Source organism: Coturnix japonica, chromosome 1 (genome assembly GCF_054131305.1).
Source record: "Coturnix japonica strain WE chromosome 1, WE-NBRP24, whole genome shotgun sequence".
In the NCBI taxonomy this organism is placed as follows: domain Eukaryota; kingdom Metazoa; phylum Chordata; class Aves; order Galliformes; family Phasianidae; genus Coturnix; species Coturnix japonica.
Genome location: NC_140663.1, coordinates 74,304,764 through 75,456,915, shown reverse-complemented (window position 1 = coordinate 75,456,915; position 1,152,152 = coordinate 74,304,764). Strand labels below are relative to the sequence as shown.

Genomic DNA, 1,152,152 nt, shown 5'->3' with positions numbered 1-1,152,152 from the left:
ATCAGCAGGGAATTATTATTTCACTTGGAGAAACTGGATCCAAGGGAAAAAAAGAAAAGTTAAGTGGTATTGCCATGGCTATGCTATGAATCATAGATTCACAGAGTCGTAGAATCACAGAATGGTTGGGTTGGAAGGGACCTCAAAACCCATCTGGCTCCAATCCTGTGCTGTGGGCAGGGCTGCCCCCTCCAGCAGCTCACACTGCCCAGGGCCCCATCCAACCTGGCCTTGAGCGCCTCCAGGGATGTGGAAAATCAGCAGACAAACAAATGAGGATCCGAATCTCTTAATGGGCAATTGACCTCGAGTAACTCGCAGTCAACTCAAAGTTAAGCATCCTGTCTGAAGCAGCTATGTAGGCTCTCCCCGTTGTTGGTGGAGAGACAGGAACCTCCAAAATGCCCTTCTGCCCAGCCCCCTTTGGCCCTAAATGAGGAGGGAGCCTATAGAACACCATGAGGTAAGGCAGCGAGCTGGAGGATGGCTAAAATTAAGTAAAACGAATCTGCTTTTGATCTAAAGCTCTATTACAACATTCGACTCCCCCAAATGCATTTTTATTATCACATTTATTATTAGGCAATATATGCCAAAATTGTAGTGACCGAAAAGGGATAAGCCTACTGACTAACAGAGACAGGTAAACTCCCTAGATTCGTGGAGTTGTACCCTGAGGCTGGCTGTATATTCATGATTCATGTGCAGGCTTTATAATATTAACCAGCCTGGTGACTGGTGAATTCGATTAGTTTTGTTCACTGTTAGCTGCTACACGTTTCTGTATTTCGCTTAGAAACAGCCCGTTTTCATATAGATATATAAATACAGCAAAACTTAGCCTCGCTATGTATTTGTTTCTCTGGAATCCATGACCATATTCACCTTATTGAAGGGTATGTAAGGTTAGGAAAGCAGAAAGTGCTCCAGGAGGCTTTATTTCTAATTGTGGGTCTCTATATAATTCGTTCTGGCTGTACATGTGCCAAACGACCAATGATCACTCACTGCCTCAGTATTTCCAACTGTAAAATGAACCCGACTGTAGTTCCGTGGGCAAATGGCACCATAAACATATGGAGTGCTTTGTTTTCCAATCTCAGAGTTGTATGATGGGGAATGCTATGGGAAAAAGAAGTAGATACTTTATCAAGTGTGGTCTGTATCAAAGCCAGTTGGTGAAAATCACAAGACACTGATATTCAGGTTAAATAATATGAACAGTCTCTGAATTCCAATTTTAGACTTACTCCAAAGTGAGGATGTTTTAGTACTCCTTTACTTTAGTACTCCGGAGTTCTTACCATAAGCTGACATTCCCTCTTTGGTCCTACTCACTTTAGAGATTAAAATCTAAAGAGAGATCCCAAATTTACCAAGTTCTTATAAAATTCAGACTTTAGCCTTTCATATTTAACAGACATTCAGGTTGAAGTACATCTACTAATGTGGAACCACTTGTGTTTGAACAGTGCTCAGATTTGTCTTTGATTCAAACCTAAAACCTTGAATTTGGGAGGCATCTACATCCTTCCTTCCTGCAACTTACTAGAAATTCCATAAACATATCTAAGCAGGATCACAGGTTACATTTCCTCACATTCTGAGGAACTCTGAACCTCAGTAAGAACCCCAGAACTGAGTTTGATATGGAGACTCTTAGAACCAGACCAAAACTGAAGCCTGAAACAAACCCTTCTGAAGTTGTGTGGGTTTAGGTGCACATCAAACATCAAGATTGTTTGAAAGCAAGTACAAAGCATATTCCAGCATAAGCTAGTTTTGGCCCTCATTGAGAAATAAGTGCAGTTAGTGTTAAGTTTTATATTATCTAAAATATCTATGTGATCTCAGTGATAAACCCCTCAAGTTGTGATCTGCACAACTGGTTCCTCGCCCATGTGCCTGTCTGAATCAATAGAAACCATCCACAGTCTGATTTTCGTTGCTTTATAAACCATTTAGTCCACCTAAGCAATCAAGAGTGGAGCATGTGAACAGAGATTCCCGATGCAAGAATGTCTGTGCAATTATTTGCCCATTTGTTTGATTCAAAGGGCCAGATTTGGAGAGAGCCTGCTCACTATCACCTCGTTTCCATGACTCCTCTCAAGTATATGAGTAGGTTAGTGCCAGTGCACTTGGTTCACCCGCAGGAAGAGGAAAGAGTAAGTAGCCAGCCTGCATTTGGCCATGCACAGCACATGGAGTGTGCTTAAGAACATGCCTGTCATACCACATGGACAGCAGAGGTCGGGTTGTGCTCTCATCATACCTCAGGCCACCTGAAGCACTGGTCTACGTGAAAGATAACACTTGCTTTTCTTTCTCTGTAAGCTTGTCTTCTCAGCTCAGAGCCCTAAGAACATGCTGATCTTCAAGAGCAAGTGGGAAACAGGGAAAGTTATACTGTCCCCCAGACCTGATAGGGCTGTGCAAGTCTTTGTTGCACATGACAAGATTCTGTATGACAGACTGAGAGGGAAGGAATGTGCTTCAGTGCCAAATAACATGCTCTGTAGTGCCCTGTTCTCTCCTCTTTTTTTTATGTTCCCAGGCTCACCAGCTTGGTGAGTTCAGACAGATCTTGTAGGCAACCACAACTAGAAAAGGCGTCGTATAACCACACCTGAGGCTGTGATCTGCTTCATTTGAAAGAATTCGGCCTTTCAGCAGCTTCATAAACGCTGGTTTTCAGGTTCTCCAGACATTTAGGCAAGCCTGACTCAATGAACTTGTTAGGTATCCTGCTCATCCTTGTGATGGGCTAACACACTATTTTTGATGTATTTTGCATATCTACCCTGTCACAGTTTCATCACCATCTCCAGGGACTCTGCTTTACTAGAATACCAAGAACTGTTCTTATAAACCTGCTTGTTGCTTCCAGCTGATCCAGAAAGAGTAGATCAGAATCACAGTTTGAGGTTCTTGATTATCTTACAGATATTATAGACAGTATAGATAGGTTTTTTGACTGATCCTAGGTGAAAACTTCTAACTCCACGTATTGCAACAACCTAAATGGCTCTGAGGCTTAAAGAAAGGATACCATAGTGGTGTTAAAAACTCCAGACTAATTTCTGTTGCGGCAATTTGCCAGATAGTATGAGCAAGACCTTGAAACACTCATACCAACATATCTGAACTTGATTGCCTCCATGTAGCCCCCTTCAGAACGCATTCAGATCCTCCAGAATCCCCAGCTATGCACACGATCACGTTGCCAGTCCAGCAGGAATGGTGATTTAGTTTTCTCTATTCATGTTCTGCCGGTGTCCTTACAACTTTGTTCAAATGTAACGAGAAAGATGCCAATTAAAAAAGCACAAGAGCCCTGCGGCTTGGCAGGCTGATTCAAATTAGGTACCTGTATGAAGTGATTAAAATAGGTTTTCTAAATCTGAAGATAACAGGAGGACAGCGTGTTTGATTTACATCAGCAGGGGTCAACAAAAATGTAGAAGAACCATGCGGATGCTCTTTACCCCTGCACATTTACTGGTGAAGACGCTGAAGACAGAAGGAGAGGAATACTGCGCTCTCCTGGAGTTTTTCAATACTCAAAGAATCTCAACTGTTTCCCCAGCTCAGCAGTCATTCCTTACTGCCAGAACTCCAAATAAGCAATATTTTCCTTTAATTTAGCAGCTTTGATCCATGATTCTGCAGTCCTTTTGCACATACCTATTAACAAATCAAACCTCACAATTCCCTTTGGTAAAAAGCTACTGCTATTCTCATTTCCCAGACAGTAAAAACTAAATGGAAAGAGTTAACCATTCTGCTGAAAACCAGAGTGAGACTGGGATGGCAGACTTTCCTGGTCAGTTCAGGCTATGTTGCCTTTATAGATCAGGCTCTCAGACAGCCCAATTGATTGGCAAGGCTGGGGCACATTTGCTGAACAAGAACTGGCTTTTCTATTGTTTTTGTTTTGTTTTGTTTTGTTTTGTTTTGTTTTGTTTTGTTTTGTTTTGTTTGCAATCCAGGAATGTGGTGAATAATAGATCAGATGCAAAGCTGATACGTCTCCAACTATTTCAATGGCTTTGTGGAAATCTGCCTCCAAGTCACGCTGTACCATAAATGCCCACTTTCTTTTATGATGACACTATCAGCATGTTGGCAAAGGAACAGTGACTGTGCCTTTATAGCACTTAGGCCACCTTGCACAAAAGCTGCAAAATGATGTTTAGCCTGCACAGTCATCCCACGTCAGATACAACAGTACTGCATTACTCCAGTACTGCGTGAGGTAAATATAACTGCTACATCAGTGAGCTGAGGCAGTGTAAGAAAGTCTGTCCAGACACACACAATTCCTTGTTTTTTGTACTACAGGGACTAAGAATCCTAATAAAACAGAGTCCAGAAGATCAATATCAGACCACAATACCATTCTGCAATAAAAAGAACAAAAATACATCGCAGTCATCAGACTCTCACACAGTCTGTCTCCATCTCTCCACACAAGTTCGTGCACATATTCGAGATGTCACATGTGAACTTCGTATTTTGAACGTATGGATTATGTTGTAATTATTCAATATACAACAACCTGTAGCTAAGCATGCAGCCTCCGATCCATCTGTGTTTGCCCTCTCCATTTACAGCGTGCTGGGATATCACCTTTATTTGCATCAGCAGGCAATCTGTGACCAATTTAGCTGTTGAGCTCATGTGTAAGGCCTTCATCCAAGCCATGGTGTTACAATGGAATCGGATCCTGTTACATACCCTACTGCATTGTATGGTACACCCTCTATTATATAACTATATGCTTTGCAAAGGTTATCTATAATTTAATTATAAAGTATTGTATTGCAACTCAGTATTCAAAGAACTAGAAATTTAAGGTTTCACTTCAGGAAATCCTTTAGAAGCTGATCAGCAAATGCTAAAAAGTAGTTTTATCATCAGAAGAACAGTATGGTGACAAACAAGTCAGGAAGCACATCCATCACTCTCTTCCACCACATAACTACGATGACCATCAAAGATTTCTATTTTTGTCCCAGAAATTCAGGGAGCATGAAGGAGGATACAATTGCTGGCATAATGATCGTAGATAGCTCTGATATGGACCACAGTGAAAATGCTGAAGCTGTAGGTTGCCAGCAGTTCATTTTTACCCTCTTTAAATAACCTGAAAAGAAATACTTCTGTGATTCTAGTGATTGTCATATCAGGTCAGGTGCATTGATTTTATTGTTGATTAAGATCTGATCTAGATGGAGAAAAAAAGTAAAAAGTGTTACCAGCTACATTTTGGAAGCAACTTTGACCATCTGAGTGAGTGAATTGGTGTATGCACACAAGCCTATGGGCATGAGTCCTTTCTACTTGGAAAATATTCAGCAATACTAAATGCCATTATTCACCTACTACTTCACCATGAAATCCCTTCATAGGATGTAGGATTACTTTCTTCAAATAGGGGCACAGTGTGAAAACTCCTATATGAGATCTTTGTCCATGTATACCAGGCAAGGGGAAATCAACGCATTTGCCAAACAGACCAGAACTCAAAGTTACTGAAAAGTCATGACTCTCGGGGCCATGTGGTTGGTATGACCCTTGTAAGCAGCTCAACACAAAATTAACCCTAGGGCCCAAATTCAGATGGTCCAAATTCCTGCTAAGTCCCTATGCTTAGAGTTTCTGGACATATTCCCTTAAAATCTCATAGCCAAGTAACAGGAAATGTCAGACAGAGGAACTTGAGGGGTGTTGAGGGCAACAGGTTGACCTGGACAGTGTATAGAAGAGCTTCATTCTCTTTCGTTTCTCCCTGGGCAAAGTAATACTGCAAGAGAGCAGGGGGAAAAAGAAAGTGCGAATGAGTAAAACATCAAGCAAAGATTTGTCCTTTTTAGTCTGCAAAACCCACTCTAAGGAAAAAAGAAAAAAAGACCTAAATGGTGACATGGTGACCTCCACATCAAATGCAGGGGAAACACTAGTGAGGATGCAAACGTTATACTAGCACTAATAACATTAAAACTAAGCGTACAAATTTCCCTTTCACACAACTGATCCATCAGTAAATCACCTCAGCAGGGTTATTTTTGCATGCAAATGGGCAGGATTTCCTATTCCTAATCTTTTAGTCCAAGATATTCTTGAAGAATTGAAGAATTAAAAAAAACAAATAGATGTACTAGATGGAATAGGGAAAAGGAATGTCCCAGTCTGAATATTATTTTATATTACATAAGGTAAATTTGCTTAGAAAATCTAGACAAGACTGGTTCCAATTAGACCAATCAGTTTTGGCCTGAAGAAGAATATTCTGGGGTAATGTGAACACAGTTTGCTCAGCTGCTTTAAAGGATGTTTTTGGGGGTACATTTTTATTTTTAATATTAGTTGAAATTTATTTTGGAAGGAAAAAAAAAGAAAGTGTTTATTATTTAAAGCCAGAAAAATTAAAAGCAAAATGTTGTATTAACTCAAAATTAAGCCACGGGTCTTATTTATGCAAGAACAGTGATAAGAGCCTTTCTTTCAAACAAATCTATCAAAAATTGGAAGATCTGGTGAGGTTAGTACTGATGTCACCCGGTAAACCTGACAGAAATAAGACTGAGTATCCTATAGATAAACAGCTCTTTTATTTTACCTGTATTTGAACAAAACAGTCTTTCATTACAGAACTAGAACACACTGAACAAGGTGACATAATATTTTCAAAATGACATAATGGAAATGAAGAGCACCGACTTCAACGCTCTTCTTCAGTCAGGTTTTGTGAAGAGCTTGAGTCAGATACTATTTTATGGTCAAATGGCTCCTTTCCTGTAACGTTCCTTGCAATTATTAGTAAGAACTGTAATATTTAGTACTGCTACCAGGATGGTCTATGATCATATAATGAGATCCCCATTGTAATATCTGTGCAATTGCGCATAATTAAGTTTGCCAGGGGAACTTTAATTTCCTGATTTTTTAGTAAATAAAAAATCATTGTTAATATTCCACTAATCAGTACTAACTAACATTTAATTTATTTTGTTTCAAAATCAGAGGTCACACTGTCAAAGCATTTGCTAGCACGTAACAAACTAAAAAAAAATAATAATAGTAATAATAAATGAACAGAAGTTGGAATAAAGTTAACTCTGTATTAAGTGATATTTTGCTGTCCCCACTGTTCCTTTTGGTGAGTTGTCCAGAAGCCAACAAAAAATGAGTAAAAATCAGGATATAAACCTGGCTTTTAAAGAAACCCTTTTGTGGCCCTCAAATGAATCAACATTTGTTTTTACCATATCATGATAACATAGCAGATATCAGAATTATAAATATTGCTACACCTTAAAGCTTTCTGTTTCAGAAACAAAGGTATTACCACAACAGTGAAATGAAAGTGCCAGTCATGTTCAGTGGACCATTTGCAGTCCAAGCACCAGGCAAGAGAGAAACATCATGTCTGAATAAAAATCCAACAAAAATATCAAGCTATCCATCATCCACCCAATTAAATAAGAAAAGCTGAACTTCAGTTTGGAATTCCTGGGGATTCATGTAGTAAAGCTGTAACACACCATAAAATTTCACTGGGGGCTATCAGATATGGGTTTATGGGATGGGCAGACAGCTGGAAGTGTCTTGCCAATGGCTACCTGGTGCAACACACCATCAGTATGAGAGCTGGATCTTGCTGCTCTGGCATCATATCCAGCTCGTGCACACATCTAGTGCTAGTAATCAATCAGTTAGAAAACTGCTCTGAGAAAGGTAGGGTTAGAATGCATGGAGCATCACTCTGTCAAGCTGCTATTTTGGTCTATTCAGGGCTTGAAGTTTTGAAGAGCAACAAAGTCTTCATAATAGGATTACGTCTTTTCTTGCTTATTTCTTGGAAAAAATGGTTAAAAAAAAATAAATAAAATAAACAAATATTTTTACCATTTATATGTTTTTCAGTAGTCTTCAAAGTCAACACAACTTCAAGCCTCCAAGACTTCATGTATTAAGAAGCTGGCTGCAAATAACCGAGTGTCAGCTCACATCTAGTGCAATCTTTAATTAGAAGCTCACAGCCAGGGAGGCTACGAGCTTTTTACCTCCTAAATTAAAGTTGTAATTTTGGAGCACAGGAAGTAAACCACTAGGGAAAAAGCAATGGTCTTCCATACTGCCATAAATCAGCTCAGTCAGATCTCTGCCTCAAAATATGAAGGACACAAATTTACATCATTTTCTGAAGAAGCTGCACCATAACAATGCTGGTGTGTTTTGGATGTTAGGTACTTAATGATGAGGGAAGTTCTTAGGGATCGCTTCAAAGGCTACTCCTCTGAGAACAGAAAAGTTATGTGAAAGGCAAATAAAATGACAAAGTTTACTTACAGACTTTCAGTACTATCCACCTGTCTCAAAGCTCAAGATTATCTGTTGTCATTCACTGCAAGAGATCCCTTTCTGGGGAGCAAGAATATTTGCTTCACAATAGCTCAAAGGTGCTCAAATTCTTTCCATTCATTTTAATGGAAAATAGATGTCCAAATTCCCAAAGACAGACCTTTTACCACTGGGCCCAAAGAAACTGATTACATGAAAATATATTCTCATCACAGGAGAAGATGGGGAAAAAAAATTCCAATTAACACTGATGGAATTGATCGAAGACTGAAAGCCATCAAGGAGCAGACAGGCAAAATGGGGAATAAAGTCAGGGAAAAGTGCATAGAGTTACCTCATTCCCCTCAAGGAGTGTAAAAAAACCACACAAAAAAACCCCAAAAAACCTCCATACCTGAGTAAAAGATGATAGTTTCAATTTGTTTTCTAGCAGCTGACTGCAGGGTAGATTAAGAGTAGGATGCATGTTGAAAATTGTAGCAAATACAGACTCTAAAAGTTGGGAATAAAATATTGTAACTTGATTTAGTCCAATGTGATCATACGTTGTCAGGAGCACTTCCACATTTTAGGAGCAGGAATGAGCACCCTTAACTTCATGGTTTTGTGTTTCTACTGTCCTCATAGGGGAGGTGCTCCATCCCCATGATCATCTTTGTGGCCCTCCTCTGGACTTGCTCCAGTGGCTTCATGTCTTTCCTGTGTTGCAGGCTCCAGAACTGGATGCAGTACTGCAAGTGGGGTCTCACGTGAGCAGAACAGGGGGGCAGAATCACCTCCCTTGACCTGCTGGTCACACTTCTCTTGATGCAGCCCAGGACATGGTTGGCCTTCCAGGCTGCAAGCACACATCGCCAGCTCATGTTGAGTCTTTCATCAGCTGACATCCCCAAATCCTTCTTCTCAGGGATGCTCCGCTCCCAGCCCAGGTGCAGGACCCTGCACTTGGCCTTGCTGAACTCCATGAGGTTGGCATGGGCCCACCTGTCGAACCTGTCCAGTCCCTCTGGATAGCATCCCTTCCCTCTAGTGTGTCAGCTGCAGCGCTCAGTTTGGTGTTGTCTGCAAACCTGCTGAGGGTGCACTCAATCCCACTCTCCATGTTGCCTACAAAGATGTTAAATAACACTGATTCCAGCATCAATCCCTGAGAAACCCTGCTCGTCACCGCTTTCCACTTGGACACTGAGCTGCTGACTGCAACTCTCTGAGTGTGAGGTTGTGTGGTCTCCCTCTTTGAAGATATTCAAGCCTCAGCTGGACACCTACCTGTGTGACCTACTGTAGGGTTCCTGCTTTAACAAGGGGTTGGAGTAGATGATCTCTTGAGGTCCCTTCCAACCCATGCAGTTCTGTAACTGCACTTCTGTGTCTAAAATCATGCAGAGAGGGTAACATTGGCACTTTGCAGCCACCAGAGTTTGAAAAAACAGAAACAAAACAAAACAAATAAAAAAATCCAGCACCACCAACAATAAGCTATAGAGAACTACTGAATATGCCAATGGCAAATATGGACAAAAGCAGCAAAACCAGTATTTAAACTGGTAAATGAGAATATCTTTTCAGCAGCTGAAAGTATCCAAGGAACACCAGCTTCTAGAGAGATGCTCCCTACACCTTCTCAACTTTAAACACCAAAATAAAACTCACACAGGCATGATTGATGAGATAGAATCCCAACAGGCAAATCCACAGATGGTTTAAAGAGCAGAAACACATCTGACCCAAGATAACAGGTCTGCATCTAATTTTTCAATAGCACAAACCGTAAAGGAGCACTGAGAATACAGACAACACAGTGACAGCAGAACACTCCTCAAGCACTACACAATGGTCCCAAAGGAAATGTTATTACATTTTGCTGCTGCTGCTTATATCGAGTTTGGCCAAGAGCCTATGAGTCATGATACCTATATGTACAATGTCAGGCGCAGGAACAATCTGGCCGCATTTTTCTATTAGCGCTGTCTATTTAGGATCTGTCACTTAGAAATGCTGCCATGAAAACAAAACAGAATAGAATCGTGATACCTGAAACACTAGGGTCTAATTTCAATCTGAAAATTAAAAAAAAAATTAAACATTCTAAAACTTAATAGGGGGGTGACAAGAGTACAATGACCCTCGTCAAAGACAGAAAAAAGCATATACTTCTGCCTACCTACTTACATGGGGAAACACAATGCTATCAGGGGCTGATGAGAGAGATGCTGCTAGTTGATGGAATCATTTGTCATCAGATGCTAAAAAGAAAGTAGTAAATGGGTCAGGTTTTGAACATGATCTCAAGATATTTTTAGGATCTAAAAGCTGCCATTAAGTCATCAGAGTATTCTGTAACAAGGTTCCAAGGAAAGCCAGCTACCTCACCCAGATTTTCACTGCTAACTATTAAATCTAGAGAGCTGGTTTCTTGTTCTACTAATATTAAAAATATTAATGCAGTTATATCTTAATATTGTAGATAGCCGTGTTAAAAACTGGAACTTAATCCCCAATGCACATAAGAAAATTCATTTATTTGACTTCTCTTAAAGTTGCAGAAAGCAACAGGAAATAAGCAAGTTCATGTACAAAAGTGATACAAAACCTGGTGTAATTCTTAAGCAGATACTCTAGCCATCGTCAAAAACTGTTAAAGAAGTTGAGATGAATTCACATCCATCTCAAAAAGTGCAATTTGTTTCTGCCGACTCTTCAAAGTGAGATGTTCCTCTAAGTGAAACTACTGAAGCAGAACTCTGATGAGTTTGATGATCCTGAAAGTGAGATGTTTTTAGTGCTGTCATTATCATACAAAGCCGCAATGACGATTCAAATTGGTGTTCCAAACCTCCTAGATGCTCTTCAACATTAGACACCTTTGTGCCTTGAAGACCCCAAAATGAGCTTACTAGTTGATTATTCTATAAAGAAAAGCTCTACTTAGCAAGACAGATGCAATCTTCTTTATTTTTTCTTAATGATATTGCCTTCAAAGGAACACAAAAGGAGCAATTGATAGCAATGATTGAAACATTTATTTTAGAGAATTGTAAATTCAACTGTCCACTATAAGGATCACCAAGTGAAGAAACAGAGGCAGAAGACAAGAAAAACTAACAGCACTGAACTGTGCAGGAGAAATAGGTGAACATGGTAAGTGACATCTTGATGGCCGCTAGCATGCAGATGATGAAATGTGTGCTTGTGTGCTGCTCTTTATTCTATATATTCTGTATATATAGAATGTATATAATGAAAACCACAGCATCAGTACAATATTAGTGAAGATACTATCCAAGAACAAAAATGAAATACTTGAGCACAATGTCTTTACTTCTTAGACAACAAGAAACAAAGTTAAAACAAGGATATTTAAACCAATATCTTCTGTTTCTGCTACGTGGCTGCTCAGTGCTGTACTTCAACAAAAAAAAAGTAATAAAATCAGCAAGCAAACCTTCCCAAAATTGTACCATAGAGCCTATGGATAATCACCAGCAGTCCAGCTAACATGAGTGGAAAAGGCAGATGAATGTTCCCAGTGACGCTCGGTGCTGCTCTCAGGAACACACGCCTCTACATCTGCATCAACAAGTAGGCTGAAATTTGCACTGAGAACAAGAAGGACTTTGATCCAAAATAAATAAATAAATAAATAAAATAGCACAGATTTTACACAGGGAGAAACTTTACAGAGAGGTACTGAATTTACAAAAGCAGTTGAAGGAGGTTTCAGAGGGACCTGACAGATTACAGGCTGATGACACTACCGTTACATCCTCGGCGGAGACACCGTTTGATCTAATTAACAACAAAGAACTAGAACCACTGAAGAACAAAATTAAAAAATTATTCAAAGACACTTGGAAGCTTTCCATTTCCCAGCCATCAGGACTGAGTCCAAACACAGACAGATGGGATTAAGCCCAGAATAGGATGTATAGGTTGGGACGGAAATGGAGCGTATTCCAAATAGTTCAGATTTTTTCAGATTAAAAACTGAAGATCCATCTTTTTGCCCTAAATCTACAGTTAGAAAACGGATTTGATTGAACAGAATTAATTTAATCATGTAGGTGGGAAGATACAGATGTAATGTTAGGACAGACGAGATGGTTGACTTAGAAATGCTGGATTTTAGAACAGATGCATTGCTGTCCAGCCAACTCAGCATCACTTTTTACACATTTTCAATTTATGCATATCACTGTGATTGAAGCTGTGTAACAGCATAGGTGCTAAAATCAAAGAATCTGGTGTAGTGCACTGATATGCTGAGCTAGTTATAAACCTGACAGACCTAACATTTTCAAACTACGAAGACCAGGAGAATGTTCTTAAGCTTTAATTACAGAACCACTCCCTTTATATTTCACATAACATGTTTTTGTTTGTGTTTAAGGAATAAATATGCCCACAAATAAATCACATCGCATGTGCAGTGTTTCAGTGAATAAAATACCACATTTGAGCGTTTTCTTCAAGAGGCGTTTGCAGAAATGGCTGAAAAAGTCCCGCTGAGGACAAAAATCGTCTCTGACACGTTGGCTGCTGTTTCCACATACAAATTTTCTCTCCACACCCAATAGAGAACACATACCTCAGCTGAACAATTGCGAGCATATGTTAGCTATGCCAGTATCCTGTGGAAAGTAACAAAGGACTTTATTTTTAACAGAGAGAAGTGAATAACTAAGAAAGTTCGTACTTCGCAATTTCGAGTCAGATTTGGGATTTCTGTATTTCCCTCTTTGGGAAGTTGTATGATTACCAATCTTATAATTAAAAAAGTAAAAGTTAATGAGGAAACATGTTAACATCAGATGATTTGTGTGCCTATTAACATTACAAGTGTATTGGGAAAAAAAAAAAAAAAAAAGAAAAAAAGAAGAAGAAAAAAAAAAGAGGGGGAAAAGGAAAAACCCATTGTGTAATCCCGTTCTGATGAAATGCTGGACAATTTTGAGACTGATAAAATGAGTCATTGCCAACTGACTCAGCATGACAACAGGAGTTCATTGTTGCATTGGGCTGAAGGAAGCAAGCATCCAGTTGGTTTAAACTGGATTCCTTCTTTCACTAAAATATGTTATTTCCACCATCTACCTTTCTCTTTCCCATATCTTCCATCAGCCCCTCTAGTGCCTCCGCTATACACCACGTTTATGTGGTGCTACTCAGCTAGCACCACATTACAGCAAACATTAAGCCCCCGGATGCAGCATGTTATAAAATTAACTTAAAAGGCTGGAATACAACTCAATTTTTAAGTCCCAGTATATTTATATTTCACATATGGTTTTTGCTAGGCTAGTCACAGGGGGGACTATAAAGCATCTCAACATGTGAATTTACTCTTGTAAACTCCACTATGTCCTTAGCTGCACTCCCTGTCCTCAGGCACGGGGATGTCGTACCACAAGCACTAATCCTGCTATACGTGCTGTCTGTTCCATCCACATCTCTGCTCCCTGCCTGTAGGTCTGGCAGCAGCAGGGTTGCTGAATTCAGCTCAGAAATGGGAATTCCGATTTCTCTCAGTAGTCTTCTGCAGATTGCCTTCTGTCACTTGCTGCAGCTTCACAAAACAAGGACAGCTCAGCAACACCAAGGAGTTGCCCAAGCCTGGGCAACAGCTGCATAAAATATACTACTCCCATCCTTGAGCTCTCTGAGGACTGAAGCCATATGGAAGTTTTCCTGGATAAGGGGCATTTATACTGTTAGCACACAAGAGTGACCAAGAGGAAGGTTCACCTGTTGCATAACACTGTATAGTACGCTGTGATGTTACAAAACCTGCTTTGTGGCCTTTTTCTTTGATACACTCAAATCTCAGTTTCGTCATTCAATATTTTCTGCTTTTTCCCTAAAGGTGCTTCTGAAGCTTGCCAGAAAGACAAAAATCCCATTTTTCCATAGGAGATTATAAGAATCTGAAAAATGTACCGATACCAACTGCAGTTTATAAGAAAATCCTGTAAATAAAGTTGATTTATTTTTCAGAAGAAACAAGCACTGAGGAAAGCCCATTCTTCTTTGGGCAGCTAAAACATCCTCATCCAAAGCATAATTTTGGCTAAAGCAACTGCGCCACATCAGAAATCACCATGCCGGGATAAAGGAATCCCTCATAATAGAAAGACAACAAATCGGAGTTATATTTGTGATAATTTGCCAGATGATTTTGACTAAGTCAGTCTGCATCTCTGAATCTGAGTGCAAAAGGCTACTGGTGCCTCCCTATTTCAGAAGGGTGTCTTAAAGCTTAATTAATTGATGTTCATAAAGAACTCACATTCTCAGATGAGAGGCATCAGAGAACACCAAAGTATTATTAATCTCAGGTGCCAAAAAATTATCCCCTCTCTTGCATGAAACAGCTCTGAAATATTTGTAATTTGTATGGCAGCAATATCCTCAGTTCAACTTGCAAACGATGAGAGTTATTCAAATAAAATAAATGTCTGGTCATCAGAGTAAACAAAGACATCGTTTCACGAGGCCAATCTAAATTGTAGAGATAATCAATATGAGGATAGCAGTGCCCACAATGAAACCTGTATTAATTATGAAAAGAGTTTATGAAAGAAATTAATCATTATTATGGAGTTCGCTGTAGGAATTTAATAGCATGAGCCAATTCTACATGACTCTTATGATGCTTGAGGTCAAATATGCTGAGTTTGAAATAAACTTTAATCTGCTCTGAACTAACTTTGTATAAAAAAAGAAAGCTTCTCATAAATTCCACAGTGCTGCCCAAAATAACAAATGTGCTCTACCCCGTAAGTGCGTGTGGTCTGATATGCCATCTTGAAAATAGATTCAAATGTCCCACACCCCTCCTCTTCTCTTCTTTTTTAAATTGGTGCTATAGAAAAATTATATAGAGAGACTACAAGAGAAAATTAAATATGGGAGATAACCAAGATATTTTTGAAATTATTTTGTATTTTGTTTGAAGTAACCATCCTTCCAAAATAAGCACAGTTATGTTTATGGAAATAAAGAAACAAATTATAATAATTTTAGGTAGCGTACCGCAGTCAAATAAATACTCTTTTCTAATCAAACAAACTAGGAGGAAACTTAACTCATAGTAATCAAAACAAAAACTCAGGAGACTTTTTGTTCCAAAATCAGAGTCGTTCTTGAGAGCTAAAGATTAATATCCATTGGGCAACCTGAGTATTAATCAATTAATGCTTTTTGTTAGATCCTAAGATCTCTGGGGAGAGGATATGACTGGAATTGTTGAAAATGCTCAGTGTTGGCTTAATTTCATCTCCAGTCAAGTCAAGTCCCCGTTGTCTTCAAAGGGAGAAGCGCTAGACTGATGCTGAGAGCTTTTGAAAATCCTGTCCTTTGTTATTTATTTGCTTTTGTGAAGTACTTCATAAAACAAATAAAAGCAGGAAGGCATAAGCAATGAGCCTGTTCCATCATACCTTTAAGGTCCACAAATGGCCCGTGGTACACGGTCAGAAGTGGATAGAGAATTCTAGCAGGGGTATTTTGGGGGGTACTTTTGAGTATCTTTGTGATGGGAGGAAAGGTGAGTTATGATGCAGCCAGGTCAGAAAGGCTCGCTAACCCCAACAGGGGCGCAGGAATGCACAGCAGAAACCATACTTTGCTCTTGTTCTCATAAAAATGGGACGGTCCATTTTGGAGACTACTAATAACAAACATGAAGGTTACAATACCGTCAGCAGCAGTTAGGTGTTCAAAAGGAAGAATGATCCCTTAAAATACTACAAGAACAGTCAAATTAAAATAGTCCAAAGGAGCTCAGTGGGAATATTTCTCTTAGCTTCCTTTGTTGGTGCTGTAGGGTTTCTCTGTAGTTGTACAACTCTGCTCACTCACTCTTGGCAACTGCAGACTTCCTTACATCTGATCTCATCACACACAGATGGCTCCTGCTTGTAAAATATTATTTGGGGACGTGTTGGAGTGGCCTGAACATGGGTCACTCCAGCAGCGTAATCTGACTCTTTAACAGTTTCCCTGGACGGGGATAACCTTGAGTTCTACCATTGTTTTCCAAACTGTAAAACAAGTAGAGCATCTATCTCCACATGAAGCAATGAGAACGTGTGAGCTAATATACATACAACTCCCTTAAAAAAATAGAGAAGTGTTATTGCTGTTCAGGGAGAGTAAGATAGGGTCATGTGGGCTTCAGTTTTATTCTCTTCTCTGAAACAAACACCAACACAGATATAAATAGTGCCTGCAGAAAAGCAAGGGGCAAACTTCTGCTTTCTTGCTTTCTTACTTTTTTTTAAAGTACCTTTCTCATGTAAAGTCTGCTAAGAAGTGTTTGGAATAGTTTAGTAATTAAAAACTTCTTCAGTTCTAATAATGTTAACATTTACCAAAGTAGATTTTTTTTTTTGGTGGTGTCATAAATTCACTGTATTTACCCACCAGTTCTGGTTTTCATAATAAGACTGTGGTTTTTATTTTGATCATGGGTTAGTTTACTGCCACAGCACATCATTTTCCTTTTCTTTCAGAGGTTCTGAGGAAAAGTAATTCTTTACAGACACTGTTCAGATGGTATTTTTCAATTAAAAACATTTAAAACAGAAAAGAGGGGTTGTCTGGTGGAGGCTTGAAGATCAGAGTTCAGTGCTTGGCTCTACAATGGACTCCCTGGGGAAATTTTCAAAGGCACAAATGGCAGGTTGGCACATCACTCCCATACTTGCTTTAGTGGGAGTTAGTTGCCTCTGAAAACTGCTCTTTCCTTTCCCTGGATTATCCTGATCAAGTCATGAAACCTTTCTGTGCCTCAGTCTGCAATCACTTTGGTGGGAATTGTATTTTGTTCCTCTCAACTTTTGCTCAACTTGCCCTCTTAACTGTAAGCTTCCCAAGACAGCAATTCCATTTTATAGTATGTAAAACACCTGCAACAGTGATAGAGCCCTAATCTCGTCCGGGACTCCTTGTTCTATTACAGTGCAAACACACAAAGAGTGTTAATACTAACCTGGGAATCTGGATGGTAAAAATTAAAATAGTTTTCTCAAAGCTCAGGTTTTTGTGTTTTCTACAAGTACCACATTGGTAAAAATCACCAGATGAACAAGCAAAGATATTGACATCCACAGAGCAGGTGCAGGACATGCAAATGTGTCTCACCTGGCACCACGAACATGGTCCATTGGCTGAACTGTGGCATGTATTTGTGCCACAGAAGTATATGCGCTGAGCCACCGTGGTATCAAAACCAGTTCTGACTCACGTGTCCTGTGGATCAAGACTGGGCAGCACAATTTGTAATTTCAACCTGCAAAAGTAAAAATCTCAAAAATCCAACATGTGCAACCATTTAGAAGATAAGAATGACAATATAGTGAATAAATGTGCATGATGAGTAAATTCAAGGCAAAAAAAGATCCAAAAAGTAGAGTGCTCCACAGAATAATGTAAATAAAAAGGAGGATTGTTTTATCAGCTCTACTGAACTTAAGTGCAACGAGACTATGAGTAAAGATGAAAAATAATTAGCATCCAAAGTATACTCCTTAATTACCTACCATCCTCCTAGGAAGTACCAAATGCTACAAACGTCATGAGGACAGGGCTCAGTATGCTCTAGAACACAGCCGCTGACTGATGACATCTTTCAGACACTACTAGCAGTTAAACTGGGCTTTGTACCGTAGTCCCACTGTATGAATAATTCTCTAAACCATTCTCTACAACCACGGCCATAACCAAGAATCTCAGTTTTGTGGGCAAGTTTTTTTTCCTCAGCCCCATTAAAGTGAGCAGCATGGCAGAAGGAATTATTTCGATATAATGCAAGCATAATATGCATAAGACTTACATGTACCTTTATGTGCTAAGCACATCCTCTTTCTTTGGCCATTATTCAGTTTGTATTGTCCATGCACTCAGCCCAGTATGTGATACAAGACAGAATTCCTACAGTAGATGTAAATAATTCAAGAAAATTTGCAACTCCTCAGGGAGATTTACTCACAGATCACCTGTTCACAGAGCTTAAAGAGATGTCAGGAAAGTTCCAAGGTTATCACAGACCAGCGATAGAAGACAGCAAACCAGAACATCGGTATTATTTCTGCACAGAACTGAAACTTGTTTTGATTTATTTGTTGACTTACTTATTTTATAAATTAACAAGCTTCAAAGGGATTGGTTTAAATTTGCCAGAGAATGTTGTCAGATTGCTTCATGAACCGATGCTGCTGCAGTTGGATCCAGAAAGAATGACGCACCTCAGTCTGACATGGCTCTGATGATAACAGATAAGTAAACCACAGGATTGGCAAATAAAGGGGTCAAAACAAAATCATATATTAAAAACAAAAAGAGAAAAAAGAGAGAGAAAAAAAAAAAAAGAAAAAGAAGTCTGCTAAAGCAAGTTACACCAACAGAAATTGCAGTGTAATGAGCAAAAGAAACCCGTATAACCCCCTTTCCTACTACTGATGGGATGTCTGTGTTTCACATGACGTCACTGCAAATGGATTCTGCACAGAGGGAGAAAGATACAAGCACACAGACCTTCAGCAACAGCAGCCCACACAGAATACCACCACTTGCCAGTTGGGAAGCCTTAACTTATTGGCTGTGTGCCTCTATTTCTATTCTGCTGGTCCGTTTTAACCACATCAGTCACACCTTGAGAAAGGTTTACAGCCATGGGTGACAGAACTCCAGCCTGCCCCGTTTGTGACAGTCTTTCTATTTTGCTTCCAAGGGCAAAGTATACTGAGGACACTATGTGTCCAAAGGCCAACAGGCCGTCACATTCTTTACACAGTGTACCACATAGATCTAGGACACAGAAATGGTTATTTAAGACCTTAAAGGGGACATTTATGCCCAGTACATTTCCAAAATAAGGATGGCAAGTTGCTGAAATGACTTATTTAAAACTTTTTCTCAAGTACAGAGTGATAGAATTAGAGTAAAATCGTCTAGAAGGGGTTGGAAACACTTTCTCATGAAGCCTTAAACATCACTTCTAGTGACATTAGCTTGAGCTACATGTCCCATCGGAGAGCAAGTGTCAGCAAAGTAAATGCATTAGTTAAAGCTTAATAGTAGTTTGGTGTTCAATATCCTGAAATATTTAATATGTTTTTTTCCCAAAGTAAACTGTTATTCAGTTTTAATGAAGACATTAACCTGCTTGATTTGTAAGCTCCTGTGGGAAGTCAGTCTAAAACGCTGTCACAAGAGGCAGGCAGAAGTAACAAGAGCTATGACAGGAAATCAAGCACATTTTAAATGTTAAAAAAGCAGCCAGAAAATGAGTCTCAATATGCTCTTGTTTTCCTTTAGTTTTGTTTATTTTTTTGGTAATATGATTTCTGCCCTTTAAAATATGCCAATTAAGGCTGGTTATAACGTAGTCTGCACGTAACTGTGGGTATTGACAGCTACGTGAGTTTTCACCAGCTAGTTTGTAAACAGGGAGTGGTGGAGCACAGACGCAAAGAAAAAAACAAGTAAGTTTGGGTCAGCATCTGAACTTCTAAAGGCTTCTCAGTTTCCAGCTTTGCAGAACAACAGCTTTAAACTGGAACCCACTGCTACATTTCAGTCACAGTTTGAGTGTTCTGGACTGACTGAGGATACGGTCTGCATTTCCTTAGAACAGCCGGCCCTGAGCGTTGCCAGCTTGAAATGATAGTGATATAACAAGATGAGCAAAAACGTTGAGACCCCAAGCAATTAAGGTGGGTGTGTACTTTCCTGAAATGCATCTTGGTGGTTTGACAAGGGAGACGAGCTGGCTGCTTCGTTTCACAGGAGCTGCGTTTAGTTCATGCTGTCAAGCGTAGATTCTGACACTTAACAGTATTAATATTGCTATTTCTATTGATATAATTAGCACTTCTATAAATAATAGCTAAAGCTGCCATAGCTAAGTATATGACTGCAATCAGCACCATCAGGCCCTTCTCCGTCACACACCCTCCAGGAGACAGAAGCTGATTGCTCTCAACAAGACAGCAGCCTCCGCCGCGGCTGTTGATTCTTGTGGCCCACCTCGCGGCAGCCTCAACCACGCACAAAACTCTCCCAAACAACCGTTTGGGATGTGTGAGACTAAAGTTTCTCCCTAGTCTTGCACCTGCCAATGTCTCAATGCTATAAATAGGGGCTCTTCTTTTCAGCCACATGATACAAAAACCTCGCATCGAGTTCAGCGGCTGTTATTCACGTACTACAATGGGGGAGAAGTCCTATGAGTGTTTTGGAGAGAAGCCGGACCCACAAAAAGTACTATGTATAAGTAGAACGATCCAGATTTCTGATTGCAGTTTGTCACTGAAAAATAAATGCAAACTTTGAAGTTCCTAAGCTTTCGCCCTCTGTTACACCAGAGGTTGGTGAGGGATTAAGTCGTTTGTGTAACCAGCATTGGGTGCGAGACAAGCAAGCTTTTAAATCCTGCTGCTGCTTCCAGTAACACCACTTTGTAGCTGTGACGCTGGAAAACTTAAAATGGTGAGGAGGATATTGCAGCTCCAAAGAAGCTTTGAACTCCTGCACAGCGAAGACAGCTCACTCTGTATGAGGCCAAAGCACTCAGCACTATGTCCTGCAGCAATATCAGTGCCAAAATCATTCCTGTATAATTCCACTGATGTCACTTCAGTTATTTCAAAGAGGAAATTCATGTCTAAGCCACGTTCTGTTTTCTGATGCAAACCCAGAATAACAACGCTGAAGTTTATGAAGTTACTAACACTGGCATTTACCGTCAAACCAAATAGCCAACGGAATAATTGGCACCTAGTATCCCAAATTATTACTTGTGATATTATATATAACCATAACAACATCATTTCAGAGTTCTCTGAGCGTATACCTTCACAACTATTTGCGGTGACAGCGCATGAATATTATTCCTGTTACACAGATGGGAAACAAAGAGCAATTTTCTCTAAAGCCAAATATGCTATTTGTGGCAGAGCAGAGAGCTCCGGGGTCCCACGTCTTAAGCCAGAAACCAAAATCAGTAACAAAGTACTCAGTCTCCAGTATTTTTCTTCCATGAAAATATAAGAAGCAACAATTGAGTTCAATTCCATATTTTACTTAAAGAAAAAAAAGGAAAATTTGAGGGAATAATTTTTTATTCCAATAAACAGCAAAAGAATCAAACTCAGAACTTTCCTTCATGGTAACATTTGATTACAGATGTTTACATGTTCTTATTTCTTGGACCACCTTTTGCAAGTATCTGTAACAATCGGAGCGGCATCTGGTATTCAGTGCTGTCGATAGCAACAGAACAACCTACATCCTGAACTCATTGTGGAGAGTTCTACTCAGGCCACAAGGTGTGAGACTTCACAAAGCAACTCCGAGCTTCCAAATTCACCCTCCGGTTGTGAAATCCTGTCAACAACAGCAATTCTTTTTTGCTTCACGATCACGCCATGATTCCTTGCAGTATTTGCTGCTCATCAAAATTAAAGAAATTGATTTTGTTTTGTTTGTGTTGCTCTGAAATCAAAGAGCAAGGGTCAGCATGACTATGGAAGGGTAAACACCCAAAGTGTACTAAAAGCTGTCAGTTTGAGGCACTGTATTGTTTATGTCTTGTTCTTAATACCATAATGGCTCACGCAGGCTTTCTGCAATAGCCTGATGCTTCAGACAGGCTGCTAAGTTCACTTGGGCTACTGTACATACAATGACATATGAATATTGCTTATTTAACATCAATATGGTACTTTAAACAAATAAAACAATTATTTTTCTCCGTAGCGTATTCCATATTAGTAATTCCGGTTGCTCTGGAATCTTAATGAGTTCAGCGTCCTGAGTTCTGCCCTCACTTGGCTACTGGACAGTCTTTTCCTTCGCAGTATGTGTGTAATCACTTAGGAACAGTTTGTAAATCTAAAATCCCACCTCACTCGAAGGGATTTACAGCCTCACATGACAAAGTATAGCGAACAATACCAAGGTCCTGTGAAAAATAAGCAAAAAAGAACAAATTTATTTTCTAATACTGAGATGGAAATCGTAAGTCTTAAGGGCCACCTGGAATCTGACCAAAGTTACCCAGCGAGGATCAAATCCTATTTGTCTTAGTCAGGCAGCCCTGCTGAAATCAAATCAGCCTACAGCACAGCTCAGAGTACTGGGGGGCTATGGTTTAACCTCTGAGGCATGTCATAAATCCCGCACCATAAAATAGGTGCTACGGATTAATTTCTAATCCCAAATTATAACCTCCTGTCAAAGAACTGAAAACCCAATTCTCCTCAAAGATTGAAAAAACAAGGGTAGAACTATGCCGAGATCTTTTAACACTTCACTATTAAAATACCGAGCAAAAACTGTTTCAGGATACCAAAATTAATGCAGTGACAATTAAACCAGACTGTTCCAAGTAACTGAACAAATCGTACACAATGACACAGCATCTCTTTAAAAAAAAATAAAGATTAAAATATATATATTACAAATTGCCTGCACATGTAGTCACTAATTTACCCGATAAATTAATTCCACAAGTGGCTCCCCCGGTCATCAGTTTGAATTATCAAGTTTCTGCTGTATTTCCAAAACAACGCCAGGCATGCATGTGCGTAGGAGGGATGGGACAATGAAGCCAATAGGTGCAGCTGTGGCCTGGGAGGCAGAGGGTCTGTAACAGCACTGTCACTTTGCTCTTTGACACAGTCATTTCGCTGCTGTTTAACTCAGGGTCTTTCTAGAATATAATATTTGAGCCATTAAGTCACCCCTTTAAACATTTGGACGGTGAAGATGAGCCCTCGTGTGCTTTATGAAGTCTTCTTTTCCACTCGCAAAGAGAAACAAAGGGAGGGAATCTGGATTTGTTTCCTCTGTATCTTCCCCATGTGTAAATCAGAAGGAGAGAAAAAAAAAAAGTCAAGCTTGACAAAGCATATTTATGCAAGTACAGCTGGAAGACTGCCTCTGCAAATTCAGAATACTGGATGAACTGGCAGGTTCTATGTACATATGGTACAACTGCTGCAAAGGATCTGCTCTGCTCTCTAGTTTAGGTGAAGTGCTGGAAACTCCCTGATTTTTAAGCAAGGGAATCAGGAACCCATTCCTAACACTACGATGTAGCAGAAGCATCCACGAAACCAAGGGCCAGAAGGATTCTTTGTGTGTGAACACAAGCTCAGTTCTCCTTTAAAGCCATAACCTGTTGTATTTAAGACTTGCACACCTTTAACAAGCGACTACTCACAGAATCTACACACCGTCAAAAACTCTTCCTCAGCTAGAAATAAGGAACTTTTATTTTTTTCCTTAAAAAAAAAAAAAACCAAAAAAACCACCTACAGATTAAATGATGAGATTTCAAATAATGCTAAAATCTTCTGTAATGTTCTTCCTGCATTACAAATGGACTATTAAATCAGTGAAGTGCCAATCAAATGCTTTTGTACTTTGAAAGAAAGGTTTAAATAACAAAAGCAGTTTTTTCGGGGCCTCTCTCTCTCCCTCGGTAGTCAGTGTCACCTATGCGCTAATTACAACATATTTACTCTCTTTTCTAGTAAGATCGCAATTGAATAGATTTTTCAGAGCATGATTTTTAACAAGAGTTGCAATCACAGTCTCGTGGATTCTGGCTCTCATTAATCCAGCTCGTGGAAGAAGAAGAAAAAAAAAAAAAAAACACAACACAACGTTGAGCAGTAAACTTTAAGATATATGACAAGATCGAATAATACCAGCTCTGGATTCAGCTCCCGGCTTTAAAATCAACTCCCTGCACGACCTCGGGTGAACCATTAATTAAACCAGGGCCAATTCCTCTGTGGACTAAACACAATGGAGCCAGGCAGTTCGTATGAGCCAAAAGATTTGGCCTCAAGTTTCCAGAAGTTTTGATTTGATTGGCCAAATACTGGGATTTTCATCCCATGAAATAAATAAAACATGCTGTGTCGTGTTTCAGGATACAGAGTAAAGCTCTCATATCCTTTGTGGAATAAAGACTGTAAGCAGTGCCTTTATAGGAGTGGAAGGGGAGGTCCGGGCCAGGCGCTTGTCAGCGTTGTTTTACTGTTTTTACTGAGTTTTACTCACACTTCCATCCCAAGTACCGTCCGCTGGAGGGGCTACCATCAGCCTGAAGTACCCATCCACCCTAACAGTGACTCACAGAATCACAGAATGACCCGGGTTGGAAGGGACCTCAAGGATCATGTAGCTCCAACCCCCCTGCCTGGCAGGGCCACCAAACATACACATTTACTAGATCAGGTTGCCCAGGGCCCCGTCCAACCTGGTCTTGAACACCTCCAAGGTCGGGACTCGGGCTGAGTTGAAGCAACCCTAAGAGCTCACAGCTCTCACTTCAACACAACCGAAGCGAGAAATAAAAGACTCAGCAAGATACGAAAGCAGGGAGGCTACACAAACATCCCAGGCACGGGTCGAGCAACGAGCCGTCCCGTTGCTCTCCTCACAGCCCAGAACCCCACAGCCGCCTCTGGGTGCGGCCCCCACCCCCGGTAGGCGGACGCAGTCCCGGTTCCGCCCCTAACCCCCCGCTGACCCCGGCAGCGCGGTACCTCTCTCATCTCCTCCCTGCCCCTAACGCACCGCCTCGCCACTTTCACAGGCGGCCGCCGCGCCGATCTCCTCATTGGCTCCCGGCCCTCCCGTTGCCCTGCCCCTATTGGCTTCAAGCCCCGCCACTCATGGCTGAGTCACGCCCCCTCCGCACGACTCACGGCGAATTTCCTATAGGCGAAGCGGCGCTCGCCGGCCCGCTATGCGGCATTTCTATTGGGGCTCGCAGCTGTCAGTCAAAGATGGTCACTCCCGCCTTCTCTCGCCCAGCTCTTCGATTGGTTAAATAGAGACGTCACTCTCTCCCGACAGCCGGCTGCCTATTGGCCACAGCAAGCGGCTCCGCCCCCTTTAGCAGGTTAGGTTGTGCTTCCCCCCCCCCTTCTACGCATTTCTATTTCCCGCTTTATTTATTTATTTCCCTCATCAACTTAAATGACCCCGGAGGGGGCGGGGAACAAGGCGGGGCCTTCGCTCTCCTCAGCCAATAGGTGAGCACAGAGCTAGTCAGGCCGCACTCTCACCCCTCGTCGTACCACAGCGGCCCGTGCCAGGCGGGGGGTTATGGTTCCCTATGGGGGGATATGGGGCTACAATGGCCGTAGTGCGGCCTATAGCCCTGAGGCGATGGCGAGACGAGGGAGGGTTTGTGGGTGCCGCTCGCTGTCCTGGGCTTAGGGCCCAGTGCGGGTGTGGGAGGAAGGGCCACATAATTGTTTCCTTCCTCGAGTGACACGCAGGAACTGAGCGGGTGAACTCATCCCTTTCACACGGCGTTTTGCGTTTTCCCAACCTCCCACAACAACACAAGTCGTATCACAACTGGTTTATGCTTGAGCCACCACATGTGGATGGATGGAGCTCCCCTGCACGTGTGCTCCTTCACAGAATCACAGCATGACCCGGGTTGGAAGGGACCTCAAGGATCATGTAGTTCCAACCCCCCTGCCTGGCATGGCCACCAAACATACACCTTTACTAGATCAGGTTGCCCAGGGCCCTGTCCAACCTGGCCTTGAACACCTCCAAGGACGGGGCATCCACAACCTCCCTGGGCAGCCTGTTCCAGGGCCTAACCACTCTCCTAGTGAAGAACTTCCCCCTAACATCCAACCTAAATCTTCCCTCTTTTAGCTTAAAAGCATTTCCCCGTGTCCTGCTATTGTCAGCCCTTTCCAAGAGTTTACTCCCCTCTTGGGAGTAAGTTCCCTTCAGGTATTGAAAGGCTGCAATGAGGTCACCCCGCAACCTTCTCTTCTCCAGGCTGAACAAACCCAACTCCCTCAGCCTGTCCTCATAGGGGAGGTGCTCCAGCCCCCTGATCATCTTCGTGGCCCTCCTCTGGACCCTTTCCAAAATCTCCATGTCTTTCTTGTACTGAGGGCTCCACACCTGGAAACTCCTTCATCTCTGGTGTCAAAGCTGACAGCCAGTGTTGTCCTGAAAGTTGTTTTTATTTTGAAGGTTCGCTTGTTTTAAACGTGACAGGCATAATTAGTAAGCAAACTATACGTGTTAAAAGAAGGTAAGGAGCTCCATCAGGCTTTACCGAAGCACTTGGATTTTAAACGCAAGCATAATTGCTGTGACTATATAACTACTTAATGTAAGCAGGCGTCGAGGTTCTTTGCTGAATCAAAGCATTCATTTTCTTTCCATATTTTTTTCCTGTGGCCTGTTCTGCATTTTTAAACTGAGGGAAGTGTGGAGTAAAACTCTCAGAAAGAAAAAAAAAAGTAATTTCTCTAGGGCATACTCTGTTTGATAATGTCATACCTGGAACTTCATCTGGGCTGTCAAAACAATGGCGTATGACAGAAAAACTGAGCACGCTTCATATACATAAATCTTTCACAGTCTGTAACTAAGTATTGAGAATGAGCTGAAGGCTCCCCTAGCTGAATTATTTTATTAAATGAGAAATTATATGACCATTAGAGCAGATACCTCCCAGCTAGTAACTTAAGCAAGTACAGGGGACAATATACAGACATATAATTAAAGGGCACTCTACAGATGGATTGGGGATTCTAAGGAGATGTAGAGGAAGAGATTCCTCTTGGACAGCACTCGTTGTCCATCTGAGATCTCGAGGATGTGTTTCTGACAGCTATATTAGATGCCCAGCAAGATACTGTTGATTTGCTGACACGACTGTGGAGAATGTTTCCAGCAGTGATGTGAGGCTGCTTCTATTTAATGCTGTCGTTAATGGTAATTTTAAAACTTTCATTGAGCAGTCGTGCTTGAAAATATTACAAACCTCACAGAGGACTTGATTAGAATACAAGCCAATAGCATTAAGTGGAGGAAGCAATGCAGCCATTCATTTCTATGAAATACAAGGCTAAGAATGGTATAGAAACAAATCAGCTACAGGAACAGCTGAGGAATCTCCTCCTGAAAGAGGAATAACTACAGAGGCAGGAAGTACTCCCAGGAAGGATCCAAGAAATGAGGCTAGATCACAAGTGAAATGCAGATCCAAGGTGAAACGGGCACATCTCATCCAAGGGTGTACAAACAGGAGTGTCAGGAAGAGAGTTCTATACTCAATGTCAAGGAGTATTCTCAGTTGGAATACTCTGTTCAGCTTCAAACACGGCATTTAGAAGAGGTTCTGAAGCTTAAAGACCAAAAGGTTTGAAGTGAAAGTGGTAAGAGTCTTGGAAAACATGACCTATGGAAAAAAAAAAAAAACGGCAAAGGAACTGAATTTGGTCAGCTTAGAAAAGGGAAGGAAGAGATGGACATTACAAAGTTTTTGCATTAAACAAAATTACTGAAGAAGACACCTCAGAAAAACCTTTAAGAGTTGAACCCTGTAACAACATTCTTGGCGGCCACAGAGTCCCCAGGACTGAATGGTTTTAAAGATCCATAATGTCTGGGCCAGCCACCTTTGAGACGGTTGTCCAAAGTGAAGGGAGGAGGGTCTTGAGTGGCACACTACTTTGGCTGGGACTGGCTGGGAACTGCAACACTAGGAGAACGTAACCCAAAATTCTTACCTTTCAGGAGCAGCAGACAACACCTTCTTTAGCTAGAGACAAGACTCCACCATACAACTCAATGGGAGCATATTGCTGCTCCAAGAAGCAGCGTTTTCCATCTTCTGCTTAGCTTTTTTGGCAGGTTTTATATCTAATCGTAGGTAGTAAATAGTCAGGGCTAATCTTCTGAGAGGCTACCAGGCAATAGCTGTCAGATACTATCAGTTAGGGCTCCTGCAAGGTCTTTCAGGTCTCTTCTAATGCTATGTTGTTATGAGCAAGTGTTTGAGCAGTGGGCATTTTATACCTTCACACCTTTAGCTTACCTTTGGGCTAAAGCCCTATGGAATAGGCTCCTATCAAGCCAACAGTTGCAAGCAAATGCCTCAATTTCAGGAGTCATTTCAAAGAAATCTTAATAAGTTGTCTAGTGACATGGTAGAAAGATTTGTAAGGTTGTAATCTTGTAAACAACAAAGTTAGAACGGGCTACATTTTTTGCAGTAACTATCCATGTGAATGTCAAATTGTACATCATTGCTTGCTGAGTTCCAGTTTAAGGGCCTGAATTTCTTACCTTCATTGGCAGGAATGAAGAAATAATCCCTCATCAAGCAGAACTCACAGTAAAAGCATGAAAAGCTTATTTCATTACATTCTTACAATATGACTTCATTTTTGAGCATTTTGTGACAATCTGGCCTAATATTGCGCTGATTCAGACAATAGCGCCGTGCTATTGTACTTTAATGACTGGAAATGTAATTTGCTTCCTGTTTAATATTTAAGCCAGCAATAATACCAAAAAGGCTTATTGCTCCTAAGAAAAGATGAAAGGGGCATAACTCTTAAGGTTTTTCTGTGTTCAAAATTTGACCTACTTTAAAAACACTAGAAACTCATGGGAATGGTCTTCAGAATTAAAAATACCAATATGAGATTGTTGCCTGGGAATTTTAAGATACATCACTTCCAGCTCATTGAAAAAGCAAAATTTCCCTCCCAAGGGAAATCCAGATGATTCAAAATTAATTTTTGTCCTGAAATACTGAATTAGTTGGGTTGGTGGTTTTTTTTTTTTCTTTTTTCTTTCTTTTTTTCTTTTCACTTTTATTTTCTCTGAAGAAAGTTGGGCTTGATGGTTGGCCTGAAATCTTCCAGTAATCTGTGTCTGTTCCATCTGCCTCTATCAGCCCTTATATTGTCAGTACTCTGGGAGATTTCTCTGCTGTCTTTGGAGAAACCAACTCAATGTCTAGCCCTCATTGTCTATAAACTCTTCAGTGTTGAAGGAAGGGAGATTTTGGTTTAATGTATGAAGAAAGACTTCTCAGAAAGGCTAATCTATGGAGGACAATAACACACTCATGCATGATCTGAACCACTACAACAGAGGCAGACACAGCGGCTCAGATGATACAGAATCAGAAACAAAACAACTTGATGGATACTAAAGTGGCTAAAACCTCACATGAGGTTCACCTGTAACCTGTGCTACCTCTTCATCCATATGGGCCCATCGCTTTTTCATTCGATACTGCTGCCCATCCCACTACAGTGTTGGATGATACAGCACACACAGCGTGCACAGCTCTGCCAGGCCTCTCCTCTTCCTCTGATCTTTGCCTCCTCCATCAGACCCTTCACCTGGAGGGCCATGTTCCTCCTTGTTGGCCAATATATTTGGGCTGTCACCATTGTAGGGCTCAGCAAGTTAAATCCAATACCAGCAGAGAAGGGAAACCTGTGAGATCTGGGGCTTCATGAGACACCTTAGGAACAGAGCCATTTCTAGCTTGAGGTCAGGGTAGATCATAAGTAAGACACAAAGCAAAGGCGATAGAGTTGGGTAGGAGCATCTTTTATCCTTATCATTTTTTCAACCATCCACTCAGAATGGATATTGGTAAAGTTTATATTCAATATATATATATATATATATATCACAAGGAATTCTGCACAAATATCTGTGTCGTCAGGCCTGACCAATGTCAGGTATCATTGGAAGGAAGATGGAAAGAATACAGATACTTCTGGATGTTTTGTTTCACTTGGTTTTATAAACAAGAGGGTGGCATCTCTTTTTAAACCGTGACATTTTGACAAACAATGATGCTTTGTGTTATCCTTTAATAAGAAGAAATGTGAGCAGAATTGTTTCAGGCAATCTGAAAAGCAGCTTGGGAGGGAAGACTGCTGTGTACTATTCCCAGATCAGTCATTTACTTGCTCCATATATTTGGATAAGATACTTAGTCCTTATCTACATGCCAAGGTTGTACTGCTTTAACTGTACCAGTTCAGTAAAGCCGTGCAAACTAGTATTAACACAACTATATTGGTATTAAAGTACTTTTATCAGAATAATACATTCATGTTGGGCAAAGGGAATAATCTTGCCTGTATAATGTACCTTTGTACCATTATAACTGCTGGCACAGTGGGCAATGGACTGTTATAACACCAAGATAAAATGATTTCAGCCCTCACAAAAATACTTATGGATAGTGCTAGTATTGTGCATAAACCACCTCTGGTGTCTCAGCTTCCCCAGATGTAAAAGACTTGTCGTTCATACCTTGCAGGGCTGTTGAGCCTTAATTCATGTCAGTAACAGGGCTTCACAAAGCCTGTGTGAAAGGTGCCAAGCTTCTTTTTAGCTACTCACTTTTTTCTTTTTTTCTTTTTCAGTTTCTAAAAAGTGTTTGCAAAGGTAGCTGTGCCTCAGAACATGCAATGGCAGAGGAGTTTAGCTGGGTTTGCTTCCTTTTTATGTAAGCTTTCACACTGCATTTGACTCAGACTTACCTGACAGCTATTTCATGATATATGTGACTGTCTAGCCATCCTTGTTTTGTTCATATATTAATGTGAAATCCACTCTTCTCTTTCTCTGGGCTTCGGGGACTGACTTTTGTCCCTATTGCTGTTAGTTTCAAAAGCAAAGGTTAAACCAAGGGAGGCAAAAATCTTGTTCAAGGTACAATAGGGATGTTTTCTATGTTGCATATTACCTAAAATCTGAGACGGGGGAAAAAAAGTCAAGAGGCTGCCACCTGTTGGGAGAAAGGAGGGAGGACATGAGAGCCTCAAGCCCTGGCAGCACCTGACTGAGGTTGAGCAATGTTAGGCTAATTGTTGGTGTAAATGACATCAGCACTTGGCCTACGATCAGTAGCTTCTCTCCGAATAATTTAGTAAGTACAAATATTAAAAATACTTGTAGTTAGACATTAACCAGATGAAATGTTTAGACAGCAATAGTAAAATGCATTTGATCAAACTTTATGGACTGAAACTCAAACAGAGTTTTGTTTAGTAATAATAATGGAGATGCTGATGCAATTCTTAGTTAACCAAGAGGGAAAATTCAGAAGCAGTCTTTTGAAACTGAAGAAGTAATTTCAAGGGCAACTTTGAGTTTATTCACAAAAGATTTCCTAATCCACAAGTTGATTCCAATTGTTCCTTTCCCACAAGCATTCATTCTCAGTGCCAAGTCCACTTATGTTTTCCCCAGGTTCGCTGCCCATTGTGAAGCCGTGGAGCAGGATGCTTTGCAGCAGGCTTCCTATTGCATCTTGCAGCCCAGACAGGAGTTCAGCTGCTCAGCTCTGCATTGATTCAGTCATGTAGTACAGTGAGACTCAGAGCCAACATTAATGAAGAAAGCCTGGATCTACAAAGGCTCCGAAAGATGCCTACGCAGAATAGGACACGCAGGACTGGGATCCTCTATATTGTCACACTATAAAGGCTTATGCATATTTGTTTTCCAAATATCCAAGTAGAATATAATCCATATCACATAAAAATCCTTCACCTATTTTCTTCCAAAAGGTATAGTGTTTAAGACTTTCTACCCTTCAGGTGATACCCTGCATCCAGGGAGTCTGTTAAGCTGGAGGAAAAGCAAGACCTTAGAGAGGCCCACTGTGTTTCAAGTGTTGGAGCCTTCCCACCAGGCCTGCTTTCCAAGTTACCTCCAACAGCATGGAGCTCCAGTCTGAAAGAGCTTTGTTGGTGTTCAGGGAGTGAATCACATCTGGCTTGAATTTAGCATTTGCTGTTTGTTTGCACTCCAAAGGCTGTTTAATTTATGCAGCCTACATGTGTAAGTGTATGTGTGTATGTATTAAGTAAGACAGCTGGTTGTATGCAGGCAAGGCTGACTGTCGTGCCTGAGGCAAGACGCCCATGTTGCATTATTGCCCTTTACAATTCTCTGACCTCTGCTTGATATACTTTTCCATAACCCTAGGCAGTGAGCTATGTGTGTGGGAGCTATCTCTGTGTTACTGTCTGTTAAATGAGGCCTTCCTTATGGAATACAGCTTCTGAACATCACCACTAGACAAATACCACCAAGCAAGGTGGCCAGCATCTATCTTATCTAGTCCACCACAGGCAGGGTGGGTATTTCCTGATCCAGGGGAAGCTGGCCTGCGATGGGAATAAAAAACTGCTCCGTTAGAAAAGAAGTACTGACACTGGCAAGACATGAAAGCCAAAAATCCTAAAAGCATAAACGGTATACATCACAAGAAGCAATAACTAGAATAGCAGCACACAAATGTGACCTGTAGACCTTCTGAGACGAACAGCTGGGAACCAAGGCAAGTATAGTCCAGCGCAGAAGTGAAATTGTGCTGTATCCAGGCATAGTAAAGCTATGTAGTACAGATATTGCAGCTAGCCCTTTCAGTTGCTTTCTTTATGACTAAATGTGAACAATTACAGCACACCAGGGGAGTCATAGCTGCATTTCTGACCCTGTAGTATTTTTTCTGTCCTGTAGGAATGGAAGCGTCTTCTATACACAGAGAAAAATTGATAGTTTTCAGTGGATTTTATACTGTAGGGCAGACAATATGTGTAGAACAGTGATTTTTTCTTTTCCTTGTCCTCCGTATTCAATATGTGACAGTGCTCTCAGCGTATTTATACACAGATACTGCTGTTTTTCAAACAAATATCAGTGGTTGCAACACACACCATGAACTGAAACTCAAAGCTGTACTAGATTGAAGATGAGAGGCCCTTAGCACAAAATAAATGTGAAATAGAGGGACCATGGTATTGCCTGATTCTCTGGGAATACTATTCATCATTTTGCCATGAAACTGTGTTTCAGAATGCAAGTCCTTGGGGTTACTAAGGAAGCACTAAAGTATTACTTGAACATACCTGATGTGGTATTGTCTGACTGTCTCTGTGGCCTCTGAGGCTTTATCTTAGAGGAATTACAAATATTCAGTTCCTCTCCAGGGGACATTAACTTTGGAACACAATGGTAGGCATTAAATTACAAAGCATACAATCTTTTCACTGCTAATCAACTCCTACTCATACTAGAAGACTTGCTTGTTTCTCACACTTTCCCCAGTCCCACAGATCCCTGTTGGCTACTACTCAACCTTCCAGTTTGGATACATGAAACCTTCTAAGAGGTGTCAGGGCAAAAGCGTTTGGCATTCTGAAAATTTAAAGTTAAAAGATTAAACAAAAATTGATTATAAAAACATAATATGTGACCTTTTCAGTAACAGTGTGCCTTAAAAATGACAGTCGAGCTAATCAATGCCTAGTCTGCTGCACCACAAAGGTAAAAATCCAAGAGTTTTTCTAAAGAGACTGTGTGATAAATGTTAGCCTTCATACTGCTTCCCAGTATAAGCTTGTCTGCTTTCTCTGAACAGCAAACAGCACCTGCTGCTTATAGTGACAATGCAGAAGTGACAGCTCTCAGCCTCTGCTCACTCCCTTGTGATCACATTAGGACATAACCTACAGGGTTGTAGGGCCACCATGTTGCCTGCTTACTGGATGATGTCAGCCCCAATCACCTATGTATCGTGCCTCTAGGGCACTGAATCATTTCCTTTTTTGTGCCCTTTCTGGGGGGGGGGGAGGATCTGAAATAAATGCTTTCACCTTTCATAGCCTCTGGCTAGCAGTATCTGGCATGAGAACCCATCATATTGAGCAAGCTGTGCTGGAACTTCACATTTTAATCAGAAGCGCTTAGAAATTATGGTGCTGCCATCCCATCTAGTGGAGGGTTCAGATTAATTCATCAGCTGCTTGTTGCTAAGTAAGCACATAGTTCTACGGTGACTGCAGGAGCACAGCTACTGGCCCTGTCAGGATGTAAGCAATCTGCACAGCTTGCTCATGCATTGACCTGACCTGGTGCAGGATGAATTGAGTGCACTTCTTGACACGAAAATAAAGGCTGAAAGTTTACACTGATGATAGCTGTATCAGAAGATGACAGTCAGGAAGACAATGTAACGCTCAGTTTAGGAGAGATCAAAGAAAGCCAGCTATGCAGCAGTGCTTCATTACCCATCAGTATGGGGAAGTGAGGAATCTATTACTTGGCTGACATTGTTTTAGGCTCTTCCCTTGCCCCACACAAATACTGCTGTTTGGAACACAGGTTCCTATCAGCTCAAAAGAGCCACACCCTTTTCCTTGGCTATGTAAAAACTGGCTGAAGACATTTGCACTAGGAAGGAACAACCAGCTACCCTGGCTGCAGGCAACAGCTTCGCTGCTCCAGGGCAGGAATGTGAGAAACAGCTGCAGTCTCTGAGCTGCTGCCAGCAATTAAAACTAATTAGCTATTTGGAGGCTAGCATAAACACTCTGCAATTCCCTTTGAATCCTCCTACAACCTCTGTAAGGGTCATGATCCATCAGAGAAGAACTTTCAGCTACTTCACAGGCAGGACGAGAGGGAGAGATCACTCCTTCCTATGCAGAAGAGGCTGCAGAGACAAAGCCCATTAGGTTAGCCTTCATTGAAAGAAGAAATCGTTTGCTATCAGGCTAATTGTCACGTTTGACAAATTATTACAAATCTGGCATCAGAAGAATCAGCCATATCTGTATCTGTACAGATTGTTTTGCCTTATACTGAGGAAAAGGGAGGGATTTCTAACAGGTATGATATAATAAGCCTGCATAGCTCCTTGTTGAGGAGCCACACTGCAGAGCTTCGTGCAGTTGCTATGTAGTACCCCCAGGTAGGATTTTCCCACCCTGCATCTCAGCATGTGCTAGGATGAGAGAAAGTTAGTCCTGAACAGGTAGAGGGCTGCAGAGAGTTTCTACTTCATTATTCATTTGAAAAGCAGATTTCAGCTAAAGGATTGTTCAAGAAAATGAACTAGAAGTAGCATCTCTTCCATTCATGGGAGTTAGATTACCAGTAAGTTAAAACAGTGTTTCCTTACACAACATAAAAACATGCTTTCTCCCATCCATCAGTGCCTTCAGCCTTTGTATGTGCAGCACCAAACCGCGTTATTTTCAGCAGTACAAAAATGCTCTATTCAAGTGCACTAGATGGCAGTGTTCCTTCTGATTCATTACCGAACCACTGCTCCACCATCATCACCACACTCAGAAAACAAGGCCTTAACAAGTGTTGGCACTGCCAGTTTCAGGGTATTCAACCAAAATCTGGATTTCCAACCCTTGTGACATTCTCAGAAAATCATATCCTTCATCCTTTCCTCCTTTCTTCTGTCACTTCTTGGAAAGCCGTGCTCACCACCAGTTGTCCACAATTGCTTCTTGCTGTCAAGCCCTCAGAGTTAGTGCTGAATCTAAAGGTTAGTTGTGTTTCGGCAGCACAGAACTCATATTTTGCTTGACTTTCTCCAGCAGCTCCCTCAGTGCAAGCTTTGATCTATTGCATTCATCTTTGGGTGTCTTTGGAACAGAAGGGGCTTCAGAAGGCGCTTCCTTGATGTATGAAGATGAATTTGAAAATTTGAAGAAAAAATTGGCTTTCCAGTATGAAGCCAAGGGTATTTTTTACTCTGAAATGCTGGGGTGCTCAGAATCCTCACACCTCGCCTAAGGCAAAACTGCATCAAACTGGACATTGGGAAACATGGAGAGTAGAACCATTACTATGGAAATGTCTTGTGTTTTAGATTGCTCCGTCCACTCACAGAGGGTTCCTGACACATTCATTAGCATTGTTCACATCTAGTGAGAAATTTAATTTTAGCCAGCTGTAGCCACTACACAGCTCTGCCCCCTTTGGTCCCCAAAGGGAAGCTTCAAGCCATTCCACAGCTGTGCTTTTAGGAGAGGAATTAGCTCCAGGGGGAACTGCACTCTTCAGCTGATCTTGAAGAAATGAGGGCTGAGAGCAGCCCAGAATAGGAAACAGGAAAATCAAAGCAGTGTTTGCTGCCTTGTTTGGCTGTAACTCCTCATGAGGCAGGAAAGTTGTAGAAGGTAATAATTTAGGAGATAGCAATGTTAAACAGATCCCAAGTGGCTGAATGACAGAAGTCCTGCCACCTTAAGCCCTGCTGGAAAATAGATGGTATAGTCACTTCCCTGGTAATAAATTGTTGAGAGCCCCCAACAACACGCTCACATGCATGGCAGAGCAGTGTCTGCTGCTCAGTGCAACATCTGCGCTCAGCCCCTTCTTGCCTTCATTAGGGGAAGGCATATGAAAAACTCAGCCCTCAAACTGAACAGTTTGTACAGAGCACAAGCACATCCAGTGCACCTGAACTGAATCCCAGCCCCAGTGTCCACCCTATAGGAAGAGAGCAGCTGGTACAGCTTTCAACCCTGGCTCTGGGACCACATTTCGGCCCAGGTATTCCTGGCGAAGGGGAGGATATGGACTCTTTCTCCCACCCCAAGAATCCAACCTTAGGGTTCCTGTTTAAATGCTTTTCCACTGACCACTTTGGTGACCTGCCCAAACCGTAACACTTCAAACCATAACACTGGGAACCTGATGCTGTGCCCCAGGCTTTCTGCCAAAGGTTACAGTCTAATTTTGGTCTCCAAACACACCAGCTCCTGGGGGGTAGTTTTTGGTGGCAAACCTTGCTTATCTCCAAAGCCAAGAGAGGGCAGCATCCTCCCTCAGCTGAGAAGGTAGAGGAGGAGGGAGCTGCCTGGCCATGTCTCTTTCTAGGAAAAGGCGAGCTTTATCAGATGGCATTTTAGAACAAACATTCGTTTCAGGACTTTGTGCGTCTGTTTATAGAGATACCAACCATTTTATACCTTGGAGTTGCTAGGGACAGTTTATCACACGCCTATAAATAAAATCCAAGCCCACCCTCAATGTGCCACTTGCAGTTGCCCGTGCCCAGCTTTGTCCCAATGAAAAGGTACAGCAGTCTTCTGGCAGGGAACATCCTTGCCCAGGTGGGACACAGCAGCAATGGTGACTGCATCCCTTTTGGGCCAGGAATAATACATTTATCTTTACACTATGAGGTGGCGGTGGAGGGGGAGGCGCTGCAAAAGTAGTAGCTAGGTGCTCTACATTTGTTACTGTCTTACATTCATACATAAATAATGCTTATACTGAGACATCAGAAAGCAGCCAGTGACTGGAAATAGAGGACTCCAGCATTTAGCAGTGGCTTGCATGCCAAATAGGGGCCTCTGGTTTCCAGAGCTACATCTCCTTCAAACAGTCCTCTACAAGAACCACTGAGGCGCATGCCCATGGATACCCACGCTGTACTTCTGGCAGCCTTCAGGCACCGAGCTTCTGATGAGCTCAGTGGAAGCATGGTGCTGCTGAAAAAATCCTGCTGTTTGGCCTTTGTTGCTGCAAGGGAGAAAATATTCAAAAGCTTTTGTCTGCTCAGGATCCACCTGCAACAAGCAAGAATGCAAGAGGAAATACAAAGAGCTATTGCTGCACCACTCCTGTAAGCAAAGAGAATGACTGACTGCAGAGGGTTCCCCATCCAGGGAGCTAGCACTCATTTGTAGGCTCGAAGAGAAAAAAAAAAACAAGCCCATGCTAGCAGAGATGTGCCACCAGCATTTTGCTTCAGAGCTGTACTTCAGAACTGCTGTGGTATGCTTATTACTGTCCTAATTAATGAGCTTGAAAGACTGGGAGTCACAAGGTTCATATGTAAAACAGATGGTAGACAGGACATCAATAACGCTTTTAGATCATGCTGGAAAAAAAGCAGAAGCTTCTGCATGAAATAATTTTAGAACAGTGTTTGATTTACAGTCCTAATACAGCACACTGCTTACACTGTTGCAAACATTTAAGAATGAGTTTCTCACTGAGGTTGAATTTAACTACAGCAGTAGATGAGGGTGGCTTGCTGAGAACCTTACAGCACTGAGCAAGGAAAGCAGGCATTACTGCCAGCCCCTCTACCAACCTGACAACAAAACGTTTCACCCTGAGGTTGAATTTAACTACAGCAGTAGATGAGGGTGGCTTGCTGAGAACCTTACAGCACTGAGCAAGGAAAGCAGGCATTACTGCCAGCCCCTCTACCAACCTGACAACAAACCGTTTCACCCTGCCCTTCTGCCAGCCTTATTCAAAAAGGGGAATGCCTTCTCTTCATAGTGTAGTGTAGTGTTTGAGATACTTTTAAGCTGCACGTGCTTAATTTTGCTCTATCTGCCAGGATGGCAGAAGATTGTTAGAGGCTGATATCCTTCAAATTTTGAGGACTGCAAGTGCTTTTACCAGCTTCACTAGAAGAACTTCAAAGAAAAGCAAAGCTGAGCTGATGTTCAGTGTTGCACTTGAACACTGTGTAGTTCACTAAGTCATTCTCTGACTCAGTCCAGTCCTTCCCTAAGCCACAGGGAGGAACATCAGCCCTGGTGATATACAGTGAAAGACAACTAAATTTGTATTAATCAGATAAAAGCTGACCAATTCCTCTGTCTAAATATACTTGAGGACAGAGCATAGTTGATAAACAGAAAATGGACAGAACTCCTACCTTCATACCCATGAGAGTCAAACCTTGACAGCTGTATGGATCCAAAGAGCAGTGAAAATACATTATGGAAAGGCGTAAGTCCTAGCCACTAGGCTGTGTGCCACAAGGCCAAATGCCAGTTTGTACTCTGGCTTCTCACTCAGCCTAGAATGGAGGTGAGCCCTGATGGCGGCTGCAGCTCCTCATGGGGAGCAGGGTGGCAGAGCTGAGTTCTGCTCTGTGTGACAGCGACAGGGCCCGAGGGAACGGCATGGAGCTGTGCCAGGGGAGGGGCAGCTGGGGGTCAGGGACAGGGGCTGCACCTCATGATGGTGGGCATGGAATGGGCTGCACAGGGCTGTGGGCACAGCACCAAGTGCCAGAGTTCAGGAAGCAACTGAACAATACTCTCAGGGTCTGAATTTCGGGTGGTGCTGCATGGAGGCAGGAGCTGGAGTCCGTGATTTTTGTGAGTCCCTTCCAGCTCAGGATATTCTGTGATTATATGTTGGCTCATGTGATCTAATCTCCCCTACAGCCAGACACTCCTGCCAGAACACAAGCATTACAGTAGGAGCATGTGCCACGCTTCCACTTTCATTTGGTATAACAATCTTGGCTGTCAGCTTCACTATCACTGTGGCGTTGGTTGCTGGGTTTAAGGATGAAGAAAAAAAGGTCAGCTATCTAGGACAGAGATCTTTACAGTCACTGTACAGCAAACCTGTCAATGAGCTGGAAGCCAAGAAGTGAAAGTTCAGCAAAAGCTTGGCTTGATCTGTTGACCAGACTGATTGATGAAGCAGCCAGAAACATTCAGAGCTTGGTGTCATGTGAAGCTGGATCTGAGCAGAGTGCTTTTCAAGCAATCTGTGCCTGCCAGGGCTGCAGAGGATGCTAGATGGGCCCTGTTCTCCTGGCAGGGAGGGAGAAGACCCCGTATGTAGCTGTTTGCCTTTACCTAAAGCCCTAATCCTGACTGGATTTAGCAGAAAGGTGGAAGAAATACCACACCCAGTCATTAACTTTTGTACTGACTGTGGCAATGGCCAAAGCAGAGATCATCTGATATGCTTGTCTCCAGTGAAGCACTGACAGTGGTGTGAGGATTTGCAGCTCTCAGACCTATTTCAGTGGGAAGTAAAGATGTAAAGTCTGCTGAAAGTCAATGGGATTGGTGGTTTTCCTGTATTTCTTAAAAGTACTAAAGGGACTTGGTTCATTCAAGCCAAAGGAAAGCACATTAATATCCTATAAGCTTTTTGCAGAACACGGAAGAGCTGTAATACACTTGCAATGCAGGGAGGCAGGACTAGGCAGATCCAGTCATAGGCTGGGAATTAGAAGTCTACAGGCCTAAAAATGCAGCTCAGTACTCCTGCTCTCTCGTCATGGCTCCCCAGTGTCTTCACTTCCTTCCAGAGCTCCAGACGTGACTTTAGCCCCATTCCCCAAAACAGAGATTTTCATAGTGCAGCTTATACAAAGTAATAGGCAAAAATATAAACTCCCTCCAAAGACAAATCCACCCCACTGCCTTTTCCAAAGAAGGGATAAGGAATTAGAACAACATCTGCATCTCTACATGAGTGACACCTGAGCTTGAACATTACAGATTTCCATGTTTAATTTTGACCTGTGTGCTTGATTGGAGTACCTTTATTTTGTACAAGCCTCAGCTTGACATAAAGTGATATGCTGTCTTCGTAAGTACCCTTCAAGCCTGAATCCTCCTGTGTCACGGACAATTACTGTGACCATATGGGTAATCCTTTATGGAGAATCTCCTTTGGCTACACTGAAGGAGAAGAACAATTGCTTGAATTATTTGTATAGATAGCCACACACCTGGGTGCTGCTGAGCATTAATGGTATTGCATGTGTAGAATAGGTCAACTATGGGGCCATCTGGGATCCAGATATGCGCAGTTTACATGTCTTTTAGAATCTGTGTCTCTCTCTCACTCCAAGGCATCTTTTTTGTTTTCTGACTGACACAAACCAGCCCATTCCTTAAGCCAACACACCTGCAGTAGCTGTATATTCTGTGTAGAGGTAGGAGGAAGCTGCTCACAGAAGGCAACCAGCACAGAGTATCACTGCTGCTGTCCCCTTAAAGGCAAACCCCACCCTCCAAGCAATAAGTCCCAGAAAAGCAGATAGATTTGACTGCATGTAATGAGCATGCAGGCATGGGAGTGGTCTTGCTCACCCCAATGCTTCTCAGTTGCTGGAGTCTGGGCAGTTGCCTACTGACCCATGTTCAATGGGCTGGTTTCTGTAGATCTCATTCTGAGCCCTTTACCATTCCTCGGGTGCAGCAAGAGGAGCCTAAGCATAGCCTTGTGTCTGGGCTGACCCCTAAGGACCCTAGCAGTTGAGCACTGCAGCACCCAGATCCCCACTGCCTCTTGCTCAGCACAGCAGGGAGCCACAGTCTGGTGATTAAATGCAGGCTTGGGCACTGGTTTCCACTGCCAATTCCAATATTGACATCTTGTGTTATTAACTGATACTCACAGACAAAAAGGACATCGATGGTTTACCACTTAAGCGCACTTAACTCTTAAAAGAGAAGGTTATTTTCTCAATGAGTGCTCCTGGCATTTAACATTATCAGTGCACTGCAGTCTCCTATTTAGTAGCAATTCCTTACACACTGCTTTCTCTTTGCTTCATCTTTCATTGTAATTATACAAGCTTGCATTAAAAATAGGGTATCTGTTTTTATGGAGGTTCAACAATTGCAAGCAGGAACACTCCTGCTATTCTTCAGTAGATGTTTTTAGTGAATAATTACTGTTTATACAGTGGCATCTCTCACAATCCCCACCCCCAAATTTTCTATGGACTTCTACAGGAAGCCATGTTGCTCACCTTACAGCACAGATTACTTCCGAAGCAGAATACACTTAATTAACAGTGCCTGAGACTATAAATCTTCAGGCAGAAGCTGACAAATAACTTGATATCCAGTTGAAGTGGAACAGAAAATGCAGCTAGACATCGGATTTCATAGTGCCAGTGCTTCGTGTGAGTGCTACAGGAATCGCAGTGACTATAAATGGTCAGAAACTCCATTTTAGGTTTCATGCAAGAGATGGCACTGTTAGCACCAGCAATTAATTTAGAACCAGGAGGGGGTGTATGTAGGAGGGCACGGATGTATTTTTAAAGGTAGATTATAAGCATTAATATTAGACGAGGTATTTTTGTTTCCATTTTGATTAAGAGAAATTTTATTAATTTAACTGAGGAAAAACTCACACACTTCATTAAGAGCAGATTGATATTTCACTAGGACACAGGAAACAGAAAATAGGCTCCGCTAGGAAAAGAAACTCAGAAATCTAATGCCAAGTAAACCAAATACATTTCCTGTTTAACCCCAAATTGATATTTCTCTCCCTCCTTCCCTCAGTCAAAAACCCTGAGCATACACCTGTACCTGCACCAGCATCAGAAGCAGGAAAACCTGAAAAGTTTAAATCTGCTAGTCAAGTATTGCATGAATTTTTGCTCGCTACATACCACAGGTAATAGTCAAACATTTTCAGCTATAAAATATTTTAGAATCACAGAAGAACTTGGGTTGGAGGGGATCTTACAGCTCTCTCAGTTCCAGTCCCCTGCCATGGGCAAAGTTGCCTCCCACCAGCTCAGGCTGCCCAGGGCCCAACCCAACCTGGCCTCGAGTACCTCCAGAGGTGTGGCATCCACAGCCTCTCTGAACAGCCTGTTAAATCCTAAAGTAGAGTTAATAAACTCATCAGAACAAGCAATATTCACAAGGTAAACTTCCATACCTTAACTCACTATTCAATTCCCACAGGTGCCTTTTTCCAACCTTACATTAACTTTAGTTGTACAACCTGCAGTGGTCCTACCAGCACCAAGCCTCTACTGCCCAGGTCATAAACCCAAAAGCAGGGAGCTTTTCAATGCTTCTTTTAAACCTTGGCTCTGGACTGGGATTACAAATGAGTCAATATTCAACTGTTGTGTCCTGACCTGGTAGGTGTGCCTAAATCCCACAGAGCTAATGCAAGGTGGCTGAACTAGGCAATGCCACTGCTCTTAGAAGGCAAATGTACCCAGTTATTTAAGATATTTATGATATATATAAGCATGTGGCTTACCTTCGCAGCTAGAGGAGTGAGCAGAAGCTACTCCAGGATTTGCTTTTCTGTATTTAATAAATGCCTTCTGTCCCCCTACTTAGTTTTGGTACTGAAGCCCTCCTTCCACATCACCCTAACAGCGTGTTTCCAGCCATGCCTCATGCCAGCATGAGCATCCATGCAGATGTGCATCCAGCTTTTGTATTTGCTTGGGCTGACTTCCAGGTCCATCTTACCTTGTGCTCCATGAACACTCATGACAACAAGGGGAAAGATGAAGGTAGAAGGGAATAAGGGTACCCCTTTTCTCAGCAACCTGTTTTTAGAGCAACTAAAGCCACTTACAGTGTTTTTGCATTGCCTCTTCTGAAAGGCTTCTGGTGCAGGGGCAGAATGCACCTTTTTGCAGAGGCTCTAAATGTTCTCAGCATCTAGCTCAGTTTTGTAAAACAAATTGGTCTTGAAGTCTCAGTGTAAACGTGTCCTGAGCAATGAATGTACTTACTGTGCAAAGAAGAGGATAATTTGTAAGTGAGAGAAATACAAGCTGATCTCACTGACCAATTAAGTTACTGGAAAGTGGCCATCTGTGTTAGGAAGCCAGAAAAGCATGATAAGAAATGTAGTATGTGATGTCCATCTAAATCATTTATTTTTTTTTAATCATGGAAAAAGAGTTTGAGGTTTCCTACCATCACTGCACCAGCAGTTATATTCAGCTGTTGAAGTCCAAATTCACTCAGCTTTGACTTAAAGCTTGCAATGTACACGTTCACAAAGGTAGCCATCAGATACTGACAGTCATGGGATGTTGGGCAGTTTCCTGGAGTAGGAAGTCCTATGACTAAAATATTATGGGATGGCACCTAATGGTGAGAGGTCCTTTTCTCCTGCCTTTCAGAAAAATACCATACAACTGACATAAAAACACCCCCCAGTAGGTTGGTGTTCTGTGATTCTGTGGTTCTCTGAAACAAAGGTGAGCTGTGCACAGGTGTTACGGTAGAAATTTGTCCTGTCTCCTGCTATAGACCCTGATGTGGAAATAATAAAGAGGAAAAGGTCTCAGAGATAATTCTTGGCAATAACATGGCAAAACAATTAGCAACACAGTGCTGTTTGTGGTAATTTATATGTATAGAGGGTACCCTTTTCTGGGAAGGCTGATGCTGATGGTGTGCTGGCCACCCTGCTAGCCTGAGGGTTTACATTTGTCCAGATACCATTTTGGAGTGATTAAGGCAAGCTTGTCCCCACAAAATACTGCATAGCTGTGCTGGATGAATTCATATTTCTGAGTGCAAGGTAATTGGGAGTCTGTTCAGGTACTGAAGGGTAGAGCTCTGCACTCAGCTTCTGAATAGAGGGAAGCTAAACTGCTGATTTGGCTGAAAAGTATTGTGGGAAGATGGTGCTGCATCCCTACCACAGAGACCCTATATATAATATATATATAATACGTTAATCAAAAAACATAACATACAAACTTGTTTGCTCAGTGAGTTAATGAAGCTAAGGTGTGAAGCAGCCAGTAACATCAAGGGTCAGGTGTGTCTGGCTGCTTTTAAAAAGGTAATCTGAATTAGGAGGTGCTCATTTACAGTTGGGCATGTGAGGATGGCATTACTCTAGATAAAGCCTCAAACTCTGGCATCTGTAGAAGAAGCTTTAGATAGATTATATCCCTGAGGGGGCTCAGTGTTCACCTCAGGCAGAGGCTGAGCAAAGAAGCTGTCTGCTGTTTGATGGATTCTCCTGTGCTCGTTTTGATGGAGTACTCCAGTGTTGTTCACTGCACTAAAAGGATCTGTAGGAATGCCCCAGCATCCTGTTGTATTGCCTCTCTTCAAGGCTTTTGGAATTAGGAAGACATCAAAATCCAGGCAGAATTACTTGTGATGGTTCTCCAGATAGATAAGGTGAGGGTAGGAACGATAGGATGTTGTGTTGAGAGACATGGTTTAGTGGGAGCTATTGGTAATAGGTGAATGGTTGGACTGGATGATCTTTTAGGTCTTTTCCAACCTTGGTGATTGTACAATTCTGAATTGAGATGCTAGATCTCCAGCATTTTCCACTGACATACAAACTCTTACCTCACTAAAGAACAGAGCTACGGTCTTTCCACTTCCATGTGGTGAAGTCAGAACACTGTGCTTTTCACATCAAAGAAATATTCTTTGCATGGTACTTTGCTTCTTCAGCAGAGAATTTCACGAGAGGATTGGAGAACTGGAAACAACAAGGGCTTGATGTTGTGGCTTATTAAAAAAAAATAATAAAAGTAAAAAAAAAATAAATAAATAAAAGAAGGTTGGCTGGAGAACATAATGTTTATCCCTGGAAAGCTCCATCATATTCTGCTTCTGCAGCACAGGACCCAGATGGGACTGAGACAACAATATTCTTCCATTGCTTCTGGTACATGTCATTAATTTAACACAAGAGATGCTGTTGATAGGCACCAGTTTCTCAGTCTTCCAGTGTCATTAGCAATGTGGAATCTGCCATGGAGTCTGCTCCTATGCCTCCTATACTCTCTCATAGTTTTATGTCTTTCTTACACTGTAGTGCTCAAAAATGCACAAGTGCTCGAGGTGAGGCCGCACCAGAGCAGAGCGAACATTATGAAGCAACACTGGATCAGGCTGCACAGATCATGGATTTTGTACAGCAGAGAAACTTGTTCCTCCATGTTGGCTATTTTGCTGCTGCCTTTGAGGAGCTGAGCCATCAGTGTATTCTAAAAACAGAAGTCAGTCACATTTAAGGGCAGTAAAAGAAAAAATCTGGGACCCTTTCCCTGCAGGAATGATTTGAGCCCATGGCTGAAAGATGAAAAGGTCAGAACACTTGTTCTCTCTCTTTTTTTTTTCTTTCTTTTTTTTTTTTTTTTTGATGTAGAAGCAGATGACAAACCTGGTAAGAAATATATATTTATTTCCACTGCTGGATAAAGGACCTCCCCTGCTTTCCAAAGCTAAACCTGCAGCACCTGGAGCTGCTCCTGAGACACCGACTGCCACAGCCCATGTCATACAGTGTGCCGACACCAACGCAGTCACAGCAGCAGCCTTCCTGGGTCTGTTTGCCAGACCCCATTGCTCACACTGCCTCACGTCCACCTCCCAGAGCCATTCAAATGGATTGCTGTCACTCAGTGTGGATACCGGCTCTGCTAACGTTTGTTTCATGCATGCTAATGAGAGGACCAGTAAGAACAGATTTACATCTGGCTCAGCCCAGCGGTAACACGCATGAAAACGCTGACACAAATGCTGAGTAAAAGGGATTTGGAAATCAACATCCCCTACTGTTACCAGCTACAGTGTAATCCTTTTCCAGGCCTGTTGGGAAATGTCCTCAGAGCAGCTCTGACATTAGTGCAGCTGCTTCTCTCTTCAGCATTTCAAGCTTGCTTTTGGATTTTTAACGGAGGCAAAAAGAAATGGCAGGGAGCAAGCATGTGTGAGAGAGAGAGAGAGAGATTATCCCCATTCCCTAAACTTAGTTTTGGAGATAATATTGTTTATACTTTTGAGAATTAAATGGGCACCCGAGGAGGATAAAGGTGTCTGGATTGAAGTACCTCGCTTCTAGGCAGTGCATTTTTCTTACTGAGCACTAAATACCTCCCCAATTAACCTTTTGTCTCACTCAGCACATACTCTCTTGCAGCCACAACTCTGCGCTCTTTCAGCAAAGGAAAAGACAATGTGCACAAATGCAGCTGGGAGGATGTTAGGATATGTGACTGTGGCTTCTAATTCCCACCATACATGGGGAAAACCATACTGATTCCCCTTTGGTGTTTACCTGCTGCGCCTAGCACAAGATATGGTTCCATCTTCCCCCTTGAACAAAGAACTTATTTATACTTGGAAATGTCAGTACTGGCCCTCAGCCAAAGAAGTGAGTGAGATATGAAGAAGACTGAAAGAATATGCAAAAGCCCAAGTCCAGGGCAGTTCTTTGTCCTGGACAGTTCAACTTGTGTCTTGACCAGGATGAATCACAGAATCATGTAGAATCATAGAATGGCCTGGGACCACAAAGAACCACAATGGTCATCTAGTTTCAACCACTCTGCTGCAGGCAGGGTCGCCAACCAGCAGACCAGGCTGCCCAGAGCCACATCCAGCCTGGCCTTGAATGCCTCCAGGGATGGGGCATCCACAGCCTCCCTGGGCAACCTGTTCCAGTGCGTCACCACCCTCTATGTGGAAAACTTCCTCCTAATATCTAACCTAAACCTCCCCTGAAACATGGAGGCTGGGATCTTTAATATCTTTGGAAGAATGCCATCCTAATAACCCATTCCTACTGTAAAGTTTGTTGGAGGATCCTTTAAAATGTAATCCTTTTGCATTTGTCTTTGCTAAAAATACAACTTGAAGTGGACTGTAAATGTATAAATCTTACCTGACTTCAGCCACGTAAAGAGCCATCTGGGCTTTCCTGAGAATTAACAGAGAGAGATGGACGATCCCATCCTGACTAATTCAGTCCATTTCTCCTAGGAAAGGATGAATTACTCTCATGAGATGCTTTCTTTATCTCTGTGTCTTTGGCAGGTACACCTAGGGGACAGTTAAGATCTGTCTTGCTTCCAGGCTGTAAACCTTCCAGGCAGGAAAGGATTGAATGGTGTGAGAAGCACCATACCTCTGTTACAGGGACAGCCAACAGGAGCCCTGATGCTCAAAAGAGCTGAGTCCACCTACAGGGCACTTTCATTCCTTCGCCTTGTTGAAAATCTCACTGTCTGCATGCAGTAAATATGTTTTGGACACTGAAAAGAAAGCGTTAGGTAATAACTCTTAGCAGATTACTCAAAATTTATAAGTGGTTATAAATAATGGATGACTGCACTTCAGCTTTTAAAGCTAGCTGTGTACTCTGAAATTTAAAGGTTCCATTCACCAAGAGTGTTTATTTAGTTTCAGAGAACTGCACTCATTGTTTTTTTTCTTTAGCTTAACAGATAACCTATTAAAAACTGAATGAATATTTTAGGAGCTGTAACAGCCCTACAGTAAATAGCAGCCTTACTCTGTAACGTTGCACCCAATTTTTTTTGTAGTTGTCTGTCACTGTGTGACATTGCTGATCGATCCTGCCTCTCACCGACATGAGGATAAGGAGGCATTTGTGTCCGTAGAGATGGACATCCAATCACACATGATTCAGATGACCTTGGAAGTGTCACCTTAAAAAAACAAATAAATTACTCATTGCCTATCACAGAGAATCTGGAGCCCCTCTGGAGATGCTGACTGCTGGCATTTCAGTGAGAATTGAGGGCACTCTGAATTAGTTAATACTTTATAGAATTTACCTTGTGGGTCCTGATAGAAAGCCTGTTAAAGTCAATGGAAGGACTAAGCATCTTCAGTGGGCTCTTGATCAGTTTGCATACATACCTGGCAAAGAAACCATGACAAAGAAATGTCTTTAGGTTACTCCTAATTCTGACAGCCTTGTGTGTGATGATTTCTCTACATGCAGTTGAAAACAAGGCCTGTAAAGGAATTGCCCATCCTAACCATGTCCCTTGACTGAGAGGCCTTTTTCTGCCCGTCTTAAGTATCACACTTCATGTTAGTATTAACTTCCACCTGGTGCTTTTGTGCCAGTCACCGTGCTTGGAGATGTGATAGGATTTGGAGCTGACTTGTGGTGCAAGCTGAGCCCATGTTGTCTCTTCCTGGGATCAAGAAGCATTAATACTATCCAGGTTGTGCTTACTGCGCTGCAGCCATAAATCAACACCCACACATACAGGGGAAGAATGAGGCTGTGTTTATATATATTGTTAGCATGTTTTGAAATAAATATTGATTCACTCCACTAAGTTGATAATTAGGAATTAGCTTATTTTCTGGTGTAGCCTTTTTTTACTCTTTTTCTTCCCTGTGGATTTTTTGTTTGTTTGTTTTCTTTTAAAGGAACTTTCAGTGCTTTCTAATTTTCAGAAGAATTACTTAAGTAAAAATGAATTAATGAAGGTATCCCTAACTAGCTCTAATTTTCGTTTCCCGTCTGGCTTGCTTTGCACAATAAAGGGAATGTGGAAGTTGCAAAGAAATTTGCCAAACCTGTAAATAAAGCTATTATATAATTGTCTCCTGTCTGTCTCCATCTGTGTCCTTAAAGGGAGAGATCCGCATGGCTTACATAACCCTCTCCTGTTTCCCTTTTGCCTCGAATATCAGGACTAATTCCATTCCCTGTGTTTGGAACCAGCTTCCTTCTCACTTGTCCACCTTGTTCTGTGGCCAGAAGGGGAGCTCTGCTGCCCATAGAGTGATGATTGATCACCCCTGGATCAGGCTCTGACCACCAAACCTGAGATCTCTGTTCCATACCTCTTGTATTTTTAGCCTGAACCCATAAAGACCATTGTAAGTAAATACCTGGCACTGCTGAGAGTGTTAGCAACGTAACACAGCACTGTTATTGCAAGTCCTGAGAAAGGATGCCCTGAGTAACCAGAGTACTGACCCCGTCAGTGTTCATTGAGGCGTTCAGTGAAAAGGTCACCGTCACCAAATACATCCTTCATGTTGACCTGTGCTTCTTGGGACTGATGCTAAAATGCACAGAAGCAATGGTATGGTTGGACACAGTTCTTATGGACAGTAGTATCCTTAGAGTAAAGATAAAAATGACCCTGGGTGCTGAGAGCCCGGGACATCACACACTGACTTTATTCAGGGCAATTATCATGTGTCACGATTTTCCTCCAGATCTTTTTTTTTGACATTAAGCTGCTTCTCTTCATTCTGTTAAGGAAGAAAGGAGCAGAGAAAGGAAACGCCTTGGCCTGGAGGATTTTACACTAACAGCTTATTGAGTGTCTTAACTCCAAACGTGGGTGTCTGTGACCACCAGAAGGGCTCTGCAGCATCCCCAAGGATCATTACTAGGGAGCTATGCAGAGTGTGGGAAGCTGCTGCATCCTCCAGGCTCTGCTTCTCTCTCCTTTATTGCTCCAAAGAGAAGTCAACAGCCTAAAGAGAATACATCTGCAGGATATTACAAGCCACTCACACAGGCTCCAATAGAGGCGGTGTATTGTAGTAAAATGATTCTTTATGGTCTCAAGGGTATTAAAAAAATCTACCAGTGAGAGTATTTTGACAAATACCTCATTAAAAACCCCAGAATCTCACACTGCACCAGTTTATGTAAATCCCAAGGACAAAGGAATATTTAACTTTTCACGTACCATAAATAAACCTGTTAAACTAATACATCTCCAAGGAATAATAAAATAGGCAAATACAGTAAATACGTTAGTTCTGCTCCACTTTTATGTGAGGGGTGCTTTCCTTTGTCTGTTAGACAGGCATTTCTTTCTGGAGGGAAAGAAAAGGGGGGGGAAATTGCTATTGATGAAAGGTGGCAGCCTGTTTGAATCTCAGGAAGCAGAGTAATGGCATTCAATTGGAGGAGTGGCCAGCGCACAGAGAATACACAGGAGATAATGGAAAAATCAAAGGGAAAGGAGGGAAGCCTAGTGGCTGAAAAGGAGCATGAGGTAGATGCTGAGTGCAGCTCCTGGAATGAGATTTGTGGTTGTTTAGAGGAATCTACAAAGACAGCGCATGGTGCCTCTGTACTCAGTTAAAAGGGGAGAGGACTTCAGGCTTACGGATTTAAAATGGTCTCTCTCCATTTCTGATTATAGCCTCCTCCAACATAAAAGGAGGGTTTGAGACTTGAGTCACAAATGAGAAGATGTAGGAACACAGAGCTTTTTGATCCTGACCTGCTTTATGTAAATAAGAAAGGAAGGTACTTGGGTGGCCTTCTTGGCTGATGGCAGACAGCAAGAGTCTGCCCACTTCAACCACATTTGGGTCAGAATGTTTCCAGTTCTGGCTGTGTTGGATCAGGCCTGACCTCCAGCATGCAGCCAGGGTCTCTACAGAGATCAAGGATATGAGGAGCAGTGAGACAGAAGACCTTCCCCTCTGGTAGCATTTAACTTCACAATTGAATTTCTCTACTCTGAGCTCCGTGAGTAAATATAAATCAGTTGGGAGTTATGCTGAAGCCTTTGGAAAAGACTGACGGGTGCTAGTTTCCATGTTGAATGGCTGTAAAGAAACTGAGTGTGAATTGTGTGAGCATGGATGCAAACCGAAGCTTTTCCATCTTGTTCTGAAGTATAAGCTCAGGACACACCAAGAAACCTGCTCTTTCCCCTGCCAGCATAAATCCGTGAGTCCCTAAAGCGTCACTGCAATGACATGGCATTGCCATCACTGTGCCTCCATAGGAACACAAATAAGCTGTCCCTGAATATGAGAAGGGTACTTTCGCTCCCAGAAGCACACCTGAAGAAGGACCAGCATGCCTTCAGGATCTAGTTCAGAAAGTCTTACAAAACATCTGCTCTGCTCACAACTGTAATGTAAATGCTTACAACAAACTTACGGCCTCTCCTAGGACCAAAAAATCTCACCTAAATGTTCCATGGAAGATGACAGGAGGGACATTAATATCCTACATTGTTGATACAGTGGGGTATTCGTCTTACAAAAGAACCACTCAGAAAACAAACAAAACAGTGAAGCACAAAACAAGCCACTCTCCCTTCAGCCTCTTGGAAGTACCAAGTGGCACCCAAGTGGTTTATCACAGACTGGCTTTCCTACCTGCAGGGATTCTTCTATTGAGCTGAAGATTTCTTTCCATACCTTTCCAGGTCCTGGTTTCTCCCATGGAGCTGTAACTAAAGTTACTACAAATAGAAGCATGTGCTTTTCGATGATACGGATGCTTATCTTCTTCCTTGCCAGCAAAGTGAAGCTTTTCTTTTTCTTTTTTAAGCAGTACTGGGTCAGAGCAATGTTTTTACTACCCCAGTACACAGCCTTTGCTGTTGGCCAAAAGTGGATACCTAGAAAAGCCTGTCAGAATAAAGCACGTAGAGGAAGCACTTCCTCTGAGTATATGTACAGTTTTCTTTCCAACACAGGGAATTCCTGAACCAGGATTCGTTTTGGTACCTTGGAATTTTTTTACCCACCACCCCTCTGAATCTAAGTTCACAGCAATGCCTTGTGACAGTGACCTCTGCTGTTCAACTGAGCATTGAAAGAAAAGATATCTCCTTTGTCTGCTTTGAACCAACTGCTTACTAGCTTCATTCGGTGCTCAAGGTTCTCCTTTCTGAAGGCATAAGCAAGTGTGTTGCCCAACATCTTCAGGGCACTATGATTCTACGATCTTTAGGCTGAAGATTCCCCAGTCACTTGGTCACCGTTTTTATGTGGGTTTTTCTGTATATCCCTGATATACAGATCCCAACATTTTCAGCCATTTTAGGCTGCCGGTCTCTGGAGTAAAACTTCCAGAAGAAATGTCTACTAATGAATCAGTTTTGAAAGGGAAGGGCCATATGTACACATTAGATGCAATGTGCTCTCTTACTTTTGTCTCGTGAATCCTACTGGAAGAATCATGTGAGTGCAGCTGCTGGCTGACAGGAGTAGCAGCCTGCAAATGGAGATAGATGGCGAGATAGAAAGGTTAGCAGGCACTAAAGATGATACTGAAAAACAGTGGATTTGCTGGGGGAAAAGCTCTGTGTCTTCAGACAACATAAATACTCTATTAGCCCTATAGCACCAAAGTGAGGGAGTTACTCAGCAGAAAGCACTTAGCTTTCTAATTAAACACTTTCTTTTTTTTCCGAATACAATCAGAACCCTTATTTTTCATCCAGCTGGAAATATATTATTCATCCATGACAAATCTAAGAACACTCAATATTTCTCTCTCTGCTTTCTGTACCAGTTCTTTCATTCCTGCTCAGGTCATCAAAGAAGGAGCAAGTGAAGTCCTGCTACCTGCTGGAGCCGCAGGGATGCTAGCTGGAGATGTTGATCCGAAGAAGACATGGTACAGAATGAGGAATCACCTGTCAGAGGCCAGGCTCCATCTTCAGTGAGCTGGAGCATTAGGTTTCTCGGAGATATTGATCGGCGTAAGTGCACATCACTGAAGGATTTTGTGTTGGCATTTAAATGTTAATTAATTGCATTTTATTAGAAGTTTAGAGGATCTGCAAGTATGGGCCCAGCAGGTGAATAGTAAGGCTTGGCAGTATCAGATGAGGGACCATCTCGCCACTGGACAGTGCAGCTTTAGTGCCATAGCAAATCAGGATGGCATCTTGTTGAGCTCAGTATAACAGAAACAAGAGGGTGGGAGATACACGGGTGGTGCACATTCCACCACACAGCAATCTGAGCAGGAATCCACGCTTGCACTGATAGTCTCTGTGGTTGGAAGCCAGGACTACAAAGGTTTATTTTCCTGGCTGTCATGTTCTGTCTCTGCAGTCACAAGCAAATAACTCACTGAAAGGTGGTGCATGACTGCTTCTGCATCATGTTTTGAGGCAGCCAGGCACATGGGGCTATAAGACTACCTACTAACTGCGATCAGTACCCAACTGCAGGGATCAGGCATGTTTCATGGTCTTTGTTTCCCCTGCTGATCACTGTCAGAGTGAAAGATGAAGCAGAAACTGATGGATCAAAGGAACAAAATAGAGGAAAGAAGGCTGTGGTAGGTAGGTGATAGCTTGGACAAATTAATAGGAGGAAGAAGGTAAGGCATTCAGGAGAGGCAGGCAAGAAGGCAGAGTATAAATCCAGAGGCTCAGTGAGGGACTAGTGAACCACAGAAGAGCTCTAGAGTTAATATAAATAGGCCTTTTGTTGTGACTTCCATTGACACCTGGAACAATGAGTAGATGAGCCAGATAAAAAACTCTGGAAGGAAGCATGTATATCCCTTGTATATAAATGCAAAAGCCCTTTTGGAAACCTGTGCTGAACTCTTTTTGTTATTTTATGTGTCCTATAAGAGAAAAGGGAAATTATCACTGGGGAAAGCCAAGGCACTATTTCGGTATCACATTTCCCAAAGAAAATGAGAGTGAAATGTAACTGTGGATGTAGTTTTACTGCCTTATGCAAGCAGCCAGACATATGCTCATGATTATTTTAATTGTAAAAGGGTGGCTTTTTCTCTCATGTTAAGGAGAAAGGAAATTCTTTTTCCTCTGGATTGTTTGCAAGTCTGGGTTCATGTCAGTTTAAGTCCACACCATTTAGGTCATACATGCTGTGACAGGCAGCTGGTTTGCCCACCTCTGTCCCTTATTGCTGGTGTGACAACTATGGCTGAAGAGGATGCTCATATTCCCTTTTCCAGGGGTTCTAGCTGCCACAGTGAAAGGCTCATGTCTGGATTCTCCTGGTGATCAACCTTAAGCTTGCAACTGTCAGAGCACAGTACAGGAATCACGTCTGAAGGAAAACATCCTCATAGGTAGGGAAAGCATCACGCCTTCATTTGTCATGTTCCTCAGATAATTCTAGCTGTCTGCTGAAGAGGTATGTGCTGGATAAGTACAGTATCTATGCACATAGAGAACTTCCTTCTGACAGTTCATAGTCAGACTATGTTTCCTGCCTTTGAAAAGTCTGCAGAGAGCACTGGATAGATACTACCCTGATGTGTATTTCTGGTGTACCTATTGAAGATGGAAAATAAATCACAGGATAATAAGTGAATAATACCTCCTCAGTCACATTCAGCTTTTCCTGTGCACTCTTTCAGTAGGCATGGAGACCCGTAACACTCAGTTTCCTGAGCTTTGGATCAGTCTGTAGCCTTGCTCTGAGCCATAAAGGAGGTCAGCATCAGCTAGTATTATTGACTGTCCCCAAAGTATACGGGCTTGCCCAAATCTGAAACTCTCAGAGAAGCTCTGAGATGTGAAACTTTGCAGAACTGATTGTAAAAGCCTGCACAAACTTCCTAAAATGTAAATTAAAACAATGGTTGCTGTTGCTGTGATGAGGTCCTGTTTTTTTATCCATTGGTGTTTTCAGAGCTCGGAAACTAACATAGAAAGCATTAGAGAATGCTGCTATGATTGTTTATACACAGGTGAGAATATATGTGTTAGCTAAATACAGGAGATATACATGGAGTAAGGCCAGATGCAGATGAAATGACTCAAGCCTTTGCATCTGAAAAGTCAATAGTCTGAGGACCTCATGAGAACCAGTAAATGTTTTGCCAGCGGTTCTCACAAAGACCAGCTCTCTGACAAAGAAAAGACTCAGTGAACTATCATGAAATGGAGTTCCCAGTAGTCTGAAGCCTTCAGAAACTTGCAATGCCATCAAGGCATTATCAACATGTCACAGGTGTAGGGCTAGATTTCAAGAGTCCCTGCTTAGTTATGGGCTTGTTCTCCATCACAGCATTTGCCTGTACATTTGAATCCTGCGCACCAAAGAACAGATGTCAGTAATGCAGGGATCTAACACAGAACAGCTTGGATGACATCAGAGTGACTGTGTGCTTCTGATGGGAAATGGTAGTATCAGGGCTGAGCAGGTGTGAGTCATCCCCCAGGAGAGAAAGGGAGAAAAAAAAGAGATAGGGAGGGGAGGAGGAAAGCAAGAAACAGATTAGCTCATACAGAGATATTCCCATTGCCTGGCTTCCCTCCTTTTGTGCGCTCATCTCTCCCCTCACCACACGCATACATAAGCATGGAGATTTGACTCAATTCCAAAGCCGTGTCCAGCAGATCATTTGCTGCTTTGTTTTCTTCCCTTCCCATCTCTGCCCCAAATTCAAGATCATTTAATATGTGGCTAGGTAAAATCTGAACAGTTCTTCAATACGCATTTACTTTCTGCTGTGCATTAGTTCAGTTCAATACTTCCCGTGGCAGGGGCTCAAATAAAAGTGGAGTGGGGACCTAGGCAGAGTTGGTTGCAGAATGATTGCTGTATTTCTTGTGGGATCAGCTTTCACCATATCCCCAGTGTGCTCCAAGCGCTTGGCTGTAATGACTTAAATACAAAGGGTCATGATCAGGGCAGGAGGTGCTCTGAGATTGTTAGCTGGGCAAAACAGATGAGCAGTATGTGAGGTGAATGGGTGGGAGGGAGAATTATCATTGTATGGGGAAGGATGCTGCAATGTGGTACCAATCTGAATAGTGCTGCAAATGTTGCTAACCACCATTAAACTCATCATTAAGAGCTGCATGTGCTACATATGAAAGCACAATCCCATTCTCCAGCCCCACAAATTGTTCAGACTGTAATATCAATATTTAGGACTGTGGAGCAAATAATCTCTCCAGAGATGGAATGGTAATCAAAATATTTGTTAGATAAGAAGTTAAAACAGCAGAAGAGCTCTTGGGAGGAGCAGATTGTAATAAACAAGACAGCCTCAGATCCCTACAAAGAGTCTCTGCTCTATCATATGACCTCACCCCAGTGTAGTGTGCCAAATTCTGTCAGATTGTTACCAAATACAGAATCAGTGATCTTAAACTGCATTTAGAGACGATGACTGTGCACCTACAGTAACAATGGAGAAAAAAAAAGTAGGGCGACACTTCCTCATTCAAGTCCCAAAAGACAAGAGGAGGGTATTTCTGCTAATGATGAGAAGAGGCAAAGATATTCTGCTAAAAGGCAAGAATGGAAAAGTGCCTAGCAAGGAAAGAAAGGGGGCACTGCAGAATAACCAGCAACGGAGAGTATTGTGTGAAACTCAAAACATATTGGAAAGCATTAGCCAGGGCAGGTGCTTTTGCCTGCATATAACTATAACAAAGCCCAAAGGCTTTTCTCCTGCTACATCTTGACAAGATTTTTTCTCATCTGTAATGTTAGGTTTTATATTTGGATGTGGGGTTTTGTGTCTGTATGTCATGAAGCAGGAGGTATTAAGTCAAATGAGAATGTCTGGTGAAATGTGATCATTTTCCCCAGTCCTGAGAGAAACTTTTTGTTGTTTTCTGTTTGGTTTTTGTGGTTTTTCTTTTTTTCCTGCAAGCCCTGAATGCATTCCATTCGCATCATCTGAAGTGATGGGGAAAAGTAATTAAGACAGAAATAAAGAGAACCAAACCACTGAGAAAGTTTTGGAACGCCGAAGTTCTAGTGTTCAATAGCAGAATGAGATGACTCATATCTGTAAGCATTCTAAAGCCCTCCTGCATGTTGACACAACTCCACTATCCTGCTGTTCTAAGTCTGTGTTCCAGTTGTCAGAGAAAATGAAAGGACAATAGCTATTGTTTTGCTGCAGATGTATGTTGTGACTGATTCATAGTTTCCCTTTTGGGGAGGAACACATGTTGGTCTTATGAGTTTTCTTGCATTTGCAGCATACGTATATAATTCTCATCTATCGGAAGATAGGAAGCCAGCATTAATGAGTGGTGGATCTAAGCTGTTGTAGATGTAGTATGAGTGTCTCAAGGTATAAGTTAGGCAAGGTTTTTGGGTCGGAAAATCTCTCATAGTGAATGAACTGACACATATTTTGAGGGGAAAAAAAAAACAAAAAAACACAACACAACAGAAGAGCCTTTGGGAATCCAAGACCTTCTTCAGGCTGAATGCTTTCCAGCAGAACCTGAAAAAACAACTGTGTCGCCAAATGGAAATTCTGTTTTTAAAGCAAGTTTACATTTGTTGTGAAAAAAAATAGAGCTTTTGTGTTTTTTGTGTTTAACTTGATCCCCATTATTTCAAACCCAGCATGGCATCTGTCTGTCTGTCTGTCTGTCTGTCTTCTAACTGATATTTCTGTAGAGAGAAAAATCCTTGCTATTTGAACTCCAGTCTGGCATAACACTGGAGAAATTGTGCTCTCTCTCTCTCTCTTATTTACATAAATACATCTTTTATTAACTGTCAGTATAGGAACAATTTATCTTGTAAGATATAAGCAGCTAATAAGTAAACAAGTTGGATGCTTTACTGGCATAAGTCATCAGAATTCCATGATTTCAGGGGGGTCTCCATTGGTTTACATCATCCTGAGGTCGAATCCAGAGACATGGGCAGGAACACAGGACAAATCCTGGCTGATTCTCCATTATATTCTCCTCAGATATTGCTAATTTGAGTGACAGAGTAGAAAGCAAGGGGGAGTGAGACCATGTACAGAGATAGAGCATGTGAGGATAAGTATATAGGAGATCTTTTTCATTAAGCCATTAAAAAACATGGATACGAATGAAAGATGGAAATCTGGGGGTGAAAGACAAATGGCCATAAACACTGCTCCTTGGATTTCCTCTCTTATTGTTCATCTCTGTTTGCTAGAGTGGCAGCCACATGGTTGCCATTCAATAATTCAAGATCCAGTTTGCATGCATGGCTGATCCTGCTTGTCACGTCTCACCTGATCACAAGCTCATCTCTCTATAAATGAAGCAAGGTTTGAAAGGAATTGCAGCATCTCTTACCAGACTGGCTGATGTATTTGGCAAGGTGGGGAAAGAGAACAAGAAAGAGCACTTGTGTGCAAGAAAACTTTATCTTTTTTTTTTTTTTTCCTAACCATATCAATTGGTTTGACTAAAGATAATACTTCTCCCAACAGCTTGTCTTGCTGTTTTCCTTAGACTACCACAGTTATCTTTTCTGTTACTGCAGTGACTCTGTACCAGGCTTGTAGGGATAGATCTGCATTCCTGCTAAGTACACACCTTCACTGACACCTCTGTGCCATTTTATGTACCTTCTATGAATAGTTTATTTAAGTGAATGTACAAAATTTGTTAATGTTAGAGTAAAGATACTGGTTTGTCACTTCAGGATGAGAACCACACATTTACCCATGCATAAACAAAAATTTTAGCATAAGAACAGTTTAGAAACACACATCAGAAACAAAATAAATTGAACACAACAGTAAAATGACTCAGTCTGAGTCTCAAGTATGCTTTCTAGTGTAATGTAAGGGAGAAAACAGCCCTGACAGACATTGTTCTTGGCATTCTGAAGCAGGAGAGCTCACAATGGAATGCTCAGAAGTTGCACCCCTTTTAACCCATGACAAGAAAGTTTTGCTTAAAAAATATCATGTTTTGCTTCTTCATACTTTACTCTGTGAATGAAAGTTTCAGAGTTTTTACCTTCAGCTAAGTCAGGTAATAACGAATTCAATAATAAGCCAAACTTTGTTGATGTTACTACAGATTTAGTATAGTATTGAACATAGTATGATTGGACTTGATGGTCTTAGAGGCCTTTTCCAACCTAAATGGTTCCATGATTCTATAACACATGTAGAAGCTTCTGAATAGTGATGCAATGTGCAATATCACCCATATATGTGTATAGTACTATGGATCTTTCAGGGGATATAACCTCATGTAGACAGCGGAGAGTGCCATATAGAAAACACAGGAAAAAAGACAAAACCAAGTTGAAAGATATCTCATGTTTGTCCCCTTCATCTTTTCTCAGCGGCACGTGAAAGAAATCTTTCCCCTTCTCCAAGCAGTGTTTTGCAGTCATAAGCATTCACAGAATGGGAGACTGTCCCCACATCCATCCATCCTGAGAGTTTTAATCTAATAACGCATTTTAAAATAACAAGGTTTGAGTTCATTTCACTTTCCTTTAGGGTGTAATTGCTTTGTGTTTCCAAGCTTTCATCTACAACCAGGAAGGACAGAGACTTTTTTTAAGGTAAAGCTGCAAGTCTCCTTTAATCTCTTAGTTCAGGTAGCGTGAGGCAGCAGAGAACTGTGATTTTTGGAGTCTTGGCTCCCCACTTCTTGCTCTACCCGCCATGCTGATGCTCAGTAGAAGTTAAGGTGTCAGTTACAATTTCTCTATCTGTACCATTGCCATCTCTGAGAAATCTCCTTTAAGGCTTGATATAATTTATTCTTTTTCTCCAGTCCCACCTTCTATAGTGTACAAAACACTTATGCGTCCATTTAGTCTGGTTTGCTACCCTGTCTTGCCTAGGGTTATATTTCTGACTCGGTGCTTTCTGTTTTGATTGAGGTGGCATCTTGGTGGGTCTCATCTTCTTCTTGGTTCAAAGAACAATTCATTATTTGTTTGTGTCCAGGGAATGAACGTCTTTGTATGATATGTTGGGGGGTAAACATCCCTCCCGGCTGATTGATAGTCTTATTAAAAACTGCAGTAGGTGCAATAATCCCCTATAGCTTCACAAGGATAAGACCCCTTTCTCTTTTCCCCTCAGATTGGCTCTAGGGCTTGCTGAGGACATGGCTTATGCTCTATCCAATCTTGCAGCATTACTTAATTAGCCTTTATTAAAATCTGTTAACACCGTTCAACTGTTGGACACATTTTTATTACAGAAGATGTCCAAAGTGTATGGTTTATCTGCAAAAATAAAATGCAAATTCATTCAGTCCAAAACAGAATGAATATTTGCAAATTTGAGTTTGGTAATCTTTTGCAACATTTGTACTGTTGGTATTATTTTATAACTAAGTTATGCAAAGGCTTTGAGCTCTCAGTTGTCATCCACAATATCCAGAAAGATGAAGAAAGAGCAGGGCTGACAACCACTTAGCCAGGCACTATATCAGGTTGCCCAGGGCCCCATAAAACCTGGCATTGGGGTCCCAAACACATATAGACGTGTCCTATTTAATACAAGTGTGAACATTCTTGCTAACAATGTGTTCAGCTGTTGTGTTTTCCTGACCCAAAGCATGTGAAAATCAACATGGATTTTTCCTTTTTTGATCAGGGTTTGTTGCTGCAATCTTGATCCTTCCTACAAAATGATTTATTTTTTCTTTTTCTTTTGTGCTGCTGCAATCAATATAATAAATTAGATTGTAATCCCCTCGTGGGTAAGGACTTGTCTTTTTTATATACCTGTGCATTGTTGATCTCGTAGTACATATGCGTGTTTGCACATTCTCACCCCTGCCTCTAACACATCAAGATTTAGGAATGAAATGAGAACAGAAGCAGACAATAATTTCCTAATTATTAGCATGTGGATAAGCCCCTTTAATTAAAAAAATCATATACCCTAAAAAACAAGAAAGTTCCTCTGTCAGACGGCAATCTTATAATGGCTTTGTGTTTGTGCAATTAGGACCAAATCCTGTAGCCAACAGTGGCCCTTAATGGGATTAATTCTTCATTTGTGGGGTGATGGGCTAGATGATCTAAGAGGCCTTTCGCGTCTTGCGCTCCTCCAATCTCTCTCAGGGTAAATGAAGCATAATGGAAAAGACAGCTGTTTTAGAATAAACTGCATTAAGTGTCCACATATAATTCCTAATGCGGGTTAAAAAATAAATAAATAAAAGCAGCAACCAACCCTCTCTGCTGCACGTGTGCCTTTCTTACAGAGCAGGTCTCTCCTGTGCTGCAGATACCATATGAACACGTCAATACCCTGCAGGTTTCTGGGGGGTATGTATCTCTGCATTTCCCGCGATCCTCTGGGAAAACTCTGCAGTGAGCTCTAATCAAATTGAACCGCTGTCAAGACTTCCTGTGAAGCTTCGAGGAAACGTTTCTGAATATTAGAGGCATAGGAGAGAAGAGTAAAGGCTGGGGGAGGGAGGCAAGACGTTCTTAGAGCTTAAGTGGATTACATAGCTCCATAACCCAGTTATGGGTCCGTGGACCCGAGTGAGCTGTTTTTCCCCCTCCTCTGGCTGTCTGCCTGTCAGATCACTCCCATGACAGGCAGGCGTTGTCAGCCCCCCCTCCCAGTCCACCTCCCAGTCCACCCCCCAGCTGCCTCGCTCAGCATTTCTTCTCTCCCAGTGTTTGCATCTCCTGGCTACTCCTCTCAACCCTTCTGGCATCTCAGGGTCCTTCCTGCATAGCTACCTGTGATGCTGAGGTCTCCTGCTCTGCAAGGGCTGGTGGCACGTCCTTGATCTCTGCCATGCAGGTCCCAGGTAGCACACAAAGAAATCAGGCTGCCTGTGTCTGCAAGATTATCCGTGATTTGTCTCTCTCCTACTTTAAATAGTTAAGAGAGATGGTTTAAAAATAAATGGGCACTGAGCTCTTTCGAGGGTGAAAAGGGGGCACAACTAATAGGCATGTCCAGATTCATTCATATTTCCATGCTTTACAGAAAAGTTGGGTGAGCACAAGTTAAACACCAGCCTGGCCGCTCAGTCCCAGCCCTGAAATTTCCCCTCAAGACCGAGGTGTGAGTCTGACATCTGCTGGGGACTGCACCCACTGCTGCAGAAAAAGCCTGGCTGGCCTTTCCCAAAGCTCCTCAGCCCTCAGGGAGAATAGAGCAGCTCAGAGGACGGAGCAAGGATGCACCCCTGGGTTTTGGCTTTGCTGGCAGCTGGTTACTGGAGACTTGCCTGGATCTCTGCCACAGACTCACCTTGTCATGGAAGAAATGGAGTCATGGCTTGGTGCCCATTGTCCGTGCCTTTCTGCACCTTTTCTGTTACCCCTTCCATCCCTGCTGCAGCCATATCCCTGGATGGGACTTTCATTTGTTCTGGCTGGAAAAGCACTTTTTCAGGGCTGACCATGAATAACAGAAGCAATGCACAGTAGCTCCAGAAGCAGTAGGAAGTAGAGGTGCCCATTGGTCTGATTAAATAAGACCTGATACCTTCAAATGGTGCGAAAGGGTGCCGTACGTGTTAGGGTGGGTTGCAAAAAGGTGAGGGCTGTGTTCATTCTTGGGGCTTCATGCCCCCGTGGTGACAGCCAAGGTCATAATCAATTGGATGTATTTCAAAAGGCTGATTCTAAGCAATGTGCAAGCAATATGGTAACGTGGAAGTTAGTTGATAGCTGAGTTATCAACAACGTCTTCAGGCTTTCTGCCAATGCCTAAATAACTGGAAAGTGTTACTTTCTCCTCAAACTAAACCTGGCCTTTGTGCTGCTTAGTCACCGATTGTATTTATTGCTGGCAGAAAAGAGCAAATAAATAAAACATATATTTGGAAACCCTGAGGAGAAGAAAGAAGCTTGCTGATCTGATGGTTTTAGCAGGGATCTTGTGACAGTGGGTCTTTTCCCCATGCTGATTGAGACTCTAGAGGAACATGACAAGTCAGGAATCTCAGGGGCATTATTAATATTTTTAGAGTGTGTTTTTTGAGCTTTTGGCATGGAAGAATACTAAGAGCCTGATGCCAGTTTAACCTAATGATTCAGAAGCCATAAAGCAAATAATAATAAGCCAGCACATCTATTTTTAATCTCGTGCTTTTAGCCACTGTCATGATTTTGATGAGACCTGACATGATTTTCCAGCATTTTAGGACTAGTAGTAAAGCTTTTTTACACTAATTTTAATGGAAAATCCTTTTAAAATCCTCCAGCTCATTTGCCTTAGTCAATACTTAACAAGAACTCAGCCACAGCAGCAAAAAACAACAGCTAGGACATTTTCCTTGCCTCTCCCATTCTCTTTCACATAGGAAAAAAAATCCTGAGACACAAGGGTTGTAATTCATCCCGTTCCCAGGTCTATGTTAGCTGAACAGATGCATAGGAATCTCTTTGCAGCAGAATTCTGGAGCTGCTGGCAACCTCTGATTACAGACAGGAGCATCCCTCTGCCAGAGGGGATTTCTGCAGGGTTGAGCATGGACCAAAGAGTACAGACCTGAAGCTGAAGTAACAGGACCAGCCTGGACTTGTGCTATTTTGTGACCTTGTCAAGTTGTCCTGGGATGGAAGTGGGGAAAGAGGTTTCAGAGAGCCCTTGTGTATCTTCCTTCTGTCCCTACATGGGTAAATGAAATCACTTTTTGAATGGCTGCATCCATGGAAGAGTGGGAGAGCGCCAGTTGATCCCTGTGGTATTTCATCTTGTCAGGAGCTGAGTGAGGTAAACATTTGAGGGGAGAAACATCTGAAAGCAGGAAAGCTGAGCTGCCACTCCTGCTGCCCCTAGACACTCACATTGCAGTCCAGCTCCAAATGCAGGCCTGGGGACAAGACAGTATCTTTTACTACTCTTAAACCCAACCCAACTTTTTGCAGGGTGTCAGAAGGTCCTGAAGCCTTTTTTTTTTTTCCTTAGTTTTTGAGGTAGAGATTTTTGTTTGGGCTGGTTTAAATGAGAACTGAAACACATATCCAGCAAGAACCAGCTCTGTAGCCAGAGGTGTGCACACCGGTTATTTTTCTCATTATTTCCAGTAAAAACAGTGGGTAATTTTGACCTTGCCTTATTTGATCCATGACACTGACGGAACGCACAGATAAATGGTGTGGAAGATAGAAGTCCCCTGGCACCTTGTCTGCTTCTTCCTAAAGCCTGTCCTGAAGAAAAAGTCAGCTGCAGTCTTTCTAGGACTGTAAAGACCTGCTTCCTATCCATTTAGTAACAATTGTGATTGCGTGTAACCACACATCCATTTTCAAAGCCCCAAGTGGGAAGGGAGTCTTCCTGCTTGCAGGTGAGTGAGTGTTACTGGTCTTTCCCATCAGCCCTCTGATCTGCAGCGGATATGGCTTTGTTACTGCCCTGTTAATTTAGTTACCACGGTATAAAAATATTTCAAAAGATTGGCTCGTTCAAATTGCAGTAGCTCCAGGCAAGTGGGCTGCCAGCAGGGAGCTGCATTACAGCTCAGCTTGAAAGAGCTCAGAGGTAAAGGCTGGTTCAGTGGTGACCAACAGGGAGCAACAAGCACCTCGTGCTGCCTCATGGCTGCTTCAGCCATTGCTAGACAATGAAAAGGGCTTTTCCAGCAGAACGTGTTTGTGTGGGCCAGTTAGGTTTGTGTGAGCCACAAAAAGAAGTGACACCAGGGGCACAAGGGTCCCAAAACCTCATCCTGCAATAGGTACATGCCTCCTGCTCAGCAGCATGCCCTGGGCTGTGCCTGTCCCAGTGGCTTGGGATGCAGTGAGAGGTGGCTTCCCTTTATTAGGGACTGATCAACATCTGGCTCTGGCATGTCGGAAATGGTATCTCCTTCCCTGGGAGGTAGCAGTGGCTGGAGGATGCAGGGTTTCCTTCAGCAGGATAGAATCATAGAGTGGCTTGTGTTGGAAGTGACTCACCCAGTTCCAATTCCCTGCCATGTGCAGGGCTGCCACCCACCAGATCAGGATGCCCAGGATCCCATCCAACCTGCTTTTGAGCACCTCCAGGAATGGGGCATCCACAGCTTCTCTGGGCAGCATGTGCTACTGCCTCACCACTCTAAATGGATGTGGTAATAGGTGCCAGATTGAACATGGGTTGCAGGGATGTGCAGGTACTTCTATGAGTTGACTAAGCTGGTGTGAGACCCTGTGCAACATGCAGCCCTTGTCAAGCAAATCTGTGCCTCATCTACCCTTCAAATACCAGCATATTTTCTAGCAACCTCTCTCTGGTGTCCATTGGCCTTTATGGGTAATTTGTATGGAGGTTACTGAGCAGGAAAGGCAAGTAAGCCGAAGTCCTAGCACCCAGAGCTACCTAATGCCTTGCATGGGACACTGAGATTCCCATGTGTTTTCTGTAGGAGCTGTGTTGCCAGTGTCACAGACAGTTCTACAGCAGGATAGTAGTGAGAGTCCCTTTGAACACTATAGGAAAGAGAACCACAATGTAGACATGTTGGGGATGCTTTCCTCCCTCCCCTGCAGGCTGAAGGCTTTGCTTCTTGCACCTAACTCCCCACAGGCAAACATGGAGATGCTAAAAGCTTTGCACACACATTTCTAGAGAGCCTTTATCTTGTTGCCTGCGTGAGCCTGAACCAGCAGCCAGCACACCGTGCAAAAGGCAGAGCTGTGCTCTGCATGCACACGTGCGTCTGACTACATGAATACAGGCACATTCAGAGGACGTTTGGTCCAGCGAGCAGATGTGCCTGTATTCTGATGGGTGCAGGACCCAAGGCACTGACAGCGCTGACACTGTGACCACAAAAGCACAGAGAAAGAAAGGAACAATTTCAGGCTCGGCAGAGAGTGCACGCCTAATGCGCATATTGGTAACAGCACCGTGCCGGCGTCTCGGTGCGCTCTTCCTGTTGCTCATTTGCTGGCAAGTGTGAAATGCAAATCCCTCGGGGGCTGCTGTCTCCACTCAATATTCACAGGAGCATGAAGGCTCCCGCGTGGAGGGGAGGGCGAGAGCCGGCAGACAACGAGGAGCTTTGTCTCCTCCTTTGTCTGGAGTTCACAGGTTAAAAAAATCTGCTCTTTTCGGAGGCTTCCGAGGGCGATTCGGGGTTGTGGCACCGAGGCTGCGGCTCCATCCAGCCTGGCAGACGTGGGCTCTGGGTCACGGGGACCGGGGACCCCTCAAGGAGTCACCTGGAGCAGGTCTGTCCCATAAGGGTGGGTGCCCAGCCCTGCCCCTGTGATGGTTGCAACCCAAAGCCGACAGCATTCTGGAAATGGCAAGTGAGACACTTGTTGCCATGGTGATCCCTAATAGTTCTGACTCAGATGTAGCGTTGCTGTGGCAACTGCATCCGAAGCCCTCGGGAGGCAGCGCTGCCGCTATTTTTCTCTCGGAGCAGAAAAGGGCTCCGAGAGCCCCGTTTCGCTCCCTCCCCGCTGCAGTGCGGTGACGAAGGCTGTCTCGCTGTTCCCCCATCGACCGAGGATCCTGATCTTTCACCAAAGAGTCCTCTATTCCGCGGGGCAAAACCATTCTCGCCAGCCTCGCTGCGGGCGCACCGTCTGCACCGTAGGGCGTTCCCAACCCCTGCCTTTCAGTGCAAGAAATGTATTGATCGGTATTTATTTTCTCACTAGTAACATTGCTTCCTACGTAGGAACCGGCTCCTTCCATCCCATAGCCGGTTCCAGTTGGGGTGTGTGTGTGTGTGTGTGTGTGTGTGTGGTTTTAGGAGGAGGTTTTCGTGGACGTGAAAGGGGAGACAAAGGGAGCGGTGAGCAGAGGATGGGTGTGCCCGCAAGAAAAGGAGAGCTCTGTGCGCAGGGAGAGCGTCTGTGGCCATTGGGAACCGCCAGGAGAGGAGAAGAGGAGCAGGGTGTGGGTGTGCCGTGGGGGTGTGCAGGAGCAGGGATGCTCGGCGGCTGGCGCCAGCGTTTTTTCGTTGCCCGCATGGATACGGGGAGAGCAGGTTCACGTCATGTAGGTATGCGTGAGTGCACCCAGCCCGCTCCCCTGTCATCTTCGGTTAGTACAAAGAGAGCCGCTGGTACACGTAATGCCTGAAAGGCACCTGAGTCCCCACGGAGCTGACAAGCCTGAGCGTTAAGTTTGCTGTTCTAAATCGTGCTATTACAAAGATTTCAGCAGTACTGAATAAGCCAGACAAAACCATTTCACAATCTCCTCCTCAGGTAGAGGCGGATAGGAAAGAGAGAGCGTGTGAATTCTTCACGTGGGCATCCTTGGACAGACATCAGCCAAAGCCAAAGAGACCAGGGCATGGTTACCCAGGTCGGTGCTTTTCCTGAGCCAAACCCCTGACTGCTCAGTCAGGCAGGAGGAGACACCAAAAGGATGTAAAAAGCTGCCCTGACCTCCCAGTGAGGTTCATAAACTTTCTCTGGGGTTTTCTGAGCTTGCCAGAGAATCACATCAGCCTGTCTTCTGCCTGGCCACCGTCTTGCACTGGTAGCGCACAGGGAGATGCACTAGAGCTGATTTCAGACAAACTGGGGTGACTGGAGGGATGATTCATCAAGATGGGAAATAATTTCAGTGCTGGGTGTGTGTTGATGTGGCTGATGGGAGCAATGTAAAAGTGACAGGTGCAAAAGAATAAAGGATGGCAATGAAGAAATTAGCTGCATTTTGTGAAGGAAAAGGGCTGAGAATGACTCCCAAGTGTCAGACTCAGATGATGAGAGCAGAAAATGCTTAACAGCAAAGGTAAGTAATGCAAATAGAGGAGAGGATTTCAGGGTGGGATGCCATTCTTGTGAAGTATTGGGGTTCAAAGACGGGAGAATAAGATCATAGAATAGCAAAAGCTCTTTTGGAGTTCCTGGAATGGGGCCATGTGTGTGCATGAAGATTTTCTGCAGGTTAGGCTGGGAAAAAAAAAAGAGCAGAATGAAGGTCTGAGCTGTGAGAGCTCCAGCAGAGAAAAGCTGTCAGAAAGGAATGAACAGCAGCACCTGGGGTGGCAGCAAGGCTTCAGGGAGAAGACAACAGCGAGTCAGGAAATATCCTCAGTAAGATTTCTGGATGAGAGAAAATCTGAAGAGAGGAAATCCAGATGGAGGGGCTTGAAGAGTGAGTCTGAGGCTCTCAGTTTAATAGCTGCTTGCTCAAAGAGTTCAGGGAGGTATGGAGGTAGGAAAGTAATTGAAGACATGGTCAGAAGAAAGTTTTAAACATGTACAATGACATGCTTGGTATGCAGGGAGAAATTCGTCCCTAGTGTACGCCTAATGAAATCAGTAGCTTTGACTTTAGCTCTATCTGTTAATTCCATACGACAGAGGAAGAATGAAGGGAATTGTTTGTTCTTAGCAAAGCAGTGCTAACAATCATTTTTTAGTTCCTTTTTACCCACCAAAAACAATAACCCCAAATAATAAAAAGGTATATTTTTCCCTTCCTTCTCTCTGTACTCCTCCTGCTTCCTTAGAGGAAACCTTTCCCTGCCCATCATCAGAGTGATGCTTGTGGCAAGCTGTAGCTGCCCTTGCACTGGACTTTGGACCTTGGACCTCTGTCACGTATGATGGGCAAACTTCTGCCCTGCCTCAGCGCATGTACTTGCTGCAGAGCTGGGGCCCTGTGTGGTAACTTGCCTTTATCTCTCAACCACCTCTACTGTCCAAATGAGGGCTGGACATGTTCTTCACCCACCCTGTGAAACCACAGCTCCCTCCTTCCCTGTGCCACATGTGCAGCATTTTTATTCAACAAGAATTACCATTAAGTAGCTGCTTATGGAAAAAAAAAGAATGTATATGTATATATATATATTTTTTTTCTTTAACAATTACACTTAGGAGCTCCAGCAGCTACCAGCTGCATCATGATTATTTCAAAGACAAAATCATGCATCTCCAGTGAGAGGTCCTTGGAGTTGGCTGGGAAAGAGGGAAGAAGAGACTTGAAATACTGCAGCTGTCTTACCTGTTGTTTCTTACCCAGAAAAGAAATGTTGTGGTACTGCTGCACAGGTTTGGCTTGACCCAAGCTGCAGGCCTTCAAGTGTTTGAATCCATTAGACAGGAAAAATGGCCCACGTCATTTGGGGCATAGGATGAAAGAGTGCATGTGTGCTGTGGTTTTGTAAGGTGGGAGGTAGGTTTTACAGCAGGGAAGAAGGGAGCAAGGTGTGCAAAGGAATAGAGAGGATGATTTTGTGGCCTGAATGCTACCCAGGGTCTTGGGACAGCATCTGCCTGCTCTTGATGAAAATGGTGTGATGTGTTGTTGTATTTCACTTTTAACAGAATCCTTTTCTTTGCTATAAATCACCCTGTGGAGCAAACAAAAATAAAGCACAACTAAGCAGTCAGAAAGTTTGATACCTCCCAACATAGAGTTGGGCTTCCTTGCTTTGAGGAATTTCACTGTAGTAAGAGGTCAAAGCACAAGAGCCGTGAAGGTTTTGTTATTTTCTTCTTCCCGTGCTTCTTAAGCAGAGATGCCCATGAGATTAGTATTTACCTTGATTTAATGTCTCATCAGAAGCATGACATCCTCAGTAGCCCTGCTGCGGTACTACTAAATGAAGCATGCTCCGCTTCCTCAGCTGGGAGTTAAACCTCTACCCTCAGAGACCTGAGAGGTGGGGAAGAAGGATGGGGAGAAAGTGATAGATATTGACCCACCTAGCATGTACACTAAATTAAATAACCAGGCTTTATTTTTTAACCTATTTAAAACAGTTACCGTTCCCTGCACAATTGATGTTTGTATTTGTGGAGGTTACCAAGGTGGCAGCTGCCACAGCGTGAGCTTCCCCTGCTTTCTACGTTTCCCCTGAAGAACATGCTGCGGGTGACCTTCACAAGTAAGGACAGCTGCTGTCTTAAGGAAAGAGAGAGAGAGAAAAGCATTTTCTCTGCCACTTAATTGAATCCAGGCCTTCCCTTCGAGGTGTGCTGGGAAAGCGTTATTTTCCTCTAGCAGCAGGGAAGCGGTTGCTGACGGGGGAACCGAGCAGGTGAAACCCTCTAAAGTCCCTTTAGTAAAGATGTCAGAGTGAATTTGAAGTGTATCCACTCTTAAACAAAAACTGACCAGAGTGTATGGAAATGCTCTACTGATTTTAGTGCCGTCTTACACTAACCAGCAATATGACTCAGTGACTATAGAGTTTGATGACCAGTTTTTCAGTGTACCCTCTATTTTTCTCTTTCCTGCTCTCCTCAGCACATCTGCCCCATACTGAGTCCCTAAGAAATACCACTCATTATAAAAACTCTCCTTTGATGGCCTGTTGTGACAACTCTTTGAACTTCTGTGCTGGGAGAGCACAATGCGTAGGACAGAATTACAGGCAGTTAAATTGCTTCATTAAGGGAATATTATTAGGTCCTATTTGGTCTTTTCCTATCAAGCACCTTTGAGTACTTCATCCAATGCAGTTTTATGTTACAGAATATCCCCCCATCTCCCACGAGACTTTTGCTTTGCTCTTTTCCTCTTTGTATTTTCTCATAAGGGCTGCATTCTGCCACAGCGTGGAGATGATACAGCATCATAGCTATCATTTTGCCATGGGGTACTCAAGTAAGGCTGCCAAGGGAAGTCTGTTAAGAGTCCTTCACTCCCAGTACAGTCATATACTTCCTGCACCAGAACTTCAGGCATTCAGAAAACACATTTGCCCTTGCAGCTGAAATTGTGGGTTGTTCATAGTGTTGTTTTTTTTTAAGTCCCCTGAGGCATTTAGTTTGCTTTAGCACTGCACCTCCAGCTAGGAGTCACAGGATCCATAATTCCACTCCTTTGTCCTTTGCCACAGGGGCATGACCCACTGAGATATTACAGGCTGTACCTTACCTGTCCCAACTACTGCCCTTTTCTGTTCTATGGAATCCCAGCTATGTAGGCTTATCGCATGCCAACAAATGACAAAGATTCTGAAATTTTGTCTTGCTTACCATTCATCTGTGCTTATGATTCAGAATTGCCTCTTCCTGCCCTCCTCAGACTCTTACCTTTTCCTTGGGCCTTACTTGTGCCTTTGTGCTGCTGGCAGTACCCTGCACACACCCGCTGCTTCATCCACTGGCACATCCTCTGTTATTTCCTACGTTTTAATGTCACCTTACACTTACTGTGTAGCAGTTTACCCTGGACCAGGAATCTGTGTGTGCTTCTGACCATCTTCTAATTAGGAAGACCGAGGTTTACAACCTCTTGCATTCCCTGCAGTGTTTCCTGCAGTATTGCTTATCATCACTCTGCCAGTGCCAGGATGGCCTGCCTGCATCAAGGGGCTACTGGCTGTGCTTGTGGGAAAGGCACCTCAGCTGCTGGTGCTGGGGTGGGAGATGGGGTTATTTATCACACGAGGTGTTACTATGGAATTTTCACTTTACCCAGCATCATGTTTCTCACACCACAATGAAGCTGTGCTGCCTAGATTCAGCTCTGCTGTGGCCATACAGCCTGGAAGCCATGTTCGACCTCTGGTCAGTTCAAAGATCATGCTTTTGTGAAGCATGCTGAAACACAATAGTAACCTGAGGCAGGGATAAGAATCAGATCCTCAGCTGGGGTAAATTGCTTCAGCTTCAGCAGAGTCAGTAAAGCAAATCCATTTTCTTCCAGCTGAGATTCAGGGAGCATGGATTAATTTTGTTGTCTGGAGTCAGACTTGATTACAAATCCAGGCATAATAAAGGACATGGCTTGGCTCGCCCTGTTGTTTGCAAGGTCTTGAGCTCCTCCCTTGTTTAATGCGGCCTGGTGGCTTCTATCCCCTGCTGTCCTGCAGTGTGGGAGAGCAGCCCGCTGCCCCTGCACAAAGGGGACACAACACGAGGGGAAAGAACTTTGTGTTCCAGTACTGAAACGCAAGACATTCAACCTGAATCCACAGAGACCCTCTGATGGATGTGATAGGGAAGCCATGACAAGCCTGCTGACATGCAAACAGCATTTTACTCCAGCAGGATCTTACAAAATAAATAAATACATAAAACACCTGTGACAAAAGCTAAATGAGCTGGCTTGAACAGGGCATAAATGTCCAGAACTTGAGAGCTGCTTTCTGATGTGAGCTGTGAAGAAGCCCTGTCGTTCTCTGTGAAACTGAGTGTGACACAGCCTGGCAGCTGGGCCTACAGTGCTCCAAGCTCTGCTCTGCTCAGAATGGTTGGGGCTGGTCTCTGCAGCCTGCAGCTCAGGATTCACTGCAGGCCAGAGGATGAAGGGTAGGAGTGTGAACCAGCACAGCTTTCTTTTAGACAGATTCAAGTAACAGGGGTTGGGGTTTTCCTTGGGAAATTGGAATTTTCCTTGTCAGTCTTAACACAAAAGCATGTCACTTGAACTGGGTGGTGGTCACATCACGCTTTGGTGGTAGGCTGCGTGATCTAGAGGAAAGCCAAGCCATTGACCCCATGAAGGAGGAATGCAAAGCATTCAATGCCCTGAGATGTATAACAACTATCTCCAGCAGCAGCCCATGCCACCGGGGCTCGCCTTGTTTGGAGGATTCTAGCCTGGTGTCTCAGCCATGCATTTTGGGAGTGAGAACAATTTGGGTTCAAAGTCCTCATGCAGAGTGTTGAAATAATCTCCCTGCTGACAACCAACAGCTTCTGTCTTCTCGTTACTCTCACTTCACATCAGCTTGAATTTGCCCATCATTTTGCCATCCCAGAAACTACGGCTCATGGGGCACAAATGATTCAGCAGAAACTGACAAAAGAATTCACCTGTCTCTTTGCTGTCATACTTGCTCTACTCAGCCCCTGATGGATCAGTAGCAAATTATTTCTCTCTGTGACAAGCTTAGACGTAACACAAAAGTTGGTATCTGCTTTAGGAATCCTGAGGTAACTTTCTAAAGGTTTCCCTTATTCCATCAAAGTCAGAAGAGGGCTGCTTGATGATCTCACTGGGCTAAAGATCAATCTCCCTCACTCCCAAGTTATCCCCATAATCTCTTCTATGAACTTTCTATCAGTCAGGCCAAAGATACAGTAGAGTGGTCTTTCTTTTCATATATGTGTAATCTTTACATTTTCTTCTTTGAAAAAAAGGAATGATAGGTCCTTGAAAAAATAATCCAGACCTGACTGCTCCATGGACCTTTCCCTTGCTGTCCACTTCCTTCTATCCAGTCTGGCTTCAAATGCAGAAATCTGTGGGCCTTCCATCACTTTCTGTGAAAACTATTCTACTGCCTGATAAAGCCCATTCTATGCCAGGTTACACTGAAATGATATTTTCATTAATTTCATGTTAGTGCATTTTCTCATGACCATCTGTTTCTTGTCCTTTAATACTCTAAGCCATCACATTGTTTGTGTTTCCATCTTTGACACTTGTTTAAGCCCTATAATATTTCCCTGAAATTATTACTTGATTAAATTATAGAGGATGACTTTTTCTGTTGTTTTTCTCTATGTAACCTCTTGATCATATTTGTTGTCTTTCTATGAATTTCCCTTGGAATCTTTCTCTGGTTTTCAATATCCAAAATACATTGAAATGTTCAGAATCTGGCCCAGTGTTCTAGTTGTGCCAGAATGTTGTTCAAAGAAATGATCATTTCTCCAGTTCAAGACATAAGTCTATACGGTCTGCCTGTTTTCCTACTTGACTGCTGTACCTTGTCATCTTCTAATCTTAAAGTATGAGCTATTTGTCCCATCTAATAAGTCTCTAATAAGACTTGAAGGTGCCTGCACATATTCTATTAATGCTGAACTGTCACAAAAAATAAACAAATAAATAAATAAATAAGGGCAGACATCATATCAAGCTATAAAAAAGAGTCATGTAACATTGGAGACCATATTCTGCCCTGTGCAGGTAAAGCCTTGCTGAAGAACTGCATCCAGTTTTGCATGCTGCATGAAAAGAAATATTTGGCTGTTTGGTTCGGACAGCAGAGAAACACAACCTGTCAGGGAAGACTGAAAGATCTGTGGTTGTTTGGACTAGAAAAAACTATGCTAGAGGGAAGGTATAGGAAAAAGTAAGTCTTTAAATATATAAGAAATTTCTACTAGAAGAAATGAAATAAACTATTCTTTTCCACCGAGGATAAAACAAGGAGTATTGACCTTATATTGCTATAATGGAGTCCTAGACTAAATGCTTGAGTAAGTTTTTAAGCTAAAGAAAAGGTATATGAGGTCAGGAATAGATGGCCTAGGGAGACTGTGGGAATTGCCAGCACTGGAGGTATTTCAGGACAGGTAAAACACTCATATGTTTATACAAATAGTGATCCTGCTCCAGAGCAGAAGATGGACTCAATGAGTATTTTCTGTGGTTCTGAGGGCAGAAAATGAATACAGAACTCTGACCTTTTCAAACTGCTCCCTTCTTTGAAGTAGGCTCTGTGTATGTATTTGTGTTCCTGTGTGTACATGAGTGCGTGAGGATACTGCTAGTGCTTGTGTGTTAGGAGATGGCAGATATCACCCAGAGAATATTATTTTCTTCTCTTTTCCAACAAACAATTGCCTTATACTGACTTTATTTTAACCTTAGGTTAACTGGAGAGACATGATAAAGAAGGAGCTAAGCTCCACAGACTGAGGTTTAAATTACTTGCTCAGAGGATCTGATCACAGCTCTTTCCTTCAGCACCCCTCAAATTCAGTTTAAGATTATCCCAGAACAGTAGATACTGGATACCTGTTGGGCTGATCTGTGAATAGAGATGGACAGAGGTGGTCACCGCTCAGCCCTCAGCTCAGCTTACTTGTCCTCAGAGCTGAATGAAGCATTTCCATCATCCCTCTTGTTTTTAAGATGCATCATGCAGGATGCGTCTTGCTCACCCTGTCTTTTCTGATCTAGTTTAGGGAAGGGGAACCTACTGAGAGCAAAAAAGATATCATCATTTGCTCAAGAAATCCCAGCTGTAGTCTTCTGGATTTGTCAGAACATTACAGATGTTCCAGATATACATGTAATATTTGGTCCTTGAAGAAAAAGCACTTTCCAAGTACGTCATTGCAGTCCCTGCAGTACATAGGGTCCTGGTTAGACAGACCTTTGGTGTAACCCAGCACAGCTGACCTTGAGTTCTTATGTCAGCCTGACCTGTAATTAGTGCATCAGAAATGCTGGCACAACTTGATGCTTTGGGTAGAAGTCAACAATGTTATGTTTAGCTGAGTGGAAACTTCATTTGGGGTTTCTAGAGACTGCAAATGTATGCTCTCTATATAAAATCTCATGTGTAAAGTGTGTTAAAATTCTCATCCACAGCTCAACTAGTCTTTAATGATTTTTATCTTTTCACTTATTACAGGCGACAGTTTATAAAAGAGATCTTCAAATTGTATTGCAAATCTAATTTTGGGCAACAGTAGGGAAAAATTTAATTCATAGCAGTAAATTCAGGATCAAGCAACAAGCATATTCCTCCTTTTTGAGGCTGCCAGCTGTACGTGTAGCAGCAAGTGACTCACTGTGAGCCATTTTTCACTGTGTATTGTTTCCTCCCTCAGCTGATGGTGTTGTTGAAGACCTTTGCAATCACTAGTGACAACTAGGTGTGAATAGAACTGTCAGAAGACTTGGATTGTGCCTGACCCTATTCTGAAGTGTGATCAGACAATATCCAGCCAAAACAAAACATTGTCTGTATCTATAGGGCAGTTTAATCTCTTGAACTCTAAAAAGAGCCTTAAGAGGCTGCATAAAAATCACAACTTCTTGTAAAATTTGAGCCTGATGCTTAAAAATTGACTCTTCATTGGCATATGACCAATACTCCATAGAAGCTGATGCTCTGCTTCAAGTCACAGGGATGCAGAAAGCTGGTAAGCTTGTGTGCATAGAAGGAGTGTCTTCAGACTGGGCTTTGCCTTCTTTAGGATAGAGCTTTTCATCTGTATCTGTTTCTCAAGCTAACAAAGAGGGCTGCATGTGTGCTTCTGATTATTGCACCAGATCTGGGATCTGTCAGGGTGCTGGACATTTCTACAGTGATCTTCTGTAGCAGCCAACAAGCATATATGTGTTGTTCTCTAAACCCTTGTTCTCCCTGAATACCAACATTTTGCACTTCTGCTTGCTATTCTTCCACAGCTGCATATAGATATAACCTTTGGGCAGTATTTTGGAGCATCTGTGTTTTTGTTTACTTTCTCTCATCACTAAATATGAGCATTTTTTCCAGCTTTCTGCAGGGAAGATTGCATTTCCCAAAGGATTTCTCAGACCTGCATGTATCCCTATCAAACTTGGACAGGTGTTTGAATCCACCAAATCCAAACTGTCGTAAACAAAGCTTGGACCTGGGCTCTGCTTTTCTGTTGTTTTTCAGTACAAGCTTCTTTTAAAGAGCAGGAAAATAAAGCCTGATAAGAGATAAGCAGAAATGTCTGATTCACAGCCTATTTGCAGAGTATTTTCAGAGAGTATTCCGTTACTCTCTCATGCTTTATTGTAACACCACAGGAATTGGGCTGCTTTCATAGGCACCTGATTATATTCTGCCAGTACTCACGTTCCCCATGAGTGAGTCTGATCTTCTGGACTGATAAGAAATGAGAGCTACAAACAGTGAGAGAGGGTGGAGAAGAAGCTTCCTTCAAATCTGAAGTCTAAGCAGCGACCTCATACTAGTATATAGAGATTTTGTTTTGTCCCTGATTTCCTGCTGCATCCTCCTAAACTCTATGAATTGATACTTTTCATGGTCATGGTAATGTTTGCTGCAGGACATTAAAGGAGATAAATGGAAGGAGAAATGTGCAATTGGTAAATTATCGGGGTTTTCAGCTAAGGAAGAAAGGAGCTGGACTGACACAGTGGAAAGGCTGGATGTGGCTTTGGGCAACCTGGTCTGGTGGTTGGCAACCCTGCCTGCAGCAGGGGAGTTGAAACTAGATGACCATTGTGGTCCTTTTCAATCCAGGCCATTCTATGATTCCATGATTCTATGAAACGAAGGAGGCAATAATGAAGAGGACAGTCTGAAAGTCATGGATATGCTTTTACCCATACCAAAGCAAGGTTGTTTATTTGGCAAAATAAATGGGATAAGTGACTCCACATACAACATGGAGAAAGAAAGTTCACACAGGCGTCACTCCAGAGTGGCTGATGCTTTCTGCAAGTTCACATGTAGCTTATTCTGAGCTAACTTCTCTGTGGCCTGGTATTCACCGATTCCTGTGGCTGTCCAGTATGGTTGATTAGAAACATGTGGAAAAGGTACAGAAACGTAAAAAACCTAAACACAGCGTGTTTACAAGCTCTAAAGCTTGCTCCGAAGACAGGGGGGCAGGGAGTTAAATAGGGACAGTACAGAGTGAATCACAGAATCACAGAATATCCTGAGTTGAAATGGACTCAGTATGAAGACAAGTCCAACTCCTGGTTCCACACAGGACCATCCAAAAATCAGACCAAAGAATCAGACCATTGCAACCACTGTTGTCTTGGAAACTCAATGAGAAAAATTAGCATACAGAAGGATTTCATTTTTCAGAGGTGACATGCATGCATGCACACATACACAAGATATATATGTATATGCATACATATATATTCATGATCCTCTGCTGCTTTGCTGATGACTTTCTTGCCCAAAGTCAGTCAGTGTAAGTATTAATGTGTGTCTAATATTAAAAGTGAGAATAAGGATGAGAAACTTTCTGTTTAATTTAATCAGAATGAGTCTTGACTCAGCAATTCAAAGGAACAGCTATTACATACGTGTACGAATTAAACACAGAGATAACAGTTTAGCTTTCTGTTCCTCCTCAGAGAAGAAAAGGAAGGAGACTATCGTGGATTACAGAAATGGAGAGATGTGGGCATTGTTTAAAGGCTACCTCATGTGGCACACTGAAGCAGCCAGGTAGACCCACTTTTCCTCAGGTAGCTGCAATCACAGGATGATGGACCTTAATGATGGAGAATGCCTGTAACCTGGCCAGTGAAGGCGTTTTCCCTCTGCAAGAGACTGAACAAAAGAAGGAACCTACAGAAGCCACTAGATCAATCTTCCAGCACTTTGGGAGTACAGACTTCTTTACCAACAGGGACAAACTTCTTGTTGCCCGAGGCTGGGGCTGGTGACAACATGTCTGCATACCTGTGCACATAGAGTGAGGCACACCAGTTGAACTGAAAGGAGATCAAGCTCAGATACCCCCTGACATCCTCCTGCATGGCTGAAATGAGGTGATATGAAGAAGAAGCACTGACAGTCTTGGCCCCTCAGCTCAGGTTTATGAGCTCCTGGGACAGCCTGACAGAGACAGACACCGGCACTGCAAGGAGAAAGACATATTGTCCAGGTGATAAAAGACTACCATCTTGTTTGCTTCCATGACTTACTGTATGGATAAAAGAAATCATGCTAGCCTCTCCCTTCTGAGGAAAAATGTACGACCATTTTGTCTACCCTCACCACAGTCTTGAGGAAATAGATTCACAGTTTCCCTTTAGGAGCATACATGCTACTGCCATGAGTAACACAGTCCTTGTGGTCAAGCCTCCTTTAGCACCTCCTACTAAGAGATGTATATGGAGGCTGTCCTGCTGTTAATTTAGAACAGCAGCAGGCTCTCCCTAAACCACTGCTGATATCTTTCTGACAGTCTCCTTATCTTGGGAGAAAGGCACTGATAAAAGACACATTAAAGCAGTCTGTCATCAAACAGAACTATCTTGCCACTGTAAGTCAAAGACACTGATTTACTTGTGATCGTTTATGAAGGAGCATCAGCTGCCACAGGCATGACCTCAATAAGGAGCATCTGTAATAACACTGGGGGCATGGTTAGTTCCCTTCAAGAGGATGCCTAAATGTGTGTTCTGAGTCTTGTGTGGGGGAAAGCAAGGTGATATTGCCTTAAGGGCATCCCTGCAGTTAGGTAGCAGGATTCCCTCTCCAAACCACTGTTCCTTTGCCCTGGCTGCTGTCTCTTGGACAGCTTAAGGAATGGCACTCCAAACAGCCAACAACATATTGTCAACGCATGAGTAAATCAAGCAACAAATTTCTTAATATACCTAACACTGCACTTGGGCTATGCTGTCTTATGGTAAAACTGAGACAGAGCCACTGGCCTTGTAGTTCTAAGCTGGTTTTTGCTGATGAGGATCTGGCCAGTGCCTTGGGCCTGGGTCATGTTAGCAGGTAGATTTTGTCAGCTCAACCCTGGGAAGAGGGATCTGCAGAGCAGAGGCAGAGGAAACCTCCAAGAGAAACTCAGAGGAAAGCAGAGATTGGGATTTACACATGATTTCTGCTCTGTGATGGGGTTATTAAGTTTCCAGGGATGCCTTCCCTTGGGATTGATAGGGTCCACGATAAGGTGGGTCATATTGCTTTCCTATCAGCAGGCAAAGTGCTCAGCCCAAATGCTTTTGCATATGTCAATTCGCTTTCCTGAGAATTGCTTCTCATTTGGTTTCTTTTCTGGGTGCATGAGGGGAAGGAGGGACTCCCACTTTAGCTGAAAAGAAAATCCCAACTCTTTACAGCTTCACGGCATGCCCTGGGGACAGCAGCTGGTTGGAGTTCCTGGAAACCTGCTCTGCATCCATCTTTACATGTGATGTTTAAAGCCTGTATATTCCAGGTGTGACCTTTCTGCAGGTGACAGAAGAACATTTCCTTCGTAAATCAGATTTTGTTCATTATCCAGCCTGCATATTTCAGGAGTTCAGGAATGGATCTTTGTGCTTTTAGAAACAAAGGGCTAAGCTTTCTCTCATATATGCTTTTTCTTTTCTTTTTTTTTTTTTTTTTTTTTTTTTTTTTTTTGTATCTTTGTAGTCCCAACCATTTTACATCAAGAGCTACTCATAAAGACTATAAAATGAATCCTCACAGGAGATGGGGGATCAACAGTTTAGTAATGGGTTAGACAGCCTTTTCATGCGGAGTTTGCCAATATGAGTCCAACCCACACCCAGCAGGGACTGCAAATTTCTATCAAGGGCTGACTGGCTGTCAGCTGATAGGAAACGAACCTAGTCCCAGTCCATTTCCTACTCGATCAGTGAACGTCAGAAATACCACCACTGCTGGAAACTGTCTCCTTTTTTTCACTGGCAAGCCTGGCAGAAAGGATAGAAATTGAATGAGCTTCAAGCCACTATTTCTTCTCTGGGGAAAATATCTGAAATGTATTAACATTGGGAGCTGTAGGAAAAAAAGCTTACTCAAGCATTGCTAGCATTAAACCTGCTCTGCATAGAGGCTTGTTGCTGTTACTTTGATACTTTTCAGCAGCTTCATATTTAGCATAAGCATAAAGAGATACTCAGGAAGGAAGAGTTATAAGTGGTGTTTGGATTGCAATGGCATAAAGTGAATAGACTTAGGCAGCCTTAACAGGTGAGTGAGCTTTGACACAGGAGCTGGAAGATGTCCCAAATGCAACAGTTTTGCATTCTGAAGCTGTGCCAAGGAGAGGTAGAACTGCTCAGATGTCACAGCCAACCCTCCTCTTTTCAACCACACTGATTTCAACAAAAAATTGCCAGCTTGCTAAAAGCCAAAGTTTCTCACTAGTTCTGATTAAACGTGGGCTACTAAGGATTTTTCCAGATAAATAACAGAATTCTTACTCAGTTTGATTTTCTCTCTTATGCCCTAAATGGAGACCACTAACCAAAACCCTTCTGGTGCTGGGCAAAACTTCACATTGGAGGAATGCACACAAGAAACTGCAGTCAAAAAGGAGGAAAGATCACAATGATCATGCTGCTAGTCTGCTCCTCCTCTGGCACAAAGGCAGCTTGCTTCACTTTTCATACCTACATGATTGCAATGACCCTAGGAAACACAAGCTCGTATTTCACCTACATTTTCTCACTACATCCCAATCTGCAGGAACAGATCTGGAAGGTCTCCCCAAACATCCTTTCATCATTGCTTTAAATTCTAGTTTAGGATCTCTTCAAGACAAGACAGAACAAAACTTAGCTCTGTGCAAGAACAGAGCATGTATTCATGTCTGCTCATGCATGATTGTATGAAAGGGAATGCATAACACATGCCACGGGGATGCTGCTCTGGATAATATGAGCAGAAGAGGCTTTCACTTGTGATTCTGGTAACTGCTTGTGTCTTTTTTCCCAATGATTTCTCACTGGATTCATCAGTCTGACAAGTGGAAGTGACAAGAAAGGTGATAGCTGGATTCATTTGTCACCAGTTTCAGACTGCATTTATTAGCATGATGCTTCAGACTGCTGAAGCTTTGCTGCTGCATCTGTCCTGCAGCTAGAGGAGCTGAGGCACACCTTCTTCTCTGCAGAACCAGAACCAGAATCTCCTGTTGCCTTGTTCACTGTGCTAACTGTTCAAATGCTGCTTACTCACTGATCTTGCATCCACGTATCCTGCTTTCGTTGCTGCTTTCACATTCTTGTTGATCAGAGCTCTCCCTTTAGCTATGCCTTTCAAGTCTTAGAAGCTGCGATGAATATGTATCAACATTTCAAAGCCAGAGATCCTGTGGTGGTGAAACAGAAAGGGGACGGGAGAGACAGACACACAGGCAATCTAATTCATTTTTAAATGTCTGTAATTCATCCAAGAGCATTATCAGTAATTACTAGAAGAAGGCAGTAACTCACATCATGAAAAATCAGTGCTTCTGCAAAAAAGCTGGCAGCAGGCCTTACACATATCTTGCACACCCAAACCCTTTCTTGAGCATGCTAATCATCTGGGGGGTGGGGGAGAGGAGACCTTGCTGTCTGTTCAATGCTCCGGTGGCCTCGCCAGGGAACCCTGCTGTTCTGTCAGCTCTGTGCCTACGTCAGGCACTTTGTAGCCTCCTGCAGTCAAACTAGGTGGATGAATGCTAGATATCATCCCTGACTGGAGATATGGGTTTTCAGAGGAGCTCGGGGAGAGATGGACGCACTATTCTCCTAAGCCTCCCTTGAAAGATCAAGCCTTGATGCTCACTGTATGCCCTCTTGGCGTTGCACCGCTGCTTCCTCTCAAATGCAATCATAGCTTTTCTATGCTTATGACAGGGCAGTGAGCAATTCTGGTAATGTTACATCATTTTCAAGACCATTCCTTTTAAAGCTATTTGTAGAGGTAGCAGAAGCAGTGTGAAGGTCTATAAATGGGTCCATTTTGCAGTCCCCACTATCTATTTCCCAACGATAGACCAGAACACCCACCACAGACAGAATCAAGGAAGAGAAGACAGACTGGGCTCTCAGAGAAGGGGAGCTGCTTGTGCTAAACTTTTGGTTCATTTGCAGTCACTCGTAGCTGCCCCGTTCAAGGACTCAGTGGTACTGGAGCAGTGGCATTCAGGTCTGTCCCCATCTCTCAAAGAATCATTGAATCACAGAATCACCAAGGTTGTGAAATAGCTCGAAAATCATCTATTCCAACTGTCTATTCACTGCTGATATTTCTCCATTAAATCATGTCCCTTAGTGCCACATCTCCACAGTCTGAACACCTCCACGGACAGTGACTCAACCACCTCCCTGGGCAACCTGTTCCAGCACCTGACCACTCTTTTGGAGAAGAAACTTTTCCTTATATCCAATCTGAATGTGTTTACATCATTCCAATGCTGTCAAATACATGACAGAAATGTTTGTTTTCTCATTTATTTTTTTTTTTCTTCTGTAGCAAATCATATACAGCAAAAAAGAATTTTATTAAAACTACAGTCAAGTACTTCAAAGAATGGCATAATTAAGGTTACCTGGGATACAGATTTTAGAAGGTTCAGGAGTTTCCAAGTGAAGAATATCATGTTTCTCACCTGTCCCATTGCTACTTCCCTCAGTTCTATTTTCATGGGATGCCAAAACTTCATTCAAACACAGAGGCCTGGCAGGAATGGGGATGGGGTGTGAAGATCTCTGCATTAGTTAGTGAAGGATGAACGACCCTTGTTTCCCCCACACTACCATTACCCACATGAAGCACCTCCAACACTGGGGCAAAATCTCACTGCAACACAGACAGTCACAGCATTTGAGTTACCCCCAGTATATCCCCTCTGTGTTGGGCCACAAGCAAAGAACATTTGGCAGGTTCAGGCAATACAACGGCAGCTGCTGACTCTGTGGCATGTCTCATGAAAGTGCCAAACACCTGTACTCTCCGGTTGGCATCCAGTTAATTAACAGATAAAATTCAAAAGATTAGCTGTCTGCCTGAAAAACTACACATTTTTAAGTCCTGCAGGTGCATCCGGCACTTTTAACTGGGAAGAAGCCATCTGGGCTGGTTGTCTCCGGGCCACAGGTAGGGTGGAAGTCTCTCTGGTCTGAAGCCACCTGCCCCAATGGCAAGGGTAGCCCGTGGTCCACAGATGGATGAGCTTAGAGAAGCTGGTGTTCTTTTGTAGAGATTCTGCTGCTGAAGTCTTTGTTTGAAACCTGCCCGTGTGTTAGAAAACAGACTTCCTATATACTTGGCATGACCTCATGCTTACATACCTGCCTCAGAGGCTTGATAAACACATTTATTTAATCACAGAAATCAAATGTTTTTTAGTGGTGCTTTACTGTTTCTGGTATGATGTCTGCTGCTCTGTGCTGCAGAGGGGCCATTTTGCACTGGCCTGAGACTCAGGAATTCATAGGTACACAGTCTTTGTCTTAAGCCTCAGGGCACCTGTTCCCTTTCAAAACAAGACATTTTTCTTACTGACAAAGTGACCTTATAGTAAATGCACCCATATACTTCAGATAAAAACATTCTTCAGTCAGAAAATGGGAGTTTACCACAGAGGGGGTTTTCAGCAGGAAAACACCTCGTTTTCTCTCAAAAAAAAGCAGAAGTGGCTGGGTCGATTCCAACCTTACTCCACCTCCAACTTCCCTTTGTTCTGTGTTTCCCCCTGCACAGGAGCAGCAACTCATGTGAAACACAAGTGTCCATCCACCTTTTAGCTCCTTCCTCCCCACAACCATTCTCACACTGTGTGCTGTGCTCTCTTTGCACCTCAGGAGATAAAAACATGCCATTACCCTTGGAGCACTGAATTGGGATGTATTCTGGGTCTGAGTTTTTTTGTTTGTTTCCCCCCCCCCCCCCCATTTAATCCAGGTCTAGTTTAGTACTTGAGCACTCCATCTGTTCATGTTGCTGCCTGATGTTTGCTGAGAGCACCTGGCCCTGCGATGGCATCACTGCACTGGGTAACAGCAAGTGACAACACACTGATAGCAGGTCTGTCCCCTTGGACAGGGAACTGAAAGCACCGTGTCCTTTGACCAGTCTCTTGAATAGACTAGACTTGAAGCTTTAGGCAGCAAATGGAAACCCAGAATTTACTATTTCAGTCCTAAAGCTGTGACTTAAATGCCATAACAAAGACAGTGAAATTCTGTGTGAAATTCTATGTTGGGGCTGTGCCTGCTTCCTCTGCTTTGTGACTGTCGCGAGTAATGACTGGTGCTATAGATTAGCTAGTAAATGAAAACCCAACTGGTATGTCATGATACTGTCATTCCTATATCCATTCCACTCAGCAGTATATTGTAATATTGTCTGCATAATCAGTGGGTGTTGTTGCTGGTTTTTTTTTTCCTTAAGCATATGATGGACAAGCAACTTGTCCACGTTTAAACCACTTCCATTGTTTCTATTCATCTATCTGGGATAAATTATATGGGGGAAGATGTGTAGGAGATGAAATTGTCCTCCATTTTTATCTGTGTGGTTTTTTTGTTGTTTCTTTTTAACTGACAAAGGAGAGACAACAGATGAGGGACGTGTTGACAGAGGTGGGTGGAAAACATAAATAGCCAGTATCACCAGAAGCAAGTCCTAAGAACCAGCTGACTGTTTTGGGGCTGGGACAGTCTGTGAGATAAGATAGTGGTGTTCTTGTCCTCTTCAATCTTTCTATCTAGCCTTACCATCTCTCAGTTATTTTTATGGGTTTCTTAAAAACAAAAACAAAGAAAGATCCTATTTCACAGGGATTAGAGTTTCCATGGAGAGCTGTGGTAGGTTGCGGCTTGGCTGTAATGACAGCCCAAACCTGTTTCCATCAGCCCTGAGACACTCATGGAAGCACCAACACACACACAGAGAAACACATACATGCACATGCTGACGCTACATCTTTAACAGAGTTCTAAATGGTAATTTTGTGTGGGGAAGTGCCAGATAATAGCTCTGGAAATGGAAGTCAGTTGATCACAGATCACATATAAGAGTTGAGGTGATATGAACCAGAAGTCCCTTGGTGACCTTGTCAAGTCTGCCTGTGATGTCCTGGCCTCCACAGCCTGATTATTTCTTGGCCTCTTCAGAAAAATGACCAACAAGGCCTTTGAGTACTAACAGAGCCACCGTTATTTTCTGATGTAGAGGCTGACCACTGAAAGTAGAGAAACTGCTGGTTCTTTCTCTGGCCTTGTTCTCCAAGTCCTCTGGCCAAAATGAGCCTGGACTGGAAAGACCAGCAGCTAAAAAAAATCACAAGGATTTTAGAGAGTCCAACTGCCTGGTCAAACAGCTTGCTTCTGATTTTACGCATTAAGTGGGCTTAGTCTTGCAGCAGCACAGTCTGACCTCATTGCCTGTGCAGGAGAGTGATGCAGAAAGGTGTTCGGTGCCTGCAGGCAGGCACTCTGCACAGGTCAGCAGCTAACTTCTGCTGCAAGAGTGGTCTCTGTTCACATGAGAAAGGCACTCAAGTGAGAGGAAGGTCTCACAGTGTGATTTAGCCTGCTCTGTAGCTCCAGCAAGCTGTAAGGCTAAGAGAAATAGTCTGATAATGTTTGGACATTGATTTCTGGCTTATGCTGTCTCCAGAGCAATTAAATTAGGCTGTCAGGGAAGGGAGGGAGCGGTGTGGGAAGCAGAAAAATGGTGCTTGCTATTTGAGTCTGGACCATGAGGATTGGGTAGAGCCTTTTTCACATACATTGTCTGTGTGGTTTGGATGCAACGTGCAGGAGATCTGCAGGGACAGACTGGCTGGGGGGCTTAATGTGAGGGGGTGCAGCCCCCACCATATGAGGGACAGGTGGCCAAACACAGAGATATTGTGGGTGGATGGAAGAAAACCATGGTTTTACCCAGTCTAAGTTGAACCAGAGATTTGTGAACCAAGTGACTGAACCCATACAGAACAGACCAGTGATTAAACTGGGCTGTGCTACATTGCGCTGTGCCATTCTATTCTGTTCATTTCCTTCTCTTCTCCACATAGGATGTTCACAGCATTACCATTACTGAACTTATGTATTTTAGAAGATATGCTTATTATTCCCACAGCACCTGTAGACTGTAGTTCTCCTGCTGTGCTGGCTTTCTTTTTGCTGGTGTACCTCACTGCTGGTAGTAGACGATGGGGACTCTGACTGAAGGGAGAAAAGCCAGCTTGAGGCTTCTCTTAAAGCACTGAGCATGTATCAGGAGGAATTATTTGCAGCATAATGGTGGCACACAACTCTTGAACTGCAGGCTAGGAGCGTGTGCTGGGCAGCTGGAACAGCAGGAGAATTAATACTTGATCTGCTTCTGTTAAAGGCAAACAGGATTTTAGTCATTGCCTTCAGATGGATCAGAATTGGAACCCAAGAGCAGAGTCAGCTTAGCAGTTTGCTGTTTGCCTACTGATCTCATGCCAGTTTCGTCTGCGCTGGTGCAGGGAAGTGCAGGAGCCCGGTCAGAGGCAGGGGGGAATAATTAGCAGTGCTTATTAAAAGCTCTGACGATTATTCATTGCTGCTGCCATTGGCCACCCTGTTTTACAGCGAGAGCTCTGAACTAGGAGGCAGGGGGAGGGGGAAGGGAAAGCAAATGGGGTCCTTCTTCACCCTGGTGGTCTAGCGGCCATCTCTTTTCCAGAAGACGGATGTTGCGCGCTGAGTACCTCTCCAGAGAGCTAATGGCCGACATGGCATTATTACCAGCTCGCGATGAGTTCCATTTTTTTTTTTTATGATAGTAATTTGTTACATCGGTTTGCCACACGCCCGCTGCTTCCTTGTTAATCCAATAATCTATATGAGAAAAGCAATTTGACATTCCTCCTTCCCATCTGCCACCCATCACCCAATCTATATCTTAACTATCAGTGATTTATTAATGGTGTCTGCATTAAGCACATCTCCGCTTCGTTGGTGCCTGTGTTCCCTCCCTCCTAGAGATGCTCTCTGGATACATTTAGACAGCAGAGTCAGCATGGGGATGAAAAGCAACAAGAAAAGCGCCCGAGACAGGGAATTTGAGACTCTTTGGTTAAATAAGACTCCCTGGCAAGGGAGTCCAATGGCCCAAAGCCCCCTAACATGAGACGCAAGTCAAGACTTGATGCACTAGAAAATCCAGGGTCCCTTTGCCAGCATCACCTTGCATCCAGCGAGGATCACTGGACAATGGCTGCTGATCATCCCCTTTCAGTGGGCTCAGTCCAGCAGATGTCAGATAATGCTTCAACAAGGTGAAACAAACACATTCACAAGCTGCAGAAATAATGGAATACGGTCTCCAGTAGCTTGGGTTCCCTGAAGTCTGAAAAGGGCAAGTTTGTTAGCTTTTCTTGTCAGCGGCAGAATGAACAGCACATCTTTTACGCGAGCACATATTTTCATGACACTTATAAGAATACTGTATCTCCAGTGCTCATATCCTTCAGCAAGGTTGGCTTGAGATTGGTTGATGAGCTCAAAAGGTATTGGAGGTGAAGGGCATTTGAGAGGCTAACGTACACGCACATGGACACACATGCTCCTGTGCAATCACAAAGGCCTTGTTTCCTTAGAAACCAAGCTAAAATCTACTGGCAATATTTCAGCCTGCTTGCCAGTATCAGTAAGGAGCTCAGGGAGCACTTGAGTCCTGCAAAATGAAATTCTCTTTTGCTTTCTAAGGAGTTCTGTGCTTGAAATTAGATTTGGAAAGAGCTGGTTCTTGCACAGCTTGAAGCTTGTACCGTTCCACATACGTGGGTCGCAGGGCTGGCATTCCCGGTCATTCGCCTTTCATTCTCAAAATTCATGTGCATGTGCAGACTGAGCGTTGCAAACAGGTTTCATTGATTCAATTATTCCCCATACAGCAATTGCTCACACATTTACCATACAGCTCCGCATCTTGCTGTATTTCCTTGTATGCAAAAAGAATGCTTAATGGCTTTTAATTTAACTCCTATAGGAAGAACAAAAAGAACATTCAAGTTCACATTGAAGTTCAGCATGTACATCTTTCCTGTCATACCAGTGGAGATTTAGAGATGTGGAGTGCACACATCAGATTGTGAGTATTACATAATTTAACACGACCAGATTTTGTCATGTAAAAATCTCTACTCTCTAGAAAGTTCATACTGTAGATTGGATACAACGGAGGTGTGGGCAGCATGGCAGAAGACATCTTCATTTCACTTTTGATAGCATCAATTCTCAAAGGGACTTCATTTATTCAGAATAGCATAGCAGGACCTTTTCTCTAATTGGTATTATTTTTAAATTCCAGGGGAAAAAAAAAAATCATTAAAGAACAAAGTGCCATAAGGAGAGCCAGATTCCTGGGGAACAATGGCAGTGTGGAGACAAAGCATTTATAAGCAAAACTGAAATGGAGTTCATTTGCAGCCTGACGGAAAGTGATGTAGTGAATGAACTGACAATATCCACCTGCTCCAGATGTGGAGAGGCAGAGGACGACCGATGCTGGGACACCCAGTTGCCTTCTGAGGTACCTGGCACAAGCGGGATGGCTCATACCCAGACTGCATTCTGTAGATAGAAGGATAAATGGAGAAACAAATAGATTCATGTGAGTCTGTACTGTCTAAATACAGTGTCTGTAGTGTCAGAGCAGTTCCCAGTTAGCCTTGTTGCCATATTGCAGAGTTGCTTTTTCAGAGTTTTTGCCCCTTGGTTGCTAATAAGCTGTATTTGAAATGGTGCTCTTACTATTCACCTCCTCAACCACCTCTAGTGCCTCAGGATGCTCGTCTTAATATTGCTGAAGCCTCCCAAGGTGAACATTTTTGCTTTTCCCTTCTCTTAAGGCTGAGATTTTCATTGGAGTTTTAGGAAAGGATTTAACCCACATTTATCTAATGCCGGTATCATTTGGACTAATAACTGTTTTATGCAAAATGAAAAATCTTGTCATAAACAAACTGGGAAGAGTTTCTCTTTAGGATATGAGTGGTCTGGTTACAGGTTTTTCTTCTTTCTCTGTCTTTTTTTTCTTTTTTAATGCATTTTCATTGGTACCCATGTAGTGTGAAGAGTCCTTGCTGAAGTTTTGGGTTTTAGTGTGTCACTGTGCAATACTGTATTGAATGTGAGAAGTGCTGTCCCTGGTTCAGAGAGCTTTGCACTTAGTTAACTCTTAACGGAACAAAGCCAAATGCTTTTGGTAAATATACTGTCTCTAAGTGATCTTGAAATCAGTCACAACCATACAATAATTATAACCAAATCTGCTGAATAGATAAACAGTTATTTCCTCCTCTCATTCCTCCCTGCCTAATATTCCTCAAGTAAAGGCTGATGTGGAAGGGCCTGTATTAACCAAGCTGTGTTCCATTCATTCACTCATGCTGATGGAGAGACAGACTCTATCCCTGCCTCTGTCTCACTGGCTTGAAACTATATTTCAACCTGAGATTTTGTGAAGTAAATCTCTTTTATACCCTCCTACTGGAGCTGCTCCACTTTCCTTATAACATATTTAAATCCTTCTCCTGCTGGATTTATAAGGAGATTGGCTACATGTATTGCATGTGTAGTACAGAGCAGAGCAACACGAAGACTGACCTCAAATTGCATAAGAAAGTTCTGTGGCAGAGGACGTAGACCTAAAATGGGAAAACCCAAGTATTCCAGTCTCCAGAGATGGCAAATGCTGCCCCTCTGTGCTTTGTGTGTCTTAGCACTGTGCTACTGAATAAAGCAATGTCTGCCTGCAGTCATTCACTGCAAAGCTTACTGAAAATGGAATTTTTTTTCATTATAAAAAATAAAAAAGAGAGAGTGAGTTTGTTTATTTGTTTGTTCACTGATTTGGCAAAGAAATTCCCCTAAGCATCTGAATTCTGGCTCAGATCACAACTACTACAATGTTTTGTCTTTTCCTTTTTCATGTTCATCTGTCATACAGCAACAATAGTTCTCCGCATAGTCCTGCTGGAAGCAGCTCAGGGCAGCAAATGGTGGATGAGGGAGGGTGAGTCTGCATAGGAGAACTGTGCAGGCTTGGGGTGTGCACGGCACAAAGGTGTCACTGCAACTGGAGAGCAGGGCTAAGCCACATGGAAGCGAAGTGTATGAGCAAATCCATTCCTCTCCCTCCTCCTCCCCACAGTCATTGTTTGTAGTCTCTGCTGCACTCCCTTCTGGAAACAGAAATATTTTGAGAACTGCATGATGCCAGCTTCTCCAGCTGACTTCCTCCTTATGAGAAGAACAAAACCCCAGGAAAAAATAAAATAAAATAAAATGCAGGAATAATTCTGGAGAGCATTTTAATAAAGAGTCCCATAGACAAAGATGGGAGGCACGTCTTTAGTGTATGATCCTGCAAAAATGTGAGAAGAATCTGTGTATTTGCTCCGGGCATTCCCTTAGGCTGCCGTGCCTTAATGGCATAATGATAAAGAAAACTAATGCAAGAAAAAGAGTACAGAATATGGAGCGCAGGGAGGGAACTCAGGCTCAAGATGGATCTTCATTTCATGTATTCCCCTCCTACTCCAGATAACACCAATTAGCTTGATTGGTAACTCTTACAAACTGGGGCTTTTGATGTGTCTCATGACCCGGGGTTAGCCTGGATTTTCCCTCTCCCAGCACAGCTCTCCAGCAAATATTCTGAATAAATGATTTTAACCTCATGCTCTACATCCACAGTCCTATGTTAGGAAAAAAACTAAGAAGTCAGCATTTTGCACTGAAAAGCTGCCTGGTGCTGAGTATTTCATGAATTGCAGAGGGGCCAGATGATGGATTATTTGCCCCAGCTCCTTTGTGTAGAAGAGCTCACCTGACAGTAGTGTACGAAGAAAGACTTTGTTAATGGCTGCAGAAAACACAAGAGAAAGCTGAGAATATTTTGCCGGGAGAGGAGGGGGGACGATAGGAAGAAGGCTGAGGTATTTGTAACTTCGTAGATCTATGTAGTTATCTTTCCAGATGTTTAATCATTTTCTCCTTGTAATCTGCTTGTGTTGTTTTTTATTTTATTCTGCTTTGTTTTCTTTTTTTTCTTTTTTTCTCCTAAGGAATGTTAAATATGTATAAAATTCTTACAATCAAATGTGAAATAGCAATGCTGGATAATGCTTTGACAACAGCCAAGCTGCCCTAAGCTGACATTACTCCATAAAATGGCTGAAACTTTTTTTCTGTGGAAGATTCAGGGGAAGAAGTGCGCTGAGCTTGATGAACTTTTTGAGCAGGTGAGTAGATTGTGAGTAGATTGCCAGGCTGACGAATATGAGGCAATTCCAATGCCTCTCATGGCCCTGAAATTCTAGGTGGGGTTCAAGGGAGCTAAATCATTCCCTCTGTAAGAGCAGAGCAAGCTGAGACTACCTCATGAGGCTGTACAAGTCTATGGGACTGGACAATATGCACCCTAGTGTCCTGAAGGAATTGGCTGATGTGGTTGTCAAGCCACTCCATCATATTTGAAAAGTTGTGGCTATCAGACTGTCATGGTTTTATGATTTGTTGTTATCAGTATTCCACATCATAACATCACAGGCTGAGGGAGTTGGGTTTGTTCAGCCTGGAGAAGAGAAGGTTGCGGGGTGACCTCATTGCAGCCTTTCAGTACCTGAAGGGAACTTACACCCAGGAGGGGAGTAAACTCTTCGAAAGGGCTGACAATAGCAGGACACGGGGAAATGGTTTTAAGTTAAAAGAGGGAAGATTTAGGTTGGATGTTAGGGGGAAGTTCTTCACTAGGAGAGTGGTTAGGCCCTAGAACAGGCTGCCCAGGGAGGTTGTGGATGCCCCATCCTTGGAGGTGTTCAAGACCAGGTTGGATGGGGCCCTGGGCAACCTGATCTAGTAAAGGTGTATGTTTGGTGGCCCTGCCAGGCAGGGGGGTTGGAACTACATGATCCTTGAGGTCCCTTCCAACCCGGGTAATTCTGTGATTCTGTGATCACACAGTGCACTGGGAGTTAAGGAGTTAATGCTCCAGTTCTGTGTATTGTTGGTATTTCCAGCTGCCTGGTTTTCAGAAGAGAAGAAGAACTACATATCCCAGAAGACTTTCACTGCTTTGTTTCCATTTTCCATTTAGAGGGAAAGATAAAACTGCTTGTGAGTCATGAGATGCCCCCCCCTTCTTTTACTGCTTGTCACTGTGGTCTGTGCTCCCTAGCCATCTCACCTTCAACATTAGAGTAAGGCCTTTGGTTTTGGACGCTCTCTCATCTTATTTGATTTATTAGCTTCAATTGAAATTAGATTACATTATATTGTGTTATCTTGCATTCCGGTATCATATTTAGTAAATTAGTTTTCTCCCTTATCTCGTTGCTGCTGTTTTGTTCTTAGGACCATTTCCCTACCTCCTCCTTTCTACTCTCTTGGAGCAGGGGTCTATGGGTCCCTCTGCCCCATCCGTCATGGAACTGGGCCAAGACAGCCCTGAAACCATTGACAGAGACTAAGTCCTCAGTAACTGAGAAAAGGGAAACAACACTCTCATTTTCAAGAAGGGGAGAAACAAAGATGTGGGAAACTATGGCCGGTGAGCTTCACTTCTGTGCCAGGAAAGGTCATAGAACAGACCAGCCTAAATGAGATGTTAAGGCACATGTGAGTTGATTTGAGACTACCATCACAGCTCAACCAAGGGTAGATCATTTCTGACCAATCTGGTGGCCTTCTATGATGGAATGATGGTTTTGGTGGACTAAGCAATGGCAGCTGATGTCATCTGCTTGGACTGGTGCACGATCTTTGGCAGGGTCCTGCAACACATCCTTATCTCTAAGTTGGAGAGGTATGGATTCGAAGGCTGGGCTATTCATTGGATAAAGCTTGGTTATCTGGTCACAGCCAGAGGGTTGTCAATGGCTCTGTGTCCAGGTAGAGGCTGGTCAAGAATGGTATCCTCCAGAGGTCCATCAAGGGACCAGTGACCTTCAACGTCTTTATCAATGACATAGACAGTGAGATCAAGTGTACCCTCAGCATGTTTACCCATGACACTAAGTTGTAGCTGATTAATTCAGTGGACACAATAAAAGGATGGACGTGATTGTCCCCCTCTACTCTGCCCTTGAGAGGCACCATCTGGACTACTGCATCCAGGCCTGGGGCCTCCAGTACAGGAGGGATGTGGAGCACTTGGAGCGGGTCCAGAGGAAGACCATGAAGATGGTCAAAGGGCTGAAGCTGCACTCCTATGAAGAAAGGTTGAGGAAGCGAAACTTGTTCAGCCTAGAGAAGAGGAGGCTCTGGGGAGATCTTATTGCGGTCTTCCTGTACTTGAGGGGATCTTATAAGCAGGAGGGGAGCAACTTTGGTCCCCCATTGGGTTAGATGTTAGGTAGAAGTTCTTAGAAAGTGGTAAGGCACTGGGGCAGGCTCCTCCCCTGGAGGTATTCAAGACAATGTTGGACGGAGCCCTGGGCAGTCTGATCTGGTGGGTGGCAACCCTTCCCATAGCAAGTGGGTTGGAACTGGTTGGTTCTTTAGGTCTCTTCCAATCCAAGCCATTCTATGGTTCTATGATTCTTATGATAATTGTATAATTCATCTTTCCCTCATACTTTATTAAAAAATAAATAAATAAAAGAAATTGAAAACACTTGAAAAGATATTTTTCCTATTTGTATTGAAAATGGTTTGTCTTTGATGAAAGCTTGTTTTTTTTTCTTTTTTTTGTTTAAAAAAAAAATCCTAGTAATTCATATTTTAGTAAAAATGTTTCCAGAGGAAAAAAAAAGAGGTTCTGACTAGCTACACTTACTGAGTTTTTTTAAATTAAAATCTCTTTCTCCTTGCATTCCTGCTGCTTATTTGACAGCCTCTGCTTGTCTTTCCTGTACTCATTCGTCATCATTTCACAATCTCTCTTTGTACTCTACACTTCCTACTTTTAATTGGAATTTTCTTCTTTCCAATTCCTTCACCCTTTCTGTTTCAGACCTCTTGGGTGATAATACTAATAATATCCACGCTGAAGCTGAACTTCAGACCTATGGTAGAGCTGAGTTGTTTTGAGATAGCTAAAAAATGTTAGGAAAAAATAGATAGACATGAGACATAGTAGAATATTTTTTCCCAATTTGTACAAGCAGAAGAGAGATGCATTAGCTTCAGCTAAAATAGAATTCATATTTCTCTTCTAGAGCAAAAATAAAGGCTAAGATTTGTTATACAGGAGAATATATCTATTTTTACTTACTGATATATGTATGTTTATAATGAACACTTTGCATTCCAATCCTTTCCTTGCCCAAAAAGGTATCAGCCAAACAACTGGTAAGATGATTGAATCCGAAAAGAATGGAGGTGGAAATAGACCTCTAGAGGTTTCTACCCCCGCCTTCTAATCAAAGTAGGGCCAGTCAGATCAGGCTGCTCAGGACTCCATCTGACTCCACGGAGATATTCACAACTCCAGGTAAGTTGCAGATATCTCCATGGATGGATATTACCCTGCTCCTCTTTGTCTGCCTGCTTTGATCTACTGTGAAAGGCAGAAGGCAGCTTAGTTTGCAAACATGGTTTGAACAGGACTGAAGTTGCACTGGTTGAATTGCTGGCACCTGAATTGCTGTGTCACGTTTATGCTCTCTCCATCCATCAGCTTGAAGCAAACTGGAGAAGCAGTTCGAATTTTGATCTCTCTTTATTGCATAAGTATCTTTCAGTGAAACACACTCAGTCTGCTCAAGTGATCACATGCAACTGCCTCCAGGAAGAGGAGAAGAAGAAATACTTTGATTGAACCTGTCAAAGAAAGACTGGAAAGCTGCACTATAACAGACTCATACAACTAGAAAGTAGCAAAAGACAAGGGAGGAATAATGGGAAAAAAGATCTTGACCAAGAAGAATGGCAGCACACAGGAAATTGGGATGCTGCTGGCAGCATACAACCGTGGCTTCCTTGCCTTGTGAGTGCAAGCCCTTGAGCTGCTTCCCTTTCAGGTGGCCACATTCATGGTCAGTCTCTCATATCATGCACTGAAACTCATCCAGCACTCTGTGGCAGCAGAGGCTCTCAGGATGGACGTGCTGCTGCCCAAGAAGCAGCATGTTTGGTAGTGTCAGAGAGAAGCCAGTGAAACCAGAAGTCTCACATTACAAGTAGATCCCAACACCTGTGGGCACCTACAGCAACTTTCACCAAACCAAGGGCATATGGAACGCAGGAAACTTTAAGATCAAGACCCAGCTAAAACAGCTTTACCATATAGAAATCTGTGGCTTCTTCTTTACCTCCATGTGAAATAATTTCAGCTTTTATGAAATAAAAAAGAATAATAAAATGGCCTTCTCAAATTTCAGCAATTGAGAAAAGATTTAACAGTCTGGTCATCTTCTTTTGTGATATAGTTTATATCTACTCTTTAAATCGGGAGTAATAACCAAGTTATGTATTTTGAAAATGTTGAGGTCTAGAAGTGCATGAAATGTTCAAAATGAAACCTGAAATGGACTGAAATTTGACTGGTTGCAACTGTCAGTGCGAGCTTAAATCATAGGCAGGGCTCATTAGGAAATTCTTCTAACCTTTTTGACTGAACCCAAGGCTGATTTTCTGTCTGATCCGTACAGAACATCCTTTTTCATTCCTCCTTCCCCCCCTTTTTTTTTCAACACTAGATGAAATCTCACTGATTATGACCAGAAGCTCCTAAGTTTGTTCAAACCCAAAGTTCAAAGCAAGTTCAAAGTATGGGAAGCATGTACCCATGAAAATGAGAATATCTGAGTTTTGAATCTGTAAGATCAGAGCAGCTGGAATTTGTACTTTGCTGAGGCAGCCTGAGTCAGAGTGCTCTGAAAAGATGAAAGTTAAATCCCGATGAATGGAGAAGAATGGAGAGGTTCTGGCTTTGGCCTTGATCCTAGGCCAAGATGGCTTGCTTTCTGATATGATTTGCAATACATATGAACCCTACTCACTAAATATTTGGATGCAGACTGCTGTGAAATACATTAGAAGTGGGTAAATCAGCGCATAGGAGAAAGATGAGAAAAACGCATTTCTTTCTTGGATGTTGAGTAGAAAAATGATTTAGTAGAGATCAAACTCCATAAGATGACTAGTTTAGTCTGGAGGTGCCATTTTAGTGGAAGCTAAGCAGTGCTGTCTGTAATCTGGTTTATAAAGCTGCCAGCCTCACCCTAGGGAGTGGTGAAGAAATCAAGAAATTGCCTTGCTAAGCTCTGAAGATAAAGGCAGAAAACATGCGTTATCCTTACTAGGGAGAGTAGGTAAAGAACTGTTTTAGACTGCTGCCATTTGGAGGTATTATAAAAACAAGCAGATAGATAAAGACTGGTCTTAAATTTACTTTTCCCCTTTTCTGTAAACTGTTTGAGTTTATACCTGCTCTAGCATGAAGATTTTACCACAGAATTGCAATATTTACTACAGAATTGCATTCTGCAGCTTGCTCTCTCATGCTAAACTTCAGTTTTAAGCTGCACACTTAGTTCTTCTGTACTCTTCTTGAACAGGCCAGTACTGGAAGATGGAGCTGGGGCATAGCGGCACTGATATGTCTGCTTCTTGTGGCCATCATTTTATCCTGAGAAAGATTTATGGGAAAGAGATGCATTCAGTGCTGCCTAAAGATATCCAGTGCTGGACAGCAGAGAATTCTGTCAGAAGCAAATAAAAATACAACATGAGAGAAATAAAGAATGAGAAAGAAAAGAACCTGCGGAAGATTGAGTTCTGAAGGCTGGAAAGACCCACTTGTATCAACAGCAGACAAGGAGACACGTCCAGCAACCTCCTGCCTGATCCAGGAATGTGTAGATGAACAAAAGTGTTTGATTTTAAAATTCCATATCAACCAGGTGAGTACTTGCTCAGTGCTGACAGTCCCCAGCTCTGTCTCTATCCTCAAAACTTTGGGACAGGACTGCACTACAAGGTAATGCATTGTACTGATTGATTTAGGTAACATTAACTCCCTGTGCATAGCATAGTTTGAATTTGAGCAAGAATGAAAAACTGAGACTTCAAGGAAACAAATTTTCTTACTAATAATTCTGTACATTTTAGTGGTTAAACCAAGGGATTTTCTCCACGACCTTTTCAGGTCCTCTTCTGTCTGCGTACTAAATTGCTCTCATCACTGTGCTGTAATTCATGCAAGCTGCTCAGCTCTTAGGCAGTGCTGCCTACTACAATACCTCACCCTCTCCAGGGATTAGAGGCAAGGGGTTAAGCCAAAGTGGTCTCCTAGCACACTTCAGTACATATTTCTGGGCTGGTCTCAGTAGCCTCATGCAACTCAGGAAAAAATTAATCTGTCTTATGTGCTTTGGTGTAACACACTGTCCCTGTCCTTTGCTGTAACTTGGAAAGTCATGAATGTTTGGAAGGAGGTAAAACAGGGATGTGGACACAAGAGTAGAAAGGTTGCTTCCAGTACCTTCAGCAAAGGTTTTCTTACCGTAAGATGCTGCTCACCCTGGTTTGAGTCACATCAGTGCCTGCCAAATGCTATGGGTGTCAGCCATCCAGCACTTGCTTATTCTTCTGGTCCTGCTGGTAATTCAATCAGAGAGGTGCTCTCTTCTGCCCCTGGGGCAAAGCGTTCACTCTGGAGTGAAGAAGAATAATGTTGTCCCTTCTCTTGCTTGCATCCTGCCTCCATTTCCCTCCTGCTGCTTCTGAACCCTCTGACCCTTTCAAAGGCAGCTCAGCAGCCTGCTCCACCTTTTATTGAATTGAATTGCAAATCTGGGGAGGCCGCAGTGGGAGCAAGCCATCCATTTCAATTCTCTGTCCCTGTTGTCCCTCCCATGAGACCAGGGCAGACCCTGAGGAAATGCAGTCCACCTTTGTTGATCGAGTCCCCTGATGAGATTAACTTCTTGTTTAGTAAGAAGTCAGTCATTTGATCCCAGCTGTGTTTGGTCCAGTCAAAGCTCAGTCATAAGACAGAGCAAAATTTCTGTAGCTCTGCATACCCTAGGAGACTCATGGGCAGTGTCTTACCCTTTCAGCAGCATTAATGGAGTATCAGGCTTGCAAAACTTGACTCACTATTTCTGCTGCTCATTAGGAAAAATGAGGCAATAACAGGGCTGCCAGCTCAGAAGTGACAACCTACGTTCCTATTGTAGTGACAAGATCAATTCTGAAATGAGCACCCTTCAACAAATAGGCTTCCTGATGAGGAACCATGGAAGATGGATGACCAACAGGAGGAGCACCTTGACCTACAGCACATGCCGCAGGGAATTACAGCCCCCTGATCCTGAGGAAACTCATGCAGACCTCAGTTGCAGGGACTGTGTCCTTACTTAGAGTGACTAATTCTCCCACTAACTGCTGGAGGTGAGGGGTCAGAGGGAGAGGTCAGAGTTGGTCACAGATCAGTGAAGAGCATACAAATCAAAACTAAACCCTTGGCCTTTCATCATCTTGGTTTGTGTTAACACTTGGATCTATCTTTTTTTAGCTCCAGCCTTGTTTGCCCCTTGGAGCAATCTGCTTCCTCCTGAGCACCTGCAGAAAAGCAGCTCAGAAGATGGCAGCCATACTTACAGAATATACACCTGACACCCCTATGGTGACCCTGTAATGACAGGGTTTCACTGCCTCTCAGCCTTTCTCTGCAGAGTTGTGTTTGTTTTTCTTTCAGCAATGGCAGAAAATAAGCCTGCAATCCTGTTTCAAAATTAGGAATATATTTTTTTTTGATGTTCGGAAGGTCTTTATCTCTGTGAAGCACAACACTTCTGATCTTGGGTTCTTTTGTGCCACTCCTCCAGCCCGTGTGATGCCTGTTCCATTTTGCAGAAATGTCTTAAAAATGAGCTTTGTTTCCAAAATGGAGAACCAAAAGGAGCCTTCTGGCAATTTCTTGAGAGAGTGCTTTCATCTCCAGGTGACCAGTGGGACCGGCACATCCTGATGGCATGGGACTGCCAGGTAAATGCAGAGCCAGGCCCTGAACCTGCTCTTCCATCTTAGTAGCTGCAGTCATGGCATACTCTAACTGGAAGCTGCAAGGAGGGAATATGCTGCCTTGCTTTGCTTTTCTTGTTAGCTCTTCTGAAGAGTTGGCAGCTCTCCCTTCCTTCTAGGTTTGTTTGATTTGGTATTTCACTGGTGCTGTGTGGGCGTTTTCCAGTCTCTTGGGCTTAAATATCTGGCCCTGGGGGACAAAATTGTCAGCGCACTGCTCATTCTGAGACTCTGATGGGGAGCAGAAGTTGAAGGTTTTGCCTTAGCAGGGGAATGTGTTCTAGCTGTGGAGAAGATAATTGGTTGCAAAAAACATATGGTATATCTCTGTGTGAGAAAGGCACATACAACTCAGCCTCATCAACAGAATGTCCACAGAGCATATTGCTGTACGGGATATTTTTTCCTTGTTATGCCTCTCCCTGTACCTACTATTAGAAGGTATTACCTTTACCATTTAGATGGTCCCAGGTCTGGTGAGAAATGGTAAGGTCAGCATTCCCACAAGGCGCCCATGTCTCAGCAGGCCCACTCTTTTTTCCTCTTGACAACAGCCAGCAAATCTCAGCAGGCTTCCTTGAAGTACAGGGGGAATTTGTAGTCAGTATGTCATTACTTAGAGTATTACCCACTTTTGTTGTGGGAATAACCACTTCTAGCTGAGCTTCAAGAAAACCAGACTGTCCCAAGAAAAGGTGGCCTCGTGCCCAGGAACTTGGTGGTTTCCATGGTGATAGCTTAAGATGGGCTGTCTGGGGCCAAATCAGATCCCAGCAAGCTCTGAAGGTATCTGGGGCATTGGTGCCTGCTACAATCTGTGAGCATCACCACTGAAGTTTCCCAGTGCTTTAGCTTAGCTGTAAAATAGCCGTGAATTCTACAGCTTGCTGGGGCTTTGCATTCAAAAGGTGCTGCAGTGCTGATGGACCTGGACAGCATTGTTGGAAAAAAAACAACCAAACAGTGGTGAAATCATGCTGAAGGCAGTGCTTTCCCTAGGATAGAGTTGATTCTGCCTTTAGTGGCTGGTCATGACTGGCAGCATGGGGATGTGAGAGGAGTTTGGGGGATTACTTGGTCCCATATGCTTTGGTACAGGGACTGGAAATTTAATCCTTTTTGCTTCTTGTAGATTTTTGCATGAGATTAGAAGGAAACTGGAGATAAACACATCAGGTTGGGAATGTCAGTCTGTTTTTCTTAGACACTTCTCTGCTTGGACATCTCCAAATAGAAGTAGCTCCAATAATGGACAGCCAGGAGCAGTAACAGTACAAACTGCTTATTTTGAGGTATTTTAGCATGCTGGATGAAAGCCACCTTCTTCTCTGGTTGTGGATTGTTGAGACTAGTGATGATCTGCATAGGGAGAAGACTATCTTTTCAGAAGAAATCTGGCTCCATTTTGACTTCTTATTCACTAACTAAGTGGAATTTCATTCTGTATAGCTTCACACAGAAGAAGGTAACGAGACTGTTGCAGCCTCTGGCATGAGTCTTACTCACATCTTTAATGAAAGCATGAGGCTTGCAATCCTCTTCCTAGGCAGCCTGCTTTGGTTGTTGTCCAGAAAGCAACTCCAAATGATGTATTAGCAGCTTGGACTATTTTTGAACAACAACAGGCTTTTTTATTAATGATTTATGTGCCTAAAAATTTCCCTGTCATTTTTCCCCTCAGAATGGCACTTCTTTTATTAGCTTCCTGTTGAGCAGATTATGTTTTGATTTGGGGAGAGATGATAGTTATTCCTTGATGAGAGGAGAGACAGGAATTATTGGGAACACACAGTGTTTCTTACCATCAGACGGCTGCATGTGGCTGAGCTGATGCTGGATGACATTTTCACTCCAGTGTAACACAGCACACGTTGCATGCTGATGCCCTGCTGGGTAATAGGAACCTAAAAACTGACATCTCAGAGCTGGGCAGTAACAGCGCCTTGCTCATCTGTATGTTTCCAGTGTGTCCATTTCTAAGTGCTGAGGAAAAACTACATGGAAGAGAGGAAATAAATAATGACCAGTCTTTTCTAAACAAACCTTCCCAGCTCTCAACCATTAGCAAGTAAGGAAATTCAAATATCACAGACAGACTTTAATGTTCCATCATCACTAGTGGTGAAACTGCATATTCCCTGTCTGAATCCATTTCTGTTCCTGGTCTGTACAACTTCTTATACCAGGAAGATACATGTTTATTTAAGAACTATTTTAAAGAGCTATTTCTATCTAAACCTGACAATTCTGGTGATTCTTTATTGGGTGAAACAATGACTAATTGTTCTTTAAGTAAGTGCCTCTTATTGGTAGGATTGTTGATAGTCGTGTTTGTTTATCTATAATGACTTCAACCATAAGCAACTGTTCAGCCTTTTAGTTAACACTATGTTATTTTCATAGACTTGTTGACGGTTCCAGTCTAATGGGGTCAGTATTTGGCTGCAAACTCACTCATCAGCAAAGCAAATAGTATGGAAGCCTCCAGCTCTAGAGATTATAATTGAAAGGATCTTCACATGCCTGTTGCTTTCAATGTATTTCTGCACTCGTCTTTTCCATTTGTTTTCCTTCTTGCGAGAGAGCTGGAGGCTGTTTCATTTCCCTTAAGAGCCAAGCACCCCTGCCAGACATCACGGCTCATGATGCACTGCAGCACGCAGCTGCAGCGATGATAGAATCCTGATTGACCTTGGTGGGTCTTGTGGAAGGCACTCTCCACCTGAAGACCCCAGCACACAGTGTGAAATAGGAGCACAAGTCACTTCATGCCGTGATTCTTACAAGTCACCATGATGGCACTGCAAACTCAACATTTTGTTACTGTCAACCAGACCATTTTTATTCTGGGATGAAGTAGCTTGATTTGCAGTAATCGATAAGGAAAACTCAACTCGCTTCACTGAACGTTTTGATTAAATTATTTTCTGTTTTTCTCTTTTCACAGAGATTTTCTCTCAAAATGCCTGATAGCAATTTTCCAGCATTGCTGGGCGGAATCTCTAAGTAGGTACTTCCACCTTCCCATAGCAATTTCTCATATATTGCCTAAAAACTTTTGGGCAACTCCAGTTGTACTGGCTTTTCTCGCTCCCTTTGCCCCTTTGTTTCCTCGTCTGCCACAGCTGAAAGAGAAATACAGGCTAACAGTTTCCAAAACAGCCAAGTCCCCTGAGCCTAAGCCTCATTCAAGGCCGGGTGCGATTAGTGCCAGCTTTACGCGCAGCTGAAGCAGGCAGTTGCCTAGGGCAGCAGGCTTCTGGTGGCAGCAAACAGTCACCATCCCTCTGCTGCTTTTCTGTCTCAGAGCCAAGGGAAAGGAGGCTGCCTGCCCACAGGCCAAGGGGTGAGAGCCAGGGGCTGTGCCTGAGTGTGTGATGTCTCTCTGGAAGCAGAACTCCCTGCCCATCATGCGGCCAAGCCCTGAGGATGGCTGCTACCCTTTGCTTGCCCTCCCCAGGCAGCAAGTGCCCATCCTTGCTGCCTATCACAAGGTGGCAAAATTGAATTTCACATATGCTGGTGCTGGATGTTCAGCCATGTAAGGTCTGCTTTCCTTGTACAAATAAGATTTATGCTCTTAAGTCGCACATATACCTGTGGAAACATTACTGTAGAACACATTAGTCCTACCACTGAATTTCCCATAACGACACAGTATAGTTTGACTGGTTGTGAGGTGTGGCTTGTTCCTGGTACCTCCAGAGAAATTGTATGTGTGGCTGATGGGAAGAATAAATGTTTCACAATGTGCATTTGTATACAGGTATGATTTTGTTCAAGAAGGTGCTTACTTATTCACATCTGATGAGGATTTACATCAAAGATTTAAAACATACATGATGCTTTAGTATAGTATTGGGACTATAATATACTATGGTAAATAGTTCCAGATATATCAGGAAAAGCCTACCTGTAGCAGAGTTCTGCTTAGTTCAGAGAACAGAGGTGCAATGACTCTGTCTCATGTGTTGCCCAATAAGGAGCAGCTCTAATTGCAAAAATAAAGCATGACATGCCAGATGAAGAGGGGCCCTGTCTGATGCAACTCTACAGCTCGTTTGGTGCATTTCTTGGGCTGGACATCATAAATGATGTGATCATTTATTGTGTATCGTAAGTGATGCTCGTGCTTGAGACAGCTACGGTCTTCCCTGGATGAATACAAATAGAGATTCTGGTCCAAAGGACATATGAGGTGTGTATTTCCACACAGAGCATTATAATATGCATTATTATTATTATTCGTAGCACCACTGTGTGATGGGCACTGGCTGCATGTGTGTTGGTTGCATGGTGCATTCAGCAGCAGCACAAAAGATGCCCTCACAAATATATACTTTGCTGGTGGGGGACTATGAATGTGCCTGTGGTGAGCAGAGCATGCATGGAGAGAGGCATGGGACAGGACTTGTTTGTTCTGCTTTGTGGAGTGGGCCATCCATTGCGTGCATGCAGGCTGTGTGAGTGTAGACACGGTGCCTGTAAAGCACTAATCTGGGCAGTAAGTGGATTACACGCTCAGTGTCATTTGGGTGGCATGCATTGTGCGGCGCATCAGACCCCAGCAAAAGACAACAGCAAGTCAAATGGAAATGCTGTCACTGTGAAGCAGCACAAGGCGAGTTGTATCACTGCTCCATCTCTTCTCACCTCCCCTCACAGCTCTTCTCTTTTCATTTTTTCAGGGCAGGGAGATCTCCACTCTATTTGCCAAGTGACCTCCCCATCCCCTGCATGCTGCACTGGCGAGAAACTAGCACAGATGAGAAAACACAGAAGATACCCGCTGGAGCCAATCTGGGGAGTTCTGTAACAGGAGTGAGCAGCGAGGTGTCTGAGCATGGCTGAGTGTCTCTAAGGGATGCGGATGCAGGATGGTTTCAGGGCCTGGCGCCAGTGCTGCAGTGGGGAATTGTGAGCACTTTAATTAGGAGCTGGCTTCAGCATTTCCCCAGGGCAGTGGGAGTGGGGGAGACAGGAAGCCCCTGGAGAGGAGGGGAATGTTGAAGCAAGGAGCAAAGAGCACAAACTGGAATAGATTTTCTAATGGATGTATTCCTGTTACCCTGTATCCCTGTTACATCTGTGGATACTCTGCACTGGGAGATCTTCTGGAAGTCCACCAAGAAAAATAGGAGAGGTTGTAATTAATGAAAGAAAAGATGGTGGGGAAAGATTTTTCTCGTTCCAAATATTAAGAGTTTCCAAGTCCATAGATCAGCGTGTGCTTAAAGCATGATTGCCTTTAGGCTATGAAGTCTACGTACTGATTACCTCACTCATCTTCATTCACAGTGCACTGTCTGAAAAATTGCTCCAGGGCCACCCTGAGTCAGTACTCAGACCAAGGTGGAAAACAGAGCATGGGAGGAGCCAGTGCATTATCAGAGATTGCAGTGAGAGCTTTGGAGTAAAGACTAGGACTACTTTTTCTGATGAAAGAACTGGCCATAGGCTTGCAGGATACAAAAATAGGTATGGGCAGGAGAAATTGGATTGTGTTGGTGATCAGGTGAAGAATCATGACTGAGATGTAACTAGACTTTTCCCTGAAGCCAAATCTTGTATTTTTATTGCTAGACATAACTTGCATAGAAATGGCTGTTCCCTGGACCCTAGCCAATGTATTAAGGGTTAATGCATTCTGTAGAGGCAATAAATATTGCTTGTATGACAGATGAGTGGGCCGGAAATGTTTGCTGAGGAGAAGCTGCTGTCAGCATCATGCCTTTTATTAGCCTATACATTCCTTCCTTCCCTCTAATGAAATGCCCATTGACATTTATGGTCTTGTCACCTGGTGAGAAAGCCATTGTCACCTCAAAACCGCCACTTCTCTCATCACAGTGGGTCTGATTCTTTCACTTCAAAGTCATAATCTTTTTAAATGAACAAACCTTCCCCGGATGGATTTTCTTGCCCTTTGAGCAGGCAAACATCACTGAACAGAGCTCAAGCCAGCAGTGAAGTGGGCTTGTACAGCATTTCAGCACGGCTTTTGAAGAACTGTACCTGCGCTCTTCTAGGGACTCCAAAGGAGCCTGTGTTCACAGAAAGCAGCCATTTCGTTCATTTAAGTGCTGTAGACTACTGCAAAGGATCCCAAGTCTCCCTGCTCTCTACTTGCTTACTTTTGCTCTCTCTTAGCACTGCATTTTGGTCACTCTTTCCTCTTGCACTTGAACCTGCTGGCTGTTTTTGTGAGGACTGCAGGTCTTGACAACAAGCTTTGTACACTGGGCAGGCAGATGAGCGACCATCTCAGCAGCTAGCAAGGAAAGGATGAAGATGTGATATCACCCCTTACTACACATCAGAAACTACACTAGAAAGAGCTCTTGAAGTCATCCCAGATACAGAACAAGCTTCTTAGTCACAGGATGCTAGATCACAGATGGGAAGCGAACTGTACTTCAGTGGTTGTAGTGTTTCTGGACCCGTTTGCTTTATTCCTAGGTAATAACTATTCTACATTGAAGGTACATGGTGCTGTATTTACTGACGCATTCATTTGTGGAGGGTCTTGGTCAGATATACACTTGTGGCATCTTAAAGGTAAAATCAACACACATCTCCCATCACTGAAGACATAAGTAATCAGTAATTAGTCTTCACTCTGCTGTCTTTATTGTCTTTCATTTCCTTTTAGTTTGTTTGTGTTTCTTTTTGGGGTTGGATTTGTTTGTTTCATTATTTTTATGATTTTGCTTTTTCTTTCAGTTTTTTTTCAATATTGCTAACCCCCTCAGTGTAACAAGTCGCCTACTTCCACAACTGGGAGGATGAGATCACAGAAATCCTCTCATAGTCTGATCTCAGAAGAGATGCCAGGTTGCTGTAGGGAGTCTTTGAATGAAGGAAAACGCTCGGTGCAATCTCTTCTTGCATGTGCAACACTATCATTTTTTTTTCTCATCTCTGAGGGAAGATGCTTGATTTTTAGGTCCAAGTGTGCTACCCAGGCAGCTGTTCTCCACTTCCTCAGAAGAGACATGGTAGGCTGAAAGGAAGGTGGTTCTGGTCTTTGGGTTGCCAACTGGACCTTTCTGGTATCATGTTTACATCTGGACAAAGTATGACTAACTTCTACACATTCTCTTCTGACAATTTACTTCAGAGTGTAAAGATGAACAGGAAGGACCCCGCCTATGAAGAAAGGTTGAAGAAGTTGGGTTTGTTCAGCCTGGAGAAGAGAAGGCTCTGGGGAGATCTCATTGTGGCTTTCCTGTGCTTGACAGGATCTTATAAGCCGGGGGGAGACCAACTTTTTACACTCTCTATAGTTACACGACAAAGAGGAATGACTTCAAACTAAAAGAGAGGAAATTTGCATTGGATGTTAGGTAGACGTTCTTTACTCAGAGAGTGGTAAGCCACTGGCACAGGCTGGAAACATTCAAGACTAGGCTGGATGGGACTCTGGGTAGCCTGATGTGAGTGGCAACCCTGCCCATGGCAAGGGGCTTGGAACTGGATGATCTTTAAGATCCCTTCCAAACCAAGACATTCTATGATTATACAATTCAAAGACACCTCCTAGGTCTGGGGTTGCACAGGTCTCCTTTCTTTGCCTAGGATCGGAAATAAAAATAAATCTTTACTCCTCCATATCACTCCTTGAAGCAAAAGTGACAAGTTTCTTATGAATTCAAATGCATGATATGCAAGAATGACAGCTGCATCATATTGTTTCAGTTAATAATGTACACATACTACACTTACGAAAACGCAGCCTTTTATTGATTTAATCTTCTGGCAGATCAGCATTTATGTTGTGGCTAAAACTGTCTGCCAGAAAGGACTGTTCCTCATCTCTGTCTTGTGTCTGGTTTCAACAGGAACGTATTCACTTACATCTTCCTTAGGCTAGTAAGGAGCAGAATCATTTAATCATTTTCTTTCCAGTAATTCAGGCCTTTTCCCCTCTCTGAACTTTTGTGTGGTAACAGCTGAACCATGGGTCATCATTATTTTTCTTTCAGTCTTTGCTAGGTACAATACTGGCTGTGTACCCTTTGACCACACCTTCTTTTTCTCTTCTTTCTCCCTCTTGTTATTCCATAACTAACTTTCTGGTCTAGACATGAAGTCTTAGGAGACACGTATTGTGGTTCATTTACCCCCAGAAAACTTTTTCTTCCAACTCTTTCAATAAATACAAGTAAGTAAGTAAAAACAAAATCTGTAAATAGTGGTTTCAAAATAATGCAGTCAGGTTGTTTTCTTTTTCAGCAGGGTCAACAGCAGCAGAAATTTTGAAGACAGTATATGCAAAACAGGTTACCATACAACTATCCTTGACGGTCTGTTCCACGGCTCTTTGAAGCATAAAGCATTCTGCTAATCCACCTGGCGCTGGGTGACAAGCAAGAAAGGCATCGCTGGGTTTAAAGAATTGTTTGAAGCTTCTCAGAAGGTAAGAGGCAACTGCTGCCAGAGACAACAGTTTAAACCTCTTCTCTATTGAAGGCATAATTTCTACTGAATTTTGATTAGCAAAAACTTACCCAGAATGTTCAGGCTGCTGTAAGCAAACAAACCTTCCTCCCTAGAATCTCTCCATACAAAGCTTTCTTTTTGGATAGGATCTCTACAGTCAAACAGTAAAGACAGTGTTTTACATCTGCAGGAATAAATAATTCTTTCACAAATGTTATATTTTTAGGGACAGAAGGGATTAATACGCTATCTAATCTGACACATGGCAGAGACATTTATCCACCTGTTTCAGTAATGAGTCCAGTAACTTTTGGAGTTAGTTAAAATGTAAAGCATCTGATCTTGATTTGAGGACTCAAGAATTTGCCAAATTCCTTACATCATTTTAGAACTTTGGTCTTTTATTTGGAGACTTCCACTGTTCAAACAAGCAAACAAACAACCAAAACAGATCTCTCTTCTTCTGTGAATGTCTGTGTCTAGCTTCCCACTGTGTGTTCATTCAATTCATGTCTGAATTTTCTCTCCCATACTAAAGACCTATTGCACACTGGGAAATTTTCCTAAGGTATTTATAAATGGTAAACTGGACAACCCTTGGTTTCCTCTTCAATATGGAGAACAAATTAAGTTTTTTATATACTACTCTCTCCGCCTTTGAGATGAGCAAGCTGCTTCTTTTTACATTCTCTTCTTAGCTTGGTGTTTACACTACGGGCGTGTACAGAAACAACCACGCTGCACAAAAGCTTTGTGCTTTGCTGATGCCATGTCTGGTGTCCATCTCTTCCCCATGTGGGACTCATTCACCCATCCTACATGTAAGATGTGCTCTTCAGAGTTGTTTTGGCTTGTATTTACAGCCTTTTCTTTGAAGGGAATTCCTTTTCATAACCAGGCCCAGTTGCCACTGTATGTTTGTATCCCTTATGTGAATAATCTACAACTTTTACCAAGAGAAGGTTCTATATAACAGAAGGTTCAGGAATGTTTGTTTTTTTCAGCTATAAATTTGAAGAGATTTTATCTTTCTCTGGTCAAAAACTTCGAAAACAGTTGTTGTCTCTGTTTGAAAGGAAGGAGCATAGATAAGCAATCTCTGAAAAACCATAAGCACATAAAGTTAAACTTAAGTTTCCAAAGACTAAGAAACAAATTAGGCATTTGGGCTTTGTTTGGTGTGAAATTCTGTGGAGGATAAGAAGGTCCTTATTTTGTTCAGACTTATTAATCCATCCAAAAATACTGCCCTCATCTAATTCACTGGAAAAGGACATTCCTGCATTGGCCTTCCTTTATATTGTGATTGAGACTACCTGAGGCAGACCTTGAATTCTGGCCCATTTAGAGGACCTTTACATACCATCATCTATCCAAGCATCGGAAACGCCTTCTGAGGCATGCCCTCTTTGCAAGTTCCATTGTGCAATTCTCAGTCTTCCCAGAGGAATTCCTGCATGCGTTTTTCTTCATTTTTACCATTAAATGATGCTCTTTGTGATCCCCTGTGGAGCTGTGAAGCTTAGGGTAAGTACCTGCTAGAGAAATACAGGCATCCCTGGAGCAAAGGACATTGGGAAGAGGGCCAAGCAACTCAGATGCGATGCATTTATTACTATGGGGCTGTAGGAAAAGCACTCTTTTCCTTTACCCATCCCAATTTTCTTTTTCATTAGCCTCCTGACGCTAACCTCTGAATAACTTCTAAAGTAAACAGCCCATAAATACTGCACGAGTCTCCAATACTAAAAGCTGATAAAGTTTATAGCACTTATAAAATAAATAGAAGGAAATGCTTTTCGGTTTCCTATTTATAGGTCTCAGGAGGAATCTCAGGTATGATTTATCACTTCAATTTTAACTGTATTAGTCTCCCCCTATCACATACACACAACTCTTCTCCTTGGTCATTCTTTTTTTTTCTCACACACAGCTGCTTCCTCTTTTCCCTGTGGACGTGCTCACACCCACACAGCCATTTGCCCTCTACATCCTTTGCTAACAGGCAGGAGACTGTGTGCTCTTTTACAGAGTGTTGAGTGCCATCAGTTTTCACCAGAGTCAGCAGGCATTGAGGGTTCTCAGCATTTCACAAGGGGCTCTCAGCAACACGCAATGCAAAGGAAAAACTACTTTGTGCAAATAAATGTGGCACGAGGCCAGAGAAGGATTGAAAAAGAGGGAGGCAACATTCGGGATGTGGGTGGTTCATTAAAGCACAGAGAGTGTAGCTAACATAGGGTATGTTGCTTTTTAGGGTATTCCTATACACTTTCCAAGTGTTAATGTTTCTAAATACGCAGCATTCATTCTCAGCTGCTAATGCACTACACTTCCAACAGATAAATGGACTATGGATAATAACATCCTCCTTCTTGGGGCAGATGAACATAATTCATTCTATTCTATAGAAGGGGAGGCATACTTAGGGTTACATACCGTGCGTCTAAATAACTTTATTTTGTTCCAAAGGTGCACTTCTGAAGTGAGTCTGCTGGTTGTCTCCCATTTATTTTATTTTCCATTTTAAATGGAAAATCGTGTTTCAGAAATGTATTTACTAATGAGCATTCAACCCATGGAATCAGAATCCATCGCAACCAACATAAACCCTCCAAAATGTGTGCAGCATAGACATGAAATCCTCAATACTGGCTGTTTTGCTTTAGAGCTCCATTCCTACTATGTTGAAATATTTGCAATGTGGCAAACCACGCAACCACTTTTGACACCACTGCATCTTAAGTGCATTTTCTTGTCTGTGTTCTCTATTAAGAACACACAGAGAAAACTGGTTGGGCTGGAAAGAGGATTCTGCAGATACAGATTTTTTCTCCCCATGTGTCAAGAAGTGCCAGTTATATTTGGATCTTGTAAGGCCCTTCCTACAACTTCTTCATAAATCCCCTGGTATCAGTCTGTCTGCACGAGAAAGGCAGCAGAGACAACTTTGCTCTCAGTGAATCATGCTTAAATGTTTGGGGTTCAGTGCTGAGGCTATGCCTTGCTGATCTTCCCTCTTGTGAAATATTACCTTGTCAGCACTGCTGCTCTCTGGGGCCTGTTCTCTTCCTTTTCCAGCCCCCACTACTCTGGCTAGGGCAATGCTGTTCTTGATACATGAACTCTCCTCTCAACTACATCTGATCAAACCACCACTGTTCTGTTAGTTAGGCTCACAGGTAGCATGAATAAACCTTTAATCATTCACTGCTTTATACTCCAATGACTGTGCTGTTGTTTCCTATCCATAGCAACTACAGCTGCACTTTTCTATCTGCTCAGGCCAAAGGCAATTAGTCAATTAATAACAACTCAGTTCCTTCACTCAAACTCTGTGGTCCCAAGGAACCACTTCTGGACATGAAACATCCTCTTCTGGTTTCACTTGTCTTTTATGCTATGTAATAAATTTGACTAGCTGTAGAATATTGGTGTTTGTTTGTTACTTTCAGGAAATAATGAAGACAACTCGAACTCCAGATGACTTCACTTCCATCATTTATTGCTTGTTATCTTGAGACTATGAAGCATGAGGTTTGCTGCAGCTGAGTTTAAGCATCTAAAAAACAGGTATCTGGTATAAGCATGAATTCAGAGTCCCCCTCTAATCAGCAGGGAAACACAGGTGGCTATGAATGATTCTCCTTCTGTCTGTCAGAGAGAACTTTCAGCATTAGATGGAAGTCTAGGGTAGGAAGCTTGTCTACCCAGTGTGTCTTGTATCGTTAATGAAGCAGGGGGGCTCCTTCAGAGGGAAGATTCAAAGCATACGTTATTGCTTGGGATGTAGGAGGAGGCTGGAGAAAGCACCTAGAAAGCTGGTCTGCAGCCACAGGTCTGGCCTGCAGCTAGCTTTACGTGCAGATGTTTCTCTGACTAAAAGATCCCCCTGAGCATTAGCACATTGGTGTCTTTTGGTTGCAGTCCAGCATGTGGTGCATGAGTTATTCAGGATTTTCATGGCAACAAGGAATTCCTGAGTACGGCAGCTGCTGGGTGGTCCTTCTCTCCCAACCCTGCTGACTTGTTCTCACCCTGCCTTTTGTAAGGCCTTTCCACAGTGCATTTCTCCTACATCAGCAAAGAGGTTAATGAAAAAGTCACCTAATACAGTCTGCTGAGGATAACAACAGTCTGGCAGATACTGCAAGGCCAAGTGGCAAATAAATATAGGATCAAAGTAGAAGATGTACATGCTTGCCGAGGGAAATGAACAGGGCCTGGAGATGGTTGGGTGAAGCAGCCTGACAGGCAGCCATCAAAAGCCAGGTGGATTTATTAGCCTGCCAAGAAGCGACAGGAGGAGGGAGATGAAGTGAAAGCAGTATGTTAAATTTAAATGTCAGTCAGAAACATGAGCTATGGAGCACTGTGAATAGCCTCTAAAGACCAAACCCGATGTGCCAAAGTGCCTTCATTTCCAGTGGTCAGTCCCCCTGCCTGTCACTGAGCAGTGAGAACAAAACGCACTTTCCAAGTTCAGAAAATGACACGGTTCCTATCCAGCCATTTTATTCTGTGAATCCTTAGTGGTGACTCATGGGCTTCCTGGTAACCACATCTCTGTCCATGAAGAACTACAGACACTACAGAGGAGCCCAGCCAAGGCCAGGACTCCTTTGGTGATGCAGAGGAGCTTGCTAAAGATTAAAGCAAACAGAATTTCCTTTCCTGACAAGTTGGGAACAAGAGACCAGGCACTAACTGCTTATGGAGCTCCATGCTCTATTCAGCAGTGAGCCTCTTCACTGAGGCTGCCAATGAAAGTGAATGCAGCCAGCTCCCAAAGAGCTGTGGTATTGGTGGTGTGGGCACCTGTCCAGTAGGAAGTGCTCTGAAACCTCCAACTCATTTCACTGGTTCCGCCAAAGACCAACAAAACACTAACAATATTCAATCACTGCTAACCGAGGCTGATTTTGGACCAGATACTTGAAGTGAAATACTACCTATTGGATGAGCAGCCCCTGCCGTAAGTCAGTTACACACTGTAGTATTTGAAGCCAATAAAGCAGAGCTTTTTATTATAAGCTATGGCTTTCTTTGGAAGTTATCACAACCACAGTTGAGTTTGGAAACTTTGCACATAGCTTACTTTATTTTCTTCAATGACTTTATAAATATATATCTTGTTACCAACCCTTTTATTCACATGATGTTATTATTATTTTTTTTTTTTTAATTGCTGAGAATACTTTGTTTCCTTCTGTTTCTGTTTGGCAATGAACTACATAATGTTGTTCTTTATTTAGATGCAGTTGTTCACTATACAGACAGTACTGCCCACAGCTAGAACTCTCTCTAATTCAAACACCATCACTTACCACACTCCAACCCACACAATAGGCAGTTGTGGTCACAAGGACCTTGAAGCGTCTTTGTGAGTACTTAATGCTGGTGCTTGAATCATGTTTTGGACCCATGCAGAGATCCATACCAACACTAACAGTGTTTGGTCACTTTGCTGGACAGTCAGATGTCACAGGATGCAAACGTGAGCCACATCTCTTACAGGTGAGCTGCAGGCCAGCAGTGATTTGTAGTGCTTTAGCAGTAAGAAGCTTAAAGCAGAGCGAGCTTCATGTGAAGATGACCTGCCGCCGGGTTCAGCTGGCTTTGAAAAGCTCCTTTTAGATGAACAAAGCAGATCTTGACTCGAGCTTAGGTAGCTCTGGATGGTGAATAGTTGTATAGACCTGATGCTTCACAGTCAGATCATCTGTCGGCTCCCAGGAAGAAGAAATCTCCAAGAAGAAGGGAAAATTTGGAGCACAAAGAGAGAAAAAAGAAGCTGATGTTTTGTTTTTATCAGAATTTATAAAATGAAGTGCTCCCACAGTGTAAGTGCCTCGGTGGAAAAGAATAATGATCTGTAAGTGTAAAGGAAAGGTGAAAATAACACTTTCTCTTTTAATTAAAAGAGGAAAGTGAAGGAAGAAGGGGTGATAATTAAATTAAGTACAACATATAACGTGAAAGCACACTAAATCAAAAGGAAGAAACACTACCTGCCCCTTTTCAGGTATATTAAAACTCAGGGCAGCTGCAAGGGGCAGGGATTTGTTGCTTTGTGGCAGGGTGAGAAGGAATTCCCACCCCACCCTCTACTTCTCTCCAGAACTCCCTGCTCCCCTCCCCCTTCCATCCGCCAGACTCTGGCCTGCCATCCTTCAGCCGCTGCTCGCCTCTCATCCCACACTGTCTTTTGGACTTTAAGCAGTTCCCTAGCAACAGCTGTTTCAGCGGAGAGGAAGAGCAGTGGACATGTTGCAGGCACGGCAATGGGCAGGGTTTGGCCTTGGCTGCTGGGGAAGTGTCCCCAGGACAGGGTGATGTCTGTCCCCAGGACAGGGTGCGACACATCATCACTGCATCAGCCCGGGGTTATGACCTGAGACAGCATAGCACTTAACACACTTGCCCTATTCTTCTGGGTTAACACAATGTTGCTTGTTCTGCTTTATTGAAAACGTCTACTTGTGCTGGGCTTTGCCCAACCAAGAGCATCTCAGATGCCATCAAAGTGAAGATCCTATGGGAGAGTCACGTAGTCAGACACGACAAGGGGCTCCTCAGTCATGTGGGTCAAAATAAGAGCTCTGATTTTTATGGGTTCCATGGGATATTGGTGCCCTCCCATCCCAACCCATCTGCCAGCAGGAGCACAACAGGCAAATGCATGCTTGCAGCTCGACAGCAGCACTTCATCATAGCACGTGTGAGCTGCAGCCCATTGTGGGCTGTGCAGAGACAGCTGCAGATCCAGGCATGCTTCCCTTCCATCAGCTTTGCTTTGGCAGAGGAGAGGGTGAGCAGCTGAGGGCAGCAGCACCACTGTGCTTCAAGTTACCAGAGCTCAATGGACAGCATGCTCACCCTCACACCGTTATCGGTGCTGTTGTTACCTTCATTATATTCCCCTTTTAATTTGCCCCAAAGAAACCAAACCTAATATGTCCTTTGCTTCTTTCTATAGCAGCCATTCTCTCACTGCCCATTGACTTCTCCCATCCGAGACTCCCCAACTCCAAGACCTCCCCATTCTTAACTTAGACTATAGTGCTTCTGAAATACAAAACAAACCTTCCTAAAGTACAGAGGGTGATTTGGGAGCCCAATTGAAATCAACTTTTAACATAATTTGATCTCAAAGTGCTGCAGTTAAAAATACGATGCATCCTTTTAAGCCATTTGGTGGGGCTTTTGAAAATTAGACACAAACTCAACACTGCAATATTGAGTTAGTCCAGAACAGACTAGTGTGCCAGTTACATTTGTAAAGTGGGCACACACCCGTAGAAATTCACAAAGACAAGAGATTAAAGCATGTGACAAGACTTGCAATATTGTCATCCCAGTTTAAAATAAAGACAAGGTTTCCTCTACTATCAAATAAAACAAGTGAACAGTGCTTTTCTTATTGGATGCTCCCTGATTTTTATGATCCAAGGTTTATCCTTGCTGTTCATTTCCAAGTCTTTTAACTCCCACATTGAATAAGGATGCAGAATTGTCATGTGTGGTGGAAATTACATGTCTGTGCTGTGAATATGACCTCAATCTCAGTCTTGTCCCTTTTCACTGTGCTGGTTTGTCAGTGCTTTGCTCATCCCGGCATGGACCAGGACTTGTCAGCCCTGCCAGCTGGTGCACCTTCTGCGTGCAACACATCAGTTCCCCACTGCTTCACCCCACCTCCTGCCACCTGGCACAGCTGCTGCATCTCCCTCCTTGCCTGCTCAGCACTCCCAGCACTCTCCCCTCTGCACCCTGCCTGTCTGCAAGCCAGCTGTGCCCAGGGCTCAGGTCCCACTGTAGGCTCTCCCACAGGAGAAGTGGCAGCTGCTATGGGGAATCTGGCTGCCAAGGGCATCTCACACTCACATATGCCCCCATGTTTGCTGTGGGAACAGACCTTTCCCTGTCAATTGCCACGTCACTTGACATATTAAACTGATTGAAGACCCCTCAAAGTTAAACGGTACTATTAAGTTGAAGACTTAATACTACCATTTGAAGGATAGCTAGGTGCCTGGGCTCCCTTATCTGTATGCTGCCTTTACAGTGCTCTCCATAGACAGCAATCACCATTTGCACTTGCATCTCATTCACCTTCCACCACCATTGGCCCTGTGCTTAGATCCCCATGGCAGCAGTCTCTGTTACAGGAACTACTGTGCTCAGTAGGATGGGACGAATGATAAATAGGATGGAGAAACTATGCGCAAGTAGAAGGATGCTCAGGTAGAGAGAGGTGTTTGTGGGATGTTTGGATGGGAAATGGAACAAATTGGAAATGGAGCCCATGTGCTCCAGGGAGTAAATGGCACCAGGAGGAGAGGTAGTGAGTGAACTGGAGAAGGAGATGAGACAAAACCCCATTGCCTGCTTGTGGTCTCTCATAGATTTCAAAATCCCACTGCCACCCTCTCTTGCTCACACTCCTCCTGAAATCTATTGTCCTTTCCATCATGCTGATGCTACCCACAGTACTAACGATCCTTCCCCTGCTCCCCCTCTTTTCAGCTTTTGGGATCTCCTTCCTTCTCCTTCTGCACTGTTGCAGACCTTACCATTCTCACCCTAAAACATACTGACAGCAGGAGAATGGTCAGAGGATGAAAACCCAGGCTGACAGGGCTGCGACCTGATGCCCCGGAATTTACCTCCCAGGCAGCCTCACACCAACCTCACAAGAGCTGTGTCTGCTCTCACACCTCTGTGAGCTGCAAATACCACTCCACCAACTGCATCTTCTGCTGAGAGATCTCTATGGGGATGAAAACATGCTCAATTCCTTTTCTTTTTTTCTTTTCTTTTTTTATCACTCCCAAATCTCTGCATTTTCTCTTCTACTCCCTTCTTCATTCATTTCTTTTCCATTTCCTACTTTTGGCAATATTCAGTTTTCACCCAAGCGTGTCACTTCATCAGTTACTTGGGCTTGGCAGCAAGCTAGTTAATTCTGACTGTCTAAGGGCCCTCATTAGACTTAATCTGAGATTAATGGCTGAGTGGAGGAGTTTGCACTTCTCAGGCATTGTTTTAAGCTATCCATTGTCTCATGCAGAGCCCGTTGCCTTAGTTATATCAGCTTGTATTCAATGGATTCTCTCCCAAAGCAAAGACTTTGTTTTTTTCCAAAGGAATTCTTACATACTGCAGAACTTAAATATGCCATTTGGGCCACATAAACGTATGTTGGCCAGATGTTTAATATGCCTGTTTCAATGTGTTTTGCTGACAATAAAAGAATAATGAATATTCCTGTAGGACAATTTGATGTAGATTAGGATACGATAAATGTATTTTGGCATCTGAGTATGTAAAAGCAGCAGAAACAAAAAATGAATGAAATGTGTATTCTTTTCTTATTTTTTTCCTCTGTAAACTTGCTATTTTATCCACAGCTCTGACTATAGCACATATTATGAGTTGACCAGCAATATACTGTAAAAACAAGATAAGCAAACACCCCAACCCCATCACAGTAACTGTCACATAAATAATCTCAATTCATCTCAAATAATGGATCTTTGGAATTTGCCCTTCCAGGCTATAGTCAGTGGCTATTAGTTGCATTTCAGCAAGGCCAAACTTGGTCAAGTACTAATCTGGAGTGCATGCATGTTCTACCCATAAATACGATGAACATTCAGAAATACTGAGACTAGAGGGGAACAGATTCTTCTGTAATTTATCTGTTTCAAAATACTATAGAAGTTATTGGTTTTGTGTTGTTATAACTGAAAAGCAGCATTAGGCCTAAGATTTACGGAAGCATTTTAGTACAGAGATAAGAGATTAAAACACACACACAGTTTGTGCATTTGGTAAACTGCTATAAATCCCCAGCAGTGCCACCAAAGAAGACCTTCTAGTCTACAATAAGATATATTCTTTTTGAATTTGGTACTAGAAACATTTATTCCTTGCTCAGCTCAACCATATGAATAAGGATCTCAAAACGACTAGATCAGTTCCAACACAAATGCGTTGGTATGCAGCGTATCGTATGTCATATGGAGTACTTCAAGTTATATGCTCAAACATACTGAGAAGATGGAGTATGAAATCCTGGTTCTACTAAAATCGTGGTGTAGTCATGCCACTGTTTCAGCAGTTTGTTACCTGAAAGGCTTGAGCTATATCAGTCCTGGCATCGTCTGGAAAGGATGGACTACAAGAGGAAACCAGTGGGAGAACATTGACATTTTTGAAACATACCTTTCCTGTTACAAGGTATCATGGTGTACATTAAACACCCAGTCTCCCTTATGGCACTAAGATCTCACAGCGGGCAAAATAAAGGGTAAACAGGGATGAAGATTGAAGTGTCATCTCTGCAATGATATATAGAGATCTGATGTCACTAAAAGCTGATGTCACTTGAAGACTTGGAAAAAGCCTGTTTTCCAGAGCTGGGATTTCCCTGCCAAGTGTATAAAAACAAAAGACTCTAGTCTCAGCCTGTGCTATGTAAGAATATATCATAACCTCTATAGCAAAAGAAACCATTCAGGATAGCCTGGAAAACTGCCCCCAGTAGTGGCCAATGGGATGCCCCAGTAAGTGTACTACGCAGGACCTGCATGTAACATCCCTTCTGTTGTATATTCCCTCTCTCAGCATCCAGAAAGTTTTGGCTTTGTATAATCCAGCAGAAGAGCTACATCGGTCAGCTTCAGATGTCTGTTTCTTCCAGGATGGTATCTGATTACTTCGGAAACTCATAAGAACTTCCAGCATCCATAAGATTCTGAGGAAAGGTACTCCAGAGCTTAAATGTGCATTATGTAAAGGAGCTGTTTCTTCTCTCCATTTTGAACATGCCACCCACCTGCCTTGAACATGAGCTGTGCTGTGATTCCAACACAGCTTTTCTGGCCTCTTCTCCAAGCTTAGGTGCAGGAAACCATATTTTTTGCAGACTCGGCGGTATTATTTAGCACACATTTGTGTGCATGATGTGTGTTGGAGGTGGTGCTATTTTCATACCACTTCTCCTGAGTTTTCAGTGACTGAAAGGCTTCTGGTCTTCCAGTTCATCCTTTGATTGCATCTGGCTTTCTGCTTTTCAGGATGGATGGACACGATACCAAGTATTCCTGGCATAAGGAGTGTTCTGACTATAAGAAAAGCATCCAAAGAGAGCCTGCTGTGATTTTCTTCCTTCCTCTGATTCACAGTCATGTTTCATTTTGTAAGCTAAAGCCCTGAAGTGACACAGGAGGTTATTCAGGGCCAATCCATGGCAATGCAGCTGAGTAGAAAGTATGGTTTCCAGTCTCACTGTCAGCTGTGCATGCTAAACACATGACTGTCTCACCAGCATGAAGAAGTCATGTGGCTCCATCAGCCTTTTCACTGTAAAGAGAATGGAATAGATCATGCAAGCTGTGTGCAAAAACTGCACAGTACAGCCTCCTTCTCTCCACTGTACTGCTCTGCCGTGAGTGTAAAGTGACACTAAACACCTCTATCACCATGTTAGGACTCCTGTGATTTCTGATAAAGGCTCTTGGTATTTAAAAATGACTCCTTGCATGTTTCTCCAGGCTCAACACACTGAGGCTCAGTACTGCTTATTGCAGAAGTGCAAGTGCAAGCTCAGGTCTGCTGACACTGCTGCAGTGCCTAATGAGATGAACACACTGGGTTGGGCTCTCCAACATCCATGTGTGCTGCCTGATTCAGCACAGGCAGTGACCGTGGCAAAGTATCTGATAGTAGAAATAACAGCAACAATGAGGCATCAAAATTGGGGTTAAACACTTCTGTTTGGTGTGTTGGGTTTTGTGGTGTTGGTGTGTTGTTTTTTTTTTTTACTATTATTTTCTTTGCCCTCCTTTCAAACCTTCTCTATTCCTCACAGAGGTAAATTATCCCTCTTTGCCCCATGAAAACCCTGCTCCATGCAATGGAGATGCATCCCATGACCTATAGGATGCTTTACAGGGACCCTAAGCCAGTCATCCCTATTTACAGCAACACAAGGTGGGGACAGTCAACAAAGGGGGAAAGAACATGGTGGAAAGAAGAGCTGGTAAAGGATGTAGGGTTTTCTCCATTCCCAAATGTTTAGGAAAATATATAAACGCTGAACTGACAGGGGTGTTCTTCAAGTTTCAAATATAAAATGCAAGATTGCTGCACTGAGAGTGAGTGAACGAAAGAGGGTTGTATATTTAATGGCTGAAATACTGCCAGTCTCTCTCCCCCGTCTCGAAATATGTTCATGATGCCGAGACATAAAGTTCAGTGTTTCATTCCATCTCAATAGGGATTTTATGACTAAAGTGCCCAGAATAAGAAAAGACCAATTTGTAGTTTTATTGATCAGGCTAAAGGTCAGGGGCAGATGTGTAGGTCATGGCGCTTCCTCTGAGCAGACATAGGACTGAGCACCAACCTTCTGAAGGCTGAGGAACGAGGCGGGGAAGGGGGGACTTACAGTGATGAAACGTGACAGCTGAGATGTCAATCATGACCAAATTGGACAAGCTCAGAGATAGGAGGTCTCACAACAACCATAACTTTGCTCCAGTGCTTGCACGTTCTGGCAGAGGCACTTGTACTACATGTTTGCTCAGGCTGTCATGTGGTGTATGGGCAAACGCCAAGAAACAATTTAATATAATAAAATTATAATTCATGCTGTCAAAGTTTATGAGATCAAGTTTCCCAGTCCTAGCTGAACCACAAAAAGCATATACTGCCACTACAGGCATTTTGGCTTAAACAGCAGGGATTTCTGCTGCTTGGAGATAGCACGGAAGGTATTTGTCATCAAGGCCCACTCTGGGTTGGCTGCAACAGTAGAATAACACAGAAGTACATTGATTCATTGTCAGGAATTTACAGTTTAAACTTAAAATGTCATGAAATGAAATGGTTTCCACAGCAATGTCAGTTTTTCTCCCATACATATATTAATTTTGTCCTCATTTGCCCCTGTGAATCACCAATGAAAGCAAAATTTGTCTCTGTAGTGTATTCTGTTCCGGGTGTCACTGTGTTACTTTTGAAGTGCAAACCCGTTTTGTGACTGAGATGGAGTAAAAAAGAGATAATCCAATACAATTTTAATTAAAAATGGGCGTATGTTAACTTTTCTTCCTGCTGATTTTGAATGTTGAGAAGGAGCTGCTTGTGTAAAGGTGGTGGGACCCATCCACCTTCTGCCCTTATTTTGCTTCTGCCCAGAGAGCTGTCCCAAAGCCCTGAAGCCAATGTGACCTTCATCCTTCTGGCTGACCTCCTTCCTGTGAGAAGACCCTTGTTAAGCAACCTGCGGCCTTCTCTGCCTCTTAACCCAATTTCCATCTCCTTGCTAACCCCACACAGTTTAGCAGTAGGAGGCTTTCATACTTTCCCAGTATTTAAGGTACATACAGGCCAGGTAAACACTGATATACGTGGCTTAATTTAGGCATTGTACTTATTGATTTTACTTCTTCAGATTTAGTCCATACAAAGCAAAATCAGAGGTTTGTTTTGTGCTAATTTTAATCTTTGGGTACAAAGTATGGAGGATTCCTAAGTCATAAGTGACGGACTAACACGGCTATTTGAAGAGGTGAAACTTCATCCTAAACTTCCCTTCCCTGCAGTAGGCTGAAGGCAAACTAAGCCTGAAAACAGGCAAGGTTCCAAGTCCCTGAAGGAGATATTTCATTCTTTTAAGTACAAACACTTGGGATAAATCCCACCACACAGACTGTCAGATGGTTTGATTAATATCTCATCATTTCACTACATTTATAATGAAGAAAACAATGCCGGTTACAAATGTGGGCATTTCTTGGTAGCCGATCCTGGATAGTGGTAGGGAAGGCAGACAACAAGGTGTACTGGTACCCCTTTGAACCCTGTTTTCTCAGATTCTGGAATTAATGGAGAGGCAGTTAGAGGCCCTGAGAAGCACAAGTTTAGTTATGGTATATGTTACATACCAAGTCTTTCAAGGGACTGAGATAATCTAGCATAAACACTAGGGTGTACTTACAAAAACTGCATGCTGAAATGGAGAACAGGTTTACTTTCATTTACCCATTTAATTGGCTGATTTTTTTCTCTGCATGTCCCCTCCTCATCCTAATGGCTTCTGAGGGCCAAGCAGAATCTGATTTTATTCTCCCCCAAATCTACTTCCTCTTCTATTTTTTCATGCTGTACTTTGTTCCTCTATTTGTTGATCGGCTGCAGAATGAACTTCATGGTGGATTCTAGCAGTACTGGTATATGAGGCCTGTTGTCTGGAAGCAATGTGCTGCTTAGCTAGTAACATAGCTGCTACACAGCTGGGTGGCTTCCAGATGGCTGTTGCACTTGAGTCAACCAGAGCTTCTTCTGGCTAAAGCAGTTTCACTGTTGTGGTCAGCTGGGAGAGTCATAAAACACAGATGCCTTGCTGAAGAGCTCATTCTAAAGGAAGAGATACAACAGTTGTGATTAGACAAAATAGACTGAGGTTTAGATGCGAATCTAAACCTCAGTAGCAATTTTTATGACCAACAGACTTGAAGACTTCAGTGAAACTCCCAGCACTCACCTCCCTGTGATCTGTATCTTTCCTCTGAATCATGATGCTAGAGAACTGGCCTAACATCACATAACAAGGAGTGAATAGCTTAGGCTCTGTGTGTATTTAAATTAAAGCCATAATACTCCATTAGTGTGCACTTCTATCACCTTCATTACTTATATATTTAAGCATCGGATAAATGGGTTGCTGTAGTAGGGAAGAAGGGTCATATTTATTTAGTGTAATATGAAAATATGGGAGGAGCAGAAAATAGCTGCTAGCAACTACACCTAGCATTTTACAGCTGAGGTGGTTTGCATCTAACACTCAGGCACATTAAATCACATCAGATCTCATAATTTACAAAGAGCAGTGTCAAGGAGATATTCCTTGGGTGAAGCCAAGCATCACCTGCAGTGTCTGCAATGTGTCATATTGAGGAGTGAACTCTCTGTGTTGAGGCATGAGAGGACAACAGCAAAAAAAGGAGATTCTGAGCTGCTGTCAGTGCTGGAGAAAGGTAAAAGGCAGAGATCATCATAGGAAACACACAGGGAGGGAAAGCTGGAGGACAGGCAGCCACCACCAGTTTGATTTAGAAGAACTGAGACAATAGGGCTGCCTCACATACACAGGCAAAATCGTAGTCTCAGCCAGATTGTACAGGTAAGAGGAAACGCTCCTTTTGATCTCTGGCATATAATTGCTAGCTGGGCACACTGTGAAATATTGCAGTGAAATTGGGCAGAAAGATTTCAGCAGCCACGTAATTAGGGACATGACTGAGAGCAGGGTGAGATCCAGTAGAGCTTCTTAGGGAAGAATATGTGTTTAGGGCTAGATCAAAATAGGATTATGGATAAATCCAAAATTAGGAACATACTCTGACCTTCCAGTTGCTGTGAATCTCTCAGAGCTGGAGATGATGTTTTGCTAGCCAGGAAGGTGTATCTGGGAGAAAGGTGGGAAAAAGGTGCACTCAGACAACAAAGCTGAATTTCCTATTTTATTTCAACCCACTTTCAGGACATAATTTGAGATACATTTGCACCACTAGGCTAATTCTGTAGGAATCTACTGGAGGACCTGCCAATTTGCTACAGGATCTGCTGTGCATTTTGTGAGGACTTCCAGAGCCACTTCCCATTTCTGCTGCATGGCACAACTCTTGCTTTGGAAGCTTTGATCAGATTTGTCTGTGTGGGAGCACATGGGAACTCTATGAAGGGAACTAAGGTTGGGAGCGGGCTGCTGACAACTTTTGCAATGAAGAAAGTGTGCTACAAGGTCCTCCCTTGAAGAAGGCCACAAAAATGATCCAAGGGATAGAACACCTCTCCATTGAGGGCAGGCTGAGAGAGTTGGGGCTGTTCAGCTTAGAGAAGGCTCCAGGGAGACAAGGGTAGCCTTTCAGTATCTAAAGTATCTAAATCTATTGTTGTGTTGATGAATATGATTTAGCTGGGAAGTATTGGTAATGGTTGGACTAGATGATCTTCTAGGTCTTTTCCAACCTTGATAATTCTGTGATTCTGTAAAGAAGAGCAATAATAAAAAAAGGAGATAGACTCTTTAGCAGGGCCCATGATGATAGACCAAGGGGAAATGGTTTCAAACTAAAAGAGGGCAGATTTAGCCTGGATCTGAGGAAAACGTTCTTCTGAAGCACTGGGCACAGGATGCACAGAGAGATGGTGGATGTGGGCATCCATGGAGACATTAAAAATCAGGTTGAATCATCCACATTCACTGCAGGGAGTTGGACTAAATCACCTTCCAGGGTCCCTTCCCCACAAGAGACACACCTAAGCCTCTGCTTTCAGGGCTTGAAGTGGGGTAGCCACGCAAGCATAGGCTGCAGTGTGATGCCACATCCAGTGCCACCAAGGCCACCTGCTCAGGCAGTGGGACTATACCGGGCAGAAAATGGCCGCCCTGCGGGCAGGTCGCAGCCGCTGCGGCCATCGCTTCTTTCCACCACTTTCTCTGTCGGCGCCGCGGCGGCCGGGCCTCAGCCGGCAGCTGATCGGGGCCTGTTACCATGGCGATTGCGGCGGGGGAAGGGGAGTCGTCTGCGGAGAAGCGAGGGAGAATGGGGGCGGGGAGAGATGGCGGAGGGATGGCGGCGCAGGGGTGGAGGCGGCTGAGAGGAGGAGGAGGAGGGCCCGCGGGGCAGGTGCCGGCCCGAGGGGTCTGTGTCGGCTTTGAGCACTCTGCGGCCACACGGTCTCGCTCTCCTTTGTCAGTGTGACTCAGTGTGGGGCTCAGATTGATGTGGCTGCCCTCGCCCATCCTCCCTCACAATCGCAGGTCTCGGGGTGGGGTACAGAGGAGCTGGCCGGCATCCCTATTCCAGCACAGCATCCTGTGGAGGAGGATGGAGAGGGAATGCCACTGTGCTCGCTGTCACAGAGCTCTGGCCTGGTGGCTTGTTAAATATGGCTCGGCAACTGCATCCTCCAAGGAGCTGTCATGCGGCAGGCTTGGTAAAGACACCAGCCATTCTCCTTATCAAATATTTAGGAGGTCAACCCAGCTGCTTCCTATGGTGGCAGCCCCACGGTGCCGCAGGGTTCACCAGGTCATCTCAGATATGTGGGGTTCAGGAAGGTGCTTGGCAAACATGAGATGCTGAGATGCTGTGGAGCTGCAGTTGGGATTCACAGGCAAAATGGGCTGCCTGTGTCAGTACGCCAGCTTCATCTTCAGACCAGAGTTAGTTCCAGAGTTCAGAACAGTTGTTACCGTATAGAAAAGCGTTTATCACCATGGTGACCGAGCAATGCAGCATCTTCCTGAGAAATGAAAGCGCCAGGCCCTGGGATCTGCAGTGTGTGGCCAGTGGGTTAAATGCAGCTGTCTTTACCTTTTGAAGCCAAGGATCACAATTTGTGTGAGAAATCTATGTATGTCCATGAAATGAACGAGTTGAAAGCAGACAAGTGGCTACCCATTAGCTATACATAAACAAGATGAACACCACAAGTGCACACTGGTGTTCTCTGCAGGCAGTGTCTTCCAAAAAGAGTCTTGTAAAATTTAAGGCAGCAGCAGGGAGCTCTAGCTGTAGTGTAGACTCACTATTGACCAGTTCTTGTGCAAGGGTGCTGAACTGGGAGGAAAGAAAATCAAACCAAGCAAAAAACACCCAACTCTCTGGATTCTGTTTTATCCAGGTTTCCCAAGAGTCATGTGAAGCTTGGCTGATTTTCAATGAAGTAGCGGAAGATTCCTGAAGCATTCTGAGGGGAATTTGTTGAAGATGTGAGGGGTTTTGAGTCCGAGAACTGCTTGCACTACAAAAGATATTGCCCATGAAGGAGATGAAAATATCACTCATGAATGGGCTACACAAGGCATGTTCATATAGGCAGATCACTGCTGTACCACAGGTACTTTGTCGTGCACCAGATGAGCTGGTATATCTGTATTTACCCACAGAGAGATATGAGCCGTGGAAATAAATTAGCCATATTAACATAGCACGGCATTGGAGTTAATCAACCTTGTTCCTGAGTAGAATTCACCGGGGTTCCAATCTGTGCACAGGTGGTTGTATTTATGCCAGTTCTAGAGTTATACAGGGCAGAACTATCCATGTCCAACTCAAGGCACATACAAATCAGGCAGTAGCTGCATGAGGTAATGAAATACCTCTGACATTAGTGTCTACTTTGTCAGAGTAATGGAAAGCCAGGCTGGCAGCATCACACAGAGAAGGGCCAAGATGCGTAAAACAGCATTTATGAGGGCTGAGGCTACTGGCATCTCATAACCTTCTTTCCCTTCCAAGTCCATTTTCTTTGTTTCCTCTTCTTGCACAGGACTAGTCCCTCAAATTCTTACTTCACAACTGAACTTTATGTACACTCTTTAGAATTCACCAACCACAGCTGGCACTCCACCTTTATGCATTCTGATGTAGTCACATCTTTTGAGACCCTCAACTCAGGTTTGCTTGTCATAGTTAATCCTGCAGATATTCTGCTTCCTGTCAACCCTGTTCCCTTCCCAAGGCACTACGGGAATGGCAGCAGCAGCTGAATTACCTGGCTGCTTTTCAGAAGAACATATCCCAGAGCAAAGTAAGGCGGTGGGCTCAGCCACTCAGTGTAATTAAACAGAAGCATCATATTTGTGTAGCTTGTGCTGTGGCAACCACAGCAGTTATTCTCATTCAGCTGAATGGTTTAGATGGCAGACCTGTGGTATTTCATAAAAGATCCTCTGCAAGCAGCGCCTTAAGCCGTTTCATTGAATGAAATACATTCGTGGAGCAAAAAGTGATGGGGTGGGCTGGGGGTGGAGGCAAAAGAAAAAACATGCTGGATAGAACCACACCATTTCTGGCTGTGGTTCAAAAGTAGCTTTTGGAACAGGATCTGATATACTATTAGGGTGAAAAAGGCTTTTAATACATAGTGCTTTGGCACCCAGATAGCATCTCTGATTTTCTCTTTCTCCCTCGAGAGGCAGCGTATTGTCTTCCCTCTGCTTAAAGGGAGAGGGGGCTATTTGCATAGACAGGTCACTGTTTCTGTTGCAGGTGTAAAGAAAAGACTGGCTAATTCATGCACACAGGCAGGAGTATATAGCACTGTTCTGTCAGCCATTACAGGAACCTGCAGCAAGACCTACTGGAGCGAAGCAGCTCTGAGCAGTTTACACAGCACTTTGGAGCAAACCTCTGTGTCAAGGTTAACTGATAGAGTGATGCTGGTAAAAAAGAGCCCATCAGGAAGTAAGGGAAAAGCAGAATTAAAAGACAGGGGGTCTGACTTCTTGGCTGCTCTACATCGCTCTTTATTCTCCTGGAGCAATGGTTGGGAGAGAAAGGGCGTGGTCACAGTATCGTGGTGTCCCAGCTATTCTGGGCTCTAATACACTCAACATGCAACCAGTGGTGATATCGCCAAGGGAGAGTAGCCAGCACAATGTGGGACATGCAAAAGGGACTGAGCGATCTCTTGCTATCTCTTATGGGCTCTACCTGTTACACTGAGAACGCCAGGACCCATGTCATGATCTGCTGAAAGAAGCAGCAGAATTAGAGAGCCTAGAGTTTGAGCTTCTGAAGTTCAGAGTTGGATACTGCTACCAAAGAGCACACAAGAGATTTAGAAATCACTCCCTGCTAGTGCAGGAGAACAATAGTGCTTTTCATCTCATGTCCATGTCATTACTGCTAGATTTTGGTTGGTTTTGTTGTTGGTTGTGGGGTGGTTTTTTTTTAGCTTAGGAAACAGATGTGCAGAAAGTGAGTGGAGTTGTCCAAGACTGCCCAGTAAACTGGTGGTAAAACAGATAGGAAACCTGATGCCTCCCACTGCCAAATGGAATTCACTTGTCACACACAAGGTAATGAAACATAAGGCTGCTGTCTTCCTCTCAGCCTTTCTGAGGTAAAGCAAAAAGCTCTCTCTCTGAGGATACTGAGGTCTCCTGTGCCAGGATAGCAGATGCCTGCGCTGTGTGGGTCCCATGTCCTAGGAGAATCACTGTCCAGACAGCATGTCTCACTCTGCAACTGATCTGAAGTATTTGTTCCTCACGTGGGATGGCAAATGGTGGGGAGATAACTAGATCGTTCTCCCTTTTAGGTCTTTTCCTGGGACTTGGTACGTAGGTTCCAGATGGTACCAAGCCCCTGCTGCTGAGATCTGCACAGAAAACTGCTTCTTCCTCAGCCTATTTCACAACAGATTTGGCTCTCTGTTGGTCGGTTGCTATTTGTACAAATTAAGCTGCACTGCCAAGAACGTTTGCAAACAGTGAATAGAAAAGTGGGATGCACAAGGCAAGTCAAAATAGGTCTCAAATCTGGCGAAATGCCTGCAGGTGCTTATAACATTTGACTTCCTGCATCCCATGTATTACACACCCACACGCTCATTCATCCATCTTTCTCTTGCCCTCACACCCACACACGCTCACCCTTCACAGGTTCATTCACCTTCTCTTCTCTCTTCCCTGCTTTTGCTTCCAGTTATTCCCACACCTACATCTACCTCTGACACTCTTTGTTCCCTGTATACAAACACACACCCATTAATGAATGCCTGAGTGCAGTGTCTGTGGGTGGAATATATACATTCATACAGCAGACTATGCTGTAATCTTACACCTATGCTGTGAAAAATCCTTTGGGATTAGTGAGCTGAGAGCTCTGATTACTCTCACTTTTACGTAAAATACCACTGATCCAGTTTATGGGCTGATGCTTTCTGTCTTCCCCTGCTATCATTCTTCATGGACACCTCCGTTTCTCCTCATCTTCCTCTCCACTCTTTCTCCCTCTGCTTTTCCCTTCCCACACTACTCTCCAAGACCACATGGGTTCAGAGAGCTTACCCATCCCCATCCTTCCTCATGACCTAATGCTAGCCCTGATTATCTCACAGGAGCAGTGAGAAGGGGTGAGCAATGAGCCAGCCATTCAGTGGTAGGACATGGTGCAGGAAATCCTGCGAGCTATGGTGAGATCAGAGACAGAGTCGGTAAACGGTGGGGCAGACTGCCCTGCCATCCGAGCAGCGCTGAGTCCGCCTGGCATCGAGCCTGCCTCTAATGGAATGTGACCCACCGTTGGGAATGAGCTCATCTGTAATCCACTTAATTGAGTTTTATGAGCAGGGCTCTCACATCAGGGAGCCAGTCTGCCTTCCTCTGAAGACTTGCCCTCCTTTGGTTGCCGCTTGGGAAGGGAAGGGGGGTGCAGATGTAGGTAGTGCTCTATTCAGCTATCATTTGCCTGCTTTTTTACTTTCTCCCTACCCTGAGGTTACAGGGAGCTGGACATACATGCTTTTCAAGAGGTCCATTGCCTCATGGTCTCACATTGTTTGCTTTTGCTGCAAATAGTGAAGATCAAACATCCAGGTGAATACTAGTGATGCTGTCTAGACTCACAGCTGTTTGGTCTCTGTGACAGTATTGGATACTCAGAGAAGAGGTATTGCTGTGCTTTATGGATCTCATGTACACATGTACTCAGCCCTGCTGCAGCCTCACCTCAAGTACTGTGTTCAGTTTTGGGCACCTCAATACAGAAAGGACATTGAGGTGCTGAAGCAGGTCCAAAGAAGGGCAACAAGGCTTGTGAAGGGCTTGGAGGATCTGCCTTACAAGGGGCAACTGAAGGAACTGGGGCTGTTCAGTCTGGGGAAGAGGAAGCTGCGGGGAGACCTTACTGCTCTCTTCCAGTGCCTGAAAGGTGATTGCAGCAAGAGTGGGGTGGTCTTTTCTCTCTGATGACAGGAAGAAAGGAAATGGCCTTAAGCTGTGCCAGAAGAGGTTTAGGCTGGATTTTATGAAGAACTTCTTTACAGAAAGGGTTGTTAAGCACTGGAATAGGCTCCCCATGGAGGTGGTTGAGTCACCATCCCTGGATGTGTTTAAAAGCCGTTCGGATGTGGTGCTCAGGGATGTGATTTAGTGCAGGGTTGTTAAAGTTAGGGTAGTATGGTCAGGTTGTGGCTGGACTTGATGATCTTTAAGGTCTTTTCAACCTGAGCAATTCTATGATTCTATGAACTGTCTTACCAGGGAATCCAAGTGGGATAGGGAAAGAGCCATTCTATTCTCACTTCTGCCTTTGGTCTGCAGTTGTCAAGTGGTAGAGCTGTCATCATCCCATAAGAGCCTTTGTTTACACTGTAGTGTCTTACCATCTTTAGCATCTGCCTTATCGCTTGTTTGTTTTCTTTGAGTTGGTCACATAAGGGCTAGCAAACAGAGAGACCTGTCTGTTGACTGCCAAGGTGACAAATGCAGCCATTTCTCTTATTGAAACAAAAGGGGAGAAGAAAGAGAGAGCGAGTAAGAGCCTTCTCCTCAAGGGAGCATTGTTTTCCTTGGGAAGGGACAGTAGAGACCCTCTGGCATGTGTCATTTAGGAAGTATTTCCTTCAGTGCTGGCATAAAGGTCTATCCCTGAGACAAACACTGGATGAAACTCCTGCTGCTTTTCCATCACTTCTGTTCTACCTTGTAGGGAAGTAACTTTGGCATGGCTTCAGATCTAATGTTACACTCACATTACAGAGCAGTAGCTCAGCAGTTGAAGGAATCCACAGCTTTAAGGAAAGGCTATGACATATGGAAAGTGTGCTGGTGCATTAACAGAAAGACTGTAACAGACCTATACCCAGAACAGCAGTGTCAACCACTGTGCATTACATGATACTTCAGCTGTTTCTCAAAATCCCCAGCCACTAGAATCGTGGAATTAAATAATAAAGGATTTCATTTTTGTAAATATGAGCTTCTGGTTTTCACAGTTACAAACAACACTAAAAGAACGAACCACGTGAGGACTCAAAACCCAGTAAGGAAATTAAAAGAATGCAGGTTATATATATGCATACATACATGCATACATATATATTTACATATATGTGTTTTGCATTGCTTGATTTTGAAGCCAATCTCAAAAGGAGATGCAGTGACTTTCCACTGATGTCCTGATGCTCAGGCACTGTAATGACTTCAGGATGGTTCATTGCAGCTGTGCCACAGCTGGAGCACAGGTTTTCTTCCCTTCTGCTTTCTGAAGTTAAGCACTTCTTAAATCAGCTATTGCTGATTTGTCTTGTGGATATACATCTAGAATGTGCATCCAGCTAGGTCAACAATTCCCTTGTCTTTCTTTTCATTTCATATTCTTGCTACATGAGCACTGTAGGAATGTAGGGTTGTTCCATAGCCAGTTGTTCCTTTGCCTCTCCCTTCTGTCCCAGCTCCCATGTACACATACCTTTAAGCAAGGGTTTTAGTAATGACTCCACTACTCTTCTAGTAGCAACAGAAGAGACAAAATCTGTCAGAAGTCATCGCCAAAAGACTGGTAGGCAGTTGGACAAACTTAGACACAGATTGCCTTAGGGTGAACAAAGAGACTTTTTTCTTCTCATAGCACTTACTGTAAAATCTGAAAACAGTCATCCCAGCATTATATGAAGTCCCCAAATGGCCGTGCAATCTGGATAGGGGTAACACTCTTCCAGTGAGTCGATGCTGGAAATATCTTCTCCCAACTTAAACGCATTCTTTTGCCATGTCCTGTTACTGCAAAAGTCCCGACATCATGTTTGATACTATTTTATCCCTTGAGTAGTAGTTAGCTTCAAAAAATGGCAGGAGACCCTCAATATTGCCTTCGGCTCTCTCTATTTATGGAATCTGCGCACAACATATGGTACATGGAGAAAGGAAGAGCTGTTAAAAGGATGAAAGCTGTTCCACTAGATGTGGTTGTTAGGAGCCATTGGAGTATGTCGTTGATGAGAGCAAAATATTTTAGGATATTTGTACTTGATGGCATAAATGTTTTTTTTTAGAGAAGTTTTGTAGAAATTATTCTTTGAAAGAGCAAACTGTCCAAGAAATTGCTTCTGTTGTATCTCAGAGCACTGGCAGTGTCAAAGTTTCTGCAAAGATCTACGCAGTGTTTCGCTCCACTGCTGCTCCAAACCCAGGAGAACCCTGTGTGTCTCAAAGCTCTTTTCCTCCCCATCCATAGATTTTGGCCTCATAAATGATACTGACACTCTCTACATTATTTGCCTCCAGTTCTGATGTTCAGTTAGCAATGGGGGCTATCTTGTTTATCCATGGCCAGAAATCTTAAAGTAACCAAGTCAGAAATAATTACTGTTCTTTCTTCTTCCTTCCCCCATTAAGTCTCTTCCTTCCATGGCAACTGCCCAGATTTGTTGGTGGGACTGATTTAAATGCAGGAGACAGATTGGATTGCTGACACGGGCTGTGCTGTGGAGCTATTTACTACATCAGCCATGGAAGGTCATGCATCTCGCCACTCTCCTTAATAAAAACCCAGCTTGGCTCTTCAGCCTAGCTCCATCCATTGAGCTCTTCACACACATCTATAAAACACCCACTCACATGTGTGCTTGTAAACAAGCAAACAAATCATGGCACCTAAAAACTAATTGAACAATTCCTCCTACAGCCTTGGAAGAGAAAAAGGAAAGGAGGATGTTGGTTGCTTCTATTTCAGAAATACTGAAGTGCTGCTGAACTACTATTGTGACAGAAGGATAGATAACCAGGTTGATTGGTCAGAAAAGAAGAGAGAAAGTATGGAGCATAGAGAGACAGAGAGGGAGAAGCTTTGTCACATGGCTTTCTGTCAGATTGATTAGTGGCTTTTTCCTGTATACCAGTGCAATGGCCTCTGTGGGTCAATCTCATTAGAGATAAAAGTGAAAGAACTGCAGGAATCTGCATTGAGATCTACCTAGAAAGTTTGACAGTGAGGCCTCTCTTCTCAGACTTGGAGGAACAGCAAGGTCAGGATGCAACTGAGAGGAATGTGGCAGTGACAGCAGCTCCTCTGACCAAGTGACCTGTGGCAAATTCTGATCATCTATGCACGAAAATGGTTTGTTCCTAGTGATAAACCAGTGGCCAAGACACCAAAGGAGATGCTAAGCAGACAGCTTTCCAGGTGAGCTGACTAGCCTATAAGTGACTTTCCCCTGCAGGTCCTCTGAGACTTACCACTGTGAAGGTGATTCTGAGAAATAAATCTCTCTCACGATCAGCGTGTGGAGTTTTAAGGTCAGTGGCAGAGCAGCAGAAACCATGTCTAAATAACACTCAAAATAACAAGGATCCCCAGTGTCAGGATATTTGATGTTGTCAGGGAGAAGGAGGAAAGTCTGGAGCTGCTGAGAACAGCAGAGCTAGTCTCTTGGTTTGTTTCGTGGGGAATATTTTCTATGCAGCAGATTTCCAGGTGGCTCTCAGGTATCTCAAGAAAGGGTACAGGGCAGCAGAGGACACAGTTCACATGCCATGTTACACTTCTATTTGCTCTGTGCAACAGCTAGCTTTCTCGCTGTAGTAAGGGGCTTAGTGATGCTGCCCTTCAGGTGCTGAGCAAGCTTGGGTCTTGCTTATGAAGTGCACTCTTATCTTCTCATGCACTGCAGCATGCCAGTGCTATAAGCTCTTACAGACAGGATCGTGGACACTTGGCATCTATTTCAGAGGGCATGACTGTGTGGTGTGTGTGGGAAGTTTGCAGCGCATCTGCTCCTGCTCTGTCAATTCTGTGGACAGAAAGAGGCTGACATTAACGCTCACTGCATGGATTTTGCAAGCTCTGCGGTGATGTGTGCTTCCTGCAGTAGATTAGAGTCAATTTCTGTCTTGTCAAAAGTGGTTAGACATAGTCCAGTTTTGTCATATGCTTGGGTTTAGATATTTGTGGGTTAGCTGAATGCTGGGCTGGTGCTGTTAGAAAACCACTACTTTAGACTTTCCATAGGACTACAGGCTAACAAAGGCCAGACAACTGCCCGGCATGGGTGTTTCACATGCACTGTTTAGTGCTGCTAACAACATACATATACTATTCACAGGTCTCACTGCCAGGGGCTGGTGATACCACATTCCCATCTCACCTGAGTACAGTTCTTCAAGCTCTGGGCTTTCACACCTTTAAAATAGGATCCAGTGTCTCCTGTTATTTGCCTACACCCATCCACTCCAGTTGCCTGTGATCGCAGTTGGTTCTGGCTCAGCAGTCTTCCTGTTGGGAGCCGTATAGTTCTGCACTGATAACAGGTTCTCAAAGTGAGATATTGTTAGTTTGAACAGTATCACAAACTATGGAAGGAAAACCTCTCCTCTAGTCTCTACTGGTAATGTGACAAATGTTCTTGCTCATCCAAGCACTCAGTGGAGCCTGTCTTCTATGTGTTTCAGCTCCACAAAGGTATTACCTTTCCTATATCTCCAAGGAGGTGTTTTTTAATCAGCTGATCCTTCTGGTCCAAATTTTTGGCCAAAATCCCCCATGTGGCCTATAAGTAGCATTTTCCCAGGGGTTTTATCAAGTTACTGCATGTTAGTGACCAAGAGTGCTTATATAAAGCTAAGACAATACCTTTGAAGCTGGTTTCCTGATTTTTTTTTTATATATTATCTTTTCCTCTTCGGTTTTCCTTTATGACTTTCCTGATGGAGGTAATAGAATTACTGCCAGCCCAGTATCGCCCTGCAAATCTTCCTCTTTTGCTAGTCTTTAGCATCACTGCTGAACTCCAGATCCTTCGCAGTGTTTTCGTTTTGGTATTTGTTTTTGTCGTAGCATAATTTAGTGACTGGAAGTCAGAATGAGGATATGAAACTCACTTTTGCTGAGTTCCCCCAAACCTACCATCCCCATCTTCGAATCACTAACATACAGGAGAACTGCTTGGTGTTGCATCCCCTAATTCTTACTGTTACACTGTCTCCACTGTGTAAAGAAGCTCACAAAGGCAGACATTCATCTAATATTCCCATTAGAACAACCCTGCTAATATAAGTGATTTAAGCGTAGACTTTTGTTGTAGAAATAATAGCTTAAGTGGAGGTGGAACATCCTCTATACATCTTCCTTTTTTTTTTCTTTTTTTTTTCCCTTTTGATATCTAGGGCCTACAGTGTGTGATATGTCACAGGGAATATTGATGTAACTGCACATTGTAATTTGCTTGCAGCAAGTGTCATTCAGTGTATCAATGAAGTATGTGACGGTGGTAGGAACATGGAAATAATATGTTTTTATGATCTAGCAGAATTTTATTCTCTCTTTTTTTTTTTATCAAGTTGTTTGAGTTTCATTTGTTGGTGGAATAATATCATCACAAGAAACACTGCAGAACCAATAGTGCATCCAAAGTGAAAGTGTTTCTTAAAACATCTTCTCCTTTGTGAAAGAAAGTCTTGCCAGAAAAGGCTTCTCTGTGTGAGCACATAGGCAGTTGTATGTTCAAGGACTCCCTTCCATCCACATCCTCCCACCTCTGCAAGCATTTGAGTAGTTGTAAGTGATGGAGTCTACAAATGAAAATATCTGGTGGAAAGTGTTTATGTGATTCTGGAAATAATGTAGATACTGTAGTTGAATCTGAGAGTGATTGCACTATCTGTGTATGTTTGTGTGTCTGTGTGTATGAAGGAAAGTGAGCGTGAGAGAGATTACATTGTGTTAGGGAAAGGAACAACAGTACCTACTAGAGAGAGATGAGATAAAATCTTGTTTTCAGAGCCTCTGTGTTTCAAAGACTTCATTGTGCACATGTATGTACCTGTGCCTTTGCTAAAAAAGACTTATTTATTTGTATTTAGGAGGTGAGATTACTCTGGATACATGCATTTTGTGAATGCAGTATATTATAGCATGCACACGTCTACATGTGCATACAAAAGATGCATTTGTTGCAATGCAACAAATTGCAATGCATTTGTTAAAGACAGGAAAGGACGTGTGTCCTAGAAGAAAAACGGCATGTGTCTATTACACAGTATGAAAATGTGTAAGCATAAAATAATGCGGCTTGTATGTATGCATACAAGTTCTTATGCATTTTAGATAATTTTAAATTTCTATTTCAATTTCTTTTTTTTAATGATAGAAACCTCTGTAGTGGTTTAGAAACATTCCATGCTCTGGCCTTTTTTTCCCCACTTTTTCCACCCAAAGGCTTTTAATAGTTGCTATTAAAATGCTTGCTGAAGATTCAAAATGATACCTAGAGAAATGCGACTTATAAAATTCCCTCCTTAGAAGAGCCAGTTGGAGTAAGCGTGAGGTTCATTGATAAACAACACTTAGAGAGAACAGAAAAATCACAAATTATCACACCTTGTATTTTGTCCTAAGCAGATTTTAATGACACTTTGTTGGATATTTTATGACAAATCCATTCTAAACAGCAAGTTACCAGAAAAACACTCTCCCCTCCAGGAGACATGAACATGTCAGCAGTGATTCAGGAGCTAGAAGTTGGGAAATAAGTACACATTTGTTTTTTTAAAGAATGCATTTCATCCGTTCTCGTTTTGTTTTTTCACAAGTAGTTTGTTCATCTTAATTACCCGCTACAAGCTCCTTATTTATTTATTTGTTTGTTTTTAATTCAGAAAATAATCACCTGAACGGTGTTTTTATCTTCGTTGGGAAAAATTAATGTTTTGGCTATGTTAGAGTAAAAGTATGACTGAGCCATGTGATGGAGAAATAAGAAATCCTTTTCATCTGTGAAGAGAGAAAAAAAGACTTCTACTGTCTTCTCCCTGACTCAGACCTCCCCTGCATCTTGACAGCAATGCCCCTGCTTCCCTATTTCTTGCACGTATTTAGCTCTAAGCACCAGAAACTCCTTGTCATTCCAGCTTTAGTGGGATGAGAGGGCTGCTTTGGATCTACTCATGCTGTGTTTTGTCTTTGTGGATAAGGGCTGAGTCTACAGGGCAACCCAACATTGGGGCAGAAAAAGTGGAGACAACATTCTATGGCCTTCACTTTAGTTATTCTACCTCTCATCACCTTATGCAAGAAAAAGGTTGAAGTGGCCACTGACAACTGCTTAAAGTGTTGTAATCTGATCTTGGCTTCATCATTTCTAAGAATTGTAGAGTAGGATCATAGAACATTCTTAGTTGGAAGGGACACTCAAGGATCACCAAGTCCAACTCCCAGCTTCACACAGGAACACCCAAAATTCAAAACCTTTTTCTAAGAGTGGTGTTCAAATGCTCCTTGAACTCCAGCACTTGGGGCCATGCCCACTGCCCTGGGCAGCCCATTCCATGCCTACCGCCCTTTGGTGCAGATCCTGTCCCTCACCCCCAGCTGCCCCTCCCCTGATGCAGCTCTATGCCATTGAGTTGGGCTCTGTCACATTCACACAGAGCAGAGCTCGGTGTTGCCCTTCCACTCCCCTTTGAGGAGCTATAGGCCACCATGAGACCTCCCGTCCATCTTCTCCAGGCTGAACAATCCAAATTGTCTCAGCTGCTGATGTTACTGTATACATTAAAATACTTAATGCAGTGAGCAGTGGAGGACTTACTTCTGCTAATCTGAACATAGCATCTGCATGTAGGCTGGTGTTCTCCACAACAGTGATTCATTGGCCCATCTCTTCCATGTCATGGCAACTTTGGGAGAAGCTGCTGGACTCCAAGACTATCAATCACTACACAGGTTTGGAGAGGGGTGCTTGACATCCCTCTTCATGCCTGCTTCTAGCAAGGGGAAGGCAATCTGCCTTAGTAGAGGGCTTATCAGTCCTTCAAAAGTATATGCAAGGGGCAGGTAGAAGTCTGTGGGTGGCATGAAGGGGTATTTTGATATGGCCAGACTGCTGCTTCTCTACATGGCATTGAGTCCAAATCTTACAGATGGGACTCTATTAGTATTAGCTGCCATAAATAACGAATTCCTTGGATATCCAGCTTTGAAAAACTCCTTTAGTTTTAATGGGGATCTCCCAGTTGCCATTCTGTAGGTATTTCAATGCAATAATTAACTTCTGTCTGTAAGTTTGCCTTTTTGGCCTCCAGCCATCTCACTTCAGGCAGCAAATTTGATGACAGTTTTGAGGCGTGAAGAAGGGTGAGACTGCAAGCGGTGAGGTATTGAAGAACTTGAATACAGAGTTCTTTTCATCTATTTCAGCATTAACACAAATGCAAGCAATACTGCTAGCCATGGAGGATAACCATTAAACATCTGTGCCACTTTGTGCTACCGTATGATGAAACCTTTTCTATGTCCCACGCTGAAGTAAGATGATAGGCACACATTTACTCAGTTAATCTTCCCCACGCTCATCCCCCAAGACAGCTAATTGTGGACCATGTAAGTTTCAGTGCTACTGAAATCTGGCTCCGTTACTCTTTGGCAGCACATCTACATGTTGTCTTGATGGTCGTGTCTTTCTGCAGTAACACCCAACAAGTCTTCCTCTTTGTACACACTTATGTGCTTTGCAGTAAACGTAGCTGCTGCTCCTCTTGTGTGCTCCTGTGTTCAAGAGTACTATTAGCTTTCAGCACCTTTTTATCTTTCTCACCTTATTTGTTACTCTTCTGTACAGCCTGAGCTCCTATAGTCAGGCAGGTGAGTGAAAGCGCTGGTTGTCATTTAAAAAAGGATGCCAATTGGGTTGTGGTTCTTGAGAAAGCCTTTAAATGTAGTGTTAGAGCATATTAAAAAAGAGAAATAGAAAGAAGGGAAGAAGGAAAGAGAAAGGAAGGAAGGAAGGGAGGGAGGGAAGGAGGGAGGGAGGGAGGGAGGGAGGGAGGGAGGGAGGGAGGGAGGGAGGGAGGGAGGGAGGGAGGGAGGGAGGGAGGGAGGGAGGGAGGGAGGGAGGGAGGGAGGGAGGGAGGAAGGAAGGAAGGAAGGAAGGAAGGAAGGAAGGAAGGAAGGAAGGAAGGAAGGAAGGAAGGAAGGAAGGAAGGAAGGAAGGAAGGAAGGAAGGAAGGAAGGAAGGAAGGAAGGAAGGAAGGAAGGAAGGAAGGAAGGAAGGAAGGAAGGAAGGAAGGAAGGAAGGAAGGAAGGAAGGAAGGAAGGAAGGAAGGAAGGAAGGAAGGAAGGAAGGAAGGAAGGAAGGAAGGAAGGAAGGAAGGAAGGAAGGAAGGAAGGAAGGAAGGAAGGAAGGGAGGAGGGAGGGAGGGAGGGAGGGAGGGAGGGAGGGAGGGAGGGAGGGAGGGAGGGAGGGAGGGAGGGAGGGAGGGAGGGAGGGAGGGAGGGAGGGAGGGAGGGAGGGAGGGAGGGGAGGGAGGGAGGGAGGGAGGGAGGGAGGGAGGGAGGGAGGGAGGGAGGGAGGGAAGGAAGGAAGGAAGGAAGGAAGGAAGGAAGGAAGGAAGGAAGGAAGGAAGGAAGGAAGGAAGGAAGGAAGGAAGGAAGGAAGGAAGGAAGGAAGGAAGGAAGGAAGGAAGGAAGGAAGGAAGGAAGGAAGGAAGGAAGGAAGGAAGGAAGGAAGGAAGGAAGGAAGGAAGGAAGGAAGGAAGGAAGGAAGGAAGGAAGGAAGGAAGGAAGGAAGGAAGGAAGGAAGGAAGGAAGGAAGGAAGGAAGGAAGGAAGGAAGGAAGAAGAAGAAAGAAAGAAAGAAAGAAAGAAAGAAAGAAAGAAAGAAAGAAAGAAAGAAAGAAAGAAAGAAAGAAAGAAAGAAAGAAAGAAAGAAAGAAAGACTTTTCCATGTTTAATTGCTTGATTTCTCAGTTAACTTACTGATTTTTGGAGGAGTACAAAACTGAGGTTCTTGACTGTTAAGTCTGGATTTAGACATGCCTTTTCAGCTGCATACATACAAATACAGATGCATTTGGGTAATAGAGATGCATGTGTACACCCTCTCCTGCCAACTGCATACATCCTCTTCTCACATAAACCTTTGCTCCCATTCTGCCTTTCTTCCACATTTCCCTTCCTGCAGCTTCTGTCCACCACCTTTCCCTGAGTTCTGGAATCTCCACTGTTGCTTGTACTGAGTAACCTTCTCCCCCGCTCTCCCTCCCTCATCTCCTCCTTCACTCCAGGAAAGCTCTTTTTGATTCTCTTTTCACTGATGTCTGGCATTCGTACCTCTGTAGACAGAGAATGGCAGGAAGACAGTGACGTGCGCAGGCAGAATAACCAGAGAATAAAAAGGAGTTGGTTGAGAATCTGTAATTAGAAGCCCAATTTCCATTTCCTTCTCAGGCACTTTAAAAATCCCTTTCAGAGGTTTCTTCACTGTCTCAAAATTGAATGTCATTGAGATTTTTTTTTTTCCTTTTTTTTTTTTTTTTTTTTTTTTTTTGCATCCTCTTGTTTCCTTGGCAACAAGTTGGTGATGCAGGAGCTAGAAATGTGCTGTGTCTCCGTGGAGATGTTGGCGTGGGTGTGCCATGGTGACATCCACGATGGACTCACAGCTCTACCAGTCCTACCCCACCCTTTGTAATAAGCACAGTAGGCCCAACATCTGAGGTGATGCTTTTATTTTTAGCTTGATAGCTGCTAATCTGCTCTTTTTTTCATTGCATATATGCCACGACAATGGGTCGTAAGATCCAGATACCTCATTAGTTACATCAGCAAAAAATTGTCTGACTTGAGGGGCTTTTAGGTTCAAATCTTCAGGTTTTAATTCAGCAACTCTGAAACTTACAGTAAACCATACTCCTGTGTTGAAGAGGCACTTGTTTACAATGACTTAAGTCATTCCCCTTCACTTTGAGAAGAAAGAGTTACCAGTGTTAATGAACAGGATGTGGATCAGGGTTCCTAAGTTTCATCGTATTCTAAACTGAGTAGTTTCTCTCTTTATTACCTCAAAAGCTGCTCATTTGGAATTCGAAGAAGCTGCTATTTGCCCTTGACCTGGGGCATGAGAGATTCCAAGGCACCTTACCTGTGTGCTCCCATAAGATGTAACGTTCTCTTCCAAAGAGTCTGTTATTCAGATTACTCAGCCTTTGTTTGGATCTGCCTAACAGCAGGCAGGTAGCCTATGGAACTGTTCAGAAAACAATAGCAAACTGTAAAGATATATAGATTAGACCCCTCCAAACACCTCTCTTTTTTTTCTCCTACACACTCAGTATCTTTACAGTATTTGTTTTCACTGTGCATACAGCCTGTTCAGCTGTTGCTCTGTATTCTGCATTCACCAGTGTCTTGGCTATAAGCCAAGACCCAAACTCTCCTTTAGGGTAGCTCTTGATACACACAGTGGCAGAATAAGGGCTGGCCACAGTCTCATCAGATACTCAAAGGTTCTACAGCTATTTTTTTGTTTCCTAGGAGGCTTTATGACATCACACAGAAACTCTGATGTCAACAAGGAACCCTCTGGGTAGGCTTTTGAGAAGTTGCTAAGGATCTTCTTACTGCCAAATGACTGTAACTTCATCCCAATGGGATTTGCAATAGAGCTCATCCATGCAGCAGTAAAGCCAAGTATCAAATTCTTCTTGCCAGAAAGACCAATTAAAGGATTAAATGTGAAAAGCTGAAACCTACAACATCCATGGTGACAGGGTTTTCTTTTCTTTTTTAGACTGTAATCATCTTTGTAGCATATTGTTCTGGGATCAGCACCTTTGGGGATACATTAGTACGGCGATTGACGGAAAGAAGCTGAAGAGGGAAACCAAAGTGAACCCAGCCAAGGCAAGATAAGCTTCTCTCGCAGCCATGCTGGCAGATTTCTTTTGCCTTCTTTACGACACTCCTTCAGCAGTTGAGGCACAGACTGAGATTATTCAGCTCCAAAATGGTAAGGTGCTTGTTTAAAAGGTGTTTTATTATGTGAAGCGGGAGGAAACACAAGGAACAATCAGACACCAGAGGCATGTTAAGATGTGTCATTGACACATTATGTCAATGAACAGGAGTAAATTCAGGCTCTGTTTTAGGGACGTTATGTTCCAAAGCAAGCACATAAATCTGACTCAAATGCCTTACTTATTGAATCTGAACCCAGAGTTTATTCCTGACTGTTACTGAAATACAGGTCCAACTTTTCTTTTTATTTGGACTTGTATTAAAACATGAAAAAAGCTGACACATCTACCTAACTGCTGCAGTTTGTTTGGCATTGTACCTGATGCTGTTTAATAGATGCCTCTTGCTGCAAGGAACTAGGACCCTATAGGTATGATAGGATGCAGAACATCATTCAAGAACTTTGGTTGGGAAAAAAGCTGTATGCTCACTGGAAGTAGTAGCATAGCAGTATCCTAGCTTAAAAAGCATTATGTAATGAACATAAAAGTTGGTATTAACAGTAAAGACAGGAGCAACTAAGGAACCTAGGGAACTAGGGAGAGTTGGACTTGATGTTTTCTTGAGGTCCCTTCCAATCCATGCAATGCTGTGATTCGGTGACATTAGAGGGAATGTATCTAAAATCATGTGTCTAAACTAAACAGAGGAAGATGTGGGGTGAGACAGGGGGAGCATCCTCAACAACTACGGCATAACTGTGGGATTATTATTTTTTTTTTCAGTTACATCCTTTTAACAAAGTATTTAATCTCTGCAGATAGTTTTAATCTAAACAGTGCCATGTTTTTTGTGTGTGTATGTGTGGGTTTTTTTTTCCTCAGTCTACAAATCTTTACTGATTTTGTAGGAAGACTCAAAATTCTCCCTAAAAAAACCACAACCGCTTCTTTCTGCTGATCCTTCTAATCTCAGATGATGTCCAGAACTGTGGTAACTTATCTGGAGTATTGCATTACAAGGAACATCTTGCTGGCTGAAGTTCCTCCCCATTTTGTACAGACAGATCAGCTTACCTCATGCACAAGAGCAATAGTTTTCTCCATTATACTTGAAAAGTGAGTACAACATAAACTAAAGTTCAGATTCTTCTAGCTCCTTCCTTTGCTGACTGCCTTTTGCATTTGTTAGCACCCTTTTGTGGAATGTGCCATACACACAGAATACACAAGAGTTCTCACCCTATCTTTTGCCCCCAGGAGATTAGACTGGCACACACGAAGTACATGATTGCTTTTGACTTCACTTCCCTGCCTGTCCTTCTTCCTGACTGAGATTCAGCAGCTTCTGCAATACAACAAGTTCCTGTCAGCTGTTAGGGCACTAAAATAAACCTTTATCTTGTCTTCACAGCCCTGAGTGACGGGGCTGGCAATAGGTGAACCACAGCCAGGCAGCCATTTCTGCCATATGCTCTTTCAACCTCACTGCATGCTAACACAGCAATCTGTAGCCTGGCAAATCTGCTGTTTTTCCTTGCAAGACCTCCAAAAGGCAGCAACTCTGGTTCCTATCATTTCCTATGGCAGTATCTTGTTATGCTGGGTTATAACATTTCTTTTGCCTTCTTTTTCCAATATTCAGCACGAGTCAGAGCCAGAATGCTAGTCCAATGCTAGAGAATGAAAATCCTGCTAATTCTCTTAAATTAGAATTGGCTGCAAAAATGGCCTTGGGGCACACATCGTAAATTGAGTTGAAACCATGCAGTCAGAGGGGGAAAAAATTGTCTTTCTTTAGGGAGAGAAGACATTACATATTCACACTTCAAGCAAGCATATCATTGGCAACTAATCCTTCTTATACCACAATGCTAATTTCAAAATAGCATTTATATGGCACGGTTTGCTTGGGAGGGCATGGATGAATCAGTTAGTTGCCCTTTATAATAAGCCCTACACAACTGCTTCCTGTGTTGCTCTTTTCTACAGCCTTGACTTCTAATCATCGCTGTGCCACTTGCTTCTTATTCAAAGGGCAACTGTTGAATAACCATGCAGCAAAGTTACAGAGCAGGGGCAATAAATAAGGAGAAGCACAAACACACGATACAGTTCAAACTACTACTTTTGTATGGTCTTGATACAAGGACACGTGGATTCTGCTGAATGTCAGTGCTGATGCTTGATGAGGAATGATAAGCCTATAATTTACTTGCATGGCTGTGCAACTTCTTCCTGCTGAATGGGAGAGCCTAGAAAATCGTTGTTATTCCTAATATTGCTGCAGCTCAAAACGGTCCTTTGCACCACAGGCATCACAAACGCCATTGGTTAAATGAACCATACAACACAACATTTGCTTTAATATTGCTGCCCAGTAACAGTTGAGAAGTCCAGAAATTGCAGAAGAAATATGTTTTCAGCCAGCTGATGTAGAAATGGCTTCTGACGAGTCTGAAATGCTGTAGTGATTTGGAAACCTACCAATGGAGCAAATTATATGAAAAATGCACTACATTAGCAAAGACACGTACCCAAAATGCTGGCATTCTACATTGTCAGAATGAAAGGAGGTGGTTTTGCTTTACCTGGAGCTTTACTTAAGTTTGTTAGCTTGTTACCTTTCAAAGAACTGAAGCATTGGTGAAAGAACCAAAACTGGAAGAAATGCAAAGGGCAGTTGAGCACCGGGGTCAGAATAAAGCAACAGATTCTGTTAGGCTCCAGACTGGGTGATGGAGAACAGAAAGATGTGTTCTCAAAGTCAAGGATGAGATCGATAGGTTGTATTCAATGGGATGTTGCAAAGAAATTTTATAAAAAATGAGAGTGAGTGGTTCTGCATCCACATTTGGAAAAGGCAGGCAAACTAATGTTTATCAAAGCTTTTTTGTCAGTCTGCAGAATCCTACCTTTGATCCTTCTATGGATTTAATCCCTTGGAAGAAAGAATAAGTATTTGAGAAGTAATTCACAGCAGATCCAGCAAATCAAAAGAAATTGAAAAGACATGAGATAATGACTAGCACAATCGCATAGATTTTACAAAAATACATGATTGCACTGGATGTAAATAAAGAGTTTAAAAACCTCAATAAAGTTATTAAGGTAGAACAATTTTGGATTTTGTGGTTCAAAAAGTGGTGACTACAGAGTAGAATCTGTTCCACTTAGTGACACTGCAGGAGAGGGCAGAAAGGTTTACCATCTCTTATGGTTTTTAATAATATATTTGCAAAAACTGCTGTGAAATTCTCAGAATTAGGTGAAATTACATGTCCCGCACTAATTTCTTTGATATGTAGATGACTTTAATGTTGTGAGACAGGCAGGAAGTCTCATACAATCTGTTGCATGAGTTAAAGGAAGTGACAGGAAAGATAGGATTTGAAATCAGTTGTAAGATCAACACAGATAAAACAAATGCTTCCTAAATTTTTTACATGTTGAGGAATAGAGTTGTAGTCCAGTGCTGAGTATGTCTTACGTTTTCAAAGTACAAAATCATCCTCTAGTTTTCTGGGGGGAAGAGAGACCAGTGTGCTTACATGAATAGGTGTAGATTTCCCTTAGATTTCCTGGGAAATAGCAAGACAAATTTCAGGTCAGTGAGGTTGAACTGTGTGTGAGGAAGGCCTAATAGGAGACTGCAGGAGTTTGACGAGATGGTAAAAAGGTAGATTCAGCACAGTCCTAATATTTTTAGTAGTCAAAGTATGATGAAGATTAAATGAGACAGTAGCTAAACAACCCTTGGGAGACCATTTGATTTCTTGGATGAATAAACATAGAAGGTGGCAGTACTTGCCAAAGGTCTAAGAATTAATAACCTTTGCTGGCTTTCAGGCAACAGTGCTAAATGAGCAATGTCTTTCAGCAACTTCCCTTTCTCTATTGGGTTCAGCCTTGGTTTATTAATTCCCTGTCGTTGAAGGAAGGTTGGAAGACCTAGAGGGCATCACAGTGCCTCAAACCGTTTCTCAGTATCTGCTGGAGTTTAATACAAGACTGAAAATGACCATGCTGCACTCTGTTCAGTGTTAGTGGCTAACAGCTAAGCTGGAGTGTGTTGTTTAATGGAGATTACCTGACAATGTAGCATATTTTCCTCTTTTTTTCTTGGTGTTGCCTGTGGTGTTTCATTTTCTCTGATCATTTCTTTTTTTAGCCTTTATCTTTAAGAAGGGGTTAGTAACAATTAAAGTTTCTGACTGAACTCAGGATTGTTTTTGAATGGAAGGCCATTCAAGTCTTATCTTTATGCTGTCACTAAGTTTGAGAAAGCAGGACATATAAAGTTGGCTTTTTCAATGTTACACTCATTTCCAGTTTAGAAAGTACCAAGGAAGCAGCATGCAAAAAGCTATGCTGAGAAAACACAGATTCCTGACTTGTAGAGAACTCTAAAATTGAGGAAGCTCAGAATTACAGTTCCTGAAGCAGCTGACATTGTATTCCCTTGTATCTTTCCTTAACAATAGAACCTTTCAATATATGATCATATGATACAGATAAGATTTTCAAACTCTCTGTCATTTACTACAGAACATTGTTCATACCTGGGCTTAGCTTTCATAACAAACAGAGAATGAACCTTTTCCTCCTCTCTGCTGAATAAATTAGGGTAGAATTACCTCTCATACTTTACAGCACACAGTAATAAAATAAAATTTAACTTTTCCCTGCTGAGATGAACACACATGAGAAGATCATCAGGATCAGCACACCTGTCTTCTCTGATGTAGGTGGTAGATGAATTCTTTTCTCCTCCTTTCTCCCTCAAGCTGAAGGAGACCTTTCCACCTCCATTGAGTACTGCATTTTCTGTGCTATTTTGTTCCATAAAAATCCCTGTTCACTTGGATGCAGGTCCTTGTCATCTCACTTGCTCCTTCTCATTGCCTTTTTCAGGCTAGTATTTCCCACCCTCTGGCCTCAGCCCATGTCTCATTGTGTCTCACCTACTGGATAGAGAGGACTGGCAGCTGTGGATGGCAACTACTCCAGGAAGTTGGGAAAGCCTGGGTGAACTGTGAACACACATTGTAGGGAAAAGAATAGGATGAAGCAGGAATGAAGCAGGACTAAGTCCTCTAGTGTGTCACAGCACTAGGCACATGCTATGCCACTAATGTTGTATAACACAGTTCTGTCAAGTAGTGAGGAGGACTGTATGGCAGCCTGGGAGATTAAGCTGCCTCACCCTAGAATGCTTCTCTTTCTCCTTGCCACCAGAATCACTTGTGGAAGGAGCTAATCCCCCGGATTTACACAGTAAGAAAATTCACTGTTATGCTTGGAGCTGCTTCTAAATCTTCAGTAAGACAGGCTCCAGAAACATGGCTCTGTGTCCAGTGGAGCTGAGCTAAACCAGGGCCTTTCCCTGCAACACAGTTTCCATCCACAGGGCAGCAGGTTTGGATTCCTGCCTGCACAGTCCTGGACTCTTAATAAAATTCCATCTGTGTTTCCTGCCCTCCGGGGTGAATTCCTTTGGCTAACAGTGGGATCCTGGAAAGCAAACAATAATTGCTATACCAGGGCACTACTGTGCCCTGTCAGTGTAAGATAAATCTTTTTTAATGCACACACATGCCAAGGCAGAGCTCTGATGCCATTGGAATGAGGTGATGAGGAAGCTGAGCTGTGGAATTCTTAACTGGGAATTTCCGTTCTCTAATACTGATGATTTTATAGACCAAACTGAGCACTTTTATCCTATAAGAGTGTCACAATCCACTGAGCACAGTGTCACAATTCCTACGTGCAATTCATATAGGTCTGATGCTGGATTTCATAAAAATCACTTGGTGGCTTCAAGCAGGACTCTACTTTTTGGGAACTCTTAACACATCAGGATATGATAAGGCCCAACTACACACCAGTTGGCTGACCAAGCCCTGCACTCAGCATTTTGGATAAGGGACTCTTCTAAATTAATTGAATGCAGTGAGGTTTGTGCTGTGGAGCTCACTGCAAGGGAACAAACCCTCTGCATGTGCCATGCCTGCTGGACAAATTGAGGGATATGGACTTTCCTCTTTCTATATCTTGTGTTCAACCTGAATGAAGTCAAGACGAAGAGAGCTGCTTTTTAGGGTCTTAAGGTGGATGTTAAAAATGCTTCAGCCTTTATTTCCAAAAGAGCTGCAGTGATTCTACCCATGTGGATGTTTACAGTCTTCCTGGCTATTTAATTCCTGATAGATTTCTCCTGTTTTACTATCTCCTTGTCTAACTCTGGATAGGTGAAAATATCAGTTCAGTCCAGCACCTCACACTACAAACGCTCTTTTAAAAACCCTCTCTGTGGTTTGTGGAGCCTGCTGCTATGATCCTGGTCAATACATGGCCTGGTCATCACATGTCTGTGACTGAAGCATGGCCACAGTCATTCACTAAAATATTCTTAATCCTAAAGGTCTGAAAGTTAAGTAAAATCTGATCTATTGGATGCAGCTCCCACATGCAGCACTGCAGCGTTAAGGGAATGGCAGTGTATCAATGAAGAAGTCAAGAAGGGAGTGAAACAGCACTGGGATAGAATCCTCTACTTTGCTTGCACTATGAAGTTAGAGCAGGACTCACATCTCAGTGCATGCCTCTGTCTCAGTCCCATCACACCCAGAAGCAGGGAGCATTGTGGATATCCCTTGCATGACACTGTAAGGTGACCAGCCTGGATGCTGTCAGCAACTTAGCCATGACATTACAGGATTGGGCTATAACAGATACAGAGAAGGCTGAGGTACTCAACGAGTTCTTTGCCTCAGTTTTTACTGGAAGCCAGGATTCTCACATCCCTGAACCCCACATCCCTGAACCTGAATGTCTAGGTGGGAACTGGGGGAGCAAACTCCCTCACACTGTAAAGCACATGAGAGATGAACAGGGGATATGAGACACCCAGCATGGCTTCATCAAAGGAAGGTCATGACTTAGAGTCTGGTACAGTCTGGTAGCCTTCTATGATGGAGTGACAGCATCACTGGACAAAGAGAAGGCAACTGATGCCATCTACCTGGATTTCTGCAAGGCCTTTGACATGGTCCCCCACCACATCCTTTTATCTATATTAGAGAGAGATGAATTTGAAGGATGGATGATTCAGTGGGTAAGGAATTGGTTGGAAGGTTGCAGCCAGAGGGTTGCGATCTATGTTGCTCTATGTTCAGGTGGAGACTGGTTATGAGCGGTATCCTCCAGGGGTCTATCTTGGGGCTGGTACTCTTTAACATCTTAATAAATGACACAGACGATGGGATTGAGCTCATTTTTAAGTTTGCTGATGACAGCAAGCTAAGTGGTGTGGTTGATATAGCAGAAGGAAGGGATGCCATCCAGAGGGACGTTAATAAACACACAAAAGATGGGCTCTTGTAAACCTATTGAGGTTCAGCAAAGCAAAGTGCAAGGTTTTGCACTTGGGTTGAGGTGATCCCAAATATGTATACAAACTCGGAGAAGAATTTGTTGAGAGTAGCCCTGCTGAGAAGGACATAGAGGCTATTGTTGATAAAAAATGTAACATAGATCAGCATTATGTACTTGCAGCCCAGAATGCCAGTGTCATCCTGGGTTCAAATCAGAAGAGAGGTGGCCAGCAGGGTGAGGGAGGTGGTTATTCTCCCTCTACTCTGCCCTCATGAGCTCCCAGCTGGAATACTGCATCCAAGTCTGGGGCTCTGAACAGAGGAAAGATGTGGAGCTTTTGGAGAGGGTCCAGAGCAGGACCATGAAGGTAATCCAAGGGCTGGAGCACTTCCTTTACGAAGATAGGCTGAAGGAACTGGGCTTCTTCATCCTGAAAAAGTGAAGGCTGCGAGGAGACCTCATTGCAGCCTTCCAGTATTTCAAGAGAGTTTATAACCACGAGGGAAATCAAATTTTTACGCAGGTAGATAGTGATAGGGCAAGGGAGAATGGTTTTAAACTAAAGAAGGGAAGATTTAGATTCATTTGCTGAGTCTGTGGTACAGCAGAAGGGACTGCTGTGTGGACCCAACAGGAAGACTGAAAGGTCCCTGGAGAAGAAATGGCCTCCTGTATCATCCTGCCACATATTTGGTTTGGCTTGTAAAGTATCATGTTCTCCTATGGCAGACTGTAACTACAGAGAGAATAATAGAGGATAGGCTGACTGCTCTCCATGACGACATTTTACTTGTTGACAGATAAACAGATGAGATTTCATTTTATTGAAGAGTTATGATATTCAACATTAAGCTGTTCTGGTATTTAACTATTGTGTTTGCATTTATTATTAGGTTTTTTTATGATTCTCAAGCTCAGCAATAATTAATAATGACCTGGCAGTTGTGAGGACCATTCTTTGTGCACGTTAAAATCTTTCTACTCTTGGTTCCATCCAGATATTGAATAAGCCACACAAGTTACAGAAAACACGTTTTTTTTCTCTAATAATAAAAAAAGGACATTTTTGAGGCCATTTCATATTATGTTTCCAATTGTAAAGTGTTTTCAGTACTGTGAACCAGCTGTGCAGGTATGGGAAGAAAAGTGGAATTCACTGGGAATAAATGCAGAACACCTGTGAGTTGGCAGCAGTTACTAACGTCACCTACATTCACAGTTGCAGAGGATGAGCTACCAAGCAGTTGTTAAAGACAATGAATGAAACAGAGCATTCCTGGACTGGCATTTTTGGAAGCATTCCAGATCAGGGTTTTAAAGCCATTTATTTCAACTTGATGAACACGGACAGTCTTGTCAAAATAAAATAGGCTCTCCTTTTTTAACTTTTAAACTCAGGATTAACTGGAACCTAAGGTAGCATAAGTAATCCTTATACTGGAAACCACACTCCCCCAGGGAGATTCCTGAATGTATCTAAATCAGGCTAAAAAAGGAGTTTGCTGGTAGTGTTACGCTATACTATTTTGTGTCAATAGACTTCAGATGACTGAAAGTGAGGCCAAGTGAGACCAGAGTCGGATAGCTCCTGAGGACACTAAAAATGCAAATGGGCCAACAGAGGGATTTTCAGGAATGCCTATTCAAATGAGGATCCTAAAAAATCTTTGTAAAATTGGCTTTTTTCCCTTCAGCATGAAATTTGGCTAACAAAAGGCAAGGCTACCACTATATGTGGAACATATGAATAAAGAGAAAATCCAATCTATCTCGCAATGAAAGCAAGTCGTTCACTTCAGTTCTGTTTATACTGAAGCTTTAAATATCCTTGGTAACAGGACTTTCACAGTGCTTCTCTTGAAAAGACGCCTCTTCAGCTTAGCTTGCTTACCACTAGGCTGGCTCCTATGGGCAAATTGTCTTTCTTTAACTTGCTTTTATTTAACTTCATCTGGCCAGGGGATCAGCCTGATGATAGTCGCAGAAACTGGTTCAAACCAGGTGATTCTTTAAACCAAAACGGAAGATGATCTGTTACTATAGCACCTACATTTGCAGCTGAAGATCGTTCTTTGAGCCAGTATGGACCATCCGCTATTGGGGTAACTTCAGGCACTGATCAACCTTGCAAGAAAAGTCAACAGGGAAACAGCACTGGTTTGTATTTCTCAGTTCCCTTCACCCTATGTTGCAACAACCACCGATATGTGCCATTACTTTGAAATTATCTGGAGTCTTTTAAACTGAAAACATGGCTTTGAATTAAAGAATTAATAATTATTTTACATTAACCAAGCCTTCCTTCACAGAGGAGGGACGTGAAGCACACACCGAACAGTAGGCTATATATCACTCCCAATGATTCCTTTCCCTTCTTGAGGCTTACAGCTTTTGAAAATACCACGCTTCTCCACCTCCTCAGGTGTCACTTAGTCGAATCTCACAGATGAAGCATTTAAATTCTATACCCATTGTTCACACCTTCCAGCCATCCCTCTTTCCCAGTTCCCTGTTCATGTTGTTCTCTGGAACTGCTCTTCTTTTTACTTATGTAGGCTCAAAAGCCAAGGTCAAAAGAGCCTTCCAGGGCATGTCTGCACTGCATAGTGCAGTGTTATCCAGAAACTCTGAAGTAGTGGGGAATGAGACAGCATTGGCAGTACAGTGGAAAGACAAAAGTGTCATTTGCATGAAAGCATCCTATCTTGACTTAGTGATGCTGAGAAATGGAGATTCACCTCTCCTTCTTTTCTTGAGTTTTGATTCTGATATTTAATGATACCTTGGCTAAAGTGTGTGTATTTAACTTCATACTCAGATTCCTCATTCTCTTCAGCTTCTCTTTAAGTGCTGTAGACTCACCCTTCTTTTTCCTTCTATATGGCAATCAGATAACTTGCCCTACAAGTTGAAGTGATGACATAGCCAAAATGGCTGTTGCTAACACAGAGAGCAGAGCTCAGCACTGCCCCTCCGTCACCATGATACTTCCCCTTAGCCTCCTCACATACAATTATCAAACACATAATCATCAAACGTATCATTGTCAAAATCACGCAACTGGGTAAAGAATGTAAGGCACCACTTTTAAAAGTACTTTAGGGGTCCTGATTTTTAAAGGTGTCCGGAACTAAAATAGCTGGTAACTCAGGTTTCAGTATCTGGCTCTTCTACATGAGAAGATTAAATTAGAGGGAACTCAAATGGGACTCTACAGTGGGCTGGCTGACCACCACTAACTCCACATGCACAGCAAAGCCATTAAAAACTTTTGACTTCGTGACAGAAGTGGTTTGCAGTGGGCGAGTGTTGAGTGCCCATGGGGCTGGATGTGAAGCAAAGATCTGTCTTTGGCTCTGGCTTCAGGGAGTGAGCAGCAACCCCAGATGAATACAGGACATTGGATTCACTTTCACTGGCTGTACTCACGCAGTCATTCAGCTGCCAGCCTGCTCCATGTCTGAGTGGGTGTCTGGGAAAAGTGGGGGCCAGGCAGGCTTTCCTCACCAGGGCTCCCTACAGCAGGGAGGTTCCCTAAAAAGGCCTTTTCAGTGGGAAGAACATGAGCTTCTAAAACACTTCTGAAGTGTGATTCATCTGACCTAGTTTAGGCTCCTGCTATAGGATGATCTGAAACACATCCTACAAGTTCCCATTCCTCTTCATTGTCTCCAAAGTGAGTCCAGGGTTATATTCTCAGAGACGTGCATGCTTGAACTGGATGAGTTCTATAGTCCAAGGGCATGTGTTGTGTGGGGTAGCAAATAGATCTGAACTCATGACATGTTAATTTTGTTGTGAAGATGAGCCGCAGCAACACCTGAAGCTGGGGCAGAGGATCACATGCCCCATAGGCATATTCCAAAATGCCATAGCCTTGCTTCTCTTTGCCTAGTTTCTCATTGCCATGATTTGCCAGCAATGGTTTATGCCACCAACATCCTTTCCTCTGATCTGATGCCAGTTGTTTTCTGCAGATCCACTTTTCACTTGTCTTCTTTTATGATTTCATGGTTTGCCTTCTTTCCCTCTGCACACGTCTTCTGAAGATGAATCTAATTTTTGCTATTTAATCCTTTGGTCTACTTTGCTGTCAGCTGGTGCTCACAACTCTTCCCAGTTTAGTATCTTCTCTGCATCTCATTACTGTGCCATTTTTTCCCTATTCTAGACCATAAATCCAGGAGTAATATTTATACCTGTTTAACTCTAAAAGGCACTTCCCTTAAACTACACACAGATGTAGCTAGATAGATTCTCTTTGTAATGCTGTTTACTTTGCTTAAAAAAATATGGGGTGCTGGGAATTGCAATGATGTCATAGCAACTGAATATGATTATGCAGGAGTCTGCGCTGAGGGGTATTCCAGAAACTGTATCTATGTCTGTATTTATTTGTGTGTGTGTGAATGCTTGCATTCATAATCTATTTAGTTATATTTACACTTACTAATAACCCAGGCCTTTCTTTCTTCTCTTTTGTGAGCAGTTTCACGTTGCAGTAAATTAGGAGTAACTCGATGGCGTAGCTGAGAAGTTGATGTAGTGACATTAGTACTATGAAAGAGAACAGCATTGCACTGCGCCTCCAAGACACAGTAAATAAAATAAGATAAATTTGAATTTTGGTAGATGAAATCCTGAAAATCCAGCAGTCTTTTTATATTTTTTCACATGCTCAACATTCTCCCGCTTTGCTTTAAACATTGTCTGGAATATTTTTTCACAATGACAGATATAGCCACCCTGCTCATATATATCCCTAGAAAACACCGTGCTAAAACTTTCAAGACGTGTGCTTGGAGGTGTGTGTGTGCATTAATGCTCACTCCAACTCGCTTATTGCCATCATCTCCCATGCATGCAGACCCATACATTTTTGCCCCCACACGTGCATAGGGATGGTTGTGTGTGAATGTGCACATCATCTCCCTTACCACAGTTTACAGAAATTTGCTGGCTGCGATCAATGGATATAGAAATCACTTAGGCGGGGAAATTAACATAGAACTATAAGAGAAGGGAGACGGATGTCTTCTGTAGTGCTATTTAAACAAAAAATAATAATAAATCTGTTGCAGGGGTATCATTTTCCGTGCCTACGCAAAGTCTACAGGATGGTCATAAGGGACAAGAGAGAAAGCTGTCCCGTTGTGTGCAGCAGGACATTGCCACGGGGGGTTATGCCTACACGTATGGAGATGGCAGCGTGTGCATGTATGTTTGCGGGTGTGCAGGGGAGGGGGAGGGGGGCTTCTAACAGCCATTTTAACATATTTTCCGACTCCCGTTTAGCTGACAGCTCCCACCTACGGCACGTCACCTGTGCATGAAGCACACTGCATGTGGCAGCAAGAACCCCGCTCCCTCGTCTCCCCTCCGTGCCCACCCAGTGCTCCTCCACGTATAAATCCCACTCCCGACCGCGGCCGGGGGCTCGGGTGGGAGCGGGGCTGGGGGCTCCCGCCGCGTCCCCTCTCCCCAGTAGTCTCTGTACAGTGGAAAAGGCGTCGGGTAATTGGGTCCAGATTGGAGATGTTAATTATTCATGAGGCTGGCCAAGGGACCTGGGGCGGGGGGGGGGTTGCGGGGCTGGGCGTGGGGTGGGCCGGGGAGGGGACGAGTCGGGGAGAGCCGGGGAACAATTCTGGGCAGGGTATAGGGAGAGGCGGCGGGTGCATGTGCGACGAGCGGTGGCTGTGGACCTTCCAGTCACTGCTCGCTGCCCTGGTGTGTGTGCGTGTGTGCGTGTGTGCGTGTGCGAGAGAGGAGAGAGAGGGAGGGAGGGAGGGAGGGAGCGGAGAGGGTGGGGGGGAGAGATAAGAGAGAGAAGAGGAAAAGGAGAGAGGAGAAGGAAGGAAGAAGAAGGAAGGAAGGGGACAATACGATCATGCTGTGCTGTATGAGAAGAACAAAACAGGTAGAACTGCAGATTTTTATATTTCTTTTCTGCTAAGAAATCTCCCAGGCTCTTGGTCGCCCGTGGGGTGTGTGTCTGCCCGCATGTGTGAGGGGCTTGGGTAGGGGCTGGGGCAAGGGGGAGGACATTTCAGCTGCTTTCAGCAGATGTCTCTTTTGCAATTCTTTAGCATCTTGCGACTGAAGGCTCTTTTCACACCCTTCAGCGTGACTGCTTTGCTTTTCCGGGGCTGCTGATGTGGGGAGGGGGGTGGCCTGTGTCCACATTTGGGGAGCTACCAGCGTCTCCCCGCTACTATTAGTATTATTATTTTTTGCTTTAATTGTGATCTGATGCATTGCCTGCGATTTTCTCTCGGTGGTTCTGAGGGTGTGGATGTGGGGTGGGGGGGTGTGTGGGGGGGGAGTCTGGCAGGAAGCGTGATGAGATCTGGCTCTACCTTGGAGATAAAGGAAGCGATTCTTCATCATATGCCAAGAAAAGAAAGGATGCCCGGTGAGCCTTGATCCCTGGTCAGAGTGCTTTCTATTGCTCCTGGCTCTGATGAATGGGAGATGCTTTACGGGCATGTGCTGTGAGGTGGCTCGGAGGACAGGTGCATTCATTTATTAATTTTTTTGTCTTACAACAATCCGAGCAGGAATTAACTTGAAGCTTTTTTTTTTTTTTTTTTTTTCTTCCCCCTCCAACCTTTGGTATAATTAAAAGTGTAATTAATTAATAACAAAAGCATTGGCCAGGAGTGGGGAGAGGCACCCTCTTTGCCGTATCCTTCATAGTACAACCAGTTAGACAACTGTGCACCAGCTGGTGAGGAGACAGAGGACCACGCCTCTGCCGGCTCCGAACTCGGGTGGCATGAGAGAGGCTCATGGTGTGAACCTGTTGGAAACCAGTTCATTCTCTTCACTGGTTCCACCTGGCTTTTCCTATCAGGAAATCAGGGTTGATAAGGAAATTCAGGTAGCGGCTGGTTGTCAGCGATGAAATTTTTGTATCTAAAATGATATTTTTGAATGAACAACAACAGCAAAGATATATAATTCATTCCCACCTTCCCCCTTCTTAATTTGTATGAAAACCCAAACCTGCGCCTTGTTAAAAGAGCCTATTTTCATGGAGCTGCTTGGACTTTCTTGGGAGTATCTTGGATTTATTCATGTAAAACTTGGAGGCGAGAGCTGCCCCCAGATACCTTTATGAGGCATCTGGGGAGCTTCCCCTAATTACAGGTTCAGAGGTAGTGACAAAGAGCTTGGATCCTTGTTCTGAGAGCAGAGCTCAACTCAGCCCTGGGTGTGGAACCACAGTGGTTACTTTATATATGCATACATTGACATATCCCTTACAGTATAGCACTGCAGCGCTCTCGAGCCATAGCTTAGCACACTGATGCAAGAAGCTCCTATGCTACAGAATAGTGCAGTGCTTAAAAAAAATAATAATGCAGGGAAAGGTGTATTTCTGAATGGATATACGCGTGTTATCAGATGAAGGAGTGATTTTGTAGAATAGTGGGGAGGGGCAGGCGAGCAGGGTGGAAAGGGATCCTGCGTCATCTTGTGTTTTTCCCCATGCAGGTTTCAAATGCTCTGCAATTAATGATACATTTGCTAAAATCTGGAGGGAGGTGGCGATGGCTGGGGGGAGAGGGGAACACGCTGCAACCAGCCAGCAGAGCACATTCAGCTGGCAGATATGGGGTGAAAAGAGCAGAGGAGGAAAAGGCAGGCAGACAGAGAGGCAGAGTGCAGAAGTGTATGGCAAATTTTAAGATAAAGTAAGTAGAACTGGGGTCCTCTGGAGTCAGAAAAGAAAAGCTGTTGGAGAATAATTTTGCCTACACTTTCACAGGTTGAGCATTTGACACTCCTGATTCAAATTGCAACGTGCCTGTTCTTTACATCTGTGTGCATCCACTCCTATCACTTTGTGTTCTAACATATTAAGAAATGCATGGTATGCAGGTATCTGGATCACACGCGGTCCTCTCCCCCTGCTCTGTACATTAATCCACCGCATGGTACACACCCCTTTGCGCGTGCATGTGCAGCACACATCCATGCTCTCTGATCGCTCGCAACCATACTACACATATATGCACCAGCACACACTCTCATTTGCACATGCTTTCTCATCGTTATGCAGCCATATATCTTGAATGTGCCTGCCTGTGCATATTCCATGGATGTTTCTGGGCTTGGAGCCCGGCTCCTATCCCTGTACCTGAATACACACCGAAATTGCCGAACTGGCAATATAGCAATGCGGTCAGTGATGCTGGTGATACATTAGAGACATATTTAATTTGGAGAAGAAAAAGATCACACTTTTCAGCTTGTGCTTTTCCTCTGTCCCCACCCAGATCTTTCACGGAAGGACAAAAAAGGAATGATTTGATCAGGACAGATCAGAGCTTCCATCCCAAAATAAGGACAGCTCACCTCATATTATTTTTGGGGGGAAGCCCCTGGTGTCCCGCCTTTCTGGCAGCAGAAGAGCAAAACGTTGAAATTACAGGCTTGTGTGTGGAAGGAATCTCTTCACATTTACATCTAGGTGCGCCTGTATGCGTCTGTTCTCCCACCCATCAAAGACAAATGCGTTCACACACTTGCAGTTTGCAGATGATTCTTTCTTGTGGGTGCAATGCCAACGTGAGGAGTGAGGTATCTGACTGCACGCCCATGAGGGATGTAGATAGCTCGGTGCTGTCATTTCTGCCCGCAGCCAATTGCACCTCTGAATCCGCACCCGCAAAGTATTCAGCTAAAAAGAGGCATAACGTAAGGGCTGTGTCTGAAAAATTGAATGTAACCTTCTGGCAAGAGATGCGGTCAGTAATTTGCAGGGCTGGGTAGTGAGATAGGTGTCTAGAAATGCGAGTGTTGTATGCACCACATACTGGAACAGATGGGCGTGATGGGGGTATGTGCTCAGTATTGGATTGCATGAGTGATTAAACAATAACCCGCAAGCAGGTTTCCCACTTGTGGGTGAGATGAGTCTCATTCATCACCAGCCATATCCGACGGCTTCCCTCCCTCTCCGTCCTCCGCTCCGCACCCAGTGCTGGCGAGCAGCGGCTGCAAAGGTTTAAACCTGCCACACCCATCGAATCAAAGGAGGGAGGGGGAGAGGCAGTCTGCATTTCTTTCCCCTTCCACACGAGCAGCATGAATAAACAGGGTTGTATCTCTGAAGAAGCCGCTTAATGCAATCAGAGAAAGCATTAGGGAGTGTTTTAGCAATTACAGCCAGCCAGCGAGGTGTCTTGTTATTCCAGGAACTGCAGAGGTGTGTGCAGGAAGGAGGAAATGGAGAAAAAGAGAGAGAGGAAGATGCACGAGGAGTTAAGGGTGTGTGGCCTCAGGATATTAAAATGTCTCAGATCTCATTTAGAATAACTTGATTATGTCGCACGATGCGGATGCTTCCGAATTTGTGAGGCATGGTCATGCCTTTAAACACCGAGATGGAGGGAGGAAGAGGAAGGGACAGGAAAAGGAAAGAAAAGGGGCCATCCACACCCCTCCTCTCTCCACTCACCAGCATGGTGTAAATCACCTCCAGCCATTGATTTCAGAGCAGGGGTATCTGCACCCTGGGAGAGTCAAGCCGCTGCCCCGCCTTTCTATGAGGCTCAGAGCCGTTTCTGTATTGCTTCCAGTAAACAATTGCTGCCTGGAAGTTTAATTACTTCAGGTCCTTACTATTTCTTTCCCTGGGACAATACCACTGGGATTTCTCCTGAGAAGTGTGTCTCCAGAGAAACACCCTTCCCATCACCCCGTCCTCCTCCTCTGCCATTGCTGACAATTAGAGACATTGATTTCTCCTCGATCACGTAACGTAAAAGTTCTTAATGGTACAGACAAGCCCCTCCCTTCCTCAGCAAATAATTGCATGCAGAGTTGCCAGAGAGAGAAGGACAGCCATAACACTTAATAGGAGAGATGCCAGTCTGTTGATTGAGATTGCTTTTTGCTACTTGCTCCTGAGTTGGAATCCCCAGCTTCATGCAGCCAGGCAGCACCTCTGGTGCCTACAGGCTGTGACCTGGCACACTTGAGTCTTCTCCAGCATAAGGCTCAGTATGAGAGGGAGCTCTCCTGCTGTTGTATGGCTCTCGCTGATGTGAAGATGAAAGTGCACAGAGATTCCTCCTGAAGTCTGCTCTCATTTCAGGCCAGCTGTCATGGACTCTGTGATCTAGGAGCTGCCCTACAGAGGCATTGCATTTCTCACTCCCTGTTTCCCAGAGACAGCATGGAGGGAGAATGCCCCACTGTGACACCTGCCATACTGCAAAGCTTTCTTGTGCTACTGGGAAGGTGAACTTGGTCCTTTATGCACACCAAGGCTGATAGACTTGCGTGATGTAAATCAGGGATGTGTACATCTGCTTGTATTCACTGTCCTATCACCTAGGCACACGGGCAACTTGTTGGCTTTGTGTGCAGAGAATGTGGGGCATATGTGGGATCAGCCTGGTCTGTACAAAGCAAGAACATACATGCTGAGTTGTTACCAGCAGCCATAACCCAAGGACTACCTTGGCTTTTGGGTGAGGTAGTATGAAGCAAAAGCTTGCTTTTACACCAAGTATGTATAAGCTGAGTTCTCTCGTACTCCCAGAGGTGCATTAGTGCTGGTGGTACATTACTAACTGCCATTTGCTCAGTCCATGTGTTGCTGGCCCTTGTATCTTTTCCTTTGTATAACTCCCCTCTTGTCTCTTGCTGTTCCACTGTCTCAGGCTTCCTCCCTACACAGGGAGGACTTTATCTGGATCTGAGAATGAATGAAAGCTTTGGTGACAGGCCCAAGCTAGAGCCACCTGAGGATGGGAAACCATTTGATGGCAGCCCTCTGTGCTGATGCCCTTTGGAAGTCACTGTGCATTTCATTTCCCATTTGCCTTCAGGCTGGCAAGTCTCAGGGAGGTTATTAGGCAGCAGTCCACATCTGGCTGCATCTGAGTTATGAAGAACCAATTTCCAACTGTAAGGCAACAACCACAGCCCATTAGCTCCATCCAGGGTAATACTGGGCTGGTGAGAGGAGGTTGGCCATCTAGAAGGGTGCCGAGTGAAAAATGAATGGGCCTGGCTAGTGGAAATACCAGAATAGCAGGGCAGGTATCCTGGGAGCAGGTACTTAAGTCCGAAGTCAGAGTCTAAAGTCCATTCACAGACATTTCATCTTTAATTCGAAGATCCTCCTGAGCATGCTGGGAGGCAACATGTAACCTCAGAGTTCTGATGGCCTCATGTGGAGAAGGTGTTTATATATCCTTAGGGCTCTCTCTATCACTTGCTGAGTGTGTGTGTAAAACTCCATGGCTTTTCATGGTCGCAAGCACCACAAGCCAGTATTTAGTATACAGGAATGTGTTTGGGGAGAACTGATTTCTGTTCCTAACAGCACTATTAACCTGTTTTCTGACTTGATGGTGGCATAGTTTTTCTGGCTATCACGGCTTTCTCTGCAAGATGCTGCTTTAAAATGCAATCTAAATAATTAGCGTGTAGGAGAAAAAAAAAGCAGATTCAGATGCCTTCAGGTGAAAGGTGATTTAAACAGGTAAAACATCTCAGCCCATGCTGGGATTTTCATTAGCCACTTGTGTTCCTCTAACACAAAGCATTGAATTTCTCCCCAGACTCATTTCTAACCATGAAGAACCAGAGCTTGAGAGTAGGGCTACAACTTAACCTTCCCCTTACCTTTCACCAGTATGCTAATCTCCTACCATCACAATGCACCACCCAGCACAGCTTACTGAATGTATGTGGGGTGGAAATACTGATGTAAATATTGATTTGTTTTCCATTTAAAAAAAGGAATTCGTGCTTTTGGAGTCATGTTGATCCTGCTGAGTCCTCCTGTTATTTGTTTTGTCTCTTCTGTTCTTCTCCTTGCCTCCTTCCTGCTCCCTTGACCATGCAGACCTCCTGCTGCTACTTCTCTTCTCCAGCTGGGTACCTACCCAGTCTGTGCTTAGTCTGTGCTTCTTGGGGACTCCTGCTGGCAGCAGCATCCTCTACAGCCATCAGGGGACTTTTCACTCTCCTGGCTCTAGTATGGGAAACTGCTGAGAGAAAATACAAGGGTTCTTCTTTTGTGTTTCCAATTGGCTTTTGTAGCATCCCTAGGTCTCCTCCACCTGGATAGGTGTTGCAGTTGAAGAAGATGGATGCCTATAGGCAGAGACAGCAGAGTGGTTCATTCTCACCTATTTCATTGTCATCAGCATAGGTGAAAAACTGCCCAACCCCAGCAAGAAGATGGGGAAAAGTATGGCTGCCATAGAAGCAGTGCATACAGTACAAGCTAGTATGACAGTTCTTGCTTTCCTGATGGTTCATGCTTCCACTTGGCCCGTCCCTCAGCTTCTAATGACACTCTTAGGTGTCAAGGTATGTTCTAGCTGTCTTGTTAATCAAGAGAGGGTGTCCAGAGATTGCTTTCCTCCCACCAGGGCTGATTGGCTTTGATTCCTCGAAAAAGAAGCCAGGATGTACTTATCTTCTTTCAAATTATAACCAATAAATGTCAGTCTCATTCATTACTCATCTTACTTCTGAAGTTTCTTGAATTAATTCCAGCTATAATCATGGTATATATTTATAGAAAACCGGGACATCTCATAATATTTAAACATTTTCTATGTAGGAGACATGTATCTCTGAAGGCTGGTAATTAGTAAAGCTAATAGACTCTGAAGGAATCTTACTCACTTGGTTTGAATGTCCCTAAAATTTAAGCAGTGGGAGGAGTGTGTTTGGATCTGGACCCGACTCCAGAGTTGGTTTTATTCCTCTCATCTCATGATTTCCTAGGAGTGAAACTGTAGTCCCAGGTACTCCTGTTTTTCATCCTTTGGGATAGTTTCTGATAATTGATGATGATTAGAATGATTTCGTTTCAATGACTCTTATAATTAAGACCTGTCAATTGGCGCCCAGTTCATCACAATATCAAATAGAATCTATTTATTTTATCAGTAGTATCCAATGACCTTATAAATGTGTAATGTTAAGTACTCAAGGGTGGGAATATTGGGGCAGTATGGTACCATGCATTTCTCTTTTGTTTACCCACAGCTTTAGGAATAAGTTCTTCAGTGGTGGACTTAACAAGTATTTAATTTAAATTATCTGTGTTTTGAAAGGCAGAACTAAGGAAACAAGTGTGACTTGCCAGTTTGCTGAAGTAAAACTTGCAGGTATTTAGTTTCATATAAAAATGGGGTCCACTGCTCCAGATGCCTGGAGAGCATCACCTGCTCCACTTGAGCAAGGCTGTACTAGAACTTTGAGGAAATGGAACAAAAGAGAACTGATGTAAAGGGGCTTAACAAGCTGGCCCAAAGGTTTGCGCTCAGTAGGGACACTTCCGTAGACTAGAGGGCTACACTGAAATTGCATTTTATGTTCCTAAGAACCAGAAACATCTTAGTGTTACAATTTCCTTCTTAACTTGTTTCATTGTAGTAGTCAGATTGGCAGCTTGCAAAGGTCTGGACAGCTCAGGCTGAGTCAGAACCTGTCAGAAGGAGACTCTGCCTGATCAAGGATGAAGTACAGTATTTTTAACCCTTCCTGCTCTTTGCATTTCCAGTGGAAGACCCAGGGGAAGCCCTATGAAGAGTTTTGAGGACAGACATCCACAACAGCAAATTGACGTCTAATGTTGGCAGGACCTTTAAAAATGCAGTAAAAAGCATGACAAGAATGCAACCAATCCCACCTGAAGCTCAGGATCTGCTAAAGGGCCTTTCCTATGTTTCTAAAGCCCTGCCAGAAATACAGGCTAGAAGAGATTTCATCTGGAGGGAAGGAAGAATGGAGTAAGGAAGAAAGATACCCCCTCAAAGTAACAGAATTGAAGCTAACCAAAACTCCCATGAAGTAAATAGAATTTAGTTCATTTGCAGAGCAAAGTTAGAAAAGTTGATATGAATCAATATCCTCTTATGGGGTAAAACTAGACATGCAGCAAAAAGAACCTTCCATGATCATGCCAGTGTATATGGCTCTGGAAGCTAAAAGAATTGACAAATTAGTAAAAAATGAGCCCAAAGGGCTCATAGGATTAGCAGATCTTCCTCTAAAGTTCATTTATTTCTGTTGTATGATCTTTGTCCAAAGGAGTCCAAAATGTATCACTGCTTTGGCAGGGGGGTTGAACTCGATGATCTCTGGAGATGAGATCCCTTCCAGCCCCTATGATTCTGTAATTTACCACTATTCCAAAGTCACAGATCAGTGATTTATACTGTTCTAAGTACAGCTACCTTCTTAGAAGTGTCTATCTGACATTGTAGAACTTTAGATCTTCCTTCCTTTCCAACTGTGGAGGTAACTCAAGGTAATTATACATATGCCTGTAGATCTCCCTAAACATTGAAAGATTTCTTACTGGAATCCCTAAATAATCTTAGTTTTTATAAATGTTAATCAGCTCAGTACCTACTTAACAGCTAAGCTACCTTGGGATCAACAAACCAAGTATTCTTCCTGTTGCTTTCCCTGCACAGCCAAAATGGTAAGTTTGCCAGATCAAGCGTTTGCAGTGTGCATCCAGGAGGAAGAGAATGTACTACATTAATGTAATCCAGCAACACCTTGGTTGAAGTGGTCACCCAGAAAAGTGATGGATATATCATTACTCCCAGAGTAGCTCTGAAAACCCATTTCCAAGGAGAATGTGCTATTCGACCATACATTATGCAGGGACCCATTTATCCCAGTGTTTTTTGGATGCAATGATCATTTGTTGCATGGAAGAATCAAATATTTGGGCCAGAGGAAAGAAGTGTAAGAATGACATCATAACTCTCTACCTTGGTGTTTATGATATTCATGGAGGGGTGGAAAGAGCTTCAGTTAAAACTTTACATTGTGTTTGTCAAAGTATTTAGAGCTTATTTTGCATGTCTTCAGTAGCATGGTCAGCTGCTAGTAGATGGCTAAAATGACGTGCAGCTGAAGGAAGAAAGTCAAGATGTAGGAAAGGGTAAGAACAAATCAGATTGTACTGATGTAATATGGTTGATTCAAACCATCCTGAACTGTTTATGAAGCTGGTGGAAGCAATCTGTGAAGCACTGAGTGCTTTGAAAACTCATGAGGGCTGGGTGAAGTGTCTGAGCTGTAAAAGAACAAGGAGGAGATAAGAAATTACAGACTACTCAGTCTAACTTCATTCCTGGAAAAAAAATGTGGAAATAATCAAATAAAGAAGGTGATTAGGAACCAGCATAGATCTGTCAAGAATAGATCATGTCAAACTAATTTAGCTTTCTTCTATAACAAGCCTTGTGGATACAGAGGAAGTAGTTGTCATGTCTTGTCATTTTTAAGGATTTTGACATTAGCTCACAAGCTTTTATCATAAGTGAAGCAAAGGAGCATGGTCCAAAGGAAAACATTACAACGGAGATGCATAAGTGATATAGATAATCCTACTCAATGAGTAACTTTTGCTGATTCCCTATTGAAATAGAAGACTGTACTGTAACAGATTGCCACAGCTTGAGCTGTGGTCTGTTAGTGCTTAATGTTTTCATTAAGTACATTGTACTTTGTATTTTAATTTCAACCTGGATGACTGGCTAAAATAAGATTTTGTTTTTAAAATACAGATAGTGTGAACCAGGTATATGTTGGTGAAATTTACTGGAATTCAAGGCAATCTTGCCAAACCAAGGACCTGGCTTGGGAAGCATCAGAATGAATCCAAGGTGCTCTGCATGAGCAGGATTAAAAAATTGCACCCAGCCATCTATGTGGGCCAACACAACAACCAGATATCCTTCAGGAAGGGAGACGGCATCTCTAGATGACCACATCTAGAAGTTCATCTTACCAGGTTGTGCAAATGGGAGTAGAGGCTGTCAGATGCATCCAATAAGCCAACATCTCTGATAAGGACTTGTAAGACTCAGCTGAAATGCTATTCTTCACTGCGCTCTAAGAAAGTCTCGTCCAGTGAGAGAGGTTGCAAACTGGGACAGTGAGAATTACTGGAAGTCAAAGAAAATGTAATCTGTGAGGAAAGATTGAAATAATTAGTTTGTTTTTAACTTAAAAGGAGTAAGATGGAGAAGACTTCTGATGCCTTCAAATGCCTAGGAAACAAGTGCAATAAAATGAGAATAATCTCTTCTTCACATCCAGAGTGGATAAAACAGGGAATAGAGGTCTTTAATGGGCTATGAGAGTGATTCAGACCAGGTTTTAGGAAGAGTTTTCTCACCAATAAGATACTGATGCAGTGGGGTAAATTGTCTGAGAAAGCTATGGCTCTTGAGGTACAGCTGAACCATGAGATGGACTAAATGGTCTCAATTGGTCTCCCAGGGGGATTTTCTGTGATTAGTATCAAATACTCACTGAAGCAAGAAATGGACCAAATCTGCCCCTTTGCAGAAGAGTGCTCAGCCAGTGGACTGTAAAGCTAGATTTATTCCTCTGCTGTCTCTGGACTCAAGCTAATTTAATTTTTCCATGAAAAAAAAAAAAAGCCTAATATATTAAACAGGAAAAGCTAAAAGTACCTTTCTATAAACAGTCTTCTAGAAAGAATAAGACTTGAGACCCTTTGAGGTAGAGAACTGGGGGATATCTTCCATAATTTAGGTACTGTAATTTGAGCACTGAGATAACTACATAAAAGCCTATAAATTGCAAGCTGTCAGAGAGGACTATAGTTATGTCCCTTTTTGAGCAGAGATTCAGGGATTGGAGTCCAAAACAGATGATGCTTCACTGATAACTGGAGAGAGATGCCAAAATCCAGACAGTTCATATGTCACTCTGTCTTCTGCTTTTAGCATGAGCATGTAGAAAACATTCATTTGTTGTATTGTGATAATGAGGTGTCTAGTTCTGCACGTATTTTCTGGTGGACTTAAAGCTATGATTTCTGCAAGTCATCTCATCTTCTTCCTAGACTGAACTCCAACATCTGTCTTCTGAACTTGGTCATCTGCTGCAACTCCAGACTGATATTTCCTTTTCATCAGCCTCAGGAGAGGATTAGTAGGGATTTATCAGCTAGTGACTTCTTCTACATGTCTGACATGAATTATCTCAGAGCATTTATATGGCAGCCACTCAGGAATTCCCAACTGGAGTGCTGCACCCTTACTAGCACTCACCTTTTGTGCTTAGTCCCCTCTGCTCCCATTATGAAGTATCCAAGAAGTTTCTGGGAGTACTAAATAAAACATGCTGAGACATGGTATTGAAGGGATTTCACTTTATTTGGATATATTCTTCTATGGCACAAGAAATACTACTGCATGAGACTGTAGAATAAATAAAGTGGACCTGTTGTATCTTCTACTATCATGTGCTGAGATCATACAACCCTCAGCAAGATATCCTTTTCTTAGGTTCTTCCAAAGCCATTATAGCTTCAAATGATGGATCTTCCTATTTCCTTTCTTTATCATTTGCATTTTTAAAATAGGAAATTAAACACTTCTTAAAGCAAATGTTGAGTTTTCAAAGCCAGACACTTTGAATGTAAATAATTAAAGAGTTGCCATTCCTTCCTTCTCTAATTTGCCCTCTCATATACAGGCAAAATGGTTTGGTCCTTAATTACATGGTCAAATAGTGTGTTGAATTTTTTTGTTTTTGCTTGCTTTCTTAATTTTTTAAATAGAATCCTAGTCTCATTCAGTGCACAAAATGAGACATACTTAGGGACTGAATGAGTTTTGCTATGAACAAAGGTGTTTTCTGTAGTCTCCTCTTTCATTTATTGCCAGTGGTGAAGGTTGTGTATTGAATTGGGCAGAGGGCTGTTTGAAAGCAGAAGAATGGTCTCATGTTATGGCAATTGAATACTGCTCCTGAATCTTTCCTGCCTCCTGCTACAGGTTTCTGTGTCATACTGAAAATGCCTTTAAATGAGATTTCCAGGGGTGGCTGCTAATTGGTGTGTTCTCGTTTCTGGTTTCTTCATCTGAGACACCTGGGCTTTGAGTGGCAGAAGTGCAGAGCTGGTATTGTGTGGAGTCCTGCTCCCAGTGTGCACACAGAGCTGGGGAAATGCTAATCCGAGGTGTCTCAAATTAGGGATCCAAAAATCAGTGGATGCTGCAGACTTTTTCACCTTACCCTCTTTGTGTCTGATTTCAGTGTCTGTAAAGTAGAGATAACAGCCCCACCCACCTCCCTGATGAGAACATCAGTTAAGGCTCATGGAGCACTGAGATACTGTGGCAAAACAGTAACCTAGAAAAGGCTGTGAGGTAATTAGTAATTCTGTATTCAGTCCTGGCTTTGAACGATGTGTGGCAAATAAGGCACTTTGCCATGCCTGAAATTAGGATAAAGGGAAATACTGAATAGCTACCCACTCAGTGAGCTTTGCCTATCCTTTATAGTAGCTGGGGGTGGGAAGGACTTGCAGAAAAAAAATAAATGACATGATAAAAATTATCACAGGGCATACGCAAAAGGAAGTAAAAGCCAAGTTTCAGAGTAAGTCTCCATTTTACATTTTCTACATCAGCTTTTACCATGTGCCCATAGAGATGATTGTAGGACAGGCTTTTTATGTAATACATGAGTCACACTACTTTGTACTTGGGCCTGTGAACAAGGGGTTGTAAAATTATTGGACAAAAATGGGCCAAATATCTTGTCATTGAAATTAGTACTACTGTTTTCTGTGGTATCGTCCTAGATCCCTAAGAGCTCAAGCGTGGACCATCTTGTTATTATTCCCTTTGTGAGTGAGAAAACAGAGGCACAGAAGAAAGTGGAGTCATCAGCCAAAGTCATTCTGCCTGTTTTCTCCTCTGTATGCCATCAATAGCATTTAAACTAGTATTTACATTCCTTCCATGAACTAATATAGAAATAATGGGAAACATACTTTCCTTCTCCTCTTCCCTTCCCTTGAACCTGGAAGATGTGGCTTAAGTAATGTAAATCATTTGTTTGCTTTGTTTGCTGGTCATTTTATGTGTGTGCCTGTGGGAATGGGGCATGCATCTGTATGTAGGACTCTGGGAGGATATCCTGAGGAAGAGTTAGGTTTGACAAGTGAGAAATCATCTCACTAGGTCTATGGCATTCCATGTCCTATGTCCCAGCCTTGATGCTTCTCTCATGAAGTTTAGATCCTTGTTCTACCAGGGCACAAAACAACCTAACAAGCTCAGGGAACAGTTTTGTCTTAACAGGGGCTGAAATGGAAATAGAGAAATCCCAACACAGAAATTCAAGTCTTTGAATGAAAGCAATTCTCCTGCACTTCATGCATGGAAGAAGACTTGTGCCTCTGTTTGTTCTCTTGAGATGTGTCAACATGGCACAACACTGTAAACTTGACAGATCTAACTACTAGTTATGAAGCCTGTGCCTTATGAGGGCACCCTGTCTCCTGTTTTGAGTACCTTCTGGTGAGATTGCCCATCATGGCATCTTAAGAGAGTGCTCCTCTAATTAGTCCTCTGAATGTCAGGATTTTTGCAGACTCGTTGGCCAAGGCTGAGTAATCTAGCGAGACACTTCATGGATATGGCTATAAGAGAAGGTTTTGATGTGAAGTCTGGAGGCAGGATCCCCCTCCTCAGCCAGTTAGGAGTGGAAGATGAGAAGAAAAAGGCCTTGCTGTAAAGTGAATTTGGAAAAACTAGATGTGTGCTTGCCAGAGGTAATGAAAATGCAGGTCTTGTGTTAGCACTTATGAGGCAGTGGGCATTTTGTACTCTCAGATCAGATGGGATTTCATCCTGGAGCAACCCCGGCTCCTTTTTTGGTCACCAAAGCATATCCACTGCCACAGCACAGAAACGCTCTACAACTGAATGAGCCTTCCCACACTGAGGTTATCCTTCCTGCCTTGCCAAGTACTGTAATTGGTCCCAATGACAGGTCAGGCTTTTTCTCTTTTTCTTTTGTGGTTCTGACCTGGTCCTGCAGAAGGGAAAATATGTTTCTCATTGCTCTGCCTCCTCATATCCAGCCCCCTCCAACTTCACCTTTCACATACGATTCATTGCACCTCAGCTTCACACAGCATGGTAGCATCAATGCTGATATGTTCAACCTGTAATATTTCAACTTCTCTTTTGGATACTTGCCTCTAAGCTTTCCCTGCTGTCAGGTGCAGCAAACAACAGAGTATGCTGAGTACCTCTTTGGAGTACAGAGTGACTCTGCTGTTTGGGAATCTATTTGTGAGAACTCTGAGCAGTGCAGAAATGCCCGGAGAAATGAATCACAATTGGAGATGGGCACCGTTTCTAAAAAACACAATTTTCAAGTGCTGTGGTGTGAACAGGAGGTCAGTTTGCTGCCAGTGGCAGTGAAATAGCACTCAGTTATACAGAGCAGAGGAAAATGCTGAGCAGGATTTCTGCCATTCCATTGTTCCGCTTTTATCAGCATCCTGTGCTCTTGCCCTGCAGCACCTTTGCTGTTCCAGTTCTGATACTGCAGGATAGCCGCTGAGTTGCTGGAAAGTAGGCAAGGATGTAACTGATCCCTTGAACAAAGTAATTCTGTGTTCAGTAGCTTTTTGTACATATTAAATGATGAAATCTTCAGGGGGCTTTTCCCTGATGCAGTAATTGTGCATTCATTAAATTGTCAGATAAGACTTACTTTCCATTAATTTTTATTTTGCTTAGAAAAATGTTTTGTTTTCCACTGATAATTCTGCCTTTCCTAATCCAACGATGTCCAACCTCTGGCTTCTAAGCCACAGACAGATACTGAGGAACTGATGTGTGACTCCTGCAATGGAGATAAGTAAGATTACTGACAGCACACTTTGCCAGTCTTAGGGCTACTTTTCAATAGGCATTCCCATATAGGAGGTCTTATAGAATCACAGAATGGCCTGGGCTGAAAAGAACCACAATGATCATATAGTTTCAACCCCCCTGCTATGTGCAGGTTTGCCAGCCACCAGACCAGGCTGCCCAGAGCCACATCCAGCCTGGCCTTGAATGTCTCCAGGGATGGGGCATCCACAGCCTCCTTGGGCAACCTGTTCCAGTGCGTCACCAACCTCTGAGTCAAAAACTTCCTCCTAAGCTACTTGTTGAAAATCCCTCACCCCATTCATGGTACCTGCTATGGTTTTAGCACCTCTTGAACATAGAATAATTGAATAACAGAATTATAGAACACCTTGAATTGGAAGTGACATAGAAGATCATTGAGCTCCTGCTGTGGGCAGGGCTGCAACCCACCAGCTCAGGCTGCCCATGGCCCCATCCAACCTGTCCTTGAGTACTTTCAGGGATGGGGCACCCACAGCTCTTCCAGGTGACTTTTTCCAGTGACTCACCACCCACTGGTAAAGAATTTCTTCCAATATCTAATCTGAATCTCTCATCTTTTAGTGTAAAGCCATTCACCCTTGTCCTATCACTATCAGGTCATGTAGAAAGTTGTTCCCGCTCTTGCTTATAAGCTTACCTCAAATACTGGAAGGCTGAAGTCATGTTTCACTAGTACCTTCAATCCTCTGAACTGATCGAGCCTAGAACTTTTGAAAACGTCAGCAGGTGTTTTTGTAGGCCAGGAGGTTTGAACTTCCATGATGCAGTACACTGCATTTTAGAAGGTGAAATCAGGGTAGAAATGGAATTTTCCAGCATTATTAGGAGTGGAAATATATTTAGATTTTAGATGCAATGTGAGCTAGTGTACATATGAAAAAGACCACAGAGAAACTGTATTAAAAGACTGTTAGTAAGGCAGCTAAGTTAAGTACTCAAAAGTTAGCCAGTACTGGAAGTGCCGTTGACTGTGCAAACTCAGTACGGTCTCCTCTTGTGTACATACTGTAACACGCATCTAATAGCAGTAGTACATCTTATTTCTCTATACAGGGATTCCTGCCACATTCAGGTAACAGAATGGACAGCACTCACTTAATGAGCAGTTATTCAATATTTTGTTCACTCATAGTAAGTCAGCGTGCGACCCCACAGCTGTATTCAATAAATTCTCTTCAGATTCTGCTCTGGAATCAGAAATACTAATTTTCTCTTGGACTGCCTTGTGATTCTGAGAACTTCCCTGACATTACTTAGTTAACCTTTGCAACACTTATGTGGCATAACTGAATATTTTATTCTGTTTTTGCAGATGGACAACTGAGGCACAAAGAGAGAGTTTGGTCAACAGGACTCCCTAATTTCAAGTGCCAGTTGTGAGAAAAGACGTGTCTTTTACTACTGGCTTTTATTTACTGTTGCACATATCTGAAAACATTCCCTTTTGATCTCAGCTGCAGCTCTGAGTGCTCAGCACTGCTCTGAATCAGACTCAAAGCATCTAAAGCCAGCTAATTAGAGGTGAGGGACATGCAACTAGGAGTTGCCCTGTGAAAATCCTGAGCCAGGCCAACCGATGGCTTCTGCAAAGGTAGAGCAGTCCTGTAGGAGTTTGACGGCTGTCCTAATCTGTTCTTTAGCAAGCTTGTGCCTCCTGCATTTCCACTTTCCACCTTCTGACTGCAAAAAACAGAACCAAGACTTTCCTGTAATCCCTTTATACCCCTGAGTTTCCTGAGCTTCAAATATCCAGAATTCTCTCACAAGCGCTAAGTCTTCTTTAAGCTCCTTTGTTTTACTTTGCAGTCTTTCAGCAGATATTTACTGTGCTGCTTTCCAACAGTAGCAAGGTGGTATTGGGTAATTTACAGAACTGTCCTGACAAATTAGATTTATATAGGCAGGAGCCTAGGAGGTTTTTCAGATAGCCTTGGGGCTTAATTCTCACTGGTTTTAGCAGGATTAAGGCAAGGAGGCATTTGTGAATAGCCTGTCACTGGTTCCTTAAGACCTGACCCTTTAATTCTTCACTGAATCAAGTTTATACTGACCTACTAGATCTAGAGCATATAAATGCACAATAAATGTCAGCAATTTATTAATGTCTGTAAAGTGCAATCTGGAAAATGAGCCTCTTGATGAGGAGAGAGGAGGATGTATTGTATTTTCTTGAGGCTTTGAAGTAAAAGTGTCTGCAACCAAAGCAAGAAACAGGTGGAAACTGTTGTCCTTTGCATTATGCTGAAATCAAAATGAAAAGTATCTGAAAGCCCCAATAGGTTCTTCACATCTACACTGAATGCTGTTAGGTATTACTAGTGATCAGTCAGATAGTGAAACCCTGAGTTAGAGACTAGTTTGGAAGAGTACAGAAAGCATTCATGCCTTTGGAACTCATGGTTTCTTGAAGGGCTCAAAAAGCCCTTGTGGAATTTGATCTGTTTGGAAATATTTTTTGTCTGTGCTTCATTTCTTGTTTTATTTCAGCAGGATTTAGTGAATAGGTTATGCAAACTGACTTCAGATAGTAGATTGCTCCCATATCATTGATGTACTCCTCTATTTATATATATGTATGTGTTTGTGACACACAGTTTGCGGTACTCCTGTGATAGTTTCCTCTTTCTGACTGAAGAGGAGGAAAATAAAAGGTTCAAATGAACAAAAACCAAACAGCAACCCACAAATAACAAAAAAACGCAGATTCCAAGGCTAAAATACAGGCACTGTGATCATTTACTGTAATAGAATATGTGGGATTTGTAACTATTTTCATGGCTAAGCCAACAGTTCATCTGAAAAGTGGAAAATAATTGCTGATGTAACCTCCACTTAACATAGACCTTAATCATTGCATACCATAATCTTTGCTTCATTTGAGCAGACCTACAATTTGCCTAACTCCAGTTGCATGTCTTGTGAAGGTCTATACGTTGTTACTGTTGATGAATCAACAAACTGGACTGGCAAGAATTAGCTTTGTCCTGTGATTTCCCAAAGGAGCAAAAATTAGGTCTGCAAAAAAAAAGTGGCTCTGTATTTTAGATGGTGCAGTAAGAAATCAAGCTGGTCCCTACAGTATCTCAATTCTCTTTCCTCCTTAAATCATTGTGCTGCTTGTCCACTTTCTTGTATTCAGCACACTCCCATTGTCTTGACTTCTGTTGCTTCTTTGCTTCCTTTCCCAGCACCACAAGGGAGATATATCCCAAGGATGTAGAAATAATAACCATCGTCATCGTCATAAATCCTCCTGCATTTGGCTCTTCTCACAGCAGGCACCTCTCCCTTCATCTGGAGCTCACTGTTAGTATAATAGGAGCCCAGATGAAAACTCTGAGAAACTCTGAAACGTGGCTGGCTTCCTTCCACTCCGTCTTATTTGTCCTAGCCAGCTTCAGCTATCCAACCTCTTGACATCCTCAGAAAACTCCTAAATGTGCTGAATGGCATTTGGGAGAGGCTGACAGGAAACGGAGCAGTCAGACTTAGGACTGCGTTGAACAGTCTGCATGGATTGCTGTCTATCTATAGGATACTCAGCCATTCCTAAGTTCCCCTAAATTCTTTTTTTTTTTTTTTTTTTTTTCCCTGAAGTGCTGAGCTATTTTCATCACCATCTATGTTAGTGGCTGCAGCTTTTCTTACTGCCTTTGGGAGTGTGATCCACACACTGATGTATTTTTAGCTACTTGGCTAATTATTATTTTCGTGAGCGTAGTGTTTCATTATTCATTAAAGCTGGGGTGATGTTTCAGTCATTTCTCAGCAGAAATAGTGTGAATTCAGTAAGTAAGTAAAGCAGGATCTCTGAGTCAGGGTTAAGACTGTTAGGAAGAATGGTCTGGTAAGAAAGAGTGGTATGAGAGGTGAGAGCTATTGATTTACAAAGGAAAGTTACTAAGAGAGCAGAAACAAGCTGTTCTCAATGTGAACAAGAAGCAAGGGGCTGACTGAAACTTTGGGAGGGAACTCTTTACCAAAGGAAAAAAAGCTGTCAGAGAAACCCAGAAAATCATCTTTTGGAAAGTGAATGAATACTGGTAAGAAGTGCTGCTCTTACAGAGCTGGTTAAGTATGAATAAAATCGGTCCTGCTGCAGTGCACAGAGAGGGCTGAGAGGACCCCGGAGAGCATCTAACTGGCCTTCAGGGCTTTCTAACAATTTGTTCTTCATTCTGTGACAAAGCTGGGCACTCTGTATGTGCTGGCTCTTCCTGGAAGATGGAATATAGCTCACTTTCCTGATGTTAGACAGTCTGCGCGGGCATGCCAGTGCTTTCAGTCTGTCTTTGCACTGGCCCACAAAAGAAGAAGCCTCACAGGTTCTGCTCATGTTGAAGACTCACTTCTCGTATCACATCCACAGCAGAACACAAAGATGTAGGAGGAGCTTTGTGCACTCTGCCTGTCCAGCCATCGCCTCATTCTTTCCAAGGACCTTCTTGTCCATTAGCAGTCTTCCAGGCAGGCTGTCGAGTAAAACCCTTCAGAGGGAGGGCTCCAGTGGTGTCTGGATGACAGTATGCCTGTGCATTGGGCTGCATCACCAGATGCAGAGTGACTGCACACCTGGAGACAACACATTGCAACACACATTTGTGTTGAGACTACTGCCATGCTTCCTGAGTGAAGAATGGGGGGAAAAAAAGCAAACAGAAGACATTAGGACCAAGATATTTAAAGCCATTTGAAGACAGAAGAGTTCATCTACAGAAGGAAGCTTAGGGGAAGCTCTGAGAGACTTTTTACATGTGTCTGTGGCATATCCTTATGATCTAAACACTTAGGCTTTTTTTCCCAACGTCTATTCAACATGTTCCTTTTGGCTGGAGGTCTTTACAACATTAACTCAACAGTGTCCACAAAGAGTCTATCTCAGCATGTACTGCAGGCTTGCCTCCCCCTCCTCCTTTTTCAATAGAGTTGTGTACAGTAGAGGAGCAAAGTAGGAAACAAAATGGCTTGAAGCCACATGTGCATTTCCCATAGCTCAGTGCCAGTCTCTAGAATAAGTGATTAAGCCCTGAGGCTGCTCAATGTCACGTTTTCTGCCTCTGGCCCCAAAGGAAAGTTCCCATCAAAGCCCTCTCTGTGCTCTGGTGACAACCCTGCCTGAAGGACAGGAGAGGGGTAAGGACAGCATTAAGCCGTGGGCACTCTGCCACCAGGAGTGACAACTGCAATCAGGGGTTTGATTCTTCAGCTTTATGCACCCTACAAAGCATTAAAGTAACACAAACGGTGCATGGTCTCAGTCAGTCAAGCCCAAGTACTCAAGTGAAAGAAGCTGTGTCATACAGGTCCCCTCTGGAGGCCTTTTCAGGTTCTGACAGACTCTCATCCCTCCTTTCAGAATGTTCTTATCCTACGCTGACAGAAGGGAATAGATAAGAGCAAAGCTTAAATATTTCACAATGCTACAGCACCATGCATTTGAGACTCTAACAGCACTACAAATGCTAACTCAATTAGGATCAGAGTCCTTTTGGAACATAGCAGTGTCATCTTTCCCAAGCAGTTTGGAGTAGCAGACCACAAAGGTCTTGTAAATATTATCTCAGATGAAAATTACATTGAAGGCAATGGAATCAAACCCCACTTTAGCCACCCAACATTGCATTTGGCTTTGAAATTACAGTAAGATCTCAGTGCAACTGTTAATGAGCTGTATAAACTTTGGGCTGGGAGGAATGGAGAGATAAGGTCCAGGTCTTCTCACTTTTCTGCGTCCGCAATATCTAAGAGCTTCTAGTGGGCCCAAGGACCCATTCTCCTCTATGATATTTCAAGAGTAAGTTTTCTTCTTTCCATCTTCACTTCAACTAAGATGAGGGTAAATAGGAAGGCGATACAGATCTCCCTCCTTTCTCTGTTTGTACCTTAAACACTTGAAAGAAATGAAAAGGAAAAAAAAGTAGGCCAAGAATAATTTCACAGGCTTCCTTTAAGGTCTTTGGTATCCAAGATGTGCTGTTGGTTGGAAAAATGCAGATCCGTAAGAGGTGGCCATGTCTTATCCATTACTTGTAGTGAGTCCATGTATGTACTATAGCAAGAGCCCTATTTGCTGCCTCTCAGAAAGTCTGTGGAGCAACTATGAGCACCAGTGGGAATACTGAAGTAAAGGAGGGTGGAGAGAAAGGCCAGGGCAAGCCAGAAACAACAACAAAAAATTATCTGTATGCATGAAGGAAATCCTAAATGACCATGAAGAGCTACAACACAAATCAATAAATGGAGGTGCCATGAAAATCAGAGCCAGCACTCAACACTGCCATCCAGCTGCAATGCTGACTGTGTTCTTAGAGGAGCTAGGGCTGGTGTTAGCAGGGTCAGGGAACACTGTAGAGCAGTAAGCTGAACCAGCAGAGCTAATCCTGGCTGGTTAGGAGAGTCAGGGCCACCAAGAGCCATTGAACCCTTCAGAACTTGAAGCTGAGAAAACATGCTGCCTCTGGAAGGAGATGGAGTCTGTATCAGTAGATTGCAGCCTTTGTATGAATTCCTCCTCTTTGGGGATACAAGGTCACAACACACACACTGTTCAGCTGTGCAGGGAGGCAGTAGCATTGGTCTGTCTGGAACAGAAGCTGAAAAAATTATGAGACACTTTGGAATTATCTGTTTTAGAACATTTTTCAGGTTAAGTAGGAGACTTGCAAGTCTTGGGCTTTGCTGAAAGTGGCTCTGATGATTAAAGAGGCTGTTCTCTGCTCCCTGGGGAGCAGGAAGTTGTTGGCTGAAGGTGGTCCCATGGCTTAGGCTCACTTTTGGGAGTTTAGAAAAGCAAAAGACAAAGGTATGACTGGGAGGATAATGAAAGTTAAGCAGGGCAATATTGACTATCCTTGCCAGATCCTGATCAAGAATCTTGGTGTGACTTCTTTGGGTCTGCCAGTAATTTCAGTGGGATGCAGCATCCCTGTGCCACACACCATGGCTGTGGGCACAGGAAGCAGGTGTAGACTATCACCCTATCAGTAGCTGAAGCTGAGGAGGAGAGAGACCTTTCCTTCTTTGGACAGAGCCTTGCTATAAAGCAGTGGGGGTTGTAGTGTCTTATAGAAGCATCATTTTGTAGAGCAGTTTAATGTAGAGCAGTGTGGGGAAGGCAAGGGAGGCTACTGCATAGCCAAAGAGTTTTCCTCACTGAAGCCTTGGTTGATGTGAGCATGATCATGAGGTGAGCATGGCTGATGGGGTGGTCTGCTCTGAATAAAGTGGCTTGTTTCTGGCAAGTTTTTACTTCTCCTCCTCCTTTCCTTTTCTCCTCCCAGTTTAATTCTTTTGTTCTTCCCAGTCCTCCATTCTCATTTCCTTTTTTCTCTCCCTCAAGCTCTGACATCTCACTGCTCTAGCCCTCTCTCTTACCAGGTCAGCCCTTTGAAGAGCCCCATGTTTTCACTGTGGGTCCCATCTCCACAACTTCCCTGTTCAACCAGACAGTTGCAAGGCCTGGGGCTGTTCTGGGAGAGGAGCTCACTGCTGTGTTGGTGGAGCCCTCCCTCTTCAGATTCCCAAGTCACTGGGAATTAATATGCTCTTTGCTTTCCCTAATTGCTTAAGATGTTTGTTTGACTTTAACAAACCTGTGGATGCTTTCTCAGAAGGTAATTGCCCCCATTTTCAATAATGCAAATTAAAATAATAATAGTAAAAATAATAAATACAACCCCATGCTTGTCATCAAACAGGGAGGGAGCTACTTGATGATCCACTCTCTCTCTTCACAAGGTTGAGTAATTAGGTTTAAGACCTATTGTTATAGGTACCAGAAGAAGTCTAAGGCTAACAAGCAGGCTAAAAGGAATGTTAGGGATTTGATGGTCTTGGGGCTTGAGCCTTTCACTGTCATTCTGATGGTTACAAAAACCCTGGGCAAACCAGCAGGGAGCACCATTGTGTGTGAAGCTGGTGACAGGGCCTCATCCTAGTTGTTCATGCTTTGAGGGTGCCAGCACAAAGTGCTTCATAATTCCTTGGTGCAATCTAGTAAAGGTCAAGTGAACTCCAGAGACCAGCAGTGGAAGGACTTGAGGTATCTGTGCTGACATTTTGCTTGTGTTGGGGAGAAGCAGGGACACTTCACTTCATCAGAGCTGGGTGCAGACATGTTCCCCTAGAGGGGATGAGTAAGAGCTGCAGGACACAAACTATTGCTTCATGTGAAGGTTTTACTTTAAAAGGTTTTGGTTCCTTGACTTGAACACCTGTTGGCTGGCTCCTTCTGAAACAACGCAGCTATTTCCTTCCAAAAAGAAGACTAGGCACAGCTGGTAGCACAGCATATGCTAGGAACCTAGAGCAAGAGCATAGATGCTGATAATGGCAAGCACTCAAAACCTTCTACACGGTCCACACAGACCTTGGGTTCTCAGGTGGCTTGCATGCTCAAGTCCTCAGGGTAAACATTCATCCTTGATATTACACTGTAAAAGCATTATTTTAGTGGTGGACTGTAACCCAGTCCTCTTGCGTTTGGGCATTTAGAGATGAAAGATGAGCGAATGCATCCTGTGCTCTGTGGCCACAGCAGCAGACCAAAGGAAAGTGTATTAATTGAGAAAGGCACACTGAAAATACTTACATGGGTCTAGTTTAGGCTATTTTCTACCTCTCAGTCACAATACCCAAGTGTATAACATCCATCTACTGCCTACCATCATAAGCCTGCTCCATTTCAGGTATCATAAAATAGAAGGGAAATTTCACATGTGTGAGAGGATCTCGTAGGGAAAATAATGGAAACCAAATAATTGCTGAAGTATTAAAGCTAGAGAGCTGATGCCCTGCTGGTTAAACACTGGGGAACCATCTTGCATAGCCTCTGGAGACACAAACTAACCTTTTCTCTTCCAGGGGTGTTTTGTCACCATCAACATTGCCAGCCTGGGAATAGAAGAAACTCTCTTTGTTTCCTTCCTTGCAGACAGGTTGTGCTAAGAGGTGCCATCCTCTATCCAGGTGTCTTCACACTATTTAACTGGGTTAAGAAGAAAAAAAAAGCTGTTTGCAGTGCTAAATTGCTTCCTCACTTCACAAGATGTGAAAGTCTCTCTTTTACATGTCCACGTTTCACTCCTTCTGGGGAGACATCTGGTCCTTTTATTTTTTTTAATGCACTCTGCTCCTTAAATGCTGTATCCGAGACAAATCAGGTCATGCAAAGCCAGGCCCATGAAAGCTTTGAGGTGACTCAATGCTGTGAAATCAGTGAGAGTCAGGTGCCTAAATCTCTTTGTGAGTCTATGTCCAACTAGCTTTGAATGATGTCAGTTGAATATATGTTGTATAGTAGTTAAGACTGGAACGTCATGGTTTGATGTGTATCTTCCTCAGAGGACTGGTGAAGAAAGGCTGAGGGATCTGGACTGATTCAGCTTGGAGAAGACTGGAGAGACATCATTGCAGCCTTCCAGTATTTAAAGAGAACTTAAACAAAAGGGAGATTGACTTTTACACAGGCAAATAGTGCTAAGGCAAGGATGAATGGTTTTAAACTAAAAGAGGGCAGATTACTTCAGATGTCAGGGAGCATTTTTTTTCACTCAGAGGATGGCGAGGTGCTGAAAAAGGCTGCGTGGAAAAGGTTGTGGATGTCTGATCCCTGCAGGTGTTCAAGGCCAGGTTGAATGGGGGCTTGGGCAGCCTGAGCTGGTGGGTGGAACTCCTGCCCACAGGAGGGGCTTGGAGCTGGATGGGCTTTGAGGTCCCTTCCAACCCAAGCCATTCTGTAATTCACCCCACAAACACCATCGATGATTAGCTGATTCAGCACTATTTCACTCCGTCAACAGAAGGAAAGATTTCCACACATATCTTAATGCAGGTGTCATGAAAATGGAATTACTTAGGGTCCATATATCTTTTCACTGAGTACAAGGTTTTTTTTTTTCTTTTAGTTTGTTTGGTTTTTTAAGGTGAGAGTAACATGTTTCCCCTTTCCATTCAGATGGTGCTGGAGCTTAAAACAGAGCCTTCTTCATTATTTGATGTGTTTTGATGCCTCTGTAAGCGCTGGAAGGTAGAAAGGTAGTCAGAGATAAGAAATCTTGGGGTCTTGGGTCAATGAAATTTCCATATTCTTACTACCTACAAACTAACCTCAGCCCTATCTATGTCCTGAGCATTCATTTCTCATCTACTACTCTGAGCTATTTGACAGTGAGGAAAGTCTCACTTGCAAGAACTGTCTGCCTGGGAAGGAATGTCCTAGAAAGCTGGAGGTGTGGCAGACAAGCAGATTGAGATGGTGAGAGGATCATCCTTCCAGGATTGGAAAGATGATGTGGGCTGTACAGATAGAGACATAAATCCTACCAGTACATTTCATGAAGGCAAAGCTTTGCACATTGGCTTCAGAGGGTATGTGGGGATGGTCTAAATGAAGGATGTGTTTGTCTCTGTATGTTCCTTATGATGCTCGTATGTGAACCAGCCTTAGTATTTTCAAGTTCCATGTATGCTTACAATATTATGAATATTTCAATATTAAGTGTTAGTATGAGTTTATGCATAAATTTATAGATGAAGAGGGTGTGTGACTGAATAATAATATATGAAAACTCTCCTTACCAGACCTGCTTTTGTTGTTTTTTTTTTGTCTAGGGGCTCTTGATTCTGTACAAACACTAATAATAATTGTCACTTTTATACCAGAAGCCACAATATTACGACCAAGATGTCATACATGCATGGTGGATAGATAAGACAGACAGATTTCTTGTTTTCCACTGCAGTGCTTCTGAATACATCCTGGCAAGGCTGACTCACCCTTTTACCTTTCGAAGGAAGACAAATTGCTTTCCAGGAGCTTCATTGTGTACAGGTTATTTCTGAGCAGCTTCCTTAATTAAACCTTATCTGTTGTGTGCGTAATCTACAGAAGAAGAGCCCTCATCTTTTTTGTGTGTGGGAACAGAAGTTTACCTCCAAACAATCTGCTTCTCACCCAACCCCTTGTTACACAACATGACATACATACTAGATGGATACCGTGTCCTACCCCAGAAGTAGCTTCAGGCCAGTAACCTCAAAATAAGTCATTTCAAATGCTTAGGATGCTGCAGTGGGGAGAAACTGAATACAAGTGGAATTCGTGAGGGCCACTAAGAGCCATCTGAATTCACACAGTCCAACTATTAGAACACTGTTTTAATCCATGACCTTAAAGCCCATCTCTGACCCAGCCTCATGTTCCTTATCTTTTATATATGAATTGTTGTTGCAAGTGCCCTGTTGGAAATACATTCTGCAATTGTGAACCTTGCAGTCTGCCAGGGACTCAAACTGATGTCATCCCAACTGGGATAAGGGGACAGTGAAGTCATTGGAATAGCAATGAGGCTTTTAGCTCTGTAATATGGTAGTCAAAGGTGCAAGGTTTCAGTCTGATATCCCAGAAGAGGAAAAGCACTCTCCTGCTCCAGGTAAGGAGTGACTGGCCAGTGATCAAGGTATGCAGCAAGGCCACATTTCATCACAGCTGTCCTAGTGACAAGAGATCTCTCTCTTCAGTTCAAGCGATAGTTGTCATCTTCTGTCCAAGGACTGAAATTTTGTCATGTTCATTAGTGGTCTGATAGGAATCAGACATATTATACTGGATCTTTAGGATCTTGTAGTCATTTTTCCAGTTTCCCAATCATGCTGCTGTTTGAAACTGATCAGAGACCTTTGTGAGGGGCAAACCTACGGCATGTGTTACTTGGTTCTAGAAAGGAATGCCTATGTCCATGTACCTGTGTCTATGTACTGCTCTGGCTTCAATATAGCACAAATATATTCAAGTTCTCCTTAAACCAACTTGTCTACACATTAGTAGTAATATTGCTACAGCAACACAGGGCTTAGTGCAAACTGCAAAGCTTGCCTAAAGAACAGGGTAGGTGAACCTGTGCAGAACTCTGCTCAACTCGTCTGGGTCACAGTGAAACATTAGCTGTGTTGGTGCATTCAGACCCATCCTCAACCCTGCATAGCTGTGTGGAGCAGCTCTTTTCCACGATGATTTGGGACTGCTGGCTCCTTAGCCACCATAGCCACTGAAGTTCACCCCTGTTTACCTGGGGAACAATCCTGCTTGGACATCAGGGCAGGGGGCCTTGTCCTCTTTGGTGACTCCAGAAGGATATGATGGGTAGCATTTCTTGCCTTCTGGTGGCCAAGTGTTGGGCTTGCTGGCACTGCTTTGTTCACGTGTTCATGCCCATCTGTCTCACATCAGTGTTTTCATTCTGCATGGGAGTAATCCTTTACAGTCTGTTTCTCAGTGACTGCTGCCTGTGACCAGTCCACTGTAACCCTCTGCATTCGCACCATGTTTTCAGCACCATGTGTTGATACAGCAGCGTCTCCTCCCTTACTCCAGCTGCGGTCTTTTTGGGTGTATTTATGGACTTCTGGTTCTTTCCCCAGGTAGCATCTCTCAGTTGCAGTGGTCTGTGGAGTGGTTTCTTCTTCCCTTGCAGAAACAAACACTTGCTATCTTTCTCAGCCAGCTCATTTTCTTTCTTTTGTGACCTGAGCCAGTGTTGGAAACTGGGTGCAGACAGTAAAAGTGCTTCTGAGTAGCTCTTTTGAATACTTCCCAATGGGAATATTAATAGAACGGTGTCCTGTCATCAGTATGCAGCTGAACTGTTACTTGCCCAAGAGCTGCTAAAGTTATTGGGGTGAAGCATGGTATGACCTGTAAATTCAGAGGGATTTTACAAACCAAGCATTATCTGTCTGCAGCAGACCAGCATGAAGTATGGGCTCTGTTTTGGTCCCATTTAAGTCTTTAATGCATGGCTTAAGTCTAAAAAACAGGAGGAATGCTTGTTCTTTGTTGTAAAGCCGTATTCTACACAACGGTCAGAGAAATAATCATAATCTGCTGAAATTGGAAAGGCTGATATCTATCTGCCCATTATTTCTACAATGAAACCAAGAGTGGAGAGCAGAGAAAGAGGGCTCGGAGTGCTTGCAGGCAGGCCATTTGTGAGAAGGATGTGCGTGTTTGTGTGACAGCATGCATCTATGGCAGGGCGAGTGGTGATAATGGTCTCTGCAGGCAAATCTGAGCCAAAAAGCTATAAAGCACGAAACACTTGCTGTGGTTAGAATCACATATGTGTGTGTGATTTCATTAAAAAGGAATAAGGATTTGAAGGCAAAAGAGGATCTGGAAAGACTGTGGAACACCCCTTTGGGAGAGTATTTTGAAAATGACTGGGGGTAAAAAACTGGAAAGTTTCAAAATGGATGGGAAAATTAATCATGGCAATAGTGACAGCCCAGCTAGTGCAAGCCTTTCCACACAGGCAAATTGCTCTGCATATGGCTAGCAGAGATGATGGGGTGATTTAAATTCCTTTTACCAATCACCCGTGTCTGCCCAGCTGTAGGATGAAATCAGAGCCACTGGCCTCAAAACCATACCAAACGGAATGGCTGCTTCCAAGCTCATCACCTGTTAGCAGGAGGGGAAGGTGGGACTTTCCCAATTGAATAAGAGCCTGGGCTGCACCTGGAGTAGTCTTAACTTACCTAATCATAGAATCATAGAATTGCAATAGATTGGAAAAGACCTTAAAGATCATCAGGTCCAACTGCAACTTAACCATACGACCCTGTTTTCTTCTCTGTCCTCCTTCCTTCTTCTTCTAAGGTTGAAAAAAATGAGGACGGGGACCAAAAGATTGAGCAAGATGGCATCAAACCAGAAGATAAAGCTCATAAGGCAGCCACCAAAATCCAGGCCAGCTTCCGTGGACACATAACAAGGAAAAAGCTCAAGGGAGAGAAGAAGGCAGATGCCCCCGCATCCGAGTCTGAGGCCGCCGACAAGAAGGACGAAGGCCCTGCTGGTGGAGCTGCCGAGAACAAAGAGAGTGAGGCTTCCGCTGCCACAGAGGCCAGCGCCGCCGACAGTGCCCAGGTGGATGAGGGCAGCAAAGACAGCAGCGCTCCAGCAGAGGAGAAAAAAGGGGATGGAGCCGCTGACACAGGCTCAGAGCAGCCAGCCCCACAGGCTGCCACTCCTGCCGCCTCCTCAGAGGAAAAACCCGCTGCCGCTGCTGAGACGGAAAGTGCCACTAAAGCTTCCACTGATAACTCGCCATCCTTGAAGGCTGACGAAGCCCAAGACAAAGAGGAGCCTAAACAAGCCGACGTGCCTGCTGCTGACACCACTGCCACCACCACCCCTGCCGCAGAGGATGCTACTGCCAAGGCAACAGCGCAACCCCAAATGGAGACAGTGGAGAGCAGCCAAACCGAAGAGAAGACAGGTGAGTGAGCGCCTCGGTAGGGAGTGGGCCTCTCCAGAAATGGGTATCTGCCATGTTCTCCTGCAAATGCCTCTGAGACCCCTGACCTAGCCTTGCTGGTGGGATGGTGAAGAAGGAGCAGAATCTTTTTTCCATCTGCCTAAGAATGGCTGAGATATTGGTACAACCTCATCCTATTATCAGCATCATTAATAGTTTTAATTCACACAAGTAGTACTTCTAGTCTCTTTGCTTGGAGTAGCCTGCTACAGCCATGCATATCAATTGCATGAAGCTTTCAGACATATCTCAGCTAGGTTATACCCACATGATAATAGGATTAGGTAGGAAAGGGAAGATTAAAGGCCCTGACAGCTCAGTGAATGAGGACTAGAGAGAGCTAAATGCAAACAGTCGGTCCAGGAGGTGTTTTCCAGTTCTTTTTCCTAACCAAGCTGCAGGTCTGTTTAACTGGTTCCCCTGGGAAGAAGTAAAAAGTTTGGAGAGGCAAAAGTGAGCATTTTTTACAGTAGCATATTGTTTGCAAACCGTAAAGAAGAGCTGTTACTGAATTACGATACTGAGATAGGTAGAAAACACATCAAATACCTCTTCTTTACCTTCTAAAAATTATCGAAGAAAAACAAATAAAAGAAACAGTACAACAGAGGCAGGCACCACATGAAACTTGATCAAAAGGTGGTGCAAAGCATAACTGGCCTCCACATTCATGACATACTCAGTTGTAGAATGCACTCTGTGATCAATAGCTTGTTGAGGAAAAAAATGTAGTGTATCACCTTGATTTTCGTAAACAGCCTTATGTAAATAGATAGAGAGCTTCTCCATCCAGACTTGCACTCATTGATGTTTTTTCTTCATTTCATTTGTGTGAATGACTTCTCTTCCAAAATGAGAATTCCAATTCTACATTTAGGCTTCCAAGCTTCATAGTTAACTCAGGGCCTCGGGTGACTGCACCCACTCAGCACAGTGGAAAGATAAGGAAGTACTTATCCAAAAGAACAGATAAGTACTCAGAGAAGAGCTTCTGCAAAATAATTCTGAATTAATGTGCGGAACTGCTTTGAGGAGTGTGACTCTAAGCTGAAAGTACACAACAGCAAAGGGATGCTTGTTTTACCTCCTTTTATTTAAGCATTTCTAGAGATAAACCTTGAATTTGCATTCACCATGTTGTCTCTTTGTGGTCTCTGTCCCTTCTGTCTTTTGCTTTATATGATGACAATATGAGTGGCAAAATAAATGGTATATGATTTGAGAAATCTAATTTGGTATGTTGCATGCTGCACTTGCATTGTATTTACACATGAGCAAAGGTATAAACATCACTGGTAAAAACAGAATAGAGTAAATCAGTGTTTTGGAGTCCTGTGTACACAGAATAATGAGTGCAAATTAACTCTTGGTTAAGATTTGGAGTGCCTTATTCTTAAACAAGAATTTATTCTGCTTTGAATTAACATCCTATTTTTGTTCAGTATAATATTCTGTAATGGATAGAGATAGGCAATTAATAGCATTAAGATATTTCACTTGCTTAATTTTACCTGTTTTCAATGATCAGTAATCAAATAATGTTTTTTTTTTCTAGTCAGTATTCTGAGTCATTTGCAGACATCTTCCCTATGGTCTTCTTGCTCTTAACATCATTTGGAATGGGAACATTACAATTTAATACACATTTGCACATGATACTGCTGCTTATGTAAATAACTAGCCAACAGAGTAAGTTATGAAATCTACAATCAAATATGTATTTAAAAATGAGCTTTTGGTGATTATTTGATTGTTCAAGGCCAGTATGTGCATCTATCCAGACTCACTTAATATGCATGCAGTAATACTCAAGCTTATAAATGTTTGCTGAAAGCAAACATGGAAGGTGTGTGGCCATGGTTAAACTGATATTCTCTTTAAAATGTTAATGAATATAGATTTTTTTTTTTTCTTTTCTAAATTCCTATTAAAGGATGGTATCAGCCTTCTAGTCACAAAGTCAAACAGCTGTGTATATGCCCCCAGAGCAATGCAAGAAGGGAATGAAAAAAAACCACCAGATTAAATAGGCCTTCTTGTCTGTCTCTTTGAGGGTGCTGGGTTGTGTTCTGCAATATGCTCTATAGCACAATGTTCAGAATAGTGAGAAGCAGCTCTCTCTTCAAAGCATCTTCCCCAGAAGAGCATCAGAACAGTATCAAAGATCCCGCAGACAGAAAATATTTCCTGTTAGGATGTCTAAATTCTCTTTTGTTTATATTCATTCTATTATTCCCTCTCATCTCTTTAAACCTCTCCGTTTCCCTCTCTTGGTACTTACACCTTTCATAGTCTTCACCACGCGTACTGTGTCTTGATCTTTCTCCCAGTCTTCACCCAGTAAACAAATCATTCACTGGTTGTTGCTGGCATGGCTGAACTAGTTGATTGTTTTTGAAAGAGGGAGGGCTACCAAACATCTGCCACTCCGATACTCCGCCAGCCTGGGGACAGACCCTGTTTCAGCTTCATCAGTTCCCTTCTCCCAGAAGTTGTCCCCTTGGCTTTCAAAGGTCATCTCTTATCGTTTCTGTGATTGAAGACTGGCACAGTAGTAGAATGCAGTGTCAGGCTGCCAAAAATAAATCAAATTGGCTCCTCGCCAGTGTCATTGGTTGGCTGGTTGCCATAGCATGTTTGGCTGCTACTACCGTGAGGCGTGCCGACCACGCTACTTTTGTGCAGTCATGTTCATCTGCCTTGAATTTTACTACAGGCTGTAGATACAGGCTATATTGTGTCATCTGTGGGTATGTTCCATGGACAAACACAAGAGACAGTCAAGGAGATTTTTTTTGTCTTCATTAGAAGGCAGGACAAAGAGAGGAAAAGGTTAATTAATGGATGAAGAGAACGGCATGATTTTTAAATGCTTAATATTTAATGTTTCTGGAGTGGGAGGGAGGCTGGGTGATTCTTCATACAATCCTCTAATTCCCCTGACAGACCTCAACCCTCTTTGTTATTCAGTTCCACACACTCGACCTGTATCTATTGATAGTGGCTTAGGAAATTACTTCAACCAACTGTCCTCCATCTAGTATTAGTTGTTTTCATATCGCAGGCAGTTTCTAAGCAATCCTCAGTGAATCATCTCTGAGAAAAGTAGATAGATTCCAGTCTGAGGAAACCATGAAATGAGTCAGTGGGCTTTGTTCAGTGGCTATGGAGGCTGATGTAAGGAAGACATCTTTCTGTTCTCTTTATGACTGGTGGATGACTTGCATGTCAGAAAGCTGTTCTCTTATTTGAGCTTCTTTGCCAAGGCTTGTTTATGTTGACCTTCTTGTTATGATCCAACTTTTGCCCCTTTGGTGTTGGAATTATGCTTAGAGAGATTGCTTTAAATGACAATCTACTCAACGGGTCAAAATTCAAAAGTGACTGGAAGGAATTTATACCTTACATACGGATGGAGAGGTGAGACATTAAATCTAAGTTGCACTAACTTAGATGTGGAGAGTGTTCATCAGAGTCATTGGAAAGAATCTACATTAACACAGCTTTGAAGCGAGATCAGCATCCAGCAACAGCAAATTATAGAAGAAGGGATGCTGCGAACCTTATGAGAAGAGGTGAATGTCACACAATGTTAGATTCTCTTTGTAATTCACCAGGTTTTCAAGGCTTGTCTCCAAACTTGGCTAGCTCTCACTTCAAAAGCACTCTCAAGTTGTCAGGTAAGGATACAACAAAGCCCAGAAATGTGAAAGAGTAAATTGTGCCTGAGGAAACAAATTGGTCTTCTTTTGTTGAGAAATGAAGAATGCTTTCTCCTGTTTGATGAAATAACTTTACAATGGAGGAGTTTCACAGCTGAAATGAAAAATCGGCCAGATGTCAATTGTCTTGCATGCATGCAAGCCCACAGTTCCCCCTGGGGCCCTGTACCCTGCAAACAAGGAACACAGGGAGGCACCATCTTCACTTCTTTAGAGGCAGTAAGTCCCTATGGATCCTTTTTCACAGTTTATAGCTGAATAAGTTCTTTGTTTTTAGCTCAATCAGTGTATTGATTGAAGGACAATACTTGCTGCATCTAGAGAGCACTGGCTCTATAAAGGTTTGGAAGGGAAGACTGTCCATTGTCACATAGGAGCTAGAGAGTACAGCCTGTGCTATGGAAGAAGATTGCAGTTGTATTACTGGAATTTTAGTCCCGGCTTGTGGGTAGCTGGCAGGAGACAGAACAACCTCACTGACATTCCTGTTTCACTGGAGCTTATCTCTGCTGCTACACCTGGCAGCTGAGGAAAGCAATGCAAATGCAGTAGTCCTCCGGTGAGTGCCCCAGAGGGAACTACTCGAAGCAAGCGTACCAGCATTTTCCTGTCTGTAGTATCACTCAAGCAAAAAAGTAAGAATGTAAATGCTATTTAGGTTACCTGCAACATGCTCCAGGGTGACAAAGTATGTGCCTAGTCCTCAGCTGCTCTGAAAATTTTTATCTTTGCATTGTGTCTAGATGGATATGTGGATTGCATAACAGTTCTGTGAGGAGCAGAGTTTTCCAGACAATAGGAAATTTATAGCTGTAATAGATGCAGATTTCCCCTTCTGTTGCAGAGTGGAATATTGCCTCTGGTCCCATGTATGTGTCACATTTGCCATTTTTAAATGGGACGCTGCTTGCCCAGTATACGTGTAGGCAGTGCTGATGGTAAAGCAAGACCTGACTGCTTTTAATGAAATTCTAGGTGGCATTGAGCTTATTTACTGATAACACCATGAGGAATGACTGTGGAAATTGCCTTCCAAGGAAAGCAGATTAATTTAGGTTTAGTCCAAGGAGGCCTCAGTTAGAACGAGTGGTTAACTGGTTTATTTTGTGAAGGGTGAAAATTAGAGGAAAGACAACACCTTTTAATGCTGAGAACCACAGGTGTTGCAGGATCAGATGAGCTACTCCTTACTGATTGTGGCATGCTGGATGGATTTCCTCTCCATGGGGAGGTTGTAAACAACAGTCTCACTGTGAGGTTTGCTGAGAGCATTACACTCTTACAGACCTCTATAGGAAAGTGTTCTTGCAAGCAGTACATGCAGATGGAGTTGAAGGCAATACATATTGTTGTAGTTGTATGTGCTTGTATTGTGTGGTGGTCTCTCACACTAACACGGGTCTCTACAGCCAATGCCCATGGTTAAACTTTGCCTAGGTCATGCTTTCAATCACAGTCTCCTTGTTAGATTGTCTTCTGCAGTGACCTGCTACAAACCATCCTCAGAAAATGCTCCAAAATCCCCACATGGGAGGAAGCCTCTCTGCCATAAATTATAACTTATTTTTTAGCTTAGGAAGTTTCAAATAGCAGACTCTTGGACAGAGCAGACAGACAATGAAATTTAAATGGCAGCTGTTTGCTGTAGCTCCCAGCTGTGCTCTGCAGCACCACCAGTGTCATCTCTTTACACTGGGATCAAGTAGGCTGAACTTTGCAGACAGATGTAAGTTTGCAGAGTATCAGCTGGGATTTACAGCTCCGAGGAGCGTCACTCTAGATGTAGCTGTACTGACTCAGTGGTATAGATGACTGCAGAAAGAAATGGGACTGGGAAGGTTCAGCCGGTCAGAGGGATCAGATTAGTTAAACATTCCTTGAGTGCTGCATAATAGGTGCATTAATACTGGATTACCAAGTGGCAGTTCAGTGATCGCTTCCCATCTCTGCAGCAGCCCCATGGAGTCTAGCAGGGTGAAGCTGTAGGATAACTGCAGAGGGACATAAGGGCTGCCTAGACAAGTTGGACCTAACATTCATTTTCTGTACTTCTCTAGCTGTGGCCAGCACCAAATGCTGCTGTAGGCAGATGTGGCATAAACTGCCTGTGTACAGATAGGATCCATTCCTGTCCTCTGCCACATAGAATTTGATTTAACAGCTAAAGCATGATGTATTGTCTCTTTCAATACTAATTATAACTAGGGCTTTCTGTGGCGTATATATATAAATACATAATATCTGATTAACTAAGTGTCAACAGCTTTCCCAACTCCAAACAACTGTACCATGTCTGGAAAGAGTACCAATGAATTGGACATCATTGTCTGAAATATTTTTCTTTACTTGTGTTCATCACAGAGAGAACAAAAACTTCTGATAGCCCTACATTATTCTGTTGTTTATGGTATACAGTGTATTCTATATGCATATGCACAGATGGCACAGTACTACAGACCATGCTATTTCACTCTTTCCTGACAAAAACACAATCCATGTTTTCAACTGTTTTTTGTATGAAAGAATTCCCAGGCTTTGTTGTTTTCTGTGAACTCTTCTTAAATATACAAATGTTCTTTGTGAAACAGGGTGACAAACACTATATACATTAGTCCAGAAAAGGCTGTACTTGTTATGTATTTCCAGAAAGGCAGTATTTTTCCTGTGTTACTCTTCATTCCAGCTCTTCTACACACTAACATCTTTGTTTTTTGAATACAGCCACTCAGTGATCATGGGTGACAACAATGATACGCAGGTCCATTTTACACTTGAAAGATGTCCTTTTTGTAAAAGCACAGCACAAATATATCCAGCCACATAGTTATCTGTGAGTCTGGGCAGTGGCAGAGAGAACCAAAGAAATGGAAATAGAGGCCTGCGAGTCAGTGGTTGACATGAAGACAGCTACTAGAGTTGGCTTTGCGGGTAGGTTCCACCTTCTGTTCTGAACTTCCAGTAGACCATCAGAAACCCCAGTTCATGCAAGTTCAGTTTGAGCACATCTCTAAGCAGAGTGTATTTCTCAAGGCTACATCAATGCTGCAGGCAGACATAAAGGAGAACTTACTTCCTCATTCCCTCAGCTTTCCTCTCTGTCGGCATTGAACGTTTTTCAGGCAGAAAATAGAGGAGATGGTTAATGATAATGTATTGGAAAAAATTAAGTAATAGAGAGTGCTGCTAGTTTTTTTTTTTCTGAAGGGGAATTTGATTTTGCAGGCTAGTAGAACTGTGGTTTTCTTCCCAACTAGATGATCTCTTTGCATACCCTGTAAAAAGAACCCTGGCTTTGTCATCTCCAGCCATGAATATGTGGTCTGTGGAAATGCTGCTTCCTCCTTTCTGTGGCCTTTGTAATGTAACTGTCAGCATGCAACACTGGCCAAGGGCTTAAAATCTTGGCTGATGTCCTGACAGCCTGGTGCCCATGCAGGTCACTGGCCCTTTGCTGGGCTGCAGAGTATTCAGGGAAAGAACTAAAGACCTGGACAAGGACAAGGGATGCAAAGGAAAATGTTATTATCCTAATGATAGGAACAGTGAGACTCAAGGCTTCATGTAAATAAGCCTTAGATAGGGGTCATAAGGTCCCAATTAGCCAGTGTTCAAATGACCACACGCTTTCCAGCTGTACCTTCAGGCAATAGCAAATGAGTCTTCTTTTCATTACGAAAGAAAACAGACACTATTCAATCTCTTCATTTTCTTCCGGCAAGACACAGTTATTGGGAATGCTATTAATAATGACTGGACATTACCTGTAACCTACAGGGCTTAATGAAGAAGAATATTTCTCTAACGTTTGGAAGAGCATCCCAATCCCTGTGTTAAAGTTGTGCAGTGCTGCAGAACCATAACTGACAATGCATTTCGCGTACAAAGAAAGGGATAGGAGGGCAGGAGTGAGAGCAGTGGCCAGTGTGCAGTAGCATTCCCCAGTGCTGCTGACTTTGGCAGAACTGTCTTAGCAGCTGTGAAAAAATGTTTAAAAGACCTTAGTAGATATCTGATGGAAGAGATGGAAAACAGGATAAAAGTCATTAGAACTGAGGCGGTGCGAAGTACTTTTAGAATGGCCTTTGTGGTTCTGAAGGGATTTGAGCACCTGTTGATTTGGAAATAATGCAAACCTCTAAGAAGGAGGAGGAAGGTTTGAATGCAGGCTTGTGTGGATGAAGTCCATAACTGCTTAGTATTTAGAATTTTAATACTTTATCCCCACATTCAGTCTGGCTTTGGGCATAAAACATATTCTAGCCCTGACAATCCATGTTGCCTATCCCAAAATTTCTCTTCAAGCTCCTGTTCTTCCTCCCTCCTTGCCTCCATCCTTTACAGCCTGTTTGGAAGCAACGCTCACCAATGGCAGCTGCAGCTAAAGGGCTGAAATATAAACCTCGAACCTGCCAGTTCTTTGTTTGGAGACCTAACAGCATGGCCAAACACAGGGACTAAACTTCACCTCCTGTCCGTAACACAGCCTCTCCTAACACACCTACAGCCCAGCAGCAAGACACTGGGGAGAAACATACAGCACTTGCACTTTACAGCGCCAGTGCTGTGAGTGAATGGCTAGATTTGGTCTCAAGAGATACTAACCCAGTACTGTTCACTACACTCAATAAAGACACACAGAATGAGAAATAAAATGTTTCTTTCTGCCTCAGGCTAGAAACCTTCACGACTTAAACCAAATGACTGAGAAAGATGGATGAAGTCACTGATTTCTACCTGAGGCAACAACGAGAAAATTCCAGTCATTCCTGAATGATGTAGCATAGTTCTAGTCCTCATTTCTTGCAAAACAAGTACACATGTTTCTGACAAACAGAGGACTTGAGCCTTACTGCAGTTCAGACTGTCTGCACACAGAGCTTTTGAGTCCTGCCAGGCTCTAATTTTATCTGTGAAACTTGTTTTCATTAAAAATCCCTTTAATTTCAACATCTTCTTCAATAACATAGATGATGGCATCAAGTGCACCTTCAGCAGGTTTGCAGATGACACCAAGCTGGGCAGTGCAGTCAACACAGTAGGGACCTCAACAGGCTGGAGAAGTGGGCACCTCTGCTGTGAAGAAAGGTTGAGGGAGCTGGACTTGATCAGCCTGGAGAAGAGAAAGCTCCAGGGAAACCTCACTGCGGTCTTCCAAAATTTGGAGTGTATAAACAGGAGGAGGGACTGCTGTTTATAAGGATGGATAGTGATAGGACAAGGGGGAATGGTTTTAAACTGAGATGGGAGGTTTAGGTTAGATATGAGGAGGAAGTTTTTCACACAGAGGGTGGTGACGCACTGAAACAGGTTGCCCAAGGAGGCTGTGGATGCCCCATCCCTGCAGGCATTCAAGGCCAGGCTGGATGTGGCTCTGGGCAGCCTGGTCTGGTGGTTGGTGACCCTGCACGTAGCAGGGGGTTGGAACTGGATGATCATTGTGGTCCTTTTTAACCCAGGCTAACCTATGATTCTATGAATTTGTCAAAATGAAACATAACATACCGGAATCAGGAACTGTGGGATTTCTGGATAAAAGTAGTAAGAGAAACCTTTGTCTGCCTTTATAATAACCGAGTGAAGATCAGGTACTCCCTGAAGTGACAGAAGACATTGTGTGTCTGTGCTCACATTAGGAAAATGAAATGCAGTAAGCTTAGCAAGGAAGACATTGGGCTGTTGGCTGTGCTGGATGTTTCCCTTGATGCCTCTTGCTGTGGTTGTTCCATTTCATATGAATTATTTATTATTTATTGGGACCAAGATGTGGAGCTTGATCTCCCCCCTTCCAGATGAATGTCCTCACTACCAGACTACAGAATCAATCTTCTTCTCTGGCCTAATGAATATTTAATGACTTATGGAAGTGGAACAGCTCCGGTAGGAGAGGAAGAGTGAGAGAGACGTGTTCATCCACATGGATATCCCACAACACCACTCTGTGACCAGCATGCAGGACCTGAGCCAAGAACCTTTGCAGGGAAAAACATCAGCCAAAGGACCAAGGGAGACAACATGAGCACAAAGCAGTGGGGTGCCATTTTCTCTGCTTCAGTGCAATTTCTGAGTGGCTCAGGCCTGGTCAAGTTTATGCCTCAGATAAGAGTACATGAACCATACAAACAAGCTTCAACTTTGCCAGTAACAACCAAGGTGAACCTGCTGCTCCACCATTCTGGGTGATGTAACCTGGCTGTGCCCATGCAAGGTGTCATATGTAGCATTTGCAGCCACACTGCTCAAAGAGACCAAAATTCATTACTTTCCTAATTGAACTGTTACTGTGAAAAGCCAATTAAACTGAAATGGCTATCATGAGGCAGCCACTTTGATGCACTTGGTGCAGGGCTCACATTGGAGGACAGAAAGTCCTTCCTGTGAGAGGGGCTCTCCCTCTCCTTTGTGGGAAAAGATTGCTTTGCTGTGTTTTTTGTTGTTGTTGTTTTTGCATTTGTTTTTTTCTTTAAAGCTGCCATATTTAGACTAAAACTGGAATTAGTAATGCTAGCTGCTGCCCCTTTCACAGCAAGAGATTTCTTAGGGAAGAAGAGGCAAATATGCTGCCTGTACTTCTGCTGTAAGATAAGCTGGTTTCTTTCACATCACAACCCTAAGACATTGTCATAGGCACCCAAGGGAAGAGGTCGCCAACTATGGGAGGATCAGGCTTTTGCAGGGTTATATTGATTGGGATCCTACTGGTCAGCATATGGGAAATATTAACATTTTTGATGCAAAGAGCTCATGTTGGTGACGTTGCAAGTGCTGGGGGCAGTTATCAACAAAATGGCCGTGGAAGGCCTGACAACAAGTATTTAATTCATTTTAGCATCAAATCTGCAGAGCCTTGAAACAAAGTAATGATCTCAAAATGAAATTTCCCTTTTGCTTCAGCAGAAAATTGGAGGATGGCAAAGGGAAGAAAAAGAGACATTTTATTTCCTCTCCTTGATTGTAATTCCCTGCCTTCAGCTAGATCGATATCATTTCTGCTGGAGATGGAGGCTGCTTCTGGTTTCCATGGCAATCTGAGTTGTTGGAGGCTTGCAGGCTCCATGAATCCCCAATTTATCAGCCTTCCAGGATTTAATAATGGAGACTAGCAGTCAGACAGCTTATGAATGGCACATGTCTTTTGGGCTGGGGGAAGGGAGGCGGGAGCGTGGCTTGTAGTAAAGGCTGCAGCAATTTGTTTTCCTGTCAGTGACAGCTGAAAGGGGAGGAGAACAAGGGGAGGAGCAGCACATTAATTCTGGATGCACCAAAGGAATTTCTAGACCTTTTTGCTGCAATTACAGAACATTTCCTCTTCTGGCCTCTTTTCCCTTGCCAATATTACCAGAGCAGGGGAGGAGAGCAACCTCAAAGCCTGTCCCATGTGACAAGGTGGGTGGGAGCTGAAGACTGAGACCCAAAGGCTCCAGCACTGCATGTTTTCTTCCTCTCTCAAACCCTCTTTATTTCAGGATCAGCAGTGCATGAATGCCAGCAGGCTGCCACTGTTTTGGGTTCTTTTTTTCCCCCCACTGATCCTACCACAATTGCCAGGCTGATCAGCAGAGCTGTCACTCTCTGTGCATCTGCCAGGACTCTCCAAATGTGCACCTCCATCTCCAAAGTGCTGTAAGCTTCATTCCCTGAATTAATTATTTTTTCTGGGATTGTCCTGGTTGTACAGGAATCACTAGCAATCACTTCAGTCAGGCTACTTAGAGCTCACTTGCCCATGATCAGCTCTGAGTATTTCCATTCCCTCTTATCTTTCGTCTGATTTCTCCTCTATGATCTCACAGGGCAACAACAGTAGAGAGGCTAAAGAATAAATGGATGCATCTTGTGAAGACCTTGGTACTCTTTCCCTTCCCATTCCCTGTTTCCGAACCATTCTCCAGCATTTTATCCAACTTAGGAGGAAAAGATGGGTGACACAAAAGAGTACTCATGTATGATGAGATGGGGACATCTTGCTTTTCAATGCATATGCTGAGAGCAGCTGCCAAGTGTTACATTCCACAGCTGGAAGCCAGTAAAAACCTCTGTATTCAAGCTGTTTAAATCACAAGGTATTTAATTGATTTTAAAGAGTTGCCATTATGGTGTGCAGGACCTTTGTGAAATCTACTGGAGTAGCAAATGTGAAAAGCAAAGAACAACTGCTGTGTTATTTCTTCTCAGGTATTCCTATTTCAGATAGGTAAAAGCTGTTCTTCTGCCAACATAGCAAGCTGCAAGCAATCCAGGATACTCCTGGGTTCTGTTAAAGATAATGTTCTGGTCCAGGTATTGGACAGACAAGCCAGAAGTAAAACATAACTGGACTTGGTGCTCACCAGTGCAGTAGATATCATTAAAGATGTTAAGATTGGAAGCAGTCTGCGCTGTAGTGACCACAGCGTGGTCAAGTGTGTGATCTTGAGTGCTGTGGGCCTGGCAAAGAGCAGAGTCAGGAGTGAAATTCTGGCTGTTTCAGGAGTCACTGGATGAGAACTCCTGGGAAGCTGTCCTTAGGAACAAAGGAGTGAAACAGAGCTGGCAGCTCTTTAAGGACACCTTTCTGAGAGCACAAGAGCTCTCCATCCCTCAGCATAAGACATCAAGCAAAGGAGGCAGAAAACTGGCATGACTGATCAAGGACCTCCTGACCAAACTGAGGGAAAAGACAGAAATGTACATGCACTGGAAGCAAGGATGGGTGGCCAGGAAAGAATACAGGGATGCCATTCAGACATGCCGAGATGGGATCAGGAAGGCTGATGTGCAAATGGAATCAAACGTGGCAAGATGTGAAAAGTAATAGGAAAGGGTCCTTTAGACACATCTCCTCCCCTTCAACTACTGTGCTGCTCTTGGGCTGCATTTGCTGTAGCTGTGATAGCAGCTGAGAGGAACTATGACTGAAAAACCTAACCACTTTGGTAGGCTGTAGGCTCCTTTCCATTGTAGCTGACTGCAACGGCCCAGTCATAGGTGGGAAAACTGGACCAAAAATGCTGTGTGTGGCAGCAACCACACACCTGCCAGCAGCTGGCATATCATTTGTCTCAGCCTTCAGCTTTGGCTGCCTCCGTGTGTGGGAAGGAAACAGCAGCAGAAGAAAGGACGGCCGCTCCTTTCCCAGTTCTCCAGGAAGCAGAAGTATTTGCAAACGTAGCTATAACAGGGTTAACACCTCCCATTCACAGAGAGCATCTCCCTTTTTCTCTCCCCACCCTCATGCTGCACCACTCCCATCTCTCTGGAGACCCTGCAGCTTCTGCCCATCCGCCCAAGTTGAGCATTTCCATGGCAACCCGGCAGCTGGTGTCTAGACACTGAGAGAGATGCTGGGCCATGGAGCTGCAGGCCTTTTGCAGCCCCTCCCTGAGCCCATCGCCCACTCCTCCCTTCCCACCTCCTGCACACACAGATGCCGATGCAGGGTGGGATTTTGGTGCTGCTGGGGAAAAAATGGAGGGAGGGGAAATCCCTAAGCCAGGAGCTGGGCAGCCTGACAAAGTGCAAAGGCGGCTGGGATGACAGATCTGGGGCTGGCTGTTCTTTGAGGATTGAGCTGGAGCAGAAGGCTGCCCAAGCTGGACCCACAGTCATCAGCTGTGGTACTGGCAGAAGTGGGTTTTCCTCTCTTTGCTGGTACAACTGGGGTTGGCATACATGGGGCTGAAACAGAGGTAATGTGGTACAGGAGTGGGAGGCCAAAAATGCCATGTGTTGTGGCCATAGTCACCTTTTTGTTCTAACATTCACCCCCTCACCAGCATGCCATATGCCTCCTTTACCAGCAGGATCTATGAACACAACACTTACTACTCCCATTTCCCTGCTGCTTTGCCTACTGCTTTGCCTGCTCCTTGGGTCTGCCTATAAGTGAACAAGGGATTCCCTAAGGTTCTGGGAAAAATCTCTCAACCCATCTCCCTGGAGCAGGAACAGTCACTCCTCCGAGTTCCCCTTCTCTTTGCTTCCCAGCATAAATCTGTCAATCTACAGAAGCAGTGAGCGGGCAGGGCGTAGGATTTTAGCACTGTGTATGGTGCATAGCAGGGCTGACTGCAATGGGCTAACTTGGATCAGGAAGGGAGCTGTATAAGCAACAGCTCTGAACCCAAGCTGCATCTTATTTCAGTAATTTCAGACCTACCATAGTCTGCCTGGAAGCAGCTTCTGGCTGGCAAGAAGGACAGATGGATTGGGACAGATGAATCAAGCTGTGAAGCCTGGATCCAAATCTGGACCCAAATGTCATTAAAACTAGGAGATGCGTAGGTCACAGATTTCAAGGTATTCCTTACCTTCCAAAAAATGCCTCTCTCAGGGGTAAACAAGGGCTGCTTATCACGGGGCAGCAAAACCCAGATTAATATTTGGAAGCGAAGAGGAGACCAGACAAGGTGCAGGCTTTCACTCCCATTTCTGGCCAAGCTGTGTCTGGCAGAGGGCAGAGAGAAAAAGGAGTGAGTATGGCAAATGGACCCGCACTGTGGCCAATGCTTGAGAAAGAGCAGCTGTTGAGGAGGGATGGGCAATCCATTACCACGCAGACATGTTCAAGCCACACAATCAATATCAGCAATAATTATGCAAACAGTGGGAAAGCAGCAGAAGCAAAATTCCTGCATCTGTAGTAGAGTCCCACAGTGTTTATGCAATTTCTTTCATTTTGGCATCAGCTGCAGTAATTTGAAGATCTACAATGGAGCAGAAAGGAAAAGGGAAACAAAACCCAAGCCACCAGGCACAAAAGAAATGATCAGCAGAGAGGTTACTGCTACTCTGGTCATAAACTGATGTCTGCTCTGATTTAATTAATCTTGGCAACTCAGATGGGAGCTGGGCAGGTCCCAAGAGACAGTATTTTACCCGGAAATCTACTCAACCTAATTTCACTAATGTAGGGCAGTGGGGAGACTTGGAGAGGAGCCTGCATGCTCAGCCATTAGAGTGCAGCACAGGCAAAGGCAGCTGGAGGTGCCACCATCCAGCCATGCTGTTGCCTGCATGCCTGCTGCGGCTCCACAGCAGCCAGAGCTGCATATGTTCAAGACGTTTGCTCACCAACAGAGTCCATGGATATGATTCTCCAGGAAATAAATAGAGTGCTGAGGGGCAGAAGCTCCCTAAGACCCTATTAAAGCAAGGACCTGTAGTTTATTTCTGTATCATTTCTCTCCCACGGACAAAGCACTTAAAATTCCCTGTCAGGTACCAGTTTGAGCTCTAGGTAAGAGGCAACTGTCAAGACAGAGCCCTTAAGCTGGAAAGCAAGCACACTTCAGCCCCTCCCACCAAGTAGCACTATCCCTTAAGCACTTGCATGGTCATAACCTGAGGTTTATCCAAGACTATCCAAAAGATTTCTGCACACACTGACATTCGCTGACACTGCCTGAACATTTCTGAAGTCCGAACAATGGATGTGAGCACAGTGAGGCAGTGGATGGTGTGTTTCAGCAGTGGCAAAATCAGCATTGGAGCACCTCTATTGGTGCAGATCTTGATGAGTGTGGCGTGCAGGCTCATGTCAAACAACCAACATCTGCCTCTGATGTCATGGGCCAACGTAATAAAATGTGAGCCATTACTTTTGAAACAGCCCCCATAGGTTTGGTTAATAGCCTTAAAAACAGCTTGTTTATCTCCACTGACTGGAAAGGGGGAGCAGGGTGAGAAGACCAGATGATGATGTCTGTGCATATTGATGAATAGCGATGATTAGGGTCCTTATCCTCTCTATCCTCTCTTACTTCTAAATTCCTATTCTGTGATGTCTCCCAGTGCATCCTTCTTTTGCCCTGTTCTAGGTCCATCTTAAGGGATAAGTCAGTGCCTCTTGCTTGTTCTCTCCATTCAGGGTGGGCACGGGCACTCTGATCTTGCAGGTTGAGGCCTCACAATGCTTGTATGTCCAGAAGGGGCAGCTTTAGACAGATGGAAATTTGACCACTTGAGATGACGTGCTGTTGTACCTCAAGCAAGGTGCAGAACATTTTACCTCAATGCCCTGAATTCTCACCTGCTTTTTTTGTTACCTTTTCCACCTAGTTCAACAAAGTGCAAAGTGAATGTGAAATGTCAAGGTTGTACAGGTCTGGCTGCATAACTGTACCTGTCCACTACAAGCCAACAGGTGCAGCAGCCCAGAGTTCAAGGCAGTGGGAAATCAAGCCTGGTATCTGGTAAGAAGCAGTGGAAGAGAGTTTCTCTCTGATCTATGAGATCCCCCAGGATAAGTCTCTAATAATATCCCCAGGGACACCTAGCAGACTTTACTGGGACGCTGAAAACTAGGTTGGAGAAAACCCCCGAGAACATACTACAGAAATAGCCTGCATCAAACAAACTGGTGAAGGATGAGTCAGGCAAAACTGTCTCATCTCTCCTTGTGAATCATAAACTGCTATTAACTGGCCCTGATGTCAGTAGGTCTGTGCTGCAATGATCCCATTGCTCCGGGAGAACCCTCTTCTTTTCACTGCTGTGATTTAGCAGTGCCACAGCTTGAACTTCATTTTTTATGCTGAGTTGTTTATCCTTTGTGATGTTACCTCTTGCTGAAGCTCATTACTGAATAATAACACCAGGTTGCTTCTTTTCCCTTGTCTTGAAGATCAATGGAATTGTGCTAAAGCTGCTAGGAAGTGAGGCATAGCTTAGCGGCAGCAGGGTGCACGTGTGAGTATGGTATTTCCCCTCATTGATTCAAAACCATATAAAATTAAAAGGAGAATGGCTAGATGAATTTGGCTCAATATTTGGCTCTTATTTATATTTGGGCCATTAATGAAAGGTTAAAAGTGACTCAAGGTTGTGCTCAGCATATGTTTGGGTTTTTTTTTTTTCTGATTCCTTTCTGTTCAAGACTTGAATATGTAGTGAAGTGACTTCATAGCCTTTCTGCTGCTCCCTGACCTCAGAGTCAGTCCAGGCTATTTCAGCATGACATAAATAAATGCTATGTCTGCCTACTGCCAACTGCCCCCAGAGAAGAACACGGGGGTCAGCAGGGCTCCTGTGCAGCCAAGAAATACATCTGCCAGCCAAGGTCCTCTAGGTGCCACAGATACTCCCTGAAAATCAGTTTTGCTTATGTAGTGAGCCATCAGGGACAGTATCATGAGCTATCTCACATCATTCCCCCATTTTGAATGCAACCAGAATTCCTGCTCATGTCACTAGAACAGTTGGCAAAAGCTTACTACTATAGGATCCTACTTCTGTAGAAGAAGGACCCCAGTTTTAACTGCAGTGGGGGAATCTGTGCAACTTAATGGTTTGTATGGCTTGGCCAAGGCTCTCAGTACAGTACTCTCTCCTGGAAAGCATGAACTCAGGATCTCCTAGTGACCATCCCTGTGCTTGTTGCATTATGTGCCCATCTGTTATGCTGCCTTGAGAAGGCTGTGGGCACTTATAGCTGAAATCTATGTGCATTTTCAGTAAGAAAGTGCAAACATATTTAAAACATGAAATGTTGTGGCTGGGACTTGTGTTCCTTAAGCTGAGTTGCCCATCCTTTGCTGATCTTCCATTTATCTTGCATTTATGTATGGGAAAGCAGAGCTTTTGTCTTACTGGGATCTAGACTAGCAAAGCTGCTGGCTAATGATATTCTTTTGGCCCACACTGAGTTTTAGATGGCCATGAATGCTCTCAGCTCCATAATTCAACATGTGCCCTGCTATGAATGCCTTGGAGAAAAGTAGGATTAAAGGGATTCCCTGCCCTCTATGGGGAGTGTGATTGAATCATTCAGAAATATTAACCAAACTAAGGCAAGACAGTCTGCTTTGCAATCCTGTCCGTTTTTACATCCCATTTTTATCAGTAGTCTATTTTGTCTTCAGTTCATGTTTGTAGCTGTACCATATATAGAAAGGTCTTTAAGAAGCACTCTGTTTTGCTGCTCGGTATCAGGGAAAAGCAAGTGCTTAGAAGCTTTTGCTGGAAGTCAGGATCTCAGGCCATGGTACTGAGTGATGGGGATGTTCTCAAAGAATTTTTCTTACTAGAAAATCAATGTCTGAAGTTCATTAAGACAAAAGGTGTTTTAAGTTCCAAAAGCAGAGAGGTTGATGAAGTTGATTCAGAGTGGGATGTTACACCTTAAAAGTGATGCACGTGGAAGTGGTGCATAGAAAGGCATATAAAAGAGAGGCTAAGGAGCTGAGGGAGAGAGGGGTATGAGAGCTGCTGCACCTGCTGCCAGTGCTGGAAGCAAATACAAGTCTGCCATCTGATGGCATCGAATGGACCAGGCAAAAATGCATAATCAGTCTCAGTCAGGAGTGGTTCACATCCCATATAGTATTCTGACTAGTGATAAACATGGATGTGAGGATTCTTACCTTCACAAACTAAACCATGTCAAGTGAACATCTATAACGTTAGGCTGACAGTGTGGGTAGTAGTGTGGTTTTTGAATATTCCAATTAGCTTTGCTCCAGACAGCTCTCAGACACATCCTTTCTTGTTCTGGAGAGCAAGGATTTAGCCATATGGACATGAGTTGAGTGGTGCCAGGTAGCTCCAGGGCAAAAGAGCAAACCCTGGTCCATTTTATTTGTTAATGTAACACAACACGATACTCCATCACAGAAGCCAGGAAGTGGTTTGTTCAAGGGGATCCCTGAGTCCAACAAAAGTACATTGATGATGTAGAGGTATATCAAGCACCAGCACTGCAGTATGTGACATATCACTTCTGTGCCTCATCCTGCACCACCCAACCATTTGGCACTTATTTTCTCCACTGTTTATCCTAAACCTGGAGTGATACTCCTTGCTTGATCTTTCCACAGTGTTAGTACATATATTTGGGTGGATTGAGGAATAGTTAGCATAGAATGGAAAGAACTGGAGATAGAACAGACCAACAACTGCAGTGCACTAAGACCCTTTGCATTATCCTGCAGCCCTCTGCTGAACCACACTGCCTTGTTCCTCCTTACTGCCTCTGTCTTCCCCTCAATGCTATTTCCCTGTTGTTATTGTGGTATTGCAGACCCAGCCTCCATTCGCTTCTTTCTGCCAGGCACTCTGCCTTTGACAGAAGAGCCCAGAAAACTGGAGAGGACAGCCTCCTGTCCAAAGGCTCCCATTCATTGTTTCTGTTTGGTGTATGAATTACAGGTTACAACTTTTTTTTTTTCCCCTCTTTCAAGCTTCTGAGAAGTTCAGTAGCAGTAATTAGAGCTGAGAAATTCAATGGTGATTGGTACAGCCAGCGGGTGTGATAAAAGGGTAATTCAGACACTGGATCGAGCTGGTTTCACCCTACAAGCCAAGAGCTTCATCAGTGCGTGTGGCGAAATGAATGAGAGCTGGCTGACACATCAGCAGGAGGCTGGGCTTAGAGCTCTAGGCCGCTCCTCCCAGTTGCACCTGGTTTCTGGTAGGGATGGAGATTCCATGTGAGAGCCATGCACTCATCTGCTAGGCTGAACCTGGGCATCTTCTTCCCATGCCACAGAAATGCCAGAAACCTTGAGGCCTGAGTCTCCTTTGGGAGAGAGAAGCCAAAAGCCATGCAGTTTTGTTGTGCGATGGCTATGTGCATGCGCAGGATGCTCTAGATTGTGGCTGACTAACACTGAACCATCTCTTTCCCCACTAGATGCTGTAGAAGAAACCAAACCTACTGAAAGTGCCCAGCAGGAAGAGGTGAAAGAAGAAGAGAGCAAGGCGGACCAAGAAAATGCCTGAACATTAAGAAATGACTCCCCGTTACCCCTCCCTCCCTCCCCCTATCCTCTATCCTTCCTTCCTTCCCACCCCAATCTTGATCTCCCCCCCTTCCTGCTCACGTCTGTGAGCCTGTCCGTCCCCCTCCCATTCCCACTTAAACCCTTTTTCTCTCTGTGTGGCAAACATTTAAAGAAAAAAAAAAAAAAAGAAAAAAAGAAAAAAAAAAAGCAGGAAAAATCCCAGTCAAACAGTGTGGCTTAAACATTTCTTTGTTTCTTGGTGTTGTTATGGCGAGTTTTTTGGTAATGATGATCCAATCATTTTGGGAAAATTCTTGCACTGTATCAGAGTTCTTTGACCTGGCGCGTGCGTGTGTCTGTCTGCCCACCGCGAGCGCTCTCTCTCTCTCTCTCCTCTCTCTCTTCTCCAAGTGTGTGTGTGTGCAATGTTCCGTTCATCCGAGGAGTCCAGACTTACCGAGTGAGTTAAAACAAAAGCAAAGCAGGAAAAGAGAAAAAGAATAGTAATCCTTTTCTTCCTTTTTCAATGTGATGGAATGAACGAAAGAAAAAAAAGCAAGCTTAACAAAACAAATGAACAAACAATAGTACTAAATCCCGTTTTCTTTTCAGAACTAGAACAACAACAACAACAAAAAATGTGCCAATTAGCATAATGCTTGGCTCCAGGCTCCTTTTTCAAACTGAACAATAATTATAATAAATGAGAATAATGATCATTAACATCGCCGTGTCGCATTTCTATGCTGCTGTATGTCCTGCTGGCCTCTGCATGCAGACCGCTCCTTGGTGGCCTGCTTGCTTCGTGGCCCCACTCTGCTCTTCAGCCACTACTCTACCATTGGTCAGAGGCTGAGCACTCTCCTTGGCATCACTCAGGGGATTTTCTAGGGAAGCAGGCTTTGATTTTGAGATGCCATTAGCAATGAGTGAGGCATTAGCTTAAGAAAAGAAGGAAAATTGATCTTGGGAAAGATCAAAAGAAGTGTGCCTCCAGGAGTCCTCTGAGTCCTGTTTTAGGGGAACACGGTGGGTGACCTCAGAGGAGTGATCCCAGGCAGCCACATGGGTGCCGTCTGAGGGACCAGCTTTGGTCCACACTGAAGCTCTGAGCCCTGCCAAGGAATGCACTGAAGGCCAGGAAGGGCCAGGTGCCCCCCCTGGTGCTTTCCTCACTGGGATGGAAATTAAGTTGTTGTTGACTGATGTGGCATTGTTCTCCAAAGATATTCTGTTTGGCAAAATGTATCGGGACAGTGCAATAAGTGCATAGGCACGTGGTCAGGGTGAGGTCTGGTGGTGTCAGAGCCAGCCAACAGCACTTGGAGGAATTTTTGTCCCTTGCTGCCTGGCAAAACCTAGGTTTAATCACCCAGCCTGGGCTTCAGCTGACTTAGCCACCTTCTGCAGCCTGCTCTAAGCACAGCTGATGCTGGGCTTTTCAGCTGAGCACCGTTGCATGTACCTCCTGCCCGCTGCCTACAGGAGGCGGGATTGTCCCCAGCCCAGTGCCCACCAGACCTGGCCTTTCATGGTGAAGGATGGGCAGCCTAAGGCCAAATGGCTGCTGGGATTGCCAAAAAATGCTGTTGGCAGGACAAGGATTAAAGTGGCCTAGAAGCAGTAGCACCAAAAAATGGGTCTGCTGACAGCCCCAAAGTCTGGCTAATTCCTGCTTCCTTTGTTCTGCTCCATCTCTTTGTTGGAAACAGGGAGAAAAGATGAACTGTGTCTCCTCAGAGTGAATCCCTTTGAACTGCTGACTGGATGCGCCATCAAAATGTGTAGGGATTCATTTCCATACGCTTCCTGGCCTTGTGTGGAAATAAGAGAGAGAGAGAGTGGGAGGACTGAAAAAAGAGAGGGAAAGAGAGAGTGGGAGAGAGATTGGACAGAGATTTTTTAAAACAGGGATTAGAGAGAGGAAGGGAAAAAAAAAGACTTTAGAGTGGATAGATGGATGATAGGGAGAGAGAGGGGAGTATAGCTAGAGTAAGAAAGGTTAGAGTGAAAAAGGTGAGAGAGAGACAGGAAGAAATTAGGTAACATGGAGCAATAGGTGATTGATAGCGATAGTGAAATGTAGCTAGCTGAAGTAGATTAGACAGACTCAATAGGTAGAAAGATGGGCTGACTGACAGATAGGTATTGTGTCATACTTCATAAACGATATATATGCTAATATTCCCATGTCATGATGGGTAGTAAACCCTGAGACACCTTCCAGCCTGACCTCAACTCAGCAAATGTAGCGCGGACATCAAGCACTGCTTGGACCGTATGCCAGGTCTCACAAGCCTGCGGATGGGGTATGGGAGGGAGAGCGCTCTGATGGGCACGGGGCACACCAGGAGAGGGGCAGAGTATGCTTGCTGTTCATAGCACGCTGTGTGCCCAGCCAGGATGCTGCGGACGCTCTGTGACTCTAGCACCGCATGGAGAGGAGCGAGGTTCAGCTCTCAGGAGTGCGGGAGAGATGTTCAGGAGGAGGCAGGAAGGAGAAAGCATGGCTTTTATTTGACCTCATCTCCTGTCATGACCATTCGGAAGGGTTTACTTAAGGGTTGCGTGTCTGCAAAGACCTCTTGGTATCCCTGCTCTTCTGACTTCAGACCCCAAACCTTCCATCTTCCCTCCATTTTATTATTACTATTTTTCACTTTATCAGGAAAAGAAAACAACCTCTTATGTCTTCCTGGACATAGACCTTCCTCCCTCCTTGATAAACAGAAACATTTTCTCTCCCTCGGGGATGTTTTACCTTTGCATTTTGCATGTTGCTTCCCCTTTGGCTGATGGCTGGGGCATTGCGTGTGTTTTGCCACCGTTTGTAAGAACATACTTTGCCATGTTGCTTAGAGAACAAAGGGTTGGGTTTTGTGTTTTCTTTTCCCCCCCATGAAGAGAATGGGGTATGTGGTTACCAACTGCAAACCTAAAAAAAATTTGAATACTAATTCCTCTCCCTTGGTTCCAGTTTAAAATTTACTGGCTGTAACCAAGCACCCCCCAATCCTTCTTATTGTACCGTGTCCTGATCCTGCCAGAGAGTCAGGGCAAAGGGAGCGTGAGAGAGAGCGCAACAGACAAACCCTGCCTTGAGCACGAGGTGGTTTCATGTGCAGTACACAAGATTTGTATAGGAAGTTGGGCTGTCTGCAGGGTACAGGAAGAGAGAGCAGAGAAAAGCATTTGGATTTCCTTGCGTTGCCTCTTCAGCCAGATTTTAACGGTTGAAAGGAAGCAGTTCAAAGGATGTAGCACAGGATGGAAACTGGAAGGAAAACAGGGGTATTTGGGGAATGAATTTTCTAGCAGGGTATCAAGTGAGCTGAGAGCAGCACAAAAGGCAGGAGGTCACAGAAATGAAGAGGGGAGCGGGGAGTATCCAGCAGAGTAGCTGGAGCTTTTCTACTGCTTCTACTGCAGCAACAGATGTGTATCTGTTCCTCTTTCCCTGAAGAGTACATATCCTGCTTGAAGGTGCCTGTGGTTGTTGCTTTGTATATGGAAAGGGAAGGGGATGACAAGGTGACTCCTACAGGGAAGATGGTGCCTGGCCTCATGCACAGAGATGAGTCCAGGAGGGACTTCTTGTGCCTCTGTAGTGAGATGTAATAGTGATCCATACCTGTACTGAATGTTCCTAACAGCTGTAGGCCGGCTCTTGACATTTCACCTCATCTAGATTAAGCCTTGGAAAACCATAAAAAATCCAAAGCTAACAGCCCCCCTGCCCCCCTTCAGTGCAATGAACCATTTGCTTGAATTTGGTCTGCTTTTCAATGCTTGTGGCATCCACGGACTTGATGCACTGATAGAATGTAAAAAATCCACAACACCTGGAAGCATTGCATCAGCCAAGAAGATCCTCTGTGAGCCACTCTCCAAAGGGAGGGAAGTGCATCCTGCTGGGACCCCTCCAGACCCTGTGTTTTCCAGCACCAAACCCTAACACAGCCCCAGGAGAGGCCTTAGCTGGAAGGAAATCGTCTACAGTGACTACATGAGCACTATCTCTAGGGGAGCGTGTTGCTGTAGATGAAAGAAATGACCATAATTTAGGAAGAAAGGAAGGAAGAAAAGCATAAAATGAGGTAGTTTGGTGGTTTTTTTCGGTGCTCTCTGAATGGCACATTGTAGCGCATGAGGCTTTTCGTACCAAAGGTCTGGTGTTTGTCATAGGTGTCTTTGGAGGAAGCACTGAGGCTGTGGTTTGCAGAGGTGGAGGGAAGGCTCTTGTGAACCGTCTTGGCCAAGAGTCCGTTTGGTGACCACCTGAGCTCAATGACTTGGGGTGGCGGTGGCAGGGTCCTCTTCCAGGCCTGTGCTAGATTCCCCACTTTTCCGCATTGCCACATTAGCACTTTCACTGGATATTTAGAGCACCTCAGGACTGGTTCTCCTCTCGCTCACACTGGGGTAACTCAGGAGTCGCTCCACTGGAAGCAGTGGTGTTAATCTGGTGTGAAAATAATGCAAGAGGAGGATTCAACTCCTCGGGGGGAGTTTTCCAGGTCCCCGAGGGGGAAAAACAAATATCAATGGGAGTTACATGTCTAACTGCCACTTGTGCCTGTGAAAGTCTGCCCCTTACCTACCCATATGTATATAGGGTATCATTTTCAGAATAACCCAAGTGACATGGGTGTTTGAGAGTGTATGTTTCACTGGCTTTCAAATAAACTTAATGCTCCTAAGGCCCAGATTCTGAAGGACGTCCAAGCTTCTATCTACAGCACATGTCAGGGCTAAAATTCTAGAGTCGTTTTGGAAAAAAAAGGAGCTAAAGATCCCCAAGTCATTTAGGTGGCCCTGAAAACACTACCCTCTATCCATTGTTCAGGGTGTTGATCTCAGGTCATGTGCGAGCCTGCATTCTTACCTACGATGCTTTATTACCACATTCCTCTGTTGAGCAATACTCGGAAGAAAAGGTGAAGGCTGAGATTTGCAGAACTGGATAGTGACCGAGTGGTTTACAACTGGGGCACAAACTATAGGTCCTCAATGTATTCTGAGCATCAAGATTGATGTATTACACACCCATAACCACTGGTCACTTCAAAAAATCCCAGCCCGAGATCCTGACTGCTCTCATAAAGGAAAATCCTAGGATAGCCGTTCATCCAATAGCTTGGTTTTTCTGCTCATGCCTGTTCCCAATGAACAAAACACATCCCTATGCATCACCTAAGCCCTATTTTGAGGAGTTACACTGGCATACAGCTGAAGTAACACAGTGGTAAATCAGGGCCCGAAGAAGAAGGCTACAGCCTAGAGAGTGTAAAGAACTGTGACGTGTCTGGAAGCTAATAAGAGCAGAACTTGACGAATAGAGCGGCCCATTTCCGATGCTCTTGTGTGAGGATCTGGAAAGAGTCTCTCACTCATTGTACTTGTGCATTATGAATGTGTCCATCTGCAGAGATCTAATGTACACATATGTCCTGAATATTGTCCTAAGGTTGCAAGCTTCAAAACTGAGCAGAAAACATTCCCGAGAAGTGAGAATAATACAGATGTCTGTATTTGAAAAATTGGTTCCAATAAAGTCTCTCACTTATAGATACGTGCTCTGGTGTGCAGTTATTTGCTCCTGGAATAGCAGTTTCTCCCTCTTGTAGATTCTCAGTGCTCGTCTGACAAATCTCATTCCATTTTCCCTCGCCCTTCCCAGTTAAGTCCTGTTACAGTGGAAAGAAATACTTTCTACTTATTCTCTCTGGCCAAAAAAATTATGTTAAAATGAAAGGGTGAAGTAAAAGGCCTGCTATGGTTTTACTGTTGATAAAGGTAGAAGACATAGTACCAAAGCAAGATGTGGTCTTCCCATGCAGAAGTACCAGATATTTATATAATAAGAAACACATCTAACCACAGATTCTCTTGACCCAGGATAGATTTGTGGCCAACTGGGTGCTCCCCAAGATGTGGCCGTGTGCTTTCAGCACCGCGGATCTGTATCATGTCTGCAGCAAAGTGCTGGGCCTGGGATGTTCTGGGTAGAGGAATTTGCTGGCGTGTGCGAGTGGTGATGTGACTCACCATTAAGGAAGGCACCCAGCATGTTTAAGGAAAAGCAAGTATCATATTTTTTAGATGATCAAACAATCTGTTGGTTGTTTTTATTTTATTTTGTTATTTGATGGTGTTTTCTATGCAACTATACCTAAAGGTACCAAATCCCCCATAGGAATTGAAGCTTCGGTAACCCACTGGGAAATACCAGGAGCTTTTCAGATAAGAATACATATTTCAGCACCTTAGGAATCCCACCAAGTTCTTTCCTTTAGCATCAGTTTTGTGCCAAGTGCAATAAAATATGAACAGAACAGTGATTCCTGAAGCTGTGCAAGGCTGCTGCCTTTAATACTGTGCTGTATATGTCAGCAGCTAAAGAGCAGAGCTGAAATCAGACATTTTTTATCTCATCTGTTCATCCCAGGAAGCTTTGCAAGCACAATTAAGAAACCGTTTGCATCTCCTCTCTGAAATACAGCAGCTGGCTTAGCAAGGGCCCAGGAAAATTCCTGATGGGGCTCCAAGGAGCTGCCTGGGAAACAGAGCAGACCTCAGCATCTCACATGGGCTCTGGACAATGTGCCAATTTGCAAATGAAAATGACACAATTAGATGTCTGTGTTCTTGCATGTAATCATCAGTTGCCCCATGGCTTCTCCAAAAAAGGCGTGGACTCCAGCTTGTGTGCAAACAAATATTTAGCATTCAAAATCAAGTGGTTTCAATTAGCCACAGAGCTGGATTGCAGGGCTCAGCCTTGGCAGACTGGATTTGCTTTGGTGGGATGAAGCGCTGGAAAGGGCAGGTGAAGGCCTCCCTCCAAGTGAATGGCTCCCTGGGGGTGGCAGGGCTGCCTTGCGCTCTGCAGGGCAGTGTGGGGGCAGGAGACTGAACAGTTAGCCCTTGGCACATGTGTCCGCAGAGACTCTCAGCTGCATATCAGTCCTCACCAAAGCCTTTCCAACCAGGCACACAAAGCTCCTTGGGCATCCTTTCCAGTGTCACGCTCTTGCCACTATGTGGTGGAATTGATATTCTGCCCGAACTGTACAAAATGAGGCTCACCTTGGATGTGGATCCCCATCGCCTCCCTGTCCAGGTGCACAGCCTCCTCTGGGAGGTTTTTTTATGCACATGATCTGTATCAGCAGCCTCCCCGTGACTGCTGTGAGGTGTGGGCAGATGGATGTGTTTCTGGTTCCCATGGCATTGCCCACACTTATCCCACACCTTGCTGGGAGATGTCCTCTCCTTGGAGAAAGCACACCCAGAGCTTCAGAAGCATCTCAGAGCAGAAGATGAGTTGTTTTTCACTCTCATTTCTAAGTCTGCTTTCTTTTGTGTTGCAGGCAGCACCAAGCACCACACGACAGACATTTACTGTCTCCTGATCAGTTACACTTTGCCCTGTTTTACTGTCATATACAAGGCTGGCATCCAGACTGACAGAAGCTGCTGCCCTCTGAAGAAGAGCAGGAAATGCCAGACAAAGGAAATTGCGCACTTCTGTACCTCAGATCACTTTTGTTTATCAAAAATGAAATTATTTTTTCTGTTCATAGGACTGTTTTTGTTCATTAAAGAGGAAATAATTTTAATTCCGCTTGGCACAGAGTGGTGAGCATGAATAATAGAAAGTCAAGGCAGTGAAAGCCTGGTTCTCTCCAAGGAGTAGCACTGAATCTGCAGTGCAGTGACAGGGTTTGCAGAGGTGGCAGCTTGTACCAGACAAGCTGCAGTAGCTGCAGAAACAGGCGCGTTTCAGAGTGCTTTAGTCTATAAATGAACCAGCCTACAACCCAAATTACAAGCTGAGTACAGGTAGAAAGGCACTGCTTCGAGCTTAATTTAATTATGATAATTGATGAAACAAGTTATGAGTAAAATGTAATTAGGCTTTTGGGAACCATGGGTAGATGCTAAGCCAGGAGAGAGATAAGAGTCATTATCTTTTGAGGGAGAGAGGAGGGGTGGTTCAGGCCATTGCTGTTTGGGTAGCAGAGGGAGGTTGTCTGGGCTGAGATACAAACTGCTGCTGAAGTCTCTACTGAGTTTATGATTCTCTTCTTTTTTTCCTCTTGAGATGGTCATCTTCTGAAGGATTTGGTGGCCATCCTTAGGCCAAAAAGTGCTAAGTGCAATCATGGCCTGAGAGGGTGCTGGGGTCTAACAGGACAGACACTAGTGGTTTGGGATGTGGAAAGCTACTCCTCCTGGAAGCCATGGAGCAGCAACGGGACTGAGAATGGGTCAGGTTGGGGTTCCTCTGGGGACCATCATCTGGTCACCAGTGCCAGCTCAATGCTAGATGGTAAAAAGTAGTCTTAAATGACCCTGTAGGCTCACTATGCCCTAGGATAAACCCACTGACCACAGAGATACAGCTGCTATGTATTATGCCTGAGGAGGAGGATGAGTGAGGCAAAGGCAGGTAGGGAAAGATGGTGGGGCATGTGGCATGATGCTGTGCATGGCAGGGTGGTGGTGGTGGCCTGGAGACAGGAGCTCTCTCTCTCACCATCTCCAGCCACTGCTGGGCAAACCCACACTCCCCACCCGCCTTCCCTTTTCCAGCTGAGATCCCATTAATAAGGCTTTCCAGCTTGTCACTTCCACACTGAATCCTTTGAAAGCTGTGCTCCTTTGGGCCCATTGGAGGGGGGAACTGTCTCTGCTGAAACATATGGGGCTGTCAGGCTGCGTCTGGCTGTTGCTTTGCAAGCTGCCTCCATGCTCACAGTTTGCTGACTGCAAGAGAAACTGCCCAAAGCCCGTGGTAATGGGGATGGGGCTGAGGGGAGGTGACAAGGTGACAGGGAGAGAGAGTGGGCTGCTGGAGGAGAACACAAGGTTCAAAGCCAGCCAAAAGGAAGTGAAAGGGCAGCTGGAACCAAACCAGTATGACAGAGGGAAGGGCGGCAGGGCAGAGGATGGTCAGGTAATGATCATTGGGTAGGTACCTTGGACTAGGCTGCAGCAGCATTAGATACAATGGATGGTGGCATTATTCAGGCCTGTCTGGGGAAGGAGGAGATGACAGTAGTGCTGGATGGATGTGTGGACAGCAAGGTGTGGGATACGGGGTGAAAACTATATGATCACATCAGCCTGGAAACTACTGGGTGCATTCCTGACATTGCCTGGATGCCGCTGAAATCTCTCATTAACCAGTGCATCCTCCCCCGCTCCATTTGCAAAGACTGAAGAGGATTTAATGGAGTCCCTTGACTTTTCCCTCTGAAATATTCATGGGTTTTAGCAGTCCATTTCATGCTCACCTCCTCCTCCATTAGAGAGCATCGAAGAGGGACTGAGTAAAAAGTAGGCTGCCATGGAGCCAGGGAGGCAGAGGAAAGGACTTGAACCTCTGACCAAAGCTGCTCCTGTCTCTTTTGCTGGGCCCTCAAAATGAGCCCAGGGCAGCATGCGCAGGAAGGTGATTAATACAGCAGGAAAGGAAGGAAACCAATTAGGCAGAGCACTCCCCGGAGCTGCTGCCCCGACCCTGTCACAGACGTACAGCCCATGTCTGTCTCCCTGCCTGTCTTCCTCATCTGCGAGGCCAGGAGCTCTACAGGAATTGCACAGGCTGATGGAAAATGCCTGGAGGCAATTAGCTCCCTCCTTGCCTCAGCACTGAGGCTGTGCTGGGATACAGGGAAAGCCCAGAGCTTCAGGGAGAGAGTGCAGAAGTGTTCTGGATTTCAGATGCTCGGTTCCAGACACAGCAAAGGTCCTGCTGGAAAGAAAGGGTGTGATAAACAGTGCCACTGCACTCTGCTGGAGGAAATGCCTCAGAAGATCAGGGCCAGGTGGGGTCTGTGCATCCAGCCCTTGCACAGAGCAAGAGCAGTCAGACTTCATGGCACAACCTGCCATGATATCAATTAGATCCTTTGCAGGTGTTCTCACTTCCTCTTTCTTGTCTTCTCCCTCTCTGGTTCGATGTTTCCCAAATGAAAATCACAGAATCGATACTCAACCACTGGGCTCCCAATTCTGTCTGGCAGTTAAAAACCAACACAGCTGCAGTCCCACCAGCACCTATTTACCTCACTTTCAAAGCTCTCTTCAGGCTGCTTCCCCTTCTCTCCCTCCCCATCACACACGTGCATATGCCCCGGGAATCAGCTGTTTGTGTAAGTGCTTGCAGGATGTTCCACATCTTCCTGAAGTGATAATCAGCGTGCCCAGAATCAGCTTAATTACTAGGTATTCATCACACGCCCACAGGCTCTGCCACAGAGCCCTGCGAAGCAGCATTGCTATGAATGAGTCTGCATGTTTTTACCCTACTGCAAAACGAGGCTCCCAACCACGCACCCGAGAGGGAGGGGAGTCCGGTTGTGTGTTGCAGAATCCACCTGTACCTTCTCAGGTGATTTCACTGAGATACCAAGGACAGGTAGAAGAAGGATTCAGGCTTCCTTTCATTGCTCTGTTGGCCTGACAGGGTCTGGATGCTTCATGCAACAGTGGCCATCTTCATTTTCTTCCTGGTGGCGCTGCACTAGCAAAACTCGCTTGACAATCCTATTGTAATATTGCACAGACTGGAAGAATTTGAGACTATTCACAGAAAACTAAAAGAGGGAAGAATTAGATTAGATTTCAGGGGAGATTTTTTTCACTGAAATGGTGGTAAGGTGCTGGAACAGGATGCCCAGAGAGGCTGTGGATGCCCCATCTCTGAAAGCATTCAAGGTCAGGATAGGGCCCTGTGTAGCCTGAACCTAGCGGGTGGCAGCCATGCTCACAGCAGGGGTTTGGAAGTGGATAATCTTAGATGTCCCTTCCAATTGAAGCCATTCTATGACTCTATGATTAAGACCATTCTTCTCTGGATGTTGGATTTCCCAGGGAGCCTGGGGACTGCAGAGCCCAGAATCAGGAACCCCTTTTGCCCTACCATCACAGGGCAGAAAGTCCCCTTTCATTTAAAACACAAACTCAGGTCTTAGATGTGCCCCAAACTACCAAAATAACATTGTGGTCTGAAGCCAGGAGGAAGCCAAGAAACACAACCTCACATCTTGCCCACGACACACGTAAGATGTGACTTATCCTCTCTGTTCTTACAGGAAAATTGCAGTGAGCTCATCCCTCAGGAGCTCGTACAGATCAGATCAATAATTTCTCTGCTCCAGAGTATTTATTCTGCGGGGGTGAGGACGGGAATAAAACATCCCTTTAAGCTTTGTTAAAAATACACACCACAAAGACAAGCTGCCTTCTGGGGGTAAAAGTGTCTCCTGGGATGATCTCTGGAGAATGCCCCTGCTGATAAAGCACTCAGTGGGGAAAAGGCCCCTGGGGAGCATCTCTGCAGAGAGCACTTTACTAAGGGTGGTGCCCCAGGGGAGCATCCACAGACCTTTACAGCTCACTCAGCTCCTTATCCATAGTCTCTCTGTGCCCGTTGCACATGGGGTTGATGGGCAAACCAGCACCCTCTCTGGTTACCCTTTTATTATTATCTGAATTTAACATGTGAATGGGCAATGGGGGGCTCCTCCCCTCACTGTGCTGGGGAAAAAGGGGTTGGGGCAGCAGCCCGCAGGGTGCTGCAGTGTTTAGAGAGAGGGCAGCCAGACAGCCATGCACAGATGGAAGGAGCTCTGTGCTGTGCAGACACACCAGCTCTGCCTTTTTCTGCTGCTGAGACTGCTGAAGGGGAAAATAAGATTTGCCTTTTGTTCGGCAAGCCTCGTGGCAAGCTCAGCTCTGCAGCTGGTTGAAAGGAAGCACCTGCTCCTGGCTCATGTGCTCAGCCATGAGAGACCCCAAAAGCTACCCCTTCTGTACAGCCTGCATGATCTGACACCTGTGCTGTGGTAAAGGTGCTGCATCCCTGCCACTGGGATCTCATTCTCCTTGGCAGCTCTCAGTGCTGCCCCACTTGTCATGGAGAAAGCCACATGTCAAGTGATGCATTGGGATCCATCCTTTTCTAGGCTGGACTGAAAACCCATTGTGCATGCATGTACTTTCTTGACTGACTGCAGAAACCCTACAGATACCCTATGCTCTTGTCCTGCTTTCATGCCGCCTGGGAACATCACTGCACACCATGATCACATGCAATTGAAGGAGGGGAACGCTGCTGTCAAAAATTCCCCTCACCAGTTATTTCATATGGACACCCCTCTTCATGAACACTTATTAATCTGTGTTTCTTCTTCCATTTTCTGGACTACCAGCAGGCAGACTGAGCAGAGATGCAATGAAAAGAAGGAACACACAAAAGGAGGGCTGGTTAGGAAAGGCTGAGTGCTGGGGAGGGAAACTCATTTTGCGTTTCCACCTGAGCAGGTCCTAGTGACCCATCACAAGTGCGTGACATGCCTGGTTTTGCAGAAACCGCGGCATGTGGTCTCACTGGAGGGCTGCAGCCTCTCCCCCCTTGTGCCTGGATAGAACTAAGCACATCCTTTGTTCTCTGGCTCTGCCCCTGCTCCCTGAGCAAGCTGCAGTTCTTCTCCCAGCACACCACGTGTGGGGTGCGACCTTCTCTGCCCACTCCTGCGTGAAAATGTGTCCCCTTTTACTGGAAAAGTGCTTCATCCTTTGCTGGTATTTCCTTAGCACCTCTGCACTGTCAAATCCCAAGGGGATCATTATACCCTGGTCTTCCACTGGCATAACAGATGCATCATCCCAGCAGTGTGTCCAGCCTGATGTGTGCCCCTTCTTCCACTCCCACCCTTGCAGACCCTGCCATGCCAACCCACCCACTGCTAAGCTGCTAAGGGAAAAGGTTTCTGTCTTCATTAATAATCCATGAGGGCCAAATGGCTCATGCTTGCTCAACAAAACCAAGCACTAGAAGCAGAAATGGGAGAGAGAAACGCTAAGCCAGCAAGGCTCTTGTGGCTATTAACTGTCGATTGCCAGCAAAGGCAGAGAGGTGCATCAGCTAATGGGAATGCAAAAGAGTAAGAGTAAAGGATGATGGAGTCGAGCACCCATCAGACAAATCCTATGCAGCCAGGCATCCCTAAATTACCACCTAGGCCTAACTGCTATGCCTTGATCCTCTGTCACCACCCTGCAGGTACAGGTTCCACAGGATGGAGTATGAGCCCCTTCCCCATAAGGCATACTTTTTCCCATCCTTCACAAGGATCCCTCCTGTAGGACATGGGGCTAAAATCACCCCTGTGCCATAGAGAGGGAGCAGAAATACATGTGCTTTAGACATGGACAAGAATTACACACAGAATCACAGAATTACCCGGGTTGGAAGGGACCTCAAGGATCATGTAGTTCCAACCCCCCTGCCTGGCAGGGCCACCAAACATACACCTTTACTAGATCAGGTTGCCCAGGGCCCCGTCCAACCTGCCTTGAACACCTCCAAGGACGGGGCATCCACAACCTCACTGGGCAGCCTGTTCCAGGACCTAACCACTCTTCTAGTGTCTTCATTGAGACAAACTGCCTGGCTGGCCAAGGACAAGCCTATTTCCACTGGCATATAGTCAAACACTAGCATACACAGCCTCTGTCCTTGCATCCCATGCAAAACATCCCATGCCCTGTTATTAGGACATGCCAGATTGTCAGATGGCTTTATGAAGAACAGCATATCCAATTTCGAACACTGGAGATGGGATGACTTCCTACTCCCCTTCGCCTTCCTTGCAGACAGGAAAGGTTTGTTACAGATATGAACTGAAAAAGGAGGGAGGGAAGGACAGCACCAAAGCAGATTCACTCTCCTGCTCTGAATAAATGTTTCCTCAGCTCCAGCAATTATCTAAGAGAAAGAGCACCAGAGGATGGGGAGGAAGCATTCCAAGGGTGCAGCCCACGAGAGTGGGAGAATGAGAAAGCACTGAATTCCTTGGGAGATAAAGTTTTATTGCCACAGAGTTAATCTCCTGAGCTTTTAATTACAATTTTGTCTCATTCGCTGCCTCTTTAAATGAGTCCCCATTTGTCTGTCTGGCGTTAATTTTCCCCCTCATCACAGCCATCATTAGAGGCACAAAGCTCCTGCATTGCCTTTGTTCCCCTGCCTTCAGATGTCCTCCTGGCAGATGTGGCACCTTTGGGGTGCCCCAGCTGGGGAAAGAAGAGCTGCCTTAGAGCAGCTGCAAAATTTCCACAAGCACTACAGCCTCTTTGTGGAGCAAACCCTTCCCAGCAGCACAAACCATCCCACCTCTTCTCTACAGAGCTGGAGGAGACCCCCAGCTGCACTAAGAGAGGCCATCTTGGGAGTATCCACAGGGCAGAGGGTGAGTGTCCTCAGTGATGGATGTCCTCTGGATATTTTGGTGTCCACGCTGTCCATACCTTTACTCCATGGATGGATGTTGTGCTGAAGGTGTGCAGGGCTCTGTGGTGGAAGGAAGACTTCAGGCTGAGTCAAGAAGTGGTCATGGAAAGACATGGTGAGCTCAGACCTTCTCTGACAAGAAAAACAACCAGCGCACAAACACTGGCAAGGGGACCATCTTGACTCTGTTCTGTGCAAACCAGAAAATCAGCAGCCAGAAGGCACTGTGTAGAGCTGTTTTTCTCCATCATGTTTCCAAGATTGGACAGATACCCCACCAGCCATGTTTGGGCAGTGCTAGCAGCACAGACAACAGAGTAATAGTGAGGTGTGAGGTGCTCTTTGGAAGTAAAGCATTCCTTTCCTGGGTACCCCAACTCACTGCAACTCAGAGATGAGCTTTTGGGCTGCCTGGGTATGGACTTTTTGGTAAGCTGAGATATTTGCAGCTTGATTCGTAACCCAGCCTGGGATGTCACATTTGGAGAAACTTCATGTAAAAAGCTCTGTTTCATGTCCAAAGCACCAAAATATGGTGTCTCTGAATCAAATGCACTGCCTTGGGACCCCAGCAGCTGATGGGCACGTGAGACAAGTCCTGTCAACCTTAATAGTGCCAACTGGTGCACAGTTGTGGTAAATTTTGTGTTTCATCCACTGCAAAGTATCTCCTTGTATCCAGTCCTTTTGCCCATTCTGGCAATGAGTGCTTTGGACAGCAAAATCATACAATCATAGAACCAAGGCTGGAAAAAACCTCTAAGATCATCCAGTCCAACCATCCACCTACCACCAATATTTCCCACTGAACCATGTCCCTCAGGACAACAGCTAAATGTTTCTTTAACGCCTCCATGCTCAGTGATGCCACCACCTTCCTGCGCAGCCATTCCAGCACCTGATCGTTCTCTCAGAGAAAAAATATTTCCTAACATCCAACCTGAACATTTCTACTTTTGGCAAGACATTTTTAGGGACATACCTTTCATTGTGCATCCCACCTCTGATGATTTGATTGCCTGTGAATCCATTTCCAATTGCAATTCAGCTGTGTTTGAACTCAGTCCTCCAGCAAGAAAGGCTGAAGAACACCTCATCCCCTTTATTACTTTTATGGATGGTTGGTTTTTTGGGATTTTTTTTGAGTTATGGTAAGTGCCAAGTGTTTGGATCCTCATTTGCTGGTATGTCTGCATCACTGCTAATAATTTCCTACATACCTTTTCCAGTAGAGAATGGGGTACATATAATAACTGCTGTAACAGATACCGGCAGCTCTTTGTGGTACTAAATGCAGCAATTAATGCTAATGAGCCTACTCTTCGCAAGTAATACTATTGGTGTTATGCTCACGCCTCACCAAATGCAAAGCTTCAGTTTGTTAAGCAGATGCCAGTGTTAACAGCCAAATTCTCTTCCCATGGATAAGTTAGTGTTAGTTAAATGTACCATTAAAAATAACCATTTTAAATGTTAATGAAAACAGAGGTTGTGTGTGTCAGGGTTTTGCTACCTTACCTTCAGTCTGAGCTTCAGTGCGCATGGACCAGGACCTCAGCTCTGCCAAGACCCTGTCCAGCAGGGAAGCCACCACCAGATAGACATGGAGAAGAGGCAAGACAGGGTACGCAAGGAAGGGAGGGGAAACGAAGGAACATCACCTCCTTTTCACGTTTATTTCATTTTTGTATTTTTTTGTATTTTTTTTTGTATTTTTTTTTTTTAAGATCACAGAAGAGCAGAGCATTCATACATGTAAAGAAACAGAAACAAGATAACAGAAGTTAAATACATTGAGAAAAGAAAAAATAAAAAGCTTTTTTTTGTTGTTGTTGTTCGTTTGTTTTCATCACTGGGTTTGGCTCATTCCTTGGTTGGGTGGTTTCATTTCTGATCGGTTCCATTACACACACACTTGCGCTTTTAGAGTTGCCTTTCACAGAGCTAGTTCCAAAAACAAACCAATGGCAAAAAATAAAATGGCCCTTTTCTCATTTTGTTAAAGAGAAGTTCAGCTCATGTCTACAGTGCTGGGGAAAAATATATATAAAGATATAGATATATATATATATTTATATGTATATAACACTGTTAATGAGGAGAGTTCTAACCACCCCGCCGTGCAGCAAGAAGGGACTGGCCTTTGTTCACAAGGTCTAGAGGATGAAACTTGGCTCCAGCTGGGAGAGCTGAAAGGTTTGTGGGTGACGGTGACCCTGCAAGGCAGGCATTTGCCCTCTTCCCCCCTCCTCCCTGTCCCTGCACACGTGTGTGCTCCCACATGTGCACAGGAAGGTCACCATGTGCCAGGCAGATGGAGCCATCACCAGGAGTATGCACATGTTGGGCTGTGTGTGGTGGAGGACAGCAGAGGACACATGGTGTGTGTGTGTGCCTGTGCGTGATGAACTGGAGAGCAGTCCTGGCTGGGAGGTGCTGTGCTCACCTAGTGACTCCCAGGCGGCCCTGATCCCTGCATCCATCCATGGACTACACAGAGATATCTTTGTGGGGATGGGGTGGAGAAGGGAAGGGAAGGGAAGGGAAGGGAAGGGAAGGGAAGGGAAGGGAAGGGAAGGGAAGGGAAGGGAAGGGAAGGGAAGGGAAGGGAAGGGAAGGGAAGGGAAGGGAAGGGAAGGGAAGGAAGAAGGTCCTGCCCTACCTGGGAACTGTACCTGGGGTACGGTCCTGTGACCTGACATGCATTGCCCCTTCCTCTCCGTTGCCTGTGTGCCTCTGTAGGGCTTACCAAGGCAGGCTGAGGCACTGCAGCATAGAAGTGACATGAGTCTGCAATAAAGGAAGGACTCTTCACTTGCCACCCTCTGGGCTAACCTGGAGAGATGCTCGTTTTTCCCAAGCCCTGTTTTGGCTGATCTCATTGCCACCACGTCTCCCTACGTTGCAGAGACACAGAGGGCCTCACATACATATCCTCCCCAAGCTGACTTCTGCTTTCCCACAGGTAAATATCTTAGGCTGGCCTGATGGGAGCCAAGCAGAAACTCTGGGGGATGCAGGAGCTACCTGAGCACCATTCTAGCAAATTGCAAGAAGGAAAAGAGGCTTTAATGGTGGGACACAGCTCTTTGTAGCAGGAGTCATGCAGTTTAAAATAAAATATCTTCTGGGCATCCCACTGGAAATGAAGCCACTCTATGACCAGTGCTGAGAGGCAGTCTACTCACTGGTGTGCCTGGGAGCTCTGTGCGTGGGTGATGGGCAGCACTCATCCTTATCCATTCCCACTGCTATCACACCTTGGAAATTACCATCCAGTTTCACCTCTGCTTCCTTGCCTGACATTCTGCCCTTTCCATGGGACAGTTTGCTTCTAGCATCCCTAGCTCAAGCAGTTCTGGAGCCAGAGAAGTGGTGAGATCATGCAGCAGGAGTAGAGAGAGGGGGAGAGCTTCTCACCCGCTACCACCTCCTCCACAGGACTGTCACTGTTGCTACATAATGTCAAGCACCAGGATGGTGTGGGTGACCAGTCAGTGTGCTTGGATCAGAGGTGTGGGAGGAGAAGAGTTGCTATCCTTGCCCATGATCTCCATCATTAGGAGAGGAAGAAGATGTAGCGCAAGATGGAGCTGAACAATGGCAGGCTGAGGAGGACTCAAATGCAGCTCCTCTGGCTTCCCAAATCCTCTTCCCAAAATGCTCTTGAATCCTCAGAACTTGCTGTTGCTTCCCCAAGAACCCTTCCAGATGTGCAGCTCCCATTCAGATGACGGCATGACTAATTTGATCTGTTCTGGGGGCTTGGGCGTTGCAAATGAGGTTGCTCAGCAAGGTAGTTGGGGGCACAGCCAGGATGCACCCGGAGCTAAGGATCACTGGTGGGATTCAGGCTTTCTTTGACCAAGAGGGGAGCAGGCAGCAGTACATGAGGTCTGCCTAAGCAGCGACAGTCAGTGGCGTAAGAAAGTTGTGCAGACAAAGACCAACTCTCAACACAATGCATGTCACCAATGAAATCTTCATGAATGGCACGTTAACATGCACTCAGTGCTAGCATGAGGCGACACAACATCACTGGTGAAGAGAAGAAGGGAGGGGAGGTGGGGGGGTGCATCACTGAGCAACATACCCGCCAGCTGCGGGGCTGGAAATGAACAAAAATGAGCACAAGTGCCATGGTTCAGGTGTCAGCCGCAGAGTCCCATACTGCCTGCTTCACCTGCCACCCACCAGACATGCCAAGCAATGCTGTCGTAGGGCTGGGTTAGCACTCCCACTGCCCAGCTCCTTCCAGAAAGACTTGCCTCTACCCTCCACTTGGCCATCCAAAAGGGTTTGAAATCTGCTAGCAAGTACGGGGCCATATATTAAATCTAAGTCTTTGTTCCTCTGCTTGGACATTACCAGACATTTCATGTAACTCTTGGAATATTTACAAACCGGTAGAAGAAATACCTTTCTTTTTTTTTTAATTTTTTTTTTTTTTCCATTTTGTTCGCTTCCTTTTATAACACTAAATGTTAAATCTCCATCGATCAAACACAATGACACTGACAAGCTCAAAGAACTGGTGTCCCATTCCAAACCCCCCCTCTCCAGTCCTGATGCAGACAAGAGGCAGTGGGAGGCAAAGAGCGCAACTACCTGCAGGGGATGGGGAGGCAGGAAAATGAATGAGGAGAAAAGAGAGCTCCAGAGGAAAGGGCCTGAGATACGGCCAGAGGGCAAGGAAGGGAGAGCAGCTGAACTTGTGTTTCCCGTGTTCATCTGAGCTCTTGTCTTGGCAGATGCTCTGAGTAATTCCTGCTAGATCTCAGGGGGAGTGGGGTGCCTGCAGCACCCATGGGGCACACCTGGGGTAGATCTGCTGTAAGCCTACCTCACAGCCACTCAACCAGCACATGGATCTGTGCACACCCTGCAGCAAAGACCAGAAGCCAGCATTGAGGTTGTGGCCACTGTCTACAGTGAAGAAGCAGATGGCTTCAGGAATTGGGTGTTCTGCTTTTTGTAATATATCTGTCTTTAAAACAAAAGCCTCTATGCTTTCTTCAAAAATATATGAAGCCCCTCAAAACTCTTCAAAACACCCAAAGCCATGGAGACATAGCACACAAGCACCACCCCAACAGGGCTCTGACCTGTGCAGGACAAGATAAAGGACAGACCTCACAACGACCAACATGCTGACATGGAAGAGAACCCTCAACCTAAACAACAAGGACTTAACCCAGACCCGAGGGGCAGCCTGGTGACAGCAGATCCAGGGGGAGCCAGACATGTTGACCATGTGAAGTTTCCCCAGCCCCAGATTTGGGAGCAGCATCAGACATCAGCATCAGCATCAGAGTGTAGCCTACTTTTTCACTGTACCACTTGAAACCCCTTCTAGCTATGCCCAGAATTTTGGACCTGTTTTTATTCTTAAATTCACAGGTCCTAGACGTTTTCTGACCCAGTTTGTTTTGCACGTTTAAGCTGCAAAGTGAGCTTCATCCGGGCAGGGGTGTAAAACACAGTAAGACAACAATAGAAGGGGGTACTGGCTCTATTTAGGAATGACCACACTGTGGGGTTCACACCCACATGAGCTGCTCTGCCAGTACGTGAAGGATGAAAGCCAGACGGGTGTGGGTGGGAGGGAAAAGAAGGTGAAGAAAGGATGCAAAATGGCTCCTGCTGGAGGTGGCCAGGCACTCCGGAGAGGGGCCACCATGGGGCCCTGAGCTACACCTGCTCCTCTTTCCTCAGCCCTCTTCTCAGCCTGAGAGATCTCTCAGCATGTGGTCTCACACTGACAAGGCAGGACATTATCTACAGTGGGATGGGCATATGTACACGTGGACTGTTCCTTCGGCATGCTTAGGGAGAGAAGAAGAAAGAGAGAAAGAGAAGACAGAGCACACACACACGCATGCACGCACGCACGCAGGCACACGCTGGAGAAAGACACTTGGTCAAACAGAGGGGGAGAGGGAGAGAATCAAAAACGCAAATAAAAGAGCAAGCTGGTCTGGAGGGACACAGCTTTCCTTCAGGACAAAGCAGGATGTTGCATGAGGGAGGGTGAAGGACAGAAGGCATTTAGCGAAGTGCACGGGAGCATGGGATGATGCAAAGAGAGGAAGGGGTTCTTCATAGGACACCAGTGCGCAGAGAGCTTCGATAACTTGCTCTGTTCATTATTATTATTTTTTTTTTCCTTTTTTTTTTCCTTTTTTTTTTTTCCCCTTTTTTTTCTTTTTATTTCCCAAAAGTATGAAGTGCCTGAGCATCGGCTCACAAAAATGACCAAGGGCATCCAAAAAGTTAAGTGGCTTATAGACACCGAAGCAAAGACCTCTTTCCGCGAAAGAAAGAAAGAGGAGGGAGGGAGGAAGGCAGGTGAGGAGTATGTAAAACAGCAAGGAGGAGAGAAAAGAAAAGGGATCTTCAATTCAATTGGCTCAGCGGGTGTCGTTGGTGTGGCTGCAGCGCAGCATCCTCTGGCTCCATGGGCCCTGCGGGTGCCCCATTTGCCTCTTGCCTTGTGAGGTCAGTGCTGTGACGGCCGGCAGTTGGATATCAGGTAAGTGGTGCTGAGTGGTCCTGCTGTGGTTTTTCCTCTCCCCCCTCTTTGCTCCTGAACAGGCAGAAGTTGTTGTGATAGAAACGGTCCTCTCGCTTCTTCTCTCTCCCCCTCTTTTTTCTCTCTCCTCTCTCTTCGCTCTGTCTCCTGTATAATGCGTTTTGTTTTGTGTGTTGTCGTCGTCGTTGTTGTCGTGTTGGTTGTTTTTTTTTTTTTAATTATTATTATTATTATTATTATTTTTAATTTTGATTTGTATTAACACTTGCTGAGTAGGCAGAGCAGGGATGCTGCCAACAGCCACAGTGGGACGGCCAAGCTCACGGAGCCATTGTCTACTCTCCCCGTGCCGGGTCCTGCAGGGTGAGAGAAGAGAAAAAGAGGACAACGTCACACTTGGCTTGAGGACACGGGGCTCCAGCATGGCACAACTCCCAACACTCTCTCCCTGTGTGACACCCAGCCTTGCAGGAACGGGGTTTGGGGTGAGTGGAAGGCTTTAACCCAAGGCCACCAGCACCACTTGAACCATGGCATCCCCTGTTGTGTCCCCATCCTTGCAGTGGCCCTTGGGTGTAATTGTGCATACTGGTAAGTACTGGTGTTCAAAGCCAGACTGGATGGGGCCCTGGGCAGCCTGATACAGTGGGAGGTGTCCCAGCCCATAGCAGGGGCCTGGAATGGGATGGACATTAAGATCCCTTTCACCTCAATCATTCTATGCTTTTATCATCTTTCTATGATTCTTTGGCAGCAAAATACCACCTCTGCAGGCTGATGCATTATACTGGTCCAGTCAGTCAATCCCCCAGCCCAAGGACTTCCCCATTACCATTCCTTACTCAGGGTGGAGGAGGGCATGGCACCAATGGGGTAAAACCAGGATTTTTTGGCAAGGGTAGAGAACAAATCTTTGTGTGCGCACAAAGATGGGTTTGCCAGAAGGGGCAGGGAAGAGAGCTCTGCTGCAGCAACAAATGACACAGGCTTGCTCCAGGAATATTAAGTGCAAACGCTCCTGACATCTCATCTATCCGCTCCTTGACGGGTTTCCTTTTCTGGATGACTTAAAAGGCAGTGATGCTGTTTTAATTTCACCCTGCAATGACAACCCTCAGCAGCCTCTTCTTTATAGCGAGGCAGCGCTGTGTGTATGGCTGTGGTTTCACAAAGGCGTGCTCATCATCATTTGTGTGTGCATGTATGTGTGTGTACATGTATGCACTGTGTTTTACACAGTAAGATTCCGAAGTGCAGAGGTGGATCTGACTCTATGTAAGGACTGATCCTGCTGTGGAGGAAGATATCTTTACTGGCAGGAAGAGCTGTTTCTAATGGAGGGCTGCAAAATAAATACACAAATAAATAAATATGCAGTTGCTCCATCTCAGCTCCATCTTCAGTCTGATGAAACCTCTATGCTGCAGCACAGGTAGCAGCTGAGGTCTGTCTGATGACAACTGGGTAGCCCCTCCACAAGGGGGGTTACCCAGAGCCCATAAATTCTGTGGCATTTGCAATTGTTGCTTTTCTTTCTAAGGTAGCCTTTCACATTCTAGATCAGCTGTGCCCCAGCTCGGTTCTTTTATCACTAGGTTGGAATGTGTTGGATTATGTGGAAAATTTGTGTTCTATCTATGGCTTCTTTTTTCAGGTATTCCCTGTTCATGTGCAGCTTTTTCTCACAACCTACAACACTATTTTTCCCCCTTGTTTAGATGATAGGATCTTATTTATCCCCTGAACTCAGGAATGAGCTCAGCTGCTGCACTTACCTGACCCTGTGTGTCAGAGACTGCATCTTTCTTGGTCAAATAACTTGGGAGGAATGACTTTCTGGGGCTGTTTGAACCACCTTTTGGCAGTGAATAAGTCACAAAACGTGACCCACCAAATAACCAACAACTTACCAGGCAAGGCATGCTGTCCACAAACTGCCTTTCGCCATCGCATTTTCACTACGTGGCTAAAATACTATTTTTCTATCTGAAACACCATTTGTAACACACACATCAGCAGCCACCAGCCCCCTCCTCACCACTGTTCTGTAGGGTGCACGTAGGACTGGAGTGTATCTATGGAGGCACCTGGCACGGCAGAGACAGTGTTTGACCTCACATGAATATTGCTGCATGGCTCTGGAGACTGTGTGTGTTGGTATGGCATGGTAGGGTAGATTAAGGTGGAGTAGGGTATAGTACAGTGTGGTATGAGACAGATACTCTTCCACAGTACGCTGGTATAAGGGAAGACATGCAAGGCATAGTGTGATGACAGTCTCAGCAGCTTCTGCTCCCTGAGCTTCACTAAGTTTGTGGGTACCTGATGAGCCAAAGATCCCATCTGCATGGCTGGCAATGATGCGTGCTGCATATCTGCACGTCCTTGTGTTCCTCTGCTGAGCTCTCTGTGCCACCGCAGCACCTGTGGCTGCACCTGATCCCTGACCTAACCGCAGCACCAGCCAGGTGCGATGCATTTCCCACCGCAGGCACTGTGAAAAATGCGGGCCGGCTCCAGCCCAACCACCAAACAAAACCTCCCGATCCCTGGGGGCTGATGCACGGGTACGAGTTGCCGCAAGCCGAGATTCAGCGCGGTCTCCGTCGCCCCCTGGTGCTCCCAGCACGTCCGAGCATCCTGTGCCCAGCGCCTGGCATGGGACAACCGCACCCACCGGGCAAAGGGGCTACAGAGGAGCTACGGTGCTTTCCTGCCACATCCCGGTAAGCCAGAGCTCCGGGAGTCTGCCTGGCAGCCTAATTCCTGGGCTGATAGCAGTGGGCATGGCCGTGCAATAACACTCAAGGGGGTTCCTTCCATCGTAACCAGGGAAATTGGGTTTGTGAGAATTATAATACTCTTATCTGGCAGTATTTCATAAGTGTGACCCTAAGGCTCCCCATAACCTGAATGATCAGCCACATTCAATAGGTCTGGAAGGAATAGAGGGTAAAACCGCTGCATTTCCCTTCTGTGTTTGCAGACAGTGATGTGTGCAGCACGGCAGACTGCTGCCATGGAATGACCATGTCCAGCCACAGCCATCTGCACCATGCCAGGGCATGAGGCAGCCTCATCAGCCCTGTGTGCACCCACTGCCATTTTGGCTGCCTGACCCTTGCCACAGCAGAGTCTCACTTGCTTATTGCCCAGTAGGCACTAACATGGCAGCTGAACGTTTCCATGTTCTGTAATCTGCTTCTTCCATGACTTTGCCCAGCCATTTATCATAGCACCATAGCACAGCTTGGGTTGGAATGGACCTCAAAGCCTACCCAATCCCAACCCTATGCCATGGGCAGGGCTGCCACCCACTAGCTCAGGCTGCCCAAAGTCCCATCCAACCTGGCCTTGAGCGCCTCCAGGGATGGGGCACTTCTAGGCCCTTTGAAGACCTCTGCATCCTCCCTCAGTTTCTAGGCTCTGCAGTGGCAGTTGGCTGCCAGGAGCAATATCATGGTTCTGCATTACACTGGGTGTCACCTTTTACTGTGACTTCAGAGTGCTGGCACTAAGAGAAAGGCTGGCGTGCCGCACGGTGCACACACTGCACGCAACCTAAAACTTCACCCCTCTTTCTTGCAGCCTCCCCAGCACACCGCAGGAGGGCCAGGCCAAACAAAGTGCTTGAGGTGGGAAGGACTGGTTTGCATCTTAGGAAAAGCCGCTCTAGGGCCGGCGCAGAGGCTGCGCCCTGAGCAATGTGCGCTTCTTCCCACCAGGTGGCAGCCGAAGGAAGAGAAAAAGACAAAGGGAAAACAAGCGATAAAGTAACTACGAAGAAAACACCATCGAAGGGCTCACCCGAGCCCCAGGGAAGTCCCTTTGCAATGGGCTGGCAGCTCAGCCCAGCCTGTGGGTGCTGGAGAAGGGACACTACAATGCCAGGGACTCTGCAGTGGGTGCCACCGCCTGTGTTGGATGCAGAGTTGGCCAGGCTGGTTAGCCAGCCAGAGGCCGTGCTCCCTTGTTTCCAGCCCAGCTGGCAGCCAGCCCCTAAGTCAGCATCATTCCATCCACTGGCTGATGATCATCCTTCCCTGCTATATGCCACCTGCAATGGAATAGCTCTGGTTGGCATTAATACCCCTACCTCATGTAGGTAATGCCCACTTCTGTACCCTCGCTGCCTCTTGCAAGACTGGCAGCACCTCTGGTGGCACTGTATAAGGAGATGTACACAGCTGCAGCTGTGGAGGAGGATGAGCCATCCCACATAACCCTTGCTGAACGGACTGCCCCAGACCTGCAAGCAAAGCCATGAGCCTCCTCGGCTGCACAGAAACACTCCTCCAGGGGCTGTGAGCATCACCACCACCAGAAATGCAGACTATGACTTTCAGATTTCCCAGCACAGACTTTAAAAAGGGATTTTTGAGATGCAAGCAGGGAACAGGCACGTTCTCGGTCCAAATAGAGAGGGTCAAAATCACGCAGCTGCCTCCATGTTTCACACTCACATTCACCAGCCTGGAATTCCCCACTGGCTCCCAGGTCCCATCACCTGAACAAAACCAAAATGGAAACAGGAAAAGAAACAGCTGGTACCCACTTTTTATCTTATTTACATTAGCAAGACTCCTGGGCTTGGTATGTTTGTAGTGCTCATAAGGAAGAGCACACAGACAAGTTCCAAAGGGTGTCGGAGAGCCATAGGATTGTTCCTGGCTTTGGTTGCCCCTGGGATCTTCTCAAAGAACATGAGTTAAAATGCTGTGCAAGATGCCAAGCAGACCCCGTGAGTTTCTGACTGAAGGTGAGGCCAAAAGAAGGCATGGGACAGTCTAGAAGGACTTCTCTGTGATGGGAAAGAAGGAATGATGGTAAAGCAAGTGGAGCCATGAGCTGTTTTTCAAGCTGTTCTCCATCCTGAGAGGCTCTGTTGCTGCTGAAAAGTTAACTCTATTTATAGCAAAGGCTGGAGAGTGGCTTCGTGAGCAAATAAGAGGACCAAAAATGAGGGAGGAATGAAAAATGCACTAAGGGAGAAGGTGAAGGGAAAGTGGATGGGCACCATAGTGGCACCAGGAGGGGACGTAGGTTTTACACTTGCCAGCTCCTCTGCAGGAACTCATTTTTCTACTCTGTTGATTCTTGCCAGGGCTTCAGAAGATGAAATCTTTATTATCATGAAGGCTTAAAAGGGAGGAATACTGTTAATTCCATTTTCAAGGTCATACTTTGAAAGTTATTAATTTCTTTCTTCCAAGGCTTTGCACTCTACTCTGAGGCTTTAGGGATTAGCAGCTTCTACTTACTTGGCTTCATTTGGGGCTTTCTTCTTCCCGGTTTTCTGCCTGTCCCCCTCTACTTTGAGAAGAAGACATGCTTATTCACTCTCTGCTCTTAATGTTGAAACTATTTTGCTCATTACCTGCTTTACCCCTTTCTCTCTACCAGTTAATATCTGTGGGGTTCTGTTCCTGTAATTAAGATTTGACTCTAACTGCACTGGCAATAGGCTCTCTCTTCTAGGGGCAGAAGTACCACTCTGTAAACGATAGAGGATGCCCTGCAGCGGCTCTCCAGTATGATTAAGGAAATGTCTCTGGTGTCTATCAATCTTAGCACACTGTTTAATGTATGTCAGAATTTGCTCATGGTTTTTTAAGCACCGAACAGTTCTTTCCCCATGTTTTGGAGCTCATTCATGGTGCACTAAGTACTCATCTATCATATCTCATGTCATAGTGAAGATTCATTCGGTAATGCAGCTCACCCATCCTTCTCTGAGGTCTGAAGTTGTATTTCTCAGTGTCGTTCTGAGCAGGCTGTGGTTTTCAAGAGATGGCTGCTTACACCACTTATCCTAGAGCTGGCTCACAGTAATACTGGTCTGATTCACTGAGGACTTCCATCCTACAAGCAGAAAGCCTAAAAAATGTGTAGTGTAGCCTTCTGGGGGGATCATCTAAACCTGTTTGGCTTTGTGCCTTAACCCAAGTGCTTGAGATATGAGCAAAGATTTTCCTGCTCACATCTCAAGCACTTGTGTTAAGGCACAGCAGACCAGCAGCGATGATGGTTTGGCTTCTCATTAGGGAACAAAGAGCATAGCTACCCTCAACAAGAGCACACACAGGCTTGCTAATGGGAAGCTCTGGAACCTCTTGAAAAATTAATATTTTCATCAGATTTCTGTGTGTGTGTTTACTCACTTCATCCTTGCTACCGTTTGCAGCAAGCTTAGCTGGGCACTTGGCGTGGGAAAGATTGGAGTGGTTGTGAACAGAAATGAAAAGGGAGGGGACACGCTGAGGGGTACCAGGATGAGAGACTGGAGCAGAAAGAGAACCAGGTTGGGCTGGAGAGTGACCAGCGCGTGAGATATCCAGCTGTAACACTATCTCAGCTGTGCCACTGTCTCTGCCCCTCTTAACCCTCTCCTCCAGTGCCTGCAGCGTGGTGCCCCTGACCTGCCCTTGAGATCTTCTGAAGGCCTTTCTCAGTGTTCATCGAACATGAGAACTCTCAGAGTCATGAATGTTAAGGCAGGCCCATAGGCTGGGGTACACCTCTAAGCATGGGAGACATCTAAGTAAATATTTCTTCATGCTGTTTGTAGTTTGCATCAAAGTAAGAATGCGTGTCTGTGTACAATCATGGTGTGTGACTCCTGGTCACCTCAACATCCTCACAGTGCAAGCAGGGCTTTAAAGCATGGGTAATGCTGGAGAAGAAAGTGGGATGCACCACCAAGCATGAGACACTTGTCATTTGAGCGAGTTCAGGAATACACTGGCCCACCAGCAAGCATGCGCTTCTGTAACACCTACCGTGGAGGCAGCCTGGCTGGGTTTCACTGCAGCTGTGCTGGTCACAGCCCATCCTTCTCCATGGCCTGACCCTTTGCTCCTGCCCATGCATCCACATTGCAGAGGGACATGCAGGTGATGCTGGGGAAGGGCCGATGCATTCCTCTTTTGCTTGCCCTGCTGCTAGGCTTCTCCCTTCTTCTGGGATGCTCTGCTGACAGACCTGCTCGCCCATGGCAGGGCAGGCCTACCAGGAGAACTCTGCTTTTTCTGCAAGCCTGATTTCTTTGGAATATTTTCTTTTCTACCCTGCACACCCCCTCCCCCCAAATCCCACACCTCCCTTCCCCCGGTTGTTTTTGTTTTTAGAGAGAGCGCTTAGACAGCTGTATTAATCATGCAAGCCCAGCCATGTGTAATGTACTTTATCAACAGCAGAGCAGACACTGAATGGCAACTGGATCGCAAGCGGGCCCGGTGCAGTGCCTGAGCTGAGAAGATAAACCTGCCGCTTCCCAAACCGACTTACCGTCATGGGTTAGTGAATGGAGAGACTGTTCACTTGGGACAACAACCAGAGGGGAGGCCAATTTGTTAGGCAAATTCTTGAGTGGTTATAGAGGAAATGGAAGTGAGGGAGAGAGGAGGATGATGAGGGTGGGAGTTACTCTTTGGCCATATTCTAATGGGGGTGGGAGGAATTTTTGTGTGTGCTGGAGGATTTGATCAAGACAACAATGGCTGTTCTTCCTCCTTCTTGCTGCCCTCCACGCTTTGGTCCCAGTCTGCTTGGCCGGCATCTCACCAAGAGGGAGACAGAGCAGGGATTTAGGTACACTATCTGTGCAGTGGGTAGAAGTCGGTCTCATCATCCCTGCAGAGGAACGTCCAGCTGGTACCTTCAGAAACTCATCTAACACACAGATGGTATCAGGTTATGAGTGTCCTCCAGGCAGGGGACATCTGCCTCAGGAGGGTTATGGCCTGCCTTTGCTCTGTTCTGCAGAGTAATCTGTCCATGCTACGGCTCTGATGCTATCAATGTCCCTGCTGGACAACTGATATTCCATGGCACTTTTTTTTTCTTTTCTTTTCTTTTTTTTTTTTTCTGTGGGTTTGTTTCTAATCTCTCCAGTGCAGTTGTGTGATTTCTTCCCCCACTGATTTCACCCAGCCTCCACTCTCCCTCTTGCATTTTGAGCTCTGACCTCTGCTTTGCAGGGCTGTTCTGCATGCATGCAAAGCCATACCTGTGGCTAAGCAGACCTTGAAATGTCTTCGCTGTCCCAGTGTAGGGCCCAGCCCTGAGGAATATTGTTCTGGGACTTGCAGTCTCTGTTCCTACCCTCTGCTTTCACTTTCCCTCACATGCTGGATTCTCCACAGCATTACTACCAGGGAGGGTTATGCAAATATATGCAATCCTGGGCTCATTGTGGAATAAATCAATCTAAATTAAAATTAATGAACAAAAAGTGCAGAAACAGATCAAGCAATAAAGCTACTTCTCTCTCTCCCCCCCATGTCTCTTTCTTCTTTACAAGAGCTGGGCTTTTTTTCTTTGCACTTTTTGGGCAGAAGAAGACTGCTGTTGGTTTTTTAAACAATCTCAGCAATCAGAAACTGCCTGTTGCTCTCCAGAAATACCCACCAAGCAACATTAGTATCGGTGGTAACAGAAATAGTTCTCAGTATTTCTCTTTTCTCTAAGATGTTTGGGTTTGTTTTTCTTCCACCTACATTCCTACGAGCACTTTTGGAAGACACCGTAACCACCTTTGACTTTGATATTATTTTAACCATATGGTCCAAATAAGACACACTGCCACTGCTTGGATGATACCTATGAAATAGCAAAAAACCCAATGTGATGGCCTTCAGCTTTTGCCCTGTCTTGTTTTTCCTGTTCCCTTGGCATGAAGCCCCAGCAGGCTTGGCATCCACTACAGTACTTGCAGACCTGGCAAGCATGGATGTTGACCTTTAGCAATGAGAGAAGCTTGGCTTGCATGATCCACCCTGCAGAGCTGCCCCCTTCTGCAATGGAGAATGGGCTTTTGGGAAAATCTGGCTGGGTACCACCAGCAGAAAGCAAGGTGAGCCCTGAGTTGTGCTGGCTATCCAAGATTGTGGGAATTATCAGGTGCCAGTTCTTTCCTATGTTTGGGCCCTACAACTATTAGTTTTACTTGCTGGTAATTTCTGTGTCAGGATGATGATGATAGCACAAGATTGGCTATTATGGTCTTTGTTTATACTGTGTTTTTCCCAGCTCTACAGACTAATATGGTTCAGAGACTGTCAAGGCTTGGGTTTTCAATGACCATTTCTTGGAAACGAGAGAGCAAGTTCTCACTTCAATGAATAAGACTCGAGACAGATGGGTTCTTTAACCAGCCACACTGTACTGGGAGGACTGGTTTCTCTGGACTCTTCTCATATCACTGCCTAGTTAGCAAACCCCCCTGTAAATAACGTGTTAACTCTTTACAGTCTGTAATCTCTGATATATTCCCCCACGCTTCACTCCTTAGCTTTAAAATATTCAGATGTTTATCCTTTTGCCCAAAGAAAGACACAGCTCATGTGAGAGCTGCCTGCTTAGCAGGACTGGCAGGGCCAGGCACTGGAGGAAGCAAAATGGAAGCAGCAATGGGTGGAGGAGACCACTGCAACAGATGAACTCTCTTCTCCACAGCTTTGCCATGGAGGAAGAAGAGGACTGAGAGATCTTTATATAGATGCTCTCTGTTTCTCACTCTGGTCATCAGACCCAAATGAACATCTCTTTTCTCCATTCTCCCATCTTCCACCCACCCAATGAAGGCATTAGTGACAGCACAAGCTACACAGGCTACAGCTAAATGGAGACTAGCTACAAGCTACAGTCATAAGGGGTCATTCTCCAATCAGTGCACGTTTTGGCAGAAACACAGGACTGCTCATTCTCTGTTTTTCTCCCCCCTCCACCAATTGCTAACGCTGTTGCTGTAAATGTTTTGTTGTTCTCTTGATGATCATGACTGGACTTGTGTCAGATCAGGGCCCAAGATGGGATGCTTGTCTCTGGGCAGTACAGTATTGCCCCACAGATCTCCCATGGTTCAAGCTAATCCTGCTGAGAAAGTTCCTGGTTATTCTGTGGTCAGTCTTCATCATGAATCTCCTGACAGGAAGAATCATAGGTTTTGAAGCCTGTCAGTCTGAATAAGCCATGGTGAGGATGAGTCTCAGTGCTAATCACAGGGGAGTGAGTCAATGTACAAAGGGCTGAGGGCAAGGGACAATGGAGGATGGAGACGGAGCTAACATCGTAACAGTGATAGACTCTTCTGAGGTTCAGCAGTCCCACTTGCCCTGTCCTTGTCAAGTACGACGAGGAATGAGAAAATTCTCCCTTTTCCAAAGAAAATCCCTTTTGAAAACAACTTGAGGATGCACTAAGGTCCCATCACAAAGTGAAGTTACAGTGAGGACAGGAGAATATGATTAGATAACACGCCCTACCAGACTTTTCAGGGCATTCTGAGTGCCCTGCTGCAAAACCAGGAAAGCTGGATTATTTTCCAGGGACAAGTGAGTTGAGAGCTGAATCAGCTGGGCTGATTTCCCAGCTTTCCCAGATAATGCCTGATCAAATTCAAGTTCAAAGTGTTTAGCTGAATGGGCTTCTTCTCCATCTCTAGCCAGCCTGAAAGCAAGATGTTTCCACAGCAGCTAGCTAATGATAGCAACGCTTACAATGAGCACAGTGCTCTTCATCTGCAAACACCTTCCTTTTAAATTAATGCTCAAAGCCCTGCAGGGCAGGGAAGTGTTACTGAGGCTTAAGAGAAATGGAAATTAAGGGAGAAGAAGGAGGAGGCTGTGATTTTGGTCACCGAGAGAAGGCTTGTTTGAGAGCTGAGGACAGCATCTCAGAACACAAACTCACCGTGAGAAAAGGTCTAAAAAGGCAATTTTACACCTAAGGTTTCTTTGAAGGTGAAAAGCAAAGTAAAAGCAAATGTTGAGATAAGTACCAGTATCTGTGCTGAATGCTCACATTACAGAAGCTGGTACGAGCTTTCAGAAACCAAATGAGTATTTAAATTCTACTTTCTTCCTGTGCAAAATCCTCTTAGTGTGTCCAGGGTCACTGGAGATATTGCAGCATTTGCCATCACAAACTCCTGAAGACTCCTCACAGAAGTGATGTCACACTGGGGTGTCCTTCAAGATGGTCTCAGGGAACAGGGAGCAGCGAGAGGATGAAATGACAACTTCAGTGGTAGAGGGGGAAGTATGTTAAAGGACAGACTAAAGCTCTGCAGGGTGGTGTTGGCAGCTTGATTAGGAGGGGCATTTGGTATGGAAATCTGGTTGGAAATCACTTGCAGTTTTTGCTTTATCATTTACCTTAATGGACCACTAATTCAAACCCAGCAGTAAACAGGGCTGGCTATGAAAAGAATTAACAGTGCCTGTCTGTGGAATTTAAGGACATATAATAAAAATAAGCATAAAAAGAAAGAGCCCAGGGTTTTCCATCAGACAAAAATATTTGTAATCGAAAGTTCTGCTTAAAAAAGAAGACACAAAATTGGAAAACTCCTCAAATCCTTACATCCCTAACAGCCTCAGCAACTTTAATTTCATATCCAAGCACACGTTTCATTTGCAATACATATGATAATGGTGTTTAATTGGATTTATTTTGCCACGCTACATTCCCAACGGCTCACTTTAGTCCTTTCTTCAGCTCCTTGAATGTTATTTACAAATCACTCTCTGGGATTTCATTTTAATGGCAGCTTGATTTCTTTTTTTTTCTTTTTCCCCTCCTTTTTTAGGTACTTTTCTTTAATTGTGTTCGTGGATTTGCCTTTTAAATAGGCAATTGTGACTACATCCTGAGCCTGAATAAGTTGCCAAGAGCAGAGCTTGATTTGAAAACACGGAGTTGTTAAATGGAGCTGATGTAACACCCAGCACTTATTGTTCTTTCCATGGGAGTACCTGCAGGTGCTTTACTTGGGCAGGTGCCCTTTTACAACACAACATGGGTTCATAATAACACTCTACCTCCAAGCTCTACATAGACATTAACTATTGAGGCCTCAGAGCATCCCATGAGCTGAGTGTATCTCCATATGGCAGTGAAACAAAGATACGGAGGAGCTCTAGGCCAAAATGTTAACATGAATAAGGGGACCGGCTGCCTTACTGTTGATTTAGTTTCAAGCACCTGGAAACAGCCTGATTTCTGAAAGTGACGAGTTTTTGTGCTTTTTCCCTACCTCAGGATCAAATCCAAACCTCAAACCTCATGTGCACTCAGAAAGCCTGGGCCCTGCTGCTTGTACCTGAGGGAGGCTTGGGAAGCATGCGGCAAGGGCAGGAAGAATATTCGGGCTCTGATTTGCCTTCATACCTTTTCCTATTGCAATAAACTAGTCCATAACACTTTACTTTAGTATATGCTTTTACCTTGCTCTTCCTTTCACGCTGTCTGCCACAAATGCAGAGCTATGGGACAGATTTAGGGGTGCATGATGGAGGAATGAGAAAAGAAAGGTGTTTCACTGGGAATAGTGTGCACAACTAGAGTGAAAAAATCTCCTGGCAGCAATTAATTTATAGCTTCTCATTTATCCCCTCCACAATCGCTGCAAAATGTTAGGTCTTATGCTTTTAATCCAAATCAGGATACGTGTGGAAAGAGTATATATGAAGGAGTCAGTCTATAGAAAAACTGATCTCCTGTGAAGACCATCCAGACCTGGATGAGGACATTGTGTCATGGATCAAAGCTTGGGAAAAGGCTGTTGCTTTGTAGCTGATTGGTTTCCTGAAATGGGAGAAGGGATAGGGAAGGATGAGGGAGGAGAGCAGAAGAGAACAAACGGCATGTGGAAGAGGGGGGAAAGCCCTTGCTGTTCTGCACAGTTTTGCCCATCCCCAGCTCTTTGCATTTATCAGGATGATGGAGAATGACCCGGCTAGAGAGCTACTTTGACATAAAACATATACTGACCTGGAAAAGGATTGGGGAGTGTGGGTAAAACTCGTTCTAAGGGGGGAAAAAAAACAATAAGCAACATGCAGGAGAAAAGCCACTTTTCACACCAAGCAAGCAGCAGATACAAACCTGATGGAGTTGTCCATCCCCAAATTAGATGAGCTAGAGTAGGTTTCATATATGGAGCATTTTTATAGCAACACACCTAGTACACATCAACATTCCCTGTGACTGGGAGTCAGAGAGAAGTCATTTGAGAAACTAAAGAAATACAATGTATACAGCAATAGGGATTAAGCACCTGCAGTGAGGTTAATTGGAATGAATGGGCCACATCTCCCCTCTGACTTTCAAGACCACTCATGTCATTGTGTTACAGTACCTCTTATCAACACCTCTGGCTGGAAGCTAGCCTTTGGCAGCCAAGGTGAGTTGTAGAGGTCCTCCATGGGTAGTTATTGCCTCCACAGAACATTCCCCACAACGAGTTTCTTGCCAGTGAGAGGTTCCTTAAGGATGTGAGCATTGGAATTGTCAGCCTGGTGAATCTGAACAGTGTTCTGTTTCTTCTGGGCATTTGTCTTTCTAAAGGAAGAGAGCTTTTGCAGATTCACCGATCTCTAGCAGCAAGCTGAGCCTGCTGTTTCAGTTATAGGGTTTTTACACTGTGTCCTTGTTCTACATCACAGCAAGCCTCTGGTATACATCACTGCTGGCTTCACGCTTTGCTTCCTCCATGCCAGGATCTCAAAAGAATTGCACAGACACTGAGGGAAATCGGCAGTCAGAGACCTCGCTCTGTGGCTAGGAGGAGTGTTAATTCCATTTTACAGGTAGAGCGGGTGATGCAGAGAGCAAGGAAGCAGTCTGCCCAAGGTCAAAAGCTGATCTGTTGGCAGAGTCAGGAGCAGAACCATGAATAAAAGCCCACCAGACCTGACTCTACTCTGACTCTATTCTGGCTCCACACTGGGTCTCCATTCATCAACTACAGAGCTTGCTAGATGCCTTGCGCTGACTGAGACGCGCTCCTACTCAAGGGCTGACTAAGAGGTAGACATTTAGCTGCAGAAATATGTCACTATGCAAAAGCTAATAGGCCTGAGGCAATGAGTTGTCTCTTGGTGTATCTGTGAGGGTGTTGCTAAGATCACTGCTGATGTACATACAGCTTGGCAGGATACAGCGGTAGTCCACTGTTGCTCTCTGATCACCCCAGCTCTTCAGAAGCCAGTGCTCTCTACATAGCACTCATGGTGCAAGGAGCTGGCTTCTGACTTGCTGGAGCCCATGGAGACCTGTGACACTGCAGATCTCCTGCCTTCACGGTGGTAATGGAGCCATTGGAGTCCACAGCGGGGACAGGGGAGATTGTCTCTTGTGTAGATAATACACAGCTAGCCTAGATCTCTGTGTTTATGTAGCACCAGGGGACTATTGTTCTGTGAAAGCAGGCTGTTGTGCTGACATGACTTCCTTGTTATTTAGTTTGGTTAAATAACTCAACTCCCCTTTACCTTCTTCCCGCACAGCAGGCTGCAGGCTGCACAGCATAAGCAGTTAAAGCAAAGCACTACGGCCTCATTATCACGCTGCTTTCTATTCAAGGACTCTCCCTCTGTTCCCCTCGCCTGCTGCGTGCAGCCTTTATTGCTCCACCCTGGCTCATTAGCAGTGTCTCAGCCTCGCTCCATCTGGCTGTCACCCTCACCACTTTCTTTCCTCTCCCGAGTCTCCCTGTTACTGACAGCCCGTGGGAAAACACGGGGGTTGCGCTGAAAGCCTCAGACTTTACTCTAAACCATAGCAAACACCACCACAGGCAGATGCTCAGGCACAAGGCAGAGTATTATGAGTAGTATGAGGGGGTGCCCACCAGCTAGCACTTGTGCTGGGGTGCTAACAGGCAATGGCAGGTGAGAGGCAAGCGCCACCTCTTCTGAGGAAACTACCTCTTGCTGGGATTAAAACTGCTGGACCGAACCGATAACTGTACCTGAAGCGCTTTGAGAGGAGGTGGTGGGATGCTGCCTGCATCTAATTGGCATGGGCCCTGCCAGGTGCTGCTTCACCTCCGCTTTCCTCACTTGCTGAAGGGCACTGAGGATGCAGCAGGGCTCCTGCTGAGGTGGCAGTCTCCCATAATTGAGACAATTTAGGCAGCAGGACTGTACTGAGGTGTGCAGTAGAGCGCTGTTGTCTCCTCCTTTATCCTCAGGGATAAGCTGGCTCTGCGGGAGGCAGAAGTCAACTGGTCTGGAAGGACTTTCATTGTTTTTCTGTGCCTTGCGTGATTGCTGCAGCTGCTTCTGTGTGCCTGTGGATGTGTTTGCTTGCATGTATCCGTACATGTAAGCCTAAGTATGCATATGCTTGTATGGCAGATGTGCATCTGACATACACTTTTATATACAATTATATATATATATATATATGCACATATTTGTATTTCTGTGCAGCATGAGCTAATATATAAATTGTGGCTTTTACACCTTAAGTTTTTCATAGCACTCTGTTGGCTAATGGAATATGAAGGAAACAAGTTCCCTCTCTCTTCATATACTTGGGGGAAAAGCTTTTCCCTTTAGCTGTGCTGCTGCTTCTCACCTCTGTTGTTCTGTGAGGCAGCCTGGCTTGACCTCTGTCAGGTCACCCTCACACTGAGGAATGCTACTGCACGTTTCCTTGGTCTCATGGCATTGTGTGCTAGGAGTTACCAGCCCTGTTCCCAGGCTCTGTAGAGCTGAACCCACTTCCAGGCTTACCAATGCTACACAACACGTTGCTGCCTCCCAGATCCTTTTGTCCACAGATATGGGCATGTCCCTCCCTCCTGCATGGGCTCTGGTGCTCCTTGAACCTTTCTCCCAACTAACTCAGCTCCCTGCAACAAAAGAAAACATCTGGGAGCGTTTAGAGGGGTGGGTGGTAAAGCTCCCTTATGTTTTCACTACTTGAGCTGCCTTGGTGTGTGGCCCACTGGTACCAGAGTCTGGGAAGTGACAAAAGCATGGGGCATAGAGCAGGGGGAGCAAGGAGCAGGGAGGAGGGGATGGCAGCAAGCTGTCATATTTACTGTATCATCAGACAGTACATATGTGTGCTGTCTGCAAACATATTACAGATTGCTGTTGGAGACAGGACCCCGGGTAACCTTTGGGCTGACCCAGTATTGCCATCTGTGTGTTGCTGTAAGCTCAGTCTCCAGGAGCGAGGAGTATAAATCTCTCCACCTACAGCAGGCATTCGTGGCTGCTACATCCTTTATGGAAGATCACTAGCTAGCTATTCATACAGCTCTAGGAAGCTGCTTTTGTAATTTAATGCATCTTCTATGGCATTGACATCTAAGGCACTTGGTCTCTCTGAGAGTTTTTCAATGCAGGCTGAGACTTCCTGGAATGGAAGACACCCATTTTTCTCTGTTGCTGAACTGTTCTTTCACATCATTCTGCTAGCTTCCCATCTGCCCTCCACCTCAGACAAAGCTTCTAGTACCTCATTACTAGCTTTCTCCTTGTTACTTCACTGCTAGCTGCCGTTTTTTGTTGTTGTTGTGTGGGGGTTTTCTTAACGGTGGGCCACTGAGGAAGAATCACTGTTTCTGCCTCCCTGGTGGGATGTTGCCCTGCAGTGTTTGATCTGTATATAAAAAAAACCATAAAATCCAGGATTCTGTGGAAGAAGAACACTCTGAGTATTTGAGTATCTCTTCCTGGACTTTTTAACGTTAAGAATACCAAGAGGAATTTAATGTTTTTCTCTCTTTTTCTCTCTTGCACAATAACTAGAAGGAGAATGGAGAGTTCCTGAAACAATATTACACAATTTTCACAATGGTTTTCTCCCTCCACAACACTGAATGCTGAAGAAAATGGGGAATAAACTAAGCAACAAAAACAAAATAGTTGGAAACAGTCTGAGGAAAATCATCCCATCTTTCTCACCTCCTGCACCTCCATTCTTCTGGCGCTTGTGAAGTTGCTACTTCACAAGTTCTCAAGTATTTCACAGTACAAATAGCACTTGAATTTCTACTGTAAAAATGATGAACAAAATCCAGCAACTTGATAGAAGGAAAGTTACCTCGACACACATCAGAAGGAGGCCAAAATAGCACCCTCACTTTTTATTTCCTCGCTAAAGTCATCTCTAACAGTTACCACCTTTCCTCTCGTATAGACACTGGCAACTTTGCAAGATCTCCCCACTTTCCTTACAGGTTCTGCCACTGAATTCATGACCACGGGTAAACCACTTCTTCACTCTGTTTCTTAGTTTCCCTACTGCAAAACAGTGCTAATAACACTCACCGATTTCGGAATAACTTTGCGATGTTAAAATATTCATTGCTAGCAAATCCTTTGAGATCCTTTGAGGTGAAGCTCTCCAGTCAAGCAAAATGCTTTTCTAGCAAAACCAACCTCCATCTACTATCACATGCCCGTACATACATTATTGAATTTCATCTTATATTTTGTTTCAGTGATGTATTCAGCTCATCTGTGTAACAGGAACCAATAGAGAGGGCCAAATTTAGAATTCAGCCACAAATAATGGATTCTAAACTTAGCATTATATTAATATCAGCAAGAACGAATCTCGAGTATCTGAAAACTGTGTTCCAGATTGCTGCCTGAGAATTTCATTTGAATCTCATGACAGTAACAAGATGAGGGTAAAAAGACTTTCAAAATAGAAATTTGCTTTGTTTCCCTGACCAAATGCAGCAGGAAATCAAATATATGTGATTTTATGATAAATCTATTCTTCGCGGAAAGAATTCCACAGAATGCACTCAAATTTTGCAAGAATTACAACTGCAGTGTAATAAACCCAGAGGTGGTAAACAAGGAATGACAATGGTTTTATACTTCTGCATTACCTCTGCTAAAAAAACCAAACCAAAGCAGAACACTTATTTTTTTTCCTGATACTTTGATTAATCTGACCACACACAGCAGAAACTACACTAGGCTGCCTGTCATACTAAGACAGATTTGCATAGTTTATTTTCTTTCTGTTTAGAAGGTCATGCAGGTCATGGCCTGAGCATTTTAATTCAGTTTGAGATCAGCAGAAGAATACAACCCTACGTCGCTTCTGGGTCTCTGGTCCATTTGTGTGAGTGGGTCATTCTGCTGCAGTCTATTTCTGGTGGCAATAGAAATGTGCAGTGAAAGCTGAGTCCAAGTTTTGTGCCTGGAATACAGAACTGGGTTTTGAATACACCACAATGAATACACCCATGTGTGTATGGGTGGGAGGAGAGGAACGGGGGCTTAATATAGGGCCAGGACAGAACCAGCTGCAAAATGTGGAGCTAGCAGGTAATTCTGTTCTGCAGCCTGGCATGGCCCCAGCTTCCTTCTTCTTAAGTTTACTACAAAAACTCAGTAATTGAAAGGTAGCAGAATGAGATCCCAGAAAGTTGTTTCATATCTCACCTGCTGATTATCTTTTCCCCCATGTTCCCCAAGGTATGCCCCCTTAAATCATTCTGCCTTAAATCATTGTATCCTACTTCCTTCCTTCCCATTTTCTCCTGCTTTCAAATTCATTTCTCTTTTTCTTGACTCTCTCTTGTTCTCCTCAGGCTCAGTGGCTAGTTCTCTCCACCTCTCTGAATTACTTGTCATTTCTCAGCTGTCACAGCCCCTCCGAGCCTTGGCCTTTTCTCTGCTTATTAAAAGGGCTTTCACTCTGAGGGAGTTTTCAGTTCCTGTCTTAAAACAAACACATTTTGATTATTTTAACAAAATCTGACTTTGGCAAAGAAAGTCAATCAAAGAGCTTGACCGTAACCTTTTAATTTGGCTGCGTTTGTGTTTCACTCTGAGTATGGACATGTATGTGTCTGAAGCAGTCAGTTCCTGGCTAGAGGTTTGTCAAGGTTGGCAAGTGGTGTTTTATGGACAAGTGACCCTGTGTGCTTTCAATGTAGCCTGGTTCTTTAAGAGAGTGACCTGGACCTCCCCTCACCCTCTTCTATACTTACTGTAAAGGTATAGGCTGGCATTTGTGACTCCCAGCTTGTTGGCAGCCACACAGGTGTAGTTCCCGTAGTGCTCCTCAGTGACGTTGGCCACCATCAGCAGAGACTGGCTCCCTGTGCTCTTTATCTCCAGACCGTTGGCACTGTTTATCCTGGGAAGATAGGAGAAGAGGAGCACAGTGCAATGGCCGTTGAGTACTGGGGAGGAAGCTAACACCCTTCAGACCAGCTGGCAGGTGAGGATGGAGGCAGGCAGAGAGAAGACGTGAGAAGAAAGAAGCCAGAGAAGGCACTGATAGGAAGCAGGAGGAGGGAATGAAAGGAAAAAGAGTGTAGCAGAGAGGAGTGACACTGGTAAAGCAGCGGAGAAGAAAGAAAAGCTGAAGGAAAGGGAGGAAGCCTTTATTCAGCACTAGCTTACACTGGGAAATGAATTTACTACGGCCAACTGAGGGCTAGTTCATACTTGGAGCAAACATTTTTAGTGAAACACACCAATTAATACATTTTTATATGAGCATTTACAAAAGCCGAGCCATCCCTGAGCCTGCAGACGTGGGTCAGCCAAAAAACTACAATAATAACACTACCTTCTAAATGCAATGTAAAATGTTCAGGTATAAGGAATAGATCCTTTTTCTCCTTTTCTCCCCACGTGCAAACCTTGGTGGCTCAAGTCTCCGAGATGGAGGCATCTTATACCTGCCCTGAAAGGAGACAGCTAGATTGGAGTTACCTACTTGGAGGCCAACACTATTTTTTTTATCTGTATCACGATCTATTTAACACATGAGCACTGGAAGGAAGGAAGCACTACTAATGTCTTAATTGTGAATTGCTCCATTACTGACTTAAAGGCAGGACCTTAGCACTTCCTTCAGCATCTTTGGTTTAGAGAAGGATTGCCTTTTCCAGTCCCAACCACACTGCCTCTGTCTGGGCTGATGGGACGATCTTGACATGGCTCACAGAGAGCAATTTGCTTGAGGAGAAGAACTGAGGATGACAGCTGATTGTCTAAGGATGCCCTACTGAGTGGACTGAAATGGAGAGCGAAAGGAAAAGGAGAGCTAATGGTCTTACCTGGTGTCATCCCTGTACCACTCAAAATCAGGCGTGGGCACTGCTGATGCCTCGCAGCGGAGTAAGGCTTGTCGTCCTGTGGCCGCCTCATTGCTCTTGGACTCTGTGATGGTGGGAGGGTCTGCAGGAAGGAAACAGTGGGTAAATCACAACTTTCATTTAGACGGAAAAAAAGTACAACTGCTTCAGGAACTGGCTTCCTTATACAAACCATTGGGGCTGATGGAGGACTACAGCAGCTGTATGCTGGGGCACATCCAGCCCCTGCTCCTCTGAAAATTATCTGCTCTTTGAACTCCTCTAATAACTATGCCAGCATTACTCCTTAGCATGCTTCTCTTCAGTGGCAGTGAATAAAGCTCTGTCATAATTGCACAGGCATATGCAGGTAAAGTTGAGGTTAATGATAGACTCCTGCAATTCATGAATATTTACCTGTGGATCTCCAGTTCACATGGCCTTATCAGAAAGAAGATGATGAGAGAAAGAATTTATCAATGGTAAAGAAGAAAAGCAGAAGCAAAGGAAAGAAAGCAGGAATTCAGCACTAGCATAAAAATTAATTTCCATATAACCTTTGCATTTAATATCAAAACTATAATAAGGAAAGGTTGGTCTCTTCTCCCAGGTAACTAGCTATAGGACAAGAGGTTATCACCTTAAGTTGGGCCAGGGGAGGTTCTGATTGGATTTCAGGAAGAATTTCTTCTCCAAAAGAGTGGTGAGGCACTTGAAATAGCTGCCCAAGGAGGTGGTGGAGTCACCATCCCTGGTGTTCATGAAACATGTAGATATGGCACTTAGGGACATGCTTAGTGGGCGATAGTTGGACTGGATGATCTTAGGGGTCTTTTCCAGCCTCAGTGATTCTGTGTTTCTTCAAACCGTGTAGATGTGGCACTAAGGGACACAGTTAGTGGGCATGGTGTTGATGGGGTTGATGGTTGGACTTGATGGACTTCTAAGTCTTTTCCAACCTCACTGATTCTGTGATCAGTGTGCTCTGCTGGGGATGGGTCTCGGTGCTGGCTGAAGTACCAGGCAGGGTACCAGCAGCTTCACTCTCAGCCCTGTGTTCAAAAGGACAAACTTGACGAATGAAAAGGCAGGATAATTTCCACCTGGCTGCTGAGAGGGAGTAGGCACCCTGTCCGCCATCACCATTGCTCACAGACTCTGAGCCAGATGCCGTGCTGAGGCTCAGGCCACCACAAAACATCCTGCCTGTGCACAGAACACAGTGCTGCTTGTGTCCGTCCTGGCACAAGAAGGCCAAAAAACATAATCAAAATGGATCGTGCCTGTCAAATATAAAAAGATAGTGCTGTCTGGAAAACGTACTGAGAGAAGTTTGTTGTGAGCGCATTAGCCAGCTCAATGTGATCCTTTTCCTGACCTTAATCGGGATTTTATGCAGGGCTTTAGGGATATTGCAGTGCGCCCTCTAACATCATAAATATTAATGAGTGTACAGAAATAGGATCCTGCATTCAAAGGCTGTGGGTTCACGTAAATATTTTAATTTGGGAAGGAGGAGGGGTAATAAAAGGATAGCGAAGGTGATTTTTTAAGCCTCTTTCTCCAATTTTTGGCTCAAGCCGTGTACCCTGCTGTCTGCTGGGAGAAAAGCCTTTTCCACTTCAATGAACCCAGTGCATACGATGAGTCATGCGATGAACAGAACCTTTTTGTGGGCCCAGAAAATGCAGTCGCTCCGTGTTTGGTCTACGCTGCTGGGGGAGCCAGGAATGGGCTCCCTTTGCTGCTCTCCCTACTTACTTCCCCAGGCCTCAGTTTCCCATCTGCAGTGTGCCAGGGCCATTACTCAAGAAGCCTGAAGGTGGTGGTGTGAGACCGAAGCAGAGAGATTCTGCTTGCTCCTGCAGTCAACCTGCCCGCTTCTCAGCCTCAGAGATGAGGTGATAAGGGATGGTCAGGAAGCTCCTCACTTGGAGAAGGTCCCATTTTTCAATCTTACTGTGATTTCCATTGCTTCTACTGCATGTGTAGTTTAAGAAAGCAACATAAGGAAAGAAGTATGCAAATATCTGGATTTCATCCCCCAAACAGGACCCATTTTTGTTTTTTTTCCTGTGCATCTCATGACTTCTTTGAATCTATCCCTGTGCTTGGCAATAAAAGGTATGTCCTGCAGGAAAATAATATTTGCTTACATTACACATTAGGCCACGTAATAATACTGCAATACAGCATCAGATCTTATTTACATATACCATGACAGTAAAAGGATCTCGCTCTAGCACAGAAACTGATTTGAAACAAAGTCAAAATTGTACATAGACTTTATCCAACCATGCTAAATACAGCACTGAAATTATGTTTCATAGAAATATCTGATAACACTAATTGCTTCCAGTGGAATACCTCGGGTTTATAAGCTCAGTTGTTTTTGACCAATAAACACACAAACAAACAAAAGAACAAACCCACAAACAACAAAGCAAACCACACATTTCATGTAGAAAACAAAAAACTTTAGTTCATGAAATCTGCTACTGCAGTTTCACACTAGTGGTTAAGCCTACCCATGAAGCAGCTTTTACTAAACTCCCACCATCCAGTTTTCATAGAATCACAGAATGATTGGAAAAGACCCTTAAGATCATCTAGTTCCAACCTCTCTGCTATAGGCAGGAACACCTAATTATCCCTGAAGTGGTCTGGATTGCAAAGATGCTGCAGGGACCACAAAAGCAATGCCTGGAAAGGAAGAAACAGAGCAGGCAGGGGGGTATATTCCTGTTAAATAACTTGTGCCAAACATGAGCCATACACATACAAGGCGATAGGAATGAAGGTGGTCTGACATATTATGTGTGACTGCAAGAAGAGCATACCTGCAGGGTGAGGTGGACTACCCTCTGTGTGTGCATGGGCAAAGTGGTCTGTGCCCTGCTCAGCAGAGTATTACCCGGCAAGGATTCATGGGAGCTGGAGTGGGGATGTAAGCCACACGGCACTGCCTCTGAGTGTTCTGAGATGGATAGCAGGCCCCTTTTGCCAAATGCTTTCCTGTATTCTTTTTTCCTCTCCTTTTCCTATATATTTTGATATTTAAGGAACAAACTCCACCCTATGGTAAGCATCTTATAGCTCCCCCCCATTTCAGATCCTTTAACATGGCCCCGGGGGGTGTCTCCATTTACCCCACAGCCACCTTTGCCTGTGGACAAGGATCTGCTCCCCGGTGAGGTACTCACAGTTCACAGTGACCCGGACTTGCTTGACATCTGCTGAAGCGACCTCATTGGCAGCTTTGCACTCATACTTGCCCGACTGCTCTCGCGTGATCCCCAGAATCTCCAGGTACTCCTCCTCACCTTCAAACTCCCTTCCTGCAGAACAGAAAAATACAGGTGATGGCTCTCCGGTAGGCATACAGACTGGGGAAGCCTTTTGCTTAATTGCTATGGAGGAACAATCACAACAGCGATTCTGCAAATAAACAACAGCCACTGAGGGAGCTATTTCGAGGTTATTTCAGACGCCGTATCAGCAAGATATTTGCATTTCATTTAGTTATTGAAAACTCAGGTTCAGGAAATTGGGAAGGAAGCACAAGTGGTAGCACAGCGTTGCACAGGCTGCCCAATAGACACAATCTCCATCATGTGAGGCTGGAGTGAGTTCTGTGCTATAAATGAGAGAAGTCAGCCCACTGATGTGCCTGACCAGGGTGGCTGGCTCCCCAGATATGCTGGTGCACTGTCAGCAGCCCTTTCATCACTGCCAAACTGGGAAAAATTTCTTTTTGCCTCTCAGAGCAGCTGCCACCCTGAAGAGACATCGATCAGACCATGCTACATACAGTTAAACACATCCAAACCGAGAAATAAAGTGTCATTTGATCCGCAGAGCCCAATAATCATTACAAATCCCCCATCTACTGTACATGAAATGACATGTTTAAGCTGTGCTGCCTCGCTAGGACAGCTCTGAAAGCTGAGACTTGAGAATCAGGACAGATTTCCCCTCCTACCTCCCGAGAAAACATCAGCACAACAAGGGCTCCCTTTCAGGTTTCTAGGAGAGCAGTCAGTTTTTCCAGTGCAAATCTGTCCAGGAGATGATTTCTGCTCAAAGGGTGCTGAGCACTTCTGAAATTGTGCCCACTTCCCATCAGCACTAGTTTGGTGGAGCTCAGCCAGGGCCGAAAGGACGGGACTGCTCTTCAGCTCTGCAGCACTGAGTTAAGCCCCACTCCGGAGCTCAAGTCCCCTGTAACCACCTGAAACAAATCCTACCGCACTGGCACTCGGCTGCTGCAGTGTATGAGCCCGGGTAGGCTGGGTGCACCGCACACACAATGAGATTTGACTTCTGCACCAGAGACAGGAACTCGAGCAACTTCAGAACCTGCTCAGAAATCTGTCTATCACACAATTATTTTTGCCCTTTTCTTTTTTTCAGTCAATTTTCAGAACCATTCTAGGTGAAAACCGTTCCCTGTCATGGAGACGCAGCACACGGACCTATTAAGCCCATGCAAAGACAAGCTTTGTCCATTCTTTCAGTGATCCCTTCTCCAGCTCCTACCAGATGTTCAGATGAGTGCATACCTCACTGGTACATCTCAAATTTCCAACTGCTCTGATAAAGGTTTTCTCATCCCCTAGCAGTCAGCTGAGATGCCTTACAATGACAGAATCATAGAATCACCAAGGTTGGAAAAAGACCTCCAAGATCATCCAATATTTCCCCACCAAAACATGTCTTTTAGTACAGCATCTAAACCTGCGTGTCTTTCTGCATGGCAGCATGTATTTTACAAGGCGATCCATCGGCAAAGCCCTGGCAGTGCTCTGGGACACTGCTTCAATCTTGTGCTGGTGCTTATGGACAACCAGGGCTGAATTCCTGGAGAAGGAGGTAGGGCAGGATTTGCATAGGTATTTTTCAGTGGGGTAACTCATGAATACGCCTGGGTATATTAACTCCTGTAGGAGCAGTGCTAGGTCAGACCTGGTATGGGAAGGAGCTTCTGCATCCATCAAACCCATTCCCACACTTCAGCACGACACAAGGGTTGTTTCCTGGTGATGGCCATGCCCTGCTCTCCACTGACAAGCTCCCCAGTCTCTCTAGACAGTCTGTTCCCATGCTTCCCTGTCCTCACTGCTGGAACCGTTTCCCTGCAGCCTGACCGAGTCTTCCTTGCTGCAATTTAAGGCTATTATTTTTGTCTTTGCCACTACAGACAAAAAGAACAAATAAATCATTCCCTCCTTCTCTGCAATAGCCTTTTATCAACTTTAAATCACTTCTGTTCCTCCTTTGGTTGTCACTGGCTTTTTTTTTTTTGGCTGAATAGTGCCACGTCTTTCAACCTTTCTCTATAGGTGGGGTTTTGTAGACCTTGATCATTCCTGCTCTTTCCGTTTAGATCTCTCTGACAAGCTCGCATATTCCTGGAAGTGCAACACCCTAAACTGTACACAGCATTTCAGATATGAAGCACTACCACAGCTGGACACAGGCAGAGGATTGCAACACTTCTGCACTGTGGTGCTGTTTTCGCAGCCAGTACATCTCCTGTGTTTTTGCCATAGCATGAATCATTTAGGGTTGGGAGGCTGGGATCTCCTCTAATTCCCACATCATCTTCTAACACACCACTGCCTGCTAATAATGCTCTTTGAAAATGCCACCCTCAGTCCGAGCTGACAACCACCACTCCACTCCTCACACAGGCAGCACTCCCAGTTGGTAGGTCAGCCAGTTGACTGGAAAGTTAATTGGACATCCAGGAAAGACTTACAGGGAAAAGGTTAAAACATAATTTGCCTTTGCTTTGCAAATCATTTGCTTTGCAGTCCTGCTTTGTGTATATACAGGGTTCATTCCAATTGGGACTTACTTCTCCTGCAATTTGCCCTTGTCACAAGACTGTCACTGTAATGAAAAAAGGGTTGAGGGTGACTTACCAGCTCTAATGGAGTGGCACCCTCATTAGGGGTGCTGCTAAGTCTGTCTATCAGAGCACTGCATCATAGGGGCTCCAGAAAGTATCCTAAGAAGTACACAATTTCCTAAGTGAAGATATTTTTCAGCTCCTCTCTGATGTATACACATGCACTTAAAACCATGTGCTGTGTCCAGCAGAAGGCCTTCCAGCAGCAATGGACAGTCCTTCCCAGCAGGTGATGCGCATGAGGAGCTGCTGCTTCACCCAGTGGCTATCTACCAGCATGTGTGAAAGGGAGGCTTCTGTGTTAAAAGGAAGCTGAAGATACCACCAAGCCTATTTAGCTCCTCATTCCTCTGCCCCAGGATGCAGATATGAGCAAACCACTGAAGGGGAAGTTTCTGTGACAGGCTCTCTGAAACAGTGGTGGTGGTATCACTGTTCTTGTCCCTGCAGCAGTGATCTGTTTCAACCCTGGGAATCAGCATTTTCCTGTAACACCTTGGTTAATCCCACTTGCAGGGAGGACCCCTTTGCTTGCAGCCCTGTCCCCCTAGAGTACATTAACCATTCCTAACAAAGAGCATTTATATAAAATTGAGGTGTCATAGTACGCACCAGAGAGAGAAAAAAGATATATCACGGTGTGTTAGAAAAATGTCAGGTTGTGATACCTTGCACAGAGCTGTAGAGATGTTTTCACTAATTCACCTTGGCAGCCAGATTAGGTGAGTCATATTAACTCTAACCTCCAAGGCAAAGCGAGGCGGGGGGAACAGAAACACAGCTCCACACACGGAGCAAATTTACAAATGTTTCGGCGCTGAAGCCAGCTTTGGCAGGGAGCTGATGGTTGTCACTATGCAGTTTATCAAAGCGGGGAGGGAGAAGGTTGGGGCAGTGCTCTCTGGTGCGTACAACAAAGAACATACTCTGTTAGGTGAAGAGCAGGGCTGCCAGCTCCTGGCAAGAGAGCTGCTCCATTCCCCACTAACAGAAAACGTTTGCCTTAAGTGCGCTACCAAGGGCCACAATCCTGGCCTCACTGCCAAAACCATCCTTGCTCACAAGGATGTCCCCAGGCTGTGTTGTCTTTTTTGGGGCAAATCCTTTGCAGTGAGGGGCCTTCCGTGTGTCCTCTCTGCCTACCTGCCTCAGCCACATTTCATATCCCCTGGGTTCATAAATTACATCACGAACCCTAACAGCAAACCATCCCTGCAGTGCCAGCCTGCTGGCAAGAAGCATCCTTCTCCCTAGTCCATGGATGTGCCCTCATAGAAGCCCCCACAGAAGCCCCTCTGCATATTATCCCCCGTTGACATGCACACCTGCCTATGCTCTCATCCATGCACCCAAATCCTGCTGTGCAAACAGAAACACAGACTTGGACCTTCCCCATGTGTTTACGGACATTCTAGAAATGGGTGCATTTGCAGAGGTGGCAGCCATGATGTGTGCCGTCCTCTCTTCTTTGTGCCTCCAACACCAAGCTACTCCTTGTGCAGAAATTTCCTCAGTGCATCTCCTTTTATTTATTCCATTGTGTTCTTCTATTAAGCTCAAGCTCCCTGAAAGTATCTGTTTGCATTTGGTATGTGCAAAAAGAGATCAGATGCTCTGCCTCTGTGTACTTCTTCCAAGACTCTTTGAGGTTTGAAGAGGGGAAAGCAGAAGGGGCTGTGTGTTCTGGCTGGGCTATCCTCTGTCTAAAACAAGATGCAAGTGGATGAAAAAGGAGTGCAAATCAATAAATGCCATTTGAAGCAGTGTGTTTTGTGTGCAGCGACTTCCAATGCTGAAGTTTTTATTCCCTCTGCACTGTCCATTTGCTGTTAAAGGTCTTGCCCTCTTAACTTTCCTTCTTCCCTCTGCAACTTATATTCCCTAGAAATAGACTTCTAAAAGACAAAAAATAGCCAAAGGAGACTTAGACATCATTTTCTTGTTTCACATCTAGCTGGGATTTTGTTTTAATTCAAAACTTTGAAGTTTTTTGTTGATCAGCCTCCGTCTCCTTGCCCATCACAGATTCCAATGAGCCTGGCAATTTTTCTGTCCCTTAGCTGAAGAAGCTTGTTTTTAGCAAAGAGATCAGGGGAGAGCAGCAGATGGTAGATGAGCAAAGGGACTGCCGGTGCTACAACGCTACGGCAAGGAGGGAAGGTAGAAAAATGAGCATGGCACAGGATAAGGAGAAAAATAGATGGAGGAAATGAAAGATAATAGAGAGGGAACAAAGAGAGGGACAGAAGCTCAAGCTGGTAGAGGGAAATGGAAACAAAGTGAGATTCTTCAGGGACTGAGAAAAAGAGAAAATGGTGGCCAGATACAGACACAGAGAAATGCATTGAGCCAAAGAATGAGATAGAAAGGCAGGAAGAGAGATGGTGGCAAACAGAGATGCACAGTGCAGAGAGGCACAGGCTGCCATGGAGTCACCACTGCCAGAGGGACAGGAAGAGAGGGGTCAGATGTAATAAGGCAATAATTACTTTGTTCAGGGAGCAAGGCACAGCAGGGTATTTATTGTTCAGGCTGGCCTCATGCCTCCCATGCCCTTAGGTCTCCAGCTATTGCACATAAACCAAAAATCTAGTGCAGAGCCAGTAAGGGCTCTGGCCGAGCTCTGGTTCCATGGATGCGAATGAGTCAAATCAGGAGGAAATACCCTGGCATGACTTTTCCTGGCGCTCATGGGACCTTGCTCATCGGTGATCCCATTTTCTCCTTATGTGCAGAGCTGATTGCTGCACCTTTCCAGCCACAGATCGTGTCCCAATAGCTCAGAAAGCCTGCAGGCCACATGGGAACCCTCCTCCAAACCCTATGTGCCTAGTGTGCAAGTACAACAGCTCTGGATGAAAGCAGCCTCTGTCTCCAAATCCCCCCTTTTCATAAATGACCACTAATGGTTGTCTCACGCACACACCACTGGGTGTGGGCACAGAGCAGGTGTGCAAAAGACCACTATGACTTAACAACCTAATACATGTTTTCTATTAAAAACTCACATGCGGACACAAGAAAGGGAACCTCTCTCTGAAATACCCAACTCTGGTTTTGTTGAATCAGAAAAAGTTATTTCATTCAGTCTCAACTTGAGATGTCCATCTCTTTTCTTCATCATCTTCTTTTTTTTTTCCCCCTCTTTCCACACACCATTACTTACTGAATTGGACCCAAATTTGCTAACACTTTTTTAATGAACACAAACAGCTTTTTTTTTTTTTTTTTTAATAGCTGAACTGCTCTTGCACAAAACTTGGCCATGATGCCAATGTATAAAGTAAATTATCAGCCGCAAGGTAAATTAAGTCATCTAATATCACAGCTACAGTACTATGCTCCCTAAATGTTGCACGCTGCGATGTGAGTTATGTAAGGACAGTGCTAAAAAACATCAAGTCCTAATCCCACTGCCAAGAAAATGACATGCAAACATGAACAAACCAATAGTTGCATCGTTCCCGCATCCCCAAAATTGGAGGTTGCTTTACAATGTGAGGCAGACATCATAATCAACTAGAGGAATCCCTGCAATGGCACCAGATGCTTGAGTAAAACTATGCTTTAGAAGGGAAAGGTAGAGAACTCCTCGGGGCTGATGAGACTGAGCTAGAGTAGCTAATAAAAAGCTGGTTGAAAGCAGGAGATCCAACATGGAATGCCAGTGCCAGCCCAGCGGCCCAAGCTTAGGAGTTACATGATGTGCAGTTATGGGTGGTAGCACAGCTGGGGTTTGTTGCCCACTGTGTTAAGCACAGGAAGGCAATTTAAGCTGAGACCTGCTGTATGGGACTGGGGTTTTCTGCATGTCATAGAGACTAATGAAAGGTAACTAAAGTACAAGAGAAAGCAGCCAGCCATTACTGTTTCCAGTGGCTGGGTCACCTGGCTTCCTCTCTCATTTGGCCTCTTCTACTCCTTCCCCTACAAGTTCTCCCATCTTGGACAAAGCACTCATGCTATTGTTAAGCAGTTTGAAGACAAATTTGACAAGTCCTTCCCTATGGACCCAAAGCCAAAGAAAAGATAACAGCAAGAAGTTCACTCCGGGGCATTTTCCATAAAGCACAGCTGGACCAGATTGCTTCTGTCCTGCCAGCAGAGAGCGGGGATGGACTGCAATGACCCTACTTTAATTCTATAAACCCTTATGTCAGGCCCAGTACTTTGGGAAACCTCATGTGATGGTGCTCGGTGGTACTGGTTGTGCCAGTCTGCCAGTGTAAGAACTACAGGGCTGGTCTGTGCTTGGTGGCATCTTTAAATATCCTTCTTATGTTCTTTACAAGAGTCCTGTGTCCCACGTAGAGCAAGACATGCTCAATATACTATTGTGCAAGAATCAAGTGGCGTGCTTTCGTTGGCATCCACAAAAATGTTTCCCTGTTTTTAAAAGCAAGTTTGTTGTCTTCTGTGTTATAACCACTTGCACTTTTTGAGATGAAGGGGTAAGAATGAACCCAGAACTTCAATGTAGCTTAAAAATTATAAGAAATATAAAAAATAAAAATAATTATAATATCTTTATAAAAATAAAGATTCAATTTGGCTCACAGAATTCCACACTTTTATGTTCCAAACATGCAAAAGGCCTAAGAAATCACAGACCGCCCCAGATCTACTTGAAACAGGAAATAACATTAACTTAGAAGCTTACACGTTGCTGTTGTTCTTTTTCTGCAAGCCAGAGTGAATCATTTCACTGCCAGATCACACAGCCCCTGCATCTCCTGCTTTTGCAAGATCACAATTCCTGTAGCTCATCACTGTTCTCAGTGAGGCTATTCTGAACACTGAGATCACAACTAAAACGTAAAGACCAGGGATTTCCGTATCAGCCTGGATCTTTCCACTGATCTTTTACACAGCTATAGTTTTCAACTGTTAGAAATGGGGTCAAAGAGTTAAGCCACCCCTCAGCAAGATTTACCCTTTCAAAAATATGTCAGTGTGTTGTGACGCCTGGCGCCAATATTTGTATTGGTGGATTAGCTCCTTTGAAAAATCATTTTGTTTGCTTTCCTGTTGGCCACTCTCCCTGCTGCAATGTTTCTCAATTAGGTGCAGAACAGAGACTGCCTGACACCATCCCCGTAACTGTCATTCATGAAAGGAGCAAGAGGAATATTCTCCAGGGGACATGAGGGATTGGGAGCTGAGGCTGGGTGGCTGCTCTTAAGACAGAGTGTGCACAAAGCACTGCTGGGTATCTAAACAAGGATCGCAGAGGTTTCTAGCAGGGTGGGGTGTGCTGCTAAGATAACTGCCTGGGCTCGCACACTGCAGGAACTTCTGAGCAGTTAGGCTGGCTCCTGTGATATTATCATCTGAGTTATCTATCTGCTGTTGATTCATAGTGATAGTGGTTCAGATAAATGACTGCCTCAGCACAGGGTATGTAATTCCTGTGCTATTAAACACGCCCTTGCTTTCCAAAGAATAGAGAGTCTCTCTCTGAAACTAGCAAGGCTGACTGCAAAGGAGGAGGAAGGCATTTGCTCATCTTGCAGCTTATACAATTGCACAGGGGAGATAAGCACCGAGGAAATGCAGGCCCTGATTTTGAGATCTTCAGCTCCAAGATTCTGCTCTTGCAGTTTCAAGTGTAGCTGCTGGTCATCAGCTCTCCTGCAAATCACGGCTGCAAGTTAGATCCTCTCCCACCACGAAAATAGGAGATCAGAAAGGGAGAAAGCAGATGATGTGTAGAAGAAACAGTTTCAAACCACCTTCCCATTTCTTCCATGTTACTTTGTAAGACTACAAGAAAGTCTGAGAAAAGAAGCCAAAAAGATATTTCATTGCCTTTGTCCCAGTTCCCAATGCTCTTTCTTTCCATGGCACTGACAGAAAACTTCAACAACTGTACTGGATACAGGGTACAGAAGGCAGATCAAAAACACTGACTGAGAGAACACAAAACCTTCATTTAATGTGCCAGACTCATTGGTTCCTTTCCGCAACCTTCCTGAAGAAGCAGGGGTTTCATCAGCATGAGAGTTTTACCATAGCTGAAAGAGCAGTTGTTCTAATTAAACCAACACAGAGCAGGCCACCTTAATCACTGGCATGATTTCATCTTCATCGAAGAGAGAAGGCAAGAAGAATCACACTTGATAGGTGAGATGGAAGAAGGGAAAATGTGCTGGTTCCTCAATTTAGAGCACTAAGGGATCTCTCATCTCTGTAAAGATTAATGTAAACCTCTGATGACATGTTTTATTAAATGGTTATATAATAATTAATGCTTGAAAGCAAGGTTTCCAAAAGCTTCTAAATGCTTTAACAGGACAAGACTCAGTGGCTTTTAATGGCATTTGTGCTTGCAAGTCATTCAGGTGCACTGGAAAATGTCACCTTTGCTCCCCTATTCAAATCAGCACCTCATTTACTCCATCAGCATGACCTTGCGAGGCTACGTGGAAGCAACCAGGGACAGGGGTGAAAACCCTAAGACCTCCTGGGAGAGGGCCCATGTCCCCTCAACCTTGGGCAGAGGGAGGAGGGATTGGCAGCACACAGCCTGAGTGAGAAATCCATCAGCTGCTGAGCAAGTACCCAGACACCAAGGACACCTGAGGAAATAACTGCACGATAATTCCCTTCCCGACTTCCAAAGCCTGCAATGGGGAGGCCCATCTGTCCCTGAGATGAGGCACGGCGGCAGGCTAGGTAGAAACGCTGCTGGCAAGCTGGGAGGCCAGTGGGCCAAAGCTTAATAGGAAAACAGCAGTGATTTGTCTCCACCACTATTTATGTTTCAAGCACATGACAGGCTGTCAGTGGAAGTGAGTGCTGCTAAATTTACTGTTCCTAGGATCTTGGCCACAGTTGCATACTTGACAAGTCACTTCATTCGAAGGGCTAGGTGCTGGGCCAGACCTTCATCCCCCACGCTCCTCTTCAGCAAGAGCCACAGTCATCTGCATTTATGAATATCCTTCCCCTCAAGGTCTATATCAGCAGGGTGTGAGCTTAGAGAAGCTCACACCTACATATTCCCCACATATTCATTTTTAACCCTGATGTGTGCTAGCCTAGTCCTGGGTCAGATAAGTGAAGGCATTTTGGAGAGAACAAACACAGCACTGAGCTCAGTAACAGGGCTGGAAACAAGGAGAAGGTGAGCACACATGTGGGTGCATGCATGTGGGAAGTATGCATGGAAGCTGGAACTGAAAACATGACAGAGCACTGACATGATGAGGTGTGCAAGGGATGGCTGGCAGGCAGAGAGAACAAACACAAGGGATGCCTGCAATCTTGCCTGGGATCAACAGAGCTCCCTCAGCTTCCTCTATTCTGGAGGAGTATACAGAGCACCATTTGCCTTCACTGTCCTAAGGGCTGCACCGTGTCTGCCTCTACACAGCTGCATGCTCGCCCAAGAAAAGGCACCATTTTGGCAGATGAGACCAGAGATTGGCTCCGTTTCTACATGGGAACTTTTCAGGGTTGATCCTTCTTGCCTAGGCTGCAGTCCACGTGTGGCCCATCTCATGTCAGTGAGGCTATTTCCAGAGCTTCTCACAAAACCTGCGTTCAGCCCACAGGATCAAAACTGAGCACTGCCCTTCCACGCCCCTCAGACATTTGTTCCAGCCCCTGCTGCAGCAACAGAATGGCACTGAGAGGTGGGAAAGGTGGGAAGCTGTTCTGTGCTACTGCTGTGCTCAGATGAGTTCTGGACCCAGGTAGACACCACCCCTGCATATGGTATGGCCTCCTAGCAGCACAAAGGTCTGTCATGCTTCCTTCTAGCTTCTTTTCACCTCACAGTACTGCAAACACCTTGTTGAAGAGCACTGATCTTAAACATTTGGAAGCTGTTCTCTGCTTTACAAAGCCGTGCAGCTCTGTCTCCCTGTCTGCCTGCAGATATCAAGACTCGGTTGTCAGGGATATGGTGACATGAAAGACAGCCAAAGTGGAGTGGGCACATCCCACAGAACTGCCCCAACCTCTCCTTTCCTTGTTTCCATGCACAGTGGAGCTCTGCCTTTTTCCTTGCACACTCTTGATCTCATGCACAAGATCCTTTCAGTTTGTTCTCTCAGGTGCACTCAGCGGATCATACACGTGCATGCACACAAACACACACCCCTACTCAGAGTGCTGTGCAAAAGCAGGATGCATCCTCTTGTTTTCTGTCACATGCATGCACGCTGATTGCGGCTCTCCACCAGCCCCTTAGGAATCTGCTCCGCTCGCTTTTCCAGTGGGCCAGAGGCCCTTGTTCTGCAATTGTGCCACATAGTTTATATGATTAAATGTAGCATCTGTAGCTACATTAGCTGGGCTAATAGTGACAAGTGCTATCAATCCTCATACTTGAGCGAATAAACTGATCACTGGCTGGGGACAGAAATCTCCTCTTGTCGCTCATCAGCACAATGCAAAAGCTGTATGCTTCATGTGGGTTTCTGCACTGCCTACGCACAAACCGAGGCTGCAAATGGGCCACTTCTCCCTCCTGGCAGACTACAGTGCTTTAACACTGGCTTGCATCAACACAGGCATATCGACTAGCAATGCAGAACGTGGATTTTGGTCACCTCTCCTTTACAGCAGCCCCCTCTTCTCTCTATCAGCATTGCCACTGAAAGCATCTGCAGTTGTCAATACCTTGTCCTCACCTGCTGATCTGTGGAGGCCAGTCACACACGGACAAAGATTGTCTCTTTGGAAACCTGGTCTGAAATATGGACCGAGGGAAACAAGTGGAGTTCATGAGTTCAAAACTGACAAATAGTGCTGGTTATCTTCAGCTCTTTCTTTGGTTCACTGCTTTCCAAGCAATGTAACAGATGCTTTTATAAGTCGCTCAGCCAAGGCTGCTCTAAATTTTACAGGGCGGGGGGGAACACGACAATCATGCCCTCCCACCTGGCCTCCAAGGACCAGGAATTCATCCACAGTAATCATCCATGCCCCATGGACTGAGGTCCTCTGAGACTTTTACTAGATAAGAACCCCTCTCAATAATCCAGACACCCAATCTAATTCCTTTTTTATCACATCTCCAATAACAATACTCCATCTGAGCACTCTGTGTAGGTGAGGACTCAATGGAAGGAAAAAAAAAAAAAAAGAAAGAAAAAAACCCAAACTCCTATAACTTCTGACCAGAAGGAATTAAAATAATAATAATAAAAATGGTTCTTAAACCTCCTTTCCCCAAGCACTTATTTTCTTATTTCTCAGCTGCTCTGTAAACTGCTGTCCTTGTATTTCTAGGTCCAGCATTCCAAGTGGGATGCTGGGTTTGATTAAAACAACTTCCCGGCTTATAGGTTATGTCAATATCCTAGTGGGATTTTATGCAGTCTGCAATTTCAGAACAGTTGAAGGAGGAGAAGAATGTTAACTACATTAAAATGGTAGATTCGTGTGTAGACTATATTTTCTTTTTTTTTCTGCTGCATTAGGTGCAGAAGGTCCTAAGATGATTTCTAGGCAGTTTGTGCTTACATATACGTGGGGATGAATAGAGCAGGAAGGAGAGGGATGAAGAGATGAAGGAAGGAGAATGGAGAACTGAGGAAGAACTAAGTAAGGCAACAAAGCACAAATCAGACATACAAAAAAAGCATAAAGAAGATAGTTTGTGAGAAAGAAGTCTGAAGGAAAATTATACAAAGGAAAATAGATCAGGAAATGAGACAAAGAACATGAGATACAGGTTAAAGGTTGATTAAAAATGGAGGGGATGAACAGGGTTAGTCTAAGCAACGTGTATTGCCACAGGAAAGCAGTGAGGAAAGTAGTCAGTGTTGGGAATACAACACGCGAGCGCTTGCTGAACTCTGAACCTTTCAGATGTATTTGAGTTATATTGATCTGTGGTAAACAGTTTCACTGCTCACACGCAACTCAAAGTTGCTAGCAGGGTTGCAGAGAGTCTCAGCCACTTACATGGTATATACACATGCATGGAACATACAAGTCAGAAGATAGATAATACGTCTCTATGACCTTTTATAGTGAAGCCTAGGGACAGTGTGAGAAAGCTTTTTTCTCTTCATTCTCAGTTTACTTCATTGCTTCAAAGGCAGATAAAGCACACTGTTAACTAACTACCCTCCCATTTCTAGGCAAATATGTGCTACCTGCTCAAACATGGACAAGTCCTCTAGAAGGTCTCAGCTAGTAAAACACTTCATATTATGAGACAGTCTGTGATTAATAGATCAAGAAGACAAGGAAGAAGCTATGGTCCCAGCCTACAAACAATCCCAGCACTGCAGGAGATCCAGAAGGCAATCTCCAGCACTTTCTACACAGCCCTGGAAGGGCAGGTCAGTGGATCAATGTCTGGATGGAGATCAGTGATGAGTGACGTCCCTCAGGGGTCACCTTCATCAATGACATTGACAGGGGGATCAAGTACACCATCAACAAGTTTGACAAAAACACCAGACTGTGAGATGCAGTTGACACACCCAAGGATGTCATTCAGGGAGACTTAAACAGGCTCAAGCAGTGGGCTCTGGAGAAACGCATGAAAATCAACAAAGCCAAATGCAAGGCCTTGTACCTGGGTCACAGGAACCACTACTATCAGTACAAGGATGAAGGGATGAAGCAAAGCTCTGCTGAAAAAGACCTGGGGTACTGGTGGTCAGCAAGCTGGACATAAGCCAGCAATGTGCCCTCAGCCCAGAAAGCCAACTGTATGCTGGGCTGTACACTCAGCAGGTCGAGGGAGGTGATTCTGCCCCTCTACTCTGTGCTGGTAAGGCCTCACCTGGAGTACTGCATCCAGATGTGGAGTCCTCAGTACAGGAGAGACATGGAGCTGCCAGAGCGCATTCAGAGAAGGGCCACAAAGATGATCCAAAGGATGGAACACCTCCCCTTTTGTGACAGAACAAGGGGGAACGGTTTCACACTAGAAGAGGGGAGATTTAGATTGAATATAAGTAAAAAGTTTTTGATGGTAACAGTAGTGAGGCACTGGGAACTGGTTGTGCAGAGAGGTGGTAGATACCGTGTGTATGGAGACATTGAAAGTCAGGCTGGATGAGGCTCTAAGCAACCTGATCTAGCTGTTTATGTCCCTGTTCACTGCAGGGGAGTTGACTAGATCATCTTTAAAGGTCCTTTTCAACTTAAATGCTTCCATGGTTTTTGATGCTAACTTGCATCTTGCCAAAGAGCATCTGCCATATGCAGTGGGATGGCTGCAGACTGCTGTGAGGTGGTCTTCACTCACATGCAAGGAAATCCTGGTTCTTCTTTTCCCTGTTCTTTTTCCATCTAAATTTATGTGCAGGATGTCATGATAGAAAGCTGGTGGAATGAGAGAATGAGATACCTGTTCAGGTATTTCTTAAGCCAGAAGCCTTCCCAAGCACTTGCCAAACAGAAATTAGTGGAAGGTATACATTTAACCTTCTCGATTTGAACCTCCTCTGGACATCTGTCCATGCTACTTCTGCTGGCATGCTATGTCAACTAGTGAATCACTTGCTTAATGATTCAGGGATGTGAAAACCTTAACTTGGAGTAGACAATGAATTGTGGTAGGAAGGTATGTCTCCCTATCTGCGTTTCTGTTCATTCATTCATCCACAACACTGGAAGATTTTTGCACTAGCCCAAGGGCAAGCTGTGCTCTTTTCAATTTAGAAAATAAAGAGTAAACATTTAAGTGTTCACAGAGAGACAGAGATGGGCTGATGCTGGCAGAGACCATTCAGCACTGCTTAAGACTCAGGAGGAGGGAGATGGCCTTATCTCTCTTTTGAGGTGGGAATCCTTCTCCCCACCTGCTCTGTGGTGCATATCATCAGGAAGACATGCCTTAAGAGCTGGGGTGGGAACAAAGGATGTAGGGATGCTGACCTACAGCCCCTTCCCTACTGTCTGCATGGCAGCTGTGAAGGTGCTAACAACCCATTCAACCTCTTCACTGAAGACAAGGTGATAGATAGAATCCTAGCTTAGGCAGGGGCCTTTCTATGGAAAGATGCGGCAGAATTTCCTACTGAGTTTTCTCAGGAGAAATGCAGTCCAAGTTAGATTCAGACTAATAGCCTAACACTTGTTCCTCTCTAAAAGCAGAAAATGCCCAAGGCGTTTTCTTGTGCTTGTGCAAAGACACTGATCACAAAACCTGTGTACAGCACCACATTCTGGGTCCCTTCTGCAGGAGAAAATCATTAAGCAAAATCACACATGTACGCCCAGCAAAAAAAAAAAAAAAAGAAGAGATGAAAAAATCCTGTGTGCAGAGGGAACAGTCACAGCTGGTTCAGTTTATGAGACAAGAAATTGTATTTCAAAGAGAATACAGGAGTTCTCCCCTTTGAGAAACTTATTAACCAGAATTCGCAATAAATCTTCCTCTGTTTATATGCCCCTAAACTGAAGGGCCCTGCTAGAGATTACACTGAATTCTGCAGGGCACTGCCCTGCCAAGAAAAGCTCACAAGCCTCAGAGCTTGCCATCACAGAGATCTTCATCACCCTTCCTGCTTTTGACCCATCACCCGACTGCTTCCACTTTCCCTCATCTTCAGCTCACGTACCAATTTTTGCCTTATCACTTCCCTGTCTTACCCTCTCTTTCTCCTCCTTCTCTTCAACTATTATTATTCTTCATATCTTCCTACTCTTTTCTCCTTCCACTCATATTTCTGTCTAAAAGAACAAAACCCGGCCATAACTCATCTGAGCTACTCCAATGACAAAAATATTCATAGAGAAATAGCAAATGGGAGAAGTGTTCTTGTATTTGCAGCTTTGTTTTGCTTTTACAGTTGACTATTACATCGCAAACATGTGAAAATTGTTCCAAGAGAGACAATTGCATCTCCCATTACACAAGTGGAAAATATTTGGTTGTTCTACTTCAAAGCTGTATGGAATTAAAACAGGAAAGGGAAAAACAAAACAGAATGAAGGATCCCCTACAACTAATGGGGTTAAAGAGAAATCACTGGGAGCTGTTGACAGCAAAGAGTGCCATGTGTGAAGAAGCGTGTCTGCTGGAAATTTCCTTGAAGATGACCTACTGAAGAGGTGTTTGGTTTGAACCAATTAGAGTCTGCATTTACTTATACTTAAGGACCCTGGTGGAAAGCTCAAGTCATACAAAAATATCTTTTGCACATATCAACTTCAGTCCTTAAGGCATTTATCAAGAAGGCAAGCAAACAATAGGAGATGTAATGATGAGTAAATAAAGAGTAAACAACAGAAAGAGAAGGTCAACTCAGCAATCTTGTGCATACTTGCTCTTAAAAATTGAAAATGTTATGTGGAACATAACATACATTCATGTTTTACACGCATTTTTTAACAAGGAACCAAGTGACTTAAGGAGGCGGCAGGTTATCCCACAAAAGGAAAATAATAAATCAAGAAGCTTATATAAATAAAGGACACCGTTGTCTTTTTAAGCCTCTTTCATTGTTTGAGGAAAGACATGGCCTGGGTGGATCACTGCTCCTTTTCTGACAAGGCTTTTCTTACATACATCCTCTGTGCCCTGCTGCTTTCTACTTCTAACAGTGCCTCAACTCACACTTTTCTATACGTAGTATTTGTGTGGTCAATTTTATATAATGCAATTTGTATGCAGCAGCCTGGAAACAAAAGTATAACAAGCATTGCGAAGCTGATATTCTCCTCATTAAAAAGAGAAAAATCTTCCTTCACCACATATGACCTAGTATCTGTATCTCCCTTCTGGACAATATATATTGTGCTGTACATACAATGGAAGCAATAAATAAGCCATTATGTAAAGCAAGAAGAGGCTTTCTAATAGGGCAGTGAGCGTTCGGCATGCAGGCATTGATTTAAGCATCAGTCAAACAGGTAATGATTAAAAGATGAGAAAATGCCTGGTCTTACCCGAGAGCCCAATCAAGATATTACAAAAAACCTTCCACAGTTTTTGCACAGTAACTCTATGCCTAACTCGCACTGAAGAGAACTTGAGGCACTGGAGTGGGAAGTGTTTGACCCTGCTGCCTTCACATCCCTCTGCTCTGAAGACTGAAGCCTTCAGCTGCCAGTATTTCAGTCTTGTACATGTACAAGAGTCATGTTATAAATTAAGCACGAGCTTGGACTTGTACAGCAAGCAATGGTCAGTGCTCACACCAGCAGAGGGAGGATCTAGTCTAGGATGAACACAGCACTGAATGCGGCATCCATTTACAACTAGAAAAGCAGGGGGTTTTTTAGTTTCCATTGCATGTTCCCACCTCCATGCTGCTTGAGGAAGCCTCCCTCTCATTCTTCACATGCACATAAACCTCAATACAGCCAACCTGCTACCCAGTGTCGCGGAAGGTTATGATGAATGACTCAGGGTTTTCAACTACAGGTCAAACAAAAACAAATTGGAAAAAAATACAGCATACTGCTGACAGCCTTCAGAGTGAGCATTGCATGAGCCTGACGTGGAAGTAACTGAGCATCTTAACTGAGTTACACTATGCTTCTTCTCTTCCAATTCACCTGCTTTTAACCAGCTGACTGCAATCCCTGACAACACCGTGGACCTGGACTCAGCTCTGCACAGCTCTTCCTGTCCATCTCATACTAGCAACCAGCCTTTCTCTTCCAGTTTCTACAGTATGAATATCTCTGCAGGAAAAAGCCATCTTCTTCAGTCTCCAATTTAATACTCTGGCATGGCATCAATATCCCGCTTCTATCTCTTCTCTTTAATTAAGTTCTACCCTTTCCTTTTATACCCCTTCTCTTTAACTCATTCAAATCTTCCTCTTCTCCCTGCCCTGCTTCAACCTTCCTGGTGGGTTTTTATTTTCTTTCTCTTTCCTTCCCTCCTGGAAAGCTGCCAGTGATACAGCAGAAGGGAGCACACCGAGAAAGGTTAGGCAAACACAGCATTATTACCAGAATCAGCAACATATTGCTCATTAAACATTTAAAATCAACAGTTGCTGGCTTGATCTGCCAATACGGTGAGAAACGCCAGTTTTAGCTCAAGGTGCCTCTTGTTTCCAAAATGGCTTTATTTATGATGTGGGAGCTGGTGGCTGTGAGAACAAAACATCACCTCCAGCGGCCAACAACACCCAAGCTACAGGCGGCACCACGGGAAGTTCCCCAGCGAGCACCAATCGCTTCTGCTTCCCCATCGCCCCCGCCGCTTTCCAGAAACAAATGGATGTGTAAGAGAACAGAAATGTGTTTGCGGGAGATAAATTATTTATCTGAAATTTACTGTTGTGAAGTCAGCGTAATTCTCAAATCCGCAGACATATTTTATGCACTGATAGGACGTTTCAAACAGGGGCACTTGGACTTGTTTTTTCCCCCTCCTCCTGCAAGTATTAACACAATAATGCCTCACCTGGAAAAGAAAAGAGCTGGCGCTGAAGCTGGGAAGGCAAGAGGGTAATACGCATGTAATTTAGTATCATGGCCCAGTAAAATTCTGTTTCTTGATAAACAAGACAGTACAAAACTCTTTCCCCATCCCTTCCAATTTCTGTGATGTTCATCCTTAATTTTTTCTCCCTTGCTTACAATGCTGATTAACTCTGTCACTGGAAAAGAAGAACTTTATACTGTACCAGGTACAAACTTCACTACTGTGTGCAAATCCCATGCTGTACAATCCCTATGGCTTGCTTATGTCCACCCACCTGCCCTGCAGTGGACCTTGATATCCCAAGAGCCCCCTCAGACTGATCTCTTCTGCTCTTACAGGACACTCTCTTCTGCTGCCATTCTGGGTTCTTTCTGCAACACTCAGTGTCTGCCCAATGACATGTCCTCTCAGGAGTCTGCTGTGTAGCATAGCGCACCTGAAAACAATGCTGGTAATCTCATATCAGAGCAAGCATCAAGACAGAGATAATGTCTTCCAATGATATAATTTCCAGGGCATTTTTACAAATTATTCTAAAGGGAACAGAGCTTGGTTTCAAGACAGAATCACTCCTGGCTTAACTTATTTGACGCAAGCAAAATCAGATTGTCCGCTGCTATGGCAGGAGTAGGGATGGCAATAATATACCACACCATTCACATTAAAGATAATCAGACCAAATTCCTACAAGCTCTTGTGCCCAGTGAACAGCAGCGAGATGTTCACAGGCACCTTTCCCTTAAAGTCAGTCAGATGGAGCTGCGTACAGCGCAGCCATTTCTGCTCCTTTGCTCTGCACAGGTACGCTTGAACAAGCATATGCTCAAAGAGAAGCCAGTGGCTTTCTCAAGGCTCCTGTAAATCCAAAAGACAGCAGTAAAGACTGTGATTTGACAGTCTATAAGTGAGTATTTTTGAAAAATCCGATGGAACATTTCCAACAATTCAGAGTTCCTGCAGAGAAGTCCCAAAAGGTCCTCATTTTAACAATAACTCTATAAGTGGATGCACTCCCCCACCTGCCACTTAAGAAGCCTAATCACACACCAGATCCTCCATCAGCATTGGCCACCACACAGCAAAGGAAAAGCTGGCAGTTGTTTTCACTGAAACATAGCCTAAGCATCTTGAAATGCTGCCACCAGAGTTTTTAGAAGGAAAAGACAAAATAAGAGTCCTTTTGATTCAAAAGCAGCCTCTCTCCTCCTTGCATCTGGCATGCCTTTTGTTTGTTAATCCAAATAAACACCTGACCTATGGTCAGATAAAATAGGCTGTATTTTCACTGATAGGAGAAAATCTTCACCGTCGCTGCAAATGGCTATTTTTGTGTGCTCTTTGATATTCAGCAGGAAAGATAAAGACCATCTTGCTACCCTTCCCGAGTTAATTATGAGTCACTGCTGTCGATTGGACTGCAGGACCCTGCCCAAACCAGCCCCAAAACCATACTCTTATACTTTCATTCTGTGACAGCAGCTGATGGTAAGAAATTGCTGTTGCATTAACCCAGATGCTAGCCAGATACTGCAGGTCTCAGACACAGCCTTGTTATGGGAGCCTGTATGATGCTGTGGATCATTACTCCGGCAAGCGGTCCTTCTCCAAGACTTTGCCAGCTGGGATCTACCTACTCATCTTAGAGGGAACGTAAATGAAAATGTTAAAGTTAACCTAGCAAAGGAAGTGGCAATAGGTCACACTCCAGCTTTCTGAGCCAAAACTGAATCAGAAGAGCACTCTCACTTTGTCAAAGACATCAATACAGACAAGTCAAACAACAAAGCAAGAGGATTTGCTAACTAGGCAATGACTCAAGTGGTCATCAACTGCAAAGAAATTATTTAAGCTCTATGTATACCAGGTAATTTAAATGGAAATAAAGCACATCCAAATTTATAAAGTTGGTACTGTGATCTGAAGACTGAAGAGAGAGTGATCCCACTAAGCCCTCATTAGATACCCAGAAGTGGTGAAATGGCTTGCTCAACTTGCAATATCATTGTAGCTTCAGGCAGTGAAATTATTTAACTATAAAATTGGCCTGAAATAAAAACTCAATAACTTTGGCCTGTTATTAGGCCTAGAAACTCCCCGAGATCCAGAGGGCTCCAACAGCACGGAACCTTGTGCTCCAAAGCATTGTTGCTCTGCAGAGAAATTTTAGGGTGAGGAACATTATCCCATTCTCCTTCCTTGAGGGTTTCCTGAGGACTTGATCCTGCCAGACACAGGGCTCAGTGGATGCTTTCTTTATCTAGGTGAGATGCAATAGTCATGAAGAGCGATGCTACTCACCCTCTGGTCAACACCACTGTATCATTTTTAGATGGTTGTGCTTCTGTCAGTATAAGCAGTTGTGTAACAGACTTAAACAAAATGAAAACAAACCAGCCATTGGCACCTCTGTAACAGGGTCAATCTTAAAATTACACATTTGGCTAAACAGGTGCAACTTCCTCATGTAGCCAAGCCCCAAGCTCCCTTTTTAAGAATAGGCAGAACACCGAAAGCTATTTTCTTATGAGAAACCCCAGAAATAAGTTTCAGGCCTGAGAGAGAAGGATTAATTTGCTAGTAATGAAAGTGACACGCAGGGAAAATGTAAAATCAATCTTGTGTTTAAAGGCAGAACAACACTGGCTCCACTTCCAATTTTTTTCCCTCTCTCTCTCACTTTCTTCCTCTCTCACCGCAGTGAGCTTGTTACCACCGAGCATACATTATGCACATTACCCACAAGGCTCCGCTCTGTTTAAATTAAAAAAAGAAACAGCGTTTTTAATCAATCTATTTGCACTCCTCTGTCACAACTCACAAAAGCATTTTGATTTCTTTTCATTGCTCTCGAGAGAGTGCAACACAAATGACTGAAAATAAAACCCCCACCGCAAACTAATAATAATAATAATAATAATAATAGTAATAATAATGACCCCCTCTGAAGGAAAAAAAAAAAAGAGAAAGAAAGAAAAAAAAAAAAGGAATGGAGAGGCATGAGGTGTTAGCCAGTCCTTGAGAGAAACGCAAACCATGTCAAAAACCAGCAGGTCAGACTTAGCCAAACCTCGGTGATCTGTCTTGTTCCAGCCTTGGATATCTTTCACTCTCACCACCAATGGCTCAGACTAAGTGCAAAGAAAAGGAGGGGATTTTTGATCCTTTAAAAGCAGACTTGTCTGCCTGCACTTTTTCTGCAGTTCCTGGCAATTCTGACATGTTCACGTTTGGAAATGAAGTTGCTCCCAGAAATTCAGTTGCTATCTTGGGTTCCATACGCTCTGCAATTTGGATTCAAAATTAAAAATAACAGAGAAATGTGTAGCTGTTTTGCCCATACTGTATCACAGCCATGATTAATTTCACCATTCAGACTTAGTGAGTGCTAATTCTTTCCTTCTTTCTTAAGTAAGGCAACAAGCCGAAAAGCAGACCATAACTTAACAAGGCCGTATAATGCCGCAAACTGCTGTTCAGCTTTCTAACCGCAAACAATTTTACATAGTGAAAACCACCTCTCTCTTTCTCCCACAGATGAATAGAAAAGGAGAAGAATGTACCCAAAAAGGAACCTTAATGCAGGATCAGGATCTGCCCAGTGCTGGACCCCTAACAGCAGGAAACACGGTGGCGGCAGAAGATGGTTCCTTGATGTAGATGTGTTCATGTCTCCTCCACTCCACTTCTACACCTGAATCATCTCACACCAATCCAGAGCAGCTACCACCAGATGAACATACTTGATGCTTCCAGACCTAAATATTCTCCATGTCTCTTTAGTACTCCTGTACTTTCTGTTCTGGTTGTAAAGATCCTGCCAACACGGTGATACATCTTTCTGCTCCAACTCAGATACATAACTTGTCCCTTCTGGCCATATCAAAGACATACATGGTACATTAATTCTAAATCATATTCACAGTTCAAACTGTGAAGAAGATTTACTATTCAAAGAAGCAAAGCCAGGGACCATATCCGAGATACAAATCTAGATGCTAGTTTAAAACTGCAACATACAAGTATTCTGGGTTGCCAGCACCTTAGGGTTTGGTTTATACTTATCTGTAACCAAAATACTGCCAATGTCCCCTGCAGCTTTAAAAATGGAAGAGAGGAAGGGGAGATACTGGTTATCTTCCTAATTGCTTCTGTGTAGCAGTCATCTGCATAGGAAATAATGCTGGGATTTGCCATGGGCTTTAAAAGAATTAGATGCTCTCTATGCACAGAAAGTCACTGGCTCTGGATGGCTAACTCCATTAGGCTATTTGGAAAGTCCCAGTTAAGTAGCAACTCTCTGCAGTGCTGGGAAAAGGAAATGAGAAAGAGCAGGATGGCTTAATGGTACCTGTAAAAGTACTGCCCTCAATATTCAGTTTCTCCTTGAACCAATCACCATTTCAGAGGCAGTGAGGGTACGGATAAGCAGGGTGGGTGCAGCACACATAAGCACGGTGGTGGCTCCCTCTTGATTCTTTCTGTCAGTGTCTGGCCTCAGAAGCTGCAAACACTCCATTTCTGGCTGGCGCAGAGAAGGCTGTGGATGGGAAGCTTTGCAGGTACCTCTACAATAGGGAAAGGACTGCAGCCTTTTCCAGCCAAAGCAGCAGAAGACATTGTGCTGCAGTGCTCTCTTGGAGAAGGGCCCTAGAGAGAAGGGCTCCCTGCAGGTAACCAGGAAAAGCATCAGCCTCACCCTGTGTGGAGCACACTGTAAGAGTGGTCTCTTGACATCACTTCTTCTCACCTAACACAGCTAAACCACCAGGCTTTGCCAGCACACTTTGGAGAAAGAACAGTTATCAGCCAGCATAAGGGAATCAAGGGGTCAACATGAAGGGCATCTGATCTGATCAGCATGAACAGACAGTCAATGCATGGTAAGTCAAGACCACAGACCACTCTAAATCATGCAAGCTTGCTAATGGTGGGGGAAAGTATCAGACAGAATAATTATATGGGCAAGTTCATATTCTTCTAGGTGGCTATAACTCCAGCTAGAAGTAATAGGTTCTAGAGACTGAATTCTTGAGACTGAGAGTCCAATCTCACCTGCCACTGTGTCTATGTTACTGAGAGTGCAGTGCAAAAGGAGCAGACTCTTAGAGCAAAGCTATTTAAGAGATCTGCTATTCCCATCACTTGGGACCAGTTGCAAACCACAGGTCAGGCCCCCTAAACACACACCATTAGTGGCCAGTAAGTCTGTGCATCTCCTAGTTTAGCTGCATTGGAAAGGAAGGCAGTGTGTACCCAGAGACCATTCTGCCATAGGAATCAGCACACAGTACAGAGATGCCTCCAAAGCAAAGTCAGGGTTTAAACTCAAATGCTACTGTAGACACCCTACATACCACACGTTGCGCAGCGCTTTAGAAGTGGTACATTTCTAAATATAAAACATGATTCAAAATCAATTCCCTCTGCAATTATTTACGCCCAGGGTGGAGAGTTCACGTGAACGGTCAATATTTTACTGTGCCAAGTGCAAGAAGAAGCCTTACCACCTCTACTTAAGTGCATTAAAAACAGATGAGTTCTCAGGATCCTGACTTTCTTCTGATGCTGAATATCCTCAGGATGACCTCCTTCACTGATTCATACTTAACATGTCTGGTACAATCGAATCACTATTGTTAAAATCCATTTAATATGAATAAATATTGAGTATCATGGTTCCATTCATCTGAGAATTCCATGTTCCAGAATTTACCAGAGCAAACATTCCCATCATCCTTAACCTCAGGATCTTCAATTCCTCTCTTCTTAAAATCTTGATTACAGAATGACCATAAAAGTAAGATGGTGGAAGAATTTCCCTGTGTTACTCCCTAATTTATTCAAGATAAAATATACTTTTCCAAAATGCCAGGAGGTTCAGCAGAGAAAATCCCTTCTGCCTAATCTACCATTCCCAGCAAAAACAATCCTGCCACTGGAAACACATGCATTTCTGCTGATAATGCTTATGGTGAAAGAACATCTCATCAGTGGCACAGAGTCTGGTTGGAGGCCTGTATCTAGCAGTGCACCCCAGGGGCTGGTGCTGGGTCTGATCTTATTCGGCATCTTCATCAATGACCTGGATGAAGGGATAGAGTTCAACCTTCGAGGTTGCTGATGATACAGAGCTGGGAGGAGTGGCTGACATACCAGAAGGCTGTGTTGCCATTCAACAAAACCTGGACAGACTGGAGAATTGGGCAGGGGGGAACCTGATGAGGTTTAACAAGAGTAAGTGTAGAGTCTTGCACCTGAGGTGGAATAACTGCATGCATCGGTACAGGTTAGGGGCTGACCTGCTGGAGAAGAGCTCTATGGAGCAGGACCTGGGGGTCCTGGTGGACAACAGGTTGGCCGTGACCCAGCAGTGTGCCCTTGTGGACAAGAAGGCCAATGGTATCCTGGGATGCATTAAAAAGAACATGGACAGCAGGTCAAGGGAGGTGATCCTCCCCTTCTACTCTGCCCTGGTGAGGCCACATTTCAAATACTGCGGTCAGATCTGGACTCTGCAGTTCAAAAAAGACAGGGATCTCCTGGAAGGAATCCAGTGAAGAGCCACAAAGATGATTAAGGGTTTGGAGCATCTCCTGTTTGAGGAAAGGCTGAGTAACCTGGTTCTGTTCAGCCTGGGGAAAAGAAGACTGAGAGGGGATCTGATTAATGTTTATAAATATCTAAAGGGAGGCAGGAAGAAAATGGATGAGGTCAAGCTCTTCTCCATGGTGTGTAGCGATAGGACAAGGAGTAATGGCCTAAAACTTGAACACAGGAAATTCTTTACTAACATATGGAAGAACTTCCTTACGGTAAGTGCGACAGAGCACTGGGACAGGTTGCCCAGAGAGGTTGTGGAGTCCCCCTCTATGGAGATAGACAAGACCTGTCCGGACACCTACCTGTGCAACCTACTGTAGAGTACCTGCTTTTAGCAGGGGGTTGCAGTTGATGATCTCTTTAAACCCCTGCAGTACTGTGATTCTGTAATTTGCTGGATCTGTGAAGCTGAGAGGAAAAGGCACTTCTTTACATCTGCTAGGCAAGGACATGGGACTCATGCACACAGATATACACTGCTGAGAAAGCATGCCTTCATATAACCCTGAGTAAAATGGAGGTTTATCAGCAAAAATCAGACCAGCCCCTATTAGGAATTTTCTGTAAAAGAGAAACCCTTCAGGCTCTCCTAACTAGAGACAGGAATCCTACCTCATAAGCAAGCTGGGATTATCACCAATTCACTACAGCGCAGGACAGCCAGCAACACCCAGCAGCTTTATCTCCCCCAGCAGGCATAACAGGGTATGGAGGCAGCTGGGAGTCTGCCTACTCTCCTAGGAGCAAAAACTAGCCTGGATGCTGCTCTTACCTGGCTCCTGGAAGCCTTGGAAGAAAGGCGTCAGCAGCAAAGTGCTTTAGCTGTCTCCTCAAGATTTTTTAACAGCAGGGAGTTCAAACAGACTGCTCAAGTCTGAGGCATCTAAAGTGTCAGGGTTGAACAAGGGAAGGAGAAGAAATGCTCTGTAGTGCATGGACATGTGAAGACTTTTGAAATCTACACAGTATTTTCTCCCCTGCTGAGTTTCATTTCCCAGTAAAGAGCTATCATTATATATATATAAATACCAGCTCACATTTTCACCCATCATTCATATTTCTCAATTCCCATGCCTACTGCACAAACGCCTTCTGGTGGGGCATTTCCCTCTGGAAGTTTTGCTATCTGATTGCCATCATAAACAGACACAGAGTGTGCTGCTGACAGATGATGCACAGAATGAGCAAAAGCCTTCCCTGGTGTTGACGTTAACCCTGCTGCATCTCCATCAGTGCAGTGCAGCTGACAGAGCCCTTGCCAACATGCTCTGGAAGGACAGCCAAGGACAGGGCTTAGGGACAGGAGCCAAATCTAGGGAGTTTCAGTGTGGGGCTCTCTGCTGCTCCTGAAGCTCTTCTGAGCAAGTCCTACCTAAAAGTTGGTGTAGGTACATAGGTATGCATATGTATTTCTGCATGCCATGGAAAACTTAGCTCTAGATGAGGAAGTGTGGAATATTAACTTTCTTTTTTCCTCCTGTGCTCAGAACAACTGAACTAGTTGGACTTCTTTTTCTTTTACATTTTTTTCCCCATGTTTCTTTGGTTTGTGAAGTTCACAGGGTAATATCCAGAGCTCTAAAGCACAGCAAAGGCACTGGGCTGAGCACCTCAGGCAGTCACTGCATTGCACACAATGCACCTCAGTCCTGAACCGTGTCTGCCTCTGTTATCTCAACCCCGAGCTTCTTACAGCATTGACAGTTTTCCTCCTCTGTCTGTTTACATCTTTGCACCTAAAGCACTGGCCTTCAACCTCAGCTCCTTCACTCCCTAAGCCCTGGGCTGCTCCCCCACAGCTCTGCCAGCAGCCCTAGCAAGCACTAAGGGAACTGGGAATGGAGAAAACTCTGTGTTTTAGAGTTCTTTGTTTTTTCTTCTTTTCAGATTCCTTACCCAGATGCGTGGCTAACTGCCCAGAGCAATCCTGCCTCCTCTAAGACAGCACACCACACTGCTTAGCATTATTTCCAGAGGACGAAAGCAAGATGAGGTGAATGCAAAGGGAAGGTAAAGGGAGAGAAATGAAAAAGAGCCAGCAAGCCACTGGGAGCCAGCAGACAGGAGGGGAGGGAAGAGCTGGGAGGGCTGTGAGCAAGTTGTCATCCCTCAGCGCATCACAGTTACCATGCGACTAGCATCAGCAGAGCAGTGGGGATGCCAGGAAGGAGCTGGAAGCTAAGGGCAGGGAGCAGAGTCCCCCTGCAGAGCTCAGTGCCACTGTTTGTGGCCCCCAAGCCAGAGAAGGGAACTGCCAGCTGGGATGGAGGCAGGGGAACAGTTCTGTCTCCTTGACTCACTGCTGCAAACTGACAAGAGGCTGCAGTGCTGTGATGCAGAAGACTCATGCTGGGGGCTGCACGCCTCTGTGCTGTGGGGTTAACCTGTCTGTCTGCTTGGGGATCGGGCAGGAGGGCAAACAGAGGTAGAATGCACTCACACTCCCCATGATGCACTCTCCCAACACACTGGTTCATACCTCTCTAAGCCTGCCCTGACATTGGAGCAGTGGACACAGGGGCTGGTACACACCTCACCTGATGCCCTAGGTTCCCCCCACCCCATGGCTGACAGGCAGGCAGTGCCAAGCCTGAGAGGGGTTCCAGCTGAAAAATCTAGGACACAGCATGGGGCTGACAGGCAGGTAAAAGAAGAAACAGATGTGGAGTCGATGTGATGTGAGGACTGCGTTTGACCTGCAATATAGCTAACATCAAAATCAATCTACCTACTGTAGCTGGCCCTCCACCCCTTCGCTACCTCCCCCCACAGACGCCTACAACAACATATTATTCCATCCTCCCTCTGCCAGACTCATCCACCTGTCTTTGAGCTGTATCTATGTACTCACCCTCCTTACTCCTTGCCTGCATCTCTCTTCCTGCTCCACCTTTTTATCGTATCTTTCTTTCTCTGCTGTGCATTATAGCTTCTTTTAATTTCTTCCACCCCCTCTGCACTCATCTTGCAGCTGTCTCTGCTGTCTCTCTCTTCCCCCATCACACTGGTCCAGTCTTCTGTCCACCCCTCCATCCTCTCACTGTGGCATGCACCTGGGTGGCATACCCATTAAAAAAATTCCTATCTAACAAATACCCACAGTCTTGCTGTCTGGCTTCTGCTTCCCTCTCCTCATCATTATGAGAAAATAACAAGCTGGTTGGTCTACTTGACTGGTCAGGGGGAGGAGGGGAGAGAAGGGAAGGGCATGTGGGAGTAGCAAGCCAGGTGCCCCAGATCATTTGCTTGGGAAGTTCTCTCATCTTTCTTCCCTGCCCACTGTGGCCTCATTTGTCTAAAGATGCTGCTGCTCTTACTGTATATTATTAAAAAGCCTAAGAAAGCAATCATTCTGCAGAAGAGAAGGCAAGAGAAGCCATTAGGAACACAAGGGCTCTCTGCTAATCATTACCTGAGTCTTCCCCAGCACTGGCAGCTAGGCAAGAAGGTTTATGATTGTCTCCCTTGGCCCGCAATGTCTTACATGGGGATTTTTCAAATGCTTCCCTGGTTCTGGACATTTAGAGGAAAATAAAACATGATATGAAGGGTTGAGGAAGGACATTTAAAAGAATTCTGAATTGCTGAGAAATCTCCTGCTACCTCTTCCAGCATTGTGGTCCCACCACATCAGTCTATGGCTAATTACTGCTGCTACCTGCTCACCATTCTTGTAGTCTCAGAACCTCTGTTGGCACTGCTGCCTCCTCCTGCTAATTCACAAATGTTCCCAACCCCAGACCCTTTTCCTTCAGCCTTTTAAAGCTTTTGCTGCTTTCCTAATGCCCTTCCCACCCACATTCCCAGAGTAACGCCTATCATGGTAGTCAGTGAGAGCCCACTTGAAGCTCATCTGTGCTTAATAGTCTCCTCTAACCCACTGCAAGTACTCATGAACACCTGCCAAGGGGGGAAGTAGACAACATAGCATTCAGTGGTAGCTCAGTAGTTAACTTAAAGTTGTCCAGGCAAAAACTTAAGATGTTAAGCAAAGTATTTTTTATTCCCTCCCCTTAAAATTGGCCTGAAATATCATGACAAGCATTATTTATCTTATTAAGTACACTACATTAACCTTGCAAATATGCTAATGCACAAAAGGCGCTGCCTTAGCAGCTTTTTAGAATAGGAAATTAACCATGTTCATCAGAAAGCTTTTAATTATTATTATTTCTTAAATGCTGCCGTAATGCAACAGTGCTCCTCCTGCCAGGGGCAACAGGAAAAGGATGAGAGACATATGCCACCCTCCTCACAGCTGCCCCTAAAAAGGCAGCATGCATATTTCTACCCAAGCTGTGTGCACTGAGGAGTTCCCCTGTCCTCCAGGAGCACAGCTGGCATACACAGGGAATAGCTGGAAGATCAGGCTGGTGGATTAGGGAAGGCAATGCTGAGCTCTGACACCAAAGGCATTGCTCTAATAAGGGAGAGGATGCAGATAGACATGACATCATGCTAGGGAAGGGAAGAGTCACATCCTCTGCCCAAGGTGAGCTTTTAGGAGCTCCTCAAGCCCCTGGTACAAACCCCTGATCTAGGAGAGTGCAAAGGGCCTGACAGACATCTCACCTGGCACTGGCTTTTGAAAATAAGGTACTTGGCTGATTCATGACCCTTCCCCAGGCTTTGCCCTCAGCACGGTCCTTCTGGTTCTCTCTCCCATGGTGGCAGACGTGCCATGCTTCCCTTACTGCCTGCACCTCCAACCCCATGAGAAGCAACAAAAACAACACTGTCAAGTGAGGCTGGACAAAACCTGCTCCTACCACCTGTGATTCCCATGGCCAATCCCACTCAGGATTCACACTGACTTATCACCTTGTCACACTGTACCTATTTTAATGCAGCTGTGCTCCTCTCTTCACCCAAGCACCCTATTTAAGTGAGTTTACAGTGGGGCTGCATCCTTATCACAGTGCAAGCCCAGCTCAGGCTCCAAAGCACAGTCACAAACATGATTTCCATGGCACAGCTCTGGCATTTCTTCTGTTTTACATTAATAGCAACATTACTTTTGCAGGCTGAGGGCAACTGCTCCTACAGCTGCTGCAATTTGCTGGGGCAATGCAGCCCGTGACACCCAGGAGACAAGGCCAAGGAGCACAGCTCTGCAATGTCTTGCCCACTATCTCCCGAGAAGCTTTATAAAAGCTTTTACGTGTGGTTTTTTCTTCTTCTTTTTTTTTTTTTTCCCTTTTGCTAAGTAAAATCTTAGGAGGGCTGATTTAGCCCAGCATTCAATGCCTTTCTGGAGTGTGCCCTGATAAAGGGAAAAAAAAAATCATCCCCCAAGCAGCATAGAGGTGAAGGAGCTTATCCTGTGCCATTGCACAGGAAGTGTCACAGCTGGATAAGCTAAGGAAAATCAAAAGCTCAGAGATTTACTCAGACACAGAGAAAGGGATGATATTATCCAATACGACATTACATGTTCTTTCAAGTAACACAAATCAGCTTCCATTGGTCAAGCACTGCTCTCCTGCAACATTACAGCCTTTCTGAACAGACTGTGCAGTGCTGGAGGAGCTCTGAGTGTTCCTTTTGGTTAGTATAACATTATTTTCTCTGTAGTCATCACTCCAAGGCTGCTTTTATGCTTAGAGAGGCTGAGGCAGCAGGAGCTGAGAGCAGGCCGCAGATGGCTCTCCGGCAGAGGCTGGCATATGGCAGGAAAGGAGCAGCGTGTCCTGTTTGCAGTCAGTAACAACACACTGCAGCCTACAGCGTTTCAAGAGGGGCCTTCTCCAAGTCACCATTTGCAGCATGGTCTGCTCTCAGGCTGGGTCTGTGTTAGAGAGAGTGCCTGCTTGGCTCTGAGCAGCTTGAGAAAGAAGCAGGGAGGAAAGATTTCCAAGGGGCAGTATGTTGAGATGGACGCTAATGATGGAGGCACATGTGTATAAAAAAAAGAAGCATTCTGTGCTCACAGAAGGCACAAAACATGGCTGATGTGGCTGCCAAGCTGTTCTTCATCATATTTGAAAAATCATGGCTGTCTGGTGAAGGCCCCAGTGACTGGAAAAAGGAAAACATTACTCCCACTTTCAAATAAGGGAGAATGGAAGACCCGGGGAACTACAGGCTGGTGAGCTTCACCAGTCATCTCACGGTGTAGGTCCGATCTCTGGCCTTCCAAGAGCCGAGCCACACATGGTGTTCGTACACTTCTCAGTGTACTGAGGGAGTGTGGTGATGCTACATAACAGAGCATCAGGCAAACATAGAGGCAGCTTCATGAGGAACGGAGGGAGAAGGAGGGGGAGATGCCATTGTGTGGGGACAGGAGGGGGCTGTGGTTGCAGAAAAAGGTAATTTGCTGACAAGAGTACGGCAATTTATTCTGAGCTGCTACAACTGACCAGTACGTTTCCTTTCCGTTCTGACTTATCTCCTTTCTAGTACAAGCCGTGGGCAGCACAGGGCCTGCTTCCCTCTGATTCAGCAGATTGTGCTGAGGAGGCCACAACAGACCACTGCTATCAGCAGAACTTTCATCTCTGCTCCCCTTTCCCCGACAAGCCCTGCAGCATCCCAGCTTGCCAGCAGACAAAGCACAGCACAAACCCCTCATCTATAGGCAAGCTTCAGTGGGAGGCGTCAGGTGGGAAGGTCTCTCTTTTCATCCTGGGGCTCAATATCAAGATTTTCCTTTCATTCCAATCTGATGACAGTGAACAGGGTGGTTTTTTCATTCCCATTTACTGATCCAATTTTGTGTTTGTTCTTTTTTTTTTTTTTTTTTTTTCTTTTTCTTTTTCCGGGACTCCTGGAACTCATGACTGGTACCACAAAAACCTGTTTGCCAAGCAGACCTCAGGCTTCTGGCTCCCTTTTAGCTCTGTGCAGTGCCATGGACACTCACATATGGTTATATACCTTAGCAAGCCTTCAGCTGATGTACTTTACAGTACAGAAGATCCCACCTTCAGGCTTGGACAGAGTATTTCTTGAAGAAGACAAGTCATTGGTAGCAAGAAGACAAGGGATGGGGCAAGCCTGAAGTGAGAAACCAGCCTGTGGGAGAAAGAGGGGCCCCTGTAGGAATAGCCTGCAGACTGGCTGGGACTGGTACCTCATAGAAGGGCTAAGAAGAATGTTTAATGCTTGGCAAGCTGCTGCCTGTCATCTTGTCCCTTGAGAACCATTTTTACAGGCTACAGAAAGCAATTTCAAGTCCTCTACTGTACTGCTGTTCGACTGGACGCTTACCTAGCTGTTTCTCTGCATTTTGGACACAGAAGCAGTTTTTATTTTGGTTTCCTCCCTCCCAGGCAGTTCTGTGAAGTCTACTGCTGAAAGATGCAAGCATATACTGGTGGTCCTGCCTTCACATACCCCAGTAACAAGGGGAGCAGCAGGACCCTAAGCCAGGGAGATGCACATACCTGCACAGAAAAAAAATTACTCTCCTCAAAATACTGAGAACTATCACAGTCTTCCTCCATAGTGAGAGGCCACGGCCAGGAGGAGCACAGGCTGACTGCACCTTGCTGTTCAGTGCAGCTCACCAGCATCCTGAGAACCTGCACACTAAGGCTTTTATTCTGCTCTCAGCTGCAGTAAAGTCCCCTTGGTTGACTCTGTTTCATTGATCAGGCCAGCTGGTTCGGTGGCAGGGCCAGGGAGGACGTTCCCACCAGCTGAGCTCCCATCTGAAGAGCAGCCCACTCTGCAGTCTCTCCTGTGCTCAGGCCAGGAGGCAAAAAAGGGCAGTGAATCACATGCTAGGAAATTGACTCCATGTTTTGCAGCCTGGAAAGAAAGGAGCTGTTCTGGACCCCAGTACCTGAGTTCCTTCTAGAAAATGTGTCCAGGCTAACTAGCTGCTTCTAGATTTCAGTGTAAATATCAAGAAAGAGCTAGCATAGTAACACTGACTTGAAAGCTAAATTCATTCAGCCTTTTTTTTTTTTTTTTTTGATTTTTAAAATTGCATGTCAGTGCCTGTGCCAAACACCAGCAGACAACACAGGGCTTGGATGATAACAAATGTAATGTTAATTACATGGTTATTGTTACTCATTTTTTAATAAGCTCTTTATATGCAATCAAATAATAAAGCAAAACTGAGGCTCTTTGCAAAGCGTACTGTTCCCAAGCAAGCATACAAGAAGCCAAAAAAGTCTCCAGGAAGGAGGTGAGATTCCTAATGCTGATCCCTTGGTCTTCTGAGAATGCAGCATGGAAGCTAACTTAATAGACAGGCAAAGCTAATGTCAAAAAGAGCAGAGCTATACATAAGGACACCCAGACTCTCTACATTCATAATACTCCCTCCGCATAATCCCAGCCAGACTCAAACCACTCAGGAATAGCAAACCAGATATCTAAACTATTTGTTTGCCTCACTCTCCTCCCCACCAAAACCTCAGTGCACGTGGTAGGCTTTCCAGTTCTCTGTAGGTTAAATTGTGGTGCTGCAATATTTCACACCTTGGTAGGAGCAGAAGCTTTATCCCACTAGGGAAGGGAAAGAGCTACTGCTCCCCACTTGATACCAGCCTGGGAAGAGTCTAAGATGAAAGACATCAAAAAGCTCTGATGGTTTTGTATGCAGAAGGATGACATTGTTTCAGAGGATTCTCTCTGTAAAGCTGGACTTCAGATTACTAAGGCATCCTGGATTTACTGCTGAAGGCAAGCAGACAATAGGCCTGGTGCAGCGAGCTAAAATGTCCTAAAACATTTCTAAAGTACTTCGTAAAGCCAGACACAATCATATCTTTAATGGTAACACACAACAGCATAAAGGCTTTACCGACATGAATTGCAATGTGCTGCCTTGCTCCTGTGTGACAGCATTACTGTATGGAGCTTGTTCCAAACAACAAAGCTGATAAAGCCAGATGCCATCCCTGCCAGCACACACTGTATATCTGGGGCAATTTAGGGACCTGCTGATTGAAGGAAATCCTCCTCCTACCAAACACAGACTGGCAACAGAAATGCTTCACAGCAGTGTCTCAGTGTTAACAACTGCAGCAGCTCCTGCAATCTTTGCAGGGGAAGTAGAGGAAAAAGAGCAGGAGATTGATTGTTGCTCACCCTCTCACCACATTACCAAAGGAGCTGCACAGTGAGGGATGCATAAGGAGCCTCAGGGAATGGAAATAAGGAAATGGAGGGGAGAAGATGGGTTTTGGAGACACAAACCTTCAGTTTGCCTATGGCAGTCTGTCAGGAAGTATCCTGAATACTTATCTTTCTTAAGACACACAAGTATTAGAAATGTCTGGCTTTTTGTCTGAGCCTTGCAACACGGATGGACCCCTAGTCAGCAGGGAGTACTCACATCCAAACCCCTTTTTCTGGATTGAAACTGGCCTCCAAGCCAGGAGTCACAGCTCAGTTGGGGCAGTGCAGTAATATCATTGCTGGGGTGCAGAAACCCTTCTGGCACTGGTTCCAACTTGTCCAGGCTATGGCCTGCAGGTCTCACTCATGCAGTGCTTCTAGAAAGGTGGAGTCTGTAGTACTGTCAGGAGCAGAAATGTTGCTTGGGGGAGAGAAAACATCTGTACCTAATTCCCTTTCACAGCGCTATTTTCCCTGTTCTTTAAGCTTCTATTTGGTATTTACTGCGCAACCAGACCCTTCATGCTCTGCAAACACAGGCCCACAAAATGACTGAAGCAGTGCTGAAACAAGGCGTCCAGAACATGATGAGAAGAGGAGGGGATGAAATTGAAGGGAAGAAAACAGAAGGCAAAAAATCAGCCAGTCCAGCAAACAGCATTTAAGTCTCTCTCTTCTTCTCTCCTTCGCTTGTTCAGTCATTTCGGTCCTGCTTTGAGTGTGCTGTTTTTATCTTCTTCACTCTCATATAAAAGCCCAGCTCCCCTAGCAAGCGTGCAGATGATGATTTGGCATTGTCCAGGACCATTATGCTGTCAGCTCTCAAAGAAAAAAAGGCTTGTAAAAATCCTGTAGTCAGACAAAGGCAGAGCATACGGCTCAGGACAGTTTGTACTGCTGCCTGCTAATAACCTTTCTGAACAATAACTTACAAGGAAAGATCTTCCACAGAACATGAAATTCCCCTTTCAGCTTCACCTTCACTTACTCCTAATTACTGTTCCACTCAGCTATATGCATGCTACATACGCAAATCCTCTTCAACCTCTTTTGAATAGAAACAGAGGTGCACTTCCCTCCCTCTGGTCTTGTTCTAGTGCCATCCCACGCTGCCCTACACGGCTTGCTCACAAGTACTCTCAGTTCAGCTTTGGCTACATGCACATTCATTCACATACGGGGTTTCCAGCACTCCCAGCAACTTGGCTCCTGCACTGCTCTCAGATATATAAAGCTCAGCTTAACACACACATTTTTTTCTTTATTTATTTATTCAAGAATGGAAATCAGAAAGAAAATTAAGGAGATGCACAAGAAGGTCATTTCTGTTAGAGATCTAAGATAAGAAGAACAGCTTTTTCCAACGCAAGTTTTCTTGAGTCAGCATGTCTCTAAAGAGGGAAGGAACCACATCAGTGGTTAGGATATGACTGTCTCCACTGTCCCAGAGCTGCAGCATAGTTGGGTCCACTGCAGCCTGCTCCTAGGGATTTAGGATCCTGACAGAAGTACCTACATAACCCATCTCAGACAACTTATGGCGTTTTGATCAGTTTTGCTCAATCACTCTGGTGGTGATTAGCAGCTCCACAGCAGAGCCAGTAGGAGGAATATGTGCATCATATGCCAGCTGCCCCTGTTTACAGAATTCAGCCATTGCCTGAGATTGGGACTGGGCTAAGATGCTGAACTACAAAACCAAACTGAAGTGTGGCCATTTCCTCCTTTCTGGGAGCTACAGGAAAAGTCACTGCATCTCTCAGTGTACCCAGCCATCATCTCTGTTGTCCTCCTCTGGCAAGACACCATATAGCCAGCTCTGGGAAATCCTAAGTTTACAGGAAAGATTGAAATGACTAAATCTGACAAGTGCAGGTTGTCCTCTCTTTAAGATATTCCAGAAATGAGTGCATGGACCTGGCAGCATGTATGTGAAACTGTGGAGCTAGTGCATGAGCACAGCAGCACAGCAATATGCAGAAGGGAGAATGGAAATGGATCTAGAAGTGACCCTTGCTCTGTATGGACCTGAACAAACGTCAAACACCAAAGGCAAAAGCATGGGCAGACTCTGATCTCTGCTATGCCAGTCTAATGGCAGATGCACGCTATCACAGTTGGTGGTGCTAACTTACTCCCATCTCCAAAAGGTCAAGATGTAGCCCAGAGCAGCTACAGTGGGGTAAGCAAGAGAAGCTCTGGGCTCTCAGGCTTTCAGCAGTGTATCTGCTGAGCTGGGAGTAGTTCCTGTTCACTGCCTGTCGATTTCAATGAAAGTCACGTATCTGAAGCTGGGGACAGGAAAGCTGTGTGGAATCCAAGGTTTTGCAAGTGTACTGAACAATAACAACGCATACAAGGGATGCACTAGGGATGAAATCCACCCTGAAAAACAGGGCTGTCAGGAGGAACGGACTTCTTTAAGCTCTGAGCTCTCGTCTAAGCAAGGCCGTATCCTGCTGTCTGTTACTGTGATGTCTATTCTGAATAATGCTATATTTACCTTAGCTGACAAACACTTACCAGAGCTGCTGAAATAAAGGCTCATGCCTACTGAGACAAGAACCTAATTCAGACAACAAAATATGCTGTTTTTACAACTAACACGAAGGATAAGCTGGCTTGAAAAAGGCCACATTAAAAGAAAACCTGGAACTGTAGGAACTGTAGACGTTCTTAGGGAGCGCTCAATGAATACAACCTCCATAGAGAGGTCCAGCTCAAGGCACTGGTTCCAACCAACCCTTTAGTTGTTGCAGTTTCACCAGTCCTCACAAACATCCTGTGTGCACGAAGTGTTTACAGGTGTGCTGTGGAAGAGACAGGGCAAATGCTCCCTGAGCTGGAGTTGGTTACAAGGCAGATAACAGTCCTTCGGGGATGCTCTAGCATATGTTAGCAGCCAAAATCCCAATGCAGCCTGTGTAGCTCAGGGCGCAGCCAGATAACAGAGAGGGGCAGATAATCCAGCATCTGGGAGAAAGTGCAGTAACCAATATGGTATGCATCCACATAACTACTTCTGACCCATTGTGGCCAGCCTCAAAGTTAAGGTCTTCTCACTGTGCACACCCACCAAACCCTACAGCATCCTGGCACTCGTATGCCTGTGTCAAGATCACCACTGTACATGTAGCTGCTGGCTTACATTTTCTCTGTATTCGTGGTTTTAATTTTCTCCCTTCGTGGATTATCTTCTGCTAAAGTAACACGAGCGGGATGAAATTCCGGCATACTTTCCAGCTCAAGATAGCTAGTGGTTTTACCTTCCCTAGATAAATCATCCCGCTCTTCTTTAGAAAACATGAATGCATTTCCCTTTGGTATACAGCATCTGAAGTACCCTGTCATTATTATTAACTGAAGGAGAGCCTTCAAAGGCTGTGGTGTCGTCCCCAGGTACTTCAGTATGCAGCATTCAGAGCAAGGCCTGCATCAGCACAATGTTTTTGCTCACTGTTTACATGAGACATTCAGGTCTCTCTAATTTCCAGCACAGCAGAGCCCACTTGGAGAAGTTCATGGTCTTACCCAGCAGTGCAAGAAATGAGCTCTTTATGGAGTATGAAATCCATTTTCCCCAAGCCTTCATTTGGACTGTGCTTTATGGCATGAGAAGATGCAGCAAGTGAATAAAGCACTACATTCTTGCTGTCTGATGGACAGACAAGCCTGGCAGACTGTCTGTATCCCCCCCTGCCATTGCTATATATATGTTAGGCTCAAAGCAAAAATGACCTAGGAACCTAGACTTTCACATTTTCCCCTGCTCATTCCAGAGAAGGAAGTGGAAGTGAGGGCAAGGAGAGGGGGAAAGAGAAACTTTGGCATCTATGAAGCTTAGATGAGAGGAGAAATGATGAGTGAGGAGCTGAGACTCAGCTGAACTGCAGGTGCAGCACTGCAGGCAGTACAGAATGGCTGCAATAAAGCCTGTACTGCCTTCACAGCAATACCAAGCAGCAAGGTTGGGAAGCACTCACTGAATTCCTTCTCTTGACATCCAGGCAAATTTGGTAGAAAAGTGAGGCAAAAAGGGACTGAGATCAATTGCCAGAGCCAGAGTGCACTAACAGCCAACATCACTTGCTGCCTGGACAGCGTAGCATCTTCACCTCCAGCCTCAGCTTCTCTCAGCTGCTTTCACCCCTGAGCTTTCAGGCACTGAACTGTGAGATCCTGCTGGTAGGAGGAAATTGGCCTGCCAGACCCTTGTGATAGACAGGTACGTGGATGTTGGTGCAGGGAATTGATGCTTCTTTTCTCCCTCCTCAAGACACAAAGATCCTGTTCTACAACAGCACCAAATGTGGGTTCAAGATTTATAACACACATGCAAGAAAGGAAGGTGAAATGTAAGGCAGAGCAAGAAATCAGCATTATAGAACATTTCTTTAAAAAGCAAAGCTCCTAGTTGAGCATTTCAGTGGTGCAGTCTTGAAGGCCATTAAAGTCAGGCCAAAATGAAGTAGCAGCAGAGAAAACAGTATTAGGAAAGAAAAAAAACAAACCACAAGTAAAGATAATAGACGATATTTTGCAAAAGGTCAGGGAAGGAAGATCAGGGAGGAGGTGGACAGGGAGAACTAGAGCGAGTGTGCATGTGAACAAACTCCAGGCGGTTTATCAGACCTTAGGTCTTTTTTGCCAGCTTAACCTTCAGTCTGCAGACATGCTGGCTGGGATGCAGAGCTTTCATTACACATGTTTTGTGGAGCACAAGCAGTGGGTCTACATCTGTCCCTTCTGTTAACTGCCAGCTTGAGCAGGAACAAATGAAACATGTGGGTTCTGGTGCAGCTGTGTCATGGTGAACTTAGGAGCTAACTGTGCTTGTAAAGTTGCAACTAGATCTGTTCTCCCATGAGAGTGAGATATTTTTTTTTACCTCACTTCCCAAGAATACCCTTGAAATAAATGGAGACTTTTTGTAATAAAAAGAGGATAACCAGGCTTGCCATAAATCTCTGTGATGCATTTTCAACAATCCCTGTGCTTCCTGTTGGCTCAGCTTGGGGGGCACTTTCTAAGAAGTAGCAATGGTGTAGACCACTAGTGAAATAGTATTTGGAGCACCTTATAGCAATGGTAAAACTAGGGCACCACGCCAAATATTTGTTCTTATTTCAGACAACAACTGTTTATGGTCTCATGGCTCAGCTACCAAGTAGTGACCAAGAAGATTTCCACAGTTTTCAAGAAGGATGGAGGCAGATGGGAGGAGATATGGGAACTGTGTTAGTAGCACATATCCATCAGTGGCCTGGCTAACCTTCAGTTGACTCATTTTCTACCTGTTTACCTTGACCAGCTGAGAAGAGCCAGCTGCCAGGCCAATTCCAGGTTCAAGACCCAGCACAGTGGCTAAACAATCAGTGGACATCTGATGATTTGATGGAATCATGAATGCCTTCCCATATTTGCATTACCTACATTGAGACTGTAAGACACAGCCATCAGATCATTAATGTATTTACCTGACAAACTGAAAACCCATTGGCAAGGATGAACATTGATGGATGAGGGGAAGAAGGATGTGCGCAACATGAGGAGGGTCCATAAAAGAGCAAACGAATGACTAGAGGTGTGGAACATATGGGTGAGAAGGAAAGACAAAATCAGTTGAGTGGAGAGGAACCTGATGAGGTTAAACAAGGGCAAGTGTAGAGTCCTACACCTGGGAAGGAACAACCACATGCATGATTATTTGTTAGGGGCTGACCAGCTGGAAAGGAGCTTCAGGGAGAAGCATCTGGGCATCCTGGTGGATAACAGGTTGACCATGAGTCAGCAACATGCTTTTTTGGCCAAGAAGGTTAATGCTGCCTTGGGGTATATTAACAAGAGCATGGCTAGCATGTCAAGGGAGGTGATCCTCTACTTCCACTCTGCCCTGGTAAGGCTACATCTGAAACACTGTGTCCAGTTCTGGGCTCCCCAGCTCAAGAAAGACAAGGAACTACTGGACAGAGTCCAGTGAAGGGCAACAAAGATGATAATGGGGACAATTCAGTCTGGAGAAGAAAAGGCTGAGAGCGGATCTTATCAGTGCTTATAAATATCTACAGGGTGGATGGGGCCAGGCTCTATTTGGTGGTGCCCAGTGACAGGACAAGAGAGAATGGGCACAAATTGAATCACAAAACTACCCTATAGTTCATGTTAGATCATCTAATGAAGAAAGGTGCCTTAGGAAGCACTGATATCGATGATGGGCAGGTCCATACTTGGACTAGATCTACCAGTGTAGTACTGGATGTATTTGCTTCAGTTTTGTCTATCCCAGATGGTTGGAGGCAAGGCCTGAGAGAAGCCCCTTGGTCTCAAGCAGTTGTATTTTCCATATCTTTAAGAAAGGCGAGGAAATTAACAGTTACTGCTTGGTTTTGTGTGGATCAGCCATTCTCCAGCTGCCTGACAAACAGGGAGGTTTTGTGTCAGCTGGAAAAGCAGCATATGTGAGCCACCTGCCCCCTCATTAGAGCAGCAGATAAGGGACATGGCCTTTCCTCTCCAGACTTAGTCACCAGGCACATCATGTGCCAGTAGCAAAGGGGACAGTGGTAGGGATGAGGGTGAATGTCATCTCTTTCACCTAGCTATCTGGCTGGGAGTAGAGATGAGAGGCCATGCCAACAGTTGCTGTCAGCCCATTAAAGGGAAAGGCCCATGCCTTGTCCTGGTGAGTGGCTGCCCTCCATTGCTCTTGACCTCCCGTGGGTTTGCTGCAGCTCAGAAACAGACCCCAGTCCTGCAGAGAGCCCCATGACAGAGGGCAGGTAGCTTAGTTGCTTCCCTCTTGCGTGCAGGCCTTTCCAGACAGGATGCCTTGCAACCCCACTTCCATTTTAACTCCTCAGCTCCCTTTCAGTGCTGCCAGCCAGCTCACCTCATTAACTTACAGAGAAGGAGGCCTCTGGATTGATAGCAGGCAGGTTTAATGTGGCTCTCTCTGAGCACTCAAGTGCAGCATGTAGGAGGCTGCTGGGGAGATATTCCCGCAGGCTCCAGCAGAACTGACTGATTGAAGTTGCTCTGAATTGATGGCTAATGGGGGAGCTTTCTTTGATAGCTCTTTCATTCTGGGTGCAGCTGGATAGAAAAAGATATCTCAACACGAGGGAGAGGGCCTTTATTCTTCGCCCCCCTCCCTGCTTTATTAACAGATGCTTCCAAGGCACTCCAGCAGCAGAATGAGATCTGATGAAAACCTAATGATTTAAATGATTCTTAACTCCTTCTCTTTCAGCAGCTGCTCACTTGCTTCTACACATCAACTGCTTATAAGCACTGAGGAGGTACTGGGGAGCCAGGCCAACCAGAAAGGTGACTGCAAAATGAAACACCCCTTGGGAAGAAGGCTTAGGCCACTGGCATCAGATGTGACCTTCCTGGCTTCAGCTCTGGCAAAAGGATCTTGGCTTGTTGTAGCCTTGGTAGCTACAGATAGAACATCAAACAGCTCAGTGCGACGGGTGATAAGACAGTGATGGAGTAAGGCTGGGGAGCAGAGCTTGAGCAGGGAGCTGAGAGAGCCAAGGGGCTGCAGGGCAGGAGTGGAGGCTTTGGAGATGCTGTCACAGCACCTGCTTTGTGTTCTGTATGTCTCAAATTGCTGTTTGCAAGAATTAGGCATGCATAGGCAGAATTGCATCAAAGCTGATTAACAAAAACTGGTTAATGGTGAGCTTTGAGCACCCTCCCCATGTAAGTCTCTGCTCAGCAGGTGGATTGCAAGTACTTTTCCTCCTACTGTAGTTAGTCTTTTAATCAGATAATGGATTTCTTCCCACTTCCACAAGTTCTACGTCCTCTAAAGTTTTTGTCAGCCAGATGTCCCTGCAATCTGTGTGTATCCATGAGCTGACAAATTTGTGAGCTTGTCTCACATGCACAGATCAGGATGGGTTTTAGAGAGTCCAGAAACTCAGATAATTTGATCCATTTTGAGATCAGCAGGCCAGATTTTGGAGGACATAAATCAAGCACTGACTTGGAACATGGTCATTTTGTTCCATTTGAGGATCTGACTCATAATTTCCAATCTAGACCCTGGCATCTGGGTGACTCTGTGGTAGGGCACTAAGGAAGCTGCTCTCATAAGTCTTGCCTGACACAGCAGCTGTCTGTCTTTGGTTATGAAGTCACTAGCCAGCTAGGATGAAGTCCTGTTACTTAGCATGGCTGGTGCTACAGACAATCCCACAGCATGCAATCATAGCACCAATCCCCCACCTGGCTGGGCTGGGGCTGAGGAGCCATGAGTGAGGAAAGCACTCCCTGGGATGAGTACTGCTGTGTGCTCACATCAGCTTAGCATAACTGTATGTCTTGAAAACCACAGCCAATATAATAAGGAAATCCTTCGTGTGTGAGTTAGGTTGATCCGGCACATTGATGTATTATTACAATTTGAATTGTAAGGTGTCCTGTGCTCTGTTAGCTTCCTTTTCTCTTCCCTGCGGTGTTCTTGCCTACACTGAAATTAGGCTCGCTGGCTAGACTGTGCTAATACTCTGTGGGTGCACAGTGCTCATCTTACAATGGATGTATGTAATAAAGGCCTTGAAGGGATCTCACAAGCTAGTCCATATTCCTGTATATCACCAGATCAGTTCCTCCTGAATCACAGAATCACAGGGGTTGGAAGGGACCTCTGGAGGAGGACCACTTGCTAAAGCAGGTTCCCTAAAGTAGGTTGCACAGGAAAGCATCCAGATGGGTTTTGAATATGTTCAGAGATTCCACATCCTCTCTGGGCAGTTTGTTGCAAAGCTCTATCACCCTCTAAGCATGAGAACTGAGTCATACCAGTAGGTTACAGGCAAAGCAGCACAGTCTCTTATCTCTTGCGTGTTCGAAGAAGAGAGCAAAAGGGTGGGGACAATATTGACCCTACAATCTGTCCAGCAAACTTGAATAGAGCCACCCTCACCTGCTCAAGATTGCTCAGAGAGTTCTTTGATCAATAATATAAAATGATACTAAGATATCAAAAAGCATCAGCATGGTGCCTTGATATCTATCTCTGCCTAGAAATAGGTCATCCGTCAAGATTGTACATCTTCCATGCCCATATCCCAAACCTGATCATGCAGGGGTACAGACTATGGCAGAGGTTAAGCACTGCTCTCCTTAGCCCCATTGCTCACCTTTTTCTAAGCCCTTGCTCAGGAAGGGGGTGATGGGAATGGGGTGGTATTTATAAAAGGAGCAGGCTGACAGTAGACACCATCCAAGGCCTTCAGGTCAGGCAGTGATAAGGAACTCTGCTTTTTTTACCTCACATCTTCTATAAATGGGGCAAGAGCACAGTTTAGCTCCACCCTCCCTAATCAAAAGGGAGGGAAGGCAACGGGGCTGTTTTCTGCTGGAGGATGCAGCTGAAGTAGGTCCTTTTACCACCCAGCAGAGAAGAACATTTATGCAAGGCCCTTTCTCAGGAGTTTGATTTGCTGTGGTAGTCTCAAATGAGAAAGTATGGCTTGGCTAGTGCACACAAAATTTGGTGGTCCAGTGGCAATTTACTGTGGATGTAGTAATAGGGCAGTTACTTACACAGAATCTGCTCTTTTCTGCAGCTAGTTCCTGATTTTGGCACAACAACAGGAGTTTCATGGCACTTTGCTCGGCTTCTGCTTGAAGGAACTACTCTCCAGTAACACATATTGGGGACAACAGGATAAAGTGCGCTGGCCAGGAGTCTCAGAGATTACCCCGGTCTCAACTAGGCCTTTCTTGGCTTCATTTTCTGACTTCCCTCTAACTCTGCCTACTCAAGTGATGCAAGAGGGCTGTTAACCCTGTTCACAAAGGTGCTTTTGCACTCCTTCTGCTCTTTTTCTGCAGATTGAAAGGAGGAGAAAAAATATTAAAATGAGAAAAAATCTCAGGGAGGCCCCAGTACACAAATAAGAAGTACAGACATTTCATCTCTTCCCTGGTGGCAGCTTCAGCTCCCTGCTTGCAATAGGAGTTTTATCACTCCAAATGCATTGGATGAATAAAAAGAAAAGGTTAAGAAGCAATTTCACCACTGCCAAAGTCCACAAAGCAAAAATGAATATAACAGACTGCCCCCCTCCCCTTACATTCTTAACATCTTTCACTAGCCATGGGATCTTCAAGGACCCGTAGTTAGGAAAATTATTACAGCACTCCTACCAGCAACAATGCCTTGCTGGTGCGTTTCACTTGGCATGCATGTGGATGCCCGTCAGGGGAATATCTCCAGGCTCACACATTCATTTACATGCAACAGTCCGTTTTGTTCACAGTTCAAGTGCCCATTTGTTCTCAGGCCTTTCAGCGTGTATAGCTTTCTGTTTAGGATGTAAAATACGACTCTTTCAAATCTGCAATAACAGACAGCTTATGCTAGTGTCAGACTGAATAGATATACTCATTGATTTCTGTATCATTTGTGTAGTTCGGCTTGCATTCAAACCATTCTATCAGGAGTATTAATGCTCAGCCTACAAATAATTTTGTTATCCAGATAGTAATAGTCTTATTAGGAATAGGAAGCTGTGGTCAGGTATCTCTTATTTCAAGCCTAATCTCTGAAGGCACTATCCCTTCCCCATGCTTGCTCTTATCTCTCTGCTGAAGATTATTGCTCCCAGCATCTCCTACGCCACTTAAGGCAAGAAGTCAACAGCAACCTCAGCAAACTCAGCTGATTTCACATTGAAGCAGATAAGAGAAGTTTGATGCTACCCTATTCTGCCTATAGAGAACTGCAATCCTCAGCAGGGAGACAGTTACAAAAAAAAAATTAAAAAATAAAAAATAAAAAAAAGAGAGATGAAAGAGAGAAGGTGGTGCTTTTGGACGTGATGTTTACAAAGCTAATGTCAGGCACTTATTTGTGTATATGCTGTGAGAGCATATTCCTGGTCCTGTACAACTGTTCTGCTGTAAAGCACCACAGAGCTGCTTTTACAGAATATACATTAGGTTCTCTGCCTAATACCAGCATTGCCTTAACTACACCTGTGCACTTGAGGTGGCACAACTTTGCATTCATAAGGCCTTACTGACAGATGTAAAGGCTCAGTGCGCACTGCTTTATCTCTCCACAGTAACTTTAATTCCATGAATTTGAAGCTCAAGACAAATGCAACAAATAAACCCTCCCAACATGCACCAATGCACGTGAGGTATTAAAGCCAGTTTAATTTCCACAGTAAAGAACTTATATGAATAATGAATCCTTTTATTATGCTCATGAATTATCTGTGAGCAGGCTGTGAGCTTTATGAACATGTCTGCTGCTCAGAAATTGTTAATGAACAGTTAATGTTAACAAATGTCACTATACTGGATTACACCAATGCTCTTTGCTCCAGCAGTGTGAGGTTTGCCAGTCGTGACCTCGGTCACGTGGAAGCATTTAGCTTCCCTGGAGCAAGAACGGGAACCGTGTTAATGAGGGTGGTTATGAATAGACTATATTTGTTCATACTTGAGCTGCTGGCTTCCCGTCACATTTAGATATGTGAGCAATCACATAGCAACCTTAACGTGAACAAAACCTTACATACCTTGAGTACTGAGAACAGGGAATTTTAAAAGGCCACTGAGAGGAACAATTAGTTGTTTGAGACATCCTCAACTGCCTTTGGACACCAGTTCAGCCATCATTCCTATCTTCAGTAAGTATTCTTATCGGTGTTTTGCAGATGGAGTAAGTAGCACACAAGGAACAGGTGTAACTTTCCAGGGTCACTTGTTCAGACAAACCATTTAACTCCCTATCTACTCTATATCATGTTTCCAACAAAACATTGTGGGGCCTCACTTTGTGAAACCAAGCTGGAAATTTCAGTTGAATGAGCTCTCTAAGGGGATTTCTTGCTTGAGATGATGAAGAAATAGCTTGGGGTTGGTCTGTTTCCTTCTAGTCAGCCACTTCCTTCCCCCATTGAATCTGAAATCAAGAAGCATCTAGGCATGTAAAAAGGAGCAATCATTGTAAGAGAAACTAGCCCCCAAGCCTTCAGATCTAGAAAATTTGTCCTTGAAACCACCAGCTGTGTCCAAGTTCCAAGTCAGTACTTATGCCCACGTCCTCTCACTGTATCCAAGGTAGGGATTAAATACATTAACCTACTGAAACTGAGGAAGAGAAAAAGCAACCTTGACTCAGACGCAATGCCGAGTTCAGGAATAACAAGACTGGCTCCCTTGAAATCTGTATCTTACTGGGGACAAACAATAGCTGCATAGCCTCAGAAGTGCTCCCTGAAAATGAACACCAGGGCTAGCAGAACGGGGCTCATTAGAACCAGCCTGGTAGAATAGGCTGGAGCCATTTTCTTTAAATCTTAGTCCTTATCTATCTCTCTGTCCCTATGCCATGTCTTCTTACAGTTCATCTTTTGTTAAAACTATCCACCCTCCTCTCACTTCACTGCAATTAGAGCCAAACGTTTCCTTTGAATTAGCACATCAGTACTCCCCGGTCCCAACTAGAAACAGTTTTGCCTGAGGGCGCTGCAAAATATTCAATGGCAGCAGCACTCTGCCGTCGGCATTACCTTGCTGTTTTATCCTCATCACACAGCTCTATTTAGTTTTCCCAGGGCAGCAGGCAGGCACAATGGAAACCAGGGCTTTCTCTTTCCAGGGAAGCCTGGCTCTCTAGATCTTTGGGGTAGGCTCCCTATGCAAAATTGGTTTTCCACCTAGAGAGAAAACTATGGAATCTGTCATTTGCCCTTTTTCATTGGTCCCCAATAGCCAGTTTTTAATCTGTAAATTGTGATGCCTAAGTTTTATTCACGCAAACAGTCCGTACTGCCCGTTTCTAATAACTCTGGTTTCTCTGGGCTCTCCATGCAGAACCATGGGGGTGTAAAAATCCCAAGGGAAGATTTCCACCATGGGAGATGCTGCTACTACACACAAATGCTACCCCAGGCTTGTAGTATCTTGCCTGCAAGGTGAATTCCTTCACTGATTTCTTCTTAACTCCCAGTGGATCAAGTCATGTTGATTCTGATGAAAAAGAAACTCCTCCATCAACATCAAACAGAAGTTAAAACAGTCAAACAGCTCCCTGCACATCCCAGGACAGAAATATCTTACTGTGTGAAGTACAACTTATGTTCATATTATCCACACACTACTATTCTGGCCACATCTGAGACTGGTCAGGTACTGCTGCTGTAAATAACCTGACTGTGTGCACTATCAGAGTTGAAAGTTTTAATGTGGACCTGGCTTAGAGAAGAAAACCCAAAGGTAATACTTAACACAGGAATGGCTTCCTTAAAGAAACTGTCCTTTATCACTGTATTTCATCCAAACCATATACACTCAGTCTTGCCACATCTGTCCTTTGGTGGCCTCGAAATTGCTGCTTCACAAATTAAGCTCTGATTGAACTTCCAAGTCTCCAGCTCACTGAAGAAGCACATTCTCAAACAGAACGAGAGCACGAGCAAGTTCCCTTGAATAGTGAGACTAAGCACACACACACAAAAAAATGAATCTCTTCTGTTCTTCGGTAAATTAATTGCAGGATCTTCTATTTTCCAGTCTCATCGTTTATTCAGTGAAAAATAACTCAAACTCCTTGCATTAAGCTGCTAGGCAAAGCTATTAGGAACCCAGTTTGATTCAGTACATAGTTATGCCCCTGTCAGGATATTGCAATTCCAGCATCAGGATTCCTGGAGAGTGAGTCCCGTAACTAATTCAAAAATGAAAAGATATACCTGTTCCTCTGCTTCCTACAGCCTGCCATCTCCGAGCAATTACCAGTATCACTGTAAATCTGAGCTTTAAATACTGTGACAAGCAACTGAAGTTGTACAGCAACTTAAACACAGAAACACTTATTAGTACCAGCACCTACAGTGAAGAAACTCAGGTCTACTTTGTTTAAGCAATGAGACCATTTGCAGGGCTTTCTAGTCAATGTCAAGTCTCCGACTGACAGGTCACTCAGGCTTTCTTTTCCTCAGCAGACTGCTCACATGTCTCAGCTGTTGCTTGGGATAACACCTTCCTCTGCTGCACCCAGAAGCAGAAACTAACTTTTTATTCTTCCCTTTGTGAGGCTGGTGTTATGACACAGATGTAAGGTCTTCTCTCCAAAACTCCTGCCAGCTGAGTGAAGGATTTCATGTGAGTTACACCAACTTGGGTGCAGAGCTGAGGAGAATCTGTTATTTGGTTTCAGCTACCCCTCCTAACCAGTGTGCAACAGAAGTTTCACACTTTAAAACATCTCAGAGCAAATTCCTCACTGGGCACATAGATCAATATTTCCCACATCTTAATGACCTATTACATATGCCTGCGTAACTCTCCTCCTTTTGTGCAGGGATGCTACCGATGAGAATCTTTCCTTTAGACTAAAGTAGGAAGGTGCATTTACAATGCCTTGCAGGTGAGGAATGGAGGCAGAAAGATGGAGAACCATACTCCAGCCAGCTACCAGGTCTTGATGATGTGCTGTGGCATCCAGGTTCAAGAGAGAAATGAGCAAATCACATCTGGGGTTCTCCAGAGCTGTCAGGCCCAGCTCCTTCTGCTGTCATTAGCAAATGCTGCTGCCAGAACATCCCCAAACAGCGTGCTGCAGGTACAGTGATTTAATGACATGGCCAAAGGAATGGAGCGAGGGAGTTCATGTTTCCAAATGATTCATACCACCAATGAGTGGAAGCCTCATGACATGCAATGCTGTTTAACTTTCCCAAGCTAGGACTGTGCTTTCCAAAGTGTTTTATCATAGTATTGGCAGTGTCCTGCTTTAAAAAGCTTTATATGCTCTGGGGAAGACAGACTCAGATGCTTTAGGAACACAGTTATTACCAGTTTACTTGGCTCTTTCCCCTGATAGTAAGTGGTCAGTTTACCCCCCCATTATAAAAAGTCTACTTGAGGTTATCCACTGCAGTCTCTTTGGAGCAATGGGTTAAAGATTCAAACGGATCTCTCCGAAATGTAAACTTGTAATGGCTGCAGTACGGTGCAGTGATGTAAAATCAATGCAGATGCGAGCTTTAACGCAAAGGTAATGGGAAAGCAAAGACATAAATAAGGAAAACTACAAGTGAAGAAAGGGCTTGTAATAGAGGAAAGCGCACAGCGAACACAAGGTGCTGTCATTTAGGATAAATAACGCTGAGCTCTGGCACAAACATTCTCAAGACGTGCAGTCTAAAGTGCTCTAAAGATGAACTAATACCATCGGGTGAGGAAACTGAGGAACAAGGAAGGGCCACAGTTCACAAGAGGTCACTCATCCCACACCAGACACAAAAGTAGACCTCAGGTCTGTCAGCTTCCTACTCCAAGCCCTACCGTACTATGTTAAAATGATTTGTTTCACCATTTCGGCAGTCATTCTCCAGATATGCTTTGCTGGCTAACAATAAACCCCACTCACTGCTAAGGTATGGGTTTCCTTAGGCAGGAAGGATATGTCTGTATTAATGTACTCCTTTTCCACACTCCACTTTCTCTTTATTTTCAACATTTACGCAGATAAAATAAGCTTTGTTACCCAATTCAATACCACGTACCTTTGCATAACGCAAGTGTCACAGTTGAATGCACACTGGAAGGGTTTAGATATGTATTCTAAAGAAGTAACATACAGAAGTAAACCATAATGTCTATTTCTGTCCCTTAACATTTTAAAAGCTATTCCACACCCAGAATTACTGCAGCTTCTCTGATAGGAAGGCCACACACAGAGCTCCATTGCCCTTCTTGTCCTTCCTACCGCCAGACAAAATATTCCAGGGGTACTTCTCCTGAAATAAACGTTTTCTACAGTAGATGTATTTATTATTCAAATGATACTTTTCCTCACACAAAAAAACCCCGAACTACTTCAGCAGGAAACTTAGCTTCAATTTCAATTGTACTTAAAGAACTTCTCGTCTGACAATAATGGAAACATCTCATTTTCACATTTCTGCTTTGTTCTTTGTACATTTCCCCACTCGATGCTAAATGGATATATATATATCTTTTCACCTTTGCTTTTCTTAAATCTCTCCCTTTCTAGCCTTTCAGCTTCCTTAACTTCTGAAGTTGCATAACAAATGAACAGTTATATGCTAACTCAAAAATGGAGATGATCCCCAAAACTACAAAGTGGAAAGTGTAAATATACATACGCTCTCAAAGCCATGTATGGCATTACCATAATATTAAATACAATGTTGAGAAATAAAAAAAAAGATGAATAGGAAAATAACTTCTTCAATGCTCCATTTTAAGGAATTATAAAATCAAAGAATCCGCCACGTTTTTAATTTTGCAAAACAGATACAGCTTCCAAGAAAAAAAGAATTAATCCTCTTTAAAATAAATAAATAAATAAAAAATCACCTCTACTGTTTCTCTTAACCTAAAATAAACACAAGCACCACTTATCTGTAAACATGCATTGTTTCTGTTTCCAGCTTGCTGGCAGCCTGCTGCAACTTCCTCTTGGGATTTTGCTTCTTTTTCAAAGATAGGTGAGCGTTACTTTCTTGGCTCCCTTGGTATCTAATCCATTAATTCTGGACTCAAGTTTTTTTCTGTGTTTCTCTTGACACCTGTCAAAAGCATTTCCTCTTCCAAAGCCTCTACCCTCTCTTTTCCAATTCATCACTTTCATTCATTATCTAATCAATCAATGAATAAACACTGATCACTTTCCTGGGGAGGCAATGGTAGAAGTGCAGGTGGTGAGAAAAGACTTGCTAGAATACAAAACTCTGTATCAGGTATTCAAACCCCACAGTTTTCTCTCCATTTGCTCAGACTCTGCAGGCTTCAGAGGCCTGCCACACAAAACACTGGTATTCCAGGTGCCAGGTAAAGGCACTTGTTACAGTTTATAACTCATTCACAGCCTAAAAAAGTTATTGTTAGTACTTACAGGGAGGTTGACCACATAAAATACATGCTCTTCTTCAAAAACCCAAGGAGTTTCTAATTCCTGTCTTTCCAAAAGCTTTTGATGCCACAGCAAGGCTCTGATTGATTACTTGCTCATCTCATTCTCAGATGGTGACTCTGCCAACACTCAGAATACTTTTAAATCAAAAATTTCTTCCAGAGCTTTGGGGATGGGAACATACAGAATGTTTCTTGAACCCGCAGGTCTGTTCAACATGTTCTTACTGGCATACCTGTAGCTATCCTCAGTTGGAAATGCTGGCAGGCTTCTCCTAGCCAAGCTGTTGAGCATTCTCCATCACTGTACAGTTATAGAAAACTCTATTTGTAGGGCATACGTTTTAAATCTGATTTCTACAAATGTTACTCTAAATCAGGGCATGCGATTCAGCTATTTCCCCATTTTATGTAAATAGTATAGTTAGATTATCTGTGGTTCACAAATAATTTATCATATTTCTTACCAATCAGAAATCTCCTTCAAAGTCAGAGGAAGGTCTTGGAGACGGGGAATATAAACATTCGACTCTGCATTGTTGGTATGGAAACATGCATCTCTCTTTGATCATCCTTCCTCTACTTCTAACTTTCAAGATCATTTGTCTAACACGTGTCAAGCTTAAATCCCAAATTTTAATAAGCTTGGAGTCTTCAAAACAAATTAATTTCCAGATTTGCCAATACCCTTTATAGGTTACAAATCAGATAACAAAGTCTATCAACTAACCTGCGTTTCCATACAGTTAAAGATATGAACTAAGACATGAGATTTGATCACGCTTCAGTGAAAACAGTTCGTGTTTTAAATGCGCCAGTATACAATCTGGCCTATCCAAAATCATCTGCCTGAATGCCGACCAAGGGAAGAACTTCTATTTTGGGTAGATCTGAAAACGGGATCAGAAATAATGACACCCTGCCTCTGAGGTTAATGGTCAGGCTGCACACAGTATTGTAAAACACCCTGAGACCCGTGGATGACAAATGAATGGGTAAGCACAAGCTATCATTAGTATACCCCAACAGTAGCAATTTCTAGCCAGTGAGATGGTGTCCAGCAATAGGTTCTGCCTTCTAGTGGTGATCCCAAGGTTCAGAGCAGGAAACCTGCAGAGATTTTTGGAAGCTGGTACATACTTCACAGATTTACTGTATTTCACACACCGCTGTGAAATCAGGCAGTCCCTCAGACCTTTCAGTCTATTTGAGATGCACACTGCCCTCCACCATCTCACAACAAAAGCACGTATGTAGCTCACAGAGGGCAAACATTTGAGCAGCTCAGATAAAGCTAAGAACAGCAATCTACTCCCACTTTTGACATGCTGGCAACAAATACCTGTCAGTTACTCCATTTCTTTAAGGAAGTAAGAGCAACTAAGTCTAGTTGCACACAAAGGCAAGAAGTTCTCTTCAGAAGATCTGGCATATCGCATTTCTCTGTATTTTTTTTTGCCTGTGGCAGGAGTTTAGAAGTAGATGATCCTCGAGGTCCCTTCCAACCCAAGCCATTCTATGTTTTCCATTTATACAAAGTCTTCCTTTGTCCTCTTCAAGACAGAGCTCCAATTTTATCCTGTTTGATACATTTTCCCATGTACTGACTGATCACTGGCTTAGGATGTAATATACATCCAGCTGCATTTTCTTTACCACTTTCTATTTTACTGCCTGTAGCAGATCCTACTGCTCCAGGTTAGCATACATCAAGATACAAAGTCAGAACCTCAAAAAATGTGCCCACTGCAATGCAGTGTAACAGCCTAAAGCACAAGCACATATTGCACCTCCTTGGAGGGCTCTCTTTCTGGCTCCATTTAGCGTACACACAAACATCCTCTGTAACTTGCACACATTACAAGAAGTTTTCTGTTTGCTACACAGGATATTTCTGACAGCTAAGATCTCCTGTTCTCACTTATTTGCAGCGCTTTATCCTCTCTCCAGCATTACACCAGAAACAGTGAAAACTAGAAGCTTTCACGTCAGGATGCCTGCACTGGGACAGAAAGTTGTGAGTGTCCATGAAGGACTTGCTAATTTCCTTCTTCCTTACCCCATATTCCAAAATTCCAAGCATATTTTTGAGCTGACAAAATGCAAGAGGGTGCTTTGCTCCCCTCTCAGACCCTGGAGAGGAAGCTGCCTGCACGTTAGCAGGCATTGAATACAAATCCTTTCCTTGGGTGAAGTGGCTCCTCCCCAATCGTTCAATTTGACAGCGGCGCCCTAAGTGTAGCAAAGTTATTATGCTTCTTTCACCTAAGACACTCCAATCACGAGTATTTCAGTGGAGGCAAGGTGAGCCAGATCGAACCAGTGTGGAAGAAAGACAAATGACTGCTCATCCCCAGAACCTGATCTGAGCAGCTTGCAAGTTTGAAGGAGAGTTATGATTATATTTTACCTCATTAGTTTTCATTCCTCTGCTTCTTCATGCTCCCCACAGGCTGCGTGAAGCTGTATGTGGGAAAGGATCCTGGCACAGAAATGGGGAGGCCATGTTCTTGGGGCTCCTGGTTTCGTGGAACCTCTTGAGCTTGGCTGGAGTGCTCCATAGAAATATGTAAAAGCTGCAGTGGAGTCACCTGTGCCCTTGTGGAAGCTGCTGTGTCATTCCAACAGATGTTAAGGATATGGCACAGGAATTGCCTTGCCAGATTCTCTGGACTGCGCTGCACTTGAAATCAAACTAGACAGTCCCTCAAGGTCTTGAAATGTAGTTACAATAAAATCACACTTCCCTTTTTCCCTTAATGTAAGGAATACTCATTTCCAAAGCTAAGCTACAGTTTTTTGTTGATTTTGATGCTGGTTTTTGGTGGTTTTTTTTTTTTTTTTCAGTTCAAGAGAGTCAGTTTTTCTACTGAGAAAATTCAGAGGTCATTTCTTTTCTCTGGGATTTATTACTTCTTGTTACTCACTCTTTGAGCCATGAGAAAAGACAGTGGCTATCTTAAAAGCTGCTCTCACTCACTGCAGCATAACTATCATTGGTGCCTCGCAGGTACAGCTCCCAGATTTTTGGGCAGCCATATTCACTTATAAGGCAGAAAACCCTCAGTCTGTGTCTATCGTCTTTTTGAAGCTGAGAGTTAGATGTGAGTGAGGTTTTGAGCCCAAACAATGCCACTGCTGAGATCACTCAGAGATGATCTCTGAGACAGAGACATCACAGAGCATCACAGAGACAGAGCATCATAGACCATTCCTCATACTGGAGATCAGAAGCAGAAGCAAAAATGCCTGGGAGCCTGTTTTATGAGTGTAACGATTTATAGCAGTATCACAGCTGTAGTCTCTCTGGAGCCAACAGTTGAGTGTACTTTGCTAAAACTTTAAACATCACAACTTCAGCCAGTCATAGCAACAATCTCCACACTCATCCCCCCAGACACAAGGGAGTCAAGTCATCCAGTCAAAGGCCAAGAACATGCTGACTCTTAAGCAAATGTCTGCTACTTTGTGTGGCGGAGGTGATTTGACTCAAATCTTTGGTAGGTTGGTAAGGAAAGTGCACACAGATGCCTAGCAGGAAACCTTCCCTAAGCATGCTCACTTAGAGGAACCGGGACTGGTTGACAGATGAGTGGTGAAAAGGCCAGAACTCTCCTTTCATCTCCTATATACAAACACAACCCAGATCAAATATGAACAAGGATGTCCACACATACAGTGTGTGGACAGTTCCCACAGACATAGTCTCTGGGAGCTGTAAGACAGGGACAAGTGGGAGCCATATTATATGGCAGCAATCTATTTTATTCATTTATTTATTCGTTTTATATTGAGAACACACTAATCTTCAAAAAATTCATCTTCTCAGAAGCTGTGAAATACATTTTCCAGTCTTGTTGACCCTTTGGCTTTGTGGAATCGCAGTCTGATATATTATCTGATAATCATATTACATACCTGAATGCTGCCTTTCATCCCCTCCCTTGTGCTGGTTGGTTACGAGTCACATGAAATGAATACTGATTGGGTGGCATTTACACTCCATGAATCCTGACTGGCTACATCCTTGGGAGCATGAAGGTCACCCACTGAATTGCTTTGTGCTTTAGTCAATATTGTCCCATGTGCTCCAGCAGCCCTGTTTTCAGAGAGCATTATCTAATTGAAAACCAAATCTCTGCATCAGAATGCCAGCCATGTGGCTCACCTACGTCCCTCTCTTTCCACATGCCACCACGACTTGTATTTGATACTAACGACTTTCATCTTTAACAGAAAAAAATAGAAAAAGAGCTGATTTCAACGCTTTACATGGAACAGGTGGAAACTGAAATGGCAAAAGATGGGAGGGGTGTGATTTCTAAGGAGTTGGAAAAAAGCTGGGGAAAAGGGTGGCGTTAAAAAATAGTTCCATGAATACTGATGCAGATCTTTAAAATAAATATTGTGGTTGTGCTGTTTGTGAAGTTGTTTTTCAGACTTATTCTCATGCCTTACCTAGAAGAAGCCCCAATGACTCAATATGACAAATGTTGCAGGATGTCTGAAGTAAGCAAAGCTCCAGATGTGTGCGTGTATTTACGCCTGTCACCGAATCCTAGAAAAAAATACTTCTGCTTAACGTATGTGCATGCCTGCCTCAACCCATAAAAAAGACCGGAAGTGCTTCAGATGTACATCAAAGCTAAAACTCTCATGGAGACTGTCATGAAGACATTTTTGGGGGGGAAAAAAACCCATAGAGGCAAAGAACGATCTTTGGCTTATACACTATTACACAGGAGCGCAAGGAAAGAAATGCACCGTTGAGGCCTCACCTCGAGTACTGTGCTCAGTTTTGGGCACCTCAGTACAGAAAGGACATTGAGGTGCTGGAACAGGTTCCAAAGAAGAGCAACAAGGCTTGTGAAGGACTCAGAGAATCTGCCCTATGAGGAGGGTAGTATGGTTAGGTTGTGTCTGGACTTGATGATCTTTAAGGCCTTTACCAACCTGAGCAACACTATGATACTAACTGTTCACAGAGCCCAGGACAAGAATGCTAAGGTGACAGTGCGTGACTTCTTGCAAAATGGCTTTCAACTGTTGAACACGTGAGCAGCTAAGAAGAGTGATGAACTCTACAGAAGATTTGCCCACTTAACTCTCTCTGAGCAGCCATGGGCCAGTACTACGCATTGGCTAACTTGCCCATAGCACAGGAGACACAGTTTTCCTCCAGGAGCTGCCACTGATGCTTCTACAACCAAGATATAGGAACTAACAAGAGTAAATTCAACCATCTTCTCTAATTTGATCTGTGTGAGGTAAGGAACAGTGAGCCAGAAAATGGAGATAGTCACATAACTGGTTATTGAGGAGTGCCAAGGGTAACAGCAACTGTCTGCATGTATAGAAAAATCTCTGACAGTGCACAGTGTCAGCATTGATTTACCAACAGAAGGAGACATAGTTCTTGTGCAGCACCCAGCAAGCAAGAAGCAAGGAAGTGGTGGACCTGCTGCGCCACAAGGTGCCTGCTATTGAGAAAACACATACAGCAAACCTGCCTGCTATGTGCTACAGGTACCAGGGCTGCAGTGCAGGGTCGAAAAATCTCCCCTAGCATCAAACTCTGTTTATGCAAAAAGGAAAAAGTGCTTCCCTGTATTTTACCCTCAGATCCCAAGAACATGACGGGGACAGATGAAGCCCCAAAGAAGAAGGAGCCATCAGACACTCAGTGTATCTAGATCCTGCTTTGCATAATTCTTCGGTGAATTTCAACAGCACAGACCTGGGACTCTTCAAGTAGCTCTTCTTCAGCTCTCTATGTCCCGCTTTCTTGTTCTTTCCTCCCTCCTAATCCCAAATACCTTGCTTTATCTCTTTTCTCTGCCCTGGCTCAGTTCACCTCTTCTTTTCCTCCTCTGCCATTACATGATCTTTCCCTCCATGCTTCTCCACCTCCAGTTCTGCCTTAATTCCCTATGGTTAGCTCTGCATATACCATTCCCTCTGTCTTTTTCTTTCACTTTCTACATTGTCCTACCTCCATGCTCGCTCTCTCTGCTTTTCATCCTTTTTCTTTTCCATCTGCCAATTCCAAGCCTGTCTTTCCCTCTGTGCTTTTCAGTTCTTTTCTTCCCTGATGCCATTTCAATTATTGGATAATTCTCTGCTCACTTTCCCCTCTCTCTCTCTTTTCCCCTTTCCTCTCCCTTAGGGGCTCAAGCTTGTCTCTCTCCATTTATTTCAGGGATACTGCTGCTGTGGGTTTCAGACGTCTGCAGGTTTGTTTGTTTTTATCATCACACCCCTCTCTTGCTGCTTAGCTTCTTGTCACTTCACTTTCCTCTTTCTGCCTACCCCAGCCATAGCATCATTACATCCTTTCTCTGTCTCAGCCCATCATTTCCCACAGAGACCGTTATTATTAACCACACCGGGAAATGTATGAGTGGCGGTCAGCAGGGTCAGCAGGGCTCTGTTTCAAATTGATGGGAATGAGAAATGGAAGTGGCACAACAGGCAAGGGGAAGAAAGCAACGGCCCCTCACACAGCCCTGCTGCAGAGGACGCACCAGCAGCAGAGCTGGGGGGCTCTGGCAACCACACCTCGAACACTGTGCTTTAATTAACGTCCCCATGGAAAAGCTGGCTGCAGGCAGCGAGCGTCAAGGAGTCTCAGTGATCCAGACTGTTGCACTGTAGATCAAGCCTCATTTTACAGAAACACGTCTCCGTCAGCCTCCTGACATCTTCAGGCCAGACAGAAATTCCTTTCAATTAATGAGCTTGCAGGAGGATCTCACTACTGTGGCAGGTATCTCAAACGCAGGAAGGCAGTGGAACAGCAGCTGCCAGCACCAATGCAGGGAGAAGGAGCAAACAGGCTACGAATATTGGTTTTTGAGGTTGATGCCATGAGAAGAGTTGATTCCCACTACAATATGGTGTTGGGAAGAGGGGAAGAGCATCTCTGGTAATTGCATTTTGGCATGGTGGGGATGTGTCCAGTGACAACCTCCAAAAACCCATGGAAATGCTTTGGATTCATAGCAAGAGGAGAGTCTTGCTTTTCCCGCTGTAAGAGGCATGCTTGGGCAAATGGAGAAGGACAAAGTGCAGGAAGTATTTGGCAGCTGGGAGGGTGAGTATGGAGGCCTGGTCTGCTTTGCATCCTACACCAGTGCTGCTAAAACGTGCTACAGGAGGAGGAGCACGGGCAGGCTCAGTCACACTGCTCTCAAGGATGTTGATTGTGAAATGCTCATACACAGGGTTCCTGCTTGTCACAGCCCTCTTAATGCCTATGGTCATTTGCTCCAAGCTCCCTGCCAGCTACTTTTCTTCAACTCTCCCACTCCCTCAGCTCTTGACATGAGGTAGAGCTCCAGCAACACACTTCTGAACACTACATCTGCAGGGCAAACTCTGTGGAGGCTGCCATACACGCTCTAGATAAGAGCATCCTCAGACAGCAAATGTTCCAATCTTCTTGCACACCTCATTGCAAGCAGCACTCTTGTTCAAGTTGTACAAGAGGCTGTGTGAAACCCTGCTACCTACCTCATGCTTTCACAAGTTTGGGAATGTAAAGTTACCTTTACAAATGGCCTTCAAAACACTGAAAAAATGCAAGCAGGAGAGGATCACTTAAAATTGCTCAACCTGTCTCTGCTGCCTTTCCCTGCAGGCATAATTCACTTATTGCCTGCATATAAATTAGGCAGGCTTTGATGGAAGAGCTATTGACAAATGTACCTCGCTCTGTTTTCTTTTCCTGACCTGGGGAATTCTGGAGAGGAAAGAGCCAACTTGGCAAACGGTGAGAAAAAGGACAGTTGAGTAACAGATTGCTTTGGTACAAGTTTACAGGCAATGTCCCTACCTCTACGAGACTGATGTCTAGTAAAGGACAATTAATACTGGTCTTTGGTCCAGTCTTTGGGTTTGCTGGCTATCCAGCTCAATGAGTAGCTTTTGCTAAGGGTAGTTCTTTGACAGTAGTTCTGTATTTAAAGTCACTTTCAGAAAATCTATTTCAGACAACTTCTGAATGCATTTTCTTCTTGGGAACCTATTGCCAGCATCTTAAAGGTGATGCAGTTTGCCACTGCAATGTGAAGGCAACACAAGTGGATTCTGTTTGACACCTTAAATTCGAGTTTCCAAGTTTGGGTTTGAGAAGTGGAAAACAGGGAATGTACAACGCTCCCTCCTAGATTTATTGACAGAGTATAAGCACTAGATTAAAAAAACAGCTAGCAAAGGGAGAGGCAACATATAGGCAAAACAAAGTGATACGACGAAGACAAGCAAAATAGTAAGATCACAGTCACAACACAGTATTTGCCATTAGAATAAACATGTTTAGGCTAGAAATATGCAACTTCCATGTTCAGGTACAATTTCTGGACATTGACATCCTGCCCATGAAGACTGTAGTGTTTGAGGAAGTCCCAAAGCCCTTCTGAAACCTATGAGAACAACTTCAATTTTATAAAGAAATAAGGCGTCCATCCGCTCCCCTTTTGCCATCAAAATCATACTTGTCAAAAGCAACTGATTAAAATGCAGTTGGGGCTTATAGAGCAAATTAGAAGACGGAAAAGGTTCCATATGCGATATTCAGGCTCAGTTTTTTACTTATTCTATCCTCCAGTGTCTGTAATCCATTTGTTCCTGAGAAGCTGTTCCCTGAACACAAATTAAGCTTTTTGAGGCATCTGGACTAAATTATTTCTGCAGGGAAGTGAGCAAGCTTAATTCTCGAGTGATCTAGTTCCTGATACACACACTTGTAATGTCAAATCCAAAGAGAATGGCAATCACAACCCTATTATTTTTTAGCATAAGCTAAGCTAATAATATGGGAAATCTCAGATGCATTCATTATTCTGGAAGAATCTAAAATGTAGGCATTTTCGAATATGTACAAGCTAGCGTGTGTAGGCAAGGAACTTCATTGTGGTCACATTGTTTCCTGGAAGCGGACTGCAATAATGAAATATGTCTGCATTCCCGGAACCAGAATTTGTAGCAAACATTCACCCTTTCAAAGAGCAATCTTTTCCTGTACAGCTGGGGATTTAAGCTAACAACTATGCGCAAATTACAACAAGTCACGAAAAGAAGTTAGAAAGACATCTAAGGAATGAAATCAATCCATTTTCACAAGCTGTCCTCTGTTCAAAACTCAAGAGCGGTCTAAAACCTTTCAGGATATTTCTAACTCCAATTAACACAAGCGATTCTTCACATCAAGTTGGCTAAGTAGACTGGACTTGGATGAGGATTAAATGTGGGCAGGAGCCAAGGGGTGTGTTTCAACTTTGTGAAGAGTACAGTCTCTTCAAAAAGTGGAGATAGTTGGCTTTCCATTTAGGACAGGGCACATTTTATTTTGACTACAGCAGCAACAGAATTACTACGGAAGGCAACTTTACACAGCAAATCAGCCAACAGGATTGCTCACACACTCTCACATACACCTGAAGATGATATTACTCGCCCTTTGGGACATGAATAATAACATAAATTGCATACACACTGAATATTTTCTTAGAAATGACTAATGCCTTAAATGACATATTCTGATACCAAGCAGTGTCTGATCATTTTTTAAAGGCATTTGATTTACAACAAAATTAGGTTCCTGAAAGATGCTCCAAATCAGCTGTCATACAAGGAAAGATGGAAGGCAGACACGGATAGATGAGGGAGATGGATGGTCAGCAGAATTTCAGGTAGGATCTTCCAGTTCATTAAATATCAGACACAGGAAGAGTAAGAGTACGTAAATATGAGCTTATCCCCAGTGACCACCTGGTTCCCACCAGAAAAACAAGGACATGGGCTCAGCAACTCAGGCAGTGCTCACCTACAGAGAAATGCAGCAACCAAGGAGAGCAGAGAGCCCCGGGAGGCCGCGCATAGCTCAGCACAGCTATCACTCTTTCTGAGGAGGGTGTAAAAATGAGCTCTTCTAGGGTTGAGATGGCAGCAAAAAAGGAGAGAACTAAAAAGATACTGAAATATAAATAAATAAAAGAATGTGCTTCTGCTGAAACCATGCAAATCCAGAATATCAGAGCTTTAGGAAGTCTGGGTTGATGGAGCTGTGCGAAAGAACAACTATGCACATATTCTGCTCTGTGCTTGGTGCTATTCCAGCCTTTTAGCATGAGAATTATATGAGGGAGACTCTAAAGCAGCAGTGAGAGGCACTGGCACAGTTGGGAGGCTGAGTGGGAGAGAAGAAGGGGGCAAAGCATCTGTTTCACCCTCAGAGCTACCCAGTGATAGGGAGATGTTATAAAGGCACAAGCCTCCCGTTCTTTACTGACAGAACTCCACAACCCTTTCCCTTCACACGCTAAGCTCAAAGACAGGTAGTAGCTGTGCCACTTTGTATTCAACACCTGCCCATCTGTAGAGTTCCACTCAGCACTCCTGTTGCTTTGCACACAATCACCAAACACCAGTGACAGGAGTCCCGACACTTCATCTCTACCACCCACCTTTGTCAAGCTGCATCATAGAAACCTTCCTCATGGCATGGAGAATGCAACTTTGGAGCAGCTGTTGGCCATTTCCACAGGCAGGCTGCTGTTTTTCATAGCAGCAAGCATGCAGATGCTAAAATGATGCCACTCATAGAAGGAAGAGGTGTCCCCTCAGCCCACAGGGAAGGGGCTGAAGTGGAAATGAAAAGTTCAGCATTGCTCACTTACGAGGCACAGACTGCTGTCAGCTAACAGAGAGTTTCCTACAAGGACAAAATGTTCATTTGCTGCTCTGAAAGTAATACATCCTATTTATTTCCATGGAAACTACAACAGATACAAAGAGCACCATAACACTGTTGGATAGAGCATATTCTCAGCTACAAAACACCACTTTTCAACATAGTCACAACCATTAGGTATGCATTTCCACCAGCTGTGAACAAGAGCCTGCATGCTGTGCTCCTAACAATCTGCACCAGTGGAGGTGCCCCACTGCCACCGTCGTCACTGCTGAAACGCACCACCCACTGCCTCACTGTGCTCACATTCAAAGGCTGGCTGCCATAACCATTCAGCAAGCACTGGTGAATGTCAATGGATGCTGTTTTTTCCACATGAAGGAGTTCAATTCCACACCTTTGCTTCACCTGCACTTCCATGTCAGATGTCATTCTGTCAGACTGCCCCTCTGCTGCCATCTGTCACACAGCAACAAAATGTAAGGGAATATCGCTGGGGAGGTTCAACCTCTACTGCCATCCCTCCAACATTTGCCTCTGATAGAGTTGGCAAGACAGTAAAATAGGAGGTATGACTTTTGGAGCAGCCCTCATACCCACAGCATCCAGCAGCACAAATCCCTACCTCCTGGATAAGGCAGGAGTGACTGATATACCAAGGTTAGGAGCTCACCTCAGCAAATGAGGCACAGCTGGGTATGGATAAGTTTGCTTGGCACTGGCTGCATCTCAAAGCCTCCCACAGCAGTTTCCTGTTGAAAAATGCTTAATTCTTAATTCTGACTGCCCGGTCTGCAAATAAACACCAATGTGTTGATGCTTTAGCTCTCACCGAGTTGCTGGATCTGCTCCTGCCCAGCATAACCTTTCCTGCCCAAATGCTTCTCTGCTGGGGCTTGGCTCAGCACAGGACACATGTTCACAGCTCATTGCTCTATACTGCTGGATGGGTTAGATGGATCCTGTGGCACACAACCAAGAAGAGCTGACTTCCCTCAGAGCTCAGGGGTGTGAGGGATAGCAGGAAGTCAAAGCTTCCCCTGGCGAGGGAGAATGTTAAGCTTATGTTCAGAGCAGGTCATGCGATAGTCAGGCTCCAGCTCATATACTGGCCTAGAGACTGGAGAAAAGCTCCCTTCCAAGCACATTCATGATTCCAGACTGTCAGGAGAAAACCAGACAAGGGGCAACCCTTGGCTGCTTTTAAAACGTTCCTGCATTGATTCCTCCTTGAGATACAAGCCAGTGAGTGAGATGAAATCTCCTCTTACTCAAGCCCTATTTTTCATAATTATGCATCTTTAGTGTTTCATAACGACCAATTTAATCACTTTTGCCGTTTAGAGGGCTATAACAGCCAATCATGGTAATGGGCTTGGTATTTGGTAGGAACCATTTAACGCCCAAGAGCCCTTGTTCTGAGCCACTTGATGCCACTTAAGTTTGACAGACAGACTCTCATTAGCACAAGTTGCAAAACCTCTCAGATGAAGCTCATTTCTTTTAAACAAACTATGCTCAGTGATCCCCAAAGTCTCTGAGTGAGGAAATTTTTAGCTCACTTCAGATGCGTTCAGGTCTGTGGAAACTAATCACCATATTTCCCATGCCGAGGGGCTTTCTGTTAAATTCTCTAGCTGTCTCCTCACAGGTTTCCTCTCAGTTCTTGCACATACCTCTGCTCCACTGGGGCCAGCTCCAAGAGGACTAGCTGGGTTTTGTGACCTTCTCTTTCCATGCAAAACCTTTTCGATGAGCTTCTGTTCTATATCGCCTGGTAAGCCTTGAAGGGACAGCTCTCACAACCTGATTCTTCCTTGCTGGGGCAACCAGCAACACACCCTTGGAAACCTGCAGAAATATCTACAGAGCTCTGATTGCTGCTGAGACTACTACGCTTACCTTTGATTTTCCTGCTGCCTCATTTTTTGTTTGGACAGTGATCCACAGTACAAAAATAAAGCTCAGGGCATCTGAGACTGCTCTAGACACTCTCAAACACATGAAGTCTGCATCTGAACTCACACGATGACGGATCTGGAGAGTCATAGTCCAACGTCACTTCCACAGCAGAAGGAATAGATACTTCTCAAAGGATTGTGAGGTCATAGCATGGGCAGGGCTAAGAACCTGACATAGCTACCAAGAATCTACAACGTGCAGTTTAAGACCATTGGATTGGCTCACTTCTGCTTCTCACAAATAGATCTACTATTTACGTGTCCTCTTCTCCACTGTATCACAAACCATGGTGCATGCAATGAGACTAAAAGTAGCAAGTGCAGAAGGCCTAAGAGGAAAATAAATTGATAACACAATGGAAAACCCAAGTCTCAGTGACAGAGAGGACAGGCACATCTTGTGGTACAGTCTGATGTGACACAGTAATATCTTGGCTTATAGTCAAAATGACTTCAGAAAAACAACTAGGTCAAAAACACAACATGCAGAGCTAAAGGAGTCAAAACCTGTTCTTAGAAAGAAATCTCTTGTATTCAGCATAACTTGCAGTGAATGCTGACACATTCCTAGCCTACTGCTCACTGAGCCATGACATGGTGGCCTGATAGAATGGATGGTGGGTTGCCTTCTGTCTAAACACTCTAAACGGACCTTGTGTCTAAACCACACTATTTGGTTCAAGTGCAACTAATGCAGCATTCTCAGCGCCATTATTAAAATGGATATGTTTCACCAGACACACACACAACATTTAAAGCACCATATGATCCTGCCCAAAGCTGAAGAGAGCATTAACCGATATTATGATGTATTACTTGGGAAGTAGCCTGATGCCCCTTAATTAGAGGCTGCCTGCTAAGGTACACTCAGCAGGAGAAGAGTTAAGGTTGTATTTGTAACCTTAAATCTCACCTTACCTGGCTTGCAAGTGCTTAACTGTGCAACTTTAATGTGTTCTTATCAGAGCATTTTTATTGAGCCATTATTAACACCGTTAGATACTATCTAGCATTTCCCACATCCCCCTCCTCCACAGCTGTTACCTGAGCTACAGAAAACAAGAGATTCAAAGGAAGCACTTAACTCACCCTCTGCTATCATCCTCCATCACCCCCTTGCCCCAAATCCCCTAGCAGCTTCCTTAAACAGGACTGGAGTTTTGCTCGCTATGTTTTTTGCCCTCGGCCAGCCTGTGCATTGAAAGAAATCCTCTACTGATAATTATTAAGTTCCCTTGACGCTGGCTGCTCATTAATCTATTATTTTGCTCCTCTAATTACTTTTGTCTGTTCGAGTTAACAGCCTCCTTTCTACATCTTTCCTGGGTCTCACTCAAGAGATGCTCGTGTCAAATGTGACTTTCCTTCATCCACAAATCCCTTACAGCCTGTGCTCTGTGCATGGACTCTGAGACCCACCCTGCCACTTCCTGAGGCACAAGTTAAGCTCTCACACTGAGCCACCTGCATCACTGTGTACCTGTACTTCACCCAAGCTGTGGGGTGTGCACCTCTGGGCATTTGAGCCTAGAGCTAAGCTGGATGAAACATTTAAGGTATATCCTTAATATCTCCACCTGCTTCATTCCCTGGAAATCTCCTAAAGGAACCCTCTCACAAAGATGGAGACCTTTCACAAGATGCGAGGCTACCTACAACTTCACAGTGCAAGGATCATCCATCTATATATACACTGGCTTCCCTTCACAGTTACCCTTTACCCAAAGACAACAGTCAGCACAAATTAGCTTAAAGTCCCTTGGGCAGAAGGGGAGACAGAGACAAGAACCAATTACTTATTTGCCTGGAAGATGCCAAGTCCATCAGGGAAAAACACAGTTGATACAAGTGAGACTGTCAGAAGGAGGCTGCAGATGCAAAGTCTGGAGCCTGGTCTGAGCTTCAGTAGTTCACAGAATTTCTAACATTTTGTCTCTTACCAGGAGTGACACTAAAGATAATTAATTATTCTCCTGTTCCCTTCACACAGCTGTACTTTAGGTTCTGTAGGCAGGCTCTGGACAGCTGTACAAATCCATATCCTGCAGTCAAAGGATGCTTTTTCCTTTTAGGTACAGCTCATCTCCCACTTGTGGCCTTCCTGGGTCACAGTACATGGGCTTTACAGCTGCCCAGTGGAGCATGTCATGGGTATGGTCTTCTCCAAATTCTGTAGCCCTTCCTCTCTCCTGCAGCCCTACATCAATACTGTGGTAATTGAAATCTCTGATAATCAATGCCTTTTTCCAGGCCCTTATTACATGCGTTATACACTTTTACTGGTGGCTGCAGGCCAGCAGTGATCCTCAGGATGTGCTCATCCTTCACATCACTCACGTCAGACCCAAACTGGCATGAACTTCATTGTCTGCATCAGGCAGCGACTCTTCCCTGCTTGGATGGACCTGCACTCAGCCATCCCATTGCTGTCTGCTCTGCACCCTGTGGCACCCTAGCACTGAGGTGGCCACTCGCTGCAAGTTTACTGCAAGAAGGGATGATTTGCTCAATACCTTCAGCTGGCAGGCACCCCCTCCCAGGACAACCGTATTCAGATGCTGGAGAAAACCTCCACTCTGCAGAAGGCAGAATGATGCCTGACCTTGCTGTGGTCAACACAGCAAGCAGCGACAGGATGTTCTGCCCCCCAAAACTGGCTTATTTTTTGCCCTGATTTTATCTCTGACAGTAGATTTCTTGCAGGTCATGGGGCATAGATGCTGATTGTCTTCATCAGTGGGACTGGTATGCAGGTAGAGGTAGAGTAAGAGAAAAATCAGATGATTTCATGGGAGAAGCTAGAAGGGTTGAAGACTTTGGAGCTGTATGCTTCACTCCCTCCAGACATCACTGTTATATGCACTGATGTGGATGTTGTTATCCACGTTCACTGAGATCGTCACACTAGATGAGACAGACGCTCTGGCTCCAATGCAGCATATATCAGCCACTAAAGACAGCCAAGTCACTGAGATGAGCTGAAGTCAAACTACGGCATACAAGTAAAATTAGTGAACTGTCTTTAAATGAAATATAATGAAATGAAATATAATGAAAAAGAACGCAGGGAACAGCTATAAGCTACTACCTTAACCTTCCCTAGTGTATCTTCATCCTACTGTGAAGAGAGAGAAATATGCTCATCTAAAGTGGAAGTACTTATAGATTACAGCTACAAGGTGAAAATATGCAGCCTTTCCATTTTCTTCTTAGGAATCACTTTTTTAAGGATGTTTGAACTGAAACCAGAAAATTCACAGCATTTTAAATTTAATATCTCTTTAATTCACAGTCAATCTCTCTGTATCTTTACAAGCACTCTTTACATTTTGAGCAGTGAGCTCTAGCTGCAAACATGGAGCTGCCAGTGGTACATATGACCTCCAGACAGCAGGGAAATTGGACCCCATCTTAAAACATCACCTCTTTGCCCCTATAAAACCTTAAAAATACCTGTCACTGATGAAGTAGCACCATGCACATGAGACCCAAAGCAGACTCATTAGTTCACATCACTAGAGGGAGACACGATAACACACACACAGGCAGAATCTTGCACTCAGTGACATTTTCTGCCAACAGTCTGTGGAAGTTGACTACTTAAAGGTAGGATATAATGGCAGGTTTGTGCAGTGGAGCACAAGGAAGGCTGGTAGGGAAAGAGCAGGGCAGGACCTACTACACAGCAGGGGTGGGCATCCAGCAGATCTTTCCTCTTTTCTTCCTAGTCATGCCAGCAATGTTCCTTGATTTCAAAAGGTTTTTGCAGGTGGGAATGAAGGAGAATTTGGTAACCTGCTACCTACTTTTATATACCTGCTATTACCGTAAGTAATTCTACTTACGCTAGAGTATGGCAACAATTCCTTTCCCTATCATCATTAATTACACATTATTCTGAACACATCTTCTCAGTTTTGACTTCAGGTCTTCTGGAATCCTTCAAGACTGTCTCATGGAAAGACAGCAGGAAAAGAACAATCTGGTAATTCCTGAATATCCTGGCTAAACAGGAACATCTCAGTGGAGAAGCACTTGAAGGTAGAGCTAGTGACTATACAGCACTGCCCAGACAGGAGTATTACAGCATGCAGTGAGCTAGAAAGATGCTGCTCTTCTGTAGGTGGATGAATGTTTTTATATAGGCACAAATTAACTTAGCCTTTAAAATGCCATGGAAAAGATCTGAATACCATGGTTGACTCAAAGCAATAACCATTCTGGGAGCAGGAAAAATGGAGGTAACTCCATCAGAGTTCAACTTGCTATCAAAAAACCCACAGCATTTCTGTTTGGTAGGAAAGCCACCAACTTGGTACACAACTGCCCTCTTCCCAGTGATAGCACAGAAAAACCTGCCAAAGATGTAACAGCCGAGCACCGACCAAAAGACTGCAGATGTTTCCCTCCAACCACTGCTAAAGGCAGCAGGGCAAAGTCCCTCCTCCCAGCAGACTAATTCACCAGTTCCTCAGAAGTGCTAAAATATTTTGAGGCCCTGATCTTTGTCTCTGTCATGGGGTGAAAAGAGAAATCAAAGCTGCATTAAAGCTGCAATGAAAATGAATGTTTAATGTATCAATGTGAAGCGTGTTTGTACTGAAACAGCATCACAGACTGCAGGGACTGAGTGGGGCACTATTACAATAGGATGGATCTGTACCTGATGATATTTAAGCTACACAGAGAAGAAAGAAATCAAACACATCCTGTGTACCAGGGAGAAAGCAGGACTGCAGCATGCAAGGTTATTATAAATGGGGGTGGGAAGCTCTTGCTTCTGGGTCATGCAATAAGAAGGAGGGATAAGAAGTAAGATGCAACCTACCCCAGGGAACCTCTAAAGTGACTTCTAAAAAAGCGGAGCCAAAGGAACCGGGATGAAAATAGAGGCTGAAGCAAATTTGGATGCCTTTTAGAAAAGCCTGGAAAAAGTTGAAACTTTGGCTTCTTTCCCAGGCTCTCTGTGAGCCAGCATCCTTCCCCAAATCCTCCTGTATAACACTGGACAAGAGAGAAACTCAACCGAGAGAGGAAAAGATTTCAGAAAGAGCCCTGAAACAAAAAGGGAGTGTATAAGAAACAAAGTGAGAGGTCTCTGACAAAGAGGAGACCAGATCTTTTCCAGAGTATTTTGAGGATACAAGAACTAAAAGAAATGAGACTTGGTTAAAAAGCATTCCTTCCCTTCAACACTGTATAAAGCTGAGTCAAACAAGCACCATGTAAACCTTAAATTTCCAGATTAGGCAAAGGCAGATAAGGGCATGAGCAGAGCTCCTGCAGTAACACCACCAAATTAAAAAATAATCACATTTAAAAGGAAAATTATATATATATATATGTATATATATATATATATGCAAATTACTCCTTCTTTCCTTCTCCTCAACTGTTTCACTGAGGTTTTTAGAAGAGAGAGGTGGGTTAAATGCAAATGGCTTAGATAACCAGAAAATCCCCTTCCCACTCGTCACCACCCAGTGCTTACTGGGTTGACTTGTGATGACTCTGGATGAAGTCCAGAGTTTCTGTTTATTATCTTCTTTGGGCAGAAGTAAGCTTTCCTTACAAACTCAAAGTGGAGTATTAAGGCTTTGGATAGCAACGAGAGGCAAACAAACATTGGACATAAAGACAAAGTTGCCCACGTGAATAACAAGGTTATCTTAATTTCATGCCTTCAGAGAGTTCTCTGCTTCCTTCATGTTCAGTGTTTGACCCTAAAAGAAGACCTGAATGTACTAAGGGAAGATACACAAGTGAGCGGGAAATGTGAGATAATCTGTCTCTTTCAATTTAGGTCTCATCCTGATCTCTAGTAATTGAGCCCCAAAGCATGAAGTATAACATCCTTCTCAGTATTTTGGTGTGAATAACAAGAATATCCAGATTTGTTCACATTATCCTCAGAAACACACAAACTGTTTGAGCCTTGCCAAGTTCTTAACTTTAAATAACTTTCCATGGCAATGAGTTCTATAGCTGTTTATAAACATATTATATGTATACCATCTCAATTACACAGAGCAGGAAGGCACTTTTCTGTATTCCCTATCCCTTCTAAACTTCCCAGGTTATGGTAAATTCTCTAAGACTCAATGAGAATTTCTTCCACCCCCTAGGGAGAATTGGCCTGGCATATTTGACAAGCCTTCCCACCTCCTTTCCTTTTACACTGTGACATGAAACTTGGGCGTTGTAATCAATACTTATCTGCTTTGCTTGGACTGTTTTTTTAAGCTGTGATTACCAGTGTAATAACTAAGCTCCTTTTTTAAGCCAAACTACATATCCTTAGAATGTTAGGAGGAATATGAGAGAATCCAGACTTTTTTGTCTTCCATGTCGAACTGCCTTGCTGTGCTGAGGTCAAGGGACTCAGACTGGGAATGAAATACCTGGTGATTTCATAGAGGTTTCACCCTGTAACTGCTCTTAGGAAAACTTAATGGTTTGCTACTCTACTGGTTACACAGAACCAGTAAATCCCATTTGTTCATCCTTGAGCTGAGCCTAATATAGATCAATATAGCTTTGCCTTCCTGTAACAGCCTCTGAGATTGCCACAACACTTGGGTACTAATGTCACAGAACTTGCCACAGCATCCTGGAGCAAGGCCCTCATGGGAAAGAAGGATGAATGGGACTTTCTGTCTGTGAGTACTAGCTCCTTCGGACAGAAGCTACCTTTTTCTTTGGCATTTGTCTGCCCATCTAAGACAATGGGCTTGGTAGTGAGATCTCTGGTGATACCTGCAACAACAGTCCATGTCCACGTTGCTGTTAACTCAATTCACAAGGGCTTTAGGGCTGCTGTTGAAAGAGAGTTTATTGAGAAGTACTTGAATGTACATGAATATTTATTTTCCCCAGGAAGCTTTTTCAGTCAACCAAGCATCTAGCATTGCTCTGACTAAGATGGAGAGATGAGGAATGATAAATGATTGCCTCTTGGATTGTGATCTCAGCAGCTTATGGGTAGGGAGAACATACATTAGCCTGAATAAACATAAGTCAAGAAAGACGTGAAATAAAACTAAGATGAGCTCAAACACAGACATTGCCTACCATCTGTAAACTATCTGACTGGGTCTTTTCTTGACTGTGTAAGTTGTTCTCTTGATGCATGGTTCAGGGAAAACAGAGCATCTCATAATGAAACTGGCCACAGATGGGTAGGCTGCCTGTGGTAGCCCACACAGAACCTGCCAGCATGATGAATGATACTTGCCCTGAGCTGGGGCCTTCTCCAGCCTGTGGTCCAACTGGGAATTTGATAGGACCACATTCAGTGATGAAAAAAATAATCTATACTTTTGTGTAGGCTATAAGCTAATAAGAAAACAATAGTATAGCACCCACTCCTTATAGAAAGTCACAGAGGGGAGATTCTGAGTTTTGTCCCTTTCAAAAGATGAGAGACTACAGGATATCCCCAGGTGAAATATTCCTAATGCTACCGACTGCCAAGTCACCTAGCTTGTATTAGTAAACTCCAATACTCATCCCCATTCTAGCAGAACAAACCACAGATTCCTCATACATCCATTTCAGAGGGTTTCTAAGGCTTACCATCACATAGTGGGATGAGAAGTCACATGGCACAGCAGGCTTAATAAGCCCATGTCCTGAATCACAGGGGAGGCAATTGGACTACGTGCAGGGAGGTGCTGGAAGCTTCAGGTCAGCAATCCCATAAGAGCTCTGCTGGCTGAAGGAGAAGAGCTAATGACGTTTGTGCTCCCAGGCAAGGCCTATTAAGCTAACCATAGCTAGTTAGATGCCATTGCCCTGGTCCTACAGCACTGGAACCTGTCAGATAAGGAAGAAAAGGGTCTGGCTGGACTCTCTTATTTGGTTGCTCTGTCAAAATCCAGTCAGTCAACCATGTGAAGAGGAACAGAGGAGGAGAGCAAGGACTTGCATCATTTCAAGGAATGTCATTTCTGCTTTCATTACTAAACACTGTTTGGAACTAAAGCTGATCTGTATTGTCAGTTGCCACCTGAATTATTATGCATTTTTCCCCTTATCTGTCTTCTTCCCTGGTGTCAGTGCTAGAGTCAACAATCACAGCCAAACTTCAGTTATTTCACCAGAGAAGGAGAGAGGGTTTACCTGTGGGGTTACTTCAAGTCTTGGGGCCTTATAGTTGATTAAAGAAAAAATGCTTTGTTAAGTACTCACTAAAGTACGAGCAAAGGAAGGCACTCAGCATTTTTTAAAGTGAATATTCTACTTCCCAGATAGGCAAACGAGTGGGAGATGACGGTTCATTTAAATGAACGATCACATGCATCTCTGCCTCTTTCACACAAAGAAGGCAGCATCACTGACTTCCCATTGCATTTATATCTTCCGCTTTCCAGCCCACAAGAAATAAATCATTTCTGTGGTCCTAGCCTAGATAATTAGCCAAACGCTACTGACCAAATCAATGAATGAAAGAAACAGTAGACAAATTTGCTAATGAACTCCTTCAGGAAAGTGCACAAAGAAAAAGTAATTTGGCTCTCTCGACCCCCAGTGCTGGTTTAATTTCACAACCTGTCCATTCAAAACCTCCTACACAAGCTCCATAGAGCTCGTTCTTACAATTCTGCAGTCACGAGTTTAATCACAAAAAGATCCACAGAGAGAAAAAGAGAGAGAGAGATTTTAGAAACCTTTACAATGTCTAAAATAGCTCTTTGATGGGTAGCAGATGTGCTCAAAACTAGCATAAATCGAGCCAAAATGCCTGACAATCCTGGAAGAGGGAGATTCCAAGATAAGACAGATGTTTCTAACCATGATAGCTTTGGAATAGATTTGGGATTTTTTTTTGGTTAATTGTCAACCTCAAGGAAAACATTTAAAAGGAACTTTTTTGACCCTCATTTTGGACAAGTGCCTTACTGGTATACGTGCTGCACAAAGACAGGACTTCTGCCTGAAATCAGTTCCTCTGTATGGATAAAAGATAATAGATGGGTTGAGATGCAGGAAGAGACAGTAGAACAAGCAACAAGATGTGGACATGACAGACAGTCATGAAGTACTGCCTGTCCTTCCTCCCCAGTTAGGAAGGAGGTGCTTGGTGGGCTTCACTGTTAAGGGGAAGGCTTGAGTTTTGATTGAAAGGGCTAGTGAGAAGGCACTGATGGATACTAACAAGGCAGTGTCTCTCAGACACATAACACAGGAGGAAAAGTGAGGAGGATAGTGGGATAGTGATGAACAATCCCATTAAAACTGACATGGAAATCAAAGCAGGGGTGGGATCCAGGATTGCCAGAATGGAAATATGCTCTGGGGAGTCCTCGGAAGGGAGAAATGAACTCAGCCTGATATCATGGAGTAAGGAGTACAACTGAAAAACCCTCAAAGCACAAGCATGCAGCCAAAGGGATGAGCCAGGACAAGAATCTTCACGTTGATCTTCTAAACGATACATCTGATACATATCAGGACTCAGTTTTCATGAATATTTAATTTAATTCTCCTGTTACTCCTTTAACTCAAACATTAGATTGTGCTCACAGAATAGCTAGTGTGTTTCATACTAAAATATAAGAAAAAGTTGGGTGGAAAACTACAAGACTGAGGGTACAGTAAGATGGAAGACTCAATAAGAAATAAACCTTAAGAGCAAAAGTGCCAAAGTTAAAAGATTTTAAGTACATAAATAAAGGTGAAAAAGATAGGGCCTATTTCTCGCTGCATACCGATGGCACATCTGTGCTTAATACAAAGAAAGCTGGAAAACCAAGCAGTGTCAATGATACCACTAAGGATTAGGGTTCTTCACAACAGCTCTGCTCTTTCAGTACTTCCTTGTAGTCTTTACCCATTTTTCTTTCATTCTTCTGCAAGAAATGTGCCCAAACCACAAGATGTGTATCTAGCTTTCAAATACACAAATGCTTTGGCTGCAGGGATGAGACAGGAAATCTGAGCAACACCAGTCTGAACCACAGACATCAAATCCAGGGGCTTCTGGATGCAGCACTTGGATCAGGCCCTGTTCTATCATCTCCTTCTGGCCCCCTCTCTAACTTTATTTGTGTGAATCTCTTCCCTTTGCTGGCTGACAGATGAAGTTTCTCTAGCACACAAAGAAGACTTGTACTCTGCGTACCTCAAACCCTCCTTAACCATTTACACATATGGCAACACAGAACACTATACACCGTTAATGAATACTTTCCCCACATGCTTCAGATGACAGAATTTTTGATGGCAAAAAGGAAATCCAGTAAAGAGCTCTCTCCTCAAATGACATGATACAGATGAAGAGAAACCCACCAGCTGTTCCCATCCCCACTGATAATCTTTAAGGAATGAAGGCTTCCTTGCAACTCACACTGCTATCACCATGGAGTCAGACTATGTAAAGGACATTTTCCTTCCAAGCTTGCCACATCCTCAAACTTGGAAGGTATACTTAGATAGCAGAACAAAACTGTTGAATAATTCCATCTCTATTCTGCTCTTCACTTGCATGGCAGATCGAGTATCTCCTTTACTCACTGCACAAGACAACAGAACACTGTCTGCCAAAGAGGAAAGTAATATAAAATCACCTCTTCTACTATTTTCCTCTCCCTTTTAAGGTGAATCAATTGGAAGCAAACTCAGTTTTTCAGAAAGAACTTCATCCATGTAATATATAAATAGAAATAATTCTTTCTTGCTCTCTCCCACTCCAGCATTGTTTGCTTTCCACTCCCTTCATGTGCATTACCAGCAGAAGAGACTGGAACAGATAGATGAAGGCCAAAGCTAAATAAAATCACAAGTCCATCTTCTTCCAAGTCCAACATCTACTGAAGTAATTTCAATTGTTCCCTGGGACAATGTGGTTATCATGCTTTGGAGGTCACGCTACAAAACATGCTTGCAATGCACTGAGGAGCCTTGCCTCATTTCTGCAGCTGACTGAATTTCTACTGAAATTTTCAATAACAGTGGAAAAGAAGGAAACTACTGCAGAGTTCACAAATCATCAGCAGGGTATAGGCCAGTTGAGTCACTTACCTGTTGGGGTGAGGTGCCTCCAGGTGATGACAGGCTCTGGACGTCCATTTGCCATGCAAACCAGGGTCACATTGCTGCCTTCATTCACGGTGATGTCCGAGGAGATATTGGAGATCTTTGGTGGAACTATGAAGACAAAACAAAGTTAGACCTCATTAATTCCAGAGGGAAGCTGGTCCTACTTTTAACCTATCAATCATCTACTTATTAACCAGAGGCAGACATGAACTCCTCTCACAGACTGCACTCCAGTTTACCACACAGGTTTCTGAATTAGAATGGTGTTCCAAATATAAGGTTATGACTTCTCAGCAGCCGAGAAAATCAATTCCAGTGTAACAACCTTTTAATGGCGCAAAGATGTAAAAAGAGAATGGAGAAAGATACATAGAGCAATAGTTTGCTTTCAGGAGTATGCGTGGGGTGAAGCAGCCAGGAGGGGGAAAAAGAGAACAGAAACAGAGACATAGGCAAGGTCACAGCTGAATTGAGAAACAGTGAAAAAGCAGGGCCTTCTGGCTGTGAGAAAGCTGCCAGCATTGACTTAGAGAGCACCTGATACAATGCCCAAAAAGCCCAGCAGCACAGTCATATGACTAGCACGTCTCACATCAAATATGCACTGAGGAGACCAAATCAGCATCCCCAGGAAAGCCTCCTGCACCAGACTTCCTTTAGCTATCTACTCTCCTTAATTTTCCTCTTCTGGGAGCTGCCTTACAGGGGTACCTTTGCCCTGAGGACCTGCAGGTAGAAACATCTTTTTCTGCAACTTTGAGACATTACGTTTTGGGGGCTTGATAAAAAAACCTCTAAGAACTTGCCTTACTTGCCCCAAGGCTGCACAGAAGGTCAACTCTACACATTGCCCCGGCTCTCAACATTCATTTTGAAACTAAAAAAAACCCTGGACACTATTCTATGTCCTCCTGCAGGGTTCCACACCTGAAGGCACAGAACCAGAGGTACATTGGGTACCGATGCCTTCCCTGGGCTGATATCAAGCTCCCAGAAAGGTTCAGACCAGCCACAGCTTGTGCTCCTTGTGCCTTAAAGGCCTTCCCAGGTAACTGAGTCATGGGAATGAAGTGATTCCATGGGGACTTGAACCAGTGGCTGTGGATGAGGAGCAGGCCTTGTGTTTCAGCATCCCAGCCTTTCCTTAAGGCAAAACGAACTGTGGCTGTTTCTCCTTCCTCATGTTTGTGTCTCTTCCACGCTTCACGCCCAGGAGGAGGTGAGGGAGTTTAGCTAAAAAGGAATCTTCTTATTTTCTACTTTTTTTTTTAATTTTCCCCCAGCTTCCAAATTTGTGTGTAGCGAGGAATGAAACAACATCATTTTCTGCTTTGCTTACCACAGAGTAAACAGACAGCAACCTCCCCTTCCCGCTCCTTGGCAGGAGTGGCTGATGGCCCTTCTGAGGCAGAGCTGCCTACGAGATAGGTGGGGAAGGGAAATGAAGCCTGAAGAGAGCAACTCACCTCAGCGAGCTGTGTATTGGATTCATAGCAATGGCGTTTACAATCCACAGCTCTTTAGCCCCGTTCTGTTGGCCCCAAACTCACACCCAGACCTTCATTATCTACAACCATGGCACCTCTTTGGAAAAGCAAGGGCACCTGAGCAGAAACTACTTGAACGAAACAAGGTAAATGCATCTTTGCAGGCGAGCTTGCTAATTTATGTGAGAACAGATTTAAATGAGGTACACTGGGGATGGATTGTCATAGTATGGAGAGAAAGGATGGCACCATGGTCAGTGAGAAAGCAGAAAGGACCAGCACAACAGTGAAGGATTTTGCACTTGGAGTACACCCAGCTCTGGGGAGCTGGCTGGGAGCTATGAATCAGAGGGGTATCACAGCGTGATGGCTGGTTTTTGCTACCAAACTACTTCATTATGAAGAGACAGTGAATGAAGTTTGCTTTTGTGAGACAGAAGAAGCCGCAAAGTCACAAGCCTGGCAGAGAACTTCAACCACTCTGATATTTGCTGAATGGGTGAAAGTAGCCCAGCAGAAGTAGTGATCCAACAGGTTCACCATAAGCTTGTGGTGAGCCCTTTCAGCAATGACAAACCATATCCTAGGTTGTATTAACAGGAGTATAACCACATAAGTGGAGGGAAGTGGTTATATCTCTTTATACAGTGCTTCAGATGCTGTCTCTCAAGCACTACATCCAGTTTGGGGCTCACTAGTACAAGAATGCCATTGACATACAGAAGCAAGTCTACCAGAGGGCTTCCAACATGATCAGAAGGCTGCAAATACACAATGTACAAGCACTGACTGAGAAAGATGGGTATGTTCACATTCAAAGAGACAAAGAAGAGTGAAGGTCTTACTTCTGTCTACAAATACATAGTGGAAAGGTGCATAGGAGACATTCAGAGTTGCAGAGTGATCAGCAAAAAGCAGCAGACCAGCTGCTACACAATGAAAACTCTAACTCAAAGTGAGGAAGAAACTTTCATTTTTGGGAAGTCAAAGATAGGAACAGATTCCCAAAGAGGTGGTAGAACCTCCATCCCTGGAAATACTCAAACCTTGTCTGGATGAAAACCCAAGCAACCTTCTCTAACTGGCACCAGGATGAAAAGAAAAATGAACTTGGAAGCCAGTCTGCTGTGTAAGAGTTTGTGCTGATGGCTGAGCTCCTGGTGAAGCAAATGAAGTAAGAGATGTTGGAGAAACAGTTGATTGCACCTGGGTTCTCCTTCCAGGAGATAAGGAATTTCAGAGCAGGGATATCTTCCTAACAGCACAACACTGGGTAAAGCAAAGCAGAGCAGAAAATCAACCCCCTTCTCTCAAAGCAAAATCCTCTGATAAACAAGCCCTGACACCTTTTACATCAGCGATCTCCTGTGAGCCATTAGCAGTGCATCCATACTTGTAGGAGGAAGCTGGACAGCACAAAAACAAACAAACAAAAAAACACAACAAATAAGCATTGCTGGAAAACACCGATGTTGCCAAAGAATTAGATCCCACCATGCTGAGGGATGTATGAGAGTTCCACTGACTGTAAAAGTGATCCATTCTCTGCTTCCTTCCCTTTATCACAGCTCTATACCCTGGATTTTCTGCACAGCAAATGCCTGGCAGTACAAAACAACAGTCACACAGTGCTCTCAGGAACTGGCTACTAATGTCTCAAGATTGCACAAAGGACAGCAGAAAGGAAATACCCCACGTAGGAAATTAAATGCCCTGCCTTCTCCAAAACACACTTATAGCTTCACATTTGTGGTATGTGTAAGCAGCAGTGAATTGCAGCACCATGGTGAGATCTGGCTCAGCAATGAGTAGGCTTAGTTCTAAACTTGTAGGCTTAGCCTGAGAAAGAAGAATGTAAGGCTGCTATTTTTGCAAGAGTTGTGCCCAAGCTTCTCTGTTGGCAGACACAAGGATAGCGATTTCACAGCATCCTCAGCACAGCTTTCCTTTGATGTGCTGGTGAAAACATGTAAGCAGAGCCCTGAAGAGATGAGAACAGTGCTAGACCACATGTTTCAGGGACTTAACTTCAGAGGGTTGATGATTGCATCAGGAAAAAAAGCCCCACAACAAACCAAGTAAAGGTCTGTTGCGGACTAAGCTGAAGTAGGCCTAGCAGATGGAGGCTCTGGCAGAACGGTCAATGCCAGGCCAAATGGCTCAGCAGACAAAGCCACTATTGGGCATCAGCAGCAGAGCATCAGTTAGGACATGTGCACCCTGCCCCTTCCAAAGCCGTCAAGTCATTTTAGTTTGCAGCACATCAAACGAACTCAGAAACAGATCTGACTATGCAGACCAAATGCCCAGGAGGAAGAGGATGTGTCCAGATGGCCATATCTAGCTTGCCACTTTTTCAGTGGAGGAGAAAGAGGGCATTCAAGGCTGAAATCCCAAAGTATAACGTCTGGTTGCCTTCAGCCTGCTCCCTTGGACAGAGGGCAAGGAAAGGCTGAGAGGAAGGGAAATAGTGTAGGAAATGTGAATTTAAAGCCTGGTTCAGCATTAAAAGTGGCCAGATCTTAGTGGACGTTAATTTCTCTCAGAAAAAAAAATAAAATAAGTCAGAGACTTAATTTTCAAGATGTCAAGATGGCATGTCAAAAATGCTGAAACTGTCAGCAGCAGTAACAGTTAGCATTGCCTACTTGGCACTTGTCATTACTTTGTACACACCTTTTTAGGATAGTCTTAAAATGAGAAGCTTTGACCTTATTATTTTTTTCCCCAAGTGTGGGTTGTGTTACATGTTCACAGTTCCCAGACTGTGGGAAGGATGACTGCTGAGAAAAAAAAACAACAACCCTGTGGGCCCAGGAGCTTCTGAGATGTGACAGCTTCCTCTTGCCCAGCCATCTCTTGGTGACTCTAATCGAGAAAAACCTCTCATGCCTGGCCTCTCTGGGCATTAGGGCAAAAAATCACAGCCAGGAGACCCGCAGAATGGGAAACATTATAATTAAGCCGCACTTTCCCATGTTTTCCTATTCAACTGAACAACTTGTCCCTTCAGAGATCAGGCTGCTGTCAGACCCTTTTGGCTCTGGTGACCTTGGGAAAGCACTTCCAGGTCTATGGTACTGCTGAGGAAGACGAAGCTGCCAGATTCTTTTCCTCCTTCAGCATAAAAGGGCAGACATTAACCCATGCTTGGGAACCCACTGGAAGGGGTGAGAGAAGGGACTGATGTGCAGAACACCACATACCACAGCCATACTCATACCAGTGACATATTCTGGAGAGATGGAAATGAGTTCAAGGAAGAACGGCTTTTCATGAATGCCTATTCATTTCTTCTACCTTTCAGATCTACAATAAGCCTGATGCAAGCTCAGCATCTCCTCGTACATGTCATAGACTGTAAATAATAAATGACAAATTAACCAGTAACCATTCTTCTCAAGAAGCTCAAGCCTGGAAGAGCGGGGGCTGCACAGCAGGAGGGGGCAAGGACAGAGTTAGTGGAGAAATTCAAGTCCCAGGCAACGTGCAGTGACAGAGCGAGGTAGGGAAAGGCTGCACAAAACCTGCTTTGCACTAAGCCCATTCGAGTTAATTGCTGTCAATCTGTTACTTTCATGACAACTGCAACTAACATTAATTTATATAATAAGAAAGACCGAGACATGAAAAATAGAGCACACTCCCCCAGCGCAATCACTGTTGCTCTCAAAATGAAAGCAAGTGATTTGTTTCCACAAAACATTGCCGTGTCTCAAAAACACCCACTACAGCAGTTATTACAAGCCAGGGGCCATATACAGGATGCAGCAAGGAAACCACAAACAAGAGAACACACAACATCTGCTGTTGTTATCCTTGCCTTTTATGACCAAACCCCTTCAGAGCTCAAAACTCCTCCAGAGATATTAGCTGTAATCGTGTACACTGGGTCAGCTTTATCATATGAGACTATGGAAGCAGGTAATGAGTGAGGCTACGTACCTGGTTTCCTACAAAATGAATCAGCCCAATGGTTAGGAGATGAAAGCTCACATCCACAGAGGCTGGCTCACAAGTGGAGTGGAGGACAGAACAAGAAAAGCATCAAGGCCACCCCTTGTAGTTCACAGCCAGGCTACCTGGCTGCTCCCTTTTGGCAAATGGGGCTTGGCACAAGACAGTGAGTTACAAAGTTAGACTCTGAAGCAGCTGCTCCCCAGTCTAAAATTATAAACCTGCTTAATGTTTTGGTATTTTGTCAATAAGTTACAAAATGCATTTGAAATAAAATAATAAAAAAGTCTTATTCCCACTCATTGGACCTGGGATACAGCAAACGCTATTTCCTCTACCCAAGAAGTAGAAGAAAACAGTACTGAAAATAAGAAAGCCCAACAGCCCATAATCTCCATTAAGTGCTCTAATAGCTAGTCCCAAGAAGGGAACGTTGAATACAGACAAGAAAGCCACCACAACCATTTCCTTATATCCCCATTAGTTAGTTACCTCCTCCAGTCTGTTTACTTTCCTCTCTATTGGCAGGAGAGACTCTCATCTGTTGGGCAAAATAAGACTCCCACCCACCAATCCACAGGAGCCCCTGGCTTTCAGGACAATAAGAAAACATCAGGACTTCTCTCAAAAGTCAAAGGAACTTTGCAGCTACTAAAGCCCTCTGCAGGTGCCTATCAATTAGCCTCCAGAGTTCTCATTTCCACATCCCCAGCTCCCAATTAACGGCACTTTGCAACAAATACCAAGTCGCTAATAGGCCCCAAGGCAGAGGTAGGGGGGATGCTGACCATCACACGCCCTTGAATGCTTTAGAGCCTCCACCTTGCTCACCACAATTAGGGGTCCTTTCCTGGGGCAATTAATTGTCAGCAAATTGGCCTCATTAGTCATTGTTTAGTCAATGTGTTAGTGGGGAGAGAGGGCTTGAAGAAGGGGCTGAGCTGCTAAACACAACTAAATGGTTTAATTTCCCTCTTATGTGTGCAGCAGTCTAATCACAGCTCTTTGCGGTAGTAACAAGAAACAGCTTGTTGCTACTCTAGTCTACACGAGGAGCAAGTCGAGGGCTAGCAAGTAAAATTCAGATGCCCTTTGGGATGTGGCATGCTAATGTCTTGGAAGCACTTTACAGATGAAATGAGACATGAGACCCGAGACGTGTTTTTTACGGTCTGATTCATGCTGCAGCCTCAACCGGAGACACGAAGCTGTCACCAGGGCAGGAGGGCAGAGAGTGAAGTTGTTGAACTTCACTGCAAAGTGAGGACTTCAAAACGTCTCGCTGACCTTTTGCTCTGCTATGTTTGCTTCGGTCCTGCCAGCGCCTCTTCCAGTAGCTTTAAAGCTTCTGGTGAAATGGAAGGAAACAATGGAGGTTTGTTTTTGTTTTGAATCCCGTGGGATTCAAGAAAAGCTCTCAAAATACACTGCGGTGTTTTTAGCAAGGTGAGAAAACTTCTGAGCATCCATTGCTGCTGATGTACTGAGAGCACAGGCTGAAGGAAGCATGGCGGCTGCCAGTTTGGCCTTTGCATGAGAGCAAGCTTCCCTCTTGAGCAGCTGAGCTTCACCTGCTGGGTGGTCACACAGGGAATCATTTAAATCTCACTGGGGACTGACTATGCCTGTTGCACTGAGTGGGAGCGGAGCAGCAAACAGGATGTGGTAAATCAAAGCCATGAGGGAAACCCCTCAACTTGATGGGCTGGGCAGCACATCAGACCTCGCTGCACTGAAAGAGTCAGTGCTGACAAGCCGAACTGTTTTGTCCAAAGGAAAGTTCTGCCTCATCTGATATATACGTAAGTGCCTTGGAGATTTTTCCACATCAAATTGCATGGCAAACACTCTCAGTACGTTGCTTCTTAGCAGAGAAAAACACGGACTGTAAACCTGCTGAACTGCTTTATCTGAGACCCATTGAAAAAGTTAGCACAGAGCTGGGCTCTATTGCTTACATTCATTCCCACTGATTTATTTTAAACTCATCTCCACAAACTTGTCAAGAGAGAAATTATTCTGCTTCTTAAATGAGAGCAAACCAGAGAAAAAACAAACAGCTTCAGTCTCCAGCCAACCTCATTTTTCAGTGTGCTGATATGATGCTGCGGGATGGGGGTAAAAGCAATCTCAGTCCTGCTCCTAGCCCAGTGCTAGGAGCCCTTAGGCCCTTAATTCCAGATCCCAGCCTCCAACCCTAAGGCAGCTCCAGCTCCAGGCCTGAGGCCCAGGTCTGTTCCCATGCTGTTAGCATTTCACCCAAGATTCTGGGTGTCCCCGTGGCCAAGCAAAGGGTCACCAGCCCACGTTTGTGGATTCTGGACACCAAGTTCTCAGCTGCATGCTTAGCAGAAAGCACAAGGTGGGGGCACATGCCTCATATATCCTTATCTCCGTATTCCAATCTCCATATATGAAGCATTGGTTGCTTGCTACACAACTTCTTTATTTATTTATTTACTTCAATTAACATATCAAGTTTATGCTGGGGTTGCAGCGATCCACTTAGCTCTGGTTCATCTCTTTAAAAGAAAGCTCTCTGCATGTGCCATTGGCGTTGCTTGTGTTCTGTTAGCTTAAAAACTATCTGCACTTGCTGAAGCTGACCGCAAATGCTTTCTGACCAACTCTCCTGGAGAGGCCCGCTGTGAAAACACAGCCTCCTTCACAGGACATATTTAAGCAACAACAGAAGTACTTACCAGCTCATCCCAAAGGATTAACCCTTGGAATGCTGCCTAATCCCAAATGCTTTAAGGACTATAAATGTACACAGCATTCGGTTTTTGAGCTTTGAGTGTGTTTATATTATCCCTCAGACCACTCTTATTTTTTTAAATCTGGAAGTATTTAGTGACAAAACTGAATAAAAGATCTTTTCTTCAGCAGATATAATATAACCCTCCCGGAAGACAAATTCTATGAGAAATGCTCTCCTTAGCATTCAAGTCCTCTAAATGCATCTTGGAGCGTTTTATTAAGAAAATCTTTTCCATTTAAATATCAAGTATGTTGGATGTATACGGGATGTACAGCTAAAGTATGGCTATTTTCAAGCTTGATTCAAAGCCCAGGGAGATCCTTCTTGGATGTTAAGGATTTCTGAGCAAATTCTTTTAAAGCAAGAATGAGTGATGGCTTCAAGAAGCACTACAACCATAATAGGGACAGCTGAGAGAAAAAGAACGAGCCATATTATGGCTTTTTAACTGTGTCCCAGTAGTCCCTGGTTGCTGCCTATTACTTCTTTCTTTGGGAGGTAGACTGGAGAGCATAGGCCCGGTATAGTCAGAAAGCAGAGAGAAAAGCCTATGCCACTTCAGGGCAAGAAGCACAGGTTCAAAGAGAGTCCCTACGAATTACAGAGATGACTAGGCTTTCCTGATTAGGAAAGCAGGATAAGAAGTTAGTTTCAGCAGACATCCCACTCTGGATGAAGGCAAGGTTGTCTATCATGGCTGTAGAATCAGAATCAGGAGAAAGAAAGAGTTTTTGTCTGATGATTTATTTTTCAGATTACATACTTTTGCTTATGTTCAGCTCGTTCGGGACAGACAACACAGAAGAAAATAGCCTTCATGAACCTTTGGATGGAAATCTACATGCAGGCTGAAAGGAAAAGGCAGCTCTCTCCAAACTCTGCTCTCAGATTCCTTTGGCTGCCTGTGGTGTATGCCGCAGTCTCTGTGATGAGCCACAGGGCAGTGAATACAATGCTCTAAGTGTCTTGTGAATACCACATACCCGAGGATCTGGCTCAGTTTCAACCAATACCCACAACTTCTCAGTTGCAAGCCTCTTTCTTGCTCAAATCAAATGTATGTGGTAGATGTAAAAGGCTTTTTATTAGCAGGCTTTCCTTCTTATGCATTGAAATGAGCAAAATGGAGCAGGACAGCTCACTGTAACCACCTTTCAAGATTGATTCCAGGGGAGCACAAAGCTGCTGTAGGATTTTGGAAACGCTGGTTTTGTTTTTAGTACAAAGTATAGAGAATAAAGTGAAAAAATGCCATATTTGAATCTTTCAAGAATTCTGGATAAAATTCATTCCTGTGTTAAGGGCACAGATTTGGAGAAGAGCAAAGAATACGCTGTCATTGAACTATAGTACTATAATTCTCCAGCTTGGATTAGAACAGCAGTCTGGGAAGAAAATACAGCTGTTTGACCATCAAGAGGATTCACTTGGTCCAATTCAATGAATGATGGACATTCTGTAACAGAAGACACCATAGCTGCTTGTGCAGTCAGTTCAGCAATAAGGAGGATAATGTCTTAGCACAGAGCTGCTGAAAGCCCCACCAAAATCACATCAAGCAAAAAAGAACCTGATCCAAAGACCAATCTCCAAAGCTCTTGCAAATTTTGAGCGTGAAAAAGACTCAAAGTGCATCTTCATAGTTTTTCAGCTTGGACTGCTCAGTATATTCCCATATTGTCACTACTGCTGGATCCACAGATGGTGGCTTTCCTCAGCACACGCAGCTCTGAAATGCCAGCTGTGAGACCTTCAATTGTTAGTTATTGTAAAGCTTGGTGATAGCTGCAGCAGCATGTTTATAAAGGTCAGGATGTTATCATCAGCCATCTGAGAAAGGAAAGCTAGAGAGTTCAAGGCAAAAAATCCCTTGTCAGACATGCTCATCTACAGAAATCTGATCCAGCAGTAAAGACAAGAAAGCAAATACAGTGCTTCTGAAGTAAAGGCATTTTCAAACAAAGCAAGCAGCCAACTAGAGCTAAGATGTAATTGTGGTGATTTCCTTCCCACAACCTCCTTCCCACAAACCGAGAGCCAAGGTTTCTTGGGGAGTAGAGTTTCTGCTCTTTGAGCATCCCTGCCAAAAGAAAGAGTGCTCTGTTTTGGTTCAGCCACGTGCAGCAGCACCTTGAGGTCTTGGAAGTTTCCCACTGTTTTGTTTTCCAAGGTTTGCCATGTGGTAAGGACATGCTGTATATGCGCAGACAACCACAAGAGATGCGAGGGATGGATTCCAAGAGCTTTGCTCTGTAAACACATTACTGGTGCCATTTCAATTAAAGCAGAATCAACCTCCCCACGTCCAGGCATGAGGCTTATTCCTTATAGCCTGTGGCTTTAGCAAGGCACATTAAAGATGCTGGCTGTCCCTTTTCCTTCACTGGGTTCCAAGCCTGAACTCTTCAAAACTGACAGAAATTTTTTTTTGCTGGTCTCTCAGTGTTAGCAAACTGAGTTACTTAGCATATTATGTGCTGGGTTTGCAAAGAGGTACAGGGAACCAGACCCTTAAGTAGGCAAATTCCACTGGAGCTGAGTGAAATTACCCACCCAAAGTTGTCTGGCTGTCAGAAGCCTGGGTGTCTACATGGAAGTTATACCTGCAGGGGCATGCAAGAAAGAAGCCTCAGGACTTTGTAAGGAATTTCAGAACAGTGAGTAACAAAATGAGAAGAAATGTGCAGACGTTGTCCTCTCAGGAGAATAACTAAGAAAATATCTCCAGCACCTTCATATTGAGTGAGACAACACCTCTACACACACCCACCACAGAATCTAGCACTGCTAGCCAGAGAGAGGGAATGGAGTGATATTTCCCCGTTGCTCACCAAAGAAACTTCTAAACTGCATTTGCTTCCATCAGTGCAGGTGATAGAAAGCTGAGTTTGGAGGAAAACACAGCCTGTGTCTCTCTGCCATAACAGCACATCCACATCTGAGCACTAGTCATAGTTACCAAGGTGAGCAACTCTACTCAAAAATGAAGTGTGGAATGACTTTGTGAATGACTCAGTAGGTCTGCTATTCCAAGTTCAGTGACAGTTGTGCTGCACACTTCTGCTATGACCTTGAATAAGTCGATCCACTTTTCTGAGGCTCAGTTGTCCATTCTACTCTTAGAGAATTACTGAGTGCAAGATGTGTGGCATCCCCAGTGATTGGTATCTGACTGGTGTCATGACAGGTACAGTGCCTTCATTTCTACAGCCCCAGAGGATGAATAGGAGGGTTAGGGGAGGAGTATCTGCAAAGCTTCAGACTGTTAAAGGGAATTCTCCATGAGGAATTATCACACTGCAGACTTTCTTGTCAAAGCAAAAAGGGCAAACCCAAGGCAGACCTTCCCACAGACAGACTACACAGTCTGTTTCTGATTCTTCATCGCTGATGTTAAGTGAAAATAAAATACTCTTATACAGGCTGAAAGAGTTAGGGTTGTTCAGCATAGCGAAGTCTCTAAGGAGACCAGAATGTGGCTCTTTGTTATCTAAAGAAGTTGACAGGAAAGATGAGGTGAGACTCTATCAGGTAATGTAGTGATAGGACAAGGGGCAATGGTTTTAAACTAAAAGAGGGTATATTTAGATTAGACATTAGGAAGTTCTTAACTCAGAGAGTGATGAGGCTCTGGAACAGGCTGCCCAGAGAAGCTGTGGATGCTCTATCACTGGAGGTGTTTGGGGCTGAGTTGGATGGGGCCCTGGGCAGTCTGGTCTGGTGTGAGGTGTTCCTCCTCATGCACAGCAGGGAGGCTAGAACTAGGCAATCTTTAAGGTTCCTTCCAACCAAAACCATTCTGTGATTCTATGATTCAAAACTGGCTTTTCACAAAGGAGAAAATCAGCCACGTGCTTCATGGGGAAAAAGTGAAATCTAGAAAACACTGTAAAAACTTAAAAACGAATAGAAGTACAATCAGTACAGTCAGGAATACTGATGGATGAGAGGGACACACACATACACTTTGTATTCTGATGGTCGTGATAAACTGGAGTCTGAAAAACTGATTTCCTTAAAGTATAAAGAAAGATTAAAAAAACAAAGAAACTTTGCATCAGAACACAATGATGAAAACTCTGCCAAAGTCTGAGGAAAAGCAGAGACATAACTGATATGGCATCACACTATGGATCAACCTGCCACTGGATCAGGCACAGACACTCATGACAAATAGGCACAAGGGATGCAGCACAAATACAGTGTGACGCTATATCCTGGGCATATGCTTGATGTATGGAGGATTAAATACCACACACACGCTGTCCTGGGTAGATTGTATCTAGTGCTGACAGATACCTGAGGGATCTGTCTCTTTCTTTTAACACTTTGGCAATTGCCATGCCAACAAAAGATTATGGGATTGGGAGGGTGAGAAGGACAGATCATTTACTACTCCACTTAACAGAGTCCTTATTCTCTGGGGGGATTTTGTCAAGTTGGTGGACTTTTAAAATGATATTTCTACCTGCCTATACGCATTTGGCGTTGACGGGCTTTTCTTCTTTCCTTTGTCCCTGTGACACAACAGCTTGCTCTTCTGCAGACCCAGACCAGCCTTAAAGCAAACGTGGCTTCTGTAAGTCAGTTTGAAGACTGTTGCCCTCAACCCCCAACCCCACATGTGCTGCAATGAGAAGAAAACAGCCACCGTGCTGCAGAGACCAATTCTTTCCCCCTCTGGTGAGCCCTCTGATTGATGGCTCTGTTTGTCAGGAGAGACAGATTGTCTTGAGTGTGAGATAACTAACTATCACCTAGGGAGGATACCAGAGCAAGAAGGAGGGGGAGAGGGAGAGGACTTCAGACAGAAGGACAGACACAGCCAGACAGACAGAGAAAAAGGTGAGCTGAGGGAGGGGAAAGAGGAAAGGAGTGACGGAAGACTGTAGATGAGAGAAAGACAGTAGCGCTTGATGAATTAAGTTGTCAACGTTGGCATCACCTATGTACCCTGTCATGCCAATAAATTCATTGAAGCTGAAGCTGCACTGAGAGTTAAGAGTGAGAGAGTGCTGATGGAAGGAAGAAATAACAGCCCATTTAAAGACTCAGAGCAATTTATTAGTTACCTAAGAGAGGTGGTGACAACAAGGAAGGAGATGTACTTCCCCATCATGCTGGGCAGGAAAACTTGTTTTGGATTTGAGATGTCTGACCAATTGCACTGAAGAATGGAAGGAGATTGACAGCAACCAAGACCTGGTTCAAGAAGGAGAAATGAAGGGGAGAGAGACTTGTTGGAAGTCAAAGGTGAGCACTGCAGATGCACACTTTGTGCCTCAAGCCATCTCCCAATTTGTAGAGGGAAGATGCTGACAACAAACAGACAAAAACCAGTAGTTCAAGAGGAGGTATAAGGCACTGAGCATGGCCAGCATTACTGAGGGAACACAAAGGAAAGTGGAGATGGAAGCCATACCTCTAGCTCAGAGAGGTGTGACTGAAAGCTCAGAGGTATATAAAACTCTCTCCTAACTTAGCAGCTGGAAGCACAGCACCAAGATGCAAACAGCTTTGGCTGGCTGTATCAGGATGGCACTGCACTAAGGTGGTCTCCTGACCAGCAGAACCAAGGAGATGGATGCCAAGTCCCTGGAGATATTCAAGGTGGGGATGGGAAGGGCTCTGAGCAATCTGATCTAGCTGTAGGTATTCCTGTTTGTTGCAGGGGAGTTGGACAAGAAGACCTTTAAATGTCCCTGCCAACTCAAACAATTCTACAATTCCATGATTACAAATGCATTCATTATAAGAACTCCCCCTGAACTCCCGGGAAGTCTGCTGGATGTGGCTGAGGAATAGCAAAATTAAAATTAATGACAATGCCTTCATCTGCTGCCCGTCCAGATGAAGGCAGAGCTCAGAAAAGCTCAGATGAGGGGCAAGCACATGCTCTCCCCCTACTATTCAAGCCTTCAGAAATGACCAGCATCATCCCCTGCTGCTTGAGAAACACACCTACCTCTTGACTCCTCTCTCTTCCTTTCCCCTAAAGCAGACTAAGATTCATGGTGATCTCACCTGTAGCCATCCAAAGATGTTTACTTTTATGTGGCGTGTCAACCTACCCTTTCTTGCTATCACAGCTGATCCCAAAGAGCTGCCAGGCATTGCATCAAGAAGGACGCTGCCTGTTCAAAGATTCATCAACCCCATAGCCACTGCTGCTCTGTGCTCTACTGATGCCTGGGCTTGGACAGAAGAGAGGGATGGAAGAAGGAGGGGGAAAAAAGATCCCTCCTTTGGGCAGAATTACTGGAGATATTTCCCTTAAGCGTGAAAAAATTATGACTCAGATACATATTTGGATACTCTTTGGCTTGAGTGAAACACTGAAGACTTACAGCTATTTGTAAGGCTATTTGGAGAGTGTGGGTAGAGATGTGCATCCCAATGCATTGCACTGAGCAACCTCATGCAGAAAAATAATATGAATGGCATAAAACTGTCATATGTGAGTATCTTTGTGTATATATATATATATACATATATACTTAGAATACTTACAAATATATATACACATACATGCATACAAATATAAGCACTTACACGTATACTGCAGTTTGTTCCTGAAACTTGCCTCTTCAGAAGTTCTCATTTGGCTGGTGGTCTATAACCTGCCAAACAGCCAAGACAAAGCTGTCCTCCCTGTGGTCCCTGAGCTGCACAGTGTAGCTCTGTTGGCTGCCTTCAATTTGATGTGAAATGAGAAGCAGGATCCCATTGAGCCAGACTCCATTCTGATCTGCCTGGTCCCCAAATCAGAGCAGCTACAGTGCCCTAGGGCTGCGGTGCTGTATTAAAGTTGAGTGCAGCTTTAATCTGCTTCGCTGTTTGCACAGTGAAGGCTGTGTTTGGCCTACTGGGAAATTACCAGTGTGTCCCTCATTTGAGGAGAGTGGACGTTTCTCTTACAGGAGTTGGGATCTATGGGTTTGTGTAACTTAGTTTAAATGATCTAAACTGGTGGCGTCCAATCCTTCTTACACCGAGGACACCTTGCAATTTCCCAGGGGAAGTACAGGCACCATATGGTGAATGCAACCCTCTTGGTTTTCTTCAAGTCTACAGACTTTCTGGGCATCAAAGACAGAAAGGGGAAGACGATTCAGGAGGGAACTAAGGCTGAGAAAGTAAGCTGGGTTTGCGAGCAGTCTGCAGCACAGCTCCAAGAGGCCTGGATACCTGTCTATGTTTATCACACCCCTCTAGCACAACATGACATTGTCCCCAGGGCATGAAATATCTCAGTTTCTTTTTCTCTGTCCTCCTAGGAGCTGATGGGCCATCTCTTCTGCTCCTCAGTTTTCTTCACAAGGATGTGTGGTTTGATTTTGTACTTTTTCTTTTTAAGTGGAAAGAAGCTAGGAGAAGGGAAAGACTAAGGAAGACTGCTCCTAGCATCCAGGGAATGAGGAGCAAGGAAGATGAGTTGGGGAGTGAGGCTGCCTACAGAATGGGGTTGGTACTGCGATGAGCTAAAAGAAGCCACAAAAACTGCTGGCAAATCGCCGTACTCTCTATCTCACCTTAAGCTGCAAATTTCATCACTGTCTTGGCTGAGGGACACAGAGAACTTTGATCAGGTCCATTTACTCAGAGAAAAAGGTGGAATTCAATAGGACTTGCCATGGCGTGCCAGATTTGTATATATATATTTGAGAGAGAAATGAGAGGAATACAGAATAGTTGATGAAGAAACAGGTAGTGACAGATGCAGAAGATACTGGGGCTGGCAGAAGGGGGGAGCGTAAAGGAAGGCAGAACCACAGCTCAGCCTGGTTTCTAACTGCCATGGAGCTCTCAGTGCTCTGAGACACCTTCTTTGCCTGCTTTTTCCTCCTTTTCTGCCTCTTCTTCTGTTTTCCAAGACTTTGGACTAAGGACTTCCCCAGAAAAGTGCACGTGCCAGAGAAGTAGTAGCTGCCTCATCCTTGGAGGTGCTCAAGGCCCATAGCACAGGGCTGGGACTGGATGATCTTTAATGCCCCCTCCAACCTAAGCCATTCTATGATTCTATGTGCATGCAGCATTTAATGAATCCATAGCCTGGGTCTATATTGAGCTTTTCAGTCACAGTGGAAATGCAACAGTCCAGAATTTCAGACTCACTGCTCTGCAATTTGACCAAGGCTTTTTCTTTTACAAAGACCAGTCCAGTTACCTAGGCCTTCTTTTAGAAAACCTAATTTGCAGACAATACCTTGCAGTAGAAACAGTATTAGGTGGAAAATTCCCTTCCTCAGAAAGCCATTTATAAACAGCCATGACCAACGTGCTCTCTTGGGACTGCCGAGTCATTCAGAACACCTCAAAGAAGGTTTCCCTTTGGCTGGGTCTTTGACCAAGAAGCAAATAACAGTATTGCAAAGCAGTGATGGGATCATGCTAGAAGCTACTGAAAGGAAGAAAGAATTCTATTTGGAAATATCATTCGATACTAGGTATGCTGATTAATAAATAAACAAAAAGAGGTGACATTCATGATGACATTTAAATGACTGAAGTGCCAACTGCTTGTTAAAATACCACATGGCCAGGAAAGAGGCAAACAAAGAAACAGGGTTTGGACAAGCAGTGAGTAATGGTGACCCAATCAATTTAACTATTGATAAAACACAGGTGAGGAAATATTCGGGGAAAAAAAAAATCTCTGCAAATCATCAGCTAATGGATTAAATGCATCTGAGTGTGAGATGGAAATTAACCGATCAATTCACTCAACAGCTCCTAATTATATGTGACAGGGCACGCAGAACTCACAAACTATATGGAGCTCAGAGGACAGCAGCACTCGTAGAAATATTTGAAGGCTGCCTCTTACCACTGTAGGATAAGATATTTACCTCAGGGAGAGAATGCAGTTGCTCATTAAATATTAACTCTGCAAACATTTTAAGTCTATATTTTAAGAGCATGAAAAGAGGGGTTCTTTTCTACTGCTTCGTAACAATTTGCAACATTAGGTATAAATATATGGTATCAAAATTAACATGCCAATCTAAACAAAATTAAATGTAATGATACAGTCAAAATGAAACGTTTTTGCCTCATTGCAGTTAAATGTTTTGACATTAGAGAAATGAAATGAGGAAGTTAAAATGATTTGTTGTGACACTCGTCTGTCAAAAAAATTTGTTGCATCACCGTGCTCCTGCAAAACACTTTGACGCCGACAGAGCTGGTCTTCCAATAGGAAGCTGTATCACATTTTATGATCACGGCTTTCACAATTTTATATGAATCATCATTCACAGGATTTTACTGATGACCACTGCTCTGTTTTGGCCTGCGCTGTGTAGGAAACGGTCAAAGGAATATCTACCAGCTTATTTCTCCCCTTGATCTCACTCTTCTCATGTAATGACCTCCTGGGACTCCTTCAAAATCATGCCCTTGGAGAGACAGCAGATTGAAGGGAATACAGAAAACAAATAAATAGTAATGATGATCTAATTGATCACCAGGGGAAGATTAGTAACGAAATATGATTTATTTTTCTTCCTGAACTAGATTAGAATGAAAACCTTGATTGCCCAATTCTCACCTTGCACTACAGCAATGAGTTTGGAATTCACTTTTGGAGCAAGGATAAGCGCTAAGCATGTATTTAAGCTACTGCCTATATCAGTGATTAAATTATTAATTCAATAGGGAAAAACAGTGACTTACAAAGCAGATGGAAGTTCTAAATCAGGTAGCTCAGGAGTGATGTTACAGCATAAGCAATGTCAATTCTGGAGATGATGAGACCTGAGCTGGGGCAGTCTTCCAGCCTCATCAAGCTAACAATATTTATCACCTGTTCTAAAACCACAACTCTATAACTTGTGAGGGCCCAGTATAATCTATGCATGGCCAGTGATGCTATTTTTAGACTGTTTTTAAATTCAGGGTTGAAGGGAATTTAGAAGGTGCAATGTTTAATACAGTGCTTCACAAACTCCTGCTAGTGAATTTAATTCAATCTGTCTTGGGTTAGGAGCACTGTCACGGATTAGAAATTGCCTGAAGAACCATAAACAAGGATAACGACAAGGGGCATGTAAGAGCAAAGTTGTAAGTAGGTGGGTAAGCAAGGTGCTGTGTGAATCTGTGTGAGGTCTGCTTTCATTTAACATCTTCATTAATGAGCCTGAAGAAGTACCTCCCTAATGAAAGCTGTGGATGATGCTCAGCTGGGAGGAGCTGCAAACATCCATCAGGGCAGATAAACAAAATGGGACATGCAGGGGTTAAGGACAGAGGCAGAATGGAATTAAACAAGCTAATTAGCTCTACTGGGAAAATAATAGTCCTCTCATGGTCATGGCAAGATTGAGGGTCTGAAGAGATCCACACACCTCAGAAAGTATAGGCGTGTAACTTTTGGAACAGATTTCTCAAAGCATTGATGAACATAAAAATGTGGGCTGTCTAAATTCTAGATGAGGAAATGGTCAAGCAGCCTGGCCCACAATTAGCTAGGTACAAACATGATGTAAGGCCCAGTCTATAAAACATCAGTACTAGGGATGGTACATTAGTCCATACCTGTCTTTATAGCCAAGTTAAAGTTTATCAGCTTCAATCATGTTTCAAATGTATTGCTTCCCTCACCTGAGGCCCGATAAACCACACTGAGTAAGAGAGAAGAATGCTGAAATGCACACATTCAATATGGTGAAGAGCAATGCTGAATAAATGAAAGGTGACAGCAAAGTCCTTGGCATCTAGACAGACGACATGGTAGAAGAATAAAGTTTCAGAGAAATTACAAAGGCATCATGGGGTGGAAGAAAGGTCCATTTTAGCACCGCTAACATAACACACCCAGTGGAACAATTCATCCAGGTATGCAGCAGTACCTAAAAGACGTAGGAAAAAACCCAAGAAAGGCAGTCTTTGGGTTGATAAACCTAAATATAAAAGAGATGACACAGCTTGTGCACATCTCACTTCAACATGAAGACCAGACTAGACCAATGCTCTTTTCATAGCATTATATAATATGTATATATAATATGGCTAAGGCTAATGACTAAAAGCAGCCTTTATCTGAGTGTGCTCGCTGTTACCTGGAAAAGAAATATACAGCTCACCAATTATCCCAGCACTGAAGCACCTTCTCAGCACTCTTGCAAACTTGGCCGGAATTGGTCCTCTCTACATTAAACACAGAGGGTCAAAGGACTGCATTTGAAAGTGTTAACTGTTTCATGGTTGTGCATCCTTGCAACATAATAGACTAACCTATCACCTATTGCACCTGTGTTCTTTTATACACGGGTTACTTCAAAAATAATGCCACATTTATTTCCATGGAAACTACGACAGATACAAAGAGCACCATAACACTATTTGATAGAGCATATTCTCAGCTACAAAGCACTCTTTTTCAGCGGCCACCACCATTAGCTGCACATTTTCCCCAGCAATGAACAAGAGCCTGAATGCCGCCCTCATAACAACCTGCACCATTGGAGGTGCCCCACTGTCGCTGTCATCACTGATGAAACGCACCCACCACCACCTCACTGTGGTCACATCCACTGTGCCTCCTCCAGCTCCTCGGTTTGGGGTATTCAAAACTTGACTGGGCAAAAGAAGTAGGAAAAGTACATCTTCTGCGAAATATATGCTTATGTATGCTAAATAATTCTAAGCGGGCGGGGGTGCCAAGGGACGGAGAAGACAAGGAAGTTATCAAAAATAGAATATTTTACTGATTACAGCAGTTCAGAGCCAGGCCCTGCCACTCACTTGCTCTTATTTTGGGCAACATTCCACATGCCTCATCTCACTGGGAGTAGCGAGGCTTTTTTTTTCCTACCGCTCCATTTTTATCTGGTCTATTTAAGCTGTAGACTCTGCAGGGCCGGGACTATCTCTTAGCCTTTGTTTGCAGCCTTGGAAGGACTTGATTGGGACCTGCAGACAGAACACTGGTTTTAATCGGAATAAGCAAAATGGGATGACGTTCCCCAGTCTATACCACAAAAATGTGGAATCGGAAGTTACAAAGCTAAGTCTGTTTTGTAGTTGGCTAAGAGCTAAGTAAGGCATGTGAACTATTAGTTCGCTCGCTAAAAATGTGCTTTAAATTCAGCGCAAAATGGTCAAATTAATATTAAACTCTTACTAAAAAAAAATTGCAACTGGGCTTCACTAGAACATGGCAACTCAGTCTGAAATGCAGCTTTGGTTTCTTTTACCCCGGAAAATGATAAGCAGGATGCTTAAAATAAGACTGTTTGAGGTAGTTTAGTTTAGTTCAAGTTATAAAGGCAATGCAGTTAAGAAGGGAGAAGCAATGGGGCCTGGAAAATTTAAGGGGCTTGCTGAAAACCACAAAGGATGCGAGGGCTTTTGTCAAGAAGTCCCATACTTTCAGTTTTGGACTTAGATCACAAAGAAATGTGGTTGGAGAAGTAGTTTTTGTGCATTAAAAATGCAGTGCTGTGAACTGAGTGCTATTAACACACAGACAGATGGAATATCCAGGACCAAATTCAGGCCCTCATTTCAGGCACGCAACCCCTTCACAGGGCACCTGGACAGCTTTGATACCTCAGGCTTCCTTTTCCTCATCCCCAAGCCAAAGGCTTTGCAATTTAGCAGCACCACTCTCTGTGCCTTGATGGGCTGCTGTGCACTGTTCCCTTTCAAATCACGAGCCCAGGTGAAAAGAGGTGAAAGGGAGTTCACATGCCTTCCTGGACAGAGCAGGTTTGTAGCCACAGACTGATGAACACTGGAGATAAGAGCAGCAACAGCAAATTGGCCCCAGTGGGAATGGCAGCAGCAGTCTTTTTACCTACAGGCAAGGCAGCAATTACGCTTGCAGCGCCCAGCATCCGTCTTTCTGTTCCTTCCCTGCCCTCCCCTGCGCCCCAATGCTCCCAGGCCAGGTGTGCTCAAGGCTACCGCCACGTTATGTGCAGTGTGAAGGAATCTTTGTTCCTCTCCTTCTCCTGCTCAGATACCTGACGCCTGAGCTTTGAATCTTGCCCCACTGGATAACAACAGAGAAGAGGGTGTGTGGAGAGAAGGAAAAAGCACGCAGTGCTATGTGCATAGTTTTGTTCCAGCCAGGTGGGCACAGCCAGAGGGAGGAGAAGGCTGTCTCAGCCCTCAGTATCTCAGGGAACATCTCCCCATCTCCATGGACTAGGAGCAGAGCCTTCACAGCTCCAACCATTGGAGACACTGCCTGCAACCACTGTTATGGCTTGTTCCCTTTTAAAAGTCAACAGTGAGACACTCAAAATGCTATGAACCTCCCTGCTGAGCTCCTTCTTTTGTCCCAGCTCCCCTCCTTATCCTGGGGAGTCAGCATGGCTTATAGCACCCAGCTACAGGAAAAGGGCTTAGTAGCATGGCTGGACAAAATTAAAGGGTTGTTATAAATTTGACAGGTTCAGCTGCCTGGTGTCATCTCCCAAGTTTGTCCTGTAGCTGTGCTGATTATTTTTTCTCCTTGGATCAGGGACGTTTCATTTATTAGCGCTGAACTTCCCCCTCACTGCCTGCAGCCACTGCTGCTCTGATCTCCCCAATTCACTTTGCAATTAAATTTTGTCCTCTCGTGAAACGACTGCACAGGAAAGGTCTTGTGTTTTGTTTTCTTTGGTTGTTTTTTTCCCCACTTAAGTTCTAGTTGGTCAAAACAGCCTCTGGAAATCCAAGCAGAATCCCAGACTAAAACTGGTTGGAAGCAGTGTTACACGGAAAAAAAGAGTCTAAAAGACACAGCTTTACGTGTCTGAAACGCTTAACAGCAAAGAAGAAGGGGCACAGGAGACTACTGTCATAACGGCAGAGGTATCCATCAGACAAAACCATGGGGCTGATGGAGGTTTACAGGGAGGTGGCTGGGAAGGAGACATGGGGGGTTTCTTGTTGGGAAAGTGTGGAATGCGGAGCACGAAAACCATCATATCCTTCCCTCTGCAAACACTGGTGAATTGACTGACAGGCAGGAAGGCTGGGGAGCACAATTGCTTCCATTTAAGTGATTTACTTCATTGTAACTGCTGCTAAATCCCTCCTCCTTTTTCCCCAGGAAACACATTAACAGCTATAAAACTGCACATTTAAATGAACTCTGCTCGGGATCTGTTTTTGCTCCATAAAGCTCCAGAAGTCACAAGGCTTTTTGTTTCTTCTCATCAAACTCCTCCTCTACATTCACATCCCCAGATGCTTTCATATCAGTAATAAACAACCGTTTTGCTGTTTCCCCTTGTGAAGCCTAATCTTTACGCCTCTCTTCCTGCCGTTCCCACCAGGAACAAACCCCATCTTTCCCTGGACTACCTGTACCCTTTTTGTTCACGGGGAGAAGACATCTAGGAGTGGCCACAGTGCTCTGACATTCGTGCTTCCGTAAGACCAGACAACTTCCCTCCCACAAGCCCTGAATGTCTCACAGTCCTTAATTAAATGCAAGCACTCTTCTCAAAGCTTCCTTGGCATTCCTTATCACTGAATAAATCAAAGGTTGGAGACAGGAAAAGTGCTGTCATCTCTCCCTAGAAACAAACACTTTTTTTTCCAGGACTGAGCTGGCCTGCACTGATGCCAAACTATGTGAGCTTTTTATGCTTTGATTACCACTAGAATCACCATAGAGCAATACACTGAAACGCTGGACCAGATTCAATTGCACCCAGGTACCAATCATAGTGTTTTTATGCACTTGGGATGTTTCTTCTAATCCTCACTTCCCCAAGCCAGGGCTGGCACCCCAGACTAGGCAGAACAGGATGAGGAAAAGCCTGAGTAAGGCAGCTGGTGTAAGTGCCTCACTCTAGAGATGTCCATGTGAGAACCACAAAGCACTTTGGGCTGTTATAAGCATGACAGCTGGCAGGGCTGCAAAGGTCAAAGCAAGGAGGAAAAGAGGGAGGAGAAAACTCAGCATGAGGGGCTTGCAGAGTGTCACAGTGATCTCTGCAGCACAGCAATATGGTCCTTCCTGAAAGGAGTGAGTCAATCCTTGCTCTTACCCCCAGCACCACGAACAGAGTTAGTCTCTGACTGGTGCACGTGACAGTACTAAATGTGTGCCCAAATGCTGCAATCAGAGTTAAACCCAAGAAACAGCAGGGGACTGCTTTATGACCTGATTGTGCATTGCTGATCTTTGTGTAAGTTAAAGAAAAAAGTCAGGGTGCCTGACAGAAGCTTCCTTGGAGAAGTCAAGGACACTGTTAGGCTGAGATGAAGAACTAAGAGTTTCTTAAACTGGCTTGTACCCTTAGGACATGAGGATCTCCTGAGCTGGGAGAGCATTTGAGAAGCAGTGGCCTCCTGGAAGCCAAAGGAGATACTGCTGCTTCTTCAAGCATGTGGGGCTGCTGTAGCTCTGTTTGGCCAACTGCAGGCTTGAGCAAGGTGAGCTGAAACATCAAAGTGAAGAGCAGGCTGCTGCATGACATGGGATGCTGGGACAGAAAGCAGTGCTGGATGGACTCTCAGTGGATGAGCAGATGTATGTGCATGAGGGTGCAGTTGTTTCCTCTCCCTCTCTCTGCACAGGGCTTTATGGCTGCTTACTGTCTGCTACTCTCTGGGAGTGGCAAGATTCCATAGCAGCTCTCAATCTGATGACAGCGTGCTATGCACCTGTGGATACTCATAAAAGCACTAGAATCTTTTCTAGTGCTATACGCAATTCTGTATGCTTCCTCTCTTACAAACCCATTGGAGGTTCAGTTTTAATCTGAGAAGGAACTGGGCACTTAGAAAGAGCCTGTTCTGGCTGCTGGGCTACAGTGATGCAGAAGATGATGCAGAGTCTGACATGCAGGGATTGGCAGACAGAAAACAAGAGTATTTCGGTCCCTTCATGGCAGTGCTTTTAACTGGGGGAATGGCAAAGGGCTATGGCAGATCTGAATAAAGACAGATCTAAAAGAAAGGGTGAATAGAGACCTAACAAAGGGGCAAATGACATGGGGGCATGTTTTTGCTCTTGCAACCTGCCTAACTAATCTTCCAGCCTTCTTATCTCCATCTCGACTTCTAATTTTCTTGCCGAAGCCTTCATAGCAAGGAGAGAAGGGAGCACCAATTGTATCCCAGCTTTGAAGCAGAGATGCATCAGATTGATATGAAGAAACAGGCAGCCTTGGCATCAGAGGGACTCTCTAGCAGCCTTGCCACTAGGTCCAGGAGAAATGACTTGGCACGTGGGCCCTACTGACTGGTCTGTATCTCCTCTGCCACCAATTTCACTTGCCTTATTTACTATTCCGAACAGCCCTACTTTTTTGCATGTGTGCTTGTTTGGGTAATTCTTGTTTCCTCCCATTTAGCACACAGGGAAAAAAGCATTAGTAACACTCTTGGTTTTAAATGAACCCTATTAATATTCGGCTCTGCAAGGAACTGTGGGATAATTTTGATAAATGTGGCTGGGAAGCTTGGCTGACAGAACCAAGTGCAGTGCTGGTGTGTGTTCACAGCCCATGGCTGCACACACAGGAAGGGGCAAAAGGTGGGCTCAGCATGGGGCTGGGGGTGAAGCAGCAGAAGAGAGGCTGCCCCATGGAAGCCTCAAACGATTGGGAGCAAAAGGGGCTGAATAAGATACAAATAAAGAAAGGAAAACTAAACCGAGATGCAGGTTGGAAAAGACAGGCTAGAATAACCAGAGAAACATCATTTGAAATACAGATGATTAATTGTGGGGGGTGGAGAGGGAAGGAGGAGCCAGCCAACTTTGATGGCAAAATGGAGACATAAGTGTCAGTAAGTAAGAAATCAGACATAAGACTGCAGGGGGGCAGAAAAAAAACATGTTGAGGGAGGGGTAGGAGCTCAAGATGACTAAATGCATCCAGACTCTGCAAAGCACACAAATGACTTGAACCCTCTTCATTTGGCCTATGTACTTACATGCCTAAATTAAATAACTGTTGTTTGCTGACCAGCACCTCATGCAGCACTATCTTACAAGAAATAGGAACACCTAGAGATAGGAGTGAAAAGCAATGGAAGCTGAAGAATTACATGCCAAAACTAGCAAGACTCAGATATCATATTTTGCCATAGACCTTCAAATACTGTTTTCAAAACATAGGTGCAGCTAATGGAAAGGGAACTGAAACTAGAAGGAAGTTCATAAGGACTTCCGTGAGGAAGTTGTTAAGTATCTATTTGTTCTTAACAGTGTATGCTTCCAAACAAAGCTCCCAAAAAGAATAGTGTATTTCCACAGATGCCTACAAATCATGTATTTCCATTTCATGCACAAAGTACTGACTTTTCTGGTCAATTCTACACACCCTGGCTACATTTTGTCTTCAAAACTGCAGTCAGTTACCAAGGCTAGAGCAGCAAAGCAATGGCTGCTCTGAAAATGGTTCAGATAGAATAGAATCATAGAATCACCAAGGTTGGAAAAGACCTAAAAGATCACCCAGTCCAACCGTTCACCTATTACCAATAGCTCCCACTACACCATGTCCCTCGACACAACATGTATGGAATATATGTACAGAAAGACCAGCAGTATTTCCCACTTACGCAAGCTATTTCTATAAACACATCAGTATTTCACTTGCAAACGGTGTGGTTGATTTGGAGCCCATGGCTGAATTTCTTTGACAAGAAACATAAGAAACCTGTTAAATCAAACACCAGCTTTACCACCAGGTCCTTGAAGAAAAAGACTTCCATCACAGGACACAATAAAACTACATAGAGACATGTCTGTTGGCAGCAGATCTTTCGTTGCCTGAAAAGTATGTATAGTACATTTCAGTGTTTGTGTTCTCTGCTTCCTAGTGCCATGGAGAATCTTTCTCTACACATAGTGAGCTCTAGCCATGTTTCCAAGTGCCAAGAAGTCTATGTGCGCCACAGCCCATTTTGAACTCTCCATCCACAAGATGCTGCTCCACAAGTGGTTGATCCTGTAAAACTAATTTGCTTTTCCTGCGAAGCAGGCAAACACATGAAAAATGCCAGGACCGTTTAGCTGCCTCTGACGTGCCGGCTGTACCCATGCTGTGAGGTTCTGGAGAAGCATGTACCTCTCCATTCAGAGAGCAGCTGCTGTTTGCCTGCAGCTGGTGGAGCCAGCTCCATCTGGAGACCAGATCAGAACCTATTAAGCACAGAGGTAGACTGCCTGTAAGTGGAGTTTGCAAGGCAGGGAAGAAGCAGGCTATGGCTTGGCTGCAGAATTTCGCCTCCTCTAAAGAAAGGGAAGGGAAAGGGGAGGAGGGGGGGCGGGGAAAGAAAAAGAAAAGCAACCTGCACAGCCTATTGAGCAATTGCTCCTGCATAGCCTCTCCAGTCTAATTGATTTGGACACCACAGCTAATTTTCGCTCAGACATCTGTTAGCGCACATTAGCGCACGTCATTAGACAGGGAAGCACAGATTAGATGGAGGGACAGAGCTCAAAGGCCCTGGTTTGGGATGCTGGAACAAGCGAGAGAAAGGACAGGAGGGAGAAGATGTTTGTGTAGGACTGGAATAGTTGGAAAGAGATTGGAGAAAAGGGGAGGGATTTAGCTGGCTCTGAGCCTTCACAGCAAACAGTCGCATATGTTCCACATGCTTACCCATGCACCAAGCACGCCCCTTTCATTATAGGCAATCCACAGAGGTCCTGCTCCTCACTGGCACACAGGCAATAAAGCCAGAGCTCCCACGGGCAACTGTACAGTATATTCTACCATGTTCTTGCAGTTTGCAGCTGCTTTGATTACGATTAGAGGTCTCAGGGATAAAAGAATGGGACAACAGAAAAGGACCTTTCTCCCCTCACCTCACTCCAGCATGGTGTCAGATTGCTCTGGAAATAATCCGTATTTAAAGCTTTACGAGTCTGATACGTCTTTCCTCCAGAGAAGCAGAACTATATGAAAGGTGACAACTAAGAGCACGGGATAGAAGGGGGGAGACAGCAGGACATCAGCAAACCCAATGACCAACAGTCACAACCTTCCTCAGGGCTGTGTGATGGCCCAAGAGTGGCTGCAGTTCATTTTAGCACCCTTGACACTCATGCAGCTGGTAATTTCAGTCTGGCTAGGACTGGGTGCACACCAGAACTACCACTTGATACAGCCTAATTTGTCTGCTGCTAAGGAAACATCTTTTCCTTTGACACAGCTATTTTTTTTTTTTAGGAACAATGTGAACCCCGTGCTTACTGGCACTGCAGCAATATGGAGGCACGCGCTCAAATACAAATCCAGCCTGCATAAGCAATTCTTAGCTGAAATCCCACAACACAGTGTTCCCATAAGGAGTGACTGCATGAATTCTGCAGTGCACAAGGTGCTATGGCTCTGCAGATAGCAAGCCCTTGCTACATGAATCTCTGTGTAATTTGGAAAGGTACTGTGAGTAATATCTGTTTACATAGGAGGATGCAAAGGTAAAGATAAGAGCATAATGCAGGTTTATCTGAGCATATTTATGGTTTCTTGTGGCTTTGCCATGAAAGGTGGTGAAGCTGCAATGATTTTCTGAAGTCCAAAAAAGGGCTGAACTCATTCTTTCTGGTTTTTGCTCCATGAAAGTGCTAAAGGAGCATTTCTTACCTTTTGGGTCACGTTTTGCACAATACACATAGGAGCCCTAATAACCTTGAGGCCTTTATTCCTCGAGCAATTGTGGTGGAAATTAGCTGGGGCTGACCATTACCATGATCCCACAATATTCATTTCCTTTGGCAAACAAGCCAAAAGTTGATGGAATGGCCTTGTTTTACTCTAACAGACTTCAGGAAGGAGGGAGAGGCAGGGTTTGTCAACTGAAACTGCATTGCTGGAGAAAAAAGGTCAACTTCTATTATAGGGTTGATAGAGATGAAGGTAAACCTGTCATTCACAGAGTGAAAAATGAAGCCCCCACCCCCCATCCAGCATTCTGTACTTCTGCCAGATCATGGAAAGTGTCATCCTCAGTTCCCTTGCATTGCTTTGGCTTTGGCACAGCTCATCTGACTCCAGCAGAATCTTCCCAGGGATCACGCTCTGCCCGATTTTGACAGGCATGTCACTTCAAATTTATAGGAGGACTGATGTACGACTGTCTGCACAGCCCTCTGCAAAACCACTCCTCAAGTGCAAGCTTCTGCCAGCTGAGAAACTCCAGCCTGATCAAGGCAGTAGCAGGAGGGGAAATTAAAACAGTTTTCCTCACCCAAAGGAGTGACTCCCTGGAAAATATTAGACAAACAGCCTAATGATGGACCCCTTTTAGGACATAACTAACATGGTTTGTGTAGCAAAGCTCACAAGATGTCCTACGTGTTGTGTTCCCTGGTGGCAAATTAAGTGAACTTCCCTAGGCAGTTTTGCCCATGCCAACCCCCAAGACTGGTCTCTAATGAACCAATCCATACCAACAAGGGGAAACTTTCTGCAGCTGCCTGGGATCAGAAAGATGATGGCATTAGGAAAAGCTTGGAGTTTGTTCCTTGTTTTTACATTATCTATCTGCTTGCGTACCATTGCTACTGAAGGCTGTGAATTCCATCACAAACAGGAACTGAAAATGACAGTTGTTTTAGTGTAGGCCAAGGGCACCCTTTATTCTGATGTGTGTCTCCCCACAGCCTTACTGCATGGATGCCATTATCAGTGTGTACTGAGAACCTCAAAGTATGCGGCAGACATCATCTGTCCAAGCCCTGTAATTCCTGAGCTGATGAAACACATAATTATCATTCTAAATTTATCTACAGAGAAATTGAGGCATTAGTGAAGTGTATGTGGGGGAGTGACTTACTATGGGCAATAAGAATGAGTGCTACATTAGGAAGGGTAACTAGGAGCAAACTCCTCCAGGTTTGTACTCCAGGAGAAAGGGAAAAAAGAAAAAAATAAATAAATACAAAGGATGAACAACTGGGAGAGAAGGAAAAGGAAGAAATAAATGCAAGACAGACCATAGAATCATAGAACAGTTTGAGTTGGAAGGGATCTTTAAGATACATCTAGTTCTAACCCCTCTGCTATAGGTAGGGACACGTGAGATAAGAGAGCTCACACAGTGAGAAAAACTCAGTGAAAAAAAGGGCTGCTTCAGTGCCTGCCAAGCAAGAAATAGAAGTGACAGTCTGAGCTGCAGAGCAAAAATGCCCCAAATGAAATTGGAAGTAGCCAGAGTGGCCTACCATGACTTCCACACTACAAAATGTTTTGCATTCAGGATGCCTATAAAGGAGGCAGGAATCCCTCTGTCATTTGCATGCCTTGGAGTTTCCCTGAAGGGCAGGTTTCCACAGGCAAACAGAATGCTTGGGACAGTTGGATAAGATGCTGTGATCAAAGCTTTGCAGCTTTTAACCTCTACTGGAAAGCAACAATTTACTCACCCGATACCAGATACCAGACAACAGGGTTCAATTACATGGAAGACTTTACAGGAAGGAGTATCCATACATTATCACAGCAATCAAGTCAGTGTGACTTCGTTCAAGGGTATCATCCACCCTGGAACCTATTTCACATCTCGTTGGTTAACTGAGTGAGAACTGATTGCACGTGCTTTTTTTTCTCTCTGTCTGGGCATATGGTGGAGGAAGACCCCAATTCTTTATAGGAAACAGAGTGAGGTGAAGAGCCAAGCCTCTACTTGTTATTTGCCTCTGGAGAGGCAAATTTCTGTAAAGCTGGGAGTATACAATGGAGTGCTTCTGTCACCAAGAGCAGAAAAAGCAGTCCCCAGATGGCTCACTTTCCCTCACTCTCTCTAGCATTAAGGTACATCAATGGCACAGGAATCTACTTGATGCTTAATTAAGCTATGAAATTAAGACATTTTCTCCTGTGCTACCTGTACTCTAGTATTTTTCTGTGTTCTGCCCCCACACTGATCTCTCATGGCAGGGACCCTTGCACACGCTGTCCTGGTGCACAGAGCAGATTGCCCATTGCCCCCCTCAGACATTCTTCAGGTACACCATCACAAAGCCTGTCCTTCCCTGTCCCCCACCATTGAAATAACAGCCTAACTACCATTAGTACTGCTTCCACACAATAACTCTCCAACATGATTCTATCCAGAAATAAAGGATAGGGTAGATCAAGAACAGGAGGAGCCTCCATGAGTTCAAGAAGTGTTTGGACAACACTCTCAGACATAGGGTTTAATTTTTAGGTAGTTCTGCATGGATCAAGGAGTTGAACTTGATAATCTTTGTGGGCCCCTTCAAATTCAGGATACTCTATTGTGTTTAGGATGCAATAAGAGCCCCTGGTTTCAAGTTATAGCCTTCCAGTGGCCATAGCTAGACCAAGAGAACCTACCTGCTTGGTTATGTTCATTACAGTCGCCTGTGATAACATGGGATCATTTCTGAGATCTTGCAAGGCACCTGCAAGGCCCATGCCCCCAGCATACAAGTTTTCTGCATCCTGTCTTACAAGTGAAGAATTGAGGCACAGAGAAAACCCCCACACACAGCTACTCAGGAAGCCTAGTGCACAGTGTGGGATTGGACATAGATACCCCTAGTAGGCACCAAACATTCTAGCACCCTTCCTTGCTATTTCAAAGGAGAATGAAGCCTAATTTCCCTATTGCCTCCTCTGTACCGCTTAGTCAGGCCTGTCTCCCCTTCCCACTGCCTTGTAACAGGAATGGCTACCACAGGACTTCACTGAATAACTTAGCATGCTGCCTATCTGCTTTGTTCCTGTATCCCTTTCATGATGAGGGAATATTGCCCACAGTCGGCACAAGAGTGTACACCTACTAGAGGAGGCAGCCATGTGGCAGACCAGGCAGAATACCTTTCCCTCCAGCACATCTGTGGTGAGGAGAGCCCTATCTCACCTTCACATCTGATGGGAAGGCAATACAAGGAGATGGGGAAACAAATACAGCTGGGAGTACACTGCTCTCCTGGCCAGCCCCAATAGCTTTTCTCCAAATTCCACAGTTCACAGCAGGCGGTGTGCAGCCATTATGAGACACATTATACTGTGATGCCTTCAGGCACAGAAACTCTGCCAACAACTAGCTATTTGCTCTGGAGAAACAGTGAAAACACAACTTTTTATTATTTTTTTTCTTTTTTTTGCCCTGTGGATGAGGGGCAACCTACTTTTTTAACCTATTTAAAGGCTTTGAATCTGCTGCCTGTGACACTTTTTGAATACCTTCCACAAAAGTCAACAGTAACATGGAAGTCCCAAACAGTCTTTCTGGGGCCTTGGACACTTCATTTAGGCAAGCCTAACAAAAGGAGATATTTCTTTCTCTTCTTTGTATTGGTTGTTAGGCCACAATGGTTATGAAACCAAAACAAAATACGCATCTGCCCTTTACACTGCAGTGAAGAATTCAAACTTGTCAGGCAGCCTCAAACAATAAGGAAACAGAACTATGGGAGCCTCATTTGTCAAACCTCAGAAAAATTGGCCTTAACAAAGCCTGATGTTCTAGGGAAGTGGAAACACGCAAGGGGAAATACCTGGAGAGCTACTTTCCTGGGCAGTCCTCAGATGTTCTATAGATACAGTTGACTCTATACTACCACACTTAGGAGGCCCCATTTAAAGGTTGAATAATTGAGAGGCATATTTTCTCTTGGCCATGAGCTGTTGAGAGCTCTGTGGGCTCAAGCAAGAGAGTCCTTCTTGCATAAAAAGCCCAGATATTTTAAACAGACAGAATTACTACCCTAATTTTCATCAGTGTAATCGTCAAACATTAAGCCACGTCTCAACTGTACACTGGACTTCCTTCTCTGTGGTGAATGTGAAATGGGAGAGCAGGGAAATACTTGCAAACGGATAGCAAGATGAAGAGGAAGATCTTAAAGTTCCTAATAATAAATGATGCAAGCAGCTCCTCTAGGCAAGCTTCCCTCTGATGCACAAAATAAAAGAGATATTTTTAGAGTTCAGCCCAAAAAGGACGGGGAGGCCCAGGAGCATCTGATTACTGATAGACTGTAATGATGAAGGAGATGTTTTATCTCATGCTACTGGAGACCTTTAGTACCGGGCCTAGTCTCCTGCCTATGCAAATATAACACTATGCTATCCTAGAGACAATCAAAATCAGGCTGTGAGTACAGACAACCTGATTAGACACAAACATCTTAACAAATAGTTGCAACACTTTAAGTGTAAGGCCCTGGCAGAGAAAGCACTTCCTGAAGTAGAAGCAGATACAAGTGTGAAGATGGAGGATCTGTCCAAAAAATAATAACCTAAGCACATGACATCTTCAACACTCACCAGCAGCAAGATTTGTGTTAACAATAACATCCAGTGGGGGTGCATTTAGTAATACTAATGTGCTTCCTCTCCAAAAGTAGAGTCACTGCAAGTCACAAGTATTCTGTATGCGGAATGACTAATTGAAATAAACTGTGCTGTTTGCAGCTTATATTATCATCTCCTTTACGCCCAATATCTGCCCACCATCTAATGACACAGTTTATATTTTCATTGAGGATTCGGCATCCAGGCAAAAAAGGGAAAGCTTTGTGAGTCTTCACTCTAAGTCAATTAGAATTTAAATGTAGGTCAAATGCCAGGGAGAAGAATGGGACCTGCAGCAATTCAGATCTCAGATGTTCACTTACTCTAGAGACAGAAGAATCATTTGCACGCTTATTCTATCTTCCAGAGCTGGGGGCATTTGGAAAGGCAGGTTTGTTCTCTGCTGCATATCTAATAGTGTTTTGGCCAACTAGTCTTAAAAGTTTTTGGGAAATGACTCTTCTGCCTTTGTCCTTGGTAGGCTATTTCACAGCTGAATACATCCCATTCCTGATCTGCCCTTGCTAGTCCTAACTATGACCTCCATACAGAACTTCACAACTTCTTTAAATATTTGGTGATTCTGTTAGTTGTTTGTAGGGTGTTTGGTTACTTAGATTCAAATTGCTGTGCCCCAGAACTAGCTGCAATACATCAGCCCCTAACACATACTCATGCATGTTGCTCCTTCCCAGGTGTAGGACTCTATGCTTGCCCCTGCTGAACCTCATCAGGTTCCTCTCCACTCAACTCTCCAGACGGTCCAGGTCTTGCTGAATGGTAGCACAGACTTCTGGTGCCACTCACCCCAACTGTGTATCATCACCAGACTTGATAAGGGAGCTCTCTATCCCTTCATCCAGGTCGTTGATGAAGATGTTAAACAAAACCAGACCCAGCACTGATCCCTGGGGAACACTGCTAGTTACAGGTCTCCATCCAGACTCTGCACCACTAATCACAACCCTCTGAGCTATACCAGTCAGGCACTTCTCAGTCCACCTTGCTGTCCACTCACCTATTCCACACTTCCTGAGCTTCATTACAAGGATGTTCTGGGAGACAGTATCAAATGCCTTGCTCAAGTCAAGGTAAAAGCAACAGCTACTGCTCTCCCCTCACCTACTCAAATTATGACATCACAGAAGGCTACCAGGTTGGTCAAGCATAACTTCCCCTTGGTGAATTAACCCCTTAACATGGGTTAACTACTCCTGATAACCTTTTTTGATTCCACTTGTTCGAAGCTGTTAATCAGAATAAGTTGTTCCATTGGCTTCCCAGGGACAGAGGTGAGGCTGACTGGCCTGTAGTTTCCCAGGACTTCCTTCTTGCCCTTTTTGAAGGGCAAAGTGATATAAGCTTTCCTCACATCTTCAGACAACTTTCCCCTCCCGCATGACCTTTCAGAAATGATAGAGAGTGGTTTGGTAATGTATTCTGCCAGCTCTCTCAGCACTCCTGGGTGCATCCCATCAGGGCCCTGCATTTGTTTGCATTAAGTTTGCCTAGATGATGCAATTCCTCAGTATTACTGAGAGTTCCTGGAGAGCTCTGGCAAGCCATACAGTTATTGCAAAATTCAATTAAATGCTTACGTGCACCAGCACGAACATGTCTATGAACATAGCTATGTCATGTGCTACCCAAAATATTGCTTCTAAAGTACTTTCCCTTTTTGCCTCCTTTCCACTCCCTCTGCTGCTCATTAAAACTCATCTCTCCCATGTGCAATGGTGGAGAGTCAGCAGGTTGCCGAGGTAGCATTAGCTAATGGGAACTGACAGCCTGCTGCCATTTTCTGAAGGCTTTTATATATATATATATATATGCCTGTCTTAGAGACTGACTAATTCTACAGGATACTTTTATAATGGGGAAACTGACCTCGGGCAGGAGACTTTTTGTGTCACTGTGAACAAGTGAAATGAAGACATGATGGGGTTGGCAAGAACTCTCGAGCAGCAAAAGGCAGGGAGAAGAAAACTGATGTACAGCAAAAATACCTGCTTAACCATAGCAGGCAACTCAGTGATTGGTCCTCTAATGAACAAGCTGGGATCTTGTAAAAAGCAGCTTTAACTGATGAGAAGCTAGAGTACTGGACAAGTTATGAGAACTGTTTTCCTACTGATTTACAGCACTCTGGATCCAATTAAAGCACTCCTCCTTCCCTCTGCCTCTTGATGTTTGTAGGCTGTATCACAATGACTTATTGGGGCAGAGTTTGGAGTGTCTTTTTGTACACGGTTTTGGGCACAGTAATTTTTACTACATTTTGTCGTAGAGATGTGGAAGTAAAAAAGAAAAAAATAATAATATTCACAGTACAGTTATCTTTTATACTTACAGAAAGTAAATAAATGCTCTTAATGATAGTATTTCCCTGCTGAGGTGTCATGTCTGATATGAACTTTAGGTTCCTCCCTTCAGGTCCCTCTGCTCCTAGCTCTGTAATACTGGGTTGGAAACCTGAAGACATGAAGGTACATTTTCCTAAGAGCATGAGATAGCTCTTTCCATCACTCATGTGAGGTTCCCCTTGCAAGACTGGCCAATGGCTGAGTGTAGCAGACCAAAGAGAAACAGAAACTACAAAAATCCTGAGGATTAGCACCTACAGCAACTTCCTGTTTCACATGTTCACATTACATGTAGTGAGTGAATTTTGCCTTGGAGTTCCCTCTCAATCCTAAAGAAGTCTTCATGCATTTAATTCTTGTGAGTTACCATACAGCTGCTCCTTGTGGGGGTCTCCACATCAAAAATTTCAGTGAATACAGATACAAGGTTTTATCTCCTTCAACTTCTCTGCAGATGGCTGTATGCTGCTGCTGCTGCTTCACCCTCACCTGAATATGCCTGCCTTGCATTTAACTCTTCTGTTCTGAGGTCTTTCTCCACCTCAGTTATTCTGCTTTTGCCCACCTGCTGAATTCAGTGCAATGCCAAGGAGCACAAGGGCGCCTCACATATGCGCTTCTAACAGACCCATATAATGCTTTTACACTTACAGATCCTTTCCTTCAGGTTGGATGGCACAGAGAGTGGTCTTGGTTTACCCTTGTTTGTGGTAACTGTGCAGTGCAAGCCACCAAGGTTAGGTGTTCACTATTTCATTAGTGGGTCAGCAGACTCAAACACCAGATATATGGTACATTAAAAGGCTGGGTTTCCTTCCTAAAGATGGTTATCACAGTCAGTATGGATTGTAATAGTTTTTCAAGTCACCAACTGTGCTGTAGCAACAAGGAATAAGGCCTAACCAAGTGGCTGGATAGAGCTCCAAGGCCCCAATTCAAATTCATCCAGTGCTGAGGGAGTGGTTTAAGTTCTTTGGTATGGGAATTAGGGCAGGAGTGGGAGATAAATTTTATGTTTTATATTTTACTCAGTGCTGTTCACTCATCCCTAAAACCATCCAGCATGCCCTAATTGCTTCAGTATGTCCCTGCAAAACAGAAATCGGAAGGGACTGGGTAAGAGGCATACAAAGATGCAGAACTAAGATGTACACAGAAGCAGTCGTCCAGTAATGATGACCAGCTGTCACAGGCAGCAAAATGCTCTTGGCACTTGGCACTGGTGAATTTTCAACTACCCGCTGGTCACTGCTACCCCATTAATTGTGGGCACTATGCCCAGCCTACATTCCTGAACAGCTTTTTTCTTTCTCCTCCCCCTCCTCACGGACTTCTAACGCAGTTAATAAAAAATTTATCAGGGCAATAAAATAAACAGCAATTTGATTTGATCAGGGAGCCAAAGAGTGGGAAGTTTCTGCTAGTCAGGTGCAGACTTGGGAGTTTCTGCAACTGCTGGAAGACGTGCACACCGAACCAATAGGATTAGAAAAATTGAGTTGCAGGGTAGGTTTTGTTTGTCTGTAGGTTTTTAAGAGAATGGGAGGGTCTGGGTGGCAGACCAGTCAGTAGAGTGCTCTTAAACCCCACAAAGAAGAGGGTAATACTGTGAAATTCATAGGGAGTAATGGGTTTTGCAGAACCACAGCAGCGCTCTACAACTGCAGGTGTGACTAAACATCTGGGGTTTTGCTTTTAAATCTTACATCATGCTTTTTTCAGGAAGAAGAAAGGAAGGAGAAAGAAGCATTTGGTTCTAATGCTACCAATGTCCTAAAGGAGTTCAAGGACTAGTGAGACAAGGGCAGCACAAAATCCAGGAGTAAAAATGGAGTAGCCTAGAATAGTTTGGGCTAGAAAAGGAATACTCATCCAGTGCAAAATGTAGCATCTGCCTCAGGGCTTTCTTGGGCTGGTGGCTCAGGGAGCAGCAAGTGCAGAAACCTTTTCAGGGGAGTCCCTTGCCCTCTGGCTCAGTATCAGGCAAAAGTACTCAGACAAGGAGATGGCAATCTTCCACTGGGAAAGCTCGTGAGAATTTATGGCTGGCTTAAAACAAGAGATTTGGAGGGAGAAGCAGCTGCCTGTAGCGAGAACAGGTAAATATATCAGGGACTATAACCAAAACATTATCCACTGCAGAACAGATTACAGATTAAAAGGAAAGGTACTGTTAAACCGCTTAACGTTGCAAAGTCCAGGTTACAGCAAGAGAAAGAATCAAGGCCAGTCAACCCGGACAGGGAGACAGTGTTAGACTGTAGCTCATAACAGTCTCCAGAACTGGACTCTTACACAGTGCTGTTTCCTGCATAAACACACAAGCTGGATTCATGTCACCAGATCTCAGATATCAAAAAGTTTGCTGTGTAAATCTCAATTAGGCTTGCACTACTAACATTTAGATGTATAAGATTAAGTGTGATGAATCTCACCTATAGTACACAACTTCTGTTTGCATGGCTAAATGTCTGTATAGAAAAGAGATGCAACATTAAAGGAGAGCTACAGATGAAAAATGGAGTAACAGAAAAGTGTATTTCTAGACCTGAACTGTAGTTCTGCCTCTGATGGGACACTTGTGCAATTTATCTACCAGAAACAAGTACACACCCTGGATTTCTTAAAACAAGTTGAATCCTTGATGATCTTGCACGGCTACATATGTACTATCAGTATGGTTTACTAAGCTTTTGCTCCAGTTTTTGCACAGATATGCACATAGTTCAGTCCCAACTTCTCTTATGGAATGGCTCTGGTGCATCCTCTTCAGAGGAGACTCAGGCACAGCTGACAGGCCAGCCCATTCCAGACATACAGACTGTGCCAGCTTTGGCTCCCTTGACCTGGGAAAATCCTCCAAGAAAAACTCTGCAGTCTCCAGCTTTCAGATTCTTTCATGCACTCTTGTGCCATGTAACACACACTCCTGGCACTGAGTTATAAAAATACCAGTGTGCCAGACTGTCCCAGTCTTCTCATTATTCCAGACTCTTTTAAGCAGAAAATACAACAAATCAGTCAACTAACTAAGAAAAAATGCATGTCTCAGAGCCACAGAGGCACAACAGGAGGAGACCAGCCCCTCGCCAGTGCCTAGTGCAGTGTCAGCATGATCTGTTCCAAAGGGTAGAACAAACACGTAGCATGAACACAAGCCAGTCTATGCCATCTGGTCTGGAATCCAGGGCTTTCTCTGGTACTGTCCACAGGGGCAGTATAGACACAGCTAAGGTGTCAGCCTCAATTGCAGAGATGATCTACAGACTTTGCACACCTGTAAATACTCTCCTGGAATATAATCAGACCACAAATTACATGGTAATTCTATAGTGAAAAACACACTCACTGCCATCTTCTTAAACAGGCTAAGGAGTTGGCAATGAGAAAGCCAAGGTACCCTAATTTAGACTGCCAAGGTTAGGTCTCTTTATGGATTTTTGTTGTTAGTCTCTTTCCAGTGGGTCAACAAGTGGATTAAATTTTCAGAGAAGATCAGAAACTGGGAGCTCTGTGCATGCATAATCCTAAAGATCATTGCTGGATTTGTATAGCCAAGGTCATTAGGCTTCTACTACAGAAAGTCCATTCTGTGGTTATCTGGGGAGTTTTATCCTACTTTGCCAAGTATTTTGTCTTTGCATTCAAAACAAGGACGTACCCAAAAGTCACATTCCCATTATAGTACCAAAAGGACAATCATTTTGAAGAGACACTCCAGACTACAGCCGCTGCATTGGCACCCACATGAGGGCAACCAGAAATAGTTTAGGTTTATGATCTTGCTTCTTGGCTCCTCTCCCTTTCAAAGGCTCTTTACACCATGTGCTTTACTTTGCCTGTCTTCACTGGCTTTTAACACATTGATGGATATACTCACCACACAGCAAAGCTGAGAGCCAAACCTTCCAGTTAACACAACTCTGACAGATGAGTCACTCACCCACTAATTCAGAGTATAGTATGTTGTGGTTTCCATGGAAATAAATAGGAAGCATTACTTTTGGAGCTACCTACATACTTTATGCTAGTCCTGGCATAAAACTTCTGACATAGTTCTAATCTTCTCGCAGACAATTTTGTTAATGGTTCCCAAGCCAGCTTGTGATGGCCCTGTCAGGCAGACCACTACTAACTTCTCTTACAACCAAGTCTAACTGCAGCCTAGATGCTGGCAAAAGTGCAGCTCAAAAGCTAAGGGCACCCAAGGGTAAGACTCCATTGCACTAACAGCATCACCAGAGTCCCTTCACCACACATTCAAAGGGAGTGTCTCCTTACCTTATTAAAGGCAAAAGACTTTTCTAATACTGCAGGCAGAGAACACTCAGAATGGAAAAGAGAAGATAATAGGCTGCCAGAGGCCCAATTTACGAACCCCAAAATTAATGAGTCATTCCAATTAAATTATTTGCCCTAAATTAAAACTTATCACCAAAATCCAATTCTCGTTTCATTAAAGAGGACCTCCCTAGTTATCAGGTTTCTTTTTTTCCTTCACAGATTATTATTTTTTTTAAAGGTAACCTTCATGGAATGAGAAGAAAACTGTAGCTGTACTCTTCTGTTGGAGGAGTCCCTGAATGTTTTACATTTTAACATTGTTTCTCATTCCTACATTTGTCTACATAATAAAGATATATTCCCGGAACAAACCCCTGGAGATTGGAGAAGTAACATCAAGTAGGTGATGTAAGGCAAATCTGATGCATAAAGTTGGAAGAAACTTTATGCGTAGCTTTGTCCAAGCCTCAACAGCCTCAGCATTTTGCTATCAGAACTGACCATGTTCTCAATCCCCAATTTTGGATTTCCAAAGGGATTTCCAAAGTGAAAGGCGGACAGACAAGTGATGGCACTGATGTGCCATTGAGAAACAAACTGATCTAAGCCTGAATATTCCCAGACTTCCACACACACAGCTCAAGAAGGGCTTGATTCCTCCTACTGTAGTTCTCCCCACTGACAGTCCAAGCTGTGACAGACAGAGACTCAGTATCACCGACGACATCTACCACATGCTAAATCTGATTGCCAAGGCAAACCTTCGTTTCTTTCCCAGAAACAACCTGGATGCTGCTATTGTTTTTATAACCCATTACCTTTCTCCTGTCTTCTGTTGGAGATTAACACATTTTAACCTAATATTTCCTTTTTTGAAGGCATTTTCAAAGCTGGGGTTGATCTTGAATAAGTGTTCCCTGTCTGAATACTCACTAAATGGAAGCCATATGTCTAAGTATCTCTTTCGGTTCTGTCTGTTTTGTTGTACTCACACTTGGCAAGCTATTTTTTTCCCCCTTAACTATCACATCTCAGGCTTTATTAAACCAAGCTGCTATTCTTTTATTTTGGATATTTTTTTATTATTATTATTTTCTTTTTTTTTCAACCAACCAACTACTGATGTTTTAGCAGCTATGTAGGAAATGTGATATTAAGTCATTATTTTCTCAGAATGCTTCTTCACTTTCTGGTGAGTAAGGAGCTTCTACCAGGGTAGCAATTCCAATATTTCTAAAGATAAAAAGAAGAGCTTGAGTGCTGAAAAAGCCATCAAAATCCAAACACTGAAAACCTATCACTTAATACAGTTTATCATTTGTTGTTTTTGTGGAAAGTAGCTGGAGGCATATCCTCCAAGCTATAGCTTACACGCACACCAGAACTAGAGATGACACATCTGCAGGGAAGTGAGATGATGGCCAGCAACTGGATAGAGACAAGTTATAGGAGCACAAGGTTACAACAAGATGGCTGGGATCAATATGTGCTGTGCAAGCACAAATACGTGGTAGGAAGACACGGCACAGATAACGTAACAATCATCTGCCTTCTCTCACCTTCAAATCCCAAAGTCACCTTTACAAGGACAGTCTCACATTAGAAATATTATCACCTTGTTACCTTTCCTGATGTGCCAATTTCTTTCTTTCTGTAATTAATTCATATTAAATGGAAAGCTTTTAAAGCAGGAAATAGATTTGCTTCTTGCTGCAAGTCTGGATGTTGTTTTTGAACTGTTGGCTCAATCCACGTTTATTTTACAATCTGTTTCTAGCCAAGTCCAATTGTCTTGACGCCAATGAAACAAAATTCCCTTTAATTTCAGTGGAATCACAATTCTGATCCAGGTCCTTATCCACTAACACACAGCTATGAGTGTAGACAGTAACACATCAGCCAAACCCACAGACCTTAAGCTGCTGAGTCCCAGGAATCTGGAATTGCAAGAGAATCCCATATGGAGCTTTGGGCATGGCAGATTTGCAGTATCAGCTCCCCAGGAATCAGTGAAATAAGAAACACATTAAAAAGTAACACACTGTTCCATGAGTTAACAATGCCTGGCTGTCTTAGGTCCTCCTGTCTCATCCCTCTGACAACCTTCAGAGCCCTTGACCAGTTTTGGTCAATGTGGCACCAGCCAGCTGGCACACCCATATCTCCAGATCAACGTATAGCCAAAAACCTTTTTGTATGTTCCATCATAAAGGGATGCAGGAGGACACTGGGAGACATTAGTGAGAATGTTTCGAGGCAGGGTCAAGGTCTCAGTGGATAGGAGATGAGGTAGCTGAGCAGAGGATTACCAAAAGGACAGACAAACAGCATAACCATACAAACAAAATCCTACATACTCTGTTTCCTTAGCAAGCCAACCTAACTACAGCATCTCTGGGGTTTGAATATAATAAAAACTCAGCTAAGCAAACCACAAATCTAGCTAACCTCAACTTGGCAGTATTTCTTTCAAAGGGAAAGAAGAAAATAAAATGGATAGTAAAGCTACAGAAAAGGTTGATCTGAGACATAGAAAGGTGGAGCATGATTAACCTTAGCTCTCATCTGTAGCGCAAGTAAAAATACAAGCTGATCCTAAAATTTCTCGTGGAGACTAGATATACATCTTTTATTATTGTAGGGTAGAAATACAAAGCTTTAGATTAGATCAGATCTTGTGAGAAATTTTTCTTTTTATAAAAAAAAGTCATTGCTCATCTTCAAACTACTGAACAGTTACAAGCTTGTTATTTACCATGAACATTACAAGGGCTGCTCTGAAAGTAAGGCCTCCTATTTCATTATGTTGGCTCACGATGTCAGAGGCAGGTGTTGGTGTTATGGCAGTAGAGGTTGAACCTTCCCACCACTATTCCCTTACATGTTGTTGTGTGACAGATGGCAGCAAAGGGGCAGACTGACAGAATGGCGTCTGAAATGGAAGTGAAGATGAAGCAAAGGTGTGTCATTGAATTCCTCCGTGGGGAACAGATGGCACCCACTGACATCCACTGGCATTTGCTGAATGGTTATGGAGAACAAACAGTAGATGAGAGCACAGTGAGGCAGTGGGTGGTGCTTTTCAGCAGTGGGGACAGTGGGGCATCTCCACTGGTGCAGAATTTTAGGAGCATGGCATTCAGGCTCTTGCTCATCACTGGCAAAAATGCACAGCTAACAGACATGGGACTGGATTCTTGCTGTTTATGGAGCTGAGAGCAAATATTGTCTCTACACCACTACTGTACAGCCCAAGCTAAGACATGGAACGGTAGACTGAGAAAAATGGACAAAGAAATATCAAGGGAAAATGTTTCACAGCATTGGTCTGAACCTTGAATCAGCTGAACAGTCAAAATCATACAAAGTCAGATGATACTTATCTAAAGAGACCACTCAAGCTAAGATGAGTTATATATATATATGCGGAACTGGATTATCATATCAAGACCCTTCCTCCCAGCCACAGGAACTAGTTCAGTGCATTTTATGCAATACTTTTTCCTCCAAAATGAGTAAGCATTTTTTGAAGTATTCTGTTTTTGTCTCTTGCCTGCACCTGCAAAGCAAGCACCAAAATATTTCCAGAAAAACTTCCTGATTTATGCACTAAGTGCTGAGAGCCAACCTATAAAACAGAGCCAAAACCTACACTGCATAGTAACATTCCAGTCCAGCCTAGAGATAGGAAAATAGAAGTTAAGAGGAATCGGGACAATACGGGGGGTCCATAAACATATAAGATGGGGAGTGGCAGAAAGTTCCTTGGTAAACTATGAAACACCAGGTGCAATTTCATGTAATTTATAGGTTTAGGCAAGAAGAAAAACACACACACACACACACACACAAAAAGAACAGCACAGAAAACCTAGAAAGGCTGCCACTACTACTACTGTGCACCTGAAATACTAGAATTACTTTCCTGGTAGGAAACTACAGTCCACAATAACAACAGAAGGGGGTCAGCAAAATCTACTGTGCTGTGGTTCCCTAAGATGATTCTCTGCTCTCTTTGCTTATTTTCCCCACCAATCTGATCTACTGTCACTTCCTTCTGTGCACATTGGTCCCATCTCTCCCAACCCTGTAGTAACCCAAATTTATCTCCTCCCTCCAATCTTTTCTTCCTCTCCTGCACCGTTACCAGTAAAATGATCTTTTTTCTCCCTCACAGAAAATTCATACTCCCATGTTATCTCATTATTCTTTGCAACAGCATGCCAAATTCGCTGTCGTTTTCCCACTGGAGCTATGTCCTGAAAAAGACAAAGTGGTCTGTACTCATTCTTACCTACTGCAGACTCCCTGGAATTGAAAATGCTACAGTGCTAGCACTCAGAAAGATCCCTCCGAATTCTGGGCTCTGCGCCCACTGAGTGGGAAAGAAAATGTATCTCAGAGAATAGCACCTGACTCCAACATCCTTATTGTTTGGCTAGCAAAGGAAAAACAGCTTCAGCTCTCTTCAAGTTGTTCTGTTTCTAGCACAGGGGTGGGAAGGCCAGAAATGCAAGGGTAAGATGGGCCCGCATCAAAGCCCTGCTGGGCTTGAAACCAGTGACGACCTGCAAGCACTGAGAGCCACCAACCCCATATCTGTCAGGGGATAAACTGGAGGAGAATGAACGTAAGGAGTCTAGGAAGGCTAAAAGATGCACAGCACCACACAGACTGCCCTTCCCTCTCCCCCTCCCCGGGCTCCTCTCTACAGCTGCTGGAGACAAGTTGTCACGTCTGTGGGTCAGTTCATCTGAAGTTTGGCTGGTTCCTCTCGGTTGAGCTGGTCAGTGTCCCAGAAGGGCCTGCTTCTCCTCACTAGTGATAAAAGGAGCCCAAGGTGACTCACCGCAGTGGAAACATCTACATTTGGTCACATGAATCTCTGTCTCACTGGCTTAGCCCCAGGGTATCCAGCGACATTTACATGCATCTGATATCTGACTTCAGGTTTCCATAAAAGACATTGGTGTGCCTTGCTCCAGTAGTGTCCAGAAACACTTCCCATAACTCTGAAGCCTAAGGCAGAATTTTCTCCTATGCTTATCTTCAGCAGTGAGGGCAAAAGCTGCATAGATGGAAAACTCCCTTCCTCCTTAGCCCCCAAACTGGATTTTACCAAGTGCCTCACTGCCAGGGCAGTCTTTATATGAAAGAAGCCTGGCTAGATTCAGCTATCTTTGTGGACAAGGAATTTTGCTCTGTAATGCACCAAGTCCTTTAATTTCAGGAGAGTGGATAGAGAAGAGCAACAGCTAGTTTTCTATACAGTGTTAATAAATTTTCAGTGGTTAAATCTCAGCATCAACAACTACATCTTCATACCACTTAGAAACAATGAATGGTCAATTCTGAGTCATCGTAAGCAAGGAGCTCTACAAAGGCCATGCGTAATGGAGAGAGGCTACACCCTGTGTGGTTCTTTCCACACAATAATGCCTGTGATGTGATCACTTGGAAGAGAACCGGAGGATTTGGCCTTTAGCTGGGACACATTGATTTGGAGTTTGTGATTAGGGCTGGGCAGTAAACAAGAATTCCTCTTCATGAGAGCTTTGCTGCTGACGCTTCCAAAGTTGTTTTCGTTCCGCCAAAATGACAAAGCCCTTTTGAATTTTTGTCATGAAATAAACATCTAAACAAGGGAGAGCGCACATCCTTTGAACTGCCAATAACTGGGAATCACGAGAAACGTTAGAGGCTGCATGAGACCCACAGTCAAAGCAAAAAGGCAAGCGTGAGTTCTCCATAAGCCAGATATGACCATTAGCTTTTAGACAGATTATGGTAATTTGGTATTTTTTCCTCTTCCCACTTTTGACCACAAAAAAAGAAACTAAAAGACCTCTAAAACCTCCCTGATTAAATTTTAATCAAAGCCAAAACCAGTCAAATGTTTTTGTTCCACTGAAAAGTTCCCGGCTGCCTCCATTCACAGTGATGCCTTGCTGTAAAGTCTCTTGACAGCACAACCAGCAACCATCTGCTTGCTCCTACCTGAGTAATTTAGCTTGAGCTGGATGATTTTAAGTCTTTATCGCCAAAAGTTCTAAACCCCACGCCTGCTAATATCTCTGTGTCTTTGTGCCTGTGACCCTGCTAAGTGAGGACTGCAGGGATTTAGCCTCTGACATTTATTTATGTCTGAAAAGGGCCTGAGGCTACAGCCCTAAAAGAGCACAAGATGGAGCTTGGAGAGGGGCAGCCACCAGGTTCCCTTTATGACTCACTCTCCTAGAACAAGTTACTGAGTGAACAAACAATTAAACATCCCCTTTATAAACACCTAGAGGATAATAATGCAGTAAAGGAAAAAATAACCAAGGCACTTTTGGCAAACATATATCTTGTCACCCCTTTTTTTTATAGGATAACTGGCATAGTGGATAAAGAGGGAGCAGTGTGTGATATATCTTGACTTGAGCAGGCCTGACAGCCTTCTGAACAAGCTAAGAAAATACGGCAGATGTTAAATCACCATCAGGATGCTTCAAAGAGCTGCAATCAACAGACAGCTATCTGCGAGGAGAGAGATTTTGTGAGTTGCTACCACAGTCCTCTTCATGCCCTGATCTTTTCAACACTACACTTAACACCTTTGGGATGCAATAGAAAGAAGGCACTTGACTTTCAATGAGGACACCAAGACGGGGGCCACTGCAAATACCTTGGAGACCATTTCCATAGAGAAACCAACAAGATGGAAAGCAGGTGAAAGGTAGTTTTGTGGAAGAGGAGGATAAATTATAATCATCTCTTGGGGAAGGATCATAAATATTTGGTAACAAAATCAGTTTGGATCATATCTTACTAAAAGATTTCCAGGCACAACAAGCATGAGGTAATGGCCACACATGGCTTTCAAGGTGTGGGGTCTCTTCAGAAGATGATACAGGTTGGAAGCAGCCGATATCTAGCTGATCTTGTCTCTAGTGCATAGGAAAAGACCACACTGCCTCTTGAGGGTCCTTCCAGATATTTGCATCTCTAATCAGAGGCAAAAAGAAATGTGCAGAGTAGCAAATGAAAGTCTCTAATTGCCAGTGTACACACAGTGCAGCAGCACAAAATGCTGGTGGTTTATAGCTGCCTTGTCATGCCTTCAGCTCAATGTGAAGGGCACAGTACCAGCGCTTGGTAGTGACTGAGTTCAACAGGGATGGCTGCATCCAGCTCAGCCCACTCTGGCAACAGCACTGGCTACTTGAGTCAGAAGGACAGAAGAGCTGGCCAATGGTTATACTCAGCAATCTTTGGGCAGTGGATGCCTACATCTCCAAGTGGAGCCGACTTCAAGTTTGCAAAAGGGGAAAGAGTAACAAATAGTGCTGGATAATCTAATATTCTATGCTACTATGATTTTCTCAAGAGTGGAAATGCAACTCCATTAAGCTGTGATGATCTAAATGCAGCCAATTCTTACGAAATATCTCTTCTAGCTGGCATTGTAGTTATAGAAGTGACCTACCCTATCTACAATGCACCAATCCTGTACTTATTTACTTGTTAATCTCTGATATAGCTTGCCCATCTGTTTCTTGGGGTGAGGGGGCTGGGCTTTCACAGTGACCATCCAGATGACGTTGCAGAAAAACAAGAGATTAAGGCCCTGCCTCTGGTACCCAGTGCAGGGGAGCAGAAACCTGGGACGTGACTTTAAAGTTTGGGGTGCCCACTGCTTTCTGTAGTCCATATTTTTAATTTTATAACACGAAAGCATGAGAAGGAAATAAATTATATTAAATAAGAAACCTAGAAAGCTTAGCACGTGACTCAATACTCAAACTCCTCTCATTTGCACTAGTGACAGACTATTTTTCAGGCAGGCAAATTGCACACCTGGGAATAATAATAATAATCAATATGAGAAAATGATACTGTGAGAGAAAAGGGATATTTTGCAGCAAATACCAATTTCTAATAAATTAGTTTTATTAGTTAAGATTATTTAAAATGAATTATTCATTAGTTTTAAACTAATAAAAATACGGTTTAAAATAAGCCTAATTCCTCCAAATCGTAAAGGAATTCATAGTTATATTTCTCTTTTTATTTTTTTCTTTTTCTTAAACAAATTGTATATACTTGAAGCTGTGAGTATCATCTAATTACAGAATTCTGGGAGCTGGGGCTTAAAAAATAAGAATGATATTGCAGCGGGTCTTATGGAAAACGCATTGAACATGTTAAGCAAAGATTATCCACAGACACTGCTTTGAGGCATGTTCGAGTGTGCCAGTACCTGAATTCTCTCGTCCTCAGAAAGGTGGCAGCAGCTCAGAGCTGGACAGCCACACATTTAAGTGAAAGCTCAGCTGGAGAACTCAATTCTGCTGCTTACGCTTGTATCTAATAGGCACAAATAAAATTAATAATACATGTGTGTGGCACTAAAATTCATTCATACCTATATTTTTCTTGACAGGTAGATGGAAACTGCGTGCGGTCAGACTTTACCAGCGATAAACTACCTGCATGGTTGGAGCAAGCAGCAAGGCTGGGTACAGCTCCAGGGCTCTGTGAGTGCATTTCATGCTGGGTGCATTCCCTCAGACTCTCTAACAGTCCAGGAGACCTGCTCTGTGTGCTGGTGCCCATCACTCCTCATGCTACTGAAGGGGGATTTTGCTCAAGACAAATTGGGAACCTTCATTCTCACTGCACTCACATGTGAGGCATCACCTCTGACCACACTTTGCCTTGCAGATGAACACTCAACATGCTAGGCAGCCCTGAGCTGGCCAAATAATAGCAGCAAAAGGAAAGTCCATTTGTACATGCAATTATACACAGAATGATCCAAATATTAGCTGCAAGAAATAAAATTCGGAGCAGTTTTGGTTGCTAGACAAATCCAAAGAGACAACAAACTCTTATCTGACTGATAACAAAGAAGCTGAATGTTTCTACAGTACATATTAAGCACAGCCATACGTACCTATCTATTTAAGCTCATCTATAAATATTTTAGATAAATATGCAGATAGACTGAACTGTGGGAAGATTTGAAGAAAAAAACTGTTTTGTTTGCTATTCTGGTCTAGGCAGGATGGATCAGGCAAACTCCATAGTGCCCTTACCAGTAATTGGCGACCTCCTTGATGTGTTTACTCTCTATTATACCAAGCACACAGGCAGGCAGGCAGGGCAATGCTGCTTCAGATTGCCAAGTTTTCAGTTCCCTGTAATATACGCAGGAGGAGGGCAGCTAAAAATGGAGTGTGTAACATAAGGTAGGCGGCTGCTGCCACAGGTACCAGGTTTCACACATGCCTAGAGACAGTGCACCCTGCAAACCAGTGACCCTGCACAGAAAAACATCCAGGAAAATTAATTCCCCAGCCTTGCAAGAGGCTGACAACAGAAGGCCAAAAAGCACAACACTCTTGCTGATGTAAGAAAAAAAGAAAGAAAATCTGAGGAAAGAGATAGTGAAGAAAAAAGAGAACTATCAGGGAAGACACAAGGCAAGCACTTCATCCTAACAAGTGGCATCACAAACAAATGCTTTCCCCTCAGAGCCAGAATGACCAGAGCCAAGAGCCGGGTTTGTATCTTGAATACACCTGGGCATCACTGACGTTCCCAGCTCTGTCACTGCTTTGGAAAGGACAGACTGATGTCAGAGCAAAGCCATGCCATGCCACAGAGGAAGGGGACAGTCCTGCTAGCTCTTGCTGTAAACTAAAGGAATTGCTCACTCCTGGCTGCCATTGCAAGGCCCACAGTCTACTGGCTCTGTGGTTTCCCTTAGAAGGACACAGATCCTTCCACCCACCATCTATTTCTCTCCTTGCTCTCTTCTCAGGCATGTTGCTTACCTTGCACAATCAAGTAAACCTGGGAAGTCTTGGGGTGATGCTGTGTCTGCACTGAACATGTATAGGACCCCTCATCATAGACATCCACTTTCTGGATCCGCAGGCTGTACTCCAGGGGGTTTCTCTTCTCCAGCTCTACTCGAGGGTCCAGGGACCACTTGTCCTCTCCAGCAAAAATGATGCCAGAACGGTTTAACCAGGCCACCTTGGAGCTTCTGTCTTCTACATAACACCTGAAGAGGGTGAGAAAGGTGAGAGATTAACAAACATCTCCATTTTGTCCCTTCCCTTTACTACATTGCTCAAGTACTATTTAGTACAGTCCTGCCAGTATAGCAGCACCTCAACATCATGGTCCACAGCCTGTTTCTTTCACAAGGATTTTTTGAAGGGTTTCATGGACATTTGGGATTTGGGGTGGTCAGAGCTCCTGGTCTCACCTCCTGTTTTCTATGGCCTACACATGCACAAGATATGACTTTCGAAGGCCACAAGAGATCCTGGTCACCAGATCTCTTCTAACTGCCAGTAAGAAAGGCCAGAAGGAGCCCTTCACATGCTCACCCCTCACCTTTAGAGGTTAAGCACACAGAGGAGTTGCATTCCCAGCCTCCTGCCTGTCTAGAGGGCAAAGGCTCAGGGCTCCAGCTTTAGCAACACAGCACACAGCTTCTCCAGCCCCCAGTTCCAGCAGCACAAGGGGAGGAAGTTGTGGTATTCAGCTCACAGCTGAAGAAGATTTGGGAACTGAATGCCTCTCTCTCCTGGCAGCTGAACCCACCAGGGCCAAGCTCACACAGGCTGAGAGGGTCTGTCCATCAGCAGCCTGTAGGATAGAGCAGCACAGTCTTAAGAGCTTTCGCTCTTCCATTGCTCAGAGCTCTGCTCACAGCCTCTTGGCATCCAAATAACCTAGCACCTCTCCCTGGCATTATTCAGGCATGTGTTGCCTTTGAGAGAGAAAAGAGAGAGGATAAAGATTATCACTTTGAGATAAGACAAATATTTGACAGTAGGCTAGTAGGCTTTCACACAACCTCTTAGCACAGGTCAGACATTTTCCATGTTCTTCTGCCTGAATTCATTTCATTCAGGCCATGCCACAGCTGTGTCCTGTGTGACGTGACCCCACCACACAGCCTGCACTTCCCACTCCCCTGCATAGTGGATGCTCTCTGGGTTGTTCTAGTTTACCCGGGGGTGTGGAAATTCCAAGCCTAGGCATGCTCCAAATGTACACCCAGCTCTCCCAGCATGTCCGTCTGCACACATACACCCTCCTTCTCTGCCAGAGATGCCACCCAGCCTTATGGATCATGCTTTAATAAGGATTTATGGTGATGATTTTCACAGCGTAATAAGTGCTAATTCAATACTAATAGAATATTAAATGGCATGTTAACTGACATTTTAACTGCAAGGCAATGGGAGCAAGGCATCTGCAAGATATCAAATGGCTCTTATCGTTCACTAATAATCAATAAGCAAGTTCACTGAGATAGTCAAACACTTTTCCTTAGGCTTATTGAAAGCATTACCATCAGTGCTAGTGAGTGCTAATAAACTATTTGTGATCCATCCATTTAGCTTTTCCTTGTGGTTTTGGGTTTAATTTCATGACATCTGCTGATGTAGCTACTGAGAGGGGCAGTGAGCGGTGATGGTCATGTCTCGGACAATCACTACAGGGACTCAGGAGCTATTGATCTTAGCACCAATTCAATCCATACACACAGAAGGAAAAGAAAACTTGCTGCTGTGCCTCTTTAGTCACTTTACTGTCTTATTAAAACAACAACAAACAAAAAAACCCAACTAAAAATAAAGTAAAACGAACAATACAATATAATTTGGCTCCTTCATGGTTTTTAGCTACTGCACCATTTCTAGCTGCTACTGATATCTTTCCATTCCTCACTCAGTGCCTAACAATCATGTAAAAGCCATCCAGGGGTGGACAATTGCAAACTGGAACTGGAGAAAGGCACCTGGCCATCCTCACACACATCTCACAGTCACCACTTCCAAAATACTGACAATGGTCTTGGGCCATTTTCACAGTAGGAAAGAGAAAAGTAGTAGAAAAGCCTGCACCACAGGAAAGTGCTTTGGGATCTTCAGACATAAGTGTCACCTCAAATGTACTACAGGACAAAATAAACACATGACACAATGAAAATGTTACCTTGGCTCATTTTCTCCAGAGGAGATGTGCTCATTTGCTCCTGAGTGCAGACATTTATTTGCACAGCCAGGACCAGCTCTACGCTGCAGCACTGCTAGGAGAAACGCTAATAGTCATCAGCTAAAAGCCTTCTGTTTGGAGGTCTACATCTAGAACCAAGCAATCGTTCTGCAGCAAGGGCCTGCAACGTCACAATCAAGGGACACTGAGAGCATTCTGTGGTGGCCCATGTCCAGGGCTGAGGTAGATCATCACTGCGGACTAGGAGCTGCACTTATGATGCTATCTGGGATAAGGAGGTACAAGAGCCAAGGCTCTCCAAAGCTTTTTCTGTTCTACCCTGGAGAAAGCTGCTAAATAACTATGGCCCTGGGCTACAGAGATGGAGCAGGGCTTTTTATTGCATTCACAGAGGTCCCTCCAGGTTAAGTTCAATGCTGTGTTTAGGAGGGTGGGTGGTACTGAGAACCTACATTGATGATGAAGCAAGAAAGAATTCCTGTAAAATCTGATGAAGCAGCTGTTTAAATGATTATTTTAACCTGTCAGGGCTTTTACAGCATTACCAATTATGTATTGGGTCCCCTTGACCTTGGGATAATTGTTTATGTGGTAATTTCCAACCTAGAATCACCAAGTTTGGAAAAGACTCTCAAGATAATCAAGTCCAGGCATTCACCTACAACTACCAAGTCTGCCACTAAACCGTGTCCTTTAATGCCATGTCCACACATCTCTTAAAAACCTCCACACAGGGAATGCTGCCATCTCCCTGCTCATCCCCATCCAATGCCAAACCAACTTCTCCACGAACAAATTCTTCCTGATACAAAGAATCCTGTACTTCCTGAACAAATTTGTTCCCCTCCTCACTGGGGGGGCGGGGGGGTGGGGGTGGGACGGGAATACACAATATGGTTTTGGACTGTATTTTCTACCCTCTTGCTCTAAAACACATTCCAGCAACAGCTCCACATCTCCATTTCCCTACTCCTCATTAATCACTGTTTCTCCATTAATCCTTTGGTCGTTCCTTTGCTAGTCAGCCCCTGTGCAGCAGTTCAGGTGTGTAACCTGCCACATTGTGGTAACCTGGACTCTGGCCTATAGGGCCTGCTGAAGAACACGGCCTCATTTTGCCTCAGGATGTCATGGCCTAATGTGGACCTGGCCAGGCATAGATATGGGCTTGCACATCTGCCCTTGGGCAAGGGTACCCTAAGCTGTGCACAACAACTGGAGATGCCATCATCTGTTGAGCCTGTGTTATGTTTTGGCTATATTGTGCTGTGACCTCGGCCAGCACACCTTTTTGCAGCTCTTGGGGTACCTCACCACTCAGGTGACAATTCTGGTCCCTGCACCACTGCTCTCTCTCCATCTGAACTGTATGAGTGCCCTCCCCAATGCTTGGTATGGCAGGCAGCCCAAAGTCTTTCTGTTCCGCTGATTAGAAACCTTTTTTTTTTTTTTTTTTTTTTCCCCTTCTAATTTTAAGTCTAGATTTATTCATGGCTGGATTATATCCATTCCCTTTCATGCCAACACCATCCTTTAGCTTAAATAACTTTTCTCTCTCCTGGGTGCTTATCTTCCAGCGTGTTCACTGAGAGCAATCATATTCCCTCTCAGCCTTCATTTTGCTGGGCTCAACAAGCCAGACTCTTCTAGTTTCTTCTTGTATGATAGACTCTCCATTGCCCTAAACATCCCAGTAGCCCTTCTCCGCACCTGCTTCAGTCTGAACTCCTCTGCCGTGACCAGAATTCGTACCCAACTTTCTAGATGAGGTCTCCCCAGTGCCTTGTACAGAAACGTTCCTATCTCGCTCTCTCTAACATCAACTGTTTTTAATGAAAGCAAAAAGGATTGCAACCAGCGAATATGACTACCAGTGCAGAACTGCTCATGTGCTGTGAGCATCCTCATCTCTCAGTCCATTCGATACGGATGGAAAATGAAATCCAAGGGATTTCACCAAAAATATTCCAGCCTAAAAATGAGAGCTGCACGGGCTCTCACTAGCAGACACACAGCTGGTTTCCCATGGGTTTTCTTTATGTTAAAATGACTTCTTAAGAGCACAGGTTTCTGTTTTCTGTGTAGAAAAAAAGAATATCAAACGCAAAATTACAGTAATTGTTATGCCAGTACTCTCCTGGGGTGGATGTAACTATACCAGAACAAGAGAACTTATACTGGCTTGATTTATAGCTCTTCCCATCTTCTGGGGATCAGTATACCTGCATAAACAGCTCTAGTCCACATCCATTCAAGCAGAGGTACCTTTTAATGATATCAGTACGAGCTGCTATGAGGAAAGTTAACTCCATCCTGGCTAGACCCAGTACATTTCAAATCTCCAAATAATGCTCCTAGAGCTTCCATCAGGGTCTTGCACCGGGATCAGATGGGAGGATGAGGTTGCTAAGGAAAGCCCACAAGCTCCCTCTTTTTCCATTTTGGGACTTGTTGGTGTCCCTTTTCAGTTCAGCCAGAAACCTGTTTCTGATCACAATGAAGCATGATTAGATGATGCTAATCAGCTACTGATCACACAGCCTCAGTGAAACATCCGGCCATGAGAGGCTTATATGCAGCCTCTTGTAGCAACACTGGAGCCTCTGCACTGTCAAAAGGGGAAACCAGGGAATAGCAGAGATGACACAGGATGGCAATGGGGAACATTGCCAAAGGATTTGTCTTTGGGTTTCGCTGCACTTACGCCAAGGATGCTGTGCTTTTACCATCAGCAGGACATGAGCTGACATTTAAAAAGCACCTGCAGTCGCTTAGGAACTGAAGCTCACTGAAAGACAATTAGTCTCTTCTGGGAACTGGATATTGGCTTTTACACTGAACCTGTAGAAGGACCTGAAACTAAACAGCAACTCAAGGGTCTCTGTACTGTTATAGATTTTTTCTGCCTTGGGAATACACCAAGAATGGGAGTAACTAATAAGTTGCACCTATGGGCTATCATCCCCTTTACCTTCCTTCACAAAATTCAGTATTGGAGATGGCCTATTCCTTCTGCCTGGGCCCCCACTGCCTTGTTGGTAACTTTCACGTGCTCACCACTAGGTAGTTTCAGAAGAGCAACTTCCAAACTTTCCTTTGGTTTTCTTCTTAAAAATAATAGTAATAATAATAATTAAAAAAAAAAAACCCAACAAATAATAATAATTAAAAAAAAAAGGAAATGTATTTCTGAGATGTGATCTCCTCTCTGACAGAAGGGGAGGGAGGGTTTGGCTGGGAAGTCCACGTGACTCAGTATCTGGTAATTATCCAGCCGCAGAGGCAATGCGAAACGTTCTGTGCTGTCGCAGAGAATGACAGCACCTGGAGCTCCAGCACCCAGATAAAAAGCAGAGAGACAATTGGGCAGATGGAGAAAGGCAATGCTACATTGCAGGGGGGGGCATGGGGGAGAAAATAGAGGGAGAGGCAAAAGCTGTCGAGAAACATCAAGGCAGCCAGCATAACTACTGGAGAATGAGATGATGGCACAGATTAGTACAGAAAAGGCCATCTCTGAAAGAGGGGAAAGCAAAAGGAAATAGAATAATGGAGCAAGGGTTGACCAGACCTGACTGTTTGGGGAAGGAACTGGGAACAGCAGCAGAAGTGAATGGGGATTGCAAGATCTGAGCACCCAGACACACAGTCCAGTGCTCACCCTCCTGTAATTAGCGACATTTCAAACAAAGCTGGAACGCTTCCTAAAAGAACGGTCTAAATCACCATCTAAATCTCATGATCCTTTCCAGCCATAAAAGCCTGCTAATCTAGACTTAAGCAAATATAAGTTGGCCTCCTGTCTGAATGACAGTTTGCATTCTAAGTTTGTACTCTACCTCTTTTATCCCCAGGCATTTATCAACCCCTTGCCCCATTTTTTTCTCTCTCTTTATTTTTATTTTTATTTTTAACTTATTACCATCCTCATTTTGAGCTAATTTGTTGCTGACAATTTCATAGATTAACCCTTAATTGCTACAGGGCTGTAACTGTATCAGTTTTAAGTGTCACATGAAAGTGGGAAGTGATTCCATGCTCAGTATTATGTGAAACAGTTCTTCCCAACACCTGAGGAGTACACTACCTGGCATCCAACATCGTGCTCTTTTGAGGACCTTAGTATCTTTTTCATCTCATACTGTTCCTTCTCCAAAAGGGAAAGGAGAATACTGAAATTCCTTTTAGAGGCAAAGCACAATGGGAATGGGAGCAATATTAGGGAAAATAAGATCAAACTTTGCCATCTTCTCTGAGGCTATGAGTACCTGAGATGGCTCACCCAAATTCTCATCCACCCTTCCAAGCACTGTCCTCGGCAGCTGAATAGGAAGGATGGCTTATGGCAATGAGGGCAATGATGGGCCTATCCTGGCTGATCCCTCCTGCTGCTGCATCCCCAGGAGGGATGTCTCCTTGATGTGCCAACACTCCGGCTATTATTTTCACCTGACTTTTTCCATCCAAAGCTCCTACTGCTGCTGCACAGCTGGTGGAGTCGGGGCTTATAGAGATCGCACAGATGATGTGTAGAGAAACATTGGCTTCCCTGACTGCTTCAGCTCTGTCATCAATGCCACTGTGGACTGAGCTACACCCATGCGAGCAACATTAGGAAATAGAAAGAAAAAAGCCTAATGTAGACACAGCCTTTGAGGAGCTTAACCCTTCTTCCCCCTTTCTATCTCTCTTCTACATGAAAGCAGAAAACAGCTTCTGAGCAAGGCACACATTCTCATTTCCATATCTGAAGCCAGCCCTGAAATACCATCGTGAAATAATGCCTTGAGAGAGGAAGCCATGAAGCAGATTCCCTTTGAGAGATTCCGCTGCTTCTCTTTTTTAATTCCATCCAAAACCAACTTCGGATGAGTACGGAGCGCACCTGGACGGTACAGTCAATCCCAGGTTACCTTGTTACCAGAGTGATATGGGGAAATTGGAGGGAATTCAGAGGCAAGCAACAACAAAATCCATCAAAGACTGGAAAGGGATCAGCATCTAAGGGAAGCTTAAAACATTAAATATGTATAACTTGACTAAGAGAGGACTTAAAAGGGATATGTTGACAAGCTATACCTCTTTGGAAGCTGAAAGCACCAAGGGAAGAGAGGAATTATTTAGCATGGTGCGCAGGGGTCCAGAAAGGAGAACTGAGTCAAAAAAGAGAGGAGAAATAACTCTATTCAAACTTGAAGAACTTTTTTACCACCTTCAAGTGCTAGCCTCACAGAGTCCCCCAAGGAAAGCAAGTAAGCCTTTAACATCTCAGATATTTAATACTGCTACAGTCTTCTTTTCATTAACTGCATTCCTAGGCAATCAACCACCAGTTGAATGAACTACCGATACAAACACTAAATGTTTTGTTATTACCCAAAACCACTGGCATAAGGTCATATTCCCCAAAGCACTTCAAGTTGTCAAGCCCCTAAAAGTCGCAACTGACCCCTGACTCTTCAAAGTGCTCAGCACTGAGATTAAAATCAGATTTGCCAACCTGCTCTGGGGCCTACCAGAGGCCTACAACACCAACATTTCTAAACAGCATTTGGCAGAATGAGCTTCTTTACCAATGCAGCCCTTTACCTTGCTGTTGAATACAAGCTGCTATTGAAAATACGTCTCACAGATGTTTTATAATCACAGAAGAAAGCGCTGAAAGGTTCAGACTTGTGTTCTGTTTATCCCGTGTGCCAAACAGCTTCATTAAGTGGAAACCATGGCAAAGCCATTAAAGCTAGGCAGTGCCTGGCAATACTTTTGTCCCTTTATTTGCAGCTTTGCTTGCATTCTGCCTTCTTCCAATGCACCACTTCAGCCCACCAAAGGAGCCTTTCCAACGGAGGCACCAGAAAAAAAAGCTTGCAGGGGATGGGAAGAAGAGAAGTGGCTGGAAGGGAGAGCTCTGAAAATCTTTGATCTGAGCTTGCCTTCACCCTCCAATACAGTACGCCTTGCAGAGGAGGACGTGTTTATAAATAAATAAACAGCAGAGGAGAGAGGGAAGAGTGGAAAAGAAGTGTCAAGCACATTTGATAGAGTTTCGTTTGTTAATATGAAAACCAGGAGGTTGCTTAAAACCTCCTGTTCGGAAACAGAGTGGGAGGAAGGCAGGACTCACCGAGAAATGGGGAAGGAGTAACTCCCGCAGCCATCCTGCAACGAAACCTGGCAGTCCTGACCTGCCTCATAGGCAGCGTCTTTTGGTATGCAGTGGGGATTGTGAGAGGTGGGGAGTGATGGCTGCAAAACAGCCTTCACAAACCCAGGCACCACCTTCGGGCACACTTATCTGAGCACTACTGTGAGAGATCGTGTTTTTCACTCTCTCTAATTGGGAACTGCCTGGGGACACGAATTCAGAGCAGAAAGCAGCAGCTGAAGCACAAACTCATGCTGCCCACGGTTTGAAAGCAACGGGCTTGGGTCAACTGGCTCCAAGCTTTGGAGTCTGAACTCCAGCCCAGCTACCAGTGGCAGCGCAGACTTAACCATTCAGCTCTGACTGTTGCTGAACCTTCTGACCTGAAGTCTTCAAGAACTGGCAAAACAAGCTGCGCAAATCGGCAGGAAAACTGAACTTTAAACCCTTTCTGCACTTCCTAACAAAAAAAAAAAAGTCACTGAATCCTACTGGAAGGGTTTATCCAGAGGTACCTCACCTGGATCCGTTGTCCTTCCTGCCACCTGTCCCAGAAGCCTGCTGTGCAATGACGCCTCTCCCCTGTGCACAGCCAGTCCCCTACCCACAGAGCTCTGTCCTGTGCTGCCAGCATCTTGCTTCCTTCCTGCCATGGCAGGCACTCAGGCTGCCCATGTGGACCATGCCTGATCCTGCCCATTCTTCTGGCAGACTGCTTGTGCTATCTGATTTCCCAAAGTCTGGCAGTGGATGGAGAGATGCCCAACTGCAGCTTCAGACGGTGTAAATCAAAGGTCAATGAGGCCTTGCTAAGTAAATGGGGATGCCTAGATTTACATGACTTGAGGCTCGGCCCTGCTTCCTCACATCATCCTCTAAATGAATTCGTTAAATACAGCACTTCAGTCTGCTCAGTTAAAAGCAGCTCCAGCTGGCAGGAGGTTCCAGATCCAGAGATTGTTTAAAAGATGAGGACTTGTAGCCTGCTCTGCATTTACACTTGGCTAGAGGTAGACTCTCACCAACCATACAAGAGAGTTGATGTGCCCACCAGGTGGGTGTCTGCATCCCCAGCGTCTGTGCTTGGTGCGGCATTTAACAGGACTGCGCAGCCTTGTGGGATACTTAAACCAAAATTACCCTTGGACACTGCTCACTTCTGAGAGCTGCAGGGCAGCAATCACGAGGTCCTGCTGTACTTCTACCAGTCCGAGGGTTTTCTTTTGGTTTGCTCTCTTAAAACAGCATTTCTTTCTAGTAGAGGATGTGTGCTGAATTTTAATCTGCAGCAGCGCAAGCAGCAGTACTGGCAGCAGTGAGAGCTGTTTGGGATTTGCGAGACGGGAGTGAAACAGTAGTTAATTTTGACATTAAACCCTAGAAGCGAGAATGTTAAAGTTATTCTTAGGTTTTTTTGGGGAAAAAAAAAAAAAAGCTGTACTGTGATCGTCTGGCATGCCCCCCCTCCATGTATTGCATAGGTCTCGTGATTCCTGCAGTTTAATCCCTTATCTGCTCACTAAAACAGATGGTGTTGCAGGCTCTTTGCAGACTCTGACAAATATGACTGCGCTGGGAACACTGCTCATATATCCACAGCTTGCTGCACAACCCTCAGGACGAGATGCACTGGCTCGAGATGAAAGTTCACATTCAAAGCACAGTCTGCAGCAAGGAACAGATCCTACAGTTTCTCCTTCAGCATTGCTGCTGAGGTCCTTCCACGCACTTGGAACAGTCACACACAAAACATCTTATAGATCCATGTAAAGCTCACACCAGCATGACCCTCTGAAATCTTCAAGCTGAGATCCCAGTCAAATCATCTCTTCTTTTTTCCTTCAACGAACACATCCACATGCTAAACAAGGATACCTCCAAAACAACTGAAAGATTAGAGACACCTGACTGAGGGGGACTTGAAACCAACCCCTCTCTGACTCTGCAGTGATTGTGCTGGCTGTGCTGCTGCAGCTCTTCATGGGGGAAAAGCAGTTCGGGGTCACCCGGCCTAGGTATTATTCATGCTGGGCTGTTCCACATCTCCCCCTGATGCTATCTCGTGTGTGTGAGATCTGCCAGTGCTAGGAAAGACAAGTGAGGTTAACCGAGCTACATGCATTGCTCCCCCTAGAGCAGTATACAGCAGTGATAAACCACCGGTAGAGCCACGCTGCGGTAAGTATAGGATGGAGGTGAAGCATGAGGTTATGGCAGCAGCTCTACTGCCCGTCCCCTTCCACCTGGCAGATCCCGGGTAATAAACCACTCTTCAGCCTTTCTTGTTCCAAACCCAAACTGCTGGGATTTGGGGAAGATAACAATTTCAGCCACCTTTCAGGAGAGCCTTTGCAAGAACTAAAAGCTCCCGTTGGCATAAAAGCAGACATGTAATGGGCTGTCTCTGTCCCTGGAAGTAGTTTAGCACCGCAGGAACTTAGAGTCCTTTTATCTCTCCACTTTATTTAACCAGAGTCATTAAAATAAACTGATTTCCCAGCCAATTAATTATCAAATATCTGTAACAGCTTTCAAGCCCTGCCATTACTCAGTCTCGGAGGCCCCCACAGGCAATGTGAAGCTGCACTCCCTTACCTGCACCATGGCTGTTCCTGAGACCACTACCAATGCTCAGCTGCATGCAGAGAAGCACCCTGGGGGCACGGTGAGTTGCAAGCAGCGAGTGCCCCCAACTCAGCCCAGCTGCAGGTAAATGCATATGCTCCTTGTTCAGACATGAGCACAAGCAACTTCTGCGCTACCCGCTGAAAAACCAGTCTCTACCCCTTTGTGAACTGGAAGGTTGTACTCACCATAGGTGCACTAGCAATGCCCCTACCATCTATTTTATAACCAATAAACTCCACTCCTCTGTGGTTTCAATTAGGGGATTTCAGATGAGATTGAGGATAATGCATCCCATAATTACTTACCCTTCTCCTTTCTGGAAACTCAAGCAGAATCATTTCCAGGCCAAAATGCGGTCTGTCTTGATTGATGATGCTAATAAAATGGCTTTATTGTGATATAAATAGCCTTAGAAATGTCCTGGAGAGTCAATATCGCTGCTTGATGGCCTTACGCAAGCAAGGTCTTTATCTTACGGTATACTAATGCTTAATGAGTTATGCTTCTGCAAAGTTTGAATTTGGGCACAGAACGGGGAGCTATAGAAGAGATAGCTCCCAAATTAGACATGGAAAGTAGGAACTGCCTAAACACCTTTCCTCTTCCTCACATTCCCTGTTGATAATCTCTTTGTTCCCAGCCTGCCTGGTCCTAGTTCAAACCTGAGCACCATCTGAGTACTGCAGCAGCCATGGGAACGCATTGCTTCAGCCTCCCATTGCTGGAAGGTTACCAGCTGCCACCATGATAACTGGAAAACCTGAGAGTTCTCCACTGCTGTGCAAGCACTGAGCACCTCAGCCTTTATGGATGCATGCGGCCACATCCTGGGTGAAGGGCATCCATCAGCCTGCTCCGGAGCACACCAGCGGCATCCATCACTGCAGCCAAAACATCATCATTGCCTCTTGCAAGGAGAAGGCCATACAGAGCCTCCCTCCACAGGAGAGGGGAGAGGCACACATGAGAGAAAAGCCTAGGTCCTTCTTTTCTTTTAAGAACCACAGCAAATCTTAACCCTCATAAAGGCAAAGCGCAGCTTGCAAGGCTTCCTTTGAAAGCAGGGCACCCTGGAAACACACAGCCAGACCTGGCAGGATCATCACCTCTGCATGCAGAAACGTGAGATGTCATCATCACATTTGACCATTTAGCTGTGCCTTCCAGCACTGCTACCTTAGCTGGGATCTGGGTGCTGAAGAGTTTTGCTGCGAGTGACAGAACCATATCCACCTGTCAGAAAAAGCTGCTGTCACTGCAGCCCTGACAGCGATGTGATCAAGGCCTGACAGACAGGCAGAAACAAGAGGAAAGGAGCCATCAGCAAGGGCGGCTGAGAAAGTTTTGGGGGGAGTGGTACAAGACTGCATGGGAGGGGATGCAAGTGAATGACAGAGGGACAGGGCCACGCTCTCCCCTCCATTGTTATCTGTGCAGAAAGGTGAAAAGATGACAGTTTCCAGCCCTGCCTCACCTCTTCATCCCCTCCTCCCTTACCACAGCCATACTCAGCCACATAATTTGGAAGCAATTCTCTTCTTGGTGGTAGAGCCCCTGTGGGTACACAAGCAGCTGTGCATGGGTACATGTGTCATCTGCAGCGTGCACAGGATGTGCTGAGACAAGAAGGCAGCTTTGTATATGCCAGGATGAGACCTCACAAACATGCGCGGATGTGAGAGAGACTGCGCTCTGCAGAGAAAGCAGCCAGCAAGAGTGAGAATGAGGAGGTGCACAAGATTTGTCTGAGATGGGGAGCGTGTGTCAGAAAGGAAGAAAGAGAGAGGTCTTATTCACAACCTTCCTGGATGTGTTTGATGAATATCACAAGTTTTAACCAAGAAAAATATGTATGTATTCAAATCAAACACCAAACACCCCTTTTGCCTAGAGCACTCCTGCATTGCTTGTTTGTTCTGTTGCAAGCTGCTTGTTAGAGGAACACAGGAAACAAGAGAAGGAAAAAAAAAAATCCAACAGGCTGACATATTAAAACACAGGCAGCTATCAAGGCGGCAACAACAGCGGGAAGCAAAAGGCAAGCAGGATAGCTGAAGAGCTGCCGTGATACCGCCAGAAGGAGAGCTGCCTGTAGAGCTTCTGAAGCCTCGAGTGAATTATGATCACTTTTAGTGTATACAAACTGAGATCTTTCAGCAGCTATCTACAAGGGAACACACCCAACGGCCCACTTCTTACAGCAAGGAGTTGAAGGACAACACTAGAAGCACTGGTGTCCTGGCTCCATCCCCTGTAAAGCCCTCTGCACCGCTACGAGGCAGCCCCTGTTGTCAAAATGAGTGCAGAGTGACAAAAGGATTTGAGCTGGATTTACCAAGAGGAAGAAAAATACTAACAACAGATTGAGTCCAAACCTCTAGGGGCTCATGGCTTTCCTAGGACTTCAGGTCAGTCAAACATGGATCTAGAGACAAAGACAGCTCTGCAAATATTTTTCCCTGTTCCTTTACGCTTTGTTCTTGCTGATAAATATAAATACCTTCAGATGTTTACAGCTTTTCAGCACTACCACAATCTATGGCCTGTGGTGCCCACAGGGAGAATCCACCAACACCCACACACAGTCAGTCCTGCTAAGCAGCTCATGGTGCTGCAGGCAATGCAGGCAAATGACTGGGAGAGTGGCAAAGCTGCCAGTCACACAAAATCACACACAGAATCACAGAACGACCCGGGTTGGAAGGGACCTCAAGGATCATGTAGTTCCAACCCCCCTGCCTGGCAGGGCCACCAAACATATACATTTACTAGATCAGGTTGCCCAGGGCCCTGTCCAACCTGGTCTTGAACACCTCCAAGGACGGGGCATCCACAACCTCCCTGGGCAGCCTGTTCCAGGGCCTCCACAGACACCATGTTCAGGAGACCACAAGATCACCCAGAATACTATGGGTCATGGACTGACTTGGCCAGGATAAAGGCAGCTGCAGACTTACTGTCCTCCCCTTCCCTTTTTTAACATCAGCACAAAAGGCTCATTTACATCTTGAAACAGAGCCCTCATAGAATCACAGACCCACTAAGGCTGGAAAAGACCACTAAAATCAGGTCCGACCACTGACCTATCCCTGCCATGCAAACTAACCACATCCCTCAGTGCTACCTCTACACCTCACCAGCTCCACCAACCAACCTTCTCTGGACACACTCCAGGGCCTCAATGTTTTTCTTGCAGTGAGGGGTTCAAAACTGAACACAGTACTCAAGATGCAGCCTCACCAGCGCTGAGAACAGAGGGGCCATCACCTCTCTGCTCCTGCTGGCTGCACTGCTTCTAGTCAGGATGCATGACACCAAGGGGAGGGGAATGCTAACTGGACAGTTGGGTTAGAGCTGGAGCAGAAGAAAAATGAAAGCATGTCATTTGTGCAGGGTGCTGCACTTGGGTCTGGGCAATCCCAGGTATTTATACAGTATGGGGAAGATCCCCTCGAAGGGAGCATATAAACAGGAGGGAGAACAGCTGTTTACAAGGGTGGATAGTGATAGGACAAGGGGACAAGACTGAAACAGGGGAGGGTTAGGTTAGATATTAGGAGGAAGTTTTTTACACAGAGGGTGGTGATGCACTGGAACAGGTTGCCCAAGGAGGCTGTGGATGCCCCATCCCTGCAGGCATTCAAGGCCAGGCTGGATGTGGCTCTGGGCAGCCCGGTCTGGTGGTTGGTGACCCTGCACACAGCAGGGGGTTTGAACTTGATGATCATTGTGGTCCTTTTCAACCCAAGCCATGACATGGTTCTATGACTCTATGATCTCTAACCAGACCAACTCCAGCTTCATTTGGGCATGAAGGTTAAAGCCGCTAGGGCAGTGCTGACTGCTACTCTGTGCATTGAGCACGGGGTCCCCTCTTGCCCGGGGGTGCTCTTGTATTCTCTGTGATGATAGCTGTTATAGTGCAAAAAATGACCCAGAAACTTCACAAATCCTTCTGTAGCGTTTGACTTTCTGACCTCCGGAGGCAGTGTGGATTTCACAGACTGACTACCTGCTGTGCGAAAAAGTGTCTCCTTTCATGTGGTCTAAATTAAGCCGCTATTAGCATCTCCAAGTGACCTCTTGTTCTAGTGTTACAGGAGGAGAGGAGGAGGAGGGACCGATCGGTTTCCGCCGCACCCTTCATTAGTGTAACTAACTCAATTACAAGCCTTCAGCGTGCTGACGCGTGGTGCTCACCATCCCTCTGAAGTAGGCACAGGCAGTGCATGCACAGGGATGACAGAGGGCAAGTCATGAAGCACGAGGAGGGAGAGATGCAAAGGGAAAATGGCGCTCGTGTGTTTGTGTGAGATTGCTAACAGTGGAAAATAGGGGGGGAAAAAGAGAAAAAAGAGCCCCATTTGGTCCAACCAACTGCCTCCTTGTAGGTAAATCTCACAAGATTACTAAGCATGCTTCACGGCCCTCTGGTAATTCTACACGCTGTCTTAAATGAGGGTGTAGCCAGTGTTCAAGATAATGTCATTTTTTATAGCATATTCCCTATTGTTTTCCTGTCCCTTAAAGGCAACCAAGCATCCTCTCTGCTTTTGGAAGCGACACTACCCACTGAAGAAGCTTTTATCGAGTTACTCACCATGACTCCCAATCTCTTCCCCCTGAGGAGCCCGCGAGCTCAGCTCATCGCCGTGCAGCTGAAGTGGAGGCTGTTTTTGCAGCCTGCATTACTGCTCTGTGCTGCAGCCCACCGCCATCCCATGATGCTGGTGAGCCTTGTGACACCCTAATACTGGGCTGGGTCATCACTAAAACACCGCGCACGGATGCAGGCAGACAGAAGCCCTCCATGTAACCAGCTGGCTCCAACTGGTAGCTTTTCTCCATGGAAGGAACAACTGCTCTTTGCTTCCTAGCACTCAAACAGTTTTTAAACCATGCCAAGACCTTGCCCCTTCTCCCGTGGCTATTTCCCTTCATAATTTCATGTGAAAGGCCTTATCAAAGGCTTTGTGAAAATCAAAGCACGTTATGTCTGCTGGGGATCACCTTTATCTCTTACATTATTGAACTTAAAAAAAATAATAAAAACTCGTGGCTCAAAAAGGCCCAGTTTTACCTTCTAGAAGCCGCACTGAACTGATCCTGTCGTGTTACACTTATCCAGCTCTTGTACCTGTCTGTCTTTAATTAGCTCCACAATCAGTTTGTCTAGGATTGAAAGAGAGCTCATAAACCTGTAATTCCCAGGATGTCTTTTGATTATTAAAAAAAATAATAACAGCAGTTAGCATGCCTGCAGCATTTCCCCTCCCTGTGCACTGGGGTGAAGGCAGGGTAAGCTGGAGACACGTGGGGAGGGAGGAGGGACAGCAGTCTGCTACCAGAGCCCTATGCCATCATCCCTTCTCTACAGCCAGGTCCTCCTGGCTGCGGGAGTGGCAGTTGCTGATCTGCATCATCTCATCTGAAAGCTGCAAGGTTTCCGTGTTTTCTTCCCGAATCCAGCCCTGCTATTAGCAGCTCTGCGCTCGTTAGAGAGATGCAGTTTATAAGGATCTGTCAGACACTGCTGTCAGTATATTTCATGCATTATTTACTTCAGAGCCCTGAGACTAATGCTACCCCAGTCCCAGTGATTTACTGCATTTGAGTTTCTCAAGCTGATCCATAACTTTGGGTAATAATAACAATAACAAAATACTTTGTATGCATATATCATCCCCATCAGCAAAAACCCGCACAGAGATGAGTGCACGACGCCCACAGAGCTGCCACTGCAATGTTCCAGGGTGTCAGCCATCTGCAGGTATAGCCCTGCTTGGGCAGAGGAGGCTCCCAAGTGAGCCCACAGACAGGTCCCCTGGCCTCAAGGAATTAAAATTCCCAGTGGGATGCTTGGCATCTGCATGGAGACTCTGCTCAGCACCAGCCCCTGCTGCTTCTTCCCAGCTGCCTGTTGCTTTGCGAGAGGCTGACAGTGCAGGGAGGATGCTTGCTGCCTTTGCTGCAGCTTTCCAATGGCATCCTTCTCCCAGCAGTGTGCAAGCACAGCCCCCTCACTGCTGCTTCTTACTCTTCCTGGCTTCCTTCTCATTCACACATCACCTACCATTACATCTGACCCCTGCTACTTTGGAAGTTCATTAAAAGGCTCTTGATGAGCTCTAATGAGCGCCCACGCTCTGCAGAGTTGCTGGCGAGCCTCCCCATCCCCCTCTACGTCGAGCGTCTGTGGTCTCCTTGCACACCGAGGCAGGGATGACCGCCAAGATGAGCCCAGGGCTTTTAAGGATTGCTTTTTCTCTGGCTTGTTTGCTTTAATTTGCTCTGTCCTTCAGCTTATTTGAGGAGCAGATTGTCCCAGGGGAGGCTGCACAAGCCCCAGGCCTCTGCATCTGGCCACTACCTGGCCTCAGGGAAGGGCATGCTGCATCCTGGCAACCTATCTATGTGCTGCAGGCCCTATCATAGTAATACTAATAAAACCCATTGAAAAGTACCCACTTGCCCAGGCAAGGCTCTACAGCGTGGAGGCCAACTCCTGCCACAACACTGACACAAAATCACTGAGATCAATGGAAGCGTTAATGTTGTGCTGGGAGGATGTGATTCTCCACAGCCTTTTGCATTTCACAGAGCTCATTTCTAGGGGCAGATGGAATTGCTTCTGATAGACTGACAGCAAGAGCCAGGGCTGTTGCAAACCACTCTGCTTCCAGAGTGCCTGGGAAAAGAGGGCACCATCAATGAGTGGGCTCCTCTGCCACGAGGGATGCTCCTGGAGCCCTATACTGTGAGCCAGGACCGCAGAGCAGGGCCCTAAATCAGGAGCTGTGCTCTTCATCACAGGCACCAAAACAAGCTGCTTGAAAAAGCCGTCATTTATGGTCTCAATAAATTGCCTCTCCAAATCACGCCCAGATGTGCAATTTAGGGCCCAGTCACCTTGCCTTTTTATTCTCACTGCAAAGTGCTCTGCTCTCCTACCGCACTCCTTGCCTAGTAAATCATGACAAAATACATTAAAAGCACCCATTATTGTTATTAATTACTATTATTGCATTAGCAGATTTAACTACTTCCTTAATCTCTCCAACAGATGAAGCCCTGGGCTTGCTGAGCAGGGCTGGTGGGTGTGGATAGAAGCACCTGGGGATGGGGTCTTGTCTCCCTTTAGGGCAGCCCCCAGCCCCACAGCACTGACACGCAGAGCTGCTCCATGGAGCTGGCTTGCGGGCATTGAACATTTCCATGGAGCAAGTTCAGAGTTCAAAGCTAGGTGGGATGGGGAAGAAAAGAAAGCTCCCTGGCTTGTCTGCAGGCTCAGTAATACCATGACACTTGCGCACAGTGAGCCAGGCAGCCGGGCAGCCCGTGTTTATCATGCTGTCCTAATGCTCAGCAAATACTCTCAGCAATGAAGCTGCCTGAAATGTCAATTCAAGCAAGCCAAAACATCCCTTGGTCTCATTTTTTTTTTCATGCCCTTTCTCTGCCTTGTCTATTTAACCTGCATTCCCTTCAAGGCAGAAGGTATCTTAAGCTGTTTTTGTACCTCAGAGGCTGGAGGCCTCCAGCTTCCTGCACTCCAACTCATGCTAACAGTAGTATTACTAAGTTCTCTGCACAAAAGATCAGACAGACTGGTGCACCTAATCATCAGCAACCTGGATGACCATAGAATCATAGAACGTCATGAGTCGGAAGGGATCTACAAGGATCCCAACACCAAATCTCCACCATCTTCAGGAACTAAACCAAACACAGGGAAGTTTGGGGCTCCCTGGAGGGTGGGGCTTCTATTCTGAGGGCCTGGACAAACTGGATTACAGGAGCTTCATGAAGTTCAACAAGGACAAGTGCAAAGACTTTCATCTGCTGAAATGACACCGTGCAACACTACAGAATGAAGACTAACTGGCCCTGCAGAGAAAGAACAGTGAGTCCCTGTTATTAACAACTGAAGATCGTTCTCCAGCATGCCCTTGCAGCAAGGAAGGCTAAATGCATAGTTGGCTGCAGTAATGAGAGTGTAAACAGCGGGCCAAAGTAAACAATTATTTCCCTCCCATCAGCACTTCTGAGGGTACAACTGGAGCAATTCGGAACTCTTAAAATGTTTGGTCGGAAAAATATATATATTTTTTCATAATGAGGGTGTTGCAGCACTGGAAAGGTGCCAAGGCAGGCTGAAGAACCACCATCCTGGGAGATATCCTAAATTTGATGCAGCAAGGGCCTGAGTAACCTGATCTAATGTTAGCAGAGTTAGCTCTGCTTTGAGCAGGAAGTTGGACAAGAGACCACCACAGCTGCCATCCCAAGGAAGTTTTGAAGAGGATGTTGGCAGTTCTGTCTGTGACAGCAGTGGTTTGAAAGCTGAAAGTGGAAGGACTCAGTAGGGGATTCAACCATATCAGCCCTCTAAGCCTCTCAAAACAAGTCTGCCACCTATCAGCACCAAGAGAGCAACGGAACAACGCACAGCCCAAGCAGAGCTGGTCCTTTCTACTGGGGTGCATGACTTCTCTGACACAACCCAAACTCACCAAGGGAGTTGTAAATGGGTTGGGGATTCCCAGGCACACACATGTTTACTCCACCAAGGACTTTCTGTGCACCTCTGAAGGTACATGTTGTTCCCAAACGGTGGAGGAATCTCTCTCTCTAACACATGGGAGAATATTCCTGGGAAGGAACTGGGATGAATCTGGAGATACCCATGTCACAGTCATTTCCTTTAGCACTGAGATGAAGCCACTTCTGGGTTAGATCACAGCAACAGTACAGCACAGTTAGGTTCAGAAAGTGAGATCCTACTGCCACCAGAATGGGTCTTACAAGTAGGTCAGGCTGCAATTACCCACTCTGAATTTAGACCTGACTCTTGGGATAACAACCTGGGGTTTAAAACAAAATCAAATAGGTCTTTAATAGCTGAGAGAGGCAAGAATGTTGATTCTACATCTCTTTCAAAACACAGCTGTTATTTCTTCCCTCAAGTCGTCACTCTCCTTTTCTTCTTTTCCATTCACAAACCTGAACTCCTCCTCTCTCCCTAATTTTCTCCGTACTGTCCCCTCTTCCAGCTGATTTCTGTAAGCTGCTTCCTCATCGCTCCAATCACTGCCACCTACCCTTGCATCAGAGCAATGCCTACAAAACCTTTTGCAGAGGGGTAAATTAGTAGAGATGGGAGCTGGGCAGACACTTTCCCCTGGCTGCAGGAGGGACATGTGGTCAAACTCTGTAATGTGATGGATAACATATGAAGTGTGGAGCGTTGACCATATGTTTTGGTAATTCCTTTATACACAACACACTCAGCAGAACAAACAGCCATGACGTAGTACACTGTTAGAAGTGCAGGCTCAGAAAGGGCTGGCATATAGGCCATACAGGATAGATGGCAGGGAAAGAAAAAGGCAAAAACAACTCTTGGAAGTGATTTATGGCCAGTTCTGGTTGGGTCAGTTTGCAGATGCTTATGGTAATGGAGTAAAGATGAAGAATAACTTCCACTTGCTGATGGGGCAGATAGGGAAATCCAGGTGACACTTCAGAATCCCTGAACAACTGCATGCTGTGACATTTCAAGGGCTCCTAAAAGCTCCCAAGCCCATGCCCACATTTTGGCACAGGTGCTATGAGTGACAATTACCTCTGCTGCTACTGGCTTGTGAATGACTGGCAAGGACCCAAAATTCTCGAGTCACCTTCCCCAGCAATTCAACAAGCCAAGGACCAGAATAAGCACTTGATGAAGCTGGGATTTCTCTCGTGACAGCAGGCAAGGAGAGGAAAATTGAGATTCTAGGCAGATTTCACAGGCTGGACTAGCTCCAGTTCTGCTTGGAAATGAAGGGTATTAGGGCACATCTTCTGCACTGCACAAAAGAGAAGACTCAGCACTTTCATCCAGATGCTCAGACCCCTGGGCAAGGCAGAGATAAGACAGCTGCTCTGCTTCAGGGTTGGGCTTGCGCAGGGAATGAGAGAAGTAGAGAAACCCCTTGTTGAAGAACAGGTAAGGAAGGAGGGGAAGATGTGTCACATGAAAGAGAGGAGACTGAGTGACGAATAGAACCGTAGATTCATTGTCTCATGTGAAATACTTAAACTGCCCAAAGTGGGTGGAAAGTCACTTTAACCTCCCAATATGGCAAATATAACTGCCACTGAAAGAAAAAGAATGGAGTGCTGCTGAAGGAGAGATGAAAATGAGACTGTTACAAAGCTGACTGTAACAAGAAGGAGTCTTTGAGTAAATAGTAGTTGAGTGCCTCCCTACCAGCTCATGCACTGGAGAGGTGGACTGCAACCCTACCAAAGCAAAGTGGTTGGAACTGGATGATCTTTAAGGTCCCTTCCAACCCAATGTATTCTATGATTCTGAACTAAAAAGCACTTGCCACATTGTTTGAATGCTTCACCCCTGATTGAAAGAAGCTCACATCCTCTGTGGAAAAGACATGGGAATTAAAGCCATGTTCTTTACACAATCCTTAGCCAGCTCTGGAAAAGGTACTGCAAGGGAGCAGTGCATATGGAGCACTCATGTGAGGGTTTTCTTTGATCAAAGTTTTTGATGACCTTAGGAAGTCTACAACACAAGGAAGAAGGGGCAGTGCTAGTGAGATATTACAGGCTGCAAAAGACTATCCTGAAAATGAACAGGAGAAACTGTGCGAGTAAAGAGGTATTCAAGCTTTAAAGTGCTTTGTGCATTCTTATTTTATGTGCCAGTAGTAAGGACTCTGCGGTGAGTTGGCAAATAACTGAGAAAGTTGCTGACAACAAAGCCTTTGGCTCAAAATTAAAGGTAATTTTGTAGTTGTAAAAAAAAAGAGTGGAAAAAAAATAAAACAAAAAGATGGCAGGTTAATTGTGATAACATCATTAAATTCTTACCCAGTCCTCAAAGCACATCATAGTTATTTAGAGGCAAGTGATCTGGGGAATCAGAAATGCAAGTGATTACAGCATTTCACCTCTTGGGGTCTGTTTTGCAATGAGACGCAAATAAACTAAGTTTGGCAGTCAGAAATATTTTCTGACAAAATATTCTCCTACATCCCCAAGCTGATTAAAGGAACGATCCGGAAGAGTCGGGTCAGTGGGTAGGCACACATTTAAAGCAATAGATAAGATGAGAGAAGACAGTGCTTGAGCGTATGTAGTCAATATCCTGGAGCTAATAAAAGTTCCTCACTGCAAACAGCTTCCTCGGCACAGATTTTCACATCAAATCTCGGCAGCCAGTGCTTATCTTTGGCCACTTGCTAGATTAGGTCCTATAGCAGATAGTATGCAGAGTCTTGCATCTAATTCTCCGTGTGGACCAGCTCAGAGGAGGCATGGGAGGGCAAGAGAAGATTTCTCCAACAGATCCTCCCACCTCTCTTGCATCTGTCAGGGAGCAGCAGCAAGATTTCTGGTGCTGAAGAAAGAAGAACCAAGAGGTGCTGAAACCCTTCTGCTGTCTGGACAACATACACGTTCAACCCCTGTCAGCAGTCCTATTAGTCTTGCCAGAGTACACCTTAATGGCATCTGTCCCCAGGAAACCCTAGGAAGAGGAAAATGTTTTATGTAGTTGCAGCCTTTGACTCTCTCATGCTGTCTGGAGACATAAGCAACCCTCCCAAGGTGCACCTACTCTAATATAACAACTTGCTACTGACAATAGATTTCAACAGTGACTGCGTCTAGGTCCAATTAACTGGTAATGAGAAACGGCTGCCAGCACAGGAGGGACTAAATTCTTTTTTAACATCATTAGGCATATAACAGATGACGTTCCACCAGGCACTGAGTTTGCATTTGGCCCCATACATGCTGCCGCCATTCAGAACATTCCCAACACCAGCAGAAGGGCACTGTGTGGGGTCTGCTGTTGACAACCAGTACCACGTGCTGGATATTTCTCTTGTGTGAATGGACTATATGCTTTTTCCTGGCCTCCACCACATGAGTGTTTCCAGTCTTGTTGAGACAGCGTGAAAAGGGAAGAGGGCACAGAGGCAAACACTGTGCTTTAGCAACTTGCCAGGTGCTAGAGCTCACGCTGACCAAGCACTGCAAAGGTACTCTCTGTTTTGCTCATGCTGCCAGCCAATGGTTCATCTATCTGGCACAGTAGACAGTGCAAGCACCAACACCAAACACCATGGGTAGTGTCTGAAATCCCTTCCTTTCCCTGTCACTGGGGCTGGGCTAAGCACATGGAGTCTCTAAGGAGGTACTTATCACACTAGTCTTTGCATATATGGGAAGAAGTATCTGTTGTGTGTCTATTAAGACTACTGCAGTACTTCACTATCTAGAGTCAGAAAGAGAGTCATTGTTAAGCCACACCTGGACCTACCAGACAGACCACACCTTAACTTCCCTCTTCCTTTCCATTGACTTATAAATCCCCTGGGGGACCAGCTACTCCTCACAAGCAAACCATGCAGGGACCGGCTTAGAGCACCCCTGGCAGAATACAGCAAAAACAGTGCAAGATAGCCAATGTACTGGCTCCACTCCTGAGTCCCCGCTTGCTTTAAATCAATAGTTTATGACATGTACAAGGGGAAACTGTAAATTTAATTTTGTCCCCTGCAGTGCGATTCATATCTTGTTTGCCGGTAAGATAATGAATGTGTTTGCCCTCCAGACCCCCTGCCCAGTACAACAATTTAAGGATACAGGAAGAGAAAATAGCCAAGTACAATTAGGGGAGGTCGATTAATGCTGGATTAATCAGTAGCTCAGCAGAAGATAGCTTTACAACATTTATACATAGGGGGCAAGAGAGAGAGAGAACAAGCCTGCAGAAGGAGTACAGAATCAGATAATTTTTCCCAGCATTATAAACCTTACCTATGACTTGAAGGTGCGTGCTGCTGGCTGTATGACAGATAGAGCCTTGCATTAGCTGCCAGCATAAAGCCAGAGGGCTGAAGATGCCTTATCCTACTTGATGTTGCTTGGGGGTTCTCCCTGCAAAGTATGAACCCAAACTGCTCCAAACTCTGGAGATACAAAAGTTAAACCTTACTGAAATTCAGAGCCTTAATTGCTCCTCCAAAATCTACCTGAGAATGTCACTGTAGTAGTTAAGAGCGAGCATGAGCTTGCAATTGCTAAGGAGAGCTTGCTGAATGTGCAAATGGCAGCAAAACAGCTTGGGTAGAAAACATGACAGTGTGCTGAAGCTAGCAGAGAGGGGAGCATGGAGCAGCACTGAGGACGGTCCAGCAGAAGGGAGCCCAAGGAGAAGGGTTCTCACATCAGGTGATCGCTGCAACCAAGCTGGAGCAGTGGACGAGACAACTGGCTCCAACTGTGCGCTCCCTGCTGCACAACAGAAATAAGGCGGGATATGTTCTTGGGAACAGACAGACTTTGCCAAAGAAACATGAGTTGGTTGCCAATTTCCTTTTCTAGCTGGCATAACCAACGAAACTCCAAATGATTTTGGCTAGGTAGATAGGGCAAAAGGAAAAACAGTATCGCTGGCCAAAATCTTGCATCAAACTTTGTAGAGGAGTCTTAGCTTTACAAAAAGCTGAATCTAAAAACAAAAAGGTCCAAAGAAACAAACAAGTGCCAGCCCACCAACCTGGCAACACAAGACCCAAATGCCAAAGGGTTTGGATCTATAAAGACACCCACTGGAGCTTTTTGCTCACTGCACTCAGCTTGGTGGTTACAAGGAGCTGTTAATACGGTGTATCTAGCTTTAGTGCTTCTGCTATGTGAGTTAAAACCAAGCAGCGCAAAAATGTACGGTAATAAATAAAAATGCAATCACGGTCTCGGCTCTCAGAGAAGGTGTAGGTGAAGGGCTGAGGACAGCCTTGCTGTTTTTGAATTGATCTGCCCCTCTCCAATTTAAAAACAGATCCTTCTCCTGCTCTCGCTATGCCTTTAAAGCACTCTCCCACACTCAGCTCAGAAACAGCTCCCTATGGATAGGCATTTTTAGATGGATGCAGTGTGATCTTTACCAATTGCTGCAAATTGGCTCTGAGGGCACCTTTACATGTCAGTTCTGCCTATTTTCTCTACAAACAGAGTGACGGGGATGGAGAGGATGGAGGAAAGGGGCTTTGCAAATAAAACAAACAGTAGAAAAATGGAAAGCAAAGTCCTAACAGTCATCCAACCAGACCTGAAACTGGGGCTCCTCATTCCCACACCAAAAACAACCTCCCTGACATCAGTTACAGATGATGATCAGACACACACACAGGGAGTGACATTCAAACACAAATGTGCAGTTTGCACTGTATTGGAAGTGACCAGCTTGTGGCACTACCCCAGACTGTAGCCCATAGCTAATAAGCTGCGGGCAAGCAGCACATAATTCAGCGTACGTAACACAAGGGCATCACTAGGCTTTATTTACACAGAATTATAGAAAATCCTGAGTTGGAAGGGACCCACAAGGATCATCAAGTCTAGCTCCTGCCTCCACACAGAGCCAACCAAAATCCAAACCCTATGTCTGAGAGCTGTGTCCAAATGCTCCCTGAACTCCAGCACTCAGGTCCATCCCCACTGCTCTGAGAAGCCCATTCCATGCCCACCACCCTTAGGAAAAGATGAAGAACCTTTTCCTAACCCCCACCTGATGCTTTCCTGATGCAGCTCCAAGCCGCACGACTTTCTTAGTACAGATAATCTTTTCCTGTGCTCTTCTATTCTGTTTGAGAGGAGACTGAAGGGAAACATCAGGATTAGGATCAGAGAGATAAGAGAAAGAGAAACCGTGTAAGCACGTGAGGTTTTTGTAACAGCAAAACAATCTTTACACAGAACATGCATGGTTTCAGTTTGTTGCAAATGTTGCACACTAGGCTGTGGAAGTAATCCCTGTCTCTGGGACTGGAGCAAACATCACTGTCAAGGACGATGCCACAGAAAAGCTGGGGTGAAAGATGCAGCTCCTTCTTGTGCAGCAGTACTGTTGCAATCAGGGACAAAAGCAATGAAGAAAGGGTCCCAAATTCTGTATCCGATGACAGTGCAGAGCCAGAGCATACATTATTACAGCAATAAGCAGAGATAGCTTACTAATGGTTGCCTGCATGAGGAAATTTAATAGCATAATGCCACTGCTGACCTTGCTCTTATTCCCTTGTCCATCCAAGGAACTATTCGGCTATGCACTTACAAGAGCCATCAGTATCCCCTCAGCATCGCCTGAACAGTCAGGTTCTGCTCCCTCCCTCAAGTTACGGGTCCAGTTCAAGGATGACTTTGTGGAAAGGATTTAGGGGGAGTACAATTCTTCTGCTGTGCATATATTAAAAAGCAAACTCCACTGTCCTCCATCTGCCTGTTCAGCTCCTGTCGCTCCTGCACCCACCTTCCTCTGCCCTTACACTGCAATTACATTTGTAGAGTTGTCCTTCCAGGGCAATCTGTTTCCTGCCCCTTTCAGGAACGATCCTAACACACTGATTAAACACTTTGTGATCTTCACAGTCCCATACTTTCCAGCACTGACAGTTTAATTTCCAGTCTCCAAGTTTTTCTCATTCAAAAAATGCCAGCTTGTGCATTGTCGTGGCAAAAATCAAATTGTTCCCATTTATTTCCCAGAGTTGGACAGCTGTCTGAAGACTTCTTTTTTATTATTATTATTATTAAGACCCAAAAGATTATTTCCTAGTATCTGAGGTTGCAGTTTGCGAGTACACTTGACATCAACAGATTTGCCAGAAGTAGCCATTAAAGAAATAACAATTTCTTTTGGTTTTGTTTTTAAATGTGTGTGCGTGTATATATATATATATATATAGAGAGAGAGAGAGAGTCATAGAATCATAGAATCACCAAGGTTGGAAAAGACCTAAAAGATCATCCAGTCCAACCGTTCACCTATTACTAATAGCTCCCACTAAACCATGTCCCTCAATGCAACATCCTTGAACACCTCCAGCGTCGGTGACTCCACCACCTCCCTGGGCAGTCCATTCCAGTGCCTGACCACCCTTTCTGAGAAGTAATACCTCCTAATGTCCATCCTGAAACTCCCCTGCCACAGCTTGAAGCCATTCCCTCTGGTCCTAAACATGTATATGTTCAAAATCGCTTCCAGATGTAGCCACTTCACCTATGAGTGATACACAGGCACTTCTAAAGCAGAACATGATCATCAGCCGAATAACTCATGCTTACCAACACAATGACCAACAGTGATTCGAGTTAAGAACCAAAACTACCAAAAATAAGTGGTAACCAGAATGCAAGCAAAAGACAAACGTCACTCTGACGTCTTCATCCCTTTCAAGCTTTTCATCCTTTTCAAGCAAGCTTATGAGATCTTGCAACAACTGAAGCAGCCTAGGGTTCCCACTTCTTTTTCACAGCATCATACTGTATTTGCTAGTACTGAGTAAACAAAACACTAAAAGAAAATGCTCCTGATCGGTTAGCAGGTGCTATAATAAAAAAGCTGAGCTCGAATGGCTGTGATTTATGCACTCGCGGCACTTGTTACTTGTGAGCATTTGACAACTTTCTTGGTGTCAATGAAAAATGGTGAACTGCCAAGGCTTCATGCTTCATAACATGAAGGCTGATGTGCACCAGTCAGCATCGATTTGTTATTCGTAGGACGGGCCAAAGAATTAAAAATACATTAATTCATTTGCACCTTTCTTTGTCTTTGGTCAAGGAAGAATAGGTAACAGTCATTAATTTGCTTGGTATATGCAAGGTACAGGTAGAAAATCCAGACAGATTTCCATACAGGGCTTTGGAAGGAATTTTCTGCAGCCTAAACAAGATCCCTGTCTGTTCGGTAATAGCCCAATTTGACTACTCCTCTCTTTTGCCTTTTGACCGGAGTTTATATATCGATTCTGAAAAGCTGAAGATCACTGCATACAGAAACAGATGATTCTGTAAAACGTTTCCATTCTGATGTATCGATGTTTCAGAATGAACAAATTTCCCAACAGCCTAATTTACCAAGAAAAAAGAAAAAACCCTGACCGATATTTTACTTACCCAGTTGAGAAAGACAACAATTAGCATGATATTCAGTTAACCAATAAAAGAGTGCAAATACTGAGCAAGTAATGATTCATTGAAGCAAACATTTTGTAAAGAGCAGCTGGAGTTCTAAAAATTACTCTTTTTAGTGAGCACTTATCAAGCACTAAAACACTGGAAGAAAATCTGAAGCCGTTTATAAACAAATTGCTTATCACACAGCGGCAATGCTCTAATATCCCTCTGCTTTGCTTATCCATATTCTTCACACTATCACCTCTGAGCAAAAACTTGTGGTATAAAGTGCTGCACGCTGCAAGAACAGCAGAAGCCATTTCTGACAGATAATATTTGTAACTAATACTTCAGGCTCCTTTAACACCGAGCTAGAGGTTAGCAACTTGTAAGGAAGCAGCGACAGCACCGAATCAACCCACAAGTTACTCCAGCTCTGTGATCAAGGATTGGAAGTAGCACTGCTCTCTCTGTAGTCTGCCATAACAAATGTTCCCAGTATCTAAAGAGAAAGAGACAAAGTGGTGCACGCTAAAATGGAGCCACCAGTGAGCCCGCGGGCACGGGCCAAGGTGTTCTATCATCCTGCCAAGAGCAAGTGATTACCCCAGGCCCCACTTGCAAGGCTGTAAGTTCTCGCTTTTGGAACACATACTAAAATGCCATGATCCACTGATGTTAACTCTCAGCATGCCAAACAGGTACGTTGGGCTGGCTTGTCTGGCGAGCAGGAAAAGTGACACATAGAAGACAGCAAAGGGATGTTCCCTGAAGGGAACTCCCAGGAGGGGAGTAAACTCTTCGAAAGGGCTGACAATAGCAGGACTAGGGGAAATGGTTTTAAGTTGAAAGAGGGAAGATTTAGGTTGGATGTTAGGGGGAAGTTCTTCATTAGGAGAGTGGTTAGGCCCTGGAACAGGCTGCCCAGGGAGGTTGTGGATGCCCCGTCCTTGGAGGTGTTCAAGACCAGGTTGGACGGAGCCCTGGGCAACCTGATCTAGTAAAGGTGTATGTTTGGTGGCCCTGCCAGGCAGGGGGGTTGGAACTACATGATCCTCGAGGTCCCTTCCAACCCGGGTCATTCTGTGATTCTGTGATCCAGTTCTGGGCCTTTGAGGAGTAACCTTTAACATACATGTTGTCATTGACTTCGTGCTGCAAGACAACAGACATGGAAATCCTTCCACCTCAAGAAGCCCACTAAGACAAGAGGTCCTGCCAAGAGGAATTTCAGTGTTCTCAGAAGAGTTCATCTCTTTTTATAGCCAGGATTTTAGGAAGATCAATCACATGCAAATCAGAGGTTTTTGAGTTAATTGTAATGCATTGCTTGACATGCTTAACACTTGCATGACATGCACAGAACTTGTACATGGAGCATGTATGGCAAAGATGTCAGGTTGGCCCATGAGACTCATCTGTACCAGCTAGCATGTATCAGACCCTAACATCTCTTTTGCCTCAGCTGATTCTGCCTTCTGCCCAGATTAAATAAGGAACTGCCAGTACTATAACACGTCTTTGTTAGGAGACAGCTTAAGAAAGTCTCTCAGCAACATAGCATAGAAACTATAAGGCAGAATGGCTGTGAAAACAATGATATGACCACAGCTGTAAGAGGCCCGGGATCAGGATGTACCAAAATTGTCCTGTCAGAAACATACAGATGATGCACTGAACCATCCTGGAAAAAGGAAATGGAGGGAATGGATGATTTCATGTAATCAGCTTCCTTGCAGCAGTTTCCTTCTCCTTATTTATAGTCACTCTGTGATTCACTCAGGCTGGAGCCGAGAGTGCAAACACGTTTTCTTTGCTTCAGGCTCTCCTTGGACTTCGTTTGCACAGCAAAGCATCACCCAGTGCCAGAGATTTATGATACGCTCAGAGCCCTAACAAGGCTGGATATGAACAACCGCATATCCTCCAATTTCATGGTGGGAAATGTGCCCCCAGTGAGTTCCCAAACATTCCACAGCAGGTTCATTGATCCCAGCTACAATTGTGGATGTAGAGCCACAGCTCAGTCTGCTCTGAAGAGGCACAGACACAGCAAATTTGAGTTAAGCTTCAAACCTAGGAAAAGCTCCTGGATGGATACAATCTACTGTCAATAAAACTCTTGGGCCTAGGAAGTTCTAAGCCTGCACAGAATCAAAGCCAAAACCACACTCTAAGAATTACCTCCCTGGTCTCCATGCTTGTAGCAGTGAGCCAAAAATCCCAGGGGTCATCTTTCCCCATCTTTGAAGGCTTGCAAAATTATTGCTTGGTCTGCAACTTCACAGTTTGGATTGTTTTTCATCTAGATGATCTTTGTTACGATGGTAGCTTCAGTCTGGACCATGAAGTTGATGTCCTGGGGATTCTAGGAACAATTCAGCCAAAGGATGTTTCCTTCCCAGAACTAGATTTGGAACTACATTGCTCTTAGCTTTCCATCTCTTAAGAGTTCCCTACGCTGCAGACTCAAGTCTCTCCTTCTTTAACTGCTCCCTACACCTACCACAGCCCACAAGCAATAAATGAATATATGAGGAGTCTGTACATATCTTTTTTTTTTTTCCTTTTTTTTTTAAAAGCAGGACAGAAAAGTAATGATCTTGTTCTAAAAAGAAAATCAAAGGCTGCCGACAACAGCATGAAATGTCAGCTCTTTTAATTTCATTTATTTATTTATTTTATCCGGTTGCTTTAATCCTTAGAGTTTAAAGGCAAAGAATGAATGCAATGCGCTGGAAAATGAAGAACATGTGACAGTATCAAAGAGGTAAACCAAAGTAAAGGGTGTGTGTGTGTTGGAGGAGCCTTGTTAGGAGACACATTAAGGCAATCTATCTGATAGATGAAGCCTATTATAACTGAAGAGTAAGGTCTCCCAGTCACTCTTCATCTTTCTTTTCTTTTTTTTTCAGCTGTTGTGGCTCTCCTTCCTTTTCCATCATCCCCCTCCTGTTGTGGAGTCCTACCAGGCATTTGAACTGGAGGGCTGCTGTGGTATCACAAAATCTCCTTCCACCTTGTTGGGGCAGGACTAACAGCATGGGCAAGCAATAGTGGAACCTGCTGCTGTGAGACTACTCAAAGAGACTCAAATGCACCTCGTTTCTTTCAGTCAGGCTGAGATGTTGCTTCATCACTGTCTCTTGGGGCTGAAAACACAGAAGGCACAGAAGCATTTTGGCACCGGGGCAGGACAAGGGCCGCACAGAAAAGTTGCTGCGCTGTATGTAGAAACTACAGCAGAGAGGTAGAAGGGAAAGCAAGCCAGAACTGCTGTTTATCCTCAAGAAAGGAGCACAAAGACAAAGAAACCAAATCACTGAATTCTCCTCTTTCTGTCATAGATTTGACAGCCCCAGGAAAGAACTCCACTCGATAAACAGTGGTTGGGTACTGTTTGCGATGAGAATCAGCACGAGTGACTCAACTCGCATTGTTTCACACACGGAGTTTATTATCTGTGATCTCCCTACTTACAGCATGTAAATGTCAGGTCTGCCTCCTCTAAAGCCTCCAGAGCTTGGTCAAAGAGGAGAATTACACACAGATCCAACTCCCACCAGCAGCATTTCTGCCTTCATGTGGTTGCCCCTTCCCAGCAAAGGCTGCATAGCAGGGTCTCACACCTCATTATGCTGGTGCTGGCCATGTCCAAACCAGCACTCAGGTGCTGGCACGGGCCTCTCTGATCTTGGGAAGCAGAATTGGAGGGGATTTACTTTCTCCTCCCTTTATAGACAAGTGGTCTCCCAACCCTACAAGAGACAAAGTAAGCTTCGAAAGGACTGCTATTTTCACTGCAAGGACAATAAAACCAGTCACCTTAACAGAGGTAGAGCGAGCCTTATATTATTAATTCTTGCAAAGTGCTCTGAGATCTTTGGATGAATGGAGGTGTAAGAAAGACACAGAACATTTATTATCCCAAGGTCCAGTTTGCCCTTCTTTCCCTAGACCTAAAGAAACAGGAAGAAAGAGAGAGGAGGGACCTGAATACAAATGCCAGGGAGAGGGCACAAGTCAGGTTGGACTTCAGGTGACAGAAAGGGCCATTAGAAGCAGAATGGAGGGAGTAACTTGTCCCCCAGAGAACCGAGTGGAAACAGAGCGTGCCAGAGGCATGACAATGAAAGCCAGCAGGAACCTGGGTACTAGTCCTGGATCATGTCACCTCAGGACACAGAGAGAGAGAGACATGGGACTGACCATGTTTATGTGTCAGACACTTTTTTTCATTTCAATTTCAATTAAAAACAAAAAGAAAAAGCCACCAAAAACAACAAAATATTCAAAATTCAGTGACAGTCAAGCAGAAGTCTGGAACAATTAAATGCAATACTTAATTAAACATCTATACTCTCGTGGAATGCAAGATTTACCTCCTTTCTCCCTTTTCATACAGGAAGCCCAGAGATAAAACCTTCAAGTTATGAGTAATTATACCCTGCTGAGAAAAGTGATGGAGTTCTATGCTCCAAAGAACTTAACCAGACCTCAGTAAACATTGAGTTGTCACCTAGGGGCTTTATTATTATTATTATTATTATTATTGGTATTATTATTATTACTATTACTATTTTCCCAGACACTAACACTCTTCTTGGCTCGTTCCCAGAGGGAGATAAACAAACAGCACAAGCCTGCATTTTAATGGAGGAGAGTGGGGCTGTGATGCATTGGCTCAAACTACTTATGCTAGAGCAAGTGTTGAAGGCAGGCATACTCCACTGTATGAGGATGCTGAGGAAGGCTGTAGGGCCTGTGCTATTCCAGAGACGTGATTAGAACAAAGACCTGGATGTTTTCCAGCATGGTGATCAAATGGACAGAGATGTAAATACTAATATAAGATTAGAAATGGGCTAGTATTTTACTGCAGGACACTGGAGCAAAGAAAGAAGTCAGGCACGGAGCAGGTGATAAGATAGTCAAAACTCAGACTGTGGATTTCATAGCTCACAGGTTTCAAATGTGACTAGAAGTTATTTGATCCTAGAAACTAAAATAGGCATTAGTGACATCCTCAGTGATGTGAACAGGGATCAGCTACCTCTTTGCTTCTCAGAGGGCCAGGGAGGCAAATCCTGATGCAGCACAGAACAGAAAAGCTGTTGTACTGCTTAAACGGATAGTCTGCAAAGTCTGTTCTCCTGCCTCCTGAAGTGACTAAAAGCTGATTCTGGGGGTAGCCCAGAAGAAAGGGGACAGCGTGTACAATTCTTCCATTGAATATTCATCCACCTGTCAGCCACTCTCAAGTTCAATGAGATTTAGAGACATTTAATTATAGATAGATTGTATTTCCTATTGTGCTTCCAGGGATTTTGGTGGGCACGTTTTCTAGACAAAGAGCAGTGTAAATGAAGATGGGGTTTCCTTCTGCTTGCGCTGGGGGTCAAAGGCTTCACATGGCTTAGGGCAATTGTGATAAAACATGATTTTCTGAAATTATAGACCAAGGTTTGCTCTCAGACTGCTTTCTGCTGCTTAATAGGAAGTTAGCATAAAGGGCCTTCCTTATCTTACAGTGCTTCTCTCGTGTTTTCAGTACTATTGTCATCTTTACTAAAGACATCACTTGTAGCTTAATGAAGTTAAGTTGCCACTCACACCCTTTCCAACCCAGAGTACTTTGTAAAACAGCTTACACAGGAAATACTGCACACATACTCTGTTCCTATTGCAGAACTGAAGCCCCTGTGAGCTCCCTGAAAGCACAGTCCATGACATACTAACAGTACAGAAGATGAACTCAGTTGCCTTTACTCCCCTTGCCCTCTTCACTGCTTGTCTCTTTGCAAGCTGCAACTGGCATGAGTCATTTACTCAAATCCAGCTGCAGAAGTTGGAGACTAGGGTGAAGGAGAAGAAATCTCTCTTTCTGGACTGCAGCACAACATCCTTATCATAGTCTGCTCTTTGGAAATCAGGGAGCCCATTGGGCTTACCCTTGGACCTTGCCAGGATGATGGCAGTGCTCAGGGATGCTCCCAGATACTGCCTTCTCCAAAGGCCATTTGTGAGAGTGACTTATGATGTACGACAGGAGCGCACCCATTGCCTGAATTCACTTTTGTAAGTGCACAAGCTCTGTGGCTACTGTAGTCGCAGAAGGACTGGACTGAGTCACTTCAAACAATCTTCTTTCTATGACATCTCATGTTGAACTGCCCAGAACCCCCATAAGAAACTTGTATCCCTCATTGTATTTACCCTTCAAATGCTTACAGCTCCCAGTGGGAAGCTGAGAACTCCAAGAAGATCTGCCAGGTGCACAGAAAATAGCAAACGCTTTTCAGAAGAGCACAAAATGCAACTTTTGTAAGATAAATATATTAGAAAAGGGGCGGGGGAGAATATCTAGTGAACCAGCAGAAACAACAACAAAAAAGCCTCCAGGGACCGCAATTGGAGTCACACTCTTCCCAGCATGCTTGTCTAATCTCTGCTGATGCTAGTTCACAAACACACAGCAGGCGCAATCCTCAGCGGTGCTGAGCAGGCCCTGGGAGACACTCAGCATCCTTTGCTCCCAAGGAACACAAAAGGTACTCAGCTCTTAATAGAAATTGCTCGTAATGAGTGAGCCTCTGAAGTACACAAGCTGCTCTGATGGAAGGCAAAGCCATTTTCTTGCTGAGTTTGAAACTAAAAGCTCTGCCTGCTTGGCAGCTGCCATTCAAGTCACGATCAGATCTGGCCTCTCAGGAAAATGCAAGCTCATTAAAACATCCGGAAGAGCGTCCAGAGCTTCTCTGAGGAGGGAGAGAGGGAAGGCAGCACGGTGCAGCTCTCAGCTAGTGGGAGGAAAAGAGCAATCGCAGTTGGAACCAGGGTATGCTGGTTAAACGGCAAATCAAAGGCAAACAGCCACTAAGTGTGGCCACAGAGAGCAGTTAATGGCGAGCAAGGAGAAGGGATGGAGGGCATCAAGGATTGGTAGTGGCCCTTAAGTACTTCGTCTGGCTACCCTGAATGAAAGCAGAAATAGGCATTTACCTTTTGCTGTTCCAGGATTTTTTTCCTTTCTATTTGTTTTTCCTGTCTCCACAAACACATCTTGGCTGCTGAACTCCACAGCAGATAAATGATGCGGAGCTGGCGGGAACTTGTGGCCTTATTTAAACAAAGGCTAGATAGAGTTATCCAGATCGATTGAGCCAATGCTTCCTTGAGTGCTAATTCAAGCCAAACAACTGCCACTGAGAATAAGCTCAGCTGACCTCACTGGGAAGTGACCAGGCAAGATGGAGACGTAAAGAACAGCTTTGGGCACTCATGCCAGTGGGGACAACTTGTTGCCATGTGAAAGCTGCTCCATGTAAGTGAAGCAGGATCTCAGAATAGGTGATTAACTCACTACAGCCTTACCCATAAATGTAGCCTAATATCAGCCCTGCTGGCTTGGAAGAAGGGTCCCCTTCGTCCATATCCTTCTTCTGAAAATGGGCAGTAAAATATGCTTAGGGAAAAGGGTCATCCTTCCCAACAATATCTTCTCAGTTTCCCACAACCCTCTCTGAGCAGGCCTTTCATTTTAGCTCATGCAACTTGAGGAAGGCTTTAAGCTAGAGCAAATCCTCCTGTGCACTCCCATTTGCTGTTGTAAAAGACTGCTCTGCTACACAGCCTGATCACCCCAGTATCTCTCTCCGGTAATGCCTCCCTGTGTGCCCACACCAGCTGGGGAACAGACCCCATTAAACCCCAGGCTTTCCAAGCTCCTCTCAGTCATTAGTGTCGCTAGGGTCTCAGCTTGCCACACTTGCTGACTATTTAATAGAGAGCTGGAGCCTGAGTCACCACCTCTGAGTCACTGTTTTTGTGCCAGAGTGACTCCCTGGGTGCACCAGAGCCGCAGTGAATCAGGTCCTCTGTATCTCAGCTGGCAACAATTCCATAACACCCCCCTTCCCCCTTCCTTTTTCTACCAGGACCTGCAGAGAACGCAGAAAATGTGATGCTCAAGAGCTAGTGAAGTTCAAAGCAGGGGTGGCCACCTACAGCCCAAGGAAAAAAAAAAGGACAACTTGTGAAAAAACAAAGGGTGAAGCTCATCTCAAATGATGCCGTTTTGCAGATTTCTACCCCCAGGGTCTGATCCTTCACATAATTATTGCTTCAAAGCAGATTTCACATCTGATCAACCGCTTTCAAAGGCATTGCCTCAACTGCTGAACACAAAGAGCGCGCAAAGGCAACGGCAGCACAAATCTCCAGAGGTCAGTCCAGCTCCCAGCACCTTGCTTTCAAAGACAAATGAGATCTGCAGCTTCAGTTTTAGCCCATCTTTGATTGCAACACAAAAATCACTGCTGTGGCAAAATAGTTCAATAGCAGACCCACAGCCTCTTTCCCAAACTCACTGCAAGTCTACATGAAGGAAGACTAGAAAGTTCTCTTTGAGAATGAGAGGAACTTTCGCTGTGGGCAACGTGGGAAGAAATCACAAGAGACAGCAAAGTCACAAAGTCAAAGAACTCCTGACAGCTCTGAACTTTTGCACCCTCGTGTCTGACAGCAGTTTCACCCCTCCTCATCCCCAATACCAGCTTTGCAAAGCTGTGTGATAGCGCAACCGCTGGGTCGGTGTCAAAAGCCCTGGAACCTAAAAGCACGGCACGGCACTGAGATCTACCCTTAAACATCTGCTTAAGATGCAAATGCCATGCAGGGCTGTGGCAGCCCATCCCTTAGCCCCTCATGTGCTGAGGGGACAAGGGAGCGACTCCTCTGCCCCATGGCCTTGGCAGTGGTATGAGATGAGCGGAGAAGGGAGGGTAACTGGGGTGGCTCGGTCATAGAGCTGCGGGGGTGTCTGTCCATCACCTTCTTACTTTTGTTTTTAGGTAAATATGCAACCAAAAGCTTGTCTGGAAAGCAGTCTGTGTTCCTTCTGCCTTGTCAAACTCTTCAAGGGAAACATTATCGCCTTAATTGCTTAATTCCAATTTGCATAATATGGCGCTCTGACAACTACAAAAACAGGGATGCAAAAGGAAGATTAAGAGCGACATATGCACGCTGCCAGCCTTCCACAGTTGGGAAAGCAAAGCTGAGGACCCGTGCTGGGACAAGCAGAACTGCCTGCTCTGCCTCCCTGCTCCTGGGCAGACTTTCCCACCCTGCAGCCTGCAGAAATCTGCACCTACGCAGGTTTCTCCTTTCTGAATCCAAGAGGAAATGTTAGATGTGAGACTTCCAAGGTAGTCACAGGTGTATGCTTTCCCAACACGTCTGTTTTGACTGGGACAGACATAGGGAATTGTCACTGCAGAGTAACAAAGAGACCTCCAGAACCACAAGCCTCCTACAATTACAAGCACTGGAGGCTTCCAGTGAGCCAAGCTCCCCTCCTCTTCTGAAACCTCACTTACATAAGGCAAATAAACCATTTTTCTGCCTCAAGAAACCCACAGCCCCAAAGACTTCCTAACTCCATAGAGGCAAATACACACCAGGCCAGCGGGGAGGTCTAAATCTGCAGCACAGACTCTTGCCGTGTCTTATTTTATCTGCAATACCTCCATTTGTATCTATTGTACTTATATCTGCAATATCCACATTTTGGTTCAACACACTGTGCTGCACAAGTTCTCTGCAGACCACAAGCCATGTTGTGTATCTCGTGTTTTTATTATTCCCTCTCCTTCCCCCCAAAAAAGCAGGCCCCATTAGAGTTGAAAAAGATTTATGTCAAAGTTAACAGAAATTGCACTGATTTTATGGTAAGAAATGTGGGATTGATACTTCTGCAGTTATAGAACTGGATAAAAAGCATCGATTGGGTTTTCAGAGTGTATGCCTGCGCTGGAGGTTGAATTTTATAGCACTTAGGTTTATGCAGTAACTTTGGAGGTGGCCTGCTTCTAGACTTTGCACTACTAAAGCAGCTTTGAATGGCTCAGAATAACCCTCACATGTAGGCACAGCGATACTCCTACAGATGCACTTGTAGCTTATCCCCCATGTATCTATATAGCTTCGGTACAAAAAAGTGAGACAGACGAGCCCTTGGGATACAAACATCCGTGAATTTCTGATCTGAATTTGTAGCTTGTACCTGTCTATACGTAATTGAGACACTAACCGAGATTTTAACAATACAGAATAAAACTAAGAAAAGGAACATGTTCCCAGAGGCAGGATTTTGTTGCTTCTTGACACAGTTTGTTGAAAAGCTATGTAACAGCCAGAGGCTATTCCTGGTCTGGGCACCTGGGAAAAATGAGCCATGTTTCCTGACTGATAAATTGGGCTCAAAGTTAGGGAAACATCTCAAGCAAGAGTCAGCAGCGGTGTGACCTCTATACTGAAAATAAAGCAACTGGCACACAGGCAGAAGCAGGAAAAATCAGAAGCCTACTGGCTTTGCTGTTTGTAATGAGAATCCAGAGTGCTTTAGTTGGAGTACGGAGGAGTCTGCAGTAGCAAAGGGGAAGATGCTTGCGGAAAAGGGGCAAATAGTGCTCATTTATCAGCAGGGTATAAAAACAATCAATGAGTGGAGACGTGAACCAAGCAGATAAGTCAAGATAGACGGAGCAGGTAAGCAGTGGAGTTTTAACAACAGCCAGCCCCAGAGGAAGGAAGAGGATCAGCAGACACTTGAGAATGAGTAGAAACAAATGGGAAGGAGATAATGAAAAGACCAAGTAGATAAACGCCGATGTCAAATGGCAGCAATCACTCTGCATCACAGCAAAAAGACTTCTTTTCTCTCTTTACCTCAAAAAGGCACAAGAAATGGAAGGGAAAATTGAGCCCTTAATATCTGCGGGCGGAACGGAACAGCTGCCCTCGGTGGGTTAAAGAAGCTGCAACTTCAACCTCTGCCATGGCAGAGATGGAAGGAGCCTCCTGTCCTTACCACCAAGCCCCTAGCAGGAGAGGGTTCAGAAAGCATGCAGACGAGCCACATGGGATGGCTACTTAGGGTGGAAGCCCTTCGAAACACTACTTCAGGTACCCACAGGCATGCAAAACCCAGCAGCTGCCTTCACCACTCCCTGTTCTCCTCTCATTCCAGGCAAGGCTCAGAGAAGTGCAGGATCAGCATCTGAACACCGTACGCGCTAGCAGCAAATAAAGAAGGGCTTGGGTTTTGCTGCAGCTCCGAGACAAAGCCCCCAGTCCCTGCTGCAGGTGGTGATGGTGCTGGGAATGAGCTGCTGGGAATGTGCCTCTGCACGGCTGCGCTGGGCCAGACATTGGTTCAGAAATGAAATTCATGAGGTTTCCCGTGGGCTCTGGGTAATGAAGAGGCTTTGGCAGGCTGGAGCGAAGGTTGGGCACAAGTGGGGACGTGGTCTTTCACAGGCTGTTTAATTACAAAATGAAGCTGCCAAGAAATGATTCCCACATTGGAATGAGAATAGAATGGAGAAGATGTACTGGAAAAACACTGCTCCAAAGTGAGACCTGATAATATATACATTCTCGCTACTGATGCACAAGATGGTGGCTGGTCCTTATGTTGACCCAGCATGCCCACAGGGAAGATGGGCTTTACTCCTGAAGGACCTGTGCTCAGTCTAATGGAGCTGTTATTTTAGAAAGAGATGCCAGAATCCCCTGTGAACATCTTGGGACAGATCAGCAGTGGACCCTGTGTTCCAAACTTGCCTGAGGCCAGGAACCTCAGTTTCCCCATAGACTTGGATTTCACCCCGGAATCTTTCATAAGCCAAAACACAGCTCCCAACAACTCCTCTTTCTCATTCACGCAGACACACATGCCTACCTAGGGCTTTGATCAAGCTCAGAAATGAAGACTGCAGATCCTGCATAACGCATGAGCTTGTTTTATTCCTCCCTCTCGCCCTCAGAGGCTCCGGGAGCCCTGCCCTCCCCTGTGGCATGGCAGAGCTACCACAGCAAACCAGGATGGATGGAGCAGGTGCCTCACCTCCAGCCCTCCACCCTGGCCTGTTTTCTTTTCAGCTCTCATCTGCAAGGTGCTCTCTCCAGACTGCTCTTAAAAGTAAAAAGCTCTCCTCCCTGCCTCTCTCCTGATGTAAAGCATCTGAAACCCCGTCACAGGCTTTCGCATGCAGCGCCTGCCTGGCTGTAACTCACAGTGAAAAATGCCCCATCTCCAGCAAGAGTCTCCCTGAGCCTTTTACCTATCTCAATACACTGCATCTCCACCGCCCCCCCTCCCCGCTTTCATTTTCAATTGCATGTAATCAGTTTTCAGCTCTTTAACCTTATTCTGAGTGCTCTCTTTTTTAACAATTTGCTATTCCACCCTAAAGCACTCGGAGGGAAAGAAACACACACATTTTAATTAAATTTCTCTCCGTTTTTTCCCTTTCATTTGCATACTTATTTTTATTTATTTATTTTTTACCCCCTATTTCCCTCCCCGGGGAAGGGAAATAAATAAATAAATGCAAAAGGGAGAAGGACACGGAACAGATGCAGGAAGGTGACTGGGATGCAGATTGCAGGCAGGGGCCAGGGGTGGAGGGAAGGGAAGGGAAGGGAAGGGAAGGGAAGGGAAGGGAAGGGAAGGGAAGGGAAGGGAAGGGAAGGGAAGGGAAGGGAAGGGAAGGGAAGGGAAGGGAAGGGAAGGGAAGGGAAGGGAAGGGAAGGGCAATCCAGTGACTAAGTAGAAAGTAAAGTCAGGCCTGGGGGAAATGCAAGGGTGCTCACAAGAATACTTTTGAGGATAGATAATGCATATTCCTGACCCGTTTCTGCTCCTCCGCTACCACTTGTAACTGGCACAGCCCATGGTGGGCACCTGGCAGTGCGCGGCCGTGCCAGCAGTCAACCCAAAGCCTGACTTGGTGACACAAAATACTCATTTCAGAATGGAGATGACCAACAGAAGCAGTCAAATTGGAATAACAAAACTGATTAAACAGACCAAGACCCTGATCATTAAGAACAGTAACCAAAAAAAAAAAAAAAAAAAAAAGAATAGGGCATTCCATGCCCCTGGGATGCTCCTTTTTTACATTTCTTTCTTTTGTTGCTTCTTTATTTATCTATTTATTTATTTATTTAAAGATGTGAATAAACCCGTGCAACTTGGCATTTAACTGCCCTTGTTTCTACTTCCTTTTTGCTTCCAGGTTCTGATTTCAGTTTTAATCTGCGGGTATGGTACTACCTCCTGTGAATCTAATAAGGATGTCTTCTTATAGCAGTCCCCTGCTGGTTCTAGAAGTTCTAATTTCATACCTGCTCTTTTCAGGTCGTTTCTCCCTACAAAATAGATGGTGGTACCAGGGTAAAGCTGAGGGGATATAAATTCCTCTACAAAGAACAGCAAGTCACATTTGGGACCTGAACACATGGAATCTCTTTGGACTAACAGGGAGATCTGGTACAGTCCCATTTTACACGCAGATTTGTTATTACTCACACATCACCCGAGGACAGTGTCATCTTCTTTTCTCTGCAAAATGCATATGGGGGCATTCAGGGTCCTTTTCTCCTCTTTAGTAATGACCAAGTCCTTTCTGCAATCTCTATCCATCCTGATTACCTCCTTAACCGACTCTCCCTGGGGCTCCCAACTCTTGGTATGGAAAGAAATTATTATTATTGGTTGTGTTATCTTTGGCTGTTTATTCTCCAGGTTTTTTTTTCTTAATCTCAATTTTACATCTCAGTGCTGCATTTTATGTTCCATCCTATTAGCATCACTTGGACGGAATATCCAATTTTTAAAGGATTCTTTCTCTGACTTGAATAAACCCACATAACTTCCTATTTAAGTGCACCGGTTTCTCTTACCTTTTTGCTTCCAGGTTTTTATTTTGATTTTCATTTCAGGCTATGGTGCTACCTCCTGTGACTTTAATAACAGATTTTTAAAGCACTTTCTCTGCTGGTTCTCTGGGTTTTAATTTCATAACTTTTTCCCTTCGGGTTGTTTCTAAGTTCTTAAATTTTTTCTTTTTTTAGTCTTTTTTATTATTATTTTTATGTTCTGTTATTTATTTATTTATTTAATGTTCTGTGCCATGGAATTTCTGGCTGGGATAGGAAAATGACAGACCTTTCCTTATTAAGGTCATTTTCAATCATCCTCACTGTCCTCCTACAGCCAGGTTACTGAAAAGCAAGGACATACAAAGACCTATCTTCTCATCCTTTTAGAGAGGGCCAAATGAGCAGCCTTGTACAATTTAGTGAAGGCATTTCACCGTAGCAGGACCAGACAAGGTTTGGGCCATAAACAGCTCAAAGCAAAGCACTCAGGAATCCCATTGTAAGCTTTCCACCTGGGGTCCATCCTCCACATACTTGTTCCTTTATTCTTATAAAAATAGCACAAACAACCTTCCTCACACACTGTATCTTCTTCCCAGAAGGCCAGTCAACTACCAAGGTGCCCTTCCTGCACCATCCTTCATTTCCTCCAAAGGCTGACCATTGCCTGGTGAAGATAAAGCCTCCTTCATTTATCACTACCAAGCTGACCCCTCTCTCCTTCTTAACCAATTCTGCGTCTTCCTCTGGGACCATACAGAAACAAAAGATAGTGTGCCAGATGCTTCTTAATTGCCCAGCACAGAGAGTCAAGAGCCTCTCTCCAACATTGCCAGTGCTGTTCACTCCTCACTTTCCAAGCCCAGCTCTCTAACAAAGTCAGTACACTTGGCACCCATTTTCTGAGACAAAGTCCTTATGTCTCCACACATTACAGAAAGACAGAGCTATTTATTCTCTTGACTGTTCTCCCTGTCATCAAGTGCTGCTTTGTATGGTATAAAAAACTCAAGAAAGTTTTAAAAACTCTTTTTGAGAAATGAATATGTTTTAAAACCCAAAATATAAACCCATGCAATTATGTGACTTCTTAAATAATGAGGACTTCTCCTACATCCTCATCCTGGACTTGACATTTTACTCTCTTTAGACAGAGGAGTTGATAGAAATTTTCAGAATGGGGACCCTAAATGACATCCTGATCCCCCACCCCAATTTCATGAACTCATGTCAGATGCAAAGGTTTTTACATCACATTATCTGAGTCTGACTTGGTGCTTTACCATATCCCGTGCTTTATCTATCTCAGTAACGCACTGAAGCACGACTTAGCACCTTAGAAACAAACTTTGCAGTTGAGTCTCATATCCAACATAAAAACTTTGAGACAAAAGAAGTCCATAATCACGACCCGAATGACCACTGTGTGCCCCGGTGATTCTCCAGAGAAATGGAATTCTTGTAATACCACCCACTTTTTAAATACAAAGTACTTGTGTTTAGGCTTTTTGGTTTGTTCTCAGGGTATGTGGTGATCACAGCTGAAGCGAAGGGTCACCTTCACCTCCTGGAGAAGGGCCCATGTGTCCTGCCTGGACACAGGTTAGCTCCCATCATTCTGTCTTATCTCCACTTCCCAGCCCAACAAAGTTTTGCAGACATCCCATGTCACACTTAAGATACACTTAGGAAATGAGCATGAGACTAAGGCTGAACTACTCAACTAGTTGGACTTGGACTGTGCAGATGCAGGAGACCACATTCCCTAGCAAAAACATGCATTTCTTTAAGTCTGTCAAAGTAGACTGACAAAACATCCACCAGAATTGAAACAGACTCAGTAGCATCTGCTCTGGGGCAAAAGATGAACTAAATGGACTCTTCCTGACAACCATTTCATTCAAGGATTCACTGCTACACCCCTTCCAAATGCCAAATCCCAGTGGACGGCTGGAGCTGACTTGTGTTTTAGACACTCTCAGGCTGTTTGTTTTCTTTTTCCAAAGAGAGAATCTTCTGTTGTGAGGTTGTTAAACAGAAGGGGAAAAAAAATAATAAAATAAAACAGGAAAAAAAGGACAAAAAAAAAGAAGAAGGAATAAAAAGCTAAAGCCCTTTACAGCTGTCACAGCCGCTCACTGCCTCAGCGCCTCCGAACGCTACTTGGCTCCTGTGCGTTGATGCATTTACTGTACTGGTAATTAATGCCGTTAGCTTTGTAATTAAAAAAAACAACTTTTTGCCTTTATACTTGGGGTGATAACGCTGCAAGTAAAAATTAATTAAAACGAGATGAATTGCCTTCAGTTAAACGAAACGGAAAGAGAGGGAAAGGAGGGGGCATGGATGGAGGGGAGGGGGTCGTGGTGGCAGGGAAGAGAGAAGGAGGCACGCAGGAGCCCTGCTAATGAAGCAAAATGATGCTGTCGGCTTTTTTAAAGATTCTCCCTTTGGCTGTGGTACCTTCTGTTGGGTTCTGGGTTAATGGAGCCTAAAGCTATACGTCTGGCAGGGAAACTCTGAGAGTCACCATCACCCCATCTCTTTCATGAGGTCCACAAACACAACCGCCCATGTTTGTTCAAGTCCCTCCTCCTCATCACCTGCCTACCCCCCACCTGGCTACAAGGGGTAATGGGCTGTGAAATTGGCTTTTCTATTATTATTAATTAGATCTGATGTCAGGCTTTTTGTTTTGGTTTGCTTCTGTTTTTCTCTTTCTAGCTAACTAACGAAAAGACCTGGATCCCTGAGGGAGTGGGAAGACTCCTTACAATTTTAAGCTTGGAGCCAGTCTTAGCAAATATGAGCACTTTGGCTAAAGGATCGGGGTCCTCCTCCCTAATTTACTAACCAGGTGACTTCTCTGTTCACTGCTTAACTCCTTGTGTCCCTCAAGAGTCCCATCTCTGCAGTCAGATATCAAAGAGGACAGATGAAAAGTAAGACTGTGTAAGGCTGGTGAGTAGCAGTAGAAACCTAAGTGTTCCACAAAGTCTTGGAAAAAAAGAAAAGAGCTTTATTTGGATAGACTCAAATAGTTCAGATTGAGAACTATGTATGTGTTCCATGTTTGAATTTAACCACTGTTACATACATCTCAATTCCTTACACTTAATATGCAGGATTTTACCAGATGAGGGAATAGTAAATGGGCAATCAGGATTTATCTGATCTCGCTGTTCAAAAACACAGGTTTAGCCACCTACCCTGTAGCACCCATTGCTTTTCAGACATTTCAGTTTGGGAACTTCAGAAGTTTCCCACATACACACTGCCTCACTATAGACAGCAACCTACACTGCCCTCAGAAAGTAAATACATGGATTCCCATGGGGCCTGCTGACTCTACATAGCAAATAATAAATCTCCTTCTCCAGGTAAACTATCTATCCACAAATATTTGTCTACTCTAAAGTTAATATCACAGTATTTAAGTGCCCTGGGTCAAGTGGAAATGCTATGAGAAAGAGCAGCAGTGCCTGGCAAGTTCTCCTAAGACCTGAAATAACTAAGACTTGATATAACTTTAATGTTACCATGGCCTGAATGTAAAACTCGTTATCTATAAAACTCTCAGCAGCTTTCCACACCAGCACTGCCCCTACGTTTTCTCATTTCCTCTGCAGAGCACCTCATCACCATGACTTTTCACAAACTCTCCAAGCACTCCAGTCCGTAGGACTCCTAGCCAGCATCCATAGGATCATAGGAGATGCCTCCTCAGCTGTGTAGCACTACCGTGACTGAAAACAAGTGTGAACCTTTTTCCACTTTCTATTTGCTCGCTTACCCAGAAGTGCAGTACAGTCACTACCGTGATGCAAAGGGACAGGCTGAAGATCTGTCCTCCCTGCAAGGTTTCAGAGCCATGTACTCAGGCCAGAGAGTCACAGTCTAAGCCTACAGCCTGCTTGCTGGTCCTGGGCATCACAACAACTCAAGAAGACACACTATGCTGCACTGGAAGCTCCCTCCCATCAACACAACTGAATTTTTATAACTGTTCATTGCAGATAACATTATTCACTCTCCTTTTGTAGCTCTGATGGTGAAAAGCAACATGTGGAGATATCCTGGGGAGCTCAGTGTAAATGTTCAGGTCTTCCTGCCTCAGTTTCCCTGCCTTCGAAAGAAGGACAGTAACATGCACCCTTCTTTCTGCAAAGGTAAACCTAGATTATTGGATTGAGACAGACTGAGCCATGATCTTAAACATTACCAAATGAACTGAGTGAAACAACAAGTGACTCCGGCCCTTCACCAGCACTGAGGCATTGCCTTGACCTTTGCAGGCTATTCAGGCTGTTCATTTCAGGTTATTTCTGAAACACAGGTGAGACTTTAGCCTGGTTGACAGCTCTGAAAAAGACAGTCAAGCAAGCGGAGCAAATCCATGGTGCTGGGGGAAAGCAAAAACTGAGAACATTGTTCCTGACCTTTTAAATGTGACTTTGCAGCCATAGTTTGGCTGAACACATACCTGGGGCTGACGGTGCCTGCTGTCACGCCACAAACTCCTGCCAATTTACTTATGAGGTACCATGGCATGATCAAGAGCCAACATCAAGAAGTGTACCCTTCTCTCCACCCCCATATGAGCGGAGATGGCCCTTGCATGGCACACACACAAGCTCAGAGGAGACAGAGACATGCAGCACTGTGGACTTATGGATACTGTACAAGTCAGGGAAAGAGGATGGGGGAGTGAGGGGTGTGTTTTGGAACACAGAGTCCAGAAGAAAGCAGTCTTTTTACTGGGATAAGTCTCTGATGTGTTACGTTTTACAGAGCTAAGGGAAATAAATAAAAGTAACAATGATTCTTTTCTGGCTGTCACGGTAAATCAGGCATCACTTCATTACAATCAATGGACTTCTACCAGTGGAAAGTTGATGTGAAAGAGATGACCATTAGCCCTAGTGTATCTAACCTGCCAGCCATCTCAAATCCCTTGTGGATCCAAAAATCAGCTGTTCTTTGCTGGCTCTTAGAGGAACCCCGGGAAGAAAAAGCCTGCAGTCAGACTACAGCTGCTGAGGCATGACGCAAATTAGACGCCAATCTCACTTCTCTATGGCTGTGTCAACTCCTGCAGGGCCAAGCATAAGACACTGAAAAAGCATGGGGAGTAGAGATAGTGAGCCAAAGCTGGTACCAGTTGCAATTCTTAAGCTTTGCTCCAGGAGCAAAAAGGTGCTATAAAGCCAAATGGCCCCGTTACTTAGAGACTCCTCCCAGGCAAACTGGAATTATTCCAGTCCTTTTGCAGTCTTGGTAGAGAAGAAATGAAAGAAGGAAAAGGAAAAGGCCTACCATGTCCTACAGTTCCTGGAATGGGTTATAAATCTTTGCCAGCCAGCCCCAAGTTTGTTTAGGGAAAAGCTGATGTCCACACCAAGCTGGCTTCCCTTTAGTACCATCAAGTAACACACAACTGTAGTCATGGGTGCAGTTTCTTAAATGAAGAAAGCACATTTTTGCTGACTGCAGCCATCTGCTGTAGTTGACAGGTGACCCACAGAAATTTTCCTTGGGAAACCAAGCAGTTGATGGAGTACTTCAAGGTCCGTCATCATTTCACATCACAGGGAAATATTAGCAATAAATAGATTTCTAAACAAAACTGTCTGGAGAAATCTCCTTCATCTGCACTAGGCAGTGAGGTGGGTTCACTCAGGCAACTGAATCCCCTTCTTCTGTGCCAAGTAACAGTGAGCAACTCATCCATCCCACTGAGGTGACTTTCCACACAGGAAACTTATGCTGAGAGATAGTTTGAATGTTTTGAGATAGTTTGAGAGGGATGGAGGAAGGAGGGAAATATCCCACGTTGGAAGGGACCAACAAGGACCACTGAATTCAACTTCTGGCCCCACACAGCACCACCCAAAACCCAAATTCTATGTATGAGAGCAGTGTCCAAACACTCCTTGAACTCTCAGCTCAGTGCCGTGCCCACCGCCCTGTGGTGCAGCCCCTGTCCCTGACCCCCAGCTGTCCCTCCCTTGGCACAGCTCCATGCCGTTCCCTTGGGCCATGTCACTGTCACACAGAGCAGAGCTCAGCGCTGCCCCTCTGCTCCCCTGGTGTGGGCTGTAGGTATGTTGCATAACAGGTCTGCCATCCATACACCCCTCCAGCCTAACGCTGTTTAGACCCGAAGAGATGGCTTCCACACAGCACATCACTGCTCTGCTCTCATGCCAGCAGCCATAAACAGAAGACACTGCTTTAAGGCACAACAAATTTGTCCTGCTTTTCATCTCATACTTAATACCTAAGCCTCCACCTGCCTGAATCCTCTGCCACCATTACTAGGAAGCTGCTGGAGAGGAAACCAGAAGAAAAACAGGGTAAAATACAGCAAACTGACAGGGAAAAATGTCCAAAAAGCTAGCCCAGAGGACAGGGGAGAATCGAGGTCTCCACAGATGAGTGCTTTTAATTATGAAGAGGGCTGAACGGCAAAAAGCTTATGCTAATGAGTCGTCTCTTTTAATCAGCTTATTAAAAACACACACACACACACAAAAACAAAAACCCCACATTTTTTGACAGTCAAAATAGTTCTGAAAAATGGAAATTATTAGCAATGCGTTAACATGGAGAGGCTGGGCCAGCAAGCCAGAATTAGGGAGGCTCCTATGTGACTAAAGGAGACAGCACTGTCATATGCAGCACAGCATGGATGGAGCAGGAGGGCTGCCTAGCCCTGTAAAGTGCCAGGCTAGGAGATGGCTCACAGCTCAGGAGTGGAGAAATCTTTATGACCTCTTTCTTTTGGCATCTTATCCTTTCCTCTGAGAAGTAATGCTGCCCAGAAACACACAGGACTTCCATTCCCAACATGCCCTCACCACATCCTGCTTGTATTAGCTGTTGTAACAGCCTGCCTGCTTCTCCAGACTGCACAGGACCCATGGATGTGTCAAGCAGACAGTACCACGTGAAGCGAGCACCAGTTTGCAGTATCCTACTTTGTCTGTGAAAACGGAGCCAGGCATGTGATGCCATCTGCTCCCGTAGGGCTGCCATCCTCATATTGCTCTGCACTGTGTACGACAAAAATCACTACTAGACATCACTCTCCAGCTCACAACATTGGTGCAGAAAAGAGGAAGGGGTGACAGCACAGTCAATGTGCCACATATGGTGGGGTGAAGGGAGAGAGTTGTAGAAAATAGACACCAAAGGATGGATAGAGCAATAGGTTCCCTGATTCTTTCACGTGAGGTGAAAGACTGTGATTTTCCCATTTGACAGCTGGTTTAAGGCAAAATGCTGTTCCAAGGTTTATTCTGCTCCCTAGTTTTGACTCCAGAATACAGAGTGCAACTCTACAGCTGTCCCTGTCCCATATGGGAGGGCTTTGTGCCACCAGACACAAGGAGCCATCTTGGTGTCATCAGATTCAGCCTGAGGAGTAGACACTGAGCAAATGCCACTTGACGGCTAGAAAGCACCAGTGTTACTCAACACAGCTTCCGTGCCAGGACCTCAGCTCTGCTCACCCTCTCCTGCTTCTCAAATGCTAGCTTCCAGATGACAGCACCCTAAGGGCTTGTAACCAGCCAACGTGATTTGCCCCAAGGAGCTTTCACCTCTATGAAAAGCAAAGTACAGGCTGTAGGTCTCATATCAGTCAGGTATCAGGTTGGATTTGCAACTTCAGTTTTACAGGATGAGCCCTATGATAAAACAAATTCTTGACCCATTCCTAAGACACTGCCTTTGCAAACAGTCACTGCACCAATGTGCATGGCATTAGCATAATAATTTGGTGTCAAAGCCTGAGGCCGTCGATGTGTATTTGTGCATGGCATATCATCTTCCCTTGTAATCCCCTGCTCTACTTTCTCGCCCCTGTGTTTGAGGGCAGGCATTTCTTCAGCGAAAGGAAGCAACTACAAAGCTGCTTATTTTAAAGCTGCATCTGTAAGTTTTGGTGACCGAGACTAGCTAACAAAAAACGATGACTTGGGGCATCGCAAATCTGAAAGGCATGTTCATACAGACCTACAGTAACAACTGTAGTCAGGAGACATCCAAAAAACCCCCCAAGACATTTTGTATCATTGGACCGAATTCTTCTACTGAGCCCACAGCCACAGTGCTGTTGATCCCCCTCTGATGTGAGGCATGAGGAGCTGGAGAAGTGAGGAAGAAAAATGCAGTGTAAACCCAATCTTGTGATCTCCGTGACTGCTAAACACCCTGTATCGTGTTGCATGATTCTTCTTCACATTTTCAAAGTCCTATCAATTTTCCATACCATATTAGGTGAGTTAACAGTAATAGCTATATGTATAGCTGCACATTAGGAACAATCTACTGTACAAAAAGGAAAAGAAGACCCTTGTGCTGAAAGGCTACAATCCAAAGAGTGCACTAAATGCCAGAGCACATAACATGAAACGGCCTAAATGGCTCCCATTGACAGGAAATGAGATTCCTATTAAAGCAGTGCAGAGACAGAAAGTGTTAAATTCCATGTTAAAATAAATGACACCAACTGGGCACATTATTATGCACTAATAAAGACTGTTGCTAAAACAGGATTCTTTGTTCTGGAGCAAAATGCCTGAGTATTATGGGCAGGCCAAAACAAAAGTCCCCGTTGCCGTAGTGAAAGATGGACTGGGATTATAAACAGGATTTTCAAAGCCTCTCCAACAAAATGTGCTGCTGGGACCAGTGGGACTGGTGTACCAGGGCTCAGCTACTCTCTACTTGTAATGGATGGACAAAAGCATCATGTAGGGCATCTGCTTCCTCTATCATCCAGTGGGTGTGCAAGAACCGGCTGCCTGCCTTGGGCAGTGGTGCAGGCTGAGCATGAAGCTGCACCATCTGGTTTGGATGGCCAGCTTGAGCCCTAGCACAGCAGTGGGGCTTCACATGCACCAGGGAGAGAAAGGCAACCTCCCTGCTACCTGTGGGATGGGGAATCAGCAGCTGTGCGCAAAGCCAGTGGTAAGGAACTGCCCCCCAAAAGCAAATTAAATTGCAGCACTTCAGTGGCAGTGGCAGCACAGCCCTCCCTGCCTCTGCCTCTGCTCCAGGCTCCCATCTGGAAGCACTGAGGAGAGAGAGATCAGAAAGCCCACGTAGCCTCAGTTGCTGCATCCGTGGTGGTGCTTACTGCCTAGTCCAAGAGAGCTGGGGGGAACCCAGCTTCACACCACTGCAGGCTACTGACCCCAGGTCCACACAGCCCATGGGGAGAACCAACTGCAAAGGAACAAATAGATGCTGCTTGTTGGCACCACAGAACCTGCTGGAGTGAATCAAATGGGAGTACAGCAACGTAACAGCAGCCCTGTAAAGTTTTATTTCCGAACATTTAAAGTGTGTAAACATGTCTATTTTTTTTTTCTCCCCTTTTTTTTCTGAGTAAAGGGAGAGGATCTCGCATAATATAAAACCAAGATGAAACCATAAGGGTAACCTCATGTTCCTGCAGCCACCGGCTCCTCAGCAGCCCCCCTTTCCTCCAGTCCCCAATTAGCCACCCTCGCAAGGTGTGCTCAGCTCACCAACCATCCCCTCTGTACCACTGTGCCCCTCACGCATGTGTGAGATCTAAGCAGGGAATTAATAAGGTGCCTGCTGCAAAGTAAGCAGGGATCCTGGCCCTGCTTCTGTACACCAAACAAACAGTGCCAGCGATAGGTAAATACAACTATCCACGTGTAATCCTCGCCGCCATTTAGCTGTGCTCCCACAACATCTACAAACCTGCTGCTGTTCCAGATATTGGGAAATGCTGCTATTAGCACTCTCATCTATTTCCACATATTAAGAAAAGTAGGAAATGCCATTTATTTGTTAAATTTTTATGACTCATGGCTCACATCTCCTTATTCTGCCTTTAAAAGCACCCAGCCCTCAGTGAGAAATGACCAGCTGCAGGCAGACCGAGCAGGCCAACGTTCATTAAATGTCTTATTCAACCCCAAACCTCATGAATTGTTTAACATACAACGGAGACAAAAGCCTTATTTCTTCATGTGTCAGCTCTTGTTAAGCGACTCCCTGCCCATCTTGCTGCCGGCTATAAACAGGATTAACAATCCTTGCAGTCACACACGCAGGCAGACGTGGGCAGAGGACACAGCGACATGCCTCGAATGCAGCCCCACACGTGGGGACCCGATGGGCGCATCCCCTGGGCATGTTGGTGTGTTTTCTCCCCTGAACCAGATGGATGTGCAGATCCAGGCATGCCAGCACCAAGCTCGACAGGTGACAAACATGCCTGTCCCAATTGCTATGTGATGCTCGTTCACATATGCCACTGTTCCTGAACTTGTGAGTACATAAAGGAAATGGGAGAAGTCCTCAGGTCTGAGACACTGCAGGGGCAGCCTCCCAGTAGCCAGAAGGGACATGTCTGTGACGCAGCTTTCTGCCAGGGCAGAGGGGATGACACATCATCTTTCCACACTGCCTGTCTCTCTAGATGCACAAATTTTGTCTACAGTGAGTGGATGCCATCCTCAGGAAAATGCCATCTGGAGAACACTACAGGGTTTCTTGGATGGACATCACAGGACTCTGCAAAACCTAAACATCACTTGCAGCTCTTTCAGATGGTTCCTTAGAAGGCAAGGAACGTGAAGGGCAAGCCTGGATTCAGTTGTTTTTTTCCTCACCTAAACCAGTAGAGACCTGTACTGCTGATCAAATGCACTTATGGGTCACAAAGTGAGCGACCAACGCTACTGCATTTTTGTGATAACAAGGGAAATCTCCAACTCACAGATTCATTTATTATTTGGGATTATTGACGTATTTTCTGGCAGCAAATAATCTTTTCCCAACACATTAGACTTATTGTGAGCATTACCGTCAGCTGTAAGCCCTACCACTCCCTCCTACATACTACAGGACTGTAACAGCCGTATCACTAGCAAAATCAACACAACACAAGCCAGGTATGTTACAGAAATGCTGGAAAATGTACAAGTGTATGCACAGATCAAACACAGGTTTACAAGAGGGCTTCACCACAGCCAGCCAGCGTAGCTCAGAGTGAGGCCAAAGCAATGGCATGCACTGCAGATAGGCAGCTCCAGGATGTGGACAGGAAGAGAAGTGCCACAATTAACCAGCTTGACCTAACTAACAGAGGATCAGGTGAAAAACAAAGCTTGTGACTTGGATAAAAAGCTGGCAGCACAAATGCAAATTTCACCATTCAACAGAGCATTTCAAACTTGCCTTTGATGGAAATACTCATAGTAGGAATTTCGTTTTCATGAGCATTTGTTCTACCCAAACCTCAGTGCTTGCAGAGACAGAGGGCAGAAGGCTTGTAAACATCACGTCAAGCTTTGCTTTGGAATCAGAACAGAATACTCATGAATCTCCCTGCACACACACATCCCACCTTGGCGGTCCCTCAGCCATCTCAGGGATCACCAGTCCCCATCTCTGCACTGCCCAAAGAGATATATATAGCCTCTCTGCTATCCTTCCCCACATCTCCTTCCCCTTTGGTGCAAACCAAACGGCTCCCAGCCCTGTGAGTACAATCTGCTCCCAGCGCTGTATGCATCTCCATCATGGTACGCCATAATGCCCCAGCTCCCTACATTTCAACCACCCTTAAGGCTGCATCTCACAAAGCCTTACTCACACAAGTAATCCCATTAAACTCAATGGGCTAGTTGCCTAAGAGCAGATTTACAGGATCATGCTCTTAAGTGCTACTAAGCTGTTCGGTGAAGGAACCCAAAGAGTCCCTTGCAGACTGCCCGCAGTGCCCTACGTCACCACTGGAACCTGGTGTTTATTTTAGGAGATCAGAGTCCTGTCAGGTCATGTTGGCTTCTATTAAGGGAAGCTGAGATGTTCAGCTGCACTTCTGGACGTCAGGCATGTAAGTAAATAGCTCTTACTGATGTGCTTCACCTGGTGGGTTTTAAAGGGAGCTGTCAACTGGCACAGCTTGGAATCCAAAATAGATTCTGATTTTCCTAACACTCTGAGGACATCAAGTTTTTGCACTTTGCCCAGATACAACTACAGCACCAGCAAAGGCTGAGCTCTCAGCACCATGGTTTTCTGGGCCTGGCATATGAGTTTTGGAAGCTTCCTGCATGGATATTCTTCCTTTGCTTTCAAAGCACTTCCTCACCTACGTATGCTTCTTCAGATGACAGAAAGAAGATACATGGGGAAATGGGAACACAATGTACATGCTCTTCATATTGAAGCAGGCCCAGTATAATGGCATAATTAATAAACCTTAGCAGACCTCTATTAATAGCTCCTGGCACCTGAGCACGAAGTGCAGCTGGGATTTTGCCAGGGCTCATGACACTGGAAGGGGTAACATTTTTTGCTTACTGTTCTCCTATTTGCCATCAGATATTGCCACGCTCCATCAAGCTTCACATTTAAGAGGCAGGGAAGGAGAGCAGGGGACCAGGGTGAATAAGAGATGGGGACATCCTGGCCTGTGGCTGAAGGCACTGTGACGGCTTTACAAGCAGAAGAGCTAGATGAAGTCATGTTGCAAAATTACTTGTCCATTCATGCGTAGGTCTGAGAATGAATCCTATACAACTAAATTAAATTTAAATTATCATACGCCAAATTGACATTAATATTCAGGGCAAAGGATCATTTTTTGCAGGCAGCACATTGATTTAACTTTAAATACCAGTAAATTCCTCCTGCTTCACCAGACACCAACGGTGCATTCCCTCATGGCCCATCATGCTGCATAATGCCAGCTGGACCAAGGTGAACTGCTGGCATCCACCCATACCTCCAACCCATCCTGGGACAAATTCACCCAGCCCTGGAACCACACAGACCCTGCACCAAGGAGGCTTGCTGGGATAGACACATTTCTCCTCTCCTTTTTCCCTTCCGCATCCCTTCCCAAAACCACTTGTCCTGGCTGATAAGGCCTGCGGGTTCCCGTGTGGGCAGCTTGTGGGGTTATTCAGCCCCAGGGGCAGCCACCAGGCAGCTTTCATTGCTCCCTCTGGATTTCATTGCTAAATGCCTCAGACCTTGGAGTACCACACTCATTTGGCACTGACGCTTCAGTCACTTAATTCTCATTTTCAAAGCTGCCTGTGAATTTCTTCTCCCCCACCTTGCCTTCTTTCCTCTCTCTCCTTTTTCCCTCTACACATTTTGACTCAATAGTTTGCCTTGAAATTGTCTAAACTTGCTGTTTATTTCTTGCCATCTAGCACGCTGTGATCTATCTTTTATTGTTAATATTTTTTTTCTCTGCAGCGTCCCTGTTGCCTGTCTCTGGGTTCATTCTGTTCCCTCTTTCAGCAGCACTATATTTCTCCTCTCAGTATTTTTGCTTAGCTCTATTAACTTTTATTTATTTTTCTTTCACTCCTTCACCATGTTTCTTTTCTTAGTTGCCGTGCACCATCTGTATATCTGTTTCTGCCTCCCCTATGCTCCCACAACTCGATTACTCTCCGATTGCCTTTCATCACCACAGCCCCATGACTCCCTCTCCTAGAACAAGCTATTGAGGGCTGGCCATGCCCCCACCTAGGGGGGTCCTCTCTCCAGTTGCCAGCTGTTGCCTGTGAAAAATACCTATGTGGGGGTGTGACACCATGAGCTCTGGCAAGGCAAAGCGGCTGGGAGTGCCTGAGTCAAAGAGTGAGATGGAATAAGAGATGATAAAGTTAGTGGATGCTGTGGCAAATCATGAACACTTGTAATTCTGCATTTGCTAAGAGAGAAAAAACAAACAAACAAAAACCAAAAAACACAGAAAGAAGCTCCTCCTCGCATTGGCATATCTTACTTGGTTTTGGATATCTCATTTTGCAAACAAATTCGTTTCTCCTAACATGGCTTAGAGAAATAAAAATAAGCCTAAAAGTGGAAGTATACACTTAGCCTTAACTGCATAATCCCAACCAATGCTCCCAAATTAAAGGACATTCAGCATCTAAGGAGAGAGGTTCTGCAAGGAGGCACCAATGACTTCTCTGTTGAAGTGGTCCTGCCTTCCCTTGTGCTTTGTCCCTCCCTCTGCCTACTGCAATTAGGGAAGCAGCATGAACTGAGATACCAGAAGAGTATCATCATGCTCCCACACTGTGCCCACTCACTGCAGCTTGTGTGCACGAGGGAGGGCAACAGCAGGGAAGGACAGAGAGGATGTGCCTGTGGGCTATTCCTCCCTCCTGAGGCTGCTCCTGTGTTTACCAGGGAAATAAGGGAGGGTTCAAGATGGACCCAACCATCCCTATTTTGGTGCATGGGCTTCACTGTCCACACAGCCCCAGTGACCCTCTCCTCCCAAACCCTAGTCATGAGCGAGTGCTTGCCAGCTGGCTGGGCAGCCTGTGGGGACCTGCGTTTGCCAGGCCCACCTACAGAAAATGAGGCAGCGGTGAGAAATGAAGTTCATTTTCTTGCCTTTTCCAGATTCAGATTGGAACTCATCAGGGTCACAACAGCATGGATTGCAGCCAAGGAGAAAGGTTATTGGTGTGCCTCTAAGAAATAAAAACAAAGCCGAGAGAAAAACAAGCCAGCGCACAGGCAGCGGCGTGGGAAGGATGGAGAAATGCCATCCATGCATTCCAAGTTAACAGGAATGGCCCCAAATCTCACTGAAGGTTCAAACAAAGACCCAAAAGAAAAACCCTGTCGCAAACCTGGAGGCCTGCTAATGTGGCTCAGAGTCTGAACATCATTAAGGATTGCTTATGGACAGCTGTGGTACATTAGGATGGCAGATAAAAACGAATCTGCCATTTTGGTACGTCTCTCTCCTTTCCCTGGAATATCTTCATGAAGCTGCAAATTGTTTCTGAATTTCATAACGGGGAATTTGGGAGCATATTTGTGCCTTCATGCATATATATGTGTGCGTGTATCTATGCACGCTCATACGCATGCACATTTACATGCATGCACAAATACAAACCCAGAGGTTCTCTCACTGGCTACAAACACAACTTCCAGGGCTTCCCTGCATCCCAGTCCGCCCATTTGTTCCTTACAACGCTTTGCTGTTCCTTCGCTTCACAGTTTGCTCCGCCATCCCCTGTTCTCATTATCCTCAGCCTCACGGAGCCCGGCTATCCCCCCCGGAGGCTGTTCAGCACAGAAATTTGTGCTTAGCTGAATTTTCACCGTAGCTTTGCAATTCACCTTTACAAAAATAAACTCTCCTACGTGGAACTTTTGCAATCAGCAAAGAGACCAGAACAAACAAATGGAAATAAAAACAGTCCCGTCAGCGATTCTCTCGCCATGTAAATCACACGCTCCATGATGGTGTAAGTAAAAGGGCTACTGGTCCAGAGTGCAACTGAGCTTGGCCCAGAACTGATGCTCCTCTCCCGCTCAGCTGGCACTCCCCTGTTTATCCGATCTTATGCAATAAAATGCGTAATTAATTTCTAAACGCTTCCGTTGAACGGTGCAATTTGTCAAGTCGAGTTGTTAATAGAATTAAGCTTTTTATCAGCGATTAGCAAAAGAAGGTAAAAAAAAATAAAAAAAAATTAAAAAAAATTAATTACGGAATTGTATGCCTCCCTGCTTCAAAGCCAGGTTTGGGATTAAATGTTTGATAAAGGTTCCTTGGCACATTATAAAACATTTAGCAAAAGCCGCTTTCCCCACGGTGTTTGCTGCAAAACAGCCTCCGTGCTAAAGGGGGGGCTGGGGTGGGGAGGGTGCAGTCTGGTTGTATTTGATCACACGCTAGCCTGCAATCGGGCAGAACTTATTGTATGGGAACACCTCCGTGTTGTGTGCTGCTGGCACTGCCTGCCCCCACTGCTGCTCCAGGGGTGTTTAGGTTACCTTGTAGGGAATTTAGGTATCAGCACCTGGCTCTTACTGCAGTGGTAGGGCTGATGCTGCATAGTGGAAAGCCTCTTTTGTGCCCTCAGTCATTCTATACCCTGTGGGGGATTTTAGTGCAGACCCACAGATACCACCAAGGGATGAGGGCCTTCCTCTGCAGCACAGCCAGTGCTGATGCTCACTGCACACAGAATATGCCTTGGCCTGCAAACTCATGGAGCCATCTCCACAGTGCAAAAAGATGGGCTGGGCTTCATCCTTTCCTATGGACCCATTTGGGCAAGTCCTAGAGCAGTAGTGCTAAGCCAAATGTAGGGCCAGGAATACCGCCTAGGCCCTGTGCTACCTATTACTGGGGACAGAAGTATGCCATCTCCTTTCCTCCTGCAACTGGTACATTGGCTGTCTGTGCCTGACCTCCATAGATGCTCCTGAAAGCCCGCGCGCATGTTCTAGTTTGGGAATGCAGCCCAGCCCAAACACTTCCCTGACAAGGTCCAGATCTCTGATGCTCTCCCAAAAAACACAGACTCAGTTTCTACATGGATGCATACAGGGCCTGCTGGCAGCAAAGCAAAAGGCTCCTCAGAAGGCAGCTTGGGGAGGGGTGCAGCAAGCCGAGAGGAAGAGACACATCAGCAGAGCCTTAAGGCATGGTAGGGGCTAAATACTGACAACTCTTATGTTTCCACACACAGCAGCTTAATTAGTGGCACGAATCCTTCTGACACCTCCATTTCACGCTGTCGGTACAGCAAGCTCCGTAACATGCAGAATATCTGTCAGCTCAGCACATGCGCTCTGCCATGGCTGTGTGATATGCAGGAAGAAAAGGAGAAGATGAAATCTTGAACCTGATCTCTGATCCCACTGGCAAGATAAAGTCACAATGATAACTGGAGTTTGAGGTGCTTCATATCCCCCCAAAAGACATGGAAAGAGAACACTGAGCACACTCTCACAGCATCCCCATGTTGTTGTTCCCATCCCCAGCCGATCTGCCCCTTGGTGGCAGCCTCTCACCTGTGTGCATTAGCAGCCACGATCCCAGCAGAAGCAATTACTGACTGGCCTAGGAAGGACAGCAGTGTTGATGGACTACCGCCAAGAAACAGGAGACTACCAAACGCAGGGTCTAGTTCTTACGGCGCATCTCTATTTAAATGCAACTCACAGTCTACTGCCTATTATTTCCTTCAAAGTCTCATCAGCTATCTAGGATTTTGGGTGGGATTCTTTGTTTGTTGGTTATTCGACCTAAATTATCATACGCTCAGTGAGCTACTCTTCACCCCTTGAACCAGACTTGTCAGTTCCTCCCTGCTTCTCTCTTTCCTAGCTGTTTGCATCCTTCAAAAGCTGGTGGATTGTTATCATTCATGTCCCGTCTTAAGTTGCCACTTAGCCAAGCTAGACATATTTAGTTCCTTTAATCTTCTTCCCTAATAAGTCAATCCCTCAGCCCTTTAATCATCCTAGCTGCTGTTCTCTGGATTCTCTCTGATTTGTCTGCATCCTCTTGGTGTCAAGGTGCCTAGAAGACAGAGCAGCATTGTAAGCTGCAGCAAGCCACCCATTTCCAATGGCTGTGACAGCACAGACCAGTTTCTTTTGGCCTTGCTTTTTTCCCCCCAATGCTACACCCTACCCTCAATGCAGTATTCTGCTATTCCTTGAGATCACATGCTGGTTGCTATAACCCGCCATTTTCCTTTCTCCTGCGCCCATCTGAGGATGGCACTTCACTTTTTCACTGCACTGCAACTGATTCACCCTGTTTTCCTTTAGAAAACCAGCCTGAAAACCAGCCTGCAATGCCTTTCTGGTCCTGCATCCCTCCATTTGGAACTGCTCTGTGATGGCTACAAAAGGGTTGCGATATGAAAAAGGCAAACCCACCACTCACTCCACTAATGATTTGCGCTCTCCCTGGGCATGTTTTTCTTTCACCTCCCATGAGTGTCACACTGAAGTTCCAGCTGTTTGAGGTCCTAATATGGAAACATATGAATGTTGAGGACAGGAAAATAATAGAAGAGTTGGGAGCTTCAGTTTGGATACTGGCCTATGGAGTCCAACTGTGAAAATCCTCTGCACTCAGTGCTCCATAGAAGTGGAGTGTTACTTCCTTTCCCATGCAAATACTTGAAGAAATCAAGTATTGGAAAACGCATTCAGCTTTTGTTTAACAGCTATACATACGAATATAATTTGCTTCACAGATTTCTGCCAAGTGTAGCTGGTATTTTGATTCAAAACTGCTAAGTGGTTTTATTGCACTTCTACTTCCATCAAAAGAATCCCCAAACCAAGTTCAAGGATCCTCAGCGATTCTGAGTTCTCTTCCTTAAACTGCCATTTCTTCTGAACAAGATACCACAGCCAGAACCTTATTTCGCTTTCTTTTAAATCTCTATCTACATCCTTTCCCAGCAGTAAACACAAGTTTCTCTCCATGAAAGCTTATTATTCTCATTAGTAAAAGAAAAGGAGCTTGCAGAGGCAACAGACATTTGGGGGAGGGAATGCAAAAGTTAGTTTCCTCTGCAAAGTTTCATTGTCAGGCCCTCTGAGTCTTCCCAGCAACATAGATGGATATGCCAGCCTGTACACATAACAAGGACAGAACTATATTTTCCTGTTGATTTATACTAGAAAACATACTACTGTGTGTCACATTGATTTAAACTAAATTATCCAAAAGAGAATAAATAAATAAATACGTGCTGCTCTGACAGCTCTGCGTGGGAGGTCTCTGCCCATTGCCATTTAAGCTGGGTAGGACGCTTAAATAGGTGCACAGCTTTGCAAAACGTGACTCACATACTCACACCAGCTGGGTGCTCCCTGGCCCTCAGCTCTACTCAGAAAGAGGAGAAAGGACAGGGCAGGGTGTGAAGAACTTTGGGGTTCAAGTCCCTGTTCTGTCAGTAACCTTGGAGCTTAGTTTGCAACGATGCTTCTATGGCGCTTCCCAATGGGATGTGAGGGCAACTTCCCCAAGTCACAAGCACCTTCTTCCCAAGGGAAACAGCAAAAGGTGAGGGATACAGCAAGGATCTGTGTGTTGCTCAGGCACTTCTGCCAGTGACCAAATAAAGAAAAAAAACCTACACAAACACAAAAAGCCTCTTCTTAGGCAGATAATCTTCTGGCATTTCTGTCATTTTATTTTGGGCAAGCAATTTTATGCTTTGGCTATTGAATGCTCAATCATTTTTGCGAGGCAGTTCTCTAGCCAGTTTCAGTGCCATGGAAGAAGATGTGGGTGTTCAATTCATGTCGCTTCAAATATTTAGGACGCGATTTGAGCTTGAATCACGTAAGCTTTTCTCATACAAAAGCCCTTTCCCTAGCAGCTGGGGAGGGCCAAGGGTGGCTGAAAGAAGCTCTAATCAAATGTTTCAAGAGAAACTGGCTGATAGGCACTGTGGTACAATTTATAGCTGTCTGGATGCAGGTACTGTAGTTTTGCAATCATGCTAGCTATCAATCAAGCTCTATTCTACTGGTCTTTTATGCCCTGTATTCCAAACTCCAAGCCTAGCTTCGTCAATGGAAAAAAAAAAAAGTGTTTTGGTAATTGCAGATGATTATCCTACTGGACACTTTCATGTATCATAGCACATTTGGGCAGGAGAGATAGGCTGGGGGTAAAACAGGTCTGGGACTCGGAGAGCAGGGCAGCAGTACAAGGCACTGGCACAGCAGGGAGGCAGGGTGGAAGAATAAGGAGCAAAGCACTCATTTCACCCTCAGAGCTGCCCAATAGGGAAGTAAGTTGCTATGAAAGCAAAAGCCTCACATCTTACACTGGCAGTATTTCAAAACCCTTTCCCTAACACCCTAAACTCAAAGACGTGTCGTAGCTGTGCCACTTTCTATTCAACACCACTGACCATCTGTAGAGTTCCACGGACACTCAGTGCTCCTGTCGCTTTGCACACAATCACCAAACACCAGTGACAGGAGTCCTGACACTTCATCTCTGCCACCCACCCTTGTTAAGCTGCCTCATAGAAACCTTCCCCATGGCATGGAGAGCTGCTCCGGAGCAGCTGTTGGCCATTTCCACAGACAGGCTGCTGTTCTGCACAACAGCAAAGATGCAGATGCTAAAACAGTGCCACTCCCAACAAGCACCCTGCTAGCACTCCAAGCTGGAGATGTCCCCTCAGCATGCAGGGAACAGGCTGAGTGTTGGCAGAACCCCCCGAGATGGACACCATGATTGAAAAGTGGGGAGATATTCAATGCAGGCAATTCCAAGCTGGCTAAGGGATGGTGTGGCTGCCGAGTTCATTATGAAATCGCATTTTGTTTTATAACCTAACAAACTTGCATCTGCCTCTACCATGATGCGGTAACTCTTTGAATCTCCATGTGTGCCAGGATGTGCGAGGCTCACAGAATTACCATCTGTTTCCCTGTCATAAGCAGCCCAATGGTGTGCATGCCTCTGAAACAACAGGCCGCGTTGGTAATAGGCTTTATTTTATTTCTGCCGCTGCTTTGCATGGATCAATTATACCTGTTCCACACTTCGATAAGAGATTCCCCACTGAGGAGGCCATGCCTGCCCAGCTGCAGCTGGGCACAGGTCCTTGCTGTTCCTGATGGCAGGAAAGCTGTTTTATCCTCCCATGCCTGTTGCAGAGCCAAACACCAAATTTATGGTGTGCTGCAGCCCATCATACTCTGCCCTTATCTCTCTCCTGCCCTACTCTGTCAATGTCCCACCCCCCCTGTTACTACAAAACACCATTGTGTCACTGCCTCAGCTTGGCTCTGTGCATGGCTCCCCAGCTCTGGAACAGCTCATGGTTCTCTCCATCCTGCACTTCCCCCACAAGATCCTTCCCCCTCCCCGTAGCAGCCCCATAAGTAAAGGCAGCTGTCATTCTTGCAGGATGCTGGCCCTCTTTTGTCCCCCAAGGAAGAGAAGGAGCACAAGCTCAGGGCCAGGGGAGATGTTTTTCACCACATAGCACTTTGCAGGGAAAAGGAGGGGAAGCCTGCACTGCTGGGTTGGGGAGGGAGATGGAGTCAGCCTAAGGCAGCTTGCCTCACTCCCCAGGAGAGCTTGCGTTTGGCTTCACCTTCTCCTTGGGGTCGCAATTACTCACAGCGTTAACACAACCTCAACCCCAGCCCCAACAGGCACCATTCTCCTCCCCTCCCCTCCACACAAGAGGAAAATTGTGGAGAAATGCTACTTAATTATCACACCACGTAACTAATTAAAAGCTGAATGCTTGTGTGTGGTATGCTAATGGGGCATTAGAGAGCCAGCCTGGTTTGGTAAAGACACAGGAGCCTCCTCTTTCCCCCTTCACCTTACTGCAGGAGCTCCAAGCTGACAGGCACCTGGGATGAAGTGGGAATTTATTATGCTGTGTTCAAGTTCACAGGTTCACAGAGGGCAACAAGGTCAAGCAACGCAATGGGTACAAAGGGGGAAATCACCCGGCTAGGAGCTAGGAGCAGGTTGTGTCGTGTTTGCTATGGAAATTACAAACACAGTGGGGTTCCACATGCATCCCCTTTTACTTTTATGGGTGTTTGGTAGGAAACTGGAGAGTCTCTGGGAAAAGATGCCTATGAACATCATCCCACTAAGACAATACATTACCTAGCACTTAGTCAACTCTCTCCCTTCATTTGATGCTGTACTACAAATCTACATTTGCTTATCCATTTACAGCTTGAACCACTAAGCAAGACGCTATTAGGTTTTTCTTACTCACCATGGTGCTCACACATCAACCCAGAGACCTGATTCCTGTCCCCGTTCCTTCAGCGCACGTGCATTCTGTGATGTGTTCCATCACCAACAGACCTCTTTTGTGACCATCACAATGACATAGGCAGGGCTACAGCACCCACTGCGTGGCTGGATGTGCCTCAGAGCTGGCTCTGCCTGTATTTTCTTCCTGCAGCTTTCCTGCTGCCCACTCATCCTTCAGGTGCCTGCCAGCTGTGTATGCCAAACCCACGGGTGCCCAGACGCTCCCCTTCACAAATCCTGCGATGTGTGCGATGAGCCATGTTCCTCCAGAAAATACATCCCAACCTACTGTTTACCAGGGTTTTTGGCAAGCAAAGACAGATAACCCCCTTGCCAAGCAGCCCCAAACCACTTCTTCCTGACTAGAATCTGATATAGCAAACTCTGTTCCCTCTCTTCCATCTCCACCTGAAAGAGGCTTTGAGAAGTTTATTTTCCAATTGCTAGCACAATATCTTGTCCGTGGCTGATGTGGCACTGTCCTGGGTACCCACAGTCCCTGCTCTGCTTCAGGTCCCTTGACACCACAACTAAGGGACATCCTGACCCACTAGAGACCCAGTCAGGGTGGTGGGGAAGGCAGGAGCTCAATCACAGCACTCAAGAGTGAAGCAGGTGAGGCTGAGCTCTTCCCACCAAAGTCATGCTGTTTCCTCACAGCTGGTCTGTCCTTGCTCATCACCTGCTCTCCAGAACAGGATCTGATCCTTCTTGCCTCCATACAATAACAGCAGCTCTCTATGTTGAGCTTTCTCCAGCCACCTGAGCTCAGCAGAGCGATCCCCTCATCCCCTCACTGTTCCCCTGCCATCTCTGTCACTTCAGAGTTGATCCATGACCATTCAGATTTGGCACAGTACACTCAAACAGTGCCTCAGCCGATGCTTGACCCTCTCTCCTCCACCACCCAGTTTGGTCCCAAACCATCAGCCTTACTTTATGGATCACCCCAAAGCCCTGGACTGTCAGAACAACTTCAATTACAGCAGTGATGGGCCCCGTGCCACCAGCAGCATCCGCGGCCTTCCAGCGGCTGACAAGGACTAATTAGGAAATGAAACATTAGTTAAGTCGCTCTCAATTAGGGCCAGGATAACGTTTTCCTGGCAGCACTGGGGCGCTTTAACTGCTGGTCCCATGATGACTGTGAGCACATCAGACTTGCTGAAGGAGCTTTAATGTTTAACATATGTTGGAGGATTACAGAAACCCTCTCAGCTGTGACATTTCTGTGTGCTCTCTGCTATTCCTTTCCCCTGTAGCAAACAGTGAATGCAGCAGTACAGGAAAGCAAGAAAGATGCTCAGAGCAATTACTAGTAAGACATGTATCCATGTATATGTATACGTATACACAGATAGATAGTATATACACAAAATATAGTCCTCTGAATACATACTGTGCACATTTTAATTAAACAATCACTGCACTCCATCCTCATTATTCCCTCCTCTAACACCAGAATCAGATACAACAGACCATTGTCCCAAGATGAAAAGCATCAGAGAAGCCCAGGGGCTTCCTAGCACAAACAAAAGGAAGAAAAAAAGAAAGAAAAAAAAAGAGAGAGAGAGAGAGAGAACCCAGCAGTGAGGTTAAGAGAGAAGCAAGCTTGGACCTTCCTCAAATAAAAGCCAGATGTAGCTAAGTCTTGTATGGGAACCTCAAAGAGACAGAAAGCAATAAACAGTACTGTAATCTACCAAAACAAAATGAAAACCGAACATTAAAAAGGCTCATATTCCCTTGGAGGAAAGCAGGGAAAGAGGAAAAGGGTGTGAAGATGTATGAAAGAGAAGAAAATATTCCATTAAAGAAGTACACGGCGTATCAGTAAATTTTGTGCATAGTCATTTCATACGGTGCAGCAACCTTCAGGGAGCAGCTGCAGCACAAACAACTTTTGCTGGGATTAAGGAACAGGGTCTGGCTCTCGGGTGCTCTCCTAGGGGAAATGTTGGGCAGAGGGGGGTGGGAAGCCAACTGCAACTGTAGATGAGTGTGCACCACAGTCTTTGGATTGGAGAAAGGATGGATTTGCATCTGCTTGAAAGCCATCTTTTGGAACACTTTTTAAATGGAAATTGTGATTCCCTATAAGTACAGAAACCCCCCCTTTTTTTTTCCCCTCAAAAGAAAGAGACTTTTAATGTGGAGAAATATCTCCCAGCTAAAAAAACGGAAAACCTTTTGACTATGTGAAATTTGCTAATGGGAACTTTTTGCAAGATCATCACTTTGCCATTTGGAGAAAAATATCCAGCTTTTCAACTGGTTTTAATGTAGCCTTTTCTGCCAGCCCATAGGGAAACTTCCTGCTGAAGCCTGGAGTCAGAGCCTCATTGGCCAGCAGCAATGCAAGTCCTACCCAGAAGAGGAACATCTGAGAACTCTTGTGGCTGGTGGAAGTGGGGCCCTTAAATGACTGCCCCAAACACTCACCAACAACTAAGATTTCTGGATCACCGGTTGATGAAATACACCCGTGGCAGGGCTGCTTTCCCAGAACTCACCATATGCTCCCAATACATCACAATTCCAGCTCACACAGGCGCATGAGAGAAGCCTGAGGTGAATTTAAATGGGCCTGTGTCTATTATGATGGCAGCAAAGCATTTACACTGAACCAGAATGAGATATAATTGAGACATCACAAGAAACTGCCCTCTGCCCATCCACACAGTGCTGCATAACCCACGCCTGTGTCAGCGCACACGGATCCATTCAGTAAACCTAAATCTGACCGACTTATGGCAGAGGTGACCTCAAAAGTTGCAATAACCATTTTCATGTTATTGAACCTTTATACCAGCAACACTGAGATCATAACCCGGCTCTCCAGCATGCCTGAGGTCCCAATTCTCCTCCAGATTTTATCTTGTGTTGCCATTTACTGCTTTGCTGCATAAAAGCTCCTGAAGAAGCCCAATGGCAGCCTTGTTCTTAGCGTGCCCACAATAGTGACACACACTGCTAAGCCTTATCAAACCTTATTTGGCAGGCATACCATGGGAGGTCCTAGAAGAAATAACTTACACCTTCCTTATCAGGCTACTACGTGATTTTGCCTAATTTGCTTATAGCTACTTTGATGTTGTTTAAACAAAGCCTGCTTAAAAGACTTAGTAGAATGATGTTCTCTTATTTGATCCTATGAAATCAAAACTGTGTTTTTACTGATTCTGCTTTTGAGGTGGTAACATCTGAATGTAAACATGATTCCCACTGTGCCACTGCTCTGGCTGAAACCAATGACTCTAGGGGGTGATTCCTTTAGATGGAAACACCTTGCAGGAATGCGTAAAGATGCACACATGCATCTTGCTGATTTACATTTGCAAGGGATTTAAAGGCCTGTGGCTCATTAATTAATGCAAAAGCAGCTAAATGCTTTGAGTTTTGAGCAAGTCCCCTTGACTGCTGTTAGCCAGAATGGTGGCTGCCTCTAAGAACATCCTCTTGCACAAACAGTCCAGTTGGAGAGCTACCTTTACTCCTGTAGAGTCTTCAAAGAAAGCCATGTCTTCCATATTACTCATATTTGGGGCTGACATTTCAATATAGTCATCTTTAGACTTTCCAGCAACTACAGTAAGACCATTAATGGTACAGAAAGTGAAACAGGTGCTTAAGCGTTAGCAAGATCGAGGCCTGTATGTCATCTGCTATCTGGAACTCACCTTCCTTACAATGACAACAATCTCAACTGTTAGTTTGCTTGAAAAATTATGAGAAAGCAATTTGGAAGCGCGACCCAACCCTTGCCCAGAGGCTGACACTATTTGAAGCAAGCATCTATTTAGAAGTCTATCTATCTAAATTAATTTGTGCCGGGAAAAGGGGAAAAAATCAACAACAGAGAGTCATGGAAATGATGGCATCTGATAGCCACACACAGCAAGACTCAGCAGCTCCACAAGGCAGTTTTCTTTGGAAGCACTGAAGAACCCTGAAACCTTGAGACAGACTTTTCATGTGCAAATATTTAACAGAGTCCGTTCCGTAATAAAATTTCTAGGGGACAACCTTGCCACCCGTGCCAGCCGAGGAATACATTACCTGGTGGGGTTAACAGGGTTCCCTGCTGCAGAAATAAATACATTAGGAGATGAGACACAAAAGGTTTCACAGCTCCTGATTTTCCTTTAATAATATTCCATTAAAAATGACTGAAAGGCAACTCTACTCCTATAAATCAGGTACCTCACTGATGCCTTTTAGTTCTGAGATGGGCCTTCCTTGGTTTTAATAGCTTCCCTTCCTTCCCTCTCTGTCCGTCTGTCTCCAGATATGGCTGATTTACCTGGATTAGCAGAGACATTGGCTCCACATTCTTCAAAAAGTGCTGATCAGTCTGAGGCAAAAGATTAAAAGTCACACAAATTGCTTCTACCACTGAAGAATCTAATTGATTTTGGGGGAAAAAAATCTAAATTATGATTTGCTCTCTGCCGGTCAGAACCTATCTAGAGGAATGCACCATTTTTGATGGGCAGGAAGAGAAAAGTATCTCCCTGGAACCGGGCAGGTTTCTCTTTGCAGCGGCAGAGGCATTTCTCTTCCTTTCTCTTCACTTACAGAAGGTACTAAGAGAGCATCAGAAATTAATAATGCAGCAATCTGCCCTCTGTGGTCATGAACAGGGAAGACGGTGAGGTTAAAGACACCCCAGAAGACAGGCAAGTGGAGCTGGCTGTTTAGCTCGGAGAGTAAAGACTCTTGCCTCTAGGATCAGAGAGCTGATGTTCAGCCCCTGGTGCAAATGGCCAAGCAAGAGGTACCTGAGGATTAAATGATATTTGTAAAGCACTTAGGAAATAAAAAGCACTGACCAAGTACTTGCTAGGATTATTTCCTAGTAAGGAGATGACTAAACACTCCGCTATCACTTGGGACAGATTTCAGCTACAACCATTTATTCTTGCCTGATGGGAATTGTAAATGTGTGCTCCACAGCAGCCACAAACTGTGCCAGATGGGACACTGGGGAATGACGGGAATGCACGCCCATTGAAACACGTGTGTTACCATGTGGAGAAATCAGAGCCACAGCAAAAAGAAGGATGTGTAGGTTTGTGTGTCCTGGTACAGTCTATGGCACAGGTGATATCCAGCTGAAGTAGAGTGGAGGCACCTACATTTCAGGTCTGCAGTTGATGCTTTCTGCTTCTTATTCTACCAGCAGAGTGAACTCTCTGCAAGTTGCAGATGGAACATGCACACAGAGAAAATGCTCTAGATTCTGACTAATACAGCCACGAAAACCACGGTAGTGCTGCTGGCCCAAAAACATATTTGAATATAGTTGATAGCCACAGTTATCAAAATGGATTTGGGGGATGAAGGATTTGGGCACCCACAAAATAGGAAGTTAATGCTAACGGGTTTCCTTTAATGTCTTGCAAAGAGGATCCTGATCCATGAGCAGGTTCCTGAGCATGAGTATGGCCACGGGACCACAGGGCAACATGAAGAAGGGGAACACATCCCCTGCCTGAAAACACATCAGCCAGTCACATTGAAAATAACATGGAAACACCTGGACATCACAGCCTATCATACTGTTCTTTCACCAAGCATCGTTAGTACACCCATCTCAGCTTGTTACAGTAATGAACAAACAAGAACTGGTTAAGCCTCCAGGAGTCTCTTAACCTACAAGGTTCCACCAATACAGCTATCCTATGTACAGACAGGGAAACTGAGGAAGAAGAGGAGATGTGAAATAAATACCCAAAAAATGATTCTGTGGCAGAACTGGAACTAGAAGCTGGCTGTCCTCTTGCCAAACTCTTTGAAATGCCACAGTTCAAAAGACAGAAAACAGGAAACTAATAATTTGCCTCACTCACATCCCATCTCTACAAATGGCTTGCACTAGAAGTAGTTACTGAAGTACTCTCACACTGTCCACACATGCAACGTGTTGGAAAGGAAGATCCTCTCCTGCTCTCAAGCCAATAGATGTTTTGTTTGTTGGTGTGGAACAGGAAGATCCAAGACCCCTTGCACTCTCCTGTCTTACATATCACCTTGTCCTGTGGTACTTAGCTTTGCTGTTGGGACTTTGAGTCTTACCAGTATGCACACAGGAGTCAGAACGGAACCTCACCAAGCTCCTGCTCTGTTTCTGATTTTGGGTGGTACCCCGTATCACTAAGTTCCATATGTTAATTAGCCATTTTGTAAAAGAGCATTTCCTCTTCACAGGTTTAAATCGTTTTCCTTTTCATGTAATCAGTTCCCCTGTTTGCTTCTAATAAAGGCAAAGTAAATAGGAACGGCTGAGTGAACTTAGTTATTTTTTGCGGTGACTATTTCTGTACCTTTGTCACAATGCTTCTTATTTGTCTTTCCTCGAGAAAACAGCGTTGCTCTTTTTAATCATTCTTTATGAAGAAAGCTATTAAAAGACTCCAGTCATTTTTGTTCCCTTTCTCTGGTCATTCATCTATTTCTGTTATTTCCTTTTGTGCGATGTGAGGTGAGCAGACTGAATAGAGTGTACAAGGAGAGCACGTACCATCAATTTATATAATGGTACTGTATTATTTTATCTATTATTCTCTACCCCTTTCTTAATGCACTCTCTCATCTTCCATGCTTTTATTTCGCCATCACTACAGGCTGAACAAATGTTTTCACAGAGCTGCTCACAGCCATCTCTTTTTTGTTTGTTTGTTTGTTTGTTCTCTTCTTTTGAGCGGTTACAATTATTTTAGAACCCAGAAACGAGCATGACTAATTCTAATGTGTTGTTTCCTGAGTGCATCACCTTGCCTCTGCTACACTGAATTTCATTTACTCTCATGACGCTTGTAAACCACCTCAGCGTGCTCGTTGCCAGAGCTCCTCAGTCTCTTTCCTAAGCTTGGGCAACCGAAATATTACTGTATTATCTACACATATCTCCTCCCAAGCAATCTTCCCTTTTCGGGGTTATTAATCCATATTAAACACAAGTCATAGCGCTGTTTGGTGACACATTCACTGAGCTGAGGCATCTTTTCATGATGAGAACCAGCTATATATTCCCTTTGCGTTTATTCAGTAAATTTTGTTTTTCTTATTACTTTATTTGTGATACAGCTTTATCTCTTACCCAGTGACAAGTTTGTTCCTTAATAATCTCCTGTAAGAGACTGAGTAAAAAAAACAAACCTAACAGGCATTTAGAAAAGTTTGCTTACATGAAATGCACTCATTTCTTGGTATCTCATCTGTTTCAGACAGGAGTAATTTTAGTAGGGTGAAGAAAAGACAGCTGGCTTATATGGAAGTCAGATTGGTTTGACCATGTCGAATCACGGCAATTGCAGCAAGGTAAAACCAGCCGGGACCTCAAGAACATCATCTGGTCCAGCCTACCACACTGAGACAGGATCATATGTACCTCTAACTCCACTCCTGGAGAGTGTCAGAAGCCTACATGACTTGAAGTGTCAATGAAAGAGGCTCTGCATTCTCCCACCTATGCTAACTAAGATGATCAGAGGGCTCGAGCACCTCTCCTATGAGGAAACATTGAGGGAACTGGGCTTGTAGCTTGGAGAAGAGAAGGCTCTGAGGAGAATTCATTGTGGTTTTCCAGTGCTTGAAGAGAGCATATAAACAGGAGGGGCAACGACTGTTTAAGGCAGTGGATAGTGACAGGACAAGGGGGAATGGTTTTAAACTAAGGTAGGGGAGGTTTAGGTTAGATATTAGAAGAAAGTTTTTCACTCAGAAGGTGGTGACGCACTAGAACAGGTTGCCCAAGGAGGCTGTGGATGCCCCATCCCTGGAGGCATTCAAGGCCAGGCTGGATGTGGCTCTGGGCAGCCTGGTCTGGAGGTTGGTGACCCTGCACATAGCAGGGGGTAGAAACTAGGTGATCTTTGAGGTCCTTTTAAACCCAGGCCATTCTATGATTCTATGATTCTAACCCTTTCCAGCATATTGCTATTCCCATAGCTAAAAAACCTCCGTAGTATTCAACTTCACATCTTGGGATTCAGAGAACAACAGATCAATACCACCTTTAAAAGAACAATTTATAGGAACAAAGACTCTTAACATTTCTCTTTGCCTTTCCCATTTAGAAAAGTGAAACTTTTATGATTCTAGTCCTTTTAACCTTCCCATACAGGTTGTGTTTTCAAAGCCTCTTAGAAAACCTTCTGCTCCCCCCTGGGCTCTCTCCTGCTTGTTTACCTCTTCCTTAAGGCATGCTGCCCAAAACTGCATGCAGCACGTCAGCAGGTAGTGCATCAGCACTGGGTATAGCTAATTATTTCCCTGCTGCATCACTGCACAGAACACGCTTGTCAGCATGGCCTGGAAGGACAGAGGGACATTTTTGGTTCATCTTTAACTTGATGCTTTCAATGATATTGGTAGTTTTCAAAATACTTTTAACTAATATTTCAATTAGTTTGCCCAGTGTCAGAAAGAAAGTCCCCCAGTCCTTAATTCCCACCATCATGACCTTGAATCTTTAGAATTTTACAAAACCCTTATGCTGATTTGAATGCTTGTCTACAAATATTTGCCAACAACTGATCCCTTTCATTTGCTGACCCTTTCAAAAGCCCCTGTTCATCCTTTTAATATACTGCAATCGAGGGGTCTGACTCTCCGCGCCTCAATGTAAATCTGCTCAAGCTGACTGAAAATTACCAGGCATAATTTTTCTAGTCACTCAAGAGCGTGCCAAGGGCCTGAGATTCATTTGCTCAAAGAGAGCTAACCACGCAGAGCAGGAGACTAAAATTAGCCACTCTGTGACCTGTTTGTTCCAATACCTTTGCTCTTGACCCTGCTTGAAAAGCATGGACCTGGGACAGGTGAGGCACTACCCAAACATCCATTGTAGCAATGATAAATGAGGGGGATAGCTTTGCCTTCCCACCATGCCCTCAACCTTCTGTCATCTATATCCATATTTATGATTAATCTATGGAGAGAGGTAGATGCAAGTTCACAGTTAAGGGACAGAGAGGCACGGATATATTTAGAAAGAGGAGAAGAGGGAAAAACAAGGCAGGATTATCAATCTAGTGTTCAGTTTATCAAATTAAGAGTGATAGTCTGATGTGCATTAGATGGGTCAAAGCTGCTTAGTGTGGGACACGAGATGCTTTGACCTGCCCCACTTATGAAGTGACCCTCTTATATAAAAGGATGCAGTCCCCAAGCACTAGTCTTAATTTAATGCACACAGCCCCCATGTCAAACAAAAGGCATGGAGAGCACACTGAGGATTCCTCTGCCCTCTCGCTATGTGCATGCCCGCATTCTATTACAAAGAGAAAGCTTCCAGGCTGCAGCAGGGATGCTTACTCCTGAACCTCCGCATGTGCATACAAAGGATACATGGAACCTTCAGCCTGCTCAGCTCTGTGCCGTAACATTCTCCAAAGACAAAGAGGGAGTGAAAGGGAGATGCATTTGAAGTGGAGCAAAACACAACTACTAATGCCCTCCATCTGCAGCAGCACACACAGAGCGCAGGTGCAGGCAGAGCAAAGGACCCTGTGTGTGAGTGTGGCTTCTCTAAACAGTTTCGCTCAGTACAGAATGAAGTCTCACAGCGAGCAGTCCTACCATCATCACACTTGAAAATGGAAAAGCATTCCCAGCCCCTTTCTTTGTTATGCTCTCGGTTACTCCAAAACAACTGTTACCTACCTACGGATTGTGTTCTCCAAGCCATCGTTTTCCTTCCCAAAGGGAGTTCCCTCCTTGCTTCAGCTGGGTTTGAGTCACTCCCTCGGTACCAGGGGGGTGTTACGACTAAAGAGGAGCTCCATGGTGACCACATAATTGCAATCTGGGCTTACAGAAGCTATCCTAATTTTACCCAGGCTCTGCAACCTGAGTCTTTAGCCCTGAGCTTCAGGAAGGTGCTGGCTGAATTGCAGCTCCACTAGACACCCCAGCAGGACTGCTGGAAGGCCTGGTTCTGTGGGCAAGGGATGTTTAATTCACAGCTTGATCTAGGGCTCGGCAGCACAGCAGCTGGGAGAAACACTGTCAGAAAAATATTGGTCCATCGCCCTCCATGCGAGGGAAGGTGCCTCCTCATGCTTCAGAGTCAGTGTCAGCATCCTGACCTTCATGGCTCCGGGGAGGAAAGCAGCAGGAGTTTGTACAGGCTGAGGAAATATGGAGAGGGAAGTACATTGCTCATCTCGATTTCTTCCTTTCTGCCACCGGAGGCTTTTTCAATGGCAAAAATCCATCCCCATCACGTGCTTTATGGGGAACAAGGTAATCCATTACACGGACAAGAACGGCACACAGCACTGTACAAGATGATGGGCAGAGAAATCAGTGAATATTCCCCTACATTATTCATTTAGGTGACTTCAGTCATAACCCTTTCTGGGATTATTCTACTGAATAAGTTCACTGCCAGAACATTTACAGAAACAGTCAATGCTAAGTGAACAGCAGAAAATCTTTGCTGAAAGCACCTTCTAAACTTGAAAAGAATAGATGCCCTGAAAAACCAACTCTGAGTTTTGTAAATGTACATTAAGATGTCCCCGTGCTGCTCTGCTAATCTCCTAGATGAAAATTGCTCTGAAACAGGCGATGTAGAACAAGTTTTCCTCAAAGTGAACCTGCCTTTACATGCCCAGAAATTTGCAGGCCTGCTTAGGAATGAAAACAGGAGATGTAATCAGAGAGCTGTTTAGCAGCAGTTTGCTTAGAAACAACACAGCCTATTGATCTTGGGTCATCAGAAAAAAAGAAATGACCCAAGCCGGGAAATATCATGTCTTATATCCCAAAATGATGCACATGGGGCAAGAACAACCAGCAAAAGATAACGGGAAGTCTCCAAGCCAAATGATGGTGGTCTCAAGGTTCTCATCTGCCCCTACGCAGCTTACTGTTATAAATAAGAACGAATCCAAAGACCCCCTGAGAGATAAATATGCATCAATCCTGAAACAATTAATCCACATTAGCTGCTCAGGCATCATGCTCTGCAACTTGAGATGGAAGAAGAATGCACCGAGTCGGCCCTACCAGTCTGCATCAGGGCTCACAGCATGCACAATGTGGCTTTGCAGAGCCCACTGTGGCCAGAGGCATGGAAGAAAACAGATTATATTGAGGCTAATAGCTGCCATCTCTTCCTTCAAGATTTTTGAGACTAAGCATCCCCATCTCTGCTATGTTTGCTCCTATTATGAGGAGAGGTGACACCAGGATGCCTTTGCACACACCCACATCTTTGGATAGGACGTACCTGCTTGCAGGGCAGCTGCAGAAGCTGCAGTAATCCCCAGTTCTTTTTGGGAAATGAAAGTCCTTGACTCAAGCATGAATGATACTGGCAAAGATCCCATTACTGTAAAGCTCTCTGCCAGACAGCCACCTCTCTCCCTCCCCCTTTTTATATCTCTAAGGTCACTAAACTGCAATTTAGTCATCATTCTTTATAGAGCCTGAGAAGATATGAAACATCTGGAAACTGTTGTAGTCACACTTTGAGATACGCATCCCGAGGGGATTTAGCTGCATAGGAAGGGGATGAAGTACTTTTTACCTCCAGGTCACTGCAGCCCAAATGCATCCATGGGAGCAGGTTGTTTGTTGGGTACTAATGCCTCTTAGAGGACCAACTATGAAATGAGTTAGAAGGTCTCAGAATGATGAAAACCTCAGATAACCTCAGAAAGTCCATTAGACATCCTTCTTTCTGGCAGTATCAGTGAGGAAAAGTGGGCCACAGAAAAATCACTCCTAGTTTAATTCGAAATGTGGTCCCTCTGGAGATGAACTGTGGCCTGCTGGTAGGGAAGAAATTTGCCCTGCTGCTACTTGTGCTTTGTAAGTAGGAACATCAGTCCCTGAGCACAGACAGAAATATTCCCAAACTGACAGAAAAAAATGTATTTATGCAAAAAAGGGAGCAAAAGACTTCTTTCAAAACCCACAGAAGCCAGGATCATTCAATTACAGGAGGACGAATTTTCTTACCTGACCAACAATATAGAAAGTTAATTTAAATGTTATCTTTAATAATCTCACTCCTTTTTATTTACTTCATTCAGAGGGTGGAGGGTTAAACATGAGGTGTTCTTGAATAATTAAATGAAGGAGGAAGCACTGTCTTTCTGACAAAGCTCCTAATCTTCCTTATTTATTAATAGGAGCTGTGCTAAGACTGCCTGTCCTTAATCCCGGCTCTCACCACACAAATTTAGAGCATTAGAAATAGAAGAGGCTAATTGAGGCCCTAATGCCAGGAAGACAGATTTTGCCCACGTCAAAAGCTATGGCGGGCTGGATCATGTCAGCCGCCAAGGGAGGTCCCACAGGCCAGGGAAGAGAGTGGAGAGCGGCATGTTGGCTCTGCATGCTGCACTGGGATTCAAGTCAAGCTATGGGGACTGGAATAAGCCCCACGGTGATGCTGGGGCTCCTTGAGAGCCTACTCGCCTGCTTGGGTCTGCACATTGGGCCTGATGCCTTTGAAACCCCGCTGCAGGTATGTGAGTTCAAGCCTTCATTATCAAAGAGTCCAGGCTCTTCCCGCTTCCTCCCCACAGGCCCGGCCGCCTAATCAAACTCTTCAGCTCAGCGTATGAGTTCTGACAAGATCACAGCCCAAGGAGGCTTGATACAGACTCAGCAATCCCAGCTCCATCCGAGCCAATTTAGCCATGCTCTCGGGGTCTCACGCATGCAGTACAAGCCTAATCTAAAGGTAATCATTAATTCATTACTGCCACAGGATACGGCAATCTGCCACGGGCTGTTGATTGTTTGGGGGATCAAGTAATTGATCATTCATATCGGATTTCTTTTCTTTTTAAACAATGACCATCCTTCCCAGTTGTAACCTATTTACGGACACGCTATAGAACTCACGGTAAAAGGATGCAAAATATTTTTGTCCAAAGGCAGTGTTATTTGTTTTGTTTTTTTTTTTCCTGTTACATAAAATCAACTTTTGGAACTCACTGCTGCAAATTAAAGAAGAGGATTTAAAAACAGGGGGAAAAAAAAGAAAGAAATGAGCAAAGCTTTTATAGCAACAACAGAATCATTGCCTATGTTTGATAAAGGACTACACACCCTCATCATGCTGGCAGGCATAAGATGTTCATTAACCTCATTCAATCAGGAAGAAAATGTCTGCTGTGAATAGGTAATTCAGCCATGGTGTGGTACAAGCTGCTTGCACCTTTCCGAATCACGTGGCAGTTCCAAAGACCATCTATTACATCCAGACCAGCAACTCAGAGGCTGCTACGTGCAGCACATCTCTGAGAAGCCGGACAAGGAAAGAACAGTGCCTGTGGTCTGGTTTCTCATCCTGCCCAACAGTGTATGCTCAGAACGTGGTGGGTTCCTGTGAGTATAAAAAGGGGGTGGGTGGGAGTAAATCCATACCAAACTGGCCTTCTGCATTGCTTCCTGCCTCACAGGAATGTAAGCAGAGTTTACTCTGAGGGCTAGAACAGTTCAGTCTGTGCAGAAGATGACCTCAAAAAAACCCAATATAACTGAGGATGGAGCACAGGGAAGGTCAGACACTGGGCCCTTCTCCTCACCTCCTCACCTCACCTCCACCTTTATAGAAAGGAAGAACGCACCTGTTTGTAACAAATGTTCCTCTTTACTCCTGCCTCCTAGGATAGCATTTCACCTGGCCATATTTTTTGCCTCCAAAGTATCTCACAGCAGCCTTTCTCCAGCATGCTGAGCCAGAGCTACTTAACCCAAATATCACTTCAGGAAACAGGACATTTTTTTTACCCCAGCTGTACCATCCTTTTCTGCTATCACTCACATAACACCAGTTCAAGTGGCAGCCAATGCAATGCAGCACCAAGCCCTCCCTATTAATAAAAAAGGACTTCCCGGATCATTCCTTCCATTTCTCAGCTCCTCTAGGACAGAGCTGACAGCACATTTGCTCTTTTTTAATCAGGTCCTCCTCAGAAAGATATGCTGGGATAAACCCAGCATTGCCTCTGGTAGCAATCTGTGTTCCTAGTACTGGTGAGCATCACAGGGATCACCAGCTGCATGTGGGATAGTGCCGAAAGAAATGTAAATCTTACAGGAGACTATCTCAGACTTCAACTCTGGCAATCTTGAGCTATAAATTCTTAGGACTGGGTTTCCTGCTGAGCTGGAAATACCCTCAGAGCAGTCTCTTGCAGCGTACTCTGGCTCGTTTGCTTCTGATACTGCTTTTTTCAGGTGATCCATCAACACATTTATGATGGCAAGGATGGGAGGAGGGAGTAAGTATGCAACATCCCCATGTCTGGGCCAGTAGCACAGAGAGAAGCAGGCATCTGCAGAGCTAAAGCCACCAGCACTGAGAGCTTATGACAGAGCTGGGACTCTCCCTGCATGGCTGTAGCAGTCTTGGATCCCTGCAGGTCAGACCCGACACAGGACCAATGAGATCTAGCTGTCACGAGGTCTCTAAAACTGCTGCCAGATTAGATGGATAGCAGCTTGAGCCAGTCCCTCGTCAGCCACCACCGCCTCTCCAGAGAACTGCAGAGAGAGGTAGCAATAAAAGCTGGGAGAGGAGTGTTCTGCAGTAGGATCAGCTGCATTACTTCCCTAACACCTTGCTCCTGCATTTTGCTTGCTAATCAGGTGGGATTTGGCAGTGTTTTGGGTCTGCTTTTCCCTAGGAAGGGGGCCCTAAGGGCAGCATCCAGGTAGGTCTCTCCATCTCACCCCCAGCCAGGTGCAAGATCCAAAAGCCAGCATGCTGCCGCATTCACTGCATCCTCTCTCCGGTGAGAGCTGGGGCCTGACAGCCCAGCAAAATGACCCACTTCTTGCCGACTCAGACAAAAAAGCTCCACTTAGGCCCCAGGAAAGTGTCTCTAATAAGGCCATCCGTTAGCCGTGTCGCCTGGACCCCTCTCAGCTATCCTTCATCCCTGCCCTCCCTCCCTGCAGCCAGCCATTAATGCAGTCAGAGCCAAGGAGAATGAAGCTGTCGGGCTCAGTAAATATTACCGAGCTCCACACGGGAAGTGCAAGACCATTATTTAGACTCCCAGGTCCTGGGTATGTTTTGATCAAACCAATTTAGCAAAGAGAGGTAGGAGAAAACAAGTGGCTAGTGGCTGGTATGCACACCCAAGAACTCGGGGGACAGAGGAATGGCAAGCCCTAGTGGGAGCAGCCCCAGCAAGGAGCACTTCTGGACCAGTCACCACTGAAGGGCACTGATTCCAAAGCTGTCTCCAAGCCTCAGCACTGCACAGCTGTGGAGAGGAAAAATCTTTTTTTCCTCTGATATGTGGCTCTCCAGGCTCCCTCGTGTGTGTTGGTACATGCCTACTTACATCTTTCCGTATCAGAACTCATGACAGTTCCAACAACGTGTACTTCTGAATACCACCCACCCCTGTTGTGCAATCTTCCCTGCGGCGGACCCAGCTGACCTCCCTGCCATCCCCCTTCTCCCGCTCCCACCTCTTCTTCTTCCCTCTGCGCACAGCTTGGCTCAGCAGCCGGCTCCTCCCCTGCTCCCGCTGTGCACAGCAGCTCTCCATCCCTGCTGCTTTCCCTTGTGGCTCACATCTCCCCATCCTCTTCCTCTGGGCCCCGCTCCTTTTGCTGTTCTGCTCTTGGCCCCTCTGACTGCCAGCTCTCAACTCCTCATTTACCCATTGTTGTGAGTTGTTTTGCTTTGTAAGAACTTGAGATATCATTTGCAAAAAAGAAAAAAGAATCCCCAAGACAATAAAGTTGCGCTATTCGGTATTTTGAGAGAATGAAGCAAACTGGTCTCCTGAGAACTCGCTATGAATTTACACCTTACTCATTCCCACAGGCACAGAGAAGCACAGGCTGATAAATCCCTTTTATTACCTGCACCGGTGTCTGAAGGCAGGAGAGGATTTTTAAAGTCTGGCCAGATCCCTATGTGTCAAATCCAAGGGCAACACTTGAAATTCAGAGGTGACAGAGTGATGCAGAGATGGAGAACGGTGACCGTGTGTCATCGGCCCAGAGCATGTGCCAAAACCAGAGAGGCAACACATCAAAATAGCTCATGGAGCTCCCAAGATAATTAAAGAGTCACTACAATTTCATGGAGCACTCAAAAAAAAATAAGAAGAAGAAGAAGGAGAAGAAAAAAACTCTGCTCGGCACAAGCGGATGGCACAAATGCTGAGGCAGCAGCACAAAGCTTAGTTCCTCCCACGCCAGGCAGAGCTCTGCATCCTCAAAATGCAGCTCGGGATGGAGAAGTGACTGTGGAAGAACACTGGGTTTTTTGCACACTTGATCTCTCCCCTGGGCTGATCAGGGAGAGCACCACTCACTTTCTTGACTAAAATAAGCATTCACTGCTTTTTTCTCCTGACAGAGCCAGTGCAATCCCCGAAGCATGAGCTGGAACCTCCTGTTTGGTCAGCAGAACCAGAGTTAGAGAAGCTCCAGCTGCAGCAGCATCTTTGCACAGAGTCCAGCTTGGCTCTCAGGTGCAAAGATTTCCCAACCTGGCTTTGAATTGCAGAGCAGGGTTTGCACTGCATCAGTGCAACTTCCCTTGAAGATTCAGGGAAAGGCAGTGAGACCGTGACTGAATCACAGAGCTGGGCCCAGCTCTCACTTTGAGTAAATGGGCTGTGCTGCCTCCTGCCATGGAGCAAGGGTGGGACACAGCCCCTCTCCTTCCCAGGGCATGCAGAACCTTCCCTTCCACTGCCCTACCGCCTTCCTGGGCTATGGCCCCCTCCTTGAGGATTACCCTGCCTCCATGTCTGATAACACTGATCTCCCTCTTATCAGCCAGAGGACCGCAGGAAGAGGAGCAGCAGGAAAAGAGCATTTACTTTAACCTTCTGATAAGGGAAGAAAATCCCTGGTCCACCTAGAAGCATCTGCTCTTTCCTCAGATACGCTGGTAACAACATCTTAAGGTCAAACTGTACATCACGTAAAATATCTTTATCTCCTCAAACAGGACTCTCTCCCTGTCACTTTTCTTCTTTAATTTTTAGAAGCAAAGGCACCTGAAGATGTTGAACTCCACTGCTGCAAGTTCCCTACTTTAGCAGAGAAATATTCCTTATGGTCAAACTCATGCTGGGTTGCCAGGAGCAGCGGGCTGGCTCCCTGCAAGCAGCATTCAGCTGACCCATCCTGGCTGGGGCTCAGGGTCTCTGATCCTCCTGCTCTGTGCAGCTATATTTGGTGTCACAGCAGCAAGGGCGGGTTTGTGATAAACACATCTGTTGAAAGCATGAGGGCTCAGGAGATTGCTGCGCCAGCAGGCACTGCTTTGGTTTGCAAACTGAGTTCCAGACTCACCTAGCTTAGCTGCCACTTGCCACATCACCTGCCATACACTTTTCCTACATTAACTTACCTGGCTCTGAACTCCCAATATAGAAATGAGTACCTGCACCTCAGCCAGCACTGACCATGCAGTTATGCAGTGACTTGTGTTTGCAGAAAGCACATAGGGAGAGACATTAGGAGTGGCTGGCAATGAAGCAAAGCTGAAGACTATTTCTCAACTAATTAAAACTAAAGCCTGACATGAGATTGGAGCAGGCCTGTGTTCAAACAGCCTCACAAGATACTTGCATACACCTCTGTACACCTGCTTGCCACACGCTGCTGTCCTACAGATGAGTAAAAACCATTCCTGATGTCACTGCTGGACAAGACAGCCAGGCTTCTGGCTGGAACGACCCAGTTTCTTTTGCTGCTGTTGGCTGGGATGCAAGATAGTGGGTTGGGAAACTGTCAACAGACTCCGTCGATAACCTGTAGAAGGCCTCTCCGTGGCTCTCATCCGACATGGTTTAATTTCTAATTCAGCACGGCAGTGACAAGGACATAGGCTGCTGAGGCCAGTCAGCAGCACAAATTGGCCAGGACAGGCTGAATTGATCTACAAGGAGGAAATGAAGACACAGCAGAAAGCTGGGGCTGTAGGCAGTGGTGGGGCAGGCTGGGGAGGAGGAAGAGGAAAGCACAATAAGGCAAACTGATGACTAAAGCAGGGACAACACGGTGGGAGGGAAATTACATTTAGAGCTCAGGGCCCAGCACCCCATAGCCAAAAAAAGCCTTTCATATCATGTATGTACCATACGGATTTCCCTGCCATCATCAGACTTTGCTACCTTCAGTAGCACTGGTGTTTTATAAACACCCCCAGCCCATCTGAATGCCCTGCTGAAACACACAGGCTGAAGACCACACTGCAAATGTGTTTATCCCAGCAACGACTGCAGATTTTTTTAGAACAACAGTTTGTATCTCGAAAAAAAAAAAACAACAACCCAACAACCTTGTCAACAAGCACAGAAAGTGCCCAACCACCCAGTGCAACCACTTGGATCAGCTGCTGAGAACACTTAATGAGTACGCCGGCTGATGCTTTAATTATTCAACAAGTAGTACATTACTTAATTGGCATTTTTCAGTGGAAGCTGTACTCACAGCCCTTTCTGCCAATTCACGTCAGGCAGACGAGAAAACTCAACGCTGGTTCCGTAAGTGTTGAAAAAAAAAAAAATCCCAAAGTTGCCAGATCGTTTCTTGCGAAATTGCTCTGCAAAACACCCAGAGTTTCCAAAACTGGAGGAGGATAAATAAATAAATAAGTGAGCAAACAGAATTATTTTAACACAGACACTTCGCCAGCAGTTTTATCCTCATTTTGACCAGCTCTTGTCTAGCATCGGGGATTAGCAGAACTCCGCTACTGCCATGTGTAACATTTGAAACGCAAAATGCAAAAGCAGGCATAAGCTGAATGAATACATCCGTCTGTCACTGGGTTGAAACTCTGCTCGGATTCATTAGAGGGCTTTCAAACATACTGAATGAAACTGATCCCCAGTTTGAAGCAAAACTATCAATGATGCTTCCATGTTATGACTGGATGAGAATGTTGGTACAATCTGAGAATCAGAATATAATAATGTAATAAGCTGAATGCAATCCTTGGAAATAAAGCTGTTGCGCAAAGTGAAAGCCACGCCATTTACTAACAAGAACAAAACAGTATTAGTAACACAGCGGTAAGACTGAAATCATTCAAAAAATTGCTTTGGAAATGCCCTTTTCTCTGCACATTGTCAGAGGAAACAATAATAGTCTGACAGCAAGGTGACAGAATCTCTGGGCTTCTTAGTGCCCAAGAGTGAATGGAAGCAGCAGTTATTGTACTCTACACTATAAGAAATAATTTATTTTACCATGCATGCAGAGTGTAACAGAGAGAGGAAGCCTCCATGTGGAAAGCGAAGCACAAACTCTTCATGAGCATTAGCAATATCAGAGCTCACAGTCATTCACCACAAGAAATAAATAACTCCTCTCATCTGACAAAAATATACCACAGGGCCGTAATTACAGAGAGAGCACCTTACTATGTTTGGGGTCTGCTTTTTCTCACTTCCCTTGAAAAACTCAAGGATTCATACAAGCAATGTGTACACGCTGCGGTAGTGAACAAGACTGCGATTCATCTGGCATGGCTACAAAGGTTTAAACTAGCTGGAGCCATTTCCTATAGCATCCCCAAGGCACGATGGCACAACAACAATTAACCATTCATTAGAGGGTGAAAGAGCACTGGAACAAGTGCACGGTGAAGCTGCGGAGTCTCCATCTCTGGAGATACTCAAAACCTGACTGGATGCTTTCCTGTGCAAACTACTGTAAGGAACCTGCTTCAACAGAGGTTGGATTTGACGACCTTCAGAGGTTCTTTCCAACCTCTACGATCCTGTGATTCTGGATACTTAATCTGGGTTGCAGACCATACCAACATCCTCCATGTTGACATCCCACTACTATTGGTTTATCTGAAGTTAAAATTAGGTGGGACAGAGCTACCCGGGCTTCAGTCACACACCTCATCCCTCTGTGGACAAAAAGGCCTCAGCCACTTTGATGCTTTTGACTGCTCCACCTAACAAACATAATCAGCAGAACTGGGATGTTCTGAGGAATAGGGAGGGCCCTTTATCACGCTGTGCTCCTGGAAGAGCTGTTTAAATATTTTTATTAGAGGCAGGGTATTTTGGGATGATAGAGATAATTAAGTACTGAACGTGTAGTGATCCATTTGACATCTAGAATTAAAGTTATGAAGTATTACTAATAAAAACAGAACCCCCAGAGGGATTTGAACTCACATCTTTACAACTGGAGGCAAGCTCCGCATTCATGACAAGGCTCATGCAGCCCACTTGCCAGGTCTACAATTTACTGCTCTTATATTGCCTACAGAGGGTCTCCCCTGGTGTTCTGAAATGCAAAAATTATGTACTACTGAATGCCGCACGCAAACATAAATCCATTTGTTTAAATGAACACAAGTTAGAAAGTTCAGAAACCTGTTTCCTAGTTTGCCACCATCTATAACACGTTCTTGTGTTCATTATCCCTGCTGTCAATTTCCAGTGTGTTTTCTTCATCAGACTAGACGGTGATGATGAAGAAAGTAGCTTGTGCTCTATGGACGCCTGCTTCTCCATACATAATGTCAGAACGATTAGAGCATCTGATGTGATTGGAGTGACTAGATTCGCGCAAACACACATGGAGGAGGCAAGAGGTTGGCTTTGACAAAGCACTCGCTTCCCCAGGTTCTCCCACCACGTCTGGTCCTATCACAGCGGCAACAAAGCTCCCTCTGTTCTCCTGGAAAGAATCGCTGCTGTGCCTTTCCACTGTAAATCATGCCATACACTTCTGTGCCACACAGCGATACTTTGATAAATTCCAGAATGAGTCAAGGCAATAAATCTGTTGGGTTTTAATTATAAGTGTGCTTTTCTGTGGGGAGGGGGTTGGGTTGTTTTTCACCTTCTGCCAATACAAATAATGTACATCTGCTTCTTCGGCCCCACCTGCATTATTCTTTCTTGGAAAACCCTCCTCTGCTGCCTTGCTACCAGGACAGCATTGGCACAGTGATAGCTGTCACAGGAGCATAAATATTCAATGAGGAGAGAGAGAGAGGGTTGGTTTTTTTTTTCCCTTCTTGCTGATGGGTCAGGAAGCACTAACTGGAACAGGGTTAGCAAACACAACAGAAAAAGCACCGGTGTGGGGATTCCCTGGCCAACTCTCCTGTAGTCTCAGTTTCATTTGATACTGCCAACCATTGTGATTTTATCAGTGCTCTGTGACTACATGGGTTCCTTTTTTCCCCCCGCCAAAGTCCCAGCTTCTAAAGCCACATGGCCAACCAAAGGCCTTGCAGCTCTTCTTTCAAATACAAATACCAAGGTTCTAGCTGTTACGGTTTCAAATAAAAACTTGTAAATGTGCGCTATCAAAGCAGGGAACAAAAAGACAGACTTCAAATATATTCTTGCATTTGCTATTTTAAAATCCATTTTCATGGATCAGATTTCTGCTTTTGAATAGCTGAGTACAATTCTACAGAACAGTTTAAGAGATGCTGTAGGAAAAGGGGCTTGCTATAAGGAAAAGGGGATGGAGGCCTGTGCATAGAATCATAGAATCACCAAGGTTGGAAAAGACCTAAAAGATCATCCAGTCCAACCGTTCACCTATTACCAATAGCTCCCATATCTACACAGCTGGAGGAGAATAAATGAAGCAACCCCATGTGCATCTTCACATGAGGGTCCCCTGTGAGGAATCAAGTGTGCAATAGCACACAGCACAACAGACACACATATGCGCCTTGGCGTGCACACAGCACAGCGTATGCCAGCAGAAGGACTGGGCAACAAGAAGAGAGACAGGGAGAATACGTGTGTGTGCACACGCTTGCGCTCCCAGAGGTCAGCCCGCTCTCCTCAGGTTTAATTCCCTTTCTTGCTGCTACTGTTGAGAAGTAAATGTTCGCTTTTTATTAAAAATCAAAAGCGGAGGTGCTTGTAATCCTCCTGACTCCAGTTTTTCTCATATAAATGGAAAGTTTAGCTTAGAGCAATAGCAGGTAAAACCAGACTGAAAGCAGCAGCTAATTCCCAGGAGATGTGCAACAGCTAAACGGCATTTGAGGATGGTTTTGTATGTCTGTCTACATTTTTCATTAGCTAAATACTTTACCCATAATATTCTTCTTTTCTAAATGGAAAACTTGGCAAATCTTTGTACAATGTATCGTATTTCTGGAACTTGTTTTTCAGTGGTATTGCAAAACCAACCGCGTTCTCCCTCCATGAAACAGAATCTCATCATGGCAAAGAGGAGGCGCTGCACTAATTTCTCAGATCTCATTTAACTAATACATTCCCTCCTTCCTCAGTCCCGCCCCACAGCTCTCTCCCATCTTCATTCTCACCACTAGTACTGAAAATCTTCCATTTGAAGCGCTATCCTGGCTTTAATGATATTTCCCCTATTCAGTGTAACCTTCAGAGCAGGGACCATGTCATAAGGAATTTATCAGCAATACTGCCAGCCTGAACTACAGAAAAATACATGTGGGGAAGGTGGGAAGAGGGAGGAGAAAGAAATGAAGAGGAAGAGGCTTCTGAGCCTTTAGTTTACTTTTGGAGATGTTTCTAATTTTTCTTAGAGGAAATGAAACTTAAAGGATGGAAATTCCTTCCCTAGACAGATTTCTCATGCTTACATTTCAATTAAAACTTCAAATAAGATCCAGTATAATAGCAGCAGTGGAAAATACACTATGGTAAACATGCACCAGAGAGGGTTACTGACCACAGAGACCCTTAATTTCTAAACTGCATCCTCCCCTGTTCCAGGCAAAGCATTTGGAAACATAGGCAGAGACAATCTCAGAGCAGGTTTCTGGCATGGGATGCGGCACACATTGTAAGTTATATACAAGAACAATGCTCTATTGCATGCAGCAAATGCGATTCTCCTGCAAATTCATTACAGAGCGATGGACAGGACAATCCTTTCTCTGCGACTCCGAAGATATTTGCCATTGTACTTGAAGTGCACTGGGAGGATCAGATTTTGTGCTCTGAGAATACCACTTGGAGAAGTAAAACACACAGTATGGGTCAGGCTGCTCTTTAACCAGTCTTGTCAAGGTCTTAATGCTACCTCAGCAGCTTTACCCACCTTAAGACAAAAGAGATCTTCCTACTTGTGCCACACCTTTACTTCCATGGTCTAGGTCAGGAAGTTCCTAGCTGGTCACCAGACCACCTCCTGCTTGATGCTAGACCATCCATCTCCCATCTAAGACACTTAGGGCCCCTGTTCCCCTTGGGATGCTATACTGAAGCTCCTTCCTCTCACTTCTCTCTGGCACAGGCATTTGTAGGTTTTGTGTGAATGAGCTCCGTCAAATCAGCTGAGCTGAACTCATTTCCTTTGCAGGTGCCTGTCCTCCCCGAGCCAGTCTATGAACAGTAGCATGCCATGGCATTATCTGTACCATTTAGGATTTTACGCTTAATTACATCCTCTCTTAACAGCTTCTCCTTATTTATCTTTTTCATAGACTATAACAACCTCCTTTTATTTTTAGCCAGTCCTGTTAGCTCAGGACTTGAAGCCTCTCACATCATATTTTCGGCCCTTCTTCTCTGTACCTTTTGGAGTTCTCTGATGCTGAAGGAGCCAAAGTGGAATGAACGATAATCAGTGGGTGTAGGTGCTATACTGCGGTGTTCCTGTTGCACCACACCGATCTGCTTCAGTTAGCAGCTATTAATTTACCAGTTGCGTCACCACTTATGCCAAAGACTCCTAGACTGTCAATCCTTTCTTGCATCCCGCTACCTTGCATGCTTATAGTCAGTCTTTGGACACCCTGTCCTCCAGTAGAGCTCTGCAGTAGTTCCTGAACGTAAGTCATATAACCATATGACTAGGAAGGGATGCTGCACAGATGGTAATGGAGGAAAGGGGGTGGGAGTGGGGTGCAGCACCTGTTAGCCTTCTAAGTCCTAGCTGTCTCTACAGCTGAACCACTTAGAAAAATATCTGCCCCCTCCAGGAAAAATGTTTCCAGAAGAGGATGAAGAAAGAAACGATGGCTACCAGCTTCCCTTCATCTTATATCTCAGCAGCTTGAAAATTCATTAGGGACGTAGGTCTAATTCTGGTTTCTGTCTGAGGAGGTTCAGGTCACACTCTTCCATTTCCCAGAGGAACTCCCACAATCCCCACCAGTGTTGAGAAGATACTAGTTCCTTCCTCCTGAATCTACCATAAAAATGCACAAGGCCAGAGAACGGAAGGACCATGCATAGCCTATGGAGCAAGGCACTCCCACCTCTGCCCCAAAGCCTCTGCTCTGAAGTCAAGCTGTTAAGCTGCTCAGTTTTAATAGGACTAGGGTTCTTCTGGGCTTTTATGAAAACATAGTGGAAGCACCTAGATAGAAATGATGGTACACAACAGAAATGTGCATCTATTACATAAAAATGAGCATCAGTGAAGAAGCACATTTGGATTTCAAAGCCAGGAGTGGCAGTTGGGCAAGACTTTGGTATCTGTATCCTTCTAAGAGTTTCACCATCAATTTCCCTGTTTCCCATCTGTGAAATAGAGTAATTTTACTTCCTTGCACGCCTGAGGTGCTCTGACAATGCATTAAAAAGATTGAGAGGTACTCATATAGTAGGGCAATGAAGGCCACATATCTGCTTAAGATAGCTCACTGACTAACAACTATCGGAAAAGAGATGCACTGCAAACAGCACATGAGACCACTGGCCACACATCAACTTCTTCTGGAAGTATACGTCAGGCAAAGGCTCACAGGAGCTTACCCACCACACAACATATCTACCTCCTTGCTATATAATCTTATCTGACCCAAGTTTTACTCAAAATGAGAATCATCCTAAGAGCTACTGTTCTGGCTCCTCTCCTCAGTGTAGCACAGTCACTGGAAGGGAGCTGGGTAATCCCATCCGGGTTTTTTGCCTTGAAGATGAAAATGAAGATGTCTACATGGCCACTGTTCAGAAATCCTAACTTCACTGCTGCATGGCTGATGTTGCACATGGAAGATGCCCAGAGTTCACTGTCAGGGACTTAATAACATCACAACAGGTCAGTTTCTACCGGCAACCATCCCTTAAACAACCGAGTTTAAGATCTTACAAGGTCCCAGAAGAATCAAACAACGGCATAATAAATTCATTATACTGGACAGAAGCATTACTTAGCTTCCAGCACCCAGCACCAGGATCATTTTCCCATCAGCTCATGTGAGAGCTGGGCCCTACGGCAGGTTACCACAAAGTACAGGAATATCACTAATTTTCTTCATGTTAACGAGCAGTACTCTGAAGCCTGCTAGCCAGAGATACAGTGAGAAATGAATTTATTCACCTGCTCTTCACGAGATGCTACAGTGTGATCCAGTTGCCAGCCTTTGTGACAACAGCCCATTAACTCATTCTTACAGCTCTGGATGGCCATGAAGGCACTGCTTACCAGTCCCTAACCCCTGCCTTCCTTTTCTAGAGCTTATGACAAATCCCAGGTTTTGCCTGTCTGCCTCTGCATACAGAATCCTGATGGATTTAAGCAACGGCTTGATGTAACAAGATCAATGTGCTGTATGGCAGGTGTGGAAACGCAACAACCACTTTAATGGCTAAAACCTAAGCAGGAGGGCCTGACCACTTCTTGTCACAAGCATTGATGTCTAAGAGCTGCTGGTACCAAGCGGCTCCCAGCTGTGTAACTGCACACTGCTGACAGGAGTTAGCCCCTTCACTGCAGAAGGGAAGGTTCTGTACATGCTTTTCTCCATTGTCTGATGTGAAACACCTGCCCTTTTCTACTCCATCTATGAGCCTGGGCATTGTGTCAGTCCTTGCACCTCCTTTAAACAGGGGGGTTTTGTGCACATTTATCAGGCAACCAGTGGTACACAATTTCTTAAAGGAAGAAGGATTTTGTCCATCCACTCCACCAGCTAAATTAGTTTAGCTGCAGCTTAATAGGATTTGTGCAGTATATTTCCTGTATGTGTAAGCAAGAAAGGTGTCACTTAAGGGTGCTGAGGGATTCAATTATATGTAACAAGACAGCTTTCTCTCAGCTTCGCTCACTCTGTTACTCAGAGGTTCATCTTTGTGTGGCTTTTTTTCCTAAGATATTCTTACAGACAAGATCTATTTTCCTCTGTTGTGCCAAGAGATGTCCCCACAGAGATCAACACGTGATTTGAAGGGATAGCTACTGCAAGGGAAGGAATGTGTGCACGCACACGTGTGGCTTTGTGTGTGCAGGAATCTGAGCATGTTTGAGGAAGACAAGGTGAAGGAGGAAGAAGAGAAGGAGGAGGAGGGTAAGGAATGCAAAAGAGGAGTAAGTGAATAGCAAGATGACTTTTCATTCTGTTCCAGCAAGATATACCACCAGGCCTTCAGCATGTCTGTAGCACACAAATACGATGGAGGTGAAAGAGGGTGCAGGAGAAATGCAAACAAGAGGGCAACCTCATTATATGTCCCCAGGATGTGCTCCTGTCTCCATCTGTTAACTGTTGTACAGTATCTAGCTGTGTCCTTCCAAGAGCTCATGCTCATGTATGACTTTGGAAATACGTTTTGTTCTTCTGAAGCCATCAAGGACAATAATAAATAGAAAGAAAACAAAACCTCCCCGACAGCTTTTCAGCGGGTGCCCTTCACAGGCATTCCAGTGTCAGCTGCCCTAGGACTGCACCTTCACCTGAAGGGATGACTGTTTAATCAGGTGACAAAAAATAAGATGAAGAAGAAAATTTTTTTTGAAGAAACAAAGGAAGGCCAACTTTCCCCTATCCTCATAGTTTTGCTAAGTGTGGCTGCAAATAACATGCTGCTTGAAATCCGCCATGTGCTAGAACATCACAGTGACAATAAGCTTTGAGGTCTGGCATCACTGGAAAATAATAACTGATATTAATTCTCTTTTCCCTTTACTGCTGAAGAGACGTGCATAAATGCTCATTACTTTGTCCCTTCTTTTGGGTAAATTCAGTGGGCCTGCTGAATTGCTGAAGTATGTGAGGTTCAGCTAAGGTTATAGCAAAAGAGCTGCCCAGACTGTTCTGCTCTGGTTTCGCAGTCTTGACCATGGGGATCCATAGTAGTGATTACACTCCAACAGAGCCCCATCCTTAACAGCTCTATATACAACAGGTATTCCTTTCATTTGTTTTTGAGTGTTTTTCACATCTGACTTTTGTTTCCCTGCAAATGATAGGCACACATGGATATTCTTATAAATTGCCTTTCAAAAAGTCTTTGGCAGAGCGTTTCATGAAAAATCTGTTACGAAAACTAAGGAATATATGCATTGAAGATGTAAAGTTATCTCACGGAAAACATGTCTCTACAAGACAAAAAGCAGAAAGGAAAGAATGATGGATCCTCTTTTAATATGGTGAAAACAGCAGGGTGCTGCTGAGAATTTTGTACGACTCGTGTATATACGCAATGCATCAGCTAATGCACTGAGAGGGAGAAGGAAATTACGAGAGATCAACATCTACTGCTAATATAAAATGATCAAACCTGGACTCTGTGGATCCTCAAAGAGTCAAGCTGATACAAAGCAGCTGGACAGACCACAGAAAGAGCTTTGGTCTTGACACAGGCAATATGTACTCAGAAAAATAATCTATACTCCTCAGATATCTCTCCGGGTTGTAAAATTAAGTATGATCCAATGAGAAAAAAAAAACAACTGTTACTGCAGGCAGATCAATGAAGACTTTTCTCCGGCGCACCTCAATACTAGACCAAAAGTAAATGGAACGTTAAGACACGAAAATAATACTTGGTGAAAAATCATTCCTGTGCAGAGGCTCAGTGCGAGGCCAAAGCTTCAGCAAAATCTCATCTAAGCCAACAAAATACAGCTTACGTTGGATTTAAGTGGTGCCTAGACTTCGCGTGAGTCATTTCTTTCAGGGGTGGGTGAATCTCACCCACTGAGAAAAGGTATTAATGCCACTATCGCATATGTCAAGCCATGCCTTCAGCTGGAATACTGTGGCTGGTCATCTCCAGGACTTTTCTAAATAATGAGAGAGAGGAGCAGACACGGCAATGCAAATGATGAGAGTCCTGGAGAGCCCTTGGGTTAGAAAGGATCACACAAAATGGAAACTGCTTAAAGAAGGAACGAGCAACCTAGCACTTCCAAGAAACTGAACCAATGAAACCTGGCGCTCTGTGTGCATGTGTGTGCTGCAAAGGAACCCCTACGCACATTCGCTAAGCTAATGTCTATTAACAGGTGACAAAGTATTACATTAGAGGGCATGAATCAACTGTATAATTTGTACAATTTGAGATTAACTGATGCCATATTTCTCTTTTTACAGGCTAGAAATTATCATGTTTAAAAAAAAAAAAAAAAGAAAGAAATTGGACAAGGCTGAGGAACATCTTAAGTATCAAGGTTTAAGTAACAAGTCCACAGGAGGGCCACTAAGATGATCAGAGGGCTGGAGCACCTCCCCTATGAGGAAAGGTTGAGGGAACGGGGCTTGTTTAGCTTGGAGAAGAAAAGGCTCCGGGGAGAGCCTTCCAGTTGTGGCCTTCCAGTACTTGAAGGGAGCATATAAACAGGAGGGGGAACGGCTGTCTATGAGGGTGGACAGGGATAGGACAAGGGGGAATGGTTTTAAACTGAGACAGGGAAGGTTCAGGTTAGATATTAGGAGGAAGTTTTTCACACAGAGGGTGGTGACGCACTGGAACAGGTTGCCCAAGGAGGCTGTGGATGCCCCATCCCAGGAGGCATTCAAGGCCAGGCTGGATGTGGCTCTGGGCAGCCTGGTCTGCTGGTTGTCGACCCTGCACATAACAGGGGGGTTGAAACTAGGTGATCATTGTGGTCCTTTTCAACCCAGGCTATTCTGTGATTCCACGAGTCTACAATTTACCCCATAACCACAGAGAACCCCAAAAAGGGGAAACTGAGGATGACAATGGCAGGACAGTACAGTCCCCATGGGGTATCAAGAAGTAAATGAATGAGTAAGGGTAGAAATCCACAGGCTGCTCCTATAACAGATTATTGATGCCTCTTTGAACATGTCTCCGGGTGCTAACTCCTATGAGTTCTACACAAAACACCCTGTGTTTGAAAAAGGAACTCCAGTTAATGCTGAACCTGCTACTAGTTCTTGCATTATGGATACTCAGTGAAACCTCCTCCATGACATTCATAAATTTATAAGTGTCTGTCATAATTCGTCCTCTGTCTTTTCTCAGAGCCACAGAGTTTAGCATACTCCATATCTCCTTGTTAGGAAACCCAGAAGTAAGGGAAGCAGCACATCAAACTTCCATACGCACAGAAAGGAGCAGTAAATTAAGAGAGGGGATGAGCAGCAGAGGGAAAGTCATTTTCTAATCTCACATCGGAATGAGTGCCTGAAGGGCCTGTAATTGGAAACACACTTCTGCAAGGAAAGATACACTCCTTCCCAGCGCTGGCCACTGTGTTTGAACAGGTAAGGGAGGGAGCAGGAAAGGGGGAATAGGCATGGAGACTGATCAGTAAACAGATGAGACATACAGATATGCCCTCTAGCTTATACATTTCAGTACTAAATCTCAGCTGCCTAATCTTGTACCAGAGTATTCTTCTGTCTGTTGTGCTCTCTCTTCCTATATTGCTATTCAAGCCACTCACAAGGCAGGAACACTGGTACTTGTTTTCTTCTCTCTGGAAACATTGAGCGAACACAGCTCAGTAAATTAACAGCTTCTAAAAGGGTTAGAACAAAACACAGAGTGGTTCAGAGTGGTAAAAGAGAAGAAATATCTCTGTTTTCACAATTACTCTTCCCTGGAAAAGAAAAAGAAAGAAAGAAAACGACAAAATGTGTCCCTGGGCCAGATTCAGACTTGAGTTGAATGATACCAAAATAAATGTGGATCAGCTGAGGATCACTTACTGAAGGAAGGATTTTTAGAAACAAGTATGTTGACTATCAACACTTTACATTTGGGCAGAATTTATCCAGCTCTCAGCAGACTGACATTCTGCATTTGCTTCCAAACTACAAAAGCATCTCCACTTTGCAGAAGTGATGTAGCAAACAGACAAGAAAGCTGAAGATTAGAGCAAGGCATTCTCAAGAGCCAAGCCAGGCCAGAGAGACAAGTGAGGGAAAAATTACAGTTGTTAATATTAAGCAGTAGTGACATCTTCACAGTCTTCAGGGGATGGCAAAGCTGTTGTTATGGAACCAAATGGAGAGAACCGGCAATGCTACTAGTCAGGAAGCTGTGTTGCTGGGACAAGAAACCCAATCTGACACGGAGCATTGCTCCATGCCCTCATAAGAAGTAGATGATCTTTTAGGTCTTCTGATAGTGAGGGAGCTGAGGTCTGGCTTTGTAAAAAGGTGATCTTATCATTTAAAAGCACACAGTTGTAGGAGGCGGAATTATTAAGACTGGCCATGGCCTGTCACTAAGAAATTCCAGAAGTCACAAAGCACAGACCATACTGGCATCAGCATACTGCCTGCACCCTTACCTTCCTAAGCCAAGGTCCTGCACACATATTCTGCCACAGAAAGGATCTCCAGATCCTGTCCTAAACTTTCATTGCAGGGGGAATGTCTCTGCAAGAATAGTGAGCTTGTTTCACTCCAGAGCTGGCTGCCTTTCAGCAGTGAGCTAAGAGGTTTAGGATCCTTCTGGATGACACAAATAAGTGCTACATAAATGTCAACTAGGAGAAGAAAGCTCCTCTGTAAATGTACAGCCATTCTATAGCCATATGCTCATCCTGAGGGTTTCCAATGACTGGGTTTCCCCTTTTGAAAAGCTATGTAAACACATGCAAACCAAGCCTTTATATAATACAATGAGGCGTATCATACATTAATGTGCAAATAGGTCGCTCTCCACTTGCCCTCCCACTCACTTCCTTTTCAGCTAGCTTCAAGCTAACTGTAGCAAGAGCTTAAATGTAAGTCCTCAGTATTCCTGATTTAGCACCGCGGGGAAACAAGAAGACTTTCAAAGGCACAATGTACTCTTTCCTTTCTCTAAGCTCCCTAAAAAAATTACATGAATTAAAATTCAACTCGAGGTCAACAACATACTGGCCAGTAAAACAGGATTGGTATTCCAGCATCACACGGCACAGATTTCAGATTTCTATGCACTGGGCAGTGGTGGAGTGCAATGGGACAGCAAGACTGATGTTGCGGTAAGGGAAAGCATGTGGTGGTAAGGCTGAAGAAATAGGGATTTTATGTGGTCTTCAGTCTACTGTGACAAACACCAGAAACAAATCTGTCCTGGACCTCCAGGAGAGGGAGGAATAGGAGGGGAAGAAGGAAGAGGGGCAACTGCATCAGAAAAGCAAGAAAGAAGACAGAAGCAAAGGAGCAATAACAAAGATCGCTGAATTAGGACTATGCACGTTTGAAGTGTTGTACAAACATTAACTAATCAATCAACTAATTGTCTAATTACAACAGCGACCAGGAAAGGGCGATATAAGGGGAAGAGCGGGAGGAAATGGAGACAGCAGCAGAGCACGGGGCCATAGGTGGAAAAACGTGCATCTGGTCACACAGGCCACATTATCCCAGGCTAACCTGTGCCAAATTACCATGACGATAATTAGCCAGAGTTCCCTGACAGATCATTACGAGAACATTAACAGGGCATTAGGAAGAATTACCCATTTTTCACACATTGATTAGGTGCCATTGCTGGTTCATTAGAGTATTGGCTTTCTCCAGCCCCACTCCGACCCGCAGTAGGCCTCCCAAGGCTCGGAGGCCCCTCAGCAGAGAGCCAGGACTCCTGGGCTAAGGCTGAACCACAAGAGCTCAAGGCCAGAAGCAGCGCAGAGGAAACACCTCATTAATCCAGCCAGGTCATCCTGGTCGCCTCCTGAATTATATTGCTAATGAAGGGAACAACCTGCTCCCTGCTCAGAGCTCACCCTGCACAGAGGGCCCAGCTCTATGCTTCCTGGTCCCCACCCGGCCCTGCATCGGCCCTGCAGAAGGACAGGTCAAGTGGATCATTTTTGCCACAGAAACTGGATGCTGTGCTGTGCTGCTGGCAACAAGAACAACCAGATCAAAAACAAGAAGATGACTTATGGTTGAGGAATCTGTCCCCTCCCATTCCTCTTGGGACACATCACCTGCCCACCTACATCCAAAATGAGTTTCGGTTGAGTCACACTTGGGAAGGTAACAGCAATCCTCTTAGCACTATTACACAACTGCCACGTACCTAATCCAGCCACGTCCAGCACTGAGACCCAAATCTGGGGCACATACATTCCAGCCCAGCATCCCCAGCTCCTTACAGGGGCTGAAGTACACAAAGCAAATTACTGACGTAGTAGAAACTAAAGTTTTGGCAAGTATGGTTGAATTCAAGTGCAACTGAGTGGGTGTGCAAGTCACTGAGCACCATCCAGCAACACTGAGGGCAAAGCAAACAATCCCTCAGTGCCAAGGGAAATGGCTAAGATAAGGCATGGAGAGAAAGGTTACTCCTTTGACACTGAGAAAGTGTGGGGGAGAAACACTCTAGAATGTTAGAAAGGTAAAAATACAAAGAAGAAACAGTCACAAAAGGGTGCTGTGTTGCTGTATCTGAGAAATACTGTTGGGAAATGACTGGGACAATAGAGTTGTTATAAAAGGGCAGGGAATGTGAGAGTTCAATTAGAAAAACCAGCAGGATTTTGTAGGGTCATGAAGACAAAGACAATGAACTTGCTCCAGAGGACATCAGGATGAGTCACACAAACAGAAAGACCATGAGTTCTCACTAGCAGAGGAAAAGGGGAGATTTCAGCATGCCCACTTTATGGCGGCAGGAGAAAGGAGGCCGACTTTCAAGGAAGTATGCAAGCAAATGTTAAAATAATCAAGACTAAGGAGGATTAAGACATGAAGAAGTGTTAGAAACATTGAGAAGCAGAAAAAGAAATGGATTTTCTGTATGTGGTAGAGGAAGAAACAGACTGGGGATAATATGAGGGAGAAAATAACTAGCCTCCATATTACAAGAGTATGTGACTGGGAGGATTTTTTCATCATTAGGAGAGATAAAAAGACTGAAGTGAATAGAACTGAAAGGCAAAAGCAAGCAGTCTTTCAGCAACAGCCTGAGCTGTGAGCTCTTGTTGACTAAGAGATGTAGAGACAGACTGCATTGGGTCAGGGGTACAGGAGGTCTACAAGTCGCTTTGGGTGGTTGAACCTGGATACGGCAACGTGAGCATCTAGAAAGGATGAAGCCCTTTGAGATTCACAGAGCTCAGGGGGATGTGGCACTGACACTGTGTAACTCAAAGTTGGAAGAAGAAAGTAGAATAAGGAAATGTGCTATGTCAAACTAAGGAACACCAGCAGAGCCCTGCAATTTGCCACAAAGAGGGTGACTGAAGCCCAGCACTGCCCTCAAAACACAGAGAACAAATTACAGAGGGTCTGAGGTGTGAGAAGAGAAAATCAAGCAGAGATTGCAAAGAGTCCATACAGTCAGAAGGAAGGGAAAGGGAAAAGTAAAGGGAATGTGGAGATTAATGCATCCAGTTTCTGTACAGCTGTAAGTACAACACCGTGGTTCAGGTGTATCTGGGGTTAGGCCTGCCAGTGGCTCCATTGCTCTCCTCAAATAGATATTGATCAGAGAATCTCCTTGCTATTCACCAGGACCCTCTGGATATCACTATGTCCTGGTACACAAATGCATTGGCCCCTTTTTTGTGTGTGTGTGAAGAGCACAACCACAGCTTATGAGTACCACACCACTGTAAACCCTCCCTCTCTCTTCTGCCAGTGAGATAGTGGGATACACACCCTACTGCCCAGCACCCCCTCACCATCTCTTGCCAGCTCTGAATTACCAGTAGCACAGAGTAGGGCCCAAATGTCTCTCAGAAGTCACCAAAACGATTTGGCAAGCAGAGCTGATGAATGTTGAGGCTGGCGTGCTGACAAGTCTGAGCACGGTGTGTCACTGGAGGTAAATCAAGGCTGACAGCCAGTACTTTTGCCTTCTCCTCTCTTTTCCTGGCCTTTAAAGTGAGCCAAATGGAGGGCACACAAGAGGACAGAGGCCAGGAATATGGGAGCAAGGTACAAGAGGAAAAACCTGAATATTCCTCCATGGCAGTAGGTGGGAACTTTGGGCAAGCAGCAGCCAGGCGGTGAGCCCTCTGTGCAGCATGTATATCCACGGGAGGCAGGCAGGGCACTGGGGCTGCGATCCTGACCTTGGGCCAAGGCAATCTGCTTTTTAACTGGCAGCAACTGTAATCCAGTCTGCGAACAGATGGTGCAGAGAGAAAATATATGGGATACAAACCTATCCAAAAAGCAGCCAACCTTCAGTAGGAAGGTGATTAAAGAAGTAAGTGAAGAGCAGGCTGACTGCCTCTGTTTGGAATGAAGTCAGGTGCCATGGTCCCAGTCTCGTAGGAAGCAAAGATTTGGATCTCCTTGGCTAAAAGGACTCCAGTGGAAGGCCACAAAGATGAAGAAGGGCCTGGAGCATCTCCTGTATGAGGAAAGGCTGAGTAACCTTGGTCTGTTCAGCCTAGGGAAAAGAAGACCGAGGGGAGATCTGATAAATGTTTATAAGTATCTAAATGGAGGTGGGAGGCAAATGAATGAGGCTCTTTGTGGTGGTGCACAGTGATAGGACAAAGAGTAACGGCCTAAAACTTGAACATAGTAAGTTCCATACAAAGATGTGGAAGAACTTCTTCACGATAAGGGTGACAGAGCACTGGGACAGGTTGCCCAGAGAGGTTGTGGATTCTCCTATGGAGATATTCAAGACCCATCTGGATGACTACCTGTGCGACCTATTGTAGGGAATCTGCTTTAGCGCAGGGGATGAACACTATGATCTCCTGAGGACCCTTCCAATCCCTGCAGTTCTGTGATTCGTTGAAATGCAGAAGCTGCCTCAGTCACAAGACTTAGGGATGGCAGGCAGAATGTGGCCAATCCTCAGCTCCTGTACCAGCCTTCCAAAACTCTTTGCTCATACTGTCACTTCCTGCCCTAAGGCGTTATCATGAGTCTTTTGCTCTAACAACTCCACACATACAGACATCAGGGATGTGACATGAGCCCTTAGTGTGCAGAGAAAATTTGCACACACTTGGCAGCAGCAGACTGGATAAATCCAGTGTTGAAATACTCAGAAACATGCAGAAAAAGTTCAGAACTGGCACTAAATTTTGCAGTGAATGCTTTCTCAACATGAGGTGAACTCCTTCCCTCTCATTAACTTACTGGCATAATCAGTACTGGTTAGAGTGACTGCAGCTGCTACCCCTGCTTACTGCTCTAGGTCATGGTGGAGATCCTTGGTCAAAAGGCTGGGCCTGAACTCTAGCAACTCAAAATACCTCATAGGTTTGGTTGAGACTGCAGATCTGGAATCCACAGTTTTGACATTCAGAAATGTATTCCAGAAATCAATGATCAAGCGATAAAAGATAAACGTGAGCTACTGTTGTTGCTGGTATTAAAATACTGACATTGCTATGCATCTGAGAAACATTACCAAGTACCAAAGGAAGTACTCAGCAGGAAAGGAATAAAATCCGCCTACTAGAAGCACTTAAACTGTTTGTGCATCATCAGTACCCAACAGTGCTGTGATATGTGAGGCAAAGAAAACAGGTTTCCTTATAACACTAATGGAACTACTGGTTTCTAATGAATTTACCTGGTGTCCTTCCAAGTTCGCTATCAAGAGCCAGCACTGCTGAAATGCCCAATGTGCTCTGCAGGTTCATGCTGACAGGTCACAGGCTCTCACATAAGGTATTTTGTGGTTTTCTGATTTGATGATGCTTCAGTGCTTGAGATAAATTGAGATAAAAAATGTAGATGGATTTTCCTGTGCCTTTGCGTGACCTGAAGCTCAGCGAGTTTTTCACCATGGCTTAGTTTTTGATTGAAACAGTTTACTCCCTGACACAGTCTGCTAATGTACCTCCAGTAAAAAGCAGTGTCACTCAAGAAGAACTGCGAGATCTGGTTTAGTAACTTGTGGTAGCAATAGTAAAGGGAGGATGGTTGGACTAGATGATCTTCTAGGTCCTTACCAACCTTGTGATTCTAAATTCCCTTAAATGAAAAATGTAGATGCATGTGAACACTTCTAAACAGCAAAGCCCAGGTAGGGGAAGATACAAGGTATGCTTTCACCTAATCCTACCAGTGACCCTCTCCTGCCCTGCAGCGTCCCTGTTTGCTCAACTCTCAGTTTCTCAAACTGGGCTCTGCCCAAACCCCTAGTTGCTGCCCTGTATGCTCCGGACACATCAGTCTTGGGTTGCCATTAGAAAGCTCTGCCAGCATAAGACTGGGCAGCGCTTTGACAGTGTTCCCTCATGAAAAATGACACTTCCAAAACAAATTCTTTGGCTTAATGGATGTCAGGCTGCTGTAATTTTGAGTCATTAAACTTGCAACTCTGATGAGCACTCTCAGTATGTTCTTTCTAATTACTAGGACCGAGCAGATTTAGACAGGGCAAATATGCCAGGATCTCCCTTTTTCTTACTACAACCTGACTTCCCGTTCCTCCCTTCACTGTCTCCCAGCTCAGCTTATTTATTGCTCTAATGTGAGCTGTTTTGCCTTGCAAATCCTTTTGCACAGAGACATCCTCTCCCAGCCAGTTTTAAGAGAGAAATTCTCCTTCCCCAGTCCCTCATTCTTTCCTTGCTCATTAGCTTTGCTAAGCCCCTTTGGCTGTGAATGTACAGCAGCATTTATACTGACTGGCAGTGACCTAGCAATAGGACATCAACATTACTGCCTCTCAACTTGCTGAGATCTAGATGTCTATCCTTCTGCTGTTACCTGGTGGTCTGTCTTAATTCTCTCTGACTTTATTGCAGGCGGTTTGTGATTTGAGTCTCTCCTCCTTATCTGTATTATCTTCTTCTGTCTGCTTTTATTTTCTCACTTCCATCCCTCACCTCCTCTGAACCTTGTCCTCCAAACTCTGTGAAAACACATCCTCTAAGATGCTAATATTTGACAACTGGCTCTGCTGGTAAGTTGACACAACCACATAACCACATACACAATTCAAGTTTGTTGGAGGAAGGACTGTCACTCATTCTCCCTATACAAAGTGCCTATCTTAAAAGGGTCATTACAACCCTCCTCAAAACACAGAAGAAGTGGAAAAACCATCAAGATCAGTGCTTCTAGTTGTATTTGATAACAAGCAAGAACATGATAATGTTTAATGCAGTCCTATTCCTCACAGAAAAGGATGTACAACTAACCATTAGGCTGTTCTATGCTGCCTCCTCATTTACTTCTCATTCTCCCTCCTATTTCCAGAATGCTTTTTATTTTAATCTCTCTCTCTTTTTTTTTTCTTTTCTTTTTCTTTCTTCATCCTCTCCTCTCACTTTGTTCTTTTGCTCTTGGAATCTACCTTTCTCCCCCTTGGCCAAGCATACATTGAATTTCACTGTCAGAAAATAAAGACCTCAAGGGTTATGAGTTATCTGTCCTATTTTAGTAATTAAAGATGAATATACACAGCCAAGGCAGCTTAGGCATTCGTCTGAACAATCACATTATATCAGAAATGTCTTGTGTGGCCCCTAGTGAAATACATCAAAGAATTTCCAACCCTTGTATATACAGCAGTTGTCCTTGTCCTGCCCTGGGACCATTCTGCAGCCAGTCAGATTAACTGACCTGGATTTGATTAGGGACTATATATTTAATTTCAATGGATAGAGTTTGATGACTTTTGATAATTCGCAACTTAGAGCTAAGGAAAAGCAGCTTATTGTTAAATGCAAATAAAACGAAATGGAGTCTGGCTGTCTGAATGCAGATGGAAATTACATAAAGCCCATGAGCACCTCTGGAGATCTTAACCAGTTGAGAGAACACAGTCCAAGAGAGCAGAAGCCCCTGCACTCAGCATTACCTCCAAAAAGTGACATGTTACAGGGTGACTTCAGAAAGCAAGGGCATGAATGAAGGACTGGAAGGGTTCAGAGGCAGAAGGAAGGGGATGGTCAGATGGGCTGTGAGCGTGAAGACAAAAGGTGCCTGGATTTTAGGAGCATCCCAACTTCTGCTGACAGTAGGCATCTTGCCCTGCTCCACATAAAGACTGAGTTGTGTCAGGGATGTAAGACAGCACAGTTGCCTTAAGCTTTCCAAGGAGCGAATGGAGAAGGAAGGATGAAAGGTGGCAAAAAGCTTTTGTTCCTTTAGGGGAGAGAGACAAGCAATGACCACAAGCCTGACAGGAGGAGAACCTGTTTCAGGAGAAGAAAACAGAAAGAGAGGAGAAACGCTCGTCATAGACCCACACAGACCAGCCAGAACTCACTTCTGCCCACAGAAAGAACTGAAGGAGAACTGCGTATATCTGCTTCCTGAGCATCGTGAAGTGGTACATGTCCAGGTGGTGCCAAACAACAGCATCATATAAAATAATGTAAAGGCTACAGGCTGCATTCAGTTGTGAAGAGCATAGAGCCTACAATGTGCTCCCTTATAATCCCTGTCTCTAGAAAGGCATCCATGCCTCATTCAGTATTCCTGCTAATGCAGCAGCAAAGCCTGCAAGGCAGACTGTCACACCAGGCCCCACAGACTGCTTGGGAAACCACATGTGTGCACAGTCTTCACACAGCTCCCCACTTGCTGCACCCCACTGACCTCTCGCTGACCAGGAGTCAGAAGCCATTTTGCAGCTTCTACACCTTTTTGTTGTGTGACATGCAAAAAGAGAAGGAACACTCACATTTCCACTAGCATTGGCTGGAAGTGTGAATGCTTTTGATGCATTGCTGAGTTCATGCAGAGCGAGGGAGGTCTTCATTTTGCCCTGGCTCCAAGGGCTTCATTACCAAACCCAATGCCTCATTCCTTTAAGCTTCTCTTGTGTCATTATTTTTTAGAGGAGAAGAGGCAGCTCAGACATTTGACCTGTTTGGTTTAATTCATCCAAACTTATTAAATGTGTGCAATGGTCTGGGTCACTTCCTTCTGAGTCCACACATGGTTCACCCATTCTCTCCTTTTGATTACAACAACCGAAAGCTGGAGTGAAACTGCCCTGACCTTCAAAGTCCCAAATCTGTTCCTTGAGCTCCACACAGAGCAGTTCAAGGAACTTGCACCTTTTTTCACTTTTTTTCCCATCGCTCTCAGCAGGAGGCTGCCTAAAAGTAGGGCACTGAACAGCAGGACCACGAGGGAGGGAGGGAGGCTGTCAGAGTTGAGCAAGGACTTTCAGTGTTCCAGCTCCTCTGGTGTAGCTGTGGTGGCTCACGCACCTCTCCTGACAGTCTCTCCTGCTGTGCTCTCCTGGCCAAGCAGGGCTGCCGAGTACTGTAGTGTTTGTATATCCCTGCCAGACCCCTTCTCCAGAGTGAAGAAGAAAAAAAACCTTCGTGAAGCAACATGGAACAAATGATTTTCTGTTCAATAAATCATTTTAGAGAGACTATTGACTCCAGGACCTCTGAATTCATCGACCCATTCATAAAAGTCTCATCTTCCACAGTACCCTGTATACTTGCCTTCCTTTCCACTATCGCAACTACTACACTTCATTTTCTTTACCTTTCTTTTGCTATTTCTTTTTTTTTCCCCTTTTTCTCTTTTTTTTTCTCCATCCTGACCTCGTAATCCTATCTTAACCTTCTAATCCTCTCTGCAGTTCCCTCTTCTTCCCCTGATCTCAACTCCATATCATTCACAGGCTGCCACACTGACTGGAGAGAAAGAACAGCAGATATTTACCAAAGTATTACCATAAAGATTAAAGCTAGCATATACCACAGCTCGCTCCCTTCCCTCCAGCCCCCGGCCTAATGAAAACACTCTGCACTCTCTCCCTTTGCTTGGAGACAAAATGACAAAGCCCTATAATCTCTAGGACGGAAGAAAAAGACGACCCGAAGGTGATTAAAAGGATAGAAAAGAGAGCAGAAGGAGAAAAGGAAGTGGGAATAATACCATTTAGGCACTTCTGTAGGGCCTGGCTGCCAATATCACGCTGACCTGCAGTATCTCGTGCTTTCTGTGCGCTCACCGCCTGCTCTCACCTCTTATCCCCGCTGCTCAGAGCATAAGCTCCCTGAAGGAAGACTCTCCCTTTTGTTCTCTGGACTCAGGGCTCAGCCAAAAGGGATAAGTATTTGTAGCTCTGACTCACAGGTATGGCCGTGGCAGGAATAAAGGAACCTCAAAGCATTTGACAAGGAGGAAGACAGCTATGGGAGAAGGGTAGCTGAAGTCTGGGAGGTTGGGGCAAACTTGTGCACACAGGTACAGAAATGGCATCGCCAGGAAGAAAGAGAAATGGAATGCAGTTCTCCGAATGAGAAGGGAGATGTTAATCAAACAAAGGAAATAGAAGATGAAAAAGATCATTAGAAAGAGAGGCAAAAAGGAGGAAAGAAGAAACAGGGCTATGTGGAGTGAGAGAGCAAGGAGAGGTTTCTCCAGCACACAGAAACAGGCTGCCTGCAACAGGAGGAGGGAAGGAGTTTGTGACAGCAGGAGTGAAATGTATTGTCTTGCTTGAGGCTCAGCCTTTTCAAAATATGACACAGAAATAATATGGCACTACGAAACAGGTAAACGTATGTCCAGACAGGGCAGACATCTGCATGATGTTCAGACTTCCCTCTCACTGATGTGTCCATCTCCTACTTGCTTCACCATCCACGGAGACAATGGATCCCATGCTGAGGCCACAGGATTTATTGTCACAGCAGATGCCCTCGAGTCCCACTATGCGCAGAAGTTTATTACAGAGGTAAAATTACAAGGACTGCACAGAAGACAGCCATGCACACAAAAGCTCAGTGCTGATCAACTCAGCATCAGACTCGGAGCAGTTGGTAAAAACAGCCTATTCTGTGCAGTAGAGCCACAACAGGAAGGCAAGCCCTGACCCAAACAAAGAACCACACACCAAAAAAAAACACCCATAGAAATCTCACATCCAACCTGCCTGTCCTTTCCACAGATCTGGCCAGTTAAAAACATTTCAGTAAAAGAACCAGACACAGTTACAGCTTCCTATTTCTTCACATGTTAAGTCTGCTGCAGGGTTTTTGCTGCTGGACTCCCCCACCCAAAGAAAGGGGCTATTGACTGCAGATGAAGGCAATCAGCAAATGGCTGGATGTCATCCTCTCCCTGGCAGTGAGAATCATGTACTAGCCTGGACTGCTTCCATCAAAAGATCTCAAAGCACTTGATGAATAGTTCATTAAAGCCTGGCAGCACCTTTGGGAGATGGGGAAGGAACAATGAGCGATCACTTCAGTCATCACAGAAGGGCATCTCCCTTTAGACTTGAAAAGCCTCGCTTGTTAGCAGAGCACAGATGCACCACAAGACAGTTTAAGGAAGCTCTGAAGAATACCTCTTCTAGCTGAAAGTACAGAGGCAATTAAGTAGCTAAACAAAGTGAAATTTGGCCGGGAGACAATGAAGCAAGCCTGCTTTTCCCCAGTGCTATTTAGCACTTTTCCTTCACAGTGCTAAAGGCAGTTTTGGAAGGTGTTAAGCATCTTTATCCCTGTCAAAGAGTAGATAAGGAAATCTAGAAAGTGCAAATAGGATACCAAAACTCACACACAGTGAGCCAGTAGCATAGAGAACACACTATGGGCTTGCCAGTCTTGCACTCCCATGTGTCATGCCGTCTCCTGTGATACCTTTGAGCTCACCTCATCTGGACACATCTGTATTTAAAACTCACTGAGGACATGGGAATCCTGCATCCAACCAGCCAGCCTCGACCTGAGATTGTAAACTCACCACTAATACTTTCAGAACATTCCTGCTCTCCCCTCAATCATCTTGCTCTGTATCTCTGCATAAGGCACCGTATATGCTTAACAAACATCTGTTCCCAACACGCTAGCATTTCTGCTTGCAAAACTCTAGGCTAAATGCTGTTTAAAGAGCAGAACCGGAGCCAAGCGCTACAGGATGCTGCAGAGGCACTGAGGGCCAGTCGTGCAAACCTGCTTCCAGCTCTGAATGCTGCAGTTCCTGGGAGCACAGCAAGAGTACTGCTCGCCGAGGGCTGCAGTCTTCCCAGGACAGGCTGCCCTTCCAGAGATGGGGATGATCCCAACCAGTTTTGTGCTTTGGCAGTAGGGAGCAGAGGGGATCCCGTTGAGTTATTTGCAGAAATCTCTGTTGGACAAAGCTGAAGTGCATGTGGGGTCATGCAAATTTGCTTTCCCATAACGCCTGTGCCAGCCTGGCAGAGAGGCACTTGGTGTTAGCTAGACTTGGCTGGGTAGGCTTCACAATGCTCCTCCCCCTTCCTACTTAATTACTGTGAACAGAGGTTTTAACTGCGAGAGATGCTATTTGAGACAAGGCTGGTTAGAGAGATAGCTAGGTCCTTGGAGTTAATAATTAATTACCAGGCATTCTAAGTCTTATGACATTAACTGCTTACCCTTTTAAATAGTAGTAAATTGGAGATACGTGTCTCATTAAAGAGTTGTAAAATGTTTTGGAGGAACAAACAGGGAACTTACAGAGACGTGGTGGGAGGTAAACTGCTCTCTGGGAGGAAAGGAGATGTGAGAAGGAGGTGCTGTTGTTATGAAAGGCTGTTTTATTTTGTCAAGAGCTGGAGCCTCGGTTATTCAAAAGGACTTTGCAACTGCATGCTTGTAGAAAGAAGGAAGCAGGCAGTGCCCTGGGCATACAGGAGACTGATTTCCTCCCAAAAAGGCCAGAGATCTTAAAGTCTGCTACTATTGCCAGCCTATCAGATTTTAAAGATTCAGGAGAGTATATACCAACACATATTTCCTGTACTAAAACACAACAGGTTGGAGAGCGAACGCACTGGGGGACCTTCCTACAGAGCCATACCCAAATCTATTGCTCTTCAGTAACACAGATTAAGAACGTCCTTATTTTTTCTCCCAGTTTAAATAGGGGAAAAAACAGCGAATCAACTATCACAGCTGGATTACTGTTGTGCATCACGTGATCTCAGCTTTTGCAACCAGCTTCTTGTTAGGGCGTATTTCAGGTCAAAACCACGCCAAGCAATTTTCTTGTATTTTGCACAAGCGTTTTCCCATTGCATGTTTGAACTCTCCACTGGACTCTTTTGGGAACTGAGGTCAGCCACATGGTTTGAGTAGTTTCTTACAAGGCAAATGGATTTCTTGTTCCGTATGAAATAACACAGCTCAAAGAAAGTTCGATTGAAGTAATTACATACAATAAGTGATCAAGTAACAGGCAAGCCTAAAAGCATTTGCGGTAAGGAAGCTTGTATTGATACCTCTCCTTTTCTATCTCTTGATTTCTATGGCTACACCTCGTTCAACAGCCTCCATGCCTGCTTCTTCCACCTGAATACAGCTGCTTCCTACTTTCATCTGAAGAAAAAGGATGTAATGACCTCTGAAAGATGCAGAGAAAACGTTTCAGGTGGATACTGCACAGAAGAGCAGAGTTCTGGGGATGTTACTGTGCTCAAGCCCACAGAGGCTTTGTACAGGTGGCTTTGGTTCTCTGGCAAAAGAAGCTATTTAGTACCTTTTAGCCTCATAGGACTTAATACACGAGACACTGCATTCTTGGACAACTTTAGTATGATAAGAGTATAAAGGAAGAGACCGCTTATAATCAAAGATTGCTTGACACTTCTCAAAAGCACCGGGTGCGAAGACGATAGTTTAATTATAATCTGCCATCCCAAACTCCACTTGCAGTTTCAATTGGATACATCCTCCTCCTTCACTTCTGCCACGTGCCATTTGATAATTGCCTCAGAGGCGACTGCCTGAGTGATGAGGAGCACTGCGCCCTGCAGCAGGACCCTTCCTGCAGGGATGGCAAGAAGGCTGCGTAAAAAAACAGTGAATTTTAAGGAAAAAAACAAAACAAAACAGTAGAGTAGACTGTGGCTCTATCAAACAGGAGTACAAGCAGGCAGTGCAGCAACTTGGCTTACAGAAAACTGAGAAAAAAAGAGATATTCTGCTCAGACACGTGTTGCCTTATGCAAGAGCTCTGACTAGGAACAGGACACAGGGTGATGCACACCCTGGGAAAAATAATCCGAGATCTCTTGTTGGCTTCTAAATTAACTGTAATCATTCAGAAAAGACTTACATATGGAAAAGTCCTGAAAATCCTCTGCTTGGAACTGGCAAAAAACCTGAACATGACGACAGGTTGCATTGAGATTGAGAGAAAATCCAAGGCCAAGCACAGTGCTATACCGCAATACAATATTCCACAACGAGTCACCATGTCTGCACAAGATGCAATAGAAATAAATGAGGTTCGGGGACAGGTGACAGCAGTGAGTTAGAGGCCTGGCAAAACTTCTGTGAGAAGGGAGATAGATTGAAAAGACTGGGGCCTTCTGCTATCGGGAGGAAACAAATCAGAGTAGATAGCCCAGCAATAAACAAAATAATGGAGAGCACAGAGGAGGCAAAAGCTCTGTAAAGGCACAGTCCGTGGAATGGTGATGGGTGAATTCTCCATTGAAGGAAATGTTCAAGATGCAAGACTCGGTGGGTAAAGTGATGCACACTGTTTTTTGTGATAGCAAAGGAGTGACTATTCTGCATTTCCTGGAACATGGACAAACTATCATCTCTGATCACCACACTGTGACACTGACTGAGCTGAAGGCTCAACCTTCCAGGGTCAGGTCAGAGAAGACGACAGTCCTTGTCTCGCAACACGGTAACACCAGGCCCTGTAGTGTTTGGAACACGCTGCCAGTCTAGGCTTGAATGTCCTACCACGCTCACTGTATATTCCAGATTTGGCATCTTCTGACTTCCATCTGCTTGGGCCAATGAAAGACAGACTGCGTGGGCAAGATTTTCCTAGCCACAAAGCTGTCAAAGCAGCTGTGAAGCACTGGGTCACGTCTGTCGGGCAGATTTTTACAAGTGCAATTATCATTCATAACTAATGGAGACTTCAGGAAAAAAAAACAACAGATTTCTGTAGCTGAGAATTTGCTCTGTCAAATAGTATTATTGTGCTCTTTGTATCTGTTATAGTTTCCATGGGAATAAATAGGAGGCACTACTTTCGGAGCCATCTGTGTATTACCAAGGCCAAACACCGCTCACAAAAGGAGCACAAGACAGTTATGTGAATTGCAAGAATACAAGTGTTTGCTTTATACATGATGGGAAAACTCCTCCTCGCAACCTCTTCCCCCAACAACTGTGATACAAATCCTCTTGTTTCTAACCACATGCAGGAGACAATCCGCCTAAGGCGCAGAAGAAATTTCTCATATCAGCAAGTCATTTTGCATATTTGCCCACTTAGGAGGGTTTTCTATTTTCTTACACAATGCCGATTAAGAAATGCAAGATACTGCTGTAAAAGGCTTCAGCTATCACCTGACATTTCCTGAATTCTTCTGTTTGGGAGGAAATTCACATATGTTAATTAAGAGTCTGTTTGAAAAGTACTCTCTCTGCAGGATTTCTAAGCATTCAGGCAAGAGAAGGGAGTGACCACACTATGCAAATGGCTTACGTCCCAGCAGCTAAAAATTCCACCCTGCATCACACATCCCCCCCTTTGAGTGATGTCCAAGAAGCATTGGATCTGGCACAGACACATCAAGGAACTCGTTCCCAGTGAGCTGGGAGGGCACATGCAATTGATTTACAGTGTCAGCCCCTGAAAGGACCTGCTGCACACCTCCTAGACACTCAGGTCTGTCATCTCTTATGGCCCCACCCAGATCTTCCCAGCAGAGACCAGTAAGCTGATAAGCACTGTGCAACCAGAGAAGCAATTAAGTACATCGGAAACAACGTAGCAGTCCACAGTGCTATCTTTGTCTTTTGCATGCTTTACAGAGACACATGAATGCAGGCTCATTCTGCACCAGCCTGCTCGTCCTGTGGACCAGAATCTCCATTTCATGTACTGGGAGCAGAGTGTGAGCAGTGATCAGTGACTCTCTTAGGAACACGAAAGAGGCTGCATGTTCCCTGCATGTACCATCATTGCCAGTGAACTGGAACTGCCAGCTCGGGCTTTTCTGACCACAACTGAGTAGAGCAGATCTTCCACTTTTCTGTTATATTATCACAGAATCATAGAATAACCTAGGTTGAAAAGGACCACAATGATCATCCAGTTCCAACCCTCCTGCCACATGCAGGGTTGTCAGCCACTAGACCAGGCTGCCCAGAGCCACATCCAGCCTGGCCTTGAATGCCTCCAGGGACGGGGCATCCACAGCCTCATTGGGCAACATGTTCCAGTGCGTCACCACCCTCTGTGTGAAAAACTTCCTCCTAATATCTAACCTAAACCTCCCCTGTCCCAGTTTAAAACCATTCCCCCTTGTCCTATCACGGTCCACACTCATAAACAGTCTTTCCCCATCCTGTTTATACGCTCACTTCAAGAACTGAAAAGCCACAGTGAGGTCTCTCTGGAGCCTTCTCTTCTCCAAGCTAACCAAGCCCAGTTCCCTCAACCTTTCTTCATAGCAGAGGTGCTCCAGCCCTCTGATCATTTCAGTGGCCCTCCTCTGAACCTGCTCCAAGAGCTCCATGTTTTTCTTGTGCTATAGTACTGCAGATGGTGCCTCACAAGAGCTGAGTAGAGGGGGGCAATCACCCCCCCTCTCCCTGCTGGCCACCCCTTTTTTAATTCAGCCCAGAACATACTAGGAGACTTTCATGCGCTATCTTGGTGCAGCAGCCTGTTAACTAGCACAGCCCTGAAGAACACCTATAAATCAAGCTGCCTTTGGCCAGCCACTAATTTGCTTAAACACATCTCATTTTTGAGCCTCAGTTTCTCCCGCTGCAGAATGGAGTGGCCAACTCTGACTTGTTTCAAAGGGTAAATTAATTAAAGTATCTTGAGTTTCAGAAACGCCAGGGACTACTGAGCAAAATAGTCTCCAAGTAATTCCACGTGCTCTGGCACAGATCTGACAACAACTTATCTGTGTGTGCTTATAATAGAGGTGAACATTTTCATTTTCTCTGAGCATATTTTAAGCTCCATCACATAAAAGCCAAGTCGACACGAGGCACCACCGCGCAGAATGCACAATCGTTAATTTCTGCAAAGCAGCCTTGGTGTCTGCAGCATCACTTCAGGTAACTCAATAAATTAGAATAATAAACACAAAAGAAACCAGAGAACAAGCAAGGACAGGGCAGAAATCACAAACAGAAGCGGACGGCATAATGCATGGTACAAGCACAGCACCAGCCCCGTGGCTTCAGGCCCTCAGTGAAGGAACATGTGCTGGTGCCAACACCAGCACGCAGCGCCTTGGGCTAAAACAGAGCTGAAGCAGGGGACAAACAGAGCTGGCGTCAGCTGGGGAGATAGAAAGGGCTCCATCTGCCCACAGGTGCTGCATGCTCAGCCGTGCCTATGGGCAGGGAGCCGGGGGGCCAGGAGCTGTGCTTCTGCACAGGTTGCTCTGGGCTCCTCCACATAGCACGGATTCTTGCCACAGCAAAGCAACTCAAGGTGAGAAAGAGCTGCTTAATCCTTGAAAAACATATTGCTGTCTTGAAGAAATGCTTGCCCTCCTTTAAATTGCCACTCTCATGTGACAGTATGGCAGCCCTGCAGCCCCCAGCTCCTCAGCCCAGCTCTGCCCCTGCCCTGTGCTCCCCAGCTCCAGGCCCCTCTCTTTCCCCCCAGCACAGCATTCTCCTCTATCTGAAGCGCTCGCTTCTGCAGCTTCTCCTATTTCAGTCCCAAGCCTCTTCTGTTCACATAAAAATGACGAGGAGAGGCAGAAAGAATTAGGTTGTGAGGAAAGCCTCAGCCAACTCGTTCCATTTTCCATCTGGATCAAGATCGGAGCCCACAGGAAGCCTCCAGAGGTACTCTCTGCTGCAAACGTACTGTGACATTTGAGAGACATCCCAGCGAGTCCCGGGAGCAAAGGCATGGACTTGTAGGGGAAAGTTTTTTCTGTGCTGCACAAGAAATCAATGCTATTTTATAACAATTCCTGCTGTCCCCAACTGGGCATGAAGACAATCAGCATCTGGCCAGGCCCTCGGGGAGACCGCAGAGCTGGAGATGTGTCAGTGCTGTTCTAGCGTGAAAGCAGCAAGGTGGGGAGATGGGAGCTGCTAAGGGCTCAGCCAGGCCCGGAGCTGAGGGGCTGGGGAGGGAACAGAAGAGAGGGGATAGTGCCAGAGGGGATGGGTTTTGTACACAGCTGTCTGCTGCTTGAGATCATACACATGGTTTCTCTTTAGCTGTGGTTTTGAAAGCCCCCTGCCTGCTCTGCTGGAGGCCCTCCCTGCTCACAGAGATGTTTCCCCTCACACATCCAGGTTTTCCACAAGGGAAAAGCCCCATGCCGCAAGCTCCCCTGGCAGGTCCCCTGCTGCTCTCCCCTGCCCCAGCAGCAGCACAGACGGCTGTTTTCTTGCTCCATTAAGCCAGCAGATGAGGCTGGCTTAGCTCAGCACCCTGAGCTGCTGCTCAGAGCCCAAGATCTGTCTCAGCACAAGAAGTAGCACCGGTGCGAACACAAGAGGAAAAGAGGGATTTGTGAGTTTGGCACCACAGTCTTATACTCCCAGACAGTGAGGAGAGCAGCTCCTGGATCCCGAATCAAGCAGGCTAATGTTGCCCGTGAATGTTTTGGGGTTTGGCCAGGTGACCACGCTGCCTTCTTTGAGGTCTTGCAGCCTACTCCAAGAGAAGATAAATCAATGCAAAGCAGCATCTGCCAAGATATTGACTTTGGCTCTGCTCACAGACTGCTTGCACTTCAGAGATGGGTAATATTCAGCTTGATTATCTCACTTGCCAAGAGGAAGTTTCTCTCTATGCTTAAAAATCACTGGAATGAGCCAAGGAGGGATCGATCTGTAGGAGAGAAATGCTGACAAGAAAACATGACTCGGAGACGGGACAAGAGCAGATGATGCGTGAGCAATGGAGACAGCCTCTGGCACCTTGCCTGACCAGGTTAGTGACAACCTGGTCACTATGGCTGGAGAAAGATTAAGTCAAAGGACATCCATCCAAACTTTACAGCAGGCCCTCAAGGTTTGTTTCACATTCTTTACTCCCACTCTTGGATAGTTCTTCCTCTCTTAACTTGCTCCTCTCTCTCTCCCCAAACATCCTTTCCTATCCTCCCCTGCATCCCCATCACGCTGAGCCTTCTGGTTGCCTGAGATGTCCCTGGAAGCCACCCAAATCTCTGGTTTGAGGCACGGCAGTGGATGCAAGACTTTGCTCCTTACATCACATGCTACCTCCCCCATGGTGAAAGGCCCCAGCAGCACTCATATGCTATACCACATCCACCCCTAAAGCAGACCCTGAGCCTCACGTGCTCAGATCCCAGCACACAGAGGTGACTTCACAGCAGGGAAAGACATCATTTCATTAGCAGAACATGCTGACAAAGCTTCGTGAGCTGAACATTCAGTAATGACTTCAAACTTCTCCAGTAAGAAGCAATGAACTTTCAACTAATTTTTCCTGTCACACAAGTAGAAAATCCTCTAGGTCCCACGGCCCTCCCAGGGAAGCAAACGAGGAACAGATACGTGTCCCTCCAACAGAAAATTGGATTTAAGAACAGTCCTGACATTGATTCCTGCCAGACAGTTTTAGTGTAATGTGCATGGACCAGAGAGGCACCAACTACTGACATCTCGGAGCATGTTGTGCTCCTGGGATGGAAAGGAGAAGGGCAGCTGCAGCAGGAGAAACGGGCAAGGGCCTCCTGGCCATGTTTGCAAGGTTCCTTCTAGGGCTCCTACTCTCTGCCTTCAGATGTCTTTCTGCTGAACTCCTGCCATCCTCTGAGCCCAAAGGCTGCGTGCAGAGAAGCAGAGGGGGAGAGACCCAAAGGAACTGTCCAGTCTGTTCCTCTATGTGAAGGATGGATCAGTTCTACTTCGTCATTTATGGCATCTGTCACTCCTTATACACATCTAGTCTGTCCTTACCAGCCCTCTAGTGATGGAGCTACAGCCTCCCAAGGCAATTTGATCCACTGTTTTGCTATCTTTACTGTTTCAGAGTTCTTACTGACATTCTGCCCATCTCTCTTGCTGCAGTCTAAATCCATTCCTCCTTGCATTCTCCTGCAGAAGAGATTATTCCTTTCTTTTTGCTTCTTACATGCTTACGTGTCATTAATTGTATCTCATGCTTAGACCTCTCTTCCTTAGGCCTAACAGCTCCTGCTTTGAATTAAGCAAGGAAAGAAGAGGTCATTTAAAAGGCTAACTGTCCCAATTACATTCAAGGACCTTGACCCACCTGGCCTGCATCTAAGCACCTCTTCCCAACAGAAGCAAGAAGAAAGCTGTGTGTTGTTCCACCTTGGGACACACTTTTCAAATGGATGGACCAGCATGCCTCTGATTCATCACCATTACTGGAGACCAGCCAGAGTAATAGGAAAGGAAGAAATGCCACTCTAAAGGCCAACAAACACGCACAAAGTACATTACGCAAGAACCCCTGTGGACCCTCTTGTCCTGGTGGAAGTCCTACAGATGGCCCATCACCAAGCACAGTTGATGCAGGGGGGAGGATGTGTGGGTGGACAGATAATTTGATATTTAGCTGAAGGAGCTAAAATGGGTTTAATGCAGTGCTAGGAAGACAGATTGCCTGCAGCACCTTCTGCTCCTGATTATGGATGCCAGGCTCAGGTTTCCCTTAAGTGTAAAGGCAGCCAGGTTGCATTTCTCGCCACAGTGACTTCAGAGACCCAGTCCCACAAAACAGAGGTACCACAGGAGGATAAAAAAGGGTTACTAGTACTTAGGACTATGCCTGTAAAGCACCAGCAGCTGGCTTTAGTTTTTAGCACCTTGTGGTTCTCTGCCAAATGTGCGGAGGTGCCTCCAGAGTTCCTGCAAAGCCTCTCCTTCAGTGGACAAATCTGTCTGAGATAATCACAACTCAGTAGCTAAAGACAGACTCCTTCTCTTCATGGCCAGAGAGGTTTGGAACTTTAAACACTGAGGACTTTCCCCAGCATTGTGCTAATACTGGTTTGTAAGTGCATCTGTCTTCCTCGCCACTTGCATAAGGTGAGGTCTGTACCCCAGCATCAACCTGGGTCTCCCCAAATCAGCATCGTGCAGGATTATCAGATTTCTCACCCAAGAAGGGCATGATGGGATGGAAAAAAAACAAAGCTTCTGCACCCTTTTATCTTCTGCCAACAGAAGCACAGAGCATGTGAAAGAAGCAGAGCAGTGTAGCCTTCTGCAGACTGCAGCAAAGCAGCTTTCACGCAAGCTTGCAGCCTCAGTTCTTGCCTGTCAGCCTCCCCATCCTTCCACTCATTTCCAACTTGGGCTACAACTGAAAGCAGGAGCAGCAGATCACTGGGATGTGACTACATTCCTGTTAGGAAAATAAGGAGCTTTATTGGTGACACAGCCTCTACTCTCACTCTGAGGACAAACAGGCATCAGGCATTCTGCACTGGAGCAGAAAATAAAGGCTCTGGGAATATTCTGCAGGCCCAGCCTGAAGACCAGTGGGTAACTGAGTGGCTGGGCTCCACAAAAGAGCTCAGAGCTCAATGTGATCTAAATCAGAAGAGACCATAGCCCCACAGCCTCCATGCTGCTCCCCCATCCTCCTCTGTGTCAGCAAGCAGTAGGTATACTAGCAGAAGGCCCTAAAGAGTGAGTTCAGCTAGTGAAGGAGGCAACTCCTTTTCCGTCCCTCATTAGGATAGGAGCACCTGTTACTGCTGCCCACACTGAGCACACTTTAAAGCATACTGCCCTGAATTATTTGCTATCCAAAACCACGGCTGCCTTATGTAGCATACACGTGAGAAAGGATCAGGCTGTGCACACTTTTTAATGTTTATACTTTCTGCCTATTTGGCTTTAAATAAACAGGCATGCCTCTGTTCGCTTTGAGCTGATCCATTCCAGAAAACAGCCTGCAGTGGGAAAGTTGAGGGGGAAAGCCATTACAAGGGGCTGCATTTGCTAAGGTTTCAAAATGGGCTAAGTCCTCCAGCAAACCTACAGAGAATAGAGCCCATCTGAGAAACAGCAAGCTGCAAACAAGGAGAGGAAGGAGGTAAGGAAAGGAGGGTGTAGCATTCCTTGTCCAACTTCTTCCACCATAGCCCTGACCCTGGCACTCAAAGCCTCACTGTTCTTTGGCCCAAGGGAACTGCTAATAAATGTGCCTGCTCTCAAGGGACCAACGAGCTCCAGCAAACCACACGTGCCCCAGCTCACACAAGGAGGGGGGCTCCAATAAACGACTGCTGCAGCTGGCGCAGGCTCCGTGCTCCATAGCTGCAGAGAGGGAGACTACGGATCGTGTTATATTGTACTTGGCAAGGAGGGGACAACAGTTTGCAGGGATTAATCACTCCCCAGGTCCCCCTGCTGCAGGCTCAGGGGACAGCCTGGATCCAAGGGAGTTTCCTGAAGTCCCTGCGCAACCTGCAGCCATCCGGTAGGGTTGCTGCCTTGCCATAATGATGCTTTCCCCCCTCTCAAAGCTCTATCTGATTCCAGCATGCCCATTGGTTCTTGGTCCCCTCCATCACATGCTTTCTGTTCCCTCAGGAGATGAAGTCGGGGTCAGACCACAGAAATTCCTGCCTACTCCTTCTGGGAATCTAAGCTGGGGGTGGGAGGGGGCTCACTGTAAAGGAGTCAGCCTGGCTTTGTCACTGTGGCTCCTCTCCACCCAAGGAAAAGAAAAAGATTATGATGGTAGAACATTCTAACCTTTCTTTTTCTGAGCTTGATAGGCTTGGCCCGAGGCACCCTTCCTAGCAAAAACAGGCTGCTGCAAGATTGATTGGTTGGGTGCAGAGTTTAAAGGTAATTTTCTCTTGTCACATGCACATAAATTATTGTGGCTCAAGCTGCGATCAGCTCCACATCTTGCTTGTTCCACTGCTTTTACGCCCAGGCTCTGATGAGGTGTTGCAAGGACCATGTCCCAGTGCTCCCCAAGCAACATCCTATAGAAATACATATCAAGTGCATCACAGGCATATGCACCTAGTTAGCGCCTAGGGAGAGAAGGGCACGTGCCTGCAGATCTGCAAAGCCACAGGCTGCCAGCTGCAGAAGTTGCAGCTAGAACCTTGTTTCCTCATCTACGAACCCGTTTAAAACGTTCTGTACGTGAACGCTGGGGCAAAGAAAACTCATCCACACAGATTATACACAGGGGAGAGAGGAAAACAAAAAAGGATGCATGAGCACACACAAAGGAAGCACAGCTGCAGCCAAAGTGAATTCATTTTTCACATTCATGAAAATATTCACAGAACACTTCAGCGCTACTCGCCTAAATTTTGCTGTTTGGAGTAAACACTTGAGCTGGCGCAGGCTGTATGTTCTAGGCGCAATGCATCAGGGATTAGGGGTGGCTCTTGGCTCCGAGTTACGGTTTCACACTACATCCCCCCCCACGTATGCATGGCCCCATACTTCAAGGCACAGATTCACAGTCTGTTGCTGCAGTTTCTGACTCTCAGCCCTTGTCACATCCAAAAAGACGGAGCGTGTCCCCGCAGCCATCGCGTTCCACACCCAACGCGACCTCTTGCAACAAAGGCACTCACTTTTCTGCCAAATTTGAACACAAAACTAATGGCAAACAGCGCAAGTTCTGCCCACACCTCTGGTTTAGGGGAGCAGCCCCCTTTCCTGCTCTCCGTGTTCCCCTCCCATAACACATCTATGTCATTGGTTTCTTTCCCCAAGCGTCTTTAGCAGCTCACATAAGGGAAAACTCTACAGCACGCAAGGGAGGCTCAGCTGAAGCCCTGAAGTCAGGAGCTGCACACGTTGCCTCTTCCTCCTCCATAAATACAGCTGAGACTAAGACTGGGTAATTGGCTAAGTGCCTGTCAGCTTAATAACAGAGAAAGAGACACAGAGGGAGAGGAGAGATTGATATTTACTATTCAGAATCATGAGTGCTGCCTGCTGGTGGGTTTCAGCATGGGTTTTGGTTGCACAGGAAGGCACCGAAAACCAAGTGGGACAGGCAGCTCTGAGGCTCAGTGTCTCACTATGGGCAAACAGCCATCCTGGGACAGAGAGAGTGAGGGACAGTGGAAAGCTCCATCACTCTGCCTCTGGCTAGAGAAGCCCATCCCCACTGCATTCAGCTGGGCTGCAGCGGGGTTGGTTCTCCCCTCCATGCACAACAGGGGCACCTGGGGGTCAGAGCGGGCCTCTCCCACACAACCGAGTTGCTCCTAATAACAAGATCTGCAGAATGAGGCGTGCACCGAGGAGACTGGCTGCTGGGATTATTTTGAAATAGCTGCTTTCTAGGCAGAGGTGAAACTCAGCGTTATTAGTTCCCATTACTTACCATAAAACCAGACATGTTAGATGTGCCTGAAGCCTGAAGCAAATGCTTTGGTGTCAGACTCAGCTGAAAATCACATTCGTTTCTTCTCGAGCCAGAGAAGAGTAAAAGAAAACTCAGTAAATTCCCAGCTTCACCTTTGTGCCCTCCATTGCTCTTACTCCAGGAGAGCCAGAGTTCACACAAACCAGCGTGAATTTTGATGGACAACACAAGGAGGTGAAAATGGCTACATCCAGCCTTGCAGTGCTGCTGCTGGAGCCCTGCAGCTGTGTCACAGCGAGTGGCGGCCCTGCAGTTCTGTCTGAATGGGAAGCCCATGGGTCTGGAAGGAAAGGGCAGGTACGTGTAATATATATTTTGAAAACTTATAGTTATGAGACTGCAAATTCCAGTAACTGCAAGCTATTTTAAGGCTCAATATTTCCTTGTGACCTGCAGAGGAGGGGAGCGGTGTGGAAGAGGTACTGGCTCCAAGACACTCCAAGGTAACACATCCCAGTATATAAATTTTAATGTCAACTATGTAGGAAAGCATATGGTGCTCAGCTGCAAACTGAAGCGCGCGCGCAGGCTCAGGAGAGGAGGTTAAAGCCATACAGTCTGATGCTGCCACCCCTCCTCCATCTTTCTGAACACAACTCTCATGTACAGCGTTACTGAACATAACGCAATTACACCGAAAGAAGAACCTTTTCCTAATTTCCAGCCAACCTTTGCTTGCAATGGGTTTATCCTGGTTTGAGGTAAAAGCTTCATGACAAGCTTCCCACTCCCCACTGGATGCTCTGTGTTAAACACCGTGCGTATGCACGTGCATGTGTGAGAGGGAGAGACACCCATCTCCTGTACGTATCGCATTTCCCTTTATCATATGTATACACACAGACATCTATGTACGCGTGTGTGCCTTCATATAATGGCACCATCTGCTGCCAGACCTGGAAGTTTTGCAACATCATCTGTTACTGCATTTATATACTACTTCTTATAGTTTAACTCTTCCTTTTTGGAATTAAGGAAGGAAAGTATCAGCAAAGTACAGACCCTTTTGCACAAACCCCAACACACCCTCCCGACGTGCACACACAGTATTTGATCACAGTGGCAGTGTATGCCAGAGAAGAAGAGCAGGATGCCCATGGGAAGCCTTGCCTGTCATGTCTGCTGGGCTACAGTGTGTGGCTCAGACTAATAGAGACGTTGCTGGGCTGTTGCCCTGGGGCCAGGTCAGTCACCCTGGGCCACCCCTCTTTTCCAGCCCCTGCCCATCCCAGTTAATGGCCAGGGACCTGCTTTTGCTCGCAGGGCACTTAACATAAAGGGTGCCTCGACTTAGCCCTGGCCTTAAGTGCCACAACAATACCGCTAATAAGCAGGGTTACAATTTTACTGCTGAGACTCTATTATTATGTAGCATTATACCTTTGAACATGCCTATTCTCATTTCTAGTAAAGGGCTCAACTCGGTGCTCCCTGTTACAAATCATATGCTAATTATAAGTATAATCTGAAGAGCTTTTCCTTTTATTTTAAAATGGATGTATAGGGCATAAGCTTTGTTGCGATGCTGTGCTGCTACTTGGCCCGAAGTGCCTTTATCCACCACACAGTTCTACATGTGGAACATCAGCAAAATATCAGGCAGCCACTAACAGAGTTAGCAGAAATTGCTCATACTGCAGGATCACATAAACAGTGCCATCACCACTGCTGGTCACTGAGTACCAGGCCATCCAGCCACATGGAACTTGAATAAACTGCCCGTTGGGATGAAAGTTCCCATACATGCTGTCAGACTGAAACCTTGTCCCAGCTCAGACAAGGTCCTCCTGTTTCTCATCCCCTCTCCAGCACCGGGCCCCTGCCTTTGCTCACTCAATGCTTGCAGGAAAAAATGAGGTGGAAGTGGACAAACAGAAAGAAGGGCTGTGTTTTTCTTTTCATGTTTTAGTTGATTGTGGGGGCTATTTTGTGTGCTCGTTGCTTGGAGATTTTTATTTTAACTCAAGTAGGGAAGTTGCATACAAAACCTGACAACCTCGTGACTGTGATCTTGCAGGCAAGAATTGATCTTGCATTGGCAGGAATTACACAATTCCCTCTCAGTACTCAAGGTTCAGTGTTCCCCTTCACTTGCTGAAGACAGAGTTAAAAATGAACCCTTAAACCTGACAGAGCCTCTGATGCACAGCATTGTCTCCTAAACATCCCATTCCATCTTCCTGCTTGAAGACAAATCCCAGCAGCTCTGCTCAGCCCTTCTCACCTCTTTATGGCTTTCAGCCCCCTCCTCCCTTCCCAGCCCCACTCTAAGGAGCGGATCATTATCCTTTTCCCCGTGGATAGCCCATCACAGGCTATTTTTATTCTCCATCTCTGCAATCCCCTGACTAACTTCCCCATGCCAAAATATCGCTAAAAGTCATCAACCTTCAGCAAGGCCAACAGATGAATCAAACCTGCTGCCAGGTCATTTAGGAGATGAGCCAGTATAGCGTTCAGAACATTTTTCTAATGTCCGTAGCAGGGGAGTATTTAAATGCCATGGCTTTAAAGAGTCATATTCAAGCTTCCCAGAATAATTCCATTCTAACAAGCTGTAGATGAAATTCCAAAGGAGTGGCTTCCTTCAGGAACGTTAGGGCTTACAATAGGAAAATATTTTTCTCCCCTTCATAGATTAGTCCATCCACCCATTCTTCCACCTACCAGTGCAACAGCACATATAAACAAGGAAGGCCCCCGAGGAGCAGATGCACTGAGATTACCCTGTCTTCCTTGCCACGCTGAATGTTCCACACCACAATTTGGAGGAACAGAATGTTTTTACTAATATTATCGTTATGTACATTGCCTTCAATTCTCTCCAACTGCATACCATTTTCATTCCCTCCTACATTTTCCTTTCAAGCTATAGGCTGGAGCTATTGTGCGCTGCTAAACTGTGGCTATGTGCTTGCTCTGAAGTAGATGTGTAACAAAGATATAAGAAGTGATACGATCTCTGTACAGAAATCTCTTATCTATCTCCCTGTGGAAGTAAAGATCTGCTCAGGGCATGGTCAGAACAGACCATCTAATAGTTTTTCCCCATCTAGCTCTTCCCCTTGTGTTGTCACCAGTGGGTCTGTAGGCACTGAGAGCGAGATGCTGGGAGTTTTCCAAACACAAGGCTGTCATGATGAGTTATGTTTCGGAGCGGCAGGGAAGACAGCGAGGGGGGAGCTAGCAAACAGAGTCTGGCTTTAAAACTGAGGGAATGAAAGTCATTCTGCAGGACCTCAAGACAGAGGGAACCTTCTCCCTTTGCAGCCTGGCATCCCATCTTCCAGCTGCAGCCCTTCCTCTGAAGCAAGGACCAAAACGTCCCAGAAACATGGGGCTAGTCCTGGGGAAAGGGAGGGAGAAACACAAGATGTGCACACCCTGCCAGAGCTGCTTAAGGAGCTTAGCCAGGCAGCCAAGGGAGAGCACCGTCTATGCTGACCTGTGACAGAAGCACATCCTGCCAGGAGCACTGTACTACCTGGTGCTGCAGTTGCAGGGCTGGGAGGTGCACAGCTCCCACCAACTGTGCCACTTGGCACACATCTGGGTCTCATTATTCAGACATTGTATTCTAGTGCCTGACCTAACACTGGCAAGCCACGCTCTCCACACACATGTACACCCCCCAAAACCACTCTCCCATGCACACTCCCTGTCACCCAGCTTGGTTTGCTGACAGAAAGCTTTGCAGGCAGCATCCCCACCATCCCTTCAGTTCGTTCTGCTGCAAATGCAGCTTCAGCACACAGTGTTTAGATAAACTTCAAAGCTCCAAGGTTAAGTGGGAAATGGAAATCCAGTGACCCCTGGCTGGGCAAGTGAGCTTAATGACTTGTCTGCAGCTGTTGTCCCAGACATATTCCAGCAAACATCTGCCTGACCAATGCAAAGGACTGATGGAAGGGATTTGCCTTTAAAAAATGGGATGAGTCGGCCAAGAGTTCCACTAGAAAAGGGTTAATGGGATATAAGAATTGCTACCGAGTGGAAGGGAGAGGAGCCCAGAGTCAGAGGCAACACCCCTTGTTAGGTGTTTACCATGTTGCCTCTAAACCCCTTCCACCATGTATGCAAGGCAGATGAATTACTCTGTAAATCCTATTACCCTGTGTGGATAAATCTTACACGCGAGTTAACAAGTCTGGAGAGCTGGGGAATGGGAGCTGTGAACGGATATTCCAGGATCAAAACAAGCCAGCACACGGGGGCTGAGGGAAGCGATAGGCAGACACACACACACACATCCCTCTCCTAGCATCCTCTGTCCCCGATCCCATCTTTCTGGCTCACACACCCTCTGTCATTAACTTGGAGGGATGCAGGGCACAGGGGATCACATTGGTGGCATGTAGCAGGATTTATTTCAGAGGAAGAGAAAGAAAACTTCGCAGCTGCCGCTTGCTTTGCTAGGGAATTGCTCCCTTGGTGCTTCAGGGTTTGTGCACTATCAGCTCCTCACACAGATTACAGACTTGATTTCACGTTACGTCCAGTAGTTTTATAGCCATAATATACAGCACATGCACACACACACACGGCATTTTCCTTTGGTGGGGAACCTACTGCAGGTAAGTTGAGCAAGGCAGAATTTGAATAACAAACCCACAGGAAAGAGATGAGCGGCTTTCAGCTATTTGAGACTCTCTGAACCCACAGAGCCACAGAACTACCACTGGAAAACCCACACGGCGGATAAGGAAATACAGTGCTCAACACTGCCAGTAAACACGGCTTGGTGTGCAGAGACACCCTCCTCCTCCCAGCTGCTCAGATACAGGCACAGCAAACACCCACCCACCGAGCCCTGCGAAGGACCCAGCTCAGTGAGTGAGATGTGAGCTACAGGGACACCAAAGCTCTCCTGCTGTTTATTCTCCATCCTTCCCACCGCTGTATCCATTTGCCCTCCCTTCTGGGCAAAAAACCAAAAGATAAATAAATAGCATTAAAAGCCAGAGTTTCCCACAAGAACTTGCCCGTGAGTTCCTGCAGCACCAGGGATAAAGTTTTTGCATAGGTACAACAAGAGGCACGGGATCATCAATGGAACATCTGGCAAGCACAGCTGGATCCCTTTCGCTCTCCCCATTGATATCGCTGGGCTGGTGGCGAACGCGCAATGGCAAGAGCAGACTCACACAAACACATCTTTCCCCGCTGAAATTCTTTTGATCCAGAGCACTACAAGAGGCTTTCAAAGGCTTTGCAATGTTTTGATACGAAGGCACGAACACGCACACACACGCGGAGCCTGCTTGCAGCAGCCGCCGTTACCGCAGTTGGAGAGGTAAAATAACACTCACAGAGGCGCGCACGCAGTATTACATCTATACATTGCAAACACGGCAGCACCGACACGCGTAAGGAAAAAAAGGAAAAGTTGGCAGAACGCCCTACCTGAGGATGGCTGTGTCCCCCTGCCTCACGGTGATGTTATCGGTGCCTCGGGTAAAATCCACGCTGCGGACTGGCAGCCCTGTGGGGAGAAGGCAGAGCAATCTCAGTAGGACCAGTGGTAATTGTTTCCGATCAGGCTGAGCCCTCGCTACCATGGCTGGTCTCGGTGAGTTTCGCTGCCTGCGCTCGTCTCTCTCTCTCTGCGCGTGTATGTGGATGGATGGATGGAGAAAGAAAAACAGTAATAATAATGTACAACTCTCGCTCTGACAGACAGCCCCGGAAAGGGGAGGTGATTTCACAGCCCTCAGCTGCCACTTTCTCGTGCTCTTTTCGGTCTCTCGCCGGCTTCTTCCCCCCCCTTCTTTTCTCTTTTTTTTAAGGCTTTCCACAAAAAGTCTGAGCACAGCCTTCAACGAAGGAAAAAGAGAGGGAAAAGAACGAGAGGAGTCAGAAAGGCAGATCAAAAACGACGCAAAAGTCAGGCGGCAAAACCCAGCAACAATTAAATCAACCCGTCTGGAGCGATGGAAAGAGGTGGAAAAAAAAACAAGAGCGCAGCTCCCGTGGCTGCGCTCCTGGCCGGTCCTGCTCCGGTGCGTGGCTGTGCAGCTCCCAGCTCCCTTCCTAACCCACTTTCCCAGGCGGAGCGAGTGAGGGAGGAGGGAGAGGAGGAGGAGGAGGAGGGAGAGGAGGAGGGATGGAGACGTACTCGTGAGATGAGGACGGCGGTTCGGCCGCACGGCTGGAGCGAGAGCGGGAAGGGAGCGGTGCGGAGAGGCTGCATCCCCGGCCACATGCACCCAGCCCCAATGATACCCGGGACCGGGCTTCTGCGCTACGACCGGCCGGGGATGCTATGTGCGTGAGCGGAGGGAGCCCGGGAAGGGGAAAGGCGATGGCGAGCTGGGAGGCTGGGAAGAGGAGGAGGATGGATGGGGACAGGAGGGAGAGGGAGGATGGAGGCGAGGAAGGAGGAATGGGGGAGCCGGCGAGGCTGAGGGCAGGCGGGGGTGGCTGCGGGAGGCAGATGGAAGGAGGCCCCAGGAGCGGGGTACGGAGGATGGAGGACAACGCTGTGAACGGTCACAGGAGTAAATACTGAGAAATGGGGGCTGCGTGTTCAAAGCAGCACGGCGGAAAGTGCAAACAACTTGGCTTTAAGCACGCCGATACGAGGAAGAGCAATGCTGCCAACTGCCCCTGCAGCCCCAAGCCACGCTTTTTCCCCTTCTCAGACTTTCTCTCCCCAAATAAACAGTGGCACATCGCTCCCTCCGCCTTCCTCCCAGCTCTCCCCGCTCGCTCGGTCCTTCCCTCCCCCTCTCTCTTTTCCCAGCCTTTGAGGGACGGAGGGCGGACAATGCTGGTATTGAGCTGCCCGCAGTGTGAATGCTCAGCCTGTCCTCCCCGAGTGCCAGCAGCCGCAGCTGAGCCCCGAACCCTGCAGCAGCGCTGCCCGCCGGGAAGGCTCCCGGAGCACACAACGGCCCTGCACCACCGGAGAGAGAGAAAAAAGGATGGAATAAACGTAAAGGAATAGGCCGTGTGTCTTAGTGCTGTCGCCGGCTTGCTGTTTCTTCATCCCGCTCCCCTCTGTGGGAGGAAGGGATGGAGAACAGCTTCTAGGGATGCTCGGCCAGCATAACCCTTCTGTGGCCAAAACGGAAGGCAGAGAGGGGAGAGGTGGTTTGAGGGCTCCTGGGGACACGTCAGACACAAACTACAGAGATGTAAGCAGTGACCCCCTGCCGTACAAACAGAGGCTCAGGATCAGAGCAGAGGTCCAGCCAGCCCTACATCCTGTCGCTGAGCCAACCACGAGCTTAAGGAGAGCGTGCAGTGACTGCCCCTGAGCGTTTCCTTAGTTCCCAATGATCTGTGGCTACGGCATGTCCCAAGCCGGTGGCAATGTCTTTGTAGTTCATGGCCCTCTATTGATTTTCTTCTTCCAGGAATGCATCCAGTCCTCTCTGAACCCCTAGGAACCAACCCCTGCAGTCTTGGTATGGAAAGGCCAGTGCTGTCTGTGGGTGTTTAAACAATCTCTGCATGTGTTAAAAGCCCACAAATTAAGGGCTGAGGTCATGACACCACTCCTCCAGTGTCATGCAAGCAGTAGCAAAAGAGATGGCTGCTTTGTATTCAAGCCAAGGGAGTGAGCAGATGCAGATAGCTCCCTAGAAGAGGCTTGGTATAGATGGCAAGAGAAAAGGGGAGCAATGAGAAAAAGCTTGGCAGTTCATCCAAACACTGGGTGTTTCTGAGCTGCTGCAGAGACAAAACTGAAGAAGCCAGTGCTGCTGAGCAACTCGGAGCCACTGCCCTATGCACAAGGGATAGAGATGCCATCACACTGGTGACAACCCAGGTATGGTACAACAGACATCAGGAAGATGCCTCTGGGCTCTTGTAGCAGATTGAGTACAAGCCCCAGTCCCATATAGTTAGATAGTAATGCATTCCTCTTTGCAAATCAGAACTTTGCATGGATCTGTTTTACAAGCTTCTTCCACATATGTTCCATCTACATTTAATAAGATCTATTATATGTAAATTAAATACCAGTGGAGTAAGGAAAACATATTTGTCAAAGATTAACTATTATGTAATGCAAGAAGCATCTGCCACCCAACTGCTAGAGCTCACTAAATATTTCCTTATCTCAGAGTATTTACTTAGGAGGCAATAACTATCCAGTTAAATCTAAATTTAATGCTTAGTTAAATATACTTCGTGGAAAGTGACACCAATATGTTTTATACAGAAAGTGACAGAGGAGAGTTCAGAGAGGGAGAAGGCAGTAATCCTGTCCCTAGACCCCCGTATCATCCTGACTTGAGGTGGGACTGTACTTGACCAAGCCTCTCAATGATGTAGTTGCATCATAAAAGAGTCAGGGACCCCTCTCACCAAGATGGAAATATGAGCAAAGACTTCATAGACATTCATGCGATCCTCATTAGAGCCATTCTAGCATAACTATTTAATAATAATCATCATCATAAACACACAGATAAGGTTTAAATTCCCCTGAGGGTCTTATAAACCTTGGGAAAACACTGAAATTTGTGAGTCTTATTTGCCTTTAGAAACACACAGAAGTAAAAGGAAGAGGTTGCCTGGATGTAAAAGTCCAAACAAACAAGATCACACAGATCCTAGGAGAAAGCCTCATAAGCAAAATAAATAACGTGGGTTTTTTGGTGTGTGCTCCCGGAAGAAATAACTCTCTAGACTCATCTCCCCCTGCTGGAAGCTGATAATGAAAGCAGCAGGGCTGCCTTCTGGCTTCCCTGGTCTTCTAAAATCTTGAGGGGAAATTCAGGTAAACAATCAAACCAAGTAAACCATGAATGCACATGGACACTTTTTAATGCCATTTACCAATGCTCAGTAGGTACAGAACTATCAGTTCTGGCCTGATGAGCCAAAATTTTCCTAATATGCTGTAGTACAGGAATGGAATGGGCAGCATGAGCCCAGTCCTATAACTACCACATCACTCTCCTCCAACTACTTCTGATGGAAAACCAACAGAAACTAAAAGCATGGACTTTGGACACAAATAGGGGTGGGCTTTTCTGCATTTGAAGTGTCTAAAAGGCAAAGAACTGCTCACGTAAGCCTTCAGAGTCTTTCATGACACACACGATTGCTGCAAGGGGACAACATAAATGCTCTACCAGTTGAATCCAAGCACCTAGGGACTTTATTTAGGCTATCTACATTGCTGAGCGAAAACATACGATGTTTTGTGAGCTATGACATGTTTAGCCAAGATACACTGCTGTACTCAGCAGCAAAGCCTACTCAAAGCTCCTCAGCCGTGCAGAGAAAATACAGTTGTGTTGCATTGGCAGAGGAGTTACAGAGAGGAATGGGCAAGAAGCAAAGGGGTTTCATATGGAGGAAGGAACCGTATCAGGGCAGCAGTGATCCCTGCTGTTTGTGCTTGCAGATCCTCCTTGTGTGCATTTCTGCCATGATGGCAAAGGGCTGTATCCATTTCATTAAGCAGCTATGTTCAACTCTCCTTTTCTTTCTGGTCTACAGGGAGCCAAAAGGGTAGAAGACGAGGAGAAGCAAGACTAAAAGAGAAGGGGAAAAGCCTGTGAATGCAGCAGGTGCCTCTACAGGCAAACTGAGGATGAAATGGACTTTGAATGTTAAACACCTCTTTCCTCACACTCAAAGAGAGCTCCTCTAGGCTGCACTTAGGCCATTCCTCCAGCTGTACCTACCAGATACAGTGGCCTCCATCTATATCAGCCCAAATTGTGTGTTGGAAAGCAAAGACGTTTCCATGAGGAAGCTGAAAAACAGAGAATCTGAGGGCAGGATGCTGTCTATCCAGCTTCATCCTATGGGGACTGGAACATTAATGTCACTTACTCATATTCCCCAAGGCACTTAGAGAAGACAGGTTATATAGAAACATTCTGCAACATGAGGAAATGTAAGTGTATGATAGCTCAAATACTAGTAATAACACTTTCAGCATGTGCTTTATTTTAAGAAAAAACTGGCTTGTTATGACTGTTTTGCAAATCTATAAATCAGTCTGGCTTTTGAAACTGAAAATCAGCAAGCTAAAGCCTGAGACACACATCAAGACATGTACTGTAACCAGAATAAGCTTCCTCTGAACTACGGACCTCATCACACGAAGGATTTAGCGCATCAAGAGCGGTCACAGATAGGTCATAACTGTGGATGATAACGTGAACGTGCACCACACCTCTAAGTGTGGTCACCGAGCTGTAACATAACCTCCTCCTGTATCAGAGCAGTAGTGATTTTCACCAATTTGTAACCTCTTTACTGTGTCATCGATCTGGCTTCACAATTGATCACTTCCATATGGATAATTTAGAAACCAAAGAGCCGGGTTCTGAGCTGCCCTAAGTTGACATATCACCCCCACAGCTGAAAAGCTATCCTGACTTCCAGCAGCTAAGTGCGAGGCCTCGAGTTTGGAAGTTCCTTTGGTTTCATTAAAGGATGCTAAAGGAGCTGAAAGTCCCACCCAACATATAAGCAGAACGAGGACCCTGAGGTCAGGAGGTTCTAGGACTTGGGAAGCCTCCAGCCCCTGTTTAGTCTGTGACTTCGGGTAAATCATTTAATGAGGAATTCACAAAGGCTAAAAGGCTAATCTCCCTCATCTCCCTCTGTCCTCATAGAGATAATGTTCTCTTGAGGATGCTTCATAGCAGACGCCTCATTTAACCATTTAAAAATGTCATATCTCTTGGGCCATGTCATGATTTCCAGACTCATAATGGAGATCCCAGTAAACCTCCAGTTTCTGATAGTATTTAAAGGATGAAGCATCACAAACTGTAAGGAGATCTGACAATGCAATTAAAAATGTCCCCACAAGCTACAATCTATAGAACACGTGAGACAAGTCTGTGATGTGATTCTTAGCATATTCATTAACAGACCCCCAAATTACTGTGGCCACTGCAGAGGGTGTTGTGATCTCAGCAGACAGGAATCCTGTATGACTAAGAAGTGGTAAAACCCATTCTGCTGAGCCTTGCTCTAAATTCAATGACCTGCTCCAGCATGGAGCTCTCTACACAATACTAATGGATGAAAATAATCATTCTGACAGTGATGATTCGGAACAGAGCTCCCAAGTCTTTCTGAAATGATACATGCTATACATTCATCATCACCAGAGAATTAATTTTATTGTGATGAATAGAGTGCAGCAGGCTGTTGTGCCATGCTTTCTCCTTGTCCATTACAGAAGCTCCCACATAGTTTTTATGAAACTTAAACTAAGGCCTTCAGTGAGACAAGAAAGATTCTCAAGATTTGTGATGCCATCAGGATAGCAGGTGCTGTCAGAAAACCTCACAGACAACAAAGCAAGGAGATAAATTGGAATGCAGAAATTGGGAGAAGAGTCCCTCTGAAATTACAATCTGCCTGAAATTCATGCTTCTGAAAACACTTGACATCATTTCACCGCATTCACTTCTTTTCTGCTCTTTTCTCCTATACCCTCATCCTGCTATTTTTAAGTGTCTCTCCTTTTGTATAGTTGGAATAATACAAGGGTATAGTTGTAATTACAGAGGAAATAGCCAGAAAGTATCTAAGACTCACCAGTGCTGAGGCTTTCAGTCAAGATGGACATTCACAAGTGTTGAGGCTCACCACAAAAACTCCACAGAAGAGCAACCTCCAGAAAAAGATGCTACCTTAGCTGTGGTCAGCCCTTAAATAGGATCTAGGAGAGGTGGAGTCAAGCTCCACCCCTTCAGGGAGCACAGCTGAATTACCTTCACCTGTGCTCCCACAGCTGAATTACCTTCACCTGTGCTCCCACAGCTGACCTGTCGCTTGCCTCAAATGGTTAATCAGAGGTTCAGGCTGTGACCAACAGTTTCCCTTACACCTTTGTATCAGTTGCATCTTTGCCCTGTTTCTGTCAGGGACAGCCCTATTTATAGGTTTTAAAGCCTTGTCCAGCTGCCTGCCCCACAGCATGGAAACTCACACACTTCTCTCATCAAGAAGCCACAACCATTGGTTGTGCCAAGGTGCCAGAGGACTTCGTTAAAGAGACGCTCCCAGCTTTGGTTCATGTACCTCCAGTTGCAGAGATATATCTTAGATCAGTGGTTTTATTAATTAATTATCCTCCCTCCTTCCCCACTCAAGTCAAGAACTTCTCATGTTATTTTAAGCACCAACTTATTTTTTTACAATCCAGCCACTGAGTCCAATTGTGTTTATTTGCTTAGACTAAATGGTCATCTGTAGTTAGAAACCCTCTCCCCAAAGAATAGTGTTGTACCTGTTTTAGTCTCACTTTGTACCAACTTTGATCCTAGTCAAATACATTGCCATGCATCCCCAACACCCAGTGCCAGGAAAGGAAACAGGGTGCTCTCAGCAGCCTCCACAAGAGCTGGCAGACACCAGGTTCCCAGTGCCATGCTGGCAATGAGGGTCAGACAGGATGCAGGTAGAATCAGGAGTGAGAATTTAGGATCCAAGCCCAAGGATGAGGAAAGGAGATGTAGCAGTAGAAGGGGGAAGGAAGACCCTCTCACTGAGAGCTGCAGGAATAAAGTAGCTCCCCAAGGGATGAGGGATTTTGCTGGTGGCATTTCCAACAGCTGGTCCTGTCAGACAGCTCCGCTCTGCTTCCGGCATAGTCCTTCCATGGGATATAACAGCAGCACAGCTGCATTGCCCACAGGCATCACTGCTTGAGGCAGCGGCAGTCTGTCTCAACCACCCTGATTTAATCTCATCCAAACTTATCAATTTGAATAAAGAAAAGTAACCCCAAGGTGGGTATACTTGAAAACTGCTCAGGTGAAGCAGTACCTACCAGACAAGCCAATACCCACGGAGGGAATAGAAATTCTTCCCTGAAGCCCTTCTTAAAGTGCTGCTAAAGCTGGGTTGGATGAGTGACCCACACATTCTGAAATGGTTCCTTAAAGCAGAGACCTGGGAGCATTTCTGAAGGCAGCTGTAGGAACTCAACCTGTCCCCATACTGCCAGCAAACATACCTTCTAACAATCTAATCCTCTGAAGAAATGTGTTAGATCCAACATCTTGCTGAGTGAACAAAAAGCACAATAGCCCAAAGAGGAATGGAAGCGTAGCTTTCTGCACAACCCCTGAGGATTTGTGCATAAGCCCTGGCCTTCAGCGACACTTCATTACCTTCCTAATTTATACAACACACAGGTAGTTTTTAAATAACAGTGAGCCTCCCAGCTTCTTCCTGCAGGCAGACATCAGGGGAGGACAAAGAGCAGGGCAGACAGAGCACCCTGGCAGCTGCCCGGACAGAGGCTGTTGATGTGCAAACAGCCCTACAGTTGGATCAGACTTGATTTTTCCTTGTTTGAAACATCTACAAGTGTATGAGATGTCAAAAGCAATCTTGACAGGCAAAGGCCCTTTGGAGGAGTCCTGGCCCTGATAGAATCACGTGGAGCTTTGCCACTAATTTCATCGGGGCTGTAAATCCACCTCTCGGGTCCACCTCTCACCCTGTCCCCTGTAAATTCCTCTTGGCTAGAGAACTGTAAGAACACAGAAAGAGCGAAGCAAATATGGAAATGAAGGCATGCCTTCAAATTCAGAATCATCTGACTGAATTACAACAGTTTTCCGGTAAACTCATCGCTCATCAAAATGGGGAACAAACAGTGAATCTGACTAGCCTCTGACAGACCTGGCATAAGCAAATGAATCGCGTATTTCTACTGCTTCCATCTCTGGCAGGACACCTCTATTCTGTCCATCAGCATCCCTCGGTATCGCTGCCCACTCTCATCATCTGCTAATGTAGCTAAGTCCTGAAAAGATGAAGCTGCTATTGTCATGAATTTTTAATGAGGCCAGGAAAAGGCTTCTCCTTCAGGAAGAAGAATATTTGGTGGCATTTACTCCCTATGATCAAAGCCATTTCATGTCTCTTGTGTGGTATTATTAGAACACAATACGAACTGAAAGCAGTATTCAGAATAAGGTCCCTATTCAAGGAATGCTTTCTGCAAAGAAGAATGCCAGGACCAATGCCAGCGGGAAGCCGATGGCCTTAAAGCACCTCTCTGCCCATGTGTGTCTGCAGGGAATAGCATGACGTGACAGCCTAGTGGGCACCTTAGGGCCAGTCTCCTTGCATCACAAGCACAATGCTCTAAAAACATATTCATTCCCGTCCAAATGCTTCCCAACACCCAAAGACATTGTATGGCCATCACTTGAATCTAATGATGTAATATGCCACAGAAAGATGTGTATTTTAGGTCTCTGCTGGTAAATAAAATTCTCAGAGGATGACAGGAAAAGGACTGTACCAACCTACAGCTGGTAGGACAAGGGTGCAGCTAGTTCTACGGTTCCCATGCTCCCATACCTTGCATTATTTCTGTATTGAGTGTGTGCCTGGGACACACCAAGGAACCACCTGAGAGATCTGATGCCATAAACAGTGCTTACACGCTCTGTCTGTCCTGTCACCATCTGGGCCAATCCTCCAGTGCCAAGAAGCAAATGAGGACCTTACAAGAAGATCTGTTAAACATCCGCATAAGAAGAACGGAAATTTTGAGCTAGCAGGAAAGAGGAGATTGAGACAGATCTGGCTGTCTGGATGAATTCCAGGTATTTTCTCTTTATCCTCTCTACTAAAGGACGCAGTAGAGAATAGGTTTTTGAAAAGTTTCTCCCATTGACTTCAAACAAACTCTCCTCATGTCCCTGACAAACACGGAGTATGAAATAATTCCACAGTGAAATATCTTTTGTAGCCAAATATGCTATAATTATGAATTGACATGTCTTATTGATGTAGCTCAATCAATAAGGAAACACCAAGAGGCCAAACTAATAAAGCTCCTAGCCACAAGCAATGTATGTCATGCAGATTACTTCCATCATTACTGAAGAACTTCCGAAACAAATCTGTCCCTTACTGATGTATGATGAGTGCTTCATGAAAAGCTGATGCTTTGTTCACATTATAACTATGACGGGACTGAGGATGCATTGTTCATACAAACTGAAACATTCGGCCTCATTTCCATGGCTGAAGGACTGTGAAACCTGTGGGTAAGGGTTATCTGCAAACACAATTGCCAGTTGAGCCACACTGCTTATGCTACCAGACACACGCCTCCACACTGTAAGCCATCATGTAAAACATATCTGCACAACTATCACAAAAGTTAAGGGAACTGCAACTGCAATTGAAGGGAAATTTAAGCATTTTGGTAAACATAATGTATATAAAAATTGATGTTGGTATCATGTGATGGTATGCTCCCCCTGTCCCTCTAAACCCTGATCTATATTTCCTGTAATCCTTTTAAAGTGATAATCACCAAGGGCGGTCGTGGTTGCTGCAGCCAACTTGAGCAGTTAATAAATATCATTGATAGTCATGATGGATGTGACAGGTCATTCCACCCAACGTGGATTTGGGGAAGACAGGTAACAACACTAACTAAAGGCTAACTTGAGCAGGGCACTCACCCGACCACGGTGCAGGTCAATGTGTGACTCAAGCCAAACTCGGAAGACACTAAGCTCTGCATTCAGTATGCAAATACGACTATGAGTTCATCATCTTACCTCATAAACAGTGAGCAGCCCAGGAGAACACTGAGCTCTCCTATGCAACAGTGGGACATACAACACGATTTCCCCTTGAGTAGGAATGCCTCTTGAGGTTATGTCTACTGAAGAGATCTCCTACACCTTGACATCAAGAGAAACCCTGCTGTGACAGGTCCTCAGTAAGTGACTAATAGCTTGCTAAACTTTCTGAGTTTTGTAAAGATGGTATCTCAGATTAACTGTGAACATATAATCCTTTAGACATAAAATACTGACAAAGTCTGGGACTAGGAGTGTTATCAACCATACCTATGCTCCATCTTGATTTGGTTCAAGGAGTTCAGAAGTAAAATGGCCCACTCTGAGCCTCCTGACTCAACAGAAGGGTCTTCCTGGATAAGTATGTTTAACCTTGTCCTTGCTATTTTGAGCCATACCGAGTTGCTGTCTTATATACAATTAAGCTTTGTCAAAATCACTATTTTGTATCCATATATATTGCCGCAAATGAAAAGTATAATTCTATCGGCAAAACAGCAGTCATGCAGATGTTTACAGAGGTAACAGAAAAGCCTCAAAATAGCCCCTGCTGCCTTAATGTCCTTCCAAGATGGACTCTGATAAAGCCTCCGCACCACACAGCCCACTCTATGCCACTGTACAAATGAAGCACTGTTGACTGAAGCATAGAAAGACCATGAGCACTCAAAAATATCCAAAGGAAACTGGAAAAATCAATACTTGATATATAATATTGTTACAGTCCTTCAATGTTTTGTAAATAAGAAAGCTCCAAAAAGTGGAAGTTCTACTTTACATAAAGGTTGATAGATCATGTGTTAGGGCTTAAATCTTTGGACTGAAAAAGTTGCTTGCTCTTAATGACACAGAGAGTTGCTCACAAGATTTAAGTTTCGCTACAGAGAGAAAGCTCTCCACTTTAACTTACCCAGCACAGCAGAGCTGTGGGAGATGCTCCAGGCACTGTAACTACATACGAAACTCAGAGGAGGGAGGGGCTGGGTGCACTTTGTTGTGGAAAGGGCATATGTCATCATCACGCTCTGTGAGGTAAGACCAGAACACACAACGTTCCACCCTACTGAAACAGCTGAAATGGAAGGGAAGGGAAACAACCACTGATTTTTAAGCTCTAGGATCTTTCTAATTGAAATGATAAGTCAGGGCTTGAAGCAGTGATTGAGCACCTTGTGGGAAGGCAGGGCCATCCCAGAGGAGCTCAGGCGCATGCAGTGCAACTGAGTGACCAGAAGGAGTGGAGTCAGGATCCACCCCTTCTCAGACCTCAGCGAAGGATTGGCAGTGGAGGTGAGGGTATCTCCCTGGAGATCTCTGAGTATGTAAGGCCTTCTGAAGATAAGCAGCATCTTTCTCTTGTTTCTATGCTAACTGCTGTTGCATTTGAGCGAATTCTCACTTTCTGCAGCCTGGGACCTTGCTGCTCTGCTTTCACTGTTGTGCTTTCCATCATGTTACACTAACAAAGCAGAAATGACAGCAGCATATACACTTAGGATGGATTATCTTAAAACGAATGTTGCTCAAATCACTGAAGAATGGGGTTCAATAATGGACAATTGTCCCACTATTAAATCCTCTTCCAAGATGGCAGAACTTCTGAATAAATTAGAACAAACATTCCTAACAGAAGAAAAGAGTATGGCTGCTACTACTAACTATGAGTGCATAGTATTCTTCTGAAGGATGAACTAAAGGAAGAAAATAAGCTTTTAAAAGCTTCTATCAAACAATTAGAAAATAAAATTACACTTCTGATGGGGCAAACTACCTCAACTTCAAATGACATTTCCCCTCTGAAATTAAGAACTATATCATTAGGAAGGAAAAAGGACCTTTGGATCACAGTTGAATCTGAAAATAAAAAGAAACTCAACAAGAGTAAAGTCCGACTAGATGATTTGGGGACCTCATATCCTCTAGAAATCAGACCAGAAATTACTCAAAAAACTGAGAAGGCCCAAGATAGTGTAATAGGGTTTCCACCTAAGCAGTGGCCCCCTACCCACTGCATGTAACTGTGTGCCTGTACATGGCTGTTGAACTCATGAATTTATTATAATGAACAGAAACCAAGAGCCAGCTTAGCTCTTCAAATTATAGGATAAGGGGGCCAAAATCATAGCTATTAATAGAGGCCCTATGTTGGATTCACTATTTTTTTGGTCCTGGAAGAACATACAGAAAGTGATGGCATTAGAAGACACAGTAGCAGAAGCATCAGTTATTCAAGGCGACCCAACTAAATTCCATGGAGATGAGGGGTGATGATTGGTGGGTTTAGGGCACAGACCATCCCTGTAACCCAGATAAGGTTGAAGATGGGGGTTGGTGGCTCCCACCCCAGGAGTGTAAGGTGTCTATTGCCCCAGTCCCAGTGTATATAGTAAGCATAGGTACACTATGGGATCTGACTCTCCATATGACTGTGGGAGAGTTCAGACTGAGAGAGAGATGTATTATTATCTAGGCAGTGTAGGCAATATTAGAAGGCCATACAAAACATGAACCTATTTGCCTGCCAGAGCTGCATCAATTTAGTAACATGAAACAGTATAGAAGCCCAGGGGTGCAAGAGGAAATCTCAAGAACGGCGCAGGAACTCAAACAATTACAAATCACAAGACCTGTACAAAGCCTGTATAATTCCCCCATATGGCCAGTACAAAAGTCAGATGGCACATGGATGTAACAGTGGATAACAGAGAACTGAAGAAAGTCACGCTGCCTGTTCATGCAGCTGTACCCAATACTGCCTCCCTGATAGATAAATTAAGTAGGGAGATAGAAACCTACCACTGTGTCCTAGACTTGACATGCATTCTTCAGTATTCCCATCCAAGAGGAATCATAAGATCAGTTTGTGTTTATGTGGGGATGCAGGCAGTGGGCTTTCCAGGTCCTGCTAAAGGGTACGTGCAGTCACCTACACACTGTCATAACCTAGCGGTGCATGACCTAGCAGATTGGAATAAACCCAGTAACATCAAACTCTATCGCTATACTGAACAGTTACCGGCCACCTACTCTGCATCACAGGCAGTAGAGCCACTAACACAAATGGTTTTAGTTAATATGACCTCGCCAGTTCAGGGGTGGATGAAAGACCTGATCCACCTTCCTAAAGCAGGGGTGGCCAGAACACAGACAGTGGTTCAATGGGCCACCTATGCCAGCTAGAGTAGTAGTCTGTCACTGTTGAAAGAAGACTTCCAGAAGATCTTAGGCCTGGTGACATATCACAGTGATGTGCAAGAAGAGAGATAATGGTCACTCTGCTGGAGAAGAGTACAGTCCAGGAAGGTTCCCTTATTTCTGTGCTGTTGCATTTCATTGAATCCTCACTTCCTGCAGCGTGAGATCTTGCTTCTCTGCTGTCCTTGTTGTGCTTTCTATCGCATTACAGTCTCTCTCTCTTTTAATAGAGAATCGTGTTTACAATAAGGAAGCCAAATAAATCAGAACATAAAAGGGACAGAAAAAAAGTGTTTCACCCAGACAGCGAGTTTTTCCTTATAATATCCAGAATGATTCTGGAGCTCTTGAAAGATCTCCTTAACCCCAAGAGCCAATCTTAAAACTCACTGTTTGAGCACGCTGGCCAGGAAAGAGTCAATGTCTTGAATAACAGAAAACAAGGCATTTTGCTGTTAGTTTACTATGTGTAACAGAAAGACTGAGGATGTTACCACTACCGGACAGGTGACCCTTAGCTCTTAACAGCTGACTCAAGAGCTTTCACAAAGTGAAACCGAGGTTGCATGTTTCTGGCTCCTGTAATATCTTCCCATAAAGCTGCCATGTGTTTGGATAGCTGTATGGGAGATGGATGGGGTTGAGTATACAGAGAGACATATTTTGTAATTGGAATATGATTATGGAGCTAATGAAGCTCTAATGGCAAGCCCACAAACAATGTGCAAGCTGCTCAACTTTGTCTGATTCCCTAAATCCAGCAGTTAAGGATAACTTTCCCCAGCAGGTTATAGCTTTCATCTCCCCTGACGATTTTGCCAGCACAAAAGAGAATGTCAAATTCTAGCATCCCCCAGAAAGATTCAAAGCTGTTTTGACGACTCATATGGCAACCACAGCAATTAAGTCACATTAATAGCAAGTCATAATAGAAGACTTTGGAAAGTTAAGGTAAAGGGTAATAAAGTTTAAGACCAGAAAGTGTTTCGGAAAGCAAAACAAAACATGAAGCATTATTCAGAGAACCTACAAAAGTAGATTTTCTCCTTTTGTCTTAGACTGCCTAGAGAAGTGATTAATGCTTTCTGATTTTTCAGTAAGATTTGGAATATAAGCAATGAGAAATAAAAAGAGAAAAACAATATAAAATATTGTTTTTATTCTCCTTCCTCAGGAGGAAACCGAGGAAGCTCAGAGTAAGATTTACCTTCTCTGAAATAAAGGAAAAAGGGCTGCATTTAGGATTTTAACTTGATACAGATGATCTTTTGAGAAAACTACTCTTGCACTGCCCATAGCGGGATTTAGGAAGTGCAAAGAATATACATTTAACTAACTAATGTGTTTTACCAGCTTATCACAAATACAGCAGCGTGTTTCTACGCTGTATCAAAAACCAGTTAAACCTTAAGCTACTTCCCACCATTGTGCTTACCAGATGTTGGAGTCAGCTTGCCTTGTTTTCATTAGGCTGTTAATACATGCCCCAAAGGCAGCTTCACCTCAAAGCTCCCTTGAGAAACATAGAAAGGTTGAGCTCTGCTGGCCAACCCAGCTGAAGTTAACACAATGCTGACACTGCTGCAACATACTTCCTATCTCTTCACTCCTCAATAAACAGTCTTGGCAAGGAGCTCACAGGGCCACAAAACCTTTGCTTTGGAACAAAACCTACAGCGGGGGCCTGATCCTGGACACAGGGAAGTGGAGGCCTGATGGAAGGCTGGCAGAAATTTAGCTGCTGCAGCAAGGCAATTTGGACAAACTGAAGCTCATCCTGACACTACCTGGCTTTGGCTAATGACTGCTGACCACAAAGGAGGAAAGAAAGCACTACCTGCCCCAGTAGCTGTGTGAATTCAGCTGGATTTTTCTCTCCTAAATGAAAACATCTGCTAGGATTTCCCCACACGTGCAAGCTGCTTTTACATAACTCCAAATTACCTTTTCACTATTAATTCAGAACAAACAAACAAACAAAACCCCTCATTTCCTGCCTCTGCTGAATGATAAAGCTTGAAATTATCTGCTGCCCCTTCAGAGTTTGGACTCGGCCCCCATGTACCATCTTCACTTCCTTGTGGTGTTCTTCCCTCTGCCCTTTTCCTTGCTCAGGCAGGACAGTTACATGGATGTTACCGCGCCAGCATCACAGTCTAAAAGAGGTTCTCAAGGTCCTGGTGACACATTTTCCTTGTGTGCCTGTCTCCTCTGCTTTACAGCTGAGTCACATAAAGAAGCAACAAGCTCCCTCCAGGACAGGAAGAATAGCTGTGCATTGTCTCTTTAAAAACCTCCTAATTCTTAGGCAACAACCAAGTAGGAGCCGCAGCAACGGGGCAAATCTTTCTGCTTCATATTGATCAAAATCAATGCCACGTTACTGCTTATCGCGTCATGGGCCATGCTGGCCTTGAGGAACTAGACACTGGAAATACATAGAAAGGAAGCAAAGAGAGCAAATGGGGAAGAATAAACCCACCTCTGTGTTTTAACAGCCTGACACATCATTTAGCAGAACAGATGAGAAAGTCTCTTCTCCGAAGAAATATCATTGTTATCCTTTAATGGAGACCTACTGACAGCTCTGAAGAGCTGCTGCATGCCCTAGACACCAGTTTGCTGACAAAGGGATGCACAGAGCCATGACAGTGAGGGAGTGACCTGTCAGTGCCACTTGTGCCTTCTGCAAGTGTTTCTTCTTCTGAAAACATAATGCAATTTTGAAAGATCATGAAAAATTTTACCTTATTTCTATAAATCTCACAGACAGAAGAGCCTGCACTGGAAGGCAGCTTCTCCAGAGCTTGTCTACCCGCTTGTGGCCATCAACGTCCTTACTATGCGGCACCTTGCATTTCCTTTAGAGATGGCCCTATAACAAGAATGCTTGTAGTCTATTTCCTGATATGTCTGGGTTCATCCTCAGGTTACTTCTGGTCCAAACAGCTCCTTTCCTTCCATTAACTCACAGCACTGACACTTCTGCTGTGAGAACACAACACCCTAAAGAGCCTTATGCCTATCAATTCCCCGGTCCTAATCTCTCCCTTAGGACACGCAGTAGGCTTCTTTATACCAGGCAGGCTGTATTTGCTGGAGTCCCATAGGTAAATCCCCCAGATTTCTGTCGGGTCATTTTGCAGTGACAAACACACACAGCCAGCATAGCCTTAGGATTCCACTGTCACACCGCCTGCCTCAGATGAGGCAGCACAGCCGGGCGGAACGGCTGAAAAGCAAAGCACGAGCAGAGGCCTTCCAATTCCAGCTCCCCTGAGAGCTGGCAATACTGCTGGGTAAACAAAGTTTATCTAGAAACTGGCTGAGCCGTGCGGCTCCACTGAGCTTCTCTGAGCCGACTGAAGATGCAGCGCTTCGTTTAGGTCTTCCCAGAGACAGAGCAAAACGGAACGTAAATAAATAACTGTAGCAACAAATAGAAAAGAGCTAAAAATCACTCCTCTCCCTAATGTTGGATGCTGTGGTTTCCATTTTAAAACACTGTGCACAGCGAATTTCAGAGCATCTCACCCTGGCTGACAACCCTTCCCTTCCCTTCCCTTCCCTTCCCTTCCCTTCCCTTCCCTTCCCTTCCCTTCCCTTCCCTTCCCTTCCCTTCCCTTCCCTTCCCTTCCCTTCCCTTCCCTTCCCAACAGAGATTGCTCCCTATTAACTAGCAAATGGAGCTTTCCTTCTCCTCCCTTAATTACTGCCCTGATACCAACATCCCACACAAACACAGGTGGATTTGAACTTCCATCAGAGAGCTGTAGCATCTGCTGAGCGCAGAGTGATTTCTGTTTTAAAGACAATTAAAAACAAGTATCTGATTGTTTCTATGAGAACTGCGGACAGGACATCTTGAAAAACCCACTGCTGGCTGAAAACTGGCAGCTGCTCCTCAGTCTGACAGAATAATTAAAACCGGTGTGACAATAATTAGCACTTCTATAGCTCTTTTCATCCACGTATATCAAAGCACTTCACAGAACCAAGTGCAGCTACCTCTGTTTAAAGCTGTGCTCAGAAGAAAGAAGGAAAAAAACAAGAAATCAGAATGTGTTCCTTATGGAAAATTCCTACAGATCCATCAATGATTTTCATCCCAAATTCAAGTTAAAGACTGAAATATTAATATACATATATATAAATCCAAAGTATAGAGGCTGATTGGGAAATTTCAGTGTTTTCCAATGAACCAAAATGTTTTGGCACTCGGAATTTAGTGTGTTTTGCTTTGAGTCTCCCAGCAGTACAGTGCATCTGCCTCTGGGAAGGGAATGCCTCATGGGAGTTGTAGTTCAGGTCTCCCACTGAGCATATAACTATTGCTGAGGCACCGTGTGTCCCCATCTTCCCCTAATGCTGCAACTGCCTGTCCTAATGCTCGGCAGAAAAAACACCCAAAAAGCATCCACCCCACCCCTGCTGAGGCTATGAATGGGCAGCACTGACTGCAGCACAGAGAACTGGACTATTTAGGGAAGAAGACAAAACCCAACAGCCCCAATGGACAATTTCACGCTTTAGAACTCAGCCTGGTTCTCCTCCTATGAGTCAGCAAAGCACCCTACAATAGGTACTACTTTTTGGATTACTGCTCTTCTGGGATGAATTCTTTCAGGTCGAGCCTGCATCCAAGGAGCTGAAGGAGCAAGTTTCTGCTGCTGCTGCCTTGGCTTTGTGCCTACAGCTGATACGGCCACCATGTCCATTTGCTCACAGCTTGCAGATTTGTTCTTTCAAGGACCTGCCTGTCTGGAATTGGTGGGGGAAAAGAAGGACAAGTCATGATTGCTACTTACAGACATCGTGCCTCAAACCAAAGCTGCTAATTTAACTTGACAGAAGCTCATAACGGCATGCATGCAGGTGATTACTGATGGGCAGGATGCACAGTTTTAATACCCATGGCAGCATAGGGCTCCTCTTCACCACCAAATCATGAACCACAAAGAGCTTCCTCTGTGGAATCATGCAGGGAACCAGGGTGAGCCTGAACAATCTTGCCCAAGGAGGTTGTGGATGCCCCATCCCTGGAGGCATTCAAGACCGGGCTGGATGTGGCTCTGGGCAGCCTGGTCTGCTGTTTGGTGACCCTGCACATAGCAGGGAGGTTGAATCGAGATGGTCATTGTGGTCCTTTTCAACCCAGGCCATTCTATGATCCTATAAATCTGCCACTTCTCTAGGAAAGCCCATTTACTGCATTTCATATTCAATTCAAAGCTCCTCTTGCCCCCACCCCAGAAATAAATTAGGACAATTTCTTTCAATGATCCCCATTTCTAGGAGGCTGAGGAAGGCTTTGTTGACTAGAGCTGATCAAAGTTTTGTTCTTTTCTCTGCCTGTTCCTTTAATAATCTGAGTAACAAAACGCAGGGAGGCATGCAGGCTCATGAGGGAGAAATCAAGGGGAAGTAGTTAACAGTGCTAACAATTTAGCTAATGTTATTAAAACCAAAGTAGATGCTTGCAGACGCAGAGCATGAGGCAACAGAGCAGTATCAGATTCAGCCTGTTATTCATGACCATGCAACGCAGTCAGCTCTTTAAACCTGATCTGGTTAAACAAAATGGCCACAGGTAACTTAACATCACTGTTGGGCAAACAGGTCCAAAGGCCACCCTTCCAAGCTTATCTTTTACCTGTATTTCCATGTACCTTACAACTGTGTTTTATCTCAATTGCTTCTGATACTAGGTTTTACTATAAAACATGACACACACTGCAGTACCTTACTCTTATCATATTAACCATTTATATATATGTCTAATTGACATCACCACTTATTACCTCAACACCCCAGTTATGCCTGTAGCGCATCTTACCTTCACTCAGCATTACCATCCGAGACCAGTTCCAGCAAGGAACTGAAGCATTCTTGTTAAACAACAAAGAAACCAAACCCTATCATGAGGACACTGGAGTATCTTGGGTAAAAAAAACAAACAACAACCTAGCTCCTAAATTATTGGCCTCAGCAGCCCATGTTTCCCTTCATTGTGTATCTGCACAACTGCAGAAGCAACAGGACTCTTCCCATCCTCACCTGTAAACAATACGCTCTATCACTTCAAATGCTGTCAGCTGCAGAGGAAAGAAGAAGAAAGACAAAACGTTTGTGATGGCTTGGGATGGTAATGTGACTGGTCAGGCATTCATCTGTTGCTGGATAAAATTCTCAGACCTCCCTGTGAGCAGTAGTGAATGTGGCACTCTTAAGGCTACTCATTCTGTAAAAGGGCAGTGCTTGCATGTATAGATGGCAATTCGAAAATGCTCTTAATTTCTAGATCTAACAAGTGCATGATGCCGGCATCGTACCTAATTCCCAGTTTAGAAGCAGGGAACAGATCTGGATGCCCAGAACACTCTTTTATGCCAAATGTAATCTACGCTCCCCTGTCAAAACATAAATAACGTACTGGGACAGTGTCACCTTGTGGTTGTTTGCTGACATAGCGGCCAACCGAGCGGGGAGACCGGGTGCTTAACACCCCTTCTGTCGAAGGGACGTAGTCAACCTCTTTTCAGCGGTCTATGGGGACAGGACAAGGGGAAACGGCCATAAGCTTTAGAGCGTAAGAAGCTCCTTTGCATATCAGTGCCTGATTTCTTCACAGTAAGGCTGACGGGGCGCTGGCACAGGCTGCCCAGGGAGGTTGTGGATTCTCCTTCTCTGGAGATATTCAGGACCTGTTTGGATGCCTCCTTGTGCAGCCTGCTGCAGAGTGCCTGCTTTGCAATGGGGCTGGACTCAATATGCTCCAGAGGTTCCGCTCTGCTACACAGAGGCTCGAATCCCGGGGGTTGGACTCGATGATCTCTAAGGTCCCTTCCAACCTGCACAAGACTGTGATACTGTGATACTGTGAGGTTCCTTCCAACCCCTACAATTCTGTGATTCTGTGATCTTACCCCGCACAGCCTTTGCTTAGAAATGCCCACCTTAAATACTTCCTTTGGAGTAAACAGAACCCCTGTGATCTGCTCTGTGTGCCCCGTCCATGCAGGTGTTAGCAGTGTTTGCACTAGTGAATCCCAAAGTGCTCAGAGGTGGGCAGGCATCAAACACGTGAGCCAGCTCCGCAATATGCAGTGCCTACAAGCATTTGGGAGGCAGAGCTGCCATAGGAGGGAAGCTTCTCAGCTTATAAATAGGAGCTGCGAGGCCTAGCAGTAAGATTCCACTCGTCCCTTTGTGAACCCCCTGCCTTGCAAAGCACATTCCAAAAACTGGCACGTCTTCTTGCTCCCAGCGTTCCAGCCCTACAGAGAAAGTGGGTTTTGGAAACACTGTTCTGTAGAAGGAGGTAAAAACGCAGCCCTAATTCAAAGTTAGTACTAAGCGAGGAAATTCAGACACCAAACTGTGCTCTTAATGGAGAACTAATGGATGTTAATTAACCACCAATTGACAAAGAACATATTTACTGTAGTTTAACAGCTCTGCAAATAGACACGAACTCATTTACACATGTTTAAACCTTAATAAATACATTTGCAGTCATTGGCCGCTTAAGTTGATGTTCAAACTGTCCCCTATAGTAAATCTAACAGGATACATTCGGTTGCAAAAGTTATTGCGCATTAATTAAACATTAGCTCATTGCAGAAAACCAAATAAGTTGATGGTAAATGGCCTCTTTCATCAATACTGGTTTATTACACAGCTATTAAAGAGCTGTATGCAAAAATGAAGAAAAACCACCACTCCAAACAGCTTTCTCTCTGCGCTGTCATCCCCCACCTCTGCAAAGTAAGCACGTGCATGGGGCTTCCCCATAAGGAAGAGCGCTGTGTGCTGCTGAGGAACAGGGTAATGCCTTGACTGCAGCAGGCAGCGCTCCGAGCAGCACGCTTCTGAGAATGGTGTGGTTGTGGTGAGCACAGGACAGCATTCATAAACAGTGGTTCTGAGCAGTAAGAATGGAAGGGAAGAGAGCGTGGTGACACATCACAGCAAAGGCAGTGGGAGGAATACTCTAGGCAGTGGGAAGTTTTCACTCTAAAAGCTTGTTTCAGTCAATCCTGCCAGCCTTCTACTCTACTCCATTCCAGGTTTTTCCAGCTTGAGCAATATTATCTCCCTTTATAGAATCACGGAATCATTAAGGCTGGAAAAGACCACTAGGATTATCAAGTCAACCCCAGTCCCTCCCCACCATGCCCACTAACCATGGTTAAGCCCTAAGTGACACATCTATGGGTTTTTGAACACTTCCAGGGACAGTGACTGCCCCACCTCCCTGGGCAGCTGTGCCACTGCCTTAATGCTCCTTCTGAGAAGATCTTTTTCCTAATACCCAACCTGAACCTCTTATGGTGAAAGTGAAGGACAGAAGAAGGACCAGATGGAGAAAAAGGCACTGTCTTAGCAGACCGATCAGCAGCAGAGAATCATCTTCCCTTCTTCCCCAAAACAACTCACATTGTCAGGCTTAAATAAATTAAAACCTACCAAAAAAGTGGCTTAGTGATCCTAATGGCACCCCACCTACTGCCTGCTGTTCTGTTGAAACATTTGAAATTGAAATGCTTTCACATATACAGCTTGATTTTATTTTCTGATTAAGCAAGCTTGGAAATGCATAACAAGCTTGAATGCTCTCTAGTACCTACGTGAAACAACTTTATCTATACTACTACAAGACAGGTGGATTTGCAGGCGGTGGGAAAAAAATCTGTCTGCCCTGTGCTCCTATTGCTCTTGGATTAAGAAATTTCTATTGCTCATAAGGGTTAAGAAATTAATGTTATGTCAAACACCTTAACTTTCCCTCACAAAATGCTCACTATAGACATAGGAAGGACACTTGTCACACCTCAGAGTTGGACACGATGATTCTCATGGGTCCCTTCCGAATCAGGATATTCTATGACTCTACCTTCACACACTTCTTCTGCATTGCACTGTACATAACTAAGTTGGGTTGTATTTATCTGAGGTCGTTCAATTCTCCAATGCTGTTGCAGAAGCCTCCAGTGGAGGGAGCTTAAAATAACTAAAAAAGCTTTACTTTCAAGGGAGGCGCTGACTTAATTAAGTCATCGTTTTCTACCTTATACCAAAAAAACAAAAAAAAAACAAAACAAAAAAACCATAAAAAATCTCATGAGGAGAAGAAAGAAATAATCATTATTCATCACACAGAAAACATCCAGATCAAATGGTGAAGGTGTGTGTGTAGTTTTTTGTTTGTTTTTTTTTTTTCCAGACTTTGAGAGAATACAAATAGTGAGAAATGGAGAGTGCAAATTAAATTAAGAATCATAAAATTTTCTCTGTTTGCACAGCTCGGGTAACACTGTCTGGGGCCAATTTATTATCAAGCTCAACAGCAAATAAACTCACGTGAATCCCACGCTGAAGCAACCTTTACGCATTTCACAATAAGACTACCACAGGGGTCTGGTAAGCAAAGATGAATTATAGTTGCCTGTCAGAAATAATGATGATAATCCTTCCCACTCCTACGACATCTGAAGATTACAACAACCTCTGCAGAAATCTCAGGCACTCTAGTTAAGGTGATGAAAGCATGTAATCAATGGGTTCACAGTTAGGGAAACTGAGGCAGCAGAAATGAACTGGTCCAAAGTCACAGCCAACTTCAATCCCTGTACCTCATTAGGGTGGAAAGGACACCATTGATGTCAGTGGGGTTCTTTTGGTTTACGCATCACTGTCATCATCTCAACAGACAGACAGCAGCAGCACACTGTGGTTACAGAACAGAGACCTCTTTTGCCAGTTGCTATGTCAAACCAACTGAGATAGCAAACAAAAAAGGACTTCCCTTTCCTAGAGTTTGTAGCGGAGATGAGACTGACTCTCTTTGCATATGACACTTAATTGTACCTGGAGAGCATGAATGTGTTACCATCTGTCTGAAACTCAGAGATTTGAGGATCTTGATGGCCGGGGTGGGTTTTCTCTGATATTGAGGGGGTATGTTTTGTACCAGTGATTCAAACACACCAGCTGAGCTTCCTGCTCCATGCTGAGCAATTTCTCCTTCAGCTTAAGAGAACCAAGGAAGGCACAAAATACAACAAAAGCCTATTTTTATCTATTGCACATGCACATGCAGAACTTTTCACTTGGTAGAACCTTAGGATATTAAGATTCAAACTAATTCACTCTCAATTCCTCCCAGGCAGGCACAGCCATGGCTGTGAGCCCCTCCCTTACACAACCAGCATGCCCAACCCAAATATTTCCTACTGTGGCCCTATCTCAAATTCAGCTTTCCTGCTGAGGTTGACACACTACTAACAAGAAGCAGAGTAACAGCGGTGCATCCAGGAAAGTGACTCCTACGGATTTGGTGTGCTTTGAAGACACTGAGCTGTTCTGCCTTTAAGAGGCACAACTCACATGGTATCTGTCAGCCAAAGGCATCCAAATCTGCTGTGCTAAGATGACTTTTTCTTCTCAGCCACAGGCAACTGTGAAGTTCCCTACTTTCCCCAGATGTTCTTGCATACTCCACTGCATATAGGAACTGTCTGTCAAAACAGTATGCACCTCCTCCCAGGGAAAGTGGATCCAAGGGCAAGGTGGAAGGGGGCCTATATAGAATCGGCAGCTTCCATTAAAGAAATTAGCATCTGGACTCAATTTTGGAAACCCAATGTCAAAATGACTGATGGGACAAACTAGTGCTCTAGAGCAAAAGCCAGAAACTGCATAGCAAACTTTTTTAATGTGGTCTTTGGCAGGCTCCATGAAACAAAAAGACAGCATGGCTTGGCCATTCATTACATAAAAATTAGAAAAAGCTGGCAACTTTGGCAGAAGAAGCTGGCATGCAGTCAGCATGGCATAGCAGCGATCACCTTTACAAGATGCAGAAGGCACAAGGGTATCCATCTTCAACAAGGCACAGAGGTGAGAAAGAGAAGGACAATGCTCCAGCAGTACAGCTGTTTGTCTCCTTTCCTTTCTTAGTCATCTACTGGGGAAAAAGTTTCTTCCCCCTGCCCAGCCACGGGTGTTCCCACCTCACTTTTCAACTTTGGCAGAAGGTGTGATCTCTTCCTGTGCCTATGCAAAATTCCTTTCAAGTGTCTGCAGTTCTCCTTGTCCCCAGGCATCCTCCTCTCAGTGCTGGGTGACTGTAGGATAAGCACAGCAAAATGTCTGCCTGCGGGTGCTGAGCAGTGATAGATGTAGGCAGCTGGCTGGCCAGTCAGGACTTTGCCTGCTTTATTGCTGATGAACTACTCCTCCTGTACATTAATTGCATTTAATGCTTTCCCCCATTTAGGCATCCATCTTCTCCTCTTTAGCCTTTTAGATTTTTCCTGAGCTGTTTGGCCTACACAATCTAGACCAAAGCTCCCCAAGACCCCCCACAGCACACGCTGATGCCAGAGGACAGACCTCAGCCTGTCAATCTCCTTCCCTTTTTCCCTCTGAGGACTTATTTTCATAGTGATGAGTATTAATAATTTCGGGAAATGCTAGCAAAAGGGGTACTCACTGTGCCATAACTTACTGTTCCTTTAGCAACCATAAAACTAAAGGGACTCAGTCTTTAAGGTCCACAGAGGTAAACCAAAGAAAGGCAACAGAGAAACTCAAGACAAAGCTATTGCTGCTAGGTTACAAACAGACCTACCCAAAGCCAAAATACATTTTGGTGTTAAGTGCAAAGGCATTCTCTGTTCATGCCCAGTACTAGCACTATTGTTGGATCACACCTCTAAGTTTGCTGGAGAATCTCTTTCAAACAACAGAGGTTAGGTGCCATTAACAGGGAACATTAATGTGGGTGTTGTAGATTTTGTACTTCAAGTTTTCAGTCTGCTGCCCAGTCAACATATATCAAACACAGCTTTCCTCATACACTTCAAATTCCTTACTTGCTGCAAGATAGCATTGAGGAGTCGGTCTCAAGGCAGGCCAATGGTAGAAGGCAAAAGCAGTCCAAGAAGAACCCTTACCAAGGATATTCAACACAAGCATTGCCATGCAACTTGGATTAATGCACCTCATCTGTTGAATCTGATAAACTATGTTTATTTCCCCCCCCTCCACAAATGATCACAGTCATGCTGACTACACTAGAGAGAAGCGTCTTATTAAGTCTAAACTCATCTATAAAATACCTGCTGACCAAGTCCAGCCCCTTGCAACTCAAAGCAGTTTCCTCGTGTATGTTTTCAAGGCATTTCTTGCATGGCAACAGAAGGCTCCGAGGAGAAAGGAAGGAAACCCTGCTCCTTCCTCATGTTACCACAGTAGGTACACTACAGCTTTCTGGTGGGAGAGCCAACAGATGAGGTAGTTTGGGATGCCATTCATCAGATGTGCCTTGTTCAGCAAACATTGAAGATTCATCCCTGTGTCCCAGTCTTCTATTCTCAACCTCTGTTTCCAATCAAAATGATGTTTCTGTACAGTTCTAGTATGAACAAATGGCTGTTGCCACCTAATGAAAGAAAGGATAAAAAGTTCCTCAGATAATCTCCTTTACTTTTGTAGTGTCTAGGAAGGAAAAGGGTGCCATAAAGGGAGCCATGTTCAAAGTAGGCTCAAGTAAAGAGGTATGTTGCAGTAGTCACACTGACAGAACCAGAGAGAGGAGATGGCCCTTCACTAATTTACAGCAGCGGCTGCTTCTCCAATGAGATATAAAATGGTTGTGCTGTTCAAATCTATAAACAGAAGCATCAGAATATGTATTTTACTTTGCAGCATTCATGTGGTTACAGAAGGGACCATCAACAAGACATGGAGAGCAAAGGTTGAAAGCATTAAAGCCCAGTTAACAACCGACTGAACTGAATTTAAGGTCTAGATAATTTTATAAGGATTGAAAAAAATTGCCTAGTGGTTAAGCAAAAATTCTGAATCAAGTCTACAAAATTTTGGGCAAAAGCAACGTCCCCACTAAAGTCCATAAAACCCTTATCCTATGCATGGGGCTTATACTAGATGCAGGAGAGGGGAAAGAAGCACTTTGCCCCTTTTAGTCAGCAGGTTGCCAGACAAGGCCATGGCAGATGTGATGTTCTGGAATCATACAAAATTCAGAGACTATTATACTGATATGTGACAGATGTTATGGAAGCATGGAATATTCAAAGAACAGTGCATTAACTTTATAAATATTACATGCACCCTTACGGATTTTTTTAGCCTTTGTTTCCATGGCTCTCTAGGTAAACCAAAGTTTTCTGCACATAGCAGAACATCGTGGAGAGGATTCAACAGAAATTTTCCAGTGCCAAATAAAAGACAAAGACATTGCTAATGTCATTGAACAAGATGAGCTCATGGACTGGCTCCTGTACGTCTAACTTAACTACCAGTGAGTTTTTGGGAAGATGGGCTCTGTCTGCATGGTGGAAGCTGAGAGCATCCCCCAGGATCCACGTGCCTGCCCGAGCTGTAACAAGGTAGACAACCAGGCCACAGCGTGCCTGGGATTAGCAAAGGGCTGCAGAACACGTATGCCCTGAAACTTAAATTAGACTTCAACAACAGCCTACAGAGCTTCACAGATTATTATTTTGAGTTTGGGAGCCAGTGATGAAGGAGAAGGTAGTGCAGAACAGCTGCACGGCACCACCTCCAAGGAGATTTAGGCAGCAGTCAAGGTCTTGCTGAGAGTCATTTGCGCTGGATCTCCCTTCGGGTGTCTTGGCAGGGTTCAGTCTCTGAGTCTGAAGCGGCTCATCATGGTGTAGAAAATACCCTGTGAGACTCGCACCTACTCACAACCTCCTTGCATGTTGCATGCCGTGCTGGCAGCTGAGTCATCACGTACAAGTGTTATTTCCACAGGCTGCTGTTTTCTAATTGACTTCACCCCGACTTCCACTGCTGCACCAGACACCCGTGCAAACAGAATCTTTGTCAGCCACGCACAACCTACCTTCCTTATTTCCCATTTCACATTATTAATTGCACATCTACACCAGCTAGAGAGATGTAACTGCAGCCAAGATCCCCCTCCAATCCAAAGATCCCCCTGAAGTTCATTAACATTAATACCATAACGACTGTTGAGCTTGCTATGTTTCCAGTCAAGACTTCATACCGAATGAGGTTACCAAATAATGACTTAATAGCAAACATGGGGCAATTTATATATTGAAATTAAAGATTAAACCTTAATCTTAATTAAATCTCGCAAAAGTTCAGTAAAGCTGCCCAAATTATAAAAAATAAAAAGATGTATTGATTATTAGAGAAATGGAAATCGCATTTAATAAATACAGGAGTGAGCCATTAAGGGAATGGGGAGATCAGAAAAAGCACTAACTGGTGATTAAAAGAAGATAAATATTTATTAAATGTTGCTGTGATTTATTAAGCCGTGTTGGACTAAACAAATGTAATTTGATATCTGAATCATATCTCATTCTGATACAGCCTTCATTAAATCTGAAGTCTTGGCTTTAAATGGATATCGTATGTTCCCTTCAGTTCTTAATCTCTTTGAAATATCAGTTTGATGCTGTGGAAGACATTGAAAGTCACCGAGACTGAAGTCTCCTGCGTATCAATGAGGTTGTTTTGCACTACAGGTGAGTAGCCAACTTCCCATTCCTCAGTGCTTTCTTATCCAGGGCCTGTTGCAACCTTGTGCTGTGCCTCCGTGACAGGGCAACGTTCAGATTTAAAAACCATTTCATCAAAAGACTGAGCAGGAAGAGCACGACTTCAAATTTCAATCAAGCCTTCAGCTCTCCCCTGCAGCACTCCAACAAGCAGGGCACAGGTCTGAGGCAGAACGCCCTTTACTGGCTTTAAAGCAGGAAAGCTGACTGTTGTGTTAATGCAGTTAGCTGAGGTTGAGCATGCAAAAACATCTACCCCCCTTGTCGATATCCAGTAATTAGTCTAGCAGCAAATAGTCTGTTGATGCAACTTTCTGGCTGAGATGTGAATCGTGCAGTAGCTGAGAAATTCATTCTTCCGAGGTTCACAGAGCAACCTTATCTCAGGCCCCTTGCAGAGGGAGGTGAAGGGTCTGCTGGAGCATGACGCTCTATGTGCATGAGGTGTTTGAATACGAGCATTTCTTGAGGTTAGACAGCAAGTTATCTGCCTGTCTTAAATGCATTCTCATGCTCTCTTTTCAGCTTCTATTTGGAAGAAGAGCTTCTTGTCGAAAATTACTGGCATAAATGAATTTTTGCTGATAATTAAATTTGCACAGAATTAAAATGAAGTAACGGTGCTCTTTCCCAGTGCTACAGAAAGAGTTATAGAGTGTTGGTGAGAATCATTGCCTGTTATTCTGTGAACCCAAAAAAAACGTTGCCCAGAGAAATCCTATTTGATTTCTTCAAGTGAACCAGAATCTGCACGTTGCAAGGATAACTTGTTTCCCTCTGTGCACCTCCACACATTCACACCCCCCAAGAAGGAAAGAAAAGAGAGAGGAAGGAAAAGAGGATGTAAACGCCCAACAAACTGGAGGGGAGAAGAGACAATTGCGTGTTATTTTTAAAGTCTTTGCAGAAAATGAGGATCAAAATCAGGCTTTGCTGGACTATGTGATCAAATATATTGAAATACAAGTTTCACCACTCTCTAGTGTCTTCTTTTCCACAGTCATCTGAGTAGAGAGGACTGCAGCAGTGGGTCTGAAGAGAGCAGAGTGCCAAAGCTACTTCAGACCTGAGAGGACTTGACATTCTGAAGGTAAAAGCTAATAATCTCTTTTTGAACTGTTCTTATTCTCCACAGATACAGGCATCCTGATGAAAGCCAGGGTCCAGCCTTAAGAGCCAAGAAGATTCACTAAGCCAGATTAAACATCTTACTTTATTAAAGAGCAGATGTGAGAGATGCCATTGCATTGTATGCAGCATTCTTGAAGGAATTTTGTGATAGCAAACTCCTGGCACTTTCCCTCCCTTATGCAATGAGGAATTGACACAGCACAATGTCATTAATTTCAATGTGTTTAGCCTGGTTTTAAAAAAGAAAAAAAGTCATGACTTGAAAAACTTGTCTCCCAACACAGCCAAGCAAATTCTTCTTCTGGAACTCACTTTTGGGTTGAAAACATGAGGAAAAAGTTCAAGGCCCTGAAGCAATTGTCTTGGAAAGTTTTAAGCTACTGAAGATACCGGGTTTAGGACCATAACTACAATAAACACAGCAAATGAATAAGAGTCTCCTGGCAAGAATAAATCGGAATTGCAGAGGCTGATGCCGCCAGTGAAAAGAACTTGGAGGTAACCAAGTGAAGAAACAGCATGAGGAGGATTATCCTTATTTGGAAGCAATCCATTGCAGCAATAAATTAAGCCAAGGATCTCAGCATCAGAAAAACAGCAGGACAACCTATTAAGCTAAAGGACAATCTGCTTTTTCCATCACCTTTGAGCCCTGACTGAATGGCAAGAGAAACATTCAAGCAATGAAAACATACGTTATCTCAATAGCAGCAATGGTTGGCTGGAAGTTAGAGACAGTGAAATCATTTGCCTTCATATTGCTAGTGCAAGAGCCTGATCTTCAACAACATCAATGGACAGCAATGGTTATAAAGATCAATTCACAAAAGACATGGATAGAATAAAAATGTTTATTTGTTTTGTTCACCAGAAACCTGCCAGCTCTTAACCAACTGTTACATTAGGTTGGGATGTGTGAAGTAGTCACTCCGAGTCCAGCAAACCATGGACTTTTGCCATGATTTAGAAGACACTATGGTCAAGAAGAACAACATTTTGAACTCTATGCACTTAGTTCAAAAGTGTCTGTGGATCTGCCAGCTGTACCACAACAAATACAGGGAGAACATGGTTGAAAGAAAAGTTCCAGGAAAAAAAAAATTAAACGTATACTGGCCGCATGTATAATGTGATAAAAAAAGAAATAACATTTAGATTTTGGATTGCTCTGTCCCTCTACACATTCAGGTAGTTGCTCCAACTACGAACAGCAGGATTTCTGTAATGCCTGATATTCCCCTATGAGCAAGAGCCATGCAAGTGCATTTTCGTCTCCATCTCCCATACCAGCTGCTCTTGTAGTCAGAAGGCCCCAAGAGTTATCCTAACAAATCTCAGAGCTGACATGTCACTTCCTCTGGTCTCCTACCTCCAGGCTCTCCCAAAGAAAGATGAGGTGCCCAGCAATCCCCAACTGCATGCTCCACTTGGTGATGACAGCAAACAACCTGTACCTGACAGATACTCAAGCACACCCAGCATCCTCTAGTTCCCACTGAGATGCTGGTGTAAAATTCTTCTTTAAAAGCTCAAGTGAGGCTGACAAACACATACAGACTCTGAAAAGGGCAAAGCGTCAGAAAAGGTTTCCTTCTTTTAAAAAGCACTGTGGAAACATTAATTGTTCACCGCAGCATTACCTCTAAAGCAGGCTTTTGGTCACATAGCACTAAGATAGCCTCTGTTCCCAGCTCACTTTTAAGTCCAGTTGCCACCAGAACGGTACCAATGATAAAATATTATTGTTGTCACTGTCAGGCACTTGGTCTTAATCAGTCTACCCATGACAGGCCTCGTTATTCAGGCAGGTTCTGAGACAACTTCAAAGGGAGATCTTCTCATCCAGTGACAAACATACCAACCTGCTTGACTTCTCTGATCCTCTTATTTCCTTCAGGCCTTCTGCTGCAAAGCAGCACAGTGCAACCTCCCCTTCCTCTCCAAGCCTGAGCTAATACCAAGGCAATATTGTGGGAGCAGGGCTCTTGCTGGCACAGCTGCCTCCTTGGTGAAGTCCATCTCTAGCTAGAGATTTTACTCCAAATGTTGATTGCTCACAGATCTGAAGAACAGTTGTGGTGCTCCTTTCAGGAATTAGAAAGACCAGCTGCAGTTGGTTAGTATCCACCTGCAGAGGTTCTTGAATCTCTTTTGTCTCAGTAACTTTTAGGAACTCATTTAATTTGAATAGCTTGTGTTACAGATAAAGTGTAGCGTACTGAGCATACGTTATGCTCTACAAAACTCTTTTGGTAGGATCTACAGAACAATATCTGCCTCTTTTGCCATGTTTGATCCAGGCACATACGGTGAACTCCCACTGTGTTTCTGCCAAATCCTACTCTGTTTCATAAGGCAGCATGCCTCACAATTGTTAAGAATTTCAAGATAAAACCATGGCACTAAGCCAGCTTCTTGCAGATACATGGACATATAGCACTGTCGTATTTAATAGCATCAGAACTCTTAAAACAAACCAGTAGAGCTAAAACCTGAACTGACTGACTGGCCTTCTGCGGAGAACTTCTGTATGGAATATATGCAGTGAGCAGGAGTGTAATGCAGGAATCATGCAACTGCCTATTAAGATGCTTCTATTACTTACGCTGGAGTTATCCATGTAAAAGTTACGAGTTACAGAAGCATCTCATCCTCTGTCCTTCACTCTAGAAAAGTCCATTGACCCTGCTACAATGTTCTAAAATAAACACCTGGCTAAGTGCAAGTATTCTAAATAAAACAAATAATTGGCAGTTTACTAAATAAGAGAGCTCTTTCCCTTCATTCTACCTGGAAATTTCTAAGAAGTTATCAGCACAGGAAGGACCACAACACTTGTCTGAGATAGTGAATGTTTTGCAGCGGCGCTTGCAAAAATGTAAATGCACTAGATTGGAACTCTACTATTCACTGTTCAGTAAGAAAACCAAAAACCAAGAAAATCTTAGAGCAATCAGAGAGAGATTCTGAGAAATAAACTTAAAATAATGCATATTCTTTGATTCAGCATCCAACATGTCCTTTCCATACCTGCCAGCATCCCTTCTTTAAGACTGTCAACACTCCAACTAATGCTTTAGGTAAGCTTAGATTACGTTTATTTTAGAAGTGGATAAGCGGCAGTGATAGGTGAAATAATTCATAACTATTAAGACAGTGAAGCCCCAAATCCATTGCATGTTGCCTGATAGACCCTACTAAGACTTGCTGGGGATAAAGGTCTTTAGAACAGTTTACTAAGGGATCCACTAAAAAAATGGGGACTCTTGGATTAGGCTGGAATTAAGAATAACAGCGTCTTGAGAGTTAGGATGAGAAAAAGGGATGCAAGAAAGAAACCTTATCCTACCAACGTCACTCATAACTGGGAGAAAAGACATTTGCTACAGCATTTAAACATCAGAAACAAGCGGGGAAAGGGAAGCTATAAAAAGTCAAGACCTAATTCTGGTGTATTTGAGGATCAGGAATGTTAGACATGGGGAAGAACAGATCTTGAAAGTACAGCAGCTAGGATTTGGGAGTGAAGACTGAGAATGCTTAATTTAACTAACACATGCATAAAAACCTGGGCTGTGCCTTCAAGGAAAGTGCCTCTTAGCACATACCACAGGGTCTCCCAGCTGCTGCTGGAAATAATGTGGCTTTCACCATACCCCACTACCTGAAAGATCAATTTCAAGTTTCATGGATTCCTACTTGGACCTACCAATGTATTTACATTTTCTAGACACTTTTCAAAGAAGAACCACATTATAAATAATACATTAATTGTCTTTATACACATCACTAATTATTATTTCCTGATAGTTCAATTAATGTCACTTTCATGTGTAATGCCCAAAACCTCTGACGTGCTGTTGGCATTAGTGATGCACTTAGTGCATGATTCTCCTCAGTTGTGTTGCCTTTCTCCTTTTCATACAAGCATGACCTGCACTATTTGGCTCCAGATTTTAAGCCCACGTAATCCTTCTGAGCATTCTAGCTAGCCTGCTCTTGGAGACTACTTCTTATATGTCCACAGTTCCCTGCATTTCATTTCTCACCTCTATTCAGAAGCACACAAAATGCTTTGCGGATACTTGATAGCAGCCTGATAACAGACTTTCAAGCGTTCGCTATTTAGAACATGCAGAATTTGGGACAGGAATTGTATTTCACCTCTAGGCATTATCCTAACACCATAAATAACATACAAAGCATTCTAAGGATTTCAATATCCTTCTTTTTCCCTTTAGGCTCTTAGAACTATCATACGAATTTTCAATAAAGTACTTACTTGAAGTTTTGTGTCACGTCACTCTTCAAGTGATTCTCCTGGGAGGACAACACATTTGGTCCGTTCAAGTCACTCATAATGATTGAGCTACAATAAGCAACGCTGGTTGGAAAAATGTCTCTTGGAAAAAAAAACAAGGGTGTTGCAAGGATTGCCAGCTTGTGGAAATCAAAGTGTTGTGCAGGTATGTGTCAATCTCATCAAAGCTCTGAACTGCATCATGCTCGATTTCCTCCCAAATTTTCTTAGAAATTAATTTTCCATCAGCAGTTTGCTCTTGCCTTGCCAGCCTGATTTGTGGCTCATTTATATACCATGTTAAAAATATTAAATACAATGATTTTTATTTACTTTTTTTTCCTCAGAGAAAATATTCCAACCAAGACTCATTTTCAATATTCAGTTTCGGAATTAACATCCAGACTACCTAAAATGGGAGCCAGCACTCCTTCTTGTGCATTCAAGAAATTAGCTGCTATAAACAACATTTGCTGGAGTCTGATAACCTGTTTCCCCAGTCCATGTGACGCTGCTGCGTGTGCTCAATTTCAGTATGGATAATTCAGAGTAATCCTATTATAGAGAGGCACCAGGCACAAAGTTCCGTTCCAGATGACATGTCAAAGTTCAGCGGCTCTCGGAATTGGGATTTCTAACTTCAGTTCAATTCTGAGTTAGTACAGATTACTGTTCTTTCCTAAAGTATCAAAAACATGACTTCGAGTTTCTCCTGGTCATGCTATTTCAGAGGCTGAGAAACAGTTAACATGCTTATGTCTTTGAGACCTGAAATCTGTCTCTCCAAAGGCTCTATCAGAAATGGTGTTTTGGCAGATCCTAAACAAATCTACACAGAATGCTTGTCTGGGACCTTACCTCATTTTTACACATTTTATTGTCACTCATCGATTTTTTCCCAATTCATGTTGATTCAAAATCGCTATTTTCTCTGTTGTATATTTGTTTTTCTCTCATCGCACCTCACATTTATTTTGTTAAGAGATACTTAGCCCTAGGAGCAGATCCTAAGAGTCTCCAAAGAAAGAAGAGAAAGTTTTCTTCTTCTGTAATATAGCATGGAAATAACACCAGGGTTCAACAGCAGGTACACAAACGGGCTGAGAAGATACAGCTGCACTGGGTAAACCTGAAGACTGCTATCCACATACTATATTTTCATAAGTATAACTATGTCTGCCCAGCTCTCCTCTCTACAATTTTAACAGAATGGCAGATAGATAAAATCGGTGTGAACTAATGCATGAGAAATAAACCCTCAGATTCCAGTCTTCTGATCCCCCATAACATGTCACTCAGTTCTCTACCATATCCTGTTTTGCAGGTTCCTGATGACCTATTTCCAACAGTATTTTTAAATGGCAATATACAATTCAAGGTAAGGGTAATGTGTGTGAAAAGGTAGTGGTTTTATCCTACGAGCCTCCAGCAGATGTAACTACATCAATACAAAGTAAGGTTATACTTGTACAGATAATTTCATTTCCATTTCAATTAAAAAATACCCCTGACAGTACAGAAGTGCTCACACTTGGAGAGCTGTAACACTTCAGCAGCATCTGTGTGAACTAGGTGTTACTGGGGCCACTTCAGGAGGTATTAAGTCACTGAACTTATTTTTGCTCAAATTTTACTCCTGCTTTGACTATTACTACTTCACTACTCTTTTCTTTCTATGCTGTGGCCCTGTTTGGCCCTCCATGCATTATTCTTCAGTGATAAAGACCTCATTTTCAGTTTTGTTACCACCTGAAGGCTCCTTAAAATTTACTGGCTTTCCTATGGCTCCACACCTGTTTATTATTATTATTAATGTTATTATTTTTCCATTGGCTTCTAACTGCAAATAGGAGTTTCCAAGAAACCAATTTCTCTTCCATTCTCCTGCAAGTCTTTACTATTCATTAAGCAGCAGTCACAACCAGCTGGAGGGAGAAACTAGCCAAATCCATGCTTGGGCTAGAAGGAACTTCTGCCAAGAGAACCTTCCCAGCTACCACAATTTGTATACCCAAAGAAGAGAATGAAGACATCTAAATCCTCTGCTTTCATGACATTTTACATGCTGACTGTAGACATGAGACTGATTTCAGGCATATGTAGAGACAGTGAACATCTAAAAGACAAGAAGCGAAGTAGGTATAGTGCCTGCAGCACTAGCAGGGGCAGGCAAGACATACGGCCTTTCTTCCAGACTACAACAATCCCAGTGAGGTTGAATATTAAAAGCTAAATAAAGAAGACTGACCCAGGAAACTGCTCAACTTGTACACTTTGCCACATCAGCACGTTTCCAACAGTTAAGAATCTATCCAACCACAACTCCCCATGAGATCGGTTCTGTCACTTGTGTAGTTTTACTGGAGCTAACAAAAAGGAAAGGAAAAACAAGGAGGAACAAAGGAGGAAGGCCTGAGAGGTTCTGGAAATAGCTGGGGTTGTTCATGCTGAGCCATCGGGCCTTGAGATTTGAATAATGCATGTTCCATAAATCTAAGTGTCCCTGCTTGCCACGTTTTAGAACAGGGAGCAAAAATAATAGCTACTGTCCACACTTATCACCAATAATAAATTACAGGGCTCCTGTGTGTGGCAGCGATTAATGCAAAACGCAACCCAAAACACATAACTAAATAAATAGATAGTTTGACTTTCCTGGGGGTTATCTCCTTCCTTTTCTACACCCCTCTCAGAGTCTCCTTCCAACCAAAAACTATAGTGGGAAAGACCCACCCTTATACTATACTCCCTGCAGACAGACAGGCAGACAGACTCCTGGTTATACTCCAAGTCAGTCAACATAGCATACACACACCTGAAAACAGGAGGTGGCGATGGACTGCACAGTTTTTAGTTCTGGAAGACTATGGCATTCCCAAAGCATCATCTTCCCCTTCAAACAGGGCACACACTTATGCATGCAGTTCTTTAAAACCCAAGTCTACGCTGCTTCCCTGAGATCCCATTCTGCTCTACAGTGGATGCATGTGTATATGCGGAGCAAGTTTCCTTTTGGCATTATTCCCCTTCTTTCAGCTTCAAACAGTTGACTAAAAGAATGTCTCTGGCCCCAAAGCCAGTCATCAGAACATCATGCAAGGGCATGGTGTGAGGAACAAGAGAAGCTGTGGAGAATCTATTATAGAACAGGCCTTTCTGGTCAGAAATTCCCTATAAAGACCCCAGTGCACCCACATTTTCACTGGGTTTGGAAATTACAAGTCCAAGGGAAGAATGACCCTTCATTAGACCCATACCTGCTCAGTAAGGATGGGTCACCTTCACAGAGATGGAAAGATGAAGCCTGACCAGACAATGCAGAAATCTAAGAGTACCTGCTAAATCAAAGGGAAGGTGTGTGAAGATGCACAAGGTAAGCATCCACTTTACCACTAAAAAAAAATAAAAAATTACTAAATCAATTAGTCTCTCAAATTTAAAGGTTTAGGTAATCAAGACAGTGCCAGAATAGAAAGCCATGAGAAGCAACCAAGTACTTGAACAGAGGTGTAGTCAGTGCTAGATGACGGCAGCTCTCAGGTAACTAACTGTACCTTATTCTTTCTTTTACATTTTAACTGTGACATACACAATTCTGGGGGAGATTTATTTTTCATTCTACATAAGCTGCCTTTGTGCATACCCAGCCTTTTACCCCTGAGGGAAAGGTGGTCTGTCCCTAGAGAAATTTTTTTTCTGAGCAGAGGCAGTTTCTACTTAGAGAAGCCATCCCTGTTTACAGGCTGGACTTCTACACAGAGCTGCCCTTGGCATCCTGCTTCTGTATCTATGAAGCAAGAAGGAGAGCTGGAAAAGGTCACAAGAATCAGAATAAACCACAGGAGAGACAGTACTGAAACAGTGGCAAAGACAGCTGGGACGCAGCTTAAGACCCAAGGTCTAACACTGTTATTTGACCTGACTGAACATCTATGCTACCTGTCACATGCCCTCTTCTACCTGCGCTCTTCTCCAGTACATCAGCATATGCCTGCTTGCTAGGCTGGAGACACTGCACTTTACAAAGCAAAATAAGACAAGAAATTGTGGGCCCAGGCCACTGAAGCTGAGGAAGCTCACAGAAAAAAAAGAGCAAGAAGGGGGAAAAAAAAAAAAAAAAAAAAGAGGCAGCAGCTCATACACAAAGCAGACACTATTATTATTATTATTAGCTATTCATTACTCACATATTGGTATTATAGTAGGATCCAAAAGCCTCATTCAGTATCAGGACCCCATTGTACTCGTCTCTATGCAAATACAAAGAAAGCCTGGAAGAGCTCGCAGCCTAATTTAAGACAAGATCCAGCAGGTGAATGTAGCAGAAATTGAAGGAAAGCAGGGTGATAAGACCATGTGATCTCACAGACTAACGGTGCAACACTGAATGCTCATTCCTGAGAGATCTGAGGGGTTATGGCTTAATAACCCTCAGGGCTGCTTCTTGCAGTTTTAAGCTGTGAAATCTCTGACCTCCTGGGTAAGCAAAGCCCAATAATATTTCCTTTAGTTAAATGGATATCTAAAACACGCTTAATCAGTAGTCCATTAGCTCTCCACTTGCCTCATTAGAGTGTCTGCGGTGCAGGTAGGGCTGATCCACCACGGCTTTTACATTTTGGTTTCAAATGCTGCCAAGCAAGGTGTAAATGCTTCCCTCCAGAAGCATTTTATTTAATCAGTCCATATGTTCTGAACATATGGCACTAGCCCATTACAAGTTTTGTTGGAATTAGGAGGTCTCCTCTGCTGTCTGCTTGAGCATTAGCCATTAACAATTCTTAAAGATATTATTATTTTGAGATGACAACTTGTTTTCTTTTCTCATTCACAAACAGTGAAAAAGAAGCCGAGGGTAACATTGAACAAAATGCCAGAACTGGTGCTTTTGGCAGAGAGTCTTCCCAGGCCCTTCTTTAGAGATTATCAACAGCATGGATCCCAGTTGTACCGCCTCTGTTAGAGGCTATGCGCTGCCTACTAGACTAACAAATCCGTGATCTTGGAAGCCAACAAAAAACAGATTCTTCATCCAATTCACCCGTGCTGTAAGACTTCAAAGAAATACCAGTCCAGCCAGCCAAAACAGAAGGCTTACCTACTCCTCTCACCACTTTCAGCACATCTCATCCACAATAGTCTTCTTCAAATAGAAAGCGAGGATGATAGCCACTCATCTTTCGCAGCCATTAAAAATTCATTTCAAAATGTATGTGAAGAAGAAGTCTGATGCTGAAAAGCACTTGACATTCTTAAATGTGGCATGAAGTTCAAAGCAACCCTGGCAAAAATAGCTTAATAGACATCTGGTTGTTTTCTTTCTGAGCTGGCATTTTGACTTATGTATCAAGAAACTGCTTACTCTCAATGTCTGCGGTAAACATTGTGGCTCATAAGCATTCGATACCTACAATGTAAACAGGCTTTAGTTTAAGAGTGGTCTGTGCTGGTTCTTCTCTACATCTTCAAACAACTTGCAGTAGTGAGTTAATGATATAACATGTACCACAAATCATTCTTTTTCCTCATCCTGTGTATCAACAGCTGCGCATTTCAGTGGGGATGGGGAATTTATTTTTCTAGTAGCCTGTATGTATCTTGCAGATTACATACATGCAAACAGCACTTACATTAAAAAGGGAAAGGCAAACAGAGTGTATGTTACCCCTGGAATAGAAGCCTGTGAGATTTGTGATAGCCATTCATCCCAGGGCAGTTGACTAAGTAACAGAAGGAAACAAACCATCTCATACCCCAGCCAGCTCTGAACTCGCAGAAGAAAGATCTGCTCTGCTTGAGATCCAGAGAGATTAGACACAGCTTGCAACTCAGCCTTTTGGCAGTCACCTTGGGTCAGCTTTCAGGACAAACACCAAGACCTTAGTTGTGACTTGATATTTGCTTTTCCTGTACAAGTTGATCAGGTTGCCTCAGTGTCTGAGGAAAATAAAATATATAAAGTCAAAACACAATACATCTTGTACTGGAAACTTGTGCTTTTGGGGGTAGAAAAGAAGCTGATCATTTTCTATGTTGTTACAGAGGAGTGCTACAATGCAGACAAGGAGAGATGAAAGATCACAGAATGATGATCAGCTCACTGGATGTTTTCTCACAAATCTCCCAGCCCCTGCATAAAGCTTTCTTCCCAAATGCTAATGCATGAAATTTTAGCCCTACAGAGGCACTTTTCAAACTGACAGACCAGAGGCTAATGATGACAAGGTGTTTTTCAGTCCTAAGTGAGTAGACGTAGCTGTGATTCTCAAAATACTGCAGTCTGGCCCCTTGCTCACATTCAGCTCCCAGACAGCTTGTTTTCTCCATGCAGCCATTTCATCCAACAACTAAAAGCTTGCACCCCAATTGTAGGGTACAGCAATGGGAGTCCTGTCATTTGAGTTCACTGAACAGTTGCAGAGATGCTGAACAAATATATTTAGCAGGTATTCAAGTATTTTGGTATGTCCTCCAATAGCATCCCTTAGCAGCCATTAGTGAAGGGGGCCATGAGGGTTAGGCATCCCTAGAAGGTCTAGTACAGCCATCTGTGATATTCAGACAATGTCATGTAAGCCAGAGTGCTAGGTACATCAATTTTATGCTACTGCCAAGAACGGCCTCCCTCCCTACAAGACAGCAGCACCGGGAATGCCTAGGATTTATATCCAGTCTTACCTCATCAAAGATGCCATCCTCAGAGTATAGGCACCTTGGATGATTCAAGAACGAAGAGACAGACAGACAAACTGCAGGATCATTCTGTCACTGTTATCATCAAAGACACTTTAAAAGATCATCCTCCTAAATCGGATACTCTAACTTTATGTCTGAAGTTCAAAAGCTGGCAAAACTCTGAAGCTCAGCTATAGAGAATGGTAAGGAAAAAGCCATATTTTATCCCCTACACAAAGGTTTTGCTCACTGTTTGGCCTCCATCAAATCTGAACAGATCCTCGTCGCCAATCCACCATAAAACCATGATTTTTTCTTTTTAAAGATGGGTCTAGAACAACTGGCAGACAGAGACTTAAAATATTCTTTGTCTTCATGGGCAAGCAGTAATGAACGGTTTCTCTTTCCTTGGGCATTTTCTTCTCTTTTTCTTTGAAAACCAGCCAACCTTTCCAGTCTATAAACTTGAGTTTGCTAATTTGCGAGAGGCTGGAATCATTTCTCATGTTAAAAAAAAACCCAGTGAACTGTGCTCTCTCATGGAATCACAGAATCATAGGGTTTGGAAGGGACCTCCAGGGATCATCTAGCCCAGCCCACTGAAACTTCTCTCTTTTTCTTTGTCTGCAATAAATGTCATTTTGGACTGAAAATCCTCATTTTGAGCATGGAGAGAGGAGAGGTCAGCATGGTGGAGTGCCCTCCCGGAGCCCACCTCTGCTTGTTAGCCAGACATGTGGCAAACTGCCCCGGAGAGCTGGGTCCTGAGACTCTGATCAAGAACTCTGGAAAAGCACCCCATTATAAAGGCAGAGGAAGCTTCAAGCTTGCCTGGGATCCAGGCAGGCTGCCTAAGGAAATGGGGTCTGCCTTAGGGAAGCTGAATGCAGCACTTATATAATTCCTTTACTGCTTTTCTCTGCCTCACCCACTGATTTCTTATTCTAGCTTTTTTCTGTTTCCCTTACAAAAGAAGAGACATTTTATGGCTTTTTGGAAGAACCAAAGCCAACCACGAGGGCTCGGATCCAAGCAACCTGGAACTGCAGGGAGAGGCAAAGCCAAATCTCACCCACATCTCCTCACTTCAGGGCAGCTCCCAACACAAGCATCCTTTGGTATCCTTTGTCTTTGCAGAGCACTGATTGTTTTTTTCCTGATTTCAACAACTGAAGCCCTTTTCATTGTGTTCAAACAATGCTCCTGGAGGAGAGCTGGGGCCTACAGTGCGCCTTGTGCTGCCGGCCCTCAGGCTTCTGTGGCTGACCTGGGGGATTCATTGGCACTGTAAAGATTTCAGCCTTTCTTTTATATATATTTACTTATTTATTTTCTTTTTTTTGCTTGCAAAAGGGCAAATGCCAGCTTGAAAGACACAGATTCCTATAAAAGCTCTATTGCTTCTGGATACTACACTCTGGCTCCAGCAGTGCAAATAAAACAAAACAAAACATTAAACAAACTTCCTTGTCAGGAAACTAATAGCGCAAAGCCGGTGTTCCAGGAAAATATGAAGTGCTGTAATTGTATGTCTGTTTTAAGAGCATTTCAGGATCTTCCATGTGCATCTCAGTCTGGGTCTCAACTCCTACCTCCAGTGGCCTCATTACACAAATGGAGGCAGACAGTTTGGTCTTCCACACTGCACAATTGCTGCATAGGAGCAAAAAAACCTCAAGCACCTCTGCTGGTATTGGGCTGCTCAGAGCTGTTTCCAGTTAAGGGAACAAATAGGCTTATTAAAAGATGCTCCCTTCCCCTTTATGGCAACTCATTTTTTTTTCTACTTTATGCGTTCTAAGCAAAATTATCACTCAGCAGCACACGACATGCTCAGGGCGTAGCACAGCAGTGTACTATGTGGGCACTGTGTAAGAACAGTGAAAGGCACAAAGGCTGCAGATTCCATGTTAGAAGGTGTAGGTTTGCCTGCTTGGACCTAAAATTCTGCACCATGACAAGCAAGGATGTGTAACAAAGGGAAGGAGGTGCAACAGAGAAGCTAAAAGTTGAAATAGAGAACAAGAGAGAACACAGAAAAAACAAATGGGCGATATGTCAAAACATGCAACAATTAAACCAAGAAATAACACATAAAAGATTTCAGGAAGCAAAATTAAGGCTCAGACTGCATAAGCACCTAACAATGCACCGGAGTACAACATCTAGAAGCGCTCAACACAGACTATGGGATCCTTCAATTCTTCATTTAGCAAAGTGATAACTTACGTGATAAAAAAAAAAGAAAGAAAGAAAAAAGAAAAACAAAACAAAAAAGTTTGTAATTTTTTCGTTAATATTATTATTATTATTATGCCCTAATACAGATCCATCTTATCCCTTTGCAAAAGAACAACAGCTATGATAAATACTGGCTCCTCTCACAGGTCTCTGTGGGTATTAACTCTGAAGTCTAATTATGTCAATTTAACTGTCGGCATTGTTAACTTGTTTCCAGCTATTCATTTCAACAAAAACAGCTGTCTGCTATAGAATAAATGGGCAGAGATTCAGATTGCGGATGGAGCACAAATAGAATAATTCAGTGTCCTCCCACTCCAGTTCTGAGGAGAAGCCAAGAAAGGTGCGAGCATGAATGAAGAAACCTAATAGTAAACACATTGGTATGGAAACCTTTGATATTGCACTGTCAAAAAGCATTACAGACACTGCGTGACTGTCCTGCCTTTGGGCAGGTACTGCACACTGATGGCTGGGTCTCAAGGGAGATCGTGGCACACCTGCTTTTACTAACATCTCATAATGCTTTCCTGTTTGTCCAAGGGCTGGAGATCAGCCTTGGTGTTCAGTGCTCCCACATGTTCAGTTGGACACCACATGCTGGCTGCCAAGTTTCTTGGCTAAATCGCAAGCAGGTATTTAATAAAACATACCACAAGCCTTGGCACTGCCTGAATTTGCTGCCAAACATCCTGACATGTTAAAGTCCCAGCACTCGTACATCCAGTCTCCTGGTAATGCAAGACTCAGCCAGGCATCACTTGTAACATTCAAATCGGTCAGAGCTCAGCACTCATTGACCTTTACAAAGACCAAGTCACAGACTACGGTCAGGCCTTTCTACCTTCCCAGAGGAGACATAAAAATTAAAAATAATAATAATCGTGCAATATACTGCCCTTTAAGGTCTGCAAGACAGTGGGCCACCTCCCTGTGCTGTGGTTGACACATACAAGCTGATGCGATCGTATGCAACAGAAGGTGCACCCCTACATCCTGTAATAGGCATTGCAATCCTGTAGCTGGGGCAGTCCCAGCTGCCTTGAACTATTCTGCTCCGCCTGCACTTCTGACAGGGGAAGAGGTTGAGCTGCCATTCTTTAGCCAGGATTTGCTGCGTCCTAATTTTTCTACAGGATACACAGGGTTTGTTTCAAATTAATTGCATCGGCAAAACACATTCTTTAAGCTTGCAGATGTGATGGAAATAACTTTTGTGCGTCAACAGTTCTATTAGGTAGAGTCATCCATTGTCAGTGACAGACAACTCTTGTATTAAATCAGAGCGCACGGTTTTACAGGGGGACCAGGCAGAACTGAGATCGAGCGCCGTCTTTACTGATTTATAAACTTGTACATTTTGGACTTACAGAAAATAAAAATCATCTTCCCTGAAATTAAAATGGAGATGATTTCTCTGGAGACAATCATATATAACAACAACAACAACCAGGAACTAGTTTAACAACAAAGAAACAGTATTTTCATTGTGGAATTGGCTTGAAAAATTCTTCTTGAGAATATCCATGCTTTCCCTCTAAAGCTCTTCTCAGAACAGTATTAGGCCATGACATTAGGACAGTGAGTCACCCACTGTCCTCAGGGGGAGGAGACCCTCCTCATAAGGATGCTCCCAGCTGGTGTGTAGCTGAATCTGATGGGTCTCTTGGTAAGGGGAGCACGGAAGGCAATACGGGGTGCAGCTGGAACGCTATTGCTCTCTGGCTCCAATTCTTTGTCACCAGGGGCCCTGGCCAGATGGTAATGTTTAAAGGACTAGTATTCCCTCAGGCTGCTCTTAAATTATACATGGAGGTTAGTGTACAATTGACTCCTAAGCCACAGAGCCAACCACCAGCTTCTTTATTAACACCACCCCCAGCCACAGATGCCAGGCAGAGTGAAATATTGGCACCAGTGAGCCTTTTTATGCAGTATGCCTTTGAGTTAGGCTTGAATGAAGGGGAAAAATATCCAAGTTTTCATAACTCTACTAATATCACTCACCAAGACAGAAGCAGAATCGTGCCTCAGCGTTCCTAATTCCCTGTGGTGCTTTCAGCCACGGTCTTTTCCTCACATAACTCCTGCCCGAACAAACCAGAACCTTTTAGAGCTGCCGGCACAGATGGATGGGTTTTATTTCCTTTTGGTTATGGAGAAATACTCAGGATCATCACAGCCAGCTCCAAACAGGCGAAAAAGAGTCACCTTCGCGGCGAGGCAGTTTGGGTTTATTTGGCTTATTTGGTGGATTAGAGAAAGCAAATAATTTCCAATTCAAACAGCCTGCAGTTAAGACCATTGAATTTTAATGCTTATATCAGCAAATGCCTCCTTAAAATGTTTGCAGGGTTCATGTATTTGTTTTAAAAGAAACTGGGGTCATGAACTTGAGAAGTCTTATAAAGGTGGGGGCCAACTGGAGTTTTCATTTAGACATTTTAGTAAACTAGTAGTGGTACTAACAGTACTAAGGACACTGGGTACATGGAGAGAAAGGAAGAAGGGAGACTGGCTGTGCTCCCTTTCAGCCCCATGGATGATGCTGTCTCACAGGGTGGGACACAGAAATGCACACTCATCACCAGACAAACAGGAGCAGGGTCCCGACACCCACAGTTTGGGTCAAGGAGTTAGCAATAGCAGAGAGCAAGGCAGAGTAAGCAGGAGGAACTGCAATGCTATGAATGTGAATTCAGCTGTCTGGAGGAGGGCAAAATAACACAGTGGGCAAAAAGGCAACTTCATCTTGCCTGCAGGGCAGAGATCTCTCTCTCTCTCTGTGCTGCAGTGAAGTCCCAGCTACCTTATAGACCTAAGCTTTCATCATTTAATCTCCACACTGTCTCATCAGGTGAATTCATGTTCTAAGGGTAGACAGAAATCCCTCTGTTTGGTGCCTGCTGAGGACACCAGGGAGAGGCCTGCTATCAGTTCTCCCTGTAAGGACAGAGGCTGCATAGAATAGGCCCTGGCTGCAGAGGAAGAAATGTCAGCCCATGAAGTCTCCCAGCTGGAAATGCTGGGTGGCCAGCTAAGGGCAATTGCGTTTGACTAACATCAGCCTGTGCTGAAGCTGCATTAGTGACACATAGGATCAAAGTACCATGAATGTCATTTTTTATTCTGCAGGGCCATTACTTTCCCGACAGCAGTATGCACAGATACCCATATGGTTTCTCTGCAAACAAAACTAAAACCCCACAACCGCCAGGTCACCTTCATGTGAGCTTCTCTTGCTTTACACTTGATCCCCCCTCTCACCTTGAAGATTTCGGCTGGCAGAGATGACATATTTGCCCTTCTTTCTACACAGCAGCTTGGGAATACAGCTCATTCTCAGCGCTGCATTAAATCAGAAGCAAACACTGGCACAGGGGACAAGTATCCCTGGAGATAAAGAGGGGGCTAACACTCTCCATCAGAGGAGAAAACCTCTTGGTCAGGTTTTCAGAGACAGAACTCTGCAGGTTCTTTCCCTGCAACAAACAGGGCAGAAAGGGGCAAGTGTCTCTCTTTGGAAATTCAAAAGGAGTCCCACGGACACGCTCCCACTCAAAGAAAAGAGAGCAGAGGATAAAGAGGAGACCCACACAATACGCTCCTCCCAGGCAAGACCAAAAGGGGCACATTTATTCCTCATAGTGCTATTTTCTGCCCTCCCACAGTGTTTGTACTGAGTGGCAGCTCCAGCCAGACCACTGTGTCAACATCTGCAGGTGTGAGCATGTGGCTATGTGAAAGGAAAACAGGAGAGAGAACACACTTAGATGGAAACTGTTGTGGGTTTTATTTTCTTTCACTGGGCTTTTTGTTTGGATTTTTTTTTTTTATTTTTTTTTTTTTTTACATTTTCTGCCTTTTTCCTGTATTCTTTTTCTCTTCTGCAGCAAAGAAATCTTTCAGTGCTGATACCAGAAGGAGATTCCTAATGATTAATTGATTTTGCTGTCAAACACAGGAAGTGTGTATGCGAGGGCCATGTGGGCATGAGGTGCATTGGCTATTTTTTCCTAACGCTGAAAGTCCTCCCCCATCCTCCTCCTCACCCCCTCCCTCCCACACACACACACACTTCTGGTTCCTTATAAACTGCAAGAAACACAAGCAAAATGAGGAAGCGAAACAAAATTACGAAGAGACAAAACAAAAAATAAACAACAAAAGCACCAAGACATCTGGAGCAGAGCTGAGGGAAGACTGTGAGGAAGCCCAGAATTTGCCTTGACCTTTACAGCTTTTCAGGCTTGAGCAAAACGCAAAGGCTAAGAGCTTTGCTGCTGCCAGGTTATGGCCCCTCCTGCTACATTTTCTGCCAGCAGCATCCCAACTCCCATGTCAGCTCACCTGCAGCCTAAGAGCAGCACCCCTGTCTATTCCTCAGGGACTGTACAGGCCTCAGGGTCAAAAATCTGCTCCTTCATTTCCAGCTTCACCAAGCTGGCAAAAACCTACAGCAGAGAACTAATGGGATTTAAATTCCAGTCTCACCTTTGCAGATTCACCCCTGAGGAGCCAACCTGGCCACATTTTGTAGGCACTGATAAGCACCACATGCCCTTGGTATCCCAACACTTCTGTGCTTTGAGTATGAATCCCTTCTGGCAGGCAGGGTTGAACTGGCATTACTAGAGAGGCAAGCACAGGATCCTTAAGCAGACCTTGAACACGTAGGTGCTACTGGCCACGCACCAAACCTCCTCCTGGCTTCTGTTCAATGCCCTGGAGGCACCTGAAGTAATTCTGTGGGTAATCTTTATGCTCATCCATTATTGAGACATCTATATTTCTGCAATTAAACATGTGTATAACCACTTAAATCTGGCAGACATTCAAAACCTCCTTCACAGCCATGCTCTGCCTGAATTGATGTGCTAGATACTCCCTCACTGCCTCACCACCTGGGTCTTACACACAGTGTTTCCCACTGCCTTAACACACCCCCATCTTCCTCTTCTCTTTGAAAAGAAGGAGGACCCTATTTTCAACATTGCAGCACTTTTCAAAGCTATTATCTAGTACAGAGCACACTCATGCAAATCCTTCCTTTACTCAACTACCAGTATGGACTTAAGCCCACATCTCAAGGAATATGAAGACCTGAGCTATTCAGCAAGAGGAAGGAATGGAGGGCAAACAAAAGAAAGCCTTGCCATTGTCCCCCACCCTGCACATGTACTTTCCCACATCCTTGAAAAAAAAAAAAAAAAAAAGAAAGCACAGATCTGGTTTAAGAACTTTGATAGATTCCTGAGGTAAGATACAGTGGTGAACTTTGAGGGAGGCATGCAACTTGTAAAGGGATTTCATAACGTTCATGTCTCCTTTTGTGATTTACCCAAGGTCACCTAGGATGACACTGGCAAAGCATGAAGCCAAATGCTGCTCAAGTGCCAGACTAACAGTGTACTTACACCAGGGTTGCATTCTAACAGTAGGAAAATGGTGGATTTTTGGTAAAGGCTATTATAAGCTGTCATAGCACAAACAGAAATTGGATATATTTAGATATATTTCTCTTATAACCTTCCACTGCAGGGTTGACTCAGGCTTTCTCTGACAGTGTTATCTTCCTTGTGAGTCAGCCAGCTCAGTGATTCTTGACTCTCCAGGCCTTCCTACACTCTTTACTATGCCAGACCATCACTCCCACCATCCTTCTTCAAACAAGCTGTCAAACAATGGGAGAGCTCAAAACTGCGGTCACTCAAGAAATAGCTGGACATTGTATACATTCACATTTTGATCCTGCATCCAAGACTTTTAAAATGATATAAATAGAAGTTGCTCTGTCATCTCAAGAAAGTTGAAGCCAATTCACTTACATGAGGACATTTTTTTTCCAAGGGCAGAAACAGGAAGAAAACAAGATAATTTAAAATAGAATATATATATATATATATATATACATACACACACACACACACAGAGACACATACACACACACACATATTTAGAGAGAGACCTTTTCCATAGAGAACTCCAACTTCTACATTTAGATTTATTGTTCTGTAATAGGGAAGAAGGATTTCACATGACATTTTCATATTACTGGATTTGTTAAAAGGAAGATTTTATAATAGGGCTAACCCTAAGCAGATGGAGTTTTTGTCATAAAAGAGAAAGAGGAAGAAAAGGAAATTGTCCTATTTCCTCTAACAGCATTGAAGAAAATCTTAAGTTCTTAAAAGTAGCAAAGATTAAATAACCTCAGCCCTGTTAAAAATCGACATGTGCTGACTTCCTAAGTACACATTCTAGATGGTATTTTCTACTCCTCTAGAGATGGGAAGGAATTAGATATCAGGTTACAGCAGACTCATTTCAAGTTCTTACACACAGCCTGCAGGAAAGTGAATTCAGAACAGAACTTAAACCCAACTACCTTCCATACCCTTCAATTGCTGCCTCACTTAAATTGTTGAAGCTCTGATTCAAAAGGAATGCATTCAATATAGTCTTCAGAACCAGAGCATCAGTTATGTGTATATGTTTGCAAGGCTTCTTATTTAAGACAAAGTTACAGTCCTCTTTTTTGCAGGCAGCAAGCTAAAGAACCAAAAGACTGAAGGGCTTGTCTAAGAGCTAGCTAAAGAATATGGACCCAGCTCATTCAGCCTTCAATTCATGCCCTGACCAGCACACTGTACAAAATCTGTGATAGGACAAACGCCCTATACTCTTGGCAACAGCTGGTTAATGATACAGGTGCCTAAACATGCAGAGTATCACAGAATCACAGAATTATCAAGGTTGGAAAAGACCTAGAAAATCATCTAGTCCAACCATTACTAATACTTCCCAGCTAAATCATATTCCTCAAGACCACATTCAAACGTTTCTTGAACACTCCCATGGTCAGGAAGTTATAGAGAGCTATAAGGTCACCCCTGAGCCTCCTCTTCTCCAGGCTGAACAATCCCAGCTCCCTCAGCCACTCCTCATAAGGCCTGTGCTCCAGACCCCTCTTGTTTTATTAGTGGATGCCAAATCTGAATCCAGTTCAAACACGAGCTTTTCTATCTTGAGGTTTTCTATGACAAGTCCCAGCTCAGAGGCAATGGGTTAGGTCAGAGAAAAACAATTAATGTTTTCACTGAAGAAAGATATCTAAGGACATAAGTGATTTGGATTTCTAGTGCTGTAGGGTTTTGGCTTTTTGGCTTTTCATGTAAATATTCTGTGTGATGGAAACAGGTTTCCCTTGTGGAAAACTTTTATGGAAATAACAGTTGAAAATTTCCTTCAGGAAAAATAATAATAATAATAATACTAAAAAAAAGTAGTGAGAGGGAAAACAAGCAGTCCCCTCCACACTCAACTGATGCTCAAGCTTCTAAATTATTTGCACTTGAAAGTCTTTGAGCACCTTTGAAGTCAGATGTGAGAGATTTTCAGACTGCTTTCTCTACAGATGGCTCTGAGGACCCCAATTTTTGCAAGGTGATTTCTAAAACAAATTCCTTTCCACAGCATCCTTTGTTCACCCTACTGATGTGTATGACCACTTGATCTTTGCAGTCCTTTCCCCACCATGCCCCTCTCTCAGCAACTCAGTTACTTCTTGCTATTCAAATTCTAGGATCCAGGTTTCTACCTGGAAAGTCTTTTTCACCTTAAAAACCAGTAGCAATAGATCACAGAATCATTACTAATCATAGAATCATTAAGGTTAGGAAAGACCACTAAGATCACAGAATTGCAGAGCTGGAAGGGACCTCAAGAGATCATTGAGCCCAACTCCACTGCTAAAGTAGGTTCCCTACAATAGGTCACACAGGTAGACATCCAGATGGGTCTTGAGTATGTCCATAGAAGGGAACTCCACAACCTCTCTGGGCAACCTATCCCAGTGTTCTGTCACCCTTATCATGAAGTTCTTTTGTATCTCTGTATGGAACTTACTATGTTCAAGTTTTAGGCCATTGCTCCTTGTCCTAAGCACCACCAAGAGGAGCCTGGCCTCATCCATTTGCCTCCCACATATCTTCAGATATTTATAAACATTTAGCAGATCCCCTCTCAGTCTTCCCCAGGCTGGACAGACCAAGGTTACTCAGCCTTTCCACATACAGGAGATACTTCAGGCCCTTCCTCATCATCACCAACTCAGCCAATAATGACATCATGCCACCATAGTCACTACCATGCATTTGAATTTGATCTTTATGACAAACTCTCTTCTCTTAATGAGTTACGAAAATACATGTGCCCAGATGTTTGCAGAATGGTGGACACCAACAGCTCCAGAGGAAACAAAATCACCACCAGAAATATTCAAGGGGCAACACTCAGTCATCAAAATCTAGATTTGGCCACATGCATAGCTAATTCAGATAGAGGTATAATATACTCTCATATTAAGGAATCATTATTGCATGACTACATGGATATGAATTAGGTTGGAAGAGACCTTCAAGACCATCTAGCTCCGTGGCATTCATTCATCACTGAAGTCAATTGTACCTAATGAACAAGCCCACAGCAGTCCCCTTCTTGTTCCCCTATATTCAAACTCCTTTCTTCTACAGTGGTATAACACACTAACGTAATTAAGCAACACAAACATCTCCTTTCTGACTCCTTCCCTACCAATCTTCCTTTCCCTTGTGCCATAGCATCAAAATCGCTATGCGCTAGTTAGTGCCATGCTCAAAAAAGATATACCAGCAAGCAGACAGGGCATCTAGAAAATTACCCCAGATTGCTGAAAATTTCAGCCATGGTCTTTAAGCCCGCAGTCTCCCACAGCAAAGCAAATTCCACGTGCCCTCTGAGCGCTGCAGGAATGGTATTAATGTATTGGCACTAGAGCCCACAGTTTCTTTTGCAGAACCCAGTTGTGCCGAATAAATAAATCGCCTGCAGCCATTTATGTGCAAATAACTTGTGCCAAGGGGCCTTTTGGAAGGAAAGCTTCGATCTGCGTTCATAACAGCAGTGTTGTAATGGGAGCAAATAAACACGCGTACTTCCTCCCTGTCCTCTCCCCTCCCACAGTGCTTTTGTAACACTGCACTTTGCCTTGCTGAGTTAAAGCTGAGAAGCAGCATTTTGCATTAAGTAGACGGCTGTTACAGAGGAGAAAGAGCCACAAAGTGCACTTAACAAAACCCACCCTCTACTCCAGAGCTGGGAGGTTAAAACCAGAGATGAGCGAACGCGTCTCGTTTCCCCATCTGTAGCCAATTCCCTTGACAGGCCCCATTAAAAAGCCAACCAATTCTGGCACTCTGGATCCCAGAGGAGCCCCCTGACACAGTTATTAAATAAAGTACACCAGATTTCATTGTGAATGAGAATTGCTTAACATAAGCGCACCACTTAAAGAGAAAGGGGAAGTGCAGAAGCAGGTTTGAACCTCTGGATTCTTTCACTGTCTGGCACTGTCTACTGCTGCCAACGTCAAAGCCCTTCCTCTGCACCTCCTGCACTATGGCGGCCTTCCTCAACTTTCTTTGAGCCTTCACTCTGAAAAAAAAAGCTTAATTCAAAACAATTACACCATCAGTCTCAACTTTCTCCCTCTGCGTCCTATTAAGTGCACTCACACTAGCCACTCTGAACATCATTACCTTATTCACCTGCAAACACATTCCCACCACTCTCATTTTCTAAAGAAAACTGGGAAATAAAATACACTTTTCCCATATATATACATATATCTTTTAAAACTGGCTGTACTTCAGCTGTGTTCACACCCCAGTGTGCCCACAAGAACATTCATGGAAAGAAGATAAACTAACAAGCTTGTTCCTGGAGACATTCACTGTCATAGGACAAGCACCAGAAAGTAAATGACCAAGTCCACAGGCATCCTGCTCCTCTGATTTTGTTTTCTGAGTGAAATAGTAGGAATGGCACCCAAGACCTCAAGCCATTTCTGTACAAGTTTATGACTGAACAACCATCCAGATAATATCCAGCAAGTTTCAAATCAGCACAGACATCCAGGCAGACTTCCATCCAGTGATGATTATTTCCAATGTGATATTTGTCAGGTTCACCATTATTTGTTGCCCCTGGAAGTATGTGGTGACAGCTACTCTCTGGCAGGGCCAGATTAAATCTTTCCAGCATCCCAAGCATTTTGTCAAGAGGAAGCCCCATGCTTGCTATAGGTTGCTCCTTGCTGAGGCTGTGCTGTTGTACTTACAGTATCCAACTTCCCTTTGCTTGGCAGAGATCTGACTTCTGTTTGCTCCTCATTCAGAGCAGACTTTCTCCCACCCCCAAAAAACCCAAAAACCTACCCATTCGTAAGAGGTAGGGAAAAAAAAAAAAAAAGGTGAAATTCCTTCATTTGCAAAAGCTGAAGGATCTCTATCTGCCTACCACAACAGACTACCAGAAATCATTAATATACACAGTTCTCCCCACTACCTTAAACACAGGGCATGTGTGTCAGGGCTCTCTCCCCATAAGCACATTTCTTGAATGTGCTGAAAGGGGTCAGAGAGGGAGAGCTTCCTTTCCATCCACCCAAAACATTCAGGCCATGCTTCACCTGCGCTCATGGATTTATCAGGGTTTTCCACCAAACAGCAGAACAATTGAATGAAGAGAACAAGGATATCTCAGGAATCTCTTCCACAACTGATCCAATATCCCTATTCACATTCTCTCAGGCATAGAGTTTCCCAATGCATCACTACTGCATTCAGGGAAAAAGAAAGAGCACATAAAAAGCTCACAGTGTCAATTCTTACTGATAAAGTTTGAGAATATTTCATTAAAAGCAACATAGGCAGACGAAAATAGACTGAGAGAAACCCTGGTTCTGCATGGCATTAGCTACCAGCACAACCCTGGAGGCAGCCTGTGGTCCAGGAGCTCCCAGGTTTACTCCCAGCCCAAGGAAGCTGCCACAAATTGAACTCTGCTCTCAGGATCAGAGAGAGCTGCATGACTTCTGCTCCCAGAAGCTGCTAAAACCCTGCTGAGAGAGCATCATCTTAATTTGCATTATCTTGGTCATTTTCAATTCATCCGAACAGAGCTGGCAATTAGTGCTTGTTGGTAAACTCCGCTGCAAGCTCCAATCAGCACTATGCTGCTCTGGCTCTATTTTTACAAATTCCTGCAGTTACAGACATAGCAGAGAAACAGTTCTGACAGCTTCTGTCCCATGAAGTTAGAGTTTTCCCCAATTATAGCAGATAATGAGAAGACCAAGCTCAGTAAAAAACATACAGCCCTATGACCTGAGGACAGCAGTGCCCAATTTGTGGGAGAACATTGAACATCAGGATGCACACGCTGATAGATTGGGTGCAGAGCCACCAGGCTGACTGGGAAGGAATATTTTTTTGTTTGTTTGGCTTTTTTAATTATAGGTAAAGAAAAAAAAATCCAGCCTGAAGTGTCATGAGATCACCTGGACTAGCCTGTGGCAGCTGGAAGAAATATTCATAGCTTGAAGCCTGTGCAATGGGAAGGAAGCAGCACGGCACAAAGCAAGGTATGGTGGACTGGGACGAGATGGGAAGCAGGAGAGGGATCTGATGGATGTCAAGATGTAAACCTTGACAGATGGAGTTCTCTTGTTATCTAACCACTGCTTTCCTCATCGTGCACAATCTCATGTGGTAGAGCTTTCACTGCTGTTGCTCTGAAAACCTCTGCTCTGCATCCTGCCTTTTGAAGAGCCTTCTTGCATCGATCTGCCTCATTTACTCCCCTTCCCAGTCCAGTTCCTCTCCTGACAGCATCTCTTATTCTCCTTTGCCAACCATCCTGCAGTTTTTCTACTTTTGATCTCATTCCTCTCCATCAAGTATTTAGGATTCCCATCTGTAAGAGATGGACAGTGTAACACTACAAAACAGCATGCCAAGGCAGTGGATTTGCCAGTTCAGAGCATTACTGACTGAAGCAAGAGACTCTCACGTACGGCTGCACAGATGTTTGCTGTCTTCTAGCTAGGATAAGAAAGAGGGATACCATTTCCATCTTCCTTAACTGAGTTTTTTCTATATTTTATGACCTCAACCAACAGTTAACATTGCTGTGTAGAAGCAGCTACCGCATCCAGCCTCAGAAGAGATGCATTCCCCAGAGTGCATCTGCACAGGATCCTTCAGATGCAGGAGGCTAAAATACAGTGTTTAGATTAAAACGTCCAGTTCGCTTTATTCACCTATGGCATATCTGTGACAACCTGCGTTCTGGCCTCTACCTACAAGCAAAGAGGTTAAAAGACTGGGGTGAGAAAACAGTTTGTCCAGTAGTGACTGAAAACTGGCGCAGCTGAAATTTCCATTTTATACTGAAAGCTGACGAGGAAACTGCATGAGGAACTCTGCAAGCTGGAGAGGCCACTGGCAAGAACATCACTTTCTTTACAATTGAAAATGGTTTGAAGCATCTCCGCAGACAGCCGCCTCAAAGGCCACAATTCATTATTCAGTGAAACATTCCATCCATTTTCACCACCCTACAGAACAAATGCAGCAGACAGCCATGGATCACAACGGAGCCAGCACAGCAGAGCCACAGAATGAAAAACACCTTGTATTACCCTCACTTCTCAATCCCCATCAGCTTGGCATCCCCCTGCCCAAGGAACATCCTAGAAATGAGCCAATGCAAGCACTGCAGCTGGAGCCTGAGATGAATGAGATGAGAAATGTGAAGACTTTTCCTCATCCAAAATCCAATGTAACCATTCTCCAAGACAGGTTGCTCATACAAATGCTGCCTGGGGGCCAAGCAATATGGCAGCTGCTTTGGTTGACTTCTTGGGGCCAGAAGCCACTCACCATACACCTGTGATGCTGTGCCACTGCTCCTGCAACCAGGAGCACACCTGTGAGCTTTACCTGTTCAGGAACACACGGGGCTGCTGGGGCTGCTCCTGCACCCCATGATTCCCACTGGAAATATCTCCTCTTGCTTCTCCCCAGCGACAAGATGGGAGAAGCAGACCAAAGTCTAGCAGCTTTCAACCTGCCAGATGAGACCAGAAGATTAAGGGCCTGCCGACTCCTGTGCTCAGCAGCAATTAATTTAAAGTGATCAAGAGTCAGGTGAAACCTCCAGCCTAATGGTCGGCTGGGGCATGGGAGAGAAAATGAGCTATTTCATGGTCCCTATGGTTATCATCTTCTGCCACAAAGAGTAAGATTTGATTACCCCCTTCTTAATATAAAATTACAAACAGTCATAAAATTATCCAGGCCTTTTCTGAAATCCTTTTACAATAATTGGCTTCAGTGACCTCCTGAGGCAAAGATGGCTGTATGCAATAAAGAACAAGTTTATTCTACATTAACATACCTGTGCCTTACAATTAATATCCAAAACAGACAAAGAGACTATTACAGGGATGTCCTCTTAGGAGTCTTAACCTCAGGGGCTCAAAGAATCCCAAACAAGCTGCATAGACTTGCCTGTGCACCAGATGACAGTGCACAACTTAGTGGGCAGTAAGTCACTGCAGAAACAGCGGGTGCTAAAGACGGTTGGAAAAGGAGCAGAGATATTCACTTCCATGGGAAAAACATCAGCTCAGACCCAAACAAGTCTCCATCCTACAAAGACAGCCTTGACTATGGTATGAAGAGCCCATGTATTATACAAATGTATTATAGATCCCAAGGAAAATGCTGCATTTCTGACTAGGTTGCTGACTGCTTCATCTGCCTGCTCCTTGTGTTATACATAACACAGGGATTAAGGGAATTCCATTTCTCTGGAGCAGAAGTGAGGGGAAAAAAAAACACAACACCTCAGCACACAAGTTGTATGTTAGTAATAAGAGTTGTTCATATTATAGAGATGCAAAGTGATTTGAGCTCCAGCTGCAGAGACCTCATTGTGCTTTCAGCTGAAACATCCATTTAATTCTTTGACCCCAGACCTACACTTCCCTGCCTCAGCACTGCTTTCCATGCATATTCCAGAGATGTGATCAGACTTACCAGGGAGAGCTAAGGCTGAGTCACAGCTTTGTGACTGAGTGAGAACTTGCTGGGCTTTTCATACTTTTCTCCCTTGTCCCTCTCCCAAGGCTTCCAAAAAAGCAAGGATACATGGTTTTCTTCCTGTAGTAACCAGAAATGGCCATTCCTTCCCACTGAGTGGGCTCCTGCACAGGGCATGGAAGAGTACAAGCCCAAAGACATGTTTCAAAGGAACTCAGCAAGATGGGGCTGTCCTCAACGCTGCTGCTGTCACAAGGTGCTCCCTCTGCTCCATAGAACTGCAGACCTAACAAGGCTGAGAGTTCAGCCCCTTGTAATCATGGATATGTGCCAAGGTGCTATGACCCAGCCAAAGGACAGAGACACACTGTCACAGAAAAAAACCCAAGTTGCAGTCTCTGTCAAAAACCGAGCAGAAGATCAGCATAGCACACATAGCTGCAGGCTATGAGAGACACAAAGGTCTGAAGTGACATAGTTTCCAACAAACTTCCTAGAAACCAAGTACAACATGACCACCTTCCAGCTTTCCTCGCTTGACCTTCCTCACCTCTGTGAGGCTCATGCCTTACTGGGTGACCCCCACTGCTGCATAACAGAAGGAAGGAAACTTCTCAGCATCGCATTTTGAGTCAAAGCTGTATAAAGAAAAACAGCCCTGTAAGGCAGGCACAAAAAAAGCAAGGGCACTTCCCCTCTGAGCAACACAAGATACTCAAACTGTTTTGGCCCAAATAAATCAGTGACTACAGGAGACTGTGAGGGATCTAGGACAAACAGAGAGTTCCTGGCTCCCAAGCCCATGCGTGAACCACAGGGGAGAAACTACAGAGAGAAAGAAATCTTCACAGTGACAAATGGGGACAGGAAAACACAAAGACAAGGCAGATTTGTCAAGGCAGTGGCTGACTGGTCCTCTCCAATCCTATCAGGGAGTTAATTCACCTCACCATTCCCTTCAATTTGTGTTCACAAGCAATCAGCTCTCGCAGAGCGAGCACACAGCATCCTGGTTTTACCTGACACCAGTTTTTCCACACTAGCCAGAGCTCTCTGGGCTCATGCAGCAGCCTAAAGCAAGGCACTGTATGATCAACTCACACAGCTAGGTTGATCTTCAGTATAAATATATATGGGTTGGGGAGGGAGGCTGGAAGAAGGGCAAGCTTGAAGTGAGAAGCATAATGAAAGCAAAGAGAGGAGCAGTGTGCAGCCTCCCCAGCTCATTAACCCTACCCCGGGCTGCAGAGGGCCTGTTGGCTGCCAGCTGAAAGCATGCAGCAGCAGGGAAGTGCCCTGCATGACTGTGGGGACCCCAGAGGAAATGACAGGGAGAAGCACAGCTTGAGAGACAGAGCTTGTTTTCCTTTCCACAGGGATGCAGGAGAGCAAGGAAGAGAAAGAAGTTTGACGGTAATCATCTTCTACATTTGTGAAGAGCTAAGAAACTTTGTCTGCTCACTAGGCATTTCCCAGTGTGGTGTTTCCCCACTGTGAGGTTTCTATCTTACGCCTGACTGACTCTTCTCTTGATTTCTAGTAATTAGGAGCCTTCCAGCCTGCCCAGAAAAAGGCTCCGCTTGCAGCATCCTCCTTTTCAGGGACCAGTTGGATGCTATTAACTCACTGACATTTAAAACCCCCTGGCTCTCCATCAGAGCCCCAGCTGGTGGGGCCACAGTGCGTGCTCATCTCATTGCCGTGCATCTCCCCTCCAAACCCAGCTCTTCTAGGAAAACAGAGCAGTTAATAAACTCCAGAGGAAAACAGATCAATCAGGGTACTTGATTCAAACACTGACACAGGGCATTGCTCAAGAAAGGATTCAGCTGCCCTCAGCAGTGAAGTGAGGATCACTACAAGGTCCCCTAGGAAGCTCCTGCCTTTAGCACAGTCTGTATTTCACACGTCCATGTGTGTATGTAATAAAAATAATTGCTGCCTGTCATCATTAGAGATAAGCGAGACAAAGCCTGTGCTTTTAATAAACCAATATGGATTTCACATTCTGCTAGCTGCCTAAGCTACAACAATTGCTGCTTCCTTTGGAGACTGATTTTGCCTTAGGCCTGGCCTTAAGAGGTTATCTGATGAATTTTAGTTACTTGGGAGAAAGGGACAAAAGACAAACCTCCCTTGGAAGTGAAGATAAAATGTCTTTAAAGTGAGAAATCAGAAGATGTCCTTAAAACAAACAGGCCATCACTAACCCTCCTGCTTGCACATACCCTTCACTTCTTTGGGCCCCATTCTCTTTCAGCCTTGAAAGAGCAACTTGAAAAGAAGAGGGAGCTTCTAGCAGGGATCTCCAGACAGAGGACAGGTTGCAGAAGTCACAAAAAAGCCACACCTTCCCCTACAGATCCCACTCTGAATAAGCCTGCATGCATGTACATGTTGAAGGAAAGCAGTGTCAGAGATGCTGAGCAGAGAGCAAAGCATCCAAAATTACAGGCCACTTCCATACAGCTGTCCAGTCTCTTTCCCTTGTGGCCATAGTGACTGGGAAGAAAGAGGACAACTTTCAGAGCTTTTCTTAGAATCAGAACACAGGTGCCATGGGAATCACAAAGAGCTGTGGAACAACTGATACGTTGCTAAGAGGAAGAGCAGCCATAAGGCTGTTCCTTCTCATGCAAAGACATGGCCCTCAGGAGAGCCAAGAAGCAGTGGAGCTTTCAAGGTTTGGCATGTTTGTCTGAATTCCTCTCCTCCTTCATGCTACCTCTCATATTACTGCTGGCCTATACCTTCCCATTCTGTGTTTTTTGATCTCCCCTTAAATATACTGAATCACAGAATTGCTCAGATAGGAAAAGATCTTAAAGATCATCAAGTCCAACTATGACCCAACCATACTAACCTAACTACTCTCTGCTTAATCATGTTCCTGAACACCACATCCAACCGGTTTTTAAACTCATCCAGGGATGGTGACTCAGCCACCTCCCCGGGGAGCCTATTCGAGTGCTTCACAACCCTTTCTGTAAAAAGACTCTTCCTGATATCCAGCCTAAACCTACCCTGGCACAACTTGAGGCCATTTCCCCTCGCTCCATCACCAGTGAGAAAAGACCAACCCCACTCTCACTGTAAGCACTTTTCAGGCACTGAAAGAGAACAATAGGGTTTCCCCTCAGCCTCCTCTTCCTCAGACTAAACAGCCCCAGTTCCTTTAGTTGCTCCTCATAGGGCAGATTCTCCAAGCCCTTCACAAGCCTTGTTGCCCTTCTTTGGACCAGAACATGGAACAGAGTAAACTAACAAGTATGAAGAGAAAACAGCAGGGCAGAAAAACAGCCGGAGTTCAGATGCCATTTTGCATGTATTTTATGTGAGCAAGAGATGGAATACAAGAATGACTGAAAGAGGTGAAGAGGAAATACTTAAGAAGGACAGACAGGTTATCAGTCATTTAGCCTGTCCTCCATTAACTTATGACTCCCTCATTCTTCTCCCCTTACCCAAAAGATGGATGTAATTCTTCTGTCTTTAGAGAGGAGGGAGTGAATAAAGGAGGAGGTTGGGAAAGAACCCCAAACTTCACCTCTATTCACTGGAACAAAGGAAATAAATGAGGAAAAAGCTCATCCCCTACAGTTAAATCAGTAGTCCCTAAAGGAAGGGACGTTCTCAACCATGAGCTGCAGTGCCTTTGTCCCAAATGTAATGTTATTCACCTCTATCCTTGACTCTTAGTTACTGAAGTGGAAAGGTCCCTGTGTAGTGGTTTGACTTTTACCCCCTGACAAGGTGTGCTGGCTTTGGTGATGGAACTGATAACAAAGGCACTACAGATGACAAACACCGCGGCAGCTCAAGCTTCTGCTATGATGAATAATCCCCTTTCAGAGTTTCAGCTCATTTATTTTGCCCAATCCCATTTGCAAGCAGAACTGCTGTGCATTTGCTGACACCACACATGCAGAGAACTGGAAGGAACTGGATGGAGACTGGAGGAACTGGCTGTGGATGCCAGCTATTTGCTACAGTAACACAGAAACTGCACCTCCCCCTGGGAAGCAGCTGGGATGGGGAAGAGCTGTGCTCCTGGGTCTGAAGCAGAAGGAGACACTGAATGCAACAGTTATAAATAGTGAAGCTTTGATCACTCCCCTAGTGACACAGCTTTCATATTGTGGCATATGTGCTTCATCCAGCTGGGACCAGAGCATACTACAGCTGCTACTTCTGCCTGCTCCCTGCTGCAAGAGGCTACGAAGGGCATCGCTGCGAGTTCCCCACTGAAGAAAAAAAGCCCAATACATTAGTACCATGTTACATCCCAGATGCCATCAGATACTTGTTTTTTCCTAAAAGTAGTTTCGTTAGTAAACGTACAATGATTAATCTGCATGTTTTTCAAGCTAATACCGATGCAATGGCTTGTTTATGCAAAATAGCTAACCATACAAAAATTAAATGCATCCCTAACTCGCCTCTTCTCCTCTCACTGACAGCTGGTATGGTTTAAGATTATCTCATCGGTACTTTGCAGTGGACATGACACTCGTGTGGTGTAATTAAGATAATACATTCAGTAATGATCTTGCAGTTTAGCCAATGATAGCTTGCTTCTACTACAAGGCAGCTTACCCTATAAAGCAGCCAACAAGGTGATGTCTCAAGTTGCACGATTTAATTTGCAGCACTGATCTTAAATAACTGCAGAACATTTTAATCGGAAGCAACTAGGGGTAGCCAGCAAAAACACACACCCAGGCTACTCATGCTGTACTACAGAAGATGGACAATGACCTGTAAGGTCTGATTGCAGCCTTTGTGCTCTGCTGAACACATTGTCATCTAGCACTTTAAGCAGGGTAGCTGCCCTGGTGAGGGACACAGGTTAAATAAACATGGTCCAGAAGCAAAAGTATGTGAAGAAGATGGTTGCTGAGGTTTATAACATGCTTAAGATTTTGGCTGGCTTGTTTATGTAAGGGCATGCTTGCTTTGCAGTGTTCATTGCTCTCCTATTACCCAGTGAAGAAAGCAAGAAAAAACAAGGAAGAAGACTGTGGGAGTAGGAGGAGAGAGCAGGGATAGAGGAGTGAAAATGGTATATTTTTACTTTCTAGACCCCAAAGAAACAAGCTTGCCTGTAACAATGATGTAGCAAACAGGCATCCCTGAAGAAAACACACATCCTTGAAAGATTCATTTATATTTAATACTCCAGTGTTTACAAAATAAAAGGTGGAGGGCAGCCTCCTGCAATCATTTTGTTACTTGCTTGGCTTTGTGTGCAGTCTTCATGGAGTCACTGCCTCCCTACATGTGCCTTCTGGCACCCGTCCCATAGGCAGAAGCAAAACTAACAACACCAGAACTTGCTGCAAAGAGCAAGTCTGCCCCTTGAGCAAGAGCTGACTCAGACACAAGGACACTGCACACGTGCAGCATAGCATGATCATGCACACGCAGCTCCAATGCACTGGAAGAAAACCAGGAAGTAGTTTGGAAAGGCCCTAGATCTCCTAAATAATTGATAAGAAAATATCCCTGTGTCAGAAATCAGTTCAGTGATAACCCTGAGGAAAAGGAATCTGTTTGATATTTGGCTTAACTGTGGCACAAGGCAGGGGGGGAAAGCAGGGCTGATGCCATAAATAATGACACAAACAAACAAGTAGATATGCTGGAATATTAACAAAGATATGAAGTTGATGTTTTGTCTGTTAAAGGACAAGAATACTACCCAGAAAGGGAAAGGAGATTTCAAGACACTCCACTGAAGAACACAACCACAACTCTTTCCATTACAGTACCTACTCGCAAAGAAAGTACCACTGTTTCAAAGACTTTTGGAAGGTGGTATGCTTTCAGCGCTGCTTACCCTTTCTCTGTTATGGGGAAAGAAGCAGGTGATTTATTTGTCAAGTTCACACAAACTTCATATTGCACTAGAACAAGGGAAGCGATTCATTTGGGTATGGTTGTGATGGGTTGATAGTTGGACTAGATTATCTTAGCGGTCATTTCCAACCTTAATGATTCTATGATTTCCTCCACAGTCACCCACACAGTGGCAGGTTCACTGTATTGCTGCATTCACAGAACACCAATGTAGCCTGTAGGAAAGCCACATCCAGCCAACTGTACTACTGCTGTGCACGTCCATCAAAGGAGAATAAATACATGGGAAACAAAGAATCACCTAGGTTGGAAAAGGCCTTCAAGATCATGAAGTCCAGCCATTAGTCAGACTGAATGAGTCCCATCACTAAACCAAGTCCTGTAGTGCTGCATCTACATGTCTTTTCCATTTAATATTTCTCCCGCTTTCACTGAAACTCATCCCCATGCAGCTTCCATCTCTTTCCCCTTACAACCACTTTGTTGTGTTACTGAAACAATTCTGAAGTTTCTTCTTCAAAGCCAGCTTTAGTTCTCTTCTTCGAGAGAAACAACCAACCAAGAAAATCCTTTGGGAGATTCACTCTTCTGAATCACTCTATTTCTACCAAGATCAGGGGGATCACCTATGTCCCACATTCAAGTACTGATAGAAAATGTATTTAAATAAATAAAGATCCTCAAATTATCATCCCATTCCTCTTCTTGCTGGAATTTCATTTCTTTGCATAGCACAAAGGAAAACTCAATCCAAAATACCACTTACAGAATCCTTCATTTGCATCTTAAAATGGGGAAGTCTGTTCTGCTTATTCTGCTCTTTAATTATCCTAACGAAAGCAAATGTGAATTCCCAAGGGTTTGGTCCCTTTCCGACTGATTGCTTTTAAGCTCAGAGACAAGCAGCCATCAAAATGTTCAGTTTTTAACATGCACATCTGGGGAAGATTCCCCAGGTACCTTGAGAAACGTGGACAATGTGTTTTACTAAGGAGAGAAGCTAAGCAAGACCTCAAGTTTTCTGCCTGTGAAAAGCACATGAAAAAACAGCTTATGCTCCAGAAAAGCACAGAGGCCACCAGCTTCAGGCAGCGCAGCCCTCTTCAGCTGTGCAATATAATTCAGGAAGACCTTCCATCCAAGCAGAGCTAGTTGTATGATATACTTAAAGGCTCCCATCCAGAGTCGGTTCAAATTAAAGGCATCACAAAGTGAGGGCAACAGCTTTGGTTCATACAGCTCTTTGTGAGGGCCACTGCTTACACTGAAAAGCCAGAATCAAAGAGAACTGAGCCCTTCCCATGTTCCACAATTAGTTTTCTCCTTCTTCTGAATGCATGCCCACATCTCAAGCCAACGAGGAGACAAACTCTCCCCTTACAACGAGTCCGTATGACACCTAGCAGAAAGAGGCTTCTAGCTGTTGCTGTAACATAAATAATAAATGACTGAAATAATAAATAGAAATAAGGCATTCTGTTGCAAACAAAGTCAACATATCAGTGAATGTGTTTGGTTTTTAAAGTATATTCAAACACCAGCCTAAGCTCCCATGTTAACACACAGCCTCTTTTTTTTTTTTTAAAGCTCCAGAGAAAGCAACACAAATCAGTGGGTAACCATTCAACTCTCAACCCTTCTGAACATTCATACGGATAACTAACTTGATTTGTCCATGTAACACTGCAATACCTTCTTTAATTGTTTCATATTCCATTTCTGCTGCTTAGACTTAGGATGCCTCAGCATCACCCATAAAAACTCAGTGGGTTTCATGACAGCTGTGGAGAATTCAGCCAGCAAAATTTGCCTCCTGCTGCCTTGAACTAGAGCACCAGCAACATCCCTGAAGCTGACAGTCTAGTTATTAACTGCCCTGTCCAGACCCCTGCTTGTATCAGCATCCAAGAAAAGGAATGCAGTTCATGAGGTGGGGCTCCACTACAAAATTAGTGATACCTGGGCTTTCCCATCAGCTAACTAGCCCAGTAAACTGGTGCAGGAAAATTAATAGCCTGTTTCATTTCTTCATGCACTTGTTTTCTGCTGTTTTACTCACACGGCCTCTCCTGTGTGCATGTGGACAATACAGCATGAAAAGAAACTTGTTCTGGTGAAACACTCCAGGTGCACCTCCATTTTGTCTGAGGAAACAATGCAGAATCACCTGTGTGTTCCTATGCACATACACTGCTGTCCCATGTGAAAACGCAGAAACATGGACTATTCCAACAACACCAGCTAAAACACATTTTACCAGCTAAAGGACAAAACACGAGCATAAAAAACTCCTGCACCTTCCCCCACCCAGAACTGATGGCTGTGTTGAGTCAGGATAAACCAGCAGCCACTTGAAGAAGCAACCTGAATTTTGCTTGCTGTTAAAAGAGAGGAGAAGAATGATTTCTCAAGTGTAAGTAAGCCAAGGATGAGACCGAGGAAAGAAGACCAATAGGATTTATTTGTAATGACAAGTGACAAGTGATCACCATAAAGATATTCTTGGAACAGAATCCTGCTAATCTCTGCTATAATTCTAGTCCCAAATGGTTTGGCTCTGGCAGCGCTCTTAGAAATGATATATGTGAAAGCACTGGGGATTGTCAAGAAGAGAGTCTTGCCCTGACAGTTACATTTTAGGCTCACTGGGTTTGTTTGTACTATTTTATTTTTTTTTTTAATGCTAAGGTCAGCTACAATTAGTACTTTGAAAAGAAAATGTTTATAACCCCTTGCTTTTATCGTCATTAATAATGCAACAAATGTATTGAATGTGGGCAGTTTTTTCCAGCAATCTGTAGTGTTCTCCCCCTCTGGCTCAGAAAATATGCACCTCTTGAGAGAAAATCTATTTCATTAGAAACCTGATAAAATGCCTAGAAATGACAACATAAATAAGCATTTAAGTGCTGCTCCCTCTTTTACTCTGAAGACTTTTCCAGCTGAGAGAAGCAAGAAAGAAGCCATAGTGGGATGGAGGGAGAGAGAGGTGATGAATATTTGATCACAATTGTCTTAAATAAACGCTTCTCTCAGACTTATCCTCCTGACATACCAACTGCACATTCAGTCTCACCTGTCTAGCATCACCTTAGGGGCAAGCCCGTGGCCAAGGTACTCAGAGCAGACAACAGATCAGAGAGCTCCCTTTTCTTTTGCTCCTTCCTTCCCCAGTGTGCTTATTACATCCCACTTCTGTTTTCCCTCTTTCCACCAATCCATTCCCAACAGGCTTTGACACAAGCCTTCTCTAGATCTGCTTGGTGCTCTGAAGGTGGTTTGAAATGCAGGTTATGATAGTAGTCAGAGAGCTGAATCCACAATGGCTGTGCTAAGCACCTTTACAAGAGCCTCTCAGAAGGAGATGCCACAGCTGGAGGTGAGAGGTAGGTGCAGAGGCAAGCCAAGAGACTGAGGGCCTCAGCTCAGACCTCCACAGTCCCACTCCATATCTCAACTCCGCCCCACTGATAACTCAGAGCATTCAAGCATCACACAAAGCTGGGCACCAAGACACTCTACATTTATTCTTGCTGCTTGTTAGTAGAACCTTTCCTTCAGGACCAGCACAGCCAAGAGAGAAAGGAAAATTTTGCTCTAGGCTGATTCCTTCCACCTGGCAAAATACAGGTCAAGGAGGCAATAGGAAACAAACCCACAGGAAAAAATAAACAAAAAAACCTCTCTCCACAAACAAATCCAACCCCTAAATTTACTGTGCTGCTTTAGGGAAATTCTCCAAGAACAATTTGTGTCTTTCTCTCCCCCTTCCTAGTCACCACGCTAGCCCAATATCACAAAGCCACCATGCATTCATCTTTACTGTGTTTCGTGAAGCTGGGCAACGCTGTCAGTATTCAAGCCATGAGAAATAAGGCAATCCTAAAGAGTGAGAACAAAACTCACAAAATGATTCATGTTTTTGCTGGAAGCCAAACATTAGAAGACTCACAAAAAGTACAACTAGGCTTGCTGGGATTCTAAGCATTTTTGAGATGCCCCCCACACATACATGCATGCACGCACTATTAGTTTTAAGCTAAGAAATGTCTTAATTTTTCAAGTGCTTTCTTTGCCTATGCTGTCAGATCCCCATGGATCTTGCTTCATTAGGCAAGCACCAAATTCATTGTCACACTTCCCACTTGACTGAAGTGGCACAGAAAAGTCTACCTAGAGCAGTGAATCTAATACAGACTGTTGAATCGTAAACTGAATGCTGGCTAGTTTGGGACAGGTTTCCTTTAATCACAGGCTACACACTGTAGCTGTGCAAATACAACTCAGTTTTCTAAGCTGATGAATTCAAGCAAAGGAAAAGAGGCATCTTAAAAAATAATAAAGAAAAAAAGTAGAGTTGAGGCCAAGAAATCAAGGTTTTGTACAGATGATATCTTTGGAGAAGGGAATCCATCTTATATAAATGCCAGGCTACTCCATTAATCTGTTTGAAGGCAGTAGGTTTGGCTGGATTATTCAGCTCTTAATAGCAAGAACCTGTGAGGAACAGCAGGTTAGGGAGGTCAGCTAGAAGGTTACAGAGGTCTACCTGGCAAAACTGCATTATGGAAATTAATCAGGAGGCATGATGGTATTACAGAGGATGTTCAGAGGCAATAGTGAATTTTTCAGGTTTTTCCTATCAGTAAGACAGTCAGGTTTTCCAGTTAACAGCAGGCTAGACAAAGGCCTCGGCTATTATGTCACACAAGGGGTCACAGTCTATAGCAGAAAGCTGTCAGGAGATGCTTAATAGAAACTCATGCAGAACAAGAACTGTAAGAATAAGTTCAGATAGAAGATCTCGAATTAAGAAAAATCCCATCTGAAATGTTGATGTTAGCCCAACTCTCCCCAAAGCATGGAAACAAGAAAACAAGAACTCCACTGTGCCGTTGATTAACCAACCCTATGCCCAGATCTCATTCTTTAACAGGCTCCTACTAAACCTGGCCCTTAATACATTCTCTTGATCTAAAAACCCCTTATAATAATGTTATGCCCCCGTATGTGACATTCCATGTCCACTGTAGGAACAGTTTATGATCCTAAAACACAGTGACAAATAACTGGAATGAGTAGGGGGGGAAAAAGAAAAGAGGTGTGAACGAGACTGGACCATGCACCATAGTTGGCATACTTTTATTTTTTCCCCAAGCAACCTCAACTGTGCTTGTTTTGGAAGCAGTGCCACTGAACTCCTAACACTGTTCACCTCTCTGCCAAGACAGTCACTCAGAAACCAAAGACAAGTGTCTGTGGTACAACTACAGCCAAGTTACTGCGAGAAGCCTGGATGAACAAGACCCATTCTAGCACAAACAGCACATTGCTAGGGGTCAGCACGGCACTTTAATGCTTTTACCTTAGTAAAAGCCATAATCAAATTCTCAGTATTGAATGTTTAATTACTACTTGACATTAAAAAAAAAAGAAGAGTTGAAAAGGGAAAGCAAAAAGAAACAGTATTTTCTTTATATACTCAGGAAACCTTTTCTCCAGCAGATTCATGTTTTTTTCCTTCCCTTCCCTGTAAGATGGGATTAAGCACAGCACTGCAGCATCTACTGTCAGCTTGAATTCCCTGCCTCCCAGAATGGGTACTCGTAATTAAAAGCTTAGCTCACCTTATCCCTCCAGTTTCCCAGGCGAAAAGTCAAAGCCTGCATTTAATTGCATATATATGTGTATGTATTTAAAGCCAAAGCTCTGAAGAGAGATGAGATTTGGGAGTGGGGAGGGGAACACGCACAGAGGTATTTGACATGAAGTCTCAAACAGAGAAGACTGAGACATGGGAAGATAGGGAGAAAAAAAGACTGCAGTTTCCATTTCTCTCTCCCTTCAGGCCCCTGCTTGCTGACCTCCCCCATTTTCTACTGGTGGTGAGGCCACCGCAACACAGAGCACAGATGACCCCTTGCTTCGCCCAGCTGGCAGCGCTGGCACTGCAGGGCATGGTTGGCCCTTCAGGCTGCCAGGTCACACTACTGACTCAGATTCAACTTGCTGTCAGCCTGAACTCCCTCACCCCTTAACTTGTGGCTGCTCTCCAGCCTCTCATCTACTGGTCTGTCTATAAACACAGGGGCATAGACTCACACCCCTTCTTTGGTGCAGAATCACATGCTAGTTCTTGTAGAGCTTCACAGGGTTGGCAATTGCCCAGACCACCAGATTGCTAGGGAGTCAGCAGCTCCTCCTAAATTAGTACTGTCCACAAACACACTTAGTATAACTTCGAGTCCTGCATCCAATATAGTCATGAAAACACTAAAGAGAATTGGCTCTAAAATGGAACGCCATCAGTGACTGGACACCAGTTTGATTTAACCCCATTTCTGCAACTCACAGAGCTCAATCCATCAGCTAATTGTTCACCTATCACATTATTACGACCCTGAATTCCCTTTCAATTATGCTTTGACCTCCTTTTGCTACTTCATTACCATCAGTATGAAAAAACAAAACAAAAAACAATACAGGATAGCAATCAGAGGGCCACATGAGTCCTAAGAGCTCTGCAGAGTTGCAAGGGTATTCACGATTCTGTGATCTTTGCTTAATACACACTTCCACATCAGATGCCACTGTGACAGATTGCCCCTCTGCTGCCATTTGGTGCACAGCAACATGTGATAGAATGCAGGTGGGAAGGTTCAACTACTATTGCCATAACACCAACACCTGCTTCAGATATCTTAAGCCAACACAGTAAAATAGGAAGCATTGTTTTCAGAGCAGCCCTCATAAAATACACAGTATTATTAACATGTAAATAGCAAAACATTTAAATTTTAATATTCTTCTTAAAACGTTAAAAAGAGAGAGAGAGATAAACAAAAACATGAAACTAGGAGGATATTTGAACTTGCTTTTAGGAAACTAACCCATCCTGCTAGTTTGGTGGCAGTGGTTGTAATTCTTAGTGAGGTCTCAGAGACTTTCTGATGAAATTTTACTCTTCTTACACTTCATCCTTGAAAATAATCGTTCACAGATGTATAAACTACCAATAAGCAATGACACGAGCAAGGAATGACTGTGAAGTGAAACAGATTTCCCTCTGGTAAGACAGGGATTATTAAAAGTCTTCACCAGCAAGGGCTCTAGTCACAAAAAAAGTTGCAGAAAGCAAAGGGAAGAAGCGGAAGAAGGAAGACCTGCTCACTGTAAGTGAAGACTAGGTTCAAGATCAACTAAAGAACATGAAGGAAACAAATCCATGGGGCCTGCAGTGATTGCACAGGTAAAATAATACAGGTATAGCATCATACAGCTGAAATAATACAAGTATAATGTACAATTGGAATAACACAAACATAGTTAGAAATAAATAGCCAGAGGATAACTAAGGAAAAGGACTCACCGACTCAGGCCTTCAAGATAGGTGCTTGCCAATGTTGAAGCTTGCTGCAAAAACTCCACACAGAAGCAATCTTCAGAAAGAAATGCTACCTTAGTGGTGGTCAGCCCTTAAGTGGGTTCTGGGAGAGGTGGAGTTGAGCTCCACCCCTTCAGGGAGCACAGCTGAATTACCTTCACCTGTGCTCCCACAGCTGACTCATCACTTGCCTCAGATGGTTAATCAGAGGTTCAGGCTGTGATCAACCATTTCCCTTGCAGTGATCCATTCACAAGTTCAGAGGTAGCTGGCAGATGAAATTTCCAAGCCACCACCCCATTGCATTTGATAGGTCACAGCAATCTAGTGAAACTCCCACTGATTGGAAAAGGGAAAGATCATAATCCCCACTTTCAAGAAGGGAAAAACAAAAAAGAAGATGCAGGAAACTACAGGCCATCAGTCTTACCTCTGTGTGCTGGCATGGAGCAGATCCTCCTGAAAGCCCTACTAAGGCACATGGAAAATAAAGATGAAGTGATTGGTGGTGACTAACATGGCTTCACGAGGGTAAATCATGCCCGACAAACTTCGTGACCTTTCATGATGGATTTAGAACTTCAGTAGATAATGGAAGAGCAACTGACATCATCCACCTGTCCTGAATGACATCTTGGTCACCGAATTGGAGAAAAATGGATTTGATAGATGGACCACTGGCTGGATAAGGAATTGGATGGATGGTTGCATTCAGAGATCTGCAGTCAACAGCTCGATATCCAAGCAGAGACCAGTGACAAGTGGTATTCCTCAGGGATCAGTGCTGGGATCGGTGTTATTTAACATCTTTGTAGGTGACAAGGACAGTGGGATCGAGTGCAACCTCAGCAAATTCACAGATGACACCAAGGTGAGTGGTGCAGCTGACTCCCCAGAGAGAAGAGATGCCAATCAGAGCAACCCAGAAGGGCTTAAGATATGGGCCCATGCTGATCTCATGACGTTCAATAAAGCCAAGTGCAAAGTCCTGCACCTGGATCAGGGCAATACCAAGCACAAACACAGACTGGGCACAGAACGGCTTGATGGCAGCCCTGAGGAGAAGGATTTGGGGGTGTATGTTGATGAAAGACTCAACGTGAGCTGTCAGTGTGTGCATGCACCCCAGAAGGCCCATCATATCCTGGGCTGCGTCAAGAGAAATATGAACAGTTCAACAGAGGTGACTCTGCCCCTCTACTCTGCCCTTGTGAGACCCCACAAACTGTGTCCAGTTCTCGGGACCTCAACACAAAAAAGGACATCAACTATTTGAGCAGTTCCAGAGGAGGGTCGTGAAGATGATGAGAGGGCTGGAGGATCTCCCTTATGAGGACAGACCGAGAGAGCTGGGACTCTTCAGCCTAGAGACTACTCCAGAGGGACATTACAGTGGCCTCCCAGTACCTAAAAGTAGTCTACATTAAAGCTGGGGGGAGGGACTTTGAATAAGGGCAGTCTGGAGAAGTCTTGGATCCACAGGCAGCATCTGCTGTTGGTGCCACCCAATGGGAATGTCTCATTGTTAGGCCAAGAACAAGGCCAAGCTTTTAGGCAGCTACCTCTGTGTGTAAAGCACCAACAGCAGGGTCCAGGCTGTACAATCTGCTGCATTCTTGAGGACTTATTCCCTCTCACTGAGGATACCCAGCCCTTCTTATCATCCCAGCACGCTGTGCTGATCAGTTAGCTTAGCTTACCACACACTATGCCATCTTTTTCAAAGCACAACCATGTAGGCCTGAGAAAACCTTAGTGCCTTTCACACATTGCATTCCACAGAAAACTAGGTATCCCCGGTCAGCACAGGTTACTCCTAATAGGATTTCTGAATCTAAAAGTTTCCATCCTCTGTTTCTACTGAGAAGGAATATCCAAAGATAGTAACCCACTTCTCCAAGCCTGGCAGCACCTGCTTAGAATAGCTTGGGAAGGTCTTCCCTCCATTAACACCCTCACTTTCCAAAGTGCCCAAAAAAAGCTTATGCTAACATTAACCTCAGAGCTTCCTACTTCCATCCTTGGCTTCTGGCACTCAAAGAACATATGTATATCTTGGGACTAAGCCCTGAGGAAGTACAGAGCAGCTCCAAATTGTTCCTCCCTGAAGCCACAGGTAGGAGACACCAGTGTGTGACACACAGAAGGGTTTTCTTCTACTCAGCTCAGCATAGATTCTTACTTAAGTTAGAAGCAAAGATCTTGAAGAGTCCTGATGCGGTTACAACAGTGCAGAGAGAGGCGGGGAAAAAGGAATAAAATGAGGCAAGTTAACTGCAAGAAAACTGCAAAGAGTTTATAGGCAAAGAACCACACTGTTCATTACAAATACTATAGGCACATTTACCATATGTGATGTTCTTAAGACTACTCTCCACATAGATATTACTGTATTTATAGCATTGGCTCTTATCTCTTTACATACAGGCTGATATGACTATTATCAGAACCACTGTATTATCACTATGTAATCACTATTAATTTTTACTGCAGAATTCCTATGAGAGTACAGACATACTATTTAATTGTTAAGCAACTGGCTAGACAGCTACTGCTGCCAGCGTCTTACCAAGTGTGACTGCTTCATGGATTCCAGCTCCTTCTGACCACATTTCCAAGTCTCACACCACCCAGGGGAGAGCCTGGGGGCTATATTACAAATGTACGCAGCAAAAACAACCCCAGCTCCTCAGCTACAAGAAATACCCAACCTCCGCTGCACATCTCTGTTGCAACATGCAGATGGACAGACAGACAGGAAAACATGTAGCTACCTCATGTGAAGACCCTTCCCACTCATCTTGTTAGTATGGGAGCAAGTGCTAGATTAGATGATGTAATTCAGTTTACAGGTGGTAATACTGGAGCCCTTTTCAGCTGCCCCTCAGGCTAGCGTGACCCTTGGTGTGCATACTGCCTAGCAGAATACAGGATGAAGAGGCAGACAGAAAACAGGACAGTTAGGTAACAACAAGCAGACATCTAAGGAAGTGCAGGGAAAACAAAGCTAATTGCCTTCCTGTTGCTCTGAAAGCCACTGCTTCCTTTGCTACTTGGAGATGCTCAGCTGTATCTCCTGTGGCTTCAATTGTGCTATCAGACTGCCAAAATGTCAGTTTCCTCTCAGATCATTCTTTACACTTCTTAATTGTAAACAGGGTACTTCATTTCATTTACAAATTGTTTTTCCTCCTTTGCAATTAAACTCCACTGAAATAGCCTCTGCTATATCTGTGCCCTTTCTCTCCAGCAAGTTCATTTCCTCAGAGTGCACAAAAGCAGAAACCTTTGGAAAGCTGGTAGGTCTGGAAGAGGAATGAAGGTTTTATGACCCAGCCTGGTCCTGGGGGTCGCTTCTTCAGTGTGTAGGATGAGTGACTGCAGTGCTGACAGGGGAAACAGCAAACCTCCCATGGAGAGGCTTTCAGGTGGCAGTCCCTTGGGACGGTGACAACTCTGCAACGTAGCCAGCACCCAAGCCCTTCTTTTTCTGTCCTGACAGCTGGGAGACACGCCTGGCTGCTCACTCCTTCTCACTTCCATACACTGCAATTTCTTCCTAGCTTTTCTGACACACAAAGCGTATACAATATATAGCTATTAGCATTCTCTCTCCTCACCCTGAAATCCTGTCATAGCACATCTATCCCACTTCATCCCTCTGTTGTTTCTGAAGTGTCCACCGGATTGAGTTTCAATTTCTTGAGTTTTCAATTTCTTCTTCCCACTTACGAAAACCTACAGCAATTTCAGCCTGCCTGTCCTTTTCACCTGTTTGACCTCACCTTGAGCTCAGCCTCCTCTACTCTACCAGTGATACCACACTTGAGCTTCCTCTGCATTTCCCCTCCAGTCACATCCCGCTGCCTCCTTCCCTGCCACCTCCAGCATATGGGATCATGCCTTTATGTCTGCACTGCCAGAGCTACTACCTTCATCTTTCTATACTGCTTAAACCTACTGAGACACCAGCATGTTTAAAAACCTGGAACTTGAGTACCAAATTCCCAGCGGTACGCTGCAGCCCCTTTAAAAATCTCCCCTCTACACTAAGAAAATAGAGCTACTGACACTCGGTCACCCTCCTGGTCCTCCCACAGCACTCTGCAAACCTAATGCCTTTCAAGTTTTTGATTGTGCCTTCCATGCTTATACATAACGGAGCATATTACCTGTACATAAAAAGGAATATCAAATGATGCACTGCTGCTCAAACTGAGGGAAGTTGTGGCAGGCAAATGGACAGCAAGGCTCTCTAAACCAAAGATATGAGTCATCAGTCACCAGAAGCATAAAAGCCAAACTCCATAACTCAACGCTCAAGCTTTCATAATGTCCTCCCATGGGAGAAAGCTCACTACAGCCCTTTAAGAGATCTAAAGAAGCCTTTACTTACTCATTCATCTTTCTGACAACTAAAAGCATCCCCATCCATCCAGCTGAAGGTCACAGTAAGGACCTGCTCCTCACAGTAGGTTTTGGGCTCTTCTGCCCCGCCATGCCATAGGACTTGTGCAACGCAAGATGGGGCCAGGAAACCAAAGTTACCTGCCCCTTGCAACACTCCCACATCAAACACTGGGAACACAGAACATCAAGACTTCTGTTTTTAAAGGGATTTAGATGTCCAATCTAAATTCTCTTTGATAAAAGAATAAAGTGCTTCAATCCCAGTGGCATATAGCAGAGGGGCCCCCAAGGCCTTCACAGCAGGTGACGTGCTGCACATCTCCAACCATGGCCAGCCCCTGCTGGTGCTGTTCTCTGCATTGTGGCCAGGCCCCAACAATGGAAAAATGGAAAACTTCCCTCAATTCAATTTCCCTTCCCCAGGAAGAAACAGGTACAATACGGCAGGTTGTCCCTTCTCCTGCTCAGAAGGGGAGGGAAGCAGAAGGGATGATGGCTTCCACGGTGGTCTTTCTGCTGTTGTGATGACAGCCAGAAAAATGAAAGGACCATAAGTCCCTCTGAAGTGACAGGCCTGTGTTTGTAGCAAGAGGAGAGAGGCTGCTCTGCCATGTGCCGAGGGAAACAGGCACCACTTCCTTCAGTTTTTTCTACCCCTTCAGGCTTTTTTCATGTTAGTTTAATTGAGCATTTTTTCTTCTTTATTTGATCACTTTCCAGGTCTGAGGAAGCTTGGAAACCTCTTAACACTGTGATGTGAACTTCACCCCAGCTAAAACGCAACCACTATGCTTGGTTGTTTTTAGGCTCACCAGTCCCACTAATGGTCAAGCCCCTAACTGCTGGATCTTGTATGGACATACAGGGATAGAGACTCTCACAGTCCCTCAGAGATTCCCATCCAAAGAAGCAAGACAGCAAAAGGATATACAGAAAAAACAGCCAAAAAGCCAGAGAGTCAGGGGCAGTAGCAGCCTCTAGGCATGTAGGAAGGAAGCACTGGAAACATCTTTTCCATGACCTCTCATATGGAATTACAGGGAGCAATCCAAAATGGATCCTTCCTGGTGTCCCTTGCTACTGTTAGTTATAGCAGAGAGGCAAATAGCCCCTATGTATATGGACTGCCGTTAGCCTGACAATGACTGTCCCACCATCTTAACATTTGACAGCTCTGCCTGGGAACCACCAGGAGTGGTATCAAAGGAAGTGAAGGGCCTGATTCCTGCACAGGAGATGTAAACCTGAGAATTATTCATTTTTCTTTTTGTCTTGGAAGTCATTGAACCCTCTAGAGGATGCTCCGTACTTCTGGAGATCTCTCATCTCTGTTTAGCCCTGAAGTGGCCAGGCAGTTGTACTACATGATCTTTGCAGGTCCCTTCCAACTATTTCTCCTCTCCTTCTCCCTCTCAGAAATCATCTGAACAGTATAAAAGAAAGGGAAAAGATGCTATTAGTGAATACTCTCCTTTATAAGCAAAAAACTCCTAAGAGAGAATAGTGAGGTAAGGAGCCACTTTGAAAAGGCACATTCATGCTATGGTTCCTTAAAGGTGGGAGGTTATATACTGGAAGGCCATACTCTATGAAGGCTATTCACTCAGGAAGAATAACCCCTGGCATTCACTCTCAGTTCAAGGAGTCCCAGGCTGGGAGAGAGCTTCTCAATAAAGAACTAGGAAGAGAAGAAAAGTGTCACATAGATAACTGACAGTCCATTTTGCTGTCTCATTTTGCCTAACTCCCATTTCCAATAGTGTAGCCCACTGTTTTAATTTTCACTTTATTAGAATCAACTAGATTTGTTCTCGCTCTCAAACCTTGTTTGGTAATAAGTGTGCCATTTACACACGTCATAAAAAACAAACTGCTCTGTGGGAGCAGTGAATAACAATTAGTGACTAAGCACTGAAGAATCATAGAGAAAGATCTGGTAAATGCCTGCAGCGTCTCTGAGACATAAGATGTTAGAATGCATGTTTTCACTCCGCCTCGTGGCTTTTTTGAGGTAACTCCAGCCCTTGGTTATATAAACTGGTATTTTCTACCACAGGAGCCAAGGGCAGCAGGATCACACAGAGCTGGAAAATTCAAAGGCAACTTCATAATGATACAGCTTGAAATACGGATGGATATGCTGTGGGTTTTGTTTGGTTCCACTGCAAAAGTAAGGCCGATGTCTATCTCTGAACAAAATGCCATCAGCAGAAATCAGGTCACAGGCCTGGCAGAAACCCTTCTCTTCCATTTGCACCTTTGCTGTATTCTCAAGAACATTTTGTTGATGCTGTCAAGAATCTGGTCCTACTCACTCTGAAAGGCAAACTAAAAAGTATCACTGAGTTCCTCGGATCAGTGCAGCAATGTGAGCTTGTATATTACGTGATTTCTTCCAGTACAAACCACATTGGTCATTAAACGCGGCAAAATCAACACTTGTTATTATAGATTCACCCAGATGCCTCCTTTATAGATAACCAACACGGGAAACAAAAAATGCAAACCACCTTTCCAAGAAAAGATCTTGCTCATGAAAATAAATCATATTTGCCTTCCCCATGATGCAGAGTTTCTTCTTTCTGCTATCTGTGTCTTTTTCCTACTTCACACTTTCAGTTTGAGTTCTTGATTTTATCAATCTGTAGCTTTTCTTTCTCTTTTTCTACTTAATCATTTTTTATGTGTGTGAGCACAGGCCAGATGAGAGACCTTCACTGCTGTCTCCTCTGGGCATGAATGTTCTCCTAGGCCAGCGCTCGTCAAGTCACAATGTACCTTTTATTTGTGACATCAACTCTTCAGTCAAGCGAATGGACTGACTAGAAGAATAAGAATTTGTCATGTTTCCCAACTATCTAAAGGCTCTCTTCTTTTTCCCCACACCCTGCACACCTTCCACCATAGGGCCTTTGCACGGACATACAAAAGGCCCCACTTCACAGTGCACTGGACCTGTTCCTTGCCTTCCACAGCAGTGGTACCCGAAAGTTGAAGCAGGTTTTGCTCATTAGCCAGAAGTACATTACAGTTGAACTAAAAATAAATAGCAAAACTGGATCTGCTCTGGCTCTGACACAGGTCACCTCATGTGCCTCTAGAACTGAGACTTGGATAGGCAGCCAAGGCTGCCTTGGTGCTGGCAAAGTGCTGAGGAGGTAGCAGCAATGATGAGGCAGGGGAAGGAGGGAGAAAGAGGAAATTAACCTACTGAGATATAGCACTTTTGATCCTGACACGTAGTGTTCTCAGAGATGTTTGGACAGGAGACTAGAGGCCCAATGAGCGGTCCCCTCCAACCAACACTACTGTGATTTTACGTGCCGCCATCACACCCAACTCTTTCATGTCAGTGCCTAGGCAGCTGACACACACAGATGGTCTGGAGCTTGGCTACAAGGATTTACTAACCTCATTACCGATACCAGAAGCTGCTTGCCAACAGCTCTGAAGGTGCAAGGGCATAACTTTGACTTGCAATAGGCACATAACCCTGGATAAGTGTAGGTAGCTAACACAGAAGCTCCTGCAGTTTCATTGTTCCCAGTATTCGAAAGAGATAGAACAAAGATAACCTGGACACATGCTCATACAGTAACACATTCAGATTAGAGTGAAGATGAATTGGTAGTCTTATCTGACTATTAACACATTGATTCAGATCATGAATTTCCAGAACTTAAGGGTACTGTGAGAAGATATTTAGGACTGGTCCTCAAGTATTTTAAACCAGTGAAGGGCTACCTTTTTTTCCCCTCTTTCTTTTTCAAAGAGAACATCCTGATTCTGCTCCCATTGGGTAAGAAGCTGCTCTTCTGTACCATTTCCTTACTAGGGCTGACTAATGGAAGCCATGAGGGTTGAGATGCTGCAATTTGCAGTCTGCTAGTAGAGGAACATCTCTCAAGGGCCTGGAGACATCAGCAGTTTCTGGAATCAGTGCCTGGGGTTAAGTGCACATTTGTGGGCAAACTCTGCTTTTATCACTGAATTCCAGTCCAGTCTTTTTCCTGGACATCTGTGTCTGTGACATGCGGTGTTGAAGAGAGGAGGAATGCACATTGTCAGCCTGTTCTTTCAATTTAAATAACAACTTTTACATATTTACCTATCTGAGCATGGAAAGGCCTCTTCTTTGCATCTAATCATCAGCAAACAGCAGCCACTGTGGCTTTTATCAATAAGCCAGTTTTAGTTCAGTCTGCAGAAATAAATAAGTAAGTGCATACAGCAAGAGAGGCAGAGAAGCGACACAGACGGTATCGTTTTCAAAGAGATTTTTTTTTAACACATTAAAGGGCTTTTCTTTACTTTTTTTCTTTTTTAATTTAGTGACAGTCTAGGAAGGAGGAGATGAAGATAAAGGAAAAAAAAAAAAAAAAAGAAAGAAATAAAAAGGAGATTTAATGAGTATGAGAGAGAGAGACTAAAAGGATGTTCCCTAATCTCAATGAGCAGTTAAGGAGAATCAGGATGGAGGGAAAGGATGAATCTGAGAGATAATTATTGGGGATGGGTTGGAGCAGTGAGGGCAAGAGAAGAAAAAATGCAAGCCTACATTCAGAAATGCAGCCAAACCTGAAAAAGACCTGGTACCTTCTGCTATCTTATCTGAGGGCAGGCCAGTGTGCCTTCTGGGGGCTGCGGGGACAGTGTGGAATGGCAAGATACCACCAGAAAGACAGCTGCTCTTGTCTTCCTTGAAAACAATCTTCCTTGAAGCAGGAAGGAGTGGAAATCTCCTGAGAAAGACTGTTCCCTTGGTGCCTGTAAGCAAATCTGGAGTTTCTGATAAAACCATTCTGTTGAATCCCTTAGCTGTATAGCCCAAATTTCATGCTGCTGGCCACAAGTAGTCAACATTTCCTGCTATTTGCAAAAAGGGGAATGGTTCTGCAGTTAAAACAATGGATGAAGATTCCTTCACTCTGTCTCTGGTTCAGTGCGTGATGCTGGACATATTGCTTTGTCTTTCTATGAATGACTTTTCCTGCCTCTAAAATACATAGCTTATTAAATGCGTACGCATTTAATCCAGTTAGCTTTACTAAAAGAAGTCAGAATTTCTCATTTCCCCAAGAGGCCTTCTGCTCCTAACGGACCCTCCTCTCCACTTGGAACTGAAACAGGTAAGAGCTAATTTCCTGCAGCAGGAAGAAATGACTTCTATCCCTGCAGAGGCTGAGCAGTTCCAGCAGCTGCACATGCTTTATAAAGACAGAAGCAGATTTGTGACAAGACTTCCCAGCCTCATGGGGGACACAGTGACCCTGTTTGCAAAGTACATCAAGATGTACTTCCTTAGATGAAAGGAATCTGTTTTGTCGTTGGTTTTTTGTTTGATTGTTTTTTGGAGGGACAGAACAGGGAGAAAGGGAGGATACGTGAAGCTTTAAGCTTTGTTTTGTTTATAATTTGCTTTTAGTTGCACTCAGTTGGAGGGATACAAGGGATGCTCACAAGGGTGACATAGGAACGTCACACAATCAGCAGGAAGAGGTACACTAGGTTAATATGAAGCAGTGAAATTGCTGTATGAAGACAGTTAGCTGGAGAGGGATTAACGCAGAGTCTAGCACAGTTAATGACAATGGGGAATGAAAATTTGGGGCCTGGATCCTGCAAAGTGCCCACACACTGTAATTTGCAAGATCCAGGACTTAAACTGAAAAGCAATTAGCCTTACGACAGGCTTAAGAAAATGAATCATGAAAACAGCTGCAATATATCACTGATTGGTGGTTTACAATGGAGAAGCGGAGAAAGGAAAAAGCATCACACAGAGTCCAGCAGAGACTCTGAGAAATACCATCAAAAACCCTTTGTGCAGGAAAACGAAAGCAGCAAGTTGTCTTCCAGTGGTTGACTCCATTGGGAGCTCTGTTAAGGGGATCAGGGCAAAAATGCAAGGGCTTCACATCATATGAAGACCAATCATTGTATTGCCACCATGATAAATAACATACAGTAGCTGAAAAACAGAGCTGTTCTCTCCAGCTGCAAGCTCCTGGCTAAGCCATACATGGGCTGCTTAGCAGCCATGCCAACAAATGGCACAAGGGACTTACAAATTGCTTTTTGCCAGTGGTTCCTGGGAAAACAGGTAGAAGGTACCAAGACAGAAACAGTCATGTGGAGACATCTAAAGAGATGGCAAGTGCTTGTGGGGGTCCTTGGGGAGGCACTGGGAAGAGGTGAAGTCTCCTGGGAAAGAGAGTCTTTTGGATGTAGAGATGAAGAGTGTTGTGATCCCTGCTAGGAGTACGAGCCATTAGGTCTGTCCTTGGACAACTCCTCACGCTTCAGCACTGTATCAAACCCAGAGCATTCATCACTGCAGGGTAATAAATTCCTCGCTCACTCTCATACCTTTGCTACCATGCAGATCTGCTGTGCTATGAGACCAGATGCAAGGCACGGGAAACTCTCTCAAAATGCCTCTGAAACTTTGACAACTTTACTGAAGTGACACTGGGGTTCATAATATCAGAACCGTTTCCAGAAGAGAAGACAATTTAAGGCAGAACAAAAGGATGGATCTCGAACCATAGGACCACCTCCTCTGCTTGATAATCCTTCTTTACTGGTAGATGTGCCTGCAATAGGGCTCAGGGGCAAGCAGCTGGTATGACCCAACAATGCAACAGCATCAAACGCTTCTTTCCTAAGCAAAAGCAGCGTCCCGCTGTGAGCTGTGCGTTTTCCCAGGAGCCCTGCTACAACACGTCCAGTCACTGCCTGAATCTCCAAGGAGCAGAGGGTGCTTTTTGAAGAAGTGATAGGCAGCTGGCGGCAGAAGCGATCGCTGCGTGGCAGATGAGATTCCACAGCACACTGGAGATGGAAATATCACCTTAACAAGCATGGACAGCCCCCAATGGACTATAAAATTCATTTGGTGACTGAGATAATTCAAAAGAGCCAAGTGGCACGGCAATAAAAGCCGGAACACATAAATTTAAACTCAGCGAGCTCTGCAGTGCCCAGGTAATAAGTGACAAAACAACCCACACCCACACAGACTTATCAAAAACTGTCTGAAAGTCACAGTCCAGAGACCAGGGAAAGATGCACAGAAATTGTCTTTTTCAAAAGGGGAGGAGGGGTGAGAGGAGTAAATAAGAGAGAAACGCTTACACATCCACAGTATATTCATCCACAGGCCCAGAGAAATGTGCACACACTTATGGCAGCTATCCTGGGCATTATGCGAGCAACTTTCTATTAACTGCATTATCCAGACCTAACTAACGCATGTAAGAGGCTAAATATGATTCTACACTGCACAATGTTAGACCACTTCAAGACAACAATTTCAAACTACCTGCATGTAGCTGAGGGCTGGTTATTGCAAACTACCTTCAGTTTGCTTTTGTGACCAACACAACTTCCCTTGTCCGTCATCTCCTCCATCCCCACTGGGATTCCTCCCCAAACTGCTCTGCAAGTGCTTCCCAACACACTTCCCTCCCAAGGAGTTAGTTTGCCACTTATAAGATGAACAGCCTCAAACTGTGATAGTAAAACCTTTATAGCCCTCCATCATGTTCATTCATGCTAATGTTCTCTCTCAGTGTGGATCTCACAAAAACTTCAGTGATGGAGAAGAAACAGAAAGCTTCTGATTGCATCACCAGCACGTTTTTTAGTGCTGGGAAAACACGGGAGTACAACATAAAGTGTCCATCAAGGTCATTAATGACTGAGAGAGGAGACACAAGAGCAGGAAGATGCTGATCAATGACATGTCATAGTTTGGAGATGGAAACTGCAGTAGACGTGATCCATACATTTCCACATCCCCAAAGGGAACAGGCCTAATCAAATAAGACAGGTGTCTTTATGGAGAGGTCCCAAGGGTGAAAGGGAGGTAGAGGTCTGGAGAATGGCATCAGCTGTTACATGGAAAATTGGAGGGTCCAGAGGTAGAGATGATCTCCCCATAGCACCTCAGTGCAAAGGTGGGGACTCCTGCATCTGGAAGGACTTGAGTGGTACAGAATACTAATTGCCCGTGATGGGAAGAGAAGGGACACTGGCTCAGCTAGCTAATTCATTATAGCTCATCCACCAGTCAAGTGACTCCCTTGTCACTGAGAGACAGACACTCTCACTGACATAACAGGCATAAGCATTTTGATTTCTGGGCACTGTGAGTGATGGCAGATACCACACCTGTCCCTAGAGCTTAAAGCTGGGATCTTCAGTATCAACAGAACAAGCCTTCATCCTAAAGGAGTCATTTTACTTTTTAATAAGTAGCAAGGGCAGGCACTGAAAGGGGACAAAGACTTCAAGAGAGTACAGGAACATCTATGATTTAGGTTTAACAGCCACTGTTCTTTTCTTCTCCCACACAACTGGTCTTTGCAGAATCAGAGCTGGCCGTGATTTATTACCATCACTAATTTTCTGTATTGAGGCAGCACATGGGAGCTGCGATTGTGGAACAGAAATCCACCCTGATAAGTATTGCACACACAAAGACCAAGGATACAGTCACTGCTCCAAGCACATTACAATTCAAGTACGGAATAGAGACCACAATAAATACTGCCCTTCAATACACCTGGGCTCACTGTTGTTTTTAGAATCTTCATTAACAAACAGAAATACTTGTGAGGATAGGGTTAAATATATGTTTAAGGAGCCACAACCCCTTTTAGGAACAGATACTGTGGAAACAACTGAAAAGACATATTTTTCCAGGCCTTTTTCTGCCTTGTACTTTCTGCCTTTTTTTTCTTCTTTTTTTTTTTTTTCTTCCCCGTTTTTTCCATCCTAATAAAGGCATCTGCAATGGAAACCAAGCTCTTTGCTGCCTATGAGGTCATTTGCTCTTGCTGCTTATTTCCTTCCCCACACATCATCAGACACTCTGTGAACCAGAGGTGCTGCGGAGCAGAGAAAATGCCACCTTGCAGGAATGGAAATGGCACTGCATCTCTATTCCTTTACTTACTAAGTACCATTCATTCTCACATTTATTTTTTTTTTAGGACTTTTAAACTGGACCTTTGTATACAATGGCTACCCCTGAGATCAGACATCAATGGAAGGTCAAAATGGTCAACTCAGTACTGTGTACAGGTCTGACTATTTCAGACAGTGAAATCTTATCCAAACATTTTAACCAAAGAAATCCTTAGACCTGCATTGGCTCCTTTTACTATAAAAGCATAATTCCCTACAGTAAACAAAACAAACTAGACTGGTTAAAGGTATTTTATACCAATACCTGTTACAGACATAGAAGTTGTGCCCTTAACTTTACAGAGTTCAGAGAACATAACTAAAGGTGTAAAAACTAAAGGTGGAAGGGTGGGGTCCCTTCCAACCCAGGCCATTCTATGATTCTATGATTCACAGAGGCAAGGTCTCGCCCTCCTTTATGACTGTAGTGGGCACCCAAGATGGCTAGTGAAGAGCAAGATGTACCCTGAACACCTTCTGTCTCTCTCCTATATCAGGTATGTCAGTGTCTCTTGGTTGCCTTGCAAAATTATGGAGATTATTCTGGAAGTTATTGAAAAGACACTTGAAAGACAGCACAGCCATTGGTCACAGCCAGCATGAGTTCACAAGGGGAAAGTCCTGTTTAACCAACTGAATCTCCTTTATAAGAAGGTTATTGAACTGGCTGAGCAAGAGAGGCCAGTTAATGTAATCTTTTTGGATTTTAGCACAGCTTTTCATACTATATTTCAGAGTATCCTTCTGGACAAATATCCATCATACAGTCAGACAAAAACCTAATGTAATGATAGAATTGTTGAGTCAGTCTCAAAAGACTGTAGTTAATGGAGTTACATCAGACTGGTGGCCAGGCACTGGTGGGGCTTCCTAAGGCTACTTTTTAGGGCCAGTTCTCTTTAAGGTTTTCATCAATGACTTGGATAAAGGACTTGAAGGTATACAGAGTTTGCAGATAATACTAAATGGGATGATCTGTTGACTCCTTTGAGGGCAGAGAGATCTTGACAAACTGTACAGGGATGGGCAATGACCCATGGGCATGAAGTTTTAACAAGAGCAAATGCATGATTCTGCACCTGGGATGGGGAAACTGTACGCTGAAATGATACAAAGAAGTTAACAGATATTCAAAAGGTTATTTAAAAGGAGAAACTCACCAATATGGATGCCTTCACTGGGAAATGCTAAGACAATCTCCACCAGGGAGCAATCTCCAAGATAGATGCTATCTTAGCCGTGGTCAGCCCTTAAATGAGGCCTAGAGGAGGTGGAGTCAAGCTCCACCCCTTCCAGGAGCACAGCTAAATTACTCTCACCTGCAGTGCCCACTTTGGAACCATGCATTATGACAAAGCTGAATGTGATTCCACTGACAATTACTGCTTAAACCATTCTTCTGAACCACCACCACCCCATAACTGCTAATAAGTGAATTACAGGAGAGAAATGCCTTTGCTTTGGATAGACAACAGATGTGTCATTTGGCTCTACGAGTGTATGGGAACAGGAAGGATTTAATTTTTCAGCCCCTCCCTTCCCCAGCTCTGCATCCAACATGAGATGATATAAACAGAAGAAAGATGGGCTTATTGCATAAATTTGGGATGTATGATTGATAACGCGTTATCTTGTCAGCTGGAGACACCTGCATGGCAGGTATTTACGCTATCAGAAGGGTTCTAGCTGGTGAAATACAGTTTGGGGCTGATAAGGAGACCCAGGGACTCATGGCTCTGGCCCCATGAGAACAAGGGGATTAATGCTGATATTTTGCAGCTTGCTCTCATTGAATTCTGATTCCTTTTGACAAGTGAAAAAAGAAGAGGGGAAGAGTGATAGGGTTTGGGCAGATAAAAGATGCAGGAGGGGTGGGGGTAGCTGGTAGAAAAGAAGCTGATGAATGGGAACACAGAAGGCCAGGAGATCTCTTGGGAATAAAAGAAGTATTAAACAATTTTCTGATTGACTAGGTCCTGACTGCAAGGCAGGGAATCAGGGCAGGGGGAATGGGTTTGGGGAGTTCCTCAGAGTATGAAGATGCAGTTATACCAAAAGCAGAGCTAAATAACACAAGTCTGTGAGGGAAGAAGAACAAGTCTCCTTATTTTACTGGCATTTATTTCAACAGGCAGAACCACCAGCACTGAGCCCATTGCCTTGGGCTTCTGCTCCTTGTCCATAGCAGAGAGTCCTGTTACGCACAAAGCCCCTCAAAATACTCCCATTAGGATAAGGCTTCCCTCTAAGCAGGCAGCACACACCAGGTCACAACAAACCTATGTGCAGGGAGTCCCAGTCTGCAATACAAGGGGCTGAGAGCCATTGGGGGTGCTGGCAGAGTTGGTGCAGGGAACTCTGGGCTAGCCAAGTTCCCCCTGTGAGAATCTTCAGGATTAAGCCCTGAGGACTTTGTTTGTATCCATATCTTGGGTAAAAAATAAATAAATCATTTTCAAAACCATCTGCAACACTCACGAAAGAAAAACCTTAAGAACTTGAGATAAGCAGTGGTAACACTATGCATATTCCCCAGGAATCCCCCTAGGGCTGGAAGAGCAAAAAGAACTCTGAAGGAACAAATCCTCTGCACCACAAACATCTGTGGGAAACCTACCACGCTAACCACACACACCGCCTGCAAAGAGGGCTTTTATCAGCAGCGAGCAGCATCAGCACGTAAACACAACAAGATACCAAGGCATGATGGTAACAGCAGCTTCCCCTTCTAGGATGGGAAGGTCTGCAAGGCAGACACAGACGGATCCTTTTGGTTATAAGATTCTGTTTGTGGTTCTGTGCGCATGTATTATTAATACCCTACAGAGTTTTAATTAGAGCTGAGAGATTCATTCATTGTGAATAATTTATCTGATTAATTTTGCCTCACTTCTGCTCATGAACTGTCCACAAGCAATTTGTAATTTTCGCAAATTTATTTGTCATTTGCAATTATTTGCTGACTTGTCTCAGTAAATAATTCTCAGTATATTGTTTGTCCACAAACTGTCCCCGGATAGTTCAATATTCAAAACCAGAGCTGAGTTTGATACGTGTATGTGAAATACACTCAGTAAATCCCACTCTATGTTTTTGTTTTTGGAGTAACCTTTAGGATCAGGCTTCCATAGAGAATACTACTTTATATGAGTTCAAAATTTGCCTCCTGCAAATAGTCTCTAATATTTACATAAAATTCAGTGCTCCCATGAACATTCCTGCCAGTCAATATACTCACTGCAATACACACAGAAGAGAACACAAAAGGAGTGTTTTATGGTGGAAACAAATAGTTCTTTTGTTACCCAGTGCCCCTGTCTATTCCTAAGGGACCTGTCTGAAGGTTCATTTCATTTTATTCTCCTGTTTTGTTATTCTGACTCTACCGGCCAGGGATTATGTTCTCTAAAGTCACTTCTCATACAAAGAATGCTGCGGCCTGAATACTCTGTGCACATTTGGCAGCCTGTCTGTCTCACAGGGCCTCATCCAGCATGGGATATGGAAGTGTGCACCATCCAACCATAATGCTGCCAGCCTGCCAAGTGGCACAACCAAGAGCTCTGCCAAGCAGGTCATGCTTGCTTGAGGAGCAGAAAGTTCTACCTATAGGAATGAAGCTGTAGCAGCAAGATACCTCACAATTTGTAGGGCAGCTTTCCTTCAGTGCAACTTTAAAATATTGTTTGGCACTAAAGAGAGACGTTTCTGTGCTTGCAGTATTCAGGATCTAGTATAAAAAAAAAAGGAAGTACACCTTTCTATAACTACTAAGCAATCTCCATTTTGTGGGTTTGAGTTATTAGCTTCTGGTGTGGGATTGCAGAGGCACGTTACTGTCATCCAACAAGATGCTGCAGTTGCTTATTTTTTACATCAGATTCAGAGATGTATTTCAATATCCCGGAGCAACTGGGAGGTAAATATTACTGTGAAAATCCTGCGGATGCTTGTTAACCAACATTCGCTGCTACTAGGATTTGTGAGCACATGCAGCCGTGGCATATCCGGCGATAGCACAAGCAGCAGTAACCATTTCAGTCACTCAGCCCAACACCAGCAAAGCAGGGCCCTTATCATTCCTTTCACTGTTTTTTTTCCTACAACTTAATGCACGCTGGTTTTAACTGCTGCCAGCAACGAGACTCCTACTCCATCTTTTCAGATATTATTTCACATCTCCACATTGAAGTTCTTCGAGACAGCTTCCATCTCTCCTTTCCCCATTGCAATACTATTGCTTTCAATTATTAATTATATCCAGACCGCCATGCTTGTGTTTTGCAAGTGCATTAAGGGTTTCCTGCTCAGCGTACCAACACCTTCCACATTTCCATTTTGCTCTACGACTAGACCTGGTTATGCCCCATATATTCTCGTACTCTCAACTCCAAATCCCAGCAAAGTAAATGCCAGAAACCCCCAGTTTTTATTAGATCTCAAACACCACTTCTGATGCTTACCACTCACATCTTAGATCTCAAGAAGCCACACACAGCTCTTTTCCTCATCCTCATGAGCATCTGACTGCACCTTCCTCCTGTCTTTCTGTGATGTTACACTGCTCAGAGCAGAATGCTGTATTAAAGACTAGAATGGATAGGGAATCCCATTTCCTTGCATTCACTATTTGCATTTCCTAGGGCCTTGTGGGTAGATATTAGCATCCTATAGAGCTTTGTGGGTACATGCAGTATTAACGTCCTATAAGGTTTTGTAGACATTCATTATTAACACACAATAGAATCTGTGTAGATACATTATTAATACTCTCTTAGCTGGCAAGAGAGCGGTGATATTTTCATATGAGAAATGTAATTGTTTAATATCAAACAGTATTATTTCAAAGATTTAATTGTGTAATTGGGGTCAGTAATCGCTTGGTCGTTCTCAGAGCAAGATGAACTTGCAGGCTAAAAGATTTATTGTCCTGACAATAGAGAGCAAATTTTAATATTTCTGAAAAATTGAGAACTATTAATCCTGGCATGTGTTACTCTCAAACACGGCGAACTGATAAAACTTTGATCTAATTTTCTCTTTGAAGGGGCGTTGGTGGGGGTGCAGGGAGGACTGTTAACTGTATGTGGCCTGATGCTGAAAGCACAGTGCGGCACAAAGGCTGCCCGCATTCGGCTTCCCAGGAGCTTGGGCTGCGCACAAGGCAGCTATGGCAAGAACAAACCGTTCTGTCTTGCTGTGCTGGAAGGGGAGGGAAAGCAGGAGTGGTTTCCATGACCACAGGCGGCTCCACAGTCATTTCTCCAAAGGATGCTGCTTGCGTTGGCACCCGCTGCACACACTCTTTCCCCTTTCTGGGAGTGCCAATGAGTGTTTGCACCCCAGATCAAGTCATACCAGTGCCAGCGTGTGGTGAACTGCCATGACTACGTGGGTAACGCTTCTGAGTGAAGCTTATGAATTCTGTTTGATACTGGGGGCTCCAACGTTAGTGGAGGACTCCAAGATCAGAGGGGCTCTCATACCTTCTCTGTGGCTTTTTTTCTTTTTTTAGTTTAATTTTCTTTTCTGAGGTTTTCTGCCTCTACATTGAACTAAAATCCACAGGAGGTGACAATGATAACAGAATAGGCCTGTTAAACTTTGATGGCATCCACTCAAATGGAGCACAAAAAAAAAAACCAGCTGGCTGCTGCCTAGGGCAAGCTGGTTTTCCAAGCTGAAACTAAGGCTGGAAGCGGGAGGGAAGGAAAAGCAGAGCACCTAACAGTGCAAGGCACAGATAGGGACATGCTGTGGAGGTTCATATAAAAGACAGAGCATTCCCTCAGCCATTGGAGAGGAAGGTGGAAACACAAAGGCTGTGAGGTCTTTGATGGGCACAGGGACATAGCGTCCTTAGAGGCCAGCAGGGAAAGATATCTGCCATGTATGATTTTCCATGCCTTGAACATACTCATGCTAGTAAAGAATGTCTGGGATTTCCAAATCTTTACAATATCTCTGCACATAATTTTCACTTTAAGTACGATGGGTCCCTGAGGAAAGGGACTATAAACTCACCCTGCGTACAACACCAGAGCTCTAATAAAAGGTATGCCCTACTCCAGAGCAGTGAGGACTGGCTCCAGCGCTTACAGCACACACAGCGTAAGGCCCAGCTCCCATGGAAAGGGCAGAAAGTACATGAAACAGAGCAGGGGCAGAAAAAAAAGAAATGCAAGGCAAACAGCCTGCACAGGCCAAGAGAAGTGTATGGCTACTTGAAGCCAGGATGTCTGGATGCAACAGCAGCAGTCTGGCATGGAACTACCTATGGAAACTGCATAAAGGCAATGTAACAGAGATGAAACAACAGATACCAGCTTGTGAATACAGATGGGCTGCTTAGCTTTTTGCAGATGTGGGCATTATATTTGCAGCTGAGCCCTGGGAACTCCTAATGAAAAAGACTGAGAAGTAGAATATAACGCAATTTACGATAATGATCAACAGGCAACTATGTGTTTTTCACAGATTCAGAAACCTTTTCACAATGTTTGGTATTTCATCACTATTAAGACTATTCTGCAGACTCTCTGAAAAACATAACGACAGGAACAGCTTTTTAGTCTTGCTGTACCCTTCCCTTTCCCAGCTACTTTGGCTCAAATGGTCAAGATGCAGCCTTGTACCTGCAGTGATCTCAACCAGCTATTAGACTTTGCAACCAAGATGTTTTGATGTGAGGGTGTTACATGAAGAAGATTTATTTCTTTATTTTTTCACTCCCTGTGCAGTAAATGCAATCTGTATTTTTTGCTTCCCAAAGGGTGTAGGAAAAGAGCTGAAAGATATTCCATATGAGGCAAAATAATACTCTGGCAAAGCAAGTCCATAGAGCCCAGAAAAGCCGTGCTCTCTAAGTCAGGCTTCATGATCCCAGATTCAATTTCTTCTGCGTACAACCTGCCCTGTGGTCCTCTAAGTCAAAAGCTGAGACTTGCTGCTCAAAACAGCAGGTCCTGCAAAATGTTACTGTGCCAGTTCAGCCTGGAGGCCTCACTGCTCTTTCTTCAAGCAGTGCTGCAATTTACTGCTTTCTCTCCATAGAATGACTGCCATTTTCTGCTTTACTGAAATAGCTTCCTCTGGCCAATGCCAAAGAAGGTGTTATTAGACCAGTAACTCACTCCTGAACACAGTGATCCAGGTATGGCAATCCCCCAGCATCTGCCTCTTACAAAAAAAAAGAGCAGCAGTGAAACTGGAAAATGACTCCCTTCCCTCACTCCTCTCCAAATGGTGTGAATGTCCGATCCAAATCAGGGCCAGCAACAGAGTACATGGAGGAAATTTCCCTTTGCTATGTTATTTGAAGGCAAAACAACTAGCACGCCATGCCAAGGGGATTAAAGGAAAAATCACCATTAATTCACTGTGGATGCTGGTGCTGTTAAAAACACACATTGCATTAGGACAGATGGTAGCTTTATGCAATGCCCCGCGCTGAGGAGAGAGGTTCAGACTGCAGCAGGGATTCTTCAATGGGCTCAGGCTTACCCCCAGCAGGGCTCTGGCTTCAATGGAAGCTGCTCCACCGGCACAGACAGCACGAGGCTGCCACCTCCCCTCCCTTCCCAGACATATCAGTTCCAATGGCAAGCACAGGAGAGGGGCTTCCTCCATCACCCCACCTCTGTGGCCCCAGTAGTGCCAGGTCATTCTCCCCTAAAGACTCCTCTCTATTTAGCCATGTGGGCATTGGGTTAATTGTTTCTATGTTATATACGAATGCACTGGTGGGCACCTATGCACATAGACACATCCATGACATATAAAGAGATTTAACCTCCCTTCAGATGGATTAAATGTGCAAGCCTTAGGAAGCAAGGCATTTCTGCCCTTGCCAAGTGAATTCTCGGATACCTATGGGGTAGAAGGGCTGTGAAATTACACCCGCAGAGCTTTTTGAAGAGGCAGAAGTAGGATTTTAGACTAAAATGTTTTCTCCAGGACTCTGAACCCATCAGTATGGCCTACTTTTCAGATGCTAGAACAAACAACAACATTGCAAACAGCAAAAACAAGGTGCCAGCGTCTCCTGTGCTTGAGCTGTGAAGGATTCTCACCAACGTTTTCAGTACGAGGGCATTTTACATTGCTTGCAGGCATGCAGAAAGATGCAAAATAAGACAAACTGGTAGGAAAGAGAAATGGACACATATTTCACTCCTGAAAGGGAAACAGGGACTGCCACAGAGGTGGTTAATAAATAGGTTTAGAATGCATCTGCCTTGTCATGGTGCTCCATTTTGTGCCTACGGAAGCATCTTAAAATGAGGCAGCAGGTAAAGAGAAAAGGCAAGGCAATATGTCCACTCTAGAGCAGGACCTGAACCCCAGTGTGGCAATCAGATTGCTGAGTGAACTCCATCACCAGAGGAGAAAGAAAGGAGGAGGGAAAGAAATCAGAGGGGGGAAAAAAGGCAGGACTAATGGCAACTCTGAAGCAGAGAAGTGAAGAAAAGAGATGAGAAACATCACAGGAGAGAAATGACTAGCCGCAGACTAAATGTATTAAAGGGGCAGATTTATAGTCTAAGTGGTCATGCAGGTCTCTTGAGGGTTTGCTAGTAAAGTAAACCTGTCATGGATACAGACTGGCTCCATGGCAAGGCAATCCATGGGAAAACACTTGGCTAATCCATCCCAGGTCTCCTGCTTGGTTCCCCAAATGCTCTCTCAGGGCCAGCTCACCCACAAATCACTGCAGAGGGGTTGGAGAGGACCCTGTGGGGCACACAAGAGCACTCAGCTGGGAAAGCCACCTGGAGAGACATGAAGAGCATGTGCACACTGACTGCATCACCTGCCAGGCAGGGCTGCACGCTTATCAGCTGTGAGACCTGTGCATATGTGTCTGTGTTGGATGCAGCAGCCACAATACACACACTGGGTGTCATGCAGTTCCACCCTAAACTCTTTCCTCTTTTCAGTGCTGTGTTTAGTCGCTGTTGCTCTTAACAACCGGGTGCCAAGCACTTAAGACTTATGTGCTCACTTGCGGCCACTGCAACACAGTTTATTCAGTGATCCAGTAATTCTGAAGCTGGCCTCACTTGTAGTTTGATTTGCACAAAATCCAGGACACACAGTTCCCAGTAAATTCTTCATCCCAAATCCAGTTTAAAATCCAGTAGGGTAACTAATCAGGGCTGCTGCTGGCCCTCCTTGCTTCCTCCACAAGAACTCTGGAGTCGGTCGATATTCCCAGGTTAGTTTGAGGCTGCTCCATTTTCTCCCTTGGCACAATGACTCAACGTGCTCTATGAAAGCAGGCATCTCAGGCATGGAAACCAATTTGCCATGCTACCTGCAGAGGTTTGGTCATGGGATATTGAAAGCTTGAATTCAAACTTCATTGAAGCTATTACAGCTATAAAGAGGAAAGTAGGGAGAGCTAGGAGGAAAGAGAAAGGCGGTGAGGTCCATTTCTGACTGCAGAAGCATTACAGGAAAGCAGCTTTAAATACCCTGAAGAGAGAGAAGAGAATGTATCTCTCTGTATTGCTAAGCTGCTGGGGACATGCTATTGCTCTTCGCCATTTCAAAACCAGGACTACCTCTAGCACCTCAAATATGAATGGTATGCTACTGTTCAATGACCCAAAACAGAGGAATAGGAAAGCACTCAGTGTAGTTTCACTAATTGCACTTCTGTGTCACACTGTGCCTACTTAAGAACCTGTGGAACTCACTGTTCCATGGTTGTAGAAGAGCAAGTACCAAAACCCATATTTTTTTTAAGCTAACATGAGAAACTTTCAAAATATGAATTTAAAACAAACAAAAACAAAAGCCTAAAAATGATTAACAGGGAGGTGAAAGAACCACAGATGCAGATACGAGCAGTTCAGAGTATATACTAATTTTGCACTTGGTATGAAATACTAGTTGAAAAATGCCTTTGTTCAACTGCATAGCCCAAAGTTGATGCAACAGAAAGTGACTGGCAGCTGCCTCTGATCTACCACTGGTCATGTTGGAGATGGGATGAGTCACCAGACTATAGGTCTGTGCTTGGATAGAAGTCTCCCACAGACATCCATCTTATTTTTCCCAAAGATTTCCAGTTAGATGTCTGCTTGCTAACGGGGATATTAAACTCCCTGCTCTGATCATCCAGCAGTATCCTCAGCTTCTGACTTTTAGCACTGCTCTCATTTGCTTGTCCAGAACTCAAAATGGGGAGTAAAATGACACGGTATAGAGTGTTTCTGTGGGTGTGCATACTCCCTTCCTGGATGTGAAGACAGGTCTCTGCATCACATCGTATCAAGTCCCCATTCACACGACAAATTGGTCCCACAGCGCAGGACTTCAAGAGGACACAGGTAGGAGACTCAATTCACATGCATACAAGCAGCTGCACCCCACACAGTCTTGCCTCTACTTTGAGCTAGTGAATCATGAGGTAGCTCCTTGCTGACTCAAGTGGTGCAGGGAGTCACAGCACAGCCCCAGCTGTGCCCACACTGTGGGCTGCTGTGATAGCGCAGTTGCTACTAGCCAGGAGACAGCTTTCTGCTGACGTGCCCATCAGGCATCCCTGCTCCTGCTGAGCTCTCTGGGAGCCGCAGTGCTGAAAGCCAGTCACAGAAGATTGGGCCAGCCAGAGGATGAGTTGTAACTTGCATTCCAGAGAAAAAAACAGTTCCTAAATCAGCATAAGCTTGCAGAAACCCAGCAGCAGTGGCGGCACTTGCTAGGATCATCAGAGCTCTACGAACTGAACTGTTTTCTCTAAAAATGATGGCATAGTTATCAGTGCCCTAAAGAAGTGGCACATAGACGTGCCACCTCGTTCCCACCTTCGAGCAGCAGCTTCATCAAGAAACAGGCATTAGAATTCTTAGCTCTGTGCAAGATCTGCTCTCCGTGACATCTGTATGGGGCACATCTTGGTGTATGCTAGACTGTGCTCTTTGCAGCAGAAACAGAAGGAGAAAAATCCCAGCTCATTCACTTTTATTATAGGAATTTCAGTAGATGATTATTTAATAATATGGTAATGTCTAGGAAGCAACCAAGAACACTCTGTAATATGCTAAGCATTGTCAAAGCTCTGAGCAAATAACAGCCCCTGTTTAAATGCCTGCAGTCTTGTAGCTAGACCGTCAGCTGGACCTTTGTCACTGCATGGTTTCTCCCACTGCTAGGGTGCATTATGGGGCCATATTTCATTCTAGGTACCTGTGTTTTCTTGCTTTCTTTCTATGGTATCTCAGTACCTCGGGGTAGCATATTTGCATTCTTAATGCTTCTGTGAGGTGGATGCCACTGTCATGTTGCAATAGTGAACTCAGGGAGTAGAGGGCTAAATGACCTGCCTGACAAATGGGTCGTGTATGACACAGCGGGGAATTGAACTTTCATCTCTCAAATGCCAAACAAGCCTCCTAATTGCCACCTCTTCCTTCCAGCACCTTCCATTCAGTTTATACACAGTGACCGGGCAGTTCATTTCCTTTGTAAATGTGGATGCTTTCCCCTTGCAGTCTCTACTGAACATAGCGCAACAAGCAAGCAACATTTATCTTAAAGATCTGAGCGCTCCCAAACACAAATACTCCTCGTCTGATATTTGGGTAGTGTTGGAGGCCTGCTCTGATGCCTTTCCTCTCTTGTGCTGTCCAGATGAAGGGAATGTGAGAACAGAGAGATAAAACTACAACTAAGCAATAATCTTTATGGCCATTTTGGGAGAGGAATAGGTGCTGCAAAACAGACGCTTCTTCCAGTACAGCTCAATAAAGCTGAGAGGACTGCTCCCTTTATTGGTAGTCACTTTGCACCCATACAGACACCCTTTTCTTCTCTCTACCCAGCACCAGGGCTGAGCTTCTGCCACCCTCTGCTTGGCAGGACGTGCTGTTCAGCCATCTGCCGTGGCACAAAGACAAGGTGAAGCACCCACACTCTCATTTGTTTAGCAGTCTGTTTGAGGCATGGGTTATGAATGGGTAGCATGGCTGGAGGTGGGTTTCTGATCACTGCCTAGAGCAAGCTGTGCTTTTAACAAGGGGTTACATCTCAGGTTTGAGGAAAAGAGGGATCGTTCAAACCGAGCCCTGACCAGGCAGACTGGGGCTGAAGAAAGCTGATGACCATGTCTGAGCTCATGCTGGGGCACAGAGCACAGACAAGGATTGATAGAACAGAAATTTCTCACTTGCACATTGCTCATACGCTGCTATTCCTCCTCTGCTAGTAAATATGAATTTACTGAGGCTCCTACCGAATGCTACTTGTCTTTAAATGTCTCCTGCCAGCACTCAATCTCCCATCTCTCACGGTTACATAGCAGCCATGAACAAGGAGACACACTCATCTCTGTCCTGCCTTACAGTTTGTTTCAATAGGGAAACAGATGGTTTAATATATTCTCTGCCTTCCTCTTTTCGATAAATCCTGGTGCTTGCAGAAATGTTAATCTGATAGAGCCCGAGGGATAACTTTTTGTCCTGAACAGATAAAGAGTCCCCATCCCCTATTTTCCATTCTCCCCACACTGTCCATGTTCACGAGTCCTCCCCTGCAAATACCAGTTGTAGGGGTGAGGAGAAGCACCAACGCACACTGCAATTTCTGTGCTTGATCTCTCCAATAAAGCAGCTAGCAAGGAAAGCAATGATCGGCCCCCTTGCAGAGGTCTACCCTGACTAGCAATAAAGAGAAATGAGCACACCCCCAGTTGTCATATATACCAACTCCTCCCATGCAGCGCGGCCAGAGAACACACAGTCCATCATAGCAAATGGCACATGTGTTGACACAGTTTTTCCCAGCCAAATCCACAGAGCCATCGTGACAACAAAATTACAGGACAGCCTGGTCACTAAATTACCCAGCAGCTATGAGACGAGCCTTCTGAATTGCCTTGTTATTATTTCCCTAATACAGTCTGTTAGAGCATCTGGCAGGATAGGGTGTTTCATGGCTAAGCATGCAATAAAAGCATGTGATTAGACAGTTAACTGCCTTGTGATAACAGGGTAGGGATTTGCACACAGTTAAAGGAGGAGGATTCTCTCCAACAAACCAAAATCCAACCAAGAAAGCTCAAAACTCCAGACTGAAAGACACATGATCACCCACCCACATCAGTAGGAAATCCCAGGGTTCAGAAACCATCTTTCACAATGGGAGATGTTTTTTCTTCACGCTGGCATCACACATTCACCTGCTGGGAACTGGGCACATGGCATGACAGCAGATAAAAGCCCACCTGGTCTGCTTTCTTTGCCCTGATCGGCAGAGATGCTGAATGCCTCCTGAAGGCCAAGGAATACAGGTGGCACCGCTGAACAGCCCAAGACCTCAGCTCAGGATAAGCAGAGGGACTGTAAGCAATCTCACTAAATTAACCCTTACAGACCACCTTTACATTCCAATGACTGGGCAGCATAAAGGTCTATGCAATCACTATATATCTCTATCACTGTCCTGCTCACTGCTCCCATGATGGGGCACAGCTGGACAGTGGGCTGCTGATATTCTGGCATCTGTTCAAGCAAACAACAAAAGTTGCCCTGAAGACACAGCTCCTGTGTAGCCCGTGCTCAATAGGTCAGGCTGTCTCACAACCTCCCAAGAGCCAAATGCTACACAGACGGGCATCCCCACGGTATGATCACAGCATAAGCCCTTTCCACTTGCAGACATCTCCAATCAGAGCACAGCACCCTTTCCTTGGTATTTCTCTCCTAACAGCTCTTGATTCTGGCTTTCACATTTCATTGGAGCAGCATTCTGATTGCTCTTCCCCTCCCCTCCCTGGCCCTGCTAACCAAGCAGGTAGGCGGAGAGGATGCGGTCATTTGCATTTATTTCATATTCAACTCTGGGACAGCTTTGACCTTTTTCTGTTTGTTTACAGTCTGTTTGCATGTGTCCAGCAATATGCACTCCCTTGCACCTCACACCCACTACAGTTTCAATTTTGTCCTCGCTCAGCATCCCTTTGCCACAACAGGTGCAGCTGAGCACATCCTCTGCCATTAGGATAAGCCTTGGCTGGCTGGATGAGAAGCTGCTCTTGCTCATAGGTGGAAATGGGTTTGAATCTCTCTGCTCCTGTATGTTTTCTCCAGTTCACATATTCAGAGACATTCCATACTCTGTCATATCTTCTCAGAGGAGAGATGCTCACATCAGATCTCCCACAGCAGACTTACCATGGGAGAACTCACAGTAGGCAGATTACTCATTACATTCAGTTTATTTAGCAGATTCCGTCCTTTTTGTTCCCTAGCTGATAGATGGGCTATGAACAATTTTTTTTTAATGCATTTATTATTGTTTATTATTTATTTATGCAAAATTGTTCAATGAATATTTTACATGAGTAAATTTCAGTCTGAGGGTTTGTAATGAGCTTTCATTCGATTAGAGGATTCTGAATATTCATGATGTCTAATTGGCCATCTCAGTCACATGGCATTTTTTCCTGCCCCGTTATGCAATGACTTAACTTTTATTAACTGCTTTGGCCCCAAGGAAATTCCGTCTCTGGATTGAAAGGATCATATTGACTGGCTTAAAGTTGCCTTTCTGAAACACAAATCATTGCAAAAAGCATCACCATCCAACAAAGGCACAAGATAATAAATTATGTAGTTCTGTAACACAGCATAACAGTGTGCATGGTCCTATCTCTGCTAAACAGCCAAAATGACTTACTGCAGGAGATCAGTTGACCATTGGAATGGTTATCCCCTTGCATAAGCAGAGTTACAGCATATAGCTTAAACTGGGATTAATGCAGTTCCTAGACAAAATGACTGCTATCAGTAACACCACTCATTTTGACCAGCATTATTAGCCAAAAGAAGCCAACCAAGTCTTAAAGATTGGTTCCTTCCCACACAGAGAGTCCTGATTTGCTGTTTCCAATACTCCCCAAGTAGATCAACATGGGATGCCAGCTCCAGGTTCTTCTTTTCCACATCAGTTCCCAGATTTACATGTCCTTATCCAACAGTTACGACAGATGAACTGCTATGTTCCCTTTACACTCCAGCTTTAGCTAAACTCACATGATGCTAAAATTTCACCTGCTGATTAGAAGTAGTTGAAAATATGCTGAACAGTGCAAGCCATATCCAGTAAAAGAAACAGCTCTGAGGCCACGTCTCCAAAGCACAAAGCAAAGCTTTGCAGAGAACTGCAAGCCAGTTTTGGTACCAGAAACAATGGCTTTGCATGAAAACAGTATTCCATCCAGGCTTATGGATGTTTTTGTTTTAATCTTTGTACAGTTAAATAGATAATCAGCATATAGAGAAGCAGTAGTCTGCGCCCACATACATGTATTTAGACTGCTAATGTTGGAACTGGGTGCATTTCCATATGATTGTACAATGTAGATGTATAAGGGCTAAATTGGATCATGTATAATACAGAAAGCTCCTGCTGAGGTACACCACTCTCCTAGGGTTAATATGAACTCCCAAAGGCTGAATCATTCCATCCTATCAAGGGCATGAGATGAAAATGTCAGATAAGCAGTTTCCTCACTGGTTATCTCACACCCCTGACTACAAAGAGCCTGCAGCCAATATGGCTAAAGACTCTGATGTTGTTAAGTTGTAGATAATTAGTAATATGCAATTTCATAGAATCATCATAGAGTCATAGAATGGCTTGGGCTGGAAGAGACCTTCAAGACCATCCAGTTTCAACCCCCTGCTGTGGGCAGGGTGCCACCCACTAGATTCACTCCTTCTGAGTAAGCCTGATGTTCAGGAAAAGGCATAGTGAAACAAAGATGTATTGGAAGAGCAAAGAGCATAATGAAGCCTCATACTAGCATTGCATTCACTTGGTGACAGGCACAGCCCACGCCTGACATCATTTTCCCACCATTTTGGATGCTGACATAATTCAGAATTCTACACTCTTCCTGGAGTAGTGCTTCCTGGGAAGAAAGGAAGAAAGGAAGTGAGGGAGGGAGGAGGGAAGGCAGGAAGGAAGGAAGAAGGAAGGAAAAAGGAAATAAAGGAAGGAAAGGAAGAAATCTCTTCTTCCTCTGTGTCTGTGAAAAGAGAGCTCCAGCTCAAATGCTCTAATTCTTTGCTTTGAGGCTATGAATTGAAGTCTTTTCAGCTGAACGTGCAATCGAATGCAGGAACACAGACAATAAAATACTCCAACACTTTCTTCAATCAAGGAAATTACGCGATATTAATGCAAGCTAGCTTGGGGTTGACTTCACCTGCGTAAAAGTCAGGAAAGTTAAAAAATGATGGTTCCCACAGCAACCTTAACTCACCCATGTTGCGGATATCTAATAAGGCAGAGTTAACAGCGTACACATGAATATAAAATACTACTCAAGCAAATCTCAGCCATCAGATTGCATTAATATTGATTTGTTTCATTTAATAATAGATTGTCCCATCATTGCTTTCAAGAGAGCTTTATATGAAACTATTTTTTTTAAGTAAAGATTAAAAAAGAAAAAGAAAAGGGAACATATTTTATTCACGTTTGATATTTTAGAGAACTGCCATTGTTTCTTCATTGGAAGGAACTGACAAGCAGTCAGGTAAAATTCAGTTTCTGCTTTCCCAAAATTACAGAAATTTCAGCCGTAGAGTTTTTAATTAAAAAACGTGAAACCTAAGTGTGCTGACAGCCAGGAGGGACAGGAGCAATCTTATAGGAAAGGAACTTAAATAAGATATATTAGCCTCCTCCTTCACACCCTGTGTGCCTGCCTGCAATGCTGGGCTGAATCCTGTGCTGGGAGAAGTCATCTTCGCTGCTGGGTACCACCAAGGATGCAGCTCACTTGGGGGTACCCTAATCTCATCCTCAGTAGAGCAGGAGAACACAACCACAGAACCCTAAAACAATTAAAGCCAGAAAGGACTTTGGGATGATACCTGATCCAGCTTGCCACTCAAACCTGAGCTAGCTGCTGGTTACCTAGTTTGTTTGGGTTGCTCAAGGAGTGGTAGCTGTGTGGAAAGTTTTTTATGCAGCTACATGAAGAGCAGCTACAAGGTGCCGGTGGCTAAGACGCAATAGCAAAACCCAATCCTATCTACCTAGAGATGCTGGAGGTCTGGATGCTAGTTGTGATATAACCCACGAACCTTGGCAGCTAATGTAAATGTTCACCTGCCAGAAACTGGCTTGCAGTGAGTTGAAACTTAGCAGAAATGACATCAAACTGCACTAAGAAATTAAGACTCAGCAGGAGCGATCCTGAGCCAGAGGTTCAGGACTGTTCCTGGCGCAGTACAGAGCTACCACCAATTTAAGCTGCAACTAAATCTCCCTACCCTCCATAGCAGCTCTGAGGAGCGGCCACAGCACCCAACTCTTGAAAGACACCCTCAGGCACAGAGGGAAACAAAGGAGCTCCAGGAATCCAGCTGGTTTCTTATGTTTTATTCACTCTAGGAAAAAAAAAGCAAACAACAAACCAAACCAAACCCTCCTCCTTTTTCTTCCTAGACTCTGACACATGACTCAGAAATGAATCATCAGAAAAACAAGTCCGACAACATCCTAGGCTGTACGCATCATTTTGCCTTTAAAAAAAGAAAGAAAAGAAAAAGATAAACAACCCCCTTAATTTGATTTCCGAGTCCTTGTAAAACAAGCTCCTCAACCCCTCCCCCGCTTCAACTCCATAACTCCTCATTTAAGCCAACACAACGAGCTTTTGAGCCCTGCCTGGTCGGAGCGCTATCTGCTCCATCGGAGGAGCATGGCTGCTCACGTGGCAGCTCTCATTAGCGAGTGGCAGGGACTCAGCTGCACCAGCTTTGATAAGCTCGGCTCCGCTCTCACAAGTACACCGCAAAGCAATTAAAACAGCAAAGGGCCCTTTTTTTTCCCCCCTCCATCCTTTTTCTCCCTCCTCCAAAGTCGAAGAAAAATGATTTGATAAATTATTCTTTTCAGAGCTAAACACTTAGGCAAAGGAACGGGTGGTGGGGGGGGTGAGGAATAAAACTGAAATGAATTTGCTCCCAAGGACCCATTATTAGGCTGTATCCCCAGCTCACTGGCAGTCAGGTCATATTCTGCCTTTTGGGGTGGGCAATTACCACAGCAGCATTCCTTGGCATTCATCTTGCCCTGCTATCAGGCCTGCTGTGTGTGCACCATGTGCGTGGGGGTGCGAAGGATGAGAGCTGGGGCAGGCATTCAGCCTCAGCTTTGCAGTGAGATGCTTCCTTTACTGTACAGGACACTACTTGTGTCCCATACAGAGGCAACACAAGCACAGCTTGGTCCCAAGCCCCTCTGCATCACTTGGACTTGCCCATTGGGAAGCCTTTGGGAGGCAGGTAGCAGAGCTTCGAGGAATTTACCTACACTGCCATTGCTACCCAACCTGAAGCCAGAACTGCATGCTTGAATCAACCCCGGGGCTTTGCTCCCAGCCTGCAGCGTACCAGCACTACACAGCTTCTCCAGGACTCTCATACACTGAAACCATCTTTGGTTTGCAAAGGAATAGAAAAGATGGGGAGGCTTGGGTACCACATAGATGAGACTATGTGATGCGCTGAAGTGAACTGCCAGCTGATTAATGAGAAGCTAGCAGGAGGCTTCCTGCAGGAAGCAAAAACAAAGATGGGACTCAGGGACTCGAGAAAGAAGAAAGGGTTGGCATGGCAATAACACAGCTCACAGTCAGAGACCTGCTTCTGCAAACTGGGTTTGGCAGACACAGAAGGGAGTTCCTGATGGCTGGGGACTGAAGAGGAGGGTTTAATTGAGACTGCACCATCTAAGAACAGACACAGTGAAACAGCAACCAGTACCTCGGTTCTGTCTGTATTTTCCAAATGCATACAGAAAATGACTTTTATTAAATGAGGCTGTGACAAGTGTTTGTATTTTGAGGCTGCTCAGCAAACAAGCAGTATCAGCGGGATTGGCCTGTCACCTCTGAAACTCTCTCCTTACTTCATCTCTCACCATAATCTGGTTTGGAGGCCAGGGGTTTCCAATACGCATCACAGTTATTTTCTGCCATTCGCCACATCATTAACAACTGCAGTTTACAGTGACAGAGAGTATTTACTAAAAGAAACAAAACCAAATACTGCACATCAAGATTTCAAACTGATAAGCATGTGCCCGCTACCAGTCAAAATAAATCCTCTGCAATATCCTGCTCCTTTATCCCCCGAGCTACAAAACCATCTGATTTATACTAGGATGCTCACTGAGGAAAAGAGGGTTAACAAGCAGTGTCCTGCACAACCTGCCCAGAGTAGAACAATCCCTCTGTCACCTCCAGAAATGGCCCTGGTTCATCCATTAGGTGACAACATCCCTGACTGAGAAAGGCAGATTCAGAGAAGGAGATGTCAGAACATCTTGGAAGTTAAAGCGGGGGGAAGAGCTGGGAACCGGGAGTTTCCTGGCAGCCACAGGTGGATGCTGATGCGATGATGCATGATAAAGAGGCACAGAGCGGGAGGTGCAGAGGACACGGTGCAGTTTCCAGAGGATCATCCATCACCAGTGGCTCTGCCTTCTCCTCTTCATGCTAACGGGTGATGGAGTCTCATCCATAAAACATTTCCTGGGTGTCACTAACTGGAAGACGCATTGGAGGGTTACACTCACTCTGCATAAGAAATAACTTTCCAGATGAAGGAGAGAGCTGCCACTTTTCAACTGCCGGTGCTCTCCTCCTCCCCAACCTGTCCCTGCATGCAGCACCCAGAAATCATCTGTCTCTCTCCATCAGTATCTCCTCACTGCTGCTCTGATCTTTACCCAGGTTCCACTTCCATAACTATTATATAAGTATCTTGTATATGTATTTTACATGCTCCTTTTTATATAGGCTACTTGTTTATATTGATCTGTGGAATCTTCTCATCACCGAAAGAGGAAAATTAAGTCTCCAACAGTGTCTCCAGCTCCTGTCATGCTTCTGAACCCATTCCTGATCTGACTTAGACTCTGTCCATTTCACCCTAGGTTTCAACACAAAGCCCTGCACCTTTAGTAAGACACAGCAGCAGCACAACTGCTTTGTTTAGCATAGGCAGCAGGGCCCTGCTGGCTTCAGAGTCAGGGCTACAAGAACTCTGAAGGTTCTGCTCCCCACGTAATCCAAACAGGAAGATCTGATTGGGAAAAAGAAGTGCTCAAGCAAGTAAAAAAAAGGCTGGGTGATTCCTTAAGCGCTTTGGATTTAGGATCTGAAATATGACTTGGGTTACCCTTGATAGGAATCAGCAGGTTTTGTTGTAATATTCTGGAACTGAACGGTCGCTTTGACAAATCGCTGCATGCATCAGCAATACTGGCAGACTCTGCAAAGAGGAATTAAGTTCTGAAGTAGTGGGGAGAGAGGGTGAGGGGCTGCAGGGTGGACAGGGGCACTGGCAGAGCTGCTATGGGCAGCCTGAGCCTGGGGTCTGCAGGCAGGAGGGGTGTGGGCAGAGCGGGGTGTACCAAACACTGCGCAGCAGCTGTTTGCAGCCAGCTTGATCGCTCCCTGTTTTTCACTAGAATCACAGTTCAGCAGTTCTTAATGCCAGCTCCTGAGCCATTTACTGCCTGACTTAACAAACCCAACGTTTTTCTGTGCTTGCACTCCTGCATAAGCAAATGGATGGTTCGAACCGCCAACCTCAGCTACCAGACATGCAAGTGTTCCCAGAAACAAAGTGCACTTAGTGTTCGACACTTACTTGTCTCCTGAACAAGAGGCAGCGTATCTGGAGAGAAGATGAATCTCACCTGTAATTAAATGCTCCTAAGAAGCAAAGTGGCTACAGTATAAGGGTGAACATATGTCTTGGAGATGGATATGCCCTGAGAAGGATGCCTGTGTTTTGGAGGATTAAACAGCGTAAAGCTATAGGAAGATAAAGAAGATGTAGAGACAGCAAAGTATGAGAGCAGGGCAGAAAAGACAACCTGAAGATAGAAAATCAGCTGCAATCACTGAACAAAGAAATGGGAGAGAAAAAAGGAGGGCTCTGTGGAGACTGACCGAACAATCCCCTCCAGAGGAATAAATTCTGACCCTATTCCTCTCCTGGCTTGTCAGGGGTTGTTTGCCTGAATGAGTCCAACCCAGGAGCCCTCTCCCGCTCTCTGAGCATTAATATATTCATTTCATTATTCAATTATTTAAAACATTTCTTACGTTCCATCCATTTCTCAGAGATGGAGGTGGAGTGGGCTGCTCCCTCTCTCTGAAACCTGCATGGCAGGAGCCTCAACAAATGTAGGGTGCACGGTATTATCTGGTGCCCCTCCCCCATCAGTCTCACGCTTCAGTTACCCCAGTTCCAACACCAGTCTCCTTCTCCCGCACCTTCTTGTTTAGAAGGAAACCTTGTGAATTATTGTCACCACAGTGAGGAGCAGGGGGCAAGATGGGAAGCAGATGCACATGAAGTCTCTTTCTTGGCAAACTCTGCTGGCCCCTGCAGGCAAGTTGCCTTTGCAGTGTGCAAAATGTATGTCTGAGAGTCAGACAGAGGCTCTTCTCCATTTGTCTACCAGCTTTTGAGGGGCTAATTAGCTTGTTAGTCATGGTGTCTCTCTCAGGCTTGCAAACCACCATAAATCTCCTTCTGTCTCTCTCTCCCTGTTCCAGGGGAGCATTAATTCAGATTCGTGGATGGGAGACCTCCAAAGACAACTTAAGGTGCTGAAGGCGGCCGAGTTCATGAGTGAGTGGCTGTCATTCCTCCTACAACATCATTAGTCCCCACATCCCAGAGTGACGCTGACAAGAACCACCTGCAAAGCACAGTTCTTGACCATCTGCAATCACAAGAGAGATGATGACATTTTGGGCACTATGCAGTCCTGCCCCACAACCCACACTACTAGAATCCCATAAAATAAAGCTGGGAGACTGCTGACGAATGACCTAAACATCCTGTTCCACCCAAAGCATCAACTACATTAAAACCATTCCTGACAGACATTTGTCCATGCTATCCTTCTAAACTCCCAGTAGAGGAGAGCCCATGTCTTCTCTAGCCCTCTCATCTGGAACACCATTATGGCTTTGTTAGTAACTTCATTAACATTTTAAACAGCACTGGGCATTTTCCTGCAGTCCCCCATACATCCCCAACCCTCAATATGAGCATTTCTGTGCACTCTCAGTTCTTTGTCCTATGCCTCTGTCAGATGAACTTGTTCTCAAGGGAAGGCCATCTAATGACATCCACATTCACCAATAGATCTACCTGCCCACTTTTTGGCCACCAGTCCCTGCTTGAAGTAGAGCACAAAATAAGCAGCCCTGCCTCCTGCACGTCTGTGGCTCTGCATGGCTCTGAGGATCAGCCAACACAGTTGTCTTGGGCAATACCATCAGTGAGGCTTGCCTTGGGCTTCCTGCTGCTTGTCACTGGAGCCAGTGGGTGGATCCAGCTCCAAAACCCTCACTGGAGACAGAGGGCTGGCTGTAGATTTTGCAGGGAATCAGCCAGGTATTTTTAGTTTAGCTTTGCTATTTCCTCTGCAAGAAAGAGTTAGCAACTTGACAAGGATTCTGCTGTACCTTTATTAGCAATCCTTATTGTGTTCAACTCTTAGGGGAGAGTTCCCTCATCGCAATTTCATTCAGGCAGTTCTGCTAGCAATGCGCACGGTTACCAACACTAAAGCATTGTGGCAGATAAGGAAAGAGCACCTGGGGAATCCAGCCCTCTGCTCTGCCACGAGGATTTCCTGCTGTGCATTCTCAGACCTTTGTCCAATTCTGTGATAAATGTTCTCAAATGATAGTGCGTGCAAGCCTTCCCTTTGTAGGAAGAGTTCCTGAGCCAAGAACAACTCAGTGGCACAAAGTGAAGCTGGATAATCAGCCCCATTTGCATTCTTTCCCTCCTGATGCTAGCTAAAGCTGGGTAAACAATTCTGAATGAATCATTTATTAGCTTAATTCTACCTCCTCCAATTCATGAACTGTCCACTAGTGCTTCCCAGCTTCCTACAGTCTATTTTCTCTTCAAAATCATTTGGATAAGAGCACAATAAAATCCACTGAAGTCAGCAGGATGATTTCTTTGCAGAAAAATAAGCTGGTACGTTCAAGCTTTTGCTGAACAGAGCTTGTCTTGATGGATCTTGTTCCTTTTTTCTCTGCTAGCTATCTTTTATTTTCACCTTACTCATTATAGCAGCAAGCTGGGACTTTGCACCTATCTTTCTCGAGTGACTGCAAGGGTCACGTGTGGTAGCTTTGCATATTCTCTGGGTTCTTTCCCTTTCTTTTTAACCTTTCAGGCCCATTCTGCTTGTCTAAAGCACGAGGGCCAGAAACGTGTGTGAGACAAATCATTGTGACTTCAACATTAAGGCCTTTGGGAACACAGAGAATATACACGGCTCACAACAAAACATGAGCGCTGGCAACTACACAATTACGCTCTAGTCGTACAAACATTTGTTTGCAATGCTGAATTAGCTGCCATGATTTCTACAACCGTTCCTGTGAGGGGACTTCTTTCCTAACAAAATCATACAAATCTAAAAGGGGAGAACAGAATCAGGGCCAAATCAGGCTTTCTAGCTATTGCTGGAAGAAGGATTTGGGCTCCTAAGCTTTACTATGTCCCAATATAGGATCTAATTTGTTGTCCTTCAGATCTTTCCTATTTACATTCAGAAACAACTGTCCTCTGTGCAAGCATTACTCTCATCCCTGTCTGAAGGCTTGCTTGCTATGGCACTATCATTCCTCCCTCAACTCAGTCATGAGCATCATGAGCCATGAGCACCTTCATGAGCATCTAACCCATTCCCTGAGCAGCTTTCCCCCATACCCGGTTGGGAAGAGATGCAGACGTATTTCTGAGAGCGATGCGAGCGCTCCCTCTGCCGGTCTTTGGGCTGCAGGCAGGCAGAGCCAGCCAGCACTCCGCACAGCCTTCCCAGCTGATGTTTTCCCCTGACTAATAGCTGTTTTGCTGGCATTTGTCTCACCGCGGAAAGGTTGCCGCAACACATGCTGGAAACTTCTGCCCACAAGAAACCCGAGTGACTGAGCTGTTTCCAGTCTTCTTGCCCCCATCAGGCACAATGATTTCTAACCTGGGCACACACACACATTCCTGCCCTCTGGGAGATTCAATTTAGGCTGATAGACAAGAAGTCAAGTTCATGATCATCCGGACAGGGGAGCAGATGGCTCTGTGCTTTTGATTTTTTCAAGTGAAACTATCTGGCTAATTCTCTGTGGCTTGTGCATGGGTGGGTTAGCAGTGAGCCACAGCATGTTTCCCCAATTGAGGAAGCGCCTGCAGCCACAGGGGAAGAATCTGCTATTTTGGAAGTGGGTCCTGCACACCCTAACCTTTTTAGCTGTGAATGCATTAAGGGAAGATATACCAGCATGGCTTATGCCACTAATTCTAGCAGATGAGATGTTGTACAGATAGATAACCTGTGCTGCCCGGATAGATAGATGCCACCTTTTCCTACATAACAGCCTGCTGAGGCCCTTTGCACACATACCCACAAGGCTGCAATCCAGATCTGACACAACTTACCCCCAGGGCTGAGTGTATTGCTCTCAGGACCATTATCTCCTGTTTCCCCGCTCCACAGTCTGCAGGCATCCATGCTTCATCCACACAATACCCTCAAGAGCTAGAGTAGTGCTACAAGCCCCATCACACCAATGGATGAGAAGCCCAGACTTCTCTCCATCAAGTGGGAAATGCATTTCACGGCATAGCCTTGTGCTACCCTGCTTAGTTCCCTAATACAAAAGATGGTAAACATTTTGACAATCTGCTGTCAAGCTTGATTAAAACAAACCAACAAACAAGATTTACAACTTATTATCTGTGTTTCTTGCCCAAATCTCAGCCATAGTCTGGCCTGGCTCTGGTCATAAAGGTTTGTTGATGCTGCAGTGCCCTCCAGGCCAACACTATCACTCCCTAAGAAAGCTCCTGAGCTCTCTTCCCTCTTAAGGCAAAGTACTGCAGTGGTTCATACCCAGCTTCTCCTCACTGCCTGCCTGTGTGAGCAGACGTGTAACGATGCTGCTCTCTGTTGGCTGCAGCACAGAGAACAGAAACAGCTTCACAAGCTGCCACTGTCACTTGTATCCAACAGGATCCATTAAAAGCCTTTTCACAACACGCGAGGATTTGGAAAGTAAATTGCAGCTTCCTGCATTGTTATATGAGGTTGTTAATAGTGAAAGTGCACGAGTTTTACTCCTTGCAATGGTCAAAGAAGATTCAGCTGTTGCAGACTATGAAACTGCTACATTCACAACCAAATACAAAACAGACAAAGAAATCCAGATCGTGCAACCCCAATTCCCTGTCCTACCCACATGCTCTACTCATTTTTTCTCTTCCATTTTTCCCTAGCAACTCCCACATCCTTGCTCCTTGGCTTTCATTGCCGATGTCTGCAGCACAGTCTCTGCTTGGCAGTGCTCTGCCTGAAGCACGCGGGTAGCACAAGGGATGGGAAGCTGATGAGGAAAGAGCAGCATTTGCTCAAGAAGTGGCAATAGGAGCACTAATGATGGGCAGAAGAGGTTTAGATTGGACATAAGAAGGAACTTTTTCTCTCAGAGAGTGGTCAGGCACTAGAATGGCTGCACAGGGAGGTGGTGGAGTTACCGTCTCTGGCAGTGTTCAACAAGCATCTGGATGAGGAGCTATGAGATCTGGGTTAGTGGTTTACTGTAGCTACAGTAATGGGAGGATGGCTGGACTACACAATCTTGTAGATTCTTTCCAACCTTGTGGTTCTATGATTCTATGGAAAAAAAAACAGAAAGAAAAAAAAGAGGATGCTGTCCCACAGCGCTAGAAGCCATTTAAGCAGTGCTTCAGCCTTTGGCTATCTACAGAAGAGTTACCTTCTCTAGGAAGCTCTCACCTATGAGGCCCTGTGCACTCGCAGCTGTGATTCACCAACTTCAGAGAATCACAGAACCATTAAGGTTGGAAAAGACCACTGTCAGCCCATCCCCACCATGCCCACTAACCTTGACCCTCAATGGCACGTCTTCAATGGCTTCTTTGAACAGCTCTGGAGGCAGTGACTCCATCACCTCCCTGGGCAGCCTCTGCCAACACCTCACCGCTTTTCCGAGAAGAATTTTTTTTCTAATATCTACTGTATATTTCCCCAATATTCAACCTGAACCTTAAGAAAGTGTTTTGAGACTGTTCTGAAGTAAAACCAAAACACAGTCAGCTTAAGAATGCTGGAAAACATCTGTAGGGGAAAACAAACAAACAAACAAACAAGGGAGTGAAAAACAGGAGAGGAGGAACAGAGACAAATGTTGCTTTTTGTCTTCAGGATACCATTCAGTCTTTGCTGTTTCCTTACCCTTCCTATACCAAAAATTCCCTCTGCGATTCCCTCTCCCAACCACCACAACTGTTTTCAAAGCTCTGAAGGAATCTACACACACCCTAACATGGACCTTGCTTATTTCCAGCCCAGGATCAAATACCTGCTTCCAGTGTAATCAGCAACAATCTGTGCAAAGATCTTAAAGACAGACAAAGGGAATCCTGGTCTTCAGCTTTCACCAAGGCCTGAAGCTGTGTTAGTACCAATGCATAATTGAAGGGATGTTTCATAGTTTGACTCCTAGCTGTGCAGCATAATTGCTGTGTTGTGGTGGGTGCTCCCCTCACCTTCATTCTACCTTCAGAGTTAGAGATGAAGACTGAGGCTGTGAGAAAGGCCATCAACGATGCCTTTATTTTTGGGGGCTAAGAAGAACAGGGCCGACCTTCTCTCACCTCCTGCAACCAGTGAAGTGAGAAGGGTCAGCACTTCTGGACCAGACGACCAGAGGGCTGGAGCACCACTCCTACAAAGGCAGGTTGAGGGAGCTGGGATTGTTCAGTTCAGAAAAGAGAAAGCTCTGGGGAGACCTCATGGGGGGCCTTCCAGTAAGGGAAGCTTATCATAAATAAGACAGAGACCAACTTCTTAAACAATCTGAGAGCAATAGGACAAGGCAAAGGATTTTAAACTATAACAAGGGAGATGTTGATTAGTTGTTAGGAGGAAATTCTTCACTACGTGGATGGTGCACTGGCACAAGCTACCCAGACATGCTGTGAATGCCCCATCACTGGAGGTGTTCAATGCCAAATTGGCCTGCTGAGCTCTCCCAGGACAGGGTGGGATGTGAGCATCTGAGAAATACCTTCATAGTGCACACCATCCAAATTCTTCCCCAAAGAGAGGAATACAGTCCTTTCTGCAGTACTTTATGTGAGGTTGCAAAGCTCATTTTCACAAGGCTTTGTGGGGCAGCATCCTCCATCCCACCTGGATATAGCAGTCTGTGCTATCGCCACAAAACCCTTCAGAGTTCCATGGAACTGGAATACCACCACCAAACAAGGGCTGCATTGCCAGTCCTGCAGCAAGAAGTTTGGGCTACAAGATGCCTATGTACAAACTAATCAATCCAAACTAGAAGCCCTACTGCACACGTTTCACTATTCAAACACCCGAAATGGAGCAGTCTGCAGCTACCCTGCTGCATTCAAGCCAGCAAGAAAAAAACTCACAAGAACTGGAACTCCACTTTGCCAGCAGATGGCAACGGTACTCCATGTTAGCATCTCAGATCCCGTACCTGGAAAAGGACACAGCGGTGCCACCTACAGAATGCTCGAGAGAAGCAAACTGTTTAAAGGAAATGCTTCAACTCTGCTCAGCAAAAACACTTTAGCAAAGCGTGGGAGAGTAAATAAGGACATTTCATGTGCAAACCCACCACCTAGAAGCATGGGTGTGATGACACATTATCGCTGCACAGGACAAACTATGATTTTCTCATTCTCCCCTTTCATTTTCCCTTCAGAGAGAATCAGCCCAGAATATTAAGAGAAGACGACTATTTATTTATTTATTTATTTGGGCCTTTTCAACTCTCCAGATTAAAGAGACAGGTTTTTCCCCTCTCCTGCACATTCTACTCTGTCAAGGGAAGTGGAAGGAATCCAGCCAGGATCAGACAATTTCCAGCGACAAAACAAATGGCAGCTCCTCCTCTTTCCACCTGTAAGACCCATCCCGTTCTCCCAGTTTGCAGTGAGTCCTTCAAATGCCCTTGAGCTACAGCACAGAATAAACTGGCATATATAAAGTTACGTGCTCAGCAGCTGAAATCATTCAGGTGAAGCATGTGATTCCCCCAGACACGGAGAAGCAGATAGCCAAACCTGGTTGCATTCCCTTCTCCTGCATTCAGCTCTGTGGAAGACTCCCCACCTTGAGTTGTGGAGCTTCTAACCTACCACTGACGAACTACTGGCCTAGAGCCTGAAGACAGGCCATTCAGGCCTTCAAATTCTCCCTCTGAATAAGAGGAATCACTTGAAATCACTGTTGTTTCTCCAGGTGTGGGCTCTCAGTCAAGAACTCAGAGCTGGTGCTGGTGGAAAGGAAGGAGCTGTGAGCGAGTTTCTGCACAAAGGACTGCAGGCTGAAGGCAGTTTAAAGAACAGCCAGGCAGGAGTGCCTGGGGCAGGTCATACCTGCTGGAAAGTTGGGTCTGGCACCACAGGAGAAACTGTACTGGAAAGCATGAATAGGAAGATGAAGGCAGTGTCACTTGGATGGCCGAGCACAGCGTCTCCAAAGTGAGTAATTACACTTGCCCGAACACCGCAGGTCCTACAGCAGCTGCCATGGCATAGGGACGCTTACAAGACTACTTAGAAGATTAGGTTGTTTAATTAAAACAGGGTGCGGAGCAGATTCTGGGGAAGGGCAACCTGTCCAATGACAGCATGGATGGTGTGATGCCTCTGGGAGAGGAGCAGGTCAGAGAGCGAGCAGCATCTCTGTTGCAGGGAAAAGGACCTGCTCTGAAGCTCCTCAGGCAGGTACTGCATGGTGACCTGCCTTGTTAGCAGCAATAGAAGTCCCATCACAGGGCTTTGCTGAACTGGCCATATTTCAAGGTCCTCTCCAGCTGGCTGAGAGACTCCAAAGTGGGAGGAAAGATGTCCTTGAGATATTATTTCCTTCTCAGATAGTTCTGCTGGGGCAGAAGTAACAACACACCAGCTCTTTCCACTTCAGTTAACAACCTACCCCTTTCTACAGGGCAATCAAAAGGGCTACAAGGGACTTAGCACAGTGACAAGTGAAAATGCCCTGAATGAAGAGAGCAGCAGGGGAGGGGAAAAAAAAGCAAGACCAGGCACAGAGGTAAGAGATTCCTCAACTGCAACTGCTGTCTGCTTCTGCTGCATCCACAAGTAGAAACTGAGTGTGCCTTTCTCATCTGCTTTCTGCTTCCAAGGATCACACACTGAGAAAAGGAACATGGATCTCATGAATCAGTTTGAAGTGGCAAAGACCAGTTGAAAAGGGGAAAGCCCCATAGCTCTCTAAATGCTAGCAGGCTGGGCTCCTTTCAGCCTTTACAGCCTTTTCTTAGGTCATAAAGTGGTTGTTTGTGGTAGGGCAGGGAAGGAAAGGAGAGTGGCAGAAGGAGGGCTTGGATCCCCAGGCAAATGGGTGCTTGCATGGCATACACAATCTTGTTGTTTTAGCTATCATCAGGATGCAATGACTATCGGATGAGAGGATTTATTGCTCCACAAAAAGGGAGTCAAGAGTAAATTAACAGCATGCTTTTCCACACTGGGCTCTCCCATCTCTGACCACTCCCTAGATCAGGCATTAAACACTGTTCTTGCTGTTCAGTTCTCTTAGCAGCCTCTTCTGCAAGACAGTAGATGATGCTCTAGAAGTCCAATCTTAAGACTTTTTATACAGGGGAGAACTCCTCGGATATACTTGTATAAGGTGAACTCACTCAAGATTTTATATTAAGCATCACAGGACAAAAGTCACGACTCCAGGTACATGCACACGAGAGCCTGCCACCTTGCACAGCCCTGCTTTGCATGTATTCAGCTTCAATTCTATGCCTTCAAAAGGAAAGCTTGTCATGGAAAACTACATCAGAAAAGTTAATCCCATGCGACAGATAGTCCACACCAAATTATGAGCCGGCAGCTGGCTGCCATCCTGCTCTCAGAGGGTGCTACTATCACAGGGCAGGAGAGCATGCAAGAAGCACACACATCACAGAGACACCACAGCATGCAAGACAATGAAATCCTCAGAACCTATAGAATAAACCACACGTGCACACTATTTGTGGCAGCTCACACATAGGGCAGTGAAACATAATGCACACGTTCAGTGGGAGATATGGGCACATACGTGGTTTTGTGCATCAGCACAGCATCTTACAGCCCTTTGTTTGGTTTACTGTCACACAGCAGCATTAACTTGAAACAAGGTGGTCGCGCTACAGGAAGAACTGTGTAAGGTGAATACCTGGCCTGGACACTCCTTTGAAGCAGGAATCAAAGAATAATCAAAATGCACAGGCTTGTGTGGCAGCAGCTGGAAGAAGACAGAGGGGTGACTTTGAATGGAAGCAACAGCAGCAGAGGCAGGCATGGCACTAGGAGAAGAGAGAGTGCTCACAGCAACTCTGGTGTCATCAGAAACCAATATGGGCAGAGATGCCCCTGTGCGACAAGGTTGAGGAAAACCAGGTGCTTTCTGTTTCCAGCATTTCAGACCTGTGGGGCTCCTGACTCCTGCAGAGTCCCCTGAACTGCCCAACAGCACAGCAGCCTTCCTCAGCACTTTGCAAATTGTTATCGCACTGTCAGCCTTTGCAAAAAACGATGGGAAAGGGCCATGCAATCAGGTGATGCTAATCAGTTTAGTTTTGCTGAAGCCACCAGAACAATTCCAGTCCCCACTATCTGATGCATGAGCTCTCCTGTGTCCAGGAGCAGTGCCAAGCTCACAGTGACCCAGGTGTGACTCCTGTTCAGTATCCCTCTAGAAGGGTTCTACGTGCACCCCTGATGCTACTCAAAGCACTTAGTGGTCCACATATCACTCCATTTTCCTGCAAGAATTCAGGCAGAACATTTTAGTAAGGAGATAAAAAACTATTTTCAAGTAGAAAACTGCCATTCTGCTGAGGCAAACTTCTGCCACACACCTCATGCCACGGCACCGCATGCTACAAATCATGATCAGATACTCACTGTCACAATTCTTTGAGACTAAACCTCTGTGCCCCTTTCACAGAGTGACAGAAAGAGCAGAAGGCCTGAAGTGCTCCACCCATGCCAGTTTTTATCATGTGGAGCCTGGCATGTGCTTTCTAGGAGTTACCAGAGATGGAGACAGAAGTATCTGTCCACAGGCAGTCTTTACACCTCTAAAACTAAGTGCAAGACACCACACCAGGATGCAAGGTCTGCAGGTTATTACCCTCCAGCAGGGGTTTCATCACAGCAAGCCAAGTCAACAGCTGTTGCAGTGAGAAGCCAAAGTAGTAGATGGACACACACACACACCAGATGCACAGAAATGAACAAAGACAGAGGAGAACACCTAAGCTCCAAAAAGGCTCCTGCCCCATCAGAGCAAATGGGAGTTTTAACCTGCCAGGTTAAATGGATGCTGGGACATCATCCACTGAAAGGAATGTGTCTGCAACACAGCTAGGATTCAACCTGCTCCTTCTCTCCTGTCTCCAGAGCAGAAAAAGTCCAGTTCCTTCCTATTTCTCTACACAAGCATGAAGGAGAACGATAAAAACCAACAAAAACACTCTCAGAGAGGCCCTAACTCATCTCTCGCTCTTGGATAAGTCCAAATTTATGACTCTGTCTGCCTTTGAGTCTTTATTATCACCTTAAGTGGCTAGCTTCGTACACAATTTATTATAAAAGCCTGGAATCTACAGTCAAATTACAGATCAATTGAAAACTACACGGAAAACAATTAACATCTGGCAGCAGTTTAATCTATAAAGCTGCTGCAGGTTTTGCCAACTCTGAATTCCTATTCTGATACCCATATTTCCTCACCCCAAACCTCGTCTCCTCTTTTGTAACTTAAGTAGTACCTTGTGCTAAGGAGAACCTACCCTTATAGCAAGGTCTCTCAAAGCATTTCTACTGCCAGTCAGCTTCTCCTTTCTTCTCAGCTCTTCTGTGTTTTGCAGAGAGGAGAGCAAAAACAAATTAAGACCACCAGCAACTCTCAGTTCTCTTCAGTGTGTCTGCACACTAGGGGTGTTGGGATGAAAGACACTTTAGACCAATTCCCCATCTTTCCTCTTCCAACCGTGACCCAGATAGGCATGCATCCTCAGTGAGACGGCAATAACACACAGCAGAAATCAACCCACTGCCAGCACAGACAGACCACTGAGCTGGGAGCAACTGGCAGGAATGGCTGTGTGGCAGTAGCTCTGGAGATGCTTTTTTGTCTCAGAAAGCTGGGGAGAGGAAATGGATGAGTGGACAGCGCTAGAGAAGCCTCCGCCCTTCAGTGAGCTACAAACAGCTGTTGTTGATGATGATTGCTTCCTAATTAGCTTGCTCTTGTATAAGCTTGATAATTTTATGTACCTCCAGAGGAGCAGATTAGCTCTGAATTCACATTGTATCCATTTGTGAAGAGTACCCTATAAATTATTTACCTAACTCTCAGAAATGTTACATCCAGAAGACTCTAAGCATGTCTAATTACATGGCAAGACCAACACTAGGTAGAAGGGCTGTATTTACAAGTACATAGAAATGATATACCACTTACAAAGTTACTGTGCATACCCCTGGATGCTACAACAGGTTTATAGCCTGGCTCTTAACTAAGCAGGAACACAGAGAAACTTCAGCAACAGATTTGTCCTTCAAGAGACAAACCAATATACAGACCCAAAGCAAAGCAAAATTTGCTCACTGTCCCCAAATATGAAAGGTTATCATAGCCGTAATGAAATGAAATGAATTTGACTGTATACTGGTAAATAGCTCTAAACTTCATAAAGACTCTAACAACCTCTCCCCAAGCTGCTGGCTCTGATTCACTACTGGTTTAAGTAGAATAACACAGTGATGAATCAGCTATGCTCTAATTTTCACTCAATTTTTTGCTATGTTAGTACATAGTTACTTCATTACTATTGAGCTGCTGTATTTTTTCTTCTCTTTGCAACCAGCACTCTGTTAACTCCCGAGGAACCTGCAGTCACTGCAAGAGAGTTAATACTAAGTCTTGTGACAGTAGCACCCCAGTTCTTAGCTGAAGATGAAAGAAGACTGAATTGCACATTCCATATCTGCAAGCTGGATGCTGGGATCAGGCTCTGGGAGTCATAGTCCAAAAGCTATGAAAAACTGCCCTCTCTCTCACTCTTGAGTCCCTCAAATTCAAGCCACTCTGCTTCACCTTTTCCTCTGCTTAGAATTCATCTCCACATTGCTCATTTTTAACTCAGAGCCTTTGAGTAAGCTCTCTTTATATTCCCTTTCCAAGTGTGATAAAGAAAACCTTCCTTAAATAAACAAGCAGTACCACGGCAATCATAGAATGGCCTGGGTTGAAAAGGATCACAATGACCACCAAGTTGCAATCCCACTGCTATGTGCAGGGTCACCAACCGCCAGACCAGGCTGCCCAGAGCCACATCCAGCCTGGCCTTGAATGCCTCCAGGGATGGGGAATCCACAGCCTCCTTGAGCAACCTGTTCCAGTGCATCACCACCCTCTGAGTGGAAAAACTTCCTCCTAATGCCTAACCTAAACTTCTCCTGTCTCAGACCATTCCCCCTTGTCCTGTCACTATCCACCCTCATAAACAGCCATTCCCCCTCCTGTTTATATGTTCCCTATATGGCAACAATCCCCAAAGATGCACAACGACCTTCGGGGATAGAATGGCTTTCCAGAACCACTTCCAGTTTAGGGACACTGCAGACCAGTATCTCCCCAGTGCAACATTTGGGAAAAGGCATCACACGATTCTTGTTGAGATGGACCAAGGGACTTCTACAAGGGCAAATGTAGAAAATGCATAAGTCTGGTAACTCTGATAGAGTACTTACTCTCTGCTTCATGTTTTTGCAGCGCAGTGATTAACAGGGGACACACACACCATAGCAAAGAAATGCTTCACGGCTGAAAGGTTAATTCTTGATTTGATTTGTTTCAGAAGTATTGGAGATTTGATAGAGGAGGACGATGGGGTGGAGGATTAAGAGGGCTCCCGATCGAGGAAAAGAATGATTACTGAGATAGGCACTAATGCGCACGGAGAATCGTGCGGTTCCTCCTGAAAACCTGTGTTTGATTTTTTCATAATGCTTTTCTGTTGCTGCCAATCCTCATGTTCCTAGCACACTGAATTGCCCCTTTCTCCTTCCCACACACATCCTGGGCCACCAGTCAGTGGGAGCTGGATTTGATTTGGGAAGGTGGGGAAGATGGAAAGGAGATGAGTGGGTAGGAGAGGGAGGAAGAGCAACTGAAGCTGCAAACCTAGAGTTGAATCCATTGCACCGAATGTTAACTTACAGAAAAGTAACCCAACAACCTTGAAATAGAGCAAAGCCCAATTTAAATTCATTACATTTAAATTAAATTTAAAGCCCATGTAAATGATTGACTTAGTTAAGAATATGTCATGTGGAAGAGAAAAAGTGCAGCTGCGACATGCCAGGCAGCTTTGGCTAATTTTACAATTCACAGCAAACCTTCATACTCTGATTGCGATTAAAAAAAAAAAGGAAAAGCACACAACTTATTAGCACCAATATGCCAGTTATTAATGCTTCTTCCACAAGAAATCAACAAATGTTTTGCAAACTTCACAAACAAAAAAACTTCCATTTACTGAAATGCAGCTAATTTACAGGAAGGATGGGGAGGTATGAAGTGGAATGAAAAGAGCACAGCAAGAATGAATGCAATTTATTCCTAACTGGAATTCTGCCTCTCTCCAGACTAATGCTCTGAAGTGGGTAAAAACGCTCCAGGATCCCATACTACCATGACCTTAATTCCTATTCGAAAGAACATTTTACTTTTATTCAATTGAGAAAATAATTACTGCTTTTTAAAAATCTATTTAACTATTTAAAGCAAATCTACTGACACACCAGTTGGTGACATTGACACCAGTGGGCGCTCGGTCACAGTCTGATGGATTATGACACTGGAACTTTAGGAAAGTAAGCTATTTAAAACATTATTAAAAATAGCATTAATAAACTTATTAAAAACACATGCAGTGTCTATCCATCCCCACCCTGCTACTTCACACAATGATGTTATCGGGTTGGTTTTGGTCTACTGCACCAAAATTGCTTTTGCTTATTTATTTTTTATGGAAAAAAATACTGTGTGTGCAGACATTTATTATCCTTAATGTATTTCCAGCATGCATGCTACAATTTAAAAGTAACCAAATTATGACACCATGGAGCTGAACTTTTAATCTTTTAACAATGTCATACGTGGTCAAAATAAGCCAGTTAAGCAGAGTCAGAATAGTCTTAAAATAAGAATTTTCAGGTCAAATCTCATTCTTACAGTCTTCGCTTACTGAGATAACTTTCCCCTTCCCATGTGGAGTGCTAGAGATGAGCCCAATGGCTGAGTGATGAGTCCTACAGTAAGTCTGACCTCAATTTGACAAATATGATTGCAGCAGTCAAGTGCCTTGAAGAAATACTCTAGCACAAAAATATAAGCAGATGAAAACAGAAAAAAATAAAAATCAAGGTATTTGGAGAGGAATGGGTTAATACACGAAGAGGAAAGCAACTGCTTCTGCTAGGAGCAATATGTTATTATTATTTTTTCCTAGAAGCCACTCCAAAAGCATTATTACTTGTGTATGGCTTTGTTGCTTTTTTGTCTTCCCCCCGACAACCAACCCCCAAAATGAATAGGAGTTGGATATATCTTCTAAAAAGAACAGAGAACGAGGGAAGTGTACACACCTCCTTCCACATGCCATAAGAAGAGACATGATTTATAAATACAATTGTTTTGCTTCATTTAATCTTTTTATTGGTGCTGATTCCAAGCAAGCAAAACTTCAAGAGCTGGTCAGTTTAGTGCAAGAGGAATGAATGATGCTGAAGCTCGTGAGATCTAAATGCAATATAAGCTGTGTTACTGGGATTCAGGAGTAACATAGAATGGAATCATAGAATGGTCTGGGTTGTAAAGGACCACAGTGATCATGTAGTTCCAACCCCCTGCTGTGTGCAGGGTCACCAACCAGCAGACCAGGCTGCCCAGAGCCACATCCAGCCTGGCCTTGAATGCCTGCAGGGATGGGGCATCCACAACCTCCTTGGGCAACCTGTTCCAGTGCATCACCACCCACTGTGTGAAAAACTTCCTCCTAATACCTAACCTAAACCTTCCCTGTCTTAGACTAAGACCATTCCCTCCTTGTCCTATCACTATCCACCCTAAAAAACAGACATTTCCCCTCCTGTTCATAAGCTCCCTTCAAGTACTGGAAGGCCACAATGACGTCTTCCCAGAGCCTTCTCCAAGCTAACCAAGCCCAGTTCCCTCAACCTTTCCTCAGAGGAGAGGTGCTCCAGCCCTCTGATCATTTCAGTGGCACTCCTATGCACCCATTCTAAGAGTTCCACGTCCTTCCTGTACTGGGGGCCCCAGGCCTGGACTTAGTACTCCAGATGGGGCTTCACAAGAGATGAGTAGAGGGGGCGACAATCACCTCCCTCTCCCTGCTGACCACTCCTCTTTATAAACACAACCAAAAGCCAAGAGCAAAGACCTTTGCATGAAATTGCAAAATGAGAAGGGGTCCCTTTAAGTCTCACAAAAAGCCAAACCACCCCCTGAAGCTGCAGATTCTTCCATAGAGTATTAAATAACCAGGGAAAGAAAAATCATTTAGTTGTAAACCATGCGTCTTTTCTCAGGGCAATCCTGTGGTTGGTTTTCCCTTCCTTGTCTTTCTTTTCTTCCTTTTCCTATATCATATACATGAGCAGGCTAAAAAAACAACACCTTTACTAACAACAGGGCAGTGAAGAGATTTGAAAACAAATAGGAAAAAAAAAAAGTATCCCAATTCAATGATGGTGTATGGTGGGGGAATAGAAAGGGAACAAACTGCAGAAAGGGGCCAGAAGCTTTTCTAAGAAAGCATAGTTTTTACACTAATTGCATATAAATTACTGGCCTGGTATCCTATTCTCACCCTGTGCAGCTTTACTTTAGTTCACAAAAAAACCTCATCTTCCTGGAGGCTCAGTGGCTGCTAGAGCACAAGAAGAGCCCACGCCATGGATGGCTGTCTATCCACACTTGACGTGTGGAAGTCAGAAATCCTAGCAGCACATCCCTGTATTCTCCATGCTGGGAAGCAGGCTGATGAAAAGACTCGAGGATGAGTTCAGATGTGGATTATCCAGTGCTCTTCACCATCAGAACACCACTGCTGGCTAAATGATACAGCCTTTGCCTGGAAGTTGTACTTAAGAGGTTTGCAAACAGTAGGTTCAGGCAAACTCAGACCTGCTCTTCATACCTCCTATGGCTTGCCCCGAAAGGGCCTTTCTGCCACGTGGGGTCTCACAGCCAGGGCACAGCACAGAACCCCTTTGGAAGTCAGCAGTGCCCTACAGCTTGAGGAACTGCTCTCAAAAGTAATCAAGTGTCTCACAGAAAGGGGTCTTGAAAGCTAGGCACACCAATTTAAAGATTTAGCCGGAAGATTTTGACAAAGCCCCTTTAAATGGAGCAGATATTTGTCTCAGTGAATGGAAAAATACAGTACGAATTAAGTCTGCAGAATGAGAACATTGGAGGAAGCGACCTGCATTGACTGGTAGCCGATACTGCACCCCTCATGATGTGTAACTAATAACAGCACACCAGACGTTCAGCTTGCGCATTAAATATTAATAACATTTTTCTTCTGACTCATCGTTAAGCTTAGAGCCTTGCTGCACAGCACAAACTGATTTACAGACCATCCATGGCAGGCTCCCGAGCACCCGTGCCGCTCAGCTGAACACTGGCCAGCCAGGAGCTTGTCAAGAGGCTGGCACACTAGCTGGGTCAGAAGCAGGGAAAGCAACAATATGGGTAGGATGGAAATAAACAACCCAGCCAGCTGAGAGATCACCAGTAATGTACAGCATGTGAAATGAATCCCTCTGCACAGAGCTCAAGCTCTGAGGATACTGCAGATGAAATTGGTGGGCACTGATTTGCTCATGCTCTGCTCCTCAGGTAAATAGCACAGCACTGATAATCCTCCTGGCACAGCCAGCCTCAAGCACGGTGATCACAGCCCACTCTCAAATAAGGCTGTGACCAAAACAAGCTTTACAAAGGTAAACACAACTTACCATTCCCTGTCATACTCTGTCATGTTCATACTAAAGGAGAGTCAGGCTGTTACACTTTATACCTCTCTCCAACAAGGTGGTTTCCACTCCATAAGCTTACACTGCCTGCAGCTAGAAAGAAGTGCTTGCCTGAATCCACAGAGAGCATTTTGTAGGGAGATTCAGGCAAGCCATTTTTGAAATGCGGCACTCAGCAACATATAGATGATGTACAACACTTAGAAAGTGCTTCCAGTGATTCTTACCAACACCCTATCACGAAAGCAGCTTGTTTCTTTGAAAGAGACCAGTGAATTCCAGCAATATGGGACTGAATTCAAACAAGCAAAAAGAAAACTTGAAGTGAGTCAACGAGAATTAGAAACATCAGAAGAGGGTGCTGGGTTTTCAAAGAAGGTGCCAAACTACTCCTGAGGAAGTACTCATTCCTTCTCCAGGTCACAGAGGACAACTGCATAGATTTGCATGGTTAATCATCTTCCACAGCCCACATCTCCTTTAAATCTTACTGCTTTGTTCAACTGCATATAACAACTATGTCACGAAAAAAACTTTCTTCCTCTCTTCCTCCCTTCCTCCTTCCCTCTCTACTTCCTCTCTTTCAACACGTACAGGATTAATTAGTGCATTGCACACAATGATTCCCACCTACAATAATATTGCTCTGCTCAGCAAAGATTGACGCTTGCAGGGGGAGAGGTACCACGCTACCAAAAGTTTATTACTCCTATGAAATCTGATCCAGAGCATTAGAAAGGCAGAGACAATTAGCAGTTTTCTAACTGTGCGAATCAAGACTAATATGTGATTCACCGTCTTTATTCTTTTTTATTATTATTGTTATCATCTTTATTTGCTAATTTGCAGAACTATGAATGAGTGTCACTGTCACACAGGGATTAGCCAGGTTTTCCTCACATCTCTCTTGTGCGCTGCCCTTTATTGCTCAATTGTTTTGATGCACAGCAATGAGACAGCCCCCTAAAAAGTGGCATTTTTTTAATTGCTGTCTGCTCAAGAGCAGGTAATAAGTCCTGTACCCGTTGGCACAATGGCTGAATCAAAGCCTGCAAGCTACACAGCCCTGTCCCAGCCTGCTATTCCCTATCAAAGCATCACGTGCTTATATAAAAGCACTGCAGAGGTCTGGATCATTACCCAGAAAGAGCTGTCAATATAACAGCGCTAGAAACAAAACAAAGCACCAATTCAGTACATTCATTTCCAGCCGAGGACTGTGTGCCAATTAAAATACTCCAAGATCTATGCAAGAAGAGATCACTTGACCATTCAAAGTATTTGAGAAAGGAAACCAGGACAGGAGGAAAAAAGGAGTGTCAAGGGAAACCTGATCTCCGCATGGTATTGCTGTTCAGAAGAACCAATTTGTGTTGATGGGTTGGACACTTAAGAGCTGATAGCATGTTGTGCTGTCTGTTATGACACTGGTGACTATGGGATTTCTTCAGCAGCAACTTTATTCTCTAAGATCCAAGGAACAGATAATGAACTGCACAGACTGGTAGCATTTCTCTGCGTCAGCGCTGGAGGCAGCAGGTTGTCAGCTGAGTTCTCACTGTCCCCAAGGATGAAGGCTCACAGGGAACTCAGTCGGTCAGTTCCCTCAGGAGTCCTCCCTCATCTACAAGCTCTTTTTGCAGACACTGGGCTCACAAAGCAACTGAGCCTTCGTGAGTTTTATTTTTCCTGGGAGCATTTGGCTTACTAAGGCACAATGACTAACAGCCCAAGAGTACCTGCGCCGCTGGTAGCCAACAGAGCCACGCATACATCTCCCAGTGCCACCACAAGACCTCTCTGCTCCATCCCTGCAAGAAGTGCTAGGCTTTGAGCTCAGGTTCTCATGAAAAAGGGAAAAAAAAAAAAAAAAGAAATCACACTGGGAAGATGGAGGTCTTCTATCTTGCACACATTCCTTTTCTTGTTGTTATTCTCCTGCCCCTCATCACAATTTCCGTGGATTTTGTTTATTTCACTGAGTTTGCTTACCTCTAATGGCTAAGCCAGAGGGAAAAAACACATAATCTTGCTAAATCATTTCAATCTATCCACCTGCCTCCTACTCTTATAGTGTACAGCTAGCATTTCAAATCACACAAAGGCTGGGAAAGTGTAACCAATAACGTCAATTTCAGGAGAAGAAAGCTCCGAGAAATAAAGCCCCAAACCAGCACATCAGGATGAGAAAATTGAACTATCTAATTGCCTACACTGAATAAAACCATGAAGCAGCACTGGTGGTAATAATTTCTAAAAGATTTAGTTTTAAAATATTAGTAATAAGGATAAGGGATTAACATTAATACCGTAGGTGACTAATCTTGGCTGCGCCTTTTTAACAACAGTGTTGCTACCGCCATCATAAAAGAAATTAGCACCGATAATTAGATCAAATCCTTTATGTCAGTAATCCCACTTGAAGATATTTTCAGAAGGTTGGAGGTTTAAGGCAATTTCCTGTATGTGTCCAGGACTCATTAATTAATATTGATATTTAATGTGTTCCAGACTTGCATTTCTTGGTAATACTCAGAGCTGTGTCCAACTCATTTGAGATAATAGTTTAGTCACACCACAAAATAATTGTCCATTCAGCACCAAAAACTACCATGCAGTTAATCAAAGGACTCTAAAATTGTCCCATGTTTCAGGGAACTGAGGTTCTCTGCATTTGAGCTATTTAATATTTGCCCCATGTTTGAAGTTAAGTCAGTCTTAAGATGGGCCAACATTCCCACCAGTTATTGGTACTGCTTTGTGTCATGACTTTATCATTGCTGTATTATTTTTTTCCTGAAATAATTCAACTCCCACACTCTTGAAAATAAATACAATGTCACTATTTCCTCTTTAATCACTTTGAAGACCTTTAAGCTACAGAAGGGGTGAAAAAGAAAGAAAGAAAACACTCCAGATTCCCAATGCCAAAAACCATCAATTAAAAATATATGATTTAACAACTTCACAGCAACTGCAGACACCTGTATGTTTCTAGGGACTTTACAAGACTTTTCCCATCATCCTCACTGGCACAATTGTGCAACACCTTCCTAGGAGAAGAAGCAGCAGAAGATATAGTCAGATGCTTGCTAGTTAGCAACCAGACCTGCCAGTTTTAGAAATGTCTACAGAAACACTTGAGCTCCAGTGCATATCTCAGGCTTGGCAGCATTCCTTTAATAGGCACCCATTGAGAACAGTGCAAAAGGAATCGGAATATGCAAGTGGCAGCGTACCTGCGTAAGCTGACCCGATGTTTGGGAGAGCTTTGCACAGCGTGCCTCCCACTGTGCTAGCAGCCTTTCATGTGTTTGTACCTGGCGGCTGAAAGAGCCACACACAATCTCTCCCACTACTGCACCGTTAGCTCCTTATTTCTGGGCGCCTTGGTAAGGCCTGACTAAACCTCAGAAATCAAAGAAGAGGAATTATTGTTTAGTTAAGGTTAAATCCCAGTTCATCTATCTCAAACCTCCCGCTGAGGTGCCGTACAAACGCAGACAAGGAAAATACTTCAAGGTGCTTAGGAAGAAACCGTACCACAAAGAGTACCTGAGAGAGCTGAGGTTTGCTGATTGTTCAGCGGTCTCATAAAAACAGGAACGGCCACTTACCTATAAAGAAAAAGAGAAAGAAACATCAATGATGATTCACTTTGAAGAAGAAAAGTGTACTCAGTACAAACAGAGAATAAAATGATTGCAGTGCACATGCAGACTGTGCGTGGGGTGCGAGAGCAGGGAATCAGCCTGCAAGCACCATGACTGAACTGCAATATGAAGGCAGGGCTGAAACAGAGAAGTATACAAGAAACAAGTCAGATACACTTGTAAACCAGTAGCAGAATACACACATTTTGCTTACCAAAAACAGTGTCCCAAATAAAGGCAGATATTGTAACTTCTGGGGCACTTCCCATTTTCTGCCTTCTCCCATTTTGCCCTGAATTAGTACAGAAAATTCTCTCCCAGCTTGCAAGTCAATGAGTCCCTTACTGCAGACTGAAGGACTTATCCTCCACATTAAACACAGAGTTCAGGGAGATGTTTTCTGAATCTCCCCACCTCTCCACCAAGATTAAGCAAAAAATAAGTAAATCTGATGAACTTGCAAATGAATTCCTTTCTGTGCAACATGTGTGTATGGTCCCATTAGCAGCAACACAGCATGCCATTGATTGGGGAGGGGAAAACAGCTTTGTTTATGGTAATGGATTCTGAGACTCCTGGTGATAATTTATTTAGCAGGGCTTTTTTTTTGCAGAGCTGGCTATTACACTGATGGAAACCCTCAGAACGGGCTGATGTGAAAAGGGGTGGGGTGAAAAAAAAACAAGTGGCATTGCTTATTTTCTGAAAAAAATATTGTTATTAAATAATTGGAAGCACATTGATAAAATGCACACGAGAGCCAGGCTGCTGCAATTTATAATACAAATTACATCGCTATTGACAAATGGCAATTTAATCCAGCGATTAACTTCAACAATGTGAATTCCTCTGTTGCTTTATTATTTTTTTTTAAATAAGACGTACGTAGCACATGAAGCTGGATACATGCTGGGCTCACCAGATGCTGGGCTGTTGCTGGCCTCAGACTTATTTTTCTGCCTCATCTCCCCCAAAGGATACACAACTGGGAGCAACCTAACCAACTCCCTTATCATCCTTAAGTACAGATCAGCCCTGGGAAGTATCCATAGGGATATTCATTCTGCATAATTACTTGGCTTCAAGTTGAGCCAGTTTCTTCTGCTTACAGAACTCTACCTGCCTAATGCTGTTTTTGGAGGAAAAAAACCCCTCAAAAACAAATCCACAGCTTGCTGGGTATTGATTCACCCAGATGATTTAAAATGGAAAAAAGATCATGGTCTCATCCCTCACATATCCTTAAGGAACAAACACTTGATCAAACTACCCATCACATTGCCTATTCTTCCACAAATATATCCAGAGGCAGAAGCACCCATCAAGCCAGAGATGCCAAGCCCATGCAATAACACTGCAGAGCTACCAGCTGTAATAGGATAGTAGGAAATCAGATCATCCAACATTTAAACTGATTTCTATCACTGATACTCTTTGCAGTACCAAAGTAGCATTGAATGCAATAACGTGTTGCTGCATGGTCACTTAATTCAAGAAGTAAATTCAATATTTGCTGGCATCCCCCGCCCAGAGATACAAAGCAAACACATGTATGAGAGCTCTTATTTAGAATTACCTCTCCACTGCCTCCTGGGGCAAACCAAAACAGCTTAGGCATCTGTCTGGGAAGAAAGGGTTGTCATTCTCACCCTATACAAAATTGTTTACAAACTCCACTGCCTCTCACTTCGCTTTACTGCTATGGCCCTGTTGCTGTCTTAGGCATACAAGGATTTTGCTACCAGGAAGTAAAGGGGCCTAGTACCCTATTACATCTGTGACATTACTTGCATGTAGTTAGGAGCAGAGTAGGGAACAATGGCAACATTTTTCTGATGGGTCACCTGCTCAAAGATTGCTGGCAGAGCCACTTCCCAAACCCACAGCATTTTATACAGAACCCCATTAAGAATTTTCAAGTTCATCCTTTAAGATATAATTTTATCATTGCTATTTTGGATCCTCCTCTTGCAGTTGAAAGAAGCCAAGACAGAAAGAAGAATATTAAAAATGCTGCATATATGAATTTGCTTTTAAGCCTCTAGACGGGCTTAGTGAAATAGGCTATAGGATAATTTTTGAAGGGGGTGTCTGATAGACATGAGCTGAACAGCAGATCTGGGTGGCTGAACACCTGAGAGTTGGGTTCAGCTTTTGCATCAGCTTGTTTTGTGACCTTAGCTTTGTTCCCACTCCTGTGAAATTATACTCATCAGGATAATTCCACCCTCTGTTAATTCTGTCAAGGGATTCAGAAAGACAAAGGGCTTTTTTTCCCCTAGCACCCAGGAAGACTGATTGTCAAAACTGTGCTGCTGCAACAAGACATGGTAGACCTGTGATGAAATTACGTTTTAACTCCAAGTAAGGTTACAAACTGTGGTTCATGTGAGTGCTGAGAAGGTTCTACCCTATCTTCACCTAAGGAAGCTTTCTCACTTCAGCTAAATATTATATGGCCAGACAGAGTCACCCAACAACAGGCTCTCAGTTCTGGTTTGAAGGAAACAAACAGCAATTTGCATTTCTTGTTGCTCCTCCTCACTCCCGCAATAAAATTGTTTTCTTAGATGAATCCAAGCTTACCAACATCTGCAGAGTAGGCAACATGAATGACATTGTATCTTGCAGCAAATATACATCTTGTAAATAAATATTTCTCATACATATATATATATATATATATATATATATATATATTTTACACACACACACACACCTCCCCCAACTCTTGATCAGATGCTGTCTGTGGAAGACACCTGACTGGGTTCATTGCACCCTAACAGAAATACCTGCCCGTGGTCAAGCATAGCCATGGCTGAGAAGAGCAGTGACCCAGACTGGACCCCACCACCCCACTTCTGCCCTGGCCAAGCTTTCTTTGAGGTTTCCTTTCTGTGGGCTGACCTATTCTTTTCCCTGAGTAACTAGAGAATCTTGATGAGAAGAGCGCCCGCGGTGGGACGGCTGCAAATGTAATGCAATCAGAAGATAATGACTTCAGAAGGAGAGGGGAGGGAGGGGATAATCAGCAGAGGCAGATGAACTCCCAAGATTTAAGAAAAAAAAATGAAAGAAAAAAGAAACCAGTTTTCATGCAGATGTCCCTAGTAATGAAGAATGAGGAATACTGGGGGAAAAAAAGAGTGAAATGTGAGCAGATTTGTTTCTAAATAGCACTATTTCAGAGCTTTCCATGGAGTGTAAGTAGCTCCTTAAACTGAGTGTCTGGAAATACCCTAGACAAATTCAGACCTCTCATATGTCTTTCTCCCTCCCTCTCTCATATGTGTACCCATATCTGTGCCACAATTTAGAGCTAGTTTTAGTGGGAATTGAGGTAGGGAATATAAAATATGCAGGGAACATCCCTGCCTCCCTCCAGGCTCAGGTTGAGCTCAGTGTCTATGAAAATATTATGCAAATTTGACAGTGTTTTCTTTGGGCAATCCATTTAACCAGAGCTTTCAACACCTCAGAAGTGCCAGTAATGATAAACACAATTTATTTACAATGGGAATAATAGAGAAGGTGTGGGTGGTTGCGACTCCACGTGCTCTCCCCTGCTCTCCCTGTCTGCTCTGCCACAGGCTTTGACCTGCCCTGGTGATACCAGCCTCTCCCTGGGGTGAGGGCTTCCTAGGGGTTGTTCTGCCCAGAGCTTTCTCTCCCTCTGCTCAGATCCTGCATTTTATATTCAGATATACAACTTCCACAGGGAAGAAGTTTTAACTTCTCAAAGCAAAGCAGTGAAAGACCTAACACTGGCAGACCTGGTTACAAAAACTATCACAGAGTTCAGGCCTGAAAGAACCCGAGTGGAATTACAACCCCCTCCAAGGGGAAGCAAGATGCTGGCCTAGCACTGCGATGCTCTCCTAGACACCCTCCCTCACCAAATGGTATCAGTGCTTAACAGCAACAACTCTGAACACTACTCACACATCACAGGGTGTGAAGCTCCCACCTATGGGCCAACCAAGCAGCTTCTGGGCCAGCTGCTGCACCTGGAGATCACTCAATTAGCATGAATCACACTGATGTCATGTCAGCTGAGGCAGCTCAGCTGCCTGTACAGCTGTGCTAGGGAAGGGGTTGTTTCATGAGCTGTCCCTGCTGTGGGGTGAGAACACCTGGAACTGAAACCACTTGCACTCCACAAACTTCATTAATTGAAGGGTGAAAGCAGAAAATACATGACACATTCCACCCCAGAAATAGCTGTCACGCAGGAAGAATAGCTGCTGAGGTGACCTCCATAAAAATCATGCTTCCAAAGGATGATCAAACTTCATTACACCTTTCCTATGTAAGTTATCCTTTATTATTATTACCCCCTGAGACCCAGTACTCTCTTTAAAAAAAATCTAGTTCTTTTTAATTTGTTCTAAGTAAAACCATTACTTAGAAGTATGACAACTGTATTACTAATTACATAATAATTTTATGCAGTAGCACCAGTAAAAATGGCTTGAAGTCTAAATTAGGCCTAATAAAAAATTAATTTAATAAATCACTTGGCCTCCAAAAATATTATTTACTTAAAATTAGAGTTTGCTGAAAAATTTCACATTACTTTTTATTAATGCCACATAAAGTAATTGTGTAATTAGAAGTTAACTTATGAGGTGACAACTTAATTGATAACGATGCATGGCATTTACACAGGACCCAGCAGCTGGAAAGATCCCAAGATGTTCTGTTAAGGAGAAGTGAGCTGGTGTCTGAGTGCCACACCAAGACTGCAACCACCCCTGGGCAACTACTCATTAGGGTCCACCAACATCAATACAGCGGTATAGAAGGAAGCCTGGACACAGAACTCCACAAAACAGGAAGGAAAACAAAGAAATAAAGCCATTCCTTGGAAATAAGGTCAGGGCACGGGGATTTGCACTGTTTTATTCACAGTGAATTAAGGCACCATACAAGGCTGCAGAGCACCGTTACTTGCAGCCTGCAGTCAGAGGGTCCCTTAGAAAGGACCCCTTTGGCTTTGCCCAGCCTGTCTCATCTCATTCACACAGTCTGATCAAATCAGGATAAGTGATAATTAAAAGTCACTGCAGAGTGTATTCTTCCCAGTACTATGCCAAATGGTAGAATGGAATGAAACTACTTTAATGGGTTTAGGGGCCTCTTTGACTTCTAGGTGCTTCACATACTGTAGTGTAATAAGTCTATGAGTTAATATAATAACTCTGTATAGCACTTTATACTTCAATTTTACAGAAAATTAAAGAAAACATATAAGTTTGGGATGGAATGAGCAAAATAACACCTCATCCTCACATGGATTATAACCAGAAGCTCATATATCACACTAAAGAACAAGGAAATCTGCAGTGAGTTAAATCTTCTGCAGGACAAAGGAAAACAAGAGTCAGATGACTGAGTCCATCCTAAACAACCGATGCTCCACAGTGAAGAAGCTGGCTTTGGGATATGCTAAGTACACACACCTGTGCAATTCAAGGGGAGATCCATGAAATTAGTTGTTGTGAATCCTACTGATGAGAACTGGTGTTGTGAATGTCTATCTTAACTAAACCACATTAGTAATAAAGCAGGTGTAACGCTATAATGGGATGATAACAGCAGGGTGGCAAAATCTTTGGCTACAGCAAATGATAAAGAGCCCAAATGCAGCAGCCACAGACGCAGAAATGAAAGAGCCGCTTACCTTTAGAAGGCTTCAGGTAGGCAGTGATCTCTAGCAAGAGATGGCCTTACTTCCACTGCCAACCCTTATGTGTGGTCTGGGAAGGGGTGGATCCTGGCTCCACCCCTCAAGTCACTCAGGTGCACTGCATACACCTGAGCTCCCCTAGGTTGGCCCTGCCTTCCCACCAGGTGCTCAATCACTGTTTCAGGCCATGTCCCAGCATTTCCACTACAGTATGAAAGAGAAGGGTGCAAGGATTCGACAAAAGAAACATCACCCACCCAAAAAAATAAAGTTAGTTAGCTCTGAGATAATTAACATGAGCAAAGGGAAAATGGAATTACAGCTGCAAGTGATTCCATAATATTTCAGGGTTTGAGGTTTTTTAAACTCATTTCCATTCATTTTTAGAGGCACAGAATGAACGAAACAAACATATGTCATCAAATACTTCCACTCACAAAGTGGAAACAGACTATGCTAGCTAAAATAAGTCCAGATTGAAACTTATTTGCCTGCAATCCCTATCAGTAGCTTCTAGTGCACTGCTTAAATGCCAGAGCCTCCCAGCAAGGTGCACACTGTAAAAGCATGAGCAGCTGGGACTGGCCCCCTGCATCCCTTGGCACATTTGTTCCCTCCCTCTCCTGAAGGAACCTCACTTCTCAGAATCAGATTTGAGTGCCAGTATTGCCAATTGGAAATTCAAAATTTGTTCTCAGAGAGCTTTACCTGAAATTCACTCTATTCCACAAGCCTACCTTGTCATAAATGTGCTCACTGAAATAATGACAGGATGTGGATGCCAAGAGAGTGTCAATGCAATCAAGACAAATTGGTGAAGGAATTGAGGGAACTACTTGACAGCACTCATCCTGCTTGGATGGAGGCTGCTTAAACATTCCCCTGCTTTCTTGCACCGCAGGAGGCCCTTTGGCAGCATGGCACCCACACTCTGTTCTGTTCTCCCACAGCCAAGCACAGAAGGCTCAACAACCTGAACCGCAGCTGTAGGCTTTGGACACAGCTGCACACCAGCCATGCAGGAGGATGCAGCACACAGACCCCCAACACATAGCACCTTTCTGCCATCACACCAGCTGTACCAAGTTAAGCTCCCTCCGCCTGCTTCCACACCGCAAGGCTATCAGCCAGATCAGCTAAACAGATCAAATCAGGAGAAGCCTTTAAAAAAGGCTGAAAATGGTAATGAGGACATTGCCATGAATCACCCTGTGGCTGATTTGACATTGCATCTTCAGTTTCCCACATATGGGTTGCCAAAAGGGGAAATAAGACTACAAACCCATGCTGGTTTTAAGATGCATCTGGGTAGTTATGAAAGAAGTTGTAATACAACACCAGAAACAGCAAGAACTTCAGAACAGTGACCAAGGGTGTTTTAAGGCTTATATAACACAACCTCAAGCACCTGACAGATCTTTTACTCTACTTCTCTTAAAGCTGGGTCACAACATTCAGCCCTTGTCTATGAAGGCCCTTCTCTGTCCATTTTCCTACCACCCTTAACAATTTTCTAATCTTAACACCTCTATGATATGTAACTATCAAAATGTTCCCAGTATGAATAGCCAAACCTTCTGAACAGAGGAGTTACAACCCCTATATATCACACATACCTAAACAGCCTGGAATGCTTCTGAAAAGGGTTGCAATGCTATCGTGTCCACAGCAACAGGTCACCATGGTTATCTGCTGTGACATCAGTAATGGCAGAAGCTATCCCAGCATCTATTTGCTTGCTTGCAGAGATCACAGTATCAGCTGTTCATTTAACAAAGAGATGTGCTGAGCACTCTACTACCATAGCAGAACTTCAAGTTGAGTTGGTGGAACATTACCAACTAGATGTTTTCTGGTCACGATGTGATGCTTAATTGAAAGCCAAAACATTTCAAGTCTAGGGCAGACTATCCTAACACTTCCATAGGATGACAGAGAGACCCAAATCAAAACACTTAGCATTTCCATTCCAAAAGCAGAGTAGACATTTTAAACACAGCTCTCCTTCATTAAAATGCTTGAAAAGTTTTGGGTGTAATCCAACACGGATCAAAAACAAAACTCAGAAACTCGTAACTTGTCATGAAGCAGAATTAGCATTCTCCAGCCTGCTCCGCTTTTGGGAGGTTGGGGAAGGCTGGTGCGGAGGGGGTGCTGCATTTTAAAATCAGCAATGGAAATAGAGTAATACACAGAAAGGAGATTTGAAATTCAAATGCCACAGGGTTCAGAGGTGCTTGTGCCTAAGTTTGTAGTCTGGGCTGTTAAAGGGATAATGCACAGGCTCGGAGCCGCTTCTAAAATTATCTGTAGAACTCAGGATGTGTACTTCAGAGAGAGACAGGATGCAAGTGTGATCTCTGCTGACAACAGCTCTGAATCCAGCTAGTTCGGGACCATCTCTATGGATTCCCAGATATGCTGATGAGCTGGCAGTTGACAATGTGTGTGTCAGGGATAACATTTTGTTATATATATATCAATAGTGGCATTTAATTTCTGCATGAAATTTCTGCATTTATTTTCTGGATGAAAACTGTCCAGTCCCCTAAAGAAATGAAATGGTTGTTAAAAGGAAGAGGCTGTTTGATCTTCCCTTTGTGGAATTTCAAGCCTCTGACTTGCAAATCTTGTTCAACTATCATCTTTGAACTACAGCACTAGCCTTCTGTTTGCACAGAGGCTTATGCTAAGTTGACACATTCCAGTGTCCCAAACAGGCTGCCTCCTCATTGACAGGACTGTCTTAAGAGTACATGGAATGAGAATTAGGTCTTTGAATTTTTAAGCGAGTTAACATTAACAGTGAGGCTCTCAAGTCCTGAAGAAATGATAAACTGTACAGCAAGTACAGGACGAATACATGCATTCATATGAATGACTTCCTATCCCCAGACCCAAAACTTGTATGATTGATTTCATTCATTTTGCATCTGGTTTTGTGTTTAAGTGCAGAAACACCCTCAGATACACAGCTTACACAGAACATACTACATTTAGGCTTTGTAAATGTAATATTAACATAAGCTAGCTCACATATTCAGAAATTATCATGAGAACAAGTCATGCAGAGTTTAGTATTCTCCTATTTTAGTTCATCTCAAGGCTTTAGCTTGCTGAGTTCAATAGCTCCTCCAGCACAAATTGCTATGCCTTGACTAAAGGTTTGAAAGAATAGAATAGTTGGAAGGGACCTTGAAAGATCATCAAGGCCACCTGCCTGACCACTTCAGGGCTAACTGAAAGCTAAGCTGCTTAACGCCCCCCAAAGAGTGGTTTGCCCCTTGACAGCCAGGGTACAAAGTTGGCTTCTGCTGAGCCTGCTGCTACCATCACTCCTAAGTCTCTCCCTGCTGAGGTGCCCTCTAGCCACTTGTCTGGCATTACTGCATCCCAGGTCCAGCAACAGGCACTTCCCATTGCAGAACTACATGCCATTGATTATCACACAACTCTCCAATATACCAGAATCCCTTGAACTCCTCTCTGTACAAGGAAACTGTTCCTGCTGCCACTGCAGTTACTAATGTGCTACCTTGATATACTTCACACAACCCACTACTTATATTTTTACATCTTCAGTCACACTCTCCTCTCAGCTGCTTGGATTATCACCTGGGGTACAAATGCTTCCTACTATGTATCCTGGTAATGGCAACCAACGCACCCAAGTAAACAAAGTTCTTCTCAAAAATAGTTCTGTTCCCTGATGCTGAAATGTCACCTTTCCTTTTTAGTCTTTTGCCGCCAGCATTCACAGAAAGAGATAAGGAGAAGAGCAGATGTAAAGAAGCTTCAGATCCATCTAAACGTGTTGCTTGCCTCTGTTTGCCATTTGCAAGTTTCTGTGCAATATACTCCTATGAGTGATGGCAGAAGAAAAATGCAAGGAACAAGCAAAGCACTGTCAAGAGAGATCAGGTTTGGTAGATTTGTATGTTTTAAGGCCAGAACAGAGGTTGAAACAACTCCCTCTAGCCTTCAGTATTTCACAGGGCTTTAATCTTCACCCCATTTTCCTTGTACTTGCTCAGTTACTATTACCTGCCTAATTCATCCTTTTTTTTTTATTATTATTTTATTTTAAGCAAAGTATCCTGTCTTCGCTTGAAGGTGATGACGAGTTACCACGTCCTAAAGGAGTCTGTTAGAGTACTTGATCACCTTCACTGTTGAAATGTTAGGCCTAATTTCTCATTTGAATTTGTCTGACATCAGTTTCTGTGCCTTGGTCCTTGCTATGCCCTTCTCCCCTAGATTAAAGCATTTTGTAGCACATACATTTTATTTTTTTCCTTTATGAAGATACTTATGCCCTGTAATCAAGCCCCATTTCAATCTTTTCAAATAAAGAAAACAGACCAGTCTCGTAGTCTCATTGCAAGTCACTTTCGCTACCCCACAAAGTCACACTGAATGCTCTTTTTATGTGCCTATTTAATTTGATTTTGCCTACAAAACACACTCTGAAAAATGTGGATACTAGAAAAGGACTTACAGCATCAGAAATGGACCCACCAATGCTGTGTGAGAGAGAAAGCCACTTCCCACCACAGTTCATTGCTGTGTTGTTCATAGATCTATGGTCATTAACACCCTTTTTACTACCACACTGTCTGGAAACCTAAGCTGCACTTGTGCAACACCTTACTCCTCTTTTCAAGACACAGTCCTTCTGCCAGCTGAAAACACAATTTGCTATTCTATCTCCCTAAATATCTGAATGAATATTGGGTGTCCTACACATCTTGGCAAGAAGGGATGCAGCCTTTAAATAACCCATGCATGAGGTTTTTACTGTCGTCTTATTTTTGTATCCATCTGCTAATCTTTGTGTCATCCACTCTTCTTTCCTTCCCCCTAATCAGCATACTTATTCCCAGATCATCGATAAAAACGCTGAATAAAGTGGGGCTTTGTACTGTCTTCCCAGAAGCTACTCAGGAACGCCCCCATTTGATGATTCCCTATTGACAACTGCTTTGTGAGATCTATCATTTAGCTTTCTCTCAAGTCACTTAATCTCTGCTTTATTGATAATTGCACAGTGTTAACATTTTATCAGAATGCCATGAGGTATTATATCATGTTACAAAAATCCAAGTATGAAGTCATTTTCATGAACCAGGCTCCTAATACCACAGAGAAAGAACAGATTTGTTTGAAAAAGCCTATTTTCCTTAAATCTGTGTTGACTAGCGCTAATGACATTCTTACCTCTAATTCTTCAGCTGCTGGATTCTATATCATCATTTCCACTTTTATTCTGGAGCAATGTCAAAATAACTGCCCTATTACTGGTTCAAGTCATCCTGGCTGTTTTGCTTCAAATCCTGCACATTAACATTCTTCTAATATTACTGTTATTCTCCCACAAAGATTTAAAATTAACATCTGTGAGCTGGAGATCACCTCAATCAACTCTTGTGAGCTCTGTGGCACAATTTACCAGAGCCTGTGGATTTCAAATGTCTACCTTTATTAAGCATCGCCTAACATCCATCATAACTATTAATGAAGTGAAAAATGCCTTGTCAACTTCATAAACAGAGGAACAGTTACCAGGTCTGGTAATTGCAGACTAAACTACCTGCAACAGCTTCTGAGCAATATTCCACATTTGGGACTTCAGCACACTCCAGTAATTTCCCTTCACACCTCGGAAACACCCCAGATGGAATATCCAGGAAGGAGCTGGCTTTACATGAACATGATGCAGATTTCTTTCACACTCCATTAAAAGACATGCAAATGAAGGAGCTGCTGAGTTTCAATCCAGTGGTGAACACAAGTGACTGTTCAACATGGGCAAAAAGAAAGGCTCCCTCTGAAACACCTGCTTCTCCCATCCCTGCAAAGCATACCATCAACCTGGCAAACCATCACTCTCTTCCAAGTCAGGCATTATTGTTACTTCAGACCCCTTCCCAGGTCCTTGCATAGAAACTTGAAGGCTGCTGCTAGAAAATGTCTAAGGCACAAGTTCCTGACCTCCCTGCAGCTAAAACAGCTGCCCAGGCTCATGTTAACTTGCCTTTTCATTACTACAGCATCCTTTTCTCAGGCCTTACTACTGCAAACCTGTCAGGCTCAAATCAGTGCAGAAAGACAAAGGTCATAGTCCCTCCCTGTTGTCTACAGTATGTTGTATTCTCACCCTGTTTCTTTCAGCTCCTCCTCTATTTAAGGAGACACAAACTGTCTATTTTCACTGTCAAGGTTTTATGGCTTACCTTTACCCAAGCATCACCTCTGGATCCCTAACAAAAGGTTAGCTCCCATGTCTGATGGGCAGCATTACCCAAATTGAAATGTTTCCAACAGCACTTTAGAGCTTTCTCCTCTAAACTTTTACTAAGCTGCTTCATTGTCCTGCTTAAAGCTCTGTGCTGAAGCTGCAGTGCTTATAATGATGACAGGCCAGACTTGAGGTGCTCACAAACCTCTCTCATGCTGAGCAGTAATGCTAACTCTTACTCTTTCCACCCTTCTCATCTGTGGATGCCTGTGTCTCTTGCCTTACATTTAGTTAAAATATATAGCCCAGGCTTTTTTAAGAAGGCATAATAACCGTCTGAGACTTTCAGCTGGTGGTCACTGACATCTCTACTAACATTTCAATTGCTTTGCATTCATTCAGATGAGCATGCGGGGGAGCAGCCAATCACACTGTTTTCTGGTGTGACTGGGGCAGTCAGACTGCATCAATATTCATAAGATAAACAGTGCCTTGGGGTGGTCCTGGAAACAGTAAAATAATCAGTCGCACTGTTGGACAGCCAGCACAGCCCCAGTTTAGCTTGGGAAGTACTCTCACAAGAAACTGAGGTACAACTTGGAAACTAGAGCATTCTTGAGACTATTCTCCACCTGCAGCCTGCATCCAGCCACCTGGCTCTCAACAGAAAGTGCATGATTAACACAGACATATTCTCATGTGTTGTTCTCCTCCTAGGCTGTGTTTACAGGTATGACACGACTATCAAAACTTAATTTTGGACTTATCAGTAACTGTGAAAAGTTAAGAGCAGTTCCATGCAGGGTGTCACTTCAACTGCTATTTTTTCCCCTCTCGCTATGTAGTGACAAAAGCCACATCTTAAACATTATAATCTAGTGCTTTATCCCACCAATCAAGTCAGTTATACCAAACCTATTTTCACCAATGAAAGGGAATTATGTCTCCTTACTGCCCCCAACCCTAGGTGATCACAGGGAAATCATATCTTCCCTAGCCACTATTTGCTACACTGGTTCAATTTGCTTGAAACATCCTGACCCTGAATTCTTATTGCAGCTGTGGCCATAGCAGCATGGAGCATCCTCAACCATACAGAAGAATTGCTAGGTACAAAAAGGAGTCCAAAGCAATTGTTGTTCTCAACTTCAGGAGCAGCTGTACCACATTACTGTGTGCTAAAGTTGAGAGAAACCTCAGGACTGCCCTGAATTTTGTCTAGGCCATTACAACAATCTTTCAAGGCTATTATGTAGGAAGGATGTATCTAGAAACAAAGATGCTCCAGAGTTCTGTCCTATATCCTAATACCCTATCAGCTATATCAAACTGGTACTAAGCCAATTAAAGATAATCCTAAAATGATTACCCCTAAAATGTAGCTTTAAAAACACTAAAGATGACATTTAACATGGGAAGGGGGAGCACAGCATCCCACTACAATGTGCTAATACCTCCCAGTTTGTTGCTGTAACATATGCAGTAGCAACAAATTGGCAAGGTCCTAGGCTGCAGCAAGCAAACATTCGCCCAAACGCAACAGCCATAAGCACAAAAACAAAGGAAAGACACTACTTACCCTCAAAATACTTCAGGTACACAGAGATCTCCAGTAAGACATCATTGTCTCCCCCTGCCCCCTGCCAGCCCTTAAATGAGGTCTGGGAAGGGGTGGATCCTGGCTCCACTCCCTATAGTCAATCAGGTACACTGCATGCACCTGAGCACCTTAGGGTTGGCCCTGCCTTCCTACCAGGTGCTCAATCACTGGTTAAATCCATGACTTAGCATTTTCACCACAGAGGTAAGTTTGAGAATGTTGAGGGGAGACAGAAAGCACATACAGATGTGAGTCATGACAAAAGTATGCTGTCCCACTCAGGCAAATTTTGACAACAGCCCTCTCAGAAGCAATTCAGTCACAAAGGTGTTTCTGTTGAGACAAATCCTGAAGCCAAAATTTCAAGTCAAGGCAACCCATAGTATCTAACACCTCTATACATGCAGCTTGCTGTTTCCCTACTGGAAACCCTGGGATCTCTAAATGCACGTAGCCCACTGACAGCTCCAGCTAATCTCTTAGCTGTCACCTCACTTAAAGATGCTCTCATGGCCTCACAAAGAAAAGATACTCTTTAACAGCCTCAAGCACACAAATAAAACATCATTTTGTTTTTGCCTCTCAAAAGGCCCTTCAAGAACTGTGATTCCTTGAAGTGCATGTTCAAAACAGAAATATCTAGCCCAAGATCAACAAGGGAAGAATCAGGAGACCAGAAAATAAAAACAGCTCTTAGGCAGAGAAGAGCCCTAACAGTAAAAGAGCCTGGATGGATTTAATAAGGGAATGTGAGCATTAGTGGCTCTCAAAAGATCCTAGTTTCTGGCTTGAACAAAGGCAGCTTTTGACCTTCGGTATAATGCAGTAGCAGTCCTCAATGATCTCTACTTAGTCCCTCCCAAGGCAGTAGCAGCTGATGAACCAATGCTTGACTTCTGCCTGCTCAGCACTTGAAAAAAAAACTCCTGGGCTAGGTTTTGTTTTAACTCTGACAGCTCAATCAGGGTAATGGAAGGATTTTACTGTATTGTTGAAAACAAACAAACAAACAAACTTCCTTTCAAACAGCGATACTTATTATTTTCCTGCAAAGAAAAGGCAACTTCTAGCAAAGTGTTTGCTTGATAGATCTGGACAGACTGTGGACAAGATAGGTGTGGCATGGGCTAGAGCCATGCAATGTGGTGTCCCCTGCAAGCCATGGTCTCTCACTGTGCTTTACAGCTCTAACCTGCCTGAAGCGGAGACCGAATTCTCTTAATCTCATCCCTACAAAACTTGTGTTCTCACCAGGGAGTACAGACCCATGCAATCCTTTCCTATCAGTTTGCAAAGGCTGTACAGAGATCTGCTCGTCTTATCTCAGATACCAAGACTTCAGCTTTATGCACTGCAGCCTACAGACACCTTTTCTTCTCATTAACAAGCCCCTGTCAATCTAGAAACTCAGGTGCAAAGATCAATAATTATAAGAAATGATGTGCTTCTTTTTGACATAAAACAGCCAGCAGAAGCTATGTGTGGTAGGTTATGACACCGGTCACAGTTGTTGTCCATGGCAAAATAGCTGTCAACCCAGTTCTGCAAATTTGCATCTCTGGCATCAGGTGTGGAGAATAGAAAGAGAGATTCTGATAAGTGATTGCAGAGAGCTAAGGAAGGAACAACAAAATCTTGTAAATTCCTTACTTGAGAGCTAACCTCTTCTATTGAGAACAGAAAATGCTGAGCTAATGATTTTAGGATAGATTTTTTTTCACCTTTAATTATGCATCGTCAGTGACAAGCTCATGTGGAGCTAAAAGCTAGATCCGGACATGAAGCTAATTTTTGGAGCTATTGGCTGTTCACTACCAGGAATAAAAATGATTCCTTGTCTTCCTAGATTTGGTTTAAGGAGCAAAACCTCTTTGTCTCTCCGTCCATATTAGCCGCCTACAGACAGCCCCATTTTCCATTTTTGCATTTAATTATGCCTTCCTATGTGAACTACTTTACATTTGTGCTTATTGAATCTCAGCTTATTGATTTCAGCTCACTTCTTGAATTCATCATAGTCAGTCTCTGGGCTAATCCTATTCTCCGATGCATTGGCGATTGCTTCCAGCTTTGTTTTGCATATGAATTTGATTAGCATACTCTCCATTCCAGTCTCCAGTGAAAATGTTAATGAAAACACTGAGCGGTATTAGATGGAGTTCACATGCATGCAGGACTCTGCACCACTGCCTCACCTGATTCTAAACATTTATTAATACTCAATACTCAGAACAGCCAGCCAGCCCACACTTGGTTAACTGCATGCAGTAAATCCGTTTTGTATATACTCCACAAGAACACTCATAGGCCTAGGTCAAATGGAAGGAGAGGTCAAGTCAATAGCATTTAATTTGGGAAGGTACATGAGGCTGAGGTTGAATCAGAGTTTGAATTCAAGTCCCTGAAATTTCAGCTTCGAAAGACACTCACATTTCTGCAAAGATCATGGCTGTCTCAGGTTTCATTCCTCCGGTGTTGCTCTTACCAAACACCTTTAAAAGAAGCCAAATGGCAAAGTAGGCTGGTTCTGATCTGGATCTAGCTTTCCAAAAAACTGAAGGATTTAGGACTCAAAGAGTAGATCATATCCATCTCTCATCAAATATTTAATTGCAGTCGAGGCATACTGACTGTTACCGTATTATAATTTGCCTAAAGACAAATTAGGATTTCCCATCTTTGCTGTAGAATCAAGAGGAGCATAAATGCCTCTGTTTTTAATCCATAATGCTTCATTTTTTCTGTTTTTAATGTTTAATGTAATTTTGGTGTTTTCTCCAGCTGATCCAAGTCTTCATTGCTCTTAGTGTACCTCTCACACTGGCTCTTTGGACAATGCAGCAATGGCCAGGAAAGAACACTGATCATTAGTTTCCAAAGTCACATGCAACTAAGAAGGTTAATTTTCATTACCAGCAGTGTGTGATGGGATCTGTGATTCTGTAAAATGATTTATTTCTGTGGGAGTTTCACAACTGGATGGAAACAAGCTGAACTGGGACGAAGGTGCTATGAAGTTGGTTCTACTTGAAGAAAGGGTCTTTTTGACCTAGGATGTGAGAGAGGCCTGATCCAGCTTGAGTTGCCCTGAAACCAGATGTAGGCAGTGCATTCAAGTATAAGACATCCCTGTATCAACTGCCTGTTCTTATAATCCATTCTAGCAAAGTTAGGACTGCAACCTGTTTTTGGCCTTCTCATTTGTTCTCTCTCTCTGCGGCAAATCCTGTATTCGTATTTAACTTATAAATCTATTATTAAATATTTAACATATCTATATATAAACAGTGAGTATTTATAGAATGCCTGCTAGTTAAGAGCTCAGGTATCAACCTTTTTGCCTCCTTGTGTGATGAAAATTTCTCATTAGGGCAACTCCACTGACATTGGCAATAGATCCTTCTGCATGTCGAAGGGCTAACAGCAGTAGGTCTTCTCCAACACCAGTACATTCAGAAGGCCTGTGCAATGCCACTGGTTCCTCTTTGCTTGCAGCTGAAGTGAAGGAAAAACACATTATTTGCTTCGTTTTAACATTTCAGTATAATCAGAAAAGGCAAATGCACTAAGGATGTCATTCAGTCAGAAACCATGGAAGAGATGTTTAGCATCGTGTTGAGTACACAAGAGCAGGTGTTAACTTGTAAGAGCCCCGTTCTCCAAAGGAACAGATGGTCTAGAATATGCTTGTCCTTTCTCATTTTTCAGCTGCCCCATCCAGTACCATTGACTGCTTTCTGCATCTTCTCTGCAACACCCTTAAGCCCAGTAGGCAATTCTCTAAGCTGCTACAGAGAGGCTTTTATTGCTCCTTCATTTAAGGGACTTTGTATGACCCTGTTTATAACATACTGATGTTCTGAATAGGATTGTGAGGGAAAGAAAAGCTATTGTCTGAATTGCACAGAGAAGAAATGAAAGTACAGATGACGCTTCTGAAAAGACTTAAATGATGTCTAATGACGGGGGTAATCACAAAGCAGGGTTCTCAAAGGCACATGAATATCTAATCCTCAGTGGTTTAATTGAAAGGTGAGCAACCTAATTTTTTTTCTTTTAAGCATCACACTACATCTCTACCTGCATCATGAAATACCTGAATACCTTTGAAAATCTAGCAACTAGAAAGGAGACTAGGCAACTGGAAGCATAAATCAAAAGGCTCCTCAACATAAGAATCTTTTCTGAAGAATGAGTGTGAGCTCAGATGCCACATTTGCCTTATTCAAAAATACTACCATGTTTTGCCTGGAAATTTCAGAGCTATCAGCGGATCTGTAGGACCTCAGCAGCCACTTTGGAACGCTCCATTCCTGTTCCTGATGGACATAAGAGCTGGATACTATCGGTGCTGTACAGATTATGCTTTAACAGGGGCTGAAAGCTTCACATTTTCTTAATGAGAACTGGAATGAAATTGAAAACTACAGGCTTCATTTAAACAAGAACAGTGTGAATCTGGCAGAATTCAAACCCAACTGCAACTGAAATATTGACCTATATAAAAGTCAAGCACAGAATAAGAACATGACTGGAAGGCATTCCTGCAAGATACAACCAGCTTTAACTGAACTGAGTCACGTGCAGAAACAGTAGCTTCATATTTGCAAACATTACGCACTCAGCAGTGCACGGAATTCTATCCTTACTGTCTTATACTAAGCAAAATAAATATCAATTTAAATATGTAACAAAAGGGATAAATAAATCAAACTGCTTAACACAGGTGGAACCGTAGATAACAGAAATTTTAGATGTGCTACCCTTTAGTTATCCTTCCACAAAGAAATGAGCTGGAGAAGGAATAGAACAGCCTATGAGCAACCTCTAATTCACTGTTACGGAATTAAAATAAAATTGCCTGGCATCTCATCAATTGAGCTTGGAAATCCAGGACGATCCCTCGCCATCACTTGGCATGTGTCCTTGGCTTCCACCATCCTTCTGTGCTATTCCAAGCTCTGCAGCACAATGCAGTTTCTACTGAAACAAACAAGTTGGTGAGACGGAAGGTGGAAAAGGAAAAAAGTCTATCATCGAGTAGCATGTCTCAGAACTTAAAAATAAGTCTCCCTGCTTGTTCATTTCTCTAATGCTGTGTGGGCTCCACACTCAGTGTACTGATGAGCTTATTTCCCTTCTCACGATCCTCTTAACCGTCCATCAGGAAGGATTCCTTACAGGTACCCATCACAGGAACTGTTTTGTAGTTCTCCATTTCTACCTCCCCCAGTCTGCTTGCCGCTTTCTTTCACTATCAATCTGTACAACCAGCAGCATTACTTCGGTGTGTTACTTCACATGGTAAAAAAACATGTTTATGTGCCTGTATGTCTTAACCTCTGGAAGCATTTCCCGCAATCACACTTTGAAGGGTATGTGGGGTTCACTTTTTAGATCATTCCCCATATGGATGAGATGTATTTAGTGGTTATATTATGAAGACTCCTGGGAAGTCTTTCCAAACCCTTTCCTAACTGAGTTAGTGGAATCAGTCTGCATACCTGGTGAAGGAAGGCACCTGCATCTTTTATGCTGGAAAGAAAGCAGCATTGCATTTTCAATAATTTCTTTTTTGCTTTAACATGAAAAGAATAGACTGGATAGAATGGGTCAATTTTGAGGCTACTCCTATATAAAGAGAAGGTTTTAAAACACATCTGTCCCAGTGTCGAGTGACGAGAGCAATTTTCTGACTATTGATCTCTTCCCAGCATAATTTCTTTGTGATTATTTTCCCTCTCCATTCTCGCTTCATCACTTCTCCATAAGGACCTTCCTAAACACTGATGATCTGTCCTCCTCTTTTGCCACATGTGCTTCAGCCTTCCTTCTGTAATTGCAGAAACAATCCTCGGTGAATAACATAAGTTTGGAGACAGACTTAGGGAAAGAATTAAAGAAGTTTTTATGTGCACTATTCATTTTCCACTTCCCCAGCCATAAAGGAAACAACCATCCCAAATTCATGCTGCTAAAACTTTTAGATCCCACTATGAGTGTATCCGATAAAAGCATGTGACGTGAGTTTCACACAGCACCAATCTGTTCCAATCTTTCCCAACAACTGCACTAAAACAGCGACAGCAGCTATAACCCCACAAATGCTCATAGGGATGCTGCTCTCAAGACACAGTCACCTGCTAAAGATGGAAAGAAGATCACTTTCAAAGGCACAGGCAAGTCAGGAAAAGATAACCTTACAAAGAGCTAAGGTAAACTTCCCTGTCATTAAAAAACATAATTTCAGATTGAGCCTTAAGACTATACCTTCTGCTAGATCCAGTCCCTGTTCACTGCAAGAGAGACCAGGTATTTGAGCTACCTGCTCCCAAGCTAGCTTGCTGCAGCTGGTCCCAAAAGCCCCCACACATACAACTCCAGAACACACAGAATATCCCTGCCAGTGCTGCACCACCTTCCCAGTGAAAGGCTTTCCCTTATGTCCCATCCAAATCTTCCAAGCCACAGCTTGTGGTTGCTGTTCCTCATTTCACTGTCTGTTGTTATTTAGAAGACCTTGGTCACAGAGCAGATTCACATTACCTTGGGATGTACAAGTTCAAAACCAGGAATTACAAGCAGGAATGGCTAAGCCTCTAAGAGGCCTAGGGTAAAAACCATACTGCTTTGCTTAGCATTGGTAGCAAGTGCTTTAAGCGTCTTTCTCTTCTACACTCTGACTTTACTGAGTAATGTGCCTTTACATTTCCCTTCCTATACAGTGCAGGAAAAGCACATGAGCACTTCACTTAGACCAATAATATCTCCAGATGCAAGCCATCTGGAGGTAAGATTGCCCATTACATAGGAAACCACATCATCACGTAGCCTTGCTGTGCCTAAGCTATCCTCCATGCTGAGCCATTACAGCTTCGTGCACTGCAGATCTCCACTGGTGAGTCCACAGGAGCTCTCGTACACAGTTGTCTTCAGTAATACATGTACAAAAAGATTACCTTAGTATATTGCCCCATTAAAACATAGAGTCCACATTTCTGTGTGCACTAAACACCAACCGTTTGGTGCTACAAGGGCCACATAAACGGATGATGACAGTGAGCCATCCATCCCAGTAACCCCACTCCCCCAGTTGAAATGATGCCAGCAGCATGTTGCCATGTCAGTCACTTCTCAGGCAGATACAGCAAAAGAAACAAAGAGCAAAGAGAATGAAATGGAGTGGAGACACAATGCACGAGTTCAGGTCTCAATCCATTCTTTAAGGAAGTTCAGTGGGAAAGAATTGGCTAAGGGCCTATTTGCAGTTCAAACCCGGAACAGTCTGGCAATTAGCATGTCTATGGGAAGATGCGCAGAGCTCAGGCATAAAATACGGAGCAGGTGATAGCATGTCAAGAAATCTTATTTGATACAGATTAAAATTACTGAAATATAGGGAATTATGGAAAACTACTATCATTTTGCAATTAAGATTAGGACTTTAAAAGGATTCGCATCCTTTGTAACAAGCAAGACCGGCAATAACTAACAGCCACCTACTGAGATGGAGCTATTAACATGCAAATGATCGTTATTCTGGCCAATGTATTTTTTTACAGTAAACACAGCATTTATGCAGATTTCAAAGAAGTTTTTTTTTGAAACAAGGTATACACCGGTAAAGAGATGGGAGTGGGAATACTGCTTGTTTACTCAGGAAAACAGTTTTATTCGATACAAAAGGAAACCAAGAAACACAATTACTGAGCTGGGGCTGGAACAGACATGGTGTGGGATTCCAGCAAACCTCCCTGACAACATGATTACAAAGAAGAGCAAGCTTCAGGGCCAGAATGTTAATGTAAGAAATGCAAACCTTTATTTTACAATTTAGACGGAGGAAAGAGGATGCTACTGAGTTGAAGGTAGGAAATAGGAAGAGATAGGGAATTCTTTTAAGCTAAGAACGACTTTCTCTGCTATCAATAAGGGTATTATTAACAACTTCATTTCAAGGGAGCATTGGTTCCTTCATAGTGTTTGCATCCTTTCACATACATAGAGTCTGAGGCCTTTAGGATCTCAAGCATCAGGGAAGTCATCCACATTCTACAAGTCTAGCTGGCAGAATTGCCAGAGGAAGTATCTTTTGTGACTCAAGTAGGAGTGCTTTATTTTAAAATCACTTCAACTAGCCATGCCAAAGAGCCTTTAAGAGATACTGCAGCATATAGCTTTCACCTACACGGTAGAAATGGGGTGAGAGTGACAGCCACAAACCGTGAGAGGTGGGGAAGGGTTATATCCATTTCCCACTCAGCAGGCTGCATTCATATCACAGTTCTGAGTAATCCAAAATAAGGGAATCTTAAAAGGAGAAGCTGATTTTGCAAATGTAGTTATAATTCCATATTACAAAATGCACATTAAGGTGTTTTTTTTTTTTTCAGCTTTGCAATGGATGTTTCTCCAAAATTGCTAAGGCAAAGAACATCACTGAAAAATAAAGAAAGAAAGGCCACCCACCTGCTGATAAGACAAAAATAAAATAAACAGCACGGTCGGTGGGTGCAGAATCAGCTATAGCAAAGTCCATGAACGGATGTATTATACTATTGCCTTTTCACTGGGAACAATGAATGTTTCATTTATCTATTTAATGTGACCAACACCAGGTAATTACTGAAAACTCTTAACACTGTTCTGCCACAGGGAGTGCGTAAGAGACAAGGACAACTGGCACGTTGAAGTTTATTTTGACCCACAGTGAATCACAGAACCACATCATGGAAGAACCCTCTGGGTCCTTGTGGCCCAACCACTGCTCCAGCAGTGACACCCAGAGCATGGTGCCCACACCATATCCAGGCAGCTTATGAAGGTCTCCAATAATACATAAGCAGCTGCTGGAAGAAGAATTTAAACCTTTTTATACATTTTTTTTTCCTAGTTAGTAGTAAGGTACAATCTAAATAAGACCAGACCAATTAAGTCTTGAAAATCTAGATGCTTAGATTATACCTACTATTTGCTTTTCTACAGCTGTCTGAAATACCATATTCCTTATGAATGATAAAGGAATAGAAATTGTCATAGTGGATGAGTGAATGGTTCATCTGGCTGCCATCCAAGCTTGTATTAGCTTGGATGAAGCAAAGGACGCAGATATACTACCTCCTATTACTTTTTGTAATTGAGAACTGACTGTAAGAGAAACACGCCATGGGCAGTTTTAGAAAAACCTGCCCATAACAAATGATTCCACAAACCCAGGAGCAATTTAAGGCAAAAAGAGTGCTTGGCTAGCATAGCAATTATAGAGCAGAGTATTTTAACCTCGACTATTACTGTGCTGCCTTAAATCATATTTTCTAAGTCAGGAAATTCTATTACCCTCATTTTATAGGCGCAGGACTGAGTGGTGCACGGTGGTTTGCCCAGTGGTTTGCCTGGTCCCTTGATTGTCCTGGTGTAAATGAGGGATCCAGATGGAGTTTCCATAGCTCCCCTCAGCCCATATAGCTAAGGTTCCTTCCCAACAAAACAAAGGACTGTGAAAGAAGAACAGGAGGTGGCGGATCCAGCTTCTTCCCCCAGCAGCTGCACTACACTCTTCAGGGTACTTTAGTGTTTTACTACCATTGATCTGGGCCATTCCATGCCAGTTGGCCTTACTGTCAGGAAATGCTGCAAGGTACAATTAATTTACTAAGACAGAGTTAAGAAGCTTGCTAGATGTCACACAAAACATTCATGGCAGATCTATGACTACAACCCAGGTTGCCTGAGTCCTGATCTGGTTTGTAAGCATTACGTCACATCGCCCATACAAACACTCTCTTGTTTAGCCCATGCTTCTCTAACAGCACAGTGACAAAGCAAGGAGGATATATAAATAACTTACTTGGGCAGATGCTTGTTGGCTTAAGCGTGAGTGGGTCTCTACTCCTGAATCTTACTTAGTAATACAAATTTCCCAGTCTACAGATTACAAATGCTGTGAAAATCTAAAAGTATCCTGAATCTTCACACTATAAATACATGTCATGTTTCGTCATCATATGGTTCCTCATTACTAAAAGCTTGGCCAATTTCTCTAAAGTCTAATTGCATATCCTGAGCTCAAGGCACTGGCTCAAGCTCTTACCAGTTCTTTCACTGTAGGTGTCACATCCTAAATTCAGAACAGAGACTTCTATCAACTGATCCTCACAAGTCCAGTATGAACATCTGTCTTACTGATATTCCCTTGCACACAAATGCACTTGCACCCAGAAACACAATGCCACATGGATGCAATAAAATAAAACCTCAAAGGACAATCAGGAAGAGACTCTGCCTTCTTTTGCCTGAAGAAAAACAGTAAAATTATATGGTGGCAGAAAAACAATCAACTATTTGCCTTCTTTAGTTTCTTCTACTGTAGGGCTGAAAAAAAAGGAATAGATAATGACTCTGATCTGTGAGACAAGAACAGTTTGGGCTGTGCAGTCTTAGAAAGTTGTTCCTGCCTTTCAGTCAGCCTTTATAACCAGGAAAAACCTTGAATGCTAAATCTCTGAGTTCTCTGGATCTTCATTTAGTTCAACTCTGTCTTGTCAGCCAGGGTCTCCTTTGCTACAGCAGATGGTTAGAATCTTACTCTAATACATCTTCCTTCTCTGCAGATCAGCCACCACATGTCTGAGCCCACATGCTCAGTTTTAATTAATCGGGTGAATAAGCTTAAGTCCACTTTGAGTGATCTAGGATTCTTGACAGCCTCTAACAGTTAACAAATTATCTTTATGTAGAACTGTTTGAAAATATTTGTTATAGATGATGGGCCTTGGACACAGATCTCAGCTTTCCAAAAACTCACAGAGGCTTGGATACAACAGCTGAGTTCTGCATCCAGTTACTGCTGCATAGAAAGGTTGTACTCAAATGCAGAAAGCCATATGTATTCACGGCCAAGACTTCAATTTCCTTTTTGCCCTTGGTAATTTTAATACCATTTATAACATGGGAGACGAATGCCTGGAAAACAACATTGCAATGATCTCCTTGATGAGCAGACAGTTCACTTTCCAAACAAAATGAGGTAGGGAAAAGAGATCAGCTGTTTGCAGGGACTGATAGTGTCTTCACTCCAAGCATACCAAATCTGAAAGGTCGTGGCACTCTCAAGAGGATTTCTTACACTGCTAAAAATTCAAGTAGCTAAAATGCTCAAAAATGCTCAAGAATGGGTTATGGAAGCTGAAAATCTGTCTTCTTAAAGAGGAGGACTTTTTTTATTGCTTTCCTAATTGTTCTGGGGGTAAAAGCCATTTACGGCTTGTTCTGTTCTACCCTGGGACCAGTGGGAGCCATGAAAGTCTTGTAAAAAAAACAAAAAAAACCAACAACCAAGCAAGCAAAAGACCTTGGAGCTTTGTAAATGGAGAAGTTTGTTCCACAAAGCAGAGTTTACACTGAATCAATTATCCGTCATCTTACACAAGAGTGGGAGATATGGAGAGCGAGAACAATGAAAGACTAAATTAAAACATATATATATATATTTCTGTTTTTCACTTTGCATTATTCATTGTGTTTAAAAACCCAAATCAACAAGAAAAGCACAAAACATTTCCAACATAAGATTCGCACACAGAGGGGAAAGCAGGACAAGGAAGGACAAAGGGATCTAACAAGGTCACAGAAATTAAGTGGTGAAGTAGCATTTCCCATCCACCCATAACAAAGGGCCACTTTTCTGCAAGCAACTGTAGGGCAAGAGGGAGAGAGAATGACTGCTAGAATAGAGATTTAGGACTCCCCCTTCCCCTCTTACACAAGAAACTGTGCAGAAACCTAAATATATTTCTGACATAGGAAGAGTGCTCAAAAGATCCTGAAGGCTTTCTGCTAAGGTTTAGCTTTCCTAGCATTTTAGCTGCTTTTGGGGCTGAAACTCTATTGCAAACCTTGTCCACCAATCCTTCCCAAAAGCAAAAGGCAACGTGTCTCGTGAATTCCATATGGCAATAAAACACTACCAAGATATGGAAATTTATTCCCTGTTATGACCTAATTTCCAAAATCCTTGAGGCAATTTTCAGCCTGATAGTGGCAGATGTTGCACATTAGATGAGTGTGTTTTGAAGCCAGGATATTTACCTGGATCATAGTATTTACCCTGTTCTCTGGTTTCCTGTGCAATATCCATCATCATGTTATTCAAGCACTCTTGGTATCACTGCTCTGGTATAAACAAGGCCGATCACACTCATTACAGATTATAAACCACTGTCACATCATTTTGAGGGATGTAAAAAAAAAAATAAAAACAAAAAGCAATAGTTGCTTCTCTAACTCTCAAAATGAAGGTGTTTCGCGGTATCAGGTTAGAACACAGTAAATAATCTTACTGGAAAATGGCAGACCCTTAATAAATGTGGAAAGAGGTTTTTCCATTAAGTACACCTCTTCTAAAGATCTTCTACGATAGAGACAGAGGGAGAAAGCATCATTTATTTCTGACACTATCCACAGTCCTTAGTCTCCCTCTGAAAGGGGTTAGCTGACTGATGGAGGTTTGCGTGTAGCCAGGCCAGCAACCAGTAAATTACTTAAAAAAGAAGTGCTTACATATGGCTAGAGATGTGACAAGGGCAGATGCTCTTATATCAGGCACCTTTCTGCTTTTCCTGGCTTATAAGTTGGTTACCCATAGAGACACCCCAGCTTTCCCAGGTGTTTTTTAAGCTGATGAGGTACCTATGAAGCAGCTGATGAGAGTCACCAGCAAGGGCAGCACATGGGCACAGGGGGAAGGGCAGGCAGGAAGGAAAAGCAGTTCTGGAATGACGAGTCCCACTGTGCCAGCTACATATCCCCACTTTCACACATCACTAGCCACCATATGCCGGAAGCTTAATGCTGAGAGGCATGACGGTGAGAAGGCTTGTCAGCCCTTTAATGCTGAGAGGCAAGACATCAGCCCTCCATCTCTCCCCTCCCAAGCACCATCCCTGCTGCTGTTCATGCCTCTCAGCCCCAGGGACCAAAGTGTCTCTTAGGCTCATCAGCCTCCCCCTGCGGGTGTTCCCCCTGAGAGGTTCATTAGGACTCCCCGCCTAACAGCAGGGAGCCACAGAACCAGGTGGCCACCTCCTTTTGTAGTGCCAGCGTTCAATTCGGAGCGGTTAGACTTGCTGGGAAGAAGCTGTTAAATTCCCTGTTTCCCAGATAGAGGGAAGGGACCATAAAACCCTCGCCACACAGATGGACTGAAGGAAGACAGAACACTTGGTATGCTCTCTGCGGGAGTTCATTACCATGGGGGGAGAAGAGAAGCGTGAATCCCTTGTGTCTGTCAACAGGCTTAGAAAAGCAGTTCATGCTTGTTAAGTCCCTCTTGCCTCCATGCATCCCTCCAGAACACTCTGAAGCAGTAGGATCGTGCTTCAGATGGGAAGATGAGGTTTGTGTCCATCCACCCCATCAGAGCCACCATGAAAATCAAACCATGAAAGAACTGTTCCAACATCAGCCATGTTACATATCCTCCTTGTAAGACAGACTCTAACTCTCAATGTAATGGCTTCCTGATTCTCTTTTCAAACATCCAGCCTCTTCTGTAACCACAGTATAACTACTATACTACTATATAGTATAGTATACTACTATATTACTACTATACTACACAGCTTTACTGTCCTTCTCAGGGCACACTCCAGAGCCTTGCCCATGTTACAGCCACTTCCCTCATGTGCCCACTCCCATGTGTTACAGTGCAGAAATTAAGCTTACTGGAGTTCACCAGCTGAGAAGATGCCCTTTTAGCCTGTACTGAAGGAGAATCCAAGAGGACTGGCTCAGTTATTCCCCTCTGCATCTCCTTGTTTGCATCAGTACTTTTAATTTAGCTCATGTTACATGTAAGCACTCTTCCTTGAACAGTGAAGAGGACTGGCTATGGCAGCTGACTTTTGAGGTGGAGAGTTCTCTACGTGATGACTAAAACCCTCACAACAAGAAATAATAATTATGCAGTAGCATTTTTCTAATGTGCCGTTTTCAATGGAAAATTTATTTATAGAGCATCAATTTAACAGAGAAGTGTGAGAATCACAGTAACATTTCAATTGCATGTCAGCAGGAAAACTGGCCCAGTAGTTGAGATGTGACAAGAGCTGGATGTTAGGCTGACAAACAAGATGACCTCAGGCAAGTAATTAAACCTCCCTCTGCCTCACTTTCCTATTCTGTTTAGCTGAGATCCTTAATGATTACCTTGCCTGACAGGTGTAATCAGTATGTAAAGGGATCTGAATGGGACACTCAGCTGATCCTTATACAACAGGGAGAATAGTTGAGGAAGAGCAAGAGGGAGGCTACAAGGGCCAAGTGCAGTCTGTCTTTCATCACTGGCACAGGATATACTTGAGAACCCTAAATTGCTCTGCATCTAATGCTGTCAAAAGGTCTGCAGCCTGAGAAACAGACTGACAAAGCAGCATTGGTTTGAATGGGATAGAGACGTGGCCACACAATACTGGGCAATCATACCACGCTGGTCAGTATTGATGTGGGAGCTTAAAGCACCCTTCAGCTTCTGCAATACAGTCAACTGGATGACACAAACTGGGGAGGAGTGTAGATAGAGCCCATCACTCAGGCACATACACAGATCTGTGAGACATGCTGCAAATACAGCTTTAGTCAGGAAGCAATGGAGTTCTGGGGACAGAGCACAGCCAGCACACCATGAGCTTCTAGAAGAAGAGTTGCACTTGGGCACAGAGCAGACACACTTAACTCAGGGAGTCCTTTCTGCTCCCACAGAGAAATGCACCTTTGGTATTACTCTGTTTGCAGTAATCACCTACTCCCTCTCGTGAAAGATAGTGGGACCACAGGGTTATACAGGCTGGTTGGAAGGGGATGCTTGACTTCTAGGCATGCAGAAAGTCCTACTATGTACCATCTAGTGAGCTGTGAAGATCAGGAAGAAGGAGAAGTAGAATATAAACACATAAAGTCATGATTTGGTTTGGCTGTAGTTTAGCTAGATGACTTACCTGTGACTCGAGAGTGGGTTATTTTATAGACAACTTGGGAGAGTGAATTTTAGAGGCATGAGCTGCAGGACAGAACCCCAGGGAGAAGTTCTTTATAGCTACACCAGATAGATTACTTGGAAAGAAGCATGCTCTGAATTCAAAGGAAACTGAGATAATATCAGTAACTCGAGGCCTATGCATGCAGAATTCAGTATAAAGTGAGTTTCTTTCATTATTTTTCTGCAGAAAGAAATTTGCAGGCACTTCTGGTTGCTGAAAGAGACTTAAAAATACACGGATGAGGTACAAAAGAACTGTGCCTATGATTGGAAAGTCTCTGCAATCAGCGTATAATTAACCTGTGAAACTTGTTGCCAGAGGATATTATAGAGAAAAACAGATTAGCAAGATTCAGAAAAGGATTAGACCTTACAAGAATAGCATCTGCAGCTAGGCTTGCTAGAATAAAAACCATATGGGTTATTAGTCTTCCCACTTCAGGGTATAAAATGATCGCAAGTAGGGGTCAGAAAGCAATGTCTCCCTATTATGTTGTGTTGTAAAACTGGGCACACCAGGGGGTTGTTACAAGTCTCTCTCTCTAAAGTATCCAGCACTGGCAATGGTTAGGACAGAATACTGGACTGGATGGGCCATTAGTTTGATACAGACGAGCAATTTCCCATACCATTCTGCCCTCATTTCCTGGGAGAATTCTGCTCTCCAAATAGATATGCACTCCAAGCAATTGAAATTCAAGTGTAAACATGTCATTGCTTGAGCAATTTGTGGACATACAGAGGTTCAGAATAGCAGTTAGATCCCAAATAGAGGCATCTTGTGGAGTAAGAAATTTTTCTATTACAGCTTTGTGATCACCACCTACTAACTTCTACTACCTACTAACATGGTTGTCACTCAGGTGGTCAGCATTGGTGGAAACGTGACCAAAATAGAATCTCTGCATGAAAGCGGTAAAGAAATCTCCTGGAAGTAGGATGGAGCCTGTACCATTTGCACCTGCATCATTCACCCATACAGCGAAAGGAAGAATGAGGCCACAGCAAAACTAACTGAAGGACAGACCAGCACACACCCTTTCCTCTGTTGTTGCAGCATTTTTTCCTTTCCACTTCTCAATAGAGGCAGAAGCTACAGGTCTTCCCCTGGCTCTCTGCTCCATGGCAGGTGAGTACAAAGATTATCTCTGCTCTTCTGCATCAAAAATGGGAGGAAAAGAGCGACAGGTTGGAGGTGTGGTGAGGTAAGAACAGCAGGTAAAGAATGAGGAGTTAGGGCAAAGAGCAGAACTATAACCATGTGGCATCAGAGTGAGAAGCAGAGGGGGAGGCAGCTTAGGGTGGTGATGTGCACTGAAGGAAGCAGAAGGACTTGTTAAAGAGTCTGAGAGAGCAGGTGGATGATCACCCATGAAGTCTCACAGCACAGCAGCAAAGGCTGGCATAAATGGGGTGCAGATGGACAAGCAGGCAAACCCAACAGAAGAGGAAACTCCAGTGGTTAGGATGCAAAACTGCTTATTAGCTCAGTTTTATACACAAAGGCACAGGCAAAAGCTAAGCAAAATAGCAGTAATAACAGAGGAGAAAGCAGGGATGGTGGGATACTGAGACAAAGTATGGAGCTTAGAAAGCGTGTGGTGATACTGTTAAACTGTTTGGCACTGGGAAAGCATGCATGGTCTAAGTGCTTTACCCCGTACTTCTAGCAGTACTGCAAGGGGCAGACAGAACATGAATCTCCTAGTTTCTCCTGGCCTCCCCAGAATAAACCATTCCAGAATTAAAACGGCATATACAACTTAGGGCAGTACACTGCTCATGCCATCCCTAACACACACATTTTAATAGGATAGAGACTTTCACGTGAATCTGAAATTTCACTTTCTGACTACTCTAGCTGCTCCTTTGAAGTATTCACTGAGTCCTTTACCTCTCATCCCTTTGAAACTTGGCCAAAGCTTTTTAAAGCAGAGACCATAGTTTTGGGACGTGCCTATTACGGCAGAGACTGGGCCCTTGTCAAAATCATTCAGGTTTTTGAAAAGGAATTACATGTGTTCCCACCTGCACCATCAGCATCTCTCAGTCCTCATCTCTAAGGTCAAGTGTCCACTCTGCATCAGATAGCCTGATCTTCAGAGACTACATTTACTCTTATAAAGGTCAAACTAGCAGCACAGCTATTTTCCCTCTGAATTTCCTGTGATCCTGTGTTACTCCTTCAAATCATGAAGTCAGCTGTCTCTTCTTTTTTCACCTGAGGCCAATTGGACTTGGCAGTTGCCTCTTGCCCAATGGTGGCCATCCCCTGAAAAGTCTCCCTCTCTCCTAGAAACTCTGGGTGCACATAAACTCACATGCAAGCACATGTGAGCACATATCCATACACACACAGATGCCAGGATTCACAGATGCACACACAGCTTCCTAGCTCTGCACTGCTGTTTTCAGCAAGGACCGCTCAATGTGTTTAGTCCAACATGCTGCGATGATGATGTAAACGGAAAAAGAAAAGCCCTTCACCTGTGAAACTAATTAATAGTCAACAAACTCGCTTCAAGGTAGGAGACCTGGCACTGAAGGAGAGGAGCTCCGGCAGGAGCCCAGCTCAGCTGCTAGATGGCAGCATCCATTCACTCACCCACTCTGAGCACAGCGCTGGGGCTCTCAAGGTGTCTGTTGGTTTTAATTCCGCGAGAATTTTATGCTCATCAAAGTGAACGACTGTTACAGTTCCCACTATAGCCAAAATGCTCAAGGCTGTTGCTGTCGCTGCCCATCAGCATACATAAGCAAGAAATGGAAATAATTCTGGCTTTTAAGGGATACTACAATTGAGGATGCAGCTTTTTAAGGGGATGTGGCTGGACAGATACCTCAAGATGAAGCTGTTGTCATCACACCTAATCAGTAGGCAAAAGAGACCGGGTACTCCCAAACAGCTATTTCGGGGGGCTTCGTCACACAGAAAGGCAAATATCTATCTTCTGAGGGCTTTACAAATGCCAGTTCATTAGTACCCCCAAACCTACCAGCAAAGCAGGGGAGTCAGAGCCCTGTGCAGTCAGTAGGAAAATAGACTGAAAATCAGGGGAGGGCCCCTAGTTACAGCAACCTCCAGTGCTGCAGCAGATTTAGGGGCACTTCTAAGGATGCCAGTGGAATATTATGTCCTCGTTACTCATATAATTAATAATGCATCTAGTACTGAATTTCTGCTGTTATTTATTTCAGCATTATATTCTAGTTATTTTCTATAGCTCTTGTCTTTTTGACATGCAATAGATTTCTGTATGGAAACTGTGGGCCTGCATTACTGAGGAACCACGGGTAAGGCGAGTTTTCAGCAGAACAGTTAAATACTCTGGTCCCAGGATCCTACTTAGCAATGAAGTGCTGTTGAACATAGATTATAAACCGAAGGACGTAGATTTGAACTCCTCCATGTAAGAAAGACTCCACAAATGTCCACTTGTTTGATGCCAGCCATCAGAGCAGGTATGGGTAAGCCATGACCCTGCAAAGATTTTGCCAGCACAAAGAACAGGTAGAGTCATTAGGTTTCAGGGTTAACATCAAATACAAATGACTGGAGATAGATCAAATCTACCTCAGTGAAACTGCTTCAGGCAGATATTATGTTACTTAGGCTCACTTCATGCTTGAAAGTTTTCTTTGAAACTACATCAATGAAAAAGGGAAAAATCTATGATTTTTTTTTAATTATTTTTTTTTTTCCCTCCCAGGAAAAAAAAAACACCACTTTTCACTTTTCTTTTTCTGCAGATGGGGAGGAAGTACTTTTGGACTCTGCAGGCAATTTACAAGCTCAGTATGAAGGTGGCATAAGTGCTGGTTTTGTCTGCTCTCTTAGACAAAAATAGTCATGAGTTTCTAAATTGTCAAATAATCTCACAAAGTGAAAACAAGAAGGTCAGGTACTTCCTGTTCTAGAAGCAGAAGAGGTTTATTTAAGCACATCTGTCCAGGGCACTTATTTGGGTGAGTGGCGTTTTGAGGTCCTTAACTTCTTCCACACAACACATGGGAAAATTTGCAGGCGGTTTCAGGTTTGTACAGCATCATAGTATGAATTATGCTTATTCTCAACTGTTTTAGTTTTGCCAAGGGACACATGTTCCTACTCACCAAGAGGAACTGGCTTGCAAAGAAAACCACAAGTTTACTCCTTTGCATAGTGACAAAAACTGTCCCTGCCCCACGCTCGTTAAAGATACCATGAGATCCCATTCCTTGAGGACTGCCTGCACTTAAGTGGTTTACTCTGACTGATGCCCTCCATGTAGACTGCTCACTTCAAGTTTGTCTGTTCCACCCCACTCCCATCCTATCTGCGCAAGATAAACTTAATATTTAGGTCAAAGAAAAAGTTCACTTAGCGGCATTTAACACATCAGACTTTTAAGTTACAAGTCAGAGCCAAAAACAAAACAAAACAAACAAAAAGAATATGACAAAAAGAAACATAAAACACAACCTAGGAATGGGTTTCCCATCTAGCTATAGAGGTCTTGCCTAGATCTCTGAAATGGCTCGGCTGCGAAAGGCAGTCATACAGGGTTCATAGAAGCACAATACCTTGAGCTGGCTTCCCCACTGCAGACAGGAATCACAAAGCTGGCAACAGCCCACGAGCCTGTATGTGTAAGACACAGCACAGCCCTAGCCTCTTCCCTCTGATCAGGTGTGTCTCTGGTTACTGCCTTCTCAGATAGAAATATTTTCACCATCTCAGCCTCCAGATTTGAAGATGCTAAGATCACAGCAGCTCTCTGGTGTCTTTGAGTGCTACCCTTATGCTTGAATTCTAAGAATCTGTCTGGAAAATTGTTGGCTGATCCCATATGCATCTGTTTTGGCCTGTGCAGAGAAAGCTCTTTTCTTTCTTTCTTAAAAATGCTCCATAAACAAACAGTCTGAGGTTTGCTCCCAATTCAAATGTAGATTCCAGGTTGATGAGTTATAGAAACTGATGATTCTGCAATCTAAAGGAGTATTTCTCTGCTTAATTCATGCCTAGTTAGCTAAATGGCACATGATCCATGTAATAGAACTGCTGTCTGTTCCTAAGACCGGCAGTTTGTTTCTAGTAAGCCTGCCGATTAATTTTCTCCGCCCAGTCTGGACTGTTTAATTTATAAATTACATTAAATAAAACTAAAATCCTGTTGGGGCTACTAATATATCATTCATTAAATATTATGTAAAACAGCAAAGATACACATTTTCTGTTCAGCCCAGACACGTTGTTAACTCCCTGCAGAGCCCACGTGCTCTATCTCCGGATGCAAGCACGCTGCTGAGATTCCCCTGAGAACAGCCCCGTGTCCTCCCACCAGCTGTCGGTGTGCTGGGCTCCCCTCCATCACACCTGAGCAGCCAGCCTCCAGGCTTGCTTGCTCTGTTCCAACTGAAATGGGCCTTCCTTTGTGCACCCATGATTTCCTAAGGTTCAGGTTTCTTTGCTCTGCCAACTTGACACAAAATCCCTGGAGTGTCATTAAGCCTCCACTCTGAACAGATCTGAGATGCGTCTCCAATCACGCTCCCTCCTTTCCCGCATTCCCCCCTCAGGGGAACTCGCATGAAAAGCCAAAAACTTCACGAAGTGAAGCGGAGCTCATCTTCATCTATCCAGGTAACCTCTGCCATCCTGTCAAACAGTGCAGCAGCCAGGAAAGAACAACTGAAGCGATACAGGAGCGAGGAGAGCAGAGAACCCAACAAGAGAAGTAACCAAACCCTTGTGCAGAAAGTTTATGTTGTTATTTCTGGCGTGTGTTTTGCATGAAGACACATTGTACATTTAGCGCAAGTCCCCGGGACCCTAATGAGCTCCTAATGTACCCCATACTTCAAGGTTTTTCCAAAGAGGCCAGTAACATAGCAACAGCAGCAAATCCTTGACAGGAATAATCAGTATTTGCGCTGCAGCTCTAGGCTTCTCCCCTCTCTCCTCAACTAAAGAAGGCATTATTTGGCTGGGATTTCTGCTCTGCTTTCTCATTATTCTTACTGCTCTGACTCTTATGAACTTTTTCTTTCCTTTTTCATTAATCCTTTCTGTTTGGTAAAGCAAAAAATGAAAATGCCATCGGTGACTGGCAGTGAGTAGAGCTCACTGGAGCTAGCAAGACAAGATCCTCCCATGCAGAGTTTTATCTGGGGATGCCATGGGCAAGCAGAGGTTTGCACAAAGAATAATTTTCACATGGCACCAAGCAGAAGATACACCAAGGCTGGTGGTGGGTCCCTGGGGCTATTAGCTCCTGCAGAGAGCCAAGAGGAGATGAGTGATGAGAGTTCTCTGCTGCATCCATGGCGGTCAGCTAGGAGAATCTGAGTCACTGAACTCCACAGACACTCTAAAAAAGCACAGAGAAAATACTGCCACCTAACTGTGCTTCTTGAGGCCACAGGTGCCAATAGGCTCCAGGTCTTTTCCAGGCAGGCTCCACATTCTCCTCAGAGGGATGCCATTTGGTGTCATGTACAAACCACATCCATTCCCTGCCAAGAACTCCTGCCTGTGGTGTTGTGCCCACTCCTATCTTCCTTTTGTTTTCCTTCTACTTTTAGGCTTATTGCTGCATTTGTAATGTGGCTACTTTCCATCTTATGCAAAGAACACAAACAACTGATTACATGGTAAGAGAGAGCTGAGACAACGAGACATTTTGGAGTAACTTATTGGCCTCACAACTTCAGTATATTAGATGATATTCTCTAAGAACTCCTCCGTAATTGTTACTGATATGTATAAATGAAAGTGCTGTCCAGCATTACAAAGGCTTGAGAGCAGAAGACAACCTGTTTTGAAACAATACCTGCATTCCCTGTGAACAATCCTTAACCACTCTAATGTAAAACTGCTCAAGATGTAACATCCAGTTTTGAACTAAAAGTCACTAAACAGTTATTCTGTAGCTTGGCTAGTATACTTTAAGCAAACAAAAGGTCAAAAGCAGGAATTCTGTAGGTCTTAGTGTAACTGGAATTTTTCAGGCACAGCTTATCAATATTTTTTCCCCATAAGGCTAGAAGAATGATGGCTTGATGATAGTGAAATATAGCATTTAACAAGGGCTTTTCAACCCTTTAAGGTGCTTAAGAATGGTCAGCTCACTCTAAGAACGTCTCCGATATTAAAAAAGAATGGCACCATAGCTGCCACACTTTCATCTAGTGTCTAGCGAGAGAGGCATGCTAGGCTTATACATTCACCTTGTGAATGTCATAGAAGTCAGAGAAATAAATGTAATTCCGACCACTTAGAGCCAACCAATCTTATTTACAAAATATCAACAGACTTTTCATGGAAAATGAGTGAAGAAACCTTTGCCAAGAGAAGGCAAAGACTTTCTTTTAGGTGGCTGTCCAGGCAGTAAATTGGAAGAATATTGTGAGCTAACTCAGCTGTAACAATCCTAAGAACAAACAAACCACAAGAATTCCTCTGCATCCAAAGCATGCTTACCACCATGCAGCACGGCACCCACCCACAGTTCCACTAGCACACTCTACACCACATGTATCTGAAACTCAATGCAGTATAGCGTCATCTATATGGTCTTCTGCATTGTATTGCAGAGACTCACTCCAGCACTGTGAAGTAACAGGACAGATCTAAGACAGGATGCAAGGATTTTATCTGCTATTATAAGGAAAGTGTGATCAAAATCCATCACTGTATTTCAATTACCCCAAACTGTCACCCTAGACTCAAAGATAAAGGAGGGTTATATGGAAACTCTTGACCTCTGGGAGAAACCTACTGGAACCGCACAAAAACATCACGGTGATTTGTTCTCACTTGTTTTTCATTTCACATGTGGCAAGGCAAGGTAAAACCTGGAGCTGCCCATGCTGCAACGTGGCCTACGGCAGCAGTCAGTTAGGTCTCCATGAAGCGTGAGGGGATCATTAACACCGTCACTTTCTCTCTCAGCCAACCCGGCTTTATCCAACCAGAAATGTCTGCAGGAAAAATCTGAAAAACCTATTAATGGGGATAATGATGCTTACCTCCTGCATAAAGTGCTTGGAGATTTGTGGAGGGAAAACATTTTGTAAAGGGTAGATATTTATTAGATCCTTTTAGTTTCTTGTGTCAGTGATCCCTACGCTCGGACATAGCGCCCACCACTGTTAGAGGCTTTCTAGATTGTATCAACAAGTCCATACAGGCTGATTTAAGACCTATGGCTGTCATGCATCCTACAGATGAGATGCAGATCTCCTAGTTGGTCTGTGCCCACACCTTAATGAGTGCTCATTTTTTTCTCTCCTGTCTTTCAAAACGTGTCACTTTACATCATCAAAGGAGACACACGGGTGATTATTCTTCAGGTGGAATCCATGCCCCTTGAACTGAATGACTACATCTGTCTGATCTAAATAGGGCTGGGATTTTATTCTCTGTCTCAAATTCTCTTCTATATGAAAAAACATAGTTTGTTGATTTTTCTTTTCTTTTCTTTTTTTTTTTTTCAATTCTATCTGAGTTGGAAAAATGTTAAAGCCAAGTGCTGGAAAAAAAACTGCTAAGAAGTTGTGACACTGTCCTCGCCTGGGACCAGCTGCCCCAATTCTGGTAACCAAATAATCTGCTTATTTGACATTTCAGGGGTCTCGGTATGCTCTCCTGTGATAGATCTCTTCCTCCTCCTTGAATAAAGCTCACTAAAATATTTGACCTTTTCCAGTCTTTAGAGTTTCATTGTGTTTGTAAAAAAGAAAGAAAAGCATAAAAAGAACCATCTGCTGAAGAGAGAATTTTCTCATTTGGAGAACACATTCCCATTTAGCACAAAGAAAACACGCTCAGAGAGGCTCGTCCTTAGGATTTCCAATTCAGGACAGTGTGCTATAGAAGGGACTTCATTCCTAAATGTACGACCATCTCCCCAGAGGAAGATCCTAAATCAGAAAGGAGCACAAGGGATCAGTTGGCGAATCATTACCTCATCTGGAAACTAAAGTTCACTGTCTGGTTTCTATCAAGTGTGAAAATGAATTCAGAAGGTTTCACCCTAGACCCTTCACAAAACTTGCTGCAGAGCTCAGCATAAGTTTCAGTCACTAATCAGGAGGCACCCAAGCCCGCAATATTAAAAGGGAAGTTCAAGACACAACAGAAATGCCAAGAATGAACTGGTGAGGGGAGTGACGGGTACCAAGGGAGGATGAATTATTAGAGTAGGACATGCCACAGGGTCAGCACTAAGGTGTATTTAGCAGAGCGGTATGTATGCATGAAACTTGCGCTGTGCTAGCCTTTAGCCTGCAAGAGCTGTCTCTCACTTTTTATTAGTGCTAGAATTCACTAAGCCCAGAGAGATAAAACTGGTGAATTAAAAAACACTTCTCCCTGTTTGGTTTAGAGGCAGAATATAAAACACAGGTCTCATGGAGCTTCATGGAGGTTGACATGTCAGTATTGGCGCCATTTTGCTACCCCATCAAACTGCTAATAGGAACTGGAATCCATTTCCATCCTCTTGATATGTAGAAAGATGACAAGGTATGTACAACATGAAAGAAGGCACAGGGACTACATCAGGTAGGAGAATCCTAGAAAGCAGTCTAAAATGCAAGAACTTCTAGGTGCAACACAGGAGACCCAAATTAGATAACCTGATAGCTCTATTGATGTGGCAGCAATTAAAGACCTAAGAGTAAAGGTGTAACATTCTGCTTGAGTTCTCAAGTATCATGCTGCCTGAATCCAAGACGTTTTTCAAGGACCATCTCTAGTGTTAATCCTGTACTGAGATACACGATTCTAAATTCTTTAGATTCTAATGCTCTTTACAGTAGAACACTACTAGAAACAGGAGTTATATCAATAAAGTGGATCATTATTTCAATTAATTTCAATGAAAGACAAATGAAACAGAATGTAACATCAAATCCCCATCTGCTCACCACAAACCACTAAGCCACTCCTAAAACAACAAAAAAAATATACCTGTTTAGGTTGCAACAGTCTGGATTACAGAGAGTGGAGGGAAGGTAGAGAAGAAGGAAAGCAAAATATATTCTTGAAATGCCACAAGCTTGTCCTTCATCCTGGGTTGTTTTTCAGAGCATATTCTTAAGCTGAGAAGGGCTATTTTCCATTCTGTTGCTTCGTGATTAAGTGGAACAAGTGCCTTTACTTTCATTGGTTAATTAGAAATACCTGCTACATACATGTATCTTTTTCCAGTTCCTTGCTTCTTAGCAAATAAAAAAATCTATTTTGGCTTCCCTGGACTGACCCTTTAATTGAACTAACATGGGTTTCGTTGCTGTTCTTTGTTTTTAAATAAGCAATTTTGTACTTGCAGATTTTAATTTCCCACATGGCAAAACACTTCTGAATATTGCCAAATCCCAGGCACTGAGACTACAGGCTTCAGAGGGAAGTGTGAGGTTTTATTGAAAAAAACCTTTGCTGTACATCCCTGGAGCTGTGTGCCATGGTCAGTGCAACCCAATGGGGCCCATGGAAAGACATGGCCAAGGCCCTGGTGACTGGTGTGAAACATTGATGCCAAGCACATGATGTGTGGGGAATGGAGTGGGCAGTAGTGTTGAAGAACTTGTGCTGAGTCTGGAGTGCTGCTGATGCACATGCTGTAGGTGAGGATGGCTCATTGTGATGACTCAGCAATGGACTATGACATCTGCGTGGGATAGGTGGTGAAGTCCCCTAGTGAAGGTTGAATGAAGGTGATGCTTTATAGCGTGGCCAAGTGATGATCAATGCTGGTTTAATATGGTTGCAGCAGCTCAGCTGCTTTTACGAACAGAAAGCCAAGACTATCTAGAACAGCGCCCTTTCTCTTCTTTCCCACATCCAATTAAAAAAAAACCTCCAGAAAAAAAGTTATCATCATGCATCTCTGCTGACCAGCCCTTTGCCACGACACTCTGCTGCTTTCACATGAGAGATCATCTTGATGTGGCTGTGATAATCTTGTCATTAATTCCATTATTAAAATTATAGAGACAAGAGATTAGGAGCCTACTACCTGCATAAAGCCCAACAGATTTTTCTCTTTCTCTCAGAAAAAAAATCTTACTATATGTACATAGGTTACTTATACCAGGCTTGCAGAATTCTACTCAACATACACCAGAAGAAGAGACACTTCTTGATAGAGTATTAAATGGTGGGTTTTTTGCCTATTATCTTCACCATCGTGCTGCAGAGGGAGAAATCTCTGCCACCTAAGCTGGAAATTTAATGACAGCTTTATGTGTTTATTACTCTTGTTTTTTTGCCAGGTTTGTTAGGCAGGGAGTAGGTAACAACTTGCAATCTTGTCCACTGGCATGTACACACACATTAATGGGCCAGATGGAGCTGCAGAGATTTTAGCAGCTGAGGGTCTGGGTTATTATTTTTACACAGGTCAGGGGAGAGGGGGATCAGAGACCTAGTTTAATATAACTTTAGAACCACAGTCTTCACTAAATTGGACGCAGGATTCAAAGTAAAGAAAAAAGAAAATCTGGTTCCTCTTCTTGGCTCTGCAGCTGAAATGGTTTGTAATTGTAAGCAGTTCTATTTACCCCATCTGCAACATGACTGTAATGTTTCTCCACGCCTCTGTATAGGGTTCAGAGACGGAGATGCATAAATCAGCTAGACATGTGCATAGCCAAGCAAGAAAAAGAAAAAAAATAAGCCCCACCACCACTACAAAGTGCCTGTTAGAACTAAGCAGCGTTGCCTTCATTCTCTACTTGTGCACGCATTTTTTTAATCGCTGCCTTAAACAACCAGCAGGAACCATTTTTCAGATGTATCTGATGTTTTTTCCTAAAACTTCAGATGTGTGGCTGCCCTTTCCATGAGCTTCTTTTTTATGTTTGACAGTCGTGCTTACTTTATTATACTTGTACGCTTGACTGTAGTAATTGACAGATTTTAACAGTAAATTACCTTCTCTTTAAGGCACGTATTATAATAATTTTGCCTGCACTGTGCATTATATTTTAAACAAAAGATTTAGTTTCTTTTTTTTCCTCCCCGGAGACTACAAACACTTCTAAGTAGTAATTTATTACTGTAGATTTTCACAATAGCAATTTATTACTGCAGAATTTCACAAGCTACCTTCCAGATTAACAGATGCACAGAGTTGTATTAAGTGTGTATGGTTTGTGACATCTTGCCAACCTCTTTGTGCAGAAGCATAAACCGATTTGAGCCTTACATGCAATTTGTTATCAAACTCTATCAACAAACACCGGCTAGCTTTTATCTATGCGTGTGATACATCCAAACCAAAGCAAAACAACATCAACTATTTCTTTTCAAATTGCTAGTAATATTCTGTTTCTTTGCATCCCCTGAATCATAGATTTCAGCCCCAGGGCTCAATACGCATTGCCAAAGTTATCTGCATTCATAGGTTTCCAAAGTTTCTCTTACTGCTACACTTTCAACAAATTAATACACTTTTATCCAAAAACTTGTCCTTGCTTCTGTCCCCCATCCTCAGTCCTCCTGACATAGAAGGGTAAGAAGGAGAGAGGTGGGCCTTCTCTAAATGTATTGCAAGCAAGAAGCCTGTGACAAATTTGAAGTAGCCTGCAATAATTTGTGCACACAGCATGAAAGACTGATTATCTTTATGACATTTTCTGAATGCATATGTTGATTTAACTGAAAGACGGCTGTTTCTAGGAAGGGGAAGGTAATACGGTAGATGAGGTGACTTAACCTCAAATACCAAAGGATTATGCAGGGGCTGTTATACTCGGTCCTGGCTGACCTCAGCTCATGCTGGTCCCAACCAATTTCTTTAAGCATAATAAAATCTTTAGCAGAGAAAGATCCATCACAGCAAAAGCAGAATGCAATTCACCACAAAAAGGAAGACAGTTTTCTTGATAAAAGGAAGAGGCTTCAGAATCTGTCATAAGACAGGTTTTCTGAAGTCCCCTTTGTAAGATACACGATTTCAGGTTAGACATATTCATATAAAAATCTCATGAATTACAGTCTTTTTTTTTTTTCTTTTTTTCTTCTCAAAATGTTTTGTTCACTTGTATAAATGCACCAGATTTTTGCTTGAAGAGGCTAGGACATAACTACGAACAGAAAGGAATACCAAAACTCCCTGGGTTGCATATTATCATAGGCCAGAGCCTGGTTTCATAGTGCTATGAATCACTAAATCAGCAGATAAGAGACAGTAAAAGGTTGATATGTGAAATTTTAGATTGAATAAGTGTTAGAACAGAAAAGGAATAGAAATGCAACAAGTCCTAGAAGAGGGGCAGTCAAACACAGACAGCCTTTCAGCAATGGTCTCTCAAAGAGCAGTTTTTTATATTACATGATGCACTAATGCACGGAAATACAGTGAATTTAATTGTATTAAATGCCAGTAGCAAAATCATTCTGGAATACACATATGGAGAAAACAGTCAAGCTATAGGGCCATGTTTTTTGAAATTAACAGCTAGAAGTGATACAGACAGCAATGGGAGGAAGACTTTACCTGGGTTTGTCATAAGCTGATTTTGCAACCTATCTGCAAAACTCGATACACGTTAGAACATACACGCTTTTCACTGTAATGGCCATTATAATACCTCTTCATCTATGATGCATTGTTCAGATACTTTTCTCATAAGAAGCCATCATTAAGCTCTGTTTGTTTGAAATAACCAGAATACTGAACAGCTGCAAGATCCTACACATTTGTCAAAGCTCACAGGAAAAAATATGAATGTCTTACGTGGTGTTACTTGAGAATGGATATGTTATTATACTGCCTTTAAGGGCTTTATTATAATGCATGTTTACAAGAAAGGCGAGTTTAAACTAAATATTCATTCTTAATTTGTGGATTTCATCTGGGCTAAGCTGTAAAATGTTAAAAATGGGCAAATGCTGCCATTTCTTTCAGCGATCATTTCGGTGGATCTAATTTATATACCTGATGTGCACAATGGTAGGTGACATGAGCCCTCTAGCAGGAAAATAAGAACTAGACAAATCCTAAGATGTCTGTAAGGTTGAAGAAAAAAAGCATTCCACTACTTTATTTTTCAGCCTCTTGATAGTTTTTAGCTGCCTTGCTTGACTCTGCGTTGTGCAAACTGAATTCACTGTGTGCTTATCAGATAGCAGATGCATTATATGGCCACTTATAAGTGCTTCCTGGCCAAGTTAAAACATATAGGCAGTAAATAGGATCTCTGCAAAACAAAACAAAACAAACAACAAAAAAACCCAGCTTATTATTAACCCAACTAGTTATTCTGTCTGGCAAAGGTGCCCTTGACACTGCTATACTTCTACTGCATCTCTCAGACCTACACTGTTGGAAAACTGAGGCAGGTTTTCTTACATTTCTGTCACACTGCACGGTATAAAGCTTGAAGTGGAAAGATCTTCTGCAGATCTGATAGTCACCAGCACTTGCCATTCTCCACACATTTGTGTTAGCATAACTTCGAAGAAATGGATTCAGCTCACACCTTCTCCCTGAATCTTCAGTATTTATTTTGATTCTTTATGTTAATAAATAAATAAAATCCAGAGCCTTAGTTGCAGTATAAAACAGCACAATTCACTGCTGGGGTATAGAATTGATATACTAGATATTTCTCATTTATTAGCCTCATTCCTCTGCCTAGTCTCCTACAGTAATGCTATTATTTCCCATGAGAGTCACATGAGATTTTTCTCTTGCTTGCTTTGTACGTGTCTTTGTGCACGTGCTTATTTATTTAATAGGCATTTTCCCCCTTTATCTGCTACTTACTTAAAGCTTTTGCTATACCCATTTGATCTGAATACATTGGCTATGTGTGGCCTGTTTGCAACCAGACCTGTTCTTAATGGTGTATTTACACCAGGTTTTCATACAATACCGAAGAGATCCATAACCAAAGTGATTTAGAAGATGATTTCAATGTTCCTTTCCCCAGGACTGCTCTCTCTTTCTGAACAAGTAGGAAATGACACTGAAGGGAAAGGAAAGTAGGAAATGACACTGAAGGGAAAGGATTCGCTTGCAACTCTGCTGTAAAAGCACTTTTCTCTTCTTCAAAGCAACCTCCCTGAGGAGGAAAAAATTAAACCAGGTTCTCAGAACAGGTACTTAGTATAAGAATAGGCCTTTCTGGCTCCTGGCAGAAACACAGCACTGCTTCACAGGCTGCCTTTACCATCAGCACAGATGCCTTCTTCACCTGTTTCACTTTTGGGAAACACGGTTGCTTGATGTGCTCTTCTGGCCCTGTCCTGGGGGACTCAGAGGAGGCATTTCAAGGAGGACCAGTGAAGGTCCCACTGTGATCTCCTTGGCCTCCACTGCTGCCTCAAGTATCATCTTGAGTAAAATCTGAGTGAAAACATCAATATTTTCTTGTAGTTACTGTTTGACGCAAAGGCCGCTGTAAGCAAATGGGTTTATAGACTTTCATAGTATTGACGAATCATCACACAGCTCTGCAAACTGGTGAACTGAGATGGCGTAGTCCTCTAAAAACCAGTCCGCTCCACAGTCCCAGCAAAAAATACTGCTTATACAACCACCCTGGAGACTCAGCTCTGACAGGACTTAGAGCAGTGCTGACTGGGAAGCATTTATTGCAGAATCCTTGCTCCAGCCTTGCTGAAAAGGCCAAGCACTTTGTCTTTACCTCCGTGCCTTTCAGAGGCACTCAAGTCTGAACCACGGAGATTTATTTTAACTTCCTATTTACCACATTTGGTAACATCACACCTTTTGTCAAGGCGTTGTTACTGTTTTCAGTAATGAAGAAAGACTTAAAAACTAATCTCAGCCCTGAACACAGCCAAGATGTTCTCAAGGGAGCATTCTACTCTTTTTAATTTAGGAGAAGAAATGAAAACATCATAGATGTCTGCCTAGGAGAATCATATAGTCTCAACATAACGTTTTCCCCTCTTCTATACTTCAAAGGAAGCATCCAGTCAATCAGAAATAACATTTGGCATTTACACAGAAACCCAACAAGAGCTCCAGACTTTCTCCTCCTCCACCTGAGACCCTGTGGCCAAAGCCTCCTCCTCTGTGGAGAGCAGGTGGTCATCACCCCCACTGAAACTGGAAAACATGGAAGACCTTCCCAGATGGAGCTGTAACCCAATATGCACAGCTCTCATCAGAGCTCAGCATACACGTCTGGCTTTTCAAATCTGGCTTTTCCTGGTATTGTGCTTTGAACCAGCAAAAAGCGGCCACCAGCCAAGCAGTTTTCCCTCACCTAACAGTCAGGGAGGAGGAAAAGTACATAGATCATGGAAAATGCATGGGTACTCAACACCTAGATGGTGCCTGATTCCTATGAGCATCACCAGGTTTCTTCACAGATTGCAGGAACCTAGGGAGCCTGCTTCTGAGGGACTTTAATGTTCAATATGCACTGCAAGGAAAAGTAAGCTTGCTTCTGAGAGGCAGCTCTAACAATTTTTCCTACTGGAGGTTTGAACAAGTCACCTGCAGGAAAATCCAGGCAGGCTATTATCAATCTCCCGACACACACAGCTCTTTACCTACTTCTTCTGCCAACGGAATATATTATAGCCTTTACATACCTTTAAGTCCTTTAGAAAAAAATGGAAACACAAGATAGACCCCCTTTTGCCAGGCTTGTAGGAACAGATTTCCATCACAGCAACCCTGTATAAATTTTGCTTTCTCCAAGAACACTGCTGTTGAACACTACTTCTCAATGTGGCCAGAGGCTCCCACTAATTACAAAGCTGTTCTTCAGCTCCTCGAAGCTCTCCCTTTCCACCCCCAGGAAGGGATTATCAGCAATTCATGGAGAGAAAGTGCACCCCATATACCCCTGCTATTTACTTAATTCTTCACCAACTGTTTGCATATCAAACTTTGTACGTGACATGCTAGATAACAGAGCCAACCCAGGAGGGAACAGCATACATAGTATTTGCTGGCATGTTGTCTTTTCTTTCCTTTAGCCAAAAATCTCACGAGGCAGCTGTATGGCACATTAGAGATAGCTTTACATAAAGGACCTTTCTTTCAGAAGGAGTTTCTGTGAGCCTGTCTTGCAGTTCACATTGCAGACTACATCAAAAGATGTTTTCCTCCATTTTAATAGAGGAATCTGAGACAGATTGTATCAGGGAAGAAAGGGAGCAAAAGAAAGACCAAAAGGTTACTTGGCAATTAGGCAATCTTGATTATTTCCTTCTTGTCTTGCTAAATCTTTCAGCTGGCTATTGGGTGGAAATGATTTTCTATTCTATTTGACACTAGCTTCACAGCTAATTTGGTTTCCATCTATCTTCCCAATCTATTTTATCTATCAGTTCTAATTTGACCCCATCCCCACTTTTATTTGCTTGTTTCTAGTTAGTGTAAACAACAACGATGATGTTTTCTTCTTCTACTGGGGAAAAAGAAGGGGTCTGCTTTTCAGGACAGACGTATAAGATTAAATGCAAAGGTCCCACTGTGAGGAGGTGACACAAAGACACGGGTGCCACAGTTAGCTTTGGTAGACCAATGATTTAGAGGTTTTTTCTTTATGCAGCAGAGACCTCCAATGATAAAACCTCACAGAGAAACCAGTAGTTCTCTCAGGATTTTGAACACCAGATCAAAGACTTAGAAATGGGCCATGTGTCCAAGTGACACCTGTAGAAGAAAGTGATAGATAAGCATAGAATCATAGAATTACCAAGGTTGAAAAAGACCTAAAAGATCATCCAGTCCAACTGTTTACCTATTACCAATAGCTCCCACTAAACCATGTCCCTCAACACAACATCCAATTGTTACTTTAACAACCCCAGGGTTGGTGAAGCCACCTCTATATGATCTTGGTCTATACCTTCAAGAAGCATCAAACCATAGGGCAGAAAAGTTTCAAGTGCTTAGTGAAAACTGGGCTGTGACTGTCAGCTTGCTATTCTATAGCCTTGAAAGCCCTGTGGCTCACAACGTGCATGGGAGTCAGGATGACAAGGCTCCTATTTCACATTTGCTATGACTATAGCGCATCTTCCCCTCAAAGCCAACTGTATGAAACACTTCCCTCCTCTGGTGCAAGGAGTAACCTGAAGTCCTCAGTTTGAAAGAGGTGGAAGCACAAGGTATATATATTAAGGCTTTGATTCATAATTAAGTAAGTCTTGAGACTCAATCTGGGAATTTTGCCAGACAACTTTATGCATTAGAATAGGGACTTTGAGAAACACATTTACAGTGTCACCCTGAAAACTAGAGACATTCCTAGGATGCAGGCTCCAGAGCAGAACTTTTCTTTTGTAGACTGACCTCCTTCTTATGCTAGAAGCTAGCTACTGGTAAAGGCATCAGATCATGGAAAAATCAAGAAGATTCCTATCTATTGCTTTAGCAGCTTCATTGCATTCTCAAGAATCTCAGGAAGAGAAGTACTGCAGCCATTCTTTCCCCATTTACTGATAAGTTTTGTGAGAACTCCTTTCTTTTTCAGACCCCTAACTCCTTAAATGCTCTCTTTTTGTTTTGCTGGGGCTGCTGCCTTCGTTAGAAAGATTTTCAGCTTTGATTAATTATTGAGCCCGTACTGCTGAGGGTTTTTATTCTCCTGTTCTCATTACTGATGCCTTGCAGCCTGTGTGCTTCACTGGTCCCATTGCAGGATTTGATGGATGCACTTGTGAAGTTTTCCTGCCTGCAAAGCCAGTCTTGCCTTTTGCTGATTTTGTTTGGCGGGCAGGGAATTTTGCTCTTGGCTGCGGTGAGTAGTAAAGCATACGCACTGGGCAAAGTATTATTATTATGGTGGAAGAAGCATGAAATTCTTGCTTCTTTGCTTTCTGCATATTTCCTCTTAAAAAGCATTTCCAAAATTCTCCCCAACAGACATTTCATTCTCAGAGTTGATGCATCTTCTTACCACAGATTCAACAATACATTGCTCTCTCATGGGAGACCAATATTCTTTCTGGTTGTTTGCTTTAATCTAGAATGAAAAGCTATGCATACTGAAAATACGTTTTGTTTTGTTTATACTCCTTGTGCTTGGCTGCATAATCATCACTAAGTTTGACCAAAACATTTTTCCTTTGGAAAATGAAGTTTCGATGAAATAAAAATGTTCTCTCTGATAACTTACACTAAAAATAAAGCTCTAATGCTCTATGGATGATGTAGTCTGATGGGGTACAAAGCCCTGGGGAGGGAACAAGCTTCTGTGAGGCCCTGAAGAGGCTGGGATATCTGGAAACTGAACCTGAAGCAAGCTTTCACATTTTATCTCATACTTTCATCAGAACATTCATCATCTAAAGAGATTTTTGTTATGTTTGTTTATTCTGGCTTGCTTGTCTTGACTGGGAAGAAAGATGCCTGCTTAGATGTTAGCACTGCCATAAGAAGTATCTTCAGAGCCTCTAATGGGCTTAAATGAATTGATGAATAGATCACATTTAAATGAAATTTATGCTGCAACATTACATCTCTCAGAGAACTCAAGGTCCAAGAAGCCATAACATGTGTTCCTAATGATCTCATACAGCTGAGTGTCAGTCCTCTGTCCAGTCGGAAAGATTATATGTGCTATGATATGTTTCTTATCCCATAGCAAGCAATGCAGACTGCTCACAGTGAGCCTGGCTCTCATCTGTGAGACAGCCAGCCAACCTATACCAGTACCTCTCTTGCACAGTCCTCAACACAGCAAGATATGGGACAAACAGCTGAGTTTGGAGAATGCAGCTGTGAGCTTGCCTCAGCATACTTACTATCACATACATAACTGAAACTATTTTTTCATTCTGGTCCAGCATCAATGTGCATCTTAGGCCTTGGTTCAGGCACACTGAGAAAGAAGCAGGATCCAGCCTGGTGAGAGTATCTAGCATCAGACATCCTGGGATGGGGCCAGGATGCAGGCGTGCATTGCCAGGCACGGCTGTGGCTGAGCAGTAGACAGGTGCTCTTAGTACATTGTACTAAGACGCTGTAGCTCAGACAAGGACTGAACTCTATAGAGTTTCAGTTTAAAAGCAGCTCTTGTGGAAGAGGCACTGGCCCTGTGGAGGCTTTTTGGTCTAAGGCCACCAAAAAAAGGGGTCCAGCCTCAGCTACACAGTCTTGAAGTTGGTGCTGAGCCCCAGCAGCCAACTGTGAGGAGGGATGCTATCAGCTTCCCTTTACAATCATCTCCTCCTGCTTTGATATAAAGGTCCTGGAGCACTGACTGTGGTCAGCTTGAAAAATTCAAACACCTTTCGTTTTGCAGCAACAATGGGAAGAAGAAAAGAACTAGATGAAAGACTAAAATAAATAGCTTTGACACAAATAATCAGTTGACTGTGCTGAAGTTGTACAACTCTGTGGGCATAATCTGAGCAAATACAAGGGACTAAAGCCTAATTTAACTCTACCACTTCGGATCAAGTTCCCCGAGGGCAGAAATTTAAGCACATAAGGGCAGTGCTGAGTGGCTTCATAAGGCACAGCAGCTCATTAACCCAAGAAGACAACACATGCAGTCACAGAGAGAGCAGTGGCCATTCGCACCCTTCCACACATCTGTATCTCACATGCACATAGATTCCTTTCTTTCCGTATTATTTCTTAATTCATGTATACTTCACCTGAAGTACTTCCCCATTTCTAACCCATCCTGGACTCTGAAAACAGTTTATCAGAAACATCTGTCTTGGACCTGCAGCTAAGTCAGAGATGGCGATTAAGTTCTGTTTTGTTTCCAAGGCTGAAAAGAGATGTTATTAAAATGCTGCAAAAGCTAAAAATCAGGCCTCAGTTCCATCACATGTAGCACTTCTCCATTTTCTCTCCCAGCTCTAGCTAAGAGTGTAAATGCGGGAAGTGAGAAAACTACAGCCAATAGTAAAACCATGATCATTTAACCACGGGCCTGAGCCCTTCGCTGAATTTGCATCAAAGCTATTTATTTAAACACCCCAGCATGCAATGTGCTTAGTTAAATCATAACGCAGTGCACACTCCGCCTAGTTGCATGCACCAGTGACACAGGCTTACGCCATACACTGACCACAGCTTTGCACACAAACAGCTCCTGTGCTGCCAAGGAGGAATCAGAGGCCTGAAGACACTATGCCAGGCTTCTAAATCCCCTGCCACCATTGCTGTGCTACAGCCTGATGCTTCTGCCCTGCAACTGTATGATGACAAAGCTCAGCATCTTTATTTTAATGGTGAGTGGTAGTTTTCATCTGCAAGTCAATACTGGTGAGAAGGTCTGCTGGGATCCAGAGTGAGCATCGTGGCTTTTCAGACACAGCAGCATTCTGATGGTATATTAAAAACCTGCATGAATTGTAAAGCTCATTTCTTTAGGAACTGTGTCCCATTAGGGCACAGGACTGAGGGGAAACAGATTATGCTGCATACAGCTATAAGATGCTGATGATCTATGTCGGTATGAAGCAGACATTCTGTTGTGAGGTTTCTGTGACTGTTGTTGCCTTTTAAGTAAAAATTGAAAATAATGGCTCAGGCTTTCCTGTCACACACTGGAGACAACATCCCGCTCCCCATTAATAAAGACACAAACAAATTTTTGCAAGCTTTGCATAGAATTGCCTTCCTCCAACCAAGGAAGAAAAATGAAGAGAAAATTCCTTACACATGGGATAATCACACTGCTGAAGCAAACACTCTTATAATGCTGTGAGCAACACAACAAATGAAAGCCCTTTAGCTTAAGTGTGTGTGTGTACGTGTGTGCGCATGCATGTATGCACAAGAGCGTGAGAGTATGACAGAGATTGAGTTGGTGTGTACTGAACAGTGGGATAGGAGAATAGTTGCTCTGATCCTCAAGAAAATAAGCTACAAAAGCTTGAAGGAGCCAGACCGCTGGCATGCAGGGCTGGGAACATTAATCCCAGAGTGTAGGCAGTGATGGACGGCAGGTGAGCAGATGGGGAGGCAGGTTTTGAGTGCAAAGATGACGGCTTGGAACTGGCTCTGTGCAAACACAGCTCAGCAGAATAGGGGCAGCGGTACCCAGGGAATCAGCCCATAATAGCTCGCTTCCAAGGCAGCTAGTTACCCAGTGTGCCAGTCTCACCTGCTCTGTTCCTGCAGTGTTGTCTTTTGCACTTCTCAAAACAAAAGGCCTCCGGTTTTATGTGTAAGCAGTGCCATCTGATCAACAAATGCTCAGAAACTTGGACTTCCTTCAGCTTGGAGTCCACTGGGAGCAGGACAACCCCTCTCCAAAGACTCTTTGACGCCAAGATTCTCAGGCTGAAGTCCTTCTCTGCATTTCCCTGTGTGCCATCCTCTCCTCTTGCCTGCCTCACAGTTGGTTTGGAGAGAGCTACCTGCCTGGCTTCTGGACTCTGATCAGAAGTGGAACTGGGACCTGGCTTTCACCATCTGTCCAGGTGGCTCCCTTGCAGCAAGAGACCATCCCACATGTCCCGCTCCAATCCATCAGGTTCAAGTCCATGCCAACCTGAATGAATCACTGTGCTTTCATTCTTTGAAAGGCAAGCTTTCATTCCACGATCCCCTCAGCGTGTGCTCTCTCTAGGTTCCCAGCAGAGCACTCATCTTTAGGAGGTCCCCATACCCACATTTCCATAGCAGAGTTTAAACAAAGGGAATACTTTCTGTCCAAAACCATTATTTTTGACATTCTTCCCTAGAACCCTCCCTGGTGAAGCTGCAGGGCACCAGAAGAAAAAGAAGAAAAATGCCTCTGCTTTTCCTCCATGTGTAAATGGAAAAAACTTCATAGTTTTTAACCTGACAGAAGCATTCCGCTGCTGGAAAGGGGAAGCCCTGTTCTTTGGAAGGAACGTGCAGACCACTTCCTTACCTCCTATCTCAGGGAGGCGAAACAGAGGTAGACAGAAGTTTTTTTTTCTTTATTACCAAGTCCCTGGATGAGGACAACTTGCTGCACATTTTCCAGGAGAGGAGAGATAGATAAAAATCTCAGCTTTTTAAGTCTGTCTGCATTTGTCTTCCACACAAAGCTGATAGTGCTTTAGCATGCGAGCTGCGTACGACTGTATCTGCAATTAATGAATACTTGCATCACAAGTACATTCAGTAAGAGAAAGGGATTCTCTTCTCCACTTTAGAGAATTGGGGCTTCATGAGAGGGCACAGAGAAGGGAGCATACACTGTGCAATGTTAACTACATTGCTGGAGGCTAGCAGGACAGCCAAGCTGTACCACAAAGACTCAAACTCTTAAGTACCACTGCCTTCACCCAGCTCTAGCCATGGTCAGCAGTGAACAGAAATTAGAAGGAAGGAGGCTGCTGAATCATCTACATCTTGCACAGGAAGGAGGGCTGCTCTGCACCAGCCTGGGGACAGATGCTTCCCTGACCTCATCTGCCAAACACATTGCTTCAGGAGGCAGCATCACCTAAAACAGTGGAGCTGAGTTGGAGAATGCATCTAAATGCTCTCACAGTTCCTCGTGCCATTACTTGCCTCTCCTTGCCAGTCTCCTGCCTGCCTAGCATGCAGTTTACTCGTTCACTTGCTCACACTCACTCCTTCCTTCCCTCCCTCCCTCTAGCAGTGTCAGGGATACAAGTGAAGGTTACTGTTTGGCATGTTTGTTTTTGCATTATTTATGTCGTAGAGGACAGAGTCAGACATCTAGAGGACAGTCTTAAGTCACATGTGAATCCTTCCAAATGGGACTCAATAGCACAAGCAGCCAAGTAGAAAACAGGCTTGGACAGCCCCATGGAGGGAGGCAGCATTTGGAACGGGATGTTGCGCATCTATCCGGCCAAGGTACCTGGCAACACCATGGGCCTTCTTGCAACTCTGCTCGCCCTCATTTATTCCCTTTCTTTTCCAACGTCTTAGCAAGGGGGTTGGGGAGCACAATCCTCTTTCCCTGGAGCATCAGTACTGTAGAAGCTTCACATTTGCAGGACTACAGGGACCTTCCCACCACCCCAGTTCCTGTCCCTTTCCCTGCTACACCTTCATATGAAAACCCCCTGCCCATCCCTGGGTGGCTGCCACTGCTACTGCCCCAGGGCCACAGAACTGCCTGGGGCTCCATTAAAAATTCTTTGCTCATGCTTCCTCCAACACTGTTTCTCTCTGACCCCTATAGTATTTAATAATAAATAGCTGTGCCGTAGCCCAACTGCACAGAGATTTTATGCTACTTATTTTCTCCATAGTTTTCAGCAAAGCTAAGTCTCCCTCAATTTCTTATTGAAAATGAAATGGGGACAGTACTGCTTATACAGCTGGAGATAGTGATCACCAGTGTACAGAGACTGACTTATCAAGCAGATTCTTAATGCCATAAAATCAATGGGTTTAGAAATTCTATTATCTCGCCTCTGATAGAAGATGCCAAACTAAAGAAACTTCTTGCCCTTTTTCTTTTTTTAAAGCATACTTAAGTATAACATTACTGCTGTCCCCCAACAAGCCTCTCCGTGGTACTCTGCTGAATATGACACCAGAACAAAGGAACAACCTGCAGATGGACTGCATGGCAAAACAGAAAGGCCAGTTTCTTATAGGATTCCACCAGTTACTGCAATGATAAGAAAGTCTTAGATCTCCAGATTTGAGAGCAATAAACTTTTCATACTATGTAGGGTGCTGGAGTCCGAGAAAACTACTTTTGAAAGCCCAAAAATTCTACAAAACCAAATGCACTGTTAGTGCAAAACAGAAACGCCTGCTTTAACACCTGGGGAGATACCTCCATTCATTTCTCATCATCACTAGTTGACCTCGAGCAAAAAAATCAGTATTTTCTATGTGTTATGCATGTAAATATGTCCAAACATCCAAGTAAGCAAGCCAACATGGAAAGTGTATAAAGGAGAGGTCACATACATCAGGATACTGGCAAACGATGGGAAATGGTTCACCCTCAAGCAGCATATAAGAAGTGATCCAGATGAGAAGACATAAAGAGGGAATCAGATGGGACTCGAAGCAAACAGCTGCAGCAGCTGGAGGGGATGGCAAGGACAAATCAGATGTGAAGTAAAATGATACTTGGGTGAGAGCCATTCAATGGGACACAAAGGGTTTGATTTTTCCCTTAGATTCAGCCTCCATCTACTGACTAGACAAATCTTAGCATTTTGTAGTAAGTCCCTTCATTTCCCTAAACATTGAAAAGCAATCCCAATGTAAACTGACATCTCTCCTTCCAGTCTTCCTTTCTTTCTCTCCTACCAAATCCCCAGTCCCCCAAATAATACCAGAAGCAGAAGGTGGAAGTTTGGCACTTGGATAACAAACAAACATGCAGTTTGTGCAGGCTTTTTTCTTCTTTTTTCAAACTCACTGTGACTCAGTATCATCATTTGCAAAATGGGGTTGCTAAGGACTCTGACTCCTACCCATCTAAGGCTCTGGTGAAGGCAAGATGTTATGTAAGTCCTATCATGAAAGAAAATGGTCTCCAGAAATGTAAACAGTTTGCTGCGGGTCAAATCAGAGCGGCCCCGTCATGTGTGCTCTAAGCAAGCATGGCATTATCATGTGTTAGATCCAAAGGGCAGAGTTAGTTCAACCCGATTAGCCCATCACAGTAGCAAACTGCACTATAAATTGTTCTTAGGCAATAAACAGTAATGAACGATATTGAAACACTGGCTACTTTTAGTTAACGAAGGAGGTGTGCAGATTTGAAGACTGCCATTTCATGGAACAACCAAGCAATCAGTCAAGGATGAAGATAGCAACAGACTGATCAAGCCACATCTTCTGTACCCTCACAATCAACGCATACTGAGGCAGTTTCTGCAGATTGCTTGTGAAGTACCACTTATATGTTATTCAGCTTTGATGTGTCTTGCAGTATCTACATTAAAAATGCTTTGTGATCATGAGACTCAATTTCCACTTCCCATCCAGTCATGCAAATATGTTTATAGAGGAAAGCTTTCGCTGCTAGATTGCTCTATACAGGAACATCTGATCTCATTCATAAGATAGACTTTTTGGGTGGAAGCAGACAAAGATAGAAATCCATGTGCAATCAGAATAAAGCTCAAACCGCCTCTCAAGAGTTAGGTTTGTTTGTCCAAGCTGAACAAATGAAGATTCGGATCCGTATACCTACAAGGCTTTTTTAGAAACCCAGGCCCATCTCTGTGATTACATCCATCCCCTATTTCTTCTTGATAATGTCTTGTGAGATGAGATCTGAGGGAGAAGCCATTCCCCTTGCATGACAAAAATGCAAGTCAAGAAAGGCTCTTTGAAGAAAAAGATTTAAAGCGATGGAAAACTTCTAAAGCAGAAACACTCAGACAGCAAGATCATTTGTTCAGCTCGTAACGTCTTGCCTACCTCCATGCGATCATCAAAAGCTTTGGTGTTTGTGGGAGAAATCTCTCCTCAGAAGCTGCCTGGTCCCTCCTGCTGTGAGGTCATAGCTCTGGTTTGGTCACACAGCTGTCTGTTGCCATGCGAGTGTTTGTGCTCTCACAAAGTCAGCGTGCGATGACTTCACAGCAAGGTCATGGAGGAGCAGATGGGCTTTGAAGGAGGGAGGGAGGCAGACCCCTTGTTTAAACACAAATAGCGGTGATAATTAATTAACCAAAGTAGCAGGGGAAATTATGAAAAACACGTGAAAGGTAAATGGATTTCTGTTTAGCTGTCCTTCCCAAGAGGCTGAGTGTCTCGATTGCAAAGGGCTTTACAACGAACTAATGAAACAAGGACATTTCCTGTGGTTTCTTCAAGTGGATGCTCTTGGAAAAGAAAACAAAAACAAAAAGCAAAACATGTAGAGAGCTCACACTTTCCCATCCTTCTCCCTTCCTTTCTCATCACCACTAGCTGACCTCAACCGAAAGATCAATATTTTCTATCAGAACCTTGAGTTCCTGTATCTCTTCAGCATACAAGGGCTGTGGTGGGAATAGACAATTATTTAGACAGGAAGTTTATTGTTCTGCGGTGGTTTAACAACAAACAGACTCTGTTTATAAATGAAACAACTACATGTTTGCTCCTCTCCTGACTGCCAAAGCCAAAAAAACATCTTCAGCATCGACCAAGGTGGACTTTTTCTTTCCTGGAACATTTAGCATTTGCATGATAAGGAACCTGCTGCCCAATTGCCCTCACCTCGCCATAAGTGTTTAGCTTTTCCTATAGCGGTACTGGTTCTGCTATTTACCTTCACCTTGTTGCCCTAGCCAGCAGGTTTAATTCCAAAACACACAAGGGCAAGTTACCAATTAAAGATCAGGAGGATTGTCTCAGTATGTAAATGAATCATCAGAACACCTCAGAAGGATCTGTATGGCACGAACTACAGTAATTACTCTTTTTGCATTCCTTCTCAGGACTGCTTTTGCATCACGCATATGGGTCAATATACAGTCACCCCTCCAAGATTCAATGGGAAACTGAGCAGCTTTGCATACTCCCTTCACTGCCTATTCTGCCAACACACAATTATGCCTTCCTGCTTTTCAAATGGGAGCTGAAACATCTTTTTTAAAAAAGTGAAATTATGTGCTTACATCAATGTTTGGCAAGATAAGTAGGAAATCTTACCACAATGTAAGAGTTTATTTGATTGTTATGTGACTGGCAGTTCTTTCATGCCAAATAAGTTTGGAAAAATGAGTAGCCAAGAGATGCTATTCAGACATTTGTAAATAAGTTCAAGATAACTTCTACAAGAAAAGCAGGAGTGTGCACCAGTTTTCTTTCACATACAGAATGCTGACCAACCATCTTCATTCCCTGTCTACAGCTCCGAACCTGACACAGATACTGTACACCAAAAATAAACATTCAGAGTCCCAGGATAGTCACTGAGATTGGAAAATTCCTCTGCTAGGTTAACTAGAGCAAGGTTAACTCGAGCAGGTTGCTCAGAGCCATGTGTAATTTTTAATGTCTCCAACAACTCTCTGGGCAGCCTGTTACAGTGTCTGTGCACTTTTGCAGTTAAAAAAGTCTTTTCTTTCTTATAATTAAATGGAATTTCCTGTATTGCAGTTTGTGGCTGTCATCTCTTATACCTTCACTGGCTGTCACAGAGAAGACTGGTTGCAGTTTATAATTCACCCTTCTGTGTACTTACTAGTCCGTACTGCACCAGCCTGTCAATGAAGAGACAGCATCAAAAGCCTTTCTAAAACAAAACCAAAAAATATCAACTATGAAGATCCCCAGTATGCACTCACTCACTGAACTGGTCTTTTCAAATCTGCATTGACAACTCCAAAGTGGCATCCAGAAAGGGTTTCCAGGATAATTTGCTCATTTACCTTCCCAGACATGAGGTGTAGTTCACCAGCCCATAGTTCTATGAGTATCTGTTCTTGCCCTTCAAGAAGATGAGCATGACACTATTCTTTTTCTTCCCAGTCCTCAGAAAGCTCCCCCAGTAACCAGCTCCTTTCAAAAGTAATAATGGCTTTAGAAGGAAATCAGCCAGCTTGCTCAACACTCACGAATACATTTTATCAGGTCTCACACACTAGTTTGTCTCCAGTTTGTTTAACTGTCCCCATACCTCCTCCACCAAACCTGTCTTCACTGTGCTAGTATCTTCTACTGGTCTCAGAGGCACGGGACTCCCAAAAGCAAATATTACCAGCAAAGACTGAGGTGAAGAAAGTATTAAGATCCTTTTCCAAACTACTTGGCAACAGGTTCCTGCCCTTTCAGCAGCAGTCCCACATTTTCCTTCAACATCTCTGACCTGTGTACTGGCATTGTTAATGGAAGTGCCTGGCACAGATTCACGAACAATGGCAGAAAGGAATCAGAGAACCTCAAATAGGCATTTCAAGGCCCCCCCTTGCCCTCCAAATCTGATTTGATGAAACATCTATTTGCAGTTTCTGACTCTGATGCTTTTTTTATTCCTCATCAAATATAGCTCTCAAATAACACTAGATAATACCAGATCTAATGCCAGATATGTATAAATGTAACACTTGGAAGATCTCTCCTTTAGACTCACAGTTTTGCTCGCAAACTACATAAAGTATGGATTCTTCCTGCCTTCAGAGTTATGCTGGCTGATACTATTATTTCAAAAGGATCCCCACCTTGTAGGTATCATGGTGAACCATGTTGGCTAAGGCCGTCTTTTTTATCAACATCACTAATACGTGCTTTGGGGGTAAGTTACTGCTACCTGCTATCAGATAATTAGTCAGTAAATCATTCAACCAGCTACAAGGTATAGAGCAAGGACAATGTTTCCAAACCCTATTATCACCAGACATTTATATTGCACTTTATCGCAAAGGATTCAGAAGATTTAAATACACACTGTAGAATACTGGCATTTCCTTACACCTGCTGCTGAAATGCAGTCATCTTTGGAGCGGGATGTCAGTGGCTTTTTTAAGGGCCACATCATGGGACAAGCTTATCACAGGGAATTTTGTGGATGACCTCTGTATCTACTAAAAAATTTTAGAAGAGTTCAATAAGAGTAAATGTCTAAGCTGAAATCTTGCTGCTGGAATACTGCAGCTAAAAATCTGTGCTGCCAGTTGTAAGATATTTATCCTTCATTATAGTTACATGACTTTCTACAGGCTTTTTCAATTAAAGCAGTAGAAAATACAGTGTAGGAGACAAGTCTTGCTATCTTATGCATGTCTTAAACTGAGTTTCTTCATCACACTTACCTGCACTAAACACTCACCAAAATCCCTCTAACCAAAGCTGACAAGACAACTGTGGTGAAAGCTACCAGGAGGAATTAAGAGGTGGAGCCCTTTTGTATTTTTATTAACTTTGGTCATAAAAGGAGATGGAGCAAAAATTACTGTGTGGCTCTGGTGCTTTATGTAGATTTAATTAGGGAATACTGAGGCTGCAGCCCAGTGATGACGTAGTGATTAATACATCTTTAATTCCTGTGCACAGGCACATCTGTGACCAGATCTCACTTTTCCATGAAAAGCATATAGTCTACATCACATCAGTTTGTAATTTTACACAGCACTGTCTCACTAAGTAGCACTATGACTCCCCTTCACCACACCATGCTGGTATACTGTATCATCATCTCAGGAAGAAACACGGCACAGTGTACCAGGCTGTCTTGGTATTACGTCAAGGGATTTTCCAACCTGGGTAATTATATGATTCTATACTTTCTGCAGTGATTAACCTGCTTATGGTACTGCCTCATCCAATCTGTGAGAAGATAAAATAGTTCAGTTGGAAGGGACCTACATAGACCATCAAGTCCAAATGTCCGACCACTTCAGGTCCAATCCAAAGCTAAAAGCATGTTATGGAGGGCATTATCCAAATGCCTCGAACATTGACAGGCTTGTTATAGTACAATACTACCCCAGGAGTACTGCCAGCAAATACTTTATGGAAGCATACACTGACCTATGCTTGCAACTCAAAAGCTCAGAGAGAATACAGTCTTGGCAGGTATTTATTCAAACTGTAAAATAAACCTCTAAAGTTCACAGGCATTTAGGTTTGAGGTTCCAGGCTTGATCACTGCAGATGGATTCAATTTGGGTAGTTTTACAACACTGTCTATGCCAAGTTTACTTCCAAACAGATCTTTATGAACTCATCATTAGAATGACGGCTGAAATCCAATGGGACCATTATTTTCAAGTACTATGTCTCCTCTGAAATCCAAGAAACCTGGTCACCATCATTAGAATTCTCTCCTTGAATATATAATGCCAATAAGAAACATATTTACTGACAGTGATGAATGCAAAGACAGGAATGACAACACTGCAGAAGAATTCCCCCTTTCCAGGAATCAACTTTCCCCAAATTCTCCTTGAATAGAAAAATCTCCCAGGATTTCAAGGAAGCAGTATTTCAGTTCACAGCATAAGTGAGATTTTGAAGTGCATCTCTAGGTCATCCCCATTCCCTGCATCTGGACTGCAGAGTAGTCTAGGAGCGCACAGGCTAGATTCCCTTCTGCTGAAAAGAAGATGCAGATATCTGCTAGTAGATATTTAATTTACAGGCAGATCGAATTCAAATCACATTCCCCGGCCTTGAAATTTTTTGCAATCAGGTCCTCAGTCCTGATGTTTCATTCTACAGGTGTTCTCCAACAGGTCTGCAATATTGCTTATTTAGACATAGGCATACCATCAGTCTTTTAACTCCTTGACTGGAGCATCCTAATTATAAACTGGGATAACTGTTCCAGTCAAACTGTGGGGGCACTGTGTGCATCCAACAGTACAGAATAGTCTCACACTGCTGTGATATTCAATGTTTGTGTAAGACAGCAGTAACAGGAAGAGATGGCATGTAAAGAAATGCAGTCAAACCAGAGACTCTAATTTCCATCGATGCCTGAACAGGCACTTAGCAAGGGCAGGCACAGGAAAAGGGCAGTCCTACTGCTGACATCAGGATCATGATTGTGCTGCTTTCCTTGCACTCTCATGCCTTCAGTAATCTTTCACTGAAAATGTTATTCTTGATATTGAAGAAAACAGTAAGTATTGAGAGGAGATATCCTAAGATATATATACAAACACACACATTGTCCTCTTTGAAGAAAATCTATCTTCTCTTGCCTTTTGTTATCCTACATTGAAGTTCGCCAGGCATAACTAACACAATGTACTTGTGGATACAAGTATCACATCCTTCCTATTGCCATTATGAGGGAAAGTAGATGGAAGAAAGGTCAACTAAATACAACTTCCAGAGTCTTCAGCTAAAGAGAAGTCCCACTTCCTTTTATCATGGTCTTATTGTATGTTCTTAGCCTTCTCCCTCCCTCCTTCCCTTTCTCAAGGGAAGTTCCCTGAACAACATCTCATAAAATCAGTTTTAAATATTCCTGCTTTCCACCTTCAGAGGCTATGGAATTACGTTCAAGTTCAGTCATAGGACAAGTTAAGAGTCATCTATCTTAAAAATTACTACAAAATGGCCAACTGAATGAGCCTGAATCAAAGATCTCCTAGAACAACGAGAGCTGAAGAATCATGGTATTCCAGCTGGAGTTATGGACTGTACAAACTTTCTTGATGAGCAGACAATGGAAGAGCACTTGTTCACTCCACCATACACACTCTACTGGTGGCGGGCAGAGCTGTGACAGCAATCAGGAGAAAACTGCTTTTAAGAGACACTGCAGGGACTTTTTTGGAAAACAAACTAACAAAAAACTAAACAAAGCAAAAACCACCTGTGTAAATGATGCTCCAAAGACCTGAATTCTTTCCTCTGTCCATCCCTCAGAAGTTACGTAGTGGGAGGAATGCCAGTCCTCATGGATGCTCTAGAAATGGATGTCATAGGCCTGCTGTTTATTAACCTTTTTCTCAACAAAGAACATATCTCAGAGATACATATACATCAGTTCCCATTTTTGGTGGGATAGTTCAGCTTTCTCTACATCTCATTCTTCCCATTCCCAAGTCAGTGAAGGGCTGGTGCCAAACAAAAGCAAAGCAAGCACCCCTGAAGTGATATGAGTTGTGCCAAGCACTCTGCACCTTACATCCAGTTTGTGACTTCCCATTCCCCAAACTGCCAAAAGACATTCAAACAATTTCATGCATGTGTGCATAAATCTCCTCAAATCTCTTAAAAACGTGCTAATATCAAGTAGTGATTAACTTTTCTGTCACTGCTACACCCAGGGGCAGCTGGAAAGGTCCCCCAGCACTGTTACCTACAACAGCAAACACACTACCTCAGGTTATGAAGAAAACCCCCTCAGAATGTGTAGCAAAGCAAATAAACTGGCACTGAAGCCTGAGACAATGAAATAGCATTGCTATAAAACCCAACATGCTCAAATCTGGAAGATACAAAACCTGGTCAAAATAACAACTCTATGTACAATTTTTCTCTCTGCTATTTGAAAGCATAGCGAATAAAAACAGAGAAGGGAAAATGCATTTAGATAATTAGCCTTCATGTGCTGTCTGTTTGGTTAGCTTTTATTGCAGTTATACGTCTGTCTCTGTGCAAGCACAGATATCAGCTAGTAACCCTATAAAACATTTTTCATTGCAGAGTACTTGGGCTTTGTTGAGATCTAACACCAAAACGTTACATTGTCTTCCTCTGAAACAAACAGGGTAAGATTCAGTTTCCTAAATACAGGCAGCTGATGCCATCTGAGGGATTCCAGTGTACACAGCCTGGCTCTCCTGAAGGGCACAGGCCATATGTTGCATGTGCTGCCTTCAGTGTATATCTCACACAACCAACCAGTACTAGGTACCTATACGTAGCCAACCCAGCCAGCTACTGGCCCTTTCAGTAGACACGCATCAGAATACAGCTCTTTGTCATGGATATCCTACACCTACATTTCATTAACTAAGGACAAGAGAGGAGAATAGATACCATTAAAAGCTTAGTATAGCATAAGGCTGTGGGCTCAGGGTGAAGGACATAAGAAACTTTGTGCGCCCAGGTGGGTTTATATCAATCAATGCACAACCGCCCATGTATTTTTTCACGCTACAGCTTACAACTCAGATAGATAACCCGCAGTAATTCAAAAGGCAGAGCTCTCTAGCTGACCCTGTACCCTCAAGTAATACACAGCCTCAAGTTACTACAGGTTATGGAAGAGCAAAGAGAAGACCATGAAGAATTCAAGAAAGGAAAGCTACTTGGGGAGATGGGATCTAAGATTCAGCTCTCAAGCATGTATTAACACAAATTCTTTCTGTTCTTGAGGATTTGGGGTTTTTGTTCATATGCTTTTTTCTTTTTAAATGGCTAGCCCATAGGTAATAGATTAGAAGATATGGTTTTATTATAATATTTATTATTTTGATTTTAATTGCAAGAGGGAGTCTGATTGCTACCACAGACACAACAGTGACTACAGGTTCTGTGGTAGTTGTGTGCTGTTCTAATAGATTCACTGTTTGTGAACACCTGGATGTTTGTGTGCTGCTGCATGTGCCCTGCTTTCACTATTAGGGCAGATGCATGCAATTTCAATTGGAAAAAAAAACAACAAAAACACTCCCCCTTTGTGACTATTGGGGGTGTTGCACAATGTGAATCTAGGAGGCAGCAGCAGGATACTGCTTCCCTTTGTCTCTCCTCCCCCTCATCTCTTTCCCTTCTGTCACTCAGACGATAATGATCTGTGTTGTGGGCATTTGCTGGAAAGCTTTAACGTAACCATTATTTTTTAGGTTGCTGGAATTGAGGTGGACGTTGAGGACTCCAATGAATACAAATAAGCTCAAATCCAAGCAAACTCCATCTTGTCTAATCTTCGCTATGCAGTAATCTGGGAGGCACCTTGCTTGCTCTCATTTCATATGGAAGGAGAACAAGCACACCACAGTGGCAATATTACTGAAGTCTGGATTGATCTCACCTGTTCACATCCTGAGGTCTCCTGATCCTTCGCTACCTCAATAGCTATAATCTGTCCCAGGAAGTATCATTCACAATGAGACAACTCCACCCACTTTATTACTGAAGCAGCAGGCGCAAATTTATGTCTCATCGAGTCCACAAACAAATGCTCAAAATACACACAAATCCAAGCTTCGGTGTTGGGAATTTTGCTGGAAGTTTTGCCACATTTCAGATGTAAAGGATGAGTTTGAACCTACGGTTTAAGCTTTCTTATTGAAATATGGAAATTTATGGCCTCTTTTAAAAACACATGAAATGGAAGCAATGAAAAGTTGATAGGGATTTGCAATTTTATTTTAATATACTCAGACACTGATGTCCTGTGCTAACTTTGTACGTTCTCTCTTATGAATGATAGAGCACAGCTCTAGCAACAAGAAATCCCTGTAAAAAGGATGTTGGTACAGGGGTAAAACCTGTGAGGAACAGAAGAAAGAATCAGCAAATGAACTCTCCCATACAAATAAAGCATACAAATAAAGTGACAGTTTCAAAAGTCATGATATGCTAAGACCTCATAAATTATATCAGCAGAAGTAGTAGAAAGACTCCTTGGTTGTATTAATAAATGAACAGCAAAGAAAAACTAAGCAGTAGTGCTTATGCAGTCAGTACGGTGAAGAGAATGAGGAAGATCTGTGTGTATGCCAAAAAATAAATGAAGACTTGGCTTAATGTTTTAATACGGATGGTGATACTGAGTACAGGACAAGGGCAGTATAGCTAATGGGAATGAGAAAATGGAAATAATAATTCCTGGAGTGGAGCAAAACTCTGAGTTCATAGCGAACTCAAGTAGGTGAAACAAGAGAACTTTCACCCCAGAACATTTAAAGAACTGATAAGGAATATTGCAGGGTAAGCTCCAAGGATCTCAGTACACGGATCAAAATAGAAGGGTCTTATGTTGCTGCAGAATACTCAATTTAAAACTTAAAAGCAAGAAAAAAAAGAGAGAAAATAATTTGGGCAACTACAGATTTATTTACGTGATCCTGACAGCATGCAAAGCTTTATAAAACAAGCTGAAGTAATTAAAAACATCAAGGTAAGCAGAACATAAGATAAAATGATGTATAGTTTCTGAGAAAGCTCTAAACAAACCAACTGCATTTCCTGATAGCTGATTTTTTTTTACACAAAAGAAATGTAGTAGCCTAATCTATCACAGTTTAAGTAAAACGTTGGATCCAGTGTCTTAAAGAGAATTATTAGTTATGATGCCGATGATGGCATTAGTAAAGAACTGTAAGGCAAATAAGAAATTGATGAAAGAGATGACAACTGGTCAGGCTGAAAGGGGAATTTATTAATAGAGCTCCTCAAGGACTGAGACCAACTTTATTTAATATTTTCATGATTGATCTTAGCATAAAAGTAAGAGCGTGCTATTGAAGTCAACGGATGACACATAGTTGGAAAACAATGTCAGCGCAGAGGGAGACTGAGACCTATAAACAATGAACCACCTGACCTTGAGGACTGGACAAACAAAAAATGAGAAAAGTATGAAGGGCAAGGTCAGGAACTGCAGCAGAAGTTTGTCACGCAAGTAGGGAGCTTGTTAGTAGGAAAGAACAATGGAGAAGACGGACCCGGGAGTGCTAATGCCTCATGAGGTGACTGCGGTGAGAAAGAAATGGAGATGTCATTATAGGAAACACTGGTCAGATCTCATCTGATGGAGGTTACAATTCTGGTTACCCACTTTCACGAGAGATTTCTGTTTTTGTTCTGATTTGAACTGCTCTGCTTGAACAAGTCAAGGCACAGAAAGTTCAGGTTAGAGGGTGACTAAAAGAGCTTGCTTTATTTTTTATTTACAGAATAGCTCCCCAAATCAAAGCCAGATGCTTGTTGCTGAATCTGGATAAATGCTTCACAGGGATTAACCGTTTCACTCCCTTTCTCCCCATTTGTGTGAAAGTTTCAAGTGGCAGGAAGCAGTGCAGCATCAGAACCTCTGCTGGATGTGTTTCAATTCAACCTAACCAGGAATCTGATCTTTCACCTTTCCATCCAGCCCAGCAACTCAGGTTTCTCATTCAGCCTGAAATCCCAACACCTACTGCCAAGGTTGAAGAAGAAAACTTAGAAAATGCAGTAGAGGAGGGGAAATTCTTGATAAACAAATATTTTCCCACAAATAGGAGAATATGCAGTTCTCATAAAAATGGTAATTAGAGCCCAGCATGAGGAGGAGGATTTTTTTGTTTTTTTTTTAAACAATAATAATAAAAACAACTCCAAGAGGATTCATTCCAGAGGAAGTAATATTTGTCAGCATTATTATTATTGTATTACCACTAATAAGGATGATAAGGCTCTCACTAAGGGACAGGACCTTCTATGTAACTAAGTAAACATCCCCAAAAGTGCTCCCCCTAAGGCCCGTCTTCAATTAATGAAGAAGACTGACAGATCTGCTTATAGCCTGCTGCAAGGTACCAACCACTTGCCTCCCTCTAATAACTTCTGCTTTTTGTTTTTTCCTTACTAGCCACGCAATGCGAAATCACTGGCCTTTGCCACACAACAACAAAGCAGCTGGTCCATGGGAAGACTTTTGTTGGTGCAGACCTACCACCTTCTCATAAACCCTATCTTCCTATCCCTACCTCCTCTGTCAGTTTATTTGCTCCCTTTTCCCCTCCTTTCAAAATGCCTACACAAGGCACTGCTGTTAATTGTGCCAGGAAATGGTTTGATGGTGATAGGGAAATAAATTGATCAGGCCTTCTGAACAGCAGCCATGGGAAGAAAGAAACACCCCCAGCCATTTCTCAGTGACCTCTCCCTGTGCTTAAAGAAAACTCATAAGCACTCAGCATGAATTAACATGGCCTCATTATAAAAACAGAATAGGGGTCAGAAGAAACTCAGATGGGTAAGGGGAAAAAAAAAATCCCATCAAAAGCAACATCTAAGGCAGAGATGCCCAAAATATAGAAGTCAAAAGAACTGAAGCTTCAGAGGGAAGGGAGATGCTAGAGGCAGGCACAGTAGCAAGCACAGCTTTCTTGAGAAGCAAAAAAAGGTAAAACTCCCCAAAAGCTGCAGAAGCCTTGATGTCAACCTGGACAGCACCATGGGAAAAAAAAAAAGGTTTACATATCTGCATCCCCCATGAATTGTCATTTCCAATCCACTTGTAGTTATTACTACCATGTAGTAATATGGTAGTATTTATAGTATACTATAGTATAGTATATAAATAGGCAGGTCCAGGAATGGCTGTGTGATGGCCTCTGGAAAAGAGGAAGGTCTAAGGGAACCACAGTTGCACTAAGGTTTCTAAGGGAATAAAATCTGAATAGCAATTGTATCATGTGGAGCTGTGCAGAGCCAGGAGTTGGACTTGATAGTCTTTGTGGGTCCCTTCCAAATTGGGTTATTGTGATTCTATGAACAGTCCCTTCTACCCAAGTCATATTTATTTCTTGTAGGTCCATGAGAACAACACTGGTCTGCACTGTGGTGCTGAGCTCTGACTACTCCAGAGCTTCTCTGTAGGGAAACATCCTACTGTTGGCATCAGTCACCAGCAACAAAACGAGCCATTAACTCTACAAAACAGTGTGTCACGACGCTGCCCTGTCTGCACACTTGACTGCAAAAACAAAGCACTGCGGGTCCTGCAGTCACTTCACTCTTAAGCTTGGCCTGGAGAGAGGATGACTCAGTGAGGTCCCTGGGGAGGGACAAGTGAAAGCTGCTGGCCTGACAGTTCTGCCTGCAGAGCAGCGTGGCTGTGCTGTGGGCACCATGCTGCCCATCCTGCCCTGCACCTCAGCACCCAGCCTGGGCCTTGTACAGCAGCACAGGCAAAGCGCAAGGGACACGTCACCATCTCTGTCACAGCTGGAAGCTTAGAAGCCTGGCCTCAACTTGTTTATCAGAAGAGGGAATAGTAGCAGTTGTGACAGCCTCCAACACAAGACCCAGAATCAGCCCAGTTCACTCCATTTTCTGACAAAGAAAAGTAACAGGCAAATTCTGCCCACTGGGGGTTGCCTCCCTCCTGACAAGCAACAGGAAGAACAAGGCACAAGCATTACAAACCAATCGAGTCAGCAGCTTGCAGAATCTGTCAATACACTTTTTCTTCTACCTCTTAAATTATTTTATTAAATCTGCCCTGACAAAAAACCAAAAACACAAAAGCAAAGCAAACCAAAAAACAGAGCTAGATGAAAGAAAAAATAAATTGGGCCTTGAATTTATTTACTCTGATGCTATCCCTGATAATTCTTACCCTTAAATCACCGTACTGCTCTGCAGCAGGGCCTTCCAACATCAATATTAATGCTCCTTGCTCCTGGCAGTGGCTAGTGGAGGTGGCATTTCATAATTCAGATGCAAAAATTAAAAGTCAAATGTGAGAGCAGAAGGAGCAGAGCAACTGTGCTTGCTCAGCCTGCCGATCAGAGGCCCCTCAGTAAAGGCTGTAACTGCCTCCCGTGAGCAAAAGTGAGCTCTCACTTGAAGCTTAAGAAGTGTCTCCTGCTCTGAAAGTTACAAAACTAAAAGTCAAGACAGACTAATACCTGAACCATGTAGCACCAGCAAGGACAAAAGGCAGTAACATCCACATTTTGGTGGCAATTGATTCAAGATGCAGCACAAAATAAATGACTGTTGTGGGTTATAATGAGCTGGTAAAGCAACCTTAATATAGGGGGCTCTAAGTATTGTATATACATATATATCAACCACATTTCTCCAAATGCAGGATGCTTGTCATAAAAAGCATAACTTCTTTTTTAAAAAGGACATTGCAGATTTTCTTTCCTCTCTCCTTCCTTTTCATATAAATCCCTTGTGTCCACCTTTTCACCCAGAAGGACTAGAAACTTCCTTTGAAAAGAAAATAACAGCAGGTTGGATTTTCGCGTAATAGCATGTCACCAAGAGCTGTGGCTTTAAGAAATATACCAACTATAACAACACTCTTGATAAAAGCCCTAAAATTGGTCACATTACCAGAGCCACATGTCACGCAAGGCAGGTACATCAAGCACCAACTCAAGCAGGTATTCCTGCTCCCTGTCCCATAACGCTCCCCCCAGCACATTGCTTAGGAGGGATGCTAATTCAATTGTGAAAGCAGTGGTACCACCTCAGCATGCAGTGCTCCAGCGTGGAAAAGCATTGCCATCAACCTGGTTGATGGCTGGTGTCTGGCAGCATCACACCAAGGCAGAGCTGTGTGAGGGGAGACCTGGGAAAGCAGCAAGGGAGCACTGGCTTGGCTGTACTGCAAGCTGAGGCAGAATGCTCAGTACTCTGCAGCTTGCAGACAGAAAGGACTGTCAGAGAGAGATGGGGCAAGGATGGTGCAGGGAGGTGTGGTAATGTCTTGCAGAGGAAACTCTGTAAAACAGTGTTTCACATGGAGAAATGTTTGGATAACCGAGTCTAATCATGGAATTAACAGCCCTTATTTGCACAGCCTCACACACACACACAGTGGTGCATAGGATACAAATCAAACCTCTGTCTATTTGCAGCCAGGATCCAGGCTATTAGGACACAGCAAGCAGCAGCCCAGCCAGGATCATACGAAGGAAAACATTTCATCTTCCAGCTCTCCATGCAGTAGCAAAAGACATGTTTTGCACCAAAAGACTTCCTCCCCTTTCATCATTTTCTGTTTCTGCCCTTGCTGTCAGCGCAGCCTGGCCCAAGAGAAGTGACTTTTAATACTTGCTGATGCTTTGTTGTTTAATCAGATGGCCACTGGAATCGAGGTTTGCTGCTTGAAGAGGGAATGGAGCAGAGACACTCAGAGAACAGAAATGTCAGCAGAGCTCTTGGGAGACATCCCTAATCCATCTGTACCCTCTGCAGACACTCTTAATTATTATTTTGTATTTTAAATGGCGAGGGGAGAATGGGATGCCTTTAAAATAAATAAGTAAAAGCACCAGGATGAGATGAATGTCTCTGACGGGCTGCTAACCACCTACCTGTCTGAATTTCACCTAGCATGCAAACCTTTTTTCTCTAGGAAAACTTCCAGGATGCTGGCAGAGAAACATCTCCAGATTGTTTTCTGCTTGTGGTTTCTTGCCATTGTGGATATGAGCGAGTGGATACTGCTACTAAATGAGAAAACACAAAGACCACCCCTCTTTCTTAACAGCCAGCTTTCTAGAAAGCACATGTTGCTTCTGCCTCAATGACATACACTCTTCTTCCAAGTTTCCATCATCTCCAGGTGTTACAGTGCACCTCTGACTGGCTTCAAAGCATTCCTGGCACCTCTGCCCCTAATGAGCATTTGCTCTTCTGCCATTTCTGGTGTGATGGCTGTGCAAGAGGGGAAAATTCAACCCCTCAGCAAAAACACCAGAAGGACCTATCTGACAAACAAGCAGATATAACCCAAAGGATCTCTCCCTAGGAACTGAGCTGAAACATCATTTGAGCAAGAAATTCAGTATATTGGTTCCTGCAGCAGCATAAGCCTATGTTGGAATCTCATCTAGCCAGGCCAGTAAACAAGAAGTAGCTCTGGTCAGGCAATCTGTGGCGCTCTGGGTGTAGGTCTCAGTAGACTCTTCTGCATTAAAGAAACCCTCTGCTCTCATAATTAAGCAAATCATACTATCATCTACACAAAGCTAAAGATACTTGTGAAAGCTGCTTTCTTACCAAATTCCCCCTGCTAATTTTACAAGATCAAGGGGGAAAAAGAAAAAGAAAAGAACACTGCAAAAATCGTTCAGAAAGGCTCTGAAAGACAGGCAGGCTTTGTGGCTCTTGTGCTACAAACAGAAATCGAGGCATGGAACATCTCCACAGTCTACCAAGGGATGTACAAAAACTCTGTGGCAAAACTGGCCTCAACTGTTGGAATGGATGTTTCCTCCCTTTTGGCTTTGTATAGTTATTGTTGCACTGGACGTGTTATCATTCTAATGAAGTACAGAGACAAAAGTCCCAACTTCTTCAGCTGCTAGGGAGCTCCAACCACTGTCTCTAAGATCCAGGATGGACAATGAGTGTCCTGGCTTAGTTCTAGCTTCCTGTATCTCACTTCTACCTCTTTGTACCATCCCCCTTCCCCACTTTCAGACAGGCATATTGTCAAAGGGATCTTTTTTTCTGCTGCAAGGACCAGCAGAGCAGACTGCCACCCCAGGTAGAAGACAGGACCAAGACAAATGCCATTCAAAACAGTTACCACAAGAAAGACAGGGCATAATTAATAAGACATATATTCAGCCTTTTAGCTCCAGCCAATGGCTACTGGGGACATGAATTTCAATGCAACAAAACTCCATTCTTAGCTCTGCGTAGCGCTAACCTCTGTGAAACTGCAATCACAGGAAGAACTAGGCTCAATTGTGGTCCATGCAAAGAAACCCCCAGGAACAGTCAGGCTCATGAAAGGCTTTCAGAGAGGACAGCCAGCGAGTTCATCTCTTTACAACCCAGTGGCTCAAAGAGGCGTTGTCGCATTCGGTCCACACTCAGATGTACGGCAATGTTTCCCTTTGTGAAACAGAATAGACGCCTCCAAAGATAGAGAGCATTGTCCATGCAGGCATAAAGCAATATTTGGACATGCTGAATGGCTTCCTAAGATGAGAAAAAGTGCTGAAGAAACACTAAATTATGACAGATGGGAGCCCTAGAAACGTAACTACCCCCAAACTGGAAAATGAAAAGGCAGCACAAAGGGCAGGCATAACAATAGAATTTAGGCATAACGAAATGCACGCCATTTAATGTGGAGTGCAGTGAAGCTTCGATCCATAAGTCAAAATCCTACCCATTAAATAGCCTCATTTAAAAAGTTTTAAAGCAATTAAAATAAATTAGAAACTTCACAGGAGGACAAAATCACTGAAAAGGATAAGAAGCACTTTATGCCAGGCACCGCTTCTGACAGTGTTGTGCCCATGAGGCCAGATTTTTATTTGAGAAGAGCTTGGGGCCAGATTTTCAAGGGCTCTGCACCAATAATTAGGGACAGATTTTTCCAAACTGCTCAGCTCCCATTATCCAAATAAAGGCCAGATATACCAATGTGCCCAGGGCCCAGCAATTCCTACTGTGACAGTTACAGCCAGAACATGGTGAGCTCTTTCAGAAACATGACCATTTATTTCACAGTCTGCCTATGCAGGAACTGGCCTGCTTAAAAGTCCCTGTTTTTTGGCTGGCATCCTGGAAGCGGCTGATTTTTAAGTCATGCTGATGGTGAGAGTGCCCTATCTTTGTATTAGCCAAGTCTAAGGGAGCATGTTCTTAAAGCACGAGAGGAACAAGCCCTGCTGGTTTTACTCCATTTTCCTAATTCTTGCTCAAGAGACATCTATCACTGACCTCCACACGAAGCACTCCAGAGTTGACTGCAGAAGCAACCTGAAAAATTATAATGCTGCCTCCAGCCATTTTGCAGAGCTATATACATCATTTGTGGCACAGCAGAACAGGAGGCTTTCTCAGAAACAACAAAATGCCTCTGCAGTGCTACTGACAGAAGAAAGAGCACATCAAGATTTTTTGCAGCTTGTAAGCTGGTACAGCTCTTCTTGGAAGTGAAACAAACCATATGTGATCCTACAGCCAAACCATAGCCAGGCTTGAAAACCACAGTTCATCTCCAATGAACTGGATGTTGCAACACTTTCTTAACCAAGTATGCGAGCTATGTAAAATACCTTCACTGGCAACCAAAATGACTCAGGAGCGTTTATCATGTTTCCAATTAGAGGTGAGGCTCTATGTGCCAAAGACAGGACAATGCGATATGAACATCCAAGTCACACTCAGTGTTCTATGATATTACAGATCTTCTTTTGAAGTTGTCTTCTACCACTCATTCAAAACAACCAGAAAGAAAGAGGAGGAAAAAGCACTTCATTTATTATTTTTTTCCTGATATTTCTCCATGTCCATTTTCACCAATGGGAAATGGAGTTCACTGCCTGTAAGAGCACCTTTGAAACATCTCACAATTGCAGTTGGACAACGCAAACTGGGTAACTTGGGGCAAGAGAGCACAGGAACAACCATATCTCAGTGCTCCTGGTTCATCAGTGGACCTATGATAGCTAGAAGTCACTGCTGACACTTGATAACCAGTACTTCTGGATTTGAGAGAAACCTATCTAGAGTCTCACAGAGGCATCAGGACAAAAGCAGTTGCTGGAGAAGAAAGACCCTTGGAAGTAAAAGGCTGGAACACTGTTGTTTCTTTACCTGTACAACTGGTTCCACCAATTTCATCTGAGGAGCATCGAGTGGGGCAGTAAAGAGGAACCCACACCACTGCAGCTCCCCATGAAGGAGAGACAGAGGAGATATCTTTCTCTGGAATGGAATGTTTGCAGCCATATATTACAAAGAGTACAGTACTGTACATCAGCATATTGAGTTTATGCAGCAAGGTTTTGGTGGGGTGGCTGCATTGGTGGCCTCTGTGAGCAGAGCCCAAGAGCTCTTGAGTCTTTTTTCATCATATTGCACTGAAGAGGGGGAACAAGAGAGAGGAGTGCTGGAGCTGAGAACTGCCATCAGCGTGAAGCACCACACACTGCAACACTGACACAGTTCTGCTAACACCAGGATTTAAGCAAAATTTAAAAAGAAATAAAAGGTCAATTTGTTTTTTGGTTTTTGTTTTTCAGGTTAGAAAGGAAATGTCTTCCATTGCATTTCCCTATCTTCACCTATTGTTAATGGTGTAATGGTGCTAGGAGTTCCTAATTTCTTCTGCTGCAAAGCACAAGCAGGTGCATAGCAGGATGTGTATTAGACCACACCCTCCCTCCTTCATGCTGCTGTTCCCTGGGGGGGCAAGATAATTACATCCACCCTAAGAAAACATCAATATTTTACTTTTAATGAGCTGGGCAGACCCAATTATCTCAGTAGGCTGTTAATAAGTGAAATTGTAAAGTACGGCTGCCGCTTTGATGGAAATAGAGTCATCTCCGAGATGGGAATTTCTGACACGCAGAGTATTAAATAGATGCCAAGCTGCAGGAATGGGAAGTTAGGCAGAGAAAAAGTGTTTAAGAAAGAAAATCTGCCTTAGTAGCATCTTTCAGTATTCAAAGATAATAAGTCAAACACTAAAGAATCATGACATTAGCTTAATAAAAGAAAAAAATAACGCTTGCAAGAATGACTGCTATTGGGCCTCTCAGTGCCATTCTAATTCTTGGTGGCTTATGTTTCAGATTACAAATGATGATATCCTTTCGCTTATTTATCGAGCAGAAGCAAACTCTCTCGTGAGGACAATACAGAAAATAAACTTTAAGGCAAAAAAAAAGTATGTCAAGACTCTCCACCATTTCATGGCGGATTGAAGCTCGCATCATCAACAAAAGAACATTTTTCCCTTTACTCTCACGAGGAGTCTGGTTCAAGAAGCACATTAATCTCTTGCTCTTCCCACCTTCTATTTCTGCCCCCTCAGAATACGTCCTTTTCATTCACAAACTCAAAAAGGAGACAGAATTGGAAATAACCTCAAAAGATCAATGGATGAATTTTCAAGAATACTCAGGACTTACCACACTGATAACAATGGCAACCTCAGAGATCATTCAAAATCCGATGGGTAAAAGCAGAAACATGCCCCCTCCCCGGGGTTTAGCATACAACTGAACTCTCTCAGTGCAGAAAGTCTAGCAACAGACTCATCATTCTAATTTTATTTTTCTACAGAAGCTCAATTCCAGCTCCAAACAAGAAGGAAGTAAGTTTATCCTCTAAGCTACGTATTATATGTTAATCTTCAAATGAAATCTATAACCATTTTGTTTCCTCCTGAATCTCAACAGCTTTGCTCTTTTTATAAACCTGGGAACCAGACACAGAGACCTGGCTTTTGCCTCTGTATAGTTGGAATAATACAAGTGTATAGCTGCAATTACAGAGTAAACAGATAGACAGAGGGTATCTAAGGAAAGACTCACCAGTACTGAGGCCTTCAGTTGAGATGGATGCTTGCCAATGTTGAGGCTCACCACAAAAACTCCACAAAAGAACAGTCTCCAGAAAGAGAAGCTACCTTAGTGGTGGATCAGCCCTCAAATGGGATCTGAGTCAAGCTCCACCCCTTCTGGGAGCACAGCTGAATTACCTTCACCTGTGCTCCTGCAGCTGACTCGTCACTTGCCTCAGATGGTTAATCAGAGGTTCAGGCTGTGATCAACATTACAGCCTCAGATTACTGTGACATTACTCAGCTGCTCAGATATCAGATGACATAGAGCTTTTTTTTGGTAATCATAAACATACAAATATTGTTGCACCCTACCCTTCAGTAAAGCCAGTGTTTGACACAGATAAACATGAAACATAAAACGTATTTGGTAGGTGCACAGGTGACCTCAAATGTGTTCAAGTCTAGCCCGTGAATGAGAGAATACAAAATACAAATACAAATACAAATATGCTTAAAGGTGTCAGCCCAGACACATGTGAGCCTCAATTTCTTGTTCCTGCAGAGCAGCTCCTTGGCCTCTTCCTGTCATTTCACTAGGATCAGCGATGCTGCTGGTGGAATAAAGCTACTCGTTGGGAACTGAGGCATCCGGTTCAACCTCTGAATGAGCAGCTGCATCTCAGAGAGAGTCAGCCCCTGATTCTGTCTCTGAAGCACAAGCTCTCCATTTTATCATTTCTTTTTTTCCTTTAATAGTTCTGACAAACGTGGAGCGTTTCTAAATCTGGTTGTGTAGCTATGGCCCTCATCAAATGAAATGCATGTATTAGTGTAATCGTTTTTACTGACATCCCAGACACTCAGCCATATGACCTTGCAGTTCATTTTAAAGGGCAAGAGCAGAATTAGCATCCCCAGACAGCTCAGTGGAATAAACAGAAACCATATAATATTAAAAAAAAAAGAAAAAGAAAAAAGAAAAAAAGTTTTCACACTTTGAACTCCCTTAATCTGTTGTGTTCCACTAAAGCTGTCCTTCTTAAGACTTCTTTCTGCCTCAACTGCCCATCCTAATCACATAAAATCAGACATATAATTCCAGAAAGATGTAAGGGCACAATACAGACTTTGATTCAAAGCTGTTTCTTCTTGTTGGACTCCAGAAACAGTTTTCAGGCTTCCAAACACTCTTTGCCAGCTCTGATTAGAAGCCACACTGGCTGACACAGTAATTGCTCTATAATCATATCTTCAGTACCCTGACCTGGTTTATGCATACAATCTATATTCTAATAGCAGTCAACAGGTCACCAGTTAATAAAAATACCATTAACATCCCCCTGTGACTAAGAAATGGAGATATTCATCTCACTAGGCCAGTGGTGGGCCAATATAATTTCTGTGGCTGTTAGTGTAATTAACTCCGCCGGCATGCAGATCTCCCTGGAGGACAATGCAAGCACAGAATGACCTTGCTGTGAGTTCTTGGCAGTGGCATTGTGGTGGGCACAACGGTTTGCAGGGGCTTGAATCAGAGAGAACCAGGTACTTTGCACAGCACAGCCTCACACAACAGAGCAGCTCATCATTCCTAACATGCTGTGGAATCTGTCTGGCTTCAGCTGTAAAACAGAGGCATGGATGGCCATGGCTCAAACAGACATCCAGTCCCAGCATCCTATCCAACGCTGCTGAGCAGTGTTCAGAAGGAAAGCAATGAGAAAGAGAGTGAAGAGCTAGGGGAGCCAGACAAGCAGGAATGCAGAGAGTCCCCTGTCCTCTAATTTATGGCAAGGCTGTATTTCCATTCAGCTTGATCCACATAAATGCAGTTTGAGTGGCACATGTTACAGTCACTATAGCATCAGAGGAGTACTTGAAAATTTCACACACATCTCAAAAGCATTCTCAGAAATTTCTCTGTCTGGCTTAACTGAGGCACCTATTGTACCTGTGAGCCAAAAGTGTATACCAGAAGGCACAAGCCAAGAGGGGCATTTTTGGACTAGGTGTGTAGGAAGAGATACCATCTCCTCCCATCCCATAAACTGATGTAAGCATACGTGCCAAAGAAACCAGAGGATGCAGGTCTACAGGAAATGAAAGAAAACGTTTCATGAAAGAAACTTTGGCTTTCAAGTCAAACAAGCAGATATTGTGTCTTTACAGTCAGTTATGCATACCCTCTGGGTTTATTCTAGGTTTATTCTCAAATTCTTCTCACTTTCACAGTTTCACTGTCTGGTACAACCTGAGTACCAGGCAAAACTGTCCCACAGAGCAGACATAGGGTAACACACAACCATCTGCAAAGTGGGCTGAACTCCAGTCTCATTCATCTCCACACACGGGAGTCACTCAATTGGAAAGAGACCAGCACCTAGCAGAACTCATTTCACACAGAAGTCCTGTTCCAAGATCAAAGTCAGCTCTCAGCAAAGAAATGTCCTGTGCTTAACTGCTGTAACACACCTCCTCCAAATCATCTCAGATCCGGATCATTGCTCTGCTGGCACAGACATATTTGCATTCTGCTCCACCTACGTGTGCTCACCTGGACCCATGCCCAGGAGACAAGAACGAAGGTCCCATTCCTAAGTTTAGCATCTCTGTATCCAAGGTCCTCTTGTCCACTGGTTCCCTTTCCCCTTTACTCAAACACCACCATGGCAAACATCTGGAGACTGTTATTTTATCACCACATGAAAGGACAGTACTACTAAGAGAGCTGCTGACTGGATTTGTTCCACCAGTGCACACAGACCGCTGCAGAGAGGCACTTGAAAGACAGCATATCATTGTCTGATGAGACTTGCCAGTGTTTCAAAATATCATTCTCTCTAGGGGCCTACAAAACCTCTGATGCTCTGCCATAGACTAGGCTCCTTTTGACTCACATTGAGCCCACTATATTGGTAATGCTGATAGCACTGGACAAAATGGATTACTATGTAGCAAGAAGCACAAAACATTTTCTCTTGTCTTGTGAGGTGTTCATTCAATCTGGGGATTTAGCTAGTTAGTGTATTAAGTACTAAACAAAATCACTATCAGGTTCACACGACAATTGGAAAATATTAGAAGTCGAGCTGGACCATAATCACCACATTAAATTCAGTTTGGAGGTGCTAAGAGGGCTCTGCTGCTATAATTCAGGGTAAAACTTACTACATACTGCACTCAGTCATAAGTGTTTGGCATTACCTGCCAACAAAAACAGTCCTTCATTCTCAGGAGCACTGTGCTCATCTTAGTGACTTCAAGAGGGCCCATGCCAGCAAGTCCACGTAGCAGAGGATTTAACTAAACCGATCCAGGGAAGAAGAGCATTTAGAAAACAGAAAGCCAGATAGAAGGAAGAATGCCTGATACATTCAAGAGAAAACATCAACAGCAAAAGCCACTAGATCAGGATGAAATTTTTCACATCTGTTCCCAAAACAGCAGACGAGAAATGGAAATTCTACGCAATGTAGTTTATAACTGCATTATCCACTGACTGCATGCAATATGTCTTTATAAACCAAATAGCTAACTAGATTAAGGAAATGCAATCTACATAGCTGATAAATAACCCAGCCAGAATGCACTTTCAAAGACAATCAGGCCCCATCTTTATTATAAGCTTAAAAAAAATTGCACACACACACAAGTATGCAGGGCAGAAGAGTCGCTTAGCATTCGAGGCAGAAGATCAAAGAACAGACTGTGAAAGCAAAGAAGAATGCCAGAGAAAAAGGAGAAAAATTAAATGAATTGGTGAATACTATGGGAAACAAATGAAGAGGGAAAGCTCAAAAGCCTGCAACCTCTCATTCTTCTTGTAACCGAATTTGGAAGCATTTTCTAACATGGCTTCAAGCCTTTTGGCTCTTACTATGGTATATGAATGCTCAGTGTTTTCCAAGCTACTTCATGAGTCTTGTATCTGACTCCCTCACATGGGATCTAAGATTGGTACATACTGCCGTTTTCTCAGAGCCCTGCCTCAAACTGCATAAATGAACACGTCAGCTCAGTTCACTACAAAGGTCACAATCAGTGATAAAGTCAGTTGACTACATTGCATGTGGATACAAACTATTACGCTACATAAATTCCTGCACGTTACAGATCAGGATAAAGGGCTTCCTGAAGGCCCTAAGATTCCCACACAACGTGGTAATTACAGTCTTTGGAGAAATAGGTTTAGAAATAGCAAACCAAGCCAAACACCTGATTCAGAAGGATCATAACGAAAGTATAAAAGGTCTGGCTGCCAAGGATAAAAATAAAAAATAAAAATTGAGCACCAAAGATATTTTGCTCAAAGTACTCCAACAATTTTCTAGTAGCAGGGGCTTTTTTTTTTGTCATTTTAACTGTGGTTACCTGAGCTAAAGAAGATATGAAAGATAAGCGTAAGAAAAAATGTCTAATAGCATTCATTATATTAAGATTAATCTATTCTGCAAGAAGGAATCATGCATCTGAAAAGCGCTTCTTCCCTATGAATCTCAGTTTCACAATATGCTGATAGACACGGTCCAATAGCAGGACACCAGAGCTACATTTTACATGGTTGAGCCAGAGAAGCCCATTTGAAACATAGGCTATGTCCAGCTGGAACCCATCTATGAGGCTAGGAAAACTAGAAAAATGATAGACATCGGTGAAGATTAAAAAGCTGGAGGCAAGAATATTCCCTGAAGAAAGTCAGGATAAGAAGTAGCAGGCTTGCCAAGAACGGAGGCACTCAACTTCAAGAGAGATCAAGAGACATTATTACCTAATGTAAGTATCAATTTCCTTTCAAGACACTCTTAAGAGACACATGTTCCTAAAACACACAAGGGCTTGACATTTACCACCCGCTCCTCTAGTTCTCAGGTGACACATACAGGTACATGTATCTGCGGTCTTTCTAGAGCACAGAAATCAAATGACAGTTTCCTTTACCTCCCAGCCCATTTTCCCTGGCCTCTGAACATGTTCATTTTCCCTACTCTCTTTTTGCTGGAGGAGGGACTATTTGTAAACAACAAACAAATGCTTAATAATAGCTGTGCACGTGAATACTGAATTGTTTTACTGGCTTTATGCACTCAGCCTTGAAAGGTATGGATCCAAGAGTTTCCAAGCTACGGGGAAGCTATCCATACACAAGGCAACAAAGAAAGGACATGGCCACAGTTTTCAGTTTACCGTGGTCTCTCTGCTTTACTGAGGAGAGATCCTCCAGGAAGTAGAGATGAGCCAGAATCTATTGTGCTGACTGTATGAAACAAAGAGAGTGAACTCTTTTTCTCCCTTGCAGCTTTGTAGTTGCCTGTGTAAAATAATAATAATAATAAAAAAAGAAGTAAGGATGCAAATATACTTTTGGATTTGCTGTCTTCCTCTAAAAAGATGTTTGTTTTCCAGCACAATCTGCACTACCTCAAAACCACTCTAAATAAAAGTAATAGATAAGAAATTTGTCATAAATATATTTAATGTATGTGCTTATATCACCTTGTTCCACTGGGAAACAAACAAGCACCACATCAGCACAAAAGCGTATCATTTAGTACCGTGCTTATTATGGACTGTATAGTATATACAGCAAGACTGAAGCAGAGGTGAAATCAATGATCTGAAGCTGATAAAACAATAAATAATAACAAAAAAATAAAAGCTGTCAGAGAGGAGACAGACCCATCATCTCCACCGGTATGTCCATTTGCCAGCAAAGAACAGTTCCCTGCCATTTCTGACCTATAGAGTTCTGAACATCTCAAACAATAGCGTTGCCAGGACTTCCCCCGAGAAGCTCAATTCATCTCACTGCCAAAGAGCTTTGCCCCAAGTGTCGCTGTGAATTTTCTTTTGCTTAGTTGTCACTATGTACTCAAAACAATCCCCCACTGGGTGAATGAAAAGTCAGCCAGAGAAAGAGAAATTTAGAAAACCTCGTCCTGGGAGCTCTCTGCACTTGAAGTGGCAAGCTATGAGAACTGACTGTATGGATTGCTGCAACACTCAAATATTCAAGAATGTCTCGAGACAGAAAGAACAGCAAAGATCACAAATACTTTTGGGTTGATATTTAAGCTTTTTCTTCTAGAAAACACTAATCCTTTGGGGACACCCCCAGAAGGGCTGGAAACTGAGCAAGAGGTGGCACACAATGTTATGCAGCACATGGCCTGCCAGCTGCACTATGGATGCACTGTGTGACTCTGTGATGGAATCAAGGGGACTGTTGTCAGAGGGGGCCAAACAAACAGTGGGGTTTTTCTGACAGGCTGTGGGTTACAGCTAAATGCAAATAACACACTGATAGATAAAATCACAGAATCATAAAACCATTAAGTTTAGAAAAGACCTCTAAGATCATCTAGTCCAACCGTCAAATGAGAGCCTGGCAGAGGATGGTTTTGATCCATAGATCTCTGGGTTATGGGCCCAGCATGCTTTTGCTCCTAAGGGACCATTGGCACATCTGCTGCACAGGTTATGATATTACCACTTCAGAGAGTTTGATGTTTTCCTCCTCCTTGAAGAAACCAGAACGATCCTCTCACAGCATCAGCCAGAGCTCCTTAGAACCATTCAAAAGCACTTTATACACTTACCTAGAAGAGAAGAAAATAACACAGAAACATAAGCACATTACAGGAGACAGAACTCCCACCAGCAACTACAACATCTTCACTCTGTATCCTACCCCCTGTCACTCTGTAGGTTGGGAAGGGCCCGTCATGCTCTGGCTGCAAGAGCAGCAGCCTAGACAGGGCCATCCTTTCACAGAATCACAGAATTGTAGGGGTTGGAAGGGACCTCTAGAGATCATCGAGTCCAACCCCCCTGCCAAGGCTCTCTGCACAAGGCAGTTCCACTGAATATTCAGTGACTCATCTTCTCCCGTGAGGATTTTTCTCTCCATGGTTCACTGATGTAGGCAGCAGTCAAAGAAATGACAAGTGTCCAATATCCCCCTCTTCTTTCTGCTTCTCCCTCTTCCTTCTAGTGCCTTCTGCGTTGATCTACCATCAGTTGCTTCCTCTCCCAACATCTACAGCTGCATCACAGTAAGATTTCATCCCTACCCAACACCATCCTTTTGTGCAAATCCCATTTGGACATAACTACTAGCTATATTTCCATGTATGCTTTCTCAGAGCTTGGTTGCCAGCACCCACGGTCTGTCCCTAATTGCAACTGGCAGCAGCTCTGCAAAACAGCACTCTCTTCCAATGCTCCCAGGCCACTTAAACAAAAGAGCCTTTTCCAAAGCCAGCTCCCCAGCTGACTGAGCCCTTCGAGCCACCAAACAGCTGACAAGGAAAGAGTTCCTGAAAACATTTTTAATTTCTCCAAACCTAATTGCTGAATATCCAGATCTGTTTCCCAGTTTCTCTCTCTAGAGCTAGATTTCCAGTACAGACAGATTGCAGATGGTGGGAAATTAATTCAACACTTGAAGGTTTTCTTCTAGGTAATATTATGTCTCACGCTGCCAGACATACAAGTGTTGCAGCAACAGTACCTCATGCCAGAAAAAGATACGGCCTAATTCTCATTTCTCCTCCTTACCATCATACACACACTGCAGAGCTGAAAAGAGTTAATCAGATGATGCTCCATAAAGTATGCCAGTTTCTGTATAAATAATATTAAATATGGTAATTTCCTCCCTTCTTCTCTTTAAGCTGTGGCATTCGGATTCCCTTTCAGTCACATCAACATTGGAAGGGAAAAACAACAACAAGAAATCTTGGATAAAGTAGTTACATTTATCTATTGACAATCTATAAAAGTTAAGGAATACTGATGGATGTGGGAACCTTGCAAATAACGTAGTTCATTTTCTTTTCCTACATGCCCTGTTCTTTATTTCTCTTTTTTTGTTTCCACTTCAGGAAAAAAAAGTGACCTGCCTCCATACTCTTTCTGAAAACTGTTCATATCTCTTCTACATATAAAAGATTTGGGAATAAGATCAGTAAGCTTGCTTTCCTGTTATTTGTGAAGTTCTTATTATTCATGAAAATGTTCACAAATCCCCAAAGCCTCATGCATTTTAGCACAGATCAAGTGCCTGAAGATTAGTTCTGGAAAGTGCATAATTCACTTTTTCTTTTTTCTTTCTTTCTTAAAATAAAATAAAATAAATAAATAAAAATAAAAATGCAGTCATCCATTCGCACCACAGAGATCACCACACGCTACTTAAGTAGCAAGTGCAGCAACATAAAGGAGAAGGATATTGCAAAATGCTCTGACAAAGCAAAGGAAGTCGAAGCTAAAACAGCCCCCCTACCAGAGAAATTATGTTGGTGTTACTTTGAAAATGCTCCGACAGAAAAACAGGGCCCAGTGACTAAACATTTGCTGAGTACAAAGTATATTGAACTTGTAAGAAATTTTAAACCATCAAGTCAGCCACTGTAATTGAGTGTACCTTTGTCAACAGCATTTAGATTGCTGTCAGCTGAGGGGCTGGCCTTTGGCTGCATTTTCAGGTTCATAAGTAATCTTCACGTACAGGGGTATTCAATGCAGATGGGCCATCATTCATGTTTCTCCTATACCAAAGCAAAGCAAGAAGCTGGAATTAAACTCCTCAGGCTCTGCAAACCATGAAGGGCTTTGGGCTCACCCCCTCTTTGACATGAGAAGTAAACACAGAATTCAGATCTTGCTATTGAACAAAGAGCAAGGTTGAGAAGAACGCAGAGTCTGCTCTCACTCCCACATTAGTCCACCACAAAGGTAGTGGACAGTGATTAAGAGTGGTGAATCTCATAAGCCTTGACTGACCAAAACTTTGAATTTCTATGAGATAAATACCCATCCCCTCTGATGTAGCAAAACCAAGCTTGGCATCTGGTCTTTTTCACAGACTTCTAGAGCTGCTTCTTGGCCTAGAAATACAATAGGAAGTAAAACTTTGACTCACAATAGCACTGAGAAGATATATCTTCCTAAATACTACATCTAGTATAGGCTAAGACCTGCAAACGTTGAAGAAAACCCCACAGTGGAGTGATGACTTTGTCATTTCTACTTGAACAGTCTGTTCTTGCCTAACAGCAGACGTGAAAACATTGAGGTGATTCAACTCCCCCCATTTCTCATCTGCACTCTTTGTTAAGCCCAGGCAGTTGAGGAAACCTGGCTTCCAAAACCAGAGACCCTCAGGTCCTGTTTGACCTTGATGCCCAGCTACAGTAAGTCATATAAACACACAGAATTTACACTCTAAGCAGTGCCTTATCCATTTGTATAATTCACATCTCCTGTTTGTCATAGTGAAATAGATTTCTTTTTTGGCTTTAATAGACTTGTGCTATAGGACCCTGTTCTGCCTAATGCCTACTGATGAAAGAAGTGTTGATGGAGAATTGCTCTTCAGGAAGCTTCAGACAGACACAAAATGTCAATCACATGGGAATCATTCAGACACTATGGAGCCATTGTGACTGCATTATTGCAAGTCAGCTCTCTATTATCTTGGATAATAGGGAGGGAAGATAACAGGGATGCCCTACAGGACGAGGAAAAAATGGATAATTTGAGTAAGTGGATCATCCTAGGGACTGTGGAGCAGACACACTCCAGTGCCTCCATAATAAACTCACTTGGACTCTGTGCTTTAGCCAGATGTGCTACTGAATCTAGTGATTGCATGCGATTGCCTGGTTGTCAGAGATGACCACACCACAGGGTGCTATCGTTCACTATCCTTAGCTCACAGTTCTTCCTCCACCCTGTAACAAAGAATATTCCCCTGTAACACACAAAATGCTTCTGCCAAGGGGTGGGGGATAAAAAATCACTCCCAGTTTATCACACTTGGGAAAAACTACATAAAAATACACAACTTAGTGTTTTAACGCAACAGTGAGCATCAAACTCCCCACCATTACTGATATTATCCTGTAAAAGCTTTCTGTTGTCCCCCTTGTCTTGCTCAGGCACTTCCAGCAGTCTTGCTGCAGCAAAGCCAGGATGCTACAGGCAGAAATGCCCTACCAGCTGTGAAAGGAAAGATGGGAGCTGAAACGTCATTCTCTTGGCAAAGGTGACAGGTATAACACAACCCATGAGTGTTCAATCTGGTCAGTCTCTACTGCATTTGAGGAAGGAAACAGTTAAAAGAAACAGAAAAACAAACTCCCCTATGCCTCAACTGAACACAGAATTCCTGTCCCTTGTAAAAGCTTCCACACTCTGGCCCAAGATGACAGCAGCTGTTAAGATTTTAGTCTCCTGATTGGCAGAAAAGTCTCTCCCAGCCTAGTTAATGCAGGTTCAGCAAAGAGCCCAGCTGCTTCCCCTCAGCTTCCTAGAGCTGAAGAAGAAACTCCATCCCACAGGGACATGCTGGGATCTGAGGACTGAGAGTGCAGACCTTATTCTAACAGCTGGTTTGGCTGTTGCAATTAGCTTTTTAGATCCTTCTGGAGGCTTACAGCAACAGCTGCAATACTTTCCCAGATCAGTGGCTGTGTACTGGGAGAATGAGTTGCAAGTGATCAAAGTCAAGGGAAGGCTTTTGGAAGCCTTCAAACATGGGCTGGCTCTGTTGTAATCTCTCCACTGATGAACAGGCTTGCACTGACTGCTTTGTGTGGCATCCAGCGTGTTGACTTCTCACGCTACGTACATTATCACACCCACTATCTACTCACTAGCTCTGAGGAAAGACTCTGATGTACAAGAACCTTATTACCACCTCACCACGGCACACAAGATCACATAGTCTTTCTGTGCTATCACTCTCGTGCTTTATCAGCACTGTGCAGTCTGAGCATGGTGCTACAAATACTTACTTTGTTATTGTAGGCCCCACCATCTCACGTAGTTCTGCGTGCAGTAATTCAGATGCTCTCCATTAACACTCCCTCTGTAAATAAAACCTGCTTACAGTGCCACTGTTCTGTCTCTCTGTGGCATCCCAATAACAGTATTTCATTATTCTACTCAGAGCCACATCTGCACACGTATCAGGCAACCAACAAAGACCAAAGGGAACATGCAGCAATGATGGCACACAGCTTGTCTGTCTGCAAGTCCCTTCTCCTCTGTTTCTGATAAATAAACAATGCATACACCTCACAGAGCCCTCACATGGCTGAAACTACCTCCACGTACTGTGAGATGACTTACCTCAGCAGGAACCAGAGTGGAGGAGCTGAGGGGAGGACTGATGGCAGCTGCAGCTCCTCACAGGGAGCAGGTTAGTAGCGCTGAGCTCTGCTCTGTGTGACAGCAACAGGGCCCAAGGGAACAGCATGGAGCTGTGCCAGGGGAGGGGCAGCTGGGGGTCAGGGACAGGGGCTGCACCACAGGGCGGTGGGCATGGAATGGGCTGCACAGGGCTGTGGGCACAGCACCAAGTGCAGAGTGTTTGGACAGCACACAGACATAGGGTTTGGATTTGGGGTGATGCTGCGTGGAGCCAGGAGCTGGACTCAACGATCCCCGTGGGTCCCTTCCCAGTGCAGAATATTCTGTGATCAGAGCTAATTTTTTCTGAGATGACCCATTACCTCACCATCCTTTTGAGATGTCATGAAAGACAGACTGGCCAGACTGAAGTGACAGTCTTGAGTCATGAAACAGGAGCCAGCAGAGTGTTACAAAAATGCAGGTCATTTTAGAATAACCTCTATTTTTGGAGAGGAACCTGTGAGCTCACTGGCTAAAGAAACTCAGAGAAAGACTACCTTTCTAAGACAACATTTGGGCTGAAACTGACAGGTCTCAGGTTTTGACAGGTCTCACAAACCAACTCCCAGTGGTCCCCCCTCACACCATCTACAGCCACAGACTTTCCTAGTTTTCCAAGTCGGCAGTCCCAAACAGACCAAGAAGCAAAAAGATCACAGACACTGTCCTCCCCACCTGGTGGTGAGGCTTCTGGCAAGGGCTCTTGTGAAGAAGAATGTCTGCATGAAGCACGCTTTACCTGGATTTGGTTTTGTGTCAGCTAAGATCTGAAGAGACAGAGGTGCAAAGATGAAGAGGAAACCAGGGTGCACGGGCCGATGGAAGAGATGGGGGGATATCCACAAGCTGTGATGTTCGCTGCAGTTGCTGGGGAAGAATACACACTGTTTCCCACTCTGCGCTCTCCCAAACCCCTCCCCTCCACTGACTATAGTAATGAGCTCCGGGGGGACTTCTACACTTGCCTTTGAAGTAGTATGTTTCTCTGAACACATTTTGAATTTCCTTTTGTGTGTTGTTTGTTTTCTGGTTGCTCTGGCTGTCTCTCTGTTGAGGGGGTTGACAGCTGTTAGTGGGACTACTACAACAGCTCAGGAACACAGAAAATGGAAAAACAAACCAACCAACCCTAATCTCCAAACCAAAATCACATTTGAAGGAGGAATGCATATTCCCCATGCAGAGAGCTCTCTCAACCCAACCCAACATTAACAAAGCTACCAGGTACGGTTGGAGGGACTGTAAAAAACTGAAAGAAAAGGGAAAGGCATATAAAGTGTGGAAAGATAGAAATGATGCTGGGTCTTCAGTCAAGGCTGCTCCTTGCACTGGAGACAGCGACTTGAGCTTTCTTGCAGAACGAATTTACTGTTTGACTGCTGATGATCTGAGGAGCCATAGAACCCAAACCTCCTTCCTCAACAGATCATGGAATGATGACAGTGGGTAAAGCATGTTCTCTAGGGTATACCCCTTCCCATCCAGACCATGCAAGCAGACCTTGAACTACTACTACAGGTGGTACAGAAACAATTAGACTGACAGTGCTAAAAACCAGAGGAGATGTTGCTTCCATACCATACTTCACTAACAGGAAAGAGAACCAATTTTGTTTTCTCCTTAGGTCATACAGAAATGGAGCATGGGCTCAGCAGAGATGGAACAGGTCTTCTCACTTTCCCTCATATAGCCTTCCTGCCACCCCTTAGAAGTTCTGTGCTCCTTCTTGCATTGCAATGAGGCTATAAACTTGTTTTTTTAAGTGTTGGGGTTTTTTTTTATTATTATTATTTTTTAATTATTTTTCCCCTAGTTGTTTGCTTCAGCCACAGATATGGGCAAAATGCAATTGTCGGGAATGGATCTTTTGATTCCCAGCTTTTTCGGAGAGAGCATTATTTCTTCTGCCTTGTCCAGATGTCTGCAACCAACCCTTCCCTGTTCTCTTGTCCTTTCTCTCCCCCCTGAATCTGACACCGAATCCCCATCTTTCTTACCTGTGTTTCCCACACCTTTTTCTTCCCCTCCTTCCCTTATTCTTAAACTGCTCTGGGAAACAGGATTCCTTGGTCTAAGCAACTGCTGTCATCTTCCTTCAAATTCTTCTGCCCTTGGGATTTGCAGCAGAGGCAGGAGGAGCAGCTGGAGCGAAAAGGTTCTCCAGGGTGTGCAAAGCTCCAGAGAGCTCGGAGCTGGCAATGAAACCTGGTAGAAGGGGCACTGCTTTATTCTCCTGAAAAGGAGAGGGCAGAGGGAGGGTATCTATGAAGCTGCTGCTTATAGCCCCACACCTCATCACAAAGGTGAACCCCACGGGTTTAAGAACTAGTGCTTTACAAGCTTTATACTGTACCTATCAGCAGTCTGATTTCCACCCGAGTGTTTTAAACAGAGAGACTGGGGGGAAAGGGGCGTTGGATAAGTAATTTCCTTGAAAATGAGAAAGCAAACAAACATACATCTGATTTCCAGAAGCACAAAAGCTGAGTTTTACTCAGATCTCCTACCACACAGCTGGAGAAGATCAGGATATACTGATCCGTTCTGAGCCTTACATTCACAGGATCACATTAAGCGCTAGGATTCCTAAATAACAAGCAGGCAGAGAGAAGCAGGAAAGCAGCACTAAAATTCATGTGCAAGTATAAAAGCAGATCTGTGAAGTCATGTGGCAGAACCATAAAATACGAGGTTTTCTAATGTGCCGAGCACCCATCAGCCTCCACTGAAATCACTGGATAAAATAGTATGGATCTTGCCTCATTATAAATAGTAGTAAAATCATTTGAGTAGCGATTTGATAGCAAAGGAGGTCATCGAGGTGATAATTAATTGCCTTTTACTGCAGAACTCATGAGCTGTGACGCTTTCTGCCTGCATCCCAGCAACAGGTATGAATGTCCTACCTTTTACAGAGTGCCATTGAACTTCCTTTCAATCGCTCTGCAATCAGGGTACTGGAGGAGATGGAGGAATTTTGTTAACAGGTCAGATACACGGGTCGGCATTGCCTGCTGGCCTGTCACTGAACAAGAAAGCCCAACCAACCCTGTCCATTATATGGAGAGAAAAGTCTGTGCTATTCCTCTTGGGGTCATAAAAATCAAAACTCCCTGGTGTTCCTTGAAAATCTGTAGTCCTCTTGCAGAATGGCATGAGTTATCATCTGATATTTATCTTGTAGTAGTTCCTAGAGGTCTCAAATCAAGATAGGGACCCTGCTGTGCTGGCTGCTCTGCAAATATAAAGCTAGGCTCAGTGCTTGTCCCTCCGAGCATAATTTCTGTCCTGACAGACTATATATTTCTACCCAGACACAGAACTATTTCTTACAGTCCTAGAACATCTAATCATCAAGGGACTTAACTTGGGATTTAAGATCAAATATTAAGTAGGTACATAGTTTTAAATGGTGAGCCTTAGGAAAGTCGAAGCTATTTGTCAAGCTAAATAAATGCTAACCTTTTCACAGCAGAATCACTCCTCAACAAAAAAATAGCCCAGAATATTTTGAGCAATTTACGCCTCTGGTGATATAAAAACATGGCTGTGGATATCTCTTTCTCATGGCAGCAATCTTAGCTGCCCGCTCTCTGCCATATTAAGCTCCTGACCCCCAGTGCCACTGTGAAGTGCCACATACTACACCAAATGGGAGAACTGTGATAGCAGAACATTTCTCACCCATGATCAATAGCTTATGCACCAGCTGCACCTGAACAACACTGAATCTAAAATATACGTGTAATTTAGAAAGGTGGTATATTTAAAAGGTTTTACTGGCTATGTAGGCTCATCAGAAAGCTAGGCAGGCAGCACCAGAAATCCCACAAGCTTGCCTGTTCTCTTGAGACTTCCAGTTCAATTTTGCAGGCTCGAGAGGTTTGGATTAGATTTGAATAATTAATCCAAATTTGTCGGTGCTTCATAGATGAATCAAACCTCCAACCCTTTTAAGGTTCAACCTCAGTGCTAATAACCCTCTTTACTACACATTAGCATAAAGTAGTTCAGTTTAATGATATAAGAAAATGCAAAAATTAGATTTGTGCTGTCAAAACTTTTGTAATGGAAAATATTGTGGATTTTCATCAGTCGGATTAAAAAAAAGGAAAACGAAGATTCAAAGAAATATCAAATAGGTTAAAAAATCCTTTGTTACTCCTAATAAGATATAACCGAGGGTCACTTACAGCAGAAAAATTGCAGTGTCACATTGAGTGGACATACTGATTTCCTATAATACAGAAACTTTCCTCCTGTACATGCTGCTGAACTAGCTTTCACATACACTGGTATGTAAAGATTTTCTGGACACTACAGGCAAGAAAGAGCTGAGAAGTGGAAGCATTCCTGGCTGTTCATCACACAGATTGCTTTATGGTACAGGTAACCCAACACAGGCAACAAGGAACTGACTGAGTTGCCCCCGTGGAACTCAAAAGGGTAGCTAACACAAAAGACTCTGAAGCTACTGAAGCCACTCGTGGGGACAGGGCTCTGACACCCAGAATGGGTTGCAGAATTGTCCACTGGAGATGGTAACAAGACATGGAAGCAGAGCCAGGCTAAGCTGTAGCAGCTTGGAAACATATTCATAAGAGATGTGCAGCAATCAGCAAGGAAGATTCAGAGGAGCGGATCGCTTTGCACAAGGGTAGATTGGTCACAAAGCAGAGGTGAGTCAGACAGACTGCTCAGGTCCCATGAACATCAAAGTGACTGATAGGTGTCATATAATCTTCAATAATTTGGTGGATATTGGCTATTATTGCTCTAATATTTCTCAGGAGGTTCATAAGGTTCAAAGATATGTTAATATTTGCCCCTTGGCTGCGATTCCCAATCCCAGTCAGTATGAATATTCTGTGGGTACAGATACCCTGAGCATTCCACTTAAATCAGCTTCAGAAAAGATACGACTCCCCAGTGAAGTGGAGAAAATATCAGACATACAATAACATGGCCATCGCAAGCACAATCCTTACTTCGACTACTGCAGCATAAGTACACAAAGCTGAACAGGCACAATAGAAGCAGGCAGGCCTTCAACATTCATCTACAGAACTGTCACCCCAAGCAGCCAAAAATAATGAGCAAAGCCTAAAAGATAATTGTAAGATTGGCTTAAAGACCCTGAGATTTGAAAATACACACGTTGGCTTTTAATCTGAAATTTAGGTTTTGAGTCTTTATGACTCATGTTTTCAAATTATTTTTCACAACCACGAGAAGAAAAAAAGAGTATTTCCCATTCAAACGTAACAAACCTATGATTATGGCATAATCAAAGGACTTCTGAGGTGGGACTTAAAAAAAATACCGGCTATTGTGAAAGCTGGAAATTTATGAAACGCGGTGAAAGTGTATTTAATGTTGTATAAATAACACTTCGAAGGGTGCTATTTTCTGGTATTGGATGAATTGTGAATTGCAAAGCATTCTTATCAGTTGCACCGGTTTGTAAACTGCGCAGGGAAAGACAAGGACTTATGTTTCTCTCTGGACTTATCTGAAAGTGTCATATGACCTTTGGATGAAACGATCAAGGTCATCTATTCAGCTCTTTAAACCACGCTCCCTAATTTAGTTTTTGCACCTTGCATATGACCTCTTCAGACAAAGTCAGGAGGAGCATTTTCCTCCAGCACAGCCGAAATTTAGGTGCTGTGCCTTACTGGAATCAGCAGCAGTAAACATCCTGTTAACTGTTCAACGCTCGGAGTGATTTGCAACGCTAACCTGAGTCACTGAGCACAGCTTCTGTCTCCTAACTGGCTGATCTAACATACATGAAAAACCTCCTCTTTTGAACTTTATTTCCTCATGCAAGTAACTATTTTTACATTAATCACAACTTGACAGCAGCATGCAAATACTTAACTTTAATCACCCAAATGTTCAGAAGCAGTAAAGAATGCGGGAACCGATGTGAAACCTTGACTTGCACTCGGGAGAATTTTAGTTGCTTGCTTACAACTCTGTCATCTCAGGTTGTAAATTCTATGCAACGCTGTAAGCATTTATCCTCACAAAGCTATCGTCCCATTTTACAGATGGAGAACCGAGGCGTCGAAATATCAGCGTGTGTGTTAACTGCTGTTGAAAAAAAAAAAACAACAATCGCATGCACCAGGAATTGGGCCTCAAAAAATTAAGCTGCTGCCCAGAATACTGGAAGAGCATTCCCTTCTATCAACTCTTAGTAGTTTTTGGTTTTTTTTTATCTCTGCTTGAAAGGGTTGTGTATTTTCTTCAGCTTAGTAAATACCAGCGGACTGGTTATAAAAGCAAGACTACTGTAGTGGAATGTACAGCACAGACCCCAGGAGAATTCAAAACTTTGAAGACATGTTTGGTATTTGTACTTAAAGGGCTTGACAGCATCTTCTTAAAGAAAAGCTGTAATTGCAGCTTCTGTTTCGTGCTGCTTTTTCTCCCGCGGGAACCTGACATGAATGAAGGTGACTTGAGAGCTTGCCTCTAAAACTAAGCCTTGAGGGGACCTGCTCGCCCTTCTTTAAAAAGTTCCCCAAAAGAGCCATTCGATACCAATGAATATAGCACTTCTAGTAACCCTGAACATGGATGCAATCACAGAGAAACTGAGCTAACCTTGTTTTGCACCCAAGAAGCACAGCTTTTAATCTTCATCAAGCTCGTTTCTGTTTAGCTTGGCAACTGCATGTAGTTTGTTGTCTGCAAGGACACGGGCACATCTGGAGAGCTGGGATTAGGATACTGAGTCATCAGCTAGCTGGGAAACCATGGGTCCTTGCCAACCATGCAAGCATTTGACAAGTATTTGACTCAGTATTTCATATTTAGAGTGACAGTAGATTCTCACCTGCTTTTTGGGGTCAGCCACTAATAGGTGCCTTCATTTAGCCATCTGATTGGCATGTCCAATAGTCTACAGAGAAAAGACTGAGAGAAAAAGGATTTCTCTAGCCTGATGAATATTTCTTCTAGCTTGATGAACACGTGCAGTTACTTTTATAAAGGTTTAACATCTCAAAGAACAGGACTGAAAAAATCAAGAGACCTTTTCTGCATCTTTGAAGCTTTTAGGTGAATGGAATCCAACAAACTACATTCTGCCACGAAGAAAGGAAACATCATCATCTCCAGCATAATGATAGAAGATTTAGACGACAACTGCGATTTAGGCAGGACACAAAAGCGATCTCCGTGACAGCAGAAGAAAGTACTTCTGTCACCATGGCTTGTCTTCCCTCAACAGCTGTTCAGTCTGGAAATGGCTTGCAACAGTTTTTATGGCAGATACTTCAATGCTTTAGGATCTTCAATTTGAAAGACTGACAATCAGCAATTCACTGGAGCCATACTGGCACTGAACCATGTAAGGACACGGTTGTGTCACTACTGCTTCTGATTTTAATGATGCTCAGATGCTCTCATGAGACAAAATGTGAATAGTCCCCACCCTTCTCCCCAAACTTCATACATTGACTTAAAAGGAATTACTCAGAATATTCTGCATGGGAAAATTCTAGAGAGAAGCATACACTAGACAAGTAACATAATTCAATCTCATCTGTCTTGTCTGAATAAAAATAACAATTATTTCCAGGAGATTGACCTTTAACATTCAAGGAACAACAAATCCGAAGAGAGAGCCATACAGCATGAAGGAAAGCGAGAACAAGAAGCATGTCTCAAAAAGACAGCAGTGATCAGAGGGTTCTAAAGCCAGGGATTCTAAAACAGAATATAGACTTCAAGTTTTTTTAAGACAAGAGCATTGGAAAGCAATGTGAAGATGGGCAAGTGAACCAGTTTTGTGTGTATTGCAGCCAGTCTAGGGCTCAGGGATGAATGCACACTAGACGGCCCAGGTGGTGATATTAGAGTTACTGTGCCACCCTGTGTATACTCTGGCACTGTAGTGAATCTGCCCACCTTTAAGCTCTCTTAATGCTGGTGTTGCAGAAGCAGTCAGCAGAGGGAGTGCAACCACAGAGACACCCTTCTCAGCCATCACACTGACTGCAGCTACAGGTGCCGCAGTCTAGAGTGAGACAGAAGCGGTGCTGGCACAGCGGCACAGTCTGAATAGGATGGAGAGGAAACTGTTTTGGAGTAAAAAGGAAAGCGTCCAAACTCTGCCAATAGATATGAATTAAAAGCATACTGAGAAATGCAAACCACCCAACCTGGTAAAAGAATTATTGTTAGCATTTCCTTAAAAAGCATTGGTTTTATTGTTGTTATTGTTGTTGTTTTAAATAACCACCTGAATCCACATCAAATCACCATGCAGCACAGCCCACTGTTTGGTGGCTAGCACACTGTGTCTCTGCAGGCTGGACTCTAGTATACAGTAAGCAGCCTCCTGAGCTTCTGGGCACCCGAAGGCTTCAGCAGCACAATGATCTTCCCAAGGGCAAAGAGTAAACTTAACAGGAATGGCTGGATAAGTTATTCGTGCTTCCCCCATCAAACTTTATGAAAGTAATTTTCTCCTCAAGTCCAGGTGCTATGTCCACACATATGAGATTAGAGGGGCGGCCGGTACTCTGGCTGCAGATACTTACATCACGTTAACATTTAATTAGGAATGTTTGCTTTAATCATTTAAGGGATATTAAATGCAAATAGAGAGTGTGAGAGAACGGAGTTGGCTTTTTCTTTGAAAATGATCACAGAGCTCTACAACACGCGTGGCAGGAAAGAAGACAACTGCTCCCAAGGACAGACCAAGCCCCAGAGGCATGTTCTAGCTGGAGTCCTACAGGATGACAGGACGGAACAAGATGAAATTTAGGAAAGGAAGATGACAGATGACACATACAATCAACAAAGTGACAGTATCTGCACTTCAATACAAAGGACAGCACCGTCCAACCAGCACACAGTCCCACTGCAGTGCAAAGAGAAGGGCGTTAGTAAGGTCCATCCTAAAGGTCTGCTCTATGTGAGCCACCTGAGCAAGTTTGCTCATAGTGCATGTGGAAATCCCGCAGTGCAGCACGTGAGTAGCATACGGCCTCTGAAACATGAAATCAGTCATTTGAGAAAACAGTTTATTTTCGGGAGCAAGAACACAGCCCTCACAAACATGTTGCAAACCTCCTGCTATTATAATTTCACAGCATATTGCCAGTCCACAATCTGGCCATACATCAACATAGCTTTTGATGGCTCTCCAGGCACGTGATCAGATACCATAGTGATAATGGTAGCAGAAGACACACACACGATAAAAATGCAGCGTGAATTCACTGCAACGCGGAACATTTGATCTTTCAACTGGTCACACACCAGTTGCTCCTAAAACCACAGGTTTTAGAACAACAGCCATATTCTTAGCGTGACTACAGACACACTAAGAACACACTACAGAACACTACCTCTCTCAAGGTATCAGATATTTGGGTGAAATTCTGAGCTTGCTGAATTGTTTGCAGAAGTCCCCCAGAAATCCCAATACATAGGCAGCATGCTGATGTTACCCTTGAATGTCAAAACTGCCAAAGAGATGATGGCCTACACCATGGAGGTTGATGGCCCTGCCTGTGGCAGGGGATTGGAACTTGATGATCCCTGGTGTCCCTTCCAACCCAAGCCATTCTATGATACTAATGATCAGGGTTTTGGTTTTCAGAGGCATGCAGGATTTGGCACACCTTTGGACTTAATTCTGGTCTATACCTATTTCAAATATCCTTTTATTTACAGCTGTGCCCTAGAAAGCTGGCTCAAAGCTTTAAGTGTTGGAATCAGCCAAATGAAATGATGCTGCTTGGGAAAGGAGAACTGGATGCAGGTAAACCAGGGTCACAGCTGCCTTCCTACCCTGTGAGCCCAGCAGGTACTTGCTTTGCTCTGTCCTGGAACCAGCCTTTACCTCCCTACTGCTTTAACACACACATCCTTCCTGGTCTGCATTATGCATCCCACAAGCACAGAATGATGATGGAAACGCACAAGGCATCCCATAATGAAAGTGACCCATGCTACACTGTAAGAAAGAAGACAGATTAAATAAGGAAGAAATAGGAGAGCAAAGATATGTAACAAGGAGGCTGTCGGAAAGAGGTGAGTGCTGCACGGATAGCAGCAGAGAGAGAACAGGGCACCCTCTCACTTAATGAATATTTATTGCAAACTGCTGCCTATTATCTTTCAAAGAATTTTTATACAGTTCCCATGTCTTTCATCTGTTTCATGTTATGGTTTATCTAACTGTGGAAATTGCACGCGTCAGGTAAACGTTGATTTACATGCAAATTGCCTTTGCTAAACTCGCCTTTAAGTAAAATAAGATTCGGAAATAATTTTTTCTCATTAATTTGCAGTTTCAAAGAAACCCAAAAACACAACAAATGCAAATAATCTAATTCATTTGTAAATATAAAACAATTTGTTGGGATTTAACTTCATCGTATTCTTTCTGCCTTCCATGTGCTTTAAATAAATTGCAGTGTTTACCAAAGACAAACACAGAGAGATGCTGGCTTGTTCCAATTCAATGCCTTCCTCTTCCTTTTCCTTTAAAGGGCTACTGTCAAGATAAAAATCTCTCCTAGATTCACTCCAGGGGCAATTGCTAAATGATATAGATTTATATCACACATTCAATTGGCCCCATAAATTTTAACCCAAATGTTACTTCCCTGGATGACACTTTCAACTATTACAAGTGCATTTTAAGAACCCTAGGCCTACACTGGTGAAAATGGCTACTGATTTAGGGACTCTGTTTCTCAGTCCTCTTGCTAAAAGTGTTTCGAACTTGTCCCAGAAGCCAAGGACCCCCTTTGGAACATCTCAGCTGTATGTTATGCAACACTGTGATTGTCTGCACTTCGCACTGGCTTGAACATTTTTGCTTCATTTGACAGTACATATATATTTTTTAAAAGGTTATCCTTGGTTTAGCGCGTGATGTTGGTTAAACAATAGCTCTACTATGATCCTAGTTTCCTGTATATTAACTGGAGATAAAAAGAAAGTATATTTCTACTTGTTCTGGTTTTGTAGGCCAATGGTTTAATGGTTGCAACGTAGTAATAAGTACAAATTCTTTCTCATTAAGTGCTCTCTTTGGTTTTCAACATCAATATGCTGCTCTTTTCTTTGGGTTTTTGAACAGATAACTTAAGAGCGTAGTTATGACTGAAGACCATGAGGATGCCACATTTGAGTCTTCATTGGAAACTGTCTTCACAAGAGCAACCATAAGAAAACACAGGTTTAGATCTTAGCATTGAGCTAGAACTCCCAAAAGACAAACTACCTTTCCAGTTCTCCCAGTAACTTTTTGAGCAACTGTGAATAAGGCAATCATCCTGAAAACAGGGATGAAGCCAAGTGTTTTTTGCCATCTTTTGTTTCACCTGGGGATCTGCACTGCAAGCACTATAGTTTGTTTACAGCCCCTCTCTTCTTAACTATCCTCCCAACAGCACTCCATTAAAATCACACACTGCCGTACCGATGTTAATAACGAAACAATTAGAGAAAAAAATCTGCTTCTGCTCTAAGCCACAAAACATTCCCATTCAGATTTAAGCTGATCAAGCTCTTTACCAGACCTAATATGGCTTGGAAACTGCTCAACCGTTTCACCTTTATAATACACACGTTTAAATATGTTTCATTACTTGAAGAAATTTCTCCCAATTTTAATGGGCAATTTGTTGCATTTATTGTTCCATCCTTTAATGCAATCCCTGCTGGCATCACCAAAAGTCATTCCTAACTTACATGTGAACTGCATAAAATGTCTTGATGTAATCTTATTTTACAGCAGACAGGTGTCCTCATTATTAAAACTATCACTACCGCACTTGACACTATATTCACTGACAGTTTCTCAGCGGAGAGGCCAAGAGCTAAATAGACCATAAAGAACAAAATCTCCTCTCAACCCAAAAGGTGATCCCTCAGCGCTGGTCTCAGAGGTACAGAAGGACGCTCACCCCGGAGCACTTCTGTAAACAGGCAAAAAACTTGAATCGCCAGCACTGTCAATCCAGAAGCAATACTAAAATTCTGCTCCAAGGAATCTGCAACGAAGCAGCAAATCCACCGCCGTGGAAAGGAGAAACAAAACTGCAGGCAGCTACCTGGGGTTCAGAGCCCTTCTTACCTCGCAGGGCTGCTGCGAGGTGCCAGGAGGGGGAGCCTGCTAATTAGCAAATTAGCAGAGCCCTCGGTGAGGCCAACAGCGAGCTGGCAGTGGGTGGCAGGTTGCAAAACAACAGCAAGGATGGCAACAAAGCAAAGCTCTGCAAAAAATAAATAAATAAAGGTGTTGAGGAGGGAAGCATTGCTTGCCACTGTAAGATTTGCACGGAACAAGAAGAAACATTTGCAACTAATGAAGGGAGAACTCCTTACACAGGCTGCTGAATGGAGACCGGAAAAGCACTGGTCTTTTGGCTCTCTGGTTCATGCAACCTTAATTGCCTGGCCCCGCTGCATAACTTCTCACTGAGTCCTGGCTTGTTGACCACCTACCACCCAAGAGAAGGGATAAAACAAGGGAGAAAATAATGCCCTTGTCAGATTGCTAAGAGAACACTGCCAGCCACCAAGTACAGCAGAGATGAAGAATGATTTTGAAAAAGATAATTGAACATGTTGTAATTTGCTCTCTTCTGTGTTTCAATTTTTATCTGCTTGTAGCTCATTTTGCCAGCCATGCAAGGAAGTATGAAAGGGAGGGAGAATACACATGGATGTGTGCGTGCAGGGTTAGCACGTGTGCTAGTGGAGAAGTAAATAATAATAATAAACCAAGGAGCATGAGCTTCCCTGTTGGAGAGCTCAACTGGAGCTCCACCCAGCTCAGGTTAGGGAAGCTGTGCCACCACTTAGCAGGGAGCCTGGCTGCCAGGAAGATGTATGGATACAGCCCTTGGCTCCAAGCCTCACAGCAGCCCATGGAGATGGCTGACTGCAGCCCAGTTCCAGGGAAATCCCAGGTCAGACAAAAGGGGTTTCTCCACGCTGATGCAATCAAAGGCCTTGGTCTTGCAGCAGAGATTCTGTGAAATAGGAGCCTTTTTTGAAGTGTTAACACGCATCTTATGTTAATGAATATTTATGTTGCTGGCACTTTAAAGGCAAGAGAAAGAACAAACCCGTGTTCTCAGCCCTTTAACCAACAGTGTTGTGTTACGCAAATCAATCAAGGTGAAGTCAGCAATCACTCACTCCTTTACCTACCCTGTCCACATTGGCTGCGGACCTAACATTGAGTTATTCACAGCTGCCTTACCTGGTGGGATTAAGATGGAGAATGGCATCAGGGGCCTGAAGCTAGGCAGGATCGCACTCTATACTGAGCCACATCCTTCAGACAGAGCTGGCTCCCTGGTTCTCCAGAAACAGCCATACAGATCTCTGCTTTGAAAGAGGCAGCTGCCTCACATGCAAGAGATTTCATAGCTAGTCTCCCCTCTTACAGACCCACAACCTTAGCCCTTCTTCTGTCTACACATGTGGGTGCCAGAGGGATGCAGAGGAAGAGTTCACATGCTCCGCAGTGCTTTTCACCCCATCCTCTCCAGTGTTCAAGTTAATGGCATTCTGCCCATGACAACTAATCAATTCACACTACAGTCTCCAGAAGATTACTGCACCTGAAGAGAAGCATGAAGATGAGAGAAGGCACGTTCCTGCAAATACCCACTGGACTCGCTAAGCCTGGCTGCACTTGGGATCAAATCAGGTTTCACTTAACCACAGGCCGGAGCGCTTGTGATTTGCATGACTAATTAGAACTGATTAATAGAATGACTTGCTTAATTAAGTCTATCTCAAAAGGTGCCCCTTGAAGACTCATGTATCTGAAAATTGAGAGGTGGTTTCTCTTTAAAATAGTTTTTGGGTTGAAATGTTTTCAGCTTGGATCAGCAGATGCCTGCATTTGTGAATGTGGCCCTGTGATGCCCAAACACACCAGAGAGATGAAAAGGTGCACAAAGGTCTCATACCTGATCACAAAGCAAGGTCTGTCTGGGAACTCAGAGGCACTTTCAGAAACATGAATGAGGACACTGTGGCAACAAGATGATGGCTCTTCTACCAAAACCAAATACGCATCTCTGTCTGGCTGTGTGACTGCTGAGCTTTGCCTAAGTTAGGAGCCCGGCTCCAATATTCCAAAGTGCTGATAGCCCAATCCCCAGTATTTTGCCTGCATAGCACATTTAGATGATGCTAAGTGATAGGGAGCCCTGGTACTATAATGACACCTTCTCTCTGAACTGGTCAATCTACCACTTACCTGACTAGCAGAAGGACTTGTACTGCAATGCATTTTGAGGGAAAATCCCTACATGGGCAAGAATACTAACTTTCCTAAAGTAAGTTAGAGACATGGAAAAGTTTCCTGCTAAGAACTTTTGTTTTGTTTTCTTTCCTTTTCCCTATACTGGAAGCAACATCAAGATCTGCTTTTGTTCTGAGTCAGAACAAAGCCAAACAGCTCTGAGACTTCCTATGAAATAAAATTTTAACACACGTGCAAACATTTAGTCTAGAACAACTGAAACATTTCATTTAGATGAAAACGAGGCATGTCTACTGTTTTTTGATTCAGAAATGAAAAAACAACATTGCAAACTAATACTGTGGCAGCAAAAGGCACTTTCCAATGAAAAATGTTCTGTCAGTAAAGTCAATGGCCTTTGCAAGCAGCAGTGATACCTTTGCTGAAAGGGGAGAAGGAAACAACTGCTGGGACTTCTCATGTAAGGCTTGGTTGCCACTAGAAAGATAAGGATTGTGCAGTTCCCCGTCTTGCCTGAAAAAAGATAGTTAATGAGAGTGTGATGCTTTTGTGGGTTTTTGTGCATAAGGGTCTAAGGTAAGGATAGGCCGAGAAGGGCTGCAGTTTAATACTGAGAAGCATCTGGAGAGGAGGAGGATTACTCATGGATGAATTAAAATGAAGTGCCAAGAGAAGAAAAGGATGATGAAAAGAGAAAACGTCAACCAGATCAATCAAGGATACAGGCATCTGGAAGAAGCGCCTTATTGATCCAGCTGTTAAAGAAGCCTTCCCTACTGGGTTACCCAGCAGCCATAAGCTCCTCTCTCCTTGAGATGCTTGCTGTGGTTAGTAGGGAAAGGGGTTGACGTGAGACAAAGGAACAAAGCTTTCTCCATGCTTTTTTCTCCATCCAGTTTTCTCCATGCTGAGGTTTTGTTCCCTCAGAAATCCACAAGAAGATGAAACATCCGAATGCTTGGTGATAAAGAGTCAGAGGAGAATCGAATATGCAAGATTGAAGGATTTATTATGTATCTGGAAATCTTAAAAAAAAAGAACAAAAGCCTTCTCTGCATTTGCACCTTCATTCACATCAAGATTTTTAGGGAGTGGGGAAATCTGCAAAGGAGTTTTATCACGCTCTCTTAGTGCCAAACTAAGAGCAGCCTTAGAAAGCTGTCAGGGGAATTTAAATAGGATTTTTTTTCTCCATTCAGCTCAATACAGTTGTTTCTTTTCCATTTTTTGTTCCCCTCTTTTTCCTTTCTTCTGGGAGCTCCAGAGTCTCTTGAGTGCTCTTGAGTTTCATCCCCTTTTCTATTCCAGATTTATTCCATTCAGGTACAACAAGAAGATGCACCTGGTGTCAAGAAGGTGTCAGGAAGCAGTAGGTAGTGATTTGGATTTCTCATTGTTCTGTAAATGTCAAGCTTTGCACTTCTGAAGTAAGTCCTTTGGAAAACCTAATTTGTGCATTCTGAGTTGGTGCTAGTTCTTTACATTATAAAGCATGGTGAAACCAAAGCTCTTGATTTCTAATATATGCTCAGCTTTGTTACCAAGACAGAAGAATTAATGAATAAATGCCTTTACTCCAGTAAATGTAGAACACATAAAAACAACTGGAATGCGATGCGGCAAAAGCAACTCAGAAATTTAAAGAGACTTACACAAGTAAGAATATCCTGCAATTCATCATCAAAACCCCACATAAAAATAAAAAGAAACCCAACCTAACCTTACAACAAAACAATATGTCCCTTCTTATGGACATCATAAGGACAAAAGCAAGCATTTAATGAAAGACCTTCATAAATGTCACCATAACAAAATAAACTGAACTCAAATTCCTGATCTTGTTTCTGTGTCCAGCACGATCATCCTAGCTTGATCATAGGCAGAAGTACTCCTGGTACTTCTACATAAGGGGGAAGAGCAGTGGCACATAGCCACATAGCTCCTCATGAAGACCATAGTGAAAAATGTAAATGCACAAATCCAAGTGGTCAGATCTCAGATTCAAAGCATTCTCATTTTGGCATCATAACTGAAGCTCTGAAGTTATTTTATATATATTTTAACTTATATATTATATATTATATATTTAACTTATATATTAATTTGGAACACTGGAGCCATACTGTTGTGAAAACATTCAGGACTATCTCAAATCTATCCATACTTCTTTTTTTGCCTTCCATCCCCACACCCAAGCCCACCTGCTCCTCAGTACCTTCAGTGTAATATGCTAATCAAGCAGTGTTTGGAACCTTTGCATCTACACCTTCTTACTCACTCATAAACCCACTGCCCACACTCTGTGTATATTAATGCTCAATCCACACGCCTACTGAAAACAGCACACAAAGGCAGTGAAATGTAAGGTGTGTTTGAACCACAGCTTTAAAAGCAATGAAGGATGGATCTCCAACTGCATCCTACATTTGAAGTGGTTCCTATTTATCATATGTATGTTTATTTGCATAAGGCCTGGGCGCTTGAATGCAAGAAGCAACATCAAGACACAGATATGCCAGGATGGAAACAACCTCAGAAATGCCCCATTTTTTGCCCAGTGTATCTTGCAGCTAACCCCAGAATGAACTGTGTTAGAGTGAAGAGCACTGATGAATGTTTCATGGCACTTTTTAATGTGGACCGGTCCATTCCCACAGGCTCTTTTAAAAAGCAAAGATTTTGTTGGGAAGTGTTTTGAGCATAGCTGTTTAATTCTCCATTCCCTTTTGGCATGTGTACCCACTCTTGAAATGACAGGGGATGGTGCGGGAACTGGAAAAACCTGGAATTGTAGGAAGGGTCTCTTTCAACATCAACCATTCTGTGGTTCTGTGGTACAGTAAGAAATCAGCAGAGCTGGGTACAAGAGCCCAAGAGACAGGAGTGCTCAAGGCACGGAAGATTCTGTCAGCACTTGAAAACAGCTGCCTATGGAAAGCATAGTCTTTTCTTATTGATGTAAAACCCAAGCGAACTATTTACAAAGACCAAAGTAAATATATAGAAAGGAGAAAACAGATAAATAACATTTTCAGCAAATTCATCCTGTAGTGTCATTTTAGAGTGAGTAAGTGCCCTGAACACTACCCCTTAATGCTTTTTAAACAACAGTTTGGGGAAAACACAATTAATATGCTTATAGAAATAAACATGTCCTGCTGGTATAAATCTCTACTAAAGCAGCCAAGGTCAAGAGCCTTACTTTATTTATAACAACGTAACACTGAGGAAGGTGGACCATGACCTCTGTCAGAAAGTGCTGTATTTCCATTTTTGCGGAGGCTGAAAACAGAACAATAGCAGAGAGCCAGCAAGGACTGCAAAAGAAAGAACAACTGCAGCTCGAGAAAAGAGGGTTGGCAGTGGGGGCTGTGTTCCAGGAACAATGTGCAGTAGAATTTGAGGAGGAGGAAAAAGTGGAAACTGCAAAGTGAGGGAAAAAAGAAAGGTCAGCAAGGAAATGAAGACATGTCAAGTTCCAGACAAGTGAGAGAGTCACAAAGTAAGGGTCACCGCAGGGCTGAGATGGTGTGCCAAGATGGGCTGCCACATATGGCAGCCCACACATACTAGAACTGAGATGTCAGATACAGAGAAAGAGAGCGCGGCCCTTGCCTAAGATAAGGTTGAGTAAGTGACCATCACAGCAAATGAAGGATTCATAGAATCACAGAATGGCCTGGGTTTAAAAGGACCACAATGATAATTGAGTTTCAACCCCCCTGCTATGCGTAGGGTCACCAACCACCAGACCAGGCTGCCCAGAGCCACATCCAGCCTGGCCTTGAATGCCTCCAAGGATGGGGCACCCACAGCCTCCTTAGGTAACCTATTCCTGAAGGTCAAACAAGGACATGAGGGGAGATGACAAGAAGCTGTGTGAGGAGGGGGAAGGATGAAGCTGGCAAAGATGAGAGCAAAACCTTGAAAGCAATGAGAGCATTCAGTAACAGCATGGCAGCATGGTGCTGTCTTGGACATTCAGAAGAGAGGACATATGCTTCAAAGTAAGAGAGAGAAACACAGAGCAGGAAAGTAAAACAATCCCTTTCCTCTGGGGCTTCCTTTTGCATCATTTCCATTTTAAATGACACAAAAATACTTCTAATAACCAGAGAAACATTTGAAAATTAAGAAACACTTGTTCCAGTTAATGTGTCTGAACAGTCTGAGTGTGCATGCACACACACATACACGCATAAAAAACACCCCAAAAAAGTTTCCCCCGGGAGGTCGTTATTATGCAAAAATTGCTCTAATTAGGTCATGAATATATTAGGCCGTATTCAGTGCCAACAACAGCGGGGGGAAAGAAGAGAGAGAGGATTGGAAGTGTGACATGCATACACTCCCAGTGAGGTTAGGGCGACTGGATTCCAAAATGCCATTACGAGATAAAAAGGTCACCCTGTAGGGAGGTAATTGGTACAGCACTCTAGAGCTGATTAAAGGGACCTTTCTTCAGGGGCTGGAAGGGGACGAAGGTGGGGGTGGGCGTGTAAAGTAAGATCTGCCTTGACAAAGTACATGATCTTGATCAAACACCTGTTTTTAGGACAACCACAAAGAAAAAAGAAGAGAGTGACACCTTTGACATCCTATTGAAGCAGGCGCATTTGTTTAATAAGAACAAACTGACTTGCATATTTTAAGACAACACTGAAGGCAGAGGGTGTTTTCCTTCCTGCAGGTTACTGTTCTAACAAACAAGCCTCGGCATTCCTAGTTCCCATTACAGCTGATGACCAGCTCAGCCAGCATTATGCAAACAAGCAGTAAACGCTCCCCTATGAATCCTTAGGGCTGGGGGAACAGGGCTGCTTCTTCACCGTCCCTCTGCCCACCAAGCACCCAGTGACAAGAGACCCCTGCAGACTGAGGTAAGGCAACTCCTGGCTTGGCAGGCAAGAGAGAACATAGAAGGCTTGGAAACACCAAACAGACACATTTCCCTCAGAAATAGATCACAGACAACTCTGAAGAGCTGTGACAAGTAGAATGCTATTTAAACTCTTTAATTGGTGGTACAAATGAGAGGCTTTGGTTGTCCACGGCTGCAGTATTCTTGGAATATATGCTGTCCCTATATGTGGAGCTGAGACACTACGACACATACCATAGCAAGGCAGGGAAAAATGATCCTAGGCAGTGACAGCAGGGAGCAGGATGTATTTAGAACTGGCTTAAGAACCTGCTTCCTTCACCACCCATCAAAAGAAGCATAGACTGAGAATAGGTTCAGAATTAGCAGTTTTGGCCTATGATGCCTGTAGAAGAATTTTTTCAACTACAGCTCAAATACAGCTGAATGAAATTCCTATCCTCTGAGAAATATTGACATTTCAACATTCATTTTGGTCCCTAGCAAGCTGAAATGTTGAAATTAAACACGTATTGAACTGACTCAAAATAAAACATTTGGTTCACTTCTATAAAATTAAGTTTTATGATTCAGGTTGAACTGACAATAAAATGAAGTCTTTCATTTTGATTTCCCAAAAGAAAGTTTCAATTTTGGGGGGAAAAAAAAGTCTTTTTTTTTTTTTTTTTTTTTTTGCAGAAAATCATTCCCACGGAGCATTCCCAACCAATCTGTAATTTTAAACAACACAGAAAACAGCCACTGCAACTCCCTACAAAATAGCACAGATCACCGGGGTCCACGTAGCCCTTAACAACGCATGCTTTATGGCTGAAATACTCATGAAAACAGTCTCTCGCTCACTAGCATTTCCTGATGTCCAGCACCAGAACTTGTTTAAACTGCAACTTTAAGACACTATGAACTTCTGTGATGGAAACAGAATGGCTCGTCAAACGCAATGAATTTAAGAGGTGAGATCCAGTCACCGCTGAAAGCTTTCTTTACTTTTTCTAGCAGTAATTTTCTTTCATTTTCCTTTGAAGAGTGCACAGAGTAAACAGATCCAAAGGGCGCTTTGTCAGATGAGGGCTTTTAAAATCAGAGTGATCAGGTAAGAAGTTGGTAAATTGAAGACATTTTAAAAGACATTTAAAAGAGAAAAAGGGGAAAAAAAAAACAACAACCACATAATGTGTCAGTACATCCCCGTTAAACATTTATTCCCATTCTTTAATTAGTGTGCATAATCTTTAATAACTTATACACCTATCACCAGAGCATTTGAGCTTTCCATGATCTTAATTCACATTTTGCCTTAGAAAAGCCTTATAAGGGTAAGAACGTCAGCCTATACAGTTAGAAGAGGGAGAAACAAAATGGCTTGCCCTATGGTCACACTGGAAGTCTGTAGCAAAGGAAGCGTTTGAGCCCTCACCTCCCACATATAGTCTAGTCCTTTAGCTGTTGGGAAACCTTTTTTATTTTACTTTTTTTTCCCCTGACCATAGGAGGAAATTAAATCTCACACAGATGTACACTGCACCTTCAGCATCTCTATAGAGGTGTCATTCAACCTCATCCCCTTGCATCTGGAAAGCAGATGTACTATGTAGGAAACAAGGACTATGCAGGCAGGCACCACAACCTTGAGGATACACACAAGTGCTATGGCGACACTGTCTGGTCTATAGCTGAGGAACAAGGACAATGGCAGAAGCAGGAGAAGTGACACTGCTGCCTTTTGACATGCTCAGACATGGTAGATTATACATGGACTGATCCCTGAAGGGGCTAATAGAGGTGTTGGGGGGAACTTCTGTTCAAAGATAACACTTATTTATGCACTAATTTAGACAACTCTACTGATTTTGTTTTCAACCTTCCCTTGTAGCAAATGTTTATCACAGCAGTTGTTAAAATATTTGGCAACCCGTTCTGCTAACTGAGAAGCTGGCTACATCATCCACCACTAGCAAACACTTCCGTTCGAACAGCCATCTGAACAAACACCGCCCTGCAGTGCCTATGCCAATAGATGCACACGGCCCTTTGGTGAGATCCAATGCTGTCTGCACGGATGGTTCATCACTAAGTAGTGTAAATTATGAAGCCCTTCCTCCAAGACCACAAAGACAACCTGAGGAATCCCTGCAGTGTCTGTCTATCCATTGTTTCCTTACTTAGGTCGGATCGAGTCTGAGACTGTGAATACCATTTGTTCTCCCTTGTCCTTTTAAGTTTCCTTGAGCACTGACAGTTAATGAAAGCACACATACAAAAGAATGTTTGTTCTATTAGTCATATGATGAGAATACCTGTGCTGTGCCATTCCCCACACTACCTGGGATTTCATATTCCTAACGTGTAATTTATATTATTGCAGTATACCAAGAACACAGTTGCAGCAAGTATACTGAATACTCCAGGAGCTGACATTTTGGTCTGAAATAATGAAAATTGGCAGCCTTTCCACCAAGATCTAATAGCTGTATTCCACTCTAATTCCCAGCTAATAACTGAGTTGCTCTGTTTCTGGAAAGGAAGGTTTGAATTGATGTGACCCCTATTTTGCTCCATCAAAAAGCTGCAGAGTGAGTATAAACTTGTCAGCAGGTTCTACTGCTCATCTGCAGCCACTCAAGCTTTTGCAATATGTCAGCATGGGTGCTAAAACTTGGTGCTGTGTCTCCATTTCTCTGGTGCTGAGGTAACTGATAACGTGTAGGACAAAGTGCATGTGTAGCAAAACCCATCTTCTGGGTTAAAAATGGTTACTACACAGTGTGCTTGCACAGCTCTTTCCATGCACGCCATTTGGAACAGCTTTCCAGAGTTTAAAAACAAAGCATGACTCCAGTGTGTAGTGTTCAATAATAAATGACTATAGAAGAGGAAAGACAAAGTAGCACAGGTGGGAAAAAATCAGGGGGATAATCTGAGATAAGACCTGAAATGAGACTGTAAGTCGACAAGTGGGAAAAGTATAAAATGGCTAATCTAGATAAGATCAGGAGTGGATTTAGAGTGGGCAGAGAGCTCAAGGGCTAAACCTGCTGGCTGTATGCTGGTCAGTGCTGCAGAGGTGGAGCACAGCCTCCCCACGGCAACTGCCTCTACACCCATTGTCTTTGAGAAGAGCAAGGCTTCAGATGAAAGACTTTACACTTGCAACTGTCTAAAAATCCTGCATTTTGTGCATCCAAAAAGACTAAAAAAAAAAACCACATACAGAATATTTCAACCTTTTGCTTATTCCTTGTTGTCCTTAGTAGGAGTATATGCTGAATGAAATCACGTTTCATCTCTAAGTAGAAATAGATGTATATCATTACTGGAAGAACTGGACTCCAACAGCATAAGCGCTGCTAGAGAAATCCCTCAGACTTGAAAATGAAATGTGATTTCCAGCCTAGTAATCTAATCCTGAAAACAAACCTCCTCATCTGGCTCATGATTTGCATCTCTATTGCTGACTTAATCCAGAAGTTATGGGCAACTCCAAAACACCAGGACGTTTTACCTCCAAAGTCCTTCCTCTCGGTAGACGTGTATGTAGTCCATTTCCTCCATTAAAATGTCTTAATAGCATTTCTACTTCAGACCTGAAGCTAACAACACAGTCACTGCCAGTACTGCCCTGAGATCACAACAAACTTGTACAAATAATGGGGGTTAGGCTTCTGTGGAGGATCAAGGTCACAACCAATCTTCACACTGCTGCACTGGATGAACGTAACGCATTTGCCTCTGTTTTGCGAGTGGGAACCATTGCGTTTTAGAGCCACTATCATTCCCCCATTTTCAGAATCTATCACATATGCTATTTCCAGCAAAAATTGATTTGACATGTGCAAACACCTGTTTGGCTGCACCATCCTCAACTAAGTTTTCAAAGGGAACCAGCACATTTTTCTTTGAATCTATGCCTCCTTTTGCTCAAGGACATTTTTTTTTTTTCTCTGTGCTACCAGCACGGTCTCATTCAGTGCACTGACCTCTATTTCTGACACTTCAGTAGTTTCCTTGGTATCACTGTTCATTTAAGGAGCAGTGAAAAACATCTCTGACCTCTCTCAGAGTTTTCAATCCCTAAATGACCTTCATGTATCATTTTAATCATATTTCCCTGTAACACATTTCAGATCAACATCCTACTGCCCTTAAACAAAATCCCTTACAGTGCTGAGAACTTCTCCTTAATCCTAAAAGGGAGTGGACACATAAACTTCTAGCCAACAGTTGCACAGATTTGCTAAAAAGTTCATTCTTTGATTATATTATCAGGAGAACCTGTCACATTTTCTTGATACTAGGAAGGTGGAGGTTTGTTTTTCTTTAATCATACTGGCTGCTCACGTGGTCTGCTATAAACCACTCTTCAAAATGCTTAGGATTGTAACTGCAGCCACCAGACTTCCTCCACCACTATTCGTTTTGCAAATTATACATTTGCAGGTGGACAGAAAAATAATTCCTCTCTGCCCAGCAGGTGTCTGCCCAGTGCATCTCGCAAACCGCAATGAATGGCTTGCAGTCAGTTCCAGCTAACGCTGGCCTCCAACAAATACATCCTGGAAATTCTTCATAACCGTAATCTAGCGCACCTTCCTCTACTTGAATATACTGAGATTCAGCTTTTGCTGCAGTTAGGGCACGTAAGTCATCGGTCTCCCATTTTGAACAAGTTATATAGATAAATGCTCTAGTGCCTGCTCTAGCAGCTCTGTATTTAACATTACTTGCTATTGGTCTGTTAACATCTTGGACACTAGCTGCTATCTCAGACTCTTCATGGGAACATGTATCACATTTCTACTGAGCAACTATGCACAAATATTATCTCAGGTTGCTGACACAGCCATTCAAAGCCATATGCTCAGTAAATCTCATATTTTCTTGCTCTGATAAAGAAGGCATATTATTGACAATCTTTCTTTTAATCTACCTGTCCATATTCCTGGTTACCTTCTACCCCAAGGAATTTGCATACTCTGTGGCAAGTATCTGTATTAGCTTATCCACCATCATCCCAAAATGACATTTTAAGAGGATGCCAAATGCAACACAAATTGCTGCTATTTCTATGCACTGCCAAGGAGATGGCTGGCTGTGTGTATATGCTTTCTGTTCTTGAGAGTACAGGCCAGAACTTTGCTGATGCTTTATGCAGACAGACACTTGGAATTAGTCAATAACTCCTGAAGGTAATGGAAACTTTTGCTCTTTGCATATTGCTGTAATTATGTGAGCTCTAGGAAGAGATGAAGGGAACCATCTGCTTCTTTGCTGATTCTCCCACTCCCTGCGTGACTCCCTGAGCCTACTCAGCTTACTCCTTATACTTCTTTAAGGAAGAAGGAACTTCTCAAGCTAGGGCAAGAACTACACCTTTTCCATCTTCTTCTTCCCTTCCCATTTGTGGGTGTCTGTCAATTCCAAAAGCTTATCAAGCTTATCCTTAATTATTGCTTTCCTTCCACCATCTTGATGAAATCAATAGCATGGTAAAGTTCTACTCACTAGTGGTGAGCCTTCCTCAATCACCACGGGAAATATTCGTATCCCTGTATTTTCAGTGTTGGCTGATTGTGTGACTTTCTCCTGCCTCTTCCTGTATGCTCAGTATGGAGGCTTTCCAAATCAAGCTGCTGAACAGTACTATAACCAAAAAGTGCTCTGGAGACAAAATGGACTGCAGTCTGACAGAAAGATGTATGTGAGGTAAGCAGCATCAAACATACTGTTTACAGTATAAAGCTAAGGTCTCCCAGACTATGCAGAACTTGTACAAAGCTTGAACAACCTTCTAAGCTATTCTTAAACAATGAAGGGCAACATTTTAGTTTCCAAGGTAATGCAACCTAGCCAAGTCATTAGCTGAGAATCTCTCTTCCGTGCTGCAGGGTTATGTCTTTGGGGAGCCCAGAGAACTGCCATTCACTAACTCCACACTAAAGAGGTCAAGCAGCTTTGCACCTGGAATCTGTAAGTTCCATGGAAGTAAGTACTTCTTGAAGAGCAAAGAACCTGGACTCTAAACTCATCATTTAACATACTGTTTTGTTAATTCTCAACAAATATAGCACAGGAAGAGTTTTCTCTCTCACCCATATGTAATTCTAGCAGCAAAGCCTATCACAGGCTGATTGAACACCCGCCTCCCATCATCAATTAGTAACTAAAAAACCCTGATTCTTTTGCATGTCAAGATTTAAGTCTCATTGACAACTAGAGCTTGTTCTCAAATTGTTCAATACTTTAATCTCTTTTTGAGTTAAAAAATATGAGAAGCTCATTTGCTGAATTTTTGGTGATCTCTCTGATATTTCTTTGTGTACCTCTGTCAACCCAATGAAACCACATTACATCACAAAATCCAAAATTTAAGTAGATTTTACCAACTAACCTCCAGGCAGCTTAACTGTTCATTTTTAATCCATGTAGAGTGCTTAAATACCACAGTGATAAGTGTTTTGTAAAGGCATATAGACAGAATTTGACATTGGTTCATGAAACAGGCAGTCTTCAAGGGCAGCAATTGTAGAATCTCTAAGAAATTGCCATCATTCAGGAAACAAGACATGATTGTCCATCATTGTAGCTGATGGAGAAAATAAAAAGTTGCAGAATAAATATATTCTGTGACAGCACCTGTCATTGGTGAATTCTTTTGCCTGCCATAGCAAAGATAGAGGATGATATATGGAAGACTGCATGTTTTGCTGACAGTTCTCCACAACAGTTTCAAAGCCACTAATAGAGTACAGATATTGTTTTGCAGTTCTCACCAGCCCGGCTAACACTTTAATTTAGTATCGATATTTAATTTGTTCCTTTAATTTAGCAATCTGGTGACCCTTCAGTCCCACTTACTAAGAATTTAACAAATTACGTCTTCACTTACTAATGAAAGAGGGAAAACTGAAAGGGAAATAAACTGTGAAGTTCTATAATAAAAAACTTTGTTTCATAACTTGTTAAACTTGCTAAGACATGTAAATACCTCCTGTTCCTTTGTTTACAAGCACTGAAGTAAACAATTAAAGGTGCAGTAAATTTTACAGCGCACACGGTGTATGCACTGCATTGATGTCAAGGGAAAAGAAATACGTATTTCATCTCTGCATAGAGAAGTTCGCCACTGCTCACAACAAATGCTCTAATGTCATGCCAGAACATCAGTGAGTAGCGTCAAACATAAAGCCAGACAGACCAAATCCACTTCTTAGACTCCCCTCACAGAAGAAGGAATTTATGAAAATACTGATAAGCACAGTCAGATTTCAAGCAGATCAACACCTGGAACCTGGAAACTTTAACCAGAAAGCGTGTTCCTCCTCCTTTAAACTTTAAAAAGAACAAGCAAACAAAGTGCACTGAAGTGGTTCTGATTGTCTTTTTTGCTACACCCAGGACAATAAATGTCCCTATTCTACAAGGCATGTTACGTACCTGATTATTTAAATACCCCATTTACCGTTTCTCTTCTGGGTTCAGCATCTTTCATAGCCCCACACTATTAGTTAAGGAACTGTGCAACAAAACTAAACTAAACATCAGGAAAGGTGCTGCTCATATATACTATTTTTATACCCAGTTATATTTAATTCATACAACTTCCCATTAAAATGAAGCTGAAGCACAGTTTCCTCCCTGCCAAAACAGTTTCACAACACAAAGGTACCATGGCTGAGTCCAAGAGAACCTGCAGCTGCTCTACAGAAAGATCTTCCTTTCTTTTTTGGAAGGTTCACTTTTCCAACATGGCACAACTTCAGTTTGATGGAAGTTTTTTATGTGGCTACTTCAGCTGGTTGTTTTCCTTTTTTTGGTCTCACTTTACATTTGAATGAACAGCTTCAACAAAAGGGTGGCAGAATGACAAAACTGCTTGTTAGAATGGGACCATGGAGGTCATTTATTCTCATCTCCCACTCAATATCACATCAAGCCAGCTATGGACTTGTCCACCCAGATCTTGAGAATCCTCTGGAAGGGAGAGACCAAGACAATCTGGGTACCTTTTTCTATATAACATTATTCTCCAGGGAACATGTTTTCCTTCACAGCTCATCCAAACCCTACAACTTGTTTTCACTGCGCTGCTGTCTGTCATTTGCTTTTACTGGGAAGAGTCTGGCTTTGTTGTCATTGCAGCTCTTTGTCAAGTAGCTGCCAGCTGGTGTCTGCTCAGCCCAGTGTCTCCTGAACACTGATCTGAACGAACACAAGTCCCTCAAGTATTCATCACAAGCCATGCACTCCTGTTTGCTATCTTGGTTGTCATCCACTGGACTCTCCTCAGTTTCTCAACATCCCCACACAATCAGGAAGCCCCAACTGGATGCATTACCCTGATTCAGCCTCAGCACTGATGCAAAAGGTAAAATGAAAACCTCTGCTAGGCTGCTGATGGGGGAAATGGAACTACCTGATGTCACTTCAGACTGCTAAGGAGGACATGTGACACACAAAACCTTCACACCTTTGTTCTTTCTATCAGCTCCTCTCCTGGAAAGGGCTGTTGCTTACAAGATGAAATATATTTACAAATTAATTAACTCTGGCCAGTGACTGAAGAATTAGATTTCCACTAACAGGAATTCTGTCTGAGTGATGGATACACAGAACACTGGAGGAATAAAATAGCAGCCCCTCTTGCTTCCCAAACCTGAATGCTCAGCAATCACGCAGCCTTTCCCTTCATCAGTCTTTTTTCTCTACACTGTCAACCCTTCTTTTCTAAAGCCAATAGAATTTGCTTTAGCAGATGAAGGTACGTGTGTACCGAGGATAGTATTTGATCTCTGAAAACAGCTCATCAACTCATTAAATAGACAGAGGCCTATTACACAACAGAACTGTGAAAGGCAAAGAGGAGTTGGTGGTGAGGACAGAAGGATGGGATTAGCTGAGGGTATGACCGCAGCCTCTGCTGCATAAAACAGTTTCTGATTTCAAGACCTGAAGCGGGGCCAAGCTTGTGTTGAAGAGATTGCAATGCAAGCTGCATATTATGTGAGCTGAAAGTTTCATCTTGTTCTTTCTCATGTAAAACACAAGCTGCATGTCAGAAGGGTTGTACTTGCAAAGTTAAGGGATGCTACAGAAGACTGGTTTGCACATGACAGTGGAAGAAGGAGACCTTCCTGGTGGTGTTGGCACCTCTGAACATAATCTTGTGGTGTAATGAAACATTATAGAGCAAAGGTTACTCCTGGAAACAGACGCTGCAGAATTCAGACTTGGCGGAAAGGCAGAGGGAAGCTCATGGCCCAATGTGTTACTCAGTCATGCAATAAAGCTTCAGGTGGAAAGCAATGCAGAAGAGTCCTTCACTACACTGCTGCTTTTGTGTGCTTCCTCTCTGAGTGGAAAGCCTTCATGAGCCTGCAACTCAACAAAGCAGGAAAGAGGCCTGGACAACTCAAGCCATCAGCACTTAATTTAGAGTGGACCTTACAGAGCAATGACATTCCAAGGATAGAAAGTGATTACAAATAAAACGAACTGCGCTTGCTTTGAAGAGCCAACAGAACAACAACAGAATTCCAAATCCATTTGGCAAAGAGAAGGTTCATTATTTAGGGGAATTAATTTCATCCTCAAAGTCATCAAGTGTTGGTTGGACTGTACATCTAACAATTATGGAGGTTTGTTTATATCAGCTACAGAACTAATAACTTCTGAGGCACTTTTTCAAGAGCTGTGGTTGCTGTCATAGTTTCCTGACCAAACTTAAATGTTAGTGATTAGCCCTTTCCCTCTGTAAGATCTCTTTATCATTTGAAATCATACAATGATTTCTCCGTATTTCCTATTTTATATTGTTAGGAGAAGTCAAAATATGTTATGAGAGCTGTTATATCCTACATCAGAGCTGGGCAATGAGACTTTTTTTAGCTATTATCCGTACTTCCTTATTGAATGAACAATATTTGTGTATTATACTTTTTACATTTAGAAAGGTCATTTAAACAGCAGTTGGGTAGTCAGCATCTGACAAATAATAATGCTGAGCTGGAAATGGAGTGGACAGAAGGACTCAACTAAATGCCAGTATTCTGCAGTCTAATGAGTGAAGCAGCACGGTGCAGTAGATAAGGCTGACCTCAGAAATCCATAGCTGAATATAGTTAGGGAATGCTGTTCCCTTGGCACAGGAATTAGAAAAACAAACTTCAGTAAATCTAGTTGGAATTACTGTCTCCTTTTGCTCTCTCTGGCCCTCAGCTGGCAGTAACCAACTGTGGAGCAAGGAGTGAGTGCCATTCAGAGCTGAAATGCTGCAGGGCAGTCTGGAAGAACTGCTCACACAGCATCAAAGATGGTATATACTATAGTATATACAGTATATAGTATTTTATAGAAATGACTTCAGATTAGAGCTAAGACTTACTAACCTGAGGCATTCCACAAGCACACGTACCACCAACAGCCTTTTTCTTACCGTCAATTGAAGACAGAAAGCATTAGCACAAGAGCCCAGTACAGGAAGACAAGGTGTAGAAAGGGATTTTCTGCAGGTTATGTCTCTAGAACTGTAAACACCCTAAAGCTTCAAGCTTTGTGTAGGCAAGTCTTCAGTAGTTTCCAAACATCTTTACTACACGTTAGGAGCCATAATTACCTAAAGTGAACTGGAAGCTGCTGCGCCCTGGCCTTTATCAGTGCCAGTCCCGGTGTGGCTGAATTAATTATATTGTTTGTGGGAACATTCTCCTTTGTTTCTCCAGAGTACCAGAGGTCATACAGTAAGACTAACAGAAAAACGAGACTCTTGACCCAGCTGTGGTAAAAATGTGCTGAGAGACACAAAATCCCATGCAAAACCAGTGGCAGAAGTATGGAAATAAAGGAGGAAGACACTGAGTGGGTCTTTTCTGTAAAGGCTGTTAAAGACAGCTCACATGTCAGTGGACATGTGGGGCAGCGTAAATGTGTGGAGGGCATATCTCCTCTACTGAATGATGCAGGCAAGCTGGTAACAACAAAGAGAAGGCTGAGATACTTATTTTTTTGCCTTTGTCTTCTCTGATAACTGCTCATCACACAGCACTCAGATGCTTGGTTTGTAAGAGGGGATTGGCAAAGCAACATCCCTCCCACTGTAAGCAAAGATCGGGTTTGTGACCACCTGAGGAACCTGTGCATCCACAAGTCTGTGGGTGCCAAGGAGATGCGTCCCAGAGTCCTGAGGGAATTGGCTGATGCAGTCACCAAGCCAATTTGATATTTGAAAAGTCATGGCAATCAGGTAAAGTCCCTGCTGACTGAAAAAAAAAGGCATCATCACACCATTCTTAAGAAGAGTAAAAAGGACAACCCCAGGAGCTACCAACCTGTCAGTCTCACCTCTGTACCAGGAAAAATCATGGAGCAGATCCTCCTGAAAGCTATGCTGAGGCACATGGAAGGCAGGAAATCATATGGGAGAGCCAGCAAGGCTTCACCAAGGGCACATTCTGCTTGCTTTATGATGATGTCAGTGCAACAATGGACAAGGGAAGGGCCGCTGATGTCATCTATCTGGACTTCAGTAAGGTCTTTGGCACAGTACCCCACAACATCTGTTCAACGGATGAAGAGCTGGCTGCAGGAACAAGTCCAGAGAATGGTGGTCAATGGCTCAGAGTTTGGATGGATATCAGTGGATATCTGGCATTCCCCAGGGGTAAGCACTGAGACTGATACTCTCTAATATCTTCATCGATGACATTGACAGTGGAGTTGAGTGCACCCTCAGCAAATTTGCTGATGATACCAAGCTGTGGGGATGCCCTCAAGGCCCAGAAAGCCAACCATATCCTGGGCTGCATCAAAAGAAGCGTGGCCAGCAGGTTGAGGGAGGTGATCCTGCCCCACTGCTCTGTGCTGGTGAGGCCTCACCTGGAGTACTGCATCCAGATGTGGAGTCCTCAATACAGGAAAGACATGGACCTGGAGCGTGTCCAGAGGAGGGCCACAAAAATGATCCATGGAATGGAACACCTCTCCTGTGAGGACAGGCTGAGAGCTGGGGCTGTTCAGCCTGGAGAAGGCTCCGAGGTGACCTGATAGCAACCTTTCAGTATATAGAGGGGAGCCACAGGAAAGAAGGGGACAAACTCTTTGGCAGAGTCTGTGGTGACAGAACAATGGGAAATGGTTTCTAGCTTAAAGAGGGTAGATTTAGGTTAGATATAAGGAAGAAGTATTTTACAGTGAGGGTGGTGAAGCACTGGAACAGGTTGCCCAGAGATGTAGTGGATGCCCCTGTCCCTGGAGACCTTCAAGGTGAGGCTGGATCAGGCCCCACAATCTGATTTAGCTGTGCATGTCCCTGTTCATTGCAAGGGAGGTGGACTAGATGACTTTTACAGGTCCCTTCCAACTCTAAGGATTCTAAGATTATAAGATAAGATTCCATGATTCTATGAAGCAAAGGAAACAATCATACTCTGTGGAGCAATGTCAAGTACTAACAGTTTGCATAGTAATGGACTAAGCCATCATTTGCAGAGGCTTCTGAGGAAGACAGGAAGAGATGGAAGTCTGATAGGCTGTCAGTGGTAGCTCATTATGTATTTTGACCATCAACCCCTTGTAGGGAGGGAAAAGCAGCCACCCAGCCAGGGCAGGTATATAATCTGATTGATGCTTCATAAGTGGCTTTCAAAAACTTGACTGAGCATGAAATCTCATCATTAAAGTTTATGTCCTGAGTGAGTGGGGAAAAGAGAAAAAGAAGGAAAGGGACCAAACCAAAGGGAACCAAAGCTGACAGGAGGATGGCAAATTTATATCTAGGCATCTACTTAAACATGATACCCAAAGCTAATCAGCCAACACCAAAACGGCTTCCTGGTTCCAACAAAAAATAAAGGAAAGGCTCTCTCTCTTTTTCCCTCTGCAGAAACATAAAAGTAACTGAGAGCAATAAAATCAGAACCCGTGGCATCCCTAGAACTCAGGTACCTGCTCTGTTTCACCAAGAAGTCTTAAAGCACTGCACAATAAACAGGTACAAATAATCTGCTGGAACCGTATCTCTAAATATCATGCTTAACCCTCTGCAGTTCTGTGGTTATGCAGAAAGCATGTGCTGCTTTCTATGTCCTCGCTTTCTGTCTGCCTAATAGGAACTGGGTGGGAGCTGAACCCAACAACTAAATAAGGGCTGCTAAAGCTTCAGGAAAACAAAAGCCTATCAAGATCACAAACTACTCTCACATATCTAAGTCCCAAAGGACCAGGGGAACATTGGAATATTTCAGCAATGTTCGTTCCGATGTGAAAACAAATTGGTCTGCTTTGCTTTCCTCCCCTTTTGTGGTTTTTTTTTTTGTGTGTGTGTGCAATTATTCTAGCTAATGAGTTTACTGGCAGAAATGTTCACAGAAACAGCAAATTTTAGCAGCCATTGGAGATTATTTGTGAAGAGTGAATTTCAAATTCTTAATCATAAGCATTTGCAGCAAAAATGTGCTTCAAAGGACTAGCCCATCCCATCAGGGACTAGCGCTACTCTAGGTAACCAGTGTGTGCAATCAGAGCTCATCAGTCAGATCTGATTTCAAATATTCACAATAAATAGATCATAGACAAGCTGTAAGTCAAAAATTATTCATGGAAATTATTTGACAAATGATTTTGAATGCTGAATTATTCAAGAAGATCACACAATGTTCACAGACAATTCCCAGAGAGAAAGAAGGGTAACATTTGTTTTGTAAGTCTGTGATTGATTCTTCATCCAAAGCTGCTCAAAACACCCTTGTGAATAAAGTTAGCTTCAGCCTCATAGTGGCTATCTAAAACATGAACATTTGAAGGGCCTCTTTTCAGGAGAAGGTGCTGATTTGTGGGTTCTGTCTTTGCAATTAACCAAGAAAACACCCTCCATTAGTGTTTCCAGAAGAAAGAGAACATGGGTCCATGTAGGGCACTGGTCCGAGCTAACAACAGCAGTATCTCTGCCAACAATTCACAATACTGAGCAACTTTTAGTGACCCAGAATCACTTCTAGTATTTGGACATAGTAACGATTTTTTACAAGGCTCGAAAGGTTATTCTGCTCACTGCCCAGTCACATTGTGCCCACATGTTATTGCTCCTTCTGAGTGGTTCAAAGAAAGACCCAGTTACCCCGCTCACCATTTCACCATTAATATACATAAAAAGAAAAATAACCTGCCCAGCCAATACAGTGGAGCACTCACAGAAGCAGACTCCATATAAGGATGTGGGTTTAAACAGCCCTGCTGGCTGTCAAGAATGCTATATCAAATGAGTGACATGTGATGATCGCCATTTTATGTTTATTGTCATGTTACTTCTAAAAGGCAGCATCATGCTTAGCATCTCATCGTGACTCTATCATCATCTTTGAGCTTCACCCACCCAGAACCTGCCTCTGCACCTGAAGACTTGGGTAAACAAGAGTCATAAGCATAGCACTGAGGTTCAAGAAACAATTTGTAGGAGTACAAGGGTGAAAAAAAAGAACAAGAACTGCTTGTTTAGTCTAGGAAAACCTGAGGTATGACATGATAACAGTTTCTCATTATGTAAAATGTAGCAAAAACGATGGTGATCAATTGTTCTCCATGTCTGCTGAGGATAGAACAGGAGGTAATTAATTTAATTTGCAACAGAACAGAATTAGATAAGATATTCAAAAGAAATTTCTATCTGCAAGAATAAAAACTAGAAGTTCGCTCTACCTCGGGCTGTTATACAATCTCTCTGCCAGGAGTTTCTGGTTTTTAAGGTTAGACAAACTTTTGTCAGAAATGACCCAAGCAGATTAATCCCCCTGAAGCTACAGGGGGAAACTTATGGAGAGCACAGCACTCTAATGATTTAAGCTCTGCTCTAGTGAAAGTTTCAATCATCCACGAGACCCACAAGTACCCCCAAACTGTGCCCTCCCCAAAACACAGGGAGAGGATTTCCAGATGCAATGCAGTACAAATGGTCGCCTTGCCACCAAAGAAAAAGTGCCTACCGCAGAGTTTGGAAATGAATTAGATCTATCTACAGGATAATTTAAATGTAATTTCTTCATGATTTAAAATAAGAGAACGTTTTACAGAAGCACGTATTCATTCCTCAGTGCGTGAATGAACAGAGGTACCTTAGACCTAGGAAAAAAGATTAAGCTGAAGAGAATGAAAGATTACAACTCTTATACAACTCACGTCCTTTTCAATTTTATATATTTATTTTTTCCTCATAGATTTAAGCACTCATGCACAGGAGACTCCAGATAGGCTGCAACTACTGCTCACAGTGTTATTGTGCCTGTGCTCAGGTGACTGCTGTTCTGAAGAGCCATTTGCCAGCACACCCACCCCGGTTAAGACTTTTCAACAGACTTCTAAAAACTCTTATCTCCCTTCGAACACAGAACATCTCAGGTTGCCATGGTAACACTGCATTCTGCTTCTCCAACAACCAGAACACTGCTTTTAGATCTTCTCCCTTACGCAAGCCTACGTAAGTCAAGGCTCTCCAGTCTACAAGACCAAACAGAGTTGCAAGCTCCCAAGTTTTGCCTCTCTCAGGCTCTGATATTTATGAACTCACTTGCATGCCCACTAAGAAAAGCACTGTGCCCACGTTTCCTGCCCTCTGAATCTCCTCTCTTCCATCAAGACAACAATGTTTTATACATTCCCATGGACCACAGGAATTTATTCATTGGGTTTGCAGCCTTTCTTCATTTGGATCACATCTCAGCCTTTACTTGTTATTTGTGAACACATACATCTTTACAGATGTTGGAGAGACTAGCTCTAAGGCCGGTAGACTAGATAAGCTAAAAATAAAGCACAACCAACAAGAACTCCTTACAGGAATATGTTTATCTGGAACAAAAGAGGAAACACTTCAAAGCCTGGAACTTCATGCCACTCCGTAAGCTAGGCAGAAAAACATCTTTCTTGCCCTGCTTTGTAACTACCTGCACTCCTCTAGTCCTTGCTGCAAGGAAAGAGAAGCAGAGACGAAGTGCAAGCAAACAGGTGGCAACACAGCCCTTCTCACACAGTGTTCTCTTTGAAAATTTCCACCCTCACCTAAAAACAAGTACATCCTGGTTTATGGAGAGTGTTACAAGTAGAATCCCACAGCCTCTGAGGGCTCTCATGAGCAATATACTTCTGATCAACTCATTTCTGCCTTGGGTCAGAGGTACTCTGCCTCTGTGTGAAACAGCTGCTCTTGCTGGATTCCCGTAGACCTGAGCATTCCTGCCTCATTTCTGCACAAGTCAGGTGATGCTTCTATAAAGCTGTTCTTCTCTGCCTCCCTGCTTGCACCCTCCATCTCCCCACTAGCATTTCCAGGTGGTGAATCAAGCAATCAGATCCACAGGAAAGAAATAGGGGAGAAGATAGATTGCCTCCACAATTCCTCTGTTTCTCAGACTTCTGGTTTTACTCCTGCTTCACCCTTAGGCCAAAAGCTCTGCCTAGTTCTGAGGTAAGATGCTGCGGTCCTTAACTCTCAGATCTAGTTTAGTTCACCTTTTCAGATTCAACAGCGGAATGAGTTTTGAAAACTAAGCTAAAGATTCCACCCTTTTATTGACATTTGTTGAGACCAATACTGTACAAATTGTATGGAACAGCAGTAAATGCCAAATCTGGCCACCACAACCTTGTCTGCTCAGTCAACCACCTGCTTCGATATTAGGTTTAATTGAACTAGTAGCAATTTTCCTGTAAGCGTTTTCACAATGCTTTAGACAATGCTTCTGACTGCTTCCTGGCCTAATAGGTAAAATGTTGTTCTCCCTGCAGTAATTACAGGTTCTATAGTACTTTGAGAAGAACTGCAGCGGACAATACATGAACACTTCAATGCTGTGATCACACGATGAGCCTTGCAGTGACTTCTGGGTGACAAGGTTTAATGCCACAATAGTAAGGGAATGACTGATAACATTTGCATGTACTGTTCTTGTATGCTACTGCATGGCTGCAGGAAGCTGGAAGGAAATAAGGTTCCTAAAATAGTCTTCATAATTAATTAATTGTGTTACAGAACCAGAAGCAGTCCTCCACTGTGGCTATCTAACTGCTGAAGACTACAGACAAGCTGGCATGTGGGATGGCTGGAAGGAGCTAATGATTTATATAGCAGATCTTGGTAAAATTTCAGTGATATTAATACTTGACAAGCAAGGTACTTCTGCTCTTAGCACCACGTCTGTCAGGCTTGAGTGTTTCACAGCCAGTTCACTCTTAACTGGAACGTTCCTGCCATGGCAAAATCTTAAGCACAGTTTTGGGAAGCAAAGATGGTCCATAGGCAAGAGAGATATGGGACATGCAAGTGACACACAGGGAACATCAGGTGCTGAAAACTCTTCAGGTTTACCTTGCTAGACTAAAATATAATACATCAGCTAGGATAAAAGATGCTGGAGAAATACACAGTATTGTGTTTTCATTATACTGAAAACAATGGCTCTGGTTTTGGCTCAAGTCAAATCAGTTCTCATTTCAAAGACAGCACACACCAAATATCTTAGATACAAGTGATGGTCTACAGGCATTTGAACTCCTTCCTAACTCTAGAAGTGTGTGAAGTTGCCTCTACTCTCATCTGTTTGCCCAGCCAGTGGCTCCTCTTTGGCTCTAAAAAAGGCTACAAGATACTCATTACTATTCACATGGAATTACCAGCCTTTGGTACTTGCTTGGGTTCCTCTTTTACAGTTGTTTTCCTTTACACCACTGTTAATTTGCTTCAAGCAATTCTGAATCTTAAAACATTCCCCAGAGTCTTCTGATTCTATATATTTGTTTAAAAACCTTGAAGGAAAAAGAACAACAATAAAACTATCTGCTGAAGTTAACTATTACCACGTAAATCCCCTTTGGCTCAAACATGGATTTTTCGAGCTGAATAGAGAATACACAAGGAAAGTGGAAAGTGGAACAGGATTGTTAAAAGATCTAAGGCAAACAAGCAGGTCTTTGACACACGATGAATTTATACGAAGTTCTCCTCTTAAAATCTCCAGGGCTGCAGAAATAAAATACAAATGCATATATAGTTGCTGTAGCCAAATGACCACTTTGGAAAGACAACAAGGACAAAAAGTGATAGTAAATCTTACTCAGAGGCTGAGAGCTCAGAGTCATTCAGCATTTCCCTCCATCATGGAATGAAGGACCAGAAATAACTCTACGCAGAGCTTTAACGTTCAGGAGAATTTACAGTGCAGAGTAGCTCCTAGAGAGCTGAAGGGGAAAACAGCTTGAGACCCCTCCTCCTACTCCTGTATTTTTGCCCACAGAGGATTCATTAGATTTTTGTCCTAATTTTCCTTTTTCTTTTCCACAGTGCAGTCAAGGAAAAGAGAACGAAGAAAATGCTAGCAAGCTACAATAAACAAACCCCTCTCCTTCCTAGTTCCTTCTCTTCAACTGTTATGCACCACCATTCACACCATCTAAGAGATTAAATTGGACCAAGAATTTTCTCATGAGCAGTAAGCACTTCTTCCAGATCTAACTTTCATCCCTTGCCTATGTATTTTTGCTCGTTTTTCATGCCCACCAGCAATGGTTCTGATATCAAATGTCTCACTTTGCTGTATACCTTGCTTTATGGGTGTATAATAGCACTTATTTCAGGTGGAGCTATTCCAGATTCTCTCTTATATATGAGTACTTCTGACTGTAGTGTGAGACAAAATATATGCGGGATCATCTTCTGGACCTTCCTAACTGCAACACTTAATGCGGTACAAAATGTCCCACGTGTACCTCATGCTCGGTATCTTCTAGAGGTAAGCAAACCTTTCACCTTTGGCTTCCTGTGGCCCCTCCTCAGCCTTTCATGAAGCATAACTGCTCTTACTGTCGGGTTCCCATACTTCAGGCACAGCCCTCTCTTGATGGAAGCAGATAAGCCCCAGGGCTGCTGGAGAGCTGTAAGGTTAGTAATTACATTGGCCTCTCCTTTAGCATCTCCTCTCTTGTAGCTGAGAGGGAGGTGTGAACTTCAACAAATCACCGAGTTGCATGATCGCCATGGAAACCAGGGATGAGCACCTCTTGTGATGAAGACAAATGACTGGTGAGAGGGTATTTTTTCCCCCTTATTGTTTTGCATTAAATACCTAAAACTTTAGATCTGAAACAAGTCAGGAATGTTAAACAGATGTATAGCAACAGTTCAGAGCAATTGCATAAAGAACAGTTGATGCACTCAAAAAAGGGCCTTCACAAGCACTCTCAGAATCTCATACCATCTGAAAGACGTACAGGATAATTTTGGTACACAGGATGGCCCCAGTCCGAAGAGAAGAGGGGGCTGCAGAGCAGCAATGCTTTTGGTGTGTTTGAGCTCTTTCTGTTTCCCGTGGAATTTCACATTCTTGATATGGTGCAGCATAAGGTGTGAGCAGGTGTTCACAACCCACAAGTCACTAAGACAGCTCATGTGGGGGCAGGCAGCACTGTCATGTTATTTCACTGGAAAACAATTAAGTAGAAAATAAAGTTTCCTTTCACTAGGAAGGCGCAATGGCTTGTCTAGTTTTTGTGCCCTAATGCTCCATACATTTCCTCATGTTCTCACACCTAACTGTAGGAATTTCCCATGTCTTCCTCATAGGAATCCAATAGAAATCTCCAATGTGCAAAGAGATGACCTTCATTATTGACAACAGGAGCAGTGTATTTCAGCAGATAAGGAGTAGTGCTGTGGCACTCCTGTTTCAAGAAGAAACTCTGCTCCATTGCACAAAATATTCTTTATGCCTTATAAGAAGAAACTAAGGCCCACCTGAAAATACAAAATAACTAGAATTGCAACACAGGGAAAAGATGAAAAGGAAGAATAATAATGTATTTATTTATTTTACTTTGCAAGCTTGTACCTTATTTATCCAAGAGGCACTTCAATGTTTTCCCAAGGTCTCAGATAAAGTACATGCCTGCAGCTGAAACGGAACCCTTAAGTCTCGTCTCCTGTTGCCTTAATTACATAATTAGCATCTTTATGTAAGGTAGCTGTCACTAACACGTAGTTCAACACACGACAGTACCTAAATAAATGGAAGTACCATATGCTGGCACACTACAGGTGCATGCCCTTCAGAGTCCAACAAAACTAGTGTGTTAGCAAGAAAGTGTAGCTACAGCAGTGAGGTTCTCTACATTTAACAATTCGACTCAACAGAAACAAAATGGAATTTCCCACCAGAACATCACTCTTCCATAAATAGGCTTTGTCTTGTCCCTGGCTTTGCATGTATGAAGATATGTTGTGAATTCTTACTGTAGTAAAAGCTCCTGCTGTTCACTTTCTCTGAGCTTCCAGTATCAACACTTCCACCTGAGTTTCCAGGTGACAGAGCCTTGGGGAACCTGCCTGGTTCTTTCTCACCATGATTTGCAGATCTCCCTGAGCAATCATGTGTTCCATTTCCTCCGTGCACTGTTTGGCATTTCTGTTTTGGTTTGTTTTGTTTTTCTCAGGGGGAGGTTCCTTACTTAGCAGTTGTGATAACTGCACTTAGAACATGAACTTTCCAGGTAATTTAAGGTCAGGACAGGGAAGAAATACTAGTAAGCCAAAAAGGAGTTACGGAAAATACAACACAAGCAACTTAACACCCATCACAACCACAAGTGTTACAGTTATAGCATGTGAGTAAGGAGCAGCATGTGTAGAACAAAACAACCCTCAGTGCTGTGGCTACTGACCTGTCCTGCATGGACATGTTATTACCTGAAGACACAAAGTCTTGCAGGGAAACCAACATCTATAGTGATTAGTGCAAAAATACTGTTCCACAAACGTATGCACGTGACACAAAGTAACTTCAGTCATCTCCTCACTCACAGCAAGTGCACCAGCCTAAGAATTCCCTGATAGGAGTCTTCATGATAAGTTACTTCATGAGAAGACAGGAAATTTCTGAATTCATTAAAAACTGCATGAGAGAAGTGCAATATTCCCTGCAAGAACAACATCACTGTGTGATCTAGGAGTACAGTGACCAGCAAGTATAGTAAGACTCAGTGAACTGATGGAAAACACATTATTAGTTAAGGATTATTGCAAAGCCAGTAATATGTTTATGGGCGTTAGCCAGCAAGTAGCTCTGAACAACAACTATGAGAAAATCTTAGACTTGTCAAATCAATTCTCCTCATCCACCAGTTCTCACAAATCCAAACCACAACAGGCAACAATGACAGGCTGGGAGAGGTCATCATACACCAAGACATCTCTCTAAAAGGCAGATCCCCACAAGCCTTTCCAGCCTTCTGAAATGAAGTAATAACTAGAAAACAGTAATATATTGAAGGTCCAGTGAAATCTATGAAGATTTGTCTCTGCTTGAATTGGTTCAACACATGGCCAGTGATTAACTTCCAAGCCAGCAGTGCTCTGCAACAGATGAGTATTTTCTCTGGCCATGTGTCTGTTCCATCAGTATGGGAACAGCTTTCGTCATACCACTGCTTTAACTGATTTAGACATGACTGCATGTTATAATGCTAAGAGGGAGAAGCAGAATAATCCAAGGAATAACACCTGAAGCAGGGTCAGGGACTTTGTTCTACCACATGCCGACTCATTCTCTAAGAGGAATGAGGAAAACAAGAAAACACCAATTTCATCCCAATGTTGCAAGCTGTTTGCTGCTGAAAGCTTTACAGATCATCCACCTCCTGGGACATGCCTATACAGCCACTAAGGCAGACAGAGCTGAGCCCAGGCCCCAAAAAGTTGCAACAAGAAAGCAGATATATTGTACCTTCATGTAAAAAGACCAAACTCCATGTTGCTCAAGACAAACTCTTACCAGCCTGCAGAAAACTGGACAAATATTATAGCTTTATGCCATTGGCAGCATTCCATTTTGTGGACTCTGAGATGTCAGCTATGCTAAAGCCCATAAATGAATGACAAAGCACCTTTTCCAAAGTGATTCTGACAGCAAGGTCTGAGCAAATCCCTTCTCTCTGGATTTCCAATTTAGAAGCATCCATGACCTCCGTGTTCTGGAGCTCTGGAACTTGCTCTTCCAGTTGCATATCCAGCAAGACCAGAAAGATGGAAAGGATTGTGTTGGGGGGACCCAGGTACTCCAAAAAACAGTAATTCACATGACTTGGTTTGCCTTGTGCTAACACAGGGTTTGATTCAGACATCAGGTTTGATTTTTGGATGGTCCTGTGTGGAGCCAGGAATTGAACTCACTGACCTCTGGGGGCTCCTTCCAACTCAGGATATTCCATAGTTCTACACTTCTAGATGTCTGGGCCTACTTCTGTCACATAAAAACAAAGGGGTTCACTACAAACACCAAAATATTATTGCTTCTTTGTTTTACCTTAGGGTAAAATACTCATTTTCTGTGGAAACAGTCAGCGGAAATATTGTAATATTTGCCTGCACAAGCAATCACCATATTGTTCTAATAGGAATTTATAGCAACCTGAAAAATGAGAGAGTCCCAAAGCACTTCAGCAGTATTCTCAACTAACTGCCCAGGCAGAGCTAAATGGTTTGACAATCACACAGAGGATGTGCGGAGGAGTCGGGGTACAATCCATGCCTCCCAGTGCCAGAGCTCTTTGGGGCTTTAATTACAACATCATGCTGAAATCTGAAAAAAAATACTAGCCAGATTGCTCACAGGCTAAAAAGAGAGCATACAATGGCAGCAGCTCCACAACCACCTGTCCATGAGCCCTGCCTTGTGTATATGGAGCCCAGATGTTCCCTTGGCATGGGTCACTTTTCTTCAGACAGGTACAACACCTTTAACACTCACTCCCTCACACCACACATACTACAGAAGGCCGAAGTGGATCACAACCAGGTCCTTTTCTCTTTGATCGCTTCTGCCTGTGAGTTGGTTTAATATGCACTAGGCAGCCCCTCTCTTTGCAGTTCATTTTCCGGCTTGCTCCCAGCTATGCCCTGTTGTTTAGACACTTTGATGCACTGGCGTCTACGAACTGCTTGCCAGAAGCACCCACACAAGCAGACGCATTTCCAGACCTCAAAAGACTGACCTCGAGACATTTTTTTTCTTAAAATTGACATTTTAAGAGAGTACCAGAAGCAGGAGCCCTGCATAGTGTGCTGCATTGCCATGCTTGTATACTGAGAGATTTAAAGGGACAGCAGAATGCTGAAAGCAACCCTTTACCAGCCCATCCCAACACAATTTTCTGCTTGCCATTTGCTAGCTCAGGTCGAGATGCTCCCACTTAGTCAGTCCTTCTCACTGGACTTAATTAAGTGCTGGGAGTTATAAATAACCGGGCTGAACGATCAGTCTTATTAAAAATTAAAGTCCATTAAAAAAATAAAATAAAAATCTGGACTATTCATATTATCACATGGAAATCTACTATATGTTTTTTTTTCCCTTTTTTAATGAGAAAATATGCAGATTGAGCCACTCGAGAGTCTTCTTTTTCTGCAGCTTTGATATCAATTTTAAAACTGAAAAGAAAAAGTTTTGAAGTGAAGAAACTTCACTGCTGCCACCAAAACTTATTTGGGCTTCGACTGGAAGAAAAGCAGTTTCAGAACTACTCCTCCCCTCATCTCTTCATCACAAGAATAATGATCTTTTCTTGAACATAAATGTTATTTGGTAGCATTTTCAACCTACACAACTCTCAATTCTGCTACCACACGAGGTCTGAGAACAAGAGAGAAAACAGCTTGCTACAGGGAAACAAACTAATCTACCTCTACTACCCCAGTTAATAACCTCAACAAAAACAGCAACAGCACAAGTTTAGAGAGAATATTGGACTTCAGTTCCCATAACGATCCCAGAGGAATTAATACCATCATAGAATCATAGAATGGCCTGGGTTGAAAAGGACCACAATGATCCATTGAGTTTCAACCCCCTGCTATATGCAGGGTCACCAACCAGCAGACCAGGCTGCCCAGAGCCACATCCAGCCTGGCCTTGAATGCCTCCAGGGATGGGGCATCCACAGCCTCCTTGGGCAACCTGTTCCAGTGCGTCACCACCCTCTGTGTGAAAAACTTCCTCCTAGTATCTAACCTGAACCTCTCCTGTCTTAGTTTAAAACCATTCCCCCTTGTCCTATCTCTATCCACCCTTGTAAACAGTCGTTCTCCCTCCGGTTCATACACTCCTTTCAAACACTGGAATCATCTGAGACTTATATTTTGAAGCAACCATTCTGAAGCTCCATTCAAGTAGCAAATTGCCGCCAAGTCAAAAAATTATTAACCGTGCCCTAAAAATCATAACGCAACTTAATAAAATCAACTTCTTTCTAATTTTCCCTCTGTAAATGTGATGTCGGGATTGAGATTATAAATGCATTCTACGTATTTCCAGATATGTTCCTGCAACCAGAACAGCAGGAAAACCATTTTTTATTCTGCGTATTTTAAACAAATAAAGAGGGCTGAAGTTCGCACAAAATCTTGTCATCTGCTGCTGCTGCTCAGGGCAGAGGGATGCTCACGAGGCTCATCATAAATTCAGGGACTGGCAACATGACGCCAACAGAAAGCTGCTGCTTTATAGACACTGCTTGGCTGGAGAATGGAGCAGGGTATCTGGCACCACTGGAGATGCTTCCCAGACCACCTCAGGGCATAGCACTGCCTCTTGGGGAGTGCAAATATATGAATGTGGATACTACATCCTTCTGCCTTGGTGAGCCATTGCTCACCCTCCTGAGCTGAGCCAACACAGAAGGAGCAGCGCTCAAGCTGCCAGGGAACAGCAGGCTCAGATTTTGCCAGAAGCAAAAAAACCCCACAACAATTCAGCAAGGAAGAAAACGATCCCCTCTTTCATCTTCCCCTGGGCTTGCTTACAACTTCTCTCAACCACTTAGAGAAGCCAGGCTCCCAGGGACAGAAATACCAATATAATCTCAGTCCCTGAAACGTGAAGGCTATCTTCCCAAGTGTCAGGGGGAAAGAGCATTCCAGCCATTGTGAGAGCTGGTGATAATTCTTGCTCCCAGGCCATTTGTAATGATGTCTCATTTTCTTCCGGTGCCTTATAACTTCTCTATTATCCACTGGCACCGCAGCTGTTGATTTCTTGTTTTCTCTGACAGAACTGTGCAGAGACTTCTTAAAGCCAGTGCCTCCCCACAAGGGTGTTATTTTTCTTGAGGGGGGGGAAGGGGTTGCCAGAAAAAACAACCACAGATTATTCCTGAATTGCAGCACTGAGGTTTCATAATCGCCATCAAAGAAATATTAATGTAATAGAAGGTACATCTACAACTGGACCCCTCACACAAGCTATGTGTAACATACTCCCCATAATAAGGAGCTCTGCTTTGAACCAAGGCATCAGCCTTAATAAGCTGTGTTACTCCCGCTGTTGCTGCTAAGAGGCTGCTCGGACACCTCGTTAAATACCTTTTTTTTTTTTTTCTGGGGTTTGAAATCTAGTAAAGCTAACTGCATTCTGCTGTGAAAATGACAGGCTCGCCGCCACAGCTTAGGAGTAATTGCTGGAGAGGGGATTTCATTTCATTAAAATTTGTATTTTTGTTTTTATCGTGTTTCCTATTATTTTTCTTAGCAGTGCACCTAGCTGGAGAACGCAGTCCTCCTGCCAGTGCAGCCCATAGAACTGCTTACATTGGAGTGCTAGTGGAACGCAGCAGTCCCTCAGCAAGGGAAGCACGTAACAGTTTGGGCTAAAGAGAGAAAAAGCTTATTAGGGGCACTGTAACAGATCCTGCCACTCTTTTCATGCGGATTCACAGAGTTGTAGAATCCTTATGGTAGGAAAAGGCCTCTAAGATGCAATAGAACAATTACTTTCATGCCCAAGCTGTGTAGATGAGTCCCATCGGGCTCTGAGGTCCTTTGAGAAGAGGGTGATGTTACCTCTGCCAGATAGGACTAAAGTAGGTGCCCAGCAGAGAGCACCTCAGTCAACTTGAACACAGCCCCTGGACACTCTGAGCTCTGCACATGGCTGGGCCCAAGCACTAGTGGAGTGAAAAAGTCTCCCCTGTAGATGAGATGAGCAGAGGATGGATCAGTAAGGTTATGACAGGTACAGAAAGATAGTAACGGCCTATTCAGATCAGGGCTTGAGTGATCACAACAATCCTAAGGAGAAAGTGCAGGCTCCTGTGCCATTGCCTCCAGATCACATCAACACTTCAGAAATAAAGACAGGGCTGGATGATTCAGTAACTCACACAAGCTGTTTCAAGCTCTAAAGAGTAGCAGATGCTGTTTCCTCTCCCTCTCCCCCTCTTTTAAATACAAAGAGCCCTGCAAAATCATTCTCTCTGCTCAGAACAAATAGTTCATTAGCATTTGCCTTTATGAGAGTGGGAGAGTAGATTTTGTACCTTGTCTGATCAACGGTTGTGCCAATTTTTCAGGGCTGCCTTGCTGAAGCAAATGCAATAACATTTCATTATACAACCCCAAACCCAAAAGGATACTTAGTATGCACTGAACCAGCATCAGCTGCACTGAAGGCTGCGCTGCTCTCCAACAGTGCCAGCAATCTCTTAAATCAAGAACTGGACGAAGGCTCGTCTAGTGTTAAGGGAGAGCACGGCCAAAGATAAATGTATTATGTCCAGCTTGGATGCTGACAAATTCAGTTTTCTTTGATTTAGCCTCCCCACCCAAAAAGAGAGAAAGGCAACATCAGCAACAGCTCCTATACTTCCCTGGTAGTTTGCAATTAAACACAGCTCCTCTGAGGGGGATGCTAGAAGAGTGGATAGGACTACTACAGAATGAGCTTGAAATAATCAACATATTGTGACTGTACAGACAGACCCTGCAACGGCTGTGGAGGGAAACGGATGGCAAGACCAGACAGGAGGAAAGAAGCAGAGATGTGAAAAGGAACAGAAGAGAGGGAGATAAAGCAATAGGAAAACGAAAGCAAAAGTTTTGCAACATTGCCTATACTGGCTCTTTGGCAAGGGTTCTATGAACCCCAATGCACTGCTCTGCCTGGCCATTTCCAAAGATGGATTAGCAAATTAATGTAAGCAGAGCATAAAGTTGCTGACTGTGGTGGCGTTGAGTCACCTTGGGCCTCATCAGCATTGCTAAACATTGCCCGTAACCTTTCCATTATCATTGAGGGTCTGCACAGCACCAGGACCCAACTGCTCCAATAATTTCAATTACTTTCCCTGACAAATTTTATGTTTCATGTATTTTACTGGCCTGATAATTATGATTTCTCTCATTTCTCGCTATCGAGCTTAATGGGTTCCAGCATGAGTGTACGGTTTCAGAAATGAAGTTCCACTTGAATTCACAAGTTATTATCTACTTTCACTAATGGAATTGGAAAAAAGAGAAAGAGTGGGAAAGAGATAAAGGATGAGTAGAGAAGAGAGAGTAGAGAGGAAGTGAGACATGCACACACACACACAAAAAAAAAAAAGAAAAAAGACTAAAGAAAAGCAAGTTTACAAAGGGGAAAAAACAAGAGAGAAAGAGAGAACAGAGACTGAGTAAACACAAAGATGAAGTGGAAGGATGATGAAAAAACAACAAGGATGTATGGGAGAATGAGATAAAGACCAAGAGAGAGAAGACACAGAAAAATGGGTACACAAACAAATGAGAACGAGCTGCATAAGGATCAGCACAAATGAGTGATAAAAACAGTACATTAAGAGCATTAAAAATGCTTCTGTACTTGATGACTGAAGAGTTGATAGGTTATCTCAAATCATGGGTAAGCAGCAGAGATGTCAACTCTGCTTCTCCTCCTACTGACCACTGAGGAAATGATTAATATCCCCCCAAATAATCTCGCTGGCAATGGCAGATCTCCCAATTAGAGCTAGCTGGGAATTAATCTTGCAAAATGCGTTAGAGATTCTGAAGAGAAAAAGAAAAAAAAAAACCAAAACTAGCCCTGCAAAGTCTGCTCCTTTTTCTATCATGGACCTGTCCTTCAAGAAAATTTAATAAAATTTGTTGTTTCTGCTGACCAAAGTTGTCCCTGCTCCTTCTTTCAATCAGCCCTGGTGTGTCAGAAGAGGTAGATTGAATGAGCCACAGCTATCATTATTTGTTCATCATCATCAGAGCTGTTTAAAGAAGAAGAATAAAGCTGCAGTAGCGAAGCCAGGCATGGCCATACAGCAGTAACTGATATCTTCCTTTCCATTTGTGCCTCTGAAAAGCTCTGCCTATGATCAGATGTAAGGCCCGCATCTCCTCCTGCTTTACACAGGCACACAGCCTGAAAACACAGCCTGCTCTAGCGCCAGGGATTTACAACAGTGATGTTACATGGGTGAGGGCAGGATTTGCCATTCCAACTTTTTGCCATTGCCCAAGGTGGGCAAGTGTATTTATCAGGAAAGCTTCTGAAGCTGAAAGCCAAAAAAAGAAAAGATCTTTTCTGTAAACTACTAGAAAATGTGAAAAGAAAACAAACACCCCTTAACGCTGCTATTTTGACAGTGAAACATTTTAAAGAATTAATGACCCTCTTTACAAGAGATATTTATGGAGAGGATGTTCAAGGCTCCTACTCAAGCCCAAAGGCAAAAGGCAGGAACACAAATAACCTGGTTTGGGTTACAGCGCTTATTCAGGACACAGACCATCTGCAACAGGGTTAATAACACTGGATAGAGAACATACATCCAGAATGCCATTGTACGCTGTCACTGTCATGGTTCACCAGCAGAAAAGTGTTGCTCTGAAAATCACTTACAAGCAAACCTTGAATGTCATGAGCTTGTAACAAGGCCTGCAGTAGGACAGGAAAATGAATACAATCAGTAGAACTGTAAAAAGAATCATAGAATCATAGAATTACCCAGGTTGGAAAAGACTTTGAAGATCATCAAGTCCAACTGCAGCCTAACCAGTACCCTAACTGTAAAAACCCTACACTAAATCATATCCCTGAGTACCACATCCAAACACCTCTTAAACACATCCAGGGATGGCGATTCAACCACCTCCCTGGGGAGACTATTCCAGTACCTAAGAGATGCCTTACTTTAAAGATTCCTTCTTTACAATACCTGCAGATCCCTCTACACATACCATGGCACTTGGTCACACCTTAAAAGAATATCTACAGTTTTGCAACTTTTCTCCCAAATTTCTATAAGAGTAGCAAGGAAAGAAATGGAAATCCTTTTCAAGGCCCTCACATCAGCAACATTAATAAAGATTTTAACTGGTGTACCTGAAAAAAAATAAATGAAATAAAAAATGGAAGAAATACCAAAAAGCTGAAACACCCATATTCTGAAGTCCAGCTGAGGCCAATTCACATATATAGTACACGGCCCAGTGATATGCCAAGGAGAGGTAATCAAGAATGAACATCTATCCCCTTGATGTACAACCCAAAGGATATACCACTGGGGTGCTATTTCTGCTCTCAGGATTTCTCCCTGAATGTGGTGAAATCCTTCACGCTACCAGAAACACATGTCTAGGCTTCTCAAGAAGACTTAAATACCACTAATTCTGGTTTTGGACTTCTCAATGGACTATCTTCTTAAACACAAACTTTTAGGTTCATCCAAAACCCTGTTGCTCCCACCAGCAAAAAAACCCAGTAATTAACTTTTTTTAGTTATTATTACTCTTCACTTGTTCTTTGGTGCACTGTAGAAAGCACTAGCGCACCAATGCTGATACTCTTTCAGGGTTTATTTCCTACACTCAACGTACTGATGTTGAGTAGGGTCTATAACAGCCAAGAGAGGGCTCCTTACCACTCATCTTCTTTAATCCTGACCTGTGTCCTGTCCCTCACTGGTTTGTCTATTAATTTAAGAATGAAAACCAGAAAGGAAGAATTCTGGTTAATAGGACTTTAAGTGCAGGAAGAGAAAGAAGCAGGAAGGGCTAGAATCACTTCCCTTACCTATAAACAAACTCTGCAACTTCTCTGAGATTCAGAAAACAACATGATTAGCATTTCCTTGAGTTTGATTAATCAGCACTGTTTATCTCCTTCCACCAGGAACCAACATAGTTGTTAATTTAGGTTCCCAGCCCAAGAGATTTACCCAGGCAGGTGAACTTCTGAGGCTGTAAGGGGAAAAGCTTTAAAATATTTAACAAGGTTGTCAACAGCACCTAAAGAACCTGCATAAAGGAAATGCGTTCCCTATTCCTCCCATACTTTTCCCTGCACCAAAAGCTCTGAGTACACTATATTCTTCCCCACTCCAGGACTTCACCATCCTGCAAGCCTGTAAGGTGTAAGTGTTCAAAGGAACCTGGCTATCGAAGTCCCATCAACTTCAGCAAGTAAATAGCATGGCTATTTACTTTAAAGGCTGTTTCACCTAGTTCAGGTCATGGAATGTATGTGCACCATACATTGAATGTGCTTATGAAGAACATTTTCCTTCTATTTTGACTCAGAAAATTTTATTAATAGAATGTCTATGAATTTGCAAAAGTTTCCTTCATTTCTCTGTCTGCTTCTAACAAAGTGGGACTTAAGGGATTTAAAACAAAATCACAGTTCTAGAAGACAGGTCTTACAGGGGAAGCAGCTTCACTCAATATCCCTAAAGAACATAATTAACCTGAACAACAGATGACTAAAGTCAGTGCTGAGCTTCTAGGATAAAGATCTTCTCACTGGACAGAGATGGTATGTAAAGCATAAAGGTATATTTCTATACCATCAAATGTAATTTACATGCTTGAACTTCTCTTTTGAGAGGTCAAAGGAATTCTTGATGAAACTACTTCATCAGCACCATAAAGCTGTTGCTTGGAGGACCAAAGAAGAGAATCTCTACTTATTGTGAACGTTTTAGAACCCTTCAGTACATATCAGCTATCAGGGTGACGGCAATTCATTATGGAGTTTGACTACTTGAACATGTCAAAAAGTAATTGATGATATGTGACATGTAGATTCAAAGAGGCTGTAGGACATCATCTGTCCCCACCTCCCCAGCTTACTTTGACAGAAGAAGGTATATATAAAAGAGTAAGAACACTGGTGCAAGATCAGAACACAGCTTTCCCCTCCTAACTGCAGAAAACATTGAGAGAAAAGGATCCATAACTACAGGTTATTTTAGACTAAGTTGGAAGGACGGAGTTTTAGCCTAACAGATCCCCAAATTAAAATCATAGAATCATAGAATTACCCAGGTTGGAAAAGACCTTGAAGATCATTAAGTCCAACCACAGCCTAAACATAGTACCCTAACTTTAAAAACCCTCTGCTAAATCATGTCCCTGAGTACCACATCCAAATGGCTCTTAAACACATCCAGGGATGGCAATTCAACCACCTCCCTGGGGAGCCTATTCCAGTACCTAACTACCCTTTCTGTAAAGAAGTGCTTCCTAATATCCAACCTAAACTTGCCCTGGCGCAACTTGAGGCCTCCAAAATAAATAAATAAATCAATAAATAAGCTAATAAAAACCTGTTGAGTTTCAGAAGCAGCAATTTTAGGAGCAGATGAATGATGTATGCTCACATACGCACACCAGCAAAGGTGCATAGATGTATGAAGTGTAAGAAAAGACAGAACAATCCAGGAAGGCAGAGCACTCTCTTTCCCTTCATTCTGCCTACAAGAGGAATGAATCTCCTTCCAATCGGTAGCATCCAGCCTCAGTGAAGCTTCCGTTCACCATGATGGGTCTGGCATTGCCACCTTTCTATGCAACAGCACCAGAGCAGCGATGGTGGGAGCAATGGTACACAGAGTACTGTCCACAGAGATGTAAGAAGATAATTTGGCAGCTGTTCACTGCTGACTGGTCAGGGAGGTAATAAGGTGGAAACAATGCAGGAAAAACATCGCTCTCTGCAAGTATTTCTGAAGAAAGTCATATTTACATTAAAAACAAAGTTTCTACAAGATATCTGGCCAACAAAATTTTGTCTCATAAGCTCAGGCTTGTCCCCTAGAGCTGACACGTTTAGAGGCACAATGTTTTCATATGGAGTCTGTGATCATGAGCTGAACAACAGATTTGAAGCCACTTGGGAGTGGAAGAGAGTATGATCATTCACATGTCCCGGATAGTCTTGTGATAAAGAAAGAAAAATATATAAAAAAGCCTATCAACCCCTTAGGGATTATGGGTGTTGGATCCTGAAACTTGCTTTTCCGAGTTCTCATCATTTCATTTCTCTGCCTGAATATAAAGTAAGAACAGGAGAGGAATCTTTTACCATCGAGTCTTGATCTGATGACAGTTTTCTCCACTTGATGGTTGAAAGTGCATTTGAGTTTTCAGGTTTGCTTTTATCATGTTTGCAAACACAGTGACATTTCTGTCATTTCCACCATTTGTCCTCATCAGCGAGATGGTGATGACAGCTGTTTCCCAAAACTATGGGGGTAAGAGAAAGGAGGGGAATGACAAATTGGTGAAGATGGAAGCGTACGTAAAAGTTTAATCTATACAGAAACAAGTGTTACTGTGTTCAGGAGTGCTTCTATCTCCCTAAAACATCCCAAAATGGAAAGCAGAAAGCCTTAAGCCACTGTAAGACCTTATTCATATCACAGAACCAGGCCTAACCTGTGCCTTGCTACATGGTTGTTGTACACAATGATCAGGTAGCCCTGTGTTAGATAGGCCAAAAGAAAGGTGTTATTAAGTTATTACCTATTACCACCACAGATAGATAATAAGGATGTCATTTAATTCAAGTTTCAGAAGTCCACTTTAGAAAGCTGAAGGACAAGAGTCTACTTCCAGCTCCCAAGTTTTGTCAGTATGAATGGGATTCATCAGATACGCTTAAGAGTCCAAGAACAGTTCTGAGCAGTTTTTCCGGCAGGGGGGACAGAGTCCTCACCATGCAGAAAAAGGACATCGATGCATTAGAGCATGACCTTAGGTGAAGCATTTAACCTCTCTGTGCCTCATTTCCCCCCATCTGTGGGAACAGAAATGGCATTTACCTAACTAGCAGGGACACTGTGCAGTTTAATTCATTACTGCTTTGCAGTGACTTTGAGGACTGTGGATAAAAGGTGCTAACCATCTTCAAGGACGATGACACACAAGGATGCTACACACAGACCAGTGCGACAAACTATGTGAAACCAGAATTCAGATAGGCATTTCTTACACAGAAATTTACTATAATGTGTTATTGTTGTTGTTTTCATTTGTTGTTTTAACGTACTGTGTTGCCAGTCCCAGGAAATTCTCTCTTAATCCAAAGCATGGGGAACAGTGCTTGTTTTTCCACACTATTCCACTGACATACCCAAGTGCTAATACAGAGAGACTGCCTCAGGCTTGGCCCTTCAGTCAGGATTTTCTTCTAAAGAGACACATTTTACAGGCTGGGGATATGCACTTCACGTAGCTGACCATTATGCACCCCAAAGCTCACAGCAGTCAATAGAATCAGTAGAAGGATTTCCATTTGGCTCAACATTCTTTGTTCCAAGGAGAAGGAACTGATGGAAAGCCTGTACAGTCTTTTGAGATACCTCCATGACGCAGAAAACAGAGTCCATTCTCTAGTCAGCATGTACATCTGATACAGAAGTGAAAAGCCATGGAACTCATATAATCAATTCCTGAAGGAATGTAGCTTCCCAGCTCCTGTTTTACATGTACATCCCTAATTTCCAGCCCAATGCTAGCTTTGGGAAGGCTGTCCAATCTCTTTCTGAAGTACTGATTGCTAATTTGCCACTTATATGCCTTAAAAGTATGAATTATAATACCTTTATTTGCATGTGATGTTAACTAGAGGCAAGAACTGTGGGAATTCCCATCACCCACAGAAGCCCAAGTAGCAGCATAACTTGACACACACCAGCATTATAAAACCTAACCACATCATGGATCCGATTCACTGCTAAGGCATTGGTCTGCCTCCCTGAATCCAAAAAGAAATATTCTATGCTGGTATCAGTCAGAAGAGAAAGCAAGCCCTATCCTGTGTATTCCTAACACCTCTCCCAGCACACACCGCTTCCTCTTTTTGCTTGTGGAAAAAAAAACAAAACTTTGTGTTTGGGTAATGTAATGCTGTGTGAGTAGTTAGTGAACAAGCAGCTCGTTACATTGCCCAAAATTCTAACAGTAGTGTTTTATAAATCCAGAGATAAGCAGGACTGTGCTTAAAAACATACCATCACCTTCCTCTATGTATCTGACAGAGAGGGGAGGTCAAACAAGGCATGCTGATAAAACGTTCTGCAAAACAAAGTACTGTTTGATATGATGGAAACAACTGAGGGATGTGACCTCATTATGGATAAACGCGTTTTATAGCACAGATATTTAGGTAAATAATGTTTGGCTGTATTAAGCAATGAATAATTATATTAAAAGTAAATTAAATGTACCAGAGAGGCAAGAAGGAATTACAAACTGAACATTTCTTCCCCTTGCTACTTGTGCTTTAATGAAGTGTCCTAAGGGCACTCATTGCATCAGGTTCCACACAGCTTCTTATGAGCAATGTTTTTCTTCTTTCAAGTCACTGTTCTCTGAAGCTGAGACCCACATCCCTGGTTGTTGGGTATTTTTGTTGTTGTTGTTTTCTTTTCTACATTTTTTTTTTTTTTTTAAAGAAACCTTTCCAATTTTTAAAAGCCCAAAACAATGTGAACCTATTTCATCCTAAAGGCTTAGGAATCAAATAGATAAGCCTCGGGCTTAACGTATTTTTAACTCTACACAAGCTCAAGGCTCATTATCTGAGTTCTCTGGATGCCCACTTACCAATGGCCTAAACTACTGCTCATGCTTCTTGCCCAGATCCATTCTGGTATGGCTGGAATCTCAACGAAGAATGAGACAGAAGGAAATCTCATTATTTAGCTAGCTAGCTCATTTGCTTTTGACAATCTTTCTATCCCTAAGAACTATTTAGTTAGCTGTTTAGCTTCCTTGCTTTTTTGTTTGATTGGAGGACAAGGGAGACGCACTTGTGGAAAGTTAAAGATGTTTGCTTACCAGATACAGATTCTGTCTGAAAATGTTTGCACTTCTGTGTGCCTTGAAGGGCCTGTGTAGTGAAAGCAGCTTTCCTAATTTGCATGTGAAGAGCAAACGAAGCTAAGCAGCATCTCTAGCTGTGCACTGCGAAGTGCTCTCCTCTCTGTCTCTTTATGGGATTATGAAGTGCTCTCATAAACTGTCAGACTGACACCTGCAGCGAGCAGCACTTGGGAGTGTCCAAGCAGCAAGTGAAGTTCCAGAAAGCCAGGGAGGAAAGCAGGGGAGCCCTTAAAAAGTAGCAAAACTCGTATGGAGACAGAGCGGCACAATTAAGAGTGGCTGTCACTGAAGGAGAACCCTTTCTTTTCGTTTTAATTTCTCAAGTGCTGGGGAAGTATAAAGAGCACCTGCATTTGCATATCTGAAGCAAAAGGTACTGCTTTCCTTTCATGCAAGGGGTGCCAGGGACATCGGTGTGCCCTCTTGCTGCTCCTGCCACAGTGCTCTGTCTTGCATTATATTTTCATACACATATCAATTTTCAGCAGTAGGAGCTTTGACTGCAACCTTTGCAATCCTACTGATAGCAAAGAATCTTTTTTCTTTCTTTTTTTCCTCTTTGCGTGAAGAAATACTGTGTCCTAGCTGCTGGCTGTTCTAGCTGCTTTCCAGACACTCAGAAAGACAGCATCCCTGCCTGAGGGAACTTTTAAAGGCTGAAACACAGGAAGCTATCAGCAGGAGAATGCACACACGCCATTTTTACTGTTGACAAAACAGTAAATCTCTCAGAAATTGATATGAGAGAAAACAGATTTATACTCAACATTCAGTGAGCGATACTGGGTATAAAGTTCCATATTTTTATGTAACGTTTTACAGACACAAAGAAAGAGGCCAAGGGGCACGTGGTGGGATTCACAATCACCATAATGTATGAACAACAGCTCTTCTGGTACATAGTGAAATCCCTGGCCTTGAGAAAACCAGTCCAGATGGTGCCTGGTGTACAGAATCACATGGAGATGCTGCATCCCCCAGTGCAACACGGCCAGACAAACTCTTCTACGAGGGGGAAAAAAAGCCAACAAACAGTCAAGCCTCTCACACAGCTTATTTAATCACTTTGGGAAGCAACCCGACTTAACTTCAACTGCTTGAGAAGTGCATAGAAACAGTGGAAAGCTATAGAAGGGGCTGTAAAATCAACGTCAAGCCCAAAAGTAGAAGAGTAAAATTTATGTTCAATTGTCATGAAAGACATGAAAACAAATTAACCTCTCGTGGTGAAGAACTATCAGAAAGAGTCAATCTCTGGGGAAGAAAGCAAATCAAAGTAGGAAAAGTGATAATAACAATGCAGCTCATTTAGGCCTCATGTGAATGACAATTCTAGTTCCCTCTTCCTTTTTGTAGCCCATCTATATTATCTGGATCCACACCTAACACAGGAGGACACAAATCAGTGGACACCAGAACATAAATGAGGCCACACGTGATGACAGAACGGTGCCTACGGTCAAGCTCATGCACATGAGAGCTGGTGTAGGTGTGCATGCGTATGTGCAAGTGATACATGCATGCTATTCCAAGTGCTTCACATTGCAAATGAACTCCATAATATTCCCTCTGAAATTGGTTGCTCCCGGGAGTTTAACGAATGGTTGGTCATTTAATGGCCCGAGGCAAAGCCAAGGAAGGTTAACACACTGACAAAGCAGGCATTAACTATGATAACAACTGTTTTCATGGAGGATTATTGCTATTATAAACCTTATTCAACATCATAACGCCAACAACCATCCTCCAGTTTTTCCTCATCTCTCAAATAAAGTTAGCGACACCTATGACATAACAGAGCAAACAGCACAGCCAAAATCCTAGGCCTCCAACTTTTGTTAATCACTTTTCTATCTGTTAGAGTGCAGGTAGCACTGTTTGTGGCTGAAAGATACACCTCCACTGAGAAAGCCTGGATTAAGCAGTCCATGAATACCTTTCATCACATAGGGGTGACAGGAGAAAAATGTGCCTTCCATGCAATTTGGTTGGCATGGGAAGAAGAGGTGTTCACGAGGAGGAGTGATATCCCCCAAGTAGAGATGCCTACTGTAGAACATTTATTTTGGGGCTACAGAAGCTGGAGTCCCTCAAGAGAGCTTCTGGGTGATCTACGCCTAACTGAAACTGCAGAGAAAAAGGGTTAGAGAGAGAGAGAGAGACTACATCACTGCCTGCTATAAATACCGGGCCAAGGCAATGCAGTTAATGTATCGTCTCTGTTGTCTGGCAAGAAACATCATCAGAAATGTTCAAGGAATTTGGCTTAGCTTCTCATCCATACAAATCTCCCTTGTTTCAGACTGCCACTTCCAACAGCGATAGAAACAGACAATTGCGTTGATTTTCAACCTTTTATCCACAAACAGAATCCTCCACATTTTACAGAGGGATCATGGATCCCATAACAGTGAACACGCTCGTTATCAAGTGACCATCTAGAGTTACTTTTCCTTCACTTCTCAGATGTCATCTGTGGGTCCACACAGAGGGTCTGTGCTTCAGAGTTACCAGGCACTATCCACTAAAACACTGCTTTGCTTAGAAGACATGAAAAATACATTCCCTAAAGTAAAAGATATAGCTTCCCTGTTTCAGCATCTCCTTATGCTTAAAATATGCTTGACTTGAAACATAGTTCTGCTAGAAACAAATAAACTGTATTCCATTTATTTTTTGGAGGGCACAGGGAAGGTATCCAACCACAAAGGCTGTTGAAGATGGAGACTAACAGGCAAAGGCTCCAGGTGTTAATGAGGTGCCATTATGGAATCATTTCACGGTGGTTAGAGACTAGGACAAAAGGGATGATTTCCTTTTAACAGCAAGAAGATAAGGTATCATAAGCATTACCCTGCCATGATTGCAACCCAATCTCTCAGGAAGATTCAAGAGCCCCAACAACAATTAGGCCAATGAAGTCTCACAAAGATAAGTAATTAAAAACCTCGGTGCAGAGATCAGCGACCGAGCAATGCTTGATCTTGTCAGCCCCACTATGTCAGCCTCCATCTCTTGGTGAACAGCCGTGAGGGAAGAGGAATGGATAGACACTGGCCACATATTTGTTTTATGAGGCTGTGGGAAGGGAAAGGAGAATGTACAGTATCAACCATACACTGGAAATAAAGCAATCACAGAAACTTACAGAATCTAAATCTCAATTAGGCTGTGAAGTATAAAAATGAAACAGACCGAGATCAGATTGCTGAAATGCCTGTATCCAACCCATATGATAAATGTGTTTAATAATAGTTGGACTTTAAACTTTGCTATCTCCTTCCACTTTAAGACCTCGAAAGGCTTTGCAGGCTTTAGAAATAAAGCCTCATAATACATCTCCGAGGTCAACGCTATTATTCTCATTTGTGGAAGTGAAATAACTTGGCCAAGGTCACGTACAGCAAGTCAGTAGCAGAGCTGGGAAAACAACTCATCTCTTTTGGCTCTTAGCTATGTATATTTAAGGTGACCTGCAAAAGAAAAATACTTGGGGTTTTGCTCATTTTTTTCCGTTTCATTTTTTATGATGAATAAAGAAGGTCTGAAGATTTTTCCTAAGAGTTTGTACAAACTGGCCCGAAGGACAACAGTAGTACTTCAAACAGGAACAATGACACGTGGGTATTCTTAAGCACTTTGAAAACTGCAGCAAAAAGGTGCTAAATTAAAAGCTGGTTAATAAATAAGAACAATAATGATAATAATGATCATCTGCTGTAGCACTGGCAGAATAACTCCCCATGAAAGTACAGTATTTGAGAATAAAACTAAGATGCTTCTGATACAATTACTCTATCTCATTTATTGCTATGCCACAGTAGTATAATTATAATTATTCCACTATAGTTCTATCAGTTCATTTCCCTGTATAAAATAAGCCCCAAGGGATTCTCTTCCTGCTTCCATTCAACATTTGAAATTCATATTCTTTCTACCCAAGACATCCTCTGATGAGTGGAAAATTCAGAAAACTACTGCATCCCAGGAGAGCCAGGGGCATTTCCACAGATGGCTTTAAATTGCTGTAACTCCATGACTCCTTATATCACCTGAGGATCTACTTTTAAAAAGCGAGGAGAAGGGATTGGCAAAGAATAGTGAGCTAACTTTGTTTTAAACCTCAGTGAACTGAAATGAAAGGGAAGCCACCAAAGCATTTTTTTTTTATTTTTTTTCCAAAGAAACAAACAAGAAGTTCTCTTAACTCAAAAATCTCTCTTACATTCTCCAACTGAGAGGCTTGCACGAACAGTGACTGATCAGGTCATCATCTACACTAAAACTGAACAGGGACAAGTAGTCTCTGACATTTTCAACATGTCTGTTGAAAACACGATTAAAACGCCAACACTTTTTTTTTTTTATAAAAGCATCAGAAATTCAGTAGCCTCTGGTGTGTTTTTCCTTTCCACACTAGCTGAAAAGCCCAAGTACATCCATCTAAACAGATGTCATATTTCATGCCAGATACCAACACTAGAGCGCCAGTTCTAGCACTTGAGGGGAAAATTCTACCTTCCGAGTCTGTAATGTCATGCACAAAACAGCCACCTTTTCACCCAAAATCTTTTAACTTACAGGACCATAGTCAGTGTAGGAAATCTAACAGAGCTGTATGATATAACTTTATCCTTATCTTTGGCTCCTATTTTATGGCTTACCTTCCTCCGATACATCTGGCCTTAGGTCACTATTAAGGCATACAACCACTAGACAGCATGAACCATTGCTGCTCAGGTGATTAATTGCATTCCCTTAGCAAAGTAAGCCACCTCGACTCTGTCTTTACCTTTGTGCACAGGAAAAGACTGAAGATGGTAGAAGAAAGCTAAATAACTTCAGGGAAGCAAAGAGTGCAGCTCAGATCTCTGTAGTTCTGACTTCAGCAGCCACACTTCTGCTGTACACTTTTGCATCTGTAATTGCACCGTGTCCTTTCCACATGATTTGCAGAGTTTTGTGATTGTAATGCTTACCTAACAATAAAAAATGGCTACAAAATCTCCTGAGAAGCCTTGTTGTAGGAGCTTCATAAGACTACTGGCAAAACATTACCCATGAATTTCTAAGGCTGGAGAGAGGCATGCCAATTTTCTGAAATGAAGGCAAAGAAAATATTCCATGTCGTGCCAGTGATTTCTACTATGTCAGTGTATTTTAAGCATCTAGTTGAGGCAGCAGGAAGTTAAATAAAGCAGATAGTTAAAAAAGTCAACATACTTGAAACACGAGCAAGAAAGAATAAGGCACATCCAGTTCTAGGTAATGCCTAGGAATGAAATCTCCAGCACCGCCACAACAGCACAAAACCCATAAAAACTATCTGCAATAGAAAACAGACTGTAGTTGTAGTGGAAGAGCTAGATGACCTGACCTGGATGAACTTAAGAAATGGGCCCAAGTGAACCAAGTTCAATAAAGCCAAGTTCAACAAGGCCTGACATCTGGGCTGTGGTAGCCCCTGTTATCAGCACAGATGTGGATGAATGTATGTAGAGGTGTCATGTGGAAAAAAACATGGAGATATCTGTGGATGAGAGACAAAATAAGAAAAGCTAGCAAAGCGTGATTAAAGCTCAGAAAGCCAACTGTATCTTGGGCTGCATTAAAAGACAGCAGTACTGCATCCAGGTGTGAGACCACCAGCACAAGAAAGATGTGGAGCTGTTGGAGTGGGTCCAAAGGAGCACCAAAAAGATGATCAGAAGGCTGGAGCATGTCTCCTGTGAAGACAGGATGAGAGAACTGGAGAGTTGTTCAGACTGGAGAAGGGAAGGCTCTGGGAAGACCTCATTGCGGCCTTCCAGTACTTCTGAGAAGCTTATAAGAAGGAGGGAGAGTAACTTTTTATACAGACAAGGGGCAGCCTGAGCTGGAGGAAAGCAAACCTTCCTATGGCAAGGGGGTTAGAACTCAATTATCTTTTTAATGTCCCTTTCAGCCCAAGCCATTTGATGATTCTGTGAAATGCTGCTACCTGTACAAGTCAGAGTATTTGTTCTTTGTGGAAGTAGTAACTGGAATATTACTTCTCTATTGCTAGCCAGGGCTAGTACACCCCTGAGGAAGGAAGTCTCTCTTTCAAGAGAAGAAGGTGACTTAGAAGATGATATTTAATGAATCAGATCACAGCATCTACTGTAACAAAGCCATCCTAGCACAAGCAGTTGGCAACATGATCGACCCAAAAAGAAGAGCAACAAGCCAGTTCATTTTAGGCAAAACTTGAGGTAACAACCCAGAAGCATAGGATTTCCTTTGCTGAGTGATCTGCTGGCTGGGCAGGGTGCTCCTAACTGCAGTTCCTAAGGGTGTGAGCTCACCAACATATCAAAAGCTTGGCAGTGTTTCATCTTTCTTGTAAACATCTCAAAGATGCAGCTTTTCACAACATAGAAACATGGTCCCTTGGTTCCACATCAATACTGGCCATACACAAGTAAGAATGGAGAGCAGTTCTCCATCCAGCTTTGGTCCCAATGCAAAACAATTCCCTTCCCCCCCACACCAGGTACGCTGTTTCTTTTAACCCTCCAGGGCTGCCATTACTCTGGTATGAAGAGCCTTGCCTGTGTTCATCTGGCTTTACAGGCTGGGCACTGTCCCATTGAAGATGCACAGTTATGCTGCAGTCAGTACTCTCAAGCTGGACCTGGGCACATTATTCCAGCCAGGTAGCACAGCAGCGCTGTGCTGTTACCCACGCCAGTATTTCCTGAGGTAGAACCAGAAATTTCAATTTCAGATAGGCAGGAAAGGGAAAGGGTTTTACTCAGGGAAGTAGTTTCTACCTAAAGCTGCTGCAGTATGCATGAATTCTCTATCCTCACATCACCTTTCTTCAACTTTCCCCTAGGGAAAAAATCTTGAGATTTTTAGAAATGGGAAGAGACAACCAGAGATGGATAGGAAAAACAGGTTAACTAGTAAGGGGATATTTTAAACAGCAGGAAAGCAAAGTGGTGTCTGGAGTATGTTATAGAATAAAAGACTGGAGCATTTTCATCCTGCGGCATCTGTAAATATGCATTTAATTTACCCATTCATTTATTTTTAGGGTTTTTTTTTTCCTGGAGAAAATGAGACATTGTAAGAAAGAAGGGAAAGAAATTTTTGCTTTTATATCTGTGAAAGCTTTCTAAATTTTGAAAAGTGATTACAGTGCAGGCAGGATTTGGCTTGACTGCCTCGAAGGACTGAGTTCTTCCTTAAAGACACAGAGAGGAAAGTCACAGTACAGAACTGCTCCCACATGTTACCTCTAAATCCTGCTTCACCTCTCATCTGAAGGAGTTGTTCCATCCATTGAGTGCACCTGCAGCAAGTTTGCTGATGACATGAAGCTGGGTGGTGTGGTTGCCACAGTGGAAGAAAGGGATGTCATTCATGGGGACCTCAGCTGACTAGAAAGGTGGGCCAGGCTGAATCTCATGAGATTCAACACAGCAAAGTGCAAGGTCTTGCACCTGGGATGGAGCAATCCCAGACATATATACACAGACTGGAAGGAGCATTCCTTGAGAGTAGCCCTGCAGAGAAGGATCTGGGGGTCCTGATGGATGAAAAGCTTAACATGAGTCAAATATGTGTTTTTGCAGCTCAGAAAGCAAACCCAGGCCATTCTATGATTCCTGGTAAAGACAAAGCAGCAATGTGTCTCACCCCATACAATTCCCAGCCACTGTGTCTTGACACCAGTTAAAATGGGCAGTAGGAGCCTTCTGGAAAATGTGGAAATGGTTATCAGCAATGTGGATTAAGGCGTGGCAAAACTCATTACACACGCTCAAACTAAACTCCGAAATAGCTGTAAGTTATTGATGTAGCAATTAAGAAGAAAGAAAAGACTTGGGAAGCCAAGACAAGAAGACCTATATCCTATAATTAGTCTTTAAAGAACTCATTTCCTCACATGCTGGATGGTTGGTTTTGTTCTGTTTGTTGTTTGTTTCTTTTTAGAGCATAATTGTTCAGGAAGCACCAGGGATATCACTAAGGTGCTGATGTGTTAACCAAAATAACATTCAGCCCTGCATAAACAACCATTGTCACAGCAAAGGATGCCTCGAAGCTCCTTTTCCCTCCACGTGTTCTTTCTTACTGGGAACATGTATTACTCCACTTTCAAAGCTAAGATGTTACCCCCGGATTTCTCACCAGCACACAGTGAAGCAGAGGCATGATTTCCAGGAGCACGGGGCAGACCTGCCACAACCACTCCTGTCTCCCTCTCTCCCCCAGAGGAGTACAAGGTTAGCACAGATGACTTTATGCTGTTTGAAGGTTTTCTTGGGAAGACAACTCTTCAGCCTGCTGCTGAAGCCAAATCCCTGACAGCACACACGGAAAGGAGCAGTACGGGGGATTCAGCCCAGCTGACAGCATGATATACCCTATGAAATGTCTTATGCTTGCTGTCCAGCCAGACACTTTGTAGTGGATGCAGGCATCCAACAGAACTTGTTTTTCTCTCTTCAGTAGATGTGCTCACTTATTTTGCCCTTAGAAACAAGGAAGAGTGGAAATGTAGCTACTGAACAGGTAGTTTGGGTTTATCCAGAGGTTACAGAATAAGAAACATAAGTAATATTTTTTTTTCCTCATAATAGTGTGATTTAACCAACACAGTGTAACTGTGCAAAATCTAAATTAAATTCTTATTGAAGAGATTCTAACTTCAAGCTAGACTTCTCCTTCCCTTCTCTCTCTCCTAATTTCCAGAGCAGATAGAATGAGCACTGATGATCAATGCAGTTCAGCCGAAGTTCAACAGAGGCGGCTGTATGCAGAAAAAGAAGCAAATCAGATAGACAAGTATGCAACACGTACTGCCAGGAGACAGCCAGAAGGCAGCCCAAGAGTCCAGCGTACAGGTTACTCCCTCAGATAATGTAAGCTCACAGTTACTTGCCTGTGCTGTTGCACTGTTTCCCCCTTTCCAGATTGAAGTCAAGGAAATGCACCCCTTTTTCTCACCCTCCTCCTCATTTTCTATTTCCAGATACAAAGTGAGACTATCATAAATTCCCAGGGGGGAGTAGGGGGGGAGGTGCGGAGGGGAGGGGAGACGAGGAAACAGATCAGAACATGGTATATTAAAGCAGTTAGTTAGACAAGAGACAGCATTGCAAAAAGTAAGATGAAGAACAGCAACCACTTCAACCCAGCTATGAAAATGTTGTGCCATTTTACAGAGAATGGCAGCATAACAGCTTCATCCACCTCTGCTCTAAACACATCACTGTATCTCATCCACTTTTTTTCTGTTTAATCTGCAGCTGAGTGTCTATCACACCTTCCTTTGGGGACAGCAACAAAATCCTTCTCATTGCTGGCTTCTCATTAGGGATATGCACAAAGCCCTTCACACCAGTATTTCATCATGCTTTTCCCAGTGTCAGACCGTATTGCAGAGTAAACTGAAGGGCAGGAAACCTCAACAGACTCGACCAAAAACCTCACAGTCTGTTGCAATCATAGAAATACATCATGTACATAATGGCTTTTCATTGTAAGATCAGGACAGGGTGAGCAGGGTCAGAGAAAAGAAAACTTTAATCTCATCTGATTGAAAAATATCACATGCCATGAGCGTTATAGTCACATACCTCACATCACTGAAAAAAAAAAAGCACAGTAGACATTGGAATGTGGGCCAAAAGAGGATGGGTAGGATGCTAATGAACTATCGAGAGATGTTACTCCAAGGAAAGTCCCAGTGATGCTAGGACAACAGCAAAAAACCAGCTGCAGAGTCAAAGAAGGATGTATGCATATATGTGAAGATTTATATGTATTTATGTTTTCACCAAAAGGACTTCACATATGTACCCTGCACTGTCTCCCTTGAACTCCAGCTCCAAGCTCTGTTTCCTTCTTTGAGAACGCCTACAGTACATGGAAATATCACACTGGTCAGTGATGATCAACAGACTTTTTCTCCTTAGATCTCTTTTTTCCTCTCCTTCCATTTAAGTTTTTTTCCTTTCTTTTAATATATGAAGGCAATATTTACAGCCAAGGCAGTGCTGAGTAAGATGCAGTGATTATGGCTGATTTTATCACAGCTGTATTACTTAGCTGCAAGGTGAAGCACTGTGCTAAAATGGATCATGAATCCCTGAAATTGACTATCCGTCACCTTTATAATCCTGATGGAAAGGCAGGTCAGATCAGGCCTGACAACTTCCCATGCAAAGGAGGCTAAAACAGTGATGTTGGCTAGCCTCAAGGCATTATTTGTCTGGAGAGGAAGGTGATGCCATAGGGAACTGGACTACAGAAAAATAAAGAGGGAGAGGAAAAGCCAACTACCCCAACTGCTTCTGCAGGGATCAAGTGCAAACAGAGAAGCCTAGATGTGCGCGCATAAAGACTGCTGGGGTGCTGGATGAAAGAGGATCACAAGAAGCTAAGAATCAGGATTGCAACATGAAGGGCCTCCCCCTAGGCTGAAGAACAAGTTTCAGTTTCAAAGTTTAGAGAAATAAAACAATACTTCCTCAGATGAAATAGACAAGTGAGGAAAACTTTCAACTATCTGAAGAGACTAATCATATCTCCTTCCAATGCTGTGTCAGGGTCCTCCTCATAAAGATCAAAGAAGAGCGTATATACATTTGGAGGCCAAATGCACGAAGTTGTTATCACTGGCTATTGTTACATGTAGCATATGATAGAGAGATGGCACTGTTCAATCTCACACTGGGTGTTTATCTGGAGACAACCATGAAATTGCTAAGCTATCCCAGTGAGTCTTTCTTGACTTGTTTATGGTAACATGCAAAAGGGAAAAGGAAATTAAACAGCAAGACTAAAGTGCATGTTATTATTTGTAATAGGATTGAAAGGCTATTGCCAGTAAACCCGTAACAACTATCTTCCCAAGGCAAGACAAGCTATGAAGTAGAAACAGAAGTTGCCTCATTCACACATCTTCCAGGTTTGCGGGCATTCCAGTGCCAGAAACTTATTCTGGGTGCCCTTGTTCTATTCCCAGCTGTTTTTCATGCATCAGGCAGCCATTAGACATCAGCATTTCTATACCTGATTCCTTCCTATGCAAAAAGAGAATGATATCATGTAGATCCCAGAGATGCTACACATCTGTTGTCAGAAAGGGGGTGACTTGGAGATCCACAGATAGATAGTATTAAAGAAGGGCAAAGACTGCTTACACTTTTCTCTGCTCACCTGTCCTTTCTTCCCCTTTCCTCTAGTGCCTCTCCTGGGTAAGTCACATCTCGGCTAAACCTCTTAGTGAGTGATTACATTAGAGATACAGCTAATTACCAAATATCCTCTGTGTGGTACAGTCTTATCAACACCCCACACCTCCTCCCCTGAGGTGAAGGGGCTTGATCCATTTCATAAAAGTATCCTGGTTATCTGTTCTAACAAGCTCCATTCCCTTTGGCTCAAAGGAGGCTATCGGCTGTTTTATTTCTCCCCTTCAACCCTATGTAGAGATTCAAAGCTTTTCTGCTAGAACCTCTTGCAAGAGAGAGGGTTTTCCCCAGCAATAAACTGGTGCACAGGAGCCAGTCAGCTCCTGGTGGTGTGTTCCAGATGCACACTCGCATGAACTTCTCCCCTCACACTACAGAGAGCAAGCTGTGCAGTTTTGGCCACCTATGGTAAAAGCAGAGGAACTCAATACCTGTCCTACAGTTGCTAATACCACATTCTGAACATGCGGGAAGAGCAGAAACAGACAGGTTTAGTGTAAGAACTCCTATAAATGCTTTTGTAAGACAACTAAGCCACATCAACACTATTGCTTGATGTTTTCTCTCTAGAACCTACACCTGAGTCACACTGTGCTCATCAACCAGCTTGGGGCTTGCACCACGCTTCTGATGAAGCATCTGACATGCAGAACCTCCATATAATGTTTTTGGGTTTTTTTTTCTTTCTTTCTTTTTTCTGACATGCCTACTGAAATAACTGCCAGAGCCAAAAGAAACAAACACCCTTAAAGAAATAAAGGTGATTATCCTCAAAGAAATAAAGGTGATTACCCTTTTGACATGCTTTTCAGCCAGACTCGGGTCTCTGGAGAATGAACAACATGTTGCAGGTGTGGTGACCCTGCTGGTTTTGGTTCCAGCACCACCGGGTTCCCAAGGTTTCAAAAGGCTAATTCTACCTTGCGCTATCACCTGGAAGGCAGTTTGCTCCCTTATTAGTACGTACTTCAGCTGTATTATTTCCCGGGGTTTGGTTCTTTTCCCATTTGAGGGTTGCTAGGGTTTTTGTGTTGGTTTTGTTTTAATAATTTGCGTGCATATTACTTGCTGTCCCTGGGATTCATTGTGTTCCCTGCTAATGAAACCTCTGCGTCGCTAACAATGCAGAAAATAAACCAGGTAAACAGTGCTCTCCAGAAACAATTTGTTTCTTGTTCTATAAATTCTTGTTGAACAGTATCACTGGGAATTTTCACCACCCCCAACCCCCCCAAAAAAAGAAGACAGAAACAGAAGGTGATTGAGGAGGAGGTGGACAAAGAAGCTACAAAACACAATTAGTTGATTTGGAAAGGAAATAATAATGATAATCACGTTGTAGACAAATGGGTACCCAGACGGCTGCACCTGTGAAACTCCAGAAAGAGCTTCAACAGAGGCAAGCCATGTGATGGAGGAGAAACAAGTAGTGGCTGAGAGATTTGGAGAGGAGATTTTTCTTGTGTTTAACCCTTTGGAGCTATTCTGAGAGTGTGCTGCAGCCGCCAGAGACTCGTGTCAGACAACAGGACAGGACCCATATATTTATGAGTAATCCTGTTCTACAAAAGCACAGTGCCATAAGGTAGGCTGGTGGCACAGCTGCTGGCAAGTGTGAAAACAGGAAAGAGAAAGCTTACAATGAGACAATGCTGGTTTTTTTCCTAGCATGTGCACTGCCACTTCTAGCTAGAGAAAAGCAAAAGATGTCCTACAAAATGTAGCTTGACCCTGCTGTCTTGAGTCTTCTCACATAAGAGAGACATTATGTTCATACTTGAACATGAGTCATTAGGCTGAAATTTTCTGGAAAAGAAATAAGAGAGCTGAACAGATTTTTTCTTAAGTTCAGATTGGAGCTCCTAAATTAATAACTTGTAATTGAAAGGAGTTGAACTTTCAGCTGCTCCCTCTGATTTTACCACCTGACATTCAGATTTCAGAATCTCTAATCCAAGCAGGGAGGTAAGAATATTATCCTGGAACAAGTAAGAAGTTCTTACATCCCTCCACACGTACAGTCTTGTAATATACCTGATCTATGCCTTATTCCTCAAACCAGTAACAGAAATCAGTACTCCTTCTTGGAAATGCAGACCAACCACCCTCAAACTAAGCCATATAGATGCACACTGAAAAAGAGGGCTTATTTCTATAACAACCATTGTCAAAGGCAGCAAAGGGAATTAGGTGGTTGAAAGCCACGGGGTCCCTCAGCTGCTCTTAAAAATACACAGCGTTCCACATACGAACGCACATCTGCACTATCACTCTGTGGATTACTAGACCAGCCCTTGTATGGAAGATTAAATACAAACTGCTCTTCTGTTAAACCATATTTATTGAGCTTTAACCACTGTAATTTATACATCTCGCAGAGTTGGAAAAACTCCATCAACAATAATAATGGCAACACTCAAATTCAATTGGTACATTTTTAACCTACAATAAGCAACCTGTTATACCCATAAAGAGCTCTTTACAAGTTACACAAGGTATTAATTGAGCTGCCAGGAGACTATACAGGTTGGTTTTGTAGCAATTTCACAGTAAAAAATAAAATAGAATGAAATGCAGAAACCAGAAAAATCCTGGCAAGATAGCTGCACTGTCTCAGGAGCTGATTGCTGCAGCTGTACTAGTTATTTACATGAAGTCAATTCCAAGTGATTATTAAGAACATGAGGTTTATCGTGTAATATAAAAGGCCAGTTCATTATGTCTCCACAAGCTACAGCTTAAATGGCAAACCTCAATAATTCAGTTTTTCCAACAGCAGTTTGGGATTTAATCACTGCACAATAACTGCATTAATTCTGAATTAATTTCTTAATGGAGATGTAATTGTCTTGGACTACATTTAAGGGGCCAAAATCCACTCTCATCAGCATAAATCCAGTGGAATTTAGTACAAGAAAGTGGAATGATTTCAAAAGAGAAAGTTGATGTCAATGTGCAGCAAAGATTTACACTGGTACTGAAGGAAATGGTACGGTCCAACCTCCATTTGAACTTTTCAGTAACTCACACAGCTTTTGCTACAAATGGCGCTTATTAGTCTGGGAAAAGTACTGCCTGCCTGTTTAAGTACTAAGCACAGATACTGTATCTTCACCGTATTTACTTATCTTGTTATAACCATTCATTTGTACAATATCTTTCATCCCAAAGCATTTCACTGCAGGTGAAAACATTTCATTTAATGCCAAAATGCCTTGAGGCCTGGGGTGAAGAAACCAGCTCACATGGATGGGGGAGCTAAAAAGGCAGACAGCCACGTTTCAATTTGGCCAAGACATTCAAACTGACACATCTCCAAATACTAAAACAAGCCCTGTCTGAGCACCTTAAGAAAAATGGCTTCAGAAAGCATTCATAAGAACCCAGACACTATTGTGGCAGACACCCGGGAAATTCTCAAGCTAAAAACAAAATCAGTGGGAACAAAAAGTTATCACTCTTACAGTCGTAACATGGAAGAAAACAGTGATGGTAAGAAACTGATGTTTCAGGAAGAATATTTAGATGGCATAATGCTGATAAAAGCTAGATCAAGTTCCTCATAGCATGGTCTGGCCCAACCTTGAATTTCTCCAGGGACAGGGCATCATCCACCAGCTCTCTGACCAACCTGCTCCAGTGCCTCACTATCTTTATCTCACACACACACACACACACACACACACTTTTTTTTCCTCATATCCAACCTAAATCTCCCCTCTTTTAGTTTGAAACCACTTCCCCTCCTCCTATCACAACAGACCCTGCTAAAGAGTCCTTCTCCTCCCTTCTTACAGCCCCCCTTTAGATACTGAAAGGCTGCTCTCGGGTCTCCCTGGAGCCTTCTCTCTTTACCAGGCTGAACAGCCCCATCACTCTCCTGAGTGCCACAGCCCTGGGTATCCCACAGCTGCAAGGTGGTCTTTGAGACTCATCCCTTCCAAAACTGTATCAGGGAAAAACAACATGGGGTGTAACACTTCTTTTATAACTCGAGATTGCCAAATGATTTGCAAATTTAACATGTGCTGAGTAAAACTGAAGAGAAGGCTCTGGGGAGACATCATTGTGGCCTTCCAATATTTGAAGGGAGCATATAAACAGAAGGGGGAACAGCTCTTTACAAGGTTGGACAGTAACAGGAGAAGGGGGAATGGTTTTAAACTGAGACAGGGGAGGTTTAGGTTAGATATTAGGAGGAAGTTTATGACACAGAGGGTGGTGATGCACTGGAACAGGTTGCACAAGGAGGTTGTGGATGCCCCATCCCTGGAGGCATTCAAGGCCAGGCTGGATGTGGCTCTGGGCAGCCTGGTCTGCTGGTCTGGCTGGTGACCCTGCATATAGCAGGGGGTTGGAACTACATGATCTTTGAGATCCAGGCCATTCTATGATTCCATATAGTATCTTTACTTCCATTTAAGATGTTATTATCATATTATGCAAATTCATTTTTTCCTGTGACGAGCAGGCAGCAAAGAGAGAATTTCCAGGCATATACATTAAGTGTTTTCCTACCAGCAATTGCATGGGAGCTTTCCATCCATTTTGCATCTACTCAAAACATCAATGGTACAGAACCACTAAGAGCCCCTCCAATGGCTGGTTTAATATTTATCAAATGAAAACAGCAGTCACAAACTGCATCCTGCTGAAACAACAGCTTGGTTGCTTGAGCTCCTCTTCTACAAATGATGCCCAGGCACAGACTTGCAGGTATCTGATACAACTATGGTATGATGCTGTGATCTGTCCTGCCACGGAGTGCAAGCAGTAAAGCTACACTGCACTACAAGGCAACACCCATTACACCAGCTCTAGACTCCCTTCAAGTTTCCATGCAGTGTTTTTCTTTTTCCTGCAAAGAGTTCCCAGCCACAGAAAACATGCCAACAGACTCAGGAGCTCTGTTGAGATTTGAGTGCTGGTTAGTATGAAGTGGACCAAACAGGTATCATTCTCTTCATATTGGGGGGAAAAAAGAAAGGGAAAAAAAAAAAAAAAGTAAGGAAAAAAGAATGGTTTAGAAAAACCTTTTCCCTGCATTTCACTTTTTGATGTAAAAAAAAGAAAAAGAAAAAAAAAAGAAAAAAGAAAAAAGAAAAAAGAAAGAAAGAAAGAAAGAAAGAAAGAAAGAAAGAAAGAAAGAAAGAAAGAAAGAAAGAAAGAAAGAAAGAAAGAAAGAGCAAGCTAAGCAGCTTGTTTTGGTTCTGCTACTCATATATGAGTACATCAGCAGTACGTTTCTTTGCACATCAGTAATACAAGTCATATACAAGCAAGCATCTATTGACTACATTTTTGTGGGGAGAAAAAAAACAACAAAACACAATGATTATTCCTCAGTTGCTGAAAGGAAGGGCTCAAGAGAAAACTGATATGGTGTGAGCCAGGCAGTCGGCATCAGAATTTGCATCAAAAGACAAAGTTTCTTGATTCTTTGTATTTTCTAAAAAGACACTGTCTTTCGGGTCAGTGAGCTGACACTCTCCTAATGGATAAAGGTCCTGATGAAATTTAGTCGATCTATCATTAAAACTGTTAGAGATTATGGAAAAAACTGCCCAAAAAGTTTTGATTCCATTTTTAAAAATCAAAAGTAAAACCTCTCTATGGGAATTGTCAACTTCAATGAAATGTTTGATGGCAAAGCATTCAAATGTTTCATTGCAATAGTCTCAGAACATTTTCTCTAAATCCATTTTGTTTTGATTTTTGTCATATTAATATACTGTTTAATCTATTGCTCTCTATCAGATGTATGTAGATTGTTATTTACTTACTAGCTTAATGCATTAAAAGACTCAAAATAAAGACAACAAATCAAAGGAAAGCAGTGTGAGTTTTAACGTAAGAAATTCCAATAATCCTTAAGAAAAAAAAGACTACAAGAGCCTGGTGGAGAATACGGAGGTGGTACCCTCCGTATTCAAAGGAGTATGAAACAGGGATTTTGCCTACAGTGTGATAGAGCTGTCGTTTTGCTTGTTTATTTGGATGCCAAAGTATGCACAGTTTGTACTACACATTGAAAAAGATTTCGGTTCTCCCACAACTCTAAGGTAGAAAATGGCCTCATTGTGTTCTGCATTATGAGGCAGCTGAGGACTAAATTCAGAATTCAACTCTCTATGTATCTGTGTAAGCTCAAATTCTACAACCCACAGCCTTAGCGAGTCTTCTTAAGACCTTCTAGCCATGGTGTAACTCATGCCTGGTTGACCTGGGAAGGAAATGCTGTACAAAAACGTAGAGAACCAAAGGAAGATGTGACTTAAGTATATCTTAGAAAGGGGATTTGTTAAGAGAATTTGCTGCTATAGCCTCTGGCACTTCATGATATGACAGACATTTGCCTGTGGTATCCCGATTCCCTGATATGCAAGATACAGCGTAATTCAAGTGTTAGGTCAGATTTTCATAGAGCAGGTGACAGAACAAAGACTCATCTCTGGTTCAGTAAGTCACTGGATTCAGTAATTTTTCTGTCATCTTTAGGTCCCCACACTACATCCATCAATACAGTATCTCAGCAGCTGCCAATGTTCAAACACAAAATCAATGAGCAGTCAAGATCACAAACACTAAAAAGGTGGTCGAATTTGGGTTCTTAAATTCACACAGACAGAGAAACAGATAGAGTGATTCTTCACAGCGAAAGACCAAAAATGACCATGCAAAATCCAATGAACCCGCTATGCCAGACCTCCACATTTGCTTACAAATGCACCTATCCGTAACCACAAGTCTAAGCCAAAGTCTCAGGCTTAGATCTAGTGAAATTCTCAGATCTGTGAAACTACTATTGGTGAATCTGGATGATGCAACAGTCTTTTCTGGAGCTATGAATCTGTGAATGTATAAAACAGTAGTGCAGACTTAAACACAGTCTCCTTCCTGTTTCCAGCTGCAACAGCTAACGCATCCTAAGCAACACCTGTCTGGGAGCAGAACAGCCCAAACACTTCTGCACACTGGCGTCAACATGAAGTAGCTGAGCTTTCCAGATTCCTCTAAACTATTTTCCTCCCATGAAACTCGCACAAATTAGCAGCAAGGGATCTTTCAAACAACATCACTGACCTGAACCACGCTGATGGAAAGTGGCATCAATCAGAGGAAAACACTGTATAGAAAACGTTATTTTTGCAAACATATATTAATAAACGAAAGCTGGTCGAAGTCTCTCTCTCCCCCAGCTTTGCACATAAGGAGTGCTGAGGTTATTACCAGCTCATCAAATATTCCATTAAGACTGACAGTCCGAAAAGAGAAGTGCCATTTGCACAAGTTCTCGGCAAGCTCCGGCAGCCCTCTCTGTCAGTGTCACGGCTGGACTAAGACTCTGAAGAGAGCAAAAATGAAGTCAGAACCTCTTTAATATATAATTAGCAATAAGAGAAGTGTGAGGGCATTTGAATAATACATCTCATGCTCACACAGAGCAGTCGGAGCCAAAAGAGAAAGAGCACAAGAGGTCAAGGGGGCAAAGATCAGAAAAAAATTAGACTTATGTACCTACATGAAGAGAGAGGTTCAGTTATAAGCTGATAAATAGTAAAAAAATAGGGCTTTGCATTTATAGAATGCATGCTTTTAAAGATTTCCAGAACACAGCTCAAACGCTGGTGGGAATGAGAGCTCTCTTATTAAGATAAGAGGAAAATCCAAGAGGAAATCCACGGGCAGAGCATGACATTTCCAAGATTGCTCACAATGTCAGTGGCAGAACTGAGGACACGGCCCACTCTCTAACAGCTGGAGCAATTGCCCACTCCTATCCTATCCCTGATAGAGCACATTCCACAGACAGGGAGATAAAGCACAACGCTGCTGAGTTTCCCCATAAAACCAAATTAAAGTTGGGTGTTTAGTTTTTGTTTATAACAAGTTTACTGGTGCCAGCCCAGGGCTACAATAACAAATGTTATACTCACAATGCCTGAGAAATGGACAGAAAAAGGAGAGTACAGAAATGATTTAGCACTAATAAGAGTTCTGAATCCACATTTCCAGCACCTCAGTGTTTTTCCTCTAGTATGTTGGTTCATACTCCTGATTATAATCACTTTATTGCTTTTTGAATTCACAAAATTATCTAAGATGCCAGATCACGGTCTGTTTACAGAAAACAGCTTAGTATCTGTGGCATCTGCAAACAGTGCCATAGATGTAACCTCTCATTTTTCAACAAAGCAACTCTTCTGACCTTGACGCATTTGCAGTCAACTTTTACTTGGGTGTAAAGTGCTTGTTCACCTACTTATCAATCCATTCTGTTTCCCTAGGTGCTCCCCATCACTGCTCAGCAATCCGTAGTTCCTACAGTGGCAGCACATGGGGAAGGATAGCAGTGCTCACTGCTATCACATGAGCTTTCCAATGGGCAGCCATCACAATTAGAAATTGTTTTAGCTCAAGGAGGAGTCAGAAATCAAAGAGAAGGGGCTGCTCTACTGCTCCACCTAAAACAAACGCTCAACATTAAGTTAAAAGATGCCAAACCCACCCTTCTTGCTCCTCACTTTAATAGTGCTATACAATGAATCAGCACAGCCTGCAGTTGGAACAGAGCACTCAGTTGTGGGCCTGCAAGTAAGACAGCAGGGCTCGTAGGTCTCATAGCTCTCCTCAGGCATCCAGACCAATACCCAACAAGCGCAGAGGAGAGGTCCTTGGTCACGGCATGTACTTGTAACAATAATACGTAGTTGTATAAGAGACACCCCAGAGAATTACATCTAAAATACACATAAGTCTCTATGACAGGTTTCTTTGAAGTATTTCATAGGTACCATATTACCTTGTGCAGACGGCTGGAAGTATAGGGACTCTGTAGGGATGGAAATATCAAATAAAGAGGAAAGATATAAATGTTACTAGGAATGTAGAGACAGCAGACAAACATACTGTGTTTGTAGACAGGGTACGCGCCATCTTAACCACAGTAGACCCCAGCTGCTCTTTGGAAAATGAAAGTTATTTGGAGGGAATTTTCTTAAATTCAGAGCTAAGGAAAGCTGGCAGGTTCTGAGGAACGTTCAGGTCAGACAAAGACATCTGCCACGGCAGTCAGTAATAGAGAGATAACTGTTATCTGGGAGCAAAGGACAGGACAGAAACTTTAGCTGAAGCAAAGCTGAGAAACGCTATAACTTCAGAAATAAATTATGCAAAACAACAGAGCTTCAGACTTAGAATCTCAATCAAAATAGGTTCCAAGCCAAGAGTAAAAATCACCATGTGTGTACATAGCGTTGTGGAAGACTGAGAGCAATAATGGGTAACTGAGAATGATGGGTAATGGAAGAAAAACTTGCTATAATGAAGGCTAATGGAATGCCAAAGATCAATGGAAGGATAGATTCTTGGGTTCCAAGCTGTACATGAAGAACATGCTAAGCAGTTAGAGATGAGGGTGCTGCACCCCCTCGCCAGATTTCAGTGATAAAATGTTTTGACATGTTCACAAAGTAAACTCCAAAAGCCCCAACTATGAGAATATCAGTATACTAGCAGGGTTACATCACCATCCTCTTGATCATGAGAACAGAAGAATACTAAATGCATAATGTTGATGAACATCAAAGCAGCAATCACTCTAATAGAGCAGAACAATGTGGATAACTTTGGTTATCTGCTTACAGAAATGTTTCAGGTGTCATGTTGGGTGACAATTTAGGAATATAATTTCTTGATGCGTTAAATAAATTATCACTTAGAACAGCTTACTCCAGAGCTCAAAGAGAGGAGGCTATTTTCAGTGCAATTTGACATGGAACGCAGAAGTCTATTTGCAAAGCAACTGTTGTTGATGTGCTGGAAAACAATGACCACTTCATGCGCAGGCTGCATGTCCTTCAGGAATTCCACTAAAGAAGAAGAAAAAACCACACACACACACACACACAAAAAAAAAACAACCCTGAAACCACTGAAGTGAAGCACTAAATTGTTTGAAAAAGGATTGTAAAACTAATGAGGAAGTTGGCTGAAAACGCTGCAATTTTGGAAGTGATAAGGATTAAATCCCTATCCTAATAAATAAGGGCAAGGAAATAAAATCATTTGAAAGTCAGAAAAACATTTCTGAATGAGAAAAGTAAACAAGAATCTACAAAACCAGCTGACAAAACTCTTAAAACAAAACAACACATTGAGATGGACAAGTTGAAGAAATCAAAGCTACACAGGTATCCCTTCAGTCCAAAGGAATCCACTGTGACCAAGCCATACCAAACCAAGCCAAACAAGAAAACGACAAAATTTCTTTGGTTCCACTGTGAAATAATTCATGATTATCCTTTCTTGCAGTAAATTTGCCAGGGGAAGATGGCTCAGGGAAAAGATTGAGGTCACACCACTGTTATTCTGCGGTTCTCTGCATTGGTGAGAACCAGTGAGAGACACTGAGCTGAGAGTGATTATTTGTATTCTCATTTTGGAGAACGAGAACAAATTTCAAAGCCATGTTGGAAAATAGGAGGAGTGGTCCACAACAAGCAAGGTGAATTCCAACAGAAAAAGCTACCAAGTGCTACACCAATGAGTGGAATTACATCATACACAAACTGTCTCATCAGTATCACTGATTAGATACTGAGTGGTGCTGCAATAATGACCTGAGTTCACAAACTAAATATGAGTCAACAGAGCAAGAAAATGCATGCCATGTTAAAAGGAGAATAATGTGCAAAAGGTACAAGGTGTAATGAGAAAGGTGAGTATAATTATGGAGGAACACCATCTGGAGAACTGTTGTCCAGTTTTGGGCAGCAGACCTCAGGATGGAGGCACATCACCTGGAATAAATCCAGAGTGGGAGAAAAAATGAAGAGATTTAGAAAGCCTGACCCATGAAGGGAGACTGGTATAAGTATTTCTGTTTTATCTATAACAGAGGAGACTGCAGGACTAATAGTCTATGAATACATGAGAACTTATTTTTAGGAGGCTGCTCTGTGTCTTCAGCAGCCAGGGGGAAGAAAAAAAGAAAAGAAATCAGCTTAGCGTACAGAATGGTAGATTTGATTTGTAAATTAGGAAAAAGTTTCAGTTTTAAGGATAGCAAAGCCTTAGAGCATGCTACTGAGGCAACTGCTGAGTCTCTCTCACTGTTTCCATTTTTATGGTATGTATTCTTTGTAGTCAAGCAGATCCCTTTCATCCTTGCTGTTTATGATCTTTGGTGAAATCTTAGTATCGCACTTCTGCTGGAGCAAGGTTTGCAGTCCACTGACATAAATACACTAGCGATCGCAAAAATCCATTCGGTTAGCAGAAGAGATGCATTAAGGTCCCGTATCAAGCATTGTACAACTATATTACTACTCAGGTTAAACAGAGGTTTACCTCAAAATTGTTGTTCCTGAAAGCCAAATGAAAAGAGGAATGACCAAACGAAGGAACAGATTAGCAAGGGCAGATGCAGACCTACAGCAACAGGCTCTTGGGCCTGGGTGGGCATATGGAGCCCAAGGGAGGGACAGTACAGAGATCTGCAGATCAGTTAGCTAAGACTACAGGCTGATCACACTGCATTTACTTGTATTTCACAAGTAAACAATTATCGAAACAGTACAGACCCCACTGATAAGTCAGAGGCATTTCAAATGCTCTAAGAAAGATTTTGCTGCTATAAAGGGTACAGAAGAATCAAGAGCTTGTGCAAAGAGTCTCCCCAAATACTGCCATTAAATCCCACTGAAAATCCTAATAACAATTTATTTTATATAAAAAGAAATAAAAGAGAAAGGAAAAAAAAGTACCTCAGGAGCAAAGCAATAAGAGCAGTGTTCAGGACTAAGCTCACAGTATTTGATTCTTTAGAGCTGCCCAATATATTCCATACAGATAGCATAGGAGGGAATTGGGGGATACGGATGCCTTTGGCCACAATGCAGAGGATGAAGGGAAGAGGTGAGGGGAAAGCTTGCTTTCTAAGTGTAAGCAGAACCAATAAATCACAGCCTGGCTGGCATGGCAAACACCAGTCCCTCTGGCAGCTTTGTAATTACTCCCTAAATGTGGTCTCAACCCTCTTGATGTGGAGATAAATAACTTTATGTGGAAAGCAATTAAAGCCTCAGGCAACACTGCCGGCAAAGCTTGGTGACTCTGTGTCACTATCCATTTGCCAGAGAGGTGTACAAGTGGTACTGAGTTTATTAAACCGGAGCACTGGCTTTCACACATCAACCTGCCAGGGGCCTTCCTGGGATGGCCCTCAAACAATTGTTTCTGCTCTCCAAAGCAATGAAACATCCTGGTTCAAGGGCTGAACTTGAAGTGAGATGGGATACCCTCGGAGCAGTATGCTACGTGCTTTGTTCCTATGTGCTCTCTCAGAACAGAGCGGTTTTCCATGTCCTAAGTGTGATACCTACTGGGGAACCTCTGAAGGAATTATCAATCACCATGATTAGATTCCTCCTCTTCTCAGAAGAGATCATGCTCAGTTGAAACAAGAACTATTGCTGGGATGATAACAAATCACTCTGAAGCAGACTCTTGCTTGCTGCATTCCTCTTTTCCTTATAAACCTGCATTTCTCTGCTCTGTTTCTGAATGGTCATATTTCCTCCACATCTTCTATCTGTCCGAAGCAGTGAAAGCCTCAAGGTTTCTCTAACACCTGCTCCCTACTTGCACTGACAGCTCTGGAAAGAAAACATAGGAATATCTTTCTGCAATCCCACAACTAGGCAAAATGGCACTCTATAGCAATACCTGAATCCTAACTTTCTCAAAAGAGCTAGTGGCCTGCTTTGCTCAGAAGCATGGTACGGTGCTATATCTACACAGAAAACAACAAAACCAATTAAGTGCCCCATGCAACATGCAAGCCAGAGCATTAGATATATATATAATATATATAAAATATATATATATATTTTTCCTGACTTCACACCACCACCAGAACTAAATACTGTATCACAGCATAGTCGTGTTGTTCAACACTATTCCTGGTGGAGTATTCCTTAACTTGGTTAGTTGAAAACCGAACTTGAGATAGCATCAGCATTTGAGAGTCCCTTAAAGCCTATACGGACTTATAATGAAAGCTGCTGCTAGGGGGCACTGCAACACTCCAAGGAGGCACAACTCAGCTACCAACTGCTCGCTGCTGTGCCCGTGCAGTCTTTCACAATACTCGACATACAAACGCAGCTGAGTTCCAGTTTAGGTCATTTTGCTCTCATTAATTACTTCCCTCCCCCCCCCACACACACACTTCCAAAAGCGTACAGTCTATTTTTTTCCTTATCACAAATGTAATTCAACAAAATGTTCACTCCTTCATAGGTGACTGGCTGGTAGGTGGAAACAACCCTTGTTTGCAAACCAGTTTGAGATCCTTTGGGACAAGCGTGACAACGTAAATGTAAGAGTTAAGAATGATAATCATACTAATAACGATAACGACCATTCCTCTTCCCACTGCAGTGAACCCATCTGGAAGGCCTCAGTGTGAGGCTTCAGAAGTATCCGAAACTCTTGATTAGAGAGAAAATCATTTCGGCAGGAAGGTGGAAGCTCGGAATGCCAAAGAAAGAAAAGAAGGAAGAGAAAAATCCTTTATAGTTTTGGCCAACAGACCTAATCGGAAATTCTTTTGAAATGTTATTCTCTGGAAGAGAGCTCAGTTAGCAATATTCTGCAAATGCTCAGCCCACTTCATCCATCTGCCAAGCTGAGAATGAATATTCATAGCAAGTTATTTTAATCATTGTGTTTTTCTTGATGTGACATAATTCTATATAATTTTTCCCCCCGGAAAGAAAAAAAAAAAAAGAAAAAAAAAATAATCACCCTTCTTTTATGCTGTCGAGTCAGAAAGTTTTTTTTTTTCTCCATCTGCAAGAAAAAAGGGACATTGGGTGGCTCACACATGGGTTGTGGCAACATCCTCGTCAATGCTTCCCAAATCCCAGCATTAACCATCCAGTCAGTGTCACTACTGCAAATAGGATGGGATGGCTTTTACTCATTCTCTCTAGCACAGGGAATTAGTGTCTCGCACATGGGATGAACAGGGCCAGAGTGCCAGACTCTGGCTTCTGCAGTTTGAAGATGAGCGGAAACAGACAGTCTGCTACTGCAGATATGTTGTATGGATGCTGCTTGTAGCCACATACTTTTGTAAGCACATACTACATAAAAATGCTTTTACAGTTTTTAAGAGGTTCTTAAAACAGTTATTGGTCAACTATTAGGAAACTCTTTGGAAAAACTGTCCAAGCAGAGGCAGACTATAAACATTTTAATGTCAGCAGAAGTACCATGGGAATAAATGGGGACTTTTCCTGGTTCTAGCTGGTACCCTGATTTCCCAGTACGTCGACATGACATTTAACTACACTCAAAAATCCTGAGGAAAATGTTCCAGCAATAAGAGTGTAAAATATTCAATACTTAATAGATAGGAGTGTTTCCCATGCACAACACATTAACTGCTGAGCCAAGCAGGCGGGGTCAGAGAGAATTGCTCAGTGAAAGGAAAAGACACGACTAGGTTTTCTTAAACTCAAGGTACGCCATTTACCTATGACAGAAACCCCCCACCTCATCTTTATACTCTGGCATGTGGCACCTTGCTGCTCACCAATCCTACTTCTTCTTCTACAGTACACCATGCTCCAGCAACCTCCCCGCTCCCAAAGAGTTTGTGCCCAGTGACTACTTTTTTCGCTTCCCACTCCCTGAGCTCCCCAGAGAACCCATGGGATGCTGCCTCAAGTGCTGAGGCCACCTGATTCCTAGGTAGGATCAACGTGAAGAGCAGCTTATTAGAAGGATTGTTCCAAGTTGCTTTTGGAGTGCAACTCATGTCCTTTGATAGAGTTGAGTCATACAAAGGGAAGGCACTGAGTGCCATACAAACATGGGTTACAGGAAGCTAAATAAATTAAAATTTCTCTAGTACTGCTTCTGCTTCCTGTTCCACAGACAGTTATATCTAGCTAAGGACTCTGCAGTCAGTTCAAGTTACTGCTTCTACTCAGTGGAGTGATCCAAGACCTTTAGCTCAAGGGAAAAAAAAAAAACAAAACAACAACAACAACAAAAATACAGGAAAAAAAACAGATAAGAAAGCAGAGAAGGTGATCTGCATTTAGCTTTAATTAACTAGTGGATCTGTTCTGAAAGACAGTAATACACACCAGTGACAGGCCCACGCAAGCATCCAGAAATCCTTAATTACATCCTGTTGCCTGACTGCTGCTACTTTTCTTACTTTGCTGACGTCCTGGCTCCCCTCTTTGGTCACGCTCTGCCAAACACTTTGCAGAAAAACAAAGTGTTCTCTTCCAGTACTAGAGGCTGCTGCAAAATGCAAGACACCTGTGATGCTACTTATGATTGGCAAGGGGAGAAAAGTGTTGAAGCCCAGTTGTCATTTTTCTGTTGCTATTCAAAAATTAGCTTCAATGCTAGTTGAAGGCACGAGAGAGAAAACACAGAAATTCATAGGGACAGATCCTTAGCCCTCATAAACAGATAAAGGTTCACTGATACCTCATGGGGATCTTGGGAGCCCTGCTGATGAGCAGTAGCCTTGAATCTGACCTAGCAGGAACACTGACTGACTTGTCTGGCTTAAGAGAAAGAAGAAGAACCAGTATCAGAAGGCTTGTTAGAAGGTGGCCCTGCAGAATAGCCCTATAGTTTGTGATGGATAACACCTTAACAGGGTTCTTGAGTAACTTAATAGGCAGTCTACACAATGTTTTTCCAATACAGAACTAATAAAAAAGATTCTCATAGAAAGACTCAAATTCTCTATTAGATACTAAGCAAGATTCCATAAAAGCTCTCTAAATGTTAGCTATTTATATCAGGGAAGTATTTAATGATAGAAGGCTGTTACCAGCTGAAGGCCTAGCAACAAGCTCCTGGCTCCCAATCCAAATCCTGGTGGACAATGTCTGTATGTACAGCTGAGCAAGTAACTCATGCCAGATAAGACAGCCAACATATTCAGCTTCTGTCCATGACCAGAGGGGCCATTGCTTTGAATTTGTTTTTGTTTGTTTTTTGTTTCCCAATTATGTTTGTTAAATTGTTTGCATTTTCTTCATAAATGGCTTCAACACATACACTATATTCCAAATTCAAATGGTACTGCTTCCTTGCAATTGGTCAGATAAGTGATATTCTTTTTGTCTGAGCAATGAACCGCTTCTGGAGTGCAATGATATCTTGCAGTGTATTAAGTAGCCAAGGGGAGTACATACAACATGTCTGAAAAGTCCCTAAGACTTTTAAATGAGACTAAGAAAGCAAATGTTTGTACACATGGGTGTTTTAGCCAGAAAAAAAATGGGATAAAGACAAAATCATGAATATCTTCTCATCCCAGACAGTGTGGTTTAAGTGGGGTTCTCTACCATCTTCCTAGCAGTTATGGGTTTTCCTGTTTGTTTGTTTTAGGCTAAACGCTAGCTATTTGCAATTCATGACAAGTACCTCTCAGCCAGTTCCCCATTTTGATTCCAAAGACTGTAATATCTGATACTGTCAACACAGTCTGTCAAGGAAGCACTTTGGGAAGGGAGCAAACGCATTTCTCTTGGAATACACACATACACACATATATAATATTTTTATTATTATAAAAATACATGTTTGGAACTTTTCCAGTGCCAAACACTTTGTAAAGATTTTCGTCAGAATTTCCTCAGTAGAACTTTGGTATAAAAACAAAACAAAACACTGTGAGAATAAAAATACTGTGATGGAAATTTGAATTCATTTCATTGACACTTTTACTAGGAAGCACTTACATGTTTAATTTTAGGCAGGTAAGAGTATGTACCAGTTTGTGTTCCATTTTAAAAGCTGAAATATTTTGAGTCATTTAGCAGTTGAGATGATAAAGAAGAAATGCAATGTTTCAGAATCTCTGAAATTAAATCTCTATGATGTCAAAAGAAAAGCTTCCCATATGCCTAAATATTTCTTTCATAAAAATAAAAAATAAAAAAGATTTCATCTTTTTTTCCATCTGTTTTTGGGGGAAAATAACACACTTTTGTAAGTCTCAACACTTCCAGTGGGATAAAACTCTGTTTTGACAAACTCCTGAAAACAGACCTATAAACATACTTCAGGCATTCTCTCCTATCATAACAATTACTGACAAGGTAACTTCAAAGAAGTGTGTATCATCTACTCCACTGAAGGGCATTCTTCTTTAAGGTGCCCCTGTATTGCTTTACACTCTATGTCTGAGAGTCCAGTAGACCAAGGGACTCACAATTAGGAATGTCACATTCACACTATTGTCTACTCCACAATCCTGAAATCATTTAGAAACACCAAGAGCTCCACAGCTATGTCATGAAGGGGGACAGTATAACCACATATATATGACCCATATCTACATGCCTCAGCAGAAGAACAGAAAGCAAAGACTTTATGGAAGTCATTTCCAGATTACTCTTGTGGTTATGGCTGCCTCAAGTTTGGATTCAAGGCACAGACACAGACTCTTGGTGGTTGTAGTTTGTTGTATGTTACATGATGTCTGCTCACTGAACTGCAGAACAATGATGACCAACATCTTAATAATCACTCGGACTCAGTGAATTGAGTCTTTGTACAGAGAGAGGGGATGTTGAGGAGAGAAGCATGGGAAAAGAGTATTAACAATGATAGAAACAGTGGAAACGTATGGAAAACTTATAGAATATATTCAGCTTGTTTATCCCAGAAAGTCTATATTAAGCCCATAGATGGTGAGAACTCACCTCTCCCTATTTAATCTGCATTTAATCTGAGCTTTTAAACCTGTGATCTCTTTCACCAAGCTTTCTCCCAAGGACTGAGAAATGAAATGGCCCTTGCTAGACTTTCTAGAGAAAAAAACAACAACAACAATGCCACTCAGCAGGAGCTCCCTTGAGGTATCTGACATTCCCCCTTTATTTCTCTTCCTGTAAAGGTAAGAAATTTCATCTGTTCTTCTCTTTCATGCATTCTCACTTCCCTACTACTGCTATCCGTGGTTCAGGTTTATGTAGAGCATTGCAGGAACCGCTAATGAAAACAGCTGCCACCCCTCAGGGCAGCCTCCCTGAGCTCTGCTCTGAGCACAGTACAACAACACATCTGGCCAGCTGCCATCTACACACAGCAGGGCACTGCTGGCAAGTCCAGTTGATGTGTTTTGGTACTAATAGAAGTCGTACCACATCACAAAGCTTGGCAAGGCCTACAGAGCACAGTGGAGAAGCGCGGTGATATAATTCCCAGTGAGTTCCTGCTGCCATGGCCAAACTGAAACAAGGCAGTTAAACAGAGATTGGGTATCTCCATATTGTGCAGTCATCATTGCTATTAAAGTCAATGTGTCCGTTTAAGTAATCTCTCTGCTTTGCTCTTGAGGAGTTCGCATTCATCTCAGCATACTGTGCTGTCCAGCCACATTGGTAACAGAAGTGAGAAGAAGTCTAGAAGCAGGATCAAGGCCATCAGGAAAAACTAAAAACTAAATGGACAGTGGAGACCCAATTGCCCTCCATCACCAAGCGGTGATATGACAACAGCAACAGACCAGTACAATTTGCCTCATCATTTTTCTTCTCCGTAACATAAGAGAATATCAGCTCCTTAACGACAAAGCATATTTTTGATCAGTATTGTCGTTGCAAGGAAAAGCATACAACAGCTGTGCAGGGCAAACAAGTAGGGCATCTAACCACCAGGATGGAAGTCGCACTTCAAATTGATACTGGAGGGACAAGTCTCCTTGTCTAGGCTCGAAAGATAAGAACAACTCTACAGGTACCCAAAACTTGACTGACAAAGCCTGTCCACCACGGGACCACAATGCCACCCCACTATAGCTGGTGCATTCTGATAGTGGAGCCTCAACTGTCAGAAAACAAATTGTGAGCAACAGACTGAACATGAAACTGTGCAAAAGCCCGTCTCAGGAGGGACAATTAAAAACACACACAGAAAAATAAATAGCTTTCTCTGTTCAACTCCTCTTCCTCTTCAGCAAGTAACAAGACAGGAGCGAGTGCCTCTATGCTAGAATGCCCAGAAAATCGACAATTAACAAGCGCTCTACTCTACTCTGTCTGCAATTTCCTCATCACAACTCTGGCTAAATGTTTAAATACATCACTCCCTCCAACCTTCTGTGTGCTTGCTGTGGCTCTGGCGTTCCTCAGGCCTTCTGGCTTTCCAGATTACAAAATCTTCCTTTTCTCGTGTGTTTCTCTGAAGTTTGTTGCAATCTGAGTACTGGGAGCGGGGGCACGTGTGCCCACCAGACTCTCTTCAGGACCACGTGCAGTCATTAACTAACTACCCCAAATGAACAGAATGCCAAGATGCACTTAATCCCTCCACACCACAGAGATGTTTTTAAGCGATCCAGACAGCGGCATCCTCAAGAAAGAAGCATTGTGGTATCTGGCCAACAATAACATAATCCTGAGAATTCAAATGGGATTCTTCCGTAGGAAACTAAGTGCTAACCACATTACCGTGCAGATGCTCATTAACAAGCATGTATCAGACAAAAGCTGCAAAGGTATTTTTCTGAGGCATAAGCTTAAATAAAGGCTTTTGACTCAGGCTGGCACTCAGAATTAAATTGATAGAAAAACACAGCCTCTCATTAAATTCATACAGCAACTCAAAGATGAAGGCTGAAAATAAAACCTATGCGAACATACATGGGGAGTAAAACACTCATAGGCTTGGAGGAATGTTCTGTATCATGAGCACCCGTGAACTGCCAGCCTCTTTGGACATTCTTCAAATACTAAATTCCAGCCAATCAACTCAGAAAGAGGTGCTAACACTCAATGATGTTTGCATTAAGCAGCACAGGACAAGTTCCGTAGCCCACTGCCTGGAAACTGTAGATCGAACTTTGAGAAAATGAACCTCAAACTACCAAAAACAAAGTAAAATTTTATTACAGAGAATAGACATTGAATATCTTTTAAATTATATATGGAGAAGCCTCATAATTAATGAATGACCGAGTTTCAGTCTAAAAATGAAAGAATTACTATAAAAAAAACAACTTTGCTGTATGCCATAAAGAATCCTCTAGGTAGATATAACTCTACAAAGAAAATCCTCCAAAACTAGTTGAGAAGGCAGCCCTTCTAGGCCAACTGTATGGAAGCTAAGGCTAGAGCCCAACTTTGACAGCTGAACGGGCTAATGAGAACACAACTCCAACACAGAACCCCTCATACCAAGTTTAGCAAACAAATGGCATACATGCAATGAGCTTCAGCAAGAACAGCTGCAGAACAGAGCTGGGCTGATCTCCCTTGCCAATAGATCTCCTGAAAACAGCAGTCTGTCCTGATGCCAGTTCAACCAACTGAGAGAATACAAACACCACCACAAAGCACCGGAGGATCAGAAATTGAATCCAGATGAAAACATGACCTATTTCTATACCTTCCCATCTATTCATTTCATGTTGCTGCTCATCACTGAAATACCCTTTTGTGTCAGATCAATAGCAATAACAAAGTTCTGAGCTGGCTTCCTCAGCAGTTCTCCTACTAGTAAATGAAACAGTGTCTGGAAATGGTTTTCACCACTGGAGCCACCAACACTGTTGAGCTGCTAGAGCGGTTCCCAAGACAGTTTAGACCTGAGATAACCAACACTATGCCAAACAGTTAACAACCATGCCTCTTTCCCAACCAGTCATTTGGACTCTGCAAATCTGTTCTAGACAAGATGGTATTTTAGGAGCCTGAATGTGGGCTATTCCATGACAATGACTCAGTATCAGCTTACAGTCCTCTTATAATGCAATTTTATCAACTCCAGCAAAAGCTTGGACCATCATTCAATGGTCTGATGTTCCCTTCCTCCAATAGTGAGTCCAGGAGAGCTGTCTGGAGTTGAGTAGCAGCTCAGAAGACTTTTATGATTGTCCTTAGATAGAGCGTTTGAAATATAGCACTGAAAATAAAAGATTTTGTGGTGTAACAAGAAAATGAATAATTATTTCCTTAATTTACCTTGTTCTTGTTTATCATCAAGGAGTGCTTCATCTTCTGCAAAGGCAGATGAGATGGAGCTGAAACAGCTGAAGGATCCAAAAGCTACTTAAATTTTTATGATAATGCTTTTACATTCCTTTGTACTCTTAAATACACACGAGGGAATCACCTCCACAGAGTAGTGTGCAAGTCTTTCAAAACATACTGTGACACTGTCATCTAAATCATCTGCAAAGGTCTTCACACTTTAGGCAACTGTAACAGCTCCATATAGCTCAAATTTGGGCAGCTGAATCAAGACCTTGGTCTCTATCTGTTTGGAGAAACAACTTGCTGACTAAATGTGGCTGTCTGGCTTGACTGAATTTGTAGGCAGTGAAGAATCATTAAGGCATGAGAGCTTAGTTGCCTGGCTAACGCAGCTGTCTGCACCTAAGTATCTACTCAGTCCAGAGTCGATACCCATCCTTAACTGTGGACAAGTGCAACAAACTTGTTTCAAGAGGTCACAATGACATTTAAAATTGTGGCTATAAGAGTCACTGCAATGCGTAGTGCATGCTTAGATTTAGCCTGTTCTCTTTCTCCCCCGCAGCTCTCCTCCACCCCCACCCAAAAATAAAGTTGCTTCTCTAAGGGAAGTTCTGGAAATTCATCATTTGTTTTCATTTCAAGTCAAGCCAAGAGCTGAAATTTTGGAAGATCCCACAGAACAATAGCTCTGCAAAATCAAGATTAGAGTTAAATGAAATATTCCATCAGAATGATGATGGATTGTTTCATTTTGACGATACTGGCATGATGCGTTTGGATAACATCAAAGCACTGCGACATGAAACACCAAATACAATATATAATATTTAGTAGAATCTATCAAAACATTTTAATCAAAGTATTTTTATGCTCCTCTGAAGAAATGGATCAGCCTTACTGAAAGGAATTTAGAAAGCTGAATCCACTATTTGGACATACAGTTGTCAAAATTTTCATCAAAATCTACCGTCTGCCATGAAAGGCTTCAACCTCTTACAAAATACTTCTGAAGGCTTTTTGTAACAAGCTTTAACAATAAAAAAGAGACACACAGGATTTCATCTGTACTCCATAACTAAGATGGCAAAGGCACAAGTCTGTGCTGTTGAACTGTTAATGTGGTCACTGGTACCTATGCCAGCTATCGTGGTGTGGAGGTTATTGAAAAGGAGGAATTGTTCCCCACAGGCCATTTGTGCATGGCCTCAGTGCTCTGACAGTTAAGAGAATGCACTGAGATAGGGGATGAGTGATGTGGTGCCAGCTGGCTGTAGGACCTGATGACACTGTTGTGACTGTTATACTTAGGAGTACCAATGAAGCCATAACTGATCCCTCAGGAAAACTGCAACTACCACTGCAGCATGAAAATAAAAATGGAGAATTATAAGGCAAACCACGGCCAAAACCAAAATTAATAACGATAAACTCATATTCAAAACTTGGAGATGGAAAACACAAGCCTGTCCAAGTGGGAAAAATAAAATCACTTTCTTATTTCTCAGTCTCGTTTCTGATTTGAATATGTTTGATCATTTGTGTAAGAATACTGAAAGACCTATAAGTAAATAAATAAATAAATAAATAAATAAATAAAGGGGGCGGGGGGAGGAAAGGAAGGAATCAGCCAAGAGTTAAAAAATAGAGATTATAATGCCAGAAGGAAGAGCGTACTTCTCTTGCAATCTTCTGAATAACACAGCTCATAAGACTGCCCTGAATTAATTCATGCTTGGATAGAACATATGTTGTGAAGAAAAAGCTAGTATTGATTTTAAAATTGCCAGTGATAGAGAATCCACCACATTCCCATGGTAAATTGTTCCAATGTTTAATTACTTTCACTGCTGAAAAAACTTGTGCCTCATTTCTAGTGTGAAATTGCCTGGCTTCTGGTTCCAGCCACTAGCTCTTTTTATACGTTGTTTGCTGGCTTGAAGTGCCCTCTTATTAAAGTTTAGTTCTCTAAGTAGGTATTTACAAACTGCAGCCCCTTAGGTTTCCCACAGATAAACTAAAGAGGCTGCTCTCCTGGAGTCACAGACTGTGAAGCATGACCCCTCGCATTATCACTATTTGCATGCTCCTTCAGTTGAGCAGTATCTTTCTTGAACTGTGGGCACCAAAACATTAGGCAGCATTGCATTAATTGAGCACTTGTCAAGCACAGAAGCGATGCACTGCTTCCTGAGCTCTCACCTGAGGCACCTCTGTTCACACTCCTAAGCTGCACTGTGTCTTCTGGCATAGTTTTGATCTAGGGTTCCTGTATAATAATAATAAATGATAATAATATTATCTATCATATTTTTTTCAGTTGTTATTTCTCAGAGTGGACTCCTCAGGTTAAAAGCATGCCTAACTAATACTTTTGTTCCGTATGTCTTTACATTGTGCTTCGTAATTGACCGTATTAAAATACACTGTTTCCCTAAGCTAAGTTTAACAAGAAATCTGCTATTGCTTTCCATCTGTGACCTTGTCCTTTCACATGGTTTGTCTGCAGAGTGTTATCATTTGTGTCACCAACAAGTGCTCCTTCTGGTGCTTTTACATATTACTCCCTGCTATCGATAAAAAATAGTAAATAAAATAGGGATGAGAGCCAATCTGTGCAACGTGACACGACACGATGTGATAATGACTCCCTGCTTGCAGTTGTATTTTGATTGCCATTTAGCTTGGTTTTAAGCTATTAATACACAAAGAGTTATTTGGTACTACTGATTCTTTATCAAGATGTTACAAAGTACAACACCCAATGCTTTAAGAAATCACACCTGCACTAATTACCTTTACCAACAAATCTTACAACCTCCAAAAATAAAAATTAAAATTAAATAAAAAGATAAGTCTGACAGGATTTATTTCCCATAAATCCATTTTGATTGGCATTAATTACATTTCCCCTCTTTTTTTATTTAAAGAGATTTCATTCAAGTTGTACTGTTTTACCTGGAAACGGCATTGGAATGATAGGGCTCATTTCTCAAGTCAACCCATCATACGAAAGCATCTCTCAACATCAATATATTTTCCAGGCTTTTGGCACTTCAAAACCAACATCAAGCCCTGCCAAAAGTACCAAGGTCATTTCTCTGAATCTCCTGTACACATCTCACCTGGATTTTCTAAGCTGGCTTGCTGTCCTGCCTGCAAAAGCAACAGCAGACACTGCAGAAAATGGTAAGAAACCAGGTCAATGCGTGCCCAAGGGCCCAAACTCAGCCTGCTCGACCAGCCCACTGCCATTTGCTGCTCTGGGCCTTCTTCTGGCAGGTTCTGCACTCACATCAGCCTCTGCACAGTACTAAGCCTCTTCTTCCATCACTTTATCCAGTCACTTGCCAAAATCAGCTTTATTTGTCAGCCCTTAGCTAGTCTGTGGCAACAGGTTCCCTACAATAGCTACGCACTGCGTACTTCCTTTTTGTATTACCTAAAGCTGCTTCCTGATTATATGCTTAGATGATGATTGTTCTCACTGTAAGAGGTGACAGTCACTCTATGACTAACTTCTCCACTTGAAAGATGATTTTGCAGATCTAATTCACGGTCCTCTTAGGCCATCCCACAACACCCAATGGTGACTGAGGGTCTTTTCCCTGTAAGCTGCTCCCTGCCTCTCACCACCTGTGCATCCCATCTTGGACCCCTTTTGTTTCTATACATTGCTTTTAGAGGTGGGCACCAAGAATCACACTTGGCTTGAAAGATGTAGACAGATCACAGATGTGCAGTGACATGAATACCTGTCACTTTGTGCTTGGTTGCCCTATTACTTACCTCGTAATTGCATATGTATTTTGCATCACTTCTGAATGCCAACCTGACCTCCTCACAGAGGTAGTTATGTTTTTCCTCAATTAAAGCTGCTCTGCCTTCTTGAGCTATTCCTGCATTGCATTCTTAGCTGACTGTTGCTACATCTGTAAGTGACACTACTGCCAACTCAAATTACAGTTGTCACGCTGAAGATATGACTCAAAACTTCAACCTACTACTAGGCCTTTCCCTGGGACAAGTGTACCTGCCTTTAACACAGCCTTATGCTGAGCTATATTCCTTCATTTTGGGTCAACACTGGTTAAACTTACCATGGCCAAACAAAAACAGAGTTTAACTGGATCTATATGCAGTTCTTGCCACTGCTGGGAAGAAATACAGGTCCCTTCATTTCTTGTTGGGAACATGTCTATAAGGACCTGGGCAGCCAGGACAATGGACCTTTTCAACCAGTGAACACCCTTACTGAAGAGGTGTTTGCAGCTGCTTTCACAAATGGATTGCCTATACAACAACCTTCTGGGTCATGCATAAGCTATCTAGGGCTGTTATGCCTGGATGATTTGGGCACGCATGCACAAATGATCTATGTGCAGTTCTGTCCCTATGGATCTGCATTGATGTTGTTTTCTGATTGTCTGTATGTAATGCAACAGGAATGAGTGACCACAGCATTGACCTAACTGAGCTGACTTCAGTGTTGAACATTGAGGTCAGTGTCCAAGACAGGTAAAATGTGGGCTAAGAGGTAGATCCTAGCTGATCATTTGGCTGCTGCCATCCATCACATCTGCTCCTACTGGAAAGGATGCGAGCAGATCTTTGTTCTTTTTAAGTCCTTGGTAATGAGGAGGAATGCATCAGGCGCTGGATATGCAGCAGTGGAGAGAAAAGAACCTTCTGTTTTTCTCTGTCTTAACTGCCTGTGTATTCATAGGCTTTGGTGATGGTAGGGAAAATCTTCCTGGCACCATGTGAATGCTTTTGCCTTCCTTTCCTGAATAAACAGTGTGTCCTTTCTGTGCTGTTTCCTTCCTCTGCAAAGGCACTTTGCTCTCTGTGACCAGAAAACTGGCCTGCATAGCCTCTCAGTGCCACCTGCTATGCCATTCTGTAGATGCTCAAAGGAAACAAGCCCTATTTGCTTTGTATTTCCTTACAGCAACTCTGACTGAGAGAAGCAAAAGGAGCCAGTTCCACTTCCTGAGGGAACATCTTTGCTTCAGGGGCAAAAAGTAAGTCTCAAGGCAAAGGGAATCCTATTAAATGACAAGGCACCACTCAAAGTCATCCCCTTTTACAGCTGTTGTTGCCTCCAGCAGATTTCCCCAAGGGTCTTCATTTAGCTGCAGTTCATTGAGAGGGTCAGGCAGGGATGGCTACACAATGGCTGCTATGCTTGCTTGTTGACCAGTTGGTAGTCATTAGACTCAGCCTTTAAAGAGATTGAAAAAAAGAGGAACTGAGCTTGGTACAACACATAATACCACAGTATGTAAACTATGGGCAAGATCATGGGGAGCTACTGGATAAAATCCCGTGGACAGCAATAGGATTTGGCTTTGGATATTATCCCTTGCACATTGGGTTTTTAACTGTGTTTGTTTTCAGTATGGTCAGAGAACTCCTCTATCCTACAGATAGAGTAGGAGACTATGATATTCTGATGAACAGCTGAAAACTTGCACCAACTGATCCCGTAAATCCTGCCTGATAAACAAAATAACAGCAGGATCTCAATGCTGTAGCAGTTAAAAAAGCTCCTAGGTAAGGAGTACCTCCCTGGACAGAATTCAATTACAGTCTTAATACTGTTTTTAATTACCTCAACCTAACTGCTCCATGCCACAATGGGATAGGATGCTCAGCCAGCAACTTGCTGCTGACAGCACTCAGTATAAAGGCAACTTGCTCTCTCTTTGAGTGAGTTTATGAAGACTTCAGCTGTATCAAATACACACTTTGTCTCCCATGACATATCACCAGTCGTCGATGGCACATGTACATCCTATCGCACTTAACTGTTCTAAAGCCATCAGAAATAAGTTTTCAGGATTTTTTTTTTTCCTGAAATTAAACAGCAAACAACTAACAAAGAATTATTCCCATGATTTTCAAATAAGAGATGTGAATAAAAGAGAAGTATCTGAATGAAACAAGTGAAGACCACAAGAAGAAACAGAGTAATAAACAGTCTTCCCCCACACATCTTTTTCCTTGTCAAAGCAATATATATTTCCTTTGGCACAAACAACCTTGATTTTTAAAACAGAGTTGTTTTCGTCAAGCCTCCCTCTAACAACTCACGTTGCTGAAAAGCTATTATACCTTTTAATATATTTATATATATCATTTTGTATGTATCATATATATATCAATTTGTATTAACTTTTCAGCTGTTCTAAGTCAGCACTTCATTCAGAGCTAGAAATGAGTACGTTTAGGAACCAGAATTCTTTTTCTTTTTATCTACTGTGTCCAAAAGAGAAACTTTGACACGGGGCTTCTTACTTTCTCCTACCTACGGTCACTTAGTCTGAATGTTTGCTAGAGACAGCTTAAGAAAGACATCTTAATTCCCTTGCACTGAAACACTTAAGAGTGGCACGACACCTTAGCTAAAACCATCCAGTACACTCTCTTTATCCACAACCATCTCAGGAATCAGTTTTATGCTGCATACTTGGCTGTTGGTAGCTTCTGCAACCAAGTTTGAAGCAAAATATAAAATAAATTAATTCAAAGCAGAAAGAAAAGAAAATGCACACTGTTCGCATCAGAGCCACGACAGGTTTCTTACCATCCCCCTTCCTCCATTTACCAAGCTGCTCTACTCCCTGGCACTGATGGTTCTTGATGGGTCTACAAACATTTTTCATATGGAAAATAGTGTGGTAGAAGGTGGGATATCCCAGGAAAAGTTTAAAGCACTGCTTATGGAGCTTGGAAGATTTCTAGGAACTGCAAAGAAGTGGCAATGGACTGTTAAGACTGCTCTAAATTCTAATATCCTTCCCTTTGAAGTCATGCATTTTCTATTACACTTATGTTATACTCAACTGACAGGCATTAGAGAAGTTCCCTGTAAGAAGTCCCTAAGTAAAGAGAAGGCCGCAGGCACAACAATAGCTATTTTTATAACAACCATCAGGAAATTGCTCGGCTTTTCTAAGGTAACGTGTTCCTTATGATCTTGCAGTCCCTCAAGTAGCTCTTACTTTGTCTCTTTCACCAAAACAATAAAACAAACAAACTTCTTCCTCCCTCTGCCACCCCTCTCCACTATTAGCTCTCAAACAAAAGAGTAGATGTATTTCATAAAACTTATCCCTCCAACAGTTCTGCATAATTTTGATGCTTATTGCATAACTGAAAAATAACCCTGTTTTCCTAATATCCCCTTCGCTGGAAATAATAAATGAAGAAGGTAGGGCTGATGAGTCACAGCAAAACTTTGTACTAATTAAAACTGCTTACCTTGGCCTACTGCCATTTCTCAAAAGAGCCTGAACTTACTTTCACGCAGTAGAGATATTAAGTCTTTTCCAGCAATGGAAGCTACTACTTTAAGTCAACAGAAAATTCAGCCTCAACAGCTCTGTGTGTGAACCGGCAGCATGAGAGTCTGGATATGCAATTGTTCATTTGGAAGACAACATCTGAGCCAGCGGTCTGAATCAGAGAGAGCTTGGATTAATGCTGAAGCAAGAACAATGGCATGGAACTGGAGCAGTGCCACACGTTCTCTGGAGGGAAAGCAGGCTGGTCCCCCAACCTAGAGCCATGAACATCATAACCCATATGGATAGCATGTTTCCAGCAATCAATGAATTACAGCCATCATTTTCAAGTTAAAATCAAAACGATTCATCTTGAATGCCTCTAGAATACTGAAACATAAACACTGAGCTCCTATGGGAAATTAGGGGAGTTTCAGTCTACCCAAATCAATCAAATAATCCCAAACTGGCTTTTTGAGAGTTTCTACTGCTCTGCCAGTAGAAGAGCAACATTAGGTATCACTGCTTAAAAAGCTGCAGAGAAGTGCACTGTCCAAGATCAGTCTGGAGGCTCACACAAATATACTTTGCAAGTATGAAAGCTTCCTGCACTTATAACAAGAGGATGAGTGGCATTCTGCATTTATAGCTTCCCACTTTTGTCCTCTGTGTAGGGAAGACGAAATACTCACCCAACCCTCCTACTCCACCATCAACCGGGTTGCACCTTCTCAACTCACTACCTACGTAGTTGGTAGTGAGACTCTCAAGAGACCCAAACTCATCCAGTATCTCCCACAGCCCTTCAAAGTTTAAGAGAGATGAAGGGTTTTATTTTATAATCATAGCAGAATTCCTTCATACCGTATGCCTTAAAGTCTTAATGTACTTTTCATTCTTTGGGAGATAGGAAACATGCACAAAGGTAGTGGAAGCTGGGATTAGAGGGGACTTCTGACAGATGAGTCACAGCTAACATCCCTGAGGAAAAGCTAAAGGCAAGTTCATAGTGTAAACAAGTTTCTGAGTGCTGGACTGCTCTGATTTACTCACGAGGTCCATTTTATTTTATTTATTTATTTATTTGTAGTTGAGTTGGGGGCGGGAAACAAAACAAAAGAGTTGCTTTTCTTGTGAATGATACTAGTAAGGCAGCACACAAATTACTTCTGCTGGACTGGCTCACCTACAGGTGTGCAGAAGTGGCCTCTGATGCAAAACCTCACGCCTCTACATTGTGTATCTTCCCAAAGACAATACATCTGCCCAGATGAACAGCAATCTCAGAATCAGACCATGTGAGATATGGAACAAATCAATACACTACATTCAAAGCTTATGGGTCTTGAATTAACAAGTCAGCCCACGCCTATGTCTTTATTCTCCATTTTTCCAATGTTTGCCCTAAAAAAGGTGACAATGAAGTAAGAATGCAAAGCTGAGAGGGGAATGGGATTTGTGTGTTGAGAGTACATAGCCCCCTGCTTCCCTGTTGCTTATAAAATCGCTTCATTTTCCAAAGAAAGTAAAAATTCACTTCTCCCTGGGAACTGGAAAGTTAAGTAAAACACCAAATGGTACGAGAATTACAAATAAGTCAGCAGTTGGCAAGACTGGATGAAGCATGACTGATACAGATGGAAGATTTAGTGGCCAAACCTTAACAAGTCTCTGCTGAGTACGTACGGACAGAGATTGTTTAGAAGCTTGTGGTTTGGCCACATTGAGGTAAATATGAGGAGAAACGACAAAAGGTAAATCCCTGACACCATGGCTACTTCACCTGCCAAATTCCAGTCTCTCCTCCAAACCACACAAAATGCTGAATTTCCATTCCAAACAGAAACAGGTACTTTAAAAAAAAATAAGTAAATGTAATGAATAAGACAACATATGTTTTCCTAATCTCTGGACTTTTTAGCTGATATCTTCACAAATATTCAGCCCCGGGCTAATCCTCAGCACAAACTACTTCATATCAAATGGATGAAGTTTGGCAAACTGATAAGCAATGGAAAATTACATTGGATAATGAAAACGCTAGGCACTTTAATGATAAGCAATCATATCAGCTTTGCATATGATGCACCTGTCTCCAGCTGTCTCTCTTCAGACCAAATTCAAATACACACACAGAAAGGTACAGTTCATCCGAAGTCTTTTTTTCTTTTAGTCATTTAGACCAGATGGGAGCACAACTCACTATATTGACTTCATGCGTATAGCATCCACTGGTGTTTATGCAGTAAAGTCAGGTGGAAAAACCCGGTGCTCATTCTTGCTGCTACTGCCTCTGCCTTGTAAACTGTACTTTTGCAGATGAGTGAAAGTAATGGGAAAAGGACGGAAGTGAGGACTGCAGTGCCTGGGCAGCGCAGACTCCTGGCCTATTTTGTCTGCTTCTATTTTAGGTTCTTAGCTATGGGGATTTCTTTTTCTCTGCTGACAGGGCAGCAGTAGCCTCCCAGCCTCCCTCACCTCATTCTGACAGTGACTGCCAAAGCTCTGGCTCACCTCCTGCGCTGCTGAGAGGAGGGAGCTGAGGAGCAGAGAAAGGAAGAGAGCAGTCATTAAAAGGGAAGGATTCTAGGGCCAGTTTTGCAGAGGAGGAGCAGAGGCATGAGGCGAGTTTGCCTGAAAACCAGTGCAGGGAAACAGGAGCTGGGAGGTCTGATTCCCCTTCAGAGTTCAGCCACTGATGTGCTGCATGACAAGCTGCAGCTTCACTGCCCTCAGTTAAAAAAGACCGCAACAGGACCAACACGTGAAGTAGGCACGTGTGTGTTGCTGCTGCCTGTGTACATCCAGTGGCACACTCCTGTTTGCCCTTCTGCGGTTCTTTCCTGGCACCCCCTTGCCACCCTCCCTTGTTCACAGTCACACATGTAAAGCGTCTTCTGCTTATTAAGCACTTCCATTCTGCAAAACCTTGCAATTAAAACTAATCCTTATCCTGCAAATAAGCTGAAAAGGAAAGCAGCGCTTTAGAAAGCTTTCTATTTAATGAGCAGCTTTGCCATGGCCCTCGCCATTCCCTGTCTTCTTGGCTTTCTTCTCCAAGACAGATAGACATCTGCCTCCCTGCAGCTCCTTACTGTAAACATTAATTCAGGAGGTCACTTGCATATTAATGCTGACCCTGTTTCTGGAACTTCTGCCGACACAGAGCAGTCCCCCAGCACTCCTATTAGCAGCAAGTGTTTTAAAAGAAGCTGATTCTCATTGTAGGGTGGGTGGTGGAAGCTGACCTCCATCATTTCTCATTTTGAATGTGCCCAGTGCTCACAGAGTACCACATTACTAGATCACATTTTGCGACCTGGGATGCACTTGTTTGTTTTCCTCCCCACAAAAATGCATGTCTGTAGCAAAGGCAAGCACTGAGTTCACAGAAACAAACAAACAAACAAACAGCCTTGCAAAGCTGCTTTCTATTTAAAACAAAACAAAACAAAAACACGCTCAGGTATCATGATAACAAAAAGACAAAAGACCAGGCAGACCAATCCCTTACAAGCACCCTTGCATCACATTTAAAACATCTCTATACAGAGGGATATATTGAATTCTGGAAGAATGCACATCCACCTCTTGCCACACCCCTCCAGCACCACCAGCAGCCTTGTCCTTTTCTCTGCAATGCCACAGTGCCCAGCAGCAGACATTTCCTGAGGATGAGTGGGAAATGTCAGTAGCCCTCAGTACCTAACCCATCCTGGGCAAACTAATGGGACATTGTGACAGAGGGAAGCTGTGAGCAGAGAGCTTGGACAAACAGTGCCTGGGAAGATTCACGGGGGACGTGATTTACGTGTCAGAGCTGAACCTAACCTCCTGCAGCATCATTAAGAAGCTGGCAGTCAGAAATGCAAAGTCTTTTCCCACTGAGGAAGAGCAGAGGGAAAGCTTACCCTGACATTCAGTGCGCCTTAATTCTGAACTTGCTTTAAGACTTCAGGAACAACCTCTCTTGTATCCAAAAGAAAAATCTCCCACTGCTGCCTACCTGGATGCCATTCCTCAGGACATCATGCTCACCTGGGCTCCTGATAATGCTTTTGGGGGTTGACCTTGGCCTCAGCGGGGCTGGCAGAGCACTGAGCAAAGTGCCTGCAGGATTAGCAATGCTAGATGTGACTCCTGAGCCTTGGCATCGAAAACCGTGTTTGTGGGTAATTTGTGTCTTCCTTTTACTCTGGCCAGGAGACCTAATATTTGCCCTCTTCCTGAATCTCAGACATAAAACATCTAGATGGAAGCTCTGTGCTTTTGTGCTCAGTACAGAGAAAACACAATGCAGCTCAGGGTCACAGCAGAACTCGGGGCATTGCATAGGCCTATTAAGAACACTGCTGAAGATTTGTTCAGAAAACATTCAGGGCAAGGAGAATCCTTGCTTGTTCTCATCCATGCTGCCCATTTGTCAAGATTTTTGCTTTAAACTGAGGAGTTTGAATTTATCAGTTCAACATATATACGTTATATGGCAATAGAAGTCTTTCTTAGATTTCAGCTGTATTTTTATGTCAGGTTAATCACAGAGCAATTCAGACCCACTTCCATTTTCCCTCAAGCAACTCAGCCCATCCTGCAAAGCAGTGTTTCTCCAAGAAATGCCCCAGCCTGGGGCTCCCAGCCAGTCACCAGAATGTCACAGAATTGTTTGAGTTGGAAAGGACCCTTTAAAGGTCATCTAGTCAAACTCCCCTGCAGTGAACATACACACCTATAGCTACAGCATGTTGCTCACGGTCCTGTTCAGACTGACCCTGAATGTCTCCAGGGATGGGGCATCCAGTACCTTTCTGCACAGTGCCTCATCACCCTTACTGAAAAGAACTATTTTTCCTCAAAAATCTCCTTTAGTTTGTCCTGAGAGCCCACTGAGCTCCATCAATACACTATCCTTTATTGCAGTCCCTTCGGCATTTTCTCAATTAAGACAGCCAATCATGCCTAATTGTTCCCAGTTCTGTGATGGTTTAGTGATGTGAATAAATGTCCCCTCAGGACTACACTGCATCTACTCAAATCACTCACTTGTGATCTAAACATAAAGGGCATCCAGGTCCTCTGATATGAAAGGCTGTTGCATACAGCAGATTAATTATATTTATCTGGAAAAAGAAGATTTACTATAACAGTTCCATTTGTCACTATCAGATACCAAAAGCTTGCTGCTGCTTACCAGAAGCACGTACAATTCGGTACCTCCCTCAGCCCCCAACATGGAGCTATGGAAGATCTCAGAAAAATGACAGGGAACAGGTAGGTTCCCACATCTTGCTATCTGTCACACACACTCAAGCTTTCACAGTTTAAACCACCATCCTCAGCTATCACCTTCTGCACTACCCTCTTGCCATCAGTTGTAAGGGGCAAGAAGAGCTCCTTGCCTCTGAGGCTCCCATGAGCAGCTGCCCCAGGGACAATGGTAGAAGGCCCTAATGGCTCCGTGAGGTTAAAAAAGCAGTATGAGGGAAAAGCGGTGAGAGGCAACTTCAGCTTTCATAAACCATGATCAATATTTACTAGAGCAATAATGGAGTTCAGAAACTGCAGTGCTGGCATGATAGAGAAGCCGGAGAGAGGAAAATGGCATTTCAAGTCTACAGAGGGACATGACAACCAGCTAATGATTACTTAGGGACTATCAGATTTCTTCATTTATTTATTTTGCAGGAACAGTAGAGTAGTTAAAACACAGAACAGGAAGGTAAGAAGCTGAGCCTATCCCAAGTCTGGGGAGGTGAGTCTGGGCCAAACACTTTTTTCCACAGCCTAATTTAGATGGAGGGCACTTCTCATGCAGGTGAGGAGGAACTTGCCTTCAGCTCCTGTGCTGAGGTGACAGCCTGGGCCGTGTCCTTTGCCCTGTGAGGCTTCTACAAGTGAGCACTTAGTAACATAGCCTCCTACTCTGAGGGGCTTGTTACAGGTAATTTTTCTGCTTCCTCAAGGTTTTTGAGTCCATTCACCAACTGGGAAACCTCTGCTGCTGCCCTTCAGCAGGATAAACCTTGGGTTCAATTTAGGTCAGCCAGCACCTCTGCTGCACTCCACGGCCTCTCCAAGCCACTGCAAGGAGCCTTCAGGCAAAGATGTTTCCTGCAGTGCAGTCTACACCCAAGCAGTTAAAACAACAAAACAGGTGAACCAAGTCTATGGCAAGCAGTCCCTTATTTCTTATCAGGTAACAACCAATTCTCATGCTGCTCTTGAAAACACAGGGTTAGGTTCTGGGGCGTAAAGAACAAAATGGAGAGCCTAGCTGGGATTGCCAGGTAGAAAGAAGGCAGAGGGGCAGCAGAGGCAAATGATTCCAGTGGCAGACCCATTAAGAGAGAGCTAGTCCCTCATAGCAAACCATGGCCCTTTGCTTCAGAGCTGAGGGTTGACTTCACATTTCCATGTTTCTAGGATAACCTCACAATGTGCCCATGGTATTGTAGCCCCTAAAAACAAACCAAATACATTAAGAATCTTTGCAAGGTCCTCTAACTTGCTCATTATCCACTTTCTTCTACATAAATTACACTGCTATTAGCATTGCTCAATGAAGAGCATGAAATAAATTGAGCCTCCAGCCACTTTCAATAGATAAGAGTAGTTAACAGTATCTTCTGAGCCCCACACACATCTCTTGTGACAAAAATGAAATTCTTAGAGCTAATCTGGGAGGCAGTTCCTTTCTGGGATCACATTTTCCCTCTCCTATCTGTAGGACCAGCAGCTGGGGCCACCACTGCTGCAGGCAGTGGAGCAATCCTGGCAAAGATGCTGGGCACATAAAAACACTGTAAAGGGTATTTAGAAAGGGGAAAATCAAGAGTCTTCAGAGGCCAATCCACTCATTACAAGGAAGACAAAAACCTCTACCTTCTTTCTAAAACCAGAGAAGTCTGAGTAATAGGAAAAGACAAGAGATGCTGTCCCCAGCTCCCATTCCTGTCACAGGCCACCTGAGCTCACAGTGGAGCAAAGCTGAACAGCAAACTGCCTAGAGGTAGATGGGGATTAAAAATCAGGTGCTTGTCAGCCAGGGTACACCTTTTCAGAGGAGTGCTTCCAAAAAGAAAAACATTCAGGCTAGGGTGAGCCAAGAAGATGTTGCCACACGAGAGCGAGACCTGAGAGCCACTGGTGGGAAAGAGACAGTTATTGAGAAGGAAAAGCAATCACAGCGGCAGAGACAGAGGCAAGAAAGGCTCTCGCACTAATCCCCTTTTGCTCCCCTGTGTTCTCTGTCTTATTGCTGGAGATCAAATCCCAGCACAGTGGCAACAAATTGCTTAGATTGCAGATACAGAAGAGAGCTCACAGGCACTGGATTTCCAGTTTCTTAAGCAACTTTGGCAGCACATAATTCTCTGCAGTTACAACTCCAAAACAAACACACACCATATCCCCCCTGCTGCACAAACAAAGCCTAAATACGTGGATGTAACTTTCCTTTTCCCATTAGGAGTTGCACCTCCTCCTGGGCTGGGCAACCCACTTTTTTCATCTCCTTGCATTTTCCTCCACTCCTTTTTCATTGCACTGTGTCCTTCCATCACCTTTGCTCCTTTCCCTGTATCTGATTTCCAGTTCTTTTCCCTGCTCAAACTCTCTCTGTCAGTATCTTTCTCTATTCCCCACAGCATCAACTGCATGTGGCTGGTTACACCATTCTAACCACAGAAGACTAGACTGAGTGGAGAAACAACCAAGGTAAGAGCATTGCTTTGTCCATCCGAATCACCAGAACCATGCGGAAAACTAGCTCTGAACAGCTGTGCTGCCAGATGGCTTTAAACTAAAAGAGGAGGAATTTAGGTGAGATATTAGGAAGAAATTATTTACTCAGAGGATGGTGATTACTGGAATAGGCTGCCCAGAGAAGGTGTGGAAGCCCTGTCCGTGAAGGTCTTCAAGGGTGGATGGGGCTCTGAGCAGCCTGATGTGGTGAATGTCAACCTTGCCCACAGCAAGGGGTTGGGATTGGATGGGCTTCCCTTCCAACCTAAGCCACTGTACGATTCTACGCAGGGCTTAGGATTCAGGATGTAGGAGATCCAGCGTGGTCACTGTTTGGGAGAAACTCTGAGTCAATTCATTGATGTTGCCTCAGTTTTCCCATTTGCAAAAAGATTAACTAATTCTAGCTACACTAGTGATAAGAAAGGAGATGGAGGAGATGAGAGTACAGATATCTAGAGGAATGGACAAAAGGAAAGATAATGGAAACAGAAAGAGGTCAGCAGTTGTCCAGGGAATGACAGGTAGACAGATAGGAGGAAAGCAAGATGCCTGGTATTAGAGTAATTGAAGTCACCATGAGGACAACACAATGTAAGTCATTTCACAACTGAACGCAACCACAACATATTCTCACTCCGTCCTACATTTTCTCCAGCTAGTGCAGCCTCAGCATTCCAGCTCATTTCTGTGTTATGTTTCTTACCACTCCCTTTCAAGGGACTGGAACAGAGGCAGGAAAGAACTGAACCGTCTCCTGCTACACACCCATTAGGATCCATTCTGCAGAAGACCCATGAGTGCCTCGTGAGCATCACCAGAGCTGAAGGGGATACAGACCTCACAAATTACCAATCCCAGTTCCTCCCAGAGCTCAGCTAACCCCTAACAACTTCTCAGAGTCTGAGCATTGAGCTCTCCAAGAAGGTCACTGCCTCCGTCCTCCCAGCTGCACCTGATGCAGCCCACAGCTCACTGGGATATCTATGTGTGTGTGTGTGTGTGTAAAAGCTGCTGGTAAGAGTCAGCAAGTAAAGGCGGCTGCAGATTCCCAGGGGGCAGGTGGTAATGCCATGCTGAAGATAGGAGGAGGGGGAACTTATATCCAAGTCAATTAGGATTAATGCAATGTGGGAAAGTATTAGTTCTGGAGCTGTAAGTTTTTCCATTAGATCGAAGGCAGATTGGGAAGGGGAAAGGAAAGGGAACACAAGCTAGCAAAGTCAGTCTTGGCTTCCCATTCTTTTCCCTTCTTTCTCAGTTGTTTTCTTTGTGGGGGGGGGGGGGGAGGGGGAAGTGATGAGGTGTAGATCTAAGACATTACATTCTGGAAACTGTCAGTGGCTCCACACCCCATTAAGGCAGCAGTTTTCTTGCTCTCCTTTCCCATCTCCTTTGCTCAGTGTCGTTACGCTCTGACGGTGGCTTGGCCTCTTATCAATAGAAAACGGAAGACATACTTCAGAATGAAATACCACAGCACGAAAAGATTTGCATTCAACTTCTTTGAGCTGAGAAAAGCTCACTTTTAATGCTGTGGATGACAAAAGTAACAGTAAGGTTAAGTACTAGGTGACAAAGGCCAACAAACAGGTGGGAAAGAAGAAGCAACTTGGGCAGAAGAGGTGCAGCGAGCAAGGCAGAATGTTCAGGGGATTGAGAAAACATGGACAGAAGTAAAATAGGCATTCTTTTAGCTTCTCTCTCTACATTTTGCCAACAAACATCTATGCAGTGCAGAATTGCTCTCAGAGTATATCCTTACTGCACTACCACCAACTTCCAGGCTCTGCAAAGTGGCAATGGCAGAGAAACAGGAGGCCACCACCGTGCCAGCAGCTGCTGTTCAAACAAATGAAATCTAAATGAGATGGATGGGTGAAGTCTTTCTGTAACTAAGAAGTGAAGGGGCTCTGCCTTTCAGTGCTGCTCCCTGAAGGCACAGCTGCAGGTTCATCCTCCCTCCCTCAGCACCTGCTTGTAAATATGTACTAAAATCTCCCTCCTGAAATCCAACACACCTTCCTGAGGTGATGTCCCTGCTAGGCCAGTGCAGCATGGCACTGCTACACCATACGCCAGTTTGAAAGAGGTGCAATTGAGTGCTCAAGCTACAGGAGAGAAGGGCCTGTCAATATCATTTATAAGTACAGAGCCACATGCACCACAGTTGTTTGATAAATAAGCCAACAAACAAACAGTATCAAATTGCTAAGAGGAATGAACAATGAATCTTCTTTCTAAAAATAAAAACAAAAGTAGAAGGAAAAGTAACTAATGGACAGAAATATAAATTATACCTTTTGCAAAATGTACCAGGAAGCTGCATTTTGATGATATGGTGATGCAGAGAAGGTCCCATGGCATCCCCTCCCACTTAATAGCAATGGACATATTGAAGATGCCTATAAATTCGTCATTTTAGGAATCTGCTCATATTTACAGTAGCCACACAGTAATTCCTAAAGCAGCCAATTATGCACACACAAATGCCACACCAGCAGAGCCAGCCCTATTCCATCTTTGATCCAGCTGGGAACTCACCAAAGCCCTTATCCCACGCTATTTAACTTACACAGAGTGGCAGCCCTAGGGAAGTAAAAGGGACAAACCAACTCCTTAAAACCAGGCAGATTCTTATATGGTTCCCTGGGATTGGGGCCTCAAACAGATGCAAAAGATCCATAGCTGTGTGTGGCTTTGTAGCACCAGGGAGAACATCCCTGTCTTCCGAAGACGGCTGAATCACTAAGCACAAACAGGAAAGGCTCTAATTCTTTAACTAACAGTGCTGGTTCAGCTCAGCACTAAAGAGGGCAAGGTAGTAGATGGGAAGATGTGACTGGCTCAGAAAATTTCCTGTCTTCTTTTATTGTTATTATTTTAACAGAAAAAGAAGTGTTGTGGTTTGAAATCCATTATGCCCCTGCAGTGTTTGCAATACTAATATAGCAGCCCCAGCTGTTACCTTATTGCTTATATAGAAACTACAGGTGTGCCTGAACATAAACAGAACGGTAAAAGGATGGAAAGCTAAATAGTGACATGGAAAAGAGTGTGACAAGCAGCCTGCACTTAGAGCACTCAGGGACTTGAGACATCTTGCAGCTCTCAGCCCTGGCTGTCAGCTGCCATAGCACTGCCCTACCTTGAAGGCTTGGAATTTGTAGTTTGCTTTGGCCCTAAACAGCTTGAAATGAGCTCAGAATCATAGAATCACCAAGGTTGGAAAAGACCTAAAAGATCATCCAGTCCAACCGTTCACCTGTTACTAATAGCTCCCACTAAACCATGTTCCTCAACAGAACATCCAGTCATTCCTTGAACACTCCCAGGGTCGGTGACTCCACCACCTCCCTGGTCAGTCCATCCCAGCGTCTAACCACCCCTTCCGAGAAGTAATATTTCCTAATGTCCAGCCTGAATCCGCCCTGCCACAGCTTGAAGCCATTCCCTCTAGTCCTATCCCTAATGACATGAGAGAAGAGGCCGACCCCCAGTTCACTACAACCTCCCTTCAGGAAGTTATAGAGAGCAATAAAGTCTCCACTGAGCCTCCTCTTCTCCAGGCTGAACATTCCCAGCTCCCTCAGCCTCTCCTCATAAGGCCTGTGCTCCAGACCCCTCACCTTGAGCGCCTCCAGTGCCTCCTTGAGGAAGCAGTACTGTAAAAAATGCCAGGAAGTTCAGGCTGCTTGTGCAAGTGACTGGCTTCTAAATTAAGACACCACCACCAAGGAGATTTCAGTCTCAGGAGTGAAATGCATTAGTTCAAAGGCCAGCTGTAAAGGTTAAGTGTGGGTGTGCTCACGAAGAAACCCTGAAGTGGGTTTCACTGAGGGTGCTGTGTCTATCTTGATGGTGCACAACATGGAAGATGCAGGTTATGAGCCTTCCCACCAAGACCATCAGCCCGGAAAAACTCAGATTTGCAAAGTCTGTAAAGATTTCAGCCTGACAAACACGGGATTCCAGTAACAGGTAAAGGAGTCTTAAAAATGCATACAACTTTCTGGTACCTCACAAGACCGTAGAGGCCACAAATGCATGAATGAAATCAGATTTCTAACAGCAGACCAGAGCATGCCTTATACAACAGCATGCCTTATACAAAAGAAGACAACACTGTCTCTTCTCATACAATTGTTTATGTACACGTTTGTGTAGTTAAACAGCAAAAGCTTTCTTTTAAGGGAAATGACACACTGAGATTGTTTACTCTGTTATTACTTTAAAGGCGTTTCTATTTGATTTCATTATTCAATATGTATTTTCCTTTCCCAGTTACACTTGTGAGACAGGTACAAAATCTGCACACATTCGTCCTGAAGCACTGTGACAACCAGCACTGGAGCTGTTGAAATACCCATTTCAAAACCTGCCTTAGTGCAATCAATCACATCCTCTGCTGCAATACAGGGAAAATAAACAAGGCCATGAGACTGCAACTTCTAGATGGGTGGATGGAGTGCAGCATGCTATGGGGGAGGGAATAAAGAAAGGGTAACTCACTTAAATGGCTCTGCGGCCTCAAAGAGAGTCTTAGAAGGGACTGAAGAATAAAACAATGCATTAACTGCAACTGCAAGAAAGCAAAACCTGAAATTCAACCATCATGGTAGCCATAAGAACATACTGGACATGTTGCATTACAGCCTTGAGCATAGTATTGGGAGGAAAGAGAGAACAGGAAAACAGTGCTACATTATCTCAAAGGAGAGAGCCCCTCAAATGCCTGCATTAAGCCACACAACCGCCTCCTACAAACCGGATGGTGTTCAGTCCCTGCTCTCATGATGTGCTCCTTCCCATCAACACAGCATCATCAGAGAACAGTCAATTTCTTCTCTGCAGGAGAGACTCTGCAGGTGTTACGGTTCACAGGGGAGGGTTGGTTTTGGGTATGAACATAGGCACAAGAGTACAGGGTATCCTTTCCTGCATATATTGTCACCAGATGCAATCTTTATGTGTGTATATGTTCATGGTTAGCCAGAAACAGATCCTCCATCCCTCCAAGCGACACAGCCAGAGCATATGTTCAGGAGCACGCTGGCAATTAAATGAGAAGTTTTTGTCATCTCAGTACAACAGAAGCAACTGAAAACCGTTTGCCAGCTTCGAGAAACTAAGAACTAACACCACCAAAACTACATAAAACTTTATCACTGAAATTCTGACAAAGCTTCCCATTAGAGTAGCACTGTGCATGTGTATTTTATATACACGCTATTTTACTTCAAGCATGAAAAATGTCAGCCCAGAGGGAACTGTCTGAGAAAGTTACAAGCAGGCATTGAGCTCAGCACTCGTTTGCTTACTGTGTTCAATTTTTTGTAATTTTTTTCCCCATTTTTTTTTTATAGAAGTTGCAGCTTTTTGCTTTCACTTTGAAGGCAAATGTGAAGTAGATATATTTGACACATCATTGCTTGCTTGAGTTTGCAAGGGAGACTGAAACAATACCTTAAAGAGACAAATCATCCAGTCCTACCCCCACTACACTTACTACCCCATTACTTCACCACCTCCTGCTTTCATGCCTAAGGTTACTTCCTGTGCTTCTTAAATAGGCTGCTGGAATTTCTTCTCTCTCTGGTCCATCCCAGACCTCCTTGACTACAGCCTGCAGCTCTTGAGCTCACAGAACAATCCTACCAGAGCACATGTGATTCTCCTTAAGGAACTGTCACAAAAGAAAGGGACTATAAGGAGTAGCTGGAGAATGACGTTCACTAGAGATAAAGGAAATAACATGACTCTTTCAGAACAGATCTACCAGAGAGCCACAGAGGTAGGTAGAACCATCACAGACCCAGCTACAGCAGTGCTACTGGACCTTACCAATATGAAAGCAGCCTGAAAGTAAAACTACGTCACCATCACATTTAGAAATGAGCTTAAACATGAAAATTTCTTATTGTATGTAGAATTTCACATAGAATTGAAGTGTGAGTCCACAACCTTCTAAATGCATTTTCCGTATTACAAAAGTCAAAACAAGCACAGGAGATAAATTCATGTAAAATACCCAATTTCTATTTGCTCCCCCCCTCCTCCCCCCCCCCCTTTCCCAGTTCATCTCTCTTTCTTTTCCTCTTTTTCCAAGCAGGCTGGTTTGTTTGATTCCTGCCCTGGCACTTTCACCCAGAAGGGATCCAGACAGCTGGGTGAGCCCGTCACTGAACAATTCCTTAAAGGAATATAGTAATGAAACTTCAATCTTGCTGTTCCCTACAGCCTCCATACATTAGTATAGAAAATGGGTTTACAAAGCCAAAGACAAGAGTCCGTCAATATAATTAAACCAGATGTTCCTTCTCCAATGAGTGCAAGAAGAGGGTAGAAAGAAGGGGGAGCAAGAAAGAAGGGAAAAATTATTTTGCAACTGACATATGAATCCTTCTTGTTTCAGATCTGCATGCATTTATCAGCTTCCTTTTTTACATTTTTTCTCCCTTCTCAAAGCAGGTTTTTATCCTACTTTGCTTCAGTACGAAAGACAGAAATTGATAATCCTGTTTCATAGAGGAGAATGAGTCCTTTCTGACTCATACAGGACTATAGCTGCATGTGGCTCTGGGCAGCCTGGTCTGGTGGTTGGCAACCCTACCCATAGCAGGGGGATTGAAACTAGATGATCATCGTGGTCCTTTTCAACCCAAGCTATGAGTCTCCAAGACTTATTGGTCCCCAGTCTGATCTGGCTGAAAGATTTTCTCCTGTCTCCTTAAATTCCATCTACAGGCCAGTTTGCAAAGCCATAGGTACAGCTGCCCTGAGAGCTGAGATGGAAATCAACCTGTGGTTGAACCTCCCACAAGTTGGAGCTGTGTGGTCTCACTTCCCTCTGCAGTTAATGGAGACGCAGTCCTTGCAGACAGCAAAGTCAAGAGGTTAATTCAGCTGATCAGGAGACGCCTGCTCTAGGATGAGTTGAATTAAGTTCCTAAGCTCGACTGACTGCACAGAATCTCTACCAGCTCTAATAGCTGCTTAGACATCAACTCACATGCAGGTGTCTACAGAAAGACTCCTAAAAGTTTAGGCATTTTAATTTGGAGTTAACCTTATTCTGTGAATTGAAGAAGTCTGTGTATTTTTCAGCTTCCTTGTAACCATAAACAGAAGATTTATATATACCTGTGCCTCACTCCTCTCTTTTTATGAAGCAGGACTAAGAGCTTTCACATACTGTGTGTGCTGAGAAAAACTGAACACCACAGAGGTGCTCATCAGTGTTTGTGTATGGGTAATTCTGGTGATCACAAAAGCCAACAAGCACACCGGGAAGGGGCTTGCTTTCAAACCATGATACTGGGCTAAACAATTACAATTCAAGTAATATCCTGGAGAACAAACTACTCCTTCAGATGTCAAAATGTATGGGACAGACTTTCTAGCACTCCTACCTTCAAGACTAGGTAGAACAACAAAGCTCAAAGGTACATTAAAATGAAGCCACCACATACACACTTACCTCTTTTCTCATGTAAAGCACTTCACAAGCTTTTATTAAATTAAGTCTCATCACACCCTTGGGATGTAGGTGCTGTAAATACCTTCACAAGAGGTAGGTAAGACACTGCAAACCCTCCACAAATACTCCTCTGACTGAGGATGAATTGACTCATTTCACTCGCACCCTTGTGCTGTCTTTTCCACGGAGCTTCAAGCAATCAAATTTTACTGCCACAAAGGGTTTGCAGGAAATGAACTGCAAAGTTGTACACAAGAGAATTTGCTTATGAAAGGCATGTGAGCACATCCCATCAAAAACCAGGAAGAGCTGCTATGTCAGACCAGGCCTCCCTGTACTGGGGGAAATAATCTAAATGTCAAGCCATGCATTGTCAGCACAAGCTTGATTTAATGCATTTTTAATCTATTTATTTATTTTAATTAAGCAGCTAGATTGAAGGGGAGAACTTTAGCAAGTCATTCTGCTTCCAGGTTGAAAGCTGGTTTGCTTTCCACCACACAAATAATCCCATTCGATCTGTATGATGACCAGGGTCCCAAGGACATATCGAACAACAGACATAAGAGCCAAAGATCAGGCAAAAGTGTGCTCACAAATCACTAATCACTGGTTTCTGCTTGTTGCCTACCTAAGAAAACTCATTTTCTAGTGGGATCTGTCAAAGAGGCAGAAAGACTTCCCTTACCACCTAATTGTAATTCCAAATGTCTCAATGCACAAATGTATAAAGCAAACATGTACCCACAAGCCAGCTGGAAGAAGTATGTTCCTCCAAGGAAATGAAATATTACAAGTCTTTAAAAACAGCAGGGGAGGAAAAAGATAAAAATATATATTAAAAAAGAAAAAGAAAAGCAAAGCAATCAAATCTCCAAACTCTGCAACAAACAATAGGAGCAGCAGTAACTTATACCCGGAGCACATCGAGATCTTGCTGGATTTCACTCTTCCTTACACCCAGAAAAGCTCAGAAAGAAGATCTCAGAAGTAAACTTAGAGCCCAATAATTGTTTGCAGAAATGATTTAACTTTCAATCATTTGACTTAAATAATTGCCAAACAGCAAATACATTTGAAAAATTCGAAATCCTCTCGGAGTTGTTTTGCAAACAAAAGGATCGACATTTCTTAAATTAATTGCACAACCCAAATGAATCTATTAGCTCTAGTTGTCAGCTTTACTTTACAAACAGGATGTGTGAGGCAGGGAGGAGCTAATAGCAGCATCCCCTTGAGCTCTACAGTATTTTGTTCCCAACATTTTGCTTTAGACTTGAGCTGTTTTTGTCTTCTTTCTACCTCTCATATTCTACAACTCCTCAGGTCTATCGCTGGGCATTACTTCATAAGTATGACTGCATCAAGTCTCATCCTTGTGGACTAGGCTAAAGGAAGCCAGTTCTGAAACTGGCTGCTGTGAATCTGTTCGTTTTCAATGTAAAACAATTAAAAAAGAAACAAACAATTTTGATCAAGTTCGCATTTGGAGCATTCATAGCTACACAGCTATCCACTTCCTGCCTATCTATCTATCTATATCTATCTATCTATCTATCTAGATATATAAACAGGGTCGAGGACAAAACAAACTCTTGACCAACCCCAGACAATGCATCTTTTGTATGGATGCAGCCATCAGCAAATGTGGGAGGTGTTTCCCCTGGGTGTTTGGATCAGGGTAAGTTACATCTTCTTGTCAGTCTTGGAGCTCCCATTTACTGTTTTAACAAATCTATTTCCATTGGCGCGTCTCCTTATTTGTGAAAAAAGATTAAAGGTCTTCAAAGTGCATAGGAAAAGGGTGAAATTCTTAAGAACACTGCAAGGTTACAGGGGGCTGCCTGTTAATAATGTGTGTTGGTTTGGTAACAAGCTGAAGCAGAGAGCAGCAGGGGCACCGTTTCATGGCTGCAGCTTTTTCAAAAGGGCCTGTTAGAAGTATTTCAAGTGGAGAGACATGCGAGCAAAATCTTTAAATGTGTCAACAGGGAGGCCAGACAGTGAACCTCTGCCCACTCCAGAGCTGACAGCATTCTTCAAAGCAGAGGAGACCCACCTTTGCAGCTGTGAATCACCCAGTGGCAGCAGGAGGGTTCCTGCGTTTGTTTCTCGGGCTTTCTTTGCCATTCTTGCTCTTGTGACAGAGAAACAGACTGTGGTTATTTGAAGCGATGTCGTGGTGGGGAAAATACAGAAGTGTATGAATATATACAGTCACCCCTGGATATGGGGCTGGAGGCAGAGGTGGGAAGTCACTGATAAAGTTGTCAGGTCAGGCAATGATGAAAACAGAAAGTGCTTGGAGAAGGAGAAGCGCAGCTCATTCTCCTCTCATGCTTTCTAAACAGTTCAGAGAGATGTGAGAAGTCTGCTTGAATGCAAAGCAATGGGTTCTGGTAAGGCCTTCAGCAGGGATTTGGACAAACACTGTACTGCATCCCTCCTCATCCTCCTTACATTTGCTGTAGGCCTCGTGCTGCACTCCACATCCTGAAGCACTCTCTACTACCAAGGTCTGGAAAATCACAACTGTACAACTGCTGCTTTTCTGCCCACAGGCCAACCACAAAGGAGAAGTTTGCACAGATGGAGGGCAGTACAAAATTAATGCAGTTCCTGTCACTGCACGACCTTGGACAGGAGGCACCACCTCTCTGCATTTGGTCCTTCCTTCCTCCTCCCCTCTGAACACACATCCACATCCATGGCTGTACGATTCAGATAATACCTATGTCACAACAACTGTGCAAGGATTTGTTAATTCATATTTACTTTACACACAGCAATCCTCAGGTGGATAAAACAGCTGCCCCCAAGTAAGTGTCATGCTGTGGCCAAGGGGAAAAAACACATCTAGGAAGAGAAAGAAGGAATATGGTCTTATTTACGATTTTGAAACCATCCCCAAAACATCATGCTGAAAGGAAAAAATACTGAGAATAGTTTAAGAGCTGTGTCTCAATAAATAAAATCTAAGTTAAATTTCTGAGTGAGAATAAAATATTGTTTTACCAAAAGCCCATAATCAAGCAATCACAAACAAATAAACCCCTTTCTATTCAAAAAACAGCAGCAATTTCTTCTCCGATCTGAATTTTGTCAACATCAGCCTGACTTTAAAAATCATTGATCTTGCTGATACAATGTCTCCCAACAGGAAAATTTTCTATTGATATTTTCTAATCATCACTTCTTGTTTAGAGCTGTGGGACTGGATTTTTTGCTGCTGTTCTCCCTTTCCCCAAAGATGGCAAATTCCCTTCTACATGCTCAGAGCACAGAGAGAGCATGGTGCCACGAGATTGATGCTCAGAACATTTGCCTTGTTACTAACCTTAAGAAAACACATAGCTCATGTTTCTTTTTGGTGGGAACACAAGAATATTGTGCTATGCCCACTGAAGGATTTGGTCAGCATCTTACAATTATTAGAATCATAGAATATTTTGACTTGGAAAGGACCTCTAAAGGTCATCTAGCCTGATTCCCCTGCTATGAACAGAAACATCTACAGATGGATCAGGATGCTCAGATCCTGTCCAGTCTGACCTCAGATGTGCTCAGGTATGGCACACCCACCAGCTCTCTGGGCAACCTGTGCCCCACCATCGTACTGTAAAAAATGATTATTCCCTACAACTGATCTAAAGCTCCCTTCTTTTCATTTGAAAGCATTTCCCCTTGTCCTATCACAACAGCCCCTGCTAAAGTTCTTATAGTTTCCTTCACAGAATCACCAAGGTCAGAAAAAACCTACAAGATCATCCAGTCCAACCTTCAGCCAATCACCAGTAGTTCTCACTAATCCATGTCCTTCAGCACAACGTCCAAACATTCCCTGAACAGCTTCAGGGTCTGTGACTCTACCTACCTCCCTGGGCAACCCATTCCAGTGCCTGAACAGAGAAGTAGTATTTCCTAACATCCAGCCTGAACCTCCCCTGGCAAAGCTTGAAACCACTCCCTCTGGTTCTATCACCAGTTACACAAGAGAAGAGGCTGACCCCCCCAGCTCACTACAACCTCCCTTCAGGTAGTTATAGAGAGCAATGAGGTCTCCCCTGAGCCTCCTCTTCTCCAGGCTGAACAATCCCAGCTCCTTCAGCCTCCCCTCATACAGCCTGTGCTCCAGACCCCACACCAGCTTTGTTGCCCATCTTTGAACACACCCCAGGGCCTCGATATCTTTCTTGCAGTGAGGGGCCCAAAACTGGACGCAGTACTCGAGGTACAGCCTCACCAGAGCTGAGTACAGGGGGAATAGATACTGAAAGACCACTACTAAGCTTGCTCTACACTGGTAAGCTGCTGCCATTCATACATTCATCACAGGCAATTTATCATGGGTGTTGTTTCAATATATGATTTTTGAAATGATTTATGTAGGGGGGAAAAAAACCCCACAATTGCTATAGAAAGGAGAATCCTATGGTTATTTCAGATTTTTATATTACTACACACTAATCATTCCCCTCTCCAGAGATGCCATTGCTGATTTGAGAGACTTGATTTTCTTTTCTTTAAAGGTATCTTCAGACCATCGTAAAGTGCTGAGCAGCCTTGAAGAGAAAAAGAAAATATGCTTCTATAGATGCTTAATGCTCAATTCTGAGTTTGTAGAGATGCTAACAGACTAAGCACTGCAAAGGACTGAGAGGTTGAGTTCAATTCACTGTGTATATATTTACCCTTATTCACAGCATCACAGAGCTACTGTCCTTTCAAAAGAGAGATAATGAGGAATGCTTTCTATGACAGAATGCTCTGGCACATTCATCCAACAGTTTAGCAGAACAATGCAGAGATGGAGTCCGTAACTAAAGAGAACAGAGCCGTCATTTAAAAGCCCTGATGCTAATAATTCTTCTGCAAACCCCATCACAGGCAGGCAAGGGAAGAATAACAGGAGAGAATGGAATAGGTTGTGGGAGGGCCAGAGTACTCACTGATGCATACAACCAGTAGCCACAGTGCTGAGGACAACCATGGGAGTGTTAATTTGGGGCATGCCCTAGCAGTGAAGACAGACATCACAACACAGACTTCACAGCTGCACGAATCTCCCCACGAGCTGCCTGAAGCCTTGAACTCCTCACAGCCTATCTTCAGTTTGTCGTTACAACATCAGTGGGGTCCTCCTGGCCGTGCTGCAGCCCCAGCTCTGCACACACGGACACAGTCATAGCCTAACCTGTGGAAACGCAGTCTCAGGAGAGGGCTTGAGGCAGTACAGTCACTCTCTCTCTGGCACAAAATGAAAGAGGAAGGCTGCTGGTACATCAGCAGTGGATAATAAATGCAGGTGCATGTGAGAAGGCTTAGCAACCTTGTTTTTAATCTAGCTGAGATGCCACATTTACTCGAGAGCCTATGCTGCTCTGCTCTTGCTGTTGCTAGCTGCCCATACTAACATCATGCTAATTAACCCTAGCACTGCTGCAAGCACAGTCCCCCTCTAAGTGGGGAGAGGCGAGGAAACAGAACTAGGGATTAGCAAGGCTGCTGTGTAAAGAAAACAACATTTCATGATAGCCAAGCTGAAATGGAAGGAAATGCTCAATGTACTTTAGTCCAGTGAAGTGGAAGAGCTGAAGCTGCTCACATCAGGTATGACTTAAGATACATTATGTATAATGTTTTGGAAACATCCCCCATTACGTACTCCGATTGGATATGACAAGACAGACACTAATGCTGGGACTGAGCCATTTGAGACACCAGGTTCGACTCTGGCAGCTGGCTGATTATGCCTAACACGTCCAGAAAAACTGTTAACTTTTTATTAAGCTTAGCAATATTAAAGACAGGCCCTCCTACCTCCCCCACCACCACCACCCCAAGCGCCCAAGATGTGTCCTGCTCTTCCTGCCTAGCACTCCCTCCAGTTTATTCTTTTTTTTTCTTTTCCGACACTCACAGCCCTACACATGCCCAGCAATTGCTGGGATCGTTTCCAACCCAATCCATTTCTATAGGCAGAGACCCAATAAAGCCTCTGTGGAAATGCTTAAGTGTATTGGCCATAAATCAATGCATCCCCTCAGCTGACCGCTTCCACCGAGAGCTAGCAGGCAGCAGCAGTGAGTGCTTCCTTGAATGATAGCAGGCTCCTGTAAGTGATGCCCCATGGAGACAGCTCCCCTCTCTCCATCCCATCTCCTGTCAGCACAGCCTCCTGCTACCATCAGGATACAGACCCAAACACATTAACCGGAGTCCCTGTGGGGTTGCTACCCAGCACCCAGGTAAATCGTCTGTTGTATTTCCAGGATTACAGGGCAGCAGTCGTTTGAAAAGGACTATCACAAGCTAATGTTTACATTATGAACTCTGTGTTCCCACCTTCTTAAGGCTCCCTACCATCGCCCTGTTTGTAAGCAACTAGAATTTGGGTTCCTTTGAACTGAACTAACAGGCCTCATACATAATCTTACAGTCAGCAGAATACATAACAAATACCATCAGCAACAACAACAGCAGAACAAGCAAAGGAAACAATTGAATTAATGGCTGGTATATTTGCACGTCTGTAATCTTCCTCCTTTCCTCCCCATGGAGATCTCTAAAGGAAGCTGCCAGAGCCCTGACTGCAAAGGAGAAGTTGCACGATGAGGAGCCACTTCAAATTGACACCAACCTGTTTTATCTGCCAGTCAAGATGGGGGATGAACAGTCATTTAGCAACAATGTCACTGAAATTATATCACTTTGCTTTTGCAGCACATAAATATTTGATTCTCTTCCTCAACTTTTTGCTTCTTCCCTTGTTTTAAAACAGAATCTCACATTTTAAAATAGATTCATGCTTGCTTTTTTATCCTCAGTCACATTCATCTGGTTTGAAATAAATATCTGAGTGTCTCTATAAGAAAACTGGCATATATCTTGCCTATAAGACAAAAACAGAGGGAAGCATAAAATATATTGATACTGGGGAATATGGCAGATCTCAGTCTCCATTCAAAAGTGGAATTTTTCTTTTAAAATCTGGTGAGACCACTTCAGGGAAAGCTCTACAAGTTCCAGGCTTTTATCATCTCCCATAGGCTGGAAGTACCATGTGGTGACCTGACCCTACCCAACCCTAAAGTGGACCCAGAACACATCTAAAACACCAGAACTGTTTGTAGATGGAACTCTGATGCTTCGGAGGTCCCTGAGCCTTGGAAAGGGTGCTCACTGTAGTCAACTGGCCTTCACTGGGAGGAGAACAATTAGAAAGCATGGTGAAAGAGTTAGTAGATTTGCAGCTGTAAACAGACCTCTGCAGCAGGAAGGCTGTAAAGTCCAGCAAAACTCATCCCAAATGGGGCAAAATTATGTTTTGTTTTAGAATCTTGTTCGGGCTTCATACAGAAAGCACTGCTGAATATGTTCATCCAGCCAGATTGCAGGGATAAATGAGCTGTTGATGCGACCCACGGTACTTCACATTTCAGAGGTTGGCTAAATACAAAATAACTCTTTTGCATTCAGACTACCTGGAAGATAGAAGCCCATCAGTCTGAATTCAAACAGCTGCTGCCTTAGTGTAAGTGCTATAAACAAATTATTTTGCTACTGTGAGTTGCACACAACTTGTATCCTCAAATTGTCAACAGGCAATGCATCATTATGCAGGTCATTTTTACTCAAAGGCAAATCCCAGCTATTGCCTGTGTTACGTCCTTTGGGACATTGTAACACCCTCCTGCTCCAGAAGTGAAACCTCACATCTGTGTAAGGATTTATAAACATTAACCCAGGATTGTGAGGGCTTCTGAAAAACAAAACGGATGCTGGGTGGTATCCATGGTCACGCTAACAATGAAGCAGGTTTTATCACTTAGCGTTTGCCCTCAGGGTACACGCCTGTTTAATGCTTTAGGGAAAACAACAACAACACAGATGCAAATAAAGTGCTAACAAACTGACTAAAATGGAGAGTTTCTACATAGTGGAAATCTCTACTTTAGGATTGATGGCTCTTGGAAAGGTGTGCTTCTCAGCAGCCTGCCCAGTGAGCTGGTTTCTGGCAGACTTTGGATGGTGGTGGATCTTAAGTTTGCTGATATCAACGCTGCACTGAGTTTCTGCAAAGTGTTTTGATTTCAGCAAAATGGTATTTGTTAATGAAAACCTGTTACAGTGGAAAACTCCCAACTGCTTTCCTCTCTGGAAGGAAATTGGAAAAAAGGAAGGAAAAACAAACAAAAAAAAAAACACTAATCCTCTTCTATACAAAAAGATGTTTCCAGCTAAGGGGGAAAAAAAATCAAATATTTGTTCTTTTAACAGTGGAAACTTTGAGCAAAGAGGAACAAGGTAATTTCACATGTTCCTGTGAACAAGCTGCTGCAAATAGCTTCCCTAGATAATAAGTAGAAACGAGCAAGAAGAAATGGATAGGAGAAGATCTATAATAGTGTGAAGAAATGTGTGATCAGCTAGGGAATTCCTCTTAGGAGCCTTCTACAGAATATATAGGATTTGCCAGACCAGATCAGAGCACTGGGCCAATCAAGTGCAATTTAAGCATTAAGTGTAACAGCTTGATAAATCTAGGTCAGTGCACCTACACACAGGTACAAGTTTAATATCTCTTCATTAGCAGAACAGCAGTACCTAACACTGAGCACACCTACAGGTCCTCAAAAAGAGAAGCTATTGGCATTTATAGGACTGCACAATTAAATCAATGAGTTTCCCTTAACGAGTGTCCAGAAATTGGTCTTGCTTTTCAATTTCTAGTCAGAAGCAGTAGACGGTGCTGATGCTTCAAATATAAGTGGAAAACGGAACCACAATGCTCCTCTGACCAGTGTGCAGCACTCTGCAGGAAGAGGCTGAAGAGAAGGCTGATGAAAGGAGAAGAGCTCTGCCTTTTTTGAGCACCCGCATTCAATCAGCCTTCACAGGAAATTTATTATCTTCACATGCAGCAGACCTGCAATTATCATCATTAAATATTCTCAAAACCCAATGCTAAGTTGTTTAAATCCATCTTGGCATTGGGTTCTGACTCTGACATAACTCAACAAAGGAAAATTTTCCTCTACAGAGGCCCAGCAGCTTACCGCAGGGACCTTGCTTCTGGGACCTATTCAACAAGCACAGAAATCCCAGGATTTTCAGATATGCCCATAGGACCTCGTCACTGCAGGGAGTTGAGGATGACTGCAGATCTTTAAGTGCCAGCACTGACAGCGGGGAGAGAGAGCTTTACTCTCCAGAGACTATGGAGATTAATAGAGAAAGATAATTGAGAGCTAAAATCAACAGCAACATGCTCAGTTCCTTGCCTGACATGTGGAAAAGGTACCATAAAAAAAGGCAGAAGAGCACAAAAGACATTGTGTAGTTTGACCCTAACACGATCTGGGCAAAATCTAATTGCAGACGAGATACAAGGCAAAATCTACCTCTGCTATTGTCCTGTTGTAGATCTACCAGTTCATTCCTCAAAAACAACATCCATGAGCTGCTAACATAAACCCAGTCTGAAACTAGTAATTCAAGTGCAAAAAGCTCCGTAAGCACATAGTGTGTCTTTCGGATATTGAAAGTGGCCTGAAGGATCTATTTAACCAAAAGGCAATTCTTTACTGAGGCTGCCAGATGATGTCTGTAGGGCTTGCCAGATTCAAAGATTCCTGTATAACCCAGCCTACACAGTTGAAGTGTCATCAGACTAGGGCTCCAAAGACACTGGCTAGGAGCCCTTCCACTTATTCGCAGAGTGCTCCACACCAGGTTTTCATGATCTAGTATCTGAAACACTCCATTCACTTGAGCTATCCCACAGTTACTTTGCCTATGCAACTGCCTTTTTTATTATTATTTAGAACAATATTGACTGCAGGGTAAGAAGGGTTCAAAAGTGTACTTTGCTCTGACATATATGACACTTTGGAAATATGCCTGCGCTTGACTTCAAAATGAAAACATTGGTTAAAGAGAATGCTTTCTGCTCCTCCTGTAAGAAGACTGCACTAAACACAGGGAAACACTAGGTTTTGGCTTGATTTGATTTGAATTCATTCCTTGCTTTTATCCTTCTACCCTCCTCTTTCCTTGTTTCTTCCTTCACACCATGTCTATCTTCAGGCTGCGTGTGAACAAGTACTGCCTCCCTGGGCCAGAACATCAATCCTCAATGTGAAGACCACCTTCATCACCATCCTGTGCCCATCCCTGACAAGCTCAGACCAGAAGGGCCCAGGTCTCTCAGCTCTCATACAGATGTTCCCTAATTAAGACATCTAGAAATACAGGCACATCAGTGCTCACCATCCAGCTGCAACTCTGTGACAGTTCCATCTCCACAGCTCAGCAGGCATGGAGCAATTCCTTGACTCCAGCATTCTCCATCTCCTGCTCCAGCACTCAGGAGCATGGATGCCAATAGCAAAGCCTTTGGTGCCCAGGGCTAGTCAGTGTGCTGCTGTTCATCCAAGCAGTCCAGTCAACTGAGCCCAAAACATGCTGTCAATCCCCTCCAGGCTATTTTCAACATTGGTGGTGCAGACACTCTCGGTCCCTTTTCCACTGAAGAATCAGAGCTGCCTCATGAAGCACTGAAATGCTATGAGCATTTCCAGTCTCTCTTCTCACCTTGGTAGCACCAGCCTCAGTCTTTCTCTATCAGTCTCACCACATTTTTCCTTTTTCTCCCCTGTCCCTAAAACAAACACTTCATCAGCGCCAGGCACAATTTTTCTGTCCGCTGGTCAAAGTGATAAATTGAAAATATTTCTTTCCTGGAAGACTCAAGACCTATCATTTAATTTGTTTGTTTTTCTTTAGAAAAAACAATCTTTTCAGAATGGCTGAAGGATTTTATTTGACCTACAAGAAAAAAAAAACCAACAACAAAAAATGCCTGTTCCTTTCAAGCATTCTTTGTATTTTTTGAAAGGAAGTTTTCCAAATCAACAATGTCACTGCAAAATGAGAAACTGAAATAGTTCATCTCCTCAAATAATTTCTCCATTTCTTTCTCCCCAAAAACAAGCGTGACGCACAAAGAGCATAAACCCTCCCCAGACTGTGCTTAGGAAAACAAAGTATCACTCCTGCTGGCATTTTTCTGCCTTCCTACATTTTTTATTCTTCCCTACATTATTCTGCCCATCCTTTAACGTTACTACAGTCGCTTGGGCAAGTTCTCATAGAGACACCTACGCGCAGAGAAGTTCAGCAAACTGCTGTGGCACATCTTGCTCCTGAATATTCTGTAGCCACAGGACACCTAAGGTGATTGTATTTTCTTTGAAGTACATGAATATTTGATATCCTCCCTTCCTCCCATTCGCCTTAATTATTCTCTTATTTTGAAACACCAGCTCGCATGCAGTATTTAAATAAAGCTGCATCCAGCGTCACAAGCAGCTTGAAGCAGTCAAGCCTCTCAAAATCTATTGCAAGTACCATACATCCCTCCTGTTTGGCACATAAGCAGCAGACTGCAAAGCACAACCTGGGAAACCCGTGAAAACTGCAGAGTTGCAGAGGCAGCCTTTCAGTTCTGAAAATGTGAATTCCCTCACCAGATCAGTCAGTGCAAGTCAGAGGTGACTCATCATCTCACAACCTGGTCCGCAGTGCATGTTTAGCCACCCTGAAAAAATGTGGCACAACGAGCTTTGCACAGGAAAAGTACCTACAAAGGCAGGGAACATAGTGGAGGTACAGTTTTATGTGGGAAATGAGGGAAAGTTAGACTTTGGAAAAACTGCAGAGAGAGAAAGAACAAATACATTCTTTACATACAGCCACATAGGTAACAAACTATATGCATACATTCATGTTCATCTAAAATATATACAAAAGGGTTCAGAGAGTTCAGGTGAATCAGCAGCTCCACAGGCATACATGGCCATGTTTCACAGGCTTTTGCCAAGGTCCATCAGCTGCAAGGATTTGGCCTTGCCAGATTTCAACCAGCTTATTTTTATGGGACATTGGAGAGGATGACCAGGATCTTGTTTTGCTTTAGGTGACTTGTGACACTGAAACCAAAAGTGCAGGTAATCTAAAAGGACTGCTGAACACTAGAATGCATACAGACATAACTGTAGGTCATGAGTTGGGATTCTGCATAAACCAAGCCAAGTGCCTGTGCAACTTCAGGTTCATAGCCATGACAAGACACTTAGGACTGGGTCTGAGTTCCTTGGTGGTCAGCCACAACCCTGAAAAATGTTCCATGTATCACATGGGTTAATGGATGTTGATGAGGACAGCCATGCCTGGACCAGATGATGGTGCTACAGACCTGGCAGCTGTTCCAGCTGGCTGAGTAATACATCCTGGACTATTTGTAGGTGAATCCCTTAACAACTGAGAGAAAACAAAATACATCTCTGCACAGGTCAGTGAAGGCCACACAACAAGCATTTGTGTAGGTGGATGAATAGCTGTGCCCACAGACACAGACAAGACAAGGAAGAAACATGCATATTTTAAAACTTATCCATCTCCACTACACAAGGGAGTCATCTCATCCCAGTGCCATTTTGTTGAGGCTCATGTCACAGAGAAGGTAGCTGGGGTGCTGCAAAAGGACTGCTTGCAAACCTCAGATTCAGTTGTCCAGAGATCTGATTGACACTTCCACTGTGGTGAAGTAATCACCAAGGAAGTTGGCTGGGAATGTGCATTTGACCAATAACACAAGAGTATAAAAACTTCCTACATCTGCCTGGAGAATAAAGTCATGCTCTTTGCCTCTTGCTTCATGGTGCATCTCTTCATCAACCCTTCATTATCATCTCCAGTAGATTTTGCACTCTTGTAAAATCTCCTCGCGCTGTCCTCATCCTTTCCTTATAAAACCTCAAAAATGAAAGCTGATGCGAGGGGAAATTTTAAACAGAACAGAGACTTGCAATCAGAAAATACGATCTGGTCAAAGCTGTTCTTATTAAAGGGCTAGAAAAACTAATAACATATCTCTGTGCTTGAATATTCATCATCTTATGTTGGTTTTTTTTTTTTTACAACAAATACTTCTTGCACCATATTCCAAGCCAATGCTGCTCAGCAATTCTGAGTGAGAGTTAAAGTTTTAACCAGGTCCGATGCAATGGTAGAGGAAAACATTTTTAAGTGATCTGAAGGAGGGAGCCAGTGAGACCTCAGAGAAGGCAAGAAGAAATAGAGCCTTAAAACAAATTCAATGCGTGGCAAGATCCACTGTACCAACAGCTTTATATTGCAAGGACATATCACATACCAGTTGCCCCATAAAGCCTGAGGATGACAAATTTTATCAATTTAACTTGATACAAATTGACCCTCTCCTCCCTCCATACATTAACTAAGGGACAGGACTAACACGATGTGCATGCCAGCAGCTACAGAAAGCAGAGCAGTGATTACAGCATGACCAGTATTCCAACAGAAGCACAGAATACAATATTTATTTACTGCCTGTCAACGTCTAGCCTGGATGGGATGCTACAGCTCCACAGCCATTGCAAACTGCTCATTAGCCATTAACAAGATGAGACTTTGTGGTGATCGGGTCATCTGCTTGATAGAAACAGAAAGGAATCCAAAGTGAAAGGGAAGCAAAGACGAGCAGTTGTTTCAACTGTTACAGTCAGTGACCAGTTGGCTGGCTCGTGTGCACCGCTATCACTTTCTAGTAACTGGAATTAGGAGCAGAGCCATGTGTCATGGGCTCCATACTGTCAGCACTTAGCTGAGAGATTGATTTAACACAAGTGTCAGTGGCACAAGCTTTGGCAAAGGAGAAATTCTCTGCCTAGCTGCCAAACAACAACAGCACAAAACATAGTGGTAACAGAGATCATACAGTCAGCATAGCTTATAACCTTTTGGCAAGACAGGCATTGAAACACAGCTTTATTAAGCACAACAGACTTCATACTGTGAAAGATTTCACCAAACTGATGTATAAGCAACTTCATTTCTACTTGAAGAGGTCCCACCCCACCAGTACCTAACCCTGCCTAAGAGCACTGGCAAGAGCAGAGCTCAAAACAGCCACTGCAGATCTGCCTGCCTTGCTCTGGGCCTGGGGAGGACTATTGGGCCTGCACAGGTTTCAGTCCCTGCATGAAGGGAAGCAAGTCTGATGGTCCAGAATGAGGGCTCCAAAGAGAAGGCATTCAGAGAAAACTGCTGCATTTCCTCCCTGAATGAGCCTGGACATTGAGATCAGCGCACAACACCTGAGATTGAACACTTGCAGGCCTGGACTTGTTATTGAAGTAATCTTGGGCTGAAAACAAAAGCCAAATCACAAACTTCACGTTTACCTTAAGAAACAGATTACTGTTATTGTACAGCTGAGTTGACAGGAATTACCTAGAGGAGTACGGCTGCAAAAACCTCTGAAAAATAGAGACCATAAAATCTGAGATTTCTGCCTTTTTCCCCTCTTCCAAGCAGAGGATCAGGATTTTATTTTACATATTTTAACATGGGAATGAGGCAGGAAAGAACTTCAAGGCACGGCAGCAGGTATATGCACACACATGCACCTCTATACAGCATGTCAGAGAAGCAGGGGCAACAGGCAGCTTATCCTTCTGCCTGTTGTCAAATGGATAATTGTTCTAAAACAGCTGGGCCAGACAATACCATCTTTAATGGCCCAGCTTAAATGCGGTCGTGACAGAAATCACAATATATTTTAATCTCCCTTTCCCCAGCCTTCCTGGAAATTCATTTTTAATGACTGCAGTTGGCTTTCACTGTTGCTCTTGTTTTTAATTCAGATAACTTCTCATGTCATATAACTTCCCCCTTCTACTCCCACCACTCCCAGTAAATGAAAGCCTTCAATATTTCAAGTGCAAAGCTAACTCCAAACAGTAAAAGAACCAGTGAGACATTCTGGTTTACTACCTCTTGCCATCTCGTTCTGGAACTATGAAAAATCCCATATCTAACGGGAATGGACTGGGGACAGGCTTCAATCCATCCCTAAGAGACTGATTATCCTGAATTCTCCCTTGCAACCAAGATCCAAAGAGCACGTCTCCCCATCACCTTCCACATGTGGCCTGATCCTGAAGATCAGTTGATTCCTCCCACATAACGTCAAACCTGAATGATCCTCTGTTACCACATCTTTTAGCTCATTTTCCAACCTTTGGGTGATTTCCTCCAGAGTTTCAAAAGTGCATTATTTAATTGTTGCTCTTTCACAAAGGATCATTTTCCAAAGTTCTAATGGAAGTCTTAGAAAACATTTATAACCAAACCTCATACACATGAAAATAATTACTAGGTTTTGCAACATAATTAAAATTGTAACTAACCTCCACCAATACTCTCCTCTTACTCTGCCCCGCAGCACCCCATAAATCTCCCAGATTCTAATCATAAAGACATGATGCGACCACCACCAGAGTACGTAGGTCTAAATTTGCTCATTTTTTCAACCCTCAGTTCTGTTTGCATCTGTGACTCCACACCTCTCAATCTTTTGTTCCATTTTAGACAATAGAACAAAAATGCTATAAAGTCTTATTTATTTTCATTGCTCCGTGCAGGGCTGAATTTGGCTCTTGGGTCCAATGCTTCCCTTTTTGTTACATATTTCACACTGAAGAAAACAAAATTCATACCCTCTTATTGAAATTTTCATGAACTATGCATTGGCTAGTGTTATATATTCTGTAATATTAACTACAGCAGCTGTTTACATTCAGAAGGTTTCTCTTAGCCCCAAGGAAAGAATTTGTTTTTAGGTGTTAAAGGGTTTTAAATCTCCAGAAATGCTATGGTCACAACAGAATGTGACTTGCTAACCTAGCTGGAGGTCAGGATCCCAGAGCAAAGGAACATATCTATCATGCTATGAATCAATTGTGCATCTTGGTGCTCACACAAGGCTATATTTAAATCAGCCCCTCAGAAACTAAACTCCTTATTCCTGGTTGACCATAAAGGTTCAGTCCAGAGGGTAGAAGGCTAGTGAAGAGGTAAGCAGCAGAGGTGATCTTAAAACACAACTGCCTAACACGATACTACATCTCCAGGGATAATTCAGCATCAAGATCCAAGCCACGGACAAACAAAGCACCTGATTCATCAGTGAAGGAAAGGAAACAGGAAATTAAAGCTTCCAGAAGAATTGTAGAATTTTTAGGGTAGGAATACACCTTCAAGATCAAGTCCAACCATTAGTCTTACCTACTGAGTCCCATCACTACACTATTACCACAATAAACTTATTAGCAGGTCCACGCATCTCTTACATACATTTACTCATAGACACTCCACAATTTCCCTGGGCAGCTTCTTCCAATGCTTGACCTCCTTCAAAGTAACCTATGTTATACAAGGGCTGCTCTGAAAATAATACCATTTTAATATATGAGCCCATGATGTCAGAGACAGATATTGGTAGTACAGTAGTAGCAGTTTAATCTTTCTAATAATATTTCATTACATTCTCTCGCCATGCAACAGATGGCAGCAGAGGGGCAGCCTGACAAAATCATGACTGACATGGAAGTGCACATGAAACAACAGCATGTCAATTAATTCCTCCATGTAGAAAAAAAAAATGGCACCCATTGACATTCATCAACAGTTGTTGAACATCTGTGGAGACCAAACAGTGGATGTTCGGACATCGGGGGATGTGTTTCAGCAGTGACAACAGAGATGTTAAAGTCAAGCTTTGTTCTGGATGGTCATACAGAATTTTGTTAAGAACAGCAACACTGGCAAAAATGCACAGCTAATGATGGCAACTGTGCTGAAAAGTAGCATTTTGTAGCTGAGAATTTGCTCTATCAAATTGTGTTCCTGTGCTCTTCATATCTGTTATTGTTTCCACGGAAATAAATAGGAGGCATTCCTTTCAGAGCAACCTACGCAATTATTATTAGGTTCATCCATACACTAAACATAGTTATCCATTATGAAGTCACTGATTGCAGTGATTTAGGACAGGTTCAGCGTGAGTTCAGAGCCATATCCATGTGCCACAATGTTGTAGTGGGGCTAAATCAAAACAGCATCACTTGAAAATCTCATTCCAAAACTCACTTTAACTGTTACTTTGTCAGGAAGAACAAAAACAAGGAAAAGTAAACAAACCGAAACCAAACAAACCCAACAATCCATTCTCAGCCCAATGCTACAAACTCAGCAATACAATCCATCAATACTGATTATGGATTAATAAAAAGCCTCTCTTCCACCAGGTCATGAAGCCGGGTCTGGTGAACCTTTTAAAAGCTGCGGTGCTCATGCCTGATGCCATTCATTAACATGTGTTCCTTTGGCCACCGATCAGCTCAGTCCTCTTACAGAGACTGGGTCTTCAGCTGACCTGCGTCCATGAGCCGGATGATAGCACTTTCTTCTGAATGTGTTTGGGGGAGAAGTTCTGCTAACCCTAAAGCACAGGGAACTCAAGCAAGAGCTCCAACTGTGGGCACAATCAGACGCAGCCCATCTGAAGCTGGACTAAGACAGGCAAAACTGCCAGGAAACACAAAGAAAAATGAAATCCCTGCTCTACAGACAGGAAAAGGCAGCAGAAGATTCATGGTTATACACAAGATTATGCTGGAAAACTGGGATGGAGCAGACACTTGCAGAAGGCAAGTACAGAGCCCGTGCTGTGACACCAGTCAGAGCTGTTAGAGCCATGGGATGCTGCACAGAGAGAGTTCAAGTAATAGTGAGTCCACCTCACAAGAAGAACATAACTGCATCTGACCCAGAGAAGCACATAACATATTTCATGGTCATCAGCAGAACTGCAGGAGGAATGGTACCCGAGGGGGATGAGAGGTGATTAAGTTAGGAGGTAGTTGATTTGGGAAAAAAGGAAAACCTCCCACTGTGATGGAGAACCTGTGGGATCTACACCACAGGAGGCTGTCAGCTCACATAGTGAAACTGGGTAATTTCAGGAGAAATAACAACGTTGAAAGCTATGCTGAACAAATGTGAAAGGGAATTCAGGGCAACAGGGTCTGGAAAGAGAAGAATAGAAATGCTTTCCCCATTTATGTACAGTGTGGTACACGCACACGTTCTCCTCTGAAGCATGCATGCTGTTGAGCTGTGTGATGGACGGCAGGTGGAAGAAATGGACCTGATCTGAACAGGGAAACGCTGTCTTCTCCTAATCACACGGGAAAATGAGAATGGGGAGAATGGAAGGTGCAAAGCAGGGGGAAGAAGATAGAAGAAAGCGAGCAGATGGATAGGAAAGGAAGAAAAGAGAACACAGGAGTAGTAAGAATGTAGAGAAAAGAAAGCGCCTTAAAGATTCACTTAAAAAGAAACATTTCCTCTCTCAGCAATGAGGTTGCAGACTGCATGCCTGCATTCAAGCTACCAAAACAAACAGCAGGGCACACAGCAAAAGTCCATGCCTGTTGGAGGCACTGCCTGCCCCTTTACCTCCCTCCCAAGCATGCAGGATCACAGCACCCCACCACTGCTTACTCTCATAGCAAGGCAGAGACCAGTGCTCAGTTCGACCGAGGTGAGCTCCTGTCAGTCAGCCCTGTGACCCGGTGCCCCTGGCCCATCCATTAGAGGCAGCCTGCACAGCCCATGCTCCAGTCTGCCCCAGTGCTGTCAGGGCCTGGCACAGGGGCTCAGGAAAGAAACATTGAATGGGGGTGTCACTGGGGATTCATGGGATGGATCCAAATCACAGCACACTGGCAATGAGCTGCAGTAAGAGTAAAAGGCTGAAGCTGCCAGGCTACACACAAGTGAGCCGCTTGTACGGTCAAATGAAATGAGACAGGATCATGAGCAGCTTGCCCTTCTCCCTTAAGAGCTCAGGGGTTAAACGTACAGAAAAGGAAGAGACTGAGATGGCCAGAACTCTGTCCTACATGGTTCAAAACCAGTGCTTGATGCTCCATGTTTTGCAGAAGGCTTTGTTTCTAAATACAGAAGCAGGACCCACCTCACTCACTCTCAGGCAGAGGGCTACCTTCAGCTGCACAGCATAAGGGCTGGAGAAGAGCATCACCCTCCAATGAAATGGGCAGGATTGCTGAGCTTTGCACTACCAGCATTCAATTGCCTCATTCAGAACTTCTTCTGGTGACTTAATGCCACCTGTATTTATTGGATACATAACAGAACCCTAATTAAAACTGAAATAGGTGTGGATGTCCCATCTGTGAAGGTGATCACAGCCAGACTGAATGAGGCCCTGGACAGCCTGATCTGGTGAGTTGCAGCCCTGCCCAAAGCAAGGGGTTGGAACCAGGTGGGTCCCTTCCAACCCAAGCCTCTCTATAATATAGCTCTGTGAATAGGAAAATGCTTCCAACACATGAAACCCTCTTGCTACACAAGAATATCATTGTACAAGTAGCTAAAATGGAGAAGCATGAACTGTTGCATCACCATTGTTTTGCAATTCTGTCTTTTCTTACAATTTTGTCTCTACTGAGACCAAGCTGTGCTTGCATGGTGAAATAAAACCAACCAGAATCATATAACAGAATAAGATGCTTGCAAGCATCTCCCACAGCCAGCCCCTTTCCTTAAAGTCATTTCTGTTTAGAGATAGTGTATCTCTCTGCAGTTCCACATTTCTCTCTCCAGCAGGCCTTTCAAACACATGAAAAGAACTATCTGATCATATATACTCCTCTATCATGGCTTTGGAAATATTAGCAAGATTTAATTAATATATAATCATATCAGCAGAAAAGAGTTAATTGAAATATTGAATAACTACAACTTTAACAGGATTGGAACATAATGCTTCAGACGTACTAAGCAGATGATTTATCCACCATGCTATACAAATTTTAGTTAACAGTTGGGCAAAGACTTTAGAGCTATTATTTTTAGCAATAGAGGGCTATTCCCTAGGTTGTGCCAAGGCCTGTGTGCATGAAAAGCATTGTGAAAAATCAGCTTATTGTGCATTTTCTTCTCCTATTAAAAGAAAAGGAGAAAAATGTGTCTGACATTGTTAATTGGGATCTTGTGGTAATGCAGCAGTACACGCACAGTGAGACAAACGAAATTTCAGTGCGAATCCACTGACCTTAGCCAAGACACATCCAGGGAAGAAAATGGCTAAATGAATTGAATTCTATGACGTGAAGCATGTATTACATTCCCTAGTGTCATATTAATTGCGCGTGGTACCAGCAGGACAGTTGTAAGACAGGTACAATATGCCTACAATCACTGTTGAGGTTAACTGCACAGCAAAGGAGGTTAGCAATGAAACAGGCCTGAACTACAAACCATCATCTCTCCCTTCATATCTTGTGGAAAGTTTAGAGTTGAATTCTATGCGCACAGTTTCTTTCTTATAACCACAAGCCAAAGTCTCAGATGTTGAGAAAAATCAAACTGCAACTATCCAGATGTGGGGTTTTTTCCTGTTAACCTAATCAGTAACTTTGCTAAGATATGCTTATGGTAAACCACAGTCTTAGCAGACAGAGGTTGATGTTTACCATCAGCTTGCAAGTAGATGAATGGATGAATCTCAGATCAGATTCCAGTGATGCGATTCACATTACAAAATCAAACTCTCAGTAAAGCAGTACTCTGTACCAAAGCAGCATGTCCTGCAGTTTTCCCTAGATTATGCTTTCAATTTATTCCCTTGGGACCTTTGTACTCCTCACATAGTTGTTTGGGGTCTCTCTCTTCCTTCCTGTGAAATGGAAAGAATAACAAGGTCCTTTCCACCAGGGACACACGCAGCTAATCGTGTCCACGGTTGTGATAAGACACAGCAATAAAAGGGGCAGAAATACTAGAGAGACTGAGAAAACTTAACCACTCTCTTCAGAAGGAGAAAAATTGATCCAGCTAAAAGTTACGTGCCTATCTTAGCATCCAGGAGTGAATTTCAAGTCGTTGCAAAAGCAAGGATGAAACGCTCTGCCAGAGACACTACAAATTTCCAGCCAGTTGTCATATCTTCTATGCAGGTTTCTTTGGATATGCACATTTGCTTTAAAATTAGCACCGAAATGTGCAAAGACACAGAGACAGAATAAAGATATCTAGATATATTCACCCCAGATGCTCTTTTTTTCTCTTGGATTGTGGGCTCCTAATTAGTAGAAGAATGAATAGAGTCCTCTTAAAATAAAGCTTGACCTAAATTTCAGAAGGAAAGTTTAAAAAGTAGATTAAGGACCTCAAATACCCCCTCACCCTTGCCATATAACTTCGGCATTAAGCAAAACAGGTTTCAAAGGTTTAGTTGTTTGGTATTTGCCACCAGAATAATTCTGCCTTAGGCGTGGAAAATATAGCAGAGGGTATGTCACTAAAGTGTACACTGTAAATGTTTTCAGTTCCTTTTTTTTCTGTCTCAGAAGACTTGGTTGCAAAGTCTGGAGAAGTTGCTTTATTTTGTGTACTGATTTTGTGTATCACACCTTGATGATCCTTTACAACTTTAAGAGGAAGAAAAGGTGGGAATATAAAACTGCCAAAGCACGTATCGGCTCCTGAAACGATAAGACAGAATTGCAGGATACTCAGATTGTTTCACTTGTTACTGAAGCTTCACCTATCTTTTTGTCCTGAAAAGAAAGGTTGAGAACAGTGAGAGACTGAACATGTCTTTGCAGCTTTTCCTGATATGTTTACAGAAACACATTATGCCAGGGCTCTTGCTAGGGAAGTTCTTGCAGTGTCTTAATGTCAGCTCACAGATGAAGTGACACTTCACTTTCCCAGTGGCCCTTCTGTACCCAGCAAAGATCCTGACCCCAAAGCTTTCAGTATGTGTGCAGGGAGAATGCAAGTTGTTGTCCTCAAAGTGATAGCATGAGACAGTGGCCAGAAGAAACTACTTCTAAGTAAGGAAAGGAGGCAGTATCTCAGATGGGAGTAACTCAGTTTTAAACTGAAAGGGCTCAAGAGATTCCGAGACAGGTTAAGAGAGCTACCAGAGTTAACATGGAGTATGTCTAGCACCCTTTGGGGATTCTGTACAGACAGATACTAATGTAGAAGCTAATGCAAATTCAGAGCTTGTCAAGATCCCAGCTCTCCCACCTGAGACCACTGGGAAATCCAGCAGCAGAGTGCAGAAGGTACAAAGCTCATCACTGATCCCTTTCTCCAACACGGAGCAGCATAATAAGAAAAGCTGTATCACTGAATGCCGGGCAGTTGATAAACAACTACTTACATTATGAACAGAGATGAGTTATTGCGCAAATTGCATTGTCTTACAATTTATTAATAGACAGACTTTAATGGAAATGAATTGGTCAGTGTCTCCTTGAGCTGTTGTTTAAGGCTGCTTTTATTTTTATCTATTTAGACCATTTGTAAATAATCAAAACATCCACTGGGAGATAAAAATTTGTTATGGATCCCAGTTCCCCTGTGCTTTGTTACCATCAATGGGAACAACAGGAATTCTGACATACGCAGGTAAGAACATATCAGAAGTCAGTCCTGGGTGAGAATCACTCCAGATCAAAACTCATTTTTGCCTAAGCAGATTCAGAATAGTTCCAGCCCTGGAGGAAACAGACCATGCAGAAGAATGGAAACCTTTGCCCTGTAAGGGTTGGAAACCCCAAGTCTGTCCTGCTTGTACAGATAACTAATAAAACTCAGCTATTAACATGAAGGTGCTTGTCCCACCAGCTTTCAAAGCCTTTGTTACGAAGATGAAAACTAAAACACTTCAATAAGCATAAGCAACCCTAGATTTTCTGTCACTGTGCCTGCACTGGCCAGGTCTCCCTAACTCTGCCATGTCTGCGTTAATAGATTAATTACTGCCAGTAATAAAAAGTATTACTGATGACAGTTTCCAGGCACAGCCTTCCACGGAAAAGCAGAGTGGAGAGTTGGGAAAGGAAAAGGCAGACATCCCTGATTCACTGAATGAGAGTCCAAGACGTTGGCGTGCTTTTAGCTTCCCCTGCCACCTTCTTTTCTATCTCATGGCCTGTTCACAGGCCCCAGCATGAACGAACTGAATAGCAGTTTCCTCTAAACTCTCCAGATTCATACCAGAAATCATCAACCTGGAACATGACTCTATGATCTCTGGCCTGTTCTCCTCCCATCTCAAGGAGAGAAACCTCCCTTCCCATGCTCTCCTACCAAAAGCTCAATGGAGAAAGAACCCCCGGGACTTGAAATGTCACCGATTCAGAGGACACGATTAAATATTTAAATTGACAAAATTACATTCCACTGGTGACATTCAGCACTGCCTGCTCTGCCTCTCACTCTCCCCTTCCCTCCCTGCCAGCCCCCGGCAGCTCTTCCCCCTGTGGACACGTGCCAGCCAGGGATCTGTTCTTTCCACTCCGCTCCCTGCTAAATGTTTTTTATTCTCAACCACCTGCCCCAGGCCTTCTCATCAATTATTAATCAAGTGATCCATGAATATGCAAATCAGCCCACACACTCATTTTATTAAATTAAAGAAAGAAGAAGAAACGACACGGCATGCACAGCAGCAGAATAGATGATGGGGTGGACTGCTCCGGGGAGGGAGGGGAAGGATTGGTGCCTTCTAGCAGAGGAAAGAGGAATGGGATGAGTTTGAACATACACCATGTACAACTAACAGGAGGATTACTTCTAGAGCCACTCACATCTTCATTTTAACCTGAGGCTCCATATGAACATGGTGATTGGAAGATGAATGCATTCGCATGTAGGGAGTTTTCACTTGCTGCAAAGGAACTGGTGAGGACCTGGTTCCTTTCTACTAATCACTATCTACAGGGGCACTGCAGATCAGGGCAGGTGGATAAGAGACTGTGGTGGTGCAGCTGGCAACGCACAAGACCCATCCTGGCCCACAGCACCTACCTTGGCAAAGACGTGCTGCATCTGTGTGCACAGATTAGGGTAAGCCAAGGACACTGTGCCTTCATTAGCATCTTTTTGAGTGGGAGCCACTGGGCCTCCTCTATCTGGCATGCAAAGGAGAGGTATGAGGGAGGCTTTCCTAGCAAACTGCATCTTCTCCCAGATGTTAGTATACTGATCCACATTTCTATTTTTTAACAAACACCCCCAATACACTTCATGCCTTTATGCACTAGCTGTTTCTCAAGACCTCCTCAAGTCAGCTCAGCCTTATAGAGGTGGTTTAAGACAGAGGGAGACAAATCTTGTCACTTCTATTAGCTATAAGCATTTGCTCCGTGCAAATTCCAGATCAGAACAAGAAAAAGCAAAGACCTCAAACCAGAAACTTCCATTTTGGTTTTGGCTGTTACCACGTTCATGCCAAAGTCTGTTTCTCCTACGAGATTTTCAGGAAAAGATGCTCAAAGGAAAGATGAGATCAGCTTATCTGCGGTTTGCTGTTTCACTGTTGCTAGACCATCAGAGAAGTCAGCTGGACAGACCCCAGAGAAGGCAGCAGGCTTAGCCCTATCCCACAGCAGGGCTTCAGAAACTCACAGACCATTGCCTCAGAAGACGCAAGAAGCTCTACCTCCCCACAGCACTAGGAAGTTCAGGAGAGACTTTTCTTACTGTCTGCTACAGGACAACTTTGAGATGTAACCTGCACAACCAGGACAGCTCATTAGCTCCAGTCACATGCACACATTATAGCAATGCTGAACAGAGGCCAAACAGAACAAGTTTGCATTAACAGCTGGAAATTCTGTGTTCACATGATATCTTGGTCACTGCTGTGCTTGCAGGGGTCCACAGGCATATGAAAGCAGCAGCTTTTTCACCCACTGATTGAAGATGATTGATTCACATCAAGGAATAGTTCTAGTTATAACATCCTTCTCCACAAAGCAGGTAGTTACCCTGTCAAAATCTCTGGACTCAGAAAGAGCGAGGACAGGGCTTAATGGGGACTACTTTCACAGCTATGCCTGTACTATACCACTACATGCCTATGGAACTTTAAGCCCAGATACATTCTGCAGAGCTGGGTTTCTGTCCCTTCAGGGCACACTGCACTCCACCCCTGCAAACAGTACACATAGGATACATTCTGAGAGCAAGGATGCTGCTGGTTCCTAAACTTCTGAATGAGAGGGAAAAGAAAAAAGAAACACACACACAAAAAAAAACCCCACCATAATGTCAGCAGCTAAATGATAATTTGGAATGGGATTTCTTTGTTTTCTAAATTGCTCTAAACTGTGTGCCAGCACACAGGTAAATTGTTCTTGGCTGAGAAAATGGCCTGTCTCTCTTCTTAGAGATTAACATAGAGGACAGTGAATGGAAGAGCAAACAAGCAAACTATGCCCCTTTTACAAATCATTCAATAGTTTCCTGACTTTCTATATTTTCCAGCTGTAAATGAGTTTCTACTGCTCACTCTCACCGAAGACCTTGCTCGCTATTGTTCCTCCACATTTTCTTTTAAAACAAGGTGGGGGGAAAAAGAGGAGGAGTAATTTGCTGCCATGGAGACTCCAAGTGAAATGAAATTGCTCTATTTTGCTCCTGCCCCTCCAAAAGCTTCAATCAAAAAACCTTCCCCAAGAAAGCTGCTCATTTGGCATAGGAATGTCAGAGTGTTCCTTTGGCTCAGGAGGAGGCTGGCTTCAAGTGATATGTTGGCCTACTCTGCTGTAGGAAAGGATTGAGCCTGACTCCTGGTTCTCTGGCTAGAAGGAAAACTTTATGTAGACTACAGATAGTCTGACCCCTCCAAAGCTTTCATTGCAGAAGCAGGGCCAGAAACTCTAGGAGGAGGGTGCCTGAGATCATACAACGTTATATCCCAGTTATATCAGTATTCCTGTGTTTTGGTGCCAGCAAGAGGATCCTTAAGGTAATGATGTAGAAACAGAGCCGTTGTACACCAAATTAGATGGCCTCTCTCTGCTAGTGAGATGTTGTATTAGTAAAGAATTTCACTGGTATTTTGAATGTTATTCCTTATGCTGCAAGAAGGATAAACATGGTCCCCTGCTCTGGAATTAACAAAACCTTTCACGTCCCCTAAATATGCAAAAAAACCTTCACCGAAGTGAAGTATATGGATATAACTAATTATTCACATGATACAGTGAAGTATCTTTTTGATTCATGAATCTCGAGTGAATTGGGAACAAGAGAATTACAGCCACTTTCTTTGTATTAAAAGTTTAGTTTACTGCCTCTATGGAGAAACAACATTCAGTTCTCCATCCCTCCACCAAGCTTCTTGCAGCTTGTTACAAATGAGATATATACCATCACTCAAGGAAACTGGTTCATATCAAGGGGGAGTTGAAAGCACAGACACTTCTCCAGGTGCCCAGCCTGAAAACATCCTGAAGGTTTCTGATCTGTAGAAAGCACAGCAAGAATTATTGAAAGCAAACAGCTTTCTCAGCTGATGAGCATCAAAACTAGATTTTAAGTTGGCAACTATACACTAACTTGGGCTGAAACCTTCTGAAAAGACAGCCCCCCCCCCCGCATTTAACTTCAGTCCTGAAAGTAATTAACTTTCAATGGCAGCTAATTATAAGCATGGAAATCAGAGGCTGTGTGGCTGTTTGTTTGGTGCAAGCTCGGCAAAGTGTTTTTTAATTGGAAACCCTCTTTACCGTGTGCATTTCAATCCATTTTGCACTGTATTTATCATTGCAGATTCATATTATATCCATGACCTTTCATCTAATGACAGAAGCTCATGCACGGAAAAGAAAAGATTATTTTAACAAACAGATACTATGAGACAAAGAAAGGAAAAAACAGTCAGGAGGAAAAAGCAAGAGTGGCATAAGATGAGAATAGAGCACATCCTAAAAGCTAGATGCTGATCTCTCTTTTTCCTCTGGTACTTCTGCAGGAGCCTCCAACCCAGAGCTATTGCTATACCATCCCCTGGATGTTGCCAGATGCTAATGAATAATAGCCACTTAACACCTTGGATACACAAGCTTCCTCTTCCCATGGTAACCCCACCGGGAAAAGACACTCAGATCATCTTGACATAGTTTTCTGCTGCCAGATGCATGTTAAAAGGTATGAGCATCTACAGATCTGCAGTTAACCATGGTTACAAGTCAAGACTTCAGTGCATCCATCAAAGCAAGCACAGGTGAGAGCTTAGAAGTTTTGAAGATGAGATCCACTGCAGACTGTGTAACCTGAACCACAAAGCCCAAGTAGGAGATAAGTGGTGAAGCAGATCCTAATTCTGTGCACATAATGGTGTCATTCCAAATACAGATTGAGATGAAGGAAGAAAGGATGCCTTTGCAAAATAAGATCTGAGAAGAACTGGTTAAATAAACTTATTGTGCAGGAATACAGCAGGAGGTGCTAACTTAGCACCTGCATGTAAATCTTGTTTGCTGGACAGAACAAAGAGCGATAGGGAAAATGAGAAGAAAGTGAACACTGAGTACCTTAAACACTGGGGAAAAAAGGGAAGTACTTACTAGTGTATGGGTACAGGGATAAAAGAGGAGCTGTGCCCCCTGATACTTTGAGACACCCCACAGGGCTATTTCCCAGTGGACTCTCCCCTTATTCAAATAAAGAAAGGGAACAAGTCCTCTGTCCCTTTCTGGGATAAAGATATTTGAGCAAGCCTACTAGATCAGAAGTTTTCCCAATAATACGAATTCACCTTATTGCATCTTAGTTGTGAGAAAGCTGTAAATATTTGACAGCAAAACCCTACTTTTTTGCAGTCTTTAGACAAAGCATCAGCACCAGGTTGAATCCTCAGCTGTGCTCACTAATGCCATTTCCTTAGCAGGATCTTGCCTCAGCGTGTAGCTTCCATAAAAGACCTATGGTATCAAGTGGCACTGAAATGGCATGGAGACCTGAGACCCGTGGAACCACGGACCTCTACACAAACAGCAGCACTGCTCTTTTGTCACTAAGGTGCTTGGTGGGTTGGATGGGACACAATCTGAACTGGCATTTCCTGCTGCTAATGAGCAGCTCTTGCCAACTGCCCACCTGGCTTCTGCAAGAAACAGCTTAGCAGGCATCAGCGATGTCTGGCAAAAGACTTCGCAAATTAATCGTAGTAAATCTATATCACACACTGAGCATCAACTGCCTAATCTACTCTTCTGAGAAATACTTGGCATGAATAGCTAATATCACATCTTTACCTCTGCTCTTAACTGAACTAGCCACCATGTGTTCTGGTGTCTCTCATAAGGACAACTCCACAAGGGGTAAAGTTCTGCAAAGCAGCATTTGGCTTTAGTACTACAATGATGCTATTCCTGCTCAGGACTATCACTTCCCCCAGAATCAGTTTTGTCTGAAAGTTCTTTGTCTGTCATGGCTGTATAGATTCACACAAATTCCATACAAAAGAGCACAAGGAGCAAGTAACAAGAACCTAAACAGAATGGAAGAATACTAGTGCTGTTTGAATGCTGGTGTCATCTGGAAGACCTACAGAGGCAATTCAGGTAGTGTAAAACAAATAAAATTGTCTGTAAATAAGAAAATGATCGAAGGTATTACAGGAGCCATTTGTTCATCCTGACAGCCAGGAAATAGTTTCCTTGAGCCTTGGGAATACAACCAACTACGCACAACACAATGATATCCTCACAAGTACAGAAGTACAACAGTACCTATGACACTGAAATTTGGGAAAACCCACAGTTCTAACTTAAATCTTGCATAAGAACTGTTCAGAAAACTTTATTTAAAGGGTACAAAGACAGGCCAGAACATCAAAGGCTGAAGATTCATGAGCTCTTTAAAGACACAGCAGTGTGCCATGATTTGGACTCCATCTTCATATCAGGTACCAATATACAGTCATAAAGCATATGACAGGCTCTAGACAGGTGTCAACAGCACTTTCCCTTATAAAAAACACCTGAAAGCTTGACCAGAGAATTGCTTTATGAAGGAGATTTCCAGATGCTCAGATGGCCCTTAGGCATATCACTCCCACCACCTTGCAATCCCTAAAATGCTAAGCAGGTAATTTAAAAGCCAAAGAGAGGAAAAAAAAATATTTGCAGACCAATCACTTATAACTATACATTCACTCCCAGTGCCTCTTCGTGATTCATTAATAAAGAAAGCTCACAGACTAGCAGATGTGATCAAAAAACATTGAAGTCCATCTGAGCACCAACACTAAACGTGCCATCAGATGTCACTGTGCAGATTTGGAGTCTTTATATTGCTAGGCTGATACCCATCTTCACCACTTCAGCACTGCTGAAGCAACACAGGGTTGCAATTTTTATAGCCCAGTTCTCCTGTATAAAGTCAATACATTAGGCTGTTTGAGACTCCCCAGTATCTCATCAAGATGACATTACTTCAGCCCAGCAGATCTTTTTGGAAACTTCCCTCCATTCCCAGTCTGAATGCGTAGGAAGATAGGATAGAAAAGGTAGCAAGAGATAAAGGGCTGTGTGATTACAGGCTGTAAACTCATCAGATGGCTAAGCACCTGGGAAGAAAAAGAGCTCTTTAAACTAACAGATCATGTTGACATTAGAACATATGAGTATTTACTGACCATGAATGCACTTACACCAGAAGTTTAAAAAACAACACCACTGGCTTTTAAAACTTCAGCACAGTGAGATTAAAAAGGGACATCCAGCTTTAGCAGAAAGTTGCTAATGGAATTGACATTTTTGAGATGAACTTCATGAGGAATGAGTCAGACCACATAATCCACAGGATTTCCAACTTTGTTTTACACCATAATAAACCACAACACTCCGCCATATGGTGATTACCCTGCACCGGTTGCTGAAAGGCTTTTCTCTTGATCAGAGGACTACGCACAAGTATTAAGAAACCACAGTATCCTGAACATCACGGCAATTGATTTTAATAAGCGTGTTCACTAAATGCGTAACAAACAAGTTTGCAAATGCAAAGCATGTGTTTTCAAAAGTAGCTTTCAAAAAACAAGTTCCACTTTTACAAAGAACCCAGATCCCCAACTCCTTTGATTTTGCAGGAAGACAAGCTCCTGAGCAGCTGAGGTGCTTTTGAGAGTTTTGTCCCTACTCTTTAATGTCATTTTAGGCACTTTGATTTACTCTCCCTTTGTAGTCACACAGCATAGTTTTGTCCTGTGCCATATTGAAAACAATGTCTCTAACCTTTTTGATTCTAATGGAGCTTGAAATACTAGGATAGATGACAAACTTTGCTCAGTTTTGTTTACTCTTTTCTGTGCAGCTGAGGATCACGGACCGTGTCACACTGCAGAAAGACAAAGGTAAAAAAAGAGAAAGCTCTGCTGTCAACTTCAGCACCAGTTCTAACCCAGAATCCATGGATTACCTGCTACTGCACAGCAACAGTAATCAAAACCACAGCACATTCTTGTACAGGATCTGGATAACGCCACTGTCCTTCCACCCACTCCTCAACCACTAAATAAACCACATACCTGAATAAAAGAGATTTTCTTCAAGTACAAAGCTGTAACGATGCTGACAGACCACATCTGCACTGTAAGCATCTTCCCACTGCCAACATGCCAATTAACTATTTGCTGTTTAAATTAATTTCACATTGACTCCTGGAAAAGCCATTGCAACCAATGCATGTGAAATTGTTAGCAAGAATGGAAGAAGCTGAAGTAGAGCAGCTGACCATCAAAAGCAATCTCTTAATTGTACAGACTTAACCAGCTTAATTCTCTTCATTTAATCCAAGTATAGTATCAACATCTGAGACATTTCATTTGCACATTTTATCACGTTAGGCAGATTGTGTGAGGCAGAGCTATAATGTTTACCTGTAAAATGAACTGTACTGCACTGTACAGACTGCACTGTAGTCTTAAGTTGTTTTTTACTCTTAGCACAACTTCAACTGAACTCAGCTGTCACATTAAAGCAAAGGCTGAATGTCACGCATAGTATACAATAAGTTTCTGATAAACACAAAACTTTCTTTGGAAACCAGAAACCCACAGACTCTGCTAATATCCCATCGTATATGAACATAATACCTTTCCTTGTCACTTGAGAACAGTTCTATCATTGCACAATACCCATTCCAACACAACTAGAAAGGAAGGCACTGCAGTACCAAGGTCTTCTTAATACAATACACTCTCAACAAAATCTTAAGGTTCCTGGATATAACCACTCCAACTTCAGTACACACATTGGTTGCTGTTTCCTACACTCATCATAGAGGCAGCACTGGCTACACCATTTGGATTACATGATGCTCTGATACTTTGTCATAACTACGAATGATCATCAGTTACAGTGAAATATTGGTATTTACCACAGCTACTCTCAACAGCATCAAGATATTTAACAATGACTAGGTCTGAGAACAAGCTGTGCATAACTATTTCTGTTCCCTCCAATATCTTCATCACACACCATAGCATTTCTTTTTGTCAAACCAAATTACTTACTGAAAGTATATATGAAAGTATACTTATGTAAAAGTATTAAAATCAAATCAACTGACTTACCAGGACAATCAGGAGATGATTAAAAAGCCTTATGACTTACCTACGAAGGAAAAGAAACAGGATTAAGGAATGAGCAAACAAGAGCAGTAGATCTTAGCAGAAAATTATCAAATGGGTTAGGTCAGAAGGGACTTATCTAATTCCAAACTCCTTGCTATCCTATTGCTGTCAGATTATATAAAAATTAGTCTCCCTCCTGTGTATAAGGTCCTCACAAGTACTAGAAGGCCACAGCGAGGTCTCCCTGGAGCCTTCTCTCTCCTGAGCTGAACAAGCCAAGCTCTCTCAACCTTTTCTCCATAGAAGAGTTCCAAAGCAGAACCCTGGGGCACACCACTCCTGACCATCCTCCACCTGGCCATAGAGTGGTTAACCACAACCCACTGTGGCCAGTCTTGGACTGTAGCTCCTTGTAGGACCAACCTAGCAGCCGGGGTTATTTAAATCAGAGTTACAGGTATGCTTGAAACAAAAATACAGCTTCCTGCCCCAAAGAACTCACATTCTCATTTAAGATGAGCACATCAGAAGATGATCACTTGGGGAACTAGAAAATACCACTGCCCTCATATTTGGCTGTGAGAATATCAGACAAATCTTAAGGATTATGTGGAATACTTGTATTAGCTGTCATAAGGGAGCCATTTAAAGTAAATATAATAAATTAGTCCTGAATTGGCTCTATAATGCGAAGGGGGCTTATTTCCCAGGGTTATTTTGCATGCAGCAAAAACAGGAGCTTTGCAAGATCCTTTTCTTCATCTTTACTAACCATGTAGTTCTTCAAGGTACATGCTGTTATAGGCTAAGGATCCACAGCACTAGGTCACTGCACACACACAAAGCTGAAGTCTGTTTTGCTCCAGGGAGTTTCAAGGTGCTACCATTAAATTTCTCACCACTTTTTAACACAAAATCGTAGAACTTAGCGGCAAAGCTACGAGCATCACTCAACTCAACTGAAAATCCAATACTCAGAAGGCTTCCAACTCCAGCCTCCTTCTGTCTTGCCATTCTAATTTACCATTTCATTTTTAATTAAGTGAATTCTGGTATTAGCTGCTGCACAGAAAAGATGCAAACGCTGATACCGCTCCATAAGGATGAATGTTTCACGCGCTGCTTTGTTAATATTTTTAAGCAGAACGAAGAAATAAATCAGAACCCAAAAGCTCACACCCCAGAGAACACTGAAGCAACTCCTATATTTACTTTACTTCAAAATCTTATTTTCAGTGGAGGCTGATGTAAAATTATTGAAGTCAATAACCCAAAGCAGAAAGGAGTAACATATTAGAGTCAAGATTCTTTGGAGAAGGAACATCAATTGTGTGGGCTATAGACCCGTATCAGCAAGCTGTGATCCTTGCCTGTACACAACTCTGACTCAGCCCACAGACAGCTGAGCAAGCTCATCAACATGAGGACTTCTGGCAACGTAATTTTCCATTCATTCATGCAAGGAAGTACTGCAACACATTGTACCAGCTCAGTATTTTCACCTACAGATCAAACTGCGGCAACGTGAGCACTGTTACTAGGGTCAACAAGACAGCTGTTCCCAAATAATATTTGTGCACATTCTTGATGCCTTTCTGCCTTTTCCATCAGCCATCAACACAGCCAGCTCTATGCACCTCAACAGAAAATCTCTCTGAATGGAGACAAGAACCTAATGGCTCAATGAGAAGGAGCAAAGTTGGGTGCTTCATTTCTAAGACAGGCTTAGAATCATTATCATTTCACCCCCCACTCCCCCTCAGTTAGCTGTAAGAAAATCATATGCAAAGAAAGAAAGGATAAAGATGCTTGTTCAGAGATAGAAAAGCAGATAATGCTAAAATATTCGCGCACGTTCTGAACCCAGTTATATCTCAGTGTACACATACTCCTCAGAAGTGTCCTTGCATATATTTTGAACAGCCCTCTGTGCTATGTGAATATCAGAGTCACTGAATGCTTATAAATATTCATAGATTGCTTGTCAACAGGCTAAAGGATGCAACTTGTAGCAAACTCTGATTCACTGATTTAGGAACAAGAATAATGTCATGTGGCACCCACGATCCATCAAATGACATGGAAAATTAGGAACAGATACTCAAAAAAAATCCAATCCTCAAATAAACCAGGGGCTAAAAATTCTGTCACACAAACTACTCATCTAACAACTGACAATAATGAAGAAATTAGTGCAAAATCTAGTATGAAACCACAGTCTGCATCCAGATAAGTTACTGAACAGAAAGTTAAGTAGAAAGATGGACACCTTGTTCTGTAATACATTGCCTGCCAAGGGCTTATCCTGCTCTAATTCTTAGAAATAGAGTGGACTGATGACCACTGACAGAAACTGATAGCAAAAAAAGAGAACACAATGAACAGCAAAGAATAAAACATGAACACCGATGGGAAAAAATAACAGTTTCCAATATACCGGATGAGATATCAAGAAGGAAAAGGCCTTCCTCTGCTTACACTGATTGTGATGCTGCTCAGTTTCATAAGGCAACAACATATTTGGCTCTCATTCTGCAGAGAGCAAGAGGACAACCACCTAAAAAGAGCTACACTAGGTGTAACCAAAAAATCCCTAAGTGCAGCTTCTCCTCCCTACCAGCAGAAGACACTTCACCCTCTTCCCCTTACTAAGCTCATCTGCCTTTCAGATAGTAGAACCCATCAGCAATTCATAACACTTAGTCTTGCTTATGTCTTAAGGATACAACAATAGGGAAACAGAAGAGCAGCTTAGCCAGTTCAGGAAGAAGATTATTCCAAAGGTTAATTACTGAATGAAACAGAAATAGGAAATGGAGGGGGGAATGGAGAAGAGGACAGAGAGAATGACTTCCAGCTGCTAAATCTGGTTTTCCAAATCCTTAAAGTCCTTTAAAATTAATCTGAATGAGGGGACGGGAGGGGGATGGGCTATGCTGTTCACTTGCACATTTGATAAGACCTCAGTTACGTTCCTCTCCTAATCCTGTGCCATTAGGAGCAAAATGGTACATTGGGAGGCCATTTAGACATGAACACCTGCAACCTCACCATTTGACCTGCTGGTTTCTCCTTTCTTCCTTCTTCTCCCTCTCTTTGTTGCTGGAGCCAATTATATTTTTGAGATGTGATTTTTGGGCCAGGCGCCTGGCCTCTGACACTGGGGGTCCCACAATGGCCTGGCTGGAGACCCTTGTGGCCATTATTATTTTTCTAGCGCAAAGGTCATTATTACTATAATAGCTAGAAATGAATCTGTCTATTCAGAGCTTTTTAAAAGAAAAACAAAAACTCCAGAAGAAAACAAAAAAGCTTTTTCCTAAGGTACCACCAATCACTCTAGTGCAGGAGTTGGGCTTTTGAGTGCAAGGGCAGGGAGAAGGAATTGAACCCACATGGGGAATTTTACAATACTAAAACAAAAACCTCAAAGCAATCAAATGAATTCGGATGCAAAACTAGTATCTCTTTGTTCCCTGCTGATGGAAGAGAATAAAATTAAAAGTACCAGCCACCTGCATACTCTTCCCTTCATCCATCCTCTTGTAAGTAAGCCAGGCCTCGCCCTGAGCACAGTTCAAATGTGATTGAAAACCCTGGTTAAGGAGTGTTCAGCGCCATATGGAAAATCCCAGCATGGAGATCAGAGCGCAATGACATTGCCACTTGTCACTTCCTCAGTATCCTTCATTACCCCAAACCTCCGCATGCATCAGTAACTAGCAGGCCCTACACCCGAGATGGGTGCATTTCAACGACGTGAAACAATCCATACATCATTTTTATGGCTCGTTGTGACTTCTCTGTTAAGAGATCAATACAAGTATCTCTTCTGATTATACTATAATGCATGATGAGTATAGTCACTATCTTAAAGTCACTTGCAAGCACAAAGAAATAATGAGCCCTCCTTTTTGTCCTCTGGACACCCTCATACAAAGGCATTATGAGAGTTCATGGACAATCAAGTCAGTATTTTATTTGGATAAGAAACACCAATATGAAGGAGGCCAATAAACCTTTTCCTCAGCTTTTTCCCAGCATTAGCTTTGTAGGCTTATTTTGATTGCATTGGGCTAATAAAGAAAAAAAGATCATGCTTGGAGCCTCTGCAGCTTTCTAGGGAGGCATAATGTTATAGCCTCCTGAAAATGAAAAATCTACCTTATTGCTTATTAAAATTTAGGCAAATCATCAGATGAAAGGGATTATAAATAACTGTGAGGGAGATGCAAGAGTTTTTGCAATAGTAAGTTCTAAAGTGTCGTGGGCAAAACAGTCTTAACTTTGGGAATTTCACTTAATTTGATTTATTGCCAATTAACATAAACTTTTATTTACTGAAGGAGACACTGCAAAAACAAAGATGACAAATAATTAAACACTTAGGTACACTACTTCTTCCCAGCTCCCCAGGCTCAACTTCAGTCTAACATATCACCTGCCCCCTCATCTCGGTTTGCCCTCCCTTGTTTTTAGCCTTACTTTACATTCAGTCTCATCAGTGCCATCAGTGAAGCAACAGGTGGTGCAAGAGCCTGGGGCACTGTGTGGTTATTTCTTTCTGTTACTCCTTTTTTTCCTGTTGTTGTGGTTTCTTTCCTCCTCCTTCCTTCCTCTGCTTCCTTTTTTCTTTTTTCCCTTTGCTTCAGCCAAGTCCTTTGCAGTTTGCAGACTGTTGTAGGTATCCTATTCTGGTGTGGGCCACTCATGCATGTAGCACCTATGGGGTCTCCCAGCTCTGTTTAGGTTATGCATGGGCCACAGCTTTCCCCTCTTCTCTCCCCAAACTACCTCCCCAGCACAATGTGCCTTCTCTTCCTCCTTTGGTTTCTACTCTCATATCTGCTCCCCACCTTCCACAAAGGAACCAGAGCTTCTCAGACTCATTACTTTTCCAGCTCAGGAAAGCCATTATCATGCAATAGAGTTGTGGCACTATGCTTGCTACAGCTGCCCAGGCTACTGCTGCTTATATGCATCAAGCTATCCACATTTACACCTGTCATTCCAGCATCTCCATCAACAAGAATATTCCTTTTTAGAGAATACAAAGAGAGCAAAACAAATCTTGTCCAGACCACCTTTCGACCAAGTTTCTCCAGCCACAGAGCTCATTTACGCAGACACAATGGAAAAGCTACTTTGAGACCGGGTGATGTTATATCCTTCTTTCTTATTTACCAACCTCCCCACCAAGCATTCAAGCTGCAAAGGAAGTAGTAGAGAGTCACACGTCCCTCAGCATGGCTTCCCTGAGTCAAGAGTCCACCTCCACAAGCTGAAGCTCCTTCTAAACAGCACTGTTGAGGAGAGACTGCGTATCTAGGTAGGCGCTATTCAGACACACCCACAGACATTCACTGCTTCAGAAACACATCTCTTTCTAATAATATAGTTGGCTACATTATCTTATTTGACACTAAAAACTTGAGATGATTGATAGCAGTTTAAATTCTGAATAGACAAAAATTACAGAGCTGCTTTATAATCTTTTGCATTAGTGCCCTGGGGAAATGGCTGAAGTCTTTATCACGTTCAAAGGACAGCATGACTGATGCTAAACCCTTACCCTCTCAGCCAGACCAGCCTTCCATGAAGGTCTCAGGCAGCCTGGTCAGAAGCCTATCTACAAGCGTGGCTGTGAACATCTAGCATTTGATCATTAGGCACCACACTCTTCATCTTCCCCAAGTACAACTTTGCAGTATTTCTAACTCGCAACAAAGTTGAGATCAAGGAACAAAGAGGAAGAATGATGAAAAGGACAGAGCAAGATGCCTTCTTTTATCTTGGATGTAAACAGCTATCCTGATGAAAAGTGTTTGCTTCTTGTATGCACATGCTACAGAAGGGCTGGAAAACTATATCCTAATAGGTGCTTAAGAGTGGCTAGAGAACCTGCCTCAAAAAGAAGAATGAAGTTCCACATGGCAAATGTGTCAGAAGTTATTCAGACAAGTTCAGGAAGGACTTGGGTTCTTGTAACATCCCTGGAAAGAGCAACATCCATCGCTTTGAAAACTAGTGCTTACTTCAACACACAGAAGGGACTAAGAAGTCACTTTTCCACATGCTTTCCAATCTCTTTTCCTGAATTGGAAAAAAAAAAACAAACAAGAAAGGTCTAACCTAACATGCACTTTTTAACATGAAAAAAGATTGTGATGTGGGGAACAAAAGGATCTTCTCATCAGAAGAAACCAAAGAGACAAGGCAGTCTAAAAGCCCCTCAGGGAGCAGATGTCAGCTTTGTTAAAAGTATTAAATACCATATAGATTCCACAAGAGCATAGTAGACAGGAACACAGAGGAGAACAAATGGGAAATCTCTTTACCAGCATTCCTACTGCTCCTTCCACTAAATCCACAGTCTTTTACCAGAAAGCCCTACCCCAGCCCCATGTAACACTATAACACAATGGAAAACACAGCAACAATAGCAGGGTAACAAAGTCCCAGACTGCAGGAGTAAGGATAAGCCCAACTACAGCAGCCATAGATACAGAAACAAAACAAGAAACTCTGCTTACCCTCGGAAGAACTCAGGAAGTCAAGGATCTCCAACAAAAGAAATCTCACCTCCACTGCAAAGCCTTAAATGAGGTCTGGCAAGGGGTGGATCCTGGCTTCACACCTTCCTGTCAATCTGGTGCATTGCATACACCTGAGCTCCCATAGGTTGGCCCTGCCTTCCCTTCAGGTGCTCAGTCATTGTTTCAAATCATGACTTAGCATTTCCACTACACCCCCTAAACCTCATATACTTAAGGCCATCAACATTTCTCTATAGCATATATGATTCTCCTTTTCCTCAATGGGACTTGTAATGCATGATAGTGAGAAAAAACATGATGTGGAAAACTCTCTAAAGCAATGCTCCGTTCTCTTTCCATCCTTCAATGAACATCAGTGTTACATCAGTTCATTTTCTCGTCCTCCACTGTTTGTGTATCAATAGCCTGCTTCTACTTAATCAACACAAAAATCTTGTCAGCCTGGATGTCCCACGGTGGTGTCCCAGCTTTTGCCTGACAAGGAGCTGCCCAGTATTTTACCCTGTTTTATTTTGTTTTTGCAGTACTGTTTAATAACGCTACATCCCCATCCTAGAGTACACCAAATACAGCAAACTCAGATTTGCACGGCCAAGTACTATAAATTTAGCAGCGTCCATGACAGAAAAAGCAACAAAAATGATGTTAAGATTTAAGTGTGGGAACTAAGGCTGTATCAGAACTGTTGGAGTCAGGTACAACCACCCACGGTTTCTCTAGTTCACCAGGCAGCAGCAGTTAATGGTGCTGATGGTGCTCACCACACACAATCCCCCTATAGCTTACAACTCAGACGACACCATCGCCAAAGGGACAGCAGACTGATAATGCAGTCAGTCTAAGCAACATCCAACCCGAGAAATGAATAAACATGAAAGCAGCAGCATCCTCACCACCTGCTAGCCAGTGGGCAGTGCAGCCAAGGAACGGTGAGGAGGGGCCTCATCACTGCAGGCCTTCTGAAGTGGTGTTCTTACAGAGCAGATGCATACCAACTACCTACACGGCTTTCAGTAAGCCTGACAGGGAGAGTAACATTTCTACTCCCACATTCAGAGGAAAATATAAGCTCCTTGTCTTTCTTTATCCACTTTTTTTTTTTTTTTTTGGCGTGTCATGCCTTTTAATTAGCCTGTAAAGGTTTTGGAGGAGAAAATTGTCATCTTAATTCTGCATTCAGGCAGGGCAGCGGGTCCTAGTAAATGGCAAGGCCTCCTTAATGTTGCTCGGATGTCATCCGGAGCCTTGAGTTCAGCAGCTTTACCGCTACTTTGTTTTGCCAGATCACGGCTCCCTTGCCTTTGCAGGCAGGCTCTGTGGTTTCCTCTTGTGTTCCCCAGATGAACTGAGACTTGAAAAGGGCCTCTACACAGCACAGTATCATCCCCACCCCTACTGACTGCCCCCCTGCACTGATGCACACCTCTTACCCCCCATTTCCCCTGCTATCTCACTCCCAATTACTTGCATGCTTGTGATTAAGTTCCTTTTAATAAATGACTCCTATTAAACTGGATTCCTCTGTCACTGTGAGAGACATAAAATTAAAAACTGTCTGTCTTTAATCATGCCAGGCTTCATCTCCATCTCTGAGGCTCCATTTATCAATAATTAATATAAGACTGAAATCCATTTCAATTTCAAAGACCCAAATGTTACATTTTTTAATAAAAAAGAAAGAAAAGAAAGAAACCACCGTCATCACTCCCAGCAACAGAGACAGTCAGACTCACACACGGGAGAAGTGAGTCTGGCAGCGCTGCAGCAGCCTCCAAAAGGAGAGACAGGCTTGGATGTGACAAGCAGTTCTCCTTGTGGCTTTGTAATTGGAGTTTTCTTCCCAAATACTCCCCAACAGAGCGAGAACTGCAGCAATCCCAGAGCCTCTGCACTGCAGCTCGTGGCTTCACATAGTCCCTGAGGCTATGAATGGCCAGCACATTGGACTATCCAAAACAATTTGGATGCTACAAGGGAAAGTCACAAGCAGCCTGTACCTACAAACACACATTGGTGGCCCCAGGCTTACTGAGGACCTTCACTCACCGAACCATAGCACCTTCAATTTGCACACCTTGTAGGACTCTGGGGAGCCACACTCTTCACCCAGGCCACCCTGGGGCATCTAGGGAGTCTCTCCTCCATCCTGTGGGATGAGGGGTGCCAGTGGAAAACATCTTGGGCCGCTTTCCTAGCCAGACCCAAGTGCTCCTGCCCTGTTCCATCACTGTCCCGACAGACACTGTGGGGCCACTGCAGCAGCGTTTGTCATACCCGGGTGGCACAGGGATGGGTCACAAAGGGCCCTTATGTGACCCACTGCTCTGGATGGGTGGAGCTGACTTACAGCCCCCAGCTGTGTTCAGCCACTAGCTTTGGAGAACAGTGCATGAACTCAACTAAAGTTTAATAGCCCCCAGAGCCCCATTTCTTCAGAGCAAAGGTTTAGACCACTTTATATACTGGAAATACAACATTTCCCCTTAAACTCTATCAGTTGAATACCCTGTCTATCAGCAACATCTCTAACTCTGACATCCTCAGTCAATGTGGATCTTGGCACAATCACCTCCTTGCTGCCAGCCCCTAAAGAGGTGGAACAATAAAGCTGTATGCAGATGGACTGCTGCTAGAAGTAGCTGCAATCAGGGCATCACCCCCAGACTCCCAGAAAACAACCCTACACAGGAGAACACAATAAGCAGCCCAGCGTAAAACAGGAATGCTATCAGTCATTACTCTGTAATTACTGAGCAACTGTATGTAGAAACACAAAGACACCCCCCACCCCACCCCCCACTGTTACAGTGTAGAAATATCATTCAATAGCCTTTAATTACTGTAGGATGGCACGGTAACAAATGATGACCTGCCCGCTGGTATAAAGCGCTCCCATCACTCATCGAGCATTCCCTGGCAGTTACTAAGGGAACCCTTCAGCAATCTCACAGCAACTGCAATGCACTGGGGCTGGGTGGATTTTATCACAGCATATTGTGTATTTTCAAGATTGTTGGACGGAGGGCTCCATGTGTGGAGGGATCACAAAGAAGTGCGTGCTCAAACACTGTTATCTTCCCCATAAGTTCACTGTTCCATGTTACTGAATTGTGGCAACATTGCGGTAATGCTTTCACTGAAACTTGGAAATGAGGGGGATAATTGCACCTTTGCCCTGCAGATCTTGTGGTACTTGTAATTATATCCCGTTACCAAGGAACACAGCAATTTCAAACCTATTACCCACAGGTATCGTTTATTTCAGAGTTAAATTTATTACTTCAATGCCAGTCTCACTTGTGGTTCTCCTTTATGCATTCAAGCTTCCCTGGTGACAAACGATGGAATAGAGAGAACAGGAAAAGATGGGACAGAGCAACAACAGATGGGAGCAGAGGGTGTTAGCGCCTTTCTGGCCCCTGCTCTATAATGCATACATTGCTTTTTCAGCAAGGGAAGAGGAGAACTGATGCTGACAGCCTGCAAATGAAGCTGCTCCCAGGGCCGCCCCACCAGTGGCAGGGTTGTGAACCCATGCAGAGACAGTGGTCAGAGCTAGCCACCATTCCCAGGCTGCTGCCACCAGTTTAGCTAAAGACAGCAGGTCACCATGTGGGGAAAGATCAAACCTACCAGCCACTGAAAAGGCTGGAAAGAATAGACAGACGCTGCAGATTTGTGTTTCACATTCAGCACTGCCTTCGTGACGAATAAGTCATCTCCCAAGGTAACAATAGGTGCTCCAGCTGCCACAGAGGAGTGAGCTTCCGTTGAAGCACAATGCGCTGTAACAAGTCAAGTTCTAGGAGCGGCTCAAAAAGATGATGCTGGAACATGAAGAGAAGACCTGGAGTTGTTATGGAAACCAGATCCTCACAAGCTCACACCACTGAATGAGGTCTCTTCCCCTTTGTGACAAAAAGCCTGAGATGCAGAGGAGCAGCTCATGACCACTGCTCTGTTGCCTCACTGTGCATCCACTCACAGGCATCACTGCTGTTTTCTCCCAGCTAATCTAACCTGGGCTGAGCACCTCCAGTTGCTGCCATGGACTCAGCACTCTGGCAGGGACCAACAGGCTGGTCCCTTCTTTCCTTGGAAAGACTGGTGCTTGAAAGCAGCAGGTTTCAATCAGAAGAAATGGTGCACACTTCAGTATGCACAACTTTACTGCCAAACTTCACCATTTTCAGAAAACAAAAGCCAACACCCAAAGGGATGGCTGCAACACCGTATGTTAATAGGCACAAGTCCATGCCTGGCAGCATAAAAATCCCCACCCTATGTATTTATGTATGTCACCTGAGGTGTGTAGTAATATTTCATATGCCCTGGGTTGTCTTATCTAACTTTTGCTGGCCTTTCCAGCAACATGCAGCTGTAGAGTTGGCATTTCCAACTTCGACCTCTTATTACACTCACTACACAGAAAAGGCACATTCTTGTGTATGCTTGCACCCAAACAGTGTCACTTTCTCACAGCTCAGAATCAGACACTTGAGGACCCAAATCTTTGGACTTGGCTTATGATTCAGTCATATGATTCAGGACTCATCCTGAGTCCCTACTCTCAATGCTCGCTTTACCTGAATCACTTGTATTCTCTCTGCTCACAACTTCCAACGCCAAACTTAAAGCATGTGCAGGAAGGTGTATGTATGCACAGGAGGAAATAACAGCACTTGAAAACATAGTTGGTGCCACCAACATACCCCTGCTGGGAGACAGAAATGTAGGACATGCTCCATGGTGTTCTAATTCATGTTTGAGGACAAGAAGAAGAGGAAGAAACGAGCAGCAGGAATAGGTTTCATGGCAGTGTGGTAACCCCTAGTTCTGTAGCATGCTGTTTGGCTGGGTGGGTAATAAGCAGCAACATCTGCTTCAGTTAAGAGCTCAAAAGACTTCCTCTGCTGTTTCCAGAGTTTTGCCTTGCCAAAATTTTTACTCCTTAGAGATGAAATGTCCTAGGCCTGGCCAATATCCAACAGTGATTATCTTTCTTGAAAGAAAACGGCAGCATTGACTTAACCACTGCAGAGCACGGTACAATGGCATTCGTCACTCTTTATCCAAAAACCTCTGACAGAACCAAGCAGCTTTCAACTCCACAAGATTAAGATCTGGGATTTAAAAGCAAAAGATACCTGCCAAGTCATTACAAATGTGTGCCTGTTACCAAGTTCTCACTCACCATTTCATGCATGAGAGCTCCACATTGGAACTAAACCTCCAGGTTTCACTAAGGTGCAGTTAGAAGAGAAGGCCAGGGATCCTGTAACCACTCGCTATTGGGGTTAACAGTACACAGGGCATTTTGCCAACTCCCTGCTAAATTTATTGGAACAGGCAAACAGCACAAGAACTTGGGAAAGTCTGAACAAATGTTGGTACAAGTTTTGTTAATGGCTCTGTACGACCTTTCCTCTGAACGCATTACTCCTTGAGCAGCTGAGCAGATCCAGCAGGTCACTGGAAACTTGCCCCGTGTTCTCTCCCTTGCATATATCTGTTGCTGGACCGACTCCAGTGCTTTCTGGACCAATCTTTCACTGCCAACCAACTCAACTTACTAAAATACCTGAAAATCGATTAGTTTTTTAGGTGGTCACTTAGATTCGACAGTGGTCAAGCCATACTTACAATAGTAATGGTCCATATACATATGCAGCAAGTTAGTTATCTTCCTACCTACGCAGAGGCACTCTACTGCAGCATTGCACTGGGGCTCCAGAGTGCCCCCAATCTGTACTTAAGAGCATCACTAGCACAAGCAGAAAATACATCTTGCATTTTACTGAAACACTGCAAAGAGCTACACTCCATTTCCTTCTGCAACCGAGTTACTGGGAAACAGCAGCATTACTCAGCCACAGCATAGGAGACCCCTGAGATTTGTCATCTTGCTTTATATGACTGCTCTATAATATTCTCCAAAGAATGTGGCAAGAAACAAAGTTCAGCTCTTGCAGAAGCTGTAAGCTTGGCAAATGATCTTGTACACAACCTACAATGTACAGTGTTTGCTCCAGCAAGCCTATTTGTTCTATGTGTGCAAGTACTCCCGACCACGTAGAGCATTCACTGACTTTCATAGCTTTCCCACACAGAACAACCAGCAAGACCACAACCTTATTTTACATAGTGGCTTGATTTAGATAATCTCAAGGGCTCCCGCAGTCATTTAAAATCTATTGTAGTATCTGGAATTTCAGACTGACCTTACTTTTAAAAAGTGAAATTTGTGAAGTGAAGCAGTCAAATGACAGTGTAATAGCCCCTCTCATGCTCCTAACCACAGCCTCCTGTGTAGACTTTTCAACATGGCTTTCCTTTACTTCCACAGACCTTCTACCCCCTGCAGGACCCTGCCACATTCAGTCCACGGAAAGCCTGCAGCTTGCTGAATAAGTGGCTACTCAATATTTCATTTCTCCTTCATTATTCATTGTGTGGCCATACATCTTATTTATCATACACTATCTAAGCCCGCCATTGAACAAGGCAGAAATCCTGCCATAAGAACAGCCTGTGAGCTTTTAAAGACCACCATTTGATTCCAGCATTTCCTGACTTCTGTGCATTTCATTTTGACGCTGCTTTAATCCACGTCTTTTGTGTTGAATTTCATTGCCTCTTTAAAAAAGAAAAATGGATAAACAAAGAAATTCCTTCATGAGCAACACACTGACAGACGGCAATAGAGCATTTGTCTTTTATAAATGCCCAATTTACAACTGTGGAAATAATTGATTTTTTTTAGTTTGCCAGCAAATCAAAATAAGTTATTTTTGGGTTGCCCTAAAAAGCCTACAAAAAAAAAGTCTAGTTTAAGTTAAAAAGCAAAGAGAAACAAATGAAGCTCCCAAACTAATTTGTTTGGATGAACCAGTGTTGCACTGGGAATAAAATGGCTCTGTTTTAAAACTTCTAACGCTTTCCATAAAAGTTTAATTCCCTACTAAGTGACTATCTTGTAGATAAACTCCCAATGCTTTACTGTGTTCACCAATTGACTTCCCTAAAGTTACTTCTTGCGCCTCCTTCTCCATGCCCACCCCAAAGCTACTTTCACTGTTTCAATGCAATAGTTTCAACAAGCTTAAAGGATGTCTTTTTGGTAAAAATCTGTTCAGAAAATACAACGGAGGGTTGCCCAGCTCCTGCTTTAAAGCAATTGACTGGACAAAATCTCCTACTGGTTCTGCTTTCACCTCTTCATTATTATTTATAAACTAAGTGCATGAGCATGACTATATCTCAAAGTAGCCTCAGAAAAGCCTGCTATCTGCTCACACCAGATCAAGGCTGTGAGGGGCCTGGAGACATGGAGGATGCAATGGCTTGCCCAAAAGGGCACAATGTTCAGTAATAGGCCCAGGACCTCTGCATGGAGCCACTTTTCAGTTCTCTAAGACACACCAAGTGTGGAGGGAGACTTAAAACAGAAAAAAACAACAATAATTCCATGAAAGAAGCAAAACTTTTTGGACACAAGTCCAATCTTTGCCAGAAACAAGAACGGAGAGACTGAGTGCACCCTCAGCAAGTCTGTAGATGATACCAAGCTGAGTGAATAACTGGGTGATCGCCTGGTGGATGAGGGAAAGGCTGTTGACATAGTCTACCTAGACTTTAACATGGTCTCCCACAGTATTCTCCTGGAGAAGCTGGGAGCCCGTGGCGTAGACAGGTACATGATTTGCTGAGTAAAGAACTGGCTGGAAGATCTAGCCCAGAAAGTAGTGGTAAATGAAGTGACTGGCTCACAACCAGTCACGAGTGTTGTTCCCCAAAGGGGCAGTCAACACACCTAAGGGAAGTGATACCATCTGGAGGGACCTTGGCAGGTTTGAGAGGCGGGCCTTGTGAACCTCATGAGATTCAACACAGCCAAGTACAAGGTCCTGCACCTGTTTCAGGGCAACCCCAAGCACAAATACAGGCTGAGCAACAAGTAAATTGAGAGCAGCCTTGTACAGATGGACTTCGGGATCCTTGCTGGTAAGTTCAGCATGAAGAGGTAGTGCACACTTAAAGCCTGGAAGGCCATCTGCATCTCAAGCTGCATGTAAAGAGGGGTGGCTAGCAGGGCAGGGGAGGTGATCTTGGTCTCTACTCTGCCCTCACGAAGCCCCACCTGCAGTACTGGGCCTGTGACATCTGTAGAGCTGTTGGAACAGGCCCTGAGGAGGACCACAAAGATGATGACAGAGAGGAAGGATGTCTCTTATGAAGGAAGGTTGAGGGAGATAGGTTTGTTTAGTGTGGAGAAGAGAAGGGTCAGAGGAGACCTCACTGCAGCCTTCCAGTGACTAAAGGGAGCCTACAGGAAAGCTGGGGAGATGCTTTTTATGAGGACATGTAGTGACAGGACAAGGGGGACTGGATATAAAATAAAATAAAAGTTTTGAGGTAGAAATTAGGAGAAAATTATTTACTCAGAGGGTGATGAGACACTGGTATGGGCTGCCCAGAGAACCAAACCTGGAGGTGGTTCAAGGCCAGGTTAGATGGGGCTGGTTATAGGCATTTATTTCCAATGGCCTGAGTCCCAAACAAATTACAATTTCTGTGCATCATTACAAAGTTAAAAACTAAATCCACTTGAAAACCAGACAGCAAGAGAATTTCCATTTGTTACAACTGAGAAGTTAGACTTTGCCATTTACAGATGCGGTGACTGTGTTATCGCTATTTTCCAAGCTCGGTTCAAAAGCTGACAAGAAAGATGTTTGGTTTCCATCCAAATGCAGCAAGCATCTTAAAATGAAGATGCACAAACACGATCAGTTCTCTACAGGATACTGTAACAAAAAAGCTAGATCCTGGAGGGAAGACAACACCAACAGTATTAGTGGTGGCAGCACACTCAGGTTTTTCTTTCCCATATCTCAAGCCCAGGTTAATGCACATTAGCAGGGAAGAGTGCTAAGTGAATGACCAGAACCAGCACAGCTGCAAGGAGGGGACTTGAGGCCAAAATATTTCACAAATCACTTGGGTCAAATAGAGTGCTTTTTTTCCTGATGAATGAAGTACGCAACCAAAAATCCCATCCAGCTCCATTTGAAATTTAGCATTTAGAGTGAAAATGCGTGTACAACTTCAGCTTTATGCATAGGTGCATGCTTCACAAACAATAAATTGAACAGAACAGGGCACAAAGACACTGTGCTAAATTGCATACTGCAGCCTCCAATTTTGTACTCTCCGATATTTATGGGTAGCTGCAGAGTTGTGAGCGCGCTCATTTTTCACATGCAAATGGTCATTTGCACATCCAGAAATGCCAGAAAAATTAAAGGCTTGTTTGAACGTTGTTGAAATATAATACCGCCATACACTACGTAAAAGCACTGAGGCACCACAGCGGGGGGGGAATGAGGGAATTCAGCAGCAGAACGGAAGATGCAAAAAAGTATTTAAGAGGAAATATTTTAGAAAATGAAGCTTGTCAAACATTTAGGACTCAAGCATCCCTATGGGTTTAGAAGTTTTCCTCAAGTTAGGATTAGCCTCAGAAGCAGGGATAAGGTAGTTGGAAATCTGTAGTCTTGGCTTCTCACTTGACCTCATGAGACAAGGATGAAATCAAGTGGTTGACTAAATGAACACCCTTAAGACTTGGTACCTCCATATTAATGAAAGTACTCATAAACGAAACGCTGCTATAGAAAATATTTCAGTGCACTAGCACATGTGCACTCACAAAGCCAATCTACAGGCTGGTTTAAGGAAAGAAGAAAAGCTTACAGTCGTGGTGATGCCAAGCTGATTTGGATTTACTGAGTTTATGGTTATATGTTTTGGCACTCATTCCTTATCTCCCCCTCCACAGATCACAGAAGTGAGTGTTAGGCTTCATGAAACACATACCCAAAAGAACAGGTACCCCCCTTGCAGATCTGACTGGAGTTTTTACTCCTTGCTGAAGTTAGAAGGAGGGTCAGCAAAACTGCTGCCTTGGACTTCCACACTTTGAACTGTTCAGGACACTGATATTTCTACCAAAATCTCCATCCTTTACTGGCTGCAGTAGGGAACTAGGGATAAGAAAAAGGCTGAGGTTCTCAATGCCTTTTTTTTTTTTTTTTGCATCTTTACGCCTCTAGAAGTCACAGAATCACACAGAATCACAGAATGACCTGGGTTGGAAGGGACCTCAAGGATCATGAAGTTCCAACCCCCCTGCCTGGCAGGGCCACCAAACATACACATTTACTAGATCAAGTTGCCCAGTGCCCCATCCTTGTCCAGGGAAGTAGTGGAGTCACCATCCCTGGAGGTGTTCAAGAAACAAGCAGATATGGTACTAACAGGCACGGTTAAGTGGACAACATTGGTGGTGGGTGGACAGTTGGACCAGATGATCTTGGAGGCTCTCCCAACCTTAACATTTCTATGATTCCATGATTCTATAATGAAGAGTGAAGGACTGACGCAAGGTTGCCACTTCTCTCCCTCCCTCTCCAGCTTATTCACACTTACTCTCTCAAAATGCAAGTGCACACACAAAAAAAACTTAGTTCCCTCCGTAGCAGACATGACATCAAATTGACAGAGCTCTGACTGTTTGACATCCATGCTGATAACAGAATGGCACTTCTGAGCAACAGCTGAACAATAGGCAAGAAATGTGGCTTCCATAAATAGGTGGATTTACAGCTTGCTGTTGAAGAAATAAATAAACCATTACCCACAAACCATTGTTTCTCTTTGAGGTATGTCACTTGTCACTAAAGGTTAAGTAAGTGTTGACTGCTCCTGTGAGACTGGCGGGGGCGGGATATAGCTTTGCCACTTTTTATAGTTTCAATAGAGAGCCACAGACCTTCTGCATTAAGCAATGAGATGATCAGTGGCTGTCAGGAATAGGGAACAGATCACCTACTACAGGGCTGTTATCAGCTCATTGTCCATTATAATGACACCATGATTTCATGGAGGAAACAGAGGCCAAAGTATAATAGGCAGCAGTCAGCATGAAATAACAAGCTACTCTTTATGACAGTGATAGAACAGGACATGAGACTTGGGTTCCAGATTTGAGAGCCAACTCACATAGAAAGAGCTCAGATCTTTGTCTCCAAGACACAGTCACACCATTAATCTGCATCTGTGCATTCAATGTCCATCTTTGAGACAGGGATGACAGCCACTCCTAAGCTCCCTAGGGCACTGAGAGTGAGGATTAAACCACGACAGAAGACCGTGGTTTCACGTACCTCAGACCAACATATGAAGGAAGCAGGAGTGGGTGGATACAAACACAAAAAAAGCAGTAGGGAGATCTCAACTCAAGACTAAAATCCTGCTCAAAGCCTGTTAATAAGGAGGAAATACGACTCCCTTTTCTGCCTTCACCTGTAAAAAGCCTACAACTGATGTTTCAGATGAGGTCACTTTTTCCCCTTCCCACCTGCTCCAGAAGGAAGAGACAAGCTTAGAGCCTTGAGGCACGTGCAGGAGATCACAGTAGAGCAGTTTGCTGATGGAATGGAAGTCATCAGAAAAAAAAAAATGCCCGGCATACTGAAGAAACATGCACTTCCAGAAATAAAGTACAGCATGTGGACTTGGTGGCCTTTTGCTTCCCACAGTCTGGTAAGGATGGGAAACTGGACAGTGATCACTTGCAAAAACCCTCAAGCATTGGTGAGAAGTGATGGCAACCTCGTCAGACAGATGATCCTGCTCATCTTCCCCCTCCTCTAGGGAGCACACAGATTTTCAAAATGAGAAATTACAGAAGGGAAGATGACTTACATGCTCGCATAAGCAGGGATTTGTGCCTATGCAGAAACACAGAAATCTCTTAAGGGATGAGTACACATACATAGTATCAAAGTTGCCTGCCACATATCTGGGTGCCCACCTACCCAAAAATCCTCCCAGGACATAACAACTAAATCTCACCTAAGCTGGATAGACATTAGGCAAAGTGGTCTATTACTGCTGTTCTGTAGTACCTGTGACATTAAATTCCCTGGCAGAGGAACATTCAGATATGTTTTTCCTGCCAAAGCTCCGTGAAGGAGCATCTCAGTAAAAGCTCCCTTCCTTCTGGCTAACTGGTAGAGATCCCCAGAACAGCTGTCCACTCGTAGCCTCCACCAAGGGGCTGTTACTGGAATCATCTGACCTACAGATACCCACAGATGGGCAGAGCCCCCACTTACTGGAAAAATCTGGATTTTCAGACCTCTTCACTCAGCTTTTTTCAAAGTGTCCATATGGCTAATCAGCATGAAGGGCTTGCTGTGAGAGTAAAAGGATTGCCAGCATCCCAGAAGCAGACAGACATTCAATAACAGGAACCGCACTGTGACATCCAGTAACTTCTCAATCCATTTCCATCTCAAAACCCTATCTCCTCCACTTCATCTGAACTTGAAGCAAGAAAAGCTGTACTTCAGATAATACCAGGGGAAGGAGAGGAGATCTTGTATCCATATGCTGAAGGCACAAATCCCATTTACATGCTGCACGGTTCTCAACCTGCTGAGCCCCTCAACAGGGCTAGATGTAAGAATCACAAGTGAACAGTCATAAAGATCTGTCCCTCTTTTGTACCCAGGAAGACTTTTGCTTTAGGTAGACAGCCACAGTGGGGCATATCTGAGTAGTACTGTACCTCTCTAAAGCCTCCTGTTCTCAATCAGTAGCTCATAAAACTTCCTCTGAGGAACCACCTCTGAAGCTGGCAACTAACCAGACAGAGGACCTGACATGAGGCTCTCAAACTGATTTTCTTTGGTCTTAAAACTTCTATCAAAGCTTGCAGTGCTCTCAAATTCAGACAAAAATATTAGGCAGAACCTAAATTACTTCCCCTTAAAGAAGCAAAGTAGTAAGTTACTCAAGCCATGGAATGACACCCAAATGCCAAATTACAGGAATGTTCTTTTATCTCTCAGTCACTTTTCCTAGGCCAGTGAACAAGGTGGCACAGAAGCACAAATTTCAACACAACAAGCTCTATTTTCCACCAGAGGTCTGTTCTCTTCCTTCACAAACCCTTCCAGCACCACTGCATGGAAGAGAAACACGTGTAAGTATCTGGCACCTGTCCCCATGCTTGACACCCAAGAGAAACCAAGCACCAGTTTCCACAGTGCCCCAACAACCTTACAGGGGCAGGATATTCATTTCCATTCCTGTGCCGGATGACAAGCAAGTTATAAATAGTGTTCAATTCTACCATCCCTTGTTTATCTACCATGACAGTCTTCTCTGGCTCTTGTGTGGCTAGGAGCCCAAAGGGCATGCATGACCTTTTTTGAGCTGTTCTAAGTTGTCATAAGCTCTTCTGCCCCCCATTCCATTTTCCATCATTTTATTAATTCCCTGCCCTTCTCTCTCTATTGCTCCAACATCCCTTTATTGCAGTCTTTCCAGAGCTTTATCTTCTCCTGTCTCTCCATCCATGAATTACAGCCTTTACTTTCCTCTTCTCCTCTCGCTCCCTTTGATGGCTTCCCTTTTATTTCTCTCCTCCATTTGTTGAGCAGGCCAAGCTTTTACCCAGACACTCCATTAACCCAAGCCTCTTCACCTGCTGCAGTGCCGAAGACGAATGAAAACTAGTCTCTCTTCACTACCTCCTCCCTCCCTGCTTTCATTTATCTCTGTTCCCTCATGCTTTTTACCTCCTCCTCCTCCTCTCTCTCTCTCTTTCTTCAGGCACATCCTTGTACCTGGTACTATCTTGATGTGTCGTCATTCTGATCTTTCTGTTTTGCTCATTTTCCAATCCTCTATCAGTACTCACTGAAAATTAAGGTCAGAGATTAGCCCTTTGCAGCTACCCTAGTGCTGAGTCAAGCCAAACATCACTTAGATCCAGAAATTTCCTTTCAGGGCCACCTGGCAGGGTAAACTAAAGCATCTTGCATTTCTTGCTGAGGCCTGAGATGCTGAACTGGTAGAGAGACAGAATTATTTATAAAGACAGCTTAAAGGGATATTATGGAGATGATAGCTCACACCTCAGAGCCAACACCTCCAGCACTCTGGGTTGTAATGAATAAGAAACTAAGAGAGACAACAGAACAAAGCTGTTAGCTGAGACTTGGCTTTCAGCAATGAGATTTGACTGATTTTTTCCCCTCACACAATGGAAGGAGTGATCATCTCTGATGTTCAGAAATATGATAAGCTGCATTAATGGTAAACATGAAAAAGATTTGATCCTTTGGCTCTAGTGTCAGAGCAGTGCATTTTTACACAGTACTTAGGCAACTCACTAGTGAGTGCTGGTTGGGGTTTTATATTTACCCACTAAGGTCAGAGAGCTTATTGCAGTTACCTGGTGGGAAGAAAGACTGAAATGCTATGGGTACTCATGTCAGACAAATCAATCTGGGAACCGTGGATGAAGAGCGTCCTTTGTCTTAGCCAGGGTAGGAGAAATTGCATCTAAGCAGCTGGAGGAAGACATTGAGGATTCATGGACATCACTGGGAATACACGTTAAGAGCCTTAAACTATGGGCAGAAGATCTGAAACAAGCCAAGCTTCCCAATAATATATTTGGTCTTGGGTAAAAGCACTGATTGAAGCTTTAACCCAAGGGCTAAGTTTTCTCCTGAAAGAATTCTTCAGCACCTGGAACAGCAGAGCTCACTCTACAGCTTCACTTTCAGCAGCATTACTTTGAATGACTACATACTTATTTACATAAAGCATAGAGGATAAAACATTTTAATCACATAAATTTCTGATGCTTCTGGTTGAAATCAGCTGATGTGTTTGACCAGCAAGTGAGGCAAAAATGACATGCAGGAAATTGCCTCCTAAGTTTCCTATTGTTAAGGGACTAGACCGCACAGTGCCAAGAATAAGACATATGGAAGGCTACCTATTGTACCAAATTGAGAAGCAGCATTCTTTCCTAGCAGAAGAATGGGACCATAACTCAACAAGCATTTCCGATAGCAAAATGTGGAGAAATTACAAAAAAAAAAAAATAAAATAATAATAATAAAAAAAGGAGATCAATGGGATATTGTATTACCTGGCTATAAAGTATTCAAGAGGGATAGATTGGGGCCAAGTTTTCTTCTAGCACGATTCCAATGACTCTAGTAGAGTTATGACAGTAAAGACACCAGTCCTCTAATACACTGGCCACTGGAGTAGCAGTTGTCGCAGCTCACACAGTATCTGGTGATATAACATCACCGAAAGCACAGAGTTGTAGTTTAGCCTCTCTTGTGATGAAAACACAAAGCTGTAAACATTCGAGGTATAATACGTGCTTTCTGCTCAAGAAAAAATAGAAAAGGAAAAGAAGAAGTAGACGTGCCATGATAAAGGAAATCAAAAAGGAAAGGAAGCCTAACATAGCAGCTGCATGACCAAGCACAGGATGACAGAAGCTAAGGAAACAAATTATTGTTAACGTGAGAACTTCTTGACACTGTCAATTCTACGCAGTTATACAACAACATCAACAACCCCAAACCCTCGAAAATTGTTCTTCTATCACTTTAGAGAAGTTAAAATGAAACTGGTTATTGAGGAGCTAGTACATACGCATGATTATAATATCACTCATTTTACACTGTTAGAATATGAACCAAAATCTAATAGTCTTTCAAATTCATACAGTCCAGCCATTTAATCAGAAACATACAAGGCAAAATGGATCCCAAATATTTCCATTATGTCTGAAAAGCAGTGTAGTGTATGATAACGCTCAGACTATTTTTTCCTGTGTCTATTACTTGCATATTTTTACAAATCATTAGTAATATGAAAAAAAAAGTAATCCAGATGTAGCAAGGTTTGTCTTGCTTAGATTGCAATATAATAAGAATCTTCAGAGATCTCTTATCAAGGTAGGCATACCTACAGCATAATAGCAGAAATTATCTGCGACAAATAGAAGGTAAAACAGCCAAACCTCTTTGAACTATCCACACTGACACCTGTAGCCTAAATTAATTGCTACTGCTCAGAGAGACCTGAGTGACTGCAGCAGCTCAGTGAAAATCTATCAACATAGGCAAGTAGTAGATGATGTGGGGGGGGAGGGATGTAAAGGCAATACTTGGTTGACAAAAGAACATGAGTACATTCTAATATCGTTATATAAATTAACAGTACACTTCCATTTACAACACCATATTAAGTTCCAGTCATACACTGAACACATACAGAATCCCACATCTACCTCCGTGCTACCATACAGTTAAACCATAAGGGATGGAAACAGATGCAGTGAGTGCCTACATGAGGTCACAGGTGTTTTTAAGTATGAAGTTCTCCCTTTAATCCTAGTGGGACATGTTTTTACTGTAGAAGATGAATTAAAGACCCCCTACAGTCCCATCTTCAAAAGCCAAGCTTAATCTTGAGTCATAGCATCCCTTAAAATATTTAAGTTCCTACTCATAAATGACCGAACAAGGAAGCTAAGATATTCCACTGCTCATTAATGGCACATAAACAATATGTCAGCTGAGATGTGATGAGTGGCAGTGGGGTTACACAGTTTGCCCTGACACTCAGCTCAGAGCCACCTGCAGACCTTGCTTCCCCTTTACAAGACACCAAGCTCACTGTTATGCAAACGCTCTACATGGTAGATGGCCTCTATGAGCCCACATATTCACCTAAGCAAATGCCAACAGGATAGTACTCGTGAAAGATAGCGGCATTTCCTATTTGGACAACTGCCCTTGCTTGTTCCTGCCCTCATCAGTTTCACATACCAAAAGATGAGTACCACTACCCTGCCCATGACTACTTATCAGAGCGAGCTGATGAACAGGGAAGACTGGAGGAGCAACAGAGCAATAATGTAATGTTTAGCTAGACGCTACTCAGAGCTAGGGGGTCCCACTGTGCCTGAACAAACCATGAAATAAAACTACTCCTAGTTCTCCTCCTTCACTTACCTCTGGTAAGTCTGGAGAGAGCAGAAAAGAAAACATCCTCAAAGCAGTCTTTTGAGCTCCAGAATATGACACTTTTTTCATCACTATTGCATCTTCTTTTTGGTTAGTGGTGTCACCATAAGAACCTTCCTGCCATAAATATATATATATATACACACACATTGCTGCAGCTGTAAATAGTGATGAACATTGAATGAGCTCTACAATTTCATACAATCTATAATGTCACCCATGATTGCACTCCAATTATCCAATTAGGAAACAATAAGAAAAACACATGGCTTATTGTGTCCAGTCAGATCTTACAGACATGAGTCAAACTGAATATCAGACATATTGCTCACATATCAACAGACTGAAGTTATTCAAAGAAATTCTCTGAATAATCTCAACCAGCCAATAAATCAAAGGAGGGTGAGAAACGATGATGACGATCTGCTTATCAACCACTGAAGAACACGAACAGGAGGCCAGAATTGCCAGGATTCTTTGAAAAGTTTGAATAATTTTCACCACAAGTACGTGGATTTGACTGAGCACAGCAGGCTGCCTTTGAAGTGCAGCGAACAACAGCAGGTTTGAATATGGTCAGATTTAAATGAAGACAGGATGCTTCCAGAACTGTCATACTTTTTCACCCCACATCTATTATCTATAAATTGTTTACCCAGTACTCCGCAAATGCGATCGCTGTTGACAATGTAGTTAAGTATGTGACAAAGAAGAAAGGAAATGGCTTGAACAAGACAGACACATTGCAGCTGTTCGCACATAACTTTTAAAAGACTAAATTGGATTTATTCCTTCTATTTCTCCAACAAATCCACTGACCTGCATGTTTCTTCAATCTTTGTAAGCCCCTGAAGTTTTATTACACGTTTTTTTATCATTTTCAAACCATTTCCTGAAAATTCAGTATTTTCAAGGCAGGAGACTGCATCTGCACTGAAGTCATTCATTTCTCGAGACTCGTATTAGATGAGCCTCTAATACAAAGTTCTGGGAAACAGTTTTAGCTTCACATACTCTTCACCACTTTATCAGGAATCTTAGCAGTATTTCCCCCAAACTTTTGCTCGCTTCTGAAATGAGGAGGAAAAGTGATTTCTGTGGGAATTACTCTCACTGGAAGAAGTGGATCCAAGAGGAAGCGGTAATAAGAAAGCAGCTTCTCTGCTTTTTCTGGGATAGGAGACAGACAAACAGAAGTTCATGACAGAGCCCTGTGATGACTAATTCCTTTTGTTGCAATAAACGCTGACAGCTCTCCGCCCCCACAGACACACATTTGGTTTCATGAGATACTGCTCAGATGTGTATTATAGCTGAATATTTCAGGGAAAAAATATAAGGGGGAAAAAAAAGCACATCCTGGCTGACAAATAATGTGGGAGAAGGCAAAATGTTTCACCGGTCAGAGAGAACACTGCTTCTCCATAGGATGAACAGAGTACATGATACCATTGCTGTTGCCTGCGTAATTTAATTAAGCTAATCACTTGTTGAACTCCCAGCACTGGCTACACAAACTCATGCATGCATTATGCCAATACCCCTTTGCTCTGTATGAATGTACTCACACCCACTGCAACATGACAGCGAGCTCTACGCCAAAATTCTCACAGCTGTTCAAGTCTCTTCTGCACTAAAACAGACCTCAAATTGCGACGCAACTCTAATTCTATCCCGGTAGTTAAAACACATTTCTTTAAAAGGTAAGCAGTTTTTACAGATGACCAAATCATTTGTGAGCCCATCTCCCTTTTCACAACCCTCATGTATAAGGTTTTGATGTCTGTCTTAAAACAACTAAATGGAACCTCATTTTTAAATAACGAGGGCTAGACGCGTTCTGATGATTAAGTCTCTTTATAGCTTCTCAAGGTGGGCAAGCTGTCTCATGGAATGGCCCATAATCACCAGTCCTTGCTAGAGACCTTGCCTATATTATATGAAACATGAAATAGCCAGAAATACAGGGAATACAACTAGGAATTCAACCCATAAAGCGTTCTTTGTGTGACTGAGAAGCCTCAGAAGTGCTTTGAAAAGCCAGAAGGAAGAGGAATGATTTTAACAAAAGAACAGAAAAAAAGAAAACTTGAAAGAGAACAGAAGTTCTGAAGTATGTGGGGGTGGGAAAAGTCTTCAGTGTTAGGAACACCAAAGAGATGTCTAACTCAAAGCTACCAGAATAGCTTAAACAAGCTGAGGTGGCTGTGGCTTGATATTCCTACTTCAGCAGTGACTGTAGTAGGATGCCCAAGGGACTGCACTGTGGATCTAACTGGACTGCTGTGAAATTCACAGAGGACCTAGAGGATGGTTGCTCCCTATGAGAAGAGCGGCTGGGTTTCCAGGAGGTTATACCAAGCTGAGCTTTGCCTTTATCAGCTGTGCACGCCTCCGGAGTCCACCTCTTCTCATCAGTGCTAAACTCAGGTAAGGGATGCAGGCAAGAGGGCCCACGAATGCCAAGTATGAGATCCCAATTGCTGAGGAGCTGAGAGGAGAAGGACCAGCAGTCCCATTGCTGCAAAGGCACCACATCTCCAATTTTCAATCTTTCCCTGCTCCCCTGGGGTAGTTTATGAGCCATTTTGGTTAGTGAAAGTTGGCTCCTAAAATTAATGAGCGTGTCTGTTTTCAACATACGGTCAATTGCTGATTGTTCTGATCTGGTGAGCTAGACTGATGAATATGTACCACCCACAGATAAAGAAAGAGCTGGGCTTTCCTGCTGCATGTTGAGAAAAGGGAAGAGGAAATTAACAGCAAAGCAGTAAGCCAAGAACAGAGGTACATCAGAGTGATTGCATCCAAAACCACACTGAACAGAGACCTGAGCTGTAAGAAAAGGCCACCTGCTGCAGCTGAGGTGTTACTGGTGACCTGGATCTAACCACTTTATCTGTAGCCAGTAACAGATCCAAAGTCCTATAGCCACAGCCTAAACCTAATGCCCAGCTACAGTAAAGCTCCTCTATCTGCTGACCAATGGGACTAAGTGGCAACACCAAATTCTCACACACTACCCAGTTTATCCTCTTTCTTACAGCAATGTCCTGCCACAGCTCACATTCTCTGCTCTCCATGCTGTTCCTTCACATTGTCACACAGTCAGCTACCCGATTCCCTCGGGCAGTGGCTCAGCACAGCCGCAGGCACACATGCTCACAGCCATTTTACAAAGCGATCACAGGCAGGGCTCACACAATCGTGTTGGACAGCAGGTTGCAGCTAGTCAACCCAAAATGTCAAAGAATAAAAGTTCTGATTAAAGGTAAAATAAAAAGGCCAAGCACCCCTCGCCAGCCATAAGACATGCTGCCCACCAGCAAATTTACATTTTTATATGCCACTGCATAGGTTGCTTATGCCTGCTATCTACAGCCATGTGTTCATCTCATGAAAAATACATGAAGATCTAAGTGGCATTAATAGTGTTTATGAGCCCGTCACCTGGACAGATATTCCCTTTACGATTCTAATGAAATAACAGAGAAAGACACACACGGAGACTAAAAACCTTCTTGAAAGGAAAAATCCTAATCGGTATTCCTGACCCCTGACATGAATTCTTGATGTCCCAAAATGGAAAGAAATATACACACTGCCAGAATTGACATACTGAAGAGCCCCCTTCATTTAACAACAAAGCATCTGCCAACCTTGTTATACATCTGTCACGTACATCGGGCTGGGCTCGCAAGAGTGAGGAGCAGAGCAGGAAGCAGGAGCAGAAGGAAGGTGGTAAAAGAGGAGGGAAAGGCGACAAGGGAAATTAAAAGCAGATAGCACGCAAGGGTGGAGGAGCAGAGGACAAACAGGAGAAATGGAAAAGCAGACAGCAAGAGGGTAAGTTAAAAGGAGGTAAGGGAGAGAGAGTTTCATCGATCGCAGAGTCTGTATTAACTCAGTCACAGGGCTCTGATGATCTCTAAAACGGACTGAGCCCTGCTCTCATAGTTTATGATACCAGCAGAACCATTTGATTGAATTACAGTTCTTCAATTGATCGCTCCGTATCAGTAATCTCTGACTTCTTTACTCACCAGCCAGCTCTTCTGACAAAGGCAAGCTTTGATGGCAAGGAATGCTTTCCTGACATTTTTTAGCTGGAGCTAATCGGTATGAGATTGAATTGCTTCAGTTGACATTTCACAGAGAAAGCAACATGGCAGGTACCACTGCCAGTCCTTGATAGCAAGGAAAGGGCAGCGAAGAGGAGACAATCACACCTGGGCACACAACACAGAACCTTTTGAACTAGCAGGAGACACAGAGTACTTGCAAGAAAAGCACCCTCATGCCGTGGATCAGTCCTTTTCAAGGCGTCCCACTCACATCCAGCTGTGCCGAGTTAGCACTGGTGATGCCAAGAGCCACTGTCTTGAGCAATGAACTTCACTAAGCCAAGAGGAAAATCCCTGCCTCACAATTTGGTAAGAGCAGTCAGACACCAGTGTGCATTAGTGCAGAGCACAGGAACCCATCAGAAGCAGGATTCCGTGATATTATAATGCTGTACTAAAAGAAGTCTTTGCCTGAAGGATTTAACATCCATATGCAAAGCCAGAGTTAAAAGGTGGACATAAAGAGATGGTAAACAAAGCAGAAACAAAAAGAACAATGAGCAGCTTGAGACACACTGGTCCGGATGAAGTGCCAATCTAAGTTAATTCTAAGAACACAAACCTTATAGTCATTCTCAAACAGGAATCAGATCTGAGTTTTAATCTAAAAGCCTTAAATATTTAACTTCCTCGTGCTCCTGCTTAGCATACTTTTGCCATCTTCTGAGCACTTGAGTTTGAGGCTTTGCTTTTAAAAGCACCACAATAAGAGGAAATTTCAGAAGAGATTTAGGGAGGGGGGAAAACTATGTCACACTGTGCTCTCTTTCACAGGGAGCTCTGACTTCTTTCCAGAGGAGAGGATCAAAGCACAAGGAAAAACATTAAGAAGTCATATATCAACACTGCAAATAAAGAATGAAAAAAGACAGAGATTGCTTTAGCTGCAGAGAGGACTTCATCTGAAATCAGCAGCCCTGAATTAATAGAGGGGGACAGGGGAAGAAAGTAAGATGCGTACTTGACATCAGCAACTCTGCTTCTTACATACTGACCCTCTGTGGTTACCAGGCAGTAGCAGTCAGAACAATCTTACTATTGGTCTGAGCTTATCAAAGTGAAGCTAACCACAGGCCAGTTTCAACTACCTTCAACCCTTTACCTTTCCATGCTTCCAAGTCTAGCAAAAGTAGTTTTTGGTTGAGCCAGAATGACGACTACGCTATATGGGTCTCCATTTCTAATAGCTGTTGAGTGGTTACACACAGAAAAAAGATGGTTTTAAACAAAATCCTGATGCTTATAATGACAATCCTCAAAATCACAGTCAAATTTTGAGCAATGGTGGGTATCAGAGAGCACAAAGCACTTCTTTGAATGTGAATCCGCAGCAACGCAACTGTACCCCAAGGTAAGTTTCCCTGGAAGCCTGCATAACATTGAGAGGGAGAGAAACGCCCACACCTACAGCTGAGGTATTTCTAACTTCAGTAACTATCTCCTTTTTGGAACTGCCAAGTCAAGTGATGCATCGATTCTCTTACAGCTCACCCTGCACGATTGGTATCAGGGCTGCGTAGGTGTCTGGCATTCACAAATTTCTCTGAAAAAGTAAAAAGACAAAGAAATCCACAACCGTAATCAAATTCAGGACACTGAGACCAGCATGGAAACTCCTCCATAAGGCAGGCTCATTCTAATTCAGTCAGAGCAGCAACAGAGCCATTACTGAAATCTCATCTAAAGATCTTTGCAGAAAGCACCTGCAGCCTCGTATGCCTGGGAAGTAACCTTTGAAGTGGCAGGGCAAGCAAAACTTGCATTCTGGAAGACAGAATCAGGCTGCAGAGGCACGATGAAAAGAAACTGATAGCTGCCCACTGAGATCCCCACTGACGCATGGGCCAGGAAGCATAGAAGTGCGTTGTGGTGGTCTCACTGAGGACTAAGATTTTCTGCCACAGCTCAGGCTGTGACGTCACATCTGATTTGGCTGACCAGTTCCTACCAGCTTCCGATACCTACTTCACTCCCTGTATATTTTTCAATCCAGTGAGCAAAATACATACAGATGAAAGACATGGGCATCTGTCCCACAACAGGCTCCAACAACCCCTTCCCCTCTCTCCCCCAGGGAACCTGGCTTTGGTGTCTATGGAATGAGTTGGCCAAGAGGAAGAAATAAGCGTAGAAACAGCCACTCGTGTGTTAGCTAACTCACCTCCTTATCAGACATCCCATGAATGCCAACGTCAATGGCTAAAATCTGGGTCCAAGGGGCATTGCTTGCCTCCACAGCAGAAATCAACATGAACAAAACCCAGGTCCTGCAGCTTGTAAATCAGAGCTTCCTCCCTTCCCCACCTCTCCAGTATCACCTCCAAACATATTCCTTCTCCCCTCCAACGGTAAGATATAGCAGCTTTATAATGAATGCAGATGCTGAAATTTTTGCATATGAAGTTTATCATCTAATCACTCACTCGTGGAATAAAGTGCCAAGTAACATTTGAGTAATCAGACTGAATGTATAAATATCCTATAGTTACACAGTTGTTACAGCATATCATTTCCTAGTTTGCCACTTTTACAGACATCAGCAGTGAAATCAATCCCATCCCAAACATTAAACGATCTCCACAAAAGCGATCTCAGGTGGAAGAGGAGGGAAACACAGCTTTTCCCACTCAAGAGACCAACAGGTAGAGAGGAACATGGTGAGGGCTCACTGTTCCCTCAAAGCTGCGTGCAGATTCTCCACCTGACCCGCTCATGGACTTAAACCCCAGCCTACAGCAGTCCCATCACATGGCTTTTGTCCTCTCTGCCTTTTGAAAGGTAGCCCAGTCTAAGAAGACCCATAGCCAAGCACGTACCTATCTCCTGTAGGGCAAGAAGCATTTATAGACAGCTTATTTCCAGGCCTTACTTCCTGAGATGGGTCACACTAAGGGAACTTAACTGTCTTATCACTAGCAGAACAAGACTATCTCGTGTTCAGTGAGGTCTGGTGATGCTTTCAGTTTCTGTGTACAGAAGCTCAAGTTATGGCACACCTGTGGAACTATTCCCCCCCCCCCCCCACACACACACAGAGCACAACTAGTAAGAGATAGCAACTCCGCGAGGTGGTAAATAGTATAGAAAAGATATCTGCACCAAGCTCCAGTATTTTAGTCCCCACTTCTCTTTCCAACTCTGATAAAAACTCAAAACTGTGGCTTCCATGTAAGGGGATATTTTGAAAACTTTGGCTCAGCACGTAAAATAATTTCATGATTTCAAAAATAAATGTTTACTCCTTCTTGTATAAAATGTTTCAATGTGTCATTCAGATTTCCCCTTCCTTTCCCTAGACTTGCTGAGCTCCATCAGGTAGCCTGTTTTTATAAAGAAAAGCTTACTGAGTTTGTCTCTCTTTTTCCTTGTCCTCTACGTCAAATAATCCAGCCCCATTTTGTGCCCCATGATGTAACGTAGCTGTTTGACCAACAGTATGCTGCCATTTCAACCAGAAGAGACCACAGCATGCCTAAGGAAACACAAACCCCAGGAATCCAGTCTGCTCTGCAGCGGAATAGCAGAAACACAATTTCAATAGAAACTTCACAGTCAGCTCAATTGCTAAGTCTAAAAGAAGATAAATAGAAGCATTTACTGTTTATCAAGGAAAAATCCCTCGTGCATAAGAAGAATAGAGACAACAGCTCCTTGACCAGTAAATGTGAATTTAACAGAGCAAGACAACAATTTGAGCCCTGGAGACTTCATTACGGAGGTGGTTCTCATACTGAAGTAAACTGAGATGCTCTGAATACTTTAATGCTTGAGAGGGACCTGGCTTATTTCTGATAGGGCACGATCTTCCTAGAATCAGGTAGTTTAGAGACGACTCGTACTTCAGTTGCTTTCTAGGATATCATCCTCATATAAAGATCCTGTCAGCCCATTATAGGAGCCCTTGAAAGAAACATCTCCTTGGGATGCATTCTGTGGCATAAAGAAAGAGTGTAGCCAATGGAGAGAGTAAAAAAGAATGGACAGGAAGGATGCAAGAAAAGATATCAGATTTGGATAGCAACTGCTGCAGTCAGTCTGGGCACCTTCAGGCTTCTGGTACTGAACTATCTCAAAACACGAGATGCCATGAACCAAGGAGAAAGTGGGTTCATCATGTCCAACAAATCCCTGCTGATGAATTATAACAGTACTAGTAGCAAGCAGCCCTGGAATGGTTGCTGGCATCTAGCACCTAAAACTGCAATCACTTTCTCATGCAAAACACAAGCAGCACTCTCTCTGGGACTAGATTTCATGCTGTCCCCAGTGGGGAAACACATGGTGATAAATTGTCTAGAAACGCTGAGATTTGCTGGTTCCATGGAAAACACTGAAATGTGAGATGCCTGAAGAATTTAAATAGGCCATGCAAATAGGTTCTCCTTCTCTCAGACACAGCCAGTGCACAGATGACTTCCAGCCCTAGCAGCCAAGACAGGGATGCAGCCACTGCTTTCCTCTTCCTGCTGCACAGAGGCAGGCACACATAACTCACAGCAGATCGGCAATGCTAGCAGTGAGGGAGCAGGCAGGGAAAAGGGATCAGCATGCCTGAAGTGCTCTTCACTCTCATCAGGCTGTGGTGAAGTGGTCTGGGAGTAACTGATTGCAATCACGGTCTCTTGCTGTGCTAGATGGATACCACGGAAGGCACTTTCCAGCTGGACGGGGGTAAAATACAGCAACTGGCCACAAAGAATGAAGGCTCTGAAAAAAACAGACGTTTCTGGAACAGCAGGAGGATGAGTTGAGCACACATCTGTGTTCAAGTCATGACTCGCAATGCATTTCAGGGCACTATATTCATACACAGATGGGCCTAAGCAGAGATGTTCTCCAAGTGGCCCCTCTATAAATAAGGCTCACTGATCAGGAGGTTCAGCTCGGGCTGTCTCAGAACATGTTGGAGGTGTTTGGGTTTTGTTTCTTGAGAACAACAACAGCAAACACCACGGAAAACAAAGCACTTCAACTCCCCTTCAATCTCTATCAGGACAGAAACAGAGTATAAGCCACCATCAGTTTTACTCAACAGCTCTTTCTAGAAAGAACCCATTTCTGTTATTAAACATTTATCTGCTTAAGCATCTCATGGATCTGACCGATAGCCATGTTCAGCTGGGGCACAACTGTATTGTTAATCCTAATTCTGAACACACTAAGATCAGCCATGACTGCCTCAGCAGCCCTTCTCAGTGCTCCTTGCTGTCCAGACTATTTTGCTTCTATAGGACTAAAAGACCAAAAACAAAGAGTAATTACCTCCTTACCTCAAAATGGCTAAAAGAAATCAACAATATTACAGAAAAAAAAGTGTTTCTGTGGAAGAGAAATATACATACCTCTAGCTTATTAACCATTTAGAGAAGATTCCATAGATGCTTCATATGCAGAAGTAGCTTTAAAGCTACTTAAACTAAGCACAAATAGGGTCATTGTACCTCCAAGGGCTGGTTAGCACAGCACATTCATTCACAAAGGGCTTGATGCTTCAGGGAGGGTTTGCAAAACTCCTCAATGACATTAATATTCCAAGTCAGAAAGGTGGCAAAATAAAATTGCTGCCTTTCACATCGCCCACGAACGTGCTGCCCTTCCATTTTTAACTGGAACTGCCCTCAGAGGGACTTCCAAAGGATAGCAAGGGAGCAAGACTTCTACCTGACCACATAAAGGGCAAGAAGCTCTAAGGCACGTGATGTAGCATTAAAAGGGAAGAAGGAAAACATGAAAAGCAGCCAACAGAACCCCAAGGGAGCGCTGTGAGCAGCAGAACTAATGAAGCCTCGTTTTCTACAGATTTGCATCTTCTGATTGATTGACTTCAGTGTGTAAAGAAGAGAAAGCACCAGCTGAAACTTTGCCTGCCCTTGGGGCATTTATAACAACTCACTCCTGTGGATTTTTTGTGTTTATTAAGGTTTGAGTTCATGCTGCAGCCTCTCCTGCCACTAGGGAATTTGCGAGGCCCTATGGGATGTAATTCTGCTTCGATTAGCCCTCACTCCAAAGGGAGGCCGTGCAAGTGCAGCGGCAGAGAAGGAAAGGTGCCATTAATTTGCTGGCACACAGTAACTTGACAGAGTCTTAGACCACAGATGACTTCATCCTACCTGGTCTGGGGAGAGATGGAGTCCAGAAGGCATGTTTTCTCATGGGGGCAAGGAAAGAGGACATTTATGACCAAACAGGTTTGTCAAGTGCCCACAGGCATTATTTCTAAAGAAGATTTACCTTACCATTTGATGCTGAAATAGCATTTTGCACTTGAGAGGCAGAGCACTGAAGGTTCCCACTTGCCCTCTCAGCTGTATGCTCAAAGCAGTCGGGGTGGCAGAAAAAGAACTGAGTCCAGAAGACCTCAGGCAGTATGGCTACAAAACTGGAGATGCCTCAAACCAGTGACACTAAGCTGAAAACTGAGGCCTTATTGCACTACCAGAAGCTTCTAGGAGGAATCAGCAGCACAGGCATAAGCAGACTTAAGGCTTCTTGTCCTGACAAATGTAAGAAAACCCCACCAAGCACTGGTCATTCATCACCACTGCAGGCACGCTGCTGTGGGGACTGAACCAAGCACCAAAGCTCAGCCAAGCATCATCTCCTTGGGCTGAGCAGCCCTTCCCTGGCACCCTGGAGCCCGAGATGTTCCATGCGCCTGAAGCAATTGACAGAAACAAAGTAATTAAGTGTTGAATCCTCTAGAAATAGAAGGCTCTGCCTGTCATTTTGGAGCTCGTCCTGCTAACAGGGAGCCTCTGACTGATGAGTGACATCACACACAGGCTCAAGGTGACAAGATAGCCTTCACTCCCAAGTTAAGATGCAGCTTCACAGCTCAGGAGAGAGAACTTTCACTGCCTAAACATTGTGCTTAAACACCAGGTAATTAAGTTCCTCAATCTGAGCCAACATTGCAGCTGGACAAAAGATGAATAATGAGGCTTCTGTTTCAGCCTTCCCAGATGATCAATGCCACTAAACATTTGTACCCTGGAAAGAGATTGGCTAGGTAATCAAAACACTATGCGAAAAGGGAAGGTTTATAAATGTTAAGCTTCTGTGTCTTTCAAATGCTTTCTTCAAAACCCTGCCAGTTCTGCTTCCCAATTAAAACAATTCTGTGTACTTAAAATCATTCCTGTCCTACTCCCTGCTTTTCATACAACTCTCATACCACTTACCAACCACATTAATCCCTAGAATCGGGAGGCTGCTCCACGTCCCATTAATAAACCTATCACCATTTGTTTCTACAGTAACAACTTGCTACACCAAGATCAGTGCCCGATTTCATGCTAAGCTGTACAAACACACAGCAGATACTCGCCTCCCACATCACATAGCTATATAAATACACATGATAAGGGATGGTGGTATTACATGCCTTCACAGAAGGAGAACGAGGAAAATTCCATAAGCTATTCACAATCATTCAGGAAGTCCATGACACAGATTAAAATTGCTCTTGAGTTCCAGCCCAGTGCCTTAAACACTAATCCTCACTTAACCTGCCCTTTTTTGATTCACAAGAGCATCTCTTCTACCAAGAGGTATCTCTACTACCAAGGCAGACAGACACCAATTCTACCCCTTTTACACGCTGTTAGATGCGTATGTGATAAGTTCTCATGCTAGACTTCCATCTCCTTCATACAGCACATTGGTATGTGCAATATGGAGCAATACAAAACAAATATCTCTTGTACTTAAGAGAAAAAGAGATGGATAGGCAGACAGCTCTCAGTAGCTGAGCAGGTTAAGTAGAGCCTCTAAACTCTAAAACAGAACTATGAGACCAGCATAAATATTGCAGTTAGGCTAAAATTTATAAAATAATTCAGAGCTTATGTCGTAATTACTTATGAAAAACAAACAGTATATGCGATTCAATATAACTTACATAGAGAAGGGGAATGTTAAGTGTTTGATATACACACATTCTTAAATCAAACATGAAATTAAACAAGTAGCTCCACAAGCCATAGAACTAATGAGGCTCTGTTCCCTACAGCTGTGTGCCTCATGGCTGCACAGCTCCGGTGGCTAAGAAGGTGTGGAAGCCAAGGAAAGCTCCACGGCAGACACATTCCTGGGGCTTCCTCCTCAATAAACTCTATGAGGTTTAATGAAGAGCTGGTCCTGTGAGTTTCTTTCTCATTCAGATCAAATCAAAGGGTTTGTTCCCCTACATTCAAATGTCTATTCTCCCAAATCACTTATGAAAAAAGAGCCATCCTATCTATCATAGCTGGTGGGACCTAGAGTTACGACAAGCAGAAAGAAAACATAATGGAGTATGTACAAAGACCATGGCTGCTTTTTACTCTCCCCCCTTCCCACATTTCAGTAGCAAGGTGGCTGAACTACCAGCCCCACCACCAGTAGTGTGACAAAAACACCATCGCAGATGATAATCTAAACCCCGCTTGCTTCAATTATGCAAGCAGGAACGTATCCATCTGTATTTAACTACAGACCTTGTGCCATCGTAGTTCAGTTAGCGGGGAACAGCAGCAGCTGGTCAGTTTATAGCAGTCAGAAAGCGGTACCAGAAGGGCCTGTGACTATGAGCTAGGCAGGGAAAAGCAGGATGGGCATGTTTTCTCTTCCCCAGTCTGCCAGATTGCACAACTAAGTGATTAACCTTTGGTCCATTGATCATCAGATCTTTCAACAGCAGCATGAACAGAAGAAGCTGTTTCTGGATGTCGTCACGATAAGTGCAATAAGCACATACTAGGATTGAGTAGAAAAGAGTCGCAGATACTTGCCGAGTTTTTTACTGGATGCCTTTATAAGACGTAAAAAGCAAAAAGAACAGATTCCATAACCCTAAAAACTTCCATAAAGACACATGCTGATGTCTCAGAGAATTGCCAGAAAGCCTGTAGCCCACCAGGTTTCAGAGAAGCTTGCTAGCCAGACCTTCTGCGCAGTAACAGAAGTATAAAGCAGCAGATGCAGCACAGCACTGAGCATTCAGGGTGCTAGTGCCGATTCTACTGCGAGCACATTAAGCGAGTCATTTTACCTTTCCGTCTCAATTTCTTTATCTGTGAAATGGAAATGCTTATACTTAAAGAGGAATTCAAATGAAGGAGTACATTCAGGCAGGCTCTAAAATGCAACAGTACTGATTGTCAAAGACCCGAGACAGACAAAAATAGCTCCAAGGATATTTCACCTCCATCCTTATTAGATTATTTATTCCCAGAGGTGAGAGATACTAACAACCCAGCACTGCTTGCAGGTTTAGTCCCACACATAAGAGAAAACTCACGGTAGGCAAGGCCAAGCTGTGACTTACTCATTTTCCTCACAGTTTGATTAATATTCTTTTAAGAATGGCTCGGAGCATTTACCCTAACAGTTTCAGCAGGCATTCTTCTTCAGAACCTTGCTACTCAAACACTGAGAAAATTCCGTCCTAATTTGCAGTCTTCTAAGCGAGATCATTCCGCCTCTTTTCTTAGGCCAACATCATTCTTCAGCTTAAACGGGTCCTTTTCCCTTTCCACTCTTTTGTTTCAGTGTATTCGCGGAATTCAACAATGCTCCTTTTGCATCCTGATCCTAGTAGGCCAAACAAATCTAACCTTTGCTGAATCCATGTTCCTACAGGGGGATGCACTGAATCTCTTGAGGCAGAGCTGTGACACAACCAGCTCTGCTTTTCTCTCATTATCACCTCATTACTTATTAGGCTTTTGTAATAAACAGAAGCATGTGGTAGCTGGGTGCTGCGTGATTATCAGAAAGAGAAAAACAGCACACAAACAAGAGGTCACAGAAGTACAGTGCCTTTTATAGACTATACTACTTGTACTGTTAAGGATTGACATTGGGGAGGAGGTGGCCAGAACACAGAAGACGTTTCTCTTTATCGCAAAACAGTAGCAGAACACAACTACACACATTGCCTAGGTCAGGTTACATTTAGATGTAAAAATTGGGCATGGAACAGGGGATGAAAAACAATGAACACTGAGCTTAGCAATTAAAATACAGAGACCCACAGAGAAGACCCAGAAAGCAAGTGCTTTCCCCCTGCTCATAACAAAAGGCACCACCACATTTACAGCAAGACCCAGCTCCCCAGTCCTCAGCTTGCTGGAGCCTTTCTACTGCTTTGACCATCACACCTGGTTTGCTGCATCCCTCGTGGCTGCACCAGTCACATCCCATACCATCTGCCACTGCTTTAATGACAGCGGCTGTAGAATGTAATGAGTCCCTGCACACCTGCACAGATCTGGAAAGCAGCTGACAAGCCCCCTCACCTGCACCAGAGCTCTTGCATCTACCAGCTCCCCCGCTGAGGGCTCAGTCCCAGGCAGAGAACCATCACAACTCCTGATCTGCAGCCTCTCCTTTCCACTCTCCTTAGTTAGAACTGAGGAGCACCTATTGCCTTCCTACACCCAGAAATTCAAGCTTTGCTGTATCCCATCCTATAGCAACTACTGCACACAGAACTGCAAGACTCTCTTCAGTACTTTCTTCAGAGTTCTCACCACACTGGCTGGCTCTCTCAGCCAGCCATCTCCACTAGGCTATAGGAAAAGGATGTGCGAACATCCCAGGCAGACAATTATAGGATGACAAGTCTATGTCTAAAAAGTTCCTTCCTAATCCTGTCAGATGCTGCTTGGCTTAAGCCCTGAAGCTCTAAGATATATCGATCACCATCTCCTTTTATCCTGCACAACAGAACTGTGTTTATTCTCCAATTCCTTGACCAACTCTAATCCTGCTCACTTGACAACCCAAGTGATCTCTTGTGGCACTGAGTTCTGCTGCCCCAGTTTGGAGCGTGCATTTGCATTTCTTCATTTCAGGCAACTTCTGGCTTTCCAGGAAAATACAGACAGAGTCTACCCAGTAAACTCTGCTCCATGCCAGAGTTCAGGTGACAATAGTCAGGTTTCAATTTCCAAGTACTTCTTCGTCCACTCAAACTAAGATAATTCATTTCCCTCATGTACATGCAATGATTTGCACAAAACTGTTTGGCACCCTCTTACCTTTGATACACACTTCCATGCGTAGGGCTTGAAACGTCCTGTTGAATTCTCCCATCTGCTGCCAGGGTTGCAACCACGTGCATTGCTTAACCCAAACGTTCATGCTTTCAGACCATTTTGATGATCTTCCCAGACCACCCTTTTAAAACAGACTGTGGGTTCTCACTCAGTGCTTTCTGAGGCAGACTGCATTGTGCTTGGGCATCTATTGAAAAAGGCCAGTCTCAGAGTTTCAAATCCCATCTCAATCCTCTATAACTTTTGCAGGATACAGCAATCAGTATTATTCCAGTCAAGTGCATGCTATTGATTTATATGGCAGTATGATAAGATTGTCAATGTTTTCTATTCCAATCTTCATGCATCCTCACGCTTTTTAATTTTTTTCTTATTTTTTTTCTTTTTTGAAGGGAAAGAGTGGAATATTGCAAAATTACATCTGGGTATTGAGCAGAGGGCTTCACTGCAAAGAGCTCCAGTCTCTTCTCCATTACTGATTACAGTTAATCAAGAACCCAGCAATGTGTGCAAGCAGTCAAATGATTTCCAGGAGCAGGTGAGCAAGACATAACATCCCAAATACATGCACCACAGGCCTAAACCACAACCCTCACATGCTGAAGCCAGAAGCTTTGTTAGTCTCTCAGTGCTGTCACCTACTGCCCCACCCCTGTGTGCAGGTGGGCCTTATCATGAGTCACCCCATCCAATTATCCCGCATTGTACCTACTGCTTCCATGGGCCTCTTCCTCCAACACCAGAGCAAGGAGTTGAGGCCTGCAGCTGTGGTCTCCCCACAGAGGTGGGAAAAAGCTGTTCCTTGGCAGAAGAACATGCAGCAGCCAACATGAAGGATCCTGAACCATGGCTGCAGCACACAGTCAGAGTAGGATAACATTGGAGCATCCTTGTTGGATGTGTTTCAGAGCTGGAGACCCCTGAGAATTATTAAAAAGTACAATGCATCCAAAGGAAGGAGGTTATGTGCACCTAACTTAAGGTGTTCACCTCTTTAGACTCCCAGAGAGTCAGTGGTCACAGGCAAGTATTTGCAGAGTGAACCTGTCTCTCCCTGCATTGACTGCGTGGTGAATTAAGACAGACTATCCTTTTACACAGGCTAATCTAACATAGATGCTTTGAGTTAGGCAGTGTAAATACAGCTTCCTCTTTCCTTCCCTCTCTCAATAATTTCCTATTGTTGTTTCAGTGCTAAAGAAATGACGTGGAAAGTTGGGTACAGAAAGTGCACCGGAGTCACTGCCATCTGCCTGAGTGTACAGCTGAGGATATTAATAATCATTTCTTCCACTGGAGCTCGAGGGGAGAAAAAAAAAAGAAAGAAAGAAAAAAACACACAAGTGTTTTGTAGCTTCCTGTTTGAATTAATCTCCTCTGACAACTGCTGATTTGGGTTTGTGATTCGATCCTCCATATGTCTAGCTCTATTGGTCAATTAAGTGCAGGAGGCGATTGGGAGAAGCAGTGATGCTCAGACTGATTATAAAAGGAAGCATCACGCAGTACTTAGAACATGCAAAGCTGGCTGGCGCGCTCAGCATTAACACGGCCGAGCTGAGCATGAGATAGCTGCTGCTTCTGCTGCCTTTCAGGTCAAGGAGATTCTCCTTGGTTCCTTCAGAGATGAGACACAGCTGCCTGACTACCAAGCACTTATTTGTAAGGAAGGGGCACCACTGCAGGGAGGGAGTGAGTAAACAAGCACAAATAATGGTGGAGAAAAGTGTCAGAAAGTGTACGGATACACAAATAGCTTCTTCCACTACCCATTGCTACAGGCAGAGAAAATATAATATAAACCAGAAAGTCCAGGAGGAGAGACTGATAGAAAAGAACAAAAAAAATAAGAGAATTGACTTAGAATAATTTAGGCTATTAGACATGAAATAAATGAACAGAAGTAAAGACATTAAAAGAGATTTGGAAAATGATGATGAGGGAGATGAACAGGCTGTGGGCAGCAAGTTAAGCTGCAGATCTGCATTGCTCTATAGCAGCAGTGGGGAAAACTAAAATTAAATAAAATAGAATAACACACTGCTGTGCTTCATCTGCACAGAAATCATGAGGAAGCAAGGAGGTACTGGTCCTCTGTATGGATCTGGCAGGACAGCAGCTGGAACACTGCCCTCAGTTCTGGGCAGAGTATTTACAGATGTTGATCAGCACAGAGGATATAGAGAAGACTAGCAAAAAAACCCAACACCCAACCAACAAAAAAAAACCCCAAACATGAAGGGTCTGAAAGCACTGACATATGAGAAGAGATTAAAATAATTAAATATGTATTGCTTGGCAAGGGGTAAGATTAACCATCTACAAGTGTGTAAATACCAAGAAGGTAGAGGAATTGTATTAAGGAATATAAATATAAGTGTAATAGAGCAAAAGTAAATACGGGCTCAATATTAAATAAAAATCCTTCGCCTTGAGAATTCGTTATATTCTCCTTGGGAAGGTGAAGCTTATTGCTTGCAGCAGCTGCAGTGGTATGAAGAGAGCAGGGCACAGTCATGCCTGAGCAGCAAGTCTCCACAGAAATGGGCCCAGGGAAGAAGGTAAGAGCTCATGAGTGAATAGGAACAACCCAAACTGGTTTGCAGAAAGCCCAACTTAAGTTAGGGCTGTGGCACAGTGACTGGGCCAGCTGCCATAGCAGAAGGCAGTGGGAAAGGGAATGGCAATGGAGCTCTTCTGATAAAGGGCACCAGAAAGGCACTTGACTTTGGTGCAGAAGCTGGGGCAAGCCTCTAGTTGACTTCTCCCATGACTAAGCATGATGCTTCCACTTTCACCACCTAACCCAGAGTGCCAACGTGGTCTGCAAGGGCATCTCCCTCACCTCGCTGTGCAGAGTGAGCAGTGGCATGGCCCCATGCCCAGCATCCAGCAGCAGAGGGTGTGCTCTGCAGCACCGCGAGAAGCTCTGCTGGCACCGCTGCAGCCAGAGCTCCAAAATTGGCCTTGTCACTTTAAATACATTAGACAATAAATCATCCCTCTGAGACATCCCCAAAGGAAAAACAGGGGGAAAAAATAGCACTTAAAAGCCCTTTTCTATTACAAAGCCTCTAGGGAGCTTTTAAACTTGGAGAGTTTTTAAAGTGAATTTTATGCTCTTTTTTTTTTTTTCCCCTTTGCCTGCCTTTATTATCGGTTGCTAACATTAGCCTTGCCTTGCCATGACAAAACTGTCAGTCAGACTCTTCTCTTCTGCTTCCCTCAAGCTTCTCCCTCCTCTCTCCCCCTCCACTGCCAGGTGCACACACACATAAAGTCCATCTCAGCCTCAGCCTTCTTCAGCATCCCCTTCCAAAAGGAAACTACTCATTTCCAATGTACCTCTTGCTTCCTGGGGACTTTCTGAGTAGCTGCTAAACTGTCACCTTCATGAGGGAGGACAGCAGAATGTCCACCTTGAAGTCATTTTCTCATAAGCCACTTTTCCTGCTCCATCAGAGCAGCTCCAGGACAGTAAAGGTGTATGGAGCATAAAGCCAAGAAAGACAGGCATGAAGTCAGATGTATGAACGTTGCTGTGATGTTTGCATACCAGCACACAGAAATACACGGCAGTTACTCCATTTTAAACGCTTGATCTCATGTTCCCGCAACAAACAAACAAACTTCCTTCACGCCTTTCCTGCTTTAGTGCGAGCATTTCAAAAGTGAAGCAGAATCAAGATGACACCGACGGCTCTTTTATACCTGATACAGACAAAACAAAGCGATGTTTTACGGCTGCGAGGAATTCACAGAACTCAGAGATTAATGTATCTAGGAGGGCTTTGCAAGTTTTGCAGCTCATAGGTCTTTTTACAAAGCACTCTGGTGAGTTTCCTTCCCTACAGAACCCCTTCCTTAGGAATCACCAAGCATGAGCGACCCGAAGATCAATATGTTCTCCCACCTGCCTGGCTCTCCAGAACCAGGATGTCAAGTGGCCATCCAACCAGATATTCCATGAAGCAGTTGAACTCTTCTGCTTCCCACTTTCTTTCTGCTTTTATCCCTAAAACCTCGAGGAACACGTCCAGTCTGGCGGTATACATCGCTAGCACTGCGTGGGAGAAGCAGGTAGCATTTTCTAGTCAAACACTAGGAATTTACATATTCATTCACAGATGTGGGCTGTGCGTTGGAGCGGAACGAGGGAATATAAGATAAGTGAGGGAAATTTTCAGGGAGCTGCAACTCTGTGAAACAGTCAAAGAATTTTACACAGGCACCCTGCTGGGAACCAAAATACGCTTGCCAACATCCAGCTATCACAAAACAAGTCTTAGCCACAGCTGACCTAGCAGAGTCCTGCGCAGACACCGTGAGTTAATTTCATTGCATTGCACTTAGCACTGCTATCCAGCCAATTTCCCACCACGCTGGCCAGTTGTACTGGAGGAGCACGTGAAGGCCCTGTCAGAGCAAAGCACAGAACAAGCAGGCATAGGCAGCTACTCCAACGTGACTGTTCCTTGATCTCTTTTCCTTTTGTCACTACAGATGGAAACACTTGGTGACCCACAGTTCCTCACCACTGCTACCTAAGTGATACCATTGCTATGGTCAGAAATGTAACATCTAGAGATGTACAAGGACTGCTCCAAAAGTAACACCTCCTATGTTATTATGTTGGCCCACGACATCAGAAATGGATGTTGGTGGTGGTATGGCATCAGAGGCTGAGCCTTCCCACCAATGTTCTGTTACATGTTGATGCTGTGTGACAGAGTTATGAGCAAGGCATGCAGGCTCTTTTAATTGATGGCAAAAATGCCACCATGTTTTGTAGCTGAGAATTTACTCTATCAATAGTATCAGGAATCAGAAAGGTGCCAGGACATCTGGCACCTTTTTAGGCTAAAAAGATGCTGTTTAGCCTGCAGAAGGGAAGGCTCCAGGGATACCTCACTGCTGCCTTCTGGTACCAAAAGGAGGGGCACAGAAAAGCTGGAGAGGGACTCCTTGTTGTGACTGGACAAGAGGTAACTTTAAACTACAAAAGAGTAGCTTTAGATTAGTTACTGTGAAGAAATTAATTAGAGGGTGGTGAGGCCATGTCATAGGCCATGTTATCATCCCTATAGCATCCAGGAAAAGGACTGGGGGAACACAGGACCAAAGGCTGCATGGAAGGAAATGCCAGATGCTGGGCATTTGTCCAGGGAAGAAGGAGGTGTGGGCGGAAATGAAAGGTCTATGTTCTTCCTAATCATTTCCGCCACAATAAGGGAGAGAGCTCGATATACACCACTGGATCGTGGCCATTAGAAACGAGCCATCGGCGGCTGGCAAACTGTAAATTAGAGAGCCAGAGTGAGAAGAAAGAAAATCAAAGGGGGGACGAGGTCGTGTTTTATTTCACTTGTAGCGCTTTTCAAATTCAGCCCTAACCAAACCTGATTAAAGTAAATCCCTTTTTTACGGCCTGTGGAGTCTATAAGATTATGGTGTTAATGGAAGTGTGATTCGATCCGTCAGTAATGGTGCATGTCGGGGCCCAGGCGCCTCAGACAAGTCCATTTTTTAAGACGTATTTATTGTTTTTTTTCTCCCCTCTCCTTTCTATTCTCTGCATTGCGGGGTTTAATTGAACAGTTTAAAATGATTCTTCTTCAAGGCCCATTAATTGATTTTATTTGTGTATTCTCCAGGGGTCAAGGAGAAAATATAGAATAAAACATAAGCTTCAGGTTAGAGTTTGTCACAGTTCCTACCTTTCCACAAACAAAAAGCACATTTCATCTCCTTTATCATTTCAGATCCCTTCTCACTTATTCCCCACCACTAGTGCTCTCACATCAGTGCCTCTGCCTGCCCTTTTCCAATGCTTATAACTGAAACCTGCCATCTGTATTGAGAGCACCAGGCAGCAACATTCTCACTCTCTTTCTTTTTCTGCACAACAAATACCACATTGATTTTAATCAACACCTCTTTGTTTTTAGGGTCTCCAAATAGCCTCCCATGCCCTAAGCTGAGCAGAGGGATGGACAGGGGATTACATGCATTTGTAAATCAGTCTGTCCTCAAAACTCAGGTCATTCTCTCTACAACTAGGAGCTATTTTTGTGAGCTTCTCAGAATCACAGAATCGTTTGAGTTGGAAGGAACCTTTAGAGGTCCTCTGATCCAACTTCCCTGCAATGAACAGGGACATCTGCATCTAAATCAGGTTGCTTAGAGCCCTGTCCAGCCTGACCTTGAATATCTCCAGGGATGGGGCATCCACCACTTCCCTGGGCAACTTGTTTCAAACAGCTCCAGAGTAGTTTGCCTCTCTTACACTGCTAGTTCAAAGGGGCATGTGAGCCTATGTGGGACAGCCAAAAAATTCTTTCCACCACTGGGTCCGCATGAGAACACTGTTTCCTCCTCACCCTCTTCCATGCTCAGCCTAAACAAACCAGAACATATAAAGAAGACTTCATGTGCTTCATACGCTTCAATGCCATTTGTTTCATTCAGCTCCCAGCTCTATTCCCTAAAGTCAGCCCCAAAGAATATGTATTTTTTTCTGATTCACCTTGCTGAGGCCCTCGCTTTCCTCTTTCATGTGGCTCTCCTGCAGAACTACATTTCTTTTAATAGAGTTTCCAAAACACACGGGGTTTCTTTTTATTATTATTTTTAAATCACAAAATGCACCAGGGAAGTTTTTATCCTCCCACACACCTCACTCAGATCATTTCCACAAACTAGCTAAATTAATGCAAGGCAAAAGACATTTTCTTTCCATCTTTGATTGACAGGACTGGGTAAGAGATCATTGCCACAGCTGGGGCAGTTCTCCAGGGGTGCAGATCTCCAGTGGTTTCATGCAATCCTGAATTTCTTTGGAAATTCACATCATGTAACATAGTGGATGGAACCAAATCTAAACACAGACCTCTTACCAGTACATCTCCTGCCTGCAGAAAATAACCCACTCTACACTAAAGCTGATGGAGAAGCTACAGAGGCAGAATGCAATTACCCAAGAGTGGAAGTTTGCCTTACTCCCTTAACTCTTATTACAAGAACTAGGGCATCTTTATGAAAACAGAATTTCAGATTTATGTCTGAATTCGTGACAAGGGAGGATTCACTAACATCAGGCAGGGGAAAAGGTTATGGTAAAGGCAAAAGAAGAGCTCCTCCTGCTAACTCATCAGCAGTTTTCTGCCCTAAGCTAAGCTTTCCATAGGAGGCTGAAAATTCAAATCCTGCTGCGTCTACCCTGGGCACCTAAGCTCTGGCCAGAACTAAACAACTGTACAGAGAGGTACACTCAGACTCATAGCATTGCTCCTCACTGTCAGCTTGTTCATTTGGCAAAACAAGGGGACATTTGCTCAGGCACGTGATTTAGCAGAGGGCTGTTAGGGTAGTATGGTTAGGTTGTGGTTGGACTTGATGATCTTTTTTTAAGGTCTTTTCCAACCTGAGCATCTCTATGATTCTAGTGTGGAGTGAATATGTTTACACTATTACTTCTAGGAAACGTCACTATGGTCCTCTCCAGTTATTGTCATTTTCCAGCTCTAGTTTGACACATGCATTTGGAACCACCACCTTGTCCTGTCAAAATTCTTCCACTAGTACCTTTATTGCTCTGCTAAGATATGCTTTGCTCTCTGATGTTTCTGCAGATATACACTCCAGAACATTCCTGCATCATCCTCAGCTTCTTCGGGAGCAAATAAGACCATTTCATTTTCTTAACAGTTAGAAAGACAATATCCTTGTATCAGGAATACCCTACATTTCTAAGCACAGTGATTTTTGGAGTAAGCAAAAGACACTCTTTTGAGAGTGTCTCTAGTTCTTGAGAGACATTGTGATCTAGACTGATACCATTACTTGGCATTTCTACTGTAACAGCTGCATTTTCAGGTTCCTGGCTGCAGATGTATGTGCTCTCTGTGAAGAGTTCCACACTGTAGCTCTCAACCTTCTTCTAATCTTCTAAACTTTCAGTTATGGACACACTCTGTCAAACAAGATTCAATTAAAATTTCCTCTGAGCACACCCACGCAAGTATACAACTCCCTTCTATCCCAGTTTCATGTCAAGGTTGAACACTCTACCAGTCTGCTACCATCTGAATTCAAAGAATCCATCACCTCCTCAATATCTTTCATCCGAATCCATCTCGGTGTCCTTGAACAGGGTATTGACACTTCATGTTTCAGCTGTAACTTCATTTCAGCATAACCTTGACCTACCTATGCTACCAGAGCAAAAGATCTCCTCCTCCTAATTGTTCACCTTCCCCCATATACATATGAAACTCAGTTTCCTCCCTTAGCTAATAGAATACAAAGGAATCAATCTGTCAGGCACACATACCCGCACAGCCTCAGCAAATTAACCTTGCAGAGTAATTAGAGCAACTGCCATGGTGTTGGTATGCTGGCCTCATTTTGCTGCTCTAAGCATTAAAAAACTACCATAGCAGAGCTACCAGCTAACAAGTATAATGCTAACAGCGTTACCAGTTAATAAAACTGAGTTTATCTTCGGGTCTTTCAGCCTGTGAGGGTGTATGGTAGTGCCTGGAGGTTCTCATTGTAACAGCTCTGACAGAGAATAGACCTGAAGAAAGGTTCCTCTTCAGTGGAGGCCAGAGGCTTTCTGAGGATGGATTTCATGGACAAGATCCAAGGGAGTTGCCAAATAGACTTTTCAAACCTGTCATGGCCTAGGAGCTGTGGAAGTCAGGCAGTTTCTATTTACATTGCATAACTGGCAGAGCCTCTCACAACACCGCAAAAGCCAGCTGCCGCTTTCTGCTTAGAGCTAATTCCACTGATTTATTTAACACTGCAACAGGCATTATTCTATCTTGCTACCTCCTCCCTACAGCCTCGGCCAGACGCTCAAGACAGACCTGCACAAGCAGGAGGTGTGGAATCCCTTGGTGCTTCCAATGCCCAAGCAGCACAGAAGTGTGCTCCAGAGAGGGATGTGGAAGCAGCACCGAGGGACTACAGCCACACTGGGAAGCTGGATGCAGCCTCCTCACACTTACTGAGTGGCTTGTACATCTGCAGAGGTGGCAAACGCAGGGATGGGCCATGTGCAACCACAAGAGAAGGAACTTGCTCAGGTTCTGGAGAGACTGAGAGATTTAAGGACATGTTACAAGAGCTTGGAAAGGTGCAAGGAAGTGAAATGAGAGGATACTCATTTACTATGGTGAAATCTGCTTGACTGAATGAAAGATGCTGGCAGGTTTAGTAGATAAGGACACAGCATCTAGGGAGAGAAGCAGAAGAGGATCGTGAAGATCTGCTGGCAGATATCTAATTTCTTTCCACAATAAAACAAAACAAAATAAAAACATCAAGCCACTGTTAATTCAACAGTAGTAAAGCCATGGGTAACAGAAAATTGAATGGAATTTGGTAATCATTCAGCTTTGAGTCTTTCAGCACACCAAAGAGTAAACAGGTACAGCCAGCAGGGGAATGAGTTCAGCTGGACAGAGCTGGCTCTAAACACTGGGCTGTATGTGGAGAATGAGCAAGGAGGCCAACCACAGCTATGAAAAGAAAGGAAAAAGAAAAGGTGAATGAAATAGGAAATACTGCTCTTCTTCACACAGTAGGTAGGGAATGCAGCCCAGGGATAGGAAGGAAGCCTCATAGTCTGAGTCTTGCTTGCTGGGCGAAGACCAAAAGAAGACATGAAGCCTAGCCTTTTATTCAGCAGCAAAATCAATACTGTTTTCAATTTGGGCTTTATAATCATGTTCTGTGGGCACTGTGACAGTAAACTCAAAGAATGGGAAGGTATTCAGGAGAGCTCTTTTGGTGTCACGGCTGCAGGGAAAAGATACAAAAGATGAGGAAGGGGCTGGAAAGTGTTGAGAAAAAGCGATGTTTATCTAACAAAGGATCAGCGAGGTGGAGAGATCCAGGAAATCTTAGGGCACATAGAGAGAATGTTTGTCCTTAGAAAACGAGTGGTAAAGGTACTTGTTGGCTCTGGATATGTTTCATTTGATGCTCCCAGTGTGGAAACATCTGGCTGGCCCAAGATGATTTGATCCCGTATGTTTTTATGCCAAATTCTGCTGACTGACCTGATTCCAGAGCTCACACCAATGGAGAAACTGCAGGAATCATCTGCTGTTCATCAGACAGTTTGACACGTAGGGGACTGCATGATCTTAAAGGCCTGTTCCAACCTGGATGCTACTTTCATTCCGTAATGTGCAACTGTCATTTTCAGCTTGTAAAATGTTTAGGGAGATACCTTCATGAAATAAGTGTGTACGAAGACATGCAGAAAAAGTTCCCCTGCTTTAGAAAGTGTCACATACCATTAGAGTTCTAAAGAAGTTGGTCAAAACCAACCAGGCTCTCTTCCTGCCCATCTTAACTGGGCATTTTCCAAAACCTGGAATAAATAATCTGCAGCACATCCAACAGAAGCTGCGCCTAGGAAGTAGCATCCATGCAAGAGCCATGATACCAAAGGTACACTATCATCCAGATGAGCCGCCACCTGGAGCGGACAGATGGAGACTGAAGGGGAGGAGGGAGAAAAGCCAGGTGAGTGAATGGTTTCATTAAGCAATAAGGAAGGAAGCAAGCATACAGAAAAGAGACTCGGTGTCTTTAGAAAGCAGCTAGCAGTCGGTGCATTTGTATCGCTCAGAGGAAACAGGGACCTTAGCCATGACCAGATGAAAAGTTTTGCTGGTCTACAATCAAGAAAGAAACAATGGTGTAGTAACAACTTGACTTTCTCTGATCCTTTGGAAATGCTTAGGGAGGAATGTGGGACGTGCCTTCCATTCTCCCAGCCCAGCCAGGGCATTACAAAAGACACAGAGCACACTGGGGCAAGTCTGCAGAGAATTAGTTTAAACTGATCCTAGCCAGAGCAGGGAGGCTCCGTCAAACTGCTAGTTTCTCATATTAATACCTAGTCTTAGTGTATTAATCCCAGGCTCTCAGTGACCTGGAACACAAGCTATGCTAACAACAAACTTAAAGTCACAAAGACGGCTAAGTGTGAAACCAGATTTAAAGATTTAGCAGCTATTCTCAGCAGTCTCCTGTTTAGGCAAAATGCATCAAAAGCATTTGGAAGCTACTGAGAGGTGCTCTGAAATGGTAGCCAATTTCATGGCTGACAATGAAAAGCGGAGCAAGGGGCTTATCTCTGAGATAGAAGTGAGCAGAAGGAAAACTGCCACCAGCTACAGGAAAGAGCTGATCCAACTCGCTTACTTGCCTGCCGCTGAAAATACTGCTCCCTCCAGCAGCGACAGTGAGCTGATGCTCCCCAACAAAATGCAGCATCAGAGGGTGGAGGGAAGGAACTGGAAGAGAGAAAGAAAGCAGAACCAGAGGATGACAGTCGAGAATCTTGTGTGCAGGAGCTCTGGCTACACCCTCCCCTCCTCTGTCCATTACAGATCCGAGAGGACTCCAAATCTGCTCAGGTAATGACCGGAGGAAGCAAATTTCCTACCCTTGAATCTGCTGCCACTCTGAGTTTGCAGCAGACATTTTGTAATCAGAGAGCTTGTCAAGAGAGACAAGAGCCTTTAGCAGAAAAGAGGAGTTAATTGCATAACGAGGGATTTAAAATTTTCGCAAAGGGGGACAATAAAAGAAACAATTATCGAGTTTAACCACTGCTGCTGGCAGGGTGTTGAATGTCATTTGTCCTTAGCTACACTGATATGGTTAAACAGTTCAGACTCGTGACTGATGTTTCGGTTTGCTCCTGATTTTGGAATGTCAGCACAAGTTTTGTTTCAAACCAAACCAAATAATTTCTTCTATTTTGAGCATTTAATTAAAAATGATTAGAGGTTTTATGTTAAAGAAAAGTTGATTCCCATTGACACGAACCCAAGAATTAAACTTGTTTTTTTTTGGTTGGTTTTTTTTTTTTGAAAATGGGAAAATAGACCATTTTGATTTCGGAGGAATTTGGGGATACTACTTGGAGAACTGTCAAAATAGACACAAAAGTTCTCTTGTAGTCAGCACTTATTACTTTACTTTTTTTCTCTACACATTCAGATATATACGCAGCTGAGACCGTAACAGTCTATTTCCATGCAGCAGAGTTAAGCTCAGCGTTTATTTGGCCTTTCCTGTACATTTCTAAGGGCTTCTTTGTTAAGCAAAAGTGAGAGAAGCAACTTTTGTGACCATAAGGCATACACAGGTGACTGGAGGAGGTGGAATTTCTCCTGCTTCCGCTGCAAACACTTGTTAGTTGTTTGGCACTACAAGGACTGAAGCTGTAGCATTTCTTCTATAACCTGAGCAACACAAAACCACTCTGCTTCCCCAAAAACGCATTAGAAAACACAACCTGACTACTGTGCCTTCCATCAGCAGTGTGTTTCATGTGCGGATATATGACAAAAGCCATCTAGAGAAGTTTGGGAATTCATCTACGTGCAGAGCTATAATTGCTTTCTCCCTTGGTGAAGCTCTGCAGAAGGGCAAAAGAGATTTACTCACTGACTAAACTCCACCACTGCATCTACACGTCCAACTGTAACTTTCTTACAGCTTTACTTTAGTCCCCCAGAATAGAAATACAAGTAGAAATGTCATGATTTCCAGTCTAAGATGTTTGTTCAGATGAGGCGGTTCCTGCAGATGCCTTGCAAGCTCTCTTCTCCAACCTACATCTAAAATAAAAAGGGCCGTGGTTTCAAACCAGTTTGCCTGAATTTAGGTGTGTAATGAAGAGGGATGAATTTCAGGAGCATTGAGCACTCACAGCTCAGGATGAAGACTGAGCAACTACTGTTCCTCAAAGGTACCCGTTTGGATTAAAGTGAATTGGCTATTTCCAGACCAGCAAAACCTGTCGGTTGTTCTTTCATCAAGATAGGAGAGTAATATTCACCTGTGCCTTGACAAAGAAACACTCAGCCCTTGGGAGTTTATTCATTGTTAAACAAAAATAATTAAAAGGGACATCATAAAGTCATCAGCACATCTTGTGATCCAAGGAAAGATCACAAACACCCATATTATTCCAGGGAGACTCTTTCAGTGACAAAGACCCCCCAAATACCCAAATCACTAACTCTGAGCAGCTGTGCAGCCAGACAGAGCATGGGACAGGAGGGTCAATCATGAGAGTATGAGTTAGTTGAGCTGAAGGTGCATCCAACTGCTAGTGACTCATACAACAAACACAGAAAGCTGCTGCTTTGCAGAAAAATAGATTCACTTGACAAAATAAATCCAAACAAGATATCTCCCTTTATAGTATCATTTTAGCATAAAAGCAATAGGTATAATAATGTAGTCAGAGGGACATTGGAGCCAGGAGGGTGGTTATCCGGGACTTAAGGCAGTACTTAAAAAAATATGGGAGACGCCTTATTAAATAAGATAATATGGGATCTGTTTTCAACCAGTCAGTGCTGGCACCTAGGAAATTGAGCATAACAAAATCATTTATTGTAATTTGGTTTATCTTCATAAAGCAACAACAACAACATCACCAGAACACATTGATTCTTAGAGCTTAAAACCATCTCCATGTAAACAGAAATTTTTTGTCACTCTGATTTTTCACAGCAACTTCTAAAGAAGGGCAGGGAAAGTCAGTTGGTCAAAGCTTCACCTATGGTGCATTTCAGCATGATCTGGGTAGGCCTGAGTTGTGCAGTGCTGAAGGCCATCCTACCCTACACATGTAAAGAAGCAGAAGCAGACAGCAAGACAGATTGTACACCAAATTACACCCACGTGCAAACAGAAAGAAACTTCATTGCTGAGTTAAGATTGTGCTGCTTACTGGGTAGTTTGGAGGGCCAGCCTGCCCAAATGAGAATACTGCACTAGACGGCTTCCAATTCAAACCTATTTGGCAACACCTGGGTTTGTTTGGGAAAAATCATCCTTTTGACTTGGTTTGTTTTTACTCCTGCTTTTTATCTTTGAAGATGAGCTCTTAGTAAATTAAGTAAGTGCATCCCTACCCGGCTGTTAGCCTCCCAGGGTCTCCCTACTATCAGTATTCTCCAGGAGGTAGCGTGCTTCTTTCCTCCCCTAACATACTAACTCCTGCGTTGCTTCCTTTCGCTCACTTCTCACCAATCTAAATAATGGATCGATCAAGGTTTTATTCCTTGCTTTAATTGGGTCTTGAATTTTGAGTGTATTTCACTGTAATTACTTCATTAGACGTGAACTGAAAATGCAAAAAAACAAGCAAACAGCCCCAAAACTCCAAAACAAACAAAGTTGCGCTTTTGCTCTTTTTATCAGTTTTTGTTTTGTTTTATGATACACAAAGGCAGACTGAAAATTTTAAACTGATATGGAAGTTTTCTCTCATTTGCATTTATAGGAAAATACAAACAGCCTGGGTTTACTGCTTCAAATTGGCAGAGGGAGAAAGAGAAGCAAAATATAGCTGTGGATCATCTCATTAATTCAGCCTTTAACTTAGAGTAGCTGCTGTTATTCTGCATGCATCTAACTTGCATGCAATTGCCTACGCCCTGAAAACTGTGTTTTGGGTCACAATAGGTGAGTCACTGAGATGCCTAAGTTATAGCTTCCTTTCCTTGGAGTACGAACAAGGCAGCACGCAACCAACAGCATCACTTTGTACCAACTCCCTGTCACATGAGAGTAATTCCTCACTAATTTACTCCCCAGATGTCTGATTTTTTCCCCACCAGCTGGTGACTGAAAAATACCCCAGGCAAAATCTGAGCATCAAATGACAAAGCTTGTATCCACTGCAAAGGGGAAGAGAGGCTGCAGAGAGGTGGGCCACAGGCTGAAATCAGTGCAGTTCTGGCTTGGGAGGTTCGGGTCAAAATCTGGTCAAGTCAGCAGAAACTTTCATACAGAACTGAGCTTCCAACCAAAGTCTGGTTCCTCATAATTTGTTAAATACTCTTTGATTTCCTTTTTCTCAAACTAGGAAAGAGAGGGGAGATAGAGAAAAAAGCAGATTGTGTCTGCTTTTCCTGAGCTAGAATTTCACTGAAACTCTGAAAGGGGAAGCTTTAAAATCTCTGTATTTCTAAGCATAAAAAGCAAAGCAGGAACATGCACCTTCAGGACACTGTTACAGCAGAGTCTGTATATAACAACTCAAGAGCATAAAGACAAAAAGGACTACTTCGCAGTGCATTTCAAGACTATAAAAACCCACCTCTCAATCACTGTTTCTTCTATGTTCCCCTAAGATTTCTAACTATGATAACAACTGAGATGCAACTAGGAAAATATACAGCTAATAACACTCAGATTGTTTTGCTCTGGTTATCTACAGCCCCTTCCACAGAAAGACCTCACTTGTTTTAAGTGCTTCTGCAGAACCAGCAATAAGCAAGAGTAATTGCAGACTGTAAAACCAAGAAGATCCACAAAAAAAAAAAATCCAGGAAGACTCCACAACACAATAAATCTCAGGGAACAGAATTTAAAGTTATATTGTGCCATTATCTTAACAATAGAGCAAGGTGTTTTATCCGTAATTCGATAAAGCACCTCATCCCTAACTTCCTGTGAATGCAAACCCAGTGGTATTAGATGTACAGGTCTTGCTAGCCCCCGGCCTCTCTGACATTGGCCAGAGCAAATGCCCTATGAAAGGCCTAGAAAGAAACATGACAAAATACAGTGATGTTTCTCCCTAGTATATTCTCCCTGTATACTGTGAGGTATATGGCTGAGGGATATCCTAAGCCAGTGTTTACTGAGTATAACAGCTCTTGATGGGCTATTCCATGCACTCTCTAATCCCTTTTTGAACCCATTCATACTTCTGGCCTCCCAGACATCCTGTGGTGACAGTTTTCCTACTTAATTGTATAGAGAATATATAATACAATGTGAATATTGCAACTGAATGAAGGCTAAAGGGGAAAATGATAAGCCTACAAGCATGATGAAAGAGAGAAGGGGAGGAAATATTTTGCATGATTAAAGGGGATATGATAAGGAGTGACAGGCTGAAATTATCTTAGCACAGAGAATAGAGAAGATCTCAGTCTATCCAGTAGTTATGCATTATCCCAGTGGATGTGTTGATAACTCCACCTTAAACCGGACAGGATCATTTATTCTTCTGGAAGCAATACCTGGAGTTATCCTGTTCTGGAAGGAATCGCAAACAGTCCGGATACAACAGCTATTTTTTCAGGCTTAGAGTCAACCTCCTACAGAGTCAAACTTTTAAAGGAGCAAAGTTTTCTGAAGAGAGGTGTTTGACAGAGTTCCTATCTATTGGCACGGAGCAGGAAGAAAGTCACTACATTTACTACTGTGAAAGGGCTGCAGGCTGGGAAAGGCTGTCTCTGGCCTTACAGAGAAGAGGCGTGTGGTACAGATTGTTGTGGGATGAATGATGCCAGTGGCTCTTTGCAAGGCTGCATTCAATACTGTTTTCCATAATATGTTTGCTCCGCTCTGTTGCTCGGTTGGTAAATTCTTGTTAGTCAAACTAGCCAAGAGGGAGCTGGATTAGTGAAGGGGGAGGACCGATATGGCTGCTGTAGTTGTCACCAGAAACATGCATGTGCATATGCATGTTCATAAACAGACACGGATTTAAAGCGTATAAATTCCTTGTGCATCCTGCCAGTTAAGTGAGGAGTGGGGAAAAAGGAAATCTGCATTACTGCCTATAGAAGAGTTCATCACTACTGGAACTCACATGAACTGTGGAAGATTTTCCACAGCTTCCATGTGTTCTGAAAGGCAGATCTATACCACTTGGTAGTGCTGGGAGCAGATCTGCTCCCAGCACCCCAAGGTCTGTAATGATGCTTGCAAATGTATAATCTCGTGATCTCCTTCTCTGACTCTGCTGGATCTCATCCTGGAGATACTCTGGTCGAGAGGTTAAATCCCTCTCATTGCCCTGTTCAGCCCATGGCCAGAGTCTGCCAGCATGGGGGACAATTTGAAACGGTGGGTTTTCTGATGTGAGCACATTTTGTGTGTCACAGACTGCTGCATGGTAGCAGCTTCCAAGATTGCTGAACTGGGATAGATTCAAACTGGCAAGCTATGCAGCTCTATAAAGGCTTTCCATTTCACCTTTCAAGGAAAAATTATCTAAAGTGGTTCTGCCTAAATCAGAGCTCACTTATACTCCCCTCCCCCTTCTCCACCATATTTCAGGTCCAAGCATGACATCAGGCATGATGCATGGGGGAACCTGCGATCTATAGATCTCATCCATCTTCATAAGTGAAAGATATCCATATATTTCAACATAGCCTAGGAAAGACATGCTGTAGGAGAACCCAGTAACCTGGCCAGGCACTCTGCATATTTCATGAACGACAGCATCTACACTAGCTCAGCCAATGGTAAAGCAAATGCCACTGAGGTGGTCCTGAGAGCCCTAAGATGGGCAGCAACTGTAAGCATTTCTACAAGAGGAAATCATCACTGATTCATTTCTTCTGCTTTCTGTCACACTTCCTGGCATCCCCACAACAGCAGTGATTCCCAGCTCTGCCTTGTTTATGCAGCATACAAATGTAGGAACTCCAAGCAAGGTGAACCACCAGCTAGCGTGCTCCTCATGCTGCCTTCTCACAGCTGTTCTGCATGTGCTGGATGCACAGGCCTCAGTGGAACATGCCTTGGAGCCATGCCCACTGCAGCTCTGTGGTTTATCTCTGCCTTGTTCTCCATTTCCCTCGTGATGTGCGTCCTCCATCCACCTGCAATGCCAAATCCCTGATGTTCTGCCTCATTCTGGACCTTGTTCCACTTGCTGCTGTGCCAAAGCCATTTCTTCCTCTGTGTGTACATACTGAAGCTTCTTCGAAACACTAAGAAGTCTCATTGAGCATCAGGAACGTCGGCACAGAATGAGTCACAACAATCTCCTCCCATTTTAACATCTATGCACACAGCTTACACCTCCATCGAGTACTTCCAGAGAATGCTGAGGGAATTCCACCAGCTCTTCCTCTTAAATTCAAAATGAGAGAAACCAAGGGTAGGTACTGCAAAAAAAGTCCTCTCTGGCCAAGGCATGAGGAGGAGAGGATGAGTTAATAGGCCTCCAGTCAATATACTTGGAGGTGTCACTTCTCTGCAAGGGACCAAAATCTAAGTTCTCATGATGCTCTTACGATTCTAAGGCTGCGGGAGCCATTTGGAAAGGAGCACATACTATTTATGTAACACGTATTCCAGGCTTACATCCAAAATGCTGGCCTTTGATCAGGAAAAGACATTATCCAAAGCCAATCTCGCAAACATCAGCAAGAGTGCCAGCGTGGCCAGATGGTGCTCGGGTACCACTGCAGCCCCCTGGCCTGATTCCCTTGCAAACACTGGCAACTGCAACGGGTGAGGATGCACCCTCCTTCTCCATCTCTCCCTTCATAATGTCAGCAAGGTGTGCCAACTTCTGCATCTCCCTGCTGCTCCTCTCACAAGCAAGGCAGTGCTGCCAGTGGGCTCATGCAGCGCCAAATATTGCTGCACCTTCCAAACTGCTTCCCTCTCAAACGTTGGCAAAGGTGCTAAAGCAGTGTCACTAGCAATGCAGTTCTCCATGCCCTTTCCATCACGAGTAGAGGCAGCGATGCCAAGGTACCCAAACTGTGCCAGGCATCAATAAAGCCGCCTTCTCAATAATCCCCTCTTGTAAGAAATGGCAGAAAGACCAAAGTGCCCAGATGGTGCTCTAATAACCTTCCCTTGCCCTTTATGGCTCATAAACACTGGCAAGGATACCACGCTGCCCACGGTAACCTTACAAATCTTTGAGAGACTCCGTAAGCAGAGGAAAAATTATACGTTCTGTTGCATTAAGGTAGTTTCCCTTGTTCATATTTAACGTAGCTTTCCACATGTTTACAAACAACCACTGCTACAATTGCAACCACCTTTCCTGTCTTCACCAGCAGAGCTGCCCTAACACAAACTCTAAATATACATAAGTAGTATCCCTAACGGCTATGGCATGTAACAGAGCTGCTAAATAGAGCTTCCTCACCTCTCCTGTTTATTGTGATGGGTCTCAGTAGCACACTGCACTTCAACAATTGCAAATCTTCACATAGACTGAACACAAGGAAGCATTAAAATAAAGGAAAAATTCACGTCTTAAGTGAGGCCTTAAAGAATTTAAGTTAAAACATATTCTGTTCCCATTCTCTACCAACCATTGCTATTAATTCTTCATGGACTCGCAAACTAAACTCAGTGGGCTTATGGTAAAGCCCAGCGTATTTTTTCCTAATGATATCATTAGAAATCTTTCCCCGTGTTCCCTCAGACACACCGCTTGGCCTCTCTGGCCAGCTAGACACCTGTGCTGCTTCCGCTTGTAAAGACAGACACTGACAGAAGATGAAAGGCTGCTTCTGTGCTCTAAATGCCTCATACTTTGATTAAAAATGTTTTTGTCAATTAAAGATTGATTTTTTCTATTCATTAAAGTGATGGATGTCGGTGCTGACGGAGATGATATTTTACCCTGCGGTGTGGCCTGTGCTGTAGATGGGTAGGTGGAAGTAGAGGATCCAGTGTGCTAGGATGGCTGGATGACCAGCACTGGGATAAAATAGAGCAGTCAGAGTGGAAACATGAGTGCCAGAGTCACCAAGGAAGAGAAGGGGGAAACTCACTTGGTAGAGGTCTGCAGACAGTCCCTACCACTTCGTCTTTCTAAAAGCACAGTGGATTCTCAAGACAGGAAGAGCTGGGGATGTGGCTTTTTGGAGGGTTAAGCGGTGAGAAAGAAGATACAGATTGCCCAGATGCCACAGGCTGATAAGTTCTTACATGCAGTCCATGCAGATTCCCCCAACTCAAGCAGAGCTTCTCTAAGAACTCACATTGCCTCCTGCCCTGACTGTCATCAGAGGGCTGTTCCCCAGGGGAAGAAAGGTCCGCCCTTAAGCTGCATGGGATAGGTTCTGTATAAGGTATGAATTCTATGAGAAAATACAAGAGCTGCAAATGCAGAGTTATGGGCTGCAGCACTGCTTTCCAAACATTAACCTTTCAACATTCACTTTCTGCAGGGCCGGGGCTACACATTACTTGTGCCGCTAGCAGCAAGGCAGAAAGTTACTAACAGCCTCAGTATCTGCCAAAACCATACCCATCTTGCTTTTAGCATTATTAGACCAAGCTACATGGAGGAGGGAAATCAAAAGGTGCTGCACAAGCAGCCCTATGTGAAATAATAGAGAAGTCATGCAGCATAATGGAAATAGCCAAGCATGCACACACATCCACTACTCCCTGGGGCAAGGGTGACCCAGGAATGCCAACATCTGTAAAAGAGAGTTTGGGGCATGCACATGTCTTCTGGACTAGGATGCAACCCCCTGTCACCCAGCTGGCTTTTACAGACTTAAGCAATTTACTGCACATCTGCCCATTCAGCTTTTGCAGGGACAGAAAAACACATGACTCGTTTTTGCCACAACGCAGAATCCTGATGCAGCAGGAATTCAAGGGCACAATTCAGCAGCCTGACATTAGCTGCCACACAAAATATCCCATAGTCTCCAAAAAAAAATATATGCGTTTAAAATGGGATTATGTGATTGCACCGAAACAACCAACGCGCACCTACGCCATGTTGTTACCCTCCACCTTCTGAATGGAAGATGCACTCGGTCAATGATGCACAACGATGAGCTGAGTTGCAGCTCTGCAAAAATTAACCCACCTCCACCCAGCAGCTGAAACTACCTGGAGGTCCTGTACCTCTCTCTAGGACTGTATTTTATTCATGCACAGAAACACTAACATCCACAGGTGTGGATAAATACACACACACACGTATATTTATACGCCGATGAAATCATTAAATTTATCAGCTCTCTCCAATTCATTTGAGGTTCGTTATGGAGCTGCAGCCCCGCTCCTTTCATCTGGAAATGGAAAGGAAACAGCGCTCACCCCTTTCACGAAATTAAAGCGAAATGGGTGCCACTTTATTTTAAGTGCCCATTAACTAAAGCGTAACTGAAACCCAGTTACAATGGGCGCCTCCGGGGAACGTACATACAAACACACACACACACACATACACGAGCAGCAAATGGCGTCAGGCACAAAATTCAGGCCTTGTAGAATAAACATCAAAGCACTTCATAGCGCGGTGATAGTTAAAAGCCTATTTTACACCCAGAAATGGGGAGAGATGCAGACCCAAGAGCTCTCCAGTCCCTCTGGAAGACTCATTTAAGTCTTATTAAAATATTACCTGCTTCTTTTTTTTTTTTTTTGCCTTTTACTGGATTTAAACTCTTAATTCATCTTCTGTAATTTTTTTCCTGCACTTGGCTATTGTGAGAGGAAAAAGACTCAATACTGTTAGTCAAAGGATGTAATTGGTAACTTCTTTTCATCTCTGAAGTCCCCCCTCCCCCCCTCCCTCCTCCTCCTCATTCCTTACAGGTTGGGTCACCGCAGCTTTCTTAATCTTTGGAGATTATTCTTCTGTGGTTTGATGAGACTTCAGTAGACTCTTAAATCTTTTCATTTCACCTCATTTAAATATTTTGGCCAATTGCCGAAGTTAATGATGATGAATAGGATTAAGATTAAAGCCTTAATAAGGGTTAGGAGGAGGAAAAAATATATTTCACTTCCAATAATGCCTACAGAAGTCTCCCTTACTCTGTATTGCATTCTCCCTCTGACGGAGCTACAGCACTCAGCAGGTCTCTGACATGGCTGTATCTGTGTGTCTCTCTGCAACCTCTGTGACACTGAGTTCAGAAGAACTGTTGCTTCCCAGTGCGCAGCCCAAACAGGAGAGGAGCATCACTGGCTAAATAAGGGAGATACAACTCCTCACTGCTGAAAGAAGAGACTTTTTGGAACCCCCTAAGGTACTGTGTATTCATTGTCCTGGCACAACAGAAAAGTGACTGTACCACTGAACGTAGCTTATCTTGAACACATCCAGAAACGTGTTTGGTTCTTTACACTTATGATAAACCTCTGCAGTATCTTCCCTAAATGCAGAGTGGGAAAATCCTAGTGTCCTCAACAAATTCAACATCAAGTTATTTGATTGACACTGTGGGCCTGAACCAGAGTCTTCCAGAGATAAAAGCAGAAACTAAAGAATCCAGTGGTTATTCATCAGCAGGAGCAGCCTGATAAACGTGTGGGACTTTGCTGACACATAGACATAGATTTTGAGGGAGATACAGATGAAGGGGATTGTTACTCCTTAAAACTAGTACTGCCAAGTGGAGAGGCTGCTGGAAGAACAGCTGAGATGTGTATGAGGAGTGTGCAATGGTCCGTCACAGTTATATCCATTCCCAGTGTATGTTTCCCATCTCCGTTTGCAGCCCTAAGCATTTGTGTAGTATTGCTAAACAGTTACAAAGATATCACACCGTCAACCTCTTTGCAAAACACAGTGGTGTTATTAGAGTTTCATTTGATGTAATAGAGGAAAGAAAGGAAAACTGGTTTACATTTTTTCTTTTCGAAGATTAACATTGTCTTAATATTAAAAAAAATATATGTATCAACAGGATTCATGTATTACTATTAAAAGTGACTTCAAATTAAAAGCAAATTCAAAACAGAACAGAAGCAAAAAAACTTGATAAGGATATAAGAGATCTTTTTCATCTCTTGTTTCTAGGCTCCAAGCTCTGAAAGCCTTCAGTTTAGTAAAAGAGAAAGAAAGACCTGAGGATATTACTCCAGGATTCAGGAACTTCAAAAGAGTGATATTAAGGAACATCAAAGGCAGGTGTGCGCACGCATGCGTGTGCTGCGCGAGTCTCTCCCAGGGGCACAGCCGCAGCCCGGCCCCCTGCCTCCACTCCATAATGAGGTACTGCTCCCTTCAGCCCTGGCTAAACCATCATGCCACTGAGGTTGGAGATTCAGCTTTTCACAGCTCTAAGCACATTCATTTACCTGAGAACACTTGGAGTACTTGACCTAGGCTACTGCTTTGCTTTACCCAAGCGTTCCCTGTGAGGAGCACTTAGTAATTCAGCCTTGTAGCAAATAACTGGTGATAAAGAAAGGCAAGAGAGAGTTAAAATGAAATTGATTGCTTGATATGTCATATTCACAAAAATCAGAATGAAAGATGTTCCAATATGATCAGAACTGTTATGTTTACGTTATATAGCCACAACATTAATAAATCAACATCTCCCAAACAAAAAAAGAAGTCATCAAGTAGCCCAAACATTCCCAACCAGCTCCTTCAACACAGACTCCTGTTACTGCTCAGCCTCTACTAACAAGGATGCAAAAACATGAATGGTTGAGAAACTATAAAGGGAAGAAGCAGACAGTGTAGTTGTGTCCGCCCATGGTCTTACCGCTGAGTTGAGCCCTCTCCTGACCTTTACCTCTGTTAGCTGTGAGTAATGAATAGCCGTTCACCAGCTAAACTTCATTTCAGCTGAGATTCTTTTGACAGCCATTAAATTCTATGCTTTATTATTATTATTATTTTATTTTACCACTCATTTGTTACACTGCTGTGAACACAGAAGTGGAGTGGCAGCTATGAATTCAGCAATCACCAAGTCTTGGTATTGATCAAGGTGAAGTATTTTCATTCAAGCATTCTTAAGTCTCTTGTCAGATCTGCTTCCTTGCTGGCTTCCAATAGTCTCACTGTGATTTCTTTGGAATGAGATGAAAATAGTCTTTTTTGATAAAGACTAATGAAAACAAACCTGTAGGTTTTGCTCAGAAAATTATGTCAGGCCAGAAATGGAAAGTGCAGTTGGGTTTATAATATCAAGGTGGACGCTGCTTTGTTCCAGCCTGATAGAGCCATTAAGCATCAGAGAACAAGAACAGATTGATGAGAGGAAGGTTAGAAAGGAGAATTGGGCAGAAGCACCAGAAAGCAATTCCCAGCTTTAAATCCTAGCCACTGAGATATAAAACAACTCAAAGAAAAGGATTCAAAAGATTTCCATTAGCTGAGATAAACATTCTCCCAACCCTAATATGCCCAGTAGGAGCAATGGAGTTATAGTGGACAAGTGGAGGGAACGCAGATCATAGAATCACAGAATGGTTTGGGTTGGAAGGGACCTTTGAGACCACCTAGTTCCAACCCCCTGCTATAGGCAGGGACACCTTCCTCTAGACCAGGTTGCTCTGAGCCCCATCCAGCCTGGACTTGAATGCTTCCAGGGAGGGGGCATCCACAGCCTTGCTGGGCAACCTGTTCCAGTGTCTCACTACCCTCACAGTAAAGAACTTATTTCTAATATCTAGTCTAAATCTACCCTCTTCCACTTTCAAGCCATTTATCCTCATCCTGTCTCTACCTGCCCTTATAAAAAGCACCTCCCCAGCTTTCCTGTAGGTCTCCTTCAGGTACTGGAAAATCACTATAACGTACCTCTGGAACATAGCAGATGCTTGAGCTCTGGACAAAGACATCGATGAGGGCCCTACACTCAGAAATCAAAACTATGCCATGCACTACCCTTTAGACCTGAAGTCCTACTCAGATCATGTTTGAAGAAAAGTCACTCCCAAAGTCACATCTGGCTTTAAAGCCAAGAAACCCCAAGAGTGAACATGCTGAATCCCAACATTAAAGTCAATGTTAGGAATGCAAATAAGAGGAGTGCTCCTAAAAGGCATATTTGGAGAATGGCCAAAGCAAAAGAGTCTGATTCCCTCCAGCCCACTGTGATATAAATCAGTCATGCTGCTGAAAAACTGCATTACCAGCAGGAGATGGGCCCAGGCTGCATGAATGTGGGAATGTACAAGATAGAGGCAGTTATGCTCAGATACCTCCCAGCAGCACTGGAATTTGCAGGTTAAAGGACAACACGATTATGAACAGAAGTAGAAAGAATTTCACAGAAGTCACTGCAGTAATGGCTGTGTGTGCCTGCCCTGAATTTCTTCCTTAGCACAAGAACTTTGAGGGTAATTTCACTCTGGCTCACAGGATGAATGTTGTCTCTTTTTCCTATGTAGAAATCATCTGGAAATGGTGGGTTGCTCGTTTAGTTGGATGAGCTACTAAAACTATTCTTTGAATAATAATTGGCCCAAAGTTCAACCATCGAAAGAGTTCAATATTCAGCATTCAGCTCAGGGCAATAGAGCATTGGCTCTGGAAAGGGAGGGTAGGGGAAACGACTACCTCCAGAGCCACGGCCACACCACATGTGGCAAACCAAGTTTAAAATAGCTGCAGACCAAGAGGGGATATGTCATTTGGAAATTACTTGTGAGCCGTTTTGAAGCAGCCGTTAACCGAGCAGCAAACAGATTCTGCAAATAGAATTGCTGTGCGCAACACAACCTGGGACTAATGTAACCTCCTGCTTCCGATTATCAGGACAAGCTCTGCAGCCTGCCATCCACAGAAACTAATACCAAGGAGTAGGGAACGATGGAAGTTTTTTAGGAGAGACAGGGAGACAGAAGCCAGACCAGATGATTAAAATTAAATCTCCTAGAGGAATTGATTGTCTCTCCTTGATGCAGAGCGCTAACTCTAATAAGATCCTTCATCATAAGGAGGCATCCGCAACTCTGGCACCAGAGGAGAAAGCAATATTGTGAATTTCTAACCGTGAGAGTGTGAATTTAAATACAACTGGATATGCATTTGCCGAGCTGCTTTTGGGCACCAACCAAAAAGAAAGGAAAAAGAAATTTCAGCTGATAATATGGCTTGCTGAAATTGTTCCACATGGTAAGTTAAACGAGACAAAAACAATGCTGAGATGAAACAAGCCCGTTGTGCTTTCTTTTGCTACTAAATTAACCATTCAGTTCTATTAAAAGTGGAAATTTAAGACTGTGCTGGACAAGTGCTCTCACTGCCAACTGAGAAAGAAGCTCAGACCAGCCATGTAAAGATTCCTTTAAAATGGCAGGACCAGGCTTAAAATGGCTTAGATATGGCATGCTCTTTTCCTGCTTTTTCACTCTGTCTTTCTCCTCTACAGACATAACAATATTTCCTTGCACTTTAATTCTTGTACCAGTCATAAAGCTAAAGGCACTGGACTCAGCCGTTCTAGGTAGACAGGATATTGGCAGCTTGGTCCACTGACAGCATGGTGAATACCCTTAGGAGGCGTTGTATCGCTCGTAGTACTGCCTTTTACATGGGCAGCAATAACAGTAGCTGTGTGAAGGTTGCTTTCCCTGGCCTTTTCTAACAAGTCACTGCTGTGAAAGGTTTTGCTTTGGGCCAAATGAAATAATTTTTGTCAAGTGAAAAGTTTGCCATCCTTTTTCTTTCTCCAATATGAAAAAAAGAGAGAGCACTTGAGCATGAGACAGAATAACAACAAAAAGAGAATTTGGCTCAGTGCGAGCCAATTTTTCTATCCCAAATCTTTTGGCAGAAAAATATTTGCACAGCCTTAACCCTAACCAGAAACGTTCATTAAGGGATCAGTGGCAGCTCGTACTCTGCATAGGTGCTAACTTAAACTACACATGTTTTAATTTCAGCAATTACGTTTCCTGGGCTTAATTCCCACAAGTTTAATCTGGATATTTTCTGTCATCACTTGTTGTACCCAACAGTTGTAAAACGTTACCATGCACTATTAAACAGCTGTTGCCTTCCACAGGTGGCTGCATTTCAGCACGAGGTGAGGATGTCTCCTGTACTGCACGGAGGAGTTGTGAGTTTTAATTCATTCACGCTTGTGAACACCTCTGAAAGCTTCATTTACAAACTGGCGTATTGTATGCAAACTATATTTCCCGTTAGAAAAGAGTGCAAGGTAAAATGGCAGCTTTCAGTGAGAGATGAGAGATGCTAGACACATCCACAGCTACACTGATCATAAAGGATGCTCCTGCATTATGCACTGGTAAGTCCTGCTACATTTGCAGACTGTGCATACATTTATGCATGTTTTGTTTCAATGAACATTTGGTGCTGTAGTCCAATAGCTTTTATCCATGTTGACTCCCTTCAGCTTCGGTAGGATTACTAGCACAAGAAAAAAAAAACACCACAGTATCACATCTCTGAAGATTTTATGTGTAACAAATACAGAATAAGAGAATCTAAGGTGTCTCTTTCCCGGGCTGTATGGAAAGCGTATGTAGCTCTTGAGCTTGTCTTTTGTTTCTCTATTATTCAGTACCATCACAAACACTCTCCAGATACACAATGAAACTCGGTGAATGTAACTGAGGTTTCACATCAACTGCTGTCCTGCATGACAAGATTTGTACTCCTCGTCCTGAGTTTTACCATTCAACAGCACCAGTCCAGTCAAGCATTTTGCCTCTTTACTTGAAAGAGCAAGGGAGAGAAAATTCAGTTCCACCGCTCCAGTCTTTGTTCACAAACAGCAGCTATAACACACTACATCATTTGAGTGCTGGCATCCAGTCTCACTGACAAAGCATGCAAGAGAACGAAGCAACGTTACTCTAGCTTTCCTCTGCAATATGACTGAAGGATGAGAAGGATGAGAAGTCTTGGAAGAGAGGCCACAGAGCATTCCTTCTTGAAGTTTTACATTGGTGCTCTGTGAGTTTCCCCTGCTGAATCCTAGACCTTGGGGACAGATTTTTTTGTGTGAAAAGGATACCCTGTATCTCTACAGTATGGTAACTGATCTCAGTATTTCTTTCAAAGGTCTTTTCAAAAAGGCTAGAAGAGTATGAGGTGTTTCCAGAGAGCTACCACAAATGTTGACCCCCTACAACAATCCAAGGCAGTTCCTTTTTAATCCAGGTAGTATTTGCTAATAAGAAAGGCTCACAAATGAACAGTTGAGCTGCTCAGCGTGTTGCTTGTGCATCTCAAGCCCGCAGAGCTGAACTGCAGAGCCTTAGCTATCAACTTCAGCTATGCTGTCAGGCTATCAATGACCTGCCTCCCCAGGCCATTAAGACTTCACATTACATTTTTGTTCTTTCACCTTATGTAGCCTTGTTCACATGAGGAAAGGTCTTGATAGTTCATTCAGGCCCTTACAATAACTACGTTTTTGCACCTGCCTCCTTTCCCTGTCCAGGAAAGAAATGTAGCTCCTTTGCATTTAGTTAGTTTGAGTAATGACACAGATTCATTAGGTAACTGTGTTGAAGACTTTCTGTAAAAACAGCAGAGAAACATTCCATGCTTTCCACAGAGGGTAAGCAAAAGTCAAAGGCTCATTAAAGCAAAAGGAAGATAAGTCTGAGGAAAAAACAAAAGAAATAAGAATGTGTCATATATGGCTTATAAAGACAGTTCACAAGCCTTGCACCCAATGCTAATAGAGACTTGAAGGTGAATGCAAGGCTTTGGAAAGGGAAGGCTGTGAGAAGGATGGTGAGCCTAAAAATGTGACACAAGGAAAAAAAGTCCATTAAGCCACCAGTGGTATAAGTATGCTTGTATATAAAGCAACAGAGACCACCTCTATGCTAAGGTTATTCTTGGCCTGGAGGGCAATAGACCTCAACCTTAGAAACAGGTTTTTCTTTTCTTTTTCTTTTTTTTTTTTTCCTAACCCAAACATATTTTCAAGCACTATCAGAATGATGGAGCACTGAAGAAATGTGGAATGCAGCTTGAGACGTGTCAGAACCTCTGACCTTCAACAGTGCTTCCCCTGTACCCCAAGCCTGTACCACTCCAGGTCTGCCTAGCATTACGCTCCTCGGTGCTGGGGAGCCAGACCTCCCAGTCCAGCTAATTAGTGTGGCTGCTCCTGTACTATGCTCTGCTGAAGAAGACAGACAACACTGACAGGAGATAGCAGTGGGATTTCAACTCATGGCTGCCTGTTCCAGGAACAAGGGATAAAAGAAAAGAAAAAACTGTACTTTTTCAGTGCAAGGGAGAAGTGCTGAATATGAGCTGGCTGCACTGTGCTCCATGAGGAAGGAGGGGAACATGCCTATCATGATCCAGAGGGGAGTCCAAGGGACAGGCCAGGTCTCCTCCTTCTGCTTTAACAGCCTCTTTTGGTAGTAGGTTGGAAGGCCAGAGATCAACTATGAAAAAGCACCCTGGAGCTCCCATTTCCCAGCCTCACATAAGAACTCATCACTTCTCATCCTGTAGGCACTGGTATAGATGAAGTCAGCTTTGAGCACAGATCTACACACCCTACAACACCCAACAGACTCCTTAAGGTCTCCTCCAACCCAAATCATCCCATGATCCTATGAACTCATTCAGATGAAAGTGAACAACATGTAAGCACTTCAACAGCGGTAGTCCCAGCAGGTGCCATGTACATGGCCTCTACAGCCCTTCATACAGTGGTCTGATGACAGACAGTGGTTCTTATGACAGACACATATCCTCACAAAGTACTGATGAAAGGCACAATGAAATGCTGACCTCTGCCAATGGGGTCTGCTCAGGCTCTTATTCCAGTCCCCAGCATCTCGTCTCCAGCATTCACACAGCTGTTGGTAACTGGATATTTCTTGAACATCTCACTGTCAAGAGCCGCTGGCTCCTGCCTCACAAACTTTCTAAGGTGCCTTTGTGCTGCACAGGAAGAAGACAAACTAGACTGAACAAAAGCAAGGCAAGTGAACAATAGGAAATGAGGCCAAGTAGAAGTGGACAGCAGCTCATGTAGGCGAGACCTGGACACAAAGTGGTACACAAAGGAAGGGAAAGATGGTGAGTAACAGGAGAAGGGCCAGTGAGAAGCACAGAGCGTAGACAGATACAGAGCGAGATCAGAGCAGAAGCATGACAAGGAGACTGAAAGACTAGAAATGGTGTTTCCGTTTGTATTTTTATCTGATCCAAAAATGTGCTCACATAAAAAATGCCAGCGTACAGAAAGAACAGCTCAGAAGGCAAGAAAAGCGCTTCTGACAGAACAGCCAACTTGGGAAAGAGCTGTCTGCATAACTGATCAGTTCATCTAACCTGCAAAGTCATGCAGTCCAGCTTTCCTCTTTCCATCTCTCTGGTACCGGCTTTCCTCACACTCCTGACTGGAATAACTGGGCCTCCACCAGCACACTAATGTGGCTGTTCTGGTTTTCAGACTTGGTCTACCACAGCATCATGCTGGCTTATGGAAATATGTCAGTGCTCTCAGAGCAAATGTGGGGCCTTCCAATCCAGCTAGCATAGCAATTTTCTTGATAGACGCGGCCTGGATTTGTTTCAGGTTTTGCTTAACTTTAATAGCTTTACCCTTGAAAGACTGGAGGAGAAGAGGAAGTCTTAAATTGAAAGGAGAGAGCCAATAGGCCTCTCCTTTCATTAGATAATGACTCCGCCTGTACTGTACCCAAGATTTAACTCTAAACCCCTTCCACGAAGTAAAATAGTTTTGTTTGTGAGTATGTTAAAGGAGGAAGTAGATCAAATTCAAGAAAGTGCTGAGCACTCCTGCCCTTTGCTTTGTTGGTTCTTTGTCCTTACTGGCAACTGGCCTCCCTCTGAGAAAGCTGCCTTGTGGATGAAATGAAGTACAATACAACTGTATTTTGTATAGCATCTCTCAAGTAAACAGGACCAAAATTGCTCTGCAGGCTAAGTGATAAATAACCACACAGAGAGAAGGAAATCAAGAGGCAGAAATGATGGAAGAAAACCAGCTGCTTCCAGAGGAAAGAAGTAAGGCTTTGGGTTGGGAAATGATGGTTACATGCCTAGCTCTTAGCCCTGCCACCACTTCATGCTTTTGACCTTCAATATCTGCCTGATGCTACCAGCACTAAGTTTCTAGTACACGATTTCTGGTTATTAACTCTTCCCTATCTTGGGAGGAGATAAACACATTCATGTATGTGGCATTCTTTGATATCACTAAACCACTGAGTAGGCAGAAGTGAACTGGAAGGTAACAGCAAACAAAATGACTTGAATCTTTCAGGATACCGATACCTAAAAGAGAATCACAATACCTCACCAATGACACTGAAATGATTTAGCAAATGGTGCTGAAGTAAGGAGGTAGAAAGCAAATTTTGCTGCAGCAAGACCTGGCATGACAGGAGGAGTCGGCAGCCATTGTATTCCTTAAAAGCAGTTTCACTCTGGGGGCAGCTATTAAGGAATGGAGTAGCTGCCAGTGACAGAGCAGTCTGAGCATGTTAAATTTGGATAGCATGTGGTACGGTGGTCATTTATAACCATGATAGTAACAGTACACAACATATTGCTTATCACTATAGAGGGCTGGAAAGGATGGTTAGAAAAATGCCTTGCAATCTGCTGCTGAGCAGCACAAACTCGGAAAAGCATGAGAAGTGATGACCCAAATGGCTAATGAACGTGTTCCATTACATGTTGAGTATGAGCAGCAGGCTGACATAATACTTTTCAAAATAAGAGATGATTTTAAAAGTACTTTCCATTTTTCAGAGCAATCTAACAGAGCAAGTTCTCTGCTACAGTAAAACAGGGGCCAGTACACTGCCCAGCCTGACTGCAGAGAGAGCAGGCTACAGAGCCATGCAGGATAGCACTAAACACTGGTGTCAGGGTTTCCAAGAACCTCTCTCCCTCTTCCCCTTTAAGATGCTTGGCTAGGACATATCCTTTCCACTGGACAGATGATAGAAAATGAGATATTAGAAGCAAGCTCCTTGCTCCTGCATAAAGAATTTGAGGTGCTCTGCCTCATTCCTTTATCCTCCTTTTATTTCCAGGTCCACCGACCCTTCCCCTCACATCTAGTGTGGGGCAGAGCTGTGCATTATGATGGGTAGAAACTGAGAGAGGGCTTTCTGAAAGGGAATGATAGCTGCCATTCCCCAACCTGGAGGAGGCACAGCACTTGCCCCATCCATGTTCCCCTCCTAGGGCGACACACTTATACATGCTATCTCTGCTGAAGCAGCCTTTACAGAGGAATAAGACTTGATGTGTGAATATCAATAGGATCTTTAAATTTCCAGGAGGTTTTTCTATCCTACAAGAGTTTCCCAGAGCTGGGCACTTCAGTTTGACAGCTCGGCAATTTCACAATTGCTTTTGTGCCAGCTGTGGGAAGCAGAGACTCATCTCTGACAGATCTCCCTCCTTGCATAGGACAACCTTCTCCTCCTCTTTCCCAAGACCCTGAATCAATCCACTCTGAGGAGCTGCATGCATTAAACAAGCCACATCCCACCCCATGTTACCACAGCAACAGGCCCTGGCCCACTGTAGGAAATGAGGAAAACTAAAAGAGGCAATGCTGAGGACACAGGACAGGCATTGGCTGCTTGTATGCTGAACCCCTCCAGTGAGGTAGACATTAGCAGCTTTATCACTGAATTACAACTCTGTGCCACTTCAAGTGCCCAAATCTGGGCTGCACTGAGGTATTAATTCTTGATGCCATTACTTAAGCAGGTCTGGTGCATTTTGGCATCTCTCACTCACACTTCGTGCTGACTCCTGTACCCTAAATGGTTGACACGATTCCTCAGACTCTACTAGGGATCCAGTTATCTTTCTCTGTCAGAGGACTGAAGCTAAGATGAAGGCCCCCAGGTCCCTCCTCTATCAAACCCCCATTGCTCAGATCAGGGCAAAAAGCTGAGAGCCCCTGGAGCTACTCCTGTGCCAAAGGAGCAGTTCCTGCCTTCTCCTCAGTTGTCCCCAAAACGGACAGCTGGTAAAAATGTTTAGAGAGATAAAACACCAACAGTTTGGGGAAATGCTCTCTTTGTGGAGGTAAGTACTACTGGGGCAACTGCGCACATGCCTTGCCACAAGTGCACAGGGCTCTCATTTTTACGCTGACCTCTGCTGACTAAAACTCCAAAGAAATGATTAAGAAACTGCTACCAGTTGTCACCAGGGGGAAAGAAACTTCTTTCAATGACAGAAAAGCTGACAGATCTCAAGTTCGGTCTGAGCCCTCCAGGTGAACGTACGTATTTTTTTATGCATCTGTCATTACTCTTCTCAGCAAAGGCAAATTAAACTATAAACAACTGCTGCAGAGACCCTGCCTGCTCCCCTGCCACCCTCACACGCACGACTCCATGTAGTTTGTGCCCTGCGAAAGCCACATTTCAGATTCCCTCACTGGACTTTGGCTTTGACACCCCAAATTTCAGCCTCTCTCAGCAATAGCTGGACATTGTCACAATTTGGCTATGCTTGTGCTACCGCCTCATGAGGCCAAGCAATCAGAGTTAAAGCTTTTTTCCTGATCCCCCGCTTCACCTCAGGCAGACCTATGTAGCTTTAAGAAGCATATTACAGTAATGAGGGGCCAAGACCATTTCTGAGAATATGCCCTTCTTCCCATTAGTAACCCCCAGTGATAAGCAGCTCCATCTTCACTGCTGCCACTAACTGCTTGCAAGCCACTGGAGCTGCAAAGAAGGACAGACGGAGCAGCCTGTCATGAAGAAAAAGTGAGAGGAGTGCATAAATGGGGAAAGAGGGTGGAGGAAGGAGCAAGCCTTGACAGTCAAAATGCGAAAATGATAAAATGCTATTTTTCTTCAAATGCCTCAAGACAAGACAGATCTCCAGGCTTCTTTCCCCTCCCTTGCCCTCCTGACTGAAAAGGGAAGAGGCAGTTAACATAGGAAAGCCCCTCAAATAAACCCTGACAGTCACATATTCAGGAACCGTTGGCATTTCCCTAAACACTGTTTGTAAAATGGTAATTATCCAGCAGGCAGTGACAGCTGGCACTTAGCACTGAGAGAGAACAGGAGCGGACATGAAGAAAGGGATCCTGCCGTAATTGAACAAAGGGTAAAGAAATATATGAAACATAATCGGAAAAATACAAAGATTGCTGGCTGTGCTAATAGGTCACTTCAGCTTCCCGGTTCATCTTGAAGTGATTGAGTTTGAATGCCGGATCAGACTGACACTCTCCAATTCACTCAGCTGGGAGCAGCAGGAAAGCCAAGGGACTGAGCAGCCAGCATCGAGCATGTAGGTGCCCAGTTGCTCACCTATTATTTTTTTTTCCAAGTGCCTGGTGCAACTACTCTCCAAACTGTCGCAAGATCAGCTGCAAGGAATGGCAGCTTCTGGGTATGTACCTCCTCCCTGCTGCTGACCACTTCATCAACTCAGCTGTGCCATAAAAGGGCATGTGCGTCCTTCGTCAGAAGGAATGGCACACAAATTTCTAGCCATTCTTTTTTGGCCGTTGCTTTTCCTTTATCAAAAGACAGTACTCATGAGAAAGATAAAATTGTCCTAATGGACCCATACTATTTTAGCAATTGAGGGCAAAATTCTTAGGGCTTCTGAACTCCTGCTAAGCATACCTTCCTCTTCTTCTCTGCTCTACCTCTCTTTTACCGGGCTTGCCAGTTCACAGTCCATCACAGCAGATGACCTTTAAGCTTCTTTTTATGCCATATTCTCCTTGATGCCAGGCCTCTATGCTAATAATTTCTCAGCACCCACGCACATTTAAAATAAGATAGATTTTCTCTGCTGCAGACAGATACACCTCTGCACAGTAATTCATTACATTACTATCTCCAAAGCTGTTTCTCTGAGAAATATGTGTACAGAGTTGTATTAACAGCGTATAGTTTTTATGACAATAACTGATGATTTGTTTGACGAGGTCCCTTATGTATCAATCTGACTATTTTCTAGTTTGCACTTGATTTATTTTTTACTGTTTTAATAAAGTTCAAATATTACTTTCTCTGGGTAATCAATCCACTTTCTTTAAACTGCTGTTAAATTCTTGCTTTAATGAGTGAGAATTTGAATAAATAATTGATCCTACAAAAGTACTGATCTGAACGTTATCGATGTACTTCTAAATGGACAAGTACAAGTAAATTGAGAAGTGAGATTTTCTTCCAGTAGATGACATTAAAATATATACGTGTTTTCAAGTACAAAGTAATTACTTTAAACAGTAACAGAGCATTTCTCATAAGATATATTAAAGAAACAACAACAGTGGAATTGCAATTTAATTATAAGCCCTTCTATATGCCAGCACATCTTCACTATTACTTTTTTTGCTTTTCTTGATCTTTTGTGTAACGTGTAACACAATTTACTATGCATTTCTTTGTACAAATTAATTTCATTGCTTCTGTACATCTGCCACATATGGAACAGCAGAGAAGCACAAAAAGATGCTACACAAGGATGATTAAGATTAAATGAAAATAATAAAACAAAAAAAAAAAGAGTAGTATTGCATTGCATGAAAACTTTTAGGCAGCCATGTAATGAAAAGCTTCACCGTAACACATACTTGCTGTAGACCAGTGTTAAAATGAAAAAGCACAGTTGTAATTTTGGGAAGTAATTTTAGTGCAGCCATTATAAGGTAGTGCCAGATGACTTCTGAGTAAACACGCATATTCATTCTCATTATTAATGTATTTACCATAGACTCCTTGTTTCCCTGTGAGGGCTCGCATATAATCTAGCTCATCTACTTCCTCATGTTTAACTTTTTCTTGATACAGTAGATAGATTCACTGATATTTAAGATGAGAAGGGAAGAACTCAGATCACACAGGTTTCTCCTTGAGGGATGCAGACCTTATATTTAACCCTTAGTTTCCCTAGTTCTACATTGATAACGTGAGTGAAGCAAAGAAAGTCTGTTAGAAAGACATCAGATGTTGATTTGAATACTATAAGTTGTGTGGAGCTGAACGTGTTTCGATGATTTAAAATAGTTTATAAAATAAATTCAGAGAATACATAGATTTCTGTGGGCACACTTATACATTCATGATAAAAGCATTTTAATGATTCTCTCTGTCAGAACAAGAGCAAGCACATGTCGCTTTGCTTTGGTGACTGTCCAAGCCTGCTCACTGCTGTTGGAAGAACAGTTTTGATCTCTGAAATCCACCTGGCACTCAGCATGAGTTTTTATCATGTATTAATTTAATAAAGCTCTCCTAATGCTGCCTCAGGTTTGGGAAAACGCAGCACATCCCTGTCAGCAGGATCTCTGTTGGTGAACTGCTTGTGTTATCTCTGCTGGTTGGCTGGCACAGCTTGTTCAGCTCTCATGGGGAGCTTGCAGAGAAATGGGGCTCAAAATATAGACATAAGGCCAACTCAAACTTGTCCTGGCACAGTCATAGAATTAGAATCATTTATGTTGGAAAATATCTTTGAGATCAAGTCCCACCATCCACCTGACCTACTGAGTCCCATCGCTAAACCACATCCCACAGTGCCACATCCATAAATCTCTTAAATACCTCCAGGAAGAGTACTCCATCACTTCTTTGAGCAACCTGTTCCAATGTTTGACTGCCCACTCTGTGAAGAAATTCTTTCTGATAGCCAACTTAAATCTCCTGTGGCACAACTTGAGGTCATTTCCTCCCATCCTACCACTTGTCACCTTACAAAATAGACCAATCCCCACTTTGCAACTATCTGACAGGAGGTTGCAGCAGAGTGATGAAGTCCCCCCGAGCTTCCCCTTCTCCAGACTGAACAGCTCCAGTTCCTGCCCCACTCCTCATAACTTGTTTTCTAGTCCCCATTACCAACTTCTTTCCTCACCAACAAGTTTTAGCAATTCAATATTCTTCTTGAAGTGAGAGGCCTAAAATTGAACATGTACTTGAAGCCTTATCAGTGCTGTGTACAGGAGGACAATCCCTTTTCTTGTCAGGCTTACCCACACTATTTCTAATGCAAGCCTGGATGCCATTGACTTTCTTGGCCACCTCAAAACACTGCTAACTCACATTCGGTCAGCTGTCAGCCAATATCCCAACATCCTTCTCTGTCACACAACTTCCCAGCTGCTCTTCCCCCGTCTGTTCTGCTGCACTAGGTTGCTATGAGCCAAACGGAGAACTGGACACTAAACCTCACTGAATACCATGCAATTAGACTTGGCCCACCGATCCAGTCTATGCAGATCTCTCTGCAAAGCCTTCCTACCCTCAAACAGATCAACATTCCCACCTAATTCCTAGATTATTAGATATGAAGCAGACCTATACATCAGAGCTTAACATGTTGGGTTTCAAATGCCCACCAGCCCGTTTTGTTACCAAAGGCACATCCTTACAGCTTTCAAACAAGAATTGGGTGATTCTCGGCAGCTCTGTTCATAGTAAGAAAATACTTCTGCTGCTGGCACTTCTTCATTTGCTGCTCTCACAGCCCAGGACAGACAGAAGGAGGAAAATAAAGGCAGGGAACATGGAGAAGGGAATATGTATATACACTCTTAGGCACATGTACAACACCATGAAAGAAAAATAGCCAAGAGGTCACATAAAATAAAGAGTCAGCAAAGAAGTAGTAAATGTAAAAAAGAAAGAGAAACAGACCAAAGGCAAGCAAACCAGCAAGAAATAAAAAAAGAGAATGTTGAACTAACTGGCAGTACCAGCCAGGAGACATCTGAGCTGCAGATGTGCACAGAAACATTAGGCACCAAGTGTAAACATTCACACACACAGTACCATGAGCTGAATTGGGCACAAATGACAAATCATAGGCTCATTTGAGTGAGAAAAGACCTCTGGTACATCATCCAGGCCACTGCTGCACATCATGACAGGTCTGATTACACCTAAACCATCCCTGACAGATGGGTGACTCATCTCTGCCTCAAATACCTCCAGTGTTGGTGCCTCTACTGCCTGCTTTGGCAGCCTGCTCTGTCACCAAACTGTTTAGCACTGGAGTTATAAAGTTTTCCCTCATATTTTTTAACTAACTGTTCCCTGCTGCACCTCAAGACCATTATGTCTTATGCCTGTTTGTACCAACCACTGAGAAAAATGGATCCCTATCCTCTCAGTAGCGTCTCTTTATGGATTTGCAGACAGTGATTACATCTCTCCTCCTCAATGAATATATACCAGCCTCCTTAATCTTCTCAGTTATGCTATACTTTACAAATTTAGTAGCATTTTTGTCACTCTTCCTGGATCTTCTTCCAATACATTGTGACTTTGGGACCCAAAGCAGGTAGCATGAATTCAGCTTCCTACCTCTTACGTGTGTCACGTCCAGTCATGAAAGGTAGAGGACCAGATTGATTTCCTTTCCTGAATCCCATTTGTTTCCTAAATCTCTCCTTCTTTACCCTCCTGAAAGATTGTGTTACACACTCACATATGCATGCATACACATATTTCATACATTTCTAGAAAAAAAGAAGTCCCTTGCTTAGTAGTGATCTCAAAGTTAACAGGTATCTTAAGAGATAGCTGTGATGGAAGATATCGGAAAGAATGGAGAATGGCGCTACTTTACACACAGGAAGAAGTCCTGTTTGATGGTACTCTGATAACAAACTGAACATTGAAAATGAGGCCATCCCCTTGCTGTCCCCAAACCCAAAATGTTATTCAAATCCACACAGTTCACACCCATTTCATTATGCTCATTTGTCTTCTGGGCCCCATATACTGCATCCATCCATCATCTTCTCCATTTAAAGCCTCCACTTACAAGATCTGTTAGGCTAGCTCTCAACAGGTCTGCTCCCCTGTCGTTAAAGTGATGTGCATGAATGGTTTCTACACAATGCAAAAATGGCTTAGGTGCTATGATTTTTGTTGCAAATGGATAACCTACATGGGGAAAAAAAAAAAAAAAGATCAAGAAAGAAAGCACTGAGTAGGCCCATTTGAGACATTATGCAGCTGCTTCCAATTGCTCACTTTAGTTTCTGAAAAGCCTCTTGGGGGTTGAGTTAGAAGATGGACCTTAAAAACATCCAGATACTATATCCAGTAGAACTCTCAAGAATGCCATAGCATTTTCTTTATGGATTTCACTGAGAGAGGAAAGTCCTAAGCAAAGTACATAACAAATACAATGTGCCAGGCCTCAGTGAAATGACATTATGACAATTAAGGGACAATCATTTCAAAGGTTTCCCAATTTGCATCTACAATCAGCTTCCAGCAAAAAAGCGCGTGATTTCTATACTTGCAACCTGACCTGAAGGCGGGCACCAAGAAATACTACAGCAAGGCACCACTGGGCCCTGCACTTCTTCAGAACTGCAGTGTGGGATGAAGCTATAGCATCTGGGCTCTAGAAATTGTCAGACTAGAGGCCAGGCTCTAAGAAAGTTGTCTGTAATGTGTTATGCTTACAGGCTTATAGCCAGTGACAGCAACTTACAGATGATTCTGTGTGGCAGACTAATGGTCAATAATATTTCTTTTCAATACCCTACTGCAACATCAAGCCAACCATGGAGTTTATTACATCTCGTGGAATTTTCTATCTGTTCTGAGAGCTGCAAGTTTTTACCCTGCTTACATCAGCCTTAAAAGAAAATCTGAAAAATCAGTTAAGAAATTGAGAAGCATCTCATTCCTCACAACGAAAAGAATATGAGATGTAAAATGTCATCGCTTTGATGTGCTGGCAAACTTCCTGGAATCAGTCGACCAAAGATAACTATGTTTATAAATATTTGGGATATGAAGATACTGTATATAAATTGCATTTTTATTATTATTATAAAAGAGAGGTTTTTATTAAAAAAAAAAAAAAGAGAGAGAGAGAGAGAAGAAATAGCTCTGCAGTATATTCTAAAGAAATACATGAGGGTGTTTTGTGCTGTGCATAGCATGTTGTTAATGGGGAGAAAAGCTGAATTCCTCTTTCTCCCTGTGCCTTGAACAGAACCAATAGGCTTTTCTCCCAGAAAGAGCTGCTAGAGGACTAGCAAAACAGGGACAAGCTGCCCACAGCTTTAGCAGCTCAGGCCAAAAGCACTCTGAAGATCCCCTTGTCATGGGTTTTATGCTGCAGACCACTTCCCCCGATATCTAAGCATCTCCCATATAAAATCAATAGCAATAACAGAATCCCTCGTAGTCTTCATGGAGTCTCTCAACAATATAACCAGGGCTGTTCTGGAGGAATAGCTGGGGATGACTACAGCTTGTTCCAGTCTCTTACAGCAGGTTTTATTGCAGGGAGAGGCTCAGGACTGCTGCCCGCCAAACTCTTGCAATCCAGGTAATTGCTTTTCTACTTTTTCAACAGATATTTTATTTTCGTTAAGACAGGAGAGTTGCTGAAGTGCAATCAAGCTGCTCCCACACCCACATACATTCTGCTCCTAACCAGCTGACCTTTGTGCTGCACCAACTCCAGAACCCCATACACCTCAGTAGCCTGGTCCTCATTCAATCTGTCTCCAGCGAGGAGAAGGAAACAAGACACAATGCTTGCACTAGTCACCCTGCAGAGAACTAGCTTCCTGCCATTTGAGCCCTGGGTTAGACTCAAACCTAGGTGCCAGGCCAGGCCATTTCCACACATCAGGAGCTCCCTCCACATGTCTTCCTCATGTCTTGTGACTTTACACCATCTGCTTCTTTGACAAACAACCACTCACCTTGCAGCCTTGGGCTGATGGAACCTGTCTTTAACTCAAGTCAACCACCAACCTTCAATAAATATCAATGGAACTCCCAGCATTTAGCACCTCTCAGTCTGGGTGTAAGACACATTGGATAGATACTGCATGAGATACTCAGACTGCTCCCAAAGCAAGGACAGAGACTCGAATATGGAAACATCTTGAGGCAGATCTCACATCATTCTTGTGCTATAAAATCTGACTTGTGTTGCACTCTTCAAGAGCAGGAAGAAAAATGTTACTCATACTCAACATACAGGCTTATTGGCATTTGGGGGAAACGTGATTGCTAGCATACAAGATCAACCTGCCCTTGATGGCGTTCAAGTTTTGCAGTATCACACCATAGCTCTTTGTCACTGTAAATGTTAACTAAATGTAGCTCTGGTGAGAGATGCCAGCTCAACAGCCCTGGGGACCAACCTGCTAAATCCTCCTCTCAGTCACAATACTGTGAACCCACGTTAAGTCCAGCTGTAATCTTAGAATCGCAGGGGTTGGAAAGGATCTCTGGGGATCATCAAGTCCAACCCTTGTGCTAAAGCAGGTTCCCTAGAGTCACACAGGAAAGCATCCAGGTGGTTCTCTAATATCTCTAGGAAAGGAGACTGTACAACCTCTCTGGGCAGTCAATAGAGCTACTCCAGAATTGTAGCTAAGGATGGATTTCAGTACTGCAACTCCTCTCATACACAGCAGGAAGAGACCAAGTTTGACTCCACAGCACTGCTCCTGAGGACCTAAGCAAGACCCAAATTTGATCCCACAACACGTACAGTCTAGGCAGCAATAGTATTTGCTTTTCCAAAGCAGCAGAAAATAACGTGCCCCCATCCTGCACCCCACCAATTAACATGCCTCACACTTCACCTCTATCACTTCTGGAAACAACAGTCCTCTTTCCAACTCCACAAATAGTAAACTCACAATTAACACCAAAGATATCATTCAGATAGCTGACTTTCATCTCACTCCCACTCAAACCAGTGTTCTTCATCACTGATATCAATGGATGGATAATTGCAGCAAAACAAAGCACTCTGAATGAAATCATTAAGAGTGACAGAACGAAATGGGGTACCTTGATGTGCCCATGAATGGTTCTGTGTAGTTGTCACTGATAGGATCCTGCTATATGTTACACCTGAAAGGATAATGGCATTCCAGTCCCACTGCAGGGTCCTCTGGATCTGTGCTCTGAAGCTACTTGACTCAGCCTCTGCTTAAGGGATCAGAATACCTGAACAGCTCCAGAACAGATCAGGTTTCCAACATACCTCTCTGTTATGGCCAAGAGCTCACAAGCCCGATGTAGCTTATCATCATAATTTCCTCACTTTCCCTTTCACTAGAAATTTTGACATTCGGTTCTCAGTTTACATAGAAAAAGTCTGACTCTGGACCAGTGGTAATCCAAGGTTTGAAACAAAAGAGCGAACCAATTCACTGGACAAATCTCTCCTCCATGCCTTCAGGTCTGTGGGCTGTTTACATTGCACGTGTGATGATTTATGATGCTCACAGGACTGTGAAGTTCCTGCAGTTTCATGAAAGCTCACAAAAAGTGTGTTTTGAATCAGTAATGCTGGATGAGATTCAGAATCAAAGCACATGGGTTTGGAGAGGCTCCAACTCACAAAAACCTCCAAACCTTTGGAGAACTGGACGTTGTTTTGTATAGAGGATTGGCATGTTTTGCCAACCTGTGGTGTGAAGAGGGAGAATTTTATGGGAGCTGGTGACCTAAAGGCTTGCTATAGTGAAGAGCAGGTCTTGTGAACATCTACCAGGAGCAGATGCCCATCACAACTGTCACTGCTCTCCCAGCTTCTGCCCCAATGCCTCCAAAGACAAAGGCAAAGTCTTCAGTGACCTCATAACCTTCCCTCAGCCATTTCTGTGGCTTTGTGGAGTTGCCCAGAGCAGGCAGGGAATCACTTTCTCTGTGTGGAACTGTCATGTGAGTGCATGCAGGACACTATATTCATTCTTGAGCACCTAATTACACAGAATATATTGACAAAAATAAAGAAAAGCAGAGCAAAGCAACAAAACAGTCAGATAATTGGAATGGTCAAAGAACTAAAGGGTCAAATCCGCTTGCCTTGATTGGAAATAGGAGACAGGATATCAATACCAACAATAAAGGGAAAAAGCAAATGTAAGAAAAACTTCCTGACAGCAAGGTACAGCAGCAGGATGAGGAATGCCTCCCAAAGCATGCAACGGGGTCCTCACTGCTGGAAAATACATCAGGAAACAGGGAAGAGCTCAGTACCCAACAGGCACACTTGCACTGCAGCTATGTCCAGCTATGCTTAGCACTCCCTGCACTTTCAAACTTGATGTTTCTATCTGCATTGCATATCTCACAAGCTGGTGGGCAGCCTGCTGCTGTGCAGATGTCAAGCAGATGCCACCTCCCACCCTCCAGTGGTTAAAGTGGCTTCAGGATGAGGTAATAATTAGTCTCCAAAACGCTGTGTGCAGAACGCAGTGGAGGGCTGTTTGTTGTACTCCAGTGTGGTTGAGGGCTGGGACTTGTCACAGCTAAAACATTAAAGCATGCTTCTAAGGCCAGCTGATTTCTCAAGGCTTTTGTGCACATCCACCACTTTACTCACCGCTGAGTAAGCCAGAAAAGAAGCTCCACTGAGCAGCACAGTGAGGGTCAGATGTACTGGCCATGGTGCATTGGAGTCATGCGCCCTGCCCACAACAGCAGTCAGCACAGGCAGTACAGCCTGCCCCTCAGTATTAGCCCTTGTTCTGCGTTTTGAGATGTAGAGAAGCCCTACGCTCTACTGACTGCACATAGCTGCTTCTCCTTCCTAGAATGTATTATCTTTGATTAAGACAGCTCTGGATACTCTCAGTGTACATTGGATCTTTTCTACTTTTAAGACCTGTTGAAAGCTAGCTGTTGACAATGTTACATGACAATGATTTCTGCAGCCAAACTGCCTGTTAATAGGAAAAAAATACCCCTCTTTTTTCATCTAGTAGCATCATCAAAAATCTCTTTGTTCTCTCCTGTGAAAACAGAGACTTTCTTACAAATATGAAGACTTTTGCATATCCCTTCTTCTTAGCAACATACAAGCTCTGCTGGTCACAAACTTTCAAAGATCTTTCTCTCTGCATGTGAATCTTTCCAGGCACATCATTATTCCTGTTGCCCAGCTCCCCAGTCACCTCCCTTCTAAGACAGCATGCCCAAACCTGCACACAGTTTTTTCAACTGAGGATCCAGCACTGAGAATGTGGGATCAGCCCAAAGACCACCCCATTAACACACTGCAGCGTTGTCCCCACTGTCCCCAGTCCCCTCTACTTTGCAGGCAGCCTGCTGCAGTAACTCAGCAGTGCTTTAACAATGATGTCTATGTCTTCTTTGTTGCCTCCTCCAACTTTGAATTTCTATTTAAATTTTGCATTCATATGCCCCACGCTTGGCACTACTGCTGAGTACATTCAGGAACTGTACAAACAAAGGATGTAATTACTACTCCTCCAGTTTGGGGAGGGACATATAAATGAGTAGCCTTTTAAGGGTATTCCTGTAGGGAAAAAAAAAATAAAAATGTGTTGTGTCTTCACTAAATCCATCTCCTAGTCTTTTCCATTATAATCAATAAATCAGTTCCCTTTTTATATGGTGATGTTGGCTCAGCTGTGATTTTTTGATGGCAAAATTCATTACTCAATTGTCTCATCGCTTCCTTTCTAAGTTCAAAAACATCCATTAGCACCACTATGTGAAGCCCCATTAATCAGTGTTCGTTACAATAATGTTCTTATTCTTTTTTAGTGTCTTCATTGCATCCCACTCATCCTTGTTGTCTCACAGGAGTTTTTAATTAATGCACTAAGAGCTGATATAAAGAACTAGCTTTTTTTTTAATTTTTAATTTTTTCATTTTTATATCTAGCATTTTTCATTACTGGACAGAAATTAACCAAATTTACTCAGGTGTCTCTATACTAATCTGGAGACAGTCTGCACGCCATGCAGACTGGATGCTTTAAGAACCATCTGGTTCCTGCAGAAAAAGCTACAGTCAAAATAATCTCTCACTGGCTCCAAGTACTCATCTGGTGCTGTGCATTGCAAAATGTATTTCAAAATCAGAAGGATTTCTCAAACCTATCCCATACTGGCTTTGGTCTTCTACTTATTTCTTAATGCAAATCAAGAAAGTGTTCCCTGCGGGAAAATAAACAAATGAATAGAAAACAAAAAAAAGAACTCCTGATAGGGGGCTCCAAAATTAGGTGAGAAAATCTTCTTGGTTATTGAGGTCATCAAAACCGATGCCTCATTCCCCCCCTCTTTTATCCGTGAACTCTGTGCTGCCACTTAAATCCATTACATGTAAAAAAGAAAACAAAGGACAAAGCTACACTGATTTAGTGCTCCTTTTGCATTTCCCACTCTTTCAGTTTCTTCCTCTCCATAAGACTTAAGGGAAATAAGCACCTGCTATTCCAACAACAGACATGACTCAGAGACAGGCTACAGCAATTGCAAGGACCTTTGGCTTTCAGTTAAAAAACGTCTGTCTCAGCTCAACTCATAGCAGATGCCTTTGGGAAGGTATTTCACCAGCTCCCTTCTGTTTCCTGGTCAGGCTGTCAGCACCATGGACAAGGGCTGCTTTTAGTCTCCCATCCTCTCTCAAAGCTCATGAAAGCACAGGCCTATCGCTTTCCTATAGGATTTTCCCTAGAGGTAGAGCAGGTCTAGTCAGTAGGCAGCACGATTGCCTCCTCTGGTGCACTACTTGTAGGGAATACTGCCTGCATCCATCTTTGTAGGGATCAGCCCTGCAATAAACTAAGTCTATTAAATTCCCTTTCTTTGTCCCCTGCAAAGGGACAAAGGAAATTGGTGAACAACGATTTACCGGACCCCTCTAATGAAATCACTTCTTCTTAAACATCGCTCATCAATGGAAAATTGGCATGTTTACTTCCTTTTAGGAGACCAAATGCAGAACTGCTGAGAAAAACAAGCAAACAAAGGGATATGTTGTGAGCCGATATCGCTGACAAGTCAGAGGGGGGAAAAAAAAAACAAAAAACAACAAAACAACTGTACATGGATTATAGAATTTATCATTAAAAAGGAAGAAAAACCAAACCCAAGAACTTTGCATGATACTTCAAAAGAAAAGGAGGAACAGGGAAGTGGAAGGGGGGGGAGGAAAGGGGGAACCAAAAGAAAAGAAAATCTGTCAAAAATTTTCTCACTGTATCCAAAATGCCTCAGTGAGCAGAGATACAGAAACAAGCTAATTACTGTCTTTCTTTTACTCTCATGATTCCGAACTCTACACACAACATTATTTTTTTTCCTCGATTATTAATAAAGGAACACTTTTATCTCCTCCTTATTAAGGGTTCTGGGGTAAAAGTACAGTATCTGACAGATACCATATGGGATAGGGTAGAAACAGTAGGGAATGAAATAAAGGAAAATAGAAGCAGGGAGGTAACACTGAAATCTCTCCATAGCTCCTTGGTTACTCGTCCAAACTACTGAAGCTTTCAATCTAATTGGAGTGATTTCTGTTCTGCTATACTCTTCAATATTTATCTCCGAGGCTTACAGCACTGGGGAATAGAGAGCAGGATCTGCTGTTATCTGAAGTGAGAAAATGGCCAGTTCCAGAAGTCCCCAAAATGGAAGGCCAGTACTTAGAAAGCTGAGGAAGCTGATGGAAGGATATGAAGAGCATGGAGAGAGCTGAGGACTAAAGCCTACTTGCAGCATTCACTGATGCTGTGCTGTGGGGCATGAGGGGCACGGTCAATGGAAAAGCTGTAGGTGGGCTGCCAGGAACAACAGGGATGGCTGGTTTGAAAGCATGGCCAAGGGGCTTCATGTAGCTCCCAACTCTGTACTGCCCAATTCCAGCCTTCATTGTTGTCTCCTTGCTTCCATAAACATCATGAAGTTCAAATAAGGAAAACAACAGAAATTCTTGCAGTGCAGCCCCCATCCCCTCTGTGTACTGAATATTTTCTGAGTTCAGCAGAGCAGCTTAGACCAGCTGCTTTTTTGAATAAGTCAAGGAAGATGGCAGGAGCCAGGGAGCACTAGCACCAGCTCTGACTGAGTTCAGCATGTTCTACACATGACCAGTTTAAATGTCTGCCTAACTCTTCACAAACACTAACTTTGCTGCCTCTCACTTTACAGGAGATGCATCTTCCCATCCTCCTTTACAAGAGCTGCAGACCAAGACAAGCTGGAGTTACCAGACAATTGGCATCCTTGGGTGCAGATCCCTACCCCCAGCCAAAAGCTAATCGCTCGCAGCAAGACAAACTCTCTTCTTTATCATCTATGGAGCACTGGCAGAAAGCTGCAAACAATCTGCAAAGCATTTCTACCTTTGGTCCAATGGTAAATAATTAAGCTCCCTCCATAAATTTTTTTCTGTAAGTGGACATCTGTCCATTTATATGGACATATATATAAATACTGCATTACAAACTCCTCCAGACAATGCCCTTTCTACAGCCTGTGCCATTTTGCACATCTGTAGTCATAAGCTACCACTCACTCAAATCCATCTCCCATCTGCTGTGGTTTCACCACTGTACTTGCCCACGGTTAACAAGAAGTAATGCTCCCAGCCATTTTCATTGGCAGATATTCCAAGAACTTAAAAGTAACTATTCATTGCAGAATAGGGCTCACTGTTCTGCACAGAAAAAAGGAATAAATAAATAAATAAATAAATAAAATAAGAAAAAATCCACCCCCTCATGGGGTAGTATAGGGTTTTAAGCAGCATTCTGTGGTCTCACCTAGGAATCTTTGGATTACTTGAACACATATGCTGTTATTATTATTATTTTTCTTTTCCTGTGGACCTTTCTAAGTTAAATGTATTACATGACTTAAAGAGACCAAGCTTGACGATGCACCTGGTCCCTTCAAATCTGGAGCAACCAGTGAGATTCAGCTTTCAGCCCAGAAATCTGCTCTGAAGCTGCAGGAGAGCTACAAAGAGAACATGTGGAAGAAGCAACACAGTGCTGCTAATCCCGGCCCTGTACTACCTCTTCTCCATCCTGCCAGAAACTTAGGTCTCCCTTTGTAGGGAGCAGTATAAGCAAACCAAGATAAAACCCCACGCCAGTTGTCAGTCCCAAGCACCTCATCTGTGCCATACTTATAAATCTCCTCATGAGTAAAATCTTTTCTACTCTCACTGCCACCTGGACTGCAAATATCCTGAGGATCTTGGACATGTGTAGATTAAAAGCTCCCTCCTAGATATCCTGAAAAATGCTTTCTTTGGATTAGTGAGGGGCAAATAGGCGGCAAAACATCTCTGCACAGTACAGAGCAATCACTGCTCTTACATAAAGCAAGAGTTAACGATTCTGCTGATTTACAACCTATTTTCCACTAATACATCCAACAGTGGATCCTCAAGAGGCCTTCACAGCGTGCAAATTTGGAATACACGACAGTGATAAAGCTATGTTTAGCTAGAAGACGAGAAAACAAATGATAGGTAAGAGCCAAACTTTCAAATCTGGGTTAATTTGTTAAAGCCTTGCAACTGAAGGGGAAAAAAAAATACTTTGACTAATTTTCTTTGAGCTATAAGGAAAAAAAAAAATCCCCTTTGCTGTCACAGTAAACCCAATAGGGATCAGGGCACATCAATTTTACTAATGGAACCTGGTTGTGGCCTTAATTATTATTATCTCTCTGTAATAGATTAGCCATTTACCCAGATTATATAGACATAGTGAGATTAGATTAGATAGTCAAGGCTCCATATGCTTTTTCTATCTCCTTGTGCATTACAGCAGTCGACTAACTGAATCCCTGCATGCATTCCTGGTAATGAGAGACCTTAGAACATTTGTTTTAAGCTCTTTTCAAGAAAAATTGACCAAGGTTCAGGAAAAAATTCTGTAAAAGAGGCATTTAGATTGGAGGGATACCCTGATGTCAAAGGTCACACTGTTCTCTTCCAGGTCAGCTGTTATTCTTTCAGCAAGAGAATTAAGATTAAAAAAAAACCCCAAACCTACCCACAAATACAAGACAGGTATTCCAGTCCCCTTCACAGGGGACAACTACTGTCAGCCTTGTACAATAAATTTATTATTGTACAATAAAATGGGGTCACTTTAGTTGGCTAGCTGGATGGAATGCAATTTCTTTGAATAAACAAACCCTAGAATTAAAAGAACAAGTTTGGATAAACCAAGTGGGATTCTGGATGTCTTCAACAAGGTACAATCAGGTTTTCCTGACTGAAACAGCCAAAGAAGAAAATCTGTATGTACCAGGGGCATGCAAGGTTACCTCAACTCCTCAGGGGGTTTTATCATCATGGGATGAGACAGTAAGTAGGTAAGAAAAGAAGACCTTTTCTGTCATAAAAAGCGGAAGTTTGTAAAGTTGTTTTGTGATTTGAGTGGTCTTGAAACATCTTCAATGATAAAAATCAGGAATAGTGAACAGCAAGGACAGCACACATTCATTCCAAAATTAAGACTGACTTTTTACAGTAAGAGAAGCTATGCACCAAAGTTCAATGCTCACTGCGCTCATACAGAACTACTTTAATAGATCAAAACAGCTTCACATGCTTTTATCCAGAAACTTTTCCAGTTCTCCCTGGAAATTTCTGCTAACTCTCATGGGTTCTCCCATTTGCCTCTTTTGTACCCCATATTTTGCTACTTCATCTGCTCAAAAGAATCAAATCAATTTGCCTAGGCACTTCTTAGGTGTAAATAAACTTCAGTGGGTCATTCTCCAGGAAAAGTTGTCAATTACTTGAAAAAAAGATTTTAAAATGGCATTTATTTGGCACAACTCATCAAGCCATTGTGAAAAACATCAACATGGAGGACAGCAGGAGAAAGGTTAGAAAAGCAAGTTACTCCTTCCTTGCAGGAGACCCATGCTTGATATAACACCAAGCTCTGCAGTTTGACTTGGGTCACTCCTTCCCTCTGCCTTTCCTCGCTCCAGCTCACGCAAATATACTTCAGCTTCACTCCTTCAACAGCTACAAAGAACAAAATGGCTCCTTCTCCCTGCCATCTAATAATGAAAAGCTGTGCAAGAGGACAAAGCAATGCATAGAGACCTCTCTTACCCATATTCCCACAACATCTCTAAAATGCTGAGCTGGAGGCTGGCACCTGCTCACCTAATTGAAATGCTTCTTGCTTTTGAGATAGCATTTACTTTTATTTTATATATCTTTGCCAAGATGTTGGGTGGAGCTCAGTGTTATTTCTTCCCTCTGTTCAGGGATCACTTATTTATATTTGCCAGTTCCACAAGCCATGAGTCACCCTTTGATTTACAGCCTGTCCCAGGAGAGACAGGATACCCTAATGAAAGAGCAGGCTGCAAGGGTAATTAATACTCAGCAGACATTCAACTGTACTATTAGCGAGCAAGACGTGTGTTATGTGAGCACCGTCGACTGGAAAGGAACAGGCAGAGAAGATATTTGTGTATGCACATTCCTGAGCACCTTGCTAACCTACTGCCTTAACAAAGGAGAAATGCCCAACCAAAATCCCAAATGCAGGGAGCAAATCTGGCATGGGTCGGGGTCAGGGAGAGCCAAGGAAGCAGTGGGAAGCTGGGGTTGGGTCACTGAGGGCTGCAGGAGGGAGGCTGGCGCAGTGCATTGATTGGGGATGCTGTGCTGGAGAGAAGGCGGGAGGGTGATGGATCACCCCTGCTTAAAACAAACAAAAAACAGGCAGCTTGCCAGCAACGGCTTAGGCCAGTTTCATTAAAACTCTTCATTCATCATGCTGAAATGAGGCGGTGTTTGTTATTGCAGTGGTGCTGTGCTGGTGCAGTATACATTATGGGTGGGTGGTAATCGAGGGAGGGGGCAGTGGGAGGAGAGGGAGAGTAATGAGGGATGGCGGTTACTGGGAGGCAACGAGGCTCAAGTATCACTTCTTGCCCAATGAAGGGACTAAAAGTCAGCCACGGCCTCCTGCATGGCACTGGACTGATAAGGCTTCACATCCAGCCAGAGCTCCAAGATGAGAGAGGGTTCTCTACTTCCAGGTGTATTTATTCCCCTCATTAGACCAAATAATGGCACCATAACATGCTGGGGCTCGCTGTGGTGTCAGGGCTCAGCTGAGGCCATGAATCCACTTAATGTCACCTCAGGAAATCCTAACAGCATGATGCTCAAATAAAAGTCCTGCACCTGCCTGGAGAGGGACAGGACAGCTGAGGCTCCTCTCTTTCTGTTCTGCTCTCCATGTCACTGCATTTCCCAGATGGTATTGGGGACACAGAATCATAGAACCACTCAGGTTGGAAAAGACCTTAAGATCATCAAGCCCAACCATGACCTAACCATACCACCCTAACTAGCAACCCTCTGCTAAATCATATCCCTGAGCACAACATCCAAACACTTTTTAAACGCAGTCAAGGATGGTGACTCAACCACCTCCCTAGGGAGCCTATTCCAGTGCTTCACAATCCTTTCTGTACAGTTTTTCCTCGAGTCCAAACTAAACTTACCCTGGTGCAAGCTGAGGCCATTTCCCCTTATCCTGTCACCAGTGAGAAGAGGCCAACCCCACAGTTGCTGTAAGCACCTTTCAAGTATTGGAAGAAAGCAATCAAGTCTCCCCTCAGAACAGCCCTGCTTGCTCTGGCAGGAGCTGAGGAGGGCCTGGCACTTACAAGTGGCCTTGTGAGCCCCCTTATCACCTCCTGGAAGGTGTGGTTGCCCTGATCATTCACAGCCAAACAAACCTTGCTCTGAAAGCTCTTGTCAGGATGTGACCCATGCACCTGGCATTAAGGCAAGCCTCAGACTTGAAACCGTTGTCACTGTAATTCATCCAAGAGAAATCAGGCTCCACACAAGTGTACCTCTTCAACAGGGATATATCTATGTTCTTGAAAATGTGAGGGAGGGGGAGAGAAGAGACATCTCATTCAGCTGGATTTTATGGAGCAATAGACATTGCTTTTTCAATCATCATAAAAATCCCAGTACACAACAATTTCAGGGACCGAGATAGAGGAAAACAATGCGGTCTGCTGTTAGAAGAGAAAAACCTTCATACAGTGCCTCTTGGGAGACATGGGGAACACTGATGTGGGTACTGACAGGGTACTCCAAGGAAACTTTAGCATCTCCCTGTCATGGTCCAGCTATGTGTGCCTCAGCATCGTGGGCCCAACTCACATCACACTCATGGAAAAAGGTCTGGTCTCATTGAGAGAGTAAGAGTTAAGACTCTACCCTTTATATCCATCAGGCAGCAATGCTGTCAGCTGAAGAAATGAAATATCCCCAGTGCATCTCGGAGCCACGAGGTACAGGCTACAAACTCACATTCTCACTGGCTATGTTTTTAAAGCATCTACCACAGTAACAGCAGCTGCATAACGGTAATTAGCATTGGCCCAAGGCTTTTGAAAGGAACATTTTCTGGCAGAAAACTCAAGATGAACAGAAAAGGCATGTTTTGCAGGAAAATATCAATTGTACTGAAATCTTCAAGGAAAGTTTTCGTGACAGCATCTCATTTGGATAAGGCTGAAAAAGATTGCTTTTGCATTATATGAATATAATACAAAGGAGAAGTTAAATGCTTCAGTAAGGTTGAAGCAAAACATTCTTAGACTCTTTTTTATAAAACGCTTCCAAGATTATAACGTTCCCCACCATTCTCTTACAGGTCAGGTGACAGAAGTTTTAAAGTCTTAAACTTTCCAAAAGATGAAAAACTGGTTTTCAATCACTTAAAATTTTCCTGAGAGCGTTTCTTCTGCCATTCCTGCAATATTCCCCCTAGCTTTCAATAAATGCCATCTGCCCAGCAACACAGGTGGTACATACAGTCTTTCAGTGGAGGTAACCCCAGTGCTGAGCAGGTGTACAATTATGCAGGCTAATGACTAGTAGCTACTAGTGTTCAAACTGCTCATGTCCTTACAGATGGACGTCTATTATTTGGCATTGTTCACAATGAAGATAGCTCAGATTTTCCTGCAGATCCTGCAAATTCCACCTCTCCACAGGACTTCTAGGACTCACAGACAGGGACAAGGTATAAACGTCACATAACCAAATTCCCAAGACCCTGCTCTTCTTAACAATATTCATTTCTTTCTTCCCCAGCCTACAAGTACAGGCCTGGTTTTCCAGCTTCTACTGCCTCACCTTTGCTGATTAATTACTTCCCCACCAGAAAGTTTCTTCTCCTAATACTTGACCTAAATATTTTCCACGCTTCTGTTGGATAGTGAGAATAATTGGTCTCTCTCCTCCCTGCAACACATCCCTTCATGTGTCAGCAGGCGGTTCTCACAGCTCCCTTCTGCTCTCTCTTCTCTGGACTTCAATGGCATTGCATCAGGGATGAGGGTGTAACTTGGCTCACTCAAACCCAGCTCTCTCAGCCTTTCCCTTGGAGGTCTTCCTGCTCATGAGGAATTTGTCTGGTTTTCTCAGGTTTAATGGTGTATGGGAGTACTCTTCCTGTTTCTCTGATGTGTGCCCAGCACAGCTGTGTCTAAAGAAACTGGATTTAAAGACAATGATATTTGCCCATTTACATTGATTGTGGGACTGAAAGGTTCTAACAAACCCTATTCTAAAATCAATTCTTCTGACTTAAAGGGCCCCTGCTGTATTCCAGTAATGAGAATCAAATATCACATTTCACCAAAATCCCATTATGTTGTCATGAATATCCCATTACATTGTCAAGATCCAGGCGGTGGTTCTCTGTGGTGTCTTCTTTACTGATGGGCAATCATTCAGCCTAGAGGATCACTTTGACCAAGGTCTCAAGAGGCCCAGATCTTTCCCTGTACTGCAACAAAGTCTTGAGTAACACCCACAAGAGTAATCCCTGCCAGTGCAGATCCTCTCCACACCATACTTAGGGCATCTTCCAATACATGCCTAGTACCCTGCAAGATTAGGTCCTGAGGTGTTATACTTCAGAAGAGGAAGGTGACATCTGCGATGACCTGCAGGTGGTAGGGGGTACATTCAGAAACCAGGGCTGCAACAATTTCTATCCAGCACTGGCTCTGAGGGTCATCTTGGGCTATCATGTCATTTTGCCCTTGATTTTGTTCTATTTTTCTGTTCTGTAAAATGGTGATAATTTTTACCAGTAGCCCTAGAAAGCAGGGAGCTCCTATTTAACGTGTTCTGTAACACGCCAGGACAAACAGGAAGATGCAATTCCTAAAAACTACACATATTCACTACTTCTCACAGATCCCAAATCAAGGCTCAGGCATTTCTTGGCCAAAAAGGGAAAGGAGAAAAACAAAGAAAATCTGAATCAAGACTTCCTAAAGCTTGTGGAGAAGAAAAAAAACAAATCCAGATCCAGGAATAAGTTTTACAACTGGCACCTGCTTGTCTTTAATACACACAGAACATGAAGCTCAGATCATAAGGCAGAGTGTAAGACCAGAATGCTACATCAAATTTTTCCAGATGAAGCCAACATTGAGTTGTACCAACTCAAATTAGTTCCTACTTTCTCCAGATGGTCTCCCCCATCACTTCTCTAAAGTAAAGTAAGTGTAGAAAGGAAACCTTCTGGGTTGCCTTTCCACCTTTCATTTAAAGGGCACCGCTATTTCTTCAGCTCTTCTCACAAACCATCAGGAAGGCAAGGCCTTGCAGCAACATAATACAAACCCAAGAAATTACACTAGAACTTCTTAAGAAATATACATATAGTGGGAATAACACAAGTGTATAGTTATATTTACAAAGTAAATAGCCAGATAATATCTAAGAAAAGACTCACCAGTGCTGAGGCCTTCAATGGAGATGGAAGCTCATCAATGTTGAAGCTCACCATAAAGACTCCACACAGGAGCAATATCCAGAAAGAGAATCTACCTTAGTGGTGGTCAGCCCTTAAATGGGATCTAGGAGTAGTAGAGTCAAGCTCCACCCCTTCTAGGAGCACAGCTGAATTACCTCCACCTGTGCTCCCACAGCTGACTCATCACTTGCCTCAGATGGTTAATCAAATGTTCAGGCTGTGATCAACAGTTTCCCTTACAATATAGTATAGATATATAAATAATATGTGTGTATACATACATATATAAAAATATATATATATTCTTTTTATTTTTTCTGTGGTGGTGGTCAAACACTGGAACAGGTTGTCCAGTTGGGCTGTGGAATCTCCATTTGTGGAGATGCTCAAAACTCAAAGGCACACAGCGCTAGGAAACCTGCTCCACCCAACCCTGCTTGAGAGACAGGCGGATCCAGGTGGTCTTCACGAGTCCCTTTCCAATCTCAGCTGTTCTGTAAACCATTCACCATCTCAGGCTTAAGCTTTGCTAAAAAAGGGGATTATACAGTGGTTTTCACACAAAGTTATGGCTTTGAGTCTTTTCTAACAAAGAACCCACTCTGCAAAATGCAATTTAAAAAAGGAAAACAAACAAACAAAAAAAAAAAACCTACAGAACTACATCATACTCATCAGCATGTCACAGCCTTCATCTTCTTCCCTAAATACCAAGATACATGCCATCTTCTCCATAATTCCCATAGCACGCAGAATGCATGAGGCAAGGTTTCTTGACTCCAAGACTTATTTGTATCAAACTGTATCAAACCTCAAGAGTTTCCAGAGGTAGGTCATTCATTCTCTCCCTCACCTTTCTTTTCCCTTCCAATATGTTTGTTCTTGTGAGGAGAGAGGATTACTATAAGCCTAGCCCTGAAGCTGGTGGCCCACTCCTCCATTTTGAAAGGTGTTTTTTGCAACCTGAACACCTTGTAACATGGGAAAGCGCTGTGATTCACCAAGCCCATTTGACAATCATATAACAGCCCCAAGAGTCTTAGACCACACTCATAGACCTGCTGCAGAGCCTGCATAATCTGTCAGAAATAGCAAGTAAGTATAAAGAGGAATAAGCTGTGGGTGCCCATGGCAGGTAACCAGCGACCCGAGCTGCTCCACACAAACTGGAATTGCTGGGTACCATCAGACCCCGCAGGGTTAATTTGTTCTGCCCATTGCTGTCCTGTGGTATCCCTCTGCTCTGTGGCCAGCCCTCCCAGGCTCAGGACACAGACTAAATGACAACCAAGGGTTTGTCCATCTAGGTTTTCACATGGAATGGGCTGGTGACAGAAGGAGGGGACTGGAGATACAGAAAGCAGCATGTTGGGGCTCACAAGCCTAGCTTCTGCTGTGTGCCCTTGGCGGTGGGGATGAGCATGTTATCTTCCAGCTGCTCATGCCTAGCAGCCACTTACTGTGATCAGAGGGAGGTTTAGGTACATGCATACAGATACAAAATACATGCAGTGTATCAAAAGCATTTATCAGGTCCTGCAAAAAGACATGAAAAGGGAGGGACTCACTGCGCTGCTACTCGTTTCTTCCTGAAGCTGTCCCACCTGTGCTCAGGGTGCTGCACAAGACTGCTTTCACATGGCTTTTCTTCAGAAGAGATGGCAAATACAGCTTCCCAGGCTATTTCCCAAAAATACATAGCAAGAAAGGAGAAAGGGGATTCTCTTTGGGACTTAAGACCTCTTTGAATCTACACCAGAGCCCAGAGGCTCCCCAGAGTCTCACCTATAAAAGCAAGAGAGATCTCTGCTCCTCACCTCTTGCTTCCTATTACCATAACATCACAGACAGCAAGATACGGCTTCGAATAACGTTCACAACAGCTGTTTTAAACTAAAAAAGCAGCAAGGAGCATCACGCATTGCTGGCTTTTAGACAGAACTTATCCGCAAATAAAACAGACAATGTGTCTGTGTGCTCATTTGGGGTCTTTTGTTTCACGGCTGATTATTTAATTTCAAGTGCCCTAAGTGTCTCAGGCATTTACCACAAATGAATGAAGATGCAGCTCCTGTGTGTCAGGAATACACAAGCTCCATTCAACAGGATACAATGAGCGAAGGTCACAAACAACCAGGAGGATAAGCAGAGGAAGGAGTGGGTGGTTAGAGGCAGATGGCTATTACTCAGCAAGGCCCGGTCATAACATGAGGGGTTCTGTTCAGTTTGTTTTGAAGGGGCTGTGTTAGCTGTGTTTCTACTTCCATAAGCAAGAGGGAGTAGCTTCCTGAACAGGCTTGGGGATGGTGTGAGCAGGCAGCAGGGGGGATCCACAGAAAAGAAGAGATAATGGAGACATCCTGGTGATGCAGCAGGTTCCCAAGGCACCCAGGGTCCAAGACTGAGTGTCCTCAACTCTATAATACCTAACAATATAAATCTTTCCACCCACTTGAGTTAGTGGAAGTCCTCAGCCAACCCAGAGACAGTTTCAGTCTCCCTTATCACTTCATCTTGCATATGGCTCCAGATGAGCCAGCCGTGTCCAGCTCCTGCTACAGAGCAGCACAACCCTTGCTTCTTAAATAATCCATGATCTGCAGCCACCAACAGCTGTTAAGCAAGCAGCTTTCCTACTTATCTGTGTTTACTTTTTCTGAACCTCTCTGGTTATTTTGCTCGGAATATTACAGTTTTCAGCAGTACATTTTGGTGCTTATCAGATAAAAAATGAAAAGAGAAAAAAAAAAATCATTTCCAAAACATTTTTGTCTAAATTTGCCTGCCAGTCACAATTTTCAACTCAAAAAAAGCTCTCTGGCACAGTACTAGGAAAGCTATAAGCTGCGGAGCTGCATTATTCAGTTTCTTCCATTTCTGGATGTATTATTTAACTTCTTGGCAATAATGTCAGGGACATAATCCAACAGAAATGCAGAGAAACAAAGGAAACCAAAATTTCAGAGCAGCTCACATTGGTTTTCAGTGCTCGCTTTGTAGAAACTGTGAGAGATAAGAAGAAGAAAAAATAAGGCTTATCGTGATCAGTTTGAAGTTGAAAGAACAGGCACCCTCTTAGGCAAATCTAGAGCCCCTTCCTTTGGTTTTTAGGAAGAAATCTTTACTTATAGGAGCCAAAGGAAAACTCCCCTGGCTGCCGCTTGTCCACTCTGTTATCCAACACCACTCACCTCCCTGTCAGGTTAAAAGCTACGTCTCTGGAAGAGAAATTTATTGAGTGACCAGTCTCATTTACATGCCCCACTACTCAGCTTCCCCAGGGCAATATAAATTTCTTTTTCACAGGTGTCCGTGAGACTGTGACTTACCCAGAATGCACATCCCCATGGATGAAATACCATGGACATTAACTACCCATCCCCAGCTCACTCCCCACTTGTTTCTGCCACCCGAATCCCACTTGTACTTAGCCCCAGCTCTCTCTAATATTCATTTATTCTTGCTGTAAGGTCATCAGGTCTCCTTGCTTCATTTTATAGCGGTAAAACGCCCACAAGGAATAACAACACGAAGGAGAATCGATGTTTATAGTTTACAAGGTGCCTTGAAATTCTGAGATTAAAGGTCCTTTTTTGCTATTATTCTAAAGTACGCTCTTAAACAAATACCTGCTGTTCTCAGATACCAGAATACGTTCCTTTTCTTCCGTTATTATTATTACTCTAAAAATATTAAATGGCCCTTCATTTTCTTCAAGGATCAAGAGAGCTTATGACAAATACCAATTTGTTCATGACACTGAGGAGCAAGCTGAAGCATGGAGCAACCAAGCACACACAAGTCCGCGGCTACGACATGAAAATAGATGCCCCTGATCCCATCTGCTTTGCCTTCACCCCAAGGTGCATTTCATCACTGCCCTGGTAGCACATGCTGAAGGTGGTAAGGACTGTGGAAGTGCAAGGAATGAGACTGGGCAGAGAGGGAATGAGGAGGTTTGTTATGAGGGTGAGGCATTCTAGAATGGTTGGGGGCAAAAAGCAAAGATCTCGCTGACAAAGAGTATGTCTGCATTCCCTGTCACACGTAGGGGAAGGTGGACATCTCCCTGGCAGATGCTCAGTAGTTCTGAGGTTATATATTTATAACACTTCTACATTCTCAGACCTTTAAGATAGTAAAATATGCTCTGTACAGCACCGCATAAGATTTCTCGGGATTTAGAAGGAGGCGAATGGGAAGAAAAAAGCCTCCCTACATGCCACACAAGTCCAAAGCAACATAGCTATTCCACAGTAAAGGCTCTTAAAAATGTAGTGCCGTCATTTGATATAGAAAAGTTCAAAGAGACAGCCACAGAGCAAAAAAAACTATAATGCAAGAGTTTCCAGCCACTGGCTTTTTGTGAAGCTTTAACAGCTGTGGGGCTACAGAGCAGTGCCTGTAGGAGCCTGGCAGAGCCCCCAGCCTAGCACAAGTGGTGATGTTTGCCAGTCCAAAGCTTGCCACAGATTTGGTCCCTGAGATTCATGCCAGTGGGGCACAGAGATCTGCAAAAGACAAATCATATTATAAAATCCAAACAGTCAAGAGCCCTCCTGGAATTGCTTTTGGATGCCAAAATGTGATCTGCTTTTATAGGGTTTTACCAGTTGAACACACAAGCAGAGCTTTTCAAACAACTCTTCTCTCTCTGGTACTGGTGGGATAGTGGTAGAGAATTTATGTTGAAACCAGGCAAAAAAATCTCTGCAAAATGTTAGGTGGCTGAGAAACCTGCTCAGCAGGATGCTAAAGCTGTAGCAGTCTGGTCTACTAGATTGCCCTGGACTTGTATAGTTCAAGCCCCAGGAACAGAAAGTATAAGCAGGACCCAAGCTACGATTTTCAAGCACAGACCTTGCCAGAGCTTTCCAGGTTTGACACCTCGTAGGTGCACATGTTGCATGGAGGAATGCAGCAGGGAGCAGGAGGTAGCCTCTGCTACCTCAGAGTCCCTAAACGAGCTCTCTGAATAGCGGGATGGCAGAGGAAGATGAGGGTGGATCATAGAATCACAGAAGCATAGAATGGCCTGGGTTGAAAAGGACTATCTAGTTTCAACTCCCCTGCTATGTGCAAGGTCGCCACCCACCAGACCAGGTTGCCCACACAGCCACATTCAGCCTGGCCTTGAATGCCTCCAGGATGCCTGCCTCCCTCTTGCCAGACTCAGAATTCATACAGACAGGGCTTGGGGGATGAAGCACAGCTCCCAGCCCCACAAATTCCAGCCCTTTACATCCTATCCCCAGGGCTAAGGAGGTGAAGGGGCATCGTTCTGAGCCCTCACACCGGCAACACAAATGCCACGAGAAGCAGTGCTGCGCATCCCCATTTGTCACTGGGGCCAGCATTAACCGAATGTTTAAAAGTCATGATGTCATCGCTATTAATCAGGGCCCTGCTGGGCCATGCTCCAGCGCTGCATATTAATCACAGCGGCCTCGGGACTCACTTATCTGGAGAGGCTAAGTTTAGATCCATAAAACATGATTTATTTTTAAAAGTAGCATTATTAAAGATGAGCTACGGCTTTGTTCGCGCTCCTGCAGGAGCCTCCTTTAGGAAAGGGTTGGTATTTTGGAGCTGGTATGGAAATTGTCATTGTTTTGAGGCTGAGAAAGATGTTGGGTGTGACACAGGCCTTTGAAAGCTTTGGATCTTGCCCCCACAAAACAGAGCCATCTCAATGTCCCAGCAGAGTCAGAGCTAAGAACAAAGCTCCCAGCTGAACTGGTTTTTAACACTGACAGGACAGGGCTAACAGCTGAGCAGGGAGAGGAGGTGATGTTTGGAGGCCGGTGAGATAGAGCCCATGTGCCACCATGATGGTATCTAATGGCACTGTCCCACCCCACAGGCCTGGATATGGCCTTGATCATTAGGTGAGCCTGCTGAATTCTGGCCTGCAAATGACACCCAGCGAATTAACTTATTTCCTGTGCTCTGCAAAGTGCTTCTGTTGAATCGGCAGCACGATTGATCCACACAAATGAATTTGTAAAAGCCTGTCTGCACTCAAATTTATACGAGTTTAACTACAGTCGCTTTAACAACCGCTTTAGCTCTGGTCCAATCTGCACAAAGAAACTGTACCTGTTTTAATGAAATAATTTTCTAAGACAGTCTGCTAGATTTGATTTGTCTCTGTGCACATCTGCTCTTGCTTTGGATTAAAGAGGTGTGGAAGTCAGTTTAGCATGACATCTAATTGGAGCCCCCCAACCCAAAGTAAGAGGCTCCACCAACCCATTCCAGCAGTTCAATTAACCCCGTCCCTACGCCAACTTAGTTATCAGCACTGCAAATCCCATGTGTGGGTCCAGACTAAACATTTGGCAGACAGAGCAGGCTAGATGAAAGAAAGCCTTGCTGGCACAAGACACTTGACATCTATCCCATCAGTGAGGGAACGCCGTTCATCAGTCATGACAGTGACTGTGATCTCCTACCACAGGAACCTCTGGGTGATAGCGGGTCCATACACGGCTGTTAGAATCATGGGGTCTGTATCATTGCCACAGCACAAGCTGTGAGCTAACAGTCCTTATGACGGGGCTGCTCCTTCAGCCCACTCCTCTCCCTTCACATCAGACTTCTGACATGGCTGCCATTTTCTGCAGCATCTTTGAAAGGTTTGGAAACGGGTGCATTACATTTAAATGGGCACAGTGGGCTTTTTGTTCTTCACCTTTTTTAACCTTTCTGGTTTACATTCTTTTGCTCTCCAAGGCAAGGGATGGGGAATACAGGGAAAAGGTTGCAAGGAGACAAAGTCCAGTTTCTAAAACTCTGCTTTTCCTTCTGGTGGGAGTATGCTTGAATACCTTCTCCACACCTGCAAACCCTAGCAGGAAGCAATGCCATTTACACAGCAGCTGCTCAGACAAAAGAACCAGCACCTTCCCCATCCAGTTAGAGTAACAAACTCTCAAAAAGCACAAGTATGGGGTTTTGGATCAGCTTCCCCTACAGAAACGTCCAAATGACCATCACCGCTTACCTTCACTTCCACACGTTCATGGCCCCGTAAGGGGAAAGCTGTACAGGTCTCTTACCCCAAAAGAAGGCACTCTTTCTACAACCTACTCCTGCACATCTCCTCTTTCCCATTCAAATCCCCTGTGATCCATGCTATTTAAATCCTTATTTTGCTGTAGTTGGCTCGTCATGTTCCCCTGCTCATTAGGCTGGCAGCACAAGCTCAGCAGCATTTGCACTTCAGCATCAAAATTTCTGCTGTGAAGTACGACTGTCATCCACTTGCCTGGACATGATGTTCCTAAAAATAGCCTCATCCACGTTGTCTCACTCTCTGACAAAACCAGCAGCCTCTCTTCCTGATCCTTGATCACCAAACTCCCTTCTCAGATCTTCACAACTGCTCCCTCCGTCTCCTTCTCACTGCATAAAATACGCCTGGTAACACTCTTCCCTGCCAAGAAACCAACCCACATCAAACCTTCCACTGAACTCTTCCTTCCTCAGGTGCCTAATGGTCAGTGGATGGGCACTCATCTCATGTGTACTTGGCTTCCTGTGATTAACAGCTTGGGCATAGCCTGTCACTGAGAGTGGATGGTCACAGCTGTCTGGGGAACAAAATGAGGACATGTAAACAGTGAGTAATGAAATGACAGCACTATTCCCTACTCATGACAAGCATATGCCTGCAAGGGAAAGCATCCCACTCTGGACAGAGGCCTGTCTGGAGCAGGGTCACCCCTCAGCTTGGAGGGACAGGAAACAATTTACACCTCCTCACATTCAGGGATCTTAGAATAAAGCATTCAGCTCCTCAGGCCAGTTTTTGGTTTGTTTGGGTTTTTTTTTGCTACAGAGAAGCCACATCAAGAAAAGCAGAACCGCAGTAGTGAGGATATGACCTTCCTGCCTCCCTCAACTCATCCTTCTCGACCTCATCCCATCCAACACCTACAGGGCCTCGCACACCTTGGCAACACAGAAAAAGGCATTGGAAGATGAAGGGTAGTCCTTCCTTCATCACTAGGGAGAGGCTTTTGAAGCTCAGAATTGTCGTGCTGGTTGTTCCCTACCTCTGGTACCTTCCATTCCTTGGCCTCTCCAAGCAACCTGAAAAGATTGCATGTCCTCAGACTGCTGTAAGGGAGAACTAAGACTTCATTATCTTGTGGAACTGGTGATGAAAAGCAGTATCTCTGCATATCCCAGGGCTCCAGAGCACAGTACATACCAAAGTCTTGCTAACTGTTTATTATGAAGATCTAAAAATCAGTTGTGTGTCTGCCTAACTCCTGTTCTCGATTGATGAGAAGAGAGCCCTGAGGGAAGGGAAAACATTTTCTAGGGAAGAAGCTTTTAACATCAGAAGGGAGGAAACCAAACAGCACTCTTCACGCCTCTGCTTTACATGCTTAGTGCACAGCTGGCCCTGTGGGAGGGTAGGGGAAGGATCAAGCCATCAAGTGAGCTTCAGGACATAGGGAGCACTGGGCAGCTGCTTGCCCACTGCAGGCACTCAGTAGTGCTGTGAATGGAGACAAGGAGTTCTTGAAGCCATCCTCACCCACTGCATAAGACCCCCATTTCTCATAGTTCAAACTTCATGGCAATGAGCTCCACATCAATTTGAGCCACCCAGTAATATCCCAGTCTCCCTTGGGAGAGGGGTGAGGTCTGTCATAGCTCTTAGCTGTGGGAGGTGAGAAATCCAGCTCCTGAGCTTTGGCTTTTTCACAGTCTGTGCCCTGCCAGGGGAAAGGGTGTTCTTGTCCCTCCAGCTGTATAACCATCAGCAGATAGGCTCTTCCCAAATGCTTTGAGCGCTGCTCTTTTAAAAACCACCTGGCATCCTGAGCTATCATTTCTAGATGAGGGCAAAGTAGCTTCAGATCTCCTTCTGATTCGGTAATGGCTTCAATACTTAACAGAGCTAGCATATGTGAACTGATAATCTTGCCTGTGTGTAATCGTGAAAAATCTACTATTTCCTGTGGCTGGAAAGCCACCTTCTGTTATACTGCTCTTCTCCTTTCTCTAACAACATATCTTTTTTCAAAACCAAAAAGGAGATTTTGAATCACATTGGGAGTCTCTGTGCTGTACCCAGAAGGTACAGGAGCCTTTTCAGATCATACAGAGGGGCCAAGAGACAGAGAGCACCAGCAGTAGGGCCATCCCAAGCCCTGAAATCCTCTCCCTCTTGATGAAAGAAGGTCTGTCATTCGACTTCCTCTGCCTTTTTCTGTGCCATCAAGGTATGTGAGGCCCTGTGAGTCAATGCACAAGTTGGAATATCTAATGAGGAGACCAAGTCGTCTCTGTTAATCAGCCTCCTGCTGTCATCCGCTGCACATCCAGCACTGTCTCAGCTCCACCATAGAACATCCATGCATCTTGCAGAGTGGGCAAAGAGCAATGAAGAAGAGTTAGCCAAGTGCTGTAAAAAGTGAAAGGGTCTGAATGGGGTTTATGACATACTGCACTACATTTTGATAGATTGCCTTCCTCAAATGGATTAAAGTTTTTCTGAACCAGCTCCAGAACATCCATTCACAGACTGCCTGTGCTTTCCAACATTCCAGCACAGGATAACCTCAAGTTGCAATTAGGATTATACACAAAAGAAGCACACCACAACACCGCAGAGCCCTTCCAAGTGCAGGGTCCCCGTCAGGATGAAAATATTCTTCAGTTCTATGACAGAACCAAACCAGGAGTATTATTGCATCGTGAGGCTGAATGATAGCAAAATGTTATCTACAACTGCTTCCTTGCTGAGAGACAAACTAGGAAAACATGGCTGTGACAGATGCAGCAGAAGCACCGGGTCAGAGGGGACCATAGGAGCTAGAAGGATTGTTTCCCAACCCTCACTTCACAAGTGAAAGAAGTCAATTCCTCCTCTGCTTATTTTCCTTTGGTTCCCAGCTGCATCTCTTCAGTAGGCAGATCTAATGAAAACACAGGAGGGTCTGTTCTTTGTGACCACAAGGTTAATAAGAGTGGAACACAGGAGCAGCAGGAGCTGCAGGAAGAATAATTCCTTTTAAAGCTGGAGATAGGAAGCCTATAGGTGGTAAGTGTGACATTTCAACACGGAGGAGTCCAGCTTAATTACCTGCAATTCAAAGGTAGGAACTTCTACATTAAGGCAGGCAAAAAGAAAGCAGGGGGAGAGGGCCGGCTTCAGCCACTCATGAAGATTTAACATCATTAACTCTCTGGCTTCCAAGCATGTTACTGTATTTTCAGTGGCCAAATACCAACACAGATAATTGCATTTGTATTACCTGCAGTTCAGTGAGAAATAGTCTCTTTGTCATTGCCTGCACAGTACAAACACACACAGCAACACCAGGCAGAGTGGCTGTGCTTCATTTGCAGGTAAAACAATTCCTGTGTGCATTAAGCTTGGCTCAGCAAGACAAGCAGACAACATCAAGGGGCCAGAGCTGCTGTTATTCAGATGGCATTCTGTTCTGGCACGCTGACAGGGACAGCATCCACAGGTGTTAAGTGCCTGAAAGTTATTTGGCAGAGCCTGCATGACTGAGTAGTGCTGGTAATCATAAAATCTGGCCAACCGAACATCTGAGTCACCTATTCACCTACTCAGTATTTGTGTATGCTACAGGCAGACATATGGTTTACAGCAAACTGGGGAACAGACTCTGCCACACGCTCATTCCTTCATCTTTTCTGGGATTTGTTGAAGCATTCTCAGCTGAGACAGACGCAGGCCAAACTTCCATTCCAATATACCACTAAAAAGGCTATATTCTGACAGCTGTTGTTATTGCCTTAATCTAATCTCTGTAGCTTACGCCTGAGAAAATAAGGAGCCAGTGGCTGAGTTACCAGGCTCCCGAAGTAAGACATACCAAGAGGACCAAGACCTTGGTTCACAGGTTCTAGAGCTGTGAAATCAATGTAAGAGTCTTCCTTTATCTTCATCCTCGTGCCTGAACACTATTTGCATCTTCTAGGATGCCACATCCAGATCATTAATAGGGACTATGTCCAAAAGAGATCCATCTTTTCTGTGTCTAAAGATGCCCCACTGACCTCTGATAGGAAAGCTGTTCACCCCTTCTCTTTGTTCCCATGAGAAAAGATTGCAGGAAAATAAAAGGCAGGTTTTTAGGAAGTTTACATCTCCAAAGCAAAAGAGGGTGAGGACCCTGTATTTCTGACACCCTTCCCCTACTTAATTCTCTATGTGTTGGTCACAGGTGACTAAAGGCACTGGATTGGACTGCCCAAGGAGGTGGTGGAGTCACTGATCCTGAGGGTGTTCAAGGAATGATTGGATGTTGTGTTGAGGGACATGGTTTAGTGGGAGCTATTGGTAATAAATGGGAGGACTGGATGATCTTTTAGATCTTTTCCAACTTTGGTGATTCTATGATTCTATGATAAAGGAGCAGATGGTAGATCTGGAAAGACAAAAATCTTCCAGAGGGTTTCCACTATGGTTTTGTTTTGGAGAAGTTATAGGTCCCTTCCAACTCAGGATATTCTACAATTCTAAGTTGGAGCCTCTCCATAGCTGAGGTTGTTATCATTTTCCACTCTAAACTCTGAGTTAAATAACTCTTCATACACATTTCTCAAACTTCAGCTCATAATTGCAGGGTTTGGTACTGAAGCTAAAAAGATTGTTTTTCCCCCTTCCCTCCTCCTCATTGCAATTTGAACAATTTGGACCCATAATTCAAAGAGTTAGGCAATACCAGACTGAACCTTTGCCAGGCTTCTCACTTCAGAAGATAAAAACAAAGCAGCTCCCCCTAAAAAAGACCAAGAGGGTTTTTCTTCTCCGCAAAAGGACTCAAAATTCAAATCTCTTAGAAAACATATGCATAGGCAGCAGTTGCAGAAAACAAGGTGCAAGTCATAAAGTCATAAAACCACCAACGCATTTATAAATGTAATAAAGCAAACATAGGCGCACTTGATAGTCCAGTAGCCAAAGCTAACTGGAAAACCTCCCAAAAGCTCAAATCACACAACTGGGAAATTTTTCTGGTTTTGGAAGATGACAGAATAACCTCAAACCAGACACTCTTCCACTTGAAACAGGGAAAATCATCAAAACTTTTTCCGCTTGCTCTGGAAGCAGCAAATTGCTGCATACAGAAAACATGAGATTCATCCTGTGCTGCGCTAAAGGAGATTACTCTTTCCATTACTTTGGCTGTGTTTTTACTTTTAGAGGTTAAACTTTTGGCCCCAATTACATGTGGGACTCGGTATTTTTGTAATTTGCATAAACCCCATGTTTGCATTGGATTCAGTATAAAATATAACACAGCCAATTATTTTTTCCTGCAATTCTACCCCCTCTCCTCTCAAAGAAGAAAGAGACCCTCTCTGAATGTTGTTAATCTTCCAGTTTTTCATATTAAATAGCTGTTTTCAAATTACTGCTTATGGCCAACTAAGAAGTCTTTAAAAATAAAAAAGTCATTACAAAGAGCCCAAATGCATTTGCTGTAGCAGAGAACATCATGCAGCAGAGATGTTCATCTCCTGTCTGTCCTTAACAGGAGCCTTGGGAAGACTTGCAGACATTTGGTTTTTTGGCCTGAACGTCATTTTAGTCCCATAACCAGGGAAGATTCCTGAGAGAAATGGGGAATTACTCAGGCTGCAAGCTTGCAGTCAAGGAAGCCTCGAATCAATGGGCAGAAATCCAAATGTACCCAGAGCAGAAAGATGAAGGTAGCAAACAGGGTCCTTAAGCTGCTCGTGAATTAGCCTGCGCAGAGTAACAGCAGAAATATGGGCCCCACATAAAGAAATTAAAACCTGTACAAGCTTCATTTAACTTGAATTTAATGATTACTGCAACTTAGATCTGTAAATACTTATGCACATGCATAGCTGGAATCACAAGCAGTGCTTCTGATGCCAGTAAGAATTGAAGAACTTGATACAACTCATGTACCTACATGGCTACAGCAACCAGTGGCTGCTGCGCACAAACCTCCCTTCCAGGCATCTAACAGGAAATAAAAAATAAGGTAAAAAGAAAGCAAATGTATATTATTGAATGACGTCTGGCAAAGTAAGAGCTGAGTTACTCAGCACCCCGCTGCATGTTCCAAAATACCCTTAATTTGGCCTCCCTGGTGGGCAATGACTACCCATTTTAGAGCAACGCACTTAGAGCCGCCACAGCCAGACATTTAAAAAATCATTGTCTACAAGAAAACAAATCTGAGGCAGGCATGACGTTTTGACATCCTTCCCTCCCGCAGACGATTTAAGCTGGCATATAAGTAATGTACCGGTCTGGTTTGATGAAATGGACACTGTGACCCTTTCTTTACACTTGAAGATTGATTGATTGTTTGTACCTGAACAATTATGCCCTAGCAAACAGTCTAAGAGAGAAACAAACCTTTGGCCACAACATCCAATTTCTGCTAGCAGCATTTCACAGCTGTTCCTTCCCTGTTTACTCAAAGGAGCTCACATCTCGCTTTGTAAAACGCTTTATGTTCCCACCCTCATTTCCATACTCTGCTGTAGGTAAAAAACTATTTCCTTTGAGTTCTTTAATTGAAATACATCTGATTCCACAGGCGCTTTCCAAGATTTGTTTACAGCAGAACTAGCCACTTAAAAAGCAACGTATTTTAAAGCAACACATCCCTCAGTTGCATGGCAAGCAGCTCCTCATATGACTTTCAGGAAGAGTATTCACAGATACATCCTGTCTTTTACCCCTCTCCCTGTTAGCTTTGTTGAGCTCTCTCAGCTCAGACGATTCAAATCAATGCAGCTCGTTCCCTTTTTATCTCCACCCAATTTTGGCAGAAGGTAACAGGCGAGCAGGTTTTGTTTAAGGCCACCCTTTGCAATGTAGCCTTTAAAAAGTGAACTACTGAATGGCCATTATTTGCCCTTCGCTTGTGTGTGGTGGTGGGAGGAAGCAGAACAAAACCATCCCCACCCCCCTGTTCCTTTTTTGCTTTTCAATCAAAACATTTGTCAGCCAAACGTGAATTGACAGTATTCCTTTAAAAAGCAAAATAAAACTCACCCCAGCTGGGCACTCACCAAGCTGCTATATTTGTGCCTCACATGCAGGGCCCATGTGCTACCCAGCCTCCCTGGATGCCAGCAGCATCATGTCTTCCCGTGCCCCTCCGGCACACTCCGAGCACAGCCGTGCTCCCCCTGTGCCCCAGTGGCACGCAGCTGAGCCAGGCCCCGGCTGCAGCTCTGCTCCAGGGCTGGCTCCAGTCCCCTCCTCTGATAGCACTCATGTCTGTCCTTCTCCCAGACCTTCAGAGCTGAGAGGGAAGGCTGGAAATCACCTCTCACCCATCCTGAAATGCATCCTAAGGGAACTGTGAGGGCTCTATTGAGCTTTCACAAATCAATCCTTCTTTACTTTGGCTAGCGTAAGAATCAGAAAAATCCATAATAAGACTAAAAAGCATTTGCAGTCGCATTCTGGCTCTGTTGCTTCATCACTTGGAAACATTTTTGGGGTGGGCCTGCTAGGTAGCCAAGGATCCCAGTTCACAAACATGAAGAAAGACCTCTTTTTGTTTTTTCAGCAGCTGAATTCCCTCCTCATACCCAGGTTCACAATTGAAACGGACCCCGCCACTATTAAAACATGCATTTTTGCTCTTCTGTGTAGCCAGTATTCTTCTGGTTCCTAATTCTCCTTGAAGGCTGCAGCTTGCGAGTAAGTCTGACAGCCATCGTGTTGATTTAAAATATCCTGCCCCTGTCCTAATGCAGAGAGACTCACGATGCTCATAAAAAGCTCCTAAACCTCTGCAGTTCACAGCCTAGAATTTTAAGATGAATTACAAATTCCAGTGTGCCTTAAGTGGGCCACAGCTGCAGTAGTTCAGGAGCTGCTTCTGGAGGAGCTCAGCTGTCCAGGAATGGACAAGCATGGTCTGCAAGGGGATGCGTGACATGGCTTTATATTAATTCCTGCCATCTTTTCTCTTCTGGTGGAATATATCCCTCTTCCTTCTTTGAAGGAAATGGGTATCTGCTGTGTGTGTGTGACTGTCTGCCTGCTTTCCTCTTTCCCCTAGGCTCAAATTGTTCCCGTTTGAATGAGACTCACCAGGACTTATTGACCTTTCCTTACTACAACAACACCTTCACAACAGCTTTGCAACACTGGCTACAATTCACAGCGTGTTCCCCAAACCAGTGCAAAGCTTTTCCATTTGACTCTTGACTACAGAAAAATTGTTTTAGCTAAATCCAATATTAACAAACGTCTACAAACATCTAAGAGCACACCTCTGAAACAGAAAACAAAACAATGGGTCTCTTTGCTTTGTCCACATTAGCAGAGAGCATTTTTGGATGGTCTAATACTCATCAGTATTACACAAGAAAGACATGACCATAAAATTTTTCTGACCGAAAGCACTGTCGTGAGCAAAGGTTGATGCAGTTCAAAGGGAACAAAGAGAACTGGTTATAGGGTTAGTTTTCTCATGAGGTTTAGTTCAGATCGTCTTGAAGAGAGTTTGTTGTTCTACTATTTATGCAATCTACAAACGCAGATCATCTGAGAGCACGGGGGAATTTCTACTAATAAAGCTGCTTCAACAATTGCTGTATAGTTTCAGGACTTGCGTACTGCTAAACAAATTAAGAAAAGAAAGAAGAATTAGGTCTTCAGCAGTCATCTGACATCCTATTTTCAGTCTGTTTGTGCTGACATGCCCTCTGACATTTTTTATAATGTCAGTGACTTTTAAAATTAGAGTTCAATCAACTAATTTTCAGTGCTCTTGTGCTGTAGATCTCAACAAGATGAGTCTACTAAGCTGGTTTTAATCTTCTTGGCTGCTGCTGTTGTTGCTCGTACGCTATAAAATGGCAAAGTGAATGAAAGGGCATTCTGGCATGGGAAAAAGTCCACAGTCAGGTAGGTGTAACCAAGAACCCAGTGAATCTTATTCATTTTATAGCGGGAAAAAAACTCTTAGTCAAGGCCTCAAATGGTCTGTCTTTTGGGGAGCGTTTTATTCCTTTGTTTATCTATCTCATAAGGCAAACATCTGTTCAAAATCAGGTAAACTTCAGTCGAAACTTTAACTACAGAATAGCTACAGTCAATTCAGGATAACTTCAATTAGAAGAACTCATTCACCAGAGCCCTTGAAAAAATTATTCAACATATGCAAAACACTAGAAACAACAAATTATTTTACAGAAGTAAGAACACATTAAAATTTGCATTGTAACACATGTAACTTTAAGATCGGAGTGTATAAGGGGTTTCCATGCAAAACAGTAAGGAAACAAATAGGCATTTGCAATTTTTTCCTTTTATGGAATTGTGGCAAAGTAACAGGGTATTCAAAAGGAAATCGAATGGAAAATGTAAAAGTGAAGGCACTTCAGAAGCCACTTCTGTATGAGAAGAGATCTTAATGTGGACCTGCATCAACCGTAGGAATGACCGGATTTGACACAAGAAGATAATGCAATCAGGTTGTTACTGGTGCTGATACGTAAATCAAAGCAGAGCTGCAAGAAATGGGCTGTTCAACTTCAATGAGCATTAAATGAGAGAAAGCAAACGCAAAGCATCCATGAAGTTCATGCAATGTGAGGCAAGCCCAAAGGAATTCAAAACTCCAAGTAAACAAAACTGCTAACCAGTGACCCAGTGGGAGAAGGGCAGTTACAGCAGCTCAGATCCTCTGTGTTTACAGCTCAGTCAGTGCTTTCAAGTTTTGCTGCTACACATACATCGACAGGGGGACAGACAAGGAGAAGGAGGATGTGAAAGGGAAACGCCATTATGGCAGCAAGTGCTGTGGAGCAGAAAAAGCTACAGTCACAAAGGCAGCATCTCTTGGTGAAAAAAGTTTAATGCCTGGAACCAACGCAAACTCTGATTATGAAAGCAGAAGGCTGTTTTGGTGAGAGTGAAAAAGGAAGTGTAGAGTTCAAAATCCATGACATGAGTAAGGAGACAGAAGCATGAAGAAAAGGAGCATTGACAAAGGTATTCTGATAAACACTGGCAGGTAAAATTTCATGATAAGAGAGTCTAAGGGAGAAAGGAGAAAAGGAAAGCTGAGAATTACTCCAAAAACAATACTAAGAGACCCGGTGCTAAGTATCCTTTTGCAGAACATGGAAAGACGCATGGGAAGGAAGCAGGAAACCAACCTGAATAAATCAGGCACATTGCTGAGCTCAGGCATTAGAAGAAAGCGCACAGACCAGGCCATTAAGAGGATACAGGGATGTGTCTACCTGAAGGATGAAGGGATACAGCTGAAAAGTAACAAGAAAATACCCCCTTCCATTACCAAGAGAGACAGGAACACAAAGGAAAGTGTTAAGGGGAACGGATAGATGACACTCTAAAGGCCAAATCATATTAGGGGTCCAGATAATTAAGAAGGTAGCATCTAACACTATGCTATTAATGTCAGCACTACGAAAGCTAAAGTTATGATAGCCAAGGACAAAAAAAAGAAAAAAAAAAAGGAAAAAAAATTAGGAAAAAAAGAAAAAACACCCAGAGGAATATATTTTCACATTTTCTGATTGTGATGAACTTCTTCCTCGGAATACTTGGAGAAATGGCTGAAGTAATTTCAGTTCACGGAGGACGTGAATCATTGAGAACAGAAAAGATTTCAGAAGGCTGGAAAGAGGAAACATGGTGTCTAGCTTTAAAAAATTATGCTGGGGAATTACCAGCTACTCAGTTTAACTTTCATCCCAAGAAAAAATACTGAAGCAAATAATCGAACTATAAGTAAGAAGCTAAAAGGATAAGTATGAAGAGATGAGTAACGTGCCCCGTTGAATTGTCAGAAAGAAATTGTGTCAAGCCAATTTAATTTCTTTGTGTGACAGGTAATGGGCCTTGGGCATAGGTGACAAGCAATAGATGCCATATATCTTGACTTTTAGTAGGATTTGTGACACTAGTGCCTGCAATACTCTCTTTGGCAATCTCAGAAAGCATGGACTAGTAATGACTCAAGGGTAGGTGTAAAACCAGTGGCACAGTCTTGCTCTGAGGGCTGTTCTCAGTAGTTTGTGTCAAAAAAAAGAAAACTGCACCAAGACTCCAGGGCCCAAAATCCTGTGCATCTTCCTCAAGCTGAATGATGGAGTGCAATGGAGACCTCGCTTACAAACTGTGTAGGTGACACCTTGCAAAGAAGACTGAAAGCTATGGTTAGAATTTAAAAGGATAATTATAAAGTAGAAAAGCACTCTTAAAAAATGGAATTAATTGAACTAAAATATCAATTAAAACCTTTGCCAAGATTAAACTGAATAGTCATAGAAGGAAGATAGATAGATAGATAGATAGATAGATAGATAGATAGATAGACAGACAGACAGATAGATAGATAGAAGCTCCTTAGAAAACCAGAGGTGAGTGGAATGCAGTGGTTTTCAAACTGGACTTATACAAGCAATGTTATATCATTGTAAAAAAGGCAAATATTGTGCAGACACGGGAATTTAGATGCTCTTGACCCTTCCAATCTACCAAGTGTTGAGTAGCTTCAGCCAGAATGCCATGTCCAGGATAATAATGCACAGGATAATCACAGAGAGATGTAGACAAAGCTTAACAGAGAGCAAATAGAAATGCTTACAATTCTAGAAAACACTTGTTTCAAAGGGAATTTGAAAGATCTTGAGCTAATCAGTTATCAGAAGGGAGGACTGGATGAGGCATGACAATAATCTTCAATGTATACCCAAGATTGTTTACAAAAGGGAAAGGAATAACAACAACAGTGCAAGGCATAACTAGGCTTAAATTTCAGCAAGAAAACATCACATGGTGCGAGTATGTTATAGCAAGGGTTATATTGGCATCAATTCAAAGATATTATTTATCAGAGAAAACTTAACATTGTATCGTGGCTTAAAGCTTGTTAACACTTGCTCTTATAAAGCCCCAAGCATCTGGGCAACATATTCCTAGAGAGAAGCGTAAGCTGATTTGAGTAAAACAAGAGCAACTGTGTGGGATTTAACTTGAATGTGAGATCTCAGATTGCCATTGTGCAAACTGTCTTTGAGTATGCTGGTAGGCTAAGAGACATGCTGAGATCTTAGGGGAATACTTTTAAGCAAAGTCTTGAAGTAATTGAATTAAATCACTCCTCCACACATCAGGTTTTCACAAGGGGAGCTAACAATAAATACACAAATAATATCTGTGCAAAGGTTTCATTAAGATCACTTGCAGTTAGAGTTAGATTTTTTTCTTATATTATCATCTCCAAACGACATCAATTTTCTAGAGCAAGACTTTCCAACTTCCTGATGCCCAGAATGGCAAATTCTGCCTGAGTGGCAAACATACCCTACTATACCCTACTATTGTGGCAGCAAGAACTGTCCCTGGGACCATAATTCAGCCTAGAGGCTACCAGAAAACAGCCATGAGTTGTAAGAAGCCGAGAGGCTTCAAACACTGATTTTTCCGTCATATCTTGATCCTTGATATTACTTGACCAGAAGTGTGCAGGCAGAAAAATCACACCCTTACAGAAGGAGATACAAACAGGAGAGATTCTAATTCAGCTCCTGTCCTTCTTTGCCCTCCCTTCCTAAAATCCAATCTGCAAAATTAAGTTCTATTCTTACCTTCTTTCAACTAGTCAGAGCATATGCCTGTTTCTCTTAAACCCTCTAAACAGATGCTTCTGATTCTTTCACGCTTACTCCCTGTAGCAGCCCCTACAATGTTGAGCGCCATGGACTCTATTTTAATGATTGGGAACTCAAACTAAGTGTACTGCCTTAGTGGATCTGGCTTTATCTGACATTATTGCACTTAAATAAGAAGGTAGTGCACAGCTAAATCCAAAGATACCTAAGACACACCAGAGAAGGACCAGTTTCCATTAGTTCTGACACATGAACAGTGGTCTCTCAGCAGTTAAAGCCCCACAAACTTCAGAAATAAGTTCAGAGAAGTTCAGAAATATCGTTAGATAAGAACATGAGAGGCCCAGAAATTGCCTCTTATTCCCCAAAAGAAGACAAGACTTATTAGACAACAGAAAACTACCCCCATAATGTGATGTTGCTGTTACAATTATACTAACTGAATGGAAAGCTTCAGCTTGAGCATTTTCTGACAGCTGGGAATCCAATCGCAGAACAAATGAGACTATATGAGCTCCAGCACCCAGGAAATTATGTGTTTTTAGCTCAGTTAAAGCAATTTCAGGGTACTATTACTGCCAAACTCAGAGATTCTATATTCAAGAGGAAACCAAACCACTGCCAGGTGGTCTGAAAACATGATGAGAGTCATGGAGATCTGGCCTTGAGCTAAGGCTGCCCCACATCACTTCTCTTGGCTTGATCTAAAGGGAAAGGAAGGCAAGGCATGAGAGATGGGGCAACCCCTGTACTCCCCACAGTCCTTGCAGACAGCTGAGAGGGCCAAGGCTGAGACTTGTGGCTATGACAGGCAGATTAGATAATGATTTGACAGGTGTCTGAAGAAAACCCTGAGCCACCCTGTGCAATCCTGCAGTATTTCCAGGAAGTCCTTTGTTTAAATGGAAGCATCTGATGTGGTAGGCCAGTCCTGCTCCTACAAGTGCTACTTGGATGGATGCTCCCACCTACTTGCATGTCCCCCAAAGTACCTGAAGTAAAGCTTTTCCCTACTATTTCATAGAATCACAGAATCATGGAATGGCCTGGGTTGCAAAGGACCACAATTATCATCCAGTTTCAACCCCCTTGCTGTGTGCAGGGTTGGCAACCCTTGGCCTTGAATGCCTTCAGGGATGGGGCATCTACAGCCTCCTTGGGCAACCTGTTCCAGTGCAGGAACCTCAGTGTGAAAAACTTCCTCCTAATATCTAACCTAAACCTCCCCTGTCTCAGTTTAACATCATTCCCCCTTGTTCTGTCACTATCCACCTTCACAAACAGTCATTCCCCCTCCTGCTTATATGCTTCTTTCAAGTACTAGAAGGCCACAGTGAGGTCTTCCCAGAGCCTTCTCTTCTCCAAGCTACTACTTGGCACTCCAGTGTTTCCAGAATGCCCACAAACTGTTGTGCAAGAGGCATCTGATCAGGAAGGATGTAGCTGGCTTCAAGGTTTCACACCCAACAGAAGTAGTCCGCCATCTTCAGCACCTAAACCACGTGATTGGTGGGAAAGAGCCCCAGTACCTGATCAGTGCAAGAGTTGCATTTTAGAGAATGGGATCAGACCAGAGGATAAACACGAGATCAGAGTCTGGCACAGCTTTGCAGATATGAATGTATTTCTTGAGGTCTCTAGTCCAGTTCCTGCTGACAGCATGGCCACCAAGACCAAGACCAGGTCTGAGCACTTCCCTGAGCTTCTTGGGCTTCAGTTCTCTGTGATGGTGCATCTCTGCTGCTTATATTGTCTTAGAACATAAGTATTTTGGAAGTATTTTTGGAAGAGAGAAATATGCTTGAAATGACATGAACAAAAGAAGGACTCATAAATTGCCTTGGATCCCTGAAACAGATTTGTTTCTTTCTCTGTCAGAGACACCTCACTTCTAGTAAGGTTCATATAACCTAATATTTAACCTATAAAATAGACTTCTATCATAATCTCCCATTATAGCTTACAGACTTCCAGACAGCATTTCATCCCATCCTCAAATACTTAGTTTGGTTGTTCTTACCCAGTCTTTAAACTCTTATTTTCTAAGCCTCCCATGAAGAAGGAGAATGTAACGCTCTTTTATATCACAGGGGTATTACAAGCCTCAATATTTATGCAGACACTGACTGTGACCAAGAGCAGAGAAGAACTAGATACACAAACCTACTCTGAGAACCTTCACTCACTCTTACTCATCCTGATCAACAGAGCTGGATCAAATATTTGCAGCACAGTTCTCTAAAAATTATGGCAATGTTTCTTCATGAAATTTTGGCACACAGACATTTTTGACTAATTTGCTCCTTATGCAGAAGTATTCAAGAGAAAATTGATGAGGACATATTTCAGCCTATGGACTAAATGTAAAACTTTTCCACACGACCACAACAAATTAAAATTCTCAAATGCATAGTGAAGTGTATTTATTTTTGGCTAAGTAAGGGACAAAGCAATAGCATCCTCACACATTTCTATTTGAGTAGCTTAAAGCATAATGCCCAACCGTAATTCTTTCAAGGATTTGTATGCTGTGAGAAAGCCAGCTAGCAAATCACTTGTTATGGCAAAGAAAAAATGAAATAATTAAGTTGTTATTAAATAATAAGAACTAGTGGCTCTCCCTGACCAGATGAGTTCAAGCCGTAAGGGCTTTTTGGAATAAGCAAGTACACTTTTTCATTGCTTATTTCTGTGATTCCATAATCATAAACAAAATTCACCCGGGAAATGTTTCTGAAAGAGGGCTGACAATGCCTTGCCCACACACAGTGAGTGGGAAGGAGATGAGGTCCCACATCAGAGCTGGAAGACCTCTGAAATCCTTCTGCTGAAGGTGGATGTGCCTGCATGCAGTGCTCCGTGCAGACAGGAGAGCCAGGGAAAACCAGCCAGGGCATAACAGTGGCCTGTAAGGTTTATGATTGAGATTAGAAGTAGCAGAACAAACCCTGCACAAAGAAACACCTCTCTTCCTGCAACAGCAAGAATTGCTCAGGCTCTGGATGCAGTTCTATAGACAAGCCGTTGAACTAGGCCAGCTCTGAGTGCAGTCCTGCTGGAAAATCTGATACAGAAGCTCCAGCTATTCTATTGCATTGCAGCTCCTGAAGAAACAAACATTAGCAAATGCTTCTCTTTATGGAATTCATTTAGCATAGCTCTTTCTGACGACAGGCTGCTGGGGAGCAGAGTTATGACATCCAGAAACTGACAACAAGAGCAATAAAAACTGACATATATCATGAAAGCCAAGCTATGGTACTACGTGTAATTAACAGAGAGTGTAATTATTCACCTCAAGAAGGACTTTGATGGATGCCTCCTAGTTAATTCCTTTTTTCCCGCGTTTTATCTTCTCGCTTTCATGACAGCTAGCTTGCAGTGTTCGGCTTTTTGCCTTGTTTCTGGTCCAGAGATGTTCTATCTTTATGGCCCAAAGCCAAGCTTGGACCAAACCCAGGATCAACATTTTGTCAAACCCTGGAGGTGTTTATTTCAGGCCTAGCTCTTAGAGCTGAGGTGGCATTATGTTAGCACGAGACTGGCTAGATAGATGTGTGTACTGATACTCTGAGCATGCTCAGTATCACTCACACATTTCCAGAATCATGAGTATATTCCTGTGCATAAAAGCACACTTTCCTTTTCATAAAAGCAACATGTCTCTCCTTCTTAGTGTCCACTAAACAGTGACCCAAGTCACAGATGGAAGAGGAGTGTTTATATCCCCTAAATTCTTCGAATTATCAGGAAACAGTAACAGAAAAGAGAGCATCGGGCAGAATTTGAACAGTTGCCCAGTGCCAATAAGCTGCAGAGGAGGCACTTAAAACACCACAGTGCCGTTCACACAGTGGACGCTGTTGTGTTTGCTGGCACTCACCGCTTTTGCATGGGAGGAGAAGAAACTGGGAAGGATTTGGCTCAAGCTCTGATAATCAGAGGGAGAAGCTGCTACTATATAAATGTGATCATTTAAAAACATTGCAACCATGGGTAATGTGATCTAGCTGATAGCTCTGGGGACTGGACAGAAATTTAAGCATGGTCACATGGATTTGAAGAGCTCCACATCCTTTAATTGAAAGAGAAATTCATAACCTCAGGACAAAATGACCTAGCCTTATCTAAAGCCCATTGAAGGCAACTGGGATTATTCCACAGGTTTTTAGGGGCATCGGATGAGACCCCAGATGGATGCAAACCTCTGAAGAAGTTACACCATCTTAACTCAGAAACAGAGACATTTTAAAAGGCAGCAGAACGCACAGCTGGGCTCTGTATGACTCAGTGATGAACGCGTGTCTATGCTGCATCATTCCAAAAGAGAAAACTGGAGAAGAAGGGAATGTGAAAAAGAATCCAAAAGAGAAACAGAAATACAAATTCTCATTATCACAAACCCCCCCAGCCACACAACAATGTTGAGTACAGAAGCCAAGAAAGGCCCAGAGTCATTAATTCAAAGCTGTGGCACACATATTATGCCTGCACATTTAGTGAGCACAAAGTAACGGCATATATATTTTTGTTGGCACAGAGAGTGCAGAATAAATGGCTCAGACAGGCAAACACAGCTAAACGTTAATGGCATGGCTGTATTTTTTTAAATTGGGAAACTGCAGTGTGTTCCAGGGAAAATACTAGGACTTGAAAGTGACAGAGCCTGAGTAAGTAAAAAGTGATGTGTGCCATAATCTCTGCAGAATCCTAAATAGACTACAGGAATCCTCACATCTCCAAATACCACTCTGATAAACTAATAATTCTCATGTGAGGCCCACCCAAGAAAAGGGTGCAATTCACCCTAACAAGTGGAAGAACTAAATCTGACCATTTGAAAAAGCAAATGCTTGCTTGTACAGGAGAAACATTTACAGTTTGAAGGAATTATGTGGTTGTAACGGAGTAGTCAAATATGCTGCGGATGCGTATTGATTCACGTGAATGAAATGAAGCCATAAAATCTGTATAGCATCTGATCAAAATCAAATACACAAAAATATCTTAGCAGGAAAAGAAACAAACAAAGAAATAAAACACAGAAATATTCTAAATGTTACATATAAAACATGACTTTTTGGGGGGGAGAAAAAGATTAGCACAGGCTCCAAACTAGTGATTTTTAATACACCATTTGGATATTATACAGTGAATTGAAGCAAAGGCCATTTGGTACAAGTTCTGCTCCCGAGGTATTACGAAGAGTAATTGCACAGATCTTTGAGGGATTACGAGGTGTCAGACTTTTAATGGATGATGTTTTAATTTGGGTACAGGGAAGTTAACGCAAAGAAAGACTTTGGCAAGTCTTGCAGGAAGCTAGAAAGCGATGCTGATCCAGTACATAAAATACCTGTGAATCTAAAACAGAACCTTGTGGGCAGAGATCAGGCCAAAATGACTTAACTGGAGCTCCAGACAAAGCAAATGCCATGGCAGGATCTTCATCTTATCATGCAAATCAGATCTATGCAGATTTATGGAGATGCTAAACCGTGTTCTGTAACTCATACTAATTCTAACTAAGGTCAGCATGTCCTTAAGGAATTAGTGGAAAATTATGCTACCTGGTACTGGGGGGATTAATAAGAACAAGCTAACAAACAGTTAAAAACATTGACTCTAATCCACCAGTTTAAGAATAACATAATGACTAAGCTATTTGGGCATCCTCTAGACATTGTCTGAAAAGCCAAAATACACACGTATCTTACCTTTTTAAACCAGGATTTCTAAACAGAATAGACAGAAGCTATTGCCAGGTTGACAAAGAAGCGCCAGTAATTGTATTTGCTTCTCTAAACTTCCTTCAATCTAGATAAATATGAACGATACTGAGGAAAGAGACAACAAAGCACTTTGAAGTGGCTGTAAAAAATCTTTTGCCTAATTTTCACAGATACTAAGCATTAGCTTGAATTGGAAATGCAGACAGCAAGCACCTTGCAAAATCAGTCCATTTGTCTTCAGCATCATCTACAACTTCATAGATAAAGCTGATGTTCTTTTACCAGGGAAAATGATTGCATAGATACAAATTGCTGTGATGCCCAGTGTCCAAAGCACAGCTGTATTCCAGGCTGAAAGATGAAGGTTTGAAAAGATCTATGTTACATTATTTGGGGTTCTAATTGAATTAAAGAAACGCATGGCAGACATTGCTATCACAGCAGTGAAAAGCGGATGGTATTTAGATTCACTGAGGCTGTGTTTCCTGTTGTATTAAAGAGGTACTGTAAAGATCGCATCAGCAAGAACTGAAATGCAGCTATCTGTGGTGTGGGATGCAGCAATTGTTCTGCAATGCTGAAGTAGGCCAGAAAAAAAAAAAAAAAGGAGAAGGAATTCTGAAAGTGGAATGTAATAATTTGTATCAGAATCCGGCCCAAGATGTTGATATTAAAATCCCTACTTCTATGAGAAATATCGTATGACTTCAAAAGGCAAACGGATGATCAACACCTCGTTTTATATGATATCCAAAGGACCGCTCCACCAACAGCATAGGGATCTATGTGATGCAGTAGCAGGGCAGCTGATCAGTTATGGCCCACAGAACTTGCCTCTGTGGAGCTCACAGCAAGAGGTTCCTGGGCTTCTCCTTGTCAGGGAGCTGACCCCACCTTACACTCTGTAGTTGGAAAGATCAATCACGATAGCCATATTAGTTAATATGGCTTTGTACCATAATGTATCATGCCTCCAGAAGTAGGTGAAGTGAAGCAGTAACTGAGCCTTAAAGTCAGCAAAGTTCATAAGAAACACAAATTTAGCAGTTTTCAACAAATGGCCATAACATGAAACACAGAAAAAAATAGTTAACCATTGTCAGACCCTCATGACGGGGATAACAAAGAGTGCAATAAATGGATTATCTGCTCTCTATGTGAAGCCCAGGACTATATGTTGGTGAGTTTAACAAAATGGGATAAAACATGAGCCCTGCAGCCCCGGTTACTCCACTCTGTTACTTGAGGCATCTTCTGTAAATCACCCTATAGGACTGTAGGGCATGAAGGAAGATGGGCCACAGGTGGGGTGCCAGCAGCATTGGTAGGCACAGAACCCACTGCTGGGCAAAGAGATTTGCGGATATTGCAGCAAGAGCCCACAGTGTTCTGTGCTCCGCGGCTTTAGGAGTATTGTGACACTCGCCCACTTGTTCCCAGCTACTGAGTCACAGTTTCCTGAGGCTCTTTCTGATCTGCAGTGAAACGCTGCTGCAGGAACATACAGGTTCAAACACTATGCTTTGTGGTCTCTTTCTCAAGGCTTTGTTTCCCATTCTCTGCCCCCCTCCCTTTTCTCTCTCTCCTTTTCCTATTATTGCAGCAAGGGAAGGAAAGCAAAGAAAACACTTCAGAAATGAAAGATTAGTTTGCTGTATCATAAAGATGAGCTTTGTAATCACTTTCCTTTAAGCAAAGAATTAAAAGATAATAAAAGCCCTAATTAAGGACCTCGTTAGCTTAACTAGATTTTCATATGCAAAGTGATGTTCGCCACGTGCTGCTGCTGCCTGAAAACGCCGCCTGGCCCTACATGGAGAACACCTGTGCCAACTCCTTACCCTATTCTCCACCTTCATTTCACTTATCTTTGTTTCTTTCCTCCTCCGTTCTTGTCTGAACCAGATTTCAGCAGGCACTGGCTGCACTCAGAGCACAAAAGGCAGCCTCAGCATCCCTTACAAACTACATGAAAGAAACCCAGGTGAGACGAAATGGCACAGAAAAGAGAGCAGAGCAGAAAGGGCCAACCAGACACAGCCAAACTGAGGTCACAGGTTTGGCTCTAGAGGAAGACAGTGATAACGCACAGGAATTGCTCAGCCCCACAGGGTCCAGTGGCCAAGTGCAGGATACCTCTGCATCCAGCTGAGCACAAGAGAACCTTGAGTTGCTCTGGACTGTTTCAGAGCAGAGCTGGAGGGAGCATGTGCTCCTGCATCCTGGTCCTGTACAGAATCAAGCAAAATTTGGGCAAGGCCTGGTAATAGGAGTTTGAGTTGAAAAAGAAAAGCTGCAAACAAGTGAAGCCGGATCCTTAAAAACACTCTCCTAGGGTCTTTCCAGAGTTTTCCCGTTGATCCCAATGAGATCCTTTTGCAGTCCAGCAGTGAGGCAGGTATACATTTGGAAAAGCATCTCATAGATGCAACTAGGAAACCATTAATGCGAGCACAAGTGAGTGAACAAAATGACTGCATGCTACTGTGTGAGAAAGCTGCCTGTCCTGGCTGCACAAAGAGCACTCTGCTATTTGCAGGCACTGCAGAGGCCGTGGCAGAATGAGAAGCAAGCATCAGCATGGCTGTAACAATCAGATAAATTCCTACAGCTGGGATCTCAGCACGAGATGGGAATCGGGAATTTCATCCTCGTTAGAACTGTAATCGGAGCCTCATTCTACTCCGTTTAAGTCCTGCTGTGAACAGGAGCCAGAACCTCATGGTGCTGAGCAAGGAGGTCACCCCGGGGTGACACCGAGGGACGTGCCAGCCACTAGCAGGGAGGGCACCAAGGCTGAGACCTCTGAGGCCTAGCCACAGCTTGTACAAGTATGCAAAGACCTCCCTGTGAGGTGCCTGGCTTTCAATTTTATTATTATTGCTATTTTTAATTTAATTTAGAGGATAAGAAAGATGACCATCCGATGGTTCTAGTACTGACTAGAGATAAGTCTAAAATAGAGCCTCAGCGCTCAGCCTCAGCTGGAGCCTCTTAGTGTGACAGGCTGGGCAAACCTAAACCAGGGCTGGCACATCTCAGATCCTGAATCTGAGCACCTTGTGGTACGGTCAGTGACCTCTGGCTCAGCTTCTGGTGTAGGCAAAGACCTAAGGATACTCTACAAAACATCACTAGACTGGATACTCAGATATATATATATATCTCAGATATATATATTTAATTAGCTGAGAATTTTCTTTGTTTAATATAACTGATTCTTGTCTTTCCCCTACAAAACATGGGAGTAGCTAAATGCGGGGGACCTTCATTTAGTTTGGAACAGAGAAAAGCTATAAAGCAGATCAAGCCACTGCATCTACCCTTCAGACACCAGGCTCCTGGCTGGGGCCATCTCTCATCGTTATCTGTACTCATGCAGAGGAGGAAATTGTCAGTGTGCCTTAAATATAGTTTAAAAATAATCATCAGCAGTCAAAGTACTTCTACTACATTATGGATTAAGAGGCAATTCGTTACTGGGGGTCAGGCAAACTACCTTAATTTGGCCTTCTACCATTTCCCACCTTGTGGACCAACAAGTGCCTCGGAACTATTAGAACAACTCCACAGAACGTTACAATTACTCATGTCAAATGAAAACGTAATGCAGTTAACGCGCATGCTGGCTCCCTGCTGCTACTGCTGATGATTATTGCTATTAGAGCATGACCAAACAGTCATTCAAATATAAACAGCAGATTTGTTTTGATGGTGTTCGTGGCCCATTTTATTCGCTTGCTGCGAACATTAACACAAATGGCTTTGGTTTGCAAGACTGTCCCCAGGGAGCAAGACAAAGACAGGAGTACGGTTGTGCTGACTATGTATCAGTGCTGGAAGATTCTGCATGATGCTCTGCAAAACTTGAAAGCCACATCTGATCAAACAGGAAGGCTGTGCAAGTGGTGAGCACACAAGATGGGCACAGCACCTGAACTAAAAACACAGCAATCTCCTGATGGGCAGCTCTCACTGGACCACATTCCTATCAGCCACCCAATGAAAGCTTAGGAACAACGGCTACATCAGATCTGGGTACCTGGCTCATACATGAGCTTCTGTTCTAAAGCTTGCTAAAGGAAAATGTGTCTGTCCATTGACTTAAATGGTTTGTTTGTTAGACTGACTAAAGGCTCTGCTGGGTGTGAAAAGATTACTTGATTAAGAAGATTAATTCTTATTATTGCTTTCTTTTCTGTTTTTCTTTAGTGGAATTCCTTATCATTACATCAGTTTCCAAGATGGGAGCTCTGCTGCTCTTTCCATCTTGTCTGAGCTGCTTACTGCAAGTGGATTTTGCCTCTGTAAAGATCAGAGCTAATCCTAATGGCCGCTGACGTGATTACACTATGCAGCTGACTGCAGAACGGCTCCTCTGCAGAAGGATGGATGCAGAAGGTGGCACTCCCAAGGTACCAGGGATGCAAATAATTACATAGCTGCACAAGGCCAGGACTCTTGCCAGATGCTTTGATAGCAGCTCCCGGTTATCTCCTTCACAGAAGAACATACTCAGGAATATGAGCTCTGAGAAAAGGCTGAGACACTCTGCACATGACAGGACTGATGGAGGCTGGGCCACAGTCCCCAGCTGCATTAATTCTGGTCTGTGTGTGAGGTGCCAGCCTCCGCTGAGGAATGAGGTGCCCAGGACGGTGCTGCCGGCTGGCACAAATGGGACTGGTTAAGGGACTGAGTCATGAAAATGAACAAGAATACAGGAAATGCAGTGAGCAGATGTTCTTCGAAGGCCTTTTTGGTGGAGAGCTAGATACAGGATATTAATATCCTTAGCATACAAAAGGCAGACAGACTACACAAGTGCTCCTTTTGAACTGGAATACAGTCCTCAAGTACTCATTACCAGGTTGATTTCTAGCATCAGTTAAAGAAGAAGTTACTAGATGTGCAATGTGCTGAGAGCTAAGGATGCTTGGGGTGCTTCCACAAGCTTATCCTAGTTTGGGTATTTCTCCACACAGCAAAAAGATTAGATTTCTTCAGGCTACAACTACAACTGAGAAGAAATATGACAGAAATGTAAGATAATGAGTAATGTAAAAAGCAAGGAAGACACTTTCTGTATAAGCAATGGGAACCAAAAGAAACAGGAAGGTGATGAGTACATGCCCAACAAAGCAGGTTGTGAATGTTTCAGTGGTAGAACTCTGCCACAGGACAGGGCAGGGTCAGGGAGCATAATACAGTTCAGACCACAAACCATCCAGCACAGAGCAGGCACTGCAGGATAACTGGGGGCTCAGACAGCATAACGAGGAGGTATCATTACACACCCACACCATTCTTACATTCATCTCTTGGCATCTGCTGCAGGTCACCATGAGAGACATATCGAAGAAAGGCAGTTAGATGGATTCTTGGTTCTGCCTGGTACGGCAGTCCTTACGTTACTGACTAATTGGGTGAGCTGTGCTGCTCAGATCCTTAAGCAGGAAGCTAGGCATGTCTGTGCTTGGAGAGCTATGAAATGATGTGTTTCTTTTCCTTTCTCTTGTTCTTTTCCTTTTTTTTTTCTATTGCACATTCTGTTCCACAGAGCCTACAAACTATCTCAAAGAATGGAACAGGAGCACCTGGCACTCTGTTCCTCTGAGCAGGTACAGACAGTCCCAACGACGCAGCACCAAGAAGCAGCGCAATGAGAGGACACCATTACTGCACCTATCCACTATCACTCAATGATTCTAGCAGGAGACGTGCAAGCAGCAATGCCATTCTAAGGAGACCTGGGAGCTGGAAGAACCAGCACAGTTTGACAGACCTCACTGAGGAAGATCTTCCTCTATGTCTCGGTGAACCTGAGATAGTGCAGGCTTGCAGAGCAAGTGCAAATGTGAGATAAATATATAGAGATGTGCAGGTATCTACAAAAGGAAAAGGAGAGAGAAGAGAGAGGAGAGTATCTGCAAATATTTTTTACAGAGCACATATTTATAGTGTTTATCAGAGTCCAACCATCCATGCAGTCTACAGGAAAGTGCAGCCTGCGTGGCAGTGGTTTGTCTGAAATAAGGTGTGTGCAAGTATCTTACAGGAGTGTGCTATAAATGCACTCCAACATAAGCAAGCAGAAAACTGCAGTGTGAGGATTAAAGGGCAAATCCATGGGGAGTTACATGAGTGGGGTACAGGGTTGATCCCCAGATGGAAAAGAGGAAGACCTGGGGAGCAACTCCTGTGGAGGTTTTCCTATGCGGTGTGAAGGAACTTCTGCAAGTGAAATAAGGTATTTCAGGCATGCAGAAGAGGAAGGCATCCATCCCACTCACAGAGCACAGAGCTGAGCAGCTGAAAATACTTGTGTCAAATCCCCACTTAGGCATCTCCAGCCTTGCTCTCCCCCTGCTTCCCAATTCATTTCTCATTCTGCAGCTTTTCAGCACTAGGCCCTTCTCCTGATTAACATTTCAAGTCCATTGATAGTTTGTGCTGGCTTAGACAAACTAATCATCATTAGCACTTCAAAAACCTGTCCAGCATTCCCTCCCAGAGTCACAGGTGCCACCATCAGCTGGTAGGGGAAAAGACACCAGCACAAGATGATCTTGCCAGGACATCAAGAGGCATCAGCTCATGGCCCTGGCAGGCAGGGAGGTTGCCATCCCTAGGCTATGGTCTCCCTGGATTGAGGCAGCAAAGTGTGAGGCCGTGGAGCAGGAGGATAGAGGGCTGCAAACATCTTGTAAGTGTTCGTGCAGCCTTTACTAGACGTACTTCTCACTGGGGAAAAACAGAACCAATATACCACACACAGTTGTTTTCCTCCCACCCTGGCCAACCTAGAAAGATGTTCATCACTGAAGTTTGACCAGAATTTGCCAAACCTTGTGTGGATACAATCCACATGCAGAAGGTGAGGTGCTTTACCCACTGACCTCTGTATATTGCCCTGTGTAATAGGAAGAGGGGGAAAGCAACACTGAGATAGGGAACGATGCAGTAACAGGTGCCTTGGTGAGCTGCCCATGCCTGGCCTGAGCTGCAGCCAAGAGATACAAAGGCCATAGATAAATGCAAAATAATGAGAGGAAAAGGAAACAGAGCAATGCACTGGAAGATGCTCTGTGACACTTGGATACCAGTCTGCTGTTGCAATGCCAGGAAGGCTGAGGTGTGCCTCCATGCCTTTTCCTGGGCTTACTCAGATCCCCTCCACCAGACAGGATCACTTCATGCACCAATTTAAAGGACTGATAGTGTTTGCTGCAGTGGGGATCGGGTGGTATTCAATGCTGAAATGGGGTAGAGAAAGGCAAAGCTCTCTCTACAACTTCCACCTCACTTCTGCTAATGCCAGTGACTTCAGGAGCACTCCAGAGATGAACCTGTCCTGACTGGCAGTGGCTGAAAAGAAGTGGATTAGGCCAGCAGACCTGCTTTACAGCTTGGATGCAAGCAGGAGGTTAACACAGCTCTGAAGGCATGTCTTCCTGGGTATATTTGGATTCAAAATGCTATTGCTGCTCAAACTGTTGTTAAAAATAACAATTATGAAATCACCAAAAAAAGAGGAGAGGAGAGGAGAGGAGAGGAGAGGAGAGGAGAGGAGAGGAGAGGAGAGGAGAGGAGAGGAGAGGAGAGGAGAGGAGAGGAGAGGAGAGGAGAGGAGAGGAGAGGAGAGGAGAGGAGAGGAGAGGAGAGGAGAGGAGAGGAGAGGAGAGGAGAGGAGAGGAGAGGAGCAGGAGGAGGAGGAGGAGGTTGCTGCAGTCACAGGCATTACTTTAGCACTTCTATCACTTCTATCACTCCAGTCATTAGGAGACTGGGCCTGTGGGAGCATCCTGCCTTCATGTTCCTGTGAGACCAACATGCACATACTGACAGTTTTTAGGACAACAGCAGTTTCACAAGCAGATCTAGTAGGCAGAAATACACTGGCATCTTCCAAGATCTATTCTGACACTGCCAGTCACCCCTTCACTATGTAAGTCCCCTGCCCCAGCAGGTATTTTCTTCCTCCCATACCCCAACCAACTCCTCTGCCCTACCCTAATATCTTCTGACCCTTTAAAGTAGAGCTCCTAGAACACTACAGTCATAAACTCTGGCCTCCTTGCCTGTAACCAGTAAGTGGCTGGGGGAAGGATGCGAGTGGCTGTCAACAGCATCTGTACAGCCAAATGCACCAAGCACAGCAACGCAGAGCCAGCCTGAGGCAGCAGCTCAGGTCTGTTGCAGGAAGCTGACAGAAGGGGGCAAAATCCATCTGCAGTCAGAGCTTGTTCTCTGCTTTTGCTTCACTTGCTGTCTCTCACCCTGGCTTCAAACCAGGCTTCATCCCTCACCACTCTCACAACTTCAAGCCAGACTGGCTGATCCTGCAGGACTCCGAGAGCCCCCACAAATGGGTAACAGAAACAAGGGAACAGAGATGACCAGCTTCAGACCACACAGTGCAGGGTTGGGGTTAGATTCTCCTTCCCCTTGCATCATCTGTAGTTTGAGGGAGGATGGGTGCGGATCATGGTGCAGGCAGGACAGAAGGGTACATGTGCATATGGCTCTGGGCAGTGAGCAAGCAGGGCCCACCAATCTACAAGTACACAGGCAGGAAACTGCAGAAGAGTTTTAGAACACAGGACATGGAACATTCCCAAATGATGGTGTATTAATTTAAAGCCTTTTCCACATCGGTTTTGAGGTCAGCATTCTGCTTTAGGAAAGCCCTTGTGCAGCCCACACTACCGCCTCTCAGGGCACTGGGAGCCTTGATTCCCCATGAGGAGGTAATCTAGGGATTCTTATGGGGTGACTTGTGCCAGTCATAAGAGAATGAGAAAATGGGAAGAGGAGAAGAATGGGAAAGCAAGCAATTCCTCTCAAACAGTGTTACACATGCAAACTTTTTTTTTTCTGTGAATAAGCAACATTTCCTCCTCTCCTCCCCAGCTGGCTTGGAGACTTCTATTTCTGTATACATCAGAGAGTCCCTTTTCCTTACCTCATCTGACATGTGAACAGCCAACTCTGAATTTCGTGCAAGCCTTACTATAGTTGGCAGCTGCCCTTAAAGCCCCTCAGCTAGCAAACTCACACAGTTAACTGGGAAGGAGCTTTTGGTTTCCTCCTCCCTTACTTCTAAATTGCCTGAGGAGGCACCTGGGAAGGAATGACTGGAAAAGCTGTATCTCTCAAAGCTCCAGCCTGGCTTCTCTATTTCTTTTACCTGAATTGCAGTGCTGTCCCCACAGGATGTCCTGGAGCTGATAACAATATCAGTAGTGGGACCTGCCATAAGCAAATCTGCCATGGAGTGCTGACCAACCACTGGTGGGAAAGGTCTCAAGTTTTAAGATCCATTTGACAGATGCTCCAGCCTGCAGTGCCCATCCAGCCAGCAGCCCAAGGGGTGCCTCAGTTATGATCCTTCCTCTTCACTCAGGCAGTTCTGATCAGGGTGACAGGGGGCATATTTCTGTCTGTCAGAACAGAACAGCCCTCTCTCGAAGCTCTCAGGCAGGACAGGAGAGATGTTAGCAGAGAAGCTAGATGATAGCATTGATGCAGCAAGGTGAGAAGGTGCTAGATCTCCCTGGATCAAACTCTTTTGCTTCCCAAGCCTGTGGTCTGTACTTACTAGTCCCTTGCAACCTTTACAAGCAGAGCTGGTGGGAAGGAGGAGAAGAGAGGAGCACTCAGAAGGAGCAATCTCTTTTGATAGGGAGAAAGGGCTTTCATGTCCAGATCCTGATAGATGCTCCCAATACACACTCCATATGCAGCTGTGCACATAAGCAGATGTGCACATAAGAAGAGATGTGTGTGTTCAAGCTTGACAGAGAGACAACCTGGGGGTGTTTTTTCTTGGACACGGGATAGGCGGAAGAAGGGAGACCATGCACACTTTGTTAATGTAGTCTGCAACCCACTTCTGATTATCTTATCTTTTCCTTCCTTTGGAAAGCTTCCTTGAGTCTCTTTATGAAACACCCATTCACAGCAATTACAGCAACAAGAGAAGGAGATACGCTTTACACCCTAAAACTGCAAAACCATGGAAGAAGTATATCTTCTGAACCGAAGGCAAGCAGCAGGCTTATGTCATAAAGACTTTGCAAGTCTCTTGTTGGTCAAAATGTTTGAAGGATAATTTCCTAAAGAAGGTTCTTGGAAATAGATGCTTGTAATGGTGTTCATCATAAATCTGATTCCCACTGTGCCCTGCTGAAGGATTTAAGTTGCTGGTCACACTTCAGTCTTATTCTCAACCATGCAGACCTAAGCAAGGATCTTTGGATTAAACCAGCGCTTTGGGCATTTTTTTTTTCTCATTGCCAAGAAGCAGCTCATTTTTTCCTTTAGACCTTAGTTAGGTGTCCCGCTGAGAAACTGCAGCTCTCTCTCCTGAAGCACTGTGGTGAACAAGAGAGAGAGAGACAGCAAAAACTTCTTTTCTGTCTTGAGCGAGCAAAACTGACCTGGAGTCACACAGGAATTAGAGCAACAGTGGAGGAAGAGGCTATTTTTATCAGGTCGCTCTTTTTTTTTTGAAGCAAGGACCACATTTCAAGCTTTTAGTCTCCATTTTTCTCTCAGCTCTCTGAGGAGCTGGCAACCAGCGGCAGGGCCTGACCTCCAAAAAGAAGTAAGAACAATTAATACTGGAACAAACCCAGGGTCAACCAGGAATTTTGCTGCTGTCACTCTGCAGCATAGTGAGCCCTTGCCTGAACCTTGCAGCAGTGATGAGAATGGGGCTCCTCTTGCCCTTGTTGGCAATTGCAAGCATTAGCTGGATGGGAGTTGGGAAGGCCTCGTGGTACCTCCACAGGCCACAATCAGGGGAGAGGCAGCAAGCGATGAAGGATGTTAGGTGATGAAAGGCTGCTTAAGTGAGGAAAGCTGTCTAAAACATTTCAAAGAAATTAAAGAAAGGAGAAATTAAGAAAGATGTTGAACCATAAGCCTAATTAGAGGAGCGGTGTAGTTATAGTCATGATAGCCTAAGGACACAATTAGATGTGTCTAGAGAGGAAGGCGGATCTTGTTGTTACAGCATAAAGGTAGGGGACAGGATAATAAAGGCTGCAGTCTGGTGCTGCCTCCCAGATGTCTCTGATATGTTGCAGTGACTCCTCCTGACTCCATCAGGAAGCTCTCAACATCTCAATTTCAGTGTTTCTGAATACTTTGGGATGAGTCTGAGGATCTCCCAAGCCCACCACGAGGCATTTTAATGGTATCCAAACAACAGGATCCCCTGTAGTATACTTAGATAGGAGATACTGGAGCAAAAGCTACTAGAAGAGAACAAAGCTTTCTGCCAAGAGAGCCAGGAGCAAAAAGCAACCAAGGCAGCTGCCCTAAATTAGCATGAAACATCCAAACCAGTTGTTTCTAGTTTCACACAATCACATCCCAGTGGAGGAGATGCTCAAAGAGACACAGCCCTTCCCTTTGCTATTACAGATGGACGTTCTTGAGCAAACTGACTTTGGTGGCCCTCAGTCCTTAGCAAACAAGCAAACACTCCGCACTGCATGGATATCATTCGCAGCACAGCTCCGAGGCCCCAGCTGCATGTAAGTTCCTCTTTGCCCAACACTACTGCCCTCCTCACTCTGCATTTACAGGAAGAGCTTGTGACAGCGGGAACAAGAGGAGATAAATAGGAGATTGAGGCTGACACAAGCTGTGTCTCTAGAAACCTTAGCAAGCAGGCACAGGCAGCTCAGCTGCACAGTCACTTCTCCAGCATGTGGTTGGGAGCTCCTGAGGGACACATGGCAGATGCTGGCAGAGCTCCACTACAGAGGGTGATAGGGGAGATACTGGACTCAGTGACCATGGCACCTAGGAGAAACAAAGCCCTCTGGCTTACAAGGATAAGAGCCCCTGGCTTCTCAGAGAAATGCTCAGCACATCATGGAGACATCCTGACATGGGTGCCCTGCATAGCGGATGCCATCCAACAACTGAGCAAGTGATGAGATGTGGGGTATTGCTGTCACAGCTACCTGCAGAGATCCTGCAGGAGCCCCGGGCTTGAATTTGCCCTGAGAGACCTTACTGAGAGGGAATATTTACCGTGCCACTTAAGTGCCAGCTCTACATTGTCCATGGCATGAATTGACTGACATGCAGGTGCACAAAGGTAAAAAAGGATGGATTGATTTATTGATCGAGGAAAGGCACAGTCTCCTTGACAGAGATGTGCTGTCAAATGATGGCAGGACATGCTGCTAAAAGCCCTCCAGATTGATTACTTTACCTGCCACTAGATCCTTCACCACCTGGGCTCTTGCAGGTGAGGAGCAAGGGGAGATTTACACGTGGCTGTGAGTTGGGCAGGGAAAGCACACTGGATAGAGAACCATGGGAGCTGGCTGGGACCTAGCATCCCTCTTCTGCCTGTCTGGGGCTGAAGGGCTCCTCAGCCCACAGTGTGCAAAGGTGGCAGCAAGGAAACCTCCCCATGCAGGCAATCAAAAGAGGCACCATAGCAAGCAACACCTGCAAATCCTGAAATGCTGCCATTGCCCTTCCCCATCTGTTCCCTGCTCTGGGATTAAACTACTCCCTTCTGTACAATGACATGACCTGGGAATTGCTCAGAGAGCAGCCAGGCACCTGGCCCAGAGCTGCTATCAAAGCCCAGCGCTTGGCAGCCTCAGCCTCTTGTAAAGGCCCCATGGCAGCCTAAGCACCACGGAAGCAGCCTCCTTGCCACCTTGCCTCCAGCTGCAGTAGCACCATCCCAAAGTCCGCAGTTCTGTGGTCACTGGCCAGGCCCTAACACTGAAGTATGGACATGCTGAGCCAAGCACATCACTGATTTGTAATAAGCTTGTTTAGAGAACTGTAGCATCAGACAGGCAGTAGACAACAGACGTAACAAAGAGAATCTTTTAAATGCTTCGGTGCTGCCCAATTTACCAAGCACAGCATGTTGGGAAAATGCTGCTCCAGAGCTGCTCTTGTACCTGTTAAAGGGCTTGATATTCCCCATACGTGTCAGCTCTGTTTTAATTCTGTGGGCATTCAGATCAGCTTTGGCTGCACACCAAATCCAGATGGCTCTTCACCTCTCTCGTGAAAAGTGTAAATAACACAGCAGACCAACCACAGGAAAAACAATGATCCCAAAAAGGCAGAGATGTGAGAAGCTAATTTGACTTTTGAACAAGCAGCTAACAGCTAAATTAGCATCCCCCTACCAGCTTCCTCACTGGGCTGCCGCAAATGCCACAAGTGATTGGTGAGCACCCGATCCAGCCACGGGAAAGGCAGGAGCACGACAGGAGTAGCTGTGCACCACAAAGGGCAGGTGAGGTAAGCATACAAGAGAGCACTGGGATGGAGCTCTCTGACCTCACACTGCAGTTCAGATTGGCCTCGAGACGTGCACAGGTCTCTCAGCCCTGGGAGCAAGCAAAATGGTGATGAGAGAACAGTATCAATGTGAACAATCATAATTCTGTTTCCCCTTTCACTGGCATTTCTATTCAAAGATCTCAAAGCCCTTTAAAAATTGTTTCAGATTAATCTCATTCATCACTTCAGCTCATTCCCTCTGCGTGTCACAACCCAATTTCGCTCTGCATTCATACATATGTACATTTGAGTGATGACCAATTCTATTGAAAGCAGCTGGTGATTTCAGTGCTTCTGGGTTTGGAGGGTATCTGGGTTACTCAGAGGAGCTGCTGCACCCTGAAGCCAGGAGCCACATTTGAAACACAGTGTCACAGCATTTCACAGCAGAAAGTGGGACCCATCTCCTGCCTAAATCAAAGAGAATGGACCAAAAGCATCTTTCTCAACAGCACTCCAGCAGCCAAATGTATCTCGACTCTTCCATTCCCTCGCCTTCAGAGCTGGAGGGAGTGGTAACAAACGGATCCCAACATGAAATCTGCCTACACTCATGAGAGAAACAGCCAAAAAGAAAAATCACATGGAAATTTACACCGCAATAAAGTGACATTTTGGCTGAGCATGGAGGTCCATTGCAAATCCTGGGGATGGGAGAGAAGGAATGGAAGAAGACATCTGTCACCATAGTTAGTGGTGCTTCTCACTGTACAGTTTTAATAATTAAAGAAGATTCACCCAAGTAGAGATAATGATTGAACTGAAAAAGAAGAGAAAAGGGGATAAAAAAAATATAGATCCTAGGCAGTTGTGTAACTATTTTTCCCCTGGGCCTGGAGAATGTTTCCACTAAGTAATCCAAGATACTGCTTAAGATTCAAACTACTGCTTGCTGGGGAAAAGGGAGGGAGGGCAGAGGGAGAATACTGCAACAGCATTTGACTACATCTGCTACCCACTCATTATTGTAATAAAGAGAGGTAGGGATAAATCTAAATGCACGTGTGAGGGCAGCAATTGGCTGTTAGGTTTTAAAGATGCTATTACTTCCTGGAGGAGCAGGGATATACGCAGGTGACATTCACCAATTTCAGTGGGGCGGAGGAAAATCACACACCGGAATGAAGTTAATAGCAACCCAGAGGGCAGGGTCCATGATTGCCAACCTGATTTCTATAATTGGTGTGATTACTACTATTGTAACTTAAACACAACAGCAAATCACTTGCTTAATTGAATTTTCTTTCTGTGCATGCTTGGGAAGGGGAGGACACAGAGGAGGATGCAAATTTCTGCTCCAGCTGTGCGAGTCTTCTCAGGCATGAAGCAAGTAGTGAGGTGATCAAAGAGAGCAGAGGGGTGATTGTATTTGGGAGTGAAAAAAGCACTGCTTTTTGACACACAGAATCACAGGTAGGGCTGGGAGCAAGATGATGTCATCCTTCAGACTGTGAACTCCACCCTCAGATCTTGTTCCATTTCCATAACTTACTTAGAGCCCAACTCCAGGTACTCATCTCTTCCCATGGAAGCCTTAATGCCAGCCTTGCTGAGTGTCCCAGTAAGACAAGCAGAACTAGAGCCATGAAGTTAAGCATGCAGAGTACTTCTGTTAGGCACCTGGATGTAACTTTGGGTACTGCCATGACTTCAAACCTAAAAGTTACTGTTTGCTTTTGCTTTTCCTTATAAATTTCCCTTTATCTGCCATGGAAAGCTAGGGAACTGGAAGAGATACTGAGAAAACACGATCCCGTCAATAATATATGTCTTCCCTACAGCTGCACAAAAATAAAATATTAATTTAAATGATTTGAAAGGGAAAGAAGGAAAGAGGGGAAGCACTCGCTGGGGCTACGGGATGTTTTCCATAATATATTTATGTTTACGTTCATACATAATGCTTCTATGCATCATCTGTTACCTTCCCCTACTGAATATTCCATATGTTCTTCCTCAAGAAAGGAGGCAACAAGAACTGGGCTGTGGTCATCACGCTGGGAGAAGGCACTGGTTTTAAAGGTTATTTTCTCCTGAGCCCCTCTGGCTGAATTTTCATAGACTTTATCTGAATACCTTACTCTATCTACTGCTACATCACAGCCTCCTTCAAGATGTCTAAAAGCAGTGGAAGTGAGGATATATGGGACTTCTTTTTTACCAAGAGAAGGTGTGATGAGATCTGGAAAATAAGCCACTTTCAGGCCATCCCAGCTCAAGGAAAAATGTTAATATGTCTTGATGGGATAGTAAAGTCTTTATGATGGCATAAAAGCACTAGGAAGAGACATAAGTATGAAGCATGTCTTTCAGATCAGATTTGGGAAATAGGCCTGCAGTAATGCTAGCATTTCAGTTGGGAAATGTGCAAATACAGGCCATTTATCATCTTCAGGTTCTTCACTCTGTCCAAATAGATATCTGTCTAAAATAACATGTTCTAAACCCCACCACTCCCCACTCCAAAGCAGAAAACCTCTGTCTTACTACAGAGGCAGACTAAATTATCCCCAAGGTTATGGGGAAAAAATAGGATTGTTTATTTATTTATCTAAAATTCGGAAAGGAAAAGAGCCTCAAGAAAGTCCAGACATTAACAAATAGGGCAACAAAAAGACAACCAAAAATAACACAAAAAATGTTGCTTTCTTCCTCACGTCCCCACATAGAAATGACCAGCCTTGCCATCTACTCCCACTAGAGAGAATCCCCCTCCAGCTGCACCAGCACTCTACAAATGTCCTGTCAGAGATGGGCTTTGCAACAAGCTCACTGCAGCTTTCTTGTTAAAGATGCTCCATTTCTACATGGCTGAGTCTGGCTCTGGTTTCACCTGATTATTCAGATGGCTACACACATTCAGATATATCTCCTGTACAAAAAATTCAGCGCTGATAAAACATTAAGACTGAGAAATCAAGTGCTCAGAAGTCAAGCCTTTCCATATGTTAAAGTTTCTCCTGCATCATTGATTCTACCCCATCGTACATCCTATTTATCACACATTATATATGAAATTGTACATTTCACAGGTAAGGTAAGAACAGAGAATCTATATATATTCTGGTGTGCAATGAGATCAAGTTAATGGTGCAGAAAAAAACCAAGCTCTTGGAATATTCTCAATTCTCTCTTAGATTTATATTCTTAATATTACATTACATTGTTACCTTATGCTTCCACCTATATCTTTGTTGTATCTATTTCTTATCTTCTCCTTTATTTTATGCACAGTGTCTGCCAGGCCTTATGCAGGCACTGAATTTGTATGCGCTGCAAGGAATCCCACAGAGGGTCAATGCTCAACATTTTCACTGTAAACTTGTCGGTTCTGGAACTGCTTTTATTGTGTATCATTAGAGGACCCAGTTGCCTGGGCTCTTGATTTATATTTGGGAACTGCATGTTCCATAATAGCAATTATGATCAGTAATAATTGCAACATACTGTTAAACATATTCTTAAGGCTTTGCAGGATGTGGGCTTCAGATCGCAAGCTGTCTGAGGAAGAGACTGGTTCTTTGATATATCTTTGTGCAATGCTAATCATGACACCAGGGTTTCTAAGTGCTATTACAAGACAGAATAAGTTAGTGATTCAACTAGGGACAGGGGACAGACTGCATTTAGCTTCTACTTTCCTTCTTTTCAAGGAGAAGGAGAATAAAGAGCCAGTATTATTTGACTTACGCTGTTTCTGTAACCCACAACCTTCATCTGCAGAGCTCTGAAACTCCCTGCACAGTGTTTACTACAGTTTTTTTCCCCAGTTAGTCCAACCTTCTGATTATCTGCATGCCAGGGCTGAAGCTCAAGATGAAGGCTGGGTCCTGCAGAGTGCCCAAGATCTGCAGGAGCAGAGCAGCCGAGCACTTTTGCCCTGAAGAATTATCATTACACTCCATGTTCATCATCCACAGCTAATTGCCCCGAGCCTCCGGGATACAACAACCCCACACAGAACTATTTAGTCTCTGCAGATAACCAGTACTGGCATATTCAGCAATTGAGGTCTTTATATGACTGCATGGCTAATAGCTTGGCTGCTAAAAGTTCAAGACATTCACCTGTGCATGTGCTCTGCTGTCCAAGTCAGCCACTTTTGCCTACACAAGGATGGCTGTTTTCATACTTAGGAATACAAATGCCAATGTGTTTTGTAATCACAAGTAGAAAATCAGAATTGGGAAGCTCAGCAAGTCGGGAATCTAACATACTGAGTATTTTCAAAAAGCAGCTAATGTAATGGTGTCCTACACCATCGGTAGCTGATGCACAGCAGGTCATGTTTGTATCTTCCAGCGGTAAGGCCAAATGTTTGAACCTACCTGACTTCTGCTTTATGTTTGAGGAAAACTACAGAGCGAGAGAAGAAAATACAAGAATAAAAACACAGTTCCATGAAAGAGAGCCAGAAAATCTCTGCTGAACCGAGACACAAAGCAGCAAACATCCACACTAGATGCAGGATGAAGAATTCAGAGAGGAGGTGGCAAGCAAGGCCAACACTGAAAACCCACATTAAAGGGTGCCTAAAGAAACCTAACGCTGATGGATGGGTAGACAGATGCTAAATGTGTAATCTCTTCGCAGATGGACAGTAATATACAACAGAAATGCTATCAGTGTGGAAATGCCGCACATTCAGGCAGATATCTGTGAGTACAGGGAATCAACAAATGGCTCTATCTTTGGCTTTTTCCACTTGTCATACTTAACAGGACATGGATACCTGAGCTGTGTTACCCAGTTCTCTTTTTGTATCAGCCATCCCACTGCACAATCTTTCCTCTCCATGACTGGTAATAAATGCTCAAAAGACCCACGAGATGTCCCGATAAATGCTGATGACTCCCTGATATTTGGCAGTGCTACAACCAGACTCTGAGCTCTGAGGGCAGCTGTCCTCACCATGACATCCTTCAGCCACAGAGAGACCAGACCTATTTCTGCACATCATCAAGACCTCCTAACACATCCTTCTGAGAAGATGGCAGATGCTACCAGTCTAACATGTAGTATCCCTACAAAGTAGAAGGCTAGGAACTGGATAGTACAGAATTAACTATGTGATGAGGACATTTACAGACGCACAGTAAAAGTACTGCTTGGTTTTTCAAGTACTGTAAAGAGCGTAGACTGCAGTGTGGGTGCTTAAAAGGCTTTTATTCAATCTCAACTAGTTACTTTTTCTGCCTCTCATTTTGTCTATTCCTTTCCTCCTTTTGTAGTCACCTGCTTTGGTGCTTCTTTATTTTTAGTGCATCTCACCTTCTCTTCCTTTATCCAACCCCTTTACAAGCAAGTGCTGCCCACTGGCTCGTCTTCCCTTCCCATCACCAAAGCACTTGCAGGAAGGCAGAGGAGCACATCTGGGCTGAACTTGTCAGACAGAGGAGATTTGATAAATGTCATCAGAATGAAAGGCAATAGAAATTAAAGGGGTCTCTCTTTCCTTCCATTCAGTAACTCTGACTGAACAGCCATGACACCCTGCCACAGATCTGACAAGCTAAGCAGAGCTGAGAAACAAACTGTCACCGTTTGGATGGGAGATCCCTGAGATCTCAAATCATGCTGTTAGTGACTCAGAGATGCACTGATGCCACCACAAAGTCCGAGTAGGCATTTCAGAGGGGGATGTGCTGGGTGCTGTCCTAAGATTTTCCCTGAGCAACCAACCCCTATTCTGCATTTGAAAAAGCAGCAGGTATTTGATAACATTCACTTCACTGAACAGGTCTTTGACTTTGCCTGCAAAGGAAAGTTACGCCATTCACGTGCATGGTGTGACTTTGCAAAAACATAGCTGCACCCATTAACTCCCTCATAGAACTCACCCTTACTCAGAAATGGCCTCATTCACTTGAACACCTGGAGTAGCTTTCGTAAAACTACGTGTGTAAACCCAATTCTCCACAGCAACTGCAACTGAAATCCACATCTCAGGTCACACCTGCACAATTCATCCACCTAGAATAACCCTTGGGGTCTAAGGTCATTCTCAAAGACAGGTCTTAATACCTGTCTAAGCAAAGAAATTTGCTAGCATTGTGGTTGTGCTATAATCCTGCTGCTGTGTTCTGTTTGTACAGCAATCCCTCTAGACATTCCTGTTGGAAAAAAAGCAGAAGCTGTACGTTGGTTTAGCTGATGCAGTGGGAGGAATCTGAGCTCTGTTAAACACCTGTTATATTCCATCGCAGAGGTGGCTGCTCTTTGGTATCGGTATGAGCACCGTACACGTCTTCTGTAAAGAACTTTGGGATCAATGAAATGAAATGAGCTACTGAAATATATGCTAATATTCCAACTAGATCCATAAAACAGAAGACTGGGTGGTTGGAAATGCGGTTTATGAATATGCAACACTCAATTTAAAATAATTGTGCAGTTCAACAAATACAAAAAGGGAAAATTTGGGGACAGACTCTGTTTGGTACTCTTGTTTAATTGGCTATAATTTCTTCTTCACAGCAGTATGGATTTTAAAGTGCATCATAACCAGAGTTGGGAAAGTTACCGAATCCATATTACACAAGAATTTTGCCCAGTTAAAACGATGGTTGCTCTGACCACCACAATGCTCTCTCTTTTGCATTCACTTTCAGCACACACATTCAGCAGTTGGGAGATGCTCCCATTAAATGTTGGCGGGAAGCCATTTTCAGCTTGCCAGCCCACATCCTGGTAATGGCAGAGAACAAAGTATAAGCTCAAACACATCTACATATTTGCACTGAAAGTTGTACTTTACATTGGACCAGATGCTACTCGTCACAGCAAAGAGGAGGATTTCCCGACATCCAGCTCCAAAGTAATTCAGCAAGTCAGTTGCACAAGCTTAAATCCAGGTAAAATGTTAATGCACACGCAATTACTTTATGCAATTGTGCACACAAAGATTGCCTTTAAACTCCCGCCCAGCCAGCAAGATGAACAGCTGCCTGAATTTCCTAGTAGGGATGCTTCAGGACAAGCCTGGGGGAAAAAGAAGCTTCAATCACGTTGCAAGTGGTCTAGTTCTTTTCTATTCCCTTTTCATAAACTGATTCCTCTTCTGGAGAGAGTGAAGGCCATTAGTTTCTTCATTACTCCCTTTGGCTACAAGAGATAGCCTCAGCAAACTGGGAAATTAAGCACAGGATCTAGCAAAGCTGAAGCAGATCCAATAGCAAACCTCTCATCCTTGCTGCTGACTGGAAAAAGGAGAGGAAAGGAGAGGAGGGGAGTGAAGAGGAGAGGACAAATACAAAAGAGCTTTAGAAATAAGCAATCATTTACTGAGTAAAGTCAAGGCAAATGCCCTCAACTCACAGGTAGCTGCACAAGATGGTGAAGAACTACACACAGAGATAGAGAGTGACTTGTTATTATTCCAGGTCCAAAAAATCAGGCACCACCTTGTTTACAAGAAAACTGGACACGGCAAGCGGGGGAGTAAAAGTAGCTGAAGAGGGGAGGAAAGGAGGTAGTGACAGACAGATTGCTTTCAGCCCCACAAGCATTAAGAATTATGCTCCTGTCTGCACTGCCTCAGCAGGAATTGGACAGGTGAGTACATTGACCATTGCACTGGGGATGCTCCAGTCCATTTCTGATGGAAAAGCAACCCCTGCAGTGTCACCATGCTTCAGCGGAGTGTTTTTACAGCATGCCGGTTTGATCTGCTGTCTTCTGCCTGATCCTTCCACCCATTTAGCTCACTCTTTCCCCAACACCACAGGCATGCTACTGGCACTAGGTCTCCAGCATCAACCAAACAGGTTGAGCTAACAGAAAACTGTGTGCCAGATGACCACGTCTATGCACTGCGCAGAGAGCAAGGGAAAGAGCTGGAGTCTGTGTTTCACCCTTGAATCACTATGGACAACCTTCTGTAAGCTCCCATCACCAATCTGTCACAGTTATTTTCTTGCTACAGCAAAGACTCTCATTGCATGGGAGATCAACCATGAGGTGATGCCCTGGCTACCGAAAGGGAGGAGAAATGGGAAATGGAAAGGATAGGAATTATCAACTGATCAAAAACTTCCTGAGCTCATGATACAAAGCCTACTCTCCCACAGGATTTCTCACTCCCTGGCATATATAAACACCCTTCAATATCCTTGCCAAAGTGCTGTATCTTGCACATATTCCTCCTGAATTTCACTCTCTTTCTCCTTTTTGTCCTAACGTATCCATCAGCAGGCCTGGCAGTTCTCAAATACTGGACCAAAAAGGAAAAAAAAAAAGAAGCAGAAACAGGTTCTGCTCCACAAGGTCCCAGTCTGACAGTTCAAGGAGCATTGCTCTCATATTCACATTCTGGGTGGCACAGCAGCTTGGCAAGGAAGAGGAGTCTTTGGCATGCCATGAGAATGTTTAAGATGCTGCAGGGACATTTGGGAAACTTTCAGCTGCCATGGGTTTCAGACTTCCAGAAAGTTTCAAAGCCTGGAAAGAGTGATTTCTCATGGTAGATGTTATTTGCTGAGAGAAGACTGCATTGTCACTAATACTGAAGCCTCCGATGATCTCCTTAGTCCTCTGTCACTACACATCAGTAATTAGAGAGGCATTTGCTTCAGTCCCCTGACACTCCCAACCTACCTATCCTTTCTGTTTGAGAATCCTGCCTTTGTCTGGCTTACACATGATTGTCTGTTTACATGAGAAGGAGAGTGAGGTCAGAGAGGAAATTCTGATCCATTACTGAGCTGCTAAAGCATCAGTGAATATGTGTTATTAGCCTATTGTCACTTAATTTATTGTTGAACATACAATAACTGTCAGAATAGATCACTTGTAAAGGCCAACAAAACTCCTCTGTATCTTAAAGAAAAATGTTGATGAAAAATACTGGCAGCTTTCTGCATTGCTACCATTAATTTTAAGCCCCCGCAAAGAAATGCCAAACAAACCAGAGTCTGCTTCTTATGAACTTCCTGTTATCAAGTTCCCAAATTCCCTGCACTCCCATTCATACAGCTTAGTTTGGCCCATACAAAGTCCAGAAAGATTTAGAGTGTCTACACACTCTTGGAAACCCTTAACTTCTGCAGACATTCCCCATGACAACATGGGCACTACCAAACCATAACTGAGCAGCCCCACGTTCCCTGCTGGTACAGCTGCTGCCCTTTCAGATGCTGCACAGTAGAGGACACATATACACCTGCTGCAGACAAACCTACTTAGCTTCTCTCTCTTCCTTCAGATTTACAAACATCTCCAGCTCGTGACATAACACAGTCCCCATATTCAGCCCTGCTCAGGCAGATCTGTGGCAAGGAAATGGGGATGGGCAGCACAGGGAAGGGATGAAGAACAATGCAGCAAGAACAGAAAGAGCTGAACAGAAGTGATGTTTGAATGGAAGCCAGGAAAACCAGACGATTAAAGCAAAGTTTTCTTTTTCCTAAGGGAAAAAAAAAAGCCTCTAATCTTCCTCCCTTTTGTTGGGCTTTTTGTTTTGTTTCACGTTTTTGTTTTTTATACTTTTAATCTTGTGTGTTTTCATTTTCAATCTCCCTGTCCTTCCTTTTGAATATATCTTTGCATCAGTGTCAAAAGAAGCAGTAGAGATCTCTAGCACAGTAAACTGCTCAGCACAGCAACATGGAAGTTGAGGACATCAGCAGACAGAAAATGGGTATTCCCTTTTCCTTCCTTTGAAAATTCTAACCTTACCTTCTAGTATCTGGGCCACAGTTTTTAAAAGTAGAAAGCATGTAATGATGGGTATAGACTTATCAAGAAGAATTTTTATTTCCAGTCTAGGTGCTTAGCTTAGTGGCAAAACATTTTGTACTCCGATTTAATTGCAAATATAAAATTGATGACCAATCAGGCACTGATCAGGGCATAACAACTTCATCCAAAAGTAAATAGGGTGCTGTCATTGTTTCGTTGACCAACCAGAGCAGTGAAAAGGGGAGCCAGGTTGTGTGCATGGCACTGTGCAAACATGTGGAAAAACGCTCTCCCCAAAGGTTTTCAGTGGCCCTGCACTTAGCACCTTATATCAGAGAAGACTACAATCAATAGAAAGTATAATTCATAGTGCACCTTTATTTCCTTTGCTTTCCTAATACAAACAACTTAACTGACTGCCCCTCAGTCAATATTCAATTAGAAGGTAATTAGTTGCTATGTGTAACTGAGTCTGGACGAAAACAACAACAACACAAAAGTGGAAGGAAAAGGGAATACCGCTTTAACTCAGCCTTCCTATAGAGCAGGCTGGAGACTGGGGAACACAGTCTTGCCTCTGTCCTGCTGCTGACTTCCCACATTCAACCACCCTCCCCAGCTCTCTCCAGCAGCAGAACTCCTAGAAAGCTTACAAACCAGGCAGCAAATCATAAATTGTCCTTGCCTCAGATCACATCCAGGTCCCTGCTGAAGTCCCATGATACAGCTGACAGCCTTAAAGAGAGACTGGAACAGACAAGCCCAAAGTGGCCTGACCATTGTGACAGCACTGAAAGAATCATAGAATCATAGAATCACCAAGGTTGGAAAAGACCTAAAAGATCATTCAGTCCAACCATTCACCTGTTACCAATAGCTCCCACTAAATCATGTCCATCAACACAACATCCAATCGCTCTTTGAACATCCCCAGGGTTGTTGACTCCACCACCTCCCTGGGCAGTCCATTCCAGTGCCTGACCACCCTTTCTGAGAAGTAATATTTCCTAATGTCCAGCCTGAATCTGCCCTGCCACAGCTTGAAACCATTCCCTCTGGTCCTATCCCTAATGACACAAGAGAAGAGGCCGACCCCCAGCTCACTACAACCTCCCTTCAGGAAGTTATAGAGAGCAATAAGGTCTCCCCTGAGCCTCCTCTTCTCCAGGCTGAACAATCCCAGCTCCTTCAGCCCCTCCTCATAAGGCCTGTGCTCCAGACCCCTTCATGAACCCATGCTGGCTAGGCCTGATTCCCTGCTTGTCCTGCACTTGTTGCATGATCTCCCTCAAGACAACCTGCTCCATAACCTTCCCTGGCACCGAGGTCAGGCTAACAGGCCTGTAGTTCCATGGATCCACCTTACAACCTTTCTTATAAATGGGAGTCACATTGATACAAGGGATGAAATTTCACTTTCTATGCCTTGCACATTTGTATTTCTAGGATAGCCTGGTCACCAGCCTCATTCTATGATACACAGTGAAATGGTACTTTTATAGACACACAGTATTTTCTCTTCTGAGAAGTTTGCTTTTATTCTTTTGCGCTCTGTTGCTTTTCTTTGGTTAAATAAAGGCATTCGGAAAAGAAGCACAGGTTTGCACTTTGTATATGAAAGTGAAGACAAACAGCAATGTTGCCATGGATTTTTTTAAACTCCAAATAAAAATAAACAAACACATCTTGGCAGTGTTTGGAATAGAAGCTAGTGAATAATTCACAATGAATAATTGATTTGTTGAATTTAGCTTGGGTTTTTTGTTCTTCCTGTCTGCTGGTGGAGTATGAACTACCAGATGGTGAGTTCAATAAATGTATTCGTTTTTCCAATTTATTTGATGGATTTTCCCCCCTAAGTTTTTCCCCCCTTAAAGGGGAGGGCTGAAATTCCAGATGGTTTGACTAGTGGCTAGGTAAGTCACAATGTATTGCTTTAGCTTCTTTTTTAGAAGGGTAGCAAGAATGATGACAGGAACAGAAAAATGCATATATGAAGCAAGAATGAAGGGTGGGGAAGTTTATATAAAAGAATACTGAGTAATATAAAGAATGGAGGTGAAGAGCTACTTTTATATATATATATATAATGCAAGAAAAATGAGCAGTTAATGAAGCTGAAAGGTGGTGATTACAAATTTACTAGAGAAATTTAGTTTTAACAGAACACTGAACTTAGGCAGGGGGACTCACTGCCACATTATATTAAAGCCAACAGATGAGCAAAATGAAACAAAGAATTACAAGAATTTACCCAAATACAAAGCACGAGTCCTGATGAGAAAGACTGTATTACCTCGTACCCTAGGGACTAAACTAATCATTATTATTGATAAATATGTTATATTAACTGCCAGCTACGGTGCTTCCCTTACCTTTTTGCTGAAAATCTGCTGTTGCCCACTGATAGGTCAAATCAAGGCTCAAGGGACTTCAAGACTGATTCTCTCTGACAACTGCTAAGGTTAGACTAATGCACAAATCTTCCTAACTTGAATATTCTTGGTGGAATTTCTAACACTCAATTGTAATAAATATTTTCATGATTTTATATATATATATATATATGTTTAAATGCATGCAGAGAGAGGATGAAAAGGCATTGAGTGCAACCACAGTACACACATACGCTGACAAGTTTGATCTAACACTCATAAAAATACAGTTTGTACTATTTACCAGCAAACACCTCATTCAGGGGGACAGCAAGTAGCATTTTGCAAAGGTTGTAATCTCACTAATTACGTTGATATTCATGGAAGGAGAGTATTCTGTGATTTGAAAGAGCGCTGTGTTTACCCACTAGAGTCCTTGGTGTACAGCTCAGATATACAGAAAGATGCCAGCACACAAGGATCTGATAGTGAGCAAAAATTTAACAACAAGCATATTGAAGAATAAGTGTATACTGGGAAAGAAAAAAAGCAAACAAACAAACAAAAATACCAATCCAAACCACGACAAATCAGTATAAACACTGAAAGATTTGTAATAGTTTAAATATGTCTTCTGTTCCTGAAAGGCCCAATTCAGATCTATATAAAAGTTCATGAAAGTTTTGCTGCAGCAAAATGAAGCCTCATGTTTGAATTATTCCTGAAAGAAAACGTCAGTAACCAAAAGTATCTCAAAACCACACTGGAGTTTGGCTTAAGTCTGCAAAGAAGCGATTGAATTAAATGGTATTATTCATTTCCACCACCTCACAAATCACTGTCTTCCATGAGGCAGCATCAAGGCCTGCGTAAACCATCACGGTCCTCCTGCTCTGCTTCTGCTGACTCAAGCTCCTTCATCTATTCTCCTGCGGGAGCTCCATTTGCTCACTTCCTCTATACCTCATTTATATCAGAACAAAGAAATGCAGGCTGATACATAAATACATATTTTTATTTTTATTGCGGCAGTTTCTCTGTAAGCCTACAGTGATGTAACGAGCACACAGCATATAAGCAGAGCGGATGAGGACCTCAGGGACATCATACTGGCTACACCGATTGCACCCACTACTTCTTGCTCAAACCCAGCTTTCTAATAGCCTGTAAATAAGCTTGCTGGTTTCTCCCCTCAGGTCCTGCAGCAGCAAAAGGCAGAGAACAGGTTGCAGCTGAAGAACTGCTGAGCCTGTGAAAGCTGGCCAGGTAAATGAGCCAGGATTGCCAGGCTGCTTCTAGAGGCTGAGCGCCTAGGGGTTCATGACAGGGTAACAGATTTACAGCCCTCCTCTCCAAGACAAATACTGCAGCGTGGAAAACCCACTCTGCTCTTGCCAGCCTCCCCTCCAACTTTTCTCCTTGTTCTTCCTCTTTTCATCACTGCTTTCATTCTTAATTCCTGCTCTGGTCTGTAAAAGCTAGAGCAGCAAAGACGGGACATATTTAGTGGAGATTTATTCCCTGCTGGTTTATGCAGTTGCAACCCTGCGCTGCTTCCACTACAAAAGTCAGAAACTCCTGACGATGCACCGTGCCTTCCTACCTGCCAGGCTCCCTGATATAGAAGTGGGTCAGGGGAAAGCAGTGCCATAACCCTGTCCCAAAAAGCTTGTGAAGGGCACGGCCAAGGGCACAGTGCTGTTAAGCCCAAGATGTGCTTTTCTGCAGATGAGTCTCAAACAGACTTTCTTTCTACACCAGTCTTTCTTCTGTGGAGATCTAACTCCAGTAAAGGCCCATTTCAGAGGAGAGATGAGTTTTCTTGGCTCAACACCCTGAAGAGGTGATGCTGCAGGACAGAAGTGGGGAGCAGAGGTGGAGCCATGTGTACTCCGCTTGGAAATAGAATTGCTTCTTTTAGCTGCAGTCAAGCCAAGAAGGAGGAAGACATGAAGGCCCTTGTTTTCCCAGTTCCCTGAGGCTGGCATCACTCTCCTAAACTGCTAGGCCTCCTCACACACTTCACACGGCAAATTTACATGTGAGCTCCTAAGAAAAAGGGGCCATCGTGCTCCACTATCACCTTTCAGGCCTGCTCCTTCTCCTTCATCACGTTCTCTTTGCCCGCCAAAACACTTGGGCTGCTTTGGATAAAAGCTAAATAAATAGAAGGCAGGATAAGAGGCAAAGAAGAGAAGCTCATCAAAAACATGCAGGCAAGCAGTCCCACTGCCAAGGGAGTCCCCGTGCTGGCGGGCTCCCATGCCCCTCCTCATCCCCTTTTATTTCCCTCACTCCCAGTGGGTTGCGGTGCTGGACTGCAAGAAACACGACAAGGTCACACTGTTTGATTCTGATGCCAGTTTCAATTATGTCCTGGCTTTTATAACCAAATCAAAACACAAAAGGCTAAAATAGAAAGAAAGAAAAAAAAAAAAGGGGGGGGAAAGAAGACAGCAGAATCCAGCTGCAGGCTGGGAAATGACATTTCAATTTGTCAATTGATCCAGTCCCCCTCCTCACCCTCCTTTCTTTTTTTTCTTTTCTCTCTCTGTCCTGTAAATTAATTAGACCGTTCATCATGTGGAAAGACTGCACACGGGGCTGCCCAGAAATGGACTGCGACAAAGCAAACCTGCTTTCTGTCTGTGTATGAGGACCAGAAATGTGGCCACAAAATGGTCATGTGGAAGAAAGGTCCCAACGTGTTCAATTTTCAGGTTTGGGGCTGGCCTGGAGAGATCACAGATACGCTTTCCATAGACTTCTCCAAAGGACCTAAGCACATGAAAAGTAGGTAGCTACCTTTCTTCATCAGCCTAGATTTTGTCCAAGCTTGGGAAACAAGGACTAAGAAGGCATTCAACTAAATGAAAAGCTGAATTCAAAAGTGCTGGAATACCTTTCTTCTTCCTTTTTTTTTTTTTTTTTTTTCCCCTCTCTTCCGCACATTATATTATTAGACTGTGGGACTCAAAGCTGAAGGAAATAATTGAAAGGAAGACTCTCACAGTATTGTAGACGGGGCAGGACGGAGACATATCGCAACATCCAGAATTATGACAATGAAGGACAGCAACATTTCTAAAGACATATTTAAGTTTCAGAAAGTAAACTGAAGACTCCTAATTCTCATGACTAGGAATGAAACTTAGCATGCGGATCAGATTCTCCCAATGTGCCAGTCTGCCCCTTTTCTCTGATGTATCTGTTGACCATCATGGCAGCTGGTCTTCTGAATTAAGGAAGCTACAGATCCAACTCATTCCTCAATTTCCAGACACCCTAGCCTATGTGTTATCACCTGCAACATGTAAGAAGTGAAATATCCCAAAGAAAACCTGTTCCCAGGATCTTTTAATCTTCTAGCAAAATCTGCAATAATGGTCCTAGGCATGACTTAAAAATCCCAGTACTGGTATGAAGAGCAAATCATGTATCTTAGCTGAATCTTTGATCTAAGACTATGGCTCTGTCCTGATGAATAAACAAGCTGAGGACTCCTTGGGTTTTGTACCATTTGTCTGTTTATTACACATGGCTATATTCCAGTGCTTCGTTAAGTTCTGACTGTCATAGGCAATGGGCACCTTCTTTGTCCAAAGTCCCTACCACAGTACAACCCTGTCATCAACCACACTAAACACAAATACATCTCTGTAGTACAGAAGCGCCTACAAGACAGCAAACAGTGATTCTCCCCTCTCATATCCTAATAATAAGGAATATCCACAAATGAGACACTTAAGAAGCAAACAGCCAATATGGTATATAAGGAAAATAAGGGGCTGAGCACAGAGCTATTTCAAGTAAGTACAGCTCTGCTGAAGTCCATAGCATTTTTCCAAGCTTACACTTGGCTCCATATATTTTCAGTTATTCAGTATTCAGGCATTTATTTTCCCAATCTCTTCTTCTTTTTATCCATCCATATCTATGCAAATCTCATTTCTTCAGCCCAGCTCACCACAATAAGTATCTCTCTCGCACACATAAAGCCTAAATTTTATCAAGCATTTTATTTACTTCTGTCCCAGAGGAGAGGGGAGAAAAATGAAGAGAGAGACAGAAAGAGAAAGATAAATGAGATTACCGCTGCCTCTTTTTTTTAGTAATTGGTAGGTACTAAGACATTTCCATTATTGGCACAAACAAACAAAATCTATGGCCGAACAACCAAGAACAGCAGCTTCGGGTGAACACTCCAAGTGTCTCAACGTGGCCAACAAAACAACACTAATGGAATTCACAGACTTTGTGGGGATGGAGGCAGAATATGTCCCTATCCACTCAACCCCAAAGAGAGGGCAGGCCCTGCCAGTGCCAGGCAAGGCACAGATATTCAGTGGAAGAAAGACCCCCAAAGAACCCAAGCTCAGTGTGCAAGGAAGGTGGCACACAGACACAACTGTCAGCAAGAGCAGAAGTGAAGGGAGAAAGGCACATTACATGCCAGCTGCCTTGCTGTACGCCAGTGTCTGCTCAGCCGGGAAGTGAGAGATGAAGAACAGTGAAGGGACAGTACTGTGACTTCAGGAAGAAACGCAGACAGAAACAATTCCTGAACACTTTACGATGCTGCATTCACAGCACGGCTGTTTGCCACATCCCTTCACTGCTCACCACAGCCAGGCAGGGAGGAGTGGTGACCCCTCTCCCTCCGCCACCATAGACACAGTGGTTGTTACTTACACTCCTCCATGCCATGCAGTCACAAGCTGAGCACTGGGACTGCCAGCTTGGCACCCATCTCTGCTGCTGCATCTCAGTGCTCCTACAGGGACATTTCTGTTTTCCCCAAAGCAATATGAAACACCCTGCTTCTGTTATTCTTCATTAAACACTGTCTGACGTTGCCTGAGAAAAGCAGTGTTTAAAAGCTCTCTAGCGGAAACGATGCAGCCAGTGATCCAAAGTTAAAAATGCACAGCAGGAAGCTCAGCAACTTGTGAGGGCCAGCACACCAGGGCTCCCTGTCCCAAAACTGCAGTTATCCAGATCTACTGCAGAAGAATACTTTGCGCTCCAAATCCTAACAAGAACAGAACAACTGCAATGCACAGCTGGGTTTGCTACACACATACGTATCCCCTGATACGCAGTAGAGATGAGTTCAGGAAGAATTATTATCAGCGTGTCCTAGCTATTTGAAAACAAGGCAGGAATCATTCATTTCACGTGTTATTTTTTCTCCCAGTGTCTTTCTCTAGACCTTGCCACTGCGCACAGCCCTTCCATGACTCAGTTTCCCAAGAGAGAAATGAAGATAATGACACTGCTGCCTCAGCTGAGAGCTACAAGGCTCTTATATATTTTATAAAGAAGATGGATACTACAAACACAGATCACGGAGCCTCCAGAAGGAAGGAATGAATCTATCCCACAGCGTTTTCTCAGAAGCTCAGCTCAATCCTGCCTACAGTGCCAGTGACCGTTTCAATGGAACGTCTGACAGACTGGACAGCATTTACCCTTACAATATCACTAACATAGTAATTGTGCCTTCTGCGGCTCAGAAATGGGAAAGCCAGTCACAAAAATGCCATGTGCCTTTCCCAAGGTCACAAAAGCAGTGCAAGGTACTGCAGAGATCTGGACCCAGGCCTCCTGCATTAAATGCACTGCTGCCTCACTCCTCTTTCTTGCAGCTAAAATCTACTATCAGTCCCTGGAGTCAGCCATCCAGTACCTTGAGAAAATACAACGTGCTCCAAAGCTATTACAAAGCAAGATGGCACAAGTAAAGCAATTCCCAATAAAAAGGAAAGCTCAAATTTCTTCATCTTTGACTTGTGCAAAAGACAAGAAATACTTAATGTTTCCTGCCTAAACACTACATGAAAACCTGCTGAAATACATTTTCAGACCAAAATATGTTGGTTAGCATAGAAGAATTGCTTCCCTGCGTCTCCATTTTACAGCAAACTTCTGTGTTTAATGCCAAAACATCTAGTTTGCTAAAGGTCACAGAGAAGTGACAAGAAAAGCAAGAAAATAAATACTTAAAGCAAGAGAATGAACATTTGGACATACATTCATTCTGAATGTACTTCGCATTGTCTGGACATTATTTTACACCTGAGTCCTCCTCGATCTTTCAAAAACAAGGACAGAAAAGGGAGAAGAAAAATAAGCCAGTAAGAGGTTTTTTGTTTGTTTTTTTAGATCTCCTTGTCTTTTTGCATCACAGCAATTCAGGAATCACAGAATGCTCCTGGCCCAAGAGATCTGATCTTGCTGATGCATTTCAAGTGTTCTTTGTCACTTCAAGGGATGCACTTCCAGGGGAATGACAGCTCAGAGAAGACCTGCAGGAGATGACTGGTCAAGTGGGCCTTGATTTCACCTATGTTTCAATCCTCTGGTTCTCCAACTTCTTCCTTCTCCTTCCCAGCTTTTTTCCTTAAGAGAAGGAAGGAGATTATCAAGGTACCCGCAGAATTTCACATACTAGATAATACTCGCTTGGACTCCACTCCATCTGCCTAGTCCCACTCAACCTGCAGGCAAGGCGACCTAAAAGAGGTATTTTTCTACACATCCTAATGGCAAAGTACAGGTTGACATATCTGCCTCTACATTTGACACGCATTTCTTTACACATGAGTGCTGCCAACTTACATACACTGATGGAACTGGAGAAATCCTTCAGGGACAGCAATTGTACAGGTGTCTAAGCTGCTCTGAATGTGATATGAGAAGCACAGGCCAAAGATGTTAGGATTATCTTCTGATTCAGGGAATTATAAGATTCAGAGGACTGTAAGAACTTTTGGTTCTTTATCTGAACTTCAAAATCTTTTGAGGTTTCTCTCAGGCTGGCAATAACAGACCTACCTAACTACACTGACAAACACCAACGGCCTCCTCAGCCCTGCCATTTTTTGCAATAAAACAGAATTCTTCTCTTCATTCTTTTTAATTAAAATTTTCTCTTATTACCTTGGGCTGTAGCTTTGTGTCTAGAGTGGTTCTGTTCCTGACCACAGAAACAATAAAAAAAGTTCTCTGTGCCCACGAAAGGACTCTGATCTGTTCTAATGAAAGGTAAAAACAAAAAACTCAGACAAGATCAACCTGCTCCTACTTCAGACTTCAAGAGACAGTCCAGATAATTATAAATGGTGAGGAATAAGACAGCTCAGAGGAACAGAGTGGCTTATCTGTTCCCAAAATTTCTGATCATACTAAAAAAATTAGCCTATCTAGCTCCTCCCGATATATGGAAAAGCAGTGTCAACTGTGCAAGGCTGGCCATGGCACAGTGAAGGACTGCAGCCTGGTTCCAGCCACTGGATCTTCAAGCTAAATCTCCCTGAAGTGATACTATTAAACATGAAGAGTTGCTAACAACTAAAACAGGCTGGTACAAAAAGAGACTGAAGCAATACATACAGCCAATTAACTAGAGAGTACGATCAGAGCCTCCAGGAAGCAGGTACATTGCGAAGAGAGCTGAAGGAAGGAAAACAGATCCAGTGCAGAACTCTTCAGAGACCCAGACTGCCTATGAGTGCCTCACTAACTTAAAACGTCTTTGTTACCCAAAATAAATTAGTGTGGTGGGTCTCACACCATTTCATAAAGTGTAGGAACATTATACACCTTTATACTCCATCACTGGCATCAAAAGCCAGTAGGGCCAAGGGAAAGTGAGTGACCTCTCCAGGACAAATGTTAGTGAGAAGGGAGCAAAGTTGGTTGTGGAGCACAGTGTAATCTAAGAATAATACATTACCCTTCCAAATGTCTGTTTTGACCCCTTTCAGTAGCATGATTGTAATACACAAGCAAGCAAAAGAATACATGCAAAAAATGCTACAGAGCAGTGGTCATGGCTCCAGCACATAAAACATCTGCTATGTCAGTGGACAAAGCATAAATCCTATTTTTCTTTCCTTTAAAAACAAACAAACAAATAAATAAATAAAGCAAAGATGAAAAGCTCCTAAATGATTCAATATTTTATACACACTCCGTATACTGCAGCCTTGAAAAAGATGCCGCAGGATGACGGGCTTTGGAGACTTTATCTTGCTGCGGGAACTGAAGAAGAGCAATTTTAACGCTGACATAATAGTCAAGCATGTGTTTGTTCGGCGGTTATCCACAGCTAGTACCAGGGTGCTGGTAAATATACTCTCAGCAGTTTTGTGTATGCACGGGTTTTGTGTTTAATGACTTGTCCTCTACGTGCACAGATGTTTCAATTTACACCTATATATGCTAACAGTATACAAGCAGATTTACATAAATGCATGTATGTGCACTCATTCTAGGTTGTGAGGTTTTGTTTCTTTATACATGTAGTCTACCTAGACTTCAGCAAAGCCTTTGACATGGTCTCTCACAGTATTCTCCTGGGGAAACTGGCTGAGGGAACTAGGCTTGCTCAGCTTGAAGAAGAAAAGGCTCCGGGAGAGCATTTCAGTACTTGGGGAGAACTTATAAACAGAAGGGAGACTGACTTCTTACATGATCTGATAGGACAAGGGTGAATAGTTTTAAAATAATAATAGAGGGGAGATTTAGGTTAGATAATAGGAAAAAAATATTTATTTCAGAGGGCACTGAAACACTGGAACTGTGCCCATAGAAGCAGTGGAAGCCCCAATCCTGGAGCCACTCAAGGATAGGTTGGATGGGGCCCTGGACAGCCTGATCTGGTGGGTGGCAGCCCTGCCCATGGCAGGGGGTTGGAACCAGACAGTCTTTAAGGTCCCTTGCAACCCAAGTCATTCTACAAGTCTATGACTCACTGGATGTGACTGAGTTTTGCGCCATCAGGCACATGGATACAGATTTCAAGTGCTATCCAGGGGATAACAAGGTGGATGATCAACGAAAAGTCAGCCCTGGGCCATGCTGAACAAGGCCATAAACTTCATAAACTATGCTGCAGGCCCCTGTCTCATGTAGGACTTGTATCCCAGCATTTCCAATATTCCCATAAGGAACAGCTCCCTTCTACAACTTAACACAAGCCACAAACATTCCCCTTTAGTCATGACTAGCAAGATGAAGCTGTGGCCAAAGGAAGCAACTAGGAGACCTCCCTCTGATTATCAGCTCCAGTAAAACAGTGATACAAGCAACCGCAGCTTTGATATGCTGATATAAGATCTAGCCTCGAGGCAGGCAAAACATTCAAACCGTAAGATAAAAACTCCACTGAGTAGATTCTGATGCACAACTCTGCTTTTTGTATTTTTGCTTTTGTACTCCCTCCCCTATTCCAAATTGGGTTATGACTCCTATGTATCGCAGTAGTTGTTAAATTGAACTGGGATCAGGGGAAATACCTCCCTCTTCCAGTCATTCAGTCAATCCTATCAAGTCCATCATCTATATCACAACTCAGAGCAAAAGGTTAGCATTTGGTGTGGAAAAAAGAAGAGGAGTGCTGTCTTAGGGAGAAAAGTCTTCTGTAACACACACAGATAATGCCACCATGGGAAACATTACAGAGGAGCATCCCTAAGCAATTGATGATCTCGCTGCAGGTAAGGTAGACAGTGGGGTTATCCTCCAGAGAATGGATGCACACATGACATCTGCTGTGCTTTTCCTATTTGATGACTTAAAATATATAATTATTTCCACTGAAGCCATACTCTACAAGAAAGCAGTTGTATGTAGCTTTTCCAACCTGGTCCTTGGGGCTCAGTTAAAGGAAGACTAAAATCCTGAGCTTCCAGGAACATCAGCTGCTCCCAGAGACTTTAGACAGAGAACTAGATTGCACTTCTGAAATTCAAACCCTCACTCCTGAGACAAATTAACAATAATGGCTGTTCATGCTTCAACTAAAGTCTGGGACCCAAACAGTCTCCTCTTCTTGCCCACAGACTGAAGGCAGGAGCTGGAAGTCTCTCAAAGGAGGAATTCCCAGCCCTAAAATGTCATCAGCAAAAAGAAAGATCTGATTTCTTGGCAGCACAACCTGCGATGGGCTCGTGAGATGCTTCCTTCCCTAGGACACCATGCCCTGAATGGCTCTGCTTGTGCTGCTGCCAGTATCTGCTGCCTTCCCTGCTCCTCCGCAAGCTCCCCTCCTCCCTCCACCGCTCATTCCTTTGCGCAACGAGGCTGGCATTTAAGAAACACTTATTCCAATCCATTTCTACCCTTGTACAGCAATTGGGTGTCATTTAGTTTGATTTAACCAATTTAGTCCTATGAATTAATTGGTTAATAAGCCATCTGTATGCATCAGGTGACAGAGTTGCGCTCTCACACACAGACACAGACAAGCTACCCACTTGTCCTTGTTTAATAACAGGCTGTAGGGAGTAGGAGCGGGAGAGGCGTGCAGGTTAATATCACTCCCCACAGAGAGCTGCCAACAAGGGGACTTGGCTATCACTGCACTCACCTTGACCTCTGAGAGTGGGAATGGTCTGTTTAGGGTAATTCAGATATAGCCTACACTGAAACTAGAGAAGAGTGACAGCTGCAGCGCTGACACGAGATCCACAAAGATTCTGCATGTTGTTGATGTTGGGTTTTTTTCTAAAAAGGGAGGAAAAGAGGTTTAGTTCATGCTTTCTAGACAGTAGGAAATTCTCAGCTGCATTCCCAAACAGCTGAACTTTGTATGTGTGTAGGAGGGGGAGACGAGTGGGAAGTGGGGAAACAGGAGGAGGCTGAGGTCTAGAGCATTTGATTTAGGTGTGATCTTTAATTATGCAAAAAACATCTCATCTATTTTGATTTCTCTTTAAATGCCAAGACAAAAAAGCACCCCTCATGGGTCCCAGTCATTTCAATGTTATATACAAACCCCTGAGCCATACAACAAACAACAATACATCAAACCGAAAGCAAATCCAGCAACACATCCCAACCCACACAACAGGAAAATAGCAAGTGGTTCAGACAGAAAAACAACTCCCTCCTTTGGCCGCCCATACATCTCAGCCAGCCCTGGATGCCCCAGCCAGCAGACAAGTTCCTCTGCATCCCCCGAAGACTAATGCACGGAGGACTTTCAGAAGGGGGAAGTGAATAACAGTGCTGTCGGGCCCTTGGGAAAAAGCCCTGCTCAGCAGCTCCTCACTGAATTTCTGCCCAGAGCTACAGGGCATCTCAGGCACTACAAATGCATCAACATTATGCAGAGAAGGAGACACTCACTGGTGCGGGAGGCTCCCAAGTGATTTCAGTCAATAAATACCAATGCTGGAACCAAAAACTACAAACCCCAAACCATAGTAGGCAACATGAACACTAAAGAAAATGGCTCAGAAGCTTCTGCACTGGGTGGTTTTCAATTGAATGCAAGGTGCAGCCTGCTGCAGATTGCATGGTCTAGCTGTCACAGACCAAACAACAAACAGGAGCAAGAGCCATGGCTGAGGCTGCTCCAGGGATGGGAGATGGAGCTCTGGCTGTGGGAAGTGGTGCAGAGCAGCAGCACATCTGCAAATGCTCCTTCAGGGCTCCCTCAGCTCTCAGGCTTTTCCTGTGATCTTGGAGAGAAATCAGTGCACCGCAGATCCTGATAGAGAGATGTAAAGTGAGGAGCATGGATATAGCTCCAAGGAGAAAGTACTTTCCCCCCCTCTCCCTAAGGAAAAGGAAATTACAGTAGAGTTTGCTTTAAATGGATTCCATTAGAACAACGGGCACTGCTCGAAGAATAACATTCTCTGCGTGCTAACGTGAAATACTGACAGGCGGAGTGGAACAGTCTGAAATAGTCTCTTCCAGGAAGGAAAGAGAAAAACCTGTTTACCCAGTACATTCAGCAGGAGACTGCATGAAGAGAGGGGAAAAAAGCATCATAGGAAACCTGCCAGAGCTCCTGGTGTGAGTGTGCCCTGCCAGCCTGCACAAAGCAAAGGAGGGGGGAGGCTTTGTGCAACATGGGAGAGACCATGAACATCTCGCTGGGTGTTAATACCCACAAAACACTTTTTTGTTCTCATTAGCGCGTACCCACGGCACGACTGCCTGTTCCAGGGCACTGTAAGACTATCAAAACACAGATTCAAGCTGCCCTGCTCAAACAACTGATAGCCCTATCTAAACTGTTCGGCTTGGTGAGCGGCAGCAGTGCCTGGGAAATGAATGAATGAAATAAAGACCACACACCAAACTACCCGTCCGGAACAAACAATTTCATTTGATCAGTGACCACAAAAACTAGAATGTCCCAGTCTGAATTGAGCAAGCGGCGATGCTGCGTTACAGCTTGTTTAATGGCCATGCAGAGCATATGTACCAAGCTGTTACACTTGCCTGGATGGACAGCTCACATGTAGAAGGCAGTCACATCACACTTCACAAGAAGTCTTATCTGTACCTACTGCCAAGGACTCTGCCCCAACACTGTCTCCACACCCCAGCAACATCATAATGATGAATCAACCAATGAGGACCTTACAGATCAATAGTAGTACTGCTTAAGAGGTACAGTACTACGGGATGCAAGGGATCGTATTATGTCTTAAGGGATATTTAGGGGAAAGACCAAAGGCAGAGAAACAGAGGAAAAACGTGGTAAAACAGAGGGATAAGGCAATAGATAGAACCAGTCTCATGTAAAAAGGCTGCTAGTCATCATGATAACGTGGTTATATCCTATGCCTAATGGGCACGGTGTGTCCTGTCCTCACTGAGCTCCACTCCCAGTTCTCCTGGGTAAGCGGACTCTGCTCTGACTGCTTGTATATGTATGGAGAGCTCAGCAGAGAGAGCCCCTGGGATCACAGTGCCAGCTGCAAATGCCAGCTGCATTTCAAGCCAGCTGTACTCACTAGGGGACACAAAACGCATATGCCTTTAGGGGTAAGATCACTGGAAGACTTGTGGGGATCAGCCAAACTGAGCCTCTTGGGCCTACCCTACTTCTTGTCTCCAGCCTGGGAAATGTCTCCCTCAGTTTGTTTGTTTTTTTCCTTTCTAGCTCTCTTTATTATCCTGCTGACAAAACCTTAAATGGTCTAAAAGCATCCCCAACAAGGATGAGGGAACACAAATGTTTGAGCAAATGTGCATTTCAGCTCCACATGCTCCCAGGGATGGCGTAGTAATAAAAACCAATTAGACAATGCTTAGAAACTACAGTGAGAGGGAGTGGTACAATCTTACCACAACTAATAGGGTTTTTAATAATAGATGGGCCTCTCCATGCAGTGCTGGCCAGAGGAAGCCAAAGAGGTTTCAGTTACAGTGTATGTTTCCGCCCAGTGAATTCTTGTGAATGGAAGATTAATATTCTATGAAAGCAGGGATTAACTTGCCCTTATTATGCTTATTACTTCTACCAGGGAGATCTCTGCAGGGTCAGGAGTGGGTTCCTCCGATGGGGCAGAATAGAGGAATCCCACCGAAAAACAAGCTTTACTCACTCCCTTGTGGAAAGACAGGATATTTGGGCCTCTGGCACTGCTGAACAGACCAGTAGCGAAGGAACTGGAAAAGCACAAACTGTTGCCTTCTTGCTTTCCTTCCTGTTTCAGCAAAGTCCAAAATCACAGCTGGAACTGACTAAAACAAGGCTGAAGACAGCCAACACATCAGAAGTGTGCCCAGGTGAGCCAGCACCATAGGCCCCCTGCTCACATCTTGTCCATTGATTTCTGTTTACAAACCTTCTCTTCATGCATCTTTGCTTAAAAAACAAAAAACAAAACAAAAAAAGCAATGGAGGGCATTTTCTTGTTGCCATAGAAACAGTTATTGTAATCTCAAACTGTATTTAATGCCACACTCCCTCCCTCCAGCACCTTGCAACAGTTTGCTGTTCTATGGCAAGGTAATGCTTTGAGAGGAGGAAGAGGGCAAGTGAAAGAGCTCTGAAGATGCCCTGCACCTGGGACCCAGTGTCTCTGAAAATACCCACATCTCCATCAATACGTACTCTTACTTTTTTTGTTTTTCTTCTCCTTTTCCTTTTGTTTTGTTTTGTTCTTTGGAGCATCATTTACATTTCTGAAAGGAATTTTCCTGGGGTTGCAAAGATAGTTCAAATTGTCTGTGATCAGATCAACCTTCTGCATAATACATTGGTATGAAAATAAACCCCCTAGGACCCACGCTCCTAGCTGAAAGTCTCTGTAACCAAGTATTTTACTCTCATTTAAAGAGGATGGGGATAGCAATGAGTATGTGCCTGCATGCATGTATGCATGTAGAGGAAGGGATGCTCCCTTCCAACCCAAGCCATTCTATGATTCCATGAAATGAAGGCAATTCCACCTAAGGTTTCTGTTTCAATTAACAGGTATTTACCCATATGTAATAAACAAATAAACGAAATCAACTCAATCTGACTCTTAGCATAGATCAAACGATTTCAGTGAACTTTGGATCAAGTTTGAAGTACAACAGTCAAGTTTTAGCACGTTCTGACACTGTCTTGGTATGACACCTTTACTCTCTGCTTTGTATCTCCAACTTTTCAATGGAGGGCAAACCTACCTCTCCATATCCATCTAAAAAACAAGAGGATTCTTTTTATGTGAGTTCTGCAGGGTTCCATCCACAGACTTAGTGTACCAAGGGACATCCTCAGATGCACCAGGTACGGTCAGTAAAGGAGAAGGATTCTATTCGATGCCACTGCTTTTCATTTCAAGTGGATCACATCCTTCAGCCTCCTTTACTGTCAATAATAAAATACAATGATTTCATCATTCTGTTACTGCAGACCTAGCGCTTCCCCATCCTAGTCTTATCCTCCCACATTGGCTTTCCCATTAACTGATACCTTCAGGCTCAGAGTTCTTGTTTTGTGCTCACACATACAGCCTACACAGTAAGTAACTGAGTGAAATATGGGAAGGAAAACTCTCACTGTAAAAGAAACTACTGTTCATCGCATGTGCTAAGAGCATCAATGTCTGGCTTACTAAATCAAGCAACTGAGGCACGTCAAGCTACAAAGATCTAGCAAGGAAAAGTCTGATCCACCAGCACTTGCAAAGTTTCTGTTTGTCACTCATTTTTCTTTTGCTCTTCTCCACTGCAATGTAAAAAAGCTGGAGCCAAAGTTAGACAAAAGGATATTCTATCTTCTATAAGTTTTAAGGACACAGCCACTGAAGTGAGAGAGGGTAAAAGCTATTAAAGGACAGGAAGGGGAAGGAAGCAGAGAAATAGAAAGCAAGGAGCCCTGATAGGATAGGAAGGGAATGGCATGAATCAAGGTACAGAAGAATGAGACTAAGTCGTTTGGCAGAGAATACTCCTGCTAGGATGTGTTGAGTTTGTGCATTTTTATAACAGCTTTGCTGAAAGGATCTGCTTTGGACAGCAGATAGTCCTGTTATGGTGCAAGAATTACATGCTTAGACCCAGGCTGCCTGTCCCACTTTTTTCCTATTCCTAAAGGCTGTATCATATCAGAAACAAAGGAGATATTTTATCTAGCATGTAGATGCAGACACAAATGTACCACAAAAACAAAACACCTTACTTTACCCAAATCTCTTTTTTTTCCCCAGCCAAAGCCTAAAAGAGATCAGCTCTTGTGCTTGCAAAGGTTCTTACATTCCAGTAAAGGTTTGACTTTCCACATAGTAGTGAACTCTTCAGGAAGAGAAACTACACAAAATACACCTTGAAAACGAAGTCAGAGGACTAAATCTACTCCCAGCAAAAAAGGCACAACTTCCTTTGAAGTAAAAAAAATCAGTGCTGCTGAATTTTTCTCAGGGAGATAAATAATAATAATCAGGCCCTTCCAGAGGACAATCTGATAAAACTGGAGTTGACACCCACAAGCGTCAGGCAGGATATATTTCCTCCCATGTGCCGGTATCAAAGCTTACCACCCTATTTGTTTCTTCTCTCCCAAGTCATTTTTTGGGGTCAAAGGCTACGGTGGGGCTTTAATTAGAATGCCACTGTAACGAGCTGACGCTTAAATCAGTTTGTCAGTGGCTAAAGAAAATTAACCTTAGTGTCAAATGAGCTCCAGTCTGGGAGTTGATGTCATGAGGGGGCAACATATGCAGAGCTGACGTGTGTGGCTAAGAGACAGAGAGCTAAAACCAAGCACTCTTTGAACCAAGAGACCACGCTGGGAATCTCACCTATCCTAGGCACTCCTGATGCACAAATAAAAGCAAGCAGTCTCTGCCAAGCTTTGTATTGTGTTTACTGTACCAATCAGGAGAAGCTACCTGGGAACAGAGACTTCCTCTGGGCTCCTTAAGAAGGAATGTTATTTGAGCTTAGGTGCACATGCAAACATGTCACGTGCAACAAGCCATCTCAGTTGCTATGTATGACTTTTGGTATGACTTAGTTGAATACTTCATTGCTATGCAAGAGAATAGGCTGCAATTAAGAGCAGGTGCTTTGCCCAGCTCAGGCCCTGCAAAGCTTAGGGACCAAATAACCAACAGGAGGATATCCCCTGCTTACAAACAAAGAGCAGGGACATTTACCATGACAAATGAACACAAGGTATTAACCTCCTCCCTTACCTAGTACTTTCTCTTCACCACTGGTGCCCCTGCAAATGTACTGCCCCTTCCCCCAAGCATTTTGCACCACCTTTTGGCACAAGTGACAACACTGCTTTACTACCTGTGCATTTTGAGTGAGTTCTACAGCCAGTGAACCAAGGTATTCCCTTTAGTACCATTTTTCTTTGCATCCTAAAAGTACCCAGTAGCCTAGAGAGGGAATATCAATGCGTGTTACTCGCAGGTACCAGAGAATCCATAAAGTCTTACTGCCTTCCTCAGTGCTGCACTGCCAGTGCTATCATTTTCCATGACATCTCTTTTATGCCACTGCACTTGACAAATACCTTGTGCCTCTCCACAGGAATTTGAGGAATCCTGCCAATGCAGACGCAGAGAATGTACAAATGGACCTAATATCTCCATCTATTTGAGGGCAGAGCTGCTCAGCAAAAAAACCAAATGGTTTTGCTGACCAAATTCAGACACGGAGATGTCTGCACACAGAAGATTCAGCCCTGTGTTCCTTGCCATAAGAACACACATTTAAGGTTCCTACACCTCAGAGTGTATTTTAAACAACCCGTGAATAATTCTTGGTGTGTTTCTACCACAGGCATGACTGAGCTTTATCTATAGGGGAACTACCTGATTGAGAACGTTAGATAACTTTTCTTATTACATCACACCATTAAAAACCAAAGTAACTATAGTGGAATCAACAAAGCAATAACAAATTTACACAAAGATTACAAACAGAAGAATTTACTGCAGAACCATCTTAGTAAAGAAAAGCCAAAACTTTCTCCTTTTCCAAAAGCATTCTGTCAAATAGCTGTTGCTTATGCTGCCAATGACACCTTCAACTAATTGGTCCTGAAAGACTGTTGAATACCTAATTCTTCACTAGCTATGGCTTTTGCTTTCACTTGGAATTTCACTCCTCTATTGTAGGCAATTTGCTTTCTTCACAACTCCAATGGGCTCAGTGTTATGTTCCTGAAACAACGTACAAGGAGTTCCAAAAATCAAAGCCATGTGCAACCTCCTGCAAGTTTCATTCACAAGTCTTTGTGCAGTAAAGACTGTAATACAGGAGAGTGGCAGACACTAGAGTAGAATGTTTGCAGCTGTTTTTAGATTTGGCATTATTTGAACAAGAGTACTTAAAATAGGTGTCATTTCTATTTTATTTTAAGCCATATGCATAATTTTCTTGTTTCTGAAGTATTCCTAAATCTCACAATTGTGACACAAGTCACTCAGGTTGTGACATGTGGGTTGAACTCCTATGAACCTTCAAAGAAAATTTCAGCTCACTTTAAAGGAAGAATCTCATTAACCCCTGTGTATCTATTGAAAAAGTATGAAAACTGTCACCTTCAAATGTCTTGAACCTCGATGCAAGGAACAAATGCAGGTATTTGAGAATTGTTTGTGCTGATTCTGTGTTAGGGAGGAGGTGTCATTCGTTTCTGAGTTACATGGCAGTTTGAAGTCAGTCTCTTGCTTTGAGTCAGCCACGGAACCTGATACTACAGGACTAATATATACTAATATATACTAAAGGACATCTCTGAACATCAGCTCTGAAACTGAAGTAATCTTAGGGGTGTTTTTCGTATTGTCTTCTTCTCCTTTGATCAAATCTTGTAATGTATGGAATCAATAGATCTTTTCTTCCCCCCTTCCCTTCATGTCATAAAAGAAAATGGTAAAAACCACCATAAACCCTTGATGCAGAAAGAGGGGTACTAGATTGTTTAAAACAGAAGAGATGTAAAAGAATACAGATCCTTGTTTAAGTCATGGAGTTTCACCCAGAAAAATATAATCTTCCTGTCTTTCCGTCTGCAACAAGGAACACAATGACCCCCCTACTCCCAAATAAACTACAGGTATGGTGCATCACTGGCATTTTCTTTAAAGAGTTGTTAATTAAAATTAAGTACACAATGTTCAGTATCTGCCAGGTATCAGGAAAAGCTACTCAGATTATCACCGAGGGGCACATTAAATATCATTATTTGCTCCCAAAGTAGCTAATTACAGACATTTTCAAAGGTTCTGACTCCCTCGTCCTGCAAAAATCTTTTACATTTCTCTTTCTTTACTTACATAAAACCAAACATCAACAATTCAGCACCTTTGCTGCAGAGCAGGACGGCATTGCCCCCACATTACAGAACAGTCCAGTAGCATTTCAGACCTGATGAACGAACCTGATGATGTTTCAACTCGTTTTCTTGTTTTCCCTCTGCTGTCTGCATCATTTGAACTTAGAACCATAGAATGAATGACCTGGGTTGAAAAGGACCACAATGATCATCTTGTTCCAACCCCCTGCTATGTGCAGGGTCACCAACCTCTAGACCAGGCTGCCCAGAGCCACATCCAGCCTGGCCTTGAATGCCTTCAGGGATGGGGCATCCACAACACCTTGGGCAACCTGTTCCAGTGTGACAGCACCCCCTGTGTGAAAAACTTCCTCCTAATATCTAACCTAACCTCCCCTGTCTCAGTTTAAAACCATTCCCCTTTGTCTTATCACTATCCACCCTCATAAACAGCCATTCTCCCTCCTGTTTATACACTCCCTTCAAATATTGGAAGGCCACAATGAGGTTTTCCCTTCTCTTCTCCAAGCTAAACAAGCCCAGTTCCCTCAACCTTTCTTCACAGGAGAGGTGCTCCAGCTCTATGACCATCTTAGAGGCCCTCCTCTGGACTTGGGCAGTATCAAAGCCTCCGAACTGTTCTGAACACATCTGCTCCAGGAAGCAATGGAAAGTACAGCTAATGCTACACCACAGCAGGATGTTGATGCTCAGGAGGCATGCCCTGATGGCTGACTGCACCCACCTCTACCCTGCTGCTGATTCAGTGCCAGGAGTGCCTCTGAGCAAGAATTTCCAGAGATCAGCTCTAATGATGCTGTCGCTTGCTTTGTGTGTGAGGTGGACCAGTTTCCCCACTGACCTTCACTCTGCTTTTGAGGAGAGCGAGTGTTTCAGCACCTATGCCATCTGCAGACTTGGTCTTTCCCTCAAGGATACAGAAATTAGGTCAGAAGCTTTTCTCTTCCCCCTTTCCACTCCTGCAAAGCGCATTAGAGCTCAAATCCTCACGACAAAGCTTTATTATTATTGTTGTTATTTTTTTTTTTATGGTGGAAGAAAATATTAATGTTACAAATAGCAGCCATTAGCATAAGCAAAGCTGCGTATTAATATGCACATGGGTGTCTCCACTGTCAGGAAGCAGAGAAGCCCCAGAGGCCTTGCTTTCACTGGGGAAAATGATGATGGTATTAGCTCTAATGATAATGATAAGAAGGCTGCCATAAATGATGCGACAATTTCTTTTGTAATCCCTGGTCGGGCAAGGACTTCTTCCTTGCTTCCCAGTGTCCATAGAACGATGCTGTTTGAACAAATGGCAGCTTGACTGATTTATTTAATATCACCCTGGTTTTATGGCTTTCTTAAAAGCGCCAGCTCTCTGAGCCATGTCAGTAAGAAAGAAACTCAATTAAGCCTTTCAGATAAATTTGGAACCATCAAGATTTTTGGAGAAGAGAAAAGGAACCCCGTATCTATTTAGGGTTGTAAAACCTCATGATGTTTTGAACTAATGATACAATTGTATCAGGACGGCAGTAGCTATGAAGGGAGGAGAAAAAGAAAATGAAAAAAGCAACAAGTAATTAAAGCCATAGTTGGCATAAAATGTTACCAATCCTATCACAGGCTTTCTCTACTATCAGTTATCACTGCCTCTATGTGTGTTACACACAGGATGCAAGAGCAGTTCTTTGTGCAGCTGTGCTATGAATGAGATTGGAAAACTCATCTGGCTAAGAAGTAACAAAGCAGAAGGGAGCAAGGAGGGAGATTTCCTATACTAGGCGTTTCCTCGTACAACGTGCAGAAAGGCACGTTGGTACAGCTGACAAGCAGGAAGAGTGGGGCTTTAGATGCTCCAGTTATGAGTAAATGCATGTTGCACTGAGGGAAGAGATGCAGGAGGAAGATCTGTATCCAATGGCCCACGTGTCCCAAGAATGCCAAATCTCACTTTGGCTTTTCCAGCTGTGGAACAAGGATGAGTTCTGCTTTTTTTTTCTAGTCCAGAGGAAAGCAGAAATCATTCTCCTCGATGGTGATGTCAAGGCTTTGGTTATGCAACCAATGCAAAAGATTATTTCCCTGCACGTCGCATCTGGACACAGACAGAAGATGATTCTCTCTGGCTCTGTAGCTGCTGTACTAATTACACAGCTTTTCTGCCTGATGTGTCTGCGCAGGGTGTCTTTGGCCTGCAATCGTCTGTCATGGCTGTGCAATGGGGATCTAAATACATTAAAGTGTCAGGGTGGTAGAGATGCCAGGTTTTGGTCTGTCATCTTTTGCGCTAAAAACCCTATTGAACTCAGCTAAAACACTGTACTATCTGCCTTTCATTTCTTCACATTTGTTCTTGTGATGTGCATCCTGAAGCTCATCAGAGGGAAATTTAAGCTTTATTCTAGCAGTAAAGTTCTTTGAGGTAATCTGAATCCAAAAGGGACTAGCCTAGACAACAGAGCCTTACACTGCTTCAGATAAGGCAGCCAGGTGAAAATTCCTGATATGAAGACATGCCCAAAAGCTCACTGTGCACAGGCCAGTGACACAGGTGCTATAGAAGGATGTTTTTCTCCACTCATACAGCTTGCAGGACATAAGGAACACCTGCAAGCCTCACCATTCATCCCCCACATAATATCTGCCCCAGATAATACAATAGCAAAAGAACCACCTTTGCTTGACACAACAACCATATCAAAGCTACACAAACAGTGCGGACCTAAATATGAATGCTATTTGTTCTCCTTGTACTCCTTACTCTCTTTCTCTTTTTCCTAGTTGAATGGTTTACCTCCGTATCTCAAACTCACCAAGTTCTCATACAGTTTCTCAAATGTTTACTACTCTCGTTTGGCCCACACAGATAAACTCTTTTTTTCCCTTATTATTTTTTCTTTTTAAAACAGAAACTTGGTTATTCAACATAATTTCTCTGTATGCTCAGCAGGAATATCCCAGAAGAACCACTAAGCAATGGAAGTATGGTATTTCCCAAGCATGGTTATTATGAACCCCTTGTTTAGGACATATCTACATCTAGTATCAGACCTTCCTTCCTTAGTTAAATTCACTACAGTATGGCAGGTAATCTGGACAACTTCTCTAAATAACCAGGACCACAATACCACAATTGTGAGCAGAAGTACATGCCATATAATGAATACCACCTGTCCGATACTGTTTCCTACCATAGCTGAAGAAAAAGAATAGAACCAATCCATGATAACTTAATATCACAGACAGACAGAAATCAATGGCAAAATTCTTGTTACCGGTGCTTATGCAGCTGGCTGGCTATTTGTTTCTGTATACCTAGGACTTGTATCCAAACCCAAAAAATCCCTTACTCCTTATAGCTCCATTTCTAAGCTTGTTATTCACTAGTCTTCCAGACCAGAGCTTGGCATACTGCCTAATGTCTGTGGATGTACGAAGTGAGAGGAAGAGCAACTATTAATCATATAGCATTTGTATGGAAACTGATCCGGAGAGCCAAGTGCACAGACAGTGCTATTCCGTAGCCAGTTTTGTGCTCAGTACACTATAAGCTGTACGGCGCAGACATAACAGTGAGGCGCTTGAAAACTGAGAGGATGAACTACAGCCTTCATGTATGCTAAGTCCATACCGACATAAATCTTGATTTCAAATGTGGCCATCAGAACTTCAGAACAGGAGTGATAAAAATACCTTCAAAGATACTTTGGCAGACTCAGGTCACGCACCACAAGAACTTGGCATCTGAAATGGGAATCAGCTTTGCAGATACGAGCGCACTTGCTTGAGCCTGTTGGTCTTATGTAAATTGTACTATGGCACTATACAGTTACCTTCATACTGCCACTACAAGGCAGAAATTGCACAAGTGCCTGTTCCAGAAGGAGCACTGCCCTCTTAACATCCAAACTAAAGACAGACGATAGGGACAGAGCTCAATGATTTCATTACAAACTGGCTTGGGCAAGAGGGCAGGAAAGAAAGATTATACAGACTTCTGATCAAAGATGACATCCCATTAGCCCAAGACAACAGTACGCATACCATCAGCACCCTGACACAGGTAAAACCTTACTGACAGTGTACGAAGCAATGCAGGTTAACCATCCCAACTGCTGGGTCACAGAAATGCAAGAAATTTTCTTTCCCAAAAGGTCTTTATGACAAAGACTCACGAACAAACAGGAGCATCTGAGACTGGACGACCCTCACCACTGACTCCAGTCCAAGGAACATCAGTTTCTCAGTTCATCAAGGGCCAGTCAACTAATAGTTATTGCACAGGAAAACCAAAACTTCACTTACCTAGAAAAAGAAAGAAAGAAAATACAGTTAGTGGATTTCCCTGAAACATACAGATGCTGGTTGTCTTTATTTCCCAGGTGATTCCCACATCCAGGCACCTTGTTAGGAGATTACTGACATGAATGATCTATGCTAGCGCTCTTACCATATGACCACTATCTCTCCTGGTATTTAATGGTCTGTGGTGCTATTTAATGTTATACATTTTATTCATTAAGAAAAGCAAAACTGAGCAGGTGTTCTCCTCAACATCTTGTTCTGTTGAAAAATGAAAAATAAAAAAGAGCTTACTCTTACTTAAGAAGCCCTGTGACAACATTAACCACAGAGAGGGAACAAATTATTCTGACTGTGAACAGCAGGGCACAGAAATCTCAAAGATCTCAAAGCCCAGCCAAAGGAAGTGCAGCAGGAAAGGCTCCCCTTGCTAAGGAAGGAGTGGATTGGGTCATGGACCCTTTGTGGTTCTGGATCTAATCCAGCTTGTTGCAGCTGACAGCTGCTCTTTGCAAAGGTATCATACTTTTACCCTCTATGGAAGAGACTGAAGTTGTACTGTTAATTCCCATAGATTCAGAGGCAAACTAATAAACTAATCTGATGAGGTTCTGGGACACTATCTGGCATATTTCATGCAAATTTTGCTTAAAAAAAAACCAAACCAAACCAAACCAACCAACCAACCAACAACCGCCAACTACAAAAAAAACCAAACCAAACCAAAAAAACCACAACAACATGAGCATAAACTGATGAGGCAACAGCAATGTCAGAAAAATCAGAAGAGAATTATTGCCTCTTGACTGACATTTATTACCTGAACTGTGGTTGCAATGAAAGGCTTTGATAATCTAAGTTTAGGTAAAGGAGGTTCTGCTGTGAGATTAAAGGAGGGAACAGATGATCTCTTGAGATCCCTGACATCCCTATATCTAAAGATTGTCATGAAGACAGAGATTCTTTGTCTGCAGTACAACACTGTCCAGCATAATGACAGTCCAGCAAAGAGCTCCCATCTAAAATAAGCCAGGGAGAGGACATAAGGGGAATGTTAGGTAGGATGAGAGGAGGCTAAGCAGGTCTAAAGCAGTACTAGATCTTCCTTTGTAACCAGTTTCAAGTGTTGATTTATAGAACTGGAGACAGAACCATCAATCAGTCAACCAGGACTCAATCTTTGCAAGCAATAAATAACTAAATAGAGATTGCTTATTTATTCCCAAAAGTTAACCTGCCTTCAAGAGGTAAATCAAACTGCCAAAGATGGGGGGAAAGCAACTACACCAAAGGTCAGCTCCTGAGAAAGGATAACACAGATACCCTCCACCTTGGCTCAGAACAAAGCCTGATCAACGTTTTCATGTTCAGACACTGAGTCTCCTGTTTACTATGGCCCTGTTGTACCACTTCTGGAATAGCACAGAGCAGCAGTTAAATGTCCTACACAAGCTTTGGCTACCGTCATGCACTGTACAATTTGAACTGTAATGGAATAGAGCTGCTATTACAGATTACCCTAGAGGAGGTGCAGTCAGGCTTGTGAAGTATGGGGAAAGAAAGAAATAGATTATATATATATTCACGGCACATTTACAAAAAGATTGCTTTGCTCATATCAAGATTTGCACCCGTATAATTGCATCAGTTTCAAATTAGTAATAATCATATTCTTAGCCAATATAAAATCTACAGAATAGGCCTCACCCTTGGACTCTCATAATCGGGATAAAAATAGCTGGCTCTGAACGCACCGAGACTTCTGCTGGTACACGTTAGACAATAAATCCCAGATGACCCACTAAGCCCTGGTATTTTGTTTCTGCAAAGCCCTAACATGGAGTATATCTTCTCATAAGGAAGATCTGGCCTGTGTGACAGCAGCACCAGAACATTTAGCAACACGTTCCCTTTGCAGAACATGGCACGGAAGCAGCGCAAACCTTACTTTTCAGGGGCAAATGGAAGCTCAAAGGGAAGTTAAGTGTTTGACAACAGATGCACAGTGCCTTTGTCACATGGAGAGACACAAGACCCATAACTCTTGGCTTCCCCGACGCGCACATTTAATTATCAGATAACTCCACACAGGAGCAGCGACCCACAAGTGCAGCGAAGCATCAGCCTGAAGCTTCCCGATGCTATGCCTGCCCCTCCCCTGCCGTCTCCTTGAAATGGCTCCCAGCAAAAGGCGGATTCCTTAATTGTGTTATTAGCTGAATTATTAATTGATATGAAAACAGCATTTTACTGGGCATAAAAAGTCATTTGGAAATGAGATAAAATGTTCTCGGCGCTGCCTGCCTCCGAGCAGAGCCAGAGTCAGGGCTCTGACGGCTTGATTATTCTGCACATTAGAGCAATCTGGTGAGCTCCCAACACAGAGCGCATGGAGTCCCCCAGTACTCTATCCATTAGACAGCATCCCTCTCCCTTTCTCTCTCTTCACAACCCACCCCCCCACCGACAGACTGCTTTGCATTTACATGGAGACCTTGGGGGTAATTTTCTTCTTTCTGATCAATTCCAGCTGTCATCGCTACACAGCTGCTAACGATCATGGTGGTAGGGGGAAAAACAGTGTTTTCCCTTCTGCCCCGCACTGGGAAAGATTTTGTCCTTCTCCAAATTCTCCTATGCCCTCAAGGGGAATAGTGCCTGCTTCCCAGCATGCTTCTTGCTGGAAAGGAGCTGTTTGCAATTCTCTGTGCCTCTTCCCAGTGTGGAAGCTGTGGTCTGTGTGTGTGCATATACCTCTCTATAGACACTTCCCTCCACAAAACTGTCCAGTATTCTACAATAAGAGTAGAGGCAAATGTGTCTTGATGCCCTTTCAGACTTTACCTAAGCCCTACCTTTTGGAACTTCCATCCCCAACAGCTCTTTTCTCCTTGCACTGAAAGGAGAACCCATCCATTCACCCATAAGGATGCGCATCACATCCTCCACTCCACTCACTGGGGCTGCACCCTGTTCCATCCTATTGGCAGCCCAATGGGCTTTGCAGAGCTACCTGGCAGATGGCATCAGTTCATTTTGAACCTTCACTGCACAGACAAAACACACGTGCTCAAGCAAGCGGCAGGTAAACCCTGGGCAGCACCATTCCCTACCATTCTTGAGCTTTTTTCCAGCCCCCACAGCAATGGGAATCCACCTCACTGACCCCCCACCTCTAACACATAGGCAGAGAAGCTGGCAGCTCCAGTGATCAATCCCTTCTCGTACATGCAAACCTTGTAATTTAGCAATAACTACTCAACCACCATTGACCTGCTAATTAATCCATGGATTTTTTGTTGTGCCTTTAATCGTTGTCCCCGATATCTGAGTCACTTTAGACTGCTCACTCTGTGCTGAGCCTAACCAACTAAATGCTACTTCAGCTCCGTAGTAATAAAACACTGAAATATATTGACTCCCTGCCAGCTCTCACACTCGCTCTCTGCCTCTCCGCTTGCCGGCTGAGTGCCGGCGTGTGAAGGGAATATAGAGAGGGGAAGGCATTGGCCGTGAGATATGAAGTTTGGGACGCAGGTGAGAGAAAGCAAGAATCAGTCACCGGTGACAGGCCGCCAGCCGCAGCCTTTGATCCCTGCTGGAGCTTTGCTCTGACAAAGCCAGGAGACTCCTGTTTTCCAGCCTGAAACAGGCCTTGGTGGCCTGAAACAGTCAGAGTTGTGCTGGATCCCGTTTTCTTTCTCCTTTCTGCCCCTAATGAGGAAATCATTGTCCTCTTGACTACCACTGTCACACTCAATATATGCGTGGTAGAGATAAAAAGCCAGATGATATAGGCAAAAAACAGATCTGTATAGAAGAGAGCCAGGAGATCCACATTTCTTTGCTAGCGGTGTCAGAGGATATCTGTCTAAACATGGATGAATCATCACAAAGGCAGTTTTCTGAAGTAGCTCGCACCACTTGGTGCCCTGATCCGACACTAAACGTATAGGGATGGAAATGGCAGCCTGAAATTCTGGCACAGCAGGAATTGCGAGTGCTTGGCCTGCTTGGACAACCAGAGACTGTAAGCTGGGTCCCTGCAATACCCAGCTAATACTGTGGGTCGCTCTGATGATGGGATGAAGGGATTAATGGGTAACAATTCCGTGTTGAGAGCAGAGAAATAGGAGGAGGCTGTGAACCCACTCAAGAAAATTCTCCATTGAAAAGTATTCATTTTCATTTGGTTAAAATCAAAATGGAACGACTGTCACTGGCAGCTGATAGTGGCCCTCCCACATGGAAATAAAGTGGAAAGCAATAAGCTTTTCCAATTACCACTGTAGCTCGCTGCCACTGCATTTGCTGTAGCTTATCTGCAGCACCGATCCATTCCTGATGCCCGTGCTGCCAACTGCTGCCAGCATCAGCACCACATGAGCCCAAGCAAGTGGTGGGACAAATACAGGCCACAGAAACATCAGTGTCCTGACAATCTAGGAGTTAACTCCACATCTGCACTGTGCATGCAGTTCACGTCCAGCTGTTAGTGGTAGCGTCACTTACCCAGATGTACTTAAGTGATCTGAGGACAACCCAAGTGAGTTCGCTCTGCCTCCCTGAGCAGAGGGAAGATGCAGTGCTCTCCTGGAGCCTGGGCTTGGCATGGTCAGCACACTCAGATGGGAGGTGATGCACCAGTCCCATCACTAAAATCTACCACAGTCCCTGTGCCAACAATTCAATAGCTCCAAAACTGCTCTGCTAACACTCCTGCCACCACGCCTCTGGGGGCAACCACAGTACAAAGGCATCTGTTGTCAAAGCAGGCTATTAGGAAAGCAATAGGGTGGTGGCCCTATACTTCCTGATCCTAATGCCACTGTTTCCCACATAAATAGCTGGTTTTCCCAAGACTGCTGCGTTCCCCTGCCCTTTTCCATTTGTCTCTGTAAATACCAATGCCACAGCATGTCCAAGGCACAAAGAGTGGCTCCAGCAAGAGTTCCCAGCAACAATGGATCGCAATGGGAGCTCTGAGCGGGTTTGGCAGCAGCATCTCTGAAAGTTTCCTGGGATCTTATTGTCCTCATCTGCCCTTCTTTTTGAAGAATGTAAGTAATGTTTCTAAAGTGTGGGTCACTTGGGGTAATTTATGATCTCTTTCACTGCCAAAGAACAAGAGTCCATCAGCAGCAGATATCCTGCTGACCAACGTTTCAGGACTTTCAGACAGGAAGGATTTTTTCACGCTTCCTCCAGCGCTTCTAAAGGCAGCACAGTTGGTATGGAGGAAGCTGAAATTGTTTGTTCAACTGCTGGTGCACAATGGGTTCAGATACGCTGCACAGCACATCCAAAATGTCTCAGAGAAAGGACACTGTCCCACAAACAGCTCTGTCACTGAGCCGCTTGATCAAGGATGCCACAATGAACTGCAGAGCCACAGGCATGAGGAAAAATGCATTCTCTCTGTTGTATCCTATCTAGTTCTGTTATACTTATCCCTGAGAATCGTTTCTGTCTTTACAAAAACATACACAAAAGAACAGCATTTTGGGACAGGATGAACTTCGAGCGCACCTCGTGAGCTTTAGTAGAGAACTGTAAACTGACTTCGTTCTGGAAGTACACTGCTTTATGATATTGCTCTTGCCACACATGAGATTTACTTCAAACCGGGCAGATTGCTGCTTGATAGTCTGATGCTAACTGCTGGGCAGGACTAGGAGGAGCATAGGCTGTTTTTAAGCATCTTTTGTATTCCCTGAACCCTGAGATCCTCAAAAACAAACCCCACCAAACTTCTCCCCATTCAATCCCATGGGGAAGCAGAAATACCTGTAGTGTTATATCTCCCTGCATCCCCACGTCAAAAACCAGCCCTTAACACCAAGGGACTGTGATTTGCATAGGTAAAGAGTCTTTACTTTTGCGCTTTGCTGATTAAAATGCTGCTTCAGTTTGAGGTGCAGACCTCACTGAAGCACTTTAACCCCTGGTGGTAAACACAGATACTTGTTTAAATTAAACCTCAGCTCTCACACACGGAGATGAGGGAATCTGCATTAGTTCTTCTGCAATACAAGAGCCTTGAGGAAGAGATACGCCATATTCAGCCAGCTAAATCATGCCAATTTATTTCCTGGTGAATCTCTTTCCAGAAAAGAGGGTCGTTTCAATGTAGGTTTTAAACCAGATTTGGGGATACTTGTTTTCTAGCAAGTCTTTGGGGTTTGTTCTGAGAAGATGCCCACCTCACTACTCTCTGGAAGAACATCTTCCCTCCTTTTCTGACTGTCCTGCAGAGCTCAAAAGCCATTTCGCTTTCCCCTGGAGAAACCTGGATGGATGCAGATTACAGACTGAGTCAGACAGCTGAGGGTTGAGGCACAACACATAGCCTAATGTTTGATCTCTTCCTCTACTCCAGCAAGATCTATGAAGGCTGTAAGAAATTGCCTTAAGAGAAGCCTCATTGACTGGGACATACACAGGGAACAAGCGTACAGAGAACAACCCTACAAGAAGGGGCAGCAGGCAGATGGGAGCTCAGAGATCTCATCCATCTGCAGTTGTTTTCAGGAAATCTGACCAGACATTTGCAAGACCTCCATCACCAACACAGCATCTAGGCACCTCACATGTGAAGAAGCAGAACGCTCACCAGCCATCCTGGGAGACTGGAAAGAAGTACTGCACCCATCTGAAAGTGGGAAACAGCAAGATTCAATGTCTTTGAAGTCAAACTTGCAGCCTCTAGCAGTGATGGGACTCAAATACCGGTTTTTGGAGTCTGACAGCCTAACTGCTGTTTCCCATCAAGCTTCTTGTGCTGGAAAGCAGAACAAAAAAGGGTTTTTCACTGTTGTTTTGTGAGGGTTTTTTTCCCTCATTTTCCTAAAAGCATCCACATGATTGAGTCTATTCAGCCTATCCCAGAGGATGAATTGGCACATCCTACCTTAGCCAGATCCACACAGCTGCCCTACTTCATCATCATACTGCACAAACCTACACAGTTTACGCTGTACTATAACACCATGACAGCCTGACAGCAGCACAGTAATGCTTCCCAAGGCTTGACCCCTCTGCCTGACAGAGGGAGCTTTCAGTGAGGCAAGAGAATCTGACAAAGCTTCAGCAGGAAGGATCTGCCCAGTCTGAATTAAATCTCATCTGCCACCTCTGCTCAAGTGAGTCCCAGCTCACCAATGCCAGACTGCAGCATCAAGCTCAGGATTAGTTTTGAACCTCCTGCCTCCTGCAGCAGTAGCAAGCCGCTCACAGTGCTTCCAGCTATTTGACCGTGCACTTGCAGCACAGGGCAAAATTCATCTCAGTTGAAAGACAGGGGTATAGGAAGTAGAGTGGCGTGTCCCAAGTGTCCTCCTTTCAACTCGTTGTGGCAGGAGGAGGGGATGGTCCTGCTCAGAGAGAAACAGCCTGAATGACTGATGACATCCACGCCTCAGAAAAACATGCTGATGAGAAGGAGAAGAAAAAAAAAGGGCTCCTGCCTGTCATATTTTCAAAACCCCCAGACACTGGCTCAGAGCCTTGCCTGTCGCTTTCCTTAAGCCTCTGTTGAGGAGGAAGAGTGAAGATCTCGGAGGCAGTGTTTAGTGTCAGAGACAGTTTGGCAAGAGACAATTTTTCACCCTGTTAAATCCCTCTGCAGAATATTATCTGCTGGTTTTCCCTCTTTTTTTATGATTTTCTTATGATTATCTCCTGCTGTTTCTGTCCTCAGCAGCCAAATAAATAAATAGCAGTATAGCTGTCAGCAGCTTTAGCTGAGTAGGAACGCACTGCAGGCAGCCGTGGTGGGCAAAAAACCACCCAGCCCTTAGCACTGCTACCAGCCTATGCCCCCTCAGCACCCAGCAGCACCAGAGTGATGAGACAGATGGGTCTGGTGGCAAGAGAGGAGTGGGAAGGGGCAGGTGAGCAGCCTCCTTGTTCTCTACCTGTCTTTTGCTCTGCATGCAGGGACATGTCACTGTGTCACCTGTAAAAGATGATGACGATGATAACAGTAACAAGAGCTTAGTGGGGGGGATGACTGTGAGCATTTAACCTCCTCACCTGCGCTTGAAGCATGTTTGTATCATCATCCCACGGCACAAATGAGAAACACAGTCTCCGAGAGGTGAAGGGAGTTCTGTAGGGTCGCAAAGTCAGTCTATAGCACTGCCAGGAATAAAACCTAGGGAATTTCATAGCCTGGCACCAATGTCTCCTCAATGAAACATTTCCGCCCTTCAAAATAGATGTAACGCACTCATCCCTTTCATGTTTGTGTATCCCTTCCTTTCCCCTCTACCCTCCCTACCCTCTCCTGTCTAGTTTAACAGGTACATATCACTTGAACGACAGTAGCACAGGAGTGCACAGCACTTCACACACAAATACAAACGCAAGTTGCCTGTTTATGGGGACTTAAAATCCGGCCACCGCTTTCACTTGTAGCTCACTATTTCCTTTCCAGACTCATTTTCCTGCGCTGCTCAGAGATTCTGGGCCCTTTGGGGCCATGTTTAATTCACCTTCTATGACTCTCTGAGATCCTTTGCAGACACTGATCCCATCTTTTCCATGAGCTCTTCAGTGCTCAGATGGCTGCCTTTTTTCTTCCACACACAATTTCCTTTCTTCTCCTTCCCTCTTGTTAGATAAAGCTTTTCCTTTACTCCAGCCTCCATTTTTGGTCTTGCTCTCTCATTGCCTTTTTCTCCCTCTCTGCTTTCAACAGATTTTCCTCATTTTCTTTCTTTGAGCCCTCTTCTCTTTGCTTTGACACAACCTGCTCTATTTTATAACAAGCTCCCTTGCACAGCTCTTCAAGCATCCTTCCCCTTCAAATGCCTAGCTCAGCCTGTGCCGTCCCTGCAGCACTGTTTGTTAGTCAAGTAATGGATCTTACTAAGTATATATCTTTCCTGTGTTATAAAGTGTACTAATAGCACAATGCACTTCTCAGAGCAAACTCTGATGAGATATACAAATTGACTCATTTTTAACACAACCATTGCAAGCTAAATCCCAGGGCGGTGAACTAGCAATGCCAATAGCTGCAACAGAGCTAGCTTCTTACAGTGTGAAGATACCCTAACCCAGGAGCTGCTTATTTGATCAGCATGAACATATATACTTCCATTTTTAATAAAAAATAAATCTACTTTCTCCTTATTCTTCCACCCCGTGTAAGCACACTGGTCGAAGAAGCAAAGAGGAGGAGTCATATCCACATATGTCCATGCAATAAAGATGAAAATGTCTCACACTCCTAGTATCGCCCAGACTTCAAACTCCAGTGCTGATGGAAACAAAGGAAAAGCTGTTTGCTCAGGGAAGGAGGGATTTCTTACCTTTTTCATGTGGATGGTGTGATTTCAGCTAGCAAAAAAGTGTCAGCCCACTCCCAGCTGCCATAGGAACTGGCTTTTATCTGGCAACACTTTGAGAACCCAAACATTTTAAGACATGAAGGTAGAAGCCTCATACCTCAGCTAGTTTCTGACTGTGATCCCTGCCAGCTTGATGCAATCTTCCACCATTGCCTTTCCTCTGTTAGCCATCACCCCTACTTCCCATGCGCTTCCTTGTGATTAGGCAGAAACTCAGATGTGATCCTCAGAAGACTGAAACAAAACCAGTCCTCACAAAATTAAAGATCACAACACTTTTATGCTTCCTGCATCCGTTGAATGGGTCAGCTGCTCTCAGTTGTGCTCAGACTGTCTGCAGTTCAGGATGCTGGAAACCACTGTGATACAGTCAGCCTATTGGGAGAGCATGAGTACAGAAATCCATGCATGTAGCTTTAAAAATAAATTTTCAGATACTTTCTTTGGTTAGTTGCTGTAACATAGTGCCTAAGTCTGGCCAAACACGCCCTAGGATCAAAACTTCATGGCCTAATACCTCATGAGGGACTTGCAGCTTTCCTTCAGCCTTTCCTGGGCCCTATTAAAGCCTAGACCTATTTACTTCAGGCTGACCTCACAGACCTCATAGACTTCCTGCCTGTAAGTGTAACATTGTATCTTGGGTAACCAAAAGAAAACAACAACAGCAAGGCAGAAAAATAGTGGCTGACACAGTAGAACTGGGAAGGATGGGCCATTATATTTTGCCATATGCCAACAGTGACCCAAAGAAGCCCAGTCTCTAAAGCAAGGCCAACTGTAGGCCTTGCCCAAGGTGTTCTAAGCTACGTTAAGACCATGGTTGGGAAGAAGGAAACCAAGTACCAAATTTTCCCATCTGTCCCTTGTGTGTGTGTGTGTGGTTTTTTTTTTCCTACCAGATTATCCAACAGAGCCATCTACATCCAGATGTTGCTGTAGGAATAAGTTAGCCTAAAACCTGTGATGCTTGCAGGAGCTCCAAGCAGCTGTTGGCTTTGTGAGTGCCAAAAGACAGCTCTGGGCCCACACCACCAAATGGCAGGAGGCTACAGAGCGAGGTCAGCCCATAGGGATGCATCTCACAGGAGAGCAGCAGCCATTAGAGAGCTCAGGCTGTTACAGCACTGTCAGAGCCCTGCCTGCTGGCAGACAGAGCTGGCTCTGCAGGAGAGCAGGCCAACAGGCAGAGCTGAGCCATGGGTCCTACACACTGGCATCAGTGCCATGGGCAGCAAAGCACAGCGAGAGCTTTGTGAGCAGCAACCACAGCCGAACTAACAACACGCCCACTGGCACTGAGCTGGGAAGCTGGGCAACATCCCAGGCAGCGGAGAGGATCTGTGCTCCTGGGCAAGCCAGGCCACAGGGAAAGACAAGCACTACGTGCAGCCTCCACCTCACAGAGCTCCTTCACCCGACCATAGGAGCTGGCACTCAAGCAGAAGGATTTCCCCAAGCAGAAGGATCTCCTCGAGCAGAGCATATGTGAAAGCAGGATAAAATAGCAAGAGCACACGGTTCGTGTCGAGCGTCAGTACGAGGAGAGTCCTGCTGGAGTACTGGGTGATTTGATAAAGGAAATAGAGAATACACACTGGGACCAAGAGCGAGCCGTTGTGACTGGTCCTGCGTGAAGTCAGAGCAAAGCTGCAGTCTCTGCTGTAATTATTAGACGAGGTACAAGACAAGGGGCAGACATTGAACCCCAGAGAGGAAGGAAAGGAATTCCTAGCTTAGAGCAAAGCTGCCTGCACTCTGGTGTTGCAACAAAAAGCATCACTGTCCTAGAGACAGGGAGCACCTCTTTCCTACTGTGCTGCTAGTCTTCCTCATCCATGCTTCCCAATTATCAAGAAACCCAGACTGGGAATCTTTTGCCCACAACTGTGTTTCTTTTTACCCTGCTTCTGCCACAAAGCAACTTAGGAGTGGGTTTTACCCCTCGTGTTCTCCACGATGTTTTCACACTGAAAGAGTGCTGCTAAACACCTCTCGCTACAGGAAAAACACTGCTAAACCACTGATGAAAAGCCTGGATGCACCCTGTTCTCATAACACCCCAACCAACATCAGTGAGTGTATTTCAGGAGTGCAGTGAGCAGCCTCAGTCCCTACACGCAGAAATACAACTACCACACTTGCGAAGCTACAGCTAGAGGGGAATTGAGCTGTTCCCTTCCACAGCACTGTCGAATGTAATTTACTCCTTGGCATTGTGTGATCAAGCAAAGGACGGGCAATAACATTTGTAGCAGCTTATCCCAGAGAATGGCAACTTCACCTCTTCAGCTTTTAACTGAGCCAGCCTGCAACTTTCAGTCATGTACACACAGCTCGGCTGCACAGCTTCTGTCCTCAGCACTTGTGGTGCAAAGAGAGGGAAGGCAGCACAGGTCTCTGGTATAAACCAGGGAAAATCAGCATGCCGGTAAAGGCAAAATCCCAAGGCTTTCCCCTGGAGGAGTAAAAGCTGTTTAGAGCAGCGTGTAAATTCATGGCAAGAAGTAATAAAGGTGAGTTTTATACATTCCCATTATTGCTTGTACGTCTTTGCAATAATGTTTATTGACATGTCTGAACGGAGCACAAGCTGCAGTTCAGTTCAACTGCCTGTGAAAAATGGGACATTTGTCAAGAAACAAATCTTATGCATCCTAGCAGCTCCTCTCTTTCCAGGTATCAGTTGGGAAATACTGGGACAGGTATGGAGCACTAGGGAAAAGGCACCTGCTGAGATGCTCAAGGTCCTTGCCTAGCAATCCCTGAGGAGCAGAAGAGAGAGAGGGGAAGCTCGGAAGGTTAATGGGGAGCGTCTTACTTTGCATTGACACTCATGCACAGCCTAAAAGTATGCATGCACATCAATTACAGAATCCCTATGAGGCACAATAAAATTAACCTTGCATGGCCACGGAGATATACTACAGACGTGTCTCATCAATGGCGCTTGGCATGGCGTTAGCCAAGGCACACTGTTAAGAACTTCATCGTGACTTCTCCTGGCACATAGAAATGCCCTTGCTCCTCCTTTCCACCAGGCCTTATTCTGGGAGGTGAGATGCCTCTTCTAACTCATCTGAATTTTAAAGATCCCTAAAGACACGCAGCGCATTTAAAATTCATTAAATGCAAAAGACATTCTTCTTCAGGAGTTATCGTGTTGGAACTGAGTGTCCCAGATTTCGAAAAGGCTTGGACTGAGCTCCTCGTTTGGTCCAGTGCCGACAGAAATGACATCAGTCACACCACACCGCAACTTCTGGATCCGCATCTCTGTGCTAAGCTTTAAACAGCCCACAGTTTCAAAAGTATCTTGCTCCGTGCTTCTCCTTCAGTCACGCTTCACCTCTCATCACTCTCTTCACACTAAAAACTCTTTGTATGTGGTTACTCTTGCTTCCATCCAAAGCAAGGCTACCACAAAGCTCACCCACTTTAATCTCTGCTCTGTCTCCACCTCTTGCCTACCCCTTCTCAGCACCAGGATCCCCCACTCCAGCTATGCCAGCCCTGCAACGATTCCAGTCTTGTTTCCTTTCTACATTTCACTCGTTACCAGACAAATGAGACCTAACCTTATGGACCCCTCCCTCCCCAGCATCCTGCAATGTCACTTTTCATTAAGCTTCATAAACCTTTCAAGTGACAATTCTCTCTGCATTCATTGCTGCACTGGCCCAGGGAATAGAAATGGCCTCTGGTTAACATCACATCACTGTTGTGTCTGTTTTTGTGCATGTTGATCAGAAATTACCTGGCTTCGAGAAAGTAATTTAGTGATAAATGATTGCCCGTTCAGAGGTAGCTAGTTTCAGCCATAGCTGCCAGGTATTAATCTATTTGTCAATCCTTTCAGATCTTCTGCGCTGATGAGCAGTGGTACAGCCAAGGCATGAGAGCAGCACATAGAATGTGAAGCCCTCCCTCCTCTGAGGGCAGAAAACAGGGCAAAGAACTTATTTCATATCTTTACAGCCACATTTTCAAGGTGCTCTAGGAGCAGCGAGGACCAACTGAGAAGGATTAGTGAGGGCCAGGGTTCCAGCTTGGACCTTCAAAAGGACTTTTGAACAGAGTTCAAAATGAGGAAGAGCATATATTTAAGTCTCAGAAGTGCCTGGGAGTGTCTGGATGAAAGACTGGAGTGGTAACAAGCCAATTCATAAAAAAGCCAAAGTCTTTCACAGTTAGCAGCTTTCGCTGAGTTTTCAGCAGGAACCTTCCTAACAATGAATATTTTTGCCACAGAGGGACACAGGCAAGTAGCTGACTTCCTCACCTAGGACATGCAACCCTCAAGATCTAGATCCCCTCCTGTAATACCTCCAGATCCTGGGTGTCCTCCCTTTCCTAACTGCTCCCATCTCTCTTCCAACCCATCCTCACTCCCTCTGCACCTTGGCTGTGTGTCCAGCCACGGGCGTGCAATTCCCTACAGACATGAAGTTTCCTATGTCTGGGGGGTGCTTGGAGAGCCATTCCCCCAACTCCAAGCCAGCAGGTTTACAAGCCTCCAATTCCCAGCTACAATCACAGCTCTCTGTGCCAAGGAAGCAGTGGTGCGTGCTGTCATTCACGCGGCTGGGAGGCCACTCCTGCCAGCCTTTACGGTGATTGTGCCAGCTGCTCAGTGCTGGGAGCAGATGGCGGGATGGCACACCTGACAGAGAGCAGACCTTCCAAGGACGAAGGGGGAGGGTTTGCACGCGGCAGGGCCAGCCTCATTCTCTGGCCACACTGAGTAAGAGCCAACGTGCCCGCCCTCCCGCTCACCCAGTTGTAAGAGAAGACTTTCACACCGGGGTGAACCTGGGCAGGTGGTACTGGTACCTCTAAATTTGTCCACTCCTCCCACCTCAGCTGAAGTGCCCTTTGTTTGAACTAATAACCAAGCACACTGAGCTCATCATCAAACAAAATCCCAGTTCAGCCTTTCCCATGAGGGTGTAAAAGCATTTTCTTCAGGAGGGCTCAGCTACTTCAAACTCACTCCACTGACAGAACTGGTTGTGCCAGGTGAAGGTGTGAGCACTCTGATCAAGGGCAAGTGTATTTCTCTCCCAATAAAAGAGACGATGGCAGAGCACGGGCTATGGGAGTAATCCCAGTTCCATCTTTCTACCTCTCTCAGATGAAGTTACCAAAGGAGTGCATACAGAAGAACATCACAGAGAGCACAGGATATAAACCAGTGATTACATCGCATACAATCCATCCTGAAGAACTGATATGTGAGCACACATACATTTAAATATTTGAAAAGCATCTTTTACAATGAATATCAAAATGACTTACAGTCCAAGTCAGAGAAAAATGCCCTGACTTCTCCCTATCTCCCTTTTCTCATTACAGAGATAAATCCTGGTTGCGTCTCTCAGCTGCACAGGGAGACTGAAGAAAATACATATATAAATGTGTATATGTACAAATATATATATACACATATATATATAAAACACATGTGTGTATGTGCATGCATATATATAAAATATACAATGGTAATAATCCCAAAAATTACAAGAGAAGCTTGCTGCAGAATACAGCCAGTCTGTGGGACCGAAAGCACGGTGTAAGAACTGACGCCTCTCCCTTCCCACCTGCAAAGTGGGTGGGAAAAGCCAGCAGGTAGCAAACATGTTTCTTGCACTGCAGATGGGAAAGCGAGAGGAAAAAAAACAGGAGGGAGGAGTGGGAAGGATGGCTGCATGCATGCAGCAATAGTGCTTATGGGCTGGCAGCCATGGACAGTCAGTGCTGCCCCTACCTGAGATATTAAAATCATGTCTATTACGAAGCAGCCCACTTTCTGTTGCACTCTTATTTTACAATGAGAACTGAAATGAGCCATGACGGCAGAAGCACTGCCTTGTTTGTTTTTGCTTTGTTTTGTTTCTTCCCTGTCAAAAAGCCCCCGGCTACCACCGAGCTCAGTCAGGAGATGTGGACGCACCGCTGCCACCGGAGCCGTGCTGCTCTGCACGTCATCAACAGGCTCTGGCTGGGGGATGACACACACTCACATACAGCACGACGGAGAGACTCTGCTCATTTAACTGTGATCCCAGTCCTTTTCTCTGTGGCTTCGATTCATTGGCAGTTTGGGTTGGAACATCTCTCAATTTCCAGATGCTTTTACTCTATATGAATACATATGCATTCATAGGCATTGTGCCATATGCTTCCATTGCAGAGCTGGAAGCACTACTACAAATTCACCCACGTGACAATATGAAATGCAGTGGCCTACAATGCTGGAACACCCTTCCATAGGGTGAGGCCCTGTGTCCCACACTACACCAGGCTGAATAACGCTGTCACTACTTCAATAAACATTCACAACCCTGAATCACGCTAACATCAATCAGTTTCCTAGAAAATAGAAAGGATTTCCAAATAATAAGAAAAGTTCATTTTGCCTCTTCTCTTTGTCATTTTACGAGCCTCCAGGGTGAATCAAGCCATATTTTCAAGGCTTGCTCTGCCATCAAATACACAAAAAAAAGTTTGCGAACAATTTGCTTTCAGAAGCAGAAGCATCTGGTAAAGCACAAATTATCACTGAGACACACGACAGAAAATTCCAATTGGTGATGTTGCTTTCAGCTTACAGACCAGGGAAAAGATACAGACCTGTGAAGTGGCTTGTACTAAGTGTCACAACGAATAAGGAGGATGGCGAAAAACACAGCATATGTCTCTTGACCCGCAAAACGCTTTCCCAACCAGCCAGACCAGGCTGTCACCATACACGTGCTCATAAGTAAGCTTTCCTCTGCTGTTTTTCAGCTATACACATGGTGGATGCAAAGGTTTTATAGCTGCACTAGCCATACAGGAATGGCATATTCTTCCACTCCCACAGGTACACTGCAGCATTTACACAGCTGTACCTATGTTTTTGCACATACACCCTGTGATGAAACACGGTGCTTGTGCAGTAATAAGCATGCACTAAGGCTGCTTGCGTGTACAGGATACCGTAGGACTCAGTGTGTGCCCTGGATAACTAACCAGAGCCCTGTGCCCTGACCATGTCTCTTCCCATTTGGGCTTTGTAACAAGTGACAGACGCATGTGATTCTCCTCAGCTTTGACTTCTGAGTGTAGCAGAGCCTGCATGGACCTGAGCGGTGGATAAATGATCAGCCATCTGTAATGTTACTTTAAATGCAAGTTTGTGTATGGGCTCCAAGAACAAGCCTGAGAGATGCAGTTGAAACGAACACAATCACTCCGAGTACAGGATCTGCATAAATCACTGTCCAGTATATTCATTCCTATTGACAGATTAATTCCTTTCTCAGGTTTTGCTTAAAAGTGTACCACTGAATACTAATAACCATCCCCAGAGCTGCAGTAATGTCACTCAAGGCAGGCTGAGAGATGCTGGTGGGAATCATCTTGGGACTTTTTGATGGGAGCAGCTCCTAGCCACTCTGGCTCCCTCGGCTGGTACCTTGCGAGCTGATGGGATCACCTGGTTCTCCCAATTCTGGTAGTAGGCAGCACTGTAAGAAGTGATGAAGAGGCACCAAACCCCAGGAAAAAAAAAGACCTTTCTTAGTTCACCCAAGCAAAGTCTGAAAGAGCAAAGCAAATGCTCATCCTCCCATAAAACTGGCTGTGAATGTAGCACAGCAGGGGCACTGGCCTGAGAGGCAGGGCAGGCAGCAGAGCAGGGAGTTTCTGCAATATTCCCCAGCCCCAGTGGATTCCTTGGGTGTATTTTATTCTCTGCACCTGAACAAAAAAATGAACGCTAAGATATTTTCACTTAATCAAGTCTCCCGGCTGAGATGTCAGGCGCAGAGAAATCGCTTGTCATTCCGGTGCTTCCCAGCATGTGCTCACTGCACCAAGGAACGGAGGGCAAAGGGATTACAGAATTAAGCAATACCCGTACAGCAGCCGCAGACCGGCCAAGATTTACCTGTCACTTGGAAGAAAACTCCATTTCGTTTCATGATTTACTAAGAATAAAAGCTAAAGTGGTGAGGCCTGGCCAAGTCCTGGGATGTATAAGCAGCGTTGTCGGAGCCATCAGCCCCAGCCAGCATGTGCTGGGCAGCTTAACCTTTCTGTTGGCGCTGCATGGCAGCTGCGCAGTAACCCTTCAGTTCAGGCACAGGTGCAGGCTCCTATCAGACCTCATCAATGCTGACAGCTACCCTGGTGGATAGAGGACCAGCCCTGTCCTCCCTCAGAGGACCAGAAGCAGCATTTGCTGGAGTCAGGACCTGCATAGCCCTGCAGGTCCTGGAAGGGGCCTTCAGCCTCAGTAAACACCCATGTAATACAAGCAAGTCTGAAGGGAAACATTTGTTTATGCTGTAGGGTATCCATTTGATTTTTATTGAAGACAACACCAGCACTGGCCTGGCGAGGTCTAGCACGGATCAGGATGAAGTGTGATGGCAGAGAAAGGCCCAGCTAGCAGCATGTCTCATCCCCACCCCAGCCTCAAAGCAGGCTGCTGACACCAGGCTCTCCTCACCATCAGTACTGTCAGGGCTGCGGGACTCAGCAGCGCTGCGTCTGCTCTGTTGGTGACAACATGTTTTCTTCAGTAAAAACACACCCTTCTTCCCCAAAAAGTCTTGGCCTCTATCACTCCTAACTCTCTCACAAAACCTTTTTTTCCACTTTTATTTTTAGTGCACACCTTTTTTTACCCATTTCACCCCCATCAGACTTCCCATCTCTCCCTAAGCTACCTCCTGCCTCTGCTTCTCCCTGGCTGTACGTTGGCTGGGGCGAGCCAGTCAGAACAAATCCCTGCTGCTGCCTTTGGAAATGATCACAGCCCCCTTTCTTACATTCTGATTCAGATTTCTCCCTGCATTTTGGGTCGTAGTGCCTTTCATATCACTCTGCTGTTCCCCACCAGAACTAAAGGCTCAGAAGGGCAAGTGAGGAGCTCTTGCAGAAAGGTGCCAAGCAGCACCTTTGCAGATATAAAAGTGAGCGTCTGAAGAAAAGCCTGGAGTTTGCAGCTGGCTGGCTCTCCCTGGCTGACTAAACCAACCTCCAGAACGGTATGTCTCTCAACTTGGAGAAAAATTCTTTTTCACTCGAATTATTTCAGCTTGTGAAAAGACAAAATGGAGCCCCTTTACAAGCTGGATGTACTTGAAGACAGATTAATCCCCAGGTGTCATGAATCAATGCAACAGGGTTTCACTACAAGGATAACCACAGACCCCAAAGATATTCTCTGCTTTTTTTTTTATTTTTGCTTTCTTTTTTTTTTTCTCTTTATCTGGCAGCCAGCCTTGTTCTTACTGACTGCGACCCCTCATAAATTCAACTACACCTTAACCACAGTGAGAGCCCTGTTTCAGGGCAGCAGTGCCCTCCAGCTCAGCACAAGTTCCCAGCCTTGCAAAGCTCAGAGTCCTCACGCTCCTGCTTGTTGTTAGACAACAGATCCAATGGTGAAATGGACACAGTTTGGTACAATGAGGTGACTGTCTGCCTTTTAGCTAGAAAGATGACAGCACGTGTGATGCTGCTATTAAACAACAGTGTCTCTGCTAAAGGGTTTGCCACCTGTTCTCCAAAGAACCAAGAGCTGGTTATGCTGATCCAGTCAGCATCACCACCCACCAGGCAGGCTGCACCATGCTCCCCACCAGCAGCTCATATGCTGAGCAGTGCCCAGCTTGCACATAAGACACAGACCATAAATACCTCACACAACGTACCTACTCTGCCACCAAGCAAAGACTTTCCAGGTAATGCTGACGCTCTTGCAAGCACCCCATATCTTGTCTCCACTCCACCTCTCTACACCAGCCTTTGTGCTTCCTGATGCCTCTGTGCAGGATGCCTTTGCAAACCTTAAAAGCCACCAACACACAACTGCCTTTGTTCTCTCCATGCTTTTCAATGCCTTTTCCCCCAGTTTCTTCCATTGGCCTTTTCCTTCTTTTCTTCACTCCCTTTGCCTGCATTGCTGCCTTTGCTCACTCCACACGTTTTGCCCCTGTAATAGCTCTCTCCCATGCCTTTCTCTGCTACTAAACTCTTCCATCAGTCATTTGCTTTTTTTTTTTCTTCCCATAATCTACCCTGAATTGAGTTCTCTTTGTCATTTTTAAGTAAAATTAAGACTATCCATGAATACAAGTGGAAGGTACCTCCCTGGATATTTTTAAATCTTCCAGAACAAGCCCAAGGCTCAGTCAAAGCCTATTTGCCTAGAAATAGCTATACAAAAGGCTTGTGCCAGTTACAGACACAGTTAGCTCTTCACACATACACCAGGAGGTATTTGTCTGTTCCACTTTATCTCCAAACAGTGGTACTAAAATACTGTTCAGACTCCCTTCCTTGGGTCAGTACTATGCAGAGCAGAAGGGTAAACACAGATGAACTGGTTTACAGTGCTTCTGATTTGGCCAGTTTAAGGCTTGTCTGCATACACTTATTTCTCTGATATACCAAACAATGCATGATTTATTTCATTTACAGTACAAGTAATCTCCTGAGACCTCGCATTTTGGATACAGATTCATATACTGCTTTCCCTAAACTGAAGCAAAGCTGTGATGCTGGGGGTGGTACGGCTGATCACCTCAGTAGGCGCAAAGTTATTCAATCAAGCGTGCCTAGCCTTGACATTTTTGCTTCAACCTTTATCTGCAGGCTAGCTGAAAATCAAGAAGTTCAGCCAGGCTCTAGTCTGGTTGCACAAAAGAAAGGGACTACATTTGGCTGTCTCCTATCTTGAAAAATGTGAAGACCAGGGAATTAAAAAGCAGAGCTTAGCTCTGGTTCACAGGAGCTGACTGCAACAAGTAACCAGTCTGCCTTTAAGCACCTGCAAGATAACAAGGTGATGAGTAACGGGCAACATGGACTTGTCAAGGAGCATCATGTCAAATCAATCTCATTTTCTCCAGTGAAAGGGTAACAGGTCTTGTGGACAGCAGAGGAGCAGTTCTGTCATACATCTTAACCTTAGTATGCTTTCTGCCACCTTTTCTCATGACATTCTCACAGGTAAGCTCAGAAAATATGGCTTAGATGAATGCACTGTACAACGGCCACAAAACCTGCTGGAAAGCAGTACTCAGAAACCAGTTACCAAGAGTTCACTGTCAAAATGCAAGGATACACCAGCTGGGGTTCTGCAGGGATCTGCTCGCAGTCTGGTGATATTCAATATTTTCATTAACAACCAGGATAAAGTCCGTTTATTAAATTTACAGATGACAGCAAGCTGAGAAGAACTGCACGTGGAAGACAGGAATAGAATTCAGAATGATCCAAATGCATTTACAACACGAACAGATAAACAGCAGAATAACGTTCTATACGTTCACGTGCAAGGTACTGCATTTAAGTCAAATAATAGCCTCCACAGATGGAGGATGAAGAACAACTAGGTTTGTAGAAAAAGGGGTTACAGCGAAAAGGGCAATAATAGAGCAAATGCTTAACATGAATCACTGCTACTGTGCTATTAAGAGAAAAGCAAACACCATCTAAGTATATAAGCATGCGATCTGCAAAGCACAGAAACTAATCTTGTGCTTTAGCTAACATGAGTGTGAGTCAGCTAGAGAACTGTGCCCCCTTTCAGAGAACGAACCCTAGTGAAAAAGTGGCCCAGCTGGAGAAGCCAGCAGTAATAACCAGAGGTCCAGAAAGCACCATTTCTACTAAGGGAGCTTGAATGCTTTGAAGTTGTTGAGCTTAAAGATGACAAAAGACCTGACATTAAAACAATTCTTGAACAGCTTTAAAAAAGGATGCATTGTTCTTCATATCCACGGTGAATTCAAGAAGGAACATGGAGCTCAAATTGCACATTGGCATGGGTAAAACTTTTCTTTCTACCTGATTAAACAGACTGGCTTGTGATGCAGTGAGCAAGGTTTACCTTTGGCATCACTGGAGATGAACTCACCAGTGTAAGCAGATCTCAGAATAGGGGTCTTGACTCCAGAAAAAAGGATGAAATCTTGCAAAAAAGATCATACTGTCCCACATTTCCAGGCCAAAACACTTATACATTGACACCCTCTATGCCTGTGAATGGGTATGACAGTTTCTGTTGGCTGTGGACCATGTTCTAGGCGCCAGTTGAGGTATGACCCCCTAAATATTTCCTCAGAACACACCCAGCTGTAGGGGAGGTAGGCAGAAGGTAAACCACAGGTTAAGAGCAGAGGACCAGAGCATTGCTCTAAGCCTAATGCAATGGCAGGCATTACTGATTAGCTAAGAGAACACCAGTGCCCTTTTCTAATAGTTCTGTGGTAGGAATATGATTCTGCACACGACACAAAAGGTAAAAATACCAAGGAAAAAGAAGAATGGATTCATTTAGTCCAAAAGCATCTGAGAAAGAGATGACAACAAGAAAAAGAAAACAAAGGATTGGGGAGAAGGACTACTTAGCTCTAAGTGTGACACCTTACATGTAATTCTTACCCAGAAAATGCAAGATGCTGCATCCTATGCGCCTTTGCATCAACATGCAAAACAGTTGAAGATTAGACCCCTGTAAACGTGCCTGCTTGTACATATGCATGCTTCCATTGAAAAGAGCTACTGATCTGTGAGGCCGCTTCCCCCTCTGATTTTCTGAATCTCTGCTGATTTCCCCTTGTGGCATCCTCAGATGGTGCCCTTACAGAAATGGAAGCCCGGGGCTCCCCAGGACCCTCACATGGTTAAGCACTTAGCACTGCAGCAATGAGAAGCACCTTTTACAATTCAATTTGATCTTTCTCAAGGATTACTAGAAGCACCTACTCTCGCAGTAGTGAAATGTTAGGCTGCAATAAATGATTTCACCATAAGAGGTTTTAACTGTCATAGGCATCAAAATGGCTTTGCAATGGTTATGAGTAGATTTAACTCAGACGTTTGACAGTCCCACGTGCTCAAAAGCACACTGAGCGATTCAGTAATGATGGCATGCATATCTCCCCAGGGGACCCCAGTGTGAAGATCCAGACACTTTGAGCTCACAGTTCCAACCCCACAAGGAGGCGTCTCACTACCCTGGCTATGTTTTGGGCAGAGAACCATGTTTCAGATCACACTGGAGTATCAGCAAGTGAAAGGAACAAGAGAATGAGTACATCCAACTTTTGAAGGTTTGTGACGAGTTTCATTCACCTGGTACTGCACTAAGTATCAGAAAGGGGATTTTTATCATAGAATCACCATACAATTGCTCAGGTTGGAAAAGATATTAAAGATCACTGACTCCAACCACATCCTAACCATACTACCCTTACCCTAACAACCCTCTGCTAAATCATATATCTGAGTACCACATCCAAACGGTTTTTAAACACATCCAGGGATGGTGATTCAACCACCTCCCTGGGGAGCCTATTCCAGTGCTTAACAACCCTTTCTGCAAAGAAGGTTTTCCTGATATCCAAACTAAACCTCCCCTGGTGCAACTTGAGGCCATTTCCCCTCATCCTGTTGCCTGTCACCAGTGAGAAGAGACCAACCCCGCTCTCACTGTAAGCACCTTTCAGATATTGGAAGAGAGCAGTAAGGTTTCCCCTCAGCATCCTCTTCCCCAGACTAAACAGCCCCAGTTCCTTCAGTTGCTCCTTCTAGGGCAGATTCTCCAAGCCCTTCACAAGCCTTGTTGCTGTTATTTGGACCTGCTCCAGCACCTCAATGCACTTTCTGTACTGAGGTGCCCAAAACTGAACACAGTACTCAAGGTGGGGACTCACCAGTGCCAAGTATAGGGGCAGGATGACTTCCCAAGTCCTGCTCAGCACACCATTCCTGATACAAGCCAGGATGCCACTGGCCAGGTTGGCCACCTGGGCACACTGCTGGCTCATATTCAGCTGACTCTCCATCAGTACACCAAGGCCCCTTTCAATCAGGCAGCTTTTTATTTATTTATTTTGCCGTTTACAGAACTGTGGCAGTAGAGATTAGAAAGTTGGTGTGGCAGGAAACATTTTCAGAGCAGGAGATGCACAGCACACCACTCCAACATCAGACTAGAGCACATCAGTGTGACAAAAGACAATACCTCCTACAGCACAGAACCCAGAAAACAGGGATGAGGCCCCTCAAGTGGCTCCAGAAAGCAAAAGAATGGACTTCCAACATGCCATTCCCTTTAGCAAAATGAAGCCTATCTGCTTTGTGCAAAGTGAAAAGCTTATGTTAGCCCAAGCTTGGTAGCTGCAGCAGGTGCAGACTTTTGGCTGGCTTCCTCGGAGCACAGCATTCACAGTAGGAAAATGGGGTTTTCAAAAGGCTGGGATCCCACTCAGGCAACAAATCCAGCTTCCAGGTTTTAAAAACAGAGCTTATTATGCTGGGAGTGAGCATGTTTGAAAAACAGGACCTGCAAGGACAGACACTAGAAGTATCCCAAGGCCATTGAATGTCCTAAACCTGTGGTGGCAGAACAATCTTATGCTGGTGCCTCAAAAAATGATGCTTCAAAATTCCTCTCTCCCTCTCTTGGCAGGACTCCCAGGTGGACTCCCAGGCAGCCAACTTCATATATTTAAGCCCCATAGTATGCAGATATTTCTACATTTTTATTTACACTTAAAAACAACCTAAAACACAATTCAAATGTTTTCTTGAAAGATTTGAGAAGTACAGGGGGAAATTTTGAGAGGTTTTTGAAACGAACACTTAAGCTACAAATTCCTTGTTAAAACAAACTTTCACTTAGCAACAGAACATCATTATATCCTATGTTTGGACATATGACCAATCCCTCTGCCATTCCCAATCCTCCTCTTACTGAGACCATCTACTCCCAAAACCGCTAGTGTAGGAAAATCCCAACATGGCATCTATGCAATTAACTTCCCTTTAGATGAGAGAATGCCCAGTCAACACAGACAAACACAAGAGAAACAGTACTGGTTCTTCCTGGATTGATTACATCTGGAAGTTGAGGTGTGGTTTGACTGCAGAGTGCTTAGAACGTTCTACCGGTGGCTGCTAAAACTACAGACAGACGCCACAGTTGTATTGCTTCTTTTTGTAAGTGCATCTCCGATTTTATAATAGGGAACACAAAACTTTTGCTTGACTAGAATAAAGCACACTTCTTTCCTAGGAAACCAGTTTAGTTTCCACCATTGACTATGTTAGAACTGACAAACACTTTAAGTCGTCAATCTCCTAAAGCAGCAAACTTAAAATAAATCTGCAATACCAGTGAACTCACTGAATGCCTGCAACCCATGATGAGAGCAGAATCCCAGTCATGTTTCCTACTAGATGGCAACACTCAGCTTGACAGCTGATACCGCCTTGAAAATGACTCTACCTGCAACAGGCACTATTAGGACACTCCTGACAATAAGCAGATTTCTCTTGGACAGCTCCCAAGAGCAGAAAGAAACAGTCCCGCTTTTCACGCCTTCCTAATTATTCCCAGTCATTACAAACACCTCACATTTCATCTCGTCTTCCACCTAGACAGCCCAGGATCTTTGGTGATGGCTGTTGAGTCAGTGACAAGGTTCCCTCCAACTCCAGATTGATCTTGATAATACTGTTTGTTAACGTGATTCCAAAACTTGCAAGGACTCCTCAAAAGCACCGCAAAGGACATATGGAGGAGAAAAAGACACAAACAAATGCATGTAAAACATGTCCAAAATGTTCCAAATTTTGGAAATATTTAAATATGCTGGAATGTTAAAACATTTCCAGAATATTTTAACAATTTTATGCATACAGAAGCTTTGATTGAAATATGATAATTCAGGAACTAGAAGTGAATGCTGCATGTCCCAGTAGGGGACTGCCAGTCTCCCTTTCCAAATGAGAAAATCTTCATGATTATTAGCTTCCAGTCCTGTGCTGTCACAAGATACCAGAAGCTTAAATCTCTCACTGTCTCACAACTGAATCTTCCTAGGAAAGTTGTTTTTTTTAGGGGGAAAAAAAAAAGCAAATTCACAAGAAAAGAACATTCATTTGGTGGGCAGATCTGACCTTTTTCTGTGCACGTATGATTATGTGAAGTGGATCATGGGCTGGCAATTAGTACTTTTGATCCCATCTATTAGAAGAAAACTGACTCCTGAGATCCCTTCCAACCTTCCATTTTTGCTCTTCTAATATTGGATTGATTCCCAGGCAAATGAATTATTGGATGCAACACAGGTTAGACACTCCAGAGTACATAATGAATGGGGTTTTTATTATTATTTATATATATAAAGATATGTGTGTGGGGCCTTGCAATTAGCTAATGGATTTAACTTCCATATATGTGCGTGCAACGGAGAAAAAGAGAGAAAAAAGAAATCAAGGAAGGTTTGTGTCTACTCTCATAAATCCTTTCCCTGTAAGATTTGTCTCCTCGCACTCTGCCCTTGACAGAGTTTTTACTACCCACAGTCCCAACAAGGCATTCAGTTCCTGCCTCGTAGGCAGACACAGGTCTATTCTGTGTGTGTGCTATGCTGTACCATGACCCCAGGCACCTGGGGGCAGCCCTTGGACAGCAATCCATTGTCCAAAAAGTGTATATGCTGCAGGAGGAAAACCCAACGGGGCATCAAAAGAAGGAACTTAGGAAAGAAAGGCTGGAAAGAGAAATGTTAAAGTCATGTGAAGATGTTTCGTTTTTAACCCTCTGAGAGGGAAATGGTTGCTCCTTCTTCAACACACAGCAAACACAGCAAATGAGGGAAATCATGGAACGCAAAGAAGTTTTGCTCTTCCCCCTCCAGTGAAACTAAACTCAATGGGGACTGCTCTGATCCTACCACAGCAGCACAGTCCCCATGACTGATTTACAGCACAAGGCAGCCAACGGCATCAGTAGGAGCAGAAATGGAAGCCAGGAGCCTGCAAACACGTTTTCTCCTCCTGGTATACAGCCACACCTGTAATGCACTTCCTACAGTAGCTCAGAGGACACTCATCTCTAAAAAGCTTCTTAAATGTGTGCACTAAATCACAGCTGAGTGGACCTGACAGGCATGCTGACACTCTGGGAAAATCTTGATACTGGCCTAACGCTACTTTTAAGGAGATATTCTGAAGTATTCTTCCACCCAAGGAAAAAATAGTTCCACATGAGCCAGGGCAGCGACAAAGCGCTCCTGAAGGAGCACCAGCTGCTCAGTGCAGGCAATCTTTTCATTTCCCCACTGGGATACCTTTAAAAGCAAAATTTGCAGAGGTATTTGTGTTGGTATTCCTGATCCACACCAACCTGGTGCTTGCTCACAAGCCAGCCCACCTGAAATCCAGTCACATACCTCACTTGTCTTGCAGATACCTGCCGCCATACTCCACTGTACTTTGGAGTCAGTATCTCTCTTACCTGGTCAAAGTTGGCCAAAGTAGGGCTCGAGTCGAGGAAACCAGGTCCTGTGTTGCACGATGGCAGGGCCTTGCTGCCAGCCTTGCAGCAACATGGGGCCCACCACTGCCCTGTACGGCCCAGTGATGTCACTGACATCACAGAGCCTGCCCTTCTGGATTGGTTGCCCACCACAACATCATCACAATGTCCTCCCGGTATCCCAGCAGCAAGATGATGTCACAGAGCTGACTGGATAGCTGCTGCATCCCAGTGCACACGAATCTGAGGAGGCAAGTAGGAGTGCATCACCATGGACTCCCCTTCTTGCCCACAGTGTGAGGCATGGTCCTGGGGGAATGCAGGGGACAAGCATTCCCCTGCCCAGCTCCTCAGCTACACCTCCTAACGCAGACACCATTATCAAAGAGGAATTTACTTCAGTCTGAACTGAGGTAAGAGAGGGGTGGTAGGCAGAATGACCACACCATACGCAGGCAGGCAGGAAGCAATGTGACTACTCACACTTGTCCAAGTCCCCTCTCTATCTCCTTAGAAGAGCAGAGGCAGCATATGCCTGTGCACACCAACCACAGCCCGCTCCAGCTTTGTCTAGACTTCTCAGCATTTTAACTCATGTTAATTGCTCCCCAATTAGCTGGAGCTCGTAAACACCAGTCTAGACACTCTACAAACATTTGTTCTGAAGCACGTATGTAAAATAGTTAAGTGGCTGCTAAGGCAATTAGGTGTAATCTTATTACTACCCTTTCTTGGGTCTCCTTTTCACCCTCTGCTGAAGCACAGACCCAGGTTCTGTACTAGCAGGACTTTCTTTTTCAAAAGGTACTACAAAGGTAAACCTTAGGGCTATTGCATGCAAAGCCCTGATAAGGTGCTATTAGTTGCCAGTCAACTTTCAAAGACAGAGTGCAGTGCGGTTTTATAGCTGCAGACATCCAGTGCACACAGAATCCAGCAAGTAGGTGTAAAAACCTTCAGAGTTTCACAATTTTGATTTATATTCTCTTTAAAAAATCATTAGGCAGTAGATTTTCTAGCGTTCCTTATACAGAAAGACCCCTCACCCCTTTTGTTACGGCTGTATATCAAAATGGAAGGTTTCAACGTGACGCTCATGCTGCTGTTATTTCAGCATGCACGGCAGCAAGTTCCCCTCTGATTTTCTTTCACAGATGCCTTATCTGTCTTTATATATGATCATAATGTGGAGCATATATCAACAGGATCCTTCCAAGCCAGAGAAGAACTGCAATCTCTGAGCAATTTCATAATCCCACAAACAAGAAAGCAGCTGAGAGAGTCCCAAATCTAGCAGCATTCCCAGTCGTTCCCCCACTGCCAACACCCCTGAGTCACCAGAAATCTGTAGCTTGTACCCAAAGCGCAGCAAAAACTGGCATCGGGATGTAACACATCCATCTCTACAAGATGCTGAAGATACTGGGCAGTGCTAATCTTTTTTTTTTTTTTTTTCATCAGAAATTTCAAAATTAATCAGAAAAGTTTCACGTCATCTTCCTTTTGGTTAGTAAAGTGAGAAAGAATTTTAATGCTGCTATCATCCAAGCCTTAAATCTTGTAATGCCCCAAATTGCTTAATTTCAAGCTGCTTTAGCATTAAGACACATTTTCCTTTTGTCTTAAGAAAGGCAGAGTAATGCTAAATGCTGCCATTCCCTTGCTACTGACTGTACTATGCAGATCATATCTCCCATGATTTAATTCTGCTTTGGAAGGAAACCACCTCCACGCAGCTTTCTGTTCTCTTCTCTAAGTCGAGCTACTGGAAAAGAAGACAAAAATGTCATACATACTCCCCAAGCTAACATGATATATAAAAAGAGAGTGTGTCACACGAATTCAGAAGCTAACCAGAAAATCACAAATGGCTTGGGTTGGAAGGGACCTTGAAGATCCTTCAGTTCCAACCCCAAAGGAAGTGATCCCAAAGTGATAAATAAAAAGTTCAAACTCACTAAAAACAAACAATACAAAGTATATTTTTTGCTTGGGTCAAAACTTGACTCTAAATCCTCTGCTTTTCCTGATAACGCAAAGAAAAAAAGTTTGTGGAATTAATTTTTGCACCTAAAAAAATCCTACACCTTCTTCAAGTTTTAGCTGTCTCTAAAGCAGTTCTCTCCCAAAGCAGTTCATGTGTTTCAACAGGAAGATCCTTTGCATCGATACACTGTGCTGCACAGACCAGTTGTAGTGACCAGAAGTCATTTAATCCATATTCAGTTAGTTGGTGCTGAGGATGGAATGGTTTCTGTGGGCCATGCACCAGGACAGCCCAGGATCTTGATAGGAAATGCTGCCTTGCTTCTGCTGCTGACAGTTGTGACAGGGTGCTGCTACGCACACACATTCCAGTGAGTGAAAGGTATGTGTCAAGTCTGTTCTCAAAAGGAGAAATAGAGAAGAAAAAAAAAAAAAAAAGGAAATAAAATGGGGGGAAAAAAATGAAAAAAAATGTGTTTTTAACCTCATGGCAACTGTCAGAAGTTATCTCAAGTGGAAAAACATTGCACTGATAGCATACTTTGGTCTTACCACAAGATAAACTTGGTGATGTCAGGCTCAGGCTCAGCTAACTTGGATTGACCCGACCTAGATTACTTCACAAAATAAATCTCTGTAAAACAAGCTGGTTTTACTACATTGTTGTTTCTTTTCGTTACGTTAACCACACTGCTCAAAAGTAGGAAAAGAAATAAGATAAAACATGCCAACGTCATTTCACCGTAAGCAATCCCTTTCCCACATCAGATTTAACTCTGTGACTAAGAGGCCAGCTCACCCCCTGCATAGTCTTGCAACAGTTTATTCCCTGGATCAAGCCCCCAGGACCACCCGTGTTGGCTCTTCTGCCAGGGCAGGGGATACATCCTTAGCATCCCACATTCCCTGAGCAGGACATAGTGACATATCCCGACCCTTAGCACACAAAGGGCCATGATGCTGCAGTCAATATGGATGGACATTCAAAAGAAGACAACGTTTAGCCTAATAATTATAGAAAATGCAAAGGCCAACCTTGTGCAAGAGGTGAAAGCTGTAATCCGCTCGTACGCCAAAACGCATTGCCCTTGGCCCAGGCAGTAGCTCATGTGCGGGAAACTGAATGTTGCTTTTGGGAATGAACAGCAGCTCTTACATTTACATATATTAATCCATAGAAGTGCAGGAGGTATTATCATTTGCCAGACTTGTTTGCATAATGAGGAACTCTCAAGAGAAATTTCTTGGAGAAGTGTTGCTATTAACGTGTGGTGTTAGAGGGGCATTTCTATTCCAACCCTATTCTCTCTTCCCCCTCATATATCCCCTTATTGGGAAGGTGAAGTTCCTGCAAGGTTCCCTTGGAACAACACTCTTGGAAGGAGCCCCCTGTGGTGCATTCGAGGGGAGGTTTCAGATCCCTGATACCTGTTCCAGGGCCTCGCTAACTGTATTTCTTAAAAACGTTTAATCTAAATCTGCTCTCTTGCAGCTTAGATCTGTTTCTCTTTAAATGAAAAGACATGCAACCTCCTGCAGAAACATCCTGAAGGAAAGCAGCAGCAAGGGGATGGAGAGAAAGCAAAAGTGGTCAACATTTCCAAATCACCACTGGCTTTCCAATGGACCTAACTGGTAGCAGCAGGAAGAGGCACTGTGTTACTGGGAATTGCCAGTGGGGAGCTCCAGGCCTCACTCTGGCTAATGGGCCTCAGCTCTCTTCCCTCAAAGATGCAATAGCCCAGAGCCCTCCAAAACTCATCAAGAGTGAGAGCCCACATTCTCAACCTAAATAATAGCTTCCATGGGTTCTGCAGCATCACGAGAGACTGAAAAACGGCCCATGAAGCTGCCCTTCCTCCTCCTCTCTGTCACCCCTTCCACTGACACAGATGCACTGTCTGGGCTGAAGGTGTCAGAAGGCCAGGGGTTGGCAGCATGGGGGAAGGGAAGCCCTGGGATCTTGAGAAATTCTCCATTTGTTTTCATTTTTTCACCAGACATCTCTATTTGAGCTGCTTGGAAGGATATCTCAATAACAGCCCTACTGGGCTTGAAGAGACAAAGACTGACAACAAGCACGCCTCTCTCCTCTCTCCTGAACATCACCCATGTGTCAAAACATCCAGTCACACAGTGAGGGAGACAAGAAGAGGCGGGTGTACTCAGGGCTCTCTTCCCACCTTCCTCCACTCCCCTGTACCACCTCTGCCAGTGATGGAAACAGCTCTTCATGAGATCCCTGCACACTGGCTCACTGGTGTTCAGCAGCTGTGGTCTTAACCCAGGCTCAGCAAGGCCTAGGGATGGCCTACGCCCCTCATGCACTTTTGACAGCAAAGATGCGCATGTTCCTATGCAAAACACCTTCTCATTCATTGCTGCAGGTCCTCTGCATCCTGGGACACTGGGTGGTTTTAACACAGGGTCCTTACCTCCATGCCCTGAAGAGAAGCCAAAGCTTAGCACGAAAGGTGTTCAACATCCCTCCAAAAGCAAACATGGAATAGGTGGCTGAGTGCACTTCTACAACACACACTGCCTACACTGATTAGCTTAAATAGCATCCTGGCAAGATGCTCCATTGCACACAGGGCAGGCCTATCTGGGCTGTCCTCAACAGAGAGCCTTCAGCCAACCTCTAAGTACCACAGCCAAAGACCACAGATGCAAATAAACATAACCCTTGTTCGCTATTACATTGTCAATGAAAAAGTACTGTCATTTCCAAAGATGTTTCATAATTACAGGTAAGAATGGAAGGTTTCGACTGCAAGCATCAGGAATGGGAAATCAGAATCCATACACCAGATCCAGATTTTAGTCCCAGCACTGCTACCAATAGCTGTGTGGATCTCAGCACTTCACCCATCCACACTTCAGCTTCTCTTGCATAAAATCAAGGACAACGATTGCTGTCCTTGAGCAGAACACAATATACAAGGGCTTGCTGTTGTCACTGGTGTCGCACCAGCAGCCTGTGTGCAGTTTGTATAGCTGAGCACAGTCAGGTTGTATGAGCTCTGTGGTCCCCTGCATCAGTGCTGGTGTCAGGCTGTGCATGCCAGGCAATGTCTGATGTTTCCTCCCCATGCAGCTTGTGCACAGCTGTATGCAGCTGTCACATCATCTCTGGAGGAGACCACATCTTCTGTCATATCCCTCTGCATGCTCAACAATACATATGCATAGTCTGGGTGGGGATGCCTGAGTGGGATGCCTATTTGGATCTGACTATCTCCGTGTGCATCTCTATGCATACAGGAGAACTGGGTCTACACTAAAAATCCCTATGCCCAATGTCACACCTTTGCAGGTGACTCGACGAGCCTCTGATTGAAATATCTGCTTCTCCTCCCTGCTTTGCTGAGTGATGAGAGCCTCCCCGAAAAGAAATGGAAGAAGCCATTAGTTTAATCTCCAAGGGAGAACCTTGAGCAGCTCAGAAAAGCCTGTGCCAAGAGGAGACACTGTAAAATGAGAGCAAGCCAAAGAAAGAGACAGATGGGGCCAGCTCCACTCCAGTTCTCGTCTGCCTTTGCTGCACTGTGCACTTAATATTCGTACAAGGTCTAATTTATAAACCCAGCTCGTGTTTATAAACTCCGCTGTCCTAATGGAAATGAAAACATTAATACAAACCGAGGATTCTTCACTTTCCAGGTTTTAATTAAAATCATAGGCGTTAAGAAGCAAGAGTGTCTTCGTGGAATACAAGTCTAATGAAGTATTTCCTCACACAGCACAAATCTCTGTGTGCAGTCCCAGCTCACTGGCACCGCGTGCCCGAAATGCCGACCCGCATTGGAACCAGGAGTTCACATCTTGAAAATTAGAAAAACAAATTATCCTGCTATTTGTTTCAAATAAATGTAGATGCCAAGATGGAGCGGGAAAAATAGTATTGAGCAGGGAAAAACAGCCATGAAACATAATGTCTTAATTGATTAAAAAGAAGCAGTAGTGACTATGTGGCATGCCAGATAGGGGGACCTGGATGGATCCACTGCAAAAGGGTTCAGATAGGGGAGGAGTGTGACAGCAGAGCAGAACAGTGGAAAAGAGATGGCTAGGAAGCAGCAAAAAAGGCAGCACAGGTTGGAGCAAGGGGAATTAAGGACATCAGTGAGGCAGGTGAAAATGTAAACACATGAAAATTGCAAGACAAGATCATACAGACCTATTCCCTCTTTCCTCCAGGGAACCAAAGGAAAGGCAGAAAGCAACTGGTATGGAGTGACCTACATGTGTAGACACAGATGCAGGTATAAAGCCAGGTGAAGGTTAGAGCTGACAGCAGAGAACCAGGTGCTGCAAAATGAAGCCCAGCAGAAAAAGTGATCTCTCTCCACAGAAAAATATGTCCAACCCGCTCACTCTAGGACTGTGTTCTACTCCACTGCATCACAGTGCCTGCTTTTTCATAGGACATGCACAAACCAGACAGGGAGGAAGCCCTGAAAGATGAAGAGACTGAAGTAATATAAAGTCATGTAGAGAAACAAGGGTCCCAGTGACATTGCCTCCTCAGTCCTAGACTCATCACAAGTGTGCCAGCATATCCCTAGCTACTTAGCAGCCTGACTATGAACTGTTGTGGGTTTGGTTCCATTGTAAATGCCCACGTCTAGGTATAGGTGAGCTAGAGATCATCTTCAGCCGGAGAAGCATGGTTGCGGCCCTGGGTTTACTTTAGGATTCTGAAAGTTTCCACCAGCCAAACTTTGGTTTGACCTTATTTATTAAAGGAATACACATTGCATTATATTAGATTGCGTGCCCCGTGATCTTTTCAGTTTAGTCCAAGTTCACTTGCTTTACAGCTTCCCATGGTGCTATGGCCTGTATGCTTGGTTAATTCCATATCACAGAGAGATTAAAAAGAAGAAGAAGAAAAAAAAAAAGAAAAAAAAAGGCTTCTTTTTGCCTATTGTTCCTTTCCTTTAGCAGTTGTCACCTTGGGAGACAATGAAAATGTAGAAACACATTGGCAAGAAAAATATGACTCACAATCAAGGGAGCTGGAGCAATTGTGTCCTTGGCCTTACATTCTGGGGTCATTGTGTGAGGCAGAAGCAATGGAAAAGAGATGTACCATTTCCTCACTGAACACTGTTCAAGCCCTGAATACACTTCCCTTATCTTGCCAATACAACACACCTAAACAGCAAAGATGCCTTGTTTTAGACTCCTCGGCTCCGAGAAACAGAGAGGTCCATAGCTGGAAAGTCATGAGGTGCCACAGACAAGTCTTGAAGAAAACAGAAAGATAACCATCAGCCAATGGAACTGAACACTGTGCAGCACTAAGAGAAACAGGACAAATATGCACACTTATGTATACTTGACTAACAATTTCTATTTTATAGCACATTTCCACAGGAGATCTCAAAGAGACTTACAGTGAGTACAAAAACAACAACCATCCTGGATGTTTGGCCCTGTGTTTGCAAGCCACACTCCTAGCTGGCTACCCCAGCTGACACCATCTGAAGACCATGGCTGTCACGTACCCAAAGAAGAAGTAAAACACAAAGGAACCTACATTGCCTGTCCATGACATCACTCCCCTGAAATAACAGGAGGATCCTGTACTGGCTCTGTATAGATTCAGATAACCCCCTGGGAAAACAGTGGGTAACCACTCTGCTTTCTCAGTACAAGTCTCGTGTTCTACTTCAGGGATTTTTCTGGGATGGTGCCGTTAACATCAGTATGAAGAAGCACAGGCATTAAGAGAGATCTTCTGAATGTGCTCCATTCCCTTTTCAAGAAGTTCTTTCTACAGATTTAGCTACAAGGTAAATGTTCTATCCCAGTTGTTGCTGCAATCCCTGAGCACCCATAGGCACTGTCCTTACTCCCTCAGATTAGCGATAGATGAGCAGGAAGACAGTCAAACTAAGGTCACATTCAGAATCATAGAAGCTCACATAAAGTTCACAGAGACTTATGCAGTTCTTGCAGACTGGCCTAACTATATCAGAAAACAAGAGACTCAGCCAAGATAGCAGCTGGAAGTAAGCAACAGTACTGAGGTCTGCCCTTCATCCATGGGGAATTCAACACAGACCAAAAACAGACTGCTAATAAATGACACCATGATGGTTCATCTGAAGGCAGCAACTGATCTCCCCAGTCATCTGATAAATCTGAGTAATACATATACACACACACACACATATATATATATTTAACAGCCTTGAACCCCTTCTTCTAAACACACCTATGAAAACACCAACATACCATCTTATTCTTCCCTGTGATAAGTTACGAAAAAGAAAAGGAAAGGAACAGAACAAAGACATTTGATTTTGACAGTATCTGTCCTGCCATCTCATGCCACTATTTGAGAGAGCTAATAGAGAGTGATCACAATGCCAAAGGAACACGAGCAGGCAGAAAGAGCTGTTAAGGAATCGGAGTAAGTTGCAAATGCATCTAGACAAGCGATTAGGAGCCTCACCCACCTACCAGAAGTCAGTGACTAGGTTCCTGTTGCAATCAACCAGGGTCAGCACAGATCTTGTCTTTGTTTGAGATGCCCAAGCTCCCAGAGAAACCCTCACAGTTATTTGCAAACAAAGCAGCATTTTGATTTTGCATGCACCGGTTTTGGCCCAGAAGGCCATTCTAGGATTACCCCCAAATCCCAGTCAAACCGAAATGCCTTAAAAGACAAACTAAAACCTGGCTTTGGCGTTATCATGAATAGCTCTGTGTTTGTGGATAAAGGGCTAAAACGGAAAGCCCCAAACAGGAAGGATTGTCCTTACAGCTTCAGGAATATAGTTTCTTGATTTTTCTATTTCGCAGTTGGTTGATTTCAAACATTCTAATGGCTGCTTCCCACCCCTGTGTCCATCTGCCTATTTTAATAAATGTTCTTGGTAGCACCTAGCTAGCAAGCATCTGAACACCCAGCAGCACAACCAAATTTCACCCTAAATCAAGGGGCTGGAACAGCACGCCTGATGGAAGTGATGCAGTCATCCTTCTCCCACAGCACAGGCACTGGCAGTAGCAGATAGACAGATGGGTAAAGCAGGCAGACAAGAAAATATGATGGGCCTGCCCCATCTCTCCTCTCTTCTGCTCTTTCTATTAAAGTCTGAGTGCATAAAGGGCAAGTTTCTCTAACACTTGAGTGCCTGTGAAGCCATAGAGGTCTTCTGGATGGCAGCTGGAAAGATGCAAAGGTTCACTGGCTCCCTTGGAGATGCCACAAGATAACTCATGCACAGAAGACATCAGGTGACAGTGATCTGCTTCTTGTTAGGATCCATTTATTATGTTTGGCCTGTCTGTGTGTGTCGCCTGATCTAATCAGTGGTGAAGGATGCTAACCCTTGCTCCATCCAGCAGGCATCCAACTGTACTCCCTGTTGTTTGTCACAGGGAACCCAACCATTCCCCAGTCTTCATTCCTAGTGAAGTTGCTGGTATGGGGATGTAGAAGTAAAAACCCCGAGTTTCACTTGAACTCCAGCACAAGCAACTGAGCTTTTCTGCCTGCTGCTGCTCCTTGCCCCATCTTGTACAGCGGGATAGATCAGGACCAAGCCCTCTCAAGATGGTCTCAGTAGAAGCCCATCTCTGGATATAGGAATTCCTCCCAGCACCTTTCCTCCCTCCAGTCTCTTTTGCATTAAATGCACATCAACATAAAGCAGGGCACCAATAACTTACATCAGATATTAGCCCCAAGAATAATAACGAAGCAGTCCACTTAGGAGGGCCATAGGTTTGCTCACTGGCAAGGAAAGGCTGCTTTTTGGTGTAAGCCTTTAAACTCCCTCCCTGCTAAAGAAGAAGAAGATTACAACGAACAACTCAGGACACAGTAAACACTCAGTTCCATTAAAATATTGGGAAAACCTGCCTCCACTCATGGCATGCTTTCCTCTCCATTTCTCTCTTCTCTTTTTACCTGAACAGTTGTGGTTGCTCTTAAAATGGTGGCAGAAGCAGCCCATGCGAACACTTACGCTGTTACTGCCCCAAGGATGTGAGCATTTGGATACATCTTGGCATTTCACCCTTCATCAATACTAAAATTTAGCAAGAAATGTGTACAATGAAGGCTTATGTCTTAGGCCTTTTTCTTATTAATCCTATTACACTTGTCTTTATGAGCTCTCCAAGTTCCTTTTACTCCCTCCGGGGCTTGGCTGTAAATGAGATTTCGCATCTCAGTGTAAAATAACCCGAACATTTTTTCTATAAAATTAAATAAAAATTCTCCATCCTGGCAGTACATGCCCAGAATCCAATTTCTGGAGTCTACATTTTTCCAAGTGCTGCATTGTCTTCTCAACTTCCCTTAGCTTTCGGAAACTTCTATCTCTTTTTTTTCCCCCCTCTTCGTTCTGTCTTGATCAGTATCACAAAGAAAAGTGAGGAGAAAACTTTAAACAGCTCAGATGAACGAGAGACAGAAAACGTGAGATGCCTATGACATTTGGCAAATCTCCTCTTATTATACATGCCTCAATTTTCCAAAGCAGTAATAGCGATAGCATTACTCTGCGATGGAGGTGGGCTGACTCACTTTGTGTGTGTTCAAGAGCGCTGTGAGATTCTGTTACAACTAATAACACCCACAAGTTTATTATTGTGGTTATATACCGTGTAGGTGAGCGTTTAGGCTTTATCTGAACTTTACAGAATCATCCCAGCTTTGCAAGAACCGGACTGGGAATTTGTGTGGTTTCCAGTAAATGCTACCATCTTCTGGGTCCTGCTTGGCAAATGATTTAATGACTTCTGGTTTTCCGGGTCTTTCTTTTTGACAAGAGGGCCTCAAGAAGCAATTCCTAGTGCCAAATCTGCACTTACGTTCAATAAGGAAGCCATGCCTACTCCCCAAAAGCTTACCATAATGACAAGAAAAAGCAAAATGAAAAGTGTGTTGGAATTCTTAATGCCATCTATAGTTAGTAAGGCAGAGTTGAATGGCCAGATAATGAAAAATAATGGGTGAGGAATGCTAGTAGCAACACTTCCCAGAGCTCTGACTGCTTTGAATTTCATCTTCCAAAGAAAGGAAAGTATTTTGTACAAAGTAATCCATACCCATATTAGAGAAGGGGAACTTTTACTGCAGCATGTTTGAGTTGCTTTGGTAGTCTAGCATTATTAATTACCTTTGATCTGTAAAATCTGGATTTGTTAGCAATTCCCCAGGACTACTCATAATTTCAAGTCTTTAATACCCGATATGACAGAATAACTTAGGATGCAGGAAGAAAACAGAATCAAGTGTAACTTTCTGTGTCTTAAAGGAATATTGACCTCATCCTGAGGAGCTCCAATCCAACTGAGCGCCTCAGAACTTCCCCAGCACGTTTCCACCTGCACCAAAGTATTCCTGTTCAGAACACCGCTGTTTACCATAAAAGTTGACATTTAGACTTGAAAAATTCAGGAAGGAAAGGGGATGATTTAAAAATAAAATGTAATTTACGCTAATTATGTTGTTACATAGGATGCTCTGCAAAAAGCATTAGCAAGTGAGATCATATCAGCGAAGCACAAGATGAACTGTATGGAAGACTTTCGCTTTCCTAAGTCAGAAAGCTGTGGCTTCCTGCTGCTTCTCATTTCTTGGCCAATCAATGCTTCAAAAAGACATTTAGCATATAGCCAAAATACTTCTGCAGTTCTAATGTCTGCAGTATCTAAATAGGAAATCAGAGGTAATATACTGATACGCTCAACATCCTGATGAAGAAAAGCATATAAGCATTCTTGCCGCAATTATGCAGCATGAAAAGCAAGGCAGCTCTGAGTCACCTGTAGCAAAACAGTCAAACCAAAGACTTCCAAAATCCAGCATTTTGCCACAGTCACTGACCATCCTTCATTTCACCTCCAAACTCAGAAGCTGCTATAGATAAACACTACCTCACAGTGTAGGACATGCACTACCATGTAGTCAGTCTCCCTTGTCAGGATCAAGGACTCCTGGTGAGTCCTCTTTTCCCTAGTACTCACATTGTGAATTGGGAAGGGTGCATGTCTGCCTTGCAGTTATCAAAGGCCACCATTAGCGATTAAAAAAGGGCACAGCAAATTCACAAATATTTGGGTAGGTTCAGAAAAGCAGTTCTTCAAAGAGCATCGTAAGACTTGATACGATTTGAACATATCTCTCAGCGCCTTCGGCTCAGATCTCAATCTACATGTCAATACCTTTCAGTTTGCTCTCCTGCAGAGTACAGTCTGCCTGGAGAGGAAAGAGGAGAACTTGCCTTTGTCACTATCCCCAGCTGATCCAGCTCAAGTATCTCAGGGGGCTGAATAGAGGCCACTTTACCATTTAAGGCGCATGTAATCCACACCCAGCCTCCCACCTGCACTCACATCCTTTACCTTACGGTAGACTTCATCTTATGCAAAGTGGGCCAAGATTAAAGTAATTTTGAAGACAACCATTTCAGTAATCCTGTAGTGAATGCAAAATACATAATTGAAGCCCGCATATTTTGGAGGCACAGAAACCCTCTCAGGAACGTGGGATGCAGCAAACAGCTCCTGGCATGTATTTACAACCAGGTTTTTTTTTCAACAGCTGTGCTAAAATTCAGGTGGGCAAGTTCTTGCCCTCAAAGTTTCTGCCATCCAAGTAATGATGAGTTAACAAACAGATCCGGCTCTTATATAATTTACATTTTGCAGCACACCAAATCTCAAAGATGGGCTTTGGCTGCTCTCTTTGTGCTTTTTTCTTCTTTCCTGTTTTGATTTACCAAACTGTTCACCATCAATCTATCTAAACCACTTCACCGACCACGGGGGCCATGCAGCTAAGGACCGTGATTATTTGTCAAAGCTCTTATTGTGAAAAAACCTGACAAAAGTAATTCAACAAATTTTTTGACAAATACATTTGAAAACTGTTGGGCTACCTCAGTTAACCAGATGAATAATGTGAAATGATACGAGGTGAATAATTTATTACAAAATATGGGGGGGAAAAAACACTATATAAATTATTGAATTAATATTATTTGACAAGTGCTTGCCCTTCCCTGAAGTGCAGCTTCCTCTGTGATGGAACATAGCAGCTGTTTAAAAGCAACAATAGTTTAAGGCAGCAAATGAAGAAGAATTGCAAGCACTGAGAAAGTATGAGATTAGGCAGAATGTAATTATCCAGATTGGAATCTGGTTCAAATCAGGAAATAAGGTAAAGTTTCTCTTATGAAATATATCATACAACAACAGCCACAAGCTTTGCAGTATCTTCTCGTCTTTCCCATTCAAGACATTTTTCTTACCTCCAAAATAATCCATTTCCACCTTGCTGATGGGGGATTCCTCTCTCCCTACTCCATGACATTACTTTCTGCAACCCAGCACCCTGGCAAAACCCCAAAGGAGCATCACACACAATAACATGGGGAAGCCAAAATTAAAGAAAGTAGCCAGACTGGGCAAAACCCAAACCTAACCAGAACCACTGTTAAGTTTGAGTTCCAGCTTCCTTTCCTGCTCTCCAAGGTGCAACCCCACTTTACAATAGAGATCAGTGCAGAGAGACATCTAGTGGCTGGATTTTGAGTTGCAAATAAGTGTCCGAGGTTACCATCTGCGGATTGAGGTAGGGCATCTTATGGTTGCAGAGCTAATGTCTTTTAAAGCAGTTCTTTGGCTGGATGGAGGGAAGCAAAAAACGATGCATACTTGCAATACACAGAGCTCAGCTATACATGCATTAGCTAGTAGTTTCCTTGTCAGCTCTGATGAGTTAGGAGCAACTGAGCACCTGCCTTTCTTCAGCTCTATCTCCTTCATTAGCCTTACGGCCAACAGGATGCCCTTACTCAGTGCCATGGAAAAGCACCCTGCGTGGCTATTAGCACGCCTCCAGGAGCTGTTACTTTACAGACACCACCAGCTCCTTCCAAAAGGGCAAACCATAACTGTGACACCTCAAAAAGATTTGCTTCTAGTACCTAAGAGCAGAAGCTGAGCTCACCCTAAGTACTGCAAGAATTATTCAGGGAATTTATGCTCTTGGGTCCTGGCTCTCAGTCTCCAGCACGGAAAGGCAGGACTGAGCAGAATTTACAAATCTCTGTCACCCTATGGGAGCGTAGTGATACTCCCAATTTACACACACACTCTGGATGTGTAAATATTTCAGAGCTTGCAGTTTAAGGGCACCAGTGATTTGCACAGAGCTATATATCACTGCTTCCCGGGGAACACAGAGCTACTGAAAAGTAGCACTCAAGTCAGAGGTGGATTTCACATTAGCATCTCAGCACTACACCAGAAGTTTGACTGTTTACGCACATCATGTCAACTATTTATATTTACACACAGAGAGATGGCTTCCATTCATTAATAAATTAAGACACTTGTAAACCACTGGATCTGCAACTTGGCTTTCTAATTTACTAATGTCTGAGTATCAGGTTGCCCACCCTTCCTAGGCAAAAGCTGCTGGGAGGAACAAAGCTTAGCTAAATGCTCCACACAGCCCTGCAGATTGTCCATATCCAATGACACTCCTCCTTCTGTGCTGGTCTGCAGGCTAAAAAAGCCTCTTTTGTCCCAAGGGTTATTAGTCCTGGATCTTTTGCTGACACTCAGTTCAATCATTTAGATGAGTTTAATGATAAAGGTTAGTTTTTCCAAGAGGAAGCTAGAAACCTACAGCGGTACAGTCTTCAGGTCTAAGGACTATGCAGTGAGAGAGTTGCCATTGCAACTGCTCACAAGGGCCCCTTCTGCCATCAGCTCTCCAAGCTCATAACTGCCTTCCACCCATGCACACGAATGATGAAATATTAGAGACTCTGATCTCTGCCTCATTAAATAGAGAATATTCTCACTCTGTCCTGACCTGCGCTAGGGCCAGTTTAAGGAGCAATCTGTCATGAGATCATTAATACTAAGGCTTGCTCGGAGGGCAAGGATGTTCATCCAAAATTAATTTCTTAACCTTTTGGGGAAGGACTTTGGAGAGGGTATTTTGCCTTCCCTAACTGGAGGGATCAGTTATATATTTCTGTGCTGCGGTAATGATGGAATCAGAGCCAAGAGGCCAGCGCCATGCTGAGACCTTGCCTCCCCAGCTCCTCTAGTGACAGCAAGCTGTGTGTGAGCAAGAGCCCCAGAGATCAGAAAGAAGAGTGATGGTCAGGGAGTAAATCAAAGGGCAGGAAAAGACTAAAATAGATAAAGTTCAAATAGGCAGAAGGTACAGGCCCCATAACAGCAGCCTGGCAAGGAGCAATATGAACACACTGCAGAAAACCATGCCCAGAAGTAGAGAGAGTCTGTGAAAACACCAATAGGCCTTTGCCATCCTTAAAGGACACAGACCAAAGTGTGAGACACATGTTACAAATCAAGGAGACTCTGGCTTTGCTTGCCATATTGCTCATAACCATTCTGGGTTAAAACCTGTTCTGTAATATGTGGATATACTCTGCTTGGTGTGTGAGTGGTTCCTTGGCATTCTTCTGCCTCTCTTCCACAGAGGGTTTTAATGACAAGAGATATTTGTGGTCTGATAAGAGCAAGCTGTAAAGATGGATGCAGTTGGAGAAAGGGAGAGAAAGAAAACTTCCAAGACATGTTTTCTTCAAACTCTACACAGTCGACACAGACCACTGCAGAAATGGGATGAATAATAAAATCAAAGAATTTTCCCATCCCCTGTCGCTGTCAAATCCCATTAAACTCACTCTAGGTAAAAGGTGCATTATCAACGTTGCTAAAACTACACTACACATCGGGGTTACCATAAACAAATGAAAGAAGATGGGTGTGTGTGAGGATAGAGACAAATCGCAAATCATCATCTTCCCAGCAAAGCATCAAGGATATATATTGAGGGTGAGGTGCTGTTCCTGCAGACATATAAAAGCTATATCAAGTTAGGACTGGAGCTTGATATTAACCCTCTCATGGCTGTTTTTTTTTCCATAAGTGCTGGCTCTGCTACTTCTTTTGAGACTAATGTGCTTTTATACCAAAGAAGATACAAACAACTGGATTAGTATGGGATTTAGGGAGCAGGCTCTGTACCAGGTGATGTGACAGTGAACAACTAAATTTAATATGGCAGCTTGATCCATTATGTATTTTATTCCAAGAAAAGCCTATGTGGGCATATGAAACCTGGCCTGGATCTTGCATCACAGTGGATGAGGCTCCAGAAAGCATAAGACTTGGGACATAAGACGACAGCATTTTAACAATCAGTTTTTCTGTTACTATGTGCATTTTACATGGCGTAAGCTTACAGATGCACAGAATCCTTATTAGAATTCATTCTGACCCTAAACTTTAAATAAAGACCCATAGCATTTGGCATCTCTCTGCTATTCTTGCTTGTGAAGCTCTAAGGTCTTTAAACAATTGGTAGACTCACTTCCAGAAACAGAACCAGGGAGGCTGATGCACTCGGGGCTGCCCAGTGAATAAAAAAGAGATCTGGGGACTGCACCTAAAGCTCCCGCCTTGTTCAAATGCTCCTGCAACATTTGCTCTGCTCAGCACCAGAACAGAGAATGCATCTACTGTCCCTGTGTAGGCAGGACACTTCAAAACATAGCCAAAATTCTCATTCTGAAAGCTCACTGCTTCAGAAGGGTTCAAAGCAGTATGGGTCCCCTCAAAGTTCTGCTATAAGAAAATCCTAGATGAAGTCAAAGACATATATAAATAGTCATCTGCAAGTACACCAAAACACCTCTATGATCTCTCCTGGATTTTATCCAGGTTAAGCTTTCTACCTGCAAGGAGGTTGTGGATGCCCCATCCCTGCAGGCATTCAAGGCCAGGCTGGATGTGGCTCTAGGCAGCCTGGTCTGCTGGTTGGTGACCCTGAACAAGGCAGGGGGGTTGAAACTCAATGATCATTGTGGTCCTTTTCAACCCAGGCCGTTCTATGATTCTACAAAAACACAAATTAATTAAAGGCACTTCTTACTGCTTTTAAAACCTTGCATCTCTAGTCTATGGGCGATATGCTGAAGCTACACCAGCAGCACCCAAGAGGATGTCCTCACACTGACCAGCTCACGACTCTCATACAGTTCTCACTCCATAAACATGGATGCTGCCTAAAGACATTTTTGTTTTCTGTGCCACACCTGATTAGAGTAAAATTTGGCTAAATGAAGACCCGAGCCATGAGTTCAACTGGACAGCATCACTGCAGCTAATCAGAGACCTACACTTCTAGGTTAGATGTTTTCTCCCAGATCACCCCATTGTAATGTCATAACAAAATACACAAGAAGGCTTCATGCATTAATGACAGAGGCAGAGCTACCTGCATGCATTGCTGCTTGCACAGACAGAGCACAAGGCATGCAAAATGTTTTCCAGCAGATATCCTCGACTGCAACAAGACCCACTTGCAGCTTGTGTTCATTGGCATCACAAGACAAACTTGCTTATGGATATGAAGAAGAGCCTGCTGCCTTACCCTCAGCGTAACTCTAGATACTAAGAAAGGTAAAGTCTCTCTCATGTTTCACAAGACTCTTAAAAGAAAGGATTAATAAGAAGAGGGCACACCTAGCTTGGTACTAAGTTCTCTTTCACATTTCATTGACTCAGACCCATCTTCCCAAAGCTTTACCAGCTCTAAGAGCGACATGGCATATAGATGTTCCAAGAACCAAGTAGAAGCCTTAACAGAAACAGGTTTTGTAATCATTCTCAATTCATTGAGCATAAGGAGCAACATTCTGGGTGTCATGTCTCCCAGCTGGTGGCCAGACACTACAGTGGATGTGACCAACTGGCCACAGTCCTTCAGCCTGGCAGACCAGGCTTGTGTGTTTCCATGGCTGAGGCTCAGAGCACCATGGCCAAGTCCTGTAAGCAGATGCCAAGCCAGCTGAACCACAGAGGAAATTATGTCCTGGCCAAGCCAGGCAGGGTGAATGCCAAAGTTTGGAAAAGAGCTCTAGCCAGCCAAGAGGATCTTACATTAAGTATAGTCATATTTCCCTAAAAATCTTATGTCTTAGTAAGAGGAGATGAAGAATAGATAGGTTTAGCATTCTTAATCTAGGCAAAGGGTTCAAGGGGATGGGCAATGACTTTTCTGAACTCAGCACATCTACACGGAGCAACACAGCCAGCAGAAGCCCAAGGGTGCAGAAACTTGCTCCAGGAAGGCTGGAGGCTCTGCTGCTCTGGGAGCTGGGAGTTCATCTCCCAGAGAAACACAGCCAGCTTGGTACTACACTAGGGACAGATAATGCACTCAGCTTCTGGATGAAAACAACCTTTGTTTAAAGCTAGCTTGGTGATTTTTCCCACTGCTTTATCAAAATGCCTCTCAGTGCCACCTTTTCTTCTACAACAAGAGGAAGGGTTGTGAACTGCTTTCAGACACTGACTCAAGAAGCAGAAAGGAGCTTGGTAGATACCACCTTGCCTAGGAAAAGAGGACACAGAGGCTGTTAACACATTCAGCCTGGAGAGCTCTGCAGGAAGATGTGTCCCCATCAGTGACAAGCACTACCGCTTCTGCAGCCTGGAGGTTGGGTTGCATTTAATTACTTTGCCCATTTTCAATTGTATAGTTAATTTGTAGTTACTCAGTGCCCAGAGTATGGCTGTGCTATCACATCCATAGTATTATAACTAAAGACACAATTGCATTTCCAGACAGGCTCGTCACTTTGGAAACACCAATGGCGCATTTTGCAAGGTGATTATTAAGGGGTACTCTGAGTTCATAATACACCAAATGCCTGTACGGCTACACACCGATAACATGGAGCCAACAGCAGCATTGAGTAAGTGCTGTTGGCAATCTCACTTTGAAATAGCAACACTATAAGCCACTATACAGGAATAATTAACAATGATGCTCTCTAATCAACCCCCCAAAACCTCTCTCTCTCAACCTTGGCCATCCTACAAAGGGCTGGTACTTGCACAGGTACTGCCTGCAGATGTATCCAGCCTTCACAAGTTACAAGAAGCAATGCTTGCTATAAATCTTTAAGTGAAACACAAACGGTGCCTTATTTTTACTGTATAAACCAGCCCTGAAATCAAGGAAGCTTTGTTTCTAAATACTCCATCTTTGCTTCTTTGTACTGACAGTTCAAGCAATCAAGAATCCTGAGTTTGGCCTCTCACAACCATGGAAATGAGTGTTCTAGAGTTGTTGCTTTTTTAATCATCATGTTACAGTTTGGTTGCATTTTTAGGCTTTTCATCACAGCATGGTAGCAAAAAGCCTTCTTCAAGTCCTTTTACCTCCATCCCCACTCCACCCCTTCCCCCCAAAATGCAATAAAAGATGAAAATGTGGCTTCTTGCTCATGTAGCTACAGGTACTGAAGTTGAAATCAAATATGGAATGACTAAGGATCTTGCTAAAACCATGAGAGGCAACAGAATAAAATTTCCCAAATCCCAGTCTGAACATTAAGGCTGTGGCAATTCTTTATTTGAAATGGGTAATGCTTTATTGTGCTGCTCTTGAATTCTTTCATGCTGCTTTCCTCTCCTCATTAAAGACATTCACGGGGAAAACCAAAGGATGCTCTTTGTATATGAGGGAACAAAGCGTCCTCTCCCATGGAGGCTAAAGACGGTATTACTGAAGCTAAGAGGCCTAAAGTGCCACCTAATTCTAAAATAACAGGGAGTTTTACCTCGATTTATCTCTCATAATGCTGAACCATTTGTCCTTAAGATGAAATGAAAGATAGATCCCATCACCTCCACTGCACGCAAATATCATCGCTTGTGAAACAATATATTAGCAACTTGGGAGTTTCCTTCCTGGAGGAAGGGATCAAGCCAGGTGAACAGTGACTAAGAATTTTGTTTTTCTCTGCAGAAAGTCCCCACATTACGGCTAAAATATATGATGCCCACTAATGGTACTTGCAGCTGTGGGAGCCACAATAATTACTGAGGCAAACAAACCACATGCTTCAAGAAGTGTAATGATTTCCATGGGGCTCAGCCTGCAGCTTTACCTTGAGACATGCAGAGCCTTTGCCTCCCTGCAATCTCACAGGAGGTCTCTCTGTATCTCTTGCCTGTCAGGCATCTCAATCCAGAACTCTTGGCAGAAAACTGTGCCAATAAATATATTTTCTATTGGCAGGGTATTGCTATTCTCTGAAATATCACATATTTGGCCATTAGAGAAGGCAGAGTTTGATCTTGTATGTCAAATGCTGGACTCCCATGAAAAATGAAGGAGTCAGTTTGTTCAGCTCTTCTCTCCCAGCCAGCCAGCCAATACACTGCCACAAGTAAAATGCAACACGCAGGGCTTGCTTTGACCTGGCAGCCAGCCGTACCCCGAAGTAAAATATAGGGATGGATTGGAGAACAGAAAGGGGACAGGAAATGCATGTGCCTACTTTGTCCACAAGAACAGCTGAGAACTTTAATTCCAGGCCTCTCATCAGCCCTGACACAAAAATTGCAGCATCAGTTAATCATAATGAGTTCGTGGTACATTTTATGTTTATAGACTGTAGATCAGGAGCAAAAGTGCAGGTCTTAGCTGTAGCCTCATTACATATAGATGCAGGGCTTGTACCCAAGGTTTAAGTGTTTCAACAAGGAACTGAAATGAACGGGGAGTGCATTATAGGGTATGAAGCTCTTCTTCTGTACAGCACCATCTTCCACAAACTCCCACCAAAGGTGGCTGAAGGCTCTTTATGTGCAAAGCCTTATTTTGGGCAAGCTTTAGGTGGCCTATGGGTAGTTGGATTCAGCAAAGAAACCATTGGAAGTATGTTCCCAAACTCTGCTAATAAAACCATTAATTGGCTTCTTCACCGCACGGGTAAGTTTAATACTTCTGCAGAAGGACAGGAAAGAGGCACAGGAGGATTAAAAAAGGCAAAAAAGGGAGAGAGTCATTGAGCAGGGTCAGCACGCTGATTGGATTTGGATTTCAGCCAGTGCATGGCCTGATTTTCCCCCCAGGATGAGTCAGATCCCAGCCAGCTACAACACATTAGCAGAAGAGCCTACAGCCATTTCCAAAGTGCGTTTGGATCTTCTGGATTACCCCAACACAAATACCACTCAATGTTTGCCTCTAGACAGGCATCAAGTGTCCAAGCCAGCATTCTTGACCCCTTACTTTTCAAGCAAGACTACAGCTTGCCTCATTTCCCACCATGAAACAAAACAAGGGCCCCAGATTTTCTCCCTGTCAAGTCTAGATGCTCAGGAAGCCAAGCTCCTGGTACTGGGAGCACCTCTGACAACAGCAGCAGCAATACTGACAAGCAAGCTGCAGGAAGCCTGTTTTCTGCAGCAAGGGGTGCTCACAAATCCACAGGCAGCAAGACAGGTGTACGGGGGAGAACATTAGATTAGATTGATAAATGCTCGGTGTGCTCTGATACTCTAAGAATCCTTTTTTCTTTCCCCCCAGCCCCCCTCCTCCTCAAACCTCAGCCTCCTCCCTCCTGCCTGGTTTCATCACAGCTCCAGATTGCTTGAAGAAGCCGCCTGATAAGCCCACAGATGCCAACAGGAAGCAATGATGTTACAATAAGTGTCACAGGGAAAATGTCAACTGTATCATTATAATGAAGGTCATGTCTCCCTCACAGAGAGCTTAGGGCTCTGAACAATCCACATGTTGTTATTAGGTAGATGCTGACATGTGTAACTTCTCCCTTACATGAGTCACTGCACAAGAAAAAGTGAGGAAACATTGGCTCACAACTCCTCCAAGCTTCAGCCTCCATAGCATAAAGTGCAGAAAGAAACAATTAACAAGCATTATGCAGGTGGGAATTCACAAATACTCTGGTTGCAGCCCCTCACAACAGATGGGATGTACATACGATAGCAGGGCAAAAGCACGCAAACAGGCTCAGATGGCAGCAGAGCAAAGCACAAACTGGCACTAAGCAAGTCAGGCACAAAAGCAACCAGCCTCCATCCCAAAGTTGATGCTAGTAAATGGCACTTGGATACTCCACGTAAAACAGTTCGCTGCCTCCCTAATGTAGGGAATCTCCTCCTTTTAAACCTAGCGATAAAAATGATAAAAAGGGGACTATAAAAAATAAAAGCCTTGAATTAATGCTCTAATGAAGTTTTATTATTTTTTCTAAAAAAGATTTTGCTCCATGATGAGGAAATATATACTCTCCTTGGCTCTGGCTGTATGCAAGGAAGCAATGGTAGGGGCAGCGGGATGTGTGTGAACGCATGCGTGAGATCAAGCAATACTCTGAATGCAGAAGCCTTTTAATTCTCCAGAAAGACACAATGTTCTTTCCCATCTTCCCTCCATCTCCAAACCTGTCAATATTTTGCTCAATAAGGGATGAGAAGTTGGCAAAGATTTTCACATGCACGCACTTGCACACACAGCCTACCAGAGATGGTGGGAGAATATTAAAATCTAAGAGATCTGACTAACGCACTGCATGACAAAGTACTGTCGGCTATCCACAAGACTGCCCATTGCTCATCCTCTGAGGAAGATGGTTAGGGAAGGGCACTGCTAACACATCCCCCAGCAAAACAGAATTCATGTAAAGGCAGAGATTAAGTCAGATCGTGTAAGAATGATCATCTGAAGAAACGGAGATGTATAGCTTTTGTGGGGCAAGGGCTATGGGGATGCTGGTGTATAATCACGAGTAACTAAACAGCATTTTACTCTTACTCCAGTCCAAAAAGCCAACAGAGAGGCAAAGCAGTGGGATCAGCAGGTTGCAATTCAAGGATCATTGCACTTCCCTGGGATGCCGGGTTGTAATTTATCTGCTCCCTCCCATTCCCACAGTGCCATGGTCTATCCCCTCCCATCAATTTGTTCCCAATTGTCCTACTGTGAGGTAAAGTTGTAGGCTGGGTTCAACCCGGTATTCTTCATTGCACACTGAGCCCACCCAGTAGCCTGGGGAAAGGCTGTCTCAGAACCAAAGTTACAGGGAAGAGGAAGAAAGGTGAGAAAGCAGAAGGTGGTTTTGAGGTTTGCCAGCAGCCCTTTTCAGCATAATGAATTAAGTCAAATAAGTGATCCCACAGGTAAGCACAGCAAGTCCTTCCCCACATAGGAAGTCATGAGGGGGCTGGAACTGCTATCATTTGAAACAACCCTCTTCAGGTCCTGCTGACATAAGTGGGTTAATCCTAGAGGCTCACAAATTTCATACTTTGCTCCTGATCTACAAAGTAATCTGAAATTGACTGCTGCTTCCTGCATTTCCACCTCTGCTTATTTATTCACTTATTTTAATTTGAAAGAGGATTTAGTGATTCGTGGAAGTCAGGGATCAATATCCCTTGCATGAGCCAAGAACAGCTCAGAGCAAGATTTGCCACGCGGTTTGATGATCAACAATGTACCTCAGCCCTGACCCCAGCACGGCTATTGCCTGAGATCTGCTTCCTTGTGGCAGGCTAGAAACCATTCCTCTCTCCTACTCTCATTCTACCTTACCTTAAGACTAGAAACTACAAGCCAGAAGGTGAAACTATGGCTTCGAGACAATAAAATTAAGATGAGATCCACCAAATTCATTTTTATTTGCAATCATAAACCAAGCTTCACTTTACAAGACAGAGGAATTAAAAAGGAAAATGAGGAAGACTTCAAGTGCATCAGTTACAGGTTGTTAATAGGACCAAAGTATTTTGTACTATTCATATTTTATGAAGCTCTATTTCTGTGCTTTGTACAATAGAGCATCACAATAAATGATTTACCAACTCGGCAAAGGATTCAGCAAACTGATCTCAGCACATCCTTCAGAAGGCCAAATATCCGCTCTAGGCATGTTGCAACTCCATACATAGTTTTGTGCTTTAAAACTGAAAAACGATCAGCCTTAATTTTTGGTTTCTCAAACTTTTCTATTGAATTTTTCCACATCTTATAGGAATGGGTCCTGCCAGAAATGACACATTATCTGAAAGAAGGAAATAAAATAAAAGGCAAAACATTTGAGAAGATAAACATGTAGACTGCAACTTCTTACTGAAAAGCAGCTTTATGGACATTCCCGTTCAAAAGTATTCATTACTGTTCTTGATTTTTTGTATTTCTGACAGAAGAAATAATTACTGAAAAGAAAACAGAATCACTGCTGTTTTTCCTACAGTTCTTCTTGGAGCCTCCCTGCTGTTTTGGTTTGTGTATTACAGTAGACAAGCAGAACATTTAAAATCTATCAGCATGCCCAGAGCAGACCATGACAGTCTTTCAGATGGCAAATAGGAGAAGCTATGGACCAGCATCACACTCCAGACAAGGCAAAATGAAAAAGCAAAGCAAGAAGCAGAGGGCATCCACAGAAGCCTAGGCATATCAGGGCAGCACCACAAGTGCACCTTCACTTCCCAGAAGAAACAGTGATGGGGACAGAGCACCGGCTGTGTAGGCCCCTAGCGGCACAAAGGCCTCTTGTGGCATGAAGGAGGATGATGTGTCAGTCTTGTGGGCACATTGGAAAGTTTGACACCTGCCCTTCTGTCCTGCTAGGCCACTACTCTGCTCTGGCCAAGTTTTGCCTGGATCAGAACAGCCACAGCTACGGCCAACTGTGTTTTCACGGTAGCTTTTGTCATCTCGCCGCCCAGGAAACGCAGCTAAATAAGAACAGCTACGCAGCCCTGTGAGATGCTTTACCAAAGTAGCACAGTCGAGGCCAAAGAATCTTAAAATCCCATGGACCAAATGCCTCCTGTCAGCAGGCCTGGAGGCGACCGTCACTTTCAGAAGGGTCATCAGAAAATCACTGCATCCCAAGGTCTGAAGGAAGGAACATGAACCCGAGACGGATATTGAAGGGAAGCCAAAGAGGCAGCAAGAAAAGGATGAGGGCTGAGACTTGAGAACGCGTTTACTACTGGCCGAGCTTGTTACTGTTTTGGTGCAGTTAGCTCCTGTCTGTCACTCTCAATAAAACTATTATTGATTAGCATGTGACTTTATTGTAGAGAGCTGGATGGAAGCCAAGGTGGAAGGACTCCAGAGGGAAAAGAGGACGGCTCAGCTGGCAGGGAGGGGGGGGGATGGAGGAGGAGGAAATGGGAAGCTTGAATACATAAAATCTTGAAAAGAGTAATTAATTCTGATTGTTACAGCAATCTATTCAGATTTTCAAGAATATTATAAATCAGTTGCCCGTACCCTCCCTGTTAGCATTCATGCTGGGATCCTAGTGGGGATTGATCAGCTGAGAAAGCCAGAGCCCTGGGGAAGGACTCAGGCTCAGGGAAAGGAGGATTAGATTGGGCTGCTCATTTCAGATCACTCCTGTACCCAGGTCCTTGGAAAACCAAGGAGAATGGACGCATGGCCATCAAGAGAACAGTGGTCCCTTAGCCCAACCTCCACTACCGTCCGCTTGAGGCTGAGCCAAAGGAAAGGGCAGATGGTCTGCAAATCTTTCTGAAAGCAAGAAAGTGTTACTGTCTCTGACAGCTTGACTGGGGAGGACTAGGAGGGGGGCATGGAGGAGAAGATCCTCAAATGAAAATAGAGGGCAGAAGCGGAAGGGCAGAAAACGTATACTTTCTACATTAATTTAGAAATGAGCTCTATTTTAAAAATCAACATTTTCCCTGAAATATTTTAGTCTAATTGCTTTCTTTCAGAAAGAAAAAAAAAGAAATCTTTAAAAATCGCTTCATTAACCACAGAACACAATTTTTCATGAACCAATTTAACTTCTCCCCCCACCCTTTTAAACTACTTCCTCACTCATGGAGGCTTTGAAAAGTCATCTGGAGTCATTAGGGAGAACATAAATGGGGAACAGGAAGAGAAGTGAAAAATCATGCATTAAAATTTATAGAAAAAGAAAATCCAGCATCACCAAAGAACTCATGCTCTGCTCCTGAGAGAGAAAAAGTCTTGACTATATAGGTTTCTGATGGATTTGCTACTTGCATACCTAGAAGATGTGATCCCAGTAGGGAATGTTCCCCATTTTTACCTTTAAACAGGCCCACAGGATCAGCAAGGTGGTCACTGCCTCCTTGGAAGATCATGGGATAGAGACTATGGATCTATGATGAGAGACCTGGAGAGCTTTGTGCAGGATGTATCGTTGAAAGCTGAAGCAACGGACACTGACAAGGCTGCACAACCAGATTTGCTCACTGTATACACTCAGAGTTTGAAAGAATATTGTTCACCTACTTTCCAAAACAATATTAATGATACTACTACATGCCCCAATGTTTGAGACCTGCCTTGACAGCACAAATCCAGATATTAACAAAGAGAGGACACAACTGTTTCAAAAAACAACCACTACAAAGACCAGCTTTCCAATTCCAGCTTCTCAACATTCACATTCCATGTGCATGGAAGCTTTCAGGCAGAGTAAGAGAGCATCAGTTCTGCCATGGCGCCAGCACTTCCTTGGAAGCTTGCATTATCTGGATCCTCAAGTAACACAGCGGCCACAAAGAGCCATGTACCACATCTGTCCTTTCCCTCCTCTGCAACACACCATCCCATCAGACCTTTGTCACCTTCCCTACTCCGCAGTGGCAGAAATATTATAGGAAGTAACACAAAGGAGCCCTACCAAACCACCAGCCCAGATGGCTTTATTCTTTTCCCTCAGTGCATCTGCAACCACGCTTTGCCAAAGACATTTCTCTGCAGCTCTCTTCACTTGCCTCAATAGAGGTGCCCAGTGCCATTTGGGATGCCCTGGGGTGTCCAAGGCATCTGCGTCGAAACTGCAGATATAACTAGGACTACAGAACACCTGTCTCCATCTGTACTGGTGGAAAGGTGCCATACAGGGCACCACAAAGCTACTATGGCAACTGACTCAAGCACCTAACTGCTTTCAGCCAGCAAACTAGAGAAGCAGAAGACAGTTTTTCCTAGACAATACTGCTGGGAGGAAGGACAAAATAGCTTTCTTCTTCCTGCTGATACTTGCTGGACCTTGGCCTTCCCAGCAGCAGGTTGAGGAAAGAGTCAGTTTCTGGAATATTTTTTCCTATCTAAATGCGGTTGCTATTGAAGTAGGGAAATAAATCTGCAGATTCCCCCAGCATTCTCTGCTTCTTTCTCTTTGCACCACCCAGGTGCAATTACTGGAAAAGGGCATTAATGGAAAGGAAGAATTTTTGCAGGAAGTCCCAAATGATAATATAAATAACTCGCCTGAATGCCTTTTCTGCTTCTCATTCCTTCCACGCTGCTTCTTTCTCCAATACCTGCTTTTTAGATTCATCTTTTTTCTGCTGCCTGTTTCCCTCACTGCTGCCAGCTCTTAGCTTCATTTACTAGTTTTGATTGCATGTTATTTACTTAGCACCCGTTGATTTGTCCCCTCAGGACTTCTCCGTTTTAAGCAAAGAGAATGCATATGATTTTAAGTGGACATAATTTTTACAGAAGAAAGGAAACAATTACTGTAGTTTCCTTCTCACTAGCAGGAACTAAAGCATCTCCATGAGAGAGGACTTTCAGCAGATGGCCGCAGCTGAGCTGATCACAAGATGGTGACCACTGAAACGGTCGTGGTACACCTAATAAAAGCCAGGATATACTCAAAGCATCATCTTAACTGTTTTAGAGCTACTCAAGTCACATTATCTTTTAAAATGTGTACTACTTAACAAGTTAAACATAGCTCTTTGATAAGCAATATCCTTCTAGTCCTTCTTCCAGCAGAGCCATGAAGCATATTGAGATGTATTGAGTTCATGGACTAAATACACGCTTAAGAAAACAGAAGACCAACAGATTCATACAAGGTATGTGCTGGCTAGGCTAGCCAGAGGTCTCAACATGTTCCCAGCAAAACCCAGGACAGAAAGCATTAAGCTTCAAAAGGACAAGGGCTGCAAGACACGAAAAGGGTGCTCCCACCTTCTTCCTCTTTAACATTACTCTGTCTGGCTGCTCCAAAGCATTCCTGCTCTATCAGCAGTGACTTCCCAGTCACTGCACCAGCACAGGCTTTACCCTACCACCTCCTTTGGGAAAGCATCCTACAACCACCTAAAAAGCCTGCAAGTCTCCCCAATTTCTTCACAGCCTCAGTACAATAGAATCATCATCAGAAAAAGCGAGCAAGACCATTTCCTTCCTTTTACGCTACACATAATCCCAGCCTGGAATTTTACTAAGTTCACCAAATGCCCTACTGTGAATTCATTTCAAATATAGCAAGCAACAGCTTGATTCTGTTACGGCTGTATTGTGGATTTATATAGACAAAGGTATATGTGCCAGCCTTTTGGATGTTTCATTCTTTGAAACCGTGAGAGTAAAACATAACAAGACATAAAAGCCCTACAAACACATCAGTCTTTCTCTGCCCCCTCAGCCACTTTCTCTGCAAGGGGCTGAATGGCTCCCAAAACGGCAGCCTGACTCAGCACCGTGGCTGGACTGATTTAAATCTTGACATCTCTTCAAGCCTATTTCCTTTTATAATGTCATCTTATGTAGCAAGACAGTAGTCACTTAAGTCACATAGCATTTGCAGCGCCCCATAATTGGATGAGCAAAGCTTTAAAGAGCAAGCATCTCATCATTTTGTTGTGAATGTTCTTGCTTTCTTTTTAAACTGTTATTTTAAATATGAGCAAGCGATCAAAGATGCTTATAAGCTTTTAGGATCCATCTTTGTAGGCAGCCAATAATATTTCCACACTTATCAACAGCAAATAAGGGACACCTCCACCATATATTGCAAAGTGTAATGTACAGACATAACAGTACCACTGCATAGGCTCTTTTTGGACGAGCTTCTCCAGAAGAAGAAAAATACAGAGGCACTAAAAATGGAATCAAGTTTGAAGAACAAGATGTATGCGCTTCTGACAGGACACATTAATTCCTAGCACTGGGTCATCATATTGGCCCCTTGGTGCCTACTTGAAATCCTCTCTCTTTAATCTGTGCTCTCCTCTCCCGAGATGCAGACTTTTACAGGTAGGAGTTTCAAGAGCAAGCAGCACTGGATTATCTTTGATTTCAGTGTGAGAACACACAAGCCACTTTCAAATGTTTTTAAAGTCTTTCCCAGCAGCCACCATCACCATGTATTCCCTTCCTGCTGCTTGGGCTTCTCACTGCTCAAAGTCCTTCCTTTCCACTTTGCCATTTAGTTTTCTTCAGAGCTTTTGTTTTTTTAACCTGACTATAGTTAAATTCACACCAAAAGAAATGGGCGTAAAAAACAAAGATACGAAGCACCTATGGAAGGTACAAAGAAGTACTTACACATTGAAAGCTACAGAAGAATGTTTTCAGTTCTCAGCTGATGAGAGCTGCATGAAATACTAGTATGTTCTCTGTTCACCACTGGACCAGAAGCTGCTCAACAGAGGAACAGCGGTTCTCTAACAACAGGAATAAGACATGAAAAATTACTTTTTTAAGGGAAAAGAAGAATAGCGTCCTTTGCCACCTTACGTTTTAAGCAGAGCTAAAGAAAAGGCACGCAATGAGTAGACAGCAGCGCACGCACTGGCTGGGGGCTGTCTAGCAAGGTGAAGTGATATTGAAGAGGCATTTCCAATTGCGAAGACTTTCTGAAAGGTCTACCGTAGCTGATGGGAAGAACATTTTTCAAAGAGATCCAGACAACAAACTGCGCTTTCCACAATAAAAGCACCCATTAAACTCCATTATGGTTATTTTTATTGAAGGTAGTCTAGACACTCAAGTACTGTTTTTACTCATCTCCAGATAAACAGAGATCTAGATAAAGATGGAATCACCACTGCCATATAGGGTCAAACCACATAACAGCCCGGTCATTATCCTATATTCAACACTGCCCAGAATAGAATAAGCATTTGAGCTTCTCCTACTCCCAGATGCCCCTCGGCTTAGTGATTTACCTGACTCACACTGCATCAGTGTGTTCAATGAGTCTTCACTTGTTTTTTTTCCCCTTCAAGTGCATTTAATATTTAGAAACACTTTTTTTAGGATAAAATAAGGAAGTGGGAAGAGAAGGGGAGAAGCTGCACTTATTCTTCTCTTAGTGAAATGAAACAAATGGACCACTTAAAAGCTTCGGCTGTTCTCAATTCAGATCTGCCTGAGATCTTTCAAGACTGTATAATCCTAAAATGACAGATGCTTAAAGAAATCCTTTCTAAATGATTTTCAGGAATTAGGAATTCTCAGCAACCTTTCCCAAGCCTAATATGATCTGGAAGATGTCTTAGGCTTTAAACAAACACGACTTATGAGTTTCAGGCTTCAAGTAAGTGCTCCCTGCTATCTCTAGGCTTTTTCAGATCTGGAAATCATAGAGTCTAACTTTTTTTTTGCAGGGAAAAAAAGAAGAGCCTGGAACCATAACTCTGGTCTGGACGGCAGGTATCTCACACCAGCAGGAGTCTGGTATGGTTCAAAGGCTGACACTGAAACTGTCCAATCCGTGTGATAGAGGTTTCATGCTCAAGGAGGAGCTAAGCCACTTCAGCCTGGATGTTTCAGGAGGAACTGGACAAGCATATCTAGGATTGATGCTGAGGTTAAGAAATCTATCATGTTTTATTGTTCTTGTTGATATATGATATGTCATCTTTCATCTCGTGGTAAAGCAGAGTGCCTGCATGTTGGCTCCCATTATACTATCAGCTCTGCTCTTATTCCCTCCTCCCCCAACTCCATTTGGCCTGTTCATACTAAAAATAACATCAAGATTCATGTCTATGGAAAGAGATGGGCGCCAGAGAGAGGAGAACATGCTGACTGAGAGACTCGTGACCATACTTATCACCTTCTACTGCAAACCTGAAGCATCTCTATTCAAGAAACCGCACTACTTCTCTTCTGAAAGGTAGGGAAAAGAAAGTTCTGAACTTTAGGAGATTGTCTAATATCTATATCAAAGTATTTTCAGCAGTGCAGATCAGGACACAGATGGGAGGCTTTCATGCATTCCAGGCTCCTGTCTTCACTGTGGCATAAGCAAAGGCAGATGATAAGGTTTAATGGGTGGCTTCTTCGAATAGGACACAGAAACCCAAAGAAAAATTCCGCATCTATGTTTTTAGGAGCCCTGAGATCTGCATCAAGTCCCAGACATCCTTGATTGGCAATGCCCATCTCTGAAAGGCTGACTGGCAATTCTTTCTTTCCAGATAGCAAGCTTGTGAGTGCATTGGTGGGGAAAGAAATGGAAGAGCTTTCACAGAAATGTGTACAACGAATAGGTTCTGCTGAATCAAATGTCAGATATCTGTTCTCTGAGCTTCTAACAAAGCTTGCCCCTTACTAGTACTGAAGGGCTCCAAGCCACTGGAGATGTGCCTTTCCAGTGGGATTTCTCACGCTGCTCATCTCTAGTTACTCGAGAGCCCGAGGTTTTTCTTTCTGGTTATTGTTCTTTTCTAAAATCAGAAGCCTTTTCTTTCTTAAAGTGGAGCTATGGTGTTATGACATCCTAATTTGTATAATTGCTATATATCCTAAAGTTCCCCCTGCAGTTTCAATTACACATCTCGCTTCAATTAAAGTCCTTAATTCTCATCCCAGACTGGCATGCAGCACAGCTAACAGTCACGGTTATCCCGCTTTACCCCAAAGCTGGCTGCACTGCCCTAGTGGGATGGCTGAATAGGAAGCAGTTTGAAATTGCCTAGGTTAAAATGCATTGGTATAAATGTTCAACACTGATCATGAGCTCCTCTTGCTTTCCTTTTGCATCTAACAAGACATGGTTTAAACTGTGAAAACTGCCAGAAAGTGAAGGGTGCAAAGCATAAATGAACACTCCTGCCTGGCTTCCTGGACGAAGGAAGGAGAGATGGGGAGCCAGATGGAGCAGGCTGCAGGCCAGCAGGTTCCTAGGGGAGGACACCATGCACTTCATGGACTACAGGAGGGAACAAGGTGAGGTGTGGGGCTGGGAAAGCCATGCTGGCAGTAGGGTCACTTCCATAAAGCAGCCTATCGTGTAAACAAGATGTACCTTTGACATGCTCCCCTCCGGGGCACCAAGGCATGAAGCAGGCAATGTATTTCAAGCCAAACAGGTGATTTGTAGGTGCTAAGTGTTCATAAAGACAAGATTAAAGAGTTCTCTGATAGCAGAGCAGTAAATCACTCCCCACCTGCAGAGCATCGGGCACCGATGCTCCTCCAACCCTGATTAAATAAAGGATGGCTCAGCAAGACAGGGGCTAAAGTTAGCTGACAGCTTTTGAGTGAACTGGTGTCTTGTCTGCTGCTGTCGTGGCTGATGGCTAATTTTCTCCCAAAGGAACCATTGCAAAAGCTTCTAATTAAAACTGGTGGAAGGCAAATCAAGATCATGGGAAGTCAAGCCCGTCTGTCCCCTTCTCCCCCCAATCATGAGCATCTTCTGATTGAAAGCCTGCATGAGTCAAACCTGCTCCTATTCAGGATGCTTTGAGGACTGCAGCATGGCTGGGTGAACAAAATTGCACGGCCTGGTTCTTTCACTTGCTCCAGTGAAAGAAAGCTAAAAATAAATATCAAATAACATCTAAAGTTTGTTCCCTGTCAAGAACAAATCGCAACAAGTTCTGAGTTCCACGCATACACTTCTGAGAGTCAAACACACACAAGCAGGTATAAATATATACATATGTACATACATTCATATGTTTTAATCCCAAGCTCTCCCCTGGGAATCATGTTTTCCACTACTCAGATGCATAAGAATAATCATACAAGCATTACAACCTGGGAAGTAATGGCCCAGAGGGGGGAGGTTTCGCAGCCCAAGGCTCAGAGCTTGAGAAGAGCTCAGAGCAGAGAAGGTAGCAGAACCCAGGCTGCATCAACTCCCATGTTTCATTTCTAACAAAACACACGTTTAGACAAAGAAGCAGGTTTTGTTTTAAATTATCTATTTCACTAGCGTAGATAGGGCCCAAAAGAACACAGTGGAAGGGAAACTTAATGGGACCTCATTAGATTGTTATAACATTTTTTCTGCACTGCGCTATTAGCACTTTAGAATAGATTACTGGATAGAACACACTTCCCTGATTTAAATTACTTGTGGCTTTTGCCTTAACAGAGTTATTTCTTTTATCTTTCACTCTCTGGGATTTTCAGACAAGATTGGTCAGATTTTTTTCTTTTCCATTTCCAGATACTTGTAATACAATTATTGTATTGCTGGATCTCTAGTGACTCTGCTCAGTTCTAAACAGAAAAACCTTCTTAATTGATGGACCCTAATTTTGGCATGTTTCACTGTAAATTTAAACAGCACAGCATGTTTTTAAGCAGTTTCTACAGGGGCAGCATATCAAGTTTGGCACCCCGTTCCCCTCCCCTTCTTCCCTCCCTTTGCCACTGTAGTAAAATTAGAAATAATCAAAAACCATCCAAGTCCCACAGATAGATTTACAATGGAAATATCCACTAACTTCAGGAGTATGCAGATTTGTACTTCAGTAAGGACAGAATGGTAGAGCAGGGTACTGGTTATTACTGATCAGGTACTTCACTTCCAGATGAGCTCTAAAACTCACCTTTGTAGATTTGTAACAGCTTTGGCACTGAGCTTGAAGCCAAGAACCAAGTTGGTTCTTCACTTACAAAGCCAGTTATTCTTTCACATGTTCCAGGGATAGTTCAAAAATACAATCAATGAAAACATGTAGAATAAAAAAACACGGGACCTAAAAGCTGAGAAGTACCACGTGGTTTCTTTTCCTAAAAGCTGTCTGCTTATTTTGATGCTCTTCCAACTACTTAATTATCTGCACTGAAAAAAAAAAACCACCAAAACAATAATAAAGGCAGCTGCTGCTTCACAGCTCATGGAGTCTTCTGTTCAACATCCTGTGTCCACTCTTCCCCACAGCAGATGAAAAGCACACATGGAAGAACTAAAAGTACTTTTTCACACCCCCCTACCACCACATCTCCTGCTCTCCAAAGAATCACGCAAGTAGATTTCCCACTAGTAAGACCAATTTCATGTTTTATATATTTCTTGAGCCAGTTTACTTCTATTCTGCTCATTTGGTCTGAAATGCTGCCAGATTTCCTGCTGGATGCAAGAAGTTCAGGCTTTGCATTCTCCTTTCCTTCTGCCTTGTCGCTGGCCCAACATACTGAGAACTCATCATTATGCTCTGGTAGTTCTGGTGCACTCTACATTTCACTAGCCCTGGTGTTTGACTGCATGTCACAGCTCATTTATACACCCACATGTAGCTCATGCAAACAGACCCTGGCTGTGAAGGGAGGTATTCTATAGAAGAAAATTGCAGGACTCTCTTCACACCCACCTGTCCAAGTCACTACTTCACCACAGCAACCTTCTCATGCTCATCTCCTGATCGGAACTATTATGTTATAGACTTCCATTTTAGTATTAGGACATCAGTTGACTGCCACCTCACACCTCAGATACAGACATTGATAGATATTACCTAACTTGACATCAAGTCAATATTAGTCACTTTCTGGTCCTATTTGAAGAACATTTCTCCTTGCTCAGAAGACAGGATGAGTCAAGGCTGAACCGAAGCTAGATTCCCATGTCCTACTCTAATCTCTAGTTATGTATTCATTTCATTTTACTGAATACATAAGAACAGAGCTATGTAAACACTATTAAAAAGTTTAGACCCCAGCAAAACTCTTGGTAGTTTACCATATCCCAATCTTCAGTCCTTGGGTAGGTTTGATCTAACATTTAAGATACATTCACTGACTCCAGGCCAAGGGGTAGGTAACTGCTTACATTACTTCTGTTTTCAGGCATTAAATACCACCTACAAAGGACAGTGGAAACCTCCTCACAAAGGCATCAGACACTTCTTACTGGGCATCCACACTGCACCTGTTGTTGAGAACAATCCTGTATCCAGCAGTGGAAGCGAGTGTCCCAGAGCAGCTATGTGCACCTCTCAAAAAATGAATTACCTCAGAGTCCAGAGGAAAAAGAGAGCATCCTTCTCTGCTGAATCCTCAGCCTCCACATGAAGGACAACACTCATCTCTTTCTATGCAGACAAGGAGAATGAATGCCTCAGAGACTACTCAAAGAGCTTTTTCCTTGCCACATTCATGGGGACTGCCTATGTACCTTGGATGTGTCCATAAAAAGCTGTCATGAGGTTCCAAGCAGTGATATGCACTTGACCCCACAGTGCTTGCTGCCATCTCCAGTCCTACTACCCTGAATATGGCACTGCCAAGGAGCCTCAGAGATGAGCTGTCCCAGCAATGCCAGTCCCTCAGTCCCTCTCATCTTCCTGCATCTTTCCTGTTGAATTACACATCTCTACTGTGTTATTTATCAAATGCTCTGTAATTAATCAGATGAAGAACTTGGCAGCACTAAATGAGCAGCCGGTCTCCAGCACTCCCACTGCCACCAGCCTCCTCCCCTCCCAGCCACCATACTTTATCACACACCACAATGGCTCCTCATAACAGCAGCTAAGGGGGCTTTTCAAATGATCTCATCTCATTGGGAGAGCAGGCACTCATCTTGTCAGACTGGCAGGAAGAGAGGAATTAGCATCCAGGTAAATGCCAGCTTCCTGCCAGTTATCCCACTAGCCACCTGGCTAAAGCACTGCAGCCACTCCAGCATTAAATATCTCACTGCTCTTTGCTTCCAGACCTCTTCCTGCCCCTGCCATCCCAGCCCGTAGCCTCTCTTCCTCCCATCAGACTGCTTTTTTTCATTGCCCTCCCATACTTCTCACCCTACCACCTTCCCTTCCTGATTCCTCTCTGCCTCTTTCTCATGCTGCCTTCATTCAGTTCCCCTCCTCCCTCCCCTCTCTCCACTCATACGCCTCAGATCAAGGATGTTGTATGTAAATAAAAACTGTGTGATTTTCCAGAGCAAAGCTGCAAGGGGAACCTGAACTCCACAGTCCTTCAGCTCAAATCTATCAGATATGAGAGCCCAGATCTTAATCCGCTAATAAAATTTTGGCTCAGAGTCAGATTAAAAAGCAAGGCTCAGGAGGCTTGGGTTGTATTCCTGGATAGGGCATCCAAGGACTGAGATGCTATTAGCGAGACATGCTGCACCTCCATTTACCTTTCATTAAAATACAGGGAACAGAGATGCCAACTGACCCAAACTGATGCAGCGTCCATGTTTGTAAAAGCACTTGCACGTCCAAGGTTAAAAGTGGAAGACTTTAGGGAATGCCTATAAATTTAAAATCTCTCACCCTCTTTCCCAGTATTCAGGCTGGTATTGTAAACCCACTTTTCTGAATCAATCTGGGAGAAACAAGGTGGGGATGACAACATTAGGAAACCCTGACTTCATCACCTTAGCTTTATTCCTGCTCTTTTCCTGCCAAAGATCCCCCCCTGTGGGAACTGCGCCTTGGATATGCTTTTACAAGAGCCAGCTGCAGTGCAGTGCAGACACAGCACAGCCTTCACTTGGGCATCAAAACAACCCTCCGCTGACAGAGGCATCACCTCTGTGTGACAAATGGACATAGCATCTCAGCTTGCCCTGTCTTCTCACCCCAAACCATGCCCACGGAACCTTCTGATAGCTGCCTGGCAAGTATATTCTGAACACTGAATCATCTTCAAACAAAGCGCCTTCTGTGATCAAGTTGAGGAAAGATCTGATAAACATCAATGTCAAAACAATGAAAGAGAAGCATGAACTCTGTCCCAGTGCAAAGTAATAATATAAACCCTCCCATACTCTGCACCACAACATTCTTGTAAGAAAGACGGAGAATAGGTGGTGACTCTGCCCACAGCAGGGGGTTGGAACCATATAAATTTCCAGCTCCCTTCCAACCCAAGCCATTCTGTGGTTCAAGGCATCCTAATACAAGCCTTGCCAATTAATACCAGCCCCTTCTTGGCCTGCTGCATGCAGTTAAACCCCGACTCACATTTGTGAGATTTACCCACTGAGAACAACAGTAAAGGGAAGAACCAGAAGGGTGGTAAAAGTTGGGTTACATTCACTTGTCAATACTTTTAATGCTAGACAGCACTGCTTTTATCCTGTTCAAAGAGTGGAGGTGGAAGGCAAGAAATAAGAGAAAATAATCTGGAAAGGGGTAGTGATATACGTATCACACATAAAGATAAGGCACAGAGTGGGTGTGTGGAGAAAGGGCTGTAGTGGGGAAAATTAGAAGAGATGAGAAAGAAAACGTAGTAGGGATGGCAAACCATTCAAAGTTGACGTTGTAAAAAATGAGACAGAGAACTGTAGAAAGCTCTGCTCAAAAAACTTTGGTTTTAGCCCTAATATGTGGATGCTCAGTACAAATTTTGCTGCCAGTGATGTGACACTTTTGTTTCCTATGGATTTCTAGCTAGCAGCCCTGTACATTCCCCTTGGCTGAGGGCATGGAGTACATGTAAAATGCTAGCACTGAAGTGCCCTGGAACCTTCAGTCCCTCTCTGTAGGACTTCAGTTCTCTAAGGGACTCTTGGAAAGGGTGAAAACAGCAGTTCAAAAACTGTTTGAGAAATACAGTTGAGCTTAAAAGTCTCAGGTGGAAAGAACATTATCCAAAATTGGAACTAATTATTTGGTGGATTAAGGCCACTGGCTGGGTGTGCAGAGTTAGCAGATGGACAAGAACGCAGTGGACTCCTTTTGCAGGATGGAAGCATGGTGTGAACATCTGTCTGCCGCAAACAGGAATAAATTCCAGGTCCACATGGTCTCAAACTCTCAACCTCCCATTTAGATATAACTCACAGAAACCAAAACTGCAGAGAGTGGAAGTTTTATGTGCTGAAACCAAAGGGCTGGGGTTTGGCTATGCAAAATGGATTTGGATGAGCCTGGCAGCACTGATAAGGGAGGACAGCTTGGAGAGACTTATGAAAGTCATTACCATATACATGTCACTTCACAAAAGCTGTTGCCACTAGGTTGTGAGCTTGAATCCTGCACTGACACATTAAAACTATTACCATTGCTGTCCACTGCTCTGTGGTGGCTGCTGGGCAGAGTTTTGTGGCCTTTGGCCATTTCCTGGCAAGCACGTTTATATCAGTAGAAGCACTTGGCACATTAATAGCAGATCCAGTTCCACCAGATTGGAGCAAAGCCCAAGCAAACTGACACAAATGGGAGATCAATCCTGTAGGGAGACACAGTATCTTGGGTAGGTCCATCCACAGAGAAACTGAAATATTTCAGCGTATGCAATGATTAGGACTAAATTAAGTCAATAGACACATGTACTCCCCAGATGAAGACTGCAATGTCAACTAGGAAAAAAAAAATAAGCATATTCTTTTTCACCATAGCTCAGGAACTGGAGCTTGAAGCATTCCCCAAAGGGCCATTCTGCAGCTGGCACATGACAGATACGTGGCAGATTTTTTTTACGACATGCAACAGATTATCAGTAAAAGAAGCACAGTTTTCAGCACCAGGCACATAGGCCAGAGGAGTTCCTCCTTCTCCTATATGGTTTCCGGCCAAAAAGGCAGGAAGAAACGAGTGGCAATCTGATTTCCTCTAGTGGCAGACATCCCCAGGCAGCTGCCCACATCCTGCTTCCCATGCTCGCAACCCATCTCCTTTCCTGCCACAGCCGTTCCCCCAGAGGGCCAAGGCACATCACAACTTCTTAGCGGCCCAAATGCTGAGGAAAGGAGGACTGTCTGGGAGTGACAAGCGGGATTAGCCTGCTGTTATGCAGGGCGGCAGCCAGAGCCAGCGCTGCTATTTACAAGGGATGCAGCTTGCAGAAAGCAAACATCTTCCTGTGGCCCATGGGGGCTCTGCTCTAACTAACCTGTCGTGTGACACTGAAGGCAGGTAATTAATCTCCCATCACACCACCTGTCCGCACCACCCTTTTCCCTTATCCAATATCTTCCCTTCAGTCCCTCATGAACAGCATTCACAGAAAGGAGGAGTGACGTTTAGCAGTGCCACCTATTGGCATTTGCCCTGCAGGAAGAAGTCATGGACTCAGCAGTGCAATACCCTCCAAATATCACTGCTTCTCTATGCAGCATCTCTGTGAGTTTGTTGGGTTTTGTTTTGGTCTGTTTTTCCACTCATAGGACCCAAGACCAACACAGCACTCTGTCATGTGTTTACACCAACTCACGCAGAGCCATCTGAGGAATCTTTGATACCATATGGCATCATCCATTTTGGATATAACCTGCAGGTCCTCAAAACCATTGTGGAGCTTTCCACCTAAGTACTGGAAGACGATGTTACAGAGTGCTCAAGGGACATCCACTGTGAATTAAATTTGGGATATCTGGCACAGATTAGTATTGAGGTCAACTTTACTTAGCTCCCAGCCACTGGAGCAAAAGGTCAGTTTTCCTGCTGTGTTCCACAACATACACACAAACACAATGCAGAAAGCATTTTTGAGTATCCACATAAATCTATGCTTCAAAGCTCAAAAGGTCAGGCTTGGGAGAGAAGGAAGGGGGTTGAAAGAGTGCAGGGATAATGGAATAGCGAGAAGGCAAGAGGAGAGGTGCTGGTTAGAAGTTGGGATGCTGACAGGGCTTTGTCAGTGGAGCTCTGAACTGGAAAACCAAGAGGGCTGTGGGGCAGGTGAGGTGCACTGGAGGGTTTCTTCAGACAAGCAAAGCTGTTTGCACGTCCTCTGCACAGAACACGCTAGGCTGCAGTCACTGATGCAAGTCTCTACTTTAATAAAAATCAAAACTCTGCCCTAATAAAGCAGTCGAAAAGGAAGCCATTCATCCCTTGTTCTTTAAAGCTGACCTTTCCCTTTCCCAGCATAGTCAGATCCCTTACAAGATTTGGTATGTTCAAGAAGAATATATTTTTAAACATTTTTACAAACACGTTCTGCATGACCGCTTCCACTAATCGCGCCGACAGTGGCGATCAATGCCTTTAAAGGAGATTTGTGGAAACCACAAAGAGTCAAATGCTACCACTATGGAGATAAATGCCCCTTCAGTTCCTCAGCTGCCGCTCACCGCAACACACCTCCTCAGGGGAAGGTTTTACTCCAGACCCAGCCTATTATTCCACTGGAGCACAAGTTCAGGACTGACTCTCAAGGAACCACTTCCCACCTTGCTTTATGGCTCGACAGAAAGCGCCGTGCTTAGAGCACTACAGCACTCTCTAGCACCACACTGGATTATTCATTCAGCATCGATCCAGAGGAAGCACACAACCCGCTTCCTTCAGCGCCCTGCTTTTGAAGGTCTCCCATTCTCTGTATCGATCAGGCAGGAGGTTGCCCAACTTACCAAGAAGAAAATAAATAAATAAATATCGACTCTTTCAAACAGCTAAGCAAGCTGAAGAAAAACATTTCATGTCTTGTTTTTGCCTGAGACCCAAATGCCAGTATATCCTCCCTAATTAGAGCTTTAAGTTTGAAGCGCTTTCTCCCATCTACTTCTGTAAGTTAATCCAGGCAACATTCAGATTACAAAGACTCCTGAGCTCGAACCAGATAACAAATTAAGTTATTCGGAAACAAATGCATTACCCTGCCTGCCTCCCACTATTTTAAAGGCCAGAGTTCTATGAAGTGCTACCAGATGTTTTAATTAGCAAAACCCAACAGCATACTGCTGCACAGCACGTTCCAGAAGGGATACCAAAGTGACAGAATTAAATTAAACAAAAGAAAACAAAAAAGCAAAGAACCACTGAACACACGCACATCTCATTACACATCTTTAACTGTTTCCCCTGCATTCCGCCCACAAGTCTCTTTCCTAAGACTCACTCCAAAATATTACTTACCTCAACTAGATTTTGCTTTGTTCTTTACTGTTCCCTAAAAACCTTTTAAAATATATCCTACCAGTGTATCTCAACTTCCTCTACTCAATCAATCTTTGTCCCTACCAAAATCCATTCCACTTTGCTTGAAGAAAGTAACTCTACCTTTTGATCTATCAGGCACTCTATTAAGAGGCACCAACTGCACATTTTGTAACCTATTTGAACCCACAGAGTAAGGAAAAAAATAAGTAGTCTACCTACAACACTCCTTAAACGGCATTCCTTATATAGGCCACTAAGAACCCATAGAGATGCAACATGATGCAGACACAACACAAAGGAGTAGCAGCTCTCTTGCTTCTCAGATGGTGAGAATCTCAATACAAGGTTTCTTGTAAGAGCTATGCATGCATACAAGTGTACAACAACAAACATTTCAGGGAACAACACTGTATAATCAACATAAGTAGAGTGGTGTGGTTAGAAAGAGATAATTGGAAATAAATGAAATTGCTCACCTGCGTAGGCTCACAGGGAAAACTCCAAGAGAAGCAAACTCCATTAACAAAACCTTCCCCAGTGGCAGTCAGCCCTTAAATGGGGTTTAGGAGAGGTGCAGCCAGGCTCCAGCCCTTCTGGTCACATGGCTGAATTACCTTCACCTGTGCTCCCACAGCTGACTCAGTGCTTGCCACAGGTGGTCAATCAGAGGTTCGGGCCATGATTCAATAGTTCCCACAGAAACATCAAACAAAACAACACAGGATTTTTTGTTTGTTTTAAATCAAGATGCTGTTGCTAAGAAGTCACTTAGCAACTTCTTAGGTATTTAAATACTTATGTATTTTATGTTGGGGAAAAAGTGGCCATTGTAAGTATGACTTTATACCTTTCTCCTACATACCCTGTTTAGCCCTCAGCATAAACTGCCACCTGCTCATCTCTGCAGGATTGGGGGTAGCTACTGAAATCCCCCCTGCTGGACACAAGACAGGTGCTGTGTGCTCTCTTGCCTGACATCTTGCACTACCATGCTTGGCAACAGCATTTGCACCATCCGCAATTAGCACAAGAGGGAAATACACCTGAAGATTTTACTGAAGGATACAAAGTTCTGTGGGGGATGGCTATCCCCAAGGCAGGAGCCATCCCTGATGCTAAGATTATATTGGCTTTTCCACCATCTTTAGAGTTCTGATCTGGTTGTTCTCTTCCTTACAAAACCTTCATAGTTCAGCAGGCAGCTTTAAAAGGCTTGAACTGTCTTTGATAGAAAAGGAAAGCTACAGCAAAAAAATAACACCAGAAGTGCATCTGTCCTGGAAGAAATATGTATCCAAGTATTCATTCTCTTCAGTGATAAGAACAGTGAGGAAATTTGAAACAAAAGCCAGCATACAACGAAGCATTTACCACTTAAAACCTTCCAGTAAAAAGACAAAGAAAACACACTGAAGTGCTAATAAAACAAACAATTGCTTTAAAAAAAAATTTAAAAAAAAAAAAAACATCAAAAAAATAATAAAATCTAATAGTCAGTTCTCTCATTATGTTCTTGGAAATCCTGCATGTTGTGCATTGCTGCATCTTTGCAGGAAGAGAGAGGTGGGTCAACCTATATGCTTGTTCCTCTCCTTCCACCCTTACTCTTGCCCCCTGTTTACCCTTCCCTCTATCTGCTTCAGTGGCTTACTTCTGATTTCTCCTGTCCTTTGGAGTTATCAGAAGTGAGACACAAGATTGATTCTTCAGGTCAAATTGTTCCTCATCAATTATAGTAAACAAACCAGGAACGTGTTTTCAAGGCAGACAGCCTCCTTTTCCCTCTCTTAGACACACACACACAGATGTCCTTCTACTTCCAAGGAAAACAGAAGCTAAAACAGGTCATCTGTTATTTTCCCTTTAAAGACAACTATGGTGACATTTCTCTAGTTTAATAACCCCTAAGGAAGGCAGAATCTCTTGATATGAAACAGTACTGGGTATTGATATTGACAGGATTACAGATACAAAATCAAAAGCTACCTGCTCAGAAGTTTTTGTTCATCTCAAAGGAAACAATTAGGAAAAAAATATAGCAAATTGAGGTGATTAGAGCTTTTTAATCAAAAAGTCAATGTCACGGAGAACAGCTTCCAAAAGAAGACAACACAAAGAAAGCAAGTGCAGAATGAAGGCGCTAACAAGAAAGAGAGAAGGGCACTAAAGCCTAACCTTCCTTTTGTTACTTTCCTTGTCTGCTTACAGCCTGGCCTTTGCACTCAGAAGTTCCAGGGAGCTTCAGCTATCTCTGATGAAAGTTTTCCACAGGTAGCACCCATCTCATTCAGCAGGTGGACCCCACTCCTCCAGTCAGAGTCCACTCAGAAGCCCTTGGTTGATTACGACCTTAGGGAGCCAAAAGCAGGCCCATGCTGTACCTGCATCCCACCAGCACACACTCTCACCTACAGGGAAAGTTTCTGCCTCACCTTTTCAAACAGTACAGTGATTTGCATTCACGTCGAGCTGTTGAGTCTCTGATTCTTTCTCCGCTGCATCACAGTAATGTTATATTCTATTTCTGCGACACAACTTTCTAGAGGAAATGCAATAGCAAGCATTTTTTTTCTGGGTCAAGCCATCTTCTATTTTCTCTCTGACCACAAGGCAAAGCCACTGCTCCTTTGCATTTAGGACAAAACACTCTGTGAAGCCCTAGGAATACACCTGCCATCCCCCGCATGGCTTTATGACCTCCCAACACAATTGTGGTAGAGCTAAAACATTAAATACTCAGCCATAAGAAGACAGTTAGAGGTGATGACAAATACTTGTCCTAAAACCTAACACACACGTGTGATCTAGACTCTTTTCTGTCAAGGTGGTAGGGAGAAGGTAGGACTACCCCACAGCTCAACTCCCCATAGAAATAAAGGGGGCCAGGTGGGAGCCAAGATCAAAACTAGACTGAATAGGAACAAGCTGCAACTGCACTTTAGAAGGTTCACCTCCTTTGTCCATCCAGAGCAGTGGGAGAGAAAGCGAGAACCCAAAAATATATGAAATCCTACTTTTATCTACCACTACCCAGATAATGATGATGGACACAGAGCTGCCTCTAGCAGGCAGACTGCCATCATCATCACTACCAACACTTCCTCAACTCCACCCCTTTTGTCCTCAGGAATGTTTTGACCTCTAGGACTAAAGACTGGACTCTGGCCATGGGCTGCCTCACCTCATAGATTTCTCCCTTTCTGCAGATACCTGCCTAAACGGCATATGTAGTTTCCATGACTATCGAGCGTGTGAATTTGAGAGATCCTAAACAGACAGTGTTGATGCTCAAATTAGCTTTGGCAGTTCTCAGAAGTACTAAATTAGGGCACTATTGAATATATGCCAAAAGTGGACTCGATCCACGAGGATCCCCAAGCTAATAGAGTTTCTCTAAATGGAGAAACTTGTTAAAAGAAAACTGCAGGAAGTCTGCAATAGCAAACCCCTAAAACCTAAACAAGTCCTGACTCCAGACTTTTCACAACTTTTATGTCTTTTCTCCTTTTTTTCCATTTAATAATATATTAAAAAAAAAAAAATTAATAAGCGGAATGTTCTGTAGTAACTTTGAAAGAAGTAATTTAATAATAAAAAAAAATTAGAGTGCCTCAAGTTAATTTAATTCAATCCGAGGCTCATGCTGCTGCCAAATTGCACATTTCAAAACTGCATAGCCAAAGAACTTTAGGTGCCCTCTGAGAATGCCTGAAGTGAAAGAAAAGGCAGAGAAAAAAAGACACGGGAAAGCAAATGAAGGCAAAAAACCTTATTGGGGTGGGTAGGAAACAAAAAGAAGAGAAAATTTCAGTTAATGCGTGAATGATTTAATGTTTAAAAACAATAGTTAGGTAAAGGTGTTACTGGCATTTACTTAATTATTTAGTGCCCTTCAAAGAGAAGGAAGTGTTGGTCAGGCCAACCAAGATGATGAAAGCTATACGCTCATCAGAAAAGAATGATTAGCTTGGAAAACTGAAGTATGGCATAGCAATAGAGTTCTGAGGGTCAGAGTTTCAAGAGAGAGAAATCAAGACACTTCAGACCAAATTCTGCCATGAGAGATGTATTCAGCAAGGGTCTGCAGTCTTAGTAGGAACCCTGTAGACACATATCCCAGGACATTCTCCATTCTGGAACAGTACACACACCTCATGGACTGGATCCACTGCTCAAAAAAACACCCCCGCCTTCCCCCAACCCCCCAAAAAAACCCACAACAATCAAAAACATAAGATGCATTACCATGCCAACAGTATTTTTTTACCAGCCTCTATCTATTCATAGAAGCCAATGGAACACACTGCTACCATAACGTCCTCCTGCTAAAACCTGTACTCAGAATCTTGCCACATGAGACACCATATGTAGGTTATGAATAATGTTACCAGCAAGCAACTTCCTCCAACTCACAATTACTGGCACAGCTGGCAGACCTACCTATCATCACCTCTGTCCTCTCCAGCCCCTGGGCCCCTCTTGGTGTCATCCGTCTGTTTACAGCAGGGGGGTTTAAGTGTTAAGACCTTCAGCGCGGGGAGTGCTGATTATTATAAATCTGTCCCGACATTCCTCCATGGGCTCAAAACTTATGAAAAGGATAATGACCTGGCTGCTAGTAATACCAGAGGACTGGATTTGATGACCCAAAGAGGTCCTTTTGAGCCCCGTGCTCTTAACTGCTAGTGTACTTCTTCTACTGTCGGTCCTAATCTTATTGTTTACTTCTTTGAACAAGTGAAGGTAAATTCTACTGGCTTGCTTGAAGTTCAAGGTTACAGCAGCTTTGATTGAAAAAGTATTACATCCTAAATAAGCAATACAGTTTTGACCAAAGGCCTTAGACTGTCTACTACAATTTCCTCTTACGAGGGATACCAGTTAAGCCAGATGTCATTGGAAAGTCAGTACTTTCAACAAGATTTTTGATAAAGCTTTATAATTAACCAATGACCTTGATGTTATCATACTAACGGGGCACATTTTCCATTGTAACAAACACCTAAGTTAGCATCAGAAGATTGGCCAGTATTCTTTCCACACGTACATAACAAAACTCTACATGAGCAGAGATTTAATAACACATTGGTTATATGTATGTATGTATATAAGATACACATACAAAAACCTGTGTTACATTTACAAAAATGAGTGGTTCACAGCTTGCAGTGTTCCATTTATTTTTGCTTTTTATTCACACGCTCTGAGTTTTGGGTGTCTCAGGGTCTACTTCATCCATACCCTACATGCTTCCATAGAAAAGACAGTCGTAAGTGATGATGGCAACCCAAAATCTTCAAATGCATAGGCATAGCTAAGAAACCTCTAGTTCCCATCTACAAGTAAAATAAAGAAGAAAAAAAGAAAAAGATGAAGTCTTGGTCCCAAATTAACCTCATTTCATATAGTCTTTGTCTTGCATCCCCCACATTCAACAAGCTGATCACTTGACTGCAACTTAGAACCATCACTTTCTGAACCATAAAGAACCTGGCAATTTCCAAGGACAATCTGTAATTATGGCAACAGATCTAGTTCCAGTAAAATAGATTCATAGTATACATGCTACTATTTACTGTCTTTTCTAATATTTACTGTAGTATCCAAAAGGGCTTTATGTGCATCTCCAAAGTTATCCTCTCATTTGGCATCTAGGGAACAAGAGTCCATATCCTCAAAGATAATTAGATACTTAATGATCTACGTGTCTATTTACTTTTTGAGGATCTTGGCTGCAGAGAATATTAAGCAACTTACCCAAATGTCATACAAAAAGGTTGTGGCAGAGCCTTAAAAAAAATAAAAAATAAAAAACAGAACCAGAAACCAATCTCCTAAATCCATATACTCTGTCTTAACTACTATCCTTGTGAATTACACTGTTATATAATGTAATTAGGAGAAAATAGCAAGTTCTATTCTAGGAACTTCTAATCAGCGACAAGTACTGCACTCCTAACGATCTCATTAGAAAAGAAATGCATAATTGCATGGTAGCACCATCTAGCAAACTACACCTCCAGCCACAGGGATAGCCCTTCCCCAGGTATACAGCATGACTTCAAGCCAGACCACTTCAGCTGCAGGTAACAAAACTTTCCGACCGATGCAGAGCTTGTTGGAAGAATAAAGACTAAGCTGGTGCTTTGCTGCTATCCTTAAGTGCAGCAGTTTTATATGCAAAGCCTACTGGCAGTAGGAATAGACCTGGAGACCACAGACTTGCAGGTAGCTTGGATTTCAATCTAATGTTAACAAACACGTTATCATATCCAGTCACCACTATGTACATTTTACTTACACCTGCCTATTTGTAATTTGCACATTTCAAGGCAAGCACCTCACTGCAACACTGTACATGAAGGAGTCTGGCCAAGTCTGAGTTCATTACGTCCCCAGGGTGCTTGATGCTACAGGGAATGCTATGGCCCAACTCTGCCTCAGGACAAAGCAGCACACAGCTGGACCAAAGCTCCAGGTGAGAGTAGACATTTACCAATAACATTACCAATAGCAGACGTCACAGACCAAGGCTGATCTGTAAAACGTGAGCAGTCCCCCAAAATGTAGAGTGGTCTGGGTTTCATGCTTGAAGTCATCACTAGATATTACATGGCACCGTCCTCAGAAAGACCTACTGAATTGGGAAGAGTAAACTAAGGGGCAGAGACCACAGCTATAGCAGCAAGGCGATAGGAAGGTGTCATGAGATCTCTATAGAATGTTATTCAGTTGCTCATGGCACACGTGGAGATAACCTGAGGTTTTTTAAACAGACATAGTAGCCCCCTGAATGGTATCTGCAGCTTTTTCACAACTTCTCCTGGCATCGGCAAGTTCCTACTTGAGTGTGCCACTCTGTAAAATGGGAATTTTACAGCTCTACGGGGATCTGAAAGAGTAAAAGCACCGAAGCGAGGGGTTAGGCATCTAAAACCTTTATTGATCTGGGTCTAAGTACACTGTATTACTGGACTCCATGTTAGGCCATATCTGGCAGCCTAAGAAAAGCAGCAACAACAAGATTGAACTCAGAAGTAAGGAAAGCATGTAAGAAAAATCATGAACCGAAACGCTTTAACCTATGAAGGCAAGGACAAGAAGCAGTTAAGAGGGGATTTTGCTTAAGCACAGAGAAGAAAATCTTCAGAGATACAAATCACGACTGCTGATGATTCTGTTTTCCTCCTGACACAGATAATGGGATAAGTGGGCATGCATGGAAATCAGAGAAAGGAGAATTTCTGAGGAGATGAAAGCCTTCCACAAAGCCAGCTCCATTATAGCATTCTCCCCCGTGCCTCCTGCTGGGAAAGGCTGGGAGTACAGCTATCTTCAGCTCCACCTGAAGCCTGCAGGAGCAGCTGGAAGCTCTCCTAAGCCCAGGAATGTGCTCTAAGCCCAAATCTAACCACCTGTGCAAGGTGCTGAGCTTGGAGTAACTGCGAGATGTCTCACTGCTGCTTCTATCACCTCATTTGCTGAAGTACTCTTCAAAGGAAGAGGCAGGGACTGGAATAACTGGGAGGTCTCACTCTGCCTCCTCCTGCAACACTGGCTGGGATGCTCAGTCCCTGAGTTAGGAGTGTGCTGAACAGACAACAGCTCTGCCTCTGACACCTCATGTGAGCTGCTGAGACTGGAACAGGCTATGAGAGAGACTCCTGTGTGCTGCTCCTCATGCAAAAGAAAGCAAAGAGCGAATAAAGCATCCTCTAGTACTGGGCAAGCCAGCGTCAGAGCTCATTCACTCGTGTGCAAAACCTAAACCTCTATAAGGCTCCCTTTTCTCTTTTTTCTTTTTTTTTTTTCTTTTTTTCTCTCCCCACCCCCAGTCACTCTCCCTCTTTTTTGGATGTTGCCATGGAAACTGCATCTGGTCTCCATTTCCGTCATGTCCCCTGCTCAGAGCCAGCTCAGAGAGACGCTGATCAGTGATGCAATGAGCCAGCCCCTTGGGAGGCAGGCAGGCCGCAGCGTGGCCTACGTAACCCAAGGGCTGCCCAGCACTGCCACCTTCCCCATAGGAAGGGGCAATGTTGCTGTTCTTTGGACAAGTGTAATTAAATGTTAGGTGGGATCGAGGCCTTCATGTCACTGTGCTTCATACGGTCAACTGAAATATCCCCATGCATACACACTTCTAGTTCTTACTTAGGCCTGTCAGAAAATGCTGGGGTTACTTCATATGTCCCCGTACATGTTGAAGTCTACAACCGGCTGGCAATAGAGAACCCTGTGTGCTACCGATATGCTATTTCCATTTGAAAGGTAACCTGTGTCCCACTGCCCACCCTGTCCTTTCTAGAGGGACAGGACGAACTCTTTTGGGGTCTTGTGTTAGACTACGTTACACAAGATAACCACTACACCTGCATGCCTCTCTTTCAGGCTTGACTGCTGCCATCCCGTTTCTCATCACCTATTCTCCTGGAAGGAAGCGTGAGTGGAGTAAGCAAGCAAAATCAGAAACAGCTGTGCCAACACATGAAATCAGTAGAACAACATTTCCATTACGAGGGGAAAGAAAGATTTCAGATGGCAAGCAACAATGACAACAGAAAGCCAAAAAAAAAAAAAAAGGGATGGCATGTCAGTAGAGAAAAAGCAATCTCTAAGGAAGGAAGGATGAAAAAATGTTGAAATGGGGCCAAGAGAATGACTGGCCTGTTTTTTTTAATTTCAGCTTGCTGTTAGCTGAATCCCTTTCCTGCAGCCTCCTCCCACCACCTCCCCAAAGGGTACCATTGCCTCCTAACACGCTGATGTGCCAAGGAGCCCTCTGACAGCTCTCTATTAATTAACTTCATGCCGATACAAATTTTATTTAAAGTTAAAAAAATCCAATTCACATTGATCCACCTTCATTGCTCCATCTGGCTGCCAATCAATGGCTGCTCAGCTTTACCTGACAGGGGAATAGATCTCACAGCTCCACACAGAAGGCAGCACTTGGCAAGTGGGAAATGGAGATGCCGTCTTTGAACCTTTCCCCCATTGTATACCCATTCTGGAAGGGGCTATATTTCCACCCCTTCTTTGATTTTTTTCTGGGTCCTCTGCATTTCTTTGCAGACTTCCCACTCCTAACATTACTCTTCGTTCCAGCTACCCAGAGTCACGTTGCCCCACCACAGGAAGGCGCATCTCCGATAGAGAAGAGACCAGGTTTAATGCTTATACAGTGCCTCAGTGGAGGCAAGGTGGGGATTAATTGCCCCCTTGAGTTCAAACTTCCAATGAGATTTGCTGGATTTCTCAATGGCAATTGTCATTTCACTCTCAGAAGGAAAAGCTTTGTCTCTTCTCCTTCCCTCTGCCCCAGAAATCAATACAGCTTCTACAGAGAACAGCCTTTCCCAAACAATGCTTAGTCCCTTAGGTCTTGTCTACACTAAGAGAATTGGTAACTTCTTTTTTGCTCTGCAAGAAGTAAAATAAGATGCTAGAGAGGTGACACAATACACTGATGACTACCCAGAGATCAGAGAGGCTACTGGTCTCATGTTATGGTGGTGGTGTTTATGCACTGGGTGCAAGCCTATGAACAAGCTACACCAAAAGAGGTTAAATAACTCCGATACATCAGCCTACGTGTTTGTTAGATACTGTAACAGCATAATTGGCTGGTGCAATTTCACCCCAAATACTTGCATGCCATAAGCCTGAGGAAATGCAGGGCTGGCTTCAACCATAGAGAGAGCAAATGAGCAAGCAGAAGAGGAGAACATAAGAAGTTAGGCTTCTTACATCTTTGGTTCACAGGGAAAAAGAAGATTTCCAACTTGATTTTCTTGCCTGCTCACAAATGCTTTGGACTAATTATAGTAACACAGAATCCTCCCATTGCAAATAAAGCTGTTCAGACGCTTGTGGCCTATTTTCTGATGGCAGAATTCTCGTCACTAGCCTGTTTTGACATGTGCTCTTCTACTTCTAGAAGAGGAAGACACAAGATAGAAGAACTTGAAACTCACACTTCAGAAAGTGGGTTCTGAGTTCAAGGTTCTAAGTTCCATCTGTTGGCCATCTCAATTCAAAGGTACCATCACTGAAAACTGAAGACAAAAGGGTTCACATAACTGAACCCTACTGAGAAGCTACAAACAGGCTAGATGTGCTTCGAACTGCTATAATGAGCCAAGACATTACTCACAACCCTTACTGTGCCTGTTTTCCAGGTCTTTCTGCTGATCTCTTTTCCCTGTGCTTTTTTGCTCCCTGTCCATTTTCCCAGAATCTATTTTTGCCATATCTCATCCTGTAAGGGCAGAGCCACATCATCTATGCAGAACCAGAAAAGGAATATCCACAGGTTTCTGAACTTGCTCATTGGAAGAAACCAGCCACAGCAAAGTGAACAGCCCTGGCCCTCACAAACCCGGCTTCAGGCAATGATTCAAAAAGCCCTTTAACTGGCATTAAAACATCTCAGGCTTTTGAAACCTGCTGGAAAAAAGAGAAAAAGGGGAAGGGAAGGGAAGGGAAGGGAAGGGAAGGGAAGGGAAGGGAAGGGAAGGGAAGGGAAGGGAAGGGAAGGGAAGGGAAGGGAAGGGAAGGGAAGGGAAGGGAAGGGAAGGGAAGGGAAGGGAAGGGAAGGGAAGGGAAGGGAAGGGAAGGGAAGGGAAGGGAAGGGAAGAAGAACCCTAGACCCCACAAGTAAGCTGAAGAGATAATGGTCAGAGGGATAGCTTACCTATGTCTTTGGTACTTGCTTTGATCACCATTCCCCATAGGGCTCCTGGAGGAGTACTCTCTACTCCTCCCCTCTCTGCTTTGGCTCCATCTTGTCTCCTTCCCCCATCCCTTCAGCTGCATGCAGAAATATGTTTCTCTGCCCTTAGCACTACTTTTCAATCACACCAATTCCACCATTTCTTCCTTTTTATTCCTTTTCTCCAGTAACTTTTAGCGCTCTTAACTCCATCCCTGTCTCAGGCTAGATAGAAAGGAGCAGGTCTGAAATTAGCTCTTATTCAATTCTGAATTGCTGACCCTTTGGGGCAGAAACTGCTGTACACACTTATAGTGTCCTGATCACCACTTAAGGCCCTTTGATATTGCTACAAGAACCACATCTAAAGTTAGAAGGGGTCATGTGTGCTAATATAACCATCAGGATAACATGGGCTGCAAAGCAACTCACTCAGCCATTTCAGCACTTAGTGAAGAAAGTTTTCTGCTTTACGTCATCTCTTAGATAGGTACCTAGTTTTGACTAAAAGACTCCAGCCTCTAGAGGGTTGTCTATCATAAACTCATCCAGACCAGCTCATATCACCCGTTATAATTTCTGCCTCATTTCTAGTACAGTCTCCTGCCTTCACCTTCTGATTGGTATGTACCACTATGCTTATGCCTAAAATCATCATATTGTCAGAGCTTGTCAAAACCTTTCTTTCTCTTCAGGAAAAAAATTCACAAGTTCACAGTTCTTGCCAGTAAAGAAACATGTCCAGATGAGAGGCTTTCCCGTGAAATAAAATACCGGGGAAAACATTTTGTTTAGGAGGTGTGAGAGTTTTTTTGCTTCAATAAGGCTGAAGTGTCTTGCTTCGACAAGGACAAAAATGCTTCTGCTGTTACCAGTTGGACTTTGCTGGACATGCAGGAAAATGTCTTTACAGGGGAGGGTGGTGCAGCATTGCAGCAGGTGCCCAAGGAGACTGCAGCACCTGCAATGTTGTCAAGATGGCCAGATAGGGCCACTGCAGCCTGAACTGCTGTTGGTGACTTTCATATCTGAAAAGAAAGCTGCACCTCCAGTGATCTCTACCAAACAGCATAACTAGTCTACAATCCTATCAAAACAAAGTACTTCACACTACTTGAAACTAAATATTTCACAAGGTCTTCTCAACAAAGTACTATCTTATCAGGGAACTGGTGCTTTCTGATGGAAAACACTGGACAGTGTTTTAGCAGGAGTTATTAATTTGCTCTCGCTTTCACCCCTTGAGCTTTCCTTCACAGAGTAGAACAGTTAAAGTCTCTTAGCATTTGCTTCATCGCCCACATCTGCCAGGGATGGGTGGGAAGGCAGCAGCAGCTTCTCTTATCTATGTGGGGTTGGAGAGTATTTTCTTAGGAGAAAAATACAATGGCATGCATCACCTTTTTCCTCATGAGAGCAGCAGAAGAGCTCATCTTCAGAAGAATATAATATTAAAGTACTTCAGAGCAGAGCAGTCTATACGCCACAGCTAATTCCCAAGCTGCAGCGTCTCTTTTTCCAAGAACTGTTTGGGAAATCAACATTTCCCTTCACAAAATTTCAGCTGAAAAATCTTTTAAGATCCTCGTCTTTTCTGTCAAAAAGCTGTCAGTTTTTCAGTTTTCCCACTCAAGTTTGGAACAGGTTCAAAGTGACAATTTTTTCTTCTATTTGGCTTTAAAATGTCATATTCCTACTTTTTTTTTTTTTTTTTTGGACTGGAATAAAAGCATACGTGACAAAGTGACATTTCCATTTCAGCTATCATTTTGTTTCTCTCTCTTTTTTTTTTTTTTTAAGCTGAGAAACAGAAAGGGAATATTTTCAGTCAAAACGTTGATTTTTGAACTAAAATGTTTGTTTCAGGTTTCTCCTTGGAAAACCCTTTTTTGGTTTTTCCTCCAACTCGGCACCAAAACTGATGATATTCTCTCTCTCTCTGAAAAGCTCATTTCTAAGATACCTGTATTTCTTTTCCCCTATAACAACACTCTACACATGAAAGCTTTGGCCTAGATGGTTTCATTCCTCTGCCTTCACAGTTAGCTACGCAGACATTGGCTGTACAGAAAGGAACTGAAAAACTGTGTGTCAAGATTTTGGATTAAGATGGGCTGCAGTCTCTCTCCACTTGACAAGAATGGGATCCACTGCCTCCAAGCACACTTCACTTCTGTCACGATGTATATATCAACCACCCCAGGGAGGTGGTTGAGTCACCATCCCTGAATGTGTTTAAAAACCGTTTGGATGTGGTGCTCAGGGACATGATTTAGCAGAGGGTTGTTAGTTAGGGTAGGGTGGTTAGGTTGTGTCTGGACTTGGTGGTCTTTGCAGTCTTTTCCAACCGAGCAGTTCTGTGATTCTATGATAAGGTGAGAGGGACGGTGCCAAATCTATTGAGAGTGTCAAAAAATGCATACAAGTCGAGTTCTACCAAGGACAAGAATGAACATTCTTCTCCCTGATGATGAGTTCTTATTTAAACACAAAGGACTTTTAGTCCTAATCACTGTATACAAGACCATACTTTCATAAATAAAATGAAATATGGCATAGTGAGAGACCCTGCCAGCTAACTCTACCTTTCCCTTCCCTGCCTCAGACCAGCTGGCTATCAAATTATGCACTGCAGAATATGGAGGTAGTCCTACCTGGTCAAGAACAAAGATCCATACCTGAAGTTAATACATTTTACTTACACCTACAGCAACACTGCTGTCTCTGCTCAAGTCTTCTGTTTCAGGAAATATCTAGCATCCAAATTTCTTAGGGAAGATCACTCTGCTGCACTCCTTTATATTAAATATATACAGTGATGATAATGTGGCTAGAAATATTTGCCAGCAAGTTATTGAGTGGGTGGAGAACAGGCTTTTGCTGAATTATTACTCGACTATTTAATTTTTACTCTAGATACACACACTTCTTCCTGTCTCTACATGCTACTTTGTTGCTCCAGGCTTCAGGCTTTACTTAGAACTGTCCTTGTCAAGCAGAGTTTTCTAGGTCATTTTCTTCAGTACACCTCAGTGTTTGGTTCACAAAATGCTGTCTCTGGAAGGACAGACTCAGAACCTCTTATTGCCACATCCACACTTCTAATAGCACTCTTTCCTTTCCCATCTCCACTGAAGAGAACCAATCAACCCTTAGTTCCCTTTCCTCAGAAGGCATCTGGAGACAGCATGTAGTAAATCAAGCACTAATACTTCTGCTGAGAGAACCTCAGCAGAGATATACTATACGTAGCAACTCAGCTAGACATTTAAGTATTACAAAGTGCCCACTGGAATCTTTAAGGATGCCCAATCGTTCAAGCAAGCTGGCAGCTTTGCCATCACTATTTGCATTACACCTTAATTTTTGTGTTTTTAAACAGTTTCCTACCTTAAAAGCAGTATCTGTGATGCTGAATTGAAACCTACAGAAGGGAGAAGCCAATAAATATTGCTGTGGGAATGCTTCTGCTACTGAATCAGCTGCAGATCCACACAAGCAGAGGCATTTGCTCCTGTAACCTTGTACTTGTGCATTCAGTTAGCCAGTTTTACAAGAGGACAGCTTAGAACTATTGGTCACCTGGTCCACTGTAGTGCCTAATCTTTTTCCCCTGGTTTAGCATCAACTTCTTTCTAAATCTCATTTCCTTCCCATCAGTCAGCATGATTCTCTTGTCCATAACACAGAACCTGGCTGAAAGGAGAGACAGCTTCATTAAGTGTTAGAGACAGTTATGCAAGCAGTCTAAATTTGGAGCACCGGCCCTCATGCATGAAGGAAGCATCGCACCATGCTCCTGGTAAAAATCACACATACAAGTCAGAGAACATCACGTAAGGGATTAGCAGCCAGCGTGTTTGGAATATACCCCAGATGTTACAAACAACAACCACCACAATCACCTTTAAACGTAACACAGCCCAACTGCTCAGCTCAAACAAGAAGGTCTAGAGCATCTTAAACAGTGCTGCATTAGACAGTGAGCTGCAGTTGTACCTGGAAAAAAAACAACTGTCCTCACCAAGCCCTCGATGTGCTTTTAAATATGTAAATACAACCAGAAACAGCTGAGATATTTTGAGATAAAACATTAAATTCAGCCTGCAACCACTTCCCAGCGCACCAGGGATGGAACAAGCAGCCTCAAGAAGCCCTTCCTTGTATTTTCATCTCCCAAAGTTCATGCCAGGTAAACATGCCTCCACTTCAAGAGGGGGTCAACAAACACAGCATTTCAAAGAATGACAGCTCAGAAGTTTTCAGGGCTATATGTGAATAGAAACCAGAGCCACAGTGCAAACTGCTCCCAAGTTATGGGCTAAGTTCTGTGGGAGAGAGTAACTAAGTACTCAAGCCATGGAGCGGGTGACAAACGACCCGCTATTCTTCACAGTTATCTCACATGCCTACATGCACACAAGCATCCTGCTGCAAATAAATAGATTGATCATACCTGCATGGTATACACAACACCAATAACTGGCCAAACTGTCCTTAGACATTTATTCACAACAGTTCCCCCTTAAAACAGGGACCCTGAGCTAGATGAGCCCATGGTGAGTTTGTGGTATTCAGGTTAAGTGGCACCACTGATATACAACACTGTTCCTACTGATCTCGATAGGCATTTGTAGTTCTATCTAACTGCACCATACTCTAAAGAGCTAAAAATCCTCTACCTACAAAAAATCATGTGGAACAGAAGTCCACAGCACAAGCATAAAAGCATGGCCTGAGAAAAAGGGCCACAAAGGGGGGTGAAATGCTGCCTAATCAGAGTAGCATTCATAGACTTTACCCTTATGTTCTTGACAAAATAAATAACTAGGTAAGGTAACCTTTTGCAAGGGGCCTACATTTAGAAGTAAGACTGAACCAAACTGAACTGGTTTAGTAGTGTACATCCTTCAAGGTAACCCCATGCAGGTGTTGCTCAAGACGCTGCAATGATAAGAACATGCTATGGCTGGTTAGTATGGCAGCAGAGCCTATTAGGACACTGCTACACCAATGGAATACTAGCATTTATTAGTACAAAAGGAAGTCTGAGTCATTTTCACAAGCCAGATGGATGGACATCTTCACAGTGCCAATTCATGGTGACAGAAAGCAGAGTAAGCAAATGTCACTAAGACCCCCCAAGCCAAAAGGAATCCACAGGAAGAAAGGAATACAGATCACAAAACTCAGTAGAGCTGTACTTGGCAAACCTAGGGAAGAGCACACCACTGCAACTAACTCTGACACGTATCTGTTCAACCCAGATCAGCTACTAGACCACAGACTAACAGAGCGAGGGAAGGAAGACAGGAGCCCCAGCACATTAACCTGGAAACCAATAGGAACGCTACATGGGACACCTAAGAATGGAATACTTCCCCATCAAAATATGATGTTAATAGGAAAGGTATTACAGAAAGTGTGATGCAGAAGGCTACAGCAGTTTGTCTGTGATGGATTCACCAGACCAAAAATGCACATCTGTGACAACTGGATATCAATAGATGCAGTCATAGTGGAAGTCCAGGCTCATATATGCCAAGCATATGACTCAATATATTGGAAGCATGGTTTAGAGTCAATGTCTTAGCTCTACCCTGTCCCACTTCCCTTATCTGCTTTGTTTGAGCAGCCATTGCTACATAACTTTACTATGTAGAATAAGTTTATTTAGTTCTGTTAATGTATATATATGCACACAGACATTTAACATTTGTTCTGTATGTGAAGGTAGAATCTATACTAGTATTCCACCTCCTTAACTCTTGCAGACAGACTAACCCACCAACTCTTGAAAACCCAAAGTACAACTTGTGTTATTGTCCCTTTCTGCACTCAAGTGGCTGCCCTTGGGTCTATGTTTGTAGTACTGGCTTCAGTTCTGCTCTGCAATCGCCATCTCAAATATAGTTGTCTGAGGCCTATGGACTGGCACAAGCAATTTCAGGACAAGAGAAGCCATCGCACTCTGCAACATTCAGGACTGTGCTGTTAGGAGACTGCTATACCACAAAAAAACACCACCTACGCCACTTTCACTTTCCCTCATCTCTCTCTGTCACATTTCTTGATTGGTGCCAATCTCTGGTGTTGGGAAAGATCTGTATGTGCAATTTTGCTGTCTGCAAAGCAGTTGAGGAGGTGTTTGAGGCTGGTGCAGAGACAGCTACAGGGCTAATGTGTATCTGCCCCTCACCCTAGGCAAGACAGAAGTCTCAAATATAATGAGCACAAAGTGGACAGGAGGCTTTTGGCCACATAGAGAGCAAACCAGAAAATTGGAGGACTGTAGACTGTGGTAGAAACTCAGTGGTGTTTGAAAAGGTCTGTATATCTAGCCTGGATTCAAGAGACACAGAAAGGATAGCTCAGCATGTGACTGGCCTCTATTCTGAATTCCTCCATTTTCTCAAGGTGTACAATTGGAGGAGCGGGATAGAAAGTCGAGCTGATCATTAGAAAGCACTTTTAATCAGACCTTCATGAAGATCACAAAGTCATCAGCTCATGGTGACGGACTGCTAGGGACTCTATGATGAATGCATTTGCAAATATTGCTGCAGAATAATTTCCTTCCGTCGCCAGAGCACTCCAAACAAATTAGATTCCCTCTAATCACATCTCCTGTCTGTGGATGAGGAAAGATGGGCCCGTCAGCACAAACGCATTTAGGAGGCGGGAGGTGGGGGGAGAGAGCAGTAGGTAAAGGGTTAGATGCAGAAAGCAGGCAGATGAAACACTGGAATGTTGCCCAGCTATGAGGACAGACTCTGAGCAGTGTGATGTAGGTACATGGTAATCCCAAACACGTTAACAGCTCTCTTCCTGCTTGTACACGCGTGAATGCTACAGGATTGAAAGAAAAGAGCTGGCAATTCACCTGATAGTTATATAATGTTGCAGAACAAGAGGATGGAAAACAATGCCGACATCATTTATCCCAGAGAGCGTAGCCCCACTCCTTGCTAAGGTTGCATAGATGAGCTGAAAACAGCTTCTGTAATGAGGAAAAAATCATACCATTTTCTGCACTGCCTTCCCCATGCCCTACCCCTCGCTGGGATACTTGAATTAGTGAAGCAGAAGGAACAGCTTCCCAGATAATCCAGTGCAGGTGACTTACAAGATGCAGTACTGGGATAGTGAAACAGTTGGGAATTGTTAATTAGTGCCAGGTGGCCATTACGATGTGCTGGAGGCATTCAATAAAGCTGGTGGCTCTTCTAATTCATACCAAGACTAAGCATATTGGTTTAAGGCTCTTTGAAATTACAGGCACAATAGGCCTTACATTTAAAGGCGAAGCAAGGGTGAAGCGCACCTTACACATTTAAGAATGAGAAATAACACACCAAAAAGGACAATCTGAGAAAGACATCTGAAGGCTACTACTCTTGCCTATGCTATATTTACAAAGAATGGTGGAAGTTAGCCTGGAAGGTTACTTCAAAGTAGCACGCTGATACCAATATCACATCCATCATCCACAATTTTCCTGAATGCGTTAATTAAACCTAACCCAACAATAATTCATTTTTCACTTGCCTGAAAAAATCAAGCATCATTGCTTAATGACTGACCTAGCAAGTCAGAGGGTTATTTCTGTTGCAGGACTGGACAAGCACAACCCATGGAGTTAGGTTTGAAATAAGAAAAGTTCAACATTTGCTTCACCCAGCACTGCCTTGAAATCCACAGTGCCCATTTTTGCTAGGAGACTGAGAGAGTGTGATATTCTTAGCAGTCAAACCATGTTTCCACACACGGGGTATGTGAGTGGAACAGTTAAGCAGAGCATGGCATGATGGAGAGGACACAGATCCTAGGTGTATTTAGGAAACACAGAGTAGGAACAGGGTTGGAAGGCAGAGAGAGTTCAGTGTGAACAAAGTTTGCACAAAGTATGTAAGGAAGAACTGAGATAGACACTGTGCTTGCATGCCTGTTTTTTAATCTATTGGAGGACTCGCGGTCGTGCTTTATTCATTTCCCTGCTCGGCGGAGCTAGGATAGCTTTTGGCTTTCCACTCCCTAGCCAGCATCAACTCTCTTTTCACAGTCCCCGTTCCTAGCAGCTCAGCAACTCTGCCAAGAGCTCACTAGTGAAGGAAAAATGTAAGCCTAGTCCATGCCCCTTTTAATTAGCTTTGAGATCTGGCACTGAGCAAGCTGACAGAGAAGAGACAAAGTAAAGAAAAAGTCTTGTTTAAAATACGGTGCTGAGCAAGCTGTGGAATTGCGAGTAGGGCAAGAGCGGGGGGAGTGTAGGAAGGAGAGGGGAGCTGCTGCAAGAGCAATTGGCCTTGTTTGCTCTCCTGGAAGCCTCTGTGTGCTTTTCCTCCAACGTGCACTGGATTTATATAGGGGGCAAACCCTTACGGGCCAGTGGGCTCGGAGCGAGGCTTGGGCCAAGAAGCAGGCAGGCTGCTGCCAGGCTCCCCTCCTCCTCTCGCACTCTTGTTCCCACTCCCTCACAGCAGGACCTTCTTATCAAGTATGATAAGCAGCACTCCTGAGCAAGGCTGGCAGACTTCCAGCTCACGTTCCAGGAGCGTGGCCGGGTGCTGCCACTGTGTGAGCACACTTTAATAAAACTCTGATTTTTATCTGAACATTTTATTAATCCAGGCTCAGTCGTTTGCCAAAAAAGCCAACACATTGAATATGCCAACATGTGTTCTCCCTGGCTTCTAATACCTATGTACCTCTGCCCACAGTCTCCTCCACTTCACACTGGGATGCATTTTCTGTGCAGTTTCTCCTAGCTTATTGTTTGGCCCTCCACCACACTGGGGAGACAGCAGGGACTCCCTGCACAATGCTTTGCCATCTCTTCTTTTGCACAGTGATTTCTGAACAGGAAGGGGGAAAAATTGACTCTTTCCCTTAAAACATTCTGCTAAAAAATACAATCACTTTTTTTTTTTCCTCCAAACACGGAGTACATGGAAAGAAAAGGGACAGCTGCAGGTTCTTCCTAACATCACCTCTCCCTTCTTATCCTTCTGCCGCCACCATGCTCTCATTCACCACTACTCGTGGTTCACCCACTTCAATCTTCTCATAAGTTGGGCTAAATGTAAACAACGCTTGCTGCTAGAAGTCATCCTGCTGCAACACACCCAGAGGAATGGGGCAGGAGATATCAGGAGATGGTCCTGCGGCACCAGGCTTAAAAGATGAGACAGATGTTCTAAGAGTGTCTGTAGAATGTATAGGCTGGCTGATGGAGTGACACGATCACTTGATAAAAAACAGCCTATTTTTCTGTTCTTCCTATGACAGTTCAAAAACAGGACTCAACGCTTTCAGCTGAAGACAGAACTCTGCTGCTGGACCATGGTCTCACCTAATGGTATAGCCCCAGCCACCCACAGGACTGAAGATATGTGACACAAAAGCCTTTTTGTGAGCTGTATGAGAGCACTAAGCATCTCGGAGATCTATGATAATTATCCAGTCTTTACCATTTACTAAACACTGGAATAGGCTCCCCAGGGAGGTGGTTGAGTCACCATCCCTGGATGTGTTTAAGAGCCATTTGGCTGTGGTGCTCAGGGACATGATTTAGCAGAGGGTTGTTAGAGTTAGGGTACAATGGTTAGGCTGCGGTTGGACTTGATGATCTTTGAAGTCTTTTCCAGCCTGAGTAATTCTACGATTCTATTTCCAAACAGAATTGTATTTTGGTGTTTCATCTCTGGAGAAAGCCACGTTTTCCAATTCCACCTCTCCATAGTCCTTCTATAGAAGTTATCCTTGTTTGTCCGCACTCCCCACACAAGCTTCTTAACAAACTTGCTGTCTATGTAAAATGTGCTACAAGCACAGTTTGTCTTCCATCTCACTTAAACGAGGCTACATCCTAACCTACTTCTGCAGGAGCAAAGAATTTCCAGTTATTCCTCTGAGAAGAATTCCTTCCCTCCCACCCCCTTTTTCTTTTTTCTCTTAAGTTTATCATGACAAACTTCCTGATTCTTCAAGATTCTCCTTTAATCCAGTTAACGGCCTCCTCTTCAGCTGCTGTCTGATCTGCCATACTAAATGCTTAGGTAAAACCATAAGGAGAACTAGAATGACTTCTCTGACTTTTCATTTAGGCACCCAAATTTTGAAGGGAGGCACAGTTTTAAGACTAACAACGTTAAAGCCAAAAAGAAAGTACAAAGGAAGATGGAAGTTCTGCCTGGCAACTGAAGAGTCAGTTATGAGACTGAGGTTAAGCTATTAGCTCTGCTAAGAGGCATGATGTGATATTGGTCAAATCACCATGCCTCAGCTCCTTACTGGATGCCTAAAATAATCCAGCCCTGACTTTGGAAGGGATCATAAAATGCTATACAGCAAATAATAATTGAAAATTAGAGTTGGTGTTCATCTAAATGCTACGAACAACAAGTAGGTAGGGAAAACTGCTGTGGGGAGAGCAGATAGAGGTGAAATAATGAGCTTAACAGTGCCATGGGAACAAGATGTCCCTAAGTCCTATTCCTATTAGGATTTTACATAAAGTCTGTATGCTCCATGTCTCACTCTGTTTCCTCGGGCAAAATGACAGGCTGGCTGCTTATGCTAACCAGTTGTTACAGTCAATTCTTTCAGCCCAAATCTTTGGGTCTGGCTTGCTTTGGATGAGTCAAAAAAAAATGTCCAGAAGAAAGAAAGAAACCCAAACAACAACAACAAGCCAAAAACACAACAACAAAATACTCCCTCCCCCTTTCCCCCCACCTCATCCTCCAACAAACTCAAGTCAACAACTCCCTCCCTTCCCCAAGCAATCAAACTGCATCTACCACAGCATTCAAAGGATACTGCAGTTTGTCTGCTAGAGGCTTTGGGAACATAATGCTAAGTAGCATTACTGTATGAGGGAGCTCAAACCTGGCTTCATTATGATTTTTAGTCTGCATTGTCCAAAGGCGAGAGCTGCTTGGCCCTAGGCTCTGGACAGCAAAGATGATGTCTGTGTCATGCAGAATAATTTAGCTTAGGTCCTAGAAAAAGTGTGGATACATTAGTGCAGCATGCTGACCATGCTACTCTATTCTACTTCTCTGGACAACTCAGTAATCTGACAGAGGGTCTATCCACGCCATTATCCTTGTCCCAAAATAGCTGAAGAGAACTTGCACAACACTCTAACACGCATGCAAAGAGAGGCAACCCTGCCCTTCCTGTGCTTCCAAGCTTTACTGTCTTTCAGTATTTCCATCTCTGCCATGTTACTGAGATAAATACAGTTTGGGTGTCTTTCAGTGTTTCTGACTCTGCCACGTTACTGAGATAAATACAGTTTGTGAGTAATCTCAACTATAGGGATGACAATCCTGGTCCATGAGAGAATAACAGAAGTCTTCATCTGAAGAAGCAGGCTTGTCAATCCAGTGCTCCCTTTGCAAAGGAAGCCTTTCATCCCGACAAATGGAGGAGGAAGAACAGCGCACAGAAGGCACCCAAGGAGTGTGCCCACTGCTAACTGATGTGGCAAGGGGTGCTCATGTGTACCCCAGCTGTGCAGATAGCAGCTGCTGTTCAAAACATCTCACTTCTCAGGCTCATGCAATATTTGTACAGAGTAATATTACCCTAAATGTCTTCTAATTATTCCTCTGGATTAATGAAAACATGTTATATTATTGACGGGTCCTTTGCAATATTTATAAAACACGGATTGGATTAGGGAGGAATAAATAAACACGTAGAAGATGCCTAACATGTAAATAATAAATATTCAGTCATCTATTTTTTTGCAAGTTGGTTTAAATATACTGCGTTTTCAATAAATCTTTAATAACTCTGCAAATATTTATTTATTTGCTTTGAAGCAGAAGGGAATTGAAAGAAAGCTCAGCAGGCTCCAGAAAGGGCAGGCAGATGGATCACAAGCCCTGCCATGGAGCTTTCAACCATCTTCTGGCAAAGGAAGAAAATATACCCTGAACTGCATTATGATGCCTGGGAGCAAAGAGAAAGGAAGGTTTGGTCTTCAGGGAATCGAATGGAGACACATCCCACTTGCTTCACAGGCAGCCATGTACACCAACTGTCACTGCTGCACAACACAACGCGATGCCCAGCCAACCACCATCACACGTCCCAAGACTGATAATTACTATAAGGAGACATAACCAACCTCCCCAGGATCCTCAGCCCCGGTTACGTAAACAGTAAGAGTATTACTGAGAGTTTATTTGCTAGAACTCCTGAGCCTGCACTGAGAAAGGAAGGCAAGCACCAGTATTTCAGTTGTGACCTACTGCAAGTTTTTCTACTGCTAATGAAACGTTAAGAAAACTGTCTACACACCCTATTGCACTAAACATCCTGGGACCTGGAATAAGGAGCAGCTCTGACTTCCCCAAACAGGAAAGCTGGATTCTGCTCAGTAAAGGCACCATCCTTCTCTTTGAATATTCAATATCTCATGTCCTGGGGCATAAAACAGGGTGTCCAACCACAGAGAAGACAAGACCATACAAGATATTACAGTTCCCTGCATTATCACAAAGTTCTACTTTCCTATGGGCACCATTACTGTTCATCTGTTGTGACCCTGAGTAACATTACTGCAGGTTATCAAAACATAACAACTCTGAAATATGTTTGTATAGCACCAATTGTCTGCTAACACAATGGCTTTCTGTAATCACTTGATATCACAGTTAAAAGAAAAAAAAACGCTTTAAAATTAAATGCCCAAAACACAGTTAACACATTTAGTTTTAATAGGATAGGATGGTCATTGCATGTTAAATAAATACTGATTGTAAAAAGCAAGTTGAGTTGTCTGAGTTTTAATAGCTACGCAGTAAATAACTGTTTATGCGTCATTACGTGGATTTGGAAGCATCAGCAAATATGTTTTTAATAATCAATTGATACTTAACATATAATATCTGTCTGATTAAATCAAAAGAGATGGATGCAGTCACTGTAGTTACTGCATACTGTTACAGTGCCACTGGATTGGGGTAACATATTTATTGAGGTGGAGAAAAGTCAGAGACAGATACATATCTCCTTGCCTGGCTTTGTACTGCAGTACCTTAGGCTATCATCTCATTGATTTCCCAAGATAAGCAATGTTCACCCTAGTCAATACCTCAATGGGATACCATCAAGGGAAACCTAGAGTGCTGAGGGAAGCGGTACTTCTGAGATTGCTCTTTCATCCCTCAGAGCAGAAGAATGACACCAGAAGTGTTGCTCTGAAGTGAAGCAACTACTGCACTCATCTCAACTGCCAGCAGCAACCCGTGGCTCACGCCAACCTCTGTATGGGCCATGGGTCACCCCATCCAGGCAGATTATACTGCAGAACAACCACATCTCAGCTTTCAGAACTGCTGAGTTGTCTAGGTGCAACACGGCTCTCCATTTCACATCAGAAGATACACCTCCCTGGGACAAGCTGAAGCAGACCAGGGAAGCCTTCTTTCTATCTGCTCAGTATCCTTTTCTGAAACATACCCTTTCTTCAGAGATTTTCAGAGCGAATCCTAGTCTACTCCCTTACTACTTTAGTAGGGCAAAACCAGTGGCCAGAGTGATGACAGCCTGTTTTATGAACACTGTGGTTACTTCAGTCACAGCCCAGATCTTGAAATGGCAAAAGGCCAGGTGCTTCTAGCCCTCTGGGTATACCTAACGTTACACAGCAAGAGCTGAAGACTCAGCTCGAATCTTGTTCACAGCTTTGGTCACTGAGAACACAAACATGCTCCTATTCACAGATAGCTAGAATAAAACTACCCTTAAGTCACATTTAAAGCCAAGCAAGAAAATTCTGGCATAGGCTCTAAGTTCTTAAACAAACAACACATGCTTGTTACAAATGCACAATGTATGGAAATGTAGCCTGTACTAAAGAAAGACAGGGAAAATCCTCAATTGTGTACATTGCTGCAGGCTACCCAAAAGCAAATGGGACCGTGGCACTTCAGTAAACATTGGGGGCTGGCTCCTTTACTCATACGTAAGTAATGAGTATAAGCAGAGAGAACAGTTCTGTTCAGCTCAACTCCCAGCATTATTATGTTTGTTTACTATCCTTTCCTTACAGCAAAGCCAGCACAAGAGAGGAAGGTGTATACAGCCAGGAACACAAGCGTTACCAGGCATGTAATTCCACTAACAGTCCAGAGGCCTGAATAAAAGAGTCACATAAATACCTATTCGAATCTAGCCTTCGATAAGTACACTTGAAGGGACTGTATTAAAGTACCTGAACCTCAGAAAGTTCCAGAAAGCATCTTAAAACTTGAGAAAGTTACAAAAACACATCTTTGGTTGTGCACACATTAGTGAGCCAGCAAGTCAGGGAGTCTCCCAGACATCTGCCAAAATTGCTGCTACTGATAATACCAGAAAATCACATTGGAGAAAACCAATTCCAAAACAAACATTCTTAACCTCTCCATGCAACCATTGGAAACAAGCAGAATGGTCTGTGAATAGGAACCAGCTGAGGAGAGCACATCAACCTACCTATTATGTTGACTACTGCTACAGGAGCATCTTAGCTGATGTCTTTAAAAGAGAACAGAAAGCACTATGCTCGCTAATGTTATTAATAGAGTGGTAACAACAACAATGCTACTTTGGATTCCTAAAGCACCTTTTATCCTGGGGTCTCTAAGCACTTTATAAAAGCTGACTAAGCATCATCCTGCCCCATTTACTATTGAATATAAAAAAATGCAGCACAAACAGTTTCAGAGTCACTGTCCGCCTTTAATACTCAAGAGCCCCAACTCCCTTGCCTGAACAAGACCTTGCTTGCTTGTCTATCGATTGGCAGAGATAATAGTAACCACCACGTTCTAAGGTTGCAGGAATCTCAGTGGATTTTCAAAGGATTGTTCTCAGCCCTCCTGCCCTCAACCTTTTCACCCTAATACAGTGCAGCACACCTTTGGACAAAGGCACTGTTGGATTTTCCCAGCTGTCCTCTAAAGTACAAGGTCAAAGATGCAAATAACACAGACCCTGCTGGATCTGTGGTCTGATAATGTATATGGCATCTAGGCGAGAAGTGGCGTATAGACCAATAGTGCTAGCAAGTAATTGTGTAAGAAATGGGACTGGTGATACCCGCTTTTTGAGAGGCTGCGTAGGTCAACTGTGTGTTCCAAACCTTAAAAAAAAAGAAAAATTATTTGGAAGCAGTTTGGAGGTGAAAAACCTCCAAATGAGGCTCTTCCCCACTTCCCGGGTATTGATGACTTCTCTTCTGGATGGAGTCTTTGTTGCTCACACCTATGGCTGAGTTCACACAAGTACAGAACCAACAAGGTCACTCTTCTACTTCCATGAGGATTTTTGGACTGAATTTCTTTAAGATTTTAATTTAGCTAAAATCAGTCGAGGTGTTCAGAAATTACAGGAGACTGGCAAACAGTCTGAGTGCTCCTAAAAGCTACATTTCTGTATCAGGGGAGAAGGAAGACTGAAATCATGTTAGCTGAAAGGCCTACTCGAAAACAAAGCAACATAGCACAGAGCACTTCTTTATCCGCCTAGCCCTGCATAGATCAATGGAGCTACTCAGCAAACCAGGCCTGCTGAATCAGGCCTGGAAAAGGGGCTTCCTCTGCTGAACTCTGTCGAGATGTGAAGCCATCTCTCTGTGTCAGCTCCTCTGAGGCCTTCACCAGCAATAAGATCAAGCCAGTACAAAGGGGGCGTTGAGAAAACGACCTGCCAGAGCCACAGCGCTGGGGAATAATCCAGCTGCAGGCCCTGTCACACACAATCCATCTCTAGCGCAGGGAGGAAGGGGAGGAGGGATGCCTCCTCCTCCCACCAGCAGAGCCAGCACCCGGCTGTGCCCAGCCACCCCATCACCAGCCTGATGGGCCAGGCCAGGCGAGCTGCACAGCCTATCAATAACATATAAGGGCTTGCAGCCGAGAGGCTGGGAACCAACCCACTTTATTTTACTGGTTTGTAACTTCTAATTTATGAAAATGCTCTGAAAGCCTGGATCTGGATCAAGTTTTGCTGCTCAATATTTATGAGAGCCTCACCTGCCTCACCGGAATGGGTGTTGCAGGCGCTTTGATTAATGGATTGAGAGGAAAAATGTATGGTTTCCCTGTTGCCTCAGTAAGCACCTCCCTGTATCTTGTGCTGGGAGGCTATTTTACAGCATCAGAGCCCTCAGTGAATCTCCACCGATTGCTTGCTGCCTGCCTGCTGCAGCTCTCTGCTGGAAGGCACTGGGTGGAAGGGCACCACAGTGCTATGTCAGGTAGAAATAGCCCCTCTCTGTACAGCAATAAAAGCACCAACTTAAAATATCACCCTATGGCAGCTGCAGCTCAGGGAATAAATTAAGTCCTCCTCTGTGCTCAGAGAGCACCCACACAGTCTAAGGAGAGATTTCTGCTGTGACATGACTGCTCTTCCAAGGTGATGGCAGCATGGCCTTTAGCTTTAACAGAAGTCTGCAGATTCAAGTGGCCTCAGGAAGCCCAAGCGTTTCTCAGGCCCTATCCCTCTGCCTTTCCTCATCAGCCACCTTTGGCTGTGAAATTAGTGTTAGGTTCAACTTTACACAAGCCTGCTGCCTTCAAATCAAGCAGCGTTAGCACTTTGCTGCAGTGTAGGTCACTTACATCTTGCTGCTGGCTCGCCAACTAGCGCTGCTGAAGCTTGGACCCATGCATCACCTAATGTCACACTGCACATTCAGTTCCGCATAGGGAACCTCTCCTGTCCCAACAGTGTCCTCTGTCCAAGGCTTAGGTTCCCTTCAGCACTTTGAGGTACAGTTCAAACACTGAAGCAGCAAATCTACAGCTCTCAAAAACCAAAGTCCATTGGGTCAATACTGCTTCTGCCATGATGCACTGAGACCACCATTTTAATCTATAGCCTCCTCTAAGCCAACACAAAGCTGTTTATCAGATGTAAAAGCAGAGGGGAGATAGAGATCCCAACAGGTTTATAGGAGCCTAGAGCACATGCTCTCCCTGCGTCAGGCACCATGCTCACACTGTGTTGTGCTGCACAGCATGCTCAGCAGTGGATCAGGCAGCACAGGGCTGAGGAAGACAAAAGGGGAGGAAGAAGAAAGCGGAGCATAGTTCCTCCAGGAGAGGGCAGTCCCATACATACACATACCAGGAACTTATACCATATGCTGGAATAAAATCACAGCTGTTAATAATGGAAAAATCCCATAACCCCTAGAAACTCCACCAGCCCATCATCCTACAGGACTGCTTGCTGTAGATACCTGGAGCCTGTGCAGTTTTATAATCCTGCAAATTGTAATATTTTGTATCTACATTTTGATTAATAACTTTCTGCTCCAGTCCAAGTGAGTAACCAGCAGTAATTGTCTGGCATGTAAGGGGATGATGCTGTGAGAGGCCTGCACCCACACTGTAGCTCACCTCAGGCTTCGCCTTCAGGTATCCATCTCAATTCTGCTTAATGAAGCCTCATCCTTCACTCCTGCCCTGGAAACCTGCCACGCAGACCAGGTCTGTGCTCATGCACAAAGACTGCTCGAGCTATAGGCTGCCCATACCAGCCCTACCACTGTCACCCCTGCCTGCCTTGCAGCTCCCAGGCCAGGGGTAACAACACCAGCTCTACTGAAATCCTTCAGCCTCCTTCCCATTTCCACATCAGATCTATTCTGTAGCCTGTCTCCGTCTCCCAGGTGTTCCCATTTTGTCATGTGAAGCACTGTACTTGACATGAGACCCTTCCTCAGGAAGGGAAGGAGTTTCAGTACTGAACAGGTCTGATCCCAAAAGACACTGGGAGGGTTCGTCTGGACTTCAGTTAATTGGTACTGCAAATGAGGTCTCAGCCCATTTGTACTGACCCTGTGATGGATGAGGCTGTACATTACAGCTGCTTCTTAAGTCTACATTTTTATCAGAAGATTGGCAGTCTCTGCGGGCCCTGGCAAGATGAAGAGGGCCTTCTGCTTTCCAGGCCCCTTCTCCCCACTCACGCCTTCTCCCTGATTTTTGTATTCAGCTTAGGGCTCTTGTGAGCATCTGAAGGAATTCATTTCCTTTACAGTCCACCCCTCCTTCTCCTGAACAAAAACTGGAGCTGGTTTTTCCAAGTTGGATTCACAGGAGAAATATGAAAGCTAAAGGCACACGGTATAAATAAACATGCAATGGGAACACAAGAGGCAAAACACAGAGGCCCGACGCAGACTAGAGAGACAATACAGCATAACAAATAGTAAGCTGTGCTTTGCCTGTGGCATTTTCCAGCTACATCAATAATTATATAATACAACCGACGCTGATTTCTCAGGCGCAGATCGATCCCGACTGCGATGCCACCCTGCTCAATGGCGGGTTGTGGGCCAATCTGCTCCTCTCTGGCCTCCGCATTGCCCATGCTGGGGATCGATAACTGCACTTTGGAGGCAGGCCGAGGGCTAGAGAAATGGCTAGTGTGTTTTTTGGGTCTGCCCATCACACACTGTGCTGTCAGCAACGCTGCAAAAAGGGCTTTTCTCAACTGGCTGCAGAAGTTTCAGCCCAGCTAGTGGCTTTGTGTGGGTGCTGTGTGTTGGTAAAGGATTAAAAGAGGATTCATCCCACAAACTGCAAACTTGCACCACAGGAAGCAATTCCAGCTGTCAAGCGCAAGGGTATGCGCTCCTCCACCTCCAGCACAACAATTAGAGGGCTCAGCACAACTAGAGACAACTGTACTCTTCACAACAAAACATAATTATCTAAATACTTCAAAAGTAATGCTAAAAAATAGTTGTTGTTGTTCCCCCTCCAAATCCCCATTTTAAGTTTTAAAAAGTCACTGAAGAGTGTGATAGAGGAAGGAAAATGTGAAATCAAACGATGAGAACACTGAGAAAAGATAGCAACCACCACCATCTTTTCTTAGTTAGCTGGGGATTCCTATGAAGAGGAAGCCTGAAATACAGATTTCAAACCACTAATATCATTATTTAAATGCTAGCCAGAGAGATGTAGCAGAAGACACGTCCTACCCGTACAACTTCCCACAAATGGCAATTACCTCTAAAAGCTTCCCATACCAAATCTAATTAATTTGATAGAGACATTTGGAAACAAGAATGGATGGATTTTCTTGAGCAAAATGGACATTTTGGGCTAGAACTGACCAATGGAAAAAAATAAATAAATAAACCAACAGCCTGAAGATGTGGATGGTGCAGTCTCACTCTATGCAATTTAGCAGCAAAGTAATTGGCTTTCAGGGCATTTTATTATTTTATCAGGTTGTAAGCTGTCTCTGGTCAGGCTTTGTCTTGTATTTGTTAGACAAGCATTCTGATACCACTACATAAAATGTCAAGTAATATAATTGGGTCCCAGTCCTACAAGGCCTTCCTTCAGACAGAACTCATGCACGTCAATGGAAATTTCTACTGATTTCCCTGCTGGAAAGCTGGATTAAAGGTCTTCCTGCTGCAAAAATTGAAAAACTTATAACACTGACACACTCATCTTGCCAATCAAAGAGCAATAAAAACTAGAAGTGACCCTGAAAGACAGCAACGTAAACACAAGAAATCTCCAAATTAATAAAAACAACACTCATACCCATTGGCCTATGAAAGGCTGTGGTACATTTCATTACCACTACAATCATACAGATAAATCCTTGAGTACCACAATGGATAGGCGAAAGCACAAAATCACCAAGGCGAAGTAGGATATTATCCACAGTACCCCAGTTACAGCCAGAAGCAGAGGCTTGCTCCTCTCTCCTGTTTCTCTGTGGGACTATGAGGGAGCCAGTAACTATGTAGGTTACTCCAAAAATAATGTCCCGTACTTATTTCCACAGAAACAACAACAGATACAACGAGTACAATAACACTTTGATATACAAATTCTCAGCTACAAAACACAGTTCTTCACGATAGTCACCATCATTAGCCAATTAGCATGGATAAGGTGATCAAGATGCTCTTCATTTCATGGTGTAAAGGGCATGCATGGCTATTCAGAACTTGGTTTGTCTTTCATGTCACTGTCATCACTGCTCAAATGCACCACCCACTGCCTCACTGTGCTCACATTCGCTGTTTGGTCTCCATAAACGTTCAGCAGCTATTGATGAATATCAGTGGGTGCCATTTCTTCTGCATGGAGGAATTCAATGGCACACCCTTGCTTCATGCACACTTCCACGTCAGATGCCATTTTGTTAGACTGCCACTCTGCTGCCATCTATCACACAGCAACAACACTGAATGGAAAACTGTTGAAAGATTCAGCCTCTGCTATCATAACACCAACACCTTACTCCGACTTCATGGGCCAACATAATAAAATAGCAGGGACCACTTTTTAGCAGCCCCTGTTGATACTTCAGCTGAACTGTTATGCATATACCTCCTAAGAATTCAGATAGTATGGATGTAAAAGAATTCTTTGACACATCATGTATTGTGTTTGTTGCAATAGATGCTCCCAAACGAGTTTTGATCACATGAATGGACCAGAGAAAGCATGCTTCCAGTTTGTGCTTGGGTTTGTCAAGACAGAAAGAACTGTTGGTCTTACTATTGGTCTTCCCCCTGTTAATAACTGATAATTGGTACAGTGCCTCTACGGAGAATGCACAACATTGTTATAAAGCATCTTGCATTTTTGAAACAAAGGCTTGGGTATTATTTCCCAATTACTGATGAGAAATGAAAGCCAGGAAAAAGCATGCCATTTGCTGAAGATTGCTTACTCTACCACAGTATTTTTTTGCAAATGGAACTGATCTTGTTGATTCCAAGCCAAATATCCTTCCTGTCTTGCAGATGCACCAGGAAAATGATGGAATGAGTTAAAACCGGGGAGCTACTGTGGTCCAGCTGATCAGCAATAGCACGTTAAGCCATAGCAATCCGACTTTCAAATCAGCATCTGCCCACCGGAGTGGCTGCTTTTTTCATTTTCAACCACTATCAATTCAATGCAGTTCAGAGCTGCTTGATTCAAACTAAACCAAAATAACCTGCCTGGGCCCAGGGCATACACAATGAATATTTACAGAAGTTTTACCAGCAAAGCCATGTGGGTAGACAGAACCCAAATATTTGCTGGATAGGGAAACAAACAGATTAACACAACCTGCACTGGCACTGTGTCCTGACACTTGTTGTTTACCTCTCCCTGCCATCTAATCAAGTCCCTTTGGAAGAATTTTCTGCAAGGGTTCTTTCTCCATTGCATGCTGATGACTGACAACGCAGTCGGCATATTGTAAATGGGAGCTGCTTTCCCCTGTGAAGGGACAAACCCTAATTTGCCATAGCCCTGGGTCAGATGCAAGTTAAATGAGCTGGAGCAGGATACGGCCACACCCTCCATCACTGGGCTGTGCAAGCTGCACGCGTATACACAAAATCAATTACTTAGGGCTCTTCTGAATGCACCAGGAGAAAATTACATCTGAGCTCTGGCCTCAGCCAATCAATCCTACAGTAGCCTGATTTTTCTAGGAATGATGCTGCAGGCAAGGCCTGTGTGACCTACAAAGGGAAAGGTCTCCATGCATTGAGCTCTATAAACTCTGCTCATCTGTTCCTTCTCAGTCTCACTATTGCTTCTGTCTATGGGTTTGTTTCGTTTCCCTCTCTACAAAAGCTATCTTTGCCAAAGCAGGACATCAAATAGCACGTAACTCATGCACCAATTGCAAGTTAAACACCTAATACCAAGTTTATTTGCAACTATAGGACTGGCATGCAGGAAAAACAACAACTCACTTTCTTCATTCATTTAATAACCAGTTCCTAAGATTTATCTGGTTCCAGACCTTACAGACTGAGAAAGACTGACAGAAAGAGTAAGCTGCCCTATTCAAGGTTGCTTCACATGCTAGAGAAAGCAAGGATCAAAATAACCAGGCCCTCATTTGTACTCTTCCAGAGTTTATAAGGCCTAACAAACTTAGAAGTCTCCTGAGAATCCCACCAATAGGAGAAGGTATGAAAGAGAAGGGAAATTGCTTTAGAAAAATAGTCTTGTAAAAATATAAATATATATAATAATTATTCACATAATTATTACCTTCATTTATGCCTTTAACAAGTGCCAAGGGGGTCTCACCAACAGAAGGAGGCACATCCAACCTAGTGAGTTGTAATTTCAGTTGATTTACTTGAATGGTAATTATGAGCTTATCAACACAAAACAAAGATTACCAAGAAGTAATTAGCACTACTAATCATAACCACGCTAAGTCTGTCACTACAGCTTTGTCACTCTATCCATCCGCACTCATCACACAGATGCTGGAGGCAAACAAGGCTACCAGCAATGAGTTCCCCTGAAGTTATTATACTGTAAGCAAAGACTTTTATTCCAGATTGTTCTGGAAAAACCTTGTTTTTTTCCCCTAGACATTTCAGACCAGGACTCAAGTCAGGGAGCCAAAAGCCAGTGATTCCACCACCTTGCCATCTCAGTCTCTCCTTTGCCTTGGGTTCCTCTCTTTCAGGTCAGAGGTGCTCTGCAGGTAAATTCTCACTGCCTTCAAAAAGGCTTGTGCACTTTACAGACTGATGATTCATCTCCAGATATGACTTAGATGCATTAGAGATCAAGTCACATTTATCGCTGATGGGCTCTGCTTTCCCTAGTGACCAAACTCCAGATTTCTAAAGGCTATTTAGATGCTTTAACAGTAGCTTATAAATCTTATGCACTAAAAAGCCAGGTTTTAGGCAATATAAGTAAACATCCACAAGTGTAGCTAAACGGATACAGAAAAATTCAAACTCCTGTTATATTTATATCTTTATACACTTAAATCATTTAGGAAGATGAAGTCTACAGTTCTTTACTTACTGGACTATCTTCTGTCCTGCCTAAATTGAGAATCTGTTCTAAAGACGATCTTGGTATCAGTCAATATGACTCAATTTGCATAATAAGATCTCCCCTGAAGAACAATTGAGAATTTCAGAGCCTGAGATTGTGGGACAGGAATTAAAAAAGACAGGCTTGGTGATTTCCAGGTTATGTCAGACTGCAGCAAATTACATCCTATAAGCTCTGTGCAACCATAGGCACAGTGTTTGCATTAGCATATCCTCCTCCTCTTCATGCGTCAGGGTTCCGCTACATCAGATATCTACCTAAAACAATTAAGAACTTGCTGAATTTCTCAGACTTGGGTACAGCTTAACCCCCTATAGGATCATTGTAGTTTTTAGTTGCTGTTTTTTCCCCAGGACTTCTATAATTGGAGAACATATAGCTAAATTTAGCCTTGGGTTTATCAGATAAAAAGGCTCTCATTAAAAAGTCAATGTTTACCACAGCACCTCACAACGAACTGTCTTTTAAAATAAGCCTTTCATCTTTTCTGTTCTATAAGGATAGAAGAATGTCACTAGTGACAAAGTACTTGTGGAATTCCACTTGTGGAATCTTTTTAATAATGACATTAGTGTTGACCAAAAGAAATTAAAAGCACACCAATGGTTAGGACAACACAAAGCTAACCTCAGAGCTTTAGAAGAACTTACTTGGACTATACCTGGATATAGTAAAAACACTGATACAACACCAGAGAACTTTTCAAGCCCAGTTTGCCACATACATTTGCTACAAATGGCTGTCAGGCAGTTGATTACGTTTTCTCCTACAAGCCAAGTTAGGCATCCAAGGCTCTCTGCAAATCACCCAGTAAGACTGCCAAGAGAATAACTACTTAGAAAGTAGCAGATACCAGACACGCTCAGAGGGATGTTAAACCAAAACCTCCTCACCTGTGAATTCTGGATAACTGTTCAAGTCCATGGATATAGAATTAACATGTCAGGTACTCTGCTGTGGCTGCAACACCGTATTTTTGTACTTGTACTTTGATGACTCATATCATAGGTGACATTTCTCCAGCTGACAGAGGTATCTGAACAATGCCTGGACCATTATGATGAGGTTCTATTGTTAAGCACTGAGAATACATCTATTAGTGTTCAAGACAACACTAGCTTTCTTGTGGAAGCCAAAGAAAAAAGAAATCCATGCTCTCATTAGCCTCTGACATATCGTTTATGATGCGTATAAAAATTGGGCTGCTATTTCTAATAAACGGAAGAGAACCCACACAGATTTAAGTACTCAGATAAATGTAACATGTTGCACCATGGAAAGGCAGGACTATGCTCCAACAAACATCATGCAATTCTTTACCAATTTTGCTGGATACATCTCCATTAATGCAGCCCTGGCTGTCAGTGCCAGTAGTTTTGCTAAGTCCTGGCCAGGATTAAACAGTCACCAAATTTGGAGTTCCCTGCAGCTCTACCTAAAAAGGAATACTTGAAAGAAATGTGGGTCAATTCACAGAAAAGGTTCCTTTCTTCAACGTGCAAGAGTGGAATGAACAAGAAAAGAACCCATTTAAAAACAGTACATTATAACTCCAGGGCTCCAAAGGTTTATTTCATTTCAAATTAGTGCCTTCCTGCTCATTTTAACGTTACTTCATGAAAAGCCCTCTGCATTAAAGAGAGATCTCAGGGCTTGGCTTTCCTCCTCCCCACTCTCCAACCACTCTGCTCATGTTCTCTGGGTTCAGCTATATTGCACAGGAATGACAGTCCCCAAACTCAGCTGCTTTGTACATGGCCCTGTGAACAACCTAGAGAGTAGATCAGGAAAGAGGATCTCCAGTAACAGAGAATATCAGTTCTCCGTAAGAATTCAAAGGTGATGTCTAACAGCAGTTATATCAGATGGACTGTTCCATCCTATTTAATAATACTGGGAAGAGTTTAGCTGTCAGTAGTGCCAACCAAAGCAAATCTCGTGTTAGCTTCCACAGGCAGCTTGTGGTGCGTTTCTGAGGGATACCTGCTTATCCTTTCTGTGCTTCCATTTTATTGTAGGGAAGTGTTAAGTCTCCAAGAAAAAAAAGAAAGGAAAAAAGCACAATATCATATCAATTAAATAAAAATACTTATGAAATACACTTTTAGCAGCCTTCTTCACTAGCTAAATGGGATATTCAAGCAAGAAAAGAAAGAAAAGTGATAACTCCCACTGAGTTTTAGAACGTTAAAATGGATAGCTAAGGTAGCTTTTACATTTGCTCAGCACAATGCCCAGGAATGGGAAGAGAATTTTGCCCCTTTCTCAGAATAATAACATACTAAATTTTTACTATGGATCACAGTAGAATTAACATTCACGCTTCCAGCCAGAATTAAAGTGGCTTTAATTTGATTTAGTTTAATTCCCTTTAAAGGAAAATTAAACTAAAATCAGATGAACACCATTTTAAATTCTGAATGTGTGTGCGCACGCATCAGTTTAATACAGTTTACATAATCCACTTGAAACCCACCTTGTTACTTAATTCAGATCAACTTTGCTGCATGCTCCTGCTGAGACAAGCCCTTAGAGATAACATTATCCATCCTCAAGGAACAGTCGCATTTCATTATCGACACCCAACTCTAGAGAGAGCAACTCTGAAAGGGTACCATGTAGTTGCACACAATTTATATGTCTGTCAAACAGAGAACAATGCTCTGTATATAGCTACAATAGCAATTAATATACTAGGGGTTGTTGTTCCATTAGTCACTAATTACACGGTAGTTCAGTAATGCTGAAGTCTTGTTCTTGGCAAAGAAGCCATAACTCCAAAACTACTGAGTTGATAGTTCAGAGCCTGCTTTTTGTTTGTCCAGGTGTAGCTTGCACTTTGGTGATCAGTTAGATGAAAGCATCAGTGGTTATACAGATCCAGAGGCAACTGCTGCGTACTGCAGACCCCTCTTTAAGAACTTCTGAATTACGGCATTTGCATGAGACAAGTCAAGGTGAGTTCAGTGACTGAACAGAATTGCTTCTAGTCTTTGTCACAACATATAAGAAGAACAGTTTGTCACTGAAGATTTTTGCTTCCACTTACAAAATACAGGAGTACTGTGGCAACCTTACTCCCGTATTGTTTCATTACGCTCTTGCAAACATGAGAAAATGCCAGATCTGCTTGAAATTGGTTTTGAAGGTCTCATGTTTTTCCAACACATCTTCAAAAAGCTAAAACATAAAAATATCAATAACAACAACAAAAAAGAAGTAGATGAAGGAAAAATGGAATGGAAAGTAAAAAAACACCAACGCCACTTTTCAAAAAGGATGCTGCAATAATCTCCAGTGAGTTCAGGAAGAAGAGTACCAACAGGCTCTCTCCATAGCTTTCCTTCTGATTTTCTTCCCACATGCTTTTTCTCCATTGCTCACTGCACTGTTGTACTCTAGGAACACCTACAGATCTGCTCTACTTGGTCTGACGTTGTTTGATGAGAGAACAGCAGAACTAGAGTGCCTACCATCCTTCTTCCAACCCTACTGGTCCACACCAGAATAGGACTCTATAATAATTGTTTTCCATGTTTTTGTCCTGAAGAAAGCGTACAGGGCTTGAGGAATTTTCCAAAAGGCCAATTTGTAACAGCAGCAATTTCCAATCAACTCCTCCGATTAGCATTTAGTGGAAGCTTTTCCCCTTTCACCAATGACAGCTCTCTCCAGGGATCTGTGATTTGAGCAAGGTCTCTCTTGGTAAGAGAAAAAAGGGATAGAGACTGTGTTACAGAGACAGCATTAAATGTTTTCTTTTGTTTTAATGAAAGCCTGTACCTCTAGAAGTTGATCACTGGAACAAGCCAATGAACCATTTTGATCTCATTATTTAGAATTCAAACTTTTAAAATTAAAGCTTAATCAACTCATCTACTGCCCATCCCTCTCAATCTTGAGTCAACAACTACAGGAAAACAAAATGCTTCGTGTTCCCTCTCCTTTTCAATGCCAATGCAACAAATGGCGGAAGGGTGGGGGAGATTCTTCACACTTTGATCTGTACTTTTACTTGAAATTGCCTATGTCATATTCATATATCATACATTAAAATCAGGAAGATCTCCTGCAGTTGACTTCAAACTCAGTGCCAAAGTGCCAAGTCAACCGCCAAGTAAAGAAGGAAAAAAAAAAACCAAGAAGGACAACAAAAACATCAGCAACGTAATGGAAATTCAATCACTTCCTTAACTATTCACAGACTATTACTTTGCTCCGCCAGCTACAAGTGAAGGTAATTGAGAAGATGGATTGAATGATCCAATAGGTTTAACTTCTGCAAGGCTTTTTTTTTATGATAAAGACTTTTTCTCAGCTTAAATCAATGTAGTGCCACATTCTTATCCATGGCACCAGAGAAATACCAAAAAGAAAAGAAAAATAAAAAAGCATGCATTAGCTGAACTTCTCTTCTAAAAGTAAGGTACTTTTCCAGCAAGAAATAATAAAAATGCAGAGAGAAGATTGGGACCCATGGCACAGAGAGCATCCTTCATGTGTAGAGGAAGGTGGGGCTGAAACTTCCTTTGTCTTCATTTTCATTGAACAGACAGGTAAAGCTGAGGCCTAAACTGATTAATGGAGTGACTTAAAGAAAGTCTGTGGCAAAGGCAGGAATTAAGCTCAGCTCCCCTGAGGATCAGTCCAGTATCTTAACAAGCCCGTATCTTTCCATTCCTAAGCACTATCTCTTTCCTTTGTAATTATACAGCATAGATTTGAGAGGGGCTGATTTTACCTGTCCTTGTACTGAAAGAGCTTACAGTGATCAAGTGGGGAGGAACTGCCCTGCCAGCCTAAGAAAGCTTTTTCTTTCCTTAATTCCAGGCTACTATGTTTTCAGAAACAGAAAATACTGCATAAGCAACAGCACTGAGCCATTCTGAGGGCAGACCGAAAGAGCTTTTAATACTCTTCCATTTTAATTGCTGGAGCTTTTATTGCAGGTAGTATATGGTTACAGAATAATGTGTATGAGTTTAATGTCTGGTATGATAATATGCAAGGTGAAGATAGTGAAAATTCAATTAAAACATAGTTTAGGGTATTGGTTAATTTTAATTTCCAGCCCCCTTTGCCCCCATCTGCCTCCTTAGCATCCAGGAGGCTTCTCCAGATACCTGAAGCTAAAAGTTAAATGCTACATCTTTTCTCTGGTAATGCAATGTGAAGTACGTTGTACTTCTTTACCATGTTCCATATGACTATCTGAAAACCTCCTTAAGCATCTCCAGAGTCCCCATCCTCCTTAAACAGAAAGGAACACAGAAGTGTCAAAACTGAAGTAATTCCTATCAAGGACAGAACACGATGGGAACTCTGAAGCCCTGTCTCTTAGCAATAAGCCCTATGTCACTCACACTTAACTGGAGCTTCCTTTAAAAATTATTATTATTATTAATAATAATAATAATATTAATAATAATAGTAATAATAATAATAATAATAATAATGATGAATTACTGTTGCCTTTTTGAGTGGGTTAAGAGAGGAAACACAAATTATTTTACTGCAGCAAAGCAACTCCCTCCTCTGCAGTTCCCATTTACGTCGAACTAGCAGTTTTTGCCATCCAATCTCTCAGAAGAGCTCCAGCTGTTCACCAGAGTTTTTCCATGAACATTCATAAAGTATATGGGAGATCACACTACGGTTGCTTGCTAAACTGAAGGTGCTGAGCCACCCTGCACATCACAAGATCTCCTCCAGACAAGCACTGCTGGGACAGAAGAGAGATTCTTTCTCTATTTGCTTTCTCTCACAATGCTCAGCAACACCTGGCCTGGAAACTGAACATGAATTATGTCAGATTTCAGAGAGCATATACCTGAAGTGTTTACATAACCAGAAAAGAAATCTCACCCTGACCAAAGGAACAGCAGCTGCTGTTCTTGTCAAAACAAACATTATCACTAATCTACAAGCTTCTAAAACACCTCCAACATCCCATTTTTAATTAATCCTATTTGTAATTGTGAAGTATTACATACGTGGCATACCTTTATTTCAGTGGAGCCTCACAATTGCTATAGAATCATAGAATGGTTTGGATTGGAATGGACCTTCAAGATCACCTAGTTCCAACCCCATGCTACAGGCAGGGACACCTCCTACTAGACCAGGCTGCTCAGAGTCCCATCCAGCCTGGCCTTGAATGCTTCCAGGGAGGGGGAATCCACAACCTCACTGGGCAACCTGTTCCAGAGTCTCACAACTCTCAGAGTAAAGAATTTCTTCCTAATATCTAGTCTAAATCTACCCTTTTCCAACTTCACCCTCATTCTGTCACTACATGCCCTTATAAAAAGTACCCCCCCGTATTACAGGAGAAGCAGCACACTGGGGTCCAAAATATTTCGTAACCAAACCTACCCTCTACACAGTATGTATAGACTTGAGGATTTAGATTTAGCACCATGGAGACCAGTCCCAAGTAAACTGGCAAGTGGGCTCCGAGAGGTATCAGAAGAGTCAACACAGTATTTGTAATTGTCATTTGGCCCACGTGATGACCAAAAGGCCTCATTCCTGTTTTACAGAGGGGAAAAACAACACAGAGCAAATCTCATAATTAAGTAATGGAAGGAACGATAAGTGAATAAATGCATCCATCCTTGGCTTAGTACACAGATCTGTCACTCGCCGTTACCTAGAGAGACTGTCAGTCAATGCACTTGGATCTGTATGGATTACAGCGTACTCGGATGAATTCCTTCTACCCTTATGGTTCTCATGAGCCCCCTGCACACCATTGCCAGCATCTTATTTTTCTTCTTGGTAACTGACTTCATTTTGTTGGCATGTGAAGTAACATGTGAGCATCTCCGAAGCTGCTTCTTGCAGGTCATAAAACCAATGGAAAGAGGAAACTGAGGGAAAGACATGCACCTTTACAGCAGGGAGGTGGAAAAGAAGGGTGGGAACCTCCTCCTCTAGAGATACCGTCCTCCCGCAGCACATGCTTTGAAGTCTGCCTGGATGTAAATGCACTACAAGGCCAGCAGGCAGCAAGTGCAGAAAAAGCCAGCGTATTAATGCTGAATAATAACAGGAGAAATTCACCCTCCATTATTTCCCTTTGGGTCTTTTGAATGTGTTGCTTCACTTACCACCTCCTGAGAGCTGCTCTCTCCAGAGGAGAATAGCTGCACGTGCCCCACTTCCCACACTGCTGCTGATTTGAATACATAGGCATTGCTGCTAGGTGAGTGCCATTTGAATTGACAAACTGGGATTTCTGCCGCGCACTTCACACTTAACGCAGCCCTGCCTGGGCTTTGAAGGCAACGGCTTGTTGCCTTAGGGTCTGAAACTAACAAAGCTGAGCAGAACAAGCCCAGGGCTCCCGTTGGATTGCTCGATCAAAGACAATATTAAACAGCACTGTTTTCATAACTACTATTCTGGGGCACTTGAATAGCAAGACAAAGGAGATGAAGTTAATTTCTGTTATCATAGCCTGGTGCAGCTGCAAGGGCCATGGGAGAAGCCAACTTCTCTTTATGGCTTACACAGCCTGTGCCTTTGCAGAAGCTCCCATTAAGCAAATAAGGCTTCAAAAGCCTGTCAAATGCATCCCTATTCCTTCCCCTAGACATTTTCCACATCTCATTACAGACACCAGTAAGCCTCACTCTCTTCAACCATTTCTCTACCCCTCACAGCTTTCTGCTTCACCTTCTCGGTCAGCAAGCAGTACAGCCTACTTTCATGCCTAAGGAGATCTGAACTTGGGAAATCCTCTCAAATAGAGAAGGGGTACACCATGAGATGCTCTGCAACCAATCTAGTTCACTACGGTGGGAAAATACCCTACAATTTGTGTGTGGCCAGATGGGATTACCAAGATGTAGTCTATTTTTGTTGAGGTGTTGGCATAGTATGCATTATACTCTTCTTTACACACCTAGATATATCTGGTGATGGAGGTCATCCAACAGTATTGCACGACTAAGTAGAATCTGTCTCCTGAGTAGAAAATCTGCCTGGGATGTTTGAGACAATTTAAAGATGACCTTGTTATAGTACTGCGGTCCCAGAACTCAGAAACACCACAGGATCAGTTTTTTTCTCCTTAATACTTGCTCTCAGCTGAGAATTGAGATCATTTTTGGAAATACAAGCGCATGGTAGAACATTCTTGCACCCTCAGCTTGGCCACAGTGAGGACAAGGAGATTAAGAAGACTGAACGACTATGAAAAACCTTCAAATTAGATGACTAACAGGCAGAAAGGTTTCAAAGAGCTTTGCTTAAAGCCTCTCTCTTCATATCCTGGGTTATTTCCCTGAGATCAGTCAGATAAAAGGGAAAGGGGGAAAAAAACTGTTTTCCAAATCAGGGATAGGATGTGAAAATAGTACTCTGCTTGAGACAAGCAGGGTGCTCCAGGAACTGTCTTGACTGCATCAATGGATAGAATGCCACTTAAACTGAAACTTCACCTTGGGATCATTAGCATCGAGGAAGATGTTTCCAGAAATGCAATGACTCTGGCAAGGCAAGTGCTTTATGTTAATAAATCTCATCTTGGATTCCACAAGCTACTTTCACTCGCACTTTGCTCTGCTCTCAACTTCCTGATTGGATGAGAAGGCACTCAAATTTATAGAAGAAGTGTTACACTGGAAAATTTCAGACTATATTCAGTGTTGATGCCCATGAAACAAAGATGCGACTTGAAGTTCCCAGTGGAGGGATATTTCATTTCCTATATGCATATACCTCAGCTATCTTTCTTAGGCCAGGGTTTTACTAGTGAAGGGTCAAAACAGATCTCATACCATTTCAGAAGAACAAAATTGTCCATTCTAATGGATGAAGGAATAAAAAGAGTGAGCTGTTCTCAATCCATAAGAGAAGTAGCCAGACTTTACAGTTTTAAAGCAAACCTTCCGGATGTAAATTGCTACATTATTTAAGTTTATTGAACATCTAACACCAGGAAATGTGCAATTCATGAAATTTTCAGTGAAGATATATGAATGAGACTTCCTGATACATTTTTAAAATGTGAAATTATCAAAGTTTTATGCAGTGTCGACTTTGGCCATATATGGTAGAGTTAATTGAAAGTGCAGTTCTAGCTTTAAAAGGGTTTATGTGAGACCGGCGATATGTATTTTATTGTCTCTTAGTCATTTGCAACTCAAAGATGCTCAAGATTATACATGAAAAGTTGTTTCTTCTAACTGCCAGCCTGCACTGCAAGACGCTATTGGATCTGAGAATCCAGGTAGATGCTTTGCATCTTGCACTCTTATCACCAGCTCTGTCATTTCTGCAAGCTAAATAACATGGCTACCTATCCTCATGCAACCCTTAAGCCTCATACAAAACCCCACAAGGAATTTGCTCACATCACAGGGAGGATGGAAAATCCTCCAGTAGGAATATCCGAGATAAAAGGAACAAACCAGAAAGAAATGAATTTCACAGTGCCAGCAGAAAGCAGAAGGGTAAAGGTATCCTCACTTAAGGAGGGCAGAACTGTCTTTGATCAAAACACGTGTGCATTACAACCTTTTGATTCCCCCTCAAGGAAGTGCACCAGTTAAGAATGTTCATCGTCTCAAGTTGGAACAGGGACTGTAGAGGACAACCAAGTCAAATGACAGATCTTTAACCTCCCAGATAGAGATGGCATAAATGCAGCTTGGAGCCTCTGCTCCCTGAAACTGGATTAAGGACTCTACACTGAGTCTACCTAAAGTAAGCAAACAGCCCTTACAGCTATTTTTTAACCTTGCCTGCCATTAAAAACAAACAAGCAAACATTTGAGGGTTGTTAGGTAACCTTCTACCACAGAACAACAAGTAAAACCACAGACCAAAGCCTCAACTCTGATGTGGAATTCATAGTTTCCAACCAACTTTAGACCATACCTTCTGAGTACAACCCTGGTGCAACAGGTAGATATCATTCAACCTGTTGGACTACTCTGCTTTGATATACAGACATCTTCAAGCTTTTATTTTGGGAAATGGGCAAGAAACTGGTGACACGGCTGTAAAACATAGTCATCCACGCTCATGATATCAGCTGCTGAAATACCTGCAAGGCCTGCATTCTGCAGGTGTCCCTGCCCTCAGAACCAACTATCATTTCCCAGCCATCTGCTATGACAAGCAGCCTGGCCTTCATTGCAGCAAGCCAGAGACAGAGCATTTGCGTGCATTCAGCAGTGTGAACTCTCCTGTTTCTGTGTGGCAGGTACAGGTTTTTTTTGTTCATCTCCCATGGAAGCCCAGCTCAGACTCCGACCTGTCTGGTGATCAGAAATTTGTCTTGGGTAGGAACCCAGCAGCACTATTGCTTACAACCAGCAGCAGGAGTGCATTTGAAGGCCCCCCGTGGCTACAACATTACACCAGTGTCTAAAGAAGGAGAAAGTGTCATGTGTTGACTCAACATCTGGGTGTGATGTGACAAACACTCAGTCGGGGGTTACAATGAGATTAGCAAAATCCCGTGGAACAATGATTAAAAGGTGCTGTAACGAATCCATTTCCTGCATGCAACAAACACAATTACTAGACAAATTACCTCTCTCCCACCCCACTCTTCTCTGTGCAGCAAACGATGGCATGAGAACATTTATCCCTCAGACTCCAAACCTTGGCTAACTTTTTAAGTGGCAGAGATCACCTGTGACTAAAGGTAGACGCAGTAGCTCACTTATCTCCCCTCAGCGGGTTATGCCACTAGAGGGCACACACACTGCCTAAATAGTATCTAGAAAAGAGTGGGTTAGTCTGCCTTGGAGCCTTTTATTTCTAGCTCTCCATGAACCTGCACCCAATAGCAACTTGTCCCTGCTAATACATGTTCTCACTTCTGGAGTTTCCAATCTTCTCCCTTTCTTCCTTTACTAAATTTCTCATGCCTTCTCATTCTGGGGCAAACGAGGCAATCTAACACTACCTAAAGCAAAGCAGCAAGTTTGTCATTTTTCCCAGGACTTTTGTATTTCAATAAAGAGGATATTACAATAGAAAAATCAAAATCCAACACAGACAGCTCAAAGCTAGGGAGTATTCCTCATCCCTGGTTCAGAGCCGGAGTCCAACCGTACTCCTATTGCACTGAATCTGAGCTAACAAGCTCTCCCACTCTGCTAGGGAGCACAGAGTAGAGATGCCATTACCAACAACCGCCTCGCACATACTGAGGTTAATGCCAAGTCCAAGCTAAGACACATCAGTTTCCAGCCCACTTCAGCTGTCTCCGTACAGTGACCCTCAGCACTGCTGGGATGTGTTGCTGAGTTCTTTGAACTGGCTTTGCACAGACTGGAAAAGATTCAGCAACACTTAGCAGTGTGGACTGCATGCATGTACTCCTTGCTTTCCTGCCCAGTGAACAGATTGCAATTTGCATACTCTGGTACCTGAGCTAATAAAGTATGATGAACTCTCTCTGGCTCGGCATCCATGCCACAAGTAATCTTTAGTCTGGATGATCCATACCGTATATCCTGGCTGTTCTACTCATCTTGCATTACCTTTTGCCTCTCAAAATCCTCAGTGCCAGCCAGCAGAGTTGACTACTGCAAAACTCTGTCTACACTCATGCTATTCTCTTCTGAAAGAAGTGTTGAACTGGGTGGCCAACAACATCCATTTAGTTTTCACTATCCAGTTCCTGTTATAAACAACACAAAAGCAAACCAGCTGGCTGATTTTCCTTCCAACAACCGACTTGGTCAAATCCAACTACCTTGTTCCACCTCCGTCTCCCTCACGACTACAGAGATGGTACTGGGGTGCCTCAGCTCCAGTGACAGACCAGGAATGCTACAAGCTCAACCACCATCAGCTTCTGAGCCCAGAGAGACTTCTTCACTTATTCAATCATCCTGAAAAGATGTGAGAAAGAAAAAGCAGCGAGGGATGTATGTATGTATCATGAGGTGGTAACAGGAAACCTGGCAAAGTCTAACACATCAGACAGGACAAAGACATAGCAACACCTACTGAGATATCACCCTATTGGGTGTCCAGGAGGCTTCCTTTGCCCACCACCAACATTAAATGAAAGGAGGTGGAAAAAGCATCGGGAGCTAAGCAGTTAATACTCTATTATTATCATTATTTGGTTAATACAGCAGACTTCCTCATGAGCCTGTTTTGGGCCAGGATCTGCATCACAGCAGGAATTACACAAGGCAAGAAAGTAAAATGCTTTAAAGAATATGGTTCTTTGTGAGACTGGAAGTATTAACAGTGATTCAGAAATTAATGACAGCATAAAAATCTATTAAGGCATCTAGACTGTCTCTCAAGGGACCTTTTCACGCTTGTAGTGCATGGATTATTCTCCAGGGCTCTGCCCAGCCAAACTTCAGATATCTCAAATGACAGCAATTCCACCACATTTCTTAACGAAGCTGTTTCACCACCTAATCTCCTTCTTCCCATTAATTATTCTTCTCTCTTGGCAATTCTTTTCCCTCTTCCTTCCTCCAAATTTTGTACCATGAAAGACTTCCAGCTCTCAGTCCACACTATAGAATTCTTCACTCCTTCCCAGCATGCCTAGATCATTAGCATAGCTCCTCTTTAGTCATTTAGCCAAACAGCTATATATTTAGCTCTCACAAGCATTCCTCATAAGTCAGTCCCTCCAGCCCCTTAATCGTTCTCATTGCAATCCTCTGAATTCCCTCTAATTTTGTTTACATCTTTCCGGAATTGAAGTGCCCGGAACCAAGTGCAGTAAACAACAACAGCTTGTTATCTGGCTAGACTGTAATTCCAGTGATCACAGCACAGGCCCCACATACGCCTTGCACACGCAGACATATGAACGTGCTCACCCTCTGGTCCAGCAGCAACACCACCATAGGACACCCATCCCACACCACACGCGTCCACCCCACAGTGACATCATTCTTTGAAAGAAATCCAACTCCAAAACTGATAAGAGATGATCTTCAGGGCTTTTAAAACTTGAAGGAGACTTCTTGTGAACATTATTTTCCACAGTTTTACAGCTCCCTGCCTTTTCAGGCACTGTCACAACACAAACTAATATAACCATTCTCTACCACAAACACAAGCCGTGACCTAAATCACATAATCATAGAATGGCTTGGGTTAGAAGGGACCTCAAGGATCATCAGACTCCAAACCCCCATGTTCCTATGGTTCCAGTTCCATCAAGCAGTGCCCATTAAAAGGCCATTCCTGCTTCTGAGACATAAAGGGATATATGCCAACACTGGTTTCTCTGAGCACTCTCCTCCAAAACCAGAAACAAGGTTAATCAAGGGATGAGCAGAGCCTGCAAGCAGGGGCTATAAGGGCTCTCTTGAAACCTGAAAGAAAGCCTGAAGCCACAAAGCTTTACAGCAAGACAGAGCAAGGCCAGTCAAAATAGCCTTTTCTACCTTTCTTCTAAGCACACAGAGAAGAAAGATGACTGCATTGATGACCTGAGCTCCAGGTCCCTCGGGGGCCGTGCCACAGCTCATTTAGCTCACACTGCAACATGAACTTGATTTTTGTTGTTGTTGTTTTTAACAACCTAATATGTTATTGTCCTCTGGCTGCTGGGGGTACACAAACCAGTCACCAGCAGGCACCCAAGATACATGGAAATTGAGAAGAAGGCTTCTACCTTCACATCAGCTCTCTTGCTGCTTTCTCACCTTCCCCCTTGGTAGGCCCAGGCTACAGGGGTATGCCTACAGTCAGACTGTTACTCAGCTGGCTAAACCTGACACATGACAAGACATGGCTCCGCTCGTCACAATCCTTGCAGTTGATGCAGCTAAACTAGCAAAACTGTGTTACTGCAGTTACAGTCCAAGAGCTGATTTGCTGGCTTACCTGTTCATGTTGCATCCAGTCCAAGAATCTTTTGCTTGTGTGTTGCAAAAGAAAAAAAAAAAAGGTTGGTTCAACTAAACTAAACTGTCTTAGAATGTCAGTGCCTAAAACTGCACAGCTTACATGTGCAAGAAAGCTCCCTTTCATCCTCTTCCTCTGTTCTCAAGAACTCTTACATGAAACTGTAGGAGTCAAGCATGTACTCTTCACTTTCTAAGCTGTATTTCATGCCTAGGTGAACAAAGCATGACTAAGTTACCATCTTACATTGAAGCTAACAAAAAGATGAGAAAGGGTAGCCAAGCCGCAGCAACGATTCTGTTTCACTGCAACAATCTCTTGCCACGTCGAGATAGGATGCAAATCTGCTATGAATAATGGTCGCTCCAGAAGCATACACAGCGACACAGATACCACTAATCGTGCTACATTCACCTACTGAACTAATATTTCACAACTCTTCCTTTGCACAGAACACAAGCCTGAACCACATTTGTTAACACAGCACAGATATCTACACTATGCAACTTAAATATTTGCTGTCACACGCACACAAACACACCCATTAGTGATTATCTTATTTGTCACACACATCCTCCTAAAAGCTGTGGAGGGTATATTGAAAGGCCTCTGGGTCAGAACTTCACACACAGACCACATATACGGGCATGAATAAAACTGGATGTGTGAAATAAGTGAACCCACTGTGCAACAAAATAGCTTTAAAAGGCAAAGTACTCGTACAAGTAGATGGAGTCACAGCAGCACAAGTCTGAACAAATTCACACAAGATAAATCCACAGATGCCCTCTGAAATAACTCCTTCTCCCCATAAGGAAATCCCTGCCTTGTCAGACACTCTTGTATATCCACGTGGTCAGCTTCACCAAACCCCATGCATGCAGTAGGCACTGGCCATGAGGGTAGCAGTCAGAAAGTCCCCAGCTCTCAATCACAGCGTAGCTTTGGGTCAACTAACAAGAACCAAGCACATCCAGGCTCTATGGACATGCAACAGCCAGAGGGCACACAGAATAACATTAATAGTTATTGTCCCAGCATATTGCAAGGATTCATTAGTTCCAGCCTGCAACCTGCCATCAATATAAGTGCTGAGGGACAGAGGGGAAGGAGCTGTGATTACGCACTTACAGTGCATACTTGTAACCCAGTGTCTGCATGCTGATATGCTATTGATTACCTGGATGGGAAACTCCACAGCCCTCCATTCGTCTCCTCCTTGCTCTCTCCCTCATCACACTGCTTCTGTTCGGCCTGGCACGTGTTCTCCCTAACAGCCAAGAGCACATCTCCAGAGAAGGGAGATGCCCACCCTCTTTTTAGGAGGGCTCTACCAAACCTCAAAGACAGCATGAAACATGCATCTATGAGGGCACACCAAAGCAGACAGTAAAGGAGTAGGTTTAATAGAAAAGACATCTACAGGGGAGTTTCTGTAGTATGTTTTGTATAACCTAGGAGCCACAAAAGCCCTGCCTGTGATCTTGCAGATCCAGTTACACTCCAGCATGCTTCAAGCTAAGACCCTTCCTCTGAAACCATGGCCTTCCTAAAATGTTACCAAAGGCCAGTACCACTACAGCTGCAAACCAGAGAAAAATCTTATTCTGTACTTGTGAGTAATCAGTAAGCAAATTGAAGGTAAGGGACCTTTTTCTTCTCAGTGAAGAAATCTTCCCACAGGTGTTGACACAGCAGATATGGTCAGCAAGACACTTCACTGTTAAGGCCCTGCACACCTCAGCAAGGAAGAATATTCTCCCTTTGGCTCAGAAAAATCACTGTAGTATCCCCCTGCTACTCCCTTTCCTTCCATCTGGATGGAGTAGGGCCACACTTACTGGAAAGCAACTTGCTCAAGGAAGATCATAGGAAAACAGCCTCAGAAATATATCCAGCACTGACCCCAGATCCCATAGTCCTCCTGTTTGAAGCTCTCTGGGAACCACAGGGTAATAGCATAGCACAGAACTGAGCCTGGATTTTTCTTTTTCTTTTTTTTTTTTTAATCTTGCCCTTATCTATTCTTTATCACAGTGGGACAAGATGGTCTGTGCCATTCTTGGTATTTTTCATTTTACCCCAGATAAAAATGACAGCAGGAAGAACACATCAGCTGTCAAAGATGTTGCTGACTAAGCCTGAGCAGCACACAAAGCTACGGCACATGGTTCTTTAAGGAAAAGGGATCTTGAAGAGGGAAAGGATCAAGTTCCCTATGGGATCCACAGACAACATCCTCCCAGCAGCCATACTGTACATGAAGGGGACCATTTATTGCAAAGCACACAAATGGAAGATTTACCCCAGACTCTTCTGCAATGCCCTTCTCTGCTTCAGAGACTTCACTTGATCATGAAATTGTTCCACCCTTTAGCAACCCCAGCAAATCCTCCTCCACATCAAGCCCATCAGCTATTCAGATCTGCCCAGAAGAGGCAGTTCCCCTTTCACATATTCACAAATGCCTTTTCTCTCCTGCTTTCACGGTACAGCACACATGTCCATAGGTAGTGTGCTGTGGTGCTGCCCCATCAACCTCCAAAGGCCCCTGTACAGAGCCCTCAGTCAACATCATACCTGGGCTCATGTGTTAATGTCACTGCTTTCACCCATTACAAAGGTAAATTGGTCTTCACAGAATCACAGAATGACCCAGGTTGGAAGGGACCTCAAGGATCATGTAGTTCCAACCCCTGGTCTTGTACAGAATGAATGTGTTGAGTGATGGAGACGATCCCTACCAGCAACGCAAGGAGCACCTGAAGGCTTACAACAGGCACACAAGACGGAAGTGAACTCTTAAATTGCTTTGCCATCAACATAGGATGACAGCAGCCATGTTCTTCATCTTGATCAGAAGGGGCTGCAGTGCTTGTGGGATGACAAGGAGGTGCAAGGAGGGACTCTTGAAGGATTCATGTTCTCCTTGGACCACTACCACATGCATGAGTGCTTACAGGCTGCAGAGGAGCTCCCATAAACATAGAGACCAGGGCACTCATCAGCCAGCTAGTAATGCCCTCTCATGAGAAGATATATTAAGAAGATATCTTAAGATAAACTAAGAGGAAGCAGATTTCTACATATCATAATAAAGCTCTGACTGTGTAGGAGAATGCTCAGATTTGCAACAGGAAATGGGTCATCACTGGCATGGCAATCACTAACCCAAAAGGTCTGCAAATAGGGGGACAGGACTAGAAGCAACATTCAGGATACCCTTTCAGTGTTCCCTCTTTGCAGATATAGAGCCTTTTCTGCCTCTTTCTCATCTTAAACCTGTAAGAAAAGTGTTTTCCTTTTTTAGCTATTGCACATTTTCATCATTTAAGGGAACACAAAGCAGTGGACTGGATCATTTCCTCATCAATACAGTCTATCACATGAGAGTCTCACCTGCCCCAGCTGACTGAGAGAGCTGGAAAGAGAAAGAAAACCAGGAGAGAAAGTAAGGACTCTTCCCTCCGGTCTCAACATTACCCAATTGCATAGCCATCACCACACACAGTTACACATATAATACAACACCACTCTTAGCACACACAGACATTCTTTCTCCTCCTCTCTCTGTTCTCCCCATCCATTACACATTATCAGCACAGAAACACTTGGGTCCATGCCTCCATCCATACAGATTGCACAAGCCTCGCGCATTAACAAACACATCATTTTTCACACCCACATTGCCCACTAACATTATAAAGCACAAGACTTCGCAGATAACATTTGTACCGCATACCAACCCAAGGCATCCCACTCCACTTCCCAAGCGCCTCTGTGAGTTCTTTCAGATTCATTTCCCCATTTATGAATACCATTGAGCAGCTGAAAAAATGCATCATAAATAAATGCCACCCATACTATGTAGACCAGATCTGAGCTGCGGAAGGATTCTCATGATGATTCAAAAACCAAACAACAGCACCAATCTCCTGCAGTTAACCAACAAGGTGGGGTAGTGTGGGGGGGTTGGTTAGAATAAGCTGGGATCATTTCCGAAGTGAACTGCAGATTTGAAACAGCTGTTAATTTTCAAGGGGAGTTTATTCAGAAGGATTTTCAATGTGAAGCAAATGTACAACTTTTAAGGCGTTCACTTCTGAAATGAAGAGCTCAGGTGGGAAATCACAACTTTGCATATTGGCAGCTCGGTTAATTTAGAGTAGTAGGAGATAAAAGCTGAAACAATAAGTAGTTATTTTAAGTGATCAAGCTACAATTTTTGATAGACACAAAGCATTTGCTTCTCCTTTTCACCCTCATACACCACATTTTGAGTCGTGGGGTTTTCTTGTGGGTTTTTGTTGTTGTTGGGGGGTGGAGGAGGGGCTGGGTGAGGAAAAGAAGGAAGAGAAAATCGTGCTTCCAAGTTTGATCCTTATTAGAAGCTACAGACACACCGAGCTAAGAGATGAATCCCTTCAGAGGAAGAGCTGCATCGTGCCACCAACACCCAGGACAGCAGCCTGCTGCCCCCCAGCCACATGCCTCCGGGACAACGCTGAGATGCGGCAGCACGCAGCCTAAGGCACCGGATTAAGCAAACATAGCGTTGCGATACTCTGGGCAGCAATCAGAGCCTCCAGCCTGCGGGGAACGGGGATTCAATTCCCTGTGCCCCATCCTCCATCGCTTGCTATTACCCAGTCTCAGCTCAGCTCCAGCCTCCCTCCTCCTCACCCCCTGCCCGGTGGCCTTGGGCAAGCAGAAAGCGGCCAGAAGCTCTTTCAGCGTTCCCCCGTACACCCCCAAGTGGACGGCGAGGAAAAGAAGGCGCTGGCAAGTTTGAGGCAGCTCCAGGCACAGCTGCCTGGATCAGGAGGGACGCGCTTGGAAGCGGAGAACAGATCACTGCCTGTCACTGCCCACCGCCTTTCTCTTTCAAATGGGAAAAAACAACAACAAAAAACACAGAGGGGCACAATACTTCCCTATTCTTAACTCTTTAGGATGGTTTTGGGCTCTCGAGTGATGTGCTCCACACCTCCTGTGCAGCCCCAGTGTCCCTGCTTCTGCAACCCCCCTCCACCCCCAGCTGTGGGAAAGGGAGGCACTGCTGGCTGTGATAATGGAGGCAGCAGCAGAACGGGGTTAGTTTATAACACATCTGAAGTTTGGGAAAAGGAGAAGCAGCAGCTCTTGGTTTGCAACACCTCCTTCACCCCCAATCCCATATTTGAAAACACAAAGAGGGCAACTGTGCTGCCTCTGCCTTCTCATTGGGCACCTGCTAAAAGAGCCATCCAGGAACCTTCCCTAATGCTCTCTCTTACAGCTGTGGCAATAGCAACTCACTAAGACAGAAGATGACACAGCCCCCCAAGCCCGGCACATGCTGCAGATACTGGAAAGGATGAAATCAGCACCCAGTTGTGCTAGGATTGGGATGCTCTGATCACAGTTCAAGGAAGGCTTCTGACTCAAGAGCAAAGAGCAAGCAGCACTGACTGCAGGCTAGGAAACAAGTATCAGAGAAGAGCAGTGCTCAGAGCCAGCATCCATCTTCCTTGAGAGGTCCGTGCCCATGGGTAGATGGGGCACTGAGGGATGTGGTTTAGTGTTAGTGAGCATGCCAGGATGGGCTGGTGGTTGGACTAGATGATCTTTTCCAACCTCAATGATTTTGATTCCAGAGCAAAGGGAAGTTCACAGGAGCTCCCCAACTTCGCTGCAGACACCTGCTATTTGTGGTATGCAAGTACTGGTCTCCTCTCACCCTGTGTGCTAGAGGAAATCCTCCGAGCCTGTCAGAATCAGCTACTTCACAGAGGAAGGCAGGCAGAAAGTGCTGGGCTGGATTCACCATTCAGAGCGTGCAAGTTCCAGCAAATATATGTGACAGCGGAAAAGCATGTGCATGCAATGCAGAGACAGAGGAAGAGAGGCTGTGTGGAAGGAAACACTTGGTAAATGTGAGAAAGAGGGAGAAAGTGATGGATTTCGCAGTGAGTGCACGCAGTAGTGACAGGTAAGCGCAAGGCTGCAACAGAAAGAACATGTGTAACAGGGAGCGTGACTGCGTGATCTGCTTAGTGGACATAAAATAGAATAGCAAGCGTGAAACTGTGTGCAGAAGTATGAGGAAAAGGGCTGGATCCTGTGACTGGGCATCCCTCCATACATCACAGCGCGCACAGGAGTGTGAGAGGTGAAGGCAGTCGCAGTGAGATACCCTCAAGGTGCATGCAAAATGCTGTGATTGCAAGACTGTGCAAGGCAGGAGGCCAGATAGGTGCATGCATAAAGAAAGGGTAGAAATGTACCATAGATGTGTGTGTATGTGCGCTTGTAAGACCAGTGCAGCAGGACAGGCATAGGATGTGCAAGCAGCCACCAACACCAGTGTGCAGGATGGAGAGAAGGCACAAGGAGAGGCTTGCAGGATGGAGGGAGGAAGAGCAAATGTGAGCGAGAACAGCAGACTGCCACTCCAGGAACTGCATGTGCTCAGGAGCTAGAACTGTATGTGCCAGAGTGAGTTTATTCATCTTCCATGCTATATTCATGAGTGTGTATGTGCACGGGGGTATATGGGACCACCGATACGTGTGAGCAAGCCTGGATCATGCACAAGCTGTGATTTGCAGGGCTACGGTTATATGTGCATGTGTGATGTGTATTTATACATGCAGCACGGGATGCATTAACCCTTAACTCCTGTTTACAGAAAGCATCTCAAAACCAGCTAGCATGTCTGTCATCACTTCTAACTAAATCCTGTACTCACACTTGGCTCTTGAAGCAAGAAACCCAGCTGGCAATTCTCCACTGAACAAAATCCCATACCCAACAAATTTCCTTCTCCTGTCTTTTCCTCTTTCATCTTTTTTTTTCCCCCCTTCCCTTGAGGAGGGGAAGGACATAACGCTTTTGCAAAGAGGCACTGAAGCTCCTTTAACCTCCCCCCTTCACCAGGAAAACCAAAATGCCAAAATGAAATAAGGCAAGAGAAAAAAAAAAAAGAGACAAGAAAAAGAAGAAACTTAACACTGATCTCCTTAGGAAGGTGAGGAATCCTGAAGCATCAGTACTCATGCCCCAAAGTGCTGAAGAACACTGACTGTAGATGAAAGGGATACCCACATTCACCCACTCCTCTATCCCTTTGCAAACCTTCTCGTTCCCCCCCCCCCCAACTCCCCCTCTGCAAAAGCATAAATACAGCAGCAAAGTCAGTCACATGCAATGTCCTCTAACCACAGGATTCACCAAGAACGATCTCTCCTTGGCTTATTATTATTTCCTAAGGGGGGGGGGGGGGGGGGGGAGGCTTGGGGGGGGTAAGACAGAAGAATCTAAATAGCTCCAGCTTCCAGCTCCATGTTTCCATTCACCCTCAGTCCATCAGCCTCAATTCAAGTGCAGGGGTTTCGAGGAGGTTGCAAGAAAGAACTCATCACATACCTTGCAAGGAGAAGAGGGACAGGAAGAATCCCAGCACCCAGATACTGTGCAGCCAGTAGGTCCTCATGCTTCTCTCTCACTCGCTCCTCTTCCTCTGCCTTTTTCTCCGTCTCTTCCCTCCTCTCTCAGTTTCTTTTTCTTGTTGGTCTTTTTTTTGTTTTTTTTTTTTTCCTCCTCTTCCCCTCTCAAATAAAACGGGATGTGTGTTTCCCTTCAGTCCCCCCCGGGCTCTGCTCTACCAGCCCTGGCAATCCAGTCACAGGGAGGGCTGACCCGCGGTGGCCAGATTCCCAACCAGCCTCTCACTCTCCCTTCCAAGTGCGGGAGGAAGGGGGGCCAGGTTATAGCCCGCCGTAGCCTGCGCTGGCTGTAAACACAGAGAATCTCTCTGTCTCTCTCCTGCAGCTCCAACTAAATGCGACTGTACTTAAACAAGCAATGCCTTATAGGACAGTGCTCTGAGCAGAAAAAGATCCCACCTCTGCCACCTAGTGTTGCAAGCCTGCTCGTTTATTTCATTTTTTCTAAATATATATAAATATATATGTTATAGAAATATGGCTCTCTCCTTCCCTTGAAAACATCTCTCTTGGATCACAAGTCTATAGGCCACGCTTGGCTCGAGAGTCCCTGAGGCTCCATTTGACACGGGGCAGTTATTCAGCAGAGGAGGAGAGCACTCACTGCTGCGGTGAGAAACGCAGAGGGGCAGCTTTGATTTCTCAGCGGAGTTCTGCCTGACAGATCCCAAATCCAGGGTCTCTCTGGTACTGGTGGCACCGCCAGGCTGTAACGCGGGGGGCCAGAGAGGGACTTAGACGCACCGACTGTAATTACAGAGCTGCCAAGGCCTCCAGGACAAATAGCACGCATCAGGATGCATTAATCTTTGCTGGATCTCCCGTGACTTCCGTGCAATTTCAGAGGGACCAGAAGGAATCACTCTGTGTAGGCAATCCGGATTGCAACGCCACCGTTCGCTTACAGAAGATTTCACCCGCTACCCCTCTCCCTTCAAACACGGGCTCTTCCTACCTTAACACAAGATGAACTTTCTTCCCAAGGAGTAATTAGCTCCTGTAGCTTCATTGCGCCCTGAAATCATTGCTTCTGGTGAGAAGAGCAGCAGTAATGAAGTACTACTTAACATTCGCACGGGGCTTTTCATCAGTCACACTCCAGGCATTTCAAAAGGAAGGCGTCCTTTTGCAGCTGGGGAGACTGTGCAGCCCTTAAGAAGTCACTACGAGGTGGCAGGCCGGGTGAACTGCCCCCCAAGCCTGGCGGCCCCTCCTGGGCCACACCGTGCCCCCTCACTGCGGTTGTCATGGCAGCCCGAATGCCACCGCTAGGAGATAACAATCGCAATTTACACATCATAGATGTTGCTTAGCCACCCACGGGCGAGGCCCTCAAAGGCTGAAAGTTCAGGCAGAAGCCACCAGGCAAAAGATCTCTCCACGTGCATGGCCACAGGCAGGAGTCCAGGCTCCAGCAGGGTTTTCAGAAGCTTTAACATGAGGAAACTTCAAGTAATGAAGGAGCCCCCCGGCCTGCAAGTGAGGAGAGGCTGATGAAGATGCAAAGCCTGCCTTCCCATGACCAGATCCCATCGCATCCCTATGACATCCCCTGCAGCAAAGATAAACTCTGCTGTGTGTAGCGGAATTCCAAGGTAACAACATGAACCAACGGGTGAGCTACCGGAGTGTATGGGTGCCTGGAGCCACCCCTTCTGTCTCTGTATGCTGTGCTTAGTCTAGAAGTGTTGTACTTGTTCTCTAGTTGACCCAAATGCGCATTGTAATGCAAAACAGAGATAATATTTGGCCCGGCTGGCTGCTGCCAGGTGCCTTTCCCCTATAGACAGAGTGAGGTATTACCTAATCACCAGCTATTAAGAACCATACAAATGCAAACTCACTTTCCAGCTCTCCGCCCTCTTTTAAATGTTGGTTGGAATCGGTTGGGAGGAAGAACACTTGGAAAAAAACAGACTGATGCATCCTATCAGCTAATAGGCTGTATGGTTTTAAGTGCTGCTGCAGGAATTCCCACCAAGGTGGGGCAGAGCTGCTACAGGGACCAACTAATTCAGCCCATGTCATACTTGGGATATGAACCATCCCATGAACTGTTGGATCCAATCCTCTGTGAATTCTTGGAGCGCTGACAGAACAGCAACATTGCAATAAGTAATAACAGGAAAATCAGAATTAGATCTCTGCTTCGGGCCATAATTTACAGAGATAAAACTAGTGGAAGATGATATTGAAGCCAGCATCATTCCCATTTAGACTGGACAAGAGTTTTAAACAAACCAGAAGATTCAAAAGCAGCAGCTTTCCTTCAGGTAGCATCATCTCATGCTTCTCTGGAGAAGCCTGAAACAGCTACTTATTACAGCCCATTTGACATACTCCTAACCTTCAAAAACATTCAGGGCTGGGGTTTGGCTCTCCTGCTCGTGCTGAGTCATACCAACAGAGTTAGTCAGGACATTAGGCTACTAAATATGAGCTTGAGTATCAGATTCTGTGGGCTGGAATTCTCTGGGATTGGTCCAGAGCCAAAGGTGAGCCCGCTTTTTGTATGGCCAAATCCCTCTGCTACCTACACACTGCAAGGACAAGAACAGAAGGAAGAGCACGCTGTATTCAACTCTCCCTAAACACATAAACCAAATGTTCTTTAAGTCATTGTTCTTCCTCCCTTTCTTTTTGAATTGCTGCAGTTTATCCACTTACCTTAGATTCAAAAGCCAGATGAGCCACAGACGTATTAGCTATCAAAGACTGTATCTACAACCCCATTTAGAGGGAGGGAAAAAAAAAAGGCTGGATTCTGACAGCTCTGAATGATTGAAAGATGGCTACTTTTAATGCACAGTGAAAGTATTTCATTAAGGCTGAGTGGATGCATATAGACGCACCGTGCACGGATGCCTGTCCATTTTTTTAATACATAAACGTGCTTTGTGCTATTAACTGTTTAAGCACTTTCATTTCTATTTCATCTTCGCTTCACTCTCTTCGTGCAATATCAACTTGACTATGCCTGCACACATGTAATATTGCTTCTTCCAAACATTCATACCAAACCTACCGTAAAATACTTCTCAAGCAGGCAAACTCAAGTTGATGGAGGAACTTAGAACTTTTCCATTACAGATTTATTTAATTATGTCCCCCCCAAATTACTGTTATTTAACTGTGCAAATTTTGTGTTGCATTAGCGAAAGGCTTAGTGGCTTTTTCTTTAATAGAAGTTGCACTGAAAACATAGTTGGCCATGCAAATTTTTTTGCAGAGTTTACGTAAGAGAATTAGCGGTCCTGAAATTTAAAGCTGAGAGAGCTCGGTAAAGCGAGCGGGGAGACAAGAGCCATACATTACCCAAGAGTGTTTTTATCCTGGATGTTTTAGTGTCCTGTCCTGCGCGTCTCTCTCTGACATATGTGTATTACTATTTGTTTTATTGAGTGTTGCATCTGTGGGTTTCGTGGCATGTCTTTGGGACTAGTGCATCTGTGATGAATAGCACATTTTATTGTGATTTAGAAGAGTGTCGTGGCATGTGCTGCATGTGATCTTGGGAAAGGGAGTGGAAGGAGATGTTCTCTCAGCAAGAAATAGTCATTTGTCATGTGGCTCTATGAAACCCACCACTGTCCAAGGTCAAGGACTGCACAGTGTCCAGAAATGAGAGTTCTTGTAGAAGGGATGCACAGTGCATCAAGACCATGATAAATAGTCTCTCATCTGATTAGGCTGCTTTATGTAGACTAAGAAAACAGCATTCATGCTTCCCATTCACCTACAGCCTGAGAGGCATGAAGAGCCAACTCTGCTCAAACAATACTTCCCACCTACCATTTCCTTGCTGCCGCTTCACATTCCTTATCTATATTCTTCCCGTGTCCCAATCGCAACTTCTGTTTGCATCCTACTACCTCCCACCCCCCTACACCATTCCTCTCTTCTTTGCTATCTTTCTGAGAAACTCATCAAAGAAGGAAGAACGTCTTTTCAAGGTTTCTTCAAGGAAGGATTTTTCACCAGGGCTTCTACAAAATTAAAAGGAGACTTTCTGAGCCAATAAAAGGCACAGCCTTTTTATTGGCTGTACTTGGCTATATAGCAATTCCATAAAATAAAAATCCACAGAAATAGCCAGATAATGAGACAGCTGCGTGACGACGCAGTAGGGACAGTACCAAGAACCCTTGGAGACAAGCATGTTACATGTACTGATACAACAAGAACCACAGGAACAGTTTGTCCTGAATTGGCCATAGCAGGCAGAATCACAGAGCTGTAGGGGTTGTGAGGGATCTCTGGAGATCATCAAATCCAAGCCCCTGCTACAGTAGGTTCACTACAGCAAGTCACATAGGAAGGCATTCAGATGGGTCTTGAATATCTCCAGAGGAGACTCAAAAACCTCTCTAGGCTCTACCAGTTCTCCATCACTCTCACAGTAGATAAAGTATTCCTCATGTTTGTATGGAATGTCCTGTGTTTTAGCTTCTGCCCATTGCTCCTTGTTCTACTGCTGCATGCCACTGAAGAGAGTCAACTTCCATCAAACTGACTCCCACATTATAGATATTTATAAACAGCAGCGAGATCCCTTCTCTGCTGTCTCAGTCTTTCCTCATATGGGAGATGCTCCATTTGCACCATCTGCTTGGGCTCCCTCTAGATCCTTGTCTGCTTTGAATTGAGGAGCCCAGAATTGGACACAGTAGTTTTGATGTGACCTCACCAGGGCAGAATAGAGGGGTAGGATCACCTGCCCCAAACTGCTGGTTACTACAATCTTCTTGATGCACCCTAATAAATCTTTAGACCTTTTGGTCACCAGAGCACACTGCTGCTCATGGCCAAGCTGTTGTCCACAAAAACATCCAGGTCCCTCTCCAGCAGGTCAGTCCCCAATCTGTACTGGCACATATGATTATTGTGCCCCAGGTACAAGATCCTACACTTATTAAAGTTCATCAGGTTCCCCTCTGCCCAGCTCACCAGTCTGTCCAGCTCATACTAAATGGCAGCACTGCCTCCTGGCATGTCAGCCACTCCTCCCAACTTAGTATCATCAGCAAAATTGCTAAGGGTATACTCTATCCCTTCTTGCAGGTAATTGAAGATGTTAAACAAAATCAGACACAGCAGTGATGCCTGAGGAACACTGCTAGTTACAGGCTTCCATCCAGAGGCTGTACCTCAGATGACAACCCTCTGAGCTCTGCCAGTCAGGCACTTCTCAATCCACCTTGCTGTCCGTTCATTTGTCCCAAACATTCTAAACTTCATTACAAAGTTGCTGTGGAAGACAGTGTCAAACACCTTGATGAAGTCAAGGTATGCAACACACACTGCTCTGTCCTTATCTACCCAGCTGGAGATATCATTGTAGAAGGTTACCAAGTTGGTCAAGCATGATTGCTCCTTGGTGACTCTATGGTGACTACTTCTGATAACCCATGTCCTCTGCGAGTTACGGCGCATAGAGCGTATCTCACAGAAAGCATTTGGCAGCAATGTACACACACACTTTGACACTGACACATAATTAGAATATAAAATGAATGGAACAGCAGTTGCTATCAACATGTCTACCATACCGTATCCCCAGAGCCAACTTCTTCTTCAAGGAGGGCCTCATCCAAGCTATGCTGAGAAGTCTGAGACACAGGCACAGAGAACACAGCCCCTGGGACACACACACAAGGAGTTCTGTAGAAAGGATCCCTGCTCTTCCAACATTCACAAAATTTTACTGGAAATCTGCAAGTGTGAACAACAAGAAGAAAAAGAATATTGGCCAGCACCCAAAGAAACATTTTGGCAGATTATGTTTTCGAGTTGTCACGTTTTCTGTGAGGAAAGTCAGCTCTTTCAAGCTGGGAAAAAAAATAATAATAATAAGCCCTTGAGATCATCAGTAAATCCACAATTTAGGGGGACAGGTGTTTACACCACAAAATTCCTGCCACATTCAGCATTAACTGGCCTTTGCAGAAGAATGAACAATCCCTCAAGGCTACAGAGCACCTTTCAAGACTGTTTTTGCAGCCACCCTGATCTCGTAAATCTCTACCAGAGCTTGGCAACACAGACCTCACTCACCTCTGCCTTGGATTCAGGGCCTGTCTCCTCCGGCAGCACTATACAGAAGATATTTCCTTGAAAAAGTGCTCAGCTCCTCTTGCACATGCCTTACTCTGCCCAAAAGCAGAGCTGTAGAACCACAGCTGCAGCTTGTCAGTTCTTCGGCAACAGCTGAGGGTCTTGTGCTTCCCTCACTTAACTCTTTCACCTGATGGACATGAGGTGATGTACCCAGCTTCCCACTGGATGGTTTCACAAAGCTCAACACTGTGCCTCCAAGAGCTACTCGGCCCCCATTAGACTTGTTAATTTTGTTAGCTATACAGCAGGCTGACTTTTGAACTAGGACTATGAAAAGTCTCTTGTGCAAGAAAGGTGGCTATTCGTCCACCCTGCCTGTCTGATGAAGGTGATCTTCCTAACATGAAAAAGATGCAAACAGATGAATGTTGAATATCACCAAAGCACTTCAGTCTCACTATCTGCAATGAGAGTTGACTTGTACATTTTTTGATAGCCTTACATTTCCTGGGCAGAAACAAAGGACAGTGGTGAGCTCTCCAAAGCCATTTTTCGTACCAAGGAATCCACCCTTTCCAGCCAGCAAAGCAGCAGGAGCTAAGGCTGCAGGAGCATTCCCATTGCAAGTATCCTTACAGTGCTTTATAACATATTAAAATTGCAGACTGTCAGATTGATATTTTTCAGACCCAGCCTCTTATCCAAGGATGGATTTTTATTTTGTTTTTATTTTTGAAAGCTTGAGCAAACGTTTGGCTGTTTAAGATACTTGAGACTGGGAGAGTGTTTTATGATTAGTGGAAGAAACAATTTGCACCTTTTCTTGACAGTTCCAGTGCTGAAATTACTGTGGATAGAGAGTTGAAAGGCAAATAATGTGAGGCAAGGTAGGAAAAGGCAATATCTTTTATTAACCTAAAGAGTATAGCTGAAAAAACTCAAATCAAACCAGCTTTCCAGGTATATGGGTTTGCAAGCCTGGAAGCGTATCCTTACTTAAAACAGCATAAAGTCAAATAAATGATAGCATTCCTCTGTACAAATCTTTTATCATTTACATTTTTAGCCATCATAGTGACAATATTGCTGCACCTTAGAAATGAAATCAAGACTGCTGTGGTGAGGACTACAATACACAGAGAAACAGAAAACATACAACCAGTGCTACATTAAACTGGACTTCATGAGTCCAAACCATGGATCCTGGAAAATACTGCCTGATTTTGTGTGGCATGAAAACACTTGATGTTCAATACAATGAAGAGTAATCTTTGTGTAGGCAGAGCTCCACGCATTTCTATCCATCACTGAAGACCTGCTCTCAAGCACAATAAAAGCAATTGAAAGACTCACCAAACTCAGCGTCCACTAATCTAGGCTCCCTAACAGCAAAATCACTAAGACAGCCCTTTCCCTTAGTTGCTCTGTATTGAGTATGCAAATTGATTCCCCTGCAGAGTTTATCAGTTGTGATGCAGGGATGTACAGAGCCCTCACTGCGACCAAACCCTACTGTTCTAAGTGCTCTACAGAAGGACACTGAGAAATGATTTCCAACCATTGATAACCAGGTGCTGGGATAGACAAGGTGAAGAAAAGATGAGAGAGGTGAAAGTAACAGAGGTGATTTGCCAACTCTAACTGATGAAAACAAGAGAGCAGACCTCCAGTGTCACAGGGACAATTTACCTCTTCCCAGACTACACAAAAAGCTTAGCATACTGACCAGAGAAGAGACTACAGCCTACCTACTATTTTTAAAAAGTAAGTCGTCTGTGATGCAATAGCAAACTAAATGGAAAACATGAGGTCGCAGCCTTACGTTTGGCAGTGCCTGACTTCTGCTACCCTTTGCAATGTTAATCGTTTCTGCCGGTAGCTTCTTTTTCAAAGCAAGATTTCTCTCCTGTTTCTATTTTATCAGACAGAGGATGATCAAAAGGTTAAAAAACACATTATTAGCATTAATGACTATTATTATTTATATCCCTGTGCAAGCTGCACAAGCATAGGAAAAGAGACAGTCCATTTCCCCAGAGAGCTCACAAATCTTATTTATGATAAGGAATCACAGACCATGTATCAACAGCCGGAGAGGAGAACAGGGCAGAAATGAGGGCAACCATATTAAGCATGATCTTCTTGTATAGCTTGGGCAAGATACTGTCTCCTGGGACCTGCTTCCTTGGCCATAAAATACCGTTTTTTTCTCTACCACATCACTTTCCACCTTACCGAGGAGGCAACAGTGGTCACACCTGGAATCTTGACCTGAAAAAGTATTTCTGTTTGTCCTACTCAGAAGCTATAAGTTTTATGTCCCTTCGCAGTTACGATGCCTGAGCACTAGAGTATGGATGGGTTTGCAAGAGAGCTCAGTGGGGTTCTGGAAGTGTTTCTCTTTGTCCTCCGCTGTTTCCAGTAATGCATCAATGTATGACCCAGACTTTAGGCCAATAAAACACAGGTACAAGCATCCAGCAGTTGAGAGTAACAAATAAAGTATACAGATGCCACTGTTTAGCCCATTTGATTGTTGGGCCTCTAGCACAGGGACCTTTCTTCTTGTTTTGGTGATTTGTCTTATAAGAGAGTAAGATCATCTGCGCCCTTGCTGGCTTGCCACAAGGGCTCTGATGACATGAACACTGCTGATGGCTTTGGCAATAACCATGGGCAAGCTGTTCTATTTTCCTGTACCTGAAGCTTGGTTTTGGCCATCTGTTTATGTCAGCCCTAGTAAATAATTGGTTAATCCATCCATGGGTCCTTGCTGGTACTAGGGCATGATGAAAGCGGAAGAAAAATGGGAGTAATCCCTCTTAACCAGGTCTCTTTTGACACCTAACAATGACTGTGATAAATGGCTTACAAGTGACTTTGCCTATCTACAATTAATCAACACATCCCATGATGTAAGTTCAGGGCTTACTAGGGTGCAAGTTCACAGGCCTGACCTGACAGCACATCTGCATAAGCCTAATCCCACTCCTTTTTATTAATTCTACAGAGTTTGGATGAGAAAGCGGGATCTCTGTCACTCAAAGCAAGCAAGACTGGCTTCCTTGAGAGACTTGGCACCATGTGGATGCAATCTAGGCTTAACAGAGCTGCTACAGGTAACAGCGTGGGGAAATTCCAGATCACAGCTCTGCAGAGGTCACTGAGAGGTTTCAGCTCACGACTCCTAGAAAGAAATCAGAGAAAAGGAAATATGGGAGTCCTGCCTAAGCTCAGAAACAGTTTGAAGCACAGCCTTACAGATCCACGGTAAAGCCCATTATAGCATGGCACTGGGGTTGGTTTCTCAGGTTCCTTTCCTTTTCTATTGAAATTATGGCCACTTTTCTTATTCTATCTATTTCTATTGTACAATTTCCCATCACCAAGTTCCACAGTTATCTGCCGTTCGTCTGGGCATCTGTCATCTAAATCTACACCTTCTCTGCCCCTGTCTTCACCAGCCTGACAGCTGAAGCTGCAGATGGCCTCTTTTTCCTCCCTTCCCCTACAAGACTATTTTCAGACAACGCCCCTGCAAAACGTAAAGGAGAAAGCTGCCGAATAAGAGGCTGATGTACTGCTTCATTTCCTGAAATACTTGTGGCCACAGAAACAAACCAAGCTGCTCAGGCAAGAGGGCAGAAGAAAGGCTGATGTAATATTATATGACATGTACCTGTTAGTATAACACAGATGCCATGAGATGCACATTAGTGCTTATTCTAGATCATAGCATACACTGATGTTGGACTGCAAAGTCTCTGCAGGTTACTTAGGATCTGGAAATGTTGTAAGGTTCATTAATCCTCGGCATCTCCATTGTAATCTATATTATGCTGATTACATCCCTAGTCTGGATCTTCTCTATGGGGTTGGGAAAAATAAGTTTTCATTTGGAAAGGTGTATGACAACTGCATAACACCATCCAGGATCTGTCTGTGAAGGTCAGAATTCCCAAATCTGACAAACTCTGTTTGGCAATGGAAAAACACCTGTGAAGCAGCAAAAAAAAAAAGATGTCTAAGCCAGTTCATGATGTAGCTTACAACAGCCCTTTCTCTTTTTAAATTGAAGGTAAGCTCAATTGGTACCGAAGCAAGCTCCAGCACAATGCAATTTCTAGATCTACTTCTCTGACAGTAACCTGATAAAGGATGTACTTATTGCTAGGAGTAGGAAACCAGCGTTCTGGGAGCAGGAGAGGATTCAAAGATTAAACAAACTAGAACTGTGCCTGCACTGCTCTGAAACTGATCTTGAGACCAAAGGGTTTGCACCACATTTGCATCCTTTCCCTGTGTCTGCCTTTTAGAAAGCCAGCTGTATCCCTGCATTAACATGCTTGTTCACCCAATGACTCACCAAGTGTGTTCAGGCAAACAAAGTCCCGAGGACTCAAGAACATGTGCCTGGGCCACACCTGAGCTTGCATTTATAAGCTTATAGTCTGCACCATAGCGAAGCTTGACCTTGTGGTAGCTTCAGTCTATCTAAACAGTACCTAGAGTGTTGCATAAATTTAGTAGCTAACTATGCACATCTCTGCTTTGACCTTCTTTTGACTGTGACCACTGACAGCTTCACGGCAACCACAGAGACCTCCTACATTCAGCAGGAAATCTATTCTGACTGACTGAGTTAAAGGATAGACCTTTTAGTTTTCTGTACTCTGTGGGCGGAAGAAGTACAAGCAAGCCGCTTTCCAAATAACCCCAAAATTTGCCATATTCTGCAAGCTGAGAACCACACACAAGTGGATTTGGAGTCATTGTTCTTCTTCGCATTTGCCCTAAGCTCCAATGGGACTGCAAAGCAGCAGTCTCAGTTTTACAAGATACTTGCGAGACGTAGCATCTCTGCAACATATATTGAAACAAGACATACCGCACTGAGAAGGAAAAGTCGTGCACATCAGATGTTTGTTCATATATTTGCCTACTCTTTAATCACTAAGAGCGTCCCAGTGTATTTCCAGACCACTATCATCAGTGTGTGCTTATTTTTTTCCTTTTAACCAGTGAAAAAATAAAGTTTGATCCAAACTTCCATAATAACCTTAGTATAAAAGCTTGATGCTTGTAGCAAAGGACTTGAGATCTACTTTCTGAAGATTCTAGAATCTCTCGGGATTTCCACATAAGATGTAATACTGTATTGAACACTTGAGCCCAGCAGCACTGTAGTAAAACAAAGTTTTTCAAGCCAGTGGAAGCTGCAGATGTCACTGGATTACCCTTCCTCACTAAGATGCCAGCAACTGAGGTTACCTACAATTGGAACACCTGCTAGTCTGACCAGCTCATGAGATTTGTTGGCTTTGCTATCGGTGGGAAAACTGGAGCACAAACAAGCTGTTCTTTTGGCCACAACGTGTTTCTGTTGCTAGAGGACTCTGCCTGGAGAATAAATAAATCCACTCTGGGAAAAGCGCATCTTAAGGATCTATTCCAAGTGTCCTGTGCTGACATGGAGGTAGGGAATCTGAAGGAAATCCCCATGATTAAAAATAAATAACTAAAGGCAGCTTTATGGAGGTTTGTAAACCTCTGTAAGACCTGGTGTTTTCTAAGAAGATCTATAAACTGAGAACTAAAAAAGAAGAAGGAATCAGAGAGGAGAATATAATTGTCTAACACGCGTCTTTAATGAACTAAAACATATCCTCCTCACAAAGGGCTCATAAGGGAAAAAATGGGATCTCCCGTATACACCTTCAATCTTGCACTGAATTATCTGTGGCAATTGGACCCACAGCTTCGACTGAGAGGGTCTTATAATGAGGAAAAGAAATTGTAAAACCACTGTATGCAAAAGCACCCAATTAATTCAAGAGCATCATTGTTATTTCATTTATATGGCACCGTAGGGGTATGCGATGCTTTACAGACGATTAGGGGCTATAAAAGTTTAGAGAAAAGATGAAGCAGAATGCAAGGAGCTGGCAACAAACTGGAGTACAAGCGCTGACTAAAAGCTCTCACCATGGCGTTTATGGTTTGTTTGTTCATGTGGTTGTGGTTTGTTGTTGTTGCTGTGTTTTTTGGTTGTTTTTTCTTGTTTTGTTTTAAGGTTCAAGGAGTGTTTTTTTGGCAGCAAGCCCCTTTTACAGGGAGGCAGAGACCATTTAACAAGATTGTTGGTCTATTGCCAAGGATTCAACGTTGGAAAGCTACTCACTAAAACAGGTCTGAAGAAACCGAATAAAAACACCCACAACAAGGAGGAGGTAGACAGATTTGAGATAAACTGTAAGTAATTTCCCTAGAATTTGATGCTCCAGTAAACTAGATCAGCAAATAGAGACTGCATATACCCAGAATGGACTGGTTGAGGCTCCAACTAGGTGGGTGCTGTATTCCTAGGTTGAGAAATACATGTATAAGACATGGCCTGTTAGCTTATGTTCTGTATCCACAGCTCCAGGATACTCCTAGATTCTCATCAGGCTTTCAACTGGCAGTAGAACAGCAGTGACCAGGCAGCATCTCTCTACTAGCTACAAAGAGTACAACTCAAGCTTCCAGATAGGGATTTGTTAATGAGTTCTGGACAGGCTTTTTGGAACAGCTGGACCTTAAATCTACCCAGAAGCTATACAGTAAGAACATAGCAGCTTTCTCGAGTAACACCTACTTTTCTCATAGCAGCATATGACACCTGTGCTCCATAAATGGCTGCAAGCCAGGAATTTAAGGGTTTTTCTCTATCACTTCTGATCTCAGAGTAGGTAATTCTGTTAAGTTTTTGTTTTGCAGTTAGACAACCCACAGGAAAGGTCTTTGACAAATCTGTTATTTATTATTTCCTCACCCTGATGTTCTCCCACTTACCTCTTTAATCAGAATGGTCTCTGAAACTTTAAACAAAGTAAATATCAAGAAGGACGGGAAAGCTAGAATTCCTTTTTCTTTTCTTTTTTTGTTAAGTAAAAAATTATACATCGATAAAAGTTTCTGTTGAAAATTACACCATTTCTTAATAGGGTAGAGAGGGGAAAGCAGGTCCTCCCCAGTGCCTCAAGCAATTTTGTCTTTTCAAGCTTAAGAATTCTATGCTCAACTCTTTCTTTTTCAGCAGCTCAGGAGCAATTCCTGAAACAAATCTTGCAATACTTCTCCCCAGAAAACATTGTGCTTTTTTATCGTCCTTCTCTAACAGCTTCCACCAGCAACAACGTGACACCTAATGCTTTGGGACTGGTATTAGCACACTGTGCAAGATGGCCTCTGGACTGCAGTTTGCTGAGCTAAAAAAAAAAATAATTCTACTAGCATTTCTGACCTTCAGGCAATTAGCTTCTCAAGCAGTTATATTTATGGAAAATTGTGCATGGATCATCTCTATCTTTCCATTGAGATGCTAATGCCTGCTTAAACATATCTTATACTAGGATAGTTTATTCCTCGTTCCTGTACAATATAAAGCACCTTTCTACTGATTTTGCTGTGTCTAGGCTAAGGAAAGTTACACTGCAGTAACTACTGCAATATATGTTGTAGGACAGATTGAAAGATTTCTGGTTGAAGCTGCTGGTAAAGCCATTAATTTTGTGGGGGAAGGAGGAGGAATTGAGAAAATGCTCCATTTTTTGCTTAGAACAGTGTTCTGTGTGTTTGTGTGCATGTGTTATTCAAATAATAAAAAAGCACCAACAGCAAACACATTGCCTAACCTATTTCCAGCCTTCCTTTAAACAATGCTAAATTCTGTCCTTCAGTAGCCCACGCAGTCAAATATACAGCTAAATCAGCTTTTCATTCCCTTGGACAGGGTCCACAAGCAATACTGCTGAGTGCCACCCCCAGCAAATGCTGTGTGCCCAGCTCTTGGGAGCAGCATCTGTACCAGCAACAGCATCTCCCCATTAATCTTCACCCTTCTGAAGTGACTTGGACCACTTTCCTGCTCCAGAAAATTAATGGCAGTAGCGTAACTGTTTTTAGTCCAGGCTACAAACACCTGTTCTGTCTTCCCACCTTGGCCCAAAACACCAAATACAAGATGCTTCCAACTTAGTTACTTACTCGTACGTTCTTGCTTTTAAGTGATGCACACAGTTCTTCAGCTGACTCAAGAACCTAACCTGTGACTTGCCTTCTGACACAGGCCGTAGTTTTGCTGTTCTACTCAAAGAGACTCTAGAAACTCCATCCTGAGTTTCCTTGGAAACCGAGTTTGATCAGTATAATGCTCCATGGCACTTGACCATTCGTCACCATGGTCGTTATAAAAATCCCATTGGAAGAAAACCCTTCAAGCTTTTTTTTTTACACCATTTAAAAAAATATCCAGATACTCATCCTTTGATTCAGCAGTAAAGCAAACAAAAGAGTACATTAGACTAATTGGGCTAATAATGTTGAAAATGGTGATGGACCTAAATCTAAATTCTAGCTCCAAACAGGGGAAGATGAGATCTCAGGTAACACTCCTGAGGCCTGCAGGCCTACTCAATAATTGCTATCAATTATCAAAAATTGGTTTTCAACCTTTTCACTTATGTGGCACCTAAAAGTTTCCTGCAGTTTTAACACAGAGGTGTGGATCCTAATAACACAAGTCTTAGGTTCTTGAAATAAGCTTTCCTTAATTACTTCTCCTGTGCTCACCTGTATCCACACAATGCAGGTTGGAGAACACAGTGGTACGGGGGAATTGTGGGAGAGCTTATAAATAAATGGGGTTCATTTTCTAGCTATGGCCCCTCCTGTGATTAAGGTTATTTTTCTCCTCAACCTCTTGATTCAGGCGTGGAGAAAATGCATTACAAAGCCATTAGACAAAATAGTGTCTTGGAAGTAAGTGATTTTTTCCTCTCATCTTTTGTTTGTCATTAACAGCCTTTTCAGTAACTACGATTATGGCAACAGCAGGCCACGTGACAGCAAGTAATGAAAACAAAGAGCAGAGGGGAAAGTTATTGCACTAAAACAAACTCTGTTATATTGCAGATTATATTACAAGTGAAAAGCACATGACTGCGTTGCCTAAGACTATGGAGATGCTACAGAAGCCCTTCTCAGTCTCAAGTTGTTCATTAGCACGGAGAGATTTTGATTTAATAACTGTGATCAAAATCCCAGTGAATATGCTGGTCATTATGTGCCCAAACTGAAGACGCTCACCAAGGTTTATGATCTTTGAGTAAATTTAAGTATTCATTAAAAGTACCAGCTAGTATATCAGTTACATAAGGAAAGCATCCAAATGATACTGTTGTCTGAAAAAGTCCCGACCTTTCAGAAGGCAGTTTATATAGCTGTGCCAATGAAAAAAAATAGCAGCTAAGGACGCTAAGGAGCTAAACGAGCATCTGAGTGTAAATCATTAAGAAGTGACCACATTCTGTATGCAAGAGTACATAAGTCACTCTGAAAGTAATGCCTCCTATTCATTTATTTAAGAACTGTGACAGATACAAAGAGCACAATAATACTATTTGACAAATCAAATTCTCAGCTAAAAAGAACTATTTTTCAACATAGTCACCACCATTAGCTATGTATTTTTACCAGCAATGAACAAGAGCCCGCATGCCACACAAAATCTGCATGGCCATCCAGAACGTGGTTTGTCTTTCACATTGCTGTCACTACTGCTGAAACACACCACCTACTGCCTCATTGCACTCACATCCACTGTTTGGACATGTCGTGCTATCTTTTTCTGCATGGAAGAATTCAATTCCACACCTTTACTCCACACATTCTTCCACATCAGATACCTTTCTGTCATACTGCCCCTCTGCTGCCATCTGCCACACAGCAACAAAATGTAAGGGAATACTGTTGGGAAGGTTCAGCCTCTACTGCCATACCACCAACATCCACCACCTTTGATGGGCCAACGTAATGAAATAGAAGGCATTACTTTTGGAGCAGCCTCATTGGCAGTCTGGATGTGGGTGTGTATTTTGGAGGTTGAGAGGCTTTAATAATATGGAAATAGATTATTTAATGCCAGTTGGGACGAACACCAGAAAGAGGTCATGGCATATGTAAAAGACCAGTGAGTGCTTGGCATGTATTCTAGAGCTGGATTCACTGAAGAATCATGGCAAACAGGGCTGGAAAGGGACCAAACAGACCATCATATTGGGTCCATTTCACATGACAGGCACTCTTCATGCTGTTATAGACATTGTACTATGGCAGCTGACAAAAGTTCTGGTGAAAACGGACCACCGAGATGGACAAGTGGAGTAAAGACACTGGCTATCAGACTGACAACCACAGTTCTTTAAAATTTATAACAAGATCTGAGACGTCTATGCTGTTGATGGCCTTCACTCACTATTTCTCATTCACCATTTCTAAAGAAAGTGGAAATTGACTAGCTGTGGGCTTTCAGTAGTGACATACAGATGTAAAAGAAAGTCACAGACAGAGCAATGCCCAAATGGTGTATGGTAACTGTGTGGAATATGGAGGAGTTCCTCCTCTTGGACATCATATCCATCTGGACTGAAGCAATGTAAGTCAAGGACACTCTGAGCTAGGTTTTCAGGAGAACATGACATCCAGCTAAGCTTCGCAACAAGCAGGTAATTTCAAAGAAGCTGATCTATATTCAAATTGTAACCCTAACTAAGACCTGTTTGATGCTGAATGGGCAAATTTGAGGGTAAGTACTAAACTGAAGAAGCCAAGCACTCAAAAAGCTGCAATGTACTTGCCAAGTCTAATGTTTACAAATTATGCATTGCAAAATCTTATACATACTAGCACTGACATACTCCAGTGTTTTAAATGAAAGTTACCATTCAGAATAAGTGTAATGTCAAGACATGGGAATAATACCATTATCCTCATTACAATAGCTGATGGCAATTAATTGCCTGATTGTGAATTGAAGACTTTGTGCAATGGGAAACTCATTATGGCCTTGCTGTCTGAGAAGAACTGAAGATGGTGTAACGTAGCAAGGCCCTTATTCACAAGACCATACACTCGTAATGGATAAAATGATACTGACCAACTGTCCAATTCCTGCTTTCAGAGCAGGATATCATAACAGCAGAAATAAGGTCGTTGTCAGCACTCTATCATCATAAATATCACAGATTCATCAGCTGGCATAGTACTGATGACTGGTTTTCCTGCCCAGCATGGCACACACAGGACAGTTCACTCTAAGTAAGAGGAGTAAGTGTATTCAGTCTATGCCAAGCTTGGCATCCTAACAACTGCACAGTTAGCAACAGAAAGCTGTAAAGAGTCACTTTTAAATTAGCCACGTTTTGCAGGGCAAAGGTAATTGCTCTAGTTATGTTAAACCTTTCTTTCAGTGCTCTTATAGACTGAACATTGATGAAGGCTGCCTCATGCATTAGATCCAAGTTGTACTTTCCAAAAGGTTGCAGCAAGCCCTTTAAGAGGTATTATGTGTCATTTATTTTCAAGTGGCTGGGATGAAATAAGTGGCTGGAAGCCATCTTTGTATCCTACTTTTGAGCACTGATGGTCCACTTCTAAATGTGGCTAATTAGGCCCATTTCTAACTGCAAGGAAATAAAAACTAAGATTCAGCAATCTATATAAATTATTAAGGAGAGTATCCAATGCTGGTAGATAAACTGTGGGCAAAAATTAATTCTAAGCCAACTCTATTGGCAAGCATCATTCAAGTAGATAACCACCAACAAACATCTGCCAAGTGAAGCTTCGGTTATTTTTCGTACTGTTCCACATGCATAATGCAAGATTTGAATAGATCAAACCTAACATTTTCTAGTAAGACATATTTCTTTCAGAATTAAACCTCAAATGGCTTTATCACAAGCTGTTTTTTTTTGGTTGTTTTTTTTTTTTTTTGGATCTGATGTGCTTTCAGGTCATCTGCCTTTTTTGCTTTACTAAATTAAGTGAATGAGAAAAGCCATTACAACATCCTGTTACTTAGAAGACTTCAGTCTTCTCCATTTCACATACTGTTCTACAGCCCCAGCATCATTTCAAAGAACATCTAATCCAAAGAGTCCCAAGTATGTTCAACTATTACTTTCAAGATCTGACCTTCAGCTGTAAGCTTCATTAATGTCTTCTAGTTCTTGTAGGATTGGCTTCTTGTCTAAGCATTGCTTTCACAGAACCATAAAATCACCAAGGTTGGAAAAGACCTCCAAGATCTTCCAATCCAACCATCTACCTACCACCATCTCCTTGTGAAACCACATCCCTTAGTACAACACCTAGACAGTTCTTGAACATTTCCAGGGATAGTGGCTCAGCCGCTGACCTGGGCAGCCCATTCCAGTGCCTGACAACTCTTGGAAAAGAAATTTTTCCTAATACACAACCTGAACCTTCCCTGGCACAACTCGAGGCCAATCCCTTTAGTCCTATCACTAGTTACATGGGAGAAGAGGCTGGCCCCCATCTCCCTCTTTTCAGGGAGCTGTAGAGAACAGTAAGGTCTTCCCTGAGCCTCCGTTTTTCCAGACTGAACAATCCCAGCTCCCTCAGCCACTCCTCATAAGACTTGTGCTCCAGATTCCTCACAGCTTCATTGCCCTTCCCTGGACAAGCTCTGTAGTGAGGGGCCCTCACAGCACTCAAAGGGTGGCTTCACCTGAGCTGAGTACAGGAGGATGAACACCTCCCTACTCCTGCTGGCCACACTATTTCTAGTACAAGCCAGGATGCTATTGGCTCTCTTGACCACCTGAGCACACTGCCGGCTCAGTTCATCCAAGCATCAACCAACACTCCCAGATCCATTTCTTCTACTCTGTCTTCCACAAGCCTAATGCAGTGTAGCACTCACTTCAGACCAACAGCAAAGGATCTTAACTCAGAAAATAACCACAATCCCTCCTCACTTTTCCATACTATTAAAAAAAACCAATGCTATGTATGCTACAAGATACAGTATACACTGGAACAAGGTGAACTTACTCCAGAATGGTCAGGGGTTGTATGCTATCATAAGAGAAGCCATTTCAGAATCTCCATGACAGCTTCCTTGTTCAATGTAGATACATTTAATTAAAATGGAAACCAAAAGATAGGCCTGACTTTGTAGGCAGGATAACAGCAAAGACTTCAAAGGAAAGGCATTATGTTCTCCATTGTGCAAGATACAAGGGGAGGGAAAAAAAAAATCATTCTTTCTCTCTATCAAACATAATAAAAAGCTGAGTTAAGAAGCACAGGGGAAAAAAAAGCCTGGTTAATTTAAGGTGAAATTGGAAGAGAAAAAATACAAGGGCCTGGTTCTCAGGGCATCATCATTCTTGCTGATTTTAGATGGTACACTAGATACTCAGCATTTCTGAAATTGAGATCCAAAAATTGGATGGAGCTGTATACTTCCATTTTGCTGCTTTTGAAGTGGCGTATTTACCCTCCGAACGTGTAGATTGGGTACTGTTTGTTCAAGATGTTACACAATAACACAATAGGTGCACCATATATTGCACGCATTGTCATGTTAAGTAGTAAATGAAAAAACATATTTAGAAATTACAGATTACAATGTTATTCACTAATCTTGATGCCTGGTGGTTGTTTCTTTTTTGTTTGCTTCTGTTATTCTTTCTTTAATCTGTTTGCTAAAAAGACAGCAACATTAATAAAGAGGGCACTGGCCGCCTCCTTCTCCCTTGCCATGGTTTAGCCCAGCAGGTGACTAAGCACCCAACCTGAACCACAGTCATTCGCTCTCTCCCCCACTTCCCAGTGGGATAGGGGAAAGAATTGAGAAGAACAAGTAGAACTTGTGGGTTTAGATAAAACTATTTGCTAAGATAAAGGATTATAGTTAGGACCATATACCTATATATACATAGAGAGAGCGATACATGAATGTACATAACAAGTGATACACAAGCAATTGCTCCCCATCCCATGATTGATGGCCAGCAAGCCCCATGAGAAATAGAAGAGTGCCTGATGGACTCCCTTCTCCTTCAAAACTCTATCTGCTTAATATCATATGGAATGGAACGTCCCTTTGGCCAGTTTAAGTCAGCTGTCCTAATTTTGTTCCCTTCCAGCTCCTTGGGCCCTTTGCTGAGAATGGCCTTAGTTTTGAACAACACTGCTTAGCAGCAACCGTAAACATCCGTGTGCATTAAAACTATTTTTCTCCTAGAACCAAAAACATACCAGACACTCTGAAGAAAACAATCTCATCCCATTTTAGTCTAAGACAGTCATAAGACAACTACAGCTAGAGCAAGATCACATCAAGACCATGCAATATGCTGCCTGGATATTTAAGGTTGGCCAGTACTGACCCTACACAGATCTGGGATTACAGGGAGCTGATGTTTGGAAAGAACTTCTGCATGTTCATCTACAATTTTGTCTGAGGACTCCACCTCACTTCAGCTTTTAGGGTTCAAGTTTGACACACAACAGCTATATACCTTCCTGTTCACCTTCCTGGCTGTAAGTGCAGGTGTCACTACATTGGACATCAATATGTAAAAAGAAGTTCAGTTCATCAGTTCAAAGGTGAAGATGGTTTCCTGGGGAATTATGAGCTATGATAATCATGAGGATCTGGTATGCCACCTTTTCTGTCTTAGAAATCTAAGACAAAATCTGTTTCATAGGGAAGGCTTTCTCTCAAAATAGGGAAAAAAACCCCATACCTGTGTTCAGTTGGTTTGTTTTGGCTTTGTTGTGCTTTTTT

The 1,152,152-nt window shown here is 43.7% G+C and overlaps 3 protein-coding genes and 4 long non-coding RNA genes across 22 annotated transcripts; 5 read left to right on the top strand and 2 right to left on the bottom strand.

The window, feature by feature from the left end:
* Positions 1-11,298: 11,298 nt before the first annotated feature.
* Positions 11,299-25,313, bottom strand: LOC107320265 (uncharacterized). Of its 9 annotated transcripts, none has more exons than XR_014945281.1 (3): positions 22,867-24,640; positions 17,515-22,336; positions 11,299-13,001 (listed from the first exon to the last, which is right to left on the bottom strand). It is a non-coding gene; the product is annotated as an uncharacterized LOC107320265 (long non-coding RNA). The 9 variants fall into 9 exon arrangements; XR_014945280.1 differs by having other exon boundaries at positions 11,299-17,662; positions 18,212-22,336; XR_014945283.1 differs by having other exon boundaries at positions 11,299-17,662; positions 18,362-22,336.
* A 114,153-nt stretch (positions 25,314-139,466) lies between these two features.
* On the top strand, positions 139,467-141,980 carry LOC116654056 (uncharacterized). Of its 4 annotated transcripts, none has more exons than XR_014942321.1 (3): positions 139,467-139,570; positions 140,643-140,861; positions 141,785-141,979. It is a non-coding gene; the product is annotated as an uncharacterized LOC116654056 (long non-coding RNA). The 4 variants fall into 4 exon arrangements; XR_014942322.1 differs by lacking the exon at positions 139,467-139,570 and adding an exon at positions 140,397-140,438 and having other exon boundaries at positions 141,785-141,980; XR_004308920.2 differs by lacking the exon at positions 139,467-139,570 and adding an exon at positions 140,447-140,542 and having other exon boundaries at positions 140,623-140,861; positions 141,785-141,978.
* A 12,052-nt stretch (positions 141,981-154,032) lies between these two features.
* On the top strand, positions 154,033-208,235 carry GAP43 (growth associated protein 43). Its single transcript, XM_015875967.3, has 3 exons — positions 154,033-154,105; positions 182,587-183,208; positions 202,577-208,235. The coding sequence occupies exons 1-3, from the start codon at positions 154,076-154,078 to the stop codon at positions 202,663-202,665; spliced, it is 741 nt and encodes a 246-aa protein (XP_015731453.2). The 5' UTR covers positions 154,033-154,075; the 3' UTR covers positions 202,666-208,235.
* A 10,397-nt stretch (positions 208,236-218,632) lies between these two features.
* On the bottom strand, positions 218,633-1,131,790 carry LSAMP (limbic system associated membrane protein). 5 transcript variants are annotated; one of them, XM_015875995.3, is made up of 9 exons: positions 1,131,372-1,131,790; positions 492,867-492,945; positions 369,830-370,062; positions 320,906-321,031; positions 246,566-246,700; positions 243,345-243,465; positions 242,265-242,413; positions 236,282-236,317; positions 218,633-223,863 (listed from the first exon to the last, which is right to left on the bottom strand). In XM_015875995.3, exons 1-9 carry the CDS (start codon positions 1,131,436-1,131,438, stop codon positions 223,766-223,768), a joined length of 1,044 nt encoding a protein of 347 aa, XP_015731481.1. In that variant the 5' UTR covers positions 1,131,439-1,131,790; the 3' UTR covers positions 218,633-223,765. The 5 variants fall into 5 exon arrangements, with proteins under 5 accessions (XP_015731481.1, XP_015731514.1, XP_015731475.1 ...); XM_015876028.3 differs by lacking the exon at positions 236,282-236,317; XM_015875989.3 differs by lacking the exon at positions 1,131,372-1,131,790 and having other exon boundaries at positions 492,867-493,508.
* Positions 493,394-502,802, top strand: LOC146762531 (uncharacterized). The gene is made up of 2 exons (XM_085544937.1): positions 493,394-493,727; positions 496,923-502,802. Exons 1-2 carry the CDS (start codon positions 493,394-493,396, stop codon positions 496,982-496,984), a joined length of 396 nt encoding a protein of 131 aa, XP_085401063.1. The 3' UTR covers positions 496,985-502,802.
* Positions 733,262-737,560, top strand: LOC107320325 (uncharacterized). Its single transcript, XR_001558220.3, has 3 exons — positions 733,262-733,404; positions 734,626-734,733; positions 736,952-737,560. It is a non-coding gene; the product is annotated as an uncharacterized LOC107320325 (long non-coding RNA).
* Positions 1,131,791-1,132,765: 975 nt separating the features above from the next.
* LOC107320331 (uncharacterized) lies at positions 1,132,766-1,145,171 on the top strand. The gene is made up of 2 exons (XR_001558223.3): positions 1,132,766-1,133,046; positions 1,140,519-1,145,171. It is a non-coding gene; the product is annotated as an uncharacterized LOC107320331 (long non-coding RNA).
* The last annotated feature ends 6,981 nt before the right edge of the window (positions 1,145,172-1,152,152 follow it).

What these genes read in the sequence shown, in the direction of transcription:
- GAP43 (XM_015875967.3), top strand. Translation starts at nt 154,076, where the DNA reads ATGCTGTGCTGTATGAGAAGAACAAAACAG. An exon ending in GTATGAGAAGAACAAAACAG is followed by an intron (nt 154,106 to 182,586) that starts GTAGAACTGCAG and finishes TCTTCTTCTAAG; the next exon opens with GTTGAAAAAAATGAGGACGG. An exon ending in CCAAACCGAAGAGAAGACAG is followed by an intron (nt 183,209 to 202,576) that starts GTGAGTGAGCGC and finishes TTTCCCCACTAG; the next exon opens with ATGCTGTAGAAGAAACCAAA.
- LOC146762531 (XM_085544937.1), top strand. Translation starts at nt 493,394, where the DNA reads ATGGAAAGAGGTGGAAAAAAAAACAAGAGCGCAGCTCCCGTGGCTGCG. An exon ending in CGACCGGCCGGGGATGCTAT is followed by an intron (nt 493,728 to 496,922) that starts GTGCGTGAGCGG and finishes TCTGGTCTACAG; the next exon opens with GGAGCCAAAAGGGTAGAAGA.
- LSAMP (XM_015875989.3), bottom strand. Translation starts at nt 493,021, where the DNA reads ATGGTAGCGAGGGCTCAGCCTGATCGGAAACAATTACCACTGGTCCTA. An exon ending in GGGGACACAGCCATCCTCAG is followed by an intron (nt 370,063 to 492,866) that starts GTAGGGCGTTCT and finishes CACCCTCTTCAG; the next exon opens with GTGTTATGTAGAAGACAGAA. An exon ending in GAGGCACCTCACCCCAACAG is followed by an intron (nt 246,701 to 320,905) that starts GTAAGTGACTCA and finishes TCTGTTCTGCAG; the next exon opens with GAAGGGAGTTTGAAGGTGAG.